At 35.8% G+C, this 1,073,707-nt stretch overlaps 2 protein-coding genes and 1 long non-coding RNA gene across 8 annotated transcripts; 2 read left to right on the forward strand and 1 right to left on the reverse strand.

The window, feature by feature from the left end:
• The first annotated feature begins 110,247 nt into the window (after positions 1–110,247).
• LOC150101220 (uncharacterized) lies at positions 110,248–640,916 on the forward strand. 4 transcript variants are annotated; one of them, XR_016549128.1, is made up of 19 exons: positions 110,248–110,298; positions 161,709–161,773; positions 179,317–179,385; positions 191,048–191,113; positions 208,401–208,447; positions 246,030–246,119; positions 256,813–256,960; positions 292,084–292,248; positions 331,437–331,504; positions 348,868–348,933; positions 384,491–384,694; positions 450,379–451,037; positions 491,415–491,501; positions 523,527–523,808; positions 533,542–533,705; positions 558,337–558,442; positions 596,445–596,565; positions 623,381–623,500; positions 640,550–640,567. XR_016549128.1 is itself a non-coding variant. In XM_090401188.1 (19 exons), the coding sequence occupies exons 2-19, from the start codon at positions 161,744–161,746 to the stop codon at positions 640,555–640,557; spliced, it is 2,463 nt and encodes an 820-aa protein (XP_090257314.1). In that variant the 5' UTR covers positions 110,248–110,298; positions 161,709–161,743; the 3' UTR covers positions 640,558–640,916. The 4 variants fall into 4 exon arrangements, 3 of the variants coding, with proteins under 3 accessions (XP_090257314.1, XP_090257315.1, XP_090257316.1); XM_090401188.1 differs by having other exon boundaries at positions 596,445–596,528; positions 640,550–640,916; XM_090401189.1 differs by having other exon boundaries at positions 110,278–110,335; positions 596,445–596,528; positions 640,550–640,916.
• A 108,194-nt stretch (positions 640,917–749,110) lies between these two features.
• LOC150101221 (epidermal growth factor receptor kinase substrate 8-like) lies at positions 749,111–967,533 on the forward strand. 3 transcript variants are annotated; one of them, XM_090401588.1, is made up of 17 exons: positions 749,111–749,374; positions 846,825–846,908; positions 852,743–852,837; positions 857,556–857,633; positions 866,259–866,386; positions 889,566–889,736; positions 896,626–896,681; positions 913,613–913,764; positions 913,865–913,992; positions 919,964–920,090; positions 922,537–922,625; positions 929,357–929,592; positions 943,692–943,875; positions 944,397–944,605; positions 958,599–958,848; positions 961,192–961,359; positions 966,231–967,533. In XM_090401588.1, the coding sequence occupies exons 2-17, from the start codon at positions 846,856–846,858 to the stop codon at positions 966,381–966,383; spliced, it is 2,277 nt and encodes a 758-aa protein (XP_090257714.1). In that variant the 5' UTR covers positions 749,111–749,374; positions 846,825–846,855; the 3' UTR covers positions 966,384–967,533. The 3 variants fall into 3 exon arrangements, with proteins under 3 accessions (XP_090257714.1, XP_090257716.1, XP_090257715.1); XM_090401590.1 differs by lacking the exon at positions 749,111–749,374 and adding an exon at positions 771,913–772,096; XM_090401589.1 differs by lacking the exon at positions 749,111–749,374 and adding an exon at positions 828,254–828,548.
• Positions 929,710–966,374, reverse strand: LOC150101222 (uncharacterized). The gene is made up of 3 exons (XR_016549165.1): positions 966,241–966,374; positions 945,874–946,056; positions 929,710–930,128 (listed from the first exon to the last, which is right to left on the reverse strand). It is a non-coding gene; the product is annotated as an uncharacterized LOC150101222 (long non-coding RNA).
• Positions 967,534–1,073,707: the final 106,174 nt, after the last annotated feature.

The raw sequence follows: 1,073,707 nt of genomic DNA on the forward strand, positions 1-1,073,707 counted from the left end.
CTAGCTAATTCACCATTTCATCGAAAAGGCCTAATAAAGATTCAAGTGATACACGGGATTTGAACCAGAGTTTTTCTAACCAAAGAGCTTGTCGATACCAATTGAATTATGCAGGCTCAAAATGGTCCACCTTAAAAAATCTTCATTTCTTAAATATCTTTAAAAATAAAAACTAAACTTCGTGATTAGTGAATTACACAGATATTCATCGCGAATGCTTTTTGTTTGTTATTTAAATTGCTAATAACACTTTGGTGATGTTCGTAATTAGACTGTAACTAATTAATACATACCTCTGTATTAAATTTTAAATTTATTTCATTTAACAATTAAGTATATTTATCGTCGAGCAAAAAAGTAAGCAGCTCATGAGAGAAGCTGTAGCGAAGAAATGTAGTTTCTATTTATAGATATAATTAAAAAATATAATATTAGAAGCATAATACGAATATCATTACTGAAGTCATGCAATGATTTATTTGATTAGAAATTAAAATAATTACCTGTTAATGATACAGCCCAAAGACTTCAGTTTGGCGACGTAAAGAAATGAAATGATATTAAGAATGTATTATTCTTTCATGCTATTCTTATTTCAACAATTATAATTCGCGAAGAGGCATGAGTTTTCCAACATGGAATCGCTACCGTATTGAGAAGAGAGTTTTTGTCAAATTTCGAATGAGAACCAACAAATCAAAACATTTGTCAGACCACTAAAGATTTAACCAAAATCATTAATAAAAGGAGAGCATATCGGCTCATGGGAAGAGTTTGTGTCTTTTAAGTACTTCAACACCAACGCAACTCCTATGCGAAAGGTTGTATTCTCATGAGCTCTCCGGTCGATTTCAAATTTTTTAAATGTTCAGATATTCAGTTATGAGCAAAACATGGATTTCTGGGACAGACACAGAAAGTTTTCAAGTAACAGTTGGCTTGCATCAAGGGTCAGCATTAAGTCCGTTTCTGTTTAATATTGTGATGGAGGTGGTGACGAAGAAGGTGAGAGAAGATGCGCCTTGGACAATGTTGCATGCAGATGACATCTTGCTGTGTGCAGATTCAAGAGAAGAAGTGGCAGCTAAACTGGAAAGATGGAGGAAAGTACTGGAAGAGAGAGGTATGAGACTGAGCAGAAGTAAGACAGAGTATATGTGTTGCAAAGTGGACGGCGGCCAGGAGACAGATCTGGAGCTGGAAGGAAATGTCATCAGGAAGGTCAGGGGATTTATATACTTCATTCAATAGTGGAAGAAGATGGAAGGGCCGAGAAGGAAGTGGGAGGCAGGATACAAGCGGGTTGGAGGAACTGGAGAGAAATGGTTGGAGTGCTATGCGATAAGAGGGTGCCGATCAATCTGAAAGGCAAAATCTATAGGACAGTAGTGAGGCCAACTATGACGTATGCTATGGAAACTGTGGCCCTGAGGAAAAATAACATCAGCAGGATGGAGGTAGCAGAGATGAGAATGCTTAGGCGGATGTGCGGTGTGACCAGAAAGGATCGTCTGAGAAATGACTATGTGAGGGAATAGTGAAAGTGACGAACTTAGGAGCGAAGATACAAGGTTGAGATGGTTTGGTCATGTGACGAGGAGGGAGGACGAATATGTGGGAAGAAAGGTCATGCAGATGGAAGTGCAAGGAAGAAGGAAGCGTGGGCGGCCAAAGAAGAGATGGAGGGAGCTGGTAGAAGAGGACTTGAGGATGAAGAACTTGGATGTGGTGACAGCCCAAGACAGAAAGATGTGGAGGAGACTCATCATTAACAGCGACCCCACTTAAGTGGAATAAGCTGCTGCAGCAGCAGAAGAAGAAGAAGATTAGTGAAATCAAAGAGCAATGCAAGGAATAACTTTTAGTCTAAATAATAACTGCCTTTTAATATGATTGTGAACAATATATTTTGACAGTGGGGTTGCAGAAGTTAATAAAAACCAAAGTTAAATAAACCTGAAACTACGTATAGTGAATAACGCCTTTGAAAATTCCATGAGATGTGTTCTAGTTTCATTTTTGAATTGAAGTGGGATTCCTAGATTGATCATCTCATGGAAGTCTAGGTCTTTCTGGAAAAACAGAACCTCATAGCAAGCTTATTCGATAGTGACGATGGACATTAAGCGGAACGCTCCAGGTACGAATCCCGTCTAGGACATGAAGCACTTATATAAGAACCTATAAAATAGCCTTATAAGTGATTTTCAAAGAAGGCGAATTAGCCTGTCCAATACGGTGGCGGCATGGTTTTTCCTTGGAGATATTTGGGACTTTTCATGCAAAATAACCCAAAGAAAGAGAAAAAACATGAAACTCACAGATACAGAAGATTGTATAGACAGGAGTAGCTGTTCTAGAATAACAGGGATTAGGTTTAGATGAAGAAAGTTTATTTCTGCAGTTAATCCTGTCAAATCAATGAGATTATAAATGAGACTATAAAATATTAATGTACGAGGCGATATTTATTTGATTAACCATCGGCATAGAGGTATATTGCTGTAGAGGCATACAGTCATATGTCCACAGCATTTAATCGTGATTAAAGAACCGACTAGCCTGGTTAGCCAAGTGGTTAGCGTATCCGCTCTCCATATGGAAGATGACATAGTATATAGAGGGTCGATTGCGTAGTGTGCAGATGGAAGATTAAGCTCATGTTTTGACATACTTGTAGTAAAGTATCCTACCATGCTGGAAATAAAATGTTTCATTTTTAAATGAAACATTTTATTTCCACCACTTGTCTGATACTAGTTAGTTACACTGAATTCGAATTCGCTTTCATCTGTTCGATTCCTCTTTTTCAGATTTCGTCTGTTCTGTAATGTTTTAAGTTGCACGTAGATCCATGAAGGGTTCGGAAACTAGATCGGACGAAATAGAGTAATTAATCTTTGAATAAGGATTAACCAGTCTCCTACCTCCGTCATTGCATGTGTTCCCGGGAGATGAGTACGACAGTTATCTGTCGTACACTTTCCCCAGAAGACTATAAATCGTAGGAAGCCGTGATCCTCAACTACTGACGACTATCGAAATTTCAAAAGTTAAGGCAGAAAGAGTTCTTCAGAGCTGCTTTGAGGATCCAAGCTTAGCGGATTTATTTTTCTTATCCTCTATCGCAAAGGGAGCGGAGAAACGTTCATAAACTATGTAGACATTAACAAGTTAACACTGTGGTTCAGTAAGGGTTTTAATTCTCTGAGACAAATGCTCCTCCCCCCCCCTTTTCTTTTTATTCCTCAAACTCGTGTATGCACACGTGTGATGATGCTTCCGTTTCATGAATAACAACAGCAATCTTTGAAGAGCAATCAAGTGGAATTTGGACATCGGCCTTTCACTAACTTCGTCTTAGTAGTATATATTACATGAAATCTTCGGAAACGCGTATCCCAGACATCTGAGTGCATCTACTTGCTGCGCATGCGTGTCCTATATCCGTAATAGGCAAAGGTTCGCCATGAGCTTTGAGGAAAACATTTAATATATTCATAATACAAAGTCCAAGGCTATGGCACAAGAGGATATTACAGAAGTCATGGTAAATATGTTTTAAATTTAGATGGGATGAACCTGCTCACAATCTGTGAAAAGTAAATTACAGTATTTTTTGTAGCGAGCGGAGTTTCCATTTAGAGCTGTGTAATGATTCTAAGGATATTTTAATCCGAATCTACGAAACACATTTTAACAGCAGAGAAAATAAGAAACAGAATGATCCACGATTAGTATACTGTAATAGCATAGTATAATTTATTTTGCACAGTGGATCCGGGATTTCATATCTTAAGTACGTAAGTACTTAAGTCTACTTGAGTACTTGAGTCTACTTCTCCCATGGTGACCCAGTCCATCTTGGGGGAGTGTATATATACTTGGATGAATGAATGTATGAAGGTGAAACACAATCACAATCACACAATCACAATCATCCAGGATAAGCTAACCTCTCGGCCAACCAGGCCGGCTCAAATTGTTACGAATGGAATATTTACTTTATTGAAAGTTTTCTTAAAATTTTTCTTATTTTCCCTATACATTCAGATAAGTATTCAGATAAAGATTAAGCTTTGACATACTTTCAGAATATTTAAAATGTATGTTGAGAACTACAGGTTTCCAACTAGTTAAAAAAATTAAATGATTTTGTGGCACATTAACAAAAGGTCAAATTTATAAAAATAAACAAATCTAATAAGAGTACCCAGAAATAAATTTCTGGATACTTTTCGTCCCTGCGGATTATTTCTACTTTTATTTTTATTTTTGTCATTTCCAGCGAAGAAAGTTTGAAAACCTATGCTATAAATATTGGTACTATGGACAGGCTAATGATCAGTTAGATAATTCAGAAATCCTACTCGAGAAAAAATATGTAAATGTTTTGAAGCTACGCCAGGCTTTCAAACAGCGGACAAACAGTCTCACACTAGTTGATAATATTCATCTGTCACCGAAAAACATTCATAAACATTCCTAAAAGCTGGACACTCCAATATTGCCAGATTTTATATTTCGCTTTTCTAACGCACTTCTACATGCATTAATCCAACTAGATTATGATCTCCTCTTGGTCGCTTTTTTAACATTCTGGAATCAATTCTGCTAACCTTAATTTTCATATTCTTTAAGTGACTACGCCACTTGAGATTAGCTCTGCTCACACTTTCCTAAATGTTCACAATGCCAATATCCTGCCTAATATCTTCATTTTAATATGATTCTGTAGTTGATCCCATCGGGTAAATCCCTAATTTTTATCAGAACTACTCGTATATCTGTAGTCTCAATTCTTTAAACATGTTTTATTTTTAACCACTCTCCGATGTATAAGATAAAATTGGTTTGAACATTTTATATACCGCTACTTTGGTGTTCTGGCTAATTTATTTTTTATTAGATATAAATTTACTCAGCTGACTCCCTGCTATACCACCTTTGTTTATTCTGTCATCTGTTTCCATATTTAATTTGCCATCGTCACTAATAATGTTAAATGAATGGGAAACCTAAAAAAAGATTTCTCATTCAAAATATAGCTGATATTTTCAATGTTCATGCCCATTTTCATAGTTTTTGTCTTTTTTATTGCTGATTTCATATCAAACACGTTAGAGCAGTTATTGAATCTAGATAAAGAAGTTTGAAGATCTGCACTAGAATAATTTAAGAGTATAACATCAACCGCATCAAGTAAAGAGCTAAGATTACCATCGCCAATTCTGAATTCGTTAATGCCACTTTCCTTTATATAAAATGTGATCCATATCATGATGATGATTATCGGCACCTCCAGAACCTTGAACTGTTTTTACAAGTCAATCCAGCTCGCTTTCTCTTATTTTCCCTTCCACAATTCTTTTAGCCTCTTCTCAGATATGCCGGCAAAAATCTGACCTACCACAACTCATTAAATTCGATATAATGATCAAGCCTTCTGTATTATGCAGTGTAGCCACACACAAGAAGAGTGAATGTATTTAAGGTGAAATGCAATAAATCCATTTTCTGAAGGGAATAAAACGTTAGCGTAGTTTTGTAAAAGAGATCGTAAACAACTGCAAAATGCTCCTTTGCCTCGTCATTTCTCTAATCAGTTTATGAAGAATGGGTGTTTTTAACTATGTTGGTGGGCTACAAATTTATAAAAATAATTGCATCATTCGATGACAGAATGGCAGATAACGCTATGATGATACACACGTCTGAATTTTGAAACATACACAGCTTCTGAAATTCGAAGGGTTTTTAAGATACGGCAGCAAAGCAATTATCAAAGTTCTAAAAAGTATGATGAAAATTATCAGTTTATTTCTGTCTCATGCACCACCATCAATTCAAATTTTCATCAAAATTACGTCCTCGTGCATAGTTAAACTTTAAAATTCCCAAAATACATCAATAACTAATTTAAAAAAAATTAGATCAGAAAAGAGATGCTTACACTATCTTAAAATTTATTCCCGTAAAATCTTAATCACAAGTACGGATATACAGGTAGTCCTCGACTTACGACGGCCAAAAATTATTATTGAAAATTCTCTAATTTAACTTTGCCGCCAGCATATACATACATATATCACGTTACTTTTGTATACGTCCGCGTGGTTAGCCGAGTGGCTATGCGCTTCGCAACCATATGACTGGGAAAGCAGTGTCCTAGGTTCGATTCTCGTCGCCGACGTGAGGGGCTTAAGTTAGCCGGCCTGGGGCGTGTGCCGCAGGGTTTTTCTCCCCAGTTTATCTGGGGTTTATCCTTCTGCAAGTAGGCAAACCGGCCCCGTGAACACACTCAGCTAAGACATAGGACACATCGGGAGGCATAGAGCTAGCCACGTTATCCTCTGGACGGTGCGGCTTAGAAGGGAGGCTAAAGAGAGCTCCATAACAGGCCACTAGGCCTAATACCTGAAGGGAAGAAAAAGAAAAAGAAGACTTTTGTATACGCATTGCAGCGTCGCCATTAGTCGACAAGCAGCCTAATACCAATACACACTTCTAATGCCTTTGGCACGTTAGTTGCTAATCACCAGTCGAAGTGTTCATTTCTCTCGTTGCAATTTTTGTATCTCGTCGTAACCCTATCATGTCCAGTAAGAGAAGTAATGCAACTGATGAAAATTCAACATAAAAAAGAAGGCGAGGAAAGCTTTAAGTTTAGATGTTAAAATGAAGGTCATTAAAGCATATGACAAAGTACGAAAGGTGAAATAGTACGAGAAGAAAAACTATCGCATTCAACTGTTTCAACAATTATAAAAGATAAATCAAGAATAATGGAGGCAGCTGAAGGGGCAGTTAATATGAAATGTAGAATTTTAACGAAAAAAAGAGAGAAGGGCCAATTCATGAAATGGAGAAGCTTTTAATGATATGGATAGATGATCAAATCAACAAGAATATTCCCCTCAGTTTGTTTACGATTCAAACAAAAGCACGCAGCCTATTTGACAATCTAAGGAAACAACAAGAAGCTAAATACGGCGAGCATACATTTAACGCTAGTAAAGGTTGATTTTATCGATTCAAAAGCCGATTTAACTTACATAACATACGAATAACGGGAGAAGCTGCTAGTTCCGATTTTGAAACTGCCAACATTTTCGAGAAAAATCTGAAATAAACACATATCAAAAATGGTGATTTTTGATATGTGTTTATGTATTCTTTTCTTAAATTTTTCTTTCTTAATTTTGTATTTATGTTTTCATATGTATATGTGCTAATAAATAATTTATAAATGTTTACGAAGTTTATACAGTTTCAACCGTTTTAAGTTAAATAGAAATCTAATTTATGAAAATATTATAACAGAAATCAAACAAATCAAGAATTTAAAAAAGTCCTCGACTTACATCAGAATCGACTTAGGTTGGAGACGTTGGAACGGAACTCATCGTAAGTCGAGGACTACATGTATATATTTACAAATGAGGTGCTGCAATATTTTATACGTTCGAATTTACGTAAGCACAGTCAATACTTTTTAGACAGCGGTAACTGAAACCCGCCGGCCTAGTTGACCGAGTAGTTAGCGCATCCGCTATCCAGCTAAGAGGATGCGGGTTCGAATCCCGCCTAGGCACGGATGTTTGTGATTGTCTTTCACCTTCATACATTCATTCATACAAGTGAATAAACACTCTCCCAAGATGGGGTGGGTCACCATGGGAGAAGTAGACCCAACCCTCTCGCAATGGGAGAGGCCTTTACCCCAGCAGTGGGGGAAAAAGTTACAGGCCAGGAAAAAAAAAAAAAACTAAAACCGCAGGCTGGAGCAAAGATGCAATACCTTTATATTAAATGTCCGACACTTATCGCCGACCTTTTGGGGGGGGGGGGGAGGAAACAAATGATGCAAGCGGCAAAGTTTCAGGGAGAGAGATTTTCATTTCGTTCTGTAACGTAATTAATAAATATTAAAACTGAATATATTGCTGTTTTCTCTTCACTTTTTTTTTTTTTTTTTGGAAATTTAAGGACTGTGTAAGTAACCCACTTCAAAACGCTATTTCAAATCCTGAAGGCATCGCTGCCGATCGTAGGTGAGCTTCAGAAATTCGTCAAGAGTTCTAAGCATTTAGTTAATTTAGACAAACTTAACTTCACTAATAAAGCGTTCTAACAGATTTAGTTTTAAAAAAACTGTATTAAGTTAAATTATCCATATTTGCAATTACATGTGCTAAATACCAACATAACATACCACTGAAAATGGAACTAGTGATTACTTATTACTATAGCTACTACTGCTATTACAACCATTACAGCTACTTTGTTTAAACAGATGCATAGGGAGGTGTCAAGTAATAATTCTCATAAATGATGTGTCATTTCATACACTATTAGAATTCTTAAGTATATCTCTAAGCTGGTTTAGCCTATTGGATAGCGTATACGTTTCCAACTTATAGAGGATGCTTGTGAAAATATTTACTGGCAGCAATTTTATTTTTTAATTGTTCGCTGTGACCGCCACCATTCTGCTTATTAGAGAACCGAAGTGGCTTAGAAAGTTCCAGATTTTGTGAGAATAGTAGGATTTTGGGATTATTTAATCTTTGGCTCACCCAGGATACCAATACTAATCGCACTTTCGCTAGTCTAGGACAAAGTTCATTCCGAAGAAGGAACATATGCACCCTCCGATTATCATCCAGTTGCAGTTACTCTCAATCTCCTACGACTTCTTAACGTCTTAACTCAACGTCTTTAGTTATATATCCAAATATGATTTCAGGCAGACGGACCTCATCCCTGTGTATGACAGTGCAGAGAACATCTTCATTCTTTTCTCTGTCCTCTTTGAATCACAATTCCGACTTCAGTCTCTCTTTACAGCATCCCTAGGCAATGTCTTTCTTAAAGCTATACTTCGAGCGCTTCCCTATTGAAAGATGTCCAGAAGCTGTTCTCTTCTATATTTCGGCGATTTACTATGCAAATTTCCTTACTATCACTATGGGATCACATCAACGTCAATCCAAACGCTTACGGTTGTGTTTTACATTATGGGAAAATACTAAGGACAGTGATCGGCACCTTTACTACGGGGTTGCCCCAGCAGGTACCAGGCGTTGGCTTACGCTTGGACTCGCCGAACTTTTATAGTTTTCTATATTCGGCATGAAACTCTTAGACTTACTTCATTTGAATAAGCATATTAACTGTTACAACAGTAACTTTTTCAAGGTCAACGACGTCTCAAAAACGACTACCTTTAGCCCTAGTATATATCCAAAATTAAATTATTCTCTGAATACCTTATAAGTATAAGGACACCTTATAAGTGTTCTCATCAATGCAAACAATAAATGCTTTCCTAATCTTCTTTCAGTATTAAATGGCATTGCTTTTATTATTATTAATATGAATTAATATCATTATTAATTAATTAAATGACATTATTATTTCGGTATTTAATGGCATTATGATTAATAAGTATTACAGAAATCACTTGACAAAGAATATTTCTTTTACTTGAAAAGTAAAATACGCTAACCACTCTCCAGCCAAAAGGCTGCTGGTTCGAATCCCGCCGTGGGCATGGATGTTTGTGATTGTCTGTGGAAATACTAGTGGTGGTGTTCAGCGGTAGATGGTGTTGATGTAGTTTGGTGGATTGAGTGGTGAAGACAAAGTTGTAGAGCAGGTGCCCTCCCTCGATGAGTCTTTGGACTCCCTGGAGGTGTTAAATAATAATAATAATAATAAAAGTAAACCACTAGTTGAGCTGTAAGATTCACCAACATTGTTCTGTAACTAAGTGTTAAATTCTTAATTTTTAAATGAGTTTAGATATCTCGTTTAATTTAATAATTTTTAACCGTGTTTATTCTAAAAATAAAAGCAAATTGCAATTAAAATCAATTTGAACGACATAATTTTCTGGAATGTGTTTATATTGTTATAGGAATATACTTTATTATATACTTAAAGGCATTATCGTATGTTTGATTATGGCAGGACATCCCACACACTTTGTAATTGCAATACGATGCTTTTTGAAACCACTACAATATGCAATAAGCCTACAACATGCAAAGTGATGATCTAGCATAGGACGATGAAAATCATCTAATATTTTATGCAGAATAACAAAATACTAGACAGAAACTGACGCTTCTATTGCTACCATTAAAAAAAAGAAAAAAAAATCCACTCTTTTTGTGTATTACAAGTTTGTGTGTTACACAAACGGCGAGGAACCGTATGGCTGACGTCATTGAAACAAGGAAAACGTAACTACTACTCTATTATTATTATTATTATTATTATCCAATGTAGAATATTATATATCCCAATTATATTGTTATAATGTAACAGTACCAGCACATATACGCATATAAAAAGTCTTTATATAAAGTTACCATTATGTGCAATACTGAAATGAGCCGTGGTTTACAGAAATCATACTTCCAGCGAGGTGGTATCATAAGCCAAACTGCAGTTACATCTGAAATCAACAAGTGGCTGACGTCATTAAAAGAAGGAAAACAATAATTTAAAAAAAATTCAAGAAACAGTCAGACAGACCACAAACCTACGGAGTATCGCATTTCAAAAGTGTTTAATTTACTGATGATATATTTATAAATCCATGGCTCAAAACCACAGTTCAGCAAATGTCTTTATTCATGTTTTTCTTCAGTTCGTTATTAACGTTGCACCTAAAGAATATGCATTATTCCAGGAGGCTTCTTCAGATTTTATAATTCAGTTTTCGATTTAATTTATTCCCCTTTCCACCTTCTGTTGGCAGAAGGTGGAAAGGGGAATAAAGTTCCTAGATAACTGTACTGTTAAGAGATGATTTTCTTGTTGCCATTAATGAGTTCCGTATGTTAATCTCATCTACTTATCTTTGCAAATTTTGTTTTTATTTTATTCAATTACAAGCTTTCTTTACCACATGTCTTTGAGAGAGAGAGAGAGCTGGAATTAACCCATTTTTAATACAACTAAGTTTCTTACGTTTTACTTTATTAAAAAATAAAATAAAATTAAGAGCATACTAAGAGCATACTAAGGGATCTCTTCTTGAAAGTACATACGGAAGAATCACCTCAACACTTATAAACACTCGAAATTCACTGTTATAGCATTTCAATTAAACTCATTTTCTCCACTCGATAAATCTGTATTTAATGTGCATGGTTCATAATTATTTAGAAATACCAACTGTAACAAAGAAAGATATATTTGATCCATAGCATTTGTAACAAAGGACTTTGCCTCAGCTGTTGGCCGCGTGCTCATCGCCAACTTATCCAATAAGAATCTATTCACGTAAACAAGCAAGTTTAAAGTTCATAATAACCTATTCTCAGCCTTGAAAATGTCTTTTGAAACGCAACGTTTATCAACGCAGGGTAGAGAGAGAGAGAGAGAGAGAGAATCAGATAATGTAACTGTTATTAACTGTACCTTAAACCCTATGATGATACATAGAAATGTGAGAGATGTATATAAAAGCATAAATGATGCCTGGGAATCAAATACTATTTATGAGTATCAAGCTTTTATGATACAGGTGCCCCTGGTTCTCTTTAAAATCCATTCACGGTGCATATGATCAGCACGATGCACATTCCGCTCATCATGTGCATTAGTAATGTATTACGAACAAAGAGTAAAATGTATATGAATTATGTAAAAAAATAATTTGTTTGCAAATTATTTTTTTTATGACATACTTTTATGAGGTACGCAAAACCAAACCAGACTGAAAAAACACGCGCTAACAAACGCACCAACTATTCCAACTATTGGTAGGATTAACCATACTATTAAGCTGTGTTTTTTTTTTAATTTATACGTATTAAGTATTAATTAAGTTTATATCACGGTTACGTCACTTGGCTTCATATGACAGGTAAACTGAACTGAACACATTAAGGGGAAAGAGAATAGCTGAGATGACAGCACTTCCACAACGTACGTAGTCGGTTGACGACGATCGTGGTTGAAGCAACCTGAGTCGATTACCCAAGTAGTACCAGAAAAAAAATTATAAGGGGATATTTTCATTATACGAATTAGTAGTCAGTCTCATTCAGTGTAGTACGAATTTTAATTTTGGTTTCTCATTCCGAGTAATAGGCAGACCAGCAAGAGAACATGCAATTTATAGACATACAACTCTCACCGCAATGTACACAACAAAATATTTTCACTGGAGGGAGGTGCAAGATATCGTTTGGACCATGGCTAAAGCAGCTAATGCCATGAAGAGGTTTACTGTCTGCCAACTTCGTGTATTCATCAGGCTGCTTTACTGCTTTGCGGGATGAATAATCCAAGTTTATGGGAGGAAAATCTTGCCACATTTACGTGCTTCACTCTAGAAAACTTCAATGCAAAAGTGGCAAAGAGTATGATAGATTTGGTCTAGTGGAACGTTACATACATAGCGAAAGACTGTTGGAAACAAACGACAATAACAGATTAGTTATTGTCAGTCTAAATGACAATAACTAATACTTGCTTCCAGAAAAAGATACGACGTGCCTGTTCGATATTTAATATCCAAGTATTCTTGGATATTAAATATTGAACTTTAAACCCTATGATGTTTAAACTTGTCTTCCACCGTTGCAGTTAACCTTAACTGCAACGGTGGAAGACAAGCATTTCTGATGTGCACACTTGTCCAGCAGCAGACTGTAGCACAGACCATCAACTGATAAGGGCCAAACTAAGACTTATGGCACTCCAAAACCTACCGACATTTAGAATGGATGCCAGAGGGTTCACATAAACACTACAAAAGTTGAATGAGCTTTTGAGAGTCAGAGACATAGCGGAAGAAAAAGACATAATACAAGCCATCCAATAAATATCTAGGCCTAATTAGAAGACCAAACGACTCATAGATCTCAGCGTCAACATGGGATCTCATATCAAGAAGAGGCAGACAAAGAAACAAAGAGACATACGGAGCGAATATGAGATTACATCGAGAAGTCAGGAAATAAATCAGGCAGTACAAGGACAAATACCATAGTGAAATATGGAAAGATATAGAGTACTACAGGAGAAGGCAAAATTACAAGGATGTCTGGGCTAGTTCATGAGCTAAAGCACAAGTTAACTCTAAATTGAGCGTTATAAAGGGCAAATTATTTTATAATTTTTTCTAATATATTAAAATAAAAATATTATTTATTCATTTATTAATCCATTAGAAAACAAACAAGCACAACGTGCTACACACGCAGGGCCATGGCTGGATTAGATCACGCCCTGAGGCAAACAATTAAATATCGTCCCTGATGGATCATAAGACAAAAATATAAGAAAATCTCCAATTGCTATTTTGTTTTTATTACAAGAGAAACATTAATGCAAAACGATTACATAATAATATTAATTAAAGGTTTGCTGTACGGGGATATCGCACGATAAAACGGTTTATAAGCTCTTCTAAATTTAAATTATAAGCTATGTCCACTTCTGTCGATAGAGTTGCTAGACCAACCAATCTTTCATGGGTCATTGCTGTTCGCAAATAACTTTGAATCAGTTTAAGCTTGGAAAAACGTCTTTCCGCACTTGCGACGGCGCCTACCACAATATGGGTGAACAAGCGCTCTTATTAACCGCGCCGTGAGGCAAACGCCTCTATGCTACACCCTGTCGACGGTGCGGTACACACGTATTCATATGGATTAATTTTAGTATTTTTCTAGAGAGAGTCAGTTAAAGTTAGCACTAGAAAAGCAGCTCATCAAGAAAGCTGACACATCAAAACAAGATAAAGAGTGGTTTTAGCATACATTAGCGGAAGTTGGCGAGTTGTACACTGGTGGCTCCTCTTCTTATAAAAACAGTGAGCTCTTGGTTGTCGAACATAGCAGGGCTGTTTAGCTTATTTTGATTTGAATATCCTTGTATGAATTTTTTCAGCAAAGCAGCCTGTCTGCACGTCTGCCGAAGTAATGTTAACTATCTTTGATAATCTCTCCTGAAACAACAAGTGGTCAGCTCTTATATCGCTGCCATGTCGTGGCAGCGATATAAGACAGCTGACAGAAAGTTTCAAGAATGGTACTTCGGTGGTGGTACTCCGAAAGCTTTTATTGCACCCAAGGAAAACACTGTTGGTTTTATCGAAAATATGGGGATTTCCTGAGGAATCATAGTTGAAATTAAAATAGACGATCGAAATTAAAATAAATAGCTTAATGAAAAATACTCTAACGTTTTCTTAAAATTGAGCAAGTTCTTAAAAAAAAAAACTTTCTGAAACTCGGTATGCAGTCGTCTCTCCACCTTTCATCTCAGCATCGCTGAGTTTCAATGCATTTCATTGGTGTGTTAAAGGAGATGTAGTGCATGTATTATACCGTCGAATTTGCATAGTTGCAGGGAAAAAAAAATATATATATATATATATATATACTGTATATATAGGAGAAAAATGTCCGTACCAAGGATCGATTACTCTGGAATTATAAGGAAAAATCATTAAAAAAAGCACCTTTAATCGATGATAAAATGGAACCTTTAATTATCGTTCTGTTCTTGAGAATTATGAATAATCAATTTCCAATAAACTGAGGAATAAAATTTCCACCATCCCAATTTTCTAGTGTTTACGGGAAAAGAAGGTGTGATTAGAATGTTTAAAAAACTGCCAACGTTGCTACTTTCCTGATTTTTTTTCTTTCGTTTCGTGCATAATTTCATTGCAAATTCTGAGGGTATTTTGTTGTTGTAACTGAGAGCATTCAATAACATGAATATAAACATCGTTTCAAGCGACGTTTTGATTTTACAACACGCACAACATAAAAAAGCTCTAAATGAGGCCAAAAACCCAAATCTACAACGTCGAAGAAAAATTTCTTAACAGTATCCACAGAAAATGCATTTTGTATTTTTGATATAAAAAGTCTTATTCTAGGTACAGATTATTATCAGGTAAGGTTCTTTAAATAAGTATAGTGAAAGGGTGATTCAATTCAGTGAATCTAATAGGAGGAGTGGCAAGGTACATTCAGAGGGTTTTCATCTGGCAAAACACGAAAATAGCTGGAGAACACGCACGATTAGCAGACATAATACACCTGCTCAAAATCTTAATTGCTGCGGTCGCAACTTCAACCATCCAGTAAAAGATTTCTTATATTGTTGATGCCACCACACAAAGCAACTTAAATCGTGAGATAAAGTATACTGACCTAGTTAGAATCTCACGTTCATGTGCATAATAAATCTTTAGAAATTCCAATGAGCATTTATTATTTATTTATTTGTTAAACTTTTATTGCAGATAAAGTTTTCACTGACACGTGTTTCATACCCCGCTGAAATTCAGATAACATTTCAATATATGCACAATGAGGTGGTAGTAGTAGTTAGTAGCGATTGCAACGCTGATCATTGATTTAAAAATAAAGTTAACGTAAAATAACGTACAGAATCGCTCAAAAACAATGAAAAATCGATTTTCCATTGTTTTTCAGCGATATGCATTGTGAATATTTTACCTTGATATAGTAATAAATAAAAATAACACAAGTGAAGGGAATGTAAGCAGTTAGTGAATTTTTCATATTTGGTGCCCCTTACTGGATGCCTTACGGTCACTACTTTAGAGAGAATTCACTCTCTCTAAGTCTCTGCTAGAAGAGGTGGTAGGGTAGCAACTGCCTTTTCCATACAGAATTATTATGGCAAACACGAACCTCCAGTCCACAGAGAGAGATTCGAACTCCACAGCCTGGCCAACCAGCCGAGGAGGAAAAGTAAACGGAAGTTTATTCACTTGGCTATGCAACTAATTATACATTGGGTTTTATCCTTTATCCAAGTATAAGGAAAAAAGTTTGCGCCTGAAGTAAAGGTGGTATAAGTTCTCATCACTTGCCTTAGTATCTCCCATAATGCAAAGCACATCTCCTTGAGGACATGTATACTGTTATGCATTAAGGGAAGAGCCACTACCCAGACCGGTTTCGACGTTTATTGAGGTAAGGCAAGTGATGAGAACTTATACCACCTTTACTACAAGTTGCCCCAGTCTTGAAAGTACTTCAGGTGCAAACTTTGTTTGCTTACACTTGGATAAAGGATAAAACCAAATATATAATTGGTAGCATAGCCAAGTGAAAAAAACTGCCATAAACTTATCTCTAATCCAGAGAATTTTAATTATAGGGTGTAACACCCTTTGGCAACTCGTATAGGTAAATATGACTTCTCCATTACTTCCACCTTAGTATCAACACCTCTGGGTCTGGCTCCCACTGACGAAAACCCTAAGGATCGAAACCGGTTAGAAGCTTGGGGGATGGATGGCAATGCCGTAGCCAATGAAGTTCTAATTGAGGCTCGGCTGTTGCTGTTACCCCTCAGATGAAATATGAGCGGTTCTGTTCGGTGGTGGCTCTAACCTACCACTGGGTAGAGCCAAATGCTGAAAGTTCTTCCCAGTGACAGGGTGAGCATGTTACGGGGGGGGGACAACGCTGAATTTTAATCCTTCGGGAGATCCCACGAGTTTTTGGAGAGGTAACTCCGCACTTAATACAGGGAAATCGGTCTGGATAGTGGTCCTTCCCTTAATGCATAACAGTATCCATGTCCGCAAGCAGATGTGCTTTGCATTATGGGAGATACTAAGGCACTTACTAAGATGACAACTTATACCACCTTTACTACGAGTTGCCAGAGTCCTAAAAGTACTTCAGGCGCAAACTTTGTTTGCTTACACTTGGATAAAGGATAAAACCCAATATGTAATTAGAGGAAAAGTAAAGTTATTCATTATTTGTTCCAAAGTTCACGTGAAACTGAAGTCAGAGTATTTCCTGCTATTATTCTCTGTAAACCTTGAACTGACTGTCGAAATAGATTGTCAGCCTTATAAACATGTTAATTCATTGATTAGAACGATTCCATTCTAAACGACAGTAAGAAATGAAATTTAATGTATATTTTTGCTGATGAGGTAATTTTTACCTTTCCGGATGTTTACTCGATTATAGCAAACATTCGAAATAACATGGAAAACAGAGAGAGAGACTAAATGATGAAAGTATTCTGCAAGAAGTACTTTATGCAGGAGAAACGTTAGCAACTTGAAAGAAATTGCATTTCGTGAATCTGGAATGCTCTTTGTAAAATCTGAATTAGCGATTCTTTGTAAATTTCTGAGTATCCTTTATTTAAAGCATCGACTGTTTATCTGTTTTATTCAATTTCTTGAACATTCTGTGCATGTGAACCGATATTGCCAAATTCTATGCAGTACTGATTTTAACAAAATAACGAAATTTCACGTTTGTAAAATCCGTAAAATTCCTGTAAAAATAATATCAAACTGCCATTAACATTTGTATAATTATATGCTTACTTGAATGATTTATTTTCAGGACTCGGACATTAAAATTATGTGATGATGGGCGTCTGAACTTGGACTCAAAAGTAAAGCTGTATAACTTGCCTATTTAAGTTAATGATGCTTATTAAGTCTTAAAATAATAATCTTTTATTTTATTCGCTGATATGTCGAAAATAACTGCGATACGTCAACTCATTCAACGGCAATTCATTTATCAATTTCGTCATGAGTAGCAATTCACTGCTGGCAGAAAAATTCATAACAGAAGAGCACTATTAGTTGTGAAATTAAAATGTGTCGGAAAAAATCATGGCTATCGTAAAATTTTCCATAAAAAGTTCTTTAGAGTTGGTAGTCCTGATGAGAACCATATCATCTATAATTTTACTTATTTTTTTTTTCAATGAATACGTCACATCTTCATCGCGCGAATTTCATTGTTACTATGATTGTTGTAAGGCTTTTAAGAACGTTTTCCTAATCATGCTTTTTTTTAATGATCATGATTCCTTACATAAAAGATTGGGCGAATAATATTATGTTCACATCGCGGATGGGCAGCAGCAACTAAGAAGAAACTTGAAACAAAAACGAATTTTGTGAACTAAACAGGGGATGATGCTTTTCCAGATGGCAGCAGTAGAAAGAATGAATGAGCTTGCAGAGTTGAGCTCCGAATGAGTCTTGAGCTACTGTTGCACGCTATTCAACGGATTTATTAGAGAGAGGGAGAATTACTGATGCTGGTTCAGATGAATTGGCCATGGAAGTATCTTGCAGAAGATGCGAGTGAGAGATCAGCCTAACTGCTCTTTTCTGTATGGAATCAAATATTTTTAGAGATTTCTTAGCGTCACTACTCCAAATGCGAGAACAGCATTCAAGGATTTGGCTAGATTTGTGCCTTTATAATGCTAATAGCTATTCAGAGGTAAAATAATACTTTGAACGCAAGAAAAATTCTAATTTTTTAACTGTTAGGGAGTCATGATTGTAATATATTTATGCCAAGAGAGACAATTGATATAAGAGGCTCTGCTCTGTAGCTCAGTCGGTATAGACGACGCTGCTTGGTTGGAAAGAGCAGGGTTCGAATCCCGTCTACAATATATTGTGACTTTTAAATTCAAAGACATCAGACAGTGGACTGGTATGAACTCTGAGAAACTGCTCAGAGTAGCTGAGAATTGCTCAAAACTTGCCAAGGTGGTCGCCGACCTCCGATAGGAGATGGCACTCAAAGAAGAAGAAATTCAAAGTGAGTTAGCAGGACTTATAAGCAGATGGCAGAGTTCCTCCCCCACACCTCGGAAACTCGTGCAAACCGACTATAAGAACAGATACAATTTACAGTCATAGTAGCCAAAGCAGATAGAATTAACAGTTCTGTCATAAGCAGCATGATAAACCGTTGAGCCTAACATAAAAGAGAAGATGGGATAAAATAGGAGATTTTATGTTACGGTAAGAAGAGAAACCTCATCTCCTTTATCCACTTCTTTTCCAGATGGCAGCAGTAGGAAGAATGAATAATATTTTATAGGAAATAAGGATTTCGTTTTGCTGTCATTAAAACTGCGAAAGTTGAGCAAACCAATTTGACAAAAGTTTAGAGATTCAGCATAGCAGAGAACATATCCGATGTTTGGAATTAGTCAACGGACACCCCATAGGCAGGTGTATCGTGCCATGTAACGAGTCACGTGTTTGCAGCCGGTATAAATTGGAAGAATATGATGCTACCAAATCAGTGCAAATGTGTCCGGGTGAAAATGGCTGCGAGAGGGGAACTGACGGAGTTTGAAATATGCGTTGTCATAGGATGCCACGCTGTAGGCCTATCTGTTCAGAAAACTGTTGACAAATTGGGTCATCCCGGGTCAACAATCAGCGATACCAAACTGAAATAGAAGCGCAGGGAGGCAACTGCAAGTGCTACCCGCACTAGACGACCCATCACACTCACTCAAAGTGACCGTAAAAACTGTCATTCGTCTGCCGAAACGTTGAATGCGTAGTTCGGGGCATCGACTGGAACACGAATCTGCACAAAACGTTTAGAACCGAGATTCACAACATGGCTTTCATGGTAAGACTGCAATATTCAAGCTCCACATTACCCGAACAAACATGCGGTATCGTCTTAAATGGTAAAAGAGCGTGTACAGCGGGACGTGGAAGCTTGAACTCATTGGGAGATGGGTTCGAGGTTATATTGGGAGTGGTCGTATAATTTAGCGCTTGTGTGAAATTAGTGATTTTTATCTGTTTTTTTTTTTTTTGGTATTTTTTCATCGGAAAATTAGAGTATTATAGTGTATTAGTGTACATTTTCGTGTTTTTAGAGTATCAGTATATTTATAACATTTTTATTGTGATATTGTCGGCATGGCACCAATGCTACGAACAATGGCGGCAAAGACCACGTTGCCCTGCGATTTGAATTCACGGGAGATTATTCAGCGCAGTGTATGCGAAATGTATGCATAAAGAAAACTAAAGAATATGTGGAAGGAAATTTAAACAGGAGAGAAAATGTGTATTAAGTGTTTTTAAAAGTGAGTGTCTGTTAGGTGACGAGAATGCAACAAATAAGATGGGAAATTATGTTAATAACGTCGAATGTGCAGCCGTGGAAATAGAGGAGAACGAAATGGGCTTAAACGGTCTTAAATGTTACCATTCATAGGACAAAGCACAAAATTGAAAAACTGCAGAAGTGGCAAGAGTTAAGCAGGGCTGAAAAAAGAAGAAGCAGGTGATCCGACAGAATAATAAAGACCGACTGAACAAACAAGAAAAACAAGTTAAGGAGAAAAATATGTATGGAGACTCAATAATCAGGGGAGTACTTAACGAAAGTATGACAAAATCGTGTTTCTCGAGTGCAAAAATTCACGATATTAGCTACGCCATCCGGATACATAAAAGGTAAGTCGAAGGAAATGATTGTCTTGGTTGGTACCAATGATTTGAGAGGCGAGAAGTATATTCTATGAAGAGGATGTAAAGGAGCTGTTAGAAGAGGCAAAACTGAAGAGTGAGAAGGAGAAGATTGCAAGTCTCCTACCATACTATGATAGACGCGAACTGAGGAGAAGGGCATTGATAGCCAATGAGTCTATACGTAGATTGTGCAAAAGGAATGATGTAGATTTGTGGATCTGTGGTCTCTGTTTGACGGAAAGAAGGATTTGTACAATGTGGATGGACCGCATCTGAATGGCTTTGGTATGAGATGTCTGGAGAGTGCTTTGTTCACCGAGCATGTGGAAGGGCAAATTCAGGGAAACTTACGCAGTTAGGGTGGAAGAAAGCGAGTTTGTGTGAATGCACCCATGAAGCGAGTGAGTGTGAGAATAACTAAGTGAGGAATTTAGTCTAAGCAAAAATAGTGCATTTTGGGGTAGTCAATTCAGAAAGAAAAGGTGAGTGGAGGAATAAAGGGATGCTGTCGTTTCTATATACTAATGCCAGAAGTATGAGGAACAAGAGAGAGGAGTTTCTGGTATTGATCATTGTAACCTCGCCAAAGGTTATAGGCACATTAGTGAGACTTGGCTAACAGCAGATGATGTAGTGACAGGGATTGAATGTGAAGGGTTTGGTATTTTCAAGGAAGATAGAGAATATAGGATGGGGGGGGGGAGTACTGCTGATGGTAGTAGATGAGTTGCAACTAAAATATCTAAAAGTTGTCATTTTACAATAAAATGTTTGTGCCATTTTACTTCTAGTTTGGTTTGAAATATAATTGTGTTCTATCACAAAAAAAAAAAAAAAAACGTTTCCCTGAACCAGAAATGGATCGGGATAAATAAAAAAAAATGAATAAAGGATTCCCGATCCATTTTATTTCCGATCCAATAAAGCATTCCCCATGATTGGACGGAGTACCAAAAAATATCGACGGCAAGCGTTCAACGAAAGAGAAACAACATCGCCAACCTGCTTCAGACATGTCACCAAAACGTTTCACGAACTTTTGCCTCCATATACAGATGGAACCTGGACTCACCGGCGTAGCAATTAAGTACTTACTGCTATTCACCTGAATTTATAACTACGAAGTTGGGTTATCAAAACTTCGTTGTCTGAAAGCAAACAATAGCTAAACGTAGAGCTGGATATTAGACCAAAACTCTTCAGCTTAGAACCTGATATTGTGTTTACTGGTCTGAAAGAAAGCAGTGCCAATCTTCGCGTTGATATACGAGTATTTAATATATTTTGTACCTTTTTTTTTCACAGAAACTTAATTCTTTGAATGCACAAATACTTGTCACTTTTTTGATATAATTCACAATATATCCCATTCCTATCCTAATTTTCCTTCGACTTAATTTTCCATTAAAAATATTAAGGTTATGCGTGTTATGCTGACTGCTCTACAATTTGTGCTGTGTGTGTGTGTGTGTGCGTGCGTGTCTTCTGGTAGTAAAACATGCTATCAATAAATAAACGGTTGGGTGGGTATGGGCTAGTGGGTCGCTGAGATCTTTTGTCCAAGTGAGCCACGGAGAGAAAGGTTTGAGAAACATTGCCATTCAGATCAAAATTCTTAAAAAGAAAAGAAAAAAAAAACGCGAAGCAGTTCGCATAAGCAGAAAATTCCATAACTGAGAATGACTGTGGCATTCCACAAGAAACAATTCTGTCGCCATGCCTTTTCAACATCTTTGTGAACAATCTAACCTTAGCTTACAGTTCACATGTATCAGTACGTAGATGACACACTACTCATATTCATATCCAGACCCATCAACAGCCATATCTAGACCCATCAATAACCATATCCAGACCCATCAACAGCCTTACAACACTTCCGGGTGGACCCTAACATAATCCTGGATTGGCTTATGCGTAATTCTATCATATTAAACTGCAATAAATCTCAACTCATCATCTTTAGGAACCTCATACTGTCAAATCGTTTACGCGAACGAAAACATCCCCTTGCTCAACAATCCAAGAAGTTACAAACTCAAATACTTAAGACTCCCACTTTGATTACAACATGCGATGGAAAATCCTCGCGTGAGCATGCACACACACTATATATACAAAATACTGCGCATATTACGCTTTAAAATGCCATAGGTCAGTCTATACTGAGACATGATATATCTCACTACAATTCCACTCCACAATATTTAATGAAGAAATTACGTTCATTTACAAAATAGGCGGGCAACAACGACAACAGCTCTGGCGTGCAAAACAGCTCTTTTCCTATCAATTTTTTTCATCAATATATACCAACAACAGAACTTTTCTAAAAAAAAAAAAAAATGCCGACAACCATTCCATATCAATTTAGACCTCAGCATACAGCATACATAGCATGTAATTACAATAATGCATATGGTAAAGCAACTCAGCAATTCTGCCCGAGATCTATTAAACAAACTTTTATACAACATAAACGATCCTACTTCATAGCCGTAGATTTCAGATCGCTGTACTAAACATCTAGCAGTAATAACGTCTCATACTATTAAACTAGCCACATATTAAAAAAAGCAATAAAATTATCTATTATTATTACACACATACTTAAAGGCATTACACACATACATAAAGTCAGAATTTGATATGTTTCTTAAAGACCAGGAGAAATTTTACATGCACTAGGCGAAAAAGAAAAATGTGGACTATATAATATGATCAATCAAATGTACACAACTGGAGAAAGTTCGACAGATTTTGAAAAAAGCATTATGTTAGCAATTCTAAAAATAAAAAATAAAAAAGCCTGAGCATAAGCATGCGAAGATCACTGAATGTTAAGCCGATTATCTTACAGTTACCGTATTGAAAGGAAAATAGAAGAACATTTACCTGATGACTAATTTAGCTTCAGAAGAAATAGAGGAACAAGAGAAGCTATACTAACTCTCCGAGTAATCAGAGAAAAAAACGCTTAGAATAAACATACTGATACTTATAGCATTCATTGATAAAGGAAAAAACCTTTTGACAACATTCACTGGAAGATTACAATGACAGAAGACTGATTTATCAACTATACTGCTCAAAACAAGAACACTCAACTGCGTACAAAATCATGTTAAGACTTTTCGAAACATTTCTTAGCCGTTTTAGCATGTGGGGGGGGTACAAAACGTGGCGTGTTGCGCTCACCCCCACAGTGCATAATTATCACTTCAATTGTAAACTTGTGTCACCTACCACCAACCACCCATTATTTTGTTAAAAATGGCAGAGCAACATGATATCCCGGAATCCATGGCATGGAGAACTATTGGTCAATTAGAAGCTGGACAAACGCAGCAAGTTCTCGCTCAAGCGTGTCGTGTATCTCAAAGCGTAATTTCACGACTTTGGAATCGCTTTCTGGAGACGGGAAATGTCTGCCGAAGACAAGGGCAAGGTCGCCCATTATCAACAACTCCAAGAGACGATCAGTATTTGTCATTACTTGCCAGAAGAACATGCCTGGCATGCTTTAGGTAGGTGCGTTCTGCTTGACTAGTGCCACCACGATCGCTTCAGGAACTCGAAACTGTTCTCCCAGAAGAGTGGGGAAATATCCCACAAGAACTATTTGATCTTCTTACGGCCTATTAAAAATTAACAAAAGCGTCTTTGGCTATTCTTGTTAAAATTATTTCACCCTAAAATGTATAATTTGTTAAATTTGTAATAAATATCGATGGTTTAAACAATATCTCATCAATTACACCCCGACCATAAGTAAGAAATATTTATTCATACATAAAGTACCCAATGGTTATAATTATTTGCAGAAATTTATAATTATCCGACAGAAACTAAAATATCCCCTAATTGTTTTGAGCAGTGTATATAAAAATCAAACTGCAGTCATAGGAAAACAAGGACAAGAAGCTAAAATAACAAAGGGTTAGACAAGGGTGTGGTCTCTAACCATTACTTTATAATATTTACATCGAAGAAGCTGCGAAGTAAATCAAAGAAAAATTCAATAGTGGAATAAAGATCGATGGGAGGCTTTATAATATAGTACGATTTACAGGCGACATAGCCTTAATAGCAGGAAATGAAAAAGGAAAGGAACTACACGAATCACTTGCAAAGATGAATAAACTCCTAGATGAAAGATGCAAAATGAAGATTAATGAAAAAAACAAACAAACAAAAGTAATGAAGTGTACCACGGATGGAGAGTAAATCATAAATCTCACAATACATATGTGACAGTATAAATGCAAGTAATAGAGGAAGCTTAATAAAATAAAATGGGAGAAATTGAAGACATTTGAGAATAAGAATTCCACAAACCAAAAATGCATTTCACACACACACACACACACACACACATTTATTACAGAAATTATTACTAGTCTAATTATATACTCTAAATGGCACTTAAAATCTTCATATAATTTGAACAAATAACACAAAAAAAACGATGAAAGCCAACACAAACAAATAGAATTTGTTTGTGTTGGCTACATCGAAAAAAACTTGTCGTGGAAGCACTGAATGTTCTAGTTTTTTGTTTACACTCTGTACTTCTCATGCAAGCGCATTAGTGATTGTACTGAGTGATAATTCGCTTTAAAAATTAGAAAATTGAAAGAGGACAAACCGATGATGCGCGTTTAGCTGGAGCGTCAGTGACAAAAACTGCCACATAATTAGGTGTATCGAGATCGACAGTTTCTAAGATTATATCGGCATACACAGATCATGGCAAGACACCATTATCGAAGAGAAACGAAAATTAAAAATGGCGCTAATCGTCGATCATTGAGAAGGATTGTTTCGAAAAATCACAGAACTGAATATTCATCATGCAGAACCTGTTTCCACAAATACTGTCCGACGTAAGAATCATAAATCCAATTTTCACGTAGAGCTGCAACTGTTAAACTTTTGATTACTGAAAGGAATGCTCAGATGCGTCAACGATGGTGTCACGACCTTCAAACCTTAGAAATTCAAACCTTCGACATTAGAAAACGAAACGTGATTTGGTCAGATGAGTCGACCTTCACGCTGTTTCCTACATCAGGACGAGTTTACGTTCAGAAAATACCCAAGGAAAACTACAATCTGGAATGCGTGGCTCCAAAAGTAAAGTACGGGGGTGGTTCTCTGATGGTCCGGGCAGCAATATAGTGGTATTCTGTTGGTCCCATTATTACTATTCATGACAGAATTACTGCAAATGATTATTTGGACATTTTGGGTAATCAAGTGCATTCTATGATCCAAACGTTATCACCAAACTACAATGCAGTAGTAGAAGACGACAATGCCCCATCCACTTGGACGGTAGTACAGTCTTAGTTTGAAGAGCATGAAGGTGAACTTCAACTTGAACTTCCTCGGCCAACAGAATCAGAAGATTTGAACATTATTGAAACACTGTTCAGATTTGAAAAGTAGAATGAGAAACAGTTTCCCACCTCCAACGTGTTTAAAACAACTTGAAGAGGCTACATTATACGACAACAAGAATAATGGTAAAAAATTACACCAGAAACAACTCAAAATTTACTTGAGTCCATTCCAAGAATTCAAGCTTTACAGAAGGCAAAAGTTGGTCTAACACCATATTAATAAAGAAATATGTACGTATAACAAATGTTTCCATTATTTTGTCTTTTTGCATGTATATATAATATTATACACGGGTATCCAAAAGCTAAGGAGAAACTAAATTTTTAGATATATATATATATATATATATATAAAAACATTTTCCTGACTATAGTCAGATGTGGAAATAAATTTACTGACAGAATGCTAATAAATTATATTTCAAAAAAATGTGTTATAAATTTAGTACAAATTAAACTGCACGCTTTAGTAAAAGTTAAAAATTTCCTAAGGACGTAGTTAACGTATTAATGTATAGTGCTTACAGAAAATTATGCGGAGAGACATTTCAATATGGAATACGTCCATCGCGAACTGCGATATAGCGCTCACGATGTCATACCATGATCAGCACCAAGTGATTCGGGAGTTGAGGAAAATTGGCCCACTTCTCCTTCAGAACAAGCAGCAAGGCCTTGTTTGTTTCTTGGAGAGAAATTTCGAGCAGCAATGCGTGTGTCTATTGCGTCCCAAGCATAGTCTTATGTGATTAAGATCTGGAGAGCGGTGCTGCTGGTCACTCGATTCGATTAATATCCTCGGTCTCCAGAAGTATCTCCACTGCTCGTGTGGCATTGCCATCCATAAAAATGATTTCTTCGCCTACAGCACCACTGATCAATCAAACATGACGTTGAAGAACTTCGTTGCAATATCGTTCACCAGTCATAGTACCTTTTTCCAGAACTTGTAGCTCGGTGCATCCATTAAATATAATGCCTCCTGACATCATGACTCCAGGACAGCCGTATCTATCCCTTTCAAGAACATTCTTGCAATTGTAAGCGGTACCACTTTCCCGCTAGATCAAGTGTCGTCTAGAATCGTAGGAAAGACTAAATCGACTCTCATCTGTAAAGAATATATTAGATCATTGATGTCTTGTCCAATATTTATGGATATAACAAATGTGCTCCAAGAGGAGCTGTGGATAAAGGGACGCAGACTACAGGTCTTCGGGAGCATAGGCCTACCTGCTGTAGATGTCTTGACACAATTTGTCGAGATATCCACGTACCTGTTCTTGAATGGAGTCGAGTTGCAAGTTGACCTGCCATGGTTTATCTATTCCGTTTTGATGTCATGACCAAAAATGTGTCTTCATGCTCCGGGGAGACCCCCCCCCCCCCTTAGTAAACGTCTGGAACACATTCTATTGGTTTGGAGCACTGTCCAGAGCCTGGACAATGCTAGATGAGATTCCAAACTCTTGCCTCTTCTCCTTCTAGATTCTGGCATCTTGCCCTGAATGAAGAGTTTTTTAATTTATCCCTTTGCTCGGGATGATTCTTTTCTCTGTTTAAGTTCACATTTCAAGGACACTGATCTTCTTTTTAATCGCCTTGTTGTCGAAGACGTTGAGCAATAATAAACCACACAGAAGACAAAGGATCTGACCAGTCTTCTCTTTGTGTTGATATATATTTTTCTATTTTTCCAGATCTTGGTGAGCTGTCATTGCAGATCTTCCCATTGTAATCTGTCTTCTTAATTCCCCCATGTCGCTCCCGTTGGCCGAGAGCAATGAATCCAGATAGATAAATAAACGGATCAACTTTTATCTGTTTGTAAGTAATCCTGAAGTATTTCCATTATTCCTACCTAGGATCATCAGCTTTGTTTTACCGACATTGATCTTGAGTCCATATGCCATTATACTGTTTCGTGTCCTTTTCATTTCCTGTTATTAGTGCTATATCATCAGGTCATACATACTATTCTATTATTCTCTTTCCATTCTGTTCCACAGTTACAGGTTCTGCTCTGCTTTTCCTAAGTTAAAAAGGCAGAACATATATACGATTTATACAAGTTTTTTTTTTATATTAATTATCGCTGAAATGTTTCTGCTTCTTGCAGACTACATAATGTGGATAATAACAGGGAAATGACACGTATAGCAAGTCATTCTTATAACCGGTCAACGGCTTAAAATGCAGAATATTTCTGTCCTCCTATCTTCTGTTCGGCCATTCCAAATTCTTCTTCTCCTTCTTCTTCTTCCTATAGTTTTGGTAGATGCTTACGCTGAGGGCCTGCAAGAACCCTTGTATTTCCTAACCGTTATTCCAGGATAGGATGGCTAGCGCTATGCCTATAGTATATTTACATGTAAATTGCGTGTGTTCTTCTGGACGGTTTTCCTGGAAAAACCTGAGTTTCCCAGGTCTTTCTAATTGAAAGGCATCGGCAAAACCACCTGAACTGTCTGAAATCTCACACTCATTGAAAGTTTTCAATGAGTGTGAGATTGATTTAGCCATGTGTGGCTTAATTATATTTTAATAATATAATTAAACAATAAAAATAATTAAACAATAAAAATAATTATATAATAAAAATAATATTTTCATATTTTAGGTTTAATAAGCATCGCCACTTAACCTACAGTCTGTGGATCCGAATCCTACTGTGCCATGGATAAATCCAGATAGATAAATCTGTATTCATCCATGGTAAATAAAGATGAAGATGGATGTTTGTGAATGCCTTTAAGTGGGAAATGTTTTCTTTCATCGTATGGATCTGGATAAATCCAGATAGATAAATCCAGATAGATAAATCTGTATTCATCCATGGTAAATAAAGATGAATAAAGATGGATGTTTGTGAATGCCTTTAAGTGGGAAATGTTTTCTTTCATCGTATGGATCAGACCACTGCCCAGCTACTGAAATGGCTTGAAAAATTACCGCATCTATTCTCAAAAAGGAGAGCAGAGTATAGAGTGGGTGTGAGAAGTATGTAATAGTTAACTGTCAAGGGTAGTTATGTTTTGTAGGTTAATTCACTGGTGGAATCAATATTAAGAAAAAAAAGTGGTGGAAGCAGCTGAATGTACGATTTTGTTGATGATTGAATGGCTGCTTTATTTTTATAATTTTAATTAGGCCACGCCCATCCGATTATTTTCTATTTTTTTTCATGAAGATCTTATAAGCAAAACATGATTTACATTCAGCTTCTTTTTTTGCATTGCTGATCTAATCAACTCGAAATAGGCTCTTCTAAATCTAAGTGCTTTCTCAGATAATGTAGCATAGCCTCCACTCTCGAGTGGGAGCGATATTGGATCCAATTGTAAATAGAAATTTATCTAAAGGAGAAAAAAGTTTCAAAATAAAACCTGGAAGGAATACAGAAGTAATATTAAAATAATATAAAAACAATTACACGATCCCTAATGCTATATCACTAGCATATGAAACAGAGATTCTATTAAGATAACAATTCTCACTCCCCCCATCCACACTAAAGTCATAAGACGCTCATGAACTAGGTTTGATTGACTGCATTAAGGATGAAGCAAACTATTGCTATGGGGGGACAATATTTTATATCTGTTAATTTCATGTGTTCGCAGCCGCAATAGGCTTATTTTGCGAGAAGAAAACCTTGATGCCCTTGTGTGAGACAGGCTAACTCAGCTGGAAAGCCCTTATTAACATGAAGAAGAGCTAAAAATAGGAATATGTCAGGGCTATATGATTGTGTTACGAAAGGTCTGCCATGATGATGTCATTTATTGAGTTAACGAAAAACAGTGATGATGATGCTCGTTCCTGGAGATATGAAACTCAGTCAAGATGATGCTCATTTAGTGAGTTAACGAAAACAATAACGATGATGATGATGATGATGACGATGCTCATTTATTAAGTTAACGAAACTTCAGCCATGATGATGTTCATTTATGTTTCATTAACATTTGAACTGTGGAATGATTGAAAGCCATTAATTTAGTGATTCTATAAAAGCAAAAAAAAAAAAAAGCAGCACTGTGATTTTCATAAAACACTTAGTATTGTTTGGAGGGTTAATTCCAAAACTAATAGACAAAAGTACACAAAATTTAATTGTACATTGTCAACTCCAATAAAATATCTAAATAAATAATATATTCACCTAGCATGGAAGAAAAGACAAGCAGTCTTTCAACTGTTAGCGCATCACAGTGATAAGGAGAACGCAACAGATACGAGATGTTCAGACATTGGCTGCATTGGGTCTTCCGATAAAGTTCACATTTCTGTCTCAGTGGGACAACTCTTTAGAAAATACGCTATTGGTCTTTTCGTTAATGATGTCACAGAATTCGAATATGTTGGCTGATTTCTAAAAAACTCACAAAATTTGACTTTAATTTCGGTGATGCAACAGTAACCATGCCGAGTAACGATTTGTGGATTATTTTAGAACTGTTTATATGGAATACCTGACAAATATTCAAAAGGTATGATTGTATTTGTTTCTGTTGGAAAATATGATACATTCATTAGCTGTAAGGAGGGTTACTGACCGAGCTTTGCCTCGTTTCTAATATATTATTTTATAAAGTTGACAAGAACAATGCGATTATCTCTATCGATTCATTAATGATAAGGGAGAGTCTTTAAAACGATTCGATAAGAAACGAATTTCGTTCTTCAGCGTTTTGAATGTCTTCAATCTTGCTGCAAAAGAACCGTAGCTTGATTATATGATGGCGCATTAATTAGAGTGATAAATTATATATTAGTTAATAAACTGAATTTTATATCTGAAATTTTAGCACATCCAGATTATCCGCACAGCGAAAACTAAGATCAGTTTTAATTGTCCCTCTTAACGGGAGTGTTTCTAAATTAATTAATTTATTTTATTTTATTTTATTTATTTCACTTTGACAAAGCTCTCAGTTATCGTGATTGATTTCTTAAACAGAATATGTTGATGTTTGTAGTAATTACTTGGGTAAAACGTCTATATCAAAGAATTACGGAAAGGTCTCATAGAAATTTATGAAAAGCCAGAAAAGTTAAAAAAATTAAAGGGGGAAAAAAGATTAAATGAAGAGGAAAAAATGAAGTGAATTATATCTTACTTGGGAATTATGAAGAGAAAAAAAACTATTTTTCTGTTTTAATTTTTTTAAGTTTAAAAATACTTTGAACGGTCCAATTATATAAAAACGAAAAGAAAGGGGGGAAAAATATATATATGTTAACGACTTAGAGGTTTAACAACTTATAATTGTTTTACACGTGCTGCTTGAAATAGTTCCTCTCTCTCTCTCTCTCTCTCTCTCTCTCTCTCTCTCTAAAGGAACTGTGCAATCACAAAAGCTTATCTTGATCAAATACTCAGGGAACTGTTAAACCTGAATGTGTTGGCGTGTATATACATAAACATATTGAAGCGTTCAAACGACTGTTACCAGTATAATGTAAACATAACTTCTACGTACTTATTAAAACTAATACATATTTTAGAGGTAAATTTATAAACAGTAAAATATTCACATATTGACAACAAATACGGTATTATTCTAGAGTCCAACAATTCAAATTATTTGGGAGCATGTGCTTTCTGTTCAGCCAGCTGCAGCGCCTTTGTTTGCATATCTGGCTGATCATAGCTAGCAAACATTCAGATAGATTAATACTGAGGTTTTATATGCAATCGTACACGATCTAGCATATCCATGGACTCCCAGATTTTTCTCTTGGTCATGTCATAAAAGTGGTGTACGATAGTGTATGATTTCTGAATCGTTCCATAGAATTTGGAACTATCAACTGATCCAAATGATGCTTCTGTTGAAGCATCATTTGGATTAGTTGACAGTAAGACAAGACCTGCGGCAAACGTAATTCTCTGGTATTATTCTGTCTCTAGCATGCTACTCAATAAACTGTTCGATAGATTTCTTCGTCTGACTATAGCATGAGATTCTGCTGTTATACCAGAGGAGATAAATTTAAAAATGGATATTTAAGATGACTGTATCCAGGTTTAACCAGTCGGAGTAGTGATTGAATTTTGATGAAAAATAAACAGTATGTTTTATTTTGTATTTTTTTAAGGATTTTGGGTAGTTTTACTGAAATATAACCGATATAAGGAAGATAAATAAAACCTTTAACTTCATCATAACCGACAACGCGTTGAACTCTCTTGCTTATAAGGAAGCTCGTTAGCAGTCAGTGAGTCTAGAGATGGTGCATTTATTATAGTAGCAAGGTATTTATCCCAAATTGAAGTTCTTTGGTTAACTTTCCTGGTCATTAAGAAAATAACTCTCTTTCTCGCTCTCTCTCAGTTGAGAGAATTGAGAGAATGCCCATTTTTTTAAGTTTAATGGTGTGTACAGGCATGGAGTTATCTATTACTATAGTTTTTTTTTTCAGACCCTTTAATCAGTTTCAAATCCAAAAAAGGAAACGAACCATTAGCCACTAGTACACAAGTAAACTGATCCTGGGATGTTAGTTGTTGAGATGGTCTAGAATATCAAAAAGGGACTGTTGTACGTGGTTCCAAATTAAGAAAACGTATCGACATGTACTGTATCTCAACATATCTTACGTTTGAGAGGGCATTCTTCTAAAGCTTTCTTCTCAAAACTTAATTGAAGGTGAGTCAGCTGACTTACCTCATACGGAGAAAGCAGGTTATTTCCTTCAAGAAATCGATCCCACATACTGGCAAATCGGCAAAGAGAACACACGCAATTTACAGAAAAAGGTACTGTTAGTGGGCGGCTGTTGACTTCCTACATATATGGTGAGAGTATCGTTGCGTGCAGATAAAGGATTTAGAAGTTTTCACGGTGGCTGTATGGCGTAGAGCGCATTCCGCAATGAGTCTTTGGACTTTTTGTTTTCACTGCTGCAACCAACTATCTTTTATTTCGTCATCATACGTGCATTCCATCTCGAATTTTCCGATTATAATTATAGTTAGCGTGCCTTGTGAACCGAATAGATAGCGTACCAGCTCTCCAAATCACCAGGTTATGTAGATTGAATTCCATCGTGGACAGCCATGGATATTTCCAAAAGTCTTTAGGTGGTAGATAAATTTCATCCCCGGTATGAGACCACCATCCCGCATTAAAAAGTATGTTTGATCCGTAGAGCAAGGAAACTGGATAACTCTCAGCCCGCCTATAGCTTACAACCTTTATTCGAAGAATTCATATAAATAAAAACGGACGTGTTCGCCCTGTGATCTATCGGTACTTGTAATGCTGTTTCATCATTACGTTCCCACGCGCATATTTACAATAATGCTTTACTATTTCCAGGTTAAAGAAATATTTCACACAAAAATCTAGTTGGTGTTATGCAAACGTATATTATTGTAACCCCACCTTATTTCGTGGGTATACCGGATTTTTTTAAATTTTTTATTTATTTGTTTATTATTATTTTTATTTTATTTTATTATTATTATTTTTTTTTTTTTTTTTGAGACAAGCCATATAAACCCAGCGAGCTGTACAGGCTTGTCCACAGCAGTCTTTTATAAATATCCATGCCTTACGTGGGATTCCAGATTCCAACAAGCAAAACTTTACTAACAGCGCAACCGAGCTAAGTGGCTCTTTTTTCTTTTCTTTATAAAACTGTCTTTTCCAGAAAGTAAGCAATCACGCAGCAAGGGAATCACTGATGTCAATATTAATAAATAAATGCCAGAAGTCATGCCGAATCCTTATTTTCTGCATATTTGCTTGGAAATACTAAGTCAAAGTATCATAAATTTTCAAAGGCAAATCATATTATGTAACTTATTACTAAAACGCGTATAGTACGCCGAAACGAATTCGTAATTAGATGTGATCTAACATAATATCATCAACAGCCTCCCTGCTTCTTATAAATGAAACTAACAAAATAACTAAAACGTGGACTCGAAAATACACGTTCACTTTTGTAATATGGAGTTCATCATTTGGGAAAATTTAGCAAGTTCGTGTTATAAATTCGGTTAACTCGTCTTTGGTTTGGGCAGCATTTTTTTATTTTTATTTTTATTTTTTGTGAACAGTGTCGGTGTTGAGCAGACCGCTGAAAACACACACACCTCTGTTTATAGTGCTACGAACATTGAACTCCGAGAGGCATCTGAACATTCTGGACAATGCAGCACTTCCCACTCTGTGGCGTTTCTACGGAACTCATCGTTATCTCTTTCAGCAAGACAATGCACCATGTAATAAGGCTGCTGCTGTAACTGCGTAGTTTGTGGATGGACATGAACGTCACACACTTGACTGGTTGCCACAGATTCTTGTCGAGTCCGCTCCACAGCAGTCCAGGACCTCGTTACACGCCAAAAGGAAAAAAAAGATCCAAAATTCCCATTGATTGCTATCGGAAGCTTGTGGAAAACATGTCCTGTATAATTGATGCAGTCGTCGCAGCGAAAGAAGTCCTACCATCTTATTAAGTTGGCCACCATGTTTGTTTCTCACACCATGGTGTTCATTAACTTCGTTCCAATGTAATAATAACTTAATAATAATGTAATTTAATAATTTAACCATTCGAGACAAGGAAGTGTTTTATTCCCATTACTGTTCGTTGTGGTGATGAAGAGTATCCTACTTAACGACCAAAAATGAAGCATTGGTATCTTCAGACGATGTGGGTGTCGCACATTCAGAGGAATGCCAGTAGAATAAGGTATGCATGTTTCACAAATGAAAAGCACGAGTTTCCGGGAGGAGAAGTCGTGCCCCTTCTCCATTTGAGACCGAATAACTCACCTCCGGCTGAAGAGCTCTTACTCTTATAGAGGTTCTTTACATAATAGAGTGGAAATGAACCAGGAATTCAAACCACAGAAATACCAGTTGCGTATAGATAGTAAGAATAGTCTGTTAACGCATGTTTTAATAAATCAGGGAGAAAATTCACATTAAATGTATTAGACTCGATGGTTCTGAGGACTTTCCTCGGTGCTGAAGAGGGTTGATCATTTCAAATATATAGGAAGCATGCTTTCTAGTGATTGTACTTCAGATCACGAGATAAGATATCGAGGACATTTTCATTGGGCTAGGATAATAATTTAGAAGTATTAATAATTAATACCCTCGACACCGCAAGGTAAAAGAGGGTAAAAGGAAGATGAGATGAGAGATAATAATTAATAATATTAATATTGATTAATATTGATAATAATCAAAGAATTAATTAATTCTTTAATAATGTAAGCTGTCTATTTGGGTTCTACAGTGAAGGTCCACTCAAATGTAAGTTTTTTGAATGACAGAATTTATTTGTTATGTATTTTGTCTTATGCAGAAAAATGAAGGCTACAATAATAGCAAAAAACAAAATGAAACAGAATAAGAAATATGAACATTAAAACTATATTCGGAATAAAAAGTACTGAAGAATTACTTGCAAACTTCAGCTTGAAGTGGTGTGGACACACGAGAATGATTTTAGAATTAATACCAAAAAGAATGTATGCTATGAAGTTTGAGAGGGAAATGACAACGAAAAAGGTAGAAAGCCCAGATAAGAAGACTAAGACTTAGAAACCGGAATAATGTTCATGAAGAAGAGATTTTTTGCTGAAGCAATCGTTACGATTGGAAGATGTTGCGAGGAATCGGTGAAACTGCATAGTGACATCTCTTACAACCTTTTGTGTTCAGCTGTTAATTTTCTATATATGAATTTCATTTTAATAAATCCTACAATTTTCTACGGAGGTTTTAATTTATTTTTTAACATAATTCTGCGTTGTTTTTTTTTTTTGTGGGCTGTCTGCTTCCACAGAATGTGACAAGTTTTCTGTTTATTCTCTCTGACTGATTAAAACTATCGTCACCAGTGTTTTGTATTTATTTGGAAAATACTTGGGTCATTATACCACCAGTAGCCTCTCCCCTCTACTGGATTCGCCGTTTGCTTCTCCGCCATGGTTCAGACCTATGTGAGTGCATATTATCTTATCGGATGTTTATTAGTTTTTCGAAAATCCCCTCGCCGAATGCTATTGGTGTCTTCTCGTTTCCCCTCCCTTTCTTTAAGCGACCTTTGCGAACCTTCACTGAATTCTCATTAAAAATGGTCATTGTACCCCAGAATAAACAACGGTCACTGAACTCCGAAAGAGAAAACAAAATCTAACGACGTCACGAAAATAACCGTAAAGGCAATAAGCATAATTAATCTGCAAATAAAAGAAATTATAAACCTTTTTCATATGAGATATCGCTTACAACAAAATTTTACTACACTTTGATATGAAACAGGAACCACTCACTTACTATAGAATTTCTGATAACCAGTTTACAAACCAGTAATTTCACTATTAATCTGGTAGAATCCCAACTAAAAGCCTTGTTACATGTATAAATACACAATACATTATTTGAGTTATAAAGATACAATATTTTACATGCAGTATTTAAACATATATATTACATTTTTTTGCATATTCATATTTGCCACCTGTTATTTCGATAAATGTAAATAACGTAAATAAATAAATAATCTCGCTCAAAAGGCGATAAGTTCATTGTTACAATACATATTTGAAATACAGTTTCAAGCTGCTGATTATTCACGTATTTTGGAACATATCAGTACAGTTTATCTTTTACATCCCGACATGAACAATCATATCAATTGTGTGCACTTAACAGGCCAACTAGGCCACAGTAGAACGCACTTTTATCTGAAATATGTATAATATTTTATATCTGTATTTTATAATTTATATTTTATAATCTGCATTTTACCCGAAATCTATTTATACAAAAAAAAAAAAAGAGTGATTTTTGTAATACAGGCTTCGACGAAAACACTAGTATTTTGAAATGCAAATATGTATTGAAAAATATTTCAATAACAGTTTTTATTTTATAAATGTATAGATTTATTTTTTTGACTGCAAGTTCTTCAAATATGAATTTCCCTTATTAAGCCCATGCTGTTCATTGGAATGTATATACACTCTGTCAACCCATTTCTGTATGTGAGATCTCACAAACGTTTTCCAATATTTTCACTACCACTCCAGGGATACTGATAGGTCGACATATATTAATCAGTCTTTGTACCACCCATGTGCTACGGGATTATCAAAGATTTTTTCCACGTTTGTAGAATCTTCCCAGTGCTGAGCTCGAATTGTACAACCGGGTCAAAAGCATAGCCATCATATGAACACTCATTTTAGCATCTGTGCTGATATTTCTTATTGCACTTTATGCAACAGCTCTAGCACTTCCTTCTCATACACCATAATTTCTTCGTTTAGTGTACATGGAGCACTGAGCGTCATGTTGCAGACACCAGGCTGACAACTGTTAGCAAAAGCGCACTCATTAGTTGAAAATGCCGTGTACCATCCGCATTCAGGAAAGTTATTCTTCCATAGTCATTCTCACTTTTACTTGCAACATAACAATAGGATTCTTTTGAGTTGTCTTTAGCTTGCGGAGTTAGTTTCTTTTCATACACACAGTTAGCTTACTGTACAATACTTGTAACTCTTTTGGTCTGTGCCTTATAATTTTCATAACTGCCGTCATCTTTATGCACAGGTTATCTCTACCCATTTCATTCCTATCCTATTTATTCTTCGAACTCTAGAGCCAAATTCTGCTATTACATCACTGAGGCAATTTTTAATATTTTCCATGCACTGCATTCATCTCATCTAGCAATCGATATCACGGGTCAGAACTCCAGTAGTATTCTCCTCAGTTGGTCATAATTTTCTGCTTTTATCAGCATGTAAAATATTTCCTGAATATAACATCCATATATTTAGCCAATTCTCAGGTCATTACAACATAATCACCATCACCTCTGTAACCGAAACCCCTCTGACACTATAATCATATGTAATAACACTCTTTGTCCTGGAGTTCCTTCATGCTGCTTTATGTCTCTCTTTCTCTCTCTCTCTCTCTCTCTCGTGATATTTCACCGCTATAAAATCAATGTTCGGATCATTAAAGTCACCTGTTATGATTACTTATTTAGCACACACCAGGTAAATTTAGTGCAAAGATCCACTATATCTGTAACAACACTCCGCTATATTTGATCTCGTTAGACTTCACCTCACATCAGATGACTTCAAAGTCACTGCTGTATGAAAAATTGTTACTAATATTACAATCAGAGTTTTTACCATAACCAGCAACCGCTGACTGGCGAACAAGATAGACCCGGAAATTACTTTAGAATGGCCCATGGACCTAATTCTTAATGCTTTTTAACGCTATTATTTATTTTTTACATAATCCGGAAAAGTGCTCTACAGACATCACAAACACCCACGCCAGGATTCGAACTCGCAGCCTGTTGGTTGAAGAGGAAGTACACTGACCACTTAGCCAACCGGGACAGCAAATGCTTACGCCTCTTTATACAAATATTTAAACATATCATAAATATTTAGACATTATTTTTAAATACTAATACCCATTGTTATTTATTTTTGAAAAAAAAAAGTTTCAACCGCTTCAAGTTTGAAAAAAATTTTACTGAGGAAGTCTTTTTCACAGACAATCAACACGAATGTTCACAATGTGACCGTATAAGAGAATTTTATAATGTATTTTTGTTTTCAGAAAGACCTCTCACATATCTGGTTTTACCATAAGGTTAATACATATTTATAGGCTAGAAAATGCACCTTGTATATAATATGTGCACATTTAATTTAGTTAAAACTTGATAACAGCATGACATACAGTTTTTGCAAGATTTACAGTTTTCAATAACAGTTTCATCGCAGTTATCATCATTTTCAGCGTGAAACGGATTAAGTTGAACAGAATTTTCTTCATTTCTTGCAAAATCCATCGGCTCTGCTTGTAATGTTTATTTTGTAATAGTGTTGATAATTTTAATAACTCTTGGTTTTATAATTTTATAAGGGCATTTACTTAGAGATGATTTTGAAGATTTTCAAAATTCTTGGAATTAAATATGAAATTATTCTAGATGATGGTAATTCTTCTTCTTCGTAGCCTTTCCCCTTATCACATTCAGTACCAATAACGCTTCTCAGCGTTGAAAGATTCACGCTTTTCTATGCTACATCACTGAATCTAGCCTGGGCGGCTAAATCGTATGATTTGGATTTATTATGTAGGCAAAATGGCAACGTCCTTCTGAATGACCTGGGAACATTGTCATAAATGAGTGGCAGGGAACATGCTAACTTGCCAGTTGTTATGTTGAATTTTGCCCATCTTTCATCTCTCTGTTAATACCTTTCATTAAAACAATACTCTGTCCAGTTTTATGCTATATGTATTTATTGATTTCGCAGTATGTTATGAAGCCACTTTCTTCGGGATTTTTTTAAATTCTAGCTCGTTCTTCATTAAAATCCGTTTCTGCAAACATATCGACGTTTTGATTTCGAAGCATTCATTTGCCTCGCTACAAATTTTGAGACTGTAAGAAAAAATTTCTTAATATTTCTCATAATTAAGAAATTACCTATTAAAAACTAGGTTGTTTCGGTGAAATCTGAAAAACTAATTTTGATTATCTTGTTTCGGGCATATGAAATAATCGCTATCGCATTCATTATCTTCACATTCATGTGAGGATAAGGACAACCATGCGACTGACATTAAATGATTGGGATTATCAGCAAAAGGCTCACAATGCTATGCTACAGATCCTTGGGGATTTAGATATGGAATCAGAATATCAGAACATTGAGAAGTTGATGGAATGGCCTGATTAACGTTCATCAATGCTGATGATGTTGATACAGAACTCCGTGATGCAAATTTATTTGTAGAATCAACTGATTGCCTTTCTTCAGACTGCAAGGAATAAATGACGCCCGCATTAACATTGATAAACATTCGCTGACTGTCACAACTACAGGAAAGATTGGTTGATCGCATTCACAATTGAAGTATCAGACTATTGAAGTGGTTTGTGAAAATATATCTGTTAATTTCTTACATTCTTGTGATTCGGCTTGTAACATAGTTTTTTTTTTTTTTTTTTTTTCCCTGAATGTTCTCCCAACCATCTTGCACTTTCCTTTTATTGATAATACAGTAGAATCCGCTTATTGTGATCGCGGATATGATCATCAATCGGCTCTATTGTTATCAAAATCAGTCGGTCCCAAAACACACCATTCAAAATGAATTAAAAATAATCCGTCTATTACAATCAAAGTTCCGGTTATTGTTATCAAAATCCTGGAATGTTTGGCCTTTTGCGTCTCAGAATTCTAAGAAATAAAGATTAATCAGTACAAAATTTTATAAACAACAATGGTCGAAATCTGACTTTTTTGTTAATCTTCCTTTAATCTTATTCTTCGGTAAATCTTATAAATTCCAAGCAAATGCAGGTGGGTAATCTTTTTTTAATCTTAATCCTCCGTAAAACTTAAATCATCCAGGCAAATGCAGGGGGGTTTAAATGCAGTCTAATTGCGATTTTTCGAGTTTATTTTCGTGCTCTCTTTCAGTAAGTGAATTTGACTTTAAGAACTCGTTAAAACAGCCCTTGGCATTATGGCAGAAGCAAGTAAAAAACGTGAAGATTTATCCTTTCAAGAAAAGCAAAGAATTTTCTAGTGCTATGATAAGCTGCCAAAATGAGTCAGCGTAGTGCGGCTGTACTTTTAAAAATTTCACAACCACTCTTGTGTAAGACCTTAAAAAACAGATCAAACATTGAAACTTCAGCTCTTACTAATGAGAACATGGATCTGAAGAAAGCCATCTGGTAGAGATACTCAAGCTGAATCAGCGTTCAAAATTTGGTTTAGTTCAACTGATGCGTGGATTAAGACCGAGTGGCCAAAACGTATTGCTGAATATTCTCCCAGGATATTTACAATGCAGACGAAACAGGACTCTATTTTCGTGCAATGTGCCTGAGCATACTTATTTGTTTAAAACTGAAAGTAATAAAGGCTTTAAATCTTGAAAAGAGCGATTGACAGTTCTTTGTGCTAATATGAGAGGTGAGAAACGAGAGCTCGTATAGTGATTTAAAAAAGTAAAAATCCTTGGCGTTTTAAAGGTGTCAAAAAGTTTGCCTGTCAACAGTTGGTTAGTTAAGTGGGATCTTAAATTAAAGCGAAATATCTTGTTAATAGACAACTGCACTGCACACACAATTTATTGTTAAAGAACATCAAAGTAATTTTCTTGCCTTCGAACATTACATCGTTAATGTGACCAAGGCATCATATCAGCTTTAAAGCTTATTTTCGCGGGGAGATTCGTGCGAAAATTATAGTTCAACCTGGATTATATAAAAGACCAATCTGATGCAAGTGCAATTGCGAAAATGATTTCCCTTCTTGATGCTTTACATTTGGTAGCAATGTCATGGAAGTAAGTCTCTGAGACTTCCTTCCATGACATGTAATAATGGTAATAATAGTAATTTTTATTCATGTATTTCGTATGGGATTCCCCCTTTCCTTATTTACGACAGAAAACACTAGATAAGTTTTTAAAATAAATTTTATGTTGTTGCTTATTAAAAAGTTGTTCATAACAATAAATTGAAATAAATGAAGTAATTTTTATATCCTTTGCTTATTTTTATCAGCCGGTTATTGTTATCCAAAAGCGATTGTCTCAAAGTGATCACAATAAGCGGAGTCTACTGTATATCCGTATTTAAGGATATATTATTACAACTATTTTTATTAATAATAATTATATGTTATTAATTATTTTTAATTTGAAGGTGAGTTATCCGATCTCATATGGAGGTAGTAGGGGTTTTTTTTTCCTCACGGAAACTCGGGTTTTTCATACCGTGTACTGGCAAATCGGCCTTCAAAACAAACGCAGTTTAGAGACAAAAATTACTGTTGATAGTGATTATGGACGGTAGATGGCGTTGATGGTAGCTATGTGTGTGTAATAGCAGAATTAAGTAGTAGGGAGTCGGTTAGATCTATGTAGCGGAATGGAATAGTGTCCCCCCCCCCCCGCGATGAGTCCTTGGAGGCGGATCAATGGGAGGGAGGTGTCCGACCTGGCCACGAGCTATGTGGAAAAATTAAGAGGTCTATAAGAACGACATAGACATTATTACGCATTTTGATGAAGAATTGAAACAGTTTCTACTATTTTTAATAGAAGATAAACACAAATTCAATACTGCCACACAACTATATCAGGCTGCAAGAGAAAGGTCAACTTTTCCAAATGTAGAAAAAAAAAAAATTAGGGCCCCAGCCGGCTTAATTCTCCCTGCTGTTACATAATTATAATAATAATAATAATAATTATTATTATTATTATTTAGCAGGTACAAATACATGTCGCTATTCACAAAGTAAACCAACAAATGAACACTCACTAGCTTAACCCTAGATTGCACAACAGTGCGCAGCACAACTCTTAATGGTTGGAGATACGAAGTACCTTTATTGTCATGGGCCGCTAGCCAGTACCTTCATTACTTTATCGTATGTGGTATTTCGCTGCATTTGCCAAGGACGTTTTAGAAGTATTTTTATTTACAATCGTATTTTCTAAATAAATATGACAATCAAATAATAAAAAATATAAAAAATAAAAGACATGGCAGATATTTAGGCCCATTCGCATGATGGGCCACCTGAAAATTCCTAATAGTTCGTGGGGCCAGTCCGCCCCTGCTAATAGGACTCAAATCATCCGATATCAATAGCAGCACAACCCTTCTGTCATATCTTGTCTATCCTTCCGAAAAATACTGCACACTTTACAGTCAATAAATAAAATAAAATAATACCCTTTGTTCATACTCTTGGCATATGCTTACAGACATTATAAGTTGCTTCCAAGCTTTCTAGCACACACACACACGCCAATGCCAGTCGTCTACATGACCAAGTTGGATCACTTGCCGATCTCTATTCGTATGTAATGCCTCATTTAAGCAAACATCCTAACAAAGCTAAATAACCGGACAAGCTAAATATAAAAACTCGTATTTGCTCATCTGTAAAAGGGTACAAAGCTATTTCATCTATACAGATGTTAAATAAGAGTGATGACATTCTACGTTATCCACGGATTCCTTTTTTATTGGTTGATTTTCATTGCTTCTTACGTTAAAACAGCCCTTAGCATTATGGCAGAAGAGTAAAAAACGTAAAGATTTATCTTTTCAAGAAAAGCAAAGAAGTTTGGAGCGCCATGATAAGTTGCATAAAATGAATCAGCGTAGTGCGACTGTACTTTTAAAAATTTCACAACCACTCTTGTGGTTGTGAAATTGTGGTGTGATCTTAAAAAACAGATCAAACATTGTTGACACTTCAGCTCTTAATAATGAGAACATGGATCGGAAGAGAGCTCGAAATGGTAAGAATACTCATGTTGAATCAGCATTAAAAATTTGGTTTAGTAATGCTCGGGAAAAGAATGCTTCGATTGATGGGCCTTTGATGCGTCAAAAAGCAAACTTGCAAAAAAACAATGTGCAAAGAAAATTTTACCACAACTGATGGATGGTTTAACAGGTGAAAAAGCGAGAGAATATTGTGTACAAGATTATTCATGGTGAAGAAAAAAAAAGTGCTGATTTTTTATCAGCTGATGTGGAAAAATTATTGCTAAATATTCTCCCGAGGAAGCAGATCATCAGAGAGACAACACAGGAATTGCAAAAAGTTGAGAGGGTTTAAATGGGCATAGGGAGAAAAAGAAAAATGAACAGGAAAATAAGAAACACCAACAACAAAGCAAGGAAACAGGTGAGTCAGGAAATAACGAAAATCAGGTAAGTGACGTTGTTCGTGAAAAGAAAGAAGTTATTTGGTGTGGTGACTCTATAATAAAACATGCTATTGATGAGCAAGTTATAACATCAAGTTTTTCTGGAGCGAAAATTAAAAATATAACTCAAGTAATTCAATAACAGAAAAGAAAAGTAAACGAAATTGTAGTTGTAGTAGGTACGAACGATTTAACGGCGATAAGTTCAGTATGAGAGAGGACATGAAAGAGTTGCTGGAAGAGGCGAGAATGAGAAAGTGAAAATCGTTAGTATTTTACCTCGCTATTTTAAAAATGAATTAAGACGAAGGGCTATGATGGCAAACGATTCGATGCGTAGACTATGTAGAAGGAATGGATGCGAGTTTTTGGATGTGTGGAGTGAGTTTGAGGAAGATTAGATTTGTATAAGAGGGATGACCTACACCTGAATGCGTTTGGTATCAGGAGTCTGGAAATACTAATAACTGGTATGAGACCTAACACAGAGAGTCAGGGAAACTAAATTATAAATGGAAGAATGGTGTGAATGTGAGCGTAAGAGCGACAATGGTATATAACTGTGTTATTGACGGGAATGGGCTTTGGCATGGAAATGTTGACGAGGCGAGAACGATTTCGGGTTTGTGTTCGTCCGGTTCGGACCCATGATATGTGTGCAAAGATGTCTACATGTGTAAGGCATCAGAGAAGAATAGAGATCTGCAAGATGTCCAACTGTGTCAGGCAGACTGCAAACAAGAGTATACAAAAGAACATGCAGATAGATTATTATGTCTCTGTACACGAATGCTAGGAGTATCAGAAACAAAGGGATAGAGTTTGTTGCCTTAATCAATATGTTGCGACCTCAGATTGTAGGAATTAGTGAGGCCTGGCTATCAGAATCAGACGTACTAACTGGTATCGAGTGTCATGGGTACATTATCTTTAGGAAGGATAGAGTGGATAGGAGAGGAGGGGGGCGTGCTGCTAATGATATTGGATGACTTAAATCCAGTTAGAGTTGAGACCTATGAATGTAGTCATACTACTAACAATATTTGATGTGGCAGTGAGTTTGAAGCCATCTGGTGTGAGGTGGAATCTAACAAGACAAATTACATAGTGGGGTGTTGTTACAGACCTGGTGGATCGGTTGCTGGTCATGAAGAAATGCATCACCAAATAGAAAAGATGAGCGCGAAAAGAGTAATCATAATGGGAGACTTTAATTATCCAAATATTGATTGGGTAGCAAGAATCTCATGAGAAGAATGGAAATGCATTTATTGAGCTGTTGCGGCACAACTTCCTCAAGCAGCATGTGACAGAAGGAATTCGAGGTCAAAAAGTGTTAGATTTAATTATACTGTCAGAGGGCGTTTCAGTTAAAGAGGAAACTATTTTGCCTCCAGTTGGTGACAGTGATCATGGGGTACTCACTTGGGAAGTGACTAAGTTTATGAATGTTCCATTCAGAAAAGGTTACATGCTGAACTACAAAGCATGAAATTATGACCAACTGAGGAGTATACTGAGTTCAGTGGAATGGGATCGGTTGCTGGATGGAAAGAATATCGACAGTGCATGGGAAGCATTTAAATAATACTTAAATGATGCGATATCAGAATGTATTCCGAGAGTTTGAAGAATAAATAGCGTAGGAGTCAAATGGATGTGTAATCTTATTAATCAAGAGATTCGTAAGAAAAGGACGATGTGGAAGGAATACCGTTTGCATAAGGATGATGTCCGTTATGAACGTTATAAGCAGCAGGCTAGAATAGTCACAACTGTTGTATGGAAAGCAAAGTCTGATTATGAAACGAAACTGGTTCTGCGTGCTAAAGACAACCCACAAGAATTCTATCGATATGCTGCAAGTAAACGAAAGAATGAATATGAAAGAATAACTCTTAAATCCAGATGGCGTGAGGGTTAATGATGCAGAAGAGGTTATATACACACAGTTATATATCATTGTTCAGTTAATGAGTGCTGATTTCGTTAAAGCTATCAACCTGGTGAACGCAACATTGAGCTCACTGTTACCTCTTCACTAGATGAAGAAACTCAGGTGTGTGAGGCCGAGGTATTAGATCTGTTGCACAAACTGAATAAGAGCAATAGGGACTGATGGAATATCAGCACGTGTGCTAAACAAGTGTTCAACTGAACTGGCCATTCCTTTGACCAGGATGCTTAATATGAGTCTCTCAGAACAGGGAAGATTCAGCAAGAATGGAAGGAATGTATGGTAATTCCATTGCAAAAGGCAATGGAATTATCTTGTGCAAAGACCGATGTATCCAACTCTCGACCAATTAGTATCTCAGGAGTGGTGGTGGTGAAGATTTTGGAAAAATTGGTCAGGGCCGGCATTCACAAATGGGTTGAGAGTGAATATGTACTTTGCAATGAACAACATGGGTTTACTAAGGGAAGGTCATGTTTTAGCAACTTGCTCACATTCTATAACAATGTTACCATTGAACTAGACAAGGGGAATGGATACACCATGATACTTTTGGATTTTGCTAAGGCTTTTGATAGAATACAGCATGGAAGACTGTTGCATAAATTAGAGAATATGGGTGTGGGTTATACAATATTAGCATGTATAAGAAGATGGCTGACTGACAGATATCAAAAAGTGGTTTAAGGGGGATCTGAGTCTGCAAGGTTTAAGGTAAACGGTGTACCACAAGGAACAGTGCTTAGTCCACTGTTATTCAATCTGTACATTAATGATATTGTGAAGGATTTGACAAGCGACATACAGTTATTTGCTGATGACATAAAGATAGGTAGGGTAATCAGGAATGCTGCTGGTATGCAGTCTTTGCAGAATGGTTTGAATAGGCTGGAATTGTGGGCATGGGAAAATGGATGTCAGTTCAATGTCAGTAAATGTAAAGTCATTCACTTCGGCATGATTAGATATCCAATGTCGTATTATATTGGTGGGATTAGGCTAGAAGAAACTGATGAGGTTAGGGATATTGGAGTGTTAATAGATAAGATGTTGAAGTTTAGGGGCCATGTGGCAAAGATTGCAAATACAACTCAAAAGATAATTGCAATGCTGAAACGAACGTTCACATGTAAAGATAAGAATGTTTTTTTGCCTGTTCACAAGGCCTTGATAAGACCTCACTTAGACTATTGTGGGCAGGTCTGGTCTCCTTGTTTCCGTTGTAATTCAGATATATTGGAGCGAGTACAAAAGAGGATGTTAAAAATGATATCAGGATTGTGGAATACTAATTATGAAGACAGATTGAGAATTTGTAGACTGCAGACACTAGCAAACAGGAGAAAGATGGGCGATATGATTGAGACTTACAAACTTCTGAAAGGATCATACAGGATTTCAATTGATGGAATTTTTCAATTTATGGAGGGTGGGGAAAGGACGAGAGGGCATCCTTGGTAGCTGAGAATGAAGGCCGCCAAGAAGGGTGTGTGAGGGTTAGATTTTTCTCTCAGAGGGTGGTGCGTGATTGGAATGGATTGCCATCGTGAGTGCAAGCGGTGTAAATGAATTCAAGAATAAGTATGATAGTTGATGTGTGTAGTAGGTGGCCTCCCTCGATGAGTATCTGACACACCTAATAATAATAATAATATTTACAATGCAGACGAAACAGTACCCTATTTTTGTGCAATGCCCGAGCATACTTATTTGTTTAAAAATAAAAGTACTAAAAGATTTAAATCTTGAAAAGAGCGATTGACAGTTCTTTGTTGTGCTAATATGAAAGGTGAGAAACGAGAGCTCCTAGTGATTTAAAAAAGTAAAATTCCTTGGTGTTTTAAAGGTGCTAAAAGTTTGTCTGTTGAGTACTGTTCTAGTGCAAATGCTTGGATGACTAATGGCATTTTCAACAATTGGTTAGTTAAGTGGGATTTTAAATTAAAGCGAAAAAATGTCTTGTTAGTAGACAACTGCACTGCACACACAAACAATTTATCGTTAAAGATAAATTGTTTAAATTATCCAAAAAAGGCGATTTTTTAAGACAAACTCTGAAACTCCTTCCGAAGAATTTGAATATCTTACAAATTAAACTTTTGATAAAACCCCAGATGGTATGTCAAAAGAAGAATTTAAAAATTGGTTCGATATTGATAACAACCTTGAAGTGGTGGCTACAATGACAGTGTCAGAAATATGTCAAGCTGCTTCCGATAAGACTTTTAAACTAATAGAAGAAAGTGATCCTAATACAAGTACAGTATAGAAGAATAGATTTTAGAAGCTCCTCAACCAATGCTCAGACGCAAGAAACTCTACGAATACTTCATCGCGGTGTGTGCGCAACACAGAGCGACAAACTTCGAAAGGCATTTGAGTGGGAGCAATTTATTCATGAACTACTATATTCAAAGACACGACAGACAACACTGGGTAATTTTTTTAAATAAATTTTATGTTGTTGCTTATTAAAAAGTTGTTTATAACAATAAATTGAAATATATGATGCAATTTTTATATCTTTTGCTTGATGTTATCAGTCGGTGATGTTGTTGTCGAAAAGTGATTACAAAAAGCGAATCTGCTGTATTTTGTTATGTATTTGATCTCTTCATTGTAAGTTCTCTTTTCAATTTTGCTATTAATTGATCCATTCTTTCTCTCTTTTTTCTGCATGCACTTTTACTACTGCTGTTTTGCGTTTATACTTAATTTTTGCATCAAGTTATTTTGTATTTATCCATTGTTTATATGAATCTTTCCTTTCTTGATTATTTCTTCAATATTCTCATCTCAGTTTTTCCTTCCCTCTTCCATTTCCTTTTTGCTCCAATGTATTCTATTGCTGACTGATTAATATGTGTTTAAATTATTCCATTCTATTTCTATATCGTGCTTTTCTTTTATTTATTCCAGTTTTTCATTTATTCTTTGAAAATAAAGGTAGTTAATACGTTTGTCATCCAAGAGTTGAACTTTAAAAGATTCCTGGAGGTTTCTATTTGCACTGATTTGGTTAATTTTAAACCATCATTATGGTATTCTCAGTATATTACCTCTTGATATGTTTGTCATCATTTGCATTATCCTAAATGGATTATGCGTACAAAGCAATATATCTGAGCAGGTGAAAAAGTAGATTAGGTTACATAATTATCAACAATGTTTAATTAAGAAATGAATTTTTATTTAAATACCAAGCGAAAACTCATATACGCTATATATATCATAAGAATAGCTGGAACTCTTGATTGACTAAATCATATGAACGATTTTAATTCTCTACTGCTTGGAGGTGTCATGTAATAATAATAATTATATACACACACACACACACACACACACACACACACACACATATATATATATACATATATATATATACACACACACACACACACACGAAATGGTAATAATTAAAATTTTGAAAATAAACTTCCGAAAGATATTCGAAATTTATAATCTCCACAGAAAATTGTAAAAGAATAGGTTTTGAAGGTCAAGAATCAACTAGAAGTAAAATATTAACAAATATTCATTTGAAACACATTAATTATTTTATGTACTTAGCGGTATAGTGGGGTAGGAGCAAATCGAGTCAGTGCACAGATATCTTTCTTTTACGAATCAGATTTTTTTAATAATACAAATTTTAAATATTTAAATATTTAAAAATATTTTTGAATACTACTATATTCGGATTTTCGTTTGAAATAATAGGTGAATTTCAAAATATTAATATTGTGAAAGTATCACTTAAAATTATTATGTAATATTATGCTATGAATTTATTCATAAACTTTTTTTTTTTTTTTTTCAGAAATTTATAAGTTGCTAACAAAAAGTAAGACGGGTAACACAGAACGTGAAGATGAATATAACTTCGCAAACTGAAAAAGTCAGTTGCCAAAAATCTGAAAATGCATCCTACGATAAGACATCAATTTCCGGTAGGAGTCATATTGTGGAATTTATGGTGGCAAAATGGTCGGTGTATTTAATACTCTTTTACCAGAATTTACTGTGCCAGGCAAGAAAAGCAAAAACAGAAAACAATCGCCTGTGGATAAGGAATGCAAAGATATTCTTGAGGGAATCACAAACTTCAAAGTCAATGCAAGTCAAAAGCTCAGATCACAGACAGGCTACTACAATGAATGAAAAACTACACATCAAAAAGAAGATGGTATCCTATAGATAAAATGAACATGAACCATCAAACGGTTTGATTGTTGTATTCTGCTATTAACACAGATACTGCCGACAAACAAAAGGAGGTGAAGAATATTAATATTTACCAAACAGAAATCAATAGTAAAAGAAATTATCTATCAGTGCGAGCATGCTGAAAACATTAATATCGAAATAATTAATGCCTCTAATCAACAGCACACCTAATGTTAAATGTTATTTATAGGCCACCACATTTAAACTCGTTAAAATTCCTACATGAACAAAATTGTTGGCCCATGCTAAGAAATCATGCCTAACTGACTACCTAATGAAAATCGGCGATAAACATAAACACTGTAAATGCAGATCATAACAACGTAATACAATACCGAGATATGTTATCTATGTATAACTTAACGCCAGCTATGTGTACACCGGAGAAGAAATATTCGGAAATAGCATCATAGCTTCATGCATATATCATGTAAACATGCGAGCACCACTACATATACAACAGCAGTCATAAAATGCAACATATTAGAACATTATTTCTCGGCTATGAACCTGCATACTAAGACAATTCTTACATGTTCTGTATCTGAAAACCTATACGAAAAAATAACAGATCCACTCACAAACACTGCCACATGCATGCCAAAATTGATAATGCAAATCGTAATCTTAGATATGCATAGAAATGAGAAATACTCTAAGGAAACAGTAAAAGCAACACCTAAATAGTGCAACTTCAAAAAATAGAATATAAGTAACAAGAAATCGCCTTAGAAAGCAAATACAAAATGAAAAAAGAAATTGCTAGAGAGACAAATTAACCTCTGCACAGAATAATATAAAACAAACCTAGCATCTGATTAACGAGATACTGGACTCTACTCCCAAACCACTGCCTTTGAAACCATAAAACACGCCTTTATGAAAGAGTCAAATCTTTTCAACAGCTAGCAAATGACTTTAACATATACTTTGTAGATTCCATCCTAGAACTACAGTGAAAGATCTCTCTACTTACAAACAGACAATCCTCCACTAGAACAAGAGGCAAAGTTATCCAAGGTCTATTCTGCGAAAATTAATAAATAAAATCTTTGAAATTTGACGCATACCCAGCATATTAAAATCTGTGTTAATCACACACACATATATATATATGGGAAAAGAAACTCAATCATCAATTACAAACATATAGCTATACCACCAGTTATCAAACAAATTGTAGAATGGACCATTCTTAACAACCTCGCAACATACGCAGAAAACTTTCATATCATTCCAAAAAACGTAGACGGTTTCCTGAAGAATCAGGATTCAACATCTCTCATGGAAGATTTTACAGACATAATTAACGCCGCCTCAGATAAAAACAAAACGGTCATAGTTGCCTTTATCAGCGTATGCATTCGACAAACTCATACATGAAACTCTTCTAATAAAGTTTCTTGTACGAGTTTTTCGTTTGAAAAGGCAGGCCTCTGCACACGTAATTTAGAAATTACTTTCAAAACAGAACACAAATCACACGAATCGCTCCAACCTGCAGTAGAGAATTATCAGTAACCTGTGGAGACCCAAGGGATGCGATTGTCTCTCCAATTCTCTTCAACATCTATATGCATTATATTAACCAGTTACCTCTCAAAGATAAGATCTTCCAGTACGTTGATGACACAGCTTTGGAATCCATTCATAATAATTGTAAGCACAGCCCGAGGAAATATGCAACATGACATAAAATGGTCACTAAAGTGGCTCACAAATAACTCCTTAAACCTGAACTCTGATAAGACAAAATCAATGATACCCAGAAATCCAAATCATTAGTTAATTACCTAATGATCGAACATCATTCCTACAATATATTCAACATACAGAACAGTAAAACCACCACCACTCAGATTGAAACAATACGACACCTGAAATTTACCTTGATGCAGATATAAACTGGAACAACTATAAATCATCTGCAAAACAAACTTCGGGAAGCCTTAGCACAAATTCGGGATAGACAAAGCCCTTTGTTTGGAAAGACCTAAGCTCGAATCCTCTAGGTCGCGATTTTTTTTTTTTTTTAAACTTAAAGTGAGTTGGCGGTCTCATACGAGGCTGACATGGATTTTAGTCCGGGAAGCTCTGGTTTTTCATCCCAGAAAAATCGGAGCAGCAAAAACATACGTGATTCAATGCAAACAGGATAACAACCCCCTGCCAAGTTAGTTGGCGGTAAGAGACCGATGGGCCTAACATGAAATGGATGATGGGATGGGAACCAACTCATGACAACAGCAATATACAAAAACATATCCAGATATGCTATAAACACTGAAAGAACATATGCATTCTCTACATACTATAAACTAAACATGTTAATATCATTCCAGTATAAAATGATAAAGTTGCTATTTTGGGAACAAAATGACGACACAGGCTTTATTCACACTGCAAAGACAGAGTATAAAATACTGACAGCAAAACATTTATGTCGCTATACAACTCTACTAAAATATTACTTTCATGTCAACTACAGAATAGCTCTGAACCGCATATCGTATAACAAGTTCCAGGCAAGCAACTAACTATGTGAATATCAAACCACTATGGAAAGCAACCAGTAGCTTCAAGTTCAACAAATCAACTTTTGAAAAAGGAAACTTTAGCAACTTGCAGGATCCTAAAAAGAGCCTTAGAGGCATACCATGAACGAAAAATATGCTCTCGACATTGCTGCTTCAAGCTTTCAGATCAATTAAGCGTCAATGTATTTCAAAATGAACAACAAACCAGTAAACAATAACGAACCAGTGTCAACTTCTGATAAGCATAAGCAAGCTGATTTACACCTCATGCGAGATCAATAAAGAACATATTTTTTAAAATATTCATATATTGCAAAAACAGTATTGAAAATGCAAAAAAAAATTAATAAATATTTAGTTAGTGCAGTTTTTACTAAATTTTTATTTATATTTATTTAGTTATTGCGAAAATTGTAGAATTTCATGTAAAAGTTCATTGCATACATATAGAACAGGGGTCTCCAAACTACGACCCGCCGGTCAGATGCGGCCCGCGATATGATTTTATAAAATCATATCGCATCTATCAACACTCCGATATAATCATATCGGGGTGTTGATAGATTTCAAATGCATTAATAAAAATTAGGTTCAAAATATATTCCCGAATGGCAAAAAGTAACCGTAATCCAAGTTACGGTCTGTAAAAGGTCGGTTAAAATGGACTAACGAAGAAAAAAAATTTGAATTTTACAAAATTTTACAAGCAAATTTGAAGAAATGTGCTTGTAAATGTATCTCTATTTTTAGGACAACGTATCTTTGCGAACAAACTTTTTCCCGAATGAAATATGTCAAGTCAAAATACAGGGCAAATTTATCTGATGAAAACATTTCAAATCGCTACTTGTAATTAGCACTTCAAAAGTTGAACCTGAGTTTAATAAGATTTTAAAAACACAAACGCAATTACATCATTCACGTTAATGGCTTTATTATAATTTGTGATAAAAATATGAGAATTTGCTGATAGTGTTCGTTGTCATTAATAACAACGAACACTATCAGCAAATTCTCATATTTTTATGAGAATTTGCTGATAGTAGCAGATAACAACTGATTGCAGAGTATGTGATAATTTAATCTCACATACTCTGCAATCAGTTTTTATCTGCTTTCAATAAAACTCATATATCTAGTTCTAGAGTTTTTTTTTTTACTACGGCCCGCTGAACAGTGCTGAAGTACCCAATGTGGCCCTCACGGCGAAATGTTTGGAGATCACTGATATACAAAAAACGATATGTAAGTGGATATAATTATTGAATATGTGTCCCATGTACAAATCTATATGATGCAAACAGATTGTATGCAAAAACAAAGAAATTATTATTATTATTATTGCTATCATTCTGTATTGACCATATAAATATACGGGCCCCTCCAAACAGCTATACAGTAGCCATCATAACATGCAAACTGGCAGACCATTATTTCACAGCATTACAGTTACACACTGAACCAGAACCCATAAAAATCACTGAGACTACAAAACAGTATTATAGCATTCTAAACGAAACAATAGTAAACGATGAAATCAAAAAAGAGACTGGATGCAGGTAGCATCTTTAGACTCTGCTGAAGCTGTATATAATAATCTTAAACTTGCATTTAATAAAATATATAACAAAGCAATAACAAAAATACGCTCTCAAAGTAAACAGAATCCATGGATAACAGACAACATATTAACAGACATACAAAGAAAACATGCCATTTGGAAACAACTTAAGTCGCCGAACAATATCGCTTTAAAAGCTGAATACAAAAGAAAACGGAATCTCCTAACAACACAGATTAGAAAGGCAAAAAGAAACTATTACAGCAACAAATTAACAACAGCTCAGAATGACATAAAGGAAACCTGGCACCTGATAAATGGAATGCTGAACAATACACACAGAACCACTGCCTCAGAAACAAAAACGCAGCTTTGCCTGCTACCCCAAATCCCTCAAACAGTTGGCAAACAACTTTAATCAGCACTTCGTGAACTCTGTCCAAAAACTACAAGAAACAACCTTTCCTCACACAAACGAACATTCTCCACTATCTCCACGAGCAACCCAGTCGATGTGGCTCCCCACAGCAACAAAAGAAGAACTATCACTGGCAATTCAACAAATTAACCCTAAGAAAGGACCAGGGATAGACGGAATCAGACCAAAAGACATCAAGAAACACTCAACCAACCTATGTCCAGTTATACAAAAACTGTTAAATAAAATCTTCGAAACGGGACGCACACCTGAAACACTAAAGACTGCATTAATCGCAACCATACATAAACATGGAAAAAGAAACATAAGTAATTACAGACCCATCGCCACGCTGTCTGTAATCAACCAAATCATGGAGCGCATCGTGCATTGCAAACTCTCCATACGTTGAAAATTTTCAAATCATACCCAAAACACAATATTGCTTTCAAAAAAAAAAAAAAAATAAAGGAACAGCAACACTCCTGGAAGATTTCACAGACCTAATAAATGCTGCATTGGATAAAAATAGAATAACATTAGTCGTTTTCATTGACCTAACAAAAGCATTTGACACATTAACAGACAAAGCCTTGTTAACGAAACTAACGCATATCGGAATCGGAAGTCGTCTACTCCAGTGGTTTAAAACATATAAAAAACAGGAAGCACATCACACGTATAGGATCAGCGTACAGCAAAGAGGTACCGGTAACCTGTGGAGTACCGCAAGAAGCTGTCCTATCTCCCATTCTATTTAACATATACACACACGACATAAGCCATCTTCCCCTAAAAAGTAAAATCTTCCAGTAAGTCGACGACACGGCCATAGTATCCATTCACAACAACGCTAATATCGCTTACACAAATATGCAACACGACATCAATCAAATCACTAAATGGTTAACCGAAAATGGCATATATACAAACCCTGGAAAAACAAAGCTAATTATATTCAAAAAACCCCAAACCCTACCCATAGAAACTAAATATCTCACTATCTGACATTCATCCTCCTATACACAAAGCCCTGAACTTAAAACCACAACCATCACACAGGTGAAAACAACACGCTATCTCAGACTTCACTTCGATGCTGATCAAAGTTGGAACAGCCATATAAACTACTTACACAACAAGTTCAGGATAATTGCAAGCAAACTATACCGATTAAAAGACATTGCCCCGACACACACAAAAATATTCATCCGTAAAGCATTATGTTAAAACATTTTAAGATACGCAATCACATCAAAGGCATTCTGCACAGACTACAGATTTAACAAGTTACAATGGTTGCAAGCTAAAACGGTGAAACTGATATTATGGGAATAACCCACACTTATGCGGGAAGCATGGACAGAACACAAAATATTTAAGGTGAAACACTTAGGCCGCTACACAGTCATGTTAAAACATTACTTCAGCCCAACCTATAGAGTAACCAGAATAACATATCAGATAACAAGACCACAGTCAACAAACTACATAACACATAAGTACAACAATCACTACAGCAAAGCCACCCGAAAGCATGATAAACTGCCGTTCGACGACAGAAACCTAGGGACATACAGAGAGCTGAAAAGGCGCTATATATATATATATAGCGAGAATAAAAATTTGATAAATTCCTCTTTCTCTCTCTCCGTCACACACACACATTAGAGCTATGAAACTCTATAGTTTCATAGCTCTAAGCACGTATGACTGAAATTTTATTCCATCTTTTTGAACTGAATACTACTGTGGTCAGACTATCTATTGTTCAGCTATCTCAAAACAGTCATAATAGGATTAGCTACTACAGCAAGGGCTACACTTCCCCCCGCCTCCCAACTGCTGGCACTGGGAGGTACAAAAGACACAAGAAACAACCCTCTGAAGCCTAATTCAATAGAAGCGTCACTTCTAGGAACAAGCAGAAAAACTGTAAGTACACTATCTTAAACTTTGTATCTTAGAAAGCACAGCAGTTCAAGGAAAGCTATAACACACACAACTTTAAATAACATTAAGATGGTGGCACAGGACGAATCAAAGTTCGAAAAAGCCCTAGATCTACGTAACGTTGCCAAAGTAAACGGCAATCTAAAAAATTATTTTAAAAAGGCCATATTAACTGCAGTGAGCGAACTAACACAGGTATTTAATAAAATGAAAATGCAAGTAAAGCATCGATAGAACAACAGACTACTACTACAAACAACCAGGGACAGGCTAACTTAGCTCAGCTATACTCGCAAATCGTTAAAAACAACGCTAAAAACAAAGATGAATCCGAAAACAATCCTTGCTATAAATTAATAGTCAAACCGACAGCTCAACTAAACAGTGAAGAAACCAAAAATCTTATGAAAGAAAAAATACACCCAAGAAAAATAAATATCGGAATCACAAAAATGAAAAGTATTAATCACGGAGGAGTGCTCATTGAATCCAAACAGAAGACGGATATAGACTTGCTACATAACGAAATATCTAAGGAATGCAAAGCCACATTAGTAGCAAATCGCAGTAAGAAACATATTCCAAGGCTGATAATATATGATATCCCCAGTGAAATTGATACGAACGATGCAATAGACTCAATCCGCATGCAGAATGAAGAACTCTTCAGCGGCGACACAAAGATGACAGAAATTTATCATGACAAATAAAAAACTGAACGAAAGAAACCTGATTATAGAAGTCGATCCAACGGTGAGGACCAACTTGCTGAAAACCGATGTTAAAATCCCATGAAGAATTTGCCATTGCGCAGACTACATAAGCGTTCTGAGATGCATTAACTGCAATAAATTTAACCATCATACACGAGACTGCAGGGGAAAAATCACCTGTCCATTTTGCTCTAAAGAACATAAGTTCAGCGAGTGCCCACGAAATAAGTCCGAGATGAACTGCATAAATTGCCAAAATCACAACAAGCATGCCAAAACCAAAACCAACTGCAAACACATGGCATTAAGCAAAGACTGCCCGACATACAACTACTACAAACAGCGCAAAATTCAAAACATAGATTACGAAAAGCAATAATAAAGCTTGTAGACACAGCACTACTTCTCTGGCATGCGTTGAAATAAATCTTTCAACGCTCTATCAAGGCTGTAAATAACTTAACAGAACTCATAAATAGAAAAAATATAGGACTGGTATTAATACAAGAACCCTACAACATCATCAACAAAATATTCGGCTTTCCAAGTAATTTTAAAATATTTTCCAAAGGATCTGAAAGAAAGAGAGCTGCAATCAGGTCAACCCTGATTTCGAGGCAATATTAATTTCTCAGCACAGCAACGAGGACTCGGTACTTATTAAAATTACGTACAGAGGATTAAAACTTTTGCTGCAAGTATATAGCTAAACTATCACACTGACATAAAATATGACTTAGAAAAAATGGGCAACATCGTGGATTTTACCATCAACCACGGCTTAATTATGGGAACAGATAGCAACGCCCATTCGGTTTTATGGTTTAACGAGAGCACAAACAATAGAGGGAAAAATTTGGAAGAGACAGTAACACTCCAAAGGAAGCAGCTTCGTTGATCTGAGACTGGCAAACAACGCTATTTTACTCCGGGTTTCTGAATGGAAATGCGAAGAAGCGGAGAGCTGTTCTGATTATCGAATATTAAGTTTTAATATAAGTAACAAAAATCCAGTACGACTCGCTATTAAGACTTCCTTTCACTAAACGGAATAAACAACACAAACCATCGCATTAACATCAAGTACTTCATCAATAAAACCAATCTAAAGATATTTTCTAAAGTAATAAAAAACGAATTTTCATGCCTAATCTCAGAACATCATTTTAATGGGATCAGCAAACAACAGCTCAGCTTAGACAAGAACCTAGCCATCGGGGTAACAGAACAAGCCGATATAGACTTCCTTGCTTCCATGCTTTCATCAGGTCTGAAAAACTCCAGCGACCAAACACTCAGAACAACCAAGAAGCTAAACATCGAAGGAAGAAAATCGGTACCTTGGTGGAACGCCGAATTAACAGTCCTAAGAAAACGTGTTAACGCACTCAGACGACTATACCAAAGAACATACAATAACCAAGAATTAAGCGAGAGCAGAAGACAGAACTACTATAACTCCAAATACCGCTGTCAGTCTAAAATTACAAAAGCGAAAACAGAATCATGGAAAAAATTCTGTACTGTTTCAATCCTATCGAATCCTTGGAATCGCATATATAAATTAGCAGCAAGCAAGAATAAGGTAACACCTATATTATCGACCATCAAGAAAACTGCATCTACACTAAAAACTTAGCAGAAACTGCAGCTATTATGATAAAGAAGTTCATTCCCGATGACGATGAATCAACAGACGAAGAAATCCACAAAACCTACAGACAAAGAATGAAAACAGACAGATACTCCTAACGACGACTTATTTACAACTAAAGAAATCAAGTCAGTATTAAAATCAGTGGATCCAAGTAAAACTCCTGGAGAGGACGGAATAACCAGTGATATACTCCTAAGAGCGTTTGTCGAATTCCCCGAATTCATAACAACAGTTTACAACGAATTCCTAAAAAGGGGCGATTTCCTTTAAAATAGAAACATTCTAAAATTATACCCATAATCAAACCAGGAAAAGAAACATCTGACGAAATTAGCAAATACAGACCAATCAGTCTCATAAATGTTGCTGGTAAGGTGCTAGAAAAACTTCTGATAAACCGAATAATGCACTATGTCTACTCAAGAAACCTATTAAGCAGCAATCAGTACCCATTTAGACCTCAATCCAGCACAGTAGACAATTATGGAGGTAAAAGAGTTCACAGAAGACAGTCTACAGCAAAAAAAAAAAAAAAAACAAGACGTACTACTGATCTCACTCGACGTACAAGGAGCTTTCGATGCTGCGTGGTGGCCAGCCATAATCAATCAATTAATAGATTCAAAATGCCTTAAAAAACTTACTCTACCTTACAAAAAATTATTTTTCAGGCAGAAGAGCAAAAATGCTATTAAAACCACAGCTGTAACGAAAGTCAAACGAGACTGCCCATAAGGCTCCTGCTGTGGACCAGGCTTCTTTGAACATCCAGTAGACTCGCTATTAAGACTTCCTTTCATTACTGAAACAAAAGTCATAGCTTTCGCCGATGATGCGATGATAACGATTCGGGGACGCGACGGCTTACATCTAGAAATAACGGACAACGAAGAACTCTTTAAAATTGCAGAGTGGGCACGCGAGAAGAAAGTTCCATTCAATAGCAGCAAGTCTAAAGTGCTTCAGATCTCACGTAAAAACTCAAAACAACCTGTAAGAGTCTTCCTAAACGGAGAAGTTCTCGAGTTAACCAGTGAGCTAAAATACCTAGGGGTAATAATAGATGAAAGATTTACCTTCGACAAGCACATCTCATATGTTGCTGAAAAAAGCTTACAAATTGTAAACCTTCTAGCAAAGTCGGCAAGGATTAAGTGGGGATTAGGCCAACGAGCGCTGGAAACAATACATACCGGAGCTATACTACCATTAATATCTTATGCTGCACCCGCCTGGAAACATTCACTAAAATCAGTGTTTTTCAACGTGGGGCAATTTGAATATATTTTTTTTTTGGGGGGAGGGGGCAATTAGAAAATGGCCATGTACATTTTTATACATATTTATATTATACTTTTTCAGAATTTGGCTATTATGCTGGGGGGCATCAAAATCTTTGAGACATTGAGGTGGGGCATGATCCAAAAAACGTTGAGAAACACTGACTAAAATCAAAGAAAAATAGACAAAAGCTAAATAGAATTCAACCCCTTATAGCCATACGTACAGTTAAAGGATACAGGACAATATCTTTCAGGCAGCTTGCGTTATTGCAGCTTTTACACCAATCTGCCTGAAAATACAAGAATTATCTCTAATATACGAAATCACTTCCGGAAGATATAACGATAATTCTAACATTGATCCAAATTGCTACGAACGTCCGTTTCACTACAGTAAGTGGCCTCGCCCAGCAAAGAAAACAAATATTAAGGAGAAGGAAAGCTCTGAAAGTGACGAATTCCATATATAGACTGACGGAAGCAATATATACACTGGGGGGAATGTCGGCTGTTCTTTCGTTGCATATATACACTGGAGGGAATGTCGGCTGTTCTTTCGTTGCATATAACAGACAGTCCATTATACAAGAACTCTGCTCTAGACTGCATCCTCTCTGTTCCAACAACCAAGCAGAACAACTTGCTATAGTTCAATCACTTACATATCTCCGGGAATTAGAACTCAACACCTCTCATCAAAAGAGAGCAACAATTTACAGTGATAGTAGAAGCTACTGTAGAAGGTATAAAAAATCCAGAACAACCATATAGCGTTAATAGAAGAGACAGAAAAGCTGGTTTGGAATCTCACGCTATCGGGATGGCAAATCAAGTTCTGATGGGTGAACGCACATACTGGGGTTGCAGGAAACGAGAGAGCGGATCAGTTGGCTAAAGAAGCGGCTAGAAACGAACGGCTAGAAACAAGTTACCAAACGTACTCGAAATCTGCTATAAAAACACTGACAGAAGAAAGAAGCCTAGACTTGTGGGAAGAAGAGTGGAAAACATCAAAAAACGGATCATCAACAAAAGAATTCTTTCCTAGCATCAGAAGCAGAGTCCGGCTGAAAAAACACTCCATTTCTTCAGGTTTAACCACACTACTAACGGGACATGGAAAACTAAGACACTACTTACACAGATTCCATATCCTGGAATAATTTCCAGAATATGGAATCACCATCATGCATTTGCAGTTCACAATTTCAACAGATTGTTGACCACATACTTTACGACTGCCAGCTACTGGACTCCATGCGGATGCCCCTAATGCAGTGTTTCTCAAACTTCATATATCCGCGTACCCCTTCTTAAATTTTCATTATTACCAAGTACCCCCTAATGAATTAATTAAATATGGGTAAGGATAATTCCTTGCCTTTTCTTGATGTCAAACTGACTCGCTCTTCTGGTAAACTCAAAATATCGATATATAGAAAGCCCACGCATACCAACAAATATCTGCATAGTCAGTCCCATCACCTCCCTCCTCATAAGCTTGGAATAATTTCCACCTTGGGACATAGAGCCCGTTCTCTTCTGGATGACCCAAATGAACTTCTTACAGAAATAAACCAACTGAAAACTTCTTTCGAAGTTAATGGATATTCCAAGAGAATCATTGAAAAATTCCTTCTTAATCCCCCTAGACATCACTCAGAAGAAACAAATAGATTCAAAGGCAATATATCTATTCCTTACATAAGTACAGTTTCACATAAATTAGCAAAGGTTCTAAGAAAATACAATATCAGAACCTTGTTCACTCCACTTCCAGAGATCCGTTTCTTAATAAGCCACCCAAAACCTTGTCATCATCAACTCAAATACCCTGGTGCATATAAAATATTGTGTGATTGTGATATTCCTTATTTTGGGCAGACAGACAAATCTGTCGAATCGCGTATGGAAGAACACATGAGGGACATTACTTACAAGAGACAGCGAGTCAGTGCATTATTAAGTCAAATCCTTTTCTCGGCTAATCCTAATGATGAAAGCCAAAGTCACAAAGTCTGCTGGGAAAAATCCACTAACATCTTCCGTTGCAATGATGAACTAGAGTGAAAAATCGTGGAATCTAGAGAAATCATCTTTAATCCTGTTCATCTAAATAATAACTTGAGCTATAACCTCCCAGATAGTCATTCAGCTATAATCATGTACTGGCGTTCACGTGATGCAGCAGGCACGCACTCTCCCAACAATGCAACAAACGAAAGAACAGCTTTAAATACAACTACAACGTTTTCATGCTAATTATGTATAGACACTCTATGTTGTTCATAGTCTTTTAACCTTCAATGTTTAGTGTTTTTTTCTTTCTTTTATAATGTCACCTGAAGAAGGCTGTTACGGGCCGAAACTAGTAGTGTTTTTATATTAAAACCTTTTTACTTAAATCTCGGTTCTAGTCATTCAATTCTATATATATATATAGAATTGAATGACTATACATATAACACGGGCCATATATATATATATTAAATTTCATCAGAACTACTTCTGATGAAATTTAATATTTATATTTTAAGAATTTCAGAAAAAATTAGTGATATTTACAAATATTGTTAAAATCGGACAATATCACTGTGCACGAAGACTGAAATATATTTTTCAGTGCGCCAGCGAGGGCGAGGTGGTGTGTGTGGGGGGGATATAACTTGGCTGAGTGACTGATGCACATATTGCAGTTACCTTTGGTGCAGACGAGTTTAATTTCTCCCTGGTGATAATAGTATCTCATGAATACAGTATAACATAATATGAACTTATCGCCTTATATTTTTATAAGGCGATAGCTGTTTTGCAATATACAGTTTTCGTGTGTTAAACGTTAAAAAGAAAAGTAAATAATCTTTTTTGTGTGATTTATTTTATTTTATTTTTTTTTCTTCAACATTTATAGTTTGCTGGTTTGGTTTTAATTACTTGTAATAAAAGCCACTTGATTTTTTAAGGAATACGTTAAAATGTAGTGCTATATACGTGTTTGTTTTTTTTCCATTTTTACTAACTTGTTTTTACCCTCCTACCTGGTACTTTTTTGGCCTGTGTTATGAAATCAGATGTAATTATTAATAATTCAATTATCCAAGATACAAAGAAAACTATATATTTGTGTTTATTGTTACGGGTATTAAGATTTCAGTTAATTTAGCACTTAAGTGTAGTCATTCGGATGTTTTTTTCTTCATTAATATGCTTATATTTCCAGCTGATGTTTATCGTTCATTCTACATTTATTTTATTTTATTTATATATTTTTCTTTACAGTATCAGCGACACTTGAAAACAACTCACAGATATCTCACAGGAAAGAAAATAAGATGACTAGTGATGCCATCTAGTAGAGAAATCTCACATCAATATATTATTCAGGATATTACGTATTTCTCATTTTTCAGCAAAGTTTGAATGTCTATTGTACTGGTAAGAAGATATGAACTAACCGGTTTATGATGCTTAATAATAAACGCCTCAAACATAAGGATGTTAGAAATATATTATATTACCTCAATTTAATTTTAAAAACCATCAGGGGATTCTTGGAATATCCAATTAATAAACAGAGAAAAGTGAACGGTACTTTGTGCATAAAATATATTTTATGCCACGAAATAATAGTAATTTTTATTAATATGCTCTTTATGAAAGAACATATCATACTCAGCAGCTTTTACAACTGCATCACGGAATCGTTATTCAAAAATCAGAGAGGGATTTTAATGAAATAAGGATCTGGGATTCTATTCTGCTATGTATCTTAATATGTTGAAGATGTGTTTTATTATGTACAAGGAACGGGGGATTAAAATTTGTAACCTGCAGTATATGTAGCAAAATGAAACACTAAGAAATTATTAGTATATATATATATTAATATTAAATATGTCGTTTTTAATTACAGAACAATTCGGCCGTTTTACAAAAAGCTTTAAAATAAGAAAGATTTATTTCTTGCATGCACTTTCTTAAGGCGTTAAGTTTGCCTGATACTTTTTAAATTTTATGTTGATACTCCTTGTTAAAAAGGCGGCGTGGAAGAAGAAGGAGTGCTAAACGATTACCATTGATTGTCTCTGAGGTAAACTGTGGTGGCTACTTGCTGCTGCAATATTCGTAGGTGGCGAAGGTACAGCTTCGAGCGTACCACCAACAAAACCCTCAAATGCTTTTTTATTTATTGATTATTATTATTATTATTATTATTACCCCAAGACCTCATGGAGTCAAAGACTCATCTGGTAGGTCCTTTTATCACACACACAGCTCATCATACCGTGTCTTAAACACACTCAAACTCCTTGCAGACACCACACTCTCAGGCAAGGTATTCCAATCATTCACAACTCTGCACGAAAAAAAAAAACCCTCCTCTCACTCCCGTACTCACACCCTCTTTATACAGTTTCCAGGGAAGACCTCTGGTTCTCCCCTGATCTCCCACTATTCTCTGTAAAACTTCTCCAACAACCCCTTACCAACTTGTAGGTCTCTATCATATCTCCCCTCTTCCTCCTCTCCACCAGACTCTGCAAATTACATCTTCTCAATCTGTCCTCATATTCAACATTCCAGAGGTCAAAAATTACCTTAGTCAGTCGCCTTTGGACCCTTTCCAACATCTCTTCATCCTTCTGAAAACCCAGTGACCAAATCTGGGCACAATAGGCGATGTGTGGCCTAATCAAAGCCTTATACAACGAACAAGAAACTCCCTACTTCTACACGTCAGTGTCCCTCCGCATCATTCCCAGAAGCCTTTGTGTTGTCTTCACAATTTTGGCGATGTGTCCCCTAAATTTTAGATCCTTATCCGCTATTACCCCCAGATCTCTTATTTCCTCTACCTCCAACAATATATTCTCACCAAGCATAAATTCTGCATCCCATCTTTGTTTTCCAAATTTTAAAACCTTACATTTTGCAACATTGAACTCACATCCCCATTTCCGTGCCCAATCACTCAATCTATTCAAATCTTCCTGTAAGGCAACAACATCTTCTGTAGTCTTTATGATTCGTCCCCACTTTGCATCAACATGAAAACAACTGAATATTTCCATCCAAATCGTCACCAATATCATTAACATACAAGTTAAATAGTAATGGCCCCAAAACAGATTCCTGAGGCACTCCACTAGTGACTTTCCTTTTCCTGGATATCGCACCCCCATACACAACTTGTTGATACCTATCAGATAGCCAGTCTCCAATCCAATGCACTAATCTAATATATCTAACCCTATCTGCTCTAGTTTGACTGTCAACCTATCACGAGGTACTCTCTATCAAAAGCGTTTGCGAAATCCAAGTATATTACTGTGTATCCTTCTCCTCTGTCCAAGTAGAGTATTTATTTTACATTTTTGTTTATTTTTTCAGACGCTTCAAGGTGGCATTAGCAGGTACAATTTTGCATAGCATTATGGCTTTGGCATTCTACCCACTTGAGCAAAATTCGAAATGAGGTTTCCACATGAGAACGTGAACGATTCCCTCGTTAAAGGGGAATAGGAAATATTGAAAAATTACGGCATCTATTTCAAAATAAACCTAAACATACAGATGTATGAGATTATTCAACATTAGTAGATCGTGAATTTTGTAATAAATAAATAAATAGAATTTGAATTTATTTATATTTGAAAATCAGTCGAATTTAAATAAATTAGGATGAAACTTCCAAGCATTTGGGAAACATTAATCCTCACAGAGCCTAAATTACAATCTACGCCTCCTAAATATCGCCATAGAGAGCGTCCCACCTAGATCTGACTTTAGTGTTATTTCCACATGTTTCGTTTATAACTGTTGCCTTTGTGTGTGTGTGTGTGTGTGTGTGTGTGTGTGTGTTAGAGGTAAAGCCATACTTATGCATAATGCGCACGGGACTCTGGCTGGGGGGGGCGATAATTAGGGCCAATTTAGGGGTCCTCGGAGCACTGTAGCACTTCAGGCCCCATCCGCTTCGGGAAAAGTGTAAGTACGGCCCTGTGTTACAAGTGTTAGTTTGTACTCCCTGAAGATGCCTCAGTGACTGAGAACGAATTAAAATAACCTTTAATCCTTTCGTAGTGCTGTTACTACTCCATTAAACCTTGAACATGATGAAAATTTGAAAATTACAGAACCAATATCTATTGCGTGTACATTTTTTATATGCCCATATGCGAAAGATTATAAATCTATAGTACATTCTTACTGAAGGAGAGTTAAGATTTTTTTCCTATTTTTTATTACTGTTATATATTTGCATACAGTGTGTTTATTTAATTTTTACATAGTCTGAAACCCTGCTCTAGACCAGGGATCTTCAACCTTTCAGACAGTGCGGGCCGCATTAAAAATTTCACTGAAGCCCGCGGGCCACTATGCTATATTGCGGTATTTAGAATTGTAAGATGCTTTCAAGATTCACAAGGAACGCTGTGCATTTGATACTTTACATAAAATCCTATAAAAATAAACAAACTCAGCTTTAAGAGCGTAGATAGGAGTCGGGTTCATGATAAGTAAATACAATCAATACTTGAAAAAAGATAATTTAATGAAAAACCTTCATTTTTTACAATGTCAATGGGTAACTTGGCAATGTTTTTCCTTAACCAGCTAGTCGATGTTGGGATCATGTTGGAAGTCGCTATGCGCAGAGTATTCTCGAGATGTTGGTCCGTAACACAGCGCATATCTTCAAACCATGCCGGCGAAGATCAGAGAATGCGTCCTCAGAAATGCAGTATTTTGTAAAATGTAATCAAGAGCACATTAAATAATCTTTTTCTCAAAGAAGAGTTGATCAAGAAAGAAGATCAAGAATTCCATGCTCAATACAAATTGGAGTTCAATTTGTATTGAGCATGGAATTTCGGCAGCATTGACACCGAATGGCATTGAAAATAAATCTAAAGAAGACTGTTGGTTACGAAAATCACTAAATCTCTCTTCGAACTCACTTCATAACATGGCTAATTTTATAGCGTATTCATCAAGAGACGAACAGTTGGACTCAGCGAGAAGCTGAAAATGAGTTAAGTCTTTTTTTTTTGCGCGTTGTGCCGCCCAAAGTTTGAGCTTGGCCACAAAAGCTTTGATGTGATCAAACAGAGTGTGCACCAGTTGATGTTTGGACTGTAGCAGCGTATTTAGGTCATTCATATGAGTAATAGGGTAGCCACTTCTCACCAGATCAAGATCAAGATAAGATAAGGAATTGTGATGTGACTGGTTGATAAGAAGATGACGTCATTGTGTGTGTGACGTCATGTGTTTGGAATTTCCCTGTGGGCATATGTGTCAATGGCTTCAGTTCTTGTGTTTTGGTTCGCGTATGGAATTATGGATGATGGTAGAGATAAGGATTCGTGTCGTGATTGGTGGGACACTTCTGACGAGATCAAGATAAGATAAGGAATCGTGTCTTGGGTGTGTGTTGTTTTCAGATGTAGATAAGTGATGTCATTTGCTGTTGTCAATAAATGACATAATTTGTTAGTTGCTAATAAGTGACGTTATTATTTTGAATGGAAAGGAAGATATATTAGTGGATAAGGAATCGTGTTGATTGGGGGGGACTTCTGACCAGATCAAGATAAGATAAGGAATCGTGACGTGGATGTATTGTTATCAGATGAATATAAGTGACGTAATTTGTTAGTTGTAAATAAGTGACGTTATTGTTTTGAATGGAAAAGGGAGATATATTAGTGGATAAGCATTCGAGTCATGATTGGTGGGATACTATGAACCAAATAGGGGTAGGGTGAAAGGGGAAGCGATGTCAGTGTCCTGGATGTGTGTTGTTATGAGTTGTAGATAAGTAAATGGTTTGCGTATGGTATTATGGGTGATGGATAGTGATAAGATAAAGTTTAGAAATGTTTGGAATTTTGCTGGGGCCCTCATCTGTCAGGGACATAATGTGGTGTTGGTTCGCTTAGAGCATTGTGTGTGATGTTTAGAGATAAGGAATCGTGACATTTTTGTATTTGGAAATTTCTGGGGAACATATATCTCTCTGTAATATCACATGGTGTTTTGGTTTGCCTATGGAATTGTGGGCGATGTTTTTGGATAAGATGTCTTGGAATTTTTGCAGAATGACACACATCCTTCATTGTTGTCATGTTTTGTCTTTGGTTATCTAAAGATGGCTGTACTAATTTTTCAGTACATTTTGGGGTATTTCATTCCTGTTAAAGGGTGGGAATTCTTAGAGTAGAGTCGTGATGGTGGCAGTGATTAGGCTTTTCTGAATAATTTCGGCAAAACTTTCGTATAACTTTTACTTTTAGTATACGTCATCCATTTGTAGATCTTTTTTTTCAATGTTCTGATAAATCTTTCTGCAATGGGTGCTTTCATTTCACTCCTGGTCGTATAGAAATGAATATTATGGTTCGTAAACAATGCACGAACTTTCTTGTTGCAAAACTCTTTTCCTTGATCAGTGTTTATGTAACATGGCACTTCTTTAAAAATAGACTCTAAAGCATTAACAACAGCGTATGCTGATTTCTTCTTCAGTGTTCGAACCCACACAAATCGGGAAAAACAATCAATGCATACAAGAAGGAAACACACACCCCCATTCTCTTTTGCATGGGATAACATATCTGCCAAATCACATTGAAAAGTGTGAAAGTGTAGGGACTTTGATTTGATTGCGTTTAAACTTTCTTCTAATAGGTTTAAGTCTCACATAAGTAAGCTGTGTTGCTAAACCAACTTTTCATGGTTTCATGTGGCAAATTTGTATGTTCCTGTAAAGCCTTTGATACTTCCAAATCTAACTATTGTATTAGGATTATAGTAATCTGCTAACTTTTCCATCACTAACAATAAGTTTTTTTTTCTTTGCAGGTGAAAATCGAGGACTATCGCAAAGGTTGCAGATGTTTGTTATGATAGCAGTACTATTTATACTTATGTATTTTGACCTGTCTATTCTCATATGGGAAGCAGTATCAAAATCAACCAATCGCACATGCATCATCAAAGAAATGTTACGACAAGAAAAACACCACATGCATTGGTGATATCTGTAAATTCCAAATTTCTGCATATTACGTTGTAAATAATATCTGTGAAATAAAATGTGTAAACTTAAATGAAACAAACGGTTTCGTTGATGTGTTATGCATATTTAAGTAAGATCACTTTGAAATCACGTGAATTCACACACAAATTTATTTATTGAACTTTAAGATCTTAAATTTAGACAAATCAAAATAATCGGATGAATTATGAATAAAATAAACATGAGGTATGGGGAAAAAAATCATTAGAATTTCTAGTATACATACAAAAGGTTTTGTAATCCATTTAACTGTCAGTTTATTTTAATTTATTTTTAAAATGCCGTTTAGTTTTCTCTTGACTGTAAAGTAAAAAATACCAATAGCCCAATATTTTGTAAAAAGATAACGTTAATTAGAAAAGTAATGAATTTTAAGATCTTAAATGTAAACAAACAAAATATTCGGATGAGTTATGTATATGAGAAAAAAAAGTGTGTGTTTGAGGGACACCAGCATATAATTAAATTTTCCAGAAAAGCTTAATCACTGCCGCCATCACGAATCTACTCTAAGAATTTCCACCCTTTAACAGGAATGAAATATCCCAAAATGTACCGCAAAATTAGTACAGCCATCTATAGATAACCAAAGACAAAACATGACAACAATGAAGGATGTGTGTCATTCTGCAAAAATTCCAAGACATCTTATCCAAAAACATCGCCCACAATTCCATAGGCAAACCAAAACACCATGTGATATTACAGAGAGATATATGTTCCCCAGAAATTTCCAAATACAAAAATGTCACGATTCCTTATCTCTAAACATCACACACAATGCTCTAAGCGAACCAACACCACATTATGTCCCTGACAGATGAGGGCCCCAGCAAAATTCCAAACATTTCTAAACTTTATCTTATCACTATCCATCACCCATAATACCATACGCAAACCATTTACTTATCTACAACTCATAACAACACACATCCAGGACACTGACATCGCTTCCCCTTTCACCCTACCCCTATTTGGTTCATAGTATCCCACCAATCATGACTCGAATGCTTATCCACTAATATATCTCCCTTTTCCATTCAAAACAATAACGTCACTTATTTACAACTAACAAATTACGTCACTTATATTCATCTGATAACAATACATCCACGTCACGATTCCTTATCTTATCTTGATCTGGTCAGAAGTGTCCCACCAATCACGACACGATTCCTTATCTCTACCATCATCCATAATTCCATACGCGAACCAAAACAAGAACTGAAGCCATTGACACATATGCCCACAGGGAAATTCCAAACATTCCTAACACATGACGTCACACACACAATGACGTCATCTTCTTATGAATCAATCACGTAACGATTCCTTATCTTATCTTGATCTGGTCAGAAGTGGCTACCCTACTACTCAAATGCAACGAGATGTCGGTCACAAAGGCAAAGTCTGTCATCCACTTTGGATCGTTAAATTCCGCAATCGGATTCCCCTTGGTCTGCGTGAACTGCTGTATTTCGCTCCTTCAGTCAAAGACTCTTTTAAGAACCTTTCCTCTGCTCAACCAACGCACATCACTATAATAAACCACATCGCCGTGATCCGCTTCGCACTCTTGGGTCAAAAACTCTTGGAATTGACGACGATTCAATCCTCTAGCCCTAATAATGTTGACGACAGTCAACATTATTAGGGCAAGAGGATTGAATATCACAATAACGTTCATGACATTCTCATGAAAATGTCATGAAAGTTATTGTGATAGTTTTCGCGCACAAATTCTGGTGGAGTAAACAGTGGTAATGGACGAAATCATTTCCTTCTAGTTCCGGTTCTTTCCGTAGCAGCGCAACAAACCCTTCGTTCTTTCCTACCATAGCAGGGACACCCTCGAGGTTGGTTAAGCAGAGGTCGAAACGCTGGAGCGTTTTCTTGGCGGCTTCAAAAATATCAATGCCTTTCGTCGTTCTCTTCATAGGCACAAGTGCAAGCTTTTCTTCTGTCACATTGAATTGTTGATCGGTGCCACGGACAAAGATAGCCAGTTGTGCTGTATCCTTCACATCTAAAGCAAGTCAATATGACGTAAATTCGGACGTCCGTTTTTTTAAAGTTCCTTCAATGTCATTGGCAAGTTCTTCGACACGTCGTGCTACAGTTATCCCAGACAAACTTGGCTTTTTAAACACTTCCTTATTATTTGGGCACAGAATATCCCCAGCAGCGATGAAACACTCTTTCACAAACTCGCCGTCCATGGCTTTTGATTTTTTAGCAATTTTTTCAGCTATTACATAACTTACTTTGGCATAACTTACTTCGCTCTCTTCCCTCTGCCTTTTAAACGTACCCTGCTGGCATTTTAAATCTATTTGAAGACGGTTCACTTTATCCACACGAAGACGCCCTTGAAGGTGATCGAAATTCGACGCATGCTTTGTCTCATAGTGTCGTTTTATACTGACATTCACGACAAATTAAACATTATCGTCGTTCGGCACAAAAAAAGTATAAATTGGTCCACTTTTCATTAAAAACCCGACAAGAATCACTTAATTTACGCTTTTTGGAAGGTGAACCCCAAAAATGATCCAAAATGTCCGTGTAACGGTTATTATCCACTGAATATGTCTCACACTAATGAAAAAAGTCTGGCAATATAAAACCACAATAGGCTATGGCTGACAAGACGAACCTGCGCGCTTATACACGAATATCACACTGTTCACGACTGACTGACTGTGGATGAGATCCTCTTGTATTTATATGAAAATAACAAAGTATTGAGAACCTTCGAGATGTATCTGAAAGGTGCTATACAGCGCACTAGAACGAACTACTGCTTCAGCCACTAACCTACGACATTAGTACTAGTACTTAAGTACCGCTTGGCGCTGGTAGATGGCCGAAGAAGAATGTCTATTTAATATTTATTTTTATAGGTTTTTATGTAAAGTATCAAATGCACAGCGTTCCTTGTGAATCTGGAAAGCATCTTACAATTTTAAATACCGCAGTATAGTTCAGTGGCCCGCGGGCTTCATTGAAATTATTTTTTTTATTTAATCGCGTTTTAATGTTAAGAAGTGTAAATCAGAAAAAACGTTTCATCTGCTGTAAGTCCTTAATTTATGTCACTTAAGTCTCCTTATTTAACTGATGTAAGAACAAGCATAAATACCGAAAGCCGATTTATTTCTTTATTCATTTATATAAGTTTCTACTAATTTGACCTTATTTACTAAAACACACTCCCTTCGTTAAAAATAAATAAAAACTTCAATCCGCAGCGCACTTTTATAAAACCTGATTTACATGCGCCCTCTCGTTTCAAAAAGAATTCTCCAGACAGCAATTCCAAGTGTACTTATACAGTATAAGCCTAATGATGCATACACACACACGGGGGTTATCATTTCAGTAATGGTAATTGCTTCAAGCTTAAAATATATCAACAAAATACAGCCACAACTTACTTGGTTCAATATAAAGACGTCTCTTCACCTCTAAATGATTACTGTTTTGTTTTCACTCTTCCAGAAGCAAAAGTAATGCATTAACTACATATTACATCTCTTTTCACATTACAATTTCTACGTAACAGTCGCATTCCGTGTCCACTTCTGGTACTGTCATTCCAGTCCCACAAAACTAAATAAAATATAATTAATATTTAGTTAATTTCTCTCCAGAAAACCAATAAAAGGCGATTTATTTCTTTATTCATTTATATAAGTTTCTACTAATTTGACCTTATTTACTAAAACACACTCCCTTCGTTAAAAATAAATAAAAACTCCACTCCCCAGCGCACTTTTATAAGACCTGATTTACATGCGCCCTCTCGTTTCAAAAAGAATAGATGCATTTTCTTAATTCTAATGGAAACGACTTCAAACTAAAAATATGTTAATAGGAATTAACGTGTACCTTCTAAATGATTTTTGTTCTGTTTAAGCACTTCCGTATGAAAAAAGATTATACTAAACGGCATGTTCTCTTTCGCGCGCACACACAGGCGGTTCCAGCTTTACGAGTTTTTTTTTTTTTTTATTTTTACCGTTCCCAACCCACTACCTGCGTAAACCAATGCAAACAAGAATTTACCAACATGATTTCAAAATACTACAAGGAGAAACTACATATTTTTAAAGATATGCTCTCCACATAAAGTTATACTTAAATTTTTGCAAAAGTGCAAAGAAATAAGTTCATCATGGTAATTTAAAAAAAAAAATGCTGCCATGCCTCCCAGTCCCTCATAAAACAAGCGTTACGTTATAGATACAACATACAAGCTTAATCATATAAAATTTAATCCATCGAAATAAAAACAGACTGACTTGTGTCTTACGTCCCAAGACACATTGCAGTCGCCAAGTACAATTATTAACTAATGCAATTACTACATAATAGCATCATTATTTAAAAAAAAAAAAAAAGGAATAATCTGACTTATTTAGAACTCAAACAAGCACATCCAACCTTCCTTCCCCCAACACTATTTTTGCCCCGTCCGAAGTTTTAGTAAACAAAGCTGTTAGGTCGATTATAAAATGATTCGGCGATACGCTTTCTTCAGATGAAACAGAAATGTTAAAACAAAGGTCTACTAAAATTCCCCTTAAAAAATTTTCTAGGAAAGAATACATCATTAAAGTCCAAACCAAATTAAAAAATGAAAAGCAAAGATTATTTTCAAAAGGATAATTCCAAACGCAAATCTCTTTCGCGTGCTATAAAAAATTAAAAAATATAACTCTAATATTAGTTGAAATATCTATTTCCACTAATAGCTTCCCCTCTATCAATAAAGCAATATAACTTCCCCTTTATCAATAAAGCTGATAGAGGGGAAGTTACTGTAATAAATAACAAAGGATTACCACTTTCGACATCATTAATGATTCTAATACTTATAAGGAACTCACTGAAGATCCTACTCGCAAATAAAAAAAAAATGCAGAAAAATGTGTATATCAACTCAAAGAAGAAGGCAAAATAGATAAATACACTGCTAAAAAACATTACTTCTCGTTAAAACCGTTGCCCCACTATTTTCGGACAGGTTAAAAAAAAAAACGAGTTACCACCCTATACCTCAAAATTTAATACGGAAACATCAGAGCAGTCTCCTTATCAAAATGTATCGTGTAATTACAAAACCATTACTAATCGAATCCCGTACAACACAGGCCTAATATGAGACATTAACATAAATACTCTTGACCACGCTTCTTCAACCACTGACACATATCTTAATATACTAAGTCAGTACAACATAAACCCTATCATTAACTCCCCAACAAGAGAAGAAATGCTCAATAACTCGCTAACACAATCATGCATTGATCATATCAACATACGGGCTCCCATCCATACATATACATCATATGTATGATGCATATGTAATTAACGTCAAAATTGCCGATCACTACTTTGTCTCAACTTCGTTTTATTACGTTACCTACCCCCTACTCCCCTCCCACCACCACAAAAGTCGACAGAACTCAATCATACTAAAGGGCATTGTCGATAACCATGTAAAAAAATACAGACTGGAATTCCCTACTTAAAATAAATGATCCTGCAACATTATACAAAACAAACAGACAACAATCCATGGATAAATGACAACATACCAAATAGCATTACTGTAAAAGAAAATCTATGGAAAAAACTTAAAAAGTCCCTCTGTAAAACACATGCACAAACCTTATACAAAAACACAAGAAATCAACTAACAACAAAAATTCGTAGGGCAAAAAGACGCTACTACTTCCAAAAATTCATGGAATATAACAACATTAAGCAAACCTGGGCTACACTCAACGAATTAGTAACTCGAAAAAAGAAAACTTCAGCACAAGATTTTATTGCAAAAAGCTTCGGTCAGGACACAAACCAAGAGGAACTAGCTCATTCAATTATGCTTTCACAAACAATATCACACAACTCAAAAAAGACAAACTACCAACGATCAACAAAAAACTACCGACACAAAGTCAACAACAAACGATGTATTTTCTACCCGTAACAAAACAGGAACTGAAAGAAGCACTCCTACAACTATAACCAAAGACCACTCCAGGAATAGACAAAATAAGACTCACAGACCTTATAACACATTTTGAACAAATAAATCCAATACTTTTGAAACTCGTGAACATAATATTCAACACAGGCATTATTCCACAACAACTAAAAACTGCAGTAATTACGCCAATATGCAAACACGGCAAAAGAAACGACACTCAGAACTACAGACCAAGAGCTACCCTACCAGTCATCTCAAAAATTCTAGAAAAAATAACACATACCAGACTACAGAACTATTTACAGAAGTACAACATCATCTACAAAACCAATACGGCTTTCAGAAAACAAAAAGCACCATCACTTTATTAGAAGACATCGCCGACACAATAAACAAAGCTCTCGACAAAAACAAGTACGCCGTCCTTATACTGCTGGACCTAACCAAAGCATTTGATACACTTGAACATGACATACTACTCACCAAACTATACTCAATAGGTATAAGAGGAACACTGCATACATACATGGTTCAAGAACTAACTCTCAAACAGAACACAAGTAACAAAAATAGGTACATGTCACAGTTAAGGTATACAAAAAAAAAACACGGTGTCCCTCAAGGTCCCATATTATCACCCACTCTATTCAACATATACATTAACGATGTTCATAACATATCAATAAGAAGTCAAATATTTCAGTACGCAGATGACACTGCACTACTAGCAATCCACACAGACATCAACACAACTCTCTGCAAAGCACAACAAGACCTAAACGAAATCACAACATATTTCCACCAAAACGCAATTTTAATCAACTGCACCAAAACACAGATGTTGATAATAAACAACCCAAGAATCATACGCCCCGCGTCTCTATCGATACACTGTCACACATACCGCTCCATTAACAACAAAAATACTTGCCAATGTTCCGAAATCAAACCTGTAACACATGCAAAATACCTCGGTCTCTATATAGATTCCCACCTTAAATGGACAAAACATATAGAATACCTACACACCAAACTCCGGAGCAAAACTCTTCCAAGTTAAAGACATTATTCTATCCAACATAAAAAAAACTCCTATATCACGGTATCTGCGAATCCATACTCAGATACGAAATAACAGTCTATACAAACACATCAAACAGCCACCTAACAAAATTAGAAACATTACACAGGAAAATCGTATCAACGGTGATCTGGACACCTTACACGCAACAACCAATATCCGACAAGCACATGCGATACACAGAATTCTGAGCATTAAAAACCTGAAACACTACATGACATTAACAAGGAATTACTTCAACATCACCTATCGAAACAACAGAGACACATATCGTATAACACGACTCACAACAACTCTCTACATCCCTACACCCTTCAACAATTCATACGGTTCTTTTGTGAGATCACATCAGATACCCAAGCAACTCAACAACCTACCAAGAAATTTAAAACACAAAGATAACTACAGAACATTAAAACACATATAAATAACTACAGAACATTAAAACACGAACTCTGGAAAATATACCAACAAAGTTAAGAAACCATTAACACTAATATACATATCACAAATCACCGGCATCCAATGCCAACATCCCATACATAAACATACGTAAGTAGCAACAACTTAAATAGTGAAGCCTAAATCCCACTCTCTTCAAAAAAGCTAACCCAAGCTTCGAAGTAGGCGGGATTAACTCGTCTCACTCAACCTCACGTAATCCTTATAACCAAAGAAGCAGATTATATAATAAAACAGTTAGTAAAGTATACAACAATAAAGAAGATATTGAAGATACTGATTATTATGTGATAATATCATTAATATAATACTCTCTTATGTAACACGAAAAAATAATGTGATAAATTATTCTTATAATCAAAAAATTATATAAACAAAAAAAATTATTATACAAAAAATTCTGAATAATCTTCATTGTTAACATTAGAAGAACATGTGTTGTAAATACTTAATATAGAGGCAAAAAATACTATTAAAAATTTTAGTTGAAATGAATGCAAAAAATGCAGCACTTAGAGCTGAATTCTGTAAAATTATAAGTTGCAATGTCACTCAAGATGTCTATTGTATGTGTAAATATTTTAGCAATCAATAAATTACTATGACTATTAAAAAAAAATTATTATTATTACTATTCAACAGTCGAAGAAGTCTTACAAACGGTAATGGTTCGGATGTGTCTTTGATCAACACAAATTGATCAAAGACACATCCGAACTCCGTCAAGAACTTCATTCCCTAAAACTTGTCTAATGTTTACCTCAATGGGTAGTATTAGACAAGAAATTTGTCTAATGCTACCCATTGACATTGTTTGAGTTTGTGAGGAACCACTCAACACTTACTGACTCCTTAGAATCATATTGTTAATTAAACAGAAAGGCAATAAAATACTATAATTCAGGGACGATTAGAGTTACATTTTATTCCCCATAAGCATGCTCGAATTCATCCAAAGGAAGATGAGCGAGCTCGCCATTTGCCGATATCTTTTAGTGATGTGACCTCAAACTGATAATCAATGAGATGAACGATCTCGCATTTGTGGATGTCCAAAATTGTTGGGATGGAAAAGAAAACCAGCATTACGTGACGGAGGTTAAAGGGTAGTCGAGAGGCTGACAGTGGTCTTCCCTGCAACGCTCCCCCAGCCTAGACCTCCCCCCACCCTCCCTCTCCTCCAGAAGATGCCTGCTCATTCAAGGGGAGATGAGCGAGCTCGCCGTTTTTGGATTTCTTTTAATCATGTCACCTCCAACTGATGCTGATAATTTAGGAGCAAAAAAAAAAAAAAACGCGTTTTTTTTTTTTTTTCATTTGTCTTATTTGTTCATGCAAGCCCTCAAATATAGAATTTGGTTATTTTACTCTGAGTTAATTTTCATTTGAAATAAGAATAAATAATTATTTATTTGTATTGGAAAGAATATCTAAAATAATAATTATGTTAATATATATATATATATATATATATATATATATATATATATATGTATATATATATATATATATATATATATATATATATATATATATATATATATATATATATATATATAACTATCCCTACTGTGAAATAAATGTCGGGCTGAGAGGACAAGAGTCATTAGGACTAACGAAAATGAGTTTTACATGGTTGAACTATGTAAAAACCATAGTATCCAGTCAGTGACAGTGAATTAAAAGTCTTATTTGTTCATGCAAGCTGATAATACCGTGCAAAACATCAAAGGGAGGAGATGAGTCATGAAAAAGGTGACGTTTGGATTGTCGTGTGGGAAGTATTATCAAACCCACACGTAAGACCAGGAGAACTCCAAACCCCCATCCCCCTGTCAGAAAAGTTCACAAGTAGACACAATAATTTGGCGAATACGGTCGCTGGCTGATTTTATCAATAACAAGACACATTGAACGACCATGTAAAAAAAAAAAAAAACACATAGATTGACCCACTAAAGAGTGTAGGAAATAAATGAACCGCATTAGTCAGGAAAAGACATGTTGAGTTAATGGAAAATTGTTGCCTCTACTGTAAAACTCACGTGAATGCTAAAATCAGTTAGTCACCGTGGGAACTGAAAGAGGACCGAAAACTAAGACCGGAAATTAATGACTAATCTTCAAGAAAGACTAATAAATCTAAAGGATGTAGTCAACTAGATTTTCTGGTTATTTACGGAAATATTGTTCTCTCAACTCTTGTGTGAGTGTTTGTGTTGTGTTGTGGATATAAAATTCAACAATTTTGGAATATCTTTTTTGGAATATTCGCATTTAGAAGAGCCATTCTGGAAAGACTGTAAGTAATTTAAATTTTTACATTGTTTATTGTTACAGGCTTATCTGGGGAATTACACAAGTGTTATTGATATATTGGTCCTAACAGAAGTATCCATAACTGATGACGAAGCGACTGCTTTCCAAATTCCAGGCTTCCAACAAATTACATCATGCCACCAAACATAAAGAGGGGGTGGAATATTAATATTTATCGAACATAAATTAATAGCAAAAGAAACTGTCTATCAGGTTGAGCATGCTGAAACTCTTGCATCGAAATGCTATTTACAGGCCGCCAAACATAAACATGATAAAATTCTTGCACGAACTCAATTGCTGGCTTTCACGCCAAGAAATATGCTCAACCGAATACCTAATGATAATCGGTGACATAAACATAAATATTGCAAACGAAAACCAGAACAACACTGTACAATACCTAGACACGCTATCCATTATAACCTAATACCAACAATAGCATCATGTACTAGAGAAGAAATATTCGGAAATACTATCAGTGCTTCCTGTCTAGATCATGTAAACATCCGAGCACCACCAAACAGTTACACTGCATCAGTCATAAAGTGCAAAGTGCAGATCATTACTTCACGGCTATAAACCTGCACACTAAGACAATATCCATGCAATGCTCCACATATTATTGTTTTGTGAAAAACACAAAACAATAATAGACGAAGAAATAGTCAACCACTGAATAAGAAAAACCGACTGGGAACACTTGGAATCAGATTCAGTAGATATGTTATACAAGATTAAACTCATACTGGAGGAAATATATAAGAAAGCTGCTCAGAGTTCGTTCAAGAACAAACCAAAATTCCTGGATAACACAAACCTTAATCCTAGAAATACACAGAAAGGACGCTCTATGGAAAGAATTAAAGCGATATCCAAATAACGGAGCTTTAAATACTGAATATAAGGTAACAAGGAATCGGCTTACAACACAAATAAGAAATGCAAAAAGAAACTACTACAGAGACAAATTAAACTCTGCACTAAACAACATGAAACAAACCTGGAATCTGATCAACGAGATGCCAGATTATGCTCCCAATACCACCGCCTCTGAAACCATAAAACACAGCTTCATGAAAGACGCAAAGACCACAATCAAAACAGACATTATTGTTCCAACCATAAAAGAAGCAGAACTTCTCGCTGTAATACATCAAATCAAACCAAACAAAGGCCCAGGAATTGATGGTATAAGATTAACGGTATAAGAACTAAGGATATCAAGCAAAATGCAACTAGCTTAGGCCCTAACCTACTAAAATTAATAAATAAAATATTTAAAACAGGACAGGTACCAAGTATGCTAAAGATCGCCATAATCACACCCATATACAAACATGGAAAAAGAAATTTAATCAGTAATTACAGACACATAGCAACATTACCAATTATCAATCAAATTATGGAGCGGATAGTACTAAAAAAACTCACAGTATATACCGAGAAGTTTCATATTATCCCCAAAACACAATACGGTTTTCAGAAAAATAAGGGAACAACATCTGTCTTGGAAGACTTGACAGACATAATTAATACTGCCTTAGACAAAAACAAAATTGTCATGGTAGCCTTTATTGATCTAACTAAAGCATTTGATACACCCACACATCAAACCTTAGAAAAGCTGAGGCATGTTGGAATAGATGGGCCTCTGAACAGCTGGTTTACAAACTTTCAAAATACGAAGTATATCACAAGTATCGGGTCAAACCTAAGTAGAGAGCTACGAGTAACCTCCCCTGCTGTATTCTCCCCAACTCTATTCAACATTTATACGCACGATATTAATCAGCTAGCTATCAAATTTAAGATCTTCCAATATGCAGGACGATACGGCAATAATATCCATCCATAATAACGCAAGTATAGCCCAAACAAATATGCAACATGACATAAATCTTTTCATAGACTGGCTCACCAAAAACTCCATACACCTGAACTCAGGTAAGACAAAATTAATGATATTCAGAAATTCACTGACTCGACCAGTTGATAACAAATATATAACTATCCAACATCCACTCTCCAACATAAAACACCCACAGAACAGTAAAACTACTACAATCACTCAGGTTGAAACAATACAATACCTTGGAATTTACTTCGATGCAGATATGAACTGGAATAGCCACATAAACCATCCACACAACAAACTCCGAACAATAATTAACAAACTCTACAAGTTAAAAGACATGGTTCTTATACTCCTAAAAACACTAATATACAAAGCACTATGCCAAAATATACTAAGATACGCTATAACAACATATGCTTTCTGTGAACCTTACAAACTAAATAGATTAATGTCGTTACAGTACAAAATGATCAAACTTATCTTCTGGGAACAAAGAGACAATATCGACTTTATATGCACTGCAATGTCAGAACATAAAATACTGAGAGCAAAATACTTATGCCACAATGCAGCTTTGCCAAAACATTATTTCGATGCCAACTACAGGACAGTCAGAAATACTTACCGTATAACAAGACCTCAGACTACTAATTATATCACATATAAATAAATAATCACTACGGAAAGGCCACACGAAACTTCTACATCCCAGGAATTCTACATTATACAGGAAAAAAAGAAAGAAAAGAAAGAAAAAAATCTGTACGAATTTCATTGTTACAAAAAAAAAAAAAAAAAAAAAAAAAAAACAGAATTAAACCTGTTGTAAATATATAATCACAATATGTAATAATGATAAATTTTAATAATATAAGAGATTGAATTTTTTTAAAAGAAAAATATATAATCAAATGCATGTAATGTATGTATGATATGCAATCAAATGCATGTTACGTATGTATCATATGTAATCAAATGCATGTAATGCATGAGATGTATCATAAGTAAACTTCTTCTACAGCTTCTCCCACTTAAGTGGGGTCACTGTTTGTTATGAGTCTCCTCCACACCTTCCTGTCTTGGGCTGTCACCACATCCAAGTTCTTCATCTTCCAGTCCTCTTCTACCAGCTCCCTCCATCTCTTCTTTGGCCGCACACGCTTCCGCCTTCCTTGCACATCCATCTGCATGACCCTTCTTCTCACATATTCGTCCTCCCTCCTCATCACATGACCAAACCATCTCAACCTTGCCTCCTGTATTTTCGCTCCTAAGTTCGTAACTTTCACTGTTCCCCTGACATAGTCATTTCCCAGATGATCCTATCTGGTCACATTGCACATCCACCTAAGCATTCTCATCTCTGCTACTTCCATCCTGCTGATGTTATTATTCCTCAGGGCCACAGTTTCTATAGCATATGTCATAGCTGGCCTCACTACTGTCCTATAAATTTTGCCTTTCAGATTGATCGGCACCCTCTTATCGCATAACACTCCAGCCATCTCCCTCCAGTTCCTCCAACCCGCTTGTATCCTGCATCCCACTTCCTTCTCAGCTCCTCCATCTTTTTCCACTGTTGAACCTAAGTATCTAAAGTCTCTCACCTTCCTGATGACATTTCCTTCCAGCTCCAGATCTGTCTCCTGGCCATCGCCCACTGCGCAACACATATACTCTGTCTTACTTCTGCTCAGTCTCATACCTCTCTCTTCCAGTACTTTTCTCCATCTTTCCAGTTTAGTTTCCGCTTCTCTTGAATCTACACACAACAAGATGTCATCTGCATACAACATTGTCCAAGGTGCATCTTCTCTCACCTCCTCTGTTACCACCTCCATCACAATATTAAACAGAAACGGACTTAATGCTGACCCTTGATGCAAGCCAACTGTTACTTGAAAACTTTCTGTCTGTCCCAAACAGGTCCGAACACTTGTCTTCACATTTCTGTACATTTCCCGCACCAACCTGACATATTTCTCCGGCACCTTCTTCTCCCTCAGACACCTCCAGACTTCTTGCCTTGGCACTCTATCGTATGCTTTCTCCAGATCAATAAATACCAGATGTAGCTCCCTTTGTTTCTCTCGATATTTTTCCATCATCTATCGTAACCTAAAGATAGCATCTGTTGTTGATCTACCAGGCATGAAGCCAAATTGTTCCTTTGCAATCTCCACCTCCTCCCTCAATCTGCCATCAAGAACCCTTTCTAGGATCTTCATTGTGTGGGACATGAACTTTATTCCTCTGTAATTTTTACAGTCTTGTGCATCCCCTTTACCCTTGTAGATGGGAACAAGAGTACTCTCCCTCCATTCCTCGGGTATATTTTCCTGTTGGCAAACTTTCATGAACAGGTCCCACAGCAGGTCAATTCCCTCTTCCCCCAGTGCCTTCCATGCCTCCACTGGAATTCTGTCGGGGCCCACCGCTTTTCCATTCCTCATCCTCTTCATGGCCTCCTTCACTTCCATTCTACTGATGTTCTGCACCATCCCCTCAGAAGGCTGCCCATCTCCTCTGTGAGTCCTTGCATTTTCCTCATTCAAAAGTCCCTCAAAGTATATTTTCCATCTGTTTCTTATGTCCACATCCTTCCATAATACTCTTCCTTCAGCATCTTTGATCTGGCTCACATGTAAGATGTCCTTAGCTGCTTTATTTCTACATTTCGCTAGTTGGTAAATTTTTCTCTGTCCTTCCTTTGTTTCTAATTGATCATACAGATCTTGATATGCCATGGCCTTCACTTGTGACACAACTCTCTTGGCTTCTTGCTTTCTCTCTTTGTGCACCTCTCTGTCCTCTTCCACTCTTGACTCATCCCACTTCTGCTTTGCCTTCCTCTTAGCTGTCACTGCCACTTGTACATCATTATTCCACCACCAACCCTCCTTCTGCTCTCTAATCTTTCCAGATGTCTCACCAAGCACCTCGATTGCACAGCTCAGGATTACTTTTGAATTATGTTTCCACCAATCTTGTACACTTTCCAGTCCATCCGAAATCCTCTCTAACACTCTCTCCCTAAAACGATTCCTCACACTCTCCTCTTTTAAGCGAAACCACTTAATTGTCTTCATTCCATGGCAACCAGAAGTTCTTATCTTCGATCTTATTTTAAAGTCTGCGCACAGCAGTCGGTGTTGTTGTGCTACTTGATCTGTTGGAATTACTTTACAATTTGTCACAACCTTAAGATGTTTTCTTTTAGTCAAAATGTAGTCAATTTGTGAGCTGTTGTTACCACTTCTAAATGTTATCAAATGTTCTTCCCTCTTGAAGAAAAACGAGTTCACAATTGCCAGATCAAACGCTACTGCAAAGTTCACAATCCTCTCTCCTTTCTGGTTCATCATTCCCACTCCGTGGCCACCATGCACCCTTTCACTCTATTCTGTCTTCCTATGTGCCCGTTCAAGTCTCCTCCGACAATCACCATCTCATTTTCTTCCAATTCCCTCATTTCTTATCTAACACGTTCCAGAACTCATCTTTTTCCTCTGCTGTACAACCAACTTGCGGGGCATATACACATAATACGACCACCCGCTCTTCTCCAAGACCCAATTTCATTCGCATGATCCTGTCGTTCCTTCTACCCACGTCCAGTACTTCACTCTTCATTCTGCCACACACCACAATTCCTACACCATTTCTTCCCTCGTTATTCGCTCCAGAGTAGAACAGTTTATATCCATCTCCCAGTTCTTTTGCCTTTCCCACTTTCCACCTTGTCTCCTGCACACATAAAATGTCCAACTTCCTCTTCCTCATCACCTCTCTTCCCCTTCCAGTCATGCTTCCAACATTCAGTGTTCCCACTCGCAACATCCTCTCCACCTACTGGGCTCGCTTCTTTAACCGCACCCTCTCTTGATGCGGTAGCCCTCGTCCACTTCTCACAGCTGTAGGGCGATGTGGCTGCGCGTCGCTTGCCCTAGCCCTTATATCATTTTCTCTTCGACTCATAATCATAGTTTGAGTTGGCACTGAAGTTTTCCGACCGGATGCCCTTCCTGACATCAACCCTCGCATTTATCCGGGCTTGGGACCGGCACCTATTGAGGCTAGCTTGCCTCCTTCGGTGGCAGCATAAGACGAAATGACTTAGCAAGATAGGAAAGCCCTCGAATACTCTAAAAGCATCAGGGGGAAGGAGCAAGGAGAGGAGAAAGAAGCAAAGAAAGAAGATAAAAAGGCGTTAGCTGATTTTTTATTATTATTATTATTTTATTCACATAATTGATACACAGTCAAAACAAGATATCATAGAAATAAAAATTTGACTGGTGATTCAGAACAATTCTGATTCTACCCAAGAATCTAAGAATAGTCCGTCAGGTAGCGTCGTAAAATATGAATTGTTCCAAGTAATGCTGTTTTTTGTAGGTCATATGGGGTCGCTTCATTGATTTTTAATTGCTGTAAATAGTTGGACAGCTTCTTTGAAGTTGCACCAAGTGCATCGATAACTATTTGGATGACTTTGGTGTGTTTAAGCCACAGTCGGCCAACTTCGATTGCCAGATCTCGATATTTAGTAATTTTTTCCAGTTCTTTGTTGTTAATGTTGTTATCACTGGGCACTGCAATATCGATAATCCAAACCTGTCGATGTTCGATTATTATTATTATTATTATTATTATTATTATTATTATTATCATTATTATATAGAGAGTACGCTTTAGCAGCAAGCGGTCGTAAGCACGCTATTTCGATGCTCCCATATTTTAAGTTGCAAAGTAGATGTTTTCTTGTGAATTAAAATTTAAAGTACATCAGTGAATTCCGTTCTTCAAGACGAACATATTGATGTAAAAACTGTATCTGTTAAGTAAGAAGTAAAATATAAGTATTCAAAGTTCGAAGTATACGTTGGTCAACTACGCGAGAAGAGAACAAAGGAAGTCGCCATATTAGAAATTACAGCAAGATCATCAAACAAGAAATATGAAGCGCTACAGATGCCAAGAAGACTTAACAGGGGAAGAAAACCACGTAACATGTAGGAACTGCCAGAGAAACATGCATTTTCTATGTTCAGGATTCCCTGAGGCTACTTGGCAGCGAAAATCAAACAAGAATCGTGACGAGTGGAAGTGTCCCCATTGCAGAGACAACAAAGGAATGTCGCCTTCAACCGCAGGCGGAAAACAGCAAATGCAGAAAACAACCGCAGGCAGTAAACAGCTATCAACAACAGAGGGAATTTAAAACAAAGAAAACAACAACGGAAACCAAGGTGAACCAACTTTAAATGCATTACTTGAAAATAGATTACAAAACCTAAAAGACTGTTTAATCGATTTTGTTGGAGAACGATTTAAAAAACATACCGCACAAATTACAGAAAAATTCAACCAATATGAGGAATTTATTAAATTTAATAATAACTCGGTAGAAGGAGTATTACAGACCGTTAGAGAAATTAAAAACTGCGTTAAAGAGCTAACGGAAAGACAGCATAATTTAACTAAAGAGACAACGGAACTACGGCAAGAACTAAACTCTTTAAAGCAACAGTACGAACTCTCAATCCAACAGCAGCACAAAAATGATCTCCTCATAAATGGTCTCCCAGAAATAGCTACGGAATATCTAAGAGACACCGTAATACAACTAAGCCAAAAAATTGGCTCTCCCATTGAATCAAGAGACATCCAGTCGGTGCATCGGTTACCACAAAAAATGAAAAGAGAAAATAATACCCGTCCTTCTCCCGTCGTAGTGTGACTCACCAACAGCCCAACAAAAACTACACTTATAAAACCTAGCAGGATTAAAAAAACCAGTAGTCAAGGATCTGAAAGGAGACCACGACAATACCCCAATACCTAACGTATACCTTGTCCGAATACCTAACGCCATATTATCAGAAAATATTCTTCCAAGCAAGGAAAGTAAAAACAGAAAATAATTACCAGTTTATATGGATAAGAGACTGCAAAATATTCCTTAGAAAGACACAAGACAAAACCAATCGAAATAAAATCCGTAGACGACCTCAACAGGCTGCCACATTGAAAGGAATATTGACAACTCGTAAAGAAGGAACAGCACACCAACCAACATGAATGCAGATCATCAAGTAGACGTAATCACCCCGGAACATGAATTCTGAAATCAATAACAGAATGGAAACAAGTGACATTCCCCAAAAAAGGACTATCTATTCTGCACATCAACATCAGAAGCTTTCAAAAATACTGGCTGAACCTGCAAGCTTATCTGAAGGAAGATATAGACGAAATCGACATTTTAATACTGACTCAAGTATCTACCACAAACGAACAGACATCCACCTACCAAATGCCACACTTCCAACAACACAAACACTGCAGACAAACAAAACGAGGCGGTGGTATAATAATATTTACCAAACTTAAACTAGAAGTAACAGAAATAAACCATAAATTGGAATACGCAGAAAACATGCATCGAAATTAAAAACATCAAACAAGAAAACTCCCTGATATTAAACGCAATATACAGACCACCCAACTTAAGCACCACAAAATTCCTAGAAGAACTAAACAGATGGCTTTCAGCCACAGAAGTAGGCGCCTCAGAATACTTGATAATAATAGGAGACATTAATATAAACATTAGGAACATAAATAACAACACAGAAAAATACCTAGACTTCTTATCGGCATATAACATAACCCCATCCATACAGTCGTATACACGAGAAGAGATAGTCGGAAACACAACAACCTCATCCTGCATTGATCATATAAATATAAGGGCCGCTCCAAACAGCCACACAGCAGCCGTCATAACATGCAAACTGGCAGACCATTATTTCACAGCATTACAGTTACACACTGAACCAGAACCCATAAAAATCACTGAGACTACAAAACAACATCATAGCATTCTAAACGAAACAATAGTAAACGATGAAATCAAAAAAGAGACTGGATGCAGATAGCATCTTTAGACTCTGCTGAAGCTGTATATAATAATCTTAAACTTGCATTTAATAAAATATATAACAAAGCATTAACAAAAATAAAAATACGCCCCCAAACGAATCAAAATCCATGGATAACAGACAACATACTAACAGACATACAAAGAAAAGATGCCCTATGGAAACAACTTAAGAAGTCGCCGAACAATATCGCTTTAAAAGCTGAATACAAAAGAAAACGGAATCTCCTGACAACACAGATAAGAACGGCAAAAAGAAACTATTACAGCAACAAATTAACAACAGCTCAGAAAGACATAAAGGAAACCTGGCACCTGATTAATGAAATGCTGGACAATATACACAGAACCACTGCCTCAGAAACAATAAAACATAGCTTTGCCTGCGACCCCAAATCCCTCAAACAGTTGGCAAACAACTTTAATCAGCACTTCTTGAACTCTGTCCAAAAGCTACAAGAAACAACTTTTCCTCACACAAACGAACATTCTCCACTAGGTCCACGAGCAACCCAGTCGATGTGGTTCCCCACAGTAACAAAAGAAGAACTATCACTGGCAATTCAACAAATTAACCCTAACAAAGGACCGGGGATAGACGGCAAAAGACATCAAGAAACACTCAACCAACCTACTTCCAGTTATACAAAAACTGTTAAATAAAATCTTCGAAACGGGATGCATACCTGAAACACTGAAGACTGCATTAATCACACCCATACACAAACAGGGAAAAAGAAACATTATAAGTAATTACAGACCCATCGCCACTCTGTCTGTAATCAACCAAATCATGGAGCGCATCGTGCATTGCAAATTCTCCATACGTTGAAAAATTTCAAATCATACCCAAAACACAATATGGCTTTCAAAAAATAAAGGAACAGCAACACTCCTGGAAGATTTCACAGATCTAATAAACGCTGCATTGGATAAAAACAGAATAACAATAGTGGTATTCAATGACCTAACAAAAGCATTTGACACACTAACACACAAAACCTTGTTAAAAAAACTAACCCGTATCGGAATCGGAGGTCGTCTACTCCAGTGGTTTAAAGCATACGCGAAAAACAGGAATCACATCACACATATAGGATCAGCATACAGCAAAGAGGTACATGTAACCAGTGGAGTACCTCAAGGAGCTGTCCTATCTCCCATTTTAATTAACATATACACACGACATAAGCCAACTCCCCCTAAAAAGTAAAATCTTCCAGTATGCAGACGACACGGCCATAGTATCCATTCACGACAATGCAAATATCGCTTACACAAATATGCAACACGACATCAACCAAATCACTAACTGGTTAACTGAAAACGGCATATATAATAAACCCTGGAAAAACAAAACTAATGGTATTCAAAAACCCCCAAACCCTGCCCCTAGAAACTAAATATCTCACTATCCGACATTCACCCTCCTATACACAAAGCACTGAACCTAAATCCACAACCATCACACAGGTGAAAACAACACGTTATCTCGGACTTCACTTTGATGCTGATCAAAGTTGGAATAGCCATACAAACTACCTACATACAAGCTTAGGATAACAGCAAGCAAACTATACAGATTAAAAGACATTGCCCCAACCCACCTAAAAATACTAATCTATAAAGCATTATGTGAAAACATTTTAAGATATGCAATCACATCATATGCATTCTTCGCAGACCACAGACTTAACAGGTTACAATGGTTGCAAGATAAAATGGTAAAACTGATATTCTGGGAACAAGCCACACTTATGCAGGAAGCACGGACAAAACACAAAATATTTAAGGTGAAACACTTAGGCCACTACACAGTCATGTTAAAACATTACTTCAGCCCAACGTATAGAGTAACCAGAACAACATATCAAATAACAAGACCACAGTCAACAAACTAGATAACATATAAGTACAACAATCACTACGGCAAAGCCACCCGAGACTTCTGCGTACCTGACATGATAAACAAACTGCCATTCGACAACAGAAACCTAGGGACAGATAGAGAGTTGAAACAGACGCTATATAAATATTATAGCGAGAATGAAAATTAGAGCAATTCCTGTTTCTCTCTCCCCCCACACATGCACACACACACAAACCTATGAGAAACCCCCCTCTCAAAAACCATCACTACAAGAACACAAAGAAACAAACACACCATGTCTAAATCCAACCCTATTTGCAAAAAAAAAAGAAAAAGAAAAAGAAAAAGAAAAAAAAGTTAAACTGTAATAGCAGTCGAAGTCTTCCAAGCACGTACCAACAAACAGTAAAATCAACGCCTGGCTTGTGACCAGTATAGGAACATAACCATGAAACTGCCACCATCTATCATCTATTATCTTCCTCAGATAAGCTCTGCTAAGCTTCGAGGAAGAAAATTAACTTATATCTGTTATTCACAATTGTAATGTGTTATAAATATCATACATATATATATATATATATAATTATTACAGCATCTATGTATGCAATTTACCCGAGACATAAAAGAATAAATAAAAATAAAACTAAATAAATTATTATTATGTTTTTTATAATAATAAAATTATTATTATAATTTTTGATTATTCTATATTCAAAAATTCTGTATAATCTTTATTGTAAATATTAGAAGAACGTGTTGTAAATACATAATATAGAGGCAAAAAAGTATTTTTAAAAATTTTAATTGAAATCCAATGTAGAAAATGTAGCACGTTGTGCTGAATTCTGTAAAATTATAAGTTGCAATGTCACTCGAGATGTTTATTGTATGTCTAAATATTTTAGCAGATCAATAAAAAAATAAAAAAAATAAAATAAATTATATATATTTATATATATTATTATTATTATTATTATTATTATATAAAGGAACAGCAACACTCCTGGAAGACTTCACAGATCTAATAAACGCTGCATTGGATAAAAACAGAATAACATTAGTGGTATTCATTGACCTAACAAAAGCATTTGACACACTAACACATAAAACCTTGTTAACGAAACTTACCCATAGCGGAATTGGAGGTCGCCTACTCCAGTGGTTTAAAGCATACACGAAAAACAGAAAGCACATCACACGTATAGGACAGCTCCTTGCGGTACTCCACAGGTTACATGTACCTCTTTGCTGTGTGCTGATCCTATACGTGTGATGTGCTTTCTGTTTCACGACATAAGCCAACTCCCCCTAAAAAGTAAAATCTTCCAGTATGCAGACGACACTGCCATAGTATCCAGTCACAACACTGCAAAAATCGCTTACGAAAATATGCAACACGACATCAATCAAATCACTAACTGGTTAACCGAAAACGGCATATATATAAACCCTAGAAAAACAAAGCTAATGATATTCAAAAAACCCCCAAACCGTGCCCATAGAAACTAAATATCTCACTATCAAACATTCATCCTCCTATACACAAAGTGCAGAACCTAAAATCACAACCATCACACAGGTGAAAACAACACGCTACCTTGGACTTCACTTCGATGCAGATCAAAGTTGGAATAGCCATACAAACTACCTACATACCAAGCTTAGGATAATAGCAAGCAAACTATACAGATTAAAAGACATTGCCCCAACCCACATAAAAATACTAATCTATAAAGCATTATGTGAAAACATTTTAAGATATGCAATCACATCATACGCATTCTGCGCAGACTAAAGACTTAAAAGGCTACAATGGTTGCAAGATAAAATGATAAAACTGATATACTGGGAACAACCCACTCTTATGCAGGAAGCATGTACAAAACACAAAATATTTAAGGTGAAACACTTACGCCACTACACAGCCATATTAAAACACTACTACAGCCCAACATATAGAGTAACCAGAACAACATATCAAATAACAAGACCACAGTCAACAAACTAGATAACATATAAGTACAACAATCACTACGGCAAAGCCACCCGAAACTTTTACGTACCTGACATGATAAACAAACTGCCATTCGACAACAGAAACCTAGGAACATACAGAGAGCTGAAACAGGCACTATATAAATATTATAGCGAGAATGAAAATTAGAGCAATTCCTGTTTCTCTCTCCCCCACCACACATACACACACACAAACCTACGACAACCCCTCCTCTCAAAAAACTACCACTACAAGAACACAAAGAAACAAACACACCATGTCTAAATCCAACCCTATTTGCACAAAAAAAAAAAAAAAAAAAAAAAGTTAAACTGTAATAGCAGTCGAAGTCTTTCAAGCATGTACCAACAAACAGTAAAATCAACACCTGGCTTGTGACCACTATAGGAACACAACCATGAAACCACCACCCTCTGTCATCTATTATCTTCCTCAGATAAGCTCTGCTAAGCTTCGAGGAAGAAAATTACTAACTTGCAAGTATCTGTTATACACACTTGTAATGCGTTATAAATATTATATACATATAATTACTACAGCAGCTATGTATGCAATTCATCTGAGACATAAAAAAAAAAAAAAAAAAATTCTGTACAATCCTTATTGTAATTCTGTAAATATTATTCTTGTATGTAACTTATACTGAGACATAATAAAATGTAAAAAAAAAAATAAATAAATAAATAAATAAGAAAAAAAAAATAAAAAATAAATTATTGTTATTATTGAATTGTGTGTGTACGTTGCATTACTGCATTGTATCGTGAATTGTGTGCACATTGGTGCCAATCCAAATTTAGATAGTTTAAAAAAATGTATATTCATATTTATAAAATGTACTCTGCATTTTGTATATCGAATTTTTGTACTGTACAGAAAAGAGAATATGTTTTTCATTGTGTGTGTGCAGATACACTGTGTGACAGTAAACCTTATCATTTTCATTGTAAAAATAAATAAGTCGTTTATATAAAATAAACCTTATTGTAAATATTGTAAATATTATTATTGTATGTAATTTATACTGAGACATAATAAATGTTTAAAATTATTAAAAAAAAAAAAAAATTATTATTATTATAGTAGGCATACGAACGGTCGCACGGTGATATCGCTGCTCCAGTTTTTTATAGTTTTAAAGTGGTCCCAACTCCTGTTTTAAGTTGAAAGTGCTCCCAAGTAACCCTACTTATCACGCCGAAGACAGTGATATAAAATTCAACGAGATCGGCTAAGAAGAAACCAAATTTTGAAGTGTTGAAAAGGGAACAGAGAGGACCAGCGAAGAACAAAGGACGTCGCCATCTTTATAATCACGCCTCACTGCCTAAGGGAAGAAAGGTGAGTCATGAAGTGTATCAAATGCCTGGAGGAGTTATCGTCCAACGGAAATAATATAACTTGTACGAAATGCAGTAGGATTCTACACTTAAAATGTGCCGGCTTTTCAGAAACAACCGGGCAACATAAGTATGAACCCGATGTAACACGTGAGGAATGGAATTGTGTAATCTGCATGAAGAACAAAGAAACGCACGTAAGGCAGCCACCTACGATGCAGCCGATTATACCGGAGGCAAAATCAGATGACGAATTGAACAGACAAAAAAACGCAGGTGAGTCCTATAATTTAAACTCTTTAAGTATACTAATAGAAAACGGTCTAGTGACTATAAAAGCCAGCTTAGTAGATCTTGTGCAAGAACTCTTTAAGAAACAGAACGAACAAATGACAAAAAAATCTAGCGAATATGAAGATTTGGTAAAACATAATAATTTAGCAGTTATAGAAGTGTTGCAAACGGTAAAAGACATTAAAATGAGCATTAACGCACTAAAAGACAGGCAACACAATTTGATGAAAGAGACATCCGAACTCCGTCAAGAACTTCATTCTCTAAAAATACAATACGAACGTTTAAATCAGCAACAACATAAAAAAGATCTTGTCATAAACGGTCTTCCTGAAACTGCGCCTACAGAAAACCTCAGAGACGTGGTTTTAAAATTAGGCCATGTAATTGATATCCCCCTACAGTTTAACGACATTCAGACTGTAAATCGGATTCCTAGGAAGAGCAAAAACCAAGGCTTCCCACGACCTGCACCAGTCATAATTCGTCTTAAGAGCAAGTCCACAAGAGACAATCTCATAAAAGCCAGCAGGCAGAAAAAACCAGTTGCCAAGGACTTGAACGCACAGCAAGACAATACACCAATCTTCCTATCCGAATATTTAACACCATTCAACCAGAATCTGTTGTACCAAACAAGAAAAGCAAAAATGGAAAAAAATTACCAATTTTTGTGGACCAGAGATGCCAAGATATTCATAAGGAAGTCACAAACTTCAAAGCCGATACAAATTAAAAGCACAGAAGACATAGAAAGGCTGCCACTGTGAATAAAAAAGCCTCCTAAATAGTTCAAAAAGAAGCCCACAATAAAAAAAGAACGTGAACCATCAAGACAGATGCAATAACACAGGATATATCGGCAATTTCATTTTGATCCGACCTTTCAGGTCATTCATTTGACCTCCCAAAGATCTGCCTACTTCCAACACAGCAACCAAATCAATAACAAATATATGTATATATAATCAGTATCACCCTCAGATAAGCTAATTACAAAGCTTCGAGGGTGCAGTTGAGTTACATCCCAGTAGTAGTATTCATCTAACATTATTCACTTAACATTCTGTAATGAATTCTAGTAGTAAACAGAAAATGTGATAGTAATACTTCAGTTATATATTTAAGTTTAAAATTATATATTTAATTTACAATTTAAATTTAAAAATTATTATGATGTAAACTGCAACATAAGTAATATTGTTTAACTTGTGAGTCATTAATAATAAACACGATTACTATGATTATTATTAATGGTAATAATACACGCTTTTTACTCTTGTGTCAATGAGAAATTCTGCAAATGATAATGATATTAAGAGTAATTATAATTCTTACTGAACCATTTTCAAGAAAAAGATGCATTGTTGCCTAAATATTAGTATATTCATGTAATTATTTGAGAAATAATAAACTATAAAAAAAATAAAAAAAAATAAAAAAAAAAATAATAATAATAAAATTATTATTATTATTATTATTATTATTATTATTATTATTATTATTATTATTATTATTATATAACATTCTGTACTAAACCGAAAATATAATATGTGAATAGCCTAAATGTAAATAACAGTAAAGAGAACACTTTGTCAAATTAAAAAAAAGGGAAATAAATCTATATTGCGTAAAATAAAATGTAAAATGCAGCATGTAATCATATTAACTACTTTGTGTAACTGTGAACTATATTTGTAAACGATTACTGCGATGGCTAATATTCCATTATATGAATTCCATATTAAGAGTGAAAAGTGTAACGTAAGAAATTACAGCACTGTTGCCTAAATATTATAAAATATATGTCATTCGCTGAGAGGTAATGAAAAGTGAAAGTGAAGTAATGTACCGAATTGTACACATGGTTAGTACAGAATTGTAAAGTTGTAAAATTGTAAAGTTTCTTTGTTCATTGTTGCTGTCGATTTTTTTTAATTTTATTTATTATTGTGAAAAGTGAAATGAATGCATTTAGCATTATCTCTTGCATGTTAATAAAAAAAAAAAGAAGTAATTGTTAACGTGTACCGTGATAAAAATGAATTGTTAAATTAAAATGTAAATCACAAAATGCCAAAATAGCTATCTAATTGTTTAAATGTAAAACATTAACTAAATTGTTTTTGTTGGGATTACTATTAATGATTCTGCGAATTCGTTCTGGTGTACAAAAACTGCGACACCGTGCACTGGACAAAGAAAGGTGGAAGAGGATAGTGAAACAGGCATCAGACATCAACGGGCAGTGAGCCCATGATTCATGATGATGATGATGATGAGTTCCTTCTGGTTCTTCTCTTGACCTAAGTTTTTGGTGCTAAAATTTTTTGGGAGGTGTTTCTTTTTTCGGCTTAATAGTTCATTAATTATAGACCATGTTTCTTTCATAGTGGCACTGTATTCCGCAAGTTTCTGAATGTCATAGTCTTTTTACTTCTAATTTTAGTTGTCATTGGGTTTCTTATGTTTTCTTATAATGTTTGTAGGAGAATTTTATTGGATGACTTCTTTTTATTCTCTTCTATGGAATGACTTTTATTTTATTACAATGCTGTTTTATATATGGCATGGATTGTTTACCAGAGTGTTCGACTCTATACCACATAGCTGGATTAGAAAATGCTTAGAAATTTTTGTAGAGAGTAAAAGCATCAGAATATTCCTATCAGCTATCATATCTGCATGGAAAACTCGATCAATAGCCAACAGAGATCATTTGGACACAGTGAATATCAAGAGAGAAATTTTCTAAGGTGACTCACTATCACATCTCTTGTTCATACCACTACTGATTTCTTTAACAGTAATTCTAAAAAAAACTAGGTTTGGATATCAAACATCACAACAAGCAGTAAAATATCACGTTTGTTATACAAGGATGATCCTAATGTATAAGGAAAATCAACCAGAAAAATTGAATCACTGCTCAATATTTTCAGTGAAGAACAAGGGCGGTTCGTGCATAGGCACTGCAGAACTGCAGCACCCCCATTACTTTATTTATATTTGCTTGTAATATTTAATTTTATCATCAACAATCCCATATAATTCTCTTATTTTGTGAAAAAAATAATAAAAATCCATCTTGTAGCATTAAGGCGGGCGTAGGACGCTAGCAGCACTGTGTTTACCAGTGTCATATTGCAACACGCGCAAGCATATGCACGTCATAGTGAGATGCGAGCTATTAGCGAAATGCGGCACTTTCCGTCGCGTAGTTCCACTGTTGTCTATATGCATTTTGCGCATATAGACAACAGTAGTAGAGTGTTCTAAGTGCTTATCATGTTTACTGGTCTCTTTAAATATTTGGACATTACAATTAAAGACATAACATTTGTTATAGTTTTTATTTTAAAACGTTATTGGGGTTATTGACAATGTTATCGATAATAAACAAAATATTATTTACAATTTTATAATTAAATATTTTATTTAATATTATTAAATAAATATGAGAGCCTGTTTAGCTCAGTAGAAGTGGCGTTTGCACTCTACGGCGTTTGACCGCACGACGAAAGGCGTTCGAATCTAGTCGCCGACTAAAGGAACTTTTACTAAGCCTTTTCTCGACCGGTTCCCGAGTTAGTCGATCTCTGGCATGGGCTAACGGGTTTTTTCTCCCAGAACCTCGGGTTTTTCGTCCTGTAAACGCAAGAAAATCGGCCGTTGAACCCACACTATTTTCAGACATTAAAAATATTGTGTTAGGGTTAGGCACCACGAGATGGCGCCTTCTTCACTGCGTACAGATTAATTAGTGATAGCCTTGTGCCAGCTATCTCTGATTGGCTACCAGTGGAGATTGAACTGCCCACTCAGTCTCCAAAAGTTAGATAGAGCTAAACGACCTCGCCTACTCCCTATATAGGAGAACAAAAAAGGCGTTAGCTGATTTTTTTGAAATAAATATTATTTACAATTTTATTATTAAATATTTTTTTAATATTATTAAATAAATATTATTGACAATATTATCGATAATAAGCAATATTTTTCATGTCTTAATTTTTTTTATCATAATTTTGATATTTTATCCAAACACATATACACTGTACTTGCAGTGTGTATGTATATTTCGAAAAAAGTTGCAACACCTCCACGATTTCAAGCCATGAGTGAACACTGGTGAAGAATATAGTATTTGGACTTGAGAACAGCATTACAGTTTCAATTGTTCGAGGAGAAATGACACACAATAAAGGAATTGCAATTCCAGATGGAAGGAATATTAAAAAGTTATCACAGCACGAATCCTATAAATACCTAGTAATAGTTTATAAGTCAGGCGACATTTTGAATTCAGAAGTCAAAACGAAAACAGTTCTGAATATATGAAAATAGATAGCAAATTTCAAAAGTTCAAACGGAATGGAAGCAACTCTGTAACAGGGAGCAATACATGGGCCGGTGGTGTAATCAGATATTCATTGGTGATAATTGATTGGACACACGCCGATTTGGATGCAATTGATCGTTCAGTACGACAGTTAATGATATCGAGCATGTTTTGCACATGCATAATGATGTGGATCGTTTGTACATAGCCAGGAAAATTGAAGGATTTGGTCTTTTACAGGTGAAGCAAACAGTAAAAAATATAAAGCGAGAATGGAATTATCACATCTAGAGAAGCATAGAAAATATATCAAGCAAAGCTTATAAAAGAAAAAGTAGTGTATGTAGTAGTTTCAAACATGCAGTACAAAGAGAGAACTAGCAAAAATATCAGAAGATTGGAAAAATGAAGCACTCTTTATTTGGAACATATTCAAGGGCTTCAGCAAGGCTCAATCAAGAAAGAGAAGGTTTGATATTTGCTGGCAAGAAAAGGCACTAGAATCGAATGCAATAAAGGCGAAGATATCCGTAACGATAGCAAGTTCTTGCAGATTTAGTTCTTGCAGCAAGATTGCCCATAGAGATTATAAAGAAAGATATGGTCGGGGTAGCAGAAGCCATACACTGGAGCTTGAGCAGAAAATTTGGTTTCAGAAATTGCCAAATCCCTTGGGAACACAGTTGAAAAAGTTATTGAAGGTGAAAAGGATAAGGTATTGTGAGACTTTGAAATTCGGACATATAGACATTTTGAACGTAATATGCCAGACATCATTGTAGTCGAACAACATGGTGGTTTATTGTTGTTGCATACCTCGGAATAGTAGAGCAGAAGAAAAAGTGCATGACAAACTGACAAGATATAGAAATCTGGATATCGAAATTCCTCGACTTTGGAGCAAGAAAGCAATAACAGGTTCAGTTGTCATAGGAGCGCTTGGAGCCATACCAAGAACATTTATAAAACATATTGAAAAGTTATCTCTTAGATATAATATCATCTCAATTCCACAAAACTTCACTTTCAGCGCCATCTCACATTTTATGACGATATCTGGTAGATTCCTAGGGCTTTGGGTAACATTGAAACGTTGAAATCTTTAATTGGAATCATTTGCTAGTCAAAGATTTCTGTTTCGTGTTTCTTTTTGACTGAACTCTGTTAATCGAATATATAAAATACCCATATGCGGTCTAACCATAGTATTGTACAGATTAATCAAAGCATCCTTACTTCTATATGTCAGTGTTCTCCACATTTATTATTATTATTATTATTATTATTATCAGCATCAAAACATACCTTCTGAGTTGGTATCACTGGCACGTGCAAGCAGGGTTTTTTCTCCCAGAAACTCGAATTTTTCGTTCTGAGAAATCAAGAACCTCGACCATGGAGTCCATATTATTATTACTATTATTATTATTATTATTATTACGTTACACCTCCAGGGAATCAAAAGACTCATTGAGAGAGCGCATTTACACTACATCTCACAATCTCCACCACTCAATCCACCAACTACAGTTCTACACCAACTACTCAATCTACACCAACGCCATCTACTTCCTGCAACCACTACTAGTGTTTTCACAGACAATCACAACACCCACGCCCATAGCAGGATTCGAACCAGCAACCTTTTAGCTGGAGAGCAGATATGCTAACCACTCGGTCAACCAGGCTGGCCAACCATTTCGAGACATTAAAAAAATATATTGACCACGAGATGGCGACACTTGTTAGCCTTCTCTTCAGTGTATGGCGATCAGAAAAAAAATAATTCAGCTTACGCCTTTTTATTCTCGTATAGGGATTAGGCGAGGCCGTTTTAGCCCTATCTAACTTTTGGAGAGTGAGTGGGCAGTTCAACCTCCACTGGTTGCCAATCAGAGATAGCTGGCCCAAGGCTATCATTAATTAAGCAGCACAGTGAGGAGATATGGCTCAACAAGTGCCGCCATCTCGTGGTCCCTAATCCTAACACAATATATATTTTTAATGTCTGAAATAATGTCGGTTCTATTGTCGATTTTCTTGAGTTTCCGGGAGGAAAAACCGGAGTTTGCGCTAGAAAAAGCCCTGTTGCTCATGCCAGACTAACTCGGAAACCGTTCGAAAAAAGGCTTAGAAAAATTTCCTCTCGTGGCTGACTAGATTCGAAAGCAATTCTTCCTTCATGTAGTCCAGTACTGTGGGGTGCAAACGCCACATCCACTGAGCTACACAGGCTCTTTCCTCCCTATGATTTTCATACATAGGGAAGCGTTAGCCTCCCTATGTATGAAACAATGGACACAATTCATATCCGCAGCTACTTCCTTCACCTTAGAAACAACCCCGTTATGCCTGCATGTAAGGGTGCGAGCTGCATCCGAACAGAAGCCCATACTTTTTCCCCACTGGATCCATTTGGTATTATGTAATTATTGAAAATGTGAAATATTTCTTCTTCAGTTGTTTGGGATGACAAAGTTCTACAAAACAGAATATCGTCGTTAATATTATTATCATGCGCATATCATATATAGCATATTAACTGTGCATCCTTAGTCTGTTCTATTTGTAATGCATAATAATGTCCCTTCTTAACTCTTTCGAGTAACTGAGATTCTACGTCACTTGCCATTTCATTAATTCTGCGACCGACAATGTCATTTGGAAGAGGAATCAAATGAACATCTTTTACTAACTTGCCAAACATAGTTTTTACCACATCTTTATATCTGGAAGTAGTAAATTTTTCCTGATAGAATGAGGTTCCCTGTTTTTGCTATGAGCAAACTTAAGAGATGGGATGCTTCCAGTGCCTTATTCTTAATCTAATCCATAGCCGAAAGTATATCTTTCCCATGATTTAATGTCCCTAAGTGTCGCTGAAAAAATTTAATTGGCTTATTTTTCACATCAGAATGTTTAGTTTCTAAATGTCGTTGGAGTTTCGCAGGATTCATGCACTCGTTCGACAACACTTCATAACACAAAATATTGAGGATTTTTTGTTCACTTTCATCTCCACACCAAGTAAATCCCAATTCCAAATATGAACTGTTATATTTCCTACTGTATTTTTTCTTTGAACTGCTTGTTTCTTCTATTTTACTAGTATAAAATTTACTCGCCGTTACAACATGTGTATCACAATTAGGGTTGGCATCACCTGTTTCATTTGCTTTTCTTTTCCAAATCCTAGTTCAAAACTGGGTTAACTCATGACACACTTTGTCCAAGTATCACTTAGCACTTCTGAAGATATACTGAGCCTTAGTTGAAAAAGGAAAACCTTCAGTAATAATAATAAACAACAAGCAATTGGTTGTAATGTGGATAACACGTTTACTTCAAATCTGACAAAACAGCAAGAGGAGGCGGAAGCAATAAACCATATTGTTGTTGACTTCACCACTCTTTTATTACTCGGAATGAACATTCTGCCGCTATATGTTGGTGTTTTAAGTATCCATTTTATTTCAATAATTTTTACCTACTTATTCAATTTTAATTTGTTTTGTTTGGATAATTAAAAAAAAATATATTAATTTATTTAATTTAAGTTGCGGACCACCTGTCCCATCGTCGCGGACCACAGGTTGAGAAGAAGCACTCCTCTACAGCAATGCATTCCAATCACCTACCCCTCTCCATGCAAAGAAATCTATTCGTCACTCCCTTGCTCACCGTCTTATATAGAATCCAGGAAAGGCTTCTCGTTCTTCCCTTCTCCAGATATTTTATGAAAAATCTCATCCACGCTAATCTGGTAATTACTGCTTACCAACTTATATGCCTCGATTATGTCTGCCTCTTCCTTCTATCCACTATGCTCTATAATTTGCATCTCTCAATCTGTCCTCCTACTTCAAATTCCAGAGACCATTAACCAAATTAGTTAATTGTCTGAGAACTCTCTCCAGCATATCATTATCCTTTGATAATTTGGTGACCAAATCTGTGCACAGTAATCCATATGTGGCCTGATAAAAAGTCTTGGAGTGACACATCCTTACGTCTAAAGCCAGTGTTCTCTGCATCATTCCTTTAGTCTGCTCTGTTCTTCTTACAATTTTAGCAAAAGTTCAAGAAATTTTAAGTCGCTGTCCATCATCACTGCCACATCTTTCATCTCCTCCACCTCCTCTATGTGTCCATGTCTAATATCCATTAGTCATGTACTCTGCATCCCACCTTTCCTTCCCAAAATTTAAAACCTTACACTTTGCAACATTAAACAGACGTCTCCACACCCTCACCCATTCAGACAGTCCATTTAAATCCGCTTGCAAAGCTACATATGCTATACTTTACATAATCTGCCAACAACTGTATATCACCGGTTAAGCTCTTTTCAATCTTATTTAATACAAATTAAATAACATTGGCCCCAAAATAGATCCCTAGGGCATGCCACTGGTGACTTTCCTCTTCTGGGATATCACTCTCCCCCATACACAACCTGCTGATACCTATCAGGCAGCCAATCTCCAGTCCAACACACTAATCTAATATTCAACCCCATGTGTTCCAATATAACTACTAGTTTTACGTGTGGAAATCTACCAAATGCCTTTCTAAAATCTAAATATACTTCTGTACATGGATATCCCTTAAAAATTATATTCTTTACTTTGTTATAATATAAGTAAGGACATTGCTAAAACACACCTTCTGTTAGCAAACTCAAGGTGTCTATTAAAGGGAATTCTACTGTTTTCCACCCAGGTCTGAATTCTTCTGCTCACTAGCTCCTCTAACACCATGATCACAACTCCAGACAAGCAGATTGGCCTATAATTCTAAGCCTTAATCTTATCATCCAATTTATAAAGCAGAAGAATTTTGCATCTTTCCACTCTTGGAATCTGTACTAATCTAAGACCTATGTTTACAATGCACTTTAAAGCTATTGTCAACTTCCTGCAACACTTCAAGACACACGGTGATATACCATCAAGTCCCAGGGCCTTGTTGACATCAAATTTACTCAATTCCTCACGTAACTTCTGCTCACCATCAGTGGTTCCTCCACTCATTCCCACTGCTCTGAAGTTCTGCATAATGTTACAATCACAAGGATGGAATACTTTATTGAACTGCCATCTTTCCACTCTTTTAGAATCTGTGCTAATCTAAGACTTATGCTCATTTAACACCTCTACTATATCCTCCTCATTGTTTATTATTCTCCCATTATCACTGACAAACGTCATTCATATCAACATTATTCACTCCCATAATCATTCATCCATCAACTGGCTCCATATCGAAAAACTTCTAGGATTTCTTTTAGCGTCATTTGCTAACTGCTGCTCATACCACACTTTTGCTACCCTTACTAAATTAGTCTAATCTACCTTAATAATAAATTACCTAATCTACCTTCCTTGCTCTTCCAGATTGCACGCATCATTTCCACTTACTTATTTAATCCTCTGATCTTCGCAATACACTGTTGTTTCCTCTTCCAAATGCTTCCTGAGTACAGACCAAGCAGCACTGAATTCCTTCCCATGCAATTTCTCATTCCATGATATCGCTGCAAGCCGTCTCCAAAATTTTCCATAATCGCCCACTTTATAGTTCCACATATACCCCTTTCTCACCAAAGTCCTGATATGGCTGACCACCATCCCAGTGATCACTTTATGGTCACTTTCACCAACTGGAGGAAGATGTCACACTTCATTTACAACAATGCTTTCTGATGAGATAATCAAATCCAAGACCTTTCATGGATTTTATTATCTCATTCGATACACACGCGGGCACGAACACGCACATAAATGTTGCTTAGCAATAGTATTAACGTTGGAAGAAAATATGTTTACTGTTGAGTATTATTTTCGTTCATACATCGTTTGTAGAGCAAATGGTCTAAGCTTACGTTATGTTTATGAGCAGTTTGTTCATCATTTTCGTAAGTGTGGCACAAGCAATAGTGTCATAATTTTCTTAATCTACAGTTTCTGATGTACTGGAAGTGTTCTGCCGCAATGCAAATAGCCTTAGGGGAAACCAGGAACTATTATGAAAATCACGGGCATGTGCTGGAGCCAGTGCTACAGTCTCCAAAATGCAGTCAACTTCGAACGGCGATAAAATTTTGGGTACTGAGGCGGTCACACTACAGAGAATCCTCAAGGAGTTGGAAGTTTTTTCATACGTAATTCAGGTCAGTAAGTGTTTAACGCCAATGGATTACGCTGCACGGCGTGAATACTGTCACTCATGCTGAATGGCGTTCGCTATTCAAGCTCACTGTTACACCACCATCTTCAATGAAATAGGGCCTAATTATGCGTCGGAAACCGCACTTATGTAATAACCTTCTCTCTTTGAAAAGGTTTCTCTTGGACAAATTCTGGTCTAGAAACCAAGAAATCTGTAGGTTCGTCGGATCTTCATAGACATTGGCTAGCACTCGTGCTGGCTAATGTCTATGAAGATCCGCCCTCCCTCCATAATATTTGGTTCCTGGACGAATCGCATTTCCATCTTAGTAGTTATGTAAACAGACGAAACTATAGGTTTCTTGGTTTCTTGAGACATGAATTTTTCCAAGAGAAACCTCTTCATGGTGAGGAGGTTACTGCACGTGTGCATTTTCAGCCATGTCATAATTAGGCCCTGTTTCATTGAGGAGGGTGGTACAACAGTGAGCTTGAACAGAGAACGCTACATCGAAAATGTGTAGGTTTCGTTCACCCAGGATTTGCATGGGATGTGTCGTGCAAAAAATATTCATTTTCATGCACAGGTATTCCAACAGGAAGGAACAACCTGTCACACATCACGTGGTTATAAAGCGTATTTATCAGAACACTTCCCTAGGATGTTGATTTCGAGGTTCATAGAATTCCCGTACTCTTCACACGTTGTCTGTAGCATTTAGCAGGTCTGCTTTTCAGGTCAAATTTTTCCTTTTCGCAAGTGTTCATTTTTTTTTACTAATTGTTCTCTCATTATCTCTTTATTTATTTGGTGTTTTTTGTTACTAATTGTTGTTATTTACTACTAACTTGCTGACTCTAGTGGAGATATTCGGTTTTTTTCTTCCACTAGAGTGGGATTATTAGCCTTTCAGACTCGTTGACTAAGTTGATAACACTCTAAGTCCGTCGACTTAGAGTTTATTCTTTTTTTTCCCTATTTATTTTTAACGCAGAGCAAAAATCAGTAAATTTCTATAAGCCCACCCAAGACTAGAACACTTGGAATCGAAGTGCCTGGATTGGAGCAACCTAGAGTTCTAACTAAGACCCTTAAAGAGATCATTGGGAAACAGAATATCTACTTCTTTACTCCGTACGGGGGGGGGTTACTCGTAGTGGTCAGAGACATCGACTCGAGAGACAAACGTCTTGAGGGTTTCTCTATACAAGGGAACCATATAACACCAGTCATGGTAGGGAGTCAAGTGAAGACACTTAAAATTCATATGGAGTATATCCAAGCCGGTGGGGAAAGGTGAGCAATGTCAAACGAAGCATTTCTAAGCAAGATCTCATCGGTTCTCCAGAGATGTAACTTTCACCATGGACATGAAGTTTCCCGTGCCAAACTCAGTGAACATTAGAACAGCACGGATCATGGTTAACTACCCCAGAGTCCAGAGACAATGTTGCGTTGCGGCTCGGTTGAACATCTGGGAAAAGAATGTCCCCGAACCAAATACTTCAATTGTGTCAGTGTTGGACACATATCCAGCAGTGCTGTAACCCCTGCCGTAAATGCAGCAGTCCAGACCACCGGATCAGATCACCAGTTGCCCGCTACTCACCTTTGTGGAAAGAGCAGGGGAACCTATCAAGCCACTGACACTGCAACACCTTACCATGATTTCAGAGCAAGGTGACTTTCCTGAACTCCCCAAGACCACCATTTACGCAGACAGTCCTCTTGGAAAGATCAAGAAAGTAGTCACAACTGGCACCCCGTAGCTACTTCTATCGCGACAAATTCAGCGGCAACAACGGCACCGGAATTGAAGGTCAGCCGGAAAAAAACATCTGAGACGGAGCCGAAACTACTAAACCGGTAACTTCCATCGAAGCTATCGTCTTACCGGCAACAACATCAGGCGGTAAAACCGAGGACAAGACTGTTCCACCTGAAGCAAGCAACCCCTCCCCTGCAGTACACATGCATCTCGAAGAGGGGGAAAATAATCGACATGCCGTCCCCACCCATTCCCCCCCCACCCTCCATCCTTCAAGAGAAGACAACATCAAGGACAGAATCAAACGGTATACATGGTCGCAGTTCAATAATTTCACGTATAAGCCTCGGAAGAAAAATAACAAGCTTCAACAGCAGATACGAGTTTGAACCCTTGGCAAACTCGTGCTCCAAACTTGAAGCAAGCCTGAAGGGGGACAAATATTCCACTACCCCCTACATATATAATCACTACTTCGACTTGTAAAATACCTTAAAATAAAAGACTCAGACGAGATATAAACAACCAATGACGCCACCAGCCTTTTGCATCGTCTCGCTCAACATCAGAGACCTCCGATCGGCACTCAAACACGAGGTGGTGTGGAAATTGATGCTAGTCTACAACATCAAGCTATTGTTCCAGCAAGAAGCCTATTTCTACCACTTAAGAGACATGCAGGAGCATAGTCAAAAGTATTCCTTGACATCTTACTGGAACTTCGACCCAACACCATTTAGTGCCGGAGTCGGGGTACTTATGCTATCCCCTCCCTCCTAGGAGCCCTTTCACAAACTCCAAAGGGGATGCAGAATGAAGAACTCTCGCCATAGACTGGAAATACTGGGGCTGCACCACCACCAGGTTCCTTAACACCTGTGCACCGGCTAAAGCTCCTTCAAGACCAGCGTTCTTCCAGACTCTTAACAACTATCTCTATGGCGCCCATCACGTCATCATGACTTCAACTGTGTGGCGAACACTGTCTTAGAACCCTGTCATAGTAGGAGGGAACCCAGCATCAGGAACATCCGGCTACATACACTTGAAAGTCAAACTTGCTCAAAGAAATGCTCAGCTTGCTGATGTTTGGCGACATTTTAATCCCCACACCCATGACTACACATGGTGTGGCCAAGGAGTTGGTACTCGGCTAAACCGTTTTTATCTATCGTCATCGCTCCTTTCTAGAGTTGACACTGTAAGACACGTCAACATAAGCAACAACATCTCGGACCACAAAATGATTGCACTCAAGTACTATCATCTCAAAAAAGTGGAAATTGGTCTGGGTCCCTGTAAGTTTCCGACAGACTTATTATCCCTTTTTTTCAGCCCAGATTCACTATCTCTGTTCCATTTGGACGAAAATGTTGGTTGGGATTGGGGCAGTTGAGCGCAATTTAAATTCACCATCAAAAACAAAATGATAGAATGGGGACAAGAACGTGCCCACTTCCACAGAACTCGGCTCTGAGATCTCTACAAAGAAAGGAGGCTGGTTCATAGCCAGCCAACGGCGAGGAATACCATGTGACAACATCATCCGGAAATTAACATCGAAATAGACGCAAAAAAGCAAAGGCCAATGGAGGAAAGGAACTTCAAGATGAGAACACATATGCGCACTGAAGACAGCCCGTCTGTCGCCTTTTACAACAGGTGCTTCACGAAGTTCAGAGAGGAGAGAACCATCCTTTCCATCATGGGAAGCAGCAACATCCTGAACACCACTTCTGACATCCTGCAAGCCTTCCAGAGGCACTACAGTGAACTCTACTCAGATAACAGTGCCTCTCTGGACTACTCCTCTTGGAACATCCCTACCCTCCCTGTATACACTATAGCGGGGTTGGATTCTCCTTTTACGGCGGCCGAAATAACAACAGCCTTTAAGCAATGCTCAGCCAAGAAAGTGCCTGGTGTTCAGACGGACTGGGGACAGAGTTCTATCGTGAGGCATGGGACTTCATACTTCCAATTCTATTGGTGCATTACAACATCTTTCTTACCACCGGAAACATGCCAGGCGAGTTTGAGGAGTTCCATACGGTTTTCATCCCCAAGGCCTACAGGAGTCTCTCGCTGATCAAGAACTAGCGTCCAATTAGTCTTTCCAACACCGACCACAAGATCCTGGCCCGAGTCATTAACAACAGACTCGAAGCAGAGATGTAATATATCATCAACAGCATCCAAGTGTATCGTATCCCAGACAGATCGATAGAATTTAATCTGTACCTCATCAGAGATCTGCTCTGTGTGGTATCTATCAAGAAACATCCAATGGCATTGCTTTCAATTGATTTCAATCGAGCGTTTGACAGCGTCTGACACTCATATTTGTTCTACATCCTTCAAGACGGCATCAGTAGGGGCTTCCTTTCCATTCTCCATGAAGGCTACAACAACAGCTCCACCCACCTCCAAATTAATGGATACTCATCTGATCCCATTACCATCCAAAAAGGAGTCGAACAAGGATGTTTCCTCTCCCCCTTTCTTTTGCTCTGGTCCTCGAGCCCTTTGTATAGGCCGTAAACAACTCTCGTGCCATCAGAGGAATACGATTTCCGCTCACCACGGAGGAGCCCAAAATAACAGCCTATGCAGATGACATGGCTGATACTCTTAGGGACAATGACTCCATTAGGAATCTTTTCAAGATCCTGGAGCGATTCAGTGTCAGGACTAAAATCCAATCCTGACAAAACTCAGCTAAAGACGTAGAGTTGGGAATAGTTAACATCCCACTGAGTCTAGTGGGATGTTAAAGTCTAGTGGGATGTTAATGGGGTCTTCCTTAGGAAGACCCCATTACCATCTTAGGGGTACCATTTATGGTGCAGCCTGGAGTCGACGAAGATCATCTCATCGCCAAGATCGTCGACAGCCTCAAGGACTAGAAAATCGAACCCCTGTCACTTTCCTGCCCAGGCCACATTAATAATAAAGTGTGCCCAGTGTACCATATGTTGTCAACATTATAGATATCTGGGAACATCAAGAGAGCTGGCTCTAAAGGAAAACTTAAAGTTCTTCTGGGACAACTTATGCCTGGAAGTGCATACTAAGACTCTTTATCCTCCAGGGAAGTGAAGGGAATTTGGTCTCCCATTTCTCAAAATATGATAAGTGATAATACCACATTCCATCTGAACAGGATACTGCAATCTAACCATCTTAGCAGTTATCTTGTTTGGTATTACTTGGGTTCCAAGCTTCCTCTCTTTGAAATTCCAGCTCACCAAGGATCCAAGGCAGAATACTACAACCAGCTTTGCCAGACTTTACAGCAAACTTCACTCTTCAGGTATAGACATCCCCAACAGCAAAAAATGGTACAATGCCATCTTTGACCATTTTCGCACCGAAGTTCCAGTTCAAGGGACCGGCAACAGCAACATCCTCTTCAGTCACCTCTTCAGCTGACGAAAGGACCTGGAATGAAGGATAACATATCACAGCCTTCCAGTCAATTTCAACATCTGGTTGTTCCACAACACCTGGAACCCCTTCTGTTTCTTCTGCCCAAGTGTGGACAATGTGGAGCATGCCTTCTATCATTGCCCAGTCTCACATAACATCTGGAGGAGGCTAAGCGACATGCTCCTCATCCATCCTTAACACAGGACCAAGTCATCTTCCTGCAGTTCATACCACCAACAAACAACACGAAGAGGTTACTAATATTTGTGATCAATGAGATCAAGTATTATATCTGGAAGGTGAGGAAAACACATACTAACAACAGCAATCCTCTGAGCTGGACAGAGATCTCTCTCGGATCGTGCTGTATTGTTTTTCTATGGGGCTACATGACGTTTCCTGATGATCGAAAAAGAGACTAGTTGAGCAGAAATGCAAGAACATCTGGTGCTCTCCTCCGATCCTATGCAATCTAAGAGAATGAGCGCTGAAGTTCATACTGCTCTTACTATAGGATCAATAATGGCATATTAGTTTTGGTCCTAGGTCTTCCATGGGGGATAACTTGGATGCGAACCTGGTCAGGGAAGGCCAACTCTAGGTGGTTGACCCAAATTGGGTTGATCACCCAGGCTCTGGTTACCCCAGGGTTGTCCAGAAGACCTGTGAGGCTGAGGGTGAAAGAGTTAAACATCTGAGTGCTCTGAGCTTGTTAGATGAGAATTATTAGCTGAGGCCTATTTTTCTTCTTCTTCCCTCCTATCCACCCACCCTTCCAATCCCATTCCTTACCTCTCCTATTCCTCTACCCCTCACTCCACCTCAACCTCGCTGTCATACCCCTCACCCCACCTGAGAGGCATTCTGACCCCTTTTATTTTTCAATAGGCCAATGATGAGTTTTCTTTACTCTTTCACTCCTGATCTCGCATCTCTTGATGCCTTCGTTTGTAGCATGTTAAAGGAATGGATACTTCATCATGACCAGCCTTCAAACCTTGATGCACTTAAGGGATAAAATAACACGTTATGTCCAGCAGATGTCCCAACCCTTGTTCTGCAAGATATCAGAGAACCTTCGCATGCGCTATGAAACCTGTCTTGAAAGGCAAGGGGCTCATTTCGGGCACGTATTCTACCTTCGTTTCGACCTAGATTCCACCGATAGTTGTGGATGTACATATCACCACGTGTAAACATATATTTCTTTGTTAATAAACCCGTTAAATCCATAACATATATATATATATATATATATATATATATATATATATATATATATATATATGGTAACGATATTTAGGGATTAAAGATAATCAAAGCTGAAATAGTGAAGTAAATGATGACAAAGCTGGGTGTTTTTGTTTAATATTTCAATAATACAGAAGCACTTTTATGTTGAAGATCCATGTTCCTGGACATGCGTAGATAAGTGCGCAGGCAACTAAAAAATTTACTTGCGTCCTGTGTTGACAGTTTACCTTCGTATAGTGATTGTGAGCGTTAAGTAGGTTCTCGAGTAAGTGTTTTACAGCATTTAAAGTTATTCAAGCAAAGTAAGATGTGTATAGCTTTTTATCAGATAACCACATAATAATCGCACGCAGTGCTTATTGACGTGAAATTACAGAATGAAAATCGTAACTAATATCAATCGTCATCGAACATTATGGATATGGTAGTAGTTGGGACAGCTGGCTGTTAACCTCGGGGAAGTTGAACTAAGTCTAGCAATAATCTTTATCCTTAGGCTTACACACGTTTACTCAGAAAGGGAGGAGAATACACTTTGCTGAGAAGACGTTTTACAAACTGTGTTAAAAATTCACCAGTCTCTGTATTTATTTGTGTACAGATAATGGGAAGTTTTATTCTAGTGATCGGGTGAATGTTAAATAAAAACATAACTTGGAAGATAATAATTTGCTAAAGATAATGTTTTTTAGCAAATGATACCATTTACATACCCTATACATAATTAGTTTTTCCTTGAGGGATTTATTTATAGTTTTATTTTTGATGACTAAAAAATTGTAATGCTGAACTTCAATACAGTAACAAAAAAAAAGGCTACTTCAGCATCATTATACATGTCTTTAATTTGGATTAATGAATTGAATTTTTCGTGAAAGGCCCTTAATAAATTTAATATTTTTAAAAAATTTAATGGATCCTTAGCTTTCGTTTTTAGACACCTGTTATTTGAACAAAATGCAGTCAATGTTTTATGATATTGCTTTCAGTAAGGTAGAATTTTTTTACAATGGAGCAATGTTTTGTGATAAACTGTGCACTTCTATGTTTTACAGAAAACGAAGTGGAGAAAAAGTTCAGCTGCCATTTTTCGGAAGTTATTATTAGATGATCTTGGAAGGTTTTGGCATTATGTCCGTATCATTGACGGACATGAATTCTGCAAATGAGTGTGTGACATTCAAGTTGATGTAAAAGAAATTTTGGATGCATATTAGAATGCAGTCAAAACCACCAACAAGCGTATGCATGTGTGTAACATAATTCACACATAATATCCTAGTTAGCTAATATGCTAAACATGTCCTAAACAGTTCTAGGAGATATCTCAGATATATTATGAGCACTATGTATATTTTAACTAGTCAATTAATCCAACTCCCTTAATCTGGCTATATTTTTCCACCTCTTAGACACTGTTGTTTTATATACATATTTTTCAAATAAGAAAACTGGAATGCACTGATTATTTTAATCTTGTTAGCACATCTAAATTGATCTTACTGGATAAAATCTGGTATGCTTAGCAGTTATTTTTTTTTAAAAGAAAAGCAAAAAATTACTTCATATTTATAAAAAGAAACTTTTGAGCATCTGAATTGAATATGCAAAATGCTTTCAGCATGAAAAAAAAAAACTCTTTTTTTTTTTTTTTTTTGCCTATATATTGGACAAAATAATTCACCATATGTTAGTTACTTTTACTAATGCAGTAACACCATTAACTGACTGAGTAAATATCATGACTTAAATGTAAGCATAAAAAAAAGATTGTTTTTTTGAAATGTTCTTAATTGATAAAAGTATTCAAAAATGCTGTATTGTTTCGAGAATTCTGATATGTGACATTTGAAAATAAATTTGTGTACCACAGAGGAATATTTTGAAATTTTTACCTTAATGAATAAGAATTATTTAACCTATTTTACAGTGCCATTTCACTATATGAAATTGAAGTCAATTTATTCTCAAGAATCTATAAAATGTTGCACAAAATTGGCTAGGATTCTTTTATGTAAAACACTGAACATTGAATACAGAGTGAAAATTTTAAACATTCATGAAAATTACTGCTGAAACATTATATTGAGGGGGATGATTTTTTTTTATAATACTGAATTTATTATTTAATTACATATTTAAAAACATTTTAACATTCCATACATTTTTGCCCCACATTTGACATATATGGCATTACTGTAGTAAATGATTGCTATCCTGCATCTTTAGGATATATGAATATATTTTACTTTAGAGGGCAGATTGACATTTAAACATGTACTCTGAGTTTTGGATAGAGATTTTAAAATATAATCAAGTCAAACCTTGTTTGACCTGCAACTGTTTGCCTCATCAAAATACTGCCGAAAACGTTTACATTATACAATTCTTTACTAATTCTCCATTTATTATTTTCATTTCAAACAGAAATTTTCCTTATGCTCCTCTGGTATTGGACAGCAACTTAAGTTTTTTCAGGTTTCGTGGTTGGTTCTTAGTTAACAGCATGGAAAGAATAATAATATACCTGGGATCAAAGCTGGATAACCAGGTATACTAGGGTTAACAAGAGTTATGGAACATGGGATTAAGAGATTACAATTGAGGAGATATAAAGAATGGGGTAAATCTCAGTAGTACAAGGATTAGAAGGCACAGGGTTAGCAGGTGATGAGAGTAGTGAGGAGGGAGAAATTACCTTGAAAAGATTAGCTGATGCATCACAATGAAATTCTAGGGAATTCTGCAGGTGAATATGTAACACTGACTTAAGCTGCAAGATTGCTGAGGCCATACATGGAAATGGAAATGTCCCGTGTGTATTTTTTCCTTGTATTTCAAATGTTGAGTAATGGAAAAGAGGGAGATATTGGTAATTTGGGAAGGTGAAGTGTTTTAAAATTTTAAATGAGCTTCTTTTTAATAAGGCTATTGGATTAGATGAGATATTGTCACATATATATAAATAATACGTAAAAAGAGCTGACATTTCTTTTGCTTTATCTGGTGAACAACCAAGTCAAACAGAAATGATCTCAGAAGAGTGGAAGGAGGATGAAAAGTGCCATTGCAAAGTCAGTGATATCAAGTTATAAGCTAATTTGTATATCAGGTGTTGTGATGAAGTTATTAGAGGATGATTTCAGATAGAATACAAGCTTGGATTGCTTAGAATAAACATCTTTCTAGAGAGCAGCATAGTTCTGTTAAGGAGAAGTCTTGTTTTAGTAACCTGGTTAAAGTTTATAATAGGGAGACACTTATAATTTTTGATTTTGCAGACAGTTTATAAATACTACACCAAGAAACCATCACTGAAATTGAGTTGGATGAAGATGGTCAGTAGTCAATCATTTAGAAATAGTTGTATATAGCAGCCACTGAGTGGTGCATGAGGATGCAATGCCTCTCAGTGAAAATGTAATAAGTGGGCTACTGCAATGTTTTGTTCTCTGACAGCCATTTACTCTATTAATTATATTGATAATATAATTCATTGGAGAGGTGATTCAGTTGTTTGCTTATGCTAAATTGGGAAGAAGAATTTCAAGAAATTGGTGTTTAAGACACTTTTAACATAAATTAATGATACCAAGAAATTATATACTTGATTTAATCCTTTATCCAAGTGTAAGCAAATGAAGTTTGCACCTGAAGTATTTTCAGAACTGGGGCAACTCTTGGTACCAAGTATATAATTTCTTGGTATCTTTAATTTATAATATAACCAAGTGGAAAAACTTTCAGCACACTTTTAACATGTGAAATATAGTTATGTACTTTGTTCAGAGAAGATGGAAGGATATATATTTTATTGTAGCACAGTTTTTGTTTCAGGAAGTGGAGAAAGCAAGAAATCTAGTAGTGCTGGTGTGATAAGGAACTGAAGTTCAGGGGACACGTTGAGGAATTAGTCAAGACAAAGATATTGATAAATTGATCAAGTCAAAGACAAATCAGCCAACGAACACACAACTACAGAAAAAAAAATAGTGTTGGGCAGTAGACATCATGTGTTAATGGTGGTAGATGCCATTGTGTATTGATGTGGTAGTGCTGTTTTGTGTAGTTGGAAGATTAAGTTATAGGGACAGTGAGTTGTGTGTAGTGGAGTAGTGCCCTTGCACAATGACTCTTTGGAAGTGGTAGGTAATAATAAAAAGTTGTAATCTGCTGCAGTATTAAAAACACTGACAAGCAGGGATAAAGAAGTAATGATTTCACTGTATAAGACTGCTCATCTACATCTTGATTTCACTGTGCAGATCTGTTTCGTGCAGATATTGCATGGTAACTACCTGTTACTATGCAATATCAGTCTAATCAAGTAGTGGTAGAATGAGAAGCCATTCCTGGAAACTCTACAAGAATTAGTAAGAAGCGAAAAGAATTTTTGCTTAATGTGTTTGCCAGAGTGGTGGTGAATGTTCAATCATTGAATGTTTTTAAGGTATGTGTATTGTGGTCTGTGAGTTTAGCTTCCTGTGATGAGTTGTCTTATCCCACAGAAGCCTAGAAATAATAGTAATATGAACATTTATAAACACGTTTTATAACTGCTGTAATGAAGTTAGTTTGAAAAGCTGTAACAGAAAGATGAAACTCGAAAAAAGTAGGAACATGGAAAATATCAATGGAACTAGGGGAGAGAGCAAGGCACAAGTTTTAGTGAAGATAGCAAATTAAAGATGAAACATAAATAATACAAGCAAAGTTGGTATAGTGAGGAGAGTGCTGAATAAGAAGAAAAGGAATAAGAGAGAGAGAGCAAAACTGTAAGATGTATAAACTGATATTATGAACTTGAGAGTTTTTGAATAAAACAATTGATCAGACTAGAAAGGACAGATATAAAAGTATATCTGAAAAAATTATCAGAGTGAAAACAAATGGTATCAATGGCAAAATCATTAAAAATAGAGATATTACAAAGGAACTTGACATCATTAGCCTTTAAGAATGAACTGCTGATACAGGTCTTAAACAGAATGGGAGAGGAAAGATTAATGAAACAGGTGTTTCAAAGGAAATAGGGTAAGAACAAGAGCTACGCAAATTGATTCTTAGTGCTATTTAGAAATGATTTTACTATTATTATTCATGACCTCACAAGGGTCATAATGGAGTTAAAACACTCAACGTGGGAAGCCCTGTGATGAACTTTGTGACCATTAGGCAATGCATTCCATGGTCAAACCACATTCCATGCAATAAGACCACTCCTCACCCTCTCTCTTGCTACTTTCGTTTGTAACTTTCATGGATGGTCCCTTGTCCTTGCTCTCTCCCCTTGTTCTGCCATATGAAAGATCTCAGTATTAAACTTGTAACTACTTCTCAGCAGTTTAAATGTCTTAAATAGATTGCCTCTTTCTTCTATCAAACTTTGGTCTAAATGCCTTAGTCTTTCCTCATAACTAACATTGTATAGTTCTTATCCATTTCTGTTATCTGTTTCTACACCCTCTCCAAGGTTAATTTATTCCCTTCAAATCCTGGTGACCAAATATAAGCACAGTAATCTAGATGCAGTCTAATCAGGACTTTATACAATGGAATAAACATTTTTCTCTAGCTTGTGGTCAGCATCTTTCTCAGTATTACAGCATCTCTTTCTCTCTGTGTTGCTCTCACCACCTTTGCAATATGTCCTCTAAACTTAGTTTCTATCCATTATCACACCAAGATTCCTGCATCCTCCACCTTTAGTATAGTTCTGTCAAGAGTGTATATAGCCTCCCGTCAATCGATCCCAAACTTCAAAACATTATTATTATTATTTCGTGACACCTCCAGGGAGTCCAAAGACTGATCAAGGGAGGGCACTTACTCTACAACTCTGTCTCAATCCACCAACTATAACCAACCATAACTACTGCCTGCCACTAGTATCTCATCTCATTTTCCTTTTGCCCTCTTTTACCTTGCAGTGTTGAGGGTTTATTAATCATCGGACCTCATCCGTTCACGGGATAAGGTGGTCAGCCCTACGTCCCTGTGTATCCTATGTCCTGTAGTGTTGAGGTCTCAAGGCCAGTTTGCCTGCTTTGTGGGATGAAAAACCCTAGGATAAACTGGGGAAAAAATCCTACTGATCGTGCCCAAGACTGGCTAACTTGGCTATGGCTGAGGAAGATCCTCCAGCTCCTGACATCAACGATGAAACTAGGACACTCCTTCCCCAGGCATATGGTTGTGAAGTGCACAGCCACTAGGCTAACTCACGCACTCACCACTAGTATTTCTGCAGAAAATTACAAACATCCATGCCCACGGCAGGATTCAAATCTTCAGCCTTTTGGCTGGAGAGCAGATATGCTAACCACTCGGCCAACCAGGCCAGCAAATTTAGTTTCAATAAACTGACATCCTCATTCATTAATTACCCATCTATCCAGCTTATTGAAATCTTCCTGAGCTATCACATTGGCACTATTACTAGTTACTCTTCCCAGCTTCATATACTGCAAACAACTAAATATTTCTTTGCAATCCATTGATGATATCATTGATATAAAGATACAATAATATAGGTCTTAGTACTGAGCCCTGTGGAACCCCCACTTATAACCTTTTGCTTCCTTAATACTTACTTAATCAGACAGCCAGTCCCAATCCAATTTATTAACCTGAAAATAAACCCATATGCTGCAACTTAATTATCAGATTATCATGAAGCACCCTGTCAAATACTTTTGTTTAAAAAATAAATTTAAAAAAAGCATATGTTTTTCCCTTATCAACTGCTCTTGTTGTATTATAAGAGGCAATCATATTACTAAAACAAAAGCACCCGATAACAAATCTATGCCGATACTCACAGATAACATTGCGTCATCTGTCCAATGCTGTATATGATCCCTCACTATTTTCTCCAAAATTTTAACTACAGATGAAATACAAACTGGTCTTATAAGGTGGTGGTAGAATGGAATTGTCAAACAATCTTACTCTTGTTCCACTCCTTGGGCACCTTTCCCATAGCCAGACTTTCATTAAAAAGCAATGGAGTGGTCAGTACCTGAGCACATTCTTTTAAAACATGGCAAAATCCCACTTAGCATTTGCAACACTCTCCTCATGCACTTCTAAATGAACCTTCCCCATCCCTCTAGTAATAGAACCTATGTTTCCAGGATGAAATACCCCAGTAAAGTGGTCATAAAGAAATCCATGACAATTTTTACATCAGTCACGCTGCTCCCATTGTCGTTTACTTGTATTATTTTTCTACAATCATATCTTCTCTTAGTGGCTACATAATGAAAGATTTCCCTGGGATTTTTCTTGAATCTCAGGACTAATCTCTTCTCTTATTCAAGTTACTTTCCTAACCTAAGGCTTGTGTTCTTCATGCAACTGCTCTATTCTTTTATACTTTTTCCATGACCTCTTTTTCATCTGCAGTTCCAGTTTGATATCTACTTTACACTAAATCATGTTCTCTTTCTCACTCAAGGCATACAACTTGCCATTACTGCCAGTAAATATTTCTTCACAAGCTCCCATGCAACGATATCTTGCCCTTCTAATTCTTCCATTAGCAGAACTTTGCCAAGCAGATTTCTAAGATTATTATAAACACCTGCCATATAATTCCATGTAAATTCCTTATTCTTGATATCTCTTCATGTCTCTTCACCCCTTGAATCAAGACTATATATATGTGTTAAAGGGGTCATTGATTTCAACTCTTTACTTGAGATCTGTAGACCAGGTAAGAATGCCGCATGCGAGATTGTTTTTTTAATGATTTGTCCGAGTAGTCATGGTCTGTAGCATAAGTGGAAGAATCTGAAAGCAAGAGTGAAATCTTTGTCAGCTTCGATAATTTGCATGTTCTTCCTTAAATTTAGGATTGTATTTACCCATGATTGCAAAGTTAAAACTTTCCTTAATATACTAATGCATCTTTTTAACTCCATGACTGTATGGTACACAATGTAGGTATTCCTCTTAGGCTGATTGTAGATGTTATTAGTTCCCCTACATACACCTACATATCAGTATGAAAAAACTGGAGGCTTTGGAAATGCGGATGCTGCAAACAATTAAGAGGATATCATAGAAAGATGAAGACAATTTGTCTTTCCATGATATTTTCTTTTTTCCCCTCTTATCATGATGATGGAAAGACAATTTGTCTTTCAAATGAAGAGGTACTAGAGATGGTAGGTGAAAGAAGCCTGATAAAAAAGAAATTAAAAAAGAAAAGTGAGCTATTTTGGACATATTCTTAGACTCGATTGCCTACAAAATACACTTCTTGAAGGAAGTGTTGAGGGAAAGAGAAGGAGAGGAAGAAAAAGACTAGAGTGGATGAAAAATATAGAAGAATGGAGCTATCTCTCAGATAGCTCAAGAGTTGCAGAATAGGACATGGAAGACGTATGGTAGTCAATCTCCTGGAGAGAGAGAGAAGATACTTGAGAAGACATATCTTTTATCTAAGCATCTTACTCATCTACTAAAGAATCACATCTGATATATGGACTTCTACATAAAGAACTCTGAACACTTTGTTCAGAAACTATTGAATTTTCCATGGTGCCAACAGACATTCTAGCTAGTCTAGATATTGTTTCTTTGTTCACCAATGTTCCTGTAGATGAAGTCCTGGAACTTAGATCTCTTTTCTCCTGATACCTTTCAACTTTTCAATCACTGCTTCCACGGAAATTATTTTAGATGGAATGGAAAAATTTACAAACAGCTTTCTGACCTTGCAATGGGCTTCTCCCTGTCTCTTCCGTGTGCCAGTTTATTTATGGAAAATGTCAAATAAACATTCCATGTCTTACATAGGAAACAACTTTACTGCTCACAACATCAAAGAATCGACTACAGTCATCTTTTCACAAAATACACACTTAATAAGCACCAAGGATTAATCCTATGTGATATTTGGAAATCACTTATCAGATCTTTCCATAGATGAAGTCCTGGAACTTAGATCTCTTTTCTCCTGAATATTAATTAGACTTCATTTTTTCAGTCAACTATCAGCACATAGTGCTGCACAAAACTAACTCATGCCACCTCCCACATTCTATATGGTTCCCTTCAGCTTATGGTTTCTTCTGTGGTTTGATTTTTTTTTAGTAATGTTATAATTCATTTTTGCCTTATTGCATTTATTTTTAACCCAGAAGAACCCATAAGTATTAGTGGCAAAACCAGTAGGTTTCATTATCTTTGTTTTATTCATTATCTTTTATTTATGACTAAATAAAACCCAGTTTATTTTATTATTATACTTATTGATCAAAAGTCTCTGTATCCAATATCTGATAGTATTGTTGACTTCATAAATACAGGTTAATTTGACAAATTTTATTGTTTTTTTTATTTGTTTATTATTTACGGTATACAAAGCTGATAATGTAACATTGTGTAGTACTATTGTAGTATTTTGTACACCCTTTAGGGTAAATATTAGGTAATTGTGATAGTGTCTTCACCAATTTGCAATGGTGTACCCAAGTACTAAGAAATATTAATCGAGCTGCTGCTAATCTGCAGGGTAAAGATAATGCTGAGATATTTTACTGGGGCAATGAATACTCCTAAGTTTGATTGTTGCAGTTTTAATAAACATCTGCAAAGCACAAGGAATTAAGAAATAGCTGTTTCACAAGTTTGGAGGTTCTAAGAGTTTCAACTAGCAGATAGTAGTAGCAAAATGTGAGTTACATGACTTAAGATTGTAGTTTTAGTTTTGACCAGCTCTAGGGTTAAGATAATGCTGATATATTTATAAGCATTCTGATTCTAAATTTAAAATATAAATTAAATGTTTCGGAAGGAAAATCATCCTTTTACTCCATGCAGTCAAATATTTACCATGTATCTCCAAGGGATGTAGAGGATATTATGATAGTCGTGCATAATTAAGTTTGCATTATCACTAGCTTCATATGAACAATTTTTTCAAATTAAATTTGTCAGATCATACATTTTTCCATTAGTCCTCTTTATTTGTATATAAAAGTCAATTCACCTTTATCTTTCTTCCCATCTTTTTTGATTGCCATCAAACACCTTTTTCTAATCTTTCCTCATTCAAGTGACTAGACCATACCGCCTTAGGTTATCTCTGCTCACATATTCTTGAATGTTACATTGTCAAGTTCCTTTATAATATCTTCATTTTTAATAATTCTGTCATTGATGTCAACTGTTCTCACATAATTTTTTTTATAACTCTCATATCTGGGATCTCTTTGTCTTTGATCAGTTATTTTATTACTATCCCAGCTATCAGATCTGTAAGTTAAATTTGGTTTGAATACCATCTACTGCTGGTTTTGTGATTTGGTTAATTTTTCCCTTATTCCATATAAATTATTCAATTGGCTCTCTAGAATACCACTTTGTTTGTTCTGCTATCTGTTTCTATCTTTAATTTGCAATATTCACAAAAACTTGTGCTTGAATAGCTGTAATAGTTTTATTCTGTAGATTTTCCATTATGCAGTTGATATTTCCATGTTTATGCCTCTTTTGTAAATTTCTTAATCATGAAGTCTTGTACTAAATTTATTTTAGAGTAGGACATAAAGTCTAAGTTGACCATCTCTTATCATTATGCTTTAGTGCCCCTTTCTTCATAACATGATTTATATAGATGATAATAACAGTGGAGATGGCATACTTTCTTGTCTTGCACTTAATTTTGCATCAAATCATCTTCTTTTATAACTTTTGTTCTTTCTAACTTCAGATTTCTTATTGCTTTGTATAATGTTCCTTTGTTTAATAGCTTTTTTTTCTTTCTTGGTGTATTTTTCAGTTCTAAACCTTAAATTTAGATCCTGCATTATTTACGTAAAAATGTGATCCAGAAAATCAATCTTTGGCCAGATTTCTCTTTCACAATTTTTAAGTATACTTACATAAATCTTTCTTGGAACACTAAGTCATTTCCTTTAATTCTGACATTTACTTATCTTTTTTTTTTTTTTTTATAAGTTGGTATAATGAGAATTTCTTATACCTAAGAATTATACAGTATATAGACAAATCGGTCCTTCAGAACACGTGCAATTTACAGACATAGAATACTAGTTGTGGTGGTGGTGGAGGTGGGCAGTTGATGGAGATGATTCGTAGGTGTAGTGGTTGAGACAGTTGTAGGTGTCCTCCAGCGATGAGTCTTAGGACTCCTTGGAGGTGTCAGGAATAATAATAATATATCTACTGTAAAATTCTTATACCTACATATTTGTGTTCAAATATCACCACTCAGCTGCCTTTTTTTATATTTCAGATTCTAATGGCTTTTTCAACATCAAATATTTATGTACTCTTGATTGCAATTTCCTTGAATATTTTTTACAACTTCTGTCACTGCTTATCCCATTTAGTCTTTCAAAGTAATTCCCCCATACATAGCAAATATAACCTCTACAGCTCATCTCTGAAAACTGCTCAAATTTGATTCCTTTCAAAACTTTCATATATGTTTTTTTTCCAATATAATACTCATTTTTATTCAACTGAAAAAAAAAAGTGATTATTTTGTATTTCAAATCTACTGTATACTGTTGTATCCTGATACAACAATATGTGGTCATAATCTTGATAGTTAAATCCTGAAGATATAATTCTCAAGCATAACATAGTCAAGACTTTTAATTTCTTATGTCCTGCACATTTTTTTTATGTTGGAACATGCTGTTAGTAATGACTAACCAATGTCTTAAACAGAAATCCTGCGGCTTCTTACTATTATTATTACTCCTTTTTTTTTCCTCCTAAGTATTTCCAAAATATTTTTGTGTGTGATTCTTTTCCTGCTTTATTGTTTAGATCTCCAATAAGAACTAGCTTTCTATTTTCTTTGTCAGCTGTCCTCTCTAATGACTTGAAAAATTCCTTTATATCTTCTCTATTAGAACCTGTGGGGGACTCCTAATTGCATTCCATGCAAGAAATTTCTTTTTGTGCTTTGTGTTGGATACTATAGCTATTCTTTCATTCCTCTCATTTCTTCAAGTGTCATCCCCTAGAAGGAGGCTGGCAACCATGTCATGAAACTTTTTTCTTTCTTTAGCTGCTCTGGAACATTTAAGATAATTCAAGCCAGTCGTTGTTAATGTCTTCAAACCACATTCTCCTGGGTCTACCTCTCCCTCTTTTTCCATCCAGTTTCCCTTCTAATATTAATTTCTGAATGCCTTCTTGTCTAGTTAGATGTCCAAAATATTTAAGTTTTCATTCTTTAATTATTTTCATTAATGTTCTTTTCATTTTTGTCTTCTTTAAAACATCTTTGTTTTTCATTTTCTCTGTTCATGGTATTTTCAACATTCTTCTGATGGTTCACATTTTGAAAGCTTCTAATTTTTTCTCTGCTTCTTTATTTAGAGTCCAAGTTTCACTGTTGTAGAGAAGACTTGACCAGATATAGCATTTTTTTTTTTTAAATCGTTTTCTTGTGTCTATATTAATGTCTCTGGATGTTAGAACAGTTTTCATATCAATAAAGGATTTTCTTGCTATATCTATTCTTCCTTTTATTTCTTTAAGGGAATTTCCTCTGTCTGTAAACATTTGTCCCAAATATATAAAAGACAACCTGTTAAATTTTCTTTTTGTTAACAGTTATGTTTAGTTTCTTATTTATTGGTTCTTTTGATATAATCATGCACTTTGTTTTCTTTAGGTTAATAATTAATCCCATGTCTAAGTTTCTGTTGTAAATTTCTGTGACTAAGTTTTGAAGATCAGATTCAGCTATAAGGACTGTGTCATCTGCATACCTGAAGTTTTTGAAGTTACTACCTCTGAATTTTACACCCTTCAGTTCTGAAATATTTTTAAAAACTTGCTCACTATATATGTATATTGTACAGTAAGGGTGATAAGACACATCCTTGTCTTACTCCTTTTTTGATTTCAAAGTTGTCAGAATATGCATTTTTATATCTTATTGAGGCCATTTGATTGCAGTATATATTTGTAATTATACGTAGATATTTTCCTTTTAACTCATTATTCTGTAGGATATGTATTAATTTGTGATCTATTGAATCAAATGCTTTGGTGTAATCAATAAAACAAAGATATGTGCTTTTCTGGTTATCAAGGCTTCTTTCACATAACATTTTCAAATTAAAAATTTCTTCTCTTGTATCTTTTGTCTTTTTGAAAACCTGATTGAGTGTCTTCTATTTCTGCTTCTACTTCTTCTAATTTACTGTTGCCCAAATATAATATTTTATAGTTATTATTTAGCATTCCTTTTCCTGTTTCATTATTGAACATCTTGTCAATGCCAGTTATTTCAACATACTTCCCTAATTCATAATCCATTTGTGTTCCTTTCATGCATCTTCCATTGGTGGTTTCTCTCTTCATTTCAGTTACAAAACAATCAGCACGGCAGAACAAAAATTTTGATGTTGCATTTATTACTGAATATCACATTTAAATACAACAAAAAGTGATTTATGGTTTTATTTCTATAGTGCCTTGGCTGTTTTAAATCTAATTTGTGTTCTCTCAAAAACATATTTTTCCATCCTTTCCACACTTTGAAGATTATAATATTGTTTATAATAAATTTGGAATAAATTTATAATAAATAGTGTCACATATGTTCAAGTTAGCTCAGTTTCAACTGATGGAGAGAATGTTCAGCATCTGTCTTGAATAGCTGCAATAAATAGCATTGAATAGCTGCAATAAATGGTAGTAGTCATAGCATATGCTACTACCATTTATTGCAGCTATTCTTTGTCTATGCCTTCTCAGGGGCAAAGGATTTCTTATTCATATAAAAAATCCTCTGTCTCTCTCTTCTTAGCCTCAGAGCATTCTCCTTAGGATGCCATTATAACTTGAACTTTTCCACTATGTATACTTGGTTGTAGTGCTTAAATGTAGTGCTTCTGATAAGCTTTGTATGACCTGAGATTGATAAGTTCAGGTCTAACAAAAGAGCAGACTTAATATTCTTAGTGTTTGTCCAGTTGTGTTTTTAAACCTGACCTTTGTGAGTTCACCTTATTTTTAACATGAATTAGAAAATCACAGTCCCAGCAGGAGTTAATACTATGTGTTAATGTCATTCTATTATGCTATGTGTGTGTGTGTGTGTATATATATATATATATATATAGATATAGATATTTTGTTTTGTTTTTTATTGTAAACAACAATCTTATGTACAGAGTTAACCGGTTTTTGGGTCTCTGTAGTCAGGCATAGAGGTTACATGCTCATACTCTTGTTGGAGTATGTTACATCAAAATATCAGTTATAATAATTATTATTATTATTATTCAGGCCTCCATGGAGTCAAAAGACTCATCGTGGGAGGTCCTTCCTAAGAACATAAAGTCTGTCAAGACTCATCGAGGGGAGCCCCCCCCCAAGAAACACAAAGTCTATCATACCACTCCTTAAACTCATTGACTGTTCTCAGTGTCACCACTCCATCAGGCAATGCATTCCACGGTTCAACCACCCTCCACGCAAAGAAACCACTCCTCACCCTCTTGCTCACAGTTTTCTTTCGTAACTTCCAGGGATGGCCTCTTGTCATCACTCCTTCCCACTGTTCAACCAAGCGAAAGAACTCCCCAGTCTCAATCATATCACCTCTCCTATCCACCAAACTCTGCAGTCCACGTTCCCTCAGCCGATCCTCATAACTATCCTTGTGCAGTCCTGAAACTATCTTCGTCATCCGTCTTTGTATCCTTTCCACAGTTAATTTATCCCTTTCAAATCCTGGGGATTAAATCTGAGAACAATAGTCCAAGTGTGGTCTGATCAGAGACTTATACAACGGAATGATAACCCTCTTATCTCTGCAGGTCAGTGTTCTTCTCATAATTGCAGCATTCCTCTGTGTTACCTTCTCCACCTTTGCAATATGTCCCTTAAACTTCAGGTTTCTATCAATCATCAATCCCAGATCTCTTGTCTCCCCTACTTCCTCCAGTATAACTCCTCCCATAGAGTATGCAGCATCCTATTGATGTTTCCCAAACCTCAAGACCTTACATTTTGCTGCATTAAACTGACACCCCCCTTTTTCCCATCTATCTAGCTTATTCAAATCCTCTTGCAGGGCTACCACATCTGCACTATTACTAATAATCCTTCCCAGCTTCGCATCATCCACAAACAACTGAATATCCCCTTGCAATCCACTGGCAATGTCATTGATATAAAGGTTAAACAATATAGGTCCTAGTACTGAGCCTTGTGGGACCCCACTTGTAACCCTCTGCCTCCTTGAAACTGCTCCACCATACACAACTTTCTAATACCTATCAGACAGCCAATCCTGAATCCAGTTGGCCAATCTGACATCCAGACCCATGTGCTGCAACTTAAATATCATCTTATCATGTGGCACCCTGTCAAATGCCTTTGTTAAGTCTAAGAAAATTGCAGTATATGCCTTTCCCTCATCTAATGTTCTTGTAACATTATTATAAAAGGCTAGCATATTGCTAAAACAAGAGCGCCCTTTCACACATCCATGTTGACTCTCACAGATAACATTACCCTCATCTGCCCAATGCTGTATACTCACTCACTACTTTCTCCAAGATCTTAACTACTGATGACACACAAACTGGTCTATAATTAGACACTTCCAGTCTGCTAAGGTGAATTATATATATATAGATAGATAGATAGATAGATATAGATCTATATATATTATCTTGATCTGTAGTGTTAGAGAAGGGGAGCCAGTTGGAATTGTGGACATTAATATTAATGCCTGAGAGGCATTAATAGCTTGAGTATTAACAATTTGTCCAAAGAGGTCCCTACTAATCAGCAATGACAAAATCCATTATTTATTATTATTATTCAGGCCTCCATGGAGTCGCCTCATTGCGGGAGGTCCTTCCTAGGAAACACAGTCTATCATACCACTCCCTAAACTCATTGACCATTCTTGCTCTCACCACTCTATCAGGCAATGCATTCCACGGTTCAACGATCCTCCATGCAAAGAAACCACTCTTCACCCTCTTTTTCACAGCTTCCTTTTGTAACTTCCAGGGATGGCCCTTTGTCATCGCTCCTTCCCACTGTTCAACCAAGCGAAAGAACTCCCCAGCGTCAACCCTAGAACCACCTCTCAACAGCCCAAAAGTCTCAATCATATCACTCCTTCTTCTATTTACCAAACTCTGCAGTCCACATTCCCTCAGCCGATCCTCTTAACTAACATTGTACAAACCTAAAACCATCTTTGTTATCTGTCTCTGTATCTCTGTACCCTTTCCACAGTTAATTTATCCCCTTCAAATTCTGGGGACCAAATCTGAGAACAGTAGTTTAAGTGTGGTCTGATGAGGGTCTTATACAATGGAATGATAACTCTTTTATCTCTGTAGGTCAGCATCCTTCTCAGTATTGCAACAATCCTCTGTATTACCTTCACCACCTTTGCAATATGTCCCCTGAATTTCAGGGGACATATTGCAAAGGTTTGACTGTTCTTGCAGTCATTTATTAGTAAAGAGATTTTCAGGTAGCATCAAAGTCCAGTTAATGCAATTGAAGTGAAAAGCATAACACTAATGGGTAGAATATAGTCTAATTTCCAGGCTAAATACCAGTGGAATAACAGAATATAAAAAATGGTGACATAAAATATCAGTCGGCTTTAGAGTATAAGGGTTCGGAACAATTGGAGGAGTACCATGAGGACCAGAAGACATTTTATATCTAGAATGGACAAAATTCTTCTGATCTCTTCAAGAATTGGAGAAAATGTAAGAAGCTAGGAGATTTGTGGCACTGCAATAGAGCTGGTAGAGTACAAAAGAGCTAAAAGCAAGTTGGGGGGGAAAAAATTCCTGCCTCTGGTATTGGAAAGGGACTAGAAAGCCTGACTGCCATATGGACATGCTGCAAGTTTCGTTATTTTGACCATTCGAAATCAGTTTTGTTTTAATAATTTTTGCATTTGACTTATTCAAGCTCTAGTACAAGCATTTTGGGACATCACTGAAAGCAAATCGTTATATGCTGTATTCTTTTCTTGAAAAGCTTTCAAACAAAAGTTAGATGGGGGGGAGGGATTTAAAGTGCAGTGAGAATTGAATGTTTCTTTACCTATATGAATTGCTCCGGTGATTCATTCATTGCATATGTTTGGCTTAGAAGCTTGGAAAAAATAATTCTGCATAAAAATAAATTGTAGAAATCATAAAGATCATTCCACTTGGCATTTCTTATAATGTCAAACAACACATGAATGAAAACTGCTACCAGGAAGTTCTAGAGTGCTGATGTGTCTTTTTGCCAGCCTGGTTGGCTAAGTGGTTAGCATATCCACTCGCCAGCCAAAAGGCTGCAGGTTTGAATCCTGCCATGGGCATGGATGTTTGTGTTGTATGTGAAAATACTAGTAGTGGTGGTCAGCGGTAGATGGCATTGGTATAGATGATGAAAGTAGTTGGTGGTTGTGGTGGAGATTTGTGGTGTAGGTGCCCTCCCTCGATGAGTCTTTCGACTCCCTGGAGGTGTTATGTAATAATAATAATTAGTATCTGGCCTCCATGGAGTCAGAGGACTCATTGCAGGAGGTCCATACTCTCTCTCTCATGAAAAGATCATCGAACTATGCCTTAAACCATTCAATTTCTGCACTCACCACACTATCAGGTAATGCATTCCACTCTCCAATCACTCTCATGCAAAGAACTTGCTGCTCACTCCATTTCTCACATCCTTCTTATTCAGCTTCTAGGGAGAGCCTCTAGTTCTGCCTTTGCCTTCATCTACTCTATGAAAAATTTCCTCCATATTATTCTAGTAATAACCTCTCACCAACTTATGTCTCAATCATAATCACTTCTTTTATTCACAAGGCTGTGTTAATTGCATTTCTTCAATCTCTCCTCATATCTGACATTCCATAAACCTTCTTTGGGACCCTCTCTAATACATTCTCATCCCCCCCCCACCTAAAAAAAAAAAAAACCAGGCAACCAAATCTCTGCACAGTAGTCCATATATGGACTACTGTGCAGAGTAGTCCATAATCAAAGCCTTATCAAAGGTATCATAACCTTTTTGCTTATGTATGTACCCTCTTCATTATTGCCATAATTTATTCTGATACATTTTTAAAAATTATGGAGACAACTACAGCGTTATAGAGTAAAACTTTAGTTTAATATAAACTAAAATCAACACTCGACGTTTCACCCTTCATATCAAGGTCATCCTTTGGAGCATACACAATATATACAAAGAAACAAGCTGCACTACAATCTACATAGTTTGCTAAAGTTACTGACCAACCATTACCAGAATTACTGGCCTGACCTGGTGAAGAAAAAAACCTTTACTACATCAAAGCTAGAGTACTATTATTATTATCTATTAGGTTACAAAACTAAGAGTTGGGCAGTTTTATATATATATATATATATATTTAAAAATGTGATTATACATATAAATTTCAACCAATTGGTGTGGAATAGTTTCCTAAAGTATGCTAGATACTAAGTGGGCTGAATATGTGCCATCAAAATTCTTGAAATTTTTATGCCACCATTATTGTTGAGATTAGGGTGGTTAATCAGAATTTCACAGGCTTCTTTAAATTTTCTTTCATACCAGGTTTTTGTATGATGTAAAGAGCAGGTACTTTTCCAATCAGTTTGGTGTAGGGTGTTGAGCACGTGATCTGAGAGGCCTGCTTCACCAAAATTGTTATATTTAATATGTCTTTTGTGTTCTTTATTGCATATAGGTGTAATTGTGTGAAAGAAAATGTAGAATTTTCTTTCACACAATTGCATTCCATTTCATACACATAACAGTTGATTAAGGCATCCTCAAACAATTGTTGAGCCATCTACGACTTCTCATTACTAGGCCCACTTCTGATAATGAACTGGAAGAGTATGCTTCCTAATGTTTTTGAAGGCTTGTGGATTCTCACTGTGCCATATCACAAATGATTTCAGTTTATATCCAGCTACATTATACTCTAACAGAATCGTAATACGGTCTTTAAAAGCTTTGCAACCAGGCATAGATTTTAGCTTTTTGTTGATGAATGTCCACGCGGGCATTTTTTTTTTCCAAAACAAGGTCTCTTCCATATTAAATATTTGCTGTGGCAAATAATTTTCCTCCGTAATAATTTTATCCAATTTCTCCACAAACTCCTTGGCAGCCTTCTCCATCAGCACGTGCAGATTCACCATACATTTGCACATTATACAGCACAAAACACCGCTTGAATCTTATGAACCAACCGGAAGAAGCGGCGAATATGTAGTCATAATCGGGCCCTCCTTTCTCCCTCAACATGTTGAGACTTAGTGCCTTAGCTGTTATGGTCCTACTGCTAATGAGTATGTGCTTTTTGTTCAGGTTCTTTATCCATGATGCAAGTAGCTTTTCCATATCATCAATAGGATCTTTTGTTGCTTTGTCACTATCTTCTATTTAAAGGAAACAGATCCTTTCACAGCCTGTATAATTTTATCCCTCATCACTGTAGAATGAGACCATCCGAAGTCATGCGATCATATTGACAGGCCTGCTAGCTTCATGTTGTTTTATAACTGGCAACTTTGTTTCAATATCAATTGCTCGCCTCTTTTTCTGTGATTCTTCACTAGGTTTTTTGATTGGGCATGTAGGGGCCATGTTGTGCAAAACATTGCAAAATATTTAACAATAAATATACAAATAACCTATTTCTCAAACACAAAATCAACAGAGGAACTGTTGAAGATGTGCCGATTGCTAACTGCTGAGGGAGGTTGCCGCTGAATGCGCTGTTGCCACTGTGCATGATGCATATTTGCTAAATAGAAACCTTTTTTACTTTATGCTTGCGTCTTGTTTGAAAGTATAGTTGAAAATGTTATTTATTCCTTTATGAGATCACGGGCATAACTCGAGCGGACTTAAGTCAAGGGATGACTGCATTCTGAAATCTTTCATATTTTACAGGATGTGAAACACTATGAGTTTCCAGGAGGAAACTTGACTAATACTTATCAGACCAATTAACTTAAAAATGAGTTAACTGAGGTGCAGAGGTTCTTGATAATTTATATAGGATATCTTCGTCCACAAAATTTTGAAACTTGAACATTACATGTCCCAAGAGAATGGAAAGAAGGTAAAATTGTTCCACTGCATGAAAGTGGCCATAAGATTGGCTACAAATTATAGGCCAATCTGTATATCTAGAGTGGCAGTTAAGCTGTTGGAGAGATTAGTGAGAGATTAACCAGAAACAGGTTAATAACAGCAATATTCTTTGTGATTGTCAGCACGGGTTTGTTAAAGGGAGAACATATTTTACTAACCTATATACCCATAACAGGGTGACAAATGTATTAGACAAGGAAAGTTATATACATTGGTATACTTAGATTTTGCAAAAGCTTTTGATAGACTGCCACACGATAAGCTGTTAAATAAATTGAAATGGATGCAAATGGATAACAGACTATAGAGTTGGATCGGTGAGTAGTTGTCAGCTATCAGAAAGTTGTATATGGGAGTGCAGTATCATGGAAATCACTAGTGGTGTGTCACAGGGTTCTGTATTGGGGCCATTGTTGTTCAGTTTGTATATAAATGAGATTAGGATGGGTTTATCTGGCATATGCACTGTTTGCAGGTGATGTAAAATTGGGGTGAACAATGCAGAGGCAAGCAGGTGTTATGGCCTTTGGGAAGGACTTGAATAGATTGTATGAATAGACAGGTAAGTGGAACTGTCAGTCCAATGTTGCAAAGTGTAAGGTTTGAAATTTGGTAAGCAATGATGGGGTGCAAAATATACACTTGGTGGGAAACTTAAGGAGGTAAAGGAGATGAGAGATCTGGGAGTGGTAGTGGACAAGGTCCTGAAATTCAGGGACCACATTGCACAAGTTGTGGATCTTCGCATCAAATAATGGCAGTGATGTGGAGGACCTTGATATGCATAAATAGAAGTTGTGATATACCATTGTATAAGGCCTTGGTCATGCTTCATAGATTATGAAAACCAGGTGACAAAATCTGTGCACAATATTGACAAGGATATGTTAGAAACAGTTCTAGAGAAGATTTGCAAATGTGGTAACTGATCTTTGGAATGCGGAATATGAAGACATTGAAAGAATGTAATTTGCAAAGCCTCATGAATAGGAGGAACGGGATATGATTGAGACACATGATTTGGTTAGGGGGCTGTTACCATGTATAACATGGAAAGAATTTTTCGGAGAATGGGAGAAGTGGGGCCATCCGTGGAAATAGTATAAGGAGGATATGAGCAAAGGAGTGAGGAAAAAGTTCTTTGCATGGAGAGGGGTTGGTGAGTGGAATGCATTGCCTGAGTGTGTTGTGAATGTAGACACATTGAATCAGTTTAAGGCATGGTTGGATGAGCTTTGTGTGTGATAGTGTGTACTTTTCAAAAAGACTGACTCTAAGAGGTCAGATGTTAATAATACTAATAAAATAATTAAAAATAAAATTTTAGTCTACTACCAGCCTTAATAAAAAAAATAAAATACAAAGTTTATTGCTGTCTGCATTGTATTAATAGGTTTAGTTTTCGTTTGTATATGCTCTTATTTATTCTATTTTATTTTATTTTATTTTTTTGTGTGTATGTGTAAAATGATTATTTTCTCAGTCATCTCTGTGGAGGCATTCATCATAGGAGGTCCACTCTAACTGCTGTCTGTAGAATACTTATACCTCTTCTTGAATTTATTCACAAAGCATTCATAACAACCTTTTGCCAAAATATAGTTTAGGGACTATATTATTTAACTGAAAAAAAAAAAAAAAAACAGTTAGCAAAATTATAATCCCTAGACTATATTTTTTGCTAATTATACTTAAACAATTTCCATGGGTGATCCCTTGTTCTCTCTCTCTCTCTCTCTCCTTTCCTACCATGTATTGAAAAAGTCATTTGGTGTCATTTTGATTAATGGTTGAAGCCTAGGATTCACCTTGTTTTAGAAAAAGAAAGCAATTACAGTCTGCTCTTCCTTAGCTACTCTGATTGTGTCACTGTTAGGTCTATGTTTTTCATTCTTTGGGAAACCTGCACAGGTAGCTTCATCTGTCAGTGGTTTTGTCACTATGCCTCTCTGTTGTATGTCATAGAAGCTTTAACAAGACAAAAATTAATTTGTTCTCATACCCTCACTGTGTTGAGCTTGACTTCATATGTAACATTTAGCCAATAGCTATAATCCCTAATGGAATGGAAAAAAAAAAAAAAAAACCTATACTCCAACCACTCCCCTCCCAAACATAGTTACAGGTTTATTTACAGTAATCTTATGTAGTCTCTCCCAGATATTCATGTAACTTCTGAAAAGTTGGTAAAACCCTTTAAAAAAAAAATCAATTTGGTGACTTCCTTTTAGCCCACCCAGAAATTGGTATCCCTTATGTGCTCTTCTAAAGATCTCCCTAGTGTTTACCAAGTATCCTTATATCTGTATTACAGATTTGTTATGGGCTAGATTTATAGGTCAGTCAAGACTGCATCTAGTACAACCACTATGACATGATTGCTTAGGTCTTACAGATCATGCATGTCTACTGAAACAGAAGTTAATTTGCTTCACTAAAGTAAATATAAGTATGAAAGGTTTCTTGGATCAACCTCTGACTTTATCAATCTCACTTGTATGGATGCATACAACTACCTTTACATTTCAGAAACTTGTATCCTCAGAACTACTCACTCTATCATGCCCACTTGTTGGCTTATTTAAGACTAGTATTTACTTTTCCCTTACTTCAGTTTTACTTATTAATTTAGTACCTGTACATATGTATCTCAACCTAGTCTTATTACCTGAAGATAACAGTTTGGCTTTGGTAAAACATAGGAAATATTAAATTATTCATTATCAAATTCCTGATACACACATACATACCCTTAGGGTAGGCATACAGGATTTTATGATAGTGCTATGTGAAAGATTGTCTGTATTAATTTCATTTCAATTTTCCTTCAAATTAATTTTATCTGTTAGGACTCCTATATTGTCATATCTCATTTTAGTCTTCTAAGGCACTTCTCACTGTACCAGTCTCTCTAAGTTTAGTACAATGAGAAGGATACCAATTTCAGTATGGGCTAAAAAGAAGTCACCAATCCCTCTGGATTTTTTACCTGCCATGCTTCCAAAAAATACTTGTTTTGCTAACCTTTCCTCTCCCATTTTGTTTAATTGACCATAGCTCTGTTCACTCCTCCTGAATGCTAGCAATATCAGGTTCCTTCCTAATATTTTTGTTTTTAATATGATTCTGCTATTGATGCTTATCTGTTCACTCCTCTAATCTTTTCTCAGAACTCTCATATCTGTGGTTTCCAATCTTTGGCAAAGAATATCATTTCTAACCCAACCCTTGAATCCATTTTCGTAACTTATTTCAATTGTATTACAGCACCAAACCAACTAAATCATAAAAAAAAGTTTATTAACTGGCTTCCATTTCACTGGATTTCAAGCAAGCATCTTCAGAGCACAGTACATGTTTCAGTTAATATGCAACAAGTGAAATAATTCAAATTTGAATTTACTTACTCGTTGTTGCTTGTTAACTGAAACATTTAATGTGCCTCTGAAGATGCTGGTTTGAAATCCAGTGAAATATAAGCTAGTTAATGAACATCCTTTTTTTATAATTTAGTTTGTTTGGTGTTATAATACCATTAAAATAAGTTATTAATAATGTTCAACACCCAAGCTTGTCTATTATCTTGGATCCATAAGTAAAAACAGTCTTTTCTTTGACATTCTTATATTAATTTCCTTTACCCATATATATATATATATATATATATATATATAGATAGGTAGGTAGGTAGGTAATATTAGAGCTGTACTCCAGTCATCTAGAATTTGACCATCTTTTGCATAATTTAGAAAACCAGGTTTTCTAAATTATGCAGAGTAGCCACTTAAAATCCTTTATAACTCCCAATGTGAACATTTCTGTTTGAATATCATCTATTCCAGCTGCGTTTCCTCATTTCAGGTTTTTGATTGCTTTTTCTACCATATGTACTACGATGAGAGGAAAATAAAAATGCTGCTGTTTGGGATGATTGAAGGAAAGAACAAAAATGGAAGACCAAACAGAGAATGGGGTGATGACATTTTCAGATGGTGTGGAAACTATACACAAACTGAGTCATCTTGCACAAAATAGAATGCAGTGGAAGAATCATATCAAGATGGCATCAGACACCTACGGGCATTGGACCCATGGTTGTTGATGATGATGACTCCTTATTGCATTCCTCTTGAGTGTGTTTTCGATCACCATGCTGTCAAAGCTTGTTTCATTTAGCAATCTTTCAAAGGAATTACTCAAGACATCTAGAATATCTATTTTCATGTCATTGTTATAATCTTTGATTCCTTTTACTGTACTCTTTCCTCCATTTCTAAGTTTTTCAAGATCTTCCAGAATATTTTGCCACCTTCCCAATGTCTACTTTTTCTGATCTTACTAGTCTATCCATGACTTTTGTTTAGCTAGTTTTACACATTCACTTCTTAACATTTTTCTCTGTATTTTCTGAGAGCACATGCTGAATTATTTGGTAGGAACTTTTGATATGCTTCTTTCTTTTATTTAACTGCCTCTTTCACTTCCTTAGTTCACCATTGAGTGCTGATTTTTCTATCCTTGCAGACTACCACACAATATTGCCTTTTTGCTGAATTATTCAGAGTATGCCAGTGAATATCCAAGATTTTGTTCTTGTTTTCAGTCTTTCATTTTTAATTAAATAATATTTGAGTCTTCAGTTCACCTCTGAAAGCTGCTCAATTTTGATTCTTTTTAAAACTTGGACACACTTTTCTTTTCAATATGTTATTCTGTTTTATTGTGCTCAAGAACAATGGTAATCACTTTGTATTTTAAAACCACTTTATACTACCAGCATGAAAATATTGCCATTACCAATAACATAATCAATGAGACTTTTCTTACTACTTCTCTTCTCTCCATGTGAATTTGTGCATGTTATTATGTTGGAATGTGGTTTGTAATGATTATATTTTCTGAACAGAAACCCAGTAGGTACTTTCCATTATTATTAGCCATGTTCTTTTTTCTAAATTTTCCCAAAACATTTATATATGTCTCGTAATCATTGCCTACTCTGTAGTATAGATCTCCAAAGACTAATTTTTGCTTAAATGGAACTTTCACAAGAAACTATTCTTGTTTAATCCTTAATTCAGGTGTAAGAAAATAAAGTTTGTGTGTGAAGTACTTCACAACTGAGCTACTTGTATATGGATACTAGCAACCTCACATGGGCCACAACCCAGGCTGGTTTCAACCTTTATGGAAGTTCTTTAGTCAGAGCCAGATACCCAAAAGAGATAATTTATAGTTCAACCAAGTGAAAAAACTTTTGATATCTTTCTCTGATCCAGAGTATTTTACTAAGTTGATACACCTTTTCACTATTTGTATATGGGAAATATATAATCTCTTCTGATGATAGTTAATGTTGTTTATCTTTGGAATTTCTTACTTAACCACCACTGAGTTTCCTGCCCTGCAGTTGAGTAGTGAATCCTTTAGGGTCACTCAGTGAGATTTACAGTGATCTTGTAGATCACTCTGCAAATTGGAGAGATATCCCTGCACTTTAAGAGCACTTCAGTAAACTGTCTGGTAGTAGTCCTTCTCATAATGTCTAGCATTATACATGTTCGAAGGATGTGTACTTTGCATTATGGGATACTAAGACAATTGATGTGAAGTCGCTAGTCTCCATATATAAGCATAGTCGTGAAGATACTTAATTTGCAAATTTTGTTTGCTTACACTTGGAATAAAAAGATTAAACAAGGACTTTTCTTGTCAAGTTTAATTTAACTTATAAACAAGTGAAAAAACTTTCAATAACTTTACCTTTTTTTTGTGTGTGTGTGTGCCTTCTTTAATGCCTCAAAATTTTTAAGATATTAGAGAATTTAAAATAAATTATTTTATTTAATAATACCATCTTCATTGTCTCCTTTTGACAAAAGAAATCATATTCACCAACAAATTGAATAGGATTTTTCAGTTCACTTACATATCACAAGTTTTATAACTGTATTATATATATTTGATGAAAGTTTATAGGGCAGAACATCGGAATAATTTGATAACATTTTACTTAGTTACACGACATTTCATCTCGCTTGCACAGGATTTCTTCAGGTGTAAATAAACATACTAGTAAACAAAACAGTAAGGAATAACAAAGGTGACAACTGTTATGAAGTTATAAATATAACTGTGTGTGTATATGTATGTATATATATACACACACACACTCCTGACAACTGCCACAGTATAAAAGATGAAATGTTGAGTTTAGCAATTTATTTTTAATAAATTTATTTTTAGTGGTAGTTAAAATCTTCAGCCCTTTTACAAGGGCTGATGTATATCAGCTACTGTTTTGAGAGAAGATGCTTTTTTGGTTTCTAGTAATAACATTACAGCTTTGAAGAAAACCTAACACATTTATATATCTTTAAATGAAACAAAGAAATAATTTAAAATGCATTTATCAGCTTGTCATCATATTTGAAAAAAAATTGTATTTTAATAAAGGAGCAAGTATGCATTTTACTTGCTCCTTTATTACATTGCATTTATGTAAAATAATCAAGAATGCATGTTTATACTGATGTTTTAGCATTTTCATAGTTCAGTTAGAAGAAGAAATTCACTAATGCTAACAAGAAGATTGTTGGCATTAGTGAAACCTGGCATATCAGAATCAGATATGGTAAGTGGAATTGAGTGTAATGGGTATACTGTTTTTAGGAATGACCGAAGAGACAGGAGAGGAGGAGGAGTGCTACTAATGATATCAGATGACTTTAGTCCAGTTACCCAACCTTGCTCTGTATGCAAGAATAAAAGAAAAAAAAAGGAAGACCAAGAACTAAGTGGATAACAACAATAAAGGTCAACTCTGGATTATAAACATATAGACAGCTCACCAGCGACGCAAGAAGCTGAGACTCCTGGAGGTTGTTGTGGAAACATGGAAGACTCAACCCGTCCCCGACGGAAGAGGAGTAAAGTAAGTAAGTCCAGTTAGGGTAGAAACACAAGAAAACAATGATGGTAACAATGTACCATGCAGCGGTGAGTTTGAGTCTATCTGGTGTGAAGTAGAGATTAACAGAATGAAATATATAGTGGGGTGTTGCAACAGACCTTGTGGCTCATTTGCAGGGGATGAAGAAATGCATCGCCAATTTAGCCTTATGGTACTAAATGAATGATCATTATGGGTGACTTTAATTTTCTAAACATTGATTGGGTAGAGGAGGAATTTATTGAATTGTTGCGAGACAACTTTCTCAAGCAGCATGTAAAAGAAGGAACTCAAAGTCAAAGAGTGTTGGATTTGCTCATAACGTCAGAAGGGGTCTCAGTCAAGAATATGGCTATTTTACCACTAATTATGACAGTGATCATGCTGTACTTTCTTGGGAAGTATCTAATTATATTGGTGCTCCGATTAAAATGGGTTAATGCTTGAACTACAAAGCTGGAAATTATGATCAACTTAGGAGAATACTATCTTTGATCCTATGGTATCAGTTATTGAATGGGGAAAATGTCAGCAATGCATGGGAATCTTTGAAAAAGTGCTTAAATGAGGCAAATTTATCCCTAGTGTTCGGAGAATAAATAGGTTAGGAGTGAAGTGGATGTGCAGCCTTATTAAGCAAGAGATCCACAAGAAGATGATGTGGAAAGATTATCATGAGAATAAGAGAGAGAGGAGTTATGAAATATATAAAGCTCAGGTCAGAAAAGTAACGAGTATTGTGAGGAAAGCTAAATCATAGTATGAAAAGAAATTGGCCATGCAAGCTAAAGGCAATCCAAAAGAATTTTATCATTATGCCACAAACAAACGAAGGAATGAATGTGGAAGAATAACTTTATTGAATGCAGATGGTACTCGAGTGTTGGAAGCTAATGAGATTGTTCAGTTAATGAGTGCTCACTTTGCTAAGATATGTCAACCAGGTGTATGTAGCATGGTTCACAGTACCATGGATGAAGAGTTAGAGGTTCATGAAAATGAGGTTGAAGAGCTGTTGCATAACCTGGATAAGAATTTGTCTATAGGGACAGATGGAATATCAGCTCATTTGCTAAAGCAATGTTCAGTCGAATTGGTTACACCTTTCACATGTTTATATAACTTGAGTCTCAGCTCAGGAACGATACCACAGGAATGGAAGGAATGTATGATAGTTCCATTGTACAAGAGTGGTGCAGAAACCTGGTTTTGGTGATTTATAGATCGATAAATCATTGACTCCCTGGAGGTCTCAGATAATAATAAAAATAATGGGACATTGTGCTCTTGTTGGAAAAGACTAGTTTGATTCTTATCATGACAAGAGGAATCTTTATATTAGCCTTTTCTGTTGAAAGTAAGTTAGCTGATGTGATTTGGAGGTAGCAGAGTTTTTCTCCTTCTCAAAAAACTTGGTTTTTACATACTACATACAGCCTTTTGTATGGTGATTAAGGTGTAGTATGGTGGATTACATAGGGTATAGACAGTGAATAGTTGCCCTCCCATGAAGAGTTCTTGGACTTCGCAGAAGTGTCGTGTAATCATGATGTTATATGTGTCCTAGTATGTTAAAAGCAAAATAAAAATTTGGGTTCATTTGATAGTTGGACTCTCTGGGTTCTGTGATGGACAACTCTGTTTGGGGGAAAAAAAAATCCAGAATTAGTGACCAGTGGAGTATGTAGTTTGAATCATTGGTGTAAAGTGGTACATCATAAAAGCATGTTCAAAACTCTTGGACTGACATTTGATTAAACGAGACAATTATGTAAGCAGTAAAACATCTCTGACATAGGAGAAATGATCTTAATTCCATTGTGTGCACTGATACCATTGTGAGTAACAAAATCATTTCTAGTGATTATATAGCAGATGAGGATTGATGCAGAGTAGAAAATGTGCATTTACAAATTCATGTTTGTTTGATTACTCTGTGAGTATGGGAACTTGAGCATAGTCATCAATCCTTGCATGAGAAACAAGGGATATAGATGTTTTGTAAGTAATATTTTCAAAACTGTTGGTGATGGAAATACTGTTTCATTAACATTTAAACGCCTACTTCACTGCCTTTTTTCTGAAAGCAAAAACTAGAAAGGACAAATGCAAAAATGACTACACTCACCGAAAAAAAGTAGCAGTTTTTTTTTTATTAGTTTATTTTTTTTTTATAATAAGAATTCCATCAATGGCAGGTTAAACTTATCATGCTTTTGAAACTCTGCTCTAGATCTTTTAAAGACCTTTTCTCACACTGGGGCACAAAATTAATTTGTCACCTAAAGACATTCATGAACAGCCATGGCATAGTGAGATTTTAATTCTCCTGACGTTGTGTAATGTGACATGTAATCCACTGTTTCAAATAGCTCATAAGTGATTGTAGGCATAGTTCAGGTATGTCTGTAATACAAGATAGGTAGCTGATTTCTAGATTTAAATTGAATTCCTGATAGTATCTGCTCATGCTACTGTTGAACTACTTTGCTAGACTCCTGAAAATAATGAACCAGAAGTGGTTAAGATAAGGTGCTGAAACTATGGACAAGTTAAGTGCCTCCATAGTGCAATTGGAAGAACAACAGTACATTGTGCCCTTCGATTGGAAAAGGCATAAGTTCGATTCTTGTCATGAAGGGAGGAATCTTTATATGGACTTTTTCAATCGAAGATGAGTTAGCCGATCCCATACGGAGATAGCAGGGTTTTTTCTCCCGGAAACTCGGGTTTTTCATCTAGCATACAGACAAATCGGCCTTTCAGAGCACACACAATTTACAGACGAAAAATAATAGCTGTGGTGGTGGTAGTGGCCAGTAGATGGCACTGATGTTGATGATTGGTAGTAGAGATTCGATGTAGTGGTGGAGACGGAGAGTTGTACAATAGGTGTCCTCCTACGATGAGTCTTCGGACTCCTTTGAAGTGTCACGAATAATAATAATAAAGTTACAGAAAAAAAGGGCATTATGGAGGCAGTATAAGAGAAGTGGAAATAACCAATTCCATGAGGACCACAAAGACCAGGCAAGAAGGATGACTTAGTTGAGGTGGGTAGCTAAAGTGAGGTATGAACAGTAGTTACCTAATGAAGCCAAAAAGAATCCTAAGGAGTTCTATCAATATGTAGCCAGCAAAAGAAAGAATGATTATGGAAGGATGACATTGATTGGATAAAATGGTATAAAGACAGCTGTTGCGGAAGGTGTGGTGGAGATATTTAATGAACAGTTCATAAAGGTCTTTCAATCTTGTGAATGTGACTTCATGGAGAGATTGAGAGCAGTTGATGATGTTGAGGAGAGACTGTAAGTGAGCAAGAGGTGTATGGGGAGGTGAGCAAACTAGATGCAAATAAGGCTGTGGGACTTGAAAATATAAAATATACATATTCTGAAGGAATGTGCCAGGGAGTTGATGCCAACCTTGACATATTTTTTTAATACGAGTCTTGCACTGGGTCCAGTGCCGGCCCTAGGAATTTTTCCACCCCATGCAATAGCATATTTTGCAGCTCCTTTCCCCTAAAAAAAACTCTTTTAATGACGTCTTAAAAGCCACGATGTTAAGCTAGACTTCAACATGTCTGATCATAAATTCTAAATAGTAACATTAGCTAATGAAAAATTATCATAAACTATATTTCTTTACAAAAAGAGAGAGATAATTAACCCTTTAACGGTGGACTTTTGTTCTGAAAATGTGCATCTGCATGGATAATTAAAATCAATTGCTACTAATATCGACATTACTGGGATGAGAAGTACTTGCCATGAGCTCAGAATTTTTGGTTTCAGTCCTTTTGCTTATTTTCTCTTGTACTACATTAGCTGTTTCAGTTTTGTTTTTAGATATTTATGCAAATCCCCACTTTGTTTCTGAATATCGCATTCTTTTTCCGATTTTTGTTTGCGATATTCTGCACCTGATAGTTTTTTTGTTTTTTTTTTAATCAAAGGATCTCTTCAGTATGAATTAAAAAAATTTATACTGAATTTTATCAGACATATTGGAATGTTAAAATTATTTTCAAAGCCAAATCCTAATAACTGTATCAAATGGTATTATTAACAATCACTGCACAACTGTATTATCAAAATACATAAATACAGTCTGTATTTATGTGTTTTATGTGATTCTATTTCTTTAACTGGTTTACTCTTAACCAATTATCTCATTATGATCGTTCGGTCTCATTGGTTAAACGAGATTTACCCTCAGGTGAAGGTCAACTCGTGGCCAGCAGTGGAATCAGAAATAAATGCAAAATAGGTGTTCTACTGTAGTCACGTCGTCTGATATTAACACCGACAGTGCGATATTAAATGCAACATAATAGTACATTACTATGATTATGATTTTTTTTTTTAAATATGCAGTACAATGAAGTTTTATTATATAAAAATTTGACGAACGACTTCCTGAAGTCTGGTTTCAACAGAGAAGGAATAAATGACTTTTTTTTATGTTTTTTTTTTGTATACTGTAGGCCAATTTTGCCGCTCCCAAAAGCTTGTCGCCCTGTGCAAATGCGCGTGTTGCACTGTCGGTAGAGCCAGCTCTGACTGGGTCAAGTTTCTAAGGAGAGCAAGATTGTGCCACTTCATAATGGAGGTGATAGAACTCAAGCATCAAACTATAGGCCTATCTGTGTATCAGGTGTTGTAGTTAAGTTGTTGGAGAAGCTTGTTAGAACTAGGATCCAGAATTGGTTGACAACAATGGTATTATCTTTTATGGACAGCATGGATTTGCTAAAAGGAGATCATGTTTCAGTAATCTATTTACTTATTACAATAAGATGACTGCGTCCTTGGACAGAGGAGAAGGATACACAGTAATATACTTAGATTTCGCAAAGGCTTTTGATAGATGGTGTTGGATATTAGATTGGTGCATTGGATTGGAGACTGGCTATCTGATAGGTATCAACAAGTTGTGTATGGGGGAGCGATATCCAGGAAAAGGAAAGTTACTAGTGGTATGCCTCAGGGATATCTGTTTTGGGGCCATTGCTGTTAACTTGTATATTAATGATATTGGTGAAGATTTGGATGGAGATATTCAGTTGTGTGCAGATGATGCAAAGTTGGGACGAACCATGAAGAGTAGAGAAGATGTTGTGGCCTTACAAGAAGACTTGAATAAATTGAGTGATCGGGCAAGGGAATGTGGATGTGAATTCAATGTTGCAAAATGTAAGGTTTTAAAATTTGGAAAACAAAGATGGGATGCAGAATTTATGCTTGGTGAGGATACATTGTCGGAGGTGGAGGAAATAAGAGATCTTGGGGGTGATAGTGGATAAGGATCTGAAATTTAGGGGGGACAGCTAAAATTGTGAAGACAACACAAAGGTGGGAATGATGCAGAAGACTCTGACTTGTAGAAGTAGGGAGATTTTTGTTCCATTGTATAAGGCATTGATTAGGCCACACATGGACTATTGTGCCCAGATTTGGTCACCTGGTTTTCAGGACGAAGAGATTTTGGAAAGGGTCCAGAGGCAACTGACTAAGGTAGTTTCTAACCTCTGGGATGTCGAGTATAAGGAAAGATTAAGAAGATACAACTTGCAGAGTCTGGTGAACAGGAGGAAGAGGAGAGATATGATAGTCCTATAAGTTGGTAAGGGGTTGTTATAGGATCAATGCTGGAGAAGTTCTACAGAAAATAATGGGAGATCAGGGGAGAACCAGAGGTCAACCCTGGAAACTGTATAAAGAGGGTGTGAGAAGCAGGTTTGTTTCATGCAGAGTTGTGAATGATTGGAATGCCTTGCCTGAGAGCGTGGTGTCTACAGAGAATTTGAATGTGTTTAAAGCATGGCATGATGAGCTGTGTGTGTATGATAAAAGCACCTCCCACATGAGTCTTTGACTCTATGGGGTCTTGGGTAATAATAATAAGTTCATTTCGTTAATATCCAATGACTTGCATTGAATTGATCTATTGCTTCAATTGTGGGTGCAATTAACACTCCTGAATTTGTAATTATTACAGACAGTCTTGGTAGCAATTAATGAACTAGTTGAAATACTTATAATTGCATCATGCATATTAGAGGTATTTGCAATAATAATTAATCAGTGGTGCAAAAAAAATGGTGGTGGGAAGAGAAAGGTGATGAAGCTCATGAACAGTACAAAGCACAGGCAAGAAGGGCAACCAGCGTGTTAAGGAAGCAAATCAAAGGAAAAATGATCATGGAAAGATAACTGGAATGAATGAATGGTGACCAATGCTCTCCCTAATTTTTGCTAGTCTATGTCTGCATGAAAACACTTTGCAAGTTTCCAGTCTCAGACTCAATGTCTACTCTTATGCAATACTTTTCATATTAATGTTCCTCTTTTTTCATTTAGCTATAACCTGTAAAGTTACAGGAATTAAATTAATTTGTGTAAATCCATGTAGCTAGAAAAATCAATTGCCATTTGCAGAGTTAGCAACAACTGTACTGGCTAGGTAGTAGACATTTGCACATATTCCATTGCAACTTGCTGACATTGGCATCAGTATGCCACACTACAGGCTAAAAGAAACTAGTTAGTGTATTAAGTTGGAGTGGATTAGAGTAATATTGTAGTGTGGAAAAATTACCAAATAAATCATACCTATAATTTATTTTATTATATAATTCATTTTTATAGTACATTCAAATATTGATTGTAAATTAAAAATTCTGAAAGCAAAAATTTTCTGTGGCATATACTCCCTTTTTGACTGGTGTGCACACACAGCTTGCAGGGAACATTGATGGTGACAGAAGTGAAAGAAATATTTGATCAGTTAGTTTGGATATGTTAACCAGGTAGATTTTTGGGGATATTCAGAACTAATGAACATTCGAACTTTGCTGTCCATGTGGATCTAATTCTTAGTGACAATTGTAATCACAGTGGGAAGTGTTCTGATTTGATATTAGTCAGTTAAATGAATTATTATTCATATTGTTTAAACATTTATAATCTTGAATAGTGATAAGCAAATAATATTCATTAATTTATAATTGTAAATATTCTTCTGTTGTGAAATGAAAAGCAGTAATTAAAATTTGATTTTTAAATTTGAGTTGTGATTTTTGGTTTGGCTTTGCATATTAGAGTTCACTGCCATCTAATCAGTTGATTTACTGACTATATATAACTACCAGTCCCCTACTGGTGGTGGTGGTTTTCCCTTTTGGTTGTTTCTGACCCTCGGTGACTTTTGCCGACAAGGTGTTCCTGGTGAGATTTTTATAGGGTAGTTCCATTGTTCCCTAACCCCAAATTTTATCCAGGCTTGGGACGTATTCATGACTGTAATCCATGTGTGTTCAAGGGGCCAGTTTGCCTGTTCTGCAGAACGAAAAACCCGAGTTTCCGGGTGAAAAAAACCCATAGCTCTGTACAAGACCGGCTCACTCACCTTTCATTGAAAGAGACCAGATAAAGTTTCACATCACTGACTGGAATTGAACTCAGCTCTTTCCAACCAAAGGGCTTCGTCTATACTGACTGAGCTACAGAGGCTCAGTCCCATACTAGTGACAATAATATGCAGCAATCCCTCGATCAGTGTGTCATTTTTTTCGATACCCAAATTCAATTAGTGTGCTTATATACATTTTAAAAATAAATGTTACAGATTTAAAAATTTTTCTATCTATACATTTTTATGGCTAACTATTTTAAAAAATCACTCGCCAGAATGAAATAATTTAGCTACCGATTTAAAACATTTTATAAAGTTATTTTTACCGCCAAAATTTGTCGTCTGCTATGGTATGCCCACAGATTCAAGACCCTTTGACACTTCTGTGCATGTCACAAAAAGGAGAATCCATTCCAATAATAGGGTAATCAATCCATCTCCTGGGATGAGTTGTTTATTATTACACATCGGAAAATTAATTTCTCTTTTATGGTCATTGTAGTTTTTAAAGTGGTAACTATTTTGCTTGTATAACAGTCGGAAAATTTTATCTATAAAGCACGTGATTTCGCATATTGGTGAACCAATATTCATTGATAACATCCAAGAGTTAATGAAATCTCATTCTGAAGAATTGAGTGATTCCAACCTGCTAAATTTAGATGCACAGCGGGAAGATCCCAAAGAATTTGAAGAAAATTTAACTACCGATAGTCAGCCAAATTCTGAGATTTCACAGAAACAATTTGAAATATTTTTCGTACAATCGAAGTTTTTAAGCAGCAATGCTTAGAGGCTGACCCTGATGAAGAGAGAAGCAGTAAAATTTGTAGAAGAGGCAGCAGGGCCCAAAATGCCCGCCAAACTACGTTAGCTCAATTCTTTGTTAAGAAGTAGAATAATAAAATTTATATTCTGAATATGTTTTATTGTCTTTCAGCTTCATGGTTTTCCTTTAACTAGGCCCTGAGACATACCTTAATTCTTTTAAAAAAAAATTAGGGTTCAAGAAAGAAATTTAAGGAACGAATTATACTTTTTCCATTGGTTATTGTATTCAATTAGTACGTTTTTGATTAATGCGCTTGTTTTAAAGAACGCATTAGGCACACTAATCGAGGGATTGCTGTAGATGCACAACTTCCCTGCTGTTATTTCATACATTGTGTATTAATTGCATTTTCAGACTAGTCTGCCTGTGTAGCAGGAAGAAAAAGTTAAGTTACATGTTGAGCTTTACGATAATTGCTAATGGTTTATTTTAAGAATAAATTTTTTAGCTCTTAACAATCTTAATGTTTTAATGTGTCAGTATTATCAGGAGTGAGTATCTGACGGAAATTGCTTCTGGATTAAAAGGTTTTTTCATGTTACTCCCAAGCATGAAAGGCTATTTGCAAACCTATGGTACATTTAGTAATGTGGGTGGGCAAAGATTTTTTTCTATATATAGATATATATTTATGTTTTACTCGTAGACAAGCTTATACGTTGGTTATGCATTATTAAATCACTTAAGGAATTAACAACGTAGATAAGAATATAAATTAAATTACACTTTAATAAATATTTCCGATATTTTGGCAACGTCATGTTGCCAAAATATCGGAAACTGTCTTACTTTGGCTAAACAGGCAGGACAGTGAATATCAGAATTTCGGAACACAAGGACCACATCCAGTTTCACAAGTACAGCCACTCTAGTCTTGCAGACCATGCTCTGGATACATGCCACAGAATACGTTGGAAGAAAGCTACAGTAATACACCGTAGCAAATACGATTTCAAAAGACTATTTTTGGAATCAGCCTCAGCCCTAAGAAACTCTCCAAACCTCAACAAATTTGGTTGTATGAGACTGCCCCAAATTTGGGAGGCTTACATCAGCAGACCTTCAGCCCAACAGCCAAGAGCACCTACTTAGCCCGCTAGGGGGACACCATCAGGACTTTTAGGAGAGCAATAGCTTCATCACTTCATTCTCAGTTACTGTGTTGTAGTGCCTACGTGCACATGCCTTTTTTTGTAAGTTCCTTTTGAAGATGGCAACATGATGTTGCCGAAATATTGGAAATATTTATTAAAGTGTAATTTAATTTACATTCTTATCTACATTATCAATTCCTTAAGTGATTTAGTAATTTATGTTTTAATTTTTACATAGTCCAGAAACTGTGGACTAGAGACCAAACATAGAATTTTTTAGTCATTTCAGACCTCAAATAAGCAGGGCAGTGGTCTCACACTGGGCAATGAAATTCATCTCCCACCTAAAGAATCACAAACAACCATGCCCACCCATAGCAGGATTTGAATCTACAGCCTGTTGGTTTGGAGAGTGAATATGCTAAATACCCAGCCAACTAGGCCAGCAGATGTGGTAAAAGTGGGGAAACAAACTGATTTAACATCAGGTCACAGCTTTACCGCGTTACTACAGTGAATTGTTGCTTGTTTCCATCACATGTAACCTCTTAGTCTGACTGGTGATTTGAATTGGATAGTAATTCCCGACAGTGATAATTATATGCCAAAATGCGAGGTTGTTGATCAGGCCAAAATGATGAGTATTGGGCATTGTAAATTAGTAGATTTCTGCATGAAAGTTGAATAACATGCAAACTCTTCATAAACAATTGTCTTTACTTTCAAGCAAAAAAAGAATACAATGTTCTTTTTAACAGTCAAGGTTTGAAAGATGAATCCTCATCTTTCAAACCTAGTGAGTGAAACCACTCTGCCACAAAGATTTGTTATTCAGATTAATCGTTATATAGATTATTCTGAATAATTAGATTAGGCTGATAAAACACAAATATGATGGATTAGTCTTGGAAATTCTTATGTGCCAATAATTATCTTGGTATGCTGTTTAGTTTAGTTTAGTTTGAAAAGGAATGACTCATGTACTTACAAAAATTGATTGCAGTAAAATATCTCTTCCTTAGATTGGGCTGATACAAATAGCTCTCCATGGGTTTCATTTCCAATTTGGTGATTGTATTCTATGTCGATATAGAGATGTAAATTAAAGGAAATTTTGAGTAAAGAGCGATGATGTTGCTCGTTTTTGGTTTGTTATGGTATAACTAAATTAGCATCATAAGTAGAAAAACAATGTTTATATGACTAGCTAATATTTCACTGGATTCCAAACTAGATAGATCTTCAAAATTCAATAATTAAGATATTATAGAAAAAGAACCATATATATAAATTTCAAAATTGTAAATGATACTAAAATTCAACCAAGCACCTTCTTGGATTTGCATCATAAGTGGCCTAGGCTATTTAAGCTGGCAGTCTTAAATTAAACTTACAAAATTTTAAGTAATTTAAGGCAGCCACACTTTAAGTTGTATGGAAATACACTGCTCAAAAACAATTAGGTATATTTTAGTTTCTGTCTGATAATTATAAATTTCTGCAAATAATTATAACTATTGGGTACTTTATACGTGAATAAATATTTCTTACTTATGGATAGGGTGTAATTGATGAGATATTGTTTAAATAATGGATATTTATTACAAATTTAGCAAATTATACATTTTGTGTGAAATAATTTTAACAAAAATAGCCAAAAACGCTTTCGTTAATTTTTAATAGGGTGTATGGTCTCCATTAACAGCCAAACAGCGGTAGTACATCTTGATTGCATGGATCGGATAAGATGATCAAACAGTCTTGTGGGCTGTTTTTGCACTCTTCTGTGAGAGCAATTTTGAGCTCTTGAAGCGATCGTGGTGGCACCGGTCAAGCAGAAACGCGCCTACCTAAAGCATCCCAGGCATGTTCGATTGGATTACAATCCGGTGAACAGGCAAGCCAGTCCATTAGTTCGATGCCTTCTTCCTCAAACCACTCTTGTACCAAATTTGCACAGTGTGGATGAGCATTGTCATCCATAAAAATGAATTCTTGGCTAATTGCAGCAGCATATGGACGAACTATAGGTTCCAAAATCTCATCGCTCTACTTTTTGGGCTGTAAAGGAACTGTTTCTGATATAATACAGATCGGTATGGCCACCTATACTTATTCCAGTCCATACCATCAAACTCCCACCTTGATGTTGTGGTCTTTCATGAACAAACTGTAGATTATTTCTTGTTCCACTTTCATGCCATATCAAGATACATCAGTTATCTGGTTGCAGACTGAACCTGGACTTGTCACTAAAAAGTACGAGCCCAAACCTCATTTGTCCAATTGCAGTTTTCCTGTGCCCAAATTCTTCCGACTTTTGTGATTTGCAGTAAGTGGAATGCAAACCATTGGTCTTTGAGCATATAATCTATGGCAGTGCTTCCCAAACTTCTGGATGTCAGGTCCCCTTTGCAAAAATTAAAATATTTCTTGCCCCCCCCTCGAAAAAACATCGTAATAGAGACATATATTATTATAATATTTATTGTATTTATATTCAATACAAAACATACACACAGCGAATATTGCAAAAATCAAATGCATATATTGCATTTTTTGCCTCTTACTGTTTGGTTCTGAAGACGATGCGGGCTGTTTTGGTAAAATATAAAATACTGTCATTTTTTTTTTTTTTTGAGTCTGTTTCTGCTTCTTCTGATTGTTCGCGGGATTTTTTTTTTTTTTTTTTTTTTTATCAGCCACTTATCCATCTCAGGGTTGAATTTTTGAATGTAGAATAGATCAAATAATAGCACCACTTACCGATATTGGCACACCACAGACTAACAACTTTAAATTAGTGAATATTACCTGAATAAGGGAATCCTCTGACCAGGAATATTTTTCCCTTTACGGTAACTAAGCCTAACACGAAACAGACAGCAAAGACAGGTTATTAAAACGTGCATATGATTCGTGCAGTATTAACAAAAGATCGCGCAACTGAAAGATAAAAGCATAGCTGACAATCGAGTTGAAATGCTAACTCTCTTCAACCGAATTCCGTATGTGAAACTGCCATAACATTCATTATATATATATTACTTAGTTTTAACACTTTTACGAATATTGAAACGTTTACAATTTTAACACGTTCGGTTGAATTTTATTGCTGCCTTGGGAAATCGAACTCGCACACATCTAATTAATAACAATAGTTTTTAGTTAGATACTGTGTTTGCCCATGCAACATATGGTTTTGTTTCAGTCTATATAGCATAGTTTCTGTATGAGGGGACATGTGATTCATTAATTAGTGTTTTTATTCCAGTTGTCTCTAATTGCACTATTTCTTGAGAAATATATTACACAGACTGCTCATACCTTATTCACTGGCATAATTAAAGTACTTGTTTTTATTGCCTCTTCAGTATAATGGCTGGTAGGGAGGGCGTGTTGTTTACCACTGCAAGCGAGTTACTATCTCCCCACATGAACTTGTTTAAGCTTTTTTTTCATGTGTGAAGTGCGAAACTTTTATTGGTAACAGAAAACTAGCTCGGATGACAGTGATAATATAAAACCAGTTTTGATATGTATAAAAAGTCAATATCAACGGTCCCTGATTACGAACGTGTGATGAAAGGGACAGGAAGATTTGGAGCTTCCCTGGAGAGCATTCGAAGTAAATACAATTAACCACTGCTTTGAAATGAAACATATGAATAAGCAATATTTACTAATATTCATTAAGCGCCGAAATACGCAGGAAGCAAAGTTTGCGAACCAACACCGATGTGTGAATTTTTCCATTAAAAAATAACAAAAAGAAATAATAAATAATAAAAGTTAAACACGTTTCTTTTTAAAAAAAAATCTACTTAGTCTTAAAACATTTTAAATTTATTTTCATTATTTCATGGCCCCCCTTCAACAAAACCTACGTCCCCCTATGGCATGAAGATGATTTCGAACATTTCCCGTTTCCAGAAAGCGATTCCAAAAGTCGCAAAATTACACTTTGAGATACACGCTTAAGCGACAACTTGCTGTGTTTGTCCAGCTTCTAATCGACCAATGGCTCTCCAAGCCATGGATTTTGGGATATCATGTTGCTCTGCCATTTTTAACAAAATAATGGGTGGTAGGTGACACAAGTTTACAATTGAAGTGATAATTTTGCACTTTGAAAGTGAGCGCAACAAGCCACGCTTTTATACCCCCACATGCTAATACAGCTCAGACACGTTTCAACAAGTCTTAACATGATTTTGTATGCAGTTGCATGTTCTACACTGTTGTATATTAAGAATATTTTCAAATAAATGTGTTACATTTGTAAATTATTTTTATAACTTTATAATTTACAAGAAAACCAAAATATCCCCTAATTATTTTGAGCAGTGTACTTATTGAAGACTGCTTTTTTGAGTTAGATTTATATCTGCTCCAAAGTATGTTTTTCACAACCAAATATACTATACTAATAATAGTGATTTCAATTATCTAAACTCTAAATATATAACCTCAGTTAACTACACTTCCTCGAATGGGTTAGGATGCCATCTCACCTCTGGAAAATTACTATCATCGTTCCCTCAGTTTACCAGTCAGAAAATTGATTTTCTAATAGGATTGGATAAATTATTGAAGAGCACAAAAATGTATATTTTTGTGCTCTTCAAACCAAGGTGCAGATAATACAAACTCAGTATTATCTGCACCTTGTTTGTCAAAGGAGAGCAGATAATGATTCATAGTTTGTGTCTTTTAATTGCATTTGAGGAAACTTTTAGCTGTATGAAGAACCTTAGAATAATTTACTGGTAATGGAATTTTGGGTAGGTAGGCATATGTGGGTGTGCGATGAATGACTGATGTCTATCAAGGCCAGTGGTTTTCTTTTCCTTGGGAGTGTTAGTTAAGCATGCTAAAACTAACATGCTATCTTTGAACAACATACAGGTAACATCACACCTAAATGGAAGGCTTGAGTTTCTAGATGTTTCTAATAAAAAATTAACAGATGGGATGGAGAAAGAAGCAACTCACATTGGAAGCTATATGGAGAAGATGCATATTAATGAAACAGTTTGTTTTAGGGAAACTTGGTAAAATAAGGAATTAATATCTTAACTGACATTTCAGAACTTTGAAGTGACATTTTTAGTATAAGATTTGAAGCTTTTTAGATAGTTTAGGACATCTTGCCCATAGTGTCACTGTCAGTGTCCGTGATTTTGAGAGTATATGTATTTAAGAACACTGTATTCAGGTTTGAGCATTTTATTGATGCCTGTAACCTCAAAATATTTTCATACTTTGGTATTATATAGTTGAAACCAAACATGAGGTAATGCCATCTGTGTACAGTAATCTCATAATTATCTGACTTTCATAGAAAAGAACCATCAGTTAACTGATCCCATGAATGGGTTTGTCAGCCAGTTGCTGTGAAAGCATGTATCTCTCTCTATACCTTCAATTAATCAACTGTTCGGTAATCTAACTGCAAATAGATTTCCCATGGTGGTCGAATAAATGAGGGATTGTTATATTACTATCTTAATATTGAATATGTGAACTTGCATGATGAGTGAAAGAAACATGCAGTTCAGAAAGCATATAAATGCATAAATCTGTTATCCAGAAGGATCATGCATATAAGAAAACTCAGATGGCTGTATTCAAAATAGAATAGCTTTAAGAGCTTATCTGTGGCATTAATGCAGTATAGGTTTCACCAATTTTCAAGTTGGCATAAAAAATAGCATATTAATCGAAATCTTAATTTTATACTACTTATTCTATTTTACTTAATACTTAATTTAAAATAAAGAATGAAAAAGCTAAATACTGCCTGGTTGGCTTTAGTTTATAATGTGCTCATGTTGCAAACCACCAGGCTGTATAGGGATCCAGATAGCATCACGAGCATGGATGTTTGAGATTGTCTCTAGGCAGAAGATGAATTTCATTGCATGGTGTTGAGACAACTACTGTCCTTACTGGATCTGAAGTGACTTGAAAAGCGCCTTGTTTGGTCTTTACGGTTTTTGGATTATGGAAAAAATATAAAAAAATTTTTTTAAAAAATCCTTAGTCCAGTTACAGTACAAATGCACTATTAGTACTGTAATATAGTCCCATGTTTTGATGGGAGTTATTCCTTCAAAACATGGGAGAAAGAATGGTAATTGAAAAAGGATTACAAAGGCAAAAAAAACTTGCTTTTTATTATGTGAATCTCACCCACAGAAGTCTGTCAATTTCCAATGCATTAGTGCTTCTACTGGTGGGCATTTAGATAATGCCCACCAGTAGAAGCACTAATGGTCTCCCCTGGCCATAAAAATTTAACACCTAAAACTATCCTAACCACCCAACCAGCCAAGATGTATATATATGTCCAGGTTACCATGGATGCGAAGTGCATATCAAAATTTTAATACCATTGTTATTACATTGAAATATATGATGGATACGAAGTGTAGCAGAGTGATGTATTTTATCCATATTGACAGTGATGTGGTTAAACATCCATGCCTCCATGGGATCTGAATTCACAACATGTTGATTACAGAGCCTATATGCTATGTACTCAGGAAGCCAGGTAGCATTGATTACACAGTGTGATTATTATGTAACATCTCAAGGGAGTCCAAAGACTCATCGAGGGAGGGCACCTACTCTACAACTTTCTGTCTCCACCAACTGCAACTACTTTTATTATCTACACCAATGCCATATACCGCCAACCACCACCACTAGCATTTTCACAGACAATCACAAACATCCATGGTGGGATTCGGACCCCAGCCTTTTGGGTGGAGAGTGGATACTCTAACCACTCTGCCAACCAGGCCGATGAGATTACATTGTTTGGTTAGTCTGGATTTAGATGGAAATGATTTAACACAATCATAACAGAATTATGGGGAATCAGATCACAGAAGTATGAAATTTCAGAAATAATTTATACTTACATTTTTTATAGTAATTCATTCACAAAACATTGGAATTAGTATCACCTCAGTGCTGTGGTGGTCTTAATGAATTCTAGAAGATATTTTGCGACTTCAAAGACAGAAGTGAGCAATTTGGTATTCCCACCATGCAGTGAAAAACATATAGCTAAAGATTTTCACAAACAGTGGTGATTTGCCTGTAAAGGCAAATCAGAGATGTCATCCACACAACTATTAATGCTGGTATTCATACCTTTTCATTTTTGAAAGGTGTAGAGTAGTGTTCAGGTTTTCCACCATTTCTTTATAATATATATACAGTGAAGTGGCTCTTCTTAAAGAACAACTTTGCTGTATATTACACATAAAGAAGGAATCAAAGGCAGGAAGTATTTTATCAGTTTAAGATGTGTAGATGATAATTTCAAGTGGCATTTCATCAGAGTTCATTAAAAAAAATAATAAATAAATGAATGTAATTAATTATAAACAATAGTAAAACCTGAAATATTTATCACTGGATCTCTATGGAGTCAAAAGATTCAAGATCCACTTTAAGTCCAGCTACCACACCTTAAAAAAATTAATCATTATCTGCATGCATGATTCTCAGACAGTGCATTCATGCTTTCATATTCCATGCTACACTTCTCTTCAAGAACTTCCAAGAATAATCCTTGTGCCTTCTGTTTGTGCTTCTCTTTGAAAATTCTTATCACCTCCTATCAGCTTATATGCATCAATCATATTACTCTTTCTCCTCTTATCTTCCCAGCTATGTAGATTACATTTCCTCAATTTGTTCTTATAACTATCATTGCAGATATTAAGTTTATACTTAATATGGGCTCTTGTTTTGGTTTAAGCCAGTAAAAATACAATGAGGTTGGCTGAATACCAAATTTCTATGCTATCCCCATTCATTCAGTATCCAGATAGGTAACTATTAATGAGTTTCACCATAAGAAGGATTAGGCATTAGAAGATCACTAGTTCTCTACATTCCTCAAAAAAAAAAAAAAAAAAGCAGTGAAGGATCCTTTCCCAGATAATTAGCCTGATCCCTTAAGTGATCTTGGATGGTACAACAGTGATTTTAATTTGGAAAGTGGGGTATTGTGTAAGACCTTATCAAATGTCTTGGAAATATAAATCATACTTGATAAATTCTTGTTTAATCCTTTATTCCAGTGCAAGCAATTAAAGTTTGCATGTCAAGTGCCTTCACAACTAGGCTGCTTGTATATAGAAACTGTTGACATCATGTCAATTTCCTTAGTATAATAGTGTAATGCATACTTCCTTTCGAACATGTATATAACTGTGCAATATGGAAAGGACCAGTGTCCAGACCAATTTCAACTTTTATGCAAATAGCCTGGTCACATGGTTTACTTTATATTAATTTTTTTTTCTTACACTTCGGTAAAGGATTAAACAAGAATATAATTACTTGTCAAGTATAATTACTTTGTAACCAAGTGAAAACTTTCTACAACTTTCTTTGATTCCGAGTATTTTAATGATCAGGTGATACACTTTTTACTATCTTTATCATTCAGCCTTTATCTTCCTGGGTCTGGCTCCCTCTGATGAGATCTGAAAATTTGAAACCAGTCATGGTAGTGACCCTTACCATAATGCACAGCAACATACAGGTTCAAAAAGGAAGTAGACTTTGCATTATGGGATTCTAAGGCAGTTGATGTGAAGTCAACAGCTTCTATATACAAGTAGCCTAGTCATGAGGATATTTCACATGCAATACTTCTTATACATAGATAAAGGATCAAATAAAAATATAATTTCTCATCAAGTATAATTTACTTTGCAACCAAGAGAAAAAATATTCTACACCTAGGAAATATCTAAAGTGATCACATGGGTTTTGTGAAACCTTTTCATACTTGTGTATGTAAATGCATGTCAGCAGAGAGAGAGAGAGAGACAGACAGACATCTATCTATTGTAGACTGAGTCGTCATCATCATTGCTGGAGTTGGAGATGAAGAATGATGCGAGTAAGTCAGCTTATCTTTGGGAGATGAGAGAGGTGGAAACATTTAATGGGCAGAAGTTATGTGTAGTGACTTTTGTCAAGAGACTAGAATACTTGGCTGTTGCTTGAAGTGGGAGGTTAGTTTTCTGTACTTGGCCCTATTTGTAGCTGTTGTGTTTGCCTTGTATTTCTGAGTAGAATGTGGAAGTTTTGGTTTCAATATGCAGAATTCTTTGGATAGTGGTCTCGGTTTTTTGATGGAAGTGTTCTTTCCAGTAAGGATTATTGCAGTTATTTGATTTGAGTTGGTAATTGGATCAGTAGAGCAAAAACAGTAGTTACTGTAAGGAAAAGGAAATGCAGCTCATACCGTTTGGTTCTATTATGGTGACAAAATATACAAGGTCAGGAGTGACTGATTGAAGGATTTTCTGCTAGAAAAGACATGAATGAGGCTATGGTTAATTAGCAAAAGGAGAGGAGGGCTAATGTCTACAACATATTTATCAGGAGAACTAGTTATCGAGACATGCATAGAAAAATGTCTTGGCAGATAAGTTTTTAATGGTTTAATTCACAAAACAATAAGAAAATAATGAATATATTTACTTAGTTGCTGATATTTTGCTGATTTTATATCCAACACCATCAGAGCAGTTTGTCATAGTACACAAATGGCAACAATTATTAATAGTAGGAGCAGTTTAAATTTGTTATGGTCAACATAAAGAATTTAAGTACTTAAGATCTAATGTCCTAATTGGCACATGTGAGAGTAATTGATTGTAAAATTACTAAATCAGATTTTTGGTAAATTGTTATAATCATACTTGTTGAAATTTGGGGAATGTTTTAAAGCTGCTACTGATTCCAAAAACAGTCTTTCCTACTTGTAATGACTTCTGTATTATCACTTAGGTTTCTTTCCATCTAATTCTTTGTGAAAGGGTGTCCATTGCATTGTCAGTCCAAAATTGCCATAATGATGGTACTGAGTGCATTTTTTATGTTGTTCAAGGTGGATGTCAGCAACTCTTGTCTGTCTATAGTAAGCCAGGTCAAAATACGGAATATTAATATACTCCTGAATGTGGTAAAAAATGATAAGTTTGTCTTTAAGTGAACAGATGAGGATAGCTAGTTTGATATATATGTTAATATGCTGTGGAGCTATTTTTAAGCATTCTAGATATCTTTTCAGATATCCTGAATATATGGAATGATAGTTTTTGCTGTGGTTCTGTTATTAGTAAATGGGATGGGGAGCATTTAGTATTTAATATTTAGTAAATATCTTGCTACGTATGTTGGCTTTCTATAAATAGAAAACTTAGTACCAATAAAATAACAAATCCCTCCTCTCTTTCTCTAATACACAAGGCTACAAAACCATTGCTTTTCATATATTTAGGACATATCCGAAAAGATATTCAGAATGCTGAATAAAAATAACTCCAGACCACATTTAAAAATCAAACTAGCAACCCCCCCATCTGTTAACGTAAGGACAAACTGTATCTTTTATCATATCCAGGGGGAGGGGGGCTGTTCCAAAGAATAGGAAGATAGAATCAAAGATTAAGAGAAGTTTGTTCAGTAAGTTTGGAGCTGGACTGCAAATGAGTTTTGACCACAGCTGCTCTTGTTCTTAGTTTTGGTACGATATTGGCCAGTTCAGTAGAGCATTGACTATGAAAGTACCTTTAGAGAAGCCGTAAGGCTGAATGTATAAGAGGAATTGGGGTGAATCTTTGAGAGGGATCATTAATTAACCAGATTGCTCTCTTCTGAATCATATCAATCTCAGAGAGGATTTGGGGGCACCATCACAAATGTGAGAGTGGTATTGCATGGTTGGATGAATTTGGGATTTATACAGGTGAGAAGTGCTGTAGATCAGCCCAAGAAGGGAGATCTTATTGTGATTGGGATATCTAGGTATCAAATCTGGAACTGATTGTATATGGGCTTTCTTCCATTCTGTAGGGTGGATGCCAACTGAATACAGCTTGTGTTAGTTCAGGAACACAGTGGGTGGGATTCCATCATGACTAGCTGCCTTTGTGGTATCCAAGTTATTCAAGACTCTTCTGATGTCTTTTTGATGGAAGGCCACAGGATGCATGAAATGCAATATATTAAGCAAAGAAGGAGGTAATTTGCCATAGTCATCTATGGAGGAGGAAGAGAAGAATGAAGCCAAGACATCAGCCTTGTCTTTAGGTGATGTTACGATGCTATTGTTAGAATGAAATTGAGGAGATCACATAGATGACAAAAATTACATCAACAGCTTTGTTGAAGGACCAGAAGGGCTGACTGCCACTGGTACAAGCAGCAGGTTTTCTACATTTATCCTTATCAAATTTTGTCCTTTTAATAGTGGTTTTACTAGTGCAGGTGACTATGCAGGAATCTGGTGTCTTTGCCCTGGTACACACTTCTTAGTGAACAATGGTTTAGATATGAGTTGGGAAATTTGAACAGAGTGAGGAATGAAAGTTTCCATTCCAATTTGGATTATTTCTGTAACAAGATCGCAACAGGTATCTGGATCAGAAGAATGAAAAACAGTAGGCAGACAATGGAAAGGAGTAAAAGTCATGTGAGTCCTTCCATCCCAAATCCAGAGAAGCTTACACTTGGATAAAGGATTAAACCAAATATACAAATATGTAATTAGTAGGGTTGTAGAAGATGAGATTCTGGAATGTTTATTGATTTGTATAGTGTAATAATTTTCAAAAGTACACATTTTTTTGCTCATTTGATACAATAGCACTCTTGTTTGACTTTTTAGGCACATTGTTGTGCTCAGTATTGTAAATACAGTGGATACCACATATGGTGATCACCTTGGGACAGTCACTTTTTGATAACAATAACCAGTTGATACCATTAAGCAAAGGATATAAAAAATTGCATAATTTATTTCAATTTATTGTTATGAACATTATTTAATTTGTTTATAAACAACTTTTTAATAAGCAACAACATGATTTATTTTAAAATATTATCTAGTGTTGTCTATCTTGTCTTTGAATATAGTAGTTCAGGAATAAATTGCTCATACTCATATAATGCCTTTCAAAGTTTGTCATTATGTTGCACACCGTGACAAAGTATTCATCGAGCTTCTTGCACCTGGGCATTGGTTGGAGAAGCTTCTAAAATTTGTTCTTCTGTACTTGTATTAGGTTCACTTTCTTCTATTAGTTTAAAGTTCTCATCGGAAGCAGCTTGACATATTTCCAACACTGTCATTGTAGAATGAAATAGAATGAATGTCCACCACTTCAACGTTGCAATCAATATCCAACCAATATTCAAATTCTTCTTTTGACCTACCATCTGGGGTTTTATCAAAAATTTCATTTGTAAGATATTCAAATTCTTCAGAAGGAGTTTCACAGTTTGTCTTAAAAAAATCCACCTTTTTGGAAACAGTTTTCAATAGTCTTCTCTGAGACTTGCTTCCATGACATTGCTATCAAATGCAATGCATGAAGAAGGAAATATTTTTTGCAGGTACACTTGCATCAGATTGGTCTTTTATATAATCAAGTTTAGTTATAATTCTCAAATGAACTTCCCTGTGATAATAAGCTTTAAAAGCTCGTATGATGCCTTGGTCACATGCAATGGTTGAATTAATGATGTGGTGTTCAAAGGCAAGAAAATTACTGTGATGATGATAAATTGTTTTTGCGTGTGTGGTGCATTTGTCTACTAACAAGACAATTTTTTGCTTTAATTTAAGACCCCACTTAACTAACCAATTGAAAATGTCATTAGTCATCCAAGCATTTGCACTAGAACAGTGGTCAACAGGCAAACTTTTGACACCTTTTAAAACACTGAGGAGTTTTCTTTTTCCAACCACTAGAAGCTCTTGTTTCTCACCTTTCATATTAGCAAAACAAAGAACTGTCACTCACTCTTTTGAAGATTTAAATCCTTTAATACTTCCATTTTTAAACAAATAAGTATGTTGGCCGAGTGGTTAGCTTATCCGCTCTCCAGCCAAATGGCTGCGGGTTCAAATCCTGCCATGGGCATGGATGTTTGTGATTGTCTGTGAAAATAATAGTGGTGATGGTGGACAGTGGATGGCGTTGGTGTCGATGAGGCGGTTTGTGGATGAGGTTGAATGGTGGAGACAGAGAGTTGTAGAGTAGGTGTCCTCCCTTGATGACTCTTAGGACTCCCTGGAGGTGTCAAATAATAAGTATGCTCAGACATTGCATGAAAATAGTCCTGTTTTGTCGCATTGTTTTTCTTCATCATGAATATGCTTGTACACAATATTCTTTTGCTTTTTCCACCTGTTAATCCATCCATTAATTGCAGTGAAATTTTCTTTGCCCATTGTTTTTTTTGCAAGTTCTTCTTTTTGATGCATCAAAGGCACATTAATCAAAGCATTCTTTTCATGAACATTACTAAACCAAATTTTTAATGCTGATTCAACTTGAGTATCTTTGCCAGATCAAACTCCCTTCCGATTCATCTTCTCATTTGTAAGAGCTGAAGTTTCAACGTTTGATCTGTTTTATTAAGATCTTACACAAGAGTGGTTGTGAAAATTTTAAATGTACAGCCACACTATACTGACTCATTTTGATCAACTTATCATAACACTCAAAAATTCTTTGCTTTTCTTGAAAAGATAAATCTTTACTTTTTTTACTTGCTTCTGCCATAATACTAAGGACTGTTTTAATGAGCATTTAAAGTCATATTCATTTACTGAAAGAGAGCATGAAAATAAACTTGAAAAATCACAATTAGACTGTATTTATATCCCCCTATATTTGCCTGGAAGAATAAGATTAAAGGAAGATTAACAAAAAAAAGTCAGATTTTGACTAATGTTCTTTGTCAAATTTTCTCCTGATTAACCCTTATTTCTTAGAATTTTGAGATGCAAAAGGCTAAACATTTGATGATTTTGATAACAATAACCAGAACTTTGATTATAATAGATGGATTATTTTTAATTCATTTTAAATGAATTAAAACTGACTGATTTTGACAACAATAGCCAATTGATAATATCAGTGATCACAATAAGCAGATTCTACTATATCTAAATATTGCTAATTTTAACAAATCATTCATTATGCTGTTATGCATTACTTTCTCTCTCTTCGCCCTGTTAGTTAAATAAGTAAACTTAAATAATAACAGGCAAGACAGACTTCATTTGTTTTGCCTGTTCTTGTGCATAGTTGTATTAGTTTCACATTTTAATCATCCAGCTGACTATGGTGGATGAAATATATCATCCATCATGCACTTTTTTATATCCAGGCCATTTTCATCACAAATTCCTGATAAGTATCCTCAAAGAGTGTACAAGACACTAGTACTAATGAACAGTTTACTTTATTATTAACTTCCTGTAAGTTTTTCACCAAATTAGTTTGCTGTTATAATTCCAGTATTGTCAGATCTTATATTTGTCTTCTAGTACATTTCTAACTGCACCAGTCCACCCTGGATTGTGATCTTCCTCTTGGTGTTTTTCCTAACATCCTGGCATCAAGCCCTTGTTTTCTTTACCTTTCCTTTCTCATTCTGTTAAGCGACCAATGCCGCCTGAGATTAGTGATGCTTGTGCATTCCTGAATATTGTTAACAGTAATACTGCATAAGTACTCACTCAACTCGCTCACTTGATTTCTTTCTTTATTTAGGATTACCCAAATATACTGTATCTCCAAATATCAAGTTATCTAAATACATGCATGTTTGTCAGACTTTCTGGATAACTTATCCTATTTGGATATAAATAAAGGCAGAAGTAATGAACAAACAATAGTAAATGCACTGCCATCTTCCTTTTCTTGAATGTCTGAATGAATGAATTGAAGTGGCATGTTTGGATTTAGGCAAGGGTCTTTTGACGTGTCTTACTTTGGTGCACATTAACATTTGATATTGGTTCATATACTGGGTATTTTAGCATACAAATGCATTATCTAAAACTGATACATACTTTTGGAAAGTTCTGCCATTTTTTTTGTCATATCCATATATGGATAACAGATAAATGCAAAATATGAGCATCTTTTAAACTAGAGTATCATATCTGATCTTCCGTGGCACTTATTGTATGTATAATTTGCACCAGTGGAAAGAGACTCTTGATTTTCACTTTGCTAATTTAAGCATTTCCAAATGTTTTTTGAGAATCATTTTTCAGTTTAAATATTTCAGATATATTTAGTTTTCTATTAAGTTAATTTTTTTTAAAATTTATTTTATTTTATTTATTTATTTATTTTATTTTTTTGTAGGATTTTCTACTTTCACTAAGCTGACTGTAGGAGTTATGACAACAAATGAAGATCAGAACATGGAGGTAAATAAATTATAATTGTAAAATTTTGTCTTGCAGAAACTAAATTGAAAAAAAATTTAATTTTACTGATTTATTTTGGCCTGGAATCACTTAGTAGACTTGATTATTATAAATGGGATTTACTGGGAGTTAGTGAATGTCATCAGCATGTAACTTTTCAGAGGTGCAATCAGTTTTTAGTGTCATTTGATAATAGGTTGAGGATTGAAAAATTATCTTGTACTCTGGCAATGATCAGCAGAGTTATTCATATGGCAGTCTCCTTGACATGTTCCAAGGAACTCTTAAATTCCCAGGAAGTATCAGTAACACTTTGATAACTGATAATGATAATGAATTTATTGTTATGAAACAAATAGATCAAATATTTGCCACATTCCATATTCACTGTCTCAGCACTCAATCTCTTCTAACAAGATCTATATATTTCAGCACCTAAGTATCCAACATTGCTGTTCCCCCCCCCCCTTTTTTTTTTTTTTTTACTCCCAGATACATTACTTCTCTGAAACGGTGCAGTACTGCAACTCCAGTTTCCATGTATTAGACTTCCAGGGTGTGTATTGAGAGGAGGAAGAAGGGGGGGGGGATGACTGATATATGCTGTTGATACAGTATCTTTTAGAAGACAAGTCCTAGGATCTGGAAGCAGAAATACTAATAAAGATGACCTGGTATCTGGCCTCCAAACAGATTGTGATGAGCTTTAGAAACAGTCATAAGATTAGTAAAACTTTACGAGGTGTATTTCCTAAAATGTATAAACACCTGTTGGATTCATTTTGTCCATCTCTCAGTGCACTGTCTGAAAATAATTGTTTTGGCTAGATGGATTTTATTGAAATTTGCCATTTGGAATCTTTGCTAAAAATTTACAGCACTGTTCTCAGTTTTGGCTGAAAATCAAATTTTGCCTTAGTTTGAAAATCAAAACCGTGCAAAATGATTTCAAACAATAATAATCCACTGTGGTGTGGATAAATGGAATCAAAATTTTGGTTTTAATCAATCAGTTTGATTGCAAACAATTATAAAATGTTACAAATTACAATAAATAACATGTCTATAAGTTCTTCGGTAATAAGAGCCATATATATTTTTCATACATTTTTGGATGTTCAAGAGCCACAGATAAGACACAGAGCCTTTTTACCCTTAACAGTGAAAGCAAAATCGTCCTCCCATTGTTGGTTAAATACACTCTTTTCTTGTTCATATTTCCATTTTATACTCTTCTGTTGCTCAGTCATTTTAAACCAGGGTTTTATAACTTTCACTAAAATCAATCTCAAGTATTTATTAATCAGAAAAGTACGTATCTACACTAGTTATGTTCTGCTACCACCACAAGCATGTAATTTGTGTGTACTGCATGAAGAGTGATGGCACAGAGTCCAGGCAATGGAGGTGGTGGGTAATGCAGCGATCATAGTAGTCGCTTTCGGAACTAATTTTGGCTGGAGCGACACAGGCCATCAGATGTTGAAACTCTTATTACCAACCAAATACGATAATGAAATCCATGTTAAAAACCCTTTTGACTGGTACCATTTAAAAGCTTAAAATTTAAAGTTTCGAAATATGTTTTTTACTTATATCTTTGAAGCATTTCCAAAATAAAATATTCTAACATTGGTACATACTATAATACTATAGATTATTAATATGAAAGTTTAGGAAAAATTGCAATGAAAACCAATATTGTCTTGGGAGCTGCACAGAGTAGCTTTGGGAGCTGCATGCTGCTCGCGAGCTGCAGTTTGCCCACTGTTGTCTTATAATGAGAGACAAAATGTCATCTCAGCAGGCATTTATTTCAAGTGTACAATTTAAAGCAGTTATTGAAAAGGCCATGAATCTTGCACAGTTCCCCCCCCCACACACCTCCCCACAATGAAAACTGCTTTAATCATATAAATTTGCCTGATAGAATGACTTTTGCATGCTAACTTAAAATGCCATTCGAAGTTTTAATGTTGAAGAATTCCAAAGTTCAAAAAAAAAGTTTAAGAATGTAGAAAGTATATAGAGATGGTCTAGTTTGAGGTTATTTTGAGTCCAAATATGTAATTTGTAGCTCCTGGAAACCACATGATTTTTTGATTCATTCAGTGTATTATTTTTTTAGTTAGTTTTTAAAAATTGTATCAAAACCCAGCAGAACAGTAGAGTAATGTTGAAAGCTAAGAATAACGATAATGTGAAAGCCAGAAATGACCGCCTTTATATTGATGATATTAATAATGAAGAATTAAGATATGAAATTTTTAGATTAAAAGGAAATATTAGAGAAGCAACCAAGGAGAGGGGTTTCTTAAGAGTCACAACCAAATAACTTGGAGAAGTGCCTTTCAGGAATGCGGAGAACTGACTGTGGCTTTTGATCTAATGCTCATTCCTTGCCTTCATGTTGTGCACCTGATTTAGTAAGTATCTACTGGGTACTAAATGAATGAGGATGAGCTGGCAATTTGGTACTTAGCCGACTAACTTGTACTCTCTATTGGCATAAACCACAAATGCATATGATGGTACAAAATGATGAGATTTCATGCTGGCCTGAGCATCACCCAATTAAACAAGATTCCTGCTGTTTTTGTCAGAGAACCGGAGCAAACAATGAAAAGTCAGCTACTGGAACAAGCTCCAACTCAACATCTTAGAAGAAGAATAAACCCAACATCAGAAGAACTGAAGATAGGAACCACCAATATAAAGAGCATTAATGGAAAGGAAATCGAACTTGCAGAAGAATTGGAAAAGTACCAAGTGGACATGATTGGCATTATTGAGACCAAGAAGTCATAAAAACAGGTGATCTTACTTAAATAAGTGTAAAGTATTATTTTCAGACAACAAGGATCAAGGAAAAGGAGTAGTGATAGTATTCAATACCAAACATGAAGATACACTTCTTGATTGGAAGACAGTTTCAAGTGGAATTATGTGGGAGAACTTCGAAATGGGGACATGGACAATGAAACTTATTTGTGACTATGATCCCACTTTTTGAGTGATTAGACCAAACAGCTGACATAAAAAGTGGTCCTTGTTGGGAATCTGAACAGCAAAATAGGAAATTAATCCTGTCAAGCATGTAGGAACATTTTGGGAAAATTTGGAGAAAAGGGCAAATCTAATAATAATGGTATTTACTGGACTTCTGCTCAGGACTCAGACTAATCATTAATAACATCTTTCAACAGAAAGATATGCACCAGTTCACATGGAGAGAAGACACAAGAGATAAAAGCCCCACTTACTGTCATTGTTGATAGTGATATCTTCATGCTTGTTCAGGATACAAGAATATACAGAGGATTTGAAATTGGAAGTGACCATTACATAGTACTAAGCAGGATAAAAATGGATATCACATTGAAAATGAATTAAAGATGCCAAGAAATTATCTTCTTGGTTTAATCCTTTATCCAAGTATAAGCAAACAAAGTTTGTGCCTGAAGAAATTTCAAGACTGGGCAACTCATATATAGAAGCTAATGACTTCACATCATTAATATTCTATATGCCTTAGTATTGTATAATGCAAAGCACATATCCTTACAGACATGTATAATGCTATGCATTATGGGAAGGGTCACTACTCAGACTTGTTTCGACCTTTATTGAGGTCTCATCAGTGGGAGCCAGACCAAGAAGTGATACCTAGCTTGAAGTAATGCAGAAGTCATGTTTCCATATATAAGTAGCCAAAAGGTATCACATCTTTTACTAAAATACTCTGGATTAGAGATAGATGTTGAAAGTATGAGATGACCAGTCATGTAGTTGCTTCACTCAGAAACTTTGTTTGCTTACACTTGGATAAAAGATTAAAGAAAGTGGCATCAAGTCTGATATTAGAATTGGAGATGTCAAACTTAGCTCTGTGCTTTATGCAGATGATGTTGTACTCCTTAACACATCTAGTGCAAGAGTCCAGGATTCACTAACTAAATTGAATAACAACTGTAAAAAAATTGGCATGAAAATCAGCAATAAAAAGACTAAAACTATGAAAATAGGAGCATAGACTACTTTAGCTGCATTCTGAATTTGGATCCTATAGAACAAGTAAAACATTTCAGCTATTATAGGCACAGTTTTAGTAAAGATGGCAGGTTAAATCTGGAAATAGACAACAGAATAAGCAAAGCTGGTATGGTGGGTAGCCATCTGAATAAATTTATATGGAATAAGAGAGAAATTAGCCAAAACACCAAACTAGCAGTTCACAGACAGTGTTCAAACCAGTTTTTTTTTAAGTTATGGATCTGAGAGTTGGATTAGAAATATACAGCACTTGATCAAAGACTAGAGCCACGGATATGACTGTTCTGAGAAAAATTAGGGGAGTGAACCAATGTATCAAGGCAGAATCATTTAAAAATGAAGATATTAGAAAGGAACTTGACATCATTAGCATTCAAGAATGTGTCAGCAAAGCTAATCCATGTTGGTATGGTCACTTAAGTAGAATGGGTGAAGAAAGGTTAGCTTCCATAGTGCAATTAGAAGAACAGCAGAGCATTGAACCCTTCAATTGGAAAATATCTTGGTTCGATTCTCGTCATGATGAGAGGAATCTTTATTTGGGCATTTTCAGTTGAAAGTGAGTTAACCGATCATATGGAGGTAGCAGGGTTTTTCATCCCGCATACAGACAAATTGGCTTTCAGGACACATGCAATTTACAGACAAAAAAATACTGTTGTTATTGATGAACAGTAGATGGTGTTGATGGTAGTAGTGTTGTAGGAGAATTTAGTAGTGGAGAGCCCTCTCTCAGTGTGTCCTTGGACTCTCTGGAGGTGTCATGTAATAATAAAACAGGTGTTTGATGCCAAGATTGGTAGGAAAGAGACCCAGAGGAAGACCAAGATCTAGGTGGATTGATTCAGTCAGAAGTCCTTTAGAAGCACAAAATATTAGATATGATAATATTTCAGTGCTCACAAATAATAGGTTGATTTGGAGTTAAATTGTTGATGGGATATTAATAATACTTTAAACTTAATTATGTAGTGCTGTCATAGTAACCTGAACACCCCTTGGGGGTACATATCAGGAAATTGATGATCATGATGATGCAACCGAAGAGTTGGAAAAAGACATACATTTGCAAGAACTAAGGAAAAGAAAAATTGAAATATACAAGGCAGGAAAGGATGGAAATTTGTAAGTTATCAATAAATAATAATGGTTAGGAGGTAAGTAAATTAGAATATAAGAAAAAAAAAAGAAGCAGTATGATACAGTGATTCCATAATTAAATTTTATCACTACATCAAGCATCCCTGTACTTAAAATAAAGGATATTACAAATGTCATAGAGAAACAGAAAAGTAAAAGAGATGGTAGTGCTTGTTGAAGCTAATGATTTAAGTAGTAATAGATAACATGAGAGAGGATCTGAAAGGTTTGAAAGCAGTGTGAAAGAAAGTGGTTAATTTATTACCAAGATATTATAGTAATGAGTTAAGGAGGAGTGCTATGATAGCAAATGATTCACTGCACAGGCTATGTAGAAGAAATGGGTACAAGTTTTTGGATGTGTGTAGTGAGTTTGATGGTAGAAAAAACTTGTACAGGAGGAATGATCTTCACTTCAATGGATTTGGTATCAGGTGCCTTAAGAATTATAAGAGTAAGACCGAATGCAGGGAATCAGGGATTCCCTAGATCATTTTGGGAGGAATGCTGAGAATGTGTGCAAGTTCTTAGGATATGATAAGAATGTCAATGCGTATGGTTATGAATCTGAAAGGATGGACTATGCTTTAGATTCAAGCATTGAATACTTCTGGGAATGGAAAAGAGAAAGCCAATCCAAGCAGACTGTAATGTAGTTATACAGAAAGCAAGGAGGCAACTTGTTACATTTATACATAAATGTAGGCAGAATTAGAAACAGACTGGTTGATATTGTTGCTTTGGTGAATATGATGTGGCCTAAAATTGTTGGCATTAATGAAACCTGCTCTCAGGGTCAGATGTAGCAAAAATCAAGTGTAAAGGATACTTAAAAAAAATAGAACAGGGGAAGTACTACTAATTATATCAGATGATGTGAATCCAGTTAGGGTGGAAACTCATGAAAGCAGTAATGAGAGTGGATTGCAGAAACTGGTAGATAGGAGAAAGACGGGATAAATGTCTATAAATTTCTGAAAAGGGGGCATTATAGAATATCAGTTGATGAAATTTTTCATTATGTGGAAGGAGAGGATATGGGCATCCATGAAATTTAAGTTTTTGTGTGGTTGGTTAAGAAAGGGGTGAGAGCTAGATTTCTCAGAACTATGAGTGAGTTCCACTCACTCATGGTTCTTGATGAGTCCTTGGCTCTTTCGAGGTCTGAGGATAATAGCCAGACAGGAAGTAAATTTGACAAGATGGAGTATATAAGTTTTCAGCATTTTAGTCAGTCATTCAGAAAAATATTCTAAGCTGTGTATGTTTCATTGTAAGCTCTACTACAACTAGAGCCGGTCTGGTTGACCTACAACAACTGACTGGCTGGTTGGTTGAGTGGTTAGCGTATCTGCTCTCCAGCCAAAACGCTGCGGGTTCGAATCCTGCTGTGGGCATGGGTGTTTGTGATTGTCTGTGAAAGTACTAGTGGTAGTCGGCGGTAGATGCCGTTGGTGTTAGATGATAAAAGTTGGTGGAGTAGTGAGACGTAGAGTTGTAGAATAGATGCCCTCCCCTCGATGAGTCTTTGAACTCTCTGGAGGTGTGATGTAATAATAATAGAGTGGGATGATGAAGGCACTTGCCCATGATGCATCAGTCAGTGGTGCATTAATTTATATACTTAGGTTTTTTTGTATCAGATTATTGTTGATGAAGTAATGTTTTTAATGTAACAATTCCTAAATTAAAAAATAAATAAAGGCAATAAATAGAAATAGTAGATATTAAAGATCCAACCTTATTTCAAAGCCAAATATATGTACAAACTTTGAAAGTTTTGAAATTTTGATTAGAGAGATTATGGGAATACAATTCTTAGCATCAGTTTCCTTAGCTTGCATTGCTTAAGACACAAGTTCTGCCTAGGCATCCATCCATACTTGCATTTCATTAGTGCATTTGATCAAGGTTTTATTGGCCTAACAACTGTTTCAAACTGGTTGATTCTCTTCAGAGACCAGGCAAAAACCCTGATTCAATACCAAAGCAATCCTATATCCCACACAGCCTCATTTTGATGATGTAAAATAAATAGAAATAGTTATTAAAGATCCCACCTTATTTCAAAACCGATATATGTAGAAACTTGAAGCTGTGTGACTTTTTCTTTCAGAATTCAAATTTAGACATTCACTACCACTAATAATGAAACACCCACCCACTTGCAGGAAGAAAATAAAGCTGTGAGTTGCATATTTAATTTGTTATAAAAGGAGATGAGGGATTCATTTCATATCTTTTGGATAAAATGTTTTGTACTTACTGTCATATTCACCAGCTTGGTGGACATCATAACATGCCAGCTTTACTAATTCTCTTTATTTCCATATTTAATTTATCATCTTCATTAAAAATTGTACCTAAATAGCTGAAATGTTTTACTTATTCTATAGGTTCACCAGGATACTAACATTAAATAAAAATATTAACAGGATACAGTTAATATTTTCAATGTTACTTATTTTCATTGTCTTTGTCTTTTTATGGCTGAATTTCATACCAAATTTATCACAACAGTTATTCAGTTTATTCAGGGAATCTTGCAGACTTTTGCTAAATTCAGAAGTATAACATTATCTGCATAAAGTAAAGAAGGCTAAGATTAACATCACCAATGGAATATAATTTTTTGGCATCTTTTCCCACTCGGTTATAGTATAACTAAGTGGGAAAACTTTCAACATCTATCTCTAATCCAGAGAATTTTAGTAATAAGATGTGACACCTTTTGGCTATTTGTGTATGGAAACATGACTTCTGCATTACTACATTTCAACCTTGTATGACTTCTGGGTCTGGCTCCCACTGATGAGACCTCAATAAAGGTTGAAACCAGTCTGGCAGTGACCCTTCCCATAATGCATAGCATTATACATGTCAATAAGGATATGTGCTTTGCATTATGGGATACTAAGACAAGCGATGTGAAGTCATTATTTAGCCTCTGTCTACGAGTTGCCCAGTTGTGAAGTTACTTCATGTGCAGACTTTGTTTGCTTACATTTGGATAAAGGATTAAACTAAGAATATAATTTCTTGGCATATTTAACTTATAATTTTGATATCAGATTTAATAACACTTTCCTTCATAATGTGATCCATATAGATAATGAATAACAATGGGGATAATTGTCTACCCTTGTTGCATACCTGATTTTACCTTAAATTATCTTTCTGTACCTCCTTCAATTCTAACTGCTGATTTACAGCTTAAATGGAGATATGTATTGCTTGATATAATGTTCGATTTACACCACATAACTATAGCATTTTGAAGAACTTTCCTCTTGGTCCCTTGTCATATGCCTTTTCCAGGTCAACAAAGCAAGTACAAATCCTTGTTATATTCCCAAGATTTTTCAACTATTTGTTTTAAAGTGAAAATTTGATCCTGACAACATCTATTTAGCCTGACTCCAGGTTGTTATTCAAGCATCATTTTCACCATTTTTCTTAGCTGTTTCTCAAAAATACTTGTATAAATTTTGCCAGGAATAGTCAGTAGGGAAATTTAGAGAAATTCCTCTGTAATTCTCACATTAAGTTTTATTTCACTTTTTATAGATGGTACTGTGAGAACTCTGCTCCAATCATCTGGAATTCGACCCTCTGACCAGGCCTTCCAAATTATGCAGTGCAGCCACTGTAAAACTATAATACTTCCATAATACCTGGTTAAATAAGGGGGGGGGGGCTTATTTAACCAAGTGATGCCCTAGTTGGCATGAAATTGTCATGTTGTACTATCATTTTACATTGTGGTTTAAGCCAGTAAGAATACAGTTTGGTTGGCTGAATCCCAAATTACCAGTTCATCCTCTGTTCAGTATCCAGGTAGATACTGTTATATCTTCTTTTATGTGGTCTGTGTGTGTGACTGCCTTATTGTTATATCTCTGTCTTTACTCTAGCCTTACAGTTAACATAAATTTTTGTATCACTTAATATCAGATATGCGTTTGCCGACGAATTTATATTGATTAAAGACTGTGCCATCCGGCAACTAAACTCTGATACATTATCCAAGAATACTTAAAGAAAATGTAGGGATCATGAGGCATGCAGTCGTGGTCCCGATTCTTCTATCACTAATTTCCCCTTAAATGCACGGTACGAAATTTTCCAAACGGTAGCTCAAATCCATAGAAATGATAACAAACTCATTTGATTATATTTTAAGAAACGCATTTATTATTGCACAAAGGCAAGTATACATGTTAATCAAATCCTTAATCTTAAGAGTCTGGGTTCCCTTTACTTAATTAATCACAAACAAAACTTCTATACTATAGTCCCTTACTTGACATAAATTCCTCACTTCTAAACGTACATCTATTCTCAGACTCTTATAACTAAGTTACCTAATATTATCGCATATAATATTTCATATATACACAAGACAACTCAATACTTCTGACATGAATTTCTCTAGGATAATACTTCTTAATCTTACTTAATCCCCCCTCCAAAATTTTAGTTAACAATTAGTTACGTTCTGACCATATAACATTATTAAATCACACAAACAGTTCGGAACTCGGCCTCCTGTTCGGCTGGAGCCTAATATGCTTCCTTCTCAACTGTAGACAAAAGTGTCCAAATCGCAGACTGTTCCTATAACACTACACAGAAATAGCATGCTTCCTTAACTTCTGTTTCCCTACTCTTCGGTTACTTTAATTCAACATTTAACATAAGAAAATCTTCCGCTTACCGTTCTTGCCTTGAACTGGATACTTTGGTCGGCTTACTGTACCTTCACTGATGGCGGTCTTGCTATTCCTTTGTTTCCATATGAACCGAAAAACACTCGTACACAGATTTGAACACTGATGTTGATTTCATCAGTGGCTCTTTCTTCTTATGGATCTGAATACATTGTAGTTGCAGCCTTGGCCCACGTAGCGTACATAGCAAGGGGGAATTCTTGCTACACGTGGCGGCAAGCTCTACACCTCTCCGACAGGACTAGGTGCCGACGAAATCCAGAGACAAGAGGGCGATTCGAATTCCCGCCGAAACCTTTATACTCCAAAACAGCTCCCTCACGCTGTGGTGTCGTCACGCATACGGCGGCTGCCAATTGGACGCTGTGGTGTCGTCACGCATACAGCGGCTGCCAATTGGATGCCGTGGCTACGAACTGCTTTTACATGGCTTAAAGTTTGCTCTAGCTTATACACATTTACTTGGCAATTTATACATGATTTTATATTTTAATTCACTTACAACTAATTTCTACTTAACTCATGGGCTATTTTAACATTGTCTAGAGCTCACACATTTGGATATTTACATGTTCTTGGATTGTAAAAAGGCACATTCTCTGTCTGGAGGCATAAGCATGTCCTTATACTCTCCTTATGGTGTAACTTAATGTTGGGCGGGAAAAAAGGATGACTCATCATTTTTTTTCGACACAACAATACCTAACAGGGTGCACCACAAGAGGGTGAGGATTGGACATTAGGTCAGAAATCCCAGTCTGTTCTCTGCATTCCTTAAAAGGCTGCATGGAGGTCTCCTCCCAGTTATTATATAGCTTTGATCCTTAAGCACCTTTTCAGAAATATGAACATAAAATTAGGACCAACCCAAGTGAAACTTCACCTCTGTTCCAAGTTGATCATTTCAAGAATATGTAGCATTGAACATTTCAATTTTGAAAGCATAAGCCATTTTGTGTTAATGCCAGAAGGATCTGTTATTAACAGTGACCCCTGTTTTTTAGTAACTAGTGAGTGCTACTCGATACTTGCAAACTAGCATGTAAATTGTAGTACCTGGGTGCACACACAGCAGTTGAAATGGTGTTCCTTTGACAGTGGTTCATATGCAATAAAATAAATAAATAATAATCAACGAGTTTGGAATATTCTCCTTATTCCAGTATTTAGGCTAATTCTAGTATTATCAGATTATTACTTGTTCCATTTGATGTCTCACTTCTTACAGGAACTGCATTTTGTAGTTTTGGATTTGAGGTTTAATGTAGAGTTGCTTTTCCTGAATAACATAATGAACATAAAATTAATGACTTCTGTTTTATTGAACTTTTTAAATGTAATTTTCGAAATGTTAAAATGCAATTGTCGGAATTCTAAGAATTTTGGGTTTCTTTGTGGTATTCTGAACCTGTGGTTCTTGTAGCTCTTTACGTTTAACTATTCAAAATAAAACAAGCCAGTTTTTTTCATTGTGGAGCTCCTTACAAAGAGCTGTTTCTTGGTCAGTTGCCTTTTCAGAATTAGGTTACTGAAAGGAAAGCATTATGGCATTATTTAATGTGAATGTTATTTACTTACATTTATAATATTGACTATCCTGAATCATTGGAAAATAAATCAGTTAGCAGTCATAAGGATAGTCATTAAAAATATGAAACAAATAATATGATGATTGTGGAATAACATACTGAAAATGATAAACTTGAGGTAAAAATGCAATAAAAAAAAATAGGATAAGATATTGAGTAAATTTGGAATAGAAATATTCCAATATGAATAGAATAGGAATAAAAATGGATAAATACAAATATAGCAAATCATAAGACAAAAACTAAAAATATAGGAATAATATAGAGAATATGATAGAATCAGAATTAAAATGTAAATCAGAGTAAAAAGATTCTTTAGAAGAGATAAACTAAAACATTCTGAAAATTTGTATGTAAAATTTAAAGTAATGTTAGTAAATGAACTCAGTATAACATAGGGGAAAGTAATTGACATTACTTTACTAGATGAAAGACTTTCGAGTATTGGCTGTCTTCAGAAATTTGGAGAGTTTAGTGGTGTTTTCCTATATAGTCTTTATCAATAAGCCTGTGGTGTTCTGATTGGTAGAATTCTACATCTGTTTTTACATATTTTTAATAGCATTACAATGTGTTTTTATTACTATGGACTCTGATATTCTTAGTTTGATTGGATTTTTTTTTTGGGATGGCAAAAATACTCATTTTTGCTGTTTGGGGTACGTGGCTATGTATGATTGGATGGGCTGCTATTTCTGTAGTGGCAGGTATGGAGGTTTTGTTGGTATGGTTTTTATTATTGTTTTTTTATAGAGATTGCAGTTGCAGTTGTGATAGTGTTTGCTGGTGTAAGTGATAATCTAAAGACCTAATAGTTGACCCAATATAGATAGCCAGAGTTTGGTTGACAGGGAAGCAATAACAGCATTATAATGCTGAAGGATTTCCTGATCTGTTTATTTGAATTTTATATGGTTTAGTAGTGTGACTAGTAAAAACAGTTTTATTATTGAAATATTTAAATATTTTTTCATGGCTTTATGTAAACTGCTTGTACAGTATATGGAAATTTTAGGATTTTGCTGTGGGTAATGTTTAATTTGTCTTAAGAGTTGGCAGCTCTTACTTTTGCTAATAATTAACACGGTCTATTAATTGTTGATGGTAAGAATGACTTAAGAAAATCTGTTCCAAGTAATCTCTCTATTTGTTTTCAAAAACTGTTGTATATATGTATGCATTGATAAACTAAGTTCAACTGATTTTTTTTATGGTATATGGATGATATGAGTTAAGGTGTAGGTAGTTTCCTATGTAGGCTTGTGGTAAACTTTCATAATGATATTTTTATCAGATCTTATTAGTGCTCACTTTAAAAATTTAATAGAATTATTTTGTTCAGTCTAAAAGTACAATCTGTTATGGAAATTATTACAAGATGTTAGTAAGTTTAAAACTATTGTTAGTAAGGTTAACTCTCTAGCAAAAGTAAGAGCTGCCAACTCTCAAGACAGATGTCCCCCACAGCAATATCCTAAAATTTTCATATATTTACATAAAGCAATGAAACACATATTTAAATATTTAGATTACAAAGTTGTCTTTACTAGCATAAAGCTACTAAACCATCTTATAATTGTAGTTAAATAAACAGATCAGGAAGTTACTTAAATATAAAGAGCCAACAGGCTTCGTTTCGGCGATATAAACATTAATTAAATTAAGGGGATATTGAAACTCTCTGATTCCAATCTTTGAGTTTCTTATTCGGTTTTAGATCAGGAAGTCCTTCAGCATTGCAATACAGTTTATTGCTTTCCCTGTCAACTAGATTGTAGCAATCTAAATTGGCTCAACTATTAGATCATTAGGTTCTCGCTTACACATATAAACACTATCACAACTGCAGAGTGACAATAATTGTTCTAATTTGTATTAAATCAGTTTTAGTGTTAAGTAGTCGCAAAAGGCAGCATTGCGATGCAGTTTATTGCTTTCCCTGTCAACTAGATTGTAGCAATCTAAATTGGGTCAACTATTAGATCATTAGGTTCTCGCTTACACATATAAACACTATCACAACTGCAGAGTGACAATAATTGTTCTAATTTGTATTAAATCAATTTTAGTGTTAAGTAGTCACAAAAGGCAGCATGGTTGTCAGAGTTAGGCAAGTGGCAGCAAATGAATGGCTATCATATGAGGTAAGGAAATCTTGAGCCAGAGCAGATTGAATTCCAGGTTGGATAGCCTTTTTCAAGTGATATTGGATTTTACAAAAGCACATGTTCCTCCTTTTTTGTAGAATGCATCCTGCAAGATGTAGTTGGGACAGTTGAGGTAAGCTGTGGTTGTGGAGAAAAAGGAGTTCAGGTTTTTGATGTTTTTAAGTGGTGGCATATATCACCGATGTTTATCATTGCTGTGAATGTTGGTGTAATGGATGTTGAGTTGTTTTTATTGAAAGAAATTTTGTATGTATTTTTGAGGTGTTATTTATTTTTTTCCAAATTTTTTGTATTCACATTTCTTGATTTTTTAAAAAAAAAATTTTATGGTAGATTTAAAAATTTTTTTTTTTTATGGTAGATTTTTTTATATTTGCATTTAAAATGCTAGTATTTATGATTGCCTTTAATGTTGTAGTTGTTGATGACAAAAATGGTAGAACATGAACCTCACCCGAAATACTATGGAGTGAGCCTGGACAGAAGCCTAGCATATAAAGGCACATCACCAACCTGTCCACCAAAATTAAAACAAGAAATAATATAATTTCAAGGCTTGCTGGAACAACCTGGAGTTGTGGTGCAGAAGTCCTAAGATCGTCTGCACTAGCTCTTGCATTCTCTGCAGCAGAATACTGTTCCCCCATCTGGGAAAGAAGTGCATGCACTAGCATTATAGACACTCAGCTAAACTCTACCATGTAGACAATTAGTGGAACACTGAGAAGCACCCCTCTTCCCTGGCTGCCTGTTGTATCTAATATTGCTCCACCAAATATACGGAGAAGACAAGCCTTGATTAAAGAATTTAATAAAGTAATGAGCAACCCTCTCCTGCCCTTGCACCATACTCTCATAGATTCACCTAGTCTTTTCCTAAAATCAAGAAACCCTTTCTGGTCCATGGACAAACTCTCTTCAGCTGCCTTACCATCAACAACTGACATGTGGATAGAACAGTGGTCCAACAATCTTCCAGCAAATGGCTTCCTGGTTTGAAGATCCATGTGCTCCGCAGCCTGGTTTTGCTCTTCCTAGGACGATTTGGATATCTATCAACAGGGTCAGAACTAACCAGGGCAGATGTGGCTACCTCCTACATAAATGGAGCCTGCCAGACCACCCTTATTATGATTGTCCCCCTCCTCCGTGGCCCAGATGATTACTCATATTGTGAATGACTGCCCAAGGTGCCAATTTCATGGTGGTAGCCTCCAGGACATCCACAAGGTGACGGATGAGGCCCTGAATTGGCTTTCTAGACTGGACGTTGACCTGTAGCTGCTTTGTATTCCTTTTGCCATAAGAATAAATAAATGACTTACTCTTTGAAATGACTGCAAATTTTGAAAAGATAACTGTAGCCGTGAAGCAGTTCATTTTTGCAGGGAGTTCTGTAATGAAAAAAAGCTCCATAACAAAAATTATAAGTGCAACCCAAAAAGTATAAAAATAACTTTGGGGTAGCACTTGTAATTACTTTTTCTCACCTTAAGAAAAAAAGAGTAGCTGTTCTTAAACAGTAACAGATGTATCCTTTCTTTTAGTGTTGCACAGTGATTGGCATTCATTTTAGAAATTATGGACTTTACAACCCTGTTAAAAATAACTATTTTAATTTCCCGATGTTTCAACCTTCATATTAAGGTGATCTGGAGTACAAGCTGAGTTACATTTCCCACAGTAACTTAAAGAAACAATGATTTGATCACTGGTTATTCTACTGGCATGACCTCTAGTGAAAAAAATAAAAATACAGATAAAATTGCAAATTAATTATTTAGAAACTACATCAAAGCTAAATTCTGTTTAAGATCACATGAGAGAAACATTCTTTCTTATAGATAGTTCTCTTACAGTTGCGATGATGTCCTATTATTAACATTACAATTGTTATGTTAGATTTAGGATTATCTACAGTCCTGTTTATAGTTAACTCTTATGGAGAAAGGTTCCGTGGGTAGAATATGTGCATTCCATATGCTTGGGATTTTTAGACCATCATTATTGTTCAGATTGGGGTGGTTGATAAGAATCTCACATGCTTCCTTAAATTTGCATTCATACCATGTTTTCGTGTGATGTAAACAACTGGTGCTTTTCCAGTCAATTCTATGTAAATTGTTCAGGGCATGATCAGAAAGACCATCTTCACCATAGTTATTATATTTAATGTGTCGTTTATGTTCCTTTTGTCTGATAGGAATTGTGTGTCCTGTTTCCCCCCCTGTATATGGTGAGTATTCTGCAATTGAGCAGGTTCTTCTCTTAGTAGCAAAAACTTTTCTTTTACTCTCTTCTGTTCTGAGCCTTCTCTTTCAAGGTTGTGTACCTGGCTACATTCAGCATGTCATCTAGCACTGTTTTCCTACTCTTCCTCTGGGTATTTTTTCGTCTATTTTTCCTTCGATGGCATCTCTGATGATTCCATTCCCTCTCAGAATATGTCTGATCCAGTTTCCCTTTCTTCTTTTTATCCTCCTTAACAGACTTCTTTCTTCTTCTACTCTTTTTAAGACCTCTCTTCATTAGTTATTTTATGTGTCAATTTGATTTTTTCCATCCTTCTCCAAATCCACATCTCAAAGCTTTCCAAAATCTCAATTTCTTCTTTCTTCAATGGCCAAGTTTCAGCTGCATAGAGGGCAACACACACACATAACATTTTATTAGTCTTTTCTTTAGGTTTCTATCCATTTTACTTCTGAATAAATTCCATTTTCTGTTAAAGGCATCTCTTCCCATCACTACTCTTGCTTTTATATCACTTTTACATCTTCGATCACTGCTAATAACACTTCCTAGATATTTAAATGTCTTTACTTGATTCAGTTTTTCCCCATTTATTCTGATTTATTCCCCATTTATATGGTAGATTACGAGTGCAATAAATACAGTATACTCCAGGGTGGGCCAACAAAGATGAGTTGGGTAAGCTCTTTAATTTTGCAGGAGGTTTAAAGGTGGCTTTAAGGTTGTATTTCTGTGGTATTCCGTTTATTTTATCTGATTACTTTAATGTAAGGAATGGTTATAGTTTTATTGTCTTTTATAGTCTGGTTTATTTTTTGTTTTTTATTGAGATCTTGTAGAGAATTTTGTTAATAGTGTTTTGGCTGTAACCAATTTTTAGAAAAGTATTGCTGATAACTTTAAATGGAAGGAGGGCAAGATTGTGCCACTTCATAAAGGCGGTGATAGAACTCAAGCATCAAACTATAGGCCTATCCATGTATCAGGTGTTTTAGTTAAGTTGTTGGAGAAGCTTGTTCATTGGAGCAGATCTTCAAAGCCCTGTTTTCTAGAGTATTAATGACACCTAGTTTTTGTGTTGGGTGGTGATAGGAGTTTATGTGTATATATTGGCCAGTATGTGTCGGTTTCCGGTAAACAGTGAAGGAAAGACTGCCAGAAGGAAGAAGTGTGACAAGTGTATCTAGAAACGGAAGTGTGTTCTGTTTTCTCAATCTCAATTGTGAACTGTATGTGTTTATGTTGTTTGAGGTAACCAGTGATGAAATCATTATTTCTTTAGCTTACTTAGGGAAATGTAACTCAGCTTGTCCTTGTATATTTGTATATACTCCAGGTGATGACCTTAATATGAAGGTCGAAACGTCGGGAAATTAAATTAGTTATTTATAACACTGTTGTAAAGTCCATAATTTCTAAAATGAGTAACAGATATATACTTAATGTTTTAATTAATAATATTATTAAATACTAAATAATATAGCTTATAAAAATTGTCACCACTTGCATGATACAGATAAATAATTTATTTTATAGTGCTGTAACTTCATCAGATTTATCAATCGTTTTATTACATAATTCTCTATTAATACTGGTATATTTATATTTAGTGTCCTTTGTGTATGGAGCCTCTAGAGATGGATGATATAAATTTTTTCCCATGTACATGTGGATATCAAGTAAGAGTTTATATAATTTGAGTATATAACTTCAAATAATTGTTTTAGATTTTATTTCATATTGTAATCATTAGATTGTTTAGGAACACATGCTTTCCTAAATCCTTATATATCATTCAGGAGACAAGTTAGTTTTTCCAGTATAACATTCTGTGATTAATGTGACTACTCCATGTAAGTTCTGCTGATTGACACTGTCTTATCTATTAGTTATTTTATAGATTCTAGGACTATTAGAATCACGTAATAATAGCTCATTTTTAATCATCACTGATGCTGGCATTACTACAGTACTTATAATATCCTTTGTTTATGTGTGTTCAATTTACATGCATCCAAATTACTTGGCCTGACATTGTCATTTTCTTTGAGAATGGCTCATTCATGTGATGGATACGTGATCTGCCTGGTGTTTGTCGTTTTATTTGTCTCATGTTTGAACTGATGGCAAACTTTACTGCTCTCATGTTTCATTTATTGTGACTTGAATTAGTTAGTATACAATGTTTTATATGAATTTTATAGTGGTTTATAACTGTGCACATTTAATATTGAATTACTACTATTGGTGAATTGTAATACATTGTTGTTCATGTAAATTAATTTGCTATACCGTGTTCATCATAATACTGCTTGGAAGATTTCTGGGCATATATGATGTTTCATTCCCAAGAATTAAAGGTCCTTCATTCTTGGGAATGTGACATCATGGAGAGATTGAGAGCAGTTGATGATGGGGAGGAGAGACTGACTGCAAGTGAGCAAGAGGTGTATGGATAATTTAGCAAACTTGATGTTAAAAAGGCTGCGGGACTTGATAATATGTATTGTGAAGTAATGTGCCAAGGAGTTGACATCTGGCTGATATCATATTTTACAATATATCAGCCAGATATCATATTGTAAAATATGATATCAGCCAGATGTCATATTTTTTTAAAAAAATATGACATCTGGCTTGTTAAAAAAACATAACTCTTGTTAAAAAAACATATTTTTTTAACAAGAGTCTTGCACTGGGTTGAGTTCCAAAAGGAGTATTGTGCCACTTCATAAAGGAGGTGATAGAACTCAAGGCATCAAACTATAGGCCTATCAGTGTATTAGGTGTTGGTTAAGTTGTTGGAGAAGTTTGTGAGAACTAGGATTCAGAAATGGATAAACAACAATGGAATTATCTTTATGGACAGCATGGATTTGCTAAAGGGAGGTCATGTTTTAGTAATCTGCTTACTTATTACAATGTGACGGCTTCCTTGGACAGAGGAAAGGAATACGTGGTAGTATACTTAGATTTCGCAAAGGCTTTTGATAGATTGCTGCAGGATAAGTTGATAGTCAAACTAGAGCAGATGGGGTTGGATATTAGATTAGTGCATTGGATCAGAGACTGGCTAACTGATAGGTATCAGCAAGTTGTGTATGGGGGAGCAATATCCAGAAAGAGGAAAGTCACTAGTAGTGGTGTGCCTCAAGGGTCTGTTTTAGGGCCATTGCTGATTAACCTGTATGTTAATGATATTGGCAAATTGGATGGGGGATATTCAGTTGTTTGCAGATGATGCAAAGTTGGGACGAACTATGAAGAGTAGAGAAAATGAGAAGAAGATGTTGCCTTACAAGAAGACTTGAATAAATTGAGTGAATGGGCATGGAAATGGGGATGCAAGTTTAATGTTGCAAAATGTAAGATTTTAAAATTTGGGAAACAAAGACAGGATGTAGAATTTATGCTTATTGGGGATATATTATTGGAGGTGGAGGAAATAAGAGATCTTGGGGGTGATAAGGATCTGAAATTTAGGGGACACATTGCCAAAATTCTGAGGATAACACAAAGAATTCTGGGAATGATGCAGAGGATACTGTCTTGTAGAAGTAAGGAGATTCTTGTTCCATTGTATAAGACTTTGATTAAGTTACACATGGACTTCTATGCACAGATTTGGCCACCTGGTTTTTCAAAAGGACGAAGAGATGTTGGAAGGGGCCAGAGACAACTTAAGTTAGTTTCTGATCTCTGGAACGTTGAATATGAGGAAAGGTTGAGAAGATGCAATTTACAGAGTCTAGTGGATAGGAGGAAGAGGAGGGTGACATGATAGAGACCAATAAGTTAGTAAGGGGTTGTTATAGGATCAGTGTTGGAGAGATTTTACAGCAAATGGTGGGAGCACAGGGGAGAACTAGAGGACATTCCTGGAAACTGAATAAGGGGGTGTGAGCAGGGGAGTGAGAAGCAGGTTTTCAGCATGCAGAGTTGTGAATGATTGGAATGCCTTGCCTGAGAGTGGTGTCTGCAGTGAATTTGATTGTGTTTAAGGCAAAAGGACCTCCTAGATCAATCTTTGACTCCATGGAGTCTTGGGATAATAAGAATAACTTCAACTCTTCCTTTCATGGTCTGACTATTGTTTCCACTCTTCTAACCCAAACATCTTCTTTGAGCTAGTCACAAAAATTATCCTTACTGGCATGATGGCTTTCATTTCTCAAATTTACCTAAAATTCTCATTTACTTTCCATAGCCTAGTTCAACAGATGTACTAAGACAGTTGAAGGAAAAGACTCAACTTGCTACTTGCAACATGAACCTCCAACTTCATACTTGTCCTATCCTAAAGCACATAGTAAATACAGGACAACCATCAGCAAATCCAAACCTGACTTCATAAAAGGCCAGGAGCAGAAAGCTTCCTCTGTCTAAATGGAAGCTATGCCTTCTAGTCTCTTATGAAGACCATCATATGCAACTTGTTTGCCTACAATTCCACCTTTCTCCCATCCAGATGCACCACTGTTACAGCACCTAAATATAAAGCTGATATCACTCTCTTCCAGGGACAAATATTCAGGATGTGCTAGGTGTGCAGTGCTCATCCATTGGATAGCACTATCATCGATATTTCATTTTTGCATTTATTCCTGTGAAAGACTCTCCTAATTGTTTGCAGACTTCGCGTGATTCCTAAAAGTAAACACATTAAGAGGGCACTTTTCAACACTTAAACATTGCATCACATTCATGTTAATAGCCTGGGTGTTCTTTCAAAATACATACACTTTTGAGACTATAATAAATTTTGTTTAACCCTTTATCCAAGTGTAAGCAAACAAAGTTTGTGCCTGAAGTTTCTTCAGGACTGAGGCAATTTGTGGTAAAGGTGGACCAAGCACTCATCACTCCTTGTCTTAGTATCTCCCATAATGCAAAGCACATCTCCTTGCGGCCATGTATAATGCTATGCATTAAGGGAAGGGCCACTACCCAGACCGGTTTCAACCTTTGTTGAGGTCTCGTCAGTGGGAGCCAGACCCAGAGATGGTGATACTAAGGTGAAAGCAATGGAGGTCATATTTACCTATACGAGTTGCCAAAAGGTGTCTCACCTTATTATTAAATTACTCTGGATTTTGAGAAAGATGTTGGAAGTTTTTTCCCACTTGGTTAGACTATAATAAATTTACTTTATCCAATCCTTTATCCAAGTGTAAGCAAACAAAGTTTGCTCATGAAGTATCTTCAAGACTGAGGCAACTCGTGGTAAAGGTGGACCAAGCTCTCCACTTGTCTTAGTATCTCCCATAATGCAAAGTGCATCTCCTTGTGGGCATGTGTAATGCTATGCATTAAGGGAAGGGTCACTACCCAGACCGGTTTCAACCTTTATTGAGGTCTTGTTAGGGAGCCAGACCCAGAGGTGATGATACTAAGGTGGAAACAATGGAGAAGTCAACACCTTTTGAGACCTTTGAAAAGGTGTACAGATGGCATTCCATCTTTCTCTGTTCTTGGTTATGGTTGACCAATTTTTTCCAACAAATTTTAACAGTTCATCTTCCCATCTTCTTTTAGGACATTCTCAGCTTCATTTCCCTTCTTTTGGAATCCACTTTGCTAGAATGGTGGTCCATCACTTGTCTTCTCTTCTGGATAGAAGAGAAAACAAGCAATGGTTCTTTATTTGCCCAAAATTGCCAGCCAGTTACAGTTTGAATGTTTTCGTGAATGGAATTTTGGAAGGCATTTGCTATTAAAGATGTTCTTTCATTAATCAAGACTGCATTAAATGAAGCTGCAAGTAGTATGGAACAAATTGTGTCCTCAATTCTGCCATGACTTAAGTTTTCACCATTGACAGTACCATCACACAGCTATTAAGGATAATGTCAGAATCAGGGCTTCTAAATTCCTTACATTACTTAATCTTCAGAAATCAAGAAAGGAAATTGTAGTTCCCAAGAATTCTTGCTAATTCCCGAAAATTGTATTTGATTGATTTAATATTTGCTGTTTATCTTAAATAAGAATCTTTATGCATATTCTGGTTATAAAATACTTGGACTAATAAGACTTAGTTGGATTGTTAACAAAAATTATATTTATACAGTGTACAAATTGGGAAAATTTAGAGAAAGGGGAAAGTTAAGAATAATGTTAAGTATTTACTGAACCTTCTCAGGACACAGACTAGTCATTACTAACACCATGTTTCAACATAAAGATGTGCATAAGTTCATATGAAGAGAAGACACAAGAAATAAGAAAGCCTCATTAAGAACTACATCATTGTTGATAGTGATATCTTCATGCTCATTCAGGATACAAGAGTGTACAGAGGAATTGAAATTAGAAGTGACCATTACTTAGTACTAAGCAGGATAAAAATAGATATCACATTGAGAAGAGAAGTATGTAAGAAAGTTTTAAAAAGAATTAAAGTTGAGCAGCTTTTACAAGTTATAGTCTACTATACAAACATTATTGAAGAAAAAATGAAACAAATTGAAAACAAGATTCAAACATTGCAGTCTCAGTGGGAAACGCTGAAGAAGATATTGATTCAGCTAGGATAGTATGTGAGGTGGTGAAGTTGTCTGCAAGGTTAGAAAAATAGGAACACCATGGTGGACACAAGAAGTTAAAGAAGCAGACCTGGAAAAGAAGAAAGCATACCAAAAGTTCCTAGCAAATAATTTGCCAGATGCACTAAATGAATACAGAGAAAAATGTAAGCAAGCCAAGCTATGCGTAAAAGCAGCTAAACAAAAGTCATGGGAAGACTTAGTAAGAGTATGGAAAATAAATATCAGGAATGTGGCAAAATGCTATGAAGGCTATTGAACAAACTTAAAAATGGAGTAAAGAATCACTAAAAAACACATGTACTAACCATAGTGATAACTTTTAATGCATAAATATTATCACTGTGGTTAGTACGTGTGTTTTTTAGTGATGAATTCATCACAGGTTTCATTGTATAAAAAAGAGTAAAGAATGCTGTAAAAGGAATCAAAGATGATAAAGGTGACATGAAAACTGAAGATATGGATATCCTAGATGTCTGGAGTAATTACTCTGAAAGACTATTAAACGAACCAAGCAGTGATAGAACTATACTAAAACGTTTTCAAGAAGAATGCCTAAGATATCAATACATATCAATACTTGAGGTAGAAAAAGCCATCAAAATCTTAAATTGTGGAAAGGCAGTTGGATTAGATGATATTTGATCAGAAATGCTTAAGTATGGAGGTATAAAAGTTTTGCATTGCCTACACTAATTCACAGGGCCTGGACATAAGGTCAAATTCCCAGTGATTGGAGTAAAGCTTTCATGGTACCATCTATTTAAAGAAAAAGAAAAAAGGGAATTAAGCTGATGGAGGAAGTTTATTTTGCACTTGGTTAGGCTATAATAAATTTAGTTTAATCCTTTATTCAAGTGTAAGCAAATAAAGTTTGCGCCTGAAAATATCTTCAGGACTGAGGTAAGGTGGTACCTCCCTTGGCAACTCATAGGAAAGGTGGACCAAGCTCTCATCACTCCTTGTCTTATCAGTATCGCCCATAATGCAAAGCACATCCCCTTGTGGACACGTATACTGCTATGCATTAAGGGAAGGGCCACTACCCAGACCGGTTTCGACCTTTATTGAGGTCTCGTCAGTGGGAGGCAGACCCAGAGTGGTGATACTATGGCAGAAGCAATAGAGAGGTCATATTTATCTATACAAGTTGCTAACCGGTGTACCACTTTATTATTAAATTACTTTGAATTTAGAGAAAGATGTTGGAAGTTTATTTTGCACTTGATTAGACTATAATAAATTTTGTTTAATCCTTTATCCAAGTGTCAAGTGCAAAATAAACTTCCAACATTCGAAACCAGTCTGGGTAGTGGTTTCGACCTTTATCGAGGCCCTTCCTTTAATGCATAGCACTATACATGTCTGCAAGGAGATGCACTTTGCATTATGGGAAATATTGAGAAGGCAAGGTGTGATGAGAGCTTGGTCCACCTTTGCTATGAGTTGCCAAGGGATGTACCACCTTACCTCAGTCTTGAAGATATTTTCAGGCACAGACTTTGTCTGCTTTCACTTGGATAAAGGATTAAACTAAATTTATTATATGGAATTAAGCTGAATATGAGAATTGAGAAATTTCTCTGCTTAGTGTTCCGGATAAAATATATGCAAGCATACTTGAAAAAAGAGGTCGAGAAAGATTGTGGAAGAGAAACTTATAGAAAACTTATTAAAGCTGGGTTCAGGCCACATAGAAGTTGTCAAGATCAGATTTTCACTTTAACACTAATAGTCAAGATATTATGGGAATATGAAACTTGAGCTGCATTCTGAATGGGGATCCTATAGAACAAGTAAAATATTTCCACTATTTAGGCACGGTTTTTAGTGAAGATGGCAGGTTAAATCTGGAAATAGACAACAGAATAAGCAAAGCTGGTATGGTGGGTAGCCATCTGAATAAATTTATATGGAATAAGAGAGAAATTAGCCAAAACACCCAACTAGTAGTGCACAAGACAGTGTTTAATCCAGTTTTAAGTTATGGATCTGAGTATTGGGTTAGAAATAAAGCACTTGATCAAAGAATTGAGACCACAGATATGAAGGTTCTAAAAAAAATTGGGAAAGTGAACTGATGGCATCAATGACAGAATCATATTAAAAAAGAAGATATTAGAAATATCTTGACATTATTAGCATTCAAGAATGTGTCAGCAGAGTTAATCTAAGGTAGTATGGTCATTTAAATAGAATGGGTGAAGAAAGGTTAGCAAAACAGGTGTTTGATGCCAAGATGGCAGGAAAGAGACCCAGAGGAAGACCAAGATTTAGGTGAATTGATTCAGTCAGAAGTGCTTTAGAAGCACAAAATGTTAGATACGACAATATTGGAGTGCTCATAAGTAATAGGTTGATTTGGAGGAAAATTGTTGATAGGATATTAATAATTATGTAAACTTAATCTTGTAGTACTGTCATATTACCCACAAGGGGTATTCAGGTTAATATCAGGAAATTGATGACAACAAATAGGAAACATTATATGCTTGCTGAAAAACATTGAGTTTGACAATAATGTAAAATTCTAACTATATTCTAATACTGGCAAAAAAAAAAAAAAAAAAGAGATAAACTAATACCAACATTTTGTATTAATTGTTAAATAGAATTTAAACAATGAAGTGTTAATTATCTGAAACTCTGGATCTTTCTTTAGTTATAAAATAAGCCTGAAGTAGGAAAATTTCTTTCATTTTGAGTTGATGCAGGACTAATTCTTAGTGGTGCATCTAACTGAATTTTTAGATTTGGTGTCAGTATGTGTATTGCTTCATGTGAATGCATTTCACTTCTTAATAGTAAACTTGAATGGACTTTGCACTGGGAGCCTGGAGAAATTATTTATTGGGTTGATACCTAATACATAGTCAGGGAAACTAGATAGCCCAGGGAAGGATAGTGAGAATGTGTAAGTTCAGCTATGGTATGGTATGCAAAAGTGCCAATGATGTGAAGGTCATTGGGCATATTATGAATTGAGTGAGAGAGTGGGTGGGAAAGTTTGGGTTCATATTTTTTGGTGGTTGTTGTTGTGTATCTCTGGATAAATCTGATAAAAAAAAAAATAAATAAAATAAAAAAAAAAGAGAGAAAGTTGCCTAATTGGGTCAAACAAATTAGATGTCGGCATATGAACAAGCCAGGAGGTAACTTATGTTAGGAGCATCAGAAAAAAAATCGGTAGAATTCACTGTTGGTGAGTATGTTTTGGCCTAAGATTATTGGCATTAGTGAAACATGACTGTCAGAGTCAGATGTATCAATGGAATCAGATGGAAGTGGGTATAGTATTCTTAGGAAGAACAGAAGTAATAGGAGCAGAAGAGGGATAATAAAAGGCATTACCAAATTACCCTGATGGACTAAGCAAATAATCTTTGTGGGTAATTCAAATCCAAACATTGATTGTGGAAGAGAAATCTCATGATAAGAATGAAGGAGAATTTATTGTATTTCAAATGCATGCTGTATATCAGTAGCATCCCTGATTGCCATGCCTAACTTCACATTATTGGCAAACAATTGTACATCTCCTATTATACCCTTCCTAATGTCATCGATGTATAGATCGAACAACAATGGGCCCAAGGACTGAACCCTGACATACGCCACTGGTCACCTTAAATCTGGCAGATTCACACCCATGTATATCACTTTTTGATATCTGTCAACCATTCCCTGATCCAAGTCATGAGTGTATATTCCAATCCCATGTTCTCCAGTTTATGCAACAGCCTTTCGTGTGGTATTCTATCAAATAAATGCCTTAGCAAAATCAACATTATCATAGTGTATGCATTCCCTTTATCCAACTTGGCTGTAACATTGCTATAAAATATGAGCAAATTGCTAAAATATGACCTTCCATTTAGTACACTCCTTGCAGAGTATAGCTCGTTTGCCTACACATTTCTGTGAGATGGGTGGACAAACTTCTTTAAAATCTTCACTACCACACCAGAGGTACTGATAGGTTGTTAGACACATCTGTTTTTGCGCCATCTTTGTACAACAGAATTATCATACATTCCTTTCATTCCTGTGGTATCATTCCAGAGCTGACACTCAAGTTATACAAACATGTGAAAGGCCTAACCAATTCATTTGAACATTTCTTTAGTAAGCATGCTAATATTCCATCTGTCCCTATTGATAAATTTTTATTCAGGGTTATGCAACAGCTCTTCAACCTCATTTTCATGCACATCTAACTCTTCATCCAATGTAGCAGTAGCACTGTGCACCATGTTACATATAACTGGTTGATATATTTTAGCAAAGTGAACACTCATTAATTGAATGATCTCACGAGCTTCTAGAGTACCATCTGCATTCAATAAAGTTATTCTTCCACATTCATTCTTTCTTTCTTTTGCTTGTGGCATAATGATAAAATTCTTTTGGATTGCCTTTAGCTTGCATAGCCAATTGTATGGCGTATTATGCAGTAACTAGTATCTGCACAGTACTAGTTAATTTTCTGGCCTGCACCTTTATATATTTCATATAAAGGCTATACTAATATGGTAAGGAGGGCTAAATCTGATTTAGCCTTCCTTACCATACTAGTTCTCCTTGCTTGTGCTTTATACTGCTCATGGGCACACTGATCACTTTGTTGTTTATGTTCCTTCCACAATGCTCTTTTTTTGCAACTCCTACTTTATATTGCTAGCCATTCACTTAATTCCTACTAGGTTTACCCTCCTGACCTTGGGTTTGTGCTCTGTTATTGCCTTGCTCAAACAATCCTTGACCACTTGACTATGCACTAATAACATTCATTCCATGTAGTTTCTCATGCAATGGCACTGCCCCCAAGTTGCCTCCTCCTCCTTCTCACTCTTATTTTCATGATATTCTTTCCACATCATCTTCTTTCTTGTGGATCTCTTGCTTAATAAGGTTGTACATCCATTTCACTCCCAACCTATTTATTCTTCAAACACTAGGGATACATTCAGATGCTGGCTCATTTAGGCGCTTTTTAAAGATTCCCATGCATTTCTGACATTTTCCCCATTAAGTAACTGAAACCTGTAATTGTTTCCTGCACATTGTTTGAGGTAAATATCAGAAATTTGATGATAAACATAGTAAGCATAACTTGCTGTAATAAACAAAACAAAACATACAGGGTATTTCAAAAGGGGATATACAACTTTGAATGACAATAGAAGGTAAATAGCAATAGATGAACAATTTTTATTACTGTGCAAATGTAGTGTAACACTTGACGTTTCAACACAGAACATTAAAGTTCAATATGATTGTCTCCAGTAATTCTGTAGACATCCCATCGGTAATCAATTTCCTGCTATACATGGCAGAGCATATCTGGTGTAACTTCAGCAGTAGTGACAGTAATTCTGGAACACAGCTCATCCAAATTGGCTGGTAGTCATGGTACAAACACTCAATCTTTCACAAGGCCCCACAAGAAAAAAAGATAATATTGTTACAGACACTCCTTTACCAATCCATCTCCTGGGAAACAGGTGTTGAGGTATGACCTTGTGTCTGTCAGGTAATGAGGAGGTGCTCCAACTTATTGGAAATGTGTTCGTTGTGGTCATCATTGTCTAATTGTGGTATTAAGTACCCTTGTCACATGTCCAGATACACACCACCACCAGTAATGGTAGACTCAAAAAAAAAAAAAAAAAAGTCCATACACTTGCTTATTGCAGAAAAAAAATGATAGCCTTTGGGATGCTATGAACACATTCTATGATGGCGTGTGGATTTTTGCTTCTCCAAATTCTGCACTTGAGTGTTTACTTGCCCACTTACGTGAAAAGTGCACTTGTCACTGTAAGTGATCGTGTCCAAAAGGTTCTCGTTTTGTTCTGTCCTGCTAATTTCTGTACAGAAATCCTGGCTTATCTTCTTATTGTCTTTCTTCAAATGTTATACAAGCATAAATTTGTAGGTCCTTAAATGTAGACACTGTCATAAAAAAAATGCTACACAGTCATGTGTGGAATTCCAATTTGACAAGACTCCCATCTGGTTGACTTGTCGGGGCTTGTCTGGAAACTTTCTCAAGCTTCTTTCACAATACATCAGCAGCAGCATGTGGCCTACCTGTTAACCTTGGATGACGCACAGAACAGCCTGTTTCCACAAAATTCTTGTGCCACATGTAGATCGTGCACCTACTAGGAGGTTCTTTGCCATACTGTGCATGTGGAAACTCCTCTGAACTTATGTTGCAGACTTCATTTTCTCAAACCAAAACACACAACATGCTACACCATAGAAAGTCTTCATTTTCAAATGGTGTGACATATCACGTCATCCAGTGTTTTCATTTGGCAATAAAGTTATGTGACCAAAAATTGATGTGTTTCACTATATTATGACACTCATTCAGCTTTTGTACATCTTCTGAGTTATTCTCTGTTCTCCTGTAAAGTTATACCCTTTTGAAATATACTGTATTACAAGTCCTATGCTGAGGGAGTATGTATTTTTCTTTTTTAATGATAATCCTACCAATCAAAGGTTGGAATTCTATAGTACATCTGGTCTGTGCTCAGCCAGGATAATCTGGGAACTTTGCTCGAAGTAACCAGACATAATTTACTTCAGTTGCAATAAGCAAGATGGTAATGTTGATTTGGATAGTGAGTTCTGTAAAATCAGTTAAGTAGTATTAATTATTATATCCAAAAGAGACTGGTATTCTGTATAAATGAATTATGGAATATATAAGTAATATATACAATTTAATGAATCATTTTGCTTAATCTGTCAATTTTTTGACAAGAGATTTCATTAACAGATATGCAGATTTTGTTGGCATAGGATTAGAACAGATGAGAATGGTTTATGTCCAGCTTGTCGAAAAGTAAGCAGTTTCATTATTAACTTCTTATAGTTAATGCATAATTGATTATGTGCAATATTCATGTTCATTGAAATATGAGTGTATGTGTGTACAGTATACATGCAGCCTGTTCAAACATCTTTCATTATTTGCATTTACCATTATCATTCAAATGGGTACTGTAAGTTCTTGTTCTATAATACTAGATAATTGCAGTACAAAGTTAGGCTTAGAAATCAATGATATTGCAATCTCTTAAAGAAAATTTGTTGCTTTTTTTTTTGCATTTAGACTTCAAAACAATCAATATAATGTTTATGGCCTTTCATTGAAAGAAGGATCAAGGGATATATATTTTGATCCAAAAATGTGAACATAAGTACAAATACATAGTTTTCATTAGTGCCTTTCAAAACAATGTAAATTTTACTGAGAGGTTTTTAACTCTAAAAAATCTTCCTTTGATATTCAAACAATTCTGATCATTTTTTCCTCTAAACTACCAAAATTTTCATTGTGATTTTTCACTGGAAGCAAAATATTTTGGCATTTTGCTTCCTCTTTCTAAAATTTGGTTTCAAAGAAAAGAAGAAAAATAATCTTTAGAAATGTTTCATAATATTCCACTCCCTGAACTTGTACGTGAGGGAAGCCTCCCCTGTGCAAGTTCAGGGAGATTTGCTTGATATGAGAAAAATCGAGCCTAATGTGATCTTCAAGGAGGCGATTGTAATATTTCCAGTTTATCAAATTTAGAGGAGAAAAATATCATTCTAGAAGGAACATAACTTTTAACGAAACCTACTTTTAATCCATGTAGCATGGTCATCATTCATTTGAGTGAACTAGGGCAGATTGCTGGAGGAAGTCAGGGAAGGACTAAGCAGATGAGGAAAGATCCAGATTTTTGGAATTTTTCATTCCATTCGGTCGAAGTAAGATTTGTAAACCAGCATGGTTCCTTCCACTAAAATGTTCTTTCTTTCTTATTAAATAGCTTCTTTACTTGATATAAGGAATACTGCAGGCATAATTCTTTGTCAAATCAAGGTTTGTCTAAGGACAGATAATCCTTTTAAGAGTCCAAAAATTTGTCATGTTGTACCATCATTTTGTATTTTGGTTTAACCAATAGGAATACAATTTGGTCAGCTAAATCCCAAATTGCCAGCCCATCCTCGTTTGTTCAGTATCCAGGTAGATACCCAACAGGGTGCACCACGAGAAGGTGAGGATTGGACATTAGGTCAGAAGCCCTGGTCAGTTCTCTGCATTCCTTTAAAGGCTATGTGGAGGTCTCCTCTCAGTTATCAATGGCAATATCATATTAAAAACGAGAATATTAGGAAAGAACTTGACATTGTCAGCATCCAGGAATGTGTTAGCAGAGCTAATCTCAGGTGGTATGGTCACTTAAACAGAATGGACGAGGAAAGATTACCAAAACAAGTGTTCTCTGTCAAGTTGGCAGGAAAATGACCCAGAGGAAGACCAAGATATAGGTGGATTGATACAGTACAAAGTGCCTTAGACGATAGAAATATAAGATCTGGTAATGTTGGAGTCTTGACAAGTAACAGACGGATTTGGAGGAAAATTGTAGATAGGAAGTTAGTAATGATGTAAATTTTTCATGTAGTACTATCATATCCTGTACACCCCTTGAGGGTACATTGCAGGAATTTGATGAGCCCAAAAATTCTTTCATCTTCATTGGTGACATATAAGTTGATTAATGTAAGAGGAGAAAGATTTTTAAGCTTTTATATATGTACAATTCAGTTTAATTGGTAATACATTTTGAGTAACAAAATGACATCTTAGAAAGCTGTGGATTACAAATAAGAATATTGAAGCAAATGAAGTGCCTTGGAAAGCTGTTTATTACAAATTAGCACTTAACAGATTACAAATAAGAAAAAAGAATTAAAACTAGGACTGGAAAAAAACACACCCTAGGGTGATGCAACTAAGGAAGCATGTCCTAAGGTGATTGGATCAGTTTATTAAGATGGAAAGTAAGTATATTTTCTGTCAGTCTGGTTAGTAGCAGTATCTGAGAAAGGGAATACAGTAGACTAAAAATAATTGAAAGAATTTTTGATTATCTTCTGATAATTAAAATAACGGTCATGCTTCAAACCCAAATTACTTAGTGTACTGCAAATCCTAAATGAAATGAAACATAGAAAAAAATTAAAAATAAAAATAAAATTGAGTGTTACTATATAAAGACCATGTTGTAATAGGTTTCACGATATGATAAGAACACAGATTGTTAAGAAAATAACTATTTATTAACTTAAAAGCTAATATTTCGCTGGTATTATATCCAGCATCTTCAGAGCACACAACACAAAGTTTGTTACAAATGCAAGACAACCATAATCCGGTGTGACAGTGGGGCTAGTATAAGTGATTGCAGCGTGCAACACAAGACTAAAGTCCTAATATGGCGCCATCTAGGTAAAAGAAAAAAAAAGAAAAGTTTTTAAGTTAATAAATAGTTATTTTCTTAACCATCTGTGTTCTTATCATACCGTGAAACCTATTACAACATGTCTGACGAACACATAAGCCTATCCACGCGTATATATAAAGACCAATTTTGATTCCAGAAGGAACTAGAAAACCTATACTAGTTTTTAAGAACAATAATAGACAGGGATGAAGTAAATAGACCTATGTACATTGCCTTCATAGATTTAGATAATGTAGTAGAAAAGCTTTTGAGAAATAATGAAAGAAATTGCAAATGACTGGAGACATAAGGTTAAGAAATTGAAACAGAAAAATGAAGCAAATGCAAAGTAAAGAAAGCTGTACGATAAGTCATGCACTATTACCCTTACTTACTCTATATATATATAGAGTAAGTAAGGGTATATGTGAATTTATATATATGTATATATAAATTCAACAGAAATGAAATTGTCTATGATATCAAAAGAAAATAGAATATTAGACTGAATTGTTTGCATTGCTAATTGTTATTGACTGTGTGCATTGTAACCTGTTTTTATTCTTAAGATGCTGGCTTAAAATCCAACAAAATATCAGTTACTCAATATCTTATTTTCATTCTTGGCGAGTAACAATAACTTGCCTGTGTACACAGTTGACAGAATTGTTCTCGTCACCATACAAGAACAGGATTAACTATGCAAATATATATCACACTGCTGATATTTTGCTAGATTCAAACCATGTTCAGAGCACAAGTATTTGTCACAAAACACTAAAATCATCAAACTACAATATAAATTTTAATGGGAGAAGAAAACTGAGATCTTTAACATATATCTTCTAGTACTAGACTCAAAATCTTCCAAATTTTGGGAGAATTAAGGTATTAATAATGCAACAGATTCACTGAGATTATTGCTTTATTGATTATTGGCTTGAAATATTGCTCCTGAGATTTGTAATGGTTTATTTTTATTTCACATTTAATTTTGTGTGAAGAAGCATTTAACAAATGGTTTACAAGTTTTGAAAAATGTGCTTATCTCTGAAGAATACACAGTATCTAAATATAACCTGAGCACTTGTGATTCTTAATTGCATAGAAAATTAAATGATTTTTTTGTAAAGTTCTAGTTGGGGAAATTATTCTTCAAACAAACTTGTAACAGCAAACATTTTTTCTATGGTTGCTTAGTTTAGGATATGTGTAAAATAAATAAATGCATTAAGAAAGTGCACTGTACACTATCCTGAATAAAAATATCTGGAAACCTCTTCATAGTACAAAAATAAATTTAGTTTAATCCTTTATCCAAGTGTAAGCAAACAAAGTTTGGGCCTGAAGTATCTTCAGGACTGAGGCAACTTGTGGTAAAGGTGGACTAAACTCTCATCACTTATCTTAGTATCTCCCATAATGCAAAGCACATCTCCTTGCAGACATGTATAATGCTATGCATTAAGAGAAGGGCCACTACTCACACCGGTTTCAACCTTTATTGAGGGGAAAAAGTAAAGGGTTGCTCATCATAGGCCTAGAGTAGTTAGTATAGGGGTGCAAGAGAGTCTGATAGTATTAGGAGAAAAAAAGACAGATGGATAGCATGAGAGAGAGAGAGAAGGCCTCTGCTCTTTTATATCATTATATAGCTAAAAGCTATCAGTTTTTCTTTTTCACCAATCTCATATAGATGAACAACCAAAAAACCAATTGAAACTAAAGCGCAAAGATGACTGTTACCCAGGTGGTTAGTCCCATCTGGGTTAACTGCCTTGAGTTGGCCTTCTCTCCCTGGGATTGCTCTCCAGTCATCCCTGCAATTGACTATAAGACTACATTGAATTAAGAGGATGGAACTATTTAAAAAAACCTCTCATAGCAAGAATAGACAGGATTTTATCTCCCCTGGTGAATATTGGATAATGTGGGTGGTCTACACCATCTAGTGATAAATTTGATATCTCCTAGCATGCTTCTTTCTAAATACAAAAAGAGTCTGACTGAACAATAAAATTTCCACAATACAATATTATGAAGCATTTGGATGTTATATTGCTGGTTTTCAAATCCATGTTTTTTCCATGATGCCTTCCATTGCATATATTTTAAACATATAGATTTACTTAATATAAAGGATATTTTAATTCATTAATTATAAAAATCAAAATTCTCTTCTGATTGTTGAAAGGTGGTGGGTATTGTAAAAAAAAAGCCTGTTCTGTTGTAAATAGTGGCATGCTTTACACATTACATAATCTCTTCCAAATATGCAGAGCAAGAGGGCAGCTGTAGAATGCATGTTCTACTGTTTCCAGTTGGTAACAGATGTCACAGATTGGATCTCCGATGTTAAAGTACCTCCATTTGATGGCATTTACTGGAAAGCGACCATATGCAATTCTCCAAGCAAGATCCTTCCTGTTAGGGTACCCTTGGAACTTCAAGTTATGAAACAAAATATTGTTGTTAGTACCCAACTGTGGAACTTCGCAGCGAAAGAGATTAAAGATTTCTTTATACCAAATTTTACTTTTTTTAAAGGAAAGAATGTCAATTCCAGAGTGCAGTCTTAGTAGTCTTAGAGTTAAGCACAGAGTGTTGTAGTATTCAGGAACAATCTAAGCTTTTGGACCTTTATAATTGTTAATTCCAAACAGGGGAAGATGAAAACCCAAGTAGGACCGGAGAAGGTCTGCACATGTGATTAGCTTGCAATATTTTATGGATTTTTGAAGCTGTATTGCTTAAATAGCAGAAGTTTAAGACTGGAAGTCCAAATCCTCCATGCTTCGTTGATAGTTGAATAAATTCCTTTTTAACTTCTTGGTATTGGCTAGACTAAAAAAATTGCACAGGTTTACTATATAATTGCTTTTCTTCAGCTTCTGTGATGTCTGTAATATTTATTATGTTATAACTGAACAGGAAAGATTATGGTTTTGAGTACTATGGCTTTAGAAGAAAAGGAGAGCAACCCTATTTTCCAGTCTTCTAACATTTCCAAGTTCTTGTATATCAGTTCTTGGACTGGTAATATTGGGTAAGTGGAGAAGAGAATTCCAAGTATAATGAGGGATTCTCTCATTGGGGATAGTTCAAAAGGAATGCCTCCAATATCCCACTTTCCATCATCATCATCAAATTCCTGTAATGTACCCTCAAGGGGTGTACAGGATATGACAGTACTACATGAAAAAATTACATCATTACTAACTTCCTATCTACAATTTTCCTCCAAATCAGTCTGTTACTTGTCAAGACTCCAACATTATCAGATCTTATATTTCTATCGTCTAAGGCACTTTGTACCGTATCAATCGACCTATATCTTGGTCTTCCTCTGGGTCGTTTTCCTGCCAACCTGGCAGAGAACACTTGTTTTGCTAATCTTTCCTCTCCCATTCTATTTAAGTGACCATACCATCTGAGATTAGCTCTGCTAATGCATTCCTGGATGCTGACAATGTCAAGTTCTTTCCTAATATCCTCTTTTTTGATATGATATTGCCATTGATGCCATCTGTTCACGCCTCTAATCTTTCTCAGGACTCTCATATCTGCAGTCTCTAGTCTTTGGTCAAGTGTTTTACTTCTGACCCAGCTCTCAGATCCATAAGTTAAAATTGGTTTGAACACAGTCTTGTATACAGCTAATTTAGTGTTCCGACTAATTTCTTTCTTATTCCATATGAATTTATTCAATTGACTTCCCACGATACCAGCTTTGCTGATTCTGTTGTCTATTTCTATATTTAGTTTACCATCTTCAGTAAAAATTGTGCCTAAGTAGCTGAAATGTTTTACTTGTTCCACAGGTTCTCCATTCACAACACAGTTGACATTTTCAATGATTCTGCCTATTTTCATTGTCTTTGTCTTTTTGTTGCTGACCTTCATACCATATCTATTACAACAGCTATTCAATTTAGTCAGAGAATCTTGCAGACTTGTAGCGGATTTATTTAGAAGTATAACATCATCTGCATAAAGCAAAGAGCTGACATTAACATCTCCAATTTTGATATCAGGTTTAATACCACATTCCTTCATAATGTGATCCATATAGATAATGAATAACAGAGGGGATAATGTACATCCTTGTCTCACACCAGATTTAACATTAAACCATCTTCCTGTACTTCCTTCGATTCTAACTGCTGACTCACAACTCAAATAAAGACTAAGTATTGCTTGATATAATGCCCCATTGACACCATATAACTGCAGCGTATTGAATAGCTTCTCTCATGGCACCTTGTCATATGCCTTTTCCAAATCAACAAAACTTAAATACAGATCTTTGTTATATTCCCATGCTTTCTCGACTATTTGTCGTAAAGTGAAGATCTGATCCTGACAGCCTCTATTTGGCCTGAATCCAGCTTGTTCTTCACCAAGCTTTTCTTCCACAATTCTTCTCAACCGTTTCTCAAGTATACTTGCATAGATCTTGCCAGGAACACTCAGTAGGGAAATACCTCTGTAATTCTCACATTCAGTTTTATTTCCCTTTTTATATATGGGTACTATGAGAGCTCTACTCCAATCATCGGGAATTCGTCCCTCTGTCCAGGCTTTCTGAACTATGCAGTGCAGCCACTGTAAGACTCTTATACCACCATACTTCAGCATTTCTGGTCAAATATCATCTACTCCTGCTGCCTTTCCACATTTCAAGCCTTTGATGGCTTTTTCTACTTCAAGTATGGATATGTATTCTTGACTGCATGCCTGGTCAGTGTTTTTTTATCACTGTGCTGTCATCACTGCTTGTTTCATTTAGCAGTTTTTCAAAGTAATTACTCCATACTTCAAGGATATCTTTTTCTCCTGTTTTCATTTCACCTTTATCATCCCACTTTCCATAAACTTTTAATTTTGTCTTGTCTGCATTAATAATTAATCCGCTGCTTTTACTGAATTTTTCCAAAATACCAAAAAATATATATATGGAATCATTATCCTTCAAAGTTCCGACTACATCATTGGCATTATTTTCCTTTTTAGTTGAAGGAACTGTTATTCCTCGCACAGCATGCATATTGTTGACGTGTAAGAAAGGTTCAAGAGCCAATGCATAGAATAGTGGACTGAGAGGGCAACCTTGCTTGACTCCTAATCGAATTTTTACTGGGTCTGACAGGAACCCATTAACTAGGAAGCAAGTGGTTGAATTGGCATAGGCTCCTTTGATAACAGATAGCAGTTTTTTTACCTACACCAATTTGCTGGAGGATTTGGAAGAGAAAGGGATGTCGAACATTATCGAATGCTTGATAAGTAAGGTCCACTGATAGCACTGCCATCGACTGCTTTTTCGTGTTACCTAAGTGGATTAGATCATTTAGCAGAAATAGATTAAATTCTACTGCTTGACCTGGTACTCCATACACCTGTGTGCTTTTAATTATATATTTCATTCCCACTTTGAGCCTGTTATTGATAATGTGGAAAAATATCTTGTAGTCAATATTAGATAAAGAAATAGGTCTCCAGCTGCTGATTAAGGTGTGATCTCTATTAGTTTTCAGAATGAGGACAGTATGGCTTGCTACAAATTCACTTGGTATGTGTCCTGATGAGAGAAAGGGATTAAATAGTGTAACTAGAATTGGAAGAATAAAATCCCAGGACTCATGATAAAGTTCTATGCCTAGACCATCAGGCCCTGGGGATTTTCTTGTCTGGCATTCTTTATAGACTGTGGTAACTTCAGATGCTATAATGGGGCTGTCAAGCCCATCTTGGATATGAACAGGGATGCCATTAATGTTCCAAGAGTTATAATTTCCAACATTACTAATGTCTTCAAACAGATTTCTATAGTGTTTTTGAAAAGAGTCAAGGATGTCTTTAGTAGTGGACATGTCTTCTCCATCAACACACATTTGAGTGATAGTCCTTTCTATGCGAAATTTTGCAAATTGTCTATTGAAGAATGCAGCTGAAGGCTAAGTGCTGTTGTATTCTTATCTTAAAATTTCTTTCTTATACTTGTTTCTCTCTTTCCAGTTCTATCTCTATGTTAATGTTTCTAATGATGTTGCTACATTCTATACCATTGCATTGGTTTGTTACAAACCAGCTTCTCACTTTATACAGGCCTTTCAACTTTTTTCTTTTGAGGAAAGCCTGTTCCTTTCCCCATTCCATCATATTCTGCTTTACTGCTTGTTTGAATTTTAACCACATATCCCAATTCCAAATAACATTATTTCAATTCAAACAGAGGGTCTGGAATTTAGTTGAAAAGATTAATGGAAAATTTGGTGGAAGTCTCCATGGTCCAGAAGAGATCTCTACTTTTTCCATGCAGTATAACTGGATTATGATCAGACATGTTGATGTCAAGATGTTTTATCTGAATTATCCTATTTATAAGGGAAAAAGAGAGATAAATTTGATCAGTACGAGTACCAATATTTTGATTCATGTATGTGTATATCTGGAGATCAGGACTGCGAATCCTCCATATGTTTACTAGTTGAGCATTGTCAAGACATGTTTTTAACTGTGCATATCCCACTTTTCCACTCCTGGGGTGTCCTATTTTGTCTAATGTAGGGATTTCAATACGATTCCAGTCTCCAACTGCTATGATGTAGAGGGCACCATATAAATATGGCTCCAATTCCTGGAAGAATTTTCATCTAACTGTTCCATTGGACGGAGCATAAACATTTATAAACCTTATTAACATCCACAGTATTTCCAGTCAATTGTTAAGATTCTCCCTTCTGCATTCCTTTGGATATTACAGAATGACCCAAGGAGGGGGGGGGGGAGAATAAGAACTCCTATTCCAGCCCTTGTAAATCTTCCAAGCTCCAATAAGAAAGAAGTGGATATCTATCTGTTAAACTTTTTGTCTTTATATCTGCAGAAGTATGTTTCTTGGAGAAACAAAAACCTGATATTATGGCGTAGTATAAGTTTCCATATAGTTTCTTGTTTAATTTGCCTATGGAATCCTCTTACATTTAATGAGGCAATGCAGAAAGGAGATGCTGTGATTATTTAAGTGTCACTGGTAAGTCTTTAACTTCTAAATTTTGGATGAACTCAATGAGGTATTTAATCTGTGAAGAAACAGTTGTGTAACTTGCTTCTTGTAAACTATTTTCCAGTTTTTTACAGTTGCTTTCCATTACTTCAATTTCATGGCTATCATTTTTGGTTTAGAAGCTAGTTATTTTCTTTTCATGTAGATAACTGTACTGAGAAACCTTTTAATCAGTGAACTTTATTATTTTCTTTAATTGTATCTCTTGCTTTCTCTTTATTAGCATGAGTTGGTTCTTCATAATCCATAAACTCTTCTGAGCCTGAAGAGTTTTCATTTGATGATCCACAGCCTTCTCCATCTTTACATTTTTTATTATTTCTTTTTCTTTTAGTTGTGGTTCTTTTTTAAAAATTTTTTTTTGTTTATCCTCAATTTTTTTTAATAATTAGCAACAACTTTGCCTTTGCAACAACTCAGTTTGGGAAATTTTTGCCGTAATGGCGTTGTCTTCATCAACTTTAAGTGATGATATTGTGAAGTGGAAATGTCTATGAGAAACAATGGCCTCATAAAATCACTGGGAAGGACTGCTGAGTGCTGAAGCATGTGGCACCCATTTTTTGTTGAAGCACCCACTATTGAGTTTCAAAATGCCTCTACATGCAATGCCAGCACCATAACTGTTTGTCAGCTGAAAAACATAGGCTTCCATAGTCTTGCAGCTGCACACAAGTCTAACATCAACAAGGCAATACCACCTGTCTAGTGGATTAGTGCAAATTCACTGCTATTGGGGTCTGGACCAGTAATGGAAATGCATTCTTTGGAGTGATGAATCGCACATGGCCATCTTGCAGTGTTATGGACAAGTCTGGGTTTGGCATATGCCAGGAGAATACTACCTGCCCAAATCTGTTTTGCCAACTGTGAAGTTTGGAGGAGGAGAAGACATCATGGTCTAGGGCATGGTTCAGGCCAGGCTCCAGATTACAGCAATGGGTAATCTTAATGCTGCAGCCTTTAATAACATTCTAGACAATTCTGTGCTTCAGTTCTTCACTGAACTGTGAAGAACTGAAGCACAGTGAACTATGGCAGTAGTTCACTGAAGGCCTTTTCCTTTATCAGCACAGAAATGGGCTAATGAGATGGATGTATATTGAAGAACTTAACTAGCTCGCACAGAGCCCTGATCTCAACTCAATTTGAATACCTATGGGATGAATGCCTAATATGACTCAGACCAAATTGCCCAGCATCAGTGACCGACCTCACCTTGCTAATCTCACTAATGCTCTTCTAGAAGAATGGAAGGAAATTACTGCAGCAATTTACCAAAAGCTAGTAGAAAGCCTTGGAAGATTGAAGACTGTTATAACAGTCAAGGATGAAAAGATTATATTAATCCCTTTCACATTAGAGTGAGAATTAGAATGAGCAGATATCTTAATATTTTTGATCAGATAGTGTATCTGATAGTTGCCCAGTTTAGTTGGTCTGCTTTTTTAGATTCTTCAAGAAACTCTGTTCTTTTTGTAGAGGTGCAAAGCTAACTCGCATTTAATTAGAAAAGTACCTTATTATTTGCATTCTGTAAAAGCTAGAAAACTGGGAAGGACCAACATGAACTTTACATTCCTTAAGTGGAATGTAAGAGAGAGAACCAACTAGGTTCTTTGGTTCTGGGTTGCTGTCTGGTTAGTATACCCACTCTCCAACCAACACCTGTGGGTTTGAATCCCACCTTGGGCATGGATGTTTGTGATTGTCTTTAGGTGGGAAATGAATTTCACTGCCAAGTGTGAGACCACCTTATTCGAGGCCTGAAGTGGTTGAGCAAGATTTATAAAAAAAAAACAAAAAAAAAACTACTGGATTCTGAATAAATAATAGCAGCATAGGATTCAGCTGACAAACCTGTATTCTGTGTTGGCTTTAAAATTAAAAAAATAAAAATCGCATGATGGTACAACATACTAGAAACCAAATATGGAACTTGAAAAAGTTCTATATTTGGTCTCTAGAGCAAGCTTTTCAGACTGTAAAAAAATAAATTAAGAATACAATATATATATATATATATATATATATATATATATATATGTTAACGATACCAAGCAGTTTTATAAGCTAGGTTTTTAAACCTTTTCTGTAAGTCAAGTTTGCGGCTGCAAGTAGTGCAACTCGTAAAGGTGGAGTAAGCTCTGATCACTTTCCTTAGAATTTTCCCTAAGGCAAAGCACATTTCCTTGCGGAGATATATGATGCTATGCATTAAGGTAATGGTCACTACCCAGATAGTTTTTAGGTCTGGCTTAGTGGGAGCCAGACCTAAAAAAAATGCCAAGGGTAAAGTAATACAGAGCTCATAAATTTACCTAAACAAGTTTCCATAAAGTGCTTTGACCTCATTAAATAAAATTGAGAAATACAGTCAAGTAAAGATTATTACATGAAACAAGTATTGATGTAATGGTAGAAAATATTAAAGGAATGCAATGAAATATTGAAACGCATCTGGATCAGATGATATTCCACCAAAAATTCTTAAATATGTAGATATGGTTCACTGCTTTATCAGAAGATCTAATTTTTGATAATTAAAATAGAGTACAGCTCAAATAATACCCATCTGTAAAAAAAGGAAACAAAACAGTATGAGAATTATAGAGGAAATTCCTTACTGAGTGTATCAGGTAAGATTTATGAAAACATACTTGAACAGAATAAGAAAAAATATAGAAGAAAATCTTGGGGATGAACAAGTAAATAAGTATATCTAGTATGAGAGGGAATCAGCTAAATAAAGTAATATGGAATGAGAAAAAAATTAATCAAAATGCTGAAGTAGTACATCTGACTGTGTTCAAATCAATTTTAACTTGGATCTGAGAACATAGAAAAGAGACAAGTTGACCACCAAGTACTGTACCACAAATATGAATTTCTTGTTTGAGAAAAATTACAGGAGTTAACAGATTATATCAATGTCACAATTATATTAAAAATTAAGATATTAGGAAGGAACTTGATATAGTTAGTATCCAAAGTAGATTGATGCCTTCTACCTTGATAGTGATTGCCAGCCTGGTTGGCCAAGTGGATAGCACACCTGCTCTTGAACTGACAGGTTGTGGGTTTGGATCCCACTATGGGCATGGATGTTTGCAAAAGCATACTCTGGATGAGCCTGAGCTTGTATAGCTCCTCGAGTTTATACGATTTGTCTTAAAAAAAAATAAAATAATAGCTGACAATCATTTCAATTTCAGTTGTGAACTGAATGCATCTGTGTTGCTTGTTAAGGTTGCTCAGGAAATTATTGAAATTTTGGTGGCTGTTGGACCAAATGGCAAATATGTCATCAACACATCTTAGCCAAACTTTGAGTTTCAATGTTGCTAAATCTAGAACTCATTGCCCGGAATGTTCCACATGAAAATTACCTATAGGAAAGGAGAGTGGAGAGCCCATGACTGTACTTTTAAAAAAAAAATTTTTTTTTAAAGAAGAAATGGTTGTCACACAAAATTACCAGACCGAAGGATACGGGCAAAGAGGGCTGTGATGTTTGGAAGGAAATTTGTCTTTTGTAAGAGAACTGTGTTGGTGATTGGGACGTGTGAAAAGGGCAGTAACATCAGAACTGACTAATAAATCTTCGTACTTGACTGTAATATTTTTAATTTTGTTTATGTAATAAACACATAAAGAACACATAACACGTAATAAATTATGTGTTGTGTGTTCTTTATGTGGGAGGAGGAATGCCCTACCTTGAGTGCTGTAAGAGAAGGGGACATCAAAATTTGGGGGGGGGACATCAAAATCTTTGAGGCGTTGAGGTGGGGCATGATCCAAAAAATTGGGAAAACTGAATTAAAGCATTGTGATGGCCATTGTGAGAGATGTTGCCACCATGTGATCCCTGTCTATTGTTGTGAATGTGTGGATGATTGCTGTGACTCCTTGAGGTAGATACTTCTCTAGATGTTGGATGAAGCTCTGATTCTGCTAGGTTTCAAATAAACCTGTGTTTGAAAACTCTTATCTGAAGGGTAGGTCTCTCTTTATAGAGGATACTCTTAGAAACATGGGAACTTGTCACTTCCCCACACACACACAGTGCACCTATGCACTGAATGTAGGCAAATGTTTTTCTAGTAATGATATCATTAGATCTGGAGGAGGTCATGAACTCCAGAAAAGCTAACCCTGCTCCAGTACAACTACTGTTGGGAACCTTCTTGTCTGACTCTCTAGCAATAACAGAATTGTTGGATTGAGTTAGTGGCCTAGAAGGAGGCAAACCCAATGACAATAACAACTCTACCAATAACAAGTTGTGAATGTGGTCTGCTTTAGGCTATAGATTACCTTTTAGATCATGCTCAAAAGGTGTTAGGATAGGCCAGGTAGTTACATTACTATATAACAGGAGTGGGCAAGCTCTTTGGTAATAAGAGCCGTATATAATACATTTTTGAATGTTCAAGAGCCGCAGAAAATATTATTTTAAAATTGTATTTATAAATAATAAAAAATACAACTATATAGTAGTCCTACTCACCAAAGAAGAATATGTTTAATCTCGACTCGTTGAAGGCTTTGATTCTTCATTTGTGCAGTTAATAGTTTAAAATCTGGCTGGTAGGATGTCATAGCTGTTCTAAGAAGCTCAGTGAGGTGCTGTTAGTGAGGATAGCATGATATTTTGACTTGACAAATTTTATTACAGAGAAGAGAGATTCACAGCAGTAAGTTGTCTCAAAAACAGAGAGTAGTCAGAAGCCAGTTTTCTGAAGATTGGAATACTTTGCTTCTAGGATTTGTTTCCAAAAGTCAGTTTCAGACGAGCTTATAATTATGTACTAGCTTCAAACACACATCTTCCTTCAGTTCAATAAGCTCTGTCTCTGTTGAAGCAACATCTGCAGTAAAAGGTGCAACAACAGGACGTCCGTCATTAATGACATCAATCACACAAGGATTCACAAGAAATTCAAAACATGGCTTTAACTTTTTTAGTTTCTCAAACCTATTCTCAAAATCATTATAAAGTGGTTCTAAGTTTCCTTCGCATTGTTTCAGCTAAAATCGTCCTCTCATTGTTGGTTAAACACTCTCATTTCTTGTTCATATTTCTGTTTTATACTCTTCTGTTGCTCAGGCATTTTAAACAAGGGTTTTATAACACTCACTAAAATCAATCTTAATTATTTATTAATCAGAAAAGCACTTATCTACACCAAAATTTACTAGTTATGTCCACAAGCGCATAACTTGTGTGTACTGCATGAAGAGTGATGATGCAGAGTCCAGGCAACAGAGGCGGTGAGTAATGCAGCGATCATAGTAGTCACTTTTGGAACTAATTTTGGTGGGAGCGACGCAGGCCATAACACGTTTAAACACTTTTTACCAACCAAATACAATTATAAAATCCACATTAACAGCCCTTTTGGCCAGTACCATTTAAAAGCTAAAAATGTAACGTTTCAAAATATATATGTTTTTTACTTATCTTTATAGCATTTATGAAATAAAATATTCTAATATTGGTACATGCTATACTACTATAGATTATTAAAATAAAAGTTTAGAAAAAATGGCAATGAAAACCAATATTGTCTTGGGAGCTGCATGTGGCTTGCAAGCTGCAGTTTGCCACTCCCTGCTATATAAGTTAGCTATACGTGTTAGAGTGCAGAATCAGATTAAGGTCAGTGTTAACTGGCGGAATTTGCAGCAGCCCTGACCTGGTGTTAGCCAGTTGCCAGACTTCATTGCTTGCACATATGGACAATTATTTATAAGACAGAGGTCATATGGAGTGGAGGGTGCAGAGCCCTTAAACATCTGCTTTACATAAGTTGGGAACTGAACACCTCTAGGTTTTTAATGTGGGATTATATCTGAATGGTTGTAAGTCAGAATCCAATCTAGCCACTGCAACAACACTGTTTGTGCCTCGCATGCTGACAGGCACTAGCTGGAGTTGCTTTCTACTTTACTAGTATGGTGTAATTGCTCTCTAGCGATGAATTCATTAGAACCGAAGCATCAAGGAAGCCATTGAAACTCTGTGGGCACTGCTTTCTGTGCTGCACAATTCAGGTGTGATGCGCAAGCACCAAATCATCTGCAGATGACCCAGTTACTGGTTTGGGTGTCATGCTTAGAAGAGCAGCCACCATAATGCAATCTATGAGACTCAGCCTCTGACTGCTGATCACTGGATAACCATAAAGAGAGAATCGCCATAACTGATGGAAATTTGATCCTCAAGCATTGTAATCACTGGTAAGCTGAAGATCAGAATTTCTGTTCTGGTCAATTGACTAGCCTATTTAAATCATTGATACCAAACTGCATCAAACAAAAAGGAAAATTCATGTCAGCCAAGGCACACCATATCTACACTTGCATGGAAGTCTGCAAAAATGTTGCCCTTGCCCAAAATCTGACTTTAAAGTTGAAATCTGATCTGGAGAGCTACTTAAATCCATATATTTGTCCAATCTAAACCAGGTTTATTATATGAAAGGACTCAAAAAAAAGAATGAAATATAGATTCAAACAGCAGAGATGAATTTCTCAGAAAAACATCTCGATATACCGAATGGGACTATAAAAATAATGAAGAAATTTTACAATTCCTGAATATAAAAACCAATTAACTGCTACATGAGTAAAGATTAAATACAAATGGTTATAACATCTAAATCTAATGGACTGTAAAAATTTCACATAATTGTTTTATTATGTTTGTTTTTACAAGTTATATGTTTGGTGAAAATTTTATTTTATGAAAAATATGTTTTATGTGATTTGTTATTCAGTAATGCAATTATATGCTTAGTATTATTGGAACTGCCATGTTGGTTAAATGGTGGCGATATGAAATATTTTACTTGCCGTTATAAGTAAGTAAACTTGCTTGCTTGCTGAACATTGTAATTCTTAAGAAATAATGTAGATATATTGAATGTATAAAATAAATTGTTGTTTGCTGTAAGGTTTGTATGTCACTTTTATTGTAACATAGCTGCTGTAATAACAGCAGCTATGTGTGACATGGAGTTTTGCTTTCGATCTCAGGAACGGACATGCACTTGGTTTTTTTATTTTTTTGTATGAGAGCTGTCATTCAGTAAAAGAAAAGAGTAGGTGAGCAGGGGAATTGTTGTTCGGTAACAGGGAGATGGGAGAGTAAAGAAGAGGCAAGCAGAAAAACAGAGCCAGAGAATCTTAAATCTACAGAGTTAAGTTCAAAGTAAATATAAACACAAATGGTTAGAATATCTAAATCAAATGAACAATAGCAGACTGCCAAAAGTACTATATAGATATAAAATAAATGGAAAAGAAGAAATTGGAAGACCGAGAAAGCGATGCCATGACACTAGAACAGATCATTTGATCTAAAGCCCATGAAATTATCTTCCACTCATGAAAGGTTATAAACCCATAGTTCATACGTCAGTAGCATAGGTGGGATAAAAAATTTTATTATCTTTTGGGCATCGTCTGGAAACCCTGCTCTAGAAACCAAACATGGAACTTTTTTAAGCCACTCCAGTGAGCAGAAAAGTCTTGAAATGAGCAGTGGAATTTACCTCCAGCTTGAAGACCATCACAAACATCCATTCCCATATTGGAATTTGAATATCTGCAGCTTATTGGTTAGAGAGCAGGTATGTTAACCACTCAGACACTTATTCTAGTAAAATAACACAATCTATATGTATGTTATAGGAAAGTTTCATAAAATTCGTTAATCAAAAACAAAAACAAAAAATCAAAATAATATTCAGTGTTCTATTATTTTACAGCAATATCCCGAAGATCCAGCAGATTTTAAGCCTCTTACAGCTGAGGAGTGAGTATTTAATGCTTTTTTGAAATATGCATAAGTATATTTTTAAAAGCCAGTTTTGAAAAAATATATTTGTATATTTAAGTTGCATAATAGCATTTGTATTGAATTATGTAGATACATTCAATGTGCATTTCACATGCAGATTGTGCATACCTCTTATTTCAGTTAGTATTCCTTGCAACATTTTTTTTTTTTTTTACTTTTTGCTTGTCTGTTTTATTGTGAGAGACATTGTTTTCTCTTCTCTGATTAGTGTCATTATTTGCAGTATTGCTAGACATGTAGGGACAGTGCTGTCTTCACTCTTAATAGTTGCTATATTTTAGTACGTAACCGTTTCAAGCAGAGTATTGCAGTTAAAAATCCTCAAACTATGTGGATTTCTGAGCCATATTGTTTTTATTCATATATTTACAAAGCATTCTTTCATTTGCTTTAAAATTTCACAATCACTATAATACCAACACTTTCACAGCCAAGTTAGTGGTAGAGAATTTCATGAAAGTTGACAGCGTGAAATGATGTAAAATTTATATAAACTGGTGGAACTGTAGACAAATGTTCTTTTATTACATTGAGTGAAATTGACTTAAATTAGAACAGAGGATATTTCCTGTGTAAGCTAAAAAATATATCTAAAAATTAGCTGAGACATATTAAAAATTGAACAACTCAGAAAGTTGGAGACTTTACAAAGTTCCTTTAAATATATCATTTATGTGATGTGCTTTATCATTAATACTTGTTGATATCTGTTTAACATTTACACATTAATGAAAATTTGGCTTTCTACAAGAAATTTTGGAAGTAGATGTATGATGGTGAGACCTGTTTTGAGATTGTTCCTATGTTTTTTAATATGTATGTGCCATTGACTATGCTCATATGGTTTTAGGTTTTGGATTAGCATTACAATGCAACTGATCTTTAGTATTCCTTCACCTGGTGGAGTAGATTAAAGAATATTTAAGAATAATTTTGAATCATTAATAATTAGACATAAGAATTAATTCAGAATCATTAGTAATATTTTGTTGATGCTGAAATGTGAGCACCATTTCATATCTGATTGGATGATTGATTCTAATAGTCTTCATTCTTTAAATAAAATAATTGTTGTCATAAAACTTAGCTGAATTGTCATAACTGAAATTACATTTCAGTTATGATAATTAAATCAGTTATGCTTCCTTAAGTTGACTCATGCAGTTGTTATGCCACTAATTGCGTATTCACCTAAATTTAGAAAACAAGCAAAGAATATTCTCAAAACATTAAAAGCCATTTTGTAAACTTGAATTATTGCATAAGATGCAATATTTTTCAACATGCCTATATAGAAAGACTTGATTCCATTGAGCAGTTATGGCTTTATATGTGTTTTTAACAAAATGGAAATTGGTTGCAGTTGTTAGTGATATAAATGAATTTCTGACCTTCTCTGCTGATATTTTTTTAAAATTAAACCTACACATAAAAGGCCTGGTTGGCTGAGTGGTCAGTGTATCTTGCTCACCAGTCAAAAGGCCACAGGTTTGAACCCTGCCATGGGCATGGATGTTTGTGATTGTCTGTGAAAATATTAGTGGTGTGGTGGGCAGTAGATGGCATTGGTGTAGATGTTTCAGTTCGCTGTAGTTGGTGGGTTTAGGTGGTGGAGACAGAGAGTTGTAGCGTAGGTGCCCTTCCTCGATGAGTGTTTGAACTCCTTGGAGGTGTCACATAATAATAAAAAGATTTCACAATCCATTGAATATTAGGGCTCCATGGAGAATCTCTCGAATCACTGTTATGCCACACTGTTTGTTAAAATAAATAAATAAAAAAAGTGATAAGCGAACATCTCTGAATAAAATTTACAAATGTTTATTATTTGGAAAATATTGGAAAATAATTTATTATTATATGGAAAACACAGCATTGGATCATGGTGATTATGCCGGCATGTGAAGTCATTATAAACATGGGTGACAGTGCCTGTTCATAGCTCAGTTCATTCACTACTTTCAGTTATATTAAAAAAAAAAAAAAAAAAAAAACTTTTTTTAACTCCACACATGAGAAGTTTTAAAAGCTGTAAACACAACAGTACCATCTATGGACAAATGTTGAGGAGCAAGAACTCGGTTACTTTCTTGTAAAGCACTTGAGCTTGTACTCCTTAGGTTGAGTAGTATGGGGAAGGCTAAAGAGTCATTTGACTCCATGGAGGTCTGATTTTAATAATAAAGGCCATTCCAAAGAACAGAGGTAGATGGAATGAAGGAAGAAGATAAGTTAATTTCATATGTTTGGAATGAAGTGTATGGATGTTGACAAGTGGCTACTGGTGTTGTTACGTGATTAAAAGAAGGCAGAGGAGTGGTAGTGGACAATTGAAGCAGTGCCCATGAAAGTACATAAGAAAAGTATAAACAATACAACCAGGTTTCTCGAATGAAGGAGGCGAATGGGGAGCAAAACTATGGATAGGATTTGATATTAAAAACATAAAAAATATCATGGGGGGGAAAAAGACATCCACCATGGCATGCCAGCCTGGTTGGCCGAGTGGTTAGCGTATCTGCTCTCCAGCCGAAAGGCTGCATGTTCGAATCCTGCCGAAAGCATGGATGTTTGCGATTGTCTGTGAAAATACTAGTGGTGGTAGTCGACAGTAGATGGTTTTGGTGTAGTTGATGAAAGTAGTTGAGGTTCATTGTAGTTGGTGGAGACAGAGAGTTGTGGAGTTGGTGCCCTCCCTTGATGAGGCTTTGGACTCCCTAGAGGGTCCATGTAATAATAATAATGTAGAAACAGTTCCTATGAAAAAGTAAATGGAGGGGGATCTGTGACAGAAGGATCATTTGTAAGTGGATTGCCCTTCTTATGGATAAATCAAGAATTATTAGGAAAATACTGGGTGCACCATCCCTAATGTTGATAACTATATTCTAAAGTTGGTTAGATTTGTGATTTATAATTTTTTTTTTTTTCAGGTAATAAGCAGGATGACAACATTGATCACCAATGATCATGGAAGATCTCAAAGCTTGAATCATTTCAGTACAACCAGGTTTCTCGAATGAAGGAGACAAATGGAGAGCAAAACTATGGGTAGTATTTGATATTAAACACAAAAATTATCATGGGGAAAGAGCCTTCCACCATGGCATGCCAATAATCAATGAAGAGAAAACTGGGTATCTATTCATAAATGGCTGGAGGCAATGGTAGCTTGATAAGGTCTCATTGCTAGATATGATTAAATGCTGTGGAAATATAGGGATGGTTACATTTAGTTTCTCCATATCCTTCCATGACTTGTGTCCAAAGGTGGGTAAGGATATCAAGGAGGTCTGTTGTACATATAGAATGGTATAATCCATATTGGTGATTATTTATTAACTGATGAGTCTCCAGTAATATTTTCTCTAATTTTTATGGCCTGTGTGCACATGAAAAACATTGGGTGCAAGCTTCCAGTCTCAGAATCAATGTGTACTATAGCTTGTGCATGTTTTTCTTTAACATTGATATTGCCATTTCAACATGTTCATAGAGACACTGAAATTTAAACAGATTTGCAGTTCTTTTACACTTTAATTTCAACAGTGACATTTTGAAGTTTAACTAAAACTGTTAATGTAATATTTATCATATTAATTATCCTTCTTTCGTCTGGCTATAACTTGTAAAATTGCAATCACTACATTAATTCACTTAAATCTGCATAGCTACAAAAGTCCATCACTGCTTGTACGAGTTCAAGTGACTGCACTGTCTAGATAGTAGAAACTCTAACCAAATATGGCTCTGCAGCTTTCTGATGTCAGCATCAGTTTGTCCACACAGCACAAGCCAAAACTAAGTAATCAATGTATTGAGTTGGATTGGATTAGAGCAAGTTCTATTAGAGTGGAGACATTGGAGAAATTGCTAAATAAAATAAGTTACAAGTATGATTTATCATATAATTTGTTCGTATAGTATGGTCAGAAATTGAAGGTAAATTAGAAATCCTGAAAGCAAAGATTTTGTGCATGTGCATAGCTCAGAGGGAACATTGGCATCCAGGTGGTAAAAATGCTGGTTGTTAATAACCTTGAAACACTTTTGAAAGTATTGAAGTAAATTGTAGATTGATAGTTTTATGGCGGATATTTATCCCCCTTTTTTTTAGGAACAATCTGTCCCTTTCTAGAAACAGGCTGGACTGGATAAAGGCTTGCTTCCATGCTGTTGGGTAGATTCCAGATGAGTGTGATGACTTATATAAGTGATATTATGGAATGTTAATTCTGCAGCACAGTGGAAGGGATGACATCTAGGGTAGGATACTTATTAGTATCAAGGCTATTGAGTAGCGCCTCCGTAGCTCAGTCGGTATAAACGAAATCCTTCGGTCGGAAACACCTGAGTTCAATTCCTGTCCAAGATGTGAGGAACCTTTATCTGGTCAAACCTCTTTCAACTAAAGGTAAGTTAGTCATTTGCATATGGAGGTAGGAGGTTTTTTCACTCAGAAACTCTGGTTTCTCATCCCCCAGAACAGCCAAACCGGCCCTGTGAACACACATCTACAGACATAAGACACACTAGGAGACATAGAGCTAGCCACCTTATCCTCAAGGCAGTTGCAGTTTCAAATCATAATAGGCCATTCCCCATATTAACTTAACAGGCCACTAGGCCTAATATATATGTATAAGGAGGAGGAGGAAGGAGCTATTGAATATTTTGCTGATATTCTGATGAGAGAGAGGTGGAAACGAGAGGTTACAAGTTTTTCCTAGTAGTCTTTCTTAGGGACCAGAAGGCACACTTGCCATTTGAGCAAGAGACAAGCTTCATGTATTTGGCTCTTACAAAGTATTTGGATTTGTTCGTGATTTTTTTTACAGTTGTTACTGCTATAGCATAAGCTGAGTGAGAATCTGGAGTTTTTAATCTGGTTGGAGAATCGAGGCTTCAATAGGAGTTGGGGATTTCGAATGGGAATAAAGGCACCCATTCAAGCAAAGAAATGATTTTTCTTTGATCAGTGCAAGTGCTTGAATCAGGAGAACAGAAATAGTAATCAGACCGTGGAAAAAAAGAGAAACGTGAAAGCTCATCTCATGCCATTTTGGTGCTTTCAGAAATTGAGCTTAGCTGGTAAGGAGGATGAGATGTGCTTTAGACATAACTATATTTTTTGAATAACTGCTTCACACATGTAAGAGAAAACTAAATATAATTTATTACTCCTATATACTTTGCTCAATATATTATTATTATTATTATTACACTTCCAGGGAGTCCTATCGCCCACCACCACCACTACTATATCATGAGCTTCTTTCAGAGAGAAAAACAGGCAACATCATTTAAATTCTGAATACAAGAGTGATATTAAACACATACTGTGTGACTCATTCTTGCATGCATGTCTCAGTCCAGCAGGAGGAAACTGTTAGAATTCAGAGATGTGCGAATAGATGTTTAATTTAAAAATAGTAAATAAATAAAAATAAAAAAAATTAACAGCAGTCACTTTCCAAAACAAACACATTGTCCTCTGCTCTGTGGAGATTTGGTTACAATTAATTGATAAAGTACGCAAAGTTATCATACAATTAACTGCATTGAACCAATTAAGATAAGTTCTAATGCACAATGCACTCTTAAAGCTTTTATACGTCAATAAAAAAGCAATCATATGGTCAAAATGATGTGAATTTTGTAGTGTGGGTTGCTTAAGCCACACGACAGCACACACCCAACTGAAATGGGCATGCAAAACCACGGGTTTCCTTCCTTCTTACAGAAGGTAGCATGTATGTTGTAATTATTATTACTCCCTGGAGGTGTCCAAGGGACACCTCCAGGTAGTCCAATGATTCATCCTGAGAGGGCACTCTACTATGCCTCACTAAATACATCTCACCCTCTCCACTACTGCTTAATTCTCCTACCACAACACTACTACCATCAATGCCATCCACAGCCCATCAACAGTATTTCTGTCTGTAAATTGTGTGTGTTCTGAATGCTGATTTGTCTGTGTACAGGATGAAAAACCAGAGTTTCTGTGAGGAAAAAACCCTGCTACCTCTGTATGAGATCGGCTAACTCACCTTCAATTGAAAAAGCCCATATAACGATTCCCCTCGTCATAATGAGAATAGAACCCAGGTCTTTTCCAATTGAAGGGCAATGTTCTGCTCTTCATCCAATTGTGCTACAGAGGCACATTAATTATAGAAAGCTGAGGTGAGCTATTGTTAGAGAGAGTGGTATTTGAAATTATGTGATTAATAACACACCAGATTTGAATGCCTGTAAATGGTAATGCATCACCACTGAGATCCTGGATGTTTTCACATGGAAAAATTTCATGTAGACAATTGATTTCAGATAGCACCAAATGTTCCATGATTATCTTATGGAACATTTGGAGGATCAGATTTCTAACACTATTTCTCCTTGACCTTGCATTTGGCTATGTTTTGTGGATGACATCTTTGCAACCTGGTCTCACTCTGAAACAGAATTTGTGTGTGTGTGTGTGTGTATTTTGGGAAATTTTAACTGCAGTGATTATATAGCTTGTTATGCCTAACTTTTGAGGTAATGTAATTTGAAAAATCCATAGAGCAAGGACATGCAACAGGAGTGAAGGATTTGTGGACACAACTCCTGCACTAGAAATGTCTATACCACAAGCATGGCTTCAACAGTGCCTCTTGTAAGTTTCTATTCTTGGACTCCTTACAAGTACAACCTTTTAGAATAAGCAGCAACAGGATTGTTAGACAGCTGATCTGGAAACCTGAAACATCAACAGATTCAGCCTCACATTACTTACTACCTGGACGAAAGAGTTTTACTGCTTTACCCTCAAATTGGCAAGGTGCTAGCTACCTAGTTAAATAATCATAGATCATATCAGAGGATACATTTTGCTAAACACAACTAAAATTGGCTACAGTTTCACATGAAGTATCAGTTTTCATGCTGACCTGGTTGGCAAGTTGCTTGCAGAAGGTATGAAGACATGCCTATTAGATGCATGAAATAGCTCGAAAAATGTACCATTTTGATCCATAGATTAGTGTTTCCACGTGATTGAACTCTTATTTCGTCAGTGGTGCTAGTACACTATAAGTTTAACCTTTTCTTGGTGTTGTTTAAAAAAAAAAAAATGTTACCTGTAATCAGTTATTAGCTGTATGCATATTCTTTGTTCTTTCAGGTGATGGGACTAGTTGGACTAATTTTTGAATGTTATTCAACATCAGTATGATCCCATGGTAATCATGGTAATTGCTGTTATGGAGATGTTCTTGTACTCATATACTCACTGTTGCTTGCAAGTGTATGCACATAACTTAGGATATAAAGCTTTGATGTTAGGATACAAGAACTATATTGTTATTATTATTATTACATGACACCTCCAGGGAGTCCAAAGACTCATAGAGGGAGGGCACCTACTCTAAAACTCTCTCTCTACCAACTGTGACTACCATCATCCTCTACACCAGTACCATCTACCTCCCGCCACCACCACTAGATTTTCACAGACAATCACAGATATCCATGTCCACAGCAGGATTTGAACCTGCAGCCTTTTGACTGGAGAGTGGATACACTAACACTTGGCCAATCAGGCCTTCTATATTCCTAGAAGTATAGTGGACCATTACCCAGAGATGGCAGTGTTTCGTGCCTCGGAATAAGCAAAATATACTTTTGCTTATTCCATACACTGACAATATTTGTTTCCAAGTATATAACAGGTAGTAGCAGCTTTTGTCATACATCAAATGCTGCTACTACCTGTTATATACTTGGAAACAAATATTGTCAGTGTATGGAATAAGCAAAAGTATATTTTTAAAGCCAGTTTTGAAAAAGACATTTGTATATATGCTACTTATTTTTTCATAATAAGACATTTTCTCACACAACCATGTTGTCTTAGAAAATCTCTTAATATGAGACTAAATCTATCATTTTGATTGTATTTGGCACTTTGCTTCACTGTCAAATTTATCCATGTGTATCAGTTGTTTCTTCATCAGCATAACAGATCTTTGTAGATAATGTTCTTTTGAAGTATGTCTATACAAATTTCTTCATCGTATATTATTGCCAACATCTGTGAGTTAGACTTGGATTATCCTCCGATAAACGTTGTCATCCATGGTCTGTGCATTGATGTATATTCTGTCCTTTAGTCATTACAGATTGATTAAAAAAGAAATCTCTTTAGTCCCTTGAGAATTATTGCTGTATTTTCTTTTGGGATCAAAGGCTGGGTAAAATCACTTATTGAATGATATAATATCAAAGCACACTTTCCATGTAACACAATCCAAAATGTCACTTAGTGTGATCTTTACCTGGTTTGTCTTTTACGTAGCCAGACTACAATCTAGTGCAGATTTCTTCCCCCATACATACCCTCAAAACCACTTGCATCCATTCACTGCAAAGGCATTACAAGGAAACCAAATGGGATAATCTTTGCAACTTCTATGCCTCTTTTCCCTGGTCAGATTACTGTTTCCAGTCATCCGAGCCAAAACCTGTGTGCAGAATGAATCTCTGAAATAATTTTTATCGGCATGGAAACATTTATTCCCTGTTCCACCCTAAATTCCAGTTCAGTTTAAGCCTTGGTTCTCTCACAGGTTGCCAGTGCTGTACAAAGTCAGGCATACCACAACTGGCTTGCATAACAAACTCTATCTTCCTATACTGCTTACAACAAAGCCTGTAATAGCGCTGTCACCACATCCAAAACTGACTTTGAGAGAGCTAAAAGCAGAAAACTTGCATCCTATCCAAATGACAACCATGCCTTCTGGACTCTTGGCAAAGCTATTAGTCATAACTTCCACCCAACACTACTCCTACCACTATTACACCAAGATGGTACAACTGCATCATCACCCACAGAAAAATCCAACTTCCTGGCTTCCTGATTCCAAACACTCAGCACCATGTTTGACCTTTCACTAAAAAGAGATCAAAAAAATTCCTCCCTTCCCTCCCAAAAAAAAGTCTCCTCCCACTCTATGCTGCCTGTTTACACTTTCTTATTCCACTAGTATCTATCCAGTCTGGAAATGAGCCCATATACAACCTATTCCTAAGATGAGTGACAAATCTTTACCTTCAAACTACCATTCAATTTCTCTCAACTCAATTCTTTCTAAAGTAATGGAAAAAACCCATCAACACCCAACTTTTGCACTACCTTGAAGACCCTCATCTAATAAATGACAGAGTATAGATGCCATCACAGTCAATCAACTTGGGATCTACTAACCTGTGTCACCTATCTCTGGACAACTATGGATAGTTCTTGTAGAGAGGCTTATATGCTGGTTAGACATGATAACTAATAATTAAGGAATTGACAGTGTAGACAAGAAACATAAATTACATAAGCTTTAATATATACTTTCTGATATTTCGGCAAACGTCACGTTGCCATCTTCTTGGGAACTTAATACAAAGACAAGTGCACGCAAGTACTACATAACAGCAAATGAGAATAGAAGCTAGGAAGCTACCGTTTTCCTAAAGTCCTGATGGTGCCGCAGGCTATATTGGTAGTTCTTGGCCTTTGGGCTGAAGTTCTTCTGATAGATGTTTCCCAAATTTGGGGCAGCCTCATGCATCCAAATTTGTTGAGGTTTGGCATGTTCCTAAGGGCTGAGGCTGATTCCATGAAAATAGTCTTTCATATTTGAACTTGCTGCGGTGTATTACTGTGGCTCTCTTCCATCTTATTCTGTGGCGAGTATCCAGAGCGTGGTCTGCAAGCCCAGAGTGGCTGTACTGGTGAAATCGGATGTAATCTTTGTGTTCTGAGATTCTGATATTTGCTGTCCTGCCTGTTTGGCCAAAGTAGGAAAATTTACAGCTGCAAGGGACCTGGTATACACCAGGTAGGTCTAGGGGAAGTGGTTGGTCTTTAGTGGAGCGGATAAGAGATGCCAATTTTCTATATGGTCTGTAACAAGTGGTCAAGTCATGTTTTTTTAAAATTTTGTTGATTTTTTTCCAAGGTGCCTCGGATGTAGGGAATGGTGATGGATTTAGAGTAATCTTTTTTGTGAAGGGGGGGTTGTGGATAACTGGTTTAAGTATTTTTTGGATTCTTTTGGGGGGTAGCCGTTGGCTGAGAAAGTGTCACGGATGTGATTTAGTTCGGTGGTTAGGGCTTGATCATTTGAACAGATTATTTTTGCCCTGTTGAATAGTGTCTTAGGTGAATGTATCTGCCTGTATGGTCGGGTTTTCTATAAACTGAGAAAACCAAGGTTCCATCAGGTTGGCGGGTGTCTAGGAAGGGGAGGTTATTGTTTTTCTCTTTTTTCAGGGTGTACTTTATTCTAGGGTGTTGGTTGTTTAAGTGTGTTAGGAAGGAGAGGAGTGAATCTGGGCCATGTGGCCAAATAATGAACACATCATCAACGTAGCGAAGCTATATGGTAGGTTTTTGTGGGGCTGAGTTTAAGGCTTTCTCTTCAAAAGTCTGCATAAAGAAGTTGGCCAAGGGTGGGGAAAGTGGTGAACCCATGGCTGTCCCCTCTATCTGTTTGTAGAATTTTTCCTGCCAAACAAAATAGCCTGAGTTCATTGTAAACTGAATAGGGCTGAGATATCGGGAAGAAATTTAGCTTGGATTAGCTCTAAGGTTTCTTTGAGGGGGACATTCGAGAATAAGGAGGAAACGTCAAAACTGACCATTATGTCATTATGTTGGAGTGTAAGGTTTTCTATACTGGCTTTGAAGTGGGTTGAGTTTTTTATGTGTGATGGTGTGTTGCCAGTATAGTGTGAGAGTGCTTTGGCTAAATGCTTGGCTAGTTTGTAAGTGGGGGAATCAATGCCATCCACTATGGGACGTAATGGCACATTTTCTTTATGTATTTTTGGGAGCCCATATATGCAGGGGGGGTCTAGAGTTATATGGTTTTAGTCTGTTGGTAATCTCCACAGGCCAAGAAGTGACCTTCTTAAGGAGCCTATGGAGTTTTCTAATTTGAGAGTTGGTGGGATTGTATTCAATCATGAGTATTCAACATTGTATTCAACTATGGATAGGTTTGGCAAATCTCAAGTAGTGTTGTTGTTGTTCTTCTTCTTCTTCTGCAGCTTCCCATTAAGTAGGGTTGCTGTTCTCTCCTCCACATTCTCCTGTCTTGGGCTGTAACCACATCCAAGTTCTTCATCCTCAGGTCCTCCTCCACCAGCTCCCTCCATCTCTTCTTTGGCTGCATGACCTTTCTTCCCACATACTCATCCTTTCTCCTCATCACATGAACCAAACCATCTCAACCTTGCCTCCTGTATCTTTGCTCCTAAGTTCGTAACTTTCACCATTCCCTTTGCATAGTCATATCTCAGACAATCCTATCTGGTCACATTGCACATCCACCTAAGCATTCTCATCTCTGCTACTTCCATCCTGCTGATGTTATTTTTCCTCAGGACCACAGTTTCCATATCACATATCGTAGCTGTTCTGATTACCGTCCTGTAGATTTTGCCTTTTAGATTGATTGGCACCCTCTTATCGCGTAGCACTCCAGCCATCTCTCTCCAGTTCCTCCATCCCACTTCCTTTTCAGCATCTCCATCCTCTTTCACTATAGAACCTAAGTATCTAAAGTCCCTAATCTTTCTGATGATATTTCCTTCCAGCTCCAGATCTGTCTCCTGGCTGCCATCCACTTTGTAACACATATACTCTGTCTTACTTCTGCCTCTCTTCCAGTACTTTCCTCCACCTTTCCAGTTTAGCTGCCACTTCTCTTGATTCTGCACACAGCACGATGTCATCTGCATACAACATTGTCCAAGGCCTGTCTTCTCTTACCACCTCCATCACAATATTAAACAGGAATGGACTTAATGCTGCCCCTTGATGCAAACCAACTGTCACTTCAAAACTTTCTGTCTCTCCTAGGCAGGTTCAAACTTTCTTGTCTTCACATTTGTGTACATCTCCTGCACCAACCTGACATATTTCTCCACTACCTTCTTCTTCCTCAGACTTGGCACTATCGTACACTTTCTCCAGATCAATAAACACCAGATGTAGCTCCTGTTCTTTCTCTCAAAACTTTTCCATCATCTGCCTTAACCCAAAGATAGCGTCTATTGTTGATTGACCAGGCATGAAGCCAAATTCTCCTTTGCAGTCTCCACCTCCTTCCTCAGTCTTCCATCAAGAACCTTTTCTAGGATTTTCATTGTGTGGCATATCAACTTTATTCCTCTGTAATTCTTAGTCTTGTGCATCCCCTTTACCTTGTAGATGGTAAAGGGGATGCACACGATTGCTTTCCCTCCACTCCTCAGGTATATTTTCCTTTTGGCAAACTTTTATGAACAAGTCCCACAACAGATCAATTCCCTCTTCCCCCAGTGTCTTCCATGATGCCTCCACTGGGATCGTCTCAAAACCCACCAATTTTTCCATTCTTCATCCTCTTTATGGTCCCCTTCACTTCTACTGTACTGATGTTCTGCACCATCCCATCATAAGGCTGCTCATCTTCTCTGTGAGTCCTCGCATTTTCCTCATTCAAAAGTGCTTCAAAGTATATTCTCCATCTGTTTCTTATATCCATATCTCTCCTTAATACTCTTCCTCCAAAGTCTTTGATCTGCCTCACATGTAAGATGTCCTTTGATGCCTTATTTCTACATTTTGCCAATTGATAAATTTTTCTCTGTCCTTCCTTTGTTTCTAATTGATCATAAAGATCTTGATATGCTATGGCCTTCGCCCACACAACTCTCTTGGCTTCTTTCTTTCTCTCTGTCCTCTTCCACTCTTGACTCATCCCACTTTTGCTTTGCCTTCCTCTTAGCCATCACTGCTTCTTTTACATTATTATTCCATCCCAACCCTCCTTCTGTTCTCTAATCTTTCCAGATGTTTTACTAAGCACCTCAATTGCACAGCTCAGAATTGCTTTTGAATTATGTCTTCACCAATCTTGTACGCTTTCTAGTCCATCCGAAATCCTCTCTAACACCCTCTCCCTAAAACAATTCCTTCCTCTCTCTCCTTTTAAGTGAAACCACTTAATTGTCCTCATTCCATGGCTTCCAAAGGTTCTTATCTTCGACCTCATTTTAAAGTCTGCGCACAGCAGCCAGTGTTGCTGTGCCACTTGATCTGTTGGGATTACCTTACAATTTGTTACTTCCTTAAGATGTTTACTTCTAGTGAAAATGTAGTCAATCTGTGAACTGTTTTACCACTTCTAAATGTTCTTCACTCTTGCAGAAAAACGACTTCACAATTGCTAGATCAAACTCAACTGCAAAGTCCACAACTCTCTCTCTCCTTCCTGGTTCATCATTCTTACTCCATTGCCACCATGCACCTTTTCACATTCCCTATTCTGTCTTCCTATGTGTCTGTTCAAGTCTCCTCTGACAATCACCATCTCCTTTTCTTCCATTTCCCTCATTTTGGCATCTAGCATGTTCCAGAACTCATCTTTCTCCTTTGCTGTACAACCAACTTGCTGGGCATATACACATAAGATGACCACTTGCTCTCCTACCCACTTCCAGTACTTTGCTCTTCATTCTGCCACACACCATAATTCCGACACCATTTCTTCCCTCTTTATTCACTCCACAGTAGAACAATTTATACCCATCTCCCAGTTCCTTCACCTTTTCCCCCTTCCACCTTGTCTCCTGCGCACATAAATTATCCAACTTCCTCCTCATGTCTGCCACCTCTCTTCCCCTTTCAGTCATGCTTCCAACGTTTAACGTTCCCAGTCACAACATTCTCTCCACCCACTGGACTCTCTTCTTTAACCGCGTCTGCCCTTGTTGTGATAGCCCTCGTCCACTTCTCGCAGCTGTAGGGTGATGTAGCTGCACACGTTGCTTAAGGGGTACACCCTAGCCCTTGTATCTTTTTTTTTTTTGAACTGATCATAGCTAGAGCTGGCAGCGAAGTTTTACGACCAGATGCCTTCTTGACTTCGACACTCGCCATTTATCCAGAGTTTGGACTGGCACCTATTGGGGCTAGCTTGCCCCCTTTGGTGGCAAGATTAGATAGATGAAATGACATAGCAAAATAGGAAAGATTCGCCCCTACCCCTCGAATACTGTTGTTGATATCTCCAAAAGCTTTTGATCAAGTCTAGCACAAAGGTCTATTAAGTAAACGCCCATCATGTAGTTTCTCCCCCCCCCCCCCCAATTCTGCACTTGGATATCCAGCTTTCATCCACCATCACTTTAAGTGATGGTGGATGACTCCTTCTCTTCTAACTATACGACTAATGTTTAGAGTCCTACAAAGCTCCGTTCATTCACCCATCCTCTTCATTTTCTATATAAACAATCTTCTAAAGCTGATTGCCATTCCAGTACATAGTTCTTCTCATGATAGCACACTGCATTCTTCCATTTCATTTGACAATATTTCAAAGCACAAATCACCTCTAGAACTCTAATATCTACTACCTTAAATTTTAATCTTCCAAACAGTCATCAATAAGGTTTGGATAGTCTTGTTAACTTCAGTGCTAGCACCTTTGGGATAACTCAAATCTCTCTCTCTCTTGCCACTGAGAAATCACAATTATTGCCTCCTCTGCATCCAAAAAATACAGTTTTCTCTTTCACCTGAAGCATTCCACACAGCTCCTAACCCTGTGCAAACCACAAATCTGCCTAACCATTGAACACTGTTCTCACATCTGGGGTAGTGCCCCTAAGAGCTCCCTAAAAATACTGGATTCTATACAGAAAAGGGCAGTTAGATTGACCCCTCTCTTACTAATACACTCCATTCATTTTCACACAGGTGTTCAGTTTTTGCAGCCTACACATCTTCTATAAATACTTCTATGGCAGTTGTTCATCAGAATACATCAATAATTCCCCCACCCTCTGTCAAATGCATCCAAACATGTGCAGCAGCCAGTCAACACCCTCAAATTTCTCCTCTTTGTTCAGCCCCTCCATTGCTGCCCTCTGGAATAGTCTTCCCTCTCATGTGTTTCCCAGGGAATACAATTTACAGCTTTTCAAGTCAAATGTGAACAAGTTCCTTATTGCTCATTCACGATACTAGTGTGCTATAGGTTGACCAAGCGTGCGTGGATGGGGTGCTCCATAATAACAGGAAACCCTTTGGTTTGAAGACATACTGTATTTAAATTTTTTTAGGGTAGAACTAGCAAATAGAACTTAAGAGGCTTCTTTGGATATTTAAGAATTAAAATAGACAATCCTAACACTGATCCATTGGCCAGAAATTTAATGTGAAGTAATGCTATCTTGGAGTTATTTTCAGGTTCTATAATGTGCTCTTTTCAGGAAGAACAGTTTCCTGGTTTCATTTTGTTGCTTTCATTTGCAGCCTAATTGTGATGATTATACTGATCTCTTTGCTCTGAAAGTTGATCACATACAGTCTAATCATTCCAAGGAAGCATTCTTCCTTGGAGATTGTGTACGGTTCAATCTAACTCCCTTCAACTTCACAGGCTAAGCTGGAAGAGAAGCTGAATTGTGTGCTGTTAGTAATGATCTAACAAAAATTTTTACCTACCTCCCCACTTAAATTCCAATAATTCTATCATTCTCCAAACCATAGATTTTATCTTTAACCAGCTCTCCCTTCAAATATGCAGTTGGTATTAGCTCTCATCTTTGCAACTCTGACCAAACTTTTCCATCTTTTCTACAGATCATCCTTCTCAGCCTCATATCTTGTGACATAACTATGGTGCTAATTTAGATGACCTTTGGGATTTCTATACCTTTTTTCCATGTACTGATTATTACTTTCACTCTCCTAATCCAAGCACTTGTTCTGATCTAGTATCTGAAGTTATTCTTGCTGAAGCAAGTGCCTTTCTTCCCTGTTCCACTCAAAATCCCCAACTCGTATGCAAGCTTTAATTTTCCAACAATTTGTGCCAAAACAATCCAAGCTAAAAACAGCATACATGGAATGGTTCATGCTAGACTCCAACTTCTCACTGAGTTTACATTAGAGCCCATAACAACTGCAGTACAAATCTAAAGCTGACTTTGTGAGGGCGAAATACACCAAACTTGTCTCCTGCTCATGTGGCAGTCTGAGTTGTCTTTTGTGAAGGCTGTCGAGCAAAAACTTCTGTCCTGTTATCTTTCTACTTCTCTCATCCTGATGGAATGGTGGCAACATTTCCTAAAAAAAAAAAAAAAACCTCTTGGCATCAGTCTTCTCCAACCATTGTTTAGATGACCAAGCCAGTTCTCCTCCCACTATTCCACAAGCCACCCTCAGTATGCCTTCCCTGGTATTTCAATAGAAACACATCAGTAAAATACTCAGTGACCTTGATACTAACACCTATGACTCAGATGTTATTGCTCCAGTTGTATTAATAGCTTGTGCTTCAGAACCTATATCACCTTTACAAGTCATCCTACTTATTTGGCATCTGTCCAAAAGCATGAATGCATGCTTTTATCCAGCATGTCTCCCTTTTTTTGTTAGGAGGAGGCCATCAGACACTCTTATTGGGCCTCACTCAGTAAAGTCGTGGAGAATGTCATCAACATTGGTTTGCAAAACTCATAAAAGTTTAATGGAGTGAAACAGAGCTAGGAAATGATTAAAAATAGTATTTAATGCTTTCAGTATTTCATCTCAGTTACAGAGACATTGTCAGGGAGTACAAAATGAGACTTGTCTCACACACACACACACACACACAAACACAAAAGCACAAACCTAACTGAAACATGTTGATGAAAGACTAGTCCTAACTAGGTGAGGTGCCCTCTATCAACACTTGTTGGCAGCCTAGGATGTAAACTGGAATTTTGAAGTATTAGTGTTTGCCATATTTTGGTAAACACTAATAAGAGCAGCATCGGATTCTAAAAACAACCTTTCTCTTCTAAATTGACTGTGATGAAGCTTGGTGGTCTTTTTCCAGTGAATTCTGTGAGCTGTATCCAGAGCATGGTCTCCAAGGCCAGATTGACCATAGGCATGACTGCAGATGTATTTTTTATGTTCTTCCATTTGGATCGTAGCTGATTTTCCTATCTGTCCATAGTAGGCCAACTTGCAGGAACAAGGAACTATGTATACACCTGGAACTGAGAGGGGGGGGGGGAGTTTGTCTTTAGCAGAGCGAATAGAGTAGCTAGTTGTAAGTGGGGCTTGAAAGTGATGCAAATATTGTATTTCTTTAAGATTCTGGATATTTTTTCTGATGTGCTTGGACATAATGGATAGTTGATAGCATTACTAAAATCTTTCTGAATAGAGGGTTGTGGATTGGGGGAAGGATCGCTTATATTTTTGGTATCATGGGAACTGTAGCCATTAGATAGAAAAGTGGTATATATGATTGAGTTCTGTTGCAAAAGAGATCTCGTTGGAACAAAGGTTATAAGCTCTATGGGTTGTGTTTTTATGACACCATATTGTTGAGAGGGGAGGGGTGGGGATTATATACTGAAAAGAACAGGTTACCATTAGGTATGTGGGTGACCAAGATGTCTAGAAAGGCCAGATTATTATTAGTTTCCTTTTCCATTGTAAATTGGATTCTAGGGTGAAGACTATTAACATAGAAAAGTATCTAATGTGTCTGGGCCATGAGACCAAATAGAAAAGACATCTGCATATCTTAACCAGATAGGTTTGATAAGGGCTCAATCAAGAGCTTGTTTTTTATAATCTTCCATAAAAAAAAAAAAAGGCATGGGGAAGTAAGAGGGGAGACCCCATAGAGGTGCCCCACTATCTAGTTTTAAATTTTGTTCTTCCAAGAGAAATAACTGGAATGGAGATAGCAAAGGAAAAGCGGTCAATGATATCAACAGGAAAAACTTTTTTTAAAGCAATAAGGTGTCCTTTAAAGAAATGTTAGGTGAACAATGTGGCGATGTCAAAGCTCACTTTTGTGCTGCCTTTGTGTGTGTTACAAGTCATTTTGTATTTCCTAATGTCTCTGTAACCGAGATGAAGGATTATTCGAAGCATTAAATACTATTTTTAATCATTTCCTAGTGCTGTTTCACTCCATTAACCTTCTGTCATGAATGTCATGAACGAGCAGCTTCTTCACTTCCTAGAAATCTATCAGTTAGTGATCACCAATATGGATTCTGCCATTCTTATTCTACACCATTCTTCTTCACTAACCTTGTCCACCTTTGGACATAGGCCATGAAAAGGTTTTGAGCATCTCATATGGTCTACCTCTTACTATTTGAGTAAATTGTTAATTTCCTCTCATTTGATTTTTCCATCAATGCTGGAGTACCTACAGAGAGTGCTTTCACCTACACTCTTCCTCCTACACATCTGTTATGCTCTTTCACTAATGTCAAATCCTATTTTTAGCTTTGCTGATGACAATACACACTGTTCCTCTTGTTGATTTACAAAACCATGTGGTGCTCAGTTGACTCAAGTTTCAAGACCTTCTATGGCCAATGTCTTATTCGCTGATCTTCTAACAATTTTCACATGGGATTGAGATAATTTAGTAAATTTTTATGTTACCAAAACACAGTTCTGCCTTATTATATAGAAGAAACACCACACATCACTGTCCATCACCTTTGATAATATTCTGCTCTCCAACCAAGGTCAGTTTTCTGTCACTTTCACATCGGCCTATCTTAGCATAACATATCACATTCATAACAACTTCAGCCCCCAAAAAGCTTGGTATTTTTTTTTTATCATTCTGAACATTACTTCGAAAAGTCAGCTACTGGAACAAATCTGAAAACAAACCCCAACTCAACATCACCAGAGTTAAAGATCGGTACTATCAACGTAAGAAGCCTGAATGGCAAAGAAATGGAGCTAGCTGAGGAATTAGATAAGTACCAAATCGACATAATAGGGGTGACTGAAACAAAAAAGACCAAAACTGGTGAGATCTTTGAGCGATAAATACAAAATGTTATATTCAGGCAATGACAATCAAGGAAAAGAAGGAGCAGCCATAGTATTCAACACAAAATACGTGGCTAATCTTCTTGAATGGCAGTCAGTCTCAAGTAGGGTAATGTGGACAAATATGAGAATGGGGAACTGGACAATGAGACTTATTTGTGTTCTGTGGTCCCACAGAAGGTTCTACTAAGGTAGAAGTGGAGGAATTTTTTGACGCTTTAGAAAAAGCAACTGACACAACGAAAAAGGAAAAGTTGGTCCTTGTTGGGGATCTAAATAGCAGAGTAGGAAATGATTGTGAGACATACAAAAATATTTTAGGAAAATTTGGAGAAAAGAGCAAAGCTAATAATAATGGCAAATACCTGTTGGATTTCTGCTCGGGACATGGACTGGTTATTACTAACACCATATTCCAACATAAAAATGTGCACAAATTCACATGGAGAGAAGAGGCAAGGAATAAGAAAAGTCTCATTGACTATGTTATTGTTGATAGTGATGTTTTCTCCCTGGTGCAGGACACCAGAGTGTACAGAGGATTTGAAATTGGAAGTGATCACTATTTAGTCTTGAGCAGGATAAAATTGAATTTCATATTGAAAAGAATAACATGTAAGAAAGTTTTAAAGCGAATAAAAGTTGAGCAGCTCTCAGATGTGAACTGTAGACTAAAATACAGAAAGATTATTGAAAAGAAAATGAAAGAGTTTGAGAACAGGAATCAAACCTTGGAGATTCAGTGGCAAACTCTGGAAAACATTGATTGATTCTGCCAGAGAGGCATGTGGTGAGGTTGTGTGCAAAGATAAAAAAATCAGAACTCCCTGGTGGACACAGGAAGTTAAAGAGGCAGTGAAGGAAAAGAAGAAAACATATCAAAAGTTCCTGGCAAATAAGTCAGCTTTTACTCTTACAGAATACAGAGACAAATGTAAGAAAGCTAAACAGTGTGTAAAACTAGCTAAACAAAAGTCATGGGAGGACTTTGGCAAGAATATAGAAAATAAATATCAAGAAGGTGGCAAAATATTCTGGAGGTTGTTGAAGAAGCTTAGGAATGGAGGAAAGAGTGCTGTAAAAGGAATTAGAGATGATAAAGGTGTGACATGAAAACAGGAGAAAAAGATATCCTTGAAGTATGGAGTAATTACTTTGAAAAACTGCTAAATGAAACAAGCAGTGATGACAGCACAGTGATAAAAAAACACTGACCAGGCATGCAGTCAGGAATACATATCCATACTTGAAGTAGAAAAAGCCATCAAAGGCTTGAAATGTGGAAAGGCAGCAGGAGTAGATGATATTCGACCAGAAATGCTGAAGTATGGTGGTATAAGAGTCTTACAGTGGCTGCACTGCATAGTTCAGAAAGCCTGGACAGAGGGACGAATTCCCGATGATTGGAGTAGAGCTCTCATAGTACCCATATATAAAAAGGGACATAAAACTGAATGTGAGAATTACAGAGGTATTTCCCTACTGAGTGTTCCTGGCAAGATCTATGCAAGTATACTTGAGAAACGGTTGAGAAGAATTGTGGAAGAAAAGCTTGGTGAAGAACAAGCTGGATTCAGGCCAAATAGAGGCTGTCAGGATCAGATCTTCACTTTACGACAAATAGTCGAGAAAGCATGGGAATATAACAAAGATCTGTTTTTAAGTTTTGTCGATTTGGAAAAGGCATATGACAAGGTGCCAAGAGAGAAGCTATTTAATATGCTGCAGTTATATGGTGTCAATGGGGCATTATATCAAGCAATACTTAGTCTTTATTTGAGTTGTAAGTCAGCAGTTAGAATTGAAGGTAGTACAGGAAGATGGTTTAATGTTAAATCTAGTGTGAGAGAATGATGTACATTATCCCCTCTGTTATTCATTATCTATATGGATCACATTATGAAGGAATGTGGTATTAAACCTGATATCAAAATTGGAGATGTTAATGTCAGCTCTTTGCTTTATGCGGATGATGTTATACTTCTAAATAAATCTGCTACAAGTCTGCAAGATTCTCTGACTAAATTGAATAGCTGTTGTAATAGATATGGTATGAAGGTCAGCAATAAAATGACAAAGACAATGAAAATAGGCAGAATCATTGGAAATGTCAACTGTGTTGTGAATGGAGAACCTGTGGAACAAGTAAAACATTTCAGCTACTTAGGCACGATTTTTACTGAAGATGGTAAATTAAATATAGAAATAGACAACAGAATCAGCAAAGCTGGTATGGTGGGAAGTCAATTGAATAAATTCATATGGAATAAGAAAGAAATTAGTCAGAACACTAAATTAGCTGTATACAAGACAGTGTTCAAACCAGTTTTAACTTATGGATCTGAGAGCTGGGTCAGAAGTAAAACACTTGACCAAAGACTAGAGACCGCAGATATGAGAGTCCTGAGAAAGATTATAGGTGTGAACAGATGGCATCAATGGCAATATCATATTAAAAATGAGGATATTAGGAAAGAACTTGACATTATCAGCATCCAGGAATGCATTAGCAGAGCTAATCTCAGGTGGTATGGTCACTTAAATAGAACGGGAGAGGAGAGATTAGCAAAACAAGTGTTCTCTGCCAGGTTGGCAGGAAAACGACCCAGAGGAAGACCAAGATATAAGTGGATTGATACAGTACAAAGTGCCTTAGGCAATATAAATATAAGATCTGATAATGTTGGAGTCTTGACAAGTAACAGACTGATTTGGAGGAAAACTGTAGATAGGAAGTTAGGAATGAATTAAATTTTTCATGTAGTACTGTCATATCCTGTACACCCCTTGAGGGTACATGGCAGGAATTTGATGATGATGATGACATTACTTCTCTTCTGTCCAGCTCCTAAACTTTTAAATTCTAATTATACCAAACCTAAGAAAATATGACCTTAATTGTTCAGATATGACTACTTTTAGTAAACCTAAACGCTTGCTGTTTCAAAGTATAGTTTGCTTCAACTCATTTCTGTATGTGAAATGAGTTGATATGTATGAGCACATATCAACTTTGCTAAAACTTCACTACCACTCCAGTGATACTGACAGGTCGATAATTACACACGTTAGTTTTTGCATCATGTATAAAACTCTCATACATCATTATACAATAAATCCCATTGCTGTGGAATCTTTCCTGAGCTGTGAGACTCTGATTTTATAAAAATGAAATTATAAAAAAATAAATTTCACAGGAATTGATGATATCAGTGGTACCTGCTGATATCAATAGCCTAACCAGTTCAGCTGAACATTCCTTTAGCATACATGTAGATATTTCACCTGTCCTTATTGTTGCATTTTTATCCAGATTATACAGTGCGGAAGAATATTTTTGTATACCAGTCTTCATTTGTTTGGTGGTACTGCGTGCCATGATGCATACACCAGTTTGATGGATCATAGTGAAATAGGCTTATTATTGAACAGTTGCATCTGCTTCTGACATAAGCTTTTCTACCAACATAATGATAAAATTCTTTTTGTTCACCTTTAGTCTGTACATCATATTTCTTTTCTTATTTTGATTTTTGCTGGGAACTACCAACAGGTTCCCAAGATAACTTGTTGGTAGTTCCCAAGACAAAGAAATTTTTCACAAATTGTTTGAGTACTTAGCAAGAAGCAGCTATAGTAATTTGCCTAATGAAATAAAGTCTGCAACATCAGGTTACACTTTTAGAAAAAGATTGAGAGACTACCTCATGGGTGTGAATAATGTTGATTTTATTTTAAACACATATTATAAAAAGGTATACTCATGTCTCAATTATTTCCTGTATGTATTCGTGTGCCCTCATATGATAGTCATTTATTTTCTAGTGACTGTATTATCGCCTATGGGGGCTGAAACGTTCTGATAAACATCTAGTGAAATAGTTCCAATTGCAACAGACCAAAGATCTAAAGTCCTAATTTGATGCCCTGTAATGTTAAAAAGAAGTATTACAGTAATGTAGTAGTTGATTTTAAGATAGGTCTCCCGAGTTTTTGACAAATTAATATAACCATACTTGTTCAGGTTAGGAGAATGCTTCATAGCCATGGCTGACTCTAAAAATAATCTTTCTGATCTGTAATAAACAACTTCTATATAGCACATGGATTTTCTTCCATATAATCTTATGTTGAAGGGGTATCCATGGTCTGTCATAGATACCCCTTTGGTAGTAATGGCAAGTCATCATCATCAAATTCCTGAAATGTACCCTCAAGGGGTGTACAGGATATGATAGTACTACATGAAAAATTTACATCATTACTAACTTCCTATCTACAATTTTTCTCCAAATCAATCTGATACTAAGACTCCAACATTATCAGATCTATTTCTATTGTCTAAGGTTTTACTGTATCAATCCACCTATATTTTGATCTTCCTCTGGGTCATTTTCCTGCCAACCTGGCAGAGAACACTTGTTTTGCTCATCTTTCCTTGCCCATTTTCTATTTAAGTGACCATACCACCTGAGATTAGATCTGCTAACGCATTCCTGGATGCTGACAAGGTCAAGTTCTTTCCTAATATCCTCGTTTTTAATAAGATATTGCCATCGATGCCATCTAATCTTTCTCAGGACTCTCATATCCGTTGTCTCTAGTTTTTGGTCAAGTGTTTTACTTCTGATCCAGCTCTCAGATTCATAAGTTAAAACTGGTTTGAACACTGTCTTGTATACAGCCAGCTAATTTAGTGTTCCGACTAATTTCTGTCTTATTCTATATGAATTTATTCAATTGACTTCCTACCATACCAGCTTTGTTAATTCTGTTGTCTATTTCCATATTTAACTTACCATCTTCACTAAAAATCGTGCCTAAGTAGCTGAAATGTTTTACTTGTTCCACAGGTTCTCCGTTCACAACACAGTTGACATTTTCAACGATTCTACCTATTCGTGTTAAAAAACGTTTAATTTTCTTGACCAAAGGGCTCTGGAAAGACTTTTAATGGGATTATATTGATCAAGTGCATATAATAAACAACTAAGTTATACCAACTAGTTTCACCAACTAAGGCTGTTGGCATCTTCAGGATACATAACTGATGTAAGGCACCAAAAAGTAAAAAACTGTTACAAACTATAATCAACCGATTCCAATTATATTAAACAAAGAACAGAGTGCGTACAATACATTCATAGAGCGTGGATGATATCACTTGTTATTTAGGAATAATTGATTATAGTTTATAATCAATTTACTTGATTATAGTTTGTACGTGTTTTTTACTTTTTAGTGCCTTACATCAGTTATGTACCCTGAAGATGCCAACAGCCTTAGTTGGTATAACTTAGTTGTTTATTATATGCACTTGATCAATATAATCCCATTAAAAGTCTTTCCAGAGCTTTTTGGTCAAGAAAATTAAACGTTTTTTAACATGAATAGAATCCATGGGGAAACCAAAAGAAAGGTACGCCGTTTTGAATTCCTTAAATGTAAAAAAGCCAAACTATTAAATCACCTCACTTTTTTGAAAAGATGTAGAGATAACAAGATTATTCCAAAGTTTCTATTTTTAAAAGAACAATTCCTTTCAAGACGAGCGAAACATATTTATTTTAAAACATCTTTGGCACTTCTATGTGAACGGATACAGCATACCAGATTTCTTTTAAGCCAAATAGATTTAGACTGTTATCAGATTTATGATGATATTTCTATTTCTTTAGATCAAGATATATGGTCGCATTTGGACAGAATGGTCACTACTAGCTATGATAAAGCCTTTACAACAAGCAAACAAAACCAAATCAAAAAATTTAATGATCTTTATACAAAACGTTTTAAGTCAAAACCTTCTCTACCAGACAGCAAAGTTATTTTAAATTTATTGGATCATGTATTAACAAAACCAGAGATCAATATACTTAAAAAAAAAAAAAAAAAAAAGGGTTCAATTTTGCGATAACACCTCATGATGTCCCTAAAGTGGATATCATTTGTAATATAGAAAAGGCAGTCTCGTCGTTACCGGAACCCTAAACACCCAGTGATTATGAAGATAAGATTAACAGCTTATTGTCGGATACATCAACCTACCATGTCCTAGTCACAGACTCAACACTAAAGAACCACAATGATACCAACGATTTAATACGTCATATGGTGAACTAGTCTATAGATTTAAAATGTAGATTGAAATCCATGCATCCACTAACACCAAGACTATATGCCGCTCCTAAGGTACACAAAAATGGAATACCACTACGCCCGATCCTGGATGGAATCAATTTGCCAACTTATCTGTTATCTAAACACCTGGCAGGCCTCCTCAAACCACACATCCATAATTCAGATACTTATATACAAAATTCGCAACATTTCGTTGAGAAACTGAACAACATCTTTATCTCCAATACAGATTTACTCGCCAGCCTGGATATTACATCTCTATTCACTAACATCCCTGTGGAGGAAGTCATCAACATTTTAGGAAGTTTGCTCCCACAAGACATTACTTCTCTGTTCCGTCATTGTTTAACATCAAACTTTTTCTTATGAAATAAAACCATATATTAGCAATTGACTGGCCTTGCAATGGGTAGCCCCCTCTCTCTCTCTCTCTCTCCATCTTGTGCTGATCTCTTTATCGAGGATTTTGAAAGTAAAATCTTAACTCAAACAGACCCTAAACCCACAGTATGGTGGAGATACGTGGACGATATCTTTATCGTTTGGAACCACACAAAAAAGGACCTGTTCGACTTTCTTAACAAAATCAACTCTCTACACCACACAATCAAATTCACTCTAGAACTTGAAAAAGATAACCAATTATCATTTCTGGACACTTTAATTAAGAAGCTTCCGCATGGTGGTATCAACCTCTCAGTTTACCGCAAACCTACCAATACAGGACGTTATTTACATTTCACTTCCTGCCACCACATTTCTCAGAAACTTAGTATTGTACACATGTTGAAGAACTGTGCTTCTCTCCTTACAACAGATCAACAAGATCTCCAGGAAGAACTATCCCTGATATCCACCAAACTTACCATGAATGGATTTCCTCGAAGACTCGTCCACAAGATTCTTTTCTCTGAACCCCGACATAGACAACAAGATGATGTACGTTTTCTACCATCGTATATTTTTCTACCATCGTATATTTCTACCATCGTCATTCCATACTTAGGGACTGTTTCCAATAAGATTGCTAGACTCCTTAGACCACATAAAATAAGAGTGGCCTTTAAACCCACTGAAACAATTAGACAATTCTTAAGATCTCCAAAAGATAGCCATCCTTTCTCCAAATATGCTGGAGTTTATAACATACCCTGTTCGTGCGGCTTGAATTACATCGGCGAAACTTCAAGGAGCCTTGAAATTAGGCAAAAAGAACACATGGGTGACGTCAATAATAACAGAGAAGAAAAATCGGGGTTAGCTTTTCATTTCTCAAGAACGAACCATACCATAGAGTGGGATAGAAGCACAATTCCTTACATGGAGGAGGACTTCCGCTCCCGAATTTTTAAGGAGGCCACAACAGTTGCCCACTGTATACAAAACCTTAACAGGAACCAAGGACTAATCTTGTCCATGATCTGGAAGACCCTTATCAGATCCTTCAACTTGCCAGAACTGAATTACAGTGCCAACTATAGAACTTTCCTAAATAACAAGTGATATCATCCACGCTTTATGAATGTATTGTATGCACTCTGTTCTTTGTTTAGTATAATTGGAATTGGTTGATTATAGTTGTAACAGCTTTTTGCTTTTTAGTGCCTTACATCAGTTATGTACCCTGAAGATGCCAACAGCCTTAGTTGGTGAAACTAGTTGGTATAACTTAGTTGTTTATTATATGCACTTGATCAATATAATCCCATTAAAAGTCTTTCCAGATTCTACCTATTTTCATTGTCTTTGCCTTTTTATTGCTGACCTTCATGCCATATCTATTACAATAGTTATTCAATTTAGTCAGGAAATCTTGCAAACTTGTAGTGGATTTATTTAGAAGTGTAACATCGTCCACATAAATTAAAGAGCTGACATTAACATCTCCAATTCTGATATCATGTTTAATACCACTTTCCTTCATAATGTGATCCATATAGATAATGAATAACAGAGGGGATAATGTACATCCTTGTCTCATGCCAGATTTAACATTAAACCATCTTTCTGTACTTCCTTCAATTCTAACTGCTGACTTGCAACTCAAATAAAGACTAAGTATTGCTTGATATAATACCCCATTGACACCATCTAACTAGCGTATTGAATAGCTTCTCTCTTGGCACCTTGTCATATGCCTTTTACAGATTGACAAAACTTAAATACAGATCTTTGTTATATTCCCATGCTTCCTCAACTATTTGTCGTAAAGTGAAGATCTGATCATGACAGCCTCTATTTGGCCTGAATCCAGCTTGTTCTTCACCAAGCTTTTCTTCCACAATTCTTCTCAACCATTTCTCTCTCAAGTATACTGGCATAAATCTTACTAGGTACACTCAGTAGAGAAATACCTCTGTAATTCTCATATTCAGTTTTATTTCCCTTTTTATATATGGATACTATTAGAGCTCTACTCCAATCATCAGGAATTTGTCCTTCAGTCCAGGCCTTCTGAACTATGAAGTGCAGCCACTGTAAGACTTTTATACCACCATACTTCAGTATTTCTGGTTGAATATCATCTATTCCTGCTGCCTTCATTTAGCAATTTTTCAAAGTAATTACTCCACACTTCAAGGATATCTTTTTCTCCCATTTTCATGTCACTTTTATCATCTCTGACTTCTTTTACAGCACTCTTTCCTCCATTTCTAAGCTTCTTCAACAACCTCCAGAAAATCTTGCCACCTTCTTGATATTTATTTTCTATGTTCTTGCCAAAGTCCTCCCATGACTTTTGTTTAGCTAGTTTTACACAATGTTTAGCTTTCTTATTGTCTCTGTATTCTCTAAGAGCACAAGCTGACTTATTTTCCAGGAACTTTTGATATATTTTCTTCTTTTCCTTCACTGCCTCTTTAACTTCTTGTGTCAAGCATGGAATTCTGATTTTTCTATCCTTGCAGACAACCTCCATCACATGCCTCTCTGGCTGAATCAGTCAGGGTTTTCTTCAAGGCTTGCCACTTAATCTCCAAAGTTTGGTTCCTGTTCTCAAACTCTTTCATTTTTTCTTCAAAGATCTTTTATGTATTTTTGTCTACAGTTCACATCTGAGAGCTGTTCAACTTTTATTTGCTTTAAAACATTCTTACATGTTATTCTTTTCAATATGAAATTCAATTTTATCCTGCTCAAGACTAAATAGTGATCACTTCCAATTTCAAATCCTCTGTATGCTCTGGTGTCTTGCACCAGGGAGAAAACATCACTATCAACAATAACATAGTCAATGAGACTTTTTTATTCCTTGCCTCTTCTCTTCATGTGAATTTGTGCACATTTTTATGTTGGAACATGGTGTTAGTAATAACCAGTCCATGTCCTGAGCAGAAATCCAACAGGTATTTGCCATTATTATTAGCTTTGCTCTTTTCTCCAAATTTTCCCAAAATATTTTTGTATGTCTCACAATCATTTCCTACTCTGCTATTTAGATACCCAACAAGGACCAACTTTTCCTTTTTCATTGTGTCGGTTGCTTTCTCTAAAGCATGAAAAAATTCCTCCACTTCTACCTCATTTGAACCTTCTGTGGGACCATAATCACAAATAAGTCTCATTGTCCAATTTTCCATTCTGATATTTGCCCACACCACTCTACTTGAGACTGCCTACCATTCAAGAAGATTAGCCTCGTATTTTGTGCTGAATACTATGGCTACTCCTTCTTTTCCTTGATTTTCATTGCCTGAATATAACATTTTGTATTTATTGCTCAGAAAGATCACAGCAAGTCTGGACTGGCAAAAATTTGGTAAATTTGGGATGCTGTTATCTTAAGATCACTCCTACATAGCCGTAGTACTTATTTTTTACGTTATTAGAGGGTACCAAAATTAGGACTTTGTCTTTTGTCCATTTCAGTTTGAATTGTTTCACTTATTGTCACATATAAACATTAAGATGTTGTTTTGCTCTGAAGATGCTGGTTTGTGATCCAGTTGAATATAAGCCATTTAATAAACATCTTTTTTATAATTTAATGTGTTTGGTGTTGTAATATCATTAAAATAATTATGAATAATGTTCAACACCTAAGCTTGTTTATTAGATCAGTTTTGCAATTTTTGAAAGTTATGGTAGTGACTCAAACCAAGTACTATACTGTCATTACTACTGCTATTACAGGAATAATTGACACCAAAATTTCACCTGCTCTACTTTCATTCTTAGTTGATAATATTGTCGGCCACTTTTATTAGAAGTATTCAACAAGCCACCTGTAAAATTCCAGGCTATTTATAAACTAGAGAACCTTAGTAATGAAAAATGCTCAGAAATGCATACTTTTTTCTTTTTTCTCTTTCCCCCTAAAGGCAGATCCTCAGGTTTTTGTTCTTCACTGATGTCACCGAAATATATAGTTGTTTCCTATATGGTTTCAAGTTCCTGGAGAAATTTGGTTTAATTGAATTGAAATGAAAATGTGTGGGTGGCTACCTCTATAACCTCATTCAACTGATTTCAACTAAATTATATTTCTTACATTCATTATGCTCCCATCAAAATTTCAACCTAATTAGACTAGAATGAAGATGATTATGGTGGGAATCATTCTTCTACAGAAAAATTGTGCATTGGTCAGTTGATGTTAACTAAATTTAGGGAAAAATTAATATGATTTTAGCATTCATGTGTTAACCATTGATGTTATGTGAAGTGTAAATGAATTTGACTCTTTAAATCTGTTCAAGGCATCTTTTAGAAAGGAATGCATTATGACATTTGTAATTAATATTATGTATTTCTATTATGTTCTGTACTAAACACTTTTCTCCATCTCTGAAGGAGATTCTCCCATAACAGTCTAACTAGAAAGTGACCTGTTTTATCTTGAATAGATGATTGTTTTCTTCAAAACTATTTTAGTCTTTGTAATTAGCTCAGTTCTGTTTCACTTCTTTAATAGTTTTGCTATCTAGTCAATAATGAATTCTTGTTGATTGCATGCATTGTTAGGCAAAAGGTCAAAAGTTTATTTTCATATTCAGATTTCCATAGCTGTAGTGATTCATATTAAAATTTCTAGAATAAGCTGTGTCACCACAGGAATGAAATATTCAGTTTAATAACTGAATTAACTATTTACAACCTGATGTTTCTCCAGCTCATGCTAGCATTATCAAAGGCGTGTGCTGAGGCTTAAGTGCTGTGAAGAATTCATGTTAGAGGTTTAATGGAATATTAACAGCACTGAGAAAGGATTAAAACTAATTTTAATACTTCCAAGATTCTGTCTCCATCACAGAGACATCTTTGGGGATTACAAAAACTTTTTGTAACAACTTAAAAAAGTTTCTTCCTGGCCTCCTGACATTACAAAAAAAACTCAAACCATTCTGTTCTCGTCCCCCCCCCTGGATATACGGCTTACCCAAAATCCTCAAACCTAATTCTCCCCTAAGACCTATAGTAGATGTCACCAATGCACCTTGCTACAAATTAGCAAAGCAGCTAGCTAACTCTTTGACCCCCCCCTCACTGGTCTTACCTCATCTTATGTAAAAAAACTCCACCCATTTTAAAAACTTAATTGAAAATCTTACTTTAAATAATACAGATATATTGGTCAGCTTTGACATCATCTCTTTGTTTACAAATGTTCCCCTAATTGACACCTTAACAATCTTAAAAAACGTTTTTCCTTCTGATATCTTAGAGCTCTTTTCCTTTGCCATCAACTCTGGTTATTTCTCTTGGAAGAACAAAATCTACAAACAGATAGAGGGAACTGCTATGGGTTCCCCTCTCTCACCCCCTTGTGCCAATTATTACATGGAAAATTTTGAAAAATGAGCCATTGACTCTTCCCCTCTAAAACCTATCTGGCTAAGATATATAGATGATGTGTTCTCTATTTGGCCATGGCCCAGACACATTAGATTCCTTCCTCAGTCACCTCAATAGTCTACATCCAAGAATCCAGCTTACGATGGAAAAGGAAAATAACAATAGTTTACCCTTCCTAGATACCTTAGTAACATTTCTTCCTAATGGTAACCTTTCTTTCTCTGTATATAGAAAACCTATTCATACAGGAAGATACATCTGCAAACACGATTATGGTCAATCTGGCCTTGCAGACCATGTTTTGGATACATCCCTCAGGATCTCCCGGAAAAAAACTACCATGCTCCACCATAGTAAATTCAAAAAAGAAAGACTATTCTTTGCATCTGCACTCAGGAATTAACCTAATTTAAACAAATACGGTTACATTAAACTTCCCAAAATTTGGGAAACTTTAATTATCAGCGATCCCTCTTTTACATCCCAGGCCACCTGACAAATGCCCATAGAGGGCGCACCACCTAGATAGGACTTTAGTTTCACTTTGTATTGTATTTGTGTGTGTGTTGTTACAAAAAGTTTTTGTAATCCCCGGAGATGTCTCTGTGACGGAGACGAAATATTGGAAGTATTAAAATTAGTTTTAATCCTTTCTCAGTGCTGTTAATATTCCATTAAACCTCTAACATACATTATCAAAGGCATTTTTAAGATACACAGTCACTGGAGAATAGGATTACAATGATTTACAGAACGAGGACAGTCGCATGCATGGAAGTTGACAGTGATGCTTGCTATGGTGTTTTGTGATTATTGCTGACGGGCAGATGTGTCAAAATTTATGTAGAAATTTTTTCTACATAAATTTTATGTATTTTCTTTTATGTATTTTATTTATATTTTGTATATTATTGTATCATATAGAATTATTATTGTATAATTGTATGTCATTTTTTCATGCTGGATACAAGTGTTCTTCACTGGTGTTTGTTGTTAGAATTTTGTTGTTTATTTGTGTCTTTGCTACTTGTTTCTTCCTACTGCTTCTGCTTTCTGAAAATGGCATCCATAAAGAAGCGCATGTCTGTGGCTTCAAAGATTTGAGTTCTGTCCTGGATTTGACCCAGTGGGTACATTGGGACAATTGATTCATGTGTGCAGTGAAAAATTTGCGAACTATTAGGGTGAACAAAAAGAAGAAAGGCATTAATGTATGCGAAAAGTATATTGATAGGTTAGGGCATTTTAGGTTAGAGAGCTAGTATTGCTGGTAGTCAACAGAAATTGCATGGAAGTGTTAGTCATTATAACAAAGGCATCAGCATCATAAAAAAAAGAATCTGTAGTAGAAGAGCTTAGGCAAGAGTTGATGAAAATGAGAAGTGAAATGAAGCATCTGGAAGTTGAGATTAAACACCTAAAGAAGAAATTGGCTGATGTGAATGAGAACGAGGAAGTTAAAATTATGATGGAGTCAAAGGATAACCATATATCAGTGTATGGGAATTCTATTATTAGAGATGTGATGGCTATCAAAATACACAAAACATTGAAACAAGTAACTGATGCTTTGCAGCGAAGGAAAAGGTGGGCATCAGAATTAGTGGTAGTTGTGGGCGTGAAGAGAAAGAAAAGGGACGTTAATAGAGACTTGAGAAACTTGCTGCAGGAGGTAAAGGATAAGTGTTGTTGAAAAAGTTGTTAACACTAGTTGTTAACTCACTATTGTTATTTCTTGCCCAGATATGACAATAGTGAGTTGAGAAGGAGAGCAGAGATAAGTCAATTTTCCGACGTGTAATAATAAATAACTCATAATAAACATAAGCACCTCTGTAGTGCAATTGGAAGAACGATGGTACATTGGCCCTTCAATTAGTAAAGGCCTAAGTTCTATTCTCATCATGATGGGAGGAATCTTTATATGGACTTTATCAATTGAAGGTGAGTTAGCCGATCTTATACGGAGGTAGTAGGGTTTTTTCTCCTGGAAACTCTGGTTTTTCATCCCGCATACAAACAAACCGGCCCTTCAGAACACACAGAATTTACGGACAAAAAATACTAGCGGTGGTGGTGGTTGTGGTTAGTAGATGGCATTGATGTAGGTGATTGGTAGTAGAGATTCTGTGTAGTAGTGGAGATGGAGAGTTGTACAGTAGGTGTCCTCCCGTGATGAGTCTTCGGACTCCTTGGAGGTGTCACAAATAATAATAATCCCACAAGACTGATTGATTACCCTATTATTGGAATGGCTTCTCCTTTTTCTGACATGTGCAGAAGTGTCGAAGGGTCTCGTGTGTGTGGGCATACAGTAGCAAGATGGCTGAGTTGTGTGAGGCAAAGGGAGTTTGGTTTGTGAATCTGTGAAGTGAATTTGAAGGAAAGTTGGAATGATTTTTAATTGATGGATTGCATTTGATTGGGTTTGGTGTTAGGCAGAAGGCACAGAATCAAGAAGTTAATGTAGATAACAATCAAAGCGTACTTATAAAGCAGCATAGCACAGCCAAACAGGTTGATCACAGGAGGAAGATGTATTGAGATTGAGGATATGGTTACACCATGACAAGGTGATGGAATGCATAAAGGTTAGATAAAATGGATATGAATAACAATCAGTCAGGATCAGGAAAACAGGAGTGGTCAGACCAAAGAGATGGTAGCGGCTAGAGTAGAGAATGTTGGTGGGATGCCTTCAAAAAGTGTGGAATTGTTATTTTTATACTAATGTAAGGAGTATCAGAAATAAAGGGGCTGAATTTGTAGCTTTAATTGAGTCAATATGCCCATAGATAATTGGTATAAGTGAAACATAGTTGTCTGAGGATGATGTAATGTTGGGAATAGAATAGAAGGATATAAAATTTTCCAGAAGAATAGGAAAGCAAAAAGAGGAAGGGGTGGGTGGGTACTGTTAATGATTGTAGAAGAAATGTGTCCACAAAGCGTTCAAGTTGATGGTACATTTGCAGATATTAAGTATATGTGGTGTGAAGTTGAAATTAACATGCTAGTATATCTGACAGGATGCTGTTATAAGCCAGGGAATGTAGAGATTGCTGATTGTGAAATGTTTAGGCAAACTGGTTGGGCATGAAAAAGAAGGTGATCCTGATGGGAGACTAATTGCAGGAATATAGAATGGAAGAGGAGATAGTATACAGGAACAAGGAGAGAGAGAGTTTGAATAAAGCAATTAGAGGTTTTAGTGTTTTAGATTTGGTGATAACTTTACAAGACGTATTTGTTAATTATCTATTAACACTGCCATCGGATGGGGGAGAGTGTACCTGTCTGGCAGATGGTGAAACAAGAAAAGATTACTGTCAAAAAAGGATATACATTGAATTATAATGTGGGTGATTATGGAAAGCTGTGTAGTCAACTAGCATGAATACATTGGGTAGATGAGCTGTGCAGAAAAGATGTTGACAGTGCATAGGAATTCATAAGGCAGTATCTGACATAAGCAAGGGTTAAGTGAGTAAATAGAATAGGAATGAAATCAAGCATGTTATTCTGGAAAAGAACATATTATGGAGGAAGTACAAGACAATTAGTGGTGATTAGATCCATGAAGAGTATAAGGTACAAGCTAGGAAGGTGACAAGCATCCTAAAGGGGGAAAAGGTGCATTTTGAGAGGAGATTGGCTAGTCAGACCAAGATTAATTCAAGGAAATTTTTCCACTATATGGCAAGCAAGAGGAAGAATAATGATGGCAGGTTGACACTGGTTGGATAGTCATGAAGCAGAGTGACTGTTGCAAAGGATATAGTGCAATTATCGAACGAGCAGTTTATCAATGTATATCATACTATTGTAAATGATGCTGTGCAATATGTAGAAGAAAGGCAAGTTTTAGAATTGGAAGTGAAAGAATCAGAGGTTTATGAAGTGGTGATTGGATTAGATGTTAATTAGATTGTGGGAATGGATAACATATACAACATTTTTAAGGAATGTGTAAAACAGTTAGCTCTATGTCCTTGACCTGGTTATTTAATAAAAGTTGCAGTGGGTAAAGTTCCTAAGGATTGGAAAGAAGGCAAAATAGTACTACTCCACAAGCATGTTCTAGAACAGAAGTGTTTCTAGTTATAAACCAGTCTGAATAACTGCAGTGGTAGTTAAGCCAGGGATGTTAGAGAGATTGGTTAAGAATAGAATACAAGATTGTGTTGAGAGTATTTTTTTATGATGTTTTGCATGGATTTATAAGAATAGGTCTTGTTTAGCAATTTACTTGCATTTTATGATAAGGTAATGAGTGCGTTAGATAACGGAGAATCATATACAGTAATATTCTTGGACTTTGGAAAAGCATTTGATAGATTACCACACAATAAAGTTGGTGTACAAGCTTCAAGTATTGGTTAGATGGATTGGTAATTGACTCTTTGAATGATGCCAGAAAGTTGTCAATGATGAAACGGTATTTAAGAAACAGAAGGGGGTCTTCATCTAAGGCGTGTTGTGCTAGTGCACTTTTTTTTGGTTACAATATAGTTTTTCACGTTCTTTTCTTCTGGTAATGGTAGACCGTCCTGTTTATCCACAATACTGGACTTGCATTGATGGGGATACTGTAGATGCCTGGGGAAAATAGAGGATTCTAATGGTCCAAAATTTATCTGAGGAGTCTTTGTCCAGAGGTTTGTAAAGTGTTCTGATTTTGTGTTGTTTCAGGATGAGCCCAGTTGACCTGTGATATCTGTGATATAAGATAAAGATTTGGTGTATATAGTCTGGTTGGTTGGGGGAGGGGTTAGCAGTTTAGGGGGGAGGCGGGGGTTGTAACCATTCTGTTCAAAAAGTGTAAGTAGAGACTCTTCTTTCAAATGCAGTGCCATCCCGAAGACAATTCTTTCTGCCTCGAAGGCTAAAGTTTTGAAGATTTAATTTAATTCAGTTTTTTGTGCAGAATAATGATGTAGTGGCATGCAGTTATCTGTGGGGTGTGAGCTTCTGATAGATCAATCTTGGTTGCCTTGTGACTAAGGTATTCAAGAAGGCTAGAGCCCTTTCTTTTTCCTCTTCAACAGTAAAAGCAATTTGCAGGGTGGATGTTGTTGAGGAATTGTAAAAGTTGGAAAGAGCCTGTTGGCCATGTGGCCAAATGGCAAAGATATAATCTAATTTTGGAATGAAAAATCATTCTAAGCAAAACTAAAGCAATGAAAAGAGGAAAAAATGTTAATAAACTTAGAAAATCATACTGAAACAAGTAAAGCAATTTACATATCTTGGCTGTCTCATTACTCATAACCTTCACAACACAGAAACAATAAAATACAGATATAACAAGGATGGTTTAATATGAATAAATTAAACAAAATGTGGAAAAATAATAACTTTAAAAAAGCCTCAAAGTAAAATTTTATAAAACCATTATTTATACCTACAATAACACAGAGCTGAGAGCGCAAACAAAAAGAAATACAGAAAATCGGAGCATTCGAAATGGAATGCTTAAGAAAAATGAATGACTCACTGGTCAGAATACAAAACAAATGTCGAATGTGAATTAAACTAGAGAGAAGATAGCTATAATTCTTAAACAGCACTTAAGATGGTTTGGACAATCCAGATAACCTCCTTTCAGAGATTACCAGATAGTCTTGAATGGAATCATTGGAGGAAGACAATCAAGAGGCAGACTGAAAAGAACTTGGCTGCAGCCTTTGAAGGAAAGGTCACAAATATCAAGCTTCAGAGAGATGACTGATATGGCCAGAGATAGCCAGACCAGATAGCAAAGATTTATTCGTAGGGGACTCAACCCATCATCTGATAGATGAGAAAGAAGAATAAACTTTGGGTTTGAAAGGGGGAGCTGAATTAAGTGCCAACATTTCAAGGGATTTCATGTCTAAATTAGTGATGGAGGGTGAAAGTGGGGAGCCCATTGCTATACCTTCAATTCGTTTAAAGAGCTGGTTATTCCTGCTAAAATATCCCGAGTTAAGGCTCATATGCTACAGAACCCATTGAACTGTAACAGAAATGGTGTAATTCTACATAAATTTTGGCACACTACTATATCTGCCCTTCAGCAGTAATCATGAAACATCACCATAGAGACTACCACTGTTGCCTTCTATGCATATAATTGTCCTTGTTCTGGAAGGCATTTTGATCCTTGACTCTGAGTGTGTATCGTAAAAATGCCTTTGATAATGTTAGCTTGAGCTCGTGAAACATCAGGTTGTAAATGCTTAATTTAGTTATTAAACTAGCCATTTCATTCCTCTATGTCTATATAGTTTATTCTAGAAATTGCAACATGAAGGTCTTAGAAAGTTTAGATCCTGTTGATGACTTGAACTTTTGAATGATCTTATTGAAGAGATTATTGAGAAAGATGTCCACTCAAGCAACTAAAGTTTTTTTAAATTTAAATGGAACCTTCTCTTAGTAAATTTATACTTTCTTTAAAAAGAGATCTTGCTACATTTTTGTCTTGTTTTTTCTTTGGATTTATATCAAGTTCTGAATGGAAACTAATTTTTTTCTTTTTTTTTCACATTATGGAAAAGTGGTGGTGCACCAAATACAATAATTATGTGACTTCATTCTCTCTCTCTCGCTCAAAACTTTAGAGATGACTCAGTTTGGTTGTATTCATTTCCTAGATTTTATAAAAGAGCACAATTGAATTTTAAAATTTAAGAAAAGTTTTATTTTTAGGATGCAGAGGATAAAAAATGAGAAAAGGCAGAAAGATCTTCAGAGGAAACAAAAGATATCTGAAAATAGGAAACATTTAGCAAATGTTAGGTAAGCAGAAATCGTATTCATTTCTTTCAAAGTATAGGCAAGATGTCTTGATGTGTTTTTAATATACTGTTCTTTGTTGCATGAATTATAAAATTTCAGGTCAGAGTTCATATATCATTGAAAAACCTAGATGACAAAAGTGCAGATACCTAGTATAATGCTAAGTCAAGAAAGATATGTTTTGTCTTGGATTGCCTTTAATTGAACAGCCTTCCATTTTGTGGAAGGCTATTCAACATGTAGCTTGACATTGAATTTCATTTAGTCATTATTCAAGACTGAATGAAATTCAATGACAAAGTAGCAAAATTACTAAGATGTTAGGATTTCCTGGACTAGTTTCTGACTGAACTGACTGACAGTGTTTAGAATTATAAAAAATGAGGTTGACTTTTACTATAAGAAACTCATAGAAACTCATGGAGGGAGGAATTGGAAGGCCGGGATATCATTAGCGCTTGGGAAATTGTGAAGGAATATTTGTTAGCAGCAATAGTAAACTGTATTCCACAAGTGAAGAAGAGGACACAATTTGGAGTAAAGTGGATGACAAATAATATTAAACAGGAACTGCATAGAAGCAGCCATGGAAGAGATATAAGGAGACAGGTAAAGAGCAGATGCATGAAGAATATAAGACACAGGCCAGGAGAGTGACTAGTATGGTAAGGCACCCATAGTATCATGACTGCGGGGACCAGGATTTTGTCTTTCCACCCCTCTATGACGTCCTGTCTGGACAACAGTAGTCCATCTCTATCAATGTGTAATTGTTTTGAGAAAAGAAAACTCTTCAGGAAGCGTTCACCTCTCTTTATTCTATCATACACATCCTTCTGCACAGGGTCCACTTTCTGAGCCTCAATAATAAGGGGTTTGTCCCAGTTCTGAAGATGAGGAGGCTTATTCCTAATCTTTTCTATATCTTGTACCTTATTTACAAATTTACAAAGATAGTATTTTCCTCTCTCAGAGGGTTTTCTTCCTCTTGGTTTGAGTCCAGGGACGTTGACAAATAGTCAGCAACTACATTCGTTTTTCCAGGGATGTACTTAATATAAATATTGAACTCTTATAGCTCTAGTGTCTATCTAATTATCCTTTGGTTCTTATCCCTCATCGATGAGAAGAAAGATAATGGTTTATGGTCTGATCTCAGGATGATATGCTGCCCTAGTAGCAAATATTTAAGTTTTCTAAGGGAGAACATTATCGCTAATGCCTCTTTTTCAATGACAGAATAATTTATTTCTGAGGATAAAAGCTATTGGTCGGAAGTCATCCCCTTCTTCCTGCTCCAGCACCAAGGCTATGGTGTCATGAGAGGCATCGGCAGAGAGAAAAAACATTTCTCCGAACCTAGGATAGGCAAGTACCGGAGATTGTCAGGCATGGTTTAAAGAATTATACTCTCAGTGCTGCTCATCTCCCCATTTAAACTTGATCCTTTTTGTTAATTTAACTATAGGTTCCATCAACTAAGAACAATTCGGAATGAATTTTCTATAGAAGTTGATCATCCTGATATACTGACGAATTTGCCTTACAGTCCTTCGAACTCTGGCCTTAAGAATGGCTGTTACGTTCGATTGGGTGGGGACTATCCCAGCCTCACTGACTGTGTGACCCAAGTACTCTCTCTCTCTCTCTTAGAAAAAACTGACATTTTGAGCATTTTAATGAGAACTTTGCTCTGTCTAATCTTGTTAGGACACACATTAGAATTTCTTTGTGTTTTCTTAAATCAGGTGAGGATATTAGCAGATCATCCTGAAAACAGATTAACCCCTTCCCTAGCATGTCAGACAGAACAGTGTTCATTAGTGATTGGAAAGACATGGTGGAGTTTCTCATGCCTTGAGGAAGTCTATAGACTGGATATTTTTGCCACCTTGTAGCAGAAAAGTACTTCTTGTCTTCCTTTCTAAGGGGGATTTGAAAGTAGCTTGAGTTTGGATCCAGTTTGGAAAAATACTTAGCTCCCTCTCGACCTATCAACAGCTCCTCAATTTTACAAAGGGGGAAGTCAATTGGTTTGATGACCTTGTTTACTTCCCTTAGATCTAACATGAATCTTAAACTCCCATTGAGCTTTTCCACTAATATAAATGGACTGTTCCATCGAGAACTTGATCTCTCAATGATCCCCCCTTCTCATAGTCCTGCAATAGTTTCTGTAGTTGCTCCATGTGTTTGATTGGAGTTTGATACTGCTTCACATAAACAAGGGAAGTTGAGGTGATTTGAACAGCATGCTCGACTTGGTCTGTGCAGGACAAGGAGGTGATTTCTTCAGTGAAAACTCCTGGGAAACGTTGAAAAACCATGGAGAAAAATTCCTCTGTTTCCTTTCTTTCATCCCTTGAAATGGATGAAAGGAAAGGAAATGGCACTATTTAGCATGGTTTTCTTCCAATCACAATTTTCCCTGTCTGATTTCATCACTTCAACTTCTAGAGTCTCATTCATCTCTCTTCCTTCCTGAGATCTTCTTTCCTCAGTGCTGAAGCTGGGCTGATGTTCTATTCCGCAAAGAGATATTATTCCCTCAGCAAAGTTGCACATGAACTGATCTCCAAAAAATCGAGGCCTATGATCACCTGATTGCTTGTATCCGAAGTCTCAGAAAGGACTATCAGTTCATGTGATAGGCTCACAGGAAAGCATGGCATAGTGAGAATTACATTTACCTTCGTTGAAGTGTAGAGCTCAGTCTTTGCAATTCCTGTTATTCTAATTGGATTTGCTAATTTTACAATGTCATTCTAGTTCAGTGGTGGCTCATGGCTTGAAATCATGGGGGGATGCTGCAACTTTTGAAATATACATCCACGCTGTGTAAGTACAGTGTATACTGTACTTACTGTGTTTGGATAAAATATCAAAATTATGGTTAAAAATTAAACATGAAAAAATATTGTTTATTATCGATAAAATTATACAGTTTGGTATAACTCAAAATGACTTAAAAATAAAATATATTCTTGTTTTTTTTTTCATGAAAAAATATTGTTTATTATTATTATGTGACACCTCCAGGGAGTCCAAAGACTCATCGAGGGAGAGTGCGTGTGTCAACAGCATTGAACAATTGAAATCCCTTCCAACTACTAACTGTGCTCAAACTTGCTTAACTTTTGCTCAACCATTAGTAGCAGAGGCTCTACCAATCACCCAACCTTTGCTGGCTATTATCGATAAAATTATACAGTTTGGTATAATTCAAAATTACTTAAAAATAAAATCCATTATCATAACCCCAATAACGTTCTAAAATAAAATTTATAACAAATGTTATGTCTTTAATTGTAATGTTCAAATATTTAAAGAGCCTGAGTAAACACAATAAGCACTATGAACACTCTACTACTGGTGCAAACCGCATATAAACAACAGTGGAACTGCATGACAGACAGTGCCACATTACGCTAATAGCTCGCATCTCACTATGACGTGTATGTGCTTGCACGCGTAGCAATATGACACTGGTCAACACTATGCTGCTAGCATCCTTCGCCCTCCTAAGTGCTATAAGATGGATTTTTATTATTTTTTATACAAAATAAGAGAATTGTATAGGATTGTTGATGTCTGTATCACTAATGTGAGCTCCTGTATCAAACAGGACCTCACAGGGGATATTTTCAATTAAGCCTTGCACAATTTTTAGGGAAATTGTGCCACTTCTACGTACCGCCACCGCACTTTGCATTTTATACGTTTCAGGCTCTTCTAAATGGGCCTGAACTTCCAACTGCTCAGGGTGTTCAACAAGGTTAATGGACATATGCTTCATTTCTGAACTATCCTTAACCATCTCCCCTTTAAAGTTCTATATTTTGACCAGTTCCTTTCCTTCACTGTCTTGTCAGCATAGCCACCAGGGTTGCTTTTAACTCTAAGCTTCTTTGATATGTCAGATATATGTTCCAGTTTTTCAAGCATACCCTCCTGATGAATTTCTACCTCTAATTTTATTAGCCTCCTTAACTGCTCAGGACTTGAAGGTCCTTCAGATTTTTTCTTAGGGTCCTCAATTTGACCTCTGGATCCACCACGATCGGAATCCCCCTTATACTTAGCAATCTGGGAACTAGGGTTAATAACTTTCTCCTCTGCCCTTAAGTTATCCTTAGGGGAACTGACTCATTCCATAAGGCACACCTGTCTTAGGAAAGAAGAATGATATATTTCCTCCAACCTCCTCTCCTTCTCTCTAGCCAATTTGTAACACTTATCCAGACTCTTGGCCTGCCTTTTGTATGCTACCCCTTTCAATTCATTTCGTAAACCTGACTTAAATTGCTTGGAATACCAACCAATCAAGGTGAGGTTTATCTTCCTTGGAGATGCTTAGTCTATTTGCAACTGTCAGTAGTCTGTTGCAAAAGTCTTACACTTTCCTTCTTATCTTGAGCACCTCTGCAATTTCCAAAGGTTAGGGCTCACACTTCTTACTTTGGACAACTGGGAAATTAAGGTTTCCTTAAACTTAGAGTATTCCAAAGTGTCCCTAAGAATCGGGGATAAATACAGGAAGTTCTTGGCCTTTCCAACCAGTTTGCTCCTAAGTAGAATTAACAGTTGGAAGTCTTGACCACCTTCCAGCCTTTCTTAGCTCCTCGACCAAACTACAGAATACTAAGACATCATCATTGTCATCACCAGAAAATTGCGGGATGACAAGTTGAGGGATAATTGTATGGAGAAATTCTACGTCGTCCATTTTAACATTATTTGATTGGTCAACACTTGTAACTTCACAATCCATTATTATTTATCAAAAAAATTTTCTATCGCAATCTCAAGCAACTCCTATTAATTGGTCAGTCAGTCATGGCTATTACTACTCTTAGGTCATTCAGGTTCGGTATTTTTATGAGAAGTGCCTTGGTTAAACAAGATGTTTATTGAGATGCTTACTAAGACAAATTATATACAACATTCAAACAACACATATCACATGTCTGGTTCTAACTAAGACAAATACACTGGAGACAATACTTGTTACATGTCTAACTTTCCACAAAGTCAATTAAGCATTTCGCTTAAGCATTAAGACAAATCATAATTACACTTAACTTTCTTTCACGTTGTAAACAATAAAAGGCAAAACTCAAACCACATTCACTCTTAGCATTACATAACATAAGCAAATCTGTAGATCTCTGTATTCTACTATTCACACTCAAACTAAAATACGACTTTCCAATTCTTTCTAACACCGTCTGTGCCACTAGATAACAGAATCAACATTTGTCGTTTGAGCTTCACAATCTAGGATACTACATGAAACATTCTACTTGCAATCCTTCTAGTTCATTATACAGTCATAGATCCTCAAGGCTTACTGGCACATTCCGCTTCTTCCCAGCTAACTTTCGATCGGGCACTAGGACACAGCTGCGATAATTCAGCACACAAGTAGATCATTGGGATCTCACGGTGGGATATCTTGAAAAAGCCGTCTCTGCTACTAGTGAACTTTCCATCTTCATCAGAACTGTTGCTCGCGGGAACGCCATTCTTCTCCCGTCCTCGGAAAGGCTTGGCACGGGAATAAACTTCAAAATGAGAGCCCCCTCGCCACTCAATCTCTCTTTTATATCATTCTCCCAACCTTGGCCCTTCTTCTCTAAAGTCCCACGGATTTACTGGAGGGTTTCTCTGTCACCATGCTGTTGATGGGTTTTGGCGGGAAAACTAATCTGGTGACCTTTGCGAGTGTTGCTAGCCTTAGGTCTCCTAGCCTAATCCTGTCTGAGTTTAATTTTAGTTACAAATCTAGTGGTTCTTATTGAAATATTTTAACATTTAGTTACAACATTTATCTCAGTACAGTGAGCTATACATTCTTTTACAAGTATAATATGTAATTTAATTGCCCGTGTAAAATCGACATAGAAAAAATATTTCTTTTTTTTTTCTATATGAAATTTTACAAGATGTATATTGCATGAAGTAAGGCATGGTCCAGCATCAAGTATCTCAGGTTTGCCATGCCCATACTCACTAAAGTGAGCCTTCGAGGATTAAATATTCTCCCTGTTTAAATTTAAATAGGAAGAGTATATTCCTTTTTTTTTTTTTTTTCAGTTTCTTTGGAATATTTCCTTTCTTTGCCATGTACTTATAGTGACAGATAACACAGTCCAACACAATTTTTGCTGACTTTTATATGAGACTTGTTTTTTACTAATTTGGGTGTGCTGATTTCAAATATCAAACCCATTTTTCTCTATCATGTCAGGTTTTTCCTCTATGGCATTTTCTTTTTGCTAATTTGTAAGTTTTTGATAGTTTTTGGGAGGCAGTACTATTTAGAGGATCAAAAAAATCGATTTTTTAATATTTTCTGAAAGTATGTACTTTTAAAAATCTGTTCCTAACTTTTTATCAAGAAATTCGAAAAATTCCCGCAGATCAAAATCGGAGTGCTCACCGCTCTCGCTTGTTAGTAAATGAATAAATGCGTAAGAACCTGCAACGGCACGTACTGGCGCTTTGAATGCGAGAGAGGCTGATAATTAGATACATAACTACTTAACAATATTCATTAAAAATTACAAGAATATTTATAAAAAAAATAACAATTTTACTTACACATGAGTTTCAGGGAATAAATTTTTGTTTGTAGCAATTTCTGCTGTGTGTTCTGTTTTGGCAATCCCTTTGAATACTCCGGTAGTCGGCCATCATGTGAGAATCCCATCTTCCTTGGTACCAATCTTCCATAGTTTTTAAGTCTTGATGAAATCTTTCGCCTTGTTCATCGCTTACTGCACCTAAATTCTCGGGAAATCTATCAAGATGACTGTATAGGAAATGAAGCTTTATGCTCATGTTGCAACCTAGGCGCTGGAAAGCATTGTTTCCACTAGATCTTTGTAATTGCACGCTTTTTTGTTTCCAAGAAAATTATTCGCAACCATCATAAATGAAGTCCAGGTCTCTTTCTCAATTTCGTTCATAGAGTTGATGAAATTTGGGTCTCTCATTAAAGTTCTAATTTGCAGTCCATCAAATACACCGGCTTTAATTTTTTCATAACTAAGTCGTGGAAATTTTTCACGTATGTATTGGAAACAGTCACCTTGTAAATCTAAAGCTTTAACATACTGCTTCATAAGACCTAGTTTGATGTGTAGAGGTGGAAAAATGATTTTTTCTCTGTCAATTAAAGGTTGATTTATAACATTCTGTTCTCCAACATTTAAGGATATTCTAAGAGGCCAGTGTTTCTGACTCCAGTGTTGGTTTCTAGCTCGACTATCCCAGAAGCATAGAAAACACAGAAACTTTGTATATCCTCTTTGAAAGCCAAGTAAAAAGTTCACCATTTTAAGATCCACACAGATGATCCAGTTATGGTTTGTATATTTTAATAACTTCAGAACCTTTTTAATGTCCTCATATGTTTCTTTTAAGTGGACTGAATAACCAATAGGAATTGAGCCATATCCATTCCCATTGTGTAGTAAGACACACTTGAGACTTCTGCTTGAACTGTCGATAAATAATCGCCACTCATTTGGATGATATTGTACAATACTCATTTCAGTTAGTAAACCTGACTCATTGTTACAGTAAACAAACCCACACTCTTGTTTAAAATATTGTACAAGATTACTTTCCCTGCTACGATAAAAAGTTATCTTCTTATCTTGCTCCAGTAAGTTTTTTTCATTTAATCTTGAAGCTAACAATTTCGATATTCCTTTGATAGGCCCAAATCTCTTACTAAGTCATTCAATTCTGCTTGAGTAAAACGTTGCAGTCCAGAACTAGAAATTAAATTTTCATTGTCTAAATCAACATCCAGGTCTTGCTCCTCAAGAACATCTGGCATATCCCGATCATGCTCGTTCTCAAGTAAAGGAAGTCCTTTATAAATTGGCATGGCTATTTCATTGGAATGAGCAACTGGCCGAATTGCTGAGTCGAGATTTGGATACACGATTTTTTTCTTATTCTTCTTATTATAACCAGAAGTCTGAACTAAACAAAAATAGCAATCATCTACGTGATTTTTCGGTTCACGCCAAATCATTGGAATGCCAAAAGCTAATTTTTGGTGTTTTCCCTTGCTCCACTGTCGTAAATTTTCTACACATGATTTACACACTTTATTTGGAGCCCATGAATTGTCCTGATCTGCAATTTTTACATCAAAGTATGCAAAGTACACTTTCTTAACGAAATCAGTGATATTTGTCCTTTGACTGGGAACAGTAAAGCTGCCACAAATGTAGCAGAAGGAATCTACACTATTGACACATTTTCGAGTAGTAGACATGATGTATTTTCTTCACTGCCGACTAACATGCAATTAACAAGACAAAAAAAAACCAGAGACTTTATTGAAACGTTATAAGCGCTCATCATACTTTCACGATCAATTAACAATTGATTGATTTCGATCGTTCTTTGTCCGCTATGACACATATAGCGTTCATTTGTTTTAGGCAGTTGTCATCACCTACTTTTCATCACCTAAATGTATTAAGTTGGTTATCAGCCTCTCTCGCATTCAAAGCGCCAGTACGTGCCATTGCAGGTTCTTATGCATTTATTCGTTTACTAACAAGCGAGAGCAGCGAGCGTTCCGATTCTGATCTGCACACTGCTTTGAATAATAGGCTATATCTTCGGGAATTTTTCGAATTTCTTGATAAAAAGTTAGGAACAGATTTTTAAAAGTACATACTTTCAGAAAATAATATTAAAAAATCAATTTTTTTGATCCTCTAAATAGTACTGCCTCCTTAAAACTTACAAATTAGCAAAAAGAAAATGCCATAGAGGAAAAACCTGACATGATAGAGAAAAATCGGTTTGATATTTGAAATCAGTGCACCCAAATTAGTAAAAAACAAGTGTCAGATCATAATCAGCAGGAAAAAAAAATTTTTTTGTTGGCCAGTGTAATCATTTTAGAAAACTCCATCTTGCTTTCTTTTAGATCCTTATATGGTCTGTTTCATGCAAGTTATTTATTTTTGATGATTATTACATAAAATCTAAAAATTCTGCCATTTTATTTTCTAAACTGATTTCTGTTATGCACATAAAATTGTTTAATATTTTGATGAATGTTTTAAGAATTTAATAACTGTAATGGTTGCAAATCTTTCTTACAGTCACAAATTGCTTCATGGTATGTTGCTTCAATCAAAATATCTAATTCCTGGTGGAGATTGCATTTTGCCTTTCATTTTTATTTGGATCAGTGGCTTACTCCAGACTGTTGTTTTGGATTTGTGTGGACCTTTGTTGGTAACTTGGTAAAGTCCTTATTGACAAAAGCCAGTAAATATCTAATGGTTATTTGTATTGAAAGGTTTTTTTGATATTGTCCTAAACACAATGTTGCAGAATGGTGCAACTTTGTGTATAGGACATTTGTGGATGAGTTAACTGAAAGACTGAGTATTTGAGGTCAGATAAGAGGGGTAATATGATAGGAGGAAGAGATGGTGATATGATAGAGATGTACAAGTTAGTAGGGGATTGTTATAGAATTAATGTTGAAGAGGGTTTTCATAAAATGGTGGGAGATTGGGAGAGAACAAGATACCATCTCTGGAAGATGCATAAGGAGTGTGTGTGAGCAAGGGAGTAAGAAGTAGATTTTTTGCATTGAGAGTAGTGAATGACTGGAATGCATTGCCTGAGAGCGTGGTGTCTGCAGAGAATTTGAATATGCTTAAGGTGCGGTATGACGAGATGTATGACAAAAGCCTCCTAGATGAGTCTGTGGCTCCATGGGGTCTTAGGATAATAATAATTGAGTTCTTCTGTGTATGGTTTAGATATTGGCAGCAGAAGAGGAACATATTGGCTTTTTTGATCATGTAATATTTGGAGAGCCTAAACAAGAAAGGCTGTTCCAATGTTTGTAATTGAACTGTGCGTGAAAGAGGGCTGGCTGCCACTATGCTTTGTTCAGGGAGAAGTGAAGAAATTTTGGACATTATTTGAACAATGCCCACAGAAGTACTAGAACATACTTTTTTTTTTTTTTCTAAATAAAATTATTTGGTCTCAAACAATTAAAGGAGTTTGATGCTTTCAATGTTTTGAAAATAAACTTCTTCAACTGCATACTGAATTGGAAGCTTTGCTTGCCTTGACCACCATTTAGTTCAGTAATGAAATGGCCTTAAACTTTTGCCTTTTTATTTTAGGAGCCCATGGCAAAAGTCAAGGTAGCTTGTTATATTAAAATTACATAATATAACTGCTAAGTCTGCTGTGAAACAGTGTGTTAAATATATATATATATATACTGACTATAACCGAGACTAGAATAACAATTAAATTTATTCAAAACGCAATATGTTTCATCGGATTGTCCGACTTCTTCAGGCGTGGGAACATAGAAAGCAAATAAACACTATAAGAAACATCATATCACTATAAAAAATATTACAGCATTTATATATATATATATATATATATATGCTGTAAGTAATGTTGATATCTGACTTATCATTTGAAGATTCTAAAATCAATTTCATTTTAATGTTAATTATTTGACATTTTATCCTGTTATCTGAACATTAAAATCCTCATCTTAACATCCATTTATTCCAAACAGTCAGTCCACATATACCTCTTAAGATCATATATCATGTAATTTGGTGTACATGTGTGTTTTTAATGAAAATGATTTATTTTAATATATTTACAGAGTTGTTCAGAGGAATCTAGTTTTTGTTGTTGGGCTTCCTCCAAGGTTAGCAGATCCAGAAGTATTAAAAAAGCATGATTATTTTGGAAAGTTTGGAAAAATACACAAAGTTGTTGTAAATCATAGTACCTCATATGCTGGTTCTCAGGTAAATTTTAATTTAGAAAATCCTTTCTGTTCTTTGCAAAATCAGGTTTGCTTATTACAAATTAATATGTCAGTATAACAGCATAAATTGTAGACATACCCTGCTGTATGTCATCTGCAGTATATCACTTCAAGATTACATTTGTTGATTATTTTACTATAACTATTATTTTTTTCATTGTTTGAGACATATCTTTTATCCTTCTGCATGTTTCCTCTTTCTCTGTGCTGTTCATCATTGTTGCACTCAGTTGAATAAACTGTATTATTGTGTAAAAATCAGCATTTCTTCAGATGAACTTTGTGGTACTATATCTTGACAAATGATTTCAGGAATAATTTTCCAAACTCCACAACACATTTGAGCAAAGCTATCAAAAAAAGCAAGGAGGAAAGGCAGTAATATCCTGCTGTAGTTAGCTGTGTGTTTTTATATCAGCCCCACATGCCACACACACACAACACATCAGTGTCGTGTATGTGGCAAGAGGTTGAGGAGAAAGTAGTTCATTTTGAAGGTAGACGATAAATGCATGTTGAATAGCAGCTGCTTATGTACTTATGGAAAGTGGAGGGATGATGACTAATTTAACAGTGCGTTAGTATTTGAACACCAGGTGGTGTATGTTGGACATGCCATGTGATTTTGAGCTTGTAGCTAAATCATTGCTTTAATATTGATTTAATGATATTAGATAATTAGCAGTTGTAGTGTTCTTGTGTATGACTGTGTGGTTAAATGTTTCTTTATTTTTGATGTATTCATACTGTGTGTGATAAACTATGTTATTCATGATTCCGATGGCAACGAGAACAATGGTGGTTCAAGACATCATTGTGCAGGGGGTTTAACATGGAGGATTTTGTGAAAAGTAATGTGTGTGTGCATGCGCATGCTCACGCACTATGTATTCATTGCCAAGAGAAAATAGATTGTGGTACAAGAATCGAAGTGGATGAGGGGGTGTGATGTAGACCTTTTACAAGCCAGAAGTGGGAGAATATACAGTAGTGGAAATTAGTACTAAAAGCCATGAAACTGATAGTATTGAAGTGAATAGAGTTCTGAGTAAAATGATGGTGAAATAAATGTGAAAGAGTATGAATGAGGTGATTGAAAGTAATGGTAAGCCAGTGTATGTGAAAGTTGCAGTGGCAGAGGTTCAGGAGAATGTAAAAGACCTGAATAAAGAAATATCTTGCTTACCTGTAGTCCTTCACAGGACAAAGCATCAGAGCAAAACTACAGAAACAGCTGTAGTTTTGCTCTGATGAACTGAGTACAGAAAAAAAGCAAGAGGTCTAAAGCCAGAAAGAAAACTGTAAGAATAAACAAGAGTATAAACAGATATTTTATAGTGATTCTATGATAAGAGGAGTACTTCACAAAAGTGCTACAAAATCTTGTGAAAATTAATATTAGTAATGCTATTTAAATTAAGGGGATATTAAATCCCACATTATTTCAAAGCCGAATAAGAAACTCAAAGATTGGAATCAAAGAGTTTCATGCCGAATATAGTAAACTATATAAAAATTTTGGCAGATTGCCCTAGTGTTGAACTATGTGCTTTAGCTTACACTGTGATCTGCCGAAATTTTTATATAGTTTACTATATTCGGCATGAAACTCTGAGTTTCTTATTCCGCTTTGAAATAATGTGGGATTTAATATCCCCTTAATTTAAATAATGTTACATCGCTGAAGTGAAGCCTATTGGCTCTTTTATCTTTTATTAGTAATGCTGATAGAATGCAGAAAGGAAAAATGAAAGAATTTATTATTTTGGCTAGAATGAGGAAGGATATAAAAGAGTTATTGGAAGAAGCAAAATAGAAGAGCAAGAAGGTGAAGTTTGTCGGTCTGCTGTCATGCTATAATAGAGGTGAACTGAGAAGGAGGGTGATAACACATTAATCAGTATGCAGGTTCTGTAGAAGGAATGATGTAGAGTTTGTGGATCTATGGCCTAAGTTTGATGGATGTAAACATTTGTACAATGCTGATGGAATGCACTTAAATAATTCGAAAGTGAATCATTTAAGTGCATTCTGAATTTGAATTTCTTTAGTCTAGAAAGCTAAAGAAATTCAGATGCAGGTGTGTGTGTGTGAAGGCACCTATCAAGCAAATGAGTTATTATGAGAATGACCAAATTCAGAATCTAGTCTCTAGTGATTGGAGACCTATGCAGATGGTGCAGTTTCTATATACTAATGCCAGAAGTATAAGGAACAAGAGAGAGTTTTTGGTATTGGTTAGTGCAACCTCACCTAACATTATAAGCATTAGTGAGACTTGGCTAACAACAGATGAAGTAGTTGCAGAGATAATGTGATGGATTTAACATTTTTGGGGAGGATAGAGTAGACAGACCAGGAGTATGGTACTGTTGATAACAGATGAATTGCAGCCAACAAGAATAGGAGTCAGTTGTGCAGGTGGCAGTTATTTTGAGTCAATCTGGTGTGAGTTTGAGGCCATTAGGACAAAATATAAAATTCTTGCTTCTATAGTCTATCAGCAGATTAGTACAGGTGCAAGTCGAATAATTATTATGGGGGAGACTTCAAAGCTTAAGTGCATTCCATCAGCATATGGAGACATAGATTGGACATAGTATAAAGATATGCAAGGGAAGTATGTTCACAGTGCATGGGGGATAGTTAACACATTCGCTGCCACGCTACTTTGGCACAGTCTGTTCCCGTACGCCGAGCAATTTCACTTCTTCAAGGTCAGTATGGTAATCTCATTGCCGGCGGTAAGCATCCTACGAGTATACTCGTAGTTGGCTTGTGCATAGCATATACCATCTATGAGAATACACAGTTTTGATGCTAGCTCCACAAGCCAAGCATTTTCACTTCTTCAAGGTCAGTACAGTAATCTCGTTGCCGGCGGTAAGCGTCATACGAGTATACTCGTAGTTGGCTTGTGTGGCTGGTTTACCAACTACGAGTATACTCGTAGTTGGCAGCGAACATGTTAAGAGGGTATCTGGAGGAAGCAATATCACACTGTATACCAAAGGTTTGGAAGGTAAAGCAGGTAGGAGTTAGATATTTGAGTAGTATTATTAAGCATGAGCTGCAAACAAATAAAACGTTGTGGAGTGTATATTATTATTATTATTATTATTATTATTTGACACCTCCAGGGAGTCCAAAGACTCATCGAGGGAGAGTGTGCCAACAGCATCGAACGATTGGCCCCCTTTCAACTACTAACCGTGCTCAAACTTACTTAACTGAGCCATTAGTAGCAGAGGCTCTACCAATCGACCAACCTTTGCCGGCTTATAAGGAGGAAGGTGACCAGCTAACTCATAACAAGTACAAGGATCAATCAAGAAAGATGACTAGCATGGTGAAGAGGCAAAATCAAAGTATGAGAAGAAATTAGCTGAATAGTCAAAAGGTATCGGTGTTTTCATTATGTGGTAAGTAGAAGGAAGAATGATTATGGAAGGATAACTTTAATGAATGCAGATGGTACAGATGTGTAAGAGCCAGATGAAATTGAACTACTGAATGATTATTTTGAAAGGATATATCATCGAAGTGAAGATATTGTTATGACATAGTTTGAAGTGGGGAGTACTTAGTATATTGCAGAATCCGAATGCAAATGCAGTGGAACCTCAGTTGTCGAACGCCTCTTTTCTCGAAATTCAGTTCCCGAACATATTTTCTGAACAAAAAACGCTTTGGTTTTTGAACAGAATTTCGGTTCCCAAACAAGCAAACAGCAACCATGTGCTCCGCATGCTGAGCTGTAAGGTGGGAAAGCATCAGTTATGCAGCAGCCTTCATTCAGTGCAGACACTTGCTCGAATTGCAGTGTGTTTTCTTGATTTTCTTTCTTTTTTTTTTTCCCCTTTTTCCTTAATTAATAAATTATTAATTAAGCCGCCATGGGGCCGGAGAAGAATAGTGATAGCAGCAAAGCAAAAAGAAAAGTTGTTAGAACCACAATTAGAGATGAAAACAGAAATCATATCCAAACATGAAAATGTCATTCGTGTCTCGAATCTTGCTATGCAGTTCGGTATGGCGAAATCAACGATATGTACAATACTCAAAAATAAAGAGGCGATCAAGAGAGCTGATGTTGCAAGAGGAGTGAAAGTTCTTACTAAACAAAGATCGCAGACAATTGAAGAAGTGGAAAAATCGTTGCTGATTTAGATAAACTAGAAACAGTTAGCTGGTGATGGTGTTCCTGAGGTTATAATTTGTGAAAAAGCAAGGTGATTACATGATGACCTGTTAAAGAAAAACCCTGGTACGAGTGCTGATACTGATGTGTTCAAAGCTAGTAGAGGTGGTTCGAGAAATTTAAGAAGAGAAGCAGCATACATAGTGTGTTAGGTATGGGGAGGCTGCAAGTTCGAACCAAGAAGCTGCTGAGAAATATGTGCAAGAATTTAGTGACCATGTAAAGGCTGAGGATTTTCTTACCCAACAAGTGTTCAACTATGATGAAACCGGCTTATTTTGGAAAAAATTGCCAAAGAGGACCTACATCACTCAGGAAGAAAAAGCATTGCCAGGACACAAGCCAATGAAAGACAGGCTGACTCTTTTTCTCTATGTGGAAATGCAAGTGGGGACTTCAAGATCAAGCCATTGCTTGTGTACCACTCTGAGAATCCAAGAGTGTTTAAGAAAAATAACGTGATGAAAAGTAAATTGCCTGTTATGTGGAATGCTAATAGTAGGGCTTGGGTAACCAGGCAATTGTTTATTAAGTGGATCCATGAAGTCTTTGCCCCAAGTGTGAGAAAATACCGTCAAGAAAAAAATTTGCCAATTAGATGCCTTCTTGTGATGGACAATGCTCCTGCTCATCCTCCAGGCTTGGAGGAGTCTGATTTTATCACAGTAAAGTTCTTGCTCCCTAACACAACTTCTCTAATTCAGCCCATGGACCAGCAGGTCATTTCGAACTTTAAGAAACTCTACACCAAAGCACTGTTTCAAAGGTATTTTGAAGTGACCTCTGACACAGAATTAACACTCAGAGAATTCTCAAAAAATCACTTCAACAGGACCATGAAATCGACCTGGAGGAAATTGTGGCCAGACTGTGTAGCAGACAGAGACATTGAGGCTGAGCATATTACTCTTGTCGATGATATTGTGTCTCTCATGGACTTGGAAGTTGACAATGCTGATGTGGAGGATCGCAGAAATGAACTCACCATGGAAGAACTGGAACACCTTCAGAAGGAGCAGCAAAAGACGGAGGTGGAGGAAATGTCTTCAGACACAGAGAAAAGGATTTGAGGATGTTCCTAGTTCTTTGATCAAAGAAATGTGTGTGAAATAGGGTGAGGTGCAAAGTTTTGTGGAAAGACATCACCCTCACAAAGCTGTAGCAAACCACATCATAAACCTTTTCAATGACAGTGCCATGTCTCACTTCAGAAACATTTTAAAACACAGGCAAAAACAAATCTCATTGGACAAGTTTTTAGTGAGGCAGAGGCCCAGTGTGTCTCAAGCAGAGTCGAGTGGTGCCAAGAGACAGAAAAGAGAGAGAGAAAAAAAATCCCAGATGGACAGTAACCTGATGTTTTTATGGAAGGGGACTTCCCTTACTCACCTCCTTCCAGTGAGTAAGATATAGAAGAAGTTAAATTTTCTTCTATATTTTATCTATTTATTGTGTTTATTCTTTTTATATAAGATTTTATGCATTTTCATTATGTTTGTATATGATCCTATGCATGAAATACTGTTGTAAAGATTTAAATAAACAATCATCTGGGGTTTGGGAATGGATTAATCCATTTTACATTAATTCTTATGGGAAAATGGTTTCAGTTTTCGTACGAATCAGTTTCCGAACAGCCTTTAGGAACGAATTATGTTCAACAACCGAGGTTCCACTGTACAGCTGTTGGATTGGGTTGGATGGGATGTTGGCTCACATTTTAAGAGAATGTGCAGGGGAACTTGTGATGCCTTTTGGTATCACCAGATATCAAATTTGAAAATTTGGTCAAAAAGAGAATCCAGGAATGTGTCGATAAGAATATGATACTCAGAAGGGCAGCATGGCTTTGCGAAAGGTTGGTCGTGCCAAGCAGTCTACTAACTTTTTATAATGGTGACAACCGAGTTGGATAAAAGGAATGATTACATGATGTTACTGCTGGATTTTGCAAAGTCGTTTGACAGGATACCACATGGAATTCTGTTATGCAAACTGCAGCAAATGGCGATGGATGAAATTGGTTATATAGATAAAAGGGTGGGCGGATGGACAGATACCAAAAAGTAGTATGTGGAGGAGCAGAACCCAGGAAAAGGCAGGTGACTAGTGGTGTGTCACAGGGCTCTGTGCTTGGACTACTGTTGTTTAATTTATAATACATAAATAATATATGAATTAATTTCAAGGGAGATGTTCAGTTGTTTGCAGATGATTCAAAGTTGGGTAGGGTAATAATTAATCAAGGTGATGAATAGAGGACTTGTAGGATGGTTTAAATAGGCTGACAGTATGGGCAAAACATAATGGATGTCAACTTAATGTGGAAAATTGTAAAGTTATTCAGAATATGTTAATTTTCAACCATTAAAATCAAATATAAGAAGGAATATATTTCAGATGGAATGGGAAAATGTACATGCAGCCTTGCAATTTGAAGTCCCCTGTCTCCTCCATGTGCCAACTTGTTCATGGAAAACTTGGGAAAAGATATTTCTTCACATCTTCAAACAAAAAAAAAACCTTTAATGCGGCAGAGATATATAGATGACATCCTTGTCATCTGTGCACCATATGTATTATACATATTCTCAAGGAAAGGGCAATCTCTGTTATAAGAGATGAAAACAAATTGTAGGAAGACTAAACTTTAAAGGTACCTGTGGCATGACTATAAACAATAAATTACATGATAACTGCAGTAATTAACTTTAATGAAATGAAAGTACAGATTTTTCATACTGAAAATAACAGTACGTCATCAGTGCATAGAAATAACAATATAAGGTACATACAGCAGTTGGTGGTTTACCAAATAAAAACTGTTGCCATGTGCTAGAAATTAATATTAATAAATAACATTTTAAAAACTATTTTTGATGGTTACATAAAATAAGAATCTGGGAGGGGGGGAGAGAGAGAGAGAGAAGCAATCTTTCCAATTCAGATTTGGCTGATGTAAAAGGGCTTCATAACTTTCTTTGAAAAGGCATTTATATTTAAACCTGGTTCTGTGGAGAAGATGAACTTCATCCCACTGGATACTGTGTTTAGTGTCAATACTATGTTGTGCCAGACCAGACTTTTGAAGTTTCATGTATTCAATATAATATTGATGTTCATTAATTCTTTTTTCCACAGAACAGCCTATTTCCCAAAGTATGTTAGATTGCATTCACAAGGTATCTGGTAAATGCCAGCTAATGATAGAGGTGACAGTTTGTCTTTTGTAGATGGTAACATTTAAACCTTTTTAAATGAAAAGACATAAAAGTTCTCTTTAGATGTTAGTTCACGAGGATATGAAGTAAGTAGTGACCACTTCCTTGTTAAAATAAAATGAAGATTACCACCTAAATGGCTACAAATAACGAGAACAGAAAGAAAATTTAAAACTTTTGTTTATAAAACTAGATTATTAAATGACACAAATATGACAAAATATTAACCAATATTTAGATAAAATAAAACAAAATGAAGAAATAGAAATAGAATGGCTTAATATAAAAATGATACTAAATACAGCAGCAAATGAAAACTTAGAAAAGACCAAAAAAATCCAATAAAAAGAAAAAACTGAAGATATGGGATGATACAATCAAAAAAATAATGAAAACAAAAAAGAAGCATATCATAAATGGTTAAGCAGTAAAATGTTAGAAGATGAAATAGAATATAAATAAGAGCCATAGCTAAAAGAGAAGTCAGAAAAAGACAGAGAATCATGGAACAAATTTGTTTCTAATTTAGAACATTATTTCTATAAAATAAGACCAATGTATATAAGATTTTGAAGCATTTAATATAGATACTAAAGAAAATATAAAATTAAACACTGAATTGAAATTAGAAAAATTTCTATACAGCATTGTGGGTGGATAAATATTTTATAAAAGATAACTGGCAAACATTTTAGAAATTATGGACTTTACAACCATGTTATAAATAACTCTTAATTTCCCAACGTTTCGATCTTCATATTAAGATCATCATCTGGAGCATATACAAATATACAGGACAAGCTGAGTTACATTACATACAGTAAGCTAGAGAAACAATGATTTGATTACAGATTATTCTACTGACATGACCTCTAGTGAAACCTAACCTAACATTACCTGAACACCTTATATAGAATTGACTGGAAAAGTACTAGTTGTCTACATCAAGCCTGTGAGATTATCAACTACCCCAATCTGAACAATAATGGTGGTCTAAAAATCCTAAACATATGTAAGGCACATATTCGACCCACGGAACCTTCCTCTCTAAGAGTAACTATAAAGGACATATAGATAATCCATGATCCTAAATCAAAAATAACAATTGTAATGCTAAAAAAGGACATCATTGTTACTGAAAGAAAACTATAAGAAAGAATGTTTATTCATGTTATCATAAATAGAATTTAGCTTGATGTAGTTTCTAAATAATTAAATTTATTTCTTTTTTATTATTTTTATTTTTATTTTTTAATTTTATTTTTTTTTCACTAGAGGTCATGCCAGTAGAATAACCTGTGATCAAATCATTGTTTCTCTAGCTTACTGTATGTAATGCAACTCAGCTTGTCCTGTATATTTGTATATGCTCCAGATGATGATCTTAATATGAAGATCGAAACGTTGGGAAATTAAAAGAGTTATAACATGGTTGTAAAGTCCATAATTTCTAAAATGAATGCTGATCACCGTGCAACACTGAAAGAAAGGATAACAGGCAAACATTTAATGAAAAGGAAATAACCAAAGAAGAATTAGAAATCAATCTGAAAGAAACAAGAAATGGAAAATCACCTTGAGAAGATAAGTTACATTCAGAATTATATAAATATGCAGGAATAAGGTTCAAATAAAGACTTATTATTTTTAAACAAAATTTATTCAACAAGTAACCCACCAATAGAAAGAAAAAAAAGCTATTGTGATCCCTATCTTTAAAATAGGTAGTTCAGATCACACTAAAAATTATAGAGGTATAAGTATACTAAATTCCTGTTACAAAATATATAGCAGAATTTTAAATAACAAACTAATAAAATATTCTGAAATTCTATAAATTATTCTGAAAGTATATATGAAAATAATCAAATACAAATAAGATTAAATCATGAACTATCATATACAAGAGAGAGAAACCAAGAAGTATGACAGGGGTGTCCCCTTTCAGCACCTATTTTTAATATTTATCTAAATGAAATAATAAAATGGAATAAAAACTTCCATCAAGGTATTAAACTTTCTCCTGCTGTGAACTTAAACACTCTCCTTTTTGCTGATGACAAATAATATTCTGAAGATAACTTACAGAAAGATATTTTAAATTTAAATGAAATAGCCAAAGATTATGGAATTATAAAATCAACAGAAAAAATCAAAAATGATGTCCTTTAAAGCAGTGCTTCTCAAACTTATGTTGTAAAAGGCCCCCTTTGGAAAAATTAAAATATTTCATGGCCCTCCATCGGAAAAAAAATCAATACAGAGATATATTATTATAATATTTATATTCAAGATTTTGTGTTTGTAAGCTTTTTTGTGCTTCTTATCAATACCTTTGAAATGAAACTTATATGAATAAGCAGATATTTACTAATATTCATTAAGCACGCAGGAAGCAAAATTTGTGAACCAGCACCAATGTGTGATTTTTTCCATTAAAATATAAAAAAATAACAAAAAGAAATAATAAATAATAGAAAATAAATGTTTCTTTTAAAATAAAAAAAAAATAAAATAAAATAAAAATTTCAAAATATTTATAAATAACAGGTGTAATTAACTCTATATTTAAACCTAACCTAGTACAAAAACAAACCAGACTAAAAGTATACAGTCCTGTTGTATGGAAATCAAATCTGGACAATAAAACAAAAAGACAAAGATTAATAACAGCAGAAATGAAGTTTGAGAAAAAGCGCAAAGTATACTCTATTCGATCACAAAAGAAATGAAGAAAAAGAACTAAACCAGGAATCAGTAATAGAAAAAATTAAAAAAATATAAACATAAATGGATGGAACATGTTGAAAGAATGAAAACAGAAAGATTACCAAAAGTCTTAAATTACACCATTAGGAAAAAGAAAACCGGGACGTACTCTTAAGAGATTCAATAATGACTTTTAAGGCTGGAACAGGCCACTCGAGGTCTAAATTCTTGACAAGCATGATTATGATGCCTTTTCATAGAAAGTTGCAAAGCCCTTTCACATTGATCAAATCTGAATCAGAACAATTGCTTCTCTCTCTCCCAAAAGTTTGGGAGATTCTTATTTTATGTAACCATCAAAAATAGTTTTTAATAATATTATTTATTAATATTAATTTTTGGCATGCATCAACAGTTTTAAATTGGTAAACCACCGACTGCTGCATGTACCTTGTGTTGCCGTTTCTTTGATTTGCTTGTTTCTACGCACTGATGATGTACTGTTATTTTCGGTACGAAATATGTTTAATTTCATTTAATTAAAGTTAATTACTGTGGTTATTGTGTAATTTATTGTTTAAATTGTAGGAAGAATTGCATTTTTTACTCCAGCTATTTATGAGAACAGATATTCAATAAAAAATGATACAAAGAATACTGTTCTCTACTCCTGCTCTGCAACAAAATCCTGGCATTCTTTACAGAAGTTCATTATTATTTATTAATAATGTTTTAATATTAATTTCTGGCATGCATCAACAGTTTCAAATTGGTAACCCACCGACTACTTGTGTTGCCATTTCTTTAATTTGCTTGTTTCTATGCACTGATGATGTACTGTTATTTTCAGTATGAAATATGTTTCATTTAATTTCATTAAAGTTAATTACTGTGATTATTGTGTAATTTATTGTTTAAATTGTAGGAAGAATTACATTCTTTACTCCAGCTGTTTATGAGCAACGGATATTCAATAAAAATGATATGATGCAAAGAATACTATTCTCTACTCCTGCTCTGAAACAAAATCCTGGCATTCTTTACAGAAGTTCAGTTTTCCATTTCTTATATTGTAGACTTACTCTCAAGATCACCAACCACCTCAAATATCATGACATAAGAGTGGTTTTCAAGCCCATTTGGACTATATGAGGTTTATTACATTCACCTAAAGACCAAAATCCTCTTCAACAAACATCCTGTGGTTTATAGTATTCCATATTCTTGTGGCCTGTCTTACATAGGGCACACATCTAGAAGTTTGGAAATCAGACAAAATGAGCATATTGGAGACATGAATAACAGAGAACACAGCTCAGGCCTAGCTTTTCATTTCTCCCACACACATCATAACATTAAATAGGATAAGCACTCCATGCCTTAAATAGTGTGACAACTTCACTGCCACAGCATAAAAGATTCTACTATGGTTCTCTGCTCCCAAGGAATGATCCTATTTTGTAAATTGCCATTAGATCTTTTTGCACATCAGACTTCAACTTTTTAGCCAACTGTTTTGCATACATCACTGAACAATAGCTGACCTGTACAAGCTCCCATGCTCCATGTGTTTTCTGTTTTTAATTTATTGTAACAGTTCATACATGTTTCAGTTTTTCAGTAATGTTTTGGTTCATGTTAGCACTTTATTGTAATTTTTTTTGTTCATTCTAACCCAGAAGAAGCCATGAGTATATGTGCGAAACTAGCCAGTTTCATTTAATTGTATTAATATGGCCAAATAAATTAATATATTCCTTCTTATAAGGTTATGCATTTTGGGATACAAAGATTACAAGCTGTGCATCACATTTGGGGAACTGTACACCAGGAAATTGATGAAGCCAGAGATTTAGAGGTAGTAGTAGATACAGAGCTGAAGTTTAGAGGGCATATTGCTAAACCAGGGTAGCGCACAGTTAGTGAGAAACACTAACAAACCAAGATAAGTTACTTATTATTTCTCTTTATAAAGCCTTGATATGGCCACACCTGGGTATCTTGCAGATGAGGAAGTGGTGGAGAGGATCCAGAGCCGAGTGACCAAGAGTGAGTGGTCTGTGGAATGCTCCCTATGAGGATAGATTGAGAGTTTGTGGATTGCAAAAGTTGAAAACATTTAAGTTAACGGGTTTTATGGGATTGATACAGGGGAAAAGTTTCGGCACTTAGCTAGAGGGGAGCAGAACAAGAGGTCATCCCTGGAAGTTGGGTAAGAGTATGATTTGCAAGGGTGTGTGAGCTAGCAGGGAATAATCAGTTCACTGAATTATTCTTTTCTCAGTGCATCACTCCAAATGTGGTAAGACCATGTCTTGATAGGCAGGTTGGAGATTTATATAGTTACAGTTGTATAAGTATAAAATAGTGCTCTTCAATGGAAAATGCACTTTTTTGGGAGCAAAAGAGGCTGTGGATGTTGTGTGTGCACACGTGCCAGGAAAGCTGAGATTGTAAGTCAACCAGAGAAAGGAAATCTATCTTATTTGGTGATTTGTGCATTATCAAAATTAGAGAAAGAAAGAGAAATCTTTCTTATAGAAATTGTAGATAGCATAAGCATAATTTCCCTTCCCTTTCTCTTATTTCAGAATTTTTTTTTTTTTTGAATTCCATTGTGTGTTTTCCAATGGATGTTTTTGGAAACAGATGACTGTCATTGCTTATTGGAAGCCTGAAGTGGTTTTAAAACGTTCAATTTGGTATTTGAGTAACGTTTTTAATTTATCTAATGTGTATCCATCACAGTATTAATGTACTAAAACTTAATAATATTTCATGAATTGGATTTAAGTAAAAGGGAAAAAAAACTTCAAAAAATATACTCTTTGGAGTCGGTCTTGTTGGTTAGTATATCTACTCTATGGCATGTATGTATCTTAAATTAAGGGGATAAAAATCCCTTATTATTTTACAGCCAGTATGCGAAACTCTGAGATCGAAAACTACGATCTAAGAGTTTCATGCCGAAGAATTATCATCGAATCCCAGGGTAAGTGAACACCTGGTAGTACAACACCAAGGCAACTCGAAGCAAAGGTGGAGCAAGATCCCTCACTATCCTTGATATTTTCTCATAATGTAAAACACAGCTCCTAGGAGATGTAATACTGCCTTACATTATGCAGAGAGGTCACTACTCAGACCAGTTTCAACTTTTTTTGAGGTCTCATCAGTGAGTAGGTAGACCTGGATGATATCAAAGTTTAAGTGAAAAGAACTTACATACCTTCACTATATGAATGCCAGAAAGGTGTACCCATATATTATAACTAAGATAAAATGCCAAATGGCTTTTTTTTTCTGGCAAAGTTAATTAAGGGGATAAAAATCCCTTATTATTTTACAGCCAGTATGCGAAACTCTGAGATTGAAAACTACGATCTAAGAGTTTCATGCCGAAGAATTATCGGTGAATCCAAGCGTAAGTGAACACCTGGTAGTACAACACCACCGTGATGTTGTAATACAGAGAACCGAACAGGGCTTCTGATCTAATATCAAATCCTTACCTTCTCATGGTGCACACTGTTAGGTATCTACCCGGATACTAAACGAATCAGGATTGGCTGGTAATTTGGGATTTATCCGACCAAATTGTATTCTTATTACATTGTAAAATAATGGTACAACATGACAGAATGCCAGCTGAGGCCCATTTAAACAAGGTTCTGTTCTTTTTGCTTGGGAACTAGGGCGAACAGCGAAAAAGTAAAAGTCAGCTACTGGAACATTTCTCCTGAAACACATCCCAACAACATCACCAGAGTTCAAGATCAGTACTATCAACATAAGAAGCCTGAATGGCAAAGAAATGGAGTTGGCTGAGGGATTGGATAAGCCGGATCGACGTAATAGGTGCGACTAAAGCAAAAAAGACAAAAACTGGTGAGATCTTTCTAAGCAATAAATAAAAAATTTTATATTCAGGCAATAACCATCAGGGAAAAGGAGTAGTTATTATTATTATTATTATTATTATTATTATAGCTCTGGACACCTCCGGGGAGTCCAAAGACTCATCGAGTGAGGGCACTTATTCTACAACTCTGTCTCCACCAACCGCAACTACCTTCATCATCTATACAAACGCCATCTACTGCCGCCCACCACCACTAGAATTTTCACAGACAATCACAAACATCCATGCCCATGGCGAGATTCGAACCCACAGCCTTTTGGCTGGAGAGCCGATATGCTAACCACTTGGCCAACCAGGCCGGCTATAGTATTCAACACTAAATACAAGGCTAATCTTGAATGACATGCAATATCAAGTAGAGTGAAGTGGGCAAATATCAGAATAGAGAACTGGACAATAACACTTATTTGTGCCTATTGTCCAACAGAAGGTTCTACTAAGGTAGAAATGAAGGAATTTTTTGTGGCTTTAGAGAAAGAAACTGACACAATGAAAAAGGAAAAATTGGTACTTGATGGAGATCTAAATAGCAGAGTAGGAAACGATTGTTAGCCATACAGAAATATTTTGGAAAAATTTGGAGAAAAGAGCAGAGCTAATAATAATGGCAAATACCTGTTGAATTTACTCAGGACATGGACCGGTTATTACTAACACAATCTTCAAACATAAAAATGTGTACAAATTCACATGGAGAGAAGAGGCAAGGAATAAAGAAAAAGTCTCATTGACTATGTTATGTTAATGGTGATGTTTTCTCACTGGTGCAGGACACCAGAGTGTACAGAGAATTTGAAATTGGAAGTGATCGCCATTTAGTCTTGAGCAGGACAAAATATTGAATTTCATATTGAAAAGAAGAACATGTAAGAAAGCTTTAAAGCGAATAAAAGTTGAGCAGCTCTCAGATGTGGACTATAGACTAAAATACACAAACATTATTCAAGAAAAAATGAGTTTGAGAACAGGAACCAAACCTTGGAGATTCAGTGGCAAGCCTTGAATAAGACATTGATTGATTTAGCCAGAGAGGCGTGTGGTGAGGTTATCTGCAAGAATTGAAAAATCAGAACTCCATGGTGGACCCAGGAAGTTAAAGAGGCAGTGAGGGAAATGAAGAAAGCATATAAGTTCTTGGCGAATAAGTCAGCTTGTGCTCTTAGAGGATACAGAGACAAGTTTAAGAAAGCTAAACACTGTTTAAAACTAGCTAAACAGAAGTCATTGGAAGACTTTGGTAAGAGCATAGAAAATAAATATCAGGAAGGTTGCAAGATATTCTGGAGGTTGTTGAAAAAGCTCAGAAATGGAGGAAAAAGATATCCTTGATGTGTTGAGTAATTACTTCAATAAATTGTTAAATGAAACAATCAGTGACATCACGGTGGTAAAAAAACACTGACCAGGCATGCAATCAGGAATACATATCCATACTTGAAGTAGAAAAAGCCATCCGAAGTCTGAAATGTGGAAAGGCAGCTTGAGTAGATGATGTTCGACCAGAAATGCTCAAGTATGGAGGTATAAAAGTCTACTTGAGAAAAGGTTGAGAAGGATTGTGAAAAAGAAGCTTGGTGAAGAACAAGCTTTCAGGATTGAGGCTAGTAGATGCTGTCAGGATCAGATTTTCACTTTATGGCTGATAGTTCAGAAATCATTGGAATATAACAAAGATCTGTATTTAAATTTTGTAGATCTGGAAAAGGCATATGATAAGGTGCCAAGAGAAAAGCTATTCAAAATGCTACAATTATATAGTGTCAATGGGGCATTATATCATCAATACTTAGTCTTTATTTAAATTGTAAGTCAGCAGTTAGAATTGAAGGAAGTAATGAAGATGGTTTGATGTAAATCTGGTGTCAGACAAGGATGTATATTATTCCCCTCTGTTATTCATTATCTATATGGATCACCTTATAGATAATAAGGTGAATACCGAAGGAAAGTGGTATTAAATCTGATATCAAAATTGGAGATGTTAATCTCAGGTCTTTACTTTATGCAGATGATGTTATACCTTTAAATAAATCCTGTACAAGTCTGCAAGATTCCCTGACTAAATTGTATAACTGTTGTAATAGATATGGTATGAAGGTCAGCAATAACAAGACAAGGACACTGAAAATAGGTAGAACCATTGAAAAGATCAACTCTATTGTGAATGGAAAACCTATAGAACAAGTAAAACATTTCATCTACGTAGGCACAATTTTTAGTGAAAATGGTAAATTAAATATGGAAATTGACAACAGAATCTACAGAGCTGGTATGGTAGGATGTCAACTGAATAAATTTATATAGGATAAGAGAGAAATTAGTCAAAACACTAAATTGCTAATTGAGTGTTTTGACTAATTTCTCTCTTATCCCATATAAATTTATTCAAGAATACAAGACAGTGTTCAAGCCAATTTTAATTTATGGATCTGAGAGCTGGGTTAGAAGTGAAATACTTGACCAAAGACTAGAGACTGCAGATATGAGAGTTCTGAGGAAGATTAATGGCACGAACAGATGGCATCGGTGGCAATATCATATTAAAAACGAGGATATTAGGAAATAACTTGACATTGTTAGCATCCAGGAATGTGTTAGCTGAGCTAATCTCAGTTGATAAGGTCACTTATACAGAATGGGAGAGGAAAGATTAGCAAAACAAGTGTTCTCTGCCAGGTTGGAAGGAAAAAAATCCAGAGAAAGACCAAGGTGTAGGTGGATTGATACAGTAAAAAGTTCCTTAGAAAATAGAAATATAAAATCTGATAATGTTGGAGTCTTGACATGAAACAGATTGATTTGGAGGAAAATTGTAGATAAGAAGTTAGTAATGACGTAAGTTTTTCATGTAGTACTGTCATATCCTGTATACTGCTCGGGAATTTGATGATGATGAGCATGGTTTCAGACTTAGTAAAAAAAAAAATGAATAAAAAAAATACAAACAAAAAAATCCTTAGCCCAACCCTAGTACTAGTAATGTACTACAGGTTTAGGACCCTTTGTGAGTGGGAGGCACATGAAAAATGCAAGGGTCAAAGCTCCATAGATGGGAGAAGACTTGATATCCTGTAAGAAATTTAGCGAACTCACCAAACCTTCAGACTGAATGTTTAGGCTATTCATGCGGATACCATGAATGAAACAAACAGGCTGGAAATTTAGCTCTTAGCTGACCAAATCTATATTGGCTGAAACAACATACGGTGATTGTTACAAAATCAGATATCGTGATGTGTGTCACTTTTAATATTAGTTCCACATGAGAGCTGTTGGACTCATGTTAAAGATCTTGCAGTACATTAAGCAGCAAAGGGTTAGGAAAGAAGGAACCTACAGTCATTTTTCTAGAAAAACTGAAGATTATAATGTTTAGGAAATGCTTCATGAAATCTGCTCTACAGAATCGATGGAATAAAAGAGAAAGAGGAGAAAGATACATGTTGAGTTTGCTGTTTGACTACAGAAGGATGTTAGGCAGCTGCTGCTCATGTTTTAAGAAACTCATTGTAATGATCAATAATGTCAGTTCAGTGGAACATATCTGGTGAATTGCCCGTAAGCGGGGGGAGAATTTAAACACACCATCTCTAAGATGACAGTTGAAGTGGGTTATATGAGAGAGATCTCCTTGCCAAATCCTCCTCCTCCTGGACTGTATTAAGAATTTAGGGAGAATTTTGGTGTGCACCAGCCTAAACATGTAAACAGTATTCTAAGGCTAATTTCAACGAAATTATGCAAAACTACTACCATATTAAGAATGATTACTTCTTTTCTGATATTTCGACCTTCATATTGTGGTCATCTGGAGTGTGCACATGCACACAGAGAGAGAAAAGCTGCATCGCAATTTAAAAAAAGTATGCCAAAGTGACACTAATTTGATAAAACATTATTTAACTAGCCTTACCTCTAGTGAAGTGGGGGAGGTGGAGCCCTACATAAAATGCTATATCTTATTTTTGCATAGCCAGAGAACCACTTCATATTATCTTTTCATACTTCAGTAATAGTGGTTGTCTAATCAATAATTTAATAAGTGTTTGTTATACTAAGTCCTTAGATCTTGGAGTACTATAGTCATAATCATTATTTATAACGAACTTTTGGAACACAAGATTACGTGGGCAAGAATATGTGCCATCGAATATTCTTCGAATTTTTAGACCATTGTTATTGTTGCGATTGATTAAAATTTCACAGGCCTCCTTAAATTTGAACTCGTACCGAGTTGATGTAATGTAATGAACAGGTGCCTTTCCATTCTTTTATGTAGAGTATTCGGGGCATGATCAGATTTTACCATAGTTATTAAATTTAATGTGTCATTTATGTTCCTTTTTCCAGATAAGAATTGTATGTCCAGTTTTGCCTGTATAAGGCACATTACAGGTGCATTGAATACAGTATTCTCTAGGGCACAGAGAGGATGGGGGATCCTTGGAGAACTTGAATAAGTTCTTTAATGTTGTAGGAGGTTTAAATGTAGCATTAAGGTTGCATTTGTGTAGTGTTCTGTTTATCATATTTTACATCTCTTTAATGTATGGAATGACTAGTTTTATTGCAATCTAGTTTTTTATTATTATTATTAGGTGCAGTCTTGGGAAGAATTTTGTTGATAGTAATTTTTCTATAGCCATGTTTTAGAAAAGTATTGCTGTTTCTTTTATTATTATTTTTTTATGTGTATATGTTGACCGGTATGCATAGGCTTACAGTAAAGAGAGAAGGAAAAACTGCTGAAAGGAAGATGTATGACAAGTGTGTTCTGACTATCAGTTGTGAACTGTGTGCATTTGTGATGTTCAGGTGGCTAAGAAAGGTATCTACAGTCTGGCAGCTTGGGACAGATAACGAAAACATCATCAATGTACCTAAGCCAGACTTCGGGTTTTAAATTTAAAGCAAGGAATCTAGAATATAAAAGAGTACAAAGGCCATGTAAAGTTGCAATACATAGAGATAACTGCTAACCGATTTGTACTTATTTTTTGTAGATAAAATGTATTTTGACAAACAAAATAACCAGATATTCTATTTATTTTGTTTTGTACATTGACAAAGAGGGTTGTGATATGGAGTGGAAATTTGTCCTGTAAAAGAGGAATTGATTGGGATTTGTGAAAAGGGCAGATACATCAAACTGACTAATAAATCACTTCTATTGAGTGCAATGTTTTTAATTTTGTTTACAAGCTGTTATGTGTTCTGTTTAACAGGAGGAGGAATGACTTACCAACTCCTTGTGTGTTGATGCAAGTTTCTTGGCTTGGTGATAATTGAGGCTATCAATATCTTCAATTATTACGTGAAATGATACATTTTCCTTATGAATTCTAAGCACACTGTAAATTCTCAGGCAGCGAGTGTATTGCAGAAGTAGTTTTCTGTGTCTGTGGGCCAGGAAGTGATAGATTCGAGTAATTCTACTGTTTTCGTTTTAATCTGATTAGTTTGGTTATATTTCGCAAGTTGATGGGTTAGGAAAAATTATTTTCCAAAAATGAATCAACTAGTCAGAGACTAGTTGATTCATTTTTTGAAGGTAATTTTTTTGGTTAAAAAAAATCACTCCCTTTATCAGCTCTAGTAATTACGATAAATTAAAATATCCTGATTCACTTTTAATGATTTCACAACTGCTCATTCAGTTTTTGTGAGGTAGCTAGTTATTGCTTTAGTGTTGTTTAAAAAGTTAGAGGGTTCTAATTGTATTTTATCAGCTATATTAGTTAGGAGAAACCTTACACTCCTCTCAATATAGTATATAAAATCTAATTTAATTGCCGTTTAAAAGCTTAAGCCTTTATTTGCTAAGTAGTGAGAGTTCAACATTGTTCGGGGCATGGCTTGAAAGGTTAATCACTTGACTGTTCATAAGGCAAGTTTGCTCCTGTTATCACTTATTTGTTGTTGGTTTCTACTACTGTCATTCCTTGCTGTAGTAAGTTGCTCATGTTAACACTGGCTTGTGGTTGACTGTTCTCAAAGGCATTCACTGAGAAATTTAAATTTGTCCATTGGTTGCTTAAATTTTGCTGCCCTTTCAATCTAAGAAATTTGGCTATAAGCTTTACTTTGTTTCCAGGGTATGTTTAGTTGAGTTGTCAGTAACACCCTCTCAAGAACAGCCCAAAATAATGAAAAGTTTAGATTTTAAATTAAAAACCTGATTTTGAGCAAGTGTTAAGTTTTTGCATGTAGTTTGAATCTACCCTCTGAGCATTGCTTTCTCCATATAGTGATAAATTGTAACTGCTTTTGCCAAGGTGAATTGCTTTTTCAGCTTCATGCAGTTAAGATTAAGATTGCTGTCTCTACATCTTATTTTTAAAAATGCCAGCCAATTAATCAAAAAGAAACATGCATTTTAGCTTATTATAGAGATTTCAACACTTGTGCATTAAAATGTGCAAGCATTTTCATTGCACATTTAGAAAAAGCAATGGATAAAATGAAGGAAGGTGCAAAAGGAATATCGGTACATGGGATGAGAATTAACGATCTGAGATTTGCAGATGACGTTATTATGGAAGAAGAAAGAGAACTACAAAAAACAGTGAAACTGTTAAATAAGGAAGGAAAGAGATTTGGACTTGTTATGAACTTGGAAAAAACAAAGACAATGCTATTTGGTGAGAAGAACATGAAACAAAAGATACAAGTGGATGGAATTGATATAGAAAATGTAGAACAGTTCACATATTTGGGAAGTAAATTGGCATATGATTTGGACTGTAAAAAAGGAAATAAAGATCAGGATTGCAAACAGAAGAACAAATCTGAAGGACATGGATAACATCTGGAAATAAAGTGATCGGCCTGCAAACAAAACTAAGAGTGTTGGAAACATGCATCTTTAGCAGTGTACTGGATGGATCTGAAACATAGGTAATAAATAATCAAGAAAAAGAATTTTGGCATTTGAAAGAACTTGTTACAGGAAGATTCTAAGAATAGGATGGGTACAGAAAATCGCAAATGAAGAGCTCTATCGGAAGATACAGCCAAAGTAGAATCTAATGCAGAAGATTATAAAATGGAAGCTGCAATTATTTGGACACATCTGCAGAATGAGTGATGACATTCATGTTTGGTATTATGGATGGTGCAAACAGAAGAGGGTAGACCATACAGAGAATGGATAGACGACATAAAGGACTGGTGTGAAATGGATGTACAGAAATTGTGGCACTGTGCACTGGCCAAAGAAAGGTGGAAGAAGATAGTGAAGGAGGCATTGGACACCAATGGGCAGTGAGCCCATGGTTCGTCATGATGATGATGATTAAATTATTAGAATTCATTGTGGTAAAATTATGGAGACCACTAATGTGTTAAGAATAATTATTAGCAATACTTTCTTAAAAAATGCTACAACAAAAATACTACCAACAAAATTGTTTGCTCGACTGCACCTAATAATAAAAATTAGATTACAATAAAACTGTAGTCATCCATACATTAAATGCATATCAGATAAAAATAAACAAATACTATAAAAATACTGCCTTAAAGCCACTTTTAATCCTCCTACAAAATTAAACTAAAATCACCTCCTCCAAGGATCTCCTTCCTCCCTGGGCCCACCATGGAGTATCTGATGTGCCTGTTACTTGCCTTTTATAGGTGAAACTGGATGCCCAATTTTTATCCAAAGAAAAAGAACATAAACAACAAATTAAATTTAATAACTATGGTAAATTAGGCCTTTCTTTTCATGGCAATACTCTACACAGAATTCACTGGAAAGGCACCTATTCATTACATCACATCAAAACTGCTGTGAGTGCAAATTTAAGGAGGCCCGTGAAATTCTAATCAACTACCCTAATTTCAAATTTCAACAACAATTATGGTCTAAAAAATCCCGAGAACATCGATAGGACTTTCTACCCACATAACCTTTTGTTCTAAAAGTGCATTATAAATTATACTTAGAACCAGTGCTTTTTTTCTGGCGGTACGCAACGGTAAACAGTACCGGCACCTTTTTTCTTAAGTTTTTAAAAATTTGCGATTTATTGACAGCAAAATGTATTATAAATATTCTGGTAGATGGTACTGTGTTCATGAATTGAATTTTCAGTTTTGATTACTCATAAGTTAGTACCCTGCTTTCCTGTTTCATAGGTTGGTATGCAAACGGAAACAGGAAGTTGTGTTCACTTCCGATTGCTTCCAATATCAGTTTATCAGTTCTATATTCACTCTGCAACATGCAGGTGTTCACGTGAGTTTTGAATTAATCTAAGTTAAATCAGCACAATCATTGTTCAAAATGAGTAAAATAGGTAGTTACTTTATGCCAATGAGTAAGAAAAGAAAGGCTGAAGAAGCAGAAATTGTTGAATCTACTTGTGATCCTGTAAAACAGAGAACTAGCAATAAGTTCATCTGCTTTCTATAAAAGTCTTAAAGAGAAGCTGTTGGAAAGCGTCTGCTTGAAGGAGATGTTGCTGATTTGCCTGAATGTGCTAAGATTTTATATTCCAAGTATTGGCCAGAATATCCTGGGAAGCATCTGACATTTGGTGAAGCTGAAATTAAAAAGTTAGCATGCAAATTTCACTTAAATGAAAGAGAAGCAGTTTGTGGTTTCTGTGAATATCTTCAAGAAAATAAAGTCCCGGACATACTATTTCCTCTAAAGCACACTTTGGGCACAATTGCAATATCTTCCAGTGAATGTGAAAGGGGTTTCGCTTAGATGAATCTTATAGTAACTTCATCTAGGTCATCTCTGCTTGTATGGACAACGTTTGCACTGATGTTCATCAGGATAGGACCTCCTTTCACTCAGTTCAACCCTAGCAATTATGTTGACTCATGGCTGCTCTGAGGTTATCATTCTGCAGTTGATACCAAAAGCAAGAAGCGATCTAGAGACGACAAGGATACATCGGAGGATATGTTAAAAGTGTGGAAGCTGGTGTAATATCTTCATGGTGAGTACCACCACCTTCTTTTCCAGAAAAAAAGCACTGCTTAGAACTATAGTATTCCAGGATCTTAGCCTTAATATAACATACTTATGTTAAATTATTGATTAGGCCACCACTATTGCTGTATTAAAAATATCAAAAAATAATATGAATTTGTGTAAAAATAGGATATAGGTTTGATGTATTTCCCCTCCCCTCATTAGAGAGGTAAGGCCGTTTGAATAATTGCTGATTAGATTCATGTTAGAGACTTAATAGAGTGAAACAGCACTGAGAAAAAAATTAAAAATAATATTTAATTCTTCCAATATTTCATCTCGGTCATTAAGACATTGTCAGGGAGTACAATATGGGACCTGTAACATACACAAGAAGACAACACAAAACTAAGTGAAATGTGGAGTCCTAACTATGTGGGATGCCCTCTGTCGACACTGGTTGGCAGCCTGGGATGTAAACTGGGATCTTGAAGTATTAGTGTTTCCCATATTTTGAGAAGTTTAATGCAACCATATTTATTTAAATTAGGCTAATTTCTGAGAGCAGCCGTGTATTCCAAAGATAGTCTTTCTCTTCTAAATTTACTGTTTACTGTGAATTTTATTCTATCAGCTGTGTTTAAAGCATCTTCCACAAGGCCCTATTGACCATAGTCATGACTTCAGTTTTTTTTTTTTCTTCCAACTAGATGTTGGCTGATCCTTCTGTCTGTCCATACTAGGCCAATTTGCAGAAAGAGGATATTTTAGGCACAGGAGCTGATCTTTAGTAGTTCCTTATAAGAGTAGCAGACTTTTGGTTTGGCTTGAAAGATGTGCAGAGAGAAATTGTATTTCTTTAAGATTCTGGCTATTTTTTCTTAAGTGCCTTGGTCATAATGGATGTCAATAGCATTACTAAAATCTTTCTGAGGAGAGGATTGGGGGAAGGATTTTTTTTTTTTTTTATATTTTAGTAATTCGATAAGGTGTCTATATGATTGAGTTCTGCTGTTAGAGAGGACTCATTGGAATAAAGGCTAAGCTATTATTAGTGTCGTTTTCCAGTAAATTGACTGTTGAGGTCAGAGAAGAAAGAGTAATGTGTCTGTGCCATGAGGCCAAATAGAGAGCATCATCCACATATCTTAATCATGTCTTAACCATTTTAGATGGGGGATGAATTTCATCACCAGCATGAGACCATCATCCCGCTTATTTGGGGGCCTAAAATGGCTTGAAAAATTCAGTGGAGCAGGGTGTTTACAGACTATGTAAAAAATAATTAAAAGTACAAAAAAATAAAATAAAAGATTGATAAAGAAATAGAAAAAATCCATAACACTAAATGTACCATATGTTTGCAATTAATTTTTTGTGTATGGGAGCAACGTAAAAAAAAAATAAAGGTTTAAGGGGCTGAATCAAGAGCTTGTTAAAATATTCCATAAAAAATTGGTGTGTGTGTGGGGGGGGGGGAGATCCATAGAGGTACTCTCTGTGTATAAATTTGTGCTTCCAAGAGAAATATCCAGAATTATTATTATTATTATTGTTGCATGAGCATCTCCATGGAGTTTAACTCATTGTGGAAGACCCAAACTAAGAATACTATCTATCGTACCTCTCACAACTGACTCAGGGAACCCATTCCTTTCATTCTACTCTCCAAGCAAGAAATCTAGCCCTCATAACTTTGCTAATTACATGCTTACCCAACATCCAGGGATGACTTCTTCCTAGCGGGGGGACCCCTTTATCCAAGTGCTGAATCATTTCCCCTGCATCAATCCTATAAAACCCTTTAAGTAACTTAAATGTTTCTACCATATCCTCTTTTTTGCCTATCAACTAACTTCTGCAATCAACAAACCCTCAATCTGCCTCATAGGGAGCATTCCACAGACCACTCACCATCTTGGTCACCCACCTCTGGATCTTCTCCACCACTTCCTCATCACCAAGAAGCCCAGATTACCAGATATGAGTACAGTAATCCAGATGTGGTCATATCAAGGCTTTTTAAAGAGAAATAATAATTCCTTTATCTTGGTTGCTAGTTTGTTCTTCAGTAACCAAGTAATTCTGTGAGTTACCTTTAGCATACTTTAGCAATATGTCCTCTAAACTTAGCTCTCTATTTACTATAATAAATTTAGTTTAATCCTTTATCCAAGTGTGAGCAAACAAAGTTTGCGCCTGAAAGTATCTTCAGGACTGGGTAAGGTGGTACAACACCAGGGAGACTCCTTGCAAAGGTGGAGCAAGCTACTATAACTCCTATCTCAGTATCTCCCATAATGCAAAACACATCTCCTTGCGGATATGTCTAATGTTATGCATTAAGGAAAGGGCCACTACCCAGACTAGTTTCGACCTTTATTGAGTTCTCTTCAGTGGGAGCCAGGCCCAAGTGTAGATGTGTTTGCATTATGGGAGATACTGAGATAGGAGTTATAGTAGCTTGCTCCACCTTTGCAAGGAGTCGTCCTGGTGTTGCACCACCTTACCCAGTCCTGAAGATACTTTCAGGTGCAAACTTTGTTTGCTCACACTTGGATAAAGGATTAAACTAAATTTATTATATTCTAACCAAGTGAAAAATAAACTTTCAACATCTCTATTTACTACTATTACCTAACCAAACTTTGCATCATCAGCAAACAACTTAATATCTCCCATCAAATTATTTCCAAGCACAGAGCCTGTGTTGCACGCCACTACTCACCTGCCTTCTCCTGGGTTCTGCTCCTCCGTATGTTACTTTTTGGTCCCTTAGCCACCCTTTTATTCATATCACCAGTTTCATATCCATCCACATTTGTTGCATAACAAAATTCCATGTGTTATTCTGTCAAACGGTTTTGCAAAATCCAGCGGTATCATCATGTAGTCATTCCCTTTATCCAATTCAGCTGCTGCTATTATAAAAAGTTAGTAGATTACTAAGGCATGACCAACTTTTCATGTACTTTTACTCCTGGGTTCTGCTCCTCCGTATGTTACTTTTTGGTCCCTTAGCCACCCTTTTATTCATATCACCAGTTTCATATCCATCCACATTTGTTGCATAACAAAATTCCATGTGTTATTCTGTCAAACGGTTCTGCAAAATCCAGCGGTATCATCATGTAGTCATTCCCTTTATCCAATTCAGCTGCTGCTATTATAAAAAGTTAGTAGATTACTAAGGCATGACCAACTTTTCCTGTACTTTTACCATTGCACCTGAGATCCTGATTGCTCTAATTTGCTGCCACAGATCCTCCTTTATGCAAAGGAATTATTTTGTCCTCCTTCCATTTTACCAGTTCCCCTGCGCATTCTCTTAAAACATGAGCCAATATCACATCTGATTCCATAGCTGTATTGCATTCAGATTCTGCAACATCCTAAGTACCTCCAAATCATCAATCTCTGTTCACGCATCAGTCCATGTCACCTCTGTTACCCTTCCATAATCATTCTTCCTCTTACTTGTTAAATAATGAAAAAGCTCTGGGATTTCCTTTTGCCTGTTAAGCCAATTTCTTCTCATAATCTGATTTTTGCCTTTCTTGCTTGTTCTTTGTACCATTCATGAGTTAGCTGGTCAACTTTTTCCTTATATACTCTCCACAACATTTTTTTTTTTTTCCCTTCACAGCACTTGCTTAATGATATTGTTCATCCATCTAAGTACTTCCTGATTTATCCTTCTGGGATTGGACATATATTGCTCCCTCCAGATCCTGCTTGATTATGCCCTATACAGATCTCTTGTTGGTCCACATATATCCCTTCTTAACTAGAATATCCACATTTTGCTACCTGCCAAGTCGATAGGAAGTGGATGGCAAAGTAAATGAGATCAGTGATATCGGGAGGATAAACTTTTTTTTTTTTTAAATAAGGAATAAGGTTTCTTTTAAGGAAATATTGGTGAACAATGAGTTGATATCAAAGCTAACAAAATATTTGTATTATTTAATGTTAAATTCTCAATAGAAGCTTTAAAAATGGATAGTTCTTTATATAGGTAGTGATATGATCAGTGAGAAGGGGGAGAGGTAAGAGAGCTTGCTAATTGTTTTGATAATTTATAACATATTGAATCTGCAGCATCTTCCTAAGTCTTAAAAGGGGGGATGGGTTTGTGTATTTTGGTAATCCATATATCTGGTGGAGGGTGAGAACTGAAGAGCTTTTTTTTATTTTTTGTGATTTCAGGACAGGAAGAAACCACTTTCAGCAAATTTTCAATTTTTTGATATGAGTTTTGGTTGGGTTCATAATATAAAAATCTGTGGGCAGATTACAGAATGATTTTCTTTTGTGTTCAAATACACACAGAGATAGATACATTCACCAGCAGTCACCTCCCCTCCCCCAACAATATGGGATTTTAAAAATCCTATATAACAGGACAAAATTTATCTGTTCAGATAAGAGACCCATAACTACTGAACTTGACCATATCCTTAAACACTTTCTTAGCCAATGGCTACGATTCCAAAAAAAACAAAAAATTATAAAACCATGCAACGGCAACCCCCCCCCCCCTCCTCCTTCAAAGCAGAGATTACTCAACATCTATCACCATTCCATATATCCCATGGCACATCTGAAAAATTAACAAAAATCCTAAGGAAATGACTTACAACCAGTTACAGACCACACAAGAAAGTGGCATCTCTTATCCACTCCACCAAAGACCAGCCACATCCCCTAGACCTACCAGGAGTATACCAGGTCCCTTGCAGTTGTAAACTGTCCTACTACAGCCAAACAGGCAGGACAGCCAATATCAGGATATCTGAACACAAGGACTACATCCAGTTCCACCAATACAGCCACTCAAGACTTGCTGACCATGCTTTGGATACCCACCACAGGATATGCTGGAAGAAGGCCACTCTATTACACCACAGCAAATATAAGTATGAAGGACTATTTATCAAATCTGCCTCATCTTTAAAAAACTTAAAATAAAAGAAACGCTTACTGATCCAAATCTTGACATCTCTCCGAAGGCAAAACTATTAAATAGTGATATTCTACCATCAACCTCAACCAAACTTCAACTGTATCAAACCTCAACAAATTTAGTTGCATGAGACTGCTCCAAATCTGATAAGCATACATTTTAAGAACGTCAGCCCAATGGCCAAGACAACCCAATTTAGCCCACTAAGGGGGGGGGGGGGGCATGTTTAGGACTCTAGGCCCAATTTCTGTTCCCTTTATTCGGCCTCATTTGCATGCCCTTTTTTTTTTTTTTTTTTTTTGCCATCTTCAGGCAATGTAACATTGCCAAAATATAGGAAACTGTTAAAGTTTTTATAATAATATTCTAGTATACGTTGTCAATTCCTGAAAAATTAAAAGCTGAACCTTTTAACACGAGTTTCTCCCAGCACTGTGTGTGTGTGTGTGTGTGTGTGTGTGTGTGTGTGTGTGTGTGTGTGTGTGTGTGTGTGTGTGTGTGCGCGTGCACATTCGCATGCTTCAGGTGACCTTAATATGAAGGTCAGAATGTTGGGAAATTAAAGTAATTTTTCTTAACACAATAGTAGTCTCCATATTTTTATCAAAATGAATGTGGACACTATAATGTTAAAAGAAAGATTACTAGTTTTTTAGAGGCTGGGGAAGCTATTTGTTTATGCCAAGAAAGGTTAGAGGTTAATATCATCCCAGAAAGAGATCTGATCCTGTTTGATGATTTGTATGATACTAAATGTAAGGGAAAGTGAGATTATCTCTTTTGCCAGAAGGCAAGACTGCATTTTGATAGTTGAAGGTGGCATGGTTATACTTAGCTTATTGAAGAATAGTATATAGAGATCATTGTTTAGCAACCAGTGATTGTATATCCTGAGGATTGAGATGTTTATGCACTGCAGAATTTGTTGAATGAGTAGGAGGAATGTTATGTGCTGTCAACATCAAAACCACAGATAACATTATTGGCCAGTAATAAGTCATTTGTCCCCTGTGTGGTGACTGGGGTTTAAAGAATAGTCCCAATATAGCCTATGCATGTTGTAAGATGGGTACCCAGTGCCTGGGAGTATAGCTTGGCCACGTGACAAATTTGGAAGCCTAGTCTTCCAGGTTGGGCGTGGGGCTAACAACCCCCACCCTGTGAAAATTTGCATGTTGAGAAGTCCAAAGACGATAATAACCGGCTGCTTTTACAGAAATGACCTGGCAATTGATGTAAGGATTTAAGACTTGAAAGCTGGAATGTTCTTTCTTTATACTGAAGTAACACACTGCAGTTGTTGACCCAACTTGATAAGTATAGGTCAATTAGATGGATAGGGCTGGATTCTTTAGAAAGAAGAAATTATATACTATTTTATAGCTGTCATGCAAAAAAGCATATTGAAGGAACTGAATTCATTGTGAATAGAAAGATTAAACATCTTGTTATGGATACTTTAAAGCCCAGTCACCCAGACTATGCAAAATTAGAATCAGAGGAAAGTTCTTTAATTATAGTATTATTTTGTGCATATGCACCAACTGAAGAGAAGGATAATGATGAAAAAGAAATATTCTATGAAGACTTGGATAGACTATTTTGGTAGCTGCCCAGCTAGTGATATTAAGATACTCATTGGAGATTTGAATGTCAAAGTGGGAAAAGAGAATGAATTTCAACCAGTTGTTGGCAAATACAGCCTACATGAAGTTACCAACAATAATGGAGTAAGGCGTGTAGATTATGCTATTTCGCACAATGTGGTAATTGGCATCAGTACCTTTTTTTTTTCAGCATAAAAACATTCATAAAGCAGCTTGGAGGTCATCGGATGGAAACACTCAAAACCAAATTGACCACATTTTAATTGATGCAATACATAAAACCAACCTGTTAGATGTAAGAACTTGTAGAGAGGTGAACATCGACTCTGATCATTACTTAATTGTAGCCAAATTACATGGAAAGATTTCTCATGCCAAAAAATTTTGTTTGGAAATATTTGACTGTGAAAAATTAAAAGGCGAGATATACAAAAATGAGTATATGACCTTACTTGAAAAAGCATTGTCTGAAACTACAGATGTTAGTTCTTTGGAAGAATTTTGGTCTGCACTGAAAACAAATATACTTAAAGTAGCAAGTTCTGTCTTGGGTAAATTTAAAAAACCCTAAAATGAAGATTGGTTTGATGAAGAATGTGCCATGACCACAAATAAAAAGAATGAGCCATATAAAAAAAATGCTTCAAAGAAACACCAGAATTGCATCTGAATATCGTACAGCTAGGAAAAAAGAAAAGAAGATCCCCAACTAAAAAAAAAACACGGTTATATGAGCAGAGATTTTTAAAGATAATGAACATCTTAGAGAGGTTAATCAATACAGAGCATATTATCAAAAAATTAATTCCAATCGAAGAGACTTTAAACCTAGATTAACTCTCTGTAGAGGTAAAAGTGGTGAAATTATTAGTGACAAACAACCTGTACTCAGTAGATGGAGAGACATTTTAATGACCTATTAAATGAAGAAGCACAAGAGTTAATTTGATTATACCTAATAAAATCTAGGATGAAGAACCTAATGAACAGGCACCATCTATAGATGAAATTAAGGTAGCCATCAAAAAACCCAAAAACAACAAAGCGCCTTGACTTGATAGTATAACATCAGAATTGCTAAAAACTATGGGCCCGAACTACTTAAAAAGTACATGAATCAATAGTTAAAATTTGGGATACGAAAAAACTTCCATTAGACTGAAACACAAGTATTATTTGTCCAATACTAAAGAAAGGAGATCCCATGATTTGTTCTAACTACAGAGGTATTAGCTTTTTCTGCACATCATATAAAATTTTTCAAATGTACTCTTTGAATGGCTATTGCCACATGTTGATGAACAAATTGAGGATTACCGATGTGGCTTTCATAAGGGAAAATCTACAGTTGATCAAATGTTTAGTTTAAGACAGATACTTGAAAAGACTCTTGAATATGGTATTGATACTCATCATTTATTTGTAGACTTCAGAGCCACCTTTGACAGCATTAATAGGAATAAGCTACTTGAAGCAATGAAGTAATTTTGTATTCCTGCAAAACTCATTAGGTTAGTTAAGGTTACAATAGAAAAAACAGTATCCAAAATTCAAATACAAGGCAGTCTTTCAAATGTACTTTGAATAAAAAATGGAGTTTATCAAGGAGAATCCTTATCATGTTTACTATTTAATATCTCTCTAGAAAAAGTCATAAGAGACTCAGGAATTAATACAGAAGTAATTAATACATCTGTACAAACTTTGCCTATGCAGATTAAAGGACTTAAGGAAGCCTTTCTTGCCCTTGAGACTGCTGCAAAGAATATGCACTTGAAAATAAATCAAGATAAAACTAAATATATGCACTGCACCAGAAACAAATACCAAAACAATCTTCCTTTTATTGAAATGGGATCATACACATTTGAAAGTGCCCATAGCTTTATCTACTTGGGATTTGAATTGAACTGCCAGAATAAAACTTCACTAGAAGTATAGAAAAGAATTATTGCTGTTAATAACAGTTTTTATGGTCTTAGGAAAATAATAAAATCGTAGTTTATATCCAGAAATAATAAATTTGTGTTCTATAAAACTTTTATTTGTCCTGTGTTGACATATGGTTCAGTAACCTCGACATTAACAAAGAACAAGGAAAAGCAAATTGCTTTCTTTGAAAGAAAAATATTCAGGAGCATCCTTGGTGATGTTAAGGAAAATGATCAGTGGAGAAAATGCTTTAACTTCGAACTATATAGAAATTTTAAAGAACCAGACATGATCAAATTTCTTAAAATTAACCGTTTTAACTGGGCTGCACATCTCGTAAGAATGAATGATTACAATAATAAATTTAGTTTAATCCTTTATCCAAATGTGAGCAAACAAAGTTTGCACCTGAAAGTATCTTCGGGATTGGGGTAAGGTACAACACCAGGCAACTCGTTGCAAAGGTGGAGCAAGCTAACATCACTCCTATCTCAGTATCTCCCATAATGCAAAACACATCTCCTTGCAGATATGCATAATGTTATGCATTAAGGGAAGGGCCACTACCCAGACTAGTTTCGACCTTTATTGAGGTCTCTTCAGTGGGAGCCAGGCCCAAGTGTGGAGATACCAGGCAGAAGCATTAGCAAGGTCATCTCCACCTATAGGAGTTGCCAAACAGTGTGCCACATTTTTTATTAAATTACTCTGGATTTAGAGAAAGATGTTGAAAGTTTATTTTTCACTTGGTTAGATTATAATAAATTTAGTTTAATCCTTTATCCAAGTGTGAGCAAACAAAGTTTGCGCCTGAAAGTATCTTCAGGACTGGGGTAAGGTAGTGCAACTCATTGCAAAGATGGAGCAAGCTAACATCACTGCTATCTCAGTATCTCCCATAATGCAAAACACATCTCCTTGTGGATATCTATAAAGTTATGCATTAAGGGAATGGCCACTACCCAGAGTAGTTTCGACCTTTATTGAGGTCTCTTCAGTGGGAGCCAGGCCCAAGTGGAGATACCAGGCCTCAATAAAGGTCGAAACTGTCTGGATAGTGGCCCTTCCCTTAATGCATAACATTATACATATCCGCAAGGAGATGTGTTTTGCATTATGGGAGATACTGAGATAGGAGTGATGTTAGCTTGCTCCACCTTTGCAGCAAGTTGCCTGGTGTTGTTACTACCTTACCCCAGTCCTGAAGATACTTTCAGGTGCAAACTTTGTTTGCTCACACTTGGATAAAGGATTAAACTAAATTTATTATAATCTAATGTGAAAAATAAACTTTCAACAGAATGATTACAATCCTTTAAAAAAATTATTTCTTGCAAAACCCCAAGGAAGGTGAAAATGAGGAAGACCAAGATCATGATGGGAAGATGCTATTGAAAAGGATTTTCAAGCCATAAATGATTAAAACTGGTGTGCCAAAGCCAGAAATAAAGGTATCTGGTGAATAAGTCATTTGTATGCAAGATTTGAAATAGGGTAGGTCATAGGGGCTGAATGTACATCAAATGATGACAATTTAATGGGCAGGTCTCAACCAAACATGATCTGCCATGCTGTAGTTCGCTGAGCGCTTCGGATATCTGCTTTCCAACCAATGACTGAGAGTTTAAATTTCACCACGGGCTTGGATGTTTGTGATTTTTTTTAAGGTTGAAGATGAATTTCACTGCCCACTTTGACCATTCTGCAATGGACACCTAAAATGGCTTGAAAAGGTTCATTTGATTTTTAGGGCAAAGTTTCCAACTTATGTAGTGAGTATAATAAGTCAGTAGTTTGACAGACTTTTTTTTTTTTTTTTTTTTGAATGGGCTGAATTACAGGCAATCTTCCATGTGTTCAAGTAACTGCTAGCTGAGATATAAAAGTGATATGCTGTACTACAGGTGTTAGTTCTAGAACACAACTTTTAAGTATATGACTGAGGGGGGGGGGGAATCTAACACAACTGTAACACTGTTTTGGTATCTAGGTTGTTTTATTTTTCTGATGTCGTTTTGCTGAAAGATCACAGGGCACACAGTCATACATATTTATTTCTGGTTTGTAGGAGATAATTTTCCTTGCTCATCTTGTAAGTGTTGGAGGAGAATAATGCTAGGAGGTTAGTTTTTTTTCTTCTTCAGGTACTGTAACAGTTATGCCATACGGACAAGAGCCAGAAACATACAGTTGCTTTTTGAGGCCTTTGCAAGGGATCATTAGACATGGATATATTTGGATGTTTATAATTTGATATCTTCTTGGGTCTGGTTCCCAATAAGACTTCAAAGGTCAAAATCAATCTGACTAGAGACCTTTTCCATAATACCTAGCAGTAGTGTGCTTTGCATTATGAGACACTAAGACAATTGATGTGAAGTTAATCACTTCTTTGTACAAGCATGCAGTCATGAAGATATTTTACACTCAAACTTGGTTTGTATACACTTCCAAAAATATTAAATAAGAATATAATTTCTTGTCAATCAACATCCTGGTTGGCTGAGTGGTTAGCATATCCCCTCTCCAGCAAAAAGCTGTGGACATGGATGTTTGTGATTGTCTGTGAAAATACTAGTGGTGGTGGGCAGTAGATGCTTTGGTGTAGATGATGCTGTTCACTGTAGTTGGTGGATTTGAGTGGTAGAGACAGAGAATTGTAGAGTAGGTGCCCTCCCTCAGTGAGTCTTTGGACTCCTTGGAGGTGTCACATAATAATAATAATAATTATTCAGATATAAGGCAAGACTGTCTCTGCTGTTACTTATAATCTTTGTGAGCCGCATTATCAAGGATGTTAATATTAAACCATACATTTGAAATTGGTGATATTTAGTTCTATATTCTGTGTGAAAGCTTGATTTTTCTGCCATTACCTGAACAGTGAGATTCTTTCTTGGAGGCTTCGTTGTCACAATTCAAATTTACTTCCCTTCTCCAATGATTAAGCTGGAAGAGGAACCAAAATATTTGCTGTTAGTAATGACCAAACACAAATTGTCTGTCTATCCACCAGAATACCTGATAATCCTCATCATTCTCCCAACACCTTGAACTTCTTTTCTTAATCAGCTCCTTCTAAATACAATTATTGTCATTAGACAATAATTGGAAAAAGGTAGCTGCTGCTTCGAGGTTTGTTGATATTGCTTCCTCCAGTCTTAAAATGTCCACTGTTTAATAGCACTCTCATTAACAAAACAGTAGGCATTCACATTTTATGTGTACCTGTGAATAATCATTTAAGAATCTTTCCACACTCAGAAATTCAATAATTGCTGTCTGCTTTATGGGCACTCATCTGGTAAATCAATTTACTTTAAAAGCACTGTATTATGTGACCAACTACTGCACAGCTCATCTTTAAGTGCACGCACACACACCAAATACATTTTGACTATAAATGTTAACTATGTAAGATTTTAATTCGCTACAGTTATTTTGCCTGTGTAGTACAATTAGGTTAGAAGTTAGTATTATTAACAATACTTTTTTATGTTAGTATAATTTTTTATAATTGAGAAAGGTATTTTTGTATTAGATAATTTTCTTTACTGTTTGCCAAAATGTATTTCCCTTATTCTTATTTTACATTATTTTAATCTTTCAATTTTAGGGACCAAGTGCAAGTGCATATGTTACATATTACAGAGCAGAAGATGCACTTAGAGCAATACAGGCAGTTAATAATATTCATGTAGATGGTCGGACACTAAAGGCCTCTCTAGGAACGACAAAATACTGTAGTCATTTTTTAAAAAATCAACAGTGTCCAAAGGCAGTAAGCAATATTTTTTAAAGGATATCTAGTTTACAGCACTACTGGATAATAGTAGAGATTGCTGCACATCTGATTAATGGAAAGTGATTAATTATAAATAAAATATATACATATACACCAGCAATATAAGCAGAATATTCCTGATTTTTGACCGCTCACCCTCTCTTCCAGTTAGTACAGTTTTCTGATTTTCAAGGTTTTTTCTAATTTTTCATAAAACAACATTGAAATTGCAGAGTAGTTATCATAGTTTTCTTTCAGTTTTCATTATTTCAAATTAACCCATCATAACATCCACCATATTTCTGCATAATAGCATATGTTAGGGCAAAGAGAGTTAAAGCTTTCTTATTGAAATTTACTAATGAAAAAATTATAAAAATTATTTCTACAAGCATGTTTATGAAAACATATTTAAGAAAAAAACGTCAAAATTTCTGCAGATTAAAAAATACAAAAGTTTTTGCTTATTTGAGTCATGGCTGTATATCGTTCCTCAATAGTTGTGCCAAGTGAAGGGGGAAACAAGGGACACATGAAACTTGTAGGAGAACCCAAAAATTTAGCAGTGCAATTGATTTACTTATTCAGATTGATTGTGTAAAATTTCTCATCAAACTCCTAATATGCACCTTCAAGGGGTATACAGGATAAAGGTTACAATATTATTGATTTCCTTTCAACAATTTTCTTCCAGATTAATCTGCTGTTTTTCAGGACTCCAGTATTGTCAAATTTTATATTTCGCACTTCTAGTTATCAAACCTGCTAGATCTTGGTGTCCTTCTAGATCTTTCTCATGCTGCCTTGGCATCAAACACTTGTTTTACTAACCTTTCCTCTCCTATTCGGTTTAACTAACCATATCCACTTAGATCAGCTCTACTCACACATTCTTGAATGTTGATGTCAAGTTCATAATAATATTATGAACTTAATATTTATTTATTAATATTAATGAATATTTTCCCATTGTTGCCATCTCTCCACTCCCCTAAATTTTCTCAGATCTATAAGTTAAATTTGGTTTCGGTACTGTTTTGTATACCTGGTTTAGTGTTTTGCCTGACTTCTTTCATTCCATATAAATTTATTCTACTTGTTCTCTACAATATTAGTATTGTATACTCTTGTTCTATAGGTTGTCTATTGAGAATATAGGTGGTTTTCCATGCTCATGCCTATTCTCATGGTTTCCTCTTTTAATTGCTAATTTTTTTACATCAGATTTGTTACAGCAGTTATTCAGTCTAGTCAAAGAATTATGAAGACTTGCACCAGAATTGTTCAGGAGTATAACATCAGCATAAAGTAAAGAGCCAAGTTGATATTTCTAATTTTGATATTAGGATTAAGGCAAACTGCTTTCCTTCATAATATGACCAATATAGATGAAGAATGCCAGACAGTGGTGAAATGGGGATAATGGGAATCCTTGCCCTACACCTGATTTTACATCTTCTTTCTGTATCTCCTTCAATTCTAATTGCTGACTTACAACTTAAAATATAGACTCCCCTGTATTTCTCTATATACTATTTCATATAATTATGGAGTATTTAAAAGCTTTCTGCTTTGATCTTGTATGCCTTTTACAGCCCATACAAAATGCAGATCCTTATTATATTTGCATTATTTCTCAACTATTTGTCTTAAAGTGAAAATGTGATCCTCTACAATCTGTTTGTCCTGAACCCAGCTTGTTCTTCAAGTTTTTCGTCCACAATTTTTCATAGCCTTTTCTCAAGTGTAGTTGTAAAAATTGTAGCTGGAATGCTCTGTATAAAATTCCACTGTAATTCTTATGCTTGATTTTATTTCCCTTTTTTATAGGTGGGTACTATGAGAGCTCTACTCCAGCCATCTGGAATTAATTTTCTGATTTCACAAAGCCTCGCATCACAAAGCACCCCACTGCCCTTCCTCTTAACTTCTCAAGTCCACCAAGAAGTTGAAATTTTTCTGTTCTTGGAAGCAACCTCATCACTTTTTACCCCCTCTAATAATATTTGTATATTTGAATCCCTGTTCACTTGTGAAAGCTGCTTGGCTTTGATCCTAAACTTTTGTCTGTGTTTTTCTTTTCAATATGACATTATGCAACAAAGCCACTGTAAAACTTTTATACCTCCATATTTGAGCATTTCAGGTTGAATATCATCCACTCTGTGTTTTTCCACATCAGGTGTTTGATGAATAGGATTTTTCTACCTCACTGACTGCTTTCTTCTTGAATAATTTCTACCACTCTTTCACTGCTTGTTTCATTCAATGGTCTTTCAAAGTAATTACTGGCCTGGTTGGCCAAGTGATTAGCATATATTCTCTCCAGCCAATAGGCTGTAGGTTTGAATCCTGCCATGGGTATGGATGTTTGTGATTGACTTTAAGTGGGAGATGAATTTTATAACCTGGTGTGAGACCACCACCACCCCACTCACTGCCCTTCCTCTTAACTTCTCAAGTCCACCAAGAAGTTGAAATTTTTCTGTTCTTGGAAGCAACCTCATCACCTTTTACCCTCTCTAATAATATTTGTATATTTGAATCATGTTCACTTGTGAAAGCTGCTTGGCTTTGATCCTAAACTTTTGTCTGTGTTTTTCTTTTCAATATGATATTAATTTTTATTCTGCTCAAAACTAAATTGTGATCACCTTTTGTTTCATATTTTGTATACACTTATTTTATCCTGCACAGTGTGACAATATCACACTGGTGCAGGATAAAATCACACTGTTCTTGCAAGCAACCTCACCACTTTTTACCCCCCTCTAATAATATTTGTATATTTGAATCCATGTTCACTTGTGAAAGCTGCTTGGCTTTGATCCTAAACTTTTGTCTATGTTTTTCTTTTCAATATGATATTAATTTTTATTCTGCTCTAAACTAAATTGTGATCACCTTTTGTTTCATATTTTGTATACACTTATTTTATCCTGCACCAGTGGGACAATATCATTAGACTTTTCTCGTTTCTTCTCTCTACATGAATTTGGACACATCTTTGGTGAAACAGTCATTCCTGTTTCACCAAGCAGCGATCACCTGATTCAATAGCTACTTACCATTTTTATAAGCTTTGCTCTTTTTCCAAATTTTCAAAAAACTTTCCTATGTATGGTATTCAATTCCTGCTCTGCTATTTAAATTTTTAACAAGGACTGGACTTTGTACATATGTCAGCTGCCCTTTCTATAATTAAAAAAATTTCTTCCATTTTTTCCTTATTAGAACCTTCTACAAGACCATAAGCACAAATAAGCTACGTTGTCGAATTCTCAATTTTAAAATGTGCCCATATCACTACTTGAAATTTCCTGCCAATCAAAATGTTTGTGTTTAGTGTTGAATGCTTTAGCTACTCCTTCCTTTCCCTGCTAACTGTTGCTCAGTTGTACCATCTTATAGTTATTATTTAGCAGAATCTCACCTTTAATTGTCTTCTTAGTCTTGGTAATGCAACTTACATTGACTTAATATGTTGATGTCTGTCTTTCAGTTCTGCCAATGTTGAGTTTATTCTATTAGTTGACTTTACTATTCGACCTAGTTAAACAACATCCCCACTAACAGTAGAGATATTGTTTAACCAGGTGACATTCTAATCGGCATGTAATTTCATCACATTGTACCCTCATTTTATTTCGGGTTTAAGTAAATGCAGAATATGGTTTGGTTGTCTAAGTTCCAAATTACCAGCTATTTTCCTCCATTCAGTATCCTGTTAGATCTACTAACAGGGTGCACTGCATGATAGTGAGGATTGGACATAAGGTCAGAAGCTGCATTTGGTCCTCTGCATTCCTTAAAGGATATTTAATGGTCTTCTACCAGCTATCTAGCTTTGACCCTTGAGCTGAGAAATGTGAATTTTATGTGGTCTCTGATTTTTCGTAATGATTAAATTTTGTTTTTTGGTTTTTAGATTCTCCTTCTCAGAGCAATTAACCTCCCAATTGGCCATGACGTCTATAGACATCCAAATCGTATCAGCTAAATCTGATACGATTCTGTAACACCTATTGAACAACATGAATAAGAAGTACAGTTTGGTCTCACTATTTCATCTACCTTTGCTGGTAGGGAGGTTAATATGTTGGGACTTCGATTGCCATGTATTGAATGAAAATAAATCAAAAGACAAAACTGCCATTTTTAGGCAGTATCCCAGTCATGTAAACTCAAAGATTAGGTACATACACATACTGTCACTGCATTAGATGAATCTTCTTTGCCTAATTATTAAAGTAGGAACGCAAAAATTCTCTCCCCCAGTCAGGCTAATATACCTAGAAATTCCAGCATTGAACTGGTTAGTATTTTGCACTTTATATGCGAGTATAGACAAAAAATCATGTTTAGTGCACTTAAGTTGTATGTGCATGACACATTTTTACTTACGTATGTTAAAACTATTTGTTAAACACATACACATTATTTTAACAAATAATTTTAACATAAGTAAATGCATTGTGCAGTACTAAGTATTTCACAAACTTAAGTACATTAAAGATACTCTTTTGTCTGTATTTGTGTATAAGCTTGCAGAATACAGAACAGTTCAATGTAGGATTGGATATCTTTTGGGATATAATCTTGAGAAGAAAAAAAATTTAACAGTTTGCATTTTCACTTTAATTGCTTGGTCACGAAGATTGTTTTGATATAGTAATAGCGTGTGCATATGCACCTGAGTTTTAACAAGGATATTGCCATATTTTAAATTTGAAAAATTGTCAGTTTTGTCTTTGGATTTTTTTATTTTCATCAGTTACATGAAAATTTAAGTCCCAAATGATGAAGAATGACAGCTTATTGCTCTACAAATGAAAACAAAATTTAATCATTATGCAGGGAACATACAAAATTCACATGCTTCTCAGCCTAAGTCAAAGCTAAATAAATAGGAGGAAACTACCACTTGACCTTTAAAGAATGCTGGGAGTACTGGATGGGGCTTCTGACCCTAACATCTAATTTTTATCTTCATGTGATACACCCAGGGACATGCTAGTTGGTAAGTATTTAATAACTGATTCACTTAAAAAAAAAAAAAAGTGTGTGAGAATTACAATCTCTGAAAGTGTAAAAGAATTCCATTATCAGCAAACAAATCCTTGATTTTACATGGACCACTTCTTCTTAGGGTGATGACCTTAAGTTCATGAGAATTGTAAAAATACAATCTTTGATGGACACAGAGCACAAGAAAAACAGGCTTGTCAAATTCTTGAAAGTTTAACTGGCTTGCTCAAGCCAGCTCCAGTACACCACTGGATACACTTCATTAGTAGATATCCACCTGGATACTGAGTGAGTTTATTTTTTATGATTGTTTGTCAAGTGCGTTTTCTACTTCTAAATCTTTGCTTTACTTTCTCCCCCCCCCTCCCAAAAAATCTTTGATTTATTTAGTAAGTTGTTCTTTGAATGTATTCAATAATATGTTATACAAGAGACAGTACACTAGTATTTACATCCAGTGCATTTTCTGTATTCAGTGAGATTAATTGTAATTAAAGAGTATTGAAATATATTTTTGCTCGCAAACTCTTTTTAATACACAAATCAGAATCATATGATTTTAATTATTAGTCTAATATGAATATACTTTACAGTTCATGTAAACATTTAATGGAAGGAAATGTCAAGAAATAATAAATGAACTCATCTTTATTTTCTGATATCGTATCCCTAAGAATTGCATGAGATACTCTTCTAGTATTGCATTATTAAGTTACACTATTACTAACTTCCTCTCAACATTTTCTTCCAAATCTGTTTGTGAGGGTTGCATTATTTACAAATGCAAGAGTCACTTATTGGTCTTAGCTAGATAATGGAGTGGACCTCTACATAGTCCATAGGAAATTCTGGGGTTTTGAGCACTTTCCATTCCTCACCTTCCCTTGGTACACTCTGTTACGAGTCTAGCTAGATGAATGAATGAATGAGGATGGATCACTAATTTAGGACTGAGCGAACCAAAACTATGTTCTGTATTAGCTTCAACCACATAATTAAATGTGGTTGAAGTGACTGATCAAATAAATAAACTATATTTAATGATATATTTAATCAATTCTTCACTTTGTCTAACAAAAAGACCATCAATGATGCAAAGGACATATGCATACAAAAAGTTACAAATATTAAAAAAAATTGCAAAAATAATTTCTAGTTAGCACCCTCTTTGGGCATAATACAATGATTTGCACTTTGGACGAACTCCATGATTTTTACTCATCCAGCTTTAGGACTGCTATAAAGCTGTAACAAGTTATAAATCTGCTTTTATATATGAAGTAAGTCAGTCTCATAGTTTACAACACTGGATTACCCATATCATAGGTTTCACATGCATCTCCTGTGTTCAGTTATCTGAATATTAGATAATCATTTTTGCGAGGGTTTTCGGATAAGTGAAATTCATATCAGTTTTATTTCCATGTGGATATGAAAGGATCTGAGGGATTGGGTGAATAGAGCAGCCAATTGTCCAGAAAAATGTGATTAAGCCAGGTAGAAAATAAAAGGGTGATTCTAATCACCCTTCTATTTTCTACCTGGTGATGTTGGCAGGTGTTTTGACATCTAATTGTTGAGAGGAATGATGAAGTTATCAACTAGAATGAATGTATTTCTTAAGACACATTCTGTGTCTTCTGATATATTATTATTTTTTTTTGTTTCATTTTCAGTGGGTTTTCATGGGTGTTTGTAAATGGCTTCAGTAAATGAATTTCATCAAGTGTGAGCCTCCCTTCCCCACATACTGATGGCCTGAAGCGGCTTGAAAAAAAGTTACATTGAGTATCTAGAGCAGGATTGCTGAATTACCTAGCTGTTGGCTCACCCTGTGGTATTACAATATCACTTCTACTGATACTGAGTATTTTCAGTATCAGTAGAAGGGATATTTCCAGAGTTCTACATGCTGTATTCCAGTTATTAAAACAAACCTTTTACTTAGCAAGATAAATTTTTTTTGGGGCCTTCAGTATAATTTCCATTTTGCCTTATCACTAGATAACTAGACCTGACTTATCAGGTCCCTTCAGCAGAAAATTTGTCAGTGGTAGAGAAACATTTCCAGTGCCATTCATTGTTATGGAGAACTGAGGTCTCTAGCCATGAACATGTCAGGTCTTTTGTTGCTAATTTTCAACAAAATTAGCAACAAAAAAAATCTGCCAGAACATACAGATTCCCGGAACTTCCTGTAGTATGCTGTTGACCCTGCACATGCAGAGTGTTACAATCACTTCGTGATTGATATATGCCATTTTCATCATTAACTAAAACTGTGATGCTGACATTTTTAAGATGTGTGGTTTTACTGTAAGAACTGACTTCACTTCTGATTGTTCAAAAAATTCCATGTTTTTGGTATGTTGCAAAAATTCAGACAGTCTCATAATAAGGCAGAATCAATGATGTAGCAGTTTCTCTATAAAATTGTAAGCTGCTTGTTTCTCTTGTATGCAATATGATTCTTCACAATTTCAGTTAGAATTCTGAAAAACATTGTTGAGATGTGTTATTCATTAGCAGTTTGATCAGTTGCTTTTCGTCATTGAAAATAACCATGGTTGCTGTAGCAAGTTTTACCATTGGATTGCAAAGTATACGATACTTGACAAGAAATTATTTTCTTCTTTTAATTGTCTACCCAAGCATAAGCAAAAAAAGTTTGTGAAGTATCATCATGATGTACTTGTATATAGAGTGTTGATTTCACATAGATTGCCTTAGTATGAGAATACCAGTATCATTTCACTTCAGTATAGATTGCCTCATAATGCAAAAGAATTATGAATTCACCACCCAGACTGGTTCTTGGGAGCTAAACCCAGAAAGATATCAAGGTTAAATCAATTATGAAGTAATATATTTTCTATATACAAGGAATACAGAGGTGTATCACGATATTATTAAATATGATGGATCAGAGATAGGAGACCTCAATAAAGGTTGAAATCGGTCTGAACAGTTACCCTTCCCATATTTTTTTGCATAATGGGATACTGAGGCAATTGATATGAAGTCAGCAGCCTCTGAATAGAAGTAGACTTGTTTTGAAGATAATTCATGTGCAAATTTTGTTTGCTTATGTTTGGGTAAAGGATTATAACAAGAATATAATTCCTAATTGGGTATTATAAACTACTGATATCTGTAGCTGTTAATGGCCTGCCACTTCTTGGACTGTTTTTAATGCTTGTCTGACTTTTACAGAAGGGAGATGCCCACTGTGATGTAATCCATCACACCATCCCTGCAGACTTCATCTAAAGCATTGCAAATCTCGTTTGGAATATTTCACATAGTTTTAATTTTGCTGCATGAGTGTTGGTCAGAACAGTATCTGACTTGAGTTAGATTCTTCTCACCTGTTTAACTGTTAACACTCTTCCAACCTTAGAATGCTGTTCTTACATTCAAGATGTTGCATCAAAAACTTTCCTAAAACTGTTCTCTAGAAGGGAGATTCTACTTAATAGATGACCCCCTCCCCACAGACGCAGATCCATTCCTGTCACTATCTCAGACATTTCTTTTCCATAATTTTTTTGATAGTGTGAGAGAAAGAGAACTTGTGCATTTCCCAGAGAAAGTAAAGTACTATATGTTATTGTATTCTTGATTTTGAGGTAAGACAGGCCTTACATAAAGATGTTACTATGGGAATTAATTGATACTGTATGTCTCCTGGCTAAACATAATTTAAAATAAACACTATTTTCTGCTAGAGCAAATATAGAAGTGCTAAAAATGCAGTATACATTACATTTAGTTGTAAACATACTGTAACAAGGATAGTCCAAAGTGGTTTTTTGTTACTCCAAGGATAAGTTAGGAAATAGCAAAAAACCTGTTTAAGTTGTATCATTACCTTAATTATTTACTTTTACTATTAAATGCACGTCATTCAAATTACTGAACTTTTTTTTGTTACACAAATTGTAAAAAATCAGCTAATGCCTTTTATTCCTTTATAGGGAATAAAAGGCAAGACTTTTTTTTTTTTTTTTCTTTTAACCCTATCTAGGTTTTGGAGACTGAGTGGGCAGTTCAGTAACCAATCAAAAATAGCTGGCCCAAGGCTATCACTAATTATAAGCAGCAGCCAATGAAGAGACTAGCAAGCAGTGCTACCATCTCTTGGTACCTAACTCTAACAGAATATGTTCTTGTCTGAATTACTGTGGGTTATATAGTCGATTTCCTTGAGTTTATAGGATGAAAAACCAGAATTTCCAGGACAAAAAAAAACTTGCTTGCTCATGCCAGAGATTGACTAAAGCTCGCACTTCAGAGGCTGCCTGAAGATAAGTTTATCTTCAGGCAGTCTATTACAAAGGATGCTGCCATCACTTCCACTGAGATATGCAGGTCTTGAGTTAACTGTGTATGAGTCAGAATTTTGTATAAAATACTTTATTTTCATTTGGAAAGTGTCGTTGTCATTAAACAGATTTTTTTTTTAACCTTTATGAATAAAGGTAAACAAAATATGAATGAATAAAGAATAATCTTTTCAAACACAAAATGAGCTGTCATCCACACAAACTTCATAATCTTTAATTAAACTAATTAAAGACATACTGTATATTATACCATATTTCTTTAATTTACAGTTTTAAGAGAACAGTATCAACATCATTGTCTCTGTCCATTTAGGAAGCTTTATTCACACAGTTGTACCAATCAGTTTCTCATAGGATAACTAATATAGGCTAGCTGTTCATCAATTATATTCCCTTTCTCTGTAATTAGAATTGACCACTTATAATGTTGACTTGACTGCCAAAGCTTTCAGGTTATTATTTTTGATTTTAATGGTACAGACTGCACATATTTAGCTCATTATGTTGATAAGTAACCTTATTATTATTACGAGCAACTCCAAGGAGTCCTTAAGACTTGTTGGAGGCCTTAAACATCGTGTCAAGAGCTATCCAACATTTGTGCAGTATCTATCATATTTTCCTTTTTACTCATTCACAGTCATGGCACCCACAACAGACTCTGGCAATCTATTACATTCATTCAATACTCTTTAAGCAAAAAAACCTAGTTCTAACACCCTTGCTAACTACAATGTTACTCAGTTTTCATGGATGAGCCCCTAGTTCTCTTACCAACACACCTGTTCTGAAAAATTTCCTCTGAATTAATTCTTGCGAAAACACCTCATTAATTTGTATGTCTCAATCATATCACTCATTTTCTGTAACACACAAATTTTGGACCTGTTCTTGTAAGGTTCATTCCATAGACCTGCTACCATCTTGGTCAGTCACCTCTGGATCTTCTCCTCCTCCTCATCACCAAGAAACCTTGGTGCTCAGATCTGCATGCACTAGTCAAGATGAGGTCTTATCAAGGCTTGATAAAGAGGAACAATAACCTGTTTTTCTCTGCTCGTCAAAGTATTCTTCAGTAACCAAGTGATCTGATGAACTGCTTTAGCCACTTCTGCTATGTGTCCCCTAAACTTTAACTCCCTATCCACCAACACTCCCAAGTCTTTGGCTTCATCAATTTCCTGGAGTATAGTTCCACCAATGTGGTATACAGCTAGTAATCTTTTCACCCCAAAATGGGGTGAAAAGATTCACCCATAACCTTGCACTTTGCCACATTAAATTGACATCTATGCACCCTTTGCCCAGTCTGCCAATCTATCTAAATCATCCTGCAAAATTTTGACATCTGTATTAACTATTGACTCTTGCTTATTAGTCAATAGTTAACTATTGACTAATAAGCAATTGATTATATTAACTATTGCTTTACCCGACTTTGCATCATCAGCAAATATCTGAACAGTTCCTCCCAGATCCTTTCCTATATCATTAATGAACAAATTAAACTAGCAATCCAAGAACAGAACCTTGTAGCATGTCACTAGTCACGGGCCTAGTCCTTCTTTTGGACTGTACTCCTGAATAAACTATCTGATATCTCTCCAACAACTACCCTCATATTCATCTCACCAACTCCCATGTGCTGCAGTTTAGTGATTAGAATTCCATGTGGTATTCTTTCAAAAGCCTTTGCAAAGTCTAGCAGTATCACTGTAAACCCAATTCCTTTACCCAACTCAGCTGTCACTGTATTATAAAACGTGAGCAAGTTAATGAGGCATGACCTACCCTTCATAAAACCATGTTGCCTGACACAGCATCCCATTTCCATCAATCCATTCCTGTATTTTGCTCTTGACCAACTTCTCCACTACTTTGACAACTCTTGATATGCTGATCGGTTGGTAATTTGCTGCATCAGTCTTGGAGCCTGCTTTATTCACACAGTTCTACCAATCAGTTTCTCATAGGATAATTTTCCCCTCTTTCCACACCCTCAGCACTAACCCAGAACTGAGACTTAGATTAAACAATATAGTCAACGGCACTGACAATTCCCTTGCCATTTCACATAAAAACTCAAGCTGGTATACCATCCAATCCCACAGTTGTTTTCACATTAAGGTTCTGTAAAATGCTATGCACTTCCATTTCATTTACTTCAGTTCCTGCATAAGCCTTTGGCTCTGTCATTCTTTCAGTATCACCACCTGATTAATATGCTCTTGCAAAGTGTTCAAGATTCTACTATTTCGACTGATCCTGTTAACTCCCTACTTTGGATTAGAGATAGTTGTTGGAAGTTTTTCCACTTGGTTATACTATAAATTAAAGATACCAAGATTATTATATACTTGGTTTAATCCTTTATCCAAGTGTAGCAAACAAAGTTTGTGCCTGAAATATAATCAGGACTTTCAGACACAAACTTTGTTTGCTTACACTTGGATAAAGGATTAAACCAAGTATATAATTTCTTGGTATCTTTAATTTTTAGTATAACCAAGTGGAAAAACTTCCAACAACTATCTCTAATCCAGAGTATTTTAATAATAAGGTGTGACACCTTTTGACTACTCGTATATGAAAATGACTTCTGCATTACTTCAACTTTAGTATCACCTCTGGATCTGGCTTCCACTGATGAGACCACAATAAAGGGTCAAAACACCTTCCCATAATCCATAGCATTATACATATCCATAAGGATATGTGCTCTGCATTGTGGGATACTAAGGCAAGTGATGTGAACTCATTAGTTCTATATATTATTATTATTATTATTATTCGTGCCTCCAAGGAGTCCGAAGACTCATCGCGGGAGGACACCTACAACTGTCTCAATCACTACACCGAACCTCTACTACGAATCAACGCCATCTACCTCCACCACTACCACAAGTAGTATTTTTTGTCTGTAAATTGCGTTGCCCCAGTCCTGATTATATTTCAGGCACAAAATTTGGTTGCTTACACTTGGATAAAGGATTAAACCAAGTACATAATTTCTTGGTATCTTTAATTTATTCCTCCTTACCATTCCTTAAAATCATTCTGCCATATACATTCTTTCTTTTACTTGCAGCATATCAAAAACTGTTTGGGATTCTCTTTAGTCTGCATTGCTAACTCCTTTCATAATCTGCTTTTGCCTTTCTTACCACACTAGTTACTCTTCTGCCTGTGCTGTGTACTGTTCATGTGCCTGCAAGTCACCTTTCTCCTTATATTCATCCATTTGACTCTCACTTGATTTACTCTTCTGACTCTAGGTATGCAGTCTGCCATTACCTCCATCAAACACTCCTTTACCACTTCCCATGCACTATCGACATCCAGCCCTTGCAGTTTTACATGCCATGGCACAAATTCAAGCAATCTCCTAAGCTTGCCATATTTACCCTGTAATTCCACATACCCTTTCTTACTGAAGATTCTACACATTCAGCCACTTTCCAGGTCAAGACCATATGATCACTCACCAATTTGACAGCAACGTGGTCATATTGGTTATAGACAAATTTTCAGATACAATTACTAGATCTAGCACTCTCGAAACCCTAGTATATTCCATCACGTGCTATCTCACGTAATTAATTCTTAGTAACTGCATTAATTCCATTTCCTTCCTCCCATGTATCCTCTCCTTCCAATCTGTGTTCCCATAGTTGAAATCCCTCATAATACTTAACTGTCCTCCATTCATTGAGTCTATTTGCCAATGCATACTATTTTCATCTTTTCCATCTCCTTGTCTATAGCAGCATCCAGCTTATATTTTGTTCTGCTGGCTTCTATCTCACACCTGATAGCCTCAAATGTGTTATTTTCACCCACCTGCAGTTAAATTTCTACTCTCTTTGGTTGCAGTTCATCGGCTATCATCAATAACACTCCTACCTCCATTTTCTCTCTATCCTTCCTGAACACACTATACCCTTCACATTCTATCCTGCTGACTGTATCATATTCAGTTAGCCACTAATGCCAATAACTTTTGGCCAGGATGAACCAATGGCAAAAATTTCTTCTGCTTGTTCCGAATGCTCCTGGCATCCCACTGCTATCCTGATGCTTTATACTAACTATCCTATTCTGATTTGTTACCAGTGGTACTAACGTAGGTATATTATACACATTCAACAGCTCTCCCCTCCCCCTCCCACACACACACAAAAAAAAATCTTTAGTTTCTCTGATTTTGCACATCAACTTTTACTTCATTCAACAACACTTTTTCAGTCTCTAAACACCAAAACCATTCGGATGCAAACCATCCTTCGTGTATAAGTCCTTTTGCCTGTCAAACTCGCTCCCCACATTCACAAACTCCACACCACTCCTCCTTCATCACCTATGCATCGTCATTTGTTATTTTAGCCCTCCTCAGTTCTATTCTGTCATACCACAGCAACAGACTCACTGTCTTAACTTTCTTACTCTTTTGCTACTTCCAGTAGTTCTTTCATGTCCTCTATGATGCCATACTTTTCTCCTTTTAAATCAATCATTCCAGCCACTATGATAATTTCTTTCACCCTACCATTTGTGCTCTAATAGCCTCACTAACATCATTAATTTTTGCATGAGGAAAGCATAAAATTTTAAATTTAAATGTTAATTCTGGGTTTTCGTTTTTATAATTTCATACTCTTCAGTTTTTTCCTCCCATTATTGTTTGAATTTGCAGTTTTTCATATTGCTTTTTTTTTTTTTTTGGTTACTGCCATTTCTTTTGTTCTGTTTCCACTGTTCTCATGTTTACTGACCTGAGCTACAGTTTTTCTAAAGCTGTGGAGTGCATGGGAGAAAATAAATTAATGACCAAGTAATTTGCTTCCAGAAGGATTGAGTGATTCCGACAAACCTGAAGGTTTTCTACTCTAAATTTGTTATAGCAAACTTTGCTTAATACATTATTTCTCCAGTCCCCACATGTTTGCTGTAAATGTCTACTGCATCATTTTTCTTTAAATATACTTTAGTTATTTTCAAAATATCGCCACTTCATTATATTTTTATTATTAAATAGTAAACTCTTGTTAGCGTTAACTTTGGTATAATGCTGGTATAATAATCGATACATGCTAATTCAAATCTTACTGTGGATGTTTGTGATGTATCTTTAAGTGGGAGATGACTTTCACTGCTCTGCCCTACTTATTGCAAATCTGATACAGCTTGAAAAAAAAGTTAATATTTGATCTAGAGAAGTGTGGGTGTCTAGGGATAAACAATAAAAAATATAAAAATAATAATGATGAAAAAAAAAAAAAAACCTAAGCTCATCCACAGAACTAATGTACTGTCTGCCTACAGTTGAGAGAACCATAGCTGGCAGAGTGCGAAGAAGAGTATTCATGTTGAAGGAGAGAAAGGAATATATGAATTCGTCACCAACGCGAACTCAAGTGCTTCCTTGTCTTGACGCTGTACTAGCCTGATTTTTGTTGTGACAACAAAATTTTTTGCATTGATTTTTTTCATATTTATTTGTATGATGGATCCAGTACCATCATAGTATCATACAGGCAATTAAAAATATTACAGTTCAAAACTGGGAAAATACTGCTCTCATATTTTCCTCATTGGAAAATATGTATTAGGACAAAGACAGAATTATCGAAGAATTATGCAAACCTTTGGTGATTAATATAAGTGAAAGAGATGGTGATTCGGACACTGATTCATGTGACCATGAAGATTAAAAGGATTTGATAAAGGTATTTTTTCAAAATTTTATGGCTGGTTTTGTGGGTCAAGTCAAAAATAATCAAGTGGTTTAGGACATTAAAGTGTCTGAGTTCTTCCCTCAAGTGTAATTTTAGAATGGCTAAGTGCATTTGAAAAAAATTTCTGTTTTTCTGTGTAATTATTATTTTTTATACAAAACTTTCTTAAAAATAAATTTCACTTACAATATTTTTTATTTTATACCCTTTTTAAATTTTGTTAATACAATACATAATATTTTCCAACTGTTATACAACAAAAGTTACCACTTTAAAAACTAGGAATGTTCATAAAAGAAAAGCTAATTTTCTGACGTGAAATAATAAACAATTCATCCCATGAGATGGATTGATTACCCTATTATTGGAATGGATTCGCCTTCTGCCATTTGCAAAAGTGTTGATAGTTCCCTCATCTGTGGTTGAACAGTATAAGTCTTATGTGGGTGGAAGGAGAGAAGAAAAAAAACCTTTGCAAAAACTTTTGCAAAATTTAAGTGTTTCATTTTTTTTTTTTTTATTGTCAAGTGTGTGACTGCTCTCTCATTCAGTAGAGGTCTAAAGTGGCTTGAAAAAAGTCCTATATCTTGTATTTAAAACACAGGTTTCTAGACTGTAAAATATATATATGAATAATAAATTTTATTATTCGTATATATATTTTATTTCAAAAAAATAAAAATATATTAAAAAAAATTCTTAACCCATCCATGGTACTGATGCGTTGTAGGTTTTACAACCTTTGTGAGTGGGAGACACGTAAAACACATAGAAAAAAAAAAAATCTGCATGCTTATTTCAGTGCATTTTTCATTCTTCATTCTAGGTTTTTGAAAATTTCTTTTAAATTGTACAGAAATGGGAATACTTCATTAGGAAGGCTGTTCCAGGAATAAAAGAGGAAAAGGAGAATCAGGTTTGGTGTTTGAAACTGTTATACTGTAAAGGGATGCTAGGAAATCATTGCTCATGTTTTAACAGGTTCAACAGAAAGTGGAAGAAATGATAGTTGCTACTTCAGTGGAACAGTTTGTGGGTATGTGTAGAGCAGAAACAGTGCATCTCTGAAATAGATGGTGAAGTGAGTGTAAAGGAGGGATCATTTATAATTCAAATTGCTCTTGATAGCATTGAGAATTTTTAGGAGGTTTTAGGTGCACTACCCCAAATATGAGCAGTACTCTGTAAAGATGGCCATATTGGGATTTGTATACAGTTAGTACCTGGGCAGATAAAAAAAAATATCATTCTCAAGTGGAAGAGAATGCTTGGTTTTTTTTAGATGCTTAGGAAGCTGTTGATGTAATTGATATGTTTATGCTAAGAAAAGCTAATGGTAAATGTCATCCCAAGGGAAGAGATTTGATCCTGTCTAGTGATTTGCACATTACTGAAGGTAGGGATAGATGAGTCAGTATACCTTTTGTGAGAGAAAAGACAAGACTGCATTTTGGTGGTATGGAAGGTGACTAGGTTCTCCTCACCCCATTGAATGATGGTATGGAGATCAGCATTTAAGTCACTTGTTTGAGGTAATCTTGAAGTTTGGAACATATGAGAACTGTATGGTTTGTTAGATCAGTAGGGTGAACAGAATGTACTATTATCAGCATAGCTGCTAATAGGATTAGTAGTAATTGAGAGTAGATAATTTTTTGGAGGAGAAACAGGATAAATGATAGAATTTGAGGCATTTCTGCATTAGTGGGGAAACTCGAATAAAGGGAGCTATCTACCATAACATGTGGCTACCCATTTGCAGAGGATGGCAGGTGGATAGAAAGTGGCAATTTGTTTACAGGCCTTGTTGCTAGATGCGATCAAGAGCTTCAGAAATGTTGAGAGTAAAAGCCATGTTTCTTCAAACCTTTCCATGAGCACATGCCCAGTTGCAGGTGACAGTCAGTTGTGAACCTTGAATGATGGAACCTTATGATCTGATTAACTAATTGGCCTCTAGGTAATTGGGAGGTTGACTGTTGATGATGCTATTCATTATTTGTAACGTATCTAGGTGATTGCAGTTGGTTTATAATTTGATAGTTAGTTTTCTGCCTTTTATTGGAATAGGCTGGATATACACTGATTGGAAAGAAGCCAATGGACACCCCCTTCCCCCATAGACAAGATGCATCATGCCATGTAACTAATTATGCATTTGTAGCTAGTATTCATTTGGAGGAATATGATGCTTCCATATGGCTGTGATGGAATGTTGCATGTCTATCTGTTTGGCAAATTGTTCATAAATTGGGCCATCCCAGGTCAGCAGTCAGTGATACCATACTGTGATGGAATCGCAAGGAGTTAAATGCAAGTGCTACCTACAGTAAACAACCTACCACACTTACCGAATGCGACTGTAGGGTGCTATGAATGATAATATGTAAAAACCACCATTCATTGGCTGATACATTAAATGCAGAATTCTGGGCAACAAACTGTTGCCCAGAACTCAACAATATGCAATCTCCAATTACCCGAACCAACATGTAGCCTCATCGTCAGTGATGAGGAGCTTGTGCAGTGGAATGTGGAAGCTTGGAAATCTGTGTTCTGGAGCGATGAATTACGCTGCACCCTCCCAAGCAGATGCCCAAAGAATGTCTCTGACTAGTGCTTAACCCCAACTATGAAATTAAGAGATGGCAGTGTGTTGGTTTAGTCTTGTTTTTCCTAGTTTGGCCATGGACCTTTGTTTGTGCTTCCATGAACACTGAATTCCAAGAGGTTCTGGACAATGCAATGCATCCTACTTTGTGGTGTTTCTAAGGAACTGACCATTGTCTCTTTCAGCAAGACAGTGCACCATGTCATAAGGCTACTGCTGTAACTGCATGGTTTGTGGACATGAACATCACCACACTTGACTGGGTTTCACTGAGCCCTGATCTCAACCGTATTGAATATTTATGGGATGAACTAGTGCATTGGATAAGGTCAAGAAACATCTGTCCCACAACAGTCCAAAATTCCCATTGATCGCTATTGTACACTTGTGGAAAGTATAATATTCCCCATAGGATTGCTGCCACTGCAGCAAAAGGAGGTCCTACATCTTAATTAGGTGGGCAGCATGGCTATTTGTTCCTCATCCGTTCTTTTCAAGCAGTGTATGCTTTTTTCCACATTACAGAAGTAAGTATTGAAGATTCTAAGTGTAGCATATTATAGAGACGAAACAGGATAGGTGTTCGAATTGAAACACAATGTTTCACTATAATTAGAGAGATTGTGGCCCATCAGGAACAGAAGAATTTTAGTGTCCTGATCATTTAGTATTCTTTTGACTTTTTTTTGCTGAAAAACCTTAGGAGGAATACAGTGATAAGATTCTGTTCTTCAGAGATACTTGTGACATTAAATTAAGAAATATAAACACATTAACACAAGAATATTTTAATATTTGCCAAATATTTCAGTCTGAAATTAACAGATTATCCTCAGTAGCTTGATAGGAACAGTTTTTTTTACAAGGTGGAATATAATCAATTGATCATTCAAAATGGAACGAGCCGTGTGATGTTACATTGCTAAGCAATAAAGAGAGGTAAATTTCATCAGAGTGATGAACAAATTATAGGTATTAATTCACAATTTCATATAATAATCTTAATTTATAAATTCAATTAAAGATAACATTAGACTAATGTAGGAATTAGTCTAATGTTATCTTTAATTTTTTTTAATTTTATAAAATAAAATTAAAAAAAAACCTAGTGGTTATCTGGATTAAACTTCCCCATATTTTTGACAAGGATAGGCAATCATTTCGATTCAGGTTAGGTCTTCGAAGTAAGACCTCAGCACTCTCTTTGAATAGGCGTTTGAATTTATAGCGACATCTGTGTAGAAGGCAAGTCCTGGACCAGAGAATGTTGTGGCTTGTCTCTATCCTGTGTTGTGCCAATCCAAACTTATCGGATTTGTTATGAAGAATGTACGATTGATGTTCTTGTATTCTTTTTTCTATAGAGCGTCCGGTTTGTCCAAAGTATGACAAGAAACTTGATATACACCAGGCAGCGACATAGTTGAGCATTTATCTTTAGAAAATGGGGAAATATGTGGATATTTTGTTAATAGGGATATAAGTGGCTGTTAAATCATATTTCTTCAGAATTCTTGAAATTGGCTCTGAGATTCCGGAAATATGTGGAATTGGAACTCGACGTATTGATTCTTTGTTGTTCTGAATTGGATTGTCGGAATCGAACAGATGTTGTGTAGTCTTTTTGGAGAAGCCATTTAATTTCCTGTGGTGTTTGATAGTTGAAAGTTCTTTCTATAATTCGTGGGGAGTTGAGCAATTAGTTCTAGCTCATCGAATTAATCATTTTATAATTCCTCTTTTTTGATTAAGGATGATGGGCAGATCAGATTGTTTGAGAATGTAATGTCCAGTAAAAGTGGGTTTTCTGTAAACTGTTGTGGTCAGAATACCTGAAGGTGATCGGATGAGAAGGATGTCTAAGAAGGATAACTTGTTGTCTTTTTCAATCTCCATGGTAAACTTAATACGAGGGTATAGAGAATTGATTTTGGCTAAAAAGGAAGGTAAGGAATCTCTGCTGTGAGGCCACACTGAAAAAATGTTGTCTATATATCTAACCCAAAAGGATGTTTTTTTTTTTTTTTTTTTTTAATTTAGACCTTCTAATCCCTACATTAGTCTGTTACCTTTAATTGAATTTATAAATTAAGATTATTATACAAAATTGTGAATTAATACCTATAATTTGTCCATCACTCTGATGAAATTTACCTCTCTTTATTACTTAGCAATGTAACATCACATGGCTTGTTCTACTTTTAAATGATCAATTGTTTCTATTCCACCTTGTAAAAAAACTGTTCCTATGAAGCCACTGAGGATAGTCTGTTAATTTCAGACTGAAATATTTGGCAAATAGTAAAATATTCTTGTGTTAACTTGTTTATTTCTTGATAAGATTCTGGTATGGTAGAAGTTGACTTGACTTGGTTATCTATACAGCAATTGGAAGAAAAGAGTGATTGCCAGGAGGTCAGTTTTGTCTTTAGATGTTATAAGAGTGGTGCCATGTCACCTGGATGAGATAGGTTGTTGAAGCATCCTAGGAATTAGAAAGCATGGTATCTATTTGGACATGAGGCAAGTTGGCCTTTAGGAAGTTGGATTTAGATTTGTTGATAGTTGTTTTGCATTTATTGTGTGTGAAGTTGTGGTTCCTGATGCTAGACACCTGGTAAGCTGAGTTTTTTCCTTCAGTTTCTTCTGGTATACTTTGCAATGAACTGGTGCTTGAAGAGTGGATGAGAATTTTGGGCAAAACACGAAATGAAAGTGTTCATGTGAATGAGGATAATTTCTGTGACTTGCTTGAAGTAGATGTTTAGAAGTTCTGAAGGTCATTGCACTTTGTTCTGCCATATTACACAAGGTTGGGACATTCACAAGGAAGGACATTCTGTTAGAATGAGACTCGCATAATATTATGATCTGGGTTACTGAGAGGTGAGGTGACCTATGTAGTTATTTGGAAGGAGAGCTGGTTGAAAAGAGATGAGGCATATTGGATGGTGATGAGTTATCAGGAATTCAGGTGGGCAGATCTACAACTTGCAGTAGGTCACTGCTTATACCAAAACTTTCTGTATCTAGGTCATAGATGTTCGAAAAGGGAGCCACTTGGAGTTGTAGGCATTAAGGTCACCTAGGAACATAACTTCACTATTTGGATATCTGGATTGCAGATGTTTGCGTTTTATGGAAAGGAAGGTGAAAAGGTCAGAGTGATTTTGGGAGTTTGAATACTACTAGATATGGCAGATTAATGATATTAAATGGGACAAGAGAACCTTCAGACAATGGAGTCCAAAAGCAGAGGATTCTAAATTAGCTATTCTCTGCCAAGCACTCATATTTCACAAAGGTACAGAGTTACCCTTGTGGTTGAATAGAATGTAATATGTATATTGAAGGTGGATAATAGTTGATCATCGTCAAATTCCTGACATATACCCTCAAGGGATGTACAGGATATGATAGTCCTACATGAAAATTTATATCATTACTAACTTCCTATCTACAATTTTCTTCTAAATCAATGTTACCTGTCAAGACTAATATCAATATATCAGATCTTATATTTCTATCTTCTAAGGCATATTTTACCATATCAATCCACCTATATCTTGGTCTTCCTCTAGGTCTTTTAACTGCCAACCTGGCAAAGAACACTTCTTTTGCTAATCTTCACCTCTCCCATTCTGTTTAAGTGACCATACCACCTGAGATTAGCTCTGCTAACACATTCCTGGATGCTAGCAATGTCAAGTTCTTTCCTAATATCCACGTTTTTAATATGGTAATTGCCATTGATGCCATCTGTTCATGCCTATAATCTTCCTCAGGACTTGCATATCTGTGTCTCTAGTCTTTGGTCAAGTATTTCACTTCTAACCCAGCTCTCAGATCCATAAATTAAAATTTGCTTGAACACTGTCTTGTATTCTGTATACAGCTAATTTAGTGTTTTGATTAATTTCTCTCTTATTCCATATAAATTCATTCTGTTGTCTATTTCCATATTTAATTTACCATCTTCACTAAGTAGCTGAAATGCTTTACTTGTTCTATAGGCTCTCCATTCACAATGCAGTTGATATTTTCATTTCTTTTGCTGTCTTTGTCATGTTATTGCTGACTTTCTTTCCATATCTATTACAAGAGTTATTTAATCTAGTCAGGGAATCTTTGCAGACTTGTAGCAGATTTATTTAGAAGTGCAACATCATCTGCATAATGCAAAGAGCTGACATTAACATCTCCAATTTTAATATCAGGTTTAATATCACTTTCCTTCATAATGTGATCCATATAGATAATGAATAACAGAAGGGATAATGTACAGCCTTGTCTGACACCAAATTTAACATTAAACCATCTTCCTGTACTACCTTCAATTCTAAATGCTTACAACTCAAATACAGACCAAGTATTGTTTAATGTAATGCCCCCACTGACACCATACAACTGTAGCGGTTTGAATAGTTTCTCTCTTGACACTTTGTCATATGCCTTTTCCAGATCAACATAACTTAAATACAGATCTTTGTTATATTCCCATGATTTCTCAACTATTTGTTGTAAAGTGAAAATCTGATAATGACAGCCTCTATTTGGCCTGAATCCAGCTTGTTCTTCTCAAGCTTCCCTTCCACAAATCTTCTCAATCTTTTCTCAAGTATACTTGCATAAATCTTACCAGGAACATTCGGTAGAGAAATACCTCTGTAATTCTCACATTCCGTTTTATTTCCCTTTTTATTTTATATATGGGTACTATGAGAGCTTTGCTTCAATCATCTGGAATTCATCCCTCTGTCCAGGTCTTCTGAACTATGCAGTGTAGCCACTGTAAGATTTTTATGCCTCCATATTTGAGTATTTTTGGTTGAATATCATCTACTCCAGCTGTCTTTCCACATTTAAGGCTTTTGATAGCTTTTTGTACTTAAAGTATGGATATGTATTCCTGACTGCATGCTTGGTCAGTGTTTTTTTATCACTGTGCTGTCACTGATTGTTTCATTTAGCAATTTTTTGAAGTAATTACTCCATACATCAAGGATATCTTTTCACCAGTTTTCATGTTACCTTTTTTCAACTCTAAATTTCTTTTACAGCACTCTTTCCTCTATTTCGAGGAATAGAAGTAGGGGAACAGCATTTTTCAGCACGATAGGAGGGGAAAACATGGTGGTGGAGTACTGTTTATGATAAGTGATGACTTATATCCTCTAAAAGGGAAGCTTTGGAAGGCAGTCACACTAATGGTTTTGAAAGCATATGGTGTGAGGTAGAGGTGGGCAAGACAGGATATTTAGTGGGGTGTTGCTACAAGCCAAGGAGTACAAAGGGTGGGTGGAGCATTAGTTGTTTAGGTAGTTTGAGCTTGGCAAGTGCAAGAAGAATGATTGTTATGGGGGATTTTAACTACAGTAGTATAAGCTGGGAAGAGGAAAATGCATGTAGTAATAAGGGAATGGAATTTCTAGAATTCTTGAGGGACAAATTATAAAACATGTAATAGAGGGAACAAGAGGTTCGAGAATTTGGGATTTGGTCATAGCATCAGAAGAGCTGATAATAACTGAGAAGACATCTCTCTCCTCAGTTGGAGAGAGTAACCATGTGGTTTTGACATGGAAAATGAAGACATGCAGGAGTAACAAAGAAAAGGGAACATGTGTAATTATAAGGCAGATGATTATAATAGTCTTGGAATCAACTTGGGGCAATTCCATGGAGGACAGAATTGGAAGGCCAGGATATCATTAGTGCTTGGGAAATGGTGAAGGAATATTTGTTAGCAGCAATAGTAAGCTGTATTTGATGAGCGAAGAATTGGACATAATTTGGTGTAAAGTGGATGACAATATCAAACAGCAACTGCAGGTGAAAAAGAGATTATGGAAGAGATATAAGGAGAGGGATGGAGAGCAGATACATGAAGAATATAAGACTCAGGCCAGGAGTGTGACTAGTATGGTGAGGAAGGCAAAACTGGAATATGAGAAGAGATTGGCATTAAGATCCAAAGAAAATCCTAGGGAATTTTTTAGCTATGTGGCCAGTAGGAGGAGAAATGATTGTGGAAGAATGACATTGTGGGATAAAAATGGGAATAGAGTGAGTGAAGTAGAGGACATAGTGAAGTTGTTCAATGAGCCCTTTATTGGAGTATTTCATTAGTAATAGAGGGGTAGGGCAGGTTTGAAGTTTAGAGGTGCAAGAGGAGTGTGTTCCAAATACTGAGTACTCTGCATGTCAGTAAAGCAGTGAGACTGGATGGTATTTCACTACGGGTTTTGAGAGGATGTGCTAAAGAACTGACAGCTCCTTTGACCTGGCTTTTCAATGAAAGTCTGGCTATGGGAAAGTTACCCAAGGAATGGAAGGAAGGGAAGATAGTACCATTGCATAAGGGAGATAGCAGGCTGGAAGTGTCTAATTATAGGCCAGTTTGTGTCATCAGTAGTTGTTCAGGTTGTGGAGAAATTAGTGAGGAACTATAATACAGCATTGGGCAGATGAGGGTAATGTTATCTGTGAGAATCAACATGGCTTGTTAAGGGGCACCTTGCTTAAGTAATATGCTAGCCTTTTATAATAAAGTAACAAGAGCAGTTAATGAGGAAAAGGCATGCACTGCCATTTTTTTTTTGGATTTTGCAAAGGCATTTGACAGAGTGCAACATAAGCTGATATTTAAGTTACAGCACACGAGTTTAGATGTCAGGTTAGTCAACTGGATTAAGGATTAACTGTCTGAAAGGTATCAGAGAGTTGTGTATGGTGGGACAATATCAAGAAAGCAAAAGGTTACAAGTGGGGTTCCACAGGGCTCCGTACTGTGACCTGTATTGTTTAACCATTAATGGGGATAAATGGGCAAAACTGTCAATGGAATTAAATTGTCAATGGATTGCAAGGGGATATTTAGTTGTTTGCAGATGATGTGAAGCTGGGTAGGGTTATTAGTAATAGTACAGATGTGGTGGCGATGCAAGAGGATTTGAATAAACTAGATAGATGGGTAAATGAATAGGGTTGTCGGTTTAATGCAGCAAAATACGAGTCTTGAAGTTTGGGATACATTGATTGGAGGCTGCATACTCGATTGGAAGAATTGTACTGGAGGAAGTAGGGGAAACGTGATCTACGGGTGATTATCGATAGAAAACTGAAATTCGGGGGTATATTGCAAAGGTGGTGAAGTTAACCCAGAAGGAGGCTGAACTGCAGAGATAGAAGAGTAATCATTCTGTTGTATAAGATCCTGATCAGACCACACTTAGACTATTGTTCTCGAATTTGGTCCCCAGGATTTGAAGGGGATAAATTAACTGTGGAGAGGGTGCAGAGGCTGATAACAAAGATGGTTTAAGAACTGTACAATGTTAGTTATGAGGGATTGGCTGAGGGAATGTGAACTGCAGGGTTTGGTGGATGGAAGGAGAGGTGATATCATCGAGACTTTTAAACTGTTGAGAGGCAGCTACAGGGTTGACACTGGAGAGTTCTTTCACTTGGTGGAGCAGTGGGAAGGAGCAATGACAAGGGGGCCATCCCTAGAAAGTAGGAAAGGAAGCCGTGAGGAAGAGGGTGAGTAGTTGGTTTCTTTGAATGGAGGGAACTGTGGAATGCATTGCCTGATAGAGTGGTGAGAGCAAGAACGGTCAATGAGTTTAAGGAGTGGCCTGATAGACTTTGTGTTTCCTAGGAAGGACCTCTCACGATGAGTCTCGTGACTCCATGGAGGCCTGAATGATAATAATAATTTCTGAGCTTCTTCAACAACCTCCAGAATATCTTGCCACCTTCTTGATATTTATTTTCTATGTTCTTGCCAAAGTCCTCCCATGACTTTTGTTTAGCCAGTTTTACACAGTGTTTAGCTTTCTTACATTTGTCTCTGTATTCTCTAAGGCACAAGCTGACTTATTTTCCAGGAACTTTTGATATGCTTTCTTCTTTTCCTTCACCGTCTCTTTAACTTCTTGTGTCAACTATGGAGTTCTAATTTTTGTATCCTTGCAGACAACTTCACCACATGCCTCTCTGGCTGAATCAGTCAGAGTTTTCTTCAAGGCTTGTCACTTAATCTCCAAGGTTTGGTTCCTGTTCTCAAACTCTTTCATTTTTTTGTCAATAATCTTTGTGTATTTTAGTCTACAGTTCACATCTGAAAGCTGCTCAACTTTTATTCGCTTTAAAACTTTCTTAATGTTATTCTTTTCATTGCGCAATTCAATTTTATCCTGCTCAAGACTAAATACTGATCACTGCCAATTTCAAATCCTCTGTACACTCTGGTGTCCTGCACCAGGGAGAAAACATCACTATCAACAATAACATAGTCATTGAGACTTTTCTTATTCCTTGCCTCTTCTTTTCATGTGAATTTGTGCACATTTTTATGTTGGAACATGGTGTTAGTAATAACCAGTCCATGTCCTGAGCAGAAATCCAACAGGTATTTGCCATTATTATTAGCTTTGCTCTTTTCTCCAAATTTTCCCAAAATATTTTTGTATGTCTCACAATCATTTCCTACTCTGCTATTTAGATCCCCAACAAGGACCAACTTTTCCTTTTTCGTTGTGTCAGTTGCTTTCTCTAAAGCATCAAAAAATTCCACTACTTCTACCTTAGTAGAACCTTCTGTGGGACCATAGCCACAAATAAGTCTCATTGTCCAATTCCCCATTCTGATATTTGCCCACATCACTCTACTTGAGACTGCCTACCATTCAAGACGATTAGCCTCGTATTTTGTGTTGAATACTATGGCTACTCCTTCTTTTCCTTGATTGTCATTGCCTGAATATAACATTTTGTATTTATTGCTCAGAAGGATCTCACCAGTTTTTGTCTTTTTTGTTTTAGTTACCCCTATTATGTCGATCTGGTATTTATCTAATTCCTCAGTTAGCTTCATTTCTTTGCCATTCAGGCTTCTTATGTTGATAGTACCGATCTTTAACTCTGGTGATGTTAAGTTGGGGTGTGCTTTCAGATTTGTTCCAGTAGCTGACTTTTCGCTGTTTGCCCTGGTTCCGTGGTGAAAACAACGGGGGCCCTGTTTAACTGGGCGATTCCCCAGCCGGCATGAAATTTTGTCATGTGGTACCATCATTTTGTATATTGGTTTAAGCCAATAAGAATACAATTTAGTCTGCTAAATCCCAAATTGCCAGCCCATACTCATTCGTTCAGTATTCAGGTAGATACCCAACCGGGTGCACAACGAGAAGGTGAGGATTGGACGTTAGGTCAGAAGCCCTGATCGGTTCTCTGCAATTAATTAAATTGGAATTAAATGTGTATCATCATTGAAAAAAAGTTTTAATTTTTATTAAACGAATAAATAATATGATATAATTATCTTACTACTTACTTTTAAGGAGATGGTTGAGCTTCTCAGCCCTTGCAGAATTGCTGGATATCTGACTCAATATTGGTCAACTTCATTCAAAGATTGGCACACACTAAGACGAGATCTGTATTTTGTTTTTATTTGAAGGAGCGATGAAAATCCTTTCTAACAAAGATAGGTTGTAGAAAACTGCATGATGATTTTCAGTGCTTCTTCAGATAATTTGGGAAATGAAATTCACTGAAGGCGAGATCCAAAATCGAGCCAAACCAAGATCACGAAATTGCATCGTAGTCCACCGCCACTTGAAAGCTCAGTTAACTGTACTTTTTACGATAACGAAAAGTCGTTCTCGTGACTGCAAGCCTGAAATGGATCACGAACCCACAGAAATTTCTTATAAAAGTTATTCGGAAAATATGTTTCAAAATTCTGTTTCAGATTTTTGAGGTGGTCACAAACTTTTTCCAGAAACTCAGAATCAACAAAAATATCATTTTCTACTAAAAAGGATTCCAATGTTGGAAAAGGTGCAAACTGTCTGTCTTTTACATAATTATCCATAAAACCAGTTTTTTCTTGATGCCTTTATTTTGTCGTAGGCATCAAGAACAGTTAAAGAATTTTCCTGAAGGGGAAATTTAGTTCATTTAATTTCGAAAAAATGTCTGAAAGATGGGATAGTGTTGATAACAATGATTCATCAACAAGGAGTGATGCAAAATCAGAATTGCATATATTTACAAATAATAAAACTTCGTGCCTTAATTGAAATAACCCTATCCCTGGAAAGCCAGCGAATTTCAGAATGAAGCAAAAGTTGTATATAATCACTGCCCATTACATCATAGAGTACTGAAAATAACCTGTTATTTAACGGTCGAGCTTTAATAAAATTAACAAGCTTTACAGTTGTATAGCACAGTTTTAAATTCTGGTGATATTCCTTTGGAGGCTAACATTTCCCTTTGTATGAAACAATGTTTCCAATTCATATCCGGAGCTACTTCCTTGACCATAGAAACAACCCCACTATGCCTGCCTATAAGGGCGTGAGCCAATCCGAACAGAAGCCTATACATTTTTCCCACTAGATCCTTTGGTGTATTATGTAATTATTGAGTGTCTGAAATATTTCTTCTCCAGTTTGTTCGGGATGGCAAGGTTCTACAAAACAGGACATCATGAATGTTGTTATCATATTCATATCTTACATAGCATATTAACTGCTCATCATTTGTAACATCAGTAGTCTCGTCTATTTTAACTCATAAGAACTCTTCTTAACTCTTTCAACTAACTGAGATTCTACGTCACCTGCCATATCATTAATTCTGCGACTGACAGTGTCATTTGAAAGAGGAATGAGATCAACATCTTTTAGTAACTTGTTGCCAAACATAAATTTTTACCAAATCTTTTATAACTGGAAGTAACAAATTTTCCCAGATAAAATGAGGCTTCCTGTTTTTGCTATGGGCAAACTTAAGAGATAGGATGCTTCCAGTGCCTTGCTATTAATGGAACCCGTATCTTTCCCATGATTTAATGTCCCTAAGTGTCGCTGAAAAAATTCAATTGGCTTATTTTTCACATCACTATGTTTAGTTTGTAAATATCGTCGGAGTTTCGCAGATTTCATGCACTTGTTCGGCAACACTTCATAACATAAAACGCAGTGAGGTTTCTGTTCACTTTCATCTCCACACCAAGTAAACCCAAATAGCAAATATAAACTGTTATATTTCCTGCTGTATTTTTTCTTTGAACTGCTTGTTTCTTCTACTTTAATAGTATCAGATTTACTCACCGTTACAACACGTGTATCACAATTAGGGTTAGCATCACCTGTTTCATTTGTTCTTCTTTTCAAATCCTAGTTCTAAGCCACTTTTCCATTATTAAAAAAGTTTCCAAAAAATATATATAAATATTTTTATAAACATTTATATAAATATATATAAATACTGGGGTTAACTCACAACACACTTTGTCCAAGTATCACTTAGCACTTCTGAAGATATACTGAGCCTTGGTTGAAGGAGGGAAACCTTCAATAATAAAAATCAGTAAACAACAAGCAATTGGTTGTAATGTGGGTAATGCATGTTCACTTCAAATCTGACAAAACAGCAATGGAAGGCGGAAGCAATAAAACTATATTGCTGTTCACGTCATCCCTCTTTTATTATTCATCATTCAGCAGCAGAATGACAAATAATAGCAGGGTGAAGTGAAGAACAGTACAGTTTTATTGCTTCTGCCTTTGAACATTCTGATGCTATCAATTTTAATTTGTTTTGTTTGGATAATTAAAAATATATATTTAATTAATTTAAGTCTCCCTGCAGACCACCTGTCCCATCGTCGTGGACCACCTGTGGTATGCAGACCACAGGTTGAGAAACACTGCTCTAGACTTTGATCTGTTCCATAAGTTGGAAAATAAATTTAAAAATAAAACACTCCTTAAGAAAACAGTCCTATGATTTGATGAGGTTTCTTCTTTAGTAACCTGGCTTATCAAGCACATCAACAAAAAAGGTTTGCTTGACAGGAATACAAGACTTACTGAAATGTCAGGCATCAGTCGTATGTTGGAATGCCTGTAAATGTATTTTGTTAAAGAAATGTTTAGTTTTACAGCAAAATACAGTGTATAAACTTTTGAAATGACTCTTATATGGTATCTAAGCTGTCCAGTTCTTTATTGCAAGCTACCCATGCTAACCATTATTCATACAATACCCTATGATATTTCTTGAACTCTAAGAGACAGAACACTCATAACTGGTTTTGGCTACCTATTCCACTCCATTTTCCAAGCAAAAAATCTTGTCCTCACACCCTTTCAACTATACCACGAGTTTCTCCTTTTGTCTCTCTTTATTCTCTCTGCTTTATAAAACTCCTTTAACTTACATGTCTATCATATCTCCTCTTTTCTGCCTACCAACCAATTTTATTCCTCATAGTGAGTATTCTGTAGACCTGTCAGCATCTTTGTTGCTTGCCTATGGATCCTCCCAGTGATGGTACTGGCCCTTTTGATTCTTCCTCTTTTTCTTTACTTCCCATATTTTTTGCTCTACTTCTCCTGAGTTTTTTTTCACTATCCTTTCTTCCAGACCACCATCACTGGGATCCAATACCCTGCTGCTGTATTTGCCATGCAAGGTGGTGTGGAGAGCTCTGGCACTATGCCAAAAACTCCTTGAGCATTAATTCTTCATCCACAAATGTTTCAGAGGCTCTAACAAAGTCTCAACCAAGTAGTGATACCATAGATACAGCATTTGGTAACAGAAGTAAGAAGCAAAAGATATATGATGGTAGTATAAATGTACCAGTGTTTTTGATCATTTGTGAAATAGGTGAAAAGCCAGTAGGCAAGATTTCACCGTTTTTTATTCAAAAGGGTTTTGAAGGACTAAAAGGACCTCCCAAAACTGTTAAGAAATTATGTTCTGGTGATATCCTTGTGGAAACATCATGTCAGCAACATTCCTCAATTCTTATAGAGGAGTGATACTAGAATGGGATCTCCTTGCTGTTTCTGATGAGGAGTTATGTTCAGAGCTTAAAGATCAGGTATTCAGAAGTGTGAAGCACATCCTGATACAACTCGAACATATATGGTAGTGATCACTTTCCTGTTCTTTGCACAATGTCTTCACTGGAACCATGTTTCTCTACTCGAATGCTCATATGGACCAGGCTGACTGGAACACTTTTCCCATCTTGTAAAATTCAATGCTGACACTGTCAAACACCTATCAGTGAAGCAGTATGGTATGTAACAGATTGCATTGTCCAGGCAGGAACAGCTCCATTCCAAGAATATCATCTCAATTTCTACTATCCAAAGCCTTGGTGGAATCCAGAATGCTAGACAGCCAAAGAAGATCAATGCAGAGCATGGGATATATTTCATACATACCCTACCAAGAAGTCCAACAAGCTCTCCGGGCAAAAAAGGAGGCCTACCTTACATGGCTTAGGGTCAGGTCACCAGAGATGTGTTTCCGGTATGCTGAGGTGTGAAAAGCTGCTGCTGAGGCAGTAAAGACAGCAAAGCAGAAGGCTTGGGAATCCTTTGGAGAAAGATTAGACTCATCCTATGCAAATGCAAACAAAGTATTCTGGCAGACCATCTGCCTTCGAGGGAGGAAATCGTGCACAGCAAGGGCAATTAAGGCCTCTGATGGTGCACTTTTAACAACAAAGAAGGATATCCTCCACAGATGGAGGGAATACTTTGAGAGCCTTCTTAACCCAGGTGGACCAGCAGTTGTGGACATTCAAGAGGTGCAGATCGGGGCAATGACTAGTCTCACAGCAGAAGAGGTCCATTTAGCAATAAAATTGCTAAAATTGGGCAAGACTGCTGGTGATGATGAAATTCGGCCCGAAATGCCAAAAGCCTTAAATCGAGACGGTGTTCTCTGGCTGACTTGAGTGTGTCAGGCTGCTTGGATATCTGAGCAAGCATCAAAGCAATGGCAGACAGGCATAATAATACTAGTCTTCAAGAAGGAAGACCAGGGGGATTGCAGCAACTATCGTGACATCTCTCTGCTCAGCTTGCCTGGGAAAGTGTGTGCTAGGTGCTTGGGAAGAAGGTGCAGGAGCATAGTTGAGTCAAAGTTCCAGAAAGAACAATGTGGCTTTCATCCTGGTAGAAGCACAACTAACTAAATCTTCACTTTAAGGCAAGTCTTTGAGAAATCTTGGGAATATGCCAAGAATGTCTACACATGTTTTGTAGACTTGGAGAAGGCATATGACTGGGTTCCTCGGGATAAGTTTTGGCAAGTAGTACAGGGGTATGGAGTGGTTGTCAACTATTAGCTGCTATCAAGTCCCTGTATGAATGCCCAGAGTTTTGTGTCAGGGTAAACAGCACAAAATCTGAACCTTTCACAGTCTGTTGGCCTCTGCCAAGGGTGTGTTCTGTCACCCCTCCTTTTCATAATATTTATGGATTGGATTGATAGGTGCAGCCAAAGCAGTGAGTGTGTCAGAAATGGAAGATGTTGCATTGGATGTCTGTTTTTTGCAGATGACCTAGTTCTGCTTAGCTCTTCGCCAGACATCCTCCAGCAGACCTGGATAGGTTTGTAGCTGTTTGTTCAGAAGCCAGAATGAAGATCGGTGTAGTCAGAACTGAAACATTTGTGATCTCAAGACAACCATCTTGGTGCACTCTACATGTAAGTGGAGTCCCACTGAGGCAGTTGGAGAAGTTTAAATACCTTGGGTCCATATTCACGAGTGATGGAAAGTGGGACGTAGAGTTAGATACTTGAATTGGCTCAGCAAGCGCAATATTGCAGGAGCTTGGCCATTCGGTAGTATTGAAGCGGGAGTTAAGCCAGAAGGCAAAGCTGGCTGTCTTCAATACAGTCTATGTCCCCATCCTCACCTATGGTCATGAGAGTTGGGTAATGACCGAAAGAATGTGGACACGAATCCAAGTCGTGTCCACATTCTTTGAAATGAGGTTCCTTCGAGGGGTTGCAGGGCTGACAAGACTCGACAGAGTCAGAAGCTCTGCAATTCAGGAAACCCTCAATACTCAACTGCTGCTTCTCTGTGTTGAGAGATCACAGTTGCATTGGTACGGGCACCTGGTCAGAATGCTACGAGAGAGGCTCCCTCAGCAGGCCCTCTTTGCCAAGCCAGAGTGTGGAAGGCCAAGGACTCACCGGATAGGTTATATCCAAAACCTTGGATAGACATGTTTGGAAATCTCACCAGGATACCTGAGCTTGGTGGCAGAGGATCATGACCATTGGAAGTTCCTCTTGCAGCTGCTGCCCCCACTCACCCTTCCTAATTGGGTTGTGGTTTGTATGTACCCCACCGCATCACTTAATAGCTTTTTAGCATGCTTGGGCCAAAGCACATTATGTGAGATGTTGGAGTCAAAAACCATCTTGGATCCCTTTTACCTTATCAGTTATTATTAAGAATTATCAACACGTTAGCACAAAAATATTTTAATATTTGCCAAATATTTCAGTCTGAAATTAACAGACTATCATCAGTGACTTGATAGGAACAGTTTTTTGAATGATCAATTGTGCAGTTGATCATTCAAAAGTAGAACGAGCCACGTGATGTTACATTGCTAAGCACTAAAGAGAGGTAAATTTCATCAGTGATGAATAAATTATAGGTATCAATTCACTATTTCATGTACAACAATCCTACTTTATAAATTCAATTAAAGATAACATTACAAAAAAAAAAAAACTTAGTGTGTTATCCGGATTAAACTTTCCCATATTTTTGACAAGGATAGGCAATCAATAACTCAGCACTCTCTTTGAATAGGCGTTTTGAATTTATAGCAACATCTGTGTAGAAGGTAAGTCCTGGACCAGAGAATGTTGTGGCTTGTCTCTATCCTGTGTTGCACCAATCCAGACATCGGATTTGTTGTGAAGAATGTACGATTGATGTTCTTGTATTCTTTTTTCTATAGAGCATCTGGTTTGTCCAAAGTATGACAGATTGCAGTCACACGGAACTTAATATACACAAAGCAGCAACATAGTTGAACGTTCATCTTTAGAAGAGGGGAAGTAGCTGGATATTTTATTAATAGTGGTTGTTAAATCATATTTCTTCAGAATTCTTGAAATTAGTTCTGAAATTGCGGAAATATATGGAATTGGAACTTGACATATTGATTCTTTATTGTTCTGGATTGGATTGTAGGAATTGAACAGATGTTGTGTAGTCTTTTCGGAGAAGCCATTTAATTTCATGTGATGTTTGATAATTGAAAGTTCTTTCTGTAATTCGTGGGGAATTGAGCAATTAGTTCTAGCTCGTTGAATTAAGCATTTTATGATTCCTGTTTTTTGATAAGGGTGATGAGCAGATTGTTTGAGAACGTAAAAGTGGGTTTTCTGTAAACTGTTGTTGTCAGAATACCTGAAGGTGAGCGGATGAGAAGGATGTCTAAAAAGGATAACGTGTCTTTTTCAATCTCCATGATAAACTTGATACGAGGGTATAGAGAATTGATTTTGGCTAAAAAGGAAGGTAAGGAATCTGTTGTGAGACCACACTGAAAAATTGTCGTTGCTATATCTAACCCAAAAGGAAGGTTGAGGGCAATTTTTTTTTGTTTGTTTTTTGAAATATTTGGCAAATATTAAAATATTCTTGTGCTAACGTGTTGATAATTCTTAATTTCATGTCGCAAGTGTCTCTCAAGAATAGAATTATTATTTATCACTTCTAGGTAGTCCAAAGACCTGTCGAGGAAGGACATCTACTCTGTCTCCACCACTCTCAATCCACCAACTGACCGCAACTACACCAACTCCATCTGTCGCCAACCACCACCACCACCACCACCACTAGTATTTCCGCAGACAATCACAAACATCCATGCCCACTGCGGAATTCAAACCCACAATCTTTTGGCTGGGGAGTGGATACACTAATCACTCGGCCAGCCAGGCTGGCTATCAGTTAATCAAATGACAAGTGCAAAAATTTTATGGAATAAAATCTGGAAAACGAAAGGTAGATATAGAACATATCATTTGTTTACCTTAGATCATAATGGAAGTGTTATTGCTAATCTCAAAGCTATTGCAGACGCTTTGGGAGAAAATTTTGTCAGAATCTCTGCAACAGCTCCATATCCTCCTGAATTTTTAATATTGAAAGACCAGCAAGAGAAACAAAGGCTACATTTTTCTATCAATGGACTTGAGCCATACAATCAGCCATTTGTTAAGGAGGAACTGAAAAGAACTCTTTTACTGTCTTACCCTAGTGCAGTAGGACCTGATGACATCCATTATGAAATGATAAAACATGTATATATAGATAGTCTCTTCCAGATCATCCCACATGGATTAGTCTCTTTTCTCTGTGTTGGGAAGCTCAGTATCCCGCACGTCAGACTGCCATATGTCCATTTGGTATGCATGTTAAAGACTATGCAAGCTGTCAGTCTGAACGTTGACAACATTGCTTGTACCAAAATTTGGGTACCATGGAGGGATGCTCTCCATGGCAAACCTGCCATGGAGAGCATCCCTCCATGGCAGGTTTGCACTCCATCTTGCAACCTCTCACTTTGTCAACTACAGAAGTCCCATACTCCATCATCAGTCTACCTGAAATTGTTTAATGTACACAGAGCAGCCCACTCAAGAACTGATACCTGTGTTTTCTGTGCTGCTGTTTCTTGACATTACAATCTTTGACCATTTTCATTTGATCTCAGTAATTCTACAGCAGAGTTACATGCCATTCAGCATCACTTGTGCACATAAAAGAAAACCGCTACCAAAAGTGTAATTTATATATGCTCATTGAGCTCTTTACAGGCTATCTCCTCTCCTGTGTATAATCGACATCCAATGCTGTATGAGGTGTTATACCTATTGTACAAAACGAAAAATCTTAATTTTGATGTTCAGTTGTGCTGCATTTCCAGCCACATTGGAAATAAGAGAAATGAGACTGCAGATGCAGTGGCTACTTTCTCCACATACTTTGACAGTATGTGGAGAAAGAGAAAATACAGACAGTTTATAAGATTAAAGTTAATTGCTCAATGGCAGCAAGCATTGGCATTCCAGTCAACAAAAAAAAAAAAAGAGAGAGAAGGGAGGAAGTTGTTTTTGCTATGCCCTTTATAGGTCACAGTCATCTTATATATTTATGAGGGTAGATGACACTCCCATGGAGTGCCAGCACTTTACACAAGAAAGGAATGAAATTTTTTACATATCTAGCGAAGCCATTATACACTCAGGCAGATGTTATCAGACTCGGACAGATTGCATGATGTTTTTAACCTTATACAAATAATTAATTTGTACGAATACATTGGACTAATAATTTTGTTTATATGTTGATACTGCATCACTTAATTTTTGTACGTACGTATTATTTACTCATTTCTCTTTGACTGCTTATGTACTGCTGTAATTTTATTTACATGTAGATACTATATTGTTTAATTTTATTTTGTACATACATATTATTTACTAGTTTATTTTTGACTACTTATGTACTGCTGTGGCCTTTTTGTATTGCTATAATTTTGTTTATATGTAGATACTACATAGTTAAACTTAATTTTTGTGCATGCATATTGTTTACTAATTTCTCCTTGACTGTTTATGTACTGTTGTAACCTTTGCTGTAATTTTATTTATATGTATTATACTGCATTGCTTGGCTTGGTTTTTGTATATGCATATTGTTTACTAGTTAGTCTTTGGCTATTTATGTATTACTGTAACCTTTGCTATGGTGCAATATGACCTTTGTTGTTCTTGCAATAATAATCATAAATCAACCAACCAAATCTGGATCCTCTCCATGACTTCCTCATCCCTCCCCCCCCCCCCTTAAAAAAAAACAAAAAAAAAACTCATGCAGCTAAATCTGTGTACAGTAGAATGCAGTCATAATCACAGCATTATAAAGAGGGGGAGGGGATAATGCTTGTCTCTGCTTTTTAGTGTGTTCAACATCCAAGTGATACTCGGAACTATTTTGCCCACTTTTGTAATATCTGAGTGCATTCTGCAGAATCTTTGCATTGTATTACCATACTGCAGCATCTCTTGCTTTACTCATTTTTTCATTACAGGCAAACATGGATATTTCACAGCATGTCATTTCCTCTATCGTTAATGTGCAAAGTACTTTAAACAGAAGCAACCCAAATACAGAGCAGTGTAGCACTGTCTTCTCCTTGATAATATTCCTCCATATACTATTTAATATGTCTACCACTCTCTTATTCTTGTCACTAGCTTCATATCCATGTCCATTTTCTTCAATTTACATACCAGATTTCTATGCAGAATTTTTCCCAATGTCTTTAAGTAGTTTTTGAGTACATTATGTAGCCAAGGCTTGTTATTTTCCCCTATTGTATCATATTCCTATTTACCCATTCTTGAATTCTGCCTTTGACCATCATCTTTACTACCTTAACCATTTCTATGATACTGACTGGTCTACCTCTGTTTTGGAACCTCTGTCTTGCAATATAATTATTTTTAGATCTTTATATTCTTTTGGAACTTTGCCTGCATTTATCTTTTTCTCCATTATAAATTTGTGCTTCCTGTTTATGTACAAAACAAATGAACCAGTCAAATATTCATTTGACAGACATATCAGATATTTGACTCAACCCTAAACCAAACATTGTAGGCTAATTTTCACTTCTGAACTGTTAATTCTCAAACATTCAAAGTCTTGCTACTATACTGTGTCACCAGTATTTCTTTGTCACATATTTTCTGTCTATAATCCTGACTATAATCCTCTACTGCCTACCATCTTATTCCTACTTAGCTACTTTGCTGTCTTTTGACAGCAAAGTTTTACCACATTTTAGTACCAGCTCAGACAAAACACTCACGTCAACATACACTGTCTACCAATAATTGTCTGAACACTTTAGTAATTTACAATTGATACTAGCAGGTGAAATGTTCACATTTGGCTTTGATTACCTCCTGCACTCTTTGAAAGAGGCTTTCCACCAATGTGTGGCAGGCAGGTGGAATTTGTCTACATTCCTCCATCAAAGCAGCATTAAGTTCAGCAACAGATCTAAGACATGCTGCTCTGGACCTCAATCGCCACTCCAATTCATCTCACAGGTGTTCGACTGGGTTGAGGTCAGGACTCTGCAGGCCAGGGCAGTCATTTAATACCCATCTCTTCATACCATTCCATAACAGCTGCAGCTTTGTGGCATGGGACATTGCCCTCTTGATAGTGACACAGGTCTATTCCATGAAAACTCTACAGTGTAGGCATCACCTGATTATCCAAAATATCAAGCTGCCTTCATGAAACCACGGAAAATGACCAGTGGTCTCACTCGAAACCAGCGGAATGTACACCACACCATTACTTCTCCACCACCAAACTTTACAGTGGGTACAACACACTGTGGTAACAAATGTTCACCAGACTGTCTCCACACCACACCCTGCCTTCAGACTGGAAACAGGTGAACCTTGATTCATCGCTCCAGAATACTGTTTTCCACTGATCAATTGTCCAGTTTACATGTTTGCACCAGGCCAGATGAGCCACCTTGTTCGTTGTGATGTTTGGTTTGTGTGCTGCTGCTCTTCCCTGGAAACCCAGTAAATGGAGTTCTTTTCGTATGGTATTAGTGCTCACCATGGTGTTACTGGTGGTCTGGAACTCATCACGGGTGGTCTGTGCCAATTGTAGCCGGTTTTTGCATTCCACCCATTTTAACACCCTTCTGTCCCTGTCAATCATTTTTGGTGGCTGCTTTGGATGTTTTTTTTTCTACACTAGTGATGCCAGAACATCTCCATTTGTCGATCACATCACCAAACATTGATTTTGGATGCTCCAGTTTGAGCGGCAATGGCACATGGACATGCCACCAATGTGACAGCCCACGATGACACCTCTCTCGAAGTCACTGAGTTCATGCCATGTTGCTATAACCACCTGTATTCAGCTGCTATGATGAAATACTGCTTCTTTCTATCTGTATGCTGGTTTTTATGTTATTATCAAACCTGGAATGTTCCATAACTTCAAATAACAGGGGGTGTCCAGACAATTATTGGTAGATAGTGTATATCATCACCATACAGCATTAAAAAAAAATGCATTAGTATTTCTTCAGTATGATTTATCATCAAAACTAACCAATGAATGGGGTTAGTTTTGATGTTTAATCCATTCATGGTTGGTTAATCGTAAGTTTCAATAGTGTTGACCAACTTCTGGTACATTGCCATTTAATTGTACCTTCAGTTATCTTACTACTCAAATGTTATCAGCAAATTTTTTTTCTACTGTGGTCATATAATTGTGAGATTATCATTTTGTCATCTCAACTTCAATACAATAAGCCTAGTACTATATTCTAAGTGTATTGCTTACCTCACTTAAAGAAATAAAACCATGTTACAGTGCTGGGAATCCTATTTAAAAAATAGGATAGTAGCATGCATTTAACTACTTAAAATCAGTATAACCATTATGATCATTACAAGCAAATTAAACTCTTTAGTTCCTTGTAAACAGATATTAAATTTAGTCCATAATAACTATGATTCATATTGTACTAATGTAATTCTTAATGGTTTCAGGATTGTATGTATTTACATGAACTAGGAGATGAAGCAGCTAGTTTTACAAAAGAAGAAATGCAGCAAGGGTGAGTTTTGAAATAGAAGCTTCTGCAGTTGCTTTTAAGTTAACTGCATAAATTTGACAAGCATAATGTTCAAGCACTTTAAATCCTAATCAACATATATGAGGGGAAAGCATAAAATTACTTGATAAAACTGTTTCATACATTCTTACTCTTGTTTCTCTGACAGTTAGACCATGATTCCAAAAGTGCTTTTGTGTGCAATATAGCATCTTAATGGTGTACACACACACACACACACACACACACACACACACACACACACACACACACACACACACACACACACACAGTCATGGAAGCAGTGTGGTCTAGGACTTTTCAACACTTATCTTGCAGTATATATCGGAGTGATGGTGGCGACTTTGTTGATTGATGGCAGGTTCTCAGTTTCACTTGCTGTAAAGGATTGGAGTAAAGGCATCTAGATGGAAGTATGCTATGTGATTGATATTTTATTGTATATTTAACTATCTGGACCTTTTAGATGATTTCTGAGTGAAGGTTGTCACAATGTGGTTGTAGAAAATAAGATATACTTTGTTTGATAATTAGCAGTAGTACTGTGTAATTTGTCAGATTTAGTTTATAAGTTTCAGTACTGTGCTTGCATGAGTTGGTGGATATGTGCATGTCATTTAAGAAAGGGGAAGTGAGAGAGAGAGAAATAGTGTAAGAAGAGAATGGAGATAATAGTGTATGTTGATTCCATTGTCAGAATTGTGCATGATGATTAGATGAAAAAATATTTTCTTTGTACATAGATTAAAGATGTTAATGATGCTCTTCTAATGAAAGGAGGGAAAATGAAGTAGTTGTGAATGATTCAAAATAGGTAGTGTGAATGCTGAAAGTCACTGCAAGAAGAAAAGAGAGAGAAAATTAAGTTTGCATGTCTGTTGTCAAGGTATTTTTTTTTATTATCCCATGGTATTATTACACCAGATCATAGAGGTCAAGTTCATGTATTTTATACAGCACCTTTTCTTGGTTGTTATAGAGTTCACATTTGGAAATATTCATACAGTTTAGCAAATACATTGGTGATGCTTCCTTGATCTTACAGATTTTGCAGGTGGGGAAGACTTTTATCCATTGCTGAACTTGATTGGTCTTGTGTGGCCAGTCTTGAGGCCACATGGATCCACACTTGAGGATCATGGTAGTGGCACTGCGATTAAACTTGGAGTTGATGGTAGCTCCTGGATTTTCTGCTGAGTACCAGTGGTGAGTCAAGTCCTGAAGAATTGTTCTTTTTATGTTTTCTTTTTGGGTGGTTGTAAAAAGATCAAAGTCTGTAGTATTACTTGATGTTGCGGCCATTTTTGCTACTTCATCTTTTTTTTTGTTTATGTTTTTTGCTATGTCTCTAAGTATTTCTTGAGCTAGTGTAGCAGTTCTTAATAGCTTGAAGAGCTGCTAAGGAATCTGTGAAAAATATATATAAACTCCTTCGGGTTTTGTTTGTCCAAATATTGCATTGCTGTGTTAATGGCCATTAATTCTGCATGGTATGAGTTGCATCCAATACTATTATTCTTTTTAGTTCTATATTATGATGAGAGCCATAGATCAGTACGCCACTCCCAGAATTGCCATTTGGATTTTTGGAGCCATCTGTGTAGATCTTTATTGAGTCAGGTCCATATTCCATTATTTTTGAAAGGGCTAATGATCTCAAGATTTCAGGGTTTTCTAGACTTTTTTCTCATGTTTCCCTATTTCAGAGTTGATAACTATATTTTTCCTTTCTTGATTTGGAGGAAATGCTGGGAGTCAGGTATTTTATTTGGACAATCCAAGGGAATTTTATTTTCTATGATTTTATGCATTGTTGATTTTTTCTTTATTCTGTTTGTTGGTTTCCAGTTTTTAAGAAGTTCACTTGTTCTATGATGTGCAAGGTTGGCTCTTTTTTCTACAAATTTGGTAAGATTTTCTTGCCACCTAATTTTTAAAGGAACAAGGTTGGATTTGAATTCTGCTATTTTTCCAGGAGTTGCATTCCTTAGTCCACATATGATTTTAGCTGCATTTTTCTGAATTTTGTTGCCAAGGTGTGATAGGACTGATTGGAGATGGACTGTAATTGAAGATGAGTCAGTGTTTAAATTTTGTAGAAGAATGTGTACAGTTTTTAGCTGTATGGAGTGTATTTTAAGGACAAAAGAATTGTATATAGCCAAAGGGATCAAACTCTGGGTTATGAATTCAGTGATGGCATTAGAGGATTTGTCCATAACTTAGATAACTACTTTGTCACTAATTAGAGATGGCAGTTATCTAGTCTTAACACTAGAAGTGAGTCAGCATGTTTAATTGTGTGCAATATAGCATCTTAATGGTGTACACAAACAGTCATGGAAGCAGTGTGGCCTGTGGTCCAGGACTTTTCAACACTTATCTTGCAGTATATATTGGAGTGATGGTGGTGACTTTGTTGATTGGCAGGTTCTCAGTTTTATTTGCTGTAAATTTTTGATAACTGCTTCACCTCTAGGATTGGAGTAAAAACATCTACTACAAGTGAGTCAGCATGTGGAATTATAATGTTGGTGATTATGAGTACCTCAGGAGGCCGCTTGGAACAATGTCTTGGCATTAAAAACTGCCACTATTATTCCTCCACTTTCCTCCAAAATCATAAGAACAAGAGGTGCTGTTAATTGCTGTAAATTTTTGATAAAGGCTTCACCTCTAGGATTGGAGTAAAAGCATCTAGATGGAAGTATGCTATGTGATTGATATTTTATTGCATATTTAACTATCTACTCCAGCTTGTAATTCACTGAACCACTTCTCATTTTCTTCTTTTATTCTATGTACGTTTGTTCTTTGGAACGACCTTCTCCACTCTGCCTTCCTGAAAGAATGCAACACAACTTTGGTGTTGATGGAGGTAGTGTCATGTGTGGTTGAAGAATTGAGTGTTAAGCGAGATGTGTGCAGTGAAGTAGAGTTGAATGCTTTTCCATGATGAGTACTTGGATGGGTCACATAATAATAACCTGTATTTGTTTAAAAAAAAAAAAAATGTAAACTGCTTCCTCCTTTTTCCTTATCCTCTTGCCCATACATGACACTGATATACTGTGACCTTTCATTTGTAGGGTCAGATATATTAAAAAAAAAAGTCAGTTGCTTGGGAAGTAATCAAGAAGTATTTAAGGAATGCAGTATTATATTGCACAGTCCAGGTTCAGGAGGGTAAATCAGGTGTGTATGTGTGAGAAATGGATGAGTATCATTATTAAACAGGATTTGCACACAAAAGGAAAATGCTGTGGAGGGTATATAATTAAAAAAAGTGATCAGCAGGCTAAGGAACAGTACAAAGAGGAGTCATGAAGAATGGAAATCATTGTAAGGAAAGAAAAATTAGATGAGAGATTAGCTGAGGAGGTCAAAAGAGATCTCCTTTGACCTGCTCAGCTAATCTCTAATGAAGAATGATTTTGGAAGGATAACTTTAATTAATATGTATAGTTGACAGAGAGAGACTGTTATCTGCACTTGAAGATAATGCTGCAAGTGGCTGATGTGATAATAGAAGTAGATGAACTGGAGCAATACAGTCTTGGAATAGAATAAGATATCTGCATGTGTGTTAAAAGAAAGCACCAGAGACTTTCCCTATCCAGACTATTTAAGTTTCATTACTGGTAGGGTATCAAGAGAGTGAAATATCTTGTGAGACAGCTACAAATCACAGACCAATCATTATCTCATTAGTGATTGTTAAACTATTAAAAATCTTGGTTAAGATAAGAATTCTGCAATGGGTGGATTGAAATATGGTAATCTGTTGAAATAGAGCATTGTGAAGGGGAGGAAAGGTTTTGTCATAGTAATTGCTTTCTCCAGTAAAATGATAGAGGAATTGAATAAAGGAAATGATTACATGATGTTGCTGTTGTTGGGCTTTACATTTGATGGAATATTTCACAGAACCCCTCATATAATTGGGATGAACCTGCTGCTGCTGTTATAAAATTACAGCAAAACTAAGGCTATGAAAATAGTGTACTGTGTCTCTAAATTCTGTGTGTTCTTCTGTTTGGTTTTCTTGTTTTGGGGATGAAAAACATGAGTTTTCAGGAGAGAAAAATGCTGCCACCTGTGTATGAGACTGGCTGACTTGACTTGGTTGGAAAAAAATCCTTATAAAGAGTCTTTACATCCTTTGAGATTTGAACCCAAGTCTTTGCATTCAAAGGATATCATCGATACTGATGAGCTTATAGAAGCTCCATATATGAAGCAAATGACTTAGATAAGAGAGTGGATGATAGCAAGAAAGAGGTGATGAGTCATGTGCCATTGAGCCCTGTACTTAGGTTTCTTTTGTTTAATTCATGTCTTGTTAATATTAATAATCATGTCTTACTAATGTTTTGAGGGGAAATCTCCAATTATTTGCCACCAATGCTTAACTGGGGAGGGTTATAATTAATGTAGGCAAGTGTAGAAATCCTTTTGCATAATTTAAATCGACTCTCAGTTTGAGTGTCAGATAATGGTTGCCATTTTAGTATGGTAAGATATAAAGTTATGCACTTTAGAATAAAAAGATTATAAGGTGTGTATTAAATGATCATTGCATGATTTGAAGTGGACTACTAAAAATTGAATCTAGAGATTTGGGGATATCCTTGTTAGAGTTGAAATTCAAAGTATGTATTCAAAAAGTATGAAATTCAAAAAAGTGGGGACAAATAACTCCAAAGATCACTTGGATGTGAAGAAACACAAATAGGGGTAAATTGTGTAAGATGATGTTGATAGGCATTGCATGAATAATGGTTAATCTAGTGTGTAGTAAATCTTCACAGTCCATGGGATGCCTATGTTGTAGTAATAGAACGTTTTTTTTTCTCACTTGGTTATGAAGTAAGTAATTATTTGCCAAGAAATTATATTCTTGTTTAATCCTTTATCCAAGTGTAAGCAAACAAAGTTTGCATATGAAGTATCTTCATGACTTGGCTACTTGTATATAGAGGCTTATGACTTTACATTAGCTGCCTTAATTTCCTATAATGCAGGTAGTAAAAAGATGTATTACATTCAATAGTGACCCTCCCTTAATTCATAGTATTATGCATATCCAAAAGGAAGTGTTTTGCATCATGGGATATTAAGGCAATTGATGTGAAGATGTTGGTATATATATATATATATATATACACACATACACACACACAAAGTAGCCTAGTCGTGAAAATGCTTCATGCACAAACTTTGTTTGCTTACACTTTGAAACAGAATTAAACAAGAATATAATTTGCTGTGTTTTTGTAATAACACTAACACTTGTACTGGATCACTCAGAAGGGATTTGCCAAAAATTATATCAACCTGCATCACATTTCTAACTGGTATGGAAATATAGAGGTTGTTAGAACTAGAATTATTGTGAAACATAAATTATAAAATGTCTTAATATTTTAAAACTCAAGTGATTTTCCATATTAAGAATATCTGCCTTTTACTTGGATACTTATTTTCTTGATCCACTGTAATGCTTGCATAATTCTCTTGATTATTGATTAGCCGTTACAGATGTATTCTGTAGCATTCCAAATTTGTCTAGTGCAGAGCACCCCTATCATTAACTTGAGCCCTTTGTATGTATGCTAATGTTTCATGTGATCCCAGATCGAATAGCCTATGAGGCTGTTGGATCTGGAATTGGATCAGCCATTGCAATCTAGTGCTTTAAGGATTAGGATCTCTTGACCAACATTTGGAATAGTTTTGATTCCGATAATTGAAAATCTTTTGGAAAAATGTGATGACCCCTTGAAAGTGCATATGTTGTCATGCCAATAATGGAACATTTTCAAAAAGGCCTGACAGCTGCATTTTTTTCCCCTATTATGATGATCATTGAACACCTGGTTTTGGTCATTACATATAATGAAAATCAGCACTAGAAATTTATTTTAACTGTTGCACAGTTAAATTCACTTGTGAAAATTGTGAAAACACAATTCACTTCATCGGTGAATTGTGTTTTCCTGTGCACATTAGGATTTGCAAGCACATTTGAAGAGGCATGATCTGCCTCAGCAATGTATTGTAATCCTTAGATGGTCATTATCATCACCCAGTATGAGAGTAGCACCAACACCACCTGCTCATTAGACAGCTGAAGGGAATTGAAAAAAGTTGCATGTTCAGTCTGCACAGTATGCTTCTCAGACTGTTTAACCCTTAGCCTGCATACAGTACTATATGGTTCTAGGTTACCAACCTTTCATGTGTGTGTATAGAATGGTCTGTGTGTAGAGGCTTAAGTGCTGTGAAAACATCATGTTGGAGACTTAATGGAGTGTATACAGCACTCAGAAAGGATTAAAAACAGAATTTAATTCTTCCTATATTTCGTCTCAGTCAATGAGACATCTTCAGTGATTACAAAAAAAGCTAATGTAACATAAAAACAAATAACAAACAATACTAAGCCTAGCCACGTGGGAGACACTAAAGTCCTATCTAGGTGGAGCACCCTCTAAGGGCGGTTGTAGGTGGCCTGGAATGTAAAGTGGGACCTCTGGTGATAAGCATTTCCCAAATTGTAGGAAGCTTAATGCAACTATATTTGTTAAGATTTGGTTGATTCCTGAGAGTTGCTGCTGATTCTAAGAATACTTTCTTAGAATCTCAGAAAGAATTCTGAGAATCTTTTTCTTTTGAATTTGTTGTGGTGTTTTTTTTCCATGAGATCCTGTGGGTTGTATCCAAGACATGGATACAACCCACAGGTCGCTTAGCACTGGAGATAGCAAACAACATCAGACTTGACGTCGCTAACATCCTCGCCCAGTCTTTGCCTCCTAAAAGTAATTTATCATTATCACCAGAGCTGATAAGGGTAATGCCACAGTCATTCTTAATGCCATGGAATACAATCGAAAAATGGAGATTATTCTCCGAGATCGCTCTACCTACACCCTGCTGGAACACGACCCCACAAAAACACAAGTTAAAAAACTTACTTAAAAAAGTGCCTTCCTGTCCCCCGGAAATCACGAAAAAACTCAAACCATTCTGTCCCCCCCCCCCCCCAATATAAGGTTTACCAAAAATCCACAAATCCAATTCCTCACTAAGATCTATAGTAGATGCCACTAACTCACCTTGCTACAAACTGTCAAAACTCTCTGCCCCCCCCCCCACTGGACTTTCCACATCCTATATAAAAAACTCCACCCATTTCAAAACCCTTATAGAAAATTTAACCTTAAATAACACAGACATATTGGTAAGCTTTGACATCTCCTCATCGTTTACCATTATTCCCTTAATCGATACCTTAACACTCTTAAAAAACGTTTTTCCTTCTGACATCTTAGATCTCTTTTCCTTTGCCATCTATTCTGGTTATTTTTCTTGGAAGTACAAAATCTATAAGCAGATAGAAGGAACTGCAATGGGTTTCCCCCCGCTTGCCAATTTTTATATGGAAGATTTTGAAAAACGAGCCATAGACTCAGCCCCTCTCAAACCTTCCATCTGGCAAAGATATGTAGATGATGTATTCTCTATTTGGCCTCATGGCCCAGACACATCAGAAGCCTTCCTCAGTCGCCTAAACAGCTTACATCCAAGAATCCAGTTCACGATAGAAAAGGAAAATAACAATTGCTTACCCTTCCTAGACACCTTAGTTACACGCCTCCCCAATGGTACATTTTCCTTCACGGTATATAGAAAACCCATGCACAGAGGCAGATACATCCACAAACGCTCCTACCACCCTGCTCAACAATATGAAATTATTAAAACTCTTACCAAGAGAGCCCACAATCTTTGTTCCAGTGGAACCGCCCTTACAACTGAGCTTGACCACATACACAACACTTTCCTCTCCAATGGCTACAGTGATCACAGCATTAGAAAAATAATCAGTTCCTCCCCCATTCCCCGGTCTTCTCTTCAAAAAGAGTTTAGAAATGTCGTCACCATACCCTACATCCGTGGCACATCTGAAAAAATAGCCAATATTTTAAAAAAATAAAAAAATACAACCTACACACAGCATTTAAGCTCCACCACAAACTTGCTATCCTCATCCGCTCTACTAAAGATCAGCTCCCTCCTCTCTCAGTGCCTGGAGTCTATAAAGTACCCTGTTCCTGTAAACTGGCGTACTTTGGACAGACAGGCAGATCAACTACTATCCGCCTGGAGGAACATAAGTCATACATCTGCAAGCACGACTATCCGTGGCACATCTGAAACATGTCTTGTTTGGGATACAACCCACAGGATCTCATGGGGAAAAAAACCACCATGCTCCACCACAGCAAATTCAAAAGAGAAAGACTATTCTTAGAATCAGCAGCAGCTCTCAGGAATCAACCAAATCTTAACAAATATGGTTGCATTAAGCTTCCTAAGATTTGGGAAACGCTTATCACCAGAGGTCCCTTTACATTCCAGGCCACCTACAATTGCCTTTAGATGGCGCTCCACCTAGATAGGACTTTAGTGTCTCCCACGTGGTTGGGTTTAGTATTGTTTGTTATTTTTTTTTTATGTTACATTAGTTTTTTTGTAATCCTTGAAGATGTCTCATTGACTGAGACGAAATTTAGGAAGAATTAAATTCTGTTTTTATCCTCTCTGAGTGCTGTATACAATCCATTAAGCCTCCAATGTTGAGACTATAGAATGGTTTTTACTAATCTCAGCCTCTTCTCAAGTATGTTTCCATTAATCTTGTCTGAACACAGTTCAGTTCTCTATATTGATAGAGAACTGAATTTTTCATAATTCTCATTTTTAGTTTTATTCCTTTTGAATTATTCAGTACAGCCACTGTAAAATTTTTATATCTCCATACTTAAGCATTGCTAGTCATATCATCTACTTTAGTTTCCTTTCCATTGATTCTAATGGTTATTTCTACTTCAGGCATTAATATGTATATTCCTGACTGCATACATCTAGAATATTGTTTGCAGTTTTTATGACACCATTATCATCTGTAGTTCCTTTTGCAGTATTCCTTCCTTCACCCAGGCTGGCCTTGGTTAGCTGAGTGGTTAGCGTATCTGCTCTCCAGCAAAAGCTGCAGATTCGAATCCCACCATGGGCATTGATGTTTGTGATTCTGTGGAAATACTAGTGGTAGATGGCGTTGGTGTAGTTATGGTTAGTTGGTGGAATGAGTGGTGGAGACAGGGAGTTGTAGAGTAGGTGCCCTCTCTCAATGAGTCTTTGGACTCCCTGGAGGTGTCATAATAATAAAAATTTGTAAGCATTTTCAATAGCTTCATAAACATAATGTTGCTTTTATGATATTTATCTTCTATATATAGTCTTACCTACCTCTTCCCATGATGGTTCTTTAGCTACTTCTATACACATTTGTTTTCTTACATTTTCCTTTGTATTATCTGAAGATGGCTGCTGACTTACTTAATAGGAACTTACATTCTATTCTTGCAAACAACCTTCTCCACACACCTTTGGCTAACTTGATCAGTATCTCTTCTTTTCAAGAAGAGTAATTTCTTCTATTGTCATTCAAGAAGTTTCATGCTTAGTGTTGAATTATAGCAACAAATGATATTTACTTTCTATATCTTTCTCCAAAACCTTCCAGTGACTTCTATTTTTATGCACAAAATTAGCTCACATTTTTACTGAATTATATGAGAGCATGTGCTGACACTTGCTGGGACCTATCACTAGTGCAACTTTTTGACTCTCACCACAAAGGAATGATTTTTCATATCTTAGAAGCAGCTTAACCACGTTTCTCTTAATGACAATATTTTCTTCAGTTTTTGCCATCAGATCCCTAAGAATTTGTTCTTGCTTTCAACTTGGAAAGGCTGTAAACCTTTGGTATGTTACGTGATATCATACATCGTCTAAGGCAGCAGTCGGCAACCTGCGGCTACGGAGCCACATACGGCTCTTTGAATGAATAATTGTGGCTCTTTTTGTTGATAAACAATCTATTTTTGAATAATGCAAACTGAATGTTATTTATTAAATTAGAAACTAAAAACCCTAAATATAGTATTTGCAATAAATTAAGGACATTTTACATTAAGTCAAGGATATTTTACAATTGAAAATAGTACATGCGATGCTGAAAAATTTGATACTTTCATGTTTGAACTCTGAAATCATACACGATAATCCTTCTTTACATTCGTCTTGCATTATCCATGAACCCACTGATTTGTCAAATGTTTGTTTTAATTATTCATGCCAATTAAAATTACTTAACTTATGTTTTATGTTTTAATTTATTAAACCAAATACATCATGCTAGGCTAGCACATGTAGCGCTTGCCTGTCTGAATGCTCCCATTGTCTTCGCATATAGTGGTCTGTAAATCTGCTCACTTTGTTAAAATAAGTAAAGTTTTTGAGGGACATTGCAGTGCTTTCATTTACTGGTGATGTGTTAGGTAACATGAATATTGTAACATTAAATTAAATATTAACAAAATAAAAATATTTTTGTAATGTTTAAAATATCAGCAAAGAAGAGAAAGATAGAACAAGAAAATCGGGAGTTTAAAAGTGACTGGACTGAAACCTACGCATTTGTAGCAAATACAGCATGATTTCCAATGTGTTTAATATGCCACGAATAGCTTTCAAACAATAAAAAATCAAATATACTAAGACATTTTTTAAATAAACATGATACATTTGACAAAGCATATCCAGGGCAGATGAAAGAAAAAAGGCAGTAGAAGAGCTGCAATGCAAAGTAAACCTAACTAAATTTTCATTTTCCAAATGGATAAAAGCATCAAGAAATACAACTATTGCTAGTTTTGTGGCTGCTCAAGAAGTTGTTAAACGAGGAAAACCTTTTGCAGACAGCAAATGTATGAAAGAACGTTTTATTAAAATGTCCGAATTTCTCTTCTGTGGTTTTAAAAACAAAGCGGAAATAATTACAAAAATAAAAGACATGCCATTATCTGCTAAAATTGTAAGGGACAGAACTATACGAATGGCAGAAGATATAACAAATCAGCAAGTTACAGATCCTAATTAGACTTTTAATTAAAATATGCTAATTCTGCCGTACAAAACAAACACTGGACCACACAAAACAACTTAGAGGGCTACATGCAGCCCGCTTACCATTGGTTGCTCATCACTGCATGCCGCTCCCTAAATTTTTTTTAACAGATATGATTTTAAAAATGGCTCTTCACTCCAAAAAGGTTGCCGACCGCTGGTCTAAGGGGTTAGATATTCCTGAAACCCTGGCTACAGATAAAACATGGAGCTTTTCCAAGCCACTTGAAGACTTCAAATAAGCAGAGGTATGGTAGGGAATGAAATTTACCTACCACTTAAAGATATTTAAAACATCCATGCCTGTAGGTCAGATTTGAACCCATGATCTATTTATTGGTTGGAGAATAAAAACAGTATCAGTTTGACCAACCAGGCTTCTGTATTTTGAAATTTACAGACTCCATCTTATGTAAATAATCCCGAAAGGGCTACGAAAAAAATTTTCATTTATAAAAATTTTACTATGTGCCTATATTACTTGTACACTGTCTAATAGTGGTCTTTTGCAAGGCAGAAGACCACTGTTAGACAGTGTACAAGTGCAAGGCAGCTTGCAGTGCATGTGTGCACTTTCCTCAGTTTCTCTCTTTTACTGTTGAATGCTGATATGAGTTGCAATTGGGGATGGGGGAGATATAAATGAAAATCAAAATGTCCAAATGGTATGGGTTTCAATCTTTTTTTGCAAGTAATAATTCATTCGCTGTTCTGTCATCTCTTGATAATTTTATGATGACTATCAAATGACCAAATTAAACATTTTAGCCATTTGCATCTGGTAAATGAACTTAATAGAAATAACCTATAAAACATGCCAATTTACTACTATATTCACATATAAGCAATAGGTGTGATTAACAGGTAGGATGGGTTAAATCCACCTTATGTAAAATTTGTGTTATAGAAAGGTATGCAAAACATAGCTCGTATGTAAGTTGGGATCTGTGCACAACACTTTTTATTAGAACATGTTATTAATGACTGGTCATTACAATGACTAGTAATGATATGCTGACAAGAAATCCAGCAGTTACTTTCTATAATTATTAGCTTTGCTCTTTTCTTAGTTTTCCCAAAATATTTCTGTTTGTCTGCACATTTTCTGCTCTGCTGGTTTAGGTCTCTAACAAGAACTAGCAAGTTCCTTTTTGGTTGCTATCCTTTCTAATGCCTCAAAGAAATCCTCAACTTTTTCCTTACTTATAATTTTCTTTGGGACCATATGCATAATTAGACTGAGACTTTTGTATAATACCCATTTTGAAATTTATCTATGTTACTCTGCCATTTGAAATATCTCACCTGTTTTTGTCTTAATTTCTGTAGCATCAATTATGTTGGCATGGTTTTTGCAATTCCTCTACAATCTCCACCGTGTTTTTCATTGAAAAGAGTGCCCTCCTTTAATTCCCTTGAACTTGAGGTTATTTCATTTGCTGGCTTTTCACTGTGTGCTGCACTGGTTCCCTGACAGAAACAGCTCGGGTCTTTTTAATCGGGTGACACCCCAGCTCATATAGATATTTCATCATGTTGTGTCATATTTTTGTGTGGATTAAGTCATTACAAACTGCAGTTTGGTTGGCTAATTTCCATGTTGCTGGTCCATTATTTGTTCAGAATCTGGGTGGATATCCCTAGAAGCTATAAGGGAGACATGTGCAAAGAAGCAAGGAGTAGCTTTTTGTATGCATAAAAGACAGATGAGGATAAGAGGAGGAAAAGGTGGTGTGTGGAATGCATTACCTAAGCATATGTGGCCAGTGCAGAAAAAAAAAGGTGAGTTTAAAGCATGGTATTATGAACATTGTGACAGTGAGGTCCCTTATGGAGATTTGATGATAGTACTACTACTAATAAAATTCCCTGAATCTCTAGATTAATTTAGTCATCAGTTCGTCAGACAATAACCCAACAACATATCTTGCAGAAAGATATTAAGAAAAATATGTGTATGAGGAGTAGATTTTTTGCATGGAGAGTGGGGAGTTTGTGGAATGCACTGTAAATGTGGAGAGTAAATGAATTCAAGATTAAATATGATAGACATGTTTAAGTGGGTCTCACAGTGAGTGCTAACTCCATGGAGGTTGCTTTAATAACAATGTCCAGTAATGTGGTGAATGACAGGATTGTGAGAATAGGACATCATGTCAAAATCATCCCAGTTATTCTCAATATGCTTAATCTGTATTGAGGTTTTATTATGTGACTCCCTGGAGGCATCACATAATAATAATGAGAATGTGTTCTTTTTATCTACATAACAGGAGAATGTGTGTAATTTTTCCTAGTTGAGTGGATAGCACTTCATCTCTCCAGTCATTATGTTGTCATGACCTACTGACTGGACGACCTACATGGGACTGAATCCAACTATCGACATGAGTGGTTCTGAATATCCTTCATGGTGGATGAATTTCGTCACCCTACTTACTTGTGGCTTGAAGAAGTACCATGTTTAGTATCAAGAGCACTGTTTCAAAAAAAAAAACAAAATAAGATTACATTTCAGATACCAAAAGTCCAGTTTTTTATTAGCTTGTACTTCCAATTTGGAAATTATCCCATATCCAGTCGAGACCATCAAACAGAGACAAATCTAGACCACTGTCTATTCCATTATAAAGGAAAAATTCATTACCATCCAGCTTCTGCACCACCTGGATGGTTGCCACATAATTAGCAATTCTTAATATGGATTTTGCAAGTGCTATTCCACAAGAAATCTTGCTTAGGTTTCTACCTTTGGATAAGTGCTGTAGAAAGGTTCAATGAAACTCAGATTTTTACTGTTGATATTTTCAACAATAGAATTTAATCAGGTTTGAATAAAGAGGAAATCTGTTCCATGTATATATATACAGGTAACTTACTACATGCGAGAGAGTGGATTGCTTTTTAAACTTGTTGTTAATTAACATTGGATTATCAGAGTTTAGCATCTTTTGTTTCAGTCTTCATTTATATCAGTGGTCTTTGCTTGACTATAAATCTAATTTATTGTTTTGTTGATTGCATTCTCATTCCATAAGCCATAAAATGCTTATGGAATGAGAATGTTTAAGTGCAATTTTCCATACCGTCCTACAGCTTTAAATTGAATGCACTTCACCCTGTCGTACTATTGATTTCTTTTTCAAGTTCTCATTCAAGAAGAAAGCTCCTTTCTAAGAATAACAAAAACTGCAAGCTTCAGTGACATAAGTGTATTGCATATGTAGCTGTCTCAGCATGCAAAGAACCCAACTTCCTCTTTTGTTCTAGACATTACTTCTCACCTAAGTAACTGCCCCTTCCCTACAAATTCTGTGAACTATCAAGGTGTGAAATAATTTTTCTCTCTCTCTCTATTCGCTCCTCTTGCTCTGTTCATATATATATCCTGAGCCTCTGTAGCTCAGTCAGTATAGACAAAGCCCTTTGGTTGGAAAGACCTGGATTCGATTCCTGTCAGTGACATGAGGAACCTTTATCTGGTCTCTTTCAACGAAAAGTGAACACTGGTCTCATGCAGAGGTAGGGGGTTTATTCACCTGAAAACTCGGAATTTTTTGTCCCCCAGAACAGCAAACCGGCTCCCTTGAACACCTGCATCTAGGACACACTGGGAATATAGGGCTAACCACCTCATCCTCAAGTTATGGTTGCGAAGTCCAAGAATACTTGGAAAGGTATTTCCAAGTATTCTTGGACTTCATATTTCCAAGTATCCATGGGTGCCTAAGTGCCTGTTAGGGCCACTGATGAGATAGAATGGGATAGGCCAACTTATTACTTGGCCAAGACAGTAGCCTGTCTTGGCCAAGTAATAAGTTGGCTTCTTTAAATCGTGATTCATATTCTGATAGGGCAGTTTATCTTATCTTCATAGTATATTATGCCTGTTAGTTTTGTGTGTGTTTCATGTAAGAACAACTAACACATCTTCAATTGAAAAGCCGTGATTAAAGATTCTTTGCGTACTAGTGGATTTGAACCCATGTGTTTCCATCCAAAGGGAATTGTTGAAAGTGACTGAGCTACAGAGTCTCTCTCTTGCTATGCTGGAGTGATTGTATCCTTTTTATCTGTTCCAGTAACATATATCGTACAGTTCTTGCATAAATTTCATTTCAACTGATGTAAACTATTATTCATCTTATTTTCTGATGGTCCAGCTTCACTCCCATAGGTGTTATTTTATTTCCTATGATGATTCAATGACTGTTAGGCCCTTTTAAGGGAAGGTATGGCACCATCTCATTCCCCCCCCCTCCCCCCATTTTTATCCAGGCTTGGGACTGGCATAGCTGACGAATCTAATCTATGGCCGAAGAAGGACCATCTTAAGTATTCCTGACTAATCTGTGTGTTCATGGGGCCGGTTTGCCTGTTCTGGGGGATGAAAAACCCTACCTCCGTAGGAGACTGGCTAACTCACCTTTCATCGAAAGAGACCAGATAAAGGTTCCTCACATCATGGACAGGAATTGAACCCAGGTCTTTCTGACCAAAGGGCTTCATCTATTCCACAACTCGGTCGGTATAGGCAAAGCGCTTTGGTTAGCAAGACTAATATTTACCTATGGGAGTAGAGATTGGCCAGTTTGCCTGTTCTGGGGGACAATAAACCTGAGTTTCTGGGTGAAAAAAAACCTCTCTCTGTATGAAACTAGCTACCTCAGCTTTCGTCAAAAGAGACCAAATAAAGGTTCCTGACGTCATGTACAGGAATCGAACCCGGATATTTCCGACCAAAGGTCTATTCTGCAGCTCAGTCATATAGACAAAGCCCTTTGGTTAGCAAGACTAATATTTACCTATGGGAGTAGAGATTAGTCTACATCAGATGAAATGAAATTTATGCAAGAAATGCAGGATATATGTTACTGGACCAGATAAAAAAAGATACAATCAATAAACTAAATATGATATATTATTATATAACATCTTGCTAATGAATTGTAAACTTTAATTCTTGTATGCCTCTGTGATGGATACAAATTGATTAATTATTTTAAGTGCTTTGCTGTAATTTTGAATTTTACTATTAATGTCAGTCTCTTTATAAGTTGGACTATAAGTTAAATCAATTTTTTCTCAAGAATTGTATTTTCAACACATTTTACCTCAAATTGGTTCTTTCCTTGAAAGACTTTACAGTTGATATTTCCTTATTAAATTTTCAGTGCTAAGGTTTAAATGGTGCATGGAATATTGCAATTTATTTTCATTACTGACCAGGAGTACCTGATCATCTGCATATAATCATCAGGATAGCTATCACTTTGTAATGATATACTTCCATGAACTGTCAGCCTCTAATGTCTACCAGTAGTGTTGATGGATATGTTAGAGTAATGGTAATAATGGACAGCCTTGTCAGATGCTATGATTTATTGGTTTCCAATTTAATATTTGAGTTCCCAATTTGACTACTATGAAATTATATCTATAAAGATTGCTACAAGTATTTGTTTTAGAAATTATGGACTTTACAACCATGTTATAAATAACTCTTTTAATTCTGTTTTAATTTAATTTTAAGGATAATTAAAAGAGTTATTTATAACATGGTTGTAAAGTCCATAATTTCTAAAATGAATGCTGATCACTGTGCAACACTAAGAGAAAGGACTACAAGTATTTGGTTTGTGCTTTCATTTCATTGTCATTGAGTGTGTTCTAAAATTGATTTCTGTTCACACAGTCAAGACTTTCCTATTGTCTATAAAATGCTATTAATTGGTTTCTTAATTCTTTTACTTTATCCTTTTCAATTAGTAATTTTAAAGAAAAGTAACTATCGGTTATATGCATATATTATAAAACAAGCTCTGTAGTTTAGTTAGTATCAACAATGCCCTTTAGTTGGAAAAATCTGAATTGAAATCTTCCTTAAGACATAGAACTGTTATCAGAGCTTTTCAAGTGAAGATGAGTTAGCTAGTCTCATAATGATGTGGAAAAGTTTCCTCTCCCAGAAATGCAGGTTTATTTATCAAAACAAGCATACTGGCCAGAAAAACAGTTTATAGATTTTAATTTTCCTCTTTGAGAGCAATTTGAGGAAATACTACTGTAGAAAATACTTATTCTAGTAATAGTAGTTTCTTTTTTAGGTTCCTTAATGATTGAAAATTAAGTACTGTCTTCAGTCTTTAAGAAAACAAGTATGTACTACTGTAATCAGTATAAAGATGTGGTGTATTCACTTGGGTATATTTCTAATACTGGTTGATTGGTTGCTAATTTCCACTGTTTTAATTTTTTTTTTTTTTTTGTCACTTTTTGTTACTGAGAACTTTTTTTTATAGGAAACATCAAGAATATGAAAAGAAACTTCATGAACAGATACTAAGTAATTTTAATGCTATAAATAGGTGAGATAGTTTTTATTGAATTTTTCCATTATAATCTTTGTGAGTTAAAGTACTTAATAAGTTTTAAAGGATCAGATTATTTCCATAGTTAACTTTATTCTAAAGAATAAAAATTTTATTCATTTTACTATATTAAAAAGTGCAAATTTTTATGAAACTCTTGTAAATAAAATGAATAATTTGGTTACTTCTCAAGAAATTATAGTTATCTTATCTCAGAAACTATTTAATGGCTTATTGAAGGCAGTGAATTGGTTACTGAGTAATTTAGTAACTAAATTTGGTCTAGCAGTGTTGGTTAAGTCAGCTAAATCATTATTTCTAGCTCTCTTTAAAAGGAATGTATCTCTTTTTTGGTAGCATGTTAAATGAGAATGAACAGTGAAGTCCAAAAACAGGCTTGAAAGCAATATAATCACAACATTAACACATTGTACTGCTGGAATATGACCATTCAATAGTTCTCCAGTTGATTACCTGCTTATATGAATAAGAAGGGGGGGGGGGTATTAATAAGACATGTGAAATTAAAAAAAAATCTTAGAACTTCATTTCTTTTCAAAAGCTACTTATCTGTTTTTATTATTATTCTTACATCCTTCATGGAGTAGGCATACTCATCATGGGAGGTTCATTCAACTGACAACATATTTATTGTACTAAAACTTAACATCCTTTCTCTACATTAACAGCATATTCTGATAATGTACTGCATTTACACACAATTCTCCATGCAAAAATCCTATTCCTTACACTAGAGTGTAAGAAATAGGATTTTTTGAAGATCACCACACCCTAACATTTCCAGGGTTGGCCTCTAGTTCTTCTACTCTTTTTATGGGATCCTCAGGATTAATCTAATAAAATCCCCTTATAACTTAGATGTCTCTATTGCCTCTTTTCCTCCTATCTATCAAACTCTGCAATCCACATTCCTTTGCCCTCTCTCTCTCTCCATAGCCAACATTCCAGAGTCCTGATATTATCTTAGTCACTTGTCCCTGGACCCTCTCCAATGCTTCCACATCACATTGAAATCCAGATGACCAAATCTGTACACGGGAGTCCAATTGTGGTCTGACCAGTGCTTTATATAGTGGCACAACTACCTCCTCATTCTCTACATGTTAGTGTACTTATTATAGCTGCACGACAATATGCATTCTTTGAAACACTTGCAATATGCCCTCTAAACTTCAGTCTGCTGTCAACCATCACTCTCAAATCTCATCCACTTCCTGAACATCTCTCCGCATTGGAGTGACCATACAGAATCTGTGGACGTCCAGTGAACATATGCCAAAGCAGTGAGGTTGCACTTATTAATGTTAAAACTACAACCTCACTGCTTTGGCATATATTCACTGGATGTCCACAGATTCCATATGGTCACTCTGATGCTCAGAGATGTTCCACACCAGACCTCACCATGTAGTCCTGTGTATGCTTTTCTGGAGGCTTCAACTCTGAAGATTGGTCACATACACCATCTAACCATCTCATTGATGGTCTACTCTTTTTCCAGGAACTTCATCTCCTATTACTGTTCTGAGAAGTCCTCCTTCCATCCTTTCGATGTGTCCAAAATATTTTAAATTTCTTCAATATTCTTTATTTTGACTTTCTGTCAATATTCTTAAGGAACCTTAAAGTTCTACTGATGTTTTCTAACACCCATTCATTTGCATGCCTTTCAGTATATGATATCCTCAACTACCTTCTGTAACACCACATCCCAAAAGCAGCTATTCTTTTTTTATCTGACTTCTTTAGTCCAAGTTTCACATCCATATGTCGCTGTTGGAAAAACAGCTGCATCCAAAATCCTTAACTTTTTTCCCATAGAGATAGATCCATCCTTCAGATTTTAGACAAGTCTCTGACTGTTGTTTTAGCCATTCCTAATCTTCTTCTGACATCTTCTAAACAGCAATTCTTCACATTAATAATGGATCCAGGTACTCAAATTTGCTGACTTCCTCAATTCTTTCTCCATTAAGGGACACGTGTTTCTCAAGAGCTTCACTGTTTGTATTTCCTTTGAGAACCATAACCTTTGTCTTGCTAGGATTGAATTGAAGTCCTCTGTTATTACTAATCTTGTTAACTTTATCAAGAATTTGTCCTAGTTCTTCCATGTCATTACAGAGGAGTACGGTATCATCAGCATACCTCAGACTACTGATCATTCTAACACCTGTCCTAATTCTTGTCTTGAGCTTATCCAATGCTTCATGCATGATGTCCTCCACATATATACTAAACAAGCGAGGAGAAAGTAAACATCCTTGCCTAACTCCTTTTCCAACCTGAAGCCAATCAGTCAATCCAACACTTGTTCTTAATGTGGCTTCTTGCTCCCTGTACAAGTTGGCTATCAACCTGATAGTGTGTTGAGGAAAACCATTCTTTTCATTACTTCGCACAATTTCACATGCTGAACACAGTCAAAAGCTTTAGAGTAGTCTAAGAAACACTCTACCAGAGGGAGTCTGAATTCTTTATATTTTTCTATGATCTGTCTAAGACAAAGGATCTGATCTCTGGTGCCCTTACCTTTCCTAAAACCTGCTTGTTCCTCAGGCATCTCTTCCTCAGCTTTGGCCTCAATCCTATTCTGCATGATCTTCAATAAAATTTTGCTCGCATGAGATAGTTCTATAGTTCTTGCAAGCCTTCATATCTCCCTTCTTATGTAGTGATATGAAAACTGACTTCTTCCAGTCCCTAGGCCATGATCCTGTCTCCCATATCCTTGTAACCAATCTATGAAACACTCTTATCCCCTCCCCATCCCATGTGGCCTTAATTAACTCTGCTGGGATTCTTTGGGATGCTGGGAACCTGGGGCCTTAATGCAGTTAAGCTGCTTAACTGCTCTTTCAACTTCATGCCTAAGTGGAAGAGGTTCCAAATCAGAATTTTCCTGGTGAAAGGGCTCCTCCAAATTTCCTTTATCCACTGTATTGTACAGTTCCTCACAGTATTCTTTCCATCTTTTTTTTAATTTCCAGTTCTTCTGTTAGTAATGCGCTATTCCTGTCAAAGACAGGAATAGCGCATTACTAACAGAAGCGCTGATCTAAGACCAGGATGTCTTAGATCAGCACTTCCCAAGCTGTGGGCCATGACCATCTTGGGGGGGCATAAGTTTTGTTGAGGTGGCTGTGAAATAAAGAAAACAAATTTAAAATGTTTTAAGACTAAGTAATTCTTTTTTTTTTAATCTTAAAAGAAACGTATTTAATTTTTATTATTTATTATTTCTTTTTTGTCATTTTTTATATTTTAATGGGAAAAAATCACAAATTTGCTTTCTGCATATTTCGCGCTTAATGAATATTACTAAATATATGCTTATTCATAAAAGTTTCATTTCAAAGTATTGATAAGCACAAAAAAGCTTACAAATGCCAAATCTTGAATATAAATACAATAAATATTATAATAATATATGTCTGTATTATGATTTTTTTTTTTTCAATGGGGTGCTGTGAAATATTTTAATTTTTACGTCTTTACATCCATAAGTTTGGGAAGCACTGCTTTAGATCACAAACTAAATAAAACATTGTTTCATAATTGTGCCTCCTCATCTGGAACTCTATCTCTTCACATTTATTAATATAGAACTTGTCCTGCTAGATGGCTCTTCTGACTTCTCTATGTAATCTCTTAAATTTTTCAGTTCCTGTGTCTCTCTGTTTTTCCAACCACCTTCTTTTAATTATTTCCCATGTTGAATCTGATATCCATGGGGCTGAGATACTTCTTGGCTGTATCCTGAATTATCACCTTGACTCTTTCCTAAAGCATTTCTGGTGAATTCTCCTCATTGGTCTTCAAAAAATCATCCAGCCAAGTTGATGTTTCTTCTGTGAATCCACTAGGAATTTAACATCCAATCTAGTGGGATGTGCCTGAGTTTGAAGTTTTTAGAATCTTAATCGTACTTTGGCTCTTACTAGCTGATGGACTGTATCACAGTCTGCTCCAGGACAAGTATGCAAATCTGAGATGCTTGTCTTGCACTGCTGGAGAGCCAGGATGTAATCAGTCTGGTGCCTTGACCTATCAATGTTAGATATCCAAGTATAGGTCCATCGTGGGTGTTTCTGGAAGCAGGTAACTAATCTGTTAGCATGGGCAAATTCCAACAGTCTTTCAACATGGGTTCGCCCAGACCAAACATGCCACTCTCTGGCCTAACTCTCATCTTTATCCGAGTCAAATATCTATTCAAATCTTCCAGGAGGGAATTAACATCAGCAGTGCTACTTATAATTCTCCCCAACTTTACATCATCAGTAAACAGCTGAAGATCCCCAGTCAGTCCAAATGATATATCATTTATAAACAAGTTAAATAGTAAGGGCCTAAGAACAGAACCCTGGGGCATTCCTGGTTACCCTCCTTTTTTGAGACACTGCTCAATCATACACAACTTGCTGGTATCGTTCAGAGAGAGAGAGAGTGAGCCAATCCATCTAACCAGTATACTATTTATTCCCATCCTCTGTAGCTGGTACATAAACTTCTCTGGTATTCTATTGAACACTTTTTGCAAAGTCCAAGAATATTACTTTATATGATTTTCCTGATCTAGCACATTCGTTACCTTATCATAAAATGCATGTAAATTACTAAAACAAGAACTACTATTTACAAATTGTAGGTCCTGTTTTAGCTGACCATCATAAAGAATACAAATGGCTGACCACCATAAAGAATGCGATGTCCATCAACCCAATCTTGTATTTTATTTCTTCCTATTTTACAGCTGGTAACAGCTGCATTCAGTCGAAAACCGTGATCAGTGAACAAAAGGGCAATAGTGAATGCAGATGACGTCAAAATTTTGCAGGATGATTTGGATAGATTGGAGGTCTGGGCTAGGGAGAATGGATGTCAATTTAATGTGGCAAAATGTAAGGTTATGCATTTTGGTGTGAAAAGATGGGAGGCAGTTTACTGCATTGGTGGAACCGTGCTCCAGGAAATTGATGAGGCACGAGATTTAGGAGTGTTGGTGGATAAGGAATTGAAATTTAGGGGACACATTGCAAAAGTGGCCAAGTCAGCTCATCAAATCACTTGGTTGCTGAAGAATACGTTGACAAGCAGAGACAAGCAGGTTATTGTTCCTCTGTATCGAGCCTTGATAAGACCTCATCTCGACTACTGTGCTCAGATTTGGTCACCTAGGTTTCTTCTTGATGGGGAGGAGGAGGAGAGGATCCAGAGGCGAGTGACCAAGATGATAGCAGGTCTGTGGAATGAACCGTATGAGAACAGGTTGAGGATTTGTGGGTTGCAAAAATTGGTTGATAGGCGGAGGAGGGGAGATATGATTGAGACATTCAAATTACTGAAGGGTTTCTATAAAATTAATTCAGAAGATATTTTTGAGAACAGGGCTGGTTGTGGGAGGACTAGGGGACATCCATGGAAACTGGGCAAAAGTGTGGTTAGTAAAGGTGTTAGAGCTGGGTTCTTTACTTTTAGAGTAGTGAATGAGTGGAATGCACTCCCTGAGTCTGTGGTGGATGTTGTGACAGTGAATGAGTTTAAGGTGAGGTATGATAGATACTGTATGAATGTCGAATAGTTGTGATGAAAATGATTTGGGGCCTCCCTCGATGAGTCTAATGACTCCCTGGAGTTGCCCGTAATAATAATAATAATAATAATAATATTTAAGCCTCATAGCAGGGGTTGAGAGTGTATTTTTAGATTCTGTAATTATTTTTTGATTTATGTGCATGTTAGTGCTGTTGTTCTTTTCCTGCAGTTCACTTGCACATTGGGAAGAAATCAAGCTCTTACTTTTATTTTGGCTTTCTATGCAGTTGGTAAACATATATGGGAATTGGTTCTTATTCATTTTTTAATCTGCTTATGATTGGAGTTTTAATTTTGTTAATTTTAAATTTTTTTGATAATTTAATTACCATATGATCTGAACTGTATTTCTCTTTCTGCATCATCTGAATATAGACTATTGTTTTCATTGTTTTTTGAAATATGATTAATTTTTAACTAGAATTTAAAAAAAATAAAACCCATCTCTCTTTGAATATTTAATTTCAGTTTGCAATTTAAAGAAGCATAATCGGAATAAAAAGGCAGAACTATGCAAATAGACAAGGAAATAAAGTATGAACTGCAATTTCAGTAGTAAATCTATTGAAATAATAAGAAAAGTTGGTGTGAGGTGGCAGCTTAGAAATGCTGTAGCCAAGAATGCCATTGGCAGGATATTTTACTGATATTAATAAAATTGTCACACCAAAAATGGCACATAGCTATCAATTTTCCAATCTCACCAAAAACCTAGAAATGCTGCTGGTATGAGGGAACCAGCCAATCAAAGAGACTGAGGCCACAGATATAAGACTTGTGAAGAAAATGGGGGGGGGGGGAGTTGAAGAGTTGGTCCTGATAGCAGAACTATATTAAGAGCGAAGAGATCAGAAAAGAACATGACATTAATATTCACATTTTTATTAATATTAATAATGTTGCCATCTAAGACTAATACTGCTTACACAAAAAATGCGTCTTACATGGTGGTATAGCCAATTAAATAAATGCAAGATTAACAAAAACAGGTGATGAAAAAATAACCATAAAAAGAGACTCCGAAGGAGACTAATATATAAATGGGTTCATACAGTTCTTGACATAATCAGCTGGTTTGGAAAAATATATTATGGGACTATTGATGAAATATTGTTCATTGTCATATCTGAGGATACACACTGGAAATGTGGTATGTAATGTGTGAAGATGGGAGTAATATACACTGGAGTAGTGGGGGGGGGGGGGGGTGATGCATAGTCTTATCTACATTGTTCCCTTTTGAATTCTGGAACACATTAAATGTTTATATACTATCTACCAGTGGTGGCTGGTGATAATAGAAGCAGGTGGGGCCAAAAACAACTTAATTTTTTTATATTTATATAGTGGGTTCTATTATTGATTTATAGTTATTATTTCTATTACAATAATGTTTAGTCAGAATCCACTGATGCATTAAGCTATTAATTTTTTAAAATTGTTAGGATAACATATACGGGCTCAACATATTAATAAAAAACTCGAAAGATTTGCAGTTGCGGGGCATAGCTCACCGAACTAGAGCAGCGGACCGGAAATCCAAAGACGCTGGTTCGACTCCAGCTGGCCACCCTGCAAAATATTTTCAAGTTTTCATTTTTCAAGTATTTCTATTATTTATTTTATAAATCAATGTCGAAACTTCAGAGAAAATACATTTTTAAAAAAATTAAAATTGTTTAATTAAGATTGATTAATAGAACCCATAAATATAAACACATAAAAGTCAAAGAAAAATCAAGTAAACATAATATATTATGTACTATACATATAGTGACATGATCAAAACATAATAGGTTTTCAATAAAGACAGACACTGAAAAAAAATAAAGATACAGATAAGACACAAAAATAATAACAAATTAAATAAGAACTACTGATAAATCCAGAAAAAAATATAAAATACAGGTTAAGACAAAAGACACTTTTAAAAAATTAAGAAAGAAATACCTTAAAAAAGTTGTTTCTGTATCAAAGAAGGGGAACCATCAGTATTTCTAATCAGATGCACAAAACTTTTCGCGTAGCATATAGATTTTAGAATTTTCATTTACCGATATTCACACAATTATTATTTATTTATATAAATATTCTGATCTTTGTTTCATATGAGCAAATTTTTCGATTACTTTATGATTAAACTGTTGAATTTCTTGTAAATAATCCTTATGAATAGATAGTACCGATCATTCAAACAATCTTGGCCTGTCGAATTTCTTAGAAGTGTTTTAATATGTTTTAGAGTACTAAAACAATGTTCGGCATCAGCTGTGGAGACAGGTGTCACTAAAACAATTTCAATTCATTTTGACACTTCAGAAAAGGTATCAACCAATTTATTGTCTTCTATAAATCGAGATAAGGCGTTGATGTTGGGTATATCACTAAAAGTAGTATTTTCATACATAACAGTTAATTCTGATATCAACTTGTCTTCACTTAGCATTGGATGATTTCTTTTAATGTTTATGATGTGTTCCCTAGGAAAATGTTGTCTATTGAAATTTTTAGGGTCTACAATAAAAATTGATTTAAATATTTCAAAGTTGCTGAATCTGTCACTAATTTCACTAATTATTTTGTCGCAGGCTTTCTTTAGCATCTTCTATCAGTAATTCATCTGTCGCGTTGTGTCTTTTAATTCTTTTTTTAGGTATTTCCTCGCGATCGTCTGGAACTGACGCAGGAATAAAATCGGCGATGCAATTCTGTACGAGATTAATGATGATTTTTTGAATTTATTGAATGCTTCTCTGATAGTGATATTGTTGGTTTTATTAGATTGCAATATGTTGTAAAATATATTGACATGTTTTAAAATTGAATAAAAAAAAAGATAAAAAGAAGTTGAACTCAAAATCTTCCAACAGTTTTTTGAATCTAACCAATTCCCACATGCATTTGTCATCCCATCCTTCTTCGTTTATGATTTTGTTAAAACATTCCAGAAGCTCTATTTTATTCTCTTTTATACAATTCACTATCTTGGAACGAAAATTCCACTATGTTTCACAAACTCTTGGTACTTGTGTTTGACTAATTTCGCGAAGCAAGTCATTTCGTTTTGAAGAGGATGTGAAGAACACGCCAGATCCACTTAAAATAGAAAAAAATGTTCTTATTCACTTATTTGATGAACAGACTTTTTTTGAAATTAAATTCAGCTGATTTGCATAACAGTGAACATAATGGGCATTAGGGTAAACTTCTTTCATTAAACTTTGTACTCCATTTCGTGATCTGCTCATTACTGCTCTACCATCATAGGCCTGTGCGATCAATTTTTCGTTATGACTAAAAGATTTCAGTTCTTCTTTTAACACATTTGTAAGTCACGTAGCAGTCTTATCAAGAACATTAATAAATGCTAGAAACCTTTCAACTAGTTGAGAATCTTTTAGGTAATGCAAAATAATTACGAACTGCAAATGACAAGATGCATCAGTTGTCTTGTCTGCTTGCAAGGAAACAAAACTCCCCCTATCAATTTCACTTTTAATTTCTTCTATATACACTTTATACATGCAGTCTAAAATTGTCATTTTGGTTGGTTTTTGAAGTATTTTTTGCTATGAAACCATATCTAAAAACACTCCTCGATTGTTTTAATCTATGGTTTCATCATGTCCTCTTAATGGCAGTTTGTGTACACCACAAAATTTTATGCAGTCTATGAACCTCGATAAAGTATGTCTATTTTTTGTCAACTAATTCATCATGTTTCTTTATATTAAGACGGAAGATAAGATGTTCATTTTACCGAACATTTGAAATTGCACCGCATTGTTTATATGAATTTTACTGGATTCGTGTTTTTGTATTCGCTCGGAAAGATGTTTTAGGTCCTTACAGCCACTGAGTGTCCACAAGCTCTCACCACCAAACAAAACACAATAAAAACAGAACAAAGATTTTTTTTTTCATCACTCACACTAAGCCATGATTTCTTGTCAAACCAGGTTACATAAAATGTTCTTGTTTTTTACCATCTTGTTGAGTAATACACACATCTCTGGGTTGATATGCGTCAAGTCTTTTGATTTCCAATTTTTCTTCTAGACTTAATAACGAGAAACGTTTTTCCAATAAACTATCGATTTTGTTTGTAGTTAAAATGTATTGTTTATGGACTTAATAAAAATTTAAACTTTAAAATAAATTAGAACAAAAAACGACAAGAATAATTAAACACATTAAAAACAATAAAACAGATCAACAGTGAGAATAAATAATAGGACAATGAAAGAATCGTGCACTATTTGCATACAAACGCAGTGATTGGGCCAGACTAAACGGGCCCCCCAAAATAAGCGTTGTGCCCGGTAAACAAACACGCTTGCTAGTACACATGCTTCACAATCAAAGAATCACACACTATGTACGTACGTGCCAACACAGTGACTGGGCCAGACTAAACTGGCCCCAAGATAAGCATTGTGCCCGGTAAACAAACACGATTGCTAGTGCATGTGCTTCACATGTACTAGCATTCAAAGAATCATACGCTATGTACGTATGTGCCAACAGTGACTGGCAAGATAAGCATTGTGCCCAGTAAATAAACACGATCGCTAGTGCTCATGCCACATACATCCCTGTGTTCTACGCACATAAAATAGGGTCAGCTGTGGCTGACCCCAGAGACCGTACTAAGATGCATTATACAATATTGCGACAAAATACTACAGTAATTTTTTTATTAAACAATGAAACGTGTTGGAAATAGATACAAAAATAATAATTACAAGAAACATATTGTTTAAAACTACAATTATTGGACTAGTTATACAAATATAGGTGGGTCCTTGCCCCTGTAGATGAGCCGCCCCTGCTATCTACATATACAGAAGTAAATGTTAAATGAAGTTTTTGACAAGGAAGCTCACATGCAAACAAAATAAGTGAAAAAATGGTTCATTTCCTGAATTTGGATTTGTGAAAAATGGGAACTTACATTGTACTCTTTTTTTTTTTTTCCTGACGACATGAAAATCAGTGCCCTGGTTGTTTATAGAGTTAAAATAATGTCATTTTACCTTTTGTTGTGATTATAATTTGCATAAATTGGAGAATATGGGTTTGGGTTATAGAATACTAGCATGGATAAGAGGATGGCTGACTGACAGATATGAAAAAGTGGTACGGGGGATGTGAGTCTGCAACATTTAGGTAACAAGTGTTACCTTAAATCTTTTTTGAATAACATCTTGATTGAATAACAGTGGACCAAGGATCAGTCCTTGGTCCACTGTTATTCAATCTGTACATTAATGATATTGGGAAGGATTTTACAAGCAACATAAAGCTATTTGCTGATGATGCAAAGATAGGTAGGTTGTAAATCTTGTAGATAGGCTTATGCATTGTTAACACATTACTATTAAATTATTTAAGGACTTTACAACATATACTGGAATATTAATTAAAAGAAACTTCAATAAAAAAAACTTTCCAAACCTCAACAAATTTGTGTGTATGAGACTGCCCCAGATTTGGGAAGCTTGCATTTTGAGAACTTCAGCCCAATAGCCAAGACAACCCAATATAGCCTGCTAGGGGAAACCTTTAGGACTCTAGGAACAACAGTAGTTTTCTCTCTTCTGCCTAATTTGCTTTTCTTTAGTGCCTGCGTGCACATGTCATAGTTGTATGTTCCCATGAAGATGGCTATATGACATTGCTGAAATATAGGAGATATTTATTAAAGTTTCTTTTAATTAATATTCCAGTATACATTGTAAATTCCTTAAATAATTTAATAGTCAAAGATAGGTAGGATAATCAGGAATGCTGCTGATATGCAGTACTTGCAGAATGATTTGAATAGGCTGGAATTGTGGGCATGGGAAAATGGATATCAGTTCAATGTCAGTAAATGTAAAGTCATTCACTTTAGTGTGAATAATTAAACACATTAAAAACAATAAATTATAATAAACCATTGGATTAGATATCCAATGGCATATTATATCGTCTTTTAGCATAATCCCAACAGAGATTATGCTAAAAGAAACCGAGGCTAGGGATCTTGGTGTATTAGTAGATGAAGTTCAGGGGCCATACGTAGCAAATATTGCAATGCTGAAACAAATGTTTTCACATGTAAAGATAAGGATGTCATTTTGCCTCTTTATAAGGCCTTGATAAGACCTCACTTGGAATGTTGTGTGCAGGTCTGGTCACCTGGTTTCTGTTGTGATTCTGATATATTGGAGAGTTAAAAATTATATCTGGATTATGGAATACTGATTACGAAGACATATTAAGAATTTGTAGCCTGCAGACACTAGCAAACAGGAGAAAGAGGGGCGATATGATTGAGACTTACAAACTTCTGAAAGAGTCATACAGGATTTCAATTGATGGAATTTTTCAATTTATGGAGGATGGAGAAAGGACAAGAGGGCATCCTTGAAAGCTGAGAATGAATGCTGCTAAGAAGGAGGTGATGGCTAGATTTTTCTCTCATAGGGTGGTGTGCGATTGGAATGGATTGCCATTGAATGTTGTGAGTGCAAGCAATATGAATGAATTCAAGAATAAGTAAGATAGCTGGTGTTTGTATGTGACCTCCCTTGATGAGTCCTTGATTCCTTGGAGGACTCTCTTAATAATAATAATGATTAGATGAACTTAGTTGCATTACCCTTCATTTCTGTTTCTTATTTATATACTATCTAATCAAAAATATCCACCCCCCCCCCTTCATCATAGCAGTGGATGTGGCTGTATACATCATAACCATGACTACACAGGTATAAAAGAAAGAATGTGGCCTTACAGTATTCATAGACCAACATTATACGAGGGTGGTCTGAAAAGTTCTCCCCTCACCATAGATGGCAACACTATCGGCAGGATATTTTTTTATTTTTTTTCTAAGTTGGTACCTCTGTCATAAGCATCCATGTGAAATTGCAAGTCATTCTATCAAGTAGTTTGTTTTATACAGCTGTCTGAAGCAAAAGTGTTGTCTGTATCCCTTGAAATGGATAAAATTGAGTATCATGCAGTTATAAAATTCTTTGTAAAAGGAGGTTTAATGCCAAAAGAAATTCATTCGAAGTTCATAAAAGTTTGAGCACTCTTCTCCTTCGTTTTTGACAATTAAGAAATGGGCTGACGAGTTTAAACGTGGTCGTACCAGGCCTTGAAGATGATCCACATGAAGGACGACCAAAAAGTGTAACAACACCACAAATCATTGATCAAGTGCATGACATGGTGTTGGATGACCGGCAAGTCAGAGTGTGTGAAATTGCTGAGACTATACGCATTTCAAAAGAATGTGTAGGATATATTTTGCATGAAGAATTGTAAATGAAAAAGCTTTGCACAAGATTGGTGCCGAGCTTGCTCACATCAGATCAAAAATGCACTCCCATGAAAATCTCTGAACAGTGCTGGAGCATTTTGACAAGAATAAAACTGATTTTGTGCATTGATTTATTACTATGGATGATACTTGGATTCACTTACATACCAGAATCCAAACAGCTGTCAAAACAATGGACAGAAGCTGGTTGTTCAGCGCCAAAGAAGACAAAGTCGGTTCCATCAGCAGGAAAGGTCATGGCATCGGTGTTTTGGGATGCTAAAGGCATTTTGTTTATTAATTATCTTGAAAAGGTTAAAACAATAACCGGGGAATATTATTCTGATCACTAGAAGAAAAAATTTCTGAGAAAAGACCCGGTTTGCAGAAGAAAAAAATCATCTTTCATCAGGACAATGCACCTGACCACAAAGGTGTTTTGACAATGGGAAAATTAAGGGATCTTAATTTTCCCATTTTCCCGCTATGAATTGTTGGAACACCACCCTATTACCCAGATTTGACTCCCTCTGACTTCTATCTCTTCCCAAAACTAAACCTCTTCCTTGCTGGTCAGTGTTTTTCTTCAAATCAAAAGGTGATTGCAGCTGTAGAGATTTTGCAGATCTTACTGAGAACCACTACAGCATCAGTTATTATTTTTACCAGTTATTTCAACTTTAAACCAATACTTAGCATAGGAAAGTTGGAAGAAATCAATTGCCAAACATCCATTATTTGCAGTTTTACCAATTATTTGAACAATGAATCCCCCTTCCTCCAACACACACAGACACTATAGAATTAAAATTTTTTTTTTATAAAAAGAATACTTTGGAAAACTATATAAGGATTGCTTGATGTGGGGTTTAAAAGTAGTGTAGAGATTATATTTATGTTGTACTCTGGCACCCTTCTTAGATGTCTGAGTTGGAAATGGATTTTCTCTCTCTATTGTTTATGGAAAGAGGGGAATGGATGTATGAGGATGTAACAATCATATTTGATAATTGGTTATAGCTGTTGATCAGAAATGAAAGTTATATGGGATGTTCTTTGAACTTGGTCATATGTATTTTCATAGGGCTGTATTCAAAATTTGAGGTTATAGTCAACATATACTATGTAGTTACTAATCTATATAAATCATTCTTGACAGGAACTCTTAGGATGGTGTATTATGTGTGCATTCAGAAAAGGAAGCTGCAGTTTTTACTTACTTTTTTTTTTTTTTTTTTTTACTCTAATAAAGTGTATTGAGTTGCTGGTGTTCAAAAAAGCCATAAATGCTTCTAGCACATCAGGCCATGATGCCAAATAGTGACATGTCGTTCATGTAATGTGTGAAGATGAATACTTTAATAACTTGTATGCAGATACACTCTTGTGAAGGTGTTTTTTTATGTGATCTCTCCCCCCCCCCCCCCCCAGAAAGGTTATGAAACTATAGTATATTCATGCTGTGAGCAGGCTAAGTAATTTCTGTTTTTATTTTATTTTTTTACCTGGTTTGGAAATCATGCTCTAGAGATGGAACTTTTTCCAAGTCACTTCCAGCTTCTAGTAAATGGTGCAGTGGTCTCACAATAGACAACAATGAAATTTGCAATACATCCATGCCCACAGCAGAATTGAAAGCCACAGCCTGCTGGTTGAAGAATAGATATTATATTTTAGTTCCTATGCACATTTTAATTTGAAAAAGCATAGAAATGGAGGAAAGAGTACTGTAAAAGGAATCAAACATTATAAAGGTGACATGAAAACTGAAGATAAGGATATCCTAGATGTCTGGAATAATTACTTTGAATGACTGTTAAAAAGCAAGCAGTGACAGAACCGTTCTAGAAAATTTTCAAGAGGGGTGCATATCAATGTTTGAGGTAGAAAAAGCTATCAAAAACTTAAAATGTGGAAAGGCAGCTGGAGTAGATGATATTTGACCAGAAATGCTTGAGTATGGTGGTATAAAAGTTTTGCAGTGGCTCTTCTTCTTTGGTGCATCAATCCGAAGATTGGTAAATATAGCAGCACATCACAACATCCTGTCTTGTGACTTCCTTTTTATCTCTTCATTCATGACTCTTAGCACCAGTTAGCATCATTATGTTATTTATATATGAAATTCTTGGTCTGCCTTGTGGCCTTCTACAGTTCCCTCCATTATTTCTGTAATCAGTCCCCCATGCCTCAAATGGCATCTAATTAGGCTTTTTCTTCTCTTATTGATGTGTTTCATTAATGAACTTTATTCAGAACTTCATTTAATTCAGCAGATCTGGGCAGAAGGTCGAATTCTCGATGAATGGAATAGAGCTCTAACAGTTCCCATCTATAAAAAAAATAAATAAAAGGAATAAATTGAATCTGAGAATTACAAAGAAATTTCTGTATTAAGTGTTCCAGGTAAGATTTATGCAAACATTCTTGAAAAGAGGTTGAGAATGATTGTGGAAAAGAAACTTGGAGAAGAACAATCTGAATTCAGGCCTAATAAAAGGTTGTCAAGATCAGATTTTCACTTTAAGACAAATAGTTCAAAAATCGTGGGAATGTGACATGGATCTGTGCTTAAGTTTTTTTAGATCTGGGAAAGGCATGTGACAAGGTGCCCAGGGAAACCTTTTCAAAACGCTACAGTTATGTGGTGAATGGAACATTGTACAGAGCAGTACATAGTCTATATTTAAGTTGTCAGTCAGCAGTTAGAATTGCAGAAAATACAGGAAGATGGTTTTATGTAAATTCAGGGGTAAGACAGTGATGCACATTATCCCCACTCCTGTTCATCATCTATGTAGATCACATTATGAAAGAAAGTGGCATCAGACCTGATATCAGAATTGGATATGTCCAGCTTAGCTCTGTGCTTTATGCAGATGTACTCCTAAACACATCTAGTGAAAGTCTCCAGGATTCACTAACTAAATTGAAGACCAGCTATAACAAATTTGGCACAAAAATTAGCAATATAAAAACCAAAATATGAAAATAGGCAGGAACATAGAAAATTACAGCTGCATTCTGAATGGAGATCCTATAGAACAAGTAAAATATTTTAACTATTTAGGCACAGTTTTTAGTGAAGATGGCAGGTTAAGCCTGAAAATAGACAATAGAATAAGCAAAGCTAGTATGTTGGTTAGCCAGCTGAATAAATTTATATAGAATAAGAGAGAAATTAGCCAAAACACCAAACCAGCAGTATACAAGACGGTGTTTAAACCAGTTTTAAGTTATGGATCTGAGAGTTGGGTTAGAAATAATGCGCTTGATCAGAGACTAGACCATATATATGAGGATTCTGAGAAAAATTAGGGGAGTGAACTGATGGCATCAACTGCAGAATAGAATGCAATTTGATATTATTAGCATTCACGAATGTGTTGGGAGCTAATTTAAGGAGGTATGGCCACTTAAATAGAAAGGGTGAAGAAAAGTTAGCAAAACAGGTGTTTGATGCCAAGATGGCAGGAAAGAGACCCCAAGGAAGACCAAGATCTAGCTGGATTGATTCAGTCAGAAGTTCCTTAGAAGCATGGAATGGTAGATAAAACAATATTGGAGTGCTCACAAGTAATAAATTGATTTGGATGAAAACATTAAAAGATTAATAATAATGTAAACTTAATCATGCAGTGCTGTCATTGTAACCTGAACATCCCTGGAATTTTTATATATAAATTTTTTTTTTTTTGGGGGGGGGGGGCTATGTGCCTATGGCGTCCAATCCCCCGAGTTCCAGGCTGGTACTCCTTGAATTCTGATGACTCGAAATGGGGTTCTGCCCCCTATGGTGCCCAATTTCCCGTACTGGTAGGCTGGCTCTCCTTGAAATTTGAATACTCTACACTCAGGGTAGCCCCTGAGTTTCAAAACATGACATAAAATGGCTTTATCATTTTATATATATAGGGTAGATTCCAGTTTATGTATAGAGTGTATGCATATACTTTGTATAATAAATGTTACAGTGCAAATAAAGGTAAATGCTAATGTTAAGCCTAATAAAATTTAATGTGTAATCATAATTTGATATATAAATTTCATTTATGCACTACATCAGTTATGCTGGTGAATAATCCGTATCAGTAGACAGACTATATAAGTAAGTCGACTTGTAGACTAATTCAATAGAGCACACTAAAGATATGACGTAACCAGAGAACCTGCCTTGTTTGCTTTGTGAATGCAAAATTAAAATGTATACTATATACTCAATGTGCTGTTTATCTATTTGTACCGTTTCAGCCCTGTATCATTTCTACATGTATTTCCAGCATCATCACGACTTTACTGAACTACTGACTGTCATTCCTCCATTTTATTTTGTTTTTTCTCTATAAAAACCAAGAACAGCAACTATCCAACATACCTTTTCACTATCATGACAAACACAGTGAACTCTTCTCCCATTCTTTTTTATTCCATCTCCTTCTGTCCTCTGGAATGGATATCTTTAGTTGTTCTCATACAACTACCATCTCCACCTTTGCAAGAAAAATATCAGTAAACGTCTTCTTTCCCAACCCTTACCTGTTGTGTTCCACGTGTGCATGCGCGTGCGCACACACACACACAGCACTGATATTATAGGTTCTTCTACCTCTCGTGTTTGATCAACATAAAATATATTCTGATATATATATATATATATATATATATATATATATATATATATATATATACAGAATTATTCCAAACCTCTATCATAAACTTTAAAGGAGTATTCATTCCAAAACTAATGAAAAGTATCAATAAATGGCATAAATATTCCATTCTATCTGCATTGCAGGATGTTGGTATTTGAAGATACAGCCTGCTATGGTGGCAGTACAAATGCTGACATCCTGCAATGTAAATAGAATAGAAAAAATGGAAAATCGGACTGGAAATCATACATCCCTTGGTAATTGGTAAATGAAACACTGTCGATAAATGTATCTCACAGCAGATGTTCAAAATGACTTTTTGTTAAGCTGTGCAGCTCTTGTAATGTCACACCATTGACATCATCATGTGTTTGAAAACTCCTGGCTGGTATTTGATGGTAGTGCATGCATGTTCAGTGCATTGCTACAGATTAACATTCCCTACTGATATAGAGTACACCAATGATTTCAAATGACCTGACAAATAGAAATGCACAGGGTTTAATTCTAGTAGAGGAGGCCATGTAATTGGTCTTAACTGATCTTAACCAATCATTCTTTCATGAAATGTTTGATCAGGATACCCTCATGCCTTGCTACACTGGCATTCCCCTCTGTGCCAAGGGAATGTCAAACACATCATAGAAAATGTTTTCTGTTATGTTTTATGAGAAATCATGGCAGAAAGTTCAGTAAGCTTATGTTTGGAAATATATATATATATATATAGTCCTCTTAATATTTCCAAAGCTAACTGTTCCAAATGTGGAGAGATACCTTTCTTGCATCATTGCAACATCACCAGTTATTCTAAAAATTACAGAGCTCGGAAAAAATTAAATATACTGAAAAGGCTTTGTGTTAAACAAATTGGGGTGCAAAGCCAAAAATTCTCAAAACTACTTACACTACACTAATAAGGCCAGTAATGGAATATGTAGCACCTATCTGGTCATCTTCGGCTTCATCAATAAAGGAAAAATTAGACAAAACACAAGCAAAAGCATCCAAGATTATCATTGGTGCAGTCTCATCCACAACAACATCAGAGTCCAACAGGAATGTGGTCTCGACTTGTTGGAGGACAGACGAAAATTTGCCAATAAAATTCATAAATAATATCAGAATCTACCAAAGAGATCATCAAATTCCTGCCAAGTACCCTCAAGGGGTGTACAGGATATGATAGTACTATATGACAAAAATTACATCATTACTAACTTCCTATCTACAATTTTCCTCCAAATCAGTCTGTTACTTGTCAAGACTCCAACATTATCAGATCTTATATTTCTATCATCTAAGGCACTTTGTACCGCATCAATCCACCTATATCTTGGTCTTCCTCTGGATCGTTTTGCTGCCGACCTGGCAGAGAACACTTGTTTTGCTAATCTTTCCTCGCCCATTCTGTTTAAGTGACCATACCACCTGAGATTAGCTCTGCTAACGCATTCCTGGATGCTGACAATGTCAAGTTCTTTCCTAATATCCTCATTTTTAATATGATATTGCCATTGATGCCATCTGTTCATGCCTATAATCTTTCTCAGGACTCTCATATCTGCAGTCTCTAGTCTTTGGTCAAGTGTTTTACTTCTGACCCAGCTCTCAGATCCATAAATTAAAACTGGTTTGAACACTGTTTTGTATACAGCTAATTTAGTGTTCAGACTAATTTCTCTCTTATTCCATATGAATTTATTCAATTGACTTCCCACCATACCAGCTTTGCTGATTCTGTTGTCTATTTCTATATTTAATTTACCATCTTCAGTAAAAATCTTGCCTAAGTAGCTGAAATGTTTTACTTGTTCCACAGGTTCTCCATTCACAACACAGTTGACATTTTCAATGATTCTGCCTATTTTCATTGTCTTTGTCTTTTTATTGCTGACCTTCATACCATATCTATTACAACAGCTATTCAATTTAGTCAGAGAATCTTGCAGACTTGTAGCGGATTTATTTAGAAGTATAACATCATCCGCATAAAGCAAAGAGTTGACATTAACATCTCCAATTTTGATATCATGTTTAATACCACTTTCCTTCATAATGTGATCCATATAGATAATGAATAACAGAGGGGATAATGTACATCCTTGTCTCACACCAGATTTAACATTAAACCATCTTCCTGTACTTCCTTCAATTCTAACTGCTGACTTACAACTCAAATAAAGACTGATATAATGCCCCATTGACACCATATAACTGCAGTGTATTGAATAGCTTCTCTCTTGGCACCTTGTCATATGCCTTTTCCAAATCGACAAAACTTAAATACAGATCCTTGTTATATTCCCATGCTTTCTCAACTATTTGTCGTAAAGTGAAGATCTGATCCTGACAGCCTCTATTTGGCCTGAATCCAGCTTGTTCTTCAGCAAGCTTTTTTTCCACAATTCTTCTCAACCATTTCTCAAGTATACTGGCATAGAACTTGCCAGGAACACTCAGTAGGGAAATACCTCTGTAATTCTCACATTCTGTTTTATTTCCCTTTTTATATATGGGTACTATGAGAGCTCTACTCCAATCATCGGGAATTCGACCCTCTGTCCAGGCTTTCTGAACTATGCAGTGCAGCCACTGTAAGACTCTTATACCACCATACTTCAGCATTTCTGGTCGAATATCATCCACTCCAGCTGCCTTTCCACATTTCAAGCTTTGATGGCTTTTTCTACTTTGAGTATGGATATGTATTCTTGACTGCATGCCTGGACAGTGTTTTTTACCACTGTGCTATCATCACTGCTTGTTTCATTTATCAGTTTTTCAAAGTAATTACTCCATACTTCAAGGATATCTTTTTCTCCTGTTTTCATGTCACCTTTATCATCTCTAACTCCTTTTACAGCACTCTTTCTTCCATTTCTAAGCTTCTTCAACAACCTCCAGAAAATCTTGCCACCTTCTTGATATTTATTTTCTATATTCTTGGCAAAGTCCTTCCATGACTTTAGTTTAGCTAGTTTTACACAGTGTTTAGCATTCTTGCATTTTTCTCTATATTCTCTAAGAGCACAAGCTGACTTATTTGACAGAAACATTTGATATGCTTTCTTTTTGTCCTTCACTGCCTTTTTAACTTCCTATGTCCACCAGGGAGGTCTGATTTTTTTATCCTTGCAGACAACCGCACCACATGCTTCTTTGGCTGAATCAATCAATGTTTTCTTCAGAGTTTGCCACTGAATCTCCAAGGTTTGATTCCTGTTCTCAAACTCTTTCATTTTTTCTTCAATAATCTTTGTGTATTTTAGTCTACAGTTCACATCTGAGAGCTGCTCAACTTTTATTCGCTTTAAAACTTTCTTACTTGTCATTCTTTTCAATATGAAATTCAATTTTATCCTGCTCAAGACTAAATAGTGATCACTTCCAATTTCAAATCCTCTGTACACTCTGGTGTCCTGCACCAGGGAGAAAACATCACTATCAACAATAACATAGTCATTGAGACTTTTCTTATTCCTAGCCTCTTCTCTCCATGTGAATTTGTGCACATTTTTATGTTGGAACATGGTGTTAGTTTGCTCTTTTCTCCAAATTTTCCCAAAATATTTTTGTATGTCTGACAATCATTTCCTACTCTGCTATTTAGATCCCCAACAAGGACCAACTTTTCCTTTTTCATTGTGTCAGTTGCTTTCTCTAAAGCATCAAAAAATTCCACCACTTCTACCTTAGTAGAACCTTCTGTGGGACCATAGGCACAAATAAGTCTGATTGTCCAGTTCCCCATTTTCATATTTGCCCACATCACTCTACTTGATATTGCCTGCCATTGAAGAAGATTTGCCTTTTTTTTTTGTGTTGAATACTATGGCTACTCCTTCTTTTCCTTGTCATTGCCTGAATATAACATTTTGTATTTATTGCTCAGAAAGATCTCACCAGTTTTGGTCTTTTTTGTTTCAGTCACCCCTATTATGTCGATCTGGTACTTATCTAATTCCTCAGCTACCTCCATTTCTTTGCCATTCAGGCTTCTTATGTTGATAGTACCTATCTTTAACTCTGGTGATGTTGAGTTGGGGTTTGTTTTCAGATTTGTTCCAGTAGCTGACTTTTCGCTGTTCGCCCTGGTTCCCTGGCGAAAACAACGGGGGCCTTGTTTAACCGGGCGACGCCCCAGCTGGCATGAAATTTTGTCATGTTGTACCATCTTTTTTTATTTTGGTTTAACCAATAAGAATACAATTTGGTCGGCTAAATCCCAAATTGCCAGCCCATCCTCGTTCGTTCAGTATCCAAGTAGATACCCAACAGGGTGCACCACGAGAAGGTGAGGATTGGACATTAGGTCAGAAGCCCTGGTCGGTTCTCTGCATTCCTTTAAAGGCTATGTGGAGGTCTCCTCTCAGTTATACAGCTTTGACCCTTAAGCACCCCTATCATATCTCCCTAAAAACTTATGAACATTGGAATCAAAAATGCAGACTTCACAGATCATCAACTTTACAATATAATGACACTATCAGGAAGGAAATAGGTCTTGATCAGCTAAATGCCCACATAAACAAAGAACCTCTATTTTCTAGTCCTTGACCTCCAGTTATCTCTATAAATCTGAACCTTACCAAACTATACAAAAAAAAAAGAATCGAAAGAAATGCTCAAAGAAAAAGGCCTAAATACTATCAATCTTTTTTCATCCTCCAAACAGGTTGTTATGCCGATGGATTGTTAGACACCGATATGATTAATGGAGGCATTGGTGTTCTCCTTCTACTCCCGAAAGATGAAAAACTTTCAATAAAAGTTTTTCATCTTTCGGGAGTAGAAGATGAAATTTACACAATAAATAAAGCACTCAAAGCCTACTTAAAATTACGATCTCACCAATCTGGGAGAATTTATAATTTACAGTGACTCAAGATCAGCTGTAGAGGCAATCCAAAATGGCAATACAAGCTCACACAAGACGCCCATAAACTCTTAAATCAACTAAGGTGTTTAGGAAAAAGTTGCATTTTACAATGGATTCCTGCTCATGTAGGCATTGATTACAATGAAGCAGCTGATAAATTACCAAAAGAGGCCAGAGAACTCAACCAAGAAACTCGCATGATAACTCCTGCTGATGCTAATGCATTAGCAAAAGCTAAACTAATTCCACTGAAATCACTGATACAACATCAAATTCCTGAAATTAATGCTGATAGAAAGATCACCACCACAATATCAAGACTATGAACAGGACATTATAGAGGAAAAGATCAATACAGATGATACGAGAACATATAGAAATTGCAACAACTGCCCCAATACTGAACTAACACCCACTCACATCTTTACCTGTCCAGCAATTACAGCAGCCTTGCAAGAAATAGATCCTAATCCTGAACAACAGCTCTATACAAACAAAATCATTGACACAGCACAAAGGAGCACATGGAAACATCTAAGACTCTTCATAGGACAAGACAACAACCAGTTATTCTCCATATGTTGGAGAATAGCTGCTAATGTTTTGATTGAATGACTGTTCGTGAGTTTTGCTTTGCCCACATGTGGTTGTTGTGATAATTGAAAATACTACCTTCAGTGAACATTGTCTAGTCTGTGAAAAACACAAATTCCTGATATATCCCCTCCAGGGGTGTACAAGATAATATGATAGTAGTACATTAAAAGCATCAATACTGACTTCCTGTCAGTTTTCCTCCAAATTAATCTGTTATCTGTGAGGACTCTGGTATTTTCAGATCTTATATTTTGGTCTTCTAAGGCTTCAGCCCCCTTGGGGTCCGTTAGCTTTGTTGAGGGGACCGTGAAATAATGAAAACAAATTTAAAATGTTTTAAGACTAAGTAGATATTTTTTATCTTAAAAGAAACGTATTTAATTTTTATTATTTATTTTTTGTTATTTTTTATATTTTGATGAAAAAATTCACACATTGGTATTGGTTCACAAATTTTGCTTTCTGCGTATTTCGGCGCTTAACAAATATTAGTAAATATATGCTTATTCGTATAAGTTTCATTTCAAAGGTATTGATAAGAAGCACAAAAAAAGCTTACAAACGCAAAATCTTGCACTCATTTAAAATGGCCAAGTTTTTTGTGCTTTAAATTAATGTTTCATTGCTAGTGTACGCAGGTGCAGCGATGAGCGGGAAAGAAATACGCTTGGTGTGTATGTTTTGTATTAAATATAAATATTATAATAAAATATATATCTGTATTAGGATTTTTTTTTTCGATTGGGGACCGTGAAATCTTTTAATTTTTCCAAAGGGGCCCTGATATCCTTAAGTTTGGAAAGCACTATTCTAAGGCATTGCTTACTGTATCAGTCCACCTAGATCTTTGGTCTTCCTCTGGGGATTTTCCTACCATCCTGGTGATAAAACACTTATTTTTACTAAGCTTTCCTCTCCCATTCTGATTAAGTGGTCATACCACCTGAGATTAGTTCTGCTCACACATTCTTGAATGTTAACAATTTTAAGTTCCTTCCCAATCTTTATTTTTAATAATTCTGTAGTTGGTACAATCTGTTCATCCCTCTAATCTTTCTTAGAACTCTGTCTCCAGTCTTTGATCTAATATTCTATTTCTAACCCAGCTCTCAGTTCTATAGGTTGAAATTTTGAAATTGGTTTCAACACTGTCTTATATACAGCTGTTTTATTGTTTTGACTAAACTCTCCCTTATTCCATATAAATATTCAGTTGACTTCCTACCATAACAGTTTCTCTAATTCTGTTTTCATATTTAATTTGTCATCTTCACTAAAAATTGTGCCTAAATAGCTGAAATGTTTTACTTGTTCTTTCCATTCAGGATGTGCACTTCTCAATAAGCAAGAACACTTCTTAGTGTTCTTGGCTTATTGTTGTCTGTCTTCTTATTGCTGATCTTCATATAAATTTATTACATCAAAATTCAGTTCGGTTATGGAATTCTGCAGACTTGTATTGGATTTATTTATGAGTATAACACCATCTGCAGAAAGCCAAGTTTGATATCTCTATTTTTGATATAATGTGACTTTCTTTCATAATGTGATCCATACAGATTAACAGTGGAGGTAATGCATCTTTGTCTTACCACTTGATTCTACATCAAACCATCTTCCTATGTCTTTCTTGAGTTTTTAATCCTACATACAGACAAATTGGCTAGAAGGACACACAATTTACTGACAAAAAAATACTGGTAGTGGTTAGCAGATGGCATTATGTGTAGATAATAATGATAGTAGCATTCTGTGGAAGTGGTGGAGATGCAGAGCACTAGAATAGAATGCTCTCCCTTGAGTATCGGGAGATAAATAATATATTTCCTTCAACTCTAATTTGACTTACAGCTCAAATGTAAACTAGTTATTCCTCTGTATACATGTTCCGTTTACACCACATACTTGTAGTGTTTCGTTCAGCTTTTCTCTTGGCGCCTTGTCATATGCCTTTTCCAGATCTTCTTCTTCTGCAGCTTCTCCCACTTAAGTGGAGTCATTGTTGATAATGAGTCTCCTCCACACCTTCCTGTCTTGGGTTGTCACCACATCCAAGTTCTTCATCCTCAAGTCCTCTTCTACCAGCTCCCTCCATCTCTTCTTTGGCCGCCCACGCTTCTGCCTTCCTTGCACATCCATCTGCATGCCCCTTCTTTCCACATATTCTTCCTCACTCCTCATCACATGACCAAACCATCTCAACCTTGCCTCCTGTATTTTCGCTCCTAAGTTCGTAACTTTCACCGTTCCCCTGACATAGTCATTTCTCAGACGATTCTTTCTGGTCACACCGCACATCCACCTAAGCATTCTCATCTCTGCTACTTCCATCCTGCTGATGTTATTTTTCCTCAGGGCCACAGTTTCTATTGCATATGTCATAGCTGGCCTCATTACTGTCCTATAGATTTTGCATTTCAGATTGATCGGCGCCCTCTTATCGCATAACACTCCAGCCATCTCCCTCCAGTTCCTCCAATCCGCTTGTATCCTGCATCCCACTTCCTTCTCAGCTCCTCCATCTTCTTCCACTGTTGAACCTAAGTATCTAAAGTCTCTCACCTTCCTGATGACATTTCCTTCCAGCTTCTCATCTGTCTCCTGTCCGCTGCCCACTGTGCAACACATATACTCTGTCTTACTTCTGCTCAGTCTCATATCTCTCTTCCAGTACTTTTCTCCATCTTTCCAGTTTTGTTCCTGCTTCTCTTGAATCTGCACACAGCAAGATGTCATCTGCATACAACATTGTCCAAGGTGCATCTTCTCTCACCTCCTCTGTTACCACCTCCATCACAATATTAAACAGAAACGGACTTAATGCTGACCCTTGATGCAAGCCAACTGTTACTTGAAAACTTTGTCTGTCCCAGACAGGTCCGAACACTTGTCTTCACATTTCTGTACATTTCCTGCACTAACCTGACATATTTTTCCGGAACCACCTTCTCCCTCTGACACCAGCAGACTTCTTGCCTTGGCACTCTATCGTATGCTTTCTCAAGATCAATAAATGCCAGATGTAGCTCCCTTTGTTTCTCTCGATACTTTTCCATCATCTGCCGTAATCCAAAGATAGCATCCGTTGTTGATCGACTAGGCATGAAGCCAAATTGTTCCTTTGCAATCTCCACCTTCTTCCTCAATCTACCATCAAGAACCCTTTCTAGAATTTTCATTGTGTGGGACATCAACTTTATTACTCTGTAATTTTTACAGTCTTGTGCATCCCCTTTATCCTTGTAGATGGGGACAAGAGTACTTTCCCTCCATTCCTCAGGTATATTTTCCTGTTGGCAAACTTTCATGAACAGGTCCCACAGCAGTTATATTCCCATGATTTCTCAACTATTTGTCTTAGAGAAAATCTGATCCTAACATCTATTTGTCCTGAACCCAGTTTGTTCCTCTCCAGATTTCTTTTCCACAATTTTTCTGAGCCATTTCTTAGAATGCTTGCTTAAATTGCACTTAGTAGTGAAATTCGTTTATATTTCTCACATTCAGTTTTATTTCCCTTTTTGTACTATTAAAGTTCCACACTAGTTATCTGGAATTCAACCTTTTGACCATTCCTGATTTTTTGCATCATAGGTACTGTAAAACTTTTTACACCTTCATGTCATCTACTCCAGCTGCCTTTCTTGCATTTCAGGTTTTGATGGGGGGGGGGGGTTCTGTCTCAGGTATTAATGTGTTCTACTGAATTGCATTCTTCTTGAATGTTTACCACTATGCTGTCATTGCTTTTCATTTGGCATTCCTTCAAATTAATTATTCTGGACATCTAGAATACCTTCATCATCATTATCTTTCATTAAGTTTGACTAGAAGCCTGGGCTTATGAGAGGTACTCTGTGTGTGCATTGTTGATTGGCTTTGACAGTTTAAAGTTGTACTTGATGTTGCAATGCATAGTAGTTTTTTTTTTTTTTTTTTTTTTCTTTCTTCCATTGTATAATGATTGTGTGCAAGGTATCCAAAGCATCAGTATGAATCTTTTGTACATCTATAACTGAGCTTTTCAGGTTTTGATGCCATTTTCTACTATACTGTTACTGCTGATTTCATTTATCATCAGTCTATCATCATCATCTTTAACATCTTTTATTCTTTTAACAGTACTCATTCATCCATTTGTAGCTTTTTTTTCCTTTTTTTTTTTTTTTACAGCATTCAGAATATTGCCACCTTCCTGATATTTTTCTTTGTTCTTACCAAAGTCTTTCCATGACTTTTGTTTATCTAGTTTTACAAATGGCTTAGCTTTCTTAAATTTTTGTCTGTATTCTCTCAGAGCATTCTGACTTTATTTGCCAGGAACTTTTAAGGCACTTTCTTTTCCTTCACTGCCTGTTTAACTCCCTGAGTCTTATGGAGTTCTGATTTTTATATCCTTTGGACCACCTCACAATCAGAGAAGTTTGCCACTGAATTTCTAAGGTTTCATTTTGGTTTTCAAACTCCTTCATTTTCTCTTGAATGTAATATTTGCATGTTTGGGTCTACACTTCACTTCTGAAAACTGTTGTACTTTGGTTCTTGTTAAAAACTTTCTTAGGTACCTTTAATATGATATTTAATTTTATCCTACTCAAAAAGTAAATACTAATCACTTCCTATTTCAAATTCTCTGTATACTCTTATGTCTTGAAGCAGCATAAAGATATCACTATTGATAATAATTTACTCAGTGACTTATTTTTTTTTTATTCTTTCCATGTGAATTTGTGCACATCTTTATATGTTGGAGCATGGTGTTAGTAATGACTAATCCATATTCTGAACAGAAGTACAGCAGGTGCTTACCATTAATGCTTGTTTTATTTTTTCCTTCAAATTTTCCCAAAACAATTCTGACTGGTAATCATTACATACTTTGCAAACTTTTTCTTTTTCGAACACTATCTTTTGAAATGTTTTCATGTGGCTTCTCTAAAATACAAATCAATACAATATAGCAAATGCTTATATTCTTAAGAGGCACCCCTGCTATAAAAGATATATATTCAGACATGCCTTGGATGATCTTTGTGTTAACTTTAAAATTTTCTTGTAACATAAATTTTGTTAAGACCACATTGGTAAATATAAAATCATAACATGAACTCATAAAAGAATAATAAATTACAAGAGAAGTCAAACTCATAAATGGATAATAAGTTAGAAGAGAAATTTAAAACAGAACAGTAGGATAAATAGATTAAAAATGCATGGGGAAAAAAAAGTTACCAGAAGGGAATAAAGTAAAGATTAAAAATATATGGAACATTTTTAAAATCAGAAGAATACACTGTGGTGACAATGGGACTTCCACGAAAAATGAATGTTTATTATTTTATTTAACTATATATTTTATTTTTATTTTATTTATTCATTTTTCATGGAAGTTCCATGCATGTATTCCTTATGTATGATTTTAAAAATGTTTCATATATTTTTAATCTTTAATTTATTCCCTTCTGGTAAAAAAAAATTCGATGCATTTTTAATCTATTTTATGCTATAGTTTGGTTTGAAATTCCTCTTGTAACTTGTTATCCTTTTATGAGTTTGGGCTACAATTTTATATTTACCAACAATCTCTCATCACAATTTATGTTCCAAGAAAATTTTAAAGTTACCAAGACAAGGACATGAAGATCTTACCCAAGGTATGTCTGAATATACATCACTTATGTTTGAATTTTTATTTACATAGATCACAGGAAAATCCCATGTTTTTATGCTAAGGGCACCCTTAAGAATATGAGCGTTTCTATATTGTATTAATTTCTTTATCATTATGTCATCTGTTTTTTCTAATATCTCAAACAATTGCTCCACATCTAAGCAGACTTGCATAGGACCACTGGCAAAAATAAGTTTCATTGTCCAATTCTTCATTCTGATATATTTGCTCATATCATTCTGTTATTGCCTGCCATTCAAGATTCTCATATTTAGTGTTTAATACTATAGCTTCTCCTTTTTTCGTGATTATTATTGTCTGAATATAACATTTGTATTTTTTGCTTAGAAAAATCCTGCATTTTTGTCTTCTTTGTTTTGGTAACACCTTAACACCAATCTGGCACTGATCCCTTTCCATTAATGCTGAGTTGGAGTTTGTTCCAGTAGCTGACTTTTCACTCTGGTTCCTTGATGAAAATGGGGAAGGGGGCTTTGCTTAACTAGATGACACTCTGGCAAGTATGAAATTCCACCATGTTTTATACTCATTTTATTTTGGTTTAAGCCAATAAGAATACAGTTTGGTCAGATAAATCCTGAATTGCCAGCTCATTCTCATTGATTCTGTATCCAGGTAGATACTGAATACTTATAACAGTCATGAAGATACTTTATATGCAAACATTGTTTGCTTACACTTGGATAAAGGATTAAATCAAGAATATAATTTCTTGGCATCTTTAATTTATACTTACTAACAGGGTGCAGAGGTTGGTTCTCTGCATTCCTTAAGAGGTTCTGTGGATGTCTCTTCCCAGTTATCCACCTTTGATTCTTAATAACTACTCTGTTTTTCACACAAGATAAATTGTTAGTCTCACATACGCCGTTATAGAATATTCACAAAATACCATTTGATGGCGATAGTCATTTGGTAAGAGTGCTTCAACCTGCTAGAGATGGTATGTGTAAAGCTGATTTTATTGCATGACCCTTCATTCATTCTTCCATTGCATTTCTCCATGCAATAATGTATTGATTCTATAAATGAGATGCAGTATGTTTTCCCTTGGTTTCTGATACCCTCATTTTTATGTCCCCCTTCCATTTCTTGGTGCTGAAACTGTGGCATGCTAACAAAGATGGCAGGGAAGATAAGTGGATAACTTTATTAGTGATTAACATTTTGCTTGAACAGCTGAGGGTTCTAATCTTTGGGAAGACTGTTCCAAAGGACAGAAGTGGATGGAATAAAAGAGGAGGCAGTGAAGTTGGTTCGGTGAGTTTTAAGATGGACTGTAAAAGTGTTTTGGTTAGCAGTGGCTCTTGTTTTAATGATTTTGGAGGAGAGTGGAGGAATAATAAGGGCCAGTTCAGCAGAGCACTGTCCATGAAAGTATCTGTAGAAGAGGCAGAAACTGAAGTGTATAGAGAGGGATCATTAATTAGCCGGATTATCCTCCTCTGGATAGAATCGAGCAATCTTAGAGAGGATTTTCATGCACCACCCCAAATATGGGAGCAGTATTCCATGACTGGATGGATTTTTGGCTTTGTATAGAGTTAGCAGCTGTGAAGGCGTGAAATAGTGTCTTGTGTGAAAAAGTACACCAAGTGTTTTTTGCAGCTGCAGAAGCTATATTTGAAATATAGTTGTGCCAGGAAAGATTGGAGGTGCAAGTCAATCCAAGAAGAGAAATCTGATCATGTTTGGATATCTCAGTATTACTGAAGGTAAGGTGAGAGATGCGAGCTCTTTCTTGCGAGAGATCAGACAGGACAGAGTTTTGGTGTTGTTCAAGTTTACAAGGTTGTCATTGCCCAACTGGGATATAGCTAGGAGATCTGAGTTCAGGTCCCTGGGCATGGTAGATCTTGAGGATTCTAAATACTTGAGCACTAACAGGTTTGTGGAATGAAAAGGAGGAATGGAGTGAACTGTTGTCAACAAAGTTATGGATAAAATGGAAGTCTATGAGAACAGGATCTTTATATATAAGAGAAGAGTGAGTGAAAGAACTGAACCCTGGGATACTACCTCCTGCATTGGTGGGGAAATCTGAGCAGAGTAAACCAGCCACCATGACACATAGCAATCAGTGAGAAAGTTGCAGAGTGGGGAAGGTAGATCATAGAATGGCAGTTTGGTGAGTAGGTCCCCCTCTGCCAAACCTGAACAAATGCCTTTGAAATGTCGTGGGCAATGACGTTTTTCCAAAATTCTCCATGACTTGGATTCGTAGGTGGGTGGTGAAAGCAAGATCAGCTGCAGGTTGCAATTTATGGTGGAATCCATACTGTTGGTAACTTATGAGAGAACAGAAGTGAGAGCAATTGGACAGTAGTTCATTGGTTGACTTTTATCACCTTTCTTTGGGATGGACTGAATGTGGACCTCTTTCCATGTTATTGGATAGATTGAAGAGGTGATACAGGTGTTACCTTTCTTTTAAGCTTACACAGTGATCCAAATGCATTTTTGAAAATTATGGAGACAACTACCGTGTTTGAATAAAAACTTTAGTTTAACATAACTAAAATCTACATTCGACGTTTCGACCTTTATGTCAAGGTCATCTTCTGGAGCATACAACTATACACAGAAAACAAGCTACACTACAATCAAACTGGTTACAGACACTGACCAACCACTACAACAATTGTTGGCCTGACCTCTGGCAAAAAAAATAAAATAAAAATAAAATAAAATTATACATCAACGCTAGGTTGTAGAAATACATTGGGTACAACAAGTATCTATCCATATACATATATTAATTAATATCATATACATTCCAGTTGGTATGGAATGGTTTCTAATACTAACTGAAAATTGGCTAGATACAGGTTTTAGGGCACAATTTTTTAACGCAATAGGTGGGATACAATTAGGGCCAGATGCCTTTTTTTGTGTTCAGGTTAAGGATTCTTCGGATTTCTTTTTGTCAGAAGACTATTGGAGACATGAAGGGAGCTGTTCTTTGTGGAGTGGAAAGAACTTGCCCAGATCATCAGTGCAGGAATTGGAAGAGAAGAGTGATGCAAGTAAGTTGGCCTTATCTATTGGTGAAGTAACTACAGTGCCATCTAGATGTCGGATTGGTGGAAACCTGGGTGGGCAGAAGTTGTGCCCAATGACCTTGGCAAGGGACCAGAAGGAGTGACTACCATTTGGGCAGAAGATGAGTTTGCAGCATTTGGCCCTTTCAAAGTCTGACTTGGACTTGGTGATGATTGTTTTACAACTGTTGTGGGCTGCAATATAGGCAGAGAGGACAGCTGGAGTTTTGTTCTTGAGCCGGTTGTGGTAAGCAGAGTTTTTACAGCATTGACACACTTTTTTGAGAACCAAGGCTTCAATGGTGGATGAGAGTTTGGACTGGAATAGGGGATGAAAGCCTTCATTTCTGTGAGGATGATTTCTGTTATTTGGTCTGAGCAGGTGTTTGGATCAGAAGAACTGAAGCAGTAGTTGGACTATGGGAAGGAGGAATAAAGTCATGGAGGTCCTCCCAATTGGCACCCTTCTAGTACCAAAAGACACTGGTCCAAGTTTCCAAGTGGAGAACCGACAACCACAGTATATCTGGAAAGGGAGCTTGTAAGGAAGAGGTCAAGTGTGTTTGCAAATTATAGGGAATTGTCTGGTATTCTTGTTGGAAAATTGATGATCTGAGATAGGTTATTGCTAATGGCAAACACCTTAGCATCCCTGCCTGCTTGATCACTGAAACTGGAGGAGTCAATATGGATTGTGGACTTTGAAGTCCCTAAGAAGGATGACCTCACTATTGGGGTATTTAGACTGCAGAAAGTAAAGTTTTAGAGAAAGAAAGTTGAAGAGGTCTGAGTGGTTGACATGGTTTGAAGATCAATACAGAGACATATGAAAGGGGCTCGTTGATTTTCTAGAGAAATTTTGAGCCAAAGCAGATCAAATAGTGGGGATTTGAGGATTTGCATGGTATGGTTCTGATAAATACACAAGTGCCACCCTTGTGACAGAAAGAGTTGTGTAATGTGTAGTTTGGCAGTTGAGAAGTACAATGGCTGTTGAGGTTGCCAGTTCTGAAAGAAAATAGTAATTCTGGTTTAGATGACTATAGGTGGTACTGGTAGTGGTGGTGCATATAAATGATGTGCACCATTTATATTGCTGTTTAGGCATTGAATGTTGGTGAAGTAGATGTGAAACTTTTTTTTTGGTAAGAATTAGTGATTTATTTAGTTGGATTTATGTTTCCTTTTATGATTTTATTTTGGTTGGATTTTTTATGTTTTTTGTGGGTTTTTTTTTTAACTATTTTGTGTGGGAGAATTTTAAAGATCCACAGTAAAAACTCATTTCTTTCGGTTGTAGTTCATTATGTTTGATGAGAAAGAGAGAAAAAGGAAGTGGGGCATGCAGTGAGGAGAGTGATAGACTCGCAAACATGCCGCCCACACAGAAGCAAGTCGGTCTCCTGTCCCTACATGGCCTCAACAGTTCCTTCTGCAACCACACTATTTGGTCTCCCTCCAGTCACGAACAGGCAAAATACGTGGTTGCAGGATTTTTCATTAGCTGATTGGGAGGCCTCCAGGTTCATTACTGTGGTTTGGTCTCATGTACCCTCGAATGGGGGAGGGTCTAGGCTCCTTACAGTGAGATTGTTATGTCTTTGAGCAAATCACTCTCACCACATGTGGGAAGAGTAGAAGGGACAGAAACAAGGACCCTTCCTCTAGTGATTGAGCATGGCAGTAGCCACTTCAGGTCTCTAATAAACAGGTGGTGGTATTTCACCAGGTGATGAAAGACATCTACCACCTGGATGTTAAGTTGGCATTTCCTCCAACTAGAAAAGATATGCCTTTGTGGCAGCAGTGCTCACTAAGTTTGCCAGATCCCTGTTTCTGGAAATAGGCTATACCGCTGGAAGTGAGAGGCTGTTGGGCATTTACAGTCCTTTAGAAGTCAAAATATTGCTGTTATGTGATTATTTTTGCATGGATGTTTCTTTTTTTTTTTTTTTAATTGCATTTTGGTTTTACTCACTACACCAAATTACTTAAAACTGACCCATGAGTCCAATGCTGTGGTCATTGCAAACTGTCCATTATAATAAATTATTCCTGTGGTCCCTACAAATTCACTGGGTGAAAGTTTTTAATTTTGTATAGTGAGTTATAATGTTGATTGCTATAGTAAGATATAAATTTTAAAATTGCACTCAGTATGTTGTATTTGATGAACTTATGAGTTTGCATGGTTTGAGTTGAACTTGCAGATATTAAGTCTCTTAAGTTGAGGTTTTTCCAGGAAATTTCCGAACTTTTGAATTATCACACCAACAAGCACTACTGGTTGCATGCTTCATATGCTGCAGTCTAGCAGCAACATTGGGAAATAGCTTAGCGAAAACCAAAATGTGGTATTTTGCTTAATTATTGTACTACATCTGTTTGTTTCAACACATGTTTGGTGCATCTGACAATTTTTTGTTATGTTTAAAATGAGTGATTTTCGTGATCAACGAATTTGTGTGAAGTTTTGCCCAAACGGGAAAAATCTTTCATTGAAGACATTTGAAATGTGAAAAACAGCATTTGGGAATGAGACTTTAGGCCCGACTCAAACACACGAGTGGTGGAAATGTTTCAAAGATGGCTGAACTTTAGTTGACTATGATTCCTGTTCAGGACTACCATCAACATTGAAAATTGATGAAAATGTTACAAAAGTTCATAAAGTCATCCAACTTATCACTGTTTAAAAGTTGATGGGAGCCAAGAGCTTTTCAGTCATGCTGATGAGGATGAAAACTTTTTTAAAAAAATATCATTACCAGGGATAAGACGTGGGTTTACTGCTATGACATTGAAACAAAAGCTCAATTGTCACAGTGGATGTCAAAAAGATCACCATCACCCAAAAAAAGTGAGATGAGTGCGGTCAAAGTGATTACAATTTTTTTCTATTCTGAAGGCATTGTTCACAATGAATTTCTTCCACAAGACAAGAAGTGAATAAAGATTTGGTTTGGTTTATGTTTTATTGGTGCATAGACTACAACTGTCATACTGTGCCATAACAAAAGTTTGCAGCTGTACGCAAAGTTTACAGTGAATAAAGAGTATTATCTTGAAGAAATGCAATATGTTTGTGATGCTTTCAGGGGAGAAAAAAAAAAAAAGCCTGATTCTTGGAGGGAAAACTGATAGAATGCTTCATCATGATAATGCGCCCCCACATGCGCGCGCACACATCATTACTAATATGTCAATTTTTGGCAAAACACAAAACAATGGTCATTTTACAGCCTGCTTACTCACCTGACCTTACACAATCAGGTTTTTTTTTTTATTCCCCAAATTGAAATTGATGTTGAAAGACCAATGTTTTGAGTTGACTGACTTGATAAAGAAAAAATCTCTAGCAGAACTGCAGAGTATCCCAAAAAAAAAGCGTTCCAGAAATGTTTCAAAGGATGGAAGAAATGCTGGCAGCAGTGTGCAAAGTGGAGGAGAGTACTTTGAAAGCGACAAGGTCGAATAGCTTTTAAGTTAGACAGAAAAATTTTTATTTAAAATGTTTGGGATTTCCCAGACAAACCTTGCATTAGTTCATTACAGCTCTTATGAACTTATAATTTTGAAAAAAGTTTTGAGCCATAGTAATAAGTATACCAAATGTGTTGATATGATGTGATAATTTAAATTGTTTCCATAAGTGTGTACTCTTATAAAAAAAAAAAAAAAAAAAAAAAAAATCAAAATTATATATTTTTTGATTAATTTCTTTTAAAAAAGTTTATTGATTATTTTTTTTTAAAGGAAACAGAATTCTTCACCAACCAGTCAGCTCCACTCAAATCAGAAAGATGGTTGGCCTTCACTTCACATAATCAAGGGTGAACATAGGCCAAATGGGCTTACCAAATCAGTAGCACATCCACAATCCAGTCATAAAGACCAGAAAACTTCTAATACACACACAAACAATAAACACAGGCATCAATCGGGAGATGAACATTGTGGGTAAGATAACTTCTTCAAATATCATTAGAGATTGTTTAGGCTGTGCTGGTTTATATTTATAACCTCTGTAGCTAAGCATTCAAATTTGGCATATTATTTGGAAATTAGCAAACTTAATTTTTCATTATTTCAAATGACTTCAGGTATATTGTGATTTTCATTTTTGACAAGTTCCATGTGTATAAAACTGTGCATTGATTTCTTAATAATACAAAACTAAAAATTGGTAAAATTGCTGTGACTAAGCTTGTGCAGTTTACTCACAATGCAAATTTATCTATATTTATCCAGATATGAGTGAATGTGAACACAGGCGTGCAGCTAGTCATATTCACAACAGTGCTTTTTCACATACTATACTGAGAGCATATTGAACTTCATATAACATGCTCTAAGGAGCTGTTTCATTACTAATAATTTTACTAACATAACAAAGAAAAGATATTTATTTTGTTTTCTTGTACTTTCAGCATGTTCTGATGAGAAATAAAGCAATCTTTAAAAAATATGTTATTGCAATTAGTGGGAAAATTTATAAGAAGTTGATGAGGTATTTAGTTTATTATATGAACCTATGCCATCCATGTTTTTCACAGACCTGTGTGCCGTCCAAATTGGATGGCACACATTCAGCCCACTTAGTTTTCCAGCAAACCCTTACTTTACGACTCGAAGCAATTTTTCAGCTTTTATTGGCCATTATCCATACCAGTTTGTTGTTTTTACATTTTATTTCTATTTTTTTTATTTATTATTTTTGTGTGTGTGTGTGAACATGTTGCTCATCAGCTTAATTTAATTTTGTAACCTAATAGACAATAATAACAGGATTCTAGCTTTGATGTAGTAAGGTTTTTTTTCACCAGAGGTCAGGCCAATAGTTTTAACGGTTGACCAGTAACTTTAGTATACCATGTAGATTGTAGTGCGGCTTGTTTCTTTGTATATGTGTATACTCCAGATGATGCCCTTAATGTGAAGGTCAAAATGTCGAGTGTTTATTTTGGTTTATATTAAACTAAAGTTTTACTCTAATACAGTAGTTGTTTCCATAATTTTCATGATGTATCTGACACTAAAATTAACCTTCCCATGACACAACTCCTCCTGTGCAATAGACTTCTGAATTTCATTATTTTTTAAAATTTTAATTATTTATTATTTTTTAACACTGGCTATCACTGCTTTATATATGATGTAGCAGTATGCTAAATTGTGATAGGAGATGAAATTTATAATAGGAAGGGGAAAAAAAAAAATTTTTATATTCGGTTTTGTCAGTAATTATTAAATAATTGTTCTTTCATTAATAGTGGACAGTTGTAAGATATATATGTATATTCAAATATCCCACAAATAATAATGATCAAATGAATTCAAAGTTCTGTAGTTTATTGTGGTATTCTGTTATTTTATAAAGTTATTTAAATGTTTATTTTTATTTACATTTGTATGTCAGGGAAGAGGATCATGGGTGAGGTTGTAATTTTTTTATATCCTGATACTTAAGACCAAAAATGACTACCATCTTTATGTTGTAGAAATAAATAAATGAACTTATCTCAGTGTTTAAACTCTCTGAAGAAGAAAAAAAAAAGCATTCCTTGCCCTTAACTACAGCAATCCACCTAGAGATCTTTGTCTTCTGTAGGACTTCATCTTGGCATCAAACACCAGTTTTTCTGGATTTTCTCATTCTGTTTAACTAATCACAACCTTATATTAACTATCCTCACATATCCTAAACTCATCATATTCCATCCTGATTTCTTCATTTTAATGAGTCTGCCACAAATTACATATTTTCACTCTCTTAATTTTTCTCGTGGCTTTCATATCTCTGGTCCAGTCTTTGATCATCTTTTTACAATAGATCGCTATGGCAAACCTCTAGTGACCAGAGAAATAGTTATAGGTTAAGGCTCTCATGAAATGAAATATTGGGAAATTGTTTATGTATGGCAGAAACCATATACATAAACAGAATCACAGAAAATAGAACATTGATGACAGAATGCACAGTCCTTTGCCAAAACAATACATACAGCATAAAAAATAACATGAAAAATGCAAACAGTGAACATAAAAAAAATAATAATAAGAGACCAGATGAGTATAAAGTTATTAAATGAAAATCCACAATTGTTTAAATTTTGAAGTGTTGTTAGCTTAATGTCATTTACCTGAATTTCATGGATTATTTCCAGTCAGTCAAATTTCTAATTGATTACCTCCAATTCCAAAGGGAGGAGGGGGAAACACAAGTGATTAACATTAATTAGACTGCATTAGGCATCTTAAGGGGGAGGGCAAAAGTCATTGGCACAGCTGTTGTGAACAAGTTGTTTTCCTAATTGGACAGAGATGCAGTGTTGGATAGCAAGCATAAATTGATACTGTTCTCTTAGGACTGTAAATTGAAGAAATTTGGCCCAATATACAGTAGTTCTTTATTTTAAAGTTTAAAAGTTGTGCAGTTTGTGTGGGTAACAGCCCATTTTGTTTTGAAAGATTCTTTATCCATAAGATAAACTATTCAAATTTAGAATTTTTGATTATTTTTTATTTGAAATTTTGATTTTAATGGATCAGTTTGCACATATATAGTTAATTATGAAGCTTTGAGGAAAGATGCATTAATTTAAGCTAACATAATTCAGACATTCATTTTTATAATTTCATACTCTTTTAGTTCTTTCTTCATTATTGTGTGCATTTGTACTTTCTTGTATGTCATTTTGTGTTCTTTATCTTGGTTCCTGTCAGTCCTTTGTCTTCTGTTGTCAATGTACAGTTCTTACAGTACATAAATGCTGTTCTATCATCAAAAGATTTCACATCATTCCCTTCATCTGCTGACTGTGAAATCATTTGCCAGGAAATTCAGTTTGCTATCTTGAAGGTTTGAGCTTTTACTGTTTGTAATAGTAAGCTTAAAATAACATTAGCTCTACCCATAGAACCAATTTTATTTTAAGCTTACTAGCTTAGTTTTCCATAGTTTGTTGTAGTGCATCATTTTGTTATAGTGGTATGTGTTATCGTGTACATTGTATATCAAACCCAACTCTCTGATCTGAAAGCTGAAGTTCGTGGGAGCACTGCCTTGTATACTGCTACTTCAGTATTTTGGCTAATTTTTATTCTTTTTCATATAAGCATATTCAACTGATTCCCTACTATACCACCCTTGCTTATTCTGGAGTTGCTGACATTTATTTTTTCTATTTTTAAAATTATGCCAAAGAAACTGAAATATTTTACTTGCTGTGTAGGTTCTCCATTGAAAAATGAAATTGATGTTTTAAATGGTCTGCTTATTTTCATACTTTGTCTTTTTTCATTATCACAGCAGTTACACAGTTTAGGTAAAGAATCCTGAAAACTTGTACTGGATATATATGAGAGTATATACCCATCACCTGCATTAAGTAAAGAGCTGAGATTAACATCTACAATTATGATATTTGATTTAATGACACTTTTCTTTCATAATGAATCCATATAATTGATGACAAAGAGTGAAGATAGTGTTTACATCTTCTTCCTGCACCTCCTTCAATACTAACTTCCCATTTCAAACTTAAATATAGACTCCGTATGATGTTCCATTTCCACCATATAATTGAAGTGTACAGCTTATCTCTTGACATCTTATATGCCTTTTTCAGATCTACAAAACTTAAATACAGATTTTTTTTAACCATTTGTCTAAAAGTGAAATTCTCATCCTGACAATTCCTAATTGACCTGAATTGATCCAGCATGTTCTTCTCCACAATTTTTCTTAGCATACGCTCAAGTATCTTCAATAAATAATATCTGGAACACTCAGAAGGAAAATTCCTCTGAAATTCTCACATTCAATTTTATTTCCGGTAATATGAGAGCTCTGCTTCAGTCATCTGGAATTCAATTTTCTGGCCTGATCCCCCTGAATTATGCAGTATAGCATAATTCAAAAGATGGAGTTTTAAGCTTTATACCTCCTTTATTTGAGCATTTCAGGTCAAATATCATCTATTTTAAAATTTGTCTTTCAATTATTGATATGTACTCGTTAGTGCGTTGTTCTTGAATATTTTCTACCAATGCTCTGTCACACTTATTTTAGTAGTTATTAGTAATTATTATATTAAAGTAATTATTCCAGAAATCTAGAATATCTTCAACTTTAATGTTACCTTTATCATATCTGATTCCTCTTCATTATTCTTTTTTCCATTTTTAAGGTTTTTTCCAATAGCCTTCATAATATTTTGCCCTACCACAGTCTTCCCATGACCTTAAGTACCTTTACACATTACTTACTAAAATTTTTCTCTGCATTCTCTCAGGATACCTACTGATTTAATTCTTAGGAACTTTTGACACTTTCCTCTTATCCAACTATCTCTTTGACTTCCTGAGTCCACTGAATCAGTTTTTTAAAATTATTTTTTGTTATTTTTTTTCTTTTTTCAGTCTGCCCTGCACTCTGTAGAGTTGGGTTATTATTTTCAAACTTATTTTTGCCCTTCAGTACTTGTATATTCAAGTCAACAGTTCACCTCCAATAACTGTGTGATGACTTTTTTTTTAGCAGTTACATTTTTTTTTTCAATGTAATTATTCATTTTTATCATGCTCAATGCTAAATTGTTATTACTTCCTATTTGATATTCACTGTATACTCCTGTATCCTGAACCAATGTGAGGATATTACTTTTAATGATAACATAGTTAATAAGATTTTCTTATTTCTTGTGTCTTCTCTCCAAGTGAGTTTGTGCACATCTTTATATTAGAATATGGAATGAGCAATGAGGAGTCCATGTCCTGAAGAGAAATACAGCAAGTACTTACCATTATTATTATACAGGTATCTCCATGGAGTCAGAAGACTTATCATGGAAGATCCATTATTCACACACTAGCCATTTTTCACTTGATACCTCTCCTTAAACTCATTTACTGATGAAGCACTCATAACCACCTCTGGAAGCCTATTCACCATCCTCCAATAAAAAAAATCTAGTTCTTGACCACCTTGCTAACCACACACTCTTACACAATTTCCATTAGTGACTCCCTTCCTGCTGAAAAAAGTCTTCATTGTCAATCCTATAAAACCCCTTTAATAACTTAAATGCTTTTGTCATTTCTCCTCTTTTTTTCATTAATTTTTGAAGCTTGCTGACTATCAATCTATTCTCATAGAAAGCATTCCACAGACCTGCCATAATCTTTTTTACTTGCCTCTGGATCCTTTCCACAACTTCTTCATCCCCATGGAATTTGGGAGTCCAGATCTAGCCTTATTAAAGCCTCATATAGGGGAACAATAACCTCTCTGTTCCTGCTTGTTGATGTGTTCTTCAACAGCCACGTTATCTCAGGTGCTGTTTTTGTTACTTTTGCAGTATGCCCTCTAAACTTCAACTCTCTGTCCACAATCACACCCAAGTCCCTGGCCTCATCAGTTTCCTGCAATTCAGTCCCATCAATATAGTACACAGCTTCTGATCTCCCAAAGTTCATCATTCTTACACTTGGCAACGTTAAACTGGAAGCCATTTTCCTTTGTCCATACTTCTAGCCTGTTTCTCTTCCTACAGGATCTCTGCATCATCTTCATTTACTATTGCTCTTCCCAGTTTATGATCATCAGCAAACAACTGAATATTTCCTGTCAAATAATTTCCTATATTATATATACAGATTAAACAACAAAGGACCAAGTACTGAGCCCTGTGGTACCCCACTTGTCACTTGCCTTCTGGATTCAACTGCTCCATAAAACCACTCTTTGATATCTCCATCAGCCACCCTCTAATCCAAATCAACCAGATTCATATCCATCCCATTTACAATAGAGATCTATGTGGAATCTTGTCGAATGCTTTTGCAAAATCTAGCAATATCACGGGCTAGCCATTTTACTTATCCAACTCCACTGTCACTTTATTGTAAAAAGTAAGCAAATTACTAAGGCAAAACCTATCCTTCAAAAAACTATGTTGTCCCTTATAGAGTATCATATTCCTAATCACCTAGTTCTGAATTCTGTGTTTCACCAATTTCTCCAATACCTAACCACCAGTACTGAGATGCTGATTAGCCTATAGTTTGCTACTTTTGTCTTGGAGCCGCCTTTATGCAATGGGACTATTTTGCCCTCTTTCCACTCCATTGGCAACTTCCAGGTACTGAGCTCGGTCAGAGGAGCTGGTAATTCCCTTACATATTCTTGTAATACACCATCTGATTCCGTGGGTGTGTTCATGTTGAGGTTCTTCAATATTTTAAACACCTCCATTTCTTCAACCTCTGTTCTCCTATCAGTCAATTTCACATCTGGCATTGCAGTGTCACCACCTAGATGGACATCCCTGCAAAATGCTTACTCAGTAATTCAAACTTGGTTTGGTTGTTACCTCCCCACCATCAGCACTTTCTAATGTCATCCTTCCATAGTCATTCCTCCTTTTTCTTGCTGCATAGCAAAAGATCTCTTTAGGATTTTTTATGGCCTCATCGGCTAGCTTTCTCTTATAATTACCTTTAGCCTTCCTTACCATACAGGTCACGCTTCTTTCCTATATGTACAGTGTACAAGAAAACAAATATTAAATCTTTCAAAATCAGAAAATTAAGCTCATTACCCTTACAATTAATCAAACAAATGTTCATAAATATAATGATGCAAAAGGATGACTTAATTATCACTAAATACTTCCAAAAAAGAACTTATCTTTTGTCACTGAAATTCTCTGCATGAACTATCTGCCCTCTCTGTACTCAAGTTTTGTATATTTGGAGAAGGCATACAACATGCCCCAGAAGAAAGCTTTTCACAACATTACAATTATATAGTTCAATTCTAAATGTTGACTTACATTTAAGTTGTAAGTCAACATTTAGAATTGAACAAAATACAGGAGATGATTTGATGCAAAATCGGGTAAGACAAGGATGTATGTTATCTCCACGCTTATTCATCATCCATGTGAGTCACATTATGAAAGAAAGTGACATTAAAACTGATATTAAATCAGAGATATCAAACTTTATGAAGATGGTGTACTCCTAAGCACATTCAGTGCAAATCTCCAAGGTTTTCTAAATTGCATAACATCAGTAACAAATTTGTCATGAAAATCAGCAATAAAAATACCAAAAATATTAAAATAGGCAGGAACATAGACAATTTCAGCTGCATTCTCAGTGTAGAACCTAGCTGAAGTTGTCTATGTTCCTGCCTATTTTAATAGTTTTGATATTTTTAATGCTGATTTTCATGACAAATTTATTACTGATGTTATGCAATTTAGAAAACCCTAGAGATTTGCACTGGATGTATCTAGAACAAGTAAAATATTTTATCTGTTTAGGCATAATTTTAATGATGATGACAAATTAAATTTGGAAATAGCCAATAGAATAAGCAAAGCTGGTATGTGGGAAGCTAGTTGAATCAATTTATTGTATATTGGATAAGAGAGAAATTATCCAAAACATGAAACTAGCAGTATACAAGATAATGTTCAACCAGTTTTAAGTTATGTATATGAGAGTTATGTTAGAAATAAAGTACTTAATCAAAGACTAGAGACCATAGATAACTTTCATTTTCTTTAATGTTACATGGTGATCAGCATCCATTTTGGTAAATTCTGGAGGCTGCGACCATGTTAGGAATAATTACTTTAATTTCTTGACATCTTCATACTAAGGTTATCATCTGCTACACACACACATGATCTACTGTTATGCTACTGGCCTGATCTCTAGTTAAATAAAACACATAAATGCTATATCAAAGCTTTTATCCCATTTATAACATCAGAGAACACCTTCATATTGATACTTTTAATAGAGCAGAGTTGGTGACGAAATCAAATAAAATAAACAAAATACTGCTGAATGCAACCTTAACGCCACCTCTAAACCTCCTGCAAAATTAAAGAACTTATTCAACTCATCCAAGTATCCACTACCTTCACTGGCCTACCCTGGAATATACCATATTCATTGCATCTGTAATTTGTCCTATATAGATGAAACAGGGTGCAATTCCTATGCAAAAAAAGGACCATAAATGGCACATTAAATTTAATAACTATGGTAAATCTGGCATTTCTGATCATACCCTGAATACTCGACATAGAATTGACTGGAAGGGCAACTGTCTTACATCACACCAAAACATGGTATGAGTGCAAATTTAAAGAGGCCTGTGAAATTTTTATCGACTACCCGAATCTTAACAATAATAGTGGTCTAAAAATCCCAAGAATATGGTTGGTACATATTCTACCCACATAACCTTGATGAGCACTAATACTGTATGAAAAGAACTCTATTTACTGGGTCTCCATGGAAGAGCAGTGGCACATAAGCCAAACATCACAAGGTGACTCATCTGGCCTGGTGCGAAGAGCATGTAAACGACAATTGACAAGTAGAAAATGGTCCTCTGGAGCAATGAATCAAGGTTCACCTGTTTCTAGTCTGATGGTAGAGTTTGGTGTGTCTGCAACCTGGTGAACACTTAGCACAATGTGTTGCACCCACAGTAAAATTTGGTGGTGGAAAAGTAATAGTGTGGGGTGCATCATTTAGCTTGTTTGGAGTGGGAGCACTGGTTGTTGTCCATGGTTCCATGAAGACAGTTCAGTAACTTGATATTCTGGATAATCAGGTGCTGCCTACACTGTGGAGATTTTATGGACCGTACCTGTGTTACTATCACAGTGACAATGCCCCATGCTACAAAGTTGCAGCTGTTATAGAATGGTATAAAGAGATGGGTGTTAAACAACTGCCCTTGCCTGTGCAGAGTCCTGACTTCAACCCCATCGATGCCTGTGGAACGAATTGGATATCCGATTGAGATCCAGAGCATTACATTGTTGGTCTGTTGCTGAACTCAGTGCCACTTTGATGGAGGAATGGAGACAAATTCCACCTGGTGTCTGTCACACATTGGTGGAAAGCCTCCCTCAAAGGGTGCAGGAGGTGATCAAAGCCAAAGATGGACATACCCGATATTAGGGTTTGCCTGCTGGTATCAATTGTAAATTGCCTAAAATGTTTCAACAGTTATTGGTAGATAGTATATATCTGTGGTTTAAGCCAATAGAGAGTAATATAGTTTGGTTGGCTAAGTCCCAAATTGCCAGCCCATCCTCGTTTGTTTAGTATCCAGTAGATACTAATGGGACAAACCACATGCAAGTGAGGATTGGACACTTGGGCAGAAGTGCTAGTCGATTCTCTGCATTCCTTAAAGGTGATGTTATATGATTTTTACCCTTAAGTGACCCCTGATCGCTTTGATTATTAACACTAATGCAATTCATAGACATAATTAACTGACTGTGCACATATTTACATAAATAAAAATAAAGTATTTAATATAAAATACATTTCCAGAGTGACAGGTCAGTTTCTTCTATTCTGAGAGTTTGGAGCAAGACAAAAAAATTCAGCTTGGATGGTTACTGGCCATCTACAGCCCTAGTAAGTGGTGGGCTGCCAACTTTATGATCTCTGAACTTGTCCTAAATCTCCCTTCTCCCCTTTATACCTGAGCAAGCTTCCCACTGAGGTTAGATTACTAGTTAGTAATGTCTTCCACTTGACTGCTCAGGTTCCAGGATTCACAACATGGATATGAGGATTGGACTTGAGAGGAGAGGCTAGGTGATCCTTCTTGAGAGGATCATATATTTTTCATCCGTCTCCTTTGAACTCCCAAAAAAATACTTTGATACATACCACCCATTTGGAGGTATAGAAGTCAGGAACAACTGAGGAAACGATTGAATGAGACCATACCAGGCCTCTGGACCTAAATCCCTGAAAGCATGATGGTGATGACACTTATTTTGGGAAGAGTATCTCATCACATTAGAATGAATACACAAAAAGAAAGGACAGTTACATGAAACAAGAACAGAATGACATAAGAGAGTACTTCTGTTCTACTGCTTTCTGGTCAGTTGCATGCTTACCTGAACTCATGGGACACTGTAAACATTGTCATTTATGTAGCAATGAACAAACCCATGTGTAAAGAAGCACAAGTACAGAGCCAGTTTTTTTTTGTTTTTTTTTAAAGAATGTAGTGGATAAAAATAAAATAAATTTAACAAATTATAATATTTGCAGGAAATGCATATAGAGTACACATACAATTAAAAAGATTGATCTAAAGTGTATATTGGGTAGTTGTATATTGCCACAAGGACACCAAAGGTTACACCAAAACCAAAGGTTATAGCAGTACACAAAGTAATAGCAATAGAGATCAATCAGTAAATTATGTTACATATACAAAGCAAATTTTAAAAAATTAAGCAATCTAGTATCTACACATAAGTAGAATTTATAATTAAATTGTTGTATAAATTAATTCTTTGTAAAAAGTCAAAACTTCATGCAGTTTGTCAGTCTGAGATCTGCCTGAGTGTATGTGGCTTGATTAGATTAGTAAAAATTTCAGTCCTTTGTGTGCCATCTCTGGCACTCGACTAGAGCATGGCTAATAGTGAGATGCATGTTGCATTGTTCACACATAGTTGAATCATCAGCCTTGAATATAAGTGTAAAAAGAGTGAATAACTAAATCAACCTACAATATATGTGTGTATAAAGTGTTTGTTTCTTATGTGTGATGATGAATGTTTTTCTTTTTGGTATTCAGCCATCTATTTTTATTGCTAAAAGGTCAGTCAGGTCTCCTATGAAAACTCTGTTACTGATAATTAATATATCATTATATTAACTTAAAAACTTAATCATTATCTATTGTAGCCAAAGTCAGTGATTACTCCAAGTTATTGGTTCAGAGGTTATATGCATAAGTAAGGTGTCCTCGTTACCTCCAATTGGTGAAAGCGATCATGTGGTATTGACTTGGGAGGTTGCAAAATCTGTGGATTTTTCTGTTAAGAAGGGGTATATATGGAACTACAGGTTAGGCAATTATAACAAGCTTCGGAGTGAGCTTGCAGCCATCCCATGGCAGAACATATTGCAAGGGAAAGATGTTAGCAGTGCATGGGATAAAATCAGCAGGTATCTGAGGAAAGCAATATCAGATTGTGTCCCCATGGTCAGGAGGTCAAACAAGGTAGGCGTTAGATGGATGAGCAGTAGTATCAAGCTTGATCTGCAAAAAAAGAAAATGTTATGGAGATTTTACAAGGAGAAAGGTGATCAGTACACCCGTGAGCAGTACAAGGCTCAAGCTAGGAAGGTTACCAGCATAGTAAGAAAAGCTAAATCAGATTATGAGAAGACCTTAGCCAAAGAGATCAAGGGTAATCCCAAAGAGTTTTTCCACTATGTGGCAAGTAAGAGGAAGAATGACTTCGGAAGGATAACTTTAGTGGGTGATGATGGTAGTGAGGGGACAAAATCAGATGTAATAATCGAGTTACTGAGTGATCACTTTTCAAAAGTCTATCACCCAAGTGAGGATATCTCTATACCTGTAGCAATACCTAATGTGAGAATTGAAGCTAAAGAATCAGAGGTATTAAATATATTGCAAAATTTAAACGCAAACACTGCTGTAAGCTTAGATGGAATATCAGCTCGGGTGTTGCGTGAATGTGCAAATGAATTGTCAACCCCTCTTACTTGGATATTTAATTTAAGTTTGAACTCTGGTATGTTCCCTAGGGAGTGGAAGTTAGGCAAAGTGGTTCCTTTGCATAAGGGTGGCTCTAAAACTGCGGTAGTTAATTACAGACCAATCACCATCTCAGGAGTAGTGGTAAAAGTATTGGAAAAGTTGGTTAAAGACAAAATTCAAGAATGGGTGGATTAGGATATGATACTCTATAGAGGCCAACACTGTTTTGTTAAAGGTAGATCCTGCCTTAGCAATCTAGTAACTATTCATAATAGAATAACATCTGAATTGGACAAAGGTACAGGCTACACAGTGGTTCTTCTGGATTTTGTTAAGGCTTTTGACAGGATACCCCATGGAACACTGTTACGCAAATTGGAGCAGATGGGAATGGATATTAAATTGGTGATATGGATAGGAGAATGGCTCAGGGAGAGATACCATAAGGTGGTGTATGGAGGAGCCGAGTCCAGAATGAGGCAGGTGACCAGTGGTGTACCTCAGGGCTCTGTGCTTGGGCCAATGTTGTTTAATTTGTATATAAATGATATAGGAAATGGCTTAAAGGGAGATATTCAGTTGTTTGCTGATGATGCAAAGTTGTGTAGCGCAATAAAAAATCAAGCTGATGTTGAAAGTTTGCAGGATGATTTAAATAAGCTGGTAAAATGGGCAAAAGATAATGGATGTCAGTTCAATGTGGAAAAGTGTAACGTCGTGCATTTTGGGATTAAAAGATTACCAGCTGTGTACTACATTGATGGAAAGGTACTCCAAGGGATTGATGAGGCTAGGGACTTAGGGGTATTGGTAGATAGGGAGATGAAGTTCAGAGGACACATTGCTAAGGTGTCCAATATTGCACATAGGATGCTTGGTTGTTGAGAAACACACTGACATCCAGAGATTGAGGTTATTATTCCCCTTTATAAAGCATTGATACTTCCACATTTGGATTACTGTGCTCAGGTCTGGTCACGTGGATTCCTTAGAGATGAGGAGGCTGTGGAGAGGTACTCCAAGAGATTGAGAAGAGTGACCAAGTTGGTGAGTGATATAAAAAAATTCCCCCTGCATTGATAGATTGAGAGCTTGTGGATTGCAGAGATTGGTTGATAGGTGAAGAAGAGGGGATATGATAGAAACATTTAAATTGCTGAAAGGTTTTTATAGGATTGATGCAGGGGAAATGTTTCAGCTGTGTGATAGTGATGGAAGAACAAGAGGTCATCTCTGGAAATTAAAGAAGAGTGTGGTTAACAAAGGTGTCAGAACAAGGTTTTTTGCCTGGAGGGTGGTGAACGAGTGGAATTCATTGCCTGACTTAGTTGTGAGCTCTTCGTCTGTAAATGAATTCAAGAAGAGATATGACAGATATTGTTTTGCTAGTTTATTACTAGCTATTACTTTTAAAAAAATCATGGCACTATGGTTTTGAAACGAGCACTTTCACCCTACAATATGAACTTGCAAATAAAATATTCGGTATTACTAGATTTGAGAACTGGATACAGACTACCTTGATCTTCAATTTCAGTGGAAAAATTTTCTTTATACTTGCTGATTGGTCACTAATATTTGCAAAACAGATATTATTTCATTCAGTTTTGAGAACAGAGGATATGCTGCCCATTGTTGTAATCAGCTTGCAGCCAATTTTTATGACCGGTCATAAACAGCAGTATTCCCATTCCCAAATGTTGAAACATTTCGATGTGTGAAAATTAACGATAATTCATGAGTATTTCCATGTTTAAAAGCAGCTTGGTCACTGACATTTGCAACACAGATGTTATTTTGTTCAGTTTTGAGAATGGAGGATACGCCGCCCATTATTGTAATCGGCTTGCAGGCAATTTTTATGACCAGTCATAAACAACGGTATTCTCTTTCCCGAATTACTTCCACATTTAAAAATACACTGCTTGGTCACTGACATCACAGAAAACTTATTCACTTTCTGCAGAATACTGGTGTTCTGCCGACACAATTTGGGAAACTGCTGTAACACATGCTGTCATTCTGTTCTTGATTCATATAACTGTTTGTTCTTTTTGTGTATTTACTGTGATGCTATGAGATGCTCATCACAATGTGTTTTATTTTAAATAATTTATTTTTTGATTTACTTTATTTACATTTAAAAAAATAATTTACATCCATAATCATTTCATCAAGTGATCACTTTAGTAAGGCATAATTGATTGTTATGATGATGTTAATGATTAATTTAATGTTGTTTCCAACAGACTCATTAGCCCCCCCCCCCCCCCCCGAATGCTGGTGTAAAACTAGATACGATAATTTAGATAAGGGAATAGAGGTATATAAGTTACTCATTAATGCTGTTACAAGAGCTTGAGTCAAATATAGTGATTAGACTGGATGGGATATTGACATACATGTGCAAACACCTGTGCCAATATCCTATCTGAAGAAATGTGCAAAACAGTATTGCCCCTGATCTGATTGTTCAACTCGTCACAGTATATGCATGATTGATACCTAAGGAATAGAAGAACAAAGTAATTCAGATATGCAAGACTGAAGCTGTGGTTGATGCAGTAAATTATAGACTTTTAATATCATTTGTGTAGTATCCAAGTATTTGAAAGACTGGTTAGGAATTGTATCTGAAGACAGGTAGATGCACAAATATCCTGTTTAGAGGATGGCATGGTTCTATTAAAGATATGTTTGGCTTTGGCAAATCTACTAATGTTCTATAACAGTGACAGCAGAGTTGCATAAGGGAAATGGATATACAGCTGACCCTTGAACAATATGAGGTTGAACTGTGAGGGGTCCACTTAGACACAGATTTTTTTCAATAAATATAGTGGAAAATTTTTTTAAGATTTGCGATAATTTGAAAAACTCACAAACTGGCGTAGCCTAGTAATATCGAAAAAATTAAGAGTTAAATATGTCATAAATTCATAAAATATATCTAGATACTAGTTGATTTTATCATTTACTACCATAAAATATATGCAGATATATTATAAAAGTTAAGATTTATCAAAACTTAAGCACACAAACACTTGCAGATCATACATGGTGCCATTTGCAGTTCATTTTTGTAAATGTTAATTTCTATACACTAACGAATGATTCATTCGTTAGTGTATAGGCTAGGCTACTGTGAAGCAATCATATCTATTGCACTAGGATACCATAAAGCAATCATATTGCTGCTGCTTCATTATCAATGCATGAATCGTTATGCCTGTAAATAAATATAAATTTCTTTTTCACATTATCTTTTCATTTGTGATGTCTAGTGTTAGTAATGCATAAAACATCTACAGAGTTTTGTATCATATAAGACAATATTAATTATCTTATACATTTACAGTAAGTACTGTAAATGTATTTTCTTTTCTTTATGATTTTCTTAATAAAATTTTCTTTCTCTAGATTACTTTATTGTAAGAATGCAGTATATAATACATATTACATACAAAATGTGATAATTGATTGTTTGTTATTGGTAAGGCTTCCGGTCAGCAGTAGGCTATTAGTACAGTTTTTGGTGAGTCAAAAGTTATATGCAGATTTTCAAATGGCCCGGGGGATCACCCCCCCCACACACACACACATTGTTCAAGGGTCAACTGTATTGTGATTTTTCTGGATTTTGAAAAGGCCTTTAAATATCATTTCATGTTGGGGTTGTCATATAAACTCAGAAGGATAGGTTTTTAAAATAAACTTGTAACAGGGATTGGAGAGTAACTGATAAGTATAAGAAAGTGCTGTATTGGGAATGTAGTCTGAGGAGGAGAGTGACTAAAGGCAAATCAGAGGGTCTATACTTGGGCCACTCTTGTTTAACACACATAAATGATATTAGAGAGGGTTTTTGAGGATGATTTAGTTATTTGCTAGTGATGCTAATTTACTGATAAGGAATGCACCTGATGCAGAATTTCTGTAGGCCAATTTGAACAGATTGGTTATATGGACAAATGACAGTGAATATCAGTTCAATGTCATTGGGCATTTTGGATGTAGGGCATCACAAGCAGTTCATTATATTAATTAGAAAATGTTGGAAATAGTCATGTTTGTAACTGTTTGTTCTTTTTATGTATTTACTATGATGTTATGAGATACTCATCACAATGTGTTTTATTTTAAATAATTTATTTTCCTTTACATAATTTACATGCATAATCATTTCATAAAGTGATCACTTTAGTAAGTTATACATTTCCAAGAGACCCATTAGCCTCCTCCTCTCCCCTCTAGATGCTGTTGGAGAACTAGATGAGGGAATAGAGGTAGATAAGTTAAAATCGTTAATGCTGTTACAAAAGCTTGACTTGAATACAGTGATTGGACTGGGTAGCATATTGGCACACACGTGTAAACACCTATGCCGATATCCTATGTTCTGAAGAAGTCAGAAACTTGGGAGTTATTGTGTGTGGTGAGTTTAAAAGTGAGGAGTGACATTGCTAAGTTGGGTATGCCATCAAATAACAACACTGTTAAAGAGAACACTAATTTATAGGATTAGTGCGTACATTTACAAGGCTTTGATAGTAATATATCTGGGCAGATATGGTCATCTGGGTTCTTGATAGTTACAGTTGGAAAGATTCATTGGTGAATAATCAAAATAACTGACTTATGGAATTGTGCATATGATGACAGGTCGAAGGAATGTGGTCTTCAGAATTTGAGACAGAGGAGAAGAAATATGATAAACCACTTAGTAAGGGAATCTTACAGTATAGACATCATCCAGGGATGTGAGGACCAGATTCTTCTGGCGAGTGTGTGGAATGGGCTACTAACAGCACTGTTAAAAAGAACACTAATTTATAGGATTAGGAAAGTTGTTCTCCCATTTACAAGGCTTTGATAGTAATATATCTGGGCAGATATGGTCATCTGGGTTCTTGATAGTTACAGTTGGAAAGATTCATTGGTGAATAATCTTTTGTCTTTGATAAATGTGTTCAAGGGTAGAGATAATAGCTAGTTATGACTAAAATTAACACATGTGAACCACAGTAGTAGGTTTTTTTATTACATACAAAGGATAGGGTGCGTACATTTGGTACATACGCACCCTATCCTTTGTGTCATTCCTAGTGTTTTACTGTACTGATGATGTCCTGAGATACCTAGGACGAAATATTTATGTAATAAAAAAAAATCTACTGTGGTTCACGTGTGTTATTCTCCACAGGTTTCTCTATATAATCAAATAGCTATTTGAATTTAATATTTTTATCATTATTCATAATAATATACATATGTTTCAATGGTTTGGGATTAATTACAACTGAACGTAAAGGAAGGTAGAGACCATTTAAAAAAAAAGGTGTTAGTTCTGTAACACACCATTTAAATAGTTAAAATCCCATCAAGACCAAAAGATTTCTTGGTCTCTGGGTTATTTAAGACTTATATGATGTATTTCTGCCAAAAAACTGTAGGAGGTATGTAGTGCACTCATCTTGATCCTTAACATGGGACTTGTAGTGAAGAATGATGCCATGAGATCAGTTTTGTCTTGAAACATTGTTGCAGCAGTAGTGGGTGAAAAGGTGGAAACACAGTTGAGTATAAGTTTGCTCCAGATGGTCTTTGCAGGGTACCAGAAGGCATATCTGCCATTCGTGCAAAAGATTAGTTCCCTTCATTTGATCCTTACAGTCAAATTTGTCATGGTTATTATACATTTGTAGTGTGCCATAGTGTAGGTATGCTGAGCAATAAGCTGGAATGTACCTGAAACTGGCTGTGGTATGCTGAATTTTTCTCTTGACTTCATTGGTGCTCTTTATTGCTAAACCATGTCTTGGATAATGGACAGAAATTATAAACAGAACGGAGAATATCTTCATTCTGATGTCGATAATTTCAGTAACTTGCTTGATGCAACTGTTTAGATCAGAAGAGTAGAATCAATATTCCTACCTTGGAAGAAAAAAATGAAGGTTGCTGAAGTTATCTCATCATGCTGTTGTAGTATTAGAGGACATAAGGATTACAGTAGCTGAGGGAACAATCTCAGGAAAAGGAAAGTTGTACAAGATTAAGGTATGAGTTACTAAGAGGAAAGACTTCAACAGCAAGGAAATGGATAACCTTCAGAACAAGTAAAATATTTTACTATACTGTGGTCTCCATTGAAGAACAATGGAGACCACAGATATGAAAATTTAGAGAAAAATTATGGGAATGAACAGATGCATCTATTGCAGAATCATATGAAAAATGAAAATATTAGGAAGGAACTTATCATTATCAGCATTCAAGAATGTGTGAGTACATCTAATCTAATATGGTATGGTCACTTAAACAGAATCGGAGAGGAAAGGTTAGCAAAGCAGCTGTTTGATGCCAAGATGGCAAGAAGTCTCAGAGGATGACCAAGATCTATGTGAAATTATGTAGTCAGAAGTTTCCCAGAAGACAAAAATATAAGATCTGACAATACTAGAATGTTTATAAGTGATAATCTAATTTAGAGGAAATATGTTGACTGGATATTAGTAATAATGTAATTTTAATTGCAAACCATTAAAGTATAATAAACATACAGAAAAATTTGAGGAAATAATGGAAGGAAAGTTGAAAGAAGTATGAATGAATCAGACTATCGGAGAATGGAGGAAATGGTTTCAGCATTAATTAGAAGTTATTAAAAATTTAAGAAAATCATTACTACCATACAAAACATCTAGAGAATACTCACTTTATGGGCACTTTATCTAATAAAAAAAATAAAAAAAAAGAGGTAAATTAAGGAAAAGAAGACAGGAGTAGCACACAGACAATATAGGATATGTAGAAATGTGAAACTGAGGAAAGAAATTAAAAACAGTGACATCAGAAAATATAAGACCAGTTCCAAAATATAACAGAAAAAAAAATCACTGAAGAAGGATTACATGGATTGAAAAAATGGATTCCAAAAAATGATAAATAGCAAGGTATAGGACAATGCAAAATAGAAAAAATAATGGAAATAGGCAGTGATTTAGGGACCTCTACAAAGGCAGAGAAACTGATACAGATCCTTAACTAAATTTATATTAGGTTTAATGAGGAAGAATTATGGAAAGGCTTCAGATCAGCAAAGAATAAAATCCTGGAGAAGATGATGTATTAGTAGAATACAAAAAAAATCAGGAGGCTCACAGTTTCATAACTACAAAATAAATTCATTGGCATACATCAGTGTTTATCCTCTTATATAAAAAGCGCAGTATAGATATTTTTTAGGACTTATACAAGAAGAATGGTTTGCATCTGAATGAATTTGGTGTTCAGAATCTGGAAAAAGTGTTGTTTAAATAAAGTGAAAGTGGATGTGCAATATCACAGAAACTAAAGCTTTATTTGTGTGGGGTGGGGGATAGAGCAAGTTCACGGATACCAGTGAAGCAGTAGAATAAGAATGTGGAGAAAATGTCTAAGTTAGTACAGTGTAATAAATATATTGCACTGTACTAATTTACTGTATTTATATAAGGATGTACACTAATGCCATGAGCATTCTGAACATTGGAATAGTTTTTGATATTGGTTAGTTCATCCTGACTAAAGGTTATTGGCATTAGTGAGACATAAGCTGATGCTATAGTTAGTGGTATAGAATGTGAAGGGTATAGTGTTTTCAGGGAGGATAGTGAGAAAAGAATCGGGGAAGAGTATTATTGATGATAGCTGATGGACTGCAACAACCAAAGAGAGTAGGAGTGCAACTGTAGGCTAGTGAAAATAGTCCATTTGAGGCTATCTGGTGTGAGATGGCAACCAGAAGAAAAAATGTACAGTTGGTTACTTATATAGACCATGAAATGTAAAGGATGATGGGCATACTATGCATCGACAAATAAGCTCAAAGACTGCAGGGTGGGTAATTGTTATTGGGGGGGGGGGGGCTTCAACTATCGGAACATAGACCGGAAGGAGGAAAGGACACATTGGAGAAAGAAAATGGAATTTATGCAGTTCTAAGGCAGCATGATGGAATGTATTAGGGGTTTGAGAGTACTAGATCGAGTAATTGCATCAGAGAATTTGTCCATAACGTCCATAACCGATATGACAACATTTCCACCAGTTGGCAAGAGTGATCATATGGTCTTGACCTAGGAGGTAGCTAAATGTGCAGTTTTCAGTAAAGAGGGGATGTATGTGAAATTACAGGGCTGGTAAGTATTACAAACTGACAAGATTGCTTGGATCAATTCAGTGGCATATGATACTACAAGAGCTTGATGTTGATAGTGTGTGGGAAGTGGTAAAGGAGTTTTTGATGGAAGTGTTAGCATACTTGCATACCTAAATCAGGAGAATAAATCAAATGGGAGTTAAATGGATAAATACCATCATTAAGCATGTGCTTAAAAAAATAAAAATAAAAAAATTGTGGAGGGAATTCAAAGAGAAAGATGACCAGCAGACACATGAGCAGCACAAAGCACAGGCCACAAGGGTAACCAGTGTGGTAAGAAAGGCAAAAATAGAGTATGAAAAGTAAAGTAAAAGGAAGATTGTTTATGGCAGAATAATTTTAATGAATGCCACTGGGAGTAACTGAATTAGTCAAAATAGTAGAATTAATAAGTGAACATTTTGTAAAAGTATGAGGGATGTCCAGAAAGTAAGTTCTGATGGGCTGTCAGAGAAACAAGAATATACTTAGAAAAAAAATTATTGGAAATTAAAGTAGACATCTTTCACTACTTTTCTACATAATTTCCGCAATTGTTCGCACACTTATCATAACGGGGCACCAAGAGTTGTATATTCATCGTAGAAGGTTGCCGCCTGTGATGCAAACCACGTATTTACTGCTTCTTTGACCTCATCATTGTCTTGAAACCGCTGGCCACCAAGGAAAGATTTTAGATGTTTGAACAGGTGAAAGTCGCTTGGCATGAGGTCAGGACTGTATGGGGGATGATGGAATTGTTCCCAGCCGAAGGTGGCAAGAAGCTGTTGTTACACCGGGCGGGTGTTATCATGAATCAAAACAACGCCCTTGGTAAGCATGCCACGTAGTTTATTCTGGATCGCACAACACAGTTTCTTAAGAGTTTGGCAGTACATACTCGCATTGATTGTAGAGCCTTGACCCAAGAAGTCTACCAGCAAAATTCCTTGTCTGTCCCAAAACACAGTGCACGTGATTTTCCAAGTGGAAATCATTGTCTTCAATTTTGTCTTGACTGGTGATGAGGTGTGCCTCCACTCCATGGACTATTGTTTGGATTCTGGGATTGCATGCAACACCCAGGTCTCGTCCCTGAAGACAGGTCTGCTCAATTTTACATGTGGAGAGCGATTCAATTTTCTTAGACATTATAAACACACACCAATGCGTTGCTAACGAATCAACAAACTCAGCATGCATGTGCACCATTGCGATCGCAGCAATGCAGTGAAAATATTTAAAAACTGAACTTACTTTCTGGATGTCCCTCATATATCATCCAGATGGAGCAATAACACTCTTGTTGCATATATGAAAACTGAGGTAAATGAACTGGAGGTACATAGCATAGTATAGAACCTTGATGTGAACACCTTGATGTAGTTAGATGATATACCAGCTTGAGTTTTACAAGATGGTGCTAAGGAATTGGCAGTGCCTTTGACCACATCATTTAACTACCCATTTGGCCACACTGATCAAATATATCAATAATATTCACTTTTATCCATATCATTTTTTAAATAATATCCAAAGTTATGGTTATATTGACTTCAATGAATAATTTGCATCTATGTAATTATAGACTTACATGTCCAAGCCAGCATGGTGGTTAATCTACGTTTCGGTTCGGGGTTAGTCCCAAGGGGTTGGAAAGAGGGGAAAAATAGTTACATTGAATAAAGGAGTCTCCAAGACTAATGTAGCAAATTACTGACCAATCAGCATATCAAGAATCGTCAAGGTATTGGAGAAGTTAGACAAGAGCAAAATACAGGTATGAATAGACAAAAATAGGATACTATATGGGGGGGGGGGGAGAACATAGATTTGTGAAGGGTAGGTCTTGCCTCATTAATTTGCTCATGTTTTATAATGCAGCAAAAGCCGAGTTGGATAAAGGCAATGAGTTTACAGTGATACTATTGGACTTTGCAAAGGCTTTTGATAGGATACTGGATCGAATTCTAATTAATAAATTGCAGTATATGAGAATGGATATAAAGTTGGTTAAATGGATAAGAGGACGGTTGATGGAGAGATGCTAGACTGTAGTTCATTCAGGAGTAGAATCCACTAGAAGGCCTGTGACTAGTGGCATGCCACAGGGCTCTGTTCTTGGGCCACTACTATTTAATTTGTATGTTAAAGATATAGGAAAGGATCTGAAAAGAACTATTCAGTTGTGTGCCAATGATGCAAAACGGGGTAGAGCAATGGTTAATAAAGATGATGTAAATCAGAGTGCCTAGTAATGGGAGAAAATAGTTGTTTTCCTTTTCTAAGGTGAACTGGATCCTGGGTTGTTGATTGTTTAGATGTGTTAAGAAAATTATGAAAAAAAGATCTTTTTCTTTTTGTCTTGTTTTTGAAAGAGATGAAAACATGAACCAAATCTTGGGGATTGGCAAACCCTGAAGAAAACATTTTTTTTTATTATTACGGGTATCTCCATGGAGTCAGTAGACTCATCGCGGGAGACCCAAACTAGCAAAACAATATCTGTCATATCTCTTCTTGAATTCATTTACAGACGAAGAGCCCACAACTAAGTCAGGCAATGAATTCCACTCATTCACCACCCTCCAGGCAAAAAACCTTGTTCTGACACCTTTGTTAACCACACTCTTCTTTAATTTCCAGAGATGACCTCTTGTTCTTCCATCACTATCACACAGCTGAAACATTTCCCCTGCATCAATCCTATAAAAATCTTTTAGTAATTTGAATGTTTCTATCATATCCTCTCTTCTTCGCCTATCAACCAAGCTCTGCAATCCACAAGCTCTCAATCTATCAACGTAGGGAGCATTTTTTATATCACTCACCAACTTGGTCACTCTTCTCTGAACCCTCTCCACAGCCTCCTCATCTCTAAGGAATCCAGGTGACCAGACCTGAGCACAGGAATCCAAATGTGTGAAGTATCAATGCTTTATAAAGGGGAATAATAACCTCTTTATCTCTGGATGTCAGTGTGTTCCTCAACTACCAAGTAATCCTATGTGCAATCTTGGACACCTTAGCAATGTGTCCTCTGAACTTCATCTCCCTATCTACCAATACCCCTAAGTCCCTAGCCTCATCAATCTCTTGGAGTACCTTTCCATCGACGTAGTACACAGCTGGTAATCTTTTAATCCCAAAATGCATGACGTTACACTTTTCCACATTGAACTGACATCCATTTTCTTTTGCCCATTTTACCAGCTTATTTAAATCCTCCTGCAAACTTTCAACATCAGCTTGATTTTTTATTGCACTACACAACTTTGCATCATCAGCAAACAACTGAATATCTCCCTTTAAGCAGTTTCCTATATCATTTATATACAAATTAAACAACATTGGCCCAAGCACAGAGCCCTGAGGCACACCACTGGTCACCTGCCTCATTCTGGATTCGGCTCCTCCATACACCACCTACCACCTTATGGTATCTCTCCCTGAGCCATTCTCCTATCCATATCACCAATTTAATATCCATTCCCATCTGCTCCAATTTGCGTAACAGTGTTCTATGGGGTATCCTGTCAAAAGCCTTAGCAAAATCCAGAAGTACCACTGTGTAACCAGTTCCTTTGTCCAACTCAGATGTTATTCTATTATGAATAGTTAATAGATTGCTAAGGCAGGATCTACCTTTAACAAAACCATGTTGGCCTCTATAGAGTATCATATCCTGATCCACCCATTCTTGAATTTTGTCTTTAACCAACTTTTCCAATACTTTTACCACTACTCCTGAGATGGTGATTGGTCTGTAATTTAATACCGCAGCTTTAGAGCCACCCTTATGCAAAGGAACCACTTTGCCTAACTTCCACTCCCTAGGGACCATATCAGAGTTCAAACTTAAATTAAATATCCAAGTAAGAGGGGTTGACAATTCATTTGCACATTCACGCAACACCCGAGCTGATGTTCCATCTAAGCCTACCGCAGTGTTTGCATTTAAGTTTTGCAATATATTTAATACCTCTGATTCTTTAGCTTCAATTCTCACATTAGGTATTGCTACAGGTATAGAGATATCCTCACTTGGGTGATAGACTTTTGAAAAGTGATCACTCAGTAACTCGACTATTACATCTGATTTTGTCACCTCAATACCATCAGCATCCACTAAGGTTATCCTTCCGAAGTCATTCTTCCTCTTACTTGCCACATAGCGGAAGAATTCTTTGGGATTGCCCTTGATCTCTTTGGCTAAGGTATTCTCATAATCTGATTTAGCTTTTCTTACTATGCTGGTAACCTTCCTAGCTTGAGCCTTGTACTGCTCATGGGTGTCCTGATCGCCTTTCTCCTTGTAAATTCTCCATAACATTTTCTTTTTTTGCAGTTCAAGCTTGATACTACTGCTCATCCATCTAATGCCTGCCTTGTTTTACCTCCTGACCATGGGGACACAATCTGATATTGCTTTCCTCAGATACCCGCTGATTTTATCCCATGCACTGCTAACATCTTTCCCTTGCAATATGTTCTGCCATGGGATGGCTGCAAGCTCACTCCGAAGCTTGTTATAATTGCCTAACCTGTAGTTCCGTACATACTCCTTCTTAATAGAAAAATCCACAGATTTTGCAACCTCCCAAGTCAATACCACATGATCGCTTTCACCAACTGGAGGTAATGAGGACACCTTACTTATGCATATAACCTCTGAAGCAATAACCAGGTCCAACACTCTCACACCACGTGTCCCTTCAGTTATGTGCTGTTTCAAGTAATTATCTCATAGAAGATGTATGAACTCCATTTCCTTTTTGCTACATGATATTTCCTCCTTCCAATTGATATCACCATAATTAAAATCCCCTATAATAATCACTAAGTCTTCACTCATTGCACTAAGTTGCTGATGCATGAATTCAATATCTTCCCCCGTACTCCCTGGCTTATAGCAGCATCCAACTGTATATTTGGTTGCGTTGGTTACTATTTCGCACCAGACTGCCTCAAATGAACTCTCATTCACACGTCTATCATCATGATATACTACTTTCTTTGGCTGCAACACATCAGCTATCATCAACAGTACTCCTCCTCCTGTTCTATCTTCTCTATCCTCCCTGAAAATACTGTACCCATCACATTCAATTCCAGTGACCACATCTTCTGCTGACAGCCAAGTTTCACTAATGCCTACAACTTTTGGTGAGATTTCACTGACTAATGCCAAAAATTCTTCTCTCTTATTTTGAATGCTTCTAGCATTGGTATACAAAAATTGCAGATTCCCTCTAGATCTTGTACCGGCTTTAGAACTGATATATAAGTCACTAACTACCGTAGTCCTATGCCGATTTTTATCCCCTCTCTTCTGCAATTTATTCTGCCTATAAGGATCAATAAATACACAATGAGTGCTAAAGTTTCTCTCTCTTACACTCAACCTTTTCAATATTGGTTTCCCTGCCCAATAACTTCAACCTGTTCAGAAAACTAACTTCTTCAATCTCTTATGCCCTTCCATGTTAAGATGCAGTCCATCTCTAGCATACAACTGCCTTTTTCCTTCAAACACACTCCAAACATCAACAAACTCCAGACCTCTTTTTTTGCACATTCTTGCAATCATATCATTCATTATCATTGCTCGTCTACTTAACTCGTAATTGTCAAAACGAGGCAGCACACACACTATCCTCCCATTGACACTTTTCCTCTTCACAATATCTAATAATGTTCTTAAATCTTTTCCTACCCGATTTGTACTACCTCTCAGGTCATTCGTACCCGCCATAACTATCATCTTGTCTGCTTCATGCCCTCTCTTTATTGCTAAAGCCACTCTTTCTATTGTCCCATCAGCCAAGCACTCCTCATGCATACCACTCTCCATACCCTTAATGATAGAATCACCATATATTTTACCACTCTTAACTTCATTCAAGTCCACACTCATAGACTCATTCTCTACACTATTCAGCATGACTCTTCCAGCTTCATTACTCAACTTTCTATTACTTACCCCCCCCCCCCCACTCTCACTACATCTCATTTCTTCTAGGCCACTTGTGGTTTTATTTTGTTGACTCCCAATCACTCCCATACTATTTATTACTGAATCATTCACCAAAGACTCACCCATATGTAATCCTGTTCTAGTTACTTCAGCTAAAGTAATCTCTATAGTCCTAATTTCTCTGTTTAACACATTAAACTCAGCTTTAACTTCCAGTATCTCCTTACCGATCACTTCCACTTCCTCATGAAGAAGATGGTCATTTTTCATTTTCATAAACTCCTGCCGAAGTTCTTCTGCTACGGTCCCAATGTCAGCTTCCATTTCCTAAACGCTCCAGCCTATCCTGACACTTCTCACATACGTCGACATTTTCGTTCTTCTCATTTTGCCAGACCGACCACGGATCCTTCACATTTTTCGGCGCATACATGTAGCAGTTTCCGCAACGCATTGCGAAAATTCTAACGCTGAGCCAGCCTTTCGTGTAGTAGTAGAAGTCCTGTGCGCTGCTGACGTACGTTTCTTGTTGGACGCCATCTTTACACGTTGATATAGTGAAACAAACGGCAGTGAAAACACAATATATACAACAGTTCTAAACAATAATACCACTGAAGGACACTTGTATCTAACCAATGCACAACTGCAGCACAATTTGTGACAAAAAGCCACACTATATTTAACTTTAAAAACACGTTTTCTAGACTAGCTAAACACGACCACCACATTTACCAAGGACACTAGCGCCACCACCTTTTTAAATATCTCAAAAATTTGGGTTTGTTTCGAAACATTTCCCTTCCTAAACACATGCATACATTTCACATCTCGTTACGTAGTTTAACATAAAACTTTAGTAAAGTTTTATGTTAAACATTGATTTATTTAGCCAAAAACTTGCAGGGATGTCTGCAAGGATAGAAAAATCAGACATCCATGGTATGGTGGACTTAGGAAGTAAGAGGTAATCAAAGAAAACAAGAAAGCATATCTAAAGTTTGTGACGAGTAAGTCAAATTGTGCTCTGAAAGAATACAGAGAAAAATAGAAAGCAAAGTAGTGTGTAAAACTAGCAAATAAGAAGTCATGGGAAGACTTAGGTAAGAATATAAAAAATAAATATTGGGAAGATAGCGAAATATTCTGGATGCTGTTGAAAAAGCTTGGAAATGGAGGAAACACTACTGCAAAATCAATCAGATGATAAAGGTGACATGGAAACATTATAAAGATATGTCTGGAGTAATTACTTTAAATGAAATATTATTAAGTGAAACGTGCAGAAACAGCATGGCGGTAGAAAATACCCGAGGAATACATATCACAAGTCGAAAAAGCCATTAGAACCATGACATGTGGAAAAATAGCTACAATAAATGATATTTAAAAGCACAGCTTAGAAGCTTTTCTTTGTGTTGTTTAATTTTGACAGTATATATATCAGAACACAGAATTATAAGTAAATAATTATTTATTGACTTATTGCTGATATTTCGCTGGTGTTCTAACAGCATCTTCAGAGCGCACAAACACAGTTTGTCGCAGTACGCGTGATGACAACAACATGGTGTAACAAAGAGACTAGTTTAACGAAATTGTAGCAACAACAACACAAAGATTTAAGTCCTAATTAGGCACCTTCTATCTTGAAAAAGAAAATTGTAGCAACAGCACAAAGACTAAAGTCCTAAAAAACTGAGAGAGAAAGTAGGTACTAGTTATGTCTTTTTGTTGATGACTGTCTTCCAAATCTTAGCCATATTTGTTGAGATTCGGAGTATGTTCCAAGGCTTCTGTGCAGTACTTTTGTTTTCTTCCAGTTGATTCTTTGTGCAGGGGTATCCAAAGCATGGTCTGCTGGGTCCGACTTGCCATAGCGATAGTGCTAGTTGTATCTTCTATGTTCACTGATGTGGATGTCCACGGTTCTTCCTGTTTGACCGTAGTAAGCTTGATCACATAAGCATGGTACTTCGTAGAGTGCTTAGTTGATGTTTATTGAGAATTCTAGATATCTTTTCCAATGTGCCTTGAATGTATGGGATGGTGACTGTGGATAGTGGGAGGGGGTTTCTTAGGAGCATTTAGTATTTTGTTTATCTTATGGGGATTATAGCCATTGGTCAAGAAGGTGTAGCATAAGTGAGCCAGTTCAGCAACAAGAGCATTGTCATAAGAACAGATTGCTCTCGCTCTGCAGGTTAGCATTTTTAAGATGCCATACTGTTTAGAATGGTAATGGTGTGATTGTTTGTGTAAATATCTCCCTATGTGCGTGGGTTTTCTAAAAACTGAGAATGGTCCCTTATCAGGAAGGGCAGACAGTTATTGGCTTCCAGTTCCATTGTAAAGTGGATTTTTGAATGTTCTAAGAATGTATCCAATGTGCCTGGGCGACATGGCCCAGGCACATTGGATACAACATAGCAAGCACATCGTCAATATAGCATAGCCAAAGTGTTGGTTTGAGAGTGACTTTATTGATAGCTAGTTTTCCAGGTGTTCTATATAGAAGTTGGCTAAGGGGAGAGCCCATAGCTGTCCCATCTAATTGTTTGTATATTTTCCCTTTCCATGCGAAATATCCTGCATGCATTGTGAATTTAAATAGTTCAAATATATTGGGATGAAAGTGTGACTTTAGCAGATTAAGGGTTTCAATTAGAGGTACATTTGTGAATAGTGAGGTGATATCCAAGTCTGCGTTTTTTAAGGTATGGTGTTCTAAAATACTTTTTAGGTGGGCAGAATTTTGACAAAGAAGGGAGAATTGTGTGTGAGAGTGACTAGTAGCTTGGCTAAATGTCTAGCCAGTTTGTATGTGGGACTATTTATACTATCTACAGTAGGGCTCCCTGTATGTGTGGTTTTTAGAAAATCTACATATACAGGGAGATATTTACATAATAACACCATCACCCTTCTCAACAGTATGGTATCTTAAAAACGCTAACCTGCAGAGCGAGAGCAGTCTGTTCCAATGACAATGCTCTTGCTGTTGAACTGGCTCACTTACACCACACCTTCTTGGCCAATGGCTATAATCCCCATAAGATAAACAAAATACTAAATGCTCCTAAGAAACCCCTCCCACTATCCACCACAGAGAACTACAACAAAACAGTCACCATCCCATATATTAAAGGCACATTGGAAAAGATATCTAGAATTCTCAATAAAGATCAACTATGCACTGTATTCAGACCATGTGTCAAATTAGCAACTGTCATTCATTCACCCAAGGACAGCATCTCTCCTTTATCACATCCAAGAGTCTATGAAGCACCCTCTCGTGGATCAAGCTTACTACGGTGAAACAGGAAGAACTGTGGACATCCACATCAGTGAACATAAAAGGTACATCCGGCACTATCACCAAAAGTACTGCACAGAAGCTTTTACACATCAGAAAGATTGTTCTCAGAAACCTTGAAACATACTTCGAATCTCAACAGATATGGCTGTATAAATTTGCCTAAGATTTGGGAGACAGTCATCTTAAGACATAACTAGTACCTCACCGTGAGCTTCTAATTGTAAGCATAGGTTTCTGTGGTTCAGCAGTTCAAAAGAAAAATTTCGGCATTGCGACCACATGTTTATTAAGATATTTATCTTAATAAACAAACATATGGTCACAATATCGAAATCTTCCTTTTGAAATAACTAGTACCTGCTCTCTCTCTGTTTTTTTAAGACTTTAGTCTTTGTGTTGTTAATTTTTTTTTTTTTTTTTTTTTTAAAGATAGAAGGCTCCTAATTAGGACTTTAGCTTTTGTGTTGTTACTACAATTTTGTTAAACTAGTCCCTTTGTTACACCATGTTGTTGTAGTCTCGCATACTGTGACAAACTGTGTTTTTGTGTTCTGAAGATGCTGGTTATGACACCAGTGAAATATCAGCAATAAGTCAATAATTATTTACTTTAATTCTGTGTTCTGATATATATACAATCAAAATTAAACAACATGTACGACAAACACATAAGCCTTTTCTACACTTTTATTCTAGTGTTCTCATCACCAGAGCTGTCATACTGTAACAGTACATCAAGCAGCTTCAGCTAGCACTGCATTTCAACACACAAATAGTATCAGTGGATAGTTAAAGTGTATTCTGAATTGTAGGCATTCAGTTATAATCAGTGGCGTAGAGGCGGGTTGGGGGGTATCTGCCACACGCGGCACTTAGTAATTTTTATTACTTAATTAATAATTAGTTTTTTAAGAACTCTACTTACAACTAAAATAAATAAAGTATAAATATAACAAAACTGTTACATTTCTCTATCATACTATAATTGAAATTCTTAAAAATAAAACAATAAAACGCATGGCAAGGTGATTGCTTTAATTGTTTATTGCTTATACTGTGGTGGCATGCACCGCACAGTCGGTACACATTTGCGGAAACGTATTTTTATTTTTTTTCTTCTAATTTGGATTTATATAGTTGGAGAGTGAATGCAATAGAAGTAGTCGAAATAATAAACAATTACTGTATCTTACCAGTATGTAATACAACTGAGATAAAAAAATTATTTGGATTTGATTTGACTATAATTCAAATTCTTAAAAATAAAACAATAAAACGCATGGCAAGGTGATTGCTTTAATTGTTTATTGTTTATACTGTGGTGGCTGCTTCTCAGTAGCAGGCACCACACAGTCGGTACACATTTGCGAAAAAGTATTTTTTATTTATTTTCTTCTAATTTTGCTTATAACTAAGGCCACCGACAGGATTTTAGGGCCCCCGGTAATAATAATATCTCTGTGTTTCTCTATTATATCAGGGTTTTTTGCTTAACCCTTTTGATGCGTTTATGCAGTGTATAAAAATTAACAAGCATGATTTCCGTTTTTATCCTAAAAATGCTAAAATGCCTGATTCATCATTAGTTTTTTTTTTTTTTTTTAATCTGTTACACATATCATTTGGGTCATTATCGAAACCGTTGAAAGCATATTGTATCATTTATGTATGGTTAGTCTAGAGCAGGGGTGGGCAACCCTTGGCACATATGCCAAACGTGGCATGCCACCCAGGGCTCACCTTAAAAAATAATTAAATAAATAAATATATATCCAACATCTTTGCTGACTTGTATATTTTAACTTAATATAATACAATTTTATTAAGTACAGCGCTACCAAATAAAAATGCAATAAAGAAGCAAACCTTACCAATTGTTTTAGTAGTAATAAGAAAATAAGAAACAAAAATCCTATTTCCAAACCATCTATTTCCGGATGAATCTTGTACATCGGTATACTGATGTACAAGATTCGTCCAGCTCAGTTGTTGCATCATTCATCAGGCATCCAGACGTTGCATGACTCCTTTAAAAACGTTTGCTATATCTTTTCATGTTTCGCAAAGAACGTGTCCGTTTTTTAAAGTGTGTATATATGTGAGTTTTAATTTTATTAAATTGTAAGTAATTAAAATATGAATTGGGAGTATTTGTCAATTAATATGTTCAACTTATTAGATATAAAAGCAAATTTCCTTTAACATTGCCATAAACACATCCTATTTACTTGAATATAACTCCCCCACCCCCCCAAAAAAAAATAAATAAAGCTAAAAATTGTGGTGCAAAGATATGTGGGGGTTTTCAGAAACTAAAGTCTTCGGTTTTTTCGCAAAATCTCCGTATATGTCTCGTACCATGATTGCTATTCTATTTCCTGCCTAGAGAGCAGTTTCCTTGTGTGCATCCTACCCAAATAGCATCGTCTTTCCCATTATTTCAAGCAAAAATTAACAGTAATTTACGAGACTTGAGATACTTAATGAACAATCCTTCACGAAAGACTAATGAAAGCACTTCTCATTAGGCATTGAAAACAGAATGTGAAACAGGCAGCTATGTCTAGGCCAGTAAAAAAAGAGCAGCTGTGAGACTGCATATGATTGGTGCGGTATTAATAAAAGATTGTGTGACTCAAAAGCAAGCCAAAAATTTTTCGAATTGAAATGCTAATTCTCTTCAACTGAATTCAGTATTTGAAACTGCCATAACATTCACTATATATTTCTTAGTTTTAATATGTTTACAAATTTTAACATGGTTGAATTTTATTACTGCTTTGTGTTTGAGCAGGGGAAAGACTCCCGCACATCTAGTTTTTAGTTAGATACTGCGTTTACTGGTGCAACATATGGTTTTGCTTGAGTCTAAATAGCATAGTTTCTGTGGGAAGGAGACGTGATTAATTAGCTAGTGCCATTTATATCCCAGTTGTCTCTAATTGCACTATATTACACAGACTGCAAATGTCTGTTCTGTACCTTATTCAGTGATGCAATAAAACGACGTGTTTTACTTGCGTCTGCAGTCACTATTGTCTACTGGGGAGGACGTGTGATACTATCGCCTGACGTCGAATGTGTTTAAGCTTTTTTTTTTCCCCTGTGCGAGGTATACCCGAAACTTTTCAATTTCTTTTTTCGTAAAGTAAAATTCAGGGGTGCAAATTATACGCGATGACGAATTATATTCCAGTAAATAAGGTTATTTTTAAAGCTATATGAAATGCATTATCAACGTTATGAATGCATTATAGATTGCATGCGTACCCTTCTCTTTCATTTGCATGTGTGTAGGTCGGCTTATAATTGTAGTAATTTTTGTTTTGCTTAAACTTGGTTGGTATATGCAGAGAGTGATTATGATGAGATTTTCTGAGTCCAAATTATAATTTTTGTCAGTGTCTATGTGTCTCTGTCCACATTTTTACATCCCATAATCTGATTTTCATTCAAGTTAAAAGCTGTATGAAGAAGAGTGTTTTTTTGTTTAATTGCATTATTTAATTGCTTTCTTATATACTTATTTATTTGCTTCCCTCTCTTTACAAATTGAGCAGAATGTCACAACCACCAGCAAAGAAACACAGACATTGAAATGAAAAGAATGTGCTCCTTTTCCTTTTTGACAATCAGAAGATAAAAATTATTCAGTACATTTAAGATTCATCTGACAGTATAAAAACAATTAAGAATAGAATACTTAAGTTGGAAAGGAATAAAGCAGAACAATTAACAAAATAGTTGGCTTCATGTAAGTTCTTTTCTATTTGTGTTGATGAGAGCACAGACCTTATATCATCAGCTAGGCTGGCAATCTTTGCTCGATTTTGTAGGGATGACGAAGTATGCGAAGAGATGATTAACCTTGTAACACTATCTGAGCGTACCAGTAGGGTTGAAATATGTAAAGTAGTTATAGATGAATTATCTATTCAGCAAATTGATATTTCAAAAGTGGTATCCGTCGCAACAGATGGTGTGCCCAGCATGAATTGGTAAGGAAGCAGGATTTGTAAATCTGTTTGCAAAATATATTGGTCATAGCAGGTTTTCATTGCATCATACATGAGGAGAATTTATGTGCAAAAGCTGGCCTTAAGGAACTTCAAGAAGTGATGCAAACAGTAACCAAGGTTGTTAATTACATTTCTGCATGTGCTTTGAATAAAAGACAATTTCAGAATCTATTGAATGAGGTGGATTTGGTGTACAAAGGACTACTAATGTACAACAATGTTCGTTGGCTTAGTCGAGATCTTGTTCAGAAACGATTTGTTGAAAGCCTGGATGAGATAAATATCTTTTTGACTAATCAAAAAAATGTCTTATAAAGAAATGTATGACATCGTGTGGGTTTGTAAAGTGATGTTTTTTGCAGATATTTGCGAACATTTAAATGACTTGAACCTCAAACTACAGGACATGGAAACATCTGCAAATAAACTTGCAGATGTTTTTCTGGATCAATATGATTTTTCAAAGTAACTCAATTTGGAAGCAGAAATTTGTTGACCTCAGAGTGTTGACTTGGAAAATATTGAAAAAGAGCGATTAGAGACGGAAGTAACAGACAGAAGTGTGGAAAAAGAGGCACTAAGAACTTGGAATGCTATTCCCGAAACTTTTGTATGTTTAGAAACCCTTGCAACAGCATTATTATCCATTTTTGCATCTACGTATTTTTGTGAATCATTGTTCTCAGTGATGAACTTTGTTAAGTCTCGTAACAGGAGTAGCCTTACAGATGAAACTAGTAGCGCATGCACATCTCTAAAGGTTACAAAATATAAATCTGATATAAATTATCTGTCATTAGTGATGCAGCAGCAGCAGAAGTCTCATTGATGCTAAATAAATAAAATGTCCAGTATTTTTCTTTCTCTAGTTTTGATTTGATGTTATCTGCTAAAAATGGTCAAGATTAACTTCTGTTTAATATATTATGTAGGTAAAATAACAATTTATTTTATCTGTAATTTTTATGTATTACTCGTAAGAGATTAAGAAGTAATACAATTATATCTTTAATTTTATTTTCTTTTATTGTGCTTTAGTCAAGTAAAACAATTGCAAGATATTGGGAAAACTTGAAAAAAACTTATGTCTGATTGATCTCTATAAAAAAAAATCAGAATTATTGTTGATTCTTTTGCTGATGTTAAAAATTGCGTCTTTAAATTGTGTGGCTTTACATGGCAGCTAGAATTACAGTTAAGTGCAAATAAAAAAATATTCAGGCTATCAAAAGGATAGAAGGACTTTTAAGTAAAAATTCTGTTACTAATTTTTATATTCATTCAATCTTTACAATAATCACTCTTGCAATATTCTTTGATTTTACCATTCTAGTGTGATTTTTGATTATTTGAAAAGGTCTTCTTAATACTTAAAAGACACCAAATAATATGTTCCTCAAAATTTCGGTTGGTATGTGAGAAGTGCATAAGTTGCCCACCCCTGGTCTAGAGTCTAGATTTAAACAAATCTATCATACTGCTGCGTGTTTGGGAGTTTACGGCGAAAACGCCAGCCAGTCTTACCAGCGGTGACGTTGACTAAGCCTCAGATTGTCAGAAATGCTATGTCTTTTTGACTTTTTTGTAGTATTTTTGGTGTGTCTTGAGAAGAGCCGCAAACTCAGGGACTGTCCCAGGCGGCAACAGCTCTAGCTACGCCACTGGTTATAATCCTACAGATATGAACTTAGACATTCCGTCCACATTGTAACCTAATGATTGAAAGAAAGGATTTAAAAAAAAAAGTAATCAAAAGATGTTCGTTAGATTATATTAGTTATTAGTACTGTTCATGTCTGCTGTTTTTGCAAGTTCTAGCCATGGTAATTGCCTTTAGAACAATTTATTACATTTGTTTTTGATAATTTGACCAGGCACATGAATCTGAAGCTCTAACTTAACCTACTTAAAATTAACTTACCTTGCCCTTTCATCTACTGTGCATTCACCACATTACACTATTATTTTTCTTATGCCTCTTAGAGATTATTATCACAACTAGTCACCAGTAGAGCTACTAGTATCATCCTTCAAGTTCATCAATACGGTTTAATGAGCATATCATCAAGTCATTCAACGAGTCACTGTGTTTATTTTTCTCCAAGGGAGCATTTTAGGTTTAAGATTTTCCTTTGTTAAAATATACTTTATCAGAAATGCTAGCCTTATCTTGTTGATAAGATTTTAGCTGATATGCAAATTGATGTTAATTTATTATGTGTATTAAAATTTACATGTATGTTAATTGAGCTAACTTTTTTTAAAGCTAAATATAGTTGCTAATAACATCTCATGAACGAGTCTTGTCATGAATGATTATGCTATTCAATTTATATTTCACTGTGTGTGTGTGTGTGTTGATATGTATAACAATTGCAGTCATTAAATTACTTTTGAAGCTGATTGACTATTTTCATGTATACATTTAAAGTTGATATCCAATAATGTCGATTTAATATGAATATCATATGGTTAGAAATACTTAATTCTGAAGTTAAATACCAAAGATGAATGAGCTCATCTGCAAAAGCAATCACTGTTGTTTTTGTTTAGTGTTTGAAGCTGCTTAAAAAGTTAGTAGCTGTTCTCTTCATTTCTTGACATGACAGTTAGCTTTGTTTGAACAAAACATTTTTATTTTAAAAAAAATGTAATGCATAGTGTTGTTAAACCAACAGTTTGTGTAAAAATAATTGCAGTTTTGTAATTCATATGTAAAAATTTATGCCTTTGATATTAAATAAGATTACTTTTTATTGTTTAAATGTTATATTTCTCTTTGAAATTAAATATAATATTATTTGCTTACTAATATTTTTAAATGAATGTGTTTTTTTTAACTCTACTCCTTTTTAAATGCAGTTATTTACTATTTATAAAATTACAAGCTGCACACTACCTGCATGCAAGTAATAAGGGAGATAAAAGGTGATGCTTATTTTCCTAAACCAAATTCTTGCTTTAGGTAACACACACAATTGTCATTACAGGAACACAAGTTTCACATCTCTAAGTTTGAAATCAGTAAATCATTAAACAATGTATATACTAAATTATCAAGTTTGAGTTTTCTTTTCTTATATATTACATTATTAACTTCTTTACCGGCTGAGGTGGATGAAATAGTGAGACCAAATTGCACTTCTTATCCATGTTATTCAATAGGTGTTACAGAATCGTATCCAGATTTAGCTGGACGTCTATGGACGTCATGGCTGGTTGGGAGGTTAAGAGAGGCCCTTATTAGTCCCTCAGTAAGGCATTCATTTATTAGCATTTCATTGATTAGTTTTTGTATCTGTGCCTATTTATCCCTCTGGAAGTAACCTTTTCTTCCATAGCACTAGACCACTCAAAGAAAGATCGTTATATGTTTGAGTCTAGTCACTAACTGGAATAACCTTTTCTAGGCCTCTCTTCAGCTAGTTCCTGAGTGCACCTAACTTTGGCACAAGCAACAGGTGATAACCTTGACCTTGTGGCTGTCAATGATGGCTGAAGAGTGGAGATCAGCCACCCACTGTTCTTCAAAAAAAAAAAGTTTCACCTATGGTATATGTTGTAGACTTGCAGCTAAGAAAGATTTAAATCAGATTACAAGGAAACAAGTATAAATTCACTGTGAAAATCTTAGTAAAGTATATAACAATAGAAATATTTTGAATCTTTGGTGAACATTATTTTTGTAGGATAATTTTTCTTATGACTGCCTATTAAGACTTACCCATAAGTTATGTAATCATGTTGGTTAAATTTTGATAAGGAAAATAAATCTAATTCTTCATATTTTTTTACGTGTACACTTTATGTATGGAATTGTATGTTAGAACTGTGGATTCATTTAAAAATGAATTTTTAAAAATACTCAAATTATCTTGAAACATGTGGTCTCAATACTGGAAACCTATTTACAGAACTGCTAAACCACAGAAACTTAGACATTCAAAATTAATAACTGTTTAGAAGTAAAGTAACAAGTGAAAGAGAGAACATAATTTTTTAGATGCTGAGAGAGAGAGAGAGAGAGAGAGAGAGAGATTGGAGGTTAGAGTAATCCAAAGAAGAGAAATCTCATTTTCTGTGAAGATTCGAGTGTTATCAAAGGTACAAACTGTAAGGAAATGTTTTTTTTTTTTGATCAGTTTTCTCACTACTTTCTTTTACAAAAATTTCTTCAGTGATCTTTGAAATTGATGTTCTTGCAAATCAGAATTTTTGTTTTAATGCTATTGAAACCTGTTTGCAGTATGTAGCATGTTTTGCTACCTCACTGGGCTGGATAATGTATTACACTTGACAAGAAGCTAGCCTTGTTTGCATTTTATCTATCATGAAGAGGAAGGCATGATTAGTTACTTTTCTATGAGCAGTTGGCTTCATAAGTTGCTTCAAGTCTAATATAAAACAAAACATTTCTCATTTTGGGCATTCAGAGCAGATTATATATTGAGAAATTACTTTTAACACATCCATACAAGGCCATACTATCAGTCATCAGTGTGCATGCATACCTTAAAATATCCCCTAGCTGCAGTTATGCATACACACTCATAATTGAATTGTTTAATACTTACATATAAGCATTAAGTATGTCCATCATTCTGTTGCAAATTTATTCTCAACTTCTGTTTTGGTTCTAATTTCTATTACATTTGTGAGTGGGAAACTTTTTCTCATATGAAATAAAAGCATGTGCTTTTACTTATGTGAAATTAAAAAAAAGAAATCAGAGTCTAGATGGCTCATCATAAATTTGGAATAGGAGAAATGAATGATAGAGGAGAAATGCTACTAAATTTCTGTAAATTTAAATGGCTTATTACCAACATAATGTTTTACCATAGGGTAAGCCATACATATACCTGGACTCAATAGAGAAATCAAGAACTACATAGACTATGTATTAATAAAAGATGGAAAAGCCCAATTCAAAATGTAAAAACCCTCAAAATAGATATGGATACAGACCATGAACTCCTTACAGCCAAAAATAAACATCAAATTTTCTAAGAAGCAAATTTCAAAAATAATAGACATTAAAACACTTAAAAACACAGAATAGAAGTATCAATATGGAAAACTGATTAGAGAAACTTTAGACAATGAGAGAAGAAGACATAATTGAGTTAAAGAATTGGTGGGCACAGCAACAAGGATCCTGGTTACACCAAAAAGAGATTAAAAACAAGCTATCATTTAAAAACATTCCTGAAAACATCTTACAATTTACTCAAAAAGCAAGTAGACAGAAAATTCACAGAAAAGGGCACTCAGAAAAATAAAATGGCTAAACCAAAAAAAGCAGAGAGCATTTGAAAAAAATTACCTACTACAGCTTTATACAAAAGTATCAAACAATTTATAAACAGCAACTCCTCATATCTAATCACTATGCTTAATGGAGACAAAGGTGACAGGAAACCCATCAGAAATAGAAAAATCTGGACAAAACACTTGCAATTATTCAAAAAAAACAGTATGTCCCATTAGGCTTATACTGCACAAACAGACAAAACAGAAACCAAACCAAAAATTCTAGAAGAAATTATGGCAATAAAATCAATGAAGAGAGACACGTGGACTGAACGGCATCCCAAAACAGCTATGGGGGAGAGAAAGGAAGGAAGAGAAGAAACTGTACAATAGTTGAACTATTCATACAACCATTATTCTGGATAAATGGAAATTCCTGAAGATTGTACACTCAGTGCAATTGTTCCACTACATAAAGAATAAAAGGAAATCTGATAACTATTGATCCATTTTTTTGCTGTTCATGCTTACAAGATGTTTATCTGGAATATTCAAAGCAGAATAAAGAAAAAAGTATGAAGTAATGGAGGAAGAACAGATGGGCTTCAGAGATGGAAAAGGAACCAGCTATGCAATCTTTGTTCTACTTGCAGATTTGATTCAATAAAACAAAATAGTCTTCATGCTTTATAGAATACAAGCAAGCCTTTGCTTCAGTAAATAAACTACATTGTGTAAATAGTGCATAATAAAAAGGATTGAAACCATACTTACTATAACCAAAAGGTGCTATGAAGACACACTGACAATAGTTAACTCAGGAATATTGAAACAAGTCAAATTTCATTCCAGAGGGAGTCATGCAGTGTTATCCCCCCTCCCCATACTTGTTGAATGTATTCCTTATAGAGGTGGCTGGAGAATCCGTGGAAAGTTGGCTGGAAATGAATGTCAGTGGATGAAACATCACCCTTTTAAAAATATGCATATCATATTGTTTTGATAGCTGATAATTGAGAGAATCTAAAATCAATGGTGTCCATAAATCTAACAAGCAACGAATACAACTTGGAGATAAATCTCGATGAAATGAAATTTACAGCAATAGACAGTGATAAAATGTCTCACTGTTACAATAAATAAAAAATTAAACAAAATATGGAGATTAAAAAAAAAAAAAAAACTAGCCATAGCCCAAAAATTAACTCTGACTCTCAGTAATCCTTTTGGTAATGCTGTACAGAGCAGAGAGCTGGATCACTGGCAACAAGAAGACAGATTAAAAGATTTTGAATTGAAATACTGAAGAAGAGTGGCACAAAGTGGATGAAAAAAAAAAATGGAAGTGACCAAGGAGATGAAGGTGTGAAGACCTAATCAGGCTTGATGTCATTCCACCAGATAGCAAGGCTGACAAAGGACAGAATCCAGTGAAGGAGAAGAATTTGAACACTCAACCCATCCTGAATAGACGAAAGTAAATGCGTAATGTAATGTAATCTGACCCACAAATGAAAGGTCACGAGACCTATAGCATTAGTGCCATGTGCATAGGAGGAGGAAATTTGTTGACATGGTCTTTGGAGAGTTCAAGGTTGTAATGAGGATGAAGTGATCGAGACATTTAGACAGCAGAGCTAGATGGAGTGAAAGAGGAAATAGTTCAGTAAGTTTCTAAGTAAATAGTAAATGAATGTTGACCAGCAGCTACTCTTGCTCTTAAAGTAAAGGAATTATAGTGGCCAGTTCAGCAGAGCTATAAGGCAGAAACTGATATTTGCAAGTGGGATGAGTGATTCTTTGAGAGAGAAATCATTAGTTAATCTCAACACACACTTCTGAATAACATCAATCGTTGCTAGTGAGTCTTTAGGTGCACTACCTGGAATGGGTAAGTAGTATTCCATATGTGAGCTAATTTGGGATTTATACAATGTTAGTTCTATAAGTGAAAAGTAGTACCTTGTGCTTAAAAGTGCAGTTAATTGGCGGCAGCAGAAGCTATGGCTGAAATGTTTCTGCTAAGAATGGCTGGAGATGTGAATCAATCCAAAAAAGAAACATCTGATCATGTTTTGATATTAGGTTTATTGAAAATAAGAAGTGATGCGAGATTGTTCTTGCAAGGAATTATACTCATATAATTTAATTATTATTATTATTTGACACCTCCAGGGAGTCCCAGGACTCATCAAGGGAGGGCACCTGCTCTACAACTCCATCTCCAACATTCAATCACCAACTGACCACAACTACACCAATGCCATCTACCGCCGACCACCACACTGGTATTTCCACAGACAATCGCAAACATTTATGCCCATGGCGGAATTCGAACCAGCCAGCTGTTCTGTACTTTATACAGATGATGTACTTCTAAATAAATCCACCGCAAGTCTTCAGCAATCTCTTACAAATTGAGTAAATGTTGTAATAAATTAGCCATGAAGATCAGCAATAGAAAGAACCTGTAGAATTAGTAAAATATTTTTAAGCACATTTTTTATGAAGATAGCAAATTAAATACGAAAATAAACAGATGGAATTTGAGCATGCAAGATGCTGCTGGTTTAGAAATAACAGTTGATAAAATGGAGTGAATAAGATGGCATCACTGGCAGAAAATAAAAAATTAAATTATATTAGGTTGGAACTTGGCATTGTTAATGTTCAAGAGTGCATGTGCAGAGCTAATCTAAAATGGTATAGTCACTTAGAATGAGAGAGGAAACATAGCAAATTTGGTGTTTAGCGATAGAGCAAAAAAAAAAAAAAAAAAACCCAGAAATGCTTTAGAAGGCTGAAATATAAGATCTCATAATATTGGAGTTCTGACATGTAGTCGGTGATTGTTAGGTGATTAGTAATGTAAACTTAAATGGTACTATAATGCCTATTCTCGTAGACAGGCTTATACGTTGGTTATCCATTACTAAGTTACTTAAGGAATTGATGACGTAGATACGAATATAAATTAAATTGCACTTTAATAAATATTGCCAATATTTCGGCAATGTCACGTTGCCATCTTCAAAAGGAACTTGCAAAATTACCAAAATCTTAAGAAAACATGACTTGACCTCATGTTACAGACCATGTAGAAAATTGGCATCCCTTATCTGCTCCACTAAAGACCAATCACTTACCCTAAACCTACTTGGTGTATACCAGGTCCCTTGCAGCTGTAAACTGTCTTACTTTGGCCAAACAGGCAGGACAGCGAATATCAGAATTTCTGAACACAAGGACTACATCTGTTTTCACAAGTACAGCCATTCTGGTCTTGCAGACCATGCTCTAGATACATGCCGCAGAATACGGTGGAAGAAATCTACAGTAATACACCATAGCTAGTTCAAGTCTGAAAGACTATTTATGGAATCAGCCTCAGCCCTAAGAAACTCTCCAAACATCAACAAATTTGGTTGTATGAGACTGCCCCAAATTTGGGAGGCTTACATCAGTAAACCTTCAGCCCAAGAACACCTACTTAGCCCGCTAGAGGGCACCATCAGGACTTGTAGGAGAACAATAGCTTCATCACTTCATTCTCAGTTACTGTGTTGTAGTACCTATGTGCACATGCCTTCCTTTTGAAGATGGTAACGTGACATTGCCGAAATATCAGAAATATTAAAGTGTAATTTAATTTATATTCGTATTTACGTTGTCAATTCCTTAAGTGATTTAGTAATATAATGCATATGCTAGTGTTTCTTAATCTGTATTCTGCAAAAACTTGTAGGAATACCCTAGAGCATACTGGCATTTATGACGTATTAGATGTCATTTCTTGGGAGGGAGAAAGAAGGGGGAAGTTCCACAGTCTCAAAAAGTTTAAGAAGCACTGATGGTACACATGAGGAATGTCCTTCCCTAACCATTTTTATTTACATTTGGGCTAGATGGAATGACCTCTGTATTTGCTATCCTTTCCATTTTCTGATTGCTTTTTTCCTCTCTCCCATTTTAAACATCTGGTCTGAACAAATTATTGCAATATATCCTCATCCCTCACTACATTCAAAACCCCCAACCACTATTCATTGTGCGTCTCTAACAAGTATTCAAGCATGGCTAGAGAAAACTTCAGCTATGCATGCGGCCTGAATTGCAACTCATAGCAGTTGGCAAGGAGGTGGGGATTCAAATATGACAAAACGGTCATATGCAGAAAACTTGCATCCTGCTTAATTGGCATTTGATCTTCTTGCATAAAAACACCTGAGGGACTTCCATATTTATACAAAACATGTTTGCCACAGAAAAGTTATTTATTAATCACAAATATTTTGTATTACATATAGTAAAACATCAGTATGAGATAAAGAACAGTAATAGAAATTTGAAACAGCAAAAGAATAGAGAAATGTATGTTATGATAGATCCTTCTGAACATGCAGTCATGAGTAGCATTATTGGTGGGTTAGTGTATGAAAAAATAAAAATAATTTAATATAGTTGGATATAACCATTTCCTAACCTTCTGAAATAGGCAAGTACAATTATGCAAAAGATTGGTGTTATCCCATTAGATTTTGCAGCTTGTGTTAATTCCATGTGGAGTCCAACTAGAAGTATGAGGTTTAATAAACTGGATATGGTTCTGGTGTTTTGAAATACATTTTTTTTTTTTTTAACTTATTTTCCCATTTGGCCAGAGCATGATAAACATCAAGTAACAGCAGTATATGTCAGTTTTTCTTTTGGAATAGATAAGATATTGTGGATTTGATTAAAAAGTTTTGAAGGTGTAGTAAGTTAAAATTTCTACAAAATTTGCCACATTTTGTATGAAATGCCTTCATAATATAAGGATAGGAGATCTGTGTGAAATAATTAGGTTATAACCATTTAATAGGACTTTGTTTGATTGTTTCAAATTTCTGTTGATCTACTTTATGCTCCAGATATCAAGGATTTTATAATTCTGTGTTTTTGAGATGGATGGTGTGCAAATGAAATAGGAATGTAGTGACCTATAAAAGTTGGTTTACAGTAGACAAGTTGAAAGTGATTCATCAGTTTCTAGTTTGATGGATGTCTTAAAAAAAAAAAAAAAAAAAAAAAAAAAAAAAAAAAATTCTTTTTCTAATTTGATTTGAGGATGTAAATTATAATTAATAATGATTAATTTTATGTTGAGAGGAGCTCTGATTTCAGTGCCACTCCAACCAGCAGAAACATCATCTACATAGCATAACCAAAGAGAAGATTTAGGGTAAAGAGTTGGGATTCTTTTCTTCAGGGCATTCCAAATAAAAATTCACCAAATTTGGTTAAAGAGAAATCCATTACAGTTCTTCCACCCTCCTTGTAAAGTTTAACTTTCCGAGTGAAATATCTCAAAGTAATCATTAAAGTCTGTAATATCAGATCTAAATTCTTGGGGGTAAAAATTCAAATGTTTCATCATGAAAATATATAAAAAAAGAGAAAATGTTAAAAGCTCCCCATACCATCTGATGGTTAAAATTTTGTCTTGTTTTTGAGAGAAATTCTGCAGATTTATTGAAGAAACGAAGATGGAGAAGGGTAAACAAAAAATTGTATAGGTAGGACTGTCTATTAAATCAACAATAGGTCTAAGAGGACAATCATTTTTATGTAGTTTGATCTTTTGTTGGTTCCATAGGCAGCCTTTGCTATAAAATTAATTTCTTGTTTAATCATCACTGTTTCTTTGATTTAAAATATTCTACAGAATCTCTCTCGAAAATAAGATAAGGTAAGGGATATGCTATGCTGTGGTAAAGGATACAAATGTTATATCCCTTTTTAAAAATATTCCACACACTGAGACATGAAGAAAATATTTATCCCAAGAATTCCATCTGATATTATAGACTTATTTCAGATTTATGATCACCTCTGGATATTTCACTGAAAGATAAACTTCACAGAATGAATGAACAGCAGTGGACTTATGTATTTCACCAAATTTGACTAATTTTTTGGTTTTGGAACACCTTAAAGAATCTTAGCTGTCACTCCTAAACCTTTTCTCTGGCTAGCAATGTAATTGTCATAGACAAGCTTATACGTTGGTTATGCATTACTAAATCACTTAAGGAATTGACAACGTTGATAAAAATATAAATTAAATTATTAATTTACACTTTAATAAATATTTCGGCAACGTCACATTGCCATCTTCAAAAGGAACTTACAAAAAGGCATGTACACGTAGGCACTACAACACAGTAACTGAGAATGAAGTGATGAAGCTATTGTTCTCCTAAGTCCTGATGGTGCCCCCTAGTGAACTATGTAAGTGTTCTTGGTCGTTGGGCTGAAGGTCTACTGATGTAAGCCTCCCAAATTTGGGAAGTCTCATACAACCAAATTTGTTGATGTTTGGAGAGTTTCTTAGGGCTGAGGCTGATTCCATAAATAGTCTTTCGAATTTGTAATTGCTACAGTGTATTACTGTAGATTTCTTCCACTGTATTCTGTGGCATGTATCCAGAGCATGGTCTGCAAGACCAGAATGGCTGTACTTGTGAAAACGGATGTAGTCCTTGTGTTCAGAAATTCTGAATTCTCTGTCCTGCCTGTTTAGCCAAAGTAAGACAGTTTACAGCTGCAAGGGACCTGGTATACACCAGGTAGGTCTAGGGGGAAGTGGTTGGTCTTTAGTGGAGTGGATAAGGGATGCCAATTTTCTCTATGGTCTGTAACAGGAGGTCAAGTCATGTTTTTTTAAGATTTTAGTAATTTTTTCAGAGGTGCCTCGGATATAGGGAATGGTTATGGATTTAGAGTAATCCTCGTTGTGAAGGGGGGAGGGGAGTTGTGGTTTGTTGGTTTCAATATTTTTTTTGGGGGGGGGGGGTAGCCATTGGCTGAGAAAGTGTTGAGGATGTGATTTAGTTCAGTGTTTAGGGCCTTGTCGTTAGAACGGATTAGATTAGCCCTGTTGTATAGCGTTTTCGCCACTCCATATTGTTGTGAGGGGGGATTGTTGGTGAATATAAATGCCTGTATGGGTAGGTTTTCTATAAACTGAGAAAACCAAGGTTCCATCAGGCTGACAGGTGACTTGCATGTCTAGGAAAGGGAGGCTGTTGTTTTCCTCTTTTTCCAGAGTGAACTTGATTCTGGGGTGTTGGTTGTTTTAGTGTGTTAAGTAGGAGTTACCAAATTGATTTGTGCTTCAAAATTTAATCATTCGAAGTATCTCTTCAATAGGAATTGAAAATTATTAAAACAGCCCCATTAAATGGTTATTACTCAAGAATTACCATAAAATCAACAATAGTTTTCTCGGCATCCTTCAAGAGAAGTCTGCAGATCTCCTGTTCCTTATAATAAGCATTTTAACATGTGGCAAAGATTTTGAAGAAATTCCAAGTTGCTTTCTTCAGAAGATAAACTGGCTTTGTTTACCAAATTCCATGTTCCTGCAGTTTCTTATTTTAACCAAATAGATAAGTTATAATGCATCTCAGAATACCAGAGCCATATCCAGCCTATTAAACCTCATAAATCTGATATGGTTTAGCATGGAATTGACAACACTAGCAATAATACCAAAATATTGCATACCTCTACTTGTAAATTTGTACATTTTTTCAAGTGGTAAATTTTTAATGACTGCATTTATTTTAATTGTCCAAAAAATTATTAAATTTATTCTTGTTATTTTAATTCTTTAATATATCGTTACAACTTGAACATTACATAAACCTTCAATCTATCAGTAAATCATTTACAGCTTTTAGCACATACAAACCACATCTATAATTTGCACATAGCAGCACTGAATGTCTGAAATGTCTGCCTTTTACCTTCACACATATGCCTGAAGTCTGTGAGGCCATATATCAATGGCGGCATGCACAACATTCAATGGAAACGCTGCCACTGATTGTTTCAAATCTACCTTCACACTGGTGATGCTGGGGTGTCATTTCTTGCAGGCCTCTCTCTCTCTCTCAAGCTTTGACCACAATTTGAAGTCCCAAATTCATATTAGTGCTTCCAGACTGCCAATCAGATAGTGATATGTGGTTGCGCACATTAAACTGCAACCACTTTCGTGTTCTCGCCTTGTGTTCAGGGACCAAGTCCTGTCGGAAGGTCCACTACCTACCATGAAACAAGGTGTTGTTCAAGGGTCATACCACAGGCTCCATCACATGTCTGTCTTGATACATTTTGGTGGAGGGTTTAAACCCTTTCTCCCAGAAATGCAACTTGGATATCCCCAATACGTTATGCCCCGCCAAACCATCACTGATGCAGGGTGATAACCTCTCTGAATCCTGGGACATGATGTGTTATCATCTGGACATATACCTGATCTTCATGGTTGGACTGTTCAGTGGTGAAAATCTTGTCATCTGTAAGAGGACATCTCTGTGTCTGTCGTTTGCATACTACCAGAGAAGTGCCTTTGATTTTATTACCCTCTGCTGCATAACTTGTTCTGTTAAGAAGTGTCCAATACAATGACGATAGGCTCTCTCACCCCCTCCAAGTCATCAGATAGTACACATGACATCATTCTACATTAAGCATTCATCTCTCTCGCAACATCGTTTCCTACATTCTCACAAGATTATGATGGAGGCATGCCTTCACAGCCTCACAAGCTGGTGTATCCTAATGCAGTATGGTTGATCTGTTATTTGTATTCTACACTGTTATGATGGTTAATAGTCCACTACACAAACATCCTACTAATCTCAATTGTTTTTAGAATGTTGAAAATAACTGGTGGCTGCATTCGAACTTTGTGAAATACTATTACAGCTACATGATTCACATAATCTTCCCACTGCATGTTAATCTGTACAGCTAGACAATTCCCTCTCTCTACTCATAAACATGGGATCTGGGCTTGCACAATTCTGTGAGCAGCATGGGTGTGTGTGAAAATTGTAATAGTATTTGTAGTAAGATTGAGTACGTATATACATCCCACTAGCTTTTTATTCCAACTATTATAGGATTGCATGTTAAGGATTCTATAGTAATGCATGCATACTGGCACTTTTACGATTTATAAAACAAAATGTTTGATTATATAAAGGGAATGACAGTCAGGGAAAGGAAGGTGTAGCTATAGTATTGAACACAAAATAAGAAGCTGATCTTCTTGAATAGCAAGCAATATCAAGTAGAGTGATGTGGGCAAATATCAGAATGGGGAACTGACAATGAGAGTTATTTGTGACTATGTCCCACAGAAGGTTCTACTAAGGTAGAAGTGGAGGAATTTTTTGAAGCTTTAGAGAAACCAAATGACATATGAAAACGAAAAAGTTGGTCTTTGTTGTGGATCTAAATAGCAGAGTAGGAAATGACTGTCAGACATACAAAAATATTTTGGGAAAATTTGGAGAAAAGAGCAAAGCTAATAAAAATGGCAAATACTTGTTGGGATTTCTGCTCAGGATGTGGACTGGTTATTATACAATGCTCCAACATAAAAATATGGATGAGGAGGCAAGGAATAAAAAAAATTTACATGTTCAAAATTTACATGTTCAATTACAAAAAAGTCTGATTGACTATGTTAGTGTCGATAGTAATGTTTTCTCACGGTGTAGGACACTAGAGTGTACAGAGGATTTGAAATTGGAAGTGATCATTTAATCTTGAACAGGGTAAAATTCAATTTCATATTGAAAAGAACATGTAAGAAGACTTTAAAGCAAATAAAAGTTGAGCAGCTCTCAGATGTTAACTGTAAACAATTACACAAACATTATTCAAGAAAAAAATGAAAGAGTTTGAGATCAGGAACCAAGCCTTGGAGATTCAGTGGCAAATCCTGGAGAAAACATTGATTGATTCAGCCAGAGAGGCATGTGGTGAGGTTGTTTGCAAGGATACAAAAATCAGAATTCCGTGGTTGACACAAGAAGTTAAAGAGGTAGTGAAGGAAAAGAAGAAAGCATATCAAAAGTTCTTGGCAAATCAGTCAGCTTGTGCTCTTAGAGAATGCAGAGACAAATGTAAGAAAGCTAAGCACTGTGTAAAACTAGCTAAACAAGTCATTGGACGACTGGTAAATATAGAAAATAAATATCAAGAAGGTTGCAAAATATTCTGGAGGCTGTTGAGAAAGTTCAGAAATGGAGGAAAGAGTGCTGTAAAAGGAATTAGAGATGATAAAGGTGACATGAAACCTGGAGAAAAAGACATCCCTGAAGTATGGAATAATTACTTCGAAAAATTGCTAAACGAAACAATCAGTGACAGCACAGTAGCAAAAAACACTCAACAGGTATTCAGTCAGGAATATATGTCCATACCTGAAGTAGAAAAAGTCATCAAAAGTCTGAAATATGGAAAGGCAGCGAGAGTAGATGATATTCGACCAGAAATTCTCAAGTATGGAGGCGTAAGTCTTGCAGTGGCTGCACTGCATAGTTCACAAACCCTGCACAGAGGGACGAATTTCGGGTGATTTGAGTAGAGCTCTCATTGTACTCATATATATATATATATATATATATATATATATATTTATGAAAAAAATTGAATGACTAGAACCGAGATTTAATTAAAAAGGTTTTAATATAAACACACTACTAGTTTCGGCCTGTAACAGCCTTCTTCAGGTGACATTATAAAAGAAAAAACACTAAACATTGAGGGTTAAAAGACTATGAACATCATAGACAGTCTTTATACATAATTAGCATTAAAACGTTGTAGTTGTATTTGAAGCTGTTCTTTCATTTGTTGCATTGTTGGGAGAGTGCGTGCTTGCTGCATCACGTGAACGCCAGTACATGATTACAGCTGAATGACTATCAGGGAGGTTGTAGCTTAAGTTGTTATTTAGATGAACATGATTGAAGATGATTTCTCTCGATTCCACAATTTTTCTCTCTATTTCGTCACTGCAACGGAAGATGTTTGTAGATTTTTCCCAGCAGACTTTGTGACTTTGGTTATCATCATTAGGATTAGCCGAGAAGAGGATATGACTTGATAATGCACTTGCTCGCTGTCTCTTGTAAGTAATGTCTCTCATGTGTTCTTCCAGACGCATTTCGACAGATTTGTCTGTCTGCCCGATATTCCTTATTTCGGAAGCACACTGCTCTACTTCGCTAAATACATCTCATCCTCTCTATTACTGAATTCTTCAACTACGACACTACTACCATGGACGCCATCTATCTCTCAACAACAACAGTATTTTTTGTCTGTGATTTCCATGTGTTCTGAACTCTGATTTGTCTATATGCGGGATTAAAAAAACGATTTTCCTGGAGAAAACCCTGCTACCACCATATGATGTTTTTTTTTATATGATATATGATTGTATGATAAATCTGTTGTCAGACAAGGATGTACATTATCCCTGCTGTTATTTATTATCTATATGGATCACATTATGAAGGAAAGTGGTATTAAACCTGATATCAAAATTAGCGATGTTAATCTCAACTCTACTTTATGCGGATGATGTTATACTCCTGAATAAATCCAGAACAAATCTCCAGATTTCTCTGACTAAATTTGAATAACTGTTGTAATAGATTTGGTATGAAAGTCAGCAGTAACAAGACAAAGATAATGAAAATAGGCAGAGGCATTGAAAAGGTCAACTGCATTACGAATGGAGAACCTATAGAACAAGTAGATTTCCTCCCCATCGCATTAACGTTGAATGGCTTCATCCACCCAGTGGTGCACCCAGAGGAGGGGACAAGGGGCTCTGTCCCCCAAAAGAAAGGAAAAACACTAGAAAATTTTCCAAAAATCTTTTCCTAATTAAAATTCATTTTTTTTAATGTTGTGTCATGTCTTCTATTTCTGTACTACTTATGAATTAGCAATCATTGCAGATGCTCAGTCATAGGTTGTATGCGATGCGTAATGTGTATTCTCAAATCATCTACTCATCTCGCTCCCCCCCCCAATTAAATCCTAAGTGCTCTACTGCATCCACCCCTCTTCAAAATTCCTACCTACTTCCCAAGTCATGGTTTAACAACAGGAGCACCAAATCAGTTCAGGGGAGTTAGAAATGGGATGTATTGCAGGTGATCTTGATACAGAAACACCAGTTTAATATCTAAACTGAAGCATGCAGTGCTTCAGTTTAGATATTCAACTTAAAACAGCTATTAACAAATTTGACATTTAAAAGGGCTAACAGAAAAACTACTGTTCAAATGTCAGTTATTCTTCTGACAGTCATGGGTGCACTGCAGAGGTCCTTGAGCATGTCTCTCACCTATCTCATCCAGATGGCATCAGATTGCAACACCTGAAGACTGCATGGCATTATTATTATTCTCCATTTTCAGAATAATTCAAGACAGATCATCTTGAACCATACCAGATTAATGCCTTTCATGCCCCCCACTTGTCTTTTTATCCAGAACATAGAATCTTGAATAACTTAATTTTATGGCCTTGATGGCAAGTTTTACTTTATCTCTCTCCACTCTTTTATACATCTTGCACTTATAATCCACAGAAGCCTGTATTCAGCCCATTAAGGTAGGGGGGGGTGATATAAAAGTGCTATTAAACTACCAATCCATTGCCCTTACCTCGCTGCTCTCCAGATGATATTAGGGTCATTAACACAACTTCTCTGCTACCTAGACACCAACCGTTTCATGATCAGTAATGGATTCTGCCATTCTACATATATAATAGGTATCTTAGCCAGTATCACCCACTGCTGGACATATACCATGGAAAAACCTTCCATGGTATATGTCCAGCAGTGGGTGATACTGGGGTACTTCAAGAATCAAGAGCAACAGGATAGGAGAAACCATTCCTGTTGCTCTTGATTCTTGAAGTACTCCTGTGTAGAAGTGTCTAAGAGCTATTTTTTTTATCACCTACCCTATTATACAAATGATCTCTCACTGACAAATAATCCTGTCCAGAATGCTTCCTTTCTAATACTCATAACCCTGCAGGCACAGAAATACTAAATTTAACGAACCATTCGTCCATAGAATGAGGTGATAGCTTCTTTGTTACTGGAATGTATTCTGGCTTTCAATGGATCTCATTTTTACTTCAGATCATTTGGATGAGATCTCATGTCTTGAACTGATATGCAGTGCTAACTTTTCCTGCCATAAACTTATCCCATCAATAGCTTTCTCCTTTTTATTATTACTTTATGTGTAATAAAGTGATAAGAAAAAGGAAGATGCATTGATCGATGAAACACATCTTTTCCCTGTTTATTGGAGGTGTCAAATAGTTATTGCATTTTTAGTCTCCAAGGCACATTGTTCAGTTTATTTTCTTCACATGTTCAGTCTGGTGATGGCCTTGATGGATATGCCTAGCACACCATAAAGAGCTAATTAGGGATCTAGTACCACATCTGCCCAAGAGTATAGAGAAGTTTCCCAGGCCAGCTACTAAATAGTATTTTTTTACTCCCACCAGTGAAAGGTCTTTATTAACCTGTAGTACATTCATATTGTAGATAGACTATGGAATTTTTTAATTATTAATTTTATATTTTTTGTATTCCCCCCCCATGGTTCAGAAACCTTACTCTGGAGATTAAGCATGGAATTTTTTTTCGAGCCTCTTCAGACCTCTAGTAAGCAAGGTGGTGGTCTTACTCTGGACACTGAAATTTATTTCCCACCTACAGACAATTGCAAACATCCATGTCCATGGCTGGACATGGATATTTGCCTGCAGTTTGTTGATCAGAGAGCAGATATGCTAACCGGGCAAGGGAATTAAGACTAAACCCGACAGGATTGCTAAAGCAGTATAAACTGTTGTTGAAAAATCCTGCTGCTACCTATCCTGTGAGACTGTGCCTGGAAGCAGTCCATGTATAGGAGGAATTGTTGGATGGATTTTAGCACATCTTGTGGGAGAGTCATGCCCAAGTTTTTCATCCATTCTGCTCTGTATGTTTGACATTACCATGATAAATAATAGTGACACTGCAGTAAAAATATCTCCCTAAAAAATAAGCAAACCAGGACCTCAGTATAAATATTGGCATACACCACTTTCATACCTCTAAACTTGATCCATTTTTTCTTATTGAATGCTATCTGTCATTTTCTACAACTACTGCACCTTAACTGAACAGCATTCTACATAATTCTTTCCATAAGAAGGGGGCATTTGTCATTTCTGACATTTGACAAATCCCTGGCATCTGACACTGTATGCCAGAAATCAACACTCAAATCTCTGTGATTTGAGTGGTGGTAGGTGACTTGTATTGCTCAGTGAAACATGCCCTTTCCCTGTTTATTTGGCTCGAGGTCTTCCTTGCTTCACTTACTTTCTTTCATATGCTACCTTTCACTATCCTAATTCTGATGATGATACTCTTTATCCCTGAAAGTTGATTTCATACTATATAATTATCAAAATGGTAAATTCATCTTCCTTGAAGACTTCAAGTTTTCATGGTTTAAGTTTTCCCTTCTCTGACTGTCAGTAATGATAAAACACAAATTACTCACCTACCTATCAAAATATCAGTTGATCATTTTCCAAACACCTGGACCATTTCTTAACCAGTTCTAATTCAAAATACATTGATGTTAGCATCCTTTTGCAACTCCAACCATAACCTTGACCTCATTACTTTTCTTTTCTGCAAATTGACCTTCTCTCAGCATCTGTCCTTAAGAAACTATTTCCATCCTCCTGATCAAAATAGCTATTCTGACCAAAAAGAAGAATCCTTTTTAGAATGAGGACATTCATTCTTTACTTCACACACTCTGGGCTTCTGTTCAAGCCCTGGTTCTTTAATAAATGTGCCATTGTTCAAGGTTAAAATTTGGCATACCTTGAATGGCTCCAATAGAAAATCTGAGCTTCTTTTAGTCTACTATAGCCCGTAACAATTGTGAAACAAATCCAAATCAAACTTCATAAGCACCAAATGTTTGAGCTTTCTGGTTCATTGTTGGGCACAACTTCTGCTCTTCCATGCTTCAGCTAGATTGCTCTATAATAAAACTAAAGATAAAACTGGCTACTTGGCATCAGTCCTCTTCTTTTGCTGTATCCATACAACTCGTCATGTGCTCTTCCTGATCTTTCTGACAAAAAAAAAAAAAAAAAAAAAAATCCAGTATTAATCCCCATTCTGTATCATCTCTACCAGTATACCAAAACTCCACTGTTCACTCTGCCTATACTGCAGAGGTTTCCACCACTCTCACATCCAGATAGTACTGTGGTTACCTCACCTGAACATAAGGCCTACTTATTGGCATTACTCTTCTCTTCCAATTCCCACATTGATGATCTGGACAAAGTTCTCTCCACTCCAAGAATGGCCCTCTTCATGTCACCCATAGTCTTTTGCCAGAAAGAAATCTGAAGACTCTTTAATAACCTGAACACAAACAAGGTATCTGGTCCTGATGGTATCCCACCTGCTGTGTTTAAAAAAAAAAGAAAGTGTCCCAGAACTAAAAACTATCCTGTATTACTTCTTCAATCTATCTTATTCAACTGGCATCTACCCTACAACATGGAAACAGCCCACATCCAGTCCATCTCAAAGAAAGGTGATAAGAGTCAGCCAATCACTTCTGTTCTCTCAAATTATGGAGAAGGTCATAACCACCCAACTCTTGAACCAACCAGAGTACTACCAACTAATCAGTGACCAGCAGTACAGATTCTGCCACTCACGATCTACAGTTGATCTTGCTTTCACCACCCACCTCTGCTCTTAAGCCATGGAAAATTTGGAGAAACCCACGTAGTCGCCCTTGACATTTCAAAGGCATTTGATTGGATTTGGCACATGTATGTATTTAGTTGTAATGATGGATGGTTTCCTCTCCTCAGATTTTCCCACCAATGCAGTGATACCCCAGGTTTCATCCACTCTCTTCCACTTGTATATAAATGACCTGCAGTCTTCATAGCTTTCTGGTGAACGGTATGCTCCATTTTATTTGAATAACTTTGTAGTGCCCAGGTATTAGAATCCTCAAGATCCACCATGACTGGTGGCCTGAACCCTGATTTCCTTGCTACACTGCTTGGAAAGAAGCCAGTGGAGACCCCCCCCCCCATGGGCGAGGTGCAATGTGTCATGTAACAAGTCATGCATTTGTAGCCAATATAAATTGGAGAAATATGATGCTCCCAAATTACAGCAGTTGTGTCCAGGTGAAATGATTGCAAGAGGAGAACCATCAGAGTTTGAAAGAGGCATTGTGATAGGCATACAACATTGCATCCTACCTGTTTGGCAAATTGTTGACAAATTGGGTCATCCCGGGTCAACAGTCAATGATACCATACTGAGATGTGCAGGGAGTAAACTGCAAGTGCTACCCACAATGGACATCTTACTGAACATGACTGTATGGCTATGAAGGATAATATTTAAAAACCACCATTCGTCAGCCAACCCATTGAATGCAGAGTTCTGGGCATCGACTAGAACACAGATTGCACAAAAACATTCAGAACCGAGGCTCACAACACAGGTTTCCATGGTAGGACCGCAATATGCTATCCCCACATTACCCTTACCTCAATAGGAATTTTGGACCATTCTTCCTGTACACATGTAATGAGGTCCTGGACTGTTGTGAGGCTGATGTCCCTTGATCTCAATAGATTATTATTATATCATACCTCCAGGGAGTCCAAAGACTCATCGAGGGAGGGCATCAACTTTACAACTCTTCGTCTCACTACTCCACCAACCTTCATCATCTAACACCAACATCATCTACCGCTGACTACCACCACTAGTGCTTTCACAGACAATCACAAACATCCATGCTTGCAGCCTTTTGGCTGGAGAGCGGATATTAACCACTCGGCCAACCAGGCGCTCCAGTTCATCCCACAAATGTGCAATAGGGTTGGTATCAGTGCTCTGTAGAGGCAAGTCAAGTGTTGTGGCATTCATGTTCACAAACGACATAGTTACAGCAGCAGCTTTATGACTGTGGATTGTTTTGCTGAAAGTGACAATGGTCAGTTCCATAGAAACTCAGCAAAGCATGAAGCACTGCATTGTCTAGAATGTTCAGATACCTCTCAGAGTTCAATGTTTGTGGCACAATAATGGAGGTCCAAGACCATACCAGGAAAAACAGCACCATAACATCACACCACCACCTCCGAATTTCAAAGTTAAGGTTATGCACTCCAGTAAGTGATGTTCACCAGGCATCCACCACCCCCACACCCGTCCATCTGCTTGGTAGAGGATGTAGCATGATTCGTACCACTGTACATGCTCTTTGCACCATTGAAGATGACATTGTACAAAGAGTGTGTACAGTGTGACATGGAATCTTAGAAAGCTGTGTTATGGAGCGACACCGTCTCTCCATAACATGTATGTTGACTATCACCTACTTATGTTTGTACAGGATTAGAGAAAACATGGATAACGGTGTCAGCCAATTCAATGGAACAATTTCCATGAAAATACCTTTAAAAATGGCAATGCAGAAACAGCATTTTTCCAGAACAAGACTGGGAGGAATTTGTTAGGGAGCAGTCATCTGTTAAGCAGAGTGTCCTCTTCTGGATATCTTCAAGTATTCTTAGGAAGATTTTTGGTGCACCACCCCAAATGTGAGAACAGTATTCTAAGTTGAGACAGATTTGAGAGATTTATGAAGTGTTAGAATTTGTACGGATGTGAAGTATTGTTTTGAACAAAAGAGGACACTAAGTTTGTTGGATAAGGAGGCTACTGATGTCATGTGTTTTTGCTAGAATAGTCCAGAAGTGAAAGCAAATTGAAGAAGAGAAAAGCTCATCACGATAGGAGATCAGAATATTATCTAAAGCAAGGGGAAATGACACAAAACCTTTATTTCAAAAAAAAAAAAAAAAAATAGTACTACCAAAATGCAATCCTGACATTCACTAGATTCTCTTTCAACCCCCTCCACACATGCACACTTGAGAACAGTGAAATTATTTAAGACATTGATGATGGAAGCTCTGGACAGCTGAATCACATGAGCAGTGTAAGACTTCTTTGATGAAGATGAATGGTATATCATCATTAGCAAAACTATGGACAGGATTTGAAGTTAATGAGAGGTCATTAATATAATAGTAGGAACAGTGTGGATGAATGCAAAGAGCCCCAAGGTATCATGATGTTACAAGAGAAATGTGATGAGGGTTCTCTGTTAATGTCAGAAATGATTTACTCTCATAATGCATGATAGTAAATCATTCACTATGACATACAGTGAATGACCAGTGAAGCTGAGGAATACATGACAAAATGCAGTTTGAATGCTCAAATGATCAAACTGCAATCCACTTATTGAATTTTTTTTTAACTTTAGTAAAAAAACAAAAACAATTCCATACTCGATTAAAGGCCTTAGAATGATCAAGAATAACAAGTTTTTCTTCAAACATTTCCACTTTTTGTGCACAAAGGTAGGTAAGGTTGGCAAGGTGATGCTGCGGAACTATTAAGTTTATACTCAGCTGGTATTTCTACATGGAAGTAAGCATATATCCACCTGTTTCAAGTGGTCATAATCAGCTCTCATAACAAAGAGAGCAGAAATTAAGTGGGATGAATATAAAAGCTAACTGAGGAGGTGGTCAGTATGTAATTTAAGTTCATGGTGTATAGTGAGCAAATGAAATAAGTTGCATGTGTAATATCCTTGCTGAATGTTTACATTGCACTTACTAAACAGTTATCATAGCAGAGCTATGATAAGTATTTAGATGCTGTTTGACGTGAAAAGAGCTTTCTTTCAATGATGATAATCTACTACCATGGCTTTTACAAACCACATTGTACATTATAGTACCATTGGTTAGCTAAAAGATAATCTAGTCCTTCCCATCTAGAGGCTAAACATGGTATTTTTTTCAAGCCACTTCATACCTGTAATAAGTGAGATCTTTCACTTGATCATTTTGTTAATGGATGAGAGCAATGTTCCCTCTAATCTGTGTGCAGGTGTGTGTACCCAAAATTTTTGCTTTCAGAATTTCTGAATTGGAGTTAATTTTTGAACATATTATAAAAATGAATCAGATGATAAATCATACTTGTCGCTTATTTTGCTTAGTAATTTCACCAGTGTCCATTTATTAAATAGTGTTCATTTATTAAACTTTACCATTATAACGATGCAGAAGACGTATTTCACCACCAAATAACAGGTCGACCATGCTGCATTAGGATGCAACAGCTCGTGAGGGCTGCAACGGCATGCCTCCATCATAATCCTACGAGAATGCAGAAAGTGATGTCACATGTTCTAACTGATAACCTGAGGATGAGAGCCTATAGTCATTGTACTGGATACTTCCTAACACCATAACTTATGCAGCAAAAGGTCATAAAATCAAAGTCACTTCTCCGGCAGTACGCGAACAACAGACACAGAGAGGTCCTCTTAACAGATGAGAAGATTTTAACTATTTCACCCAGAGTCTAACTGTGAAAATGATCGGGTATATGCCCAGATGGTCACACAGCACGTTGCAGGATTCAAAGATGTTATCACCTCGCATTAGTGATGGTTTGGTGGGGTGTGACGTACTGGGATATCCAAGTTGCATTTCTGTGAGAAAGGGTTCAAAATCTCTGCCAAAGTGTATCAAGACATAGTGCTGGAACCTGTGGTATGATCCCTGAACAACATCTTGTTTCACGGTAGGCAGTGTACTTCTGACAGGACTCACCTCCTGCACACAAGGCAAGGATGACAACAGTGGTTGAAGGCAGATGTGCCTGACCATGTATCGCCATATGGAAGTCCTGATCTCAATTCGTTGGACTTCAAATTGTGGTCAGAGCTTGAAAGAGAGAGAAAGAGTAGCCTCGAAGAAACAACACCTCATCATCACCATCCTAAAGGTGGATTTGAAGTGAGCAGTGGCAGCATTTCCATTGGATGTTGTGAGTGAAGTCAAAAAAAAGGGGGACGTTTTAATCATAGAGTACTGCTGTATGCATGTTATACATGTGCTTTGCATGTGCATGACTTTACATATAAACTGGGGTGCTCTATGGCCTTTCAGTTTTATTATTATATAACACCTCCAGGGAGTCCAAAGACTCATCAAGGGAGGGTACCTGCTCTACAGCTCTCCATCTCCATCAATCCACCAACCGCAACTACGTTCATCATCTACACCAATGCCATCTACTGCCAACCACCACCACTAGTATTTTCACAGACAAACATCCATGCCCACTGCAGGATTCGAACCTGTAGCCTTTTGGCTGGAGAGCGGATATGCTAACCACTCAGCCAGCCAGGCCAGTGATGTTCCATTAATTTAGACCTCTAAATTAATGGAACAAACACTGTAAATAAAAATTAAATAATGATAATAAAATAGTTTTTTTCAGTAAATCTTTCTTGATGTTTTGTCTAATATGGTGGTAAGTGAGTTTAATAAATTTGCATAGAATGAGAGGAATTAGGAGCATATACAAGTGTTCAATTTTAATTCATGGGTCCTGAGGATTTGATAAAAAAAATAATAATAATAATAATAATTAGAGATTACAGATGTGAGAGTTCTGACAAGAATTAGGGGAGTGAATACATTGCATCACTGACAGAATCATTAAAAATGAAGACATCAGAAAGGAACTTGACATCTTTAGATTCAAAAATGTGTGAGCAGAGCTATTGTAAGATAGTATTATCTGATAAAAACAAAATGGAAGAGTAATGGCTGGCAGAAAAGATCTGACCTGATAGGAAGCTAGTAATATAAATTTCACGATGTAGTATTGTTATGGTATCTTATTGTAACTTTTCTTATGTCCTTGTCGCAAGAACATATATTTTATCTGATAAAGGTCCTTTTTTTTTTTAAGTTTGTTATTTACTTTATCTGCAACAGTCAAAAACTCACTTGAATGATGGATGACAATAACTCTTTTACTTTTCAGTGCCTTTCTAAGATTATTGTGTGTTGTAGTTACACATTAGCAAAATGTTGCCTTATCTTCAATATTTTTAACGTTTCTAGTCCACTGTCACCCTCAGATTCTTGGTGTTGTTATTTTGTTGTATTGATCTCTTCTCAGTATAATATGCAGTCTGTAGTTTCTTCATCTCAAGTGCATAACTTAACTTCAAAAAACATTAAAGTGACATTCTTCGTTTGCCTATATTATAATTCTGATCCTCCATGGATCCATATCTAAAACTTTCTTTATTAATCTTTAAAAAAAAAAAAAATCTATTCTGCCTCTGGTTGGTGATAGTGACCATAAGGTAGTCACTTGGGAAATGGCTAAGTTTATGAATGTTCCATTCAGAAAAGGTTACATGCGGAACTACAAAGCAGGAAATTATGACCAACTGAGAAGTATACTGAGTTCAGTGGAATGGTATCAGTTGCTGAATGGGAAGGATATCAACAGTGCATGGGGAGCATTTTAAAAATACTTAAATTTATTTATTATTCTTATGACGACAAGAATACAATGCAGCTATAGGTTAATGTCTAGTGTGGAAAGCCAATCCAGGGCCTCATCCGTCACCTTGTGGATGTCTTGGAGGTTACCATGAAATTGGGTGCCTTGGGCAGTCGTTCACAACATGAGTCATCTTGACTACGGGAGAACAGTCACAATAAGGGTTGTCTGACAGTTTCCATTTGTGTAGTAGGTAGCCACATCTGCCCTGGTTAGTTCTGATCCTGTTAACAGATGACTAAATCTTCCTATAGAGCACAGGGATGCTCAACCAGGAAGCCATTTGTTGGGAGATAGTCGGACCAGTGTTCTCTCCACATGTTAGATGTTGATGGTAAGGCAGTTGAAGAGAGTTTGCCCATGGTCCAGAAAGGGTTTCTTAATTTTAGGTGAAGACTTGGTGGATTTTTGAGAGTCCAGTGCAGGGACAGGAGCATGTTGCTCACAATATGCTTAAATGACGATGCAATATCAGAATGTGTTCCAAGAATTTGAAGAATAAATAGGATAGGAGTCAAATGGATGTGTAATCTTATCAAGCAAGAAATTTGTAAGAAATGGATGGTGTGGAAGGAATACCATCTGCATAAGGATGATATCCATTATGAAGATTATAAGCAGCAGCACAGAAGAGCCACAACTGTTGTATAGTTGTGACTAAGTCTGAGTGAAAAGAAACTGGCTCTGCAAACTAAAGACAACCCATGAGAATTCTATAGACAACTAAAAGAAGAATGAATACGAAAGAATAACTCTTCTAAATGCAGATGGTGTGAGGGGTGACAGATGCAGAAGGGGTTGTTCAACTAATGAGTGCTGATTTTGCTAAAAGCTATCAACCTGGTGTATGCAAATACACCAGGTTGATAGCTTTTGAACATTGAGATCTCGCTGCTACCTCTTCACTAGATGAAGAAACTCAGGTGTATGAAGAGGAGGTATTAGAGCTATTGCACAAACTGAATAAGAATTCAGCAGTAGGGACTGATGGGATATCAGCACAGTTGCTAAAAGAGTGTTCAGCTGAACTGGCTATTCCTTTTACCAGGCTATATAATTTGAGTCTCAGAATAGGCAAGACTGAAGGAATGGAAAGAATGTATGGTAATCCTACTGCAAAAGGGTGGGGCAAAGACTGATGTATCCAACTATCGACCAATCAGTATCTCAGGAGTGGTGGTGAAGATTTTGGAAAACTTGGTTAGGAGCTCACATTCACAAATGGGTTGACAGTGAATCTCTACTTTGCAATGAACAGTGTGGATTTACCGAGGTAAGGTCATGTTTTAGCAACTTGTTTACATCATCATCATCATCATCATCATCAAATTCCTGCCATGTACCCTCAAGGGGAGTACAGGATATGACAGTACTACATGAAAAAATTACATCATTACTAACTTCCTATCTACAATTTTCCTCCAAATCAGTCTGTTACTTGTCAAGACACCAACATTATCAGATCTTATATTTCTATCGTCTAAGGCACTTTGTACCGTATCAATCCACCTATATCTTGGTCTTCCTCTGGGTCGTTTTCCTGCCAACCTGGCAGAGAACACTTGTTTTGCTAATCTTTCCTCTCCCATTCTATTTAAGTGACCATACCATCTGAGATTAGCTCTGCTAACGCATTCCTGGATGCTGACAATGTCAAGTTCTTTCCTAATATCCTCATTTTTAATATGATATTGCCATTGATGCCATCTGTTCATGCCTCTAATCTTTCTCAGGACTCTCATATCTGCAGTCTCTAGTCTTTGGTCAAGTGTTTTACTTCTGACCCAGCTCTCAGATCCATAAGTTAAAACTGGTTTGAACACAGTCTTGTATACAGCTAATTTAGTGTTCTGACTAATTTCTTTCTTATTCCATATGAATTTATTCAATTGACTTCCCACGATACCAGCTTTGCTGATTCTGTTGTCTATTTCTATATTTAGTTTACCATCTTCAGTAAAAATTGTGCCTAAGTAGCTGAAATGTTTTACTTGTTCCACAGGTTCTCCATTCACAACACAGTTGACATTTTCAATGATTCTGCCTATTTTCATAGTCTTTGTCTTTTTATTGCTGACCTTCATACCATATCTATTACAACAGCTATTCAATTTAGTCAGAGAATCTTGCAGACTTGTAGCGGATTTATTTAGAAGTATAACATCATCCGCATAAAGCAAAGAGCTGACATTAACATCTCCAATTTTGATATCAGGTTTAATACCACATTCCTTCATAATGTGATCCATATAGATAATGAATAACAGAGGGGATAATGTACATCCTTGTCTCACACCAGATTTAACATTAAACCATCTTCCTGTACTTCCTTCAATTCTAACTGCTGACTCACAACTCAAATAAAGACTAAGTATTGCTTGATATAATGCCCCATTGACACCATATAACTGCAGCGTATTGAATAGATTCTCTCTTGGCACCTTGTCATATGCCTTTTCCAAATCGACAAAACTTAAATACAGATCTTTGTTATATTCCCATGATTTCTCCACTATTTGTCGTAAAGTGAAGATCTGATCCTGACAGCCTCTATTTGGTCTGAATCCAGCTTGTTCTTCACCAAGCTTTTCTTCCACAATTCTTCTCAACCGTTTCTCAAGTATACTTGCATAGATCTTGCCAGGAACACTCAGTAGGGAAATACCTCTGTAATTTTCACATTCAGTTTTATTTCCCTTCTTATATATGGGTACTATGAGAGCTCTACTCCAATCATCGGGAATTCGTCCCTCTGTCCAGGCTTTCTGAACTATGCAGTGCAACCACTGTAAGACTCTTATACCACCATACTTCAGCATTTCTGGTCGAATATCATCTACTCCTGCTGCCTTTCCACATTTCAAGCCTTTGATGGCTTTTTCTACTTCAAGTATAGATATGTATTCTTGACTGCATGCCTGGTCAGTGTTTTTTATCACTGTGCTGTCATCACTGCTTGTTTCATTTAGCAGTTTTTCAAAGTAATTACTCCATACTTCAAGGATATCTTTTTCTCCTGTTTTCATTTCACCTTTATCATCTCTAATTCCTTTTACAGCACTCTTTCCTCCATTCCTAAGCTTCTTCAACAACCTCCAGAATATTTTGCCACCTTCTTGATATTTATTTTCTATATTCTTGCCAAAGTCCTCCCATGACTTTTGTTTAGCTAGTTTTACACACTGTTTAGCTTTCTTACATTTGTCTCTGTATTCTGTAAGAGTAAAAGCTGACTTATTTGCCAGGAACTTTTGATATGCTTTCTTCTTTTCCTTCACTGCCTCTTTAACTTCCTGTGTCCACCAGGGAGTTCTGATTTTTTTATCTTTGCACACAACCTCACCACATGCCTCTCTGGCAGAATCAATCAATGTTTCCTTCAGAGTTTGCCACTGAATCTCCAAGGTTTGATTCCTGTTCTCAAATTCTTTCATTTTCTTTTCAATAATATTTCTGTATTTTAGTCTACAGTTTACATCTGAGAGCTGCTCAACTTTTATTCGCTTTAAAACTTTCTTACATGTTATTCTTTTCAATATGAAATTCAATTTTATCCTGCTCAAGACTAAATAGTGATCACTTCCAATTTCAAATCCTCTGTACACTCTGGTGTCCTGCACCAGGGAGAAAACATCACTATCAACAATAACATAGTCAATGAGACTTTTCTTATTCCTAGCCTCTTCTCTCCATGTGAATTTGTGCACATTTTTATGTTGGAACATGGTGTTAGTAATAACCAGTCCATGTCCTGTGCAGAAATCCAACAGATATTTGCCATTATTATTAGCTTTGCTCTTTTCTCCAAATTTTCCCAAAATATTTTTGTATGTCTCACAATCATTTCCTACTCTACTATTTAGATCCCCAACAAGGTCCAACTTTTCCTTTTTCATTGTGTCAGTTGCTTTTTCTAAAGCGTCAAAAAATTCCTCCACTTCTACCTTAGTAGAACCTTCTGTGGGACCATAGGCACAAATAAGTCTCATTGTCCAGTTCCCCATTCTCATATTTGCCCACATTACTCTACTTGAGACTGACTGCCATTCAAGAAGATTAGCCTCGTATTTTGTGTTGAATACTATGGCTACTCCTTCTTTTCCTTGATTGTTATTGCCTGAATATAACATTTTGTATTTATTGCTCAGAAAGATCTCACCAGTTTTGGTCTTTTTTGTTTCAGTCACCCCTATTATGTCCATCTGGTACTTATCTAATTCCTCAGCTAGCTGCATTTCTTTGCCATTCAGGCTTCTTACGTTGATAGTACCGATCTTTAACTCTGGTGATGTTGAGTTGGGGTTTGTTTTCAGATTTGTTCCAGTAGCTGACTTTTCGCTGTTCGCCCTGGTTCCCTGGCGAAAACAACGGGGGCCTTGTTTAACCGGGCGACGCCCCAGCCGGCATGTAATTTTGTCATGTTGTACCATCATTTTTTATTTTGGTTTAACCAATAAGAATACAATTTGGTCGGCTAAATCCCAAATTGCCAAACTTGTTTACATTATATAATAATGTAACATTATACCACTAGACAAAGGGAATGGATACCATGATACTTTTGGAATTTGCCAAGGCTTTTGACAGAATAATACAGCATGGAAGACTTGCATAAATTGGAGAATATGGGATTGGATTATAAACTATTGGCATGGATAAGAGGATGGCTGGCTGGCTGACTGATATATCAAAAAGTGATATACTGGGGATGTGAGTCTGCAAGATTTAAGGTAACTAGTGGTATACCACAAAAATCAGCTTGGTCCACTGTTATTCAATCTGTATATTAATGATATTAGGAAGGATTTGACTTGGCAACATACAGATATTTGCTGATGATGCAAAGATAGGTAGGATAATCAGGAAAGCTGCTGATATGCAGTACTTGAAGAATGATTTGAATAGGCTGGAATTGTAATTGTAGGCATGAGAAAATGGATGTCTGTTCAATGTCAGTAAATGTAAAGGCATGCACTTTGGCTTGATTAGATATCCAATGGTGTATTATATTGGTGGGATTATGCTATAAGAAACTCATCAGGCTATGGATCTTGGAGTTTTGGTAGACGAGTTAAAGTTCAAGGGTCATATAGCAAAAATTGTAAACACAACTCGGAGAATAATTGTAATGCTGAAATGAACATTGACATATAAAGATAAGGGAGTCATTTTGCCTCCTTACAAGGCCTTAATGAGACCTCACTTGGACTTGCAGACAGGTCAGGTCTCCAGGTTACTATGGTGATTCTGATACAATGGAGAGTGTTAAAAATGATACTATTGAGATTTTGGAATACTGATTATGAAGACAGATTGAGAATTTGTAGACTGCAGATTACTACCAAACAAGAGAAAGAGGGATGATTATGATTGAGATGTACAAACTTCTGAAAAGGTCATACAGGATTTCAGGAGATGGAATTTTTCATTTTATGGAGTAAAAGACATGTTAAATGGGTAAAGGACATGAGGTCATCCTTGGAAGCTGAGAATGAATGCTGCTAAGGAGGGGACTAGATTTTTCTCTCATAGGATGGTACATGATTGAAGTGGATTGCCAGTGGATGTGGTATATGCAAGCAGTGTGAATGAATTCAAGAATATGTATGACAGCTGATGCATGTAGTATATGCCCTCCCTTGATGAGTCCCTGCCTCTCTGGAGCTCTCTCTTATTAATAATAATAAAAAACTTGGTGTTTTCAGAGACAGCTAGATATTCCTATAGCATGCATTTTACTGTTAGTTTCTTTTTCTTAGATCCCTTTCTTTAATGACTAGCTATACCTGTTAATTAGACAGAATGAATACAATAAAATACTCGATTTTTAAAAAATAATTTTGAATAGTGTTATTTATTATTTATTTTTTATAATTTGTTATTGTTTTATTATTATTTTAAGGAGGATACAAGACAGATCACCAGACAGAAATCAAAGGACTAGTTATTCAGGTCTTCCTAATGATTTTAATGGTACAAGAGATGGAAATATTAAAATGCAGAATGTTCATCAGCCAAGTGAAGAATCTTGTCAGCAAAGTGTAGATTATATTACAGATAACTTGTCACTTAACAACAGTAATTCTAATTGTTGTAAAATTCGAACAACTGTGTCAAATTCTAGTGCTTCACTTCAGGGAAGCTACCTCGAACATCATTCACAACAAGAAATTTCTCATTTGTACAGGGAAAGTGAGCATCAGGGTCAAACACTTCTAGCACATATAGCATCAGATGTAAATACAAGGCTGCTTCCTTGCCAAACAAGTCCACCTATCACTGTGAACTCTCTCCCAAATAATCTCACAAGCAGGTCGCCATCTCCTTTACCTATTGTTCCTTCTCGAAAGCCTTTTTCTGGTTGGCCAAGTATGACTTCTCAAAGGCTGGACTCAAAACCATTTTCACTATCTACTGCCACTTCTTTACTAGTAGGTGATGGAAACAGATCAGTAGATTACAGTGGACTTCAAGGATCTGACTATAGTAATTCATTTTTTAGCTCATCCAGAAGTTTTCCAGTGAATGAAAGGGTACAACAAAATATATCTTCAAATTATGGTAAGTTCAAAACTAATTTCAAAAAATAATAAAATTTTTGTGATGTATATGATTCAAAAGGTTTGAATGAAAAAAATTAGTCTTATAATTAGCACTTTAGTTATATCCTGTTAAGGAGTTATGGTTCTGTTGCTAACAAAATTATATATATTCAAATACTTGTGTTTATATATTGGTTAGAGTTACTTTCATCTTATCAGTTGACACCAAAAACACCGTAAGTTATTTTTAATATTAATTAATATTTTTACGAGATCCCAGAACCTCCCTAGCTTAGTAACAATGATGCCCTTTGGTTATTTGGTTATGATGCCCTGAATTAGAATCATGTCTAGGATGTAAAGAACCTGTATAAGGACTTTTCAAGTGAAAGTGAGTTAACCAGTCTCATATGCAAGTGGCAGGATTTTTTTCCTCTCAGAAACTCAGGACTGTTTTGCCTGTTTTTCACCCAGAAAAACAGGCAAACAAGCACACAAACGAGAACATGCACACAATTAATAAACAATATGCTAGCCTCATAGCCTTAAATGACTTCGGCAGTAATTTACAACAGCCCCACCAAAACAATCAGATCCTCATCTGACACAATCTTATGATGGAAATGATTCTAACAGAGTAATTCAATCTCATAGAGAGTGAGGTACTTAAAAAGATGTTATATCTTTCTAAAATTGTTATATATATAAAAATAATAATGAAATTTAAAAAAAGTATGCATCTTGCACATGCCATTGATAATTCCAACCACAAATGCTGCTCTACAAACCAGACATGATACTTTTTTCAATCCATTCCAGGATTTTAATAATCAAAATCATGGGTTTGCACACATTTGATGAAAATCTTTGAATGGTTATTACAGCTTATCACTTTTCAAAGTGGAGACTGCCAATTCAGTTAACCAGATAGTAAAAGAATGTTCTCCACAGAAGGGAGTTGAATCCCATTTCATCACCTAACAGCTAAAACAATGCTGACTACTATGCTATGAGGGAGGGCTTAGTTTTACTACTGGTATGACTTTGAAGGCTTAGGAAAATATTGGGAAAAAGTACTAAACCAGTTGATTGAAATTCATGTGATTTGAAAATTTATTTATCTGGACGCCACATAGGAATTATTTTTCTGTTTGTCTTTAAAAATTAAATTTCTGCTATGTAGCTTTTTTTGTTATAGGAAATTACTGTGATTGTTGTCATTGTAATTCAATGTTTCCCCAAGTGTGGTTTCCCCATGTATCCCCTGAGGATATGTTTGATTACTATCAATTTATCCCCAGTTGTAGATAAGTGTGGGTTTTTTCTATAGTTAAATGCGTCTTTTTGATGTGGAGCTTCATCACAACTAAAAATAACAAACATAGAATTAGATTTCACCAGATCAATTTCTTCCCAACAGAAACAATTTCATTTGTCTGAACTTGTTTTATTAATATTTCATTTTTTAGTATATGCATATATTGGATTTGTATAATTAATAATGTATTTAATAATTTAAGAAAATGTTTTAGATGTTTGTAATTTGTTATAACACAGATATTAAAAAAAATTATTTAAAACTTTTCCCAGCTTGCTTGAGAAGCATATACTGATGTTATTAAAATTTTAAAAGTGGTATATATTTTTTGTTCTCAAATAACAATTTTCCTCCAGATTAATCTGTCAAGACTCCATTATTATCAGACCTTCTAATTTCAGTCCTCTAAGGCACATCTTACTGTATTGATCCACCTGGATCTTGGTCTTCTGGACTATTCTAGCAAAAAAAAAAAAAAAAAAAAAAAAAAAACATGCTTTACTGATCTTTCCTCTCCCTTTCTGTTTAAGTTTAAGCAAATCTAAGATGGTAATCTTAGATTAGCTCTACCTGCATATTCACATTCCTGAATGCTAACAATATCACGTTCCTTCCTTAATATCCATTTTTTAATATGATGCCATGGATAGTGTGTTTTCACTTCCCTTATTTTTTTTAGAACTTGTGTATCTGTGGTCTCCAGTTTATGATCAATTGTTTAGCTCACCAAACACTGTTTTGATTAATTTCATTCTTATTCCATATAAATTTCTATGGTTGACTCTCTACCTTATCACCCATGCTAATTCTGCTGTCTGTTTCTATATTTAATTTGCCATCTTCACTAAAATTTGTACCTAAGTAGCTGAAACGTTTTTACTTATTCTATATATTCTCCGTTTAGGATGCAGCTGATGCTTCTCATGTTTGTATATATTTTCACAGTCTTTATTTCTATTGACGAGATTCTCATACCAATGTTGATACAACAGTTATTCAATTTAGTTAGGGAATCCTGTGTAACTGGATTTATTTAAGAGTATAATGTTATCTGTGTAAAGTGAAGAGCTAAAAATATCTCCAGTTTTGATATCAGGCTTAATGCTACTTTTTTCATAATATGATCCATTACAAGCTTATGGTATAATCCTCAATTTGTTAATTACTGACTGCCATAGATTTGGAAACTTTGGAATGTTATCTAATTCAACATATGTGTTCAGCTATTGGATTTTTTAATGAAATACATTTGGATTAGCCTAAGTAAAAAAATAAAAACAGAATTCCTCAAGTGGATTCCTTGAACATTGAAAAAAAAAGGGGAAAAAAAGAGGAGTGAAATCTTGGAGGATCCATGGACTTCACTATAAGCGGTTATGGAAGGACTTCTCAGTTGTTTTGGGAACATGAGAAAAGATCACTTGCTGCATGATGTGCTGGCTTCACTTTGTCATGAAGAAATCAGTGCACTTTCTTCCAGAAGTCCTGAAAGATATCTTTTCCTTTGTCAATCTTTGATGCTTGTTTAAAAACATGCCCACATAATTGAATATGTCTTCAGATGAAGATTTTGGTCTTCCTGACCTTGTGCTTTTGCAGTGCTTGAAGTCTTCTTGAAAATGCTTTGTCTTGAATAAAGGATTTTTACTTAGGTTTGAAAATATTTTAAGAAATTTATTAAGAATAAAAAACTACTAAAAATTTTACAACTGACAGGATGGATGTCTGTTTACGATGATTAATTGTGATTTTAAAAAAAAGGTAAGTGGATTTCACAAGCAGCGAGCAATAGGATCAGTCTTTTTTTCTTCTCCTCTCTCAATAAAATTACAATAAAGTCAATCCTCGACTTATGATGGGTAATCCATTAACACTTTCACTGAATACCACCTCACTTCTGAAATCTGTGGACCAAAGTGTTACTGATGCTACTGGGGTGCAGAAACTTTCCACATCCCTTCTTCTAGAAATAGGAAGAAGGCTTCTTCTTCCTATCATTGATGCTGCTTCTTCCTGTCATGGATGTTTTGGCCTGTACATAAGATGGTACAGGCCACTTTGGCCTGTACCATCTTATGTCATCACTTTCTTGTCATCACTTGGTCATTCAATTTTTTTTTTCCCTATTTATTTTATATCCATATAATATATTTTGGCAGTCTGCTATTGCCCATTTGATTCAGATTTTCTAACCATTTTTGTTTATATGTTTATATTTACTTATATTGTCAATTTGTTTTATGGTCCCACTTGGTATATCCAGCTATTTTGCTGAGGTGCTGTTTGAATCCAATTTTCATTCTTTTTTATGGTCCATGTTTCACTTCCATATAATAAAGTTGGTTTAGACAGAACATTATATAGTTTGATTCTGTTTTTTTTTTTTTTTTTACCAGGAGTTGGCTTAATATATTATATATTATGGCATTTAATATAACAAAATTTAATATTTTAATGTATCTTTTTCATCTTCATATGATAAGTCACATCCCAGGTATTTTACTTGTTCTAATATTTTATTATCACTATTTAATTCTTATTGGGTTTTCTACTTTGAAAGCCATTATTTTTGTCTTTACTTTTGATATTCTTATATTATATTGTCCTGAAATTTCATGAATCATTTTAGATCGTCTGATGTAGCTGATACAATTTGATCATCTGCAAATAATTGTTAGTGTCTATCTTTATTTCTGGATTTATTTGTATACCAAATGGGTTATGCTGTTTCCAGATTGTTATAATTTTATTTATACACATATTAAGAAGTAGTGGTGATAGGGTATATCCTTGCCATAATCTAAATCTATTGTTTGTATTTTTATCTTTTCTTGTATTTCTTTGTTCATGTCTTTCCATTCTGATATTTGTTCTAATTTGACTGCTATTTTATTACCTGTGTATATATTTCTTGAATATATACACAGATTTGGTCCCCAGGTGAACCAGGTGCCCAGATTTGGTCACCTGGTTTTCAGAAGGATGAAGAGCTGTTGGAAAGGGTCCAGATGCGACTGACTAAGGTAGTTTCTAACCTCTGGAATGTCAAGTATGAGGAAAGATTGAGAAGAATCAACTTGCAGAGTCTGGTGGACAGGAGGAAGAGGGGGAGATATGATAGACCTAAAAGTTATTAACGGGTTGTTATAGGATCAATGCTGGAGATTTTCTATAGAAAATAGTAGGAGATCAGGGGAGAACCAGAGGTCATCCCTGGAAACTGTATAAAGAGGGTGCGAGTAGGGGAGTGAGAAACAGGCTTTTTTCATGCAGAGTTGTGAATGATTAGAATGCCTTGCCTGAGAGTGTGGTGTCTGCAGAAAATTTGAGTGTGTTTAAAGCACGGTATGATGAGCTGTGTGTATGATAAAAGGACCTCCTGGATGAGCCTTTGACTCCATAGGGTCTTGAATAATAATAATAATATACACTGCTAATAAAACAGCAGTGATACTGTATTTTGGTATATTTGAATCAGTTAATATTTTAAATATTTTTGTCTATTAATTTTATCAAAGGCTTTATCATAATTACTGAAAGCTATGTATGCTTCATTTTGAAATTCTTTTGCTTTTCAATTAATAATTTTAGAATGAAAATTGAGTCTGTGCAGTCTTTTAATAGTTTGTCTTCTACAATACTGCTTAGTTTCTCTTTTAATATTCCTCTATGTATTTCCTTATGTATTAAGTCCCGTATAGTTATTTTGGTCATCTTTATTTCCTGTTTTATAAATTGGGATAACCAGTGCTTTTTTTTCCCCCCAAGAGTTTGGAGTTTTTCTCAGAAATCCAGACTATGTTAAAGAATTTCAGAAGTCTTTTATTAAATTTTTCACCTGCATATTTGTACAGTTTCATGTTTATATTGTCCTCTCCTGGTGTTTTCCTATTTTTCATCTTATTTATTGTAGTTCTGACATTGTAGTATTTTCTGTTAGATCATTGTTTGTTGTATAAAATTTTACTTCTTTATTATCATAGTCCAGAGATTTTGTAAAATAAGTTACCCATTTTTCTAAATCTGTTATTTGTATTTTTGCCTTTTCTTTTATTTCTTTGTTCATGTATTTTATTAACTTATTGGTGTTTGGTAGTGGTTTACAAAATTATTCCTCTCTCCCTGTTTTTCCTTCACTTCTCATTTTACAGTTGCCCTGTTTCTTTTGTACTCTATTCTTTGCTTCTACTGTCTTGGAATTTAGCCATTCTGGTCTCTCCTTTTTTTCTTTTTTTTTTTATCTTTTCTTTGTCCCAGTTTCATAGTACATTCCAAATCAAAAAATTAGAATAATCAAAGAAAATCTGTTGAATGATTTGCAATTCTAATTTATTGCATATAAAATAATTATTACCAAATATGAATTAGCATAATCTAAATCTACGTACTTTGTAGATTATATAACCATGTAAATACACAAAAATGTAATATGAATTATAAGAAAACTGTTATTTGAAAACACTCACAAAATTAGAATAATTTTTAACGTGGTTCAAAATATTAGAATATTCCAAATTTTTCCAATTGGCTTTGAGGAGAGCATAGAAATAGCATATATTTCAGTAGCTGCAAGACTGACTTGTGTGAGGAATTGTTTGCTCGTTGATTTCAGTTAATCATTTGCTAAACATGGGTCAAACGAGTGACATATCAGAAGCTAAGAAGTTTCATATGGTATCTCTACACAAAGAAAGCCAAACTCAGCAGTTTATAGCTAAGGAATTGAAATGTTCTCAAGCAAACATGAGCAGAGCATTGAGACTATTGAGACAGTATTCTAATAGCCAAAGTTTTCAAAATAATCGCTGTAATAGCAGTCGAAAGGTAATAACTTCATCAAGAGACGACATGCGATTGTAGAAATCATGAAGAAAAACTGCTTCTGCTGTGCAAGGTATTTTCACAGGAAATAGAAAGAACTAGCTGTGAATGTGTCTAAATCTACAACATCGAGATGACTTCACAAATTGGGTTTTAAATCACGTGTGCTGATGAAGCTGCTTATGACTTCCAAACAAAGGGCAGCTAGATTGCAATGGTGTAATCAAAGACTGTTGGGGTCAAAAGGACTGGAAAAAGGTACTTTTTTAGTGATGAAAGGGTGTTTTGTGTATCTCATAGTTATCAAGGGATACGTGTTTGGCATCTTAAGCAAAAAACATTTGATAACGAATGCATGAAACATTGGGTGAAATTTACACCCTCTGTTATTTATGGACTTGTATGACTGCAGAGGGACCAGTTAGGCTGTGTATTGCGTACGGAAGAGTCAATTCCAAAGTATACCAAGAAGTTCCTGAACACTTTTTGTTACTGACATCGGAAGATTTATGTGATAGTTATTTCATTTTCAGCAAGATTCAGTTTCTTGTCACATTCCAAGACCACTACTTGATGGCTCAAAGAAAGGCAAATCAATGTAATTTCTTGGCCAGCAAACTCACCAGATTTAACTCCATTGAAAATTTGTGGAGAATTATGAAGAAATGTCTTCAAGAAATTGTCCCAAGAGACAGAAATGAACTGGTTTCTAGTCTGCAGACCATATGGGCATGTTTTGATTTAAAAAAAAAAAAAAGACTGAACTGCTAGTAAATAATATTCCCAACTGTTTACAAATGGTTGGGTATATTATTTGGTCATAAAAGCTAAGGGGGATGCAACAAAATACTAATTATCATGTTTCCCTTTGACTGTAATTTTGTGCATTTATTTTTGCATTCTCTAATTTGAACCACCTTAAAAATTATTTTAATTTTGGGAATGTTTTCAAATAACAGTTTTCTTAAATATATACCAAGAATAGCGATGAGAACTTTATCACCTTTGCTGCGAGTTGCCTGAGATTGTACTACGTACTAGGACTACTTGCATTAGCTCACACTAGTAATCGCTGATACTTTTATAGTTTACTATATTCGACATGAAACTCTCTGATTCCAATCTTTGAGTTTCTTATTCGGTTTTAAAACAATGTGGTATTTAATATCCCCTTATTTTAAATAACAGTTTTCTTATAAAATATATTACATTTTTATGTGTTTACATAGTTATATAATCTACAAAGTATGCAGATTTAGATTATGCTAATTCTTATTTGGTAATAATTATTTTCTATGCAATAAATCTCATCTCATCATCTTCTTTATACCCTCTTTTACCTTGCGGTGTAGAGGGTCCATTGACCATCGGACCTCACTCCGTTTACAGGATAAGGTGGTCGGCCCTATGCCCCGGTATATCCTATGGCCTGTAGTGTTAAGTTCTCAAGGCCAGTTTGCCTGCTTTGCGGGATGAACCCCAGAAAAAACCCTACTGTCCACGCCCAAGACTGGCTAACTTGGCTATGGCTGAGGAAGATCCTTCAGCAATAAATTAGAATTGCAAATCATTCAACACGTTTTCTTTGATTATTCTAATTTTTTGATTCGAAGGTGTAACTTTTTCTCTTCCACTTTTTGTTACTGCTTTTTTTCAAGATTTTTTCAGATTTCCCCATTCCTCTTCTGTCATTTGATTCATGTATGGTTTCTGTTTTTAAATCAATGCATTTCTGATATTGTGTCCTGGTATGGGGATCTTGTAATGAAGAAATTTTGTAACTCAGTTGATAGTTGGTTTCCACTTTATTTATTTATTTTTTTGGCCATTTTGGTTAAAATCGAATTTGTTCCAATGCCATGTAATGTTCCGAGTTTAATTCAAAGCCTCGATATGCTCTTACATCAAGGAATAACTCAACTAATTTATAATTTGTGATAATGTAGTCAGTAAATTTTGTAACTCATTTGGTAGTTAGTTTCCACTTTATTTATTTTTAGCCATTTTGGTTAAAATCTAATTTGTGCCATTGCCATATAATGATCAGAGTTTAATTCAAAGCCTCTATATGATCTTACTTCTAAGAGTAACTCATAACTAATTTAAAATATATGATAATGTAGTCAGTAACTGACTTACATCCTCTGGCTGACCATGTATGTTTATTATTAATGTTCAAATACCAAGTTCATTATTCTCATTTTTATAAATAACAAAATCTCATAGTTTATGTCCATTTTGGTTACATGTATTTTCATGAAATCTCTCTCTCTCTGTTTTGTATTTCTTGTTTCCTATTCTGGTATTTAAATCCCCTGCTAGTAGTAAATAGTCTGTTTTATTTGGTTTATCTATGACTTTCTGCAGTTTTTTTGTAAAAGGTTTTATTGTCTTCTTTCTCTTCTGGTGCATATGTCCTCAATATTGTTATGTGACCTTAATGTTTAGAATCTAATTTCTATTAGTATTTCGGTCCAATAATTATAATATACAATATTGTTCTTCGTAGATTTGTGTATCATTATACCTGCTTTTGCTGCTCTGTCTTCTTTTTTTTTAAACTCTATTATAGATTTGTATATGGTTATTTGTTTCTTTGATATCTTTTTGCATTTGTTTTGTTTTTGATACTATACATATCTTTACATTGACTTGGTTTAGTTGTTCATCAAGTTCCTCTTCTTTGTGTACGATGCTCCTTACATTTCAAGTTGCAATTTTCATTATATGTGCCTTCTTCCAGTTTTGTTTTCCTTTCCTGAATTATGGTCATTTCCCTGATAGTACCTCTTACTTTTCTTTGCCTAGACTTTGAAAGTATGTTAAATTTCCCCAAGATGGGTTACTAGCCTTTCATTGAGTAAGTACAGTGGTAAGTTTGCTAACTAATGCCACTGGACAGGCAGTTCTAACAGCATTTTCTCTGTTAAGGTTGTATTGCCCATACTCAGTCACCATTGCCTCGTTTGTACTTTTAGAACAGGATGGACTGTGAGAAGGTGAAGTTGACATTCGAGTAGGAGAGGCTATATATATTGCATTTTACCAGAAGCAGATGCAGTATGGAGTGAAGTGACAGCAGAGTGTGTGAATGGTGTTTAGAAGAAGAAGCTTGTGAAATATATGATCATACACTCACAGGTTTGACAAAAAAATTCACAGTTTTTCCAGCCTGGTTGGCTGAGTGGTTAGCATATCTGCTCTCCAGCCAAAAGGCTGCGGGTTCGAATCCCGCCTTGGGCATGGATGTTTGTGACTGTCTGTGAAAATACTAGTAGTGGTGGTCAGCAGTAGATGGCATTGGTGTAGATGATGAAAGTAGTTGGTGGAATGAGTGGCGGAGACGGAGAGTTGTGGAGTAGGTACCCTCCCTCGATGAGTCTTTGGACTCCCTGGAGGTGTCATGTATTAATAATATTAATAAAAAGAAAGCCTTCTAAGAGATTGGCAACAAAATAGTACTGCTAGTTGGAGCTGATTGTTGACAATAAAGATGTAGAACATTTGTTGGAAGATGTGGAAGAAGCACTCTCAAATGAACATTATAAAGCTAGAAGCAGAGAAAATTGCTGAAGAACAACAAGCATGGAAAAGGAGAGAGGGAAAAAAGAACAAGAATGAGCTGAGTGCCCCAAAAAATTCATTGTATTTTTAATATAATTGGTATAATATAAGCTACGAAATTTCTCTTGTATTTATAATGTAAGATCAGGTATGGTCATCTCTAGATGCCAGTAAGGGTGTAGTCAAGAGGCATCTGGTGAGTGAGTGGAAAAAACTGCCAATAGACATCTGTGTGTTAGTTTTTTTTTTTATGCCATATTTTTGTGTAGGATGGTAGTGTGAATTAATATTTGGATATCTGTTGGCATGTATGAGTTTTCTAGAGATACCTCAGAGCTCTCTTTTGTATGCTATTTAAACAAAAGGTAAACAGTGATATACTATCTAAAGGTAAACAGTGGTTGTTTTAATTTCAACTGTAAATTTTATTCTGAGTTTTAGGTTAAGTGTATTAAAATATGTCCTGACCATCTTGCTAAATGCAAGAATGTCATTAACCACGCTACCGGCCAAGACGTCTATAGACGTCAAATTTATCATGGATGCGAAGTGCATATTAAAATTGTAATACCATTGATATTACATTGAAATATATGATGGATACGAAGCGTATGAGGATGCGTATTTGATCCATAATGGCCGGTGAGGTGGTTAATGTAACACTGTCATGGAGGAAGTTGTAGATGGTTGGAACTCAGCACAAAAAGCAAATTTTTATGAAGTATTTTGATCTTTTATCTGTTGTGTTGTGATAAGCCATTAAACTCTATAGTAAGAAAAAAGAAGAGAATATAATTTCATATCTGTATAATATACCATCCAACTCGTACAGTAAAGTCAATAAAATATCATATTCAGAATATGACAAAAAAAAATGTTTAGGCACTACTTACTTTTCTAGCTTTACATCTCTTTATGAATTTTAGCTTGCAAAGACACTACTTACTATGAATGATTATTATTTTAATATAGATATCTCCTTAAAAGCAAAAGGCTCATTGCAAGAGATTTGTTATTCATACGATCCTATCATACTTCTCCTTGAACTCATTCACTGATGAAGCACTTGCCTCTGGCAACCCATTTCACCAATTCGCTATTCTCCAAGCAAAAAAAAAAGTCTAGTCTTAGTATCCTTGCTAATTGCACCCTTACACAATTTCCGTGGGTGAACCCTCATTCTCTCTTCCTTCCTGACATACTGAAGAAAGTCTTCAGTATCATTCCTTTAACAACTAATATGCTTCTAAAACTAACTTCAGAAACTAGCCTATCAGCTAGTTTTTGAAGTTCACAGACTGTCAATCTATTTTCATTGGGAGAATTCCATAGCCACAAACTTTTTCACTCACCTCTGCATCCTTTCCACACTTCTTCATTCCTACAGAATCCAGGTGTCCAGATCTGTATGCAATAGTCTAGATTTGGCCTTATATAGGGAAACAATACCATCTCTGCTTTTAGTGTGTTTTCCTACATTCATGTAATCTGATGTGCTGATTTTGGCTACATTAGCAATATGCCTGCTAAGCTTCAACTTTCTATCCACAATCACCCCCACGTCCCTGGCCTCATTAGCAGGGGTGAATATTCCGGGAGTGCTGTGTGTGATGCCCATCCACCAAATAGTAATATCATCGATATTATTTTTTGCATTTATTCCTGTTAAAAGCTTCCGTAATTGTTTCCAGACTTCGCGCGATTCCTAAAAATGACCAAAATACACTAATGCTTCATGAAGAGGATACTTTTCGATGGTTAAACATTGCATCACTTTTGCATTAATAGCCTGGGTGTGTGTTCAAAATACATTCACCTTTGAGTCCTTTGAAAAGATGTACAGATGGCGCAGCGGGTCAAATTCTTAGTGTTCTAGTTTAAAACCGCACAAAAAGCGAGGCAGGGTGAACTCTGAGACAATAGCACCTAGAGGCTGTGATTGGTTATTGTGTCAACCAATCCAATTGAACACTGTCAATTGTCATGAGTTGCTGTTTTTTTTTTTTTTTTTCTGAGTTTCATCTGTTTAGCTTGCGTGAAGTATAAAATGATGTGGTAGGCAAGTTTTTAATATATAATTTTTGATAAATTTATAATTTTTTCCCCATATTTACAATGGGAAACAGTATTGTAGTAGAAGGAGGTAAGCCTCATCCTCCTCTTCCAAATAGTAATTCAGATATATCATCCAAATATAGCATTCTCCTTCATTGTTGTTTTCTAATATATCTAAAAACAAACACATTATATTCCACTCTGCAGATTTGGTTACAATTAATTGATAAATTGATGTATTCAAAGTTATCCTACAATTAATTTCATTGAACCAATTAAGATGAGCAGTGATGCGATTTACAAACATATGGTCAAACTAGTGTGAATTTTGTAGCATGGGTTGCATAAGCCACGACAGTACACCCAACTGAAATGGGCATATGATGCCATTGCTCATTAGTTTCCTGCAGTTCATTTCTATCAGTATAGTACACAGCTTGTGATCTCTTCCCAAAGTGCATCACCTTACACTTGACCACATTAAACTGGAAGCAATTTACTGCTGGTTTAGTAAATTCTTTCAGCAAATGATCTTTGCATCACCCATTGCTCTTCCTAACAATGGAATATTTCATATCAAATCATTTCCTATATTGTCTGAGTGGCTATGCACTTTGCAACCATATGCCTGGGAAAGGAGTGTCCAGGGTTCGATTCTTGTTACTGATGTGAGGAGCTTAAGGATCTTTCTCAGACATAGCCAAGTTAGCCTGACGTGGACAGCAGGGTTTTTATCCCCAGTTTATCTGGGTTTTTCCTCCCGCAAGCAGTCAAACCAGCCCCGTGAACACACACAGATTACAGTCAAGAATACTTGAGTTCTAGCCATAGGCCTGATTTGTCAGCTATGCTGGTCCCAAACCCGGATAAAATTTGGGGGAATTGAGATGGTGCTGTATTTCCCCGTAAAAGGGGCCTCATTGCTGTTATATCATCATATGCTATAAATAAAACTTCCTATATCATTGATGTACAAATTAAACAACAAAGGAACAAGAACTGATTGTATGATACACTACTACACTTGCCTTTTCCTGCTCTCAACTCCTCCATAAGACTCTTTGATATCTGTCCGTCAGCCACTCTCTAATTCAAATCACCAGATTCATATCCATCTCCATTTGCTCCAATTTATGCAATAGAGTTCTATATGGAAGCTTGTCAAATGCTTTTGCAAAGTCTAGCAATATCACTGAGTAACTATTTCCCTTATCCAACTCCATCGTCACTTTATTATAAAAGTAAATAGATTACTAAGACAAGACCAACCCTTCACCAAACCATGTTATCCTTTATATAGTATCATATTCCTATTCACCCAGTCTTGAATGCTGTCTTTGACCAATTTCTCTAATACCTTAACCACCTCTCCTGAAATGCTGGATCAGCCTATAATTTGCCACCCCTGTTATGGACCCTCCTTTATGGTGTAGGACTGTTTTTCCCTCTTTCCAATCCAGTTGCACCTTCCCAGTACTAAGGCTTAAATTAAACAACTTGGGCAGAAGAGTTGAAATCCCAGATAATAATTACTCGACTTGCACTCATCATGCTAATTTGCCAGTGCTTGTTACTACATCCCCCCCCCCCCCCAGATTGTTAAAAAAAAATTTTTCCCACTTGGTTATAAATTAAATTATTAAAGATTCTATAAATCATATTTTTGTTTAATCCTTCATCCAAGTGTGAAGCAAACAAAGTTTGCACGTGAAGTATCTTCATGTCTAGGCTGCTTTTATAAAGAGTGTAATGACTTCGCATTAATTACCTTAGTATCCCATAATGCAAAGCACACATCCTTTCAGGTGACATAATGCTATGCATTATGGAATGGACCACTATAAATACCAGTTTCAACCTTTATTATTAATATTTATTGGGGTCTTATCAATGGGAACCAAAACCAGAACAGATGCCAAAGTTGAAATAATGCAGAAGTCATATATTTCCCATATACAAATAGTGAAATGATGCAACACCTCATTAAAATTCTCTGGATTAGAGCTAGTTGAAAGTTTTTCAGTTGATTAAAAATTAATTATGTTGATTGTTAAGTTTAGTTGATTTGGGAAATGCATATGACAAGGTACCGAGAGGAAAGCCCTTCAAAATGCTACAGTTATGTGGTGTAAATAGGACATTATATCAAGCAATACATTGTCTCTATTTAAGCTGTAAGTCAGCAGTTAGACTTGAAGGAGATACAGGAGGATGGTTTGAGGTAAAATCAGGTGTGTGATCAAGATGCACATTATCCCCACTGTTATTCATTATCTATATGGATCACATCTGCACAGTTAGCCTAGTGGCTATGTGCATTGCAACCATATGCCTGGGGAAGGAGTGTCCTAGGTTCGATTCCCGTCGACGATGTGAGGAGCTTAAGGATCTTCCTTAGTCATAGCCAAGTTAGCTGGTCTTGGGCATGGACAGCAGGGTTTTTTATCGCCATTTTATCTGGGGTTTTTCATCCCGCAAGCAGGCAAACCGGGTCCCCGTGAACACACAGGATACAGCCATAGGATACAGTATGCAAGGAGGGCAATGGGAAACCACCTTGCTCATAATCATCTCCCTAGTATGGTAGCATATAGTTACCCCACCAGCCGTATGGCAGAAGGGAATAGAATAGATACATAGAGTTGGATAAAGAAAATGGCTACATGATGATTCTACTGGAGTTGGACAGAACACCACATGGAACTGTTAAACAAATTAGAAAAAATGGGGATGGATATGACACTGGTTATGTGGATAAATGGAGGAGCAGAATCCAGGAGAAAGCAGGTGATTAGTAGTGTGCTGCAAGGTTCCATGCTAGGACCACTGCTGTTTAATTTGTACATAAATGATACATGAAATAATCTGAAAAGAAATATTAAGTTGTTTGCTGATGATGCAAATATAGTGAACAGCAGGGTTTTTTACACCAGTTTATTTGGAGGGTTTCATCCCGCAAGCAGCCAGACTTGCCTGTGAACACACAGGATATAATATGGCAAGGGAGGCAATGGGAAACCACCTTGCTCATAATCATTTCTCTAGTATGGTAGCATATAGCTACCCCCCACCAGCCATATGGCTGAGGGAATAGAATAGATATGGATCACATTATGAAGGAAAGTAGTATTAAATCTGATATCAAAATTGGCAACGTTAATAAATCCAGCACAAGTCTGCAAGGTTCTCTGGCCAAATTGAATAATTGTTGTAATAAATTTTATGTGAAAACCAGCAGTAAAAAATACAGTGAAAATAGGCAGACACACATTGAAAACCTCTACTGTATCCTAAATGGTAAACCTATAGAACAAGGAACTCATTTCAGCTATTTAGGCACACATTTTTAGTGAACATAGCAAATTAAATATGGAAATAGACAACAGAATTAGTAAAGCTGATATGGTAGGAAGTCAGCTGAATAAATTTATATGGAATAAGAAAGAAATTAGTTAACACACTAAATTAGTTGTATACAAGACAGTGTCCAGACCAATTTTAACTTAAGGATCTGAGAGCTGGGTTAGAAATAAAGCACTTGATCAGGACTGGAGACCTCTGATATGAGAGTTCTGAGAAAGATTAGTGGAGTGAACAGATGGCATCAGTGGTAGTATCACATTAAAAATGAGACATGCGGATATTAGGAAAGAGATGGCCATTGTTAGCATTCGGGAATGTGTTAGTAGAGCTAACCTCAGGTGGTATGGTCACATGAATAGAATGGGAAAGGAAATATTTGCAAAAAAACCCAGAGAAAGATTAAGATGTAGATGGATTGATACAGTAAGAAGTGCCTTAAAAGACAGAAATAAAGATCTGCTAATGTTGAAATCTTGACAGATAAGAGATTGATTTGGAGGAAAATTGTTGATCCAAAGTTAGTAACTGTAACTTTTTCATGTAGTAGTTCTTATCAAAAATTTGATGATGATGATATATTTCCCATATAGAAGTAGTGAAAAGGTGTAACACCTTATTACAATTCTCTGTATTAGAGCTAGTTGTTGAAAGTATTTTCACTTTATTATAATTTAATGATGTCAAGAAATTATATTTTTGTCTAATCCTTTATGCAAAAAAAAAAAAAAAAAAAAAAAGTGTTTGCCTGTGAATTATCTTCCCGACTAGGCTACTTGTATAAAGAGGCTAATGTCTTCACATTATTGTTATTATTATTACGGGCTACTCCATAGAGTCTTTAGACTCATCGATGGAGGCCCTAAATATCATGCCAAGCACTAACCAACATTTGCACAGGGTCTATCATACTTTGCTTTGAATTCATTGACAGCGATGGCACCCACAACAGACTGGCAACCTATTCCACTCATTCACCACCCAAACCAAAAATCTAGTTCTAACACCCTTGGTAATGTAATTACACTCTTATTCAGTTTCTATGGATGGCCACTAGTTCTCTCACCAATACACCTGTTCTGAAAAATTTCCTCTGAATTAATATTGTAAAAACCCTTCACTAATTTGTATGTCTCATACATATTAAATCATATCATATCCCCCCTTTTCTGCCTATCATTCAATTTCTGTAGCCCACAAATCTTCAACCTGTTCTCATAAGGTTCGTTCCATAGACCTGCTACCATCTTGTTCACTTGCTGCTGGATCCTCTCCTCCCTTTCCACATTGCCAAGAAACCCAAGTGACCAGATCTGTATGCAGTAGTCAAGATGGGGTCTTATCAAGGCTCAATAAAGTGGAATAATAACAACCTGCTTGTCTTTGGTCATCAAATATTCTTCAGTAACCAAGTAATCCAACAAGCTGCTTTTACCACTTTAACTCCCTATTCACTAACACTCCAAAATCTCTGGCTTCATCAATTTCCTGGATTACAGTTCAATCAGTGTTGTATATAGCTTGTAATCTTTTCACCCCAAAATGCATAACCTTACATTTTACCACATTAAATGGACATCCATTCTCCTATGCCCAGACTACCCAAATCATCTTGTAAAATTTTAACATTGTCTATAGTAACCATTGCTCTACCCAATTTTGCATTAATGACAAACAGCTGAACATTTCCTCTCAGATCCTTTCCTATATCATTAATGTACAAATTAAACAGTAGTGACCGAAGAATAGAGCTTTGTGCAATGCCACTAATCAAAGGTCTTTTTCTGGACTCTACTACTGAATATACTACTCTCTGATATGAATTGTTGTAAAATGAATATAAAATATTTTAAACAAAAGCAAGGCATCTAATCAGCAGAGAAATATAACTGATATGAGAATACTCATCTGCTGGAAATTTGTACAAGGAAGAGATCCAAGTATAGTGGCTTACAGGAATCACTATTGAGGCCGTGTTTGAATGATTTGGATACCCCCCCCCTCAGAGTCCAATTTACAAGTCCATCCTTACTGTATACCCCTTTTTCATAAATTTTCCCAATATTCTCTACCATATACAGCATAAAAAATTAGTGTTGCTGCTCTTAGAAAAGAAGCTTTCACATAAGCTTTATAAACACATCATACATGATGCCTTCTTTAAGAAGAATGAAACATGCTTTTATCAGGTCTAATATCCCATGCCAAAGGTTATTAGACCTGAAATCTTCTTTACATGATCATAAAATCTGCTTTATCTCAAGAGTTCCTTGCCTCCATTTTGTTCTTTTCATTTGCTGCTTTTTCAATTTTTCTAATTCAAAATTCTCAAAAGTGATTAAGGTTCTTCTAAATCATCAGCTACCTAGAGACCTTTGGTTAATTAGCGATCAATCCAGATTCGAACATTATTTCTACAGCAGATCTTTGCTAATCTTATGCACCTTTAGACATAGGCCATGAAAAGGTTTGGAGAATCTCATGTAGTCACTTGATATTTCCAAGGAATTTGATCTAGTCTGTCATTGTGGCCTCCTTATCAAGCTGCCCATCATATGGTTTCCTTCATACCCTTTGTGAGTCAATTGCTAGCTTTCTCTCTGGTAATCCCTTGTTTGTCATGATGGATGATTTTCTCTCATCTGATATTTCCATCAGTATTTTACCTACAGTTATTTTACCTACACTTCTCTTCCCACACATCAGTGATATTCTCTCACTGACTTCCAATCGTATTCATAGCTTTGCTGATAATACATCGTTTTATCTGTGTCATTTACAGAACTACATAGTGCTCGGATAACTCGAGGGTCAATATTTTCTATGAACAATACCTTAACCACTTATTTACTTGAGGGGGGGGGGGGGTATTTTAGTGAATTTTAATGCTATCAAAACACAGTCCTGTCTTATTTCTTGGAAAAAAAGACTGTGCCTCATTCTCTCTCACCTTTGTAAACATTCTACTAACCAATCAAGACCAGTTTTTTTCATCTTGGTTTGTTTTTGACATGTTGGCACAATCACATCACATCCACAATCGCTTCAGCATCCAAAAAAAATTTGGTATTCTTTTTCATTCTAAACATATCTTACTCAACTCTTAATACTTTATAAATCCCAAATCTGGACAACCTTTGAATATTGTTTTCATATTTAGGGTTGTACACCAAAAACCTTCTTCAGAATGCTTAATGATATCCAGAAGACAGCTGTTTTCTTCATAGATGACCTTTCTTAATGACTTACTGATTTGCTCACTGACCAAACTTATTTGCTTCCATCATTTCAAATGCCTCTTTTCTTTGGAAGAGTTTTCCCATAATGTTTTTCCTAATAATTCAACATCCACCTCTTCAAGAAAATAACAGATTCCTTTTACTTCTCTAATCACTCAAACAGCACTGTTAGCTTGTTGATCTTGAGACCTTTCATTTGTAAGGTTCATATTGAAAAAAAAAAAAATGAAAAAAAAAGCATTATGAAGACAGAATAAGGCAATGATTAATTACCTGGAGAGCATAAGGAAGTATTAGTGAACACAGTTGGGAAGGAAAGCAAAATGACAGTAGTGCTTAGTCAGTATCAGAAATTCTTTCATCCTATGTGGCCAGTAGAAGAAAGGATGAAACAATGTTAAACTCTCTCCCGAACCCTTGTCACTTATTCATGCTAAGCAGAAAATCAGGTCCTCGCATCCTTTCTAATTATATCTTTATGTAGTTTCCTTTGTTCTCTCCTCCCATCCATGTATTGAAAAGTTCTAATATACATATTGAAATTGGTTCTGTTTCATTTAATCTACACTATAAAACTCCTTTAGCAACCTAAGTTTCAGGAGTTCAAGTTGAAGGAAAGTGGTACAGATGAAGAGTTTGAGTATTTAATGAGCAGTTCGTCCCATGTTTTGTGCTAATGAGTTAAATGAGGAAATTAAACAGTTATCTGAAATTAACTGAATTTCTGAAACAAAAAGCACAAATTAAATGAATTAATATAAGATAATGATATATTGCTGCATGTTTTCAGGGTTATATGCCAAGGCTATTGAAGATGAAACAGGACTTTATGTGGAAGAAATTGGTCTAATAAAAGATGAATTTGAATGGGCACTAAATGAATTGTCAGCTAACATGGCACCAGGCATTGATAACATCCCCTCAGAATTCATAAAATATTCAGGAAACATAACTAAGCAAGATCATAAAGGATATATATGAAATGGGGATCATTCCCAAAGATTTTACACAATGCTCTATCATACCCATTCCTAAAGTAAATGATGCAAACAAGTGTGAAAATCATCAAACAATAAGCTTAATATCACATGCTTCGAAAATACTACTAAAAATTATACAAAAAAGACTAACAGAGAAGGCTGAAGAGTATATTGGCAATGACCAGTTTGGATTCAGGAGACAACAGGGAACAAGAGAAGCAATCCTAGCTCTAAGAACGGTTATCGAAAGAAGATTTGAGAAGAATTAAAATACTCTGATAGTCTTCCTTGACTTGGAGAAATCCTTCGATAGTATTGACTGGAATCAATTGTTTCACCTCCTGAAAACAAAAGTAGATTGGAGAGATAGAAGGCTCATATTTAATCTTTATAAGCACCAAGAAGTCCTAATGGAAACAGCCAGCCATAAAACATAAACCTCAATAGCAAGAAGACGTAGAGGTACAAGATAGGGTTGCTCTCTTTCACCCATGCTGTTTAATCTCTACATTGAAGATGCAATAAATAAATTGAAAGAACTAATAGAAATAGGAATTAAGACAAATGGAATTGAAATTAACTGGCTACGTTTTGCGGATGACATAGCAGTTATAGCTGATAATGAAGATTAACTGAAATCCACCCTTACAAAGATGGAAGAAATTTTCACACAGTACAACCTAAAAATTAATTATAAGAAAACAAAACTATTAATTACAAATAAAAAATAACTAATAACCCAATCAGTGGCGGCTCGTGAAAATTTTAAGTGGGGGTGCTGCATATAAAAAATAAAATAATAATAATTATTATTTTTTTCCTAATCAGTTACCAATTTATTAATAAATAAATTTATATGTTAAAAATTACTTTATTAAAAATATTTCACCCTCACCACGAACAAACACCAATAATAAAAGTTTCATATCTCACAGAAATAATGCGCACAAGCATACAATACACTGCCCAAACGAGCAGTGTCAGAATCATTTGTAACATGCATTGACAAGCATAAGCGAATATCGGCAAGTCTAGCTGCAATTGGTGCAATAATTCTCACACTACGTTAGATCACAGTGCATTTGTTTTGTGTAACGATAATTGAAAATATATAATTCTTTTCATATTTTCAATAGTGACACTCATCATAATTCAGCCTTGTATCTATAATAAATAAATAATTATATGTTATTTTAACAAAATAAAATAAGATTTACAAAAAATAGTTCACCCTCACCACGAACACGCACCAATAATAAAAGTTTTGTATCTCACAGAACTAACACACGCAAGCATACAATACACTGCCCAAACGAGCCGTGTCGAAATCACTTATAACGTGCAATGAGAAGCGCAAACGAATATTGGCGAGGCTAGCTGTAATTGGCCTAACGTGATAATTCTGACACGGCTTTAGATCGCAGTGCATTTGTTTCATAATCTAAAGCTTTAATCGAACAATTTCAATTATTAACTATTCAATCAATGTCAAAACATAAGCTGCAATCTTTAACATGTTGTATTGCATTTATATAATGTTGCAAGCATTGTTATTATTTATAAACACGAACAAAATTTAATTTTTTCCTTGGGGGTGCTGCAGTGTCGCAGTGCTTATGTACGAGCCGCCACTGAATGCAGTACAACAGGTGTCCTCCTTTAAATATCATGGAAGTCTTATCACAGAAGATGGAAGAAACCAATCAGATATTAAAGCACAAATAATCTTGGCCAAAAAGGCATTCTACAATAGAAGAAGCATTTTCATCAGTCAAGGACTTAGCATCCAGCTCAAAAAAAAAGGCTAGTGAAAACAGACATATGGAACATTGCATTATATGGTTGTGAGACCTGTATGCTAACAAAACATCAAAAAGTTAGAGGCGTTTGTACTTTGGTGCTGGAAAAGATGATGAAAATTAGTTAGACGGGAAAAAATGTAATGAAGAAGTTCTACATATAGTTCATGAGGAGCAGTCACTAATGAACCACATCAATAGGAGAAGAAAAAGCCTAATTGGACACCATCTGAGGCATGGAGGAACTGATTACAGAAATAATGGAGTGGGAAAGAGGCCACGGGGCAGACCAAGAATTTCATATATGAATAACATAATGATGCTAACCGCTGCTAAGAGTTATGAAGAGATAAAAAGGAGGTCACCACACAGGATGTTATGATGTCTGCTATAACTAACCAGTCTTCAGATTGATGCACTAGAGGAGTTTTCAGGGTATGTGCCAAGAATTAATGACACCATTAACATGGTGTTTAACAAGTAGAGTGAAATTGTTCTATGGTACAAAGCAGTGACAAGACTCTGATTGATGTATGATTACCTGTCTGTATTGCATATTTATATCTGGAGTGGTGTTTCAAGGCATTAAAGAAATTGGCTAGGATTAGGATCCAGTTGGATTGATAACTGCCAATCATCTATCTGTGAAGATCAGCCTGTTTTCTCCCTTTATCACTGATAAAAAGAATGGGGAAATAGTTGAAGGGAGATCTGTAATTTATCTAGATTTTGCAATGGATTCTGACTAACTGCTGCATGCAGATGTCATAATTAACTTCCTGAATTTTAATTGCATTTTCCAATATCGCATCACATTTTTTAATTACATCATATTGGATTTAAGATAAAGCCAGTCTTTTTCCCCCCTTTAATTATGGCACTTATGTAAATGTGACAGAATGTTAATGTGAATATGGCTATGTAGAATTAGTGGGATATTGATTCACATATTACATGAATGTGCAAGGGAATTGTCAGTACCACTAATTGGACTGTTTAATTTAAATCTCAGCTCTGGCAAGGTCCCGAAGGAGTAGAAGTAGAACAAAATAGTTCCATTGCATTAAAAGATGCTCCAGAGGTAGCAATTTTAGGTCAATTATATGAGCAGTAATGGTATTGGAGAAGTTGGTGAGAGGCACAATTCAGAAATGGATGAATATGATATTCTCTTGAGGGCAGCTTGACTTCATCAAGCATAGGTCATGCATTAGTAACTTATTCACTTTTTTATAATAGAATTACAGTTGAGCTGGATAAAAGGAATCGCTGCATGATAATACTGCTGGACTTTGCAAAAGCATTCATTAGGAACTACATGACTTCCATTCCTCCATATATTTCAAGTAGTATATGGAGGTGTAGAATCCAGCAGACGACATGTGACTATTGGTGTGACACAGAGCTCTTTACGTCAATTTTTAATTTGTTCATGAATGATTTGAAAGGAAATATTCAGTTGTTTGCTAATGCAAAACTAGTTTGAGTATATTTTCTTGACTAATATTCTCATATTAATATGATACTGCCATTGATCCATCTGTTTATTCTCCAAATTTTTCTCAGAACTTTTATATCAGTGGTCTCTAGTTTTTGATAAAGTGTTTTATTTCTAACCCATTTTTCAGATCCATAAGGAATTAAAATTGGTTTGAACACTGTCTTGTCTACAGCTAGTTTTGTGTTTTGACTAATTTCTCTCTTATTCCATATCAATTTATTCAGTTGACTTCCTATCATACTTACGTTACTAATTCAGTTTCTATTTTTATATTTAATATGCCATCTTTACTAAAAATTGTTCCTAAATTAGCTGAAATGTATTATTGCTATAAGTTCTCCATTCAGAATGCGGCTGATGTTTTCGATGTTTCTTCCTATTTTCATTGTTTTGTCTTTTTATTACTAATTTTCATACCAAATTTATTATAGCAGTTATTCAATTCAATCAAGGAATCCTTTAGACTTGTACAGGATTTATTTAGAAGTATAACATCTGCATAAAATAAAGAGCTCATGTTAACATCTCTAATTTTCATGTCAAGTTTAATACCACTTTCATTCATAATATATTCATCATCTATATGATCCATGTAAATGATGAATAACAGTGGACATAATGTGCATCCTTGTCTTACACCTGATTTACCATCATACTATCTTCCAGTATTTCCTTCAATTCTAACTGCTAACTTAAAACTCACATATAGATTAATATAATGTCTCATTTATGCAATATATCTGTAGCGTTTTGAACAATTTTTCTCCTGGCACCTTGTCATTATGCCTTTTAAAGATCTACAAAAACTTAGATCTTTGTTATATTTCCATGCTCTCAACTATTTGTCTTAAAGTGAAAATCTGATCCTAACAACCTCTGTTTGTCCTGAATCCAGCTTGTTCATCTTTTTTCCAGCTTTTCTCTAATCATCCTGAATTCAATCCTCTAACCAGGCCTTGTATAATGCAGTGTAGCCACTGTAAAACTTTCATACCGCCATATTTGAGTTTCTGGTCGAATATCATCTGCTCCAGCCCTTTCCATATTTCAGGTTTTTGATGGCTTTTTTTTACTTCAAGTATCGATGTATATTCCTATTGAGTGCTTTCTACCATTGTACTTCCACTACTTTTTTCATTTATAAATGTTTTTCAAAATAATTAGTCCATTCATTTAGAATATCTTTATATTCATTTTTCATGTCACCTTTATCATCTCTGATTCCTTTTATAGTACTCTTTCCAAGCTTCTTCAACATCCTTCAGAATATATGGCCACCTTACTGATGTTTATTTTCAATGTTCTTAACAAAGTCTTCACAGGACTTCTGTTTAACTCCTTTTAAACAGGTTTACATTCTTACATTTTTTTCTGTATTCACTTAGAGCACAAGTTTTCTTACTTGCCAGGAACTTTAAATATGCTTTCTTTTTTTCCTTGACTTCCTCTTTAACTTCATGATTCTACCATAGAGTTCTGATTTTTCTTTCCTTGTGGACAACCTCACTACATGCCTTCCTGCCAAATAATCAATGTTTTCTTCAGGGTTTGCCACTGAATCTCCAAGGTTTTTTTCTTGTTTTCAATCTCTTTCATTTTTTCTGGAATAATGTTTGTATATTTTAGTCTACATTTCACCTCCGAAAGCTGCTCAACTTTGATTCACTTTTAAACTTTCTTACACACTTCTTTTCAATGTGAAATTAAATTTTAATCTTCTTAAAACTAAATGCTGAATACTTCCAATTTCAAATATTCTGTACACTCTTTTGTCTTGGACCAGTGGGAAAACATTGCTAACAATGTTAACATAGTCAGTGAGATATTTCTTTTATCTTCTCCTTATGTGAATTTGTGTGCATTTTTATTTTGAAACATAGTGTGAGTAATAAAAATGCACACAAATTCACATGCAGAGAAGATGCAAGAAATAAGAAATGTCTCACTGACATTGTCCCGAATGGAAATCTAGCAGGTACTTGCCATTTTTATTATCTTTGCTCTTTTCTTCAAATTTGACCAGGATATTTCTATACAGGTAATCCCTACTCAGTTTAGATATCCAACAAGGATCAACTTTTCCTTTTTCATTGTCAGCTGCCTTCTCTTAATGCCTCAAAAAAAAAAAAAAATCCTCCACTTCACTTTAGTAGAACTTTCGAACTATAGGCACAAATTAGTATCATTGTCTAGTTTCCCATGATATTTTCTGACATTACTCTACTTGATATTGCCTGCTATTTAGAGTTATCTTCATATTTAGTGTTGAATACCATAGGTATAAGTTTATAAGTTACAGTTCTAACTTAAACTTGCATAACAGTTAGCTAAGTCATGAAAACATTCTGTTAGTTTTGATGTCGCTTCCTTATTTAGTAGTGTACTAATGACAGACATTCTTAATTTAATAAAGTCTAACTTCTCCTCTAATATCTTTGAATTATTCAAATTTACTCATAGCTATAAGAATGTTTCATAGTAATGGCTATGAAGCATTCTCCTAACCTTAACTATATATGCAGGGCACTTTACTTGGCAAGGAAAAATCTACAGATTAATGGTACTTCAGTGGGTTCTCCCCCCCCCTTTTAGCTAATCTTTACATGGAACACTTTGAGAACAAAGTATTTACCACAGCTATTTTCAATTTCTTAGTGTGGTTATGCTTTGTTGATGATGTTTGCCATTTGGCCCTATGAGCAAACACTTAAGATTCATTTGTAACTTAGCAGCCAACACCCCCAAAATTCACTTCACATTAGAAAAAGAATCAAACAACTTTTTGCCTTTTCTTAACACATTACTCGCTCACCTTTCACATGGTTCACTATCTTTTTCCATTTATAGAAAGCCAATACACACACACACAGGAAGATATCTGTATAAAAAATCACATCATCATCCAGCCCAACAGTATATAATTCTAAAAACACCTACACATATAACTAAAGCTGTGTGTTTTAATGATACATCTCTTTCCACAGAACTTAGCTATCTTTTCCATGCTTTCTTGGCTATAATTCCAAAGAAATAAAAATATTTCTTTGGATATAATATTCAAATTTACTATTTATGCAGGCACTTTATACTTGGCAAGGAAAAATCTACAGATTTTTCATATATAGTAAAGAAGACCCCCACTTCCTCCTCCTTCTCCCCGTTTACACAAGAGCAAAAGCCCACTCCTATTCCATATATCCGACATTCCGAAAAGGTAGCTGAAGTACTGATAAAATATAATTTTCAGATCACATTCAAACCACATGTTAAATTAGCAACTTTGATCCACTCTCTGAAGGAGGAATTCTATCTTTCAGCACATCCTAGAATGTATGAAGTTCCCTGTGACTTGGCCTACTATGCATGACAGGGTTCCTTAACATCCACCTTAAAGAACATAAATATATTTAATATATTTGTTGCCATTATTATGGCAAGCCAAGATTGGCAGACCATGCTTTGGACACCCCTTCATGCAGGATTAGATGGAAGAAAACCGTGTCATTACAGGTCAGAAAGAATATTTTCAGAGTCAGCAATGTCTATGAAGCATTCTCCTAACCTTAACATATATGGCTGCATTAATCTGCCAAAAATTTGGGAGACAGTTATCTTAAGGTCAATTCCTACACAACTGTAATACTTTTATACAACATTAGAGGGCACCAAATTAGGACAGATATTTTGTCTGTTACAATTTGAATGTTTCACTTACTCATTGTAGTGTATAGACTGTGATATGTTGTTCCACTGAGGATGCTAGTTTGAAATCCAGCAAAATATAAGCCAGTTAATAAAAATCTAACCAGTTTATGTAATGCATAATATTTTTAAAATGAAATGTATAAACTCAAATTTCAAAATATATTACCCTCTTCTTATAGACACCTACTTTCTACATTTATGACTTTCCTTCTAATTCTGTTCTTTTATCCCATAGCTATTCACACTCATGGACATGCCTTTCTTCCTAACTGAAGGTCCACTGTTGAGATATAGGCTTTGCAAGATCTCATGTGTGGGGTTTATATATATATATATATAGGATATATTATTATTGGTGTTGTTGTACAGGCACCTCCATGGTGTCTGAAGACTCATTGCAGGAGACCCAAACTATCCACACAAAATATCATACCTCTCCTTGAAACCATTAATGAACAAACCACTCACAACTGACTCTAGCAGCCATTCCATTCATTCATTCACCATTCTCCTAGCAAAAATACTAGTCCTCACACCCCTACTAACCATGTCTTTACTAACTTCCAGAGATGAACTCTTGTTCTACACCCTCTAACCAAATGTTGAAACATTTCCCCTACATCAGTCCTATAAAACCCTTTAAGTAACTTAAATGTTTCTATCATATCTCCTCTTTGGTTGCCTATCAACCAACTTCTCAAATCCACCCACTCTCAATCTATCCTCACAGTGAACATTCCACAGATCACTTGGTAGATAAAGCCTTGATACATCAACATCTGAATTACTGTGCTCAGGACTGGTCTCTTGGGCTTCTTGGAGATGAAATGGTGGAGAGGATTCAGAATCAAGCAACTAAGATGGTGATTTTGGTTGCTTAATTCTGAATCTGAGCACCGTAATTCAGATGTCGATGTATCAATGCTTTATAAAGAGGAATGACAACTTCCTTACCTCTGCTTCTTAGTGTGTTCTTCAATAATCAAGTAACCTTATGAGTAGTTCTCTAAACTTCAACTCTCTGTCTACCACCACCCCTAAATCCCTAGCTTCATCTATTTCCTGGAGTATGGTTCCCTCAATGTGGTACACAGCTTGCTCTTTATCCCAAAATGCATAATTTCATTTCTCCACATTAAACTGATACCCATTATCTTTTGCCCATACTGACAGCCTTTTTAAACCATCCTGCAAGCTCTCTACATCATCTTGATTAACTATTCTAATCTAATCCTGTGGCCTCCTCTTTAAGAGGGTTGCAGCTGATGAACAGTCCACTTCCATGCCTCTCTATCTCTTGCTTCTGAAAGATTCTTGCCCTTCCAATCTTTGATGTTGTCTTTCCATTGAAGTCGGGGTCTTCCTCTGTTTCCCTCCACCATCCCCTGCAATACTATTCTTGGAAGCTCTCCAGAAGAACCCCTCATCAAATGTCCTGGAAACGCTATTTTTCTTCTTTGGATACTAGCCATATAGTAGTCTCTTTTCATTTTGAATATTTTAAGAACCTCTTCATTGCTCACTCTTTCAGTCCAGCTGATACAATCCATTTTTCTCGAGCACCACATTTCAAATGCATTCAATCGGTCACTCGTCTCCTTATTGATTATCCAGGACTTGCATTCATACGTCCCAACTCTCTAGATCATTGTCTTGAGGATTCTTACTTTTAGCTGTTTGTTCAGATTTCTGTTTCCTAATATGTGGTATATTTGGAAAAATGCTGCTTTTGCTTTTTTAATTCTGTTCTTAATTTCATAATTAGATCTACTGTCTTCCGTTATCAGGGTGGCATTTATACTTTTGGAGGCCTGAGGCACAACATCATTATGAGGCCCTCAAAAATAAGCATTTTTTTAGTTTATTGAAAATAAAAGTCAACATTTCCATAATAACTCATTTTAATAACACAATACAACATTGGTATGCATAGATTTGCATTTTAAAAAAAGTATAAAAATAAATCAGTTCAAATTTAAATAAAAAAAATTAATAACTAAAAGTTTTTTTTTCTGGCTTTGGGTTTTAGCAAATATATCTATAATGTCATCATAATTGATCGAGTCCATTACATCTGATTCAATACATAATAACGACAGGTCACTTGTTTTATTTTGGTGCAAGTTGTACATATTTTTAATTGATGAATGTTCTTCCTTTATCATTATTAAAAATTGCTTAACTTCATCAGTAAATTTTTCTGGATCAATATCAGTCCCATAAGTTTGTAAAATTTTATCAATACAAGACAAGTACAATACTAGTCTTGTACTTGTCTTGATCTATATCTTCCTTCAAAAAAATGTTAACATATATCTAATCTGTCAAAATAGTTCTTGGTTCTTTCACTAATTTTTAAAATTAGCTTATCGCAAATGACATTAAAAGTGTTTACAGCAAAATTTTCTTTCCGATGTAATATAATCTCATTGTTAGATTGTGAAACTTCGTCACTCATTTTTTTTTTTTTTTTCATTTTTTAACTTTTTCCTTTTCATCTTTAAATTTTGTCTCATCTGTTAATAAATTTGCTTCTTCATTTACAGCAGCAAAACTATTTCTTATATCTAAAATAAAACCAACTAAAGAGTGTAACAAATTATTAGCTAAAAATAAATCCATATCAGGATATTGTAGAGATTTACTTGTATCATTTATTCGTTGTAAAATTTTGTCCCACATAACTGTTAAAATTGCTGTTTCTGGTTTGTCAAAATGTTCAGCCAATGATGAGCTCTCTAATTTAGAAATAGGTTTTTCATGAGGAGAAATGGATAGTTCAAGTAATGCTCCTTTAATTTGTTTATATCCATGTTTCAAAACCAATATAGCATCAGCTCTTGTGGCCCACCTCATTTCACTTAGTCTTTTAACTATTAAAGATTTTTTTTCTAAATGTTTAAGGAGTATACCCCATCTTCTTGTTGAAGATGAAAAGTAATTGTATACATTTTGAATAAAACAAATATTGCACTGCATCCGGACAAGATTCCGCAGCATAGTTGCCAATTAAATTTAAGGAATGACTAGAGCACAGTATATAATGTGCAGAGGGACTACGTTTTTTCAGCCTAACTTGTAAACCTGTATAGATACCTTTCATATTGGCAGCGTTATCATAGCTTTGCCCTCTACACATTTTTATATCCAAAGATAATTCTTCTAATTTTTTAATACTACCTCTTCTAAATATAAGGAATTATGTTGTGTAATTCTGATGAACCCGATAAATGTTTCTCTAATGTCAGAATTTGCGGCAACATACCTAAATATCATAGCTAGTTATGATATTTAGGTACGTTGAATCGAGTATTATTGCAAAATAAGCAGCTTCCTTAATTTCTGATATTAATATTTCTCTTGTTTTTTTAGCTATTAACGCTATGAATTCATCACAAGCATGGTAAGAAAGATAATTTGATCTGCCAGAACCACAGTTGCCATACATTTTCATGTGATGTTTTAAAAAATCATCAAATTCACTTAAATAATGTAAACACGATAAATAATTTCTGCAAGAATCTGAAAAAATATCATTTGTATTTCCTCTAAATGCTAGCCCTAGTTTACTCATTAACTTAATGGTAGCTATTATTTTTTTTTAAAACCTCTCTCCAATAATTTTCTTCAGATTGTATTTGTTTGATCAATTCGACTATTTACAGAACTTGATTTTCTTTTGCGATATGTGCACATCGCTCGTATATGCTCAGTAGAATGCTCGTGATCACATAAGGTTTGTGTTGTATTTCCCCAGTCATTAAAATCTTTCATTAAGCTATTATTTGACTTAGAAAACAATTTACAAACAAAGCAGTAAATTGTTTTGCTGGTTTCTGAAAAAATTAGCCACTCTCGTTTCTTCTTTGTTCCATTCGCCTTTTTACAGTAAAAATGTGATATATTTACATTTCTGACATATATTCTATTGTGTTCTGTGTATTCTTTTTTTTTAAATTTTCGATTTTACCAACATTCTGGGTCATATTTAAAATATGCTCGATAAACTGTTCATTAATAGTAAGTGGCCACACTGATATATCAGTAGGATAAGAGATAGCTTGCTTGCTTGCTGGTAAGTATAGACTCCGATTGAAAATTTTCTTCAGAATCCTCTTGATTTGTTTCATTTACTTCTTTCTCTCCTATGTTTTCCACATCATTTTGATGTTCTTCATTTTCACTTTCATCTCCTCCTGATAATGATACCAATGTTTCATTTTCATTCCGAGAATTGTGAAGTACAACTTCATTTCTACGAAATTCTTCATTTTCAGAACACAAGAAAGACAAAATTGCCCTCTTTTGACTATTTAGCTGTTTTTCATTTTCTCTAAGTCGTTTACTTTTACTATCTCCGGATTCAAATTTTCTTGGCATCATTATGTGTATTAATCTATCAAAAGCAAAATAAATATCTATTAAATCCAAAATAAACATATAAATAAAATAAACAATTACATTAAAAGCTTAAAAAATACAAAAATAGAAACAGTAGTATCTTGGTTTAGTTAAAATAAACGAGTAACAGTAAAATAAGAATAATAATTAATTGAATAATACATTCTTGCCGCCTGCGACAACTACTTTAACCATATAATTAGGTATATACACTTGTATACAGTATACTGCTTTACAAGTACAGTCATACCTAGAAGTTACGTGGTAGGTTGGACCAACAAAAAGCGCGTAAGTTGAATTCACATAACTCGGGGTATAATTTTGCATGTAATTTATATATACAAACGTACAAAATATTAGTTAATTGGGACCGAAGGTTTACAAAACACCTGTAGTTTTTAAGAAATATAATCATAATTGTAGTTTTTTTGTATATAAAAAAAAAAGAAAGTTATTTCGATGTCAATAGTTTCATAAAATCTAATAGATTCGTCTGACGTCATAATGTCTTTTTCTTGTCATGCAAAATTTCTTCATAGCAAGCTAATGATTTTTCCTTGCCTTGTGGCTACAATTTGTTCCTTGTTAGAATCTATGTCCTCCAAAATCTGTAAACCTTTCTTTTATGATTGTTCTTACTGTGGATTCCTGTAGATCGAACTTCTTTGCTAGCTCACAGATTTTCATTCCACCTTCAAAATCCTTAATAATGTTGAGTGTTGTTTCCAAAGTTAATGTTTTTCTTTTCTTGCTAGCTGTGGAAGAATCGGACTTGCTTCTTTTAAACGACATTATTATTTTTTATGTGATAAAATTTTATGGATCATAAATAATTATGCAACTTCTACGATACTTTATATTTAATATTAAATTTTCTAAATAGTTTAAAATCTTTTAATGCAATTCTAAATATATATATATATATTATTTACACTTTTAAGTATTTAAAGTATTAAAAAAATTTAATTAATTTTAAAGAAACATGTAATTAATATCTTTCTACGAAAGATTCCTTGCAGTATTGATTATTGATTTTGAGAACGTTTATTTTGTTTGACAAGCTTCGTTGACAAGCATCATAGTTGCTACAAAAATTCTCAATACCAAAAAAATATTAAAAGGTATGGTAATAATTTAGTATAAGGATAAAAGTTTTTTTTTTTTTTTTTAAGAATTTAAATGCAATCAAATTAAACTTGCTAATCAAGGTAAAAATTGGAACTTCATGAACTTTACAGTTCAGATATTCTCACTAAAAATAAAAATTTTGAATTTAGGGTAAAAAAAAATTATAGCAAAAATTATGATATTTATGGAATTACAAGATTTATTCAACTTCAGCTTTGGTTTTTTTAAGTTGCAGTAATAAGCATAATAATTCCAGCTTTAGTTAAAATGTACAGGCAATAAATAGGAACAATAACTTGCTCACTAACATCCACTTTTTTACTCGACATTTTACCCTAAAATGACTGGAATCTTGATGCACAAAAAAATGAACTGAAAAATCAATTTAATTTATAAATAATAATAAATTTGAAATTCAAATGCTCTCTTTATGTGATATAGAAACTGCTCTTACCCAACTAATTAATACAAATAGCAGCAGCACACAAAAAAACCTCTGTTATCTCTGGAACGTGTTTCAAAATGATCGCAAAAACTTTAACTCAAAAACTTGTTTACTCTGTTTACGATTTCCACTTATTAAACCTCTAGTGTACTTGCAAAGAGGTTAGCTAACTCTCTATTAAGTTACTTTTACAAACTGTATATCAAATATGCCAATAGATTCTCTTAATGACACTTCTTGTTACTGTTAATCTAAATCTTAATTGTCCACTAAAACACATTATAAGAGGAATTGTACAAAGGTATATAACTTACAAAAGCTCTGTATCGCACATTCAGTCAAAGGTCTTGCACAAAAAGTGCAAGACCTTCAGGAAATCTGGCTTCAGAAATATCTCATCGGGAAAATAGCGGACTGTGAACTGCGGTACTGATATACAGCTCCAGCGAAAAGAAAAACTTCCGAGCGAAGGTGCTTCAGGTAATTTGTCTCACCTTTTCTCCTCTGGTTGGGCTCGCCAAAAATGCCTGGACGACTGTCTCTATTTTCTCCCGCCTCCACTAACTCGAATTGCCACCAACTGTCAACCGGGATTCCTCTCTAGCCTGGGATCTTTTCTGCGGCGATTGGACCATCTCCTTTCAGCAACTCGAAGCCTTCTCATAAGACAGGAACCGGGAAGCTCCTCGCTGGCAACGTCTGGAAACAGGAAGCACTCTCTCTAGCAACTTCTGGATCTGGGAAGCCCTATATGCTTGGCTCTGTCCCCCTTTTATTATGCCTCCTCTGAGACCTCACACGAAGTTTGTAACCCCCGAAGAATTCGGCATGATTCTTTCATCTTAAGTTTCAAGTTCGGCCCGCTCTTTGTTCTTTTCTGTGCCTTCTTTTGATTGTAAGTTGCTGACCATTGGAAATTTGTTTGAATCTTTCTGTCTTCAGGGGTGTTTACGTGCAGAGCTTGTAAGCCTTTCTCATACACACAAAATTTAATAAACAACCTTTCTAATGCCGCCATGTAGATCTATTACATACAGCTCCGGCGAAAAACATTGCCTTTGTTTTTAACACTCTAACATATTCTTATTAAAGAAGTATATACAGTTAATTTCCAAAGGGCTATTTACAAAAATATCTAATAGAAAATATACAGAGACAAACAAGGTTATTTTTTACAACATTCTTATGGGACTTGACCTAAGTAAAAAATCGATGTAATGTGCTTTGGAATATTTAAGCTACAATCGAGTTTTTACAATATTGATAAGAACAATAGTTTTAAAGTTCGGTGAAAACCATCTGTGACAAAATGAAGCTAGTTTATTTATTTAAAAATACAAATTTATTAAGTATATCTCTATAGAGTTCATAATTAAAAGGACTAATAACAATAATAATAATAATAGATTTCTACAGATGTGTCTCATGTTGTTTTGGTATTATCAAAATTATCAAGTTATTCTGAAGCATTATGAATTGTGCTATTTTATTATTATGCCACTAATATTTCTTCAAATGCGGCACTTTTTACAACAAAACTGGCTAAGTTATGTTGAATATATCTATTCACAAATATACTCACCCTTTGACCTAATAAAAAGGCAGAATGCAACAGCATTCTATCTGTTAAAATGCAATACCCCCCCCCCCCACATACACACACAGTTAACGGATTATTGTAGTTATGTGCACTGTATTTCTTGGATTGGCCCTTTTTTTGCTGCACAATTTACTTATTGTGTCTCTTCCCCAAAAAAAACGAATTTCACATGTGCAAAAATAAATAATCAAAATGTTTATTTGCATTGGAAATATTATGTCAAATATTTATATTTTTTAAATAACATTTATTGAAATAAATTTGACATTTTGCTTCCTTTCCTTACAAAAAAATTGCACATTTCAATTTTAGGAACGATTTTTTATTTTTTTATGAACAACAAATTAAACTGTATTACTCGGGGTTTCTGATTGCAAGTTTTTTTAATTTATATCCAGTGATATTTTATCAGAGATTCTATGCGTTTGTCTTTTGCTTAAAACTGCAACAGTGCAATTACTTTGGAAAAATAATGAATTCAAACAAAAAGAAAGTGCGCACATGTTATCTAGCAGTATTTGTGTGTGTGTGGTGATAATTTTGGGAGGGGGGAGTTAGCCATTAAAGGCGAATTAATTCTGTTATGAAAATTTTGGAAATAAAATTTCATTTTGACGTGCACCTACACGTTTCAAAAGATAAACTTTTGAATCATGTGTAGGTGCACGTCAAAATGAAATTTTATTTCCAAAATTTTAGAGAAAATATTGCTACTTCAAAACTGCCGTATAATACCGAAATTAGCTGAAAATATGTACATAACTGCCATTTATTTTGATTTGTAGTGGGTGATTAGGGGGAAACGAAGAAAGTTGAAATGCAAAAACCTACAGATTACATTATAAAAATTATGTATTACATGATATGATTCAAGATTTATGTATGATAACTAACCTTCGAACTAATATTATGAATAAAAAAGAAAACTGAATTTGGAACAGATGGAGGCTGTATTCATTTTTATATTGGGATTTTCATAAATTTATAAAATAATTGTTTGACAAAAATAATTATCTTCAATCAAGTTCTTGGAGAATTTTAAAATGTATTGGCGATTAAAATAATTAGCAAAAAAATTGATAGTGATATTGATCTTCCAAAGTGATACAATATGAAGTGAAGAAAGTATGAAAGGATTTCTTATTTTATGCTAGCATTAAAAACTATAATTATATGATAAAAACGAGCAGCAAAATGAATATAACTCATAGGTATTTAGTCTGATATAACTTAGATTCCGGTTACCGAGCAAACGGCAAGCAACTGTGTTTCTTGCTGTAGGCCACAGAACGTAGCTACTACGTATGCCAGGTAATGTAGTTAAGTGTTCTTTTCAGCATGAAGGATTATTGCCCTTTCTAATGGACATGATGGTCAAACTACACTTCTTATCCATGTTCTTTTAGCAGATGGACAGAATATTATCCAGGTTTGCTGGACATGTATATACGTCCAGCAAAGAAATGGTATGCTTACATACATGAATTTTATGGAATACAGAGTTCCTGTTAGTTTTATATTCTAAGGAAAGAACAATGTATTTCAAATGGAAACGGGAATCCTCACAAATTTTTCAGCGGCCTCTATTTTTTATATTATGAATTTAATATTTAAAAATAAGCATTTTATTTAGCAACTATAACTGCACGTTTTTTTATTGTTCTTTGTGAGGAGTAAGGTTTTAAAATGAGGTCCCCATCTTGTGCCTAATGGTAAATGCGGCCCTGTCTGTTATCCAACTCCCAAGGTATTCAAAACTTTTTACATTTTCTATTCTTTGTCCGGTCAAAGTGATTCCATCCCATCATTTCCTTTCCTTGAAATCTTCATCACTTTTGTCTTCTGAATGTTTATTTTCATTTTATATCTCTCATTTCCAACCCTGTTCAGTCTGTTCAAAATTCTTTGCAAGCCTTCCTCTGTTTTGCTCATAAGTACAATGTCATTGCATATCTTATATTATTTATCAGGTATCCGTTTATCCTTATTCCTTCCTTCAGATCTTCCAAGGCCTCCCTCATCATCCATTCACTATAGACATTAAAAAGGAGTGGGGACAACTTACACCCTTTCTTATGGGGATCCATTCAGTATCCTCTCCTTCAAATCTGACCCTGGTTTCTTGAGTTTTGTATATTCTGAACAAAATTCTCATAAAATTTTTATCTATTCCTATTTTATGCAAAATATCAAATAAAACAGAGTGATTAACGTTATCAAAAGCTTTTCATAGTCCAAAAAGCATGGATATAAATCTTTATTGCACTCGATCATTCTTTCCCCCAATATCCATAGTGTTGTGATAGCTTCCCTGTTTCTCCTGAAACCAAACTGTGCTTCATTTAATTCCCTTTCTATCATCTGTCCCATTCTTCTATACATTATGTTGATTAGGACTTTTGCAATGTGGCAAATCAAGCTGATAGTTCTGTGCTTGTTGCAATCCATTGTTTCTGTAGTCTTGGGAATAGGAATGAAAATAGATCTGACGAAGTCTTTAGGTATTATATCCTCTTCCAGACTTCTATTAAAGATGATAGATAGAAGTTTTATTCCTTCCTTTCCCAATGCCTTCAGTAACTCTCCTTGAATATCATCCGCTCCTGGAACTTTCCTATCCTTTATTCTTTTAATGGCTGCTTCGGTTTCCCATTCCTTAATTTCTGGGGCATTATCATTTTCTGTCTGATCACATTCCAGGTTATCTTCATCTCCATAAAGTTCTGTAACATACTCCTTCCATCTTATCATTTTTTCATTTTTTTTCCAACAAAATCTTTTCTCTTTCATCTTTCAAAGCACTGTTTTTTTATCCTTCTCTTCTCTTCTTCCCTGAAATCAAGTTCAAGCCTTCATAGACCTTTCTCATATCCTTTGCTGTATCATTTTCCTCTATTTCCTTGCAGACCTGATTGAGGCAGTCTTCCTTTGCCTTTTTAGCCAGGATTTTTGCTTGTTTATTGATCTCTTTATACCTGACTTGGGCTTCATCTTTGTTCTTATTCTTCCATTTTCTTCTTTTGTCCGTTTTTTCTATCACCTCCTCAGTAATCCAGGCTTTCTTCCTCTCCTCTCTGCCTCACCCAGAAGACCTTTAGCACATTCCTTGATTTTCTCTCTTAGATCAGTCCAGATTACTTCTAGGGGTCTATCAGTATCGATACTGCTGATCTTATTTTCTAGTTCAGATATTTCTCTCTAATATCTTTTCTTTTTAGTCCATCAATTCTTATTTTTCTAGTTGCATTTTCTTTATTTATGCATTTTAGTCTGATTTTTATTTTAATTGTAAGCAGGTTATGGTCACTATTGCAGTCTGCTCCACGATAAGTTTTTGCATTTTTATTACATTTCTATATCTTGAATTAATTAATATATAATCAATCTGATTTCTGATTTCTTCACCTCTCTGTCCAGGTGCTCTCCAAGTATACAGTCTTCTTTCATGTTGTTGAAACTAGGTGATAGTCACTATCAATTTGTGTTTTCTGCAAAACTTCACCAGTCTGTCTCCCCTTTCATTTCTTTCTCCCAAACCCCAAGGGCCCACCAGACCATCCTCTCTTCCTTTCCTTATCTTTGCATTCATAACTCCCATTACTATCAGTATATCTCTGTTATTTTTCAAATGTAAACATTAATCTATTTGTTGATAGATCTCTTCAAGTTCTTCATCTGTATGATCTGTTGTTGGTAAGTATACTTGAATTATGAGGATATTTCTAGGTTTGGCCTTTATTTTCGAAGCAATCACTCTTTCAGATCTCTGCCAATATCCCTCCACCATATTGGCTACCCTTTTATCCAACATTATTCCAACACCCATTAGATGATCTTCTCCTCCGGAGTAAATAAATCTAAATCCATCGTCTGTTCTTATATCTCCTTTCCCTTTCCATCTAACCTCTGAGAGTCCTAGAACTGATATCTTAATTTTTTTCATTTCTCTGATCACATTGGCCATTTTTCCTGCTTGATACATTGAATTAACATTCCAGGTGCCCATATTTGTATTTTCTTTGAGGATCATTTTCTTGTGTTGTGTCCTTACATTAGCTCCAGAACTTCCTGGAGGCTTTGATCCTGCAGCATCATTTTAAATCTTATCCTCCTGGGTCTCCAACATAGATCTACAAATTCCCTCCCTGGTAGCATACTGCACAAGATCAGACCCAGGGGTCCCATCTGTTTGTGTGATTAATTCATTCGTCCGTATTGACTTGTTCATCATTACTTGGAGAAAGAGAAAAAGTATGCATGGTGGTTCTCTGTTACCTTCCATGCTGCTTGGTGGTTTGGACATTTCCTTCCAACCAGTTGTAATGGTTATACTGCCATGACTTGGTATCTTCAGCTTGGGTACTCTGGGATTACCAGTTCCCGTGCACACCTGGGTGTGCCCCTGGGGAAGGATTAACTATTACTGCCTATATTTGCATCATCAGTAAACAACTTAATATTTCTTTTCAGATTATTTCATGTATCATTTATGTACAAATTAAACAGCAGTGGTCCTAGCATGGAACCTTGCAGCACACTACTAATCACCTGCTTTCTCCTGGATTCTGCTCCTCCATTTATCCACATAACCAGTGTCATATCCATCCCCATTTTTTCTAATTTGCTTAACAGTTCCATGTGGTGTTCTGTCCAACCCCAGTAGAATCATCATGTAGCCATTTTCTTTATCCAACTCTATGTATTTATTCTATTTCTTTCTGCCATACGGCTGGTGGGAGTAGCTATATGCTACCAAACTAGGATGATGATTATGAGCAAGGTGGTTTCCCTGTTGCCTTCCTTGCCATACTATGTCCTATGACTGTATCCTGTGTGTTCACGGGGCCTGGTTTGCCTGTTTGTGGGATGAAAAACCCCAGATAAACTGGCGATAAAAAACTGCTGTCCACGCCCAAGACCAGCTTGCTTGGCTATTGCTGAGGAAGATCCTTAAGCTCCTCATGTCGTCGACGGGAATCAAACCTAGGACACTCCTTCCCCAGGCATATGGTTGTGAAGTGCATAGCCACTGGGCTAACCGTGTGGACTTATCCAACTCAGCTGTCACTATTATAAAAAATTAGTAAATTACTAAGGCAATGGTCAGTCATGCTTACCCTTCACATCAGTGGTGTCCCTCATAGAGTATCATATTCTTATCCATCCATTCTTGAATTCTCTTTTTGACCAATTTTTCCAGTATTTTTACTACCACTGCTGAAATACTGATTGGTCTGTAATTTGCTATTGCACTCTTAGAACCTCCCTTATGCAAAGGATTATTTTGCCCTCTTTCCTGTCCCTTGGAACTCAATCAGAACCGAAACAAATTGAGGAGCCTTGTCAGAAGCATTGCCCATTCCCCTGCACAATCTTGCAAAATGCTGATATCGCATCTAATTCTAAGCTATATTTGCATTCAGAGTCTTCAATATCCTAAGTACCTTCAATTATCAACCTCTGTTCTCAATATCAGTCCCTGTCACGTCTGTCATAATATCTTCACCTGGATGATATATCCTTGCAAAGTGATTACTCAGTAACTCAACCAATTTATCTGTTCTGTCACCTTGTCATCATCAGTACCCTTACTTGCCATGTAACAAAAGAACTCTTGAGGATTTCCTTTGGCCAGCTTATCTAGTTTCTTCTCATAATCTGATGTTGCTTTCCTTACCATTCTAGTCGCCTTTCTTACCTGACCCTTGTATTATCATGAGCTTGCTGATCCCCTTTCTCCTTATACCCTTCACAATATTTTTTTTTCTTAGCACATGCTTAACGATACTACTCATCTACTAATTCCTCTCCTTACCTTAGCTATACAGTTTAATATTGCTTCCTCTAGGTGCCTCTTAACTGTCTCTCATACACTACTAACATCTTCCCTTGCACTAGTGCTTTATGTGATGGCACAGCTTCAAGCTTCATCATAGTTGTGTTATGATGTGGGAATATTTTTTTCTGTTTTGAACAAGGATCCCTTGTCATAGTGTATGGGGAAATAGATATTAAACTTTAAAATGACATTTTGAAGAATTCTATTTTGCCTCTGTTATGGCAGAATAGAATTTGTGGATTTTGTGGAAATGCTCCATTTGAGTATCTGCAATAATTTAAAATGTTATACATCAAAGTCTGTGGCTGCATGGTTTCAGGAAATGACAGTGTAGGGGTTAGACTGGACAGCACAAAATCCTCCATCTGAACCTTTAGATCAGTTCTTGGAAGTTAGGTTAGTAGTTGAAGGCAAAACCAGCAAGTAACTGCATCAAAATATCTGCATTTATTATCAATGTTGAGCAAAAAGAAAAAAGTGCTAAAAAGTATATTGAGGTATGTGAAAATAAAAGGTTTGTGAACCACTCCTGTTTGTATAATTTTCACTATAATGTGCACGTATGTTTATATACTTGTATGTATGCAAATGATTGGTATATATTTTTTCAGTATGGCTAAAAAATTTCAATTCTTTATCAGGGTCTACTGAAAATTGTGTTACTTTTTCTGAGTGGCCATCGACATTCCTTAATTCTAGTTCCCAAAAGTCACAGGATGATGATTTAGGTAAAATATTGTTGTTGTTTTTAATTAGCTAAATTTGGTCAAAGATTATGATTGATTATAATGGAATATTTAAGATACTGTGTTTCTGCTGTCTTCTGATGCTAACATTAATAAACTAATAATAAAATTATGAGAATACACTTTGAATATACAGTAATCTATGGGTTTCTTTTCTGAGGAGTTTCCTGTATTATAATTTGTTAAAATTTAAGAAATATTGAAGACAGCAGCAATATGAAATTGTGAAAAATTATGAACTACTACTTACTGCAGTGTAAACATCATGGGCGTATGGAATTCAGAACTATGTATTCTATTCTATGTATTATAAACATTCTATCTGGTATAGAATTTTTATAATAGGAAATTAAAGTACACGTGTGTTATCATTTCTTGCTTTAATAATCCTTTCACAATAGAGTAACAAGAATGGTGAATGAGGGTAAATCATGCATTGTCATTTTTTTTCGATTTTTCCAAGGCATTTCACAGGGTGTAACATGACAAGTCAATTTTTAAGTTGCATCATGTGGGTTTCGAGATTGGCTCTCTGATAGATATCAGAGAGTTGTATATGGAGGAGTAGCATCAGGGAATAAGAAGGTTACAAGTGGAGTTCCATGGGGTTCAGTCCTGGGACCATTATTGTTTAATCTTTATGTCAATGATATTGTCACAGGACTACAGGGAGATCTTCAGTTGTTTGCAGATGATGTGGAGCTTGGGAGTCTTATTAGTAATAGTGCTGATGTTTTGGCTCTTCAGAAGGATTTGCATAAGTTGAAAATGTGGGCAAATGAATAGATGTCAGTTTAATGCAACTAAATGTAAGGTTTTAAAATTTGGGATCCACAGAAAGGATGCTTCACACTTGCTTTGTGGATTTATGCTGGAAGAAGTAGAGGAAGCTAGAGATCTTGGAGTGATTGTGGATAGAGATTTGAAGTTCCATGGACATGTTGTACATGTTAAGACCTCAAAGAATTGTGGTAGTGTTGAGGAGCACATTCACCACAAGAGATAAAAGTGTACTGGTCCCATTGATAAGACCACATTTGGATTTCTGTGCTCTTATCTGATCACTGGAATTTGAAGTGGATGAAGACCTTGGAGAAGGCAGAGACAGATGACAAAGATATCAGGACTGTACAACATTGATTATGAGTATAGACTGAGGGCATGCAGACTGCGGAGTTTGGTGGTTAGAAAGCAAAGGAGAATATGATAGAGACATTTGCGGTTGAAGGGTTATTATCGTATTAACACTGAGGAGATTTTTCATATGGTAGAACAAGGGAAAGGAGCAAGGACAAGGGGCCATCTCTGGAAGTTGCAGAAAAAGGTGGTGAGTAAAAAGGTAAGAAGTAGGTATTTTGCATGGAGAGTGGCAGGAACATTATCATTATTTCCCATAACAAAACATCTGCAAGGAGATGTGTTTTGAATTATGGGAGATACTGAGATAGGAGTGATATTAGCTTGGTTCACCTTTGCGACGAGTTGCCCAGTGTTGTACTACTTTACCCCAGTCCTGAAGATATTTTCAGGTGCAAATTTTGTTTGCTCACACTTGGATAAAGGATTAAACTAAATTTATTATATTCTAACCGAGTGAAAAATAAACTTTCAACATCTTTCTCTAAATCCAGAGTAATTTAATAAAAAGGTGGCAACTCCTATAGGTAAAGATGACCTCACCATTGCTTCTGCCTGGTATCTCCACTTCTAGGCCTGGCTCCCACTGAAGAGACCTCAATAAAGGTCGAAACTAGTCTGTGTAGTGGCCCTTCCTTTAATGCATAACATTATACATATCCACAAGGAGATGTGGTTTGCATTATGGGAGATATTGAGATAGGAGTGATGTTAGCTTGGTCCACCTTTGCTACGAGTTTCCCGGTGTTTACTACCTTACCCCAGTCTTGAAGATATTTTTAGGCACAAACTTTGTTTGCTCACACTTGGATAAAGGATTAAACTAAATTTATTATAGTCTAACCAAGTGAAAAATAAACTTTCATTATCATTATTTGTTAACCTACATGGTGTCAACAGACTTAATGTGGGAGGCTCAATCAACCAACAACATGTCTGTCATAATGAGCTTTGAAATTATTTATGCCACCTGCACTCACAATGCGCTCAGGCAATGCATTCCACTCACTAACAACTCTCCATCTAAAAAAAAAAAAAATCTACTCCTCATACCCTTCTTCACCACATCTTTCCACGGATGGCCTCTTGTTCTTCCCATCTTAACATCCACTCTTTTTATAATTTCTTCCATATTAATCTGATAGAATCCCTTGAAGGTCTCTATTATATCTCCTCTTTTCCTATTATCCACCAACCTCTGTAAACCACATTCTCCCAAATGCTCTTCATAACCAACATTCCAAAGTTTTGGTATCATTTTGGTTATTTGCTTTTGAACCCTCTCTAGTGTCTCCACATCACAATAAAAACTAGGTGACAAAATCTGAGCACAGTAGTCCATATGTGGTCTGATCAATGCCTTATATAAGCACCACCACTTCCTTATCCCTACATGTCAATGTACTTTTTATCATAGCATTGCCTGAGAGGATGGTGAATGAGCAGACTGTGGAGGAATTTAATGAGTGATATGTTGACTTGTGTTGACCTCCCATGATGAGTCTTGTGACTCCATGACAGTCAGGAAAATAATAATAATAATATGAGATATTAGCTACTTAAAATTAATATAGAATGCTTACACCATCAAATGAATATGCATATAGAAAGGAAACTAAGGTGCAAAAATCATATTGCTTCTATATTCTTGCATTTATGGGAAATAACAACAAACCAAAGTTTGCACTGTGAAATATGAAGTTTTCCCCATAGTGCACAAATAGCAATTATTTCTGACTAATTATTTATTGCTGTATTTGTGTGTAACTTTATTTTTACAACTTAAATGCTGTTTAATTTCTGTGTTATAAAAAAAGAATAAATATATGTCTTAACCAAATATGAGCAAACAACAATTTCTGCTAAAGCCAGAGTACTTGTTCCATGAATTTGTTCAAGACAAATATTATGCAAATCATGGTTAGGTTGATGAAATGTTAATATTTACGGCATCCTGTGATGAGTCTACAGACTCCATGGAGATTCCCATATAAGCATAATAATAAGAATGGATATTGTGATAATTCATTGATTTATGTCAGTTTTACACTGATTGGTGAGAATACCTATAATTCATCACTCATATTTGCATCTAATATCAAAGAAAAAGTAAGAAAAAAAATATGGAAGGGGAGGAATAATGATCTTCTTCTTTTCTGCCATTTTCTGTCCACTGCTGTACGAAGACCTCCTCCAGTTCCTTCCACCTTTCTCTGTTCTTGGCAATGGTTGACCAGTTTTCTCAACAAAATTTGACAATTCATCACTACACCTTCTTTTAGGATGTCCTCAGCTTTGTTTCCCTTCTTTTGGAATCCATTTCGTTAGTATGGTTGTCCATTGGCCATCTTCTCTTCTGGATAGATGTCCAGCCCATTTCCATTTTAGTTGCTTGTGGTGAATAATGATGTCAGTGATATGAGTCTGGCTTCTTATCCAGGTGTTTTGCTTATCTTTTAATGTGTTGCCTAGCATCAGCCTTTCCATAATTTCTTTGAGTTGTTGCTAGTTCATTTGTCAGTGCTTTTGTTAGCGACCAAGCTTCACAACCATGTGTGATGACTGGAAGTATACACTGGTTAAATGTATTTCTTTTTAAACACAGTGGGACATCATTGTTTTTAAAAATGCTTTTCAATTTTCTGAATGCACTCCAGACAAGTTGAACTCTTCTATTTATTTCCTTTTGGAAATAAATAGGAGTCCACAGTTTAGATTTTTTCCATTTTTCCATCAATTAGATGGCTTAAATGTGTATATGAAGAGGCTCTTGCCAACAAATTGTTTTCTATTGTTATGTTTTTTGATATTACAAAATGATTAAACATGATTTTAGTTTTTTCTCTGTTTATTTTTAGAGCAACTTTTCTGCTTTCATGATATAGGTCTTCTATCATTATATTAAGGTCTTCTGGAGTGCTAGCAAAAATGATGATATCATCTGCATATCTTAGGTGTGTTAAGTTTCTGTTATTAATTTTTATACCAAGATTTGTCCAGTTTATATTATTAAATATTTCTTGAAGGACTGCTGTAAAGATTTTGGGCAATAGAGGGTCTCGCTGTTGGACACCTTTTTAATTCATATTTTATTGCTACTTGTGTGAAGTTGGATTGTTGCAGTGGTATATTTCCTGGAGGAGATCTATATATTCTCCAGGAACTCCCTGATTTTGAAGTGCTTTGATTATTGCATTAGTTTTGATGGAATCAAATGCTTTTCATAATCAATAAAGGCTAAATAGAGAGGCAATTGGTTTTCTTCTGCTTTTTCTATTATTTGTTTTACTGCATGAATATGATCAATTGTGTTAAACCTTTATGGAATCTTGCTTGTTCTGCTGGTTGATTTGAGTCTAGAAGAGGGATTAACTTGTTTGTTATTACTTTTGTGATAATTTTGTACAGATTAGGAGAATACTAATTGGTCTATAGTTTTTTACTTCTTCTTTGTCTCCTTTTTTATATAACAGTATCAGAGTAGCTTTTTTCCAGTTTTCTGGTATCTTCCCCTCTTCTAGGCATAGATTTAGTAAGTTTGTGACATGGTGAATTATGTTGTTTCCTCCCCATTTAATTAATTCTATGTGAATTAGGTGTTCACCATAAAATATTCTATTTTAGAAGTTAAATTTTTGTCTTGTTTCATATTCCATCTCTTTTTTAGTAGTTGTAAGGTTTCCTCTGAAAGTTTATGGTCTTTTTGCTGTTTGTTTCTTTTGAGTTCATTGCCTGGTGAGATTATTACTTCTGTTAGGTTTTTGCTTATTTTATTTATGTCTTCTTCAAATATGTTTCTTAAGCCTAGTTTTTGATTGAGTTTTTCTTCGTAATCCTTCTTCTTGTTTTTAATAGGTTTTAAGTCAAACTTTTTGATTTTATTCTTTCCAATTTGGAGTTTCTTTTAATTTGGCTCTCATCAGTCAGTGGTCACTTCCTGTTTTTACTTGATTTAGTACTGAGGTATCTTGGACTATTTCTTTATTATTATACAGTATATAATCTGTTTCATTTTTTTTATTTCTCCATTTGAACTTATCCATGTCCATTTTCTTTTGGGGGCTTTTTTAAAAAATGTATTCATAATGTAAAGCTTGTTACTAATAGAGAATTCCGTAAGCGCCATTCCTGAGTTGCTGCTTATGCCATATATGTATTGTCCTATTATGTCTATTTGGTGAGAGGGATGACCCTCTTTGGCATTAAAATCTCCCATTACTATAGTAATGTTTTGATTGCTATTTCTTTTTTTTTTGTGTAGAGTGTGCTGCAGTAAGTCATAAAATGCTTCTATCTCTTCATTAGTGTGGGATGAGGTTGGAGCATATATTTGGATGATCCTGATTTTTGGAGTTTATTTTAAATGTGATTTCTATTATTCTTTCATCTGTATAATTAAATTCTTCTATAAAGTGTGTAATTGTTTTCTTAATTAGAAATCCTACTCCCATATTAGTATAAGTAGTCTTATTTTTTAGTTTTATTAAATGTTCATCCTGCCTGTGTTTGACACTTAAATGTTTCTATATAAAGGAAAAGAGGATTGCATTGATTACTATTATATTTGTGAATTCTTTAGGCTATTCCAGTATTGCTTATTTGGGAAAGCTTCCCCACTGCATCATGCTCTGGCCTCCATAAATGGTTTTGATCAGAGTAGCCAAATATTTGGGGAAATTCTTAGCATTGCAGTGGAGGGGTTGTGGCCTAATCTCCCATGCTGGCCACATAACATCTTGAAAAATGCATTTTATAGCTTTCTGCCAGCTCCTTGCTCAGTATCAACTTCACCATGGTTCATTACGACACCATGTTTTCCGGGGGATCCATGTGGAGGCATGATACTAAGACTTCCTGGGTGTGGCCCTCTGGACTTCACCGAAATACTGTCACTGCCATCTATATCAGTTACATCACTGTTTTTGACTGTTGCCAGCCCACCATGGAAATCTATCCCAGGCTTAACTTGAATGGGTTTAACTATTTAAACACTGTCTCAACTCAAATTTTTGCCGATGGAATGGGAAAATCTACAAACAACTTTTGGGCCTTGCAATGGGAAGCCCTCTATTCCTCCTTGTTTAGACTTATTCATGGAAAACTTCGAAAAAGATGTCTTGTCATCTACAAACCCTAAACTGTCACTTTGGGTGGAGTTATGTAGATGACATATTCATAATATGGAAACACAGTGTGGCTGAGTTACATGATTTTCTGACATCTATATCTCCTTCTACCATAAAATCAAATTCATTTTGAATTTTTGCACCATATTTCCCAAAAATTAGGTACTGTACATATGCTGAAAAAGAGGGCAATCTCTATTATAAGAAATGAAGGAATACTAACAGAAGAATTATATTCTATTCTCCAACTATTGATCAGCAATGGATATCCTAAAAAAATAGCACAAAGATTGTTATTCTCTAATCCCTCTCCACAACAGATCAATGACATTCATTACAGAACCTTGGTTTCCATACCTTTTTATTGGTGAACTTTTGCTAAAAGTCGAAAATCTCGTGACATTAGAATTGCCTTCAAACCCATTATGGCAGTACTGAATCTGTTATGCTCACCCAAGGACCACAACCCTTTCAACAGACATCCTGGAGTTTACAATATTCCATGTTCTTGTGTCCTTAATTACATAGGGCAAACATCAAGAAGTTTAGAAATAAGACAAAAGGAGCATATTTGAGATCTCAATAACAACAGAGAAGACAACTCAAGTCAGGCATTCCATTTCTTCCACACTCACCACAGCATTGAATTCTACAATAGCTCCATGGCATATATAGTAGACAACCTCATCAAACTTCTTAACTTTCTCAAAACAGAATTATGAACTAGTCACTATAAACTATGAAAAGTACTGCTGTAGGACAATTTCAGCAGTATCTTTAAAGAGACAATTTTATCTGCTTGTTTACATCGTCTCAACGACACCATATGTTGCTGTCAATTATGACCTAAGAATGCCAGTATTAGTAAAAAAAAAAAAATTGCTACAGAACCAGCAATTATGAATGTTATAGCAGCCATTTCAAATTGCTTTAATGATTTATTACTATTTACTATTTATTTTCTAGTCAGTATAAGGAAAATAGTAGAACAAATTTCACTTTTGCCTTCAAAAAAGGTTGCCAAATTCATCGTTCTTAAAGATGCTATATATGTTCTTAACTGTCAGTCAGGAAACCCACCATGATGTTGTGTCTGTGAAGTCATAATTAGCATGTAATTAGAACCTTTACTGTTGTCATGTCATACATAAGGAAGCTATAAATATGGAAAAGTATATTTACAGAATACTCAGTTCTGTCTACCATGGAGAGGTAGCTGGCATGACTTTACAATTCACTCAGCTGACTTCAAAGGATAAAACTAAAGTGAAAAGATCAGAAGAATGTAAAATCTTATTCTTCTAAATTATTTTAAATGGCTTGTTCTGGTGTGTCTAAAGTTTTTTTTTTTTTATAGAGAGAAACTACATGAGCACAGAAACTATTCTTGTTGTTATTCAGGTATCTTTATGGAGTAAAAGACTCGTCATTGGAGAGCCATTATTCACACACAATACCTATCATACCTGCCTTTAACTCATTCACTGATGAAGCACCCACAACCACATCTGGCAACCCATTCACCACTATCCAAGCAAAAAATCTAGTCTTATTATCCTTACTAAGTACACTAATGCAACCTCCACTGGTGAAACTCTGCTCTCTCTATTCTTGCCATGTACTGAAAAAAAAAAGTCTACATTGTCATTCCTCTAAAAACCATTTAATGACAAATGCTTCTATCATTTCTTCTCTTTTTTGCCTATCAGCTACTTTTTGAAAACTACAAATTCTCAATAGGGTGCATTCCACACAACTGCCACAATCTTTGCCATTCCTATGGATCTTCCCCACAGAATTTTGGAGTCAAGATCTTTACACGGTAGTCCAGTAGTCTTATATTGGGGAACAATAACCACACAATCTGATGTGCTGTTTTGTTACTTTCACAATATACCCTGTAAACTTCAACTCCCTGTCCACAATCATATCCAAGTCCCTGGCCTCATTAGTTTCCTACAGTTCATTTCCATCAATATAATACACAGCTTGTGATCTCTTCCCAAAGTGCACCACCTTACACTTGACCACATTAAACTGGAAGCAGTTTACCTTTGCCCATACTGCTAGTCTAGTGAAGTCTTCCAGCAGGATCACTGCATCACTTTCGTGTATCGTTGCTCTTCCCAGTTTAGCATCATCAACAAACAAATGAATATTTCCCGTCAAATTGTTTTCTTTATCATAGATACACAACTTAAACAACACAGGAAAGTACGGAGCCCTGTGATACACCCCCTGGTAACTTGCCTTCTCTCTCCTGGACTCAACTCCTCCAGAAACCACTCTTTGATATCTGTCCATCAGCCACCCTCTAATAGATTGCCAGAATCATATCCATGCCCGTACCTATTTGTTCCAATTTATGCAATAGAATTCTTTGTGAAATCTTGTCAAATGTTTTTGCAAAGTATAGCAGTGTCATGAGTAGAAATTTCCCTTATCCAACTCCTGTGACCATTCCTCCTCCCAATCTACACTATCTACAAGTAATTGTCCTGACACTTCAGCAATTTACAGTTGATACCAGCAGGTGCACTCTAATATCAGTGTCATTCTGTCAATGTGCAGCAGACAGCAGGTGGAATTTGTCTCCATACTTCCATCAAAGCAGCAATGAGTTCAGCGACAGATCGAGGACGTACTGCTCTGGACCTCGATCGCCGCTCCAATTCATCCCGTAGGTGTTTGATGGGATTGAGGTCAGGACTCTGGGCAAGCCAGGACAGTCTCTTAACACCCATCTCTTCATACTATTTGATAACAGCGACAGCTTTGTAGCATAGGCATTGTCTTCATAGGCATTGAAACTGACCACAGCATCCTTTGGTCCAAGACGCGCCTCTTACATAGATCCCGTTACAGGTTCGAACGTTTGTTCAAGGAAAGCGTGGAGGCCTTGCTCCATCATCCCAACCTGAATCGTAATGACTGCATATCTATATCAAAAATCTGGGAAAGCCTAATCAAGATTACTCATTAATTTTTTTTTTTTTTTTTTTTTTTTTTTTTTTTTTTTTTTTTTTAATAGCAAATTCAATCATGTTTCTACTTCAAAATATTTCGTTTCATACTTAGTGATATAACATCACGCGGCATGTTCTAATTTCAACGATCTATTGTTAGTATTCTAGCTTGTATATTTTTTAAACTGTTCTTGTAATACCACCGACGATGGTCTGCTATTTCCAGACCGAAATATTTGGTTAAATAAATATCTTTCTTGTGATTACGTGATTATATCATTCAGTCTTATGTCGCAAGTATCCTTAAAACAACATTGTCTTCTTGTTACACGGGTCCATTCCATAGGAACTCCACAGTGTAGACAGCATCTGATTATCTAGAATATCAAGACACTGAGCTGCTTTCATGGAACCATGGACAATGACCAATGTTCCCACTCCAAACCAGCTGAATACACCCCACACCATTACTCCTCCACCACCAAACTTTACTGTGGGTACAACACACCTTCACCAGGCTGCCTCCACACCCTGCCATCAGACTGGAAACAGGTGAACCTTGTTCACATACTCTTTGCACTAGGCCAGACGAGCTGCTTTGTTCGTTGTTGTAATGTTCGGCTTGTGTGCTGCTGCTCTTCTGTGGAAACCCAGTAAATTTAGCTCTTTTCATACAATATTAATGCTCACCATGGTGTTACTGGTTTTCAGGAACTCATCATGGATGGACTGTGCTGTTTGCTGTGCCAGTTTTTGTGCTACCCATTTGAACATCCTCCTGTCTCTGTCAGTCATTTTTGGCAGCCACCCTAGGTGTTTTCCTGCACTAGTGATGCCAGAATGTCTCCATTTGTTGATTTTGGATGCTCCAGTTGAGCAGCAATGGCACGCATGACCATGCCACCAATGTGACAGCCCACAATGATACCTCTCTCGAAGTCACCGATTTCACATCATGTTGCCATACCACCTGTATTCAACTGTTACGATGAAATACTGCTTCCTACTATCTGTACACTGGTTTTTATGTTGTTAACAAACCTGGAATGTTCCATAACTTCAAATAACAGGTGTCCGGACAATTATTGATGCATAATAACTATGGAGTGGATGAAACCCATAATTGAAATCCCCATAATAATTACTTGACCTGTACTCATCATGCTAATTTGCAAATGCATGTTATCTACATTCTCCTGTATTTGTTGTTGTTATGTTCCATTGAGTTGTTTTCAGCTCCTTGTGATTCTATGAACATACGCTCTCCATTCAGATCTGTCCCTGTAGCTTTATCTTTCAGAATTTCCAGTTGCATTCCAGTTGCTTCTTTAACTCCCTCAACCCCTCTAATTCTTGGTGTCCCTCTTCTTCTTCCATCAACTTCTCCAGACTGTTATTTGCTCACATAATATGTCCAAATTATGACAGTTTTTGCTTGATGATCATAGCGTCAAGGAAGCAATCTGGCTTTCTCTCTATAACTAATTTATTGGTTTGCTTTGCAGTCCATAGTAAGCATCTCCAAACCCATAATTCAAATGCATCTATCTTCCTTCTTTCACTCTTTCTCAGCATCCAACTTTTACATCCGTACAGTACCACAGGGAATGCCATTGCTTTCATGACTCTGATTTTTGTTGTGAAGCTACTATCTTTTTCTTTAAAGATCTTCCTTAAAGTTGTCATTGCTTTCCTTCTGAATAATAATCTTTTTCTAATTTCTTCAGTACAATACCCATCTATCAATTCAGGATCCTAGGAGCACAAAATTGTTCACTACTTCTATTTTCACAAGTTTTTCATATGTAATTCTACCCACTAACTCATTTGTGATCATAGCTCTCCATCTCAGCACACCTCTATCATACTGTGGCATCAGACTCGCAACTTTTACTTTCTCTCTTCCTTTTCACATGAACTAGCAACCCTTTCATGTCTCCTTGCATATCACACGTCACCTGTGAAATGATTTGTACCAACCAAAATAAACATCTCTTTCACCTTAACTCTCTGTCCTTTCAGTATAACTGACATTCTTTTTCTTAGTTCCAGGAAAACATGATTTTGTGACACTCTCCTCAAGGACTCTTATCAGAGAATCATCATACAAAATTCATGCATTCTCTCTTTGATGTTCTGCTTTCGCATTTGTGTCATTCCATTTGTCAGGCATGTCTCCATCCACTCAATCTCACTTTTTGTTTTTTGAAGAACTCCATGTAATTGTACTATCTTTTCCATTACATTCTCTTCATTTTCAGTGCATCATTTGCACAGTCACTCTTTACCACTTGCAACTATGCCAATCACATTATCACAGATTTCATCTTTTAACTCACTGCTATCATGTTTCTTGCTCTCTACATACTTCTGGCATTTGCTCACAAAACACTTTTGACAAACATGGTCTCCAGGTTCATCTCATTCCAAAAACTCTCATTCTGCAAAGGCCGTGCATTTCACACATGCTGCAGAATGCAATTACACACATTAAAATTTGATCATTGTGTGGAGCCATGCCGCACAATGCAGTGTACAAAAAAAATAATAAAATAATAAACCTTTAATAATCAGAAGATTAAACATCCTATCCTTACAGTTAATGACACAAACACTCCTAAACATAATGACACATTAAAAAAAAAAAAAAAAAAAAAAAAAAAGGACTTATTTGATGGTAAAGACTTCCAAAAAGAACTTATCTTTCGGCACTGAAATTCACCACTTGCACTAATACCATCTTGCAGCCAGCAACAATTAAGCAGTCGTTCTGTGAATGCTTTTTTCTTAAACAAAATTTAGAACAAACAGCAAACCTTTTAAAACTTATATAATTAATTTGGGCCAAACAGTACTTGCTTCATGATTATCTGGAATAAAATTCTGGAACAAAATATGCACCTTTAACTAAGTGCAGTAGGGTAGTAACAAATAATTAATTTGTGGTTACTTTTTCAGATAGGTAATTTACATGATTATCTGCTTGTATTGTTATGTTACAGTGTTCTGTATTCATTAATGGCTTTTTTTTTAATGATAAAAAAATTACATATTACAGTGTGGAGTTTCCTTATTTTGTCATGCCTTTAACAACAAACTATAATTACAATATATAAGTACTACAAATATAAAAAATTTTGTATATGGTCTGTCAGGTATCTCTGTTTAAAATTAGAGCTATATTAAGGACTGTAGCTCTAATTTAAAGAATTCTGCTGCTTTCAGTAATACTGGCTCTGAAATTCAGTGATGAAACTGAGTTAATAGCATGCAAATTAATTATAAAGATGCCAAGAAATTATATTTTCGGTTTCATTCTTTATTCAAATGTAAGCAAACAAAGTTTGCACATGAAGGAACATCACGACTGGGCTACTTGTATATAGAGGCTAATTACCTTCACATCAATTGCCTTAGTGTCCCATAATGCACATATCCCTATGGACATATATAATGCTATGCATTGTGGGAAGGGCCACTGCCCTTTTTTGAGGCCTCATCAATAGGTCTGCATTACTTGAACCTTGGTATCATTTCTAGGTCTGTCGTTCAATGAGGGGAAGCGGTTCGGGTAGTGGCCCTTCCCACAATGCATAGCATTATACATGTGCGTAAGGATATGTGTGTTGCTGGGATACTAAGGTAATTGATGGGAAGTCATTAGCCTCTATATACAAGTAACCCAGTCGTGAAGTTACTTCACATGCAAACTTTGTTTGTTACACTTGGATAAAGGATGAAATCAAGAATATATAGTTTCTTGGCATCTTTAATTTATAGTATAACCAGTGGCGGCTCGTGGCTTGAAATCGTGGGGGTGCTGAAACTTTCGAATTATACATACACACTATAAGTACACGTATACGTGTTGGGATAAAATATCAAAATTATGGTAAAAATTTTTTTAAAAAAATTAAACATGAAAAAATATTGTTTGTTATCGATAAAATTATACAGTTTTACTCAAAATTACTTTCAAATAAAATCCATTATCATAACCCCAATAATGTTCTAAAGTAAACACTATAACAAATGTTATGTCTTTAATTGTAATGTCCAAATATTTAAAGAGACGGAATAAACACGATAAGCACTACGGACAGTGCCACATTACACTAATAGCTCACATCTCACTATGACGTGCATATGCTTGCACGTGTAGCAAATACTAGCAATATGACACTGTGGTAAACACAGTGCTGCTAGCGTCCTTCGCCCTCCTAAGTGCTACAAGATGGATTTTTATTATTTTTTATACAAAATAAGAGAATTGTATAGGATTGTTGATGAGAAAATTAAATATTACAAGCAAATATAAATAAATTAATAAATGTATTTATATATTCAAGGCTGCAGTTCTGCAGTTCCTATGTACGAGCTTCCCCGAGTATAACTAAGTGAAAAAAACTTTAAACACATATCTCTAATCCAGAGTTTTTTTTGTAATAAGGTGTGATGCCTTTTGACTACTTTACCTTGATGGACCTGTGTTTCACTCAGGTACTAAATACTAGCAATATGATACTATGGTAAACACAGTGCTGCTAGCATCCTTCGCCCTCCTAAGTTTCTCCATGAGTGCAGGTCACAAAGATGCCTCCAACGATCTCGATCCTCTCTTCCATGTTATACCCATTGATTTCGTTAGTGGATCTTCCCATCTTGTAGGTGGTCTTCCTGGTTTTCTCTTTATTCTTGGTTGCTAGTTGAATATTCTATATGTCCATCTGTTATCTCCGAGTCTGGCTATGTGACCTGCCCATCTCATCTTGCTTTCATATACTGCAGTTACTACATCTTTTATGCCTGATCTCTTTCTTAGTTCCATATTTCTAACATGTTCCATTTTGCTCATGTCAAAAATCCTACGTTCTATTGCACGCTGAGTTATTCTGAGAGTCCCTTCTTCTTTTCTTGTCGTGTTCCATGTTTCTGATCCATATGTGAGTGATGGAAGAATGTCACTATTAAATAGTTTTACCTTTGCAGTGATGTCAAGATTTGGATCAGTAAGTGTTTATTTTAGTCTGTTGAATGATAGCCGTGTGTTATTCATTTTTGTTTGTCCTAAGTAATTGTAGGAGTCAGCTTGTTCTATAGGGATGTTATTAATACATAGGTGACTGTCACTTGTGTAGATGTTTTTGATCCATTTTGTTTTTTCTAGATTCATTTCTAAGCCTATCTTACTGCTGTTTGTGTATATTTTTTCACCCATTTCTTCTAGGTCTTTTGGGTTGTGAGATATCAGTACTAGATCATGGGCAAACATAAGTATTTGTAGTTTTTCACAGTCTATGCTTATTCTTCCATTTAGGTCTGTTTTTTTTTTTCCAGAATGTATTCTAAAGCGCTGATAAATAGATTAGGGGAGATCATATCGCCTTGGCGGACCCCTCTCTTTATATCTATATTTATAGATTGATCAAATAGGGTTATTTGTGTGGTCTGATTTTTGTTAATTTCTTTTATCATGTGGATGTAAGTAGGGTCCACATTTATTTCCAGTAAGGCAGTGATGACTGCATTGTGTTCTGTGGTATCAAATGCTTTTTTAAAATCAATAAAGAGGAAGCATAGAGGGATTCGGTATTCTCTACATTTTTCTGTTAGTTTTGACTACTTGTATATGAAAATATGCAAATTAGTAAGTGATACCTTGGTATCGTAGTGGAAGAACAAAGAAAGGCCGTAAAGCCCACGGCCAGAATGGGCAATCACTGGATATGACTAAATTTCCCCAACTATATGACTACTCTGATCGAAACCATTTATGGAAACCAGTGAATGATGCAGTGAGGAAGCTTTCCCAAATAATAAGCAATACTGGAATAGCCCAAAGAACTCATAAATATAACAGTAATCCTCTTTTTCTCTATATTGGAACATTTAATTGTCGAACACTTCAGGAAGAGGACGACCTTGCCATCTTACAGCAAGAACTAAAACATATTAAATGGGACATCATAGGTTTAATTGAAGTTCACAGGCAGGATGAAAATTTAATAAAACTAAAAAATGGAGACTACCTGTACTATTATGGGAAAACTAAAGGACAATACGGAGTGGGATTTCTAATTAAGAAAACAGTTACGCACCTTATAGAAGAATTTAATTATACAGATGAAAGAATAATTGAAATTACACTTAAAATAAACTCTAAACTTAAAATCAGGATCATCCAAATATATGCTCCCACCTCATCTCACACTGATGAAGAGATAGATGCATTTTATGACTCACTGCAGCACACTCTAGATAAAAAAAGAAATAGCAATCAAAACTTTACTATAGTAATGGGCAATTTTAATGCCAAAGTAGGTCATCCCATTCACCAAATAGATACAATAGGGCCATACATATATGGTACAAGCAGCAACTCAGGAATGGCTCTTACATAATTCTCTATCAGTAACAAGCTTTATGTTATGAATACATTTTTTAAGAAAGCCCTCAAAAGAAAATGGACATGGAGAAGTCCAAACAGAGAAATAAAAAATGAAATATATTATATACTGTGTAATAATAAAGAAATAGTTCAAGATACTTCAGTACTAAATCAAGTAAAAACAGGAAGTGACCACAGACTGGTCAGAGCCAAAATTAAAAGAAACCCCAAATTGGAAAGAATAAAATGGCTAAACAACAAAAAATCAAGAAGTTTTAATTTAAACCCTATCGAAAACAAGAAGGATTATGAAGAAAAACTCAATCAAAAAGTAGACTTAATAAATATATTTGAAGAAAAAGACATAAATAAAATAAGCAAAAACCTAACAGAAGTAATAATCTCAACAGCCAACGAACTCAAAAACAACAAAAAGACCATAAACTTTCAGAGGAAACCCTACAACTTCTAAAAAAGAGATGAAATATGAAACAAGACAAAAACTGAATTTCTAAAATAGAATATGCAGAACTATGCAAAACAATAAGGAAAAAGATGAGAAATTAAATAAGATCTTATAACACTAAAAAAATAAAAGAAACAATCGAAACAATAAAAATGTGAAAATACTAAGAAAATATTTATCAGTTGGCAAAAGTCAAATAACTGCAATAAAAGATAAGAATGGAACTACCATAAGGAACCAAGAACAAATCCTATGCAGGCTAGAAGAATTTTATAAAGAACTCTACAGTGATCCTTCAACAGATAAATCAAATATAAATAACTCCTCTCCTCTCCATTGCACATGGAATTCATCCCCCCGTTCACTTCAGATGAAATAAAACAAGCATTAAAACAAATGAAAAATGGGAAATGTCCTGGTGAAGACCTAATTCACATAAAATTAATTAAATGGGGAGGAAACAGTATAATTCACCATGTCACAAACTTACTAAATTTATGCCTAGAAGAGAGGAAGATACCGGAAAATTCGAGAAAAGCTACTCTAATATTGTTATTTAAAAAAGGGGACAAAGAAGAAGTAAAGAACTATAGACCAATTAATATTCTCTCTAATCTGTACAAAATTCTCACAAAAGTAATAACAAACAGGTTAACACCTCTTCTAGATTCAAATCAACCAGTAGAACAAGAAGGATTCTGTAAAGGCTTCAACACAGCTGATCATATTCATGCAGTAAAACAAATAATAGAAAAAGCAGAAGAAAACCAATTGCCTCTCTGTTTAGCCTTCATTGATTATGAAAAAGCATTTGATTCCATCAAATCTAACACAATAATCAATGCACTCTGGAATCAGGGAGTTCGTGGATAATATATGGACCTCCTCCAGGCAATATACCTCACTGCAACAGCAACAATCCAACTTCACACGGGTAGCAATAAATTATTAATTGGAAAAGGTGTGCGACAAGGAGACTCTCTATCACCCAAAATCTTTACAGCAGTCCTTCAAGAAATATTTAATAATATAAACTGGACAAACCTTGGTATAAAAATTAATAACAGAAACTTAACACATCTAAGATATGCAGATGATATAATTTTTGCAAACACTCCAGAAGACCTTAATATAATGATAGAAAACCTATATCATGAAAGCAGAAAAGTCGGCTTAAAGATAAACAGAGAAAAAACTAAAATCATGTTTAATCGTTTAGTAACACCAAAAAACATAATAGAAAACAATTTTTTGGAAAGGGTCTCTTCATATACATACTTAGGTCATCTCATTGACCTAAACTGTGGACTCAAAAAGTTCAAGTGCATTCAGAAAATTGAAAAACATTTTTCAAAATGAATGTCCCACTCTGTTTAAAAAGGAAGACATTTAACCAGTGTATACTTCCAGTCATCTCATATGGTTGCGAAACATGGTCGCTAACAAGAGCACTGGCAAATAAATTAACAACTCAAAGAAAAATGGAGAGGTTGATGCTAGGCATCACATTAAAAGATAAGAAGTGAAACACCTGGATAAGAAGCCAGACTCGCATCACTGACATCATTCTTCACCATAAGCGACTAAAATGGAAATGGGCCAGACATTTACCCAGAAAAGAAGATGAGCGATGGACCACCATACTTACGAAATGGATTCCTGAAGAAGGGAAACGAAGCCGAGGACGTCTTAAAATAAGGTGGCATGATGAACTGTCAGAGTTTATTGGGGAAAGTTGGTCAACCATTGCCAAGGACAGAGAAAGGTGGAAGGAACTGGAGGAGGCCTTTGTCCAGCAGTGGACAGAAAATGGCTGAAAAGAAGAAAGAAGATGACCTTGGTATCACTTCTGCATCTGGCTCCCATAGCTGACATTTATTAATGCTCATCATTGGGTTTGCTTGCATCCTGGAGAGTAGAGAGAGAGAGACTACACCTGTTGACAGGTTTTTTTCCTGTTACTGGGTAGACCCACTGCTAAGTCATGTGTCCTAGAGTAATGAGTTTAATAGTGATCCTTTAGGGTCAGTTATTGAGATTTAGTGATCATGTAGATCATTCTGAGTTTTTGAAGAGGTATCCTGCACTTAAACATACCTCGATAAAGATCTAAACCATTTGGGCAGTGGCCTCCCCACAATGCATAGCATTATACATGTATGTAAGAATATGTGCATTGCATTATGAGATACTAAGGCAATTGATGTGAAGTCGTTAGCCTCTATATACAAGTGGCCCAATTATGAAACTACTTCACATGCAAACTTCGTTTGCTTATACTTCGATAAAGGATGAAACTAAGAATGTAACTTCTTGGCATCTTTAATTTATAGTACAGTATAACCAAGTGAAAAAACTTTCAGTATGTGAATAACTTGTTAACCTCCCCCCCCAACCATTATTAGCAATAGAGTTTCAGCTGATATTACCATTCAGTTTGACTATGAAGTCCCAATGTGAATTAAAGTTTAAAATTTTAACTTAAGAGTAAGATTAATATTTTAGTACTTTACTACAAAATACTGCAGTGTATAAAAATTTCATTCTTGATGTTTGTTTTAAACAATTACAAAATTCTCAGAAATTATTTTCTTTCTCTAAATCAAGCTTGATTTAAAAATTCGAACTATGTTCCGCAGAAAGTGATTCCATACATGTTCCATGAAAAAATGTCAAAATTAATATGAGCGTGGAGTGGTTTTAAATTTTGCAACATTCAAACATGTTTGAAAATCAGGCGCACCTCACTTTGCGTGCGGATTGTGCTAAAGCAAACTTGACTCAGCCACCCGCGGTTGTTGACACCTCCAAGCGTGAGTGAAGTATGGAGGTATCTATTCTAGGAAATGTGCGGTCACAAGCAAGGTCAATGTGATGCGCTGTGGCCCAGTATGCCTGTAGCGTGCGTTTAGCTTGACATTGAATATAGATCGATGATACTCGACTCTAACCAAGGTGTTTCATTTAAATTTCAGGATTTGTGAAGTGTTCCATTGTAGGAAAAGTTTGAGAAACCCTGTACTAGAGAATTAAATTTTCATGAATGCAAAACTACAATACAGGGAAATTATTCAAATACATGAAACAAATCCTGACTGCTGTGCTAGCACTGTAATCTCACAAGCAAAATGTACAATACTCATAATTAACACCACACACACATTAATAACACTCCTCTCATATAATCAGTATAAAAGTGAAGCATATGTATGTGGGAAAAGAAACTAAAGTTCAGGTGTTAGTGAGACTGGCAAGGCTGTTCTTATGAGGATAATCACGGAAGATATAACGGTCTTAAGTGAAAAATCTGATGGGTCAAACTGGTCTGTAAGCAAATGCTGTATGATTTACAATGAACATAGATGTTGAAAGTTTTTTCACTTGGTTATGCTATAATTAAAGCCAAGAAATACCTGGATAATTGCCAGCAGTGCAAGGACCCCTGTGAAAAAAGGGTATATGTGGAACTACAAGGGGGTGATTATGAAGAGCTCAGGAGACAGCTTGCGGGTGTAGCATGGAATGAGGAGTTAGCTGGAAACGAGATCAATGCAGCTTGGGGGATTTTCAAAAACTATTTAGTAGATGCAATGTCTAAATGTATTCCAAGGGTGAGAAGGTTAAATAAGGTAGGTGTGAGATGGATGAATAAAGAGATTAAGCATGCGATACAGAGAAAAAGGGCATTGTAGAGGCATAAGAGAAGTGGAAGTAACCAATTTCATGAGGTCTACAAAGACCAGGCAAGGAGGGTGACTTGGTGAGAGTAGCTAAAGAGAGGTATGAACAGCAATTAGCTAATGAAGCTAAAAAGAATCCTAGGGAGTTCTTTCGATATGTAGCCAGCAAAAGAAAGAATGATTATGGAAGGATGACATTGATTGGAGGAAATGGTATAAAGACAGCTGTTGCAGAATGTGTGGTGGAGATACTTAATGAGTAGTTCATAAAGATCATTCAATCTTGTGAATGTGACTTCATGGAGAGATTGAGAGCAGTTGATGATGGGGAGCAGAGACTTGACTGTAAGTGAGCAAGAGGTGTTTGGGGAGTTGAGTAAACTAGATGTAAATAAGGCTGTGGGACTTGATAATATATCACTGCGTATTCTGAAGGAATGTGCCAGAGAGTTGACACCTGCCTTGACATATTTTTTTAATACGAGTCTTGCACTTGGTCAAGTCCCTAAAGAGTGGAAGGAGGGCAAGATTGTGCCACTTCATAAAGGAGGTGATCGAACTCAAGCATCAAACTATAGGCCTATCTGTGTGTCAGGTGTTGTGGTTAAGTTGTTGGAGAAGCTTGTGAGAACTAGGATACAGAGTTGGGTTGACAACAATGGTATAATCTTTGATGGACAGCATGGATTTGCTAAAGGGAGATCATGTTTTAGTAATCTACTTACTTATTACAATAAAGTGACTGCTTCCTTGGACAGAGGAGAAGGATACACAGTAATATACTTGGATTTCGCTAAAGCTTTTGATAGAGTACCTCATGATAAGTTAACAGTCAAACTAGAGCAGATGGAGTTGGATATTAGATTAGTGCATTGGATTGGAGACTGACTATCTGATAGGTATCAACAAGTTGTGTATGGGGGTGCGATATCCAGGAAAAGAAAAGTCACTAGTGGAGTGCCTCGGGGGTCTGTTTTAGGGGCCTTACTATTTAACTTGTATATTAATGATATTGGCAAAGATTTGGATGGATTCAGTTGTTTGCAGATGATGCAAAGTTTGGACGAACCATAAAGTGTAGTGAAGTTGTTGTGGCCTTGAATAAATTCAGTGATTGGCAAGCAGATAGGGTTGTGAGTTCAATGTTGCAAAATGTAAGGTTTTAAAATTTGGAAAACAAAGATGGGATGCAGAATTTATGCTTGGTGAGAATATATTGTTGGAGGTAGAGGAAATAAGAGATCTGGGGGTGATAGTGGATAAGGATTTAAAATTTAGGGGACACATCGCCAAAATTGTGAAGACAACACAAAGACTTCTGGGAATGATGCGGAGGACACTGACGGTGTAGAAGTAGGGAAATTCTTGTTTCATTGTATAAGGCTTTGATTAGGCCACACATGGACTATTGTGCCCAGATTTGGTCACTGGGTTTTCAGAAGGATGAAGAGATGTTGGAAAGGGTCCAAAGGCAACTGACTAAGGTAGTTTCTGACCTCTGGAATGAGTATGAGGAAAGATTGAGAAGATGTAATTTACAGAGTCTGGTGGAGAGAAGGAAGAGGGGAGATATGATAGAGACCCACAAGTTGGTAAGGGGTTGTTATAAGATCAATGGTGGAGAAGTTCTACAGAGAATAGTGGGAGATCAGGGGAGAACCAGAGGTCATCCCTGGAAACTGTATAAACAGGGTGTGAGAGGCAGGTTTTTTCGTGCAGAGTTGTGAATGATTGGAATGCCTTGCCTGAGAGTGTGGTGTCTGCAAGGAGTTTGAGTGTCTTTAAGACACAGTATGATGAGACGTGTGTGTGATAAAAGGACCTCCCAGATGAGTCTTTGACTCGATGAGGTCTTGAGAAATAATAATAATAATAAATTGTATTCTTGGTTTCATCCTTTATCCAAGTGTAAGCAAACAAAGTTTGCACATGAAGTCACTTCACGACTGGATTACTGATGTGGCTAACTACTTCACGTCAATTGCCTTAGTAGTATCCTATAATGCAACTCGCATATCCTTACGAACATGTATAATATCCTTATGAATATGGGTAATTGATGTGAAGTCATTAGCCTCTCTATATACAAGTAGCCCAGTCATGAAGTGACTTTACATGCAAATTTTGTTTGCTTACACTGGGATAAAGTATGAAACCAAGAATAACCAAGTGAAAAAATTTTCAACATCTTTCTCTAATCCAGAGTATTTTAGTAATAATTTGTGACACCTTTTGGCTACTTGTATATGGAAATATGACTTCTGCATTACTTGAACCTTGGTATCACTTCTGGGTCTGACTTCCACTGATCACATCTCAGATTTGATTTTTTATAATTAATGAATTAAAATACCGAGCCTGCATAGCTCAGTCATTATAGACGCCCTTTAGTCAGAAAGACCTGGGGTTAATTCTCATCAGTGACATGAGGAACTTTTATCCAGTCTCTTTTGACGAACTCAAGTTTTTCGTCCCCCAGAATAGGCATACCAACCTCGTGAATACATGCATCTACAGACAGAACATGCCAGGAGGCATATGGCCAACCACCTTATCCTTGAGACAGTTACGGTTGCAAGAATAAGAAACCTCGACTCCTTAAAAGGTAGAAGAGCAGGAGGATTAAGAAAGAAAGAAAAATAATTAAAATACCATTTATGGAAGGTTAGAAAGAAACATGGATTTGAAAACCAGCAATATGACATCCAAATGCTTTATAATATTGTATTGTGAAAATTTTATTCTTCAGTTAGATGACTTTTGTACTTAGAAAGAAGCATTTGGGGGGGATATTAAATTTTTGACTAGGTGGTATAGACCACCTACATTATGCAATATTCACCAGGGGAAGATAAAATTCTGTCTATTTTTGCTTAGATGTTTTTTAACTACTTCCATTATCTTAATTCAATGTGGTCTTATAGAGGGATGACTGGAGAGCAATCCTAGACAGAGAAGGCCAACTCAAGAGGGTGAACTTAGATATGGCTAACCACCTGGGTACCAATCATCTTTGCACTTTAGTTTCAATTGGTCTTTTGGTCGTTCATCTATATGATGATATAAAAGAAGTTGAGGCCTTTTCTCTCTCTCTCATGCTATCTATCTGTCTTTTCTTTTTTGCTAATACTATCACACCTCTTGCTCCCCTGTTTCGACAAAATAAGTAATTTGGTTTTCTTTCCTTTGTTTTTCACTTTGATTTTATTTTACTGGTGCAAGTGGTGGTTTTGCCCCTACTAGCACTTTTTTTAAACCAAATATTGAGATTGCTGGTAGTGCAGCATTATGGGATTACCTTTGGTGGTATCACGACTGCCATTTTGTAGTAGCTCAGTATAGCATTTTCTCATGATGTAGAAAATAAAAAAGATTTTTTTTCCTCTTACAATCAAGTGCAGAGGTTTTACACCCCCTGAGATAATGGTACCAATTCAAGGACTCTAGGGATTGAAATTCCAGGATGTGAAGTGTGAGACAGGTGACTAAGGTTTTAAAAGAGGCATTTGGGGCAGTAAGATTTATTCTCTCATGCTGTATATTGCAGAGGGAAATATTTAATTGTAGTTAAATAATTAGATGTGGAAACAAGGGATAAGCTCTCTTGCTCCTCTATACTAACACTGTTACAGGATTTTACATTCAAAAGTAGCACAGTAATTTCTGTAATGCTGGGAAGCCAGGTTAAAACAGTAAAGATCGAAAGATTTCTAGTGGAATATATAGAGAACAGTAATGAAATTCTATACAGACATTCCCAAAATACAGAGTACAGAATTAGTGCCTGCATTGTGGTTCTTACGATCACTTGGTGGCAGCTGTCCCAAATCTAAGTGTTTCAACTGTATGGAGATCGAACATATCGCTAATCTAAATTTCACAATTAGAAATGCGAAAGTTCTGAACACTGCATTAATACCTGTCCTTTCAGAACTTTCACTGAAAGAGTGGGAGCATCAGTACAGCCAGTTAGAACAGCATATATATATATATATATATATATATATGCTGTTCTAACTGGCTGTACTGATTTTTTTTATGCCTCTGATATATATATATATATCAGAGGCATAAAAAAGAGTTCCCTGATCTTCCAGTTTAGTCTAATATAATAAATACAGCGCTACCAAGTATAGTTTGTTTAAAAACAAACTATACTTGGTAAATCGCAAAAAAGTATGTGACCAAATCAGCCAGAAATTAGCCCCAAAACTGCAAGGCCACTTTCTGAGTCAAATATGGATGGAACAACATCAGTTGAAATTACCAATTATTAACAACCAAACAGATATAAGATGAATTGCAAACAAATGAAACTGTTTATCAAGGAGAAACCAGAGTAGAAACAGAAAAGCAAGTAAGACAGCCGAAAGAACTTAATGGGCAGACAAGATCATCAAAAAGAAGAGATGAATTAATAAAAAAATTGAAGATAAACAAAAAAAAAAAAAAAAGGAAAGAAATTAAGATGTTTAACATGTCTTAATTTCTTTTATATAACAGGTCTTAAAAAGGAACTAAATCTAAAAGAAGAAATAATAAAAAATGTAAAGATGGGAAAGGTTGCAGATCACCAAATGAAGAATCTTCAGACTCAGAAGAGTGTATGGATTATGAAGAACCATCTCATGCTAATAAAGGGAAAGCAAATATGATTAAAGAAAAAATAATAAAGTTTACTGATTGGAATAATTGGATGAAAATTCTTCTAGGAATTGCAGCTGTATTTATATAGTGCCAACTATATCATAACAGGTGGAGGCTGGAATTATAGTGAAAACTCCATGTTCTACAAATAGGAGGATGCCCCCAGGAGTGGAAAAGTGGGATATGCACAGTTAAAAACATGTCTCGAAAATGCTCAACTATTACACATATTGAGGATTCATAATCCTAATCTCCATGCTCACATGAATCGAGGTATTGGTACTTGTCTTGATCAAATTTATATCTTTTCTTCCCTTATAAATAGCATAATTCAGATAAAACATCTTGACATCAACATGCCAGATCATAATCCAGTTCTACTTTAATTCCGCTGCATGGAACAAATAGAGATCAGTTATGAACTATGGAGACTTCCACCAAATTTTCCAATCAAATTCCAGAATCCCTATTCAAATTAGAATAATGTTTACCTGGAACGCTGGGATATGTGGTTAAATTTCAAACAAGCAGTAAAACCGAATATGATTGAATGGGGAAAGGAATAGACATTCCTCAAAAGAAAAAAGTTGAAAGATCTGTATAAAGAGAGAAGCTGGTTCATAGCAAAACAACACAATGATATAGAATGTAGCAACATCATTAGAAATATTAACATAGTGATAGAAGTGGAAAAGTAGAAAGAACTAGAAGAAAGAAATTTTAAAATAAGAATACAGCAGCAACACTTAGCAGATAGCCCTTCTGCTGCTTTCTTCAGTAGACAATTCCCAAATTTCTGCAAAAGAAAGGATTATCACTCAAATTTGTGTTGATGGTGAAGGCATGTTCACCATCAACACACATCCTTGACTCCTTTCGAAAACACTATACAAATCTGTTTGAAGACAATAGTACATTAAGAAATTATAACTCTTGGAACATTAACGAGTTTCCTGTTTATATCCAAGATGGACTTAACAGACCCATTACAGCATCCGAAGTCACCACAGCATATGAAGAATGCTAGAGAAGAAAATCTCAGGACCTGATGGTTTAGTGATAGAACTTTTACTACAAGGCCTGGGATTTTATTCGTCCCATTCTAGTTCTACTGTTTAATTCTTTTCTCTAATCAGGACATATATATATCAAGTGAATTTGTAGCAAGCATATAACGTCCTCATTCCAAAACCTAATAGAGATAACACCCTAATCAACAGGTGGAGACCTATTTCTCTATCTAATACATTGAACTATCCACTATCTCTTCACCATATGAGGAAACTCATGTAGGTGAGGGGGAAATATTAAAGCTGTTGCACAAACTGAATAAGAATTCTGCAATAGTAACTGATGGCATATCAACATGGATGCTAAAAGAAGCTGAACTGGCTGTTCCCTTGACCAGGCTATATAATTTGAGTCTAAGAACATGGAAGATTCCACAGGAGTAGAAAGAACATATGATAATCCCATTGCACAAGGGTGATGCAAAGATTGATGTATCCAATTATCGACCAATCAGTATCTCAGGAGTGGTGGTGAAGATTTTGGAAAGGTTGGTTAGGGCTCACATTCATAAATGGGTTGACAGAGAATCTGTGCTTTGCAGTGAACAGCATGAGTTTTAGCAACTTGCTCACATTCTATTCTACTATTATTATAACATTATTAATAATGTTACCACTGAGTTAGACAAGGGAAAATGGATATACCATGATACTTTTGGATTTTACTAAGCCTTTTGACAGAATACAGCATGGAATACTGTTGCATGAATTGGAGAATGTGGGATTGGATTATAAACTATTGCCATGGATAAAAGGATGGCTGACTGACAGATATATCAAAAAGTTGTGTATTGGGGGAGGGGATGAATCTGCAAGATTCAAAGTAACTAATGGTGTGCCTCAAGGATCAGTTCTTGGTCCATTCTTATTGAATCTGTACGTTAATGACATTGCGAAAGATTTGACAGGTAACAGACAGCCATTTGCTGATGATGCAAAGATAGGTAGGGTAATCAGGAGGGCTGCTGATATGCAGTACTTGCAGAATGATTTGAATATGCTGGAATTGTGGGCATGTGAAAATGGCTGTCATTTCAATGTTACTAAATGTAAACTCATGCACTTTTGTGTGATTAGATATCCAGTGCGTTATTATACTGGTGGAACTATGCTTGAAGAAACTGATGAGGCTAGAATTTCTTGAGTTTTAGTAGACAAAGTTGAAGTTCAAGGATCATATAGGAAAAATTATAAATACAACTCAGAGAATAATGGCAATGCTGAAATGAACCTTGACATGTAAGGATAAGGAAGTCATTTTGCCCTCTTTGAAGGCCTTGATATGACCTCACTTGGACTATTGCATGCAGGTCTGGTCTCCTGGTTTCTGTGGCGATTCTGATACAGTGGAGAGAATGCAGAGGAGAGTGTCAAATGATATTAGGATTGTAGAATACAGATTATGAAGATAGATTGAGAATTTGTAGGCAGTTGAGAATGAATGCTATCAAGAAGTTGGTTAGACTTTTCTCTCATAGAATAGTGTGTAATTGAAATGGAGTGCTATTTAATGTGTGTGCAAGTAGTGCAAATGAATTCATGAATGGGTATGTGATAGATGGTGCAAATAATATGGCTTTTCTCGATGAATTCCTGACTCCTTGGAGGTCTCTTAATAATAATACTGACTCCAAGATATTTTTCTGCATTATCAATTACTGGCTCAAAGTAGGATTGAGATACACAATTATTATTATGTGACACCTCCAGGGAGTCCAAAGACTCATCGAGGAAGAGTGTGCCAACAGCATCGAATGATTGAACCCCTTCCAACTATTAACTGCACTCAAACTTGCGTAACATTGTGTGTGAGCCATTAGTAGCAGAGGCTCTACCAATCAAAAGCTCTCAGGTGTATGGAGTTCTAGGCTGAGAAATAGAATTTAATCTGTTTCTGCTGTGTGGTATACTCTGCTTAGTTAATACTAAAATGCAGCCAATGGTAGTGCTATCAGTAGACCTTACTCAAGCATTTGATAATGTCCGGCACCCGTTTACTTTCCACATCCTGTACCACAAGCTTCTATCTGTTATTAAAGGAAGCTATGCCAATTCAACTAGCCACCTCCTAGGTAATGGTTTACTATCAGACTCAGTCAAAATTTAAAAAGGAGTTAAGCAAGTTTTACCTCTTATTTCATTGCTTTTAACATTGGTTCATAAACCTTTCTTACAGGAAGTTGACAATACACGTGCAAGGAATAACAATTCCTTCAACTATGAAGGAAAATAAGGTATTAGCATATCCCGATGATGTAGTGGGCACTTTGAAGGACAATGATTCCATATACATCTTTTTGGTATTTTGGAAAATTCAGCAAGATTCAGTGGATTAACTGCTAATGCACTCAAGATGAAATTAAACATTTGTGGGAATTGGGATCTTAGAGGCATTCCTTTTTAACTAACCCCCAAGAGAGAGAACCCCCTCATTATACTTGGAATTCCCTTTTCCACTTACCCAGTATTACCAGTTCAAGAACTTATATACAAGAACATCGAAACCTTAGAAGACCGAAAAATAAGGCCATTTTCCTTTTCTTCTAAAGCCATAGTGCTCAAAACCATAGTCTTCCCTGCTCAATTGTGCATAATAAATATTACAGACATCACAGAAATTGAAGAAAAGTAATTATATAAGAAACCTGTGCAATTTTTTTGGCCCAGCTGATATCAATTAGTTAAAAACTAATTTCTTCTACTCTCAAAGCATGGAGGATTTGGGCTTCCCATCTTAAAATGTTGCAGACCTTCTCTGGTACTACCTGGGTTTTCATCTTCCTCTGTTTGGACTAAATGATTATAGAGGTCCAAAAGCTGAGATTTTTCCTGAATACTACAACACTTTGGCATTGACATTGTTTCCATTATAAAAAAGTAAAATTTGGTATAAAGAAATCTTTAATCTCTTATGCCACAAGCTTTTGCGGTTGGGTACTGACAACACTTTGTTTCATAACTTATTGAAGTTCCAAGGATACCCGAACAGGCAGTGGCGAATTCTCCATGCTTGCTGCGCAAGCACATTAATTGAGAAAGAAGTAATATTTATTTGTTAATAAATGCATACATTTATAAGCATTCCATTTAGGCTTTTATTTTTGTAGACAGACGATATTTTAAGCATGCGCGGCAATAATTGAGCTTTGCATTGTGTATCAAAGGCCGACACTAGTCAAGCTACCTTAGCTTTCTCGGTTGTGGGAGCATCCAGGTCCTCACTTCAGCACTGTGATTTCATGCGTGCGCATAGACATTTCTGCTCCCTCCACGTCATCTCACCCTGTTGCTTAAACACAGGCCATACACAGTCAAAGTAGCTCTAGCCAGTGAGCTTCAGCCAGCCTTGACAAGTGTGCATGTTGCTTCAGAAAATTAAGTTACAATGAACTTTTAATGAAGATGGTATTGACTAGTTCATAAAGAACAACCATAGGGTAGAATTTGTATTCAAGTAGCTAAATTGAAAAAGATTGAATATCATTTGTAAAATAAATGTTGTATTTGTATGATTAAATGTACATAAATTTCTAAATACAAGTAACCCTCGTATAATGAGGTACCTATACAACATGGTTCTGATAAAAACACGATCTACAAATTGTAGTAACCCTTCATCTTTTCATATGTTTTTCACTGCATGACTTAAAAATCAAATTTTATCTTCATTAAATTTGTGTCTGCCTGTATCCCACATGTAATTATAAGTACTGAATTTATATTAGGGGAAATACCCTTTAGCACGCATGTACCTCAATTGTTTACCGTATAAAGCGTTTATTGTTGAAAATTGCCCTTGTTTCTGCCAGGAAAGTGCATTAAAAATCATAAGTGTGTGTTCGTCTCAAGCTGAGCACTTTATTTTCTGGTGAGTTACATACAATATGTAATGCTTACTTTTTTGTGTAAAAAATTATTTTTATAGTAATGGCCACATTACTATATATATACCACTTTCTCTCGAAGAAAAATATTCATAATCTTGGATCGGTTGAAAAATGGAGAAAAACCAGGAGTTTTTGCAGGGACTTTGAATTTAAATTAATCAAAAATTCGAACAATCAAACAAAATTAACATAAAATCCGAGAAAGTGTTTATTGCTGTGTCAATGATAAGTGCAAAGCGCATTGCTCGTGTACGCAATATTCTAATGGTAAAATTGAGAAATCTCTTATGATTTCAATAGAAGATTGCACTTCAAAAGAAAATTCCTATGGATGGAAATCTTATTAAACAAAAAACTCAAAGTTTATAAACATTTATAATGCAGACCAGGTGTTCAATGCGAATAAATCTGGGTTATGTTGGAAAAAAGTGCAAAAACACACCTATATTTCGAAAATTGAAAGATCAGCTCCTGGATTCAAAGTTTCCAAAGATAGAATTACTCTACTGTTTTGTAGTAATGCATCAGGTGATTACATAACAAAACTAGTGTTTATTAACCAATCCTCAAATCCTTGTGCTATGAAAGATTAAATATGCACTATTTTATTTTGCCTAAAACATTTATGCATTATGTGCAATGAAGTTTAAGTACAATTTGTAATTTTTAAACTATGTATTTGTTTCATAGTTTATATGTTTTCTTAACTTACATGAATTACCTGGATGAAAAATAAAAATATTTTTTTTGTTGGATATGTCATTGTTTATATAATTTAAAAAAAAAAAAACGATTTCAGAACATAACCCTACTTTTTCTATGTGATCTGAGACTTGCATAACGCGATTTATATAACGCGGCATTTCTGTGGAATGTAACATCCATGTTATACGAGGGTTACCTGTACATAGTTTTAAATGGTCAGTAATTCATTATTCCACTAATCAGACTTCAATGATAACGAGCAAGCCTGAATTTCAAGATCAAGACCAGTATTCGCCTCTACTAACAGGAGAGATCCTGCTTGGAGAATTGCATATCGCTGCTAAAGTCACTACCATCAAATGGAGGTACTTTAACATCGGAATGGAATGCCCAACACATTACATAATCTGTTTTTGGAACAGATTATGTAATGTGTTGGGCATTCCATTACTTACGATAGAGTAGGTTATTTTTTGCAGTACTTGCCACCTGTCAGTAATAGGAAGAGAATTTTGATTTTTATAATTAATGAATTTAAATACCATTTATGAAAGGTTAGAAAGAAACATGGTTTTGAAAACCAGCTATACTACATACAAATGCTTTATAATATCGTATTGTTGACATTTTATTGTTCAGTCAGACGATTATTTTTGTTTAGAAAGAAACATTCTAGGAGATATCCAATTTTTGACTAGATGGTGTAGACCATCCACATTATGCAATATTCACCAGGTGGAGATAAAATTCTGTCTATTTTTGCTATGAGAAGTTTTTTAAATGGTTCCATCCTCTTAATTCAATTAAGAGGTGGTTAACCAGACAAGGCTAACCACCTGGGTATTAGTCATCTTTGCACTTTAGTTTCAAGTGGTTTTTGATCGTTTATTTTCATGAGATTGGTGAAAAAGGAAAACTGATAGCCTTTGGCTATACGATGATATAGAAGATCCAAGGCATTTTCTCTAACTGTCCATCTGTCTTTTCTTTCTCCTAATACCATCGGGTTCTCTTTCTGCACTGTACTAATTACTCTAGGCCTATGATGAGCACATATTTACTTTTTCATCTTAATAAAGGTTGAAACCGGTCTGTATATTGGTCCTTCTCATAATGCATTATACATTGTGTGTGTGTGTGTGTGTGTGTGTGTGTGTGTGTGTGTGTGTGTGTGTGTGTGTGTGTGTGTGTGTGTGTGTGTGTGTGTGTGTGTGTGTGTTGCTTTATGGGATACTAAGGCAAATGATATGAAGTCTTTAGCCATTATATACAAGTAGCTCAGTTATGAAGTGACTTCGCATGTAAACTTTTTGCTTGCACTTGGATAAAGAATGAAACCAAAAATATAATTTGGCATCTTTAATTTACTGTACAACGAACAATCCTACTAAAAGTAAAAGCACATTTCCAAAATATGCAGATAAAACTTCTTTTATTGTAATTTTATGTGCAAAAAAACAGAACTCTCTAAGCATGCTTGGTAGCTTTTGTGTGATATATATATAAATGACAATGGACAGAATTTTCTTGATGTTGCTTTTATGTGAAAATATGATTAAAATGTGTGGAAAAAATAAATTAATAAAATTAGAGATGAAGATGAACTTAGGTTTCACGTGAATGTGTAGTCCAAACTAATTTGTCAAGTAACTCACAGTTATTGTTATCTTACAAATGGACCTGTAGTATACTGATCATGTGAAACCTAGTTACTGAGTAATAAATATTTCAAAGTCTTCATTTCATTTTGAAACACCCTTTATAAAAGGTTTAAAGAAGGCAATCTTAAAGTAAATGACATGTATAAAAGATTTATATTTTATATTTCATTTCATTCTCATCACCAGATATTTTATTCTAATTTTAATTACCTTTACAGCCCTTAAACTTCAATTATCTGTATTTAAGTTTTCTTATTGGTATCCATTTTTATAGGATTTGATCCTTGGGATGAATCATCAAAAGGTCTAGCTGATTTATTAGAAAAAGAAGCCGTTCATAGGTCAGAGACCTTGGCAAAACATAATAGGTCTACTTCGAGTTCATTTGGAAATCCTATGAGTAACATAATAAATTCTTCTTTCCACTCCCAGCACATTACAGATCAATCACAACTATCACAAAGAAGGGTGGCACCGCCGCCACCACCTCCTCCAGGGTTTACATCTAACCATGTAAATTCATTTGTAAATATGCCAAGGCCACCTTTAGGAACTAGTAAGTATTTCTAAAAATGGTTTCCATGTAACTACCTTAATATCAGTTTTAAGTGTTTCTGACAGAAATGGAATAAATTCAGCATGCTGAGCATCATAGAATTTTATATAGGTATGAATGTAATCTATGTCTTGAACATGCAATAAAATTGGCTTGATATTTTACTTGATGTGTTATTTTTTTTATTATTAAATTTATTTTATAAGCACTTATAAACATTTATTTTATAAACAATACACAGATGCTCTGATTTAGTGTGTATGAGTATTACCGATGAAATAAATCCTTAATATGCAGATATTAATGCAAAAATTCAGTGAAGAATTTTTCGATGTTATACTTTGTCAAAGCAGAATAGAATGCAAAGAGGAAGGTATTCAAAACGTCTTATGGATTTAAAACAATAATCATTTGTATAAACCTAACGAGTCCTTTAGAATGGCATTTGTTATGTTTCTATTGGTAAATCTATCAAAAATTAGTGTGTACTGAGAACTGTTAAAAAAAGTCTTTCATACAGACCATATAGAAAATTGGCATTCCTTATCTGCTCCACTAAAGACCAACCACTTCCCCTAGACCTACCTGGTGTATACCAGGTCCCTTGCAGCTGTTAGTTGTCCTTTGACCAAACAGGCAGGGCAGCGAATATCAGAATTTCAGAACACAAGGACTACATCCATTTTCACCAGTATAGCCACTCTGGTCTTGAAGACCATGCTCTGGATTCACGCCACAGAATACGGTGAAAGAAAGCCACAATAATACACCGTAGCTAGTTCAAGTCTGAAAGACTTTTCATGGAATCAGCCTCAGCCCTAAGAAACATGCCAAACTTCAACAAATTTGGTTGCATGAGACTGCCCCAAATTTGGGAGAGATCTTCATGAGACCTTCAGCCCAACTGCCAAGAATACCTACATAGCCCACTAAGGGGCACTATCAAGACTTTTAGGAGAAATTATAGCTTCCTGCTTTGTCCTCATTTACTGTATGTGGTGCGTGCATGCACATGTCTTTATTGTAAGTTCCTTTGAAAATGGCAACGTGACGTTGCCAAAATATTGGAAATATATATTAAAGTTTAATTTAATTTAATTTATATTCTGTTGTATGTTGTGAATTCCTTAAGTCAATTAATAATTATGTATAACCAGCATATAAAGCCTTTCTACGAGAATGCTTTAAGCAGTTTACATGCCTTTATACTACACTCATTTTTCTTCAGACCAGTGTTTGCACTTCACACTCTCAATCTGTTCTCATGACCTACATTCCATAATCCCTGTATCATCCTAGTAACTTTCTTTTGCACAACTTTACACAACTCTTTATCCCATTGGAACTCAAGAGACCAAATCTATACACAGTAGTTCAGGTGTGGTTATCATAACCTTGTAAAGTGGCAAACTGTCATCCTTACATATCAATGGTTGTTTAAGTATTGCAATTTTTGCTGTGTGTTCTTTTGAACTTCCTATCCACCATGATTCCAAGTAACCCTAGTCTCATCAGTTTCTCCAAACATAATTCCACCATGTAATATGCTGCTGGAAATCTGTTTGTGTCATAGTGCATTACCTATACACTTATTAGCACTGAAATGATAGTCATTACCATGTGCCCAAAGTTCCAACCTATTCATATCATTCTGTAAGTATTGTATATCATTAGCATTTCTGATTGCTTTGCCTGTCTTTGCTCCTTTTACATCCTTCCTAATATCATTAATTGAATAACAGTGCCCACAAAGACTGATCCTTGGGTCACACTATTGGTCATCTTAAATCTAGCAGATTCACATCCTCCATATACTGTTTTCTGACATCTGTCTGTCAGCCATTGGTTTATCCAAGCAGTATTTGATATTTCAGTCATATCCAATTTATGCAAGTGTTTCATGTGATATTCTATCAAATACGTCAAACTCTACTCATTGTATATCCATTCCTTTTATCTAAATAGCCTTAACATTGTTATAAAATATAAGCAAATTGCTCAAACATGATCTCTCTTTAGTAAACCTATGCAGTTCTTTGCAAAGTATAACTTACCTCTCAACCCATTTCTATATGTGAGTTCTACCAACTTATCTGAAATCTTCACCACCTCTCAGAGATATTGATAGTTAGACACATCAGTTTTTACACCACCCTTCATGTTGTTTCTACCTATGAAAGGTATTTGTAAACCTGTAGTATATTATATACTGTGGATAGGCTAAGAATTTTTTTTTATTTTTTAAAAATTTTTATATAGTCTGGAAACCCTACTGTAGAGACCGAACATGAAACTTTTTCAAGCCACTTCAGGCTTCCAATAAACAGGATGGTGGCCTCACATTTCAGGATGAAATTTATCTCCTACCTGAAAAACAGGACTATCATGTTCTTTCCATTCATGTGGTATCTTTCCTTAGCTGAGATTCAAATTATACAAACATGTCGAGGGCCTTATCAGTTCAACCAAACATTCCTTTTGCTGATATTCTATTTCCAAATTTTTATCGAGGTTCTGCAACAGCCCTAGAAACTTCTTCTTGCGCACATCTCTCTCTCTTCATCCAATGTAGCATTAGACCAATGCACCATATTGATAGATATCAGTAAAGTGAGCACTCATTATTTAAAATCACATCTGCTTATTACACAAGGGTACCATCTGCGTTCAATGAAGTTATAATTCCATGTTAATTCTTTATCTTGCAGCATAAATAAAATTGTGGAATGGGTGTACACAAGGGTACCATCTGCGTTCAATGAAGTTATAATTCCATGTTAATTCTTTATCTTGCAGCATAAATAAAATTGTGGAATGGGTGTACAAAAACTACGACACTGTGCACTGGACAAAGAAAGGTGGAAGAAGATAGTGAACCAGGCATCAGACATCAATGGACAGTGAGCCCATGGTTCGTGATGATGATAAATAAAATTCTTTTGGTTGCCTACACAGCCAGTTTCTTTCTTAGCTTTCCATACAACACACAACTTTGCTAGTCTGCACTTTATATATTTCATAGCCTCTCTCATCGTTGTTCTTGTGATATATCTTCCACCTCATCATCTTATGAATCTCATAGATGTGCAGCCTTATCTGTTGAATAAGGTTGCACATCTATGTCACTCCCTCCCACCCTATTTGTTTGTTAAACCCTAAGAACTTATTCAGTTACTGCATCATTGAAGCATCTTTTCAAAGCTTTTCCATGCAATGCTGATTCCTTCCCATTCAGTAACAGATACCATGGGATTGAACATAGTATTCTCCTGAGTCTTTCATAACGTTTCCTGTTTAGAACAAAGATATACTTAGCTACTTCGCAGTTCATTATGGTATGCTTACTGTTACCAACTGGTGGCAAAACAATGATACCATTAATTGACACCTGTTCTGACACTGTGGTCGAAGATAACACTTCTTGACTTCCAGTTCATTCTTTCATATGCTGCTTGAGCAGTTTGTCTCACAACAGTTCAGTAAATGGTTCTTCCTTTTTATCATGAGTTTTCTCTGTTACCCAATCAACATTTGTCATAATGATTACTCATTTAGTGCCCATCAGGGTAATTTGCAATGTATTTCATCATTCCCATTGACTGAATTGTTAGATCTGCAGCAACACCTCACCAGTATATTTCATCCTGTTAGCCTCCACTTCTTTCCAGATGGCCACAACATCTAGGCATCACCAAAGCAACAAACCTCCCTTTGCTACTAGTGCTCCTGACATTTGTATATATCACTATGAGTTATCTACTGGCTTTTTCATATTATTATTAACATCCTACCTCCATGTAGTCAGAGACTCATCCTGGAAGGTACACACAATGCTCATCAAATCGTGCCTTAAAATGATTCAATGTCACTATATTCACAATACACACTCATGCAAGGCATACCACACTCCATGCAAAGAATCCTCTGCTCACACCCTCTTTATACAGTTTATAGCGATGGCCTCTTGTTTTACCCCCCCTCCCTCTCATTTGATGAAAAAAATCTTCCATGTCAACCTGATAACAATCTTATTAGCTTATGTCTCAATCATATTCCCCCTCATTCATGAGGCTTTGCAGATTACATTCTCTCCATCTATCCTCATACTCTACATTCCCAAGACCACTGACAACCTTTGTGAATCTTCTCTGGACCCTTTCCACTATATTCTCGTCACCATGAAAACCTGGTGACTAGATCTGCTCACAACAATCCATATGAGGTCTGATCAAGGCCTTATACAATAGCATCATAACATCTTTATTTCTGCATGTTAGGGTCCTTCACCTCATTGCCATTATCCAGTGTGATGTCTTCACAACTTGTGCAATGTGTGGCCCTTGAATTTCAGTTCCTTGTCCACCATCACTCCCAGATCTCTCATTTCCTCTACCTGCTTTAAAGTTTCCCCACCGAGTATATACTTTACATCCCATCATTGCTTACCAAATTTCAAACTACCTTACTCTTTGCAACATTGAACTGATAGTTCCACTGACCTGCCCATTCATGCAATCTATTCAAGTCCTTCTGCAAGGTCATAACATCTGCTTGACTCTGCATTGTTCTCCCCAATTTTTCATTGTCTACAAACAGCTGCATATCACTAGTTAAACCCATCCCAATATCATTCTTATACATCCTTTCCTTTAATGTTACATGGTTGATCAGCATTCATTTCAGACAAATTATGGAGACTGGTAGGTCATTCCCCCTCCTATATTAAAATACACAACACTTTCTAAACAAAATTAAAGACATCAAACTGGAAAAAAGCAATTTAGTAGTCAGTTTTGGAATCTCAGCCCTCTTCACAAATGTCTCAATTAATAATAAAATTATTTTTTTACAGAACAAATTCCCTCCAGATATCACAGCACACTTTGCACAAGTACTATGTTCTGGCTATTTAGTATGGCAAAACACTTTCTACCTACACAAAGAAGTCACAGCCATGGGCTCACCATTACACCCCCCCCCCCCCAATTGCTAACTTTTATATGGAATCTTTTGAGCAACATGCTCTAGATTACTTTAAAACCCCAAAATCTGGCTTAGATACATTGATGTTTTTGCTATCTAGTCCCAAGACGACCAGACAGACACTTTCCTCGACCACCTAAACAAACAATACAAATGCGTACAATTCACAATTGAGGCTAAAAGTCAGAACACACTTCCTTGTCTAGATACACTTATCACACATCTTCCTTCTGGCAGTCTTTCCTTCACTTTTTTAAATAATTTATTTAAATTTATTTTTAAATTTAAATAAATTATTTAAATTATTTCAAGTTAATTATAAATATGTCTGTACATAATCCATGATCTTAGCTCTAATATAACAACTCTCATGTTAAATTAAGAGACCACTCTTACTGTAATAAAATTGTCTTCTGACAATGTTATAAATATAATATAGCTTTGATGTAGTTATTTTGTTTTGTTTTATTTTTTCACTAGAGGTCAGGCCAGTAGAATAACCGTTGATCAAATCATTGTCTCTTTGGCATACTGTTTGAAATGTAATATAGCTTGTCTCTGTATATGTGTATACTGGCAGATGATGACCTTAATATGGTTGTAGTCTCCATAATTTGTCTGAAATGAATCATTAATATACAAATTGAACAATAATGGTCCCAAAACTGATTCCTGCAGTAAACCACTAGTGACCTTCCTCTTATGGGATACTGCTTCCCCAACAACTTTCTGATGCCTATCTGACAGCCAGTCACTGATCCAATTCAGAAGTCTGTTATCCAATCCCATCTGTTTTAATTTATTTAATAGTTTGTCATATGGGAGCCTATTAAAAGCTTTTGCAAAATCCAAGTATGCCACTATGCATTTCTCCTCTCCAAGATATTTGTTACCTTCTTATAGTACATAAGTTAGTAAAACATGATCTCCCCTTAAGAAACACATGCTGATAACTACAAAAGAATACTGCTGTTTTCAACCCAATTCTATATCCTACTTTTCACCATTCACTGTCGTATCTTCACCACAACTCCAGATATACAGATTGGCCTATAATTTGAAGCCACAGACTTATCACCACCTTTATGCCATGGAACAATTTTACCTTCTTTCTGCTCTCTTGGAACCTGTGCTGTTGTAAAACTCCTAGTAAACAAACATGGCAATGTTACTGCCAATTCCCTGGAACATTCCCTTAAGATTCATGGTGATATATCATCAAATCTTATTGCCTTATTGACATCAAGGTTATTTCTTTAAATACCTCCTGCTCATTCACAACTAAGGCATCTTCTCCTATGTCCTCATGATTCCATCCTGATCAGGATGAACACCCTTATAAATTGATCACTGATTACCTCAACAATGTCTTTAGCAGCAGTTACTATTCCTACTGTTTTCATCCATTAACATCATCTTACCTTGATCATTCTTCCTTCTACTTGCCACATATCTAAAAAAAAAAAAAAAAAAAAAAAACTCTAGAGTTTTTCTTCACCTGATTTGCCAATTTATGCTCATACTGCACTTTTGTTTCCTTACTGAGTTCCTCTCCTGGCTTGTTCTTTATACTCTTCATGAGACTGATTATTATCATTATTTATCTTGTACTGCCTTCAAAGTACCTTCTTCAGATTTCATGCTTAAGCCCCCTCATTCATCCATTTTATACCTACCTTATTCAGCCTTTTGGCCTTCAGAATACCTTCACACATTGATGCTGTTATGTACGTCTTTGTCAGTTCCCAAGCAGCATTTATTTCCTTACTACTCAACTCCTCATTCCATGCTATAGCTCCGAGCTGTCTCTTAAGTTTGTCATAATCACCAGCTTTGTACTTCCACATATATCCTTTCCTTACAGAAGTCTTCTTATGGCTAGCCACAACCCAGGTGATCACTTCATCATGACTCTCACCAAATGGACAAAAGTATGAAACCCCACTCATAATTACATTCTCTGATGATGTGATCAGGTTTAAAACTCTCGATCCTCACATACCCTCCTTTACATGCTGCCTGAGATATCTCTCAAGAAATTCATTTTCCTTATTCCTAGCTATATCTCTTCATTCCAGTCTGTACCACCATAATTAAAATTTCCCATAATTACCCTTCCTTTGTTCACTAATCCAAGTTGTTTATACATTTCTTCATCACCACTCTTCAGTCTTTTTGGCTCAGTTGGCCAGTTTTCTCTATCCCATACCCATACATGCATTTAAAATGACTTAACCCAAAGCATACAGGTCTTCCTCTACATATACACACCAGATTCATAATCATGCTCATTGACATTCATATGATCATTTTTGCATACCTTAGTTAAACTTATACACACACATTCTCACCATTCCTCCCATAATGATCTAGTTATCCTAACTCTCCAAATTAGGGGTATTATCCTAGTAAATAATTTCTTTAGATTCCAGATCCATTCAATTGTAAGCTATCCCACAAGTCCATTCTACCATCACGCTCACTCCGCAAACCCACGCATTGAATCATTGGCTATCATGCCTTCCTTCTCAACTCATGACTATCATATCTTTGTAATAAAGTGATAATTTTCTTTCACTTCTCTCACTCTTCTTTCTTACTACTTCTAGCAATTCTTTTATATCTTCTATGATACTGTATTTATCATTACTTAAATAATCTCTTTCTATGAGCACTACTATCTGTTTTATTTTCTATTTCTTGATCATTCGTTACATCCTTGATTTTTGTGCCTGGAAAGATTTGGTAGCGACTCCATTGTTAAGCTCAAACGTAGCCATATTAGGTAAATTTAATCACAAGCTTAAAAAGAGCTGAAGTTTCATAAACTGCACTCAAAGTTATGACACAACATTTTTTTACAAATGCATCTCCAGTTCAGAGATCTTTGAATTCTCTGATAAATTTGTTATCATCCAGATGATGTAACCATCAAGATGTCATTGATATCTTGAGAGTTCTTGTAAAAAAAATGGAAATCTTGATATTTGATAATTCAGATTCTAAATAGTTGACTGTATTCTATGTAAACAATTATGAGAGACTTTATATAGATATGTGTGTATGCTGGAGTGTAGTGAACTTCAGTTAAAATCAACATGAGGTCACTTAAAGATCAAAGCTAAATAACTGGGAGGAGCCCACCACATAACCTTTTAAAGAATGTAGAAAATAGACAAGCATCTGACCATCTTTTCATGGTACATCCCATTAGCGAGGTACCTATCGGAAGATATTGTAAGAATGGGCTGGCAATTTGAGATTTAGCCAATCAAATTGCATTTTTTATTGGCTTAAACCAAAAGACAGTGATGGTATACAACAATATGAAATGTAAGGGAACCAAGGCAAACTGAAAAGTCAGCAGCTAGAACAAACTGAAACTCTGCAGAATTCAATATAGTCACCATCAATGTAAGAATACGAATAAAATATAAAATATTATTATTATAATAATTTTTTTTAAAAAATGGAAATTAGATAAGTACAACATTGACATAATTGATATTACAATAACAACACAGAAATAGGTGTGAGGTTCTTCTAAATAACCAGATTTTATAGGAACAAGGAAAGGAAACAATAACTATAGTATTCAATACTAAACATGAAGATAATCTTGAATGGCTGATGGTATCGAGTAATGATGTGGGTAGACATCGAAATGGGGAATTGGACAATGAAACTTATTTGTGCCTATAGTCCCAGAGAAGGCTCTACTACTGAAGGAATAGAAAACTTGGTCCTTGTTGGAAAGCTAAACAAAAAATAGGAAATGAATAACAGATATATGCAAATATTTTGGAAAATTTAGATAAAAGAGCAAAGCTAATAATAATGGTAAGTACCTGCTGAATTTCTGTTCAGATATGGATTGCTCATTCTTCTTCTCTTCTGTCCTCAAGATGGATTTGAATCCCACATGGATAAGAGCCTTCCACCATTCTCTGTCCAAAGTAAGCGCTTTCACATGCCAACAGCTTTGAAAGTCTGATGTAGTTCCGAGGGCAGTATGCCATGTTATTTGGGCTCAACATAAAAAAAAAAAAAGTGTGCAAAATAAATGTCACTGTTAAACTATGTTTTCAAGAAAAATGAAGTAAAAAAAATTGCATAATACTCTTCAGTTTGTTTAGTAGGCCTAAATGGAGACTATTAGCATGCGTCTTGAAATAACTAAAAAAGATTTTACATCTGCAGTGTATAGAGAGCTAAACCATGGGGGGGTTAAAACTTATAGAACTGATATTCAGGTGTCTATATTGTGATGTACAGTTAACTCTAGTGAAGTCCAGTTGGTCTGCAGCAAACAAATCCTCTGTCCACATTATCATGTAAGTAGGTCTGAATCATTCAGACTGGAGTAAACTATCTCGAAGTAAGCCAACATAAATATGAATTGAGGAAATCTGCCAGGCGCTATGTGTTTGAGAGCTTTTCATGATAGCTATTTCAAGACCTGTGTCAGTTCTTTACAGGTACATCCCCATATTCAACTGTATTATTAGAAATTCTCATTTAAAAAAAAAAATTAATAAACAAGCTAAGTACAAAAGAAAATACCATTGATGGAAGACAGGGAGAAAAAGATCTAAATCTGGAGGGGGATATTTGCTCAGAGGTAATACATTTAAGAATAAAAAATGCCGCTTAATACATATTTAAAAGAAGTTGTATATATAATAAATTACTTGCTTTTTTATAACTGTAGCCAAGCATACTCATTGGTAATAAATTATTTGGTTTTAAGCAATTCAAGAACACTTGCCAAACAAAATATCTGTGATGAGTATTCCCCATAATCGATCACTAGCAAATGGACCCGTTTCATATTATCAGGACCATGTTATGCAATCTCACATAGGACTATCCAGTCATAACAAACACCCTCCAGTTCCTGGCTTAAGACCAAAAGTAAGTTTGTTTTTTATTTCTAATTTCAGAGAATTTTAATATTCACAATAAAAGAGCATCAAAAATAAATTTGATACTCTTTTATTCTGAATAAATTCTATTCACACTCTTTTACTGTGATAAATGTAGATGGTAGGTAATGATTTGTAAAATCATTACCTACCATCTAGATTTTCTTAATTTTCATGTGATCTGTCTGTTTATACAGTAGAAAAATAATAACTGCGGTCTTAGTTCATTCTAGAGAAAGGGAACATCAGAAAATTAGTGCTAGTGCAGAAGGGATAGAATAAATGCAATGCAGTGTATTAATGATTGAGATATAATTTGTTCGTTATCTCTCACATTTATGCTGTAAAACAATTTATATTCTTTGCTTACATTTTATGGATTATGGCACATGTAGAAATGTAATAAATAGCAATGTAGGGGGAAAAAAAAGATATACAAGATAGATTAAAAATAAATATGGTGCAACTCTTCAGATAAAATAATGTACAGAACTAAAAAAAAATGCATGAAATTCATTGTATAACTGGCAAAAAATTATTTTATAAAAAATAAGCACTTTAGTATGGATGCATGTTTCTTCTGAGTGAGAAAGTGAGAGAACTCTAATCTGACAAGTTAGATTAAGAAGTTTGCCAAAACTTTGATGATAGCTTGAGGTGAGTTTTAAGAATGGTACAGTGTTCACAAAAGAAAAGATAGGCTGTATGTCATTCCACTTTGTCAAAAGTTCATCTTGCAAGCAGTCAGTATTTGAAAGACTTCTCAGTCTGCCATCATTGGTGGAGTGAGTGAAGCTGAGCTATGCATGAATAATAGCATAGAAATAATAACACTGGATGAACAACGAGAATGGTGAAGTGATAATGAAAAAGATAATGCAATAATGTGGAATCTTTAACAGGACAAAATGTGAACTCAAATGATTATGGTAGCATCTGGCAAGTGGTAGAGATGAGAAGGAAAGGAAAAGAAAGGAGGAAATTTTATGTGGTGATTTTATAGTGCAAAGTATTATATGAGAGTGAAATTCATGTTTATTGGATGCAGAGCTTAAGAATATTAGTGAGTCTATTAGTAAAAGCGTTGATGAGAGAGGATTTGGAAGAATTATAATTCTTCCATATCTTCTCTCATATCTTACTTTTCCAGTAATTATTGGAAGAAGCAAAAGAAGAGAAAGAGAGTAAAGATAGTTTGATAGAACTGATTTGAAAAGCCAAGGTTGCAAATGTGTGTAGGTTGTGCAAGAGGTGTAGTGTATAATTTGTAGGTGTGTGGACCGAGTTTGAACACAAGGAATGTATATATGGATTGTACTTGAATGGATTTGGAGTTAGGTATTTGAGAAAGTGTTGTAAGTTGAGGACACTAGAGCTATTAGGAAAGATACAGGAGTGTGTGTGCTCTGGTGCATGCGTATGTGCATGAATGTTTACTATAATCCTTTGAATTTATTGAATGTGCGAATGATTAAAACATGTTGAATGTAGTTTTTTGGTAACATATTTGAATGAGGTAGCCAATGCCGGGTATAAAGGAAGTTATGAATCCAAAAGACTAGTGTAGTTTGTGAATGCGAATACCAGAACATCAGGAATAATAGAAGTCTTTGGCATTGGTTAGTGCAACTTGGTCAAAAGATATAAGCATTAGTTAGACTTAGTTGACAGAGGATGTAGTTACATAGTTAAATGTGAGGAGTATAGTATTTCTGGGCGGATAGAGAGAAAGAGAATAGAATTGGGAGAACTGCTAAAGATGAATTGTAGCAAAAAAGAGTAGAAGGACACAGATGCAGAAACTGCTGAATACATCTTCTGCATCTGTGTTTTCCTGCATTGCTATCTAGTGTGAACTAGGGATAACAGGACAAAAGATATAATCAGTTGCTGCTATTAGCTGGAGGGTGGAAGCACAATGAGTGCAGTCCAAGCAAAGATTATGGGGAACTTCAGTCGTGGGGAGATAGATTAGAGGGATCGACTATTTAGAATTACAGTACGTGCTGGTTTGAACTCATGGGGTTTAATGGAATAAATACAGCACATATAAATAATTAAACAATACATTTTATCAAGCCTATATTTCATCTCAGTCACTGGGACATTTGTCAAAAAAAAAAAAAAAAACAATATTAAAGTTGAAAACACGCACATAAATTTGCAAAACCCTAAAGTCCTATGAAGGGTGTCTTCTATGGGTGCTGTTGGCTATTTTTAGGGCAGGAGGCCTAAATTAGTTTTCCCAAGCTTGCACTACCTTAATGGTCAGTTGCTGCAGTATCCAAGTATTTGCTTACGCTTGGAATCGCCAAACTTTATATAGTTTCTACTATATTCGGCATGAAACTCTTTGAGTTTCTTATTCGGCTAAGAAATGATATGGGATGTCGTATCCCTTAATTTAAACAAGTTTTCCCAAATTTTGGGAAGGTAAATACAACCATATTTATTAAGATTAGGTTGGTTTTTTAATTCTGCTGCTGATTCTAAAAAAAAAAAAAAAGTCTTTGAAATTTGTATGTTTTGTGGTGAAGCATAGTATTTTTTTTTTTTTTTCAATTTGATTCTGTGCAAAGTATCCAAGGCATGATCAGCAAGTCCTGGCTGAATCATACTTATGGCGACAGATGTATTTTTTTATTCTTCTAGGCCAGTGTTTCTCAAAGTGGTACGCATACCCTGGGGGTACGTGAAAGGTCTTCAGGAGGTCCATGGCAATTTTCGGCTATGCATCATTAACGCATGGAATAAAATTTAATGTATCCGTGAAGTTCGATATTGTTAAACGTTCCTATTGTATCACTGAATAAGGTACAAAGACATCTGCAGGCTGTGTAATATGTTTCTCAATGAACAGTGCAATTAGAGACAACTGGGATAAAAACGTCACTAACTAATGAATTGCATGTCCCTTCCCACATAAAATGCTGTATAGTAGACTCAAGCAAAACCATATGTTGCACTGGCAACATATGGTTTTGTTTGAGTGAACGTTAAAACTAAGAAATATGTAGTGAATGTGTTTCAGATATTATATAAGGAATTCAGTTGAAGAGCATTAGCATTTCAACTCAACTGTCGGCTTGCCTTTGTCATTTAGTAGCATGATCGTTTGTTAATATCGCACCAATCATATGAACATCTTCATAGCTGCTTTATCTCTACTGGCCTACCATTGCTGTCTGTTTCGAGCTCTGCTTTCACTATCCATTTGTTGAAGGACTTCGTTAAATGTGGTAATTTTTTTAGCTTTCAGATTCTTAAGTATGGATCGTTGGTTAAAGACTGGATTTTTAAAATGCACAAAAAGAACATAGCAGATACAAGTAGCTGTCAGCAACAAGAAAACGTTGATATTGTATCTGGATCAAGTGAAATTGATAAGGGTGTGTTGTCTGACATTTCTAAAGAACCAACTACGAAGAAGATGAGAAAACTTCATAAGTAAGATATAAATTACTTGAAATGTGGATTTTCATGGACGGGAAATGAAGAGGAACCTATTTCATTATGTGTAATTTGTGGTGAAACTTTTAAAAATGAAAGCATGAAACTATCTAATTTAAATCGCCATTTTGAATCGAAACATAATGAATACAAGGACAAACCTGTCGAATTATTTCAAAATAAACTAAAAAATGTAAAAGAATCTCAAAAAGTGATGTCGATCGTGTGAGGAGGTGAAAATATGAAGGCTTTAGAAGCTTCATATCATGTATCACTATTAATAGCAAAAAGTGGTGCAGTGGAAACAATTGGTGAAACTTTGGTCAAGCCTGCAGCAAAAATAATAGCAGAAATTATGATTGGAGATAATGCAAGAAGATATTTTGATTGGATTTGCCTTTCAAATAGTACTGTTCATCGAAGAATCACCGAAATGGCTGAAAATATAAAACAAACATTGTTATCCAATATATGTAAGAGTTGTTATTATGCGTTGCAGGTAGATGAATCTACTGACATTACAAAATTTTCAAATCTTCTAGTGTTCATGAGGTATGAAAAAAATCAAAAAATTCATGACGACCTTTTATATTGCCAACCCTTGCCAGAACATACCACAGGAGAAAAAATATTCAACAGTATAAATACCTTTATGCATCAAAACAAGCTTGATTGGAAAGGTTGTGTTGGAATATGCATGGACAGAGTGAAATCCATGGTCGGATCTAAAAAAGGGCTAGTTCCAAGGATTCAAGCTGTTGCACCAGATGCAAAGTCGGTACACTGCTGCATACACAGGGAGGCTCTGACTACAAATATGGTGTTCTATAGACCTAAGAAAAGTTCTTGATGAAGCTGTAAAAATCATAAATTATATTAAAGGCCATCCTCTAAATGCCAGACTTTTCTCTCAACTTTGCAAAGAAATGGGAAGCAACTATACACAACTTCTTTTCCATACCGATGTTCATTGGCTGTCTCGTGGAAAAGTCCTTACTCGTTTATTTGAATTTCGGAATGAACTACAAGTTTTTCTTGGTGAAAAGTTTGAATTGAAAAAGCATTTACATAACTGGAAATGGCTCAGTCAATTAGCATACCTGGCAGATATGTTTACTGTATTAAATAGTCTTAATTTATCTTTACAAGACAAGGAAATTTCTATATTTCATGGCCAAGATAAAGTGAATGCCATGTTGGCAAAAATGAAGTTATGGCAAAAGCAGATTGGTAATGGATGATTTGATGCGTTTCCATAAATTATAAATTCCATAAATTAGGAGCAATTCTTCATGAGTTGCTCGCAAGTTCAAATGAACAAATTGATGATGATGTGAAAATTACTATCATGCATCATTTACAAAGCTTACAAATGAATCTAGAAAAGTATTTCCCTGAATTGGGCATTAATATTGAGTGGATAAGATACCCTTTCAATATCAACAAATCTATCCCAAAGGGTCTATCGTCAATAGAAGAACAACAACAACTTTTAGAACTAGCTTCTGATGGTTTCCTAAAAAATAAATACAACGAGAATATGTTATCATCATTTTGGCTACAAATACAGAATGAATTTCCTGAATTAACAGATAAAGCTCTAAGGTTCATTTTTGTATTTCCAAGTTCATATCTGTGCAAAGTTGGATTTTCAGCCCTTGTAGATATTAAGACGAAGAAAAGGAACCGCATTATAGATGTCGAACCGCATCTGAGATTGAAATTAACAACTGTAGAGCCAAATTTTGCTGAAATTTTATCTCACCATAATTATTTCACTCCTCTCATTGATGATAAATTATTTCAAGTAAGTAAAAATTTATAGTATCTTTATAAAGTTTGTTCTATTAAAAATAAATCATATTTTTTGTTTACATGTACATCTAAATTCAAATAAAATAGACATTTTCAATGAAATATATTTTATTTATTTATTATTATTATTATTTTGATAAGGGGGTACTTGGTAATAATGAAAATTTAAGAAGGGGTATGCGGATGTTTGAAGTTTAAGAAACACTGTTCTAGGCGAATGTTAGCAGATCTCCCAGTTTGATCATAATAAGATAAGTTGCAGGAACAAGGAACTTTTTCAAAGTTCCTTGTTCCAGAAGTTTACAAAGTTCCTTGTAATGAGTGGATAGGAATATGTTACTCTATGGAGGGCAGCATGACTTCGTAAAAGGTAGATTTTTTTCCCTTAGTAATTTACTCACATTTTGTAGTATAGTGACAGAATTAGTTAAAGGAAATTGGCTATAACATTACCATGATACTGCTGGACTTTGCAGAGGCATTTGACAGAATAATACATGGAAAACTGTTACATAAGTTGAAGAAAATGGGAATGAATATGAACAGGTGCTATGGATTGGGATGAGAGACATCAGAGAGTAGTATATGGTGGAGTGGAATCTAGTAGAATGAAGGTGACTAACGAGATTCCTGAAGGCTCTGTACTAGGGCCACTGCTGTTTAATTTGTATATTTAATAATATAGGGAATGAATCAAGTGAGGATATTCAGTTGTTTGCTTATGATGCAAAACTAGCAATGGGCGGTAGTTGAGGTAGACATTCTGCATGATTATTTAAATAAACTGGCAGTATGAATGAAGAAGAATAATGGTTGTCAATTTAATGCTGCGACACATAAGGTTATGCATTCTGGGATGAAAATATTGCATTAATAGTACTGAACTACGGTAAATTGATGAGGGGTGTGGAGTGATGATGGACAGAGATTTGAAGTTCATAGGATATGTTGTAAGAGTTGGTAGAATATCTAGTTGACAGGCTTGGATGTTTGACATTATGCATAACTTATTTAATGGTATTACAACACTAAACAAAACTAAATTATAAAAGAATGTTTATTAACTGGCTTATATTTTTCTAGATTTCAAACCAGCATCTTCAGAGCAAAACATGTGACAGTTTACATGAAACAGTTCAAATTATAATGAACAAAAGAACTAGTGTCCTAATATGGCACCTTCCAATGTTGTATAAAATAAGTATTAGTTGTGTTGGAGCTGATGCAGATATATGAATTGCCTAAAATTTATAAACCTAATTACCCTCTCCTTCCCATCTACTGACTCCTCATCCTGTAAATTAGCCAAACAGGTAGCTAAATGTTTAATTCCACTTACTAGCCAGAAACTTTATCTTATATAAAATTCCACTCTCAAGTCTTTAATCCAAAATTTAGTTTTAAACAATAATGATATCATAATGAATTTTGATGTCACTTCCTTATTTATAATAATCCTCCTTTCTACTTTAAATTTAATGTGTCAGAAAGTATTCTCCTTTCTGACACTTTAAATTTACTGAAAATCCCCCCCTCCAAAAAAAAAAAAGAAGTTATTGATCTCTTTTAATTTTTTCTCTTGGAAAGACTCCTTATATAAACCAATGGAATGTACTTCCATGTATTCTCTCCTCCTCTGGCCAGTTTCTCTATTGAGCATTTTGAAAATGTGCTCTTGATATTGCCATCTCAAACCTTCTATTTGGCTAAGATATATTGATGATGTGTTCTCTATTTGGCCACATGTTTCCTACTTTCCTACTGAGCATTTTGAAAATGTGCTCTTGATATTGCCATTCTCAAACCTTCTATTTGGCTAAGATATATTGATGATGTGTTCTCTATTTGGCCACATGTTTCCTACTTCACCATAACAGTCAGTATCCCAGAATCCAGTTCACTATAGAAAAAGAAAATAACAGTAATCTGTCCACTGCACCTTTCTTTCTCAATTTACAGAAAACCCTCCCACACAAGTAGATACACACATACTTTCCCATCATCTCCCCTTCTGAACAGTATGGTGTCATAAAAACTCTTGTTAACAGAGCCTCCAACCTCTCTTCAACCCAGGCTTCCTGTGCAGCTGATCTTCTTCTTCTGCAGCTTCTCCCACTTAAGTGGGGTCACTGTTGATAATGAGTCTCCTCCACACCTTCCTGTCTTGGGCTGTCACCACATCCAAGTTCTTCATCTTCAAGTCCTCTTCTACCAGCTCCCTCCATCTCTTCTTTGGCCGCCCACGCTTCTGCCTTCCTTGCACATCCATCTGCATGACCCTTCTTTCCACATATTCTTCCTCCCTCCTCATCACATGACCAAACCATCTCAACCTTGCCTCCTGTATTTTCGCTCCTAAGTTCGGAACTTTCACTGTTCCCCTGACACAGTCATTTCTCAGACGATTCTTTCTGGTCACACCGCACATCCACCTAAGCATTCTCATCTCTGCTACTTCCATCCTGCTGATGTTATTTTTTTACAGTTTCTATTGCATATGTCATAGCTGGCCTCACTACTCTCCTATAGATTTTGCCTTTCAGATTGATCGGCACCCCCTTATCACATAATACTCCAGCCATCTCCCTCCAGTTCCTCCAACCCGCTTGTATCCTGCATCCCACTTCCTTCTTAGCTCCTCCATCTTCTTCCACTGTCGAACCTAAGTATCTAAAGTCTCTCACCTTCCTGATGACATTTCCTTCCAGCTCTACATCTGTCTCCTGTCTGCCGCCCACTGTGCAACACATATACTCTGTCTTACTTCTGCTCAGTCTCATACCTCTCTCTTCCAGTACTTTTCTCCATCTTTCCAGTTTAGTTTCTGCTTCTCTTGAATCAGCACACAGCAAGATGTCATCTGCATACAACATTGTCCAAGGCACATCTTCTCTCACCTCTGTTCTGTCCAATTTATGATTTTATTCTATCTAGTTATTTCCCCTTTATCTATGTTCAACTATTATCTATGCACGAGATATCACCAAAATTTTTACTAATACTTAAGTTAATTCTCCCCTTAGTATCCCTTATATTTGTATTATGCTGCGCCTTTTGGGACATTTAGTTTAAGATATTATATACAAAAACAAGGAGAAAGAACTAAAATATGTCTGAAAGTGAAACTATGTTGCAGTCGTGACACTTTATCTCGTTTCTTTAACACATTAATTTCCCACGTGATTAGGTTCATAATTTTTCAAGTGGTGCATTGGACAGCAATTTCAGACAACTGTTTTATCATTGGACAAAAGGTTTATTAAATTCCTTAACATGGTACAATTCAAATATTAGTTATTACTCAATTCAATGCTATACTAAATATTTACAAACTGACATTAGCTTATCATAAATAATTAAGCTATAATCCTATAATGGGTATTACGATCATGCCGCCATACACATTCAACACATAAATTCATTTGATACGGACATATAAGATTAATTCACACTATTTAACTATCCAAACTTAAGTAGATTAACTAAACCATTTACTGCACTGACACATAACTATGACATTTAAACTTTCTTATACAATATATTAGACATGCAGAATTCTCAGGAGACTTAATTACTCATATAATATTAACATTAGAAAGCTTACTTTCATTATATTCTGTCATATACTAAAGTCCTAGTATTGTTTTCTTGGTCACTTCAACAGTTCAGTATTAGAATAATGATAACTAATACAGACGAATCTTAGTTAACACGAGATATATTTTACAGTACCTTTCTTTCTTGTCTTTCTTGAATTTTCCATATGGGCCTCTACCTTTTTCTGATCGAACTATCTTGGTATAACCTCTCCGATAATCTGTTTCTCCTACATTCCTTTTGGAATTGAACTATGCTTGTGCGGTCTTAACCTCTCGTAACTTAGGACACACTTTGAATCATCTATATAACGGCTGTACAACTCGCGACGTGGACATAGATTTCTTTACTTCTTTCCCTTTCTCGTAGTTGACACTGGAGTTGAAACACAAAGAATATGCTTTCTTTTCTTTTACTATATGGCATTCCTCACTTCTTACATAGGGAGTACGGAATCGAAATCCCGCTCACTTTCGTTTCCGTGTCGTGACGATGGAGATATAACCCCCATCTTGCCACTCAGGAAAACACCGTGAAATCCCTACGAAAGAGCTCGCGAAGAACTCTCCTGGAACAGAACCAAAACCAAAAGCCAAAAAGAGTCCCTTTGGGGGGGGGGGGGTTCTAACCCTTTTATACCCTCTCTCCTAACGGCACCTTCTCTAACTTCTTTTCTCCGCCTCCCTTTTTGACTTGACTTTACCAACCAATTAGGGTGGTGTTTTTCTGCCAAACGTCATTTGATCGGCAAGCCCGTAACGAAGTCTCAATCCGGGAATTGACCCTAAGCGATTGTCTGTTGTTTTTCTTGTGCTAGCCTCTAATTTAATCCCCTTTCCAAAATTTTTCTATGAATTTAATCTCTAGCCTCTCACATACCTTTTCTTATGACTAATCCTTTTCTGTCTTACTTAGATAAATTTTCTCTTTTATATCATATTACAACATTAATATATTCTTTCTTTTTGTTAGTTAGTCCAACCAAACACCTTTATATTTTATTGGATGCAAGAATATTTCCTTTTCTTTTAAATAATTCATTTAAACTAGCTATTAGCTTTTATGCAGGGTTTTTAATTTATTTCTCTTCATGTTACACCATGATAGCTGAGAATTCTACATTCTTAAGATATCAGGTGTAACACCTCCTCTGTTACCACCTCCATCACAATATTAAACAGAAACAGACTTAATGCTGATCAATTCCTGCACAGCTGATCTCTCCTTTATTCTCTAGACCCTCCTGCCCATTGGTTACAATGCCATAAAGATGAATTAGCTGTTCCTCACGTCTATCTCAACATACAGACTACAGTAATGCTATTACTATTCCTTATATCTGGGGCATCTCAAGGAAAAAAAAAGAAATAGTCTATATGCTGCTTTCAAGCCTCATTTGAAGCTGATTTCCTTTCTCCACTAAGGGTCCACTTTCTTCCCTCTTGTTTTGAGGTATTTACAAGGTTCCTTGTTCTTGCAGTTTATCATGTTATCATCAAAGTGGAAGATTTGTCAACATCTGCCTTGGTGAACACAAGAAATACATCCACCGTCACAGCTATGGTCAGTTAGGTCTAGCTGACCATGCCTTGAATACTTGCACAGCATCAGAAAAAACTTATGTACTTCATCACAGCAAATACAAGCTTGAAAGACTCTTTTTAGAATCAGCAGCCTATTTAAAAACCACTCATTCTAAATAAATATAAATATTTCCCAAGATTTGGGAAACTTTAATTCTTAAGCTTCACTACCCAGCAGCTAAGTCTAGCCAGCAGTACCCAAAAAGGGTAACCATCATAGGACTTCAGGCTTAAAATCCAGTTTCTTCCTCTTATTGTTATGTGTGTGTTATTACAATTTTAATATTGTATTCCTGAAGATTGCTCTGTGCTATATTCATTCCATTAATTTTTATTATGAGTTCAGGAGTTCATCTTCAGATGACTGTCTCCCATATTTTTGACACATTAATTCAGCCATATTAAAGTCAGGAGAATGCTTCATAGCAATTTCTGACTCTAAAAATAGTATTTCTGACATGTAACAACTTCTGTATTTGGCTTTCTTCCATTTAACCCTGTGTTGAAGGTGTTTCCAGGCTTTTTCCATGAGAAAACTTCCCATTATTATGGAAATTTTCTCCCATAATAATGGGAGAAAACAAATTTATGTTCTAAGATCAAAGTTGATGATTTAACATATGATTTGAATGTGGTCTGAAGGTTATATTTTCTTAGTACTTTCGCTATCTTTTCAGATGTGCCTTGAATATATGGAATTAAAATAGCCGTTTTGTTCTTGTATGAGTCTAACAACATGGAGCCATTAGACTCCATACCCCTTAATAATAAAATTTTTGGTAGTAGTATTCACATTGTTAACAAGAAATCTTCATTCTGAATATATCACAGTTAAGTGCACATTCTTCTCAAGTTAATGATCTGCTGTTTATAATACAGGCTGTTATGGATTCATTTTGTACAGTTTCAATTGTAGCACATAATAACAACAGCTGATGGACATGTGAGAAAATAGGAGAGGAGGAAATTGAAAAAGAGCATTGAATATAATGATAAAAGGAAGTAGTTAGAAACAGAAAAATGTGCTTTCTAAAATAAGAAAGAAAGAAAGGAAGGCTTGTCCCTTCATTAAAGTCAAATATTTCGATGGGTGATTTACTGCCGCAAATATGGTGTTAATTTTCATATGTGATTGAAAAAAGAAAAATCATATAGCAGTATTTTGTTTATCATAACTATCGAAATGATATAAAGTAACATTCCCAAAATAAAATGCTCTTGAAGTATTTATTTTTTTGTATAGTTAAAGATCAATTAAAGCTAATAATTGTTACTTCACCTAAAGTCTGTGTAAACAGAGGCTGAACATTTTCATATGAGACATGCTTGAAAAACTAAATTACTGATGAAACTCCTACTATTAGCTTTTTTAAGTTGGCGCCTGAATTTCTGTTTTGCACTATCCTTCATTTAAAATATCAATTTTTATTCCTCTTTGTGTGACTGTAAGTATGTATCCTTGCCATGTTATTTTTTTATTTTTTTTATTCCTTGAAGAATTCTACTGAATTAGATTACTCAGATAACTTACTGAAAATTGAAAGGATTTTTTTTGTGTGCTTGTGTGGTAATTGACTTTGCAATATGCAAAATGTGCATTTTGCAGTGAATTACAAGGTTTATCAATGATTTATCAAACTGGTCTGAATATAATTCCATGTCTATAATATAATAGAGAAGAAATTGCATTCTTGTTTTAATCCCTCACCCATGCATAAACAAAGTTTGCATTTGAAGTCTCATTACAGATAAGGCTACTTGCATGTATAGGCTGTTGACTTCACATCAGTTGCCTCATTATCCCATAATGCAATGCACACTTCCTTTCAGATGTGTATATTGCTATGCATTTTGGGAAAGTTACTACCATGACCTGTTTTGACCCAAATTGGGGTCTCTTTAGTGGGGAGCTAGACCCAGGAAAATACTAAAGTTGAATCAATGCAGAAGTCATATTTTCTATATAAAATGTTCTGATGGCGGTCTGAAAAGTTCTTGGCCTTGACCATAGATAGCAATACTATCAGCAAGATTTTTTTTTCTAAGTTGATACATCTGTCATAAGCATCCATGTGAAATTGCAAGTCATTCTATCAAGTAGTTTGTTTTATACAGCTATCTGAAACAAAAGTGTTGTCTGCATCCCTTGAAATGGATAAAATTGAGTAACATGCGGTTATAAAATTCTTTGTAAAAGAAGGTTTAATGCCAAAAGAAATTCATTCGAAGTTCATAAAAGTTTATGGGCACTCTTATCCTTCATTTTCGACAATTAAGAAATGGGCTGCCGAGTTTAAACGCGCCCATACCAACCTTGAAGATGATCCATATTAAGGACGTCCAAAAAGTGTAACAACACCAGAAATCATTGATCAAACACAATGTGGTATTGGATGGCCGGCGAGTCAAAGTGCGTTAAATTGCTGAGACTACAGGCATTTCAGAAGAACGTACAGGATATATTTTGTATGAAGAATTGCAAATAAAAAGCTTTGCACAAGATGGGTGCCATGCTTGCTCACAGCAGATCAAAAATGCCTCGCATGAAAATCTCTGAACAGTGCTTGGAGCATTTTAGCAAGAATAAAACTGATTTTGTGCATCGATTTATTACTATGGATGAGACTTGGGTTCATTATTACACACCAGAATCCAAACAGCAGTCAAAACAGTGAACAGAAAGCGGTTGTTCAGTGCCAATGAAGACAAAGCCTGTTCCATCATCAGGAAAGGTCATGGCATTGGTGTTTTGGGATGTTGAAGGCATTTTATTTATTAATTATCTTGAAAAGGATAAAACAATATCCGGGGAATATTATTCCGATCTTTTAACCAGACTAGTTGAAAAAATTCGTGAGAAAAGACCCAGTTTGCAGAAGAAAAAATCAACTTTCATCAGGACAATGCACCTGCTCACAAAGGTATTTTGGCAGTGAGAAAATTAAGGGATCTGCACTATGAATTGTTGGAACATCCACCCTATTCCCCAGATTTGACTCTCTCTGACTTCTATCTCTTCCCAAAACTAAAGCGTTTTTCTTCGAATCAAGAGGTGATTGCAGCTGTAGAGGGGTATTTTGCAGATCTTACTGAGAACCACTACAGGGATGGGATAATGGTGCTGGAGCATCACTGGGATAAATGTATTAGTCTTAAGGGAGATTATGTTGAAAAGTAAAAATAATTTTGAAGTTATAAATTCGTTTTTTTATTGTTAGGCTAAGAATGTTTCAGACCAGCCTCCTATATTACCATATTATTAACATACTCTGTATTAGAGATAGATGTTTTTCCACTTGATTATAAAGTAAATTATAATAGACAAATTATATTCTTGATTTAATCCTTTATTCATGTATAAGCAAACAAACTGTGTGAGAAATATCTTAGCAACTAGGCTACTTGTATATAGAGGCTGACTTCTGCATTGATTTAGCCTTTAGTAACTTCCTGGATCTAGCTTTCATTGATAAGAATGAGATCTCAGTAAAGGTTGAGATCAGTCTACGTATTAGCCTATCCCTTGTATATTGTAAACCACTTCTATATACAAGTAGGCTACTTGTACATAGAAGCTGTTGACTTCATATCATTTACCTCAGTATCTTGTAATGCACAGCAAACTTCTTTCAAACAATATACAATTAGCCTAGTTGTGAAATTATATGACAAATGTGAATGTAAGCAATAATTAGAAAACACAACATTGTTAGGTCTTCCAATTTTCACTTCTGCTTGTTTAAATTGAATGTCAGTCATACTAGGGCAAAAATTCTATATTACATGACAACATTACATAACTCTTTAAATTTGTAGGTAGTTGTTATTTATCTATTTTTGAGATACAAACTTGAGTGAAGAATTAAAATAAATAAAATAAATGTTAAAAAACATGCTTTTTAGCATGTTTTTTTTAAACATTCATATAATCATTTGTCTCCCATTGTGTACATTTTTTTTTTAGTATTTTCCTAATTTGAATTTCCGGCCTGTTGGCTGAGTGGTTAGCATGTCTGCTCTCCAGCTAAGAGGCTGCTTTTTCGAATCCCACCGTGGTCATGGGTGTTTGTGATTGTCCTACAAACTTTGGGTGGAAAGGGAATCTGTGACCCTACCACTTGTTCTAGCAGAAGACATCATTGCCAAAACCATGTGAGGTATAGTTCGCCCACCGATTAGAGGTCCCTTGACACTTCTGCGCATCTCAGAAAAAGGAGAACCCATTCCGATAATAGGGTAATCAGTCCGTATTGTGGGATGAGTTGTTTATTATTACCGGTCGGAAAATGAACTTCTCTTTTATGATTATTGTAGTTAACTATGTTGCTTGTATAACAGTTGGAAAATTTTATCTATAAAGCACGTAATTTCACGTGTTGGTGACCAATTCGGACGTCCTTCATTTCTTTCTCCCCTTCAGCATGAATTGACTTTTCTTGGAAAGACGCGAAGCAGGGACCTACAAACGATGGGTGAACTATATGGCAGTGACCATATGGCATCTACAGATGTCAAATGTGAAAACCTTATTATGCTTGCCATCACCCCAAATCCCTCATCAGTTTCTTGCTTTTAATGTTAATATGCAGATTGTAATCCTTTCACATTAAAATGTATAATCTTATACTTTCACAACTGATCTGATGACTACCCCCCCCCTTTCCATTTTTTTATCATCCAGAAACCCCCTCTATAGGCACCAAAATATGTTCACTATGGTAGCTCCATAACATAAATATACGTGCAAAACTTTCCAGCTATCAATATGTCCAAGATCACTGTTACAATATATAAATAGAGAGCCCTGTAACTTTCATGTATTCTGAATATGTTTTTTTCCTAAACAGTTTTATTTTTTCTCCACAAATTGATTTGTTCACCTTTACTGCATCCTTTTATCATATATTTTATCACGTTTTTAAGTTCTTTAGTCTTTTAAGTTTATCTTTCTTATACTTCAAGTTTTGATACTGCTAACTTCAAGTTTTAATGTAACTATTATGTCTCACCCAATTATATCTATCTACCTATATATATTGTGCAAGGGTGGTGCCAAAGCTGGTGAAGATTTTGGAAAAGTTGGTTAGGTCTCAAATTCAGAAATTGGTTGACAGTGAATCTTTACTTTGCAACAAACTGCATGGGTTTACTTGGGGAAGGTCATGTTTTATCAACTTGCTAACATTCTATAATAATGTTACTGAATTAGACAGGGGGAAATGAATACACCATGATACTTTGGAATTTTGCTAAGGTTTTTGACAGAATACAGTATGGAATACTATTGCATAAATTGGAGAATATGGGATTGGATTATAAACATTTGGCATAGATAAGAGGATGGCTGACTGGCAGATATCAAAAAGTCATACATGGGCAGGGGTGAATCTGCAAGATTCACCCCTGCCCATGTATGACTCAAGATTCAAGGTAACCAGTGGTGTTCCTCAAGAATCAGTCCTTGGTTCATTGTTATTGAATCTATACATTAATGACATTGGGAAGGATTTGACATGTGACATACAGCTACCGTATTTTTCAGACGATAAGATGCACTGGACTATAACACGCACCCCAAATTTACGAGACAATTTTTAGAAAAAAAATGTGCACGGAATATTTTCTTATGTTTACTTTGCAGTTTCAATTGATCTTCTTGTTTTCTCCACTCACGAATCATTTTTTATGTTGACTGTGGACCAAAATGTCTTTCTATTGTCTGTTCTGTTTCCATGTTGTTTTGCATAATTTATCATAGTCAGTTTATAACTAAAATTATATACAAGTCTTTTTTGTTTTACACTCATGTTTATAGTTTTATGACAACAAAAAATTCAATGAATTATAAAAATTATCTAAATGAACTGTTTAAAACCACGTACGCTCACCCATTAACTATTATTGACACTGGTAAAGTTTTCATATGTAAATTGGGGATTCCCACATATGCAGCGAGATACATGTTTGGCTTGCATTGAAAATGTGGAAATCCAAGACTTACCTGGTACCACCTACATTCGAACCATAAGACGCACCCCAATTCCAAATCAATTTCTCTATGTAAAAAGGTGTGTTTATGGTCCGAAAAATACAGTATTTGCTGATGATACAAAGATAGGTAGGGTAATCAGGAGGGCTGCTGATATGCAGTACTTGCAGAATGATTAGAATGGGCTAGAATTTTGGGCATATGTAAGTGGCTGTCAGTTTAATGTTAATAAATGTAAGGTCATGCACTTTCGTGTGATTAGATATCCAATGTTGTATTATATTGGTGGGATTATGCTATAAGAAATTGATCAGGCTAGGAATATTCAAGTTTTGGTAGACAAAAAGTTAAAGTTGAAGGGTCATATAGCAAAAATTGTAAATACAACTCAGAGAATAATTGCAATGCTGAAATGAACATTGACATGTAAAGATAAAGAAGTCATTTTGCCTCCTTACAAGGCCTGATAAGACCTCACTTGGACTATTGCACACAGCTCTGGTCTCTAGGTTACTGTGGTGATTCTGATGTGGTGGAAGAGTGCATAGGAGAGTATAAAAAATGAAATCTAGATTGCAGAATACTGATTATGAAGACAGATTGAGAATTTGTAGGCTGCAGACATTACTAAAAGTTTACAGATTTTTGAAGGGGTCATACAGATTTCAGTTGATGTAATTTTTCATTTTATGGAGAATGAATGCTGTCAAGAAGGTGGGGGAGGAGCTAGAATTTTCTCTCATAGAGTGGTGTATGATTTGAATGGATTGCCATTGGATGTTGTGTGTGGGCAAATAGTGTGAATGAATTTAAGAACAGTTATGACAAGTGGTGCGAATAATATGGTTTCTCGGTGAGTCACTGACTTCCTGGAGATCTCGCTTAATAATAATAATAATAATAATAATAAAGAGTTGTAGCCAAAAAACATTCAGTATGTGGGGGTGCTCCACAGAATAATGCTTTGCTTATTATTTTATACTAAAAAGTCACAGAAAGGGGCTACATGAACCATAAGTTCAGAGATACTTGAGGTTAAATATGAACTTTTTTCAATGCACTTCAAATGTCATAGGCCTCCTTTGAACACACTTTACATTATTGTTATCAACATCCCTCCATGGAGTCAAGAAACTCATCATGAGAGATCTCATTCTCACATGCACAGCTCATCATACCTCAACTTAAATGCATTCGCTGTCCCTGCACTCTGCACTCACTACACTCTCAGGCAGTGCATTCCAGTCACCCACCACTGTCTGTGCAAAAAAACTACCTCTCAAACCCTTGCTCATATCCACCTTATACAGCTTCCAGGGATAACCTGTAGTTCTCCCCTTCTCCAGATATTCTATTAAAAATCTCATCCATGTTAATCTGGTAATTACCCCTTACCAACTTATACGTCTCGATCATATCTTTCTTCTATCCACTAGACTCTGTAATTTGCATTATCTCAATTTGTCCTCATATTCAAAATTCTAGAGACCAAAAACCAACTTAGTCAATCGTCTCTGGACCTTCTTCTACATCATATCATCCTTTTGAAAACCTGGCAATTAAATCTGTGCATAGTCTTTTAAAATCTTACACTTTGTAACATTAAACTGATTTCCCCCAACACACACTTGTCCATTCAGAGAGTCTCTTTAGGTCCTCTTGCAAAGCTACAACATCTCTACTTCTCATAACTCTCCACAACTTTGCTTCATTTGCAAATGACTATATATCACCATTTATTTAAGCCCTTTCCAATATCATTCACAAAATTGAGCTTCTCCTGGAGCAAACTGCTAATGACTCCATGCATACACAACCTGTTGATTCTCTCAGACAGCCAATCTAGTCCAATGCTCTAATGTACTATTCAATCCAGTCTCTTCCAGTTTGACTACTAACTTGTCGTGTGGTAATCTATTGAAAGCCTTTACAAAATCTATATATACTACTGTGTATGCATTCTCACCCTTGTCCAAGTTATTCATCATGTATTGTTGACATCAAGTTTACCTAGTTCCTCACATACCTCCTGCTCACTCACCATCTGTTCCTCCTTTGCTCCCACTACTCTCAAGCTCTTCATTATGTTATAATCACAAGGATGGAATACTTTAATGAACTGCTCATTTAACCTCTACTATATCCTCTTCAATGTTTATCATTCTCTCATTATCATTCTTCCTTCTACTTGCTACATATTGAAAATACTCCCTAGGATTTCTTTTAGCATCATTTGCAAACTGCTGCTCATACTGCATTTTTACTACCTTACTATGAGTCACCTTTCTTACTTGCTCTTCATACTCCTCACGTAACTGATTATCACCACTCAATTTGTGCCAGATAATTGCTGAGTAAGGACCAAGCAGCATTGATTTCTTTCCCATGCAATTCCTCATTCCATGATATTGCTACAAGCTGCCTCCTGAGTTTGCCGTAATCACCCACCTTATAGTTCCACATATAACCCTTTCTCACAAAAGTCCTGATATGGCTGACCATCACTCAAGTGATCACTTCATGGTCACTTTCATCAACTGGAGGATGATGTGACACTTCTTCTTTAATATTCTGCAATTGAGCAGGTTCTTCTTTTAGTAGCAGAAACTTTCCTTCCTCTCTCTTCTGTTCTGAGCCTTCTCTTTCAAGGTTGTGTACCTACCTGTCTCCATTGAGCATGTCATCTAGCATTGTTTTCCTTACTCTTCCTCTGGATCTTTTTCAGTCTGTTTTTCCTTCGATGGCATCTCTGATTATTCCATTCTCTCTCAGAATATGTCCGATCCAGTATCCCTTGCTTCTTTTTATTCTTCTTAACAGACTTCTTTCTTCTTCTACTCTTTTTAAGACCTCTTCGTTAGTTATTTTATCTGTCCATTTAATTTTTTCCATCCTTCTCCAAATCCACATCTCAAAGCTTTCCAAAATCTTAATTTCTACTTTCTTCAATGTCCAAGTTTCAGATGCATAGAGGGCAACACTCCACACATAACATTTTATTAGTCTTTTCTTTAAGTTTCTATCCATTTTACTTCTGAATAAATTCCATTTTCTATCAAGGCATCTCTTCCCATTGCTATTCTTGCTTTTATGTCACTTTTACATCTTCCATCACTGCTAATAACACTTCCTAGATATTTAAATGTCTTTACTTGATTCAATTTTTCCCCATTTATTCTGATATCCATATTTGCCTCTTTCCTTGCTATTTTCATCACCTTTGTTTTTCTGATGTTAATTTTCATTCCATAATTGATACAGGATTCCAGTAATCTGTTCAACAGATGTTGTAGTCCTGTTTCAGTGTTTGAAAGTAATGCCTTGTCATCTGTGTATCTTATTGCAAATATCTGTCTACCTCCGATCTTTATTCCTTCTTCTGAATTCTCCAGTGCTTCTTTTAACATTGCTTTGGAATACATGTTGAACAAAATTGGTGACAGAGAACAGCCTCCTTGTCTTACTCCTCGTCCAATGATACCTGGTTCTGTTGTACCATATATGTCTCTCACCATGACAGTTTTTCCATATATAGTGAGATAATTAGCCTTCTGTCTTTCCAATCTATACCAATCTTTTCCATTACTTCCACCATCTTATCCCATTTTACATAGTCAAAAGCTTTCTCAAAATCTATATAACAGATGTTAACATCTTTATTCACTTCTAGACTTCTTTCACTTACTATTCTTAACAGTCCATTCGCATCTCTTCTTCCCCTACCCTTCCTGAAACCAAATTGATCTTCTCCAAGAAATTCTTCCACTTTAGATGCAATTCTTCTTGTTGAGATTCTCATAAGTATTTTTGATGTATGAGGCTTATTATTCCAAAATCCTTGAAGTTCACTGCATTACTTTTCTTTGGTATAAATATTAAAGTCATAAAATCTTTTGGTAGTTCTCCTTTGTTATAAATTAAATTTATTATTTTGATTATTTCTTCAGTTCCTTTCTTCTGAAGTTGTTTCAGGAATTCTGCAGGTATTTCATCTATTCATTCTGCCTTTCCATGTTTTAATTCTTTAATGGCCATTTCTACTTCTGTCTTCAAAATCGCTGTGCCTATATCATCTTCATTTACCTTCTTTATATCTTCTAATGGCAACTGATTTGCTCTATTTTCCTTGTCATATAGATCTTCAATGTATCCTTCCATCTCATTAGGATTTTATCTTCTTCAGTATGATTTCTCCATTCTTATTTTCTGTGCCTCTAGCTCGAATTCCATTTCTCTTGTGATTCATGCTTCTTGCTTTTTCATATAAAAGATCATACCTTCCCAGTCTATATTACTATAATTGAAATCACTCATAATTCTTATTTACCAGACCAATTTGTCTAAAAATTTCCTTCTCGCTATCTTCCACATTACATGCAGATCATATCGTCATCATCGTGAATGAACCAAACTATCTCAACTATCTCCCTCACATCCTGACCCCTTCCCAATACAGACCTTTGCTGCTACTTCCAACATCCACTTTCCTTATGCTGTGTCTCCCTCTCCATCACGACTCCCCTTCCCCATTTCGATGTTCCTCTTGCATTCCTGTTTTCTCTTCATCCCTCTTGCTGCTGCTATTTCTGTTACCAAGCACTTCAATCTCATCTATTCCATTCTCGTAATCTTTCACTTCACCTTATCCCTCGGATCTCTTGTTTGGATCATGAAAAAGCCATGAAAATGCAATCTGTCACTTTTGTACAAATCCATTCTTCCCTGAAATGCATGCGACACATCTACAAACTGCACTCCCTCCTCATCACTCAGCTCTGCCAGCATACCATTTATGATTCTCACTCTCTGTCTCAACTCATGATTGTCATACCTTAGCAACAACTGACAACCTTTCCCACTATACTGTTATCTTTCACTCTCCTCAATAACCTCCTGATATCTATCCTTTCATTCTCCTTATGTCCAACTAAATCATTCGTTCCCACAACCACCACTAACTCTCTCTCTTGTACACTTCCTTCTCATATCCAAAGCATGAATCTTACTTGTTCTCCCTCCTAGAAAACAGACTTTATGGACTCTCTCGTTAACCAAACCTCCAATAATGAAATCTCCACACACATACTGCTGTTTTCGAGTCATTTATCACCTAATTTTCTTTTTTCTCTTTCATTTTATCCTTTTGCACTCTTTCATTTGCTTCAAATGAATGTCTATCACTTTGCATAATCCTCATTTCAATTTTCATTTTGAACAACTCTTTCTTCAACATCCTGCATTCCAGCAGTTTCATTCCCTGTTGCTCATATAGTCTCGCTCTTTCTCTTGTTCAGCTATACCTTTCTTTTGTTTCCTCTTTCCTACTTCCTTTTGCTTCTATATCACATACTTTCGTTTCTTTATTCTTATGTTCTTTCACTTCCTCTATCTCACTGGCTTTCTTTCCAGTATCCACAGTCTTTTTCACCTACATTTATACTAACTTTCATTCCTTCAGTTTTGCATTTGCTGATAACTCATAGTCAAACAAAATATCACACTCTCTACAAATCCATACCTTCTCTCATCTCCTATTCATTCTCTCTACAAATATGTCTTTCACAGAATTCACCATGCATACATTTTACAGTCACAACATTGAACCATTTTTGAAAAGTATGTTGTTAATAGTATTTAATCTTCATGCATGTTGTGCTGATCTTGTTAACATACCACCATTGTTTTCCATTCAAAGCAAGATTCAAAAATTCAGTAAAACAAAAAAGTCAGTAACAAATTCATAAAGCCCAACAATCAAACAGTTACACTCAGCTATCAAAAATAAACAATATTATACTAAAATGCAACAATATCGCCAATTATTATGTCAAGATTTCTAGACGTTAATGAACTGCTCATTTAACACCTCTATTATATCCTACTCAGTGTTTACAGTGGCGTAGATAGGGCAGAGGGGGCGGTTCGCCCTCAGTGGCATTTTGAGTTTAAGAAATCTTGCCATAGTGTCTATAGAACAGCGACTGAGTGATGAAATAGACTTCGACAATGTTATCGATTTTGCTAACAGAAAAGAAAACTAACATTTTAGAATGTTGGAATTAAAGTTTTACTTCAAAAATAAACATAGTGTTTTAATTTATTTCCCTATACGTCATTTTGACTTTTTGTAGTATTTTTGGTGTGTATTGAGAGGGGCGGCAAAAGCTCTAGCTACACCACTGAGGATTTATCATTCTCTCAGTATCTAACTGATATCATCCTCCCATAATCATTCTTCTTTCTAATGGCAACATATCGAAAAAAAATCCCTAGGATTTCTTTTAGCATCATTTGCTAACCTGCTGCTCATACTGCACTTTTGCTACCCTTACTAAGTGAGTCACCTTCCTTGCTTGCTCTTTGTACTCCTCACATAACTGATTATCTCCACTCATCTTGTGCTGCCTCTACAATGCCTTTTTCTTCCAGATTGCATGCTTCACTCTTCAGTCATCCATTTTATGCTTATCTTATTTAACTTTTAGTTGGTCACATGGGGTCTGTTTGACCCCAGCCATCATCCAAATTCAATTTCTGACAAAACCTATGATGGATTTTTGTTAGGAATTCAAGTAGCTGAGTATGTTGCTTCCCCAGCACCGAATTAGTTGTGCCAGCCATTGCCGCAATCAGTTGTAGAGTAAGGAGTGGTTTCTAACCTTCTGACCTCATGCGACTAATTATGTAATAAAAAAGGGTGCAATTAAGGGTTAATCTCCTGAGTTGACTAGGGACCAAGCAGCATTAATTTCCTTCCCATCGAATTCTTCATTCCTCACATATAACCCTTTCTCACAGAAGCCATTATATGGCTGGCCATCACCCAATGATTAATTCATAGTCACTTTCACCAACTAGAGGAAGATTAGCCACTTCATTTACAATAAAATCTTCTGATTAGATAATCAAATCCGAGACCCTCAATTCATGTGTGACCTCTGTTGCCTACTGCTTTAAGGTAGTTGTCCCTTAAAATCTCAAGAAATTCATTCTCTTGGTTCCGATGCTGTCTCTTCTTTTCAATGTATATTATCATAATTGAAATTGCCCATAATGATTACCCTTTTCCTGTAAGCCAGACCAATTTGCCTAAACATTTTCTTCCCACTGCCTACCACATTACCAGGTCTATAGCAACACCTTACTAAACATTTCATGTTCTCTACCTCCACTTCACACCATACTGTTTCAAAACCACTGTCACTATTTGATCCTTGCATGTCACCCTAGATGGACATGACTCCTCCCTTATTGCTTTGTCTGTCTTTACAAAGATTACATATCCCTCCATTTGTATTCCTTTCAGAATATTATCCTCATTCGACATGAACAATTTTTGGGTAAATGAACGCTATCAAAGCTACAATTTCATCTCCACATTTCGAATACTTTTGTGAACCTGTAATATGTTTTTACCATGGATGAGCTTAGTATTTAAAGATTTTTTTTTCCAATTTTTTGTTGATGTTATATTTTTTGTACATTTTTTTTAAATTATTATTATTTATTTATTTATTACCAGGTCTAGAAACTCTGCTCTAGAGACCAACTGGAACTTTGTCATGCCACTTCAGGCCTCCAATACATGGGGAGGTGGTTTTACGTTGGGTGGTGAAATCCATCTCCCACCTCAAAATTTGACTTGATATATAGATTGTTTATGCTGATCATTTATTTTGTTATGTTGAAATTAAAATTCTTAGTAATTTATAAATATGATCCTGAAGCATTTGTAATCTCTTTGCACATTTGTGGTGTGTATTATCTTTTGCCATACATATTTGCTTTGATGTAATTAATTGTTCTCATAAAGAAATTGCTTTTTATTAAAAAAAAAAAAAAAAACAGTTGACTCTCACTATATAGAACTTGTAGGAGCCACAATAATAGTTTATTATAGAGGATAGTTTGTTTTACTGCATTTCCTTTAGAATAACATTCGGCCTATGGAACTCTGACTGGGACTTTTTTTTGGTAGCTTTTTATTGTGAATAAGTTCTTTATAACAGTGTTTGATATAGTGTGAGTTGACTGTATATTAACAATTTTTCTCTATAATATTTAAAATGCACATCAGAATCCCTTTTTAATTTATTTTACATTTCGTTAGCAGCCAAGAACTGATTGGCATTCAACAAGAACCTCTTATTATTTATTTATATATATGTATATATATATATTTGCAGGAATGGCAAGAAGGTATTAGGTCTTTGTTACCAAATACAAATATCAATTTTGGAGGACATGGGCCACAACACACAGCACCCACATTATGCAGTTCACTTCATAAAGGTAACATTATTTCCAAACATTAGAATACATGTTATGGTTGTTGTTGTTATAATTATTATATTTAACCAACCTCCTTAGAGCCAGTAAACACTTTATAGAAGGTCACACCCAAACAAATAATATATCCACCATACTGTAACTTACTCATTCATATTTTCCACATTCGCAGTGTGGAAATATGTTCTATTTGTCTCCCACCCCATATACAATTTCGAGAGATACTTTTCATTCTTGATTTAATAAAAAAAAGATAATTCTTATCTCACTTATTCTCTTCATGTCTCTCTCGTGTTTATATAGTAAAAATGTCCTAACCAACTTGAATATCTGTCGTATTACTCTTTTCTTGCAGGCTTTGTGTGATTTACAGTCCTTCTGTCTTTCTCTCCTCATAACTAACATTCCAAAGTATGAAAATAATAAGACTGTTTGCATGTTATCATTCTATGTTTATAAGTCAATTGTTATTTTTATTAGTTACAATAGTTTTGTTGTTTCTACAAACATCTTTTTTCAGGATCTTGTTTACAATGCCTTTAATGACATCTCTGAATGGAAGAGATTATATATGCAAAATATCTTAAGTGATCACCATTTAGCATTCAGTAGGATAAAAATGAATGTCACATTGAAAAGAAAAATATTTGTGAAAGATTTTAAAGAATCGGAGGTGAACTGCAGATTTAAATATATAAATATTATGAAAGAGAAAGAATTTGAAAACAGAGACTTGACCTTTGTTTAAGATAAATTCATGAATGACTTCAATAGGAATATAAGTCATGAAGATGCAAAATATTCTGGAGGCTATTTGAAAAAACTTAGAAATGGTAGAAAGAGCACTATCAAAGCCATCAGAGATGAGCAATCTGGATGTCTGGAGTAATTGCTTTGAAAGATTATTAAATGGGATAAGCAGCAGAAGAACAGCGGTAGTATACAAGGGTGGTCTGAAAAGTTCTCAGCCTAACAATGAAGAAACAACTTCATAATGTGATTTTTGAGTGGTTTTGAGGCAGTATGGTGTGAGATAGAGGTGAATAGAATCAAATACTTGGTGGGATGTTGTTATAGACCTGGTAATGTGGATGGTGGTGATAGTGAAATGTATAGTCAAATAAGCCAAGCAAATAAGAAAAGGGTGATCATTATGGGTGATTTTAATTATGGCAATATAGACTGGAATGAAGAGATAGCAACTGGAAGTAAAGAAAATGAGTTTCTTGAGTTTTTGAGGGATAACTACCTCAGACAGTATGTAACAGAGGGCACAAGAGGATTAAGGGTCTTGGATTTGGTCATCTCATCGGAGGATGTAATTATCAATGAGGTATCAAATCATCCACCAATTGGTGAAAGTGACCATGAGGTGATTACTTGGGTGGTTGCCAGCAGTGCAAGGACCCCTGTGAAAAAAAAGGCTCAGGAGACAGCTTGCAGGTGTAGCATGGAATGAGGAGTTAGCTGGAAAAGAGATCGATGCAGCTTGGGGGATTTTCAAAAAATATTTAGTGGATGCAATGTCTAAATGTATACCACGGGTGAGAAGGTTATATAAGTTAGGTGTGAGATGGATGAATAAAGAGATTAAGCATGCAATACAGAGAAAAAGGGCATTGTGGAGGCAGCATAAGAGAAGTGGAAGTAACCAATTTCATGAGGTCTACAAAGACCAGGCAAGGAGAGTGACTTGGTTGGTGAGAGTAGCTAAAGAGAGGTATTAACAGCAGTTAGCTAATGAAGCTAAAAAGAATCCTAGGGAGTTCTTTCGATATGTAGCCAGCAAAAGAAAGAATGATTATGGAAGGATGACATTGATTGGAGGAAATGGTATAAAGACAGCTGTTGCAGAATGTGTGGTGGAGATACTTAATGAGCAGTTCATAAAGATCTTTCAATCTTGTGAATGTGACTTCATGGAGAGATTAAGAGCAGTTGATGATGGGGAGGAGAGACTGACTGTAAGTAAGCAAGAGGTGTTTGGGGAGTTGAGTAAACTAGATGTAAATAAGGCTGTGGGACTTGATAATATATCACCGCGTATTCTGAAGGAATGTGCCAGAGAGTTGACACCTGCCTTGACATATTTTTTTAATACGAGTCTTGCACTTGGTCAAGTCCCTAAAGAGTGGAAGGAGGGCAAGATTGTGCCACTTCATAAAGGAGGTGATCGAACTCAAGCATCAAACTATAGGCCTATCTGTGTGTCAGGTGTTGTGGTTAAGTTGTTGGAGAAGCTTGTGAGAACTAGGATCCAGAGTTGGGTTGACAACAATGGTATAATCTTTGATGGACAGCATGGATTTGCTAAAGGGAGATCATGTTTTAGTAATCTACTTACTTATTACAATAAAGTGACTGCTTCCTTGGACAGAGGAGAAGGATACACAGTAATATACTTGGATTTTGCAAAAGCTTTTGATAGAGTACCTCATGATAAGTTGACAGTCAAACTAGAGCAGATGGGGTTGGATATTAGATTAGTGCATTGGATTGGAGACTGACTATCTGATAGGTATCAACAAGTTGCGTATGGGGGTGCAATATCCAGGAAAAGGAAAGTCACTAGTGGAGTGCCTCAGGGATCTGTTTTAGGGCCATTACTATTTAACTTGTATATTAATGATATTGGCGAAGATTTGGATGGAGATATTCAGTTGTTTGCAGATGATGCAAAGTTGGGACGAACCATAAAGAGTAGTGAAGATGTTGTGGCCTTGCAAGAAGACTTGAATAAATTGAGTGATTGGGCAAGCAAATGGGGATGTGAGTTCAATGTTGCAAAATGTAAGGTTTTAAAATTTGGAAAACAAAGATGGGATGCAGAATTTATGCTTGGTGAGAATATATTGTTGGAAGTAGAGGAAATAAGAGATCTGGGAGTGATAGTGGATAAGGATCTAAAATTTAGGGGACACATCGCCAAAATTGTGAAGACAACACAAAGACTTCTGGGAATGATGAGGAGGACACTGACATGTAGAAGTAGGGAGATTCTTGTTCCATTGTATAAGGCTTTGATTAGGCCACACATGGACTATTGTGCCCAGATTTGGTCACCTGGTTTTCAGAAGGATGAAGAGATGTTGGAAAGGTTCCAAAGGCGACTGACTAAGGTAGTTTCTGACCTCTGGAATGTCGAGTATGAGGAAAGATTGAAAAGATGTAATTTGCAGAGTCTAGTGGAGAGAAGGAAGAGGGGAGATATGATAGAGACCTACAAGTTGGTAAGGGGTTGTTATAGGATCAATGGTGGAGAAGTTCTACAGAGAATAGTGGGAGATCAGGGGAGAACCAGAGGTCATCCCTGGAAACTGTATAAAGAGGGTGTGAGTAGGGGAGTGAGAGGCAGGTTTTTTTCGTGCAGAGTTGTGAATGATTGGAATGCCTTGCCTGAGAGTGTGGTGTCTGCAAGGAGTTTGAATGTGTTTAAGACCCGGTATGATGAAATGTGTGTGAGATAAAAGAACCTCCTAGATGAGTCTTTGACTCCATGAGGTCTTGTTTAATAATAATAATAATAATTTCAAAATTATTTTTATTTTTCAACATAATCTCCCTTAAGACTAATATATTTATTCCAGCAATGCTCCAGCACCATTATCTCATCCCTGTAGTGGTTCTTGGTAATATCTGCAAAATACCCCCTCTATAAGTGCAATCACCTTGATTCGAAGAAAAACGCTAACCAGCGAGGAAGAGTTTTAGTTTTGGGAAGAGATAGAAGTCAGAGGGAGCCAAATCTGGGGAATAGGGTGGATGTTCCAATAATTCATAGTGCAGATCTCTTAATTTTCCCACTGCCAAAACATCTTTGTGGGCAGGTTTATTGTCCTGATGAAAGATGTTTTTTTCTTCTGCAAACCAGGTCTTTTCTCATGATTTTTTTTGTCTAGTTTGGTTAAAAGATTGGAATAATATTCCCCGGATATTGTTTTACCCTTTTCAAGATAATTAATAAATAAAATGCCTTTAGCATCCCAAAACACTGATGCCATGACCTTTCCCACTGAACTGACTTTGTCTTCTTTGGCACTGTACAACTGGCTTCTGTCCACTGTTTTGACTGCTGTTTGGATTCTGGTGTGTAATGTTGAATCCAAGTCTCATCCATAGTAATAAAATGATGCACAAAATCAGTTTAATTCTTGTTAAAAACTCCAAGCACTGTTCAGAGATTTTCATGCAGGTGCATTTTTGATCTGCTGTGAGCAAGCACAGCACCCATCTTGCACAAAGCTTTTTCATTTGCAATTCTTCATGCAAAATATATCTACACGTTCTTTTGAAATGCCTATAGTCTCAGCAATTTCATGCACTTTGACTTGCCGGTCATCCAATATCATATTGTGCACTTGATCAATGATTTCTGGTATTGTTACACTTTTTGGATGTCCTTCACATGGATCATAACCACACGATACTCAATTTTATCCATTTTAAGGGATACAGACGACACTTTTGCTTCAAACAGCTGTATAAAACAAACTACTTGATAGAATGACTTGCAATTTCACATGGATGCTTATGACAGATGTCCCAACTTAGAAAGAAAAAAAATCTTGCCAATAGTGTTGCCATCTATGGGTCGAGGCCGAGAACTTTTCAGACCACTCATATATTCAGGAGGAGTGCATATCAATACTTGAGGTAGCAAAGCCAACAGCAACCTTAAATATAGAAAGGTCGCTAAAATAGATGATTAAAAATCCTCAAAATATGGAGGTGTAAAAATTTTCCTTGGCTACATTACATTATTCAGAAGTCCATGCCAGAAAATCAAATTCTTGATGATTTAGGTAGAGCTATCATAGTACCTTTGTACCAAAATAGAAATAAAACGAAATGTGCAAATTATGGAAGAATTTCATTACACAGTATTCCAAATAAAATTTATTCGGGCATATTTGAAAAGACTAAGAAAATTGTGAAAGATTAACTTACCAAAAAACAAGCTAGATTCAGGCATAGGGATATAACAAGAAATTATTGCTATACTTAATTAGAATTGGAAAATGGCTTACGATACTGTGTCAAGAGAAAAGCTGTTCAACCTCATTCAGTTATAATGGTAAAATTGAGATATTATACAGAGCAATATGTAGCTTATACGGTAATCTACTGTCTACCAATTATCCAGCTTTCATAAACAGCAGGCTTTCAATTAACCAACCCTTGCCTGTCAACCAACTTCTAGTACACACTGTGTAATTGTACTTCAATATCAGAATGGCAAATGGCCTTCCCATATGGTCATGGGAAGATAAATGGTAGCTTTCTGTGCTTAAGTTTTAAGTTAGCATTTCAAATTGAATTTCCTACAAAATTTGGTATGAAATTCAGCAATTAAAACTCTGAAAATAGGGAAGAAACATGAAGAACATCAACTTGCATTCTCAATGGAGAACCCAAAGAAGTAGTAGTAATATATTGCAGTTATTTATGCACAGTTTTTAGTAAACTGATTAAGTTCTGTGGGTTTCCATAAGGTTGCATAAACTTGGATTCTAATCCCATCTAGGATGCAAAGTCAATTGAAGGTGATTTAAACTGGTCCTATATAGAGATCACATGGTTTTTCATCTCACAAAAGGGGCAAACTGGCCAGAAGAACGCATATAATTGACAGCACACTATGAAAATTGGATTAACTATGATGACATTAATTAGGTTTCAAAGAAGCAAGTAATGCTGTGTTAACTTATGGATATGAGAGTTAGAAATAAAACATTTCATAAAAGACTAAAGATCACAGATATGATAGGTGCAAGAAAAATTTGGAGAATAAACAGATGGCATCAACAGCAGAATTGGATTTAAAATGAATATTATGTACTAAAAAGGAACATGCTATTGTCAGCATTCAAGAATGTGCGAACAGAGTTAATGTAAGGTGGTATACCTACTTAAATAGAGGGGGAGGAAGGAAGAAAAAATATTAACAAAAACAGCTGTTTGATGTCAGGAAAAAGACTCTGGGGGATGACAAAGATCTGGTTGGATTGAATCTGTTAAAGTGCCTTCCTTCCTGTTTTATGCTTATGTACCATATCATTCAAGCTTTCGAAACCAAATATAACAGATAGAGTGGTTAATTCTTATTCCTATAGTCTCCTGTGTACTACATACTCCATGTGTTCTGGCCATTTTGCTTGTGTTTGCAGGATGAAAAATACAAGTTTCCAGGAGAAGAAGAAGAAAATGTTGCCATCTCCATATGAGACTAACTCACCCTCAGATGAAAGGCTCTGATAAAGGATTTTCATGTCCTAGATAGGGTTTGAATTCAGGTTTTTCCAATCAAAGGGCATCATCAAAACCACCTGAGATATGGAGGCTCAGTAGTGCCTTAGAACAGCGCTTCCCAAACTGTAGGGGGAAGGCCCCCTTGGGGGCCGTAGGTTTTGTTGAGGGGAGCCGTGAAATAATGAAAACAAATTTAAAATGTTTTAAGACTAAGTAGATTTTTTTTTCGGGTATTTAATTTTTATTTATTTTTTTATATTTTAATAGAAAAAAATCACACATTGGTGAGAGTTCGCAATTGCTTCCTGCGTATTTTGGCGCTTAATGAATGTTAGTAAATGTGTGCTTATTCATATGTTTCATTTCAAAGCAAAAATCTAAGAATTGCAGTTTCAAATATTTCACCTGATATTGACTTTTTATGTAGCAGTATTGAAGCACATCCATCACATTAAATTATTAAACTTTTTTTTATGTTTTTAATTCTTTCTTTATTACTAAAATCGTTTTACGTTTCATGTGCTTGTACTGCAGATATCTACCTATATAAGATAATCTGCCGTGTCAAATGTGTATGCAAGATGCTAAAAATGTAATATTTGCATTTGATTTTTGCAATATTCACTGTGTATGTTTTGTATTGAATATAAATACAATAACTATTATAATATATGTCTATATTACGATTTTTTTTGAAGGGGGCGTGAAATATTTTAATTTTTTCAAAGGGGGGGCTCTGGCATTCAGAAGTTTGGGAAGGACTGCCTTAGAAGACCAAAATGTTAATTTATCAATATTGGAGGTGCAACAAATAATGGTTTAATTTGGAAGAAGATTGTTGATGGGAAGCTAGTAATATGCAAATTTAATCATGTAGTACTGTCATAGAATCCTCTGCACTGCTTAAAGTAAATATCAGGAATTTATTGATAATGTTTACTCTAAACTAAAGTATGAAGATTAAGGAACTAGAATAATTTTTCTAGTTATTTTTGGAAATCAAAACCTGATGTGTTCTATTCAACCTTCAGTTTTTGTAGGCTGAACTTGCATAATATATGGTTCATTATTAGGAATTTCACTTATTGTATCTGATAGTTCATTGTACTGTCCTGATTGGCCAAGTGGCTATTATATTATCTAGCCAGCAGGCTGGGGTTTGAATCACATGATAGCCATTATGTTGTAGATAATTTTTCTTACTCATTGTGAGATCACACGCACCTTGTGTATGAAGTTGCTTGAGAAAGAACAATGTGTTTGGGTCACTATGGTAAGGAAAATCAGATTATAATTGCCCATCCAATGTGTACTGTCTTTATAACTTTGTATTGGGTTCACATAAAATAATAATACACGCATTTAACCATATTATCATCCCTAGTTCTTATTATGTTGTGTTAGAATAATTTCTGCCAATTCTTTTTTGAACCTATGTTTTTTGTCAACCCTCACACACCTTAGGACATCAGAGAAGAGATTATTAAGGAAAATTTAGTAATCTGTTGAAGCATTTCTTGAACAGCTGGAGATCACGGACTTTGTAGAAAACAGCATGAGGAAAGCTGTTCCAGTGATGAACAGAGATTAAATGTGGAAGAAAAGTTGTTTCAGTAGTAATTTCAGTAGATTTGAATTTAGACAGTAAATGGATGCTGATTAGCAGCTGCTTGTATTTTTAAAGGAAAGCTCACTCTCAGGGAGAGGAAAGATTAGCAAAAGTTCTCTGTCAGGTTGGCCAGAAAAAGACCCAGAGGAAGACCAAGATATAGATGGATTGATATAGTAAAAGTGCCTTAGATGACAGAAATATAAGATCTGATAATATTGGAGTCTTGACAGGTAACAGATTAATTTGGAGGAAAATTGTAGATAGGAAGTTAGTAGTGATGTAAATATTTCATGTAGTACTATCATATCCTGTACACCCCTTGAGTATACATGTCAGGAATTTGATAATAATGAAGTGGAGCGATAAGTTCAGTGTAATCCCATGAAAATATCTATGATACAGAAATAGAACATATAGAAAGAGAGAGAATAATTGGAATAAATTTGAGTGAACGATCATTATTTAACTGGACTACCCTCTTATTGGATAGCTTTAAGTATTTTAAGGTATATTTTTGGTGTTCCATCTGAAACAAGCAGTGGTTAAATTCCAAATGAATAAATGCTAGGGTCCTTAAAGTAAAGATCATAAATGTGAGGCTTTTGTTAGATTATTGCAACATTTTTAAAAATTTTATTTATTTATTCTGGTGGAGTTAAAGCCATCAGGCCTTCTTTTCCACACCACCAGAAACATTAAATACAAATACAACGTATTAATATTATCACATTGCAACTGATAGGAATCCTGTGTTTCTGTAGATTTGTTTCAAAAAGACTTCTTTCTCTTCAGAAACTTCATTACAAACTTGTTTTGTATTATCACTGTCATCTGAGCTATTTTTCCATTTAAAGAAGGTACCAATGTACTTATCCATAGTTGAAATACATAAACACAAAAATATTACACAATTTTCTTTGTGCTTCTCACAGTCACAATCTCTGATAAACAGCTGCTAATCTGCTGTTCTGTTGTTGGTTACACATGAGTCACCACTGGTATTCAGCAGAAAAACCAGGAGCTACCATCAATTCCAAGTTTAATTGCTTTGCCACTATCATGATCTCCTGCCTCAAGACTGGCCACACAAGACTAATCAAGTTTAATAGTAAGACTTATACGTTGGTTAGACATAACTGGTAATTAGTTTACGGAATTAACAACGCATATAAAGTATATTAATTAAAAGTAACTTTAATGAATATCTTCTATATTTCGGCAATGTCACATTGCCATCTTCAGGAACATAAAGATATGGTATGTGCACTCAGGAACTAACACAAAGCAAATGAGGAAGAAAGCAAGAAACTAATATTGTTCCTAAAATCCTAATGGTGCCCTCTTGCGGGCTAATTTGGTAGTCTTGGCAGTTGGGCTGAAGTTCTCATAATGAAAGTCTCCCAAATTTGGTGCAGTTTCATGTACCCAAATTTGTTGAGGTTAGGAACGTTTTTTAGAGCTGCTGAAGATTCTTTGAATAATCTTTCGTATTTAAACTTGCTGCGATGGATTATTTTTGTTTTCTTCCAACGAATTTTATGATGGGTATCTAAGGCATGGTCTGCCAGCCCAGAGCGGCTGTACTGGTGAAACCGGATGTAGTCTTCGTGTTCTGAAATCCTGATATTTGTTGTTCTGCCTGTTTGGCCAAAGTAGGATAATTTGCAGCTGCAAGGGACCTAGTATACACCAGGTAGGTCTAGGGGAAGTGGTTGGCCTTTGGTAGAGTGGATAAAGGATGCAACTTTTTATATGGTCTGTAACAGGAAGTAAGGTCATATTTTTTGAGGATATTGGTTATTTTTTCAGAGGTGCCCTGGATGTAGGGGATGGTGATAGACTTGGTGTAATCTTTATTGTGGAGGGGGGGAGGGGGGTTGTGGTTTACAGGTTTTAGTATTTTTTGGGGGTTATAGTCATTGGCTAAGAAAGTGTTGAGGATGTGGTTTAGTTCAATAGTCAGGGCCTTGTCATCTGAGCAGATTAATTTTGCCCTGTTATATAGTGTTTTTATCACCCCATATTGTTGTGAGGGGGTGGGTGGGATTGCTGGTGAATGTATCTGCCAGTGTGGGTGGGTTTTCTGTAAACAGAGAAAACCAAAGATCCATCAAGCTGGCGGGTGATTAAAGTGTCTAGGAAGGGGAGGGTGTTTGTTTTCCTCTTTTTCTAAGGTGAACTGGACTCTGGGATGTTGGTTGTTTAAGTGTGTTAGGAAGGAGTGGAGTGTGTCTGAGCCATGTGGCCAAATAGCAAACACATCATCCACATAACGAAGCCAAATAGTGGGTTTTTGTGGGGCGGAGTTTAAGGCTTTCTCTTCAAATGTCTCCATAAAGAAATTGGCCAAGGGTGGGGAAAGTGGTGAACCCATGGCTGTCCCCTCTATCTGTTTGTAGAACTTTCCTTGCCAAACGAAATAGCCTGAGTTCATTGTGAACTGAAATAGGGCTGAAATATCGGGAGGAAACTTGGCTTGGATGAGCTCAAGGGTTTCTTTGAGTGGGAACTTAGTGAATTTAGTGAAATTAGTGAATTCACTAATCTCCCACTCAAAGAAACCCTTGAGCTCATCCAAGCCAAGTTTCCTCCCGATATCTCAGCCCTATTTCAGTTCACAATGAACTCACGTTATTTCGTTTGGCAAGGAAAGTTCTACAAACAGATAGAGGGGACAGCCATGGGTTCACCACTTTCCCCACCCTTGGCCAATTTCTTTATGGAGACATTTGAAGAGAAAGCCTTAAACTCGGCCCACAAAAACCCACTATTTGGCTTCGTTATGTGGATGATGTGTTTGCTATTTGGCCACATGGCTCAGACACACTCCACTCCTTCCTAACACACTTAAACGACCAACATCCCAGAGTCCAGTTCACCTTAGAAAAAGAGGAAAACAACACCCTCCCCTTCCTAGACACTTTAATCACCCGCCAGCTTGATGGATCTTTGGTTTTCTCTGTTTACAGAAAACCCCCCTCACAACAATATGGGGTGATAAAAACACTATATAACAGGGCAAAATTAATCTGCTCAGATGACAAGGCCCTGACTATTGAACTAAACCACATCCTCAACACTTTCTTAGCCAATGGCTATAACCCCAAAAAAATCCAAAAAATACTAAAACCTATAAACCACAACCCCCCTCCACAATAACGATTACACCAAGTCTATCACCATCCCCTACATCCAGGGCACCTCTGAAAAAATAACCAATATCCTCAAAAAATATGACCTTACTTCCTGTTACAGACCATATAAAAAGTTGGCATCCCTTATCCGCTCTACCAAAGACCAACCACTTCCCCTAGACCTACCTGGTGTATACTAGGTCCCTTGCAGCTGCAAATTGTCCTATTTTGGCCAAACAGGCAGAACAACAAATATCAGGATTTCAGAACACCAAGACTACATCCGGTTTCACCAGTACAGCCGCTCTGGGCTGGCAGACCATGCCTTAGATACCCACCATAAAATTCGTTGGAAGAAAACAAAAATAATCCATCGCAGCAAGTTTAAATACGAAAGATTATTCAAAGAATCTTCAGCAGCTCTAAAAAACGTTCCTAACCTCAACAAATTTGGGTGCATGAAACTGCCCCAAATTTGGGAGACTTTCATTATGAGAACTTCAGCCCAACTGCCAAGACTACCAAATTAGCCCGCAAGAGGGTACCATTAGGACTTTAGGAACAATATTAGTTTCTTGCTTTCTTCCTCATTTGCTTTGTGTTAGTTCCTGAGTGCACATACCATATCTTTATGTTCCTGAAGATGGCAATGTGACATTGCCGAAATATAGAAGTTATTCATTAAAGTTACCTTTAATTAATATACTTTATATGCGTTGTTAATTCCGTAAACTAATTACCAGTTAATCAAGTTTAGCAATGGCATAAAAATCTTCCCCATCTGCAAATTTGTAACATCGAGAAAGCATCACCAATGCATTTACTAACTGGTTGAATATTTCTAAATGTGAACTTTATAACAATCCAGAAAAGGTGCTATATAAAATACATGAATTTGATCTCTATGATCTGGTGTAATAATACCATGGGATAATTAAAAAATTAAATAAATAAAAATAAAAAATGTGGTTACTGACTGTTGCTGACAGTGTTGCCAACCAGAAAAGACAAAATATCGCTATGAGTCTGTCAAAATTCTGCTACACTATGCTGCAGTAATGTTTGCTTGTCAATCGCTGCAAGATAATGTATTGCAGGAAGCTCCAAACCTCCCCGTCCCTTTCATTACACATTCTTAATCAGACAACTGTTGATATTGACTTTATATACACATTCAAAACTGTAAACAATTGTTGAATAATAACACAATAATGTAGACATAATTACCGTAAAGGGAGAAAAGTAAAAAAATATAATAACGTTCCAGGTCAGGATCTAATGCATAAAAAAGTTCTAGGGCCAGGCCCCGGCTGAATTTAACCACTGTCACAAGGAGGCCCAATATTCCAAGCATTTTTATCATGCTTTTGGAAAGAACAATGAATGTTATAAAGGAAAATATAAGGGGAATTTCAATTCAAGGTACAAAAATAAATAATTTATGATTTGCAGAGGACATAATCATTACTGAAAAAGACAAAGAGGTACTAGAAAGAAAAGTGCTGAAGTTAAGTGAAGAAGGAAAGAAATATGAGTTGACAATGAACATCAAAAAAACTAAAACAGTGAATATTCAGAGAAAAGAGGATGAAAAACAAATAAAAGTCAATGGACAAGAGCTGGAAGAGGTTAGGAACTTCATATACCTGGGAAGCAATATGACATACAATTTAGGCTGTAAAAAAGAGATAAGATCTTGGATAACAAAAGCAAAAGTAAACCTACAGGCAGTGGCCAAGATATGGAAAAGTAAATCAATGATCCTTCCCATAAAGCTTGAGACTGCTAAAACATGCATATTCACAATTTCACAACTCTATAGTTGTGAAACATGAGTAATGTGACATGTGAGACAAATATTGGCTTTTGTAAGAACACATTACAGAAACATTATAATGATAATTATTATTATTAGCTGAGACCTCCAGGGAGTCAAGGACTCATCGAGAGAGGCTATAAGTCATCCAACCCAGCTATCATACCTTCCCTTAAATTCATTCACACTAGATGCATTCACTACCCCCTAAAGGCAAATTATTCCACTTACTCATTGCTCTCTGGGAGACAAACCTAGCTCTTACCCCTTTCTTGACTGTGAACAAACTTAACTTCCATTGATGCCGCCATGTTCTCTCCCCACCTTCCATATAATGAAAAATTTCATCAGATGATATCCTATAACACCCATTCAAAAGTTTATAGAAAATTCTGTCATATCACCCCTCTTTCTCCTGTTAACCAAAGTCTGCAATCCACATGCTCGTAATCTGTCCTCATAATCTTACATATCATGGTTTGCTTCAAATTCGCAATTATCCTCTGAGTTGTATTTGCAACTTCTGCTATGTGACCTTTGAACTTTAAATTCCTATCCACCAATATGCCAAGATCCCATGCCTCTTCAGTTTCTTGTAGCATAACCCTACTAATATAATATGCCACTGGAACTCTAATCATGCCAAAGTGCATAATTTTACACTTACTGACATTAAACTGATAGCCATTTTCATTTGCCCAAATTTCCAGCCTATTCAAATCATTTTGTAATTGCTGAATATCAGTAGCATTCCTGATTGTCCTGCCTATCTTCGCATCATCGGCAAACAATTGCACATGTGATGTTAGATCCTGCCTGATTTCATTAATGTATAGATTGAACAATAATGGCCCAAGGACTGAACCCTGAGGTATACCACTGGCCACCTTAAATTTGGCAGATTCATACCCACTGTATACCACTTTTTGACGAGACTGGTTGCAAACATGTCTTTTTTTATTACAATTGTACAACTTAATTGTTATCCCCTTCAACATACTCCCCTCCTCTATCTGTACACCGTTGCATACGAATTTTCCATTGTTGGAAGCGGTGCTGCAAGTCATCAGGTGTTATCTGCTTCAGTAGTGCCATTTTCTCCTTTACCTCATCCACTGACTGAAAATGGGTGCCCTTCAATGTGAATTTCAACTTTGGAAAAAGATAAAAGTCGCATGGAGCTAAGTCTGCCGAGTAAGGTGAATGGTCCAACACTGAAATCTTCCTATCAGCATTACAGACAGTGAGCTGGAGCATTGTCCTGATGGAGAATCCAAGCATCGTTCTTTCAGTGCTTGGAAGACACCATCAGGTCTCTTCTTCCTCACTCATTCTCTCAGCTTGGCCAGAACCTCAAGGTAATAATGTTGGTTAACTGTCTGACCCTCTGGAACCCATTCAACCATTACCATGGCATTGATATAAAAAAAAAATTTTTTTTAAATCAGCATTGCCTTTAGTTTTGCTCATTCTTGCTTTTTTTCATTCTTGGTGACGGAGTTTTCCAGTACATCGATTGTCTCTTTATTTCTGGACTTATCTCCATGTGACTTTTACCTTTTTCCAATTGAAATCCACATTGAAGGGCACCTATTTTCAGTCAGTGGATGAGGTAGAGGAGAAAAAGGCAGTGCTACTGAAGTAGATAACTGATGACTTGCAGCACTGCTTCCAACGATGGAAAATTCGTATGCAAAGGTGTATAGATAGAGGAGGGGAGTATATTGAAAGGGATAACAATTAAGTTGTACAGTTGTAATAAGAAACCACATTTTTGCAACCAGTCTCATTATTTAATAGCCACACCTCGTATGTCTGTCTGTCAATCATCCCCTGATCCAAGTCAAAAGTTTATATTTCAGTCTCATATTCTCCAGTTAATGCAACAGCCTTTTGTGTGGTATCCTATCAAATGCCTTAGAAAAATCCAACATTATCATAGTGTATCCATTCCCTTTATCCAATTCTGCCATAACATTGTTATGAAATATGAGCAAATTGCTAAAACATGACCTACCTTTAGTAAACCCATGCTATTCCTTGCAGAGTATAGCATGTTTGTCTACCCATTTCTGTATGCGAGTTCTTACCAACTTCTCTAAAATCTTCACTACCACACCAGAGATACTGATAGGTCAGTAGTTGGCATATCAGTTTTTGCACCACCCTTGTACAGTGGAAGTTTTACACATTCCTTTCATTCCTGTGGTATCATTCCTGAGCTGGGACTCAAGTTACTATATGAATTGGATGAGTGCAAAAGGAAACAAACGTATAGGGCAAAAGAACAGTATATGAAAGTAAACTGCAAAGAAAGTCTAATACAGAAAATAATTCACATTTAATTAAAGCTATTTTGGATGCATCTGCAGAATGGATAGTAGTAGAAAGATCTAAACCTTGATGCTTGGTACAATGGATGTTATAAACAAAAGAGGATGACCAAGGCAAGAATGGATAGAAGAAGTGAAGGAGCAGTGTGGAAAGAGTTTGAGGATTTTAATCACCTGACACTAGTCTGCACTGATGATGATCAAGTGCCCATGGTTTCCAACACCATTGAAGGTGTGGATGAACTTGGAATTTATATAGCATTAACAATTGTGCAAATGCGAAATAATGTATAGAATAGAAAAGGACAGAATGGATAGTAGTAGAAAGATCTAAACCTTGATGCTTGGTACAATTGAAAAAGCTTAGAAATGGAGAAAGAGTACTGTATAAGGAATCAGAAATGATAAAGGTGACATGAAAACTGAAAGGCTGAAGATGAGTTACTCAGGAGGAGAAGTCTTCATACATCTCCAGACATTTCCGGAGATGCATGAAGAAAGTATTGATTGATTCAGTTAGAGATGTATATAGTGAGGTCTGCAAGGACAGAAAAATCAGAACTCTATGGTGGAATTAAGTAGTTAAAGAGGCAGTCAAGGAAAAGAAGAAAGTGGATCAAAAGTTCTTGACAAGTAACCCAGCCTGTGATCCTAGAGAATACAGAGAAAAATGTAAGAAAGCACTGTGTAAAACTAGCCAAATAAAAGTTATGGGAAGACTTTGGTAAGAGCACAGAAAATAAATATGAGTAAGGCAGTGGCAAAGTATTCTTCAAGGCTATTGAAAAAGCTGAGAAATGGAGGAAAAAGTATTGTAAAAGGAATCAGAGATTATAAAGGTAACATGAAAACTGAATATAAAGATATTATTTATATCTGAAGTAATTACTTTGAAAAGATTATTAAATGATACAAGCAGTTAAAGCATGATGGTAGAAGACACTCAACAAGAATACATATCAACACTTGAAATAGAAAAAAGCCACCCAAATCCTGAAATGTGGAAAAGCAGCTGGAGAAGATGATATTCAACCAGAATGGTCAAGTATGGAGATATAAAGTTTTACAGTGCCTACACTACATAATTCAGAAGGCCTGTTCTAAGGAGAGAGAGCCCTCATAGTACCCATCTATTAAAAGGGAAATAAAACTAAACGTGAGAATTGCACACGAATTTTCTTAATGTGTCTTCTTGGTAAGATTTATGCAAGTATACTTGAGAAATGACTAAGAAAAATTGTGAAAGGAACCTCGGAGAAGAACAAGTGGAATTCAAGCCAATTATGAGTTGTCGGGTTAAAATTTTTGATTTAAAACGAATAGTGGAGAAGCGTTTGGAATATAACAAGGATTTGTGGAAAAGGAAAAGGCATATAACAAGGTGCCAAGAGAAAAACTGTTCAAAATGCTATAGTTATATGGTGCAAATAGGACATTATATGAAGCAATACTTAGTCTATATTTGAATTGTGAATCAACAGTTAGAATTGAAGAAGTACAGGAAGTTGGTTTATATTATATGGATCACATTATAAAGGAAAGTGGTATTAAACCTGATATCAAAATTGGAAATGTTAATCTCAGATCATTACTTTATGCACAATTTTATACTCTTAATAAATCCATTACTAATCTGCAGGATTCTCTGGCTAAATTGAATAACTGCTGTGATAAATTTAGTTTAAAAATCAGCAATAAAAAAGAACAAAGATAATGAAAATAGGCAGAAACATCAAATGCATTCTGAATGGGAAAACTATAAAATAAGTAACATGTTGCAGTTATGTATGCACAATTTTTGTGCATACATAACTGCAACATGAAGTGGCAAATTAAATATGGAAATAGACAACAGTATTAGCACAGCTTGTATAGTACGAAGTCAGCTGAATAAATTTATACAGACCAAGAGAGAAATTAGTCAAAACACAAAACTAGCAGTATACAAGACAGTGTTTAAACGATTTTTGATTTATGGATCTGAGAACTGGGGTAGAAATAAAACACTTGATCAAAGGCAAAAGACCACTGATATGAGAGTCTGAGAAAGATTTGGGTAGTAGATTGCATCAGTGGCAGTATCAAATTAAACATGAGAATATTATTGTTCAAAGATTTTTCACTTGGTTATAAATTGAATTAAAGATGCCAAGAAATTATACTCTTGTTTAATCCTTTATCCAAGTGGTAAACAACAAAATTTGCATGTGAAGTAATTTCATGACTAGGCTACTTGTATATAGAGGCTAATGACTTCACATTAATTGCCTTAGTATCCCATAACGAAAGCGCACATACTTTCAGGTGTATAATGCTATGCATTATAGGAAGGCCAATATCCAAACAAGTTTCGACTTCTGAGAGCCAATCCCAAACAAGATACAAGGTTAAAGTAATGCAGAAGTCATATTTCCCACATACAAGTAATGAAAAGGTGTAACACTTTTTTATTAAAATATTCTGGATTAGAGCTGGTTGTTGAAAGGTTGGTTCAATTGCTTATAAATTAAAAGAAAAAGACCCAGAGGAAGACCAAGATATAGGTGGATTGATACAGTAAAAAGTGCCTTAGATGATAGAAATATAAGATCTGATAATATTGGAGTCTTGACAGGTAACAGATTAATTTGGAGGAAAATTATCAATAAGAAGTTAGTAATGATGTAACTTTTTCATGTAGTACCATCATAATATACTGTACACCCACTGAGCATACATGTCTGGAATTTAACATATCACACAATTCTTCATGGACAGTTCATCACTAAGAGAGTTCGTTATGGGAATATTCTTCACATGAAAATTCCTAATGGAGAAAATTATGAAAAAATTGAAATAATATTGTAATTGATACATATATATGAAAAATGAAAGAGGGATATGGCAGGTTCGAGGTTTAGAGGTGCAGGAGGAGAGTGTGTTCCACATACCGAGTACTCTGGATGTTAGTAAAGCTGTGGGATGGATGGTATTTCACCAAGGGTTTTAAGAGAATGTGCTAAGGAACTGACAGTGCTTTTGACCTGGCTTTTCAATGGAAGTCTGGCTGCAGGAAAGATTCCCATGGAATGGAAGGAAGGTAAGATAGTCCCATTGCATAAGGGCAGTAGACTGGAAGTGTGTAATTATAGGCCAGTTTGTGTGTCATCAGTAGTTAGTAAGATCTTGGAGAAAGTAGCGAGGGACTGTATACAGCATTGGGCAGTTGAGGGTAATGTTATCTGTGAGAGTCGACATGGATTTGTGAAGGGACGCTCTTGTTTTAGCAATATGCTAGCCTTTTATGATAAAAGTTACAAGAGCATTAGATGAGGGGAAAGGCATATACTGCCATTTTCCTAGACTTAGCAAATGCATTTGACAGGGTGCCACATGATAAACTGATATTCAAGTTGCAGCACATGGGTCTGGATGTCAGATTAGTCAACTGGATTCAGGATTGGCTGTCTGATAGATATGGTTATTAGTAATAGTGCAGATGTGGTAGCCCTGCAAGATTATTTGAATAAGCTAGATAGATGGGCAAATGAATGGAGGTGTCAGTCTAATGCAGCAAAATGTAAGGTCTTGAGGTTTGGGACACATCAATGGGACGCTGCATACTCACAGTTAAACTGGAGGAAGTAATGGAGACAAGAGATCTGGGGTTGATGATTGATAGAAACCTGAAATTTAGGGGACAAAGGTAGTGAAGGTAACACGGGATTGCTGAAATAATGAGAAGGACACTGACCTGCAGAGATAAAATGGTTATCATTCCGTTGTATAAGACTCTGATCAGACCACACTTAGACTACTGTTCTCAGATCTGGTCCCCAGGATTTGAAGGGGATAAATTAACTGTGGAAAGGATACAAAGATAGTTTCAGAACTGTACAATGTTAGTTATGAGGATCGGCTGAGGGAGTATGGACTGCAGAGTTTGGTGGATAGAAGAAGGAGAGGTGATATGATTGAGACTTTTAAACTGTTGAGAGGTGGTTACAGGGTTGACACTGGGGAGTTCTTTCGCTTGGTTGAACAGCAGGAAGGAGTCATGACAAGGGGCCATCCCTGGAAATCATGAAAGGAAACTGTGAGAACGAGGGTGAGGAATGGTTTCTTTGCATGGAGGGTGATTGAACCATGGAATCATTGCCTGATAGAGTGGTATGAGCAAGAACGGTCAATGCATTTAAGGAGTGGTATGATAGACTTCGTGTTTCCTAGGAGGGACCACCCTTGACAAGTCTTGATAGACTTATGTTTCTTAGAAAGGACCTCCCACGATGAGTCATTTGACTCCATGGAGGCCTGAATAATAATAGTAAAAAAAAAAAAAAGAAATATTTTAGAAAATAGTTTCCTTCAATATTTCTGAATCATTTATTTAATTAGATTTTATTTAACTTTTTTTATAATATTTTTATTCTGTATAAAGTGAAATTAATATTTTGTATTTTACTGATTAGTGAGTTCTATAATTTCTATTTCTTAAAATGTTAATCCATTTTAGAAATAATGGACTTTACAACCATTTTATAAATAACTTTTAATTTCCCGACGTTTTGACCTTCATAATAAGGTCATCATCTGGAGTATATACAAATATACAAGGACATGCTGAGTTACATTGCACACAGTAAGCTAAAGAAACAATGATTTGATCATCAGTTGTTCTACTGGCATGACCTCTAGTGGGAAAAAAAAATACAGATCAAATTAATTATTTAGAAACTACATCAAAGCTAAATTCTGTTTAAGATAACATGAGAAAAACATTCTTTCTTATAGAAAGATTCTGGATTATCTACAGTCCTGTTTATAGTTAACTCTTAGGGAGAAAGGTTTCGTGGGTAGAATATGTGCCTTCCATATGCTTGGGATTTTTAGACCATCATTATTGTTCAGATTGGGGTGGTTGATAAGAATCGTACAGGCTTCTTTAAATTTGCATTCGTACCATGTTTTGGTGTGATGTAAACAACTGGTGCTTTTCGAGTCAGTTCAGGGCTTCAAGTGTTCAGGGCTTGATCAGAAAGGCCAGCTTCACCATAGTTATTATATTAAATGTGCCGTTTATGTTCCTTTTGTCTGATAGAAATGTAACTCCGCTTGTCCTTGTATATTTGTATATACTCCAGATGATGAACTTAATATGAACTTCGAAATGTTGGGAAATTAAAATAGTTATTTATAACATGGTTGTAAAGTCCATAATTTCTAAAATGGATGCTGATCACTGTGCAACACTAAAAGAAAGGATTAAAATGTTAATCTTTTATTTTCTTACTTGATACTACAGTCTAAGTAGATAGGATATTAATTTTTTACAAAACCGTGATAGGGTCGTTGGAGAGTAAAGACACCAAATTTCAGAATGTTTATTTATTTTATAACCTTTCACTATTTTGCTATGCACTTAAACACTCATCCAGATGTGATATTAATTTTTTTTTTTTTTTTTTTTACTAAATCTATTTTGTGTGGGGTTCCCCCTTTCCTCAGCCATTCCTTAGGACTGATTAAGCTCTCCTAATGAGGGATTAAGTATTGACTGTAGATCTGTGTGGGTTCACAGGTCAGTTTGCCTGTTTTGAGGGATGAAAAACCCAAGTTTCTGGGTGAAAAAATCCTTTACCTCCATATGAGACCAGCTAACTCACCTTTTGTCATTGAGACCAGATAAAGATTCCTCATGTCATGGATGATGGGAATCGAATCTAGGTCTTTCCGACCAGAGGGTTTTGTCTATACTGACTGAGCTACAGATACTTTCAATTATAAGATACCTGTGTATTTTAGAACTGACTCCACTTTTCCTGCACTGTGATAAGATGTTGAAGGCTGTAATTGTTTTGCAGGGATCGTGTAAAACTAAATGTGCACTTGTGAGTAATTATATTAAAGGAAATTATGGCTTAAATCCTTCCAAGATGTAAATCAGCTTTAAGCAATTCCCATCTGTGACTGAAATACTAATCTTCAGCTTATATCCCAATATTAATATTGTATAAAATGAAGAAATTGTAAAATTGATATTTGATAATATTTGTCTACTTGACTAGAAAAAATGTATAGGTGCCATACTCCCAAAGTTAAATACATAATTAATTAATTTTCACAAGAGAATTAATTACATATATCTTTGTAGAGCAGGTACATTAACCACTCAGCTCCCTATCCCAACTATTGAGCTTACAATTCTGATTGCAGATATTACTGATTACAGTTTGTTTCAAACTGTTCACAAGACAATCTTGTGAACCCATCTGTGACTGAAATACTAATCTCCAGCTTATATCCCAATACTAGTATTTTATGAAATGAAGAAATTTTAAAATTGATATTTGATAATATTTGTCTACTGGACTAGAAAAAATGTATAATGATCTGAAAGTGAAAGACATAGTTAATTAATTCTCTTGCGAGAATTAATTAACTATCTTTGTAGAGCAGATACATTAACCACTCAGTCACCTATCTCAACTATTGAGCCTACAATTTTGACTGCAGATATTTCTGGTTACAGTTTGTTTTCAAACTGTTCACAAGACAATTAATTGATTTGATATCAATACGTGTGTAGAGGCTTAAGTGCTGTGAGGACATCATGTTGGAGGCTTAATGGATTTTTTTACAACACTCAAAAAGAATTAAAATAGAATTTAATCTTCCTATATTTCGTCCTAGTCACTAGGACATCTACGGGAATTACAAAAACAATTAATGTAACATATACACAAATAACAAACAATACTAAGCTCAACCACGTGGGTGACACTAAAGTCCTATCTAGGTAGAGCGCCCTCTAAGGGCAGTAGTAGGTGGCCTGGAATGTAAGGTGGGAACTCTGGTGATGAGTGTTTCCCAAATCTTCGGAAGTTTAATGCAACCGTATTTATTGAGATTTGGTTGGTTTTTGAGAGCTGCTGCTGCTTCTAAGAAAAGTCTCTCTTTCTTGAATTTGCTGTGGTGGAGCATGGTGGTTTTCTTCCATGATACCCTGTGGGTGGTGTCCAAAACATGGTTAGCCAAGCCTGAATGGCCATAGTTGTGTTTGAAGATGTAAGACTTATGTTCCTCTAGACGGATGGATGCTGATCTGCCTGTCTGTCCAAAGTATGCCTGCTTACAGGAACAGGGTACTTTGTAAACTCCAGGCAGAGAGAGAGGAGGGAGCTGATCTTTCGTAGAACGGATAAGGGTAGCAAGTTTGCAGTGGGGCTTATATGCTGTGTGTAGGTTGTACTGTTTTATTATCTTGGCTATTTTTTCGGATGTGCCACAGATGTAGGGTATGGTGATGGCATTTTTAAAATCTTGTTGACGAGAAGGACGGGGCATGGGGGAGGAGTTGATTATTTTTTTTGATACTGTGATCGCTGTAGCCATTGGAGAGGAAAGTGCTGTGTATGTGGTTAAGCTCAGTAGTGAGGGCGGTTCCACTGGAACAAAGATTGTGGGCTCTCTTGGTAAGAGTTTTAATAATGCCATATTGTTGAGAGGGGTGGTGGTGGGAGAGTTTGTGAATGTGTCTGCCTGTGTGTGTGGGTTTTCTGTATACGGTGAAGGTAAGTGTATCATTAGGCAGGCGTGTGACTAAAGTGTCTAGGAAGGGTAAACAATTGTTCTTTTCCTTTTCCATAGTGAACTGGATTCTTGGATGTAGACTATTGAGATGACTGAGGAAAGAGTCTAACGTGTCTGGGCCATGAGGCCAAATAGAGAACACATCATCTACATATCTTAGCCAGATAGAAGGTTTGAGTGGGGCTAAGTCTATGGCTCGTTTTTCAAACTCTTCCATATAGAAATTGGCAAGGGGGGATGAGAGGGGGGAACCCATGGCAGTTCCCTCTATCTGCTTGTAGATTTTGTTGTTCCAAGAGAAATACCCAGAGTTAATGGCAAAGAAAAAGAGATCTAAGATGTCAGAGGGAAAAACGTTTTCTAAGAGAGATAAGGTGTCAATTAAGGGAATATTGGTAAACAAAGAGGAGATATCAAAGCTTACCAATATGTCTGTCTTATTCAAGGTTAATTTTTTGTGAGGGCTTTAAAGTGGGTCGAGTTTTTTATATATTGAAAGGGGGGGGTGAGAGGGGGGAACCTCTCTCACCACCACCACCCCTTGCCAATTTCTATATGGAAGATTTTGAAAAACAAGCCATAGACTCAGCCCCACTCAAACCTTCTATCTGGCTAAGATATGTAGATGATGTGTTCTCTATTTGGCCTCATGGCCCAGACACGTTAGACTCCTTCCTCAGTCATCTCAATAGTCTACATCCAAGAATCCAGTTCACTATGGAAAAGGAAAAGAACAATCGTTTACCCTTCCTAGACACCTTAGTCACACGCCTGCCTAATGATACACTTACCTTCACCGTATACAGAAAACCCACACACACAGGCAGATACATTCACAAACTCTCCCACCACCACCCCTCTCAACAATATGGCATTATTAAAACTCTTATCAAGAGAGCCCACAATCTTTGTTCCAGTGGAACCGCCCTCACTACTGAGCTTGACCACATACACAGCACTTTCCTCTCCAATGGCTACAGCGATCACAGTATCAAAAAAATAATCAACTCCTCCCTCATGCCCCGTCCTTCTCGTCAACAAGATTTTAAAAATGCCATCACCATACCCTACATCCGTGGCACATCCGAAAAAATAGCCAAGATACTAAAACAGTACAACCTACACACAGCATATAAGCCCCACTGCAAACTTGCTACCCTTATCCGTTCTACGAAAGATCAGCTCCCTCCTCTCTCTCTGCCTGGAGTTTACAAAGTACCCTGTTCCTGTAAGCTGGCATACTTTGGACAGACAGGCAGATCAGCATCCATCCGTCTAGAGGAACACAAGTCTTACATCTTCAAACACAACTATGGCCATTCAGGCTTGGCTGACCATGTTTTGGACACCACCCACAGGGTATCATGGAAGAAAACCACCATGCTCCACCACAGCAAATTCAAGAAAGAGAGACTTTTCTTAGAAGCAGCAACAGCTCTCAAAAACCAACCAAATCTCAATAAATACGGTTGCATTAAGCTTCCGAAGATTTGGGAAACACTCATCACCAGAGTTCCCACCTTGCATTCCAGGCCACCTACTACTGCCCTTAGAGGGCGCTCTACCTAGATAGGACTTTAGTGTCACCCATGTGGTTGGGCTTAGTATTGTTTGTTATTTGTGTATATGTTACATTAATTGTTTTTGTAATCCCCATAGATGTCCTAGTGACTAGGACGAAATATAGGAAGTATTAAATTCTATTTTAATTCTTTTTGAGTGTTGTAAAAAATCCATTAAGCCTCCAACATGATGATTTGATATGAAAGGAAAGGATTTATGTAATTTCACCATTTGCTTTAATATAATTACTCAGAGGTACACATATAGTCTTTCACTATTCCTGTAAAAATCAGAGCCTTCAAAATACATGGGTATCCTATAACTGAAAGCATCACATCTTCTGAATTAGTTCAATAAAAAAATATATGTATCACATCTAGATGAAAAGTGTATAGAAAAATATTGGATGGTTATAAAAATAAACATTATAAATTTTGTGCAACTTCCTAATCACCCTATCACAGTTTTATAAAAAAATTTCTTACTTAGATACTACAGAGTCTGTAGTATCTAAGTAAGAAAAAATATTAATATTTTAAGAAATAAACAGAAATTAGAGAGCTCATCAATCAGTAAGATACAAAATATTAATTTCACATTATACATAATAAAAATATTATAAAAAAGTTAAATGAAATCTGATTAAAGAAAGAATACAGAAATAGAGAAGTGAACTGTATTTTCTAACATATTTCTTGTTTTGCATTCAGTTTTCTTGCAAAGAATTTGATGATGATAAAGAAGTATTATCAAAGGCGGAAGTTAAAATAAGAACTTCCTCATGTAGAATAAAAGACTGTTCCATTTTTCAGTTTGAGGCATTGGTTATGGAAGAGCTTGAAGATTGAAATGATTGTGCACTACCAGGTTTGGAAAATGAAGGTTACTGCACTATCAATTTGCTAGTGTACTATCATCAGCAAATCTATAGTTAGGTTTGTAGTAGGAGTGGGTGAAAGTGCAGTGCCTTAGGGGATGCTCTTGCACTGCAAAGAATTCTGAGGAGAGAAAACTGACCACAATTGGAAAGGGTAAGGGGTAGACTGTTCACAATAGTTTGGTGACCTGGCCTCTATTGAAAAACCCAATCAAATACCTTGGAAGTGTTGAGAGCAACTATATGAGTTTCTCCAAACTTTGTGTTGTGTCAGAAGGTTGGGGGTGATGATGGAGATCTGCTGTGTATTGATGAGGACTGAATCTGTATTGTTTGTTGCTAATTAGTTGGTTTTCCTCCAGGTGGCAAAGAACCATGTTGTTGATGGCTTCCATTACGATTTTCAAAAGACCATGGTAAGGTGATGGGAGGAGAGTTTGATGGCTGACTTTGTGTTTGTTGTGTCGGAAGGTTGGGGGGTGATGATGGAGATCTACTGTGCATTGATGACTGAATCTGTATTGTTTGTTGCTAATTAGTTGGTTTTCCTCCAGGTGGCAAAGAACCATGTTGTTAATGGCTTCCACTACGATTTTCAAAAGACCATGGTAAGGTGATGGGAGGAGAGTTTGATGGCTGACTTTTATTCACTTTTTTTGTTGTTGTTTTAGTTTTTTAAGTATGAAATATTTCAAAAATGATGTAGAATGAGTGTTAATTCTAGAGTAAATTTTGAAGATATCAAGACCAGAAATCTTGTTGGATCCAGGTTGTTTAGGATTCTTATGATTTCATTTCTAATCAAAGACTATAGTGGCACTGAGTGAGCTGTTCTTAGTACTGTGGAAAGGAAGAAAACAAAAAGCAGAGGACATTCCATTTGACACTATCATTGTGCCACAGTTAACAAAAACAAATTTCATGAGATAGACTGGCTATGTAATGGAAAGTTCTCACTTTCCACACTAAATGACACTTGGAATAGGTTATGGTCTAAGTTATCAACAGCAGTGTTGACATCTACAGTATATTTGGGCGGTTAACTGGTTAAGAAAAAGTCTATAGTATTTTGGTATTCTATTCCCGTAGGTGGATAGACTTGTGTTAAGTCATTGCTAAAACTTGGCTTGGTCAGTAAAATTAGAGACTGAAAGTATATTCATGAGCATTGATGTCCCCAAGGAGCTTCAATGCTCATGCATTCACTTCACTTCGCAGAGATAAATAATCAAAGAGAAGTGGGAGTAGTTATCAGAATTTGAAGAGAAGTAGAATGCTATATAATGTGATAAGTATAATTTAGTATAAGATCAAAAAAAGTATGTAATATTATAATTTAGTATAAGATCGAAAAGAAGGTCAGATTCTACTCTTGCCAACATTTCAGTCTTAACTTTGGAGATTGCAGAATATGAGGAATAATCAATATTTTGTCAAGGAGGAATATATGTGGAACTACAAGGCAGGTTAATGACAAGCCTAGGAGGAAGCTTGAATCAGTGCAATGGCATAAAGCCCTGCGAAGGGATGATGTTAGTGGTGCATGTGAGATAGTTAAGGGGCATCTAGAAGAAGAAATATTAAATTGCCTATCTAAGTTAATTAGGATAAATCAGAAGTTAGTGGATGAGTATGATCATTTAACATGAGCTGCAAAAAAAAAAAAAAAAGAAAGAAAGAAATTGTTGTGGAGGGTATATAAGGAGAAGGGTGACCAGCAAGAAAAGAAATATTCAGTTGTTTGCTGATGATGCAAAATTAAGTAGAGTAATAGTTAATCAAGATGATGCAGAGAGCTTGTCAGATGATTTAAATAGGCTGCCAACATGGGCAAAAGATAATGGGTATCAGTTTAAAGTAGAGGGGAAATGTAATATTATGCTTACTGAAAATAGAGCCAACAGGCTTCACTTCGGCAAAGTAAAATATTCAAAATTAAGGTGGATATTGAATACCACATTATTTCTTAGCTGAATAAGAAACTCAAAGATAGGAAATCTAATCTAAGGGTTTCATGCCGAATATAGAAAACTATATAAAGTTCGGCAAGTCCAAGCGTAAGCCAACATCTGGTAGTACAATGCTAGGCAACTCGTAGCAAAGGTGAAGCAAGCTCCGATCACTGTCCTTAATATTTTCCCATAATGCAAAACACAGCTCCTAGGAGATGTATTACTGTTTTGCATTATGAGAGAAGGTCACTACCCAGACCGGTTTCGACTTTTTTTGAGATCTCATCATTGAGTAGGTTGACCTAGATGTAATACTAAGGTTTCAATAGTCAGAACTTATTTCTTTACTGTACGAATTGCCAAAAGCTGCACAAATACAATTACTGAAAATAGAGCCAACAGACTTCACTTCAGCAAAGTAAAATATTCAAAATTAAGTGGATATTGAATGCCACATTATTTCTTAGCTGAATAAGAAACTCAAAGATAGGAAATCTAATCTAAGAGTTATTTCAGTAATTGTATTTGTGCACCTTTTGACAAATCGTACAGTAAAGAAATAAGCTCTGACTATTGAAACCTTAGTATTACATCTAGGTCTACCCACTCACTGATGAGACTTCAAAAAAGGTCGAAACTGGTCTGGGTAGTGACCTTCTCTCATAATGCAAAACAGTAATACATCTCCTAGGAGCTGTGTTTTGCATTATGGAAAAATATTAAGGACAGTGTTCGACTTGCTCTATCTTTACTATAAGTTGCCTAGCATTGTACTACCAGGTGTTGGCTTACGCTTGGACTCGCCGAACTTTATATAGTTTTCTATATTCGGCTAAGAAATAATGTGGTATTCAATATCCACTTAATTTTGTAATATTATGCATTTTGGGATAAATAGAGTTCAAGCTGTGTACCATATTGATGGAACTGTACACCAGGAAATAGATGAAGCTAAGGATTTAGGGGTGGTGGTAGGCAGAGAGTTGAAGTTTAGAGAACTTATTGCCAAGGTAGCTCATAAGATTATTTGACTATTGAAGAACACATTAAAAAGTAGAGATAAGGAAGTTATTTCTCTTTATAAAGTCTCGATACATCAACATCTGGATTACTGTGCTCAGGTCTGGTCTCCTGGGCTTCTTGGAGATGAGGGTGGTGGAGTGGACTCAGAGGCAAGTAACCAAATTAGTGAGTGGTCTGTGTAACATTCCCTGTGAGGATAGATTGAGGATATGTGGACTGCAGAAGTTGGTTGATAGGAAAAAAGAGGGAATATGATAGAAACATTTAAGTTGCTTAAAGGGTTTTATAGGCATGATGCAGGGGAAATGTTTCGGCACTTGGCTAGAGGGTGCAAAATAAGAGGTCATCCCTGGCAGTTGAGTAAAGGTGCAGTTAGTAGGAGTGTAAGGAGTAGATTTTTCCCTTGGAGATTTGTGAATGAATGGGTTGCCAGCGTATGTTCTGAGCACTTTGTCTATTAATGGGTTCAAGGAAAGTTATGAGAGATTGTGTAGGTGGTTTGGGTCTCGCACAATCAGTCTTCAGACTCCATGAAGATGCCCATACAATAACTGTTAATTTTAAGGAAAGACAACATATATTATTATATTAATTAAATAACTCTCCCTAGGCCATAACTTCACCATAACACCAAAAAAAAATCCCTTCTGAAGAAATAATGATTCAGTTAGAATGTAACATCCGCAACCTTCCCAACCATATTGCCAATAATATCAGACTAGATGTAGCCAATGTTCTTACACAAGCTAAACCTCCAAAATGCAACTTATCTAAAGAAGAATTCAAAGCTCTACAGGAATTAAAAAATAACAGTAAAATAATACTTACTAAAGCAGATAAGGGAAATGCCACTGTAGTTCTAAACAAAACTGACTACAAAGGTAAGCTTTCCTCATTTGCTATTAGATCGGTCTACTTGCCTCCCTATAGAATGTGATCCTACCAGCTCCCAAATCAGAACGCTCCATAGGCTCCTTAAGAAGGTTACTTCTTGGCCTGTGGAAATTACTAACAAACAAAAGCCTTTTAACTCTAGACCCCCCAAAATATATGGACTTCCTTAAGAAGGTTACTTCTTGGCCTGTGGAAATTACTAACAAACAAAAGCCTTTTAACTCTAGACCCTCCAAAATATATGGACTTCCAAAAATCCATAAACAAAATGTGCCATTACGTCCCATTGTGGACGGAATCGATTCTCCCACATACAAATTAGCCAAACATTTACCCAAAATGCGCACACAATATACTGGCAACCTTTACACAAAAAATTCAGCCCACTTTAAAGCCAGTATAGAAAACCTCTCACTCCAACACACTGACATAATGGTCAGTTTTGATGTCTCCTCCTTATTCACCAATGTCCCACTCAAAGATACTTTGGACCTCATCCAAGGCAAATTTCCTCCCAATATCTCAGCCCTATTTCAGTTCACCATGAACTCAGGCTATTTCGTTTGGCAAGGAAAATTCTATAAACAAATAGAGGGGACAGACATGGGTTCTCCACCTCTGGCCAACTTCTTTATGGAGATCTTTGAAGAAAAAGCCTTAAACTCGGCCCCACTTAAACCTATTGTTTGGCCGCATGGCCTAGACACACTCCAAAACTTCCTTTCACACCTAAACAAACAACACCCCAGGATCCATTTTACCTTAGAAAAAGAAATCAATGACAAATCTCCCTTTCCTAGATACTCTGATTGCATGCCAGCCTGATGGATCCCTGGCTTTCTCAGTTTACAGAAAACCTACACATACAGGTAGATACATTCACCAGCATTCACACACCACCCCTCCCAACAATATGGGATTATAAAATCCCTATATAACAGGGCAAAATTAATCAGTTCAGATAACAATGCCCTTACTACTGAACTTAATCATATTCTTAACACCTTTGTAGCCAATGGATACAACTTCCATAAAATCCAAAAAATATTAAAGCCAGTTAACCTCAACTGCCCCACCTCCTACCCCTCCACAACAGGGACTACTCTAAATCTATCACTATTCCTTATATTTGGGGTACTTCTGAAAAGTTAACTAAAATCCTAAAAAAATGTGACTTGACAACTTGTTACAAACCATATAAAAAATTGGCATCTCTTATCCCCTCTCCCAAGGACCAGCAACTTTCTCTAGACCTACCTGGAGTTTACCAGGTCCCTTGTAGTTGCAAACTGTCTTACTGCGGCCAAACAGGCAGGACAGCTAATATCAGGATATCTGAACATAAGGATTATATCTGTTTCCACCATTACAGCCACTCTGGACTTGCTGACCATGCTTTGAACACCCGCCATAAAATACGCTGGAAGAAAGCCTCCTTACTACACTGCAGCAAGTTTAAATATGGGAGATTATTCTTAGAATCAGCCTCAGCTTTAAGACTCTCCCCAAACCTCAATAAATTTGGATACGTGAGACTGCCCCAAATATGGGAGGCTTGCATTCTTAAAACATCAGCCCAACAACCAAGATTAATACCCAATTTGGCCCACTAGGTGGCACCCTTTAGAACTGACTTCAGTTGTTGTCTTGAGTCATATTTGTTCAGTGTTAGTGCCTGCATACATTTCATTAATAGCTTAAACAGCAGAATTTTAAGACTGAAAGTACAAATCCTCCATGCTTCTTTGATAGTAGAAGAAATTCCTTTTTAACTTTTTTAGTATCGGCTGGACCATAAAAATTGCAGAGGTTTACTATATAATTGCTTTTCTTTAGCTTCTGTGATGTCCGTAATATTTATAACATTTATATATTTATAACATGTCTGTAATGTACATTTATTATGTACATCAAAAATTATGGTTTTGAGTGCTATATGTTTAGAAGAAAAGGAGAGTGACCGTATTTTCCAGTCTTCTAACATTTCCAAGTTCTTGTATATAAGTTCTTGGACTGGTAATATTGGGTAAGTGGAGAAGGGAATTCCAAGTATAATGAGGGGTTCTCTCCTAGAGGTTAGTCCAAAAGGAATGCTTCCAAAATCCCACTTTCCATAAACTTTTACATTTGTCTTGTCTGCATTAATAATTAATTCGCTGCTTTTGCTGAATTTTTCCAAAATACCAAAAAAAATATATATGGAATCATTATCCTTCAAAGTTCCCACTACATCATTGGCAAATGCTAATACCTTATTTTTTCCTTCATAGTTGAAAGAACTGTTATTTCTTGCACAGCATATGTATTGTTGACTTCCTGTAAGAAAGGTTCAAGAACCAGTGCGGAGATCAGTGGACTGAGAGGGCAACCTTCCTTGACTCCTTTTCGAATTTTTACTAGGTCTGACAGGAACCCATTAACTAGGAGGTGGGTGGTTGAATTGGCATAAGCTCTTTTTGATAATGGATAACAGTTTTTTACCTACACCAGTTTGCTGGAGGATGTGGAATAGAAAGGGATGCCGGACATTATCAAATGATTGAGTAAGGTCTACTGATAGCACTGACATTGACTACTTTTTCGTGTTAACTAAGCAGATTAGATCATGTAGCAGAAATAAATTAAATTCTACTGCTCAACCTGGTACTCCATGTATCTCATTCCCACTTTGAACCTGTTATTGATAAATCTGAAAAATATCTTGTAATCAGTATTAGATAGAAAAATAGGTCTCCAGCTGCTGATTAAGGTGTGATCTGTATTAAGTTTAGGAATGAGGACAGTATGGCTTGCTACATATTCTCTTGGTATGTGTCCTGATGAGAGAGAAAGGAATTAAATAGTGTAACTAGAATGGGAAGAATAAAATATCAGGCCTCGTGATAAAGTTCTGTCCCTAGACCATCGGGTCCTGGGGATTTTCTTGTCTTGGATATGAACAGGAAAGCCATTAATGTTCCAAGAGTTTGACCTTTATTGAGATCTTATCAGTGGGAACTAGACCCACAGGTGTTATCAAGTTTGAAGTAATGCAGAAGTCATATTTCTATATACGAATAGCCAAAAGGTGGCACACCCTCATTATTAAAATCCTCTGGATCAACAACAGTTGTTGGAAGATTTTCCACTTGGTTATACTATAAATTAATGATGCCAAGAATTTATATTCTTGGTTTTATTCTTTATTCAATAATCTATTAAATTAATTTGTGCCTAAATGATATGATATAATCTGATAGGAAATATTCATTTGTTTGCTGATGATGCAAAATTGGGTAGAGTAATAGCTAATCAAGTTGACATGGAGATCTTGCAGGATGATTTGAATAATGTGTCAGTTTAATGTAGATGAATGTAATGTTATGAATTTTGGAATAAATCGATTACAAGCTGTGTACCACGTTGATGGAACTGTACTCCAGGAAATAGACGAAGCTTTGGATTTGGGATGGTAATAGATACAGACAGAGTTTAGGTGGCATATTGCTAAAGTTGGCAAAGTAGATCATAGGATTATTTCACAGAACCAAAGATCATCCCCAGAAATTGGGTAAGAATATGGTTAGCAAGGACATCAGAACAACCAAATGAAGGATTTTCCCGAGTTTCTGATGAATACTATATCAGTGAATGTGTTCGAAGAGATAAGACAGATATTCTGCATAGAGTATGTGCCTTTCTCATTGAGTCTTATAACTTCATGCCAATTCATGATCAGTAATAATAATAATAAAGGACCAGTAACATGCGATTTTCCTATGACACATCAGATGTTCACTTTAGAGCAGAATTTCTTTCATGTTTCCAACCATTGTGTTGTTTTCTCTGTCCCTAAACACAGCTCTTATAGTACTTTACCTTGCTACTAGAGTGAAATGTTCCTTCATCACTAACAGTGAACTTTATGATTAAAATGATGGCAGAAAGCTAATATTGAATTTTGGGTTTCTTCCACCAACATTTGGTGGACTACAACTATATATGTTTGCTGATATAATTTTGTTTTGAGAATTTTGAAACTGTTTCTAGTCTAGGAATATTAGTTCCAGTGAAGCCTGTCTTAATGATTTTCATGGACTGTTAGTAAAAGTTTGTTTTACAAACAACACAGTTGCATTGTTTACTCTGGTCTTCTAATTCATGACTTTTAATTAATGCAACCAATATCTTTAAATTTTTTTTCGTTGAGTTTATGAATTAGTTTCTGTGGAGGCACTTTCTTGTTGTAATTTTCTTCTGGCAGCTGTTGCAATCTTAAGGTTGGCAAGCTGAATTGACCTTTCTTCAGTTAAAACTATTCAGTACAGGTTAGGGTTTATTACCTGGAAAATGAATCTTTAATAATTTTATTTAAATCTTGAATAAACTATTCTCTGTTGCATTTTGCAAATTGTTTATATCTTATACAGGAGTGAAATTAAAAATTCAAACTGCACAAGGACTTTACCCTATATACTCTGCTTAGAAAGAAGTTAACAGACACTGCCATGGGCGAGGTGTGTTGTACCATGTAATAAGTCATGTGTTTGTAGCCAGTATAAATTGGAGGAATATGATGCTCCTAAGTCAGTGCAACTGTTTCCAGATGAAATGGCTTTGAGAAGAGAACTGATGGAGTTTGAAAGAGGTGTTGTGATAGGATGCCATATTACAGGCCTATCTTTTCAGAAAATTGTTGACAAATTGGACCATCCAAGGTCAATAATTAGTGATACCATACTGAGATGGAAGTGCATGGGGTCAGCTGCAAGTGATACCCACAGTAGATGACCCACAACACTCACTGAACATGATTGTACGGTGCTACAAATGATAATATGTAAAACTGTCATTCATCGGCTGACTCATTGAATGCAGAGTTCCAGGTATTGAACTTTAACAACATAGGTTTCCATAATACGACTGCAATATGCAAGCCCCACATTACCCTAAGCAGGCTAGTCCCCTGACATGGAGAACATAATCCTACTTGTAAGCTGACAGAAAAAGATAATCGGATTGAATCTATGGGAGACGACCCTGGAATGGAAAAGGTAAAACAAAAATGGAAACGACAAAATATAATACACATAGCAAACTGGAATGTAAGAGGATTAGTATATAAAGAAATAGAATTAGACCAGTTATTAAATGAAAGAAATTTTAAAATAGCAGTAATCACTGAAACAAAAAAGAAATTAAAAGGAACTATGAGAACTGAAAATTTTAATGTAATATACAGTGGAGTCGACAGAGACCAAAGAGCACAAGCACGAGTCATGATTTGGATTCATAACTCCCTTTCAAAACAGTTAAAACATTATAAATTATGGAATGAAAGAATAATAGAAGCTAGAATAAAAATAGAGGCTATTTAATAATAATTGGTTTATATGCCCCAGAAGAAGGAAGAGAACAGGATAATATTGATTTTTATAATTAGCTACAAAACATATATAATAAAATAAAAATGATTACATAATTTTAGCAGGAGACTTAAATGCAAGAATTGGAAACACGAAAATTAATAATAATATAGGAATACATGGAGAACACACTCTAAACAGAAATGGTAAAAAATTGATTGACTTTGTAGTTTATAATAACCTAAAAATAATGAATTCCTTCTATAAACATAAAGACATACATAAATATACTTGGGCAGCAAGAGGATGGAAATCAATATTAGATTACTTCATATTAAATGAAAAGACATCAAAATTTTCACTAGATGTTAGAGTTCACAGAGGATATGAAATAAGCAGTGAGCACTTCCTTGTTAAAATAAAATTAAGATTACCACCTAAATGGCTACAAGTAACAAGAACAGAAAGAAAAATTGAAACATTTGTTTATAAAACTAGACTATTGAATGACACAAATGTACAATGGCTATATGAACAAAGAATTAACCAATATCTAGATAAAATGAAACAAAATGAAGAAATAGAAATAGAATGGCTTAATATAAAAACGATACTAAATGCAGCAGCAAATAAAAGCTTAGGAAAGACCAAAAAATTCAATAAAAGAAAAAAATTGAAGATCTGGGATGATACAATCAAAGAAATAATCAAAAAGAAAAAAGAAGCCTATCACAAATGGTTAAGCAGTAAAAGATTAGAAGATGAAATAGAATATAAAATAATAAGAGCCATAGCTAAAAGAGAAGGCAGAAAAAGACATAGAGAATCATGGAATAAATTTGTTTCTAATTTAGAACATGATTTATATAAAATAAGACCCAATGTATATAAGATTTTGAAACACTTAAATGCAGATACCAAAGAAAAACATAAAATTAAACACTGAATTGAAATTAGAAGAATTTGTAAATTACTACACAGAACTGTGGACAGACAAATATTTTAAAAAAGACAACTGGTAAACAATTAATGAAAATGAAAAGGAAATAACTGAAGAAGAATTAGAAATCAGCCTGAAAGAAACAAGAAACGGAAAATCACCTGGAAAAGATAAGCTAGGTTCAGAACTATATAAATACACAGGAACAAGATTCAAAGAAAGACTCTTATTATTTTTAAATAAAATTTACTCAACTGGTATCCCCCCAATAGAATGGAAAAAAGCAATTGTGATTTCTATCTTTAAGAAAGGTAATAGAGATGACCCTAAAAACTATAGAGATATCAGTATACTAAATTCCTCTTACAAAATATATAGCAGAATCTTAAATAACAAACTAATGAAATATTCCGAAAACTTTATTCTAGAAGTACAGAATGGATTTAGAAAAGGACGATCATGTATAGACCCAGCCTTTTGCCTAAAATTAATAATAGAGAAAAGAAGAGAATATAATTTAGAAACACACATTGCATTTATTGACTTTGAAAAAGCATTTGACAAAGTTAAAAGAAACATATTATTTAACATATTAAAAGAAAGACAAATACCAAATAATATCCTAAAAGCTATCACAAGTATATATGAAAATAATCAAATACAAATAAGATTAAATCATGAGCTACCATATACGAGAGAGATAAACCAAGGGGTCCGACAGGGATGTCCCCTCTCAGCAACTCTTTTTAATATCTACTTAAATGAAATAATAATAAAATGGAATAAAAATTTACATCAAGGAATTAAACTTTCTCCTACAGTTAACTTAAACACTCTCCTCTTTGCCGATGACCAAATAATAATTACAAATTCTGAAGATAACTTACAGAAAGCTAGTTTAGATCTAAATGAGATATCCAAAGATTATGGTATGATAATATCAATGGAAAAATCAAAAAGTATGGCCTTTAAAGGACAAGATCCAGCAAGAACTAAAATAGTAATAGATAACAAGATCTTAGAACAGGTGAATTCGTTTAACTACCTAGGATGGATGATCACATATGAAAATGAAAAAGATATAAACATAAAAATTGCAAAATATTTAAAAATAACAGGTGTAATTAACTGTATATTTAAACCAAACCTAGTTCAAAAACAAACCATTCTAAAAGTATACAATACATTAGCCCTACCAGTCTTAATGTATGAAAGCGAAATCTGGACAATAAAACAAAAAGACAAAAATTAACAACAGCAGAAATGAAGTTTATGAGAAAAACTGCAAAGTATACCCTATTTGATCACAAAAGAAACGAAGATATTATGAAAGAATTAAACCAAGAACCAGTAATAGAAAAAATTAAAAAATATAAACACAAATGGATGGAACACATTCTAAGAATGAAAACAGAAAGATTACCAAGACAAGCCTTAAAGTACGAGCCATTAGGAAAAAGAAAACCAGGACGTCCTCTTAAACGATTCAATGATAACTTCTAAGGCCGGAACAGGCCATGCTAGGCCTAAATCCTTGATATGCATGATGATGACATTACCCCAATCAACATGCAGCATCATCTTCACTGGTACAAAGAATGTGTACAGTAGGATGTGGAAACTTGGAAAGCTGTTAGGATTATTATTGTATGCTTGTGGAAAGTATGTCCCATAGGATTGCTGCAGTCATTGCAGTGAAAAGAGGTCTTACATCTTATTAAAGTGGGTGCCATGGATGTTTTTTCCTCATACTATGGTGTCCATTGTCTTTTTTCCAAGCAGTGTAGTGTGTGTGTGTGTATGCACGTACGAGCGTGTGTGAACTGAATGCATTATCCAGAGAGCGTATGATTTACTGCATCTTCTGGGAATAGATTTTGTAATACATTAGTTATCTCTTCTCTAGAACATGTATTTAATCATTCAGACTAACTATAATATCAGTGAATTCTAAAATTAGATCTTTCTATTTTTTCGGTAAAATTCTTGGATGTTGTGAAATTAATGAACTTGAATTTGTTCCGCATGATGTCAACAACTTGGACAGCTATCATGCTAGGTTACATATCAGTGAATCCCTGCTATCCACAATTAACCTTTAATTATACTCTAAATACATAGTATAATCGGGTGTCTGAAATGCATGTCAATTTGATGACAGATTTGGTTAGCTGTTGAATGAAATTATAGGTATGGCGACAGAAAAAGAAAAGGGGGGAGGCATATCTCAGAATACTTTTAGTGTTGAAAGTATTCTGAGTTATGCTTTAGAACTGAGGAAGGAAACAGAAATAAATGTGATTCAGTACTTATCATATGTAATAGAAGAGTTTCATTTTTGGCAGATTGCAATCTATTTATTACATAAAACTCGTTGATGTTCTCCTTGCTTCTTTTGTTTAATTTTTTTATAATAAGAGTATCTTAATTATACCAACAACACTAGTTATATCAGTAGTGTGAGCAGGAGGAAATTTCACCTGCAATTATTATGTATTATCACTGGAAACATTAATATGTTTCCAGGAAAGGACCACAAACTAGTTATTGAATCGTGCTGTACAGATAACTGTTATGATTAACGTAGCAGATGTTGTCTTTACCATTTTGAAAACTTTACATGGAATGGTTTAATACCATAGTATACACCATAATTTAATTTTGGAGAAATAAAATTTTTAATTTTGTCTTTCAGGTCCAGTTTGGAATTCCGGTCCTGTTGATATGCCTTGGGTAGTTCCAGAGTCAAATTCCTTATCTACAACCAGTGTTGTGGAGAGTATGTATTGTGTTATATGATGAGGCAAAAATCAATAGTAAATAAATAAATTTTTCACAGTTGAGACATGAAATTAAACATGTAAATGCATGCAAATTTAATTTCCCCCCATGTGTCAGTCATAAGTATCTCTTAACATGCATTTTTTTTTTTAATAATAAGTTAAATGAAAGAATAAATATTCCTTATTCAGACATGCAAACCTTAGCATGATTTTCCTTAAGTACTGGACCACTTAAAAGGCAAAGTTTTTTAGATGCCCATATTCATGTGAGTCAAATTGAAGTGTTCAATTAAAACATTTACTGAGAAAAAAGTATTAGGCACAAAAATGTGAAACTTGCACTATTCAGAATAGCAATTTTTTTTTAATTAAATTACATTTTTTATTTTATTTTTAACCATGCTTATGAAATTTCAGTGTATGCATCATGTGTTGCCCTTCACATACTGAAATGATATTGCATTTCCTTTAAAACAGATAACAGTACTTTTCCCACCATTTCAGGGCCTCCAATAAGCAGAGAAGTGATCTTGCATCAGACTATAAAAATCATCTACCACCTAAAGATTTAATTGTTAGTTGGAGAGAGGAGCTTTCACTTAGTCAACCATAACTAACTTAACATAACTAACCATAGCTAACTGGTCGTTAGCAGTATTTTTATTTTTCATTTTAACTGCTAGGCTCAATATTATCCTGTTACAACCAAGTATTTAAAGCTGGCCTGGGTGGTTGAATGAATAATATTCCTGATCTCCAACAAACAGGCTTCAAATTTGCTGTGGCATAAATATTTGTAAATGCCTTTATTTGATAGATGATTTTCACTGACTGGTGTGAGACACACATTCTGCCTATTGGCCTTGAAGTGTTTGAAAATAGTATTGTGTGTAATCCATGGAACATGGTCTTTGGATAACCTTCAGTCTATCCGTAGTACTAAGCTTTACAACTCTTCATATGTGAGACTTTTTTTTTTTTTTAAACATAATCTAGCCAATCCCACACATTAATTGTTGGGAACCCTATATTTATTTATATGTGGTACATTTACTATAGTAGTTTGGCCAGAAATTAGATAATCCAAGAGTCCTGCTCTAGAAACAAATATGTAATGTTTTGCAGCTACTTCATATGTCTATTATGCAGAATGGTATTCTCATATCAGAAGATAAAAATTATTTACTTCCCAAAGACTCCAGCTATCTATGCCACAGTGGGATCTGAACCAGCAGTCATCATAGCAAATCACCTACATAATCTACTATGTATATGTCAGTTGCCTGTTTGCAGAATTGGGTTGGCTTGAGTGAAATTGCAGCTGCAGCAACTAAGACTAAAAGGCCAGTATGTCTGTTAAATTCAGCTCACATCTGAAATAGATAGAATATTGCCTATCTTCCATGTGCTAGATAAGTATAATAGATAGTAAAGATGATACCAGATGTCTTACTTGTTGAGTACAAGCTGTTGGGGGATACCATCTGGATCAGAAGACTTGCTGATATCCCAACTATTCAGTATTCTTTTGAGATCTTTCTTGCAAAAGATCATACATAGATAACCAAAAAAAATCCTTGATTATCTATGTAGTGGTGGAAGGAGGAGAATGTGAAAGATGATCAGCTTTCTCTTAGAGTGACACTGTTATGGTACTACCATCCAGATGTGAAAACTGCAGGCAATTTTATCTCTCAGTGCAATAGCCTAATCATATTTTCATAGTCTATATGAATGTTAATAGCCTATGTCTCTGGGCAAGGCAAGAAAAAAGAAAAATTTCTGGAAAAACAATACCACTAAAATGTGTGTGTTTGTGTATGTGTGTATATATATACAAAATAATGGAGACACTTGTTATACATACATATTTCTTTATTAATACAGTGTTGGACCATCTTTTGCCTTCAGTACAGCCTGAATTCTTCTTGGAATGGGCCTCAAATAAGTTTTGAATAGTTTTAGTTGAATTTTGTACCATTCTTGAAAAACATCTTCAAGTTGTTTTAAAGACATTGGAGGTAAGAATCTATTTCTTATTCTAGTCTCCAAGACTGACCAGAGTGGTTCAATAATGTTCATATCTGGTGATTGTGCTGGCCAGGGAAGATATCAGAGTTCACCTTCATGCTTTTCGAACCAATACTGTACAGGCCAAGCTGTGTGAATGGAATCGTTGTTTAGAAATAATGTTTAGATCATGCAATGTGCACTTGATTATCCAATATGTCCAAATAATTCTACTTTACTTTACGGTGATTCTACCGTGAAGAGTAATAATGGGAACAACATGGGACCATGCACAATGTTGCTGCCCAGACTATCACAGAACCATCCCAATGCTTTACTGTTGGAACTATGCATTCTGGATTGTAAGCTGCCTTGGGTGTTCTCCAAACCTAAACTCATCCTGATGTAGGAAACAGTGTGAAGGTTGACTCATCTGATCATATCAAACATTTTCAGTTTTCTAATGTCCTGGTTTGATGGTCATGACACCATTATTTATGCATCTGAGCATTCTTTTCAGTAATCAAAAGTTTAGCAATTGCAGTTCTACCATGATTATTGGATTTATGACGCTCACATTAGACAGTTTTTGTGGAAATGTGTTCTGTATGATGAAATTCAGTTCTGCTCTTACCTGTACTGCTGTAGTTCTGTGATTTTTCAAAACAATCCTTCTCAATGTTTGATTTTGATTTCTCTTCAGTGATGTTGTCTTACCGTGATTTGTGTATGCCGATATAACCTTAGAAACTGTTGATCTTAACACGTTTGCTGCCACGCTACTTTGGCATAGTCTGTTCCCATATGCCGAGCAATTTCACTTCTTCAAGGTCAGTACGGTAATCTCGTTGCCGGTGGTAAGCATCATACGAGTATACTCGTAGTTGGCTTGTGCAGAGCATATACCATCTATGAGAATACACAATTTTGATGCTAGCTCCACAAGCCAAGCATTTTCACTTCTTCAAGGTCAGTACAGTAATCTCGTTGCCGGCGGTAAGCATCATACGAGTATACTCGTAGTTGGCAGCGAACATGTTAATACACCTTTTAATGTGACAGCAGTTTTTGTTACTGATGCTCCAGCTAAGTGCACACCAACAATTTTTCCTCTTTCAAAGTCGGATAAATCTCCCATTTTCTGATTTTTTTAAATGAATTATCACTCAGTACAATCACCAATGCAGTTATTAATTAAAACCAAAGCATTCACTGCTGCAACCACAAGTTTTTTCAATGTAGCCAACACAAACAAATTCTATTCCTAAATATCTTAGTGTTTGTTTCCATTATTTTGTCCAACCCCTGTATATGTATATACGTGCGCACACATATAAAACAACTAAAGAGCAACTTCACTCCATTGCCTGTAAAGTACGTATAGGAATACTTGACAAAATGAAAATTTCAATCAGGTAGAAGACGCAGTGATCAAAACACATACTAGAAAATGGCCCCTTGTTATCAGTTTTTTTTCTCTGACTCTTGCTTGGATTGTCTAAAGCAAACACCTTGCACACTACCACAAACTGGCCACTGCATGCCTCCTCAGAACTTTTGCCAGAAAGACATCAGAAAAATCATGATTAATTTCAATTCTAATAAGGCTCCTGGTATTTTGTCTGGATGGTATTCCACCGTATGTGCTCAAAATTTGTGTCTCAGAATTCACACCTAATCTTGTATCACCTATATAAGTTATCATATTCACCTAGCATCTACACAACAGCAAGGAAGCAGGCCATCATTAAGCCTGTACTTAAAAAGGGAAGCAAAAGTTAACCATCTAAGTATGGTCTTATTGCTCTCACTTTACTTTCAGAAATGATGGAAAAGATTATTAGCAACCAGCTTCCTGACTACTTGATGAATCATCAATTAATTAATGATCACCAATATGGATTCCACCATTCTCGTTCTACAGCTAATCTCACCCATCTTTGTACTCAAAGACAAGGCATTCGAGGCCTCCTGAACAAGCTACCATGTTATGGCCTCTCTCCTATGATTGGATTGCCAGCTTGCTCACTGGTCGTTCATTGCATGTCATGGTGGATGGCATCCTCTCATCAGTTTTCTCTATCAGTGCTGGAGAACCACAAGATTCTGTACTCTAACCCATGCTGCTCCTCCTTTACATTAATTACCTTCTCTGTTCAGCTCCTATTCACAGTTTTGCTGGAGAGTACTCTTCATTCTTCTACTTCACTCAAGAAACCCTGTGGTACTCAAATGATAGATGCCTCAAGATCTTTCATAGCCAGTGACTTGAATATTGATCTCAACATTGTCAAATGGGGCAAAGGCATTTACTAAATTTCAATGCCTGCCTTATTACCTGCAAGAAAGATCATGCTTCACTTCCTTCCACTTACTTTTGATCATGTTCTAATTTCTTTTTAAGATCAGCTTTCTCTTCTTGGACTGACTGTCACATCCAGTTTATCCTGGCAGTCATACTACATACATAGTAGCAGTCGGAGATGCCGCATAGTAGTTGAAAAGGTTGCTGGTCTCAAGCCCTATGATGAAAGGATAGACGTTTTACACAGATAGTAGGAAACTCATGGGAAAGCTCAGCGACTCGGTAGCGTGCTACGCGAATGCAGAATCACCGTTCGCTAAGAATGTTCTTGACATAAGCTCGATATACTAGCAACGTGTGGACCAACCAACAATCGCAGGAATCCCAGCCATAAAACCAATGAAAAGGAAATAGTTAAAAGAAAAAGAATCAGGAATCGAAGGGACAAGTATAAAGGATCATCAAGTACGGTATTTAAACCTTTTTGTCAAGTAACGTGTGTGAGGAAGAGAAATTAACTGTAATTTAAAAATTAATGACTCTAATTAGAATAAGACAGGACTATAGTGCTTTGATAACAGTTAGACAAAAGGAAAAGGAATGTTCTTTACATGTGCTGATTGATAATTATGTTTTAAGAGATATTGAAATGTCTTTATTTGAATAATTTAGTCAATGTCTGAAGTTTCATTTTTGTTTTACGATCTAAGAATGCTAGATTATGATTCTTTTAGAGAAGTATTTATATGATATTCATATTTGTTTAAAATGTAAGTTATTTTATTTAACATTCTAATAGTAATGATTGATTATTCTTTACTGTATGACAACAAATATGTTGAATAAACCTTTTGCTATTTTTAATTTGATTGCCTGTGTCTAAGAATCCGATGCACCACTCATAAATTATTCGAAACTAAGTGGAAGGGAATAAACGATAGTTAAGGTCATGACTGCGATTGGGAAACTCTTTTCTTAATCTAAGGGTTCTGGGTGGTGCAGCAATAAAAAACAAATTTTCACAGAACTTTAAGAGAGGCAAATTTCAGAGGCTTTGTCACCTAGGAATTGGCTCGACCTTGAGGCATTTCCTTTGTGTTCTCAATAGTACCATGTGACATCCAAGGAGAGTTATACTATACAACATATAGATATATAATAAGAAAATTAGGACATAACAATATGCATACTCGAGTAGCTGCTCAGCATCCACTCGTAGTCCTACAATTTTTGAATACTGAATTTCAAAATGACAAACTAAAATTTTAAAAGAATTATTTTTCTACTCTTCAATTAAAAATATTATAGATGAAATCTGATTCTTTTAAAATTTAGCTGCAAATTTACCATGCCAGCCTCTGAGTCGCTTTCATTTCATTTCATTTCTACCTTAGTTTCAACTATCCATTGGAAAAATTGAAAGTTTTTTGAAAAAATAACATCAGTATGTTTCTCATAACCACACAGATCTGATATGTCATAGGACCCACATGATAGGTTACAATGCAACCTATTATGTGTAGGATTGATATTTAAAAAAAAAAAAAACATTATCAACATGTGTGCCTTCATCACTTATGTGTAGGATTGATATTTAAAAAAAAAAAAAAAAACATTATCAACACGTGTGCCTTTATCACTTAAAATATCATTAAATGCCTTATTTCTCATGATTTTCCTAACTCCAAAAGCATCTTGGATCTCAGCCTCACTGACTGAGTCTAAAAAATTTCTCTTTCGGATAGTTTCTCTTAATTTCTCTTCCACCGCTATTTTTTATTTTAAAAAAAATCCCTTTTAGGGAGTATGCGAGGCCTCTAAACCCTTTTGAGCTTTTGGAGACTGAGTGGGCAGTTCAATCTCCACCGGTAGCCAATCAGAGATAGCTGGCCCATGTCTTTCACTAATTATAGACAGTACTGATGAAGGGATGGCAAACAAGTGCTATCATTTTTTGGTACCTAACCCTAACAGGATATGTTACTGTCTGAAATAATGTCAGTTCTATGATCAATTTTTATGAGTTTATTAATCATTTTAAATGTATGCATCCCAATGTATGGAATGTATGCATCCCGGCGGTTGTATATGTGGCAGGTGAGAGAAGGAGAAATATGTATATGCGCAAAATGCAGGCAATGGGAGGAACTTAGTGAGTTAGAGATGACTATAACTGACCTCGTTGAGTCAGAGGCGGGTGATTCTCCACGTAGAGAGATGAGTGGTAATAGAGGGTGAGAATAGCGAGAGAAATATGAATAAAATAATGAGAGTGAGGAGTGTGGAAATGTTGAATGATTGTGAAGTTTTCAGAGATTGTCTCAATTGAGAGGATGAATGGCAAATAAGAGTGGCTGACTTGCAGAGAGAGAGAGAGATGAGCTGAAAGAGCAGGTGGAATGTCTAGGGAATGAGACAAGTGTGAAAGATGAGATTAGGCAAATGGAAGAGAGAAATAAAAGGATAATCAGAGTAGGAGTGAGAGCTATTGGAATGATAGAAGAGGATAGAATAGGAACAGTGGAAGAGAGGGAATGAGAGAGTTATGGGAATGATAGAAGAGGAGAGAATGGAAACAGTAGAAGAGAGAGAATGAGAGGGAGCACTGGAACCAGGGATAGAGTGATGTCATGGAGGCAGGTAAGTAAAGGAACACAGAGAGACAGTGTTAGAGGAGAGAGGGGGGGGGATGCATGTGACTAATCGAGGAACAGATTGGTAAGGGGACTAAACAACCCGTGATGTGCAAGATAGGATGTGTGAGGAGCGTTTGCCTGGAGGAACAATAGAAAGTGTGGCTATGGCAATTAAGCGGGGTGAAAGGGTGGATGAGAGGATTGTGATGGTTGTCACGAATGGCTTGAGAGGCAGTGTAAATCGGGTGGCGAGAGATCTGAGATTCTTGCTTGAGGTTGTACAAAAGAAGATGCAGAGAGGAAAGATAGTGTGTGTGTGTGTTGCACAGGTATGATAGTGACGAGCTGAGCAGAAGAGCAGTAATATTCAATAACATAATAGCTAGAATGTGTCAGAAGAGAGGATTGGAATATGTGGATGCTTGGAGGGTGTTTGAGTACAGAAAGGAATTGTATGCGAGCGACAGCTTGCATTTGGATGAGGAAAGACGTAGGCATCTGGAAAGACTGCTGTTCTGAATGAGTCAGTGTGTCAATGCAAGGAAACTAGAATGCCCAGGGTGTATGATAGCAGGAGTGGGTACTTGGGAGAAGGGGGATGACATGAGGTAACGCTGAGCCCAGTGGAGTCTAGAGGGGATAATGCTGGGTATATAGAAACAGTGGCACTTTTATGCTTTATACTAATGCCAGGAGTATCTGGAATAAAAGAGAGGAATTGGCGGTGCTGACAGCATCAGCCTGGCCAGAGATCATTGGGATCATTGTGACATGGTTGACAGAAGAGGATATAATAACAGGAATAGAAGTAGCAAGGTACAGAATTTTTCGGCACGATTGGAAGGGAAAGTGTGGTGGTGGAGTGCTGCTTATGATAAGTGACAACTTATGTCCTCTAAGAGTGGAGGCTTTAGAAGGCGGTGACAATAATGATTTTGAAAGCATATGGTGTGAGGTAGAGGTGGGCAAGACAGGATATTTGGTGTGATATTGCTACAAACCAAGGAGCACAGAGGGTGGGGACTAGGAGATGTTTAGACAGTTGAACTTGGCAAGTGCAAGAAAAATTATTGTTATGAAAGATTTTAACTACAGCAGTATAAATTGGGGAGAGGAAGATGCATGTAAGGGAATGGAATTTATAGAATTCTTGAGGGATAAATGTCTTAGGCAACATGCAAGAGAAGGAACAAGAGGTTCAAGAGTTTTGGATTTGGTTATAGCATCAGAAGAGTTGATAATAACTGAGATGACATCTCTCCCACCAGTTGGAGAAGAGTGATCATGTGTTTTGACTTGGAAGATGAATAAACATGCAGGAGTATCAAAGAGATGGAAACATATGTGGAATTATAAGGCAGGTGATTATAATCTTCTTAGATGTCAACTTGGGATGGTTCCATGGAGGGAGGAATTGGAAGGGCGAGATATCATTAGTACTTGGGAAATTGTGAAGGAATATTTATTAGCAGCAATAGTAACGTTTATTCCACGAGTGAAGAAGAGAACACAATTTGGTGTAAAGTGGATGACAAACAATATTAAGCAGGAACTGTATGTGAAAAAGAGGCTATGGAAGAGATATAAGGAGACAGGTGAAGAGCAGATGCATGAAGAATATAAGACACAGGACAGGAGAGTGAAGAAAATCCTAGGGAATTTTTTACCTATGTGACCAGTAAGACAAGAAATGATTGTGGAAGAATGACATAGTAGGATAAAAATGGGAATAGAGTGACTGATGCAGAGGACATAGTTGAATTGTTCAATGAACACTTTATTGGAGTATTTCATCCTGGAGGAGTAAATTTTAATACTAGAGGAATAGAGCAGGTTTGAGGTTTAGTGGTATGGGAGGAGAGTGTGTTCCAAATACTGAGTATTCAGAATGTCAGTAAAGCCATGGGACTAGATGGTATTTTACCACTAGTTTTGAGAGAGTGTGCTAAAGAACTGACAGCTCCTTTGACCTGGCTTTTCAATGAAAGTCTGGCTACGGAAAGTTGCCTAGGGAATGGAAGAAAGGTAAGATAGTGCTATTGCATAAGGGAAGTAGCAGACTTGAAGTGTCTAATTATAGGCCAGTTTGTGTGTCATCAGTAGTTATTAAGAACTTGGAGAAATTAGTGAAGGACAGTATACAGTATTGGGCAGATGAGGGTAATGTTAACTGTGAGAGTCAACATGGATTTGTGAAGGGGCGCACTTGTTTTTTTTTTGTAATATGCTAGCCTTTTATAATAAAGTTACAAGAGCAGTAGATGAGAGAAAGGAATATACTGCCATTTTCTTGGATTTAGCAAAGGCATTTGACAGGGTGCCACATGATAAGCTGATATTTAAGTTGCAGCACATGGGTTTGGATGTCAGGTTGGTCAACTGGATTCAGGATTGACTGTCCGATAGGTATCAGAGAGTTGTGTATGGTGGGGAAGTTTCAAGGAGGTAGAAGGTTACAAGTGGGGTCCCACTGGGACCTATGTTGTTTAACCTTTATATCAATGACATTGTCAGTGGATTGCAGGAGGATATCCAGTTGTTTGCAGATGATGTGAAGCTGGGAAGAGTTATTAGTAATAGTGCAGATGTGGTGGCCCTCAAGAGGATTTGAATAAGCTAGACAGATGGACAAATGAATGGGAGTTTCAGTTTAATCCAACAAAATGTAAGATCTTGATTTTGGGACACATCGATGCGACGCTGCATACCCTATTGGAGGAGCTATACTGGAGGAAGTAGGAAGACGAGATCTCAGGTTGATGATTGATATAAACCTGAAATTCAGGTGGCATATTGCAAAGGTGGTGAAGGTAACTCAGAGGATTGCTGCAATAATGAGAAGGATGCTGACCTGCAGAGAAAAAATAGTTATCATTCCAATATATAAGATCCTGATCAGACAGACCACACTTAGACTATTGTTCTCAGATTTGGTCCCCAGGATTTGAAGGGGATAAATTAACTGTGGAAAGGGTACAAAGGCAGATAACAAAGATGGTTTCAGGACTGTACAATGTTAGTTGCGAAGATTGGCTGAGGAAATGTGGACTGCAGAGTTTGGTGGATAGAAGGAGAGGTGATATGATTGAAACTTTTAAACTGTTGAGAGGTGGTTACAGGGTTGACACTGGTGAGTTCTTTCACTTGGTGGAACTGTGGGAAGGAGTGATGACAAGGGGCCATCCCTGGAAATCATGAAAGGAAACTGTGAGAAAGAGGGTGAGGAATGGTTTCTTTGCATGGAGGGTGGTTGAACCATGGAATGCATTGCCTGATGGAGTGGTGAGAGCTAGAACGGTCAATGAGTTTAAGGAGTGGTATGATAGACTTTGTGTTTCTTAGGGGGTACCTCCCCTTGATGAATCTTGACAGACTTTATGTTCTTAGGAAGGATCTCCCACGATGAGTCTTTTGACTCCATGGAGGCCTGAATAATAACAATAATAATCAGATGAAAACAGAAAAATTACTTAAATCAGTCACTTCTTGGCCCAAGGAAACAGTTAAAAAAACTACTTCTGCACTACGCTCGTGTCCTGAGAATTTATACCTTACCCAAGATTCACAAGCTGATTGTGCTGTTGCAGCCAAAAGCCAAGAATTTAGCATCAATATTCAAGGAGTTGGTAGGTCATTACACCTTCCTATATTAAAAACACACAACACTTTGTAAACAAAATTAAAGACATCACACTAAAAAAAAAAAAAAAAAGCTATTTATTAGTCAGTTTTGATGTCTCTGCCCTATTCACAAATGTCCAAGTTAATGAACAATTATTTTAAAGGGCAAATTCCTGCTTAATATCACAGCCCTCTTTGTACATATACTATGTTCTGGCTATTTTGTGTGTTGAAATGCTTTCTACCAACAAAAAGAAGGCACTGCCATGGTATCCTCTAATTACTAACTTTTATATGGAAGCGTTTGAGCAACTAAAACCCAAAGTCTTGCTCAGATACATTGAGGATGTTTTTCCTGCCTGGTTCCATGATCTCCAGATATGAGACACTTTCCTCAACCACCTAAACAAATAACGCAAATGCATACAATTCACAATTGAGATTGAAAGTCAGAACACACTTCCTTTTCTAGATGCACTTGTCATGTCTTCCTTCTGGCAGTCTTTCCTTCACTGTCTACCGGAAGCCTACACATACTGGCCAATATATATATATACACATACACTCCTACCATCCAACCAGGGCCGCATTTATACTTTTGGAGGCCCGAAGCGCAACATCATTATGAGGCCTCAAAAATAAACACTTTTTTTAGTTTATTGAAAATAAAAGTCCACATTTCCATAATAACTAATTTTAATAACACAATACAACATTGGTATACATATATTTGCATTTTTGAAAAAAAGCATAAAATAAATCAGTTCAAATTTAAATTTAAAAAAATCAATAACTAAAAGATTTTTTTTTTCTAGCTTTGGTTTTAGCAAATATATCTATAATGTCATCATAATTAATTGAGTCTGTTATATCTGATTCAATGCATAATAATGAGAGGTCACTTGTTTTATTTTGGTGCAAGTTGCTTCTTAAATAATTTTTTTATTCGTTTCAACACTGAAAACGAGCGTTCAGCACTTGCATTTGAAAGAGGCTTCGTCAAAAATATTTTTTAAATTATTTCTACGTTCGGAAAAGTAGACCTTAACCCATCATTTATAAATTTATACATATTTTTAATTGAAGAATTTTCTTCCTTTATCATTATTAAAAATTGCTTAACTTCATCAGTAAATTTTTCTGGATCAATATCAGTCCCATAAGTTTGTAAAATTTTATTAATACTAGTCTTTTACTTGTCTCGATCTATATCTTTCTTCAAAAAAATGTGAAAAATATCTAATATGCCAAAATAGCTTTTTGTTCTTTCATTAATTTCCAAAATTAGCTTATCGCAAATGACATTAAAAGTGTTCACAGCAAAATTTTCTTTCCCATGTAATATAATCTCATTGTAAGATTGTGAAACTTCGTCACTCATTTTTTTTTTAACTCTTTTCTTTTCATTATTAAATTTTGTCTCATCTGTTAATAAATTTGCTTCATTTACAGCAGCAAAACTATTTCTTATATCTAAAATGAAACCAACTAAAGACTGTAACAAATTATTGGCTAAAAACAAATCCATATCGGGATCTTGTAGATATTTAATAGTAGCATGTATTTATTGTAAAATTTTGTCCCACGCAACTGTTAAAATTGCTGTTTCTGGTTTCTCAAAATGTTCAGCCAATGAATGAGCTCTCTAATTTAGAAATAGATTTTTCATAAGAAGAAATGAATAGTTCAAGTAATGCGTCTTTAATTTCTTTATATCCACGTTTCAAAGCCAATATAGTGTCAGCTCTTGACGCTATATTGACTTATAAAGAAATATATTTCACTGGATATATTTCATTTAGTGAAATGTGAATATATTTCATTAAGTGAAATATATCCACGTTTATATCCAAAATCTTTCTGCGAAAGATTTCAATTGTAGTGTTGATTGTTTATTTTGATCGACAAGCATCATAGTTGCTACAAAAATTCTGAATACCGAAAAAATATTAAAAGGTATGGTAATAATTTACAATAAGGATAAAAGTGTTTTTTTTTTAAAAAAAGAAAAGAATTTAAATGCAATCAAATTAAGCTTGCTAATCAAAGTAAAAATAGGTTCTTCATCAACTGTAAAGTTCAGATATTCTCACTAAAAATAAAAATTTTGAATTTACAGTAATAAAAATTTTAGCAAAAATCATTATATTTATGGAATTACAACATGTATCTAAATATAAATATGAAACGTTTCAGTTTGCAGTAACGTGCAGAGTATGCTTCCCTGGTTGACGTATCTGCTTTCCAACCACCCAAAGTTCCGATAAATTTTGTTGCCTAGTGCAAGACCACCTTACTTACTGGAAACCTGGGATTCACATAAAAAGCAAATAATATATATAGAGGATTAATTCAGTTCCAACTTTATCACACAATTATTAAGATTTATTCACCTCCAGATTTGATTTTTTTTAAGTTGCAGTAATAAGCATAATTCCAGCTTTAGTTAAAATGTAGAGGCAATCAATAGTAACGATAACTTGCTATGCTCACTAATATCCACTTTTTTACTCAACATTTTACCCTAAAATAACTAGAATCTTGATGCACAAAAAAATGAACTGAAAAATCAATTCAATTTATAAATAATAATAAACTTGAAAATCAAATGCTCTGTTTATGTGATATAGAAACTGCTCTTACCCACTAATTAATGCAAATAACAGCAGCACACAAAAAAAACCTCTGTTGTCTCAGAAAAGTGTTTCAAAATGATCACAAGTTCAATACTCAGCGATCTGTTCTTTCCTAACAGGATTCTTGAAATCACAGGGTGAAATAATCTTAAGAACATTATGGATTAAACTGACCATATATTTAATCTCTGGATTAAACTGCTAAGTCAATGATTGGTCAACACAAGTCAAGCATTTACTAAGAGAATATTTTCAGAAAAGGAGATTGGAATTTAGTATTATTGATAAGAACAATAGTCCTGGTAGTTCAGAAGAGAAAACCATCTGTGACAAAATGAAACTAGTTTATTTAATTAAAAACACAAAAATACGACCAATTTATTAAATATATCTTTATAGAGTTCATAATTAAAAGAACTCTAATAATAATAGATTTCTACAGATATGTCTCATCTTGTTTTGGTGTTATCAAGTTATTCTGAAGCATTATGAATTTTGCTGTTTTATTATTATGCCACTAATATTTCTTCAAAGGCAGCACTTTTTACAACAAAACTGGATAAGTTATGTTGAATATATCTGTTTGCAAATATACTCAAAATCCCTTTGACCTAATAAAAATGTAGAATGCTGATGAAACTTCATCAGCATTCTATCTGTTAACATGCAATTCCCCCCACCCCACTGTTAATGGATTATTGTATATTACTTCGAATTTCGTTACTGTCCTATGATATTTGACCCTTTTTTGCTGCACAATTTTGTGTTTCCTTCCCAATAAAAACGAATATCACATGTGCAAAAATAAATAATCAAAACATTTTTTGCATTGGAAATATTGTCAAATATTTATATTTTTTAAATAACATTTATTGAAATAAATATGACATTTTGCTTTCTTTCCTTGCAAAATAAAATTATATGGTTCGCACATTTCAATTTTAGGAATGATTTTTTTTTTTTTTTAATGAACAACAAATGATGTTAATAATAAATTTAGTTTAATCCTTTATCCAAGTGTGTGAAAACAAAGTTTGCGCCTGAAAGTATCTTCAGGACTAGGGTAAAGTGGTACAACACCGGGCAACTCCATGCAAAGGTGGAGTAAGCTACCAACACTCCTATCTCAGTATCTCCCATAATGCAAAACACATCTCCTTGCGGATCTGTATAATGTTATGCATTCAGGGAAGGGCCACTACCCAGACCTAGTTTCGACCTTTATTGAGGTCTCTTCAGTGGGAGCCAGGCCCTAAGTGGAGATACCAAGGCAGAAGCATTAGCAAGGTCATCTCCTCCTATAGGAGCTGCCAAACGGTGTGCCACCTTTTTATTAAATTACTCTGGATTTAGAGAAAGATGTTGAAAGTATACTTTCAGGCGCAAACTTTGTTTGCACACACTTGGATAAAGGATTAAACTAAATTTATTATAGTCTGACCAAGTGAAAAATAAACTTTCAACAAATGATGTTAAACTGCATTACTCGGGGGTTTCCGATTGTGAGTCTTTTTAATATCAAAAATTTATATCCAATGGTATTTTATTAGAGATTCTTCACCTTTGTCTTTTGCTTAAAACTGCAACAGTACAATCACTTTGGAAAAATAACGAATTTAAACAAAAAGAAAGTACACATATGTTATCTAGCAGTATTTGTGTGTGTGTGTCTGTGGTGATAATTTTGGGAGGGGGGAAGTTAGCTATTAAAGGCAAATTAATTCTGTAATGAAAATTTTGGAAATGAAATTTCATTTTGACGCATGCTCCTACACATGTTTCGAAAGATAGAGAGTAGGAAAAATATCGCTAATTCAAAACTGCCGCATAATATCGAAATTATCCGAAAATATGTACATAACAGTTGACTTCATAATTGCCATTTATTTCGATTTGTAGGGAGTGATTGGGGGAAACCAAGAAAGTTGAAATGCAAAAACCTACAGATTATGTTTAGAAAAATTATACATTACATGATATGATTCAAGATTTCATATGATTCTCTAGAAAGCAAAATTTAAAAGTGCGAACCTTTGCGCAGTCTGTAAACTAACCTTCGAACCAAGATTATGAATAAAAAAGAAAACTTCATTTGGAACAGATGGAGGCTGTATTCATTTTTAGATTAGGATTGTCATGACTATTAAAATAATTATCTTCAATGAAGTTCTAGGAGAATTTTAAAATGTATTGCCAATTAAAATAATTAGCAAAAAAAATTGATAGTGACATTGATCTTCCAAAGTGATACAATACGAAGTGAAGAAAGTATAAAAGGATTTCTTATTTTGCACTGGCATTAAAAACTATAATTATATGATAAAATCAAGCAGCAAAATGAATATAACTTAAAGGTGTTTAGTCTGATATAACTTAGATTCCGGTTACTGAGTAAACGGCAAGCAACTGCATTTCTTGCTCTAGACAACTGAGTGTAGCTACTACACATGCCAGGTAATCTAGTTGAGTGTTCTTTCCAGCGTGAAGAATTATTGCTCCTTCTAATGGACATCACGGTCAAACTACACTTCTTATCCATGTTCTTTCAGCAGGTGGACAGAATATTATCCAGGTTTGCTGGACGTGTATATACGTCCAGCAAAGAAATAGTACACTTACATACATGAATTTTATGGAATACAGGAGTTCCTGTTAGTTTTATATTCTAAGGAAAGAACAATGTATTTCAAATGGAAGTGGGAGGCCTCACAAATTTTTCAGTGGTCTCTAGTTTTTATATTATGAATTTAATATTTAAAAATAAGTATTTTATTTTGTAACTATAACTATGCTGTTTTTTTTTTGAAGTTATCAGCCCTACCTTCCTGAAAAATGGCTAAAGCCACACTACTGTCAACAAAATTCTTCACAAGACCTCACTTAAAACAAAAATAAACTAGATTACAGTTTATCCACGGTTTGGCCAGTGAAGGAAGTGTATCCAAGGATCCACTTCCTTCACTGGCCCACCCTGGAGTATAGCATATACATTGTACCTGTAATTTGCCCTATATAGGTGAAACAGGATGCACAGTTCCTATCAGAAAAAAGGAACATAAATAAATTAATCTGGATTTAGAGAAAGATGTTGGAAGTTTTTTTCCGCTTGGTTAGACCATAATAAATTTAGTTTAATCCTTTATCCAAGTGTAAGCAAACAAAGTTTACGCCTGAAGTATCTTCATGGATAGCATTATACTTACCTTAATGCATAGCATTATACATGTCCACAAGGAGATGTGCTTTGCATTATGGGAGATACTAAGACAAGGAGTGATGAGAGCTTGGTCCACCTTTACCACGAGTTGCCTCATTCCTAAAGATACTTCAGGTGCAAATTTTGTTTGCTTACACTTGAATAAAGAATTAAACTAAATTTATTATTATAGAACATAAATAAACCCTAATCTTAACAGTAACGATGGCCTAAAAATCCCAAGAAGGTATATATTCTACCCACATAACTTTTCCATCTAAGAGTTAATTATAAATGTGTGTGTATACATAATCCAAGATCTTAGCTCTAATATAACAACCCTCATGTTAAATTAAGACACCCCTTTTACTGTAATAAAACTGTCTGTATGAAATTATCTTCTGACGATGTTCTAAATATAATATAGCTTTATAAGACTATTACACTTTTTTTTTTTTTTTTTATATAATCTTTGTCAAGTAGCTTTATTTTATCCTCCTACATGACACAAGACTATTACACTTTTTTTTAATAATCTTTGTCAAGTAGCTTTATTTTATCCTCCTACATGAATTTAGTTTAATCCTTTATCCAAGTGTAAGCAAACAAAGTTTACGCCTGAAGTATCTTCATGGATAGCATTATACTTACCTTAATGCATAGCATTATACATGTCCACAAGGAGATGTGGACATTATAGACATTAAACTAAAGCTACTTGACAAAGATTATAAAAAAAAAAAAAAGTGTAATAGTCTTATGAATAATTGTCAAGAAAAAATTCAACATAATATAGCTTTGATGTAGTTATTTTGTTTTATTTTTTTTTTTCACTAGATGTCAGGCCAGTAGAATAACTGTTGATCAAATCATTGTCTCTTTGGCATACTGTTTGAAATGTAATATAGCTTGTCTCTATATATTATGTGTGTATACTGCAGATGATGACCTTAATATGAAGGTCAAAAAGTCAGGAAAATAAAGTAATTATTTCTAATATGGTTGTAGTCTCCATAATTTATTTGAAATGAATGCTGATCACTGTGTAACACTAAAGGAAAGGTTTCTTTGGGAAATGCTATTACTAATCTCAGACTCAAGTGTTCATGCTCACTCCAAAGAAACTTATCTTAATTACTCTAGCTGAGGTTAGAAATTATTCTAAGCATATCCAAATAAATAATTTAATCAATCAAATATTATTTACAATACATTTATACCAAGTCATTAATAACATATGCATGCAGGTCATTAAACTGTACAATAAATAAAGATGACTGTGCATTGAATTCAACTGAATTAAATAAATTCATGAGAAACAGTATAGCTGAAGAATCCATTGATTCATTGCACACTTTATTCAAGAAAAACTTCAAAAAAACTTCAGCACTACTCTTTTGGATAGATTAAGCAGAGCAGATAAATTATATCAACTTTATTACTGAGTTATCCATTTCTTTCAGTACCCTTTCCCTTTTTTTTATCCCCCAACAAAAGAGAGAATTTAACAGAACAAAGTGGTTGTAGGTGCTAGTAGTAGTAGATAAAATATTCATCAATAGAAACACTGCCGTACTATGTATTGCACACTGTAGAATGTGTTGTTTACTATATAATTGTGAAATTTTGAAAACAGCACCTCGGCATTTTGTTATATTCTCATGGTTCCTCTACTTTTTCTCCGAAAGTGAAAATCTGATCCTGACAACCCAGATTTAGCATAATTCTAGCTATTAACAATTTTTCTTAAGCTACCTCTTCTGAAGTATACTTGCATAAATCTTACCAAGAATACTAAATAGAGAAATTCCTGTGTTATTAGTATTTCCATTCAGTTTTATTTGCCTTTTTTGTGTAGATGAGTGCTATGATAGTTCTGCTTCAATCATTAGAAATTATCTCTAACCCACATGGAGTTGATGACTCATCACAGGAGCTACACACTATCACACACACAAAGCTCATAAAATCATGTCTTAAACTCATCCATTGTGTCTGCATTCATGTTACTCTCAGGGACTTACTTTCCAGGGACAGCCTTTTTTCCTACTCCTGTCTCCCATTCTATGAAAGATTTTTTTACTTCTTCTTTCTTCCAGATTTCTTCCAAATTATCCTGGTAACAACCACTTACCAATTTATCTGCTTCAGTCTTATCCCCTGTCTGCCTATTCATGTGGCTTTGCGAATTGCATTCCCTCAACATGTCTTTATACCACACATTCCAAAGACCAGATACCACTGTAATCAATTTTCTCTGGACCCCTTCTAATATATCTTCATTCCCTGGAAAACATGGTATCTACAATAATCATGAGATCTTATCAAGGCATTATACAATGGAACCATAACCTTTTGGTATGGTTCCATTGTGACTGATGACTTCACCACTTGTGCAGTACGATCCCAAAATTTCATGCCTTTGTCCATTACTACTCCCAGATCCCTAATCTCCTCTACTACCTTCAAAATTTCTCCACTGATTGCATGCCTTACCTACCAAATTTCAGAAGCTTGCCCTTTGCAACACTTTCAATAATAAGGTGTCGCACCTTATTATTAAAATACTCTGGATTAGAGATAGTTGGAAGTTTTTCCACTTGGTTATACTATAAATTAAAGATACCAAGAAATTATATACTTGGTTTAATCCTTTATCCAAGTGTAAGGTGTGACACCTTTTGGCAACTTGTATATGAAAATATGACTTCTGCATTCCTTCAACCTTAGGTTCTAAAGAAACTTGGATCTGATTGTGGTTTCAGATACCAAGAGTACAGTGTATCTGGAAGGGATAAACTGGAGATAATAAAAAAATAAATAAATAATATGCTAACGCCTTTTATTCCCTTATACAGGTCAAAAACATTGCAGTACGTCTTTGTGACATTAGAGACATATATAATTTATATATGTCTGAAGTTCTGAAGTTATATATTATAACTTCAGAAACTTTCCATGAGTATTTGCAGTGATTTAGACATCCAGCAGTATATTGCACATTACTTTACAAGATTCTTAGATCAGATATCACTTTATAATTAACCACCATACAGGTCTTGACATGTATACATGTCAGTAAATATATGGATGGGAAGTGTCCCTTGAAATTGAAATAACATTTGAGTACTACTGAAATAACTTGGATATAAAGCATGAGAATTGATATATTTCATCCATATGGCCCTAAATGGCCATATGGATGAAATATGGGTTTATTATATCACTAATATAGGTTTATTATTTCACTTTCAATGGAAAATGAAATAATGAGAAATATTAATATTATATAATTGTTTGGGAATGTTTTCAAGTTTTATCTGTGCATTTTATTGATAAAAGCATTCATCTTCAGGCCACTAAAAAGATTACATTACACATGCTTTTTGTTAACAACCCCAATGCTTAAATAATAGAGTACTTGAATACTAGCTGTTGGAAGTTTTTTTTTCCCCTACTGATACTTTGTAAGCATATCTTATGCTTAATATTCTTAATCACTGTTGTGTGGAAGACTTGTGAAGAAACCAAATCTCTGCTTAATTTTCTCATTATGTCTTGCTTTTCCTATTAATTAATTGTTTATTTTAATGTCCTGAAGGTGTCAGGTAGTTTTTGCTAGTGAGATACATAGATACTACTTAATTTAGTTACTGTTTATCAAATCAGTGAGTGTTAAACTTCTCATATTAATGTACTAATTTGAAATTATACCTCATGATAATCAATACTCAGTAGAATTTGGGAGGTCACAGCTAATCAGTGAAAAATGCATAAGAAATTACTCACTCTTCTAGCCCTGTTTGAACCCTATGAACTATGGAACTAGAATTCTCTCTCTCAGTACAGAAAAAAATTACAAAATTTCTTATAATAGAATAGAAAAACTAGAACTATGAAGAGTAGTGAATGTGTTGTCTCATCTAATGAATCCAGGTACCAAGGACAAAGTTATTTTCAGAGAAAAATATCGCTACTTGAAACTAAATTTAGCTGTGTCCCCAGATGTCTCTTGACACAGTTTAGTCAATGGTTATCATATAATTGTTTGGGAAATATTTCCAGGTTACCCTACTTTTTACAGACCTCTCTTTCTCAAGAGTATCAAGTAGGTTTTTTATAAAGGTGATGTGAACAAGGACATTTTGCACAAAAACTTCCCTAAATATGAATTTTCACTTACTGAACATTGGATGAACTTGCAATTAATTGAATGGTTTATCCTGTCAACTAACTTCTAGTACAGCACCATGTAATTGTATTTTCAGTTATTATTCATTGTAGTTATCCACTCTACAGCTTTCTTGGTTGGCCGAATGGTTAGTGCTCTTCTCAATTTTTCAAATCAGAGTCTATGGGTTCAAATCCTGCAGTGGGCATGGTCTTTAGATGGGAGATGAATTTTAAGGCTTGGTGTAAGACCACCATCCCACCTATTGGAGGCCTGAAGTGGCTAAAAAAGTTCTGTGTTTGGTCTCTAAGGTTTCTGGACTATGTAAAAAAAAATAGTAAATAAATAAAAAAATAAAATAAATATATATATATATCATACATAGCATCATACATTTCTGCAAGGGGATGTGCTTTACATTAAGGGAAAAATACTAAGGAAAGTGATCAGAGCTTACATAGCATCATACATCTCTGCAAGGGGATGTGCTTTGCATTAAGGGAAAAATACCAAGGAAAGTGATCAGAGCTTAATCCACCTTTACCACGAGTTGCCTAGAGTGGCACTACCATGAGTTGCCTCAGACTTGCACTACGTGCAGGTGCAAACTTGACTTGTCTGTTTGCTCACTTGGGAAATAGGATTAAAAACCAAGTTTATATAAAATTACTTGGTATCTTGAATATATATATATAACTGATTTTCAAAAATAGAAGAAACAATCCTTACCCCACATATGATACCAAATGTACTACATGTTTGCATAACTTTCTGTAGGCAGGAGCAACATTAAAAAAAAAAATCCAGCCAGGAAATTTCTCCTCCACTTCAGTTGGATAATTGAGAGAATATTATAAATTGTTTGAAACCATCAGTCATGACTTGTGTTATTGTTATTACATGATGCCCCCAAAAAGTTCAAAGATTCATTGTGGGTGGTCACTCCACACAACCTACCATCTCCACTACTTAATCATCCATCCATACAAGACAGCACTGACATCTATAAATAGCATTATATGTCACTCACAGTAGTATTATTTTATGCCTGTAAATATGTGACTTCTCTGACATTTGCCTGTATATGCAGGATGCAAAATCTGAATTTCCAGGAGGTTGTGGGGAGGGAGAAACCTTCTACCTCCATATGAGATCAGGTAACTCACCTTCAGTTGAAATGCCATATAAAGATTCCTCTCATCATAGCAGGAATCAAACTCAGATCCTTTCCAGTAGAAAGGTCCAAGAGCATTCTTCCAATTACAGTGGAGGATATAACATAAGACATCATTTACTTCAGTTTCAATCTAAAGTCACGGACTCTGTCCTCATAGCATGTCTTATCATCTGATGATTCCAGATCACATGGCATTGTCATGTAATGTGCACATTTCGTTAGAGCAATATATAAACTTAAATTGCATAGTATATGAACACCCAAAGTTCTGTTACATCCCCACTACTGTCCACCTTCAGTATACACTTCGCAATTCTTTTCATCTCAAGAATACCTTTGTGAGATATTGCTTAGTCAAAGCATTGCTAATATAGAATCCCCTGCTTTTGACCTCCTTTGGCTCATAATCATAATGAGAGGCTTTAATTAATTTTTAATTAATAATTTAATTTTTCTGTCAAAAGCCTTAGCAAAATCCAAAAGTATCATGTGTATCCATCCCCCTTGTCTAGTTCATTGGTAACATTGTTGCAGAATGTGAGCAAGTTGCTAAAACATGACCTCCCCTTAGTAAACTCATGTTGCTCATTGCAAAGTTGAAAGAGCTTCACTGTCAACCCATTTCTGAATGTGAGCCCTAACCAATTTTTCCAAAATCTTCACCACCACTCCTGAGATACTGATTGCATGTAATCATAATGGGAGGCTTTAATTATTTTTTAATTAATTTTAATTAATTAAAATATTGATGTAACAGTAGAATCTCATGAGAAGAATGAAAATGCATTTATTGAGCTGTTGCAGGACAACTTCCTCAAACAGCATGTGACAGAAGGAACTCGAGGTCAAAGAGTGTTAAATTTGATTATAGTGTCAGAGGGCGTTTCAGTTAAAGATGTAACTATTCTGTCTCTGGTTTGTGACATTGATCATGTAGTACTCACTTGGGAAGTGACTAAGTTTATGAATGTTCCATTTGGAAAAGGTTACATGCTGAACTACAAAGCAGGAAATTATGACTAACTGAGGATTATACTATTCAGTGGAATGGGATCGGTTCATGGATGGGAATAATATCTACTGTACATGGGAAGCATTTAACCAATACTTAAATGATGCAATAATTCTTCTCCTACAGAATAAATTTTCGCCCGACATTACGACCCTCTTTGTCCACGTTTACATAGTACGTTCCATTTACTTCGTGTGGCAAAATAAATTTTACCTACAAAAAGAAGGTATGGCCATGGGCTCACCACTATCCCCCCCAATTGCTAACTTTTATATGGAAGCATTTGAGCAAAGTGCTCTTGATTCCTTCGCTCTAAAACCGAAAGTGTGGCTTAGATATGCTGACGATGTTTTCGTTATCTGGCCACATGTGTGACAAACATTAAACACATTCCTTAGCCACCTGAACAAACAACATGAACACATAGAATTTACTATTGAAATTGAAAATCAGAATTCGCTCCCGTTCCTGGATAAACTGGTCACGCGTCTTCCTTCAGGCAATCTATCCTTCACGGTCTACCGCAAACCGACATATACTGGCCAGTACATGCTAAATCATACCACCACCCATCACAAAAATGTGGAGTCATTAACACCCATAAAAACAGCGCTATAGCTATTTGATCTAATCAGCAAGCTCTTTAACAAGAATTAAAAATTATTAGCAACATTTATAAATAATGGCTATAACAAAAATACTATTAATGAAGTTCTTCATAAAACTTCATCAGAAAAGAATTTAGATTACAGTAAAACCATAGTCATCCCATACATTAAAAGGTTATCAGAAAAAAAATCAACAGAATCCTATACAATTATAATCTCAATGCCACCTTTAAACCACCTACAAAACTAAAAAACATATTCAATTCCTCTAAGGATCCTCTCCTCCCATTGGCACATCCTGGAGTTTATTGCATCTACTGCACCTGTAACTTGCCTTATATTGGTGAAACAGGACGTACAATCCCTATACGTAAAAAAAAAGAACACATAAGACACATTAAATATGATAATTGTGCTGAAGTAGGCCTCTGAGATCACTTTCTCAATACCTTACACCAAATTAATTGGAAAAGTACCCGCTCTTTACACCATACAAAAACCTGGTATGAAAGAAAATTTAAAGAAGCCTGCGAAATTCTAAACCACCCTAATATCAACAATAATAGCGGCATGAAAATTCCAAGAATCTGGATGGCACATATTCCGTCTACTTAATACTTAGTATCTAGCATACTTTAGGACTTTAAGCAACCTTCAGCTAGTATTGGAAACTATTTCATACCAACTGGTTGAAATTTAAATGTATAATCATGTTTTTAATATATATAAACATGTTGCTCTCCAGCCCAATGTAATTTTGTAACCAGTAAATAATAATAATAATGAGTATTGATGTAGTAAAAGTTTTTTTTTTTTCACCAGAGGTCAGGCCAATAATTGTTATAATGGTTGGTCAATAAATTTAGCAAACCATGTAGATTGCAGTGCAGCATGTTTCTCTGTATATAGTGTATATGCTCCAGAAGATGATCTTGATATGAAGGTTGAAACGTCGAGTGTTGATTTTGGTTTATATTAAATTAAAGTTTTACTAAAATACGGTAGTTGTCTCCATAATTTTCCCAAAATATAATTAGTATCTCAGGAGTGGTGGCGAAGATTTTGAAAAAATTGGTTAGGGCTCGTATTCAGAAATGGGTTGACAATGAATCTGTACTTTGCAATGAGCAACATGGGTTTACTAAGGGAAAGTCATGTTTTAGCAACTTGCTCACGTTCTATAACAACGTTACCATTGAACTAGACAAGGGAAATGGATATATCATAATACTTTTGGATTTTGCTAAGGCTTTTGACAGAATACAGCATTGTAGACTGTTGCATAAATTGGAGAATATGGGTTTAGATTATAGAATATTAGTGTGAATAAGAGGATGGCTGACTGACATACCAAAAAAGTGCAAGATTTAAGGTAACCAGTGGTGTACCAAAGGATCGGTGCTTGGTCCACCTATTCAATCTCCTAAGGGAAAGTCATGTTTTAGCAACTTGCTCACGTTCTATAACAACGTTACCATTGAACTAGACAAGGGAAATGGATATATCATAATACTTTTGGATTTTGCTAAGGCTTTTGACAGAATACAGCATTGTAGACTGTTGCATAAATTGGAGAATATGGGTTTAGATTATAGAATATTAGTGTGAATAAGAGGATGGCTGACTGACATACCAAAAAAGTGCAAGATTTAAGGTAACCAGTGGTGTACCAAAGGATCGGTGCTTGGTCCACCTATTCAATCTATGCATTAATGATATTGGGAAAGATTTGAAAAGTGACATACAGCTATTTGCTGATGATCCAAAGATAGGTAGGGTATTCAGGAATGCTGCTGATATGCAGTATACTTGCAGAATGATTTGAATAGGCTGGAATTGTGGGCATGGGAAAATGGATGTCAGTAAATGTAAAGTCATTCGCTCTTCGGCATGATTAGATATTCAATGTCGTATTATATTGGTGGGATTATGCTTGAAGAAATCAATGAGGCTAGGGATCTTGGAGTGTTAGTAAATAGGAAGTTGAAGTTCAGGGGCCATGTAGCAAAGATTGCAAAAACAACTCAAAAGATAATTGCAATGCTGAAAAATATTCACATGTAAAGATAAGGATGTCATTTGGCCTCATTACAAGGCATTGATAAGACCTCACTTGGACTATTGTATGCAGGTCTGGTCTCCTGGTTTCCGTTGTGATTCTGATATATTGGAAAAAGTGCAAAGGAGTGTGTTAAAAATAATATCTGGGTTATGGAATACTAATTATGAAGACAGATTGAGAATTTGTAGACTGCAGACACTAGTAAACAGGAGAAAGAGGGGTGATATGATTGAGACTTACAAACTTCTGAAAGGGTCAAACAGGATATCAGTTGATGGAATTTTTCAATTTATTGAGGGTGGGGAAAACACAAGAAAACACATCCTTGGAAGCTGAGAATGAATGCTGCTAAGAAGGGAATGAGGGCTAAATTTTTCTTTCATAGGGTGGTGCATGATTGGAATGGGTTGCCATTGGATGTTGTGAGTGTAAGCAGTGTGAATGAATTCAAGAATAAGTATGATAGCTGGTGTGTGTAGTATGTGGCTTCCCTCGATGAGTTCCTGACGCCCTGTAGATCTCTCTTAATAATAATAATATTTGTCCTTCTGTTTCTGTTACCTAGGATCATATTCTTTCTGCTACTATTATTATTATTATTCAGGTCTCCATGGAGTCAAAAGACTCATCGCTGGAGGTCCTTCCTAGGAAACACAAAGTCTATTAAGACTCATCACGGGAGGTCCCTCCTAGGAAACACGAAGTCTATCATACCACTCCTTGAACTTATTGACCAATTTTGTCATTCTTTTCCCAGCTAGAATTATTTTTATTGTTATTCCCAGTAGTCTGATCTCCTGGTCTCCTTTCAAGAGTGTGTGCACCGTCATATCACCGATCTCACTTTTCTGAAACAATGGATTGTCTTTATGAGTATCAGTAGAACTCCTGTGAGTTACTATGTCAAGGTTTTCAAATCACTAATGCCTAGCAAAGGTGGGTCGATTGGTAGAGCCTCTGCTACTAATGGCTCAGCAAAAAGTTAAGCAAGTTTGAGCACAGTTAGTAGTTGGAAGGGGTGATATAGTTCGATGCTGTTGGCACGCTCTCCCTCAATGAGTCTTTGGACTCCCTGGAGGTGTCACATAGTAATAATAATATTCTGTTCTTCATTTTTTGTGCAGTTTATAAACTCTGAGTAATGTATATCATTCTGTCAGACTTGACTACTTATAAAGACCTTGGACTTCATTTTTCAGAACATAGATAATTTAATTTGGCCTTAAGCATATAGAAATGTAACATAAAAGTTCCACTAGTCATAATATATTACTTAGCATGAACACATACTAACAATGAACTACTAAAAAATTGTTTTAATTTATGCATGTACTAAACAGTGTATGGTAATAAACAATGTGTTATTTATTTATTTTTTTGTTTAATCTATAATGTTGTTCAAACATTATTTCAGATCAGTCAGAAAGTTCTTTACAGTGGCTAAAATCACTACAACAGTTAACAGTAGATGATAATTCAACATGTTTTCCTAATCACCATCATCTACAGTACAACACACCCTTTCAGTATAGAGGTAAGTAAAGTAATTTATCATCATAACATTAAAATAAAAGCATATAGGTATCTGTCAAGAAGAAAATGTTTTTTGTTGCCGCATTCTAAAAGACAGTGGAAATGATTATCATTCTGTTTCAAACATTATTTCATTCAGATCTACAATGAGGGAAAAAAATAAATAAACATGGATTCGGGAATTGGAACATTTTCATGTGTGAAAAATTAAGAAATAAATATCAAATTTACTGACAGGAATGAATATTACAAGTGCACAGAGCTCTAGTTGTAGTTTTTTTTCTGCGAACTACTTCTTCTTAGAGCAGAAGTGTAAGAACCTTCATATGGAATTTAAGTTTTATGTAGAACTCTTTCTTGGCTGTGAGATATATCACACCTAACCTCACAGCAGAAAAAAAAAAATCTATTGTCCCAACAGTGTCCTCTAGGACAGTGCTTCCCACACTTATGGATGTAGAGCCCCCCCCCCCATCGAAAAAAAAAATCGTAATACAGACATATATTATTATAATATTTATTGTATTTATATTCAATGCAAAACATATGCAGTGAATATTGCAAAAATCGAATGCAAAGATTACATTTTTAGCATCTTACATACACATTTGACATGGCAGACTTACTCTTAAAACATTTTAAATTTGTTTTCATTATTTCATGGCCCCCTCAACTAAACTAACATCCCCCAAGGGAGCCATGGCCCACATTTTGTGAAGCGCTGCTCTAAGGGCCAGATGACCACAAAGTTAATTTAGAGTAGTCAGGATGACTTATAATGACTGTCTCTCACATCTTTGTCAAATGAATGCAGCCATACTTGTTGAGGTTGCATAAGTGCTTCATGGCAGATGCGATCTGAAAATGGTTTCTCAGACTAGTGACCTCTGTGCAGCAGATTACCACATAATTATGTACTTCTTCCATTTAATCCTGTGTGAAGGATTAAATGGAAGAAGTTCTGACTTGCTATACAGATGATCATGAAAGTAATTTTTTGTGTTTTAGTGCTGCAGCCACATCGGAAGTATGGTCATCATCACTGCTTCATTCTTCTTGTTTGATTTTTTTCATATGTATTTAAAATACCTATTTAATTTTTTAGTGAGGAAAACAGTTCTTATATTTCTAGCATTTAAAATAAAAACAGTAAATTATAAGATCATTTAGCAGAGGAGCAATAGATAGCCTTATGATATCCTGAACTCTACCTACTAGCAACCAAAACAGGATGTGCTTTATTATTATTGTTATAGAAGCATCTCCATGGGGGTCCAAAGAACTCATTGCAGGAGGTCTATACTAACTATTATTAATACAGTATCTTTATACTTGACTCATTTACTGATGAAGTACTCATGACCACCTTTGCATCATTCCAATCATTCACCACTCTCCTAGCAAAAATTTAGTCTACACACCGTTGCTAACCACACACTCTTACACAATTTCCTGAGGTGAACTGTTGTTTCCCACTTCTCATTATATACTGAAAAATTTCTTCTACATCAATCATATTAAACTCCTGTAACTTATATTCTCTATTATCCCTTTTTTTTTTTTTTGCCATATTTGGTGAGTGACTATTTTAGTCACTCACCTGTGGATCATCTTAAACATTTCTTTATCCCCAAAAAACCCCAATCAACTGGAAAATTTGTTTGCAATAATTATGTACTTATTTTCACCCTCAATACTTAATTATTTTCCAGAAATATTTTATTTTCAACATTGGAAGAATCCACATCATGACAAAATAAATGTTTCTTATATACCACAATATAAACAGATTATCAGGTTAGGGTTTCATGAAGTGAAAGTAGCACAATGAAAGAATGAAACATAAGTTTAATAGTTCTGCTCTTTTATCTCTGTCACAGAGACTTCTAGAATACAGTATGAGAATTTTAATAAAGCACACAACACAAAAATAAGTGGGATATGTTACACTGTAAACCTGATGTCCTCAGAGGTCTAGCACCCACAGAGGGCAAGTAGGTAGCCTAGGCTACCTACTTGTGGACGTTCCAACAGATCAGATCTGTTGGAACATCCTTCTTGGCTCTATGGTTCGCCATCTTGTTGTAAGGTTGATCTTAATAAAATCAATTAATTGCTGGTTGATTACTAATCAAAATATAGCGAAATTTATATTTATACTGCGCCACCCTATATTTAGATTAGCCTATGTAAAATAGTAGAATCAATTCTCAATTAACTTAGCAGTCTCCTTATTCATACAGGCCGAATTTAACATTTTTCACTTAGGGCTCCCGCAAGGTTCGAACTTTTTTATGAACGGTGCAATGAAAAAGAATCAGGCACACACAATATTGAAATCAATAAAACAAAACATTTAATACAAGGTTATATGACAAGTACATAAATTTAACTCCGAAAATAAGATAATACAAATAACTTAGTTCTTCAGGTCAAAACATTCATATTAAATTAGACTTCAAATCTTTAGATACTAAATTCATAGTTCTCTCAATATCAAAGATTGTTCACACTGATCAATACTACAGAATTTCTTGCTAAATAAATTTGCTGGTATCACTCAGTTACACTCTATATTTAACACTTAGCAAGCACATAACATTATTAATCACGGCAGTTATTACTTCAAGGGGAATTACTTTCAAACTTCTAACTTCGGCTAAATTCAGTGAAACACCACAGTAAATGTTAGGATATTCGAGACGGAGCTATCACTTAAACCTTCACACTGAAATAAAATAAAATAGGACTGTTCTTACTGGGATTAATCCTTAGCACATCAGATTCAATGTGAGCACATTTCAAAACTATATTCACTTATTACTCCGATGGAACACTATTCAAAAGAATTCTTCAAGGAGAAAACTGAATTATTATTTATCGCGCTACACAATTCTTGACGGGCTTACTATAAGGTAGAATAATTATTCCATGTTTACTACTGTATAACAAGTTGAGCTTTGTACAATCCTTCTTTAAAGCGATATAGGAATACGTAGTAATTCTAAAACTTAGTGGATTTATTCTGAATCTTCTATTAATCTTCCGGTCTTTTAGTTATCCTATTACGGCACTAAATTCCTATTACTGCCACCGCTGACTTTACTCTCAGCTGTCTATAAGTTTTCTCCTCGTCTCCGTACACTTTTGAATGCTACTCCCTTGAATTTCCTGCCCTTCAGTCTTTGTTTACTTTTACCTCTCGCTTATATGCCTTCCTTCTTCCCGCCTAAACTTGTTCACTCCAAAGACAAGATCAGATCTCTCTCTACTTGAACGGGCATTTATCTTAAACCTCTAGTGGCATAAACACATCACATCAGCAGGTTTCTCAGCCTCCAGAAACTAAGTATTCTTTTTCCACTCAAGTTTCTACTTTACATCCACCTTGAGACTAACAATTTCATCTTCTTCTTCAACTCATCCCCTAGGGACAAGTAGAGTTCCCTAATTAGGGGTTGCACCAAATTAATTCAGCCAGCATGCCAGTCTGCTGTGTGGTCATGGGACTGGTTTGTCTGCTCTGAGAGACAAAAAAAAAACAGTTTCTAGGAGAGAGAAAAACCTTCTACTTCTGTATGAGATCAGCTAACTTACCATTTGAAAATTTTCATTGAAAAGACCTGATAAAGGTTCCTTGCATCATAGATGGGATTCAAATCCAGGTCTTTTCAATCAAAGGGCCTGAATATACCAACTGTGAGCTACAAAGGCTTGACTAGCCTTATACAAATCCCAAATCAGCTGATCCTTACCGTTCACATATTTGGTTCTTGATGCTATCAGAGGAAAGCAATTCAGCTCATAGATGATCCTTCATCACTTCAACTGTGCACTTTTTCAGCTGTAAGTATCTCTTCTACAGGTACTTCCACTGTTACTTCTCCAGTGAACTGGCAAACATCATTTCTGTACTTTCTGTTGGAGCTGTTAAAGCAAGAGCTGCCACTGCCTACTCTCCATTTTCTGTACAACTGCAAATACATCAAATATGCTTTTCCTTTTCCTCATTTGTTCCATCTGCCTCTGTCCTCTGGAACCACCTTCTTCATAATGGTTTTCCCAACAACTAAAACCTCCAGCTTTTCAAGAAAAATGTCACCAGATTTCTTCTTTCTCAATTCTTACTCCACACACATCACTGATATGCAATGGTTCTTATACCTCTTATGTGTGGGTTAAATGTATATATATACATGTATATGTTTATAATTATTAACTGACTTAAACACTGAGAAAAAAATATGAGAGATTTAATAAGATTTCACTACTAGTTTCATCGGAAATGCTGACTTCTTCAGGTGAATACAGTACCATGGAGAAAACAACATCTTAAAAAATATTGTACTTTAGACAAACAGAGTTTATAACAAATAGTAGTTGTGTTTGAAATTGAGTCCTAGCATTAGTTCTGGCATGTTTTCTAAATGTTACTGTATTCACCTGACGAAGTCGGCATTTCCGATGCAACTAGTAGTGAAACCTTATTAAATCTCTTATATTTTTTCCTCGGTGTTTAAATCAGTTAATAATTATAAACATGTCATTAAACTGAGTCAATTACTCTGTAAATATATATGTATATATATAGTGTTACATTATAGGTCTTGTGGTGGTTAAAGAGAATATATTCATCATCTGAGCCAAAATGATTCCTGTATCCAATACACATCTTAACCAGATCAACCAGATTTGGAAAATGAAGGGCAGATATATATCAAGCACCCACTTTCAATCCTGAAACACAATGAGTGTACAATTGGTAACCTGAAATCAGCTGCAGATACTCTTGGGTGAAGTATAACGAAGTCATTACTAGTTCTATACACTCCACCCCCCCCCCATGCTCTGAAAACCAAAGGAGAAAAATATCAAATTCTCTTCACTTCAGACAGCCTGGAACTTTCTGTTTAAGAAACAAAAATTGAAATCTACTTTGCTCCACTTTTACCCATTATTGAAATTGTTAAACATCTGTCACCATCTTCTAAACTTTAACAAAATTTTCTGTGAACATGAATTTCAGGTTCTGCTGAAAGAAAGGGCATGTTACGTCTTCACTTTCCATAATTTATCTATTTTATTCACTCTATAGGGCCTCAAAGGTTATCTACTAACTTGAATCCTGTGAAACGTCCTCCTTTTGAACTCAGGCAAATTTGTTTGATTAACTGCTGCGTCAGCCTAAGTCGAAGGATAGAAATATCTTATCCTAGGGAAGGTTCACAGAGATTAAATGTGATTAATAATATTAAATTAGATCAAGGAGCTGTGGATACCTTAGCTTTGCAGTCGTAGCCCTTTACTCTTAATTTTCTTTGAGTATTCTCCGCATGCATAGGTTTGATATTTTTATGAGTGGTGAAGTCAGTCGACATGCTCAGAACACACGTATGCATAAATTAGAAAACATGTTTATTTTACAACTAAAGATTACAAAGAAAAGTATAATGTCAATGGCAATACTAAGATAAAGAAATGTTTAGAATTTCACGCGCAACTCTCACTTCAAATATACAAATCATTGTTACATTAAAGAATCATTTATGCAAGTACTACATTAATCACATATTATCTGGTGCGTATTTGGCACAAAACATTATTCAGGTTCTTAGATCATATAAGTTCTAATATCAGTTCCATTACAATAACTGCTGCAATCACACAATACTAGGATTCTGAGACAAACAGTCCAACGAGATTTACGAGTGTCCCTGACTATTTTAAGTCATCAAAGTTCACTTCCCTTCAGAAAAGATCTAAATTTCTTCCATTCACAAATATCTAAACAATGTAATAAGAAATTCACAGTACTTATCTACACAGCACGGTCCGCATCGAGATCTTTTCGTCTGTTGCTTCTAGTGGAATTTTACCGTTGTTACAACAAGCTGCCACGTGGGAATCACGTGCACGGTATGAATCTGGCACTTGTCTTTGCCATCTAACATCGGCTTGCTCTCGCCGATGGCCCACGATTTGGATCTGCTGTTGTCTGCCTTGCCGGAACTTACGCTATCCAGCTTATGGAGTCTTGTATTTTCGGGAACGCGTGCCCCCGAACATCTTCCATGAATTCTTCAGCCTCGGTCGTTGCGACATAACCGTGGTGTTTCTGCAACCTTTGACCTTTCATTTGCAGTGTGTTAACCTTCTTGCATGCACAGTTTTAATTCTAACGGTTAAGTTTTCACATATATTCAAAATACATTATTTCTGTTACATCGTTTTAGATTGCATAAAACCTCAGACTTAATACTTCGTCTTTCATCTTATTCTTTCCATGTCAACATGATATTGTTTTCTTGATAAATTTAAGTTTGACTGCTAAAAGGGTAAGTATTTTCATCCAGTTAAGCACATCCTGTTAGATCCTGTACAGGTGACTCTCTTGTGAATAAAGTTTCTCATGCACGATCTAACAGGCAGCAATTATTGCCTCAACAAAGCTATATAAGGATCCAAAAGCAAATTACTACTCAATAGCTCTGACAAACTGTCTGTGTAAAGTTCTGAAAAAAAACGATTAACTCTCATCTTTTATAGTTTCTGGAGAGTAATAAATAATAATCTTTTCTAAGTTCCCAAAACATCATTCACCAGATCATCAACTCAGGCTAAAAATATCCTTTAGAAATGTGTTGCTTAAAAAGAGTACTCATATCAATTTATTTCACATGGAAAAAAAAGCTTATGACACTGCTTTAAGGTTTGGTTTATGAAAGCCCTACACATCTGTGGTCTTAGAGGAAATCTCCCCTTTTTCATCAAACATCTAACTGAACCTTTCACATCGGATTGGAAGAGAGAGAGTGGGAACCACTCCCTCTCTCTCAATCCTACACCCAAAGAGGGTAGTGTTTCACCAACAGTGGATCAATTTTAAGTGCCATGCTATTTGCAGTCATGGTAAATGCAATACCAAAGGAACTTTGGCCTGCTATAAGCAATGCCTCTATGTAGATGATTTCACCATCACTTGTAATTCCTGCAAAATAATGGTCATAGAAAGATTGTTGCAGAGCCATTAAACATATTTCCACCTGACACTTTGTTTGCCCAAGCTGGCCCAGAGGAGGTCACGGGTATCATGTATTGGCGATCACTGCAGGTCCTCAATCATAGGTTGTATGCAATATGTAGTGTGTATTCTCAAATCATCTACTCAACTGTCCCCCTCTCCAAGATTAAATCTTGAGTGCACCACTGGGCCCTACAATCCCTGGAGTATAATCCACTGGGCCCTACAATCCCTGGAGTACAATCCCATGAAAGTAGTTTCTTGCACTTCTTTCTATTATTATGCTTCGAAAGAACATACCCTGTCTGGTCTAATAACTCTTTTCAGTAGAAAAGAGTTATTAGACCAGACAGGGTATGTTTAGGGTATTTTCAGTAGAAAAGAGTTATTAGACCAGACAGGGTATGTTCTTTCGAAGCATAATAATAGAAAGAAGTGCAAGAAACTACTTTCATGATTGCTACATACGTTGCAAGAACATTATATGTAGGACCAGATGATGTCAAACTAAGAGGAGTAGGCTTCCTTATAAACAAAAACATAGCAAAGTTACTAAATATGAAGGAATATGAGACAGGATAGTTTTTATCATGGTATAAAGATCAGAAAATAAAAAAAAAACATTAAAAAAATACAAATATATTCAAGAACCAGCAGTTATGAAAATTAAGAATTCTATGACACATTGTCCAATACACCATAGCAGGACCCTACAGCCTACACAATAATGTTGGGAGACTTTAATGCACAACTTCCAAAAAATAAAATTGAACTTGAAAAGTATATAGGAAAAAATGAAATAGGAGAATGAAATGAAAGAGTAAATATGATATTAAACTTTATGAATGGGATCCAGTTTGAATGCTATGAACACATTTTATAAGAAAAGACCAAACTGAAAATGGAGATGAATTAGTCTAAAAAGTGAAATAGATTATACTTTAATTCATGTAAGAATATTTAAAGATGTTTCAGTCATCAGTTAAATTCTGGGTTTGGGGATATTTGGTGAATCTTGTTGATTCATAACAGTGTGGAAAGATAAATAATTTTTTTCATATTTTGCTAGTAATAATGAGTTGATTTATTGTATTTATTTGTTTTATATGTCCACATAATAGACTGAGTTATTTAGACTTAAGTAAAATGTGTATATTACCTTAACATATATATTGTCTCATACGGAGGTAGTAGGGTTTTTTCTCCAGGAAACTCAGGTTTTTCATCCCACATACAGACAAATCGGCCCTTCAGAACACACGCAATTAACAGACAAAAAATACTAGCTGTGGTGGTTGTGGACAGTTGATGTAGGTGATTGTTAGTAGAGGTTCTGTGTAGTAGTGGAGATGGAGAGTTGTACAGTGAGTGTCCTCCCGCGATGAGTCTACGGACTCCTTGGAGGTGTCATGAATAATAATAATAATAATTGTCAGTATGGCACCTATGCATAGCAGAACAATGGCAGCCAAGATATCTTTGTTGGGCAAGTTAAATTTGCATGATTTTGTGAGATGTATTTGTTGCAAAAATTGAAAGATTTCTGTAGGAGAGCAAATCTGGTAAGCTAATATGTAATAAATGCTTTAAATAGTGCAGAGAAAACAAATTATGAGATAGTAAAGAGTATTATTGATAGAATATTGGAAAATGTAAATGTTGGTGATAATACTGAAAGTTCGATGGTAAAAGTTCAGTTCGGGAGAACATGTAAGACCTGAATATGTCTAAAGGAATAGTGTGCTTGCTTGCTTGCAGTCCTTCACAGGACAAAGCATGAGAGTGAAAAGCTACAGGAACAGCAAGATTTTTTTTTTGTTGTTCTCATTTCCACCAAGACATTGTGGAAATGAGGACAACAAAAAAAAGCAACAGTTCTGAAGCCAAAAAGAAGTTTGTAAGAATAACAAGAGAGAGAGAGAGAGAGAGTGAGTGTAAGAAATTAATATTTACGGTGATTCTATGATAACAGGAATACTTTGCAAAAGTGCCACCAAAATTTTGTTAGCCTGGTGCTCTCAGAATGCAGAAAGGGAAGAAATTGGTTTTGGCTGGAACCAATGACCTGAGAGGTGAGAAGTATTGTGTGAGGGAGGATGTGCAAGAGTTATTGGAAGAAGCAAAAATAAAGAGTGAGAGGGTGAAATTTGTAAGTCTGCTGCTACGCTATGGTAGAGGCAAACTGAGAAGGATGGCAATGATGATAGTTAATGAATCAATATGCAGGTTGTGTAGGAATGATGTAAAGTATGTGGACCTATTATTATTATTACGAGCTACTCCATGTAGTCTTTAGACTCATCGAGGGATGCCCAAAACATCATGGCAAGCACTGTCCAACATTTGCACAGTGTTTATCATACTTTACTTGGAACTCATTCATAGTCATGTCATCCACAACAGACTGTGGCAACCTATTCCACTCATTCACCGCTCTCCAACCTAAAAACCCAGTTCTAACACCCGGCTAGCCATACTCTTACTCAGTTTTCAAGGATGGTCCCTAGTTCTTCCACCTCCAGACCTATTCTGAAAAATTTCCTCTGTATTAATCTTGTAAAATCCTTCATTAATTTGTATGTCTCAAACATATAACCCCCCTTTTCTGCCTGTCAACCCACAAATCTTCAATTCCATAGACCTGCTACCATCTTGGTTTCTCACTTCTGGATCCTCTCCTCATCTCCAAGAAACCCTGCTGACCAGATATGTGTGCAGTCATGAGGAATAATAATCTGCTTGTCAAAGTATTCAGTAACCAAGTAATCTGATGAGCTGCTTTTGCCATGTACTCTCTAAACTTTAACTCCTTATCCACTAACACTCTCAAATCTCTGGCTTTGTCAATTTCCTGGAGTACAGTTCCATCAATGTGGTATTCGTGCCTTAGTCATTCATGTGGGTAGTAGTCATTCATGCCTTGGTAATCTACTGACTTTATATAATAATGACAGTTGAGTTGGATAAAGGGAATGGTTACATGAAGATACAGTTGGATTTTGCAAAGGTGTTTGGCAGGATACCACATCAAATTCTTTTCCACAAACTGCAACGAATGGGGATGGATATGAAACTGGTGATGGATATGAAACTGGTGATATGGATGAAAAGTGCTAATGGACAGATACCAAAAGTAGTATATAGATGAGCAGAATCCAGGAGAAGCAGGTGATCAGTAGTGTGTGTTACAGGGCACTGTGCTTGGACCACTGCTGTTTACTTTGTACATAAACAAACTACCTGACTTGCATCAGCAAAGTTGAGTAGTGTAATAGTTAATCAAAATGATGTAGAGAGAGCTTGCAGGGTGAATTAAATAGGCTAACAATAAGACTGACATAATGGATGTTAATGTGGAAAGGTGTCAAGTTTTGTATTGTGGGATACAGAGATTGCAAGCTGTATATCACATTGGGGAAACTATACTCCAGGAAATTGATGAAGCCAGGGAATTTAAGGTTGTTGATAAAGAGTTCAAGTTTAGAGGGCATATTGCTAAATGAGCCAGGTAGATCAGGATTACTTGGTTTTTGAAGAACACACTAACAAGGAGCTAAGAGAGTTATGATTCCTCTTTATAAAGCCTCAATATGACTACATTTGGATTGCTGTGCTCAGGTCTGGTCACCTGGATTTCTTAGGGATGAGAAAGTGATGGAGAGGATCCAGGGGCAAGTGACCAAGTTTGTGAGTGGGCTGTGGAATGCTCCTGATGAGGATAGATTGAGGGTTGCAAAAGTTGGTTTATAGGCCAAACTAGGGGGAATATGATAGAAACATTATGTTACTTAAAGGGTTTTATAGGATTAATATAAACAAAATATTTCAGCTTGGCTACAGCAGGGGAGGACAAGAGGTCATTCCTGGAAGTTGAGTAAAGATATTGTTAGTAAGGGCGGGAGGACTAGTTTTTTTGCTTGGAGAGTGGTGAATGAATGAATGGAATGGATTGCCAGAGTCAGTTGTAAGTGCTTTATCTGTTAATGGTAATAAGAGAAGCACAATAGATATTGTGTTTGTGGTTTGGGTCTCTCACGATGAATCGTAGGATTCCATGGAGGTGCTCATACAATAATAATAATAAAATAGGCATAGGAAATTATTTCAGAATAGCTAGAGGGAAAATAGTAATAATAAACAATAAAAAATGACAAGATGAAACAGAATAAAACAAAATATGTAAAGATAAATAATGATATATTAGCAACCTAATTAAATTAGTTTACTTATTAGGTTCCTTATGCCCACTTAAATTATTTAAGTGGACGTAAGGATAATAATGTAAGGGTGAATATTAGGAGGTTATTGAGAAGAGTGAAAGATAAAAGTATAGTGCAAAAGGCTGTCATTGTTGTTGAGGTATAACAAGGATGAGTTGAGATGGTGAGCCAGAATCGTGAATGGTATGCTACTGGAGCTGTGTGATGAGAGGGGGAGTACAGTTTGTGGATGTGCGGCATGTATTTGAGGGAATGGAATTATATAGATGTGATGAATTGCATTTGAATGGCTTTGGAGTGAGTGCACTGGAGAAAGTGTTGCTAAGAACTGAAGTAAGAAGTATAGTTTGGTGAGAGGTTTGAATGTAATTTAATGCTTAAATTCCTGAGAATTTTTGCTGGGTTGATAGTGAAAGAGCTGATGTGTACGGGGGGGGGGGTATTCCCTTTGGCTATTATCAGTTTTTCAAATGCATCAGGATGATATAGAAGTCATGTAATAGTTCTTTTATCATACCCGTTCTTCTGAAATGTGGTAATAAGGAATCGGAGTTCCTTTGTTAATTCTTCATCATTAATCAGAGAGCAGACTCACTTTCCTAATGTTGATATAATTCCCTTGGCTAATTAACTAGTAATGTAAAACATCTGTTTGCATTGGTTTGTTTCCTGTATGTAATAATCTTAAGATTTTTTAAAGACTGAATAGTCTGACATCCAGAAAGGAGATGAAACCATTAGTTTTCAATTCATCTGCAGATAGACTTTTCTGTTGTTGGTTCTTCAGATGATTTAAAAACTTCAGGAGGGTGTCTTGACCATAACTTCATATCAAGAAAATATCATCAGTGTTCCTTTTTACAAAGTCTTGGACAAAGAAGATAAGTATTAATGGCTTTTTTTTCAAATGTTTCCATAATATGTACACGTACCAGAGAAAGAGAGAGTCACCCGTTGCAAGATATGAGTTTTGTTTGTAATTTTGTTTGCATCTTCTAATAGGTTTGTCACTTCCTCTGTAAGAATGGTCATAAAAATAGACAGAGATTGCCATGATTTCACCTTCTCTGAAACAGATGTCTTTTACCATAGATACAAAATGTTTAGTTTTTTTTTGTTTGTTTTTTGTTTTTTATGAATATTTAAGCCTGTGAAGCCTTTTCATAATTTAATATAAACATTTGAACAATTAGGTGAGTCAATAGTTTCAACAATAGACTTTGTGGAGGATTGTGAATCTTGGTCACTAAATGTATATGAGGTATAAGTAGATGAAGAAATCTGAGTGTTGCTTTATTTGTCTTGTGAATCCCAGTATATTTTTTTGTGAATTATTGGTGCAGTTTTAAAGGCTTTAAATAAATAGTCAAATACAAGTAACAAAATAGTTTATTACCATACTGTTACATCAACCTCTGGCTAAGAGGTTGATGTAGTAAATTTTTTTGCTGACTGGGAAGTCTATTAAACTTGATAAGAAATTATATTATTTTCATCCATAACTTTTTTTACTCAAGCATAAGCAAACAAAAGTTTCTACATGAAGCATCTTCATGATTAAATACCTCCCCTCCCCCAATTATCCAATCACACCAGGAAAGTAATTTGATGGTTAAATAATTAAATATTTGGATAACTGAGTTACAATTACAAGGTACTGTACTAAAAGTTAGTTGACACACTGATCCATTCAAAGGTGTCAATTACTTAATGGTTTGGTCATCTGAAGGTCAGATAATAGAGAAATCACTGTACTTGATCAGATTACTGTAGTTTACCTCACATCATCTTGCTATTGATGTTGAAGTTGTGCTTTGTGCAGGACACAAAGAGCAACTCGTGAAATCACTGCTGAAATACACAAGTAGTATACTTTTGAAGATGCTTCACCATTAATTAAATTTTGTTTTTTATCATTTCAGTATACCATACTTTCCAAACTAGCAAAAAAAAAATTACTTCAGCAGACATATTGCACTTAAACTGATGTGTAACATGCCTGCTGCAATCAGTGAGCATAAATATAAATAGCTTTTTTTTTACTGTGTGGCTCCCACCCATGAAAAGTTTTTTTGTGTAAACCTATAGAGCAGTGGTAGCCGGTGAAAATTTTAAGTAGGGTGCTGCATATACAAAATAAAATAAAAAAAAAATTCAATTTTTCCTAATCAGTAACCAATTTATTAATAAGTAAATTTTATATATATATATATATATATATATATATATATTTGAAATTAATATATAATATTAAAAATATTATTTGAAAATAATTTTAATATTATATATTAAATTTAATATTAATAAAATTTTTAATATTATTGCGCGCAAGCATGCAATTTATCTGTAGTGACTGCTCAACGAGCAGTGTTGGATTCACTTGTTACGCACAGTGACAAGTGCAAACGAATATCAGCAAGTCTGGCCGCAACTGGGCCAAATGTAATAATTCCTACACTGTGTTAAATCACAGTGTATTTGTTTCATGTAACGATAATTGAGAAAATATAATTCTTTACATATTTTCAACAGTGACACTCATCATAATTCAGCCTTGTATCTATAATAAATAGATAATTACATGTTATTTTAACAGAATAAAAAAGATTTACCAAAGATATTTCACCCTCATACAACTTATCTGTAGTGACACTACTCATTGAGCAGTGTCAGATTCACTTGCTACATGCAGTGGCAAGTGCAAATGAATATCGGCGAGTCTAGCTGCAACTGACTGAATGTGATAATTCCAATACTGCATTTGGAACACTGCGACTTCATTTAGATTGCAGTGCATTTGTTTCGTAATCTAAAGCGTTAATCAAACAATTCCAATTATTAACTATTCAATCAATGTCGAAACATAAATTGTAACCTTTAACATGTTGTATTGCATTTATATAATGTTGTAAGCATTGTTATTATTTATAAACACAAACAAAATTTAATTTCTGGCCTTGGTTGGCCAAGTAGTTAGCGTATCCACTCTCCAGCCAAAAGGGTGCGGGTTCGAATCCCGCCTGGGCATGGGTGTTTGTGATTGTCTGTGAAATACTAGTGGTGGTAGTGGTGATTGCCAGTAGATGGCGTTGGTGTAGATGATGAAGGTTGGTGGAGACGGAGAGTTTTTGAGTAGATGCCCTCTCTCGATGAGTCTTTGGACTTCCTGAAGGTGTTACGCAATAATAATAATTTATTTTCATTTTTTTCCTTTGGGGTGTCGCAGTGCTTATGTACAAGCCACTGTGGGTGGGCTAAGGATTTTTAAAAATATTTATGAATGTTTTTGCATTTTTACATAGTCCAGAAACCCTGCTCTAGATACCAAACATGGAACTTTTTCAACCCATTTCAGGTCTCCAATAAGCAGAGTGGTGGTCTTACACTGGGCAAAAATCCATCTCCTAAAGAAAGAAAGAAAGAAAATCACAAACATCCATTACCTGTATTAGGATTCGAACCTGCAGCCCTGCTGATTGAAAATCAGATATTAACCACTTGGCCAACCAGGCCAGCAAATATTTGCAGTGATGAAGGCTTCTTTGTTATTCTCCATGATTTGCATTTGATTTATATTAAGCCACTGTTGCAAAAGTGTAATAGATTATGGTAAATTAAAATTTATTAGATGACATTAGGTTTTATGATAAATAAGGTTTGTTTATATTCAGTAGATAAAGCATGTCTTTGTACTAATCTTATTACCTTATTTTTTCTAAACATTTTTTTTTTTTTTTGTAACAATCAGTAGTCTTCATGCTCTTTTCTTATCCTTGGTATGTAATAACTGCATGAGACAAATGATTACAACTACTTATTAGTACTGTTAATTAAATATTAAATAAGTACTGTTTACTTGGTATTATACAAGATATGTATACTTCATTTTTCCCAGCTCACAAACTGTTATAGGAGGTGAGCCTGATCCTACACAAAATGTAAGAGGAAAAGTTAATCTTAAAGAGGTATGATCATACAAACAGAAAAACTCAGTAAAGTGAAGATGAAAGCTTAATCAATCACTAAGAAATGGGTCCAGACAAAGATCAAGCTGAAGTTAGGACTGAAAGATGGAGAAAGAGACTGCAGAGTCAGGAGTGTGGACTGTCCTAGGGTTTAGGATTTAATATATTAGATATCTTGCTGGTTAATTAGGTCTAACAAATACTAATAAAACAGTTTAGAAAAAATTAGGGCTTATAAACTAGAAATTTATATCGTCATCTTCACCCTTCTGAGAAATTATAACAATGATTTGTATGTTCTAAAGTAGATAATGAAATGCTTATTAACAGTGCATGAGTCATAAGAAGACAAATAGCAAATTAATTAATATTAATTGGGCATCTCTATTGAGTCCTACAAGTCATTGTGGGAGGCCCACACTAACCGCCCACATTGCTTGTAATGTCTCTCCTTAAATTCATTCACTGACCATGCACTCGAAATCACCTCCAGCAACTTATTTTCACTCATCTGTAGTTTATCATGAAAGAAACAATGAAAGGCTTTGTATGATAATGAAGAATTCTCACTGGACTTACAGAATTAAAAACAGAATTATAGAAAGTTTTTTCACTTGGTTACAAAGTAAATTATACTTGACGAGAAATTATATTCTTCTTGAATCCGTTATCCGAATGTAAGCAAATAAAGTTTGCATGTGAAGTTTACATGCTTCATGACTAGGCTACTTGTATATAGAGACTGATGACTTCACATCAATTTCAGATTTGTTATCCTTAGTGTCCCATAATGCAAATCCACTTCCTTATGGACATGTATATTCCTATGCATTATGGAAAAGAGTCACTACCCAGATCAATTTCAACCTTTATCAAGGTCTGATCAGTGGGAGCGAACACCCAGAACAGTAACAAGGTAGAATTAATGCATAAGTTATATATTTTCCATATCAAGTAGTAAAAATATGAAACCAGTAATGGCCCTTCCCATAATGCATAGCAATATGCATGTCCATAAGGAAGTGTGCTTTGCATTGTGGAATACTAAGGCAATTGATGTAAAGTCATCAGCCTCTATGTCCAGGTGGCCTAGTTGTGAAGATACTTCACGTGGAAACTTTGCTTACACTTGGATAAAGAATTAAACAAGAATGTAATTTGTTGTCAAGTATAATTTAATTTAAAAACAATATATTTTCACTATTATTATTATTACGTGACACCTCCAGGGAGTCCAAGAACTCATCGAGGGAGGTCACCTACTCTACAGCTCTCCGTCTCCACCACAATCCACTAACTACAATAAAATGCAACTACACCAATGCCATCTACCACCACCACTAGTATTTTTCACAGACAAACAAACATCCATGCCCATGGCAGGATTTGAACTGCAGCATTTTGGCTGGAGAGTGGATACGCTAACCATTCAGCCAAATCAGCCTTAAATCTATTTGTTATTCATCCGTAAATAGCTATGCACTTAGTTGTCTGATTTGAAAAAAACAACTGTTTTGGTAAATCAGATCATTACTGAGAGATGGTGGATGAATTCAAAGAGGCTTGAAAAGATAATTGAACTTTTTGGAAAACAAACTATGCTAAATGCAAGTTATAACATACAGGTAGCTGACCAGATTATATATCAAAGTCTGAAATCTTTTGAATCCAAAACATTATGTTTGCAGAGCATTGTAATTATTATATTAAATAAATCATGGTACTCTAAATATTTAACTTGATAACCAAATGAATAAATTTAGATAAATTAATTTTGTTAATCAGATGTATTTCACTAAATTTTTGAGTGTGCAAATTTATTGTGCTGCTTTTCTTTCCTTCAGATTTGTAAATTCCAAGGCAAAAATAGCTGGATCTAAATGGTGCTGCAACCAACAGAGCTGAAACATTTTCGTTAATCTGCATTACTACTGTACTTCAGTTAATCACTGAAATCTGATACCTTAGATCACCACAGTTTGCTGTATTTTTTTTTTTTTTCAGATTTGTTATCTGTTATCTTAAGATAATATTTCTCTGCCTGAACAGCATTGATTTTCAACAAGTTTGTTATTCTGTTAATTATATGAAACTTGAAAGGGATTTTGGTCAGTTTGTTTCAAATGATATAAAAGACTGTGCCACCAGGCACAATATTCAGAAGATTTATTTATGTGCTAGTATGTAATAAAATTGTAAGTCACACCTGTAGTTTTTTTTGTTTGTTTGTTTTCATAATACATAACACTCTTAAATAATGTATTAACAGAAGTATGATAAGGCTTTGGCATGAAATACTATTGCTCTCAGAAATGTCAGTTTCTAGGTGGGATAGGGGAAATGAAAGTTTATTGCTTAGTTGTGAAATATGAATTTTTTATTATTTATCATCCTTACTTAAAAAGACCAAAGGTGGAACTTTTTTTCAAGCATTTTTCAAGCCTTCAGTTAATATTTCATCTGACATCTGAACAGTGTCGTCGGTTCACACAAGGCAGTGAAATTTATCTGCCACCCAAAGACTTCACAAACATCTGTGTCACATGGGATTCAAACATTCAGGTTGACGAGTAGAGACGATATTTGCTTAACCAATTTTAAGTCTTAACAAGTTTCAAAACAAGCATTATGTCAGTGAAACTGCAATAAACACTATAATCCTAGAATTATATAATCAACTATAATCCTATCTCTAGCAAGATAGCTTCTTTCAAGTGTAGCTTGTTTATTAAGCATTACAACAATTTTTTAGTGGAGATTTTTGAGATTTTTGTGTATTATTTGGTTAATATTGTGCCTTTTTATCTTTCACTAAAATATTACAACATTCTTGTATTTTATTTTGTCTCGCTTTCTGGAATCTTTTGGCACTTTATCACAGAAACAGAATCAGCTCTCAAATTCTTGGACTGTAAATATGTGTGGCTAGCTATTAATAATAACCCTAATCTCATAATAAGTAGTAGGATAAAAAGTACATGTTGTAAATTAGGCAGCTGTTTGTTTACTGTATTGATCACTGATCTCACAATTAGTAATCTGCTCATAGTACTGTATTTGAATGTAATACCAACAGCTAATTTTAGGCCTTTTAAATTCTGAACTCAGAAGTGATAAAAGTCCAACAAAACTCAGATTACAGGTTCTTTAATAGCTATTCCCAGTTAAATAAAGCTGCTAATTGGTTCACAGTTATTTACTAAATTCCTCCTTCCTGCTCAGCTGTATATTTTCACTATATTAGTAATAATATAAAATTTTTAAAATTTACTTCCTTCAAAATTTATTTTTATGCAATTTAAGTGATAAAAGAATTATTTTGTATTTATTTCCGTTTGTGGTTATAAATATGTAGGTGGTAGATGACTCACTGCCAAATTAAACTGGGCTTCTCTACAATCCTCTCCTTTTTACATTCATTATGTGTGATATCGCATAGATATGCTAAAATTATATGAAGACCCAGAACTTCATTTTATTGCTGTGTGTCCTTGAGTGGATAAAGTCTCCACACAATTTTGTCATAATCAGGAAACTATTTGGCACCTTCAAAATCAGAACTGGGGTAAATGCATGGCACTGAACCTGATGGTAACACATCAGAAGGTTTCCTGAACATGTAGAATGTAATCCTACTGTTGCATAATGCTGCCAGAGAGGGCACTGTTCAGACTATAAAGGTGACATGTTTAACAGTCCATCTTTTATTGCATACTACTAATCTTTAACTTGCTCCATATAGTATTGCTGTGGTAATTATAAAAAATTTACATAAAAAACTGCAAAAAATGTTTTAAAAAAAAAAAAAATATATATATATATATATATATATATATATATATATAAATCTACCAAAAGGAAAGGATGTCCATGGCATAAACAAAAATTATGTACACTGTACAGATCTTCAAATCCAACTCCTGTTTTAACTAAACTTCAAACTGCAGCTATATCAAGCATTGTAGTGTGGTATTTTTGCATTCATGCAGTCCAATATTCTATGCACGGAATGGCAAAGCTAAATCCTCCCTTTTTGATGTTTTGTGGATCATGTTGAAATATTTTCCACTTGGTTATACTATAAATTAAAGATGCCAAGAAATTATATTCTTGGTTTAATCCTTTATCCAAGTGTAAGCAAAGTTTGCCCATGAAGTAACTTCACAAATGGACAACTCATATATAGAGGCTAATGACTTCACATCACTTACCTTGCAGGTTGAAATCATGCAGAAGTCGTGAGACCTCAGTAAAGGTCGAAAGCGGTCTGGGTAGTGACCCTTCCCATAATGCATAGCATTATACATGTCTATAAGGATATGTGCTTTGCATTATGAGATACTGAGGCAAGTGATGTGAAGTCATTAGCCTCTATACACAAGTTGCCCAGTCGTGAAGTTACTTCACATGCAAACTTTGCTTACATTTGGATAAAGGATTAAACGAAGAATATAATTTCATGGCATCTTTAATTTATTCTGTGGATCATGTTTTTCCTTACTTTGTTATGTAACATCCACCTGACTTTATATTCCTAAAGTTTGATTTTCTATAAACCAGCTACTTAAACAATAAGGTTTGCTTCATAGGCAATGCCATCTTCTCTTAATATCCACTACTCAAAATGACTTCCTTCTCCATTTACTAAGCTGATAGGGACAGTAATATTTACTATAAACAGTGATCTAATGCAAATCTGCCAAATCATCTCTTATTATACTGCCATAAATAGTACATCATATATTCTATAATCTTTTGGTCCTAATGGTATTCCATGAATGCTCTCTATTTTCTTTCTTGGCTCGCATCGATTGCACCAACTGGCAGTAGTAAATTAAGGTAATGTAGAGATACTGCAGAATGACTTAAATAGATTAGCAGTATGGGTAGAAGTAAATCGCCATCTGTTTAATATGGCCAAGTGTAAGGCAGTTCACTTTGGGAAGAAGAGATCACAAAGTGGTTATTATATTATTATTGCATGGGCACCTCCATGGAGACTAAGACTCATATCTTGGGAGACCAACTATCAACATAATATCTATCATACCTCTCCTTGAAACTGTTAACAGATAAAGCACTTAAAACTGACTCAAGCAACCCATTCCATTTATTCACCACTCTCCAAGTAAAAAAATCTAGTCCTCACACCTTTGCTAACCACATTCTTACCCAACTTCCAGGGATAACCTCTTGTTCTGCTCCTAGCCAAGTGCTGAATCATTTCCCTTGCTTCAATCCTATAAAACGTTTTAAGTAATTTAAATGTTTTGTCATTAATAACTCCATTTCAAAGGTAAAAACCTATATTATTAAAAGATAAATTCAACTATTGTTCTTACCTTACTTCTGTCCTCCAAGATAGGAGAAGAAGTCATTAATAATTAACTTCTTCACCACCTGAAGAGTATTATTAATAATAATAATAATAATAATAATAGACCTCCATGGAGTCAAAAGACTCATCACAGGAGGCAATCACTATTACGAAGCCCAACAAACTGCGCATTAAACTCATTCAGCGTGTCTGCATTCGCCACTGTGTCAGGTAATGCATTCTACTCACCAACCACTCTCCATGCAAAGAACCTGCTCTTTATGCCCCTGCTCACACCCTCCTTATACAGCTTCCAAGTATGCCCCTTTGTTCTACCTCCTCCCATTCCTTGAAAAATTTCTTCACATTAACCCAGTAACAACCCTTTACCAACTTAAATGTCCCAGTCATATTCCCTCTATTCCTCCTATTTACAATGCTTTGCAAACTGCATTACCTCAATTTGTCCTCATATCCTAAAGACCAGGTACCTTAGTCAGTGTTCTCTGAACCCTTTCCAGTATATTGTAATCACCATGAAAACCAAGGGACCAAATATGTGCACAATAATTCATATGAGGCCTTATATACAATGAATAGAACCTCTTCTATTTCTGCAAGTTAAGGTCCTCTGCATCATTACTGTAATCTAATGTGATGTCTTCACAACTCAAGCAGTGTGACCTCTGAACTTCAGATCCTTGTTCACCACCACTCTAAGGTGTCTTATCTTCTCAACTTCACCCAAAATTCCCCACAAAACGTATACTTTTCATCTGATTGTTGCCTACTAAATTTCACAATGTTACACTTTTGAACATTGAATCATACAATCTATTCAAGTCCTGTAAGGCCATAACATCTGCTAGATTCCTCATCATCACTCTCCCCTGTTTTGCATCATTTGCAAACAGTTGTATATCAACAATTAAACTTATCCCAATATCATTAATATACAAATTAAATAATAATGGTCCCAAAACTGACCCCTGTAGCACACAACTAGTTTTTTTAATCCAACCCACAAAAATTTGTAAGCCTGTAGAATATTAGTACAGTGGACCAGCTAATGGTCAGATACTGTGATACCCTACTCTGGACACAGTACTTTCAAGTGTTAATAAATAGGGTTGTTGTCTCACACATGCACCAAACAATGAAATTATTCATGTACCACCTGAAGATATTTTTCAAATATATTCAGGTAGTACATCTTCACTATTCAATGATGCATATGTCTAGAGGTGGGTGACATAGAATGACTGCCCTTAGTCATTGATTTATGCATGGAATTTGGTCTAGCATAGAGTCATAGTCAAGAACCTACATCCAGCAGTATGCCCTCTTTATAACTAGGTAGTAACTTGCCTGTCTGACTGACTGTTCACTGCATGTCCTGTTAGCAGGTTTTTCCCAATGCAAGAGTTCTCCAGAACTCTGTGCTTTAATCTACCCTCTCTTTCTCTTACACCTAAAGCACCATAGCCAGTCTTGTAATTGAAAGTACACTCCATTTCTCATACTCATTTGAAAAACTTTCCAGTACTCACACTTCATGATTATTTACAACCAGTACCATAGACACTGATCTCCTTTTACATGCATATGGACAAGGGCGACCTAGGTTATACATTGCAGCAAAATGAGCTTTTCTTTTTTATTACAAAAATGCTCTCTTGTTTTTCTCTTGACTTCAGTAATACTCAGATTCTCACACGACCACCTTGCCTTATAGAGCACTTGGTTTCCCCTCAAAGACCAGGTAAAATCCCCCAATATCTGTGGCAACACATATCAAAGGTTTAAAACTGTTCTGCAAATTTGAAACGGTGCTGTTCATGTGCGGATTCTTTGAATTTGTGAATAGAAGATTGCGAGCTCTTCAGAAATCATATCTTTGTATGTGAATATGATATATGTACATATCTTTTAGATAGTGCTATGCAAGGATAACTCAAGCTGAGGGTTGTAAATGTTTCACAAATGCCATGTTGTACTATTGTTACTAGACTTGATGCGTTTACCTTAATAATAATGAAAGCTCAATATATTCATAAAATATTGGCCAGGCATTTTTAAAAAGGTTGGCCTACAGTCTTGTTATCTAAGAAGTACAGTCATTCATTCATAGTTTATTCACAATATGATACAATGTGAAAAGGGAAAAGAGATTTATATTAAAATTTAAAGATTGCAAATTATGGTCTTCCAAGTCTCTCTCTTTGTCTTGAGCTAACCAGCAGATGTCAGATGGAGTTTTGCAGTTCAGCCTATTGATGGTTTCACATATTATTATTAGAAAAACCTCCATGGAGTCAAAGACTCATCGTGGGAGATCCACTGTTATACACACAGTTTATCATACCGCGCCTTAAATATATTCACTGTCTCTGCGCTCGCCACACTCGGCAGTGCATTCCAATCACTCGCCACTCTCCATGCAAAAAACCTGCTCCTCACTCTCTTGCTCACACCCTCCTTATAGAGATTCCAGGGATGACCTCTTGTTCTCCTGCTGTCTTCACCTATTCTATGCAAAACCTCCCCGACATTAATCTGATAATAACCTCTTAACAGCTTATATGTCTCCATGTACCTCTCCTCCTCCTACGCACCAATTTCTGCAAATTGCATTTTGTCAATCTGTCTTCATACCCTACATTCCAGAGACCAGAAACCACCTTAGTCAATCGCCTCTGAACTCTTTGAAAACCAGGTGACCAGATCTGTGCATAGTAATCCATATGTGGCTTGATCAAAGCCTTATACAAAGGAACCATAACATCCTTACTTCTACAAGTCAGTTGCTATTCTTTGTATGCTTTGTGAATTTCATATGTTGATTCGTCATCACCAGAAGTAAACTTGTTTATCATAATAATTGCAATTTCTACTAAGCTTTTAGTATAAAAGCCATCTGATTTGTTCAATAGTTGATAGTGCAATTTTGTTTTTGTTTTTTCAACTCAGAACTACTATTGTCAGCTCTCCAGAAATGAAGAATCAAGCCAATCTTCTAAAGCAGTGCTTCCCAAACTTCTGGATGTTAGGGTCCCCTTTGCAAAAATTAAAATATTTCACGGCCCCCTCGAAAAAAAATCGTAATATAGAGAGATATTATTATAATATTTATATTATAATATTTATTGTATTTATATTCAATACAAAACATACACAGCGAATATTACAAAAATCAAATGCATATATTACATTTTTTGCCGCTTACCGTTTGGTTCTGAAGACGATGCGGGCTGTTCTGGAAAATATGAAATACTGTCATTTTTTCGAGTCTGTTTTTGCGTCTTCTGATTGTTCGCGAGATTTTTTTTTTTATTTCTTAACAGCCACTTATCCATCTCAGGGTTAAATTTTTTAACGTAGAATAGATCAAATAATATCACCACTTACCGATACTGGCACACCACAGACTGATAACATGAAATTAGTGAATATCACCTGAATAAGGGAATCTCCGGACCAGGAACATTTTTCTCTTTTGTGACTTTTCTCCCTTTACGGTAATTAAGCCTAACGCGAAACAGACAGCAAAGGCAGGTTATTAAAACGTGCATATGATTGGTGCGGTATTAACAAACGATCGCGCAACCGAAAGATAAAAGCATAGCTGACAATTGAGTTGAAATGCTAACTCTCTTCAACCGAATTCCATATGTGAAACTGCCATAACATTCATTATATATATATATATATATTACTTAGTTTTAACACTTTTATGAATTTTAACACGTTCGGTTGAATTTTATTGCTGCCTTGGGAAATCGAACTGCACACATCTAATTAATAACAATAGTTTTTAGTTAGATACTGTGTGCCCATGCAACATATGGTTTTGTTTCAGTCTATACAGCATATGAGAAATATATTACACAGACTGCTCATACCTTATTCACTGGCATAATAAAAGTACTTGTTTTTATTGCCTCTGCAGTATAGTGGCTGTTAGGGAGGGGTGTTGTTTACCAATGCCAGCGAGTTACTATCTCTCCACATGAACTTGTTTAAGCTTTTTTTCATGTGTGAAGTATATGCGAAACTTTTATTGGTAACAGAAAACTAGCTCGGATGATAGTGATAATATAAAACGAGTTTTGATACGTATATAAAGTCAATATCAACAGGCCCTGATTACGAACGCGTGATGAAAGGGACAGGAAGATTTGGAGCTTCCCTGGAGAGCATTCGAAGTAAATACAATTAACCACTGCTTTGAAATGAAACATATGAATAAGCAATTTATTAATATTCATTAAGCGCCGAAATACGCAGGAAGCAAAATTTGTGAACCAACACCAATGTATGAATTTTCCCATTAAAATATCAAAAATAACAAAAAAGAAATAATAAATAATAAAAGTTAAATAGGTTTCTTTTAAAATAAAATAAAAATCTACTTAATCTTAAAACATTTTAAATTTGTTTCCATTATATCACGGCCCCCCCCTCAACAAAACCTACGGCTCCCGAGGGGGCCGCGGCCCACAGTTTGGGAAGCGCTGTTCTAAAGAGCTAGTGAAGCATGAATTAGTACACGAGAATGGTAAAATGATACCATTGAAAAGATTAATAAAAATCACGTATTGTGAAGAATCTTTTATGAATAATAAGACTTTTGCAATATTTATTTTATTTATGTACTGTACTTTATTCAGCTTGACATACGTTTTTATGTTGTGAACTTAGATGGGGCATTTTCAGTCAGGACACTATATGGTGTACTACTCAGGACATGAGACAATTCGTAAAAATGTATCTTTCTTATTCAGGAAAAAGATGGCTAGGTATGTCTTAGGTTATAATCCAGTGAATGACAGAATAATTTCTCTCAGAGTCAGTGGACATCCAATGAATATGACCATTATACAAGTTTATGCACCCACTACAGAGGCACCAGAAGAAGACGAGAATTTTATGGCAAGTTACAAGAAGTGATAGATGCAGCACCAAAGCGAGATTTATGGCTACTTATCGGAGATTGGAATGCAAAAATGGGAGAGACTGAGGAACAAGGAATAACAGATTGTTTTGGTTTAGGTATTTGTAACACTGCAGAGAAGAGACTAGTTGAGTTTTGTGCAGAGAATTCTTTGTTTGTTGCCAACACCTGCTTTAAACAGCACAAACAGAGATTGTACACATGGATATCACCTGATGGACAATACAGAAATCAAATTGACTATATACTTGGACAAAGAAGATGGAGAAATGCAATTTAGTCTGTCAAGACTTTTCCAGGTGCGGACTGTGGAACAGACCATGAATTATTAGTGGCTATGATACATGTGAAATTGCAGAAACTGAAAACAACACAAATGTCGATCATATATGATCTTGGAAAACATATCGGCTGAATACAATATTAATATTCAGCCGATACAAAATCATACAATATAAAATCATCAAGAGTCGAAAACGACTCGATGGAACATGACACACGTATACAAACCTGGTACACAACCAGAAACCTGATTGGTATGTATATAAACATCTGAAATGTGGAGGACAAAGAATATGTTTATAATTCGCAAAACTAACCTGTTTTTTGTAAGTATATTTCATGCCAGTATTTTTAGATGAATGCAATTACTCAGCATATACAATGCTATAAAATAAATAAATGTAAGTCTTTTTAACTAAATTGTAATATGTTTATAATTCGCAAAACTAACCTTTTTTTGTAAGTATATTTCATGCCAGTATTTTTAGATGAATGCAATTACTCAGCATATACAATGCTATAAAATGAATAAATGTAAGTCTTGAAATAAATTATTTATTTATGTCTTTAAGCGGATGCTGTATGCAGCAATCTCTCGATTAGTGCGCCTAATGCGTTCTTTAAAACAGGCTCATTAATCGAATATAGTAACCTATGGAAAAAAGTATAATTCGTTCCTCAAATTTCTTTTTTTACCCTTGATTTTTTTTTATAAAAGAATTAGGGTATATCTCAGGGCCTAGTTAAAGGAAAACTATGAAGCTGAAAAACAATTAAACATACAGTATTTAAAATATAAATCTATTATTCTGGCGGGCATTCAGAATGTTTCTTTTTTTTCATACAACTGCCTGTTCTGCAAATTTTCCTGCTTCTCTCTCTCTTCACAAGGGCCAGTTACTAAGCATTGCTGCTTAAAAGTTTCAGTTGCACAAAAAATATTTTAAATTTGTTTCTGTGAAATCTCTTTGGGCTTATCAGTGATTAAATTTTCTTCATGTTCTTCAGGATCTTCCCGCTGTGCATCTAAATTTAGCATGTCGGAATCACTCTCTGTTTCTCAGAATGAGATTTAATTAACTTAGATTCATTTGAAAAGCCTCTAAAATCATTTGCACAATGTGGAAGAATGTGCTTCCAAATGGATCGCATATTGCTAGCAGTAATTTCATTCGACTTTGCGACTTTATAACCAGGCTGAGATTTCTCTGATTTGGCTAGAAAAGTCTTGGAAGGCATTGGCTTCCAAAAAAAAGGCCAGTTTCAGCGACATTAAGTATTTGTTGGTCACAATAGCCCCCTTGTTATACAATTTTCTTCAAATCTCTGGATAATTTGCGGCCACCTCCTTATCGGCACTTGCAGTTTCGCTTGTGATTAGAACATTATGTAGGCTATTTCTCAAACCACCCAGCACTAACGTGGAATTCTTTTCCATCATTGATAGTCCTCTCTTTCAAGATGCAAAGAGACTTAATGCTTTTGATTTAATAAGATCAGTTTTTAGCAGGATCCGTTTTTGGTTACAATTTTCGATCCGTGTACAAAGAAGTCTCTCTAATTCAATCATTATAATACTTTGTATTCAATAGCTTTGCTTAAAATTATTCTTATAGTTGATTCACCCATTTTTGTGTTCTTGTCTTATCTTTGCTCTGGACTCGCCTTGTTCACTTTCTTTATTATTTCAAGTTTTTCTTCCAGTTAGATCACCGAATCATTTTCACAGTTTCACTTTTTTGCTCACTAATTCTTTTACTCATGATAAAAGGTTGGGAAAATATTTTAAAATAAAATTTTAAAAAAATGTAAGGAAAATAATTGCAAATTAGGTACGAGATATGATCAGGAAAATGCTATGTAATTAGCAGACGACATAAATTTTGGCGGTAAAACGTTGGAACATAGTGTACGTGGAAATAGTGTAGTATGCCATTAAAAATAAATTGTAAAATGTTTTAAATCAGTAACTAAATTATTTCATTCTAGTGAGTGATTTTTTAAAATAGTTAGTCATAAAAATGTATAGATAAAAATTTTTGAAAATCTTAACATTTATTTTTAAGATGTATACTGGCGCATTAATCGATTTTAGAGGCGCACTAATCGAATTTGGGTATCGGAAAAAAAATCACGCACTAATCGAAAACGCAACTAATCGGGGACGCATTAATCGTATTATTGTCTTTGATGCCAGAATTTTTGAATGAAATTGTTAAACCCATGTATTACTACAAAAACTAATATTAATAAATATAAAAATCAACTTTAAGGAAAACAAAATTAATATTTGATTAAATAAATATATTTATCCTAATAGAAAAGATGCAATAAGGAAAAAATGTGTATTTAAAAAAAAATAATAAAAAAAAGTGAGGCAAGTGCTGGGCTCTTGCTGCAATTTAAAGACCGATAATTTGCTAACATTTTAAATAATTAGTGGTAATACTGTTGCTCGAATTTCATAGGGAATTTAAACGAACAACTAAAACAATCACGTCGGTCAAGTTTCCCATGCCCAACATGACTTGAGTAAATAGTGCTAACATTCTCCAGTTGTGTGGGTTTGATTCCTCCTCTTTATTAAAGTTTGTGAATTTGTTTGGATGAATTTCATCGGTCGGTGCAAGACAACCAACTCCTGTTTATCGAAGATTTGAAGTGGCCTGGATATGTTCCATACGTGATCTCTAGAGCAGGATTTCAAGATTATCCCGTGTACTGCTTCCTTAGTTCACTTTTTTAAATGTGAGATTTTTGAATACAAGATGTTAATTTTACGTACTGTACTTCATCTTATTACTAAGAAAATAAATAATAAACACGAATCAGTTACTTAAAATCGGTTAATTATGTGATCTCCATTCATTACGACCGTTCTTTTATTATTATTATTATTATTATTATTATTATGCCGGGTTTCCTTCTTTGGAGGCATCTGTAGCTAAAATCAATAAACGGAATGAGACCAAATTTTATATTGAGACTTTTGAAGGCATAAGGAGATGATTTCCTCGAAAAAAAAAAAAAAAGATTTAGTACCAAAAGTCGCCGATAGGGGAAATTTTGGCGCTTGTGGATCCGAAAAGAAGTGGATAATTACATTAAAGGCAGATAAAATGGAATAATAACATTTCGACGGTGTAAGCGACAGCCGCGTCACTCATTCCAGCTGAATATGTGGCACGTTACAATGATAAGAATAATAATTAAACTAAAACAACAAATTGCGAGAGAGGGAGAAATTAATGTAGTGATTGAACTCACAGGAAATAATGTTTTATTCATCAGAATCAGGATCCCCTTGACCATTTACACGATTTTCAATGTGCTGACCTTTCCTGTGTACAACAAATTGCATCCGTTGTGCGACATGCTCTACAGCTGAGCGTAAGGAGTCGGATTGGATGTTCATAACAGCCCGTTTTATGTTCTCTTTCAAAACATGCAAGTTGGGGACGCCACCAACATACACAACGAATTTCAAATACCCCACCCACCCACCCACACACACACACACACCAGCCAAAAGTCACATGGAGTGATGTCCGAGGATCGAGGCGGCCATGCTGTCGGAAAGAACTGACTGATAACCCACATTACTGAAATGCTGGCGTAAAAGGCTGTACTGAACGTTCAATGTGTGGCCGTGCTCCATCCTGCACAAAAATTATGGAGTCCAAACATTGTCTTTGCTGCAATGCAGGAATACAAACTTTTCCAGCATTCGTCGATAAATCTCTCCAGTAATGAAGCAGGTTACAGGACTTCTAGGGGTAATACGCTCAAAAAAAGTATGGTCCTATTATGAAATCGGCTGTGAAGCCACACCACACGGTTACTTTTGGAAATTCAGTGGTACTTGCTGGATCGGTTGGGGATGTTCAGATGCCCAAATTCTGCAGTTGTGAGTGTTGACCGACCCACTCAGATAAAAATGAGCCTCATCACCCCACAATTTTTTCCAAGGCCAGTCATTGTCGACCTCCATTCGGGCAAGAAACGTTAGCGCGAAGGTCATGCGCTTATCATAATCTGCGGTAGTTAGTGCTTGCACACGACTGAACTTATTACGGATAGAAGTGAAGCATTTTCCGTAAGATTTTCCAGACTGTACCATAAGCCATATCACGTTGGCGAGCTATGGCACGAGCGCTTAGACCAGTACTGGTCCCTGTGTCGTCGAACACCGCAGTAGCAACGTCTGTTACTGTCTCTTCTTGCACTGCTTTCCGTCCTCTGCCAGGTCTAACTCCTAGTGATCCAGTTTCTTCGAACGTCTTAATCATAGCTCTCAGTGCTACAGCTGACATAGGACCTGTACGCAGGTTATGAAGCCTTCTAAATTCCCGAAGGGCCGCTACGGCATTGCACTGTTTAAGGTAAAACAACTTAACAAGTAAAGCACGCTGAGGCAAGGTAGAACGCATATTGAGCACAATTTGTCAGTCATTCGAATAACTGCCTGAACGTTCCCAATCCCTTTTTAAGTTGAATTGGTGGCGCTGCTGTCACGTACGCACAGTAAAATTGCATAATCCTTTTTACCTGCGTTTACTGCAAATATTTGACTGTTTTCGACTCCGCAAGCACCAAAATTTTCCCTATCGGCAACTTTTGGTACTAATTTTTTTTTTTTTTTTTTTTTTTTTTTTGGGTAAATCATCTCCCCCACGCCTTTAAAAGTCTCAATATAAAATTTGGTCTCATTCCGTTTATTGGTTTTAGCTACAGATGCCTCCAAAGAGGGAAAGTTATTTTGTGGCCACCCGGTACATAAATTTCAATGGGACTTTTTCCATGTGTCATTGTGCAGTTGGAGGTATAACCTGAGAAGGCGGCGAGTTGTGTATAGTGGAGTAGTGTAACCTCCCACGATCAGTCTTTGGAGGTGTAATAGTAATAACCAGAGATGACAATTGTCTGCCATTCTCTCTCTCCTGAAATGATTTCATTTATTGATAGTTCAGCCTCATTACCAGCATATGCTTGAAGATTACAGCTAAAGGAGCTCGGCCGACTACCTTTGGGGAATAAAAGGCGATAGAGAATTTACATTCTGCTAAGAATTTTACCCTTTACTAAAATAATTTATAAAATATATATATAATTTTGTCTTATCTGAGTTTAGGTATATAGAGTTTTTAGTGAGCCAGTCAGTGAGCAGATTTATGTCATGCTGCATATTTGTTTGGGCTATGCTTGCATTATTATGGATGGATATTAAAGCTGTATCGTCTGCGTATTGGAAGATCTTGCCTTTGCGAGATAGCTGGTTAATGTCGTGCATATAGATGCTGAATAGAGTTGGGGATAGAACAGCTCCCTGTGGCACTCCACAGGTTACTGGCAACTCTCTATTGAGGTTTGACCCGATGCGTGTGATTTGTTTTCTATTTTGAAGGTAGTTTCTGAATCATGTGTGCACAGGCCTACCTATTCCAACATGTTAGCTTTTCTAATAAGGTTTGATGTGTGAGTGTGTCAAATGCTTAAATCAAGTCGATAAAAATTACCATGACAATTTTGTTTTTATCTAAAGCGGTATTAATTACGTCTGCAAAATCTTATGTCCTCATTCTGAAACCGTACTGTGTTTTTGAATAATATGAAAGTTCTCTGTATATGTTGCGAGTTTCCTTAGCCGCTCCATAATTTGATTGGTAATTGACAGTGTTACTATGGGTCTGTAATTATTGAATTTCTTTTTCCATGTTTGTATATGGGTGTGATTATGGCAATCTTTAACATAGTTGGTATTTGTCCGGTTTTAAATATCTTATTTAATTTTAGTAAGATCGGGCCTAGGCTAGTTGCGTGTTGCTTTGATATCCTTATATCAAAGTCTGATGCCGTCGATTCCTGGGCCTTTGGTTGATTTGATTTGATGTATCACAGAGAGAATAATAATAATAATTTATAATTTTTTTAATAATAATAATATTTTTATTACATATGATTACATTCAATATTATTACATTACATACATGCGATTACATTTGATACAACATTACATACATTTGTTTACATATGATACATCCTTGATTACATAATTTTCTTTAAAAAAAATGAAATCATTTTTAATTAAATTAATTTAATAATGTATTTAATTAATTTATTAATTAAAATAATAATAATAATAATAACTGCAAATCTGAAGTCAGTGCGAAAAGTAATTGCTTTCCTGTTCTAACATCACCTAATGTTTGCGTGTTTGACCCACTATTTATCACCTGAAGGTCAATCATTGCAAAAGGTGGAACCGATGACCTTGAGAAGAGGCCACGCGCGGTTGGTTCATTGTCTAACATCACGTGAACTTCAAAGGCGTATTCCAAAAGTAAATTATTTGGTAAATTTTGCAGTGAGCTTGCTCTTTATTTATTTATTTCTTTATTTCTGCCTTTCTTAGGCATTTGTGAATGAAGAATATTGATGGTGACCGGATAAGTCATTTGCCTTTTGACTCTTCAGGGAATTAAAAAAGATAAAAAAAAGTAGTTATAGTGCGGATTTATGGTTAGCTTTTACCCATTGATCTTTTTAGTGTCTTTCGACTTATGATATTCCGATGAGAATTTAAAATTTTAAAGGAGTGGGGAATCCTAAGCCATCTTTAATTAATTTTGGCTTCCGAAATAATATATAAATCCTTTAACGCTCTTTTGTTTCTAGAAGGAAGTAGGTGGAACTTTTTTATCCTTCTCCTTTGAAAATCAGTTGACAGGCAGTCATCCTCTGCAAGGACAAAAATGGAAGGTGACCTCCATCTGTCTCATGTTTCGAATCCGAGGCAATATTCTTTATCAGTTCTACGATGATTTTCTATGTGGAATGGTTAAATCAGGATTTCGCTTGACGGAAGAAATTCCGATTAAAAATGCAACTTTCTTTCATTTGAAAAAATTCTGTTTACATAAGCTGAGAAACATCTGGGACAAAAATAAATAAATAAAAAAGATAAGTGAAAAAAGTTCCTCCAGTTGAAGAAGAGAATTGAACTTGGAAATCTGCCTAATCTAACATTCTGGAAAAATCACGAAAGTAAACAAACAGCGCAAATAAATTACGTATAAGTAAATAAAAAGTAAAATATTTCCCGTTCATTTAGCAATTTAGAGAAATGATCAGAGGAACCAGAAATGTGGAATCCTGGAAGAGAGAGAGAGAGAGAGAGAAATCCTAAAATTTGACTATTATGTGACAAAAAAAAAAAAAAAGTTGTACATGACAATAAAGTTGTTTTTATTACTACATCTGTATGTTTTGCATAGTACTCTGCGAAATCTGGTTGGAAGCAAATAAAAGAATAACAGGCGAGTGTGTAGGATTCCTTGTAGTACACCAACGAATTTTATCATTCCGTCAGTTTAAAAATTTCAAACATATGGAAGGTATCTTGTGAGTTCCAAGTTATGAATTCATTCGTCTAGGATTAAACATATTATTTATTTCCATATTATGTACAAATAACCATCGTTATTTGTACATAATATGGAAATAAATTTAATGTAATGTACAGATATTTTTTCTAAACTTTCCCTCTGGCTGTACCCGAGTTAGTGGAGCTTGGAAACCGACAAGTAGGTTTTTTTTATATATCAGCCCTGAAAATCGGGTGTGCAACACTAAAAAAATCGAACGTAGAACTCACATTACTACAACAAACGTCTGTAGTGATGTTATTCATTGAGTAACTTTGACTAACTATCAGTGAAGGCTTGAAGGATGGAGATCGGCTGACTATCTCTCAAAAAAAAAAAAGTTAGATATGTAGGAGCACTGCCTACTTATTCCTTTTGTTTCCAAGAACAAGGGCGTTAGAGGATTTATTTATATATTGTGATAAATATGTGTGTTTGTTAATCTTTCTGTTTTCTGTTATTATGTCATGTTTATTACAATATATAAATAAATCCTCTAACGCCTTTGTTCTTGTTTAGTATTCCTCGAATATGTGGAAGGATTTGACAGGCGACATACAGCTATTTGGTGATGATGCAAAGATAAGTAGGGAATCAAGAATGCTGCTGGTATGCAGCACTTGCAGAATGATTTGAAGCAGTTGTGGGCATGGGAAAATGGATGTCAGTAAATGTCAAGTCATTCACTTCGGCGTGATTAGATATCCAATGTCGTATTATATTGGTGGGATTATGCCAGAAGAAACTGATGAGGCTAGGGTTCTTGGAGTGTTAGCAAGTTGAAGTGCAAGACTGCAAATACAATTCAACAGCTAACTGCAATAACGATAACGTGCTGAAACCAACTTGAGATTAAAAATATATGTAAAATCGATAAAAATAGAAGAAAAATATCTTAGCCTACACACGGTACAAAATGTGCTATAAGTTTGTAAATAATCTTTCGTGAATGGAAACAACATAAAAAGGAAAAGAAAGCCTTATTGCACATTAATTGACTAAAGCGTAATGTATAACATAATGAACCTTGCTTATATCAGGAAATGGTAAAATTCGTTCACTGAATAAATTGTTCCGAATTTTAGGTGTTCATTCGCTCAGCCTGGAAATTCCTATTAGAACAAATTAACAGCTTATTAGTTTGACAAGAGACCTCGTGAAAACTTCTATGACTCTGTTTGCAGAGGAATTCATTACAGAGTCTTCCCTTTTGAGAAATTAAGCGATCGAGGATCAGGGATGAATGCTGGTCTTGAAATTCACGCTTGCTCTTGTTATCATCCAGGGAGTGAGAGGTGTGATTGAAGTCTGATTAGCAGAATAATGAATTACTGACCATTTAAAACTATATATTTAGAAATTTATGTACATTTAATCATACAAATACAACATTTATTTTACAAATGATATTCTATCTTTTTCAATTTAGCTACTTGAATACAAATTATACCCTACGCTTCTTCTTTATGAACTGGTCAATAACATCGTCATAAAAAGTTGGTTGTAACTTAATATTCCCAAGCAACACCACACTTGTAAAGGCTGGCTGAAGCTCACTGGCTAGAGCTACGTTGACTATTAACACTATTAACTATTATGGCCTGTGTTTAAGCAACAGAGTGAGACGACGTGAAATGGCTATGCGCGCGCATGAAATCACAGTGCTGCTGCTGCGAGGACCTGGACGCTCCTACAACAGAGCAAGCCAAGGTAGCTTTGACTAGACGAGCAAGCATCGACCTTCGATACATAACGCAAAACTCAATTATTGGCGCACAAGCTTAAGACGTCTTCTATCTAGAAAAACAAAAGCCTAAATGGAATGCTTATAAATGCATTCATTTATTAATAAATAAATATTATTCTTTCTCAATTAATGAGCTTGCGCAGCAAGCATACCAAGCATAGAGAATTCGCCACTGTCGAGAATTTAATTAAATAAATATTATCTCTTCTCTTTTGCCTTATATCTTAGATGTGTGTTACCACTGTTCTTTGTAAACCCTCTTTCGGATGGAAAGACATGAAGAAATAAATAAACACTATTAAATAATTAGCAATAGTAATTTTGAGTGCAACCATTCAAAGCGTTTCTTATTAACGTGATAATTGCTTTCATCCAACTCCCACCCTCGAAAGGTTGTAACCTCTAGTGTATTATTACCGTAATGGCTAAGGATTTGTTTTCTTGTTTAAATTGATTTTTATATATTTTTGTATTTCATTTATTTTTATATAATCCGGAAACCCAGCTCTGGAGGCCAAACAACTTCTTTTTTCAAGCCACTTCAGGTCTCCATTTAATCATAAATCGAAATAATCGTTCTAAATTATAAACACTCGCACATGTAAATAAAATAATAGTTCTAATATTTGACTCCATCTTATATGCAAATTCAACCCACTTTTCATTAACTCGTGAGCTTTGCCGTGTACCAGATCTGAGACTCATATTTTTGCTTTATCTCGGTCGGAAACAGATTGAGGTAAAAGCGAGAATGACTCCGAATACTGCAACGTAAGCTCTAAATAGAGCTCTATTTAGAGCCTTACTGCAACGTGTAACTATTTAATGACGTCGAGAAAGTTGTAAAATAGGCCTAGGAAAATCCTCCGCTCGGCGACTAGACTAGATTGAGCCTGTAATTTTTCTGGCTGTCTACCATTATGAACGCGGAAGCGTCACCACAAGATACACGAGCACTGTTTTAAAATATATACACCAAAGAAATAAATTAATGTCATTTTTTATAAGTTGAGGTCTGGTTCTCCGCTAATTCTCTCCCAGAAAGGAATGCTTAAATCCTTCGCTTCGCTTCTGATAGAAAAATCGTGGATATTTTATCAACGAGTTAGGGACTTAAGATAACCAGGCAGTCTTAACTCCTTCGTGTTTGCTTTTTCAAAAAAAAAAAAAAAAAAAAAGGCCTGGTGATATAAGTTTAGCTGTTCAAAATAAATAATAAAACACAACGAAAACAGAAAAACAATAATAACAGATAATGATAGAGGTGACCTCATTACCACGCCGTGAAATCTCTCGATGGGGGGGGGGAGAAATATGCAAACCTAATGATAGCGGTCAGGTTATACAAAATTATAAGGGGATCCCATTTTTAGTTTCGGGGGCCACTGAAAGTATATTGTAGTGAGAGAAATTGTATTTACTTGCTTACTTATTCCTCTTCCCTCCGTTCGGAGCATAGGGCCTCGAGAGAAATCATACTACCTACGTGCTTACTTGAAAACAAGTCATTGGAGAACAAACTTGACAAAATTTTATTATTTGCGAAAACATTATTTTATTTACTGACCAATCAACATGTTTGCTGTTCATTTTAATTTCAGATTTAAGCAGCAATCATATCACAAAAGAGATCGCGAGTGGAAATAACTCGCAACTAAAAACAAAATAACCCGTATGTGTCTTGCATGAAATGCGGTTGGTGAAACGGGCAATATTTACTCGTAACATCGTAACATCATTGGCCAGAAGGGTGAAGCAAGATGCTTTTATTCCCCGTTGTCTGATAGGAAGGATGAATTGAAGGAAAAATTTATGAGCTGAGAGCTCGCCCTGGGGGGGGGGGGGGCACGGAGATTAGTCATTGTTGCAAGTATTTAAGATGGCTTTTGGCCTCTTGTATTGAAGAGGTCAGTTTCTTCATAGTTTGCTGCTGTTTAACTAGATCGTTGGGTGTGTAGAGATCTTTGAGAAGAATTTTTCTGCTGTAGTTAGTAGGAAGGAGTAGATGTAAGGGATGTTTGTATCTCTATGCAGTTGTACGTTCCTTACAAACCACGGTGCATCCAATAGCATGCGCAAACACCTATTTTGCACTCTCTGTAGCCTGAGGATGTTGGATGTGTGGCTCCAGGCTGGAGATGCATATGTCATCATGGGGCGGATCGTCAGCAGGTAGAGGAGCACTTTGATTCTGGTATTTAGTTTGCTTTTTCTATTTATTAGAGGGTAAAGTTGTGCAATGGTTTTAGATGCCTTTGTGCATAAGGCTTTGATGTGTGGGTTGAACTTTGTGTTCTGGACAAAAGTCCAGAACACCAAAATCCCCTGGCAAACAGAAACAAAATATTTACTCGTAAAATAAATAAACACATCTTCTAGTAAGGAAAGAAAAACGCGACTTCATTGGCATACTGAGCTTCCCTAGCCCAGTCAGGAATACTTAAGACTCAGCCATAAGTCTGATTTGTCAGCTATGCCGGTCCCGATCCCGGATAAAATTAGGGGGATCGAGATGGTGCCGTACCTCCCCGTAAAAGGGGCTCACGGTTGTATCATCGAACGAAATAAAATAAAATTGACATACTGGCAGTAATTTAAATTTTCATTGCTTAAGTTATTAACTTCACGGGCAAAATAATTCATCATATTGTAAGTACATGAAATTGGTAAATTCCCCATTTTATAAAAACAAATGATTATTTCTAAGAAATTTAACCGTTTATTTCATCTTCATAGACATTGGAATTTGGAAAAACGGCGATATTATAATTATTACGTAACACTTCAAAGGAGGCTAAGGAAGGCGCTCGCAATGCCACTACTGGTGCGCGTTTTCTGGCTGATTTGCCTGCATGCAGGGAAAAATATCGCCTGAAATTGAAAAAGTCCACATAAAGATTCCTCTCGTCACGACGAGAACCGAATCCAGTTATTTTTCAATCGAAGGAAGAACCGTGCCGTCGTCCTTCCAACTGCGCTGCGAAAGATTGTTTATTGTTACTTTTAAGTGAAAAAAATATCTAAAAACAGCGTATACTTCACTTGGGGAAAACAGGAGTTTGTCCTAACTGCTTTGTACTCGCTGAGTTTCCTCGGTGGCCATTGATTTGTTGGGTTACTGATTTCATATTTCGCTAACTACGGCAAGGAAACCATTTCGCCAGTTCGGGATGGCCTGAATATTCGCCTAATCGTATTCTCTACTAGAAATCGCGTAGTAAGATCTGGTATACGTGTGGGTCATTTTAAAAGCTGAATATTCTCCCAAAATGTGCGAAATAACTATTCCCGCCACCTATGAGAGATAAAACCGTTTTTGGATTCGATTGAACATTTTGAAAACAACTGATTTTTTTTCAGAGTTCCACCTTCTGATCACCTCAAATATTGTTGCCATGCCGTTATTAACAGCGAAATAAATTGGATTTTCTCTCCATCTGCAGTAGCTGCACGTTGCTATCTAACAGCAGTCGCTCCTTTTTTGATAAGGTGCTGAACTATGAAGATTTCAGTTCAGTAGTTGGCAATTCGCTGTAGGAATTGCCCTGGAATTTTCAGTCCAAGTAGTATGATGGAAACAGAATGGGCATTTTTTTTTCTATCTTCCGCTTCTATCCAGTCTGACGAAACCAGTAAATATGTCATTCTTAGGGTCGGAGAAGGAAATCTGCAGTGCGTCTCCCCATTTACTTTCGTGCGACTATCAAATTTGGATTCGAGTGACTGAACAATAAAGCAGCTTGTAGAAGAGGCTGCTAATATGAAATCGTCCTCCCAGTCCAATTTCATTGAAATCCTGAGATGGATTTGAGTAATGTGTGAAACGATGTCACTTGAAATCGACTTATTCGCCGTCAGTTTAACGATGCCACCAGTGGACATGTATACAGAGAAGTGGGGGGGGGGGGGGAATTTAAACAGTTCGATATGCAAGTGCCTCGTATACCGATAATGGCAATATTAAATCAACGTCAGGCATATGAGCAGAAGCAGTTGGTTGCGAAAAATAAACGAAGAATTGGGCAGAATCGTGAAGTGAAGTAGTCGTGCTGTAATTGGTCAAATGCCACACAGTGAAACAAATGATCTGGAAAAACGAACCATGCATTGGACGTCGTTCCCAATGATGCACAATAGCAAATGACAAAGCAGCACATTTATTCAATAAAAACAAAATGTTACAGTTAAATTGGGCGACCGAAATCAGCAGTGGACACCAAAAGGCGGAAGGAAGGTAACGTGGATTGTGGATCCTGGTTCTGTTATTTCAAGTGCACAAAGACATGGACGCACATGCTCGTCCAAACATGCATAATACTCCGGAACAGAATTTCCTAGCATAACCCATGAAGGACAGCTCAGCACATTAATATTTAATGAATAGTTTCCTATCAAACTTTTTTTTACAAATTGTTATATTATTTTTGTTTAGTTTTTATATTTCGATCTTCTAAAGAATTTCGAGCTGCGTCAATCCCATGTTATACTGATATTCATCCGATTCTTTTTTCTTGACATTTTTGCTTTTAAAACGTGTGTTGCTAATCTTTCATCTTCCATTCTGTTTAAAATCAAACCGCATTATTATTATTATTATTATTATTATTAGCTCTGCTTACTCTTCCTTCAATATTAATATCAAGTTCGTTTCCGTTATCTTCATTTTCAATATGGTTCTGCTGCTGCTGCCACCTGTTCACGCCCCTTAATCTTCTCAGAACTCTTATGTCTGAAATCTCCATCCTTTGATCGATAACTATGGTACTTTGTTCCTCACCCAACTCTGAATTCCATTTGCTAAAATTTGAATGAAAATTTTCTTGCGACTAAAACATTAAACTAGCTAATTTCTCTCTTGTTCCGCTCCCAGTATCGACGATGACATTCAAATGGCAAGATTTAGGTTCGGATCCGACTACAGTGCGAAGAACCAATAGCTGTGTAATTAAAGATGATCTTATATGGATGTGAAAGAGTTTTTATTCGCGGAAATTGGGATTTTTCACCCCTTAATCATGCAAACCGGTTAGAGAACAGATGCAGTTAACAGACACTTTCCTTATAGACTTTCGGCGTAATTCCTAACGACAAAACACTTTTTCACATAAATTTATTCAACTACTTTCCCCCACACCTGCTTTACTTACCGTTAAGTTTATTCAAGCTTCGGTAAAAATTTTAGTGAAGACAGCGAACTCTGACATTTTCACCAAGCTTATGCATAAATAGTTAAAATATGTGACTATTAGTTTTTTTTTATTGTTAATTTAATTCCAAATGTATTATAGGAACTTAATTTGACCTTAAAGACTTGAAGGAGATTTAGTTAAGAAGCAAACATCATCTGCTTAGCATAAATACGAATACGAAAGTATCGTTAGCATCTCCTATTTGAATATCAGATTCGTTAATAATGCGTTCCCATACAAGTTGTGAATAACGGTGTAGGCAGTACAACTCTGCTTGTTAATTGCTGATTTCTAACTATCGATTTTAAACAAGAATAAGTATAATCTGTGTCATTCTGTTTGACATGCTGGTTATTTCAAAACCAGCATGTCAAACTTTGTAACCAATATGGTTATTTAACTATTGACAACACCGAATTAAATAAACATATTTAAAAAATTAACATTTCCACTTAAGATTATTTTATACGCCAAACTATCGAATTTTAACGAGCAAGTCTACGTACGCGGTTTCATCCGCTGACCACAGCAATCGGAGGCTAGCCGTTAGCAATTTTCAAGTCGTAAGAAAGTGTAGTGTTTTCTTTATAATTAATAAAGAATTTATAAAACCTTCAAAACCTTCAACCAGTATGAGTAAAAAACGATTAATTGAAGAACAACATCGTAGTTTTCAAGAAAAATTGGAGTTACAATATTTTTGTATTCATGGGGGAAAAAAATTATGCCTGATATGTAGAAACTCTATTGCAGTTTGCAAATAATATAATATTAAAAGGCATTAACGATACAAATCATAAAGAAAACTGTGACAAATATGTTGCGAAACTTCGTGAAGATAAATTGTCAGAATTAAAGTCGACACTTCAAAATCAACAAAGTGTATTTACCAAACCTATTGAAGATAATAGAGCTATGTAAAAACCAGTTATCACATTTAATTGCGAGTAATTTAATAATACATTCGCGAATAAATTCCCAAAGCAGTTGAAGTGTTGTGTCCTGGTCAATTATTCCAACATTTCAGACCTATTCTCTCGCAATTGACGAAAGCACAGATGTAGGCAGTGGTGAGCTATAAGGGGCTCGCGCGAGCCCTTTGTTAATTTTTTCACAAATTTGCGACCCCCCCTTGTTCTTCTTGTTTACTTTTTTAATTCCCCCCCCCCCAAAAAAAATTAAAACATATTAAGCGATAAACTCATACGGTAACCTAACAAAAATTAATCTATTCGGTGTATAGATTATTTGGAATTATTGTTTCAACTCTATAACGAATGCGCCGAAGTTTGAAAATAAAATAAGCGCATGCGCTATCTTTACCCTTCTCCCTTCTGGTAGCCAATCGTATGGTATAGCCAATCAAATCTTCTATACAAGATTATAAAAGATTTCATTCTTATTATATTTTGATAGTGAACTTGATCAGAGACAAAACCAGAGCTAGGAAAAGATTCCGTAACACGCGTGCACCACAAGATAAAACAGCTCTAAACAGGAAAAATGGGGCAGTTAGAGATGTCTTAAAACTCATAGAAACCAAGTTTGGGATAAAAATTTATCCTCTATCTCTCCTATTAATCACTCTATCTGGGGGTTACTGAGAAACATCAGAAATAAAAACAGTTCCCCCCCCATAATCTCAAACCAGGGCTTAGTTCACACAGATGTAGATAAGGCAGAAGCCATACTAAAGACTCTAGAGGAGCGGTGCAAACCCTCTTATAACAACTTAGATTTCAATCACTTGTACAAAATCCACAGACAGGTCAGACACGCTTTAAATCTCCCAGATACCAGTGCTGATCATATTGCACCCACATCACCTGTTGAATTATATGATATTATTAAAAAAATTAAGAACAATAAAGCTCCTGGACCAGATGGCATCTCAAACAGGGCGATCAAGCTGCTGCCTCGGAAAGCTGTAGTGCACCTGACGAGTATAATAAATGCAATCTTAAGATTTCACTATTTTCCTTCCACCTGGAAACTGGCTGATGTAATTCCTATTCATAAGCCAGGAATATAACTGGCGCCAGTGCACAGGAGCTGTTTTCCTAGACCTATCCAAAGCATTTGACAAAATCTGGCATTTTGGACTCCTACACAAACTTATCTCAGCCGGTACGTCACTAAAAATGGTTCATCTAATCCATTCATATCTTCAGAATAGATCAATGCAAGTAAAAATCAACGGTTCTACATCGTCCCAGCGCCATATCTTTGCTGGAGTGCCACAGGAATCCCTACTGGCTCTATTGCTGTTCTGTATACATGTCGGACATCCCGCACAATCCGATGTCTTCCATTTTGGCCTTGTATGCGGACGATACAGCAATACTAACCAGATCTCTCCGACCCCATTTCGCTACCAGAAAGCTTCAAGAAAACCTTCTAAAGCTGGAAGGTTGGTTCTCCAAATGGAGATTGGAAGTCAACCCCCAGAAAAGCTCAGCCGTTCTTTTCTCAAAAAGGCCAATGTCTCTTGCAGGAGATGTGTTACTATTCAATACTCAAATTCCCTGGTAAACAGAAACAAATTACCTGGGTGTAATTCTCGACAAAAAAGCTATCTTTCAACTAACACATCAAGTCTACGTGCGCAAAGGCATCTAAAGCCATATCTCAGATCAATCCATTAATTAATAGAAATAGCAAGCTCAGCAACAGAATCAAATTGCAACTATACCAGATGACGATTCGTCCTAATATCACCTATGCATCTCCAGACTGGAGCTACACATCTAATACTAACATTATCAAAATACAGCGAGTGCAGAACAAGTGCTTGAGAATGATTCTGGACGCCCCGTGGTATGTTAGAAACAATGAACTTCATAAAGATACAAATATTTCTTATATTTTCTCTTTTCTACAATCCTTAGCATCCAAGTTTTTCCTAAAGATGTCCACACACCCCCAACGATTTGGTTCAGCAAGCTGCAGCATACGATCCAACGGACATATTCAAATATAGAAGACCAAAAGCTATATTAGCCTCCTTTAGTGATGCATAATCTCCATGCCCATTCAGGTCGAGCAAACTGCTCATAAATTTTACCCTCACTGTAATCACAACAGATAGCGGGGAATATGAAAAGCATCTTGCTTCACCCCTAAAGACATAAATGTCAATTACCAATATTTTGATAGTCTAAAAATGTTTTTCTTATTTCTTATGTAAGATAAATTAACACAGTTGATTGTGTGCAAATATTTCATGTTTAGATCATGAAATATTTGTTTAAAAATGATAGCCTTTAGAGGTTGATTGTCCTGTCATACTTTTTGATTGGAATTTGTACACAAGCTGTATTAATAAAAGTTTTTGTGTGAAATACGGCTTTTTTTTTTTTTTTTTTTTTTTCTCGACGATGCGAGCCCTTTGTTAAAATTTCCATAGCTCACCACTGGATGTAGGGGATATCGCTCAGCTGACTGTTTTTATTCCTGCATGTAATATGAACTTAAAAGTAAGTGTAGAACTTCTAGAAATTATTCCAATGCGCGATGCAACTACTGGAGTTGATATTTTTGATGCCCTTATGGAAGTTTTGAATGAATACAATTTACCGTTAAAAAAGCTAGTTTGTCTTGCAACTGATGGTGCTTCTGCCATGACTTAAAGGTGTTGTTAAAGGAGTTGTTACACATTTAAAAGAAAAATGCAAAGAACAACTTCATAATAATTTTCAACATTTTCATTGTATTATTCATCAGCAAACACTATGCTCCAAAGTTTTAAATAATGGACATGTCCTAAAAAATGTCAGTAAATAAATTATATTCGTGCGCGTGGGCTTAATCATCGCCAATTTAGTAACTTTCTAGAAGATACAGAAAGTGAATATAGCGATCTACCTTATTATACAGAAATTAGACGGCTTTCCAGTTATAAAGTTTTAAAGCGATTCTTCGAATTGCTTTACGAAATTACCATTTTTTTGGAATCGAAAAATTATGAATGTGAGATATTAAAAAATGATCAATGGATAAAGGACCTGGCTTTTTCAGTTGACATTACAAGTCACCTTCAGTGGCGCACCCAGAGGGGAGGGCCGAGGGGATCTGGTCTACCCAAAGAAAAAAGGAAAAAAAAAAAAAAAACACTAGAAAATTTTCCAAAAATCTTTTCCTAATTAAAATTCTTTTTTTTTTTTTTTTTTTTTTTATTTATGTTGTATCGTGTCTTCTATTTCTATACTACTTATGACTTAGCGATCATTGCAGATGTTCAGTCATAGGTCGTATGCAATGCGTAGTGTGTATTCACAAATCGTCTACTTAACTCCCCCCCCCCAGATTAAATCCTGAGTGCGCTACTGATCAACTTAATCTTAAGCTACAAGGCAAACATCAAGCAGTTACCATGTTATTTGACAATATTAACATTTTCAAACAGAAATTATTACTTAAATATAAAGAACCAATAGGCTTCATTTCGGCGATATAAACATTATTCAAATTAAGGGGTTATTAAATCCCACATTGTTTTAAAACCGAATAAGAAACTCAAAGATTGGAATCAGAGAGTTTCATGTCGAATATAGTAAACTATAAAAGTATCGGCGGTTACTAGCGTCAGCGTGACTAATGCAAGTAGTCCTAGTACGTAGTACAACCTCAGGCAACTCATTGCAAAGGTGGGGAAAGGTCTGATCGTGGTATTTTCCATAACGTAAAAAGACATTCCCTAGGAAATGTATGCCGTTATTACATTATGGTGGGAGGTCGCTACCCAGACCGATTTCAGCCTTATGAATAAGTAAAGCCGTCTCTAAAAATTCGGACGATCCCTAGGCCACTCAATTGTGGGCGAAATACCATCCATCTCAGCGTTGGCCTTCCACCCACACGCCACCACCGAGCAGAACCGCTCAAATTCCGAAGAAAATCATTCACCGACAAAGCCCCTCAGCGGGCCGTGCCGGAGAACATTTTCCCCGGAGACTCAAATTGCTCCCTTAAGGAAAAACCCCAAGGGAGCGAACTCATAATAGCCCTCACCGGTTTCAGCCTTATGAGTAAGTAAAGCCGTCTCTAAAAATTCGGACGATCCCTAGGCCACTCAATCGTGGGCGAAAGACCGTCCATCTCAGCGTTGGCTCCACTCAGTGATGGCCTTCCACCCACACGCCACCACCGAGCAGAACCGCTCAAATTCCGAAGAAAATCAGTCACCGACAAAGCCCCTCAGCGGGCCGTGTCGGAGAACGCTTTCTCCGGAGACTCAAATTGCTCCCTTAAGGTAAAAATCCTATCCTAAGGGAGCGAACTCATAATAGCCCCCCACCGGTTTCAGCCTTTTTTTGAGGCTTCATCAGTGAGTAGTTAGACCAAATAGATATATAGATATAGATACCAAAGGGTATAGCGAAAAGAACTTATATACTCCGCTATACGAGTTGTCAAAAAGGTGCAACCATTAAGTTACTTAAATATAAAGAGCCAACATGCTTCATTTCGGCGATATAAACATTATTCAAATTAAGGGGATATTAAATCCCACATTGTTTTAAATCCGAATAAGGAACTCAAAGATTGGAATCGGAGAGTTTCATGCCGAATATAGTAAACTATAAAAGTATCGGCGGTTACTAGCGTGAGCGTGATTAATGCAAGTAGTCCTAGTACGTAGTACAATCTCAGGCAACTCGTTGCAAAGGTGGGGATACTTTTATACTTTACTATATTCGGCATGAAACTCTCCGATTCCAATCTTTGAGTTTCTTATTCGGTTTCAAAACAATGTGGGATTTAATATCCCCTTAATTTGAGAAATTATTACTTTGGCAAAAACAAATTCAAACAGAAAATTTATCCCATTTTGAATGTTGTCAATCATTATTACAAAAATTACCGAAATTGAAAATTTCAGAATATGCCAATCAAATTAAGAAAATGAATTCGAAAGAAGATTTTTAGATTTTAAGAAATATGAAAATCAGTTTCACCTATTTACTTCTCCTCTATCGATTATGATGTCGAAACTGTTGATGACAATTTACAGTGGGAATTAATCGAAATTCAGTGTGATTCCGTATTGAAACAAAAATATATGGATGTCGGAATTCCAAAGTTCTATAATTATTTATCAGTCGATCGATACCCCAACGTGTTACGTGCAATTAGGCGTATTTTATCTATGTTCGGTAGCACATATTTATGCGAAGAACTATTTTCAACTTTAAAGAATAATAAAACTGCCGAAAGATCAAGATTAACAGACCAGCATGTGCAAGCAATGTTGAAAATAACTACAGCTCATCAAATTCAACCAAATTTTGAAGATTTCGTTAATGAAAAACGTTGTTAAGTTTCTTCAAAAAATGATAGGTATAATTTTATTTAAATATGTAAACTTTATATTTTGTATGTATTTTTGTAACATGGTTGTATTTTGTACTTATATACTCTAATGTTAATATTAAAATACCTGTTTCCTCTTTATTTCGAGATTTTTTTTTTTTTTTTTTTTTTTGTGTGGCGGCCCGCGGCTTGATGTATAGTTCTTAATTTAGCCCTTGGAGGTAAACGAGTTTGGCATGCCTGATTTAAGCCATTTAAATCAGCCCGGAGCTGTTAATGCTCTGACCCGCTCTTATATTCATATTAACAAGCTCTTAATATCGCATAATTAGCTAATATTGATAAACTATTGATATAACCAGCTTCACTGTAATGCATTCCAAACGGACAATTATCGGTGTGAAAAAAAACAAATACGAACGTTTTTTTTTTTTTTCAAATTAATTGCTTTGCTCCTTCCAGTGGGGGGGGGGGGGGAGTGGGGAAAATGCATGCAGCGGCGGCAACATCGCTTAAATCAGAAATTTATTATTATTATTATTTGACACCGCCAGGGAATCCAAAGACTCATCGAAGGAGAATGTGCCAACAGCATCGAACGATTGGTCCTCTTCCAACTACTAACCGCGCTCAAACTTGCTTAACTTTTTGCGTGAGCCATTAGTAGCAGAGGCTCTACCAATCGACCAACCTTTCCTGGGTTTGCTATTTTAATTTATAAAATAAATTTTATGAATTATTATTCATAACATTTTAAATTTCGTAAACTAGGACTCGAGAAATACGCTCGTCTGGGAGGAGTAGCTGTAGAATGAACAAAATAATTTTTTTTTTTTAATTTAATTAAACAATATCTTATTTTGTTTAGTCTGCAGCTACTTATTAATCATTTTCTGACTTATTGAGACACACCATTGAAAAGTGGGTGAGTCTTGGGAGAGTAAATTTTTTTGCTTGCCTAGGTTGTCGAGCCCTAAAGTATCGATGAAATGCATCCGCTACGTAAGACATTGACAAGCATCCATGCCCATTGTGGGATTCGAACTCAAAGTCTGGGGCAGAGGAAGGAATACGTAAACTACTCAGTCAAGTTAAGCCATCTGAAACTTTCTCGACTGCGTGTGTGTGTGTGTGTGTGTGTGTTTAGTCATGTGATCTATGCTAGCTTGGGGGAAAAAAAATTATATTATACGTTCAAATTACTATCTCACTAAAGGAACTTTTATAGTTTTTTTTTTTTTTTTTTTTTTTTTTTCCTCAGCCGATTCCCAAAATTAGTCGAATTCTGGCATAGGGAAGTAGGGAAACGTTTTTCCTACGGAAAAGGCGATTTCTTAACCGCAGCTGAGAAAAAACGAACTCACATGATATCACGAATAATTAGGAAAATGATACAGCGGCAAATATTTGCCGCATTTCTGTGTCGCGTTCTTCTGTGCAGAAATCACACTGATGAGGAGGAAGGCGGAAACCAATTGCCAACCAATTTCGCAGGGGGGGGGGGAGGTTTCGAACGAAAGTAATAATAAATGTGATTAATTCCGACGTACTGATTTCAAATACGTGATTAAAATTATTAATTTACAGCTCGTGTTTAAGCTGGTATTAAGCAATACATTTTTAATTTTAAGACGCATGCTGGAAAATCAAAGTTAAGTGTGGATATTCTAACTTCATCTCATGAGCATGGAACATACGTGCACTTATAGTTTAGAAGTCTTTTGCTTAAGCCTGACTCAGTGGTTTATTTGAAGCATTACCTGCATGAATACGTTATTATCTTCCAAAAAAGTGCTGGTGGAATCGTTTGTTTTGTTTTTATTCGCAGCCTCGCAGGTAGAAGAAAACAAATCGAAATGTGAATTCTGAATGTGGATTTTCAACGGCTAAACAACATTCCGTTGCCTTACGCTTGGCACGTTCTCTAGAACAGCGTTTCCCAAACTGTGGACCGCATCCCCCTTGGGGGCCGTTAGTTTGTTGAGGGGGGTGGCTGAAATAATGAAAATAAATTTAAAATGTTTTAAGATTAAGTGTGCCATGTCAAATGTGTATATAAGGTGCTAAAAATGTAATATTTGCATTTGATTTTTGCAATATTCGCTGTGTATAAACGTTTTGTATTGAATATAAATACAATAAATATTATAATAATATGTGTCTGTATTACGATTTTTTTTTCGATGGGGGCAGTGAAATATTTTAATTTTTCCAAGGGGACCTTTATATCCATAAGTTTGGGAATCACTGCTCTAGAAGATTGCTGTTAACTATCAAAAATCAGTCAATAAACACGCCTTCTAAAATCCTGTAATTGCTGGATACCATTACTGTTCTTATTTAAAGCCTTGACGAAGTAATTTATCCAACCATAATATGTTCTTCCCTATCATTATAGGAGAAACAGAAGAAATAGTTGGATGTTAAGTTTAATAGCGAACGTGTCGTTGGATTTTGGAGAAGTTCCAAGTGGGGCGAACTACTACAAGCCTAACATTCCTTACGGAATCTGTCATTAAGGTCAGCCTGCAGGAATATTTTGATGATTTAGATTAAAAGCCACTCCTGTTTCTGCAACAGAGTTGCTGTTATCAAGGGATTGGATGTAGATAGAGTTTCGATATCATACAAAGCATTGAATACAGTACATAGTCGTCTTGTTTAGAATTTGGGGGGGGGGGGGTCATTAAGGGTTAAAGCACTGAAGTGGTTAGAACGATGGTTAAAGAAGAGGAAAGCAGTGAGTGACATCGAAAGGTTATGCTTCCTTTTGGGCTCCTGTAGTGCCAGTGTTCGGTCCATCGTTATTCTTAATTTTTATTTGTGATATTTGTCACTGAATTAAAATGCGAGTGTTTAAATCTGAAGAGGACACCTAGGCCAGAATGGTAATTAACAAAATAGAGCTTCAGGACAATTAAAATTTTGCTAGAAAGTGTAGACAGAGAAAGGTGAATAAGAGGAGATTCAATAAAGTTTATAAATCTGTTAAGGAAATGAACAGGGTTGAATTTTTCTAAACCATATTTCTAAACCAATCAAGGACTGCTTTGGGTTAGAACAAGGATATGTGTCTTCTGAAAGCAATTGCAAAAACTGGGAAAATAAAATAGAAAAATAAATAAAAATTCCCGAAAGATAAGGAGCAGATAAGGGTGTTCAGAGCCTCCGTAGCTCAGTCAGTATAGACGAAGACCTTTGGTCGGAAAGACCTGGGTTCGATTCCCGTCCGTGACTTGAGGAACCTTTATCTGGTCTCTTTTGACTAAAGGTGAGTTAGCGGATCTCCTACGGAGGTAGGGGTTTTATTTCATCAGGAAACTCAGGTTTTTCGTGCCCCAGAGCAGGCAAACCGCCCCCTTGGAGGAATAGGACTTTCCGACCATATTATACTTGAATTACAGTTAAGAAATCCAAGAATAGTTGGAAGGTCGTGGGCGCTAAATTGCCTGTTAGAACCACTGATGAATGAATGAAAGATAAGGACGCTTTGGTCAAGATTGGGGAGAATTAATTTAGTATAAGTCATATTCCTTTTACGTAAGTACAATAGTTTTAATGAGGATTTTCTTTTTTTTAAGTTAGAAATGTTTTTCGTCATAACGTCTTTTTATTATTATTATTTTTTTTTTACTTAGTATCCATCTAATACTTTTACTTTGAAAGGTTATTTTAGTCTCTATTATTTCATTTCAACAAGGACATTTTGCTGTTGAGATTCTTCCTGACTTCTGAACTCGATGCTGCATAAGTTTTGCTTCCGCAATTGCTTCGAATATTATTCTAATACTGATGCTAAAAGAAATTTTGCAAGCTTCAGAGGATGTGTGTGTGTTGGGGGGGGGGATGAATGTGAACGGTCTTTCTCCTAACCCTAAACACTCGGTCGAAGTGGCCCTTTTTTTTAAACCCACAATGGCTCGACCGTATCGCTCTCTTAAATAGCATTTTGTGAAGCTAATCTGCTGTTTTCCTATCAAATCTGCTGCTGCTGTTATTGAAATGTTGGTCGAATAACGCTATCACGTCATCCTGGTGTTCTGAGGAATTAAAATCCGGGGATCCCCGGACGGAAACCCTGAGACGGGCATTAAACAAAGTACCATCACGTCGAAGGCATAAAACCTTCCACCAGTTCATTGTAGTTAGTGCATTTAAATAATCGAATTACTAATTAATTAATTTAGATATGAATAACTTAATTTTGTACTGCGGGTATAACATGAAATCTCAGGTGATATCCTGTATATACACTATAAGTAAAGAAGTCAACGTACGCCCCAATGGGCGAGTGCATCCTGTCATGTAACGAGGCACGTGTTTGTAGCCGGCATAAATTGAAGGAATATGATGCTCCCAAATATAAGCGCAACTGTGTCCTGGTTGAAATGGCTGCAAGAAGAAAACTGACGAGTTGTAATAGGCGGTGGCGGATTATCTATTAAGGCACGTGACTGGGGGCTTACGCTTTGAGGGGCCCAAGTCAAGACATTTTCCTATAATGTTTTAAAATAGATTAATGTTTTCAGTAAACATCATAAAAAATCTTGATTATTTTAAGCGAAATTTTTTTTCAAAACAATCATTACGTTTTAATACGTATTTTGAACAGCGCGCACTATCTACGCTTTAAATAATGCCGCAATACCAATGTCGGCGCTAGTTGACAAGCTTCATATTTTGTATTTTGAACAGCGCGCGCTATCTACGCTTTGAATTAAACCGCATTACCAATGTCGGCGCACGGCGCTGTTGACAGCTTCGAGGTCACGAAAACTGATTGCATTGCTGAGATAGTGTCGTGACGTTGTTCTCTTGACGTTCGAATCCGCCATCTTGCTAAAAGTCACTTTCATAAAATAAAGGAAAACTAATTGCAAATTAATCACTGATCTAAGAGTAGAGAAATTTCTATTATACTGCGCCACTCTATCCTTAGATAAGTCTATATGAATTAGTAGGATCAATTCAAAATTAGTTAGCAGTCTTTTCATTCATTCTGGCCGAAGTATTTATTTTCTTTCTGGGATTCCCGCTAGATTCGAATTTTTGTGAACGGTGCAGTAAAAAGAAATTCAGGCAAACACAATATTTAAATTAACAAACAAAACATTTAATATATGGTTATATAACAAATACATGAATTCCACTTCTAAATATGACAACTCAGTCAAGTTAGTACATCAGGTCAAGTCATTCATATTAATTCAATCTTCCAAACTTTCACATACAAATTCACAGTTTCAGAATCACAAAGTTTCTTTACTCAATTTATTACAATAGAATTTCTTATTTAATCAGTTTCACACACTTCTCAGTCATGCTATAAGTTCAAAATATCGCAGGCACTAATAGTTGAAAATATCTCTCTAACAATTCTTAACTTCAACTCTCAATCACGAAATGTTTCCACAGTTGAGGTTAGGTTAAGCGTAATTAACACTCAATTCTTCAAGCATTGAAATAATACACTAAGATAGTCCTTACCGAAAATAGTTCCTAGAACATCTATTATGTTGTGAGCAAACTTCTGGAATTCACTTATCACACTTAAAGAATAAAACCACATTTACAAAACTTATCCGCAGTTATACTTAAAGCACTATTAATTACGCTTCAGAATTCTTGACATCAATTAGGGCACTTCAACTATCGTTATTACCACTCATAAATCAATTAAAACACTGTGAGGTTCTCTTTAGGGCAAATCGGAAATAAGCTGCAATACTAGATCAGCTGGGTTTATTCAGAATTCTTCCTTGAATGTTCAGCTTTTTACTTTATCCGATTGTAGCTTTAAATTTCCTTCTATTACTACTGCTGATTTCAATTTCAGCTAACTATAAAATTCGTTACGTTCTTGCTCACTTATAAAAATTATCCACTTAACTTCTACCCTTAAGAACCTTTTATTTACTTCTACTTCTTTAGTTTATCCCCTTGCTACTTTTTGCTTCCAAAAATTCCGTTCCGACTCCCCTTACTACGTATATATTTTCTCTTCTTATTTTGCCCACGCTCCCTTCCTTCGCGCTCGTTTATTTCACGCGTCTCTATGACAACCGATAAACGTAAACATTCTCGCGAATGTTACATTAGGCTATACAACTACATTCAGTTATTACATAACGTTAAAACTTTCACAAAAAGGAATAAATAGAATATTTGCATTTCAATAAGTGCGTAGTTAAGTTACAAATACAAGTTCTTATAATATTGACATAACAATAAATAAAATAGCTTAATAATAATTAATACAGAATCTATTTACCATTAACACATTTCTTTGATTAAATAATTAAATAATTGATATAATTAAGGCAGTTATATGATATCAATTATAATTTATGTTATTTACATTAAATAATATTTACAAATATAGTTCTTGTGACGGAAAATCATGTTGGATTCTGAATCAAATAACATTTATTCTAATTTCTACATAATCAGAATCCAACAATAGGAAGTTTCGCCTAGTTGCTCCTTAACTTCATTTGTTATTGAATCATGTAAGAGCGAGGTGTTTGTTTCAAAAATAACTTTTTAGTGTGCCTTTTCGTGTTTTCAATATTTGAGTGTAGTGCAAGTAAAAAAAAAATTGTAAAATTGTAAAAAAAAACTGATAAAAAAATTAAAAATAAATAAAAATAAAATAAAGTTTTATTATTTATCATCCTTTAACAGGCATAAAAATCCAGAAGTTCAAAAAATTCAGAAGTACAAAATTTCATTTATTTGCCACCTAACTTTTATTATTTTAAATTCTTTTATTATTTTTTTTGGGGGGGGAGCAAATATAATTTGCCTAGGGGCCCCAACTATTCTTAATCTGCCACTGGTAATAGGATGCTATGTTGCAGACCTATCTGTTCGGCAAATTGTTGAAAAATTCGGCCCATTCCAGATCAACAGTCAGTGATACTATACTGAGATGGAAGTGAGGGGATCAAATGCAAGTACTAGCAGCAGTGGAGCTTCCGTAGCTCGGTCAGTATAGACGAAGCCCTTTGATCGAAAGACCTAGGTTCGATTCCCATCAGTGACTTCAGGAATTTATCTAGTCTCTTTCGAAAAAGGTGAGTTAGCCAGTCTCATACGGAGTAGGGATTTTTTAATCGGAACTCGGGTTTTTCGTACTCCCAGAACAGGCATACCGGCCCCGTGAACACGCATGAATTATAGTCATGAATACGTCACAGCCAGGCAAACCCCATGGCTGTTTGTTCCCCGCACTATGGTGTTCGTTGACTTCTTTCCAAGCAGTGTTTGTGATTCTAAACTTTTTTCTTTTTGATATTTAAAGTGAAAATGGTGGAATTTACAACTGTTTCATGTCACATTCTAGCAAATCAAGATTTCGGAGGATTTTTATTTTTTTTATTCTCATTGATATCTAGTAACCTAAAGTACATGCGTTAGTATGAAAATATGAGATAGTAAATTTTCAAGATACTGATTGCTGTAATGCAGTATTTTGAAATACGATGTACTCGTATTTCAATACTGCACTGTATTAACGAAAAGTCGAGGAAAAATTCTTCACAAATAAAGCCTAAATTATTATCCCTCAACTCAGCACACCTGGCAAATACCATCCACCGCAATTAGCATTGTGTTCTCCTTTCTCCAGCAGCTCATCATCAAATTTTCGATCAGACGCTGTGTGTGGTTAATGGGGAAAATGAAACAAAAACTATTGTAGTGAATGAGTTAACCTAAACAATTAAGGCTATCGAACGAATCGCAAAGGCATTTTCCAATGTATTTTTATATTGTTTCAGACCTCAGGCGATTTCTGTTTTACACAAAATTCTTTCAAATAATAGTATCATCCATTGACATACGAACTTACCACACGCGGTAACCACATACACATACTTGTCACCGAATTAAAAAAAAAAAAATTTAATACCGCTGGACCTGCTTTAGTCCAAATTACAGCACATATGTGGTTTGGCAAAGAAGAGGACTTGGCTTCGAGATCTGTTTTTCTAACATGTCCTATATATTCTCAATGGGATTCAGATCCGAGCTTTGTGGTGATCAGAGAAGATGGTGGATGTCGCTGTCATGCTCGCTGAACCACTGCTGAACAATTCTCGAGCGATGGACAATAGCATTGTCGTCCATTAAATAACCGTCACATGCTGGATAAAAAGTCAACACTGCAGGTTAGACTTTATCGGCAACAATGTTCCGATGTTTCTTGGAGAACACTCAACTTTCCAGAAATATCGGGGAATCCGTTCAGTACCAACAGAAGATACCCCACACCATGACACCACCTCCGGAATTCTAAATTGTGTTTATTGGGTTCATTGTTTCATGGGGCTCCACCAGGCTCTCTGCCTGCCATCGGTACAAAACAAGGTGTACCGTGACTCGTCATATGACGTTTTTGCGTTCTTCCAGAGTATCACGGTATTCCTCACACCACTGTAGACGAACTTTCCAGTTCTTCGTAGAAATCAGTGGTTTCTGTATAGTGTTAGATATTGAATGGAGAACTTATTGACAAGTTAGTCATTGAAGATCTAATATGTAAGCTTTACAAAATAACAAAGAAATTTGCATAATACCTGCTTACCAGTAGAAGATGAGAAACACCTAAATTATTGTATGCGAAAGTTTATATCAGAATGTGTAAAATATTTGAATTTATTTATTGTAAAACGGAAAGCTAAAAATCAAGAATAATGTCAGATTAGCATTTCATGTAATGGAATAATGGCTTAATTTATGTATTATCAAACTATCATAAAATAAGTCGCTAGGTAAGAAATGACTAATAGGATCAACGGTCACTTCTAAGCCGCAAGTACCTGTCGTAACGCCGAACGCTGTAGCTTAAGGGGAAGGCTGACGTAAGCGCTTTTCCTCGAAAACAAACCTAATAGCAAGGGGGATCAACCTAAGGGCGATGTAAGTTATGAATCGTGCGAAAAACAATACAGAAAAGAGGGCGCTGAGAAAAAGTATTTAAGGCAATACGCGCGAAGCTCAAGACTTTTTTCCTGTTTTCTTCGGAGATTTTGGAGATCGAGGACTTTCGACGAGTGATCGGAGATAGGACAAGCCGAGGGTGCTATATGTACTTGCGGATATGTGTAATGCTATGCATTAAGACAAGGGCCACTCCCCATACCGGTTTCGACCTTTATTGAGGTCTTGTCAGTGGGAGCCAGGCCCAGTAGCAACGAGTTGCCTGGTGTTGTACTACCTTACCCCAATCCAGAAGATACTTTCAGGCACAAACTTTGTTTGCTCACACTTGGATAAAAGATTAAACTAAACTTATTATAGTCTAACCAAGTGAAAAATAAACTCTCAGCATCTTTCTCTGAATCCGAAGTAATTTAATAATAAGGTTGTACACCCTTTGGCAACTCCTATAGGTTGGGATGACCTCTCATTGTTTCGGCTTTGGTGTCTCTACTACTGGGCCTGGCTCCCACTGACGAGACCTCAATAAAGGTCGAAACAGATATGGATAGTGGCCCTTGCCTTAATGCATAGCATTACGCATATCTGCATTCTTAAATAGTTGGCTAGAACAAGGGTGATGCACGTGACCAAGTATTTTGCATATACGCTGGGTTTATGGACATCTGCATAAAGGCTTCTAATTCAGTGGCCGGCATGTGCAGATATGCGTAGATTTATTATTATTTTTTTTTTTTTAGCAGTCGCCGAGTTTGCCCAGAAAATCAGAACTTCCTTCTCCTCCCCTCCCCTGTTAGTCCTGTTTTAAAATCTTTTAGCGAGATCTTATTACTGACTATAATATTAATCATCATTTATTTTGTGTGAGTCCATCATAATAAGACTATTTGAATCAACTGCAGCTAACCTTATTACAAGATCGAAAGGGTGGATAATAGTAAGAAATCCATCAAACAGTTAGACACCACATAAAATCATGGATACTAATGAAAAGATTTTTTTTTTTTTTTTTTTTTAAATGTCATATATCAGTAAAATCTTTCAACCAGCAGTTCAGGTCTTCACTGTCTTTCATACCTCCGCAGCTTCGGTAGGACAAACTTCGAAACAATCTGAGGTTCGAGTTGCGTTGCGCACAGATCGCTATTCCACTTTGCAATCATAGAAATGATAGACCGTTCAAAAACCTTCGGTATGTATGTAGTGATAAATCACCTTACACATCTTCAAACCGATTGACGTGTTTGGGCGTAGCCACTGGCAGGAGAACACAACCTGCAAGATGTGTTATGATTTGTGTTATGGGAGGGAACACCTCTAGTAGCACCCGAAACAAATGAACATTATATTGGCATTCTTGATGATTCTGTGATGTCCTTGCATTGTTTGTCTGTTCTGTGGAAACGTTGTGGCTTAAGTAAACGAGAATGGACAAGTTTCGGTCAGAAAGCACAAAGCTGTGACTTGAACCTTAAAAACATGGGCGTCCGCAGAAAATTTTCCGGGGGGGGGGGGAAGCTCGGAGACAAATTATTACATCAATAAATTATTATTTAATTATTTACTTTTTTTCTCGCAAGTAGATTATAGAATACAGTATTGCATCAGTACAAAATCACATGCATAATGTGTGACAACGTGAAATAAAAATTAATATACATATTACTATATATAATTTATATATATATATATATAGAGAGAGAGAGAGAGAGAGAGAAAGAGATAATAATTTCAATAATCACGTATCCTATAAGAATTGAATTCTCCGTCTATCGATGACATCTCCTATTGATGACATTTTCAATAAATTTCTTCTTTACCGCTTCCTCTTCTAGGTTTCTTCCTGTGCACACTTTAATTTATTCGTATGGGGTTTTCTCCCTTTTTCTCCCCCCCTCCCTATTGGGGAAAGTTGAGCCCCCTCATGGGGGTTAAGTATTTATGGCTGTAGATCCGTGTGTGTTCACGGGGCCGGTTTGCCTGCTGTCGGGATGAAAAACGCCAGATGAACTGCGGGAAAAAACCCTACTGCCCGTGCCTAAGATCGGCTAACTTAGCTATGGCTGAGGAAGATCAAATTCCTCACGTCTTCGACGGGAATCGAACCTGGGACACTCCTTCCCCAATCATATGGTTGCGAAGCGCACAGCCACTAGGCTAACCGCGCGAACCGTGCACACTAATCATACATAAACCTGATGAGCGCGTTTCTGAGATAGTGGACGTTAACCATATTTTCACACGTCTCAAGGTGCTGAAACTTCTTTCAATGGTGCAGGCCGTAACAGGTAATGCCATACCAATAGTTATTGCCGAATTAACAAAAGAGAAATAGTCGCAATGTTCCAAAACTTCTGGTAGAGTTTGGGGAATATCAGTTGAAAGAAACTTTGTCCATTTTTCATACCACGTTGTTGCCTCTATTTCTAAATATTGTAAATTGTATTTTTCGCTTACTCTTTTGACGTTGTTTTGGAAACCGGCCAACCTGTAATGAAATTTTAAAAGAGGCAAAAGCGTCCCATGGTCGAGGGTATAAGGTTACATATCTCAATTATCACTTTTACTCAAATTAATCTTTTACGATTATAATTTGTGGAATTTTTTTACTCGATCCCAGGGGGGGGGGGACAAGTGCCCCGTTTTTCCTCCTCTGCGGACGCCCATGCTTAAAAAGTAACCTCATTAAAAGTACGAATTTGCCTGCCATTTTGATAGAGCAACCTACGAAAATACTTGCGTCTATTTAACTAGAATTAACAGAAAGTCTAGAAGAAGAGGCCACAGTTGTAATCGCAGTCAAAGCGTACAAGATTTGCGAAAACAAGGATGTCGTGGGTGGGCCACTCGCATACAGTGTTTGCTGTTTCTTTCTAACAAATTTTCCTTTTCCGTGCTCCAGAAATAATACTTAAATATACTAGACACACACACACACACAAAATTACTCACGCATAATATGAATTGTGGAAGGTGTGTTTGTGTGTGTGTGTGTCTTTCAGCAATGAAGCGAACATCTTTAATAGAATTTAAAGCAGCCAAATTCAAATTATGGGCAGTAGCCATTTGTAAGTGTGGCTTGTTTCTCTTTTATTTTGCCACTAGTCAGTCCGTTGCTTCTTCACGCCTCTTATGTGCTACTTCTGTTCCAATGCCTGCTAACCAATTACCAGCCTTCTGACAACCAAAGTTTGTTTATTTCTATCTCCTCATCTATCAAAGTACACTGCAGATGAGTTTTGGAGAGAAATTAAGCGAACAAATACTTCTGGTTTTTATCTCTTCATCTCATACAATGGACCAGTTTCTCCTCATCTGAAATATCTGAAGGAGACTCACAGTTACTAGAGATTTCCGTAATTAATGTTTGTTTAACGACATCGGCAAGAACTAAGTTCTTTACATTTCGTATTATTTTTATACTGTTCTACTACTGATTCCCCCCCCCTCCTCCCCATGAAATTTTTAAGTGAGTAAATAGTTTACTGCGAATTTAGTTTTATAATAGGCTATTAAAAAGGCACTTCAGGGATGTGTAAATTAATAAATAAAATATTATATTCAATTATATTTAACAACTTAATATTAATATAAAATATTATATTAATATTAAATTAAATTAGAATATTTCTTTCTTTGGAAAGCAGCCAGATGTTTCACCCGAGTGATTTCTGGCCTGGTCCATGTCACAGCATTTTTTGTAAAAACTGAATGTCTCATGAAACTTAATTGTCTCCGCTTGGAAACCTTGTATTAATCTAGAGTTTCTGTCAACAGTCTCAAGATTATATATATATATATATATATATATATATATATATATATATATATATATATATATATATATATATATATATATATATAAATTGGAGAATGCAACTCGATGATATAGCAGAACTCTTTTCTGCTGTGTTTTGGATATTTTCTGGTCCCTTATTTTCGCCTCCTGTTTTCACCCATTCTGCAAAGCTAAAAAATGTAGTTTTCATTTCCTCCCATTCGTCGTCCGTAATGAGGGTGAATTATATAAACTATCCATAAAAACAATGCAATATGAAAGCACAAATAACGAAGTTTACGTAAACAACAGAAGATCGTCAACTCGAGCAACGGAACCAGACGAACTCATCAAAATGTAACGTTAACGATGTAAACAAGTCTTCGACTCGTCTTTGCAAGATAACGGTGTTTTTTAAATCATCACGTACGGTCAAGTGTATAATTCCACTAAGCTAATTTATGTTGCGAATGGTGAAAAGAAGCGCATGCTAATACCGCATTTCAACCGCTTACTGACATAAAGGGAGAATTACAGTTGGCAGTGAAACGTCAGTCTTGTTAAATTAAATTTTTTTTTTCGTTTGAGGGTATCTGATTTTTATAAGGAATGTGATGACTTGCAAGTTATGCAAAATAAAATGTTTGCGTATATTTCTCTATTTCAAAATAAATCTGCCGAGGCATTGTGGGCTTAAGCTAATAACATACGGTGAGATAAATAACGCTGCCTGTTGTCATAGATTGGAATTACTTCATATTTTGTAAATAACGAGTCGTACCTTTGAGAGTAAATTAATTACATAAGTTGCTATCTTCTGGTCAAAAAAAAAAAAAGAAAGAAAGAAAGAAAACAAATTATGCAAAGAAAATAAGGAAAATATATCTTTGAATGCATTTAAAACGAGGCTGAAAATTCACTCGTCTCCGGTAACTCTCCCGTGGCGTGTACCAGTGAGGTTTTTTGAAGCCTTAGTGTAATGCTTAGAACTAATTCTAAGTGTTATTTGTGAAGTTAAAACCAAGCATCCTTACTGCGTGATTTTGTCCCACAGAGAAGAGTCCGACGCGGTTTCACATTTTTCGGCTATCGACTAGTATCTTCCCAGATTAAGTAAATTGCGTTTAAAATATAGCTGTGGAACAAGTTGAAAAAAATTCCTAAAAAAAAATGAATTTTTGTGTAGGCATTTTCGCAAGGTTTTCTGACTTCGTTGATTTATGATGCTGGCAAGTTTTCTTTTCTCGTTTGTTTGCTTATTTGTTTGTTTGTTTCCGGAGATTTGAATTTTCAACTTCTCAACTAAAAAAAAAAAAAAAAATTCAAACTACTTCAGATAATATTTCATATGACAAATTCTTGAACCTCATGGTGCATGAGATTTAAGAATCTGTCATGTACTCATACACAAAAAACACGAAAGAGAGGTAATCGCTTCATCCATAAATCTTTAAAATGGTTGAGAGTCACGAATAAGCATATCGGTGAGGACAAAGGATGGAGGCCTGCTTTAATTTCCAAAAGTTACTTATGGCGAAAAAAAAATCTGCCTAATCCTTTTAAGGCAGAAGTTTTTTTTTAATATAGGAATGTGGATATAGAAGTGTTTAGGAGTTTTTTAGGTATTTTATAAAGGAGTGTTTTTATATAGGAGAGAGGGGAAAAGAAAAAAAATGCGAGAGATGATTTATCTGTAAAAATAAATAAACAAAAATTCGTTAACGCCTTTTATTTCCCAAAGGTAGTAAGTGAGGCCACTTAGCCCAAACTAACTTTTGAAGACTGCGTGCGTGTGTGTGTGTGGGGGGGGGGAATTAGCCAATCTCTTCCCTTAGCCAACCAGAGATAGCTGGACCAATGCCATCAGCGATTTAAATAGATACCTAGGATGGAGAATGCGACAGACAACTGTTGCCATCTGGTGGTCCATAACACTACAACTCTACTGCATTTATTTAATTATTATTTAGAGAATGTCCCGAAAAAAGCAAGGATTAAAGAACTTGAGATTATTTGTTTCTAAATGCAGTATACAAAAAAGTATAAACGACCTCTCACAATGAAATGTGAATGCACTTCAGTTGATAAATATTTAATTTTTTTTAAAAATGTCTTCTAAATCTCATTAAGCAAATCCCCAATCTTCTACTTTACACGAAACTTCGGAGTAGTGATATTTAATGCAGGGTTTCCACAGAAGAAATGTCAACATTTTAAAGGAAAATATTTCTTTAAACAAAACAGTTTGAAAATAATTTCACGTACGATGTTGTTTTTCTGTCTGTACGTATCCAATTCTAATCCGGTGTCGAGATGGCTCCGAGTCAACAAAATGCTCATTGTGTTTTATAGTACGTAAAATTCGGGTCACTGATTCGAGTGCAATGAGAATATGGGCGACTCTATCAGACTAATGCGCGAGATGATAAATATTACGTGGCATTTTAAACGAAACTGGCCTCGAGAATTTCTCAAGAAACCGTTGAGCGCATTCGTGAATTATATTTCATCAAATTCGAAGAGGCAACTGCCCGTGCAAGTTTGCAGTTGGGCGGTTCTCGCTGCTCTGTTTCAAAAGTGCTTCAAAAATGATGGCGGCACAATTTTGCAAATTTGCAAAACGTGTGCCACCATCGCTAAGCATTTAATTGAGGCACAGTGGAACATGAGATTGTGCGTTTAATTTAATTTAATTATTTGTTAATTTATTTCTTCAATGACCTTTGCAGAAAAAATAAATAAACTCTTTCCGACAAAAAGCATTTTTTAAATAAAATCAGCAAAACATAAGTAACATTTGTTTTAGAAGTCGCCAGTAAATGACACAAATATTTTGCTGTTTATTTATTTTTTTTTATTTCGCTAGTTATAATTTTTCAGTTAATTAATTATATTTAAATCACTCGAATACGAACAGAAAAGTTTCTTTTGCTTTCGCCGTTTTTTGTTCAACATAAGATTGTTTCACTACTTGAAACATCGCCTGTGGATCGGAGATTACAAGATTTTGGACTTGAGATATACCGAGCACACCTCGGGCCATTAAATAAATCTAGCCAAGCCACAGGTGGGATTAAATTTATTTAAGGATAATCAAATTCCATGTACAGAGTAACTGATGATTATCATCATCATCCGGGCGTGTGACCCTAATTAGTGGTCCTGAAATGGCTTGAAACAGTTCTAGGCCTCGTTTCTAGAGCGGTGCTTTCTCGGATTGCTTAACCCTTAGTCCAACGTAGTACTAATGTATGATACCTTTACAAGCTTTTAAGGGCGAGTTGCACAACATAAAAAATAAATAAATAATAATAATAATGAAAACTGGTTGGGTTAAACTTGGTTCTGCTGATTTAATTTAGACCATTTAAACTCGAAACATAAATGAAATCTAAGATATAAGAGATGAAGACTAAACTAAAAACAGTCTCCCATACGAACATCGTGGCCATTTTAAAGGAACACTAAATTATTTCTTTTAATGCATGCGTCTGCATATGGAACTGAGTTGATTTGACCGACGTTCATTCCCCCAGAATTCCTGCTTTTCCCACATTCTTAAATTTTGAAAATAAAACTATGATGCACAAACAGGCACCTGCCTATATGCAATGCTTGGGGAAGTAGTCATCACTTAAAATAAAAGTTATGTAGTTAGTGTCTAGTCAGGAGAGCCGCTTGATTACGTGGTTTATTGTACACCCTCCTTTTTCCTCTTAGCAGGGTACCTGTTTTCTTTGACCAGCGTTGTACTTGTTCTACAAGCGACCTGTAAATAGGTCAGCGGTTGGTGTGGAAGGACAATCTCATACCTTTGAATAAGAGAATGAATAAATAATAATAATAATGATAAAAATAATAACACGAAGTGGTGCGCTATAGAGACCAAGTCGCAGAGGAAGAGATGATTTATATGTGAAATTTATTCGCGACATCCAAACAAGCGTATTAATTTCATACGACTGACAAATTTTGTAATTTTGAATGCTACAGCAAAATTTTCTTTTTCTTTCTAAATCTATTAGACTGTTGCGCCCTCTTCTTGCTTCGTGGTTTATTGTACACCCTCCTTTTTCCTCTTAGCAGGGTACCTGTATTTTCTTCCAATCTATTTCAACAAAAAAAACAAAAAAAAAAAAAAACTTACGGGTGTGAAGCGCCACCTACTCCCTTTGGAAATAAGACTAGTGTACAGGAAATGATGGAAGTAAATAATCAACCTTCACACGTAATGTTATTCCATCTTTTTATATTATTCGTAGCATTAACACTGCGGAGGTCGCGGCAGATCTGAGAGATACAAACAAATTGTTTAATATAAATATTCTTACAAATATCCAGTGTATAGCTTGGAGATCACGAGTAGCTACGCATGCATATATTACGAGTGATATTCCACACTGTTTATGCGGTCAGTTTTAGTTTAACACGTGTTACGTAAAGGTGTGTGATAGTTCATAGTAAATTATATCTGAGAGATACCACGAGATCCGATGTCAGTATAGTATTGGTTAGTGTTTTTTTTTTTTTTTTAATTTACCATTGAAAATGGTTGGGAAAATATATCGATTGGATAATCCATCGGATGTGGAAGATATTCAGCGAATGTTACTCGAGTCCGATGATGAGAATGATAAGAGTCGAATGCGAAAGTGAAAATGATATTTGATGATAAATTGAATGTGAGAGTACCGCGAACTTCGATGTCAGTATAATATTGGATTAGTTTTTTTTTTCTTTGTTTCTTTGTTCATTAATTTCTAGATTGATTGTAACTGAAAATAAATAAACCAACACGTATTATATTTGCAGTGTTTTTTATCGCATTTCAGCACATACTAGTAATGAATGTATCTCTCGGATACACGCGACCTAAGCTGCAATTTTTTCGACTGCGATCTCCACAGAGTTAACCGCACATTGTGTTGTCGTGACTTATTTTTCATTGATAATGTCACGTGCGTAAATAGTTGTTGAATAATAACACAATAATGTAGGCATAATTACCGTAAAGGAAGAAAAGTCACAAAACAGAAAAATGTTCCTACAAACTAACCAATTGTATTTGCCTTTGAATGTGTTCCACTGGTCGAGTGACCAGCAAGTCAGCAAATCTTTCCTTTCGTTCAGCGTATTAATATTATCGCATTGCAACTGATGGGGAATCCTGTGTTTCTGTGGATTCGTTACGGATCTCTTTCTCTTCAGAAACTACACATTACAAACTGTCATTACAAACTCGTTTTGTATTATCACTGTCATCCGAGATTTTTTTTCCGTTTAAAGAAGGTACCAATGTACTTATCCATAGTTGAAATACCATACTTACTCGAATATAACTCGCCCTCGAATATAACTCGCACCCCTGATTTTACTTTTCGAAAAAAGAAATTAAAAAGTTTCGCATATACTTCCCACATGAAAAAAAAGCTTAAATACGTTCACGTCGGGAGATAATAACTCGCTTGCAGCGGTAAACAACACGCCCTCCCCCAATAGCCACTATATTGCAGAGGCAAGAAAAACAAGTACTTTTATTATGTCAGTGAATAAGGCATGAGCAGTCTGTAATATATTTCTCTAATGTATTAAAATTTGTAAACGTGTTAAAACTAAGAAATATGTATATAGTGAATGTGTTATGGCAGTTTCACATATGGAATTTGATTGAAGAGAGTTAGCATTTCAACTCAATTGTCGGCTATGCTTTTATCTTTCGGTACGATCTTTTGTTAATAACGCACCAATCATATGCACGTCTTAATAACCTGCCATTGCTGTCTGTTTCGCGTTAGACTTAATTACCATAAAAGGAGAAAAGTCACAAAACAGAAAAATGTTCCGAGTCTGGTGCATAAAAGAGTTCTGGGGATGGGTTCCGGAGAGCCCCGGCTGCATTTAATCACTGCCTTGATTTATTAATTAGCATATCTAAACTCCCCGACCTTTGATTTCGTGATAGTCATCGGAAATCAGTAGCAATGGAAATGAGTTGGGTTGCCTACAATCAATAGAGGAAGCTAAGGCCACGAGGCGAGAATGTTAATTACAGACATCTTTGTTTTTTGTAAAGAAAGAAAATGCAGTTTCGGAAAAACAGAAAGGAAGGAATACTGAACATATACATTTTCCAAACTACAGGATAGATCCTTTTCGTATTAATAAAAAATATTTGAATCCTTTATTTTATTCTGGTTTCGCTTATGAAAATCTATGTACAAGGAAACCCCGCATAACGCGAATTCGATATGCGCGATAATCAGTTAGCTCAAATGAGTGAAATGATATCGTTTCCTGCTTACGCGAATGATTAATCAGTTAACGCGATTTTTTTACGTTATGCGAAATTTTACGTTACGTGAATTTTTTTGTCGCCAATCTACAACGAGCGGAAAAGCTGGAAGTAATTAAGAGACATGAAAGTAGGCGCTAGTAATACAATGCGTGTGCGAGACCAGGGATACAGCGAGTCTACAGTTCGGACTATATTAAATAAGAGCAAAGAATACAAAGAACAAAGAAATGTTGCTACTGCTTCTTTAAGCATGCAAATCACCCGAAATAGAAGCCATTTACTAATCGAGATGGAGCGTCTTCTATCACTTTGGAATAAGGATTATAACCAAAAAAGAATACCTCTTAGTACAGGAAATATTCAGGCAAAAGCTCTCTATATTTTTACCTCGTTGAAGAGACCAAATTTCAAGGGGAATCTGAAAGCTTTACTGCGAGTTTAGAATAGTTTGACCGTTTTAAAAATCGAACCAGATGCATAACGTAAGAATAACTGGGGAATCTGCTAGTGCTGACAAAGATTCTGGGCCAAGTTTCCTGAAGACTTGCAAATGATAATTCAGGCATTATGACGATCGGCAAATCAACGTCGACGAAATTGGTCTCTTCAGGAAGCATATGCTAACAAAACTTTCCTAGCTAAAACTGAAGCATCTCAATCAGGATACAAAGTATCTAAAGTTCGTCTTATGCTTTTTAAGAGGCAATGCAGAAGGCGACTTTAAACTCATGCCTATGCTAGTTTATCGTGCTCAAAATCTAAGATCTAACATTATTGAAGAAATCAGCACAATTGAAAAATAACTTGAATTTAATGAACTGGATAATAAAGATGTGAGAAACTTGATCGATTCTCATTCAAAACAGTTAAGCGAGCATGATCTCCTTCAACTAGAAAAACAGCGTGCAAATGAAGAAGAGAATGAGTGCGAACAAGAAGAGAATGTTACGACTAAGAAGTAACTGCGAAAGATCTTGGGCTAGTTTTCAATCACACGGAGCTTGCTAAGGAAATTTTGTTTGATGCTGATCCTGATATTGAACGAAGCTTCGAAGTCCGCCGAAATCTCCATAAAGCGTTCACCAGCTATCGCAAATTGCGTGACAAGATGAAAAAGTCGAGCACGATTCAAACATCTTTATTTAATTTTTTTTTGTAAAAAAGTAGCCCAATCAAATGTTTAGACATTAAATAAAAATTTAACCAATTGATTTTTATTAACTTTGATGACTTTATCCTCTAATATAGCTTATACGGAAATTTTTTTCTAACTTTACGCTAACTGATGGATGAATTAATATTATTCCTATTGTTTGTTGCATTCGCTTAGCGCATTAATTGATGGATTGTTAATCGCGTTAAGCGAGGTTTGCCTGTATGTCGAAATCAAAAGTTTCAAGTTTGATCATTCAAAAGTGACCGCCATATTTTACCGTATTTATGCCCTTAATACTGTTTATAATGAAGCAAGGTGCATTTCGTTCAACTTATGCAAATTTTTCTAATCTTACAACACACTTTTTAGCTTGGAAATTGATTAAAACTAAACGGGAACTTAACATTTATTCGTGTTGAATTGAAGTGGAAAGTAATACTGGAATGAAAATGTAGAAAATATGTACCGCTATGCTCATTCTGAGTACCTCTCTGAGAATTTTCTCTCCCAACGTAATAATACTGTACCCCGCTGTCATAAAGCGAGGCTTTAAGCACCTGAAAAAGTTAGGGGGAAAAAAAATTAAGTTCTAGATAATGGCTGCTTAACTTTGCAATAATCGTGAGCTGAACAGAAAGAAATGGTTAAATTCCTGCTGTGACGAATTACTCGAAAATATTTCGCGGAGGTTACCGAGTTTAAACATATAAAATAATTATATCAGTTACTAAAAACACGTTTAAGTTGTGTGTGTGTGCTAAAAGAGGTGCCTCAGATTTAGAACACAGTCCGCCTGGTTTCATTGAGTGGACATCTCTGTTCTTCAGTCAACAGGTTGTAAGTCCGTTTCCACGGTGTGGTGTGGTGTAGTGTGGTGTGGCGCTTGTGAACATCTTTGGATGGTAAGTTTATTTCGTCTGCTTGTGCCAGACTACTTCTATGCTATTTGTCCTGGATTGGTTTCAAAATAGTATCATGTTCGATTGGCGTTCCCGTTTTCATAAACATCGAAAGTAGCTCTTTTAGTATGGGAAAAAATAAATAAATAAAAAAGAATCTGGTACGATATTGTCAACTGCCAGAACGAACCAAATAACTAAGAGAAAGTGACTGAAAAATATGCATTTATTATAAATAAATTAAATAAATCCTCCAACACATTTTATTCCCAAAGGGAGGTGGCTTAGCTCTAACTTTGTGATGCCAATATTCTTCCTTGGCCTCCAATAATAATAATTGGCGGCAAGGACTTTCTGGATCAAAATGATCCAGAAAATTATTGATGACTCCATTTATCATGATGAGGCTGGAAAAATATTGTAAGTAGCAGTTACAAGTAAGCAGCCATGAAAACCATACAAGAGATTTTCTAATTTTTGATGTTGCTCTTATATTGAAAAAAGAAAAAAGTTGAGTAAAAATGAAATACCGACAATGAATGCGAGCTCTTCCGTCTCAAACGGCAGTACTCCCATTTTCATCGGAAGTCCCTTCCTCTATGTACCCCTACTAAGTGGCGTGGAAAACATTTATGTAGTGGTCTGCAGCTGAAGGTGGGTTAGCCAATCTCATATGAGGATGGAGGAGAATTTTTCAATCCAGATCAAATTAAGCTTCCAGTTTAAAATCCTTCTACTTCAAACTGACATCAGTGTTTCGTTTCTTTTTATTTTTAAAGTAAGATATCTGCGTACTGTTATTATCTACAAGGGATTGTCGTTTTAATTGGCGCAATACCAAAACGCCCTCGTGGTGAACGACAACAATAAAAGAAAACTTGCAACGTCATCCGCAAGTACAGGAAAACACTTTAGAATTCTAAAAATCCTTGAAAGCGTTCACATATATACACACACTAAATATACGCTAAAGTGTCTCGTACTTTCTGTATTGCAAAGGTCAAAGCAAGAATACTCCAAAAATGCTTCATCTTCTTCATCCGCATAAGGCGAGTTGAGGCTAACACGAACCATAGCTTTATAGTTCAATTATCAACAGCTAAGTTATCTAACTTTCTGTAAGCGTTCAGACCACTTACTCTTGGTGTTTTCTATCCATTTCCTTCTAGGTCTTCCCGGCGGTATTTTTCCTTCTACTCTTCCGTCTTGGCAAATTTGAGGAAACCATTTAGTAAGCATTCTGTTCACATGCCCACACCGCTGTAACTGGTTTTCTCTGATTCTTGTTATTATTGATCAATGTGCCTATGTAATTGAATTTTTTTAACCTGTTCCGGTTTATTTCCTTCCACTTCTAACTTTAAGTTCTCTATTTCTGCCAGTTGTTATTGTTTTGGTTTATCTAATTTATAGACCAATATGGTCTATATCCGTTATATAGCGTTGTGATGATGATCTACATTGCTTTTTTTTTTTTTTTGTAAAATACTTAGTTTCCCTTATTATCTATAAATAATACTATAGTCTATAAATAATATTATAGTATAATACTATAAATAATACTTTATTCTCATGTTTTCTGGGATAGACTCATTTACTAATTCATTTCGGCTCAGGCTATACAAATATAGCGAAAGCGGATATTTCTGCATGACACCTCTTTCAATCTCTCCCTCTGAAAAATGCCGACTGATTGCAAATGGCGCTATAGAAGTTAACCACTGCCCAAATAGGAATAACCGCAATATAGATTTACAGTCTAAATCGGTCTTCAGAAAACGAAATTCTTTCAACTTTTGCATCTTAAAAATTGCAGTTGTGTACAATGAATTATAAGCATTATCCTATAGAAGCTTTTCTTAGCCTAAGGTCTCCTCACTTTCGTGTCTTCAATAGTGCCTTTGGGAAAAAATATTTTTCTAGATAGTAGGGTATTATTTCCTTTGCGTGTAAACTGATACATACCTATACAAAATAAACGCAGTCTATGCAGCTCTGGAAGAACTCATATTCCAAGTAATATTAATCATGCTATTAATAATAATACATTTTGCATCAATCAATCAATAATAACAACATTGGTTACCAAACATTATCATAAAACTCTTTTTGAGATCAACAATGCCTAAGGAACGATTTAGTTATTTATTTTTATTCATATGGAAGTAAAGTTCCCAATATTTGTGTGGCGATAAAGTGTTTCCAATCCACACAGCTTTGCTCAGGCATATGCAGATAAGTCCTCATTCTTTCAAGTTTCATAATTTCTTATTTTTCTTTAAAGTTTTTTCTAGTTTAATCTGTAAACAACTTTTAATAATAATTACTACTGAGCTTTATCTCATCTCATCTTCCTTATACCCTCTTTTACCTTGCGGCGTCGAGGGTCCATTGATCATCGGACCTCACTCCGTTTACAGGATAAGGTGGTCAGCCTTATGCCCCGGTGTATCCTATGGCCTGTAGTGTTGAGTTCTCAAGGCCAGTTTGCCTGCTTTGCGGGATGAAAAACCCCAGAATAAACTGGGGAAAAAACCCTGCTGTCCACGCCCAAGACTGGCTGAGGAAGATCCTTCAGCTCCTCACATCACCGACGGGAATCGAACCTAGGACACTCCTTCCCCAGGCATATGGTTGCGAAGCGTATAGCCACTAGGCTAACCGCGTGGACACTGAGCTTTATTACTTAGTAAATTAATTTTAAAAAATTCTTAATATATTTTAAATGAACCCTATTTTCTTCTTTACTTAGAATGCCTTCTAAATTTAGTGATCTTGATTTGAAAATCCCAGGAACTAGCAAAATATTCCGGGAAATCCCGGAATTTGATTTTGTACATCCGAAATAAGAAGGCGTGGTGATGTTACTAAATCATTAGACAATAAATAAGATTATTTCCTAAGTAGAATATTTCGAATTAAGAATACAGTAATAATTTTTCCTTTCGTCATATGCCATATTTTAGTTTTGATATTCTAACAACGCTTCCTAAAAGTTCAATTCTTAGCTGCTACCTACCATCCGAATTGTAAGGCGCATTATATATTAAACTCGTCAATGTCTCGTTTAAAATAATTCGTTTGAAGATAGTTTATTAACAATTCCGATGAAAAAGGTGCAAAATGTAAAAAGTGTGCAGAAATGTAGAAATTTTCACCATTGGTATTTGGAAGAAAAACACATTAAAACACATTTGCATTGTTAATAAATTGCTTTACTGAACCATGATTGATATTATGGTTCAGTAAAGTTATGATTTAGTAAGGTTCTGTGTGTGTGTGTGTGTGTGTGTGTGTGTGTGTGTGTGTGTGTGTGTGTGTGTGTGTGTGTGTGTGTGTGTAAAAAGTAATCCTGTATGCCTTTACAAATTAAATTTTTAAACGTAAGTAGGCAGGCATTCTATCAAGCTATTAACAAATGAAGGTTTTTCAGGAGACAGTACGGAAGACAACTGCCGCCATCTCGTGAATCTAAACCCTCATACTCATATTATTGTTTGTTGTGTGAGATATACGTTATTTTTTTCTTCAGAAAAACAAAACTTTCTAATGTAAAGACGAGAGGTGTCAATTTTTTTCCCGCTTGTGTTACTGTTGATACCCACGTTAGCATTGATTACACATGGAAAAAATTAAGTGAAAATTAATTCTACATTCATAGTTATACGAGTACGAGTGTGATGCTGAGTACCACACATATTTATCTATCATAATTGTTTGTGCCGTTTATTAAAATTTAATTGAAGTGTGATTTCATGTTTACTTTTTAAAATTAATTTGTTATTTTAATTTCACAGCTGTAATTTTTAAATGAGAGTGCTTGGCCTATTCTGATGTTCAATGATTATTTTTTCGTGTTCTGTATATTTTAGACCTATTTTGATGGTTTTTCTTTATTTTGCGTCTATTTCGATGTTCTTTGTCGCATTCAATAACACACTTAACAACATATTAATGTTGTTGACGCAATTTTTTTACTCTTTATTACTCTTTTCTTCCTTTTTTTCTTCCACTGGAATCGAATTCAGTCGCAAGTCTACAACAAGAACTTTCACTACCATTTTATGAAATTTTTTATTTGGTGTCGTAAGTTTTGTTATAATTTTTTTTAACTTTCAAAAAGCAAAGACTCTTAATCCTTTTCGAGAATGTTTTAAAAACACAGATTTTTAGGGCCGAAAATTCTTTATTATAAAAATCTTGAAGAAACACATATCCCGAACCAATTTAATTCTAAGAGTCAAAATAGCATGATCTCACTAACGATGACTTGACCTTCGTGTTTCGTATAGGTTAAAGTCGCAATGGTATACTGTAAACTGTTCTTTTCATTAAAAAAATAGACATTTAATTCGTATGAAAAATCGGAGAAAAAAGCGATATGATTTTTTGAAAAGAAAATTTTACGGTGTATATTCCTCAATGAGCTACATTTTCTAATTATCTAAATGATTTAGATTTTTTTAAAATTAAATATGCAACGTGTTAATGCTTTGCGCCCGTATTTATTTATTTGGGCTGGAAAAACAAATAATTGTTTTCATTCTAGTACGCCACACTCTTGCCACCTGGTATAGTTTACGGAATTAATATATTACCAACGAATTCGAATGAGGTGTTTGATAGCTAATTGTTATGATTGTGTTAACTTTCTCCCCCTATACAATATATGTTCATGCAATGGTGTATATATACTTAATATGTATTAAGTTTTAAAATAACCAGCTGAAAGAACCTGGTAAAGTAAACTTTTAAGCGTGTGTACTTTTGCCATTATCAGTAAGTAGATTTTCCTTATCTAATAAGCTTAATATAATACCGAATTTATAATGTAAGCGCACGAAGAATTTCCCATGCATCAGTCAGACCAGATCGACTGTGTTGTGTAAAAAAACTATTTATAATATGCATTGATTTTGGATAAACGAGACAGTTAATATCTCACTGGATTAACTTCCATTATTATTACTGCTCTGATATCTGATATATTAGAATTATTGCACACGCTTTCTTTGTAAGTTTATTGAAAACGTAGTCGTTACTGAGTATTGATGAGCAGCATATGCCGTTCAACTTCGCGAATATTTCCTTTCGTCGTATTCAATGGCAGTAACAAAAGACCAACGCTAACTCGCTTCACTACACCTGATTGTAAAGCTTTCTGCGGAAGGATAAAACTTGCCAAGCAAGTCTTCGAAGCTTCCATTTTTCATTCTGGGTACTTGAAGCGGGTCATGTACAAGTATGGCTACTGATCCGCAGCCATAGGATGGGGGGGTGGGGGGAGAAGCGGGGATGCAGGCAAATACCTAGCATACCAGATTCCTTCCAAACCTGTTTGGCCTCGTATTAGTCGTCCGTGGGAAGGTTTCTTCGTTGTAGGAGGAAAGCCGATCATTTCAGTATTGAAGTGCGTTTAGGAGATGTTGAGGAAGGGGGGAAGGAATAAGTTGGGTGGTAATACGCTGCTGGCTTAATAACTCTTTCCCTCTGGAAGAGTACATACTTAGGCTTAAAATAGAATTCGAAATGGTTATTCATTTTGGTTTCTCATATTTACACTATTCCAAAAACATAAGTAATTTTTTTTCCTCCTTGCAATTATAAGAACCATCTCCATTTCTAAATATTCTTCTGAATTCGAAATTAATTAGTGAAGCAGAATGAGTATCGGTATTTATCTTTCCGTAATTCTTTGCATAATTCCTCTTCAAATTATATTAATTCTTACCAAGGTTCGTTTTTTAAAATTTAATCACTCTTCATATTTCTAGACGTGGGAATGATTTCCTTCCTCATGTGTAGGGAGAAAGGGGAGGGAGATGCAAGCAAAGGACGATTGTCGTCCTGCTGCAAGATAATTTTGCTGACCTCCATGTCTAAAGCTATGAAATTAAAATTTGCTGCCGGCCATGAAGGGCTAGTAGGTCGGGTACTGTGCAGCCCTTGCACCGATCCTCCTCCCACAAACACAATTTATTATTTTCCACTCTGCGTAATCAAATATTGTGAGTGGTCTCGCGACTAATTTTTCAGCCAATTTTTCAACCACTTCAAAACTGGAATTTTCTGTGCTGACGAACTAACAAAACTCAGGTTTTATTAGTTGTAATAACTAGTGTTTGTAACATTACGACTTTTAATACTTCGACTAAAAAAAAAAAAAAACATTGCGTTTTATGTAATTACGATGGTGGTGGTAGAATTATCACGGCAGTGATAATTGCCAACCTGGTTGACACATTGCATAGCGTGTCCTCTTTCTAGCCAACTGATTATAGGTTCACATCCAGGTCATTGTGACATCGATGTTCATCAGGTCACAAATTATTTTCGTCTTGTTGTGAGATCATTATTCGGCATACTGGAGGCTTGAAAAACTACCATGCTGAGTTTTTATGATGGTGTAACTTAATCATCGAATCATTTAATCACTATGGGTTTGGAAAAACTAGATTTTATTTTCTTGGGAACTTTTCTTTTAAAACTCCTCAATAGGAGAAGACTACACTGCTTGGAAAGAAGTCAACGGACACCATAGTGTGAGGAACAAACAACCATGGCGCTCACCTTAATAAGATGTAGGACCTCCTTTCGCCCCGATGACTGCGACAATCCCACAAGGCATTCTTACACAGGCGTACACTAGCAATCAGTGGGAATTTTGGACCTTTCTTTCTGTAGGCATGTAATGAGGTCCTGGATTGTGGGGTGGATGTCCCATAACCTCACCTGTCACTCCAATTCATAGCACAGATGTTCAATATTGTTGAGATTAAGGCTCTGTGGAGGCCAGTCAGGTGTGGTGGCGTTCATGTTCACAAACCACGCAGTTACAGTAGCAGCAGCCATATGGCATGATGCATTGTCTTGCTGAAAGAGAATGGTCAGTCCCGTAGAAACACCACAATTCATTACATTGTCCAGAATGTTCAGATACCTCTTGGAGTTCAATGTTCGTTGCACCACAAACAGAGGTCCGAAGCCAAAACAGGACATGACCATACCATCACACCGCCACCTCCGAATTTCATAGTTGCTGTCAAGCACTCTGGTAAGAGACGTTCACTGGGCATCCACCACACCCATCCATCTGCTCGGCAGAGGGTGTAGCGTGATTCGTCGCTGCATAACACAGTTTCCCAATCTTCTACGTCCCACTGTACACACTCTTTGCACCACTGAAGACGACTCTGCATGTTGGTTCGGGTAATGTGGGTTTGCATATTGCAGTTCTACCCTGGAAATCCATGTTGTGACCCTCAGTTCTGAATGTGTTTGTGCAAATTCGTGTTGCAGTTGATGCTCGGGACTTCGCATTCAATGTGTCTGCTAATGAATGGCTTTACATATTATCTTTCGTAGGGTGCTACGAAAGATAATATGTAAAAACCTTACAGTCACCTTCGGTGAGTGTGGTGAGTCGTCCACTGCGGATAGCACTTGCAGTTGACTCCCTGCGCTTCCATCTCAGTATGGTATCACTGACTGTCGACCTGGGATGGCCCAGTTTATCAACAATTTTTCGAACAGATAATCCTGCAATGGCATCCTATCACAACGCCTCTTTCAAATTCCGTCACTTCCTCCACCTTGTTCTGGTATCGGATGATGCTGTTTCTTATTTTAGTCACCAGTGCTGTGCTTTACTCTGTCCCTGTTCACCTGTCTTTCTTTCCCTGTGTATGGTGACTTCAAATTATCACGTGGGTAAAGTCTGCAGCGCTTATTTTCGAGTAGGGTTACCCTAACTGAGAGTGGCTGGCGTCCGGATGATAGGTCTCTATCGAACCGACCACCTCAAGTTGTTCTGCGATGCCCGGGTTCGTCACCCAGCCATCCTCGGGAGAGATAAAATTCTGTCAATCTTATGATTTTAAATTAGCAAGCAGAACTATATTTCCACTCCTCTGATACCGCATAATATCGGATGAACACACTATATTTTCTTAAAGATATATTCCTCTAATATGCTTCTTTCTATGTGTAGAAATTTTGGAACCAACCGTAAAACATTCTGAATACTATGATGACAGGCAGGTTGATGTTGGCAACTCTATAGTAAACCGGACATTTTTTTCAGACTTTCCATATATGTTATATAACTCGTTTATTATGAATATTCTAATCCTATCTGCTTTGCTTACAGGTTTGGGGAATTGCAGATATAGTACTTCCTCTTTTGTCAATGCTGGGATCTTGCTTCTCTCACTCAACCTCTCCCAGACCTTGGTGGCTAAGGGGACAGCTGACGAAGGCATGTTCCGCGGTGTCTAAATTTGGACATACCTCACAATAGAGGTCGCCGTAGTCAGTGTATTGCCATTTGTTTGCATTAACGGGCAGTTTTCCACGAGCTATTCGCTATGCCAAATCTCTTCTGGTTGGATATCTTTTGTCTTTAGTTAGATTTGAGAATAGGAGGGAGTTGTCTACATCTAACTCTGGTTCTTCTTCTTTGCGTAGGAGATCAAAGATGGCTTCGTACCATTGCCTGTTTGTAGTTATGTTCGCAGTGTTTGTGCCCTTCAGAAGCCGTAAAATTTGGCAGATGTCACTGTAGTGATTAGGTAGAAGTTCTGCTTTATTGGATTCTATTTTATTGGATTATTCTGCTTTATTGGGTTTATTGGAAAGTGGTTTATTAGATCTGTACCCCAGCGATCTAATTGTAGCAGTTTTCTGATGTTGCAAATTGTGGTGCTTATGGCTTTAAACCGAGGACCGGCAAGCCGTATTTCGCTCTTTTTTTTTTTTTTTTTTTTTTTTTTTTTTTTTTTTTTTTTGGCGGGCAACTGCAAGTACACTCTGTCTGCCTCTTTGTAACTATGACTCCAAAAAATTTCAGCGGCTGGGTATACAGCTGTTCTTCAGTTTCTGAGATGCCTGTTATGTTAGCTACATATTGGAGGACTGGAAAAATTACAGTTTTTAGCACTAGTACTGACGACGGGTTTAGCGGGGAAATTCTTCTTCTCTAATGATTTCTTCGGTCTCGTCCGTTAACTCTGTGGCGGACAAAAGAGAACTGTCTAAAAGAAAAAGTATCTCTAGGGATCAGAAAGGTTCCATTGTTAATGAGATTCGGGGGGGGTTTCTTCAACTTTCCAATTCTCGTATGCTTGTAGCTTGTTTTTAGCTGGGTTGGCGCTGAGTCCGCTAACTGTGGAAAACTGCTGTAAGATGGCTTGAAATATATTGATGGAATCGATGTCTTTAAGGATTCCTACGATATCATCATAAGTCAATGCAGTACACTCTTTTCTCAACCCTGAAAACATTCATGATTGAAAAAAACATCCTCAAACCAGGGGATGGCAATTCCTCATACTGTGTAGGTAGAATCGATGTTTTGTAACCGTGGCTCAATCAGTCAGTGGACAGTCTTGTTTCACGCCATTCCTGATTTGAATCGGTTCGGACAGAAATCCATTCATTAGCAGGGTTCGAGGTGTTCAGGTAAGAGTTTTTAATGACAGCACCGAGATTTCCTCCCACCTGCTCTAGGATGTTAAAAAGGCAGGGATGCTGGATGTTGTTAAAAGTTTTGGCTTAGTCCACTGATGGGATTGCCATGGACTGTTTCTTGCTGACGACTAACTCAATTATGTCTCGGAGCAGAAAAAGATTAAATTGCGCATCTCGACTTTGAATCCAATAGATATGCGTACTCTTGATTACGCTTTCCATTCCCGTTTTTATTCTGTTTGTTTCTCTAAACAGGATTTTATAGTCGGCTGCTGAGCGAAATTGGTCGCCAGTTGTTTACGTCCGCTCGGTCTTTGTCGTGCTCAGGAATAAAAACTATATGACTGGATGCAAAACCAGGAAGTGTTTTTCCTGTACTAAGGAAAGCGTTGTACAACTTACCAAGATGGGCAGAAGGAACTTCCAGGCTCCGCCGTAGAACTCCTTGCTGAGAGCCAACAGAATCCCTCCAAACCGTCGTGTTCGGAGTAATTTCTGTTGCGGCATCACTTGTAGGCGTCTGTTACTTCTTCCGTTGTTGCCTTTCAAAGTCTGTTTGTACGGGGGGGGGGGAAGACTCTATTTCCCACGCTTTGCAATTCCCTTCATGTGATCTGTTCTCTTCTTCTGTCTTGGAATTTTTTGCTGTTTCTTTTTTCTTTGACTTGAGTATCTTTTGTTTCTCTTCCTTTTTAGCTCTTCTTTTCTCTTTATTTGCCTGATGTGCATTATGGGAGCTTCTTTTCTTATTTCCCCTTCAAGGCTGCTCTCATCTTGAGGGGAGGATAACGTCTTTCCTGTAGTTTGCTGTTTCCACTACTGTTTTAGCGGGTATAACAGGCTCTGGTTGAGGCATTTTTTTGTAACTTTGCCAAGTGAGGTCATTTGGAACTCCTTAGGCTTCAATTGAGGAAATTGCTCTCGGTCTGTCTAATGAGATGTCATAGCCGGGGCAGTTCCACAGGCGGCCGACGAGTTCTGCAATAGTTCTTTGCCGAAAAGTAGTGTATCTATGCTATGTACTTTCGCACCGGTTTGATATGTGTCCCGTGCCCAGGCGATTAAAACATTTCGATTTTGGGCAGCTTCTTCCGAGATGGTCTGTAGAGCCACATCGTAGACGCTGTTTTTGTTCTCCTGGGTAATTATTCATCACCCGCGATATGCCAATGTGGACGAAATTGGGCATGGGCGTCTTCATCTCCATCGTGAAGGTGAGCTCGCCCGAGTAACTTTTAGGTCTTTTAATAATATTCTCTTCTCCCAAACTCTCTTCTCGAAAGCACTTGAATCAGCATGTTATCGTTACAATGCGTTACAATACACCTCTGTGTATTTCATTGGGAATCGCTCGCTCTTTATCACTTTAACCTGACTTCCAGTCATCACACGTCGATTTTCTAGTTTTGGAAGTCAAAACCACCTAATAATTTGTCTCTGGTTTTTGAGACTTTAACTACCACCATGTACTTCCGTCCCCCTCCGTATAGGATAAAGGGAAAAAAAAGTTTTATGCTCCAACTAACCCTTTAAGAACTCTTGTCACCTGTCTAGGTTCCTCGACGCCGAGAATCTCGATTCCCAAAGTCCTTGTCCTTGGAGGGATTGAGACCATTTTTACAATTTGACCCTGCGTTGTTTAATTTGGAAGGGATTTTGAAAACCCTTTAATGTTGTAGCGAGTGGTTTGCTCGCTTCTAGCAAATGAAGAAAACAAGATAGAGGAGTGGAAAGATGAACGTTTTTGAAATCCCGCACTATTTAGGTAATGCCAGCAAGTTTGAATCCTGTACTAAGAGTAGTACTAGCAATTGAATACAATATTACTAGCAATTTAGATTTATCTTGTACTAAAATAATACTAGCATTTAAATTCCGCACTGTCTTTTAAACTTCCTTTCACTGTGGGAAATGCCCTTTGAGATTGAGGACCTTACTATCTTCTATGTCATTCCTGTATCATATCATTGAAAGGCACTTGGAACAAGCCATTCAACATTTTAGTGGGCACTCAGTGATTAGTGAATTCAGTTTTTTTTTTTTTTTTTGCAGAGAAAGGTACCAAGTACATTCCCCAAAACACAATCTTCACCCTAACCTAGAATTTAGGTTGCGACAAAACTCTTAACCCAGGAGTTACAGAAGTTCAGTTTCTGAGACTGATTTCTGATAAGAAGCTGGCATTCCTTATGCGCATTTATCTAATAATAGAGAACGGAACATTCTCTGTATCGTTATGGGGTCTCAAGTCTACGCTTTTGCTATAAAAGAACCCTTCGATGGTTGGATCCTCTCCACTGCAAGACTGCATTCCCCACGTTACCTTTCTAGCTTTTACGTCGAGGCAAATGAACCGTCTCTCTCTCTCTCTCTCTCTCTCTCTTAGATGGTAGCAGCATATAGTCACTTACCGTTCTCTGAAAATAAGTTCAGTATAGTAAAACACATATCAGACATTCTCTTTCTCCCTTTGGTATGCCCATCAAAGAGATCATAAAAGCTCTCCATATATTGCTCATGCAAATCGTTGGATCCTTCCATCCTGGCAGCTTTTTATCTCATCATGCTGCCTCTCGTTATGCTCTTGAAGGAGCACACACCGAGCAGAGTACTTCAATTTTTTACTGTCCATACCGAGATTTTGGATATGCTGCTCCCCCCCCCCCCCCACAAACACATTGTCTTTGGATTCTGTTGGAATGCGGTTAAAAGTGTTGCTAACATGATGCATATAGTTCGGCAGTCTTCAACACATAACATAAATGCTACCAAAGAAGTATGATTTACATTGATTTGCTGAGTTCTTTACATGCTGTTTGGTTATTGTTTACATCCAGCACTCGGAATCACCGTCTTTATTAAAAGGAAGGGGTACCTACAAAAGCATTTTATCAAATGAATATGCTTACTAAGCATAACCAGTTGTGTTGAATGGCAAGTCATATTGGATTTATTGGATTTCAGGAAACGAGACTGCAGATGCGACTGCTAGGTCATCACTTAGCTCCTCTAATTGTTTGTCATTCCTTCTGTACGACTACAGACGGCCAATTAAGAAAAAAAAAATTAATTCATCTGTGAGAATTGACAGTGCAACGCGAGATTGTGAATAAGCTGTGTGGGCGCTTGTGAATACGGTCTACAGGAACTTCATAAAGAAAGTTTTTACTAGGCTTCGCTTAGATCAGTGCTTCCCAAACTGTAGGCCGTAGGTTTTGTTGAGGGGGGGGGGGGGCGTGAAATAATGAAAACAAATTTAAAATGTTTTAAGACTAAGTAGAATTTTTTCATTTTAAAAGAAACGTATTTAACTTTTATTATTTATTATTTCTTTTTTGTTATTTTTTATATTTTAATGGAAAACACACATTGGTGTTGGTTCACAAATTTTGCTTCCTGCGTATTTCGGCGCTTAATGAATATTAGTAAATATTGCTTATTCATATCTTTCATTTCAAAACAGTTGTTAATTGTGTTTACTTCGAATACTCTCCAGGGAAGCTCCAAATCTTCCTGTCCCTTTCATCACGCGTTCGTAATCAGGGACTGTTGATATTGACTTCATATACGTATCAAAACTCGTTTTATATTATCACTGTCATCCGAGCTAGTTTTCTGTTACCAATAAAAGTTTCGCATATACTTCACACATGAAAAAAAGCTTAAACAAGTTCATGTGGGGATATAGTAACTCGCTTGCAGTGGTAAACAACACACCCTTCCTAACAGCCACTATACTGCAGAGACAATAAAAACAAGTACTTTTATTATGCCCAGTGAATAAGGTATGAGCAGTCTGTGTAATATATTTCTCAACAAATAGTGCGATTAGAGACAACTGGGATAAAAACACACTAATTAATGAATCACATGTCATACAGAAACTATGCTGTATAGACTGAAACAAAACCATATGTTGCATGGGCACACAGTATCAAACTAAAAACTATTGTTATTAATTAGATGTGTGTGAGTTCGATTTCCCAAGGCAGCAATAAAATTCAACCGAACGTAATATATACAGGGTGTTCGGGATAAATTTGACAGTTTCGTAAGGAAAAAGAAAATCTTCTTTGTATCTATTAAATTTAATGAATTGACAAAAAAACATTACAGGCAGAGTTAATTACAATACTATCAACAAGATTTACTCAAAATAACCACCATTAGCATCGATCACAGCTTCAATTCTGCTTCGGAACCTCGAACAAGCTGATGCTACAGTCTCCCTGGGAAGGGCCAAAAACTGTTTTAATTTTATCCATTAACTGGGCTTTTGTATTACTGGAAGTGCGATTGGTGTCTTTTTCAACTGCGCCCCATACAAAATAATCCATGGGGTTAAGGTCTGGGGAGTTTGGAGGCCAAACATTTGGACTGGTGAAGTCGTAGAAATTTTCAGACAACCATTTTTGACTTTTCCCAGAGGTGTGGCAAGGGGCCGAATCCTGCTGCCATACATACGGCCTACCATTGCCTACCCTTGTTATCCAGGGCTTTACTACAGTTAGCAACTCCACGAACAAAGCCCGAATTCCAATGCCAGGGTTCTTCAACACCTGTTCCTGCAGATTTGCGAGGAATTCTGCTGTACGAACGCAATCAGATCGTCTGCTAGGGATCTTTCTTCTTGCTACATCCTCGTAGTCACCATTGCAAGTCTCTAGTTCATGCCTGATTGTTTTTACTGTATTCAGGGAGCATTGGGCAGCAGTCGTAATATCCTTATTTTGATGGCGGGCACGAATCATCATGATACAAGTTATTCTCTTCCATGATTCAGGTGGGTTCCAGCTATCCATCCTTTCTGACATCTTGTATATGAATGAAGAAGGGTCCAAACTTTTAAATGAAGAGAAGTGTGTGTTAATACATGTAACTTACGGAAAAATATAATTAATTATAAATATGTCAAATTTATCCCGAACACCCTGTATATATATATAATGAATGTTATGGCAGTTTCACATATGGAATTCGGTTGAAGAGAGTTAGCATTTCAACTCAATTATCAGCTATGCTTTTATCTTTCGGTTGCGCGATCTTTTGTTAATACTGCACCAATCACATGCACGTTTTAATAACCTGCCTTTGCTGTCTGTTTCACGTTAGGCTTAATTACCGTAAAGGGAGAAAAGTCACAAAAGAGAAAAATGTTCCTGGTCCGGGATTCCCTTATTCAAGTAATATTCACTAATTTCATGTTATCAGTCTGTGGTGTGCCAGTGTCGGTAAGTGGTGATATTATTTGATCCATTCTACGTTAAAAAATTTAACCCTGAGATGGATAAGTGGCTGATAAAAAATATTAAAAAAAAATCCCGCGAACAATCAGAAGAAGCAGAAACAGACTCATAAAAAAAGGACAGTATTTCATATTTTACCAGAACAGCCCGTATCGTCTTCAGAACCAAACGGTAAGAGGCAAAAAATGCAATATATGCATTTGATTTTTGCAATATTCGCTGTGTATGTTTTGTATTGAATATAAATACAATAAATATTATAATAATATATCTCTCTATTACGATTTTTTTTCGAGGGGGGCCGTGAAATATTTTAATTTTTGCAAAGGGGGCCCTGGCATCCAGAAGTTTGGGAAGCACTGGCTTAGATGACCGAATTTACCCAACTTTTCTTACTGAGGACTGATAATTTCACTTATGTACAAATATTGCAACACACTAACGATACGTCATAGTTTACTTGAGTGCCTTCGCTTTACTTGTGTGATATTTATTTTATAAATCTTTGGCTGAGCAGATTCTGTTTCATACAGTTGATGTGCATACAATTTTTCTTTACAAAATAATAATAATAAAATAATCATAATAATACTAAATTTATGTACTTGGCCATGTTGTTCGATCTAGTGATTGCAGGTTTTTCTTTTTATGTTGAATATTTTCGTTATTTAGTTCATCTTTTTATCTATTTGTTTAATTTTTATGTACTACTTTAACAATATACGTATGGCTCCGTAGGGACTCAGTTGTCCATTCCCCAATAAAATTCAATCAATCAGTTTTCGTGGAAGACTTGGATAACCAAAGCTGAAACTGGCACTCCTCCTACACCGAATCCCACTGGAAGAAATGCTGAGGTATTTGTTGCCTCCAGCTTATGCAAATTGCCTTCCTACTATAATAAATGATAATCCCGCTATCCTTATCTAGCTTTTTACAACTGTACTGTGGAAACAAATTACCTCCATGGTATGCCAAAAGCACCTCACCGCATGCCTCCTGGTTTCGCCAGGGAGAAAGAAAGATATCAGAACCCTGAATAGCCTATATACAACCAGCATTCTGGTCCTGTGGATATCATATCATCCAAATTATGATCACAATTTGTATTCCAGAATTAGCATCCATCATATCATCTTTTACAGTTTCGTACTTGTCTAGTATCTAACCTACATTATAAAAGCATATTCAAGTTATTTCAAAAATGGAGAATAAAACGCCAGTCACCTAACTATCGTCCATTACCGCCTGGAGGCCTACTAACTATCAATAACGATCCGATATTGATTTAGGCGCGCCCTTTATCCTGAGAACTGATCTCGTATTTATCATTATCGGGTAGGAGGCACCTCTGAGCGTGGAACTGTTTGGAGAAACTTGCATACACGATAGATCTAATTTCTAGGGAATTGATCGGATCTGACATAAAGGCTTACCTACCAAACTATCATTTTATGGTCATTCCACCATTGCAACATTGGATTGGTTCGTTTCCTCAGATTTCTCCACCACTGTCTGATTACTCCAATTCTCAGCACTTTTCACACAAGTCCTTCCTGTGCATTAATGACTTCTCTCACTAACTTCAAGTCTTTATCTTTTTCTTGAGAGTATATTCCATTCCATCCTTCTTCTTAATTTGATCAAGTTTATAGTGTCCCAAGCTTCAAGTAAATTGAGAATACTTTGGGAACTTCATTGCTATTAAAATACAACGTTATCTTATTTCCACGATCGATTGGACAATTGCGATTGATGGGTTGCTGATCTCAGGTCTATGTGCAGGCAGACTGACGAGCTAAACAACCATCAGTCCTTATATTTTTGTATGATTATTATATTAGATAAAATATAACAGAAAAGTAGGGTGCATTGACAGAGTTCTTCAGAAAGGAAATTGTCATTCGAACTAGGGTGAGGTTGCTCTGTCACACAGGGTTGTTTCTCTGTTTTATTTTGTTTGGCTCAGTTAATATCCCTTCCCAATCAAATACTTTGCAGAATATCTATAATTCAGAATTTGAAAGCTGTCTGTATAACGTTAACTTCTTTATTATTTGACAGAATTAAAATATTCGAAAATAAAGCTGAAATAAAATGGACGTTTCCGTCATTCGGAAAACGAATGCAATTTAAATTGATAGTGAAAGCCAAAATCAGAATTGTGTTGGAGTGTCGCAAAATTGACAGAAGAGCGTGTATATGGTTCAGTAAGCGTAAGGGCGCTAACACCGCTGCGGAATAGTTATATAAGTGGATTAGCGTTGCATGACGACTGGCTAGTGAAAGTGTTCATCCCATGGTTTAGTTGAGATGTGCAGCGAGCGGTTCATCTCTAAATTCTCGACAACCACTACCGAAGGACACAGAAGAGCTTCTGCGTATGGGTGTAACAAGTTGATAGTCGAGGGATAAAAGAAATCCCATTGTGTTCGAACCGCACTCGTGTACACAGGAAATGGATGCATGCGCATGTGAAGATAAACTTAGGGAATTAGCAAGTAAAGAAGAAATATCTCTGTTTGCTTCGTCAGATAAAGCAGCTTTAAAAATGCACTCCTTTGTAAGCGAAAGGCAACGCACAAAAACAGGCTGCTAAATTAATGTAGCGCACTCGATAAGGAACGGAAATTGAGCTAAAAAGCTACTTGAAGTGCAACTAACAGACCCGCTCAGGGATGTTCCGCCCAGAAAGTCTAAAGAAAAAAAAAAAAAAAAAACTTAAATATTAAAAATAACTTTCCAGAACAATGGATTTGTTTTCTTGTATAGTTTGAGTCATTTTTTTTAAATTTACTTATTTACTTAGACTGAGAAATTTGAGAAAGGGTAAATGAATATTCAAACTTATCTTTGTAATAAAGAATTGAGAAAGAAAAAAACAACAACCGATATTTGGTTTTATGGCGATACTTGCTAAAAACTGCTGAAAGAAGAGAAAAAAATGATTTCCTAATTATCTTAACATTGTAGAAATGTTTATATAAACCAGAAAATGAGCTTTAAGAAATAACCAGTGTGCTATTTTGATTGGTTCAATAAAAATCTAAGTATTTATTGTTTATTTTTTTTGCGAGAAATCGTTAAAATATGACACAGGCTTTAATAGATGCATGCATATAACTAAACTATTCCAGTGTCAGGAATTGAAACATTTCCTAAATATTTAATACATATTCTTCTTGTCATATTCTGAATATCGTGGACATTTAGAGAAAGTGTTTACGTAGCTTGTTAGTTATGTTCACCGTACACAGCATATCGACTATCGCACTTCATTATTTCCAGAAGATAACGGACAAGCACTCTTCAGGAAATGGGTACTTTTTTGAGTAGTGGATCCATTACATCCTACTGGTTCTGTGAATCCATAAAACTTCAATGGGGTCACAGCTAGGCGCTGAAAAGGCATGACGCAGAGCGCAGGCATCCTTCACAGTTAATGTGAAGGGCGCCGATTTTTTTTTTTTCTTTTTTACTAGGATTTCGCAGTCACACATTGGTTGAGTTTTATCTGTAGAACAAGCATGCACCAGGAAAACATGTCTCAAACTCATGGGCGGATTTGAGGTTGTTGTGACACCTCACTTATAGCATTAAGATACCCCCTTCTACTGAGTAAATTTATAGCGGAATCTATACTGAGGCGAAGGCCCTTGTAATGTGAATCCCTAAGTTGGAATTTGTTTAGTGCATATGCAAATGCGGACCTGCTCAAACCATTAAGCTACCTCTACTAATCTGCAACCTACCCGCTACGCACAATAAATTTTTAAGCTGTTGCTGATTGTCAGTACAGCAATCCCTGGATTAATGCGCCCCAGATTAGTGCGTTATTTTTTTTCGATACCCAAATTCGATTAGTGCGCCTCTAAACTTCGATTAGTATGCCTATATACATCTTAAAAATAAATGTTACAGATTTTTAAAATTTTCGATCTATACATTTTTTATGGCTAACTATTTTAAAAAATCACTCACCAGGATAAAATAACTTAGTTACCGATTTGAAACATTTCTCAAAGTTATTTTTTAATGGCATACTATATTATTTCCATGTACACTATGTTCCAAATTTATCGCCAAAATTTATGTCGTCTGCTTTATATAGCATTTTGCTGATCATATCTCGTGCAATTGTTTTCCGTACTTTTTTTTATTTTAAATTATTTTCCTAACCTTTAATCATGAATAAAATAATTAGTGAGTAAAAAACAGAAGTGTGAAAATGATTCGAAAAGTAATCTGATTGGATGAAAAACTTGAAATAGTAAAGAAAAACGAACAAGGCGAGTCCAGAGCGAAGATAGGACAAGAGCACGAAAATGGGTGAATCAACTGCTGAATACAAAGAGAAAGGTAAGGCTGCTTCAAGTTCATCATGCACGCACTTGAAATCAAAGTATTATAATGATTTGAATTAGAGAGACTTCTTTTTACATGGATCGAAGATATTGTAACCAAAAATGGTTACCTGAAAAGAAAGGGCTATCAGTGATGAAAAGAAGAATTCCACGTTAGTGTTGGATCACGGGCGAAGCTGCAAGTGCAGATAAGGAGATATCCAGAGATTTTGAAGAAAATTATGTAAGAAGGGAACTATTGTCCCCTTCTTAATGTCGATGAAACCGGCCTATTTTCGGAAGCGAATGCCTTCCAAGACTTTTCTAGCCAAATCAGAGAAATCTCAGCCTGGTTGTAAAATCGCAAAGTCGAATGAAATTACTGCTAGCAATATGCGAGCCGTTTGGAAGCACATTCTTCCACATTGTGCAAAGGATTTTAGAGGCTTTTCAAATGAATCTAAGTTAATTAAATCTCATTCTGGGAAGTTGAGTGATTCCGACATCACTGACAAGCCCAAAGAGGTTTCACAGAAACAATTTGAAAATAGTTTTCGTACAATCGAAGTTTTTAAGCAGCAATGCTTAGAGATTGATCCTGGCGAAGAGAGAACCAGTAAAATTTGCATAAGAGGCAATAGGGCCATACCATCAGTTGCATGAAAAAAAGAAACAAAATGCCCTCCAAACTACGTTACCTCAATTCTTTGTTAAGAAGCAGAATAATAAATTTATATTCTGAATATGTTTTATTGTCTTTCAGCTTCATGGTTTTCCTTTAACTAGGCCCTGGGAGACATACCCTAATTCTTTTATAAAATATATTAAGGGTAAAAAAAGAAATCTGAGGAACGAATTATACATTTTCCCAAAGGTTATTATTTTCGATTAATGCGCTTGTTTTAAAGAACGCATTAGACGCACTAATCGAGGGATTGCCGTAGGACATTATTTAACTGGACCCTGGATGTATCGTGCGAGGCGATGACTACTTACTAGTTTCGGTGCTTCATTGTCAACATGAAATATAAAACTGTTAGCGTAGATTTTGTGCTTACATAAGTGGCACAGCAGATCATCTCCTGATAATTGCGTAATCGAAAATTAGTGAAAAGCAATGCTTATCACTATTTTTGATAATTTTTGATATATTTTTGAAAGCATTGCAGTGCTTTCCATGTGTCCGGATTAAGGTGGTTCGAAACCACGACGAAATGGAAGGCAGGCGTTTCATTTATGCAAGTCAGTGTATATGTACACCGACATTTATTTACGAATATCACCCCCCCTTCCCACACACACACAAGCTATTTCAGTGCGGTGCGCACATCCAACATCCTCTTCCATCTGAAGACTTTCACCAGTATTACTGTTCCATGTTAGACACGGACACAAATCCACAGCCTATATATATATATATATATATATATATATATATATATATACTAGTGGGGCTATGCCCCTCTGTCGCCTATGGCACCCAATCCCCCGAGTTCCGGACTGGTAGGCCGGTTCTCGAATTCTGATGACTCGAAAGGGGTTTCCGCCCTCCCCTCTGGGGCCTACAGTACCCATCCCCCCGAGTTCCGGGCTGGTAGGCCGGTTCTCCTTGAATTCCGATGACTCGAATTTTGAAGACGCGACACTCAGGGTAGCCCCTGTGTTTCAAATAACTTGACAAAAAACGTGACATAAAACGTTACATAAAAAGGGTATAAAATTGCATTTTATATACACTCGGGTCTCTTTTTATGCGGATTTGAAGTTATGCGGTGCATAACTTCAAGATACGAGACCTTTTGACACTTCTGCGCATGTCAACAGAAGGAGAATCCATTCCGATAATAGAGTAACCAGCGTTTCCCAAACTTTTTCTACGACGGAACATTTCACAAATCCTGAAATTTTCATGGAACACACCTTAGTATTTTGTAATGTATTAATTAATAATTAATTGTTAATTTAGCTGATTTTTATTAATTAATAATTGATCATTAATTATTAATTAATAATTGATCATTAATTATTAATTAATAATTGATCATTAATTATTAATTAATAATTGATCATTAATTATTAATTAATAATTGATCATTAATTATTAATTAATAATTAAACATCATTTAAACATAAACATCATTAAATTAGTTTGTGCTGATTTTCATTGACATATCCCATTCTGATCACCAAAAATTTATAATATTATTATAAATATTTACGAGTGAATGCAGACTTTTTCTCCTGTGTGCTGATAGTCCCCCTCCTTTTGTACATCCTGGAGATCGCTTTGTAGGCTGAAGGTGGATGAATCACTATCTGTTGCGTCACAAAAACACCTTCAATAAGAGATTTCTTAACACCAAAATTAAACAAAATGTCTTGTTTAATTTTGGTGTTAAGAAATCTCTTATTGAAGGTGTTTCTTGTCTCTTATTCATATTAAAATTTAAATCTGTAGGCCTATACCTTTTAAAAAATCACGGTACTACGGTTTCGAAACAAGCACTTTCATCCTACAATACGAACTTGTGAAGAAAGTATTCAGTATTACTAGATCTGAGAACCGGATACAGACTTTGATTTTCAATTTCAGTGGAAAAATTTTCTTTATACTTTCTTGCCGATTGGTCACTAACATTTGCAACACAGATGTTATTTCGTTCGGTTTTGAAAACAGAGGATACGTTCTCATTGACATATCCCATACGCCGATTGTTGTAATCGGCTTGCAGGCAATTTTTATGCCCGGTCATAAACAGCGGTATTCCCTTTCCCAAATGTTGAAAGGTTTCGATGCGTGAAAATTAAGGATTTGTGAAAATTAAAGACCGCAAACTTTAAATGCCTGTTGGAAAGCAGCTTGGCCTGGATATGTTGCAAACAGTGCAACCATGCAAATATCTACATCATCAGCTGAATTCATTACTTTGGCACATGAAATTGGTGGAGAAGGTTTTGATACATTTAGCCAGAACGATGTAGAACGAGGGTGATGCTAATTCTCTTTGTGACGAACCATTGCCTTTACCATACAGATCTGAAGCGCTGACTATCTCTTCTGGTGATGAATGTGATTTTGCACCTGTTCGCAAACGTTGCCGATTATTTGTCTAATAGCGACGATAATTCTGATGACAAATTATTAAAAAAAATTGTTGCTTTTCAATAAAATTAAATGAATAAAGCTTTAAAACAAATTTAGGCATTCTTATTTTCCTGAATTTTTATAAACTTTTTTATGCGATTTTAGGTTTATTTTAATTCATTGCTTCGGTTTTATGGACCGTATCCCTGATTTTTCAACGTAAGTTAGGCCTTATTTGTGTGATTTTTTATATGCGGTTTTCTGTGGAACGTATCTACCGCATAAAAAGAGACCCCACTGTATGTGTGTGTGTGTGTGTGTGTGTGTGTATATATATATATATAAATTAAGTGGATATTAAATCCAACATTATTTCAAAGCCGAATACAGAAACAGAAACTATAACAGTTTCTTGCCGAATATAGTTAGAAACTATAAAAGTTTCGTCGAAGTTTTACCAGAGAGCTTAGTAGTAGGGGAGGCGGTAGTGACAAGATCAAGATCAATATAAGATAAGGAATCGTGACGTGATTGGTTGATGACGTCATTGTGTGCATGGCTTCGTGGGTCTGAAATGTTTGGAATTTCCGTGTGGGCAACTGTGTCACTGGCTTCAGCTCTTGTGTTTTGGTTCGCGTATGGGGTTATGGGTGATGATAGAGATAAGGATTCGTGTTGTGATTGGTGGTGCAATTCTGACAAGATGAAGATCAAGATAAGATAAGGAATGGTGAGGTGGGTGTGTGTTGTTTTCAGATGTAGATAAGTGACGTCATTTTTTATTTGTAAATAAATGTCGTCATTTGTTATTTGTAAATAAGTGACGTTGTTTTGAATGGAAAGGATGATATTAGTGGATAAGAACTCGTGTCGTGATTGGTGGTTACTTCTGACAAGATCAAGATGAAGATAAGATAAGGAATCGTGACGCGAATGTTTGTTATGAGATGTAGATAAGTGACGTCATTTGTTAGTTGTAAATAAGTGACGTTATTGTTTTGAATGGAAAGGGAAATATATTAGTGTATAAGTAATCGTGTTGTCATTGGTGGACACTTCTGACAAGATCTAGATCAAGATAAGATAAGATTCGTGACGTTATGTCTTTGTGCGGTATTTTGGTTTGGCTATGGAATTGTGGGCTATGTTTTGAGATAAGATATCTTTGAATTTTCCCAGGGTGGCACACATCTGTCATTGTCGTCTATGGGAATTCTTAGAGTATGTCGTGATGGCGGGTGTGATTAGATTTTTCTGAATAATTAATTATATACTAGTGTCACTCAAACATACGGTTTTTTTTTTTTTTTATTTTATTTTATATAGACGTTTGTACTAATTTTCCAATACATTTGGGGTATTTGTTTCCTGTTAAAGGGTGGGAATTCTTAGAGTAAGTCGTGATGGCGGCAGCCTTTCGAGCTTTTCTGAATAATTAATTATATACTGATGTCACTCAACACACATACTTTTTTTTTTTTCCATACCTCATCTGTATTTTCTTCTATATACATATTCTAATCAAGTTCATATTTTATTCATAATTCATCCGGATATTTTGATTTGTCTAAAAGTAAGATAAGGAATCGTGACGCGAATGTTTGTTATGAGATGTAGATAAGTGACGTCATTTGTTAGTTGTAAATAAGTGACGTTATTGTTTTGAATGGAAAGGGAAATATATTAGTGTATAAGAAATCGTGACAAACATACAGTTTTTTTTTTTCTTCTCTAGATGGTTGTACTAATTTTCCAATACATTTTGGGTATTTCTTTCCTATTAAAGTGTGGGAATTCTTAGAGAAAGTCGTGATGGCTCTCGTGTTTCGATCTTTTCTGAATAATTAATTATATACTTAAAGTACCTGTCCTTAAACACACACACACACACACACACACATACACATTAGACATAAAAAATCGCTAATGTGTCCATGTTGATACTCTAATATATAACCTATGATTATTCTTATGAAAAAAAAAAAAAAAAAAAACTATTCAGTATTTGAATTACGCTTACCAAACAACATGCGATCAGTTATGTTTAAGTTAAAAAAGTACTTACAGCTTTCCAGATGACTCTTCGAAATTCGATTATTCCAAAATAGTTCAATTTTATATCCACAACACAACACAAACACAAAAACCACAAAGAATGAAATTTCTGTAAATACTGTAACCTGAACTAGTTACTTCGTCCTTTAGATTACGGAGCGTAGATGGTGAGGTTTCGTCATTGCAATATCCCCCAGCGAGCGCTTTTCTTCAAAGGGGATGACATGAGTCACTTCCGTAAATTGGGAATTTATTTTCCAACACTGAATATTTCTCATTAAGTCTTTTACAGTAGGTTTTCTGAATATTCCAATTGTTGGTTAACATGTATTCACAGAACACAAACACAAATCTGAAAAGAACATTTCACTTTTTCATTATAGCTTACTGTGGCTAACATATATTCACACCACAAAACACACAAAACATAGGAGTTGATAGATATTTCTGTAAATAACCAGAAAAGCTAGTGGACTACTTAATTTACTTTAGTATCCGTTTGGTTCTCTGTATTAATCTTTCCCACGGGTGTCCATCCTCGGTAGGAAGCTCTATGCGCTGTTTTGTTTAGGGTAAGTGTTATTTCCGGTTTCGAATTCCGATTGCTGTTAGAGTATGGAATTCAGACAAGTGAAATTTTTATTTATTTTTTTTTTTTTTCAAATTGATTGGTTATTTTCTGTATTTTACTTTTACAGGTCATATTCTAACAGAATAACTGAGCAGAATTAACAAATATATAAAGTATATGAGAATTTATTTTCCAACACTGTATATTTCTCATTAAGCCTTATCCGGTCGCCTTTTGTTGTACGTAGGTGAGAAAGCGTGTGTTTTGTTTCGAACTTTTGGTTTCCGCTGGGAAATTACCAATATAACTATTAATTTACCTTCGATTCCTTGTGCTCTTAACCTATTTCTGTAAGTAGAATTTATTTATGAATTATTTTCCCACACTGTTAGTTTTCATTCATTAATCTTGTTTGTAGATAACGAACAAATAAGACTTTTAATTCAATGAATCAAAAAAAAAAAATTCTCTGGTTACTTTGTGGCATGAAATTTCACAAGGGAAAAAAAAAAAAAAAAAAATGTTATCTTCCTTCTTAAATTTGTATAACACATCTACGACACCCAATTTGTTCATTTAATTTACACATTTTATTGAACAAAATATTATTTACAAATTGTATTTACTGAATCTAACAATACAGAAAATAAATAAATTGAAAAATACATCAAAGGTTCTTCCATGGTTGTGGAATTGCCATCGTATAGTTTTGACAATGTGATTCTCATCTGAAAGTTAATTTTCATTTGGTGTTTGTTTGTTGGGAATTTATTACTGTAGTAGTAAAATTAAGGGTTGCATATTTATATTTTCGAATCCAATACGTATACTTCAGAGAATTATTAAAAGCACAGAATCTTTCGTTATGTTTCCAAAAGCATTTAAAAGTACACATTATGTTTTCACGTTTTGGGCATCCAATTTCATTTAAATCAAGAACAGGCCTCCCTATTAACTTCGTTAATGTTTTTGATTTTTCTCTTCCTTTGGCAAGTAATATATGATATTTGCATGTTGATTCTATCATCCAATCTCTTAGTTTGTCCAAAGCTAGTGAACCAATTTCCCACTTCAGCTGATGGTTATATTTTATTAACCAAGAATTCTGTTTTTTAACTCTTTCAGGTAATTCTTTCCAACTACAAGGTGATTTTGTCACTGCATATCTTACACTAAATCCATCAGAAATACAAATTTCTTTAGGAAATAAATTTGAACTCTTATTCAACAAAAATTGTACATCAATTATCCCAATGATAAGTGAAAATTCGTATTTTTCACCCACTGTCGATTTTTCATAATCGTTTTCCTTCATTCTTCTTCTTCGATTACTTCATATGGCACCACAAATAAATAGTTATTTATTATTATTTCACTGATTATTAGCTCTGATCGTATACTTTATGGTAACTTTCGTTTACAAAATTCTAAACAATTAGAACTTTTCACAAAGAAACTTTCAATGAATTTGTGGCTCACCCATTATTTTTGCATTACCAAACACAAATCACAAAACAGCAGCTGCAGTGGATGAACGATTACCTTAACTCCAAACTCACTCGACTCTCTGGTATTTTCTTTCTTATAGTACTGTTTACACTTACCATCCCCTACCCTGACTGTTCCTTCAAAAATGAACCTTTGCGCAGATGACTCAACGACATGTTTTCACATGCTGTTGGATATACTGTTGGTGTGTTTTTATCTTACTTTGTGTAGGGAAAGGTAAAATTTGTATATGTGTTATCTGTAGAGTACAAACATTTTCTCTATGCCAAACTTTAAAGAAGTGTTAAAGTCACGTTTTGTTGGTTTAATTAGATGCTTCTGTCTTTCTCTCTCTGTAAAATAACCAAATTCTAACAGTTCGGATTTTCGATTATGTGAACGATTTGTTTTCAGATAACTCAAATAATGTCAATAGATAGCATTAGACAATTTCTAAAATAATCAATACATGGATTTTCGTTTTCAACACTTTTTTTTCCTGTCCTGGCATTAATTTCACAGTTGTGATTTTTTTTTAAATAATTAAACAGAATTGCATTAAGATATAAAGTTGTGGATTTAAATATCAAGATCTAATCAGAATAACTGAGTAAAAATTCACAGTGGAAAAACACAACAACAAAAACACACATCTTTGTTCATTTAAGTTTACAAATGCACATTTTATTTTGCTGAAATACTATTTACAAGTATATTCACTGAGAAAAATTCGAAACATGTAATTACCTAAAAATATTTCACAATATTTAGTTTAGGCTCTTAACATTTTCCAAAGAGTTCAATGAATAAAATTTTTGTTACTCACTGTTTCTTGGTTACATTACATCAAAATAGCTGGTCACGCAAAAGAATTTTTAAATCAGATACCATGGTAACCACACTTCCATACGTTTGATATTGTGTCAGTCTGGAAATGACACCATGCCTCGCTAAACATTCTGTGTATTCTTTTGTCAGCAAATATACACAAACAGTTTTTGTAAAATGTTCGTAAATGTCCCAAAATAAAGAATCTTTATCGAATTGGATAAAATCTTGAAAGTCTAATTTTACCATTGATGAATTTAAATGTTGAGCGATGATTTTTCCCATTAATCGGACAGATGGTAATTCAGTTTCCAAAAATAGTAAATGATTATCAATGTCGTACATTTTTGTTGAAAATCTCTCAGCTTCTTCACAACTAATAGAAAAAACCTTACTTCCATCAGCTCCTGTATCATCAAGTATTAGTTCCCCATCTTGGCATTTCAGAATATAACAATCACCGAGGTCCATTTCGTAGTCAACTCTTCTTTGCAAGTAGCCGAGGATATCAGACCACTTCCTGCGTAATTTTTCCCAAGTGGTCCGGGATAAATACATCACAATGTACGTGTCTTCTAAAATAATAATCGGTTTCCATCCTTTTAGAGCTAGGTGAAGAGTTTTGTCTCGTGCTATTTTCCTGAAGAAAGAAAATTTCAATGACTTTTGTGGCTCACCCATTATTTTACTTTACTTTACTATCCTGGATACCAATCACCACAACACAATACGATAACTTCACAGGATGAACGAATTGTCGTAACTGCAAAGACACTTGACTCGTTTATTTTTCCTTATAGTACTGTTTACCTGACCCTTAACCCTGACCGTTCCTTCCAAAATGAAACTTTTGCGCAGATGATTCACGGACATGTTTCTACATGGTGTTGGATAAACCATGACGACAATGACGGATGTGTGTCACCCTGGGAAAATTCCAAGATATCTTATCTCAAAAACATCACCCACAATTCCATAGCCAAACAAAACATGACAACAATGTCGTTATGTGTTTGGATATTTCTGGGGAACATATGTCTCTCATACTGTGATATCACGGAGGGTGACAGATGGCTTCCCTGCAATGCTCCCCCAACCTAACCCCATCACCCTAGTCTCTCACCATCCCCTCTCCTCCAGAAGATGTCTGCTCAGCCTAGTGGAGATGAGTGAGCTCATCGTTTGCGGATATCTTTTAGTGATGTCACCTCCAATTGATACTGATAACTTTTTTAGGGAAAAAAAAATTTAAAAAACTGGTTTTTTATGATAACTTTTTAGGAAAAAAACGCGTTTTTTATGAAAACTTTTTTTGAAAAAAAATAAAAAAACGCGTTTTTTTATTTTTTTATAAAATATAAATATGCAACCCTTAATTTTACTACTACAGTAATAAATTCCCAACAAACAAACACCAAATGAAAATTAACTTTCAGATGAGAATCACATTGTCAAAACTATACGATGGCAATTCCACAACCATGGAAGAACCTTTGATGTATTTTTCAATTTATTTATTTTCTGTATTGTTAGATTCAGTAAATACAATTTGTAAATAATATTTTGTTCAATAAAATGTGTAAATTAAATGAACAAATTGGGTGTCGTAGATGTGTTATACAAATTTAAGAAGGAAGATAACATTTTTTTTTTTTTTTTTTTTTTCCTTTGTGAAATTTCATGCCACAAAGTAACCAGAGAATTTTTTTTTTTTTTGATTCATTGAATTAAAAGTCTTATTTGTTCGTTATCTACAAACAAGATTAATGAATGAAAACTAACAGTGTGGGAAAATAATTCATAAATAAATTCTACTTACAGAAATAGGTTAAGAGCACAAGGAATCGAAGGTAAATTAATAGTTATATTGGTAATTTCCCAGCGGAAACCAAAAGTTCGAAACAAAACACACGCTTTCTCACCTACGTACAACAAAAGGCGACCGGATAAGGCTTAATGAGAAATATACAGTGTTGGAAAATAAATTCTCATATACTTTATATATTTGTTAATTCTGCTCAGTTATTCTGTTAGAATATGACCTGTAAAAGTAAAATACAGAAAATAACCAATCAATTTGAAAAAAAAATAAATAAATAAAAATTTCACTTGTCTGAATTCCATACTCTAACAGCAATCGGAATTCGAAACCGGAAATAACACTTACCCTAAACAAAACAGCGCATAGAGCTTCCTACCGAGGATGGACACCCGTGGGAAAGATTAATACAGAGAACCAAACGGATACTAAAGTAAATTAAGTAGTCCACTAGCTTTTCTGGTTATTTACAGAAATATCTATCAACTCCTATGTTTTGTGTGTTTTGTGGTGTGAATATATGTTAGCCACAGTAAGCTATAATGAAAAAGTGAAATGTTCTTTTCAGATTTGTGTTTGTGTTCTGTGAATACATGTTAACCAACAATTGGAATATTCAGAAAACCTACTGTAAAAGACTTAATGAGAAATATTCAGTGTTGGAAAATAAATTCCCAATTTACGGAAGTGACTCATGTCATCCCCTTTGAAGAAAAGCGCTCGCTGGGGGATATTGCAATGACGAAACCTCACCATCTACGCTCCGTAATCTAAAGGACGAAGTAACTAGTTCAGGTTACAGTATTTACAGAAATTTCATTCTTTGTGGTTTTTGTGTTTGTGTTGTGTTGTGGATATAAAATTGAACTATTTTGGAATAATCGAATTTCGAAGAGTCATCTGGAAAGCTGTAAGTACTTTTTTAACTTAAACATAACTGATCGCATGTTGTTTGGTAAGCGTAATTCAAATACTGAATAGTTTTTTTTTTTTTTTCCATAAGAATAATCATAGGTTATATATTAGAGTATCAACATGGACACATTAGCGATTTTTTCTGTCTAATGTGTATGTGTGTGTGTGTGTGTGTGTGTGTTTAAGGACAGGTACTTTAAGTATATAATTAATTATTCAGAAAAGATCGAAACACGAGAGCCATCACGACTTTCTCTAAGAATTCCCACACTTTAATAGGAAAGAAATACCCAAAATGTATTGGAAAATTAGTACAACCATCTAGAGAAGAAAAAAAAAAAACTGTATGTTTGTCACGATTTCTTATACACTAATATATTTCCCTTTCCATTCAAAACAATAACGTCACTTATTTACAACTAACAAATGACGTCACTTATCTACATCTCATAACAAACATTCGCGTCACGATTCCTTATCTTACTTTTAGACAAATCAAAATATCCGGATGAATTATGAATAAAATATGAACTTGATTAGAATATGTATATAGAAGAAAATACAGATGAGGTATGAAAAAAAAAAAGTATGTGTGTTGAGTGACATCAGCATATAATTAATTATTCAGAAAAGCTCGAAAGGCTGCCGCCATCACGACTTACTCTAAGAATTCCCACCCTTTAACAGGAAACAAATACCCCAAATGTATTGGAAAATTAGTACAAACGTCTATATAAAATAAAAGAATTTTATTTTATTTTATATAGAAAAACCCGTATGTTTGAGTGACACTAGTATATAATTAATTATTCAGAAAAATCTAATCACACCCGCCATCACGACATACTCTAAGAATTCCCATAGACGACAATGACAGATGTGTGCCACCCTGGGAAAATTCAAAGATATCTTATCTCAAAACATAGCCCACAATTCCATAGCCAAACCAAAATACCGCACAAAGACATAACGTCACGAATCTTATCTTATCTTGATCTAGATCTTGTCAGAAGTGTCCACCAATGACAACACGATTACTTATACACTAATATATTTCCCTTTCCATTCAAAACAATAACGTCACTTATTTACAACTAACAAATGACGTCACTTATCTACATCTCATAACAAACATTCGCGTCACGATTCCTTATCTTATCTTCATCTTGATCTTGTCAGAAGTAACCACCAATCACGACACGAGTTCTTATCCACTAATATCATCCTTTCCATTCAAAACAACGTCACTTATTTACAAATAACAAATGACGACATTTATTTACAAATAAAAAATGACGTCACTTATCTACATCTGAAAACAACACACACCCACCTCACCATTCCTTATCTTATCTTGATCTTCGTCTTGTCAGAATTGCACCACCAATCACAACACGAATCCTTATCTCTATCATCACCCATAACCCCATACGCGAACCAAAACACAAGAGCTGAAGCCAGTGACACAGTTGCCCACACGGAAATTCCAAACATTTCAGACCCACGAAGCCATGCACACAATGACGTCATCAACCAATCACGTCACGATTCCTTATCTTATCTTGATCTTGATCTTGTCACTACAGCCTCCCCTACTACTGAGCTTAACGGCAATACACTCGCCGCCATACTAATATTTAATAACCTCTTAATTAAAATTAATAGATTTAATATCCACTAATTTATATAATTTTGCATCGCCGAAGTGAAGCCTTTTGGCTCTTTATTTTAGTGAATACTTTAGTGAATAACTTACGCACCGACCGAGAGTTCGCTTACGGAAAATACATCTCTCCCACGCTTCGAGTTGCTTAGCACTGAGAGTTTTTGCTCTCTTAGGTTTCTTCCGAATCTGGCTCCCGGTGAGGGGGGGGGGGGGAGTAGATCTCGGGGGTTTGCCTTGAGAGAGCATTTTGAGTTTCAGGGGAGAGTGTTTTCCGTCGTCGCCCGTGAGGGGCTTTATCAATGGGTGCTTTTCCCTGGGATATGAGCGGTTCTGCTCAGTGGTGAGATGAGCCTTTCACCAACGCTGAGTTGGACGAACCTTCGGTCACTCGCTTTGAGTGGTTTGGGGGAACGCCTAATTTTTAGAGAGACCTTTAGTGAAACAGTGTCTCTGACGAAAACCAATGAGTTTTAAACAACTGTCAGGCTAGTGAAACCTTATCAAACAAACAAACACTAGGAAGCGAATATACGGACGCATACTAGTGATCGTGTTTCCTATCGTTTGGCTGGGGCAACTCGTAGTATGTGTATTCCCGTTAAGCTCTCTGGTCAAACTTCGCCGAAACATTTATAGTTTCTGTATTCGGTTTTGAAATAATGTTGGATTTAATATCCACTTTATTTATATAATTTTGCATCGCCGAAGTGAAGCTTTTGGCTATTTATATTAGTATATATATATATATATATATATATATATATATATATATATATATATATATATATATATATATATATATATATATATATATATATGAAGGTCTAAATTGAAAGGACAATTTTTATACGTGAAAACGAACGTTGTTTCAATGACAGCTTAAATGATACTAAAAAACAGCATGGAAAGTTTTCAAAGATTTATAACTACCTTTTTTGCGTGACAGTGGCAACAGTTTTATTCAAACATACGAAGCAACGGAATGTAATTAAAGGTCACTCTCTTCATTCGCATTTTGATTGCTTTCCTCTAACTTGGATGAAAATGGCGAACGAACCATCAATAACGTTTCTGGAATGGAACGGAGGCATTCGAGCAATAAAACTGAAATATTTTTTGTTCATTGTTGATGGTTCTTAATGAAGGAAACCATTGATGCCAGCTCTAAACTTTTAGTCGTATACTGTGGGTTCATACAGCCTTGATATTCAGCATCGATATTAATAACTCGCCTGTTTTTGAAGGCAAGACGAAAATGAGCAGTTTGTTTCACAGTATAAATACGTTATGGAAATTGCCCATAGAAATAAAGGTATGATGAAAGATATTAATGTAAATCCTGAAACATAATGTATTGGATTTTTTAAAACTGTAAACGTGTATTTTTTCTAAAAAAAAAAAAAATACATTATTGCTTGCTTCCGTCGAAGAATGAAAATGGTTTAATTTCTTTCTTTCTTCTTTTGTAAATTAATTTTCGTGTTTTATTTTTAAAACATAAATATACATTTGTTTTTTAAAAATCGCATCCCACGTTTGTCAGAAAAGTAGAATCTTCACTCCTGATCCAAACGTAACTGCTCTTATTATAAGATTCGTAGGGTCCAGATTCAGAGTGTTCATTCCGGTTTCCGATGAATGAACACTCTGAACACTCCGCAGCTCTTTATTAGAAGGAGGTATTCCAGGACACAACTTTCAAAATGTTACGTTCAAATGTAGTTTAATGAAGGGGTTTTATCACATTTTGAAACAGCAAAAACGTCTTTAAGGAATCGTTCTTCTCCTCCTCCTTCTCTGCAGCAGGCGCGTCTTACAAGCAGCCTTATTCTACTGATTTCTATCACTTTCGGAGTGATGTCATTTTTACTCTTCTTAGATCCGTAAGAACCTCTGCAGCTCTACTGGTTTAGACAAGCACTTTGGTTGGAAAGACCCGGGTTCGAATCCCGTCTATAACGTTAGGGACATTTACCAGGTCTTTTGGATCAAATGGTGAGTTAGCCGGTCTCATACGGAGTTAGAGGATTTTTTTCCCTCCCGTTTTTCATCTCTCAAAACAGGTAAATCGGCCGAAGAACACACACAATACATAGACTTAGGACACAGCGGGAAATGAGGGCTAACCAACCGATTTCGTCAGATTTGGTTTCGAATACCTGCACGGTGAAGTGTGTTGTAAGCGTAAATCAGGATGGAAGGAAGGAAGATGGGTAAAGTCGGACCAAAATGAAGTGATTGTAAGAAAGAGAAATGGGTAGAAAGTAAAATGCACGATACAGGATATCATTCAACCGTTTTCGAACACTGTTCCTGAATTGGTTTAATGTATTGCATCTAAACACATTTCGTTCTAAAAAAAAAAGAAAAGAAAACTCATATTTATCAAGTACTTAAAACTAGGAAGTTAAGTGCAGTTTAGACGCAGCTGCTGTAGGTTGATTAGCATTATCGCTTTAATTGTTCAGTAAATACCTTTCTGAAATTCTAGCAACGAAACACTAATTAAAGGTATATCAGCACCAACCAGTGGTTTTCTAAATGCACCCAAATGTTCTACTTTCTCAATATTTAGTTGAAGTTTCTTCTAGGTATGAGATGTACTTGGCAGGCATGGTTGGACGAGTGGTCAACGTACCTACTCTCTAACCAGCAGACTGCGGATTCGAATCTCACCGTGAACATGGGTGTTTGTGATTGTCTTCAACTGGGACATGAATTTCATCGCCCGGTGTGAAACTGCATCCCCGCTTATTTGAAGTATGAAGTGGAATGAAACATTCACAAAATACCACAAATTCACATAAAATAATAATAATAATAAAGGTTCGGGAATAAATTATTTTAATCATTTGATCGTGAAATTTGTTCTATTACTTCGCGTTAAATATCTAAATCTAAAATAAAATTTACACTTAAAATATAAATTTTAAGTCGGTATTTCTTTAAGTTAAGTATCCCATGCCATAAATGTGTCATATTTCTATTAACCTTGCAGTCGGTCTCTTTGCCGTAAACATCTTACAATGCTGTCATAAGGTTCGTTGCTTGCCGGATTAAGACCAAGTAGATTATTGGTTCTATAGTCTTTTTGAGAGAGTCAGCCTAGTGGAACGGTAATGCTTCAGTTATATTTTAGATTGCTTGTTTTGAGGAGCGACGGCAGTTTTGTCATCTGCGGAATCAGCTTTGCCATTTTAGAATTGATTGTGTTTACGTAAGTTTTTGGACTGTGTTTACTACTTTTGGCAGCTCATTGGTTAAAATGCTGCCTGTGTACCTGAGAGGCTGCTAGTTGATATCCTGGATAAGCCAAGATTGTTTGTCAAAGCTTACTCTGAAAAAGCTTGTATGGCTTCTCGAGCTTATAAGATTTGTCTTTAAAAAATTGCTGGTTTTTGAGATCAATCAATGTTTTGTTATTGCTCCACGTAGCCTTTTACAAGGCGGGCTTAAAAATTCATTACAGATGGCGAAAGATGTTGCTCTCTGTTCATTTTTGGAAGAAACCAAGAATTTTTTTTTCTGAACTCCTCTCTCTCTCTCTCTGTGTGTGTGTGTGTGTGTGTGTGAGAGAGAGAGAGAGAGAGATTTTTTCCTAAGAAAATATGAGGTTTTCTATCTTGAGACCATACATACGCAGTTGACTCGAGTCAATCAGGAACTTGTCTTGACGATTTTCTGTCTGGTTGTATTCCGTTGTTAATTACAAACATCTGAAGATCATCTTCGATGTTTTTGTTATCATTTCATCGCATTTCGTGAGTGCCCGAGAATTATGATGAACTGGTTACTTTAATTTTGGTGTAAAATTAGCAATAATGCAACGAAAACACTTGAATTAATACAAAATCATTTAATAACAGTTACCAAGCACATGACGTACCCGCTCTTCGGCGAACAGGCTGCAATTCCTCGCTGTGTACGTGAATTTCATCGCTTGGTGTTCCGCTTATTGGAGGTCTGAAGCGAAAAAATAAAATAAAAATATAAAATATAAAATTCTTATCTTTCCCCCAGTCAGAGGCGTAGCTAGGGACGGCGGAGGGGGACGCGCTTTGAATCTTTTTTGAACTTTTGCAGTTAATTCTAAAATACAGTCTCGAGAACTCGGTTCCAAATATTGTAATACTACTGCGAATTTTCCTCACAATTGCTGTAAGTGCTGCTAGTTGTGAGAGAAGTTTTTCTAAATAAAACTGATTAAGAATTACTTACATTACTATGAAATAGAGTTCGAAAATGTCATCGACGCTTTTGCTAACAGAAAAGCAAGAAAAATAACATTTTAGAATGTTGAAATTAAAGTTTTATTTCAAAAATCAACATAGTGTTTTAATTTATTTCCCTCTACTTCGTTTTCACTTTTTGTAGTATTTTTGGTGTGTATTGAGAGGGGCGACAAAAGCTCTAGCTACACCACTGCCCCCAGTGCTAATGTATTATAGGATTACAACCTTTCGTGAATGAGAGTCGCATTGAAAGAAATGAATTCGTCTATCTACCTGAAGCACATCTGGTGGAAGATGAATTTTATCGCCTCCAAAAGTTCCCTTTGGTGCGAGGAGGAGGATTTCTGGGTTATCTAATCCTTACTCCACTCATTGCACTAACTTGCTACAGTTTTACGCTCGTCCGTGTGTGTGGGTGGGTGGGTGGGTGGGGGGATTAAACTATAAAAAGGCGTGTACAAGTTTTAAGGATGGACGAGCATCTGTTGATGATGCGGAATCCTCGGCGTGTCCACTAGGAATTGCCAATTTACCGACTTTTCAATTTTTATAAACATTTTCTATAGTTTTTATAAAAATTCTATAAACATTTTCATTAAATACCGATTTACCTGTAATTTCTTACATTAAAAAAAGTTATTTAAAAAAATAAACCAAAATTTCATTGAAATCTGAAAACAACAAAAAAAATATTCTAGAAAGAAAAGAGTAAGACATTATAAATAAATAAAATTTTTATTGCCGAACATAAATACAACTTAAAAGATAAGGTAAACATAATTAACTCAACATTCTTATTAAAATGAACATGGAGAAAACATAACTTAGCGAGGCTGTGGTCCTGTAAATTTGACCTAATTTTAGCAAATTAATCCTCCAATTAAAAAAAAAAAAAAAAGGTCTCACATCCGATACTTGTTGGTCGACTTATTTTTGTTATTGTATAATTTGTTCGTTTCTCTAAAAATTAGGTAATCTTCATTCGATTTCTTGGGATCATAAAGTAATGCAGAACGTCAAAATAAGAGTCGTAGTTCCTTTATGCGCGCTACCAATGCATTTTATTTTGAAGATTGATCAGCGGCCATAGAAACACGAATACTACATAAACCAAGATTCCAAAATTTATTATCACTTGCATGGATTGGTAATGTTCATAGATATATGGGGGGTTCTTAGCAGATGTCTACTCATTGAACTAAATGTTTCACCGAAGTTTGCGCTGCGATATTTCGTTGATTAGTTAATTTTGTCTGAATATTCCATGACAATACTTAAGGAGAACCCCTTGTTATCATGCGTGCTACTACAGCATAAATAGTCCTCGTTTTTATTTTTATTTGTTTATTTATTTATTGTCTCTGTGTGTTCAAATGTGATGTAATTTTTGATCGAGAATCAGTTGTCTTAATATCGATAATTTCAGTTGAAGGTATTATTATCTGTATTATCATTTTTTTTTCCTTTCCTTCCCATGTTTTAATAAGTTATTTTAATAAATTAATTTTATGAGAGCTTTTAAGATGGTTATATCATTGTCCACCAACTGCGGTTTTATTTTATGTTATTATTTTTCAGAGCCCTATTTACCTGCATCTCCTGCTTCGGCACGTTTAAAATAATAAAAAAGTGAATTTTTGATGGTTTTCAATACTTCCTTTTTATCGAATATTATCAGGTTGCAGGAAATATTCTTACCTTTTGACTTTTTACTGTTTGACACAATATGTACTCTACTGACATTACTCATTGCTCTCTCAACGATCAGTCACAATCAAGGAATATGTTTTGTTTTGTCATTAATATACATCACAAAACACTTGGATACTTCAGCAAGTAAGCGCTTCCATCGATGCAAATAATGCACGTGCAGAAACGAAGGGGGGGGGGGATCTGTTGTTTCAGGACATATTAGAAATAACTAATTAAGGGAAATTCTATATTTGGTTGGTATATTTAAACTAACCGATAAGAAAAACGCATCTATATAGCTTAATACTCTAATAAAAATGACATTGTTAACAAAAACATCCCTAAAAGACACCATACTACACAGCGGCAAGTTTTATTATAGCATTAAATGCAACATATAGAGCAGGGCTATCCAACCTTAGGTAATCCGAGCCGCATTAAAAAAAAAAAATATTCGAAGGCCGCATCACAATGCGTATCTAATAATTTCCTCGAAAGCTGAACAAACGAACAACACTAATTGCGTAATAATTGCGCGCTCACGTCTATTACTAAAAGAAAGAGCCATACGGCTTCATTTCGGCGATGTAAAATTTCATAGGCAAAGTGGATATTAGATCCAACATTATTTCAAAGCCGAATGTTTGTGGAAACTATGAAAGTTCGTAAGTTGACCTGATAAGAGCTTACGAGAATACAATTCTTGGCATCCACGAGTTGCCTTAGCTTGCTCTACTTGACTTAAGTAGCTAAGCCAACTTGCGGATGCCAAGGATTGTATTCTCGTAAGCTCTCATCAGGTTAATTTACGAAACTTTCATAGTTTCTACAAACGTTCGGCTTTGAAATAATGTTGGATCTAATATCCACTTTGCCGATGTAATTATAAATTGTTTATTTCTGAAATTTTCCATTTAATAGTTTTGGACCGGGGTTGACCGCGAATAGCGAACCCGCGGATAAGAGGGGGGGGAACTACAGTATTTAGTGTAATTAGAGACAACTTGAATATATGACACTCTGTATAGCGGAAAACATCCTTCCCTCATAGTCACCATACTGCGCAGTCTCAAGCCAAACTAAGTAGTTTTGTTGTAACACTAAATTACAATGCCCTAATAACCAATTGATGAGATAAATTTATTCATTCAAATATACTTCTTTAGGAATAGAAACAAGCGCTTTTATGTAATATAAATTTTCAAAAGCAAATACGTTTTTTTTTTTATGACTTGAAATATGATAACGTTACATTTAGGATTTTCTGTACAGTTAAGATGGTTCAAAAATACTATTTTTATAAGTAAAATGCTACCGAATTGAAACTGACATGCCATGTTTAGCAAATTGTAAACAATTTGTAAGCATTTGTAAACGGTCAAGCGAGTTCCCTTCTGATCCGCAGCTCGCGGGAGACACAGACTAGCATAGAAGTGTTAACTTTACGAATTACTAGCACCTCAAAGTTGAATTAATCAAATAAATATTTAGATAATAATGCAAACAGTCGACTGCTAACACAAACGTGTGGCTACACAACCAAGTGACTTATTAAGGCCCAAGCTGTTTATTCAAACAAGGAAGTGTAGAGATTATAACAGCAGAGTTGGAAATGATTGCGGAAAATTCGAGAAAAAGCTTAGAAGAATGTCAAATATCTCTTAATTTCTTCTCTGAACGTGCACTGGCGTTATGTTTCAAAATAAAAATGTGATGAGGAAACACAAAAACTGAAAAGTCGTTCGATAACGTTATTGTTAACAGCGATATCTTCTGATTTCCATTTTGCAGGCTATTTGAAATATGAAATATCATCGCTTAGTGTTGCGCACGATATAAAATGAGTAACCAATAAAAAAGGGTAAAATTTCGTCTAAAGTTTTGAAAAGCTTCGAAACGGAAGCTCTCAGAAAATGAACCGTAGATTCAAATCTCATAAAAAACTCTTACGTAAAAAAATGAACAAGTACTGGAGTATCAGGAGATTAGCTACAATTTAAAAGTGGCCACTGTTCCTGTCCTTATGGTGTTGCCGAAAATTCAGGAAGAATTTACAGTCTCAATAACGTCAGTCGAGTAGCCACTTCTCTAATACTGCCAACCTCCTGCTTCCTGTATATTTGGCTCACTTTTTAATACGTATAATTTTAATACATGAATTTTTCATTGATTTTATGTTTTAGATGAAGTATAAAGCAGTTGAGGAATAAATTGCAGAAATCGGCTGCGTGATGCGATCTATAGTGGTATCTGCAGTATTTTCCTTTTTTTTTATGTAGGAAAATTATATTCCAAATTTGTTCGAAAGCTGTTGAATGATCGTGTAAAAATGGATCCCCCTCGCCTCATTTTAATCCGACTGGACCGAAAGTAATGCCTGTGCGTGCAGTAGATGAAAATCAAAGCTTCAGCAAAGATGGAAATTCAATTCAAATTCAAAGATGAAAATTCAAAATTCAACATCTTCACCCCATTCCACCGAGTGCAGAACTCAATCCCCCCCCCACCCAGAAAACGCATGCTCACTGTTTTGAGACATTAAAGTTGTTATTAGCTAGACGAAACAGTCAATTCTCAAAGCTATGAAGACCTTGAGAAAGTTGAAACCACTAATTAATTGTATTCACGACGAGGAACAGCCATCTTTTGTAACCTAACAACGGGCCTTGTATGAACAAGCAATTTCACTTTGACGGCTGTTGTTTGTCGTCACAATCTGAGACGACAATCTCGTCTCAGATTGTCGCTCTTCATTTTCAAATGTTCAGATATGAAGAGCGACAATCTGAGACGAGAAAATGCAGACTGCAAACAACCTGAGAAGTTTCACTACGATAGCTTTGTCAGACTTGTTATGCATTTGAGAAAATGGACAGAATATGAAAAATAATATCAGTTATTTTCTGTTATTCTGTTCAAAGTGTCAGAATGCTTCTGACGCTAGTAAGAAAGTTTAGGAATGGATGAAGGTGTACCTTAAAAGGAATCGGTCATAAGGAGATATCAAAATAAAATATTAGGGTCTGAAGTAATTGCCTTGAAACATCTTCGAGGCATCAACTCTAGAGACATCATAAAGTGGCATTCAAACCAACTGAAATGTGGAAAGGCACCCGAGCAGAGTAGATGTATTCATTCTGAGTTGCTGAAATTCGGTGATAGAAAAGTATCATGGGCACTGCTGTACTGGACAATCAAGAAGATTTAACCACAAGCACAAATCCTATACCAGTCTTTCTCAAACTTCAGATATCCGCGGACCCCTTCTTAAATTTTCATTATTACCAAGTACCCCTAATTAATTAATGCAAAAATAAATTGATTAATTAACTAAAAATAAATTAATTAAAACTAATAAATTAATTAAAACTAATAAATTATTTAAAATCAATAAATTAATTAAACTTAATAAATTAATTAAACTTAATAAATTAATTAAAATTAATAAATTAATTTAAAATATTAAAAAATTAAATATCTATTTTATTTGAATTTATATGTTCATGTAAACAAAAAATATGATTTATTTTTAATAGAACAAACTTTACAAAGATACTATAAAGTTTTACTTACTTGAAATAATTTATCATCAATGAGAGGAGTGAAATTGCTTATGCTGAGATAAAATTTCAGCAAAATTTGCCTCTATAGTTGTTAATTTCAATCTCAGGTGCGGTTCGACATCTATAATGGGATTCCTCTTCTTCTTCTTAATATCTACAAGGGCCGAAAATCCAACTTCGCACAGATATGAACTTGGAAATAGAAAAATGAACCTTAGAACTTTATCTGTTAATTCAGGAAATTCATTCTGTATTTGTAGGAAAAATGATGATAACGTAATCTCGCTGTATTTATTTTTTAGGAAACCATCAGAAGCTAGTTCTAAAAGTTGTTCTTCTTCTATTATCCTAGTATCCACTTTTATTATCTATTACCTTAGTATTCTTCTTGTAGTATCCACTCAATATTAATGTCCAATTCAGGGAAATACTTTTCTAGATTCATTTGTAAGCTTTTTAAATGCTGCATGATAGTAATTTTCACATCATCATCAATTTGTTCATTTGACCTTGCGAGCAATTCATGAAGCGATGGAAACGCGTCAAATTCTCCATTACCAACCCGCTTTTGCCATAACTTCATTTTTACCAACGTGGCGTTCACTTTATCTTGGACATGAAATATAGAAATTTCCTTGCTTTGTAAAGATAAATTAAGATTATTTAATACAGTAAATATATCTGCCAGGTATGCTAATTGACTGAGCCATTTCCAATTATGTAAATGCTTTTTTATTCAAACTTTTCATCAAGAAAAACTTGTAGTTCATTCCGAAGTTCAAACAAACGAGTAAGAACTTTTCCACGAGAAAGCCAACGAACATCCGTATGGAAAAGAAGTTGTGTATAGTTGCTTCCCATTTCTTTGCAAAGTTGAGAGAAAAGTCTGGCATTTAGAGGACGGCCTTTCATATAATTTATGATTTTTACAGCTTCATCAAGAACTTTTCTTAGGTCTGTAGACATCATGTGTAGCCAAAGCCTCCCTGTGTATGCAGCAATGTGTCGACTTTGCATTTGGTGCAACAGCTTGAATCCTTGAAACAAGCCCTTTTTTAGATCCGACCATGGATTTCGCTCCGTCCGGGCTTATTCCAACACAACTTTTCCAATCAAGCTTGTTTTGATGCATAAAAATATTTATGCATCAAAAGTTAGAAATATGTTGAATATTTCTTCTCTTGTTGTATGTTCTGGCAAGGGCCGTCATGAATTTTTTGATTTTTTTCGTACCTAACGAACACTAGAAGATTTGCAAAATTTGTAATGTCGGTGGATTCATCTACCTGCAACGCATAATAACGACTCTTACGTATATCGGATAACAATGTTTGGTTTATATTTTCAGCCATTTCAGTGATTCTTCGATGAACGGTACTATTTGAAAGACAAATCCTAATCCTATCAAAAGATCTTTTTGCATTATCTCCGATCATAATTTCCGCTATTATTTTTGCTGCAGGTTTGACCAAAGTAAGTTTCATCAATTGTTTCCGCTGCACCACTTTTTAATGCGACATTAAATAATAGCGACACACGATGTGAAGCTTCTAAAGCCTTCATGTTTTCACCTCCTGACACGATCGACATCACTTTTTGAGATTCTTTTAAATTTTTTAATTTATTTTGAAAATATTCGACAGGTTTGTCCTTGCATTCATTATGTTTCGATTCAAAATGGCGATTTAAATTACATGGTTTCATACTTTCATTTTTTAAAGTTTCACCGCAAATTACACATAATGGAATAGGTTCCTCTTCATTTCCCGTCCATGAAAATCCACATTTCAAGTAATTTATATCGCACTTACGAAGTTTTCTAATCTTCTTCCTAGTTGGTTCTTTAGAGATGTCAGACGACACACACACACTTATCAATTTCACTTGATCCAGATACAATATCAACATTTTCTTGTTGCTGACAGCTACTTGTATCTACTATGTTCCTCTCTTTTGCGCATTTTAAAAATGCAGTCTTTAACAAGTGATCCATAACCAGTGAAGAATTTGAAAGCTAAAAAAAAAAAAAAAATTACCGTATTTAACGAACAGTCCTTCAACAAATGGCTAGTGAAAGCAGAACTCAAAACAGACAGCAATGGTAGGCCAGTGGAGATAAAGCAGCTATGAAGACGTCCATATGATTGGTGCGGTATTAACAAAAGATCGCGCTACTAATTAACAAAAGCAAGCCGACAGTTGAGTTGAAATGCTAATTCTCTTCAACCGAATTCACGTTCACTCAAACAAAACCATATGTTGCCGGTGCACCATATGGTTTTGATTGTCTACTGTACGGCATTTTATGTGGGAGGGGTTATGCGATTCATTAGTTCCGTTTTTACCCAGTTGTCTCTAATTGCACTATTTGTTGAGAAATGTATTACACAGCCTGCAGATGTCTCTGTACCTTATTCAGTGATACAATAGGAACGTTTTATGATCTCAAACTTAAATTTTATTCCATGCGTTAATGATGCATAGCCGAAAATTGCCACGGACCCCCGGAGGTCCGCGTACCACACTTTGAGAAACACTGCCCTAGACGATCGGAAAAGTAAAGAATTTTGCTACTGATTAGTGTGAAACCGCCACACTATTTATTGCAAGTCTGAAATGATTTAACCCTCCTACTGATATTCTCTAAATTTACAGTCTTTGATGGGAGGGATTCGCATTAAAAAAATATATATAAAAAAAAATCTTATGTTCAAATAGTTCATAGATGAAATGCTAAATAAATCTCGATATCCTCAGCCAAATGAAATAATTGCTGTGATAAGTTTGATATGAAAATCATCAATAAAAATTACAAACTATGAAAATAGGTATAGAAATAGAAATCAAGGATATTAATCTCTGTTCTACAGAGATGAATGAATCTCTGTAGGACAGGCAGTGCATTTTACCTGATTTGAATGAATAGGCAGCTGAATAAATTTGTGCAGAACAAGAGAAAACCAGCCTTTTCAATGATTACGCTACCAATATCTCATTGCTCACTCTTATCTTATGAATCGAACAGTTGGTTGAAAGCTAAACAGTTCGTTAGAGAAAAATTAGGGGAAGCGACCATCGATGGGAGCGATGGTAGAATGGTAACAAACCCTTGGCCTTTTCGCTGCGTGTGGCTAATTTCGAATTGTTATTTATATTTTACAACGCAAATGTGCGTTGCTGTATATACAAAAGAGTTGGCTTAACATTATAAAAATCATTAATAAAAATAATTTTATTAAAATTAAATTATGAATATAATATTTACTTTTTATTGCAACAGTTACTATCTGCCAATATATTCGCCAATCACCAAAAAAAAAAAAAAAAAAAAAAAAAAATCTCTTTCAAGAAAAGAAAGCATTCGAAATTTTATTGCAAGCATCGAATACATTTTATGCCAGAAACTATTGTAGCCAGTGTGATAAAACGGCTGGACACCGCCGCTTCAAAATATTTTTTCTTGTGTGTGTGTGTGTGTGTGTGTGTGTGTGTGTGTGTCTAAACAAACGCATGAGAGGATGAAACACGATTGCTGTATTACATTGGCGCGGTGTGCGCGTGCCTTTAAGTTCGTCAAATCAGACATCTGATAAATAATGCACCAATTTGGAAAGAAGTTTTTGATTGGAATCATGAGATCAACTGGTATTACTATATCTGGTACGAACCGTGAAGGGCATACAAAAAATTATAAGAATCGTCATCTTTGAAATAGTTTGAGGTAGGAATATTTTACTGTCAGGTCAATTTAATCGAAGATTTGGGATTGGTAAGTGTCCTTAAAGCTAAAATCAAGGCTCCTAGAAAAGAAACTGACTGAAAATGCGCATGCTCGTTTCATCTGATTTCACTTTAGTATTTCACTTTAGTATACGGAAGCCCTTATTAGAAAACAGTTAGTTGTCACGAGAATACCGAAGTGTGTGCATACGATATGCCGTTTGTGAAAGATTGTGCGTTACATTCTACCAAATGAAACCGTTCATTCTATCTTTGTATCTGAAAGGAAACTCGAAATCGTTTTCGCATAGACTTAATGGTTGCAGTAGAACATTCACCGAATGGACGTCGCCATACCAATTTTCCCGTATACCGACCTTAACCTGTTTTGGATTGTAGTGAAATGCTGTGTTTTAAGTCAAATACAGTATAACGCTGTAAACAATAGTAGCATGTGTATGGGGTAAGTAGGAAGGATACTAAGGATTAGATAGTTCGGTATCCTTGCTAGAGAAGTTCTTTCTCAAGTCATTTCGTGTTTACAGTAACCAGCAGTGGCGGCCCGTACATAAGCACTGCGACACTTGCAGCACCCCCAAGGAAAAAAAATAAAAATTTCAATTTTGTTTGTGTTTATAAACAATAACAATGCTTACAACATTATATAAATACAGTACAACATGTTAAAGGTTACAGCTTATGTTTCGACATTGATTGAATAGTTAATAATTGTAATTCTTCGATTAACGCTTTAGATTACGAAACAAATGAACTGCGATCTAACGCTGATGTTCGTTTGCTCTTGTCATCGCACGTTACGTCATTCCCAGCCGTAACTGCTCAAACGCAGTGTATTTTTAGTATCCTTACGCGCCTTATTTCTGTGAGATATGAAAAGTTTATTATTGGTGCATGTGCGTGGTGAACTATTTTTTGTAAATCTTATTTTATTTTGTTAAAATAACATATAATTATTTATTTATTATAGATACAAGGCTGAATTATGACGAGTGTCACTGTTGAAAATATGAAAAGAATTATTTTTTTCAATTATCGTTACACGAAACAAATGCACTGCGATCTAACGCCGATATTCGTTTGCACTTGTCATTGCTATTGATACGAAACTTTTATTATTGGTGTTTGTTCGTGGTGAGGATGAAATATTTTTAATAAAGCAATTTTTAATATGTAAATTTATTTATTAATAAATTCGTTACTGATTAGGGAAAAAAAGTGTTTTTTTTTTTGTTTTGTATATGCAACATCCCCACTTAAACTTTTCACTGACTGCTACTGGTAACCAGGGTGGACATCTGTATGAAAGGTAATTTATATCCAGAGCTTGTTGTTTAGAGAATAAAAATCCACTCAGCCGACGGGTTTTCTATGTGAATTTCGATCTGTTTTTGGACCATACAATTATCAGACTGAAACTCTAGTCTAAAATCTACTTGAGAAGAAAACTAGAAGGGATGACCATTCGGATGATCTTCGTGATATATCTGCTTAATTATTTTGCTTGGGTTATTGTTTTCAGTAGTTTAGTGAATAAAAGGATTCTTATTGGTAAATAAACATTAATTTCCCATTCTACTTTAAATTCTCTTGCCTTATATAATCCTTGTTTCTCCAAGAAGTGTGCCATGTCTATGCAAAAGAAGAACTGGGCACGTCGCAGTTTGCTTTCTTCGAAATCCCATCTTCCTTTTCCAGCTTTACGAAAGACCAAAACAGCTGCAAGCAAACTGTTATCTTGTCGAAAACTGATTTTAAAAGGGCTAAAATAGGAAACTTGCATCATGTCCAATAGTCATATTTTCTTGTCCCATGCCTAAGTTATCAGCCGTAACCAGGGCCGGCGGAAGCGGACATGCATGCGGGCGCAGCTACGAAGGGGGCGTCGCCACAGGGTGATGGTTCATAAGTTCATTTTTAAGAAACAAAATTTTTATCATAAAAACAAAACATTCTTAGAATGATCAATATTAAAATAAATAAGGCCGGATACACCTAATAAAAATTTATAAAAATTGTATATTGCCGCCTCTTTGATCAGCCGTCTGTTTACAATTTTGCAGTGAGAGCAGGCTAAATGCTTGCCTGCAGAATGTGTCTACTGCAGTCTATCTAAAGTGAAACGGTGAACGCTTTTTATGCGTACCAGTCTTATGGTACGCACCTCAGTAGGCTACTGACAGTAGCGCGGACTATTATTTCGTCTCTGTGTCGTGTTGTATAATAATTTCTTGTGGGTATAAAATAGAAATGGAATCAAAAATTAAAAAAAAGTTATCCGGTGCACAAAATCGTAAGCGTCATGCTGCGAAAGAAGCTGATATTAAGAAACAAACTGGGGCTCGTAATTAATTTGTTAAAATATTAAAATATTCTGATGCAGATTGTAACCAACTCGATACATCAGAAATCAGAGTTGAAGAACCGTGCACATCATCCAGTTTGCATGAAAGTATTGTTGCAACTATTGAACAAGATAACAAGACTCATGATTTAAGTGAAAAACAGTTAGGAGAGGATTTAGTTGTAGTTGACCACGAAACTAACACATTGTTAGCCTCTGTAAATTTAGAAGATCCAGGTGAATGGGGAAATATTGATGAAAATTTACGAGTTGTTTTAATTGAAATGGGGCCTGTTCAAAAGAAAATTATATTACATCCCAGAGATACATATGGTTGTAAATTTGGCGACACGTATTATAATAGAAAAATGGTAAACGAGCAGCTCGTGCCAAGAACATGGCTCATTTATTCCGAGAATTTAAATTCTGTTTTTTGCTTTTGTTGCAAACTTGTCGCACCTACTGAATCGAGTAGTCTTCTATAAGGTTATAACGATTGGAGAAATGTAAGTACAACTTTGCTTAGACATGAGACTAGTTTAACTTACATGAAAAATTTCTTAAAAATGGAAGGAACTTGATAAAAATTTAAAACACAAAACTACTATTGATTGACAGACTCAAAGCATGTATGAAATGGAAAAGAAACATTGGACGAGTGTTTTAGAACTCTTGATTGAAATTATAAAATTCCTTGGTAGCTAAAATTTAGCTTTTCGCGGATCTGATAAATTATATGAAAGGAATAATGGCAATTTTTTAAAATTAGTCGAACTGTTTGCGAAGTTTGATCCCGTTATGGAAAACCATGTTGAACCATGTTGAAAGGCCCCTACAACGAAACAATAGGGTACACTATTTGAGTCAAGACAGTCAAAATGAAATATTGGAAACTTTAAGTAACGCAATCAGGGATACAATTTTATTATCAATTCGAAAATCTAAATATTATTCCATAATTTTAGACTGCACACCTGATGCAAGTAAAACAGAACAAATGACCATTATTATTCGCTTTGTTTCCTGTGACAATGGAATTGTCAAGATCAGGGAAAACGTTTTAGGTTTTGCAGATATATCAGATTCTACCGGACGTGGTTTATGTGCAACAATAATGGAACAACTGGAAAAATGGAACATTTCCATTGAAGACATGCAAGGTCAAGGATATGACAATGGGGCAAATATGAAAGGGAAAAAATATGGACTCCAAAATTTGCTTTTGAACAAAAATCCTCGGACTTTTTACGTGCCATGTGCTGCTCATACTCTAAATTTAATCATTAACTATGCAGCCAAAGTGAATGCAGATACAATTAGTTTCTTTGCAATTATTCAAGAAATATAAAATTTCTTTTCATTCTCTTACAAACGTTGGGCAATCCTTTTAAAGTTCGTAAAAAAATTAACATTGAAACAGCCATCAGAAACGGGATGGGAAAGTAAAATTAATGCAATCCGCCCTCTACGATATCAGTTAGGAGAAATTTATGATGCACTTTTTGAAATTTAAATAATGAAAATTTTAATAAAGAAACTCAGCATGAAGCACAAACATTGTGCGCTAAAATAAAGGACTACAAATTTATGTGCTCTCTTATAACTTAGCATGATTTACTTAACAGAATAAACGTTGTGAGTAAAATGCTTCAAGACAAAAATATGAACATTACACTTGCTTTAGAATCTGTCGAAAACTTAAAAATATTCTTATAAGAGTATCGATCACATACAAATTTTAAAGAAGTTCTAAAAACGGCAAAAGAACTGAGTGAAGAGGTGGATGGAGAACAAGAATTTAAAACTGGCACGGAAGTTTGACGACGAAAGAAGACACGACAATTGGACTAGGAGCATCATGACGCCACAACCGCCAGAAGATAAATTTAGAGTGAATGTGTTTTATACACTTCTAGACGTTGCAATGTGTTCGTTACTTTTGAACAACTAAAAACATTTTATGATAATTTCAATTTCTTGTATAGATTACTACAAATTAATAACGAAGATTTATGAAAAAATTGTGACGATTTAGAGATTCTTTTGAAGGACGGCGACAATAAAGACGTAAATGCAATAGAACTATATGACGAGTTATGTGCTTTCCAGGATATTTTTCGGAAGGATAATTTAAATATTCAAAACACTTTTGATATTCTTAATTTTATTTTGTCCAATAATTTATCTTTCCCTAACTTTTCAATTGCTTTAAGAATACTATTAACCTTACCTGTTAGTGTAGCAAGCGGTGAACGTTCCTTTTCCAAGTTAGTTTAAATTGATTAAAGCCTACTTAAAAACAAGTATGTCACAAAAAAGACTTGTTAGTTTGGCTTTAATAGCTATTTAAAATGATATATGCGCGGAATTAGAAGTTAAGACCATTATTTCTAATTTTGTGAATATGAAATCAAAAACATTAAATTTTAATAAAAAAAATTTCAAGTATAATTATGTAATTTAATTTATTTTCTGTCATTCTGTAAAGATGCTATTTTTTGAATACTTATATTAAATGTTCTAATTATTTCTGAATTCTTTTCTTATTTTCTCATCTATCTTGAGTTTCTTTTATTTTCCTAAAAGATAGTTCCACTTATAAAAATTATTAAAAAATGTTTTACAAGTTACTAAGACTTTAGTAACTTGTAAAATGTAAGAATGTTTTAAACTTTAGTTCAAATAAATTTTAACTTTAATTAAAATGAATTTTAATTTTGTTGGCGACTCGGGTCGGTGAGAAGGCTATAATCCCTGTATCATTATATTCAACGATTAAAGTGAAGTGGCTTTATCAAAATTTGCTTTAACTTTTGAGAATTTTTTGAATATTCGGGTTTTTAAAGATTATCCTGCCTAGTCAACATCCCCGGTTCGTTACATTTAGCGAACCAACGTGTGGCTGTTCTGTCAAAATTTATGTAAGAAATTTCAAATAATTTAAATTTTTATTATCGTAAAAGAACCGCATACGCCCGGATCGTTACAGGGGTGCTTAGATAGAAATTGCATACGGGCGGTAAAGATCCTAGCGCCGGTTCTGGCCGTAACTCATTCTGTGCTTCTAACTTCATTTTTGCTTGCATCTTTACCTGCAGAAAAACCCGCACTCCTGAATTTTCTGTGATCTTACATAGACGATCTTGATAAATGCTCTCCTACCGTTACAGATTAAAAAAAAAAAAAAAAACACACATTCAATTCCCTTTTTGGACGATCAGAAGTATTGGTTACCAATACTTCTGATCGTCCAAATTGGTTACCAAAAACGTCTCCAGTCCTGGCGATATTTCTCCGATTCTACTTGAAGGTTCGTGCTCGAGAATTGTCGATTTTTTATTTTCTTTTTATTCCACTGATATCATCCCGCAGACTGGAAATCAGATCGTATTCATTCCATTCGTAAGAAGGACGACAGATCTGATGATTTGGACACATCTAATTGCTGTCAAATTTCACTCATTTCAATTCTTTCTAAACTAATGGAAGACTCTACTAAGATTCGAGGCAGTCCGGAATCCTCTCACCTAATAAACGATCACTGTATAGATTATATCGCTGTCGATCAACATGGAATCTTCTTGCTTTTGCAATCCACCTTTGGACAAGTGCCATCACATGAAGTTTCGAACAATTTCGGGTTTGGCATAAACCCTTTTACGTAGACGTCCATCTGCAACTGGGTTGCTAGCTTTCTGTCTGGATGCACATTAATATGTGCTGATAGATGGCTCTTTAGCCATCTTACGAGGGTGGTTTGAAATGTTCTCGGCCTAACAATGAAAAAAAAAACGAATTTATAATTGTAAAATTATTTTTTATTTTTCAACTTAATCTCCTTTAAGACTAATACATTTCTTCCAGTGATGCTCCAGCGCCATTATCCCGTCCCTGTAGTGGATCTCAGTAAGATCTGCAAAATACCCCTCTATAGCTGCAATCACCTCTTGATTCGAAGAAAAACGCTCACCAGCAAGGAGGAGTTTTAGTTTTGGGAAGAGATAGAAGTCAGAAGGAGCCAAATCTGGGGAATAGGGTGGATGTCCCGATTCATAGTGCAGATCCCTTAATTTTCTCATTACCAAAACACCTTTGTGGGCAGGTGCATTGTCCTGATGAAAGATGATTTTTTTTCTTCTGCAAACCGGGTCTTTTCTCACGAATTTTTTCGTCTGCTGATGGAACCGACTTTGTCTTCTTTGGCGCTGAACAACCGGCTGCTGTCCACTGTTTTGACTGCTGTTTGGATTCTGGTGTGTAATGGTGAATCCAAGTCTCATCCATAGTAATAAATCGACGCACAAAATCAGTTAAAACGCTCCAAGCACTGTTCAGAGATTTTCATGCAAGTGCATTTTTGATCTGCTGTGAGCAAGCGCCCAACCATCTTGGGCAAAGCTTTTTCATGCGAAATATATCCTACACGTTCTTTTGAAATGCCTATCTCAATAATTTCACGCACTGACTCGCCGGTCATTCAATACCGTATCGTGCACTTGATCAATGATTTCTGTGTTGTTACACTTTTTGGACGTCCTTCACGTGGATCATCTTCAAGGCTGGTACGGCCGGTTTAAACTCGGCAGCCCATTTCTTAATTGTCGAAAACGAAAGAGAAGAGTGTCCATAAACTTTTATGAACTTCGAATGGATTTTTTTGGCGTTAAACCTTCTTTTAAAAATATTTTATAAATGCACGGTACTCAATTTTATCCATTTCAAGGGATACAGATAACACTTTTGCTTCAAACAGCTGTATAAAACAAACTACTTCATAGAACTTGCAATTTTACATGGATGCTTATGACAGATGTATCAACTTAGAAAAAAAAAATTGCCGATAGTTTTGCCAACTATGGTCGAGGACTAGAACATTTCAGACCACCCTCGTATTACACATATCCTCAAACTTTGCAATTAATGCTGGTGTTTCTCAAGACTCTGTTCTTTCACCAATGTTCTTTCACAGTGTTTCTTCCTTCTGTATATTTACTCGAATATAACTCCACTTTTTACCGAATAATTAAGTTAAAAAATCGTGGTGCGATATATATGCGGAGATTTACGTAAACTAAAGGTTTTCTGGAAAAAAACTAAATTTACGTTTATAATTATATCCTCAATATTCATTATAATTTATAATTGCCCATATTTATAAAATGAATTCATTTAAACTTTAATTATCCACGTCATTAATGCGATCGCCGTTCACCTTCATAATTTACAAGATTTGAGATATGTTATGAACGATCGTTCACGAATGACTAATGAGAAGTAAAAGAGGAGCGCGCAACAGACAGCAATGGTAGGCCAGTTGAGATAAGGCAGTTATGAAGACATGCATATTATTATTAACAAAAGATCAGGGGAAAATGCTGGTCTTGAAATTCACGCTTGCTCTTATTATCATTCAAGGAGTGAGAGGTGTGATTAAAGTCTGATTAGCGGAATAATGAATTACTGACCATTTAAAACTATATATTTAGAAATTTATGTACATTTAAGCATACAAATACAACATTTATTTTACAAATGATATTCTATCTTTTTCAATTTAGCTACTTGAATACAAATTCTACCCTACGGTTGTTCTTTATGAACTAGTCAATAACATCTTATAAAAAGTTGGTTGTAACTTAATATTCCCAAGCAACACGCACACTTGTAAAGGCTGGCTGGAGCTACACTGTGACTGCGTATGGCCTGTGTTTAAGACGACGTGAAGGGAGTGGAAATGGCTACGCGCGCACGAAATCACAGTGCCGCAGCGAGGACCTGGAAGCTCCTACAACTGAGCAAGCCAAGGTTGCATTGATTAGACGAGCAAGCATCGGCCTTCGATACACAACGCAAAGCTCAATTATTGGCGCGCAAGCTTAAGACGTCTTCTGTCTGCAAAAATAAAAGCCTAAATGGAATGCTCATAAATGCATGCATTCATTAACAAATAAATATTACTTCTTTCTCAATTAATGAGCTTGCATAGCAAGCATGGAGAATTCGCCCTGCAAAAGATCGCTCGATTCAATTTGATTCATTCTAGATATTTGAACAGTAACGTTGAAACGCTTTGGCATTGGGGTAGTCGACAAAGACAAGCCGACAATTGCTGAGTTGAAATGCTGATTCTGTTCAACCGAATTCCAAAATATCTGTAATTGTCATAGCAACATTCACTATCTACTACCTCACACACGAAAAAAGTTTTAAACGTTTTTCGTATATGCGAAACCTTTTAATTTCTTTTTTTCGTAAAGTAAAATCAAGGAAAAGAAGCGAGTTTTATTCGAATATAATTCGCGATGGTGAGTTATTTTCGAGTAAATACCGTATCCACGACCATCTCCAGTTAACTGCAAATCTGATATACAGTCCTGCTGATAACATTGCACTGCACTTCTCTTTCTTGTTTGACAGGTCTTACACCACATAAATAAAACTTCCATAATATCAACTTCTACAAGCTTGAGTTCTGAATCTCAAACCATTTTTCAGTATGTTTCTCATTATCTTGTTAATTGCAATGCTATTAAAACTCGATCCCGTTTTATTTCTCACAGAAAAGAATCTCTTTCTTCCAGTCTTACTCCGACGCCCACCGGAGCGTCGGAGTAAGACTGGAAGACTGAATACAGCGGGATGGCTCAGATTTTTAGCGTCCTTGGCAAATTCGTAGCCTTTTATGGTGTTGCACTTTCAATGATTGGTAAAATATCCCTTAGCAACTACCCCAATGCCAAAGCGTTTCAACATTACTGTTCAAATATCTAGACCAGAGGTGGGGAACCTTTGGAATGCGTGCCAAACGTTGCACCCCAACGACTTTTTTCCGGCACGCAACCCAGGGCGCTCATCTTAAAAATAATTACATAAATAAATACATCTCCAACATCTTCTGGTAGGTTTTCATTGCATCATACATGAGGAGACTTTATGTGCAAAAGCTGGCCTAAAGGAACTTCAAGAAGCGATGCAAACAGTAACAGTAACGATTGTGATGCAAATATTAACGATTATGAGCTTGTGCACTGTAATATATTGGAAAAAACATGAAAAAACTTGTCTGACTGAGCTTTATTAAAAAAAAAAATCCAGAATTACTGTTTACTCTTTTGCTGATGTTAAAAATTGCGTCTTTTAATTTTCTAACTGTATATGGCATCTAGAATTACATTTGAATGCAGTGGCAGCTTGTACATAAGCACTGGGACACTGCAGCATCCCCAACAAAAAAGCGAAAAAATTTAATTTTGTTTGTGTTTATAAATAATAACCATGCTTACAACATTATATAAATGCAATGCAACATGTTAAACGTTACAGCTTATGTTTCGATATTGATTGAATAGTTAATAATTGGAATTGTTCGATTAACGCTTTAGATTACGAAACAAATGCACTGCGATCTAACGCAGTGTCGGAATTATCACATTCGGTCAGTTCCGGGTAGACTCGCCGATATTCGTTTGCACTTGTCACTGCACGTAACAAGTGAATCCGACACTGCTCAACGAGCAGTGTCAGATTCACTTGTCATAGGATTCACCTGTGAGATACGAAACTTTTATTCTTGGTGTGTTAGTGGTGAGGGTGAAATATGTTTGGTAAAATAACATGATTATTTATTTATTATGGATAAGAATTTTATTTTCAAATAATATTTTTAATAAAGCAAATTTTTTAATATGTAAATTTACTTAGTAATAATTTAGTAATTTACTAAATTTACTAAATAACTTAGTAATTTACTGGTTAGGAAAAAATGAATTATTTTTCTTGTTTTGTATATGTAGCACCCCACTTAAAATTTTCACTCACCGCGACCGCTTGAAAGGAAATAAAAAATATCCACGCTATCAACAGGGTAGAAGGACTTTTAAGTAAAAATTCCGTCACTAATTTTTACATTCATTCAATCTTATATGACTTACAATAATCACTCTTGCAATATTCCTTGATTTACCGCTCTAGTGTGATTTTTGATTATTTGAAAAGGTTCTCCCAATACTTATAAGCAGTGGTGAGCAACGGAAATTTTAACAAAGGGCTCGTTCGCATCGTCGAGCGAAAAAAAAGAAAAAAGAAAAAAAAAAGCCGTATTTCACACCAAAACTTTTATTAATACAGCTTGCGTACAAATTCCAATCAAAAAGTATGACAGGACAATCAACCTCTAAAGGCTATCATTTTTAAACAAATATTTCATGATCTAAACATGAAATATTTGCACACAATCAACTGTGTTAATTTATCTTACATAAGAAAATCATTTTTTAACTATCAAAATATAATAAGAATGAAATCTTTTATAATCTTTTATAGAAGATTTGATTGGCTACTGGTATTACCATACGAAAAATGGGTAAAGATAGCGCATGCGCTTATTTTATTTTCAAACTTCGGCGCATTCGTTATAGAGGAGTTGAAAAATAATTCCAAATAATCTATACCCTGCCGAATAGACTAATTTTTGTTAGGTTACCGTATGAGTTTGTCGCTTAATATGCTTTAAAATTTTTTTTTTTTGAAAAAAAAAGTAAACAAGAAGAACAAGGGGCTCGCAAATTTGAGAAAAATTTATTTAACAAAGGGCTCGCGCGAGCACCCGCGAGCCCCTTATAGCTCACCGCTGCTTATAACACACCAAATAATATGTGCCCCAAAGTTTTGGTTGCACGCGAGAAATTTTTGCATCAAAGATTTGGCGATTTTGGCAGGCACACTTAAAAAGGTTGCCCACCTACCCATCCCTGATCTAGACTCTTCCATTGTATAAATATATTACAAACATCATCCTCCCAGCATCCAAAAAATCAGGTTTTCTCTTTTACTTAAGGTAAAAGCGACTTCACTTCAGAGGTGAATTCTCCATGCTTGCTATGCAAGCTCATTAATTGAGAAAGAAGTAATATTTATTTGTTAATAAATGCATGCATTTATGAGCATTCCATTTAGGCTTTTATTTTTGTAGACAGAAGACGTCTCAAGCTTGTGCGCCAATAATTGAGCTTTGCGTGGTGTATCGAAGGCCGATGCTTGCTCGTCTAGTCAAAGCAACCTTGGCTTGCTCGGTTGTAGGAGGTTCCAGGTCCTCACTTCAGCACTGTGATTTCATGCGCGCGCATAGCCATTTCACGCCGTCTCACTCTGTTGCTTAAACACAGGCCATACGCAGTCAACGTAACTCTAGCCAGTGAGCTTCAGCCAGCCTTTACAAGTGTGCGCGTTGCTTGGGAATATTAAGTTACAACCAACTTTTTATGACGATGTTATTGACCAGTTCATAAAGAAGAAACGTAGGGTAGAATTTGTATTCAAGTAGCTAAATTGAAAAAGATAGAATATCATTTGTGAAATAACTGTTGTATTTGTATGATTAAATGTACGTAAATTTCTAAATATATAGTTTTAAATGGTCAGTAATTCATTATTCTGCTAATCAGACTTCAATCACACCTCTCACTCCCTGAATGATAATAAGAGCAAGCGTGAATTTGAAAACCAGCATTCGTACCTGCTTCACTTGTTGAAATACTCTTCTCACATTTGGGGCAGTGCCCCCAAGACCTCCCTTGGGGGCGTACTACCTCATGTTATCAGTTCAGTTCACTTTTTTTTTTACAGAGACGTCTAGTTTCTGTTGCTTGCATTTCATTTTTACAGATACTGTTGATCACTGTTCATAAAAATTGCATCTGCAATCCCCTCCTCTCTCTCTCTCTCTCTCTCACACACACACACACACACTCTTATCCCGTAAAGCACATGCAATTTCTAATCTTCAACTAGGCCCCCCCCTAGCGCCTACGGCGCCCAACTCCCCGAGTTCCGTGCTGGTAAAAAACAAAAAACACGACATAAAAACGTTTCAACGTGTATTGCCCTGGTCGATTTGCCTGGTTGCGGATGAAAAAAAACCAGAGTTTCAGAGAGGAAAAATCCCTCCACTAACATATGATACCAGCCAACTAACTATTGGGGAAAAAAGGGGGGGGGGAGATCTTTCCGACCAAAGGACATCGTCGAAACTGACTCAGCTAAAGAGGCTAAGTGTTTTTAATTATGTAACGTAATGTAAATTGACATATCCACGTAATGCAGGTCTGTCAAACCCAACTACACGTGCCATATTTGATTTATGGAATTCAGAAATAATTTGCATATGTATACTCATTTTTTTACGACTTGAACAAAATTGATATTTTGTGATAGTCGACAGCTGGATAATACTTTATTTCTGTCTGATAAGAAAGAGTATCAAAATACTATGTAAATTAAATAGATGTAAATAAATTAAATTTTTAGCTCAAACAATATCAAAATGTAATATAAATTAAATTAAATAACAAAATAGGATATAAATCAATGACTTCAGTCTTGATGACTTGATGTGGAAGTCCAATACCGTGAATGCAGAAGCAGCAGCAGTGTTTCTGCGCTATTTTTATGAATATGGCTGGGAGGGAAGGGGTTAGTTAACGCAAAGAGGGCCATTTACCGCACCATAAGAGGAGCACAGAGCCCTGTAGTTTATTTTATTGATCAATTAAAGCATCGATGTATATTATTCGTAACTCATGTAGTACAGTGATCACTGAGCTCGTTTAACAGCTCGCAACTCCAATTGTTTTCGAGATGAAAAACATTCCTAGTTGTCAATAAACCATCTGTTTTATTTGTCCTATAAAACTGCAGCCGAGTATATTTGCGATCTGTAAATAGGATTTTACAGGTTGAACGAAGCGATGTTTTGATGGTCGTGGGTGGAACCACCTTTAAATGTGCACACGTCGACAGGTTTCATTTCCCAAGTATGTTGAACATTTACGGATTCCGTTCAGCTTTTCTCCACCTAACAAACACGCGGAATCTCACACATGCCCCGAGGATATTCATTTGCAGCTGTACAAACGCATACCTCAGTTGCGTGCACACGCGCGCTCACTCGCTTAGCTACCAGTACGACCTATCTTTCCTGCCATTCCACGCATGGGGTAGCACTCCCCGTTCACATACCTGTACGCAGGACAGCTACACGTACAAGTCGACAGGCACAACTGCTTACCTGCTTTGTCTGCTGTTTGTCCGTTCGCCTCCCTTGTGCTTTGATAGAGTTCAGGACTTGGAAGAGTTCGAGTAGTTCCGTGTGTTATATAGTTTTATACGCGTGGATATAACGGAAACCTCTGTGGAGAAGATCCCTTCTTTAGTGTGCGGGTGTGCGCTTTTTTTTTAGTGTCCGTTTCTTGTTTTTACGAACTCTGCTAGTCTCTCGGAACATGAACCAGCCATATGTTCTGCAACCGGACTTTCGAGAAAGGTATGTTGGTTCGTTAAACTACCAGATAAGTTGAGTAAGACTATTTATTTTTAGCGACTCCGTCAGGTGTAAACCATAGATGACCCACTTCTGTGTGTGCTCTGTTATTGGCCCCTCATTGTCCCAGCTCACGGAATTTACCTTGGGTTCAGTTTTCCTGTTGAAGCTAAAACCCCAGTAATTCAACATAATTCCTCTTGTTAGCGATGACGTTGAGCTACCATTTTTTGCAGCGTGTAAAATGGTTTTCATCAGTAATCATCTCACTGCAGGTCACTATTCAGATTTAAAAATGCCAAGTCGATAGGAAGTAGACATACAATTTAGTTTAGTCGTCATAACTATCTTACGTTATTCTTAAACTTAAGTTCTTTTCCAACCTAACCTGTTCACTTACCTCAGCGTTTTTTTAATTTTTTTAAAGTATGCAACTGTTAATACCCGCTAGCCGCACAAATATATATCCTTTTATAAATATTCGTACTTTTCCACAATGCTTTCTTGATTTTATCATAACTGTAATCTATTTCGCTGATTGTTTACAATTAAAAGGAAAAAAAAATCAACGAAGTGATAGTTGCCCAAGATTCCAAGCAGAATTTTTTTCATTTTAATTTCTGGTGTCGAAGCTTATAGAAAACATTATTGCTACACTTGTCCTGTATTGGTTATCCAAGAGAGTCTTAAATTCGGCAACATATCTGATCGGTTAACGCGTCTCGAAAAAGCCCCTATTAAAATTCCCTTCGTAGAGGAAAAACAAGGTTTTTCCTCTACCAAGATATCCGCGTACCCCTTCTTAAATTTTCATTATTACCAAGCACCCCCTAATTAATTAATTAAAAAACAAACAAAAAATTAATTAAAATTAAGTAATTAATTAAAAACAAACAAATTAATTAATTAAAAATTAATCGCTTAATTAAAAACGAACAAATTAATTAATTGAAAATTAATTAATTATTTAAGTAAACATAATTAATTAATTTATTTATTAACATATTAATTTAAAATATTAATTAAAATTAAATATCTATTTTATTTGAATTTATATGTTCATGTAAACGAAAAATATGATTTATTTGTAAATTTTGGTTCTCTAGAGATGTCAGACGACACACTCTCATCAATTTCATTTGATCCAGATGCAATATCAACGTTTTCTTGTTGCTTACAGCTATTTGTATTTGCTATATTACTCTCTTTTGGGGTTTTATAAATTCAATCTTTAACCAATGATACATACGTAAGAATTTGAAAGCTAAAAAAAATACTGTATTTACTCGAATATAACATTTTTTCCCAAAATTAAAGCTAAAAAATCGTGTTGCCAGATAATGCGTGCGGGAATTTTCGGAAACTAAAGTTTTCAGAAAAAAACTGAAAATGGTGCGACTTACCAAGAAGCTCCTACTCGCTATCACTACTTTTGGCATCAAGAGCAGTTTCTTTGTGTGCATCGTCAAAGTCATCTACCCAAATAGCGTCATCTTCTTTCCCATTATTTCAAGCAAAAATTACCAGTAATTTACAAGACTTGAGATACGTAGAGCAGCGAAGAACTGCATATGATTGGTGTGGTATTAACAGAAGATCGCGCGAACCGAAGACAAATTAGCATTTCAACAGTTGAGTTGAAATTGCTGATTCCCTTCAACCGAATTCCATAATATCTGAAACACATTCACTATATATTTCTTAGTTTTAACACGTTAACGACGGGGGGGGGGGGTCAAGCAAAACCACATGTTCCACCCGCAAAATGTGCTTGGTCTATACAGCAGTTTCTGTTGGAGAGGGGGGGGGGAGATGTGATTCATTAGTTAGCGCCGTTTTATCCGGGTTGTCTCTAATTGCACTGTTTGTTGAAAAATATAATGACTCCTTTAATTATGCATAGCCGAAAATGTCGATATTCACTGTGTTATGTTTGCCGAAACAAAATGTCATCGATAAACAGCAAGCGATATATAAATCTAATACATTCGTCCTTTTGTTGATTTTAAAATTATTGAGGCGTCTTTTAAGAATAATGATGAGTCAGATGTCCTGCGCTTCTGTGACCGTAAAGTTTATTATTCACTTTCTTAGGGTAGCGTCAATGAGATGTCCCCCTTAAACGCAAAAGCATTCACTTGTAAATACTGTAATTTAAGTGATCAGATTACTACAATTGCCACCCAGCTGTAATTTGTAGTAATCGATAGCCATCTGGATGTCATCATCAGTTACCGATAGCATTCACCAAGAAAATCAGTCTTGTTGCATTTCTTGAATTTTTTAGGTGATTATTACCTTAAAACTTTACGGGACTTATCTATGTTTAAACTCTCCATCACTTTCCACCACGGATCAGCTTTTTCTCACCAATAAATATTGTAATTATATTTTATCGTTAGTAACTATAACTTTTGTGCTATAACTTTTGTGCCTGATTTCTTCTCCAAAGAGAATTTTTTTTAACAATCATGCAACATGTTTGCCTTGTTTATTGTTATGTCAATTAGGAGATGCAATATACACTTTTATTCCCCTTATTTTCTTCGGTCAGACTATTTTTTTTTTAATTTTATTTTAATATTTGAAATTTGATTACCGCAATCGTTTCCTTGAGACCGTTCTCTTGGAAGAATATCTTGATTCCTGATTTTACTAAGTTTTGCCTTTTTTTTTTTTTTTAAATCTAAATGCCAATTTCTAGGGAGTGTCGAAGATTATAATAAGATATCTATCTTCAACCCTCCTTATACTGAATACAAGAATACTTATAAAGAAGTTAGTGATGCATCTAAAATCGATTTCAAAAATGTTATAAGGAACTGACATCACAAGAAAGGCAGTCATACTCTCTTGCAAATGCCATTTGTCTAACCTCGATTAAACGTTTTTTCCACCTCCGTGAAATATGAACCCGACGTTCACGCATCTTACTTTAGCTCCATTGAATTCAAGGATCTTAAAAATCTCCTGCCGTACGATGAGTTTCATATTCCATGCCACCGTTTTAACTTTCGACTAGCAAAGATCAAAAGAGAACAATCTTACTAAAACGAAGGATAATAAATATCCGTCGTTATTTTGTACCAAACGCACATTTTTTGTTTACGCTTTAATAGTTTCAAGGGTGATTACGAGCTTGCTAGGTTACAAGCCTTCGGCATGAGTTGCCTATATAAAGCAACTCGAACCAAATAGCCCATACTCGTCTATCTTTTGATTTCCGAAGTGCTTACCAGGCTCGGACTGTTTTCTCGTCAGAGACAGTCCGAAACCCGAAATAATCAAAATGCCAGAAACTAAGTGAAATCTCGATCGTCGTTTAAATCGTAATGAAAGGGCGGATTCACAGACTCGGTATTATCCGTGTTTCGAGTAGTGTAATATGAATGCAACATCTCCAAGAAGATCTCGTAGGCTCTCAGTCGCTTTTTGAAACTCGAAAACCAGACGTATTGTATTTATCAAAGCATTATTATTATTATTGATTGTGCAAATTCATAGCATTCTTGCTCAGTGTAGAGTATGTCTTCCGTACAAAATTTTGAAGTTAAACCAGTGGCAGAAGCGCGAGTTAATTGTAAGTTGTTGATCTAATCCGGCTTGCAAAACCAGCGGCATTCAAACCCCCCCCCCCCCACACACACACCCTTTTTTGAAGATCATTTTTTAGGCTTCTTTCTTCGATGATGAGAATATTTCTATTTTAAATGAAAGGATATATTTAGTTTCTGAAGGCACCTTTCTCACTTCTCTTGACAGAATTAATTCTTGACTGAATTAATTAATTCAGAATTAATCCCCATTGTATCTGTTCCTTTTGAATGTTCTTACTTCAAACATTAAAGTAAACAGAGAACTAATTAACTCATCTTTTATTACAGTATCTGGAACTTGCCTCCTTTGTAATGATTTACAATTACTAATTCTGCCGTTTTCTATCTACGTGGTATATATTTGTTTACACTCGTCTTAGACACATGGCGGGAAGTTGGAAGAAACCCGGAGTGGTCCAACGTCTCGGGTATGTTTGACTGTGGTCAATTTCTGTATTACTCTGTCTTTTTGTTGATGCATGGATCCGTTTCCATTTTGACAGTGGCTATACGTATGCAGTTTGAATGGCTTTCTTGATTAACAATCTTCTTTTTAACACGCTGATCCTTCGCATGTCATGTATTAGCAGTCTTCCTTCATTTTTGCAAATTTCTCATAGTTTTGTGGTATATTTCGCCTTCTGATTTGTCAAATCATTTTGTACTAAGTAAACAACAGCAGCTACTAATGTGGATTCACACAAGTTTTAGCTATATAGTTAATTTATAGTAAACGACTAGATTTCATATACTTTGTATATGAATATAGTCAGCTACTTATATTGTGTAAACATTTATTTGTGCATTTCATACTCTATTCAGTGACCGCGAATTATATGAAAAACACGCTAAGAATAATAAGTTGAAAAAAAAAATTGTTTGAAATTAACGTAAAAAAATGTAGATGAGTTTTGAGGCTTTGAGCGATGAACTGGGGTGGATGCTTATGCACAGTCATTATTCCGACCGCTTCTTCGGCACCGCACTTCCTCTCTGTTTGAGAAAATGCTACAAGTTCCCTCAAGATAGGGCATCAACCTCACCTTGTAGGAGTATCTGAGCATGTCGGAAGGAATGAGGAGGAAATTTTAGTCATTATGAATAGTAACTAACCAAGAGTTACGTAATAAGTATGATGTTAACTTATTCTATCAAAAAAACATTTGCTTTTGTAAAACGCTTTTCATTTAAGAATAATAGGTTACGAAAATAAAAGTTCGCCTAACTGAGCAAATGCTTGCCTGAATAATTAAGTTCCGAAGGCTAAAATAATCATATGGATATGATTTTTTTTTTCGTTTGTGGAATTAACTGGAATTGTGTTGGAAGGGGTGATTATGATACTGGGGTTTCTACGTAGATCCACATTATAACTGATGCTACACTGCGCTGGCATCATTCCTCGCATTGCTTGAACGTTCATTAAAGACTTGGTTTGATGAATATATAATGTGCATAACACTTTATTGCAAGCTGTTCTGTCATCTGAGAGTTTTCTTTCCGAAAACTTCTTTGCAATATGGATAATCTGAACGAAAACGTATGCAGACACAATACTAATTCATACACTGGTTTTTTTTTTACCCTAATTATCTGAATTCTAATTCCAAATAAAAAAAAAAAATTAAGATGTGTTATCTTACTTTTTTTTTTTTTTCCCCATTAGGAACTAAGGCTTTCGTTCTAGATCTGGAATTCGGAAAAAAATTTAAATTATTATTTTATAATAAATATCTAAATAGTTATTTATATCTAGGTTCTATTAAGATGTAATGAAATGCCTTTGCTGCTTTTTCCTGATAGATTCTTTCGATTATTCGTTTTTTTTTTTTTCCCAAATCGCGGAGATTTCAGATTTCAGCACTGATTTTCTGACGAAACGCAGATAATACGAATACAAATTGTACGAATGCTTCTATTTGAACTTTTTTTTCCTCTATTTTTCCCCCTCGGGGGGGGGGAGAAGAAGAGCAAGCTAATCACTGATTTGTATATTTACCATGTTTATAGTATTGTCTGATATCACTGTTTTTATAAGAAGTTTTTGTCCTTGAATTTTAAACACAAGTTACGACAGTTGTTTAATAACTTCAAATTTGTAACCGTAGTTGTGATGAATTGTCTGTCATATCGTTTCCTTAAGTATGTCTGTTTGCTATTTCCTAATTGATATATATTTTTTATGTCACTCCACCCGTGAAAGATTGTAAACCTGTCGTACATTTAATATCGTGGCTAAAATAATAATCAGATAATCCAGGACTCTGGTGTAGAAAACCCACGCGGTACTTGACAAGCCATTTCAAATTTCCGATACGCTTGGTAGTGGATCACAATACCAGAGCAACGGGAGATGCACGTTTAGTATAAATTTTATCCTTATATGTTGTATTTTTTTATATTTTTGTTACTCTATCTTTATCTTGGAGAACGAAAAAATATCGTTGATCAGCCTGTGGTGAAAACCTTTTCGGATATTTGATTCGTAAACGCCCACTTTTGAGAAATCGTGACTGGGAAATTACTTGTCATAACGCGACAAGGTTTGTTGACAAATTAATTTCGAACATATGAAAGAGTGAAGGATATTTGTGCCTTAACCATTCTAAAAATGTGCATGGTTTCAGTGCAATTTTTGATAAGGATATGTACTTCAGAATAATTAAGTCATGAGACATGCTTTTAAGATTCAAGATAGTACATGAAAAACTGTTATTTATTGTGTCACCGATCCATATTTCCTTCAAAAATGTCAATGTCTTAGTTACCCGAGGAGAGAGAGAGAAAATAACGTATAGTATTTGGAACATGTTCGCAAGTTTGAAGATACCTCTCGTATGCATTTTATTCATTACAAATGTTCATTCGTTTCCCTAATAACTGAAGCAGGTGTCAGTAATTTTTTTTTACAAATTTCACATTAAATAACATTTGAGTGAAATGTGAAGAACACGTGCAGTGCTACGACCGATCCTGAAATGCACTTGGTTGAAGCAGTCATATCGAAAGGATTGCACAGACTTATGTTCGTTCTCATGAGAGTAGAATTAATAATGTAAACTGTAAATGATAACGAAAAATGTTTATTCGAATTATTTTATTTATTGCACTTAACACTCGTTGCATTGCGGTAGTGCGCAGATAAACCAGACATGGATGTGATCAGTCGGGATAATCAGAATTGCGTTTCCTGCCAACTTTGATCCTCTTTGTGGTTGCCTAATAATTCACCCATCAGTCCAGACATCACTTGGCGCGTTCATTATGAAACTGAGTTAATGTGGTCATCTGGTCGGTGTGAAAATATTATCGAATAATATCTAAGTTTGTATTTTAAAAGCATAATTTATCACCATTTTGCATGATCCGTTTAAACTAGAATTCAAGAGAATTAAGTAGTGGTTCCAAATATAAAATTGCATCACAGTTCGTCTGTTCAGAACAACTTAAAAAAAAGAAAAGAAAAAGTTCTTCCCTCAGTAGACACTTAATATATATGGCGGCTCTTGGATCTCAAGCTAACGAAATTTATTAACTTTCTTATTTGAGCAAAGCAAGATCCCTTAAAAATCAACCGCAAAGAGGAACTTCATCAATAGACAAAAGACTGAATAATAAACCTGTTTGCATCAGTAGTAGTAGGAGCACTTCTGACAAGATCAAGATAAGATAAGGAATCGTGACGTGATTGGTTGTTCATTTCATGACGTCATAAGTTTGGAATGTTTGGAATTTTTCTGGGGACCATCTGTGTGTGTGACGTCACGTTTGTTTTGTTTGCGTATGGAATTATGGGTGATGGTAGCGATAAGGATTCGTGTCGTGATTGGTGGTGCCCTTTGAACAAGATCAAGATAAGATAAGGAATCATGTCGTGAATGTTTGTTATTATCAGATGTATATAAGTGACATAATTTGTTAGTTGTAAATAAGTGACGTAAATTGTTAGTTGTAAATAAGTGATGTTATTGTTTTGAATGGAAAAGGGAGATATATTAGTGGATAAGAAATCATGTCGTGATTGGTGGGACTTCTGCCAAGATCGAGATAAGATAAGGAATCGTGACATGTATGTGTGTTGTTTTCAGATGAAGATAAGTGACGTTATTTGTTAGTTGTAAATAAGTGACAATTGTTATTTGTAAATAAGTGACGTTATTGTTTTGAAAGAAAAAGGAAGATATTATTTTCGCGTCGTGATTGGTGGGATACTATGAACAAAATAGGGGTACGGTGAATGGGGGGAAGCGACATCAAAGTCTTGGATGTTTATTGTTATGAGTTGTAGATAAGTAAATGGTTTTCTTATGTCATTATGGGTGGTGGCTAGTGATAAGATAAATTTTGGAATGTTTTGAATTTTGCTGGGTCCTCACATCTATCAGAGACATTACTTGGTGTGTTGGGTTCGCATAATACTTTGTGGGTGGTATTTAGAGATAACCTATCGTGACGTTATGTGTTTGGAAATTTCTAGCAAACATGTCTCTCTGTGATATCACATGGTGTTTTGATTTGCCTATGGAATTGTGGGCGATGTTTTTGAGATAAGATATCTTGGAATTTTCCCAGGGTGACACACACATCCGTCATTGTCGTCATCTTTTGTCTTTGGTTATACAGTTTGGGGTATTTCTTTCCTGTTAAAGGATGGGAATTCTTAAAATAGAGTCGTGATTAGGCTTTTCTGAATACTTTAATTATATGGTGTCCCTCAAACACACACTTTTTTTTTTACATAACTCATACCTATTTTATTCTATATTCATATTCTGCAGACTATGTGAATCCTTAGAGTATCGCACAGTCTAGTAGCAGGAGCATTTAGGCTTTTCTGAATAATTTAATTATATGCTGGTGTCTCTCAAACACACTTTTTTTTACATAGCTCATATATTATATTCTATATTAATATTCTAAAGACTATGGGAATTCTTTCTAGAAATTCTAATGATAATTTAAATTACTTACAGCCTTTCCAGAATGGCTCTTCTAAATGCAAATATTCCAAAATAGTTGAATTTTATATCCACAGCACAACACAAACGCTCACACAGAACAATATTTCTGTAAATAACCAGAAAGTATGTTTGACTACATCATTTAGATTTCCATCTGTTTGGTTCCATTCGGTTTCTTGGAGATGACCCATTAATTTCTGGTCTTAGTTTTCGACCTCTATCACACTATGGAACTGTTTGTATTAATCACATCCTGTAATATATGAGTTGCGGTATTGTTCAAAAGGTATCATTTTTCCACGGTTGGATGTTTCTCAAATACTTACATAAGACTAAGTGATTAGCATTCACATGATTGTGAAGACACATATCTTAAAATTATTCATTCCTGATTAAGGATTTTATACACTTATTGTTTTCAAGTAGATGGCTTGTTTGTTTGTTTGTTTACATTTTGTGTAGCTAGGAAACTGGAAATGATTTCAAATGAATATTAGCTCTGTAATATCTGTTAATTTCTATGTTACCCTTTATTTGACTGTAATATTATTAACAAATTGTATTTATTGAATCTAACATACAGAAATTAAATAAAGTGAAAAAGACAGTATTTTTTTTTCTTATTCTGATTTCACATTTGCGCTGATGTTCATAGTGTATGTTTTCCCACTGGTGCTTACGTATAATTCACGTGATTTTTCTCCCTGTGACATTTCAGAACAAGTTGAACTATGGTTTTTACATAGTTCAATTATGTACAACTCATTTCCGTTAGTCCCAATTGACTGTTGTCCTCTCAGCCCGACATTTATTTCACAGTAGGGATATTTATATATATAAATATTTTAACACAATTATTATATTAGATATTCTTTCCAATACAAATAAATACTTATTTATTCTTATTTCAAATGAAAATTAGAAGAAAAAAGAAGAAAAAAAAATTTTTATCCCTAAATAAATATTTATAATCACAGCAAACAAGAAATTGATCAGCTTTTTCAAAGTTTTGAAATTCCTGCACATATTATTTTCATCATTTGGTATCATTTAAATGAATGGGTCTGGCTATTATGTTCGTTAATGTTTTTTGATTTTTCTCTTCCAATGGCGAGTATGTTTTGATAAATGCGTGTTGATTCACTTGTTATCTGCATGGTACAATGCCTTTTTTTTGTCACTTTTCAGGTGAAATATTCTCCACTAAAATTCTGCCTATTAATTTAATACCCATTTCCTTTTGCTTCCAAGAGTTTACACAGTTTCACTGAGTGGATTTTCAAAAAAAAAAAAAAAAAAAACTATGGTCCTACTTAAATTTGTATTACACATCAACAACACCCAATTTGTTCATTTAAATTTACACATTTTATTTGAATGAAATATTATTTACAAATTGTATTTACTGAATCTATCATACAGAAAATAAATAAAGTGAAAAATTAAACCTGGTTTTACTCCATTTCCCAAGTAAGTAAACAGACAAAGTGTAGGGTCAGCTAGACTTGCAACACTTGCAGGTGCAAACTTGACTTATTTGTCTGTTTGCTTACTTGAGAAACAGAGTAAAACCAGGTTTAAAATAGCTTGGTATCTTAACATTTATAATACCCAAGGTAAAATACTTTCTACATATATCTTTCCTCCTGAGATTTTTATTAAATAAGGTTAAAACACCTTTTGGTAACTTGTTCTGGTAAAATACTTATAAGCTCTGTATTACCAAAATCTTGGTATTTCTAGCCTGGCTTCTACTGATGGGGTCTGGCTTTGAGAGGCTCTGCTTGGGGATAGGTTTTTGCTTGTCTCTGAGTAGGGCCACTGCTGAGATGAGATTATGGCTCTGGCTGGTGATGGGGTGAGCCTGCCACTGGGTAGAGCCAACGCTGAGAAGTTCTTCTCGGTGATGGGGTGAGCCTGTCACTGAGTGGAACAACGCTGAGCTGGACGGTCTTTCAGCCACTATGGAGTGGTCTAGGGATCGTCCTAATTTTTAGAGAGGTCTTTACTTAAATACACCTCAATAAAGGTCAAAACCGGTCTGGGTAGTGGCCCCTTGCCTTTAATACAAAGCATCATACATCTCCTCCTGGAGATGTGCTTTGCATTAAGGGTAAATATTAAGATTAGTGATCAGAGCTTATTCTTTTACCATGAGTTGCCTTGGTCTTGCACTACACGGATGGTTAGCTAGACTTGCAAAACTTGCAGGTGCAAACTTGATTTGTCTGTTTGCTTACTTGGGAAATGGAGTAAAACCAGGTTTAAAATAGCTTGGTATCTTTAACAAGTATTTATTTGTATTGGAAAGAATATTTAATATAATAATTGTGTTAAAATATTTATATATATAAATATCCCTACTGTGAAATAAATGTCGGGCTGAGAGGACAACAGTCAATCGGGACTAACGGAAATGAGTTGTACATCATTGAACTATGTAAATACCATAGTTCAACTTGTTTTGAAATGTCGCATGGAGAAAAATCACATGAATTATACGTAAGCACCAGTGGGAAAACATACACTGTGAACATCAGTGCAAATGTGAAATCACAAGAATAAGAAAAAAAATACTGTCTTTTTCACTTTATTTAATGTCTGTATGTTAGATTCAATAAATACAATTTGTTAATAATATTATAGTCAAATAAAAGGTGACATAGAAATTAACAGATATTACAGAGCTAATATTCATTTGAAATCATTTCCAGTTTCCTAGCTACACAAAATGTAAACAAACAAACAAACAAGCCATCTACTTGAAAACAATAAGTGTATAAAATCCTTAATCAGGAATGAATAATTTTAAGATATGTGTCTTCACAATCATGTGAATGCTAATCACTTAGTCTTATGTAAGTATTTGAGAAACATCCAACCGTGGAAAAATGATACCTTTTGAACAATACCGCAACTCATATATTACAGGATGTGATTAATACAAACAGTTCCATAGTGTGATAGAGGTCGAAAACTAAGACCAGAAATTAATGGGTCATCTCCAAGAAAACGAACGCAACCAAACGGGTGGATATCTAAATGATGTAGTCAACCATACTTTCTGGTTATTTACAGAAATATTGTTCTGTGTGAGCGTTTGTGTTGTGCTGTGGATATAAAGTTCAACTATTTTGGAATATTCGCATTTAGAAGAGCCATTCTGGAAAGACTGTAAGTAATTTAAATTATCATTAGAATTTCTAGAAAGAATTCCCATAGTCTTTAGAATATTAATATAGAATATAATATGTATGAGCTATGAAAAAAAAGTGTGTGTTTGGGGGACACCAGCATATAATTAAATTATTCAGAAAAGCCTAATCGCTGCCGCCATCACGACTCTACTCTACGAATTCCCATCCTTTAACAGGAAAGAAATACCCCAAACTGTATTGGAAAATTAGTACAGCCATCTATAGACAACCAAAGACAAAACAAAAGATGACGACAATGACGGATGTGTGTGTCACCCTGGGAAAATTCCAAGACGTCTTATCTCAAAAACATCGCCCACAATTCCATATGCAAACCAAAACACCATGTGATATCACAGAGAAAGACATGTTCCCCAGAAATTTCCAAACACATAATGTCGAACAAAAAAAACAAACAAAACAAACAAAGTGACGTCACACACACAGATGGTCCCCTGAAAAATTCCAAACATTCCAAACTCATGACGTCCTCACATGAACAACCAATCACGTCACGATTCCTTATCTTATCTTGATCTTGTCAGAAGTGCACCTACTACTACTTGCGTCTTTGATTTAAGAAAGCTGAACACTTTATCAACACTAAATACACGTCTTAAAGGCCAGCAGAAACCCCTGAAAGAGCTCTTTAGCATAAAAAAAAAAAAAAATTCCTCCGTCTTAAAGTAAATGGCCGACAAATTTCGGGGTGAATTTCGACATTACATCGTTATTCAAGTAGGAAATACCCATCATTCGTTCATAAAAGAAAAAATAAACCGCATAGGATACGTATTATGAATAAAGGGCGGCTATGGACTTCTGCCATATTTTAGCTAATTAAAATGTAAAGCTGGTTCAAAGAAGTGGGAATTAATCATCTATGAACACTCAAACGGTGATAACCTTTTAGACGATATCTTTGCCTTAGCATCCCCAGAAAGCTAACCACAGCTTTATTTTGTGGCGGTATTTTCGTCTGAAGGTAGCTCAATCCTTAAGTTACTTTACTGGGCATGCTCAGCATCTCGTCTACTGTTGATCAAGGAAAGAATATCAGTTTCTACCTTCCCTTGATGCTGTCTTAATTAAACAGCACTAATGGCACGCTGATGTCCCGGAATTACATAAAACCTAATTGTATGTTACTTATAGGTTTTATAATAATAATCATAATAATATAACTCCAGCATTCCGCCAAGAAAGTTCATCAGAATAAAGACATAAAAGTCTTAATTTAATTTACTTAATCGACACTACTTGATAAGAGTAACATTCAGGTATTGACTTGTCGTTTTTTTTTTTTTTTTTTGAAAAAACAACAGAAATAGCCGAACATAAAAATGCATTCAACATGTTTAGCAAGAGGATCTGTGCTGGCAGAACAGATGATCACAGACTGTGGATTTAATTGGAAAAGTCCATCAGCTTTTCTAATCCGTTTCAGTTCTGATATGCACATTTCACAACTAGTTCACACAATTGCGCTGAACGCGTAACCCAATGTGACCCCCCCCGGGGATATGGAAGCCTATTTCATATTTCAGTGCATTAGCGTGATATTATTATATGACACTGCACAAATCAGCGCCATGTCCGGAAACGTTTTTTTTTTATTTAATATGCGTGCGCTGATTTACGTCAACTCTTTTTATTTTGTTAACTGATAAATTTGCAGAAAACAGAAACAAATTAATCAAATTACTGCAGCTACTAATTGAAGAAGGTAAAGAATTTGGATTAGATATAAATGCAAAAAAGACCAAATTTATGAAAATCTCAAAAGAAAACAGATCCGAGCCAGAAATATTCATAAACGATATGAAAATTGAACATACAACAGAATACAAATATTTAGGCACCTACTTTACTGCAGATGGAAAGCAAGATAAAGAAATAGAAATAAGAACAGTCATAGCATACTGGAAAAATAAAGAACTGAGTACCGAGACAAAGAAAAGAATGATAAGAACTTTAGTGCGGCCAATTTCCACATATGGGAGTGAGACCTGGATATTCAAGAAGAGAGTGAGGCAACAGACAATGGCCTTTGAAATGGGGTGCTATAGGAGAGCTCTGAAAATCCCATGGACAGAACATGTGACAAATACAGATGTCCTACAGAGAATGAGAGCACAGAGATCTTTATTACGGAAATGATCCAGAGAAAGATGAGATTGGCGGGACATGTACTGAGAAGTTCAGCAGGACAGAGGATACTAACAGTTTTAGAAGGAAAAATTATGGGAAAAGGATCAAGAGGCAAAAAACGAAGGACATGGCTTGAAGATATAAGATCATGGACAGGATCACATAGCTATGCAGAAACAAAAAGGAAAACCACCAACAGAGAGAACTGGAAGGACGTGGTGCTGCACCCTCTCACTGAGGAAGCTACATGAAGAAGAACTGATAATTACGACGACGCCGACAAACTTGATAATTCCTTTTTTCCTTCAGGTAATTTTAAACATGCTGATAGTTTATATTTAAAGATTCAGTGCGATGTCTTATACTAAATAGGGTGAATCAACAGAAACAGCTTTCTTTTGAATTCCTTAATTACACAGTTAAAATTCTTAACTTCGTTTTATAATACGTGATATACGCTGTTTATCAAACTTTTTTCATCGAAACTGTTCTCGACTTTATTTTTTCTTAGTTTAATCAGTGGTGGTGGTGGTGTTGTTTATAAAGATGGCGAAAACGTCCTTGTTATCTGTTTACTGCGGTAAAAGGCTCTCTGCCAGGCGCCCTCCAATGAAACAATACTCAGACCGCTCAATTGCTATTTTCCTGATGTACACGTGGCTGTTTCGTCGTAACTACGTGACTGGTGTTTAACTTGAAACCGACACAGTGTTCTTTCCCCTCTTGACGTCAGCGAGTGCCGTGTGAATCTCCACCTGGTCGCTTTGCTGTCGGTCACTTGCGTCCTTAACAATCCCAATGGGGTCAAGTCCTCTTTACCTTACCGCATTTCCGCCATAACCGTTGTACTGTGGTTTTGATTTTTGTCTCCAGAGTGGAAGGAATACTCAATGAATTATTCTTGTTTTTTATTCTGTGCTGGCATTTCAAAGCACTCATTGGTCCGGTCTAGTAATCGAGGGGGTTTAAAAAATAAACTAATGGTGCAGGCTAATTGTTATAACAAGCTATTCTTTATAAGAGGCCTCATTCTCCTGTGTGTGCGATGTCAGTTAACCTAGAATATGCGGAGTTTTTATTGCGCCATCCAGTTTCCTATTGAGACGTACTTATAAACTGCTTTCAAACCGCACTTAATTTTTAGTATTCTTCTATCAAAACAGTACCTAATTTGAACTGTTTTTGGTCTAACGAAAATATTTACTACATTATTTTCGTTACCATAATATAATTTATAATAAAAAGAAACGCAAAGTTTTGTTTATTATAAACTAATTAACATACCCGTAATTATGTTTAATAGTTAGCTTAAACTAAAGTCTTGGTTAATGATATGACCGTTGATGAATGAAACTTTTCTAAGGACATTGCACTGCAGTCGTTAACATAACTTGGAAAGTTCGAGGCTTGTTTTTAAGGATATTTTAAATATATTCAGACGATAATTTCCACCCTACTTTTCTGTTGTAAATTATTAAAATCATAGTTTTCGTTGCGAAGTCGAGTTGTAATTATACAGTCCCAATTCTGAATTATATTTCTGACTTACTGTATTAGTACCAAAGCGGGTAACAAGAATCATGTGAATAAAATAACTCAGTAATTTTTGAAACAACCACCGAGCATGGTTCCTGGGTTATGATATATTTTCTAGGTAAAAACTATACGGGTTAAAATAAGAATGATTTTAAAATGTGCATGCATATTTATCTGGCTTAAAATTTTAGAGCCATACAATAGAAACTGTTGTGTCTAAAGCTGGAGGTTAAGCTAATTGTTGTCCTATTCCGAAACGTTCTTGCTGCGTGTCTTGAAGTTGTACAAGGTTGTCCCTTTTATCGCTACTCAATGAGCTTGAATTTGCTGGTAAAATTTCTGTTAAGGCTTATCGGCGATGATCTGGACTTTTGTCTGGACGAACCTAATTAGAGGGAGGGGATTGTCGAGAAATTTACGTTTCCAAGCGCATTTCTTAAATATCTGTTAATCTAATTTACTAGGATGTCTGTGGAGTTTTATGATCCCTTCCATGATCGTGGATCTGTGCATCAGATCGAATCTACTTGACGACTAGAGGAACTTTTGGTAGCCTTTTTTCAGTAGCTTTTAGGATTAGTTAATCTTTGGCGCAGGTAAATTGGAATTTTTATTCCAAAAACTTGTAATTCAGAAATAACATTTATCTCAAATTTTCAGTTTATATTATATTTCAGTTTTAAAATAAAAAAAGAGAGTGAAAATGAAAAATTCCGAATTATCAAATAGAAGAAATTGTTTTTGTAGAAGAAAAAAGGAAAAAAAAAAGTACATACTGCAGAAAACAACAGTAGAGAAACATGGAATAAGTTCGTTTCAATCACGGAAAATCTGTTCATAAGAAAATAAAGCACATACAGAAAGTATTTTACTATAATAGGTGTCATGTACGTTTTTTTTTTTTTAAATGCAGTAAAGCGAATAAACCTAATAATTTTAAAGTGTTACTGACATAAAGTTAGTTTTAATTGTCAACATGTCTCTTAGAAATATTCTTGAATGATGATAGTTTCAAGATACGGTCCGATTACTGATTTAATTCTAATCCAGACAGATAGAATAACATATAATTCACACCAGAATGAAGGCCTTCATCCATTATTCTACCCAGAATTTCCTACCACTATCCAAGCCTTGGTTCTCTAAGTAGTGTAATGAGGCAGTCCATGAGAAAGATTCTGCATATCACAAATGGCGTGAAAAGAAAACTTCAGCGTCACATTCTTCAGAGAAATGGCGTGAGCAATGTGGTTGCTCACTCCATTTCTGTTGCATTTGATAGGGTTTGGAACAGAGGCTTGCTCATCAAACTACCATCCTGTGGTTTGCCTTCTACTCTTTGTAACTGGATCGCCACCTTCCTCTCTGCATATAATGATTGATAGATCATTTCCTCTTCTCAGATTTCTTCACCTGCAGAAGTCTCCCACAACGATGTGCTTTCTTCCTGTACATAAATTACGTGCTCTCATTCACTTCAAATCCTTTCCATAGTTTTCCTGGGTCTTCTTTTCTGACGAACCTTGTAGTGTCCAATCATTAGCCTCAAGATTTTCCATAAAATGCTTCAAATTTTGATCTCCTTGCTTTTCTTCAATGGGATGAAGGTAACTTGGTGATCTTCTTAAATGCAGTTCTGTCTACATTTTTCACAAGAAAAAGCTCAACGTTACCTTACTTTACTTTCGACAGCATCCAGATATCCACACAGGATCAGATCTCTCATGGGCTGTCCTACACCTTCAGCTTTTTCTGGCGCAAACACATCTCAGTCATATTTCTTCAGCTGTCAAAGAACTTTTCACTCAAGGTACTGTCTTTCACCTATACAACTGCTAACACTGTATAAACCTCAAATTTGCCCAACCATGTAACACTGAGTGCACCACGCCAAATGTGCGAGCAAAGCCTTGTAAAGATTACTTGGTGCTATCAGAAGAGGGTGATCACTCAGAAACGAAAGGTCACAAGACCTTTCGTTACCGAATCAGAATATAAAAGGTATCATTATTATTTTTTAAGGATTTTTTTAGAATGGTTTGAGCCCTAAAAGAGTAAAATCGAAAATAGTGCGAAAAGTGAAAACTAAGAAATTTTAAAACTTAAGTTTTGTGTAGAGTACCAACTTGCAAAATACAAATTTTGGGAGGGGGTGGCAAGGAAAGAAATTGTTTGCTTACTGAACTTTCACGAAAAGACATTTGTATGCCTGAGCAATTCACTTCTGATACGTACAACACTAATATTTGTTCAGCAGGCATTGAAAACTTAGACGATATTCTGGTTGCTGTCGTTTACACTTATCGCTTGCATAACGCGAGGATGTACGAAAACAATAACAAGAAGAAATAAATGAAAATTTATTTCTTGTTGTTATTCTCTAAACATTTGCAAATTACTTGATTCCGGCCTGGCATGCAATCCTGTCAAACAAGAGTAGCTACGAAATAATTCACTTTCTCCATTCCAGTTTTCTTCTAAAACAAGCTTATTGTCCGCGTTTGCTATTACGCAAATCCAGTAGAGCGAATAGGGAATTGAAAGCCAAACAATGTTTCAGCATTTGCGCAATCGCTACCAAGCCAGTTTTATCGGAGGAAAGTTCGAGACAGTATGCCAGTGAAGAGATTTTGAGTGTTATTCAAGTTCGCGTAGGAATAAAGTAGAAGCGATTTCATAAAACAGAATTTTAGAAAATAGGCTTCTCAAAAACAGTCATTAATCCCCTTCAGTTTTTCTAGCTTTTAGCAGTTGGCATTTTTTTAATGACCTGTTTTTGACAACACATAATGTTACAATACCTAACTTCTACAAAATTCAAATTCAACCTTTCTCTCAACTTTCTGTTTAACATAAATCGTGAAGCCTGCAATGGTGTTAAACATAATTGATTTTTATTTTAGTTTGTGATTGATTAGTTTACCATTAAAGTGAATAAAATAATGACATCATACGAGGCATCGAGATATATTTAGTCGGGTGCCGAGCTGAATTTCGCGACGGATGTAACAAAGATTTTATATGAGAGAGAGATTCCCCACTCGGCAGATAACTGTTTTAATTCAGACCAAAATACGATTTATGATTAAAAGCTGCTTTTTTTCCTCGCTCTATCTTATATACAAGTAATCTGTTATTCATACATAATTATTCTTTTAATATTTATGGCATGTTTATAATTAAGCTCTTATGTTTAAAAACAGCTTAACTGTTTCGTTCAGTAGGAAGTTTGTTGCCCGCCCCACCACTTTGTGTGCAACATACGGAACTCTTGTTATGAGGTAATAAAATTTCGCGAGAAACGTTTTTAGAAATAACTTGACGAGATATTTTATTCTGTCGTAAATAAATAAAACTAACGCCTTTTATTCCCTTAAAGGGAATAGGCGAGTCGGTTTTACCCTCTAATTCTTGGAGATTTGAGGGGTAAGCTCTCGTGAAATGACATTTAAAGCCGCTAAAATAAAGGGGAGTGTGATAGGTAGCGAGGTGTCTGAAAACACAATTTTTCAGGTTCCCCCAAATTGTGAAAATGTCAGTCATTAACTTGCCATACAAACAAATTTTTAAAAAGTTATTGAAAAAATTGAATTTATAAATCTGTTGCACGCTATTAATAATTTCAAGAGTGATTTCCTAATACGGCAAAGCTTCTGTGAAGTGAGTTTTTGTTAGCATACCATAGCACAGAAGCGGTGTCAAGAGATAATCCGATAAAGAAATACTCGTATATGCAAAGATATAATTTCAGTTCCTTGTTTTCCAATTACAGTCAAGCTCAGATTTCTACCTGTACTACCAAGTGCTCAGAAAAATTACAGATATTCTCGGTGTCGATAATGTAGAGAATTGGTAATGATGTAATGTAATTTGCAGCAATTATAAGCTATGTCCGCCTCTATCGATATAGTTGCTAGACCAACCAATCTTTCTTGGGTCATTGCTGTTCGCAAATAATTCTAATCAGTTTAAGCTTGGAAAAACGTCTTTCCACACTTTTAGCGGAATTGTTAGCGTAGCGACGGCATCTACCGCAATATGGCTGAACGAGCGCCCTTATTAAGCCGCGCCGTGAGGCAGGCTGCCTCCATGCTACACCCTGTCGACGGTACTGTTAATGCCAGAATTAAGGGTTTTAGGAGTTTCACTTTTTCTCTGCGCTACAACTTGAGCTTTAACACAATCAGCAGGCGGATGTAATTAAGTGAAGACCAAACCTTCTGAATCGGAAGTTTCCTTTCCTGTTTTCTCGAACTGCCTTCATTTTTTTTTATGATGTTGCCATAACCTGAGCATAGGTATATTAATATTAAAGATCTCCTATTCATCTATTTGATCTTTCATTTGGGATATTCCAGGCTTGCACTTCACAAAAGAAAAAATAATTTGACAGGTTGATATTAATCTAATTTTAAATGTCTTAAAATACACGACATTTCCTTTCCGTACACTTCTTTAGGCTATGGTTATTTTCTTTTGTATCGATTGTCATTTAAGCTATGCACTTGAACGCAAATGCTGGAATTAATTGGCGTGTTGACTCCCCGATGATGGGAAATATTTCCTTTAAAATGAATTTCTCATCTGAAATGCCACCAAAAATAAATACTCAAAAATTAGCTGCGTTGGTATTGGAAGTCATGATTCGACGCTGAATTTTTCGTCTTTTCTCCGTTTGTTCAAAACCTGGTTTGATTTGCTACTAACCCGTGTATCCTCTTCGGCATTGCATGAATTCGGTTTCTAGGTGGTGCAGATTCTGATTGGGTTCCGTTTCAGGTTTGATTTTTGAAGTTGCTACATGAAACTGTATCGTTAATGAACAATACCGGTTACTTGTAAATACAATAAGAGATCGAGCTCAAACCCCCCCCCCCCCCTTAAATTTCAATTATCGCGACTCAAAAAAAAAAAAAAAAAATCGAACGTGTTCATATTCGAGGAATCCATATTCACAAGAATACTGAATACGTATGAGAGACCAAAATTCGTGTGATTCTGTAATCGGTGATTTATTTATTTATTTATTTTTTGACTTAATAAATGTTATGTTTCGTTCACACGAGTTTGATTTAATTCTGTTATGTTGGGTGTCTGTTAAGATATTCATCGTGGAGTGGGAAGAAATATCACCGCCATCTTTGAGGCTGTCACCTTAAATAATGGAATAATATGGAGCGTTTATTTCCAGTATGGAATATCCTGTTTTCTGGCTAATCGAGGCGCAGCTCCTACTGAGAGAATTCCATACATGTACAATGAACATGATTCATTCTACGACGATTTACTCTGGACTTCATTAAAGCTGGTATTCTATAGCTCAAACCCAATTCTTAAAGGGATCGCGATGGCCGAATCTCCATTATTGGTTCCTTTTTTACTTTTTATATTTTCTTTATCTGTTCTTTTTTTTTTTTTTAACTGCTTTTGCTTCTAGTGCTCTGCCGACATGCTAATTTCAGCAACTCCGCCATAGTATTCAAAGCACCTGTTCAACTCGTACTGCTGTCTCAATTCCCTTTCATTGATAGCAGAGAAGAGAGAAATAAACTAAGGACTGTTTTCAAGATAAGGCAAAGAACTGGTTATCAGCTTCCAGTAATAACTAGCCGAAAAACTGCAATTTGTTTAGTCAATTTGCAGCTGTTGACTAAACAGCTGCAATTTTTCGCCACGAAACGTACTAAATATTCTAATAAGATTACATTTTTGCTTTCAGGAATAGTTTAGCGTTTAAAAATATATTCACGTGTGTATGTATATATATATATATATATATATATACGTCTTTATCAAGAAATATTTCCAATGTCAACAATTCTTCCAATCAATTTTGACGGAGAATGGAATTCATTATATTCCATTCTTCTCTTCTCTTTCATATCCTTTGATAAGTTTTCTGCTCAAGCACCCGTTGCCACAGCCACTTCTGACCTAATCATCAGCGAACAATGGATTATGTATCCGTTTGTTTGAATCCATGCAGTAGCCCATCCTACCACGTTTCCTTGACCCTTGTTTAAGGATTGTATTTGTAACGACAAACCCTCCTCCTTCACCTGGGTTCAACGTTTAATCGTAATTTGTTGTTCATTAATGATGCCCATACTCATAGCTTTATATAATGTTCTTGGTATACCCTGTCGTATGTTTGCATCGTGCTGGCTGTTGACAAATAAAACTACACTGTTTATTCCAAAAACTTGCTTTAAAATAAATATGATCTCCCTGCACTGGCCTCTTAGCTCCATGCTTTCACTTACATTTATCAGCTGCCCCAACAATCCAGTTATAGGATTCGTAATACAGATTCTCTTGCTATTCGAATGGGTATACTGTCCGTCTGCTTCCCCACATTAATTTCTGGTTTAAATTTTTTTTTTTTTTTATACATAAAAATTCCATGTCTCGTATACTGGAACGGATCTTTCAAACAGAAAGATCGAAACATTCTTTCAAAATAAACTACACGCGTTTTTTAATTTTCAGTATTTTTAATAGAACTAAGAATTAGCAATCCTCATTAAACATGTGGGATTACATCGTTTTCTGTGTTAACTATCACATAAGCAGAATTAATATTTGAGTCGTCAACTTGTTTATATAAAAGATGCATCCTCTTCCTCGAGTGGCATCAGACCAAAAGCTGGTAATAAGCTCCCTTCAAACAAATTTCGAGATTTTTTTTTTTAAACTTGTTTGCAGCAGTTGGTACTCGAGAACAATGTTGCTAAATCTTTTCTATTTACTTTTCTTCCGTGTGGACATAGTTTAGATTAGAAAGAAAATGGAGCTTTAAAGCACAAATGAGAAATGTGAGGGGCCTCAGAAGTTTCACCTTCTCTTAAATTCCACGTGCGTCAAATTACTCTCGAGACAGAAGTTTACACCTATGTAGGGCAGCTGAACTGTGAAATGCTGATCAGTTCAAAGTCTGTCCTCGGCTACCAGAATGACCTTCTATATAGACTAGTGACACCCGATCGAGTATTCGACGTAGTTTTGCTGCCCCCAAGCTATACTTACCACTTCCTGTTACTTCAATTCCGTCCACATCTCTCCCCTCCCCTCCCCCCAACACACACAAGAGTAACTAGTATGTGTGTTGGAGGGGAGGGGGTTCTCCTCTGGAATGCACGACTGCGTCTCAGTGCTATAAGGAAAAAGGTTAATGCGCACTTCTGCAATTATTGGCACCGTTAGAAAATAATCTTAATCCTCCCCATTCCATTCTTTGACGAGGAAATAAATCTGTCTGTCGAATTTGCTCATATTCAAGTACAGGTAAGTTGCTCAGGATATAAGAAATTGAACTTTCTTAGACGACCGCATTTATAACAAGTTTCTTTCAAGACTGAAGAATATTCTTCTTCAGAATTACTCTTCTGGTAATCGGTTATAAAACCTGGATCACAAGCGTACCGGCAGGACCTACGAAACCCTCTTGATCATTCCTCGGGTCAAAATGAGAGAGAGAGAGAGAGAGAACTGGTTATAACCCCCTAACATTATTTTCTATATCTCTTGCCCTGTTTATATCATAAAAATTAAGAGTGCATACTCGTAGTAGCCATTATCAATGTGTGCTGTTTCTGACGTTTTAATCGACATTAGTGCCTAATATACACGAAGACTGATATGAGACTTTGGGGAAGAATGGACATAAATGGCTGGTAATGATGATTATATACGAGCAAACAAAAACATATAATTTGTAGCAAGTTTTCTCGCTTTTGAAAATAAGTTCTAGTTGACGGAGAATGATCGTATTCTTCTTTAATCCCTTATCCAGGCGTGAGCAGAAATGTGCTTGAAGTATTTTCTCGACCAAGCTACTTGTATATAGAGATTGTTGACTTCACATCTATTTGTGTCAGTGCCCTATAATGCGCAGCACACCCACTTTCTGATATGCATATGCCAAGTATTTTAGGAAAGATTAGGGTTTCTAAATTCGCCACATTTTTTTGTTTAATCTTCGGGAACATGAAATTCCAGTTTCACTTAAATAAAAATATTTGTGTTTAGTGCAATCTTAAAACGCTATAATAACGAACAGTACATATGAGTAGTATATTGGGGAAAAATAAAATTTAATTATTATTATTAAAATAACACTGTTTGATTAATAAACAAAAAGGGTTAATATTCAATGTGCCCTTTAATTTTTTCCGGCCCCTGTGCGTATGAAAAATATTATTTGTGCGTAAGTTTCCAATTCTCAAACTCATTGTGTGTGGTATCCTGCTCTCACAATAGTAAGAGTCACAAGCCCCGAACTCTTAAATTTGATAACCCTAAATTTAGTGGCAATATCTTTGTTTAAAAGATCTTGTACATGCTAAATATTTCTTTAAAAGTAATATTACTTATAAAATAATGCTTACTCCTTCAGTCACTCGAATACTGCATATATATGCACTTTATAAACAAATTGTGCCAAGTTCTAGAAGACGAAACTCTGAGCATAAACCCTATAAGAAATTCTAGAGTTTAGCACTAAAACCGCTAATATGATATTTCTCATGTTGGTGTTGTCCATTTTTCGTTTACCTGTACAATTGCGAGCACTAAATTAATTGTTTAAATCCGCGCGACTACAAAAATCCATCGCCGTTTGCACGGGCTGAAGTGACTTCACTGTCTAGACAGTAGGCATTCTAAAGAAATATGCATCTGCAAATTGTGACATCAGTGTCAGTTCGTCCACACTCCACCTGCTAAACGTAACTGATTACAGTGTATTAAGTTGGAATTGGAGAAATTATTAAATAAAATATGTAAAAAGTATGACTTATCATACAGTTCGTTTTGATAGTACTGTATGTTAAAATATTATTGACCGGAAATTAGAAATTCTGTAATTAAACATTTTGTGCTCGTTAATCGCTCGGTAGGAGTCTGGAGCATTTGTTTAATTTCAAATAAACTTAAAAGGAAAAAAAATCTTTCATTTTGGGTTGATGTAGACCTAATGATCAGAACAACGTCCATCAGAATTTTTAGGTTCGGTTCCAGTCGCCTCATAAATTCATTTCACTTCTTAACGATAAAATCACCTTGGTCGATTCAATTGGTTTTGATTTTGCCGTCGAAATGAATACCTCTCTCGCTAGCGGTGTGTTTGGATCCGCTACTAATTATCCAAGTTCATAATTTTCCCTTTCTTTATTCGTATTCATTTCTGTTTCAAATTCTTCTACTAAAAGCACATTTCTTTGAAATTTCGTTTCATTATCGATTTCAGAGATCGCATGATGTTATTTTCTATAACACTCAAAATCATCATTAATCTTTTAAACAGTTTAGGCTATTCACCTTTATCTCTACGTTTAGAAAGTTGCTGTTTAATATTTTTCAAAAGCTTCTTACTCAAAACAGATCCCGTCCCCCTCAAATTACGAAAGAGGAATCTAAAAATAACTTCTTGTTAGATTTCCTTCATGGCTGCTTAGTGCTTCAACTGCAAGTCTTAGGGGTTTTAAACAGTTTAATAGTTTCAGCAGTTTTTGGATACTCATTCTTTCATAAATAAGGGAGGTTTAATTCTTGCAAAACAATTATTACGGTTTTAACATCTTTAAAAATCTGTCGGTTGTGCTTTCTAACGTATTCCAACGTGTTTTGCAGTTTATGCTTGTAGCACTATTTCTTCACTTTTTTTAAAAAAATCTTTTTGCAAAATAGAATTTTTTTGTTGGAGAATATTTCAACAATTTTTCTTATACTTTATCAGTAAAATACTAAAAATATATAAGTACAATATAGGTAAAAAAAACAAAAAAAAACATTAAGTATCAAAAAACATAAGCCTACTTTGCGGTATGAAAACCCCCAGGATAAACTGGGGAAAAAACCCTACTGCCCACGCCCGAGACTGGCTAACTTGGCTACGGCTGAGGAAGATCCTTCAGCTCCTCACTTCACCGACGGGAATCAAACATAGGACACTCCTTCCCCAGGAATATGGTTGCGAAGCGCATAACCACTAGGCTAACCGCGCGGATCGAAGCTGTTAAATACCTGAAATATATTTTATTTCTGCCTTTGCTATTGTATGGTGCCTTTTATTCCTGCTTTTAAAACTTAAATATCTGACATATCATTCTTCACGACGACAGGGAATGTGCTGAGTTAAAAAGGAATAATTGAGTGCATCCATTTATATTTTTCTGAAAAAAAAAATGAAATCATTGGAAAAAGTGAAAGGTAAAGAATGAAGTAAATCGGTCTCTTTCTATTCTCAACATTTAACCCACGCATTACCATATGTGGATGGAAGATCGGAAACAGAAAGAGACTTAATCACTAACTTGAATATTTGTGTATCATCATGTAGCATCTTCAATGCAAGGATGCAGCACCATGTCCTTCCAGTCCTCTCTGTTGGCAGCTCTTCTTTTTGTTTCCGCATAGTCACATGATCCTGTCCATGATCTTATATCATCAAATCGTGTCCCTTTTTTTACCTCTTGTTCCTTTTCCCATAATCTTTCCTTCTAAAACTGTTAGTGTCTTTTGTCCTGCTGATCCCCTCAATACATATCCTGCCAGTCTCATCTTTCTCTGGGTTATTTCCTGCAATAAAGATTTCTGTGTTTTCATTCTCTGGAGTACCTCTGCATTTGTCACGTGCTCTGTCCATGAGATTTTCAGAACTCCTCTGTAGCACCACATTTCAAAGGCCTCTGTCTGTTATCTTACTTCCTTCTTTGAATATCCAAGTCTCACTTCCATATGTGAAAACTGGCCAAACTAATGTTCCTATCATTTTCTTTGTCTTTATACCCACAGAACTTCAGAGCGGATCTTTATTTTTCCAGAAGGCATCTTTAGCTATGGCGGTTCTTATTTTTATTTCTTTATCTTGTTTTTCCACCTGCAGTAAAGTAGGTACCTAAATATTTGTATTCGGCTGTAGGTTCACATTTTATATTGTTTATGAATATTTCTGGTTCGGATCTCTTATTTTTTTGTAACTCTCATAAATTTGGTCTTTCTTGCATTTAAATGTAGGCCAAAATCTTTACCGTCTTCAATTAGTAGGTGCAGTAATTTGATTAATTTGTTTCTGCCGTCTGCAATTAGATAGTATTATCAGCATATCTAATATTGTGTATTATATGTTTCAGGAATTAATTCACCGCGGCCCTCATGAAATCCAAAATGGAAATTTTTTATATTTTACATATAAAGCTGAAGTAGTAAATTACAATTTTACAACACTAAATGTGTCATTACTTAAATTAAGGGGATATTAAATCCCACATAGTTTTAAAATCGAATAAGAAACTCAAAGATCGGAATCAGAGAGTTTCTTGCCGAATATAGTAAACTATAAAGTATCGGCGACACTAGCGTTAGCCAATGCAAGTGATCCTAGTACGTAGTACAATACCGGGGCAACTCGTTGCAAAGGTGGAGGGGGGGGGGGAGTTCAGATCGCTATTCTTAGGTATTTTCCATAATGTAAAAACACATTTCCTAGGAAATGTATGCTATTGTATGCTAGCTACTCACTGATAAAGTCTCAAAAAAGGCTGAAACCGGTCTGGGTAGTGACCTCCCTCCATAATGTAATAACAGCATACATTTCCTAGGAAATGTTTTTTTACATTATGGAAAATACCTAAGAATAGCGATCTGAACTTTCCCCCACCTTTGCAACGAGTTGCCCCGGTATTGTACTACGTACTAGGATCACTTGCATTGGCTAACGTTAGTGTCGCCGATACTTTATAGTTTACTATATTCGGCAAGAAACTCTCTGATTCCGATCTTTGAGTTTCTTATTCGGTTTTAAAACTATGTGGGATTTAATATCCCCTTAATTTAAGTAATGTTTTCATTGCCGAAATGAAGCTTATTAGCTCTTTATACTTAAGTAACTAAATGTGTCATTTATGACAATGCAATACTGTTAAAAATGGAGATTTCGGAAGAATATGAACATATCAATTAGGCCAGGTGTGAACAACATGATAAGATAAAGTTTAATGAAAATAAACTATCCCCGGACCCCTTTTGAATTATTCGCGGACCCCTGGGGGTCCGCGGACCACAGTTTGGGAAACACTGGTTTAATATGAATTTTTAATTTTTTTTTATTTATTTATTTTTTTACTAGTGGATTAAAATATCGCATAGGTTTTGCTGAGGGCATCGAAGTTAGTATGCATCAGAAGCATCTAATACATGAGGTCTGCGATGTGGAATATTGACTGGTGACAAGGTAGAGACCAACTTCTTTTTCACCTTCCCGTGGCAAGATAATGGGTTTTTCAATTCCCTAATCGAACTGGAAATTATCTAGCTTGCAAGGACATTATAACTGGCTATACAGCTAGATAATCGATGCCTAGAGGCAAATTTTGGAAGATTGCACGTGACCTTTTAGTTGTAAAGACCTTGTGTTCAAATTTTACAAAGGACCATTTTCTGTGCTTTTTTTAAGTAATCATTTCAGAACTCAAGATGGACAATTTTTTTTAGGGAAGGGGGAATTAATAAATATATGCATAACTAGTCTTATTAACCTAGAGAACAGCGTCTTCACTTCCAAGGCCTGGTTTCGGATCCCATTATGGTATGTTTTTTTTTTTTTTCCCTTTAGGTGGTACTTTTCATTGTCCAGTGTGACACTGCGGGCACTCTTGTTTGGTCGGCATAGCAGGGTTCCGAATTATCGAATCTTTTGTTCATCAGTAGCACTAAAGGTGGGTGATATGGGTTCATCCTTTGGGAATGACTTAAAAAAGCAAAGAAATAATAATAAAAAGACACAAACTTAATACGACTGCGTGATGCCATTAGCTGCTAGGCGCTGCGGGATTCGCACTTGTCTTTTGGACTTGGAAAAATTTGAAAATTTCCTATGAAAGGATGCGATTTTTTTTTTTTTTTTTTTTTTTTTCAAAATGAGTGATTCCACCGGGTTTTAAATTATGGATTTGCGAGAGATCCACTTACAATCTAGTAAGTGGATGTTTTTGGTAGAGCTTGGTTGTTGATCAATTTGCTAGATCCTGGGTTCTCCCGAACAGAGCCATTTGAGATTTGTTTATCCATTTAGTCAAAACGTTAAATATCATTCACATCCTGTTTCCTTCTCTGGAATGCATACAATCTGTAAAAATAGTTTGAATTCATTCATATGTAGCTTTTTTTTTCTTTACTTATTTTACTAATTGCATGATTTTTTAGTTCGAGTGTAAAGGGCTCAATGGTTTAGGTAAGTTTTCGTGCCAGAAATATGTGGCTTGGTAACTTACTTTTTTAGTATGTTATTAGAAAATTTCACTCCCATATTTATATATATTCATATTTAAGCCCTGCAGTCGAAACGCTTCTCATTACCGCCTCCGCTGCCTCTATCTCACTCATTACTAGACATCGCGTCTGCGCGGTCAGCCTAGTGGCTGTGCGCATCGCAACTATATGCCTGGGGAAGGAGTGTCCTAGATTCGATTCCCGTCGACAACGTGTGGAGGTTGAGGATCTTCCTCAGCCATAGCCAAGTTATCCTGTCTTGGGCGCGGACAGCAGGGTTCCCCCCCCCCCCAGTTTATCTGGGGTTTTTTCATCTCGCAAGCAGGCAAACCGGCCCGTGAACACACAGACTACAGTCAAAAATACTGTACATACTTAATCCCTCATTAGGAAGGCTCAACCAGTTCCGAGGGGCGGTCGAGGAACAGGGGAAAACTCACACGAATAAATAAACTAGAAATCGCAAAGTTGTATTTACTCCTTGAGCTCATACTGCATGACAAAGGGGGACTAGCAGTGCTAACATAACATTCAAAGGTCATAACTGTAAATAAAATCAGCTACACGCGGTTGCAGATTAAGTTTACTTAAGCATCCTGAAATGGCATTAAGAATAACATAAGTACAGTTTGATTTGCTCGTCGCAAATTGCGTAATACAGGATGATATTCGGTCTGAATATCACTAGGTTACTTCCCAAACAATATCTACCTTGATATAACCGCAAACTAATACACATTTGGCATGCTTTCCGCGTGCACATGCAGTGGTCCCGCCATGCTAAATTTTAAACAAACATCTGATCACCATTTGATAACGGTAAACATAAAGCGCACCTAATATAGGATTAATGCACAGTCCTGCATCATTCAGCGTGGCATAACTGTTAAGCGTGATTAGGAGTGCGGATCAGAACATGAATAAAATGAATTATTATGGAAGAATCTCCAACAAAATGGTGAACAGATACTTCGCTATATTTAGATTTTTTTCCCCCTTAACCTCAAATATGCAGGTCAATTTAATTATTCGGCAGTCTTATTTCTATTAGTGTACTTCAAATTCCCTCATTGACGATAATCTGGAGCTAATCTTTTAAGTCGGATGACCTTCCTAATGTTCATTCACATAAGAGCTTAAATGAAGCATAGTTCCAATGAAAACGGTTCTAGGAATCTCAAAGCTGAGGTTATTGTGCACCACTATTCAGCAAACCATTAACCACAACATTCAAAAACTCGCTATTATGGATGAAATGTTAGAAATAACGCTCTCATGAATCGAGGACAAGTGAAACGCATTCACGTAGAATGAGAATAACACTTTATTGATTCAATACCAGATACAAGCGGGACTCGGACGGAAATTACCGAAATACTGTCGACCTGACTTGTATGATGCCAACAATCCTTGTTGGCATCATACAAGATCGAATACGTAGATTATAGCATGGAAATACTGCGCTGGTAATAGCACTAGAGCTAATTGTACTTTAAAGAATTATGTTCACGCTTCTCGAGGACTTGAAATAATGTATTTCTTTGAAGTTTCTGCTTATCTCGTTCAACGGGACAGTGCCATATTTCGGGGATTATCATCCGTGCTTCTGAGATCCTTAAAAGCTCTAACTTCCTTTTAGACAACAGAAATCGTTCACCCTTTATATGTTAATGATTCCATCAAAAGGAACAGATGAGTACTAAACAGTTTGTTGGAGATGGCTCTAGTCAGATGATGTAGGCCATCACTGAACGCAAGAAGTAGTCTCATTAATGAGTTCTTTTATTGGACTGGTCATTTGTCCTGTGTGTGTGTGTGTGTGTGTGTGTGTGTGGTGTGTGTGTGTGTGCGCGCGCGCGCGCGCGTTGCTTAGAAAAAACAAAAAAGACAATCAGCTCTTTCAGGTCACTCCCACCACATTTCTATCGTTAATTGATTCAGTGTGAAACGAAGTTAAAAGAAGATATAATAATGGATGCTTAAAAACTAGAGCAGTTCAGTATAGCGTGATAAAAAAAAAAAAAAAAACTTATATTTCTGACGTTAGCTGACATTAATTACAGCATTGGGTTGCTATCCATTATTAAGTAGTAGAAAATTAAGCTACATGATCATTAAATCATTTAGATACGTTTTGGGAAAATATTTAAGCCACTGTTGATTAGTTTTGTTCCGCTTTCTTTTGCGATTTTATTATATTTGGAAAATCTTGAGAGAAATTTGTTCAGCGATGCTAATTTCAATCAGAAGAGCATTCGCAACGACAAAACTTTTCCATATGTATAGGAACAACCTCACTCTGGATGGATAGAATTTAATAGCAGTATAGTATTTATATGACTATTAAAATTCAGCGAGTTGTGAAGTTTGACCGTTTGTAGTTACAAAAATCAAAAGCGCATTTGCATTTCATAATCCTCCGTATAATTTACTTATTTTCGGATTTTTATAAATGTGAAAATAATATAAGCCCGTCACAAGTATACACAAGTCCCCTGAAAATACGACATATATCGACAATAAACAATCAGTTATTATATCGATCGATAAAAAATCGTTGTAGACCAAATATATATTTTGTTAGTCTGCTGTCATATTAGTATACTGCTAGCGATTTTTATTTGGTCATGCGCATAATTCTGCTGAATTTTAGAGTCTGGATCCAATATTAGATTGATGAAGAGATTCTTTTTTTACCTTCCAGTTTTCTGGTGTAATTGGTCTTTATTTATTAAGGGGATATTAAACATTGTTTTAAAACCGAATAAGAAACTCAAAGATTGGAATCAGAGAGTTTCATGCCGAATATAGTTTACTATATTCGGCATGAAATACGTACTAGGATTACTAGCGTGAGCTAATGCAAGTAGTCCTAGTACGTAGTACAATCTCGGGCAACTCGCGGCAAAGGTGGTAAAGTTCTGATCGCTATTCGTGGTATTTTCCATAATGTAAAAACACATTTCCTAGGAAATGTATGCTGTTATTACATTATAGTGGAAGGTCACTACCCAGACCGGTTTCAGCCTTCATTGAGGCTTCATCAGTGAGTAGCTATACGAAATAAATACCAATGGGTATAGCGAAAAGAACTTATATACTCTGCTATACGAGTTGTCAAACAGGTGCACCCATTAAGTTACTTAAATATAAAGAGCCAATAGGCTTCATTTCTGCTATATAAACATTATTTAAAATAAGGGGATATTAAATCCCACATTGTTTTAAAACCGAATAAGAAATTCAAAGATTCGCATGAAACTCTCTGATTCCAATCTTTGAGTTTCTTATTCGGTTTTAAAACAATGTGGGATTTAATATCCCCTGAATTTAAATAATGTTTATATCGCCGAAATGAAGCCTATTGGCTCTTTATATTTAAGTAATTGGTCTTTGTTTTTGAAAACGATTCGAAATTATAATTTTCGATGACCTGCTGAAATTTACTGAAATTTGGTACACAATTATTAAAATTTTTCTACTCATTTCAACTTGGGTTTCAGTTGGACGGTTTTAGTAGCAGCAAAATTAGGCAAGAAAAAATCATTTCTGCAGTACAATGGATAAAACTCCACTGGATTCAACTGTTGAGATAATAAATGATGATATTATATGATGATATGCACACCTATTATTTATACATTTTGTGTATACGGTGTATACATAGGTAAAATAGACAGTAATACTGTTTTGTCCAATTTTTGTAATTGGAGGCAGTAATTATGAATCGGATGTCGAGAAGACTGCATAACGTTTATAAAATAGGAATATTTCCAAAAAAGGAATTTATTAAAAAGGTAATGCGCTTTCTTGGCGTAGTTGGAGGGATCTACGTGTGCATGTTGGCAAGAAACGTTTGCAGCAGTTTGTCAGGAAAGTGAGTTTAGCTTGTCTCATACAGTGGCAGGTTCCCCCCCCCCCAAGAGTTTGTTGATTTTTACTCCTTCAAGACAAATGTCTGAAGAACACATGCAATTAACAGACTTGACATAGCTAATGACATTAGTTCTCTCCTCCTTCTCTCTCTCTCTCTCTTCTGTAACAAACAGCCAGCCAACTGCTGTTTGGGGGGAGGGATGAACACACAAGATGTCATAGTTGGTATATTTATATTTATACATTTTATGGTAGTCAGTGACAAATGATGATAGTTCATGCAGTAAAAAGTGGTCATGTTTCAGGAGTTTGCAAGTCTTTTCGCAGCAGAGTTGCAAACTGCTACACTCGCATTCATCTGTCATTCCATCTATTTTTTGGAACGGCCTTCCGCTGTGAAGTATTCCCCAATAACTACAACCTCCAGTTCTTCTAAAAGAATATCAACAATATTATATTTCTCTTGACTTCTGCCAGCACATGGCATTGATTTGCTATAGAATTTGCAGTCTCTCCTACTTGTGATATATAAATTCTAGCACGTAGTAATATGGGGGGGGGGGGGGTTAAGGATTAAATAATCGGTTCTAGAGACCAAACATGATAGTTTTTTTTTTTTTTTTCAAATTTCGTCAATTGTCCTGTAAGCTGGGTGTGGTCTCACACTGGGCGATGATATTCACCAACAACCTCCTTAGACATCCACGCCATTGTGTGATGAGAATCCACAGATCGAAGAGAAGAGACGCTATTCACTCGGCTGATCATGCCAAATTACCGCAGTTATAATCACTCATGCAAATACACTGATAGCAAGAAAAATGTTAATTGACTTGACACACTGTGGAGGAAAAGAAAATAGGAATGCGTGCTCTTGTATATAATGAGAATCTTGGACCTTGTTTCAGTGCTTCTCGGCAGGGAGAAAAAAAAAATCTGGAAATGATTAATTTAACCGCTTATTACCATTTTAATTTACTTGAAAACATGAAGCATGTGTACAGGTAAATTCGAATACCTCAACATGGACAATTTCGAAAATAAAGTGATTTGGTTAGGTTACTGATTGGATTATTCATATAAAATAAAATGACATTATCCTGCTGACATTTCTTTCCCCGTATTTACGGAATGATACTGTAAAGCAGTGTTTCTCAAAGTGTGGTACGCGTACCCCCAGGGGTACGCGAAAGGTCGTTAGGGGGGTACGTAGCAATTTTCGGCTATGCATAATTAAAGGAGTCATTATATTTTTCAACAAACAGGGCAATTAGAGACAACCGGGATAAAACGGCACTAACTAATGAATCATAACCCCCTCTCCAACAGAAACTGCTGTATAGACCAAGCAAAACCATACGTTGTCGGTGGAACATATGGTTTTGCTTGACACCACCCCCGTCGTTAACGTGTTAAAACTAAGAAATATATAGTGAATGTGTTTCAGATATTATGGAATTCGGTTGAAGGGAATTAGCATTTCCACTCAACTGTTGAAATGCTAATTTGTCTTCGGTTCGCGGGATCTTCTGTTAATACCACACCAATCATATGCAGTTCTTCGCTGCTCTACGTATCTCAAGTCTTGTAAATTACTGGTAATTTTTGCTTGAAATAATGGGAAAGAAGATGACGCTATTTGGGTAGATGACTTTGACGATGCACACAAAGAAACTGTTCTCGATGCCAAAAGTAGTGATAGCGAGTAGGTGCTTCTTGGTAAGTCGCACTTTCATTTTCAGTTTTTTCCTGAAAACTTTAGTTTCCGAAAATTCCCGCACGTATCTCGCAACACGATTTTTTAGCTTTAATTTTGGGAAAAAATTTAGAGTTATATTCGAGTAAATACAGTATTTTTTTTTTTTTAATTTTCAAATTCTTACCCATGAATCATTGGTTAAAGATTGGATTTATAAAACCCCCAAAAGAGAGCAATATAGCAAATACAAGTAGCTGTAAGCAACAAGAAAACGTTGATATTGCATCTGGATCAAATGAAATTGATGAGAGTGTGTCGTCTGACATCTCTAGAGAACCAAAATTTAAAATTAAATCATATTTTTTGTTTACATGAACATATAAATTCAAATAAAATAGATATTTAATTTTAATTAATATTTGAAATTAATTTATTAATTTTAATTAATTTATTTTTAATTATTTAATGAATTTATTTTTAATTATTTAATGAATTTATTTTTAATTATTTAATGAATTTATTTTTAATTTAATGAATTTATTTTTAAATTAATTAATTAGGGGGTACTTGGTAATAATGAAAATTTAAGAAGGGGTACGCGGATATCTTAAGTTTGAGAAACACTGCTGTAAAGTAATGATCTATCATTACTCCATATAAAAAAATAAAAAAAATTCTTGCAGGCGTAGACTTCTGTGGCTAATTGGTTCAAAAGATATATTTCGGTGATTACACCACATTTTTTTTATTATTATTCAGTTATATAAAACACTGAAATAATAGTTCCCGACAAGTTTCGTAAATCGTAGGATTTACATCTTCAGGGGGTAAATAGTATAACTTAAAGTTTAAACAAGAGAATTAATAAATACAAATCATAACCGTCTGGCTATTCATAAAACTCAAATAACAGAATGCAGATATATAACGTTATTGACGTTGAACAATACTGGACGGTGTCACGTGTTCTCGTTCATACAGTCCGAGCTCAGCTCTAATAAAAAATCTACCTCAATCTGAGCTCGGACTGTATGAACGAGAACAAGAACACGTGTCATCGTCCAGTATTGTTCAACGTCAATAACGTTATATATCTGCATTCTGTTATTTGAGTTTTATGAATAGCCAGACGGTTATGATTTGTATTTATTAATTCTCTTGTTTAAACTTTAAGTTATACTATTTACCCCCTGAAGATGTAAATCCTACGATTTACGAAACTTGTCGGGAACTATTATTTCAGTGTTTTATATAACTGAATAACAAAAAAATGTGGTGTAATCACCGAAATATATCTTTTGAAAAAAAATTCTTATTTTCATGGCACGTTGCTCCGTGACATGCCGGGTTTTTTTTTCTCTTCAACTAAGAATCAGCTGAACAACGCAAGAATTATTAAGTACTAAACCACCTTCTTACTCGAAGGAAATTTGTAAATCTGCTGATAAATTTATAAAATTGGTTGATGCCTGCAGTGCATCTTCGACAAAAAGGTTGTACTAGGGATTAAAAGCAACATAAAAATGAATAAAATATTGGAGTCTCCTGCTGATGAGCCACTTCATAAGCATTGTAATTTTACGATAAAATTTTCAGACAATGACATCGTTCTGATATTTATAATCAGGATGTATAAATAAAAAAATCTTTTGACATCAATAATTGTAGTAAAAGCGGAATTATGGCCTATCTATTGCTCTGAGGGGACTTTCGAAATTGAGGGAGAAAAGCATTCCTTACAGTGAAAGGGAGTAAAGTTTAGTGAAGCTTAATAATGAGGTAATAACGTGGCAGGCAGCTGGTCATTGGTAGACGGCATTCTACCGATGGTTCAAACGGTAATAGATCATACTTTTATGCTGGTTTTTGAATTCAAATTCTGACAGAAATTAAAAAAAAAAAAATACAAAAATGTTTCCGACGGTGAGAAGTTTTGGTACTGTATGTTAAACATTGTATTTAATAAGAATGAACACGAACAAAGATTGCTGAGTGACCTTTTGAAATTGTTGACCAGTCAGAGTATGAACGCCATTTTAATACCTCTTATTACTGAGAACTCATTTTTATTGAAGCAAACGCCATCTATATCAAATAGTTATTCAACTGACTGACAATAATTTCGTTTTCCTTCTCATTTTTTTTTTAATTGAAAATGAATTGAATATTTTCTTGTGTGATGTAGCGACGTCTTATTCGTTAACTACATGGATGAGATATTATTATTACTACGTTACATCTCCAAGGGCTCATCGCAGGAGGATGCCCTACTTCAACACAACCCTTCTTAATCCACTATCTCTGCACAACGCCCTCTCTGGCCGATTTGCCTGCAATCTGAGCTGTCAAAATACCACATGCCATAATAGATTTAAAAAAATAATTTTTTTTTTTTAGTAAGTAAAGAAAAGTTCCTCTGCTTTTCAATGGGTTGTTATGCAACAGAATTAATACCTGTGTGGTTGCAGTATGCCAAGTTATGCTTGAGAACTCTAGAAATCTTAATAACGTGCTTTAACCTGCAAAACGGAAGTAATTCCTGTAGTAATGTTTTGCGAGTCCGAGAGTCTCAGAAATCTACCGAGATGTTTAGAAGTAGCAACGCAATTCAGAGAAATAATTTAATTCTGCAGATTATGAACTGGTGGAATAAAGGGAAAAAACAAATAATAATAATTTTACAAGAGGGGACTTGTCATTTTTTTCGCCTTTACATTTTTTTAAGTAAACAGCTCTGATTATTTTTCATTGGAAAATTTCTCTTGCAATTTTGTTTAAAGGGAAATCGCGATGCACATTTTTATTTATAAAGTGCATTGACAAAAACTTTCATGTTCGAGAATATCTTGCGATGAAGTTCATTGCTCGGTGTGAGACCATAGCATGCTTATTGGGGACCGGAAGTAGCTTGAAAAAAATATTTGATCTTAAGAGCAGAATTTTTTTTTTGTTTCACTGCACTAATATACGATAGGTTTACAACAATTCATGGATAGGATTCATATAAAAAGTACGCCGTAAAGCAGTTCGTATTCGATGCTGGGCGGTAAAAAAAAAAAAGAAACATCTCATTTTTTCCGATTCGCAAAGCATTTGAGCGAAGCTTAGCGGTTAAGGTGTCACGTATTTTACACTCCTCCCAAGAGAGACCTTTACGTTTACACGTTGAAAGTCGAAACATTATCGAAGTGCATTTTATGTTTGTCCGGTCACTTACTTTTTTTTTCTGGCCTTGTCTTATTTATTGCTGCCAAATCATATAATTCAAACCTCTGAATGCCGATAAAAATCGATTTTTATCTAAAAAATGTTATTTTAAGGACGTCTCCATGATATGTTTGAAGGAGAGCTGGATTTAAATGTCTTAACCAAAGGAACTTTGCTGGGTCTCTTTCAAACTAGGCCAAGTTGGCAGGTAAAGGACAGAATTTTTCTTCCTGGAACGGGCCAGTTTTACTTCCCTGAAATCGAGCAAAACAGCCACAGATATTTCAGACCGGATTCAGAAAAGATCACTTCATCTCACCGAAAGGTTAAAAGTCAAACTGCTGGAACGTCTCATAGGTACTGTAGGAAGGAAAGTTTATTTTCTCGAGAAGCACAACTTAAGGGATAATAGGATATCATTGTTTTAATATTAAAATTTCGAATTTCATAATACAGTTTGATATTTTTTCCCTTGAATATTAATATATTCAGGGGAAAGCCACTCCTGACCTCCAATAAGCGGGGCAGTGTTATCACATCGGATGGAGGGATGATCTACAAAGGTTTGACATGAGATGGTGAATATTGGCTAAAGACAGACAAAAATAGAAAGTTAAGAGGGAAGGCCTATTTTCAGCACTGGATGGGAAGAGGCTAAAGAAGAAGTGTTTAATTGATCTTGAAACCAATCATACATGATTAAAAACATACAGAGCAAGGTGCCCACTGAAGATGTTTGTCGAATAGTAAGATAAACAATAATGTCTCCAGTTTGGAGTTAAAGAGGGGAGGAGAGTGAACAAGTTCGGTTTGAGCTCCCTGTTTATCTCAGCAGGCATCCGACCTAAAACAGTTTAGGCCATGTGTGCTCCAACACCTCTGGCAGTAACTCCAACTGCAGGGCTCTTTAATTAGTTTTTAATTCTTGTAGTGAAGTCTTTTCTAACGTGTACACTTTATGCATAATACCTCACTTAATTTCATAGAAAATATTGTGAAAACTAAGGTCGCGATTCAAGTAAATTTGATGCTTTTCTACTAAACCACCTTTTCGAGAAATGGTTATTCAAAGTTCATCTTAATTGTTTTCCGAAATGCGGGAGCGTGCACAGTCCGATGACAAGTGATATCAGACAATTTCTCAAGCTGTGGAAGTGCATTTTTTTTTAGTATATTTAAATATATGTGGTACTTATTAGTTTCTCTCTTAAAAAAATTATAGAATCGAAAATCGAGCATCTCGAAATGCAAAAATTGTGCTGTTATCCTCCACTGAAATTGTTGCTTCGTCAGAACATACGCCACGGCTCTGTTGACATATTTTCACATAAGATCGTGTCGAATTAATTCAGAACGGACTTGTCTTGCCACTTTGAATGATATGATAAACGATTTTGGTCCTATAATTATGCAATAATTTTAGAAAACGCTGCCCACTATTTACAAGCCAACTGCAAACTTGCAACGGTAGTCGACTTCTTCCGACCTTGTAAAAGTGACTTATGAAACTCAACAATTTCTTGAGATATTTTCTTGCGCTCTGTAGATTTGCGTTCTCAACATTACTCATTTCTTGAAATTGATTATACTGTTGCTTGATATAAACAGGTGCATTAGTTGACAGATTTGCCTAAATTATCGTTGCGCACAAGTCAGTGACCTCGCATTTTGTGTACCAAAAAACACTTGAACTCTGTTATTAATCATTTCAAAACCGTTTAGAGTGGAAAGACTGCACACATGCAACAACTCTGAAAATAGTGGTAGCTTGCTAGCTATCGCTATTTTGGTTTGAAACGTATTTGCCTTTAAAATATGTTCGTGGGAACTCTGTTTTTATAATAAATAAAATATGAAATATCTCGTATTTTTAAAATAATTATGCTATAGATTTTGTATTAACTGAAAAGAATTCGCGGTAGAATACTATTTTTGAATTAACCAAAAAATAAAGAAACAAATAAATAAAAATACAAAAAATTCAAATACATTTTTTTCTTCGAATGTACATGTGAATTTTTTATCAAAAAAAAAAAAAAAAGAGAAACTTTTTAATTATCGGCTTTCCACCAGGAGACAGGTTAACTAGGAGTGGCAACGTCACAAACTCCACGAATTGTTTAAATACGCGGACTGGATGTGCATGTAAGTATTGTGCTGTCGGTTATCCGGAGTGGCAAAATGATGCACGAATAATTGAAAAATACGGATATTATGAATATCATGCTTCTTACTGTATATTCTTATACATTGTTTAATCAAATAATCCGTAATTTTTACATGCTTTCGAGTACACTCGGAGAAATGATATGCCAAGAAATTGCGTCGGGTTGTATCCGCTTTTATTATTATAAGACACCTCCCAGGACTTGATGACTCATCGCGAAAAGGCACCTCTAAACCACACAGCACCGTTCCATCCACTACGAACACCTGCATCAACTACACCATTTTACAACCCGTTGCGTGGTATTTTCACGAATCAATGTCTTATAGCTATTTATGGCGCGTAATTTTGTGAATCAAATATTCAGTAAATTAAAGAATAAATTATGGACAGATAATCCTCAGGCTGAATAAATCGCACCTGTATAAAATAATACGCTGCTGTCAAATATGTTCGAGTTCGGTTTTATGTTTGTAAAAGGGGAGGGGAGAGTGGATAATCGCTGAAAACTAACCCACCGAGACCGCTAACTCTCCGCAGTTAAGTTGATATCCATACCCAGCTGGTTCGTGTATGTGTATATTCACTCATAACTTATCTTCTTCCTTCGTTCTCTCACAAGTTCTATTTAATTTTATTTTTAAATACATATTTCTGCAAGAATGCTCAACAATAATATGGACAAATTAACATTTCCAAATTAGACAATCATTCTAAGTTAATTCTTTCATAACTATATAACTGTATATAAATTCACTTCTATAGCCGTTGCTGAAGGCCATTCTACATTTTCTTCCCTGACGGTAAAAATAAATTTCTTTATCTGTTTTCTCACTTCACTATTCTTAATTATGCTTCCTAATATTATGCATCAAGAATAGAATCCAGTTTAGCCAGATGCAATAAACTCCTCTTATATGCCTGGAACATACCGATTGTTGTTTCCTGTCAGTTCCCTGTTAAGTGGATTCATCGGATGTGCGTCAAAATTAACTAACTGACCGATTATCGTAAATTTATTATACAATTCATATGAATAGTTTTCTCTCAATACTGTGATTAACAAATGTTTTATTATTAAGCAAAAAAAAAAAAAAAACAGACTTGAATGCTCACTTTTGAAGCAATATTACGCATTAAGTCTATGTTTTTATGCATACGAGTTGGAGAGATTCTCTTTTTGTGATTTTGGTCGGCGCTAGCATTCTCGCTGATCTATCATTCTCTCTCTCTCCCCCCCCCCCCCTATTCGAACGTCTTTAGTTTTAAAATATTTCAGTATTGCTTATCTTCAGTGTCACAAATCAAAAAGTACAAATTTATGTACTATTTAAGTTCGTATTTCTCCAGCTTAGTCATCTTCCTCGACTGTTTTGGAGTTAACAACTGAATTGATTTCCCTTTTGCGATTGTGCTGACCCAAATTATAAAGTTGCCTAAGGATTAATGGTTTAAACATAAACTATCCACTTACTAAATATAAAAATCCTGCCCTTTACCACATACGTTCGAACTCTTTTTCCACAAAGAAGTCCTTTTTTATTTTTTTCAGGAAATTCTAGTTTTTCATCATAAAAAAAACTGGCACACCGACCTGTAGAACCGACGCTTTACAAACACGGGTGGGTATGCAGATGCATTAGGACTTGAACTTCCTGCACCGTGATAATATGAAGCAGTCATTTCAATTGTAAGATAGTTGCTGACATGTCTCTAGATAATTTCTGATCGAAATTATTGTTGATTTATCTCCTAGTCTATCTATTTTGTTTGTTTACATTTTTTAAATGTGAAATGAATGGCGTTCCTAGCACAATGCAGAAAGACATATGACCTACTTCAAGACTTGAATTAGTTGAGATGAAAAATGAATGTCTCCGATCCTACTCGATTTTTAGTGAGATTAAACCAGAATCATTCATTTAAAAAAAAAAAAAATCCGAATTTCATATAAAATGAAGAACAACAACAAAACTCTGAATAGTTGCGTAACTGAAAAGCTTTGATAATAATAGGATTGTCAACGTATCGTACAAAAGTAATCGTGAGCAGTACTAAAAGTTAGATTATCTGGGAACTCTGAGATTTGGTGCTCAAAGAGACCAAACATTTTTCAAGCCACTTCAGTCCTGCAATTAGGGTTATTGATTCATCACAAGGACTCATGAACATTCATGTCGCATTGCGATTCGAACTCACAGCCTTTCGGTTAGAATGTGGGTACGATGCTAACTCGCCAACTAAGCTAGCAGATGAAGACTATCATACTTTGAATTCGCAACTGGTGCCATGAAACATTTAGAAGTTTGCGACTGTATGAGAGGTTCAGTGCAGAAGCCTGTTACTGCCGCTGAATTCGCGTCCGAGTAAAAATTGCTCCATTTTGAAGACTTTTTTTTTGTTGTTTTTGATATCCTAGCGCAGTTCTTCATTCCACGCACAGCAAATATATGCGAGTACGAGTTTGATAGTTCTAGTATTAAAGCTTTTAAACAGTCCTTCCCGCGTTGAATTCAGCAAATGAAAGTGGAGTCATTATTTGTTGGTAAGACGGCTTCATACGATGGACATCTTCACATGTCGAATATCTAAAAACATCGAACAACACATGTTGTTCGATGTTTTTAGATGGTTATATTTTCTGACTTCTCTTTCTTTGGCGCACTGTCTTTCTTAGCTGAAAATTAAAGGGAATTGCATGAATTCTGCTTTTGCAATAATGCATTTTAAAATGCCACAGTAGAATTATAACAGTCTATAAATACTCATCCGAGTCTGTTGGTATGGATGGCTAATCAATAACCAAATCTCCTTTCCTACCCCACAGAGTATAGGTTCGAAATCCCCCTGACATTTGATGTTTGTGAACATCTTTCAGTAATTTTCTTTTCTTGTCATCATCGCCTTGCCTATTCCTAAAAGAATGAAGTGGCATAAAAATTTTTTTTTAAAAACATTGCTCCCTATTAAGAAGGCAGTTTCCGATTATTTAATCTTTTGACTGCCACTAGCAGTGATTTGTTTTAGGGTTAACGTTAAGTTTCTAATCTTTCGTGGATGGGATTGTTGTATGTAAAGTATAATGAAGTACTGTACGTATTCGCATATAAAAAGACAAATTAAGAATAGTGCATACGAACTACCGTTGGCGTATCTTTAAATAAAGTTACGCCAATTTCTTTTGGTTCGTGTTACTGTACATTGTTTACGTTTGCATCATTTTTGATTTCCAGTATTGATTTAAAGAAATAATGTGTCTGTAGGTAGTTTTTAATCTTGCGTGTACCATTTTTGAAGTCTCGCGATGACCAACTTTGCACTTTGAAGTAGTAGATTTTTTTTTTTTTAATTTTATCTCTATAGATGTAATTGATTTTTTAGTTTGTGAAACATAATAACACTGAACTGCACATGAAAAAAATTAGTACATCGCCATTTCAAATGCTACTTTTCAAAAAAAAAAATCACTTTTTTAAAAAATATAGAGATTATATGTGCGTAAGAACTTTTTTTGTTGTAACTCAGGGGTTTTCAACGTATGGCCCGCGGAGCTCTTTGCCGTGACCCGCCGGCCATTTTGAAAAAATAACTACTTAACATTAAAACGCGATTAAATAAAAAATAATTTCAATGAAGCCCGCGGGTCACTAAGCTATGCTGCGGTATTTAGAATTGTAAGATGCTTTCCAGATTCACAAAGAACGCTGTGCATTTGATACTTTATATAAAATCCTATAAAAATAAATATTAAATAGACATACTTCTTCAGCCATCTACCAGCGCCAAGCGGTACTTAAGTACTAGTACTAACGTCGCAGGTGGCTGAAGCAGTAGTTCGTTCGAGTGCGCTGTCTTCAAGATGTGCCTTCCAGATACATCTCGAAGGTTCTCGATACTGCGTTCTTTTCATATAAATAAAGAGGATCTCATCCATAGTCAGTCAGTCGTGAACAGTGTGATATTCGTGTATAAGCGCACGCACATTCGTCTTGTCAGCCACAGCCTATTGTGGTTTTATATTGTCAGACTTTTTTTCATTAGTGTAAGACATATTCAGTGGATAATAACCGTTACACGGCCATTTTGGATCATTTTTTGGGTTCACCTTCCATCACTATGGCGTCTACGAGTAAGAAGCTTACATCAAGTGATTCTTGTCGGATTTTTAATGAAAAGTGGACCAATTTGTACTTTTTTTGTGCCGTTTGACGATAAGCCAGTGTGTTTAATTTGTCGTGAGTCAGTGTCAAAAGAGCTGAAAAAATTGTAAAAAATCAAAAGCCTTCTTGGACGGCGAGTTTGTGAAAGAGTGTTTCATCGCTGCCGGGGATATTCCGTGCCCAAATAATAAGGAAGCGTTTAAAAAACCGAGTTTGTCTGGGGTAACTGTAGCATGACGTGTCGAAGAACTTGCCAATGACATTGAAGGAACTTTAAAAAAACGGTCGTCCGAATTTACGTCATATTCACTTGCTTTAGATGTGAAGGATACAGCACAACTGGCTATCTTTGTCCGTGGCATTGATCAACAATTCAATCTGACAGAAGAACTGCTAGCGCTCGTACCTATGAAGGGAACGACGAAAGGCACTGATATTCTTGAAGCCGCCAGGTAAACGCTCCAGCATTTCGATCTCAGCTTAACCAACCTCGAGGGTGTGGTAACTGATGGTGCCCCTGCTATGGTGGGAAAGAACGAAGGGTTTGTTGCGCTGCTACGGAAAGAACCGGAACTAGAAGGAAAAGTTTTTTGTCCATTACCATTGTTTAATTTAATCCACCAGGAGAATTTGTGCGCGAAAACTATTGCACATGAGAATGTCATGAAAGTTATTGTGACTGTCGTGAACATTATTAGGGCAAGAGGATTGAATCATGTCAATTCCAAGAGTTTTTGACCCAAGAGTGCGAAGCGGATCACGGCGATGTGGTTTATTATAGTGATGTGCGTTGGTTGAGCAGAGGGAAGGTTCTTAAAAGAGTCTTTGACTTAAGGAGCGAAATACAGCAGTTCATGCAAACCAAGGGTAATCTGATTGCGGAATTTAACGATCCGAATTGGATGCCAGACTTTGCCTTTGTTACCGACATCTTGTTGCATATGAATGACCTAAATACGCGGCTACAATCCAAAGATCAACTGGTGCACACTCTGTTTGATCTCATCAAAGCTTTTGTGGCCAAGCTCAAACTTTGGGAGGCACAACGCGTAAAAAAAGACTTAGATCATTTTTAGCGTCTCGCTGAGTCCAACTGTTCGTCTCTTGAAGAATACGCTACAAAATTAGCCGTGTTGCGAAGTGAGTTCGAAGAGAGATTTAGTGATTTTCGTAACCAACAGTCTTCTTTTGATTTATTTTCAGTGTCAATGCTGTCGAAATGTCAGGTTCAGTACAAATGGAGCTGCTTGAATTCCAAAACAACTCTTCTTTGAGAGAAAAATTATTCAAAGTGCCCTTGCTTACATTTTACAAAGACTACATTTCTGAGGACGCATTCCCTCATTTTCGCCGGCATTCTTTGAAGATGTGCGCTTTGTTAGGAAGCACATACTCATGTGAGCAGTTCTTCTCCAAAATGAAGCATGTGAAGTCCAAGAGAAGAACTCAGATTACGGACCAACATCTCGAGAATATTCTGAGCATAGTGACTTCCAACATTGATGCTAACATCGACAAGCCGGTCAAGGAAAAACATTGTCAAGTTGCCCATTGACATTTATAAAAAATGAATGTTTTCTTCATTAAATTATATTTTTTTCAAGTATTGATTGTATTTACTTACCATGAACCTGACTCCCATCCACGCTCTTAAAGCTGAGTTTGTTTATTTTTATAGGATTTTATGTAAAGTATCAAATGCACAGCGTTCTTTGTGAATCTGGAAACCATCTTGCAATTCTAAATACCTTGTATTTAGAAACCTGCGGGCTTCATTGAAATTTTTAATGCGGCCCGCACTGTCTGAAAGGTTGAAGACCCCTGTTGTAACCGATAAGGAGGAGAAATTATTTTGCAGCACACTTGCTTAAAATCAACGTAGAGAGAGATAACGCGTTCTTCGCAGCTTTTGCAACACCACGTTTCGAATATTGTGTTCCCGTGTTTCAAAGGCATTTCGATTGAGTTAATTCAGAAGTTGTTTGATTAGTAATTTAGTCTTTCCGGACCGCTCTTGGTATTCACCTGCGAGGTTGCAGTTTGGACACGGATGAAAACTACGTGGTTTGCTGTTGGCTTTGCTACGCTGATTTTTTGTTGTGCATGATTGAAAAGGTATAAAGGTATACATTATAAAGCATGCCCACGCTCAGGCTTTCAACCAATGTAGTTATTACGTTTGTTACATACTTCACATACTAAACATTTCTTTGACTCAGGACCATTGTTAGGGTTTATGTCGCCCGTAGACAAGCACTACGGTATTTTGCCTCCTCTAAATTAAAAAAAAAAAAAAAACAAATTTTTTTAAAAACTGTTTTTATATAATCAAGATGCACTTTTGTCGTCATCCAAATTTGGTGTTCCAAGGTATTCCTTAGTTGCTTAGTGGGTTACGACGACCCTACTTGGACTATAGCAATATCGATAAATAAATGTAAAACTCGAAATGAAAGTATGTAATTGACTTACCCAGATATAAAGTCATAGAGTTGATGGTAATATATTAAAATTATTCTTGTATTTAGTTCTAGTTAGAGTCTGGATTGCATTCGGTTTGGGGGAGTAGAATCTCTCTCTCTGAAACTGGACAGCAATTTATTTATTTATTCGTATGGAGTTTCCTCCCTTTTTCTTCCTGTCCCTATTGGGGCGAGTTGAGCCCCCTCATGGGGAGTTAAGTATTTATGGCTGTAAATCCGTGTGTGTTCACGGGGCCGGTTTGCCTGCTTGCGGGATGAAAAACAGCAGATAAACCAGCGGAAAAAACCCTACTGCCCGCGCCCAAGACCGGCTAACTTGGCTATGGCTGAGGAAGATCCTCAAATTCCTCACGTCTTCGACGGGAATCGAACCTGGGACACTCCTTCCCCAGTCACATGGTTGCGAAGCGCACAGCCACTAGGCTAACCGCGCGGACACTGGATAGCAATGACGTGTCGCCGTGAGTTGCTGTTGAGAACTTAGTGTGCTGTGGGGTTTACATTTGATCTACCCAGAATTGAATAGTTTGGCCATAATTTTATGAAAACCGGGAAATTTCTTTAAAAAAAAAAAAATGCGAGGAGAACTGAAACAATTTGAAGTCTCCTATCTGAACTAGACGAACTGGATCGTATGGCTGTTTATAAAGTTGGCTGGGTCAGTCTTTTCTGTTATGTCATATTCTACTGCGATGCTATTTATGGTGTTATCCGCAGTTATTTAGTTGTTAAACATATTTTATGTTTCTTTTCAGTTTTTTCGTTGCTTTAGCTTTATCTAGTAATTAAATATTAATTACTTCAGTATGTTACGGGTTAGTGCATCAGGTGTTGACTGTCGAATATTTCCAGTAGCATTAAGTTAAAATCGTACGCAAAAATCGAAACGTTACGTAATTGTTTTGTTTTCTTCTTCTTTTCTTTGACTGGCTGACTTCTTGAGTAATGCAACGCCTCATGTAGCAGGAAGTCTCCCATTGTGAGCACATTCCTTAAGATTTAGCGAAACGCTAGGTCATGATACGTGGATAGTGTCATTACCCTTGGATGTAGTTATCGCTTCTGGTATGACACATTGCCAGCTCGTTTGATATATACGGATGTTTAGTATGTTGCTAGCATGATAGCAATGTACAGGAACAGTACGTTCCTAAGATTTACTTTCGAAGTAGGTCGCTTATTTCTTAATTTTTTGCCTTATCCAGCAACAGTTGCATTCGACAAATCCTTTCTTAAAGTATATATTCCCCGTGACTTTATTATTCATATTATAATTGAACTGAAACATCAGCTTTAATTGTGCTAATTGGACACATCATTTAGAATTCTGAACCACGAGCTATTATTTGTAGCAAGGTAATTCATTTGCTTTAATCTTCAAGGGTATTTTGCTCCAAATACCCTTGAACTCAGTGGCGGCCGGTGAAAATTTTAAGAAGTGGGGGTGCTGCATATACAAAAAAAAAAAAAAAAAAAAAAAATCTAATCAGTAACGAATTTATTAATAAATAAATTTACATATTAAAAATTGCTTTATTAAAAATATTTCATCCTCACCACGAACAAACACCAATAATAAAAGTTTCGTATCAATAGCAATGACAAGTGCAAACGAATATCGGCGTTAGATCGCAGTGCATTTGTTGTGTAACGATAATTGAAAAAAATATTATTCTTTTAATATTTTCAACAGTGACACTCGTCATAATTCAGCCTTGTATCTATAATAAATAAATAATTATGTTATTTTAAATAAAATAATATTGACAAAAAATAGTTCACCAGGCACACGCACCAATAATAAACGTTTCATTTCTCACAGAAATAGCCTGCGTAAGGATACTAAAAATACACAGCCGTTTGGGTAGTGTCTGAATGACATAACGTGCAATGACAAGCGCAAACAAATATCGGCGTTAGATCGCAGTGCATTTGTTTCGTAATCTTAAGTGTTAATCGAACAATTCCAATTATTAACTATTCAATCAATATCAAAACATAAGCTGTAGACTTTAACATGTTGTATTGCATTTATTGTATGAACACAGCTTAGAAATTGATTGATTCGAACGGTTATTTTAATGATATCAAGGTTTTCGTTATCGGTAAATCAGCAAAAATTCTGGTCTGTTTTTGTTTGTGTCGAAAGAGAAGAATTTAAATATTTTACTTCTGTTTCGGTATTATTGAAGGACGATTGCTTTCAGTTATTACTTCAAACGTTTGTTCATTTTCATTCTTTGGGGTTGTTTATTTCTCATTTAGTGATCATTCAACCGATATCACAAAGAAAAATCGCAGGAATTCAGGTTATTATTTAAATCTATTTTAACACGGATTTTGCACTTATAAATAAATTTATAAAGTTTGTTACATTTCTATTTCTCTTGGCCCTTGCAAACCATTAGTAAAATATTATTATACTGTAGCAGGTCGTTGTGAATTAGTCTGCATTGTGAAATTTACTTGATATTTTAATCTGCTGTTTTAGAATTATTTTATCGAGAAATAATTTGACGTTCACTTTATAAACAATACTTAGACAACCTGTAAATAATAATAATAATAAAACACAAGATATGAACATGCGAGAGAAGTTTAGTCACAGCGATTGACTTTGAGGAATCCGTGAATTATATATCAATTGCTGTTGGTTCCAGTGCTACTGCTTTTCTAATAACTTGAAACAAGCTAAATTCGGAATTGTTGCATAGGTTGGGTAACCAACCTACACAAAATTTTACTCGTTACTTCTCCATGTTAATGCAAATAAGCATGCATGTTCATTATTCAAGATCAGATAGAAACTTGTCTCTAATAATTTTTACTTTGCATAATGTTAAGCTTTATTTTCTGTGAATATTTTTGTGCTGTTTAAAATATGTTGCAGAAAATTTTCATCCTTTCTAGTTTGCAATGCGCGTATTAACTTTACAATGTGAAATAGAAATATAATATACTTTGCAAAAGTAGATTACTTTTATAACCGAAATGTTTACATCATCACCATCATTTTGACATGTACTGCATAGTCAGTCTAATTGATTGATGTCGTCATAGTAAAAATAATTTTAAATTAAAATTTGCATATTAATTGTTGTCTAAGATAAACACGTTCTTTGAATGCGAACAGATCGTACTATGATTTCCATTAGTTTTATTAGTTATTGTTTTTACCGAGCTCATATTTGATAGTTTTTCAAATAACAGGCGAAGTGAATGTTGCTATTACTGCATTACACAAATAACGTCAGTTTCAGTATTGTGCTTAACCCCCCCCCCTCCCTCCCTCTATGTGATTATACGATGAACATATAGCCTGATGAATTTTTACTTTTGAAAAATTTGTCTGGTTTTTCTTTAATTTCAGAACATTTGGCACAAAACGGAGATCTCAGCTTGTTAGATGCCATGTTATCAATTAATATATGCCAAGGTACATCACTGAAATTATGAAACGGTTAACCGTATTTTCTTGATTACGGGTTGTTTCCAGGAGTTCTTCGCTTTTTTTATATTTTTTTAATCTTAATCGTTCTCTTCAAAAGTGGCGGGTGTGTGTGTGTATGTATATATGTTTTTGCATTTTCCTTCCAATAGTAACCCTACCAGGAGGTAATTTATTCCTACATGCTCCATTGCATACAATGCTTATATTACACATAGCTTACAAGTACTGATTAACATTTATATTTATATTTTTGTATCAATATTTACATTTATATTTTTTATATATCATATATTAAAACCATATAATTCACACAATATCAGTAATTTATGTTAGATTACAACAGTGGCGGCCCGTACATAAGCACTGCGAGACCCCAAAGGAAAAAATGAAAAAATTAAATTTTGTGTTTATAAATAATAACAATGCTTACAACATTATAAAATGCAGTACAACATGTTAAAGGTTACAGCTTATGTTTTGACATTGATTGAATAGTTAATAATCGTAATTGTTCGATTAACGCTTTAGATTACGAAACAAATGCATTGCGATCTAACGTCGATGTTCGTTTGCTCTTGTCATTGCACGCTAGTCATTCCTAACTGTAACTGCTCAAACGGTAGTGTATTTTTAGTATCCTTACGCGCCTTATTTCTGTGAAATATGAAAAGTTTATTATTGGTGCGTGTGCGTGGTGAACTATTTTTTGTAACTCTTATTTTATTTTGTTAAAATAACATATAATTTATTTATTATAGATACAGGACTGTACTATGACCAGTGTCACTGTTGAAAATATGAATAGAATAATATTTTTTCAATTATCGTTACACGAAACAAATGTACTTGTCATTGCTATTGATATGAAACTTTTATTATTGGTGTTTGTTCGTGGTGAGGACGAAATATTTTTAATAAGGCAATTTTTAATATGTAAATTTATTTATTAATATATTCGTTACTGATTAGGAAAAAATTTTTTTTTTTTTTTTTTTTTTTTTTGTATATGCAGCACACCCACTTAAAATTTTCACTGGCGACAACTGGATTACAAGCACTGGAAGTTGATCTTATTGGCAAATTTAATTAATTCTGAGTAATACTTGTCACTTGTCTCCGGAAGTAATGACATGTTGTATTAGGGGCATCTGGTGGAGTCCAGTAGCTGACAGTCGTAGAGTACGTGGTCAACAGCCTGTTGAAGCTGTAGATTACAAATGCATGATGGCGATTCCAGGATATGGAATCTGTGTAAGTAGTGTCTTATTTATGTCTAATTTCCATATCCCGTTAGTAGCGTGGTTAAGCCTGGAAAAATGGTGTGTCTTTTCAGCCGGAGAGTCTGCTTCTGATACTTGGCAAGAATTCTTTTGTTGTTGATCTGTTTTTTGATGTCTTCCATTCTTCTTCCCACAAGTCTGGGCAAGTGTTTTTATAGCAGATTTTGTCTAAGTCTTTTGCAAGTGTTTTTATAGCAGATTTTGAGTACTTTTGGTAATTTCTTTCTATCCATTCGTTTCTAGCTGCTTCTTTAGCCAGTTGATCTGCTCTCTTATTTCCTGCTACCCCAGTATGCGCGTTCACCCAGCACAATTTGATTTCCCATCCCTCTAGAGTGAGATTCTGAACCAGATTTCTTGTCTGTTCTATTAATGCTATATGGTTGTTTTGGTTTTTTATGCCGTCTACAGTAGCTTCTACTATCACTGTAAATTGTTGCTGTCTTTTGATGAGAGGTGTTGAGTTCTAATTCACGGAGATATGTAAGTGACTGAACTATAGCAAGTTGTTCTGCTTAGTTGTTGGAACAGAGAGGATAGTAGTATGGGTGGCACTTCTGACAAGATCAAGATAAGATAAGGAATCGTGACGTGATTGGTTGTTGAGATGATGACGTCATTGTGTGTGACGTCATGAGTTTTGGAATGTTTGGTGTGATCATAAATATTTATTTGAAGGTAAACATTTTTTTTATTTTTCTTTACAATTTTTTCTTTCTTCCTTCCTTTTTTTTTTTTTTTTTTTTTTTTTTTTGATGGTTGACATTGTTGCATATTGTTTTCAAGAAATAATGGTAACCCTGCTTTCAGATGCGTGTTAAGTTTAATGTCTTAATTTTGTTTTTTAGTTAGGAATGCGAAAAAACATTGTTTTGTCTCATTTTCGTTACTTAACTTCCTAATGCTATTGCAGTTACATAAGCAAGTTCAGAGGTTTGGAATTAAAGTGCGACTGTTAGCATTTGGTGATTTAATATTTGAGCAATATAAAATATGCATTTGTAACTTAATGAACAAAGATGTGTGCTGTTGGTGCGTTTTCCATAGTGAAACTTTACTCAGTTATTCTGATTACAAATTGATATAGAAATTCATAACATTATACCTAATGCAATTCTGTTTAATTATTGTAAAAAAAAAAAAAAATCACATCTCTACTCTTCTAGAGATGAGAATTTGTCGGATCATAATCAGGAAAGGACATGTTGAGTTAATGGGAAATTGTTTCCTCTACTGTAAAACTCACGTGAATGCTAAAATCACTTACGTCACTGTGGGAACTGAAAGAGGACCCAACACTAAAACAGGAAATTAATGACATCTTCAAGAAAGGCTAATGAAAATATAAACACTGTAGGGGAAAAAAAATTCACACAGTTATTTATTTATTTATTGCTCAGTTATTCTGGGTAGAAAAAATGTAGTTAACTGATTTTCAAATAAAATACGAGTCTTAATAATTAATCTACCAGAATTCCAAAAACAGGAAATCACTAGTAGGCTCAACAGTATGATGTCACTGGGAACAGATAGGTTGGGAAAAACAGCATGAGAACCGTGGGAAGGAATTAATGAACAGAACCAAACGGCTGGAAATCGAAAGGATGTAGTCAACTGGATTTTCTGGTTATTTACAGAAATATTGTTGTTTCAACTCATGTGTGAGTGTTTGTGTTGTGCTGTGGATATAAAATTCAACTATTTTGGAATATCTTTTTTGGAATATTCGCATTTAGAAGAGCCATTCTGTTAAGACTGTAAGTAATTTAAATTATCATTAAAATTTCTAGAATACATACAAAAGGTTTTGTAACCCATTTAACTGTCCGTTTATTTTAATTTATTTTTTAAATGCCGTTTAGTTTTTCTCTTGACTGTAAAGTAAAAAATACCAATAGCCAAATATTTTGTAAAAAAGATAACATTAATTAGAAAAGTAATGAAGTTTAAGATCTTAAATGTAGACAAATCAAAATATTCGGATGAGAAAAAAGTATATGTATATGAGAAAAAAAAGCGTGTGTTTGAGGGACACCAGCATATAATTAAATTATTCAGAAAAGCCTAAACGCTGCTGCCACTAGATTCTACTATACTCTAAGAATTCCACGCAATCAGGGATACAATTTTATTATCAATTCGAAAATCTAAATATTATTCCATAATTTTAGACTGCACACCTGATGTAAGTAAAACAGAACAAATGACCATTATTATTCGCTTTGTTTCCTGTGACAATGGAATTGTCAAGATCAGAGAAAACATTTTAGGTTTTGCAGATATATCAGATTCCACAGGACGTGGTTTATGTGCAACAATAATGGAACAACTGGAAAAATGGAACATTCCCATTGAAGACATGCGAGGCCAAGGGTATGGCAATGGGGCAAATATGAAAGGGAAAAAATATGGGCTCCAAAATTTGCTTTTGAACAAAAATCCTCGGGCTTTTTACGTGCCATGTGCTGCTCATACTCTAAATTTAATCATTAACTATGCAGCCAAAGTGAATGCAGATACAATTAGTTTCTTTGCAATTATTCAATAAATATAAAATTTCTTTTCATTCTCTTACAAACGTTGGGCAATCCTTTTAAAGTTCGTAAAAAATTAACGTTGAAACAGCCATCAAAAACGCGATGGGAAAGTAAAATTAATGCAATTCGCCTTCTACGATATCAGTTAGGAGAAATTTACGATGCACTTTTTTGAAATTTTAAATAATGAAAATTTTAATAAAGAAACTCAGCATGAAGCATAAACATTATGTGGCAAAATAAAGGATTAAAATTACAATAAAAACTACAAATTTATTTCCTCTCTTATAAATGGGCATGATTTACTTAACAGAATAAACCCTGTGAGTAAAATGCTTCAAGACAAAAATATGAACATTACACTTGCTTTAGGATCTATCGAAAACTTAAAAATATTCTTACAAGAGTATCGATCAGGTACAAATTTTAAAGAAGTTCTAAAACGGCAAAATAACTGAGTGAAGAGGTGGATGGAGAACAAGAATTTAAAACTGGTATGGAAGTTCGACGACGAAAGAAGACGCGACAATTGAATATGTTTTTAGCTGTTCAAAACGTTCTAGACGTTGCAATGTGTTCGTTAATAGAACGTTTTGAACAGCTGAAAACATATTATGATAATTTTAATTTATTGTATAGATTACTACAAATTAATAACGAAGATTTACGAAAAAATTGTGAACGATTTAGAGATTCTCTTGAAGGACTGCGACAATAAAGGCGTAAATGCAATAGAACTATATGACGAGTTATGTGCTTTCCGGGATATTTTTCGGAAGGATAATTTAAATATTCAAAACTCTTTCGATATTCTTAATTTTATTGTGTCCAATAATTTATCTTTCCCTAACTTTTCAATTGCTTTAAGAATACTATTAACCTTACCTGTTAGTGTAGCGAGCGGTGAACGTTCCTTTTCCAAGTTGAAAATTGATTAAAACCTACTTAAGAACAAGTATGTCACAAAAAAGGCTTGTTGGTTTGTCGTTAATAGCTATTAAAAATGATGTATGTGCGGAATTAGACGTTAAGACCATTATTTCTAATTTTGTGAATATGAAATCAAAAACATTAAAATTTTAATAAAAAAAATTCCAAGTATATTTATGTAATTTAATTTATTTTCCACATTCTGTAAAGATGCTATTTTTTGAATACTTATATTAAATGTTCTAATTATTTCTGAATTCTTTTCTTATTTTCTCATCTATCTTGAGTTTCTTTTATTTTCCTAAAAGATAGTTCCACTTATAAAAATTATTAAAACATTTTTACAAGTTACTAAGACTTTAGTAACTTGTAAAATACAAGAATGTTTTAAACTTTAGGTCAAATAAATTTTAACTTTAATTAAAATTCATTTTAATTTTGTTAGCGATTCGGGTCGGTGAGAAGGCTATAATCCCTGTATCATTATATTCAACGATGAAAGTGAAGTGGCTTTATCAAAATTTGCTTTAACTTTTGAGAATTTTTTGAATATTTTTGAAGGTTTATAACGATTATCCTGCCTAGTCAACACCCGTGGTTAGTTACATTTAGCGAACCAACGTGTGGCTGTTCTGTCAAAATTTATTTAAGAAATTTCAAATAATTTATTATAATTACAGCTATTTTGCCTGCTTCAGTTTAGGAGTGCCCCTGTTTAAATGTCATTGGCTATTTACTCATGGATTCTTAGGGCATTGTGAGTGTAAAATTTTGGTACATTTACACTCACAATGCTCTAAGAATCCATGAGTAAATAGCCAATGACATTTAAACAGGGGCACTCCTAAACTGAAGCAGGCAAAATAGCTGTAATTATAATAGTTTATTAAGAGGAGTAACATGGGAGTTTTCCCAGAAATAATATACATAATTCAAATAATTTAAATTTTTATTATCGTAAAAGAACCACACGTGACCGGATCGTTACAGGGGCGCTTAGATAGGAATTGCATGCGGGCGGCAAAGACCCTAGCGCCGGCTCTGTGTGTGTGTGTGTGTATGTATGTATGTATGTGTGTATATATATATATATATATATATATATATATATATATATATATATATATATATATATATATATATATATATATAAAGGAAGCATAGCATCCCTTTCGATACTTAAGCGCGCAAATTATATTTACTCTAATCGTAAAATAAATAATTGAATGCATGTATTTCAAGTATTTTCAGACTCCCTCGCCATAAAAATGGCATATACAGGATGCAACGCTTACTAGGGGAAAAAAAAAAAAAAAAAAAAAAAAAAAAAAAAAAAAAAAAAATCAGTTATGCCTCTGGCATCATCTTTTAAAACGTCAAGATGCAAGTATGTGAATGCGAAATACAGTTTTACAAATAATTCACTTGGAAAAAGAAGTGAAATATGAAAATATTTAGGTATGCAGATCCCTTTCAAACCCTTGGTTTTCCTGCTTGGTTGGAGAATGTTGATATTTTATTTTTCTTCGTTAGTAATTTATTTCTGTTAGTTTTTTGCTTAGTGATAGTTTATTCACCCGTCATAAATGCAACTTATTTTATTTTTTTTAGGGTCAGAGTACCAAATTATTAATCTAGAATGTCATGAATCCAAACGACGCACGGATTTTGGGTTGTTGTGGCTCTTTAAAAAAAAAAAATGTTGCTTTCTATTGGAAAAGAGGACGAAAATTATAATAATAAAAGTTTCATGTCAGTTTTACAAACGCTTCTGACTTTTCGCTTGAATAAATTTTGATCAATTCGCGTGCTTCCTGAATTTTGCTGACTTTGGAATTTGTTTGGAATAGCTTCACCATACGATAAACAGAATCTTGAAGCACCCGAGGCAGAACCAGTTTCTAATCTTTAAAGAGCTGGAATACCGGAATCTGTTAAGCATAAACAGAAATTGTCTCTATGACTCTCGATTGGCAATTAAAATTCCCTAGGGAAGGAAGGAATCGTTAAAATGCAACCCAAGGACGACTGGTATAACATCATCGATCAGAATGGGGATTTTAGTTTCAGGATGCAGATCGATTTTCAGTAATATCTTGATTTTTACAATATCTTCCAATACGGAGGACTCGCTTTTGCTGTGTGTGTGTGTGAGAGAGAGAGAGTTCATGAATTGTTTTACCTCAAAATTAACTGTTTATACTTAATTTTAGATAAATCTCTCTGCCTGTGGTTAATTATTAATTATATAAAATGGGAACACGTTTAGAATCTCGTTTAGTATTTCGCTTTTCCTAGTGCTGATGTCTAGAAGGAACGGCAGTTGTCCCATAGTGCTCAAATCTGTCATCATCTGTATTTGTTTAACAACTCGTTACTTAATCCGCAAAAAGTACACCTTTTCGTTTGATTTACTATTTTGAACGACAGCCCCCAGCAAACACTTTACATAAATTTCATAATAATTTATATAAAGTGTCTGATGTAAACGACATTATACTTTGTATGATGTCGTTCAGTTTGTGTTGATTTTCTTTCTGTCATTTTATATCACTATCACTATGAATCGCCATTATATTTAAAAGAATTATAATGGAGATTTATAAATTATAAAGGTTTCGTTATTTAAAAAAAAAATCTCCATTATAGTTATTCAAGTTTTTTTAGGCCCACTGTGTGTGTGTGTGAGAGACGCATCTAAAGCTTGCTGATATTTATTTAGACAACTTGAGCAGTTTTCACATGAAACTAGCCTTACTCTTTCCTTACTGATTTCCAAATAGTTTCATGCGATGATTGGCATTTCATACTTAGGTAATTACGCTTCCAGAGGTGGCCAATCAACATGAGATTTGCTGATATACTTGCTAGTCTATTAGTATCGTGTATTGACCAAAAAAAAAAAGGGACAGTAAAGGTTTCTTCAGTAATCCTTTATAAGTCATCATACTTTGTAAGAATAAATTACTCATTACAGTAGTATCCAGAATAGTTAAAGCAATAATTAGCCTTCAGTTAATTACAAATGAAACAAATGGCAACGTCTCAGCTTTTTTTTTCCTTCCGAAGTCTTTATTTTATTTTTATTATATTTTTAAATTTGATTGAAAGTATGTTTACAGAAACGATAAAAGGCATTGAAAATGTTTATTCCATATCTTCTAAGTTTATTTTTTATACACTTGGTTCTGAAATCGTACCCTCACATATACATCGTACTCCCAAAAATCTCCTTTAGGAATGCGAAAGTTCAAAAATAACCGCGTTGTATTTTCATTTGAATCGATTTTAAGCATCCATTGTTTTGATGTTTGCTTCGCTAGATGTCTTCAATGAGAAGTCAGTAAATTCCTGCTTCGTTTTCATGTATTGTATTTTTTCTCTTCAGCCTTATGGCTGGTGAGGCAGCATACGCTACAACCAGGGAGATGATTATGAGCAAGGTGGTTTCCCGTTGTCTTCCTTGCCGTATGGATATTTATGACTGTAGCCATGTGTGTTCGCAGGACTGGTTTGAGGGATGAAAAACCCTCCATCTCCTTATCATTAACTCACCTTTAGTCGAAAGAGACCAGATAAAGGTTCCTCACGTAATCACTGACCAGGTCTTTCCGACCAAAGGGCTTCGTCTATACCAGGGGTGTCAATAACGTCGATCGCGATCTACGGGTAGATCGCATAATGCTTTGGTTTTTGGTGTCGATCGCAAATTTATTTTGTCTCCATTTTCAAATAATATACAGATGAGTCCGAATACGATAAAGCAAATAAATAATATTAACCTATTTATCAAATAATAACCTATATTATGGTTCTATTTAAATTTTACTTTAATTAAATAATTAAAATAAATATTTTTGTACAATAATTCCAGTTTATAATTCAATTATATTAAATTGAATTTTATTTCAAAAATTTCAATAGAAAAAATACAAATATTAGTTAAAATATTTAAATTTCCTGCTATGGGACTTTTGTTGTGGAGTGTATTTGTGTAAACGTAGTGTTTATTTTTTCTGCCTATATATGTAATATCTCTTTATCTTTACTCTCTTCTATCCCCAATTCTTTATACCTTTACTCTAATATGCTTTCTCTCTTATCCTTTCTCATTTACTCTACTGCATACTATGATTATCCACTTTCCGTATTTACTAGTCGAATGCCTATGAATACTGGAAATTTATTTTGTCAGACTGCGCCACCAATATATCATTTCATTGGCATAAGACTAAATAAAAACTTCCGGTCGATTTCACTCTCTCTCACGAGCGAAGTTTCTTTTATCAATGTTTACTTTCACAGTCCTGGTTCTTAAGTAACTGAACTGCGTTTTTAATGCCTTAAATTATTTCCCGCTCACAAGTCCGATTTATTTAAGAACAGTGCAGTTGTAAAATAAAAGATCAGGCAGAACTCTTTTAACAAATAATTAAAACACATTTATTTAAAAAGTATACATGAATTAAACAATAGGGAGATTGCTTTCTCTATTCATTTATAAAATATTTAGCATAAATTAGAACCCTTTTTACTTTAACACTAATTAACTTCTTTAACTCACAATCTTATTTACTCTCCGCTTACAAATTCAACTTACTAAACTTCTAGTTTACTTGCAAAGAGTTTAGCTAACCTTCTGTTAAGTTATCTTTACAATTTTTATATCAACTTCCAATATGCCAATCGATTCTCTTAATGACACGTCTTACTACTATTGAACAATCTCTTAAAAGTCCATCTACAACCTACTATGAGAGGGAATATACAAAAGGTTTGAACTTACAAAAGACTACATCGCACATTCAGTCAAAAGTCTTTCACTACAGTCTTATGGCATTTCTTTCATCTCAGATCTTGAGCTTCCTCAGGAATGTCTGGCTTCAGTAATATTCCATCGGGAAAATAGTGGGCTGTGGACTGCGACCGGCAAAAGGTTGTTCTCCCACGGCGAAAAGAAAAACTTCCGAGTGAAGCTGCCTCGGGTAATTTGCATCGCCTTTTCTCCTCTGCTTTGGCTCGACGAAAATGCCTGGACGACTGCTGTCTCCAATAGTTCGAACTGCCGACTCCAAGAAACTGAAACTGCTGCCAACTCTCAACTGGGATCCCTCTCTCTGATATCTGGAAGCCTTTCCTTCTTCGGCAACGTCTGGAAGCCCTCTCTCTGGCCTGGAAGCTCCTCTTTCTGGCGACTGGAACCGGGAAGCCCCTTATGCTTGGCCCAGTCCCTTTTTTATTTTGCGATCTCGGAACCTTGCACTAAGGGTAGTAAACCCCAAAGAATTCGGCATGACTCTTTTATCTTCTTTTAAGTTTAACCCGCTCTTTGTTCTCCCCGTGCAATCTTTTGATCGTATTTTGCCTGACGGAAACTTGTCTCTAAAACTAGCGGACCTTTTTGATACTTTGATACCTTTCGGACCCGCGGAAACCTCACTAAACCTAGCGGCACTCTTGAAAACTAACTTGAAAGGTGTTAGCGCAGAAAGCAACTCTTATATACCAAACTAGTAAACAACTTTTCCTGCGCTCTTACACATAACTATATACATATACAAAGTTCCCCTGGGAAAGCATTGCCTTTGTTTTTGACGTTAAAACAGTAAATACATTCACTTCCCACAGGGTTAACTACATCAATATTTTGCAAAATATACATTTAAACAAACAAGGTTATTTACAGTTCTCATGGAACTTGACCTATGTAAAAAATCGATGTAATGTGATTTGGAGTTTTTTAAGCTACATCGAGTTTTTACACTTGGAAATGTATGGGTTTTTGTTTGCTTTGATGCACTGTACAAACTCGGTTGTTTGTTTTGTGCTAGTGCTCTGCTACAAGTTTAAAATTTGAAGTTTAAAGTGTTTTAATATAATTTAAAATTGTACCATCATCACTACTACGAAAAAAGCAAAGGCATATCACTATCATCAAGAGTGGGAACATGATTATTTCTTTATTATGATCAAAGACAAATATTGTTTGATTTGCAATGGAAGTGTTTCTCTGCCGAAAAAAGGGAACTTGGAACGACACTTTAAATCGTTGCACAGCAGCCATGAAACGGCGTATCCACGTAACAGTGATTTGCGAAAAGTCAAAATTCAAGAATTGAAGAAAAGTTTGTCATCACAGCAGTTATGTTTCATTAAAATAATGTCGAACTCAGAGACAGCAACTACTGCATCGTTAAGAGTGAGCCATATTCTTGCCAAACATAAGAAACCCTTAGTGATGGTGCAATTTTTAAAAAAGCATTTCTTGAAGCAGCTGAATCGTTATTTTGTAATTTTGAAAATAAATCAGAAATAGTTACTGCTATCAACGAAATATAGTTATCACGAAATACAGTTGCAAAACGAGTAGAAGAAATAAATTCGATCTAAAAGAGCAACTAATGCAGGATATTAAGGATTGTCAGGCCTTTTCACTTCAGTTGGACGAATCTACTGATGCAGTGGACATCGCCGAAACTCGTTGTAGTGTAGAATAAGTAATGCTGGTTCATCAGGATGTCCAAAATTAAATGTTTATTTTAATCAGTGTGGTTAAAAAACTGCAATATACTTTTAAGCATTATAACTAAATATTACGATAATTATAATAATATATTGTAATAATAATAAATAATATTACAATAATTTTTTCTTTGTCTAAACATAAATTATACTCCAATTTTGAAAAAGGTAGATCGCAGGTATATCTGTATGGACAATGTCGATCTTATGCAAACGTTAGTTGACACCTCTGGTCTATACTGACTGAACTACGGATGCCCGTTTTAATATAGAATTAGATTGTCGATTTACTATACTGCATGCTTAGCACCATGAGTTTAACGATATAAAAAAAAAAAATAAAAAGTTAAGAAGTATATTAATAATGAACAGAAAATCCTACTATGAATACTGTGTTATCCCAGGTCTTGTTTGATTTATTTAAGATTTAATATCGTATCCAAACAGTATTACTGAATATTTGAATCTGATATACTGCATGAAGCTTGCTGAAGTTTGTTATCCAAGGCCTTTATTTTCTGATACACTTTTGCTTTTCCTGAACAGCTTTTGTCGAAATGTACGTTTTTATACATCTCAGAGGGTTATCTGATTTCAAGTAACTTAAGAGATCTCGCTTCCATTTCATTGTGAGCAGTTCATTGGAAAAATTGGACCGGACTACAGTGAAAATTCAGCGGAAAATCTAATTAACCTAATCTTAATGTCTTTACTCAGTTTAGTCGATATAATATTTCCGTCTTATCAGGGCCGCATTTATACTTTTGGAGACCCAAGGCGCAACATCATTATGAGGCCCTCAAAAATAAGCATTTTTTTTTTTAGTTTATTGAAAATAAAAGTCAACATTTCCATAATAACTCATTTTAATAACACAATACAACATTGGTATACATATATTTGCATTTAAAAAAAAATATATAAAAATAAATCAGTTCAAATTTAAATAAAATTAATAACTAAAAGGTTTTTTTTTCTGGCTTTGGTTTTAGCAAATATATCTATAATGTCATCATAATTGATCGAGTCTATTACATCTGATTCAATGCATAATAACGACAGATCACTTGTTTTATTTTGGTGCAAGTTGCTCCTTAAATAATTTTTTATTCGTTTCAACACTGAAAATGAGCGTTCAGCACTTGCATTTGAAATAGGCATCGTCAAAAATATTTTTAAAATTGTTTCTACGTTCAGAAAAGTAGACCTTAACCCATCATTTATAAATTTGTACATAATTTTAATTGAAGAATTTTCTTCCTTTATCATTATTAAAAATTGCTTAACTTCATCAGTAAATTTTTCTGGATCAATATCAGTCCCATAAGTTTGTAAAATTTTATCAATACTAGTCTTGTACTAGTCTAGTTAATTTCCAAAATTAGCTTATCGCAAATGACATTAAAAGTGTTCACAGCGAAATTTTCTTTCCCAGGTAATATAATCTCATTGTTAGATTGTGAAACGTCGTCACTCGTTTTTTTTCCCGTTTTTTAATTCTTTCCTTTTCATCTTTAAATTTTTTCTCATCTGTTAATAAATTCGCTTCTTCATTTACAGCAGCAAAACTATTTCTTATATCTAAAATAAAACAAACTAAAGAGTGTAACAAATTATTAACTAAAAACAAATCCATATCGGGATCTTGTAGAGTAGTAGCATTTACTAGCATTTACTAGTAGCATTTATTCGTTGTAAACTTTTGTCTCACATAACTGTTAAAATTGCTGTTTCTGGTTTGTCAAAATGTTCAGCCAATGATGAGCTCTCTAATTTAGAAATAGGTTTTTCATGAGGAGAAATGGATAGTTCAAGTAATGCGTCTTTAATTTGTTTATATCCACGTTTCAAAGCCAATATAGCGTCAGCTCTTGCGGACCACCTCGTTTCACTTAGTCTTTTAACTGTTAAAGATTTTTTTTTCTAAATGTTTAAGGAGTATACCCCATCTTCTTGTTGAAGATGAAAAGTAATTGTATACATTTTGAATAAAAATTGCTCTGCTTCCGGACAAGATTCCGCGGCATAGTTACCAATTAAATTTAAGGAATGACTAGAGTACGGTATATAATGTGTAGAGGGACTACATTTTTTCAGCCTAGCTTGTAGACCTGCATAGATACCTTTCATATCGGCAGCGTTATCATAGCTTTGCCCTCTGCACATTTTTATATCGAAAGATAATTCTTCTAATTTTTTTAATACTACCTCTTCTAAATATAAGGAATCATATTGTGTAATTCTGATGAACCGGATAAATGTTTCTCTAATGTCAGAATATCTAATACAAAATTACAGAGAAAAACAAGGTTATTTTTTACAACATTCTTATGGGACTTGACCTAAGTAAAAATCGATGTAATGTGCTTTGGAATATTTAAGCTACAATCGAGTTTTTAGAATATTGATAAGAACAATAGTCTGAAAGTCCAGGTAGTCCAGCGAAAACAATCTGTGACAAAATGAAACTAGTTTATTTATTTAAAAACACAAAAATACAAATTTATTAAGTATATCTTTATAGAATTCATAATTAAAAGGATAATAATAATAGATTTCTACAGATGTGTCTCATCTTGTTTTGGCATTATCAAAATGATCAAGTTATTCTGAAGCATTATGAATTTTTCTATTTTATTATTATGCCACTAATATTTCTTCAAATGCGGCACGTTTTACAACAAAACTGGCTAAGTTATGTTGAATATATCTGTTCGCAAATATACTCAAAATCCCTTTGAACTAATAAAAAGGCAGAATGCTGATGAAACGTCATCAGCATTCTATCTGTTAAAATGCACCCCCCCCCCCCCGCCGTTAACGGATTATTGTAGTTAAGTGCACTGTATTTCTTGGATTGACCCTTTTTTGCTGCACAATTTACTTATTGAGTCTCTTCCCAAATAAAAACGAATCTCACATGTGCGAAAACAAATAATCAAAATGTTTGTTTGCATTGGAAATATTATGTCAAATATTTATATTTTTTAAATAACATTTATTGAAATAAATATGATATTTTGCTTCCTTTCCTTGCAAAAGGAGATTATATGGGTCGCATATTTCAATTTTAGGAACGATTTTTTTATTTTTTATTTATTATTATTATTATTTTTTTTATGAACAACAAATGGTGTTAAACTGCATTACTCGGGGTTTCCGATTGTGAGTCTTTTTAATTTATATGCAATGGTATTTTATCAGAGATTATACGCCTTTATCTTTTGCTTAAAACTGCAACAGTACAATTACTTTGGAAAAATAACGAATTCAAACAAAAAGAAAGTGCACACATGTTATCTAGCAGTATTTGTGTGTGGTGATAATTTTGGGAGGGGGGAGTTAGCCATTAAAGGCGAATTAATTCTGTTATGAAAATTTTGCAAATAAAATTTCATTTTAACGCATACACCTACACATGTTATAAAGATAAACTGTAGGGAAAATATCGCTACTTCAAAACTGCCGCATAATATCGACATTAGCCGAAAATATGTACATAACAGTTGACTTCATAACTGCCGTTTATTTTGATTTGCAGTGAGTGATTAGGGGGGAAACCAAGCAAGTTGAAATGCAAAAACCAACAGATTACGTTATAAAAATTATGCATTACATAATATGATTCCAGATTTACGTATAATAACTAACCTTCGAACTAAGATTATGAATAAAAAAGAAAACTGAATTTGGAACTGATGGAGGCTGTATTCATTTTTAGATTCGGATTTTCATGAATTTATAAAATAATTGTTTGACAAAAATAATTATCTTCAATCAAGTTCTGGGAGAATTTTAAAATGTATTGGCGATTAAAACAATTAGCAAAAAAACCGATAGTGACATTGATCTTCCAAAGTGATACAATATAAAGTGAAGAAAGTATGAAAGGATTTCTTATTTTGCGTTGGTATTAAAAACTATAATTATACGATAAAAGCAAGCAGCAAAATGAATATAACTCATAGGTATTTAGTCCGATATAACTTAGATTCCGGTTACCGAGCAAACGGCAAGCAACTGCGTTTCTTGCTGTAGGCCACAGAACGTAGCTACTACGTAAGCCAGGTAATGTAGTTAAGTGTTCTTTTCAGCGTGAAGGATTACTTCCCCTTCTAATGGACATGGTCAAACTGCACTTCTTAATCATGTTCTTTCAACAGGTAGACAGAATATTATCCAGGTTTGCTGGACGTGCATATACGTCCAGCAAAGAAACGGTATGCTTACATACATGAATTCTATGGAATACAGAGTTCCTGTTTGTTCTTTCCTTAGAATATAAAACTATGTATTTCAAATGGAAGCAGGAAGCCTCACAAAATTTTCAGCGTCCTCTAGTTTTTATATTATGAATTTAATATTTAAAAGTAAGTATTTTATTTTGCAACTATAACTGTTTTTTTATTGTTCTTTGTTAGGAGTAAGATTTTAAAATGAGGCTCCCCCCTAGAGAGTGAGGCCTCCATCTTGCGCCTCATGTGCCTAATGGTAAATGCGGCCCTGCGTCTTATAAACATGTCTAGTGGAGGTATTAATAGCTACACTTCATAGTGGCAGAGGATTTTCATCGCCTAGTGAAATAATACCACCATTGCTTATCGGAGGCGTGAAGTGGCTGTTTCCTGTTTTAATCCCTAGAACTGAGTCTCCGGTTGCTACTTCCTCTTTTACACATATAGTGTGTGTGTGTGTGTGGGGGGGGGGATGATGGCCTTGGCAGGCATGCTCAGCCCAATTAAGTGTGAAGCCAGAACTCCTCCATTCAAGGATACAGCAGTAAAGTGGTTCCACAGTCTGGCTGCCAGATAGCACACGGAACGAAAATTAATGGTAACTCATCAAGATTTCCGACCAGCTAGCGAATAATCCGACCGATACTTACTCTGCCAGATTGTGCATGGGGTTAGTCTGAGTATAGCAGTATACAAGTGCAACTGAGACCACGCTTGGACTGGAATCTGTTTTGGGAGTCATATGAAGATTTTTTTTTTTCAACTCTACCTGTGTTCTGTGTCTCTGACACTACCAGTAATACAACAAAATTTCATGCAAAAAAAAAAAAATCAACTTCTTCAAAACTTGCATACATCGAAATTTGATCTGTTGCTCCTTACTCTGAACCTCAACAACTAGCATATTCTATAAATAGTTCGCTTAACTATCTAGTTGCATTCTGCATTATTTCTACTCTTCTGGGACGGAATGTCTGCGTTTTGTCAGAGCTGATATTCCATTCCATAGATCCTTAATCCTCGCCCTCTTGTGACCTGTTTTGGCTTAAGAGTTCATTGTGTTATTTATTTTCCTTTGCAGCCTTTACCTCGCTCCTAGTTCCGATGACAATCTGACCTCTTTGGTTATTTATTCCTGAAGGTTGGTTTCGTGTATTTTAATTACCCAAAGAGTGAGATCATCTGCCTCGAAGACGTGACTATGCATACAAACTTCTCTTCTCTAACTAAACAGATAATCAAGCTGGAAGAGAAACTGAATTATTTGCTGCCAATAATGATTTGCCACAAGCCTCTCCTCCGGTTACTCCGATCGTAACTTTTCTACAGAACAACCTTTTTCAAGCAGTCTCAGCCCCGTGCCCTTTGGCATTCCAACTGAGAACTACTGCGTCAACTGTCATGGGAATCCCAGGATTTCTATGTTTCTTTTCCATGACGTGATAACTGTTTCTTTCTATTCAAATATCTGCTCCAACAAAATAACTGAAATAATCTTTGCTGAAATGGCGAACTTCATTTCATGCGTCCACCACTCTCATTATCAAGATGGTAGGTTACATTTCCTAAAAATAAAGCTGACCTCTTGGCAGCGATCTTCAACTCATGTATAGACAACCAAGGAAAACCACATCCTACTTTACCAGGAACATTCTGACTCATGCATCCTTTGATATTTCTCTAGAAAGATATCACAAAAATCCTCAGTAATCTAGATAAGATTACTTGGTCCAGATGGTATTTTTCTGGTGGTGCTAAAATTTTGTACTTTAGAATTAACACCCATCCCGTATAGCCAATACAAGCTTTCATATTCACCTGGTATCTAGTCAACAGCAACAGGTAAGCATGCTTTTTTTTTTGTGATTGCCCAATACAAAAGGTTGTAAACCTATAGTACATTATTATCGTGAGTGAGCTAAGGCCATTTTTATTTATTTATTTTCCACGATAAATTCGTAAACTTTGCTCTAGACACCAAGCACGGAAAATTTTCAATCCACTTCAGGCTTCCATTATGTATAGCGGTGGTCTCACACCGATTGATGAAATTCATCTCTTACCCTAACCTGCCTCCATCTCAGACAACTGTCGAACCTTCTCATCCCTTACTATGGGATATAACTTCTACCCTTATATGCTAGCTTTTACCTCCCTAAAAATGGAGATAAACGTGAAATATTTCGAAAGTAATGGAGAAAGTCATTAATAGCCAACTGCATTACCTGGAGGCCCTCCAGTTAATTAACGATCATCCGTATTTATTCTGCCATTCTCGCTGCTTTATAGCGAGAATGGCGCGAAGGCTGCTTAGAAGTCTGTTGGGCATTCTCACTGTACAATAGACTTCCTAGCCACTTTCCCTCCATTTATGAACATAAGCAATGAAAGTTCGCAAAATAGTCAAGTGTTCATTCTTGATATCTTGATCTTGATAGTCAAGTGTTCATTCTTGATATCTTGATCTTGATAGTCAAGCGTTCATTCTTGATATCTTGATCTTGATTGAAATATGTTCATTCTTGATGTTCATTCTTGAAATAGTCAAGTGTTCATTCTTGATATTGATATTTTCACGTCCTTATAGTCCTTATAAGGACTGGCTTAAAGGGGCGAAGCAAGAATGCTTTTCATATTCCCCGTTATCTGTAGCGGACAGTGTAGGGATAAGGTTATTGAGCTATTATTAAAGCTCTGATCATGGCAGGAGGGTAACAGCAATAGCCGAGCCTCAGTTAGAGCTTCATTAGCTACAGCATTGCGGTGATTGAATGAATCAATCACCGACTATGTAAGTAAAGGTGAAATCTCAAAAATACGGACGATCTCTAGGCCACTCCATAGTGGGCGAAAGACCGTCCTAATCTCAGCGTTGGTTCTACTCAGTGACGGGCTCCCCGACCACTGAGCAGAACCGCTCAAATTCCGAGGAAAATAATTCACCGACAAAGCCCCTCAGCGGGCCGTGCCGGAGAACACCTTCCCCGGAGACTCAAAGTGCTCCCTTAAGGCAAAAACCTTAAGAGAGCGAACTCAAAAACTCATCGCCCAAGAGGGTAACAGCAACAGCCGAACCTCAGTTAAACTTCATTGGTACAGCATAGCATTGCCATCCATTACCCCCAAGGGTATTAATGAATCAGTCCACCGCATCTTACGGTCGATTGATTCACTAATCCGATATTTTCACGTCATTTGACGAGTCTGGTATATTGGTCATCTTTCTAAGATATCTTGTGGTGTATCTCTTGCTCTTGGTGATTTGATCGCAATTTCCTTCTCTTAGTCGTTCACTGTTTTGATGGTTTCCTCTAATCAGATTTCTCTATGTATTTCACCTCTCAGTGAAATTAATAATTCTGCATTAAAGGTCCTGTCACGCTTAAATAAAAATATGAAAATTGAAATAAAAGTCTCGATCGAGTAGGAAAGCCAAATCTAGAAATTGCGGCAACCTTTAGTAAACAAGTATGCATGGTTATTGCACGACTGTAATTAAGAGATGCTATTCCCAAATGGAGTACGCGCATTTCCTTTCGCTGTAGTATAATTTGGGATTATTTCACTTTTACTATTTCACCGTTTTCTGCGACAGCCATGAAAGATCTGATACTGAACTTCTAATGGCTTATTCGCTTCCGTTGCAAATTGAAATATTTTTGAAGCCTCAACATGAAGCAGTTGCCAGCTGAAATTGTTATTAAATTTCAATTTATCAAACTAAGAAATAAGCTCTGTACAATACTTTAGACAAGATAGTCTGTATCTTTTAACTCTTGTAAACTTGGGCGACTCTTTCTGTTTTCATTTCTGAAACTAGAAACTTGCAATGATGCTGATTTTCCCTTTCGATGTTGCGTTATATTATTATTGTCATCAAGCTTCCATGTAGTCAAGAGACTCATCGCAGGAGGTTCCACTATCTCACACACACACACACACACACACACACACACACACACACACACACACACACACACACACACACACACACACACACAGTTCATCATCCTGTGCCTTAAATATATTCACAATCTCCGCATTCACAACACTCTCAAGGAATGCATTCCAATCCCCCTCCCTCCGTGCGTCGGCCTGATTGGCCGAACCAAGAGTCTCCGGGTTGGAATCCCGTTAGGGGCATGGATGATTGTGATTGTCCTACTAACTGTTTACTGTAACCTGAACTGCTGTAACCTGTGTGCTGGCGCAGTATGACCTTTGATGTCTTTGCGCCATAAAAATCAAAAATAACCTCTCCATGCAAAAACCCTCCTTCTCACCCCCCTTGCTCACACCCTCCTTATACAGCTTCCAGGGATGACTTCTTGTTTTCACTTTCTTTCCACCAAATCTATGTAAAACCTCATCCACATTAATCTAACATTAATCATCCACATTAATCATACATGGCACGATGCACCTTGCCCATGGGCAAGGTGCATCGTGCCATGTAACGAGTCACTTATTTGTAGGTGGTATAAATTAGAGGTATATGATGTTCCCAAGTCAACTGCGTCGGAATGAAATGGCTGCGAGAAGAGAATTGACGGAGTTTGAAACAGGCGTTGTGAGAGGATACTATGTTGCAGGCGTATCCGTGCTCCTGCAACATGGCATCCTGTTGGCAAATTGGGCATTCCCAGGTTAACAATCAGTGATACCATAGTGAGATGGAAGCGCAGAGAGGTAACTGCAAGTGCTAGTTTAGGTTAGGTTAGAACTAAAGCAGTGGATGATTCACCACACTCAACGAACGCGACCGTAGGTTGCTACGAAGGATAATATGTAAAAACCGCCATTCTGTAAAAAACGGCCGACGCGTTGAATGCGGAGTTCCAGGCATTGACTGGAACACAAATCTGCACAAAAGCATTCAGAACCGAGGCTCACAACATAGGTTTCCATGGTAGAACCCCAATATTTAAGCCCCACATTACCCGAACCAACATGCAACGTCGTCTTCAGTGGTGCCAAGAGCTTGTACAGTGGAACCTGGAAGCTTGCAAAGCTATGTTATGCAGCGATGAATCATGGTACATCCTCTACCGAGCAGATAGACGGGTATGGTGGCTGTCCGGTGAACGTCTCTTACAAGAGTGCATAATCCCAACAATGAAATTCGGAGGTGGTGGTGGTGTAATGGTATGGTTATGCTTTTCCTGGTTTGGCCTCGGACCTCTGTTTGTAGTGCATTGAACTCTGAGAAGTATCTAAACACTCTGAACAATGCAATGCTTCCTACTTTGTGGCATTTCTACGGAAATGGCCATTATATCTTTTGGCAAGACAATGCACCGTGTCATAAGGCTGCTGCTGCTGTAAATGCGTGGTTTGAGGAGGACATGAACGTTACCACACTTGACTGGCCTCCACAGAGTCCTGCTCTGAATCCTACTGAATATCTGTGGGATAAACTGGAGAGTCGGGTGATGTCAAGGGACGTCCGCCGCGCAACAATTCAAGACCTCATTACAGGTCCAAAATTCTCATTAATTGCTATATTACGCTTATGGAAAGCACGCCTGTAGGATGCTGCACTCATAGCAACGAAACGACGTCTTGCATCCTATTAAGTTGGGCGTCATGGTTGTTTTCCTCACACTGTGGTGTCCTTTAACTTCTTTCCAACCAGTGTATGCGCCGTTCTATCCATTCTTCCTTCTATCCACTAGGTTCTGCAATTTGCATTCTCTCAATCTATTATCATACTCCACATTCCAGAGACCAGAAATGGACTTGGTGAATCATCTCATTGGGATCATTTTTAGCCTCATGAGCTAACCGTTCTTCGTACTGCCTTTTTGCTAAACTCACCAAACAAGTCACCTCCCTCGCCTGAAGTAGTTATTACCATTCATTTTATGCTACTTCCATGATACCTTCTTTCAGATTGCATGCCTCATCTCTTCCTCTCTTCGTTCATCCATTTCACACCTGCTCTATTTAACATTTGGACTGAACCTTTGGAATAAATTTGATATTGCCTCCACCAGATAGTTTTTGAGTAGGACCCGAGCAGCATTGATATCCTTTCCAACCATTTCCTCATTCCATGTTATTGCTGCTAGCTGTTTCTTATATAACGTCAAGTGAAACTATTTGCGAGAGGGAGAGAGAGTATCAATTTAATAGCTTGCCTCCTGGATCATGGCAGTGTAGTTTCGCTACAGTTTTTTTTTTTTTTTTTCGAATGGGTTTCCTTACTTACTTCTGGTCTAGGAAAGGTCGCTACTTTAGATTAATTTCAGATTTAGAAAACTTTAACTTAATAGTTATTAAAACACCCTTTCTTGTAAAGAATACAAGGACGTCCGCACCCACACATGTCCTGCTATTCCTTTGTTTTATAACCTAGATTTCTCTTTCTTGGAGCATGAAGATGTAAAACATACAAATATCTTAATGGAAAGAAATTTCGGTAGCTAATATTTGCATAGTACTTATGTTGCATGCCGTCCAAATCTTTTATTGGTTCAGAGGAAGGAGGAGAAGATCTCACGCTACAAGTCACGTGAGCCATTCTGTGTAACCGATGAAAAATCCTCTATACTTCAACCAGTACTGAGTGTTTTAAATGAGTGTGCAAACATTAAACCATTAGTTTCAGTTATGATACGAAAGAATCGCAAGCTGCAGTCTAAAGATAAGTAGTGCTGAAGTTAGTTTAAAAAAAAAAAAAAAACTATCGATTCTGATAAACGTTATCACAATTTCATAAAGTAGGTCGACTAGCACGAATATTGTGTTCATGTGTTAAGTAACGAAAGAGATATTCTTATTTCATTTTTGTTTCACTACTTGATAAAGCGTCTTCTAATTTGTTTGTTTCCTTTGAATTGCTACATCAATATGTACAAGAAGGAAAATCAGAAAGCATCTACTACATTGTTTAATTTTTTTAAATTAATTAATTAATTGATTATTATTTTTTTTTGTTGTTGTTGTTTAGTCCGCGCGGTTAGCCTAGTGGCTTTGCGCTTCGCAACCATATGCCTGGGGAAGGAGTGTCCTAGGTTCGATTCCCGTCCACGATGTGAGGAGCTTAAGGATATTCTTCAGCCATAGCCAAGTTAGCCGGGCGTGGGCAGCAGGGTTTTTTCCGCCAGTTTATCTGGGGTTTTTCATCCCGCAAGCAGGCAAACCGGCCCCGTGAACACACAGGTTACAGTCATAAATACTTACGGCAAGGAAGGCAACGGGAAACCACCTTGCTCATAATCATCTCTCCCTAGAATGGTAGCATATAGCTACCCTCCCCCGGCCGTATGGCAGATGGGAACCAGAAGAAGAATTCCCTCGCGGAATGGACACGCAACCGTAAACCTAAAATGCGTTACCTAAGTGATCTATTCTACAAAGATTAAGAATTTTTCGTACGGAGTATCTGCGTGAATATTTTTACTCTGCTGATAAAAATCTGGTTATGTACGTGGAATCTGCTGATGACAAGTCCCAAAGAAGAGCAGCGTGCTGTATTTCGATTTATTTTGTGGGTCGAAGATGGAGCAGATGCAGTATGGCGGTAGTATTTTGCTGCGGTGAATCGCGTAAGAACAGACACATTCAAAAAGCTGAAGAAACGTAATTGACAAAGAACGAGCAAAACTCCATCCACATCACTAGTGAGAATGTTGAAAAGCCTGCGCACTTATTCCCGAGCATAGCAGGGTGAGAGTGTCGATGAAATGGCGAATGAGCTACAGATTAGTGTCTTGCCTGTGAAGTCATTATGGAACATTCACTTCATATAGCTCAAGAAATGGAGACTCTTTGCCATCTTGCTTTACCTCCCCCCCTGCAGTATAGAAAAGCTTACAAAAAATTGCATTGCTAGGACAAACGTAATTTAAAACCAGTGGAATTGAAAATGATCCACTTGAATATTCTCTTTTGTTGTTATGCTAATTTTAATAAAACTTTACGGATATTTGATTATGTATCCTCAAAAATTACGAAGAGATTACATTTGAAGATATATATTTAGTAAATTATATAATAAAATCGGTTAGAATTTTTGCTTTATCAATGTGGAATTATTTCGGAGTTTGACTAGAGTTACGTGTGGCAAATTCAGACGAACATGACCATTGCATGTTCCTTGACCAATTTGTTTATGGGGTAAGCATTGCCGCTGTAATTTTCCTCCATAAGTAGTGTTTTATCAGATTTTCGTATTAGACCTGTCAACACGTTCAGCTGAAACATCTTTATAAACATTGTTGTATCCTAAAAGAAATTTGAACCACCTTCTTTTTATCTATATGTTATCCTCTACTATTAAAATGTTTTAGTTAGCGATACCTTCTGTTACATTGTGGAGATGCTGTCATTCCACTAAAACCGGTATTCGAGTCGCGATCGGGACTTTGGATATTCAGGATCCATATATTTAACTTGAATCGTTCAGAAGACATAGTCAGGACAAAGTCAGAGATTTATTTAAAATCTCGAAGCATATAGATCCACCACCAAATGAACGAGCTGATAATTCTGGATGCAGATATTTTTCAGTAGCAAAATATGGTAACAAATGTTAGAACCAAAAAGAATTCTGATAAGAAAAGAATAGTTGTTAATGAGATGTGGTGTTACATCTCCAGCATCATCTCCCTCGAACATATTTAGTAGTACTTATAACATGTACTAAATTTTACGTTTGTAATTGGGAAAAATGGTGCACCTTCGTATAGTAGATGGTAGTATGCTGTGTGATCGACATTGTGGCCAGTATAAACTACAGTATTTCGGGCAGTATTGTAAGTTCTGCTAGGGTAAAGTGCTTCATTTAGGCAATATGAGTCGAGAAAATGAAGAATTAGCTTTGATATTTAACATCAATCAAGAATATAAACTTTGAATAGGATACTCTGGTAGTGATGTAGAAAATTTTCAAAATGACAACGTTGAGCAGCGTAAGTTATTTATGAGAACCTCCGTAGCTCAGTCAGGTTCAATTCCCGTCTATGACGTGAGGAACATTTATCTGGTCTCTTTCAACTAAAGGTTAGTTAGCCGGTCGCATACGAAGGTAGAGGGTTTTTTTTAACCCGGAAACTCTGGTTTTTCGTCACTCAGAACAGGCACCCCCCTCGTAAGTACACACAGATTTACAGCCATGAATACTTATGATAATATGTGGAAGCGATGAATCCTCACTACATGTCGTTACGTCCATAGTTAACCATACGTCACATCATGGGAGTCGACCTCCTGGATAAGAGATGGCACTTGAATGGGAAGTTATTTATGGCCGCACTGTTCACGTCATTCAAAGAATTCCTAGTTGAATTTCTTAAGTCATTATAAAGAGCTAACCCAGTTATACATGAGACTAGTTCTTTAACATCATACATAATATAAAATGAAATCGAGACATGCTGTAAAAAGTTTGAGAAGAGAGCAGAGCTAATAATGATAAAATTCCTGGTGGATTTTTCCCCCCAGAATGGAATAGGCATTACCAACGCCATGTTCCAGCATAAATTCACAAAAAAATACTACGAAAAACAACTCCTCATCGATTGAGCTCTTCAGATTCTGGACCACGTGACACGAATATAAAGGAGATAATAGGAAATCATTATTACTTAATTCTGAGTTGGATAAAAATTAATATTACAATGAAAATAAAATTTGTAAAAAAAACTTTAAATCAACCAAAGTTGAACATTTTTCGGATACAAACTGCAGACTCAGAACTCCTGCCAAGTCATCAAACATGCACACATACCACTTCAATTATGCACTCGTAAAAGTGGCTGCAGGCGTTATGGAAATCGTTTGGAAGTACACAAAAAACATGAAATTAGTTGACGAGAAAGTTCATTTCAGTACTGGCAGTGCACTTGGAATTCACCGTATAATTCTGAAGAAATAATCAAAATTGGTTCTCAAATGACGAGAGTACTTTTCTTGTACTACCAACTCATAAAGAGGAACATAAAACAAAATGTAAGACTTACAGATTTCCCTACTTTCTATTCAGTGAATTTTCATCAGTACTATAAAAAAATTGCTAAACATAAACATCAGCGGGTCCAGATTACATTTGCCTGATCAGACTAGATTTTACTTCAAGACATGTGAAAATGGATTATATCGAGGATTATTGTTCATTGAGAAGGATTATTTCACTACACAGTTGTTTAATATACTCAACTTATTTGTTACGTAGAACTATATCTTATAACCAAGTTGTAAATGGGCATTCAGAAGAGCATGTACAGAAAGATTGATTGTGCATTATTCCCATTGCTAGCATCAATGTGGATCACATCTTTAATGAAAGTAGTATTGAACTTGTTGTCAGAGTTAAAAGGAACATTTAACTTCGGTCTTTGGCCTTTTATTGTTGTTGAAGTAAAGTCGAGATTTCTGAGTTGCAGTCGAACTCATAGCGGTCTTTCTTTCTTTTTGTAGTCTAGCATTATGCAATCAGAAACGTTGCCACAAGGCTAACCAGACAGTCAACTTTTGAGGTTGGCATGTTGAGAATTTCAGTAAATTTATGTGGAACAAAACAGTAATCAGCAACTAGCTGCAAAGAAAATAATGTTCAAATCAGTTTTATTATACGAATTCGAGAGTTTGGGTGGATAAATAATAATCGAAAATATACGGGCGGAACCAATATAAAGAATATGGTAACTAAAACGGAATGGAAAAAAGCATATATAGATATTTGATGCCTAAATAGTAGAGGAAAAACTCCGAGATTAATACCCCCCCCCCCAAGTACTATCGCTCAGTGGGAGCTCTAGTATTACTGCCATTGTGCAGACCAATTGAACATTGGTTTCATCGTTTTAGGCTAGGGGTCGCAAACTGGCGGCCCGCGAAGGCTCGTAGCTGGCCCGCGACATTAATGATTTCTTTTCTTAAAATCAGTGTTTCTAACATCCTGCTGGGATTAAAACAGAAAAAAATTCAAACTTCTAAATGTTTTATGACAGCTTTAAACAAAAGTAAGACTACTATAATTCTTTGTACCATGTTTCTATCATCAAATGTTGGCAATACTGAATGGAAGTTACTTGTCACGCAGCCATTTTAAGCCACGTGATACAATGTCAATAAGTTACAGGTTACCATTGTAATATGATAGTGTGTTAATAAAAAGCTACCACAATAACTTATATATATTTTTTGCCCATAACAATGTCTGAATTTAAAGTTGAAAAAAGAAAAATAGATCAAGAAGGCAGAACTTTTCAAGAAAAATGGGAGAAGTATATTTCTTTGTGGAAGTAAAAAATATTCCAACATGTTTCATATGTAGACAAAGTGTCACCGTGGTGAAAGAATATAACCTAAAACGCCATTATGAAACAAACCATAAGAACTGTGATAAATATACAGAAAAGATGCATGATGACAAACTTAAAGATTTAAAACAGGAACTGAAGTTTCAACAGAGGATATTTTCGAATTTTATCACAAGTGATGCTGCTTTAAAATGTAGTTACGTCATAAGTGAAAAAATTGCTCGGGCTTCGAAACCTTTTACTGATGGAGAATTTATTAAAAATTATGTTTTAAGTGCAAGAAAATGGTCTTTGTTAGAGATATAGAAAAAAGCAAGCATTTCAAAGTATAAGCCTATCAGGAAATACAGTTGCGAAGCGTGTTGAAGATATAGCAGAGAACTTCCAAGATATATTGCGTGAAAAGGTAAAGAGTTTTGTAGCGTTTTCCATTGCAGTTGACGAATGTACCGACATTATTAATACTTCCCAGTTAGCTATATTTATTCGTGGCGTTGATGACGATATGAATGTCACTGAAGAACTATTGGATATAGTGCCTGTGTCAGGAACAACGACAGGAAATGACTTATATTTGTGTATTGAGAAAAGTCTTGAAAATGCTCACGCGGACTGGTCAAAATTAGTAAGTGTGACTACAGATGGGTCTCCTGCTATGGTTGGTGTTAACGTCGAACTTGTTACAAAACTTGAAATGAAAAAGGAAATGTTGTGCAAGGACAAACTTAAATCGTTTCATTGCATAATACACCAGGAGTCACTTTGTGCTAAAAAACTAAAGATGAAACACGTCATGAGTGTAGTAATTAAAACAGTAAACCGGATACGCTCTCACGCCTTGAATCATCGATGAATGATTGTATTGGATGAATTGGATTCACAATACAGCAGTTTGCTGTATCAGTTTTGGCGTCGTTTTAAAAAGATTTTTTGAACTCTTAAAAGAAATTGACGTTTACATTTTCCAAAGGAAAATTGATTCCGAAAATTGATGTTAGCACAGAGGAAAAGATGTCAGGTTTCAGGATCAAAATCAAATTAAAAAAAATGACTAGATAAAAATCTTTATTTTTGTAAGTCAAAATTATGTATTTAAATAATTGTCTTAAAGTATGAATAAAATGTAATTGAACTTATATTTTCTAAACTTGTTATATTTTTAAAATTTAAAAATAAAAATGGTTATAAATTTAAATGTGGTGTAACTGTTTAAGTAAGTCGTAAAGGCCCGTCAAGAAAATGGTCTTTGTTAGAGCCTTTCTTTTTTTATAGTTTATGTTTTGGTTCACAGAATAATATTGAATACGGCTCGCGTCTGATATACATCTAATTGACTGGCCCTTTGCTGTGTTTGAGTTTGAGACCCTGGTTTAGACGATGAAAGGTTTGCATTCTTCATGATTATCTCAATACGAATATCTACAGCTAATGCCAGTGACAGTGGCCAATTAACAGCATATTCATTTTATAATATTAGAAAGTTCTATTTTCTCTTGCCCTAGCTTCAAGAGCTAGAACAAGAGCAAATGTTATTTATCACTGTTGTTCCAAACGCGAAGAGTTGCGTACCCTGCTCTAAAGCGCAGGGTACACAATTTCACTTGATGCAGCGCATTCTTTAAAGTGACTTTTAGCATATTGCAAGCAGTTGTAAGATTCTAAAAGTCATCTTACAAGTTTTCCATCATTTCCAGGAGGTGCATTCCAAGCAACCGGGAACAAGGTTTTATCTTGTCAGAGTGCTATTTCTCAAAAAAAAAAAAAAAAAAAAAAAAAAATAATAATAAAGTCTGCTTTTATTATTGATTTTCTGGAAGCAGTGAAACAGTTGGGTTGGGTCTATGAAATGTATCGCCACCTATTTTCACTAGTAGGTCATTGTAAGTTGTATATGAACGCTCAAATAGCAATTCGTCAGTACTCGTATATCAGAAATAACAAATGCTGCATTTCTGACTGCCTTTCCTCTCTTGCTGACCCAGAATAGGGTAATTTAGATGCATGAACCAGAAAAGAAGAAAAATCGGAAAAAGTAGGACTTTATAACAAGTCATTCATTACATTTTATAAATATCCAGGCAAATATTTGTAGAGGTATTCCACATAAAAAAAAAAAGAAAAAAAAAGCGGTGATTTATTTGTTTATTTTTATTCGGTGGTATATCTCTTTGTGAAGGTTCCTAGTAATGAAAATGTCGGTGTGCGATGAGCCTTGGGCCACATAATGCTTCCTACTGACCTATTACTGCGTGGGATTGAGCTTCGTTTGTTTATGCTCCTCGCAGGTAAGTTGTACAGCCTGCCTACATTTTCTAGTGGATGCGTCCTGCTTGCTTCAGTGAATGCTGTCGTCAAACACTCTTCCTCTCCCGTTCAAGCCTTATCTACGAAATTTATGCTGGTACTAAAGCAATAGTGTTCGAATATTTGTCTATATTGAAAGTATTATTTACTAAATGCGGTTATTCTTATTCAGTGAAATTCAGTTCATTTCCACATCATCGTATATATATATATAAAAAGAAAAATAGTGCGTACTTGTACACTGAAACAAAACTTTCTTGATAAGATGGACTCTTTTGTTTACTGTGTGTTCGTCAAGGAGCTGATAAGCGTGGCGTCGGTGGCCACCTGGTCCTGTTAAACTTGCAAGGTAAGTTTACCATTTTTTTTTTATCCCTATCTACTTGCTTTTTTGTTTATTTACAATAGGTATTGCTTATTTTCCCTACAGCAATATCGTATGATTATCAGTAGTATCCAGCAATCTGTAAATCATCAAGGAATCGTTATTATTGTAGTGTATTTTTATTAGTATGATATTTTATAACTTAATGTGTTAAGCCTCGTAATATTATCGCGATTTTAATGATTTGTGTTTATTACTTTAGCTGCATTTTCTGAGCTATTGAGCGTGATTTAGTTCTAATTCTAATATGCTTACGAGCATATGTTTTTCCTTTCTTCAGTCGTAATAGCAGTAATGCTCATTGGAAAGTTGAAATACATTTTCAGCTTTAAATTTTTAGGTTTTATTTATAAAATGAAGTATAGTATTTGTAGGACGAGCAATTTGCAAGTCTAAAGAACAAAAATTTGTCCTTGGCTGACTTTCGCAATACTAACGAGTCTTGGCTGTTAAACAAGTTACCCAATGGGTTTGTTAAAATCAAACGTCTCGTTTTCTAGCTTTTTATTTTAGTGTTCTAAAATATTTGAGTTGGTAAAATTTCCGTCTTTTTTTTTTTTTTTTTTTTTTTTGTAACTCAAATTTTACACCTTTACTGAGGAAAGAGATTCTGGAAAATAACATCCTGTAAGAAGGTCAATCTTAAAGCGATGTCACTTTCCAAAGATTTATTTTATTTTTATTTTTAGATTAGAAGCACATCACCTTAAGATATATATTAAAAATTCTGAATACGAATCAGTTCAGTATTTCGAATATAATTTCAAAATGGGTATTACGGATATTGCCTCTAATTTGTTGATAGATTACAAATAAAATAAAAAAAAAATGTGGAATTTAAAACAACAACAACAAAAAAAAACATCATGTGTTCACCAACTTTCCTTTCTGTTTGAAAGAATTGTGAGTTTCAACTTTGTGCCATTTTGTGGTCTGGAATTGGTTAATTCATGTGATGAGTATTGATTGCACGGATGTCGATGCTGTTTATCTCTTTTGCTGAGAGTAAACCCTGCCACCTCCAATATATGAGACTAGCTAACTCACCTCGAGCTAGAAAGCTCCAAATTAATGTTCTTCATATCCTACATGGAGATCGAATTCCTGCTCATAAGCAGTTAAATAAAGTATTGTTTCCCTTGCCTCAATCTTGCTACTGAAGCACGGACAGAAGAGCCCGGGGGGGGGGAAGATTCCTTAATTCTCCTTTACAAACGTTTCCGTAGTGACGCTTTTCGTTAGAGACACATATTCTCCATAGTGCAGCAGCAGCAAGAATTTGTGTGCGTGTAGTAACCAACTAGTGAGGTATTCTCCATATGGACGAAAGTTTTTTTTTTTTTTTTTTTTGTAAACATTGCTTTTATATTTTTGACTAAAATATTCTCTAGCCTGCATAATAACGTGACTACTGCTGTTGGACCCACGAACACTTTTTTTTTTAAGTTCATCTTTATTTGCATTGTGATTTTGCTGTAATGTATTTATGCCACTGACCCTTCATTTTCTTTCATTCGTAATTTATCTGAAACGTCCATATATAATATTTTCTTCATTAATTCAGCACGATTTTGTTTGATTCCACTCAAAATTGTCCACTTCTCTGTGAAGAGGACATTTGTTGCTGTTAATAGCCATAATTCAAGTGCTGCTGTTAATAGCCATAGAAATTTTAAATACTGTGCGGCTCTACATGAAATAAGGTCTAGGAGTTTCATACAAAACGCCAAATAATTAGCACATCAGCTCTATTACTAAAAGCACCAAAGTACTCAGCAAAATAAATCTAAATATTTGTCTTAATACGACTCAGTTTCTCTTTGTGTGTTTGTTGATATTAAAAGTAAGACAAGGGCATAATTGTTGGTGTTTATTTTGGTTTGAACAGTTATAAGACTCATTTGGCGTTGGCGTTTCTTATAAGAATTAAATTCTTATATTTATTCATCTCAAGCACAAGTAAATTAAACTTATTCTTTCATAAACTAGATTTTAATGATAAATTCTAACGTACATGTTTAGAATACTTTATTTTTCTCTTAAAATGTTCTAGGTCTGTTAAGGGTTAGAGATAACTCAGAGATATCAACGAAGTCCGTAAGGAATGTGTAGAACGAACCAGGGCTTCCGACCACTGTTCTGTCCTGAATTTTTCGTGGCGCGCCGTTTGACGTATCAGCCTGGATGCTGAACGAACGAGAATGGACTAGTAATGTGGACCTAACCGACTAAACTAAGGGAATTAAAAAAAAAAAAAAAAAAAAAGAGAGGGTAAGTACAACATTATGCAATACCATGCTGCTCGCTGGAGTTTTCGAGCATGGTTCCGCTGTTTAGTCAGTCAACCAAGCCGAAGAGTAAAAAGTCAGCTTGTAGAATAGTTTCAGCTGAAAATGAGTTCTGTTTCTTTCCTGTTGGCTCTGTCAACAGGAAAAATGGATTGATGAAGACCGAAATGTTAGATGTTACCACGCTGGATACCTCACAAAAAATATTAATATGGAAGAAATGTTTTAATAGATACCGCTAATAACACAAACTTAATCACGTAATACTATCATATAGTATTACGTGACTATTATGTACTCTTCAGAATTCATATTAGGAATTTGATTATATGTAGTACCTCTTCGTAACCTACAATGAAGCTACCATAAGCATGCATACAATTTCATAAAATATTACATAACATAAAATATTTCATAAAATATTGATTAGTCGCATAACTAGGGTTACCACTGCTGCAGAAATTATATACTCCAGACGATCGATATTTGTTTGTCAAAGAAAGAAGCATGAAAGAACACGATCAAATCTCCTTATCCACAGGGATGTAGTCCTGAAAGAAATAGTGCCAGGGCTCTACCTCGGAAACAAAAATCCAGAGCACGAAGTGCAGCATTATTATTATTATTATTGCGACGGCCATATGGCAGAGAGGTTGCCTTGTTTTCTGAAACGAAAATGACAAAAGCCGCACAGCTGCTATTTTTTGACCGAAAGCTGGAAATGCATTATAAGTCTCATTATTATAATTTATTATAATGAATTTAAAATTTTTGATAGTTTTAAAAAAGTACCAGGGCGTCGCCCTGGCCCGACTACACCCCTGCTTATCCATTTATTAAGCTGTAAGAGTTATATATATATATATATATATATATATATATATATATATATATATATATATATATATAACTTTATTTTTTTAATAAACAGATTAAATGAGTTTATAAATTTAATCTCATTCTTAATTGCAGAATTAAGAGTAATGAATTAAGTTAAAAATTGCGAGTTGTCTGTCTTTTGGAATAAGAAGAGTAGTACATTCCGTAGGATATTTTTTCCCATTGCCAACACGAAACCTGCAGCCGAACTCGTAAATAATCGAATACATTTGTTTTACATGAATGAACATTCCTTTACATAAATGAATTTGATTTACATCTATCATAATTAGCAAATTAGATGTAAAACAAATTATGATGGCTCTGAGTTCTTCCTGAATATTTGCAAGCATTAGTGTGTAAGCAGCACATCTTATTTTGTAAATTTCTATAAAAAATTTTTTTTAAAGTTATATATCACTTGAGTTGCCTGGAATAAATTTCAGTAACTAAAGCGAATCAACAGATGAATCCTGTTTTGCTTTGCTCAACCACGATCTCAACCATAAATATCCTACAATTTACTAAATGCAGAAAGGAGGCGAAGTATTCTGAATCTCTTGCTTTAATAAATTATAGCAGGCATATCAGAATAAACTAATTCCTGTAACATATTTGCCTAATCAATTCATAATATAACAGATATTTGTTTTTATCCTTAGATAAAGATAATTTCTGCTTTTTACATTAATGGTCTTATATTTAAGAAGTAATTACATTGAATTGTTTGTAATAAAAAATATTTATCCTAACCCATCTTATTTCCAGATGGGTTTGTAAACTAACATTCATAACTTTGAACTACGGAAGGGATGATGTCCTAATAATTTAGGGCAATTAAAATTAAAAACATTTTAAAAGAAGCATAGTCCATTGTATGAATTACATAAAAGCCTGTACACTTTGTTATTTGTAACCTATTCTATTTTATTCAGTAAATGCGAATACAAATATTTTAATTGTAAACACTTATTACATTTATGCTATACTTTGTCACACGATCTTCATATTTTGAGAGTTTCTCCAAGGGTGCTGGCACATTGCAGGTCCTTTTTCCCTACTGCACTTCGTCATGCAGTAATCTTGCAATAATTGCAATCTGCCTGAAGACAATCGCAAACATCCATACTCACTGCAGGATTCGAAACCGCAGCAGCTGAAGAACGGGTATGCTAAACTCTTGGCCAAACCAGGCCGGCTGATAATTTATATGGAACTTAACAAATTTTAGGATTTGGATTCACACAAGATGGTGGCCATATGGTTCAGTTTTGTTTGTGAAATCATTTTGAATGGCAGAACGATTCAAACTGATTATTCTGCTCTAGGACTAGCTGATTGATATGTAGGATCTGTATTAAAATTTGTCCTTTCAGTTTTAAGTTGGACCATTTGTAGTAGCAAAATTAGGCAGAAAAAAAGAAAGAAAGAAATACTTGTCTAGGGAGCTAAAAATGAACTGACGTGTTGTCTCAGTGAATTGTATTACCATTCGATAGTTCTTTGAGTAACGAAGTTTGTCGCAGACATTGATATTTCTCGCGAAAACAATAGTCGAAAATGCAACTGAAGTGCAATCTGTATTTATATGTAAACACTTAGAATACATTAAACCAGTAAGGTATTCTAATTCCAATGTATAATATATTTGGTTATATTTGCGTATGTTGCATTCACTGCCGTAATTGGTAAAACAACGAAACACTTAGTCTTAAGTTTAAACTACATATTGTTCATGGAAATTTCTTCTTTTTTGTTTATTATGATTTGTTATTTATTATTTTATTTATCGACAAATCTCTGAAAATGGTAAGAATTCCTCCCTGGTCTCATTAGACCAGGGAGGAATTCTTTAATGAAATTTGGTATTTAGGATCAATCAGTGGAATCGTTTCAAATACAACATTTTAATAGCATAAATTAAGCAAAAGAAAAGTGTCTTAGGTTATAAGCCCGCGTTGAGTCGTGATAAATAAATGATGTCACAATTGATTGCTGCTGTGTTTGAAATGCATCTTTTATAATTATAGACGGTTGTATAAGCGTCTGCAGTCATTTAGTACGTTAACATTTCCATACGAAATTTATGTGTTTGGAACCAATTGTTGGTGAGGCCGTTTAAGTCCTAGCTAACTTTCTGGACTATACGGGGAAAAATAAATAAATAAATAAACCGGAACATGAGGACATCCTGTCTCTGATAAGAGTTAAGTTTCTGAGTGTTTCATTCTGGAGTCTCTTTTAAGTTGGGGCAGTAAGTAAATAAAATCTAGCTATGCGTAATTGGCCGAATGGCTAGTCTACAGTAACCCTCTGATCCTTAGTCCACCAATACCACTAAAACATGCTATTGGTTTGCACACTTTCGTATGTATGTGTATTGGGGGGGGGGGGGGGAAGGTTTAACGTATGTATTGCGATTTCTTTAAATCTCATAGCATAGTTGGGTCTGAGAAAACGATTTTTTAAATAAGAAAAAGAAATATTCCAATACTTTGATTAGAATAATTGCTCTTTAGCATTACATTTACAGTAATAATGTATAATTAATTGCTTCGTGGTGGGGCAACAATATACCTCGAAGTATATCAGAGATGTTTATTCTGGGCAACGGCAATAATAAATCCGTTTATATGGTGCTGCATGTCATTCCTTCTGGAAGTTTTTAATATAAAAGCACAAAGAATTAGAATGTTGGAATTTTTACGGTATATAATTGTTTTATCGATGTATATTCTAACCATATGAGAAAATCAGCTTCCACTTAAGTTCAATTTTTGAATAACATTCAACTGCTTTTATTGGCATTAGTTTATTTAAAATCAGTATTTAAATACTGATCACTAAATGACTACTTGCGGAAGTAGTCAACTGCAGTAAACCCTCGCATTGCAATATTTCATGTCGACACGTGTAGATAATTAGAGGGCTAGGTGCTTGTGAGGCACTTGGGCGTATTGGTTAAGAACACTTCAGCCACGCCTTGAGTTCTGATTCCTTCTTGTGTCCTCCTTCGCTTTACCCTACACAAAGAAATCCAATGGTGTCAGGGTCGAGGATTCCCCCCCCCCCCATTACAAGATAACACCCCAAATTTTGGTTCGGTACCATTATGGAACTAATTAATATTTAAGAAATGCCTTATCATGAATTTCGGATTACGCGATTGTATTATGGATTGATTTCAAGGATCATGTAGAATAGCTGTAAGGCTTACTGAGTTACTATTATATAATACTTCAGATTTTAGAAAGTAATTCGGTAACGGGTATTTAACTGGGATTCCAATAGGTACACCAAACGTATGTATCGGACAGACGAAGATTACTGTTTGATTATGTTCTAAGTTTTCCTTCGCTAAACCTTTTTAACATGAACTATGCAGTTATTTGTATGTTTGATATTACATGATAATTAAGACTTCACTGCTTATCATTGGACCTGTTTTGAACAAGCCAATAATGTTTACAACAGACCAGTAAACTAAAACCGATTTTATAGAACAGGTTTAGCCAGTATCACAAAAACATTTTATGTGCTGATCCTCAACAGGAGGTTGCTCAACGAATAATGCAGCAGTGTGCTGGATTGGGCGGTAAGTTCAGAGTAAAAAAACTACATTAGATTTGAAAACCTGTGGATTTGAGGTTTTCAAATTATGATAAGTTAAGCCTTTTATGCCAAATAAGCATCACTTATGTTAAGTTAAGAAAGATTGCAAGTTACAGTTAGCCCATGAAAAGAATTATCAGCAGTAAGAGTATGAGAAATGAAACGAGACTTAACTTTTTGCTAATATTGAATTCGATGAGATTATCACAAACACCGAAGAATAATTTGAGCGTCGATATTTATCGTTTTAAAGTTGAGTACTCGGAAGGTTTGTTAATTTATCTGGTGCAGGGAACAGAGTAGGAGAATGTTAGTTCTCCATACTTAGCATTGTTAATTTTGAGGATATGACCAGAGAGAAAGTTAATAGCCATTTTCGAAGGTACCATAAAACATTTTATTCAATAGGCCTTTTATGTTAAATCTGATCAAAACTGTGAATGGCACAAATGAGAGCACCATTTCCTACCTGATAGTCGGGAACAGTTTTTTAGTGCATGTATATACATTTTTACGGCCAATCACTTATATATACATGTATTATGTAGTTTGCCGAATTAAATAAGTAATTTGTACCAATAAAATTGTGATATTGGTTAGACAATAGGTCTGGACATTAAGTGTGTATGTGTTTCTCTCTATGCGTGAATGTGTGCACCCGCGTGTTATCAATACTATTAAACCTGAACACACAGACACACATTATTAGTTAATTAATATATTATTATAACTACGTGACACCTCCAAGGAGCCTAACTTATTATTTATTCATTAAAAGACTTCCAGGCAATGTAGCAATTAACCGTTAATGGCTTTCAGCACAGTGTCAGCCTTAAGCCGATTTTTTCCATTAAAATATAAAAAAGAACAAAAAAGAAATAATAAAAATTAAATGCGTTTCTTTTAAGATAAGAAATAAAACGCACTGCCAAAATCATTTACAATATTATTAAGAAACTACTTATCTTTATGATCATCTGCAGTTATTTCCTATAAAAACAAACAAAACAAAATTTTGCTAAAAAAAATTCTTTATAATTAGATTTTTTCATTTTGTAAAAAGTGTAATCATTAAATATGTTATTATTTTATTTTTAATATTGTGTAATAGCATATTCCAGAGACAAGGTAACCCAAATGCGAGGTCCAGTTGGAACTAGTCTCCACAACAAAATAATCGCCATCGGATCCCACATTTGTTATACGGCCTAGAACAGGGATGGTAATTTAGTGGTAAAGGTTACCGCTCTTCTAATTTCCAACCTGAAGTACAAGTGCCATGCTAATTATGTAGGGAAAAAAAAAGAAAAAAAAAACATATGCAGGAGACAAAGGAACAAAATTAAATTAGGCAGTCAGGGCCGTACTTACACTTTTTCGGCAACTTTTCATAGTTTGGGGCCCTTAAATTATCCCTGATCCCCCCCCCCCCCTAAAACTAGAGCTTCGTGCGTCTGTGCATAAGTATGGCCCTCATGGAAATAATTTCACTTCGCATTGAGGGAATTAACACATCATGCGGTTCAGTTTTGTTTTAATCGAATAATTTTATTGGCAAAACGATTCGAGCTGATATAAATTCTGCACCAGCTGAATGAAATTTAATACAGTTTCATGTGTAGGATCTTCTGTTAAAGTTTATCGAGTCATTTCATACCATTTGTACTGGGAAAGTTAGGCAAAAAAAAAAAAAAAAAACGCACTGCCATAATCATCTACAATGCTATTAAAGAAACTACTTATCTATATGATCATCTGCAGTTATTTCCTTTCTTGTTGTTTAAAAATAATTCTCTTTATATATGAATCAGTCATATTAAGTATAATCTACTGCAGTGCTTCCCAAACTTATAGATGTCAAGGGCCCCTTTGGAAAAATTAAAATATTTCACGGCCCCATCGAAAAAAAATTAATGCAGACATATATTATTATAATATTTATTGTATTTATATTCAATACAATTTATATTCAAGATTTTGCGTTTGTAATCTTTTTTGTGCTTTCTTATCAGTACCTTTTGAAATGAAACTTATATGAATAAGCATATATTTACTAATATTCATTAAGCGCAAGATATCCAAATACGCAAGAAGCAAAATTTGTGAACCAACACCAATGTGTAATTTTTTCCTTTAAAATATAAAAAAGAACAACAACAAAAAATTAAATACGTTTCTTTTAAAATTAAAAAAATCTACTTAGTCTTAAAACATTTTAAATTTGTTTTCATTATTTCACGGCTCCCTGAACAAAACTTACAGCCTCCAAGGGAGCCGCAGCCCACAGTTTGGGAAGCGCTGATCTACTGGTTCTCCAGTAGCTCAGTTGGTGATGACCATGTCCTTTGGTGGAAAAGACTTATGTTCATACGAAAGTGTCAAGAATTTTTGTCCCGAAAGCTGTGTTTTAAATCCCACAATACAAACCGGCCAAAGAATAAAACCAATTCATCAACATATGGCAGACAAGCATAACCGCTGCCAGCATTAAATGCGTATGATAAGAACTACGCTAGTTAAGGGGACGAAGTACTGTCATATACTAAGAACCCCGCATTTGTTTATCTCACTCAAATTAGAATTTCTTCATTTATTCTAAAAGTTCCTATATGTAAACTAATTAGGGGAAGACGAAATTTGGTATTCAAAGGAGTGCAAAGTTCAAGGATTTCGTGGATCAAAAAATAAATAAAAAATAAGACCACATGTAGATAATGTTTGATGTGTGCTTACTTTTGATATTACACAGGTTATTAAATGTGGTAATCTTCTGTAATTTGAATTCAATTTACATTTTGAATGTTCTAAAAAAATCAGAATTTGTTTTTCGGATGTTGTAATTAATGTGTGATGGCCTAAATATGTAGTGGGCTTAAAGCCAAACGTTCGTTGAAGGCCGAGTTGGAGCGTGATGTACTTCACAGAGACGAATCTTTAAACAGTGTAGGAGCCAAGGAAGTATACACTGCGTTTTTGTGACACACCCTTTTCCAGAAATGGTTTTGAAAATAAATAGGTAACCACTTCTTAATACTAACTTAATAACGAAAATAAATAGGTAACCACTTCTTAATACTAACTTAATAACGAAAATAAATTTAACTTTTGTGTTGCGGTCTAAATATGTTAGTTATAGTCAACTTATCTAAAATCTAAATATATGGACTTTAGTTCCAACTATTATATATTATAGATATGAAGGCATTAAATTAATACAACCAGTAACATAAAGAACTTTTGCACACACGCGCGCGCACACACACACACTCTCTTCAAAAATTTTAATGCAGTGAAATATATATCCTGCAAATTATAATTTTACACTCTTGTCTTCCATAAGTATGTGATTATGAAGTATATAAGTGATCTAGTTACAGATAATGGGAGTTTGACAGGACAGGAACAGGACATATATGGCGCAGAAAGTGAAGCTTGAAGCTTTTTGTATTCCCTGTTGTCTGTTTCGGGAGCAGTGATGGGAGAGATTTGTGAGCTATTTTAGCTCGCCCTGAGTGGGCAGAAGTGGTTACACGTCATTGAGTGTTAGGATGGCTTTCGGTCTTTTATGTTTCCAGTGGTCATTACCGTCATAGTTTCCGGCTTGTTGTATTAGTTGATTTGGATGCGTAAATGTCTTCATAAAGAATTTTTCTGCTAGGGAGCGTAGTAGTGGAGAGATGTAGGGGATATCTATGTCCCGGTGCTTCTGGGCGTTCTAGATGAACCACGGGGCGTCCAGTATCATTCGCAGGCACTTGTTCTGTAGTCTTTGTAGCTTGAGGATGTTTGTCTTGGAGGTATGACTCCAGGCTTGGGAGGCGTATATAATTGTGGGACGGATTCTACTTATAGAGTAGAATTTTGTTTCTTGTGCTTAGTTTGCTGTCTGTTGATCAAGGGTACAGTTGGGCGATAACTTTTGAAGCTTTGGTGCATGTGCTCTTGGTGTGGCTGTTGAAGCACAATCGTTTGTCGAGAAGTATTCCGAGGTATTTTGTTTCAGTTTTCCAGGGAATTTTAGAGTTGAACAGGGTGAAATCTCCTTTGGGGGATGCTCGTCTTGTGAAGAGTATCGTTGTGCTTTTCTGGGGGTTTAATTGTAGTCGCCAGTCTGTAAACCATTTTTCTAGATGATGGTGTCTTGTAGTTTTTTGGTTACGAGATGTGGTTGGCGGGATCTGGCTAGTATAGCCGTGTCATCTGCATAAAGGGCGATGGTGGATGTGAGAGGATTTTGAGGGATGTCTGCCATATAGATGTTGAACCGGATCGAGGCTAGCAGTGATCCTTGAGGAACTCCAGCAAGGATTTTCTGTTGGGTTGAAACTGTTTAATTGATTTTGACTTGCATCCTCCTGTTTGAGAGGTATGATTTAATCAGGTGTATCATGTTTAGTGGAAGGTTTGCGATGATAAGTTTGTAGAGGAGGCCTTGGTGCCAGATCTTATCGAAGGCCTTTGAGATGTCTAGGAAGACGGCTCCAGTGTGCTGATTCCAATTAAATCCTGTGGTGATATATTCTACCAGTCTATGGATCTGTTGGGTGGTGCTGTGATTTTGATGGAAGCTAAATTGTTCTTGTGGAATGACATTTAGTTGGTTGACATGATCTTGGAGTCTGATGAGAATGATTTTCTCTGCTATTTTTCCTAAGTTGGATAGCAGGCTGATGGGACGGTAATTTTCAGGTAGGTTGGTCTTTGCCTGGTTTGTGAATTGGGATGATGTCAGCTATTTTCCATGGTGGAGGTGCTGCCATTTGAGGATGGCGTTTATGATGTTTGCCAGATGTGCCATGGCTTTGCGTGATAGTGTCTTGATGACTTTGTTAGTGATGCCATTGGGACCTGAGGCGTTTTTGATCTTGAGGTGGTTGATAATGCCGATTATTTCGGTAGGTGAGGTAGGCATTATAGGGCTTGGATTGTCATCCGGACGATTTACTGTGAATCTGACTTTACGATGAATGTTGCATACATGGCTGATGTTTAGGTTCTCATATACAGGACTGCATTGTTTCTCTAGGTTTCTTGCTATGGCTTCAGCTTTGTCAGCATCTGTATATGCAAGGTGCTGTTCTGCTTGGAGGGGGGGGGATTTGCACTTGTTCCTGAGGTTATTTAGGAATTTCCATATGGAATGATCTGCTGTGGGAGATGGAGGCGAGCTTGTTGATTCCTATGGTTCTGGAGTGCTTCTCGGACAGATTTGTTTAATCTGTTGAGGGCTGTTTTGTCCTGGGGAGCACGTGTGTTGTGGCATCTTTTTCTTTGTCTGTTTTTTTTCCTTATTAAGTCCATGATTTCTTCTGGGAGACGGTTTTGTTTGTGGGTAATTGTGGATACTATGGCCTGCTGTTATGGCTTTATTGATTTGATTGGTGAAGTTCTTTATTGCCATGTCTATTTCTTCCTTGGCTTTTATATGGGGAACCAGACCAATGTGTACTGATAGCACTTTCCTAAGTTTTTCCCAGACAATGGAGGTTTGGGGGAGGTGACTGGTCTTTGTTCCCTAAGTGAAGTAGGATTGGGTTGTGATCTGATGATAATTCGTTCAGTGCTTGAATGCTGTACTGGTATTTGATGTTATGTAGGATGGCGATGTCTAGGATGTCGGCTGTGCCAGTTGGGTTGTGGTGGGTTGGTTCGGTGGGTCCTGTTACGACAGCATTGTTTAATCCTGTGTAGCTGAAGAGGATATGGCTATTTTTATTTGTGGTTCTGCTGTTCCAGGAGGGATGGTTGGAGTTTAAGTCCCCAGCGACGATGATGATTCATTTATGCCCAGTACAGCATCCAAGTCAGAAAATTACAGGGTGGTAGCGGGGGAGTTGTAGGTGGCGTAGATTTTAAGTCTTCCAGTTGAGTTTGTGTGGACTTCGACACCGGTGAGTTCTAGGTTGGAGGTTGGGGGGTTGAGTATTCCATTGTGCCTGATGCAGGTCCTGATAAATACGGCTGTACCACCACCTCTGTAGTCCAGCCGGTCATTTCTATACAGTGTGTAGCCTCTCAGTTTTGGATTGTCTGCAGGTCTTAGATGAGTTTCATTAATTAGGATTATGTCGGGGTTGTATCTGTGAAAGAATTCTTGAAGCTCCCGTGTCTTGTTTTTTAGGCCATTGGCGTTCCAAGCGGCGATCTGTAGTGAGTCTGGGAGTAATCTAGATTTGTTCATTAACAAGCATTGATAAGATGGTTTGAGTTTCTTTTAGAAATCTTTTTGTGGAGTTTGGTGAAGGGTTTGACTTACTGTCTTGAAGCATGTTTGCCAGTGAGGCTGTAATGACCGTTGTCATGTTTGGAAGAATTTGGTCCTGCTGGATATATTTGGATGAGCGGGCTACTTCGGCGTATGTCCTGCTTCGACAGTGGCTTTCCAGACTGTTGGTATTTTCCATTTGTGAGAGCTGGTATTTTGTTGTCTTTTGTCGGGTGTCAGCCAAGTGGGGAGCCGTCGACTCTGGTGCCTGTGGACAGTGTTGAGAGATCTATTTCCTTTTGTCTATTTTGTTCTTAGAGTAGTGACTGCAGCCTCTGTAATTTGCCAGGTGGGGGCCCCCGCAGTTCGCGCATTTGGCTGGTGAGGTCCTGGGTTTTGAGCAGGTTGCTGTGGGGTGGTTTTGTCCACATTTGAGGCATTTGTAGTCTGCTCTGCAGAGTTTCTGTGCGTGTCCATATTTCTGACATCTGTGGCACTGGCCCGACGAGGCTCTTTTCCTTAATGGTTCAGTTGTGATTTTCAGACAAGAGATTGTTGTTATGTTGTATATGTTCTTGTGTGTGTGTGTGTGTGTGTGTGTGTGTGTGTGTGTGTGTGTGTTAGGTATCTCTACGAGTACTAGGGACATTGGACTCTTGTAGGCCTGTAACATTCTGCTGACCTTCACAGGTGGGAGATGGTGTAGGCAGAGGGCTTCAGTTATTTCATCTGTGCAGATGTTTTCTGTTACTCCCCTGAATACAACTTTTAGGTTTTTCTCTGACCTCAGTGAGTAAGCATGATATTTAATATCTAACTCATCCATGGTTTTTGTAAGGTGTCTGTAGTCACCTACTGTGGCAGGCTGGATTTTAACTCCGTCATCTACATGTTTTGCCCACGAATAGGCAATTTGGTGGTTTTGCATAATAGGCCTGAGGGCCGTCCATTGTTCTTTTTCCCATAGTACAATTGGCAGGATTTTTTCGTTGTTGGGTGTGGGGAGGTCAGTGTTGGGGCATCTCCTTCCATCTCCTCGTTTACCTGAGTCTCTGCTGTTTTACGCTTTTTTCAAGCATGGGTTTCTGTATGGTCTTTTGGTGTAGGAGCAGAGATTATCAGGTTCATCTTCCCTTCTTCCCCTGGTGTTGAGTTGCCCCCTTTTGTGGAGTCATCTGTCACTGAATATAGGTTTAGAAACCCTGGCCACTCTACCTCAAATTTCTTCAACAGTTTTTTGAGGAGGTCGAGCGCCAGCTTCTTATCCAGAGATTGGACAAAGTTGTCGGGACTTAAACTGTACATGTTTAAAAGTATTCAAATATGCTTACCTGAGAAATGTATATAATGGTGAAGAGAACGGGCAAGGGCCGAAAAATTGCATCAAAAGTCAAAGTCTTACCTTGTACTCTGCTATCAAAGAAGATTCACAAAATCTAAAACTCAATAATCACCACTGAAATCAAAAACATTCTTCGCAACAACAACCATCATGCCGGTCTCTGAAAACTCCAAAAACCATGGGAGTTTGACGTTGCGGTGAACCATCATATAGTACGCCCGCAGATTCGAGACCCTTCAACACTTCTGCTCATGTCAACAAAAGGAGAATCCATTCCGATAATAGGGTAATCAATCCTTATTGTGGGATGAATTGTTTATTATTACACTTCGGAAAATTAACTTCTCTAATATGATCATTGTAGTTTTTAAAGTATTAACTATGTTGCTTGTATAACAGTTGGAAAATTTTCGTGTTGGCAACCAATTCGTATGTCCTTCATGTCTTTCTCCCCTTCAGCATGAATCGACTATTCTTGGCAAGTCTCCAAGCGACGCTTTCTAAAGTGTGGGCATACTATACCTTCTTTAAGCCGGTATATAAATTTACTGGTGGGCCTAGACGGAGAGTTTTAGAGTAGGTACTCTCCCTCGATGAGTCTTTGGACTCCCTGGAGGTGTTATGTAACAACAATAATTACAGTAGTTGTAATTAATGGTTATGAACATGGTACGTGTATTTCCACCTTGGTTTACTATAATTTATACAACTCTGGAAGTATTTTGCTGAGAAGAATTTTACAGTGATGCATAATAATTTCTTGAGAAAATGAGAGAGTGAGAGAGAGAAAATGACTGTTCAATACATTGAGCAGTCATTTGTTCAATACATTGACTGTTCAATACCTTGAACAGTCAATGCATTGTCATGACTTTGAATGTAATGACATTTCAATGTCGTGACATTGAAATTGTCATGACGTTCATAAACGTTGTTTATGAAGATGAGACGGAGTGGAAATTCCGCTGCATGGCATTCTTGCTTAACATTCCAGGAAGGATGGCCAGTTTTAGATAAATAGTTAGAAACCTGTATTTAGAGAGTAAGCCCTCAACTTACGCAACTCATGATGGCAATCGTAACATGTTTATCGCAGCCAATGGATTAGGGTGTTATTGCAATCTTCAAGGATTTGCTCAAACTGTTGGTGTTATTGAGGAAGAGAGAGCCCCCAGTTTCTTACTTTCCAATTCCTTCCAAATGAGAGCTTTTGGAGGAAGCTGTGGAAGATGAGCTCTCAATTAGAGCTAAAAGCACAAAAAGTGACAGAACAAGAAAAACAAAGAGAGAAAAGCAGAAGCCACACTCCTCCTCCATCCCCCAAAAAGGTTTACAGTGAAAAAATCAGCTGAGGCATTTACCTCTTTGAATAAGGCAATTTTGTTGTTTAAGGAAATGGATCCCAACATGTAGATATTTAGTAAAGTAGAAAGAATGATGCAAGCTGCTTGCTTGTTACACAGAAATTTATGCAGAAAATAAAAGGCAGACTTTTCAGGCTGAGTTGGATGCACTTTACAGATTTTTAAGTCTTCCTTATCCCCCAAAGGTGAGCCTAGAAGCAGGGCCATCACTTGACTAGATCACTCCCTGAGGCAAACAATTAAATATTGTCCCTGATCCATTATAAGACCAAAATATAAGAAAATCTCCAATTGCTGTTTTGTTTTTATTACAAGAGAAACATTAATGCAAAACGATTACACAATACTAATTGAATGCTCTATGGGGAGGATATCGCACAATAAAACTGTTTATAAACTCTTCTAAATTTAAGCTATTTCTGCCTCTATAGAGACCAACCAATCTTTCTTGGATCATTGCTGTTTGCAAATAATTTTTAATCAGTTTAAGTTTGGAAAAACTTCTTTTTGCACTTGCTATGCTAACAGGAATTGTCAGCTAGTGTAGCGACGCCACCTACTGCAATATGGCTGAACGAGTGCCCTTATTATGTAGCATAGAGGCAGCTGCGCTGTGAGGAAGGCTGCCTCTATGCTACACCCTGTCGACAGTACTGCCTAGAAATCTTGTGGAAGCTCATGTATCTGGTGAACCATTCTCAGAATGCTTTCTGCATTTCCTTAATTTGAAGTATTTGTTATTGATGACCCAGCTACCCTTCCTCCCTTTGATGAATCATGTAATTAATGAAGCAGCAGCTTTGAAGAATTACTCTTGCTCCATTCTTTCTAGCTGATTGTTTTACTCCTAAGTGAAGAAGCACTGCATACAGGAATTGTATGTTATAAATTGTATATGTCTTATTTCACTATAAGCAAAGAGTAAAATTAGTTTAAAAAAAAACAGACCTTCACATTTTACCCCTTATGGTTCGCTAGTGATTTCTAACTTATGACTTTTTCAACTTATGATGAGGTCACCAGAACAGAACCCTCTGTTGTATGTTGAGGACTTACTGTACTTATAAATTCTTCCTTGGCAAACCGTGATGAACTGGGCATTCTAGTATCATCAATGGGATAGCATGATTTATAGCATGCATGCTGCAATATGTTCATTATTGCAGCATGCATGCTATAAAAACAGTGTGCAAAAAAAAAAAAGCATTTTTGAAAGCTACTTTGCAGGCATATAACTTATTGTGTTTTAAATTTTTCTGTTAGCAGTTTCTTGTACATTCTTTAAAATTAAAATATTCCATATTTAGTGTTTAGGGCAAGATTTTCAAATTATCTAACTTTTAACCTACTCATGGTACAAATATTCTGATGTACCATGGGTGTTATGATTTACAACCTTTTGTGGGTCACATTAAAAAAATGTCACTATTAGAAAAATATCGAGAATTCCACTACAATTTGTAGAACAGGCAAGAAAGCCATTATCAATGTAGAAGTTGGAGACATGGTTTGTGGCTTGTTTGAAAAAATTCTGCATCTTCAATTGTTTTTATTATTATTTTCCTGATCTCTGTGAAGTCACAGAACTCATTGTGGGAGGTTAATACAGTCATCATAACACTGTAAAATCATCCACAGTCTGCATGTTCACTACTCTCTTAGGCAATGCATTCCATGCTCCAGCCATCTCCATGCAAAAAACTTCTTTTCTTTTTACTCACCACCTTCTTTTGCAACTTCCAGGAATGTATCCCTCCCCCTTGTCCTTACTCTTTTCCCTCATTCTACCATACAAGAAATCTCTTCAGTGTTAATATGATTAATTACTCTTCAACAGCTTAAACGTCTCGATCATATCCCCCCCCCCCTTGCCTTTTATCCACCAAGTTCTGCAGGCTCCATGCTCTCAGTCCATCCTCATAATCGATGTTGTATAGTCCTGATATCATTTTTGTTATCAGTCTCTGCATCCTCTCCAGGGTTACTTCATCCCCTTCCAGTCATATTATATGGCACATATAACACATCTACAGAGTCTGTGGTCTCATTATGGGAAGCCACTTTGTATCTCCCACTATTTATTTTTTCCTTTCAAATGAAATACTGATATTGTACTTTACATTTATATTTTAGAAATAATAATTCATTTTATTTCCAGAAAAAAAAATAGTATTAATACTTTCTAAATGTTTTGAATTTTTTTTTTAATGGAGGGTATAAAGAATTCTTTATAGCAATCCCACCTATGAAGGATTATTAATCTTTATCATATTAATATTCTGAGCAACATACGGATTAGATAATCTAGGAACTATGACCTAGAAATCCAGTGTGGTATATATTCAAGTGGCTCTAGTCTCTAATATGCAAGTTGGCAATGGTCTTGTATCAGTTGATTGAAAATCATGTACAACCTAAATCAACCAGAGCACAAAAAAGGAAAAAAAAAAAAATAAGAGAAAAGAATTGCCCAAGAAATATTAGTGTTGGTTATATGGTATGCTATTTTTGATGCATGAATTAACATTTTATATCTTTTGTGTTTTTCAGGTGGTAGAAAACAGGATTTAATATACAAGCCATGCCTGGTGTGATTGGTGGACAAAACTGGGATGATAGAGACTCACATATGAGGTAAATTTGATTTCAATGACACCTTAATACTGGGTTTTGCATTGTAGTATCTTGTTAGTTTTGCACATTGCAGAAGTTTAAGTAGAAAATGCTTTATATCTAAAATTTTTATGTATATTTTTCTTATAACAAGGCTTTCATGCTAAATTGTAGAATTGTTTCAAGACAAAGGATATATCTCGACTTCATTTTTAGGACATTTACTTATTTTGTTATTTTTTTAACATTTATTAATATACAGTTGACACTCACTATAGCAAACTTGTATGGATTATGCCATTTGCTGTGGTGAATTTCCTTTACTATAGAGAGAATAGAATGGTGCCTATGAGTTTTCAGTAACTGGATTATTCTGAGTGAGTTTGTTATAGTGTGTTGACTATATACTTTCACTTTTTTTACATTTTCACTTATTCACTAATAATGTTTATTTTAAATTTTACATTTGATTGCAGTAATTGTAATATTTTATTGTAATAACCGTAATCCCCGTAAATTGTAATAACCGTAAATTTGGAAGTTTTTTTTTGAAAATACAAATTTGAAAACCAAAAACATTTTTTTTTAACTTGATTTCTTGGGAGAGGGGAGATAACTAGTTTCAGATCTTGCAAAAACTTATAAATGATACTACAGCTTGTTATACATTACTCTTCAATTATATACACTGAGTTATTGTTTTGATTCATCATGAAATACAATTAGCCCAAGACTATCACTAATTTTATCTTGACTGCAACAATCTCTGATTGGCTACTGGTGGGGATTGAACTGCCTACTCAATCTCCAAAAGTTAGATAGGACTAAAACAGCCTTGCCTACTCCCTATAAGGGGAATAAAATAAAAAGCTGTTAGTTGATTTATTTTATTTTATTTTGAAGTATTCAGCAAATCTCCCAAGCTGTTTTCAGTATTCTCTATTGTGTGTTTTGCTGTTTTTTAGATGTGCATGTTGTGGCGCACTCAGTATTTAATCTTGGAGGGGGCCGGGTGCTCAGGATTTAACCTTGAGGGGGGGTCCAAGTTGAGTAGACGATTTGTGAATACATACTACGCATCGCATACGACCTACGACTGAGCATCTGCAGTGATCGCTAATTCATAAGTAGTATAGAAATAGAAGACACGACACAACATAAATAAAAAAAAGAAATAATTTTAATTAGGAAAAGATTTTTGGAAAATTTTCTAGTGTTTTTTCCTTTTTTTGGGGGTTGCCTGGGCCCCTTGGCCCCCCCTATGGGTGCACCACTGTGTGTATGCATGACATTTAGAAGATACAGATAATCATAAGCTATGTTGATATGCAAGGCATGTGCAACTTAGTGGAAGTTTGCTTACATTCTCTGCTAGGCTGCCCAAAATTAGACTTAAGTTCAAGTCTAGTTACTGACTGGAGGAACTTTTTCTAAGCCTTTCTTTGATCATTTCCCCGAGTTAGTTGATCTCTGACATGGGCAAACAGGATTTTTGTCCCATCATTTCAAGAAAATCTACCGTAGAACCCACATTATTTTCAGACAGTAAACATAGTGTTAGGATTAGAGACCACGAGGCCTTGTGTACTCCCTATAAGGAAATAAAAGGCGTTTGCTGATTATTTATTTATATTGAGATGCAAAAAGTTAGTGAAAAGATTTAATTTTAATTGTTGTATAATCATTCACTATTAGTTAATAGATTGTTTTCAAGAAACAGCACTGAAATACATAATACATTGCTAATAATGCTGATGGATATATATGCATGCTTTGGGGTGGGGGGGTGGTAGGCAGGGATACAAGATGCATGTCTGATTTTATTTGCAATAAACAGGTTAATAAAAGTCTACTATTAAGTACTTAATGGCTTTTGGCAAGGCTTAGATGACAGCTATCATTCATTAAATAAATTATTTTAGTAGTATTTGAATAAACTATGATGTTATACTTCTGAATAAATCCAGTACACTTATGCAAGATTCCCTGACTAAATTGAATAACTGCTATAATAAATTTGGTATGAAGATCAACAATAAAAAGACGATGAAAATAGGCAGAAACATCGAAAACATTAACTGTATCCTGAATGAACACCTATAGAACAGGTAAAACATTTCAGCTATTTAGGCATAATTTTTAGTAATGGTAAATTAAATATGGAAATAGTCAACAGAGTTAGTAAAGCTGGTTGGGTAGGAAGTCAGCTGAAGAAATTTATGTGGAATAGGAAATAAATTAGTCAAAACGCTAAATTAGCTGTATACAAGATGTTTGAACCAATTTTAACTGAGTGCTGGGTTAAAAATAAAATGTGATCAAAGACTGGCTACCACAAATATGAGAGTCCTGAGAAAGATTAGTGGAGTGAACAGATAGCATCAATGGCAGTATTGTATTAAAAATGAGAATATTAGGACAGTACTTCCCATTATTAGTTATTATTGTTAGCAGAGCTAATCATAGATTGTATAGTCAATTAAAATGGGAGAGAAAGATTGACAAAAGAAGTGTTTTTTCCAGATTGTCACAAAAAAAAAAGACTCAGAGGAAGACCCAGATGTAGATGGATTGATATAGTAAAAAGTGCCTCATCTTTTTAACATGAGTCTTAAATTGGACCAAGTTCCAAAGTAGAGGAAATGGGGCAAAATTGTTCTTTATGAAGGCTGTGATAGGAGATTACAGGACTAATCTGTGTATGGAGTTATATGGTTAAAGTGTTATAGAGGTCAGGAAGGAAAAGATTCAGAACTGGATTGATGACAGTGGAATACTCTTTGACAAGCATTGTTTTGCTAAAGGAAGATCATTTTTTAGCAGTCTACTTAGTTATTATAACAACTTGAAAAATGCATTGACAAGAGAGATGCATATATAGTGGTGTATAGATTTATATGCAGTATAAAAATTCATAGTTTTATATGTAACATATAACTTTGGCAGTAATAATGAAAATGTCATCTATATATTGGAACCGTTACTTGGTTTTATGTGGTAACTTCCCAAAGCCTGTTTTATCAAGGATTCCATTGGCAGTGGTGAACTTCATGTGCCTGTTGTTAATCTTTCTTTCTTTTCATATTTATTGCCAGTGCTGTAACTAGCTTTTCATGGGCCCTGTGCAAGATTTTATTTTTGGCCTCCCCTTTTTTTGGAAAAAAATAAAAAAAAACAAATACAATAGAAATTTTGTTTATAAATATTATATATTTATGAATTGGCCCTCACCGCAACAAACTTTAAAATTTTGTTGTGGTGAGGGCAATTTTAAAATGAAAATATAATGCTGATATTATTTTTTTGATATCCCATTTCAGGGTCCCCTTTGTTCTGGTTTACCTGTGCATCCATTGCACCCTCCTAGTTATGGCACTGTTTATTGCCATACTTGAAAAAACTTTGAAAAAAACATGCTATCTAAACAGTGCTTGAATTCAATGGTATCAAGTAGAAAGAGCTTCTGTAATAGCTTTAAGTTTTATCTCTGGGCATGTTTAGTAAATAAACTGACACAATGAGATTTGCTAAAAGCTTTGTGAATCCCAGCATCAAATCTTGTCTTTTTCTATTAAATGCCTGAAATTTTTGATATATGATTCAGTCTTGATGTATTGACTTACAAAGGTACATCTGGCTTCTATATATATCTATATATCCCAGAATATATATCTATATATACACTATATATCCCAGAATATATAGTGCCTTAAGGGCACTATATATTCTGGGATACCATGGTGTGCTTAGAGGTCACTTGAACAGATCTCTGATAAGACTGTTTTGTGTTTTTGTACATTTGGTCCACACTCGGCACATTTTCGATACCTTATCAAAAGCCTCTCTAGAGTTAATTTTACTGATTGAATTTTTTTGAATTTCTGAGAGATTTTTGCATTAAGCACAAACTCAGCAGTATCCTTTAGAAAGAATACTGCTGAGCTTTAGAAAGGGATTTGTAAGAGGTAAAGGACTATCTTACCATCAGATAGACATCATGGTAAGGAAGAATCTTTTCAAGGCATACCTCTTTTTACAGTGCTTCTACAATATGGTTATAACCTAACAGTTATATTTTGCATCACAAACCCAGAGAAGTTTCTGAGAGTCAAGATGATTATCATTATAGAATGGAGGGTGGGGGCATAACTCTACCACATATTGACCACATAATGGACCGAATCAAGCTGTACATGAAAATGTCCTTCAGTCCTTAAACAGTTTGCTATAATTTTATCACCTGAACTGTGCAGCCTCTGTCCTTGAAGAAACCTAGTATGAACAAGACTTATTATTCCTCTGGTATGTTACATAGGATAAATGGGGCCACTCGTGGGAATGTGAAGCATCAAACTAAAATATCGTATACACAGTTGCATTTAGAAGTTTAAGGAAGCATCTGAAATGATTGGCCAATAGAGGATGTATGTTAGATGTTGAGATTTTAGCAGCTGAAAAATAAGTTGTTTTTGAAAAAATAATTAACAATAATTGACAGATTTTTTTCTGTATTATTATTTTTGAGAGTTTGTTTGTAAGCATTGTTTACTTGTTTGTATGGTTCTAATAGCTATTTTTTTATAAGTATACTGCATTGTATGTTATCGAAATGCATAGAACAATTGTTGGTGATTTCAATTTTTATTATTATTTATTGATTGATTTATTTTGGACTGCCGAATGTGCAGAATGCATTCATTTGTAGAGTAAAAGATTTCTGGAAAGAGTGAAACTGGTTGGAAGTGTTTGGAGAGTGAGTGCCAGAAGTGTGGAGAGAGTGAGGATAGCAGTGAGATGAATGACTAAAAACAAGAAAACGCAAGGCAACGTTGTTGGAAGCAAGTGAAGATATATGCAGTATGAGTGACAGCAAGAATTACATGAGAAAATGAAGAGAATAACCAGATAATGAGAGAGAGAGAGAGAGTGAGAGCACTCTTATGTGGAGTTATTCACAGAATAATATGTGAAAAAGAAGCAAAAGGAGGAGGAGATGTGAGGGAACAAAGTGGAATATACAAGAGCAAAAAATCCATTTTTTATTTTGATGAGGGATCATATGATGCTTATTGTAGCTTCCCAAGTTCAACTTTAGTGTGTGTGTGGGGGGGGGAGAGCATTACAGTTTATGTGTACTAATGCAAAGTATTCGATATAAGGGAGAGGAGTTTTTTTGCATTGATTAGTTCAACTATGGCCAAAAGTTACAGGTATTAATAAGATTTAGAGATGATGGAAGATGATGTGCTAATATTTGACAGGATGCAAGAGGTATACTGTTTTCAGAGAGGAAATAGAATGGGAGAAAGGGTTTTGCTAATGATAGCAAAAGAATTGAAGCCACTGGGATGCAGTTCATTTTAGGTCTGTTGTGAGATAGAGGCCAACAGGATGATTATACAGTTGGTTTAAAGGAGAATATAAATGGGCATGCATTGGAAAATTAGCACAATGAGTACAGGACAGATAATTATTATGGGGACATTAGATTGGTTAACAGAGATATAGTCACAAGGGAAGGAGGAAATGATTTATAGAGCTGCTAAAATACAAGATATTCCATAAGTGATGTCTTAAAAGCTAATCTCTTCTTGTTGCTATTCTTCAGTCAAGTGAGAACAGTCATGAACTTCAGTGATGCCTGATACAATATTTTTTTTATTTATTGCAAGAAAATCTTAAAACTTTACCACTGAAGATATGACTTTTCCAAACTTAGTAAGGAATGTATTTGCTATTTGTAAAAATGTGATAGATATTATTTTAAAGCAGCATATGTTTATAAATCTTTTTTGGTTAAATATTATTTGTAAAATTTTATGAGATCAAACATTATTGTTATTTATTTTTTTCAGTGATTCCAGGCCATACCTGGGAAGAGCTATGTCCCCACATAGACGTCATAACGATATGAAAACAATGTCACAGTATTCCAATGGCTATAATTCAGGTGACTTTAATTAAAATTTTTTTTTTTCTTTTTTTCAGAGGATATGAATTTTTTTTGTTATGGTGAGTCCAGATATGAGGTAATAGTACATTACAGCCAAGAGTGGGTGGAAAGGAAGAAAGAAGAAACACATTACATAATAAATGCCATAAGAATACACTTAAACACAGTAAAAATTATACATTTGTTGAATTTAGACATCAAATTTGGAAAGAGTAACTCATTCTATCCTTGATGATACAAACATACGTTTAGATGTGGCCAACATCCTAATCAAGTCCAAGCCTCCCAAAAATAATATCCCACATAAGGAATTCATTGCTATAAAAGAGCTACACAACAACAGCCAGATTACCATAACAAAAGCAGACAAAGGAAATGCAACCGTGGTGATGGACACAACTGAATATGAAAACAAAATGCACACACTATTACAAGATCAGTCAACATACAAAATTATAGATCGCAATCCCACCAACACACCAAAGAATAAGGCACGAAAATTATTGAAAAAAGTCACTTCCTGGCCCAAAGACACAGTTAACAAACTCAAACCCTTCCATGTTAAAACACCGAGAATCTATGGAGCACCAAAAATTCACAAACAAGGCACACCCCTACGCCCAATTGTGGACAGTATAAATAGTCCCACATACAAACTGGCTAGACATTTAGCTAAGCTACTAGTCACTCTCACAAACAATTCTCCCTCCTTTGTCAAAAATTCAGCACACCTAAAAAGCATCTTACAACACCTTACCCTAAAAAGCTCAGACTTAATAGTAAGCTTTGACATCACTTCACTATTCACAAATGTACCACTAATAGAAACCCTCAATCTACTGAAGTCACACTTCCCCCCTGATATATTTGAACTATTCAAATTCACAATACATGCAGGATATTTCACATGGAAAGGGAAAATATACAAACAAATTGATGGGACAGCCATGGGCTCCCACCCCCAGCCAACTTTTATATAGAACACCTGGAAAAACAAGCAATCAATACAGCCACTCTCAAACCAACACTTTGGCTATGCTATGTTGATGATGTGCTTGCTATTTGGCCACATGGCCCTGAGACATTGAAAACATTCTTAGCACATTTAAATAGCCAACATCCAAAAATCCACTTTACTATGGAACTAGAAACCAACAACTGTCTGCCCTTCCTGGATACACTCATCACACGTCTCCCAGATGGTTCCTTATCATTTTCAGTTTTTAGAAAACCCACACATACAGGCAGATACTTACACAAACAATCACACCATCATCCTTCTCAACAATATGGCATATTAAAAACGCTAACCCATAGAGCTAGAGCAATCTGTTTCAATGACAAGGCTCTGACTGCTGAACTGACTCACTTACGCCACACCTTCTTGGCCAACGGCTACAATCCACATAAAATAAACAAAATACTAAACACTCCTAAGAAACCCCTCCCACCATCCACCACAGAGAACCACAACAAAACAGTCACCATCCCTTACATTAAAGGCACATCCGAAAAGATCTCAAGAATTCTCAATAAACATAAACTACGCACTACATTCAGACCATGTAGTGAATTAGCCACCCTCATCCGCTCACCCAAGGATAGCATTCCTCCTTTATCACATCCAGGAGTCTACCAAGTACCCTGCTCATGCAATCAAGCCTACTACGGTCAAACAGGAAGAACTGTGAACATCCGCATCAGCGAACATAAAAGATACATCCGGAATTATCATTATGGGAAGTTGGGCCTAGCAGACCATGCACTGGATACCCCTGCACACAGGATCAACTGGAAAAACACAAAAGTACTACACAGAAACCCGTATAAATCAGAGAGATTGTTCTTAGAGGCGACAGAATCCCTAAAACACACTCCAAATCTCAACAAATATGGCTGTATTAACTTGCCGAAGATCTGGGAGACAGTCATATTAAGAAAAAACTAGCACGTTTCTAGGACTCTAGTAATATATGATAGGTTTTTTTTTTTTTTTTCAGATAGAGGGCACCAAAATCAGGACTCTAGTCTTTGTGTTGCTGCTACAATTTTGTTTAAGTACACCATGTTGTTTTAGTCTCGCGTATTGTGACAAACAGTGTTTTTGTGCTCTGAAGATGCTGGTTATAACACCAGCGAAATATCAGCATCAAGTTAATAAATTAATTATTTACTTAGTTTCTGTGTTCTATTATACCGTTAAAATAATAAACAACATGTTCGACGAACACATAAGTCTGTCCACACGTTTATGCACTCTACTATGCTTGACTGCACGAAGAAAGACTTGGGAGTTCAAATCTAGTCGGTGACTAGAGGAACATTTTCTAATCCTTTTGTCGACTGGTTCCCTGAGTTAGTCGATCTCTGGCACAGGCAAGCAGGTTTTTTCTCCTGGAAACTCAAGAAAATCGGTCATCAAACCCACACTATTTTCAGACGTTAAAAATATTGTGTTAGGGTTAGGGACCACGAGATGGTGGCACTTGCTAGCCATCTTCTTCACTGCGTACCAATTATTTTGTGATAACCTTGGGCTAGCTATCTCTGATTGGCTACCGGTGGAGATTGAACTGCTCACTCAGTCTCCAAAAGTTAGATAGGCTAAAATGGCCTCGCCTACTCCCTATTTGGGAACAAAATGATGTTAGCTGATTTTGATTTTTTTTTTTTTTTTTTTGATAAAGATGATGCAGGGGAAATATTTCTGCACTTGGCTAGAGAGACCAGAACAAGGGGTCATTTGTGGAAGTTGAATAAAAGTGTGGTTAGTAGGGGTGTGAGACTAGATTTTTTGTTTGGAGAGTTGTGAATGAGTGGAACAGGTTGCCAGAGTCAGTTGTGAGTGCTTTGTATGTTAATGGATTCAAGGAGAAGTTTGATAGATTGTGTGGTTAGATTGGATCTCCTGCAATGAGTCTTTGGACTCCATGGAGGTGCCTGTATAATAATAATAATAATAATAATAGTTTATGTATACTAATGCCAGAAGCATCTAGAATATGGGAAGAGCACATCTGGTTTGGTTTACACTGGTCTGGTTGCTTGGATTCCTTGGGGATGAGCAGATGGATGTGGAGAAGATCCAGAGTCAAGTGTTTAAGATTGCGATAGGTCTGTGGAATGTTCCCTACATGGACAGATTGAAGGTCTGTGGGTTATACAGCAGCTAGATGATAGGCAGTAAAGGGAGACTATGATAAAGAAAAAGTTATTAAAGTGATTTTATAGAATTAATACTGAAGGCTTTTTTTCTGTATGTGGCAGGAAGAACAAGGGAGTTATCCTTGGAAATGTGTTAGAATATGGTTAGCATGGATCTGAAGACAATTTTTTTTTCCTTGAAGTTTGGTGAATTGGTGGAATGGATGTACAAGATGGTTGTGAGTTTTTTGTCAGTGGATGAGTTGAAGGAGAAGTATGATAACTATTTTGTGAATAAAGTAATTCCCCCCCCCCCTTCATATAATGAGTCTTTTACTCCATGAAGGTCCAAAAAATTAATAGTAAAAGTAATACAGTAATCTACTAGTTATTCAATCCTTCAGTTATCAGAATGGCATGTTCTGCTGACCCTTGCATGTTGGTTGACATGCAAGGATCAGCAGTAGATTACTGAACTAATATTTCAACAGAACATAGACAGCTGAGAATCATGATGTGAAAAGTTTTACTTCTTCCTAGTTCCATTATCATAGTAGGAAGAAGTAAAACTTTTCACTGAAATGAAAATCTAATTTCTTAATTAATCAACTCAGTGTTCTGTGTTAACACAACATTTTTTTTTAGATATCACATTCTTAATGTTGTTGTATCTGGTTTCTTCTTTTATGCATAGAAAATGGCAATCCAAAGTTCTCGATTGGTGCTATAATTAAAAAATGTTTTTGTACTGGATCCTGGAACTGTATCTATGTGTGTGTGTGGAGTGTATTGCTTTCATGCTCAATGCTTGTATTCAGTAATTGTTAGGTTTTGGCATTGTATATTTATGTTTAGAGCTATCTATGTTTTTCACTGTCAATTTTGGAGGATTAGTGAAGTACAATTCTTTTTTGTAAAACCATACAACAGGCACAGAGATCTATGAAATGCTTTACCAACCAAGTATGAGTACTTGCAGTAGAGATCAAGAGCTCTTGAAGCAAAGACAGACAACTCATAGACCAAGAGTATCAAGAAAGTATTAAATGACACAGATTTTGTGCTGAAACATCTGTATGTCATAATAGGAAATTGTAACTAAAAGTGGCATTATAAAAATTCGTTTTTCCATGTTCATTAGTTTCTTGCCAATAATGGTATTGCAAGAATTTTACACCTACCATACTCTCTGGATATAGCTCACTGCAAATTTCTTGTTTTATTTCTATGGTTTAAAGATTTCTCTCAAGAGGACAATGCTTCAATGCTTGAAGCCAACAATTTAATAAAGTGTAATACAGGAACCAAATGCTATTTCAAAATGTCTGACTTTAGGTGAAACTAGAGTATATGTTCCTAACTACTTTAAAGTTGACAGAAAAGATTAGGATATAAGGTTATTCTGAAAATCTAATTTCTCAATTAATCAACTCAGTGTTCTATGTTAACACAACAATGTTTTTAAATATCATATTGTTAATGTTGTTTGTGTGCATTTGTCTGTCTGTGTTTAAAAGATAAAGATTGAGGAGCACCTCTTTATAAAATTTAACAGTGTAAAATTTTTACAGACCACCTCAGTGACAATGATGATGGACCAGCCTATCTATTGGAACATCTTGCAACATTTTCTGTTGGACCTCAGTATGGTAAGCTAAAATGTATTTATAACTATTGTAAGCAGATTTTATATTATGTAATATACTAATATACTAATCAACAGGGGCTCATTGAGATAAACAGATCTCATAATTTTACTGTGTATTGTTTCACCTATCATTTATTTATGGTCTAAAAGTAATTTCATTTTTATGTATTTTTAACTTGACAACAGTAAGTGTCAAAATTCTTATAAGCTCATTTTGTACAAATCACATTTGCACAAATATGATAACATTGCCATCTTGTTGATGCAGCCAATAAAAAGTCATCATCATCCCATTATTATCCATTTGGGTGGGGAGGGGAGGTGACTTGCAAAATATCCCTGAAGGATACAGTTGAATGAAAGGAACAACTGGGTCAAAATCCATGCCATGGATTTTGATGACTCTCATAGGTTGGGCATTGTTATCTAGTGATGCTGTCTTACATGATCACATGCAGTGTTGCATTGGCATAATACAGGTCTTCAGTTTGTTCTAAATACTAATGTATTTTTCTGAGTTAGTTGTTACCTTCTTGTTCAGGTTACAAGTATCTTCAGATTTTTTGGGAACATTTGTCGTGCTCAAACTTTTAAGAAACCCAGGATTTACAACTGGTATTATTCACAGGGGAAAAAAAAAATCTGGACTGTTGTACAAATGAAGTTTTGAGAAAATTTCATTTTATGAGTTGAGAGTTCTTTGAGTATTAATCAACTCTTGTGTGTCTAACAACTCACAGATAAAAAAATTAAAATTAGTTTGAAGATTGTCTTTTATACTACTAGTTTTTAGTATTTGGATTAATTTCTCTCTAATTCCATTTAAATTTATTCTGGCTTCCCACCATACCAACTGTGCTTATCTGTTATTTATTTCTATATTAAATTTGTTATCTTCACTAAAAAGTGTGTCTAAATAGATGAAATATTTTACTCCTATAGCATCTCCATCAATTATACAGTTGATTCTTTCTGTGTTCCTCCCTATTTTCATAGTTTGCCTTTTGTTGTTAATTATTATACCAAATATTAAAGCTGTTGTTCAAAGAAAAATCCTTAAGATCTATAGAGTTAAGATAATGTCATCTACACAAAGCAAGGAACTGAGTTGTGAATATCTCCGATTTCATTATTAGTATTTTTAAATTCATACGATTATAGAATGTACAGTGCTTTTGAATTATGCTGAGAAAACGGTTTAAAATTGATTGTGATTTTTTTTTACATTGGATATGGACTTGTGCTTGTAATCTTTACATTTTGTTGATTTTTGTTTTATATACCACTAACATTTCAAAAATAGCCTTCTGTGATAGCAGTATGAAATGTCAACTCATGATCATGTTTTATTCTGAAAGTTTCTCAGTGGATTTGTTGCAAACATTTTTTCTGTGTGCATCAAAAAATGTGGTTTCTGGACTGCGAGCGTGAATGAAAGATATGAGGAAAATATATGAGGAGTTGTGATGATCAACTAGAGTGTTGATCAAAAATGAAAATAACCTGACCAAAAGTAACGAGAAAACTAGATAATAGTAATGGAAACACACTGGAAGAATTTAGATAGCAATTGATGGAAATGAAGAATAAAATTGAATATCCGAAGAAATGATAAATGCAAATAAGAGGATGGAAGTTAGTAAAATGAAGCAGGTGTCAAAGATTTATGGGGGACTCGGTCATTGGAAGTGTAGTGAATAATAAGGTATCAAAAGATGATAATGCAGCATTGTATAGGGTGGGGGGTTTGTTTGAGAGGTGTGGCCTATATAAGGTGCATGAAACATGCTTTCCAGGTGGCATAATGATACAGATAACTGAGGGTTTACATGGATGGAGGCAAGAGAAGGGATGGGTAGAATTAGTGGAAATTGTGACAAAAATGACTTGGAAAGTGAAAGAAAGAAAGAAAGAATGTGGAGAGGAATTTGAGTTTATTTAGGTATGATAAAGTTGAAAAGTAGAGCAGAAATAATGAGTGGTAAGATGGCTGAATTGTAAAGCAGTGGATGTGCAGTTTGTGACCGTATGAATTGAATTTGAAGGGAGATTGGAATGGTTTAAGATAGATGGCATGCATTTAAATAGGTTTTGGTGTTGGATACCTGGAGCAATTACTATTTGCTTAGAATGCATACTCAGAGTAGTGTGGCCAAGGATCAGAGAAATCAGTAGGAGAGGGACAGGTGGAACGCAGATACCAGAATGAGAAAATGATCATAACATGTCATAGAGATGGAATAATGAGGATGAGATGGATAGGAATGAAATGCATGTGAAGAAGGATTGTGTTAGTTGAATTTTGTTGTTTTGTATATTAATACAAGGAGTATCAGAAAGGAATCTTAGTTTGCAACATTCAGTCAGTGTGACCAAAGATAATTGGCATAAGTGAAACCTGCATGACTGAGGATGATACTGTCCAGAATAGAAATGGATGGAGATAGAATCTTCTAGAAGAATAGGAAGGAGAAATGAGGAGAGTTAGAGAAAGAATGCTGCTAATGATAATAGTGAAATTACATCCATTAAGAGTAGAAGTGGAAAACAGTAGTACATGTTAAGTTTTGAGGCAGTTTGGTGTGAGGTTGAAATTAATAGAATAGCATATCTAATAAGATGTTGTCGCAGGCTTGGGAAGGCATAAAATTGTCACAGTCGGTATATAGGACATTGACTGTGATAAGTTTAGACAGATTGCTTTGGCATGTAAAAGGAAGGTGTCCTTTTACATGCCATGGATTGGAAAGAGGAAATAGTATATGACAGCAAGGAGAATGAATTTTAGTTTTTGAAGGATAACTATCTTAAACAGCATGTGATGGAAACAGCACACAGTTTGAGAGGGCTGCATTTAGTGATATCCTCACAGAATGTGTTTGTGAATGAGTTACCAACACCACTTTCTACTGCTGATATACTGGTTTGAAAAGTGGTCAAACTAAGAAGGGTTGCTGTCAATTATACTATATATAAGGCAGGAATTATAAGGAGGCAGATGATTATGGAGAACTCTGTAGTCAGCCAACATGCCTTGAGTTGATGAGCTGTAGGGAAAAGAGATTGATAGAGTATGGAAATTGATCATGTCATGTCTGACACTCTGATTAAGTGAATAAATAGAATAGGATGTTTATGTGGAGAGATTAAGAGAAATGTGACATACTAATAGTGAGGCTTCCTGGAATAGTAAGTGAAACTGACAAGAAAGAAATTATGACTGGTCAAATAATTCACGAGACTGATGGCAAAAAAGATGGCATTGCTATATGGAGATTCGATTATTCAATGTATTGTGAATGAGAGGATGAAGGTTTGTTTTTCCCAGAAGTAGAATGAGCAGGGTGATTAAGGCATTGAATATGAGGAGTAACCAAGTAAAAGAGTTTGTAGTGGTAGTAGGAATGAATGATTTGGTCAGAAATGAGGGGAGTGTGAGAATGTATAACAGGAGAGTTAAAGGTAATAGTATGATAGGAAAGATAGTCTGTATGTTACCCAGGTGTGACAATGATGAGTTGAGTTGGTGAGCAAAGATCACAAACAGTATGTTAGCAGAGATATGTGGGGAGAAAGGACAGTTTTTGAATATGTAGGATGTGGAGGGACTGTATGAGTGATGAACAGCATTTAAATAGTTTTGGAAAAGAAGAGCAAATGAAGAAGAAAGATTAAGATATGAAACAATGGATAAGAGAATCAAACAATCATGCAGGAGATTGAAAGAAGATTGGATAAATAACCAATGGATAAAAAACCAGAGAAGCACTCCTGAAAGTGAAAAAGAACTTAATGGAAAAGAAAAACGAACACAGTCTAACAACATCAAGGACAAAGAAGGAAACATAATCGTTGATAATGAAAAGATAAACGAGAGATGGGTGGAATAATTATCAAACCACGATGATGATGATGAGAAAATGAGCGACTATTTATGACGCCTTAGGTTATGTGCAGCAACAGATACCACTCTACCTACAAGAAATGAGATACAACACATAATCAAGAATCTTCCTAATAATAAATCCCCAGGGTATGATTAAATCCTTGCAGAACTGCTGGAAGCTTTGACTGGTTACACCTACTTAGTAGATATCATTCAGCACATCTATAAAACAATAGAATTACCTGAATCTTTTACATCTCTCTCTGTATATCAATTCCAAAGAAAAATAATTCCCAAAATTGTGAGGATTATAGAACTGTGAGCCTAATCTCTCATGCATCTGAAATCATTTTAACCGCTGTTAACAAAGAAATTGAAAGAACTTTAAGTAGTGAACTAAGTGAACAACAGAAAGGCTTCAGAAGAGGAATGGGAACGATTAATGCTATCCTAGAACTAAAATTATTACTGGAAAGATCACTTGAAAGGAACAAGAATATATACATATGCTTCACAGACTTTCAGAAAGCCTTTGATCAAGTAAAACACAATAAATTGTTTAATATTTTAGAAAAATTAGACTTAGAAGATCATGGACGTATAAAAATGATTTACTCCAAGCAGAAAATATATCTGTTTAAACGATTTAAGACTTCTGAAGTGAAAGTAAAAAGAGGATTTAGACAGGGCTGCATCCTTTCACCAAATCTATTTAATATTTAGAGTGAGACAGTGATGAAAAATATTGAAAAACAAAAAACATGCTGATGATACTATCTAATTGCAGAAAATAGAAACAAATTAATAAAATTACTGCACCTACTAATTGAAGAAGGTAAAGATTTTGGCCTACATTTAAATGCAAAAAAGAGATCAAATTTATGAGAATCTCAAAAGAAAATAGATCCAAGCCAGAAATATTCATAAACAATATAAACATCGAGCATACAATGGAATACAAATATTTAGGCACCTATTTTACTGCAAATGGAAAACAGGATAAAGAAATAAAAATAAGAACTGCAATAGCTAAAGATGCCTTCTTGAAAAATAAAGACCTGCTCAGAAGTTCTGACAGAGTATAGAGACAAAGAAGAAGACAATGATAAGAACATTAGTTTGGCCAGTTTTCACATATGGAAGTGAGACCTGGGTATTCAAGAAGAGCATAAGACAACAGATAGAGGCCTTTGAAATATTCTGTAGCCATGAAATTTTCAAGGCTACAGAATAGCCTTGAAAATTTCATGGACAGAGCATGTGACAAATGCAGAGGTATTACAGAGAATGAAAACACATAAATCTTTATTGCAGGAAATGATCTAGAGAAAGATGAGACTGGGCAGGACATGTTTTGAGGGGATCAGCAGGGCAGAGGACACTAACAGTTTTAGAAGGAAAGATTATGGGAAGAGATCCCCTGATTGAGGAAGTTTTCTCTCAAAAAAAATGGGAGGGGGAACAAGAGGTAAAAAAAAGGACATGGTTTGATGATATAAGATCATATCAAGATCATGTAACTATGCTGAAACAAAAAGAAGAGTTGCCAATTGGAAGAACATGGTGCTGCACCCTTGCATTGAGGCAGTTACATGATGATGATAATACACAAATATTCAAGTAAGTGATTAAGTCTCTTTCTGTTCCCAAAAGATAATTTCAGCATTGAAATTATCTTTTGTGTTGTATTTGCAATCTTTGCTGCTTCTATGAGGGTGCTACATGGTCATGGTCCCTGAACTTCAACTTCCTGTCTACTAACACTCTAACATCCCTTGCCTAATCAGTTTCGTTTAGCATAATCCCACCAATATAATATGACATTAGGCATCTAATCATGCCAAAGCACATGAGTTTGCATTTACTGACCTTCCCTGTCCTTCCTGAAATCCTTCCCAATATCATTAATATACAGATTGAATAATAGTGGACCAAGAACCGATCCTTGTGGTACACCACTAGTTACCTTAAATCTTGCAGACTCATATCGCCCATATACCACTTTTTGATAGAGGATACCACTGTCCTCTTATTCATGCTAATATTTTATAATCCAAACCAATATTCTTCAGTTTATGCAACAGTCTTCCATGCTACATTCTACCAAAAGTCTTCTAAAATCCAAAAATATTATGGTGTATCCATTTCCTTTGTTTAACTCAATAGCAACATTATTATAGAATGTGAGCAGGTTGCTAAAACATGACTAATGCTGTTCATTGCAAAGTAGAGATTCTCTGTCAACTCCTTTCTGAATGCATACCCTATCAACTTTTCCAAAATCTTCACCACAACTCCTGAGATACTGAGTGGTCGTTAGTTGGATTCTTCATTGTTGACACATTCCCTGTGTAATGAGATTAGCACACTTTCTTTTCACTCCTGTGGAATCTTCCCTGTTCTGAAACTCAAATTAAATAGCCTGGTTAAAGAAACAGCTAGTTCAGGGGAACACTCTTTTAGTATCCATGTTAATATCACATCAGTCCCTATTGCTGAATTTTTATTCAGTTTATGCAATAGCTCTAATACCTCCTCCTCATACACCTAAGTTTCTTCATTTAGGGAAGAGGTAGTTATGAACACAGTTGTATACACCAGGTTGATATCTTTTAGCAAAATGGGCACTAATTCGTTGAACAACATCATCTGTATCTGTATATTCTTTCTTTTACTTGCAGCATAATGATAGAATTACTTGGGATTATCTTTAGCTTGCAGAGCCTGTTTCTTTTCTTTTTCAGACTTAGCTTTCTGTACAACAGTTGTGATTCTTCTAGCCTGCTGCTTATAATTTTCATAATGGACATCATCCTTATGTACACAGTATTCTTTCCACATCATCCTTTTCTTATGAATCTCTTGCTTGATAAGATTACACATCCATTTGACTCCTACTCTATTTATCCTTTGAACTCTAGGGACACATTCTTATTTTGCATCATTTAAGTATTTTTAAACACTGCCCATGCATTGTTGATATCCTTCCTATCCAACAACTGATACCATTCCACTGAACTCGGTGTACTCCTCAGTTGGTCATAATTTCCAGCTTTGTAATTCAGCATGTAACTCTTTCTGAATGGAATATTCATAAACTTATCCATTTCTCAAGTGAGCACCGAATGGTCACTGTCGGCAGTTGGAGGCAGAACAGTGATGTCGTTAACTGAAATCCCCTCTGATACTATAATCAAATCTGTCGCTCTTTGACCTCGAGTTCCTTCTGTCACATGCTGATTGAGGAAGTTGTCTCGTAACAGTTCAATAAATTCAGTTTCATGCTTCTCATGAGATTTTACTGCTACCCAATCAATATTTGAATAATTAAAGTCCCCCATTATGATTACTCTTTTTGCACTAGTTGTCTTTATTTGGTGATGCATTTCTTTATCACTAGCAACCAATTCTCCACTAGGTCTGTAGCAACACCCCAGTATGTATTTGAACTTGTTAATTTCCACCTCACACCAGATGGCTTCACTGCCAGATGAAAAACTGTTATTACAGTCATAGGTCTCAACACTAACTGGATTCAAGTTATCGAATACCTTTAGTAACACATCCCCTTCTCTCCTATCTTGTCTAACCTTCCTAAAAATACTGTATTCTTTACACTCGATGCCAGTTAGTATTATCTGCTTCTGATGACCAGGTCTCACTAACATTTTGAACACTCATAGAATTAGTTGCTCAACCTGGATGAAGCTTTACTTGATCCTGATAAGAGATTAATTTGAGAATCATGCTAAGTGTTTAAAATTTAGAAGGTGAGGAGCTTTTCCATTACTCAACATAGATTCTAAACCTAGTATCATCTGATTATCATTATATTTTGATTGATGACTTGCTTCTCTTCCTGCACAGTGTGTGCAGGTAATGAGCCATTGCCAAGGTATCATGGATGATTGATCAGACAAAATTATATCCACATTGTATGTAGTCCAGAATACCCTATAGCTTTAAGTAATGTAATTTTTCAAAGTCTTAAAAGTCCCAAACTTGGCCTTTGAGTCCTGGTACAAATGTTTGTATCAGATTGCGGAATATTAATTTTGCTGTGTACTTCTTCTTCTTCCTTTTCAGTATTGGACCTGTTATGGATTCCTGTTTTCTAATTGGTTTAAAGTTAAATATTTAGTGTAAATGTGCAGATACCTTCCTTCATCCATACTTTTCATATGCAGATTCACTCTCATCCCCCCCCCCCTTAGTGTGTTGGGTCCAGTAACCAATTACCTAGGCATCTTAAAATAATCTAATTAATGCTCTAATAGAGCAGTTAATCATATCAGTGTAGTCTGTTATGGCTTAGTGGCATGTATTATTCAGGCCTGTATGTCTGTTTTATGAGATGAAAAAATCAATTTCTGATAGGAATAACCCTTCTACCTTCATATGAAACAGGCTAACTCGCCCTCATTAAAAAATCCTTGATAAAGGTTGTTTGTGTCTTTAGAATTCGAACCCAGGTCTTTCCATACATATGGCATCATAAAAACTGAATGAGCTATGGAGATTCTGACAGATTCATTCATTTATATTAATGTGTGCTACATGGCAGAGATTGTTGTCTTTTATATTACCTCAAGTATTTATTTTCTATGTGTAGTCCAGAACACCCTATTTATTTTTGCCACATACTAAAATATTATTTTATTTAGGTGAATAATCTGTATTTAAGCTATATTAATTCAGTTCTTTCAAATATAATACTGAATTTGTTAAATGCATTTCCAGGTTTGCTTACTCCTAAGGATGGTCTACGTCGCTTGTTACAGATGGAAAAGTCTAGTGGTATTTGGACACAAAAGATGCAAATGAGACTTGAAAAGAAATGGGTCATCATTATTGACTATGAAAATGGGGTTAGTTATTATTAAATAATAGCAGTGTAGTTTTCAATTTAATCAAGAAAGTTTAATGAAGAAAGCAATAAACTTTGGACATACATCCAGGAAAATATATTTTGTTTCATTTTCTTTTTCTCTAAGTAAATTTTTTGATCAATGAAATCTATATACACTCAGGTCTCTTTTTATGCATATCTTTTTTATGCAGTTTTGAAGTTATGCGGTGCATATTTCATGCAAATTCAGGGATTCCCAGTTGTAGTTGTACATAATGAACAATGTGTTGTAGCACATTCTTGCATAACATGTAAGCAGTGAGTATCTGTGAAGTTTAATTTTGTATGTGAGTAAGTGTTTGTCTTTTCATTATCGTAAGTCTAAATTTTGCTAATTTTTATTTTAAAGATTTAATTTGGCCCAATGGAGAAAAAAAAAAAACCAAATAAAAGAAATTTCTTTGGAAATGAAAATTGCAATTTTAGATCGCTTAGCAAAAGGAGAGAGATCTATGGCAATTCGTAACCATTTAAATTTAGGCAAATCTACTATAAGAGCAATTAAAAAGAATGAAGTCGCAATAAAAAAAATCTGTCATTTCTGAAGCAAAACTAAGTGCCGTACTCAAGAGATGCTTTATTAGAAAAACCAGAACGAGCGCTCGTAATTTGGATTGAAGAATTAACTCAAAGGAGAATTCCTATAAGTGGTTATTTAATTAAACAAAAAGCTATTCGGTTTTATGAGCAGATGAAGCAATTGAAGCCATCTACTTCCGCTACCCAGGCTGATAAAGAATTTTCAGCTAGCAAGGAATGGCTAACCGGGTTTTTAAAAAGGAATGCACTTCATAACGTGAAGATTACAAGTGAGGTTGCAGTCATTTTTTGGCTGCAGATGAAGCAGCAGCAGCCAAAAATTTTCAAGAGAAGTTAGCCAAATTATTGAAGATGATGGATATTGTCCCGATCAAGTGTTTAACCTGATGAAACAGGATTGTTTTGGAAGAAAATGCCTAGTTGAACTTACATTGCAAAGTCTGAGAAAAAAAAGGTTGGTTTAAAGCAAGTAAAGATCGAGTAACGTTGTTTCTTAGTAGCAATGCATCAAGGTATTGAATGTTGAAACCGCTCCCAGTAAATCGATCTCTAAGACCACATGCTCTGAAAGGCAAAGATCTAAAACAGTTGTGGAACATTGGATGGCTAATGTAAAGGCCTGGGTAACAACTGCTGTATTTACTGAATGGTTCAATAATTGCTTTGTACCAGAAGTGGAAATATATATGAAGCAAAAAGCTCTCGATTTTAAAGTTTTATTAATTGTTGACAATGCACCAAGTCATCCGCATTTAGAAAATCCAAATGTGCAGGTAGTGTTTTTTTTCACCCAATACAAGAAGCATTATTCAGATCAAGGCGTAATTGCTACTTTCAAAAAATATTAAGCACACTTTTCAATTTATATTGGAAAAACTAGAAAATGAATCATTAACAGTAACTGACGTTTGGAAAAAAAATTGTATTATATTCTGCTGGAAAGCAACTTGGCCTGGTTGTGTTGCAAACAGTGCAACCATTCAAACATCTACATTATCCGCTGAAATCATTACTTTGGCACATGAAATTGGTGGAGAAGGTTTTGATACATTTAGCCAGCATGATGTGAACGAATTGCTTGTGGATAATGTCTTAAGTGATGATGATATTATTGGATATCGATTAAATTTAGATATTGTCGAAGATCCAGAAAACGATAGTGAAGTGGAAGAAAAACCTGTCCCCCTCACTGCAAATATAATTCCAGAAGGTCTTGAACTGTGCAATAAACTGGAAAATCATTTTCTTGTTAATGACACAAATTCTGAATGAGCCTTTAAATTCCAATGTGAGCTGAAGAACTGTATGTCTGGATATTGCGAGCTGTATAAAAAATTAGTAAAATCATGATCGTGAAGTTTAATCACTGATTACATTGTCAGAAGAAAAAAATCAGCACAGAACGAGGGTGAAGCTAATTCTGTTTGTGGAGAATCATTGCCTTTACCATACAGATCTCATGCGCTGACTATTTCTTCTCATGATGAAAGTGATTTCGCACCAGTTCGCAAACGTTGCCGAATATTGTCTAATAGCAATGATAATTCTGATGAAAAAATGTAAAAAAAATTTTGCTTATTGATAAAATTAAATGAATAAAGCTTTAAAAGAAACTTAGGCATTCTTATTTTCTTGAATTTTTATAAACTTTTTAATGCTATTTTAGTTTTATTTTAATTCATTGCTTTGGTTTTATGGGGTTTAGAAAATTATGTAACATATCCTAATTTTTCAACATAAGTTAGGTCTTTTTTGTGCGTTTTTTATATGCATTTTCTGTGGAACATATCTACCGCATAAAAAGAGACCAGACTGTATATGCATATACAGATCTATATATAGCTTTCCTATATATGTGCATTTCAAATACTAAGTACTCTAGTTATAAGGAGAAAGTGCAAGATAGTAGGTCATATATTAAGAGAATCAGCATGGAAAATGTCTCTGATGAAAATACTGGAGGGAAAATTAGAGGTAAGATCTCCTGGTAGATCAAGAACTTTTTAGATTGATGTGTAAAGAAATGGATGGATAATAAGAACTATTACAAGATTAAAAGAATGGCAGAGGATCAGACACTTTGGTGTACCGTGATTGCTAACCTCTAAATTGGAGAAGCTACTTAAGAAGTAGTACTCTAGATGTCAGTAAGACAGTAGGACTGAATGAGATTTCACCATATATTTTAAGGGAATGTGCTAGGTAACTGAGAGTGCCATTAACTTGGCAGTTTAATGAAAGTCTTGCAATAGGAGAAGTTTCTCAGGAGCAGAAGGCAGTATTGCCTCTAGAAATAGAATGGAGGTTTAAAGGCCAGTTTTATATATTTTTTTTTTCCTGTAATTAAGATTTTGGAGAAATTATTGAAGGATTATATACAGAACTGGGTAGATGTTGGTAATATCATTTAGGAACATCATTTTGGATTTGTTAAGAGGTGTTCTTGTTTTGCTAATCTGATTGTCTTTTATAATAAAGTAACCAGAATGGTTAATCTGAGAAAAGGCATGTACTGTCCGTTTTTTTTTTTTTTTTTTTTTTTTTTTTTTTTTTTTTTTTTGACAAAGGAATTTGACAAGTTGCCATGTGATAATTTGATATTTAAGTTGCAATGTATGGGTTTAGATATTAGGAAATTGGTTGTCTGATGGATATCTAAGCCTTTTGTGTGGAGAACTGTATCAGCATGACTATTATACAGTAAGATCTGTTTAATGTGAAGGCAGGTGGACTATAATTTCCAGTACATGTAGACAACAGTGTGCCACACACCATGATGTTTCTGTGGCACTGCCAAGAGTGTAAATACTCAACTTGGCAGTTTAGACTAATACTAAAGACTTCATTAGTATTAGTAACTTTACTGTTAAGCTTTTACCTCACTGTATTGTTATTGGATTGCAGGGATATATTCAGTTGTTTGCATGTGATGTGAACTGGAGACAATTATTCCTAATGTACTGATGTTGTGGCTCTTGAGGAAAGGCAACCAAATGATTAGCATTGTCAGTTAATTAAACTAAGTGCTTGAAATTTGGAATCCACAGATAGGAGGCTGCATATGCTATTTGTAGAACTGTATTGAAGAAATGGAGGAGGAGGAGGCAGGAGATTTTTGGAAGATGGTTGATATAAATTTGACATGGAGAGGATATATTGCAAGAGTGGTGAATTGCCATGGTGCTGAAAATGATATTGACCAGCAGAGATAAAAGATAGTAGTTAAAGTTAAATCTTGATCAGATCACATCTACTTAGATTTGATATGCTCAAATCTAATTACTGGGATTTGAAGGGAATGAAGTAACTTTAGAGGTTACACAAAGGCAGATAACAGAAATGACATCAGAATTGCAGAATATTGGTTATGAGAACAAACTGAGAACATGTTATCTGCAGAGTTCAGAAGACAGAAGATAAAGTGATGTAATTAAGATTTAAGCCTTGGCAGTATTTATCAGATTAATGCTAGGTAGGCTTTTCATATGGTGAACATAATCAACATTATGCAACAACATGAAGTCATCTATGAAAGTTGCAAAAAAAGAAGTAGTGAGTAAGAGGATGATGCACGACTCTTTTGTATGGAGTATATTCCCTGAGAAGGTGACATAAGTATGCAAGAATGTGTTTAAGGAGTGGTATAATACTGTTTTGACCTTCCAAGATGAGTGTTTCTAACTCCATGGATATTGTAAATAATACTAAGGATTTGCATACAGAAGTGTTGGATTATGTTTTTATTGTAATGATCTTGATATCTGAAAACAGATGATTTTAATACACGCTGTATTAAGTAACTGCTACTGTAGAATATACAAGAGTCATCCCTTGACTTACATCCGTGATCCCATAAGGGAATAAATAACATTTTCGGTTATACTTTTGAAGAAGATGGAAGTGAGCATAAACTTTAAAAAGGTTTCTATTTAGCAAATAGAAACCTTTTTAATCAATGCTAATCATTTGGTCGCTTTTCCTCAAGAGCCACAACATCGGTACCATAAGGAATAATTGTCTCCAGTTCACATCACCTGCGAACAATGCATCATGCACAGTGGCAACAGTGCATTCAGCGGCAACCTCCCTCAGCAGTCGGCACGTGTCTTCAACAATTCCTCTGCTTATTTTGTGTTTGAGAAATAGACATTTAGGTAGATATTTGTGTATTTAACTATAAATAAACAAATATTATTTTTGTCTTTATCGTTAAATATTTTGTGATATTTTGTGCAACTTGGCCTAATCTTGAAATGATCTTGAATTTTTTGATCTTGAAATGAAGTTGCAAGTTATAAAGCAACATGAAGCTGTTAAGGCCATCAGTGTGATCGCACATGACTTTGAATGGTCTCATTCTACAGTGATGACCATTTTGAAGAATAAGGATAAAATCATAGAGGCTGTGAAAGGATCTGCTTCCATTAAATCGACGATAGTGACGAAGCAACAACAAGGTCCTGTCAGTGATATGGAAAAGCTACTTGCATCATGGATAGAGGACCTGAACCAAAAGTGCATACCCCTTAGCACTATAACCATAACTGCTAAGACACTAAGTCTCTTCAACATGTTGAAGGCATCTGGATGCGACTGCATGTGACTGGATGTAAACTGAAACCATTTGTGATATGGCACAGTTGAGAATCCACGAGCCTTCAAAAACATTAGGAAGCATGCTCTTCAAGTTCATTAAATATCGCCCCTGGTGGATTGTAAGACAAAAATATAAGAAAGTCTCCAATTGCTATTTAGTTTTTATTACAAGAGAAACATTAATGCAAAGCGATTACATAATAATATTAATTAAATGTTTGGTCTACGGGGATATCGCACAATAAAACTGTTTATAAGCTCTTCTAAAATTAAATTATAAGCTATATGTCCTCCTCTGTCGATATAGTTGCTAGACCAACCAATCTCTCATGGGTCATTGCTGTTTGCGAATAATTTTTAATCAGTTCAAGCTTGGATAAACTTCTTTCCGCACTTGCTACGCTAACAGAAATTGTTAGCATAGCGATGGTGCCTACCGCAATATGGCCGAAAGAGCGCCCTTATTAAGCCGTGCTGTGAGGCAGGCTGCTTCTATGCTAAATCCTGTCGATGGTACTGATTTCACCAGTTTGAAGAAAGATTGAAACCACACTTAACTGACTAGTTTTGAAATAAAAATGTGATTCTTGATGTGACTCTTGAATTTTTAAAAATTTTTAGAATTCACACTACTTCAAATTTCATATGCAGTAAGATCATAAAATGTAATAGCATTTTATGACCTTACTAAATACAGAATTAAGGAAATTTTATTAACATAAATGTTTTTAAATATAGGAATGAAAGATTCATTGTATTTTTTGTTGATAATATGTACCTTCAAGTTCAGAGTGCTCGTATCTCTGGTCTCTACCTGGCTCTCAGATCTCCATAAGGTCTCCGTTTATTTCAGTGTTTTGACTACAGGATACCATGGCAGTACCATATGAACAATTTACATTATTACTAATTTCTTATCAGCAATTTATTTTCTAAATTTTTCTGTGATTTGTCAGGATTTCAATATTGTATTTTAGTCTTCTAAGCTAATTTGAACTGCATCAGTCCAAATCTTGGTTTTCCTCTATTTACTAGCATCAAACATCTGTTTTGCTAACATTTTCTTTCCTTTAACATTCTGTTTAAGTAACCACACTATCTGAGATTAGCTCTTCTCACACATTCCTGAATGATGCTAACAATTCAAGTTCATTTTTATTATTGTCAATGTTAATATGGTTGACATTGGTGCCATCTGTTCACTCCCCTGATTTTTCTCAGTGCTCATATCTCTGGTCTCTACCTGACTCTCAGATCTCCATAAGATAACATTGATGTGAACACTTGTATCCATTTATTTCAGTGTTTTGACTAATTTCTCTTATTCATGTAAATTTATTACCATCCCATGCTCTCTTTTCTTAATCTGTTGTCTCTTTCCCTATTTTATTTGCCATCTTCACTGAAACTTCTGCCTAAGTAGCTGAAATGTTTTACTTGTTCTGTAGGTTTCTCATTCAGGATGAAATGGTTTCTCTCCAATTTTCCTGCCAATTTTATAGTCCTTACACCTCATTTTACCACAAACCATCTTTCTGTATCTTCTTTGCTTCTAACTGACTTCTATAATCTTGAATATAGACTATGTGTAATGATACCTACTCTTCATTGCATTCCTCTTAAATGTTTTCTACCACTGTTCTTTTATTTCTTGTTTCATTTTGCAATCTTTTGAAGTAATTATTATTATTATTATTATCATTGCACCCTCTGCGGAGTCGACAGACTCATCATGGGAAGTTTGTTCAACTGACAACATATTTATCATATTAAATCTTAAAATCCTTAATACTCCTTGCATTAACAACACATTTTGGTAATGCATTCCATTCGCTTACAATTCTTCCTGTAAAAAATCTACTCCTCACACCCTTTTTCACCACACTCTTACATAACAGGGATGTTATGTTTTTTCCCTCTCACCTCCTACTCTTTTTATAATCATATCTGGATTAATTCGATAAAATCCTCTCACTAACTTAAATGTGTCTATCATATCACCTCTTTTCTTCCTATCCACCAAACTCTGCAATCCATAAATTTTCAACCTCTCTCCGTAGCCAGCAGTCCAAAGTCCTGATATTGTCTTAGTCACTTGCCTCTGGACCCTCTCCAATATTTTCACTTTACACTGAAAACCAGGTGACCAGATTTGAGCTCAATAGTCCATGGTCTGACCAGTGCTTTATACAGTGGCATAACCACTTTCTTATCCCTATATTTTAGAGTACCTCTTATCATAGAACCACTATGACATGCAGCCTTTGCAACACTAGCAATATGCCCTCTAAACTTCAGTCTACTGTCAACCATCACCCCCAAATCGCTAATCTCATCCACTTCCTATAATATACAGCCTTATATTTCTGCACTCCAAACTGAAATATCTTGCACGTACTGATATTAAAACTACAACCCCACTCCTTTGTCCCAGTAATAAGTCTATTCAAATCTTCCTGAAGGGAATTAACATCAGCCGTACTACATATAATTCTTCCCAACTTTGCATCATCAGCAAACAACTGAGAATCCCCAGTCAGTCCACATGATATATCGTTTACAAACAAGTAGGGACCCAAGAACCAAGAACAGAATCCTGGGGCACACCACTGGTTACCTTCTTTCTTTGTGATATTGTTCCATCATACACAACCTATTGCTATCATCCAGAGAGCCAATCTCCAATGCATCTAACCAATATACTAAAACTATTCCCATCCTCTGCAACTTGTACACTAACTTATCATGTGGTAATCTATCCAACGCTTTTGCACAAAGTTCAAGAATATCGCTATATATGATTATCCTTTATCTAACACACCTGTTAAGAATGCTGTGTCCATCAACCCAATCCTATATTATTTCCTAACCAATCTCTCCAACACCTTGACCACAACTGCAGGTATACAGACCAGTCTATAATTGGAAACTTCTCTCCTAGGACAATGCTTGTGGGGTGGTACTATTTTGCTTTCTTTCCACTCCTTAGGAATCCTACCCACTGCAAGACTTTCACTAAATAACCATGTCAAGGGCTAACTGTGTTGCACATTCCTTAAGAATACATAGTGATATGTCATTCATTCCCACAGCCTTATTAACATCTAAGCCAACCAACACCTGATACATCTCTGATTCTTTCACTTCCAATTCTCCTAATACTTGCTTTCTTTCTATGTATTGCACAACATCATTTACACCAGTGTGATATATGCTGATAAAGTGCTTGTTTAATAATTACTCCAGCCATCTAGAATTTATCTTCAGTTTTCATATCAACTCTATCAAGAATTCCTTTTATAGTACTCTTCCTCCATTTCTGAGCTTTTCAGTAGCCTCCACAACTTTGTCACTTTCCTGATATTTATTATTGCATTAGCCTCCAGTCAGCAAATTCATCATGGAAGGTTCATTCAATAAGCAACATATTTAACATATTGTAACTTAAAATCCTTAACACTCCTAGCATTCACAGTACATTTAATGTGTTTCACTCAACTACAATTGTCCATGTAAAAAAATACTCCCTTAGACCTGTTTTTACTGCATGTTTATCTAATGATTGCCTCCTTTTCTTCTCCTTTCACCTTCTGCTCTTTTTATCATCTCCTTCACTATCTCTCATGTCGTCTTAAATGACTATCATGTCATTTTTTCTTAGCTATCTACCAAACTCTGCAATTTACAATCCTTTAATCTCTCTTCATAGCCAACATCTCACAATCCTGGTATAGCCTTGGTTACTAGTCCCTGGACCTTTTCATCACAATGAAAACTAGTTGACCAAATTGGAGAACCAAGTATGGCCTGAACCAATGCTTTAAGTGGCAAAATCTTCCATATCTTTACTTGCCAGTGTATTCTTTCACATAACTTTGAAACACTTAGAATGGGTCCTCTAAGCTTCAGTGTACTGTCAGCCATCACCTCCAGATCTTGAATTTCATTCATTCCTGTAAAGCAGTTCCTTCAATACTGTACACAAGTATATCTCTGCACTCCAAAGTGAAATACCTTGCACCTATTCATATTAAAACTACAACAGCACTTCTTTGTTAAAGTTAAAATTCTGTTCAGATTTTCCTAATAAGAACTGATATCAACAATGCACCTTATAATTCTCCCCAACTTTGCATCATCAGGAAACAACTGAAGATCTTTAGTCAATCTACATGAAATATCATTAAACAAACAAATTAAACAACAGTGGCCTTGAGAACAGATACCTTGGACACATCACTGGCTACTTACCCCCTCCCCCCTTTTTTTTTTGAGATACCATTCCATTATACACAGCTTGCTGGTATTATTAAAACAGAATTTCTAATCCAAGTAACCAATCTGTTACCCATTCCCATCCTCTGCAGCTTGTACACCCACCATGAGATAACCTATCAAAATCTATCAAATGCTTTTGCAAAGTCCAAGAATATCACTATATATGAATCTTCCTTATCTGACATGTTGGCCATCTTATCACAAAATGCAAGTAAACTGCTAAAACAAGAACTATCCTTTATATATCCATGCTGACCATTATAAAGAACCTATGTACATCAACCCAATCCTGTATTCTACTCCTAACAATCTCTCCAACACATTGCCAGTCTGTATAACTGCAGTTATACAGGCTGGTCTATAACTGGAAACATGTCCTAGAACCATTCTTGTGGAGTGGTACTATTTTAACTTTCTTCCACTCCTTAAGAACCTTATCCACTGAAAGACTGTCATTAAATAAATAGCTAACTGTTTTGCACATTCTTTAAAAATATGTGGTTATATGTCATCCATTCCAATAGTCTTATTAACATCTAACCCAATCACCACCTGATACACTTCTGATTCTTTCACTTCAAATTCTCCAAATACTTACCTCTCTATATTGCAAAGCATCATTTACAGCAGTATGATATACACTTCATTAGTGTATATCATACTGCTGTAAATGATCACTCAGTGCTGTTATAGGACTTACTCTGATGAACAGTGAAATGTTAAAATAAAAGGTTTTTAATTTCATAAATTTTTAAAATATAGTGGAATCATATTAAGTATAAAAAAGGATGAAAGTTAATTTTCACCAAAAATTAAATATATACGAAGAAAAAAAATCATTCCATGAAAATTATTCAGTAAAAATTCTGTGCTTTGGTCACTGAAAAATATTGCTGAATGCCTAATTTTATTTTCAACTGATGGTCATCATCATCATCAAATTCCTGACATGTACCCTCAAGGGTGTACAGGATATGATAGTACTACATGAAAAGTGTACATCATTACTAACTTCCTATCTACAATTTTCCTCCAAATCAGTCTGTTACTTGTCAAGATTCCAACATTATCAGATCTTATATTTCTATCATCTAAGGCACTTTGTACTGTATCAATCCACCTATATCCTGGTCTTCCTCTAGGTCGTTTTCCTGCCAACCTGGCAGAGAACACTCGTTTTGCTAATCTTTCCTTGTCCATTCTGTTTAAGTGACCATACCACCTGAGATTAGCACTGCTAATGCAATCCTGGATGCTGACAATGTCAAGTTCTTTCCTAATATCCTTGTTTTTAATATGATTTTGATGCCATCTGTTCACGCCTCTAATCTTTCTCAGGACTCTCATATCTGCAGTCTCTAGTCTTGGGTTAAGTGTTTTACTTCTGACCCAGCTCTCAGATCCATAAGTTAAAACTGGTTTGAACACTATCTTGTATACAGCTAACTTAGTGTTCTGACTAATTTCTCTCTTATTCCATATGAATTTATTCAATTGACTTCCTACCATACCAGCTTTGTTGATTCTGTTGTCTATTTCCATATTTAATTTGGAAACCCTGATTGATTCTGGCTGAATCAATCAGGGTTTTCTTCAAGGTTTGCCACTGAATCTCCAAAGTTTGGTTCTTGTTCTCAAACTCTTTCATTTTTTTTTTCAATAATCTTTGTGAATTTTAGTCTACAGTTCACATCTGAGAGCTGCTCAACTTTTATTCATGGAATGGAAGGAAGGTAAGATAGTGCCATTGCATAAGGGCAGTAGCAGACTAGAAGTGTCTAATTATAGGCCAGTTTGTGTGTCATCAGTAGTTAGTAAGATCTTGGAGAAAGTAGTGAGGGACCATATACAGCATTGGGCAAATGAGGGTAATGATATGAGGGGGGGGGAATGGAAGAGAGAGAGAGAGAGAGAGAGAGAGAGAGAGAGGGAGAGAGAGAGGACTGTTTATCTTTAGTAGATGGTAACCAGAAGGAGATTTTGTTGATAGGGAAAAAAGTGGAAACTAAATGGTATCTTTTCAAGAGCTTGGCATTTCTCTCAGAGTTACCTGTGATATATGGGATACGGAGCTCACCATACAGGTTCAGGGTTTTTGGCGATGGGCTTATAAGAGAGTCCAAGATGCATTTAAAGTTATTTGAGGTGAATTCATTCTGTAGTAACATGCATTGGATGATACTCAGTTCTTTCTGGAAAGGTTGGGAATTGGAGCAGATAATATTTGCTCTGTTGAGCAAAGATTTGAAAATGCCTATTTTTTGAGATGGATGATGTGCTGAATTTTACTGTATGTAGCAGCCTGCAAAGGTAGGTTTATGGTGAATAGAAGTAGCAAGTGTTCCAGAAGAGGTACAGGAAAGGAGAATGTCAGGAAGGCTAATTTTGCATCCTTTTCTTTTCCCATAGCACACTTTGATGAGTGAGTGTAGGCTGTTGATTTTGGTTCAAAAAGTAAGTAGCGATTCTTCTGAGTTTGGCCAGATGGCAAATCCATCATCCACATATCAAACCCAAAAGAAAAGTTGGGGTTGTATTGAAGAGAATAGGGATTCTTCAATATTGAACTGACATCACAACATCAGTTCTACTACTCATAGTTCATCCAAACTCTGCATCATCTGCAAACAACCAAATATCCCATTCAAATCTTCCCTGATATCATTAATATATAGGTTAAACATCAATGGCCCTAAAACAGTTCCTCAAGGCACTCTACATAACCTTCCTCTCCTGTTGCTCTCCCTATACACAACTTGCTGATACCTATCAGATAGCCATTCTCCAACCCAATGCACTAGTTTAATATCCAATCCCATCTGCTCTAGTTTGACTATCAACATATGTGGTCATCTATCAAAGCCTTTGCACAATCTGTACAAAGTATACTACTGTGTATCTATCTCTCTCTCTCTCATCCAATGCAACTCTCACCCTATTGTGATAAGTAAGCAGATTACTAAAACATGACCTCCCTTTAGCAAATCTGTGCTGTCCATCAAAGATAATACCACTGTTTTCAACCCAACTCTGGATTCTGTTCTAACCAGCCTCTCCACTATTTAACCATTACACCTGACACACAGATTGGCCTAAAATTTGATGCTTGAGTTCTCTTGTGAAGCATATAATCTTTCCTTCCTTCCACTACTTTGGAACTTGACCCAATGTAAGACTCATATTAAACAAATATACTAAGGCAGATGTCACCCCCACCAGCACATTACTTCAAAATTGTGATATTTCATGAAGTCCCACAGTCTTATTAACATCATTTGCTCAGTTCCTTATATACCCATTGCTCATTCACAGTCAGTCTCTCCTCCTCCTCATCATCATCCACTGCACTCAAGCTCTTTATGGTGTCATATTCACAACAATGAAAGACCTTTATAAAAAGGTCTTTCATTGTTGTGAATATACTGCTCATTAAATATCTAAACTGTATCCTCTGCAGCAGTTGTCCTTATACCATTTTCTTCGATCAGTGTAGTCCTACCATAATCATTCTTTTTTTGCTAGCTAGATATTGTAAGAACTCCCTAGATTTTTTGGCTTTATTCAGTTTATTGTACTTTTGTTACCTTTACCAACTGAGTCATCCTCATTGCCTGTTCTTTGTGCTCCTCATGAAATTGATTATTACCACTCATCTTATTGTTGTCTCCATAATGCCTTCTTTCTCTATATTGCATTCTTTATTCATTCATTTCTTATTTAATCTCCCTTATTTAACCTTCTGACCCTTGGGAATACATTTCTATCTACTAGATAGTTCTTAAATAGCACCTGAGCAGCCTTGATCTTTTTTTCCTCAGAACTCTTCATTCCACGCTACAACTGCAAACACTTTCTGATATTCTCATAATCAACTGCCTTGTAGCCCCACATATACCCTTTCTCACAGAAATTGATCACTTCTTGATCACTCTCTCCAACTGGAGGAGATTTGACACCTCGTTTATAATGTCATCATCTGATGATATCAAATTGAAGACCTCAATCCTCACATGCCCTCTGTTACATACTGTCTGAGGTGGTTATCTCTCAAACACTCAAGAAATCCAGTTTCTTTATGGTTGCTATCTAACCATTGCAATCTATATTGCCATAATTAAAATCGCCAATAATGTGCCTACTATATGTTTGGCTAATTTTCTTATACATTTCATGGTCTTTAACTTCCACATTATCATGTGAATATCTGACTAATTATTCATTCTGTTCCACCGAATAGAACATTGAAGGTTATTTATATGTGAATGTGACCTCATAAAGAGATATACATAGAATGGCAATAAGAATTGAGGAATGCACATTATGGTGGTGTGATGTTAAATTAGGTTTAACCACCTTACCGGCCATTATGGATGAAATATGCATTCTCATATGCTTCATATCCATCATATATTTCAATATAATGTCAATGGTATTACAATTTTAATATGCACTTCGCATCCATGGTAACTTGGATATATATGTCCTGGCCGGTAGCGTGGTTAAGGTAATGTTTTACAATATTTATTACTATTATTATTACTATTATTACGGGCAACTCCAGGGAGTCATTAGACTCATCGAGGGAGGCCCTAAATCATATTCATCACAACTATTCGACATTCATACAGTATATATCATACCTCGCCTTAAACTCATTCACTGTCACAGCATCCACCACAGACTCAGGGAGCGCATTCCACTCATTCACTACTCTAAAAGTAAAGAACCCAGCTCTAACACCTTTACTAACCACTTTTGCCCAGTTTCCATGGATGTCCCCTCGTCCTCCCACAACCAGCCCTGTTCTCAAAAATATTTTTTCTGTCGTGTTCTAATTACCATCTAGTCCAAGTCACTTTTATAATTAAAATAACTAACTACGAAGTGATCACCGATCCAAAAGTAGGGAAATTTATATTTATACTGCGCCACCCTATTCTTAGATTAGTCTATATAAATAGTAGGATCAATTCTAAATTAAGTTAGCAGTCATCTCATTAGGCCGAATCATCTATCATCATTTTTACTTGGGGTTCCCGCAAGATTCGAATGTTTATGAACGGTGCAATAATAAGGAATTCAGGCAAACACAATATTTAGATCAACAAAATAAAACATTTAATATATGATATGGTTAACAAATACAAGAACTCTATTTTAAAATGGAACTATACAATTAACTTAATATATCTTCTTAAGTCATTCATGCCAAATCTATGTTCTATATTCCATATACAATTCACAGTCTCAAAAACACAAATCTTATCTCAAGTTAATATAACAACTTCACAATTAATCAGTCTTCACAAATCTATTAGCTCAATGTTTATATTCACAGCAGGCAATAAACTACGTAAGCAATATTCCATGCAAATATATTCCGGTCCTTGAGCATCGGAGATATATTACAGTTAATGCTAGAATAGAGAAACTTATACAGTACAACTACTCTTACCAGACAAATTCTTCAATACATCAAATTATTGAGAGAGCACTTATGAATTAACTTAATTAACATTAGCGGAACACACATAATAGAGATTCTCCATAGTTTAAACTGTATTCTGTAAGTCGCACTTCACTATTCCAAACAACAGTAATTAGGTACTAATATCTTTTCCTGTTCACTTTTCTCCAAGTAATCAATATAACCTTTTCCTAGGGCAACATAGAATTTAATCGTAATCCAGATTAACTGGAAATAATCAGAATTTTCACATTGACTGTCCAGTTTCCTTTTATCTGATTACGGTATCAACCTTTCTTCATAACAACAGCAGATTTCGCTTATAACATTAAACTTTGTTTCACTACTTGTAGGTTCACTTCCGAACACTATACTCATAAATTTCTGCCCTGAGGATTTTATAATCTTGGTTCCGCAAAACTCTCTCCTCACTCCTTAATAATAATTCTTCTCTTCCTCTCTATCTTATCTATGACCTTCCTTCTTCTTTACCCTTTTTCTCTGTATTCTATATGACCTTCACTCCCACCTTACGTTCGAACGCCACGCTCTCTTCACTCGTGGTTGTTTACGCGTGCGTCTCCATGACAACAGACTAAGCGTAAACATTTCGCCAATGTAATGTATGCTCTATTACTGCTACATGAGTGATTACATAACATTAAATATTTCACAAATAAGAACAATATAATATTTAAGCTATTTCTTCAACTTTTTGATTACGTATACAGTTAAATATAAAATAACACTTTACGTTACACCATATATATTTAGTTATACAAGATTCTATACATTTTATTATTTTATAAGTTAATAATAGGTCAGGTTTTAAATAAATATTTAATTAGTAATTCTTATTTAAGGAATAATAAATAAATTTATATGAGCCATGATTACTATTTAATAAGCAATGTTAAATGTGAATGAAAAATAATAAATTACATAACATAGCTTCATTCACAATTTAACATAGGCTCACCCTTTCTTTGAAAAATTTTTATTATAAGAAAAATTTTTCTTTTGACACTAGGCTCCTTTAAAAAAAACTGGATTACATATTTCCTTTTCGATTTCTTAAGTAATACCTAGTTTTACTGAAACTTGGTTCCTTATTATGTTTTGTGCCATTATTCCCTTTCACTTTATCATCAATTCTCTTATTACTATTATTATCACTTTCTGCATGTCTTTCAAGTTTGTAGTATAGGATTCTCTTCTTTGAATTAAATTCACGTTCTCCATTATTAGAATTAGGTTTTTGTTGTCTCACAACTCTGTGGTTTGTTCTACAATATAGATTAGACATTTTACCAAAATTGACTTCAACCTTTAGTTTGCTATTAGTGGTAACTTCTGATTTGGGCTTTGTCACTACTACTTTTTCTTCATCAGTAAGAAGAGGAGTATCAGATTGAATGTGTACATGAGAGTTATTACCACTATTTCTATTAGATGATTGATTCACAGCTGATTTTTCTTCAGTAGATGGTCCTGATTCAAGTGGCAATCTAAACCGTTTTGTTTGATACTTAGTCCTATCACAATCATGAATTTCATTTCTTCTGATATATCTCCTTTTGTTCATCAGGGTTATTTCCTTCTTAGAAAAGTCACAAGAAAATTGATATCTTGCTAGGAAGTTTGTTCCCAAGATAATGTGAGAATCTAGATTGGAAGTAGTGGGGACAACAAGTAGGTCTTGCCACACGTACAGTCCAAATTCTGGTAGGTATATTCTTGCTCGAAGCTTTTCATATGCCACAAAGTTTGAGTCTGACAGAGAAGTAATCCTTACAGGTTGTCTCAGCTTGGCAGTGCTCTTCCACAGTTTGTTCTTTAATGTTAGGAAATAATCCATCCTGATGGTAGAGGCATTGCATCCTGTATCTAATAAGATGTCACATTTAGAGCCCAGGATATCACCTCTAATTCTCATCATTCTCTCATTAGATGTTTGATAATTTTGAATTCTTTTATTTCTTCTGTGGGGTTTGTATCCAAACTTTGAGTTCCATCTGTTATTAGAGTAGTTTCCCTTGTTATAGAAACAATTCCTGGCATAATGTCCAATTTTGTTGCAATTGTAACACTTAAGAGGATTTCTTTGCTTTGTCTCTGTCTTGGATTGAGGGATAGCAGACATTTGTTGTCTAACATCATTTAATCCTCGGATTACCTCATCTAGGCTACTTAAAATAGGTTGACTTTGTTTTTCAACCTCATGCTTGATCATCTCATCAATTTTATTTGTAGTGTGGTTTTGATTTTCTTGAGACTTCAAATTAATAGCTGATAACTGTCTCACAACTTCATTAAGACTATCCATTATTGGCTGATTTAACTTATTCACCTCCTGGTGAATTAAGGATTTCACTTCTGTCATCAGTTTCTTGTCCATTTGCTCTTTACTCTCTGTCATGCAGTTTACACTACTTGAATTTTTTCCAATATTCTTTGCTTTTCCTTCTTCAACTTTACTTCTCTTTTCTATTTCTGATTGATTGAATGAACTATCAGTTTTATTCACGACATTCACAAGACTTGCATTGGTTGAGGGATAAAGGTCACCTAGTATTTGTTCTTTTTCCTTAACACTTTTGAGACACTCTTCTAAAGTAGAAATTTTCTTCTTGTAGGCTGTTTCTCTTAATTCTTGCCTAACACCTTGTCTAAATTGTTGGAACACAGCCCAATCTAAGTGAGGTTTATCTTCACCAGTAACATTCAAACTGTTGGCCAATGTTAATAACCTATTGTGAAAATCAGTAACAGTCTCTTTATCCTTTTGAACAATTTTCTGCAATTTCCACAAGTTAGGACCTACACTTCTAAGTTTACAAAATTGAGACAATAAGGTGTCTTTAAATTTGGAATACTCAAAAGTTTCTCGAAGTATTGGAGAAGAATGCAAAAATGTTTTTGCTTTACCTACTAATTTGCTTCTAATCAAAACTAGCAATTGAAAATCAGTCCAACCTGCAATTTCTCTAAGTTTTTCAACATAGGTAAAGAAAAATAGTACATCATCTGATTCTTCACCTGAAAATTGGGGAAAAACCTCTTGCGGGTTTACAGTACGAAAAAATTCACTGTCATTCATTTCAGAGTTTGATGTGACAGCCATAGTGATTAATAAATTACTATCTCAATAAATACAATAAATACATATAAATCTTTCTACCTTAAAATAAACTTTTATCTTTGCCTGAGTCCAGATTATAACCAGTTTACTGTGATTTAATTATTTCACTTTCCAAATTCCAGGGAGTACTTCTACAATTATTATTACTAAAACTTAAATTCAATTTCTTAACTTATAGTTGTTAAATTTAATTACTATCAATTAAATCACATCCTGTCGACTGCTGCGCCATTTGTCGTGACGACCTTTCTCTGTCGTGTTCTAAATCTATCTTCTAGATTCAAGTCACTTTTATAATTAAAATAACTAACTACGAAGTGATCACCGATCCAAAAGTAGGGAAATTTATATTTATACTGCGCCACCCTATTCTTAGATTAGCCTATATAAATAGTAGGATCAATTCTAAATTAAGTTAGCAGTCATCTCATTAGGCCGAATCATCTATCATCATTTTTACTTGGGGTTCCCGCAAGATTCGAATGTTTATGAACGGTGCAATAATAAGGAATTCAGGCAAACACAATATTTAGATCAACAAAATAAAACATTTAATATATGATATGGTTAACAAATACAAGAACTCTATTTTAAAATGGAACTATACAATTAACTTAATATATCTTCTTAAGTCATTCATGCCAAATCTATGTTCTATATTCCATATACAATTCACAGTCTCAAAAACACAAATCTTCTTATCTCAAGTTAATATAACAACTTCACAATTAATCAGTCTTCACAAATCTATTAGCTCAATGTTTATATTCACAGCAGGCAATAAACTACGTAAGCAATATTCCATGCAAATATATTCCGGTCCTTGAGCATCGGAGATATATTACAGTTAATGCTAGAATAGAGAAACTTATACAGTACAACTACTCTTACCAGACAAATTCTTCAATACATCAAATTATTGAGAGAGCACTTATGAATTAACTTAATTAACATTAGCGGAACACACATAATAGAGATTCTCCATAGTTTAAACTGTATTCTGTAAGTCGCACTTCACTATTCCAAACAACAGTAATTAGGTACTAATATCTTTTCCTGTTCACTTTTCTCCAAGTAATCAATATAACCTTTTCCTAGGGCAACATAGAATTTAATCGTAATCCAGATTAACTGGAAATAATCAGAATTTTCACATTGACTGTCCAGTTTCCTTTTATCTGATTACGGTATCAACCTTTCTTCATAACAACAGCAGATTTCGCTTATAACATTAAACTTTGTTTCACTACTTGTAGGTTCACTTCCGAACACTATACTCATAAATTTCTGCCCTGAGGATTTTATAATCTTGGTTCCGCAAAACTCTCTCCTCACTCCTTAATAATAATTCTTCTCTTCCTCTCTATCTTATCTATGACCTTCCTTCTTCTTTACCCTTTTTCTCTGTATTCTATATGACCTTCACTCCCACCTTACGTTCGAACGCCACGCTCTCTTCACTCGTGGTTGTTTACGCGTGCGTCTCCATGACAACAGACTAAGCGTAAACATTTCGCCAATGTAATGTATGCTCTATTACTGCTACATGAGTGATTACATAACATTAAATATTTCACAAATAAGAACAATATAATATTTAAGCTATTTCTTCAACTTTTTGATTACGTATACAGTTAAATATAAAATAACACTTTACGTTACACCATATATATTTAGTTATACAAGATTCTATACATTTTATTATTTTATAAGTTAATAATAGGTCAGGTTTTAAATAAATATTTAATTAGTAATTCTTATTTAAGGAATAATAAATAAATTTATATGAGCCATGATTACTATTTAATAAGCAATGTTAAATGTGAATGAAAAATAATAAATTACATAACATAGCTTCATTCACAATTTAACATACAGTATCTATCATACCTCGCCTTAAACTCATTCACTGTCACAGCATCCACCACAGACTCAGGGAGCGCATTCCACTCATTCACTACTCTAAAAGTAAAGAACCCAGCTCTAACACCTTTACTAACCACTTTTGCCCAGTTTCCATGGATGTCCCCTCGTCCTCCCACAACCAGCCCTGTTCTCAAAAATATCTTCTGAATTAATTTTATAGAACCCCTTCAGTAATTTGAATGTCTCAATCATATCTCCCCTCCTCCGCCTATCAACCAATTTTTGCAACCCACAAATCCTCAACCTGTTCTCATACAATTCATTCCACAGACCTGCTATCATCTTGGTCACTCGCCTCTGGATCCTCTCCACCTCCTCCCCATCAAGAAGAAACCTAGGTGACCAAATCTGAGCACAGTAGTTGAGATGGGGTCTTATCAAGGCTCGATACAGAGGAACAATAACCTGCTTGTCAACGTATTCTTCAGCAACCAAGTGATTTGATGAGCTGATTTGGCCACTTTTGCAATGTGTCCCCTAAATTTCAATTCCTTATCCACCAACACTCCTAAATCTCGTGCCTCATCAATTTCCTGGAGCACGGTTCCACCAATGCAGTAAACTGCCTCCAATCTTTTCACTCCAAAATGCATAACCTTACATTTTGCCACATTAAATTGACATCCATTCTCCCTTGCCCAGACCTCCAATCTATCCAAATCATCCTGCAAAATTTTGACGTCATCTGCATTCACTATTGCCCTAACCAACTTCGCATCATCCGCAAACAAATGAACTGTTCCTCTCAGATCCTTTCCTATATCATTTATGAACAAATTAAACAGCAGTGGTCCAAGAACAGATCCTTGTGGCACACCACTAGTCACAGGCCGTCTTGTGGACTCTTCTCCTGAGTAAACCACTCTCTGATATCTCTCCATCAACCACCCTCCTATCCATCTCACCAACCCTATGTCCATTCCTATATGCTGCAATTTACTGATTAGAATTCCATGTGGTATCCTGTCAAAGGCCTTAGCAAGGTCCAGTAGAATCACTGTAAATCCATTACCCTTATCCAGTTCAGCCGTCACTGTGTTATAATACGTGAGCAAGTTACTGAGGCATGACCTACCCTTCACAAAACCATGCTGTCCCCGATACAGTATCCCATTTTCTTCTATCCAATCTTGTATTTTCCTCTTGACTATTTTCTCTAAGACCTTGATAATGATTCCTGTTATGCTGATTGGCCGGTAATTTTCAACAGCAGCCTTGGAACCACCTTTGTGCAGTGGAACTATTTTCCCCTCTTTCCACCCCCTTGGGACTGACCCAGTCCTGAAGCTCAAATTAAACAAAATGGTCAAGGGCACTGACAATTCTTTGGCCGCTTCACGTACGACACGAGCTGGTATACCATCCAATCCCACAGATGTATTGACATTGAGGTATGAGAGATATTTGGTATGACTTTTGTCACAATACTATATTCTGCCAAAGAAACTTCACTATAGCAAGGTATTCACTATAAAAAACTGTTTCCATAGTTCTTATAAGTCTGTTGAAGTTGATTATATTTATAATTTCTGTGGGCTGTTAAACCTGATTTTCAAACAAGAGATATTACACTTAGTTCTTTATTCTATGCAAATGGCTATCATTCTCTTAAATATATCTGCTACCAGTCTTCAAGAGTATTTAGCCAAATTAAATAATTGCCGTGACAAATTTGGCAGGGAAATCATCAATTAAGTGACTAAAAGTATGAGAAATAACAGCAAAACAGAGAACATAAAAACTGCATTTTCATTGGTGAACCTATAGATCATATGCATATTAGCTATTTAGACTCAATTTTTTTAGTAAGAGAGCAAGCTAAATATGGAAATAGGTAATGGAATGAATATTGCTAAGGTGGTAGAATGCCAGTTGAATAAATTTAGATGGAACATGAAGAAATCAGCCTTTTAAAGATGAAGTTAGTTTATAATATGCAACAAAAAAATTCAAAAAAATTTTAACATAAAAAACTTAGAGTTTGGCTAAAAATGAAACAGTTAATTAAAGTCTGGAGACTGTAAATATGAGGATCTTGAGTTCTAGCAAATGTCACTGGATAGTACAGTAGTAAACTGATGGTACTAACTGACAGAAGCATTTTAGGAAATCATTAGAAAATAACGTCGCATTGTTAATGTTCAAGAATGTGTAAGTAGAGCTAATCTAACATAATGCAGTCACCTAAACAGAATGAGAAATGAGAAACATTTTTGCTAGAAGCAAAAATTCCAGGGGAAAAAAACAAGAACACAGAGATAGAGGTAGGTTAATGTAGTTGGGACAGCTCTAGCAGATCAGAATATATGTGGTGATCAAATCACACCTGACAAATAATAGATCAGTTTGGAAGAAAGTTGTTGATTAAAAACTAGTCATATTATCATCTGGGCATCTACATGGAGTCTGAGGACTTACTGTAGGAACCCCACACTGTTATTTACCCAGTGCCTGCTACCTTTATTTTAAATCATTCACTGACAAAGCTCTGCAGCCACACTGGTCGTCCACTGTACTCATTCAGCATTCTCCAAGAAAAGTCTGGTATCATGCCTATGTTAACTGCACTCTAAGCATGGGTTCTGCCTATGAACTGAATTTCATAACTCAGAACTCTTCAGTCTATCATTACAGGAAGCATTTTCACAAACTTTTTACCATCTTGGTAAAAAGCTTTTACCTCCCTCTGGATTCTCACCATCCTTATCCTCAAGAAATCCAGTTGACTAGCTCTAAGATCAAAATTAGATCCAATACATGAGTTTGGGTGGTTTGACTGGAAAGGAGTTAATTATTTTTTATTTTATCTTCTCTTCCCTTTTATGTTAGGCTCATTTGTCTTTTCACAGCTATGTAACTTGGCTTCTTAGAAACTTGCTTCCTATTTATGATAGAGCAGTTAATCCTATCTGCATTGTGTGTGTGTGTTCTTTAATTTGCCTGTTTTGCAGAATGAAAACCTAGCCACTTTCATATGAGACTGATTAACTCATCTTCAGTTGAAAAGCCTTGATGAAGGTTTTTTGCTTCCTAATAGGATTTGAACCCAGGTCTCTAATCGAAGGGTATCATTAATACAGATATGCTATGGAGGCATTTATGATTTTTATTTGATAGTTAATTTTTTTATTAAAGCACTTAATTATAGCATTTTCAATTATTTTCATTAATTTGTGTTTTTATCTGTAGGATATAGTAGAAAGATTCCCAATGAATCTGATAAATGAACCAACTTCATATACAAGTGATGATCCCAGAGAACTCTACAACAACATTTTGATATTCATTGTGAAAGACGACCCAAGAAATAAAAATCACAATCCATCAGAAATGCACATTTTTCAATGTGCAAGGGTCTCTGTAAGTAAATATATTCTTCTTTTGAGTCAAGTGTGTGTGTGTGTGTGTGTGTGTGTGTGTGTTCAACACTGACTATAGAACCATTATAACAAACTACTTAAAAGTCCTGACCAAAATTCCCATAAGCATGATGTTATGCTCAGAGAAATTTGATATAGCAAACTATTGCTGCACTCCCTATGAGATTGATATAGTGAGAATTGGTTCTAATAAGCTCTTAAATAATGTTTATCTTCCTAACTAATATATCTTGTGCTACAGCAGTACCTTCAAGACTCTCTTCTTATACTCACTATTGCCTTATATATTAATGATCTTCTGTTGACCAATCAATTCTATCTCAAGGTGTTTGCTAATGACACTATTTTACAGAGGAATTGACCATTATATTCTATGTTGACATAATTATTGGGGCATCCCATATTTTAGAATGAAACATTAATATGTCAAACATAGAATCTTCTCTTTGTGGTCTGCTCTGGCTCATAAGACTGTTACAGTCTTTTGCTTTCTTTATTGCTATACATTCTGATAACCTCTTAGACTTTTTCTATTATTTACTACTGAAGCTTGATCTTTATTGGCACAGTATGACCATAGTTGTTCTAGCACCATAAAACCCTATACTAACAAACTGATGGAGCATGCTTTTCTGTTTTCTAAATATCCAGACAAGTGAGGTCATCTTCATAACTCATTCTTTCCTTCTCTAACCTACAGATCAAGCCAGAAGAGATGCTGAAGTAGTGCTATTGAGATCTAACACAAATTGTCCATTGCCTCACCATCCTCCTAACACACACCCTAGACTTTTTGTTAATCAGCTGTTTCCAAATATCATATGATGTTAGATCTTCCCTTTTAATTCAGACCATAAATGGCTGCATGAAATTCCTTCAGTTAGCTAGTTTCAGTTTCTTGCTGTTTGATACTACAAGGCGATAACATGGCGATTATTACATTACTGTAGGAAATGCAGTAATCGCTATGTTATGTACTCCTCCTCCTATGCATGGTCTGTACTGTTTCTATTCTCCAGATCCAAACATCCACTTTGATCAAACACCCAAAATAATCTTCACTGGAATGTGAGGCCCTTTCCTCCAATTTATCCCAAACCTCGTGATCCATTATTCATGTCTCTTTTTTCCTACAAGTGTGCCAGAGCAGTCCAAGATAAAAATTCTTGAGTGCTTAAGATATGCATTCAGGTCAAAATTCTCAGCTTTGTACATAGCCTGCAAATTGTATAAATAATAAATAAATAAATAAATCACTGGATCCAAATCTGACTTTGCAACTTGGATCTGATGATCCAACTAAGAAAAACTCAACAGGTGAATTACAGAAATTATTTTCACTGGAATGAAGCCCTTCATTACTCACTCTATTCAGAATTCCTGCCTGCTCTCAAAACTGTTTACAACAGGTGTACCAAAGCAGTCCAGGAAAAAATGTTACCATACAAGAGCTCCAGCCTCATTCTCAGCTGAAGCACAAATTAATACAAGAAATATACCCAAGTCAAAATTCCCAGCTTTGTATTCAGCCTGCAAATTGTAGAAATAATAAATAAATAAATTATCACATCCAGTTCTTTGAAAGTCAGATTTGAAACTGATGATCCAACACAAAACTCAACTCTTCAACTAATCCACATTTAATCTGACTTTGGAAAGACCAAATGTAGAAAACTTATGTCCTGTATAAATGGAAGTCATGCTTTCTGCTCATCTGTGCTTCCACCTCTTTCTCTCTCTTTCTTTCTCATTCACATGAGTGCACAATCACACTAAAGTGACACCACTGTAACTACACCTAAAGATAAAGCTGATCTCTTAATATCATCTTCCAACTCCTGCGTAGATGACCAAGGCAAATCACCTTTTGTTATACTGGAAACAGTGTGCTACATGCCTTTATGGTTGCCAGAAAGATAACAGAAGAATCTTAAATAATCTAGATACCAAAATCTTGTGTTTCTGATGACATCTGCCTAGTTGTATTCAAAAGGTTGCTTCGGAACTAATGCTCATTATGTATTACTTCTATGCACTTTGTATATTTTGTTGGTGTCTACTCAAATATTGAAGTAAGCCTATGTTTGAATTCAGCCCATTCCACAAAAAATAAAATAAAAATAAATAAGAATAAATATAAACAGAGAGAGAAGTCTGCTGTCAAACTGCTGACCTTTTCTCACATCAGTTCTCAAAAATAATTGAGGTCATCAGCAATCAACTTCTTCCTTACCTGTAGGCTAATCATTTAGTCCATGACTACCAAGTATGGATTGTCTAGATGCATGACAGATCTTCTAGCCCACATCACCTGCTTAACACAATTTGGAATGGTTTGGGAAAACCTGTGCTGTTGCTGTTGATATTTACAAGGCATTTGGTCTACTTTCCACTCTCTGCATTTAGATTGTCAATTTTTGGCTAGTCAATCACCATCTATCTTGTTGAAGGACTTCCTTTCTTTTTCTTCTTATCCATTGAAGAATGCATTAAGGCTCTGTTGTATCTCCTCCTCCTTTTCTCTTACACATAAATGATCTCTCACTTATCATAATAATGTTCCATGGCAATAGTCTATGTACAATCCATTCCTCATACTCATATGACAAATCTTGTAGTGCCCAAACATCTCAAGCCTTAGGATCTTCAACTATTGTAGCATCTGAAACACAGATCTTCATGCTGTTCTCAATGGAGTTATAATTTCAACCTACTGCAGTATTCAGCACTAACACTAAAATGCAATCTTATTGTTGCTTCTTGAAAATAAAAAAACCTTAGTTCACATTCCCTTCCCTTTTGACAATATGCAAGTCATCAGACTGGATCAAACTTTTTCTTGGGCAAACATTTTCTTCTAACCTTTCTTCATATAAATACATCAGTATCTTCTCTAACCGCTAAAAGAGTTGTCTCTTATTTCAGAGAGATTTTTATGCCTAAGAAATGTAGGATTAAAACAGGTTTTTTATTAGTTGTTAATTTGATGAAACCACAATTAAAATGGTGGTTTCATCAGGGTTTAAAATAACTGCAAAAAATTATAAAACATATAACAGTAAAGTTGTCTATATCCTGAAAAATATTTGCAAAATAAATTGATTCATCCTAAAGATGAATGTGAAGTTGTGAAAACAATCACGTCAATTCTTTGTAATCACAAAGAATTGAAGTGATTGTTTAGCAAAATTGAAATCTAAGAAGTGAAGTTTAATGAGAAATTTACAGATGTCCTGTAATATAAAAACTTGATTTCTGTTCAAAGATCCATGTGAATGGATGACTAATGGATTTTTTTAGAAGTCTGGAATAAAAGTTTTATTCTAAATGAAGCATAATGGAAATATCCCAGTTTTCTGTTTGGTCAGTGGTTGAGGTATGGTTGGCCAGCCTGCATGTTCAACATGTTCAACATCTCTCTCTCTCCAACATGTTCTTTCTTTCTCATTTCAGATCTACTGCTAGTCTGCCATATGTCTGCCCAGACAACATAAGTATGGTATTCTATGTACTCATGGGTGTTTATAAAAAGGAGTAGCTGCCCTCAGGAGACTGCAAACAGTTTGAATCAACTTGAATCACTCTGATTTTATGATCTTTGAAAAGAGAAGCCCACATAATGGGTAGATTGCCAGCATATGGAATAGTGATCAAATCTTTATACTGGATGTTATGGTTATGGAGAGAGGAACATTGTAAAAATAAAATCTCGTCAATTTTTTTTTTTTTTTTTTAAATAACCATTGAAGAACAAATAAATTTGAGTGGGCCTGAAGTTCTATCTTAAGTTGATCTTCATTTTATAAAATTAAACACTCAGTCTTGAAGGTGTAGATGATATCTAGCTTTTCAGAAGGATAGTGAAAGATCGAAACATGAAGATAATGTTCCATGTGAGTAGGCTTAGAATACACTCCAAGAGTGACCCCATTGTCAGGTTTCTTTCTTTTCGAAGAGGGCATCTATGAAAGGATTTAACATCCTTTTCTAGTTCTAATGTAAAATTAATTTTACGTAGGCTGTTCAATAAGTAATAAGACTATATTTATAGAGAAAACAGATTACCTTTAATCGTCATCATTTACATGGTCTTTTTCGAAGTAACTACCATGAGACGTGATGCATTTGTCCCAACGTTGCGTCCACTTAACACATGTGAAAGTCCATTTTTTGAGAGTTCTTTCACCGCCTCCGCAGCTTTTACACATGCTTTGTTGCTTTCGAAATGGCATGGTGCGAGATGAGGACTGTATGGAGGGTGTGGTAGGATATCTGTGTTGTTCTTCTGCAAAACGTCCACTACACAACCAGCAATATGTGGCCTTGCATTATCGTGGTGCAATAAGAAGCCATTCTTCAGCAATGGACGCTTCCTTTTGACATGCTTGATGATAATCGCTGCTGTGTTGATCATTGTCTCTGTGATGGACGTTGAAGGTCTTCCCTCACGTTCAAGATCTTCCACATTTTGCCTTCCTTCCTTAAAAGTTTTATGCCAGCGAAAAACACTTGCCCTCGACATTGCTTCATCATGGAAAGCTTCGCGTATCATGTTAAAAGTGTCTGATGCTGATTTTTGCAAATGCACACAAAATTTAATCGTATAATGCTGTTCCAAGGACACTTCCATTTCAACGACTGGTCTCGCCTCGTAGGCGTGTCGAAAGTGTCACGTGACTAAACAAGCTTGTGACACTCTGGCACATCAGCCCGTATATGCCATCTATCAACCTCTTTTGTTAATACAGACAGCAACATTTCTTTATTCCACAGAAATTAATATTGTGATGAGTGGTTTCACCACAGTAAAATTAGTCATATTACTTATTGAACAGCCCACGTACATTAGAAAAATTCACATTAGAACTAGAAAAGGATGGTAAACTCTTTCCTAGATTTCCTCATCAAAAAGAAACCTGACAGTGGTGTCACTCTTGAAGTGTATCATAAGCCTGCCCAAATGGGATGTTATCCTCATGCTTCATTCCTTCACCATCCTTCCCGAAAGCTAGGTCTCATCTACATCCTTAAGATTGAGTGTGTTCAATTTTACAAAATGAAGATCAACTTCAGGCTTTCTCAGATTTATTTCCTTAATTGCTTAATTGTCCATTCCATACCTTGGCAATCTATCCATTAGGATTGCTTCTCTTTTCAGAGATCATAGCATCAGAGCAACTTTCAAGCTAATTCAAATTGTTTGCAGTCTCTTCAGGTCTCTTGAGGACAGGATCCCTTTAGAACACATGGAACACACATACACACTCAGAAGTATATAGAATTCCATGCTCATGTGGTCTGGGCAGAAAAGCTGTGCATTTCAAGTAAGCAAGAAAGAACATGTTAGAGATGTTGAACTTAAAAGAAAGATCTGATTTAACCAACCACACCTCAACCACTAACCATACAATAAACTGGGATGATTCCATTATCCCAGTTTTCAGAGAATTCATTACAGTTATCCATTCACGTGGATCTTTGAACAGAAATGAAGGTCTTATATTAAATGACATTTAGAAATCTATCAAATCGTTCAACATCACCTGTAGTCTTTGTGATGACAGCTAACATGTGGCACATGACTTCATGTTCGCATTTAAGATGAATCAATTTATTTTCTTTTGTAACAGTCTTCAGCATCTTGACAACTTTGTTGTTATGCTTTTATATATTTTGTGCTTAATTAAAACTCTGATGATGTCACCAGTTTAGTACAAGTATGAGCGAAACTAGTTGGTTATAAGTTTCAAATTAATGACTAATAAAAAATCTGTTTTAATCCTATATTTGACTCCTTCTCTGCTCAAAGTGCTATTTTTATCCTGCAGTTTCTAACTCTGTATAATTTCCAAATGCCTTTATAACCTTATTTCTTAATGCCTTAAATAACTTTAGAATCTTCTCATGTTTGTGATTGTATCTCAGTAACTTTCCTGAATATTCTTGATTCTGCATGGAAGAGATCTGTTTGACTGTGCAGTGATGATGAATTTACCAGTGTAACCAATGGTTTATTTCAGTCCTATCCTATGCCTTTTCTACAGATACTTTCATGGGTGCTACTCCACTGAAGTGCCACTCATCATTCCTCTCCTTTCTTTTAAGCCGATTAAAATACAAGCAGTGGGTGCCTAGCATCTTTTTACAGTCTAGTTGCACATTCATGAACCTGCTTTGTTCTTCCTTTTTTATTCCTCCTGCCTTACTCTCTCTCTCTCTGGAGCATCCTTCCTCTTGAAATTGTTATTATTATCTGAGACCTCCAGGGAGTCAAGGACTCATTGAGGGAGGTAATAAATCACCCATACCAGTTGTCATACCTTCCCTTAAATTCATTCATACTAGATGCACTCACTACCCCTAAAGGCAAACTATTCAATGCATTCACTGCTCTGTGAGAAAACCTTCTTCTCACCCCTTTCTTGACTGTGAACAAACTTCTATGGATACCTCTGCATTCTCTCTCCACCTTCTATATGATGAAAAATTTCATTAGATGATATCCTATGACACCCATTCAAAAAGTTAATAGACCTCTATATATCACCCCTCTTTCTCCTGTTAAACAGAGTCTGTAACCACATACTAACAATCTGTCCTAATAATCTAAACCCCCATAATCTGGATATAATTTTTGTAACTCTTCTTTGCACCTTTCTACAGTTTCTTTATCTCCTTCGATAAAGAGGTTTTCCATACAGTACCCTTGTTTTCATACAGTACTAAGCTACTCTAGGTGCTGCAATGTATTGTGTGTGGGATTGATATAGTGTGTGTGTGTGTGTGTAAATTATATAAATAATACAAAATAAAATTTATGAAATTTATGTATTTATTTACCTATTGAGATGAATTTTTTTCTCCCACAGGCTCAAGAGGTGGTAGATGAAATGAAGATGTTCATGAATGGTAAATGGAAACCCGGGTGAGAAATTGCATTTTTATAGTCCTCTTTAGTAGTTTAATTTTCAACTGTCATAGTTTTTCTGTACATCATTTTATATAACAGTAATTAAGATGCTATCTGATCACAAAGACTGACCAGTTAAAGATGCATAGCTGGATAGCATGTCATTTATTATTATTACTATTATTATTATATGACGCCTCCATGGAGTCCAAGGACTCATCGAGGGAGAACACCTGCTCTACATCTCTTCGTCTCCACCAACTACACCAATGCCATCTACTGCCTGCCACCAGCACTAGTATCTCCACAGAAAATCACAACACAAACATCCATGCCTACGGCAGGATTCGAGCCCGCAGCCTTTGGCTGGAGAGTGCTTGGCCAACCAGGCCAGCATTTACTATGTTTTTTTTTTAATTAATTAATTTTTTTTTTTTTATAACAACCTTAGTGAAGTTTTATTTCCACCTTCAAATTGCACTGATATAACTTGAACAATACAGAAATGGATATGATTTGCATTATAAATCATAATCATTTGTTTGTGTTCCTCTATAGACATATAAGTTCTCTTTTTAAGAGAAGTAGTACGAAAGTTATGCCAATTATTTTTTTTTTCTTTCAATTCAAACACAACAGAAAGCTTTAAATGTCATTGAATGGGATAGTTTCTGGTTTCCCAACAGTGAGTGGTGCCTTGATCAGTCACATGAGTGCAGTACACAAGCAGTTCAGAAGGGAAGCTGTTATAGCTGCACATATGCAACAAAAGCAAAAGACATTCTGAGACAAAGGTGGGATCTTGCCTTGTCTTGTCAGATGTCATCTCCTTCCAGGAGGTTGACTACCATGAGCTTCCATCATGTACAGTTTTGTGCTTCTCTTTTGCATTCTTCATAGGACAAAAAGGTCCAGTCCTTAATATTTCTCATCCAATCTATTCCTTGTCTTCCACTTCTTTTTTTCTTGTATCATTCCTTCTAGAAGTGTTTTTTGTAGGGATTCATGCCTTAGAATGTGACCAAGGTAGGTGGTTTTCCTTTTCTTAATGGTTTTCAACAGATTCCTATCTTCTCCAATCATCTCTAATATTTCTAAATTAGTTTCTTTAGCAGTCCATGGGACTCAAAGAATTCTTCTGAGGATCCACATTTCAAAGTCTTTTAGTTTATTTTCGCAGTATTTTGACATTGTCCAGATTTCTGCTCCATATAGCAGTGTTGACCATACGTAGCATTTGGACAGCCTAATTCGTGTGTTTGTGTGAATTTCCCTTGAGGTCAGAATGTTTTTCATGCTAATGAAGGTTGATCTAGCAATTTCTATTCTTCTTAGTATTTCCTTATCACACTTTCCATTCTCTGTAATTAGTTGACCTAAATATATATAACTCTCTACTTGATCTAAAGCATTTCCTCTGATCTTAATATTTACATATTAAGGAGGTTGAATATTTTCCCTTTTTCTCTTGTTACCAGCATGGTTTTAGTTTTTTTGAAGTTAAAATTAAGTCCATACTTTTCACTTAGCTTCAGCATCTCTTCTAGTAGGTTTTGAAGATCTTTTTTATTTTCAGCTAGCAGTACTGTATCATCTGCATATCTTAAGTTGTTTATATTCCTGCCTCCTATGCTGACTCCTTTAAATTCTTTTAATTGCTGGAAGATATTTTCAGTATAGAGGCTAAACAATATAGGAGAAAGAACACAGCCTTGTCTGACACCCTTCTTTACTGGGAATTCCTCTGAGATTTCTCCTGATATTTTTATTGAGGCAGTTTGCTCCCAATATAGATTTATTAGTAATCTGGTATCTTTACCATCTACTCCTAAATTTCTGATGCATTTGATTAGTTGTTCATGTTGTATATTGTCAAAGGCCTTTGTGTAGTCAATAAAACATAAGTAGACTTCTTTCTGCTTCTCTAGATATCTTTCTATAATAGTTCTAATGTTGAAGAGTCCTCTAGTTTCTTTATTTTCCTAGAAACCAGATTGTGTTTCATTAAGTTCCATTTTGATTTTATGTTTATTTCTTTCTAGGATGATATATAACATAACTTTTGCTATCTGACTGATCAGACTGATTGTTCTGTATTCTTCACATTTTCTTCGATTTTTTAGGTATTGGTAGGAACGTTGAGTTCTTAAAATCTTTTGGCAGGTGTCCAATTTCGTATACAGTATTTTGTTACATATGTCAGTCAGTGATCTTATAGTCTTATCATCTAAAGCCTTTAGATATTCTGCCATAATTCCATCCATTCCTGGAGCTTTTCCTGGTTTCAGTTTCCTAATGGCATTTGTTACTTCCCACGTAAGAATAGTAGGCCCCTCCAAATCTTCTTGCATTGGCTTATCTATTCTATCATGATTGTAGAGTTCCTTTTAATACTCTACCCATCTATCCCTTATTTTGTCTTTCTCCATTAAGATATTTCCACTGGTATCTTCGATCCAATGAGAGCCTACCCTTTTGCAAGATTTGCTAGTTAACTCCTAAATTTTTCATGAAGTTCTCTGGTTTTGTGCTTTTTGTCCAGAAGTTCAATTTCCTTGCATTTGTTGTTGAGCCATAGTTCTTTTGCAATCCTACATTCTTTCCTGATCTCCTTGTTTAAGTTCTTGTATTCAGGATGATTTTTGTGCTTCTTTCTTTCCTCCATCATTTTCAGTATCTTGTCATTCATCCAGGATTTACTCATTTTCTTCTCAAATTTGGGAATTGCTTGTTTTACTGCCTTTTTAATGTCCTCTTTAAATTTCGGCCATCTATCTTCAATTTCATCTTTAGGATATGGATACTTGGTGGAATCAGGAACATTAACAGCAGTGGATTTTGCCAGTTCCTTTAACAATTTATCTTGTATTTCTTGATTATTAAGGGAGCCAAGTTCATTTTCTATGTTTATAGGTTTCATTGTTTTCTTTAATTTTATTGTTGCTTTAATGACCACAGGATTGTGATCTGATCCCATATCAGCCCCTAGGTATGTTTTGGCTTGTAAGATGTTATTTTAAAAAAAAAATCTTTTTTTTTTTTTTAATCATTATATAGTCAATCTGGTTCCTACAGCTGTCTCCGGGACTTTTCATTTGTAAAGTCTTCTAGGAGGGTGGCTAAATAAAGTATTTGCTATTACCAGATTGTTTTATTGACAGAACTGTATTGATCTTTCTCCTCTTGGATTTCTATGTCCAAGGCCCTGGTTTCCCATGCAGGAAGAGATCTTTTCTGAGCCTACTTTAGCATTTAGATCTCCCATAACGATAGTTATGGGAGATCTAAATGCTATCTCCCATAATGCTATCTAAATGTCAACTGCTTTAGCGTTGTTAAGTGCATTTTGAATGCTTCCATAGAAAGATTCTGCATCTTCATCTGGGTAATCAGAAGTAGATGCATATTTGGACAATAAAAATATTAAAAGGTTGAGCTGCAATTTTAATGCAATTATCCTGTCACTTATGGGCCAAAATCCATGTAAGGATTTTGCACAATCTTATGTTTTAGTACAAATGCTACTCCATTCCTATGACTGTCTCCACATGAATATATAATTGAATGGCTCTTTCTGTTTATTTTTCCACTATTAGTCCATTTGACTTCACTGATACCAGCAATGTCAAATTTCATTGCTTCAAAGTTATAGCATCAGAAGAGTTGATAATAACTGAGATGACATCTCTCCCACCAGTTGGAGAGAGTGACCATATGATTTTGACTTGGAAAATGAATAGACATGCAGGAGTATCGAAGAGACGGGAACTTATGTGGAATTATAAAGCAGGTGATTATAATAGTCTTAGACGTCAACTTCGGGAAGTTTCATGGAGGGAGGAATTGGAAGGCTGGGATATCATTAGTGCGTGGGAAATTGTGAAAGAATATTTGTTAGCAGCAATGGTAAGTTGTATACTACGAGTGAAGAAGAGGACACAATTTGGAGTGAAGTGGATGACAAACAATATAGGAAAAGATATAAGGAGACAGGTGAAGAGAAGATGCATGAAGAATATAAGACACAGGCCAGAAGAGTGACTAGTGTGGTAAGGAAAGCGAAACTGGAATATGATAGGAGATTGGCCCTAAGATCCAAAGAAAATCCTAGGGAATTTTTTAGCTATGTGGCCAGTAGGAGGAGAAATGACTGTGGAAGAAATTGTGGGATAAAAATGGGAATAGAGTGACTGATGCAGAGGACATAGTGGAATTGTTCAATGAATACTTTATTGGAGTATTTCATCCTAGAGAAATCAGTTTTAATGCTAAAGGGATAGGGCTGGTTTGAGGTTTAGAGGTACAGGAGGAGAGTGTGTTTCAGATACTGAGTACTCTGGATGTCAGTAAATCTTTGGGACTGGATGGTATTTCACCACGAGTTTTGAGAGAATGTGCTAGGGAACTGACAGTGCCTTTAACCTGGCTTTTCAATGAAAGTCTGGCTGCAGGAAAGGTGCCCAGGGAATGGAAGGAAGGTAAGTTACTGCCATTGCATAAGGGTGGTAACAGACTGGAAATGTCTAATTATAGTCCAGTCTGTGTGTCATCAGTAGTTGTTAAGATCTTGGAGAAAGTAGTGAGGGACCGTATACAGCATTGGGCAGATGAGGGTAATGTTATCTGTGAGAGTCAACATGGATTTGTGAAAGGGCGCTCTTGTTTTAGCAATATGCTAGCCTTTTATAATAAAGTTTCAAGAACATTAGATGAGGGAAAGGCATATACTTCAATTTTCTTAGACTTAACGAAGGCATTTGACAGGGTGCCACATGATAAGCTGATATTTAAGTTGCAGCATGGGTCTGGATGTCAGATTGGTCAACTGGATTCAGGATTGGCTGTCTGATAGGTATCAGAGAGTTGTGCATGGTGGAGCAGTTTCAAGGAGGCAGAGGGTTACAAGTGGGGTCCCACAGGGCTCAGTACTAGGACCTATATTGTTTAATCTTTATATCAATGACATTGCCAATGGATTGCAAGGGGATATTCAGTTGTTTGCGGATGATGCGAAGCTGGGAAGGATTATTAGTAATAGTGCAAATGTGGTAGCCCTGCAAGAGGATTTGAATAAGCTAGATAGATGGCCAAATGAATGGGGGTGTCAGTTTAATGCAGCAAAAATGTAAGGTCTTGAGGTTTGGGAAACATCGATGGGATGCTGCATTCTCTATGGGAGGAGTTATACTGGAGGAAGTAGGGGAGACAAGAGATCTGGGGTTGATGATTGATAGAAACCTGAAATTTAGGGGACATATTGCAAAGGTGGTGAAGGTAACACAGAGGATTGCTGCAATTATGAGAAGGACACTGACCTGCAGAGATAAAAGGGTTATCATTCCATTGTATAAGTCTCTGATCAGACCACACTTAGACTATTGTTCTCAGATTTGGTCCCCAGAATTTGAAGGGGATAAATTAACAGTGGAAAGGGTACAAAGATGGATGACAAAGATGGTTTCAGGACTGTACAAAGATAGTTATGAGGATCGGCTGAGGGAATGTGGGCTGCAGAGTTTGGTGGATAGAAGAAGGAGAGGTGATATGATTGAGACTTTTAAACTGTTGAGAGGTGGTTACAGGGTTGACACTGGGGAGTTCTTTCGCTTGGTTGAACAGCAGGAAGGAGTGATGACAAGAGGCCATCCCTGGAAGTTACGAAAGGAAACTGTGAGCAAGAGGTTGAGGAGTGGTTTCTTTGCATGGAGGGTGGTTGAACCACGGAATGCATTGCCTGATGGAGTGGTGAGAGCGAGAATGGTCAATGAGTTTAAGGAGTGGTATGATAGACTTTGTGTTTCTTAGCGGGGACCTCCCCTCGATGAATCTTGACAGACTTTATGTTCTTAGGAAGGACCTCCCACAATGAGTCTTTTGACTCCATGGAGCCCTGAATAATAATAATAATAATAATAAGTTCTTGTATAAGGTTATCCAACTTCCCAGCTTCATGTAAGGTCCTTACATTCCAAGTTGCAAGCCCTTATTTTAGGGTTGTCTGAGGGTCTGAGATGTGGCTCGCTTATTAGTATAACATCTGGTTGATATCTATGGGTGATATCAACCAACAAAAATCTTGGAGCTCCAGAATTTTGTTTCTGAGGCCATTTGCATTCCATGCAACAATCTGAAGAGAGAAGATTCTTGGTTTTTAGATGTGAAGGATCAGGAGATACTCTCCCTGGAGGGTTTAAGGTATCTTCGTCATATGCTATTTTCATAGTATCTGTCTTACATTCCTGAGTTTCTTTCTCTTCTTCCCTGTAATGTTTCCAAGAGACAAAAGTTGCAGAGGGTCCAACTTTGTCTCTATTGCTTAAATCTGACATAGTTCTCTGTTTCATGGTTTACTACGGAAGGTTACGTGGTGAGGTTCCTGTCTCTTCCATGGTGGGATCTTGTTTGTGTGCTTTTTGGAGAGAGAGGGCCTGCATGATCAATTCAGAACAGTACATGGACACAATGAAGATACATCTGTATAGTCCACTAAAAACACGAAGTTGTCTATGACAACTTCTGGCCTCAAACCAGTTTGCACACAAGGGCAGCCTTTGACAGGACTTATCTTCCCCATCCTGCCCATAGCCTGGATTTGCACTCTCTGAACAGTACATCTTGAACATCTTCTTCCTTATAGCTTATTTCAGTTGTTCATGAAGAGTTCCAGTTATGGGGTTAGCATACAGTGTCTCATTCTGCAGTGACCAAAGTTGTATAGGAGGATGGAGACTTTGTTAAAAATGACAGGATGCTTGCAAAATCTGGGGAATTAATCCATGTAAAAGTCATTGTCAAATAAATTATATTTTCTTTCTTAAAAAATAGAATTTATATTTTGCGCATTTCACCACAAAAAATGCTAAATTAGACTATTGCCAGATATAGAACTAATTTGCCCATGAACTCTTAAGAGATATTGCCCACTAGCTCCAAGGATGACACTCAATTGAAATGGCTCATACCATGTAACTCTTACCTCCAGTCTTCATTTATTATATTTTATTTTTCTTCTTTTTCTAAAAATTTTTTTTGTAGTCCATCCTTGATAATTCGGCTTTGAATTTGCATATCTTTGTTTTTCCACATTTTTAGTTTCCACATATTTCTATCTCAACATTTTCTTTCCCCGCCTTTCCTTTCAGTTATATTTCAGTTCAGTTATATAATTTCTATCATTATACTCCTGATGCTGCTCCAAAAGAAGACAACCTCGAGCATTCTACAAAGGTATGTCAAAATTATTCCTTCTGTATTTTTTGTTCATCTTTTTATTTATATTTTTTGTTTATGTCTTTAAAATATCATTAATATCTTAAATAAACTGGAATAAAAAAGCCAATGACAATACAAAGGGTACTCCTTAAGAAAATAGGCAAAATAGCCATAAATATTAATATCAGTTTTAGAGGAGTAACATGGAAAATTGCCAGAAATAATATTCATAGAACTAATTTTTCCTCTTTGTAAATCTCTGATTACTTCAGTAATCCCAACTGTTTTTTTTTTTTTTTTTAAATCTTCTACTCATATGTTAGGTCTGATAGTCTGTTACAGCCAAGCAGCTGGTTGCACCAACCTGGCGTTTCTGTAATACTGTTCTCTTTTTGTTGATCTCTTGTATTTACAGGTTTGTTATCTGTTATTATCATAGAAAGGGGGGAACTGAAACTACCATCATCATCATCTAAAGAGGTCTAAAGTTGCTCCTGTCTCAGGTGGAGTTTGAACCCAATTGCATTTTCCAGACAAATGATGCAAATCCACTCAACTATGGAATATCTCTTTTCCACTTCATGTTAGAATTTCTTTACTTTCTCTTTGATGTGCAGGCTAAGTTACATATACTGCAATATCTTTAGTAGTTTATTGTCCATGTGCACATGTTGGTTTTTCAGGTAATGTGTGACAAAACTACACAGCAAAGATGTCATTTCCATTCTCAATCTAAAATGAGCTGAACAATTTCTTATGTATGTTATTCTTAATATTAGCAGATATATTTTTCAGCAAGTCAAATGAAACAAAAATCATTTGACTCTACAATCTTCAAAAATTCACTTCCTAAAGAATGTAGGTTAAGGATTTTTTTTTATTATTATTTTTAATTTTAATTTTATATATATTATATTTATTTATAATTTTTATATAACCTGAAACCCCACTTTAGAGACCAAATGTTTTTTTTTAAATCACTTAAGGTCTCCACTAAATGAAACAGTGAACTTTAGACTACACACAATGAAATTCATCTCCCACCCAAAGCCAGTCACTGGCATCCATGGTCCAGAGATTGTTAGTTGGCTGAGTGGATATTCACTCAGTGAACAACACTGGCTTACTGCATGTGGATTAATATCACGCAGTTGCTGAAGCCAGTAATCATAAATATTAATTAATATAACTGTTTAAAGCATTTAATTTCTGTTTAATTTATAACTGTTTAATTTCCTGTTACAAATGACATCCTAGAGCATAAAATTTTAACTTCTGAATTATAAGTTAAATGATATTGAAAACTACTAGGTTTATAGTGACTACTCTTAAATCATTTGAAAATTAGCATCCTTGATATAACAAGAAATGCTGCTCATTTGAACATTGGCTTTAGCCAATATTCATCCTAAGTGTATAGAAAGAGCATGCCTTTAACTCACTTTAGATATACAGTTAAGTGAGAAATATTTATTGAATTTTCAAAGTACATAGGTGAGAACATAGGGATCTTACCTTTAGAGATTCATTATCAAATTCCTGACATGTATCCTCAAGAGGTGTACAGGATATTATGATAATACTACTTGAAAAACTTACATCATTACTTACTTCCTATCAACAATTTTTCTCCAAATCAATCTGTTATCTCTCAAGACTAACATTATCAAAGCTTATATTTCTGCCTTCTAAGACACTTTTTGCTGTATCAATCCACCTATATCTTGACCTTCCTCTGGGTCTTTTTTCCTGCCAACCTGGCAGATAACACTTGTTTTGCTAATCTTTCCTTTCCTTTTCCATTCTGTTTAAGCGACCATACCACATGAAATTAGTTCTGCTAACACAAAGAGAATAGTGATCAGCAGGCTTATGAAGCAGTACAAAGCACAGGACGACTGAGATTCATTATCAGAATATGTCTACTGGAACTGCTTACTTTGTCTAAGGGCATATTGAAGGGACTTGCCACCAGCATCTGGTTCAGTGTGGCTTACACATAAGGAGTGGTATTTCTTCCCCCCCCCTAGAATGCTAAGTATTGTAGGCTATATTATAACTTTTATACTTAATTCTTATCAGCGGTTTATTCTCAATCATTGCAGTATCCTTCTAAAATTTTTCTAAAAGAAACAGAACTCCAGATAATTAGTCATTATGCTCCAGTTAATAAAACCTTAGTTTTGATGCAGTTTTTCCTTTTCCTTTCCACTAGAAGTCAGAGTAGCTCAGTGTTCATCTATTTTATAAAGAAACGTTTAGTTTAAAACACATATGATAATCTTTTCTGAAAAATATACAAATCAGCATAATTTTCTGAAGTCTTTAATAAGTGGATAATTAAGATAAAACTTATTTTTAATTATTTTCATTATTATCATCAAATGAGAGATGAATAAGAAGTCTGTTATGAATCCTCAGTGGGTGTACAGTTTTTTTTTTTACATTAAGTTTGCATTATTATTATTATTATTACGTAACACCTCCAGGGAGTCCAAAGACTCATCGAGGGAGGGTACCTACTCTACAACTCTCCATCTCCACCACTCCACCAGCCACAACTACTTCATCATCTACACCAACACCATCTACTGCCGACCACCACTAGTATTTTCACAAACAAACATCTATGCCCATGGCAGGATTCGAACCCACAGCCTTTTGGCTGGAGAGAGGATACACTAACCACTCGGTCAACCAGGCTGGCATTATTAGCTTTCTATTATTAATTGTAGCTTTCTCTCCATTTATTATTATTATTGTTATTATTAAGAGAGAGAGACTTCCAGGGAGTTGGGGACTCATCAAGGGAGGCCACATACTACACGTGCAAGCTATCATACTTAGTTTTGAATTCATCCACACTGCTTGCACAAACAATATCCAATGGCAATCCATTCCAGTCACGCATCCCTCTATGAGAGAAAAATCTAGCCCTCACTCACTGCTTAGCAGCATTCATTCTCAGCTTCCAAGGATGCCCTCTCATCCTTTCCCTGCCCTCCATAAATTGAAAAATTCCATCAACTGAAATCCTGTATGACTCTTTCAGAAGTTTGTAAGTCTCAATCATATCACCCCTCTTTCTGCTGTTTGCTAGTGTCTGCAGTCTACAAATTCTCAATCTGTCTTTATAATCAGTATTACACAATCCTGATATCATTTTAAACACTGTCTCTCTATTGTATCAGAATCACAACAGAAACCAGGAGGCCAGAGCTGTGCACAGTAGTCCAAGTGAGGTCTTATCAAGACCTTGTAAAGAAGTAAAATGACATCCTTATCTTTACATGTGAAAGTTTGTTTCTGCATTGTTAAATATCTTATGAGTTGTATTTGCAATCTTTGCTACATGGCCCCTGAACTTCAACTTACTATCTATTAACACTCAAAGATCTCTAGTCTGGTCAGTTCTTTCTACCATTATCCAATATAATATGACATTGGATATCTAATCTGGCCAAAGTGCATTGCCATTACATTTACTAACATTGAACTGACACCATTTTTCCATGCTCACAATTCCAGCCTGTTCAAATTATTCTGCAAGTACTGCATATCAGCAGCATTCCTGATTACCCTACCTATCTTTGCATCATTAGCAAATACTGTATGTCACCTGTTAATCTTTCCCAATATCATTAATGTGTGTAGATTGTTTGTTTCTGCATTGTTAAATATCTTATGAGTTGTATTTGCAATCTTTGCTACATGGCCCCTGAACTTCAACTTACTATCTATTAACACTCAAAGATCTCTAGTCTGGTCAGTTCTTTCTACCATTATCCAATATAATATGACATTGGATATCTAATCTGGCCAAAGTGCATTGCCATTACATTTACTAACATTGAACTGACACCATTTTTCCATGCTCACAATTCCAGCCTGTTCAAATTATTCTGCAAGTACTGCATATCAGCAGCATTCCTGATTACCCTACCTATCTTTGCATCATTAGCAAATACTGTATGTCACCTGTTAATCTTTCCCAATATCATTAATGTGTGTAGATTGAATAAAAGTGGACGAAGGACTGATCCTAGTGGCACACCACTAGGATTAGTCCTTGAATTTTTGATATCTGTCAGTCAGCCATCCTCTTATTATTGCTTATTTTATAATCCAGACCTATATTCTCCAATTTATGCGGCAATCTTCCATGCTGTAATCTGTCAAAAGCCTTAGCAAATCCAAAAGTATCATGGTGTATCCATTCTTCTTGCCTAGTTGAATGGTAACATTATTATAGAATGTTAGCAAGTTGCTAAAACATGACCTTCCCTTAGTAAACCAATACTATTCACTGCAAAGTAGAGATTCCCTGTTAATCCATTTCTGAATGTGAGCCCTAACCAATTTTTCCAAAATCTTCACCATTACTCCTGAGATACTGAATCATCAATATATCATCAATAATCATCAATAATCATCAATACTGACTACATTGTCTTTGCCCATCCTTGTGCAATGGGATTCCATACATAATTTCCATTCCTGCAGAATCTTCCCTGTTCAGACTCAAATTATATAACCTGGTCAAAGAAGTAGCCAGTTCATCTGAATACTCCTTTATCACCCATGCTGTGATATCACATCAGTCCCTATTGCTGAATTCTTATTTAGTTTGTGCAACAGCTCTAATACCTCCTCCTCATACACCTGAGTTTCTTCATTTAGTGAAGAGGTAGCAGTGAACTCAATATTCACTTCAGCAAAATGGGCACTCATTAGTTGAACAAACTCTTCTGTATCTGTCACCTGCATACAATCTGCATTCATTCTTTCTTTTACTTGCAGCATAATGATAGAATTACTTGGGATTGTCTTTAGCTTGCAGAGCCAATTTCTGCTCTTTTTCAGACTTAACTTTCTGTACAACAATTGTGATTCTTCTAGCCTGCTGTTTATAATTTTCATAATGGACCTCATTGTTATACACACAGTATTCTTTCACCATCATCCTTTTCTTATGAATCTCTTGCTTGATAAGATTACACATCCATTTGACTCCTACTCTATTTATCCTTCGAACTCTAGGGACACATTCTCATATTGCATCATTTAAGTATTTTTAAACACTTCCCATGCACTGTTGATATCATTCCCATCAAACAACTGATACCATTCCCTGAACTCAGTATATTCCTTGGTTTGTCATAATTTCCTGCTTTGTGGTTCAGCATGTAACCTTTTCTGAATGGAATATTCATAAACTTAGCCACTTCCCAAGTGAGCACTGCACGGTAACTGTCACCAGCTGGAGGCAGAATAGTCATGACTTGAGGTTTGGGAAATATCGATGGGACACTGCGTATTCTATGGGAGGAATTATACTGGAGGAAGTAGGGGAGACAGGCGATCTGGGATTGATGATTGATAGAAACCTGAAATTTAGGGGACATATTGCAAGAGTGGTGAAGGTAACACAGAGGATTGCTACAGTAATGTCAAGGACACTGACCTGCAGAGATAAAACAGTTATCATTCCGTTGTATAAGACCCCAATCAGACCCCACTTGGACTATTGTTCTCAGATTTGGTCCCCAGAATTTGAAGGGGATAAATTAACTGTGGAAAGGGTACAAAGGTGGATAACAAAGATGTTTTCAGGAATGTACAATGATAGTTATGAGGATTGGCTGAGGGAATGTGGACTGCAGAGTTTGGTGGATAGAAGGAGAGGTGATATGATTGAGACTTTTAAACTGTTGAGAGGTGGTTACAGGGTTGACACTGGGGAGTTCTTTCACTTGGTTGAACAGCAGGAAGGAGTGATGACAAGAGGCCATCCCTGGAAGTTACGAAAGGAAACTGTGAGCAAGCGGGTGAGGAGTGGTTTCTTTGCATGGAGGGTGGTTGAACCACGGAATGCATTGCCTGATGGAGTGGTGAGAGCGAGAATGGTCAGTGAGTTTAAGGAGTGGTATGATAGACTTTGTGTTTCTTAGGGGGGGGGACCTCCCCTCGATGAATCTTGATAGACTTTGTGTTTCTTAGGAAGGACCTCCCACAATGAGTCTTTTGACTCCATGGAGGCCTGAATAATAATAATAATAATAATAATAATAATAATAATTAACCGAAATCCCCTCTAATACTATAATCAAATCTATCAATCTTCAACCTCCAGTTCCTTCTGTCACATGCTAATTGAGGAAGTTGTCGCATAACAGTTCAATAAATTCAGTTTCATGCTTATGAGATTTTACTGCTACCCAATCAATATTTGATGATAATTAAAGTATCCCATTTTGATTACTCTTTTTGTCGCCATCTTCTCTATTTGGTGATGCATTTCTTCATCACTAGTAAATGATCCACCCAGACTGTAGCAACACCCCAGTATGTATTTGATCTTGTTAACCTGCATCTCACACCAGATGGTTTCATACTCACTGCCAGATGAAAAACTGTTACAGTCATAGATTCCAACACTAACTGGATTCATTTCATCGCATACCATTAGTAACACGTCCCCTCCTCTCCTATCTTGTCTATCCTTCCTAAAAATACTGTATTTTTTACACCTCACCAGTTTGTATGTCTTATTCTGATAGCCAAGTCTCACTAATACCTACAGTATGAGGTCCCAAAATATTCACCAAGGCAACAAACTGCAGTCTGCATAACACAGTTGGACAACTTGAAGATCTCTATTTCTCTCTAGTGCCTTATACATGTAGACATCTTTGCACACCATTCCTATCATTATCACAGTTGTATAATATTGTTGCTCTTACACTCATTATCCTCACCATTCCTCTCATTATAATTTAGTTTCACTGAATCTCTGTGTTAGGTCTCTTACCAGTTATTAGTTTTTCAAGACTCCTGATATCAAATTCATTCAAGTATAGGCCATCCCTGTTATACAAATTCAATATTCCCTCAACCTCACTCCACACATAAAACTCGCATTCATTCTTTCTACATAGCCTACACATTGAATCATTTGCCATCATAGCCCTTCATCTTAATTCATTTTTATCATATCGAGGTAATGTACTTACTATTTTCAATTTCTCAGTCTTCAGTTTTCATCCCAATTAATCTGTTGCTTGTCAGTATTGTCAAATCTGACATTTCAGTCTTAAAAAGTGCCACTAATAGTATCAGTCCACCTAGATCTGTCTTCTCAAGTGTGATGGTTAAGGTATTGAAGAAGATAGTGAAAGGCTGAAAATGGTGAAATGCCCATTAATTCAGGAATCAATGGACATGAATATGATAATTTATGGGGGCAGCATGTTTTTGTGAAGGGTAGGTCTTGCCTTAGTACTATAATTTGTTTATTTTTTTATAATAAACTCTTTTTGTGATTCCTATTATCAGATGGATGAGCTATTGATTTTTTTTTTTTTTGGCTGTTTTGATTCATTTTAAATATTTTTGTGCATTTTTATATTATTTTTTATTTGATTTTTTTTAACTGAGTTGGGTAAAGGAATTAGCCACACACTATCACTGTGTAACCATTTGACACATAGAACTCGCTTACATAAATGGGAGCAGATGGGGGGGGGATGATTATAAAACTGGTGAAATGGAGGAAAAAGATGGCTGATGGACAGCCATCAAAGAGTAGTATTTGGCAGAACTGGATCCATGAAATACAGTTGACTATTAGTATACCTCGGAGCTCTGTACATGGGCTGCAACTGTTTAATTTGTATGTCAGTTATATAGGAAAAATTTTTAAGGAAAAATACCCAATTATTTATTAATGATGCAAAACTGTGAAGAGGGATAGTCAGTGAAAAGAGTTGACTTGAAACTTGTATAGCAGTATGGATAAAGGCTGGAGGCTGCTATTTTAGTGTAGCAAAAATGTAAGGTCATGCATTTTGGTATGAAGAAACAAGCTGTGTGCCACATGGAAATGGACAGCAGGAAATTGAAAGGGATACAGAGTGAATTGACATGGAGTTGAAGTTTGGAGGACATATTGTTAAATGGTGGCTGGAATAGCTTATCAGATTACTTGGTTGTTGAAGAACACAGTTACAAGCAAAGATAGGGTGGTTTTTATTCCTCTTTATATGGCTTTAATAAGGCCTGGCTTGGAGTATTGTGCATAGAACTTTTGCTGAATTCCTTGGGGATGAGGAAATGGTGAAATTAATTCAGATATGAATGACTCTATGGGATGCTCCCCCCCCCCATGAAAGCAACAGGTCTATGGAATGCCCCCTACAAAGATAGATTGAAGGTCTGTGGGTTGCAGAGACTAATTAATAGCCAGAATAGAAGTAATAATAAGTTTTTTTGTATATAGAAATGGAGAGAAAAGACACTGTTCACAGTTTCTTTACATAATTTCTTATTCTTCAGTTACACAGTTGTAAATTCTGTAATAGTCTGGTTAGCAAGGGTATGAGGGATAGATTTTTTGCTTGGAGGGTAGTGAATGAATTGCCAGAGGTGGTTGTGAGCATGCTTCATTGGTAAAGAAGAAGTATGACAGTATTATATTGATACTGGTTTCGTATTGACCTCCTGCAAAGAGTCTGACTCCTTGATGCTACTGCAAAAATAATACTCCTCTGAGTCATTTTCTTGTTATTTTGATATCAAGTACCTGTTTTGCTAACCTTTCTTTTCTCATTCTGTTTAAGTGATCATGCCACTATTTTTTTCCCCACATTTGTGAATACTAATGGAAAGGGTGGTGTTGGTTCCTTTCTAATTTCTTCAATTTTAATATGATTCTGCCACTGATACTATCTGTTCACTTTCCTAATTTTTCTCATTTCCAGTCTGTACATTAAAATTGGCTTGAGCACAGTTCATATAATGTTAGTGTTAGTGTTTTAGCTAATTTCTTTCTTTTTCCATATTAATTTAACTTGTTCTCTATCATACCAGTTTTGTGAAAAGGGCATATAAAAAGGATTGTCAGATCATTATTAGTAAATAAAGTTATGCATTTTTGGTGTGATGAGGTATATCCAGTGGTGTATTTTATTGGTGGGATTATGCTAGAAGCTGTTCAGGCTTAGGGATCTTGGAATTTTAGTAAATGAAAAGTTGAAGTTTGGGGATCATACAGCAAAGATTACAAATTCAACTCAGAGGATGATAGTAATACTGAAATGAACATTAGCATAAGGAAAATGAAATCATTTTGTCTTCTTACAAGTCCTTGATACAATCTCACCTGGACTGTGGTATGCAGATCTGGTCTCCTAGTTTTCAAGGTGATACAGAGGCAGTGGAGAGGGTGCAAAGGCTAGTGGTAAAGATGATAATGTAGATTATTGAATACCAAAAAGTGGAATTTTTCTTTTCTGTAAGATGAGAGGACATTCATGGAAACTTATTTCAGATGTTTAATTCAGGAAAAATCTTTTATTATTTCATGTCTTCACTGCATTCATACTACAACGCTGCTATTAATAATAAATATGCCTTAAGTGGATAGTCATTTAAAACTGTACTAAGATATTAGTAAAGATTGATAGGATCATGTCAATTCATTTGTCAGTGAAGTCATGAGGTAACAAATTTGAGTAGCCTGTATTACCTGTTGTGTCTACATGTCACACTTACTGTTTAGCATTCTCTTCAGTTTGAAATTCCTCTGTTATTTAAATAGTAGAAGAACTCAAATGCTTATGATGGTTTCATCTATTTCTCAGGTATATGTTATTTAATCTTAGTATGCACTAGCACAACTATGGTGCTCATTTCTCAGTTTCATAATGTGTTCTAATTACAAATATCTGTTTTAGATATAGAGAGAATTCCCATCACCTTTCTTCACCATCATGTAATCCTCCTCCAGAACCACCAGTCAATGGCATGTCTGGAGTTAGTGTAAGAGAACAAGTCAGTTTGTTTAATGCTGCAGCCGCAGCAGCTGCAGCAGCCACTCCTACTCAACGTAAGTAAACATTTATTCTTTTAAATAATTTTTCTTATTTTTTTTATAATTTATAAATTTTATTGTATCATTTGAATGAATGTTATAATGATCAATGCAGAAAGCAACCAGAGACTTTCAAGTGGATCACAGCCAAGAGTAGATGCTATTGAAAGAAGTGGCAGTTACGGAAGGGATTCAAATGATGAAACAAGTTCAACTAGCAGCGAAAAATATGAAAAGGATGTAGTAAGTAAGACTTTTGCTTTAAAAAAAATAAAAAATAGAAATTAATCAGATATTATCAATTCTTGGCATCATTATTAATATCAAAAGGATTGAAAAGTTATAATTATACTGCATCTATCTACTTCTATTCTGTACAATTCAGAATTTCTTATATAATTTTCTATGTTAATTATAATATATATCAATATAAGAAAGAGACTTGTGTTAGGTAAATATATAGCAAAGAATTGTTAATTTATAGAAGTTTACTTATTGTGCACAAAAATAGCAGATAACAAATAAGATAGCAGCATTATTATGCATCAGATCATATCTGCATAATTTTTAATGTGACTCCTACCCACTGGTTGTATAATGGTTGTAAACCTACAGACATTAGTACTGTGGCCTAAGGATTTTTTCCTATTTATATTAAATTATGTATTTCTTCTTTTGTATTAATTTATTAGGTGTTTTTTTTTTACATGATCTGAAACCCTGTTCTAGAGACTAAGTATGGAAATTTTTCAAGCCATTTCGGACTTCCAATAAGTGGGGCAGTGGTTTTGCACCACCAGGCAATCAGATTCATCTATCACCTAAACACAGTCACAAACATTCATGCCACAGTGGGATTTTAACTCGCAGCCTGTTGATTGGAGAGAAGATGCACTAACCACTCATTCAACCAGGCCAGCAAACTTTGCAAAGTATGTCATTTTGTTTTGTGTACTATGTCATATCTGAATGCAATATACACTGAACTCTCGCTATAAAAAACACCATTATAGTGAAATTGCTCATTGTCAGCTCTCTCTCTTCCAGGTAGGATACCTGTTTGTGGTGGAAGGGTCCTCCCAGTGATGGTAATAGCCTTCCTATTTTTACACTTTTTAATCTTTCTTCCCACATTCTTCACTCTATACTTCCATTAGTCTCTTTCACACTTCTATTCTCCAGACCACCATTGCCAGGATCCAACATCATGTTTCTACATTTGTCATAGTGCAACCTGTGAACAAACATCTGGAAAGGCAGTGTGTGTGTGTGTGTGTGTGTGTGTGTGTGATTTTATTACTTGTATGTAGTAAATATAACTTCCGTCTTAATTTAACCTCAGTATCTTCTTAGGTCTAGCACCCACTGAGGAGACATTCAGTAAATGTTAAAACTAGTCTGGGTAGTGACCTTTCCTGTAATGCTTAGCAGTATGGAAATATGCTTTGCATTATGGTATACTAAGGCAGTGATTCTTAACCGGGGGGGGGGGGGGTACGGAAAATTTATAGAACGTGAACATTTCTAGTTTTTAAAATTTTGAGATCTCTTAAAATAATTATTTTTTGATCTTTATTTTACTTTGTTTCAAACTTATATCATTTTGCATTAGTAATCTGAATCATGCAGTTTAATGCAGTAGTTTCTTTTGTGGTGGCACCACAAGTTGACTTTTTTGCTGCTGGCAACACTGCAAGTCATGACATCTGTCTACTGGACATGTGAATGTGTGATAGAAGTGATTCTCTGATCTCTGAATCACTTCTATGCTACTTGAGTGCAATTACTTATCGAAACTTTCAGTGCTGATTTGTTATTTCTTAAAATTGAAATTTCTTAAAAATAAGAAATAACAAATCAGCTAATACTGATTTGTTATTTCTTAAAATTTATCCCCTCCCTTATAAAATGAGCAAACCAAGAATGTTATTTGATTTCATAAATATAAATATACCTGGTAGTTCAAAAATAACATGTGAAAGTATTGATAATTTCATGGATGATGTAAACACGTGTGAAACAGAAAATAATGCCAGCCGTAAACATAAAAAAATAAGGAAAAGTAAACAAAGGAAATATGATACAAGTTTTATAAAATTCAGATTTATTAGTATAGAAATGGATGAAATTCAAAAACCACAATGTGTTGTTTGCAGTGTAGTCCTCTCAAATGAATGTCTGAAACCAAATAAATTAAGAAGACATTTAGAAACAAAGTATCAGCAATATAAAGATAAATCAGAAGAGTTTTTTATAAGAAAAAAGGATGAACTGAAAAATCTTAAGTCCTTCATGAATGCAATAACTCTTAGAAATAAATCATTAGTTAAAGCTTCATTTATAACAGCTTTGCATATTGTGAAATTAAAGAACCCATTTATGATAGGTGAAAGTTTATTGAAGCCATGCATGATTAGACATTGGCAAGGACCTGTTTGGAATATCAGAGGCTAATAAAATCAGAGAAATACTTATGTCGAAAGATATTATTTGTCATAGAACTACACTGATTACAGACAATCTCCAAGAGCAGTTTAATTCAAAATATTAACAATTTTCTGTGGTTTTCACTACAAATAGATGAATCAACTGACTTTTTCCAACAAGAGTATCTGTTTGGGATATGTGCGATATATTGACCATAATAAAGACGATATATTTGAAGAAATGTTGTTTTGTTTAGAATTATAAACTGATACAACAAGTGAAAGTATATTTAACAAAATAAATTCATTTTCATGCAATAACTTAGAGTGACGAAACTGTTTCGGAATTGCAGATGGTGCAGCTGCTATGACAGGTCATGATATTGGTGTTGTCCCTCGAATGAAACCAATTGCAAATTCTAATATAATGGTTACTCTTTGTTTCATACACAGAGAACACTAGCTTCTAAAGAAATGAGTCTGGAATTACACAAAGTAATAATGATTGCTGTAAAAGTTATAAATTTTACAAAAGCAAATGCTCTTAATTCAAGACTGTTTTCTGCTCTTTGTGAAGAAGTTGGTGCCCATCATTCATCGCTTCTACTTCATTCAGAAACTAGATGGTTATGGAGAGAGAAAATTCTTGCTCATTTATTAGAATTAAAAACAAAAGTCAAAATTTTAAATGATAAAAAATTCCATCTGGCCATTTATTTCAATTACAAAAATTTGATTGCAAAACTTTCAGATTTGGCAGATATTTTCTCTATTCTAAATCAGCTAAATTTATCTTTACAAGGAAACCAGTCTAACATTTTTACTGTGGTAGGTAAAATACTGGCAGGGAAAATAAAACTGCATAGGTGGATTTGGAGAGTATATTGGGATGTTTTTGAAATGTTTCTGAACTATTCGCAAATGATTTCAGACTACAGTTTTAAATTTGATAATCATATAAATTCTTTAATTATGTCATCTCCTGAGATTAATTGAAAAGTTCAATAAATATTTTCTAAATGATGAACTTGATTGTAGAAAATTGTGGATTCAAGATCCATGTGATAACTGTGAAAATACAAATTTATCATCAATGATGATGACACACTACTGAGATTGAAAAGGATTTAAGTCTGATCTCCATTTTCAAGAAGAAAAGTTTGGTCCAATTTTGGATGCATATCCGGAGGGAATATCCGCACCTGTTTACCATTGCCATTCAAAATTTGTTGCCTTTTGTTTTTACATATATTGTGTGAAAAGGGATTTTCCACAATGGTAAATATTAAAATGAAACAACAAAATCGACTCTGAATAGACTCCTGCATGCAAATAGTATTGAGTAACACAATTGAAGAATAGACAAATTAGTAGAGGAGTGTTCAACAACAGAGGCCTCATTAAAATACATTTAAAGTTGATTTCTGTTTTCTGATTTTTTTTGTCATCATAATCAGTAAGTAAAACCACTATTTTTTAAAAAAGTTTAATTATTATTATGTTACTACAAACTAGGGGGCCGTGAAAATATTTTAGGATACATAGGGGGCTGCGACTACTAAAAGGTTAAGACCACTGTACTAAGGCATTTGATCTGAAGTAAACAGCTTTATATACAAGTAGCCTAGTCATGAAGATATTTCATATGCAAACTTTGTTTGCTTATGCTTGGGTATAGGATTAAAACTAGAATATAATTTCTTGTCTGTTATAATTTACTTGATAACTAAGCAAAAAATCTTTTTACATTTCCCAAACATTGTAATAAATTCATCCACTGTAAAAAAAAAAAAAAAAAAAAAGAAATTTCTGACCAAAATTGTGATCTTAGGCACTGTTATGACCCATTAGGTGGGGGAGGCTGCATGCATTTTATGATAGTGACTGAAAATGGAAGGAACACAGGGTTTGCATCCTGATTATATAAAAGTTTTACTCCTTTTGCAAGATTCAGAATATTGAGGTGAAAGGTAGATTTGATGCAAACAATCTTGTAACATTAAAGAGTTTTAGTTGACTAGATTAGATAACTATATGTATAATTTGACTAAGTTATATATTAAGTCTAACTTATTTACACACACACACATATATATATATATACAAATTTTTCATAACAACACCAGATGCATAACATGTTTAATATATTCTCCTTCAACAAATATTTTCCTCTTACTTATTTTATTATATCTCTGTTATCTTATTTTGACAAGGTATGCTATAGTTCTATCTTTAGATACACATACACAAATTGAAGCAGTTCATAGACATGCAGTAAGTAGGAGTCCTCTTTTAAGGTCCGCCTTAAGCTAACTTTGGAAACAAGAATTGTTTCACAAAGGCACTTCCTTCTCTGATTCCTGCTCCATTGTTAGTCTTGTGTATTGTCTTCCATGCACTCCATCTTCCTTAATAATGCCATTATTACATGCACTATAAAGGTGCTTGCTTCTTGAGCCTTACAAAATATCAGCAGTGAGTTGCTGTACATATGAATAGGCCATCACTAGTCAGTCATGAGTTAGTAGCAGTGGCAGAGTCCATTGCCTCTAAACAACTGCTAAAATATTAAGTGGCTCCCCCCCCCCCTCCCGCTCTTTCACCTTTTCCTTCTTGCTTTTGCTCATTTTGGATTTTCCAAAGACATCAAAGGTCATACTGTGCCAGGACATAGGTTACACCAGTACATATGGTAAATTATTAGTAGGACAATCACAAACATCTATATCCTTGGTGGGATTCAAATCCACAGCCTCTTGGCTGGAGAGTGGATACAATAACCACATGGCCAACCAGGCTGGCCTATAAATTTTGGTTTTGGTAGAACTCAGTCATAGGGATGTTCAGCTCCTATAGCTGGGTTCTGATGGGCACAATTCTATTCTAAGTCAATTTCTCTGTAACAAATCATCCACCATAGTGGTCAATTCCTGTAGTCCCTATAAGCTTGCTATAGTGGGTGTTGACTGTATACTGACTGGAGAGTGGAGGGAAACCTTCCATTATAATAAATACTATGTTAGCTAGCTGCTCAGTATACAAAAACACTCTCATGGATGTTATTCCTAAGAGTGCTTTTTAATACCATATTGGTTAGCCAAGCATAAAACTTTCAACTTTATTTTGAGTATGTTTGCTAGCCAAGTTAGCTGGTCTTGGGTGTGGACAGCAGGGTCCCCCCCCCCCCCAGTTTATCTGATATCTGAGGTTTTTCATCATGCAAGCAGGCACACCAGCCTGGTGAACACACACGGATTACAGTCATGAATATTGCCCTTAGGGGATGCAGCAAAGGAGTGGCAAACCGGCTGCATTAATACTCCAGAAACCCCCTCACTAGGAGGGGACTCAACCCGTCCTAGATGGATATGAAGGATAGAATAGGAGGAGGCTATTTTATCAGAGTGGTCCCCAGACAAATCAGCTTTGGTTGGTCTTTGCTAAAAGTGACTTTCTTTCTCAAAATACACTTGCTCAGAGTTTGCATCTGTCAAAAAGGATTGTAACAATAATAACAGTCTCCATTTTTAAATAATTCATTGATAACTGAACTTACTCTGATATTTAACCAAAAAATTGTTTTCTAGTATGGCATTTGATGAATAAAGATCATATAACAATAGCGATTATTGGTATAAGGGAGAACTTAATTAAATGTTTAGAATTTAAATGAATGATGTATTAGACTATTGATAATAGTTTATTTTTATGCCTGATTCAGCTTAAATATTTTAGGACTAATTTTAGAAATTATTATGCATAATTAATTAATATTACTTTTCTTTCAGGCAATATTGAATCATTGTTTTGATGATATTGAAAGGTTTATAGCCAGGTTACAGCATGCTGCTGCAGCATTTAAAGAACTCGAGCGTCGGCAGAAGAGTAGAAAAAATAAAAAGAAAGATTTAGGTGGTAAGGCTGAATGTTATATTATTTGTTCTTTATAATGAAATGAGAATAGCGTGGACATTACATGTATTGTCATTTGAATTAGAGCACATCCCCAAACTTTTATTGAACAAATATTTATTTGTAATGATTTTATGAAAAGCAAATAGTTTCCACAAAAGAATGCCAGTATTTGTAATGCAGATATTTATTGAAAATATTAAGATACAGCAATAAGAGATACTGTGAATATAAATATACTTGGTATAAAGAACCATAAAGAGTAAGGACAGAGAAAAAATTATTTAATCAGCCAGTTTCCTATGCCCTATAACATACATCATCAGGATTAAGTTATAAATTTGAAAAACTTTTATGAGCAGACTAATTTCTAAAATAACAACTGTCATACTAGAATTCTTACATGTTATTTTAGAAATCAGTCTGTTAATATAAGTTTTTCAAATGTATATTTAATCCTCATGATATACCACAGAGAGTATTATTAAAACAAATTTTTCTTTGTCTTTATTCTTCATTGTTTATATTGGATGTTTTTACATGGATAGAAGTTTATCATCAGATATTGTGAATGGCAAGTTGAAATGCAAAGTTTTTATTTTTTAATTTGTGGAGAGATAAGCACATGATCTTCACTTAAATAAGCATACATTCATCCCATAAATCTTACCTTATGTGCTTCAACATTTTGAAAGTAACTATTGTGATGATGTCATCAGTTTTGTCTTTTTAACACTCGTAGTCAGGTTGAACATATGCACTTTATTCTTTATATAAATTATTATTATTATCCTAATACCCCATGGAGTCAAAAACTTATCTAGGAGATCCCTTGGTTATACACATAGCTCATCCCAACTCATCATACTGTGCCTTAAACACATTCAAATTCTCTTCAGATACCATGCTCTCAGGCAATGATTCCAATCATTCACAACTCTCCATGCAAAAAAAAAACCTGCTTCTCACTCCCTTGCTCATACCCTCCTTATACAGCCTCTAGGGAAGACCTCTTATCCCCCCCCAGTCTTCCACCATTTTATAAAAAACATCCTCAATTTTAATCCTATAACAATCCTGTACTAACTTGTTTACTTGTACGTCTCTGTCATATCACCAATCTTCCTCCTATCCACTAGATGTTGTAAATTGAATATTCTAAACTTTCAAAACCCAGAATTTGAAGATGATAAATTAACTGTGGAAAGGATGCAGAGGCAGATAAAGATGATATCAGGACTGTACAATGTTAGTTATGAAAACAGGCTGAGGGAATGTGGACTGCAGAATTTGGTGGATAGAAGAAGGAGAGGTGATATGATTGCAACTTTTCAACTGTTGAGAAGTGGTTACAGGGTTGACACTAGGGAGTTCTTTCACTTGTGGAACAGAGGGAAAGAGTGAGGAAAAGGAGCCATCCCTGGAAGTTTTGAGCAAGAGGGTGAGGAATAGCTTCTTTGCATGGAGGGTGGTTGAACCATGGAATGCATTGCCTGATTGGGTGGTTGAACAGTGGAATGCATTGCCTGATAGAGTGGTATGAACACAAGCTGTCAGTGAGTTCAAGGAGTTGGTTAATAGACTGCATTTTCTAGGATGGACCTCCCATGATGAGTCTTTTGACTCCATGGAGGCTTGAATCATAATAATAATAATAATAATATATGCAGTCAACTGTCACTATAACAAACTCATGGCGACAACAGGAATAGTTGTTATGGTGGGCAGGTTGCTATAATGAACTGTTTTAGCATAGCATTATTATCTAGAAAGCTTTGGTGGAAATCTTTAGATAGTTTGTTATACTGGTTTGTGCTGTCAGTGGATCTATCCTTTGATTGGATGGTCAATGGATTTATCCTTGTATATCCACATTTGTACTTAGCTGACTAGTGAATGCATTTAAGAAGTCCTTATGTATCACTAGGCTGTAACGAACTCAAGCACCATTCTGCATCTATTTATCACTTCTTCCCAGTTATTCTCAGTAATTGTTTGCTGCTGTCATGAAGTGAAGTGCTGTGTTCAATTTCTTACTTCAACCATGATTTTAGTTTGATTACAGGATTCATAATGTGTGCACAGGATGCTTTTTTAAGGATAGATCCAACAACAGTATAAGCACTTTCCTGCTGACCCTGTTTCAATGTTTTTCTTTCATAAAGTAGAGACATCAGCTTAATTTTTTTTTTTTTTCTTATGTGATCTTTGTTACCTTTCTTATCTTAGAAATTATCTTAGATATGTACAGCTGTTATCTCTTAACCTCAAAAGCAAACAGAACAAATTCTAAGACATTTATTAGCATATGTAAGTTGAGGAAAGGTATGTATGGTGCACATCATAATTTTGTTTTTATAAGACATTTGGTTATGGTAAACACCAGCACACTGATCATGCACCCACCATCTTGTTGCTGAATACAATTTTTTTTTGTATTTAATTCTAGATGGGATGTTGAGTATGAGAGCTAAACCTCCACCTGAAAGAGAGTTTATTGATGTTCTCCAAAAGTTTAAGCTGTCATTTAATTTATTGGTAAGCACTGTATTTTTATTTCTTTAAGGTAATATTTTCCTTCAAAAATGCCATTTTAACATGACCGGTAAATAATATAAATAAGCTGTCCTCATTTTCAATTCTCTCTCTCTCTAGTGAAAAAGTTGTATCACAGTATATTGAGATTGTATTTACTTCTTAAATTTTCTTTATAATTAATTTTGAGCATCACCAATTATATTGAACAAGATTTTTCTAATCCCTTTCTTGTTTGGCTCAGTGGTTTATCATGCTCAAGTAATTTAGCTTCTCTGAACCCTAATTAATGCTGTGATAGGACAGTTAATCCTATGGTGTATTATGGCTGTCAGTTACATGTCAGTTGGCATGGTGTATTATGGCTGTCAGTTACATGTCCTTCTGGCTCATTTGTTTTGCAGTATATAACTCACCGTTGCATTTATATATATATATATATATATTTTTTTTTAGAAAGCTTGTTTTGTTTTGTTTTAACAGCTTGTTTATTTTCCTTTGTCCACAAGAGAGAAAAATTAATTTTACATCTGTGAATTAAAATGTTCTTCTGTCAGTCTTGGCAATGAATTTAATTAGTAATGGTAAATTTGCCATCCTTTTATTTTTCATATCAATACAATGGAACAATGTAATTTATGTTCTTTCATTTTATTGACAATATTGTTGAAATATATTTGGACTATTTTCTTATGCTTGCAATGAAAATCTTTGTTAAATGTTCAAAAATAACATGTTTTAAAATAAGATTTATTGAAATAAATATGATTTGGAATGACTTATTTTTTTCTCATGCAAAATTCCATTATATGGATCATCATGCTCTTTTATGCTTACAGTTTTATATAAGAGTTGTTCTATTTTTAACAACAAATAATGTTAAATTTCATTACCTGCTTTTTAATTGTGGCTTTATTATTATTTTTTTTTAATATTAAGAATTTATCCAGTAATATGTCAGTAGAATCTCAGTCACTTCCACCTTTTCCTTAAAATTGTCACAGTTGATTTTATTGTAGGGTACTCATTTCACTAACAACATCCATTACTTAACTGCTGCAGTTAGATGTGGTGAAAAATGTCTGAAACATATCCTATACCAGATTGATTCAAAATGTAAGCCCATTTTTAAAAATTCCATTTGTATCTCCCTGTTATCTGCTCTAGAAATGAAATTGTAAATAACTACTCTTTGTATAATTTTCTACTTGTTTGAAAGTTTTCACAGGAAGTATTGCACAACACGTGTAACAAAATCTATTACTTTGCCATTTTGAGAAAAGAAATTGGCCAATCTGTGTGTCAGGTATAGTATTTAAATTGTTGGGGAAGCTGGTGAGAACCAGAATCCAGTGTTTGGTAGACAACAGTGCATATTAGATAAGGATCTAAAATTTAGAGAACACATTACTAACATTGTGAGGACAGCACAACTAATTCTGGCAATGATGTGAAGGACACTGATTTGTAGAAGTAAAGAGACTCTGGTTCCAATTTATAAAACCTTGATTATCTTTGTTGGATAGTATGGATTTGTTTAAGGTAGGTCATGTTTAGTAATCTTGCTTACAATTAGGTGACAATAAGATGACAGCTGCACTGGACGAAGGAGATGGATACACATACTTAGATTGTGCCAAGGCTTTTGATAGATTACTACATGATAAGTTGATAGTCAAACTAGAGCAGATGGAGTTTGATATTAGACTAGTGGATAGGATTGGAGAATGGCTATCTGATGTCAGCAAGTTGTGTGTAGAAGTGCAATATCCTAGAAGAGGAATGTCACTAGTGGTCTGCCTCAAGAGTCTGTTTTAGAGCCATTGCTGTTTAATCTGTATGTTAATGATATTGGAGTTATTCAATTGTTTGCGGATGATGCAAAGTTGGGATGAACTATGAGGAGCAGAGCCAATGTTTTGACCTTACAAGAAGATTTGAATAGACTTAGTGAATGGGCTCAGGAGTGGGGATAACAGTTCAGTGTTGCGAAATGTAAGATTTTAAAATTTAGAAAACAAAGATGGGATGTAGAATTTGTGCTTGGTGGGAGATATATTGTTGGAAGTGAAGGAAATAAGTGATCTTGGGGTGATAGTGGATAAGGATCTAAAATTTAGAGAACACATTGCCAACATTGTGAGGACATCTACAAATCAGTGTCCTTCACATCATTGCCAGAATTAGTTGTGTTGTCCTCACAATGTTGGACAGTGGGGACAACACAACTAATAAGTAAACAAATAAGGAGACTCTGGTTTCAATTTATAAGACCTTGATTAGGCTACCTATGGACTGCTGCTGCACAGATTTGGACATACTGGTTTTCAAAAGGATGACAAGATGTTGTAAAGGATCCAGAGGTAATTGACTAAGGTAGTTAATGGTCTCTGAAATGTTGAGTATGAAGTAAAGTTGAGAAGATGCAATTTGCAGAATCTAGTGGACAGGAGAAAGAGGGGTGATATGATAGAGACTACAAGTTAGTAAGATGTTGTTATTAGATTAATGTTGCAGTGGTTTTTCATAATATGGTGGAAGATAGGGGTGAACAAGAGGTCATCCCTAGAAAGAATATAAGGAGGGTGTGATCAGGGGACTGAGAAGCAAGTGTTTTGCATGGAGAGTGGTGAATGATTGTAATACATTGCTGAGAGCATGATGTTTGCAGAGAATTTGAACATATATAAGGCATGGTATGGTGACTCCATAGAGTCTTGGGATGATAATAATAATAATGATACTGTTGTCTGTCGAAGAAGGTGCCTTCAGTATACTGCACTATTTCTTTTTAATTGGACTATTCCAGCCTCTACCTTCTTTTCTGTAGTTGGTCAGCTGTTTGCTGAAGTTAGTCTAAAGTTTTACAAGTATATTTCATGTTATATTTTCACTATATAAATCTTGCTTATATTTTGAGTCATAAAAAAGGAAAGTTTAGTTTTGGATGTTTTTATTTAATTAAAAAAAGTGTCCACAGTATTACTACAACTGCTGGTGGTTACTTTTGAAATAATCAATGTCTTAGAAATCATCATCATCATCCTCCCCATCTGACCGAGGTGGCTTGAGGCTAGCTACCATGATTAATAGTTTTCCATTCCAATCTCTATTTACAGCCAAATTATTTAAATTTCTATAAGAGTTCAGATTGCTTATACAGTAGATGTTTTCTTCCTATTTCCTTCTAGGAAATAGGAAGAAACTTTTTATTTAACTTTTATGATATGCATTATGTGGGAGCAAGTACCTATACATTTTTAGTGTAAAACAGTAGAAAAAGTATAGCTACTTCAAAAATTCCATAAAAATTATATTGATATTGCTTTAGCTGCATGTTGCACTGAGAGACTAACTAATAGATTATTTGTTTCATAACTGTTTATTTCAATTCATAATGTGCAATTCTTGGAAATGGGGATGAAGAAAGGCAGCTCAAAGTTTGCATATAATATAGATTATTATAAATGTTGTGGTAAGTGAAAAGATTTATTTTGTTTTCTGTCACTCAAACCATCCAAGTGTAGAACATAACATTAACATGGTCCTTATTTCCTCTTCTGAGTTACTCTTTCTTGATTCATCTTATATATTTTATTTAAGTTTCATATCAGTTAGGGTGCAGAAAAATGAAATGAAAGATTGTTTTTATCTTTCATTTCATTTTTCTGCACTCTATACGAATAATTCAAGCATAGTGCTGTTTGGTGATTGTATTATTAGAAATAGGATGAATGAAACAGGTGTAGAGTTGACTATCCAGGAGGGAGGATAAATAGGATGATTGAGGCTTGGGTTAATGAAGATAAAATGTAAGAGTGATAGAGATGATAATTATAGGAACAGATTTGGTTTGATTCTAGTAGCAAGGCTTATATGTTGGTTAGACATAACTGGTAATTAGTTTACGGAATTAACAACGCAAATGAAGTATATTAATTAAAGATAACTTTAATGAATCACTTCTATATTTCGGCAACGTCACATTGCCATCTTCAGGAACATAAAGATATGGTATGTGCACTCAGGAACTAACACAAAGCAAATGAGGAAGAAAGCAAGAAACTAATATTGTTCCTAGAGTCCTAATGGTGCCCTCTTGCGGGCTAATTTGGTAGTCTTGGCAGTCGGGCTGAAGTTCTCATAATGAAAGTCTCCCAAATTTGGGGCAGTTTCATGCACCCAAATTTGTTGAGGTTAGGAACGTTTTTTAGAGCTGCTGAAGATTCTTTGAATAATCTTTCGTATTTAAACTTGCTGCGATGAATTATTTTTGTTTTCTTCCAACGAATTTTATGGTGGGTATCTAAGGCATGGTCTGCCAGCCCAGAGCAGCTGTACTGGTGAAACCGGATGTAGTCTTGGTGTTCTGAAATCCTGATATTTGTTGTTCTGCCTGTTTGGCCAAAGTAGGACAATTTGCAGCTGCAGGGGACCTGGTATACACCAGGTAGGTCTAGGGGAAGTGGTTGGTCTTTGGTAGAGCGGATAAGGGATGCCAACTTTTTATATGGTCTGTAACAGGAAGTAAGGTCACATTTTTTGAGGATATTGGTTATTTTCTCAGAGGTGCCCTGGATGTAGGGGATGGTGATAGACTTGGTGTAATCTTTATTGTGGAGGGGGGTTGTGGTTTGCAGGTTTTAGTATTTTTTGGATTTTTTTGGGGTTATAGCCATTGGCTAACAAAGTGTTGAGGATGTGGTTTAGTTCAATAGTCAGGGCCTTGTCATCTGAGCAGATTAATTTTGCCCTGTTATATAGTGTTTTTATCACCCCATATTGTTGTGAGGGGGGGGGGAATTGTTGGTGAATGTATCGGCCAGTATGGGTGGGTTTTCTGTAAACAGAGAAAACCAAAGATCCATTAAGCTGGCGGGTGATTAAAGTGTCTAGGAAGGGGAGGGTGTTGTTTCCCTCTTTTTCTAAGGTGAACTGGACTCTGGGGTGTTGGTTGTTTAAGTGTGTGTTTTGGTTTTCTCTGTTTACATCAAATTAATTAAATTAATAAAGTTATTAAATTAGCCAAACATTTAGCCAAAACGCTCACACACTACACTGGCAACACACCATCACACATAAAAAACTCAGCCCACTTTAAAGCCAGTATAGAAAACCTCACACTCCAACATACTGACATAATGGTCAGTTTTGACGTCTCCTCCCTATTCACTAATGTCCCACTCAAAGAAACCCTTGAGCTCATCCAAGCCAAGTTTCCTCCCGATATCTCAGCCCTATTTCAGTTCACAATGAACTCAGGCTATTTCGTTTGGCAAGGAAAGTTCTACAAACAGATAGAGGGGACAGCCATGGGTTCACCACTTTCCCCACCCTTGGCCAATTTCTTTATGGAGACGTTTGAAGAGAAAGCCTTAAACTCCGCCCCACAAAAACCCACTATTTGGCTTCGTTATGTGGATGATGTGTTTGCTATTTGATCACATGGCTCAGACACACTCCACTCCTTCCTAACACACTTAAACAACCAACACCCCAGAGTCCAGTTCACCTTAGAAAAAGAGGAAAACAACACCCCCCCCCCTTCCTAGACACTTTAATCACCCGCCAGCTTAATGGATCTTTGGTTTTCTCTGTTTACAGAAAACCCACCCATACTGGCCGATACATTCACCAACAATTCCCCCCCCCCCCTCACAACAATATGTGGTGATAAAAACACTATATAACAGGGCAAAATTAATCTGCTCAGATGACAAGGCCCTGACTATTGAACTAAACCACATCCTCAACACTTTCTTAGCCAATTGCTATAACCCCAAAAAAATCCAAAAAATACTAAAACCTGCAAACCACAACCCCCCTCCACAATAAAGATTACACCAAGTCTATCACCATCCCCTACATCCAGGGCACCTCTGAGAAAATAACCAATATCCTCAAAAAATATGACCTTACTTCCTGTTACAGACCATATAAAAAGTTGGCATCCCTTATCCGCTCTACCAAAGACCAACCACTTCCCCTAGACCTACCTGGTGTATACCAGGTCCTCTGCAGCTGCAAATTGTCCTACTTTGGCCAAACAGGCAGAACAACAAATATCAGGATTTCAGAACACCAAGACTACATCCGGTTTCACCAGTACAGCTGCTCTGGGCTGGTAGACCATGCCTTAGATACCCACCATAAAATTCGTTGGAAGAAAACAAAAATAATTCATCGCAGCAAGTTTAAATACGAAAGATTATTCAAAGAATCTTCAGCAGCTCTAAAAAACGTTCCTAACCTCAACAAATTTGGGTGCATGAAACTGCCCCAAATTTGGGAGACTTTCATTATGAGAACTTCAGCCCAACTGCCAAGACTACCAAATTAGCCTGCAAGAGGGCACCATTAGGACTTTAGGAACAATATTAGTTTCTTGCTTTCTTCCTCATTTGCTTTGTGTTAGTTCCTGAGTGCACATACCATATCTTTATGTTCCTGAAGATGGCAATGTGACGTTGCCGAAATATAGAAGTGATTCATTAAAGTTACCTTTAATTAATATACTTCATTTGCGTTGTTAATTCTGTAAACTAATTACCAGTTAGATTTGGTTTGGTAGAACAGGAATGTGAGAATGGATATCAGAAGGTTATAGAGGAGAATAAAAAAAGACAGTAACAGTGAAATTTATGTTGATTGTTCAAATATGCTGTTATAGTTTATAATATTATAGAAATTTTTGCAAATTTCTTATTACTGATTTTTTTAAATATTTATTTTAGGCTAAATTGAAGAGTCACATTCATGATCCTAATGCACCTGAATTAGTGCATTTTCTCTTTACTCCCTTGGCTCTTATTGTGGATGCTGCTAAAGATTCAAACTATAGTTCCAGCTTGCCTTCAAGGGTTGCAGCACCTCTTTTGACAAGAGATTCTATAGAATTATTAACTAACTGTTGTACATCAAAGGAATGTGATTTGTGGCATAGTTTGGGAGAAGCCTGGACTATTCCAAAGTGAGTATGTATTCTGTATTATTAAGATACAGATATGCTGTTTTTTTATATTCTATGCTGTTATTTCTATGGCTGATATTGAAATGATACACATACAATATGAAAAACAAATGCGAATTTCAGGTTCACAGAATTACTTTATTCAGAAGTGGAGGAAAATCAAGCTTCCGGTACAATGAGTAATCCCTATTTTATTCAAATTGGTCTTTTCATATATTATTAATTCTTAAACATATAGAAACAAAACATAGCTTTAAAATCTTACATTGGATAATATAATGAATTGAAGAGGTACTCTAGATTTTGAAAATTATCGTTATCTTCAGACCTCCATGGAGCCACTTACGAGAGGTCCCTCTGTCACACTCACAGCTCATCATACCATGCCTTAAATACATTCATATTCTCTGCAGTCACCACACTCTCAGACAAGGCATTTCAATCATTCACCACTCTTCAGTCTCATTCCTATGCTCATAACTTCCTTATACAGCTTCCAGGGTTTACCTCTTCTGTGGAAAACCTTTTACATTAATCTGATAAAAAAAAAAAAAATCCCTTACCAACAGGAAATTTCTTCACAGGAAAATTTTTTCAGAAAATTCTTAATTTTTACTATATCATTTCTATGGCTGATATTGAAATGATACACATACAATATGAAAAACAAATGCAAAACAAGAAATATTTTTAAAAATGTTTCTTTTTTAAATAAATAATGCAGAATAATATTTCTGTTTTTTATTTCCTTAGATTTTATTTAATATTTATAATATTTTTATTGTGTAGAAAGTGAAATTAATATTTTGTATTTTACTGATGGTGAGTTCTCTAATTTTTGCTTATTTCTTAAAATTATCATTATTATTATTATTCAGGACCTCCTGTGATGAGTCAAGAGACTCATCACAGGAGGTCCTTCCTAGGAAACAACAAAGTCTATCATACCACTCCTTGAACTCATTTACCATTCTTGCTCTCACCAGGCAATGCATTTCACAGTTCCACCACCTTCCACACAAACACACAAAGAAACCACTCCTCACCCTCTTGCTCACAGCTTCCTTTCGTAACTTCCAGAGATGGCCCCTTGTTATCATTCCTTCCCGCTGCTCCACCAAGTGAAAGAACTCTCCAATATCAACCCTGTAACCACTTCTCAACAGTTTAAAAGTCGCAATCATATTACCTCCCCTTCTTCTATCCACCAAACTCTGCAGTCCACATTCCTTCAGCCTGTCTTTATAACTAACATTGTACAGTCCTAAAAAATGAGAGTTTTTGTGATTATGAGACCATAGGTTCTTTAATTATTACATATATTAGTATAATCCTGCCTACTAGTTTCGCTAGCGACTGTCTAGCTTTGTCAAGGCTCGAACGGTACTTTGAGCACGCATTGTCATGCATATGTTCAAAGTTAACTGCCTAACAGTTAGAAACGTTTCTGTATTCTCTCATATTTTTTTTGTATGTACCGTTCAGGCCTTGAGAAAGCTAGACAGTCGCTACCGAAACTAGTAGATGGGATTATACTAATATATGTATTAATTAAAGAACCTATGGTCTCATAACCACAAAAAGTCTAGTTTTTTAAGTATTTTATGACCAAATATGTATAATTTAAATTGTACAGGCCTGATACAGTCTTTATCTGCCTCTGCACCCTTTCCACAGTTAATTTATCCCCTTCAAATCCTGGGGACCAAATTTGAGAACTTGTCTAAGTGTGGTCTGATCAGGGTCGAGTCTTATACAATGGAAAAGAAGAGTTTTTTCTTACTTAGATACTACATGCTCTGTAGACAAGATATTTATTTTTATAAAACTGGCATAAGATGGTTAGGGAGTAGGGATACCAAAGAACTATTTTTATGCACCCTCAAGATGCTCATTCAGATGTTTTTTTTTTTTACTGAACTCATTGATGAAAATAAGGTGCTTTCAATTATAGGAAACATGCATATTTTAGAACTGATTCTACTTTTCTTGCATCATTTTATTATGAATTAGGAATTCATAATAAAATTATATATCATTATAAAGTGATAATAAAAAGTTTGAGGGCTTGGAAGTAATTTTTTTTTTTTTTAAATTGAAAATATGCCAATGAATTTTCTGGGGAATAATTTTTCCACAATGAATTGTTCGGAAAGAATTTTCAGCAAAGAATTGCATAGACACACTTCATTGTTACCATAAACAGTTGTGATGTCGTAACATTTCTAGTAATATGATTGCATAGATTTCAGATCCTGGTTAAACATCACCTCCCAGTTCCCTTATCTACTTTGAGACAGCCCCACCTATTTCATGCTCTTCAAGGGAAGAACAAGGATTCTCATCCTTACACTTCAAATTTCAATACTGTATTTCACAACATTGAACTGGAAGTCTCTCCCAAGCACTTGTTTACTCATCTTCAAATTCTAAATCTCTAAAGCAACATCTGCTTTACTCCTCACAATTCTTATCAGCTTTGCATTTATCTGCAAGCAGCTGTGTATCTCCCAATCTCATTAACATATAAATTAAATATATCATTTGATGATAATTGTCTTAAGAAAGATTTGCTAGTATTTGTTAACTTGTTTCATTATTTTAAATTATGAATGTTTATTGCAGTTAACTTTCCATAACTTCAGGTCTCATGATTTATTTATCTATCTTATGTTTTTTGTAAAGGTTCTTTCCTCTTACACAAATCTCTTATGTTCTCTGCTGCAGGAGGGAATGATAAACTGGTGTTATGAGGTTGCTTAAGCTAGGCACTTGGAAGGAGACTTCTATGTGGCCTGTAAGGAATGTTGAGAACCAGCCAAAGTTTCTGACTCCATGTTCAGTCCTCCTCTTCTCAGCGATGATGTACCTTTTTATTTATGTATCCACCTGCATATGGAATGAATGAGGATGGACTGGCAATCTATCACATAGCCTATCAAACTGTATTGTGTATTGGCTTAAACCACAAACAAAAATGGTAATACAACATCATGAAATGTCATGATGAAATGAGTTGCCTAAGCTAATAAAGGTCCCTCATTTTTTGTCATGAAGCCAGAATGGACAGTGAAATGGCCACTACTAGAACAAGCTCACCTTCAGCAGAACTAATCCTGGGCACCATCAGTGTGAAAAGTATTGAGAAAGGAAATAGAACTAGTAGAAGAATTAGAAAGGTACCATGTTGACATAATTGGTGTGTTACCAAGACTAAGAAGACAAAAACAGGTGCAATACTGCTAAATAATAACTATAAGATTATTTGGACAATGGTGATTAGGGAAAAAAAGTACCTGATAACTTCTTGAATGAAAGCAATTTCAAGTAGTGATATGAGCAAACATTTTCAAAATTGGAATTTGACAGTGAGATGTATTTGTTCCAATGTTCTCTGAAAAGTTCTAATATAAAGAGGACAGCTAAGATAAAGGAAAACATGGTTCTTGTTGGAGATCTGTACAGAGAGGAAATGAATACCAGACATAGAAATCATTAATATTATTATTATTATTTTATGACACCTCCAAGGAGTTCAAAGAAAGACTCATCGAGGGAGGGCACCTACTCATCAACTCTCCATCTCCACCACTTAATCTACAAACTACGCCAGACTACCAATGCCATCTACCGACTACCACCATGACTAATATTTTTTGTCTGTAAATTGTGTATATTCTAAAGGCCGATGTCTGTATGCGTGATGAAAAAACTTGAGTTTCTGGGAGGAAAAAACCTGCTACCTCTATATGAGATCGGCTAACTCACCTTTAACTGAAAAATTCCCATATAAAGATTATTCTCATCACAATGAGAATTTTCCAATTCAGTAAATATTTTGTAAAGTTTGGAGAAAAGAGCAAATCTAACAGTCTTTTGATCTTTCATTCAGGACATTGACTAGTCATTACTAACACCATGTTCCAACATAAAGATATGCATAAATTCATATGGAGAGGAAGCACAAGAAATCAGAAAATTCTTGGGATTTTTCATAGCAAAGCCTTCACACTAGTTCAGGATACAAGAGTATATTAAAAATTTGAAATAGGAAATAATCATTTGATTTTAGAAAGAATAAAAATGAATATCTTACTTTAAAAAAAAAAACTATAAAAGTTTTAAAAAAGAATCGAAGTTCAGAATCTTTCAGAAGTGAACTGAAAATTAAAATATTTCAGAGAAAAAAGAGAGAGATTTAAGCACGAACTAAACCTTAAAGATTCAGTGACAAAATTTATCACAAACATTGAACTAGAAAAGCATGTGATGAAGTTGTTTGCAATAGAAAAATCTGAACTTCGGTGGATCCAAGAAGTTAGAAACAGTCTTTTTCAAAAAAAAATAAAAATAAAAAATATATATATTGATTTGCCAGGAACTTTCATTAGGTGTCCTCAGAATATAGAGGAAAATGCAAGAAATCTATATTATATTATGCAAAAGTAGCTAAACAAATGACATCAGAAGGCTGTGATAAACATAGGAGATAGATCACAAAAGCAGAATGAAGTTTTGGAATATAAGTCATTGAAACACTTGAGAAATGAAGGAAAGAACTCTGTAAAAGGAATCAGTGATGACAAAGGTAACATAAAAACTGAAAATATTCTGGATGTCTGGAATAATTACTTTTGAAAGAATGCTAATTGAGATAAGCAGTGTCAGAACAGTGTAAAAACAGTAGAATGGAAAATATTCATCAGGGAAACAACTGGGAATGAATATCAATACTTGAAGTAGGGGAAAAAATATCAAGAAATGGAATTGTGGAAAGGTAGTTGGAGTACATTATGTTTGACCAGAAAGGCTCTGATATGGAGATATAAATGGAATGCAGCAGTTATGCTGCATAATGCAGAAGGTCCAATTCTAGATGCTTGTTGTAGTACTTTTATAGTAACTCTGCAAGAAAGAGAGAGGAACTAAAACAATGTGAGAATTCAAGAGGAATTGCTATACTCGAATGCTCCAGTTAGGATTTATGTATATGTGCTCAAGAAGAGGTTAAGAAAGTGTGGAATAAAAATTTGAGGATGAACAAGAATTCAGCCCAAATACAGATTTTTAGAATCTAGTTTTTATTTTAGGACAAATAGTTGAGAAATAATCATTCAAAATAATTACTTTGAAAGATTGAATGCAACAATAATGACAGTGTGGTGTAGAAAACATTCAAGAGGAATGTGATCAGGAATCCATATCAGTACTTGAGATAGAGTGATCATAAACCTGAGATGTGGAATGGCAGCTGAAATACATATTCAACCAGAAATACTCTGATTTGGGGTATAAAAGTTTCACAGTGCATAATTTAGGATTGGCCAGAGGATCAACTCCCAGATGATCGGAGTAGAACTCTTATAGTACCCATCTCTATGAAGGGAAATAAAATGGCATATGAGAATTATAGGGTAATTTCCCTACTAAATCTTCTTAGTAAGATGCAAGCATACTTGAGAAGAAGCTAATAAAAATTGTGAAAGGGAAACTTGAGTGAAAATCAAATCCTGATAACCTCTGTTTGGTTTCATCCAAACAGAGGTTATGAGGATTAGATTTTCACATTAAGACAGATAGTTGAGAAATTATGGGAATATAACAAGAATCTGTATTTAAGTTTTGTAGATGTGGAAAAGACGTGACAAGGTACCAAGAGAAAATCTGCTCAAAACACTACAGTTATGCAGCGTAAATTGGACATTACATCAAGCAACACATAATATATATTTGAATTGTAAGGCAGCAGTTAGAATTTAAGGAGGTATAGGAGGTATGAGCCAAGGGTGTACATTATCTCTGCTGTTATTCATCATTTATATGAATTACATTATGAAGGAAAGTGGCATTAAACCTGATCTCAGGTTATACTCCTGAATAAATAGTAAAGGTCTGCAGAATCCTATAATGAAATTGAATAACTGCTGTAATAAATTTAGTATGAAAATCAGCAATAAAAATTTGGTATGAAAATAGGTAGGAACATTAAAAGCATTGAAAACTGCATCCTGAATGGAGAATCTATAGAACAAGTAAAACATTTCATCTAATTAGGCAATAGATAACCTTGCTAATGCTTTTGCCTCATATCTCCACTTGGGCCTGGCTCCCACTGAAAAGACCTCAATAAGGGTCGAAACTAGTCTCATTAGTGGCCCTTCCCTTAATGCATAACATTATACATATCTGCAAGGAGATGTGTTTTGCATTATGGGAGATACTGAGATAGGAGTGATGTTAGCTTGCTCCACCTTTGCAACAAGTTGCTTGGTGTTGTACCCCCTTACTCCAGTCCTGAAGATACTTTCAGGTGCAAACTTTGTTTGCTCACACTTGGATAAAGGATTAAACAAAATAGTTTAACCAAGTGAAAAATAAACTTTCAACATCTAATTAGGCACAATTTTACTGAAGGTGGCAAATTAAATATGGAAAAAGACAACAGAAAAGCAATATCGTAGGAAATCAACTGAATAAATGTATATGGAATTAGAGAGAATCAAATTTTAAATTATGATCTGAGAGCTGGAGTAGAAATAAAACACATGATGAAAGACTGGAAATCACAGATTTTACAGTTCATCAATTGCAGTATCAGATTAAAAATCAGGATGTTGGCTTGAACTTGATTTTGATATTACATCAAAGTCAGTGTATCAAGTCAGATGCATGCTATCTGCACTGTTATTCATCTTTATGGGTCATATTTATGAAGGAAAGTGGCAGTAAACTTGATATCAGTGCTGGAGATATTTATCTGGATTCTTTACTTTATACAGATGATTTTATACTCCTAAATAAATCAAGTATATCTTCAGGACTCTCACCAAACTGAATAACACCTATAACAAACTTGATATGAAAAATGGCAATAAAAAAAAAGAACAAAAATAGGCAGGAAGATAGAAAGTTTCAGTTTCTTTTTGCATGAAGAACCTATAAAAGAATTAAACTATTTTAGCTTTTTAGGCCAATTTTTAGTGAAAGTTGCAAATTAAATTTGTGTATATATATATATAATAAGCAAAGCTTGTATCATGGAGATCAAGTTATGGAAAAACAGAAAAATTTGTCAAAACACTAAAATTAACACTTCTAGCACTTGTTTAAATAAGTTGATCAAAGACTTGAAACCACATGGAAGTTCTGAGAAAAATTAAGAGTGTAAATGCCTAAGGAATTGTCTATCATATTAAAAAATGAAGATACTAGAAAGGAACTTGGCATTAACATTCAGGAATGTGTGACATAATTTAAGGTGGCATAACCACTTAAACAGAATGGAAGAAGAAAGGTTGCGGAATAGTGTTTGATGCCAGAATAGTAAGAAACAGATCCATAAAAATCAAGATTTAGGTGGATTATGAAGCTAGTAGTGTCTTAGAAGATCAAAATGTAAAATCAAAAATATTGGCATTCTGATAACAGATTAATATAGAGGAAATTTGTGATAGCATGCTTGCAGTAATGTAAACTTCTATTATAGTATTGCTTACACTTCTTGCAAGTTGTGTAGGAATTCTGTGTATACAGGAATTTGATGATGATACTATTGTTACTTAGTGTCTTTCAGATTGGCTAAAAATAAATTCTCTTCTACTTCTGTAGACATGAGACTGAACAGAGATCATATTCTGTCAATATTTAGAACCTAATTAATAGACCTCTTCCAGACCTTAAATTCCATTTCCTTCCTCTCTGTGATCATTTCTTTTTCCAGTGTATGTTCCTTTACTTGAAGTCTCTTAATAATTACTCATCTCTATTTTGTGCTAATTTATCATTGCATGACATCTAAAGTCTCCTTTATAAGTCTCCTTCACCTTGATAAGACCCCCATCTCGACTACTGTGCTCAGATTTGGTCACCTAGGTTTCTTCTTGATTGGGAGGAGGTGGAGAGGATCCAGAGGCGAGTGACCAAGATGATAGCAGTCTGTGGAATGAACCTTATGAGAACAGGTTGAGGATTTGTGGGTTGCAAAAATTGGTTGATAGGCAGAGGAGGGGAGATATGATTGAGACATTCAAATTACTGAAGGGTTTCTATAAAATTAATTCAGAAGATATTTTTGAGAACAGGGCTGGTTGTGGGAGGACTAGGGGACATCCATGGAAACTGGGCAAAAGTGTGGTTAGTAAAGGTGTTAGAGCTGGGTTCTTTACTTTTAGAGTAGTGAATGAGTGGAATGCGCTCCCTGAGTCTGTGGTGGATGCTGTGACAGTGAATGAGTTTAAGGCGAGGTATGATAGATACTGTATGAATGTCGAATAGTTGTGATGAATATGATTTGGGGCCTCCCTCGATGAGTCTAATGACTCCCTGGAGTTGCCCGTAATAATAATAATTAATGGACACTCTCATGCCAGATAGATTTAAATGAACTGCCCTCTACATCTCTGCTCACCTGGTAATCTTTTTGGCTTCATTTCTTCTATCATTAGCAAAACTCTTTCTATTCTGTTCCTTCTGTAATCTCTGAAAATATTACATCCCTTGCATTCTAATCCTATAGCTATATCATCCTCTATATCATTGATCAAGTTTCCTATCATCTTGTATCATCTATATCCTCTGTCAACCAAGTATAACTTTTAGCCAAGTCAACCTAATTAATGTCAAAAGCTCCTCTTCCTTATTCTGAATACTTTGTGCATTACTATACATAAGAAAGGAATTTAACAGTGCAGGCTAAAGATAATCCTAAAGAGTTCTTTCAATATGCTGCAAGTGAAAGAAAGAATGTATATGGAGAATAGAATGATTTTAATCATTCTACCATATGGTAGGGAAGTAACAGGAATCAGTTGAAATAGTAGAATTACTAAAACGTGTAGACAGACTTATGTGTTCGTCGTACATGTTGTTTATTTTTTAACGGTATATATTAGAACACAGAAAAATAAGTAAATAATTAATTTATTAACTTATTGCTGATATTTTGCTGGTGTTATAACCAGCATCTTCAGAGCACAAAAACACAGTTTGTCACAATACGCGAGACTATAACGACATGGTGTAATCAATGGACTAGTTAAACAAAATTGTAGCAGCAACACAAGGACTAGAGTCCTGATTTTGGCGGCCTCTATCTGAAAAAAAAAAAAAAAAAATGCAGCTATCACATAAGACTAGAGTCCTAAACTTTTTTTTTTTTCAGATAGAGGGCACCAAAATCAGAACTCTAGTCCTTGTGTTGCTGCTACAATTTTGTTTAACTAGTCCATTGATTACACCATGTTGTTATAGTCACCGTATTGTGACAAACTGCGTTTTTGTGCTCTGAAGATGCTGGTTATAACACCAGCAAAATATCCGCAATAAGTTAATAAATTAATTATTTACTTATTTTTCTGTGTTCTGATATATGCTGTTAAAAAAATAAACAACAAGTAGAATTACTAAGTGAACACTTTACAAGAACATATCATCCAGGTGGTGATATTGCAGGAATGAGAGAGCCAAAGGCTTATATGGAACTGAGGTAAATGAAATGGAGGTGCATAGCATATTACAGAACCTTAATGTGAATACAGCTGTGGAATTGGATGGTATACCATCCAATTCCACAGCTGTTTTATGTGAAGCAGTGAGAGAATTGGCATTGCCCTTGACCATATTATTTAATCTAAGTCTCAGCTCTGGGTTAGTCCTGAGGGGGTGGAAAGAAGAGAAAATAATTCCATTGCATAAAGGAGACTCCAAGACTGGTGTAGCAAATTACTGACTGATCAGCATATCAGGAGTTGTTGTCAAAGTATTGGAGAAGGTAGTCAGGAACAAAATACAGGAATGGGTAGATGGAAATGGGATACTGTATGGGAGGCAGCATGGTTTTGTGAAGGGTAAGTCATGCCTCAGTAACTTGCTCACGTTCATAATAAAGTGACAGCTGAGTTGGATAAAGGTAATGGGTTTACAGTGTTACTGCTGGACTTTGCAAAGGCCTTTGACAGAATACCCCATGGAATTCTAATTAGTAAACTACAGCATGTGGGAATGGATATAGGGTTGGTGAGATGGATAGGAGGTTGGTTGATGGAGAGATATCAGAGTGTAGTTTATTCAGGAGTAGACTCCAAAAGAAAGCCTGTGACTAGTGGTATGCCATAGGATTCTGTTCTAAGACTGCTACTGTTTCATTTGTACATTAATGATATAGGAAAGGATCTGAGAGGAACTGTTCAGTTATTTGCTGATGATGCAAAGTTGGGTAGAGCAATAGTTAATATGGATGAAGTCAGAATTTTGCAGGATGATTTGGATAGATTGGCAGACTGGGCAAAGGAGAATGGCCATCAATTTAATGTGACAAAGTGTAAGGTTATGCATTTTGGGTTGAAAAGATTACCAGCTGTATACCACATTGGAACTGTACTTCAGAAGTTTTTTGATGAAGCCAGAGACTTGGGAGTGTAGTGGATAATATAGTTAAAGTTTAGGGCAGTGCTTCCCAAACTTCGGGATGTCAGGGCCCCCTTTGGAAAAATTAAAATATTTCGTGGTCCCCCTCGGAAAAATCGTAATATAGACATATATTATTATAATATTTATATTCAATACAAAACATACACAGCGAATATTGCAAAAATCAAATGCAAATACATGTTTAGCATCTTACATACACATTTGACATGGCACATTATCTCATATTTTTATATAGATATATTGTTATTGTACATTTGCAGCACAAGCACATGAAATGTAAAACGATTAGTAATAAAGAAAGAATTAAAAACATAAAAGAAGTTTAATAGCAATTTAATGTGATGGATGTGTTTCGCACATCTATACTGCTATACCAATATCAGGTGAAATATTTAAAACTGCAATTCTCAGATTTCTGCTTTGAAATGAAACTTATATGAATAAGCATATATTTACTAATATTCATTAAGCGCCAAAATACGCAGGAAGCAAAATTTGTGAACCGCCACCAGTGTGTGATTTTTTCCCATTAAAATATAAAAAAATCACAAAAAAAGAAATAATAAATAAAAATTAAATACATTTCTTTTAAGATAAAAAAAAATCTACTTAGTCTTAAAATATTTTAAATTTGTTTTCATTATTTCACGGCCCCACAGTTTGGGAAGTGCTAAAGTGGCTAAAGCAGCTCATCAGATTACTTGGTTACTGAAGAATACTTTGATTAGCAGAGACAAGCAGGTTATTGTTCCTCTTTATTGAGCCTTGATATGAGCCCATCTTGACTACTGCAAGCAGATCTGGGCACCAGGGTTTCTTGATAATGAGGAGAAGATGGAGAAGACACAGAGGGGAGTGACCAAATTGGTAGCAGGTCTATAGAATGAACCTTGTGAGAACAGGTTGAAGATTTGTGGATTATAGAAAGTGGTTGATAGGCAGAAAAGAGATGATATTATAGAGACATTCAAATTACTGAGGAGTTTTTACAAGATTAATTCAGAGGAAATTTTTCAGAACAGACCAGAATAGGTCTGGTGGTGGGAGAACTAGGGGTCATCCATGGAAACTAAGTAAGAGTGTAGTTAGAAAGGGTGTTAGAACTATTTTTTGCTTGGAGAGTAGTGAATGAGTGGAATAGGTTGCCAGAGTCTGTTGTGGGTGCCATGACTAAGAATGAGTTCAAAGCAAAGTATGATAGATACTGTTCGAATGTTGGATAGTTCATCTCTGATGTTTAGGGCCTCCCTTGATGAGTCTAAGAACTCTTTGGAGTAAGCAGTAATAATAATACACTGCAAAACTCCTTCCTACAACCTCCCTTACACCTTGTGTTGACTGTCCTGTTAATATTAAGAACTTAGGAAGCCACATTCAGCATCACTTGATCACTCTCCCACTTACTTGCATCTAGGTTGTTTGGATTCACACTCACCTGTACCATTTATAATGCACTCAGCATTATAAAGGGTTTCAATAGATTTCTTTTTCCTGTTTCTTGTTTGCCATTAACTTTCTAGTATGATATTGTTTATCATCTCCTCTTAAAGTCCAGTATCTCATATAACAACATATATTGCTAATATCATAAATTACCATTCATCACAATCAGGTATAATAGTTCTGATCTCCTTTTTTCTCATCATATATATTTTCATTATACATCATCAAATGAAGTACAGTGAAATCAAATTGTCTGTCTTTAAAAAAGCAAAATAAAAAGGTCTGAGTTTCATGAAGTTTATGACCTATCATTTACAAAACTTTGAATTAAAAGTTTAGTCTTGTTAAGTCCAATGGCCTGTTACAGCCAAGGAATTTGTTTTTTCATTAACTAATTAATACTGTGATTGGGCAGCTAATCTGTCACCATAGTCAGTTTTGTATAAAGGAACTTGTGGGCTTCCAGATTTATTACTAAAGAAAATCATTGTTATGAATGCATCTTTTACTATGTGTATAACTTTTTAATACTAATTCTCTCCCTGCCTGTGATAGTGACATTTGCATCCATAGTGCCAGGCTGCCCAAAGAAAGAGGCTGTTCTAAAAATTTGATTTTAGTTACTGACTAAAGGAACTTTTTCTAGGTCTTTTTTAATTAGTTTCTGAGTTAGTTGATCTTTGGCACAGGCAAGAAGAATATTCTCTCTTGGAAACCTGGATTTTTAATCCCAGAACTCAAAAGCAACTGTATAACTTAAACTATTTCAGACTATTTCGTTAAGAACTAATATTGCAGCAGGTGTCTGCTATCTTATCTTCCCCAGATGTCTATTAAAATCATTGATGTACTAGCTATCTTTAATTGGTGATGAGTGGAGGTTGGCTCTCACTCCCCACTTTCCAAAAAGTTAATTAAGGCTAAAAAAAGGTATTAGTAGATTTAATTTAATTTGAAAAGCACTGTTACTACCACTGTCGAGAGTTTATTTTTCACTTGGTTAGACTATAATAAGTTTAGTTTAATCCTTTATTCAAGTGTGAGCAAACAAAATTTGCGCCTGAAAGTATCTTCAGGACTGGGGTAAGGTAGTGCAACACCAGGCAACTCATTGCAAAGGTGGAGCAAGCTCTCATCATTCCTATCTCAGTATCTCCCATAATGCAAAGCACATCTCCTTGCGGATATGTGTAATGCTATGCATTAAGGCAAGGGCCACTACCCATACTGGTTTCGACATTTATTGAGGTCTCGTCAGTGGGAGCCAGTCTCAGTAGTGGAGATACAAAGGCAGAAGCAATGAGAGGCCATCCTAACCTATAGGAGTTGCCAAAGGGTGGGCAACCTTATTATTAAATTACTCCGGATTCAGAGAAAGATGTTGAGAGTTTATTTTTCACTTGGTTAGACTATAATAAATTTAGTTTAATCCTTTATCCAAGTGTGAGCAAACAAAGTTTGCGCCTGAAAGTATCTTCAGGACTGGGGTAAGGTAGTGCAACACCAGGAAACAGGTATGGGTAGTGGCCCTTGCCTTAATGCAGAGCATTACACATATCCACAAGGAGATGTGTTTTGCATTATGGGAGATACTGAGATAGGAATGATGAGATCTTGCTCCACCTTTGCAACGAGTTGCCTGGTGTTGCACTACCTTACCCCAGTCCTGAAGATACTTTCAGGTGCAAACTTTGTTTGCTCACACTTGGATAAAGGATTAAACTAAACTTATTATACTACCACTGTCATTGTGCCAGGTTATTTTGCACCCTAGCCAAAGTTTACAAGTGCGTCCCTTGTTTCACAAGTTGGATATTTTTTAAAATGAATGTTAAATATAAAAAAGAAAATTTATTTTGGCATGCTTTATTAATAATATACAAAGTAATATACAATATGTATAATATATGAAAATCAAACTTTAATTTTTCTGCCATTTCCTTTAAATCTAGTATAGAAGCACTCCTTCATGGCTTGCACCCTAGGCAGTTGAGTAGTTTGCCTAAATGGTAACGCCAGCCCTGGCTACTACTACTACTACTACTACTTTTATGCAACAAAACATGCTTTTGAACTAAAAGAACAGTAGCTAAAATTAAGTAGCTGATAAATAAATTTTAAACTTTTAAGCAATGTTCAGCCTTAATGAATCTTGCCTTTTAAAAGAAAGCCTGTATTATAATATTTATTTATTTATTTATATTATTTTATTTATTTTTTGGCAAAAGGGAACAATGGAAAGGCCATGAAGGTAACTTCCATCCAGTATTTTCAGATGGGTGGGCTCCAGATATTCCATTCTCTGAAGACAGGGAGAAAGCTGAAATAGCTGCAGCTGCTGCTGCCTCAGCTGCTGCTGCTTCAGCTGCCCAGAAGTTTCGCAGGGATGAGATTCGAAGATCTCAAGAGGAGGTAAATATTCAGTTATTAATAAGTGTTTCCTGTTTTTTTTTTCAAGTAATTTGTTTATTTTCAATATCAATAGGGACAGCAAAATAGTTGATTAGTTTCTTTTTCATTTGAAATTAGAAGAATAATACCTCAATGCTGTCTAATTACATAATATATTAACCTCTCTACCAGCAAGGTGGATGAAGTAGTCAGACCATATTGCACTTCTTATCCATGTTATTCAATATGTGTTACAGAATCGCATCCAGATTTAGCTGGACGTCTATAGACGTAATGGCTGGGGGTTAGTTAACTAACCCCCAGCCATGTTTGTCTTAACTAACCCCCCATGGTTAGGGGTTAGTTAAAACAAAGTTTTTGATAGTACAAATTACTGATGAAACTTAACCCTGCTCTGCATCAAATCAGACATTTAATAATAAACTACCCATGAAATTTCTTGTCTTCTTATTATAATGTTGTTGTGTACCTAAAGCTATCTGCTCTTTAAAAATTATGTGACATTTTTTTTCTTGAAACAGGCTGAATTGAGACAACAGGAATATAGAGGTTCTGCTCATCAAGAAAGAGAAAGCCGGTATGGAAGTGATTACTACTATAGTACTGACCATGGTGATAGACCAAGTTCACCAGGTATACCATCTGATACACCCCATTCTCATCAATCTTTTGAAAATAGACAATATGACTCCCATCATTTAGAAATACCTAGAAGAGAACTCTTTGATAGGTAAGCTATAAAAGAAAAAAATCGTTTCAATAGGTACAAATCACTTTGTGCCATAGCTACATTTTTTTTAGATTTTATTTTAATAAATATGTAAAATTTGATGAGCTAAGATAAATTTTAAATTTTAATTCATCAAATTTTACATATTTATTAAGGAAATGTGGCTCTTTACAAATAAAACAATATGGAATAAAATAGAGTAGGAAAAAATTCTGTACAGCTTAGTATTACAAAATTAGAACTCTTAAACATAAGTTGCATAAATATTTTATCTATTAACAAGATGAACATTAAAGGGGAAAAAATAATAATACTAAGAATGAAAGGCAGCTAAGTTCTCTTATGCCACTTGAGAAATGGTCAAATTACTTCATTACCTTGCAGAAATATGGTGCTTTCTAGACATTGTAAAAGTGGAATAGTAATTTCGCAGAGTTCCAGATGAATATAATGTGTTGCTGAAGTCAAATTTTCCATATTTCAGTTTTATGTACAAACAAATAGTTTGACTGAGTTTCTTTGTATGATAGAAAGAAGGAAAGTAAAACTCTTTACAATTCATGACATGTAGAATAGAGAAAGCAGAACATCAAATTTACATAACTGAGGTTTAGAATTTATGGAGACTACTGATGAAGGAAAATTAATATCCATTAATAGGGATAAAAAGGAAGTAACAAAGTTATTTGGATGGTGGCCAGAGACTTCATCACAAAAGTTTAAGATTTATATTTAGAAAAGTTATGTGAAGGATCATAGGAAATCTTTGATTATATTATTTATTAAAATAATAAAATTTATTATTATTATTTTTTGTACTTGTATATTTTATTGCTTTATAAGCTCTTTCAGAGTTTAGGCTTGGAACAATTTCAGGTTCTTCAGTTAGTGATGTAATAAATGGATAAAAAAAAGTAACTCTGTTCATTAACTTAAAAATAACATACATAATGCATTTTAGAAAATTTTGATGATTAAAATGTTATTTCAATATTATGCTGTATTTAATTACAGCATAAGATTAAATACAAAGGCCTGTGTAGCTCATTAGAAGTGATCTGCATTCTCTGCACTAGACTGCCTGAAGAAAGACTTAATTTTTAGTCTAGTCACAGACTAGAGGAACTTTTCTAAGCCTTTCTGTGACCAGTTGCCAAGTTAGCTGATCTCTGGCATGAGCAAGTGAGTTTTTGCTCCAAAAACTTGGGTTTTTTTCATCCTGTAAAGTTATAATAGATTGTAATACTCGCACTATTTCAGATAATAACCTATTGTCTGAATAGGTTAGGGACCATGAGATGGTGACACATGTCAGTTGTCTCCTCATTGGATGCCACTTATAATTAGTGATGGCCTTGGGCTAGCTATCTCTGATTGGCTACTGGTGGAGATTGAATTACCCACTCAGTTGACAAAAGTGAGATATTGGCTAAAACAGCATCATCTACTCCCTATAATGAAATAAAAGGCATTAGCTGATTTTTTTATTATTAAACACAGTACTAAATTAAATATGGTATCAAATAAATTAAGATTACGCATAAATATGATAAAATTAAAATAATGAAAAAAAGATAAAAGAACTAATAACAATAGACTATAATGAAACAGAGCAAGTACAAGAATATGTATAACTTGAAAAAAACTTTTACATTAGTAAAAATAAGCATTTATGAAGAAATAAAATGAAGATGGTTGATATAGGGGAAGAGATTTTAAAATTAAAATGGAAATTAGAAAGACATATTGTACTGATGAAAAGTAATAGATGGGCAAAGATAATCAACCAGTGAGTGACATCCATATAAAGGAAGTTAAATGCCTATGTGACCAGAGAGAAACTGGAAGGATGAGCTAGTGGAGGTGATTGGAGAATATTGCTACCTAGAAGCTTTCAATAGAAAAAATGGAACCAAGTGGGAGAGGCTTATAACAAATATGATTATAAAAATAAATATAGAAGAATAAAATTATTATCATCAGACCTTCATGCAGTCAATGACTCATTGTAGGAGGTTCCTCTCTCTCTCTCTCTCTCTCTCTCTCTCTCTCACACACACACTCACACAGCTCGTACCTTGACTTAAATTCATTCACTATCTCTGCACTGATTACACTTTCAGGCAATGCATTCCAATAATTCATGTCCATGCAAAAAATCCACTCTCCTCATCTTCTTGCTTGCACTCTCCTTATACAGCTTCCAAGGATGGCCTCTTGTCTCCAGTTCTATGAAAAATCTCATCCACATGAATCCAGTAATTACCCCTTACCAAGTTATATATCACAATCATATTCCCCACCTGGGGGGTGGGGAATATGATTGTGATATGTAACTTGTCATGTGATATGTGATAACAACTTGTCATCCTTTTGAAAACCAGCCTTCTATTCACTATGTTCTGCAGTTGGCATGGTCTCAGACATTCCTCATACTCCACATTCAAAAGATCCAAAACTGACTTAATTCATTAAGTCAGTTTCGGATCTCCAAATCCTCTTCAACAACTTGTCATCCTTTCGAAAACCAGGTGACCAAATCTGTGTGCAGTAATCCACATGTGGTCTGATCAATATCCACTTATTAATACTTAAGTGCTGGGAGAAACTGATGTTAAAAGTTCAGTGGAGTGAAACAGCACTAGGAAAGGATTAAAAATAGTATTTAATTCTTTCAATATTTCATTTCATAGAGACACATCATCAGGGAGTACAATATGATACTCATAACACACACACACACACACACACACACACACACACACACACACACACACACACACACACACACACACACACACACACACACACACACACACACACAGTGTGCATGCACACAAAGGCAGCACAAAACTAAGTAAACATGTGGATGAAAGACTAGAGTCCTAACTAGGTCAGGGTGCCCTCTATGGATCTTTGTTGGTTGCTTAGGATGTAAACAAGGATCTCAAAGTATTAGTGTTTTTACCATATTTTGAGAAGCTTTATGCAACCATATTTAATCAAATTAGGCTGATTTTTAAGAGCAGCAGCAGCAGAATCTAAAAACGGTATCTCTTCTAAATTTACTGCAGTGGAGCATGGTGGTCTTTTTCAAATTGATTCTTTGAGCTGTATCCAAAGCATTTTCTGCAATGCCAGATTGACCATAGTCATGACTGCATATGTATTTTTTATGTTTTTTCATGTGGGTATCTTCCTGTCTGTCCATAGTAGGCCAACTTGCAAGAACAAGGAACTCTATATACACCTGAGTTGAAAGAAGGAGTCTGTCCTTAGTGGAGCAATATGGGTAGCAAATTTGAAGTGGATTTTGAAAGTGGTGCAAAGATTGCATTTCTTTAAGATTCTGGCTATTTTTTTTATATGTCTTGGACATAGGGGATGGTGATAGCATTACTGAAATCTTACTGAAGAGAAGATCATGGATTGGGGAAAGGATTGATATATATATATTTTTAATACTGTGGAAACTGTAGCCATTAAATAAAAAAGTGTATTGTGTATGATTGAGTTCTACTGCAAGAGAGGTCTCATTGAAACAAAGGTTCTATGGGTTAGTTCTTTTACAAGTTAGTCTATTCAAGCTATATCCTGCAGAGATAAAAGAATTATCATTCCGTTGTATAAGACCCTGATTGGACCACACTTGGACTATTGTTCTCAGATTTGGTCCCCAGGATTTCAAGGGAATAAATTAACTGTGGAAAGGATTATTTATTTATTTCTATGATGATATAAAGGCCATGAGGCCCCTTTTACAGGGAATTACGGCACCATCTCAATCCACCCAAATTTTATCTGGCCTCGGGACTAGCATAGCTGACGAATCCGCCCTATTGCTTGGTCTTAAGTATTCCTGACTGTAATCCATGTGTGTTCACGGGGCTGGTTTGCCTGCTTGCGGGAGGAAAAACCCCCAGTTAAACTGGGGAGAAAAATCCTGCTGCTCACGCTCAAGACCAGCTAACTTGGTTATGTCTGAGAAAGATCCTTAAGCTCTTTACATTGGCGATGAGAATTGAACCCAGAACCTCCTTTCCCAGGCATGTGGTTGTGAAGCGTAACCACTCGGCTAACCATGCAGATTGTGGAAAGGATACATAGGCAAATAATAAAGATGGTTTCAGGATTGTACAATGTTGGTTATGAGGATCGGCTGAGGGAATGTGGACTGCAGAGTTTGGTGGATGGAGGAAGGAGAGGTAATATGATTGAGACTTTTAAACTGTTCAGAGGTGGTTACGGGGTTGACACTGGGGAGTTCTTTCACTTGGTTGAACAGAGAGGAGGAGTGATGAGAAGGGGCCATCCCTGGAAGTTATGAAAGGAAGCTGTGAGCAAGAGGGTGAGGAGTGGTTTATTTGCATGGAGGGTGGTTGAACCATGGAATGCATTGCCTGATAGAGTTGTGAGAGCGAGAACGGTCAATGAGTTTAAGGAGTGGTATGATAGACTTTGTGTTTCCTAGGAGGGACTTCTCATAATGAGTCTTTTGACTCCATGGAGGCCTGAATAATAATAATAATATTCTATAGTATTATATAATATTATAATAGGGGTGCTTAAGGGTCAAAGCTGTATAACTGAGAGGAGACCTCCACATAGCCTTTTAAAGGAATGCGGAGAACTGACCAGGGATTCTTACCTAATGTCCAATCCTCACCTTCTTGTGGTGCACCCTGTTGGGTATCTACTTTGATACTGAACGAACGAGGATGGGCTGGAAATTTGGGATTTAGCCGACCAAATTGTATTCTTATTGGTTAAACCAAAATAAAAAAAAATGATGGTACAACACAAAATTTCATGCCGGCTGGGGCGTCGCCCAGTTAAACAAGGCCCCCGTTGTTTTCGCCAGGGAACCAGGGCGAACAGCGAAAAGTCAGCTACTGGAACAAATCTGAAAACAAACCCCAACTCAACATCACCAGAGTTAAAGATCGGTACTATCCACGTAAGAAGCCTGAATGGCAAAGAAATGGAGCTAGCTGAGGAATTAGATAAGTATCAGATCGACATAATAGGGGTGACTGAAACAAAAAAGTCCAAAACTGGTGAGATCTTTCTGAGCAATAAATACAAAATGTTATATTCAGGCAATGACAATCAAGGAAAAGGAGTAGCCATAGTATTCAACACAGAATACGAAGCTAATCTTCTTGAATGGCAGTCAGTCTCAAGTAGAGTAATGTTGGCAAATATGAAAATGGGGAACTGGACAATGAGACTTATTTGTGCCTATGGTCCCACAGAAGGTTCTACTAAGGTAGAAGTGGAGGAATTTTTTGACGCTTTAGAAAAAGCAACTGACACAATGAAAAAGGAAAAGTTGGTCCTTGTTGGGGATCTAAATAGCAGAGTAGGAAATGATTGTGAGACATACAAAAATATTTTGGGAAAATTTGGAGAAAAGAGCAAAGCTAATAATAATGGCAAATATCTGTTGGATTTCTGCTCAGGACATGGACTGGTTATTAATAACACCATGTTCCAACATGTGCACAAATTCACATGGAGAGAAGAGGCTAGGAATAAGAAAAATCTCATTGACTATGTTATTGTTGATAGTGATGTTTTCTCCCTGGTGCAGGACACCAGAGTGTACAGAGGATTTGAAATTGGAAGTGATCAATATTTAGTCTTGAGCAGGATAAAATTGAATTTCATATTGAAAAGAATGACATGTAAGAAAGTTTTAAAGCGAATAAAAGTTGAGCAGCTCTCAGATGTGAACTGTAGACTAAAATACAGAAAGATTATTGAAAAGAAAATGAAAGAGTTTGAGAACAGGAATCAAACCTTGGAGATTCAGTGGCAAACTCTGAAGAAAACATTGATTGATTCTGCCAGAGAGGCATGTGGTGAGGTTGTGTGCAAGGATAAAAAAATCAGAACTCCCTGGTGGACACAGGAAGTTAAAGAGGCAGTGAAGAAAAGAAGAAAGCATATCAAAAGTTCCTGGCAAATAAGTCAGCTTTTACTCTTACAGAATACAGAGACAAATGTAAGAAAGCTGAGCAGTGTGTAAAACTAGCTAAACAAAAGTCATGGGAGGACTTTGGCAAGAATATAGAAAATAAATATCAAGAAGGTGGCAAAATATTCTGGAGGTTGTTGAAAAAGCTTAGGAATGGAGGAAAGAGTGAAAACAGGAGAAAAAGATATCCTTGAAGTATGGAGTAATTACTTTGAAAAACTGCTAAATGAAACAAGCAGTGATGATAGCACAGTGGTAAAAAACACTGACCAGGCATGCAGTCAGGAATACATATCCATACTTGAAGTAGAAAAAGCCATCAAAGGCTTGAAACGTGGAAAGGCAGCAGGAGTAGATGATATTCGACCAGAAATGCTGAAGTATGGTGGTATAAAAGTCTTACAGTGGCTGCACTGCATAGTTCAGAAAGCCTGGACATAGGGACGAATTCCCGATGACTGGAGTAGAGCTCTTATAGTACCCATATATAAAAAGGGAAATAAAACTGAATGTGAGAATTACAGAGGTATTTCCCTACTGAGTGTTCCTGGCAAGATCTATGCAAGTATACTTGAGAAACAGTTAAGAAGAATTGTGGAAGAAAAGCTTGGTGAAGAACAAGCTGGATTCAGGCCAAATAGAGGCTGTCAGGATCAGATCTTCACTTCACTTCACGAGAAAGCATGGGAATATAACAAAGATCTGTATTTAAGTTTTGTCGATTTGGAAAAGGCATATGACAAGGTCCCAAGAGAGAAGCTATTCAATATGCTGCAGTTATATGGTATCAATGGGGCATTATATCAAGCAATACTTAGTCTTTATTTGAGTTGTAAGTCAGCAGTTAGAATTGAAGGAAGGACAGGAAGATGGTTTAATGTTAAATCTGGTGTGAGACAAGGATGTACATTATCCCCTCTGTTATTCATTATCTATATGGATCACATTATGAAGAAAAGTAGTATTAAACCTGATATCAAAATTGGAGATGTTAATGTCAACTCTTTGCTTTATGCGGATGATATTATACTTCTAAATAAATCCGCTACAAGTCTGCAAGATTCTCTGACTAAATTGAATAGCTGTTGTAATAGATATGGTATGAAGGTCAGCAATAAAAAGACAAAGACAATGAAAATAGGCAGAATCGTTGAAAATGTCAACTGTGTTGTGAATGGAGAACCTGTGGAACAAGTAAAACATTTTAGCTACTTAGGCACGATTTTTACTGAAGATGGTAAATTAAATATAGAAATAGACAACAGAATCAGCAAAGCTGGTATGGTGGGAAGTCAGTTGAATAAATTCATATGGAATAAGAGAGAAATTAGTCAGAACACTAAGTTAGCTGTATACAAGATAGTGTTCAAACCAGTTTTAACTTATGGATCTGAGAACTGGGTCAGAAGTAAAACACTTGACCAAAGACTAGAGACCCCAGATATGAGAGTCCTGAGAAAGATTAGAGGCGGGAACAGATGGCATCAATGGCAATATCATATTAAAAATGAGGATATTAGGAAAGAACTTGACATTGTCAGCATCCAGGAATGCGTTAGCAGAGCTAATCTCAGGTGGTATGGTCACTTAAATAGAATGGGAGAGGAAAGATTAGCAAAACAAGTGTTCTCTGCTAGGTTGGCAGGAAAACGACCCAGAGGAAGACCAAGATATAGGTGGATTGATACGGTACAAAGTGCCTTAGACGATAGAAATATAAGATCTGATAATGTTGGAGTCTTGACAAGTAACAGACTGATTTGGAGGAAAATTGTAGATAGGAAGTTGTTATGCATTAGCAGAGCTAATATCAGGTGGTATGGTCACTTAAATAGAATGGGAGAGGAAAGATTAGCAAAACAAGTGTTCTCTGCCGGGTTGGCAGGAAAATGACCCAGAAGAAGACCAAGATATAGGTGGATTGATACGTTACAAAGTGCCTTAGACGATAGAAATATAAGATCTGATAATGTTGGAGTCTTGACAAGTAACAGACTGATTTGGAGGAAAATTGTAGATAGGAAGTTAATAATGATGTAATTTTTTCATGTAGTACTGTCATATCCTGTACACCCCTTGAGGGTACATGGCAGGAATTTGATGATGATGAATATTATAATATAATAGTATTATATTATAGAATTCAAAATATATTTTCAGGAACATAACTCCAATTCATAACACTGAGCCTATGGGAAATAAGTTTTCAGTTTACAACTACTTGAGTAATGACAGACTTTCAGGATCCAGTTAGGTTATCAAAGTGGAAGCGCACTGTATAATAACAAGGTAGATGTTAACAGATCTATCCATTTCTCCAAAGTAGTCTAATTTGCAGGCACAAAGTAACATCATGCACTTCATAATATGCAGTAGTATGCAGCTGATCCAAAGGAGAATGAATGATGGCTACTAGTTTGATGTATAGTTTTAAAGTGACATGGAGATTTTATTTTTGGGGAACTGTAATTATATTTCCCCAGTGCATCCTTGAATATAAGGGATAAGAATAATTTTGCTATGATTGCCGGCCTGGTTGTCTGAGTGGTTAGCATATCTGCTCCCCAGCCAAAAGGTTTAGGGTTCGAATTCTGCCGTGCACATGAATGTTTGTGATTGTCTGTGAAAATAATAGTGGTGATGGTGGACAGTAGATGGCGTTGTTGTAGATGAGGCGGTTTGTGGATGAGGTTGAGTGGTGGAGATGGAGAGTTGTAAAGTAGATGCCCTCCTTCGATGAGTCATAGGACTCCCTGGAGGTGTCAAATAATAATAATGATAATGTCTTGTCTGTTGGTTGCAGGAGGGACAGGGAGAAATGCAGTATTTTGCCTATTTTATATGGGTTGTAACTGTTAGCTAAAAAAAAAAAAAAAAAACATGGGGATTTTATTTTTGGGGAACTGTAACTATATTTCCCCAGTGCATCCTTGAATATAAGGGATAAAAATAATTTTGCTATGATCTTGTCTGTTGGTTGCAGGAGGGACAGGGAGACATGTAGTATTTTGTCTATTTTATATGGGTTGTAGCTGTTAGCTAAAAAAAAAAGTGTTGCAAAGGTACCCAAGTTTTAGGGGCAAGGATTGTGTGATTTGAACAAATAGCTCTGTCTCTGTGTTCGAGTGTTTTGAAGATGCCATACTATAAATAGAACAGAATAACAAACTATTTGGTGGTATATAATTAGTATGTCCAGGAAGGGGAAACAGCTGTTAGTGCTTTTTCTATTGTTAAGTGTATTTTTGGATGTTGACCATTTAAGTGCACTTAAAATATATCTAATGTGTTTAGGCAATGAAGCCACATAAGCAAATACATCATCCACATAGCTAAACTGTTGGTTTATGTGTAGCTTATTGAGTGCTTGATTTTTCTAGAAATTCCATATAGAAATTCCCAGAAGAGAACCCATTACAGTCCCATATAGTTATCTGTATATTTTTCCTTTCCTTTCCATGAAAATAACTTGAATTACTGGTGAATTTGAATCATTCAAATATGTCAGAAAATGTGATTTGATAAAGTCAAGGGTTGCTGTCAGTAGTACATTGGTAAACAGTGAGACTGTCTGGTGTAATAGAGGCCAATAGGACAAAATATATTGCTGGTTGCTGCTATATTTTTTTTGGGGGGGGGGGGGATCCAGAGGAATATGTGAATGGCATGCATTGGTAAATTAGCATAAGGAATGTAGGCCAAGCAATTATAATGGGAGACTTCAACTATGGGGATATAGACTGGAAGGAGGAAAGAGTACATTGCAAGATGGAAATGGAATTTATGCAGTTACTAAGAGATAATTATCTCAAACAGCATGTGATGGAGGGGACCAGGGATTTGATCAATCTATAACTACAGTAGCAACTCTACCTCCAGTTGGGGAAAAGTGCCTATGCAGTCTTGTTATGGAAGGTGGCTCAACATGTAGAATTCTCAGTCAAGAAAGAGTTTATGTGGATCTACAAAACTGTTTATTATAACAAACTTAGATGGCAGCTTTGAGTAGTCCCAGGACATGAAAAGCTACAACAAATGAATATTAGTAGTGCATGAGAAGTGGTCGGAGATTGTTTGAGAGACAGTATCAGAATGCATACCCAGTGTCGGGGGGGGGGGGTTAATACAAATCAGGAGCTGCAAAAAAAACAAAAACGAAAAGAAAGCGTTGTGGAAGGAATATAAACAAAAGGCTGATCACAATACTAATGAGCAATACAAAGCATAGGCAAGAAGGATAACTAGTATGGTAAAGGAAGGCTAAATCAGATTTTGAGAAAAAATTAGCTAAGCAGACCAAAGTAAATCCAACAGAGTTTTTTTGCTATTGCAAGCAGGGGAAAGAATGATTATGGAAGGATAACTTTACTCATTGCTGATGGTAGAAAAATGAAATAGTTAGAAGCAGAAATAGTTGAGCTACACCTTTGATAGACCCTGAATGATATATACACCCTTGTAAAGTGATCACTTTGCAAGGGTGTATCATCCAGGTGGAGACTTTGTAAAACTACTGATGTGACAGAGGCTGATGTGAGAATTGACATGGACAGACTGGAGGTACTCAGCATATTGAAAAATATCAATGTGAATACAGCAGTATGATTGGACAGTATGTCAGCCCATGTGATTTGAGATTGTGCAAGAGAACTGACAGTGCTTCTGATGAAGTTGTTTAATCTCAGTCTGAGCTCTGCCAAGGTTCCAAGGAAATGGAAAGAGGGTAAGTTGGTTCCATTACATAAAAGTAGCAAATTACAGACCAGTTATTATCTCTGGAATGGCAGTTAAAGTATCGGAAAAGTATTGGTTAAAGATAAAATTCAGGAAGTGGAATATGATGCTCTATCGAGCAGCACAGCTTTATAAAAGGTAGTTCCTGTTTAGTAACTTTTATTATTATTATTATCAACATTTGACCTCCATAGAGTCAGAGGCTCATTGTGAGAAGTACTCACTATTGCATACAATGCTCATCCAATCACATCTTAAACTGATTCAATGTGTCCACATCCACAACACACTCACCAACCACCCTCCATGCAAAGAACCTGCTTCTCACTCCATTGCTCACACCCTCCTTATACAGTTTCCAGCAACGGCCTCTTTGTTCTACTCCCCTCTCCCATTCTATGAAAAATCTTTTCCATGTCTACCTGATAACAACTTATTCACATTTTATAATAAAGTGACAGTGGTACTGGATAAAGAAATGGTTATGCAGTGATACTGCTGGACTTTGTAAAGGCATTTGATTGTATACTGCATGAAAAAATATTGCCCAGGTTGGAGCAAATGGGAATGGATATGAGGCTGGCAGCATGGATAGACTGACAGACAGACATCTAAGAGTGATGTATGGAATGAAGGCAAATAGATATGAGGCTGGCAGCATGGATAGACTGACAGACAGACATCTAAGGGTGATGTATGGAATGAAAGCAAATGAAGGCAACTAGTGGAGTGCCCTAGGGCTGTCTATAATTTGTATATTAATGATATAGCAGAAGATTTTTTTTGGGAGGGGGTATTTAGTTGTTTACTGATGGTGCAAAACTGGAGAGGATAATAGATATTGTACAGGATGATTTAAATAAATTGGCAGTTGGGGGGGGGAAGAGAAAAAGAACAGTGATTATCAATTTGATGTTGCAAAATGTAAGGTAATGCACTCTGGGATGAAAATATTAATACTGTGTATCGCATTGATGGTACTGGATTACAGGAAATTGATGAGCCTATAGATCTGGGAAGTGATAGTGGATTAGAGATTTGATTCAGAGGACATATTGCAAAAATTAGGAAATTTGGTTAAAGGATTACTTGGATGTTGAAGAACACATTAACAAATAAAGATAGGAGGTTATTATCCCTCTTTATAAGGCTATTATTCAGCTGCATCTTGAATGCTGTGCACAGGTTTGGTCACCTGAATTTCTTGGAGGTGGTGGAGAGGATTCATAGATGAGTCACCAATCTGTGAAATGCTCCCTGTGAGGATAGATTGAAAGTGTGTGGATTGCAGAGTTCATTTGACAGACAGAGGAGAGGGAACATGATAGAAATTTAAGTTACTGAGGGGATTGTATAAGATTGATACAAAAGAAAATTTTCAATATATGAGGAGTAATGGGATTTTAATCTTGAGAGACACTTGTGACATTATAATTACGAATTATAGACATGTTAACATAAGAATATTTTAATATTTGCCAAATTTTTCAGTCTGAAACTAACAGACTATCTTCATAGCAACAGTTTTTTAACAAGGTGGAATACCAACAATTGATCATTCAAAAGTAGAACGAGCTGCAGGAGCTGTGTATTGTTACATTACTAAGCATTAAAGAGAGGAAAAATTTCATCAGAGTGATGACTAAATTATAGGTATTAATTCACAATTTAAAATAATAATATTAATTTATAAATAACATTAGACTAATGTAGGAATTAAAACTCAATTTAAAAAAAAAAAAATTAATGTGTTATCCGAATTGAACTTTCCCATATTTTTGATAAAGATATATTCTACTTTTGAATGATCAATTGTTGGTATTCTACCTTGTTAAAAACTGTTCCTATGTAGCCACTGAAGATAGTCTGTTAGTTTCAGACTGAAATATTTGGCAAATATTAAAATATTCATGTGTTAACGTGTCTATAATTCCTAGGAGTAATGGGAGAACAAGGATCACCCCTAGAAGTTGTGTAAGAGTAGTTAGTAAGGATGTGTGTGTGTGGACTAGGTTCTTTGCTTGGAGAGTGGTGATTGAGTGGAATGGTTTCTAGAGGTGGTTATGGGTGCCTCCATGATGAATGAGTTTAAAAGAGGTGGGTCTTCTGCAATGAGTCTTTTTGACTATGGGAATACCTGTATAATAGTAATGAAGTAATATCAAAGCCAGCTGTGATGTCTGATCTTTCAGATTAATATTTTTTTTATTAAGGTTTTAAAGTGAATAGAATATTTTTAATGAAGGAGGGAGAGTTGCCTTTGGGGAAGGGGATTGATTTTGCTAGTTGTTTGGCAAGTGGGGCTGTCTTAGTATTGGATGAAAGAGGACAATATTGGGTTTGTGGATTATTATTTTTTTTGACCCTATATTTGGTATCCATTTTGACCTTATATTATATTTATTATATACTATATATATTATATTTATTATATTATACCCTGAAGATCTGAGCCAGAAATACCAGCTAAGTATTAGCACATACAATCCATTATTTTTTTTTTTCTGGTGTTCTTCATACTGGGAAACACCATTTTGAATAAACACCAAACCCTAAGCCTGTCTATACATAACGTATAGCAGAATGAAAATACAGATCTTTGGAATACCCTTGGCATTGTTAAGAAATTTGAAGGGAAGAAACCAACCACTATAACTAATGAACAAGAGAGAAAACTGGTAACCTAACTGTAATGGACAGAAGGCGTATTGTAGAGCTTAGTAAAGAGGCCTCTAACTGATTAAATTAAAAAAAAAATTGAGAGGAAATATTTTATCACTGTGTCAGCAAGAAAGTTGGATAGCAGATTTACATAGGTAGACAGTAATTAAATGATTATATTTGTATTTCACAAGGATGAAGAAATGATGAAGAAGACTGGTGACAAAGATAGTTCAGAATTAGAGAAGGTTATCTGGAAGGATAGTCAGAGAGAGAGAGCATGCTTGCTTTGTAGTATAGAGTTAAGTTGAGTTTTCAGAATGTAGCTGGGGTGGGGAGGAAGGATAACTCGGAAATCTGAATACAGCTCTGAAATTTTTTTTAGCAAATTGGCTATTCTTATAGTCATGAAGAGCTCAACATAAATTACTTTTATTTTACTGCTAGTAGTGCTGTTAAACTCAGTCGATTTTAAATCTCTTAATGAATGTGGATGAATATTGATAATTAAATGATCATTTTATTCATATCATTTCTGAATTATACATGTTTTTTTTTTTTTTCAAGTTAGTTATCTTATGCTATATGTCATCTTGATTAAAGTACTTTTACTAATAGAACCGGAGCACATTCTCCAACTTCTGACAGAGATTTTCGAGATCACCATGACAGAGATGTGAGATCTGACTTTAGTGCTGATTCTATAGAGCCTAATTCTTCACTAGATCCTCATCGACAGTTTGAGCGTCAGCAAAATCAATGGTGTGAAGAGCTTAAGCTGAAAGGAAGCAAAGTGGTACAAGTACTTTATCCAAGAACTGCTAATAATGACAAAGAATTGACTGTCATTAGAGGAGAGTTTTTAGAGGTTGGTAGTATCAGTCAATATGCCCTGTTAATTAGATTTACCATATTATATAGCATATTTACAAGTTTTCAAGAAATATTAACATTTAAGATATTTACAATAAAATTAGGATTAACTGACCGATAATGGTCAGTTAATCCTGGACATAGTCTTTAATTATTTAATTATTTTAATTAAATAATTGAAGCATTTTAGTGTCATTGTAATGTTATTTTGTTGATTTATTTTCAATATTCAATAACTTGCAAGAGCCACTTCAGGCCTCCAGTAAGCAAACTGGTAGTGTTTTATTAGGTGATGAAAGTCATTTAATGCCTACAGGTGTTAGTTAGCATTTGTTTGAATTTTGGTTTAAATCTCGTTGTTTATGATGGTGTGCAATAATTTCCCCACAGCTGGCCTGGTTGGCTGAGTGGTTAGCATACCTGCTCTCCAACCAACAAGTTGCAGGTTTGAATCCTGCCATGGCATGGATGTTTGTAATTATCTTTAGATGGGAGATAATTTCATTGCTCAATGTGAGACCACCTCCCTGCTTATTAGAGGCCTGAAGTGGCTTGAAAAATATTCAATGTTTGGTCTCTATAGCAGGGTTTCTAGACTATGCAAAAATAAAAAAAAAAATAAAAATATATATATAAAATTGGATAATTTTATATATATAAAATTTTAAAATAAGATGAAAAGCTGTTTGGCTTTTCATTTTAATTACAATATATATAAAATTGATAAAAATGGCAAAAAAAATTTCTTAGCACTTCCATGGTACAAAATGTACTATAGGTTTATAATAACCTTCATGGGTAGGAACCACACATAAAGAAAAAAAAATTGTTATTGGCAGAAGGCTTGAAACATTCTTCAGTGTCTTGTTTTGGTTTAAATCAGGCCATAATTAGTGGGAACATAAGATGAAACAAAATTATGTCAACAATCTCCTCTTCTTGAGCTTCATTCCCACTCAAGTAGGGTCACCTTCTGCAGATCAACTTCCTCCAGTCAGTTCCGTCCAAGACCATTTTCTCCTCTAGTCCGAGGTCTTAGAGGCGGGATAAGCTGCAGAAGAAGTAGACCACAGTCCAATGAAAACCCTAGAAAATTCTTCCATTATATGGTCAGGAGGAGAAATGACTATGAGTGAAGAACCCTATTAGATGAAAGGGGGGGTAAGTGAAAACCAGGTTTTATTTCTGATAGGGTGGGTGAGGGGATTAATGTTTAGAAGTGCATGAAGAGAATATATTTTGAATACTAAACACTAAGAGAATAAGCTAAGAATTGATATTTTGAATATTAAACACTAAGAGAATATGCTAAGAATTGATAAGCTGTTCAATGAAAGTTTTAGAAGTGGAGAATTGGAATTATAGATCAGTTTATATTTATTTATATCAGTTTATAAAGATTTTGGAGAAATTAGTGAGAGATCATATATAAAATTGAAAATATGAGGATATTATCTGGGTTTGCTTTGTGAAGTCAAATGCAGATAGTCAAGTTAATAGGAAATATGCAGAACTAGAAGCATGAAAGTTGTAGATAATCTCTCTGTTCTTAAATTCTTGAAGACATTTTCTTTAAGGTGTGAAAGGTTACAATGAATAATTATTCATTGTAACCTTTCACACCTTAAAGAAAATCTGAGTGCAACATAATAAATGAAGAAAATCTGCATACAGATGAATAGAATAAAGCTGGAGGAAAAAGAAGCAAGAGATCTCATTGCTTCAGTAGAATAGAGAACTAAACACATGCATGACAAAGAGTAGATTATTACAATAAGAAAAAATAATACTGGTAAACAATTTATTTATTTTTTTTTTTACAAAAACTGATTTAGCTGCATCCTTAGAATCAACATTATCAATATCTCAACCTTCCACCAGAAACTGATTACTTTCATAAAGTATTCTAGGCTAGCTTCATGATTTGAGAGAAAACCCGAGCCCTTTACGGGGGTGGAGGGATACTAATAATGGCTGAAAATCACTGCAGAAACAACTAAATGATTTAACTTGCTAAATTCCTTATCTTGAACAAAATGATATGCTATATCTGGTGCAGGAGTGAAAATGCAGAGGTGTTGGCTGCAGTTTGATAAAAGGAAGAGTAGCATGATAAAGTGTATGTTTTATATCAAGTAGAAAGTATGACTGATGGTTAGCTATGGAAGTAGCACAAAGAATTGGTATGAGAAAATACATTTCCTAACATCAATTCTTTGTAAATGATGTGAAACAAATGCATTCTGTACTAGCATAAATCTTTACTTATTTTGTTTGCTTAGTTAATATTCAAATATTTGTTTCAGTGCAACATTAAGATGTCTTAATGAATTTACAGATACTGGATGACACTCGCAAATGGTGGAAGGCACGGAACATCAGAGGACAAGTTGCCCATGTTCCTCATACAATAGTTTCTGCACAGCCAGGTAGTGGAACTGAAGAAGATGTTTTCAGTAACCCCCTTTATGGAAGTAGGGAAAGAAGCAGAGAATACTATAGTCCAGTGAGTTCTTTATTGTGTATTTATTTTGTTGCATTGTACTTTAAGAAAACACATTATCCATATCTCTTACAATTATTGTGCAATTGATTACTACTAAGACAAATGAAAAGTGGAGTTGCCAGAAGAATAAAAATGTAGATTATTATTATTTTTATTTCTATTGACATTTACTAAATATGATTTGTGTCATTTGTTGCTGTAATATTTTTTCGTTCATAAAAGTTTGCATTAATCTCTGAAATCTTGAGTAGTGGATTACAGCAAGCAGCAAATGGAACATAAGCCTATCAGCATAATTTTTTGGATTGTATCCTCAAGAATACACTATGATAAATCAGTCTAGGATGTCATTTCTAGTTTTCTATGAATTTTCTTCCAGACCTCTCTATTCATGGTTTCTAATTTGATTACTTCACCTAAAGGTGAGTTAGTGACACCCTCTGACATCTAATATGAAATTTCCAATTCCAACCTACTGCATGAAAATTTATTATTTCAATGTTATTTTTCCGCAGTTTTGCAGTTCAAATGCTGGTAAAGTGTAATAAAAAATTATTGTTATGGTCCATTATTTGTAGTTATCCCTCATCCTAACATCCAGTTATTCCAGATTTTCCCCTCCTCAGAATGGAAAGGAACAGAGTCTTTCCCCATGGAGTCAGACTCCTTATGGGAGGTACACACAATATACCCAAAGCTCATGAAATTTTCTTAAACTCATTCAGTGTGGCCACATTCACAACACACTCAGACAATGCATTCCACTCACCAACCATTTCTTCACTTGTTTGCTCATCCTTCTTATACAGTTTCCATGGATGGTCTCTTGATCTACCTCCCCCTCTCATTCTATGAAAAATTCCTTTTTTATTAACTTGGTAACAACTTGTGTCTCAATCATACTCCTATTCATAGGCTTTGCAAGTTAAATTTCCTCAATCTGTCTTCATACCCTACATTCCAAAGACTAGCTACCACCTTTAGAAATCTTCTCCTGACCCTTTCTAACATAACCTCATCACCATGAAATCCAGGTCACCAAATCTGTGCACAATAATCCATATAAGGCCTTATGTAATTATTATTATTATTATTTGACACCTCCAGTGAGCCCAAAGACTCATCGAGGGAGAGTGTGCCAACAGCATCGAACGATTGGTTCCCTTCCAACTACTAACCGTGCTCAAACTTACTTAACTGAGCCATTAGTAGCAGAAGCTCTACCAATAACCTCTTTATTTAAGTTTCCCCACCAAGTGTGTACTTTGCATTGCACCATTGCTTATCTTATTTCAGAAACTTACACTTTGCAACATTAAAATGACAGTTCCACTTACTCTCAGCTATACAATGTATTTAAGTCCGCCTATGTGACCAACACCTGCTTGACTTTGCATTGTTCTCCCCTGAAGACATTTTGCATCACCTGAAGACAGTTGCATATCTTCAATTAAGCCTATCCCAATATCATTAATATAAGTTTCTAAGAGGCCATCCCTGGAAGTTACGAAAGGAAACTGTGAGCAAGAGGGTGAGGAGTGGTTTCTTTGCGTGGAGGGTGGTTGAACCGTGGAATGCATTGCCTGATGGAGTGGTGAGAGCGAGAATGGTCAATGAGTTTAAGGAGTGGTATGATAGACTTCGTGTTTCTTAGGGGGGGGGGAACCTCCCCTCGATGAGTCTTGACAGACTTTATGTTCTTAGGAAGGACCTTCCACGACAAGACTTTTGACTCCATGGAGGACATGTATGATAAATAAGCCTTTGGCTCTCTATTTCAGTAATACATGGTTTATTTATTTTCAGTTACAATCTAGAAATTATTGAACAAAGAATAAAAAAAAAAAAAAAAAACTAAACCATACTATACTGACATCGGAGGTTGCGTGTATCTTTTTTCTGTTTTGCATGTATCTGTCAGATCAGCTGCGAGCTCCGCAGGGTTAAAGGTGCGTTAATCAAAAATCTTGCCGCATATATCAAGGGATTGCCACAATTAATTTTGGCGCGTTAAGCAAAACTGCATTAAGCAAGGGATACCTGTATATTATACTTGACAAGAAAATATATTCTTGTTTTAATCTTTTACCCAAATGTAAGCAAAAAGCTGGTGCTGAAGTATCTTCCCTATTAGTTTACTTGTACATAGAGGCTTTTGACTTCACATCGTTTGCCTCAGTATTCCATAATGCAAAGCACTTCTTTTTTGGATGTGCATATTGCTGTACATTAAGAAGAAAGAAGGACCCTGTTTGATATGTTTCTGACCAACTGGAGGTTGCAGTCCTTATAAGAGGGGCAAAAAAAAAAATTGTGGAGAAGCCTGTCCAGAGCACTGAGGTAGAAGGTAAGATAGAGGAGGATGAAAAGTTACTTTGGTATGTTTAGAACTGGACATTGAATAGATCATTGCCAGCAGTTGCTGATGTTTTAATATAAGCCAGTTTGGTGGAACATTGCCATTGAAAATACCTGTAGAAGAGATATAAAGTGGAAACAGTAGGAGAAATAGAAGTAATAGTATTGGTTGCAAAGGTTTAGCACTTAACTGAAATGTCCTCTTTTGGACAGTATCAAGCATTTTCAGAGAGTTTTTGGTGCACCATTCCATATCTCAGAATAGTATTTTAGGATAGAGTGGATTTGGGATTTATACTATGTTAGAAGTTGTACAGGTAAGATATAATGTCATAAAAACTAGATGTGCCGTTCAAGGAACAGGATATCTAGATTTTTTGATGCAGAGTAATCAATGGGCATGTTGTGCTTTATTTATTACTTAATTACATCTCTTGCCAAGAGAGTCTAAAGGTGTAATTCACAGTTCTAGAAGAGATATCTGATCTAGTGTGGCGATCTGGATATTAGCAAAAAGGGAGAGGAGATGAAGTGTGGTTTATGGAATAAAGCTGGATTGCATTTTGATTACACTGAAGTTGGCAGGGTTTTCATAATATTACTGATCAATGTAGATCAGTGTGTGTTAAACACTGATCTACATTACATCTTGAACAGAAATAATAATAATAAAATCTGAAATTTGCTAATAATAATAATATAATAATAATTATTATTATTAGCTTTGCCTCTTGTTTCAGATTTACCCAAACGTTCTGTGTAGTCTGAACTTCAATTTTTACTTTGATGTTTGTCTTCAATGGAAAAGTTCATTTGTATCAACTTTTCTATTTCTGTTGATTTTCCTCTCTAAAGACTTAAATTCTTCTGCTTCTTTCCTATTACAGTATTCCATAGAACCACAGACACGAATAAGTTTCATTGTCCTCTTTCTCTATTTTGAAATTTGCTCACGTATTGCTACCAAGAAATTCATCTTTGTGTTTAGTGTTGAATACCATAAATGTCATTTCCTTTTCCTGTAATAAATTTAGTTTAATCCTTTATCCAAGTGTGAGCAAACAAAGTTTATGCCTGAAAGTATCTTCAGGACTGGGGTAAGGTGGTACAACACCGGGCAACTTGTTGCAAAGGTGGAACAAGCTAACATCACTCCTATCTCAGTATCTCCAATAATGCAAAACACATCTCCTTGCGGATATGTATAATGTATGTATAATGGTATGCATTAAGGGAAGAGCCACCACCCAGACTAGTTTCGACCTTTATTGAGGCCTCTTCAGTGGGAGCCAGGCCCAAGTGGAGATACCAGGCAGAAGCATTAGCAAGGTCATCTCTACCTATAGGAGTTGTTAAACGGTGTGCCACCTTTTTATTAAATTACTCTGGATTTAGAGAAAGATGTTAAAAGTTTATTTTTCACTTGGTTAGACTATAATAAATTTAGTTAAATCCTTTATCCAAGTGTGAACAAACAAAGTTTGCTTAATGCATAACATTATACATATCTGCAAGGAGATGTGTTTTGCATTATGGGAGATACTGAGATAGGAGTGATGTTATCTTGCTCCACCTTTGCAACGAGTTGCCCGGTGTTGTACCACCTTCCCCCAGTCCTAAAGATACTTTCAGGTGCAAACTTTGTTTGCTCACACTTGGATAAAGGATTTAACTAAATTTATTATAGTCCAACCAAGTGAAAAATAAACTTTTAACATCTTTCTCTAAATCCAGAGTAATTTAATAAAAAGGTGGCACACCGTTTAGCAACTCCTATAGGTAGAGATGGCCTTGCTAATGCTTCTGCCTGGTATCTCCACTTACGCCTGGCTCCCACTGAAGAGGCCTCAATAAAGGTCGAAACTAGTCTGGGTAGTGGCCCTTCCCTTAATGCATAACATTATACATATCTGCAAGGAGATGTGTTTTGCATTATGGGAGATACTGAGATAGGAGTGATGTTGGCTTGCTCCACCTTTGCAACGAGTTGCCCAGTGTTGTATCACCTTACCCCAGTCCTGAAGATACTTTCAGGCGCAAACGTTGTTTGCTCACACTTGGATAAAGGATTAAACTAAATTTATTATAGTCTAACCAAGTGAAAAATAAACTTTTAATTCCTTTTCCTGATTGCTATTGCCAAATTTATCATCCTAGGTCAACCTAAGTGTTGGTTGAATTTTTTTTTTTTTTTTTAAATAGTGGACAGAGTATTTCAGAAAGTACAATTCCCATAAAAAAAAACAACTTAATTTTACAATCCAAACATCAATTTTATTTTGTTTTTGTTTTTTTAATTTAAAGAAATTAAAATTTGTTTTGCTTGCAGTCTGCAAGAAGAAATGATTCTTGCAAAATAGTAATAAAAATGAAATCATGCTAGTATGCCATAGAAGAAAACTCATGTTGGTACTTTTTCCTCTACAGTGACAGAATAAAAACAAAGATCAATTATTTCAAAATATTTTCATCAGCTCTTTCATTATTTAATTGTTGCATTTTATTTTTATTAGAGCGACTCACCTGTAGGTAGGGAAAGATCAGATGAGAGTAGTCCTCAAGATCTTGCTCATCGAATGCCATCAACTGCCATTCCTACACCTGCACCAGCTGACTGGGTTCGTCGTGAACGACAAGGCAAAAAAGGTGAATTTCGCTATTTTTGAATCAGCAAGGTTCCCTTTTAAAGTGGATGTGTTTACTGGTCTGGCTCTGTCATTGCAAATGTTAGCTGAATGTCCTTTGTACTGCTCTCTAATCTCTTAAAATGATGCAGTGTTGTCTGTTTTCAAATCAATTGGCCATTTTACCTCATTTCATTATAACTAAGAATAATAATAATAAGAAGAATTTCAATATAAAAGTCATATTACTCGTAAAATGAACAGTGGCCTTAATTTAAAGTAAAAGTGATTCTAATGGCTTACACTAGAATTACTTTCAGTGCAGTTACATTGAAAGTGAAATCACTTCCAGTACAATAACATTGCATTCCATGAATGAGATAAAGTCTGGAAACATATCTTTCAAATGAAGAGCATTTTATCTATATCTGTGAATTTTTTTCAACTGTACAAAGAAGTGTATGTAATATCTGTATATTGTTGAGTTGGAATAAACTGTAGATAAGATTTAAATATTTAGATGAATTCATGTTGATATGCTTGTATTGAGTGAAATTAAAAGGGAAAATGTTTAGTACTAACTTTTTTAATGATTTTGGAAAACTTTTATTGCAATCAAAGTTACTCAGGAGTAGCATGATGGCATCTTTTTTGCTACTACTAAAAATAGTATTTGTAAAGTTTTATCTGAATCATAATTATTTTGTTATATTTTCATGAAATATAGTCTATTTTATATATTGTTATATTACTAGTCTGCACAGTGGAAAATATGTGGGTGTCACAACTATTGTGCATATGTTGTTAGTTATGAAATGCAAACTGTAGTGTTGCATTCCAGATAGCACTTTAAAAGATGGAAATTCTTAGTTGAAGTTAATAAAGATAACTTTTTAATATTAGTAAGTTTTATTACATTGTTATGATATTGTATATTTCTTCCAGCTCACTTTGTGAGAATGTGCTACAAACTGAGTTGATGTACATTTTCTTTTTTAAAACATTTATAATATGAAGTTTTGTGAACTAAATTAGATTAAATGATTTGTAAAATTAATGTAGCACTGTAAATAGATTTACCCATTTATTTCTGTTTTTGTAAATAATCTAAGTTTTTTAAGTTAACATTTAGCTCACTGCTGTTCTTTATATTCATCCCAATAACTCCTAATAAATGTGACTGAAATACTAAGGTGATTCAATCAATAATTATATAAAATTTTAGTAAGGAGACAAGAATCCAAACTTTATGTATTATAAAAACAAATATGGCAAAGTATTTTTAAATAAATTAATATTTTTTCCATGTTTAACTGAAAAAGGATTTTTTTTTCTTGAGAAATCAAAGGGAAAAATATTTCAACAAATTTGGAATACTAATTTGAGATAACACTTGTTACAGGGAGAGACATTTGAACTGGATAAAATGTTTTCTTTCTTTTCTTTTTTTTTTTAAATCCTTTTAAGTTGAGACAGTTGTAGGTGTCCTCCCGCGATGAGTCTTCAGACTCCTTGGAGGTGTCAGGAATAATAATAATAATAATAATATATTAATATCTAGTTAATATGTGTCTAAAAGTAAGCAACTATCCTAACAGTAAATATTGAACTTTTGTTTAGTTTTTCTCTCTACTTTCTTTTTATTATGTCCTCTTGTAGTTGAGTTAAGTGCACTAACTTATAAACTTCAATTAACTCTTCTCCATCTTCCCCATTAGATAATTACAAATTATGACAACCATCCAGTTTTTAATTATGATACAATTCCTCCATATACTTAGTCAGTCTTTAAATTCTGTGATTTTCTTACTATTTATTAAAACCTTTCAGAACAAACAAATTATATGACTACTCCACTGAGTTTCACATCAGTAGAAAAAAAAAATTTTGTGGGAAGTTTTCGGTATTAAGACTACATTATAATATAAATAAGGAGTTTAATAAAAATAAGCAATTAAAAACCCGACAAGTTTTGTATGTCGTAAGACTTACATCATCAGAGGTAGTGGTACATAAACTGCTAAACCACAGAAAACTTGTGTACAAAAGAAATTTTATTCTTCTTATTATTATTATTACGGGCAACTCCAGGGAGTCCTTAGACTCATCGAGGGAGGCCCTAAACATCATGTCCACACAACTATACAACATTCTCACAGTATCTATCATACCTTGCCTTGAACTCGCTCACCGTCATAGCACCCACAACAGACTCTGGCAGCTTATTCCACTCATTTACCACTCTAAAAGTAAAGAACCCAGCTCTAACACCCCTGCTACCACACTCTTGCCCAGCTTCCATAGGTGTCCCCCTAGTTCTCCCATCACCAGTCCTGATCTCAAAAATATCCTCTGAATTTATCCTATAGAAACCCTTTAGCAATTTGAATGTCTCTATCATATCTTCCCTTTTCCACCTATCAACTAATTTCTGCAACCCACAAATGTTCAACCTGTTCGCATATGGTTCATTCCATAGACCCGCTATCATCTTAGTCACTCACCTCTGGATCCTCTCCACCTCCTCCCCATCAAGAAGGAACCTAGGTGACCAAATCTGGGCACAGTAGTCGAGATGAGGTCTTATCAAGGCTCGGTACAGAGGTACAAGAACTTGCTTGTCTCTGCTCGTCAAGGTATTTTTCAACAACCAAGTGAGTTGAAGCTGATTTAGCTACTTTTGCAATGTGCCCCCTAAACTTCATCTCCCTATCCACCAACATTCCCAAGTCCCTGGCCTCATCAATCTCCTGAAGTACAGTTCCACCAATGTGGTATACTGCTGTTAATCTTTTCACCCCAAAATGCATAATCTTACATTTTGTCACATTAAATTGACATCCATTCTCCTTAGCCCAGAATCCAATCTATCCAAGTCATCCTGCAAGATTTTGACATCGTCTGCATTCACTATCGCCCTACCCAACTTGGCATCATCAGCGAACAAATGAACTGTTTCTCTTAGATCCTTCCCTATATCGTTAATGAACAGATTAAACAGCAGTGGTCCAAGAACAGAACCCTGCAGCACACCACTAGTCACAGGCCGTCTTTTGAATTCTACTGCTGAATAAACTACTCTTTGGTATCTCTCCATCAACCACCCACCTATCCATCTCACCAACCCTATATCCATTCCCATATGTTGTAGTTTACGGATTAGAATTCCATGTGGTATCCTGTCAAATACCTTTGCCAGGTCCAGCAGTATCACTGTAAACCCATTACCCTTATCCAGTTCAGCCGTCACCTTGTTATAAAACTCGAGCAAGTTACTGAGGCATGATCTACCCTTCACAAAGCCGATCAGTATCTCATTTTCATCAATCCATTCCTGTATTTTTCCCTTGACTACTTTCTCCAAGACCTTGACAACGACTCCTGATATGCTGATTGGTCGGTAATTTGCAACCGTAGTCTTGGATCCTCCTTTATGCAGTGAAACTATTTTCCCCTCTTTCCACACCTTCGGGACTAAACCAGACCCAAGACTCAGATTAAAAAACAACATGGTCAAGGGCACTGATAATTCCTTAGCCGCTTCACGCAAGACCTGTGCCGGTATACCATCCAATCCCACAGATGGATTCACATTAAGGTTCTGTAATAGACTATTCACCTCCATTTCATTCATCACAATTCCCGTATAAAGTAATTATTCCTTCATTTTTTCAATGTCACCACCTGGATGATATACTTTTGCAAAGTGCTTGCTCAGTAACTCTACTATATCGACTGATTCAGTGGCCTCTTTACCATCGTCATTCCTTAAAATCATTTTGCCATGTACAGTTTTTTTTCTTGCTTGCAGCATATTAAAAGAACTGTTTAGGATTCTCTTTAGCTTGCATAGCTAGTTTCCTTTCATAATCCACTTTTGCTTTTTTTTACCACACTCGTTACCCTTCTGGCCTGCACTTTATATTGTTCGTGTGCCTGCAGGTCACCCCTTTCTTTAAATTCCCTCCACAGTTGTTTCTTTTTTTGCAGCTCAAGCTTCATGGTGTTATTCATCCATTTAATCCCTACTTGTTTTACTATTCGGACCCTAGGTATACAATCAGCCATAACCTCCTGTAAATGCTCCTTGACCACTTCCCATGCTCTATGGACATCTAGCCCTTGCAGTTGTACATGCCATGGCACTGATCCAAGCAATCTCCTAAGCTTGTCATACTTGCCAGCACGGTAATTCCACATATTATTATTATTTCCCAAGACCTCGTGGAGTCAAAGACTCATCTGGGAGGTCCTTTTATCACACACACATCTCATCATACCGTGTCTTAAACACACTCAAACTCTTTGCAGACACCACACTCTCAGGCAAGGCATTCCAATCATTCACAACTGTGCACGAAAAAAACCTGCCTCTCACTCCCCTACTCACACCTTCTTTATACAGTTTCCAGGGATGACCTCTGGTTCTCCCCTGATTTTCCACTATTCTCTGTTAAACTTCTCCAGCATTGATCCTATAACAGCCCCTTACCAACTTGTAGGTCTCTATCATATCTCCCCTCTCAAATCTATAATTTGCAGAGTCCACCAGACTCTGCAAATTATATCTTCTCAATCTTTCTTCAACTCAACATTCCAGAGGTCAGAAACTACCTTAGTCAGTCGCCTTTGGACCCTTTCCAACATCTCTTCATCCTTCTGAAAACCCGGTGACCAAATCTGGGCACAATAGTCCATGTGTGGCCTAATCAAAGCCTTATACAATGGAACAAGAATCTCCCTACTTCTACACCGTCAGTGTCCTCCGCATCATTCCCAGAAGTCTTTGTGTTGTCTTCACAATTTTGGCGATGTGTTCCCTAAATTTTAGATCCTTATCCACTATCACCCCCAGATCTCTAATTTCCTCTACCTCCAACAATATATTCTCACCAAGCATAAATTCTGCATCCCATTTTTGTTTTCCAAATTTTAAAACTTTACATTTTGCAACATTGAACTCACATCCCCATTTGCTTGCCCAATCACTCAATTTATTCAAGTCTTCTTGCAAGGCCACAACATCTTCACTACTCTTTATGGTTCATCCCAACTTTGCATCATTTGCAAACAACTGAATATCTCCATCCAAATCTTTGCCAATATCTTTAATATACAAGTTAAATAGTAATGGCCCTAAAACAGACCCCTGAGGCACTCCACTAGTGACTTTCCTTTTCCTGGATATTGCACCCCCATACACAACTTGTTGATACCTATCAGATAGCCAGTCTCCAATCCAATGCACCAATCTAATATATCTAACCCTATCTGCTCTAGTTTGACTGTCAACCTATCACGAGGTACTCTCTATCAAAAGCGTTTGTGAAATCCAAGTATATTACTGTGTATCCTTTTCCTCTGTTCAAGGAAGCAGTCACTTTATTGTAATAAGTAAGTAGATTACTAAAACATGACCTCCCTTTAGCAAATCCATGCTGTCCATCAAAGATTATACCATTGTTGTCAACCCAACTCTGGATCCTAGTTCTCACAAGCTTCTAAAACAACTTAACCACAACACCTGACACAGAGATAGGCCTATAGGTTGATGCTTGTGTTCGATCACTTACTTTATGAAGTGGCACAATCTTGTCCTCCTTTCACTCTTTAGGAAAACTTGACCAAGTGCAAGACTCGTATTAAAAAAAATATGTCAAGGCAGGTGTCAACTCTCTGGCACATTCCTTCAGAATACACGGTGATATATTATCAAGTCCCACAGCCTTATTTACATCTAGTTTACTCAACTCCCCAAACACCTCTTGCTCACTTACAGTCAGTCTCTTCTCCCCATCATCAGCTGCTCTCAATCTCTCCATGAAGTCACATTCACAAGATTGAAAGATCTTTATGAACTGCTCATTAAGTATCTCCACCACACATTCTGCAACAGCTGTCTTTATACCATTTCCTCCAATCAATGTCATCCTTCCATGATCATTCTTTCTTTTGCTGTCTACATATCGAAAGAACTCCCTAGGATTCTTTTTGGCTTCATTAGCTAATTGCTGTTCATACCTCTCTTTAGCTACTCTCACCAACCAAGTCACCCTCCTTGCCTGGTCTTTGTAGACCTCATGAAATTGGTTACTTCCACTTCTCTTGTAGATGCAATGTCTAAATGTATTCCAAGGGAATACATTTAGACATTGCATCTACTAAATAGTTTTTGAAAATCCCCCAAGCTGCATTGATCTCTTTTCCAGCTAACTCCTCATTCCATGCTACACCCGCAAGCTGTCTCCTGAGCTCTTCATAATCACCCCCCTTGTAGTTCCACATATACCCTTTTTTCACAGGGGTCCTTGCACTGCTGGCAACCACCCAGGTAATCACCTCATGGTCACTTTCACCAATTGGTGGATGATTTGACACCTCATAATTACATCTCTGATGAGATGACCAAATCCAAGACCCTTAATCCTCATGTGTCCTCTGTTACATACTGTCTGAGGTAGTTATCCCTCAAAAACTCAAGAAACTCATTTTCTTTACTTCCAGTTGCTATCTCTTCATTCCAGTCTATATTGCCATAATTAAAATCACCCATAACGATCACCCTTTTCTTATTTGCTTGGCTTATTTGACTATACATTTCACTTAAACGTGTGGACAGACTTATGTGTTCGTCGAACATGTTGTTTATTATTTTAACGGTATAATAGAACACAGAAACTAAGTAAATAATTAATTTATTAACTTGATGCTGATATTTCGCTGGTATTATAACCAGCATCTTCAGAGCACAAAAACACTATTTGTCACAATACGCAAGACTAAAAAAACATGGTGTACTTAAAATTGTAGCAGCAATACAAAGACTAGAGTCCTGATTTTGGCGCCCTCTATCTGAAAAAAAAAAAAACCGCTATCATATATTACTAGAGTCCTAGAAAAGTGCTAGTTTTTTCTTAATATGACTGTCTCCCAGATCTTCGGCAAGTTAATACAGCCATATTTGTTGAGATTTGGAGTATGTTTTAGGGCTTCTGTCGCCTCTAAGAACAATCTCTCTGATTTATATGGGTTTCTGTGTAGTACTTTTGTGTTTTTCCAGTTGATCCTGTGTGCAGGGGTATCCAGAGCATGGTCTGCTAGGCCCAACTTCCCATAATGATATTTCCGGACGTATCGTTTATGTTCGCTGATGCGGATATTCACAGTTCTTCCTGTTTGACCGTAGTAGGCTTGATTGCATGAGCAGGGTACTTGGTAGACTCCTGGATGTGATAAAGGAGGAATGCTGTCCTTGGGTGAGCGGATGAGGGTGGCTAATTTGCTATATGGTCTGAATGTAGTGCGTAGTTTATGTTTATTGAGAATTCTTGAGATCTTTTCGGATGTGCCTTTAATGTAGGGGATGGTGACTGTTTTGTTGTAGTTCTCTGTGGTGGATGGTGGGAGGGGTTTCTTGGGAGTGTTTAGTATTTTGTTTATTTTTTGTGGATTGTAGCCGTTGGCCAAGAAGATGTGGCGTAAGTGAGTGAGTTCAGCAGTAAGAGCCTTGTCATTTGAACAGATTGCTCTCGCTCTATGGGTTAGCGTTTTTAATATGCCATATTGTTGAGAAGGATGATGGTGTGATTGTTTGTGTAAGTATCTGCCTGTATGTGTGGGTTTTATGAAAACTGAGAATTCTAAGGAACCATCTGGGAGACGTGTGATGAGTGTATCCAGGAAGGGCAGACAGTTGTTGGCTTCCAGTTCCATAGTAAAGTGGATTTTTGGATGTTGGCTATTTAAATGTGCTAAGAATGTTTTCAATGTCTCAGGGCCATGTGGCCAAATAGCAAGCACATCATCAACATAGCGTAGCCAAAGTGTTGGTTTGAGAGTGGCTGTATTGATTGCTTGTTTTTCCAGGTGTTCTATGTAAAAGTTGGCTAGGGGGGGAGAAAGGGGGGAGCCCATGGCTGTCCCATCAATTTGTTTGTATATTTTCCCTTTCCATGTGAAATATCCTGCATGTATTGTGAATTTGAATAGTTCAAATATATCAGGGGGGAAGTGAGACTTCAGTAGATTGAGGGTTTCTATTAGTGGTACATTTGTGAATAGTGAAGTGATGTCAAAGCTTACTATTAAGTCTGAGCTTTTTAGGGTGAGGTGTTGTAAGATGCTTTTTAGGTGTGCTGAATTTTTGATAAAGGAGGGAGAATTGTTAGTGAGAGTGGCTAGTAGCTTCGCTAAATGTCTAGCCAGTTTGTATGTGGGACTATTTATACTGTCCACAATTGGGCGTAGGGGTGTGCCTGGTTTGTGAATTTTGGTGACCCATATATCCTCGGTGTTTTAACATGGAAGGGTTTGAGTTTGTTAACTGTGTCTTTGGGCCAGGAAGTGACTTTTTTTAATAATTTTCGGGCCTTATTCTTTTGTGTGTTGGTGGGATTGCGATCTATAATTTTGTATGTTGACTGATCTTGTAATAGTGTGTGCATTTTGTTTTCATATTCAGTTGTGTCCATCACCACGGTTGCATTTCCTTTGTCTGCTTTTGTTATGGTAATCTGGCTGTTGTTGTGTAGCTCTTTTATAGCAATGAATTCCTTATGTGGAATATTATTTTTTGGAGGCTTGGACTTGATTAGGATGTTGGCCACATCTAAACGTATGTTGTTAGCTATTGTTGGAGGCAGGTCGTAAATTCCTCGTTCGATGGACGCCATTATTTCGGCTTTTGGAACTTGTTTGGGAGTTATGGCTAGGTTTCTGTGTTCTATTATACCGTTACTTAGTTTCTGTGTTCTATTATACCGTTAAAATAATAAACAACATGTTCGACGAACACATAAGTCTGTCCACACGTTTAAGGATTCTTCACGGAGACGATATCGTACGCAAGACACGACGATATGGTAAGTGGAAGTTGAAATTGGCGCGGCAACTAAACAGGTTAGCCTTCTTAAAGAGGTGCCGAGACAACAAATTAATACCGAACTGTTTTAAAATCAAGAACAAGTTCCACTCGGCCAAAGCCCAACGCATCTATAAACGAGCGAGTGTAGCGCTTTTACGCGAACAAATTAACACCACTCGCCGGGAATTAGCACAAGCAAATACAACCATCAGCGCATTACGAGAATCACTGCATAATATTCTAAATACGGAACTTTGGCAGATCTTAGAGAACATCACCGACGCAACGGCAAAAAAAGAATTCGACAGAGTCAAAAACCGGCACCAAAAGAAGTTCGAAAATCTACAACAACGGAACACCATACAACGACCGCAATTACAACAAGACCTCGTAGTCGTGAATCTATCGTCACTCACCTTAAGCAAAGAAGCCACGACTGCTTTAAGTCGAGGGCACAACTTTGCCATAACTCCCAAACAAGTTCCAAAAGCCGAAATAATGGCGTCCATCGAACGAGGAATTTACGACCTGCCTCCAACAATAGCTAACAACATACGTTTAGATGTGGCCAACATCCTAATCAAGTCCAAGCCTCCAAAAAATAATATTCCACATAAGGAATTCATTGCTATAAAAGAGCTACACAACAACAGCCAGATTACCATAACAAAAGCAGACAAAGGAAATGCAACCGTGGTGATGGACACAACTGAATATGAAAACAAAATGCACACACTATTACAAGATCAGTCAACATACAAAATTATAGATCGCAATCCCACCAACACACAAAAGAATAAGGCCCGAAAATTATTAAAAAAAGTCACTTCCTGGCCCAAAGACACAGTTAACAAACTCAAACCCTTCCATGTTAAAACACCGAGGATATATGGGTCACCAAAAATTCACAAACCAGGCACACCCCTACGCCCAATTGTGGACAGTATAAATAGTCCCACATACAAACTGGCTAGACATTTAGCGAAGCTACTAGCCACTCTCACTAACAATTCTCCCTCCTTTATCAAAAATTCAGCACACCTAAAAAGCATCTTACAACACCTCACCCTAAAAAGCTCAGACTTAATAGTAAGCTTTGACATCACTTCACTATTCACAAATGTACCACTAATAGAAACCCTCAATCTACTGAAGTCTCACTTCCCCCCTGATATATTTGAACTATTCAAATTCACAATACATGCAGGATATTTCACATGGAAAGGGAAAATATACAAATTGATGGGACAGCCATGGGCTCCCCCCTTTCTCCCCCCCTAGCCAACTTTTACATAGAACACCTGGAAAAACAAGCAATCAATACAGCCACTCTCAAACCAACACTTTGGCTACGCTATGTTGATGATGTGCTTGCTATTTGGCCACATGGCCCTGAGACATTGAAAACATTCTTAGCACATTTAAATAGCCAACATCCAAAAATCCACTTTACTATGGAACTGGAAGCCAACAACTGTCTGCCCTTCCTGGATACACTCATCACACGTCTCCCAGATGGTTCCTTAGAATTCTCAGTTTTCAGAAAACCCACACATACACAAACAATCACACCATCATCCTTCTCAACAATATGGCATATTAAAAACGCTAACCCATAGAGCGAGAGCATGCTGTTCAAATGACAAGGCTCTTACTGCTGAACTCACTCACTTACGCCACACCTTCTTGGCCAACGGCTACAATCCACAAAAAATAAACAAAATACTAAACACTCCCAGGAAACCCCTCCCACCATCCACCACAGAGAACTACAACAAAACAGTCACCATCCCCTACATTAAAGGCACATCCGAAAAGATCTCAAGAATTCTCAATAAACATAAACTACGCACTACATTCAGACCATATAGCAAATTAGCCACCCTCATCCGCTCACCCAAGGACAGCATTCCTCCTTTATCACATCCAGGAGTCTACCAAGTACCCTGCTCATGCAATCAAGCCTACTACGGTCAAACAGGAAGAACTGTGAATATCCGCATCAGCGAACATAAACGATACGTCCGGAAATATCATTATGGGAAGTCGGGCCTAGCAGACCATGCTCTGGATACCCCTGCACACAGGATCAACTGGAAAAACACAAAAGTACTACACAGAAACCCATATAAATCAGAGAGATTGTTCTTAGAGGCGACAGAAGCCCTAAAACATACTCCAAATCTCAACAAATATGGCTGTATTAACTTGCCGAAGATCTGGGAGACAGTCATATTAAGAAAAAACTAGCACTTTTCTAGGACTCTAGTAATATATGATAGCGTTTTTTTTTTTTTTTTTTTTTTTTTTTTTCAGATAGAAGGCGCCAAAATCAGGACTCTAGTCTTTGTATTGCTGCTACAATTTTAAGTACACCATGTTGTTTTAGTCTTGCGTATTGTGACAAATAGTGTTTTTGTGCTCTGAAGATGCTGGTTATAATACCAGCGAAATATCAGCATCAAGTTAATAAATTATTTACTTAGTTTCTGTGTTCTATTATACCGTTAAAATAATAAACAACATATACATTTCACTATCACCACCATCCACATTACCAGGTCTATAACAACATCCCACCAAGTATTTGATTCTATTCACCTTTATCTCGCACCTGCCTCAAAACCACTGGCCCTATTTCCCTCTTGCATCTCTACCTTGTATGGACATAACTCTTTCTCTATCATCAATAGCACTCCCCCTCCCTTTTTACCCCTTCTATCCTCACAAAACATATCATACCCTTCCATCTCTACTCCTGTTAGGATGTCATCCTCATCTAACCATGTCTCACTTATTCCGACAATCTTTGGTTGAACAGACGCAATTAGTGCAACCATTTCATCCACCTTGTTTCTTATACTTCTAGCATTGGTATACAAACATGACAGCTCATTTCTGGATCTACAGCTAGTTCCACTGATACTACTCACTCGATGTGATCTCTCCATGCTGGACTGGGGCCATTTCCCTTTCTGCTTCCCCTGTCTTAACTGAAAATTCCACACTTTTAGCCACCTCCCAGGTCAAGACCTTATGATCACTCTCACCAATTGGTGGCAATGTGGTCATATTAGTTACAGTCAAATTCTGAGATGCTATTACCAGGTCAAGCACTCTTACACCCTTAGTATTTTCAATTACATGCTGTCTCAGATAGTTATCCCTTAATAATTGAATAAAATCCATTTCCTTCCTTACATGTGTCCTCTCCTTCCAATCAATGTTACCATAGTTGAAATCCCCCATAATAATTACCCTCCTTCCACTCATTTCATCAATTTGTTTATGCATACTATCTCCACCATCTATTCCATCACCTGGTCTGTAGCAGCACCCAACAGTATATTTTATTCTGCCAGTCTCAATCTCACACCAAATAGCCTCAAATGAGCTCTTTTCACTATCCTGCAATACAACTGCAATTCTCCTTGGCTGCAGTTCATCAGCTATCATCAATAACACCCCCCCCCCCCATTTTATTCTCTCTGTCCCTCCGAAACACACTATAACCTACACATTCTATCCCACTAACTATATCATCTTCCGTCAGCCATGTTTCACTAATGCCAATAACATGTGGCCAGGAAGAGCCAATCAAGGCCAAAAATTCTTCCTTCTTGTTACCAAAAAAACCCCCTTTTCTTACCAAAATCATTTATGAATATATTCAACAAGAACACTGAATACTCTAATACAGAACCTTGACATACCTACAGGGTTCGGAATTATTGCATGGAATGTGAGGCAACTTATTTCAGTTCAAGTTTCTAGATTATGTTAAAAAAATTTTTTTTTTGCCTCCCCAATGATAATTGATGTCTTTATAAAGGGATACAACCATTTGTGAGTGGGAGTTACGTTTAAAAAAAAAAAACCTGCGCCTAACTGTACGGCTTTTTTACCCCCCCCCCCCCCCTCCAAGCTACTAATTCCTGTGGTCTGTAAATTAGTTTCCCACCCACTCATGTCACTAAGTAATGATTAAAATGTTCCAGACAGGTGTTAATGCAAATACTTTACAAATACTAAAAATAGTATTTGTAAAGTTTTATCTGAATCATAATTATTTTGTTGAATGGAATGCTATCAAATACTTTGCTGAAATCTAAATCCCATCATAGCCATTACCTTGGGACTACTTCATTTATAACAAATCTGTTTGCTTTTAATGGTGATGCCCCCCCCCCCTCCTTTAAGAAACTGTTTCACCCTTCTCAGTAAGATCTATATGAAGAACCATAACCATATTGTTAATTAATTTTCCATTATTTTTTCTATAACACTAAGAAGACTCACTGGTCTTTAATTCTCAACCTTATGTAATATCCTATGAATTGGAATAACCATTGCAAATTTCCAGTCTCAGCAATTCATTGAAAATAATCCAAAGTGAATTGACTAACCCACATTCACTTACAACAAAAGGAGATATCACCCTCTTTTGGTGTTAATCAGTCCTCTGATCTCATCAGCTACCAAGTTATTTAAACATTAACAATTTCCTGCTATAACATTATGCCATCATGTATATTTTGCTCCTCCATTTCCAACTGACTAGCATGAAAATAAGTATTGCAAGTAAGTATTTGCTAGCTGGTTGATCAAATGGTTAACTTACAACTTCTCTCAAGACAACTAAAAGGCTGTGTGTTTGAATTTCATCACCTGGTGTGAGACTATTAGTCCAATTAGAGGCCTGAATTGGCTCAAAATAATTCCATGTTTGGTCTCTGGATTAGGACTTCTGGACTATGTAAAAAATACAAAATGCTCATGGGTGGGGATCATAAAAAACATACACTAGTGAAATCCATATGAAATCCAATTTGGATTGGATCTGAATTGGAGTTAGGTGTCTGGAGAAAATGTTCACTGATAATGTTGAAGTGCAAAGTCAAAATTAGAACTATTGTGAGGGGGATGGGCTTAATATTGTGAGAATGGGCTTAAAGGCCCCAAAAGTGAGTGTGAGAATGAGTATTAAAAAAAAAAAAAGAAAGCTGAATTCTAAAGAAATGATACTAAGGTATATATGGAAATATTGCTTTTCATTACTTCAACGTGGTATCACTTCTGAGTCTAGCTTCCACTAATGAGACCTCCATAAAGGTTGAACCAGTCAGGGTAGTGGCCCTTCCCATAATGCTTAGCATTATACATGTCTGAGTATATGTGCTTTGTATTATGGGATACTAAGGCAAGTGAGGTGAAGTCATTAGCCTCTATGTACGAGTTGCCCATTCATGAAGTGACTTCACATCAGTGGCAGCTCGTCCATAAGGACTGCAGCCCCTCCAGTATAAAATGAAAATTCATGTTTTATTATCGCCATTCTTAAATTTTTGTATATATATATATATCTAAAAACTATTATTTTCTTGTTTGTACTACAATTCTGCTCAATAGTATTTTATACAGGGTGTCCCAAAATTCACGCAAGAAGTAATTTTGATAGAAAACACAGGTTTTTAATTAAAAATTGTAATTTCTTATTGATTCATAAAGTATACAATATAGGGTTATGCATGGAATAGCATATTGGGTAAATGGCCTCCACGGCTTTGCTGGCACATACGCACTCTTTTGTCGAAATTTTCCATGACCGTTTTGCATAAATGTGGCTGAATTTCGTTGATACAGCGCTTAATTTCCTCCTTCAAGGCGTGGGCTTGTTGGCATAAACCTTAGACTTCAAAAAACCCCAAAGAAAAAAGTCCAACGGCGTTAAGTCACATGATCTGGGCGGCCAATTCGGATCACCAAAACGGGAAATTACACGACCAGGAAATGACTCATGTAGTAATTGAATTGTTTCTCGGGCTGTATGGCATGTGGCACCGTCTTGTTGAAACCACATGTCGTCCACATCGATATCTTGCAATTTAGGCACAAAAAACTGGATTATCATGTCGCAATAGCGAGCACCATTAACTGTTATTGCCTTACCAGCCGCATTTTCGAAGAAGAATGGACCGATGATGCCTCCAGCCCAAAATCCGCACCAAACAGTGACATGTTGTGGATGCATTTGTTTCTCAACAATCACTCGTGGATTTTCTGAACCCTAAATGCGACAATTTTATCGATTAACGAAGCCATCAAGGTGAAAATGAGCCTCATCGCTGAAGATGATTTTGTTCGAAAAATAAGCATCCACTTGTTGTTGTTCCATAATCCATTCAGTGAACTCTCTTCGCTGTGTGTGGTCAGTAGGCTTCAGTTCTTGAGTCAGTTGAACTTTGTAAGCATAAAGATGCAAATCTTTCGTGAGAATACGCTGTAGAGAGCTTCTCGAAATGCCCAATTCAAGACCACGGTGCCGAATTGATGTTCCTGGACTCTCAGCAACACTCTCACGAACTGCTTCGATGTTTTCTGTTGAACGACTTGTTGAAGGACGACCAGAGTGTATAAGATCACTAATTGATCCAGTTTCCTTGAATTTTTTAATTAATCTTTTCACAGTTGATGAAGTTAAATCACTATTCCGACCATATTTTGTACGAAAATTGCGAACTGTAGCTGCCAAACCTTCATTATTTTTAAAATATTGCTCAACAATGAAAATGCGTTGTTCTTTCGTGTAGCGCTCCATTTTTAATAACCCTGAACTGTCAGCTGTCACGCTGTCTTTTTTTTTTTCGTTGGCAACACTTTACCGCACAAATGGCACTAAATTTAAATCTTGCGTGAATTTTGGGACACCCTTTATAATTCATTTTGTAGCAATAGTTGTATTTTGCAATAGTCAGTGCAGGCTAGGGCTAGTATCAGTACTGGCTATTATATTCAATGCTGGAGCTGCATTCAATGCAGACCACACCAAACCATTACCTAGTGGGGATAACGCAATTTGGGCTGGTAGTATTGCCGCATCATTACAAATTCTTATGAGCCGCCACTGTTTCACATGCAGACTTTGTTTACACATCAATAAAGAATGAAACCAAGAACACAAGAATATAATTTCTTGGCATCTTTAATTTATCAGAAGTACGTGTCGTTACTTGAGGAAGAAAATGGCATTACAAAATATCTAAAGGTAGTTGATGTAGATGATATTCAACCAGAACTGTATAAATACGAAGTTTTAAAGGTTTTACAATGGTTACGCTGAATAATTCAAATTCAAAATGGTCAAATTCTGGATGGGTCTGTGCGGTTAGCCTAGTGGCTGCGTGCTTTGCAACCATATGCCTGAGGAAAGTGTGTCCTAGGTGCCATTCCTGTCGGTGACGTGAGGAGCTGAAGGATCTTCCTCAGCCATAGTCAAGTTAGCCGGTCTTGGGCGTGGACAGTAGGGTTTTTTTCCCAGTTTATCCTGGGGTTTTTCATCCTGCAAAGCAGACAAACCAGCCTTGAGAACTCAACACTACAGGACATAGGATACACTGGGGTACAGGGCTGACCACCTTATCCTGTGAACGGTTTGAGACCCGATGATTAATAAACCCTCGACACCGCAAGGTAAAAAGTGAGTAAAAGGAAGATGAGATGAGATGAGAAATTCTGGATGATTGGAATAGAAAACTCAGTTTTATTCTATAATATTAAAAAAAAAGGGGGGGGGACACAATATGAGAATTCAGAAGAATTTTCCTGCTTAGTGTTCCAGATCAGATTAAGCAGGCATATATGAGAGGTTAAGAAAAATTGCTGAAGATAAACTTAGAGAAGACATATTGGGTTCAGAGAAAAAGAGTTGTAAGAATTAGATTATCACTGCATAATTCAGGAGACTTAGTCACAAGGCTTAATTTTGGGATAATTGAAATACATCTCTCAGACGAATAACTGATAAATTCATGGGAATGTAATATGTCTGTATTTAAAGTTTTGTAGATCTGGAAGAGTTGTGACTAGGTGCTAAGAGAAAACTGTTGGATACGCCACATATATTTGGTGTAAATGGGATGTTATAGTGGATAATACATGTCATATACAGGGTGTTCGGGATAAATTTGACAGTTTCGTAAGGAAAAAGAAAATCTTCTTTGTATCTATTAAATTTAATGAATTGACAAAAAAACATTACAGGCAGAGTTAATTACAATACTATCAACAAGATTTACTCAAAATAACCACCATTAGCATCGATCACAGCTTCAATTCTGCTTCGGAACCTCGAACAAGCTGATGCTACAGTCTCCCTGGGAAGGGCCGCAAAAACTGTTTTAATTTTATCCATTAACTGGGCTTTTGTATTACTGGAAGTGCGATTGGTGTCTTTTTCAACTGCGCCCCATACAAAATAATCCATGGGGTTAAGGTCTGGGGAGTTTGGAGGCCAAACATTTGGACTGGTGAAGTCGTAGAAATTTTCAGACAACCATTTTTGACTTTTCCCAGAGGTGTGGCAAGGGGCCGAATCCTGCTGCCATACATACGGCCTACCATTGGCTACCCTTGTTATCCAGGGCTTGACTACAGTTAGCAACTCCACGAACAAAGCCCGAATTCCAATGCCAGGGTTCTTCAACACCTGTTCCTGCAGATTTGCGAGGAATTCTGCTGTACGAACGCAATCAGATCGTCTGCTAGGGATCTTTCTTCTTGCTACATCCTCGTAGTCACCATTGCAAGTCTCTAGTTCATGCCTGATTGTTTTTACTGTATTCAGGGAGCATTGGGCAGCAGTCGTAATATCCTTATTTTGATGGCGGGCACGAATCATCATGATACAAGTTATTCTCTTCCATGATTCAGGTGGGTTCCAGCTATCCATCCTTTCTGACATCTTGTATATGAATGAAGAAGGGTCCAAACTTTTAAATGAAGAGAAGTGTGTGTTAATACATGTAACTTACGGAAAAATATAATTAATTATAAATATGTCAAATTTATCCCGAACACCCTGTATATTTAAGTTGTAAGTCTGCAAGTAGAATTAAAGGAAATACATGATGATTTGATGTGTAAAATCAGATGTCGGAAAAGGCACGTTTTCCTCACTCCTATTCATCTTCCGTATGGATCATATGAAGAAATATGGCATTAAACCTAACGTTAAAATTGGAGATGTTGACTAAGCTCTTTAATTTATGCAGATGGTCTGTTATTCTTTTAAATAAATTCTACACAAGATCTGCAGGTCTCTTAACTAAATTTAATAACTACTGTAACAAATTTGACATAAAAATTGACCGTTAAAAAGACAGGAAAATAGACAGGAACATTGGAAACACCAACTGCATCTCATTCAAGACAACAAATATAGAGCCATTAAAACATTAACTATTTAGGTACAATATTTATTTGTACTTTAATTGTTGGCAAATTAAATATGGAAACAGCCAACTGAATAAGAAAAGCTATTATGGTTGAACTCAGCTGGTTAAATTAATATGAAATAAAAGCGAGAGAAAGAAAGAGATTCAAGACATTAAACTAGCGGTCTGATTTTAAATTAGGAGGGGGGGAGAGGAATGAACAGATGGCATAAATGGTGGAATCGTATGAAAAATAAAAATATGAGGAAGAACTTTACATTGTTAGCATTCGAGATCGTGTCAACAGAGCTAACCTCAGACGGAATGGGAGATGGAAGATTGGTAAAGCAGGTGTTTGATGTCAGGATAACATTACAAAGACTCAGAAGAAGACAAAGATTTAAGTGTGTTGATGCAATTTTTTACTAATATCAAAATATAAAATATATGCAAATTCATATCTTCCAGTCTAAAGAAGTCTTGAATACGTACAAATTATATATAAATTATATACGAATCCTTTAATTGCTGTGAACACAAAATTTAATTTTAACCTTAAATCTTAATTTTAAATTTTGTTAATAAAATAATAATATGGTTAATGAATTCTACTAACATTCAAGATTTATATTTTGGCAGTGTAAAGGTTAAATTTCAGTACCACTGTTATCTGTAGGCACTTGTAATTGCTAATATCGAAGGCTTATATGCACATAAGCCACCGTTTGTGCACAGTTGACAACTATCGAGCAATGCCGAATGTGTCTCACATTTTTGGGAATCTTTCATTTAGGAGCAGCTGCATGCACATAAAGTTATTGTTGTTGCTTCAATTCTCTGGCAGTCAGACTCATCGATGGAGAAAATTTACAGCACATTATTACAATAAGTATTATCGCAACAAACCTCCACAAAGTACACAGGTCCATCGTGGAATGTCTACTCTACCATCTAGTAATATTATGCATAGAAGGTCGCCCAAAAAATGTATTATTATTAACAAACATCTGGAGTTCAGCCTCATTGAGGGAGATAACAGCATTTGTTATACCCTAACCTTAAAATGATTCACTGTCTATGCATTACCTCCCTTATCAGGCAATGCATTCCACTCACTATCCTCCCCATGCAATAAAAAAAAATAAAAGAGCAAAGCACACTCTTGTGCACTGTAACTTTATACAGTTTCCAAGAATATCCTCTTGTTTCTCCCTTAATTCTTAAACAATCTCGTCTGTCAACCCAGTAATCCATTGGCGCACCCGGGGGGGACCCTGTCCCCCCAAAAGAAAAAAAAAACAACTAGAAAATTTTCCAAAAATCTTTTCTTAATTAAAATTATTATTTTTTTTTATTTATGTTGTGTCGTGTTTTCTATTTCTATACTATTTATGCATTAGCGACCACATAAGGTGGGAATACCCTACAGCTTTCGTGAATCACGGTCGCCGTGAACGAGATAGTGCCCGGGCGGACCGAGCACTACTTCGTTTGCTCGATCCCAGTCAAAGGAGATCAGGGGTATCACGTATTGGCGATCGTTGCAGATTCACATTCCTAGGTCGTATGCAATGAGTAGTGTCTATTCTCAAATCGTCTACTCAACTCAACCTCTCTCCAAGATTAAATCGGCTCACGATTTAATCTTGGGGAGATGACGATTGTAGTTGAAGAATTGTGTGGAGATAGAGAAGGTGCCCTCCCTCGATGAGGCTTTGGACTCCCTGGAGGTGTCACATAATAATAATAAAAGATGCAAAGAAATTCTATTCTTGTTTAATCTTTTATCCAAGTGTAAGCATGCAAAGTTTGCACGTGAAGTATCTCCACAACTAGCGAATTCATATAACTTTCCTTAGTATTCCATAATGCAAAGCACACATCCTTTATGTGTGTATAATGCCATGCATTACAGGAAGGACCACTATCCAGACCGGTTTCGACCTTTATTGAGGTAGGCTAAAGTGCCGGGATGCCTCTACAAAATCACTCCAAATATCACTGAGTGACCCTAAAGGATCACTACTAAACTCGTCACTTTTGACCTGAATCACTCCAGCACAGGGAACTCAACAGTGGCTCCACTCAGCGATAGTTATAAAGATACTTCACGCGCAAACTTTGTTTGCTTACGCACGGATAAAGGATTAAACGAAGAATATAATTTCTTGGCATCTTTAATTTATAGAATAACCAAGTGAAAAAACGTTTAACAGTGGTAACTCTTATTCAGATAGACAGCTCCTCTGAACCTTTTCTAGAGCATACACCACCTTTATATTTATTGGCGAGCCAGTTTTCTATTCAAACTCATTTGTCGTAATATATATCAATTTACAATGGGTAGTCAGTCAAGTGCCTTTGCAAAATCTAGAAAAATCACCATATATGACTCACCATCACTGTAGTCACTATTATATTATAAAATTTGCTGAAATAAGATCCACCTTTAACAAAAACTCACGTTCACCTCTATAGAGATTTTTTAATACACCCGTTTGTTTTAATACACCTTCTTAATACACCCGTTTGGCTTCCACCCCTTATATTATACAATGGAGCAATCACACTCTTTCCGCTCTCTGGCGATCCGATTCCTTAGCACATTCTTTCACAAAATTTCCATCCACTCCGACAGCCCTGTCCACAACAAGATTACTTAACAACTTAATTCTGCATCATTTATCTTCCAGGGATTGACGGCTCGGTTTCCTGCTCTCCTACAATATCTTTTCCATCAGTGGGGAAAGTAAATATTTTCCCTATTACTTTCCGTCTTAGTCACTTTGCGCTATTTCCGTCCAGTAGATTGTCCATCCCCTTTTGCTAGCCGCATGACGGAGAAAACTCTCGGAATTTTTCTGGCCTATTTCTCTACTTTTCTCTCATTTTTCCCCCTTCCCTTTCTTATTATGTATTGTTTTCACTCGTATAGCCTGGGCTTCGAGGCTTCATGTAACTCACGTTTTCCAACTTCATATTTTATCGATATTCTTCTCTTTTTAGACAATGCTTGTTTAATTTTCCCATTCATCCGTTTGACTCGCTTCTCTAAAGAGAAGCAAAAAGAAAATTTCTTCACAAAAAAAAAAAAAAAAAGAAGTTTACTAGAGATTTTATTAGTAAGATCATCCGAACAGCACTGGGAAACTCGATCTAGTGCCTTTTTTGGTATGCGTACCAGACATGACTTTGTTATTCTTTTTTTTATTTTTTATTTTTAATATATATAATCATTTCAACTCGGTTTGTCAGTTAAAGGATTTATAAAAGGAACAAGAAATCTTTATTGAGCAGTCTTGAACCTGCTTGAGAAATTATTCTGCACTTATTTATAAATATTACGCGAAATGAACTTGACGGTTATCGAGCTGTTTACATATGATACGAATTGAAATGATTCCGAATAGAATTCGAATATCGTACCACGACGTCTACGACAAACCACTGCAAACTGTCCAACTGAAGTCCTTCGATTTTGATTCGCTGCCAACCATCAAAATCAAAATCAAAATCAAAATTTTGATTCGCTGCCAACCAGTCAGTTCATAATTATTAAAATCAGTTTGAATCGTTTTTGTCAAAGTTTATTAATGATTAAGCGTACGCCAATAAACCAAACCTGAACTACATTAGCAGGCCTGCTCGGCTGAATTATCCCACTCTACAACCAACAGGCAGCGGATTCGGATTCCGTCATGGATAAAGTGACCATACGCCACGATTTTGGCGAGACGGCGCCGTTTTTTAGGTCTGTTTCCCGCTTTTCTCATAAGAACCGACGCGTTACCTAAATGATGGCCAGCATTAATCGTGCACGCGGAAGGCTGTAAATACTTTTTAAACTTTAATGAGTTAATACATTCTATTATTATTATTATTATTATTATAAAAATGCAGTGCACTTTTAATACCGAGTTACAGAAAAAAAAAGCGAGTTGTCAAATTAATTTTTTTTTTTTCATGCTTGCAGTTTCGTATTTAAAGAATCATCCAGATTTATTGAAGATCTTGTGATTTGACAAGAACAACAATTTAGAACTGTTAATTTTTATTTTTATACATATTTGCGAATTACATTACTACATTTGAGTTGTTTTTAGTAACTTAATAATAATTTTCATATTTTGAATTAAAATACGTCTGTAAGTTAAACAAATGTACCAGTTATTGATTTATTAAATAAATATTATTGTACAACTACAAAATATAGTAGTATTTTTTTATTATAAATTATGAAAAATATCTTGGTTGGAGTGTTCCGTTTTTGTGTCAAACAAAAATGGGCGCATTAGCCATGGATGTTTGTGAACGTATCATGAGGTAGGCGATGAATTTTCTATCCTGGTGTGAAACCATCGCCACACGTATCGGAAGTCGGAACTTCACATGAAAAGTTCCAAGTTTGGTTTCTAGAGGTTTCTGGATTATGTGTAAAAGAATAAATAAACAAAGGCTTAAATAAACAACTAAAAAAAAAAAAAGACGTATTGTAATATAAACAATTTTCACCTTTCGTGTAGCTGCAAAATATCCCATTAAAAAAAAAAAAAAAAAAATGGAATGACCCAACAGATTTTTGTAAGAATTATAAACAACAAACTTCAGTAAAATCCGTGCAATCAGATCGAAGTCCCAAACTCTTCATTTTGGAGACTAGTAAATATATCTACGAAAAGCAAGTAAATAAAGAGTTGACACACGTCCAATGGCGTAATTTTTTTTTTGTGGGGGGGGGGGACGGTGTATCGCACCAGTGCCACGATCAAAAGGACGACAAATTTGCTATCCTTAGTTCAAAAGGGTGTCCGCGCGGTTAGCCTAATGACTGTGTACTTCCAACCATATGCCTAGGGAAGGAGTGTCCTAGGTTCGATTCCCGTCGACGACGTGAGGAGCTAAAGGATCTTTTTCAGCCATGGCCAAGTTATCGGTCTTGGGAGTGGACAGCAGGGTTTTCTCCCCAGTTTATCTGGGATTTTTCATCCCGCAAGCAGGCAAACCGGCCCCCTGAACACACACACACAGGTTACAGTCAGAGAATATAGTACTTAACTCGACTAGTCCTAAGGGACGGTCGAGGAACGGGATGGGGAACCCACACAAATAAAAATTCAAAAGGTGGCAAAACTATACGTTTGGCTGCAGCATTTCTAGAGTGAATCAGTCCTGAATGACTAAAGTCTTCATTAAAATTGTGCGCATGTGTACACAACAGTAATCAGCGGAGAGTATGTGAGGGGAGCAGTACCCGTCACTTCTTGGACCACAAATTACGTCACTTACACTTCTGAGATCATCATACTCTAAAACTCTCACATTACAGACTGCTGAATGAACAAAAAACGACTGCGAACCTCTATAGATCGGTTTGGCGAGGGCAGCACAATCGCAGCCAACTCGAAATTTACAACAGCGAAGCGATGTTTACTTGCTTGTGAAACTTGTGACTTCAGCGCTTTATATCGACCGCGTGTGCCGCGGACGATGAAGTGTAGCGCGTAGTAGGAATGGTAAAGCATACGGTGACACAATGGTGGACGTTAACCTCGGAGACGTGGACGTTCGGGAAAGACCCCCATCGGAACAGGTGAGAGTAGACAATGTCGCACTTTAAATTTCAGCGATGTTATGAACGCGCCTTTTCTCGGGGAGATAATGACCGCTGACAGTTGGCGGTACTCCGTATAGAAACACGGCTGAATGCTTGTGTGCCGCCTCCGCTAATTTCGCTCTAAAATCTGATAGTTTCTTAGAATTTCCCAAACCGTCTTCCATTTGACTAAGTGACTAACAATACCTCTTTTCATCGACGGCCTCGTAGCATCCCGATGAATGGAAGTGGTTGTGTGACATCGAAATGATAGTTTATTACGTTCCATCATTTGCAGTTGACAGTTTGGATTCGCTGTTAGGACAGAACGTGCATTTCAGGTTTCTTTAAACTGATGATTTTTTTTTTCTCTTTTTGTATTCACTTGTGTGAAATCGATGCTTTCGCGGTAAGATCTTGTTTGTCCACTCAAATCGCTCTGAATAACAATATCTAAACACACGGATTTCTTAATAGCTCTGCGTTATTTTGAATTTAGAATCTATCCTCGCGCATTAAAACGTGGTATTTGCCGCTGAATACACTTAAATCTTCGTACGTATCTAACTTTTACCCCGTTTTTTTTTTAAAAAAACAAACAGTTTGGCAGCCTTTGGAGTGCTGCACTATTTGCGGTTCTTTCGCGGTGTCTCCACCATAAACGCCCTCGCATTTCAGCACCTGACACTGGAAATGAATCGCAAAACGTCAAGTACTACTTGACTGGATTCACTTCTTGCTTGTCATATTACTCATGTTATTTCCCCAACGCCTCGTTGAGCCCTTTGGTCGGAAAAACCTGGGTTGGGTTCCCGTTGAACCTTTATCCGGTCTCTTTCGACGAAAGGTGAGTTAGCCGGTCTCATACGGGGGTAGGGTTTTATTTTTCACCCGGAAATTCGGGTTTTTCGTATTCCAGAACAGGCAAACTTGCACCGTGAACACTCGCGTCTTACATACATAGGAGGCATGGGGCTAACCACCTTATCCTCGGTTGCGGTTAAAAGAATAATACCTCGACACCGTAATAGGTAGAAGAGGGGAGGATTAAGAAAGAAAGTTAAATAGCATCAGCGGGTACCCGTTTGTTTCAGAATGGTTTGCGTGAGATTTCCACCGATCCAAAATATTTAATGAGATTTGCAGGAACATCTCGCAAATCTTACGGAAAACTTTTTCCCGAATATTTGCAAACCTCGCCATTAATGGCAGATTCGTATTCGAAGTGACGATCTTGAGATTGACACACTCATCGTTCGTTTGATCTATTTTTCCCCCTTAAAATAATTACGAAAATGAGGTCAGTGCCACTCCTGTTTACATCTTACGTATTCCGTAAGACTAACAAAGGCGACATATTTTATAGTCAGAGAGAGAGAGAGTATAAGACTTAAGAGAAGCGAAACCCCTTCCTAAAACATTCTCGGGAATAATCCTTAAATTTTATAATCGTCGACATGTGCAAGGAATGAGGAAACGCACAATGTACGATCCACCGCCTACCTCAAAGGCACTTTTTTATGTTATTCCTACCCGTGGTACTAACCTCCACTAGTACCGTGGATGGGCTAAAGGATTAGTTTTTTTTTTTTTTACTTCGTGTTTTAGAGATCAAGCCGCTTCATACCTCCAATTAAGCAGGATTTCCGGATTATGTAACAAATAAACAAAAATACAGTATATATTAATAAAAGGGGGGAAATACTTACCCCACCCAAGGTTCAGTTTATCACCCTTTCGTAGGTTGGGGGGTCACATAAAAAATGCTTAGGTATGTAATCTGAAGACCACGTATTATAAGCAAGTTTTTATTTTATGATTTTAATTTGTGCACTGAAGCGAATTAAGGTGGGATTAGTCACAACAAGCAAAGGCAACAGGAAACTCAACATTTCAGTAGTTAAAATTAAGAAAATCATTGAAAGTTTATTTATAAATTATATTTTAAGAATAATTTCTTTAGTATAAACTTGGAATTTTTTTCATAAAAACACAGCTTGAACGCTTCTTTAGACATGGAAAGTGTGTGGGATCATCTGAATATCGCTGCCATCTGCTAAATTGTACCTCAACATTAAAAAAAATTAAAAAAATAAAAAATAATAGTGAAGCAGTAGCTAAAACGATCGCATGTCCGAGAGTCTTCCCCTCCTCCGTTATTCAATTCCCTTCTGTGACTTATGAGTCTTCAATCGCGTTTCGGTACTTCTCGCGTGTTTGCCAGAATGGCTGGTAACAGATGAGAAATCTTATCAATCCGAAATGTGTTTCGACATAATTAAAACGAATTGAGAAACAGATCGGGGAAGTTCCTTACGGAAGATACGGAGAAAGTAAACTGCGGAAAAGGGTGCTAAAGACAGCATTAAATGGATTAAGCAATCCGAGGGTCAGACTCTAGAAGAAAACTGCCGGAAAGATGACATTCAAGCCGTCCTGAAGTGGCTGCACAGTGCAAGTTCCGGAACAAACATTTCTTAGTGAATTTGAAAGGCGTGAACACATGCGTTCATGTGGTTATCAACCCCCCCCCCCTCACGTGCTATCAGCGATTTTCATTCATTTCGCAAGTCGAGTGCCTTGCCTTTTTCGTGGTAATTGATGAATGGGCCTCTGCAGCGTAGTAGCGACGCTTACCTTTCGACTAGAAAGTGTCAGTTACTTTAAGATATCCGCCACCAGAGGGACTCGGTCCAACTTGAATGGAAGTATGAAAGAAGAATTAATGAATATACATGGCTATTTCTCTGTCAGCAATAAAAACTTCATAAACCAGCCAGAGGGGAGTTAATGTATTTATTTTTTCTTAAGGATGTTGTAGATTACTCATCGTTTAGATATGAGCAGTAAGTAAATGACAGAAAACGAATCTGCGTTTCCAAATTCAGAGCGAGGAAGAATTTAGTTAAGTTAAATTACTTCTGTGTTTCCTCCAACCAAAAATAAACCAACATAATAAGTTTAAACTTAGACATCAAGGCGGGTGTACTAAGAGTTTCTACTCGATCTTCGTCCTAAAGCAAAGCTTGCCGAAGATCTTCATTAGTGACTCCTCGACACCACGAAAAAAATAAGTCCGTTGACGTAAAGGATGAAAATCGAAAAGTGTCTTAAATTCGATATCACACAGTTAATTGTGCAAAAGATTTTCTTCTGCAAATGTGGTTCGTTTAAACAATGTTAAGCTTTCGTCTGTTGCCTTGTTGACCGAGTCAAGTATTGATGATAGCAACCGACTGCTGTTATTATGAAAATTCGGCCAATAGAAATCGAAATTTCTTGTCACTTTTATTCGGAAGAAGGTATTCAACGTTGCAATTTTGCAGGCTAACTTAAAACACAAAACGAAACAACGAAAATAGACTGTACTTTAAAAATAGAAAAAATACCCTCCCGCCAGAGTATCGCTGTCTTTTCCCTACAATTATCATCGTTTTTAATCAATTTCTACCAAACCTGGACGAAGTCGGTTTTTTTTCTGCCAACCCCTGACAATTTTACAAATGGAGGAGGGAGTTGTAAAGGAAATGCCGCAGATATTGGTACGGATTGCGTCGTTCAACCGACCTCGACTAGTTGTTTGCTGAGATTGTTTTATGTGCATGCCAGAAGCCTAGGAAGTCATTTTAATCTCAGATTATCCGCGAGGCGATGACGCCTGTGCTCTGTCAACTCAACTCTTTCTGCGTTGTTACCGTTAAAGCAACTGACAGTAAAATCTTTTTCCAGCGCTAAGATTTTTTTTTTTTTTTTTTTTTTTTTTTTTTTTTTTTTTTTTTTACTAATTCTTATAATGCAGGACTAATATGTGACACTTTGACATCGCTGAGAAGGAGACTGACCCCTGAGTGGGGTTAAAATATTACTTCGCTCTTGTGATGGATGATGAGAAACTCGTCATGCAAGCTGGGAATAATTCCATTCCACCTTTTGCTTTACCTTTCAAATTTCTTAAAGCCAGAAAGGAGGATCCCTAAATCACTTTCATATCCCTTTTGCATCCCATTGAACCTAAAGGCGGGTTGGCACCAATTCTTAATTTCGTCATCTACATTTGATGCAACCCCCGTCATATTGGCTCACCTGAATGGGATTACGACAGTTGGCTTTATTCGCTCGTGCGCTAGAACGGAAACAGGAATGAATAATGTGGAAAGTTCCCTGAAAGTCAACGCCACCCCTGATACCTGCACAGCCATATTTCGCTCAGTTTCTGCTTAATGCGCTGAAAAAGGTGCGCTGTCATTGCCACGGGAAACGCACCCCCGCTGAATTGTCGACTTAATTGTAAAAGCGCGCAGTTTTCTATGAAATGCGCGCTTGTGAATGACATCGCAATTTTTTCCTCTCTCTTTCTCGCGCGGCAAATAGATTACCTCTGAGGGCAGCAGCTGTTTTCACGCTGCACGACTCAACATAATCCAAATATAGAAATACATAAAATCGCGGACATCAAGAAATTTATGTTCGCACTTCGTCCTTCTTAATGCACCTTCAGTATTGATTAACTGCAGTCTCTTTAACTTCGGCGTGTTTGTTATTAAGAATTCGTGTTACCCTGGTGCTGCATTGTTTATGAAGCGGTTACCGTGGTGGCAAAGAATGCGACTGGATAACGTTGGAGGGGGGAGAAAGAAAAAGAAAAACTTTAGGATTACTTTTAATACGAGCCAAAACAGTTCACAGTTCGCGTAATTATAAATGTTAGCAAACAGCAGACATTCCAGCGTAGGCTGCGGCCATCGTGGACTGTGAACACAGCGGTCATACTCAGATTTTGACATAAGATTTTAAATTCATTCTGAAAACAATCTTCAAATGAAAATCTTATCAATTGAAAGAAGTAGACTACAACAGGAGTGAAAAATTAGTATTTAAATCTCACATAAAAATCCATTTTCAGGTTTCATAAATTCTCAACAGTCCGAATTTATCGCCTTGCGTATCCAAGTTATGTTTGTAAAAAAAAAAAAAAAAAAAAAAAAAAAAACTTAGATTTGTGCAAATGAGTTATTATTATAATATATATATATATATATATATATATATAATAATAATAATAATAATATCTCGAACTGCGCTATTACTTTTAACCATAAGCGGCTTCCTATCTGTTCATGGTTACATTTTCCCTTGCAAACAGCGCATAACAAGTGTTTGAGTTTCTTTTTTAACTTGACCAAGAAGGGTGTATCTTACTTCGTGTTACCATGATAGCCATAGGTTCTTCTTGAATACCAAGTGTCACGTGACAGCGTTGCATCCCCCAATTTTAAGAACAAAATAAAAACGCCACGCTATGCTATGTGTATGTTGGAGTACATAAGCGTTGTCTGTTTCATGAGCAGAATACGGCTTCTCTATAAGAAACCGATTACTTCATTTTGTCTCACAGATTCATCTTGTAGACTCAGTTTTAGCTCCGAGTACGCCACATTAGCATCTTCCAGATAAGCGACGTATTGGTATAAAGCAATACTTCACAAACACTTCACAAATCCTGAAATTTTAACGAAACGCCTTAGTTAGAGTCGAGTATCATCGGTCTCGTATTCAATGTAAAGCTAAGCGCACACTATCGCTGCAGGCAGGCATCTCAAAAATCCGACAGCGCACACTACAGGCGTGCCGGGCCGCATCGCATCGACTTTGATTGTGACCGCACGAGTAGATACCTTCGTACTTCACTCGCTCTCGGAGGTGTCGACAACCGCGGGTGGCTGAGTGCTGGCCGTAACCTATTTTATCCCAGCGTGCTCATTTGAGTACAGCACCTAAAATGGCCTAGTGGTGACATGACCGTCGTGCAAGAGATGTCACCACTAGACCATTTTAGGTGCTGTACTCAAACGAATACGCTGGGATAAAACAGGTTAATAGCACAATCCACACACAAAGTGAGAAGCGCCTGATTTTCAAACATGTTTGAACTTTGTCGCAGCATTTAAAACATTCCAGGCTCATATTACCGCCCAATGTGATGCTACACTCTTCTTCTTCTGGACGCCAGAAAAGTTTAATTTTTGGTCTTTACATCAGGGCAAAGACCAAAAATATCTAAACCTTCAGGGGAATGGATTTCTTAAAAAAAAAAAAAAAGTTTTCATATAAATCCTTTTCCCCCAAAAGATTAACGCCTTGACCTTAATTTTTGTGTACTTCGAAGTTTAATTTCCACATCTTAAGGCCTTCTTTTAAATGTAAAAGTATAATGCATCTTTTAATGAAAAATTCGGTGAGTGAAATAAAACTGTTTTCCTGTAGGTACTAATGCAAGCTCGAGAACGTTCTGAAACAGTGAGTGACGAAATGGCTCATCGGATGATTTTTTAATTGCATAAAAATAATTAGAATTCGGAGAAACAGAAAGGAACACATTTTCACCTGTGCTGTGAGCAACTCTGCACAGGGCTTTATTCACACAGCAAAATGGAAGGCACAAGCGACGCCTGTACGAATGCGCCAGTTTTAACTCGATAAAAGCAACCAGGGCTAACCAGTGCGACATTGCATTGAACGGAGTTCAAGATATTGAAGAACATTACGTTGATGAAGTTAACTGCATTATTCATTGTGATAATGAGGTCGCAGGTCGACGCAGTTGAAATATCTGTAGTTTAATCAGTCTAATTACAGAATTTTTCGTCTGTGTCTGGTACGTGTGACCTCGTTGTTGTTATTATACTGAGAAACATTTTAGCGTTTCAATTTAGCTTAGCTGTAGGATGAACTAGAAAGATATTCGTCATAATCTCTCTCTCTCCCCTCCCATGCAGGATTTGCGACACCTTTTCTGATGATCCATTCTTTGAGCGTCCTATTGGATCATCAGAAAAGACAAAAGCACAGTTAGGTTAAATCCTTAGCCTAACCGTGCTTTCATTTACAATGACACACACATATACACACACATTTATTTTTGGAATATGCTAAAAGTTACGACTTAGACGTAAACAGAGCACTCCGGAAGACCATTATGTTGTTTAATAGATGCAGCCTTTTTTGTTTACATATTTGTGCTTTACTTTGCTATTTTTGCTGCAGTGAAACTTGGTTCGGTTTAGCCAAACAATGCAAGCACCGAAAATCAAATCTCACGTGCAGAAAGAAATAGAAAGCTATTTAGAAGTAGCTGTTTAATAAGTATTGTGTACATGCTTTTGTACAAATAAATTCCTAGAAACCAGTCGCCTTAATTTTCGTGGCTGCAAACGAAATACAAATAAACAGTTTTCACTGAAAAATTCTATAACAGACGATAAGCCAAAAGACCATTCTTGCTTTCTGAAAGTATCGCATAGTTGGTTAATGTGTTTGCACCTCATTCGTCAATTATTTCCCTAACTCGTAAAATCAAATGATCCTAAAAAGTTAAAAAAAAATAAAAACCTTACAATTAACAAAACGTAAAAATTATAAACAACTTTAGGTGATTATTATCTGTTCATTTAATTTGCTGCCTTACTTAAAACTGTGGCTAAATAGCTGTAATATTTTGTTCTGTGGGTTCTCCATCGAGAATGTATGCGTTCAGTTTTCATGGGTTTTGTCCTTTTTATTTATTACAGATTTGTGAAAGCAGTTATTCAGTTAGTTAGTCATAAAGACCTTGTTGTGGTAGGTTTATTAAGAGTATAACATCTTCATGAAGTAAAAATAAACTTCATATCTTCAGTTTTGATATCAGGTTTAATACCACCTTTCCATCATGATGCGATCCACGCGTCTGTGTGATTTATTAAACCACGTAGAGGAGGCGTGGCCAACTTCATTCTCTACGAGGGCTAATATATGATGAGTGGTAGCGTCACGGGCCGCACACTAACTTAAATAAAAATAAACTTTGCATTTTTTCAAGGCAATCGTTATATGTATTGAATTTCTATATTTGTTAAATCGTTATACTACCGGGAGAACAATATAAAATACTTGAGCGGCAACAAGTTCATCCAAGTCGATTTTCAACGATGATGACGATATTCGTAACAAATCATGAAGGTGATTCCGTGTTGAGAATGCAAATTATTTCCGTCATCAGAAATAATGAATATAACTAGTATATCAATCAGAAACTCTGATTGATATACTAGTAGCTAATAGCTACTAGTAGATATATACAATACTAGTAGATTCTAAACTAATAGCTAAATTGATAATACATATAATTTAATATAGTTTTTATCCTGCCGCGGGCCGCACAAAATCACTTTACGGGCCGCATGCGGCACGCGGGCATGCTGTTGGCCACCTATGACGTAGTTGATAACAGTGGAAATAATGTGCACTGCTGACTTACACCTGATTTCGTAACAAACCATCTTTCCGTGCCTCCAGTTCTAACTGCTGACGTACGGTTCAAATACACTGCTTGGAAAAAAGTCAACGGACACAGTGTAAGGAACTTAGTGTAACACCATAGTGTAAGGAACTAACAGCCATGTCGCTCCCAGTAGGACCTCCTTTCGCTGCGATGACTGCAGCAACCCTATGAAATATAGGGTTGCTGCAGACATACTCTCCACAAGCTTACGATAGCAATTACGGGCCATTGTTCCTGTAGGCATGTAATGGACTGTTTTGGGGGAAGATGCCCCTTGACCCCACCCAACGCTCCAGTTCATCACATAGATGTTCAATAGGATTGAGTTCAAAGCAAATAACCACAAACCACGCAGTTACAGCAGTCTCGTGACACCGTGCATTGTCTTGTTGAGACAATGCACGGTGGTCAGAGTCAGTGGTCATTTCCGAAGAAACGCCACTAAGCAGGAAGCACTGCATTGTCCAGAATGTTCAGATACCTCTCGGAGTTCAGTGTTCGTCGCACCAGCGGTCCGAGGCCAAATCAGGAAAAACAGGATCATACCTCCGAATTTCATAGTTGTGGTTACGCACTCGGGTCAGAGACGTCCATTGGTCATCCGCCTCACCTGTCCAGCAGATGGACAGGTGAGGCGGATAGGTGTAGCGTGATTCGTCGCTCCATAACACAGCTTTCCAAGCATCCACGTCCCACTCTACACGTTCTTTGCACAACTGAAAACGATATTGGTTCGGGTAATGTGGGGCTTCCATATTCAACGTGTCGGCAGAAGAATGGCGGGTTTTGATATCTTTTGGTGGGTCGTCTACTGCGGGTAGCATTTGCAGTTGACTCCGTGAGCTTCCATTTCAGTGTGGTATCACTGATTGTTGTCGTGGGATGGCCCAATTTGTGAACAATTTACCGAACAGACAGACCTGCAACCTGCCATCCTATCACAACGCGTCTTTCAAACTCCATCAGTTCTCTGAATGAGTCAAGGAATCTCATCATCTACCTGTTTAAGTAAAAGAGGCAAGAGAGCCCCTAAAATTTAGCGGAAGGGAAGGGGGCGAAGGTGTGAGAAAAAGAAAGAAAAGAGAGGAGAAGAAGAAATGGTAAAGAAGAAGAAAACGGCCGGGTACCAACTCCTTGCAATTCTAAGGTGTTTTCTGTAGCCTGATGTTCCTGATGTTGGATTTCCTCCTACTTTCCCATCAAAATAGATGACGTGATGGGCGCCACAGAGATGGTCTGAGACTGGAAGAACACGAGTGTCTTGCAAGTACGCTGGAGAGTAGATGTTAAAGAACTGGTGGTACAGCCCCGGTGCCTGCAGTCTATGGCGAGAACTCTTCCTTCTGCATCCCCTTTGGATTTTGTTAAAGGCTCCTAGGAGGGGGGGGGGGGGTCTAGCATAAGTATCCAACTCCGGCACTGAATTGTGTTGGGCCGAAGCTCCAATATGGTGTCAAAAGGTACTTTTAGCTAAGTTCTCATGACTTGATAGTAGTGTGTTGCTTGCAGGAACAGCAGCCTGATGTTATATGCTAGCATTGATTTTCACACCGTGTTTTGTTTGGATGGTGATCGGAGGCCTCTGATATTAAGCGAGGTGTCATTGGTTGTTTATACCTGGTCTACTTCCTTGATTCTAAGTTCTTTAGCAAATCTCAATAGGAACTCCATTCGTAGGGGGTTAGTGGAATATTATCCAGCTTCCTGCAGGTTTTGTGTCAAGCTAGGAACACGAGTTCACCAGGACTCGGACTCGTGTTTGCTGTTTCTTTATCTTGAAGCTAACTGCTTTACCTTCAGAGAGGTCTTACATGAGTAGTTGTTGAATTTGTGACCCCCTGTACCTCTTTATTTTATCTTTGACGTTGTCTTCTCTTGAAGGGGATGGGAATCCAGCTCCATTTCCAATTGTGATGTTTTACTCGTTGATTTTCTTGTCCTGGATTTTTGTCCAATTCCTCTTTACGTTTTGTCTCTTTTTTTGGCAGCGGAGGTTCATGTTGTATTTACCCCCTCTTCAAGGTGCACATCTTCTGCAGGGGAGGGTCACTGGCTACAGATGGGAAAGTCTTTGTCCAGATGACTGTGCCTGTGCTTCGACCGAGCCGTAGCTCAGGCATTGTCGCTGCACTCCTGTGCAGCCCACCATCACTCGCGCAGCACAGATGTCAACCAACTTAGGCAGGCAACCTCATGTCTACAACGAAAGCCGGAGAACCAAGTGGAATCCTCCTTAGAAACGCCACGCCTGACGTTGCTCACCCCTGCCCACCTCGCAAAACCCTGCATCAATATGTCGTCCCCGGTCTGAATCCATTCCATCGGGAACCCATCGGCCTTTAGTCCTCACCCGGCCACCCACCATGATCGGTACAACACGGCTTCCCTGTACAGAAAAAGACTCGAGATGTTCATCTCTCGAACCTTCACCACGGCGAGAAACTCTCCACCCCCCCCCCTCATGGAGCGACGGAGCACATTGTCTGTGCTCCGATGATCTTCAAAACTTCTGCGAGGCACCTTCACTCCCCAAGGTCCAGTCCAGAGAGGGACCGGAATCATTCCGCTCATGTTTCCTTCATATCCCTGAGAAGCACGGACATGTTACGCACGGCTACAGCCTGGAACAGCTATTTCAGGCGGGCACAGTTGCACTGACTTGGAAACATCATATTCCTCCAAGTTATACCTCGTTACATGACGCGATGCCCTTTACCCAGTGGGGTGTCCGTTGACTTATTTCCAAGCAGTGTATAGACTACGTATTGTTCTACATAATATCCCATTTTACCCGTTACAAAGTGTAGCGCTTGTACAGCTTTTCTTTTGGAACTATGTTATTTATAGATTATAAAAAGTACAGATACTTCTTAAATAATAAAGAAATCATGAGAATAATCTTTAAAACATGATTCGGACATTCTATTTGGCCTGAACCCGACATGTTCTTCTCTAATTTTTCTCAGCCTCTTCTCAAGAACTTATTTTGTAATTCAAAATTCTTTTTTTTTTTTTTTTTTGTGTGAATAGGTATTATGAGAACTGAATTCAAATCATCCGGAATTCGACTTTCTGAGCATGAATCATGCTGCGAAACTTAGACTCATGTTTGAATATTTCTGGCCGAATATCATTCACTTCTGTTATTCTCCTCTTCTCATGTTTTTGATGGCTTTTCTACCTCAGGTACCGAAATGCACTTCTGGCGAATTCATTCGTGGGGAATATTTTCTGCTACTACTGTTGCGCCACGTTCATTTAATTTTTCACAATGATTGACTCCAGACAAGTGTAGAATATCTTTATCTTCAGTGTCACCTATATCGTCTCCGATTCCTTTTAAAGAGAGCTCCTTCCATTCCTTAGCTTAGTCGCTTTCTCATTTCCCTCGTATTTATTTTCCCTCCTCTTCCTGCGACTTTTGTTTAGCTACTTTTACACATAGCTTAGCTCGCTTACATCTTCTCTGTATTCTCTTAGGACGTCTGCTGACTTATTTGCTAGGAATCTCAGGTTTTTCTATCTTTACAAACACCTTCACCAGTTGCCTCACTCCAATGTTTTCTTCAGACTTTCATTCTTTAAGGTTTGGTTCTTCTTTTAAAATTCTTTTTTGTTAATATTCACTCCGCAGTTCACTTCTGAAAGCTGCTCAGTACTTATGCTCAAATAGAATAGCATAGCTCGAAAGCAAAGTCAGATTATTCCTCCCCCTTCCCAGTTAGCAGTAGTCTACGATTCGAAATACCTTCTTAATATTACTGCATCAGTGGATTCTGCTCTTTACTCGTCATTGTTTCGCTCATTTCCTTTTCTTCTGCATTTAACGTATCTTGTGTTCTATGCTCACTTACCTGCGTAGGTTGACGTCCGAAGAGTCAACAGACAACATTTTTATTTACTGTCTTTTTTTCGTATTCAATTTATATAACGAGACGCTGTGTGATTTGTTGGTTCTTCACTAAGCAGCGCTGTGTTTTTGACTCGATTTCGTTTTTGTATTACAGAAAGAATTACGAAAATCCTCATTAAGTATGCAAAATCTAAATAAAAAGTTTGAGAGATAGTAGTCCTCGGGGTTAGCCTAATGGCTATGTGCTTCGAAACCATATGCCTGGGGAAAGAGTGTCCTAGGATGGGACTCAACCCGTCCTTGAGGGATGAGAAGGATAGGAGGAGAGATATTCAAGGCGAATCATTTATTCCCTTAACAAGAAGGGTTTTGTACAGTAGAGCCCGAGTCTATTTTCAATAGGAATATTTAGCGTAACTGAAATGCGTGACCTCATCACAACAAGAGTAGACGTCTGTCTCAAGCCAAGTCACAGAAAACCTGGTTTTTCTGCGAAGAGCAGTATTAATTCTAAACAGGAAAAGTTCGAATGTTCCCTTAATACTGACAGGGCACTTCGCATACTTAAGCGAGTTCTATTTTTGTGCTTTCTTAGATTAACGATTTCCAGCTTAAATTTAATCATTGAAACAGCGGACTGCAATAACTACAATAGCACGTGAGTGCTGTTTGTCCAGGTAAGATCGACTGACTCAGTATTGAAAGCGTTAATGGGAGAATTTACTGCACTTAGACGATGGAAAGTCCATTTATGATGAATTTAAGACCTGCGTACGGAACTGCTCGATTCATCTCAATTTCCAAGTATCGTCCTCTCACCGGCGGCAGACCGTGGAAGGTGCAATCGCAGTGGCGTGCGAACACTAATGAGCGCTTGTTGTTTCCAGAATTCGATAACGTGCGGGGTTTTAATCGAGAAGCAGAGAAATACATGTACTCTGACCCAGTTTTCGAAGTAATTAACCACACACACGTTGATATCTTGTCTTTCCTTCTTCAGCGATGTCGAAGCAGCAGAAAATACGCGCCAGCTGGATTTTGCTGACCACGTTTCGGCTCATTGCGGAGTAACCGATGCAGGTAAAAGCCTGAAGTGTGCCATTAAACGTTTTTAATCCCACCGTATCGCAGTGAGCGTCTGTTTTTTACACGCGATTCTTTCTAGAGAGAAACAGCTCAGCATATTCAACGCGTTAACCTAATCCTTTCACTCAGAGAAGGAATAAAGTCGGTCGGGCACGCGAATCTTGCTCAGTTCGCTGGATCTTCTGTATTCGCACTGAAAAGATCCGATTGCAGAAGCAGCTCCTTCAGGTGCATTTTTAGCGTAACAGATCATTGCCACTCAAAAATAAGAAAATAATACTGCAAAGTAATTTGGATACTAAAGACCTCTACAAATTTCTTAAAAGCATAAGAATTTTAATAAATTAAAAAATAAAACAAGAAGTAGTAATCCATTTCCCTCTTATTCTGTATCTCGAAACTGTTTAACAACTAGAACGAGGGGGTGGGGGAATCTTCCATTTTTTTTTTTTTTTTTTTCGTGTGTGAAAAAGCCTTTCAACAGAGATGGTGTAGTTCTTACTCCAAATGCTCCGAGGGGAAGACACCCTTAAACGAACTTTGGAAGCTTCATGCCATCAAGCTCTAAGATCAGATGGGATAAGAAATAAACAAAACATTTTTGTTTTCACCGCAGTTACACGGAATATTTGAAAGAGAATGTGACCGTATGACCAGTGCTGATCGTAAAGATTACGAGAGAGAGAGAGCCTTGATCCATTACCTTCCCGGTGTAAACTGTCTATCTCAGGGTGCACTGACCGCACGGTCGTTCTCCGTACAGTGTATTAGGCGCGAGGAAACGCCCTAGGTATGAAAGTCATGCATCTTCCGCTCTGAACTTTGCTAGCTGCCGTTTCGAAAGTTTCGATCGATTTTAATAACAGGGTAGGGGAGAGAGAAAACGATAGTAGCCGTAGAACGAAACTCTTCGAAAGCGAAGTACGAGGGTACATAAGTTAAGATCCAAAATAACTGCGCAAAATTATTCAGTTAGTTGGGATTTTTTTTTTTTTTTTAAGGTGTCGGACGTGTGTGAGCCATCAAACGAATGCAACGATTTTTGAAACAGTGAACGAGAGTAAAAAAAAAAAAAAAAATGAAAGAAAAGCATTGATATCACGGTTATCCTGTTAAGAAGAGAAAAAAAAAATCAACGCTTATTACTTTAGTAATTAACGAATCTTTCCCGAGTAATTTAAGTGCGCCAAATGCAATTTTAATGCTGAATTCAGAAATAACTTCAGAACTTTTCTAGTACCAAATCAAAACGCGAATCAAAAGTTTCGGCTAATTAAAGTCTTTTTTTTACGACAGAAAAAAATTTACCGTCTAAGTAGCCCCTTCGTCCACCCGCTTTTCTTGTGTAAGTCTTCTTCCTAACCACTTCCATTTATTCTTTCTTCCTCGCTAGAACGACACTTTTTAAACGACTTTCATTTCTTCAAAATAAAGTAAAATTAAATGAAACAAAATGTAGGAAGCAGGGTTCAAGATCAGACAAGTAAAAGAACGAGGATCGTTATGGTTTTTAACTGTTGTAAGACCGTCAGCAGGGTGAGCGGATGCGTTAAAATGGTGGTAAACCAATGCAGTCTTTCATCAGTGACTTCTCTCATTTGCCTTAAAAAGTCACGAAAAAACGTTTCTTTCAGTTTGTTTTTGCACAAATACCACCAGATTTGAAATAACGTGAAAGGGAAATCCTGTTCACATTATTATTATTATGATATGACACCTCCAGAGAGTCCAAGGACTCATCGTGGGAGAGCACGCCACTCTACTTCGGTAAATACACACCTCCACTACTACTGAATTCTCTTACTACACACAATTACCATCAACGCCATCTGTCGCTCATCATCACCAACAACAGTATGTTTTGTCTGTAAATTGCGTTTGTTCTGAAGGCTGATTTGTCTGTATGCGGGTTGAAAAACTCGAGTTTCCGGGAGAAAAAACCCTGCTACTATTATGAACCTGCAGCTGCAGCGCTTTTCAACCGTTTTGTATAAAAAGTTTATTCTCATTCCTTCACAAATATTTCAGCTGATCCTCACTTTCATTCATTTAAAACTCGTCATAAACGCTCTAAGAAATCTCCCAGAATTCCATCAACCCAAGAGCATTAATGGCAAATTAAAGTTCTAAACAATTCCCCCCCCACTACTTTCAACCATTACGTGCCAATCGTCACGTAAAACTGCTGTCCTGCCATCTAGCGACTAATTTAGAAATTTTTAATTAAACTTGGTATCTTTGCTGAGATGAAGACGACATTTAATGCGCTTTCGAAATGTCTCCATTTCGAAAGAGCTTCTCAAAGAATCTTCTAAGGATTTACAAGATAATCTCTCATGAGGCCGCAATGTTTTTCCCTTCCAGGAAGCTTTTTTTTTAATTTTTTTTTATTTCTCTTTCGCAAGACAGACAAACTAGCAGAAAAAAAATAATAACAGACGATATTCTCATCTCATATCCTAACTGCTTTGGTGTAATAATCGTGATGCAGTTAATGGTGTCTCTACGTATTTTTTGCTATATCATGGAAAGGGAAAAAAACTTGTTGAAAATAAAGCTGTAAATTACTTTGGGCGATGGCAACATTGATTACAGCATTTTCCATAACTGAGCTACAAAGCTCAAAAATAAACTGTCCGCACTTAAGACTGTTAACGGGGAACCACACTTCACCTGCAAGCGGCTTGTTCGCTTAATGTGGAATGTTCATTGAATTTCTGCTACGGAGACCACGAGTTCGTTGACGAGAATTAGATTTTTATTAAACTAAACCAGTAGTCGCCAAAGTGGTCGATATACCCCCAGGGGTCGATATAACATTGTTAGGGGTCGATTCGGGCTAAGGGGTCGATTGGGGGTCGATAGAAAAATATAAGACATCATTGTACGGGTAATATTTAATTCGGTTTACTTGGATTACCTCCATCCTGAATGACAACGACGCAATTAAGAGTGAATCGTGGGAACAGTGACATGAATAGGACCTGTAAGATGGAGCAAGGTCATGAAAATAGTTACGGAGGCCAATCAAGTAGGCCAAAATGACGTATTTACCAATAAACGGATGAAGTGGTTCCCGCGCGGCGGGAGCGAGATTGCAACACGTGCGCGGTTCTTATTTACTTATACTTGCATGTATTCGATCCCAGTCTTAATTTTTGCGCATCAGCATACAAGTGAGCGTTAACGTTCTAAAATTCATCGACATACATATTATAATTCAATCGTTATTCATTCACGAACTAAACTTCTCTATGTTGAAGAGTTGAGCAGGGTGGTAGTAATACCAGTGATATTACTAGTGATAGTAATAGTAGTAGTAATAGTAATCTAATAATATATACTATATTATACAAACAATAAACACTGTAACTATAAAATAAACAATCTAAAAACTCACATAAGCGTATTTTTTTGCTTGTCTTATTATAATTACGTAATAGTAAAATAGAGAGGGTCGATAAAAAGTCAAGAAACTCTTGAAGGGGTCGACGGTCAAAGAATTTTGGCGCCCCCTGAACTAAACAATACAATCGCTGACAATTTTCATAAGTCGTCGGGCTTTTCGTCATCAGAAGTACAGGGTGGCACATGGATTTAAATATTTTATCTTTTTTTGATTATTAATTCTTTAATTTTTTTCAGGTATTTGGGAAATTAATCATGGAAAAGTTTACAACCCAACTAGAATCGTGAAATTTTATTTTGAAAATCAGCATTCAATTATTCTAATGCAAAGAACTAATAATTTTGCGAAGATCTGCAATTAATTGGCCATCACAACTTCTGAAGGAAAAGGTGTATGTGAACAAGCCCCAGACAATCCAACAGCTGAAGGAGAACATTCGTGTAGAAATTAGGGCGCTGCGGCCTTAACAGCTAAAAAGGCATGGAACATGCCGCAGAAAGGGCCCTTCTTTGTGAAGCCGAAAATGGAAGGCATTTACGTGATGTGGTTTTTCGTAACTAATAGAAAAAAAATTTCCAGTTCTGTATTTCATTATAACAAAAAAAAAAAAAAAAAAAAAGAGAGAATAAGAATAATTAATAAATTAAGAAGCTACTAAATGTTCAAATCCCTTCGTGACTTATGGGCCACCTTGGACAAGACGTATAAAAAAAACTACGCAAAATAATTACGCAACTGATTTTTCACGAACTTCAACAATCCACTACTTATAAGCACTCGCCAAAAAACGCTGGATTAAATTACAGTGAAACTGGGGACGTTAAAGATGCAACCTTATTTGAAAGGCCGAATTTGAAAGTAGAAAAACTCGAAGGTTCCGAATTGACCGCAGTGCTTACAAGAAAACAGTCCTCGGCATGGAAGTTGCCTTAACTTGCACTACTTAAGACACGAACGCTGCCCGGCTTCCGTATATTCGCTTTTTATTAATGCATTTCATTAGCCGAACAACTGTTTCCGACTGGTGAGCTCACTTTGGAGACCTCGCAGAAACCTCAAGAGAGAGCAAGAACTCGCATTCGATACCAAAGCATTGCTCTGTGTGAGTTTTGTATTTTCTGTAAGCGAACTCGCGGTCGGGGCGTAGTTAGTAGCAGTAATTATCAAAGAAGTGGAATCGTTATCACGTGTACTAATAAAAAGGTGGATATAGGACTCCTGGGTAGTGCTCGTGTCTTAAGTTGCTCAAGCTAAGGCACCTCTGATGCCGAGGATTGTTCTCAGCTCTTTGATTCAAATTTCGAAACTTGTATAGTTTCTACGTACGTTTGGCTTTGAAATAAGATTGGATCTTTAATATCCACCATCTCTATAAAAATTACTGTGCCGAATTGAAGCCATATAGCTCTTTATTTGGATTAACCATCCAACCCCCAAACGGTTAAAATATATGAGAAACAGCGTTCGAACAAAGTTAATTTTTGATTAATGTGAATTGTGGGGATTATATTACTGCAGTGATTGTGTTGTTAATTAGTGAGAAGGTGATGATTGTGTGGAGTGACCGGCAAGTGATATTTGTTGTAAATGTGTCCTGAACACCACGCCATTATATATCAGTGCTCCTATCCAAAAGAGTCCTGCATAAGTGCCGGTAAGGCTTCAACTGCACGGTAAGCGTTTTTTTTTTTTCCTCCCAACTTTAGATACTTCACATTGATAGTCATGGAAAAACAGCTAAATGAGACAATATTCGAGGAGGTATATAGAGAATTTATAAGACTAGGTGAACTACGTAACATCAATTGGCCGGGAAAAGTGAAACTTTACGATACGTTTCCCCGGGAAAGTGTCACAGACGTTGTCGCAGAAGATCAGTTAGAATCGGTGCCTTCTACGCCTTCGGACTTTGTAGAGGTGCGCGCACGCAAAAAGCGAAGAACAACAGAAGAACCGCACAAAGACAACGAAATGGAACAGGATGCTCAGGTTTCGGACGCCGCTATTTCTCCCAAAGAAAAGGTGCCTCCGATCATCCTTAGAGAAAAGCAGAAATGGGCAGCTTTAAGATCCACAATGTCAAATCTGCAAATTGGCTTCATTAAGGCCAAAAACATGGATGAAGACATAAAGATACAGCCAGCAACAGTGACAGACTATAGAAGTTTGACCAAAGAACTGGAAGATAGAGGCATCCAGTATCATACCTTTGCACTTAGCTCGGAAAAAAACTTAAAAGTGGTCCTTCGTCGTGTCTGTGAAGACATTGACACTGCAGAAGTAGCTCTTGACCTTAATTCTCAGGATCTGCCTCCAGTCAAGGTCAGCAGAATGTACAAAGCAGACAAGACTCCCATGCCATTAATCCTAGTAGAGATTCATAAAATTTACAAAAATATCTACAACTTAAAAACAGTCTGTGGTCTCATCGTCACACCAGAACCACTCCGGAAAAGATCATCTTTTGGGCAGTGTCACAGGTGCCAGAGTTTTGGCCATGCCCAGAATCTATGTAGAGCGGAATATAGATGTTTGAAATGTGGGGACAGCCACCCAAACCATACCTGCACAAAACCGAGGACCACCTCGGCCAAATGTGCCAACTGCGGTGGCCCTCATCCTGCGAACTACAAAGGATGTACTCAGCACCCAAAGAACAGATGGATGGAGGCAGTCAATCAGCCCTCCTCCTGCAGTATAAGAACACCAGAGGCCCAGGCATCAAAACCGAAGACTCAGCAGCCACAGTCGGAGACCTCCAACAATAGAGACACCCAAAAGCAAACAAGAAGTTATGCCGATATGACCCGTACAAATAGACCAATACCAGAACAAAATCAACCAATAGCACCTAGAAATCTAACAGCTGTTATTGCGGCCTCACTAGCAAACATGCTTCAAGATTTCAGCCTGTCAAACCCTATCGCAACCTCCACTAAAAGATTTCTTCGTGAAACGCAGGTCATCCTCACAGCTCTCATAAATGAATAGTAACAAACTCATTCCAGCGTCTCTTCAGATCGTTGCTTGGAATGCAAATGACCTTAAAAACGAAATTCTGGAACTCCGAGATTTCACATATAGGTATCAACCAGATGTTATATTAATCAGTGAAACTCATTTAAGACCCTCAGACAATCCTAAAATAAGGGGTTATCGCCTATACAAAAATGATAGATTACTCTACAGAGGCGGCGGCACTGCCATCTTCATGAAAAATTACATTAAGCACCACTCTGTGAGCAACCCTTCAACCATTAACCCTGAGATCACAGGCGTAGAAGTAGTCACAAACTCCGCTGGCAGATTGAAAATCTACTCAGCTTACAACTCTCCTCAAAAATCTCTACTTCACTCTGACCTAAATGTCATCTTATGCGTCAGAGAGCCCACCATTATAGCCGGGGTTCTGAACTCCAAGCACCCTGCATGGAATTGTACAACCACCAACAAGAATGGCTGCATCCTTTCCAATTACTTAGGATCAAGCAACGCTGTTGTGGCAGGCCCCACCGAACCAACTCATCTCAGTACGTTTGGCACTGCTGGTATCCTGGATATAACTATCCTGCAGGATATCAAACTTCAATACAGCATTACATCTATGGATGAACTATCATCCGATCACAACCCAATTCTACTACAGTTGGGAAAACAAGAATACCTGTCTCCTCCTTCTCACTCCTACATAGCATGGGAAAGACTGTCAACAGCACTCAAGGATTATATTGGACCTGTTCCTCACATACGCACAAAAGAAGTAGAAACTGCAGTTGCAAATATCACACAACAAATTAATTCTGCTATAACGGTAGCTACCTCCTACAAATCTGCCTGCAAACCAGATCGTTTGCCTGAATAGGATTAAATGGGGCAGTAAGAGATGCACTCAAAGCTCATAGAGACCAAGTATGGGAAGAAAAGTTAGCCTCCATTTCACCTACTGATCACTCCATCTGGGGACTACTGAAAAATATCAGAAACAAAGACAGATCCCTTCCCCAATATTCTCTGACCAGGGCCTTGCTCACATAGATGTAGACAAAGCAGAAATTATAGCAAACAATTTGGAGGAGATGCAGGCCTTCGTATGAAAACCTTGACTTTGACCACATATATAAGATTCACAGCAAGGTCAGACACTCACTCAAACTTCCTGACACCAGCACAGACCGTATTGCACCAACATCACCTGCTGAGATATATGACATTATTAAAAAATTAAAGAACAAAAAAGCTCCCTGGCCAGACGGCATTACTAATCGGGTGATCAAACTTCTAATTAAATTAAATTCTAAGTCTTCACTATTTTCCTTCAACCTGGAAACTGGACGATGTAATTCCTATACATAAGCCAGGCAAGGATCCCACATGTCTCAAAATTATCGTCCAATCAGTCTCATCTCCAACCCAGGCAAGATTGCGGAGAACGTCATCCTCGCACGTCTTCAAGCCTCAATAAATGAACTAGACATCCTTCCTAAAGAGCAGTTCGGCTTTCGGCAATACCACAGTACTACTCACCAAATCCACAGAATTGTGGAATACATTACTACCAGCTACAACTGGCGTCAATATACGGCAGCTGTTTTCCTTGACCTATCCAAAGCATTTGACAAAATATGGCACTTTGGATTGCTACATAAATTTATCTCAGCTGGCATCTCAATGAAATTGACACATTTAGTTAGTTCATATCTGCAAAACAGGACCATGCAAGTCAGGATTAACGGCACTACCTCATCTCAGCGACCCATCTTGGCTGGAGTGCCACAGGGATCACTACTAGCTCCATTGCTGTTCTCTGTATACATGTCTGATATCGCGCACAACCCAATGACATCCATCATGGCCCTGTATGCAGATAACACAGCATTATTAGTCAGATCTCTCCGACCATATTTCGTTACTAGAAAACTTCAAGAAAAACTTCTAAAATTAGAAAGATGGTTCTCCAGATGGAGACTGCAAGTAAATCCCCTCAAAGGTTCAGCTATTCTCTTCACAAAAAGGTCGATATCTCCTGTAGGAGACATCTTATTATTCGACACCAAAATTCCCTGGCAGACGGAAACAAATTACTTAGGTGTCGTCCTCAATAAAAACTTAACTTTTAACCAAGACATCAAGGCTACATGTACAAAGGCATCTAAAGCCATCGCTCAGATCTACCCCCTAATAAACAGAAGCAGCGGGCTAAACATCAGAATCAAACTGCTTTTATACCAGCTGACGATTCGTCTTATGGTTACTTATGCTTCTCCGGCCTGGAGCCACACCTCCACTACAAATATTATCAAATTGCAACGGGTTCAGAACAAATGCTTCAGAATGATCCTAAACGCCTCATGGTTCGTCAGAAATCATCAACTTCACCGAGATACAAATATTCCTTATACCTTCTCCTTCCTACAAACTTTAGCCGCGAAGTTCTTCCTAAAGACGTCCACTCATCCCAGTGATCTTGTTCAGCAAGCTGTAGCCTATGAGCCTACGGATACATTCAAACACAAAAGACCAAAAGCCATTTTAACCTTCAGTGATGTATAATCTCCATACCCATTCTGGGCGAGCAAACTGCTCATAATATTTTCCCTCACTGTGACCGTAACAGACAGCGGGGAATATGAAAAGCTTTTCGCTTCACCCCTTAAGTCATAAATGTCAATTGTCAATTTTGATTAATGTTTTCGTTACTGTGTCCGGGTGCGGAGCTTTCGAAACTTTTATAAATATAAATTTTCTTATAAAACAGTTATGATCAGTAGTACGCCAATCCTGATTATTCCCCTCCCCCTCCAATATATGTTGGACTGTATTTGTTGTGAGAAAGGCTGATCGCTATCTGTTTCTTTTCTTTTTTTTTTTCCCTCGGCTTTTTTCGTTCTCTCCAGACGTCACAGAGAACTTGGAAATATGTACGGGACGACAGAAGCCCCGCGCAAATGCAAATACTGCGTAAGATCGCAGTTTTTATAATAAGTTGACCAGTGACTTATTATGCCCATGATGCTGTTTCTATTTCCGACAATCCGTCGACCAATGATACTCGCGTAATACGCTTCGGTAATCGAAGCTATGTGAGTCATTTTTCGCTCACTCTCTTTCCCTTTCCCTCTCGCCCCTCCTCTCTATTCCTTGCATACGCAAGAACGGAGTCGCAATAAAACTGCATTTAAAAGTTCATTATGCGATATTATATTAACTTACTATGAATTGAATTTCCCACTGTCAGCTGCTGTTGAATTCTGAATGAGAAGAATTTTAATATAATAGTATCTCATTCAGAGTTTAACATAATCTGCCATTCCCAAGGCCAATTTTGCTCATCAGAATAAATGTTAAAATATTAGCTACTGTTGTGTGCCACTATTTTGTATAATATATTGTAATATGTTTGTAAAAAACTTGTAGTTGTATTAATCGTGCTAATTCTTAGTATTGTGTATGCATACCATGTGAACTAAACACGGGAACTTGGAACTTAATCCGATTATATGAATTGCTGCCAAAGGCAAGACACGTGTACTAGAAAACGAGTCATATACGAAGCAAAGGAAATTTCCACTGGAGTCCTTCTCTATGAGTAACGATACAGTAACGGCCGTCGATACTGTAATCTACAGAACGTTTCAGTTGTGTTTGAGAATGTATTAAGAAAGTTGATTTGGCTCAGTGTTAGTGACTGTTACAGTGACAAGTTTATTTAGAGTTTTATGTAAATTAGTAGTTAGTACAGTGTTTCAACCTCCAGTAATTATTAAATAATACCATACTACTAATAATATTTTATTGTAGGGTTTAAAACACTTTTAATATTCAAACAGATTACAATGTCCGATAAAAGAAAAAAACTATCAGGTGCATAATATCGCCAACGGAAACTGGAAAAAGAACGTGATATTCAAAAACATAGCGGGACTTTACTTAAATATCTAAAAACCGAATCAGCCGATGCAGCGCAGGAGGAAATAAGTAAATGTACCGAAACCAATGATTCTGAGCTCATGGCAAGTACTTCTAACTCGGATCCCAGTAACATAGACATTGCAAGGAATCTCGAAAATGAGACTGATATGGCAATTTCCGAGTCTAGAGATTTAAGTGGTGAACTTGATAGGCACACTGATCCAGCTAGATGGAATCCTTCTTTAAGCGATGCCGAAAGACTGGAAATCGTAAAAAAGGGCCCGCCAGAGAAACCAAACAGTGATTTCATGTTTCCGCGCAGCTCTAATGGTAGGAAATTTTCATTAAATTTTTACACCAGGGAACTGATAGAAATTGCTGATGTCTACTGGGGAGTTTTATTATGCACTGATAGAAATTGCTGATGATCATCAGCAATTTCTATCAGTGCATAATAAAACTCCCCAATATTGTTACTTAAAGTTCGAATAGCGTCGATTCTAGATTCCCAGCGAGTTGTACTTAATGGCTTGGTCGTTAGGGTTGTAATATGTGTCTTAAGGATTCCCCAACGCAGCGTTGACGCTGAGAAAAACACATACAATTCCTGAACCGTTTCAAAAAATGAAATCCCTTCTCTAGATGACATTGCGGCATCATTGACCACCAAGTTGAGAGAATGAGAGCAGCAAGCGATATAAAAATCTCTTGGGTTCAAGTCCCTAATGCGTTGTTGAACTCCTGAATGCTTTCCTTTCATGTTCGATCCATTGTCATAACCCTGGCCACGCATGTTGGAAATCGGAATATTCATGTCTGATCATTTTCTTACGATACATTCGGTTAACGCTGATATTGTACTGGCTTCTACAGGAAAAACCAAGAAAATGCTCATGAATGTTGATATCAGTTGGATCCGTATTAACAAATCTTACAATTTGTTAATTGTTCAATGTGGCTTACATCGGGAGTGCAGTCTGCAACTATGCTGTAATATTTAGCTTTCTCAACCATAGAAATTATTTGTTTTTTTATGTTCCAGAGAGGAGAGCAATCAATTCATTTTGAATATTTTTCCCAAGATAATGTTGGGCCAAACCACAAGCTACTCTCATTAAACGTTCAGACATAGCACCGTCAAATCTGGCAATCAGTTCAACAAGCTGTAAAAAATTTCCATTCTTAAGGTCAAAAATGAAATCACTGTTTGGTTTCTCTGGCGGTCCCTTTTTTGCGATTTCCAGTCTTTCGGCATCGCTTAAAGAAGGATTCCATCTAGCTGGATCAGTGTACCTATCAAGTTCACCACTTAAATCTCTAGATTCGGAAATTGCCATATCAGTCTCATTTTCGAGATTCCTTTCAATGTCTATGTTACTGGGATCCGAGTTAGAAGTACTTGCCATGAGCTCAGAATCATTGGTTTCGGTACATTTACTTATTTCCTCCTGCGCTGCATCGGCTGATTCAGTTTTTAGATATTTAAGTAAAGTCCTGCTATGTTTTTGAATATCACGTTCTTTTTCCAGTTTCCGTTGGCGATATTCTGCACCTGATAGTTTTTTTTCTTTTATCGGACATTGTAATCTGTTTGAATATTAAAAGTGTTTTAAACCCTACAATAAAATATTATTAGTAGTATAGTATTGTTTAGTAATTAATGGAGGTTGAAACACTGTACTAACTACTAATTTACATAAAACTCTAAAAAAAAAAAAAACTTATCACTGTAACAAAATCAACTTTCCTTAATACAGCCTCAAAAACAACTGAAGCGTTTTGTAGATTACAGTATCGACGGCCGTTACTCAAAGAGGACTCCAGTGGAAATTTCAATTACTTGGTATATGACTCGTTTTCTAGTACACGTGTCTTGCCTTAGTTCCAGGTTCCCGTGTTTAGTTCACATGGTATGCATACACAATACTAAGAATTAGCATGATTAATACAACTACAAGTTTTTTACAAACATATTACAATATATTATAGAAAATAGTGACACACAACAGTAGGTAATATTTTAACATTTATTCCGATGAGCAAAATTGGCCTTGGGAATGGCAGATTATGTTAAACTCTGAATGAGATACTATTATATTACAATTCTTCTCAATCAGAATTTAACACCAGCTAACAGTGGGAAATTCAATTCATAGTAAGTTAATATAATATCGCATAATGAACTTTTAAATGCAGTTTTATTGCGACTCCGTTCTTGCGTATGCAAGGAATAGAGAGGAGGGGCGAGAGGAAAAGGGAAAGAGAGTGAGCGAAGAATGACTCACATAGCTTCGATTACCGAAGAGCATTACGCGAGTATCATTGGTCGACGGATTGTCGGAAATAGAAACAGCATCATGGACATAATAAGTCACTGGTCAACTTATTATAAAAACTGCGATCTTACGCAGTATTATTATTATTATTATTATTATTATTATTATTATTATTATTATTATTATTTATTCCACATCTTAATTTTATTCACTTTCATTTTGGTCGCTCCCCCTCCCAAAAAAAAAAAAAAAAAAAAATTGCGCCCCTTGCACATGATGCATCGTCGGTAGAGTCGGCCCTGGAGACAGGAAGCTGAAACCCTTGCTCTAAAAAAACTTAGAGACTTTAAATTTTTATGTTGTCTGGTTATATGGCACTATGTTTTAAATGAAATTAATGTTGCAAGTAAACTGTTGCAAAGCATAAAGATGGAATTGTCTAGTGCCATAACAACATTGGGTAATGTTCTCAACAGTCTTAAGAATCTCAGAAATGATAAAAAATATTTCAAAATTTTCTTGTCGATGCTACAACATTAGCTGAGAAAGTCGAAGCTGATGCTGATTTGAATTCAACAGTCGAAAGTACCAGATTGCGTCAGCAGAAATGCAACATCATTAGGAAGCAAGAGATGAACCTATTTTAGATCCCAAAACAAAATTCAAAGTTGAGTTTTTTTTTTTATTATTGATGTAGCAACTAATTCTATTGAAGAAAGGTTCTAGCGATTGGAACATCACAGTTCACATTTTTCATTTTTATATAACATCTCTAAATTAAAATCTGAGACGACAAATGAGCTCTTAGACAATTGTAACAACCTAGAAGCCGTTTTGACACATGAAGAAAATAGAGACATCGATGCAATTGAGCCATGTGATGAACTGAAAGTAGTGTCCAAATTAGTACCAGAAAATAGCCCCCAATTGAAGTTCTTCGTTTTTGTTGAAAATAACTTCGCGCCGAATGTCGCTGTCGCCCTAAGAATATTTCTGGCATTGCCTGTGACTGTTGCAAGTGGTGAGCGTAGTTTCTCAAAACTGAATCTTATTAAAACTTACTTACGCTCAACAATGGCCGAAACTAGATTGGAAGGACTTGCCACGGTTTCAATTGAACATGAAATCGGTCAGAAATTAAACTATGCAGACCTAATTTCTGATTTTGCGAATGCGAAAGCAAGAAAAGTGCTTTTGTAATCAGTAGATACTAAAACAATATAAATTCTAATTAAAATAATGCGAAAATAGTGCTAAAACTATAACGTGTACATTCTATAGTTAAGCGTAACTCAACAGTTCACCGTTCTACGAGTGAAGATCATTCCATATATGTAAGTAATAAATTATTACTGCATTTCAATTAATTGTCAATTGATGAAGTCGATGGTTTATTTTATGAATATGCAGTATTTTAATCACTTTGTCAGTGGTTATTATTAATGGAACTATATTTAAAATTAATGGTCACGAAACTAATGTTGAACATAATGGTTTTCAAAATTCCAAAAGTTAATTTGAGGTTGGTGCTGGGGCGGAAAAAATTCTAGAGTCGACCCTGCAAGAGCTAAGTGATCCTGTATTTCAAGATCTACATTGTAATATTTCAAAGCAGCGAAACTTATTTATTGTCAGTGCTAGGCATATGCCAAATTCTGAATGCAACCTTAAGGGTTATTTTAAGTATAAATAGCGTAACATGACTTATTTCTAAATTCGGTTCTTGTAGCAACCCAGTTGTTGTTAGTAGTGGATGAATGCGAAACTTGACCGCTAACGTAAATCCACTAAATTGGGATAAAATAAGAAAATGGCGGTAGTATTGGAATGGGTTAGCCGAAAAATACTGCATTACTATATTATATTAATTTTATCTGAATAGTGCGTTATGACTGTCGGTTATGTGGAATGTGACCGTTTTCGTTTGGCACAAAAGCGGACACTTTTACTCCCCACCCCTTCCAAGATACTTTTCATAATTTGTAATAAAAAAAATACTGCAATATTCTGTAGCTCTACAACAATGTTTATTTAACAAATCGGTAATTCGTACAGCGGTTTAACTTAAAGACGCATTTAATTCCAAATATGAAACTTCTTGTTCATTTATATAAAAAACCAACCCAAATATATTAATATCATATAATAATATCATGCAAGAATTAACAGTTCTAAGTTATTGTACTTGTCAGATGAAAAGATCTTCAACGAATCGAGCGGTCTTTTAAATGTGAAATTACAAGCCTTAAAAATGAAAATTAATTTCACAACTAGATTTTTATTATTTTATTTTTTTTGGAACTCAGGACTAAAAGTACTCTTCTGTTTTTTTGTCCATTCATTTTCAGAATAAAAATGTGATTATACAATCTATTAACAGATTAAAATTTACAAGACAATGATCGGCGAAGAGGAAAAAGAAAAAAAATTCAACGTTCTTTGTTACCAAGCGCGAACATGTTACTACGTGTATGCGAGTAGAGTTGTACATATCAGCACGTTCCACGTTGATACGTCATAATACAAATACGTCATAATACTTTGGCCATCTGTTGAGGATAACCTTCACAATAACCTTCTGGTAAATGAAGAGTAAAATAAAATGCATTGAACGTCTTACAAATGCAGTCAGCTGTGCTGTGAAGGGCTAAGAAAATTGTGTTTCCATGAAAGCCAACGAATTCAGAAGGAAACAAGTGTTTACGTACGTTTGTAGAAATGACTTTCCCTTGAATTCATCAATGGTCGACAAAAGTCCAGTCCATTACATCAGAGTTATTAAGGCGTCGCTGAGTGTTGTCATGACCGCAAAGAGATCGTCAACTACGACACATGAGAGATATCGTTTATCTCGTTCTTGTAATCTTGTTGCAAAATATTTGTAAGTCACGCACGTCATTACTTAATAAATCCACAAACTCATCGTCTTCATTCGGTATCAAATATGACTTGCTTCCCGCTGTTCCACTTTCCCATTATTACACCAGTATAATACTTTCTGTTTTCATACATAAAAAAAGAAATTCGGAAACGAAGAGTATTCATTTATTCAGTTTTTTTTTTTTTTTTGGTCCGGACACTAACACGAATGATCCGTGCGTAGATATTTTCAGAATTTTCTCCCAGAACGCTGCTTCCGGAGTGTTTGAGCAATTTGGAATATTGAGTAACGTTGTGGTTAGAAGAAGACGGTCAGGGTCAGTTGTGAGTGCAGAAATAGTTGATAGGCGGGAAAAAAAGGAAGGGAGGGGGAGATCATAGACATCTTACTCGAGTTTTATGGGATTGATGCGGAGAAAAGTTTTCATTACATGATTGGGGGGGGGGAGAGAAGAACTAGGAGTAATCCTTGGAAAGTAAGTAAGAGAGTAGTTAGCAAGCCCTTGACTGATTTTTTTTTTTTTTTTTTTGTTCGGTCAGTGGTGAATGAGTGGAATCGTTTGCCAGTCAGTTGGAATGCTTCGCTCGTGAGTGAGTTCCAAGTAAAACATGACGAGTATTGTGGAAGAGATTAGTGTTTGGTGACATGTTGGTGGACTCCATGTCCGCTAACTAGATGCTCGTGCAATAGTTTATTATCAGTAAGTTTTGAATCTCTGCTTCCGTAAATATTTGCATAATACAAATAGCTACGTTAAACCTGAATCACTTATCTCCAACCAGCACTCTGCTTAACTGAAGACCGTTTAATCTTTCTCCCTTTACTATTCTGTTCGTTTTCACGTTGTCCTGTACCTCGTGCACGCACACTAAAATTTCTGGAATGCAAACATTGAGAGAGCATTGATACCAAAAAACGACAACACCATTCAAGGTTGGTAATCAACATAATAGAATAATCAGAGCTATAGCCATCCCCGATTTCTTCGCATATCAAACTGGTGACCTGTTTGCTCTTACACAAACTTTACTTATGTCAGTGTACTCATATTTTGCATGAAGAATTGCAAATGAAAAAGCTTTGCGCAAGATGGGTGCCGCGCTTGCTCACAGCAGATCAAAATGCACTTGCATGAAAATCTCTGAACAGTGCTTGGAGCGTTTTAACAAGAATAAAACTGATTTTGTGCGTTGATTTAATTACTATGAATGATACTTGGATTCCATCACAAACCAGAATCCAAACAGCAGTCAAAACAGTGGACAGAAGCCGGTTGTTCAGCGCCAAAGAAGACAAAGTCGCTTCCATCAGCAGGAAAGGTCATGGCATCGGTGTTTTGAGATGCCAAAGGCATATTGTTTATTACTTATCTTTTGTTTATTTTGTTTATTAATAATTCCAATCTTTTATCTAGACTGGACGAAAAAATTCGTGAGAAAAGACCCGGTTTGCAGAAAAAAAAATCATCTTTCATCAGGACCATGAACCTGCCCACAAAGATGTTTTGGCAATGGGAAAATTAAGGGATTGCACTATGAATTGTTGGAACATCCACCCTATTCCCCGGATTTAGCTCTCTCTGACTTCTATCTCTTCCCAAAACTAAAACTCTTCCTCGCTGGTCAGCGTTTTTCTTCGAATCAAGAGGTGATTGCAGCTGTAGAGGGGTATTTTGCAGATCTTACTGAGAACCACTACAGGGACAGGATAATGTAATGGCGCCGGAGCATCGATGGAATAAATATTAGTCTTAAGGGAGATTATGTCGAAAAATAAAAATAATTTTGAAATAATAAATTCGTTTTTTCATTGTTAGGCCCAGAACTTTTCAGACCACCCTCATAAAAGAAGGTTTAACGCCAAAAGAAATTCATTCAAAGTTCATAAAAGTTTATGGGCATTGTTCTCCTTCGTTTTCGACAATTAAGAAATGGGCTGCCGAGTGTATTGGATGACTGGCGGGTCAAAGTGAGTGAAATTGCTGTGACTATAGGCATTTCAACAGAACGTGTAGGATATACTCGTATACTATCAACACCATTGCTACAACTAAATGTAATGGCGTAGATCAGACATGTGCTCTTCCATTAATATGCATGCAATCGAATGGCATATCTCATAGTGTGTACTGAAGGGGGGGGTGGTATCGAAGTTCAGTGCTGTTTTTGGCGCCATACCGTATATCAGCATATTAACATGCGAACACTTATCAGAACACAGTACACGCGTCTAACATTAACATAACACCACTATGCTGTATACAATCCTGTAAGGAGTTAGAAATTTTGCTCGAAGATGTGTTACCGTATAATATAAGATGACCCCTTGTTTCCGCAATTCTTTTTTTAACTTCAAATATCGTCTCATACACCGACATATACAGTAATTAACTATGAAGGTGGCATCTCCTCCATTCGAAGGTGCAGTAGTAAAGTAAAATGGCTTCCGCAGACATTTTACTAGACAGCACACAATACCAATCCTGCAGGCAACATCTCAGTAGGCTTCCTAATTGGCTGGCGAATAATTCTGCTGCTGATCTGTCTGCGAGACTGACTCGACAACGGCCCTTGCGAACTACTATACCGGCATCCCTGTAGACACAGCCTCGTAGACAGATCAGGAGACAACATTTCTGGACACGACTTTCGCACGGAAGATTCTTCTTCCGAAGTCCACCTCTACTTTACACGGTGTATATATATTTTTTCTTTTTTTTCCGGTGTTTTACTACCACGAATGCTGTTATAACAACAAATTATAGCATCACTGCTATTAAAATAAAATCTCTCAAAACCAACGTAAATTTCACAAATCTCGTAAAAATTCATTCCAAAAAATCCAACAAGGAAAATTCGACCTAAAAATAAGATACTTCAATTCAATGGCGTCCGGTGAGTGACGGACATCATTAAATTTAGAGCGCGCTCATTATAAAGCAAAACCTTCTTGCAACGGGAAAAATCTCTTCATGTTTGTTTGCACTTGATTTTACTTGAGCGAAAAGTAAGTACTCGAAAGGTCACTGAGACGGAACAGATTGCTCGGAGTAAGTAAGGAGGTTTATACAAGAAGTCTTCTAAAATTGCGATTAAGAAGATAATATAGAAAGAAGCGAGTGGCGTTGAAGCGGGTGAAAAGATTGAGGACTGCAAGTCGGACGTGATAATCACCGAAAGTCACACACACACACACACACACACACACCCTCCTCTCCAAATAGCGTATTTCGTCCTGTGCTTGAATGCGTGCGTTCTTCTGGTTGGTTTACCTCATTTGGATGCAAAACACCCCTTTGGGGAGAAAAACCCTTTCCCTTCCCTATGAGGCTGGTTAACTCACCATCATTTGAAAAACCACTATAAAGTCTCTTCGCGGCTTAGACTCGAAGCCAGGTTTCCCTATGCAGTCAAGAAGAAATTATAAGGAATGATTGATATATACGATAATAAGATAGGACAAAGCGTTCACTTTATAAGCAAAACTGAGCCCAAAGCCGCGGAATGCTGAGTGATGAAAATAAAAAAAAAATAAGAGCAGGTCAAAACGCAAAGTATTTCTACAGTTGGAAATATTTTGCGTTTTTATAATTGTCCCTGTATTGGTGCGATGTTGTATCATTTTCCCTATCAGATGTTTCTGAATAAGGTCCTCCATAACTGCCCTTTTTAATGTAAATGCGGTGTTATAGAAATCCGAAGGCCTCCCACATTCCCAGTTGTGTCAGAAACGAAGGTTTTCGAATACGCACTTGGAGCGTACGTATCAGGAATTTGGTATCGAATACTGTGATCGCGGCACCACCTGATAAGTTTACATTATTATCAACATTCTGTCAGTAATTTTTCTCCAAATACCTCAAGGGTGTGAATAAAAATAATTGATTAAAAAAAAAAGAAACAGGAATATATCAACAACCTTGACAATCAAAGAAATTGTCTGAATAATGGTATTAAATGGTCCGTTGTGTTCGAACAGATCATTTCTACTGATTCCCATACATGTTTTGAAATATTGTTCATACACTGTTTAGGGTATTTTTATGTATATTATGATATTCTCCAACTCTGTGGAGACTTCGAGTTCCGGGTAAGCTCTGTAGAGCATAGTTCGCTTTTTCCAACAATTTGCGTTAGTTTGACGAAGTCTTATGAATTCAATACTCTTCTATAAATACGAATGTATATAATTGCCAGTTTTATAATTGCGTATGTTTAGCCAAGGATTAGCGTGTACGCAATTCGCCTAATAGGCTGCTGGTTCGAATTCAACAGTGCGATGGGTGAATGTCTCTGGTGGCAAATGAATTACACCTCCCAATGAAAGACGATCGTCCTATTTATAGTAGGCCGGAAGTGGATTTGACTCACACAAAGAAAAAAAAAAATGCACCCGAAACAGACATTTCCTGAAGTGAGTTGATGCAAAGGTGGCCTTTGCTGATAAGCGAAACAACACCGTTGGTGAAACGACCTACTCTGCCCATAGTATCGCATTAAATTTCGCGAAACATAATTTTGTATTAAAATATGAATCACGTTTTTGTGTTGTATGCAAATTTAAACATTAAAAGTTTTACTTTGGGATTCGTATTAACGAAGCCTCTAAAAGGAAAGTCGTTCAAGCAATAATGAGGTTCGACAGTGACATGTCGAACCCTGCTATTACATGAACGAACGAGGAGTTTCGTCATTTACCGCCAATTTCTTTTCTCTTTTAGCATCTCTTTTCACTTGATAATTTTAAGGGCAAGATCTCTTATTGTTATATTACTGTACCCTCGAAACAAGTGAGCTAAATTATCGCTTGATTAAAACTGAAATATTTAGTGTCGAAATTATTTCTTACATATCATGGGGAAGAGCTGACTACTACTGGGTGCGTCCTCAGGTGGCAGATCGGGAACGGCCTTCAGATATGGAGGCTAGCTGCGACATGAACAGAGCCATCTGGCGAATAAGCAGCCGGGGACCAACAGCGGCTGAGCCATCAGGGCGTGGGGGAGCAGAAGTGGCAACTCTCTCACTTAAAACCTCATGAAAGCCAATGACAACTCGGTGACATGGCGAGTAGTGCCGCCATTAAATAAACACCTGCTGGGGCCACCGCCTCTGACAGTGGAAAGCAGCATGGTCAGTACTGACACAAGGTTGAAGCCAAATAATGACGGAAAAGCTTGTGATCAGATATTTGCAGATGGCAATATGATTATGTTGTGTACGTCTGTAATACTGCGGAGCAGAAAGCAAATGGAGAAACTACCGTTGTACCTTATCTCCAGAACAACCACCATGGCGAGCAAACTGTTACAATTGGCTCCGAGTTCCCGGCGTCCTTTAAATGGGTCAGGGGCGCGAAGAATCTCCAGGCTCAAAATGGTGTCCACTTTTAAAATCACAACTTGGAATGTCAGAACTCTGTATGAAGCTGGCAAACTGAGAAATGCCGCAAGAGAAATGAAGAGGCTGGTCGTCCGGATTTTGGGAATTTGCGAGACAAGACGGCCAGGATCTGGAAAGTGTCAACAAGATAATATGACAATGTATTACTCTGGGAATGATGAGAACAAACATCGACATGGTGTAGCTGTAATAGTAGATGAAGATCCCATTTTCTGAAAGGATAATGCTGTTACAACTTAAGGGAAACCCCATTAACATAAATATCATCCAAGCTTATGCACCCACAGCTGACAAAAGTGAAGAAGACGTTGAAGAGTTTTATGAACACTTAAAAGAGATTAAAAACCTAACAAAGAAATATGAGATAAACATAATGATGAGTGACTTCAATGCAAAAGTGGAGAGGGGGGGTGATGGAGAAATTGTTGGAGAACATGGCTTACGCATCAGAAATGAACGAGGAGATCGCCTTGTCCAGTTGTCTCAGGAAGAAGAAGATTTAACAAAAGCAAACACCTGGTTTAAACTTCCACCCAGAAGACCGTACTCTTGAAAATCGCCTCAAGATAGCCGACATAACATTATAAGAAATCAGATTGATTACATAGTGATAAATAAAAGATTTCACAGTAGTATAAGGAGCAGATATCTCATCATGCCACAATCCCATAGTTGCAGAAATACGTCTTAGATTAAAATCAGTCAAAAAACCACAAAAAAAAAAAAGAAAAAGAAAATTGATGTAGAAAAACTAGAAAATGAAGACCCGAAGATAAATAAAAAGCCTGTTACTGACGGGAACAACGCTGAGTTTTTGATCTTGCGGGGCGCTCATTATCGGGTGCTCTGGGGGATCCCACGAGTTTTTGGAGAGGTAACCCCGTACTTAATTCAGTGAAACCGGTCAAGGTAGTGACCCCTCCCATAATACATAGCATTTAACATGTCCGTAAGGATATGTGCTTTGTATTATGGGATACTTAGGCAAGTTATCAGAGATTATGCCACCTTTACCACGAGTTGCCTCAGACCTGAAAATACTTCAGGCGCAAACGTGGCTTATTTGCTTGTTTGCTTACTTGGTAGAAAAGGATTAAAACCAAGTTTATAAAATTTCTTGGTATCGTTAACGTATAGTACACCCAAGGTAAAAAAACTCCCCCCCCCACACGCACATTAGCATGAGGACATTCAAAACCAAACCCATGGGAGATGGCCAGCCTTTATTGCTCATTTGACAGCACAGGATGCAGCATCCTGTGTTAACTTTGCCGTCAAATGAGCAACAAAGGCTGGTTTTAAATATTTTCATGCTACGATGCATGCCTGTGCATAAACTACGATGCTGGCGACAGTTAGAGCACAATGCTTCTTATTTTGTTTAAGTAAACTTGTTGGTCGTGCTGGAATCAGAGCTCTGTTTGTTCTTATTGTAGAAGCTGTCTTAAACGTTGTGATCCTCTTGCAGCTGTTTATGATTCCCACCTTCCTAATAAAGAATTCTTCCAAGATTAATATGAGAACTCATTGCTCAGTTTTTAGCAACGCAGGGAGTATCCTGTGCAAGCATGTCTACGTATCTGCATACATATAGTGCTTCTGTCAATTTATCAAGTGACGTGCCGCTATTTTTCTGCCTGGATAAGTGGCAGAATAAGTTATTTATAATCCTTCTGTATTTGTGTGTACGTGCGTTCACGCACGCACGCACGCACGCACACGCACACACACACACACACACACACACACACACACACACACACACACACACACACACACACACACACACACACACACACACACACACACACACACACACACACACACACACACACACAATTTGAAGCAGTTAAATATTTGGGGCTGTTCTAAGAATACGGCGCTGTCTGCTAATTGTGAGTGTTCTCTGGATTTGTATGCCTGGTGAGAGAAGAAAATTTCTATGAAACCCGTATAAGATTGGCTAACACCCTATGTTGACCATACAAGTGTGTCGTCCTAGAGATCGGAATGAAATTTTTTCCAAGCACGCATCCTTGCGACTTTGCTAGGAAGTGGATCTTTTGTCTGCAAAATGCGCTTGTTTTACTGTTTGAGAAAAACCGCGCTCACGGAGGATAAAACGCGCTTCACTACTGTTTGTGACCGGTAACAGTTTTCGGTTGAAATGGTCTAAAAATGTTCCTCAGTTTAATTTCATATTTTGAATTATGTCTCGCCTAAGACGGAACCGATGATGGGTCTTTTTTGTTATTGATTTCAGCATTTTTTTTGCATACATTTCGAACAAGAAGTTCATCCATTTACGAACCATGGGGTCACTGTCCGTTGGTGTCCGATGCATCCTTCAGTATCTTTTTCCACCTTTCTTTTGTTCTTCCCTTTGCAATCCTGATCTTTATTTCTTTTTTACAGTCTACATCATATGTCCTTTTACTTCCTAAATATGTGAATTGTTGTACATTTGGTATTTGGTCTTGTCTTATTCTTGCCGTTGTTTTTTCCAAGTTCATAACAAGTCCAAATCTCTTCCCTTCCTCCTTTAACAGTTTCAGTGTTTTTTGTAGTTCTCTTTCGTCTTCTTCAATAATAACAATGTCATCTGTAAATCTCAGATCGTTAATTCTCATCCCATGCACTGATATTCCTTTTGCATCTTCCTTAATTTTCTCCATTGCTCTTTCTAAATGTGCGATGGAAATGCTTGGTGATATTGGGTCCCCCTATCTACTACCTGTGCTTGTTTTAAACCATTTCCCCAAAACATCACTTATTCTAACTACTGCAACTGCGTTCTGATAAACATCTTTTAATATAGCTATTAGTTTTTTTTTTTATCAATTCCATAGGATTCCAGAACTGCAAATGTCATCTTTTGGTCAATACTGTCAAATGCTTTCTTAAAATCAACGAGGCAAGCATATATGTTTTTGTTTTTTCTCTTAGCTTTCTCTGCTATTAGCTGCATTGTCAAAATCTGTTGAATTGTAGTTCTATCCTTCCTAAATCCTGCTTGCTCGTCTGCAAGGTATGTTTCCAATTGTGTCCTCAATCTTTCTGTCAATATCATCATCATCACTTTACCAAGGTGACTTATCAAGGCAATTGTTCTATAATTTTTACATTCTAGCTTATTTCCTTTCTTGTATTGATTTATATTGATTTCATCCACTCCTCTGGCATTTTCCCTTCTTTCCATACCATATTACATAGTTGGTGCATTTCTGTAACCATACTTTCACCACCATATTTAATCATTTCTCCAGTAATGTTATCGTTACCAGGACTCTTGTTGTGTTTTAGCCGTCCTATTGCTTTTTCTACCTCTCCTCTTAAAATGTCAATATCATGCTCATTACCTGGTGGTGGTATCTGATTCAATTCTTCGGTCAGTTTCCCAAGCTATCTAAATCTAGTTTTTCTTCATATAACTCACTACAGTGTCTTGTTCATCGCTGTATAATTTTATCTTTATTCATCAATACTTTACCTTTTTCATCTTTAATTGTCGTCTGTTTTGGTTGCCACTTTCTATTAATGGTTCTGATCATTTTGTACACCTCCCTTTTTTTATGCTCTCCATAGTGCTGTTCTATATTGTTGCATTGGGCTTCTAACCATTTCATCGTATCCATTCTGACTGCTTTTTTCATCTCATTACACTTTCTTCTATATTGCTCCTCTATTTGCTCTGATGTATCCCTTCTTATCTTCAACACTATTTTCTCCTGTACTAACTTTAGTGTTTCTTGTGTAATCCACTTCTTCTTCTTCTTGATCTTTTCTTCTTCAGGTACTGTTTCTTCAACTGCGCCTTCAATTGCCTTCATTACTCTTTTCACTCTTAGATTCAAATTTTTTTCTTTGTCCATACTTTTATGTACTCTTCTAACACTGTTCTGTACCCTCTTCCTATTTCTGCTTTACTTATTCTTGCTGTATCTCTTCGTTTCTGTTGATGGGGTTTATATTTTCTTTTTAATTTCAACTTGATGTTTGCAATCACTAAACTATGATCCGAGTCTATATCCGCTCCTTGAAAAGTTCGACATTGCTGTACTGATGTTATCCATCTTCTTTTAATCGTAATCATTTCGATCCTGTTCTTGGTTTTCCCATCATTTGATCGCCACGTCCATTTTCTACACTCCTTTTGTTGGAATCCTGTGTTACAGATCATCATATCGTGGTGCACAGCAAATTCTAACATTTTTTCACCTCGTTCATTTCTTTCTCCGAAATCATATTTTCTCATGACCCAACCATCATTATACATTCCGACTTTAGCGTTCCAATCTCCTTCAAAAATTAGCACATCTTGCTTTGGTATTGTCTATTGTTTCTATTGTCTCTGTAAGATCTTTGTAAAATAAGTCAATATCCTCATCTGTGCTGTCAGATGTGAGTGCATATATCTGTACTATTGATATATTAATGGTTTCGCTTAAAATCTTGCAACTACGATCTACTACTACAAACTACTATCGCAATCTCTTTAAGGGTCCTACAAATGTAAGTTAAGATGTGAAGAGTGGAAGAGCCAGGAAAGAGAGTCTACTCCACTATTGTGCTTCGAAAACAACTCAGTTGGCAAATTCTATATGCGGGCTGCAGCATTATCTTGGAAGCCGAGTAGGTAGAGGACACAGGCATTTGTTTTGTCAGATGAAAAAAAAAGACTCCATCTGTGCTGTCTCCCAAAAGGGAAGCACCTGCGTAACAGAATCAGGTAATCAGTCAGTAAAGTAACGTAGCACAAGCATCCTGCGTTAACTTTGCTGCCTAATGAGTAAATGGATCCGGGTTATGCCAGGACCATTTCGACCATTCTTGTGATAGCAAGAACTCTTAGCAAAGTTCATCGACAAACAGATATTATCAGTGATAAGCGGTCTCGCTATGGTATCCAGATGTGCAAGGTTGTGGTTGTTTTAACTGATGCATTCCGTTGGACCTCTGATGCATTTTTGTTTCACATTCTTTTCTTTGAAATATTAAACAACAGTTTTTACTGTAGCCACAGTTATCTCTTTTTTTTCCTTGCAATATTAGAAACTAGTTAATAGTTTATTGAGTTAAGTAAAATTTAGGCCATTATAGGAAATCATAAAAGCGAAAGAAATAACATTTTTTACAATTCTTTACACTTTAATTTTTTACACTTCACATCTTTTACATTTATTTCCGCGTGCTAAATAAGCAACACATCTAAAACCTTAGATTACTCTGCTAAATTCTTTATTGATTTCGTGTGTTACTTCATTGATACGCAATCCTTTCCTTTCTAACGGATCCAATCGATAACTTCTCCGCAGTCTCTCAAGCTTGCACAAACGCCTTTCAACAGAGCAAATATCCCCGAAATACGCCGAACCTTACAATGAAATGTTTTTTTTTTTTTTTTTTTAAGTTGGCACGACCAAAACAGCGAAATGGTCGGTATCTCGTTAACCGATTAGTTGCTAGTCTCATAAATGCCATCACGGAAAAGGCAGCGAGTGCTGTATCTTGCAGATTTCCCGCGTTTCGTTCCCATTCTTAATTAGGTCGTGCGGCTCTGATAGATAATAGAAGTGTGCCTACTACGAGTACATCGCGTCACGCCCAAAGTAGGCTAATATGTACTTATGTCCCCAAGGGAGAGACGAGTCGAGTCTTCATTTTAAGAAACAGCGTGTGGCATTAGAACCATGACTCTACGACCTCTGAAGCTTACAACAACAGTAAGTTAATGCTTTCTTACGTTACTACTTTTATGGGGAAGTAGCAGTCGTATTACCTAACGAGACCTCTTGCATAAATTTTAGGAGATGGTTGTCACACATCCAAAATAAACAACTTGGTGTTGCTTATATCGGATTTTCCGCATCCGGAGACAATACCATCATGTAACTCTGGATGGTCAATGGAAGATTCAGTTCTCTCACTGTTCGTGGTGTATTATTACATATTGCTGCAGTTTTTTTGCTGTCTGTTCTATTTTAGTAATTAAAAAATTGACGCGATTTTGGACAAACTAACTTTTTAAATTCTTTTTTCTAGTTGGTGGAGCTGCACATCTACCTCGTGCCAAAGGAAAAATGGGTGGAAAAAAGAAAGCTCGCCAAAAATCAAGTGACTGACTATACTGTTTCTTCAGGTTTTGTGAGGTGAGTTCCTCCCCTCCCCTACCCCACCTCAATTCACAGTTATTCGACGCTTTGAATTATAATTGCTCTTTTAAAAACCACGAGGACCGATATGTGAAAATTTGATATGAAATATATATGTTCACAAACATATATATTTGTCTTCGAGTGAACATATTAATATCCAAATGCTTCCAAAATTGGTCCTTTTTATTTCCGTTTTTCATTATATACACCTGTACAAGAACTGGATCTGTTTTAAAATCCCTCTTTTACGAAACAGCGCTAAGGAGATCTTCCCGTGCATTTCCCTGATTATCTATTAGATGTTCTGAGGGTGGCTTATGTCTCGCTACGAATAAACCATTTCTGAAAGGACAAAACCCTCACATTTTAATTATCCCGGTAATCGTCGAAAAGGCCTTCAATATTTCTCCTTGAGAGAATTCAATCTGTCAGATGTTTTTACCAAAGGGGAGATGATGCTCACCCGCTTCAAGAAAATCGAACTTCGTGGTATTTCACGAAGTTCGATTTCGCCGTCGAGTAACTGGACAAGTTACTCGACGGCGAACCAAGTAGTTTCATCCGAAAGTAATTAATTCAAGGTTTGACCCACATGGCAATCTTAGAGAGAGCTCTTTACATACAAAATGCACGGTAACTCTTGACATTTCTAGAGAATCTTACTAACCTTGCGGTGTTTAATTATTTCCAACTTCGAGATCATTCATTATTTACTCCTGAAATGCTGAACTTCTTGCCATTTTTCAAAGAAGTGAGAACAGCGAGTCAATTCCATTTCCCCAAAGTATAGTCGAGTATTCTTTGTCGCTAAAATGAGGATTACACTTGGTTTCCTTTACTTTTGCCATATAATCAGACGAGATCAAATTGCTCTTTTTATTTTTCTAGGGGGGGGGGGTTGAGTAACTACGATTTTAGTTGCAAAAGTAGTGCTAAAGAAAGTAACCCTTTCGTCGGGGCATTGTCTTGTACTTTACCACATAGTTTTAAGAAATCGATTGGGTTGACATTCACTTCTAGTCTCTCCTAGCACTTATCTCTAGCATCTCGAACCGTCAAAGAATGATGTTCGCTTCCATTCTTATATCCAACAACTGCGAATTTTGTACAAATTCCAAAGTCAGCCGTGTCTTTGGTGTCTGACTCTCCAAATATGGGATTATGCATAAAAACTTTTCTGAAAGTTACCGAGTTTCTTAAAAGTAGGTAATTCACTTTATTAATAATTCCCCCCCCCCCCCAGAACAGGTTTATTTTAATATGCCAGAGGGACCCATTCGTGGTTTATATCTTTTCTTTTAGTTTACTTTTATAGCCGTTCTAATGGATGCATCCACAAATGCTCCTTTCCTCTCTCAGCCTCTGATATGTGGGGGGAGGGGGGAGGGATGTAGGTCGATACCTATAATTTAAGACAACCGAACCAACTGCTGTTCCTCTTCTTCCATTCTGTCTATTTTAATCATTTGGAAGAACCTTAATGATTTACTATTGCTTGCAGAATATAAGCTGAAATCCTTCAAACAAACAAACAAACAAACAAACAAAACAAACACCAAATTTTTCTTCTTTGCCCAGAGCAAAACCATTAAAATATACAAAGCTTGGAATATCCAAACAAACTATTAAGTTTCTATTCCTAGCTCTCCTGAATAGTGTCAGAACCATGCTCTGCCTGTCTGATCCGGGAAGATGTTATTTGAATTAAGCAACTAAGGCTATGAGACATTCTGTGCGCTAATTGCGTGTATTCTTCTGGCCGATTTACCTGTTTAGGATGAAAAACCGATTTTATGGATTAAAACCAATGCTATCTATATGAGACGGGCTAACTCGCCTTCAATTTAAATTCATATAAAGTTTCTTTGCGTCCTAGACAGGCTTCCGATCTAGGTGTTTCCGAAGGCATCGTCGATGATACCTACTAAGCTACGGAGGTTCAGATCCACGAAGAGAACATTTGGAGAGTTTGATGTTTTAAACCTAACATGAGCACTGTAAGGTGTTCTAACTGACCGCATTTTAAAATATGCAGTTAAAGAACAAAATACATTTTTTTACATTGCACTTTTATGCTTAAAAGCTTGGAATTTCCTATAAATGAAGAGAAAAAAATATTACTCACAAATTGTTGACTAAACTTCAGCTAAAATATTGCATACAAATTATTGACTAACTGCGAGTCTGAAACTGAATATGTGATTTAAGTGAACAGTCAGTGAAAATTATTTTTTTAAATTTTTATGCGGTTTGCATAAAAATAAATAAAAATACAACAAAGGAATTATATATACAATTTGTTATATTTTATTTACTTTTTTATTTAGTCCGGAAACCCTCCTATAGAGACCAAACATGGAATTTTTTCAGGTCTGTAATAAGTGGAGCAGTAAATTGAGACGAGATTCGTCTCAATTTAACCCTAAATTAAACTAAACTAATAAAACAAAAAACAAAAAACCTCAATAAAATACCATCATTAATAGAACTGAAAAGTTGGATGCAATGCTTTGAGCGAAAATCTGAAGATTTTTTTTGTTAGCATACTTTTGAATTATTTAAATAAAAAAATATTTAATAAAACGAAAATGATTAAAGAAAAAAAAAATTCAGTCTCTCGCAACCTCCTCATCGTGGTGTGTTTTTTTAAAGGCGGGGGTTTTACATTTGTTTATTACAGGAACGGTTTCGGAAGATCCGAGTATCGTTTGCTTTAGGGTTTATCAAATGGCAGTTTGTTACGTGGGTAGATTTTGTTCTAATTAAAAAGCTCTAATAGACACGTTCTACCGCCTATCAAGCGAATCAAAAATACAGTCAGTTATACCTCACGAGAATTCCTAATGAAAGAGGAGATGGAAGCGACGAAAATAGTTTTACTGGACAGCGAAAATAGAATTAAACTTTGTTAAGTAACCTCCGAACTCATTTGGGAACAACCAAATGCAAGCGCAACGACATTAAAAAAACTACGTTAACCTCCTCTGTGTAGCCACAGCAGTATCCGCTGTTCACAGAACCTTAAACATACAAAAAATAAAATGCTCTCACACTGGTTGGCAATGTTCGGCACTAAGCAACCACATGCGCTTGACGCCCATACGAACAAACAGAAAAGCGACTTCATGCTCAAACGAAAAGCGTGCAGTGGAGATTCTCCTACACTTGTGGAGCGTATTTCTGAAAACTGAATGCCAAATCTGTTTCATTATTATTATTATTATTATAAAATTAAGAAATCCACCAGTTTCCGAAATACAAAAGTGACATTTTGTTTATAAAAAATGTAAAAGTCATATCACATTACACTTATAGTAATTAAAATTTTTTTTACTATTTACTATTTTTTTACTAAATATTTTTTTGTAATCTGAAACATTAAAATGATTTTATTATCAAAATGTTGCAGCCTTTCAAGAACTTTGCACGTTGTTTTTTTGCGCCCCAATGATTTATTTAAAAAAAAAATAAAACAAAATGTTCTTTGAAACGCGGAAATTCAATGTTTCCACAAGGGAGACCTCCTCTTTCTCCCCCCCCCCCTCTCTCTCTTCCTGTCAGGACATCGACTGACAGATACCCTTTTGAATAGCGTAACAGTCTAGAAACCAACAGTAGCCATCGTTCATTGAAGTTATAAAACCGATTTGAAGCAGCGTGTAAATCCACGATTTCATTCACTGCTTATGCTTTCCTTTCATTTATCTAACTATTAGGGGATCTAATTTGCGAAACAGAAGCATCATCATCGTGCTTCGTTATGAAGCTGCCACTGGTTCTTACCTATATTTGTCGACATTTCTTTAATCATGTAAAATAAAAATTAAAAAAAAATATAAGTAAATATTTACAGTTCATATATGTTTCGTTCACATGATTTCACACACGAAAATATTTGGAAAACATTTTTTTTTACAACAGACGCGGAAAAGGATACAGTTAACAGGGCGTACGTGAAATTTTTAGAGTAACCACAGTTACGCTAATTTTTGTATGCAGAACTCGCTCACAAAAGATCATAAACCTATTCATCCATTTCTTAGATCCACGAGTAGACAAGGACCTAACTCGGTACTTTTTCAAACTACTTCGCTCCTTTAATAAGCGGAGTGGTTGGGTCGGAGCAGGTGACGAAAATCAACTATCGCTATCAGCTGAAAAGAGAATCGAAGTGCTAGTACGATATTTTTGTCAAGAAAAGGTTGAGCACTGTGTTGCAAAGTTTGTTGAATAATGTTGCCGGCAAGTATAAAAACGACGTCTGTGGTCAACAACAAAAAAAAAAAAAAAAAAAAAAAAAAACAATAGAGAGAGAAAGAGAATATAGGCTCAGCTTCAAGTTACTGCATCAGCGGTAGATAAATATGAGAAACTTTATTTTGTGCCTTTTTTTAACAGCGACGTAGAGATGTGCTAGGGTCGAACTCAAACTGCTGATCGATGGATAAGGCAAGAAGCTACAGTCAAAATGTTTCCTGCGGTAGGTGAGATAATGTTCGAATGAAAAGAGACACAGGATATTACGCTGCAAATGTGCTTTTAAGATTCAGAACATTTCCTTTTTGACGTCTGTCTTTGTTTTGTATGCGATTATAAGACTTCTCTGAATGCAGACCTCCTTTCAGTTTATATATTTCTTTTATAGCTAAAGCTTTATCATGTAAATTATAGTAATACTATCATATACATAACACCTCATCCGTGGATTGTTTTCGTTGTGTCCTTTTCCGTGCAGCACATTTCTAATGAAATCGCTGCGTCCGAAGTAGCACGTTTTCTGATCGGTTCAATTACAGCGTTTAATACAATGCTCGGTCACAAATGGCGATGACCTCTGGCTAGAAAGTGTTCCATTCAAATCCTGCGAAGGACTTTTATAACTGCTTCTCAATTGAGGGTGTTACCGGTCTACGAAGATGACAGCTTTTTTATTTATTTTTATATTTTCCCAGTCAGCGGCACCCTAGTCAGAAAATTTATGCAAATTTATTTGAGGAATGAAGTGAGTGAAGTTGTATTAAGAGAAAAAAAAATAAGACAAGAAAATGTATTACAGATTTAGATCAAACAAAATGCACGAAAATAAATAAATAGATAATCGGTAAACAGTAAAAGACCAAAGAGGATGGATGGTCATCGATCCTCTTTTGTGATGCAAAGTTGGCATCGTATGTAGTCAAGAATTAAATCAACACATAAATAGATCTGAAGTCGTTTTATTTTACACGTTTCGCTTAATGTCATTGAAGGATATATTTATATATACCGTATATGTCGGCGTCTAAGACGAGGCCTAAACTTTAGGCTATTTTTAGGTTTTAAGCTTATGTCGATTTTATATAAGACGACCCCCCCGTTTCTTCTTTCTTGTATTCATGCAACGTTAGGTATCCGTTATTTTTATCTATGCATATCCGTTATTTTTTTGCATAGCATAGATTTAGTATTTACGCGAATTACCCTAATTAAAAGCGATTAACTCCAATTTTAATTAATTATTAATTTTGCACTTTTTTTTTAATATTAGGATTATTAAAATTGTTATCATTTAAAATCATGGAAGCAGCAACAAAACGAAGAAAGTATGAAGCTCGATTTAAAATAAGGGTAATTGAAATGGCAAAGCAAACTAATAACTGTGCTGCTGAAAGAAAGTTTGACATAACCGAGAAGATGGTAAGAGAATGGAGGAAGAAAGAAGATATTTAAAAAAAAATTGCCAAAGAAAAAATGTGCGATGACAACGGGGATCAGCCGATGGCCGCAACTGAAAAATCACGTTGCAGAATGGATATTCGAACAAAGGCAGAATGGTTATCTTGTTACAAGAAATATGATTAGAGCATATGCACTAAAATGGTCAAGATTGAATCCGGATGAAAGTATGGAATTTCAAGCTACTTCAGGATGGTGTAATCGTTTTATGAACAGACAAAATCTGGTAATACGACAAAAAACGAAAATTGCTCAAAAACTGCCAGCAGATCTTGACCACAAACTTACCAGTTTCCATAAATTTATTATTCAGTTGAGACAAGAACATAAATTTCTATTGTAAGATATTGGAAATATGGATGAAACTCCTATGAGCTTTGATATGATAAGCGATAAAACAGTGGAGTCTAGAGGGTAAGAGTGTGCTAGTTCGAAGTACAGGTCATGAAGAAACAAGGTTTACGGTTGTGTTGTCATGTTTGGCTGATGGAACCAAGTTAAAACCAATGATCATCTTCAAACGTAAAACTAAACGAAGATAAAATTGCCTTCAGGTATGTTTGCACATTTTCACGAAAAGGATGGATGGACGAAAATGGTGTGAAATTATGGATAAATAATGTGTGGAACACGCGACCAGGCGGTATAATGAAGAAACGCAGTTTATTAGTATGGGATATGTTTCGTAGTCATTTAACTGAGAATACTAAAAGTCTTCTAGAAAAAAATAACATAAATGCTGTCATACCAGGTAGTTTAACTTCTATATTGCAACCACTAAACGTCTGCTTGAATAAACCATTTAACTCTGAGGAGGTCGCGGCTGATCTGACAGATACATGCAAATTGTTGAATATAAATATTCTTACACGTATTCAGTGTATAGCTTGGAGGTCATGACTAGCTGCGCGTGCGTATGTTAGAGTGATATTCCGCACTTTTTTTTGCTGTCAGTTTGGTTTCACACGTGTTATGTAAAGGTTTGTGATATTTGACAGTAAATTGTATCTGAGAGATAACGCGAACTCCGATATCAGTATAGTATTGGTTTAGTTTTTTTTTTCCCTTTGTTTCTTTGTTCAATAATTTCTAGTTTGTAACTGAAAATAAATAAACCACCATGTATTATATTTGCAGTGTTTTTCTTTTTCTTTTTTTTTTTTTTAAGTTATATCGCATTTTAGCACATACTAGTAATGAATGTATCTCTCAGATACACGCGACCTAAGCTGCAATTTTTTCGACCGCGACCTCCGCAGGGTTAAAGATCACATGCGAGAAGAGTGGAATAATTGGATGTTGACTGGTGAAAAATCATTTGCAAACGGCGGATCTATGCGCGCTGCATCACTTGATATGTTGAGCAATTTTGTGATCAAAGCATAGAATAAAGTAAAAGTAGAGACTGTAATAAAATCATTTAAAAAGTGTGGCATCTCTAATCTTATGGATGGTACGGAAGATGATCTGTTGTGGGACACTGATGACGATGATAACGAAATCAGTTCACCGGATTCGAACTGGGATCCATATGACGATCATTTAAACAATGAATCTGAAGAACTATTTTCAACAGATGATGAAGAAAATTAACATGAAAATTGAGGTTAATAATTATTATTTGTTTTTTAAGACTTACATCTATTGTAATATTTTGAATAAATTTATGTAACAAAAAATTAATCTGATTTGTTTATAAACACTGCCTATTTTCTTATATAACGATGTATTGTAACTACCTAAATGTTCATCCAAGAAATTAAGCTTCCCTTTTTTATACTCGCCGTATAAGACGACCCCTGATTTCGAGGGGTTTTCTGTAGTATTTGAGAGTCGTCTTATACGGCAACATATACGGTAATTAAACTAATTAAAGTATTTTAATTGGAAAGAGCTCTACGCGTCCTTTACATTATCGAGATCATCGAAACGCATCGCTTTCTTCTCCAGCAATCCACCCTCCATCTTCACCAAATAAGAAACGGGATTATACAGAAGAATGTCACGTTAGTCAAACAACGTATTTGCATTGTTTGCTTTTAGCCAAACTATTCTGAAATAACACAAGGAGCAAAATATTTAGTGAGAACACAAGAAAACCCATCCATTCCACCCTTTGAGCTGTACACGCTACCCCTGAAGGGTAAGATATATCGAAGAAGCTGAGAAATAACTGCATTTCATAAGGAATTGTTAAACTATTTAAGTATAAATGGAAGCAGTTTCATATTTAAAAAAAAGCTAAGAAAGCTAATTGGAAACTTTTATCATAATATTTGAAACGTTCAAAGCCTTCGGCACTGCCCGGTTTCAATGACCTGGCTCTTCCGCAAATGAAAAGAGCAGATGTGTTGACAATTTGCCATTAAACTGAGATGAGCTTTTAAAAATATTTTGGTAGGGAGGAGAAGAAACGCGCGGACAACCTCCACAAATAACTTCTTACTTATCACTATTGATTTTCGCTAGTCTCGCGGTAGAGTTTGCGTCCCCTATTGAACTCGGCGAATAATGCACATAACGGAGCAGTCATCACCGATGAGTCAATGCGGAATGCTTTTTGTCAATGAGACGTGGGAAAGGAGCGAAAAAATCGGCATTCAATTTCTGAGACGGCAGTAAAACTAGAGAGCTCCGCCCAAGGCAGGTGTTCAGGAAGAATGCGGAACTAGGTTATTCTATCGACTGTCTGGTCGCTATAAGCGGAGACTTCGGCACACGCCTACGGTATATATTAAGCGAAGGTGTATGGAATTCCGGGAAAAGTATTACGGATCCTTCTGATGATGTGTCCCTTCACGCAGCGTCTCCACGTGACCTGGATCACCCACTTGAGACGCTACATTTCGTTTGAAAGGTTCACTGACCCAACGGATAACAAAGCGACCTGTCTCAGGAAATCCTTTTGCCCTCAGCGTCAACACACTCAGGAATGGTTTCACTTGGACATTTGTCTCGAGCGGATATGAAGAGCCACCGGAGATTGCATCTCGACAGCACGGGCAGATGTCCTGTGGTAAGCGCATTCATTTCCACAATTATAAAATTTAAAGAGCCGCTAATAATTAAATGTAAACGATCTTTGCCTTGCAGCTAATCCTATCTTTCCGTTTTCTCCGTTGAATCGTAGTTCTCATGTTTAGCTCGGATCAGATCCCTAATCAGATGCAAGAGAACTCCAGAATGAACCCAGCAAAGTAGGAAAGGGCGCAGTAATTTTATGATTGTATAATTTTATACTTTAGCAACATAATCTAAACAGATTTTAAAATGATCCCACCCTATCTACTCTGAGTGGCCACTTTATTAGGAACCCGCCCCCCCTCGTTTTCGTAAACGGGAGACTGTTCCTAATAAAGCAGCCACTCAGCTTATATCCAGTGCTCACGAATTTGTATTGTTCCGTGATTTTACGAGCATAACTCGATTGTTCTGAAGCGCATACAAATTCACAGCGAGTCCCTTTTATTAGCAGGTCATAAATCCAAATAGGGAAACAAACGCATTGAAATCAAATTTTTACGACTATTTCAGTTGTCCCATTCGAATCGCGATGGCCACTTGACGCATTTTTTACTTGACTACGGACCGAAACTTTTAAGTTATTCCGGCGACGAAAAGAAAGATTCCATAAAACCAAATACGGAGGGTAAACACTGCTTAGAAAAAAGATCGTCAAGATGTTTATTTTTTTAAATAAGTTGAGCTGATACGGCGAATACTCGATTGCGATCCGCAGTTGTTCCTTTGACTTCCTGTGCGGCCGCGTGAATGATTAGTGTCCGTGCCAAAAGGCTGCGGGTTCGAATCCTACTGTGCGCGTGGACGCTTGTGAATATCTTTAGGAGGTAAATTATTTCAGTATCTCCCGTTCCCACGTGAGACCCCGCTTACTTAGAGATCTAAAATGGCTTTAGTGCACGCTTGGCCTCCGACATTTGTGGATTATCTAGCACGGTGAGTATTGCTGAGTGCGCGTGAAGAAAGTCTAATTTCTATCTAATTAGCAGGTAGTTCGAGTTGCTTCCTTTACAAGATATTTTGAAATATGTTTTTCACTTAAATGCGGCAGCATTGGGATTGATTTCAATTTGGAGTCAACTAAGGACAAAGCGAGTTTGTTTCGATCTGTTCACATTCTCTCGCTGGTTGTCTGTTTAGCATGGGAGACCCCCCCCCTCTGCCTCCCTCCAAGACCGAGTAACTCGCCTTCAGTTGCAATTAATTTTGTTAATTATTGTAAAAGCAAATGTTACCGTAACAACAGCATTTAACTTGTGCATTCGCTTTTATTTTTTTTATTCATCGCTGATCGAGGAGTTTATTTTGGTGTTGCCCTTCATTCCCTGAAGCGAACTGTCACGCGCTTTACTAGTTTGATTTCGCGCAGTGTTTCCATCACAATCCTGGCTTAGAAGAATAGGTTTCGGCAATGTCTGAATCACATGCTATCAGTTAACGTCGTGTGAGATGAATCTGCATGAATAATAAACACACGCGCTCCAACACACTGCTGCATTAGCGAGTAGGAATGGCAGCAAGGGGTTCGTGATTTCATAAAGAAATTAAGCCTTTCTTCGCTCGCTGAAGTGATAACTTTGTGTGTGTGCATGTGGGGGGGGTGACTTTTGGTAATTAGGAAACTCATCCGATCGATATTCAGAGTGCATAGCCTGTTGAACACGCTGCTATGAACGACGCCTCGTTGAATTCGCCTACTTTTCGCATTCGAAAGCATGCATTCATTAGGCTAATTGTGCGTTTCAGAGCCCCCCCCCCTCTTAAAGGTCTGGGCGTTGTCATAGCGACCTAGGGAAATACACACACGACTTCGGGCATATCTTTTCACCCCATTATGCTGAACGGCAGCATAAAAGTGGGATAAAGTCGAACCCAGGGGTAGCTTATAATAGTTAAATGTAGGCGGTGTGAATGGGAGCAGCACGTGGAACGAAAGCGAAGTAAGCACCTTGTTGAGTGATCAATAGCGATCACGGGTGTAAAAGTAATCACCAATCGAAAAGCATTGCCGTATGTATGCACCGTAAGTAGGTTGAAATAGTTACGGAAGTGGTAAGGAGCGTTTCACGCAATGTTAATCAAGGGAAATCCAACACACACGAAAATAGAACGAGGAAAAACAAAGAAAGATGAATATGGGGCTAATGAGATGCACGATCAGCGGGGATTCCCGACTGTGTTAAGATTTAAAATTTTCTGAATTTTCTGCCAATAGAAATGAAGAATACTTCAACACAGCCGAAACCTACAGAGAAAGAAAGAAAGAACAATGCAGATAAAAATGCAACAAATAGTTTCAAAAAACATTTTAATAAGAGCGAGCTGATTTATTCCTGTTGAATGAATTTATAATGTGCTGGCAAAATTCCGAATAACTCCCCATTCCCATTTATAACGAAAAGGAATAATTAAGTGCGTTTAATCATTTTCTCCGTCTCAAAAGATGTCAACTTTTGAGATTAAAGAGTTCAGCTACCTCGTATGTATCAGAGTGATTATTCTCGTGTGCTGATTAACACGTTCATTGCCAATCACACGATATCGCGCGATGCGAGTTCTCACCAAACGGATGATCACGCGTTATCGCGTGGACGTTGCTAACTAAATAAAAAAATATAAAAAATTTGGCCACCACACGAAATTCCAATTTTCAGCTTGGCAATGAAAGTGTTAATCACTTACTCTCGGCGAAACCAAAATTTCCCAAATAAATAGCCATTGAAATCATTATGTTGTTTTATTGTCGATGTCCTTTCCTGATGAAAATTAGTTACTCCGAGGAAATGCTACGAAACTGCACGTTCCCAATAATGCGACTGTTCATTGTGATTAGCACCCTTTCAATGTTGCGTGGTAAGTGAGCATTTCGAATGGAAATCTTACGATAATATATCTCGAACTACCTCGAATATTTCAGGGAAAATTCAATTTATTCTCTCAGCAGGGAGAGAGAGAAAGAGAGAGAGAGAGAGAGAAACCATTACATTATGAACCAAAACATTCCCATATACTTCAAAATCAGTCCTTAGTAAAAGTTTTTCCTCAAAACATCTTGCAGATTATAACACGCAGATGTATTAAGACAAAAGTTATTGTTTACTCGTGTCTCATAAGCGTATTCATTAAAAAATCTTCGAATCAACACCAGTATGGTGTTGATTCGAAGTATGGCGAGCTGAGTGTGGCGTTTAGAACATTTTAATGAACACCATTTATCGATAGCATTCTTCCGCTGATATGGATCAGTGACAAAAACAAATCTCCTGATTTATTAATGTGATGTGACTGTGCCTGTTTAGATGCTGTCACAGATTAGCCGTCAGTGTTACCATGACCGTCGTTTCAGTGGTAACGATGTTTTATCGGTTTACTGATAGCGAGATTTGGGAAATCGTGGATGAAGGAGATGTTGTTATATCTATTGGAAAACTCTCGCGTCTCCGACTACCTACCCCTGCTATAATAGCTTCCTTGCATTTCACATCACTTATGTGGGAATGCACAGTTCGTCTATTCCGTAGACTCACAATCACCCAGTGCACTACTAAAGACGCCGAAAATCTGTTGATGCATTTTTTTTTTTTTTTTTTTTGGAAAATGCTGACATCTTCGTTAATTTATAGATGAATAAGTTTCGCGTCCTTGCAGAGGAGCAATAACAATGCCGAATTTAAGATGCAAACTGTAATAATTTAATCCCAAGATTATTTACTTCTGCACGTATGTTTGCATTATGAATATATTCCCATCTAAATGATTATTTCTTGTTCGAATTGAATTTCTGCTTTGTTAATTTAGGAGTCGAGACAAGATAGTTATTTCGTGACTTTGGTGTAAAAAATAACGGGTTGTGACCGCCACTTTTTAGTGACGTCATAGCAGTTTGTTTCCCCCCCCCCCACACACACACAGGGAATTTGGTTCAAAAACGTATCTAATAAATCTCATCTCACTGCGTTGAAACAGCGTTAAAGCGAATAATTAAAAATGAATGCGGCATATAAAAACATCCCCGATGATAACGCTGATTTCAAAGGACCGTGTTTCCAAATGCCCACAATCTTAGATTACCACGAAGGATGTAGTGAGGGTTTCCCCGTGTTTCGAGTGTTTTTAAAGGTGTTAAGGAATAGTAACAAAATCCACATAACGATTAGCATTGACATTCCACTTCCTCGCTTTCTTTTCCTTTAAAAGTTATGGATTAGGGAATACATTTCAGAATACATTTTATTTTATAGAGCGTATTGGAAATTTTATTATTTCGTAAACTTTAATCAATTTCAGCCGAAACAAGACTTTTTCGCTTCCCGGTCGGCCATAAAGAGACCTTTCGACTGGAGATGAGTTCATAAAGGTTTGCAACCAACAAAGGTTGGGCGTACATTCATTTTTTCGAACCTCGTCGTAGCACTTGTAACATAATGACAGCCAGGGTGCGCTGCGTAACCTCTCTAACATCGTAACTACTTACGATGATACGTGATTCGAGTGTGGTTCCTTAATTATCTCAGATGCATTTGTTAAAGTTTTATTTACAAAAAAACAATTTGTTTGAAAGGATTCGCTGCGCGTGATATAACAAATATTTTGCGATCGCCGTATTATCTTTCCTTTTAACATTTGAGGTTAAACGTAACCCTTAAACGCAGGTATTCGTTTAGGATGCAATCCTGAATCCTAAACGAATGATTCAGGACTGCAGTACTTGAAGAAAGATATCGGGCTCTCTAACCTAACGATCGATTATGAACTTGAATTTGTATCTTCCGAAATGTTAACACTTCTGTTGTAACAAATGCATAAAGTAGAAGCTGCGGGAAAATACTTTAAATTATGAGTAATCGCGTGGACATTGTGACGAAGGATAAAACGACCACAAAAGGCCCTGCATGTCTTGCTGTGCGTGTAATTTTTAAAGCGCCTTCATTTTTAATAGCAACTAAATCTGCAAGGCTGAAAACCCATACTACAATAACACCTTTCAGTTAAGTATTTGTGTTATGCCTGGTATTATTCGAGCCACGTCAGTATATTACAGTTGGATAACCCTGAAAGAACGCTGTTCTAAAGTGAAAAATGGATTTTTCCTCAATAAAACAAGGGGGTGGCGTTACACGAAGTGGCAGTTTTATTTTAGGATTAAATCTTTGTTGCTTAAAATTTTAGGAAATACATGCTCGTATTTGCTCGTTAAAAGCTGACCTCACGGCATGTTTTCTTCGAAAGGTTAAAGTGCACCTTATGAAATATTTATGTTGCGTAACGTTGACACCCAAACATCTGTTAAACTGACTCGAAGACAGCCCGATCTTTCAGGAAACGCTGAGAAATCTATATTTGGAACCGCAGTGATGTTAAATGATTGTTAATTAAGCGAGCGACCAACATTCTGCTATTTATTCATCCCGATCGGCTTTTCCAATTATTTTATTGCAGTGTCAGTACACGCACACTGTCAGGACTTGACAATATACTCCTTCTTCACTATCTTTTTTTTTTTTTTTAAGTATCTTTCAGTACTTCAAACATGCTAGCTTACAGCTGTAAGGTTGATAAAAATAACAAAGCATTGTTTTTTGGAAAAAAAAAAAGTCTAAATCATAATAAAGACGAGCACTTCATGTGGATAATTAACATTTTCAAACGGGCACAAAAATACCTTGTTGTGGCTATATTATAGATAGTAGTATTGATAAACAATTGATTTTATCTCATTCTCATCTGCTTCAATAAACTTTGAAAACACGCAGTTACCTGGATTGCCATCTGGTGCAAGTGTTTGATACTATTTTCAGAATTCGCAAGTTACAATTCCAACATTGATTTCAGTAAGCATTCGGCGTATTGCTGCAGTGACTTGAAACTGAGGCTTCCTGGCGCCATCTAGCGAATAAAATACTTAGTATTTTACATCAAGTTTTGAAGGCTTTTCAGTTCTAAACGTTTCTAAAGTTATTTTTATTCATTTATAAAATTATTTACTTCATAATTTACTTTTAAAAAAGTAAATTATGAAGCCTTGTCACCGCCGCGTTTTTTTATGTTATTGTCACGGCTTTCATTATGATTTTGCGGATATAAAATGATAATACTTTTAAAATTCCAACATTTGTTCAAAAGTTTAATTATTAATTACATTTCATTTACTCTTAGAATACGAAAAAAATTAAAAAAAAACTAGATAAAATAAACGTGTAGGAGGGTTTATGTGTTGTCAGTGTATGTTAAGTTTTTTTTTATTTTGTTTTATATATGTATAACTGATTTAATTCACAACACAAGACAAACAATAATATTTATTTACTTCTTGGGTGACATAGTTTTATATCCAGCGTCTTCAGAACACAAATACTTTTGCCACATTATGCAAATAGTAAAATTAATTGATAGCAGGAATAGTTAAAAATTGTAATGGACAATACCAAAGACTAAACGGCGCCATCTATTGTTGGATAAAGAGAGAGGTTAACAAGTATTAATTCGATCTTGAAATGACGGTCTCCCAGATTTTTAGCAAATTACGTTAATTTGTTGAGGGTTGGGAAATGTTTAAAAGCTGCTACTCGTTCCAAAAACAGTCTTTGACTTTTGTGTAGCACTTTTGCTTTCTTCCATGTGATCCTGGTTAAGTTTTTTTTTATAACTTTAATTCATAACGACAATAAACGAGTAAAAATAAATTAAAAATATTATTTATTTTCTTATTATTCTGCGGAATTAACAGCATTATATAAGAAAGTGAACGTAGGTGAGATAAAAGCTAAGGAACAACCAGAAACAGAAAATACAGCTGAAATTTCTACTTCAATATTAATTGAACTTGGACTCCTGTTTGATTAAAATTTGAAATTTCTTTTTCTGAAACGAACAGAAATATCGGAACGCATTGTGCACCTGACACCTACCGGGAACGAATATAATTTCACAAATATAAAGCCAAAGAAACACACGAGATCTTTAATTGGTGCTGTCCTCTGACTTGCATTTTGTGGTCATCGCAGAAGAAAGGCGCCTTGCTTTGAATTGTTTTCCTTTTTAAATCCGGTTGCGTTAGTGCAAACGAATGTGCATTATCAGAGCGCTCAGATCCACCCAAAGAAAAGGTTGATTAAGCCATAAAACTTAAAGAAATCTCTTTATGCTTCTGTTTATTTGAAGTACTCTTGAGCAACCTACGCACTGAGTGGCTACGTAAATAGGGAAAAGTAAATGGAGATGGGAACATCTTCCTAACAAAAGCGTCCATCCTTTTAGTCCTCAAAAACAGCTTTAACTTGCACCTGACATGGACTCCATGAGATGAGATTTTGCGTTTCGTAAAATACTGTTCCATGCAGACTCGGTCACCTCCCACAGTTGGGAAACATCACCGTCGCGAACAGTTCATTCTACGTCATTACAGAAATGCGGTTGTGTGATCGTGAGTGAGTGGGTCAATGAAGCACATAGAAAAGTCATCCTTGTGCTCCTGCAATCATTTCAGAATGATATGGAGAATTATTCTGTTGGAAGTAACCATTACCACGTGCATAAATTCGGTGTACATCTGGTTAGTACTATTCAGGTAAGCCTTTAGAATAAGATGTCGGTTCACGGACTTTCAATTGAAAGAAATTGAAAGTCCGCGGACTGAAGAACCACGTCACACGTGGTTTTGCAGTCCACGATTTCTCTCTTTCTGTTCATTCCTTAAGCGCCCCCTATTTCTAGATATTTCTGTGCTAACTTAATCCACAGCTACTGGTTTTAGCTAACCAGAGTGGGACTGAGTATTTCTCTATCCTCTGTCCATGATAGCCAAGGCATATCATACTTTCCAGTATTCTCCTTATCACAGCCGTACTACACGTTGGGTTCGAGACCACCGCCGTATAGCGTCATATACTCGTATGACCATATATGTGTAAATGATAAATAAAGCATATACGCAAACGAAAAACTTAAATAATTTTCGCAAACACAAGTTATTCTGAAGAGCTTGGCTTAAGGGAACAAGGCAACCAGTTTTGTCATCATTCTAGAAGACTGATGAACAAACTGGTTGGTGAGTCCCCCTAAGCTAAGCTACAACCATTAGAAGCTTTTTCATTTCAACAGCAAGATTGTCATTTTGACGAATAACTAGTATTAACCAGTGTGGTACTTTTCACTTGACTAAGAACTTTATCTTTCTTTTTGAGAAAGATAAAAGCTTAACTTTTAACTGTAACAGCAGTAGTACGAGAAAGATTAGCCTGCGGCTTTTCTCGATTCACCATTGTAACTAAAATTAATAATTACAACCTTAGTATGGAATGTAACAGGTTTGCGCGTTTTATTCTTTTACTGGAAGTAACATCACCCCGACATTGATTTTTTTTTTTATCTGCCATCTTTAACAACATAAAATAAAACACAAACAGTTTATAATTCACAGTGAAACATCAAAATGTTTCACTGTGAATTATTTGGGGGAGCGAGGGGCCCCTGGCTCCTCCCAAATACTCAACTCGCTCCCCCCCGCCCCAAGATTAAATTCTAAGTGCGCCACAGTTTTGATGTTTCACTGAGAGCGACGACATCATAAACAAAGTTCACGAAAAGTGTGCATCAGTTGGTTCACGGGAGCATCATGTCGCTGAAATCGTCGTATGAGCGAATGCAGCATCAAATGAGCGGGTTGTCGTAAGGCGGGGTTATCACTGTGTTCAGCAATTTCATCAGTTATGGCTCATCTAGACTGCACAGTTCTTTTAATTCTGTCGTCAACGCATGTTATCAAACCGTCTTCAACGATGCACCGTTACTGCTGTTGGACCTTTCTCGATGCACTCCAGACGCTGTTGAGCGCGAGCACGTAGTCGGAATATTTACAGATGCACCTGACTACAAAAATCATATCGCCCCGAAAGTCACATAAATAGCGCTGTTAATCCATCATCTAAATGACCTGCCTACACACGATCCCCGTGTCTGATATAACCGCCTCTGCAACCTTATAAAGCTAAATGCGGAATTACTTGTTTCATGAAGTAATTTCTACGGAAGGCGATTACCACCAGTGTCTGCAGTGAGGCTGCTTCAAAGGTTGCTTTAATACGTGTTGAAGTATTACTCAGGGATTGCGGCCATTCTGGAATCCCTATATGAATCCCTGGGTTGCCAATTTCAGGAAATGTTTCAATAAGTTGCAGTTTTTGCCGATTCCGTTTTTCACTTTCCTTAAAACCATTAACACAAGTAGTTTCTTAACTACATTATATTCGAACTAGGCCTAAAATAAGAGTAATAAATATTTTCTCCTTATGTCGATGATATTATCCAAATAGATATTTTGTCCACTTTTAATTTAAAAATAATTGCACATACCCTCGAGTAATTTTACTTAAAACTGTTAATCAAAAAGGCATTTAGTTACTAGTTTAATGTAGCAAAAACACGTGGCAGAGTAACAGGGCGTCTTCCTCATGGACCTCGAAAGACGAAGAGGTCTCCTTCAGCCACAAATAGTTCAATTTGCAGTTTTGCTTAATCTTACTTTTAATTTTTATTAGTTCAGTCGAACTCTGGTGTATTACTCGAATTACTTAATACGGCAAGTAGTTGGACGCGAGTAATTCAAACGTCTCTCCCTTAGTTTAGTTTAATAACCGAAGATGAATTTCTATAATTTCTCGCTCGCCATTCTGCGAACGTAGCGAAAGAGTGACGTCCCATCATTAACTGCAAACCTTGGGGACAACGATCCATCTGTAATCGCACGTAGTGTGTAGACGGAGATAAACGGCAAGTCATTTACAAAATGCGGACCAGAAGAAAACGTGCCGTTCATGTCAAACCCATTGAAATCCCTTCGAGATATTAAGAGCGGTCACACTTTCGTTTACACGAGCACCGATGTGCTGTAGTTTTTGCAACCCTTTCGTGTGCGGAGTTGATATAACTAAGCGTTCCCGAAGATTTCCGTGGTTTTATCTAAAATGTGGGTGAGCTTAGCAAGAAGGTCGTCTGTGGATCAACGGAGCGATTTTCATAACGGCGATCGCTGATTAACTGAGAGGTTTCAATCAGTTTAGAAGAGGACTTAATGGATTTCTGTGTCACACGAGAAAAGATTTAAGCACGAGCAGATTTCATCATCAAGAGTTTTTTTCTCAGATGTCCTCATGCTTTGATAGAACGGAATATTCTGAATTCAGAAAGAGCTGAAAAAGCCGAAAACATTTCGATTTTGGTCTTTTCAAACTCGTCTTTGAACGTGTAGATAATTCCAGTAAAATTGGAAATGCGTGTATATGATTGACGCAGTTCCAGCTGCTTTATGAGTAAAGTTTTCAGTAAATTTTAAGAAATCGGCGAGCTGTGTGTGTGTGTGTGTGTTGTTAATGTAATTCCACAGTATGCAATTGATAGCCCATCTTAACAATAATAAGGGTTACATGGGCTGTGATTTTTATTGTGACATTTTGCTTTTGTAAATGTGAAAAACAGGGAAACCTGTGAATTAGCAGTCGTGGACAATGGGACGGCATCTATCAGCAGGAAGTGGTGAGATAGACAGTGGCATGGTTATCTCTATAAAAAGCCACGCATTTCCACTGACGGGGATGCGACATGGCGAGATGTAACCGCCATTCAATAAGTTACAGCCCGCTGCAAATTGGGGCAGCAACAACTTTCATCCTGATCAGCGGAAGATCACCATAAGTGACAACGGTGTAAAGGATACTGCGGTAGGCGGATAATCATGAGGAATGAGAAACGGCTAGCACACGGAGCCTCTCTAGAAGGCTATTGCTGGACAAGGAAGGCAAGGAGATACCACCTTGTTATATTTTTCCCTAGTAAGATAGCAGTATGGATGGACATTCTAAAAGATAGTAAAGCGCACAATGGCTCAATACTTGTGCACGGCAGGGGAAGAAGCAAGGCTTCCCAGGTCGTAAACCAGCGAAATCCTAGTACATTCACTGGGACGTGGAATGTGAGAACCCTCCTACAGATTGGAAAATTTGAAGAGAGAAATGGATAGATTAAAAATAGCCATATTGGGAATTAGTGAAATGAGATGGACTGGAACTGGAGACTTTTGGAGTGGTGATTAGAGAATCATTTATTCAGGTGATGAAACAGCAAAACATGGAGTCGCGGTGGTTCTCAATAAGGAATGAGGAAGAAGAGTAATCAACTCAGTGAAATGTAGTAGCAGATTGATAATGGTAAAACTAGAAGCAAAACCAACAACTATTATAATAATACAAGTTTACATGCCTACTAGCGACCACAGTGATGATGAAGTTGAGAGAGTATATGTAGATATTGAGAATCTAATCAAACTGACCAAGAAGGAAGATAATCTTATTGTCATGGGGGATTGGAATGCAGTCATTGGCTAAGGCAAAGATGGTGGAGAGGTGGGAAAGTACGGACTTAGATGCCGAAATGAAAGAGGAGATAGACGTTTGGAGTTCTGCCACCAATTCAATCTGATCATTACTAATACCTGGTAGGAAGTTCCAAAAAAAAGAAGGTATACTTGGAAAATGTCAGGGGATATAGGAAGGTACCAAATAGATTATATTATGACAAGAAATAGATTCAAAAATCAAGTAAAATCATGCAAACGTTACCTGGGCCCATGCAAACAAGTGTGAAAATAATCGAACAATAAGCTTAATATCACATGCTTAGAAAATACTACTCAAAAGTATACAACGAAGAAGGTTGAATGTGATAGTGACCACAATTTGGTTTCATTGAAATGTAATCTGAAATTTAGAACGCTGTCACAACCAAGGAAAAGGCCCAAATGGAACATACGTAATCTGAAAACAGAGGAAAACCATAAAAACTATAAACAGCAAACTGATGAAAGCATTAAAACTGGATAGAGGAAAAAGAAAAACATAGAGAAAAAATGAATGGACTCGTTTGAAGGATACAATCATCAAGGCTGCCAATGACTGCATAGGATTAAGGAAGAAGCAAATAAAAAAACCATGGATCACCGAGGACATTCTAGATCTAATAGATGAAAGAAGAAAATACAAAACCTTCCTAAAGGAAGAAAGCAAAGACAAATATAAACATATAAAAATATGATAAATAGAAAGTGCAAAGGAGCAAAAGAACAATGGTATACAGAGAAATGTAAAGAAATAGAAGATCTAACAAAGACTGGGAGAATCGTTAAAGTTTATAACATTATAAAAGAAATAAGCCAACAAAACAAGATAAGAAGTACAATTATCAAAAATAAACAGGGGAACATACTTTTTGATAAGGAAGAAATTTCGGAAAGATGGAAGGAGTACTTAGAAAATCTATATAGTGGAAAAGATCTAGACGCCAAGGCTATAGAAGATGAAACTAGACTTGATGTGGAAAAAATTGGTTCAACTATATTAAAAGATGAATTTGAATGGGCACTGAATGAATTGTCAGCCAACAAGACGCCAGGCATTGTAACATCCTTCAGAATTAATAAAATACTCAGGAAACATAACTAAGTCATACATTGTCATACAACTATTCAAGATCACAAAGGATATTTATGAAACAGGAATCATCCCCAAAGATTTTACACAATGCTCTATCATACCCATTTCTAAAGTAAATAATGCAAACAAGTGTGAAAATCATCGAACAATAAGCTTAATATCATATGCTTCGAAAATACTACTCAAAATTATACAAAAAAGACTAACAAAGAAGGTTGAAGAATATGTTGGAAATGACGAGTTTGGATTCAGAAAACAGCAGGGGGACAAGAGAAGCAAGCCTAGCTCTAAGAACAGTTATCGAAAGAAGATTTGAGAAGAATCAAAATACCCTGATAGTCTTTCTTGACTTGGAGAAAGCCTTCGATAGTATTGACTGGAACCAAATGTTTCACCTCCTTAATCTTTACAAGCACCAAGAAGCCTTAATAGAAACAGCCAGCATCAAAACAAAAACCGCAATAGCAAAAATACGTAGAGGTGTAAGACAGGGGGTGCTCTCTTTCACCCATATTGTTTAATCTGTACATTGAAGATGCAATAAATAAATTGAAAGAACTAACAGAAACAGGAATTAAGTTAAATGGAATGGATATTAACTGGCTACGGTTCGCATTATAAAGCAGTTATAACTGATATAACGAAAACAAACTGAAAGCCACCCTGACAAAGATGGAAGAAATTTTCACGCAGTACAGCCTAAAAATGAATTATAAGAAAACAAAATTATTAATTACAAGTAAAGCAAATCCAATGAAAATAAACATGGAAATAAATAATAACCTAATACAAAAGGTATCCTCTCTTAAATAGCTTGGAAGTCTTATCACAGAAGATGGAAGAAACCAGTCAGATATTAAAGCACGAATAATCTTAGCCAAAAAAGCATTCTACAACAGAAGAAACATTTTTACCAGTAAAGGACTTAGCATGCAGCTCAAAAAAAGGCTAGCGAAAACATACATATGGAGCATTGCATTATATGGTTGTGAGGCCTGGACTCTAACAAAACAAGACATGAAAAAGTTGGAGGCATTTGAACTTTGGTGCTGGAGAAAGATGATGAAAATTAGTTTGACAGAAAAGAAAAGTAATGAAGAAGTTCTGAATATAGTGCGGTCATGAAGAGCGGTCATTAATGAAACACATCAATAAGAGAAGAAAAAGCCTGATTTGACACCATTTGAGGCATGGGGGACTGATTACAAAAAAAATAATGGAGGGGATTGTAGAAGAAAAGAGGTCACGAGGCAGACCAAGAATTTCATATATAAATAAATAACATAATGATGCTAACTGGCGCTAAGAGTTATGAAGAGATAAAAAGGAAGTCACAAGACAGGATGTTACGATGTGCTGCTATAATTACCAAGCTTCGGATTGATGCACCAAAGAAGAAGAAGAAGAAATGTTTAAAACATATCTTGCTTAGTGCCATCGTCTAAATAAATGCTGCGATTTTGTCAAACTATACAATAAGAAAAAAAGGCAAAAAATTAAATCAAACACTCCACTTTTGTTCAGTCGTATGTTAGCTGTGAAGTTTGTTTGCACTGAAGTTGACTAAATGTGATATTGATGATAATATTAATAATAATACTATTATTATTAATATCACATTGTTTAACTGTTATGCTGCCCAATTTTGCAACATCACCAAACAATTGAATATTTCTCTTTAAATGCTTTCTTATATCATTTCTGTATAAATTAAACAGCAAGCACAGAGCCCTGTGGCTCACTACCTGTCACCTTATTTTTCTTGGATTTTGGTATCTCTCGCTCGTTCACAACCCCAGTTTCATAATCCCCCAGTCCGCGCGGTTAGCCTAGTGGCTTTGCGCTACGCAATCATATGCCCGGGGAAGGAGTGTTCTGGGTTCGATTCTCGTTGACGACGTGAGGAGCTTAAGGATCTTCCTCAGCCATAGCCAAGTTAGCCGGTCTTGGGCGTGGAAAACAGGGTTTTTCCCCTCAGTTTATCTGGGGTTTTTTCATCCCGCAAGCAGGCAAACTGGTCGTGGACACACACGGATTACAGTCAGAAATACTGACCCAGCCATAGGCTTGATTCGTCAGCTATGCCGGTTCCAGAGCCCGGATGAAATTTGGGGGGGAGACTTAGATGGAGACTTACATTCCCATATAAGGGAACTTACGCTGTATCATCACATGGACACACGGAAAGGAAGGATAATCCCGCACTTGTTCCAATTTGATTGACAGAATTCCGCTCGGTATCGTGTCAAACTCCTTTGCAAAACCCAGCGGTGTCACTGTGTAGCCATTCCCTTTATTCAACTCAGTTGTCACTCTGTTATAAAGTAAATTACTAAGGCCTGACCGACCCATCACAAAGCCATGCCGTTCTTCATTGAGTATTCGTATATTCGAGATACTGATTGCTCTATAATTGCTACTTCAGTCTTGGAGTCTCCTTTATGCAATGGAACGAGTTTGTCCTCCTTCCATTCCCTTTATCAGATCTGAGATTTAAAAAGCCTGGTCAGAGGCAGTGCTATTTCCTTTTGCACAGTCTTGTAATACGCGAGCTGATATGACATATAATCTCACGACCATATTTGCATTGAGATTCTGTAATCTCGTACTTCAAATACACCAACTTTTTTTTTCTCTCTTTCTCTCTCTCTCGCTCTCTTTTTCTTGTGGTTCCTGCTTAATAATACTACTCATCCATTTAACTTCTACCGGATTTATCCTGCTGATCTTGGTATACAGTTTCTTTGAAATCTTCCTTCAGATATCCCATGCACTGCTCGCATCCTTCCCTTGCAAATTTTTACTCTACAACACTGCTTCAAGCTGCCTCCTAAGCCTTTCATAATCACCCACCTTGTAGTTCTACCCTTTCTTAACTAAAAATCCATATGTTTTGCAGCCTCTTAAGTCCAGACCGCATGATTCCTTTCTCTCTAACTGTAGCCAACGTTGCACTAAACATTTGCCCCAAACACCTCCTTATCCTTGATACGGGCATTAGTGTATATAAACTGCGGTATCTCCTTAGGTCTACAACTACATTTACACTTTTATATTGACTACCTATATATTGTCACTTGAGAGATTAGATTATGTATTTTGGTCGTTCTCACGCACTCTGCATGGATACCTACACGCACGCGGGTATCTACACCCCTCCCCCCTCCCTCCCCAATAGTTTTAGTTTCGTTGACACTTCCACTCCCAGTAAACAGCGCTTTCTCAAAAGCATTTGATTCTAAATCCATTTAAATGCAATCCATCAGAATCATGTCTTTTCCTCAATGAAATTCATTCAGTTTACAGGTCTAAACGTCACACGATTCTTCTGCTTAACCTGCGTATTGATTAAATCAATGTCCTTCCCCCTCAACTGACATTTATGATAATGTGGCATCAGACTGAGACTTCACTCTCTCGCTCTTTTTCGCATCCTCCAATCACTCATATCTTCTCTCACCTAACATTTTTCACCTTTTTCAAGTCTGCAGTTGCCGCCAAAGCACTTTTCCATTTACCTTTTTTCATCCTAACAGATTCACTAATATTATTAATTTTCGCACAAAAGAAACAAGATTTAGCCACGCTCTCATTAAGGATTCCTCTTATAGAATCAGCGTAAAAATATGAAGAAAGATAAAGTAATCAGTAACAGATATCTGTGCTCCTGATTATCATGATAAAGAAATCCCAACTTCTCGTAATCTCCTGTCTCTTACGTATCTTGAATTATTGCAAGAATTACAGCAGAAATACTCTGAAGCGCTACTTAGTTTGACGAAAAGTACAAAATAAGTTTTTTACCAAAAAACGTTTACCATTTGCAAAGATCAGAAGCGAATGCAGAAAATGATTAGTCAGAAATTCTAGAGCATAGAGAAAGCAGCGTGTAGTACAAGCACCTGCTGAGAGCATATCAGTGGGAGGAGAAAATCGGTTATGTAATGATATAATTAAAAAGATGGCAGACTTCTGTTTCAGTAAAGCGAGTGCAATTATGCCTGCTGCCAAGGACAACTTTCAAACCGAAGAATAAGTAGCATGTGCTACTTATTCTTCGTACTTTGAAAGAAGTATATTCGAAGTTCAAAGAAACCTACCCAGATATAAGGAGTGTTTTTTTTCCTTGTAAATTTTTGCATTAAGATCGAGAAACCGTGTATTATTTAATGTGAGTGGTACTCGCTCTGTGCGCGTGTGTGTGTGCTCAATACATCAGAATTAGAAACTAATGTTATCAGTAGTGAAGCATCTTACAAAACTTTCACGAAGGTGAATTGCTTGTGATGACTCTAAGGAAAGTTACATGCTTTCGTATTACCAGGAATGTTCTGCGGTCGATACAGAGAAATTTGGGATGAGGACGAAATGTTGACTGAAATAAAATAAGACCAGTGGGTCCAACTGACCGATGTGAATTGTTTACTGTGTTGCCAACTATGGATTAGTTTGGTTTTTGCTTTCAAGGAAACGTTGATTATATTAAAAGCCCATCACTTCGTTGCCAAAAGGCCAGTTTAAGTTTTTAAAAACTGAAGAAGAAATCACGTATTCTGAGTGCTTTATTTTAGAAGATTTTCCCCCACAACTACACCTTTATGGCGTTTTAAATCTGCTACAGGTTGCGTGACTCTGAAGCATAACTGTAAGAGTTTGTGCTTTTCTGAAAATTTTCATTAACCATTTGAAAAAATGTGTCACACTTTAAAAAAATCACAGGTATTTCTGGTCCGTTGAGTACAAGAAGAGAAGGAACTTTAAGCTTGGTGACCACACAGATGATTTTGATGTATTTGCAGAGTGGCACTTTTTTACCACGTCACATGGGAAGAGCACACGCGATGGAACTGTTAAACGATTTGTCACAAAATCACTCATGCAAAAACCTATCAACAACCACGTGTTGTCGCTGAAAATCATGTTCGACATGTTCTAGCAAGATTGCTCGTATAAAATTCTTTTTGTTTCTACTGAAGACGTTGAACACGAAGGCAAGCTATCGTACTTAAAAAAATTCATAAAGCAGGGAATATTGTGACATAAGAATGTGTCCATGTTATCTCCCAGTCACTGACACAAATGTTCGTTTCTGTCGTTATTCTTCTTCAGAGAACTTTGAAGTTGTTGTAATCGATTGACTATCGAAGGTTATTTCACCACGACTAAATGATTAACGACCGCTGTGCTTACGTATTTTTATTAAAATAAAAATAGACTTGTAATGATTTGCTGTTAAAATTAACAGGACCTTTTAATAAGTTACATTTAAATGATGAGTATAGCAGTTATTTTTGTAACTTCTAAGTCGAATTGGTTAAAATAAGACAATATTTGATAAGCACTTCGCACTTCAGTGTGCACCTCTGCTTCACAACCACCAGCGATATGAAATTTCATTCCTCGCATAGCTGAGTTCCTGGTTTGTAAGGGTGTGTGTGTGGGGGGGGGGGGGTAAAGCCTCTCAACATGTAATGTTCTAACTTCACACGAATCAAAAGGTCTTAAATTATGCTGATGTACTAAATTTTGGTATGCTTATGGTATGCTGATGTACTAAATACGCTGAAAGATGCAACAAACAAACAAAAAAAATGCTGTTTTCTTCATTTCTAAAACGCTGTTTGGGTTGAAGGGATGCGAATAACAGAATGGGATCAGTTTTACTTTATAACTATCTATGAAGGGCATCTCATTAAATTTCAAGCTTTTACTTGATCCACCGCGTAACGTTTTTGAATTTCAAATCGATCGTTTTTTATATTGAAAAAAAAAAACGCAAGGAAAAACATACCAACCACAACAAAAATCCAACCACCGAGATATCCTTACACACAATACAATCTAAACATACCCCCGAAACCAAATTAAAATGAAATGAAAAATTAAACCAAATTACGTTGCTCTGCATCGCTAGCGATAAGAAGCACTCAAAGTACCATAAATACAAAAGGACTCAAATTACTTTCCCCCTTATAGCAATTAAATAAAATAGTTTCTTTACTCTCAAACCAGCACAACTCTTTAAAACTTTCGAACCAACCAAACTCTTCTTAATACATGTTTCATAAAAATAACGACGCACTCAATTCGTTTTGTACTATCTACATCTGAAGTTTGAAAACGAACTGGCCCGCACCCGCATGCTGCAGGCCTACCGTGTATATCACAGTTTTTTTCCTTTATTTTCAGTTCTTTTAAAATTCACAATTTGCATAATTCATTCCTCGGTATCGAAATTTTTCGTTATCGGTTTTATTCACTTTTTTTCGTTATCTGTTATCGGTACCTTACTCAGTACTTAATGCTATACCGTGTCAGCCTTGATCAAGTTTTGTACCAAGTTATTTACCATCTTTACCTTCAAAAAGTTTCACGGGGATGTCAAATGTTAACTACTAAAATAAAGAGCCAAATTTTTCATCGCCAAAAGTTTGGCGATGAAAAATTATATAAGTAAAGTGGATATTAAATCCAGCATTATTTCAAAGCAGAATGTAGAAATTATGAAAGTTTCATAAGAAATTTGACCAGAGAGCTTACAGAAATACACTCGCCGACATTTACGAGTTGCCCTTGCGCGGACCATATAGAAGACATGATCGCTTGCCCAAGCGTCCATATATTCGCCTTTTATTGGTTCATTTTGATAAGGTTTCACTGGCCTGACAGCTGTTTCGAACTTTCATAGTTTCTGTATTCGGCTTTGAAATAATGCTGGATTTAATATCCACTTGATTTATATAAATAAGTCAAATATTATCGTTTTAACTCAAAACTTCATTTAATTTTTTCTCTTTTAGCCTTGCTGGTATAGAAAAAGGGGACTTCTCCATTGCCAAAAGCTTTGCTTTATTTTATTTAGTCGTTTCTAATTTTTTTTTTTTTTAACAAACGTTGAGGTAATTTAAAGCAACGTTTCAATCAAAGTAATTTCAGTACTAATTCCTCCACATGTGTGCCGTAAAGCATAGAAAAAAAAAACCGACGTGTGGATTCGCCTAGGTCCTGCGTATTAATTATAGTAATCAGTAATAATAATATTAGTATAGTAATAATTGTTTGCACAGTGCAGGTTCACAGAAATCAGTTCTACTGTGGGAACCCCGAGCCACACGAACCTAAACACGTGTGGCAACCGAAAAGATAATCTAAAATTTATCACAAAGCTGTGAACGCATTTCTAATATTTCTTGGAACTCAATCCTGTAAAATTATTTGCGTCACGTTATCAGTAGTGATGTTCACAGTTCGTAGCCAACTTATTCATAAGTGCTATGAGCTTTGCTCTGAATTTTGACACGTCATGCTGCTACCAGAAACCCATCACACAACTGGAGGATGTGATTCGAAGTCATTTACATTTATTTCTTCAAAAAATAGTTTTTTTTGCGTTATTAAATCAAACAAATGGACATTTGTTTGATTTAATAACAGCAGAATTAGCCATTTGCTTGGCTAATGACCTTTCTTAAGCGCAGCGAAAAAAAGGCATTCACCCTCAGTATAGCGCCCATTAGCATATTAATTAGACGGCCTGTTTCGAAATCAGTGGTAAACCTGTCCTCTTGCAGTGACAAACATTTATTTCTAATGCAGCAGCATAATGAGATTCTCGCTTATCATCGAGTGAACCCTGATAATGTCGTTGGCATTCATCGCCTACGCCATCTCAGTGTTATTGCTTGCTAAGCTAATTATTAATTGGCTTTCGGACTACCTCAATGGCGTCAGCCAATAAGCTGTAAGCTATTTATATACCTTGTGCGCCAAACAGTAGCCGACCGCTTTTATAATGCGTCCACTGTGTATATGTGGAATATTTTAAGCTGTTCCAAGTAAGACGTACAGAACATGTCCATACACAAGTATCGTGGAAACCGATGTACGAGATGGATTATTGTACCGTTGTATCGAACTCCTTTGTTTCCATTCTGAAGTTCAGTTCATTAAAAACAACACAAATGTTTCCGCTTTGATTGCAAAGATGGCGAAAAACACACCAATAAAATTATTCTATTAATGAAAACATGAAACAAATATTAAAATCCCCCCCCATCCACTTTTCCCAAAACCTGGTGTCTGCAAAATCAAATATAACTGTGGGTTGTGCTACTAGGACAGTCGAGAGAAGTGCACCAATCTGAACACATCAAGGGCATCGATGACGAAAGAAAGTACAGATGAGGACTGACAACACATACAACTGAAACCAAATGTCAAGCAACAAACCAAATTGCTCGACGGAGATTACAAATTTTTCTCAAGAGGATCCCAGAAATTAGCTCAGATGATCCTCCATAGTGCAACAAACAAACACACAAACAAAAGAGGATGATTTTACATCAAGTGTGGTCTTCTCGTGTTAAACACGATACACACAACTACTGACGTAGAATACCACTAACCAGCAAACACCTTTATAACACATGTTCACTTTCCGTTGTTATTTCTGTTTTCAAATAATCCATTGTGTAAGTTACTTGTTTATAATCCAATTTTTTACTTTATTCACTTACTCCTGATGATGTGAAACCCAAGAATTTTCACGAAACTAATTGAGTAATTGAATTATTTCTATCCTAGCTGTTTTATTTGGTACGAATGCTGCAACACATTTCTGTAATGAAAGAAATGGCCATTCTCTCTCTCTCTCTCTCTCTCTCTCTCTCTCTCTCTCTCTACCTTACAATGCAACCTTCGACGCGGACTGAATTCAGCTTGAAACGCTTATGACATAATTTGTGTAAGTGGTAAAAGAGAATTCAGTTGTCTCTTAAATCAGCAAGTACACCCTCACCGCTGCGGTAGGGTGAGGGTTGCAATATTTGTGCATTCTCTGCAGAACTGCGAAGTGCAATGTTCTAAATTTAAGCGGAAACTTGAAAACCCAATTAAGATAATTTTGTTTAGTTTGTTGGTGATGCGGAGGGCAGCGAGACAGAATTATGCGCAAGGTGCTATCAAAATGAAGCAAATCACGAAATATTTAGTCACGAAAGTGGGCGTTTCTTCAATCGGCAGGATCGTTAAGGGTTGTAAGTGGGTCAAGGTGGTTAGTAACCTTCCGTACACTGCTAGAAATTCTTCAGAAGTGGCGTTTGGTTGTGTCCGTACGGAAGCGAGAGCGGGAGAGGCGGGCTGCCTTATTAAGGAAACCATTATTTTATGTTGATTGATGTTCATTAATATTTCAACTTACTTTTGGACGCTTTTCACGAAGGGAGAAGACAGGAGGTGGAAAGGTAAAACCATGCAAACAATTTCTGTGATATTTCTAGCAGCCAGTTTTTTAATGAAATGCACCAGCAATAAACGTTTCTGCGGCTTTTTCAGAATTTAATTTCTAACTTGGCTTTCTCTTCTAATTATTCTTCATAGATAAACATTTCACAATTTAAAAAAAAATCGTGTTTAATATGTTTTCAATGTCACGATCTTTTCACGTCTCATTTTTATTCAATACTGAGACTGATTACAAGTGCATTTTATTTTTTTAAAAATATTTGAGTTGGGGTTGGCAGAAGGTGGAACTGCGCATGATCAACGTTGAGAGTCATTCGAAGTGAGTTGTCAACATGCACGATCTCCTTTTAGCATAAGTCGAGATTAAGAATATTTCCATTTTTAAGAAAGCATTTCGAGCATCTAAAGCGCATAAGAGAGTAAATCGAAATGACTTGGCCAACATTATTTTGCATCGTTAAGAACACTTCGGAATCGACAAATAACGCTTATTGTGTTTTCATAATTTTTCTGCAGGTGGCGCTATTAACATCCAAACATTCATCTTGTCCATGTCAGGCAGAGGAGCAGTGACGTGCATTTTGATTTTTGTGTTCGCATATCATCAATCGATAGCGGCCTGTACACGAAGCGATGTTTGACAGGCGATAAATTGGCGGTGCGAGCAGCTGAAGCGTCGATACGATACGAAAAGGTGTAGTCGACCTAGAACTTCAGACTACAGGTGATATTGACATACTTTTGGGAACTCCTAAGGAATCATTTTTCATTTCCTGCCTGAAGGCTGCGATATCGAATCATATCTCCGCGATGCGGAGATATGATTCGATATCGTGCGGGTTAAGGGCTCGTGCTGAAAACGAGCACGGCCTGTGCCGAGGAACCAAATTAGCTGTCCAAATATGGTCCAGCAACACCTTGATCGCTGTGGAAGAAGGGTTGGTTGGTTTATGGATTTAACGCCGAAGCAACTCACGCTAATCAGGTCAGTGTAGGATGTCTGACTGCGTGTGTTCTTATGGTCACTTTACCTGTTTGAAAAAAAAAAACCAGTTTCCGGGTGCGTTAGGTCTTGCATGAATTTCCCCATACATGAGGACATGCTGAGTAATGTTTACAAAAGAACACTTCTTGTTTAAATAAGAAAAGAGCACTATTTAAGAAAGTGGAAGAAAATGTTCTGTATATCGTGTTATTTTTAACCCTTATCGCTGTTAATTATCATTGTTAATTAACTCCCATCCCTTGAGATTTATCAAAAGATCTTAGCTGACAACCATTTCTTGAAACTTCAAGAACGAGGTCTGAGTTGCTGATTTTAAGTTGGTTGGAACAATAAAAATTCTTTCAGATGTGTTTTGACGCTGCAGAGAGTTTGCTACAAAATGTTTGAGCAGATTTTCATTGCAGCGCGAGTGTTAATCCTATAGTCGATTGAATGCGGTTTCCAAAATGAGATACGAAATGACTAATTTCGGTATTTTAGGAAGTTAACGCAATTATTCGAAACTAACACAACTCCAGAAGAACTATTTTTGTTTAAATATCTTTCCACTGTGTTCGCGTGTGCATTTCATGTTTCTTTATAGATTCGCAGGTACTCCCACATCGAAGAAGTATTTTTGTTTAGATTGAGAGGAAGAAATTTTAAAACTTCTTAGCGCAGCCTTCACATATGTGAACGTTAATTGTCTTGATTGTTCGAGTGATTTTAAACTGTCTTCTATTTGTGTATCTTTAGAGATTTCTACAGAATTTCTCTAAAGATGAGTATTCTAAATTGAGATTTAATTACATACCTTTTCAGGGTTCCGCTACTCAGTGCGCTATCGCAGCAAAATTGTGAAGGCCTTCCGCAATTGACTTTTAACCAACTTCCGGTATTTAGGTGCTATTCTTGCATTTATCAAACTGCAGTATTTGAAGTAGTCATGGCAACCCCAGTCTGAATTGTAAAGCGATGAGCTTTTTCTTCATGCAAATTTAAGGCGATTCTTGTGATTATTCTGGACAGGATATTACTACTAAATACACATTTTTTTAAATTGGCAGCAAAGCAGGTAATTCTCCCTTCCACCTTTGTCCTCACTGTTGAACTGGGATTCATTTATACGCACCGCAATCATAGAATAGAACAGGCCCAATTAAATCATTGATCAGCGTGTTCAAAATTAATAAGTGGAACGCGAACATCCTGAGCGTGTTGAATTCTCTTATTATTGGCGCAAATAACTTGGTTGATAGTACAAGAGTAAAAGGCATTACTCAGAAAGAAAGAAATCGGGGGATGGAGAGGAAGCGATCGGTAAGAAAGTAGCAGAAGGGAGGACCTTCGGTTAGTTTCCTATTCAGAAGTTATCACGTGAAGCAGTTTTCATCTCAAATGTACGAAAAATATTCTGAAGTTCTTGTAAGGAGAAAATTCTTGGGGAAAATTATCGCGAAGGGACGATTTGTGTTTAGTTGGTTGGAATTATGGCAAGCAACTAGGGGTATGTGACAAGCGTGTTATGTTCTGACATCCGATGACTCCCTTTCTCTCTCCCTCCCTCTCTGTGTATGTATGTATGTATGTGTGTGTGTTCTTTCCTGTTTTCTCGTCTTTGGAGATGAAGAACAGGAGTTCAAAGAAAGCCTCCCACTTCTTACATGGCTAGTTGAAAAGTGCTTCCGTAGAGTCTCTCTCGTGTCATTTTCACGACTAGGCTAGAAGAATAGGAACATCTTAGTGAGAGTTTCTTCATCAGGGAGACAGTGATAAGGAAAGACTAAGCTTTACTTGCGTTTGACTAGGCTAGTAAATAGTGATTGACAATTAATGTATTTGTAGAAGATGTTACCGAAGAGTGTTTGTAATAGAAAAAAAAATAGAGTTTCAAGGCATCAAAATTATGGTTGTGGTGTGTACACTTCAGGGGCGCTAAGCATATGGGAAAATGCTAAGCAACAGATGAAGTGCTGTTGTTTGATTCTTCTAGAACAGTGTTCCCAACCCGTGGTCCGCGGACCCCCGGGGGTCCGCGAATAATTCAAAGGAGGTCCGCGGGATAGTTTATTTTCATTAAACTTTATCTTATCATGTTGTTCACACCTGGCCTAATTGATATGTTCATATTCTTCCGAATATCTCCATTTATAACAGTATTGCATTGTCAGATACAACTTTTACAACACATTTAGTGTTGTAAAATTGTAATTTATTACTTCAGCTTTATGATATGTAAAACATAAAAAATTTCCATTTTGGATTTTATGGGGCGCGGTGAATTAACATTCGCTACAGGGGTCCGCGACTTCAAAAAGGTTGGGAAACATTGTTCTAGAACAACAACTGAAGCCGCTAATGCATCCTGACTGATAATTGTATGCATTCTCGACCGGATGTTAAACCTGGTTTTCCTCGAATAAAAGCCGACTCTGGTTTGATAACAGCTAACTCATCTTCAGTTGCGAACGCCCTTGTGGGTATTCCTCGTCTCGTGGATGGACTTCAAATCCAGCTGTTTTCCACCTAGCATGAGGATTGCGTCACGAAGGCTTACAATGAGTCAAAGAGCCAAGTTCTGGATGCAATACATTCCTAAGGAATCTAAAGATAAAAAAAAATGTTGCTGTTACACAAAGTGAATAACCAGAAAGAAAACTGAGGTGTCAGATAACAGGAGGGAATTATGTAAGATGACAGGCGGCTTCGAAAGTTCCCTAAATACTACAAAAATAATAGGAGTCATTTTAATTCCTTTTTTTTTTTTGCATTGCATGTGTTATTAGGTCAATGACAAGCCTGATGATCCTTCCTTTTTGGAGAAGTGAACGAAATTCACGCTGCGATCGTTTATTAGATGGGATATTTCATGCACGTGATAAGTTTTTATTGCGGAGAGATTTCCATTCAAGAAGGAAATGATGTGCCAGTCCTAAATTGCCGTGTTTCGCACAATCCGCTGCCCTTTTCGTTAAACTGTTAGCTCAGTAACGTCGTAATATAACAAGGACAAAGATAACACCACATCGTTACGATATTATGCATAACTATGGCAGCAGCAGCATAAACAACAACGCTACTGTTAACGCACTGACAGCGTCCTAATAATTGACCTTTTCTAACGTGCGAGAGGGAATTGGATTTTGTGCAGCTCATACAAGGAAGCGTCGTTTTAAGTTCAAGTTTGAACTTAAGGAAAGTCGAACCGAGTCGCCAAGTTTGCGTAACTATGGAGAAAGGTCAAACAGATGAAATGGACACGAACAACATGAGATAATATTCCTCGATTATGAAGCATGCGTGAAATGAATGAATAATAATTCGATTTGTTTAATCCGTTTGAAAACCTCTTCTACTTTGTAATACGAAACAGGAAAAATAATAAATTAGGTGCGTAGAGATGATTTATTAGCGGTCAAAAGAAGGAACGATAATACGCAAGTGTTATCGTTGTGACATGTTTTGCAATAAGAGCCTTTCGAGTGCATTTATTATTAAAAGAAAACAGCAATTAATGAGATAACGAACGTGTTACGCAACGGTCGAGAAAGACGTGTAGACAGAACTAAAGTGAAAATGAATGCGGATTTATTTTGAGACATCTCACTGAAACTTCTGGCTTTGGATACCCCTTTTTTTGTGGGGCATTTCGTATGTGCCATCCAATGGGGCACACTAAATAAATGTGGCTTGTTTGTTTTATTCGCAGCTGCCTTTGTTCTTGTTGCGAAGGGCTGTCAGGAGGATTAAAGTATCATTTTACTTTTGCAATTTTTCTTCTGTCAAAGGCGGAGTGGCGATGTGACATCTGACTTAACCACTGATTACAAAGTGAGATAAAATTATCGCTCTGATTAGCACAAATGAGCTCTTCTCCGCCTTATCTTCTTCCCAATCGTGTAGCTGTGTGTTATTTTTAGAGGATGCTCATTAGGTTAATGTGTTCCAAAGTTTCGGCGGTGATCTGCGAATTCTATTGGAGAGCACAACGGCGTCGGAATGAGTAAGCGGCGATACACAACGCAGAGAATACAAAATAAGCCGGAGCCTAATTTTGCAGAGAATTAGTGTCGCTTCTGTCAGTTATGCTGACAGAATTTTGTAGAGAATTAACTCAAAATTAATTCTCTGCAAAACAACGTCGTTAACGACTGGACTCACAGAACATCGTACAATTCCGTATGCGGTCTCATTCCCACCCCCTAACAATTTGTTAGGGGGTGGGAAGATATTTTAATTTTCTTAAACGATTTCGTTTGGAGTAAGATATTTTACAGGAGGATGGAGAGTACATGGATAAAGTTTACTGAAATTGAAGGCAAAAACCATCCAACGAAAATAAAATTAATGTTGAAATTTAATTATCCAGTAATTAATTCATTTTCCCTTTTATTTGGCAAAATTGGAGTCAATGTTTGTAGCTATTAGGAAATATTAGGAAAACCACTCCTAAGTATACATTTTTAAATGACCTCCGTATGTATTTCATTACATGAAATACGGTAAAAAAATCTATAAATTCATCTAAAAATAGCGCATTCTTTCTGGTATGAGCAGCTACGCTCTTCCAAACCAAATTAGCCTGCATTGATTCTAAATTCTAAAAGAAGAACGTGTCTTTGAAGTCTCGCTTTAGGATAATCAGATTTCGTAGCACAGATTTGCTGAATTTTTTTAAGGCATAAGGTGAGAACATGCGGGGATTTTCAACTTAGAAACTATGTAAGAACGCAAACCTTAAAATGTGCCGTAAAATTCGAAGCGCAGGATTAGAAATAAGAATCATTAAGCAGTCATAAATAAATAAATTAAATAAATAAATATACAGGGTGGCCATAGAATGATTTTTCCTCTTTGTAGGCATGTGTAGCTAAAACAAATAAACGGAATGAGACCAAATTTTATATTGATAAAATGGGGGAAATTTCTCGCAGGGGAAATTTTGGCGCTGTCGGAGCCGAAAACAAGCGGATAATTACATTAAAGGCAGATAAAATAGAATAATAATATTTCGACGGTGTAAGCGACACCCGCGTCACTCATTCCAGCTGGATATGTGACGGTTCACAATGATGATGATAATAATAATAATTAAACTAAAACAACAACTTGCGAGAGACACAGAAATTAATGTAGTGATTAAACTCACAGGAAATAATGTTTAATTCATCAGAATCAGGCTCCCCTGGACCACATACACGATTTTCAATGTGCTGACCTTTCTTCTGTACAACAAATTGCATCCGGTGTGCGACATGTTCTACAGCTGATCGTAAGGAGTCGGATTGGATGTTCATAACAGCCCGTTTTATGTTCTCTTTCAAGACATGCAAGTTGGGAATGCCACCAACATACACAACGGATTTCAAATACCCCCACAGCCAAAAGTTACATTGAGTGATGTCCGGGGATTAAGGCCGCCATGTTGTCTGAAAGGACTGACTGATAACCCTCTCATTACTGAAATGCTGGCGTAGAAGGCGCTGTACTGCGTTCAATGTGTGGCCGTGCTCCATCCTGCAAAAATTATGGAGTCCAAACATTGTCTTAGCTGCAATGCAAGAATGACATAATATTCTGGCATTCGTCGATAAATCTCTCCAGTAAAGGAGCAGGTTACAAGACCTGTAGGGGTAATACGCTCAAAAAAGTATGGTTCTATTATGAAATCGGCTGTGAAGCCACACCACACGGTTACCTTTGGAGAATGCAGCGGTACTTGCTGGATCGCTTGAGGATGTTCAGATGCCCAAATTCTGCAGCTGTGAGTGCTAACCGACCCATTCAGATAAAAGTGAGCTTCACACCCTACAATATTCTCCAAGGCTAGCCATTGTCAACCTCCATTCGGGCAAGAAACGTTAGCGCGAAGGTCATGCGCTTATCATAATCTGCGGTAGTTAGTGCTTGCACACGACTGAACTTATACGGATAGAATTGAAGCATTTTCCGTAAGATTTTCCAGACTGTACCATAAGCCATATCACGTTGGCGAGCTATGGCACGAGCGCTTAGACCAGTACTGGACTCTGTGTCGTCGAACATCGCAGTAGCAACGTCTGATACTGTCTCTTCTTGCTGCTTTCCGTCCTCTGCCAGGTCTAACTCCTAGTGATCCAGTTTCTTCAAACTTCTTAATCATAACTCTCAGTACTACAGCTGCCATAGGACCTGTACGCAGGTTATGAAGTCTTCTAAATTCCCGAAGGGCCGCTACGGCATTGCACTGTTTAAGGTAAAACAACTTAACAAGTAAAGCAAGGTAGGCAAGGTAGGACGCATATTGAGCACAATTCGTCAGTCATTCGAATAACTGCCTGAACGTTCTCAATCCCTTTTTAAGTGGAATTGGTGGTGCTGCTGTCACGCACGCACAGTAAAATTTGCATAATCCTTTTTACCTGCGTTTACTGCAAATATTTGACTGCTATTGGCCCCGTCAGCGCCAAAATTTCTCCTATTGACGACTTTTGGGACTAAATCTTTTTTTCGCGGAAATCATCTCCCCATGCTTTCGAAAGTCTCAATATAAAATGTGGTCTCATTCCGTGTATTAGTTTTAGCTATAGATACCTCCAAAGAGGGAAAGTTAATTTATGGCCACCACCCTGTATATATATATATATATAATATTCATCAAAGCTTGATTTACTTCCTAAGTCTTAAGAAAAGGCTGGTTATATTCCACTAATTCGAGCCCTACCCAAGGGCCTATGAGTTGTAGAAATACTTTCTGAAAATGAAAGCTGTACCGAACAAAGCGGCTTTTTGCAGCTCCCCAATTTTTAATCCATCCGACTCGAGTGCTTCTAGATATTTTTTCAATGTTTTAGGGATGGCGCCTAAAGCACCTTTCGTTTTCTTTTGCCCTCTCCAATAGTCCTTAATGGACCATTGGGTCACTCATGGCTAAGCTATGAATGTCTAATGGGCGGTGAATTAAGACAGATATATATATATATAGCATATATATAGTATATATATATAGCATATATATAGTATATATATATAGCATATATATAGTATATATATATAGCACGGGTGGTTGGACGCCGTAGGCGTCAGGGGGCGGAGCCCCTAGTATATATATATATATATATATATTAGGAAAAAGTTCACGATGTGCCATCAGTAGAGAGGGGGAAGGCAAAAGCTGCTCAGATTGGACGTTTTCTTTTGGAAGGAAACGAAGGATGAAAGAACAGAATTAGCGCAAAATTCAGGATAGTCAGAGGAGAGAAAATGGGCCTCAGCAAATCTTTTTCATGCACTCAGATTATTAGACTTCAGAAACTCTCTACGACCAAACCGGTTTTTAAGTGGATAGGGATTTTTAATCACTTAAAAATTCACACGCAAATCTTTTAATATTTGAACTCTCCCTAATCTTAGTATAGTTTTTATTGAATACTTAATTCCTCAAAATCCGGGACAGAGTATTAAAAAAAAAAAAAGACTGTGCGCAGTCATCGTTTCAAAGAGTGTATCCCCCTGTGCAGCCCGTATTGTCAATGACGTACCTGCATTGGCAATGACGTACGTGCATTGGCAATGACGTACCATTTCGAAGGAAACGGTATCAGAATGGTATGGACGGGAGATTATTTGTATACACGTTTACAGAGACGTTTTAAAGGTAATAAAAAAAATGAGGGCGTCTTGTTACTACTCAGAACACGAACGTTTAGATACCGGGGATGGCATATTGCACTTGTGGCTCAGTAAGGTTATTTTTTGATTTAAAGGAATTAATACAGAGGGATATTTCTACTCATCACTAAAATTAAAATGGAAGAGTTGCGAGCCTTCGTAGGTCAGTTGGTTACGATCGATCCCTTTGGTTGGAGAGACCTGGGTTCGAATCCCGTCTATGACAGAAAGAACCTTTATCAGGTGTTTGCAATCAAATTGTGAGTTAGCCGGTGTCATACGGAGTTGGAGAGTTTCGTTCCTCAGAAAACAAGCAAAAATTGTCCGATGTTTATGACATGCGGAGATGCCTATAAAATACTAATGTTGCCTTCCTTGCCCATAAGTATTTTATGGGAAAGGAAGGCAACAGGAAACCACCAGTTCTGCTGTTATTTGATGGTAAATGTGGCATTGCTATCCCACCAGCCATTAGGTTGAGGAGATCTGTTATTTAGAATTACAGTTAAAGCAACTAAGACAGAGGACTACCATATTATATCTGTGTTCTGGCCGTTTGTCTGTCTGTCTGTCTGAGTGATTAAAAAACCAGAGTTTTTGGGAGAAAACTTTTCTCTGCCTCCCTAAGAAACCAGTTAACTCTCTTTAATTTGAAAAGTCAAAGATGGTTCTTGTCCTAGACGGAATGCGAACCAACCCTGGTCAATCAATGAAAAAATTAAAGAATGAAAATTAATAAACAGAGGAGTCCATCAAGGACACCACTCTTATTTAATATCTGTCTAGAAGAAATAGTAAAGAAATGGAAGAAAAATATAAAACCAGCGTTTAATTCCGATCGTGGAACTATACTTAATACCCTTTTGTTTGCAAATGACCAAATAATCGTAGCACGAAGTGAAGATGAACACGCCAGAATCAACATACTCCTTAAATATAAGTGAAAAAAAATCTAATGCAAATAATATCAACAGACAAAACAAAATTCACGACTTTTAAAGGACCATCTTGAGTCAGAAGTAAAATCATGATTGAAATTAAAATTTTAGAATAAATTAACTGCTTCAAATACCTCGGATGTTCTGTATTATATACAAAAGAAGCTGACAATGATAAGCAAAACTTCAAACGTCAAAGATAACAGGGTTATCAGTAATGTTTTCAAACCTAACCAAGTTCAAAAGCATGCAAGAATAAGAATTTATAAACTTTTGGCAAGACCTTCTCTACGGTACAGATTTGCATTATGGCCCATAAAAACTGCAGAAGAAAAAAAAAGAATCGATACTGGAGAAATAAAATTACTACGTAGGGCAGTCAGCTATATTCTCTCTCTCAGAAAAAAAAAGCACAGAAATGAGTGTGTGTGTGTTGTATGTTATGATCCATCGAGTCGTGTGTTGTGTATATCGAGTTCGTGGAGTCGTTTCCGACTCCTAGCGACTCCACGAACATACACTCTCCATTCCGATCTGTCGCTGACCATGTCTTTCAGAACCTCCAAGCGCACTCCAGTTGCTTCTTTTACCCATTCACCCATCTAATTTTTGGTCTTCCTGTTCTCCTACTTCCATCAACTTTAGCAAGCATCATCATCTTCTCCAGACCGTCATTTGCTCGCATAATATGTCCGAAGTATGACAAATTTTGCTTGATGATCATAGCTTCGAGGGAGCAATCTGGCTTATTGTGACTATCACTGATTTATTAGTTTGCTTTGCAGTCCATGGTATTCTTAGTAAGCGTCTCCAAACTCAAAATTCAAATGCATCTATCTTCCTTCTTTCACTTTCTCAGGGTTCAACTTTCACATCCATACAGCACTACAGGTAATACCATTGCTTTCAGATTCTGATTTTTGTTGTGAGGCTAATATCTTTATCTTTAAAGATCTTGCTTAAATTTGTCATTGCTTTTTTTCCGACTAAAAATCTTCTTCTAACTTCTTCGGTAACCATCTTTATCAATTCGGGATCCTAGGAACACAAAATTTTGTTTGTTGCTAACACCTGCTTTAAACAGCACAAAAGAAGATTGTACACATGGGTATCACCTGATGGACACAGAAATCAAATTGACTATATACTTGGACAAAGAAGATGGAGAAGTGCAATTCAGTCTGTGAAGACTTTTAGGTGCAGACTGTGCAGATAATTGTTTTCACTATTCATGTTGCCATTCGTGTAGTGCATGAAAATGTCCGTAATATATTTACTTATGTATGTATTTTTAATTCTGCAGCGTGTGTTCTTTCAGCACGTTTAAAATCAGTGTTTAAAATCAGAAATGAGTAAAGACTTAAAAATACCAAAACTACCCAGTTAGAGGACATAGAAGTCAACGACAATCAAGAAAAATATGGATTGAGACCGGAACAGGCCTAAATCCCTGAAAGGATGATGTCTTTCCACTTAAAGGGTATCATCGATACCAAATAAGCCATGGAGGCCTTTTTGAGGAAGTATAATAAGAAAAAGACAAGGAGTGTAAATAATTCCCGTATTTTTTGGGTTTACGATAAACTGCCAATCTGCGCACTCAATCCAATATGGTTTAAGCTATTTTAGGTTGCTTTTTTCACACTTCTTCCTTGTTTACATTTCTTTTTACAGGTGAGAGGTTTGTCTGTATTTATGCTGTGCATTCGAAACAAAAATTCTACAAAGAATATTATTAAATGGGGTCCAACGTTTAATAATTCTCAGCCACAGGTCGAAATTATGATTTTTCATTCATTAATTTTTTTTAACTTAACCTAAACACTAAAGTATATGATAACATCGATAATTGTTTTCACTATTCATGTTGACATTCGTGTAGTGCATGAAAATGTCCGTAATATATTTACATATTTATGCATTTTTAATTCTGCAGCGTGTGTTCTTTCAGCACGTTTAAAATCAGTGTAGGCTGAGACTGGTTTCGATGAACGAGGATGTTTCCAGAAACTTTTAATTTTCGAGGAGCTTTAAGTCTTTTCTTAAAATCTCTTCTAATGGAAAGGAGCATCCACAAGGGAAGCAGGCGATATCAGTGGGTTTAACCGAGAACAAAGAAGTCGGTGCGATGTTTTCCTTTTTCATAAGTATGGACATCCACAATATTGTTCTGTAAGTTTTGTGAGAAAATCAGGCTGGAACCTTCGCCTATTTTCTGAATAAAAAGACAAAATTCTAACGACAGTTGCTGACTATAGTTTTGAACACTATACACAGTTAACACTGCAGTCAGCAGAGATTACTTCATAATATTTGAAAATAATATTTTATTTTATAATAAATAATACTCATAATATTTGAAAATCAAGTGCTTTCGAGCTCATTATATGCGTGCGTGTTACGTCGGCCATCTTTTCCGGTATACAAATGCAAACAAAAAACCACACGTCATTGTGGCGAGGTGGCAAATGATCCGCATTTCGCCAAGATCGATTAATAACTCTGGGTATGTTGGATAGAGCCCTCTACCAAGACAATTAAACTCCGATTCCTTTATACTGATATTTGTTAGCTGTGCACCTCGAAAAGCGCCATTAAAATGAAGCACCTCTTCTAAAACGTATCGATATGACCAGACGTACTCATTGTATGTCTTTTTTATTTATATCAAAACACTTGTGGTTGAAATTTATCTTATTTGATTTTTTTTTAATATTCTACTTGAATATTATTGAATTATTCAATAATATTCGGGCTATTCTTTTTCCTCAGTCCAAACTGATCCAATAATCTTTTGGCGTCACTTGGAATTTATAAGAATGCAAATTGGCTCGCGAATTGCATGCCAAACGCTTCGTGATCGCGGCCAACTGATTTATCATTTTGCATTCAAAGTAAAAGATGGAAATATAAACTCGGAAATACGAATTAAACATTTTTTTTAATCATTCAAGTATGAGCCTTTATTCCTAATTGGAATAAAATGTTAAGAATATAACCGTCAATTTTCAAATGTTTCTTAATTAGTAGATTAAGAAATGTGTTAATTGAGAGAGAGAGCCATCATTTTTTCTAATAATGATGGCGCTGTTCATAGAGTGGTTTGCGTCACATTTCATCACTCAAGAGAGGGTCCCCCCCCCCCATGATTCATATTAAGGCCTTAAAAATTCTTTGCCGCCACAAAGAGCGACTACACGTAAAACGCGTGAAATCGTTTATGTGTACGTTTATAAAATAATACACGTGCGTTCTCTTATTTGCTGTTTTTGTAAATAAACGCCGTGGTTTTTATTTTTTCATCAACAAACGCATGTAGCAATACATGAATACCTTTAATATTACAGGCAGTTGGCACTTTGGTTTGACCCGC

The sequence above is a fragment of the Typopeltis vanoorti genome, chromosome 12 (assembly GCF_054136105.1).
Source record: "Typopeltis vanoorti isolate ZY-2024b chromosome 12, IOZ_Tvanoo_1.0, whole genome shotgun sequence".
NCBI classification, from domain to species: Eukaryota; Metazoa; Arthropoda; class Arachnida; order Uropygi; family Thelyphonidae; genus Typopeltis; species Typopeltis vanoorti.

Excerpts from the sequence above, each read along its gene's own strand:
- LOC150101220 (XM_090401188.1), top strand. The coding sequence starts at position 161,744 with ATGACAACAAATGAAGATCAGAACATGGAG. Across the intron at positions 331,505-348,867 it reads AAAGAAGAAATGCAGCAAGG|GAAACATCAAGAATATGAAA; the intron begins GTGAGTTTTGAA and ends TTTTTTTTATAG. Across the intron at positions 523,809-533,541 it reads AAGGCCACCTTTAGGAACTA|CAATTCAAGAACACTTGCCA; the intron begins GTAAGTATTTCT and ends TTTGGTTTTAAG.
- LOC150101221 (XM_090401588.1), top strand. The coding sequence starts at position 846,856 with ATGCCTGGTGTGATTGGTGGACAAAACTGGGATGATAGAGACTCACAT. Across the intron at positions 846,909-852,742 it reads GATAGAGACTCACATATGAG|TGATTCCAGGCCATACCTGG; the intron begins GTAAATTTGATT and ends TATTTTTTTCAG. Across the intron at positions 929,593-943,691 it reads GAAGCCTGGACTATTCCAAA|GGAACAATGGAAAGGCCATG; the intron begins GTGAGTATGTAT and ends TTTTGGCAAAAG.